Source organism: Lissotriton helveticus, chromosome 8, assembly GCF_964261635.1.
Source record: "Lissotriton helveticus chromosome 8, aLisHel1.1, whole genome shotgun sequence".
NCBI lineage: Eukaryota > Metazoa > Chordata > Amphibia > Caudata > Salamandridae > Lissotriton > Lissotriton helveticus.
The window spans coordinates 642,559,901-643,713,333 of NC_136069.1; positions in this window are offsets into that span (position 1 = coordinate 642,559,901).

Here is a 1,153,433-nt window from a genome sequence, read left to right on the forward strand (position 1 = left end):
CAGACATCCTGTGTAGCTTCCATAGTAATTACTAACCCCTATTCCAGGTAGTCAGAGCAAACATCATTAATCTTTTTCCTGTTTATGATATCAGGGTGTCCATCAGTCCGAAGCAAAAATATGTGCATGTGGGGTATGTCATGCTTTCACAGTCATGACAAAAATGTGTCTGGCGTGTTGCCTTTGAGAATAAGACACTGCCTGATCGCATGCAAGTTTGCTTCTCTCACTGTGCCAATGCTTCCCCAATCGGCCACTTCACGTAGTTACATTTTGAAGGTCCCGGGGCACTTCCAACCTCAATTTATCCAGATGGGCCATGTTCACCCTCCAGGTCAGTTAAGTCCATCTCTAGTTGCCTATGCACACCATAGATGTGTGCCAAGCATTCGCTCATCAGGGCCAACTTTTATGCCTTCTACTCCATGGCCCTACTGCCCAACGAGCCTTTGACTTTTCTGGAAAGACACAGTGAAGTACCAGATAAGTGCCAAGAAAGCTGCGTCAGTCAGAGTCTGAACATTCAGGCACCACAGCAGAATCTTGGGACTACGCCAACACCGTGACAATACAAAAAACAACAGTGAGTTGTCCGAGGTAAATCTGTCAGGATATGCAGAATGCTCAACAAAATATTGTTTTGAGGTATATTCTATACATTTCAAAGTTGAAATCCATTAATCATCAAACTAGACTGACGGTAAATGTTTTTAATGAGTTTGTTATCCCATTTTACCCCACTCTACCACAGGATATAGTGCACTGTGCTCTCCTGCTCCCTCAACAGATGAACAAACTAAACAAAAAGAAGAGGTAAAACATGAACATAGCAGTCAGTATCCTAGGCCAGAACTCCAAAGGGGGAGACCTAGCCTAGTAATAGCACCAGCAGCAAAAGTCCTTCTGCAAATCACATCACCACTACCTAGATGAGGTGGGCCAGGTGGGGGGGAGGGCACAGCAAGGGTGCTCACTCCAAAGACCCCAGTCCATTCTCTGAGTGCTCAGCCAAGTTGCTCATGTCAGCGTTCCCCAACCCAGTGGGAGTTAGAAGGTGCCCAGGTCAGCCTTGCCCCCAGCTGGGGGGCACAGTATCGGGGCAAGGGATCATGATCTAAGGTTCTGGTTCTAATGAGCCACTCTGGGGGCTATCTCTCCCCACAGGGGTAGTGTCTGGGTGATCCGTAGACAGCTCTGGGCCCTCCGATGATGAGCCCTCTACTCTGGCCAGTGTGCCCTACCTCTGGACCATGATCCTGGTGGCACTCTGTGATCTGAACCTATTTCCACCTGGTTGCTTTGATGTATGCATCTCCTGACCTCTTTCCAGTCCTGGCTCCACCACTGGGAGTGAAAAGGCTCTGACCTCGACAGGCCTGCCTTATCTCACATCTTCAACCATGCCCACACCTCCTCAGGTCTCGCAAAAAAAGTGTGCTTTTGAAATAACTTTGAGGTGTGACGGGAATAACAGCATGTGTCTGAGGTAGATAGCCCTAAGCTTTTGCTCCATTTGCAAGAACGATTTGCCCTGTGTCTATTTGCCAATAATAGTAGAAACATTCACAAATATGCTGATGACAAACAATTTTACTTGATGTATGATTGTGGAAATGTTGGTTATGATTTTAATGTGTTGACTTATGATGGTTGCTGTGTTGGTGTATGATTTTGATTGTGTGCATGTATGATGGGAGCTGTGTTGGTGTATGGACATTTGCGCACCTGTGAAGGACAATGGGTGGATGTAGAATGATGAAGGGGCTACTTGCATATGATGTGACTGCTGTGGGCTTATGATGTCGGATGATTTCAATGTATGATGTTGGTTGTAATGAAGTATAGATGGTGTGTGGGTGTATGATAATGGTTTTGTGGCTGTATAATCGTCAATGTGTTGTTTGTATGTGGTGGGTGTGTTGCAGTGGCGGCAGTTGAATTGTGGTGCGGCATAAATTTGAATATTATAAAGAGAGTTACCTTGACAATGCAAGCACTCCAAGTTACAAGGTTAATCATGTCGCCTCGTGCTGCCTGCTTGTAAAGATTTAACCTAGCCGGTAAAATTAAGACTGAGCTCCCCAACCAATCCAAGTACTGCTCTTATGCTGCATATAATACAAAGCAGCATAAGAGCAGTGCTACGATTGGCTGGTCATCCAAGCACAACCCTCCATTGAAGACTGATGGTGCTGTGTCTTTGCTGACGCTTCTCCATGGCAGCATTCAATGTGGAAGCCTGAACTGTGCATGTCAGATTATTAACACAGCAAGTTTCAGCCTCAGCCGTTGGTTCCACCCACGTTAAGCTCCATAGCCGCTGCCAAAATGAAACACAATAAATGGAGTTGCGGCCATACGGGGGAAATTTCATTTGTCAAAAATAGTGTGGGACCGTAGTGGCTCATAGCAATAGGGGATCAACACCCCTGTGCCCCTTTGAAGAGACCGTCGCTGGTGTGTCAGCATTCAGTGTTGGTTGTGTGAACACATAAGGGTGGCTGTATCGACGTAAGGTGCTGGCTGTGTGTATCTATCATCCTGAGTGTGCCTCCAACCCCCCCCCCCGAGTCAATATATCTGTTTCCTTCTTATTGCAGCTCCTCTTTCACCCACCCTGCCACTCACCCTCCAGTCCCCCTCTAAGAACCGGCTCCTCTGTGTGTTACACTTTCAACCAATGTAAACCCTCCACTTACTTCCTCCATTCTTCATTCCCTCCTTGAGGTCTGGTCCTGGAGCATCCACGTGCCACTCAAGCTACCTCTGCTACCCCATTGTTTGCCCCTCCACTTGCCTGCAGCCTCGTTGTGTGCTGGTCTGTGCCGCCCACGCAGCCCCTCTGTGTGTCTCTAACTCTGCAGTATAGGGCAGGCCAATCGATCCAGCATCTCTAAATACACGTTTGATTAGCTATTGTGTCTTTTTTTTAAATTTAAAGCAAAAATCTCCCCTGCTGTTAAAGAACATGGGGTAAGTTTATTTAAAGAAATTGAGCCAAAGGATGAAGGATGCTTCTTTTACAACCGACCCTATCCACAGGCTCGATTCCTATTGAAATCTCTTCCAATGTTTGCGAATATATTGAGGGATTTTAAAAGCTTGTGAGATAGGAGCTTAAAGTAATAATATAATATGTACACTCTACCTGACATTCGTTCTCTGCACAAGATGTACCCTGCCTAACAATTTTTACTGTGCCTCGTAAAAATGGGAGCAAACCTATGAAACTGTGGTGGAAAGGATGGTTTCTTCAAATATTGTGTTTCAATATATGAGTTAAAAAAGCCAAGTGGGTCGCTCTTCTTAATTTTTATGTAATCAACGATAAAAACTAGAAAATAAAGCACTTTTTGCATTGACTTCCAGGAGTGCATTTTGCATAACACTCTAATTGATTATTATTCATCCTTCATGTAAAATAATGAAGTCTTGATTTTTCTTTATCAGAAAAGGTCAGTAGTACCAACAAAAATTCCAAGCTCATCACAGAAGACATTTAAGCACTGACAAACGACATTAAAATTATGGATTTTGGAAGTCCCTCTTTTGCTGGCATTTTCGAGACATTACATCTGTTTCTACCATCCACAGAATTCTAAAGGTTAAATAAATAGCATGCTTTGCTGTGGGATCTTAAAATATGTTTTTAACATCATTCTGATGCAGACTAAAAAGGAGAGAAAAGTTAAGGGTGAGACGCAGGGAGCTTCCAGGAAGACAAATGATTTGCAAATTGAAAGAAACATAATGTTATTTGGTAAGAATAGGAAAGAATAGTAAAGTAAACACCCCTGCTGTTCACTACAAGTTGGTAGCAGGTAGTTCGTTTCAGAAAATCATTATAATTTACTAAAAGAAATACCTTCAAAGGAAACATGATGAAAATAGCAAACATACGCTTCCGTTTATGCAAAAGGTCAACAGCCTAGGGCTGAGAGAAAGAAAATTCAATGTTCCAACTAACTGTTTGAGTAATCGGTCTTTGTGTTGAAAGTACAGAAAATTAACTTCCCTGCCGTTTCTCAACTCATGGTAAAATAAGGTGTTTTTAAGAAGAAACAGACAAAGGTATACAAAAAGTGTGTCTTTCCCTATAGCTAGTTTTGAAACCATCCCTTAAAAATCAGAATACCCTATGGTGAAATGGTGTTCAGACATTTTAGGAGCACAAATACAATCTTTTTCAGAAAGAGATATTTAAGATAACCTTACTAGGTTAATCTCAATATATTATGAAATGTTTTAAAATTGTTATTTTATGCAAGAAATAATAAGACAGAATTTTACACAATCGTAGATTTCTAGCACGAGGATTAATACTGCACCAATAACTACAACAGCAAGTAAAGTGAGGAATTGTCAAGGGCAGAGGCTAGCAACCTGCAGATGGCATAATTATTTATTGAAGACTATTCTAAAAGGCTACAGCCGACTTATTCGTGGTTGGGTCCTGTTCTAGGGGTAATAGTACAAAGATGCGGAGCCCTCTTCCATACCGGGGTATTGCAATATAATATTGCTGGGCACCAATACTCATTTACAAAAAGTATTCCCCACCATCACTATAAGAGACCATTTGGCATTGTAAATGGGCCCTAACGAGAGAACCCACAAGAAACCCTTCTAGCTTGTTTTTGTTAGACACTCACCCACTATATTAGTGACATGCTTCATCATCGGTCTCACCTCGGTCCCCATAAACCAGAATGGGTTCAATCATATTCCGTTTAAAGGGTCTAGGTATATAATATCCCATTGACAAGTACCTTTCTGATTTTATTATATATCGGGGACTTGTCTATAAAGGAATACCTAAGTGGCCTGTAGGTATTTTTAGTACTCTCAGAAATATAGTCAATCCCACCCTGGTGTCTTATAGTGAGGGTGTAGGATAACTTTTGTGAATTGAGTTGAAGCTAGGGATAGAGTATCCTATGTCCTAGTAAAACTCTCTCTTTCCTTCCCGGGTTATCACCTCTGATTTCTTATCTGGACCTGTGTGAAGATAAATTGTGCACCAATTAAACAAAGAAATCCTCTGATGGCAGCTGTTTCCTTAAGGCTAAAGTGCACTGTCCTTTGTGCTACTTACATTGCATTTAAGGAATCACAATTTGTGATTCCTTATTTTGCCAGTAGGTTTAAACTCACCTACATTGCTCGCAGCCAAATAGCGATCGCAAACACCTAATTTCAGCTTTAGCGCACGCTAATTGGCCACCTACATCTGGCCCTAAGAGCTTTGCAAAATTATAGCTTGACTATGGATATTTTGGATTCCTGGAGGGCTGCATTTCCAACTAAGATTGCCTATACTTTCTTTTCAGGTAGATTTCGTACTTCATCATGCATTGATCTTTTTCTCATTTCTAGGAGATTGATTTTTAGCCAGCAGAGAATCCTCCAGAATGAGTTTTGGGACCATGCAATGGTGATTCTTGTGTTAGAGCTAGGTAAATACACCATGACCCCTAAAAGATGGATGTTAAACAGGCAATACTTATTAAAACTGAGATTACAGAATTCTTTGAGCGAAATTATGACTCAGCACCTCGGCCATACGGCCAACAAAGAGCTATTTACATGACAACCCTGAGAAATTTTCTTCAGGAGCATGAACAGCCTTAACTCTCAGATGGTGAAAAATTAAGCATGACGAGTCCTTTCACAAATAATGAACTGGAGGAGGTGATTAAAAATCTTCAGAATGGCAAAGCCTGTGGATTGGATGGCCTCCAGGCGAAATTCTTTAAAACCTTTTCCAGTACCTTCTCGGAATATTTTTTGTTGCTGGCCAACTCAATTTTAGAGGCTGGGGTGATACCATTGTCATTTAGAAGTAGGAATATAGTCAATTAAAAAAAAAGGCAAGGATAGTGAAGACCCCAATTCCTATCGTCCTATTAAGCTTTTAAACTCTGACTATAAAATAATAACTAAACTTTTAGCTAATCGTTTCAACCAAATTGCCTCGCATTTGATTCACCCTGATCCAAACTGATTCATTGCTGGGAGGCAGCTTAGCACTAACACGCACTATTTAGCAGAAGCACTTGATTATTTTGAGACTCAGAAGATACCAGCTCTAATTCCTTTTAGATGCCAAAAAGGCAGTTGACCTAGTTGTCTGGCAGACTTTATTTGTTATTATGGCAAATTTCGGCATACCTCCTCAGATCACAAATATGGTCCAAAAATTATATCTGAATGCAGAAGCCAACATAAATATTAACACCACGGCGGTCGGTCAGGTTAAGGTTTGACAGGGGATTAGACAAGGATGTCCGTTGTCCCCAGTGTTATTTGACTTTTTTATTGAGCCATTGGCGATTGCCATCAGGAATAGTACGGATATCTGCCCTCCTCTTCCAACTATGGCAACATTGAAATCCTACGCCGCGATATTATTCTTATTATAATGCCCGAGGAGGAGGTTCAAGCAAAAACGTTTGACATTTTTGAACAATTGAAATCGCTTGGCTGATATAAAATTAATTTAAAAAAGACAGAAGTTATACAGTGTGCAGAGCACATTTGGATTTGCATCCCAATATTTTTTTCTGTTTAAATACAAAACTGAAAAGATATCTTGGGGTTGATTTTTTGGCACGAATTATTGACGTATATGATTTGAATTTTGCCCCACTTTTACGAAAGGTCCAGGATTTAGTCTTCCGGAGGAATTCACTGCAATTAACCATTTTGGCTAGGGCTGCATTGATTAAAATGTCAGTTCTTCCACTGTTTAATTTCCTCTTCTCAGTGATTCCCATTGTTTTAATGAGCTCCTTTTTTACTAAAATAGAGTCTTCGTTTATATCTTTTTTGTGAGGAAAAAAGGACCCCCGAATTGCACTTAGCACTTTATATGAGGAACTGGAAAATGATGGATTAGCTCTCCCAAATTTGAGAGATTAAATATTTTGCATATTTTGCACAATACATGTCCAGATTTAAGCTGGAACTGCAATCAGGTCTTTTTATTAAATATTTTATGAACTTAATTTGTAAAGAAAATCAGATCCACTGCCCACTAACAATTGTTAAATATCCTAAATTAGTACGATATAAGTGCATACAGTGGTTTTTCAATAAACGCCAGGCTTTTTATAGAAGATATTTTATTCCTGTAATTAACTCTTGAACTCCATTATCTGGCCCCATCTCACAATCCGGGATAAGAGAATCATTGGTAATCACACAAAAATGGGCAAAGGCGGGATTTGGGAACATTTCAGATTTTTTAAGGAATGATAAGTGGCTGAACATGAAATGTCTTATTTATTTCCAAATGACTTTCTTCACCTCGGGTCATATAATGTCTTTAGTAAATTTTTAAGTAAACTAGATTTGGTTTAAATCATTGAACGGAAATCCTTAGTTTATGATCTATTAGAAGACACTGTATTGAAGAAGCCTGGGGAAAGGAAAAAGTTATTTGCCTCTATCAAGGGTATTGATTTGGAGGCGAAAGGTATAGGGGAATGGGCAAAACACGAGGAGATGGAAATTACAGCGAATATCTAGTCAGTAGTTAATAATCTGAATTTTTGTACATTAGGGGAGCTAATTGGGGTAGGATGCTGCTTTTTAGTAAATGGCTACTTTATAGAACTCCACTTTTTCTAATTAAGATTTATTCCAACCAATCTGCACAGTGTTTTTGCTGCCTTAACCATCCTTCCGCCAATTGGACACATATCATATTACAATGCCCCATGATTAAGAGGTTCTGGAAAGACATTTTTCACTATCTGGAACACAAATGTGGAATTTGTACAGGTTTAAATACTCAGTTAATAGCACTTGGCTATAAGCCAGAACTTCTCCTTTCAGATAGGCTGATTAAATTAATATATATTGCAATAGTCACAAGATCCCTTATAGTTGGAGATCAGATGCTATACCATCTAAATATGAATGGATTCCGAAAATGAAAAAAGAGCGAATGATCGTATGCATTGAGAATAGGCAGACTTAAGAAATTTGAGAGGGTTTGGGCAGTCTATTTTGATTAAGATTTTGGAATGTAGCCTATCTCAGTGCAGGGGTTCTTAATATGTTTGACTTCTAGGTATAGTAACACCTGTATTTGAATTCATTTTATGACATTCAATATTTTCTATGTATCTTAACCATAATAATGAATACAGGATCAATCAGTATTTTGCACATTTTTATGGATCTGTATGTATATGTCAAAGGTTTAACCGATTGTTTAGTGGGTAGTAATGATTAGCAGTGGATCATGTTCCAGGATATAACATGTGGGTCTTCTATACACATGTTAGTATGTACTGCTTTTCCGGTTAATTGGGGCTATTTAACAATTCTGTATTGTTTTTTGACATATTTGATTAATTTTATGGATGTATTTATGGATAAAAACCTTTTGATATATAGATTTCAATAAAACCAAAAACTTTACAATTTTCAATTAGCAGTAATAACAAAGCATTTCTCCCTCTCTTCGGGGCATTACAAAATAAGAATACATGTGTCAAGGTTAAAGCTGAAGTTAAACAAAGTATCAAAGAACATTTTGGTTCTCTCTTATACCAATTTGCCCAACCTCCAGGATTAGAATCATACCTGGTCCTAATTTCAAAATTCATCTCTTTATATCTTGAGAATATGTGTCTGCTAGATACTCCTGTGAGGGCTTCGAAGACAATATTGCATTGTCAATTAGAGAGGAAAGTAACCAATGCTATATGTATTATGCATTGGTTGACCACTAGGACATCTACCAATAACTCTTTGTTAAACTGAGTCCTTTGAGAATAGCATTTTGATCTTTACCCCTTTTGTTTGTCATTGCTCTGTTGATAATCTGGGCAGGTATACCTATACTATCATCAGTTTCCATATACAGTGGATCTTCAATATTTGTAGGAAGTAGTCTTGCACCTAAGTTCTCTATCAACATTACTATGAAATTAGTGTGCCTATCTTCATTTCTCAAGCAAGTCCTCTACCAATTGTATGTATTGTCATGAAATTGAGCCCTTGGCCCTTGTGGTACCTAAATAGTTACTAAGATTACTCATCTGATTTCATCCCCTTGCATTCCTTGAGCAGTTGTTGAATGATAAAATATTTAATGTAGTTCGAATGTAACTAATGTTAAAAATTACTGTTTAATGCATATATCTTAGAATGTATATTTAGGCTGGAAGAGACCAGAGTCATCTGTCACACAGAGATACACCCATGTTTTTGTTTAATGGCCTTAATTTCAAATTTCAAATGTGAATTTCAAATGTGAATTAGTTATCAAATTCTATTGTGTATACTTCCATTTTTCCCCGCAGGGCAACTATTTCCACTTGGTACCGCTCTAATTACAGTTCTAAGCACCCAATTGTCATTTTAACCCTGCAAAAATGCAGGACATTATATAAAACAGTCCATCATTCGGACTCGTATAGCCTTTTTACTGATGTTTCCTTAGTTATTGCTCTTGCTATCTAACTTCAGTGTAAGTGTGGATAATCCTTACATTGGATCTTTCCTTTCCTGCATCTCTTACTTTCTTCCTTGGCATATTATTACTATTAGTAATCATTTGCCTGTACTCTTTAACAGTTTTATGTTCACTTTTGTGCTATCTATTGCTTTACAGATTTACTCCATTGGGCCTCTTTCGTTTCTTTGACTTTTTTTTATTCTGTTCATCCAAGCAACCATATATACACCAAAGCTTCTGATTTTTCTACTTCTTATAATATTTTCATTATTGTTTGACTGGAGTGGAATTCTGCCTGTCTTCCTTTAACACATTTAATTAGTTCTATGTCCTTTTTGCTGTATTCTGAGTGCTTGCAATTGAGGCTATCATGTTTGAAGTTTTTGTTCTGTTCATATAATTCCATTCTCCTTCAATTGCGAATAGATCTTCAAGTTGTTCAATTTTTGGTACTTTGTCATAGGCCCCTTTCTTTTGAATCTATGTTCTACCTGGTAATTTGAATATCTGCTGTTCTTTTGGGTTAATTTGCCTCTGGAGTTGTCTGATGGTCAAGTACATTAAAATGTTCTTATATCTCCATTTGGGTGGCCTCACAACCTCTGTTTATGTGTTTTGTTCCTTTGTTTTCACTTCTGTTAGTATAATTTTCTGGAATTCATTAAGACCATTTTCTTAATTTACTTTTATGATTCCCTTATATTCACTCTCCAGTTCATATTTATTCTTTATAGCCAAGGGCAAAAATATTTTGGATTTAATGTCTATGTTGCATGTTCACCCACACCTGTTCCATGTTCTTCATTCACATTATATATTTTTTTGTGCTGTCTTCTTATTCTTCTTACCTGTTTTGTATTTTTTGTTCTAGTGACCAGCCTTCAGTATATTATTTGTATGTATTAGAGGATTTTATTTTTTATTTTATTTAGCTGATTTATAAAGCGCATGAATCGTCCCACATGGGATATCTCCGGCTGAAGACAGTAGAGGCAAGAGATCATGTCATTTAGAATAGGAATGTCTTCAGTTTCTTCCTAAAACTGAAGTAATTGTGGGTTAGCCGAAGTGTCTCAGGTAGCTGGTTCCACAATTTGGGCGCAAAGTGGGAGAAGGCTTTTCCACCCCATTTGGTTTTCTTAAAGCGGGGAATGACTAGGAGGACTCTGCCTTCTGAGCGTAGCTTGCGCAAGGGAGTGTATATGATCAGTTTGTTAGATAAATATGTTGGGCCCAACTGATGGAGACCTTTGAAGACCAAGCAGCATATTTTGAAATGGATACGTTTGCGAATGGGGAGCCAGTGCAGTTTGTGAAGAAGCGGAAGGGAGGGAGTGCGATGGGGGCATTAGTGACTAAGCGAGCTGCTGTATTCTGGACAACTCGTAGGGTCTGTAAGGCAGAGTCTTTGGCTGGGATAAGGAGGGCATTACTAAACTCCAGTCGACTTAGTACTAATGCGTGTATGAGAGTCTTACGAGTAGCTAGGGGAAGAAAGTGAAAAACTTTCCGTGAAAGACTGAGGGCATGGAAGCAAGATCGTTTCGTTAGTGCTATGTGCTCCTCCATGTTTAGCTTGTTGTCAACAAGTACTCCCAAGTTTTTTACAACCGGTTTGGGGGTTGGTGCCGTACCTAGTTCTTCCGGCCACCAACACGGGGACCAGCTAATGACTGCCTCTGTGAATAGCATGATTTCTGTTTTGCTAGTATTAAGTTGGAGGAAGTTTTGGCTCATCCATGCTGTGATTTTAAGCATTCGTTCAGAGAATATTTCTTGAATATTAGGCGCCTCGGTGTCGCTGTGTGTCGTCTGCGTAAGAGACCGGGATAAACCCGATCTTCCTAAGAAGAGCCGCCAGCGGGGCAATGTAAATGTTAAAAAGAGTGGGGCTAAGACAAGATCCCTGAGGGACTCCTTTGGTAACAGAGGTGGTCTTAGCTTTAAAGGGGCCCAGATTAACGGTTTGGGTTCGGTCCTTGAGAAAGTCTGTTAGCCATTCCAAAGCCGTGTCCTGAAGGCCGATGCTGCGCAATCTATCTAAGAGATTGGTAATGTTGTTCTCGATTTCTTCTAAATCATACTCCTTTGATTCCATCTTACTTATTTTTCTGTTCCAGGTTACTGATATATTTTTTGTCTTCCAAGTTGAACAATTGTATTATTCTAATTGCCTCCAGCTGTCTCATTCCACCTCACACTATAACTCTGATTGCTAAATTTAAATTTACAATCCATGTTATTGTGTACTCCTAGGTTTGTCTTTCTGATGTATTTTTTCTTTTAACATTTTTCGCTTCTTATTAGTTTATTGACCTTAGGTTGAATCATCTAAGGTGTATATTCTTCTGCTTCTTTAGTTGGTTTTTCTTACTTGTTTATATTCTCTACTTTCCATTTCCCCCTTTGTATAATATTATCTTCCTTTTGCTATCCTTTAACTATAATACTAGATCTATTACTGTGGGTGTCTATATCTTTCCTGTCCTTGAACTTGATTGAAAAGGAACCGGGATGCAGTATTCCCTAAGGTATTTCAAGATTAATAAGGCTGGTCTTGGGAGAGATGATCTTCTACCATTGAAAAGCTATTTTTCAAATTCCTTACAGTGTATTAAACATCGTATCCACCTTAATGGCAAGTAGTTTCTTTCGCCTTTAAATTGTATCTTTGGTGAAAGCAACAAGCGTAGGCACATCTCCTTTTCCTTATTTAGAGAGAATTAATTAAGGCATGCTTCTCTAGCATTGTGTTATCACAGAAAAATGATATCAGTGATAAATTACTTACTATAGCTGAATCTTGTTGGCCATCCTTTTTTCTGCAGTTTTGTATCCTGACATATTCTTTTATTCTCTACTGTAATAGTTTTGATAATTTCCAACTAGCCCCCGAAAACATCAGCTGCCACAAAAATTGGTTTACATCCATCGCTTTTGTTTTTCCCAATCTATTGAACGGGTATATACAAGATAAATTCTGAGTTATCTCTTTCATTTTCTCACAGTGGTTTATTTAGAAATTGTCTTTAATCAATTTTATACTTTTCTTTTTCTTGTTTCAGGGTTTCTGTTTGAAAAGCTGTTTCAGGCTTTCTGTTTGAAAAGCATGAAAGTGCTATTTTTTTACGTTTTAACCTGAACTCTCACATTACCCAGTGAGCAAGAGTTCATTCCTCATGGTCAGTCAATAGAGCTGTATAGGTGCATGTTAGATCTGTCAGCTTTAGGGTGGTGTTCCCCCTGACTTTTTCCCTTCCTCCTGCACTTTTCTCACCTCGTTGTACCTGGTATTAGGACTCTGAGCACTTTACCACTGCTAACCAGTGCTAAAGTGCATGTGCTCTCTCCTCTAAGAATGATAACACTGGCTTATCCCCTATTGACATATTTAATTTACTAGTCTATTTAGTAACTAGTAAAGTGTCCTACATGTGCCATGGGACTGTAAATTAAATACCACTAGTGGAACTGTAGTACTGATTGTGCCACACACTTAAGTAGCCATTCAAATATTTCTTAGGCCTGCCATTGCAGAGGCTATGTGGACAGTTTAAACTGTCATTTAGCCTATCAAAATAAACCTTTTTGTGAGCCCTAAACCTTCGTTTTTAATACATATGTCACCCTTGAGGTAGGTCCTGGACACCTGAGAGGCCAGGGTGCAATATATTTAAAAGAAGGACCTGTTCTGTTAGGTTTTCATGTACTCTTAACATCATTTTTCAATACTGCAAGACCCATATTTCCCATAGTATAACATTGAGATTACAGTATTACATTTCATAAGTGTAAATACCAAATAGAAAGTGTTAGAAATGGGATTCCTAGTTGGCTGAGGTATGCACCCAGGCAAGGCAGGAACCACCACTCTTGTCAGAGAAAAGTGAATACACACTAAAAGATAACCTCTGAACACCCTCTGGTAGCTTGGCACAGAGCACTCAGTCTTATCTAAAGAGGCAATGGTTAAAGTTTTTGTGCAAAATACTAACACAGTAAGAAAATGAATACATTGCAAATAGACTCCACACAGGTTTAGAGAAATAGAGTCATATATTTTTAACAAAACAAGACCAAAATGACACAAATCCAATGTATAGATGTTGAGATATTGAATTTTAAAGGAATACATGGAGTAAAGTACTTAGAAGCAAGTAGCACTAAAAATGTTACTTTAGATCACGCTGAACAGGGACAAAGTCAAAGTTTGGGCCAACCACAATAGAGCACCGTCCAACTACAGGACCCATCAAGGCCAAGTGAATCATGTGCCTTTCCTGATAGCAAACACCTATATTCGTCGATCTTCTCCACGCAGTGAAGGTGATACATCAGTTCCAAAGATGGGTGCCGGTGCCGAGCAGCATTGAGCGATGCTCCTGATTCTGCCACACAGTAGATAGAGGGAATGGGTTGATCTCACCAAGTAGCGGCGAAAAGCTGTCTGATGCATCGATCTCTGGAGGCAAAGCGCTGCTTCTGATGCTATGTGCCACTTTTACTCCTGCATCGTGGTCAATGTGCCTGTTCTGTTGCACGCAGAGAGGAAATGCATCTAAATCCATGTTGCAAGTATATGGGCCACTTCCAGTCAGCCAGACACAGGAGCAGGGGTGGAGACTTTGATATCCCTGAGTCTCTAGCAACAGGAGGCTAGCCAACAAGCCCTTGGAGATCATTTGGAGCGAAGTCAGAGTTCAGCTCTCCTTCAGCAGAGTCAGAGAGCAGCAGGGCAGCAAATAGAAAACTAGGCCTTCCAGATCAGCACTCTAGTTTAGTCCTTTCAGCACCACAATAGTTCCTCTGAAAGAGCGTCAGTTAACCCCTTCGAGGCTGATGACAAGCTCAGCTTGTCATGAGTTACGCCTCTCGTACGCTCATGACGAGCTGAGCTCGTCATGAACCACGGGGTTTTGAAAAACGTAGCGCACAGCGGGAAAAACCGCCTCGCGCATGCGGTTAAAATGTCCAGTGGTGCCTGAATTGATGGGGTCTGAGATCCAATACTTAAACCCAAAAGTGCGTTTGACGTGGGGGTACTCCTTTCAACCCAGTCCTTGTCTAACACGCTATCTGTGGGGGCTTAGTAGTACTTTGTGTGGGGACAGGACAAGGCCTATTTAAGTGAAGTGTTAGCCCCTCCCTCCCAGCTAGTCCAGACAAGGCCATCAAAAGGCAGATGTATGTAGATGGGCACTCAGACACACCTATCCTTCCTGTGTTGTGGCTGCCTAGAGCGAATGTTCAAGGCTTAGCCGTCTACTATCGGCACAGAGAAACATCCACTTTCTAAAATTATGTGTAAACCATAATGGTTCAGGGAAAGAAATTATTTCATAAATAACAAATATGAACAATAAAGAAAAACAAGAAGGTACCCACAAAAAAAATCTTCAAAACAGCAAAGCTGATCATTATAAAATGTGTACAAAAACACAATAGAGTATACAAACAAACACATTGTGCTCACAATGTTACACTAGAGAAAGATATAGTGGCAGTATACAGTGTAAACAAAAAAACAGCCATATTGGCAAATGCTTTTCCATTCATTCAAAGTCGGTTCGTATTGCAACAGGAACATAACACAATTAATGCTTTTCCTAGTTTGCCAGACGTATATTGACAGCGTTTTCACACTTTACAACTTGTTAGGTCATCATCAGGACACAAGAAGTACTTTAAGAGCAACCAGATGAAAAGCAGTCTGAAAACACACAACTTATATGCATACATTTATAAGTATATAGGTGGGTACCATGGAAATTAAAAACACAAAGTATTGGCAGTGATGAAAAGCAGTCACCATACATAATGTATCCACAGAGGCTGGCTTAGCTAATTCACTACACAATGAAAAGACAAAGACACCACCAAAACCATAGTCTCCTCATCCCTGTGTTAAATGAAGAAACATAGTCAATAAGTGAGTTAAAATCAATTTCAGCCATACTGAATATACAATTATTCAGCCAACACCACAGTACTAACATTGAAAAAAGGGAAGAAAGAAGTGGATCCCAAGAAATGAATATGGTAATGCAACCCATAAAAACTGCTTCAGAAGTGATAACAAATTAACAGAAAGAAAGCCACCCACTTGCAGCATGTAGAGCTCCGAACTCAAGGAAATCAATAATTCAGGAGGCCCGGAGCTCCATTTAATACGCATATGAAAATGAGCAGAGCCAATTCTAGGTCATCACTACTTAGATTATCTGAAAATAAAGCATACGTGCAGAGTTCAGAACGAGAGAGAGCAGAGGGGAAAAAAACGACATGCATCCCAATCCTCCATATACTAAACTTACCAGGGAACAAGGTACCTGTACCATGGCAATGTAAATCCATGTAAATGCAATAATATGTTTGGCCCAGAACTTGCCTATAATTTCCAAAATCAATGCAGGGCCATCAAACAAGTTCATTTCCTTTGGGAAAAACATGAGGAAATCAATTTGAGGCAAAATAAAGCCCTTGCACTTATCCTAATATGCTAGTCATCTAACTTACCAGAAAACTGAGTTTGCCACGGACTCCTGCAACACCATGCTGTCGGGTCGCATGAAAGAAATTTGCCAAAAGTTGGTGTTCATATCCGAACTGATCCCAACAGGAACAGAAGACAAACTACCCGTCAGTGTAGTCAACAAAAAAATGCACTGTAGGAATTTCACGTCATGTTCATCACATTCATCAAGCCAAGCATTAAGGTCATGGAGGTCTAGCAGCCAACAATGATATACTTAGGCTGTGTATGCTTTTCAGGTGTGCAACGCCCATTGGGCTTAAAGGGCTTCAGCCCCCCCCCCCCCCCCCCGTCGTGTGTGTCAGCCCGGCTGAGACAGCTTACCAAGCACAAACACAGCCACACCTGAGTACTTCACAGGTCTTTAAAAGATCATTTACTTGCTAATGAGGCTTTGTTGTGTTTTCTCCCCTTCTTAGGCCCCGGCATCTCCCCTCTGCATGTTGCTGGAAGAATGAGCCCCCCCCCCAATTTTTTTTGTATCCCCTCCGAAATTTGGCTCTAGTTGCGCCTCTGATGCTTTTTATGGTAAATACACTTAGTATAGCACCGTGAATCGCCCCAAAGGTGTATCTTGGTGCTGAAGTGCAAACCCAGTAAGGGAGAGGGGATGGAGGAATAATGTGATCTAGAAAAGTCACGTTTTAAGAAGTTAAGACAAGCACAAATGTTCAGAAATGGTTTATTCCAATGATATGGACCAAGAAAGATGTTTAAAATAGATGGTTCTAGTAGATTTCCAGGCAGCCCAGTGATACCTGTGACCAAATGAGCGCCGACCTAAACTGGTCTTTTGTTTTCTATTGCTTTTGAAATTTCCAGAGTGCACTTTACCCATTTCATTGTTTATTGGTACTGTAAATGCATGGTAAACCGACACGTTTTATACGTGGATTAAGCCTTGGCAAGCATATGTGACTGCATAAAAAAGCCTGGAGGAAACTGACATATTTTGGGGCAATATCACTGAAAATCTGACAAGCGTCAAGTTCAGCACATTCTCGCCACTAGTGAACCTTGGGAGGGAGGTCCGACTTACACCAATATATCTTATGTTGTACAGAATTGAAAAGTATATAGGGCCTTATTTAGGGTTTGCTTGATGAACTACTTCACCACAAATGCGGTGGATGTGTTCTCTGCTGTATTACAAATACATTGTAGTCAATAGCACATGTAACATGGCAGACGGTACATCTACCCCACTTGCGAGGGAGATCCTTGTCCATCAAACTCTAAGACCCTTTGGGGCATATTACCAACGTTAAGCGATATTTATTGCTAACGATGCTTAGCAACAAATTTTTTACCGCTAAGCATCGTCAGAAATTATCGCAGATAAACCTTGCTATTATCAAGGTTTATCGCAAATGCGATAAAAAACGGCCGCAATGCATGAATATCGCTGAAAAGTCAGCGATATTCATGCATTACCGAGCTAATGCTCTTAGCCATGTTATCCACCTCCCATTGGATAACATGGCTAAGAACTGCTCAGGGCAGGTGTTAGTTTTTGGAGATATTCGCGCTTAGCGCGAATATCTCCAAAAGTTGGTAATAGGAGATAGCGATGTTAGCGACTGTTTTCCAGTCGCTAACATCTTAGCACGCCCACTAGTCATTAGTGATAAATATCACTGACATGCAAAGTGGGGCCCAAGATGGTCGCTATCTCCTACTAGCGGTCGCTAACTGGTGTTAGCGACAGCTAGGTAATAGGGAGATAATTTTATCTCCGCTTTCTTGGCTTTTAAAGCCAAAAAAGCGGAGATAAACCCCCTTGATAATATGCCCCTTTATTTTTAAACTTTCCAGATAGCCATTGCTTTGGTATCTGTTATCAAATTAGCAGTGCGCCTAAACAGTGATTTAGGCATCATTCAGTGATGTGTGCTAATATTACATAATGTATTGTGCAGAGAACATACCCTAGGAAACCCAGGTATATTTAGTACTTCCAGTAATTCAAAGCAAGATTTGCTTGTGTTCTGGGATTCATATTTCTCGATTTAAGAAAAGCAACAAAATAGCAAAGAAATTTGTTCAACAAATCAAACGTCTCCACATTTTTCATAATAGCTTTAGGCATGAATCTGTTATTGTTACGAAGGTTGCACAAATACTTGGCTCGAAATCTACTAAAAACATCGTTGAAAACGAAAAAATCTGAATGTGCTCTCTTTTTTGGTGGTCAAAAAGCTCTCAGTGGAAAAAAATGAATGAAATCTAAGACATAAAAATGGTGTTGGCACACTTGCATGTACTGCTTTGTGAATATGTAGGGACCGGTTTGACTAAGAGGTTTTTTTTTTTTTGCAGAGTTTTATATAGCGCGAACTAGACCCGACCCGAATCAGGTATCAGAGCGCTTTACATATTTTTTCTGTTACGTTACATTTTTTTTTTTTTTACGTTTCCAGCTACTTTCATTTTAGGCACGGGGAGATCAAGTGATTTCCCAGAATCACAGGAGGTTTTGGCGTCGTTACTGAGACTCGAACCCAGATCACCAGGTCCAAGGTCGAGCGCCCTAGCCGTTAGGCCAACTCCTCTCCCCTGTTGTGTTGTTGTGTTGCCCTTATGTCACCCAAGGCAACGTAAGCTTTAGCTGGGATTTCCAAAGCCAGGCAAAGCCACCTTGTGTGGCTCTGAATAGTTTAGTCAATTTAAAAAATACAAGGCAGTGCATCTAGCTGCCTTGCGCTACATTGACAGCTCGGAGGCATTCAATGGGTGAAGTTTGGGCATTCCCACGCATCCACCCATGGATTTTGGCACATTCCCTGGTTTACAAAGAGTTGGAAACCTGGGAATGCATCGAAATGGTATCCCTCCCAGACCCAGGCGTAATAAAGAGAAATACATATATTTATCCTCATTACTTCCTTTTTTTATGTGTGATGCATTCTACATCACACATAGACAAATGGATATTGCCTAAAAAAGATTGTTTGTGTGCAGGAAGGTGTCCTTTCCAGTACAAAAATCATCCTGCTCGTAACACAAGCACTGTTTCACCATTTTTCGAGGGTGCCTGCATTGGCACTATGCAGCACACAGTGCACCAGTGCAAAGAGGAAGCAGAAATGTGTCATTGCTATGGAAACATGGCACATTTGTGATATCTCCTTTTCAAGCAATTCAGTGCAATTGCCTTGTTGTGCTTCATTGCATGACATGTTAGTTAATTTGCCCTGTAGTATCTATAGTCAGTAGTCAGCATCAGGATTCCGTTTTTGATGACTCCTTCCTGTATCTACCTATAATCTTTTAGTTGTTACTTTTCTCCCCACTAAACGCACATTTTCCACGTTCTCTTAATGCCTTCATCCACAGGAGCAGATCTCTCAATGTCTATGGTCTTCAAAATTGCCAGACCTTCACTAATTTCTTACTATTATATGTCCCTTTAATGAATCGCCTGTGTTGCACTTACGTTTTTTGCACAATCAATGGCATACGCTGAGAGAATTCCATGTGGGTGCCCCAAAACTACAGAGTGTTTTAATTCATGAAGCATCTTTAGGAGACGTGTCAGAAGTGTTTGCAGGACCTGGTTAAAAAATGTCATCGAGACCCCACAAAGCACAAGAAATATTTGATAAGTTAAGGAACTGTCCTCCAGGGAAAGAGAAAACATATCAGCTGCAGAATCTGGGTCCATCTCTTGGTAAGGCCATGTTAGCTACTTCATGATTAATCAACAGCCCAAGCTTTCCTCAAATGATTTAAATAAATGTACCAGCTCTAGAGTGGGCCTCTGTAAAAGTGGCAAATGCTCCCCCTCTCTTTTGAGAGTGTCCAAGGGCTGCATAGGCACCCATATTCTTCCTAAGCCTCTGCTCTGATTTCTCACTCTATCCGTAGGTACTCTCTTGATCTATTGCTTTGCCTTTGTTTCAAGTTCTTTACTTCTCCTTAATTCACTTTAAAATACAGCTATCAAAGTGGTATCTCACTGTACGAATGGACACAAGTAGATATCATCAGATCCTTCTGTGTCTACATCACAGCACGGTTTACTGGAGCAATAGCAAGGTGGACCTTTGGATTAATTGCAAGTCGAATGGAGGAGAAGGTTTTTTTTCAATATCCGATGCATTTAAGCTAGGTTTGGGCTAAATAGGAAATGAGCATGGGGAGTTATCCGTGAAGGTTTTAACACTGCAAAAAGACACGGCCCGGCTTAGAACTGCCTTAATTCATTGGAAAATATTTTTTCTCTAACCACCACCATTTGTTCCTGTTTTCTACATCATACCCATTATTAATAGAAGGTGCAATTTAGCTCTATAGAAAATATCTCCTTCGATATATATTTTAATTAAATCTGTACTGTCATGCACGCGGTAGCTATAAATATTGAGACGTACCAACACAACACCCACCACTAATTTTGGCTTAATGCTCAAGCCTGTGTCATGAAAAAGTAATTCACTTCCATGCACTTCGAAGGGAATGAACCCTGGAGAATTAGGTGTGTGGCTTAAATGAAATAGTATTTATTCCAGTACAATTGCACCTTAAGCCATTTGTCTACAAGCTTCATTCTATGGGGCATATGTACGCATGCTTCGCAGGATCTACAAGTGGATCCCGACCGAAACAAGAAGAACAGTGACACAGGCCCTCGTCAGCAGCAGACTGTACTACGGCAACGCACTCCACACTGGTATTCCGACCAAACACCTACAGCGACTACAACGCATCCAGAACGCCTCGGCCCGCCTGATCCTCAACCTCCCCCGTCGCAGCCACATCACCACCCACCTAAGAGACCTGCACTGGCTCCCTGTCAACAAGAGGATCACCTTCAAGCTCCTCACCCACACACACAAAGCGCTCCACAACTCCGGACCAGCGTACCTGAACAGCAGATTCAACTTCTACACCCCCACCCGCCAGCTTCGTTCTGCAAGCCTCGCCCTCGCCGTCGTCCCTCGAATCCAACCGACCACTTCTGGAGGCAGATCCTTCTCCTTCCTCGCTGCCAAGACTTGGAACACCCTGCCTACCCACCTACGGCAGACCCAGGACCTGCTCACCTTCAGGAGGCTCCTCAAGACCTGGCTCTTCGAGCAGTAGCAGCAGCCCCCCCCCCCTCCAGCGCCTTGAGACCCTCACTGGTATGTAGCATGCTTTATAAATACTGTGATTGATTGATTGATTGATTGCGCCACCGGAACTTCACTTTTACCGACATTCCAGTGGCGCAATGCTCTGCTTCATATTTACAAAATAGCGTTAAGCCACTTTTTGTGGCTTAACATCATTTTGTAAACATGGTAAAGTGGCTCAGCGCCACTTTGTAAATATGGTACCCTTTCACGCAGGTATCTGTGTGAAAGGGGTGTTCAATGGGGTTGTTGTGGACATTTCACTGCATCACTGCAGCACTCATCGCTTTTTGATGCTGCCCCAGATTTACAATGATGTGCAAATTTGAGGTAGCGCCATGCAAAAGCAGGTGTTAGATTGGCGCAATGAGGAGAAATACTATTAGTTCTCCTTGTTTTAGCTTTTTCCATCTGTGCTGCATTCTGTAGCACACATAGAAAGAGCAAAACGTCATTAACAATTGTAAGGTGGCATGAAGGTATCCCTCTAGGCACAAAAACAATATTAAATAATGGTGATTTGCTACTTCTATGTGTGCTGCAGAATACAGCACAAATAAAAGTAGCACATCACCATTATTGATTGTTTATGTGCGGGAAGAGGCACCTACCTCCACATAAACAAACAAGCTAAGGGTGTCTGTGAAGGCGCTAGGCAGCTATATTTAGCGCCAGTGCTAGGGAAAAAAAACAGGGGTGCACAGTAGTCTTGAAAATACGGCGCATACTTGCGTTTTCGAAATTGCTCAGTGCTGTAAAATTTGCAGCAGTGCTGCACACTGCCATATGGAAATCAATCTTGACCCTGCTCCCCATTAAAACAGTCCAGCCCAAACTGCCAGGCCAGTTCCTCCCTGAACCAGAAACAAGCATCCAGGGAACGGTTTCAGGGTGTCACCCCTCAGCAGCCAGGCTAGCTTGCATATGGTAGCATACAAGCACAGGATACATGTCTGAGCATACCCTTCCCACTTAGGGTGACAAATCAAATGCAAAAAAAAAACAGATGATGGACAGAAAGCTGAACGAACCAAACATTCACCTCTAGTCACAGATCTGGGTTAAAGCCATTGTTTTTTGCATGCCACACCATTACAGTTTATACCCAGCCATATCAAATCAGTCTTGACCCTGCTCACCATGGGAACAGTCCAGCCCGAGTTGCCAGGCGAGCTCCTCCCTGGACCAAAAAAAAGCAGCCTGGGACCAGTTTCAGGATATCACCCCTCATCAGCCAAGCTAGTTTGAATCTCATGGGGTAGTGAGCACAGGATGGACTAAAAGTGTAATTCCTGAGAAGTAATTATATTGTGTTAATGCATTAATTAACTAAGACAGCCAAAAGCACACGTTTGTGACCATAAATTCCTATTCAGAAAAAGGGAATGTGAATTGGCAGAGTTTGTTAATACCGAAAAGTACTAAACTGACTTCCAAGTGTAATTCTACTCAAACATGCAGTTTTTTAATCAGGCCCCTATTATACTCTTTGGATACTTCATGAACCCCATAAAAGCAGAGATTTTTTTCATTGCAAAAGCCTGCCTGGGGCCATCATGATCTCAGCTCAGGGCCAGCTTTAGCGCTTGAGGTGCCTGGTGCGACAATTTCCAGTCACACTGCCCTATCTCGACTTCTGCACTTCACTGGTGCAGAAAGAGTCTGTGTCTATTTTAATCCAGCACATACATTAACACAAAAATATGAGTTAATGCATGTTTGTTGATAGCATTGCTAGTAAACAAACTGATTACTGTCTGATGTTTAAATGCTCTGCTGTCTTCAGCTCATGCAATAAATTATAGATTTTCCCAGCTAATGTATGTACTGCAGATATGAAAACAATGAATGAACAGATCTCTTTCTGCATCGATGCAGCACAGACAATGGGATCATGATAATGCCATAGGCTGGCTTACCTAGCTATTTAGAACTTAAGTATAAAGAAAGTGGAGGCGGAATTAGGGGCCTTTGTTTATTTCCTTGTGCTCATAGTTAGCCGCTGAAGCATCACTTCATAAACTCAGGGGCTTACTTTGAGAGCCCTGATAGACTTTTGCAATACGTAAAGTGGTACATGCATGACACAGCGCTCTCATAAAGATTTATGAAACCACACAAAGCCAACCTGCATGGCTTTGAGTGGTGTCATAAATCATGTGTATGGCGACACAGTGCAAATCGTTACATCACCTTACTCCACGCCCTGCAGGTGCTCCATGGGCATTTCAGTGGGTTTTCCTACACAATACTCATGGAATTTGATACTTCCCCAGATTTACAAAGTGTTGTAAACGTCGAGAAGCAGCAAATCGGTACGCGAAACAAGGTGAAATATGTTAATTTCTCCTTATTTTTTTCTCCTTCAATGTGTGCTGCATTCTGCAGCACACTGGAAAGCTTAAAATATCTCTTAGGATTGTTTTTGTTCAGGAAGGTGCCCTTTCCTGAGCAATGCTGCCAGCACAGGAGGCACCTTTGTACCATGGGGGAAAGATGCCTACATTAGATCTAGGATGCCAAAACAGTCCAACGCAGGCAGAAAGGACAAGAATGCACCCTATTGCTTATATATGGTGCATTTCTGCCCCATTCAGTTTGGCTTATGGCAGCACGAAATTATGCTAATTCCCAATGATTTGACATTTTGTTCATCCTACCACATGGTTGCCCTCTTGAATACTGAAGTGAAACTCTTCACCAAGATGTTGAACTACTGTCTGGAAATCCTCCTACCTGGGTTAATTGATCCAAACTAGGTGAGCTTTGTACTGCACCAGTAGTGACCTGAATATGTTTTTACGCCTTGCACATTCATTTTAGAAGGCCCAGAGACACTCTATTCCAGTTCTCCTCCTCGCATTAGATGGTGAAAAGACTTTTGAACAGGTGAACTGGGCCTTTCTCGCAGTGTTCCTTCATAAAATAGGGTTAGGCTCGGTCATGGTTAGCAGGGTTATGGCTTCATACTTTACCCCTAACACCACCATTCACATTAATGGCAAACTCTTTCAGGGGACCCATCAGATTTGCCCTCTCTCCTGCCTTCTCTTTGCCCTTGTGGTAGAACAGCTTGCCATACACTTGCGACAAGCCACTGAATCAAGAGTATTCCCTGTGGGGGACAGGAGCATATGCTTCTGCTTCATGCAGATGACCTTCTCTTTCCCCTAACAGAGCCAGACACCTCACTCCCTGCAGTAGTCCAAGTCTTGTAGACACACAAGCATATCTAAGGGTACAAGATCAACCTAACTAAATTGCAGGTGTTAAACCTCACTCTTACACCACAGCGGCTTTGCCACATACAGACACTCCCTCCTTTAAGTGGACCTCCAACTCTATCCAGTATTTAGGCCTCACAATCACAAACACTCTAGCTACCTGGACGTAAACTATCGGGCCACGTCTCCAGAGGACAATTCTGGAGGACATTCGGCGGTGGAGGCCACTTCACATTTCCTGCTTTCGCAGCATTACCGTGACGAAAATGAATGAATGTCCTTCCCTGACTCCTATACTGATTTCAATCGCTGCCCACCTTTATCGCTTCCGAAGACATTAAACAGCTACAGGTAAATCTTAGCTTTTTCATATAGAAAGGGAAACATACCTGCATCTCTGTTGCACTTCTTATGCTCCTAAATAGTGAGGCGGGCTTGCCTGCCCCAACTTCCAGGACTACTATTGGACTGCTCCCTTACACTACATTTCTGAGTGGGTGGTGATTGAGAGCAAGAAACAATGTTTGCACATGCACAGGGTGGTCGCTTGCGGGTTTCTCTGGGGCCTTGCTTGGCTGCTTAAGCAATCCCTTCCTTGTAGTGCCTAATTTGCCACCCCGACATGCACAGTGCTGGAGATATGGGATAGGCTTACCATTAGTAGGGGGCTGACCACCTACCTGTCCCCAAACTCTCCAATTGCACGCAATCCTTACTTTTCTCCTTCCCTGGGGCTTCTTTTCAGCTTGGGTCGAAGGTAAGTGTAGGATATCTTCTAGGGTTAGCCAATCACGCCCTTCGACCAGTGCAGAACGGAACACTGCTTTTCTGAATCCGCCCACCACCACTATTTCCAGCACTAACAGGGTCCCTTCACCTCCCTAATACTGAGACTGGCACCTGTCCACTTACCCTTTTGGAGCAACGTTTTCCTAAATTTGAGGGCACCCAAGGTTTTGTGTCTAAGACATACGATACCTTACAACAGTGATGCCTTCTCCCTTGCTACCTCTCTCAATGGAAGTGGACTCTGTACAATGCCTCAGATGTCAGCCAGATGCATTGGGAACTGCTGTGGCAATAAATCCTGCAAAAACATAGAAGCATCCTTCAGCAGGATGCAGCCTACAAGGTTATGCGTCAATGGCATGATACCCCAGCCCGACTTCACGTCATGTTCCCTGCGACTTTTGCTGTACGTTGTGGATGTGAGGCATAAGTGAGTGACTTCCACTACATATGGTGGGCATGCTCCTCCCGAAAGACTTTCTGGAAAAGAGATTGTGAGTCATATTAAGGACTTTCTGGGCTATCCAATAACTGATGACTACTGAGTACTCATCTTGGGTATTCACCCAGAGTCCCTGATTGCAATGACCATACAGACTGGTACCTGGTGTGCCACATTACTGGTGCAACCAAACAGCTTATAGCCCAGGCCTGGTGGCCCCAACAGTCCCCCCTGCAGCATCATGGTTTACAAAACTCTTGCACTTCAATGCTATGGAGCAGATGACGCACAAATTGTCCTTCACAGACAAGAGATTCCTACGCCTCTGCACACCTCTTATTGACTATATGTCCTGCTTAGAATACCTATGCTTTCAGCCTCCCAGGCTATTCACGCTTAACCTGTTTGACACACTGGGATAATACCCTCTTGGACTAACAATATCAATAATAATCAAATTTGTAAAGCGCGTGGTTACACCTGCTGGCATGTCCCAGTGCTCAGAAAAAGGGACCGGGGAACAAACAACCTGAAGTCAAAACCCACCAATGGTCACATAATCAATAGACTCCACCATGACCCATTATACCCCTCACAAACATGCCTCTGAGCAGATTGAAATAACCAAGTGTTAAGCCTTTTGCAGAACAGCAGTTCTGATGGTTGCATCCTCAAAAGAAGGGGCATGAATTCCAAGTTTTGCTGCTATAAACCAAAAGAGCACCACCCAACCTTGCTTTTCTCACCCGTGGGAGCACAGCCAGATTGGTGCCTGAGAACCTAAGACTACAGCTTGAATGGTGGCCGTTCACAGATATTGTGGATCCCTGGAATTAAAGATTCTGTAGCAGAAGCCCAAAGCTTTGAATAAAATTCTCTTTTTGAGTGGCAGCAAAGGTAAAGTGACCAAAGCTGGACCCGCAGGACCCCGTCACAGTAGGTTTAATACTAAGCGAGCCACAGCATTTTCTGCTCTCTGAAATTTCTGGAGTCTCCCTTAAGTAGTCCCCAAATAGGGGACACTGCAATAGACTAAATGTGAGGTAACTAATGCCTGTACAATAGATTTCCTGTCAGAAAGCAGAAGAACAACAAACATTTTCCTCAGCATTTTCAGAGTGTTAAAAAGTTCCCTGCCACGGCGACTATCTGATGTTCCAAATATAGCATTGGGTCATGCCAAACTCCCAGTTTCTTAACTCCTTCCTTCTGAACTGGAATAGGGCCATTACATCAGGCCACCATGCCGATGTCCAGATGGAGGGAGGCTTCCTAACAATGATAACCTCAGTTTTGTTAGCATTAAGTCTGGACCAACTATTAGTCATGCAGTTAGCCACCTTCAACAAACACCTTTCAAATTGGCAGCCACTCCATCAATCTCCTTAGTTAGAGTGATTATTAATTTAGTATCGTCAGCATCAGACACAATAGTCACATTGTGGAACTGAATGATTTCAGCCAATGGGCACATATAGATGTTAAATTACATATGGCTCAATATAGACCCCTGCAGCACCCTCTGTGGCAAAAGTCAGTTCTTAGGAAAAAATTAGACCACTTGAAAGGAGAAGTCTTGGAAAAAGGACACCAGCCATCTCAAAGCAGAGTCCCTCGACCCAGCAGTCACCTAGCCAATATAGAAGTAGGCTATGAGACTTAGTCTCAAAGGTGGCACTTAGATCTAACACGATCAACACTGCTGTGTGACCTCCATTGGCATAACATCTTAAGGATTCGATAACCATCAGTAAGGCTGCCTCTGTAGAATGATGTGCGCAGAAACTGTACCAGGCCAAGTGTAACAGAATATTGGCCTCTGTAAACTAAGGCAATTGACTATTAACCAGTTTTTCTACCACTTTTGCAAAGAAAGGGAGCAGCGAAATAGGTCTTCAGTTTTTCAGCTGTGGAGGATTTAGAGTGGGGGGACACCACCATTGCCTACTTTCATTTCGAAGGCACTTGTCCCAATATGAAGGACCTAACTAACAGGTTGCTCAGATGAGGAAAAATAGCTTCCTGTGTCTGAACACAAATTTTGGTGGGGGCCTGGTCCAACGGGGACCCTGATTTTATTTTACTCCACAGAGCACTGAGCTCATCCTCGGAGGGAACCTTAAAAAATTGAGGAGTCGGGCCCCAGGCTGGGAATAATCAAACCTGCGGGAAAGAGTCACACACTTTTTAAATGTTATTAGCAAAGAAACGTGATATCTTATTACAACTTTGCCCTGAAGGGGGATTACAAGTTGCCACCCACTCCAAAGAGGACAGCGACTTAGCTATCAATAAGAGGTACTTTGTAGGGTTAGCTGAGGCCTTGAATTTCTGAGCGTAGAATGCCCTGCGTGAGCACCAAATTTACTTATGGCGTTGCTTTAGTGTAGCTTTGTATTCAATCTTACTTTTCACACTGCAGTCCCTCCTCCATACACACTCCAGGCATTTTCAAGACTTCCTGGATAGACCTAACTCTTCATTAAACCATTCCACAGAGGGTTGTGCATGTGACGCCCAGATCTGGGTACTGGGCACAAGTTTATCCAGGCAAGCGGTAATCCAGCTCTCAATGCCAGTTTTGCAGTATCCACATCTTCACCTACCACTGGGGTAGATTGATGAAGAGCATTCAACGGAGCCTCCAGCAACATTTAGCCCATGTACAGGATTCAGAGGGTAGAATTCCCTTCGACACAACAGTTTGCAAATTGTGATTCGTAAATGCAATGCATAATGCACTTCAAAATTGTGATTTCACAATTTGTAATCGCAAATTATCATCAATTTCACGTTGATGGTAATTTGCGAAAACTTAGAAAAGTTCACAAAAGTGCTTTTTTCAAAGTGCCATGTTGCGCACGTACATGCACTTGAGGCATGTGTGCGTGCAACATGTGATCACATGTCAATTTGAGGGAAACATCCTTTACAACGAAACTTTTACCACGCAGTGCTGTTACAGCGCAAGTATTACAACGAAAACCTTTACAACGCATTACACTGGGGGGCGCTCTAGGATAAGGAATAGTTTTAATTTACTATCCCACACCTTCCCTAGTGTCCACGGGGACTGGAGTTGGAATAGTAAATTAAACTATTCACTATCCAGCACCCCCAAGTGTAATGCGTTGTAAAGGTTTGCGTTGTAATACTTGCGTTGTAACAGCATGCGTGGTAAAAGCATGCGTTGTAACGTCATACATCCCAATTTGAAGGGTGCATCAGGGTGGCGTTTTGGCCCCATGCACCCTTCAAATTGCATGCGCAATTTGCGAGTACCTATTTGGTACTCACAACTAGTGCATGCAATTCCCATTCATTCCTATGGTCCTCTAGGCCCATAGGAATGAGTAGGAAGCTATTACTTAATTGGAATCGCAATTTGCAATTCGTAATTAAGGAATATGTAGGGATTGCTAATATATTAGCGAAACCTACATGCATAGGCAATTGCGATTACAGTATTGTGATTCCTTAATAATCCCAAATATGGAATCGCAATTGCCTACAATAATGCATGTGCCCCATTATCTTATGTTTCAGCAACGAGCAGCAATTAATAACTAGACAATACACTGCTTGTGATATTTGTTCACATTCTCCTGCAGCTACCGTCACTGTAAATGTACCTACTAAGCTAAAACTGCAGTGGCTACACAAAAAAACACCCCTGGAAATTTCAAAAACTTGGTTACAGTCCTCAGTTAAAGCAGGAGCAAACTTATGCCGTTGCCTTTCAGAGTATCTTATAGGGGTTGGACCCGGATGGGCAGGGGTCCGGGCCCCTGGTCCCATCCAGGCACAGACAGGCTTGCCTTTTTTGCGCCAGCGGCATGGCCGCTGCGCTTGCCTACCCATTGGCCATCCCTAAGTACCTTCCTTGAGAAGGGTGGAGGATGATGCGAATCCTTGTTCAGGAAAAAAGTGGGGGGATAAAAAAAAAAAAACAGGGACCAGCAACCCCTTGCCAATCAGGAAGGTTTCCGCCTTCCAGAGTGACGCTACTGGCAAAATAAAGTCAGCTAAAATAATAACTCAAAATAAACAGAGAAAAGAAACATATAAAACCAAGTTTAAAACAGTTGGGACCCATGTGTTCAAGCAAACCAAAGCACGCACAGCACAAAGTCAGCTGCGAGTTCCCTACTGGCCTTCAATCCTAGCTGGCTATGGGAGAGAACTGTTTTGGAACCGTTCCTACTCCCTTTTCCCTCTCCTCCCTCTCCCCTAGTATTTGTGAGTTCAAAAGTTTCACCCTCCAAACAGACAAGCCCCATCATGGGACCACAGTACAAAGGCCATCACCAGGGCTATTCAGGTTTCAAAGACGAGTGCACACGTACATCATAAGGGAACCGACCCTACTCCACTGCCGTGGATGGATCTATTCCTGATAAACCTTCTTTGGTCGCCGCAGACTACCAGACCCAGGACGCAACCTTCCTGGACCCTCGGCTGCCCTTGGAACAAGCTCCCCCTAGCCAAATGGTCCCAGGAGCTGGAAAGGACGAAACCGAGCTTAAATCCCTACCAGATCAAAGCTAATGAGGATGTCCTCGACTGGATAGAGGAGTCTCTCAATACTGTCCTCCCAAAGATAGCCAAAGGCAAGCCCGTCTGCGCCCGTCCGTGCCCCGGACGTGCTCAGGGCCAGTTATGCTGCCAGTTGTGACCCATGTGTTGTGGTGGGGCGGCGCTCTTCCAGCCGAGCAGAATTGCTATCTCTGGATCTGGTCACTCGCGCAGGTCATAAACACTGCAATACTATCTTAGATCCTGCCAGGGGGTGTCCTAGCTGTAGCTTCCACTTTGTCACCAATTTCTCCAGTGTGTGTACTACAGTTGTGAAGGAGTCGGGCGTTCTGGCAGCCCTTATTAATGCACGCTCGATGGTTAGACATGAAGCAAATATCTTTGAGCTAATTGTGGACAATAAACTTGATGTATTGTTCATCACTGAAACATGGCTCAGGGAGTCGTGTGAGCCGGTGGTTAAGCTTGCTGTCCCCCGGGGGTACCATTTAGCACATGCGGATTGCACAACTGGGAGAGGAGGGGGCACCGCTGTGGTGTTCTGGGAGACCTGGGCCTTTGCATGCGAAAACTCTGTGGATGTGCTGGAGGGCGAGGCTCTTGATTTTTCCTTTACTCTTTCGCCCCATTTCACGTTAGGGAGCACGCTGATTTATCGCCCCCCCCCGGCCAGCTTGGTGCTTTACTAAAGACCCTGGGGGAGACCATTGCTGTACGTGTTAAGCGCTTTCCCAAATTCCTCCTTCTGGGTGATTTTAACATACTTTCAGATGCCCCGGAGGCCCCTGACTCCACGGCTCTGCTGGACCTTTTGGCCTTGACTCAGCTGACTCAGTGGGTCTCCAAGCCCACCCACTCAAGTGGCCACTTGATTGACTTGGTGTGTTCTAATTTTGAACTGCATGTCGAAGAACCATTGCCTGTTACTTGGTCTGATCATTCCCTGATTACATTCTCTTGGGACTTGGGTAAATCTTCCAGTCGGCCATCTTTGCCACTGGGCCCTCCCAGCCGCAAGATTAATATTCCTGGGTTAATAGAGGCCCTTAACCAATCGCAGGTAGACCCTGCTGCTGACCTTGAGGGCACGGTTGACCGGTTTAACACCAGGGTTAGCCAGGGAGTCGAATCCTCAAGCAAACCTCTGCCTATCAAGGCGAACCGCTCGTCCCCCTCTCAGCCCTGGTATTCCCTTTCGTTAAAGGAGATGAAGCTGGGCTGTAACAAGCGGGAACCCAAATGGCGGGTTGCTTACTGCCCAGCAGCTAAATCCGAGCTGCGCTCGGCACAGATAATTTACTACACAGCTGTCAGGATAGCTAAAAGCGAGTACTATGCTGATAGAATAATGAAAGCCAATAACAATAGTAAAGAGATTTTTTCTATTGTTAAAAGCTTTATGTCGCCCTGCGCAGAGCATACGGCCATTCCTGCCTCCCTTGGCTGGTGTGAGGAGCTTTAAGCTTTTTTCATCAATAAAATTCAACTAATTCAAGAAAGCCTGGCTTTATCAGTGACACCGCAGAGCCCTCCCCTAGCACCCCCTCTCTGTACCCCTCCTAACTTACTACTTTCGCAGTTTGCCCTGGTGGAGAAGTCTGACATCCTTTTCTCAAATCTCTCAAGTCAGGCTCTCCTTCGGATCCGTGTCCGGCCAGAGTCCTAGCAGGGGTGGCAGATACTGTGTGTACTGAAGTCACAACCATTGTCAACTGGTCACTTCAGTCAGCGACTGTACCGGGACAAAGGAAGCAAGCTAAGCTTCTCCCGCTACTATCGCCCTTTATCCTTACTACCAGCATTGGCCAAAGTTTGCGAAAAGGTGGCTTTTCGCCAACTGGAAGCCTTTGTGGAAACCTCTGGGGCTCAGTCAGGCTTTAGAACATCTTACAGCACAGAGACAGCGTTGGTGGAGATGGCGGAGGCTATCAGGGAGTGCCTGGATGGGGCGGCAGAGCGGCTCTGATTTTATTGGACCTCTCTGCCGCTTTTGACACGGTACCTCACCAGCTTCTTCTTTCCCGCCTATCTGCCATTGGCCTCTCTGGAGCAGTGTGGGCCTGGCTAGAATCTTTTTTGGATGCCGGTACTCAGCAGGTCTGGATGCCTCCCTTTTCATCCTCGGCCAGGGAGGTTTTGACTGTAGTCCCTCAGGGCTCGACTCTGATCCCTTTGCTTTTTAATATCTATCTGACTCCACTGATCTCCCTGGCTGAAGAGCTGGGTGCCAAAATCATGGCTTATGCTGACGACACCCAGCTTCTATTTACTTGGAATGGCCCCGACCTGTGCACAGGGACCGCACAGAGGTGCCTTGCTGTCGTGTTTACATGGCTAGCACAGGCCAAACTCAAGTGCAATGAGGGGAAATCTGCAATACTGCTCTATGGTCAATTTCCACCATTCTTCACAGATGCCTTGTGGCCCCCTGATTTCCCTCGCCCACTCTCTGAGGGTGGTCTGGCTAAGAACCTGGGAATCTGGTTTGGGTAGGATTTTAGGTTCTCTGAACACATCAAGAGACTAACGGGTGTCTGCTTTGATACTCACTGAGTCACTGAGCAGATTCTTCCCTATGCTCCCTCAGCCGGCGAAGGAAATGGTGGCTGGGGCACTCATCCTGTCCCGTTTGGATTACGCCAATGCGCTTTTTTTAGGCATCCCGGGATACCTGGTGAACAAACTGCAACTAATCCAGAACGCGGTGGCCAGACTCTTATTTAACATTTCTAAGAGATCAAGTATTAGGTCACACTTGTGCGACCTTCACTGGCTGCCCGTGGTACAGCGGTTGCAGATTAAGGCCCTTACTTTAGCTCATAGAGCTCTGCATGATTCAGGACCCTCCTACATTAGGAAACAGGTGGCCTTTTACACCCGTCATCGATCCTTACGATCTCCTTCCCACCGTCTGATGGCCACCCCCCACTTCCGTCGCTCTAGGATGGGGGATCAGTCATTTTCAGTTAAGGCAGCCTATCTTTGGAATAGTCTTCCTGTCTCACTGCGCCACACCCAGGACTTCCGTTGTTTTAAGAAACTTATCAAAACGTAACTTTTTAATCAGGCTTTCAAATCATTTCCCTTCCGCACAACTGCAGTTCATATCGCGCCAGGATACTCATGAGTAATTGTTCGCGTTACAATTCCCATATAACATAACATAATGTATAACAAAGATTAAGATAAAAAAACGGTGGGGCCATATAACGCCCAATGGTTCTCGCAAGAATTGCGCACCTTAAAGCAGCAATGTAAAGTGAAGGAAAGACATTGGAGGAAAGATTTCCATCCTCCAAAAAAACAAGATTATAGGCTAGCCATTCTTGCCTACAAAGTTGAATTAAGAAAAACTCAAGCCTCCTACTATCAGAACAGAATTTTAGCAGCATCTCACCCAAAGAAACATTTAACATTATAAAAAAAACTACTTAAAGCTCCCTCCCCGACAACGGCCCCTGACACCACCGGTAAACGATGCAACAAAGTGGCTGAGTTTTTTAACACCAAAGTCCAACGTATCCTGGGTGAGAGTGGTGTGGCTCACTGGTTAGAGGCGGCAGACTCGGGAGCAGAAGTCGGCCTGGGACCAGGGTTCAATTCCCGTCGCGGCAGGGTCGTGGACCAGGGTCAGCGGACACGACAATTCTCGCCTCGGTGCCTGCTCTAACATGGGGTCCCACTCGGCAACTCTGGGCATTAGCTTGCCTAATCTCCACAACAGCCCCATCAATGCCGCGGATGCCTGGCTCCACCTTGGGGATTCCCAGTAGGGACCATCCCACAGGGAAAGCCAGGACGGGTTCCCCAGTGGTATACAGCGCCGGGACGCCCCTTTGCTGGTGCAGCTGTGCGCTTTACAAGTATACGACATTTAACCTCTTCCATCTAAAGGGGAGGATGAGAAATTCCCTCACCCTCAGATGGATGCCCCCTCAGACCCCTGAACACATCCTCAAACTTTTCCCTCCCGTGTCCCAGGAAACTTTTATTTCCCTGTGGTGAAGAGTGGCTCTCCCACTGACCCAGCACCACTAAACATTTTAAAACAGGTCACCCCAATAATCGCCCCCTAAGAGATACATTTGATCAACGCTTCACTGGCCTCTGGAATAGTCCCCACCAAATAGAAAGGGGCGAGAGTTAAAGCACTACTTAAAAAGCCTAAACTGGATCCGGTAGAACTGGGCAACTATTGCCCCATATCCCTTCTGCCTGCCATAAGCAAGGTAACAGAGAAACACATTAACCAATCTCTTTCGGAGTTTCTTGAAAGTCATGACCTGCTCCACTCCTCCCAAACCGGGTTTCGCTCACACCAAAGTACCGAAACTGCTTTATTGGCAGTAGTAATGGAGAGTGGAAAATTCTGGACTCACGATGTTCAGTGGCCATTCTACTCCAAGACTTGAGCCCCGCATTTGACACTGTGAATCATTTGATTCTGATCCGGCAACTCAAACGTATAGTAGTTGATGGCATGGCGCTTCGCTGGCTATCCTCCTTTCTGGAGGAGAGAACCTGTCAGGTCTTTGAAGAAAACACTGTATCCATAACCACCTGTCTGCTGAGTGGTGTGCCACAGGGCAAAATCAATGCAGGGCCATCAAACAAGTTCATTTCCGTGGGGAAAAACATGAGGAAATCAATTTGAGGCAACTTACAGAAGAATAAAGCCCTTGCACTTATCCTAATATGCTAGTCATCTAACTTACCAGAAAACTAAGTATGCCATGGACTCCCGCAACACCATGCTGTCGGGCCGCATGAAAGAAATTTGGCAAAAGTTGGTGTTCATATCCGAGCTGATCCCAACAGGAACAGAAGACAGACTACCCTTCAGTGTAGTCAACAAAAAAATGCACTGTAGGAATTTCACGTCATGTTCATCACATTCATCAAGCCAAGCATTAAGGTCATGGAGGTCTAGCAGCCAACAATGATATCCTTAGGATGTGTATGCTTTTCAGGTGTGCAACGCCCATTGGGCTCAAAGGGCTTCAGCCCCCCCCCCCGTCGTGTGTGTCAGCCCGGCTGAGACAGCTTACCAAGCACAAACACAGCCGCACCTGAGTACTTCACAGGTCTTTAAAAGATCATTTACTTGCTAACGAGGCTTTGTTGTGTTTTCTCCCCTTCTTAGGCCCCGGCATCTCCACTCTGCATATTGCTGGAAGAATAACCCCCCCCCCCCCCCCCAAATACATTTTTAGTATCCCCTCCGAAATTTGGCTCTAGTTGCGCCTCTGATGCTTTTTATGGTAAATACACTTAGTATAGCACTGTGAATCGCCCCCAAAGGGGTATCTTGGTGCTGAAGTGCAAACCCAGTAAGGGGGAGGGAATGGAGGAATAATGTGAATTAGAAAAGTCACGTTTTAAGAAGTGTTTTAAAATGGATAAAGTTAAAACGAGCACAAATGTTCAGAGATGGTTCATTCCAATGATATGGGCCAAGAAAGATGTTTAAAATAGATGGTTCTAGTAGATTTCCATACAGCCCAGTGATACCTGTGACCAAATGAGCACCAACCTAAACTGGTCTTTGGTTTTCTATTGCTTTTGAAATTTTCAGAGCGCACTTTACCCATTTCATTGTTTATTGGTACTGCAAAGGCATGGTAACCCGACAGGTTTTACACCTGGATGAAGCCTTGGCAAGCATATGTGCCTGCATAAAAAAGCCTGGAGGAAACTGCCATATTTTGGGGAAATATCACTGAAAATCTGACAAGCGTCAAGTTCAGTACATTTTCGCCACTAGCCAATCTTGGGAGAGAGGTCCGACTTACACCAATATATCTTATGTTGTACAGAATTGAAAAGTATATAGGGCCTTATTTAGAGTTTGCTAGATGGTATACTTCACCACAAATGCGGTGGATGTGTCCTCTGCTGTATTACAAATACATTGTAGTTAATAGCACTTGTAACATGGCAGACGGTACATCTACCCCATTTGCGGGGGGGAGAACCTTGTCCATCAAACTCTAAATAAGACCCTTTATTTTTAAACTTTCCAGATAATCATTGCTTTGGTATCTGTTATCAAATTAGCAGTGCTCCTAAACATTGATTTAGGCATCATTCAGTGATGTGTGCTAATATTACATAATGTATTGTGCGTTTTTGAGACCCTCTGCTTCTGTTAAAATGTGTAACGCTCTTGTGCCTTACCCCCCTTGGGGGACGTATTATGAGAAAATGTAATATTTTTTTTAACATATTACATAATGTATTGTGCAGAGAACATACCCTAGCAAACCCACAAATATTTAGTACTTCCAGTAATTCAAAGCAAGATTTGCTTGTGTTCTGGGATTCATATTTCTCGATTTAAGAAATGCAACAAAATAGCAAGGAAATTTGTTCAACAAATCAAAAGTCTCCACATTTTTCATAATAGTTTTAGGCATGAATGTGCTATTGATACGAAGGTTGCACCAATATTTGGCTGAAATCTACTAAAAACATCGTTGAAAACGAAAAAATCGGAATGTGCTCTCTTTTTTGGTGATCAAAAAGCTCTCAGTGGAAAAAAATGAATGAAATCTAAGACATAAAAATGGTGTTGGCACACTTGCATGTACTGCTTTGTAATTATGTAGGGACCGGTTTGACTAAGAGGTTGTGTTGCCCTTATGTCACGCAAGGCGACACAAGGCAACGTAAGCTTTAGCTGGGATTTCCAAAGCCAGGCAAAGCCACCTTGTGTGGCTCTGAATAGTTTAGTCAATTTAAAAAAATGCAAGGCAGTGCATCTAGCTGCCTTGCACTACCTTGCAGCTCGGAGGCATTCAATGGGTGAAGTTTGGGCATTCCCACGCATCCACCCATGGAGTTTGGCACATTCCCTGGTTTACAAAGAGTTGTAAACCTGGCAGTGCATCAAAATGGTATCCCTCCCAGACCCAGGCGTAATAATGAGAAATATCTATATTTATCCTCATTACTTCCTTTTTCTATGTGTGATGCATTCAACATCACACATAGACAAAAGGATATTTCCTAAAAAAGATTGTTTGTGTGCAGGAAGGAGCCCTTTCCGACACAAAAACCATCCTGCTCGTAACACAAGCACTGTTTCACCATGGCTCGAGGGTGCCTGCATTGGCACTATGCAGCACACAGTGCACCAGTGCAAAGAGGAAGCAGAAATGTGTCATTGCTATGGAAACATGGCACATTTGTGATATCTCCTTTTCAAGCAATTCAGTGCAATTGCCTTGTTGTGCTTCATTGCATGACATGTTAGTTAATTTGCCCTGTAGTATCTATAGTCAGTAGTCAGCATCAGGATTCCGTTTCTGATGACTCCTTCCTGTGTATACCTATCATCTTTTAATTGTTACTTTTCTCCCCACTAAACTCACATTTTCCACGTTCTCTTCATGCCTTCACTCTCAGGAGCAGATCTTTCAATGTACAAAATTGACAGACCTTCATTCATTGTTACTATTATATGTCCCTTTAATGAATCACCTGTGTTGCACTCAAGTTTTCTGCACAATCAATGGCATAAGTTGAAAGAATTCCATGTGGGTGCCCCAAAACTGCAGAGTGTTTTAATGCATGAAGTATCTTTAGAAGACGGGTCAGAAGTGTTGTCAGGACCTAGTTCAAAAATGTCATCGTGACCCCACAAAGCACAAGAAATATTTGATAAGTTAAGGAACTGTCCTCCAGGGAAAGAGAAAACATATCAGCTGCAGAATCTGGGTCCATCTCTTGGTAAGGCCATGTTAGCTGCTTCATGATTAATCAACAGCTCGAGCTTACCTCAAATGATTTAAATACATTTACCAGCTCTAGAGTGGGCCTCTGTAAAAGTGGCAAATGCTCCCCCTCTCTTTTGATAGTGTCCAAGGGCTGCATAGGCACCCACATTATTCCTAAGCCTCTGCTCTGATTTCTCACTCTATCATGAGGTACTCTCTTGGTCTATTGCTTTGCCTTTGTTTCAAGTTCTTTATCTCTCCTTAATTCACTTTAAAATACAGCTATCAAAGTGGTATCTCACTGTACAAATGGACACAACCAGATATTGTCAGATCCTTCTGTGTCTACATCACAGTCCAGTTCACTGAACCAATAGCAAAGGTGGACGTTTGAATTAATTACAAGGCAATGGGAGGAAAAGTTTTTTTTTCAATATCCGATGCATTTAATCTAGGGTTGGGCTAAATAGGAAATGAACATGGGGAGTTATCCGTGAAGGTTTTAACACTGCAAAAAGACACGGCTCGGCTTAGGACTGCCTTAATTCATTGGAAAATGTTTTCTCTCTAACCACCACCATTTGTTCCTGTTTCTACACCATACCCATTATTAATAGAAGCTGCAATTTAGCTCTATAGAAAATATCTCCTTCAATATATATTTTAATTAAACTTGTACTGTCATGCACGTGGGAGCTAAAAATATTGAGACGTGCCAACACAACAGCCACCACTAATTTTGGCTTAATGCTCAAGCCTGTGTCATGAAAAAGTAATTCACTTCCATGCACTTCTAAGGAATGAACCCTGGAGAATTAAGTGCGTGGCTCAAATGAAGTAGCATTTATTCCAGTACGATTGCACTTTAAGCCATTTGTCTACAAGCTTCATTCTATGGGGCATATGTACGAGGATATTGCGCCACCGGAACTTCACTTTTACCGACATTCCAGTGGCGCAATGTGCTGCTCCATATTTACAAAGTGGCGTTAAGCCACTTTTTGTGGCTTAACATTCCTTTGTAAATATGGTAAAGTAGCTCAACGTCACTTTGTAAATATGATACCCCTTCACGCAGGTATTTGTGTGAAAGGGGTGTGCAATGGGTGTTGCTGTGGACATTCCACTGCAACAATCATTGCTTTTTGATGCTGCCTCAGATTTACATTGATGTGCAAATGTGAGGTAGCGCCATGCAAAAGCAGGTGTTAGATTGGCGCAACGAGGAGAAATACTTTTAGTTCTCCTTGTTTTAGCTTTTTCTATCTGTGCTGCATTCCGTAGCACACATAGGAAGTGCAAAACGCCATTAACAATTGTTAGGGGGCATGGCATGTCCCTCCAAGCACAAAAACAACTTTAAATAATGGTGATTTGCTACTTCTATGTGTGCTGCAGAATACACCACAAATATAAGTAGCACATCACTATTATTGATTGTTTATGTGCGGGAAGAGGCACCTACCTCCACGTAAACAAACAAATTAATGGTGTCTGTGAAGGCGCTAGGCAGCTATATTTAGCGCCAGTGCTAGGAAAAAAAACTGGGGTGCCCAGTAGTCTTGAAAATACGGCGCATACGTGCGTTTTTTAAATGGCTCAGTGCTGTAAAATTTGCAGCAGTGCTGCACACTGCCATATGGAACTCAATCTTGACCCTGCTCCCCATGAAAATAGTCCAGCCCAAACTGCCAGGCCAGGTCCTCCCTGAACCAGAAACAAGCATCCAGGGAACTGTTACAGGGTATCACCCCTCAGCAGCCAGGCTAGCTAAAATATGGTAGCATAACAAGCACAGGACACATGTCTGAGCATACCCTTCCCACTTAGGGTGACAAATGCAAAAAAAACGGATGTATGACATTACAACACATGCTTTTACCACGCATGCCTTTACAACGCAGTTTTTACAAAGCATGCCTTTACAACGCATAGCGCTTAGGGGTGCTGGATAGAGAATAGTTTAATTTACTATTCCAACTCCAGTCCCCGTGGATAGTAGGGAAGGTGTTGGATAGTAAATTAAATCTATTCCCTATCCTAGAGCGCCCCCCTGCGCTATGTGTTGTAATGACATGCGTTGTAATAGTTGCGTCGTAAAGGCACTGCGTGGTAAAAGTTGCGTTGTAAAGGATGTTTCCCAAAAAAACAGATGATGGACGGAAAGCTGAACGAATTAAACATTCACCTCTAGTGACAGATCTGGCTTAAATCCATTGTTTTTTGCATGACACACCATTCCAGTTTATACCCACCCATATCAAATCAGTCTTGACCCTGATCACCATGGGAACAGTCCAGCCTGAGCTACCAGGCGAGCTCCTCCCTGGACCAAAAACAAGCAGCCTGGGACCAGTTTCACCCCTCATCAGCCAAGCTAGTTTGAATCCCATGGCCTAGCGAGCACAGGATGGACAAAACGTGTAATTTCTGAGAAGTAATTATATTGTGTTATTGCATTAATTAAGTAAACAGCCAGAAGCACGAGTTTGTGACCATAAATTCCCATTCAGAATAAGGGAATGTGAATTGGCAGAGCTTGTTAATACCGAAAAGTACTAAACTGACTCCCAAGTGTAAATCTACTAAAATATGCAGTTTGTGAATCAGGCCCCTATTATACGCTTTGGATACTTCATGAACCCCATAAAAGTGGAGAATTCGTTCAGTGCAAAAGCCTGCCTGGGGCCATCATGATCTCAGGTCAGGGCCAGCTTTAGCGCTTGACACGCCTGGTGCGACAATTTCCAGTCGCACTGCCCTATCTCGACCTCTACACTTCACTGGTGCAGAAACAGTCTGTTTCTATTTTAATCCAGCACATACATTAACACAAAATATGAGTTAATGCATGTTTGTTGATAGCATTGCTAGGAAACAAACAGCTGATTACTGTTTGATGTTTAAATGCTCTGCTGTCTTCAGCTCATGTACTAAATTATAGATTTTTCCAGCTAATATATGTACTGCAGATATGAAAACAAGGAATGAACAGATCTCTTTCTGCATCGATGCAGCACAGACAATGGGATCATGATAGTGCCATAGGCTGGCTTACCTAGCTACTTCAGAACTTAAGCATAAAGAAAGTGGAGGTGGAATTAGGGGCCTTTGTTTATTTCTTTGTGCTCATAGTTAGCCGCTGAAGCATCACTTCATAAACTCAGGGGCTTACTTTGAGAGCCCTGAGAGACTTTTGCAATACGTAAAGTGGTACATGCATGACACAGGGCTCTCATAAAGATTTATGAAACCACACAAAGCCACCCTGCATGGTTTGAGTTGCGCCACAAATCATGAGTAAGGCGACACAGTGGAAATCGTTACGTCACCTTACTCCACGCCCTGCAGGTGCTCCATGGATGTTGCAGTGGGTTTTCCTATACAATACTCATGGAATTTGATGCTTCCCCAGATTTACAAAGTGTTGTAAACCTCGGGAAGCATCAAATCTGTACGCCTCCCGAAGTGAGGCGAAACAAGGTGAAATATGTTAATTTCTCCTTGTTTTTCCCTCTTTCAATGTGTGCTGCATTCTGCAGCACACTGGAAAGCTTAAAATACCTCTTAGGATTGTTTTTGTTCAGGCAGGTTCCCCTTCCTGAGCAATGCTGCCAGCACAGGAGGCACCTTTGTACCATGGGGTAAAGGTGCCTACATTAGAGCTAGGATGCCAAAACAGTCCAACGCAGGCAGAAAGGACAAGAATGCACCCTATTGCTTATATATGGTGCATTTCTGCCCTTTCAGTTTGGCTTATGGCAGCACAAATTTATGCTAATTCCCAAGGATTTGACATTTTGTTCATCCTACCGCATGGTTGCCCTCTTGAATACTGAAACCCTTCACCAAGATGTTGACATACTGTCTGGAAATCCTCCTACCCGGGTTAATTGACCCGAACCAGGTGGGCTTTGTACTGCACCAGCAGTGACCTGCCAATGTTTTTACGCCTTGCACATTCATTGTAGAAGGCCCAGAGACACTCTATTCCAGTTCTCCTCCTCTCATTAGATGATGAAAAGACTTTTGACCAGGTGAACTGGGCCTTTCTCACAGCGTTCCTTCATAAAATAGGGTTAGGCTCGGTCATGGTTAGCAGGATTATAGCTTCATACTTTACCCTTAGCACCACCATTCACATTAATGGCCAACTCTTTCAGGGGACCCATCAGTATTGCCCTCTCTCCTTCCTTCTCTTTGCCCGTGTGGTAGAACAGCGTGCCATACACTTGTGACAAGCCACTGAATCAAGAGTATTCCCTGTGGGGGACAGGAGCATATGGTTCTGCTTTATGCAGATGACCTTCTCTTTGCTCTAACAGAGCCAGACATCTCACTCCCTGCAATAGTCCAAGTCTTGCAGACACACAAGCATATCTAAGGGTAAAAGATTAACCTAACTAAATTGCAGGTGTTAAACCTCACTCTTACACCACAGCGGCTTTGCTACATACAGACACTCCCCCCCTTTCAGTGGACCTCCAACTCTATCCAGTATTTAGACCTCACAATCACAAACACTCTAGCTACCTGGACGTGAACTATCTGGCCACGTCTCCAGAGGACAATTCTGGAGGACCTTCGGCAGTGGAGGCCGCTTCACATTTCCTGCTTTCGCAGCATTACCGTGATGAAAATGAATGTCCTTCCCTGACTCCTATACCGATTTCAATCGCTGCCCACCTTTATCGCCTCCGAAGACATTAAACAGCTACAGGTAAATCTTAGCTTTTTCATATAGAAAGGGAAACATACCTGCATCTCTGTTGCACTTCTTATGCTCCAAAACATTGAGGCGGGCATGCATGCCCCAACTTCCAAGGCTACTATTGGACTGCTCCCTTACACTACATTTCTGAGTGGGTGGTGATTGAGAGCAAGAAACAATGTTTGCACATGCACAGGGTGGTCGCTTGTGGGTTTCTCTGGGGCCTTGCTTGGCTGCTTAAGCAATCCCTCCCTTGTAGTGCCTAATTTGCCACGCCGACATGCTCAGTGCTGGAGATATGGGATAGGCTTCCCATTAGTAGGGGGCTGACCTCCTCTCTGTCCCCAAGCTCTCCAATTGTGCGCAATCCTTACTTTTCTCCTTCCCTTTGGCTTCTTTTCAGCTTGGGTCGAAGGTGAGTATAGGATATCTTCTAGGGTTAGCCAATCACGCCCTTCGACCAGTGCAGAAAGGAACACTACTTTTCTGAATCAACCCACCACCACTATTTCCAGCACTAACAGGGTCCCTTCACCTCCATAATACTGAGGCTGGCACCTTTCCACTTACCCTTTTGGAGCAACGTTTTCCTAAATTTGAGGGCACCCAAGGTTTTGTGTCTAAGACATACGATAACTTACAACAGTGATGCCTTCTACCTTGCTACCTCTATCAATGGAAGTGGACTCTGTACAATGCCCCAGATGTCACCCAGATGCAGTGGGAACTGCTGTGGCAAAAAATCCAACAAAAACATAGAAGCATCCTGCAGCAGGATGCAGCCTACAAGGTTATGAGTCAATGGCATTATACCCCAGCCCGACTTCACGTCATGTTCCCTGCGACTTTTGCTGCATGTTGTGAATGTGATACAAAAGGGGATGATGGACGGAGCGTTTGAACAAATCAAACACTCACCCCCAGTCCACTGATCTGGGTTTAATCCATCACCATTCTTTAGTTCACTCAGCCACCCCAGTTCAGACCTGGCTATATGCAAATCAGTCTGACCCTGTGCCTCATGGGAACAGTCCAACCCGAACTGCCAAGCCATGTCTTCCCTGGACCGGAAACAAGCATCATGGGACCGGTTTCGGATTCATAATCCTCATCAGCCAGGCTATCTTGAATCCAGTGGCCAGTGAACAAGGGACTCACGTCTGAGCATACCCTGCCACACTTAGGGCGAACAAAGCGATACTAAAGGGGATGATGGACGGAGCGTTTGAACAAATCAAACACTCACCCCCAGTCAACTGATCTGGGTTTAATCCATCACCATTCTTTAGTTCACTCAGCCACCCCAGTTCAGACCTGGCTATATGCAAATCAGTCTGACCCTGTGCCTCATGGGAACAGTCCAGCTAGAACTGCCAAGCCACGTCTTCCCTGGACCAGAAACAAGCATCCTGGGACCGGTTTCGGATTCATAATCCTCATCAGCCAGGCTATCTTGAATCCAGTGGCCAAGTGAACAAGGGACTCACGTCTGAGCATACCCTGCCACACTTAGGGCGAACAAAGCGATACAAAAGGGGATGATGGACGGAGCGTTTGAACAAATCAAACACTCACCCCCAGTCAACTGATCTGGGTTTAATCCATCACCATTCTTTAGTTCACTCAGCCACCCCAGTTCAGACCTGGCTATATGCAAATCAGTCTGACCCTGTGCCTCATGGGAACAGTCCAGCCCGAACTGCCAAGCCATGTCTTCCCTGGACCGGAAACAAGCATCCTGGGACTGGTTTCGGATTCATAATCCTCCTCAGCCAGGCTATCTTGAATCCAGTGGCCAAGTGAACAAGGGACTCACGTCTGAGCATACCCTGCCACACTTAGGGCGAACAAAGCGATACAAAAGGGGATGATGGACGGAGCGTTTGAACAAATCAAACACTCACCCCCAGTCAACTGATCTGGGTTTAATCCATCACCATTCTTTAGTCCACTCAGCCACCCCAGTTCAGACCTGGTTATATGCAAATCAGTCTGACCCTGTGCCTCATGGGAACAGTTCAGCCCGAATTGCCAAGCCATGTCTTCCCTGGACCGGAAACAAGCATCCTGGGACCGGTTTCGGAGTCATAATCCTCATCAGCCAGGCTATCTTGAATCCAGTGGCCAAGTGAACAAGGGACTCACGTCTGAGCATACCCTGCCACACTTAGGGCGAAAAAAGCGATACAAAAGGGGATGATGGACGGAGCGTTTGAACAAACCTTGAGGTCACCCAAGGTTTTGTGTCTAAGGCATACGATAACTTACAACAGTGATGCCTTCTCCCTTGCTACCTCTATCAATGGAAGTGGACTCTGTACAATGCCCCAGATGTCATCCAGATGCAGTGGGAACTGCTGTGGCAAAAAATCCTGCAAAAACATAGAAGCATCCTCCAGCAGGATGCAGCCTACAAGGTTATGAGTCAATGGCATTATACCCCAGCCCGACTTCACGTCATGTTCCCTGCGATTTTTGCTGCATGTTGTGAATGTGAGGCATACGTGGGTGACTTCCACTACATATGGTGGGCATGCCCCTCCCTAAAGACTTTCTAGAAAAGAGATTGTGTCATATTAAGGACTTTCTGGGCTACCCAATGACGGATGACTACTGAGTACTCATCTTGGGCATTCACCCAGAGTCCCTGATTGCAATGACCCACACAGACTGGTGCCTGGTGTGCCACATTACTGGTGTAGCCAAACAGCTTATAGCCCGGGCCTGGTGGCCCCCTCAGCCCCACCTGCAGCATCATGGTTTACAAAACTCTTGCACTTCATTGCTATGGAGCAGATGACGCACAAAGTGACCTTCACAGACAAGAGATTCCTACGCCTCTGCACACCTCTTATTGACCATATGTCCTGCTTAGAATACCTATGCTTTCAACCTCCTAGGTTATTCACGCTTAACCTGTTTGACACACTGGGATAATGGACAGAAAAAAGGCCCGGGAACAAACAACCTGAAGTCAAACCCCACCAATGGTCACATAATCAATAGACTCCACCATGACCCATTATACCCCTCACAAACATGCCTCTGAGCAGATTTAAATAACCATGTTTTAAACATTTTGCAAAGCAACAGTTCTCACGGTTCCATCCTCAAAAGAAGGGGCATGAAATTCCAAGTTTTACTGCTAAGGAACAAAAAGAGCGGCCACCCAACCTTGCTTTTCTCACCGGCGGGATCACAGCCAGATTGGTGCAGGACCTAAGACTACAACTTGAATGGTGGCTATTCACAGATATTGTGGATCCATGTCATTAAAAATTCTGTGGCAGACGCCAAAAGCTTTGAATAAAATTCTCTCGTTGAGTGGCAGCAAAGGTAAAGTGACGAAAGCTGGAACCGCAGGATCCTGTCACATTTGGTTTAATACCAAGCAAGCAGCAGCATGTTCTGCTCTCTGACATTTCTGGAGTCTCCATTTAGTAGTCCCCAAATAGAGGACACTGCAATAATCTAACTGTGAGGTAACTAATGCATGTACAATAGTTTTCCTGTCAGAAAACAGAAGAACAACAAACATTTTCCTCAGCATTTTCAGAGTGTTAAAATAATTCCCTGCCACGGCGACTATTTGATGTTCCAAATATAGCATTGGGTCATGCCACACTCCTAGATTCTTGACTCCTTCCTTCTGAACTGGAATAGAGCCCATTACATCAGGCCACCATGCCGATGTCCAGATGGAGGAAGGCTTTCTAACAATGAGAACCTCAGTTTTGTTAGCATTAAGTCTGGACCAACTATTAGTCATGCAGTTAGCCACCTTCACCAAACACCTTTCAAATTGGGCAGCCACTCCAAAAATCTCCTTAGTTAGAGTGATTATTAATTTAGTATTGTCTCCATAAGACACAATAGTCACATTGTGGAACTGAATGATTTCCGCCAATGGGCGCATATAGATGTTAAATTACATAGGGCTCAATATAGAACCCTGCAGCACCCCCTGTGGCAAACATCGGTTCCGAGGAAAAAATCTTTTCGACCACTTGAAAGGAGAGGTCTTGGAAAAAGGACACTAGCCATCTCAAAGCAGAGTCCCCCGACCCAGCACTCACCTAGCCAATATAGAAGTAGGCTATGAGACATAGTAACAAAGGCGGCACTTAGATCTAACACGATCAGCACTGCTGTCTGACCTCCATTGGCATTACATCTTAAGGATTCAATAACCATCAGTAAGGCTGACTCTGTAGAATGATATGCGCAGAAACCGTACCAGGCCAAGTGTAACAGAATATTGGCCTCTATAAGCTTAGTCAATTGACTATTAACCAGTTTTTCTACCACTTTTGCCAAGAAAGGGAGCAGGGAGATGGGTCTTCAGTTTTTCAGCTGTGGAGGATTTAGAGAGGGGGGACACCTCCATTGCCTACTTTCATTTCAAAGGCACTTGTCCCAATATGAAGGACCTAACTAACAGGTTGCTCAGATGAGGAAAAATAGCTTCCAGTGTCTGAACACAAATTTTGGTGGAGGCCTGGTCCTACGGGAACCCTGACTTTATTTTACTCCATAGACCACTAAGCTCATCCTCGGAGGGAACCTTAAAAAAAAACTGAGGAGTCGGGCCCCAGGCTGGGAATCATCAAACCTGCGGGAAAGAGTCACACACTTTTTAAATGTTATTAGCAAAGAAACGTGATATCTTATTACAACTTTGCCCTGAAGGGGGATTACAAGATGTCACCCACTCCAAAGAGGACAGCGACTTAGCTATCAATAAGAGGTACTTTGTAGGGTTAGCTGAGGCCTTGAATTTCTGAGCGTAGAATGCCCTGCGTGATCACCAAATTTACTTATGGCGTTGCTTTAGTGTAGCTTTGTATTCAATCTTACTTTTCACACTGCAGTCCCTCCTCCATACACACTCCAGGCATTTTCAAGACTTCCTGGATAGACCTAACTCTTCATTAAACCATTCCACAGAGGGTTGTGCATGTGACGCCCAGATCTGGGTACTGGGCACAAGTTTATCCAGGCAAGCGGTAATCCAGCTCTCAATGCCAGTTTTGCAGTATCCACATCTTCACCTACCACTGGGGTAGATTGATGAAGAGCATTCAACAGAGCCTCCAGCAACATTTAGCCCATGTAAAGGATTCAGAGGGTAGAATTCCCTTCGACACAACAGTTTGCAAATTGTGATTCGTAAATGCAATGCATAATGCACTTCAAAATTGTGATTTGACAATTTGTAATCGCAAATTATCATCAATTTCACGTTGATGGTAATTTGCGAAAACTTAGAAAAGTTCACAAAAGTGCTTTTTTCAAAGTGCCATGTTGCGCACGTACATGCACTTGAGGCATGTGTGCGTGCAACATGTGATCACATGTCAATTTGAAGGGTGCATCAGGGTGGCCTTTTGGCCCCATGCACCCTTCAAATTGCATGCGCAATTTGCGAGTACCTATTTGGTACTCACAACTAGTGCATGCAATTCCCATTCATTCCTATGGTCCTCTAGGCCCATAGGAATGAGTAGGAAGCTATTACTTAATTGTGAATCGCAATTTGCAATTCGTAATTAAGGAATATGTAGGCATTGCTAATATATTAGCGAAACCTACATGCATAGGCAATTGCGATTCCAGTATTGTGATTCCTTAATAATCCCAAATATGGAATCGCAATTGCCTACAATAATGCATGTGCCCCATTATCTTATGTTTCAGCAACGAGCAGCAATTAATAACTAGACAATACACTGCTTGTGATATTTGTTCACATTCTCCTGCAGCTACCGTCACTGTAAATGTACCTACTAAGCTAAAACTGCAGTGGCTACACAAAAAAAAAACCCTGGAAATTTCAAAAACTTGGTTACAGTCCTCAGTTAAAGCAGGAGCAAACTTATGGCGTTGCCTTTCAGAGTATCTTATAGGGGTTGGACCCGGATGGGCAGGGGTCCGGGCCCCTGGTCCCATCCAGGCACAGACAGGCTTGCCTTTTTTGCGCCAGCGGCATGGCCGCTGCGCTTGCCTACCCATTGGCCATCCCTAAGTACCTTCCTTGAGAAGGGTGGAGGATGATGCGAATCCTTGTTCAGGAAAAAAGTGGGGGGATAAAAAAAAAAAAACCGGGGACCAGCAACCCCTTGCCAATCAGGAAGGTTTCCGCCTTCCAGAGTGTCGCTACTGGCAAAATAAAGTCAGCTAAAATAATAACTCAAAATAAACAGAGAAAAGAAACATATAAAACCAAGTTTAAAACAGTTGGGACCCATGTGTTCAAGCAAACCAAAGCACGCACAGCACAAAGTCAGCTGCGAGTTCCCTACTGGCCTTCAATCCTAGCTGGCTATGGGAGAGAACTGTTTTGGAACCGTTCCTACTCCCTTTTCCCTCTCCTCCCTCTCCCCTAGTATTTGTGAGTTCAAAAGTTTCACCCTCCAAACAGACAAGCCCCATCATGGGACCACAGTACAAAGGCCATCACCAGGGCTATTCAGGTTTCAAAGACGAGTGCACACGTACATCATAAGGGAACCGACCCTACTCCACTGCCGTGGATGGATCTATTCCTGATAAACCTTCTTTGGTCGCCGCAGACTACCAGACCCAGGACGCAACCTTCCTGGACCCTCGGCTGCCCTTGGAACAAGCTCCCCCTAGCCAAATGGTCCCAGGAGCTGGAAAGGACGAAACCGAGCTTAAATCCCTACCAGATCAAAGCTAATGAGGATGTCCTCGACTGGATAGAGGAGTCTCTCAATACTGTCCTCCCAAAGATAGCCAAAGGCAAGCCCGTCTGTGCCCGTCCGTGCCCCGGACGTGCTCAGGGCCAGTTATGCTGCCAGTTGTGACCCATGTGTCGTGGTGGGGCGGCGCTCTTCCAGCCGAGCAGAATTGCTATCTCTGGATCTGGTCACTCGCGCAGGTCATAAACACTGCAATACTATCTTAGATCCTGCCATGGGGTGTCCTAGCTGTAGCTTCCACTTTGTCACCAATTTCTCCAGTGTGTGTACTACAGTTGTGAAGGAGTCGGGCGTTCTGGCAGCCCTTATTAATGCACGCTCGATGGTTAGAAATGAAGCAAATATCTTTGAGCTAATTGTGGACAATAAACTTGATGTATTGTTCATCACTGAAACATGGCTCAGGGAGTCGTGTGAGCCGGTGGTTAAGCTTGCTGTCCCCCGGGGGTACCATTTAGCACATGCGGATTGCACGACTGGGAGAGGAGGGGGCACCGCTGTGGTGTTCAGGGAGACCTGGGCCTTTGCATGCGAAACCTCTGTGGATGTGCTGGAGGGCGAGGCTCTTGATTTTTCCTTTACTCTTTCGCCCCATTTCACGTTAGGGAGCACGCTGATTTATCGCCCCCCCCCGGCCAGCTTGGTGCTTTACTAAAGACCCTGGGGGAGACCATTGCTGTACGTGTTAAGCGCTTTCCCAAATTCCTCCTTCTGGGTGATTTTAACATACTTTTAGATACCCCGGAGGCCCCTGACTCCACGGCTCTGCTGGACCTTTTGGCCTTGACTCAGCTGACTCAGTGGGTCTCCAAGCCCACCCACTCAAGTGGCCACTTGATTGACTTGGTGTGTTCTAATTTTGAACTGCATGTCGAAGAACCATTGCCTGTTACTTGGTCTGATCATTCCCTGATTACATTCTCTTGGGACTTGGGTAAATCTTCCCGTCGGCCATCTTTGCCACTGGGCCCTCCCAGCCGCAAGATTAATATTCCTGGGTTAATAGAGGCCCTTAACCAATCGCAGGTAGACCCTGCTGCTGACCTTGAGGGCACGGTTGACCGGTTTAACACCTGGGTTAGCCAGGGAGTCGAATCCTCAAGCAAACCTCTGCCTATCAAGGCGAACCGCTCGTCCCCCTCTCAGCCCTGGTATTCCCTTTCGTTAAAGGAGATGAAGTTGGGCTGTAAGAAGCGGGAACGCCAATGGCGGGTTGCTTACTGCCCAGCAGCTAAATCCGAGCTGCGCTCGGCACAGATAATTTACTACACAGCTGTCAGGATAGCTAAAAGCGAGTACTATGCTGATAGAATAATGAAAGCCAATAACAATAGTAAAGAGATTTTTTCTATTGTTAAAAGCTTTATGTCGCCCTGCGCAGAGCATACGGCCATTCCTGCCTCCCTTGGATGGTGTGAGGAGCTTTAAGCTTTTTTTATCAATAAAATTCAACTAATTCAAGAAAGCCTGGCTTTATCAGTGACACCGCAGAGCCCTCCCCTAGCACCCCCTCTCTGTACCCCTCCTAACTTACTACTTTCGCAGTTTGCCCTGGTGGAGAAGTCTGACATCCTTTTCTCAAATCTCTCAAGTCAGGCTCTCCTTCGGATCCGTGTCCGGCCAGAGTCCTAGCAGGGGTGGCAGATACTGTGTGTACTGAAGTCACAACCATTGTCAACTGGTCACTTCAGTCAGCGACTGTACCGGGACAAAGGAAGCAAGCTAAGCTTCTCCCGCTCCTATCGCCCTTTATCCTTACTACCAGCATTGGCCAAAGTTTGCGAAAAGGTGGCTTTTCGCCAACTGGAAGCCTTTGTGGAAACCTCTGGGGCTCAGTCAGGCTTTAGAACATCTTACAGCACAGAGACAGCGTTGGTGGAGATGGCGGAGGCTATCAGGGAGTGCCTGGATGGGGCGGCAGAGCGGCTCTGATTTTATTGGACCTCTCTGCCGCTTTTGACACGGTACCTCACCAGCTTCTTCTTTCCCGCCTATCTGCCATTGGCCTCTCTGGAGCAGTGTGGCCCTGGCTAGAATCTTTTTTGGATGCCCGTACTCAGCAGTTCTGGATGCCTCCCTTTTCATCCTCGGCCAGGGAGGTTTTGACTGTAGTCCCTCAGGGCTCGACTCTGATCCCTTTGCTTTTTAATATCTATCTGACTCCACTGATCTCCCTGGCTGAAGAGCTGGGTGCCAAAATCATGGCTTATGCTGACGACACCCAGCTTCTATTTACTTGGAATGGCCCCGACCTGTGCACAGGGACCGCACAGAGGTGCCTTGCTGTCGTGTTTACATGGCTAGCACAGGCCAAACTCAAGTGCAATGAGGGGAAATCTGCAATACTGCTCTATGGTCAATTTCCACCATTCTTCACAGATGCCTTGTGGCCCCCTGATTTCCCTCGCCCACTCTCTGAGGGTGGTCTGGCTAAGAACCTGGGAATCTGGTTTGGGTAGGATTTCAGGTTCTCTGAACACATCAAGAGACTAACGGGTGTCTGCTTTGATACTCACTGAGTCACTGAGCAGATTCTTCCCTTTGCTCCCTCAGCCGGCGAAGGAAATGGTGGCTGGGGCACTCATCCTGTCCCGTTTGGATTACGCCAATGCGCTTTTTTTAGGCATCCCGGGATACCTGGTGAACAAACTGCAATTAATCCAGAACGCGGTGGCCAGACTCTTATTTAACATTTCTAAGAGATCAAGTATTAGGTCACACTTGTGCGACCTTCACTGGCTGCCCGTGGTACAGCGGGTGCAGTTTAAGGCCCTTACTTTAGCTTATAGAGCTCTGCATGATTCAGGACCCTCCTACATTAGGAAACAGGTGGCCTTTTACACCCCTCATTGATCCTTACGATCTCCTTCCCACCGTCTGATGGCCACCCCCTGCTTCCGTCGCTCTAGGATGGGGGGTCAGTCATTTTCAGTTAAGGCAGCCACTCTTTGGAATAGTCTTCCTGTCTCACTGCGCCACACCCAGGACTTCCGTTGTTTTAAGAAACTTCTCAAAACTTATCTTTTTAATTAGGCTTTCTAATCTTTTTCCTTCCGCACGTCTGCAGTCCATATCGCGCCAGGATACTCATGAGTAATTGTTCGCGTTACAATTCCCATATAACATAACATAATGTATAACAAAGATTAAGATAAAAAAAACGGTGGGGCCTTATAACGCCCAATGGTTCTCGCAAGAATTGCGCACCTTAAAGCAGCAATGTAAAGTGAAGGAAAGACATTGGAGGAAAGATTTCCATCCTCCAAAAAAACAAGATTATAGGCTAGCCATTCTTGCCTACAAAGTTGAATTAAGAAAAACTCAAGCCTCCTACTATGAGAACAGAATTTTAGCAGCATCTCACCCAAAGAAACATTTAACATTATAAAAAAACTACAACTAAAAACTTAAAGCTCCCTCCCCGACAACGGCCCCTGACACCACCGGTAAACGATGCAACAAAGTGGCTGAGTTTTTTAACACCAAAGTCCAACGTATCCTGGGTGAGAGTGGTGTGGCTCACTGGTTAGAGGCGGCAGACTCTGGAGCAGAAGTCGGCCTGGGACCAGGGTTCAATTCCTGTCGCGGCAGGGTCGTGGACCAGGGTCAGCGGACACGACAATTCTCGCCTCGGTGCCTACTCTAACATGGGGTCCCACTCGGCAACTCTGGGCATTAGCTTGCCTAATCTCCACAATAGCCCCATCAATGCCGCGGATGCCTGGCTCCACCTTGGGGATTCCCAGTAGGGACCATCCCACAGGGAAAGCCAGGACGGAATCCCCAGTGGTATACAGCGCCGGGACGCCCCTTTGCTGGTGCAGCTGTGCGCTTTACAAGTATACGACATTTAACCTCTTCCATCTAAAGGGGAGGATGAGAAATTCCCTCACCCTCAGATGGATGCCCCCTCAGACCCCTGAACACATCCTCAAACTTTTCCCTCCCGTGTCCCAGGAAACTTTTATTTCCCTGTGGTGAAGAGTGGCTCTCCTACTGACCCAGCACCACTAAACATTTTAAAACAGGTCACCCCAATAATCGCCCCCTAAGTGATACATTTGATCAACGCTTCACTGGCCTCTGGAATAGTCCCCACCAAATAGAAAGGGGCGAGAGTTAAAGCACTACTTAAAAAGCCTAAACTGGATCCGGTAGAACTGGGCAACTATTGCCCCATATCCCTTCTGCCTGCCATAAGCAAGGTAACAGAGAAACACATTAACCAATCTCTTTCGGAGTTTCTTGAAAGTCATGACCTGCTCCACTCCTCCCAAACCGGGTTTCGCTCACACCAAAGTACCGAAACTGGTTTATTGGCAGTAGTAATGGAGAGTGGAAAATTCTGGACTCACGATGTTCAGTGGCCATTCTACTCCAAGACTTGAGCCCCGCATTTGACACTGTGAATCATTTGATTCTGATCCGGCAACTCAAACGTATAGTAGTTGATGGCATGGCGCTTCGCTGGCTATCCTCCTTTCTGGAGGAGAGAACCTGTCATGTCTTTGAAGAAAACACTGTATCCATAACCACCTGTCTGCTGAGTGGTGTGCCACAGGGCAAAATCAATGCAGGGCCATCAAACAAGTTCATTTCCGTGGGGTAAAACATGAGGAAATCAATTTGAGGCAACTTACAGAAGAATAAAGCCCTTGCACTTATCCTAATATGCTAGTCATCTAACTTACCAGAAAACTAAGTATGCCATGGACTCCCGCAACACCATGCTGTCGGGCCGCATGAAAGAAATTTGGCAAAAGTTGGTGTTCATATCCGAGCTGATCCCAACAGGAACAGAAGACAGACTACCCTTCAGTGTAGTCAACAAAAAAATGCACTGTAGGAATTTCACGTCATGTTCATCACATTCATCAAGCCAAGCATTAAGGTCATGGAGGTCTAGCAGCCAACAATGATATCCTTAGGATGTGTATGCTTTTCAGGTGTGCAACGCCCATTGGGCTCAAAGGGCTTCAGCCCCCCCCCCCCCCGTCGTGTGTGTCAGCCCGGCTGAGACAGCTTACCAAGCACAAACACAGCCGCACCTGAGTACTTCACAGGTCTTTAAAAGATCATTTACTTGCTAACGAGGCTTTGTTGTGTTTTCTCCCCTTCTTAGGCCCCGGCATCTCCACTCTGCATATTGCTGGAAGAATCACCCCCCCCCCCCCAAAAAAAAAATACATTTTTAGTATCCCCTCCGAAATTTGGCTCTAGTTGCGCCTCTGATGCTTTTTATGGTAAATACACTTAGTATAGCACTGTGAATCGCCCCCAAAGGGGTATTTTGGTGCTGAAGTGCAAACCCAGTAAGGGGGAGGGAATGGAGGAATAATGTGATCTAGAAAAGTCACGTTTTAAGAAGTGTTTTAAAATGGATAAAGTTAAGACAAGCACAAATGTTCAGAAATGGTTTATTCCAATGATATGGGCCAAGAAAGATGTTTAAAATGGATGGTTCTAGTAGATTTCCATACAGCCCAGTGATACCTGTGACCAAATGAGCACCAACCTAAACTGGTCTTTGGTTTTCTATTGCTTTTGAAATTTTCAGAGCGCACGTTACCCATTTCATTGTTTATTGGTACTGCAAAGGCATGGTAAACAGACACGTTTTACACGTGGATGAAGCCTTGGCAAGCATATGTGCCTGCATAAAAAAGCCTGGAGGAAACTGCCATATTTTGGGGAAATATCACTGAAAATCTGACAAGCGTCAAGTTCAGCACATTCTCGCCACTAGCCAATCTTGGGAGGGAGGTCCGACTTACACCAATATATCTTATGTTGTACAGAATTGAAAAGTATATAATAGGGCCTTATTTAGGGTTTGCTTGATGATATACTTCACCACAAATGCGGTGGATGTGTTCTCTGCTGTATTACAAATACATTGTAGTCAATAGCACATGTAACATGGCAGACGGTACATCTACCCCATTTCCGAGGGAGAACCTTGACCATCAAACTCTAAATAAGACCCTTTATTTTTAAACTTTCCAGATAGTCATTGCTTTGGTATCTGTCATCAAATTAGCAGTGCGCCTAAACAGTGATTTAGGCATCATTCAGTGATGTGTGCTAATATTACATAACGTATTGTGCATACCCTAGGAAACCCACAAATATTTAGTACTTCCAGTAATTCAAAGCAAGATTTGCTTGTGTTCTGGGATTCATATTTCTCGATTTAAGAAAAGCAACAAAATAGCAAGGAAATTTGTTCAACAAATCAAAAGTCTCCACATTTTTCATAATAGCTTTAGGCTATTATTGATACGAAGGTTGCACCAATATTTGGCTCGAAATCTACTAAAAACATCGTTGAAAACGAAAAAATCTGAATGTGCTCTCTTTTTTGGTGGTCAAAAAGCTCTCAGTGGAAAAAAATGAATGAAATCTAAGACATAAAAATGGTGTTGGCACACTTGCATGTACTGCTTTGTGAATATGTAGGGACCGGTTTGACTAAGAGGTTGCCCTTATGTCGCGCAAGGCGACGCAAGGTATCGTAAGCTTTAGCTGGGATTTCCAAAGCCAGGCAAAGCCACCTTGTGTGGCTCTGAATACTTTAGTAAATTTAAAAAATGCAAGGCAGTGCATCTAGCTGCCTTGCACTACCTTGCAGCTCGGAGGCATTCAATGGGTGAAGTTTGGGCATTCCCACGCATCCACCCATGGATTGTGGCACATTCCCTGGTTTACAAAGAGTTGTAAACCTGGCAATGCATCAAAATGGTGTCCCTCCCAGACCCAGGCGTAATAATGAGAAATACCTATATTTATCCTCATTACTTCCTTTTTACGGGCTCGGCGACGTCACCACTTCGTCAGAAGTGGGGAGGAGCTGCGAGCCGTATTGTAGCGGCTTTTTCGTTCATGCTGGATACATTTTTCTTTGCTCGTGCATTTTCAGTGCGCTATTTTATTATCTTAATAGTGATTGGTCGTCGCGGTGCTGTGTTTTTAGTAGTCTTGATGCCATTGGGTATATGTAATGTTAGGCGGCCATTTTTGCCATATTCTGTGCGGTTACGCGCACGGCAGACCATTAATTTTAATTAGGAGCTGTCAGAGTGCCCGTGTAATGCAATCCAGTTGGTCTGAGCGGTGAGCGCGTTCAATGTAAAATGACGAGAGGCGAGGCAGCAGGCGAGGCTCACAGAAGATGACTCATACGTGCTCGTCCACACTGTAGTTCTTGTGTTTCCTGAATACTCTCATTTCCAAAGGCCGCCATGTCCTTCCTTTCCTCGCACGCTGCGCTGCACTATTTTTGTCTGTGGTTTCTAAAACGGGGTTTAAAGCCGTTTTATTATAAAACATTTGGATTCTGGTTCTGTAAGCTTTGTTCTCCGAATTTTAATAAGTGCTGACATGCAGACTACTGGTTGAATAAATGATGAGGGTTAAAAGTGACCTTCGTCACACGTGGGTAGTTTCCAGTTATGTTTATGTCCTTTTTTTTGGCAACTGTTGCAGTTATTTTAGTCTTTGCCATGGCATTCAAGGCGTGTTGGTTAAATCTAAATGACAATCACGGGGCCCTCGTGTTTAATTTTTGTCGCCCGCATTCGTTACAAAGGGAGCATTCTTGGAATCACTCACATACGGACATAGCCCAGAGACTCATATTCTGCTCATAAACTAGAACAGGAGTTCAAAACCTCCACGGTACAGGAAATGCCAGCCGAAGCCAGCGTTGAGCGCCGTGCGACTGTGGGTAGCTGTCAGAGGATGCATTTCAGTTCAAGGGCGTTTCTCCTTGTTTACTCTTTGAGCAGCAGCACACCGATCTCCTCTCTGTATGTAACACCACGTTTCCACAACAGCAAAAGATGGATGCACCTGTGATCGCACAACGCCCCTCTTCAACCTAACTAAACAAGTGTAAGCCGTAACTGGAGGTAAAAAAGCAGAGCACCCCTCCCCACCTACTCCCTTCTGAAATCTTTAGGGCCTGATTGCAGTCTGCTGTCGAGCCTGACTCGCAGAGTTAACATGCAGTCATCATTATTGTAAAGTTTGTGGAAAAAACGTGAATGCGCAATATTCAGGGAAAACAGAGCCTTCCCGCAGTTACAATGGAAATTCACAAATCTCTTGTGTGTCTCACGTAATGCCAATGGCTATTTCATTAGGAAAAATTAGACTCATTGATACATGCACCACCACCACCAGTACTACCAGTACTACAGCCACCAGTACTACCACTACCACCACCACCAGTACTAACAGTACCACGACCACCAGTACTACCACTAACACCACCACCAGTACTACCAGTACCACCACCACCAGTACTACCACTACCAGTACTACCACTACCAGTACTACCATTACCACTACCACCACCACCAGTACCACCACCACCAGTACTACCACCACCAGTACTACCAGTACCACCACCACCACCAGTACTACCACTACCAGTACCACCAACACCACCAGTACTACCAGTACTACAGCCACCAGTACTACCACTACCACCACCACCAGTACTAACAGTACCACCACCACCAGTACTACCACTACCAGTACTACCAATACCAGTACCACTACCACCACCAGTACTACCACCACCAGTACCACCACCACCAGTACTACCACTACCAGTACTACGGGCAGCAGTACCACAACCACTAGCACTACCACTACCGGTACCACCACCAGTACTACCACTACCAGTACCACCACCACCAGTACTACCACTACCAGTACCACCACCAGTACCACCACTACCAGTACTACCACCACCAGTACTACCACCACCAGTACTACCACTACCACTACCAGTACCACCACCTCCAGTACTACCACTACTACCACTACCAGTACCACCACCACCAGTACTACCAGTAACACCACCACCACAGTACTACCACTACCAGTACCACCACCACCACCAGTACTTCCAGTACTACCACCATCAGTACTACCAGTTCTACCACCACCAGTACCACCACTAATACAGCCACCAGTACTACCACTACTACAGCCACCAGTACTACCACTACCACCACCACCAGTACTACCACTACCACCAGTACTACCAGTACCACCACCACCACTACCACCACTACCAGTACTACCAGTACCACCACCACCAGTACTACCACTACCAGTACCACCACCACCAATACTACCAGCACAAGTACCACCACCACCAGTACTACCACTACCAGTACTACAGCCAGCAGTACCACCACAACCAATACTACTGCTACCAGTACCACCACCAGCAATTCTAACACTACCAGTACCTCCACCACATATACTACCACTGCCAATACCACCACCACCACCAGTACTGACCACTACCGGGACCACCACCAGTACGACCACCACCAGTACCACCATCACCAGTACTACCACTACCAGTACTACTGCCAGCAGTACCACCACCACCAATACTACTGCTACCAGTACCACCACCACCAGTACTACCGCTACCAGTACCACCGCCACCAGTACCACGACTACCAGTACTACCATCACCAGTACTACCACTACCAGTACCACCACCTCCAGTACTACCACTACTACCACTACCAGTACCATCACCACCAGTACTACCAGTACCACCACCACCAGTACTAGCACTACCAGTACCACCACCACCAGTACTACCACATCCAGTACCACCACCAGTACAACCAGTACTAGCACCATCAGTACTACCAGTACTACCACCACCAGTACTACCACTACTACAGACACCAGTAGTACCACTACTATAGCCACCAGTACTACCACTACCACCGCCACCAGTACTACCAGTACCACCACCACCAGTACTACCACTACCAGTACTACCACTACCAGTACTACCAGTACCACTACCACCACCACCAGTACCACCACCACCAGTACTAACACTACCAGTATCACCACCACCACCAGTACTACCAGTACTACAGCCACCAGTACTACCAGTACCACCACCACCACTACTACCAGTGCCACGACCACCAGTACTACCACTACCAGTACTACCACTACCAGTACCACTACCACCACCAGTACTACCACCACCAGTACCACCACCACCAGTACTATCACTACCAGTACTACGGCCAGCAGTACCACCACCACTAGCACTACCAGTACCGGTACCACCACCAGTACTACCACTATCAGTACCACCACCACCAGTACTACCACTACCAGTACCACCACCAGTACCACCACCAGTACCACCACTACCAGTACTACCACCACCAGTACTACCACCACCAGTACTACCATTACCAGTACCACCACCTCCAGTACTATCACGACTACCACTACCAGTACCACCACCACCAGTACTACCAGTAACACCACCACCAGTACTACAACTACCAGTACCACCACCACCAGCACCACCACTACCAGTACTACCACTAACAGTACTACCAGTACCACTACCACCACCACCAGTACCACCATCACCAGTACTACCACCACCAGTACTACCAGTACCACCACCACCACCAGTACTACCAGTACTACAGGCACCAGTACTACCACTACCACCACCACCAGTACTACCAGTACCACGACCACCAGTACTACCACTACCAGTACTACCACTACCAATACCACTACCACCACCAGTACTACCACCACCAGTACCACCACCACCAGTACTACCACTACCAGTACTACGGCCAGCAGTACCATCACCACCAATGCTACTGCTCACCACCAGCCATCAGTGCACAATTTCTACAGGCAGTCACGGCCATCAGTACATGCATCGATTGTTACACATCCACAATTAAGTATTGTACCAATCTCAGTATGGTACACTTGGATATCAGAGCCAAAGATGGCACCCTGACCACTACCACGTACTATAAACCGACAGCAAGGAACTCATTGCTTGACTTTACCAGCTTCCACCCACGCCCCCTCAGAGAGAACCTGCCTTATGGACAGTTCTTGCGTATACGCAGGAACTGCACGAACATCTCTGACTATAAAAAACAGGCTGTGGAATTGACCGACAAGCTGGCACAACGGGGCTATCCAAAACTAATCATCAACAAAACTCAGAAAAGAGCAAGAAACCAAAACCGGGAGGCTCTCCTTGAGACTGTCACCAAAGTCCAAGACAACCCACCTATCACCTGCGTTACGACCTATAACACAGCATCCAATGAGGTGTCGAAAATCATAAAAAAACATTGGAAAATCATCAATTCAGGACAGAGGAAATGGGATCTTCCCAGATTCGCATACAAGCGAAACTCCAATCTAAAAGACCGCCTTGTCAATACCCGACCCAGACCACCACCCCAACCTGCCACCAACACCCTTCGCAACATATGGGGCCTCCCCAATGTCAGCGGGCACTATCCATGCAATGACTGCAGCGTGTGTCACCTCACCACTCACACCAAAACCTTGGATTTGGAACCAAATAAGGTGTGGACCCAGCGTAGCCACACAAATTGCAACTCCCGCAACCTCATCTACCTAATTACATGTAGATGTGGACTCCGGTACATTGGGATGACCACACGCAAAATAAAAACCCGAATAACCGAACATCGCAGCACCATTAGGTGTAAAAAGAACATAAGCAAAATGACCAACCACTTCATCACCGAAGGTCACACACCAAATGACCTATCCTGGACAGTGATAGAGCAAATCACCGCAAGCGCTGTGGACAATGACCGAAAACTACTGCAGGCAGAACAACGGTGGATCTACCGCCTTTCCACAGCCACCCAGGGATTGAATGATGCCATCCCGTGGAATTCCCTGACCCACCATTGATCACCCTACCCCTATCATCAAACTGTATATGACTGGGCATAGCATTACTGGAACAACAACGTCCTCTAAGCAGTCTATTTCTTGAAATTGCCAAAGATTGTCCCCCACTGAATCACATTGTATTACATTTGTTTTATTGGTTTATATGCCCCACGTCCACTCAATGGACAAAATAACGTGTGCCCGCTGGAAAACACAACGCGCATGCGCGGGCGATCATCCATCAAAACGCCGCACATGCGCAGACCAACCCGGTCACAACGCGCATGCGCGAACCATTCACACTACCTTCCAGGCGGTTCCCCGGTGGAGCCCCCCTCCCGGTCCCAATGCGCATGCGCTAATTCCAGACGCGAGCGTCTAGGAGGCTCCTCAGTGGGACAACGCCCATAACGATGCCTCTCAGCGCGGCAGGACGCTAGAACGCGCGCGCACCTAAGGCGCCCATGCTTACTTTAGGCACCATGACTCAGGCTTCCTAGTCTTTTCACCATTGCCTTCCACACTACAGGTGCACCTAATTAGACCAATTAATCAGACTACTTAAGACCTGGGAAAACGCTCATTCCCCACCGGTATGCGAAGGAGGCACTACAGGTCCAGAGCAGGCTCTACCCAGAAATGCTGTGAGTATGAGAAACAACCACCACGACTCCTGGTAAGCGCAATTTTCTTCCCTAACAGGTCTCCCTAATCAGCATGGTAAATGTTTGTCCCCCTAGGGTCAAGCCTTTGCCACCTCCCAACCTTGAGGTCAGACTGAGCAAAAACTAGCGTAAGAGCCCTTCCTTGCGCCGCATTTCACTAATGCACCCTGTTTTTCTCCGTCTCTTAAATCACCTCACTCTCGAGTTACCAGTGCGATTCCCACTGTGATGGTACCACCAATACCATCACACCATAGCCGCCTATAGCCCACCAGCACTCGCTATAGTGACGGCATCAGATGTGCGCCAAACTGTACATCCTAATGACTCTACTTTCTCCCTGTATGTTTTGTTTTTGTCCATCCATGTTATGTGTACAGGTGGTCTTGAGAAGGGAATCCCCCTCTCACACATAGATACACTTTAGGGCGTGTAGACACATAGTCTCTCCTACACCCCCACTAGTTTACTTGCACTCACCTTTTATTTAGGTCCTGAAGAAAGCCAGCTTAGTCATAAGGCACTGGCTGAAACATGTTGACCCATTGGATATGAGAGGTCGTAACTCGCCCCTTACATCCCCTTGCCTTATTTTTAACCGCTGACGGAGGCCCAGGTATTAAAGTCTAATTTTACCCTCGGGTACTGGGACCACCGTTCAGCCGTTTTAACATCACTTCCTTAACTATCTTCACCGCACACTCAGCAATATACCAGCTCCGCTGTAGTCAGGCGTTGAAGCACACCCGGGGCACGCTAGGTGCCACTGGGTGGGCCCGATGATGAAGCATGCCACCAACTAGGTTGGTGGGTGAGGGCTTTATGAACACACCGGCCGGGTGTTCACACTCCGTGACAAAAACATACCAGAGTCTTCCCCCTCCCCTAAAAGTAATTTGAGCTAGTCTCTTTTTGATTTAATCATATATTAACCGGGGACATGGACTAGCTTTCTGGTCCTACCTCTCTCTCTTGATTACGCATCACACGGCAGCGCGCAGCTGCGAGAGTTATCCCAACACCATGGCAGAAAACCATGGTCTGACATTCCATGAAAGCGATGTGGCCGACATACTATCCGACCCATCGTTCCAAGCTGACTTTAACATCTCCAGCACCATCGCACAAACCACTGATTGGGAGAGCCTTACTGAAAAGAAGCGCAACAGGATACGCACTATCCTCCACGGGACAATCTTGACACAATACCTCAGAACTAACACTGCACCAAGAGGACTCCTAGTAACCAATGCCCCCAGGATCTTCCTGGACGACGCCACTTTCAGGAAGGACTGGGCCCAGATCGCCTGGCACTGCACCAGGGACTGGATGATCCTTATCATCAAGACAGCAAAACGCCTTTCAGAAGCCTTTCTGGTAGAGATCCAAGCAACAGAAAGCCACTTTAAAGCCACAATAACCGCCTACAAAAAGAAATTGGAGGACCAGAACAAAGACATAAACGAGTATAAAGACTACCTGACTCAGGCCAAAATAAAGAAATTCGACAAGGACTTGAAGAAATTCAGTTACGCCAAAGTCTATCCATACTCAGAGGAAGACTATACCCCTCAGAACAAAAACACCAGTATGTCGAACACCTCCGGAGATGACAGCTCTGCGTCCAGTGACTCCAGCACTGGCTCGGCGAGACGGGGAGGACGCGGCAGACGTGGACAGCGTTGGCAGAACAATTGGCAAGGAGGACAACCGGGACAATTCCACGGTTTCCCACCCAATTACGGCCCGATGCAAAACCCCTACTTTGGCTTCCCGCCCATGTACCCTCCTGGACCCATGCCCTTATTTACAGGCCACCAGGGACAACACATTCCTTTTTTAGGACAGGGCAGAAGAACACGGGGAAGGAGAAGAGCAAACCCACAACAACCACAAGTACACTGGGGCGGAGAGGAGAACCCAGTCAGCGCGAACACACGCCAGAAGACGAAAGAGGGAACACCGGGAACCAGCAAACAATGATTTCACAAGAACAACACTCATTGGTTTTCAACTTGTCTAGCACACCCCTGACCCCAAAAGAACAGTCGGTACTTGAGAAGGGCTTATCATTTGTTCCGACAACGAGACTTGACAAGTTCAAATTACATGTGGAACTGGCACAATTCTTCCGGAAACTGAAACTGAAGTCGTTCTTCGAGAAACCAATCCCAGAAATAGAACCAGTCCATGACAATCCCAACATCACTGGTCTGCGACCAAAATCCACGTTTGTACCGCCTCCCACTGCCATTCCCCCCGAAATCACGACATTTGAACAGGCCGTGTACAATGATATCGAGAGATTAAAACCTACCAACCATTTCAACAACCTATCATGGGAAGATAGGAGTGTTCTACAACGGTTGCAAGACAACCCCCTGATCGTTATCAAACCGGCTGATAAAGGAGGAGGCATCGTCCTCCAAAACAAGCAGGACTATGATACTGAGTGTCGTAGGTTACTGAGCGACAACAGGAACTATCGCCGACTGGAACAAGACCCCACAAATGAACTGAGGACCACGATCCACACACTGGTCAAAAGGGCAGCGGATGCTGAGCACATATCCAAACAGGAAGCAGATTACCTCTGCCCACAGAACACCAGAACCCCATATTTCTACACTGTCCCGAAAGTTCATAAGGGGGTCACTCCCCCTCCTGGAAGACCCATAGTGTCAGGGATCAATTCCCTATTGGAACCACTGTCACGCTACTGTGACTTTTTCTTAAATCCCCTGGTACAGTCGACCCCGACATACATCAAGGACACCAAGCACCTCTTGCAAGTTCTCAACAACAAAGAATTCAACCCTACCACGCAATTACTGGTGGGTCTAGACGTGGAGAGCCTCTACACCAGCCTCCCACAAGATGCCACTCTCAAAGTACTCCATGACATCCTTATGGCAACTAACTGGGAATGCCACACGCCAAGAGCCTTCATACTGTCATGCGCAACCTTGGCACTCAAAGAAAACTTCTTTGAGTATGACGGCACCCTCTACTTACAAACTAACGGGACATCAATGGGCAGTGTCTTCGCTCCTAGCGTGGCGGGACTATACGTCCACCACTTTGAAGAGTGCCATATAACTACAGACACCAACCCCTACATCAACCACATCCTGAGCTGGCGCAGGTATATAGATGATATTCTGGTGGTCTGGCAAGGTTCCCATTCCGACCTGGACAAATTCATGACATGGCTAAACAACAGGGACCCCTACCTCAAGTTCACCAGCACGGCCAGCAACAGCCATCTTCCCTTTCTAGATTTGGATATCAGAGCCAAAGATGGCACCCTGACCACTACCACGTACTATAAACCGACAGCAAGGAACTCATTGCTTGACTTTACCAGCTTCCACCCACGCCCCCTCAGAGAGAACCTGCCTTATGGACAGTTCTTGCGTATACGCAGGAACTGCACGAACATCTCTGACTATAAAAAACAGGCTGTGGAATTGACCGACAAGCTGGCACAACGGGGCTATCCAAAACTAATCATCAACAAAACTCAGAAAAGAGCAAGAAACCAAAACCGGGAGGCTCTCCTTGAGACTGTCACCAAAGTCCAAGACAACCCACCTATCACCTGCGTTACGACCTATAACACAGCATCCAATGAGGTGTCGAAAATCATAAAAAAACATTGGAAAATCATCAATTCAGGACAGAGGAAATGGGATCTTCCCAGATTCGCATACAAGCGAAACTCCAATCTAAAAGACCGCCTTGTCAATACCCGACCCAGACCACCACCCCAACCTGCCACCAACACCCTTCGCAACATATGGGGCCTCCCCAATGTCAGCGGGCACTATCCATGCAATGACTGCAGCGTGTGTCACCTCACCACTCACACCAAAACCTTGGATTTGGAACCAAATAAGGTGTGGACCCAGCGTAGCCACACAAATTGCAACTCCCGCAACCTCATCTACCTAATTACATGTAGATGTGGACTCCGGTACATTGGGATGACCACACGCAAAATAAAAACCCGAATAACCGAACATCGCAGCACCATTAGGTGTAAAAAGAACATAAGCAAAATGACCAACCACTTCATCACCGAAGGTCACACACCAAATGACCTATCCTGGACAGTGATAGAGCAAATCACCGCAAGCGCTGTGGACAATGACCGAAAACTACTGCAGGCAGAACAACAGTGGATCTACCGCCTTTCCACAGCCACCCAGGGATTGAATGATGCCATCCCGTGGAATTCCCTGACCCACCATTGATCACCCTACCCCTATCATCAAACTGTATATGACTGGGCATAGCATTACTGGAACAACAACGTCCTCTAAGCAGTCTATTTCTTGAAATTGCCAAAGATTGTCCCCCACTGAATCACATTGTATTACATTTGTTTTATTGGTTTATATGCCCCACGTCCACTCAATGGACAAAATAACGTGTGCCCGCTGGAAAACACAACGCGCATGCGCGGGCGATCATCCATCAAAACGCCGCACATGCGCAGACCAACCCGGTCACAACGCGCATGCGCGAACCATTCACACTACCTTCCAGGCGGTTCCCCGGTGGAGCCCCCCTCCCGGTCCCAATGCGCATGCGCTAATTCCAGACGCGAGCGTCTAGGAGGCTCCTCAGTGGGACAACGCCCATAACGATGCCTCTCAGCGCGACAGGACGCTAGAACGCGCGCGCACCTAAGGCGCCCATGCTTACTTTAGGCACCATGACTCAGGCTTCCTAGTCTTTTCACCATTGCCTTCCACACTACAGGTGCACCTAATTAGACCAATTAATCAGACTACTTAAGACCTGGGAAAACGCTCATTCCCCACCGGTATGCGAAGGAGGCACTACAGGTCCAGAGCAGGCTCTACCCAGAAATGCTGTGAGTATGAGAAACAACCACCACGACTCCTGGTAAGCGCAATTTTCTTCCCTAACAGGTCTCCCTAATCAGCATGGTAAATGTTTGTCCCCCTAGGGTCAAGCCTTTGCCACCTCCCAACCTTGAGGTCAGACTGAGCAAAAACTAGCGTAAGAGCCCTTCCTTGCGCCGCATTTCACTAATGCACCCTGTTTTTCTCCGTCTCTTAAATCACCTCACTCTCGAGTTACCAGTGCGATTCCCACTGTGATGGTACCACCAATACCATCACACCATAGCCGCCTATAGCCCACCAGCACTCGCTATAGTGACGGCATCAGATGTGCGCCAAACTGTACATCCTAATGACTCTACTTTCTCCCTGTATGTTTTGTTTTTGTCCATCCATGTTATGTGTACAGGTGGTCTTGAGAAGGGAATCCCCCTCTCACACATAGATACACTTTAGGGCGTGTAGACACATAGTCTCTCCTACACCCCCACTAGTTTACTTGCACTCACCTTTTATTTAGGTCCTGACGAAAGCCAGCTTAGTCATAAGGCACTGGCTGAAACATGTTGACCCATTGGATGTGAGAGGTCGTAACTCGCCCCTTACATCCCCTTGCCTTATTTTTAACCGCTGACGGAGGCCCAGGTATTAAAGTCTAATTTTACCCTCGGGTACTGGGACCACCGTTCAGCCGTTTTAACATCACTTCCTTAACTATCTTCACCGCACACTCAGCAATATACCAGCTCCGCTGTAGTCAGGCGTTGAAGCACACCCGGGGCACGCTAGGTGCCACTGGGTGGGCCCGATGATGAAGCATGCCACCAACTAGGTTGGTGGGTGAGGGCTTTATGAACACACCGGCCGGGTGTTCACACTCCGTGACAAAAACATACAAGAGTCTTCCCCCTCCCCTAAAAGTAATTTGAGCTAGTCTCTTTTTGATTTAATCACACTTTAGTTTTAAACATATTCATGTAAAAACACAGCATGCCACCATTGCTACAATTACAATCTAACACACATAATTCCACTACACACCACATTAACACACTCCATAACACTTAGCAAAGATACATTACCATTTACAATGCCATTAGCTCAAACTCAAATAAATCCGAGCCCGATTGCATTTCTAATGCTTGTTCTATGTGTGATGCATTCAACATCACACATAGACAAAAGGATATTGCCTAAAAAGATTGTTTGTGTGCAGGAAGGAGTCCTTTCCAGCACAAAAACCATCCTGCTCGTAACACAAGCACTGTTTCACCATGGTTCGAGGGTGCCTGCATTGGCACTATGCAGGACACAGTGCATCAGTGCAAAGAGGAAGCAGAAATGTATCATTTCTATGGAAATATGGCACATTTGTGATATCTCCCTTTCAAGCAATGCAGTGCAATTGCCTTGCTGTGCTTCATTGCATGAAATGTTAGTTAATTTGCCCTGTAGTATCTGTAGTCAGTAGTCAACATCAGGATTTCGTTTCTGATGACTCTTTCCTGTATATACCTATAATCTTTTAATTGTTACATTTCTCCCCACTAAACTCACATTTTCCACGTTCTCTTCATGCCGTCACTCTCAGGAGCAGATCTTTCAATGTCTAGAGTCTTCTAAATTCCCAGACCTTCACTCATTGTTACTATTATATGTCCCTTTAATGAATCACCTGTGTTGCACTCAAGTTTTTTGCACAATCAATGGCATAAGCTGAGATAATTTCATGTGGTTGCCCCAAAACTGCAGAGTGTTTTAATCCATGAAGTATCTTTAGAAGAAGTGTCAGAAGTGTTTGCAGGACCTAGTTAACAAATGTCATCGAGACCCCACAAAGTACAAGAAATATTTGATAAGTTAAGGAACTGTCCTCCAGGGAAAGAGAAAACATATTAGCTGCAGAATCTGGGTCCATCTCTTGGTAAGGCCATGTTAGCTACTTCATGATTAATCAACAGCTCAAGCTTTCCTCAAATGATTTAAATAAATTTACCAGCTCTAGAGTGGGCCTCTGTAAAAGTGGCAAATGCTCCCCCTCTCTTTTGATAGTGTCCAAGGGCTGCATAGGCACCCACATTCTTCCTATGCCTCCGCTCTGATTTCTCACGCTATCATTGGGTACTCTTTTGATCTATTGCTTTCCCTTTGTTTCAAGTTCTTTACCTCTCCTTAATTCACTTTAAAATACAGCTATCAAAGTGGTATCTCACTGTACAAATGGACACAAGTAGATATCGTCAGATCCTTCTGTGTCTACATCACAGCACGGTTCACTGGATCAATAGCAAAGTGGACGTTTGGATTAATTACAAGGCAATGGGAGGAAAAGGTTGTTTTTTTTCAATATCCGATGCATTTAAGCTAGGGTTGGACTAAATAGGAAATGAGCATGGGGAGTTATCCGTGAAGTTTTTAACACTGTAAAAAGACACTGCCCGGCTTAGGACTGCCTTACTTCATTGGAAAATGTTTTCTCTCTAACCACCACCATTTGTTCCTGTTTTCTACATCATACCCATTATTAATAGAAGCTGCAATTTAGCTCTATAGAAAATATCTCCTTTGATATATATTTTAATTAAACCTATACTGTCATGCACGCGGGAGCTATAAACATTGAGACGTACCAACACAACAGCCACCACTAATTTTGGCTTAATGCTCAAGCCTGTGTCATGAAAAAGTAATTAACTTCCATGCACTTCTAAGGGAATGAACCCTGGAGAATTAGGTGTGTGGCTCAAATGAAATAGCATTTATTCCAGTACAATTGCACCTTAGGCCATTTGTCTACAAGCTTCATTCTATGGGGCCTATGTACGCATGCTTCGCAGGATCTACAAGTGGATCCCGACCGAAACAAGAAGAACAGTGACACAGGCCCTCGTCAGCAGCAGACTGGACTATGGCAACGCACTCTACGCTGGTATTCCGACCAAGCACCTACAGCGACTACAACGCATCCAGAACGCCTCGGCCCGCCTGTTCCTCAACCTCCCCCATCGCAGCCACATCACCCCCCACCTAAGAGACCTGCACTGGCTCCCTGTCAACAAGAGGATCACCTTCAAGCTCCTCACCCACACACACAAAGCGCTCCACAACTCCGGACCAGCGTACCTGAACAGCAGATTCAACTTCTACACCCCCGCCCGCCAGCTTCGTTCTGCAAGCCTCGCCCTCGCCGCCGTCCCTCGAATCCAACCGACCACTTCTGGAGGCAGATCCTTCTCCTTCCTCGCTGCCAAGACTTGGAACACCCTGCCTACCCACCTACGGCAGACCCAGGACCTGCTCACCTTCAGGAGGCTCCTCAAGACCTGGCTCTTCGAGCAGTAGCAGCAGCCCCCCCCCCTCCAGCGCCTTGAGACCCTCACTGGTATGTAGCATGCTTTATAAATACTGTGATTGATTGATTGATTGATTGCGCCACCGGAACTTCACTTTTACCGACATTCCAGTGGCGCAATGCTCTGCTTCATATTTACAAAATAGCGTTAAGCCACTTTTTGTGGCTTAACATCATTTTGTAAACATGGTAAAGTGGCTCAGCGCCACTTTGTAAATATGGTACCCTTTCACGCAGGTATCTGTGTGAAAGGGGTGTTCAATGGGGTTGTTGTGGACATTTCACTGCATCACTGCAGCACTCATCGCTTTTTGATGTGCAAATTTGAGGTAGCGCCATGCAAAAGCAGGTGTTAGATTGGCGCAATGAGGAGAAATACTATTAGTTCTCCTTGTTTTAGCTTTTTCCATCTGTGCTGCATTCTGTAGCACACATAGAAAGAGCAAAACGTCATTAACAATTGTTAGGTGGCATGAAGGTATCCCACTAGGCACAAAAACAATATTAAATAATGGTGATTTGCTACTTCTATGTGTGCTGCAGAATACAGCACAAATAAAAGTAGCACATCACCATTATTGATTGTTTATGTGTGGGAAGAGGCACCTACCTCCACATAAACAAACAGACTAAGGGTGTCTGCGAAGGCGCTAGGCAGCTATATTTAGCGCCAGTGCTAGGGAAAAAAACAGGGGTGCACAGTAGTCTTGAAAATACGGCGCATACTTGCGTTTTCGAAATTGCTCAGTGCTGTAAAATTTGCAGCAGTGCTGCACACTGCCATATGGAAATCAATCTTGACCCTGCTCCCCATTAAAACAGTCCAGCCCAAACTGCCAGGCCAGTTCCTCCCTGAACCAGAAACAAGCATCCAGGGAACGGTTTCAGGGTGTCACCCCTCAGCAGCCAGGCTAGCTTGCATATGGTAGCATAACAAGCACAGGATACATGTCTGAGCATACCCTTCCCACTTAGGGTGACAAATCAAATGCAAAAAAAAAAACAGATGATGGACAGAAAGCTGAACGAACCAAACATTCACCTCTAGTCACAGATCTGGGTTAAAGCCATTGTTTTTTTGTATGCCACACCATTACAGTTTATACCCAGCCATATCAAATCAGTCTTGACCCTGCTCACCATGGGAACAGTCCAGCCCGAGTTCCCAGGCGAGCTCCTCCCTGGACCAAAAAAAAGCAGCCTGGGACCAGTTTCAGGATATCACCCCTCATCAGCCAAGCTAGTTTGAATCTCATGGGGTAGTGAGCACAGGATGGACTAAAAGTGTAATTCCTGAGAAGTAATTATATTGTGTTAATGCATTAATTAACTAAGACAGCCAAAAGCACACGTTTGTGACCATAAATTCCCATTCAGAATAAGGGAATGTGAATTGGCAGAGTTTGTTAATACCGAAAAGTACTAAACTGACTTCCAAGTGTAAATCTACTCAAACATGCAGTTTTTGAATCAGGCCCCTATTATACTCTTTGGATACTTCATGAACCCCATAAAAGCAGAGATTTTTTTCATTGCAAAAGCCTGCCTGGGGCCATCATGATCTCAGCTCAGGGCCAGCTTTAGCGCTTGAGGTGCCTGGTGCGACAATTTCCAGTCACACTGCCCTATCTCGACTTCTGCACTTCACTGGTGCAGAAAGAGTCTGTGTCTATTTTATTCCAGCACATACATTAACACAAAAATATGAGTTAATGCATGTTTGTTGATAGCATTGCTAGTAAACAAACTGATTACTGTCTGATGTTTAAATGCTCTGCTGTCTTCAGCTCATGCAATAAATTATAGATTTTCCCAGCTAATGTATGTACTGCAGATATGAAAACAATGAATGAACAGATCTCTTTCTGCATCGATGCAGCACAGACAATGGGATCATGATAATGCCATAGGCTGGCTTACCTAGCTATTTCAGAACTTAAGTATAAAGAAAGTGGTGGCGGAATTAGGGGCCTTTGTTTATTTCCTTGTGCTCATAGTTAGCCGCTGAAGCCTCACTTCATAAACTCAGGGGCTTACTTTGAGAGCCCTGAGAGACTTTTGCAATACGTAAAGTGGTACATGCATGACACAGCGCTCTCATAAAGATTTATGAAACCACACAAAGCCAACCTGCATGGCTTTGAGTGGTGTCATAAATGGCGACACAGTGCAAATCGTTACATCACCTTACCCCACGCCCTGCAGGTGCTCCATGGGCATTTCAGTGGGTTTTCCTACACAATACTCATGGAATTTGATACTTCCCCAGATTTACAAAGTGTTGTAAACGTCGAGAAGCAGCAAATCGGTACGCGAAACAAGGTGAAATATGTTAATTTCTCCTTATTTTTTTCTCCTTCAATGTGTGCTGCATTCTGCAGCACACTGGAAAGCTTAAAATATCTCTTAGGATTGTTTTTGTTCAGGAAGGTGCCCTTTCCTGAGCAATGCTGCCAGCACAGGAGGCACCTTTGTACCATGGGGGAAAGATGCCTACATTAGATCTAGGATGCCAAAACAGTCCAACGCAGGCAGAAAGGACAAGAATGCACCCTATTGCTTATATATGGTGCATTTCTGCCCCATTCAGTTTGGCTTATGGCAGCACGAAATTATGCTAATTCCCAAGGATTTGACATTTTGTTCATCCTACCACATGGTTGCCCTCTTGAATACTGAAGTGAAACTCTTCACCAAGATGTTGAACTACTGTCTGGAAATCCTCCTACCTGGGTTATTTGATCCAAACTAGGTGAGCTTTGTACTGCACCAGTAGTGACCTGAAAATGTTTTTACGCCTTGCACATTCATTTTAGAAGGCCCAGAGACACTCTATTCCAGTTCTCCTCCTCGCATTAGATGGTGAAAAGACTTTTGAACAGGTGAACTGGGCCTTTCTCGCAGTGTTCCTTCATAAAATAGGGTTAGGCTTGGTCATGGTTAGCAGGGTTATGGCTTCATACTTTACCCCTAACACCACCATTCACATTAATGGCAAACTCTTTCAGGGGACCCATCAGATTTGCCCTCTCTCCTGCCTTCTCTTTGCCCTTGTGGTAGAACAGCTTGCCATACACTTGCGACAAGCCACTGAATCAAGAGTATTCCCTGTGGGGGACAGGAGCATATGCTTCTGCTTCATGCAGATGACCTTCTCTTTCCCCTAACAGAGCCAGACACCTCACTCCCTGCAGTAGTCCAAGTCTTGTAGACACACGAGCATATCTAAGGGTACAAGATCAACCTAACTAAATTGCAGGTGTTAAACCTCACTCTTACACCACAGCGGCTTTGCCACATACAGACACTCCCTCCTTTCAGTGGACCTCCAACTCTATCCAGTATTTAGGCCTCACAAACACTCTAGCTACCTGGACGCGAACTATCGGGCCACGTCTCCAGAGGACAATTCTGGAGGACCTTCGGCGGTGGAGGCCACTTCACATTTCCTGCTTTCGCAGCATTACCGTGATGAAAATGAATGAATGTCCTTCCATGACTCCTATACTGATTTCAATCGCTGCCCACCTTTATCGCTTCCGAAGACATTAAACAGCTACAGGTAAATCTTAGCTTTTTCATATAGAAAGGGAAACATACCTGCATCTCTGTTGCACTTCTTATGCTCCTAAATAGTGAGGCGGGCTTGCCTGCCCCAACTTCCAGGACTACTATTGGACTGCTCCCTTACACTACATTTCTGAGTGGGTGGTGATTGAGAGCAAGAAACAATGTTTGCACATGCACAGGGTGGTCGCTTGCGGGTTTCTCTGGGGCCTTGCTTGGCTGCTTAAGCAATCCCTTCCTTGTAGTGCCTAATTTGCCACCCCGACATGCACAGTGCTGGAGATATGGGATAGGCTTACCATTAGTAGGGGGCTGACCACCTACCTGCCCCAAACTCTCCAATTGCACGCAATCCTTACTTTTCTCCTTCCCTGGGGCTTCTTTTCAGCTTGGGTCGAAGGTAAGTGTAGGATATCTTCTAGGGTTAGCCAATCACGCCCTTCGACCAGTGCAGAACGGAACACTGCTTTTCTGAATCCGCCCACCACCACTATTTCCAGCACTAACAGGGTCCCTTCACCTCCCTAATACTGAGACTGGCACCTGTCCACTTACCCTTTTGGAGCAACGTTTTCCTAAATTTGAGGGCACCCAAGGTTTTGTGTCTAAGACATACAATACCTTACAACAGTGATGCCTTCTCCCTTGCTACCTCTCTCAATGGAATTGGACTCTGTACAATGCCTCAGATGTCAGCCAGATGCATTGGGAACTGCTGTGGCAAAAAATCCTGCAAAAACATAGAAGCATCCTTCAGCAGGATGCAGCCTACAAGGTTATGCGTCAATGGCATGATACCCCAGCCTGACTTCACGTCATGTTCCCTGCGACTTTTGCTGTACGTTGTGGATGTGAGGCATAAGTGAGTGACTTCCACTACATATGGTGGGCATGCTCCTCCCGAAAGACTTTCTGGAAAAGAGATTGTGAGTCATATTAAGGACTTTCTGGGCTATCCAATAACTGATGACTACTGAGTACTCATCTTGGGTATTCACCCAGAGTCCCTGATTGCAATGACCATACAGACTGGTACCTGGTGTGCCACATTACTGGTGCAACCAAACAGCTTATAGCCCGGGCCTGGTGGCCCCCTCAGTCCCCCCTGCAGCATCATGGTTTACAAAACTCTTGCACTTCATTGCTATGGAGCAGATGACGCACAAATTGTCCTTCACAGACAAGAGATTCCTACGCCTCTGCACACCTCTTATTGACTATATGTCCTGCTTAGAATACCTATGCTTTCAGCCTCCCAGGCTATTCACGCTTAACCTGTTTGACACACTGGGATAATACCCTCTTGGACTAACAATAACAATAATAATCAAATTTGTAAAGCGCGTGGTTACACCTGCTGGCATGTCCCAGTGCTCAGAAAAAGGGACCGGGGAACAAACAACCTGAAGTCAAAACCCACCAATGGTCACATAATCAATAGACTCCACCATGACCCATTATACCCCTCACAAACATGCCTCTGAGCAGATTGAAATAACCAAGTTTTAAGCCTTTTGCAGAACAGCAGTTCTGATGGTTGCATCCTCAAAAGAAGGGGCATGAATTCCAAGTTTTGCTGCTATAAACCAAAAGAGCACCACCCAACCTTGCTTTTCTCACCCGTGGGAGCACAGCCAGATTGGTGCCTGAGAACCTAAGACTATAACTTGAATGGTGGCCGTTCACAGATATTGTGGATCCCTGGAATTAAAGATTCTGTAGCAGAAGCCCAAAGCTTTGAATAAAATTCTCTTTTTGAGTGGCAGCAAAGGTAAAGTGACCAAAGCTGGACCCGCAGGACCCCGTCACAGTAGGTTTAATACTAAGCGAGCCACAGCATTTTCTGCTCTCTGAAATTTCTGGAGTCTCCCTTAAGTAGTCCCCAAATAGAGGACACTGCAATAGACTAACTGTGAGGTAACTAATGCCTGTACAATAGATTTCCTGTCAGAAAACAGAAGAACAACAAACATTTTCCTCAGCATTTTCAGAGTGTTAAAATAATTCCCTGCCACGGCGACTATTTGATGTTCCAAATATAGCATTGGGTCATGCCACACTCCTAGATTCTTGACTCCTTCCTTCTGAACTGGAATAGAGCCCATTACATCAGGCCACCATGCCGATGTCCAGATGGAGGGAGGCTTCCTTACAATGAGAACGTCAGTTTTGTTAGCATTAAGTCTGGACCAACTATTAGTCATGCAGTTAGCCACCTTCAACAAACACCTTTCAAATTGGGCAGCCACTCCATCAATCTCCTTAGTTAGAGTGATTATTAATTTAGTATCGTCAGCATCAGACACAATAGTCACATTGTGGAACTGAATGATTTCAGCCAATGGGCACATATAGATGTTAAATTACATATGGCTCAATATAGACCCCTGCAGCACCCTCTGTGGCAAAAGTCAGTTCTTAGGAAAAAATTAGACCACTTGAAAGGAGAAGTCTTGGAAAAAGGACACCAGCCATCTCAAAGCAGAGTCCCTCGACCCAGCAGTCACCTAGCCAATATAGAAGTAGGCTATGAGACTTAGTCTCAAAGGCGGCACTTAGATCTAACACGATCAACACTGCTGTCTGACCTCCATTGGCATAACATCTTAAGGATTCGATAACCATCAGTAAGGCTGCCTCTGTAGAATGATGTGCGCAGAAACCGTACCAGGCCAAGTGTAACAGAATATTGGCCTCTATAAACTAAGGCAATTGACTATTAACCAGTTTTTCTACCACTTTTGCAAAGAAAGGGAGCAGCGAGATGGGTCTTCAGTTTTTCAGCTGTGGAGGATTTAGAGTGGGGGGACACCACCATTGCCTACTTTCATTTCGAAGGCACTTGTCCCAATATGAAGGACCTAACTAACAGGTTGCTCAGATGAGGAAAAATAGCTTCCAGTGTCTGAACACAAATTTTGGTGGGGGCCTGGTCCAACGGGGACCCTGACTTTATTTTACTCCACAGACCACTGAGCTCATCCTCGGAGGGAACCTTAAAAAAAACTGAGGAGTCGGGCCCCAGGCTGGGAATCATCAAAACTGCGGGAAAGAGTCACACACTTTTTAAATGTTATTAGCAAAGAAACGTGATATCTTATTACAACTTTGCCCTGAAGGGGGATTACAAGATGCCACCCACTCCAAAGAGGACAGCGACTTAGCTATCAATAAGAGGTACTTTGTAGGGTTAGCTGAGGCCTTGAATTTCTGAGCGTAGAATGCCCTGCGTGAGCAGCAAATGTACTTATGGCATTGCTTTAGTGTAGCTTTGTATTCAATCTTACTTTTCACACTGGAGTCCCTCCTCCATACACACTCCAGGCATTTTCAAGACTTCCTGGATAGAACTAACTCTTCATTAAACCATTCCACAGAGGGTTGTGCATGTAACGCCCAGATCTGGGTACTGGGCACAAGTTTATCCAGGCAAGCGGTAATCCAGCCCTCAATGCCAGTTTTGCAGTATCCACATCTTCACCTACCACTGGGGTAGATTGATGAAGAGCATTCAACAGAGCCTCCAGCAACATTTAGCCCATGTACAGGATTCAGAGGGTAGAATTCCCTTCGACACAACAGTTTGCAAATTGTGATTCGTACATGCAATGCATAATGCACTTCAAAATTGTGATTTCGCAATTTGTAATCGCAAATTATCATCAATTTCAAGTTGATGGTAATTTGTGAAAACTTAGAAAAATGCACAAAAGTGCTTTTTTCAAAGTGCCATGTTGCGCACGTACATGCTCTTGAGGCATGTGTGTGTGCAACATGTGATCACATGTCAATTTGAAGGGTGCATCAGGGTGGCCTTTTGGCCCCATGCACCCTTCAAATTGCATGCACAATTTGCGAGTACCTATTTGGTACTCACAACTAGTGCATGCAATTCCCATTCATTCCTACGGGCCTCTAGGCCCATAGGAATGAATAGGAAGCTATTACTTAATTGTGAATCGCAATTTGCAATTCGTAATTAAGGAATATGTAGCGATCGCTAATATTTTAGAGAAACCTACATGCATAGGCAATTGCGATTCCAGTATTGTGATTCCTTAATAATCCCAAATATGGAATCGCAATTGCCTACAATAATGCATGTGCCCCATTATCTTATGTTTCAGCAACGAGCAGCAATTAATAACTAGACAATACACTGCTTGTGATATTTGTTCACATTCTCCTGCAGCTACCGTCACTGTAAATGGACCTTCTAAGCTAAAACTGCAGTGACTACACAAAAAGACACCCTTGGAAATATCAAAAACTTTGTTACAGTCCTCAGTTAAAGCAGGAGCAAACTTATGGTGTTGCCTTTCAGAGTATCTTATAGGGGTTGGAGCCGGATGGGCAGCGGTCCGGGCCCCTGTCCCATCCAGGCACAGACAGGCTTGCCTTTTTTTGCGCCAGCGGCATGCCCGCTGCGCTTGCCTACCCATTGGCCATCCCTGAGTACCTTCCTTGAGAAGGGTGGAGGATGATGCGAATCCTTGTTCAGGAAAAAAGTGGGGGATAAAAAAAACCAAACCAGGGACCAGCAACCCCTTGCCAATCAGGAAGGTTTCCGCCTTCAAGAGTGACGCTACTGGCAAAATAAAGTCAGCTAAAATAATAACTCAAAATAAACAGAGAAAAGAAACATATAAAACCAAGTTTAAAACAGTTGGGACCCATGTGTTCAAGCAAACCAAAGCACGCACAGCACAAAGTCAGCTGCGAGTTCCCTACTGGCCTTCAATCCTAGCTGGCTATGGGAGAGAACAGTTTGGGAACCGTTCCTACTCCCTTTTCCCTCTCCTCCCTCTCCCCTAGTATTTGTGAGTTCAAAAGTTTCACCCTCCAAACAGACAAGCCCCATCATGGGACCACAGTACATAGGCCCTCACCAGGGCTATTCAGGTTTCCAAGACGAGTGCACACGTACATCATAAGGGAACCGACCCGACTCCACTGCCGTGGATGGATCGATTCCTGATAAACCTTCTTTGGTCGCCGCAGACTACCAGACCCAGGACGCAACCCTCCTGGACCCTCGGCCGCCCTTGGAACAAGCTCCCCCTAGCCAAATGGTCCCAGGAGCTGGAAAGGACGAAACCGAGCTTAAATCCCTGCCCGATCAAAGCTAATGAGGATGTCCTCGACTAGATAGAGGAGTCTCTCAATACTGTCCTCCCAAAGATAGCGCAGCGGATGCTTCGGTGCGCGAAAGGCAAGCGCGTCAGCGCCTGTCCGCGCCCCGGACGTTCCCAGGGCCAGTTATGCTGCCAGTTGTGACCCATGTGTCGTGGTGGGCGGCGCTCTTCCTGCCGAGCAGAATTGCTATCTCTGGATCTGGTCACTCGCGCACGTCATAAACACTGCAATACTATCTTAGATCCTGCCAGGGGGTGTCCTAGCTGTGGCCTCCACTTTGTCATCAATTTCTCCAGTGTGTGTACTACAGTTGTGAAGGAGTCGGGCGTTCTGGCAGCCCTTATTAATGCACGCTCGATGGTTAGACATGAAGCAAATATCTTTGAGCTAATTGTGGACAATATACTTGATGTATTGTTCATCACTGAAACTTGGCTCAGGGAGTCGTGTGAGCTGGTGGTTGAGCTTGCTGTCCCCCGGGGGTACCATTTAGCACATGCGGATTGCACGACTGGGAGAGGAGGGGGCACCGCTGTGGTGTTCAGGGAGACCTGGGCCTTTGCATGCGAAACCTCTGTGGATGTGCTGGAGGGCGAGGCTCTTGATTTTTCCTTTACTCTATCGCCCCATTTCATGTAAGGGAGCACACTGATTTATCGCCCCCCCCCCCCGGCCAGCTTGGTGCTTTACTAAAGACCCTGGGGGAGACCATTGCTGTACGTGTTCTACGCTTTCCCAAATTCCTCCTTCTGGGTGATTTTAACATCCATTTAGATACCCCGGAGGCCCCTGACACCACGGCTCTGCTGGACCTTTTCTTTTGGCCTTGACTCAGCTGACTCAGTGGGTCTCCAAGACCACCCACTCAAGGGGCCACTTGATTGACTTGGTGTGTTCTAATTTTGAACTGCATGTCGAAGAACCATTGCCTGATTACATTCTCTTGGGACTTGGGTAAATCTTCCTGTTGGCCATCTTTGCCACTGGGCCCTCCCAGCCGCAAGATTAATATTCCTGGGTTAATAGAGGCCCTTAACCACTCGCAGGTAGACCCTGCTGCTGACCTTGAGGGCACGGTTGACCGGTTTAACACCTGGGTTAGCCGGGGAGTCGAATTCTCATGCAAACCTCTGCCTATCAAGGCTCACCGGTCGTCCCCCTCTCAGCCCTGGTATACCCTTTCGTTAAAGGAGATGAAGCTGGGCTGTAAGAAGCGGGAACGCCAATGGCGGGTTGCTTACTGCCCAGCATCTAAATCCGAGCTGCGCTCGGCAAGATAATTTACTACACAGCTGTCAGGATAGCTAAAAGCGAGTACTATGCTGATAGAATAATGAAAGCCAATAACAATAGTAAAGAGATGTTTTCTATTGTTAAAAGCTTTATGTCGCCCTGCGCAGAGCATACGGCCATCCCTGCCTCCCTTGGATGGTGTGAGAAGCTTTCAGCTTTTTTTATCAATAAAATTCAACTAATTCAAGAAAGCCTGGCTTTATCAGTGACACCGCAGAGCCCTCCCCTAGCACCCCCTCTCTGTACCCCTCCTAACTTACTACTTTCGCAGTTTGCCCTGGTGGAGAAGTCTGACATCCTTACTATTCTCAAATCTCTCAAGTCAGGCTCTCCTTCGGATCCGTGTCCGGCCAGAGTCCTAGCAGGGGTGGCAGATACTGTGTGTACTGAAGTCACAACCATTGTCAACTGGTCACTTTAGTTGGCGACTGTACCGGGACAATGGAAGCAAGCTAAGCTTCTCCCGCTTCTCAAAAAAACCGAGGGCGGACCCCTTTGTACCAGCCAACTATCGCCCTTTATCCTTACTACCAGCATTAGCCAAAGTTTGCGAAAAGGTGGCTTTTCGCCAACTGGAAGCCTTTGTGGAAACCTCTGGGGCTCAGTCAGGCTTTAGAACATCTTACAGCACAGAGACAGCGTTGGTGGAGATGGCGGAGGCTATCAGGCAGTGCCTGGATGGGGCGGCAGAGCGGCTCTGATTTTATTGGACCTCTCTGCCGCTTTTGACACGGTACCTCACCAGCTTCTTCTTTCCCGCCTATCTGCCATTGGCCTCTCTGGAGCAGTGTGGGCCTGGCTAGAATCTTTTTTGGATGCCCGTACTCAGCAGGTCTGGATGCCTCCCTTTTCATCCTCGGCCAGGGAGGTATTGACTGTAGTCCCTCAGGGCTCGACTCTGAGCCCTTTGCTTTTTAATATCTATCTGACTCCACTGATCTCCCTGGCTGAAGAGCTGGGTGCCAAAATCATGGCTTATACTGACGACACCCAGCTTCTATTTACTTGGAATGGCCCCGACCTGTGCACAGGGACCGCACAGAGGTGCCTTGCTGTCGTGTTTACATGGCTAGCACAGGCCAAACTCAAGTGCAATGAGGGGAAATCTGAAATACTGCTCTATGGTCAATTTCCACCATTCTTCACAGATGCCTTGTGGCCCCCTGATTTCCCTCCCCCACTCTCTGAGGGTGGTCCGGCTAAGAACCTGGGAATCTGGTTTGGGGATGATTTCAGGTTCTCTGAACACATCAAGAGACTAACGGTTGTCTGCTTTGGTACTCACTGAGTCACTGAGCAGATTCTTCCCTATGCTCCCTCAGCCGGTGAAGGAAATGGTGGCTGGGGCACTCATCCTGTCCCGTTTGGATTACGCCAATGCGCTTTTTTTAGGCATCCCGGGATACCTGGTGAACAAACTGCAATTGATCCAGAACGCGGTGGCCAGATTCTTATTTAACATCTCTAAGAGATCAAGTATTAGGTCACACTTGTGCGACCTTCACTGGCTGCCCGTGGTACAGCGGTTGCAGATTAAGGCCCTTACTTTAGCTCATAGAGCTCTGCATGATTCAGGACCCTCCTACATTAGGAAACAGGTGGCCTTTTACACCCCTCATCGATCCTTACGATCTGCTTCCCACCGTCTGATGGCCACCCCCCACTTCCGTCGCTCTAGGATGGGGGATCAGTCATTTTCAGTTAAGGCAGCCTATCTTTGGAATAGTCTTCCTGTCTCACTGCGCCACACCCAGGACTTCCGTTGTTTTAAGAAACTTATCAAAACGTAACTTTTTAATCAGGCTTTCAAATCATTTCCCTTCCGCACAACTGCAGTTCATATCGCGCCAGGATACTCATGAGTAATTGTGCGCGTTACAATTCCCATATAACATAACATAACGTATAACAAAGATTAAGATAAAAAAACGGTGGGGTCTTATAACGCCCAATGGTTCTCGCAAGAATTGCGCACCTTAAAGCAGCAATGTAAAGTGAAGGAAAGACATTGGAGTAAAGATTTCCATCCTCCAAAAAAACAAGATTATAGGCTAGCCATTCTTGCCTAAACAGTTGAAATAAGAAAAACTCAAGCCTCCTACTATGAGAACAGAATTTTAGCGGCATCTCACCCAAAGAAACATTTAACATTATAAAAAAACTACTTAAAGCTCCCTCCCCGACAACGGCCCCTGACACCACCGGTAAACGATGCAACAAAGTGGCTGAGTTTTTTAACACCAAAGTCCAACGTATCCTGGAACCTTTTCCATCTAAAGGGGAGGATGAGCAATTCCCTCACCCTCAGATGGATGCCCCCTCACACCCCCCTGAACACATCCTCAAACTTTTCCCTCCCGTGTCCCAGGAAACTTTTATTTCCCTGTGGGATACGGTAAAGAGTGGCTCTCCCACTGACCCAGCACCACTAAACATTTTAAAACAGGTCACCCCAATAATCGCCCCCTAAGTGATACATTTGATCAATGCTTCACTGGCCTCTGGAATAGTCCCCACCAAATAGAAAGGGGCGAGAGTTAAAGCACTACTTAAAAAGCCTAAACTGGATCCGGTAGAACTGGGCAACTATGGCCCCATATCCCTTCTGCCTGCCATAAGCAAGGTAACAGAGAAACACAATAACCAATCTCTTTCGGAGTTTCTTGAAAGTCATGACCTGCTCCACTCCTCCCAAACCGGGTTTCGCTCACACCAAAGCACCAAAACTGCTTTATGGGCAGTGGTAATGGAGAGTAGGAAAATTCTGGACTCACGATGTTCAGCGGCCATTCTACTCCAAGACCTAAGCCCCGCATTTGACACAGTGAATCATTTGATTCTGATTCGGCAACTCAGACGTATAGTAGTTGATAGCAGGGCGCTTCGCTGGCTATCCTCCTTTCTGGAGAGAGAACCAGTCAGGTCTTTGAAGAAAACACTGTATCCATACCCACCTGTCTGCTGAGTGGTGTGCCACAGGGCTCATCACTTAGTCTGACCCTTTTTAATATCTATATGTCCCCCCTAGCAGCCAAAGTAGCTCCCTATGGAATCCGGATAATCACCTTTGCCAGTGGTTCCCAAACATTTGACTCCTGTGGACCCCCATTAAGTCACCACTGGAAGCCAGGGACCCCCAAGCAGTTTGTAGGATTTAAATTTCAAACATTAATTCAAACAAAATAAACACACATGTGCACACATATTTGCAATCCCCTATCCATAAGGGAATGTCACTTGTTGTGATGTTCCCATGGCGATAGGGGCTTCGCCTTATTTACAAGGCAGCGTCGAGGCACTTACCGTGGTTTAACGCTGCCTTGCAAATAACGCCCTCTTTCATGCAATACTTAGCGTGAAAGAGGTGGGCAGTGGGTGTTGCGGTGGGCGTTCCACTGCAAAACCCATTGATTTTTACGCTGCCTCCTATTTACAAGGGCAGCATAATTGGAGACTGCGCAAAAATGAAAATCAGGAAACACCTGGTCTTAGCTTGGCGAAACGAGGAGAAATTCTTTATTTCTCCTCGATTTTGCTTTTTTCATGTGTGCTACCTTATGTAGTACACATGGAAAAAGCAAAACACCTTGGTTTGTTTATGTTCAGGAAGGGGACACTTCCTGCACATAAACAATCTTTAAAAACATTACATTTTGTAACTTCCATGTGTGCTGCATTAAGCAGAACACATAGAAGTGACAAAACAGCATTTCAAGAGTGTTTATGTGAAGGAAGGAGGACCTTCCTGAACATAAACTATCTTCCCCTGCACACAGATGCCCTTGCACTATGGTGCAACGGTGCCTGCATTGGCACTACCCTGCTAAATGTAGCACCATAACAGGGGGAAACGCAGGGCTGCACCATATTTCAGAAGTGGCAGAGCGTGTCGTTAAGCCAAGGAGACTAACGACACGCTCCTCCACTTCAGTTGTAACGATCCCTCTTAATATTTTATATTGAAAGAATTTGCAAAAAAAAAATAATTTAATCGGAAGATTGGTGCTGCATTCCAGGGACTAACTTTTAAATGGCTGGCCTGCTCCTGCCAGGGCCAGACTGGAAACCAAAAGCAGCCCTAGAAATTGTTTTCAGACCAGTCCCCATACGGTGCACACCAAGTGCAGTGAGTGCGCCTGGCCACTACAGAGGGGGCTTTGTAAGGTTCTCCCCCAAAGATTTTGGGAAGCAATGGTGCAGTCTACAATACATGTATCATTACGTATTGAATTTTATTAGCTTTTAAAGAATAGTAAATGAAACCCTTACTATGCACCAGGGTACGACAATCTGGGAAGAAAAATAAGTTACTGACAAAAGCAGTAACCCACTGACCTATGCACATGAAATACATTTTTTTTTTAAATGCATGGGACACGTTCTTTGCAGTAGGCATATTAACCCTCACTGCTACATTAGATAAGTTAAAGCTGCCACTGGACAAAGCTCTCATCTCTCTCCTGCAGGTACATTAATCACTGGTGTTATCTTTACACTTTTATTGTTGCTGGAAAAGTGCTAATGATACAGGAAACTTTGCAGTGCTTTTAAAACTGCTGCCTGCGGACCCCCTGGGAAAGTGTCAAGGACCCCTGGGGGTCCGCAGACCACAGTTTGAGAAACACTGACCTACGCCAATGACACAAAATTGATGTTTGGCTCAATCAAGCAGATTTAACTACCCATGTCGTCTAGTCCTGCCTAAATGACATCTCAAACTGGATGGACGCCTCCCAGCACAAGCTTAACAGAGGAAAAACTGAAATTATGTTTACTGGGTAACACTCTCAGTTTCAATCCCAGCTTGATGTGGCCCCCCAGCATGGGTCCAGCAGCAGTTCCGAAAGCAGAATTTAAGAGTCTTGGTGTATGGCTAGACCAGGACCTGAGCCTTAGGGCTCAGGCCAGGAAAATGGCGGCTCTCTGCTATGGCCTTCTTAGAATGGCCCAAAAGGTCCTGCCCCTACTTCCCTTTGAGGCCAGGAAAGTACTGGTCCAATCATTAATACTGTCGAGGCTGGACTATGGAAACGCTTTGTATCTGGGTGCCCCTATCACCGCAGTCACAAAGCTCCAAACAGTACAAAACAGCACTGCAAGCCTCCTGATGGGAACCACTAATAGACTCTCAGCCAAACCGCCCTCCGTTCCCTCCACTGGCTTCCGGTTCAGGAACAGGTTAGATTCAAGGCCTTGTGCCTAGTACATAAGGCAAGGCTGGAACTTGGCCCACCTGTCATTTCCACCATGATTCGTCCATATAAAGCTAACCAGAATCTTCGATCAGACGATCTGTAACTAGCAGAGATCCCTACGATCAAGAAGTCTAGGAGTGGCCGTACGCTTTTCTCCTATAATGCTTCCAAACTCTGGAATTTCATGCCTCTCCATCTCCGCAAAATCCCTGACCATTTGGCTTTTAGGAAGCAACTAAAGACCATGCTTTTTACCTTAGCCTCTGTAGCTCTCTGTTTCCCCCTTGTCAGTTATTAGCGGTTGGATGCTTCCGGGTAGCCATGCGCTCTACAAATGTCTTTCTATTCTACTCTATTCTATTAGCATGCTCCCCAGGCGCCACAGTTGGTTCTACGGTTATACTTATGCATAGCTCTAAATTGTTTCACTACTACTGTGCAAACAGCTATAAAAGGTATTTTCCAACTGCAACTTTATGTCCCTGTAATGTTTTTTGAACATTTTATAAAAAGATCTAGATCAAAGCACACGACTGCATAGGCCTTTGCTAAGACTCTCCTGCGCTTCTCACTAGGAGCACAAATGTATGCCTTAGACTCGCTCTCTCATTGGGGCCTTGCTCAGTTGTATTATAATACTTGCACACTGTCCACAGTGTACTGCTATTACTAAGCAATTGTCTATGGAGGGTTATTTTCAACTGCAACTATATTGTAATGTATTTTATTCTTTTTTTTGAAAATTCAACAAAGAGATTTAGAGGAAAACATCACTCACAGACATGGTGGTCTGCTGACGTCAGCAGGCCACCATCCTTGTGATTGTGTTGATACCTCATGGGTCACAAATTACAACCTACCTCATTAATATTCATGAGGAAGTCGAATTACAATCCACTAGGAATTGCTAAATGAACCTCAAAGAGTTTCAAAAAGTAGGAATAGCGATTTCCTAATTGTGATTCACAGAACATCATAACTGCGATTCCTAATATGGAAACATCTGGCCCACAGTATCTATGCAATGTCTTAGGTATCAGTCAATCAACTAATCAGGATTTATATAGCGCTGCTAATCATCTGAAATGGAATCTAGGCCTTGCAGGTCCCAGAGGCTCATTCGAACACCTAGGTCTTAAGGGCCCCTTTGGAATACCGGAATAGAGGTGAGAGTCCTGAGCTGCATAGAGAGGCTATTCCAGGTCTTTGCTGCAATGTAGGAGAAGGAGCGTCCTCCACGTCTGCTTCAGTGGAAGCGAAGTGTATGAGCAAGTGAAAGGAAGGGGGAGCGTAATCTTCTTGATGGTAGGTGGAAGTTCATGTAGTGGTTAATGTAAGCAGGTCCTTGGTTTTGTAGAGCCAGTTCAGTTGCCTGAGATGAGGTGTGATGTGGGTTTGTCGGGGGAGGTCAAGGATGAGTCTGACTGAATGTCCTTTCTGGTTTGAAGTTTTTGTAGGATGTGTGGTGTGATTCCTTCATAGAGAACGTTGCCATAGGCAGTCAGCTGGTGATGAGTACCTGTGTCACGGTGCATCTCGTCTGCAGGGGTAGCCATTTGAAGGTCTTCTGTAGCATGCACAGAGTGAGTAAGCAGGCAGAGGTGATGGCATTGATCTGTGACTTCATGCTGAGATTGTTATCGATGATGATTCCAAGATTTCTGGCAGGGCTGGTGGGTATGGGTGCGGGTCCAAGGTCTGGGGGCCAGCAGAAGTTGTTCCAGGGTTTATTGTTATTGCAAAAGATCAGCAATTCAGTATTGACCATGTTACATGTCATGCAGTTGTTATTGTTGTGACTTGTGTGACCATGTGGCTGGCGGCCATTTTGTGTAGGCAGCCAGTGTGCTTTTGCCGTAGGCCTGCATGCGTTCTTTGTTGTGGCCATGCCTTCTTGCTGCTTGTTGTTGTTTTGACCATGTGCCTGGCAGCCAGTGTGCTTTTGGTATAGGTCTGCAGGCGTTCTTCATGTTGTGAGTGTTTGACAATGTAGGGTGCAGACATTTTGTGTATGTAGCCTCTGTGCTTTTGCATTGGGCCTGCATGTCTTCTTTGTTGTGGCCATGCCTTCTTGCTGGTTGTTGTGGTTGTGATTGTGTGACAATGTGGGTGGCGCCTATTTTGTGGATCTACCCAGTGCTTTCCCTATACGTCTGCATGTCTCCTCTTTGTTCCCAATGAATGCATTCCTGCTCAGTATTGTTATTGATGACAATGTGGCACTGATTGGCAGGCATTATGTGCTTCCAAACACATGTAGCCCTTTACCATAGGGCGCATGGATGGTTGAGTAATGACAGAGCAGTTTAATAATAACTTTGATGATACCTTCACTTATGTATCATTTTTTTATTTCAATTTTTATTTTTTTATTAATAATAGGTAAATTCTATTTTCTATTTTTTCAATGATTTAAAAAATGTGTATAATTATTTTTCCACTACATCTTGCATCAATCAAACCCATGTGTGCATAGGTACATAATATCATTCATTGTCTGGGAATTATTCCAACCATTGTCATTTGTCAGGTGCCCCTACCTGAGCTTCACATCACAAGTGAGTGACGTCACATGCTGCACATAAAGCAAACAGTTTCATCTGTATGTAATTGTTTTTGCTGTTCTTATTCTTCCTGAGTGGTCAGTTAGTCACCATGAAAGTATATGTTGGTGTGGTTTTCCGTTTTACGAATAATTAAATATATACTGTGGTATAATTAAGGGAGTAACAGCAGTGACCGCACTAAATGATATTGTTTTTGTTTGTACTACTAATTGAACAGCAACAATGCTATGTTTCAGTGATGTCCTTCTTGCTTCCTTTCTTTTAGGTGCATGACAAGACATCAAGAGACAACAACACATCACCCACAGTACTGCTAGAGAGAAGGCCTGTACACGCTGTGATGCGTGAGTGACCCACATTTCAGACATCTCTTCAACTTGTGAAGCTAAGTGCCACTGCTGACAGCTTTGAGATGGCCTCAAAGAAAGATGCTAAAACTGCTACAGTGAATGAGGCCATTGGGAAGAAGAAGGAGATTACCACTACCACCACTGGTATGTCACACCAGATATTTTTGGGATAACAGAACGCTGGGCCTACCGCACCGGCCTCTGGGGAGCAAGGTGGGAGCAGCACCCTCAAATCAGTGGACCCAGCCCAATCTAGGCCCAAGCCCATGTCCATCACAGTGGCAGCCAGTCTAATCATGGCAAAGCCAACAATCAGTGATGTTGACATTGACTTATCTCTTCATGCTGAGGAAGTTGAGGTATCTGCTCTAAAATATCCATTGCCTTCGAGATCTTCAGCTACAAAAAGGAGGGTTAGTGATGCATCGTCTTCTTCTTCTAGCCCCCTTCTGATGGGCTAGACACCACTCCTCAGTCTGAGTACCCCAGAGAGGACTCAGATGAGGCCAGGGAAAAGGACGGTTCCGGACAGCCTTAGCATTATGGAGGGAGATGTAGAATGACGACAAGCCAGTCATCATAGATGTTAGCCCAGCCCCAGTGGAGACCGACGTTATCTTGTTCCAATTTTTCACGGGAGGTCTGGCAGTGGCACCACAGATCCAACCACCGCCAGCTGCCATATTTGTAAAGTCCCTTCAGCGAAATACATCTACAATCACCTCAGTAGCAGTAGGTACTGCAGGGACTCCACCGTCAAAACGCCCACCTACTGCTAGTTCATCTGACATTGGCAGTAGCACCAGCATCAGAAAGATGAGCTTCCCAGTTTGGGACTTCTTTTCCGTTAGCCAGAAAGAGGTGAACATTGCCATATGCTCCCTTTGCGGATTAAGTGTTAGTCCGGGTATGCTTGGTAAAAACTATGGTATCGAGGGCCAAACAACACATTTAAGAAAGCACTATATGATCCTTTGGGAGGCACACCTTAGCGGTAAACAAACTTGTCGTTGGTGAAGGGGGTGAAAGGGGTGAAAGCCAGCTAAGTAGGGAATTTGAATACGATCCGATCTCAGTGGAAGGCGAAGAAGAGTAAGACACATTCATTACACAAAGCAGCCCACTCCCCAACAGTACAGTAGCAACATCGCAATGGCACAAGACTAAGGTTGAGACTCCAAGGCAACAGAGGATGGTGACTGCCCCACTGAAAAGCACATTGAGCCTACCACCACCTGCTTTCAAGAAGTCCCTAGCATCAGTGGCATCAGGAAAGAAAGAAATTCAAGCTACTATTCTTGCCGGAGGGGCAGTATGAAAGCAACCACCCAATGGCACGTTTGTACAACGCGAAGCTGACTAAAATGTTACCGCTGGACCTCCTTCCTTTTTCTTTTGTTGAAGTGGTGGGTTTTCTTGAAATTGGGGCAGCCATATGCGCGAAATGGAAGGCTCTTAGTCGGTCCTGTTTTGCCAGAGTTGCTGTTCCGGCGCTTCATCATGATGTGCTTGAATTGCTTGGACAATCTTTGCAGCAGAGTGCTGTCCACAGTATCCACCTGACAACAGACATGTGAAATAGTTGCAGAGCGACTGATTACATGTGCATCACTGCACACTGGATCTCTTTTGTGGGGGATAGAGAAAAAATATCTGCAGGTGTTGACAGTGCTGAGATTTTTAATGCTGCTTGGAAGCAAGCGACAGTCGCAATGTTGGCATTGGAGGAATCCTTTACAGCTGCAATCATTTTGGAAGACTTTAACAACAAGGTCTTTGAATGGCTACAGCCAAGAGGGCGAAAGATGGGATTTGTTGCCACAGACAATGTCAGTAATATTGTTAAGGCCATGACTGATGGTGGTTATTTCATGGTCCTGTGTTTGGTTCACTGCATCAATATCATTGTACATGACTTTCTAAAAAGAGAAGACCACATAGGCAACTTACTGTCCATCTGTAAAATAATCTGCACTCATTTCAGTCATTTATTTAAAGCCTGTAAACAGCTGAGGATCATTCAGCATGATAATAGAATTCCCGTTAAAGCACTCATACAGGAGGAGCCATACTAGAGAAGGGTGGGAGTGGAAGCAGCTAGATTTCTTGAGTGGAATGACTTCACACCTGACGGTTCCCGGCAAGGGAAAGGGAGTATTGCAAACAAGTAATTCGGCAGAATGATGACCAAAAAAAAAAAGAAGGGATCCATCAAATAAGCAAAAAACTTGAAGAGACAATTGTGAGGAATTCGGAGTCCTCAGTAAGCATGGGCGGATTTTGCGGATCCACGATTCGCGGATTTGCGTATTCACGGATCGTGGATCCGCAAAATCCGCGGATTTTGCGGATTTGCGTACCCGCGGATTTGGGGCGGGGCTTCCATGCGAGTGCACATGTCTCTTGTGTGTATAAAAGGTCAGAGACCGATCAGAGCAGCAGATGAAAGATACAGTCCTCTGGGTAGATGTATAGTGCTTTTACTACACTACAGCTGCCTAAAGTGCCAGAGAGTTGTCTACAGAGATCAGGTGTGTGTTACTATGCAATTGCGCCGAAGGGCGCAGGGGTCCCTTGAGTGATCTGCCCATCATAGTGGGTAAATGGCGGGAAGACGGTGCACACCGCGAGTGTGTGGGCGGGGCCAAACGGACGGCGCTTCCATGCGAGTGCACATGGCTCTTGTGTGTATAAAAGGTCAGAGACTGATCAAAGCAGCAGATGTAGAGACAGAAGCTCCTGGTCACATAACAGCACGGGGATTGCGCTCGTGAAGGTCAAAGATGCAAAGGCCTTTATCCAGCGTCACAGCTGATTTTCGACGGTATATTTGGGAAGAAGGCACACCTGCCCAGCCTCCACAACGCTCACGATTGGTTTTGGGCAGATGAATGAGTCACTGAATTTAAGCTTCAACTAGGGCACATGCTTAATCGGTATTATTCCATTCCTGGTCTGTTGTAACTAATTTACGATGGCGCCGGCAAGCTGCCAGCGCCATCCTAAAATATTTACAAAATTAGCTTCAACAGGAAGCTCTAATAGATTAAATAAAGCAGGTGCTCGATGACCTGCTTTATCTTATCTATTAGAGCTTCCTGTTGAAGCTAATTTAGTAACTATCTTAGGATGGCGCTGGCAGCTTGCCGGCGCCATCGTAAATTAGTTACAACAGGCCAGGAATGGTTGAACTTTTGCCCCCGGAATCCGCCGCTCGCGGATTGCGAATTTTCGGCAAATTCGCGAGAGTTCGCGGATCGCGGATTTGCCGAAAATTCGCAAAATCCGCGAGCGTAGCGGATTTTGCGCTCATGCTTAGTCCTCAGCTATATTAGGAGACGTATGGGAAGCACACTGTCTCTGTGCTTATTCCTTATTTCTGAAATCGACCTGAAGTACCACAATTTTGTTTGCTCCACACCAATTGCAGTGTTGGATGAGGGGCGTATTCCTTCACCTCCCCTTTTGATTTCTAAGAAAAAAGCACTCTTTGGGCAGAGGGTGCCTGCAGTGTGTACACACACTGTTATATTCACATTATTGGATCCAACAGATATCAGTTGTATGCGTGGCATCAGTTTGGACCACTGCCCGTTGATATTGTATTACAATAACATGGTATACAACGTTTACAACGCAACTTTTACAACGCACTACCATTACAACGAAACTTTTACAACGCAAAAACTATTACAACGCATACATTTACAACGCATGTTTTTACAACGCAGATACTTTTACAACGCATACCATTACAACGTAAGTATTGGTAAGTATATAATTATATTTAAAATGTTATATGTTTGGTTTTTTGGGTAAAGTGGTATTTTTAGGGTTCAGGGCTAGGTTTGGGTTTTTGGGTAAAGGGGTATTTTTAGGGTTCAGGGTCAGTTTTGGGTTTTTGGGTAAAAGGGTATTTTTAGGGTTCAGGGTCAGTTTTGGGTTTTTGGGTAAAGGGGTATTTTTAGGGTTCAGGGTCAGTTTTGGGTTTTTGGGTAAAGGGGTATTTTTAGGGTTCAGGGTCAGTTTTGGGTTTTTGGGTAAAGGGGTATTTTTAGGGTTCAGGGTCAGTGTTGGGTTTTTGGGTAAAAGGGTATTTTTAGCGTTCAGGGTCAGTTTTGGGTTTTTGGGTAAAAGGGTATTTTTAGGGTTCAGGGTCAGTTTTGGGTTTTTGGCTAAAGGGGTATTTTTAGGGTTCAGGGTCAGTTTTGGGTTTTTATGTAAAGGGGTATTTTTAGGGTTCAGGGTCAGTTTTGGGTTTTTGGGTAAAGGGGTATTTTTAGGGTTCAGGGTCAGTTTTGGGTTTTTGGGTAAAGGGGTATTTTTAGGGTTCAGGGTCAGTTTTGGGTTTTTGGGTAAAAGGGTATTTTTAGGGTTCAGGGTCAGTTTGGGGTTTTTGGGTAAAGGGGTATTTTTAGGGTTCAGGGTCAGTTTTGGGTTTTTGGGTAAAAGGTTATTTTTAGGGTTCAGGGTCAGTTTGGGGTTTTTGGGTAAAGGGGTATTTTTAGGGTTCAGGGTCAGTTTTGGGTTTTTGGGTAAAGGGGTATTTTTAGGGTTCAGGGTCAGTTTTGGGTTTTTGGGTAAAGGGGTATTTTTAGGGTTCAGGATCAGTTTTGGGTTTTTGGGTAAAGGGGTATTTTTAGGGTTCTGGGTCAGTTTTGGGTTTTTGGGGTACAGGGGTACAGGGTAAAAAATTTTTTTAAATAAATTAATTAAATTAAATTAAATTAAATTAAATTAAATTAAATTAAATTATATTAATTTTACTTATATTACATTAAAAAAATTATTATATACTTACCAATACTTACGTTGTAATGATATGCGTTGTAAAGGTATATGCGTTGTAAAAAATTGCCTTGTAAATGTATGCGTTGTAATAGTTTTTGCGTTGTAAAAATTTCGTTGTAAAGGTAGGCGTTGTAAAAGTATGCGTTATAACGTCATACATCCCAATAACATACTCATACTTACCTTACCGAATCAAATCCGCCAGGCACCCAAGATTAACAGACAGTCCAAGAGGAATACAGGTGCATCTCCCAATTTGGCAATACAGTATAATTTTTTCTCTTTAATCATTAGAACTGTGTGTGTTGTTTATGTTTGTTTACTTGACTCCCACAGATATTTTAATTTTGTTTGCTAGCTTTCAAAGCTCGTTACAACAGAACATAATGTGACTTGGGTCTCTCTGGAGGTAGAAGGACAATTTAGATTGGTGTACCTGTACTAGTACTCGTCATCATGCTTGAATTTCCTTTTCCTAACATAACATATTTATGATGGTCAACTGCCTAGATGAAGGTCGTCCTTGTGTAGTGTTGTCTTTGTCAAAACTTTCCCTCAAACCCTCCTTCCCCCATTCATCACACCCCTAACCCTCTTCCCCAGGCTGTGTGATTTATTGAGGTGTGACTAAATTTAATTTACACCATTAGTTGATCACACACTTGGTGGGGCTGATGTGGTGAAAGCAATACCAACTTAATGCAGGGCTGGGATCTTCCTTTGCTCTAATTATAGCCCACAATGGCAATGTTATATATATTAGATGAACCATCCATGCACAGTATTCAATATTTACATTTCAGATGAACATAATTTATAATTGCCAGCATCATCATTGTTAGACCTGGCATCTTTTGGCATGTTTCCCTGTCTTTTTGCATTTTCACCTCCCGGTTTTTACTCTGTTTTTGTTGGTTTAGAGTTGCTGCACACTCCCTCACTGCTGTTCAGTGTTAAAGTGCATGTGCTCCTGTTGTTAATGATGTTATGGATTTGTGTTTCCATGTTTGGCATATTTGATTTACTAATAATTCTCTAGTAAAGTGCACTGAGAGTGCTAGGGCCTGTAAATCACATCCTGCTGGTCGGCATGCATCACTGGTTGTGCCACCCACACAAGCAGCCCTGTAAAGGGTTCTCACACGTGCCACCAAAGCGTCTGCGCGCAGTGTCTGTTATGTCAACCTGGCAAGTGCACCCACTTGCCAGGCCCTAATCTTCCCCTTTCTTACATGCAAGTCACCCCTAATGTAGATCCAAGGTAACCCTGTGGGCAGGGTGCCGTGTACGTTACAGGTAGGACATGTTCTGGTGTGTGTGACATGTCCTGGTGGTGAATTACTGTGTATTTTGTGTTTCCCCATGCAAGGCTATCTGTCCCATTGATAGGATGGGAGTTGCTTATAACATCTTGTAAGCATATCTCCTCATTGGGACAAGGTAGAGAAATGGGGTTTAATATGCCTGAACGCAGAATATAAACCTACATCTTTTAGTAAAGGTGATTCTTATGTTCTGGGTTTGGAAATACCACTTTTTAGAAAGTAGGTATTTTCTTGCTTAGCAATCCTGTGTGATCTGCCTTTCCTGGCTGAGGCTGGGTTGAATAGACCTGGGCTGCATTTAGAGTAGTGGTGGAGATTTCCATACACCTGAATGGACCTGGTCTGCCTGGGACATTGCTATCTCTACTTCCTGCTAGGAAGCCAGGCCAGTGAGGACAGAACTGGTTTGGGCTAGGCACTGACACTGTCTGCCCCAGAGAACAAAGACAAATGGGTATACATTTTGGGGCCCAAACCACAGAACTTTAGAACTCGCTGGAATCAAGGAACCTGCCAAGAAGAAGATCTAGAAGAACTGTTAGGAGGAGTACAGCCCATTTGCTGTGTTCTTGCTTTGCTGGGTTGGCCTGCAGTTTCTGCTTCTGCCATAGTTAGCGAAAGAAGCAAAACCAAAGGGGATGATGGACGCAGTGTTGAACATTGCAAGCACTCATCCCCAGTAAACTGATCTGGGTTTAATCCATTATCATTCTTTCGCTTACTCCGCAACCGCAGCTCAGACATGGCTATATGCAAATCAGTCTGACCCTGTGCCTCATGGGAACAGTCCAGCCCGAACTGCCAAGCCATGTCTTCCCTGGACCGGAAACAAGCATTATGGTACCGGTTTTTGGCTAATCAGCCGTCACCAGTCAGGCTAGCTTGAATCCAGTGGCACAGTGAGCAAGAGACCCACGTCTGGGCATACCCTGCCAACTTAGGGCGTACAAAGCAAAACCAAAGGGGATAATGGACAGAGTGTTGAACATTGCAGGCACTCATTCCCAGTCAACTGATCTTGGTTTAATCCATCATCATTCTTTAGCTCACTCCAGCACCCCAGTACAGCCATGGCAATATGCAAATCAGTCTGACCCTGGGCCTCATGGGAACATTTCAGCCCGAACTGCCAAGCCATGACTTTACTGGACCCTAAACAAGCATCATGGGACCGGATTCTGGCTAATCAGTCATCATCAGCCAGGCTATCTTGAATCTAGTGGCACAGTGAGCAAGGCACACACTTTTGGGCATACCCTGCCAACTTAGGGCGAGCAAAGCAAAACCAAAGGGGATGATGGACGGAGTGTTGAACATTGCAAGCACTCATCCCCAGTCAACAGATCTGGGTTTAATCCATCATCATTCTTTAGCTCACTCCGCCATTCCCAGTTCAGAAATGGCCATATGCAAAGCAGTCTGACCCTGTGCTTCATGGGAACAGGCCAGCCCAAACTGCCAAGCCATGCTTTCCCTGGACCGGAAACAAGCATCCTAGGGCCGGTTTCTGGCTAATCAGCCGTCATCAGCCAGGCTAGCTTGAATCCAGCGGCACAGTGAGCAAAGGACCCACTTCTGGGCACACCTTACCAACTTAGGGCGAACACAGCAAAACCAAAGGGGATGATGGACGGAGTGTTGAACATTGAAAGCACTCATTCCCAGTCAAGTGATCTGGGTTTAATCCATCATCGCTCTTTAGCTCAATCCGCCATCCCAGTTCAGACATGGCCATTAGCAAATCAGTCTGACACTGTGCCTCATGGGAACAGTGCAGACCGAACTGACAAGCCATGTCTACCCTGGACTGGAAACAAACATCCTGGGACCGGTTTCTGGCTAATCAGCCATCATCAGCCAGGCTAGCTTGAATCAGTGGCACAGTGAGCAAAGGACCCACGTCTGCGCATACCCTGCCAACTTAGGGTGAACAAAGCAAAAGCAAAGGGGGTGATGGATGGAGTGTTGAACATTGCAAACACTCATCCCCAGTCAAATGATTTGGGTTTAATCCATCATCATTCTTTAGCTCACTCCGCCACCCCTGTTCAGTCATGGCCAGATGCAAATCAGTCTGACCTTGTGCCTCATGGGAAAAGTCCAGCACAAACTGCCAAGCAATGGCTACCCTGGACCGGAAGCAAGCATCCTGGGACCGGTTTCTGGCTAATCAGCCAACATCAGCCAGGCTAGCTTGAATCCAGTGGCACAGTGAGCAAGGGACCCAAGCCTGGGCATACCCTGCCAACTTAGGGCAAACAAAGCAAAGCCAAATGGGATAATGGACGGAGTGTTAAACATTGCAAGCACTCATCCCCAGTCAACTGATCTGGTTTTAATCCATCATCATTCTTTAGCTCACTCTGCCATTCCCAGTTCAGAAATGGCCATATGCAAACCAGTCTGACCCTGTGCCTCATGGGAACAGGCCAGCCCGAACTGCCAAGCCATGTCTTCCCTGGACCAGAAACAAGCATCCTGGGACCGGTTTCTGGTTAATCAGCTGTCATCAGCCAGGCTAGCTTCAATCCAGTGGCACAATGAGCAAGGGACCCACATCTGGGCAAATACTGCCACCTTAGGGCGAACAAATCAAAACCAACGGGGCTGATGGACGGAGTGTTGAACATTGCAAGCACCCATCCCCAGTCAACTGATCTGGGTTTAATCCATCATCATTCTTTAGCTCACTCCGCCACCCCAGTTCAGACAAGGCCAGATGCAAATCAGTCTGACCCTGTGCCTCATGGGAACAGCCCAGCCTGAACTGCCAAGCCATGTCTTCCATGGACTAGAAACAAGCATCCTGGGACCGATTTCTGGCCAATCAGCCGTCAACAGCCAAGCTTGTTCGAATCCAGTGGCACAGTGAGCAAGGGACCCACATCTGGGCAAATACTGCCACCTTAGGGCGAACAAATCAAAACCAACGGGGCTGATGGACGGAGTGTTGAACATTGCAAGCACTCATCCCCAGTCAACTGATCTGGGTTTAATCTATCATCATTCTTTAGCTCACTCCGCCACCCCTGTTCAGACATTGCCATATGCAAATCAGTCTGACCCTGTGCCTCATGGGAACAGTCCAGTCCAAATTGCCATGCCATGTCTTCCCTGGACCGGATACAAGCATCCTGGGACCGGTTTCTGGCTAATCAGCCATCATCAGCCACGCTAGCTTGAATCCAGTGGCACAGTGAGCAAGGACCCATGTCTGGGCAAACCCTGCCAACTAAGGGTGAACAAAGCAAAACCAAAGGGGATGATGGACGTGTGTTGAACATTGCAAGCACCCATCCCCAGTCAACTGATCTGGGTTTAATCCATCATCATTCTTTAGCTCACTCCGCCACCCCAGTTCAGACAAGGCCAGATGCAAATCAGTCTGACCCTGTGCCTCATGGGAACAGCCCAGCCTGAACTGCCAAGCCATGTCTTCCATGGACTAGAAACAAGCATCCTGGGACCGATTTCTGGCCAATCAGCCGTCAACAGCCAAGCTTGTTCGAATCCAGTGGCACAGTGGGCAAGGGTCCCACATCTGGGCAAATACTGCCACCTTAGGGCGAACAAATCAAAACCAATGGGGCTGACGGACGGAGTGTTGAACATTGCAAGCACTCATCCCCAGTCAACTGATCTGGGTTTAATCTATCATCATTCTTTAGCTCACTCCGCCACCCCTGTTCAGACATTGCAAATATGCAAATCAGTCTGACCCTGTGCCTCATGGGAACAGTCCAGTCCAAATTGCCATGCCATGTCTTCCCTGGACCGGATACAAGCATCCTGGGACCGGTTTCTGGCTAATCAGCCATCATCAGCCACGCTAGCTTGAATCCAGTGGCACAGTGAGCAAGGACCCATGTCTGGGCAAACCCTGCCAACTAAGGGTGAACAAAGCAAAACCAAAGGGGATGATGGACGTGTGTTGAACATTGCAAGCACTCATCTCCAGTCAACTAATCTGGGTTTAATTCTTCATCATTCTGTAGCTCATTCTGCCACCCCAGTTCAGACATGGCCATATGCAAATCAGCCTGACCCTGTGCCTCATGGGAATAGTCAAGCCCAAACTGCTGAGCCATGTCTTCCCTGGACCAGAAACAAGCATCCTGGGACCGGTTTCTGGCTAATCAGCCAGGTTAGCTTGAATCCAGTGGCACAGTGAGCCACGTCCAACGTCTGGGCATACCCTGCCAACTAGGTGCAAACAAAGCAAAACCAAAGGGGATGATGGACGGAGTGTTGCCAATTGATGATGGACGGAGTGTTGCCAACAGACATACAAAGGTCAGTTATACAATTACATCATGACACTCTGTTGTCAGTCCATCCAGGATTAATGAAAACGTAGCAAGCAATTAAGAGAACATTTTGGTGGCCTTCCATGTTCAATGAAATTAAAGATTTTGTTGAGACTTTTAGTATATGCTTTTAAAATAAGTCACAAAATTAAGCCCCGAGTGGTTTATTACAAACATTGCCCATTTCACCTCAACCTTGGCACACAATATCTTTAGATTTCATTGTCGAACTTCCACCAACTAAAGATGGCTTTACAAAAATATTGACTGTGATGGATCAATTTACTCGCATGGCCCATTTTATTCCAGTAAAGCATCTTTCTTCTGCTATGGAATTAGCTCAGATTTTGATGACAAATATCATTCGTATACATGGCAATCCATCAGTTGTCATTTCAGATAGAGGTCCCCAGTTCATCTCACATGTCTGGCAAAATTGAAGTACCTCATTGAATATGGAAGTGCGTCTATAGTCAAGTTACCACCCACAAAAAGACGGTTTAACAAAACGCACCAATCAAACTGTAGAACAATACTTACGATGTATGCTAAGAGATAAAAATGAGGATTGGTCAGACATTTTATGGGCCTTAGAATTCGCTTATAATAATTGGTAACATTCCTATCTCAAAATGTCACCCTTCTTTTGTAGTAATGGCTATCATCCAAAAAATATCCCAGAGCATGTGGTGTCACTCAATTCAGTACCATCTACACATAATTATGTCACTAGGTTAGCTTCTATTCATCAGGACCCTCAATATCAGTTAGCAAAGGCAAAAGAAGATCAAAAGATGGCAGCAGATAAACATCGTTTCCCTCCACCTATCTATTCAACAGGAAACAAAGTATGGTTAGCAACAAATAATTTGCAAATGGGCCCCCTGCTATTTGGTAACCTCTAAAGAAACCTCTTCCAATCCTAGATAGATCTTCTGATTTTTATTAAAAAAGCATATTTCTATTTCAGGTTGTTATTGAACTAAATAAGGTACGCAATGCAAAAGAGAATCTAAAGACAATTATGGTCTTTTAAAAAACTTTATTTAAAAGTGAAATAGATAAGCTTTTTTAATAAAAATCAGAAGATCTATCTAGGATTGGAAGAGGTTTCTTTAGAGGTTACCAAATAGCGGGGGGCCCATATGTTAATAGTTACTAAATGCATATGAACAATTCTGTGAAAACCTTATGGTAAAGAACCATTGAGATGTTTTTAATTGTTTCATATGTGTAATGATAAAAATGTTTATTGACAAATAAAATAGAAAACTACTACATTCGATTTTCTGGAGGTTTTGTATGAACCATAATACACTGTATGCATATATATTTTTGTAATATTTGGTAACCTGCTTTACACCTCACATCTTAGTAAGATTATCTTGTACAGTTCTACTAGAGAATGTGAAAGACATAAATCTTCATTTCTTATAAAAAGAAGGGAAAGGGAGCTCTTGTTTGTTGTAATATTTTATGTTCGTTCAGTAAGTCTAGTGTGAAAAAAGATAATTCTTTAGTTAAATTGTATAAAGAGTGATGTACAGCAACAGTATCTCTTTTCAGTTGAAGGTGTCATTGTGCCTAAGTGGTGTCATCATACAAGAGCAATGCAACAGTTACTAATCATCTGTTCCACCAGTCAGTTCGTATCATCTTCCTGTCAAGAAATACTGAGACGTGAGGCCAAAATCCCACCTGTTCGCAGGTAGGCTTTTGTTGTTAAAAACACGCTCAATTATAGAACAACCAGTCTGTAGCAGAGAATAGGATGTTAAAACTAAAGACAATTATTTAGGTTTTTTCTTGTTGCCTCGCAGGTTGACAGCAAGAAACCATCAATGTCCAGTATCCGGCCCTCCTCCCCTGTCTCTATCATATAGCTTGTTAGTGTTATATATTGCAGGTTATTGAATAGATATTTGGGAAGTTGGTCCCTTGCATCTCTGAAAAACCTCATCCACACTTTCTGAAAAGGTTAAGGTAAGAAATTGCGTGGTTGTCTGACACCACCATCCTGACTTTCAGTGTGCCATCCTCTGAAGCATGTGTTGCTGAAAGGCTAAATAGAGTCTATAGGGGGAGCAGCAGTGGTTGGATGGCAATGGGCGTCTGCCTTAACACAGTGCCGTACTACCGGAGGCACTAGGGTCTCGCTGGGCATTGGAGGCTGCAGCTGCTGCTGCCTCCTCCTACAGGACCACTAGCTGCTAATATTCGACCCTGATGGCCTCCAGCTTCCTATGCCAGGTCCCGGCTGCTACCTCCTGCCTATTTGGTTGTGGTGGTGGATTGACAGGAGTAGCTATATCAAGAAAAAAAGACAGTTTGTAACCAATAATCTTAGCAAAACAATAGCTCATAAATTTATATTGTGGCACAGACAGTAGCACTAGCAGTACATAACATTTGTTGGTATTCTTGATTCCTCTGTCTATTCGATTTTTATGTGATTAAAGTTTCAGGAATTAAGCACTATGGAGGATACACATATTCTTCTTCACTCTCTTGTTTAGCTAAATTAATGTAGGCATGCCAGCTCAGCTTGCACCCTAGCCAGACATACTCGTGTTGCGTTACTTTGCTACTTTCTGCAGGCAGGACAGCTGTACTACACAATTTCTTATTTTCCTATCATGGCCATGCTCTGTTAAATCAAATGCTCAATTTCACTTTCACCCTGACTACAACATGGCAGATAAATAGTTAATAATATATGAATGATATATGGCACAATGTGAGGTACTGCTATTGTAACCATGCAGCCGATAGTCCACCCATGGCTGACACTGGCGCAATGCCATGGGTAGGGAGTGGGCCTCGGAGAGAGGCGATTGATGATGATAGATGGGTAGGGGTACATAATATACGTTGTGGTTGAAATACAATGTGATTCAAAGAAGAAGTCTCAAATGCAACCTCGCTCAAACGTTTGAATAAAAAAAACCTTGATAAACAAAACCTTCCTTGTTTACTCTTTTCAGGGACATTTCCATTTATCATTGCATTTTTCTTTCAGCATTATTTTTATTCTTCGCCCTTGGCTTTTCTTTTCTTCTATTCAGTCACTATACAGTTCCAGTGAATACTGTTTGTGAAGTTGCAGCATTTGGAGCCCACCAGAAAGCAGCAGAGAGCTATGGCAGCAGAGAGCAGAGAGCAACAGTGTGGTGAGGCGAGGTACGGTGAGGCACGGGAGCTGAAGTGTGGTGATCACGGACCCGAAAAAACACCAAAAATTGCCGAAAAATCGCCGGAAAGAAACGCTGACTGCTGGGAGTGTAGCGCTGCCCGGGAGCCGCGTGGCAGAAAGCTATAGTGCGGTAGCTCGTCCGATCCCCCATGGACATTCTCTGCACTCTCTGTGTTTGTAGTGGCTTGCGGCTTGGAGCAGCCTGCGGCCAAACTCCATTGCTACGTTTTGTGAGGAGCACAGAGTGGGGAGAGTGAGAGTGAGTTGCGAGAGGCTGCCGTCTGCGTTTGAGCATCGAGTGCCTTAGAAGGGCTGGAGGCAACGCGGACTGGTCTACCCCCCCACCCCCCAATCGTGCCACAGTTCTCTGTGCCTGTCTGTGCAGCGCCTGAACGTTGAGTGCCAGGGCAGGAACGGTGCAGAGAGGAGAAGGAGTGGGAGAGAGACGGCTCTACAGATCTACGGCTTGTGATTCTGCTGTGATACCGTGGTGCGAGGTACAGCCCTACAGCCCTACCGCTCCTTGCCTGCCTGCCGGCCTTGCTTGCCATCTGTCGCTGCGAGGGGAGCAACCAACGAAAAAGGAGGAAGGTCGGACAACGTGGCGGCTACAGCAATACATCAACAGCGAGGTGAGCTGCTGGGTCAATCAATCAATCAATCAATCAATCAACAAATTTGTATAGCGCGCTACTCACCTACTAGGGTCTCAAGGCGCTGGGGGGGAGGGGGAGTCGCTACTGCTCGAACAGTCAGGTCTTGAGTTGTTTCCTGAAGGAGAGATGGTCCTGGGTCAGCCGTAGGTGGGTGGGGAGGGAGTTTCATGTCTTGGCCACCAGGTTGGAGAAGGATATTCCTCTGCCGGTGGTTCTGCGAATTCGTTGGACGGTGGCGAGGGCGAGGCTGGTGGATCGGAGCTGGCAGGTGGGTGTGTAGAATGTGAGGCGGCTGTTGAGGTATTTGGGGCCCATGTCGTGGAGAGCCTTGTGTGCGTGAGTGAGGAGTCTGAACGTGATCCTGGGTGCGCTTATGGGAACTGTACCGCATTGCCACCGCTTACTGCCTGCCTACTGACGCCTCTAGCAGCACGGTGTGGCCGGTGGTCCGTGGCTTGCCTGTGGCTTCCCCTACGGCTTGCTTGTTGCTTGCCTGCCTACCTGTAGCCCCGTATCATCCGGCCCCTCACTACCGCTCACCTTCAGTGGTACGGTGTAGCTGATTTTGCCTGCCTTCGTGCCTGTCCAGCTTGCCCAGTCCTGCCCAGCCCTGCCCTGCCCTACCCTGCTTTGCTCCGCTTGCCCTGCTAACACCAAAGGCGGAGGCAGCGGCAGAGGCGGAGTGGCACACAGAGGTGTGGGGAGCTACCACCTACTGAAACACTAGACTGCCAAAATACCAGCAGCTTTACTGAAGCCACGATTAAGTGTTACACCACGTAACTGCGGCTACGATTATCCAACATGATGTTGCAGCTGGAGCTGGAGCTGGCGCCGGAGCTGTAACCTCGTGGCGAGAACTAGGATAAAGCAAGTGCCAAGTCATTTCCATCTGATCTGGGCCTGAGCTTACACAACTTACCACTTCTCGCCTTTACCCCTTGTGTCCCATAGACAAACAGGAGAGCACTTGGGGCACAGGCAAGCTTGGGAGCAGTAGGTGGTAGAAAGTGGTTTGAGTGAAGGGGCCTAGAACACACACAGCATGCGATCAGGCAGGGTGAGGAAGGCTCGAGGAGAGAGAGTAGCTACTAAAAAAGGCTCGCCAAAGGGAGAAAAGGCAGCAAACCAGCAATAGCAAAGGAGGGAAACTCAAAAACTAGGAGCCCTTTAATCTCCCCTATTGCTTCTATGTTTGAGAAATCAAACCTAAATAAAAAAAGGATGCAAAACTCAAAACTTCAATATTTAAAGGATCCCACTTCATCTCTTTACGCTAAACCAGGAGAAACATCTGGTCTAATGACTCCCCTAGCCCCGCAAAAAATATCGCAATGGGTAAATCAGGGGAGGATGGATATAAACGGAAAAACTAACCCAACAGAATCAGCAGGAATCTCAAATCTAAACCTCATTGAGACATTGGAGACATTAGACCCAAGCCACCTAAAGGAAGTAGAACTCCGAGACATTAAAGATCCGGCTGGAGTTCACCTTACAAGTAATACCATCCTAACAACAGTAACAGTGCACGCAAATGGAAGTTATACCAGCAATTCTCATACCAAATTGGAACATCTACATTATGCCTCACCGATGGCGCCAAAAACAATGTACGGCGAAGGCACTCCCTATAGAACAGCCATAAAGATAAGCAATGACCCCACACTTGTAGTAGAAAACAGTCAAGAAACCAGCCAACATGACTTGCATCTAAAAACAGATGAATCGGCGCATCAATGGTCAAGAATTGAGCAAGCGATAGTCAATTCGGAGGACTCAAGTCTTTGCCTATAAGTGTGGAAAATACACACGCTACGAAATTGGAAATTGATGGGAAGGAAGATGAGGATGAGGTACTATTCACGTCATGGGAGAGAATACCGATGGTAGACCGATATGTGGAAACCGATAACGGACAGGGGCAGGAGAGAAGAGATGAGCAAGTACTAAGATCAAATGATACGGAAGGAAAAGGTATGATCCTAAATCAGAAGATAAAAACTAAATCAACTACAGTGGATAAACCAGGACAAACATCAGAAACAGAGACAAGAAACTTTGAAAGTAACAAGAATGAACAAACTGAATTAATCTCAAAAACTCTGCAGGCACTTCAAATGTCCTCAGCAACATTGATAATGCAGTCAGATAAGCTGGACCTACAGATAGATCTAATGAACGTCATCGCATCATACATAGCTGGAATAACCACAAAACTTGAAGATTTAACCAAATTATTAAAAAGGGTACAATCAGTTTATACCCCGCAGGAATCAACTTGTACATGTGGTGCTATAATAGAAAAAATTAGGTTTTCTACCTAAAATAATGGAACATATACTCTGTTTAAATAAGCGCTTGGTCCTACCGGCTGAGAACCTTAAGCCCAAGTTTACATCAGTAATTGAGGTAGACACATTTCAAAACAAAGTTCAGGGACCAGTAAAAACTGATCAGGACCAAACGAAAGATCTTCAAATTAACACCTGAGAGATGGGGAACGCACAGCAAACCAACCAGATTGCCAGCACCACACAACCTGGGAATACAAGGCCACAGTCTAGAAGACAAAAAAAGAAAGACAGAAAGGCAAGAAATAGGCTTAACGAACTTAACACCGATGCAGATAAAAAGGTATATCCCATCTTTGCCATAACAACAGCAAAAGAACATCAAAAGGAACAGTCTCCAGAATTAATTCAGGATACCGACATAAGAGATGAAATCCCTTTCTTTAACAAAAATAAGGCGACTATTAAAGACAAAGTTGAATCCTCCGGGAACGATACTAATAAATCCACCACAAGGGAAGCTGGTGATTGTATATTGGAAGCACCAAAATGTCCCACAAACACTAAGTTTATGGAACAACCTGCAGTTATAAAAGCAAAACAAGCTGACAATGGTACAGCATATAATGAATTAAATAATGTAGATAACAGCAATAGGCATGGGGAAGAGAATATGCCTTTATCGATATGGTCAAACAAAAAGGAAAACGTAACCGAGGAGGAAGCCTGTAAAAGGACGGACATCAAAGAGGACAACCTAATTGTGTCAAAAAGGGAAGTTAATGTAAAGCAAGCCACTCTGCCCAGCATCCAAGAACAGAAGGCTTTAGCGGTAACCTATAAACCTACTGATTCTAACGACCGGAAGACAAAAGCAAGGAGAATTACATATGCTGAGAAAGCTAATTTGAGGCCCTTAAAATGCCATATAGCAAAAGAAGAGGACATCCAATGTTTCCTAGGAGTGCCTCAAAATCCTATACAAACCAGGGATCATAATTCAGAAGGCGGTCAATTTAGTGTCTGCATCCCTAACCAAGTCAAAACCCAGATTAAGGAGGTGGAGGATAAAGATACTGTAACAGCAAGAACAACCAAAGACCAGGTAGATCATCAGTTGATATGGATACCGGAATATGAAACGCAGGGAAGCTGTGATATTCTAAACAGAGGCAACATCCTGAAGCTCCTGGCTGAAATAGAGGAACTAAAACACATAAACATGTCGGACCTAGTTGCAGTGCAATTTCTCCCAAGAGAGATCTACATATCAAAAGAACTAACATTGGCAACGTGGCAGACGTCGGAATTAGCACAGCTAATACTAGGTAGCTCTAAACAATTCTCAGCCTGGGATATTCAAATAAAAAAACCTGCAAGACCGTGTTATCCACTCCCATTGAGAGAAATGGAGCTACAGGATATATACAGGATAACAAAGTTAAAAAGCACATGGAAAAGACATATTCGGTCCTACGTGATGCAAAAGGCATGAGTGATACAGCTCAGACCTCGGCAATGTCAATAAAAAGAGAATATGGGTTAGGAGACCCAAAGCAAGAAGATTGGTACTGGCCACCAAGTATATTGAACAATCAAGGTGTATGACATAAAGGAGCTAAAGTCTCTATTTCGGAGTCAAATGCAATGCACATGATATCCTGGAATATAGCAGGAGCCAGGCGATTACTTGAAGAAGGCATCCCACTCAAGGAGTGGGCAGACTGTGACATTATAACCCTACAAGAGACTTGGTCGCAAGAAGTAATTCCAATAGCTGGCTACGTTCACTACACAGTACCTGCGGAAAAAAGCAAGCTCTGCGGTAAGGCTATAGGAGGTTTGTCTGTGTACGTATTGACAGCATTAAAAATAGCAAGCGAACAGTTGAAATCTCCAGACCCCAGTATACAAATTGTAAAATTCTCGGATCGAAATTTAAATACAACTAAAACGATAATATTAATTAATTATTATACACAACCAAAGGCTCAAATAAAAAGAAAGAAAAATGACCTTTTAATTAAAACAATATCAAGACTACATTTTGAAGACCCGACGTGGAATATGATTGTAACAGGGGATTTTAATTTGAACTTGATATTCACGCCAGAAGATGATGATATTCTAAGTGCAGAGAACTCATTTTGGTGTGTACCACAGCAAGATAGCATGGGGAGCAACCGTACGGATCGTATTGGCCAACAACTAGTTACAGATATTGAATTTCATGGAATGCGAGTCCTCAATGGAAGAAATGATGAAGATCGTCCCCCTGGAAAAAGGGCTCATTCAACGTTAGACTTCACACTTGTAACTCTTCCCTTCTTAGTGGTATTAGCTCGATTCTACATAGAGTTTACCCCTTTGAGTGATCACTCAATACAGCATGTCATCTTCAATCTAGACACACCAAGACATCAACCCACCAACTTGCCTGAGGGCGAACTTAGCTCTGCTAATCTAAGACGCCTGAAATGGACAAACGTGAATAAAACAAACGTATTCTTAACAATAAAGAGCATCTCCTGGCCGAGTTAACCACAGAACTCATTAGCAGAATACAAGCCTGGTCGCTATTTCTAGATAAAGTAGCGAAAACTATGAAAGTGGTAGAAATTAGGGTCCAAAGAAATGACCGGACAAGAAATCTACCAAAAGATCTGCAAGCATTAAAAAAAGAACTAAGAAGAGCTCAAAGGAAACTGCGGCAGGATAAATCCAAGTGTGTAGGCTGGATTGCATTCCAACAAATGAGAATACAATTCAAAAGAAGAATATGGAAACTTAACAAAGAGAAAGCAGAGAGTTTCTGGACAAAACTAATTTATGACTTAAGACACTCAAATTTAAATAAATTCTGCCAGTCAATAAACAACTTGAGGAGACCTCTAAATATTCTAACATCGCATATGCAGGAGCTGGAGTGGGTTAAATTCCTTAAGGATACATTTAAAGAAGAACAACCCCATGATATGGACAACCTTTATTTTCCAACTGAGAGGTCCACTAGTGAAAAGGAATGAAATTGCAGGTCACTGGAGTAAACTACTCAACAGAAGAAATAACCAACATAATAAAGAAAGGCAAAAGCGACGGTGCACCCGGTCCAAATGGCCTTCCCCAGGCTACTTTTAAATATGACTCGGAGTACTGGAGCCCAATACTCGGGAAACTATATGCTGATGTAGAATTACTCAATCAAATTCCAGAAAGCTGGCAAGGATCAAACATCACCCCAATTTACAAAGGAGGGGATAGATCGAATCCCAAAAAGTATGGGCTAATCGCCTTACAGGATGTTGCAGCCATATATTTTGCCTCATTAATCCTTAAAGATCTAGCTGAATGGTCTAGTATTTGTAACCTAATACCAATCAATCAAACTGGATTTAGGAAGGGTATCGGAACAACTACAAATATTTTGTCGCTTTCGTTGATCACAATATGTCCTTTCAAAAATAATAAAATATCTAGTTGGGCATTTTGTTGATGGCCATTTTTTAAAAGAATCTCATCCGAGGTTTTAGGGGTTAATATAGTTGCAGACTTCAGAGACTAGGAGGAGATAATAGTAGGAAAAGTGAGGGTACCAAATAACTATCTGTTGGCTTGGTAAACTGTCGGCAGATTTTGAGAACTGGCTGCGGACCTGCTGCAATGGAAATAGTGCGAAGTAAATGAGTAACCCCCCCAAAAGATTTAAAACAAACAAATATAACCTGGAAAACCCACAACACCTGGCCCCAACCAATGTCCAAAGTAAAGGAAGTCCAAATAATTGTCCAAAAAAATATCCATAAATAAATACGCAAAAAAACGTCAGGATTTCCCCAACTCCCACATTCCCACCCTCTCCCCAACAAATCCCAGTCACCAAGCAAAAGAATAAAAAAGGGGCAAGAGAGGCCTAGCGGCGGGCTAGGAGCTTCCTCTCCAGGCGTACATGCTGTTGTAAGACATACATAAAGAGACAAGAAATAATTGGTGGTAAATGAATAATCTCTCCCAAAAGATTTTTGGGTAGGAAACGGCAATTGCAATAACATTGGACTTTCCTAAATCATATCAACTAGTAGTAGACCTACCAAGCCCGCCTATTCCAAAGATTTTGCAATAAATTGAAATAAATTATATTTTCTTCTAAGTTCTGATCTCACTCGCAATCATTCTCAACCCCTGTTGATGAGCTAAATGACTAAGGGGCTTTTGATGATGTCGGTCAGATTTGGCTCTGACCGACACCGTCTTGGTCTCGGGACTGACCGACCTTCGGTCGGTGGTTCCAACCATCTGGTTACAACACGACCGAACACGGTCAGGTACTCCCCTTTCTCTATTGGAGCTTGTGTTAAAGCAGTAAACTGTCTATAATACAGGCTCACATAAAGAAATCAGTGTGTTTGTAAAACCCTGCACCCTGTGGCAGGCACCCCATGGTACCAGGCACACAGTGCATGGATTTACAGGGGTGCACCCAAGGTACCCCCTCGGCCAACAACCATAGGCTGCAGAGGCAAGGGACACTTAAAGTCACTTTCTTACAGCCTTTCCGTGTTAGAAAGGCCGGCACAGTAAGGCTGTGGGAAACAGACATCGTAATCCCGACGAAGGACACGTCGTCCATAGGGGATTACGTGCGGTCCGACCAGCCGGAAGACTCCGAGAGCCAGTCGGAATCGCATCAGAAATACCGGCAGGTTCACGCTCCCACCTCTGACATCGTAATTCGCTGGTCAGACCGCAAACTTACCATGCCGGTTCGAACGCCTCCGACCGCAGTCAGAATACTTCCGACTAGGTTTCCGACAGACATCGTAATTGGCCCACAATAATCAACAAAACCCGATCCCAAGGCACAGGATATCGTATTTAGATCACTTTGAGTATCTACTGTTACGGAGTGTATACATCACCAAAATGTTTCTAATTCTCTGCACAATAACCAATTTCTTGCTGTGGGTTAATTGCCACACTTCAATGCCTTACAAAATTCTACTTCTAAAAAAACTCTCCTTTCCATTGACAGTCTTTCCGAATGGAACAAGTGGTGATTGATTTTTCAGTCTCCCAAATCAGCTTATAAATAAACAGTATGCACCAAATCTTTAGTGAAAAAGTGTGAAAAAATGTGAGAGAGACAAAGTGACCCCTCAAAAAACATGTGTATAGGTTGCTATTCATGCATACCCATCTCACATGGAATAGCAACCTATATACATTTTTAAATTGACAGTTCACTCCTAGTGAATAATAAAGTATCGTGTGATAGGCGTGCCTGTCAATTTTAATCATTTCTTCGTCCCTAGTATAAAGTATAGTATAAAGTGTACTTATTTGTCACTCTTTTTGCAGTCTCACTGTTTATTGTTCTTTTGGACACCTATTTGTTTTTAGACAAAGTGACTACCAGTGATGAGAACAGTGGGCTTATATGGTGAGTACCTGCCAGTTGCCCCGTTGGTGGTTCGCCGGGTTACTTTGCCTCTCTCACATTGTTTCACAATTTTTCACTAAAGATTTGGTGAATACTGTTTATTTATAAGCAGATTTGGGAGATTGAAAAATCAATCACCACATGTTTCTTTCGGAAAGACTGTCAATGGAAAGTAGAGTTTTTTTAGAAGTAGAATTTTGTAAGGCATTGAAGTGTGGTAATTAACCCAAAGCAAGAAATTGGTTATTGTGCAGAGAATTAGAAAATTGTTGGTGATGTATACACTCCGTAACAGTAGATACTCAAAAGTGATCTACATACGATATCCTGTGCCTTGGGGAACGGGTTTTGTTGATTATTGTGATTTATGAGTGGAGGGCAACCCATTTTTCCCCGATATACCCTCTGGGCTCCTTGTTGTAGGTATCGTAATTGGCCCCCAGTCTGCATTTTGTCTTTAAATGCATAGATTGATGTATGCATACACCAAATTGGTTGGTTGGTTGCCACTGTACGAGCTACAAAAAAGGTTCTAATAACTGAAATTAGAGAACGCGTGCCTCTAAATTATTATTACTGACTACCACTATCTTAGAGACAGGACAAAGAAAAGATGTCTCTCTGTAGTCCGATTATTTAACTTAAGTTCTTATATAATCAGCCCAAGCGAGTGCAAAGTTGCAAACAAGTATGATTAGGTAGCACCGAGCACCTGTTTAGAAGAATAACGATCACATAAATTATTATATAAGATTTGTAAATGTAACTTACCTGCATGTGAGCAGCATGCTTGCTATTTGGGAAAATATATTAGCAATTACATAGAACACACAAGTGAAAATAATATTAATAATTAGCTACTAACCAAGCCCCGCAATCTAAACCCCTAGCAGTTCCTGCAGGTCATGCTCTCGGTCCAGGATGTTGGACCACCGATGCGTCAGCTGATTGTGGGTGTGCCGGACCACAGAGCAGCCATACACTTCCCAGCACATGCTTGAACACCGCTGCAGGCGCTCCCGGAGTCCGTACCCAGGCCCCGGCCTGCTGCCTTCTGCCAGAGTGGAGGGGAGGTGGTGTTGCACAAAAGAAAAACAGCGCTGCCACCTCCACCTCTGAAAACAAGGCACGGGCTGCACCCCTTCTGGGCGTTGCCTTCCGCAAGGATAAAAGCTCTTCTTTGTCGCCTTTATAGTGGAACAGGTCTCTTCCATGATGCTAGGGTGGGGGGGGGGAATAAAATGTAGAAAGTATAAAAAAATTAAGGGAGTAAAAGGAAGGATGTTAAAACAATTAGGCAGGAAGTAGAGAGAAAAGTAGTAGAAAAATGACTAAAAGCACACAATAAGTCAAAAAATGCCAAATATACACTTCAGGAGACCAAGGGAAGGATAATAAATAAATAAGATCAGAAAAAAGTTTTTGGAATGAAGGATTGGAAGGGTTTAGGGAGGATTCAAAAAGTAGGCCCTAGCACCATAACAGAAAAAAAACCAAGATGGCCGCGCCCATGAACGACTGCTTAGTGCACTTTGCAAAATATTTCCCTCCGAACAAGCAATCTGCGTTGCCATAGGTGGAAACGTCATGCGAACGGTGTGGGACAAGCAACTCGGCCCGCTGGTGGAACTACTCGTAGCGCGGTGGAGTTTATACCGATTAGTAGAGTCCAGCTTAGGACTGCTTTGCGAACTCCGCCCAGGCTTATCATTTAGCTCCCATCCTTTGACGCAATGCAGCGCATCAACTTTGCATGGTGCACTGCGTTGTGTGAACTTTTGATAAATGTTCTGCTATAACCGGATTATGAGTGCCCTGGATTTTAGATGTGGAGATATCTTGATCAGAATTGCCTATTTCGAAGGATGTCTCCACATCTATATCACCCTATTACGTTTTTTTGGTTGCAATGGAAATAACCATGCAGACCAAGAATTACCAGGTTTAAATCTGAATGGTTATCCCTGATTTCAGGACGTTATGGCTGCCTCTCAGCATTGCTTTGCAAGTTCATTTATTCTGTACGAGGGGGTTGGGTGGGCACCGAGTTTGGTTTCTGCCCAGAGCCCCTGCAAGACCCAAACTTGATTTTACTGGCCAGCACTTCCAACAAGTAAAACTGGACCCCTGTTTACACACCCAGTAATCCATGGTGTAGGAACACAGGGGCATTTATGACAGGCGGTACACTATCCTTCACCACTGACTGACCTGTAATCAGGCTCTAAAACACAACAGATGCCTCACACCTCATCCTTATCCATACCCTGCTAGGAGGGTAATATTGCATGTAGCTTTCAGCCAACAATTTTGAGTTGTTCAAAATATTAATAATACATAGGTGAATATTTTGTATTTCATGAATTGTGACGAAGAATGTAAATGAAAATATGTTCATTGCATTTTAAATGCATGTAAAATATGTTTTAAATTCCAGACACTAAATGAGTGGAGAACGTTGGCATTTATTTAATCAAAACGTTTTGTTCGCATTTTTCTGTTGGGGCATGTCTTGTGGAAGACTGCTAGTTCACCAAATGCAAGTCAGATATTAATGCACGTTTTCCTCTCTCCCCACAGTCTTCTCCCGCCAAACTCCCCTCCATCCAGATGCAGAATGTTTGACTGAGGGAGAAATAATTTACTTTTTTAGTTTGTATTCGCTAAAGGTAGTTGCACTGAAAGCAAAAGCTCAGCAGAGCAAGTAAAACTCAAGAGCCATGTTTAGAAAACCTCCAACCTCGTGACTAGTGAGTGCATCCAGAATAACCCCCAGACCAAATCGAAAACAAAATTACAACCGCAGCATAATGCTTTTAAAAGTGACACGCGGAATATCAAGAGAACTTCTTGTTCTGTCTCGGGTGCAATGGGAAATGATTGCTGGCACAAAGCTGATGACAGGTCACACTGCACTGAGCTTTCTGACAGCTTACGAGGACTGCTGGCTCGAGTTGCCAATTATCTGCATGCTTCAGAAACATGTATTCAAATACCCGAGCTGTCACTCCTGACTTCGGCAGGCTGACGACTCGGCTTCTCTAAAGGAAAGGAGCATTTATGAGTGAAACAGAAAAAAGTAGTGGGGACGTGCGCGCGATAACAGCATGGTGATATGCTGTGCTATTTAGAATAGTGGCGCGCAAGAAAGAGCGGCGGCGCCCATTAATACTCCTCAATGTGGTGTTGCAACAAAAAAATAAAAAGCCTAAATGCGAATAATTGTACCCTCTATAATAAATAACACAGACATGCAAAATAGAAAGCTTCCGGAGTCGATATTAATGTTGAATAATTAACGATAACAGTCATCTAAACATTGAAAGGCCGAGGCTCTCTTTGGCGGAAATGCAGTCTGTTTGGGCATTTCATACCGGAAGCATTTCTAAGTCTAGGCACCCGTTTCGCGATGACGGTCGGTATGTGATGCTCTTATATACAATCTTGATTTCCTTTTCTTTTTAGTAGAATAAAACATTTTAGGCCAATGAAACTTGGAAAAAATAGAAACATCATGGTACCCACCTAACAGCAAAAGAGATCAATTAAATGCTGTTGATGCTGGATGGCAGGGTCGGGCTGGTCTTCAGGAGAACCGGGTAGTACGTGAATGGCTGGCCTGACATTACTGTGTAGGTCTTTTTTTTTCCTTGCTGTTTGTATGCCTACTTTTTGGTCTGATTGCTGATATTTACTATTGATTTCCCTGAAATTACCACAAACGTTGCGTGCAGCAAGTGCAAATGCATACAGTCTCCCATACCTTGAAAAACTCCTAGAGGGCATATTTACAAAGAATTGGCATAGGGCAGCGCCGTAAGTCAATTTCCTGTTCTGTCTTACGCCCATTGGATAGAGCAGGAATGCACGGTATTTTCAAGATATGGTGCATTCCTTTCCTTTTCACCTGTGCTGGTGCACAATTTGCAGCTGAGCACCACACATGGTGCAACGGTGTCTATGTTCTTGCAGGATTATTTTTGTGAAGGAAGGGACACCTTCCTTCACAAAAACTATCACAAGAGGTTTTTTCCTCATTCCATGTATACTGCAGAATGCAGCACACATGGGAAAACGTAAATAAGGAGGAGAAATGTAAACATTTCTCCTCGTTACGCCTGCTCTCGTGAGGCGGAAGGTTTTGGCGCTGCCTCAGGTGTACGAGATATTGTAAATCTGGGGCAACGTGAAAATCCATGGGTGTTGGCTGGGGACACCGACAGGAACACCTCTTTTATACAGAATACGACAAGGCAGCGACTTGCGCTGCTTTGTCTTACTCCATATATACAAGACCATGAAAAACCACTCAGGGTGTCTGTTTGTGGCCTTGAAGATATGGCTCAGCCCTGGGCACCACCGGAATGTCACAAAAAGTGATGTTCTGGCAGGGCACAGGGCTTGTGAATAAGTACCCTATTTCAAAACTGCCTCTAATTGCAAATATTGGCCACATTTTTAGCTATCTGATTCGCTAATCGTGGCAACTTTTATTTTGGTGGCAGGCCTATTTTCTGTCCCAGCTCAACCCTGTTGGATGGACATAGTCTCATTAGATTATTACTACATCAGTGTATAATTTTCAAACATACTGATCACTCATGCAGCTTTAAGATCACACATGATCACGTTCATTTTGTGCGTGTGTGTTCAGCATGGCTACCCATATTCAGCTACTGAAGAAAGCAGAAAACATATGACAATCGTATGGCATCAGGGTATTGTCAGATGGGTACCTCCCAAGTATTTAGAGAATAGTGCAGTAAGGACTGTGCGTAAGTCATACTCCTGGTGTGACGTTGTTACACCTGGCATCATTGGCGTGAGTCTCCCTTCTATTTTTTATGGTTTGCCACCTCTGTTTTGATATGTTTTGCTGGATTAATGCTTTGGGCACTGTGCCACTGCTAATCAGTGCCACAGTGCAAGTGCTCCCTATGTTAACTTGATGTACTAATTGGTTATTCCATGATTGGGTTATTTGATTTATCTGTCAGCCCCGAGTACAGTGCACCATGCGGGCCCAGGGCTTTTAAATTAAATGCTGCTGGTGGACTTGAGGCACTGGTTGTGCCACCCACAGAAGCAGCTTGAGCTTGTAAAGTGTGTCTCAGGCCTGCCATTGCAAGGCCTGTGTGCAGTTTAGCACTGCCAAGTCGACTTGGTCAACTGCACCCACTTGCCAGTCCCTAAACCTTCCCTTTGCTTCATATTAGACACCCCTATGGTAGGCCCAAGGGCAGTGTGCATTGTAAGTATAAGGTAGGACATGCTCTGATGTGGGTAGCATGTTCTAATAGTGAATTACAGCCATTTTTATTTTTCACTATTGAAGGCTACCATTTCTCAGAGGCCAGAATGGGCAGTTAGATTATTACATTCTTATAATCCTAACTGACTCAGGGAACATTGTAGAAATTCGTATTTAGTATGCCTGAACTCAGAATAATAAAATACATGTTTTAGTAAAGTTTGTTTTAATATTCTGTGTTTGAAAATACCACTTTTAGAAAGTAGGTATTTTCTTGCCTAACTATGCAGGCCTGCCTCTGCTGGGCTGTGTATTCCTTGTCTGGGTTTGTGAGTGACAGGGCTGGGGGATTTCAGGAGACAGGCTGGGGCAGCCCAGTGGTGAATAGAGAGATCTGCATCTAGATGGGAGGGAGGAGTTGCACCTGGGACCTGAATAGGGCTGGGCCTTCCCTCTACAATGCTGGCTCCACCCTCTGTGGCTTGTCTGATGTCTCTGCCCTGCACTGTGAAAGGAGAGGAGGAAGCATGTCAACAGAGTGCCCCAGAGCTGTATCTATACTCCCTTGTGCTGGTTCCACCTCCTGTGGGGCGGCTGATGTCTCTGCCCTGCACAGTGAAAGGAAGAAGAGAATCATGTAAACAAAGTACTCAGGAACTGATTTGGACTAGGCAGAGGCCTCTCTGCCTTCAGAGAACAAAGGATTTTGGGGTATAAATATGGGGACCCTGATCCCAAGAAATTAGATTACTTCTGGACAAGAAACCTTTCTGCCAAGGAGAAGAACTAAGGAAGCTGCAGGAGTTTGGACTGCCCCTCTGCCAGTATGCTGTTTGCTGGGTTGGCCTGCAGTGGTTGTTTATTGCCAAGGGAAAGGAGAAGTCTCAGGGACAAAAGACTTCACCTCCAACTCCCTCCTGAACTTCCTTGCTGGGAATTCTTACTCCAGTCACTTGCGTGCCCCTGGGAGCTGGAAGTGCGACGCATCGAGAAGAAATGTGTCACCGGAGAAGCGAGCCTTCGCCGCATCTCCCTGGAAGCGTATGTTCATCGAAGCTGCCTGCTGTCCCATCACCGGAGAAGCATGATGCCATTGTGAGAGTCGCCATCGCATCACCGGAGAAGCGTGTCGCAGGGCCTGTCGCGGCTCCAAAGTACAGAGTCGCGCAAGGCTGCCAGGGCATTATCGCATTGCCGCATCAAGGGAGCCATCTTCTCGCATCACAACCGAATCACCGCATAGCATCAAGGCGCCATCTTACGCACTGCAATGGGCCCGCAGGCTGAGAATCTACTCATCACCTCCGCACCGGTAAGGCTCACGATGAGTCCCCTACTCTGCGTAAGCATTAAGGAAGGACGCAACCGTTCCCCCGGGTCACGGAACTGACACATCTCCCCTTTTGCAAGCCTTTTGTTCACTTTGCATTACGCATCCAGGTACTTTGTTGAGAACTGTGTCGCATTTACCAACAACTTGAACTAAGTAACTTGATGGGAGCGCAAGCATTGAGGAAGGACGCAACCGTTCCCCCGGCTCATGGAACTGACGCATCTCCCCTTTTGCGAGCCTTTTGTTCACTTTGCGTTACGCATCCAGGTAATTTGTTGAGAACTTTGTCGCATTTACCAACAACTTGAACCAAGAGACTTTAATCATCTTTTAAGTAATCTTAAGTGTAGTATTGTGGATTTTTGTCATTTGTGGTCGTGTGTTTAAGTCTATATAAAGCATACTTATCTTTATAAAACTTGTGTTGTGTCCATCTGTAGTGTTTTCACTGTATTACTGTGTATATTCACAAATGCTTAACACACTGCCTCTGAGATAAGCCTGTCTGCTCGTGCTAAGCTACCAAGGGGTGAGCAGGGGTTATTAAGGAGTGTAATCCCCTTATCCTGACTTAGAAGTAAGGGTCCCTACTTGAACAAAGGTGAATACCATTGCCAACTAGAGACCCCCAGATCTAACATTGGTGGTCAGCGGTGAGAATTTGGACCTTGCATTTGTGTTTCATAGACAGTGATTGGTGTACACTACTAGTGAGTGCAGACCAAATGCGACCAACACTTTTTTTTAGAATCCTTTTTCCTTGGACTGTTAGTTTGTTTCCTGAAAACTCCCAATTTTTACTACCATGAGTAAACCAGCATCTGTTGCATCTATGAATCTTGATTTTGAGGAAGAGAGGTTGGAAACCTACACTGTGAAACAGCTCAAGTATCTCTGCAGGAAATTGAAAGTTGCTACACCAGGCATTTCTAAAAAGGAAGACTACCAAAAGGCGCTGAGGGCCTGGGTAGAAGCCAGAAATGTCCCTGAACTTGTGGTGGAGCCTGTTGGGGATGCAGATGGGCCAATTGATGGGCCAGAGTTTCCAGCCAGGGGAGGGGTGCCGTCCCCACCTGGCAGCAGCATCTCTTCCAAAGACCTGTCCCCCAGACAATTGGAAGACAGGGAGAGAAATAGGGCACTGAAGCTGGAGATGGCTAAGCTTAAAATGGAGAGTCAGAGGGAAACCGAGAATAATAGGTTGTCCTTGGAAAGAGAAAGAATGAGAAAGGAACATGAGAGGATGTTGAGGGAGTTAGAGATCAAGGCCAAGGGTTTAGAAATTAATCCCTCTGGTGGCAGCGCACCATGTGTGCCTTCAGAAGGCAGGGTACCTATTCCCAAGGATGTCATCAAAGATTTCCACAAAGGTGAAGATATTGGGCAGTGGTTTGCAGCCTATGAGATAGCAATGTTGTCCCACCGGGTACCTGAAAAGTATTGGGGAGCGGGGTAGTGGGGTGGCTTTTTAACTGAAGGTAGGGATACTTTGTTAGACTTGCCCAGTACTCATAGGATGTCTTATGCCCACATGATGGAAGCACTGATGACAAGGTATGGGTTAACTCCAGAGCTCTATAGACAGAGGTTCAGGAATTGTAAGAAACTGAAGGGAACCACTTGAATAGAATATGTTTCTTTCTATTGCAGAGCTATGGATGATTGGGTGAGGGGAAGCAATGTTGATAATTTTAAAGTGCTCTATGATTTGATTGCTAGGGAGCACTTGTCTGCTAATTGTTTTCCTGAGCTACACCAGCATCTTATTGATAGCAAGTTGACTAACCCTAGAAATCTTGCTGAAGAGGCGGACCGCTGAGTCAGTACCAGGGTCCACAGGGTCTTGTGGGAGACTCCGCCAAAGGTGGGCAGGGTCCCCAGCAGAAGAGTGGGGGGGGGGACAAGGCTAAACAGAGGGAGTTCCAAAAAGGTCCCCAAAGTAATTCCCAAGGGAACCAAGGTAAGGGTTCCCAGCCTCCCCCTGAGAAGAAGTCAGGAACCCGACAGCTAAACCTGTTCAGAGGGGGCCTGTTACCTGCTTTCAGTGTAAGCAGGTGGGACACCATTGGTATGATCCCCAGTGTCCCCAAAAGGGTCAGTATGTGCCACCCTGTCAGATAGCCAGTGTAGCCCTGAGTGGGGAGGAGATGGGTGCCCAAGGTGGGTGGGGTCCCGCAGAAATGTCCCTTGTCTCATTAGGTGACTTTGAGATGGTCCCTAGAACTCAGCTGTCTGATAACACTAAGAAATACAGGCAGTGGGTGACCATCAATGGCCATAGAGTCGAAGCTCTGAGAGGCACAGGAGCAAATGTGACAGCTGTCAAGTGTCACTTGGTGTCTGAAGAGCAGGTAGTCCCTCATGCATTCTTCCCTATTGTTGCCGCTGACAACACAGAGAGCCATTGCAAGGTGGCTCAAGTTCCCTTTGAGTGGGGGGGTCTCTGGTACTCTTCAAGTAGCTGTGAGGCCATCCATGCCTGTTGATTGTCTGTTAGGCAGTGAAAGTCCCCTTGGGTTAAGGTGTAGAGGAAGGCGCATTTAGAGATGTTGGGTCTGCCTGAGTGGGCATGTGTGACCACTTGGTCTATGGCACATAAGGGTGTTCAAGAGACCCTGGAGCCTGAAAGTATGGCCCAGGGACCTGCCTTAAAGAGAAGAGGTAGGGGGCGCCGGAAACCAGCCCCCATTGTTCCCACTGTCCAGGAGGAGGCAGACCTTGAGGTGAATGCCCTGGAACCTACAGAGGAGCAAGTTTCTGAACTGGGGAACCTACCTGAGCTAACCCATTGGCAGCAAGAAGGGGGTCCCTCCAGGGAGGAATTTTGTGAAGAGCAGCAGAAGTGCACTTCTCTTGTGGGTTTGAGGCAACAGGCCACAAACCAGGCAGCAGGTGATCAGTCTGGATCGCATTGGATCTACTGGGAGAATGGTCTCCTGTATAGCGAGCCTAAGGTTGGTGAGCCCGGGTCAGCCCGTGTGCTGGTGGTACCCCAGCGCTTCAGAGCATTCCTACTGGGTTTGACTCATGATGTACCTTTAGGTGGTCATCTGGGGCAGAACAAGACCTTTGAAAGGCTATTCTCTCACTTTTATTGGCCCCAGATGCGAAAGAGTTCAGATAATCATTGTAGGACCTGTCAAACTTGCCAGGCAAGTGGGAAAAGTGGAAGGAGGCACAAGGCCCCTCTCCAACCTTTCCCTGTAGTCAGTACCCCCTTTGAACAGGTGGGGATTGACATTGTGGGGCCACTGGACCCCAGGACAGCCATGGGCAACAGGTTTATCCTGGTCTTGGTGGACCATGCTATCCGGTACCCGGAAGCCATTCCGCTCAGGACAGTGACAGCCCCCGTGGTGGGACGTGCACTGATGGGGATCTTCTACCGTGTGGGGTTCCCCAGAGAGGTTGTGTCTGACAGTGATACAATCTTCATTTCTAATTATATGAAGTCTCTGTGGAAGGAGTGTGGTGTTACCTACAAGTTCACCACTCCTTACCACCCACAAGGAAATGGGCTGGTTGAGAGATTCAAGTGGACCCTCAAAGGCATGTTCATGGGTCTTGAAGAACCAATGAGGCATAAGTGGGACGTCCTCTTGCCATGCCTTCTGTTTGCCTACCGTGAGGTGCCACAAAAGTCTCTAGGGTTCAGCCCCTTTAAGCTTTTGGATGGTCACCCGGTAAGAGGACCTTTGAGTTTGGTCACGGAAGGCTGGGAGCAATCTCCCAGGAAACCTCCCCAGGATGTATATAGCTACATGCTGGCCTTCAGGAACCAGACTCGGTGTTTCAGAGATCTCACTCAGGCGCATCTGGAAGCCAGCCAGGAGGAAATGAAGCGGTGGTATGATCAGAATGCCACTCTGATTGAGCTTCAGCCTGGCTAGAAAGTTTGGGTCATGGCCCCTGTGGAGCCTTGTGCGCTCCAGGACAGATGGACCGGTCCGTATGAGGTGGTGGAGCGCAAGAGTGATGTCACTTATCTGGTGAACTTGCGGTCTCCCAGGAACCCCTTGTGGGTCCTGCATGTTAACCACCTAAAGCCCCACTTAGAAAGGTCCGAAGTGGGCATGCTCCTAGCGACAGATGATGGAATGGAGGAAGAGACTGAGCCTCTTCCTGACCTCCTGTCTGCAACAGAGCAAGATGGTTCAGTGGATGGTGTCAGTCTCTCTGCCACACAGACCCATGATCAGCAGCAAGATTGTCACCAACTGTTGGGGCAATTCTCTGATCTATTTTCTTTGGTTACTGGTGTCACAGAGTGGTGCGTCCATAATGTGGACACTGGAGACAGCCCTCCTGTCAAGCACAAGGCTTACAGAGTGACTGACAAGGTTAGGGCTTACATCAAGAAGGAAATCTCCAAGATGTTTGCTTTAGGGGTCATTGAGTCGTAAAGCAGTCCTTGGGCCAGCCCAGTGGTCTTGGTCCCAAAGACTGCCTATCCGGGTGCCACACCTGAACTCCGGTTCTGTGTGGACTACAAAGGACTCAATTCAGTCACCAGGACTGATGCACACCCCATCCCCAGAGCTGATGAGCTCATAGATCGGTTAGGGGCTGCACGGTACCTTAGTACGTTTGATTTGACGTCTGGGTACTGGTAGATCGCCTTCACTGATGGGGCTAAGGAGAGGTCAGCATTCTCTACACCAGATTGGCACTACCAGTTTCGGGTTATGCCCTTTGGGATGAAGAATACACCTGCCACCTTTCAGAGGTAGGTCAACCAGGTATTGGCTGGGCTGGGCTGGAGGATTTCAGTGCCGCCTACCTGGATTACATTACAGTGTTCAGCGCCAGTTGGGAAGAACACTTGCAGCACCTCTGGAAAGTGTTGATGGCACTGCGAAAGGCAGGCCTCACGATCAAGTGAGTAAGTGCCAGATCGTGCAGGGTTCAGTGGTGTACTTGGGTCACCAGGTAGGAAGCGCCTAGGTGGTGCCCCTACAACCCAAGATTGATACCATCCTGGCATGGGAACCCCCTAAGACTCAGACACAGGTGAGTGCCTTTTTATGACTCAAAGGGTACTACAGGAGGTTTGTCAAAGGGGATGGCAACATTGTTGCACCCTTGACTGACCTGACTTCCAGAAAGCAGCCTAAGAAAGTGAACTGGACTGACACCTGTCAGAAGACTTTTGACACCCTGAAGACTGCCATGTGCACAGCACCCGTGCTTCAGGAGCCCAACTTCTCAAAAGAATTCATTGTTCAGACAGGCACTTCAGAGCATGGTGTGGGGGCTGTTCTATCACAGATTAATGAAGAGGACCTAGACTAACCTGTAGCCTTCATCAGTAGGAGGTTACTTCCACAGGAACAGAGGTGGAGTGCAATTGAGCGTGAGGCATTTGTTGTGGTCTGGGCGCTGAAGAAGTTGAGACCCTACTTGTTTGGGACTCACTTCCGGGTTCAGACCGGCCACAGGCCCCTCAGATGGCTAATGCAGATGAGGGGTGAGGAACCAAAGTTGTTGAGGTGGTTCATTTCCTTACAGGGTATGGACTTTACGGTGGAACACCGACCTGGTACAGAACACGCCAATGCTGATGGTCTGTCCAGATTTTTCCGCCTTAGTGAAGAGAACTCCCAAGGGGAAAGGTAGTTCTCCCCACATTTCAGCTGGAGTGGACACGTATTAGACCTGGCATCATTGGGGTGAGTCTCCCTTCCATTTTTGACGGATTGTCTCCTCTGTTTTGATATGTTTTGCTGGATTAATGCTTTGGGCACTGTGCCACTGCTAATCAGTGCCACTGTGCAAGTTCTCCCTATGTTAAATTGATGTACTAATTGGTTATTCCATGATTGGTTTATTTTGATTTATCTGTCAGCCCCTAGTCCAGTGCACCATGTGTGCCCAGGGCTTGTACATTAAATGCTGCTGGTGGACTTGCAGTACTGGTTGTTACACCCACAGAAGCAGCTTGTAAAGTGTGTTGCAGGCCTGCCATTGCAAGGCCTGTGTGCAGTCTAGCACTGCCATGTTGACTTGGCCAAGTGCACCCACTTGCCAGTCCCTAAACCTTCCCTTTGCTTCATATTAGACACCCCTATGGTAGGCCCAAGGGCAGGATGCATTGTAAGTATAAGGTAGGACATGCTCTGATGTGTGTAGCATGTTCTAATAGTGAATTACAACAATTTTCATTTTTCACTATTGAAGGCTACCATTTCTCATAGGCCAGAAAGGGCAGTTAGATTATTACATTCTTATAATCCTAACTGACTCAGGGAACATGGTAGAAATTCGAATTTAGCATGCCTGAACTTAGTAAAGTTGGTTTTAATATTCTGTGTTTGAAAATACCACTTTTAGAAAGTAGGTATTTTCTTGCCTAACTATCCAGGCCTGCCTCTGCTGGGCTGTGTATTCCTTGTCTGGGTTTGTGAGTGATAGTCACTAATGGATTCCAGGAGACAGGCTGGGGCAGCCCAGTGGTGAATAGAGATATCTGCATCTAGATGCGAGGGAGGAGTTGCACCTGCGATCTGAATAGGGCTGGGCCTTCCCTCTACAATGCTGGCTCCACCCTCTGTGGCTTATCTGATGTCTCTGCCCTGCACTGTGAAAGGAGAGGAGGAACCATGTCACCAGAGTGCTCCGGAGCTGTATCTTCCCTCCCCTGTGCTTACTCCACCTCATGTGGGGCGGCTGATGTCTCTGCCCTGCACAGTGAAAGGAAGAAGAGAGTCATGTAAACAAAGTGCTCAGGAACTGGTTTGGACTAGGCAGAGGCCTCTCTGCCTTCAGAGAACAAAGGATTTGGGGGTATAAATATGGGGACCCTGATCCTAAGAAATTAGATCACTTCTGGACAAGAAACCGTTCTGCCAAGAAGAAGAACCAAGAATGCTGCAGGAGTTTGGACTGCCCCTCTGCCAGTGTGCTGTTTGCGGGGTTGGCCTGCAGTGGTTGCTTCATTGCCAAGGGAAAGAGAAGGAACTTTGTAAGGACTTTCCTCTACAGAATATTCTCCAAGGGCTTGAAATGTGCTTGCCTCCTGCTGAAGTCTCAGGGACAAAAGACTTCACCTCCAACTCCCTTCTGAATTCCCTTGCTGGGAATTCTGACTCCAGCCACTTACGTGCCGCTGGGAGCTGGAAGCGCGACGCATCGAGAAGAAGTGTGTCGCCGCCGCAGTTGAAATCATCGCAACCCCGGAGAAGCAAGCCTTCCCCGCATATCCCTGGAAGCGTGTGTTCATCGAAGCTGCCTGCTGTCGCATCACTGGAGAAGCGTGACGCCATCCTGGGAGTCGCCGTCGCATTACCGGAGAAGCGTGTTGCAGGGCCTGTCGCGGCTCCAAAGTACAGAGTCGTCGCAAGGCTGCCAGTGCGTCATCGCATCGTTATTGCATCGCCGCATCAAGGGGGCCATCTTCTGGCATCGCAACCGGATCACCGCATCGCATCAAGGCGCCATCTTCTCGCATTGCAATGGGCCCGCAGGCCGAGAATCTACACATCGCCTCCGCACCGGTAAGGCTCACGACGAGTCCCCTACTCTGCGCAAGCATTGAGGAAGGACGCAACCGTTTCCCCGGGTCACGGAACTGACGCATCTCCCCTTTTGCGAGCCTTTTGTTCACTTTGCGTTACGCATCCAGGTACTTTGTTGAGAATTGTGTCGCATTTACCAACAACAATTCGAACTAAGCAACTTGAATCATCTTTTCGGTAATCTTAAGTGTAGTATTGTGGTTTGTGGTCTTGTCTTTAAGTCTATATAAAGCATACTTATCTTTATAAAACCTGTGTTGTGTCCATCTGTAGTGTTTTCACTGTATTACTGTGTATATTCACAAATGCTTAACACACTGCCTCTGAGATAAGCCTGTCTGCTCATTCCAAGCTACCAAGGGGGTGAGCAGGGGTTATTAGGGAGTGTAATCCCTTTATCCTGACTTAGAAGTAAGAGTCCCTACTTTGACATGGGTGAATACCATTGCCAACTAGAGACCCCCAGATCTAACAGACGTGATGGATAGTATCGAGGTGTGGTTCAGGGACTATAGCTGCTGGTGTCGAAGCATGGGGGGTGGGCAGAGCAGGACAAGTGATCTCTAGACCAACAGGGCCTCAAGCATACATAGTAGAGTAAGGATTTTTGGATGAATCATCGGGTGATAGGAAGTAGGTGGAGGGGTTTGTGAGGGAAATCACATGTTTGAGCTTATATGTTTGGGCAGTTGAGAGTTGGAGTAGATATCGACACTCAATTTTGTGCATGTCACTATTGTTTAAGAACAGGGTGTCAAGGCAGCTGGCATTTGGTTGGGAGAGGTGTAACTGACCACATCAGGATTGTATAACTGAACACCTTACATATGTCTCATCCCAGGCACTTGAATATACTTTTGTGGACTCTGACAAGACTCTGAGGGCTGTTTCACTTTCTGACTGAAGCTTTGATGAGATCATCCTTGGGTCCACTTTTTTACTATGACCGCCCCCCAATTTGGAACTTGTCCTCTTCTGCTTGGTGCCGATTCACCATCAACGAATACTGTTCCTGCGAGACCTCATGTTGATAAAAGACCTTTACCTGCCCACTTTCATTTTGTGCTAACTTTATTGATCTGTCATTTAAATTGTGCCTAGTGCTTCTACGTTCTTCATTGCCTTCCTTTTTTCAATATGGTTTGACAGCACAGCTGTTGCCAGGCATTATGTGATCAACCTAAAAAAGGGGTTTAATATGCAGTACCAGGAGAGAGCATTTGGCTCCACCTACATGCTGATAGCCATGAGTACATGTTTGATTGGGTAATAATTGTATGCTTTGACAAAGAAAGTGCTTGCCCTCCGCAGAGCTGTGACATTTTGTTTATTTATCCAGCAGCCTGAGCTTAAACTTTCAGGGGTACACACTAAGTAGAAACATTGCTGTGTTTGGTTTTCTCTGTCAGCAGCACAGATGGGAGGAGGAGCAGCATTACCTTGAGACGCACATTGCAGTTTTGTGTTTGAGAGCCCTGGGCTACACTAATCTACATGGAGGTTTAGGTCTAGTTTGATGGTGCAACTGTTGCTTGACCTTATGCAATCAGCAAGAAAAAAGCTTTCTGAGTTTTACTGAGAGAGGGGCTTAGGCTCTACCCCCATGGTTGTTCCTATGAGTATAGGATTTGGTTGGGAGGAATTTGTGTGCTTCCACTAAAAAGACTGCTTGCATTGCACTTTTTGGCTTGTGGCAAAGTGTACACTATGACTGATTTGGTTATGATGGCAAGTCAATGATCATGGCTATAGGCCTGTTCTGTTTATTACAAAATGTTATGATAAAGGCACTAGGGCTGATGTATTTATTATGACAAGCATAGGTTAAAGGAGATAGGCAATAACATTGATTGTCACTACTCTATATTAAAACCTAGGGATAGGTATTTTGATACATGGAATCTCACAGATTACAATAGCAGGCAATGATTTTGGTGTTGGTCACACTGTGTGATATAGAAAGTTTGCTTTGTGAGAATCCTTGTTAAGCCGTATTAGAAGAGATAGTATTTTGCTTGCCCAACTATCATTTTTTATTTGTTGTGGTAACAAGCTACATGCCTGTTTGGTGCACTGGAAAGGTTATGTTGAAGTCATAAGACTGGTCTGCTTACTATGAAACAATATGACAAAGGCAGTTGGTCTAGATTATTTAACATCTGGTTGTTATCACATTGTGTTGCTGGACACAGAGGGGTATTTTGTTATATATAATCTACGAGATTGCCATAGAATGTAAGGCTTTTGGCACTGGCCACTGGCTCTAAGAAACCCCGGGGATTTTAACAGGGGTGATTCTTATTAGGCCCATTTAAGAGGGGTCCTATATTGTTTGTCAAGCTGTATTTTTCGACATATTTGTCATTTTATAACTGCATGCATGCATCAGTATCAGGGTTGGTTGGTCTTTTTGTTTTGAATTTCTGCCTTTTATAGTTCCCTTTTATTTTGTTTGCTTCTCTTTTTTGTATTGGTTCTTGAGAGGTCACTACAGTTCTACAAGCAGTGCTAATAGGTTGCTTGCTTGCTGCTCATTTCATCCTAAATATGCCACATCCCATGTGGCCATTTACCAGGAGACCATTATGTAATGCTGTTGCCCATAGTGTAATGTTGTTTAAATTCCAAGATGCCCAATGATTAGGTCCTAAGTGTGGAGGTCCTGCTTGAACCTTAAAACAACAATAAACAAATTACAAAACCTTTGCAAGACAGACATCCACTGCTATGTTTAGTTACATTATTGCAAGCATGTTCCTGCCATGTTTAGATAGCAGAATGTTTTTTTTTCTACCTGTTTACTTTTAATGTATCCTTCATATGTTGTTGAGCCTGTGTGCATTTTACTGTGGTTGTGTCAGAGAGTGAATACAAGAATGAGTCAAAGGATAGATGAATGGGTAACTGAGTGCACAAATCAGTGAAGGAGTGCATGTATACTGGCTGATTGAGTGCCTAAACCCATCAATCACACAAAGGCATTTCTATTCATAAGTCAGATCTACTGGCATTGCCAATGCTTGTTATATTTGTTTCTGTTCTGCACAATATTTTTCGATCGGTGCCCATTTTCCCATTTAATTTTCACCCCGAGTGCTAGAATTTTAAACACCGTTCCAGTACGTACCTTGTTTACTTCTCCCTCTCCTTAGTTGTTTCCTTCTGATTGCGTCCATTGGTCAATGAAATTCTGCATCACAGATACAATATGGAGGGAAACAATAATATTTGATACAAAGGTTGTGTCAAAAATATCAATCACCTAAATATTGTGTTCCTATCCTTATAATGGTAAGTACAAAAATATCCCAACTAAAATATCGTTTAACACCAATATCATTCAAAAACATACAAAAATATAAATTTTAATAAATAGTTTAAAGTAGTACATCTTAAATAGTTTCGTATATAGCATTAATATAATGTAAATTACATAAATTCCACTAATACTTAACACTGCTTATAAATATATACTTCTATAAACACACACAGACACATATATATTGATATATAAATATAAATATATATATAGTATATATGTGCAAAAAAAGAAGCACAGAGCTCTGGGTAGTTTTCAAGTTTATGTGGAAAGCAGCTCCTGTTAGAGCACTCTCAACACCAGCGACACTCTAGATCTGCTCACCTCAAATGTCTGCTTTTCTATCAAAGTATTTAGGCATAGGATTAGCACAGTGCCATCCACGCCGAGATAGAAAAGGACAAAAGCTTTTGCCATTTCTACAGCAAAGTCTTTAAGCATAGTACTAGCACAGTGCTGTCCATGCTGAGCTGTAAAATGACAAAATACATTTACCACTCCAGGCACAGTATTACAGCTTTGAATTGGTGAAATACCAACCAAGCCAACCTGAAATGAGTAAAAGCAACCCCTGACACAGTGTTTCACTTTAATTAGAGCTCTTCAGAGAGGTATACCTTTTTCCAGACACAAGGGAGCACCCCGTATAAGTCAAAACAATACCCTTTCAGGCATAGAGTGATGCATAAAAAATATAAAAAATTAAATTACAATATATTAAATTACCAAATAAAGAAATACATTAAAATATATTTAAAAAAAATAACACATTTCAAAAGATACTATAAAAATAAAATTAGGAATGTAACCAAATAAATAATATGAAATTAAAAATTAATAATATACGTAGCCAATAATAGAAAAAGTATTGGAGTCTGGTAATATCCGATATATAATTCCCACTCCAGTTTATGCAACAATAGGGAAAGTGTTGGACTTCAAAGCACTTATATTTATCATTTCCACTCCAAATAGTGCAACAGTAGGGATGGAGTTGGATTTAGACTGGGACACATTTAGGGGCCGATTAGGATGGCGGACGGACTTGCGTCCGTCCGCCACCCTTGAGGAGGAGGGAACGTCCGCAGGGGCTGCGGCGTTCCCTCCGTGCTGATTAGGATGTGACCGCCAGGGTGGCGGTCACATCCTCTATATTTAACATTGCGGCGGGTGCAGCTTCAAGCTGCACCCGCCGCAATGTTAAAAAAGCATGTTTTACATTTACATGCACAAAGCGGCCGGCACCGCACGGTGCCTGCTGCTTTGTGCACGCAAATGCAGGGGGGCACCATAGGTACCCCCCATGTGCACCCCCCACCCCCCATTCACCCAGGGGGCCCGCAACGGGCCCCCAAAGTGAATGTCCGTATGCTTTTCCATGGCGGAAAAGCCGCCATGGAAAAGCATGTATTCACGAACATCCTAATATGGCGGACGGTGTCTCATAGACACCGCCTGCCATGTTATAGCTTTTCCGCCATGGTCGGAAGCCGACCGCGGCGGAAAAGCGGCGGACGGAATTCCAGACCCACCAGCCATCCTAATTTGGCGGTGGGTCTTTGGAGGCTCCGCAGCGGTTTTTCCGCATCCTCCAGGCCGGCGGACACTTCCGCCGGCCCGGAGGATGCGGAAAAACCGCCATCCTAATCGGCCCCTTACTATGCCCACTCCCAACGGCACCACAGTACGAAAAATGTTGGCCTTAGTAGGGGTTAGATTTAATATTTCTACTCCAGTCAGCGCAACAGTAGGTAAAGCGTTGGACTTTGGAGTGTAACATTCACTATCTCCCTCTACCCCAGGTTCTAGCCCACATACCCGCACTCACCTGTCGGCTTTTCTCTTAAAAGATTTCCGTGAAAGTGACCCTTTCAATAGGTGTCCCGTAGGGAATTGCAGCGACGGCCCGACGAGGAGCATAAGCCCAGTGATGAAACATGACTCCCTTCGGGAAGTGTGAGGGCTAACAAAAGAGGCAAGACCCTACCCTTCCCTTCGGGACTAGTTCCTTGAGACTGGGAATGCACATCTGCCTCTCTCTTTTTCTCCTTTTCTCTACAACTCTTCTTCTCTCTCCTACTCTCCACTTTTGATGAGTGGGTGATAATTTACACCCTACTCTTGGAACAGTGTCCCACCCTTGTTATAACATTCACTATTTCCACCCCAGTCAGTGCAACAGTAGAGGAAAACATTAATGGGCTGATTACGATGTAGGGTGGATCGCCACCGCCCGTATGGTGGTGGCGATCCGCTCTACCTCTCCGTCACCCATTTCCCCTGACATATTAGTTTGGTGGGGGGGACCCCGGCGGATGGAAAGACCATCCGCCGGTTTTCCGCCAGTCGACTTGTCCACTGGGTGGAAAAATATCACAATATGGTGGAGATGTCTGTGAGACACCGCCATCCATATTATGATGAGTGCGGTAATGAGCCTTTCTATGGTGGCTTTGCACCATGGAAAGGCTTGCGGCCTTTGCTGTTAGGGCCCATAGCGGGCACCCATTGTGTTGGGAGATTGGGGGTGAACATGGGGGGGGTACCTATGGTACCCCCCTCATTGCCATGCACTACGTGGCAGGCACCACATGGTGCCTGCTGTGTAGTGCATGGAAATGCCGTGCACAGTCCATGTACACTACGAGTGGGTCTGCAGCCAGCAGATCCACCCGCAATGTAAAGGGGTCAGGATGCGCCCACCAGTGTGGCGGGCGCATCCTAATTTACATGGCGGGACCGCCGCAACTTCAGCCGGCGGTCCCTGACTCCCCTAAAGTCTGCCCACCATCGTAATGGACCCCTACGTTTGGAGGGGTTGCATTTACTACTCCTACTCCAGTCAGCACAACAGTGAGGAATATGTTGGACTTCATTTATTATTACCACTCCAAAGAATACAACTATAGGGACAGTGTTGGACTTCAGATGGGTTAGATTTACTATTTTCACTCTGGTCTATGCAACAGAAGGGACACTGTTAGATTGGGAGGGGTTACATTTACTATTCCTACTCCAGGCAGAGTAATGTTGGACTTCAGAGGAGTTAAAGTTACTATTTGCGCTCCAAAAACGACAACAGTGTGGAAAGATTTGGACTTCGGAGGGGTAAGATTTACCATTCCCACTCCAGACTGTGCAACGGCAGGGAAAGCACCGGACATTGGAGGGATTAAATATGCTAGTTACACTCCAGTGTAAGCAACAGTAGCAGTTAACATAAAGCACTTTAAATATTTGATCTATAACTTTAGAAAAAAAAATAAACTCTTTATATAAACATTATTATCATGATATATATATATATGCATATATATATACTATCTACTGGCGGTTGCCAGTAGATACTTATAGTTAGGACCTTTTATCCAAAGGAAATCCACAACATTCTATTGACAATAACTGTGACGCTGATTGATGAATCTGCGCGTCATTTTCCAAACTTTTGGCCTGCTTAGTTCCGCTCCTTCCCTGAAAATTTGGGGGTGATTGGTCAAGCGGGGACCGAGAAAAAAGGGGGGACCCAAAACATGTTTTCCCCATGCAATTTCCTATAAGACATTTAGCCATGGCTACAGCCCGAACGGCTGAACGGAATTACACCAAATTTGGCAGAGAGGTAGTCCTTAGTTCCGACTTGTGCCTTTCGCTTATCTGGTGTCAATCTGTTCAGTACTTTCAGAGAAAATTACGGTTAAAGTCATTTATATATCTATGGGCGCGGTGGATCCGGAGTAGTACCTGCGTACCCTACGTGCAACCTACAAGCACCCTGTCGTGCACGAGCTGAATGGTCATTGGCTGACAACTGTCAAAATCAGGAAGTGTTGGCAGCCATCTTGTGCCTCGGTAGAACCGAGGCACAAGAAAACAAAAACAAACACCACAAATCACGAAAAGGGGGCAGGGTAGACACGCCCTGACCCCATAGGCCTGCTCACGGGGTCCCACAAGGACCCCCAGGGCCCAAAAAATATATATATATTTTTTAAATTGCGGGATTTGCGTAGGATCTGCGAATCCTAGCGATATAAAAAAAAAAAGAAACGCGGTCTCCCGGGGAAAACATGTAAATTTACCCCCGGGGGGCCAAATCCCGGGGGCATTATTGAAAAAACTGACCCACACTGCCCCGGGGACTGCCACCCCCGGGGCTCTAATTTAATATATGCGGGGGGCTCAGGGGCCCTCCGCATCCCCGGGGACCGCCACCCCCCGGGGCTTAATATAAAATGGGTGAGTGGGCTCTCAGGCCCCCCCGCCCCAGGGACCACCACCCCCCAGGGCTTTAAAATGTTAACTGGGGGACCCCGGGGCTTGATTTTAATGTATGCAGGGGGCTCACAAGGCCCCCCGCAGCCCCGGGGACCGCCACCCCTGTGGCTATTTTTGAATGGGAGGGGGCTCTCAGGCCCCCCCAGCCCTGGAGACTGCCGCCCCTGGGGCAAGAATTAAATGTATGCGGGGGGCTCAAGGGGCCCCCCCGCAGCCCCAGAGACCGCCATCCCCGGGACTTTAAACAAATGGGTGGGGGGCTCTCAGGCCCCCCAGCCCCAGGGACCACCACCCCCACGTCAAAAATTAAATGTATGCGGGGGCTCACGGGGCCCCCCACAGGCCCGGAGACCGCCACCGCCCGGGGCTTTAAACAAATGGGTGGGGGGCTCTCAGGCCCCCCAGCCCTGGGGACCGCCACCCCGGGGCTTAAGAAAATTGGGTGGGGGTGCTCTGAGGTCCCCCAGCCCCAGGGACTGCCACACCCGGGCTTCTCAAAAATGTGGGAGGGGGCCGCGCAGCCTCCTTCCTGGAGCCCTCGATGGCCCTGGGGACCGCCACCCCCCAGGGCCGGCTTCTGCAGTGTCCCACGGTGCCCACCCCCTGGACACTGCTGTTTGCAATGGCAGGGCAGGAGCCTCGCAGCTCCCACCCTGCCATTGCAAACTGCTTTGCTTCATTGAAGCGAGAACAGGGAAACCTGCTCTCGCTTCCATGAAGCAAAGCAAATTGCTTTTCAATATGGGGAGCAGCATGTTAGTTGCTCCCCATATGGAAAAGCAATGCCGGCTCCCGCAGGAGGCGGAGAGCCGGCGGGACCGTGGGAGGATTGGGGATCTCCCCACGGTCCCCAATGAAGATGGCCAGGCCCGGGGGATGGGGTCCCCGGGGCTAGTACTGGCCCTTTTTACACCTCTCTGCAACTCAGCTCCCTGGCGCTTAGTGGAGGTACCTGGTGAGCTAGTTGGCCGCCAGGGGACCGCAGAATTCAAGGGGACTTAATCCCCCAACTTAAAACGCACCACAGGGTGCATTTGCACAGTGGTGAAGGTAGAGATGCGGGGCCTAACGTGATATGTGTGCAAACACGCCCTGTGCGGTGTTTTAAGTTGGGGAATTAATTCCTCTTCAATCCAGAGGTCCCCTAGGGGCCAACAAGCCCACAGAGCGCCACAGAGCTGCGTTGCAGAGTGTTGTAAAAAGGGGCGTGGCCTCTGAGCACCTCTCTGCAACGCAGCCTCCTGGCGCATACTGGAGGTACCTGGTGGGCTAGTTGGCCCCCAGGGGACCTCAGGATTCAAGGGCACTTAATCACGCAACTTAAAACGCGTTACAGGGCGTGTTTGCACACTTGTCACCTCAGGCCCCACCTACTTCTTTCACCGTTGTACAAATATTCCTCTAAAATCAGCTGAACAACGAATTACGATTTACTCACCTGTTATCAGGAGAGAACCCAGTGCGGCATCTTTTAGCCCTGCACTGACCCTGAAAAGTAATTCTAAGCGTACTTACTGTAACTTGTATTTCCTTCCATAGGAAACCATTGTGTGGTTTTCAGCAGAAAAGTTTCTAAGTGTTGATTTTTGAAACGTACAAGTATTTCTCTAAAATCAGCCGAACTACGAATTCCGATTTACTCACCTGTTATCAGGTGTGACCTCAGTACTGCTTCTTTTAGCCCAGCACTAATCCTGAAAAGTAATTCTAACCATACTTACCAGTAACTTGTATTTCCTTCTATAGGAATCCATTGTCTGGTTTTCAGCAGAAAAGTTTCTAAGTGTCTATTTTCACAATCTACAAATATTCCTAAAAAATCGCCTGTATGACTTAAACGCATTCTTACAACTATTTACATGAGATGCACCAGTGCTGGATCCAGGATACACCACTGAGTAAGAAAAAGTAACGATAACACTACTTACCTGATAAGTGAATTTCCTTCCAGGAGTGACCTCAGTGCTGCATCTTTGAGCCCAGTGCTGATCCTGAAAAGTAATTCCAACCATGCTTACCAGTAACTTGAATTTCCTTCCACAGGCTATCATTGACTGGGTTCACTTGGAAATTCTTCTAAGTGTGGAGTTTTTGAACTTTATAAAATTCCTATGAAATCAGCAGAACTACGAATTCTGTTTTACTCACCTGTTATAAGGAGTGACCTCAGTGCTGCTTCTTTGAGCCCAGTACTGATCAAGAAAAGTAATTCTAACTGTACTTGCCAGTAACTTGTATTTCCTTCCATAGGAATCCATTGTCTGGTTTTCAACAAAGTTTCTAAGTGTCTATTTTCACAAACTAAAAATATTCCTTAAAAAATTGCCTGTATGACTTAAACACATTCTATCAACTGTTTACAGGAGATGCACCCGTGCTGGATCCAGGAGCCACCACTGAGTAAGAAAAAGTAATGTTAACACTACTTACCTGCTAAGTGAATTTCCTCCCACAGGATAACATTGGTGTTATCCTATGGGATAACTCAACTGTTTACAGGAGGTGTCCCAGGACTGAATCTAGGATCCAGTCCTGTAGTTAGAAAAGTAATCCAAAGAGTAACTAATTGCATTTAACTAGAAATTCGCATTGACCTCGATGTCGCATTGTGTCTGAAATTGTGTTGCGCATTACAACAACTGTAACTACTGTACTTAGAAGACTATTGCCTATTTGCAAAGTATTTAAACTAAAGTAATTAATTCTGAGAAAGTATATTTTGTAATGTAATGTAACTTATAATGTAATTATAATGTAATGTAAAAAATAAAATATCTAAAAATTGTTTAAAAAAATGTAGAAAATCAGAATAAAAGAAATAAATAAATAACAATTGATACATTTAAAAATGGTAATTTACAAAACCTTTGAAATTCATTGAAAAAAACATAGGTTTCAGACATGTTATGGTTAGGAATTAGCATTTAAAAAACCTTTGAAATTCACTGAAAAAAACATAGGTTTTAGGGGTGTTATAGGCAGCTAGTCATTGAAATTCCCCCGTTATAGTTAGTTGTACTAACTATAACTCGCGCGGCCACAATCAACTGCTGATGATGTCACATATTACATCATTCATGACATGGTCAGTGATATCACTGATGACATCTCAAATGACATCACCGATTTCAGCGAAAAATGACAACTATTATTGCATCATTGTGACTCCATGCTCCCCTTTAAAATGCTTTTACTTTACTTTCAGTTGCCTTCATGCTTTTCTTTCTTTCCTCAGTAAACACCTCTTACTCTACCCTGAGCTGTTATAATACAGCTTCTCATTTACTATTTGTTACCTTTCCCCAGGAATCTTTGGTTCCTGTGACCGGATCATCTGCATTCTTACCTGGCTTTTTAAGGTTGACCCCATAATTAGCTTTATTGCCTTTCCATCGTAGCTCTATTTGCTTGCATTCGTCATGATGACTTTAAACATGAATCCATACATGACCAATTAAATAAAAGCACTGGATCAAGATGAGGAAGAAAAAATGAGAAGGGGGTCTTGGACAAGTAGAGGAAGACATGACTACAATGGAGCAAATCATGAAGTCATGGGAACAAAGAACAGAGAAACAGTTGGTGAGAGAGTATTGGGTGCACTTGTACCTGCTATCCATGGCCATACATTTGTAGTCTTATGAAGTCCCACACTATGCAATATTTGCATGGCACATAATATACATCAAATTGGTTTATTGCTGAATGTGTGACTTGAGTCTACCACCAGGTGTTTGTACCTGTTTTGGGTGCCCTTTCAAACTGCAATATCACAGAAAGGGCTGCAGATTCTTTTTATTTTTTATTTTTTTATTATCGATTCTTATACCTGATACAATACATTAAATACATTAATTCATAAAGAAACATTTCAGCTACAGAATATCAAGAATGAAATTGATTAGTTTTCGAAAGATCATAAAAAATACATTTCCTAGTTACTTAGTGTGAGGATAAAAATACAATAGACTTTGGAGGATAAATTCATATATATACACCAACATATTAATAACCTTTCAAGGGGTTTCTCTCCACACAGCGAAGGGAACCCAAACACAAAGGCCCCACTCCCTCATCTTTCTTTCCCTTCTTTTATAGAGAGCAGCTTCAATGTTATGAATGCCTAGCAGCCTAGCTAGCCACATCTGAAAAGTGGGTGCAGTATTATCCTTCCATCCTGCTGCCACCAAGATCCAAAGGACTGCTAGGCATATAAACACAAAGGCCTCCTTATCACATTCAAGATCAAGATTATTACCAAAACCAGATATCATAAGTGTAGGGGATAAGTTAACATGAATACCTAGCAGCCCCAGAAACTTCTCAATCTCTACACAGATTCCACTCATCTTTTCAACTTGAGAGAACATATGGATTAGGTCGGCAGGTCCCTCCTGACATCGTGGACATTTGTCGTTCTCCCTTTTGCCCCATAGAAAAAGCTTAGCCGGGGTAAAATACAAATTAAAAAGGGCTTTATAATTTTGTGCCCTTAAATTGGTAGAGCAAAATACTTTATTTGCTAGTTGTAGAGCTTTATCTAAGTCGATATCCGGATCAACTAATTCCGTCATCCATGATGATTCAACTTTATCCATATCGTCTTGTATCGAGTCTATTAGGGCTTTATACATTATTTTGATTCCAGCTACGCCTTCTAACAGATACTCGATTATTTTAATTTTACCGCCTGGGTGTATTCGAGGTCTCCTCCCAGACATTATAAGTTGAATCTGGAGGAACTTAAATGCGTGACTAGAAGGAATACCGAATTTAACTTGGATATCAATAAAAGTGAGTAGTTTCCCCGTGCCAGTATTAAAGATGTCCCCCAATGTTCTAGTTCCTCGTTGTTCCCATATAGACCCCATCCTATCACTACTAAATTAAAGAAAGACATTAGAGTCCCATAATGGCGTATAATAATTTATTTTAGGAATTACTAATGCCTTCTGGACAGCTTTCCAGGTTTTCCAAATTCCAGCCATAATTTTATATCTAGTTCTCTTATAAAATCCTCTTTCTGTTCGACGTAGCAGCATCCCCTGAGCATCGCTACCCACTAAAAGTTCAAAGATAGAAGGGGGATCTAAAGGCTGACTGGGATCAGGAGAGGTATCGAATAATATATCCATCTGGCTCAATAGGCATGCCCACTGGTAAAATCTGATATTAGGGGCTGCCAGGCCCCCCATCTCTTGCGGGAGTGATAAGTATCTTAGGGACCTTCTAATTTTGCCGTAGGACCAAAAAAAATTTGAGAATACTGCTTCTATGCTTTTTATCCACCCCTCACCAACCAGAAGCGGAACGGAACGAAAAAGGTATAGAATTTTTGGTAGCATAGTCATCTTCAATACATTCACTAGCCCAATTAAGGATAGATGAATAGTATCTATTCTTTTTAACCCCTGTGTAATGGAGGTAACCAATGGAGCGAAATTCTCTTCTATAATTGAATTGACTGTCGGGGTTATCCTGATTCCAAGATAAATTGCTGAATCAACCCACCTCCCATCCTGTCTTACCATATTACTCGTGCAGACTATTTGAGTCTTATTGTCATTCAGGCGGTAAGCAGAGTAATTACCAAAGTCCCTAGCCATGTCCGTAAGAGCTGTTATTGCCGTTTCAGGATTTGGAGTTATTACAGCCAAATCATCGGCATATGTCAACATTTTCGTCTCGTAGCCCCTACGAACAACTGGATTAATTGCATCACAGCCTAAAATTCTATGAATCATGGAGTCTATATAAAGGGCAACAAGTATTGGGGATCAGGGGCACCCCTGACGTGTCCAACGGGATATCAAAATCTCTTCCGATCTACCACCCATCATCTGGATACGGGCCCTGGGTTCGCGATACATAGCTTAGATGGCCCTGATTATTTTAGGACCAAAACCGCTCCGCACCAATATCCCCCATAAAAACCACCAAGTAACGCGATTGAATGCCTTCTCGGCGTCAAGGAGGATCATCGCCATATGTTCCCCTTCAGCAGCATGCACATCGAATAAAGTAATTACCCGTCTAACGTGGTCCGTTGTTCTCCGACTCAGGATAAACCCATGCTGCCAAGGGGACACCAGACCGGCGATGATCCCTCCCAATATTTTTGCCAGAACCTTGGCGTAGATCTTTGTATCAGAGTTTATGAAGGATATTGGTCGATAGGCTCCGGGTTCATCCTTAGGTTTACCCTTTTTATGAAAGACCACAATGTTTGTTTCCTTCCATGAGTTAGGGGTATCCATAGTATAAATTATCCCGTTAAATAAATCGAGTAGTAAGGGTACTATAATATCTTGTAAAGACTTATATAATTCCAGCGGGATGCCTTCTGGTCCTACGGCTTTTCCTGTCGCTTGGTCCCTTATCACCTCAATTACTTCCTGTCCTGTTCAATCAGTTTTGGCCCCATATCATCCCATGTTGTATTAGAGAAATCTGACAAGGCCTCCTCTTTATACAGTGCCTGATAGTAGTTTTTAAAGATTTCTCGGATCTCTTCTGGTTTGGAGTAGTTCTGGGATCCCTCCCGAGTATTTTTGAAGATATTTCGACTGCTCTTCTGTTTAATTCTGAGAGCCAACAGTTTACCCGCCTGCTCCCCGGTTTCGTATAGTGAACCTCTGTCTGTTTTGTACTGATCGGCCGCTCTTTGGGCTAGCAACTGATTTATCTCGACTTTAATAACAATAACTTTCTGCTGAGTTTCTATGACCTCACGCCTCCTGACTATAGCTCTAACCAGTAGTTCTTCTGTATCAGCTAATCGAGTCAAGAGGTTCTCGTTATGAACCTTGATTTCCTTCCTAAGCCTGGCAGCAAAGCTAATTACCTCCCCTCTTAAAGTCTCTTTAAATGAGTCCCAAGCCATGTTACGAGATGTGCTATAACGATTGGTATCAAATAAATTCTGGGCCCAATTCTTTAGATGGTCAACACATTTACTGTCAGCTAGTAACTTTCTTTCGAAAGTCCACCGTAATGGTGGTCTAATCAGGGTATCGATATGATATTGAAGGATCAGTGGGTTGTGGTCAGAAATTACTTTTGGTATCTTCTTAATTTCTACCCTATTTGCCTCCATGACAGATACAAAGAAATAATCTAGTTTAGAGAACTTTTTATCAGGACAGGAAAAATATGTGTATCCAGGGTTATTAGGCTCCTTCTTGCCCCAAACATCCAGAAGCCCATGAGCTTTAATTAATGAGGTTACAGCAGGAAATACCCTGGGCTTCCGTCCATGATATCGGATATTTATCCCAGATTCTTTAAACTCCGCAGAGATATTGAAGTCCCCACAGACTACAAAAGGGCTGGGCCAATTCAACAATTCAAACTTGATACCATCAAAAACTTCAGGATCATCCTGGTTCGATCCATATATGGTGCATAATGTAAAGCCCAACTCCATTTCGACCACTACCCAGTGACCATGAACATATGCCAGGTGTCGTCTAATCCCCCCAAACCCACTTTAGCCAGCATAGCAACTCCTCTAATATTGGAAGTTTGAGAGGAGCAAGCCAACAGCTCATATCATAGCCTCTTATATTCAGCATATGTTTCTTGGCCCATGGTAGATGGGTCTCTTGAAGACAGAGTACGTCAATTTGGTTGGATCTAATGAATTGACCCATCCTCTGTCTTTTACCCCAATCATTTAGACCCCCAACATTAACAGAGCAGATGCTAAGTCTCCCCATTACGAGTTTGTAGTTTAAGCTCAGATATCTTTTCCCTCCTTTCCCGACACCTCAGACATTCTCCATGAGTCCCTCTAACCAAAACTTTATACCAGGTATATTGAATCTTTTTTAACTTTTCTCTCCCCTTTATTGACCTCTCCTTCCTTCCTCGATCCCTCCCCACCTCCACACCCACCATCCTTCCCTCCCACCCTCCCAACCCTAGCACACCCTTCCACCCCACTGGGGCGCTCAGACAGAGGTCTGAGCATGTGATGTATACTGCGAGAGAGGACAGTGGCTAACTTAGAAGTATTTTCACAGTGACCCTTGCTTATCATAGATAGATAATAGAGATTCACCGGTCTTGCCTCAAGCGGGGGGGGGCGGGGGGAAAAGTACTATTCAGGTTATTCTGATTAGAGAACTCTGCTCGCTATCCCCACTATCCCCGTGCCTAGCTATCCGTATTACTGGCATTGCATACCTGAACCTAGACCACATTTCCCGTTTCCCAACCCCACGTGCCCCCTGTTGCCCTCTATCCTCCTCTACTGTTTGTCAGATTTATACAGGCTTCCGTACTAGTTATATAACATAACCAACAGCTCTATAAATTGCTCGCTACTTTTTGACAAGACTTATAACAGGACAGCCTCCTAGTTACCTAGTGTGTCCAGATATTATTTGACCTTTACTTCTGACGCAAAATATAGAACAGAACCATTATTGATTACTTTTAGTTGCGCTGGGTTAATCAAGAAGAACACCTGTACTTTTTTGTCCTGAAATGGTTTCATGAGCTGTCTTAGCCGCCAGCGTCTCTCCACTGTCATATGGCAAAAGTCAGGGCGGACAAAGAAAGAGACCCCCCCCCCCCCCAACTGATCTTTTGGCTTGCTTACCACGCCCTGCATTTTCCTCATCCCTGCTTGGCTCTTCCGACTATCTTGTCTAGTCTCTTCTCTGTGGGGGAGGATGGTCTGATGTATTACGTCTAGTGTTGAAAGTCCGCTTTCCCCCACTGGCGTTACCTCTTTAGATTTTGACATGGGGGTAGTGGAGCTGTTATCTTCGGATGGCTCCCTTCTTCCCCTAAACGACCCCCCCCCCTGTTCTATGCCCCTTTCAGTACAGATTTAACTGCTGTTTGCGGGGTTTCATCTTCTGACTCCATTTGAGTCTGCACTGCTCCCCCCTAGCGATGCGCTTGTTCCACTATCAGACCCCTCCGCTCCTTCAGATAGTGAATAGAAATAATCACTAGGCTCCTTTTCCACTTTCTCCCCCTCCTGCTCCTGCTCCTCTTGGTCTAATTCCCCCCACTCATTCATCTTCTTTTGATCATTTCTTTGATAGACTGACTTAGTTGAATTAGTTGATTTAGATGATGAGCTTATTACCGGGTCTGGCACCGTGTGGTGGAGGCTGTCATGCAGGGGCGTATCAGATTTATAAGGCACGTCTGCACCTTGGGGCTGGGAGTGCCCACTGAGCTGATCCGCTGATCCGAAGTGTGCGGGACTTGGAGAGAGCCTGCGTTTGTACATCACCGGGTCCTTACCATCCCCCAAACTGTCCAGACTGTCCATATCGGGGCCCCATCTTATGGCGGACACAGTACCCAGCTGCGCGGGCCTTTCAGATTCCCCATTTACGACCATCCTGGAGCCAGACCCATACCCAGACCCTGACGTTGTTGGGAATACTAGAGGTACTGGAGTTCCTGGGCTCCCTGAAGTAGAGAACAGGTGAGGGTGAGGGAGAGGGGTGGTGGTGGTGGTGGTGGAGGGAGTGGTGGATGGAGCATCAGCATCTTGGAGTGTAACCACCTTCATGGCAGCTTAGCTTACCTCGTCGCCCAGGGGGTTATCCTCCTTGCCGTCTGCACCGTTATCCTGATCCGAATCCGTGTTTTTAACAGTCGCTTTGGGTGCCCTTGCCCTCTGCAGGAGCTCCACTACTGAGGGCCCTGCCATGCGGTCCTTGGGAGGGGCAGCGCCCTTCCCTCTCCTTGGGGGTCGTGGTGTCAGGGGATCTTGACCTGGATTAGGGGAAAGCAGCTTCTTCGGGCCCGGTGAAAGGGGTGGGGGGTCCCCCCTATTGATCACCCTGCTGCCATCTCTGCCACCTCTGTGCCCCCTCCACACGAGCCTTGTGGGCCGCTACCGCCAAAGCTGCCCTTGCTGCAGCCACTGAGAGTGCCTTTGGAGGCATCTCCGCATCCAGGGTGCTCCCACTGGGACTGTAACTAGTTTGTTTAGCAGTCAGTACCACTGGCAGAGTAAGGAGCCTCTGTAGAGATTTCCGGACTAGCTCATGTAGCCTCCGAACCACTACCGCAGAGATGCGGACCTTCCAAAACCTCTGCCTCTGACGATATGCCTGCCTCACTCCTATGGACATCGGAGGAGGGAGCGTGGAGCATAAAGGAAGAGAGGTAAGGCAACAATGCAGAATTCAGAATGTAGACACAATGATGAGTAGTGGTCAGGGAGTGGTTTCTCCCGGTAACTCGGTGGCTGATGCGGGATACTGGGTGAGGGAGAGCAGACGATCAGACGATCAGAGGGTTAGACGCTCTGTGGTGTTTGGAGACAGTTCGGGAGCCCCGCCCGCACCAGGCACTGGGTGAGGACTGCACATCGGGAGCAAAGTCGGGCGATCAGACGGTCAGAAGCGCTGCGGTGCAATGTTTTCCCGGAGGAGTTTGGGAGCGCCCGGTGACAGGTAATAGACGCTATGAGAGCCGCCAAAGTGCTAAAAGTGCCCGCCAACGCCTTAGCCTTCTAGGTGGAATCATACAACGAGGGCACACCGAGAGTACAACGGGAGTGCTGTTCTTGGGCTCTAGGCCCTCATCCTCGGATTCTGATTCTGCCATGGCACATAGAGCATCGTCTGTCCTTCGTGCCCCTCACACCCCTCACGCCCTTCATATGCGCCACAGATACACAGATGGCTTGGTCTGCTCTGCTCTGCTCGGCTCTCAAATCACAGAGTCACGTACCATAGTTGAGCCAGGACGCCACTGCCACTATCTCGACAGTCGGCCGGCTAAGCAGCGGCCGCCATCTTGCCCCAACTCAGTCACCCGCTGCAGATTCTTGTGAAGAACCTTCTGTAAAATGGGTTATGAAGGTGCAAAATGTGTGATGGTACAATCACAGAGGGGTGTTCCCTCATTTTCATGGGTTGATGGCCACATGCAAATGAGGGAACACTTTTGACCTTCCATTAATGTGTTATTGCAGACCCAGTAACAATAGCAAAGAAGCCATCAGGAAGTGCACTGTTTCAACACCACATAGGAGATGACATGTAATCAGTGTGTCTCCTGAGGGCACCTCTTAGGAGTTGGGACAAGGCTTGCAGACACCATGCAGACATACCTCCTGAGTTAAGTTTAGTCACACACTGCATCCGGGAACATCCCTGGCCCTCTTCAAAATGAGGCCAGGTCCACTTTCATTGACAGAGGGAGCTGCAATTTTAAACCACTAGTTTATCTTCTAACAATGCATTCTCCCCTGGGCTGTCTTTTGGCACACTGCCTGCTCCAATCTGTACATGATTCACCTAGTTTGTTTTATTAACTGTTGCAGCATTTTCACATACATTTTAAAAGTTGATTCATTATTTACAACATGTGTAGGATTAATTAATATTAGATTTTCATTTTTCATTTCTACGAATGTTAAGTTTTTTAAAACAGTGCGGATATTTGCATTCTTATCTGTTATCATATATGTTAAAATATTTTTTATTTTAGTAGATAGTTCATGTATTGTTTGTGTTGTTAGTGTGTAAACATTTTTAAATAGATGAATAAATATACATATTATATTTTTTATAGTTAAAAATAATTAAAGTCTTATTTTTTATAAATAATGTGCATAATTGCAAAAATAATGCGTATTAGTGTTCAGTGTTGTACAATCTACATTTACATCATTAATAATGTCTTTGTTTTAAAAAAAAATCTAATTTTACAGTCAGGATAATTGCATTTAAAGAGATTAATATATTGATGTAATTCTTTTGGTGTGGATTTTTTTATTGTAATGCCCCAGACTGTAACACTTTTCCTGGCATGGACACATTTGAATTAGGAATAGTAAATGTGAACCCTTCAGGGTCCAACACTTTCCCCACTATGGCTAATTTTGGAGTGGACATAGTACATTTACACTGCCCAGATTCTAACAGTTTCCTCAGTGAGTTTAAGTTTGGACTAGGAATGGTAATCTGAATCTCCCTGGGTACAACAATTTACCCACTGTAGCTAAACTTTGAATGGAAAAAGTAAATCTCAATGCCCCAGAGTCCAACACTTTGTCCATTGTGGATAAGTATAGGATGTGAATGGTAAATCTGTTCCCTAAACCCCAGGAGCCTACACTTTCCCCTCTGTCGCTAAATTTGGAGAGGGAACAGTAAATTTACACCCAAGAGTCAAACATTTCCCCAGTTGGCTACATTTTAGAGTTGGAATATTAAATGTACACCATTTGAGTCTAGCACCTTCCTCAATGTGACTAAATAAAGAGTGGGAGAATCCCTCAGAGTCGAATTCTTTTTCCAGTGTGGCTAAGTTTGGAGAGGAAATAGTAAATATACATCCCCAGACAGCAATCCTTTTCCTTAATGTGGCTACGTTTTGGAGTGGTAATAGTAAATGGGAACCCCCCGCCAGAATTCAACACTTTGTCCTGTGTGGCCAATTTTGGAATGGGGGCAAGTGAATCCGAACTAAACAGAGTCCAACACTTTCCTCAATAGGGCTTTGTTTGGAGCGGGAACAGTAAATCTGAACCCTCCATAATCCAACACTTTCCCCAATGTGGCTAAATGTAGAGTTAAAATATTAAATCTGTATCCCCTCCCAGAGACTAGCACTTTCCGCAAAAAGGCTATGTTCGGAGTAGGAACAGTAATTCTACAGAAACCAACTCTTTCCCCGATGTTACTAAATATGGTGTGGGAATAGTATGTCTACACCCCGAGGGTACAACCTTTCCCCAATGAGGCTATGTGTAAAGCATGAACATTACATTTAACAACTCTTTCCCCAGTGCAACTAAATTTGGGATGGGAGTGGCAAATCTATACCCCAGCGCCCAACACTTTGCCCACTTTGGTTTACTTTGTAGTATTTGGTGCAATAAAATGTGCATGTACTTTTGTAATATGATTTATTTTTATGACAGAAAATTACAAAAAAATGTTTAACAATATGTATTCACATTTTATATAATATGCTCTTTCAATGTAACACTTTTTTATTTATCCAACTTCAATAGTGGTTTATAATTTAGTTGTTTTCTATTTTTGTCATACAGGAATCATTTTATGTTATGTTATGTTATGTTATGTTAGGGGGGTTTTATATAGCGCTCAGCTACTCCAAGGAGTGTCCCGGTGCTTTTAACCCAAAACGGACAGGGAGCAGAAAAGAGGAGGGGGACCCTACTGAACAAACAGCCAAGATTTCTAATCCTTCCTAAAGGCTAACAGATTAGCGTTTCTGCGAAGAGTGACCGGCAGAGTGTTCCACAGCTGGGGCGCCAAGCGCCTAAAAGACCGGCCACCAACCCGCACTCTTCTTATAACCGGAACGGTGGCAAGAGCCAACGACTCTGACCTCAGTGATCTGGAAGGCTGATAAAAAGCCAGCCGCCTCTGGATGTATTTGGCACTGGTAGCATGAAGCATTTTGATGGCCAGAGTGAGTGCCTTGAAAACGATACGCTTTCGGATGGGCAACCAGTGAAGAGTCTGCAAGAGCTCAGACGCTCTGGTGCGCCGATGGAAGCCAAAAATGGCACGCGCAGCCGAGTTCTGAACTATTTGCAGGCGTTGGAGAAGGTACTCTGGCAAACCAAAGTACAGGATGTTGGCATAATCAAGGCGCGACCCAATAAGCGCCTGCACCGTGATTTTCCTGTGTGCCAGCGTAAGCAGCGGAAGGAATTTACGAAGCATCTTAAGAAGACCAAAACATCTCCCTGTTAGGCCAAGAATCTGGGGCTTCATAGACAAGTCAATATCGATCTTAACTCCAAGATTCTTGGCCATGGAGGAGGCAGTCAACGGTGGAAACATATTTACAGGCCACCAAGAATGCCAGATGGGTTCAGACCGGCAGCCGAAAAAGAGCACCTCGGATTTATCCGAGTTACACTTGAGGCTGTTTTGCTGGAACCACTTAAACACAGCCCCAAGGCAGCCTCTAATGCTCTCCCCATCGAAATTGGACCCCTTCCCACAGGTGAAAAGGAGCTGAGTGTCGTCGGCATACGACACGATCTGGGCACCAAACGACTCCGCCAGCGCCGCCAGTGGGGTCATAAAGATGTTAAAAAGAGTCGGGCTCAAAATAGACCCCTGAGGGACTCCCACCTCAAGTGGCGGCACCGTGGCGGAGAAGGGGGGGCCCAGACCGTTTGACACCAGCCCGCCAGGAAGGATCTGAACCAGCTGAACACCGTCCCCCGCAGACCGATCTCATTAAGTCTGGTGAGGAGACCCTCATGGAGGACGGTGTCAAAGGCCGCCGATAGGTCGAGCATTACCAGCATAGCCTTGCCTCCTGCATCCAATACCTCTTTGATTGCTTCCGTCACTTCCAACAGAGCGGTCTCAGTGCTCAAGTTAGTACGGAAGCCAGATTGAGTACTATGTAAAAGGTTGTTATTCTCAAGGAAGTTGGAGAGGGAGGTATGTACGTGTTTCTCCACAACTTTGGCAAAGGCTGGCAAAAGGGAGATATGCCTATAATTGGCATGAACCTCCGGATCCAAATTGGGCTTTTTCAGCAGTCAAGTCAAGTCAAGTCAAGTTCAGATTTGTATAGCGCACTACTCACCCAGAGGGTCTCAAGGCGCTTGAGGGAGGGGGGGGGGGTACGTTACTTATCGAATATCCATGTTTTTAGTTGTTTTCTGAAGGAGAGGTGGTTCTGTGTAAGGCGGAGGTGGGTCGGGAGAGAATTCCAGGTTTTGGCCGCTAAGTAGGAGAAGGATCTTCCCCCCATGGTGGATCTTTGGATGCGTGGAATCGCGGCGAGGGCTTGATTGCATGAACGTAGTTGGCGGGTGGGAGTGTAAAAGGTCAGGCGCGTGTTGAGGTATTCGGGTACTAGGTCTTAAAAGTCTTTGTGTGCGTGGGTGAGGAGACGGAACATTATTCTCTTGTTGACGGGGAGCCAGTGGAGGTCTTTCAGGTGACCGGAAATGTGAGCTTGGCGGGGGATGTCTAGGATGAGTCTGGCTGAGGCGTTCTGGATGCGCTGGAGTTTTTTCTGTAGTTTGGCTGTGGTTCCGGCGTAAAGGGTGTTTTCGTAGTCCAGTCGGCTTGTGACTAGTGCATGGGTGACCGTCTTTCTTGTTTCGGTGGGGATCGGAAGATTTTTTTGAGCATGCGTAGGATGTTGAAGCATGATGATGAGACGACGTTGACTTGTCTGGTCATCGAGAGGGAGGAGTCCAGGATGAAGCCCAGGTTACGTGCGTGGTCTGTTGGTTTGGGTGTGTTTCCCAGGGCCGGTGGCCACTATGAGTCATCCCAAGCGGAGGGGGATGATCCTAAGATGAGGACTTCCGTTTTGTCCGAGTTCAGTTTTAAACGGCTTTTCTTCATCCACTCTGCCACTTCTTTCATCCCGTCGTGTAGGTTGGTTTTGGTGGAGTTTGGGTCTTTGGTGAGGGAGAGGATCAGCTGGGTGTCGTCTGCGTAGGAGATGATGTTGAGGTTGTGTTGGCGCGCGATGGATGCTAGGGGACTCATGTATACATTGAAGAGGGTAGGACTGAGTGATGATCCTTGTGGAACACCGCAGATGACTTCAGTGGCTTCCGATTTGAAAGGGGGGAGGCGGACTCTCTGGGTTCTTCCAGTGAGGAATGAGATGATCCAGTCCAATGCTTTTCCTTGTATTCCGACGTTGCTGAGGTGTTGTATAAGGGTGCTGTGACAGACTGTGAAGGCTGCGGAGAGGTCAAGTAGGATGAGGGCAGCTGTTTCTCCGTTGTCCAGTAGAGTTCGGATGTCGTCTGTTGCTGCAATGAGGGCAGTCTCGGTGCTGTGTTTGGCTCGGAAGCCGGACTGTGATGGGTCGAGGGAGCTATTGGATTCGAGGAAGGCGGCGAGCTGACTGTTAATGGTTTTCTCAATGACTTTGGCAGGGAAAGGGAGGAGCAAAATGGGGCTGTAGTTCTTAAGTTCAGTGGGGTCAGCTGTGGGTTTCTTGAGGAGGGCGCTGAGTTCGGCATGTTTCCAGTTTTCCGGGAAGGTAGCGGAGTTGAGGGAGCAGTTGATGACATCTCGGAGATGGGGTGCGATAATGGAGTCTGCCTTGTTGAAAATGTGGTGGGGACATGGGTCGGTTGGCGATCCTGAGTGGATGGAGTTCATCAAGCGGATGGTGTCTTCAGTGGTGATTGGGTTCCAGGCGCAAAGGTTGTTGGTCAGGGGTTTTTGTTCGGAGGTAGGTGAGGTGGACTGGTCGCCAAAGCTGTTATGTATGTCAGCGATCTTGTTGTGGAAGAACGAGGCTAGAGAGTCGCAGAGGTCTTGAGAGGGAGTGATGTCGTTGGTGCCGGCAGTGGGGTTGGTAAACTCTTTGACGATGTTGAATAGTTCCTTGCTGTTGTGGGCGTTGTTGTCGATTCGATCCTTTAGTGCTGATTTCTTGGTGGTTCTGATCAGTTGGTGGTGTTTGCGGGTGGCGTTCTTGAAGGTGGTCAAGTTGTCAGTGGTTGGGTTTTTTCGCCATGCTTTCTCGAGGGTGCGATAGATCTTTTTGGATTTCTTAAGGTCATCATTGAACCAGGGGGCTTTTTTGCTACCTTGTATGATTTGATGGTTTTTCAAGGGTGCTAATTCGTCAGCGCTGTGGGTGATCCATTGTGTGAGGTTGATGGTTGCTTGGTTAGGGTCCAATGATTTGGTAGGAGGGTTTTGGTGAAGCGATGTGAAGAGCTGGTCGGTGGTAATTTTATTCCAGTTTCTGCAGGGGATTGGTATGGGTGGTTGTGGGTCGTGGTCTTTTTGTATTTGAAGTGAACGCAGCTGTGGTCCGTCCAATGGAGTCCTGTGGCGTGGTTGAAGGAGATGTGCTTGCTAGAGGAGAAGATTGGGTCGAGCGTGTGCCCGGCATAGTGGGTGGGGGTGTCTACATGTCCGAGATTGGCGAGGTTGTCCAGAAGGGTGGTGGTGTTGCTGTCATTGTTCTTTTCCAGGTGGAAGTTGAGGTCTCCCAGTAGAATATATTTTTCGGAGGGGAGGGCGTGTGGGCTGATGAAGTCAGTGATGTCTTCTCAGAATTGTGTGCGGGGGCCAGGTGGTCTGTAGATGAGGGTGCCTCTGAGTGTGGTCTTGGGGTCGATGTGAATCTGGAAGTGGAGGTGTTCGGCAGTTAGGAGGGTGTCGTCAGAACTGGTCGTGATGCGGATGGTGTTCTTATGGACGATGGCGATGCCTCCACCTGTTTGGTTGATGCGGTCCTTTCGGATGATCTTGTAGCCGTCCGGGATGGCTATGGCGATGTCGGGCGCTGATGAGGCGTTCATCCAGGTTTCTGTAAGAAAGGCGACATCCGGCGATGTGGTGTCTAGTAGGTTCCAAAGTTCAGTTGCGTGTTTGTGAACCGAGCGGGTATTGAGCAGGATACACTTCAGGTGGTTAGTTACGGAGTTCTGTTTGAAGTTTGAGGATTTGGTGTGGGTCCTGATGCTGTCGAACTTGCAGGAGTGGCAGGTGAAGGGTCCATGGGTGTGTCCTGGGGCGCCTTGGTAGCAGTGTGGGAGATGGCCGGGGTTTAGTGCTGAGAGGGTGGTGGCGTCGAACGTTATGTGGGTGGAGTGGATTTTGCGGGGGCTAGGGGGATTGGCGCTGGGCGCGGTCCAGGCACGGACGGGCGTAGATGGGCTTACCTTTGGTGCACCTTCGGCGCGCTTGGGGCGCGCCCGCTGCGCGTGAACGCTGCACGTATGATGCTCTGACATAAGTGGATAGTGGGGGGGCGGAGCGAGGGAGGAGCAGCTGGGAGGCGGGAGCGGGGTGGAGAGCCTGGCTGGGAGGCACAACAACAAACAACAAAATGGCAGCAAAACCAAAAGCGAAACAGGACGAGATTGGGGCACAACCTTAATAATCGCTATTAAATGGGCAGTGGCACCGGCACAATCAGGCACAAATAATTAAAGCAGGCAAAGCGAGCAATGCACAGTTGAATAATAATTGAAGAGCAGTCTAGCAGTAAAGCGCTACGATGTCGAAATAATCAGGCACAATTAATTGCAGTAAGCAGTGCGCAATTGAATTCAATGGTAATGAGCAGTCTGGCAGTAAGCGCTACGATACCAATTATTGAGCAGGGAGCAGCGTGAGGAGCGACCGCTTCTGAGCTAGTCAGGACGGTCAAGTCACAAGTCAGCAGTGGTAAGACCAAGGATTGCTTCCAGGCTGGAGGAACCACTCCAGTGCTGAGAGAAAGATTCAGCACGGGGTTGATGAAGGGATTTATTACTTATGTTATTATTACTTTATAACATAACTTTGCTTTTTTCCAGGAAAATCTTGTATGTTGTAGTTGTAAATGTTTTCATAATTAATCCTCTTTGGTTATGTTTCTGAATACAGTACAATTATATAAAAAAAATTATGTTTTAATATTTTCGGTAACTATTACATTTTTAGAAAATCAACAGTATTTTACATAGGTTTTTCATTTTTATTAAAATGCATTTTGTAACATAAATAGATTTTAACATATCACTTCTTTGAACTTCTTGCACATATATAATTTTTTTAATATATATATAATTAATATTTTTATACCTTTGGTAACATTTGATGTACATTTTAAAATTGTTGCATATTTCTAACATGTCCCACAGGATTCCATTGAACATAAACCTATTTATCATTGAGACGCCATTTATATTGACTGCTTATATTGCTTTCTAGGGGTCGATTATGATGCGGCCGCTAAAGGCTCTGACCTGTAGTCGGAGCCTTCAGGGCAGCATCATAATGATCCACTTGGTTTACTTTCTGACTGCCTCATTATGATGTAGGGGATCGGAAAAGAAACTGCCCGGTCATTCCAGCTGGCTTCCGACCAGCTCACAGAGATCTCAAGGGTGAGCCTTTGCGCTTTTGAGATTACAATGCACAGTTTCCGACATGGTTTCAAGGTTTCAATGCCAGCCTGTCTGACATGGAAACCATGAGAGAAAGTGTGTTTTGGGGCCCCCAGCAGGGCCCCCTGTGGTGCATAGCCTCCGGTTGGAGGCCAAGGGGGCACCTATGGTGTCCCCTGTTGATCCCTGCACCTTGTGGTAGGCACCTTGAAGTGCCTGCCACATGGTGAGGGGATGAACCACTCCTCCCATTTCACTATGGGAGCATGCATTATGACCGGTTTATGGCTGTAATGCAGGTTCCCATAGTGAAATATAGGAATGCAACTGAACAGTGTTCGGTCGCATCCTAATGAGGCGGGGTAGGGACTGCTGACTCGGAGTCAGTCAGTCCCAGGACGGAGTCTGTGTTGGGCAGGAGGAATTCAACCCAACATCGAAATCAGGCCCTTAGTCTTTTTCAAATGTATTTCACATAGATTGCTGAGGAAGAGAGAGATAGACTTTGTCTCTTCAGATTAGGAAAGATTATTTAAAAATAATTTTAAAATGTATTCAGTGTTTTAGAGGTGGGTAGTGTCAAATGGTTTTGAAGTTAAGTTGTGTTTTGCGTGTTATCTATGTAGATTTTCATGAGTGTATGTGGTTTGAATGATGCATGTTAGTGCTACAGTCAAGCATACATATGTGTAATTTGCTTTTTACATGGAGTATGTGTTCATTCTTTCTTGAATTCCAGTTTTTGGAGTTCTTTCAAAAATAACTATTAGAAATAGTATGTTATTTTTCTTTTTTAAAGTGATTTCTTTTGTTTTGTAGTTTTGTTATGCAACGTTTAAAGGGTCATCTCCTCTTTTTTTTGCTTTGGAGGCAGTGCTTAATTTGTGCCGGTGCTTGCCGGTGCTTAGCACCGGCACTTAATTATCAGGGCCGGGTCTACATGCATTTTGTGCACTTCATTTATTTAATAGTAATTAGTGGCACAGAGTGAGTGCGGCTGTTCCGTAAGTGCTGCTGTTTAGTTAAGAGTGTTACGTACTGTGTACTGGTTTGCTTGCTGTATGCAGTGTGTTATTGATGACTGAGTGATGTTGAAGAAATTCATGTAAAATAGTTTTCCGTGTGTTTCTTTCCGACTCCGATTCTGTTTACTTTTCTCACCAGTCAGAGTCACGAGTCACAAGTTCAAATTAGTTCTGATCTGGGCGGGAGTCGGACACACTGAGTAAGTTGCCTAGTAACTGGGGCCTGGGCAGGGTTTTGGTCTTCTGTGGGTTGGGGCTGTGCGCGGCAGCAAGCAGTGTGAGCATGCGCAGATTTTCATTGCAATAGGCGCGCATTCGCTGCTTTTTGCACGCCCCAGCGTACCCGGCTGCACTCACTGAGTCATCGTGGATGTGCAGTGGATCACGGCCGCCCGCCGCTATTCAAAGTCCCTGAATGAGAGAGGCAGGCAGAGCGATCTGGACGATGTTGGGTTGGCTGCGTTGAGGAGTAGTAAGTAGACACTCGTTACAGTACATAAGTAAAACTTCCCACCCAGGCGGAGCACTGCATGCTGCTACCTGCGTGTATGGGGGCAAGCAACAGGGGACTGTGGAATCATGCGACCTCCTGAGTGGGTGCACACGGATTCTAACACGACAGCCTTCAGCTACACGGACTCCCTTATTAATAAATTTTTTTAAAATCTGGGTTTTTACAGTAGCAGTTTATTCTTAGAACTGGCATTGCTCCTTGTCGTCCCATGCACACTGGCATTCACCTGCATGCTTCGAAAGGCTCGGGGCGAGCGCTTCGAGGAGGCTCTAGTGGCCTCGAGGAGGCTCTAGTGGCCTCTACGTGCTATACAAATAACAGTTTCGTTCTGGTCACAGACGGTTTGCATATTGGCGTTTAAATAACCCACTGTAGGACGAAGGCACTGCCACATGCTTTTGTCTGGAATCTCTGAAGCCTGGCAGAGGGTGTTCCCTTTGTGCATTATCATACCGGCAGCCCCTGCGCGCCTTCACCCTGGCATGGAGGCGAGGCTAGTCCTCATAAACCCCGTGCTCCCTCAGCCCACCTGGCTAATACTACTGAGGCGCCGCTGAACATCTCAGATTCAGACTCTCACTCTAGACACTGCTCTAGCGTCAAGAGTACATAACACGGAGCATATCCCCCCCTCCTCCGGAAATGTACAAGGCGGCATTTCACTCTGTCCTCAAGTGCGAAGAAAGCGCCTCAATAAGGCCAAGAGATAAAATGACCATCCCGAATGGCAATGGAGGCCTGAGAGGCCGGCGCACACTCTCTGTTACTGTCAGCTACTTATGTCATCACATCAGCATATGCTCGGTGTGTGTCATTTAACCTTCCTTCACCTGTTCACCTCATATAGGTCTGCCTGCACATCGCGAGAAGTTCACAGCAATAACTATTATGCTGTGTGTGAATCAGTGTGTGTGCCGTGGCCCTGGGGTCAACAATGCAGGTAGGCGGCGGCCTCGCAGTTCAAAGGACACGACGGGGCTCCTGTGTACGGCCCTTTCAATCCTTGTCATTTAGCCTTGCCTGGGATCGAGGACAGGTTTGATACTCTGTTTTCTGGTTTTTTTAAGGAAGAGGGGGCTTTAAGTTTGACCCTTTCTTCCATGGCTGACACACAGACTGAGAGGACAGTGAAGGGCAAATGAAGGTGTCAGCAGGCTGAGCACTGCAGGGTCCAGTCACCATTATACTATTACTGCGTGCATTGACATTGTAACTCGGCTCTGTTTCATTCTTTCATGCAACCCTGTGGGGGGGCGTTAGTGTGCCAGTATATTCTTGTATTAAAAGCACCCGCTGCAGTGCTGCCGAGTTCCTTCATGGGTCTCACTAATACTCAGGCATAAATTAAAATGTCAAGACAACTCTGGTGATTAATCATCTTCCTAGAGGGACAGGAGTTTTGTTTAGGGGAAGTTGTGACTGCTTGTAAGGTCGTAAAGATGGTTAATATACCTGCTGCTTTTAACGTTTACCATGCAGATCAAAAAGTGCATATACATGTAAAGTAGGTCAGTGTGTTACTGCTTCTATCAGAGATATCCTTTTGTTACTTGCAGTTTGTAAGTTAAAATCCTATCATAGAACAGCAAGCTATTAACTAGTCTGAGTGTCATCAAAGACCTGCATGCAAACTGCAAGTTATATATTACAGCTATATGTTTTTTTGTACCCAATCTTTCATTAACCTAATCTTGCAAAAAAGGTTCATTTGGGTAGAAATCAATTCTTATTGGAGAGAGCCCCTAACAATGCGGTTATGTTTTAAATTCTGAATTTGCGCTTTTCCAGACTTAGAATTCTTAAACTATATTGCACAATGACAATCATTGATATAATGTGACTCCGATTCCTTGTAATCCTGTCTAATGTAAAATTCCCTGTATACTGATTTACACATGTAAGATTTATATCTATTCAATGTGTGTATGATGCAAAGTGCTCTGACACCTTACACTGGTATGAGAGGCGCTATAAAACTAAATTAGTCTGAGAGACAGTGGTTATGTTATGGAGACTTGAAGGGCAGTGTTAAAGGGTTGTACTGAGGGAATGCGTGTGAGGGGTGGTCATTGGGAGCGCCAACAATGTCGCACAGAGCGCCACGCCGCCACCAGTTTTAAAGCCGGCCATGAGCGAAGTAACCTTTTGCGAAGGGCAGGAAGGAATATTGCATAATGTGCAGGTTGGTGGTGGCATGACGCTGGTCGCAGCAGGTCACATCACCGCGTGATAGTAATATGTATTACAGAGATGATGTGCAAAAAAACTGACAGAAGTAGGTCAGCCATGACCCTCTAGGTGTCCTCCATAAATGTAATTCGAACTTCAAAGCAATCTGTAACGTGCCCCAGCCACCACCTGAGCATTTGATGACACAGGCCGCCCCGTTAACTTTTCATGCCACTGCCTACGGAATACTCTACTATACTGAATATCCGAACCACATACCCCTTCGGCCACTGGAAGTGACTGTGACTGACTCATTCATGTGTATTGCATGGTTTTATTCACTTAATCTGTTAAGAGTGTTTTCACAACATTTTGGTTAATTTTGCCACATAAGCTATGTAAAAGTTGTACCTTTGAACTCAGACTCTGTAAAAAATGGCATACCCTACCCCAGTATTGTCCTTTTACCAAATCAGCACATACAGCACTGAAATTGTCCCTTTTCAATGATTTAGTGATTTTAGCTAATTTATTCCAAAATTGTGCTTTAAATGCACTTTTGATTTAATCTTTATCAAAATGTTCACAGGGCAGGGTAAACTCCTATCAAAACCTTACTATGGGAAGGCTCCCTTGCAGAAATTCAGATCAGGTATATATTACAATGTGGGTGGAGCTAATATAGTAAGTGGGTGGAGCCAGTGGAGGGAGTGGGTGGGGCCAGAGTAAAGTAGGTGTGGCCTCCGACAAACATTTGAGCACCTGCACTTCATATTTTACAAATTAAGCACTGTTTGGAGGGATTATTTTCTTCATTATGTTTGCATTTCAATTGTTGCATTTTTGAAGGCGTACCTGTTTTGGATTGCTAGCTGTTTAGAAGGATAGCTGAAAATGCTACAAAATGTTTTCTTTTCTTTTTTTTTATTGTGGAAGACCTTGTTTGTAAAACACTGTTTATATATCATGCCTCTTTTTAGTATATGGCTTACTATTTTTTAAATCAAGAAAAATTACATTATGAGTAGATGTTATTTAAATATTTTGCATTGCTATGTTTCTGATGTATTTCATTATGTTGTGCTCAAACTTATACATTTTTGATTTATTGTTCTGGACATTTCCTATACATTTGTATATCAATGTTTTTTATTTTCAATGTAATGTTTTTGATATTTCTTGAATAATATATTTGAATATATTCCATAAATATAAAAATGTGTGTTCTTCTTATTTTTTTGTTGTTTGTTTTATACTGTTAAATTTTGGGTCTTTGCTTTCATGGCAGGGTGTTTGCTATAGAGTCAAGTTTCCCTAGGATTGGCAGTTATGTGCATAGTCGAATCTTTTTTGGCATTGCAATTAATGCATGTGTTGTGTTTGTTTGGAATAGTTTAGGTTTTAAGGTTTGGGAGTTGCTGGATTTATAGATCGTGATAAGTGAGGTTTTTTTTTAAATGTTGATAAATTGGTACTTGCATGTGCATTCCTCCACTCAATGTGAAACCTGGCTTGGTGACTGCCTCCTGAGGGTGCAGATGACCAACAATGGTGTTCTTAAAGTAGTCAAGAAGTGGGAAATTTGTCTTAATTTTCTTTATAAAATGTGGAGTCAATTACTAGGTTGTAAAATCTAGTTATTTCTTTGGGTGGCACAAATGTCTATGCAAATAGTTTTTTCTTCACAATTGAAATATGCTGCTTGTAGAATGACTTATGCTTGGAATGGATTTTGTGAGGTGGTGCCATGGGACTCTGTTGTCATGGAAATAATAACCTTGTGCCACGTTTGAGTAATTTACACTTTTGAGTAAGTTTATCACCTTTAGGCTATTCATAAAATCCAAGTGTAAGTTTACACCAAAAGTGTAACTCCCATGTCTCCACCAAGTTGATGGGCTTGGGATCTACACGGTTTTGAGTAATTTGAACTTCTTGAGTAAGTTTACTAGCTTTGCACAGAGAAGGCTTCCTTAACTTAAGAGGATATTTGTAAAGTATCTGTCCAACACACAGTAACATAATGAATACACCACAAAAAGACTTCATACAGGTTTACAAAAGCAGATAATATTTTATTTAGTAAATTAGGACCAGAATTACAAAAATCCAAAAAGTAGAAATCAAGATATGACTTTTTAAAGAATAATCCAAAAAATAGTCCTCAGAAGCCACTAACAGTCAAAAGGTTACTGGGGGCCGTGAGGGGCCAGTAAAAGTGCAAAGTTCAGGCCAACCACGATGAAGGGCAAGCAGTCTACAGGACCCAGACAGGTGCTGCTGAAGAAATACTTTGGCTGGAGCAAGTGTCAACATTGAGAGCCTACTGTGTTGTTGTCAAGCACCCAATGGGGGTCCTGCTTCTTCGTCGAGCTCTGTTGAAGTGAATGCAATGCGTCCTCATCAAGCCGCACACTTCATCTTCTTCGAGCCAAACAGGCTGTGGTTCCACTGTCATCGCACATCCTTTCATCGGCTTCGAAATGCAATGCAGTGGAATTTCTCACATAGTCGGGCGATGCATACGATTTTGCAGAAAAGAGCTGCATAGCCCACTTCTGAGGCCCAGAACTGGTGGGGGCACCTCAGTCAAGGGTAGGACTCACAGATGCCATACTACAGCAGCACCAGCAGTTGTGAGGAAGTCTTTTGTATCTCTGAGACTTCAGAAAACAGGATGCAAGCCAGCAAGCCCTTGGATTCACTTTTGGTTCAAGTGAGATGGGCCTGGTCCTTGTCCTCAGCAGGGCAGAAATCAGCAGGCAGCAGGGAAGCTCAGCAAAGCAGAGAAGCAGTTCCTCAGAACAGTCAGTCTGGGTAACGTGGCAGTTCTTACAGCACAGCAGTAGTTACTCCAGCAGAGCTCTTCCTAGGTCCAGTATTGTACTGATTTGGTAGGATAAGAGCCTCTGAAATTCACAAAGATCCCTTTCAACCCAGTCATGTCTGCCAGGCTAACTATGGGTGGGTAAATCAGTGCCTTGTGTGCGGACACAAAGTGAATTGTGTTTAAGATTTTGAAGAAAACCACTATCACTTAGCAGATGACTTATGGAATATACATGTAACAGGCACAAGTCATCACTGAAAGCCCTACTTTCAAAAAACGTACGCAAAGGTTTACCATATTTCTTCATGTTGTGACACTGTACATTCTAGAAGACCTTATGTGTCCGTCTATATAAGGAATTGCTAAAGACCATTCCCAGTATGATTAATGGCTCGGTGTGTTGTGCTCACACGACAGGGACAACGTGATAAATGCATGGCTTGGTATGCAATGTATTTTATACTCTAAGATGATGAATGTTTTGAGCCTAGGGCAATCCCATTGGTCTTGTGTTTTACTTGTAAGATATGGCTACAGGACATCCACATTGTGTTCCTTGACAACTGGTGAACAAATTCTTGGTCGCATATGTGAGAGTAATTACTGGGTGGTCTAATTAATTATTTAGGTCATCATAGATGTGTGCAGGGTTGTATAAACATATAACTTCCTAAACAAAGACACATTCGCAACATTAGTGGCTCGTGTAATTCTTATTTTAGATGAGTACATTTTTAAAATGCAATTACTAGTGTTTCATCTATTGCAAGCAAAGACCTTTTTTAAGTTTGAAGAGGAAGAAAGGTTTGTTAAGTAAAAAAAATGAAAATGTAGTGTGTTAATGTAGAATTTAAGATGCACAACTTAAAACAACATCTAAACCTTTGCATCTAGATTTTCATGTATCAGGTTACAACGGGGCATCCATGAAAAACGTGGCTACCTCAAATCTTTAATAGGTGAGACCACGAATACATGCATTAAGATACATCTATTAAATGTGTTTGCAGACAGAACTCCCAAAACATGGCAACATTTTAAATCCTTTAATCAAAAAGGAATTTGCATCACAAATAGACTTCATAATTTAATGCAGTATTTTGCGATTTGCAGTGTTTGCCTTCCAAATATTTTTGTCTCTGTTGCTACCACGTTTTGGATAAATTGATATAATTCACAACATCCGCGCCAACTCCTCACAGCTTAACGTTTTTTGTATCATTGTTGCGAATAATTTCAATTTCCATGAAAAAAAAAATCATGCTGAAACAGAAGGCTTCCAATGAAAAGATAACTCCTGTGCTGCCGTATGTGCAACAGATGTTGCTTTTCATGCATGAACCAAAAATACTGTTCTTAATTGACTTGCAATTCCTCTTTGTCGTAGTAGATTATGAGAATTCCATTGAGCAGTCTTAATGCGAATTAGTGAATGTAATAGAAACATATTTTAAGTTTTGCAGGCGGTTTTGTAGACTTCTACACACAGCTGATATGTGTTTTAAACTTTACAGAGCGCATTGAAGCTTCGCTTAAAAAAAGTAAAGGTACATATTTGTAAATTCTCTGACGCTAAACCCCTTTTATCTGATATATTCTTAATTATTTATTTCTGATGCTCAATGTAGGAAAAACCGGAGCCAGTGTTGCCATGGACAGTACCAGTATTTAACGTGTTATATAGAATTAACCAATGCTAAATAGTTTTCTATGGAGTCAAGGGCTAACTACTGGACAACTCTTGGTTGCTAATGCATTATTCTCCTTTTCCTTGGTTTTGTAATTAAAGTATGAAAATGACAATTTACCCTGGAGCTCCTGAGCCACTCGGAGCTGTGAGCCCTACTCATCCTGTGGTCTGGGTATGTGGTCTGGGTTTCTCGCGCCTGGAGTCACTGTCGCCAGAGGTGGAGACAGCGGGGTGGGATGGACCTGATGTGCCTGCCAAATTCAAGGCCCTGGAGGGCTGACTGAGAGATCGGGTCAAGTACACCGGAGTACCTGAGCAGGACCGGTCCTAGAACTTCTGGGGCCCCGGGCGAAAGGAAAGATGTGAGGCCCCTCTAATTTGCATGTATCATCACAGGGATTGACATCACAGAATGTGACATCACAGGACTATTGATCTTATTTGGCGTCACTGAAAGAGACCTAATATGGATATCAGTAACATGGACAAAAAGGTAAATAAACAAACAAAGTAAATCCATATATATTAAAACTTTATTAACCCCTTTACTGCGGCGGCTATTCCGCCGCAGTGCTAAGGGGGCGGGACGGCCGCGCGGCGGCCGCATGCTGGTGACGGAACCGCTCCGTCACCAGCGTCGGTTGAGCTGTGCTCGTGACGGAGCGGTTCCGTCACGGCCCGCCCCGCTCAATAGAACCCTCAGCGCAGGCGCGGAATTCGCGCCGCGCATGAGCGTTCTATCGACCTGGGCGGGCCATGACGGAACCGCTCCGTCATCAGCACAGCGCACCCGTAGCTGATAACGGAGCGGTTCCGTCATCAGCATGGAACGGGTTAAACGGATTACATTCGTCATATTGGATGGAAAAGCTAGGTGCAGGTCTCACAATGATAGATATTTTTTACTCTAAGTTAACTCATTTTTTCCAGATGAGTGCATGATAATAAAAGTTTCAGAGCATTGGGGAAAATAAATTGAATAGCATCATTGGGAAAAATGTTGCAGAAGGTAATATAGCAAGATTAATTCGAGTTCAGATACAGGCATTTTTCATTTTACTTTGAAAGCTATGTAACTCACTGACCAGAACAAAAAAGGGCAGCTGAGAACCAAGAACCAGTGCTTTGGGATTTAGAATGTAGAATCATTCCATTTTCCTCACAAGGCTTGAGGGGATGGGAAACAGGTGAGCAAATATATATTTCTTATAAAAAGCAGATAAAAGTAAAGATTGCAACCAAAAAATGAGGAGAAAATGAACACTTAAAAAACCCAATTCCAGTGAAAACATAAATAGAGTTACTTCAACGTTCTAGTTTATTCTTGTTGAGTGGCTCCCTGGTATTGATTAATTAGGAAAGGTCTAGTATCTGGGTGTGTTTAAAGTGAAGGTATGCTGCAGATTCAAGGGGTTTTCAAATCAACATTTTTGATTTAGTATTAGAACTGTAGGAAGTGGTACTGGCCGGCTTTAGCGCTGGTGGAGCCCTGTGTGTTTGTTGGTGCCCTCGAATGACTCCCTCTGCTACAGATTCCCTCACTAGCACCCTTTAACAGAGCCCCTCAAGTCTCTGTAACCACACTCTCACTCAGATGCATTTAATTTGATTTACAGCACCACTGATACCAGTGCAGGGTGTCAGAGCACTTTACATTACACACATTACGCAGAGACAATCAATCAAACATGTGTAAATCACTGTATAGGAAATGTTACATAAGGCAGTGGACTACAAGGCATAGGAGTCACATGACAACCATACTAGTAGGAAGTATAGTTTAATAGTGATTGGTCTAAAGAAACACAAACTGTATTTAGAATGTAACACCATGTTCGGGGTTCTCTTTAATAACCAAAATTGATTTCTATCCAAATTAACAGTTTTTGCAACATTAGGATAATCAAAGACAGGGGAAAAAACATAACCTCTAATTTATACCGTGCAGTTTGTGTGCAGCTCTAAGATGACAGTTAATAGCTCACTGTTCTATGTTAGGATTTTTACTTAGGAACTGCAAGTAACGAAATGATCTCACTGACAAAAGCAGCAACCCACAGACCTATTTACATTATGTGCACTTTGTGATCTGCATGGTACATGTTCTCTGCAGCAGCCACATTAACCTTCAGCGCTACCTTTCCACAAGTCAAAACTTCCACTTGACAAAACTCCATCTCTCTCTAGGAAAAACATTATTCACAGGAGTTATCATGACATTTTTATTGTTGCCCAAAATTGCTGGAGGCCAGGAAGAAGGCAGAAGCTCTTTTAAAACCATAATATACTTGCAAACATGACTCCCCTACCTGAAGTCAGCACCCGGTGCATTCACACCAGTCGCACCGCCCTAGAGCCTCCCTGATCAAGGGTCCCATGACCTCAGTGATGGAGTCACTGTCGCTCTTGGGTGGGCTGCTTCATATGCCTTACTGCAAGACTGGAGGTGAACTTCAGTATGGATTGTGGTGAACAGACCTTCAAGGTTAACCCACACTTGCCACCGCCAGGGTCCACTTGCTGGTGCTAAGAAACCAGGGCTTCTAAGAACTTGCAGGGCCTTCTAAGGTCTAGTACAGGAATGTGCTCCCTCAGGAGAGTGGTCTGGTGGACTGGTCATGAAGGCTGAACATGTTTCCCCAGTTTCAAATTCAGCAGCTCTGGCTATAGTGCCACATCCTCTCCCCCACTGAACACCATACTGCCCCACTGAGAGAAACTCAAACTGCCTTCAGCTACAGCCCAAAAGTTACACTAACCTGGAAAAAGTAAACACTCAAGGGAATGTAAGGTTAAGTAATGCATTCAAAATGTAAGAAGGAACAACATGGTTGCCTTAATGCTTTTGCACTTATTCAGAAATCAGTGAGTGCTTTTGCCTGAAAAGTTAAGGACATGACTACAGGGCCCAGAAGGGACTAGATTTAATATCTATTACTCACATCCTTACAGAATGTAAGCAGTATGGTTTTAAAACCACATCTGTGAACACAGAGCTGCTGTACACATTATGTTTTCCAATTCACGCATCAAGCCGGTGTTGCAGTACATTCAGGAATGGTGCACTTCCCCACTGGGGAAAACAATGTTGTTCAAAGAAAGACGAGAAAAAAAAGGTAGCGCTTCACTGGCAAACTCTGTAAAGTGACGCTAATGTGTTTGGGTTTGAATATCAATCTCGCCACTGTGTGACCCACTCTGTCTTACTTCATTTAGCTATTTTTCACATTTTGAACCTTTTATTTCTCTCCATCCTGAGACTGCACTTTGGAACAAAAAAATGTCAGAAAAAGAAGAAATTTCCAGCAAAAGTGTTATTCTTTTTGGGTTAATTTCATGGAGGAATAAATAAAGGAAAGGAGAGGAAAAATTGAGTAATAACCATTTCTTTAAGTCACAGTTTTCAGTAAGTGAGGAGGAGAAAGACAAAAAGAGAGGGAGGAAAAGAAAGAAAGAGGGGGGAAGCTGCCAGAGGCAAAGCAGAAGAAGTGGACACTGTCCTTCTGCTCTCTGGGCAAGAAGGAAAAGACAGAGTTCTATTCCATCTCTGCCTGCCGCGAACAGCCAAGCCTTATTTATAGGCCTTGGCTATTTCTGCCATCCTGGGAGGCGTATTTAAATGAAAAAGTTGGGGAACACAATATATTAAATTAAAGACTAAGGGCATGCCCCCAAGACTCTAGACATGATACCTAAAGACTGTCAAAATAAGTAAATAAAGTAAATCTATAGGCCATCTTGACATACTTGGGGCCCACCTGCCTTGAGTCTTTGCAGCACTACATATTTGCTACAAGGCCCAGGGAAGGAGGGGCTCCCACACCTGGACCTTTCAGTTAACTCTAGTGCTTTGAGGCCTAGGGAAGGGGGGCTCCTCTCCCCTGGGCCTCCAAGGAGTAACAAGGCCACAACAGTTCTACAATAACAACATGAACGGGAAGTTCCCATTATTCTAATGGACAAACAATTCCAGTATAAACAATTGCCCACAGAACAAGCTGCTGATATCAAATTATTTTATTCTCATGTATATAAAAATATTTATACTTCATTACTTTCGAGTTTCTATAGACATACAACATCAATATAGTGTCAGCCCAGAACAGAAAGGAACAATAAAAACATATTATTTACAATAGTCACTCATACCATCAAGCATACATACATCCATAAATCACCACATACATCAACATACTATAAACTACAGCCACATTCTCAACCAACAAGCAGAAAAAAGGGCCGACGCGCGTTTCGGAACAAGTGCCACCAAAGGTGATTCCTTCATCAGGGCGCAGGAGATTTATTTATATGTGGCCATCACGATCCTTCAATTTGTCACGGGGATGAAATTTAACTCAATTCCAGAGTTACTGGGCACACAACAGCATATCACAGTGTATCAGGGAAAGATCAGTATCTGAACCTTCTAGACTGGAACCGGAAGGTGACTCAAAAGTTGGCTGCTAGCGGAGCAGAAGGCGAAAAATAAACGGACTCTGGGGACTATATTTTCACATTGGTATTAACAAGGCCGAAGGGCAGAGATGCAGCGGTCACACCACACAAGTAGAGCACACGTACAGTAATGGGAGTACTCCAAAATTTCCTGAAAATACGTGCGGGCAGGGAAATCCGATACAAGTTACATCCACTCGGCCAGGCCAGGTCGAGGGCGGAGTGGCGCTGTTAGGGATATTTTCTCCAAGATTTCCTGAAAATACGTGCGTGCAGGGCAGCCCGATACAAGTTACATCCACTAGTCCAGGCCAGGTAGAAAGCAAAATAGCGATTTGAGGCGTATTTTTTGTCAAAGTATGGCGGAGCTCTCGAAGAATATCTCTGACCGGGAGGCCCTCTGTGTTAAAAGCCTTTACACTGTGATATGCTGTTGTGTGCCCAGTAACTCTGGAATTGAGTTAAATTTCATCCCCGTGACAATTTGAAGGATCGTGATGGCCACATATAAATAAATCTCCTGCGTCCTGATGAAGGAATCACCTTTGGTGGCACTTGTTCCGAAACGCGCGTCGGCGCTTTTTTCTGCTTGTTGGTTGAGAATGTGGCTGTAGTTTATAGTATGTTGATGTATGTGGTGATTTTTGGATGTATGTATGCTTGATGGTATGAGTGACTATTGTAAATAATATGTTTTTATTGTTCCTTTCTGTTCTGGGCTGACACTATATTGATGTTGTATGTCTATAGAAACTCTAAAGTAATGAAGTATAAATATTTTTATATACATGAGAATAAAATAATTTGATATCAGCAGCTTGTTCTGTGGGCAATTGTTTATACTGGAATTGTTTGTCCATTAGAATAATGGGAACTTCCCGTTCATGTTGTTATTGTTACTGACCTCCCTGGTGGGTCGTTCCCACGTATCCTTTCATTAGGTTCAGGGTCTCCTTCTCGTTTTGTATTCACAACAGTTCTACATACATTTTAAATACATATTCCCATTATAAAAAATCTTTGGTATTGGTGATGCAAAGGTTAACAAAAGCCAGTTGATCTGGTTGCTCCCTCCTCCCCTCATCCATCTCTCCTTACCTGTGTCCAGCAAGTCCTGGAAACAAAGGCGCCTTCTGTCGCCTAGAAACAAAATGCAGAAAGGGCGCCTACAATGGCTGGTATTTGACAGAGGCGTTGCCTCGCCCCGACACTGTGAGCCAACATAAGTGCTGGACCAGCTGCTGTGCCGTTCTCATTATGTTTGTCTCTTCCCTCCACTGCACCCCTGGAATGGCACCACTCCCTGACCAGCAAGGTCAAGACACCTGGAATTGTAATGTGATAGTGTGGGGTTGGAGGACCAGGAGGAGCATGTGGGCTAACTGTGAAATCGTGGCCTTTCACAGTTAAGTGGGCCCCCTGTTTTTTAGCTGAGTTCGAGGCCCTGGGCCGATGCCCACACTGCCCAGGCCTATTGCCGGGCCTGTGAAAATTTCGAGGTGCAGCCTCACAGACCCTTTCCCCTCTAAAGGACAGCTCGGTTTGGAATCACGGGGGGAGGTGAGTGGACTGACTGTACCCCTTCGTCCACCCTGGCCGACCAGCAGTGGCCCACACTACCATGCTGCATTGGATATGCCTGCCCACGCTGCCCCCTTGGACCTTCCCCTGACGCCGAGAGCTGTGGATGCTGTCCCAGTGATGCACCAGGCTGCAAATCTCTTAGGGGCGTGTCGGACCTGATTCGGCCGCTCAGAGGCATGAATTGAGGGGATGGCCTACAGTTCTGCGGGTGGAGTTGAGGACCTCTTTGGGCACACCATCAGAGCTGGAAGTGGCTACACAAAGACAATTAAAATAAAACAGCTGCACTAAAAAAGCATGAATGTGACAAAAGGAGTGAATAGGAGGGACAGAGGATCCTATCCACCTGCTGGCATGCACCCAGATCAATTGCCGCTTCCCTCCCGCTTGGCTGCTCCCTCACTCTGTATGCCCTGGCTTGACCACTGCCTTGCTGAATCCCTGGTGTTGACGCTGAGGCTACCACTGCAGCAGACCTAGCAAAGATGGGAAGGTGAGATGGTTGAGGGTTCTATTGATAGTGCTGGGATGCTGTTAGAACCCTTCCCATCTCTCCCTCCTTCGCTGAATGTAAGGCAACACAACACACATACCAATGTGTGCTGCAGCACACTGACTCAGCAAGTGCCCAGGAGCCTGTACCCTAGTTGCTAAGACATCATACTCTTCGCTGGGCCCGTACACATTACTTCAGGAATCCCCAGTGAACGCAGCCTGCTGCATGAGAGCCACTTCAGTGGATGACATCGTGCCTCGTTATTGCTCCTGAGATGCCCCTCTGGACTTATGTGTGTATAAGGGAGCACACCACATATTGCATCCTTGAGGTGGTGTGAAATGCATTGCTAACTCGGAGGGCTTGCGTGGCCTGGTGGAGCAACAGTGAGGTTTTTCTCTGTGTGGGTTGATCCGTTGCTGGATTCTTCGCTCCATGTGAACACCACCTGTCCCGTACCCGATGTTCCTGCTGCCCACCAATCCCAGCAGTATACTCAGCCTAAGTCCCAGACTGCTTGTTCCCATGCTTCCTCTATGGATTAACGCCAGTGCCCTTTAAAGATGGTGAATCCAAAGACTAATAAACTGCTGCTGCCGGGCGGCCCAGACCAAAATGCGGACTCCACACCAGTGGACAAGACCCTTGGCAGCCTTCAGCACCAGGAGAAGGAGCTCTTAGCCCACTCTGAACAATTTGATAAGGTGCTCTAGACCATCATGGCCTCTAAAAACCTACCTGAAGACCCATATAAACTTTGTCACAGTGGAGCTCAATATGCTGTGACTAATCCCCGCAGACTTGCGGGGTAAAAGGAGGAGGCTGAGTCCACACTGACGACAGCGCTGCCCTCATTGCAGGATGTGCAGGAATGCCTGAAGAAGCTGGAATCAAGTTCTCACCCTGCATCACGAAGGATGCCAAGGGCAGGTCAAGGCGCAATAGTATCCAGCTGATGGGATACCCTAAATGCATGGAGGGCCCCAGTGTGGAGCTATTCTTGGAAGAATGGCTGGTGAGAAACATCCTGGAAGGCAAGGTGCCTGCCTCAGTTAAAATGGATCATGGCATACCGGAACTACGCCCTCAACTGGGGGCTCTATCATAGCTAGGCTCCTTAATGAATGTGATTGCGACTTGCTCCTACAATGTTTCTGCCCCATAGCCCCCCGAAAATGCTCACATCATGGCATATCCCGACTTCACAATTGAGGTGCAGTGCTGACAGGGTTGTACTCCTGCTTTAAACAATGCCTCTGAGAGCTGTACCTTAAATACGCTCTTTTATTTCCTGCAGGGCTACGTGTCATTGATGGTGCCAACACTCACATCTTCCACTCGCTGGAGGACGTGTGGACATAGCTCCACAAGAAGGATATGCTACCTTCTCCTTCTTTGGATCAGCCTGCAGGTGACTGGTTGCTACTAAGGCAGAGAAGACACGTGGGCCACACCCTGACCGCCTACCCATCCAAGGTCCAGGCTGCTGAGGAACAAGCTTGAGCTGTGGCAGAAGCCTTCCTTTATAGCATGAATTCCTGCGCCCTTCTCCAAGATGAATGACCATCAGAGTCAGGATCAGACTCGGGAGTATTACTCCATTCAGTCATCGGGGACAGTCAACGTCTGAAGGTCACTCCCAGATCGGCTGATGACCTGTGACTCCAAGGACTGCCACAGTTCTGGTACCGAACAGAAATGGCGCTTCATTAGACAGGGCTATATCCGGCAGTAAAGAGGTGGTATTAATGGGGTTGTGGGACACATATAATCAGGGCCTGCACCAAGTTCTATCCGATGGATACTGCCACGTCATCAGGGCAAAGCACGACCCTGACTTTGATTTTGGTGCCGTGTCACCCCCATGTTTACAAGTAAACTGTAGCATTGAGTGGATTTTTCTTTTCTGCTTTTCATTTCTCTCATTATATTGATGTTGATGTATAGTTTGGAGATTTTTCTATGGATGGGCCTTCTCACAGCTACAGTCCCATGGGGGGACTCTGTTTTTTTATTGTTATCATGGTTAACCAAGATGCTTTACCAATGTGCCACACAGTAATTGCTGCAATCCAGTGTGTCAAGGATAAATGCAATGCCTAGCTGTCTAATACCACTGGGAGTAGGGTCGCAGGTTAATAGTGTCCCCAGTCTCCATACAATGCATGACATGACTAGTGAGTTACCAGAAACCTGTGTCCCTCAATATTGCATGATTAGTTGGAATGTACACGGAATGGCCTCACCATCTAAACAGTATTGAATTTATGCCTCTCTGAAATGAAGCCGGATACTTATAGCCATGCTCCAAGAAAAACACCTCAACGCCACTGAATTACATAGACTCCACGCTAAATGGAGGGGGCACGGGGGTCAGTTTGTGATCTTGGAAGGCAAATTAGATGGTGAACCTCTCAAGCTCAATGTAATCTATGCCCCTAACAATAAACAGGGTGAATTTGTAGATACCCTCACACCAGTGATCCTTGGAGACCCATCCTCTTTCTTGGAGACCCATCTTCTCCCAGGCTCTGAGGAGGGGACTTTAATTTTGTCCCAGATGTGATGCTTGATTGTTCTACCCCCAAATCGGAGGAGCTGCCAAACTATGGACCACACAATACCTGGGTGAAAGGATGTTGCAAAAGCACCTTTTACATACATGGCAACACCTGCATCCCCTGGAACAGGAATACCTACCGATTCCGCTACACACAATTCGATTTTGTTCACCACACATCTCTCCCCACACCGCATACCATACATCTTCCCATCACTCGCCCCTATATGCCCCTGATGCAGACTGCATAATGCAGACTTCTTCCATGTGGTCAGGGCTTGCCCCTTATTGCTACCCTCATGAATGAAGATAACTGCGCTGGTAGCTGACACTCTCACCCCCACAACTTAACCGTGCCTACTGGGGCTGCATCCCGGAGAAAAAAGTTATAAACATGTACACTGTTTTATAGACCTGGCTTTTGTGTTATTTAAGCGCAGCATAGCCATGGCAAGGCAATCTCCTGCACCCCTAGATATGCAACAGTGGTTGCGTGACTGGCTGACTTGGACTCGGGACGAAACACATACATGCATATGGCTGTGCCCAGACTGGGGTGACATGATAGCAAAGATATGATGGGTTGGGATGCTACCCCAAGAGATTGTTAGTGGTTATGACATTGCACGCATTCCTCCCTTCACCATTTGTGTGTTACAATCTTTACACTCCCCTTCTTCCACCAGATAAAATGTGCATCCAAATGACACACACACTCCGTTTTTATTTCTTTAGGAGGTAGACATGTAAATAACTGCCACAAGTCCTGGTTTTCTCTCCCAACTACCACAAGTGGAACTGTGACTCAAACTCCTTTCACAGAATAATCAATTCTGTAAAATGTATGCATAACTTATCAGTAAGCTAGTGTGTTGATCCGATTGGGAAACACACTTCAATCAACCATTGGCTGAAGAGTGCTGTCTCAAAATAAATATTTACTGAAGTGGGCTACCTCAGTTCCCCTTTTTCTGTATCAGCATGAAACTCTGAGAGAACAAGCTGTTTCTGGCCACCCCTAAAAAGGGAGAAGCCACTGTAAGATCAGAGCTGCTGGAACACAATGAAACGTGTTACGTCACCACCGTAAGTGAATGAAAGAATTGTGGTATCAGTCCCATGGACGTGAGGCCGGTCACGTACACCAGACAGAGGATACCCATGCTGGGATATTGCCCGTTGCTTTTCGAATTCAAGGGACACCAAGCCAACTGCAAACTCTACGTGGCGGAGAACGGTCCCTCAGTACTCAGCTGGAGAGACCGGGGAGCATTGGGAATCATGCTGAATCCAGGAGGCATCGAGAAAGTGTTGCTGATGGAGATGAAGGAGGAGCAAGAAGAGGAAGCCTGGCGAAGAGAATACCCTGAGGTGTTCTGCGGACAGATAGGTGAATTGACCAAGTTGACCAAGTTCAAACACGTAATAAGGCTGAAAGAAGGGGCACAACCGGTCATCCACAAGGTCTGAAACATCCCCTTTCGCTGCAGAGAGGCGGTAGAGGAGGAGCTCGACCGATTGGAAAAAAGCGGTGTGATCCAGGCCATAGAGAGTGCTGAATGGTTGTCACCCTTGGTGGTTGCTCAAAAGCCTAACGGGAAGGTGAGGTTGTGTGTAGACCTCAGGGGACTGAATAAAAACATCCTCATCGACAAATTCCCACTTCCCCGCATAAGTGAAATGCTCGCCAAAACCAAGGGAGCCAGATGGTTCTCGACAGTAGACCTGTCATCCGCCTATCATCAAGTCAAACTCCACCCCTCCAGCAGCCACCTTACTTCCTTCATAACACCGTTCGGGTGTTACAAGTTCGTCAGAATGCCCTTTGGCCTGGCCTCGGCGGCGGCCATATTTCAGAACCTGATGCACAAACTCTTTCGCAAGGTGGAAGGAGTCCAGTTTTTTCAAGACGACATCCTAGTGATGGGGAGGTCCAAACGTGAACACAACGAGAAACTACACGTGGTGCTACGCACGTTGCAAGAAAGTGGGCTCACCGCAGAATGGTCCAAGTGTAAATTCGGAGTGTCATCAGTTACCTACCTTGGCCATGAAGTCAGCGAGAGGGGAATAGAACCAAAAAGGACCAACATGGAAGCAATTCAAAACGCCCCTCCCCCGGAAAAGAAGGAACATGTACGTCGTTCTTGGGCATGGCCGAATTTTATAGTAAGTTCATCGCCAATTTCGCCACCAAGACGCACTGTCTACGCCAAATGCTGAAAGAGAAGAACGGATTCAAGTGGAGTAAGGACGAACAGGAGGAGTTCGAGGCTTTGAAACAAGAGATGAGTAGAGCCATTCCACTCAAGGGTTTCGACACTGCAGCAGAATCCATACTCACCACCGATGCAAGTGACAAGGGCCTCGGAGCAGTATTAATGCAACGAGCCGACAGTGGGGAGATATCCACGATCTGTTTCGGATCCAGAGCCCTGGCTCCAACAGAAGAATGATTCAGCGTCATTGAGAAAGAGATGCTAGCGGTGGTATGGGCGATGGAACGCTTCAGGCAGTACCTGTGGGGTGCCAAATTTCTGGTCCGCACCGACCATAAACCCCTGATAAAGGTCTTAACATCCAATGGCCATGCACATGCAACACCAAGAATAGCCAAAATGACACTAAGGCTCTTGGACTTTGTGTACGAGGTGGAGTACATACCGGGCCCCCAGAACAAAGTGGCTGATTTCCTGAGTAGAGCGGCCGCCATGGAAGAGTCCGCACGAGCAGGAAGCACCAGGATGGGAAGGCTTTGTTGTAGCGACGATACAGGACATGGAGAAGGTGATCAGCGCGCAAGAGTGGGCGGAAAAAAGTCATCACAGGAAATGAAATGTGGGCAGTAGAAATGCAGTTGATCCCGGTAGCTCCTCGAAAGGACAAAGTGGGCAGGCAACTTATATGGGACCTTGAACAGCTAGGTATGCGTGCACTAAACGGGAGAATAAATCAGGATAGACCCGCCAACTGCATCTATATTGGCCCCAGCTCAAGCTCAATCCTGGACTACACCATAGTCACTCTTCTCCTTCTAGGGTTAACTAAGAAGTTTCAAATCAAATGTTCATCTGATAGCGATCACTCGGTCCAGCATATTGAGCTAAACATAACTCCTCTAAAACATCAAAGGTTCAAAGGTTCAAAATAAGCTTTATTCGATATTCAAAAAGAAATATCATATAAGCATACATAGTTATAACTGTTATAAAAATAGACATAAAATTTCGGTTTAAAATCATCAATTACACAGTTAAAAAGTTTAAAATTCAGAAGTAAGAGAGGACAAAAGGCAATATTAAAAAAACAGCATCAATATCACACAGACCATTCTAAAAATTGTTGGTAGCACACAGTTCATGGCATCCCCTTTTACCAAAATTTATAGTTCCATGTCGCTTGCCTTAGGGACGGGTAGGGTCGGGGGCCGGGATAAAAATCGTGCAAGTCCCATATGCGAATGGGACCATCTCCCTCTTTGGGTTGGGAGGATCGCAAATAGGGGACAATATTCATAGTTTTGAATTTAATTAAAATAAGGTCGCCCGGGATGTCTTTGGCCGACGTACCAAGCCACCCCACCCTCCTGACCCTCAAAATGCCGCCATCTAAAGCAGGTGGCAATGGTCTTTGTTGTTTTAGCCAGGAGATGGTTTTATTTAACAAGTCCTGATGGGATTCATATTTGCCCTGAATCGGTGCAGGGACCCCAGAAAGAACCGTCACGTAGGGGGCAGCTTCTGGAGGTAAATTGATCCAATTCCTGCGTTCATGTGCAAACCTGGGTAGTCTATGGGGTGCAGGTACGGAGTTAGAAATAATGCTGTTCTGGGCTCTTGGATTGGGTGGAGAGATGAGAGGTTCAGGGATTTGAGCTTTCATAGGTGTCGTGGGTTTGAAGTTTTCTTTGTTGCAGGGGAGAATAGAGTGAATGGGTGCGGCAGTTGTTTCAGTGGCGATAGGATTTCTAGATAATTTATTTTCAATACTAGTCAGCCTTTCTCCCAGCTCATTGATTTTAGTAATCAAAGGTGATAGTGTGGTTGTTAACAAATGTTCAATCTGTGCCAGTAGGGTCAATTGAGGTGGTGAGACTGGGTCAGGTGTTTTATTCATCGCCTCAGTTGGAAAAATTATTAATGGTAAATTGGAGGGTTGTGGTGAGGGACTAGTGCACATTTTGTCTGTATTCACAATGTAAATGTCATTTACCTCATCGGCATCTCTGTCCACTATAAGGGGAGTAGATACATTCTGGGCGTAGTTCGTGCCACACAGGGCGTTCAACTCCTCCCAGATGGACATGATGTGAGAACAGTGCAATGTCAGAATCGGTATGAAAAAATACAGTACCTCCAACTTTGTAACAGCCAAATGGGGTGGCCCGTCCCGGCCTCTTCGTGCCTCTGAGGGCCACAGAGGGCCCGCCCTTTGCCCGGGCTTAGCCCGGCGCGGTCCCGCGCGCGTCCCGCGTTGCGGGAGGTGTTCCGCGGTCTTGAGGCGCCTCCAGGCGCAGCGGGAGCGTCACGAGCGCGCCAGGACCCGGGGCTGCTGGGAAATGTAGGCGTACACTGCCCGCCTTGGCCAGGAGAGTCCCAGGTGAGTCCCCGTGGCTCCGCTTGGTCCGTTGCCTTTGCCGTTCCCCTCACGGCTGGATTAGTGGAGGGATTGCCCGACCGTTCCCCTCACGGCTCCCCGCCACTGCAGGTGAGTTCAAAGAATGGCCCCAGGCCCGCTCGGCGCTCCGCGGTCTTGAGGCGCCTCCAGGCGCAGCGGGAGCGTCATGAGCGCGCCAGGACCCGGGGCTGCTGGGAAATGTAGGCGTACACTGCCCGCCTTGGCCAGGAGAGTCCCAGGTGAGTCCCCGTGGCTCCGCTTGGTCCGTTGCCTTTGCCGTTCCCCTCACGGCTGGATTAGTGGAGGGATTGCCCGGCCGTTCCCCTCACGGCTCCCCGCCACTGCAGGTGAGTTCAAAGAATGGCCCCCTCTAAAACATCAAGAAGCGTCAATAATAGCAGGGGCAACTTCTACAATAAATCTGAAACGTCTAAGGTGGACATGTACCACATTACCACAGATAGCTCAAAATGCTAAAAACCTAATGCTAACGCTCGCGCCAGAAAACCAAATGACCATTGAAACATGGACTACCTTCTTGAAAAAGCTACCAAAAGTAGGAGTCTCTACCAAAATGACACAATGGAAATAAGTGGCATGAGGAAACAGTGACTCCTGTGTTGCTTGAAAAGCGAATGAACCATGCAAATGGGTAGAATGGATTGAAGAATAAAATGGAGTATGAATAAGATAAGAAAAAGTTGAAACTTGGGATAAATGATTAACTGATCACAAATTTGATTCATTAAATTCATTATAATAGGTTGTGCAGCTACGGGGATAGAAAGGTGTTCTCTTTGGGTTTTGACAATGGAAATAACAACAGCCATCTTAGTCAGATATCCCGAGGCTTAAGAAGGCGCCTGAGACAGACTCTGAGGAAGGCTCAAAGTCATAACCCTCAATCGAAAGTATGGCAGGAAGTACGTTCTTTAAAGAAGCAATATAAGAAACAAATAGTTTATAATGCAAAAAAATCTGACTCTAGAGCATTCTGGTCTCAGGAAAATTCAATGAATAGAACTACAAACAACATAAGTACGACTTGCGTCTCGGAGATGGCATGGGTCCAGCATCTAATGGTCACATTTTCGATAAACAGATTGGAACAGCTGCCAATGGCTGCAACTGCAGTGTACGGAAGTAAAAACGTAGAGTTTCAGCTTATAACCTCCTCAGATTCCACAAACAACTTGGAACAGAATAATGAAGATTCAGCTCAAACTACCCCAGCTTATACTGAAGTAGAAATGTTGCGAATCATAAGGAAAAGTAGGTTAGACAGCGCACCTGGACCGAACGGCGTCCCACAGGCAATTTACAAGCAAGGTCCCCATTATTGGGGCTGTAAACTCAATAGCCTGTTTCAGACGATCAATGTTACCAGTCGCATTCCGGAAAGCTGGAAAGGCGCGAATATCAACCCAATATACAAGGGCGGTGATCGTACGGATCCAGCAAATTATCGCCTGATCGCGCTGATAGATGCGGAGGCCAAATATTACACTTCATTGATTCTAACTGACCTTATAAAATGGTCCAATGATAATAAAAAAAATCCCAGAAAATCAGTCAGGGGTTCTGCACGGTACAGGCACAATTGCAAACGTCATAGCAATAAGCCTAATAGCAGAAAAAGGCCTATGAGAGCAAAATCTATGTTTTGTGGACTTTAAGGCGGCCTTTGATCGTGTTAGCCGACAAACATTACGGGCTAAATTAAAGCACCAGAGGCTGCCGGACACTATCTTAAACCCAATCATGGACCTTTATACCAACACTTGGATGCAAGTTAAGATCGATAACGGCCGAAGGCTTACAAGGAAGATTGCAAGAAGCAAAGGATTAAAGCAAGGCTGCATTTTGGCCCCCCATCTGTTCAACCTATTCATGGCCGATTTGACACCAAGGCTAGATGGGGTCAACGCACATCCGCCACGGCTAGGGACATTGCCCCTTACGCACCTATCTTATGCAGATGATGTTGTCCTTCTTAGTCAAACAAGAATAGGATTGCAACGTCTAATCCATGAGTTGGCTGAATTCTCCAAAACAAACCTGATGGAAATAAGTAGCAAAAAATACAAAGGTCATGATTATAACGCACCGTCGTCCCAAACAACCGAAATTCACAATGAACAATATAAATCTGGAAGTGGTGGACAGCTACAAATATTTGGGGATACATCTGGATAGAAGGTTTACATTCTCCACGCATTTTGATACTATTGAAAAGAAGGGAACTGCTTTATTGCATGCATTCTGCAGAATATCTAAACGGCTAAAAGGTCCCTTGTTTATACCCCTTCTTGCAGTCATTAAAGCTAAGCTACTTCCAACGATAGCCTATGGCAGTGTGGTTCATAATGGAAGAAGTGCACCGATATTAGATAAAATTCAAACAAGAGTATACAAGCGAGTATTTTGTTTACCGTACGATGCTTCACCAGCACAGGTACGTCTCGAGTTTGGATTGCAGCACCAAATATTGCATAAAAGATACGAGTCAATTAAATTCTGGTATAATATCTGGCACAACAGCGACGCAGAAATTAACTCGGCCATCTGGGCAGCCTTGCAAAACAACCCTAAATCTTACTATGTGAAGTACCTAAATGCATCCCTGAAAATCACTACGATGACAGATGTTTGGCAAAGGAAATTACCAGTATCAGTATTTAAGCAGATCGTGAACCGAAGATAAAACAACTTTAAGACGACGTGCACACGCTTGGATGGTTTTACAATCCTATACAAGGCTGGTGCCAGGTGCTTACCTAGGCCTTGCTTTTCCTCCCCACCTAAAGCTAAAGTACTTGAAGTTACGCATGGGGAAACTGCCCACAAATGCCGACCAACCCGACTGGAGGACCCCGGGCCCTAAGGATTGTAACCTATGTGGCGCTGCAGTTCAAGATTTCATACATCTGACTTGTATGTGCGCGGTGTTGGAGTGTGATCGCCGGAGTCTACTCAGGAGAAAGTTTAACGAAAAAGGCATTCACACCTGCCGTTCAGCAATATTAAACTTCTTGGACTCAGTTGACCCACAATTCATCTGTCTAATAATGAAATTTGTAACCAATTTTGAAAATTTAATGAAAGAATAACATAAGTCAGAGTTCTGATTTTGCTATTTATTTTGGTTTTGATTCACAATTCATTTGCCAAATAATTAATCAAGATTGAGAATTCATGTAAAGGACAATAAGATCAAATTTATAACCCACCAAGTTCGACACGGTTTCACAAAAATTTTGTATATGTTTAAAAAAAAAAGTGGTTTTAATACTTTGTATTTAATGTATAATAGTATGCAAAGGAAAAGTATTTTATTATTTGAATATTGTAACGGTTTTTATTAACTATACAATAAAGAATTTATACTAACTGAGTGTGACAAGCGTCAGCAGGAGGCTTTTCTTCGTTTCTTAAATTGAGGCTATGAAAAATCTTTATTAGTTCAGAACCTGGACAATGCGAATACATTGACAAGGGAGGAATTGTTGATTCCAAAAAATGACCGTATGACAACTTCGGTCTCCCTCACTAATGATAATTCATAAAATAATTTACTCTCAAATGCCAATAGTATTGACAGATATTGCACTTAAATCCGCTGCAGCGGGAACGCCCAGTTAATCGCCGCCATCAGCGAGTGAGCCGGTCCTGCGGCCACGCCCACTCGCTCGAGGCCACGCCCCCTCCGCCCACATAATCATGTGCACTTCACGTACGCGCAGCAGACGGGTGCAGCGGGCGCGCCTAAGGCAAGCCCGTCTGGGCCCGTCCGGGCCCAGCCGGACCCAGGCCCAGGGACTCTGCCGGATTTGCCTCTCGACCGCTTGGTGTATACAAGTGACATGCTCCGGGCTCTCCACCCGGAAAAAAATCAGGAGTGTCACTACATCCATGTAGAAGGTAAACCTTATATCAATTGTGCACGCTGTAATCCAGTCGCTCAGATCTCGGGCAAGCCTGGACTACAGATGGGCCTCCTTAACTGCCGATCCCTCCCCAAGCATGCTCAAGAAACCAACTTGCTGATACAGGACTACGGTCTGGATGTATTGTTTCTCACAGAAACCTGGCTCTCTGTTTGGTCAGATTCTGACATTGTCAACGCCCTTCCCCCAGGCTATCTTATTCAAACTCTCCATAGGCCTAGAGGTAGAGGAGGGGGGCTGGCAATAATCCATAGAGAACACCTTGTCTGTAGGATCAGCAATGCCAACATTGAAGATTGCGAAAGCTGCCACTTCGCCCTTCAACCTTCCCCGGCACACTCCCTTTCGGGACTGTTGATCTACCGTCCTCCGGGATCACCAGGAAAATTCCTTAACGCTCTCATTGACACGGTGGCACAATTAGCTTCATCTGCCCCCAACTTCCTCCTCGTGGGCACCCTCAATCTCCACCTCACAGACCCCACAGACCTGACAGCGTCTGATCTCCTTCTGGACCTCATGTCATTTAATATCCGGCTGGTCAATAACGGACCTACCCACGACAAGGGACATCTTTTGGATCCTGTCCTTACCAACATCACGGACATCACCACTGGCCCCCCCTTCCGCTCCCCTGGACAGATCATTTCCTAATCCCTATCTCCTGGTATTTCTTCATATCACCCTCCCAACGCCCCAAAACTCGGGTTACTGACCGACGATGGCACAAGCTTGTTCCAGATGAATGGGCCACCATTCTCACTGACTCTATCCCTGCCCTCTCCACCGACCCAGTCATTGCCGATGAACAGTTCAATTCTTGGGTTACATCCTCATTGGACAAACTCCTCCCCAAAACCACTACTTTCAAACATACCAAACGAGTGAGCCCTGCTCCTTGGTACACTCCGGAGCTCAATCTTTTACGAAAAGAATGTAAAAGAACGGAACGCTCCTGGAGGAAGGATAAGTCTAATGTAAAGAAGGACGCCTACCATTCCTCATTACAAATTGATAAGACCGCCCTTCGCAAGACAAAAAGCATATTCTTCCAAGAAGGAATAGAAAATTCCTCTTGCTCCAGCAAGGAATCTTTTACTATTTTAAAAGAACTCCTTAAGGTCTCAGACCCCGGACCTAGAAACCCACCAGACCCCAAGGCAGATGAGGAAAAATGTCATAAACTAGCTAACTTCTTTAAGGAGAAGATCCAGAAAATCCTTGACTCCATTCCAACTACAAACTCGAGGGAGGAAGATGAGATCAATAATATTCCCTCTTACCCCCCGTCTAACCTCTTGGGGACCTGTGACTGTCGAAGAGGTCGAAAGCACGCTAAATACCATCAAAAGCGGATCTCCCAGGGACCCCGCTCCACCACGTATCCTCAAGAAAGTAGCATCCACCATCGTTCCCCCCCTCACCCATCTGATCAACACCTCATTGCAACAGGGAGTCGTCCCCTCCAGCTGGAAGGCCGCAGTCGTCAAGGCTTTATTAAAAAAAACATCCCTGGACCCTTCGGACCTGGCCAATTACAGGCCTATCTCCCTTCTCCCTGGAACCAGTAAGATTGCCGAAAAGCTTGTGAATAAAAAACTTTCACAATTTTTGGAAATCAATAATCGACTTAAAAGCTCGCAGACGGGATTTCGCCCAGGGCAAGGGACCGACATTGCCCTTCTTGCAGCGGTGGAGGAGGCCAGAGTACTTTTGGACGCGGGAGGATCAGTGGCAGTGATCCTCCTGGACCTCAGTGCGGCCTTCGACACCGTCAACCACCAGCTCCTTATTCACCGACTCAGGACTGTCGGTGTGGAAGGAACCGCACTGACTTGGCTCTCGTCCTTTTTGGGACAACGCTCTTTTCAGATCTGGGAGAATGACACCCGTTCCTCCGAAACACCCCTCCAATGTGGCGTGCCTCAGGGCTCTTCCCTGAGCCCTACATTATTTAATATCTACATGTCCCCATTGGAGGAGGTTGTCAACCCGTTCGGAGTGAGTATCGTCAGCTATGCTGATGACACACAATTAGTGGTGTCCCTAGCCCACCCATGTCAAGAACCTGCGGACCTATACAACTGTCTGACGCAGATACAAGGATGGATGAACAGCTCATCTTTAAAACTTAACGGTTCTAAGACTGACATTCTCCTCCTTGGTCAGAAGGGGCTGTCCCTTTCACAGAACATCTGGCCCCCTTGTCTGGGTTCGCCTCCAGACCCAAAACCTGAGATCAAAAGCCTGGGTATGTGGCTTGAAAAAGACCTGTCGTTCGCGACACAAGCCAATAAAGTAGCCGGGACAGGCTTTGGTCTCCTCAAGTCGATTAGAAAGATCTTGCCTCTACTTCCTCCCACCTCTCAAAAACTGTTAATCCAAGGCCTCATATTATCAAGGCTGGATTACAGTAATTCCATCTACCTAGGCGCCCCTGAGGCAACCCTGAACAAGCTACAAAGGATCCAAAATTCCGCTGCCCGGATCCTCTCTAATACTCCTGCCAGAGCTTCGGCCAAACCAGCCTTGAAGCTTCTTCACTGGCTCCCAGTAAGAGAGCGAGTGAAGTTCAAAGCCCTCTGCCTGGCCCACAGACTGCTTCAAAACAAAGGTCCCCCCATTCTAAGAAAATTCATTAGACCATACAAAACCCCAAGATCCCTCCGATCCAATCAGGAACATCTCATCATCATCCCCAGATTCAAGAAGGCACGCAGGGGTGGAAGGCGCTTCTCGGTCCACACTGCACGCCTTTGGAACGCACTTCCCCGCGACCTGAGAACAGAACCAGACTATCTCCGATTCAGGAAGCGGCTGAAAACTCATCTCTTTCCGTAAATTCTTACCTTTCCTTTTTGCCCCCTCTGTCCCACAGTTGTATGGATCTTAGCGCTGGGATACTTACGAGTGACTACGCGCTTTATAAAATTTAATAATAATAATAATAATAATCCATATTACCAACATTACCAGCTATTACATTCAGGAGGGCGCCTTGTAAAACGAGTCCTGAAATAACACCCAAAACCACATGGTTACTTAGAAAAGGATTTTTAAAGTGTAATTCATGTCATGCTTGTACATTCTCTCACGAACGCTACTATCAAACAGGTTTTAGCGATAAAAAGATCCTTATTAAAGAACATTTAACAAGCCACACTGAATTTGCTGTCTATAAGCTACGTTGTACATGTGGCTTAGATTACATTGGCAGTACAAAGCTCCCTGTACACAAGCACATTCTTCAGCATGTGAGGGCCATTTTCAATTCTGACCCAAACTACCCAGTGGCTAGACATTTCAAGTTGGTCCATTATAACAAACTAAAGGATTTGGAATACACTGTATTGGGGGCTGTTCCCATTTCCGCATGGGGTGGGAACCGTGAAAAAAGCCTACGCCAACGTGAGACAAACTTCATCCTGGCGCTCGATACTAAGATGCCGAATGGCCTCATCAATAGGACATGCATAATTTCCTCTAAATATTGATTTTATCTCTAAGAAGGAAGTCCTCACTATGCACTGACTGATTGTATGCTGTGTACTTTATGAATTGATTTCTATGTCAATGATTTTTTACGATATTTAACAATCTTATCTGTTTAGATGTTGGACACTCCTGGATGTAATTGAATAAGGAAAATAAATGTTGCACTGCTATACATATGTATATATATATATATATTCACTGAAAAAAACATAGGTTTCAGGCCTTATATAGTTAGGAATTAGCATTTAAGAAACCTTTAAAATTCACTCAAAAAACTTTTAGGGGTGATATTTGAGATGTCATCAATGATGTCACTTACCATGTCATGAATGATGTAATATGTGACATCATCAGCAGTGGATTGCGGGTGCGCGAAATATAGTTAGTACAACTAACTATATCGGAGCAATTTCAATGGTTTTATATGAGTGAAATGTCCAGCTAACTATAACACCCCTAAAACTTATAGTTTTTTCAGTGAATTTTAAAGGTTTTTTAAATGCTAATTCCTAACTATATAAGGCCTGAAACCTATGGTTTTTTCAATGAATTTCAAAGGTTTTTTAAATGCTGATTCCTAACTATATAAGGCCTGAAAGCCCACCAGGAATCCCCAGTATGCGCCAGGGGACTGCATTGCAGAGAGGTGTAATGAGGCCACACCCTTTTTTACACCTCTCTGCAACGCAGCCCCCGTGCATGTTTGAGGAGGGGGAAATAATTCCCCTTGCATACTGGGGGCCCCTGGGGGCCAACTAGCCCACCTGGAACCTCCAGTATGCGCCAGGGAGCTGCATTGCAGAGGGGTAATGAGGCTATGCCCTTGTTACACCTCTCTGCAACGCAGCCCCCTGGTGCATTTGCAGTGGGGAACTAATTCCCCTTGCATACTGGGGGTCCCTGGGGGCCAACTAGCCCACCAGGAGCCTCCAGTATGCGCCAGGGAGCTGCATTGCAGAGAGGTGTAATGAGGCCACACCCTTTTTTACACCTCTCTGCAACGCAGACCCCGTGCATGTTTGAGGAGGGGGAAATAATTCCCCTTGCATACTGGGGGCCCCTGGGGGCCAACTAGCCCACCTGGAACCTCCAGTATGCGCCAGGGGGCTGCATTGCAGAGGGGTAATGAGGCTATGCCCTTGTTACACCTCTCTGCAACGCAGCCCCCTGGTGCGTTTGCAGTGGGGAACTAATTCCCCTTGCATACTGGGGGTCCCTGGGGGCCAACTAGCCCACCAGGAGCCTCCAGTATGCGCCATGGGGCTGCATTGCAGAGAGGTGTAATGAGGCCACACCCTTTTTTACACCTCTCTGCAACGCAGCCCCGGTGCATGTTTGAAGAGGGGGAACTAATTCCCCTTGCATACTGGGGGTCCCTGGGGGCCAACTAGCCCACCTGGAACCTCCAGTATGTGCCAGGGGGCTGCATTGCACAGAAGTGTAATGAGGCTATGCCCCTTTTTACACCTCTCTGCAACGCAGGCCACTGGCGCGTTTGCAGAGGGGGGCTAATTCCCCTTGCATACTGGGGGTCCCTGGGTCATATCTGCCCAAACGCCGATATTCCGAACGATTGAAAATGACTTTTCTTGAGAAACATTTGGATTTGGATTATCATGTCCTATACTTGGGAATTTTTGAAATACTGACTTTAAGGATGCTATAATTTTCTCAAGTCTGCCCGAATTGGGTGGGTAAAATTCATACCTAGTCACTTTGAATAAGAATGTAGTTACGTCTCGTCTAACATTTGGAAGAAATATCTAGTTATATGACAACAGGATACCGACATAACTTGAAGGAAATAAGAACGCCCTGAAGAAGTTCTGTTGTACAGAACGTAACGCGTCGGCTGGCTGTGGTACATAAACTTAAGGAAAATAAAAGCATTTGAATATACACCAAGATTCAGCGCTTCAATAAGGACTCTAAGTGATATGATTTGATTTGACTTATTGTGCAAGTGGTGCTGTGCCAAACTTTGGAATATTCTCCACTACTCTCTACTACTTACTCTCTACTACTCCACTACTCTCTAATACTCACTCTCTACTACTCATTCTCTACTACTCTACTACTCTCTCTCTACTACTCACTCCCTACTACTCACTATCTACTACTCTCTACTACTCACTCTCTACTACTCTCTACTCTCTACTACTCATTCTCTACTACTCTCTCTGCTACTCACTCTCTACTACTCACTCTCTACTACTCTCTACTACTCACTCTCTACTTCTCACTCTCTACTACTCTCTACTACTCACTCTCTACTACTCGCTCTATACTACTCTCTACTACTCACTCTCTACTACTCACTCTACCTCTCACTCTCTACTACTCTCTACTATTCACTCTCTACTACTCTCTACTACTCACTCTACTACTCGCTCTCTACTACTCTCTACTCTTCTCTCCCTCTGCTACTCACTCTCTACCACTCACTCTCTACTACTCACTCGCTACTACTCACTCTCTACTACTCTCTACTACTCACTCTTTACTACTCTCTACTACTCACTCTCTACTGCTCTCTCTCTACTACTCACTGTACTATTCACTCTACTACTCTCTACTACTCACTCTCTGCTACTCTCTCTACTGCTCTCTACTACTCTCTACTACTCACTCTCTACTCTCTATTACTCACTCTCTACTCTTTACCTCTCTCTACTTCTCTCTCTACTAATCTCTACCTCTCTACCTCTACCTCTCTACCTCTACACCTCTACCTCTCTACCTCTCTCTACACACACACATATACACACATATATATATATGCATATGCATTTATATATGTATGTGTATATATATATACATACATATATAAACATATATAATCTGCATATCTATATAAATACAAATATAAATGCATGCATACATATACATATATGCATACATATGCATGTTATTTACATGAAAGTTTTAAAAACACTAATAAAAGCAAAGCTAAAAAGCCACCTCATTACAAACAGAATGGCTTTAACTTAAACGAGGGAGAGATCTATTGCATTTTCAATGCCTGTTTACTTTGGTTCCATCAAGAAGGCATTCAGATGTGTCACACATTTGCCATGAATTCTGAATGTTAGCACTCTAGTTGTTCATTAGATCACTGTAGTAAAGCTACTGCTCAACAGGGAAGTCTGCTGCTGGTATTCAAAGTGCATGTTTCAGTCTGCATGTCAGAATTTTTTTAATGAAATAGAAGAGGATTTGAGAAGTCACTCAAAATGTGCACTAATTTTTCTTTCTGAAGCACTAATCATACTTTCTTTGGCAAAATGAAACCCCTCATTTTGTTCCTTTTTAAATTAAATGTTTTCAGACTTACCACTTCATTCCAATTAAGATGGCTTCTGATGTGCCATACTTTTGTCATAAGTAAGACTGTTAGCGCTCTAGTTGTTCTTTAGAACACTCTGGGACATTCTGTCATTGGGCTATACTTTGGCTACATCTGGGTGATATTTGGGCTACATTTGGGCTCTTTTGTCTCTGGTGGCCATCTCGGGAGACTGCACGTCAGAATTTTTTAATGAAATAGAAGAGGATTTGAGAAGTCACATAAAATGAATTTCGTTGCGCGCACTGCATCGAATTTGGCAATGCAGTGCGCGCAACAAAATTCTTTTTATTTATTTATATGTTTACTTACCTGCATTTTGCCGTATTCCATAGTTTACTACCCCCCACCCTGCCCCTCCCCCGCCCCACGTCACCGCCCGGCAGCACTCCCACCACCGACCGCTACTGGTCTAGAGAAACCTCCCCACCCAGAAAGTGTGTTGACAGGCTTTAAAATTGTAAAAAAGGTGCATTGACTGCAGAAATCATGAAGTATAATTTCAAACATTTGATAGTGTGGAGGGTTTTGAAGATGCAATTTTTGTGTTTGGCAATTCTTACCCTGACTATCCATCAGCATTTCTAATTCAAAAGGCGAATTGAAGCTTTACGAATTAACAAAGCATATAACTTTGTAAATCTAGCTGCCCTCGTTTGTTCTGTAATTTTGATTTTGCATTGTAAAAATGCATTACTTATATGGCATTAACCTGTTAGTGTTACTTCACCATATCTTATGCCCCAGTGTATAGCATTCGAATTACAATATTACTATTATATTGTGGAACAAGTAAATGGCCTAGGCTGTTTTCTCTGATTATTTAATGGTTGTAGATCTTAACATCTGTGAAATATGTGCATTCCAAGAAGAAGTGATTATACCAAAAATAAAGAATTTACTATTTCCAGCTCACACTCGGAAACCTGAGCCTAATCTGGCTTTCAAAAACATGCTTAGTTAAATTTTAAGGATTTTCAGGACATTTTTCTAAATTGCATAGGTAGTAATTATAATGAAAAAATAATAAAAACAAAGCATGTAATGTACTGTAAAATTGGTGGAAAGTGTTGTTACGTTGGCATGGCTGCTTAAAAGTCACAAATGTATTGATAAAAAAGGTGTTATTTTACTTTTCTAGGATTTAGTGCTGAGCCGAACGCCAATGAAATGCTTCAGTTTAAGGAGTGGGTGTTTCTTTTCAAATGTGATCTCATTTACTTTTCAAAGTAATATATTTTTAGCAACATTGGTGCAAAATGCGTAGGAAGCAGCTCACGAGTCTTTGAAGAAATAAGCCTTGTATCTAGCCTTGATGAACTGTGATCAAAGACTCCTTTGGCTCAAAAGTTCTTCATAGTGTCTTGCAGTTCAAAAAGCAAGTCAAATTGGCTACAATTCTGTATCATCTAAAGAGGTATTATTTGACATAGCCACAGTCATGGGAGTGAGAAAAAATAGCCATACAGCGGTGAATCATCAACAAATATTTGCATTGCAGTATGTTTGGAAGCTGTTCATGCGATTTCCATTTTTAGGTAAAGGAACAGACGTGTGCTTACTTAGGAACAGTTTAACAATTTTTTTCAAACTATTTATTTTATTAAAACAATATAAATTTTACCTGAAAACGAGTCACATGTTAGAGGAAGTAAAATTGTTGAATCACAAACTTTTTCTAGCAATCGTATTGTTATTATTTGTATGTTGCTCCGCGTCTCTGCTTGTCTATGCTCATTAATCGGACCTTGAAACAGCATTATCTAAATCACAAAACGGCCGGGTTATCACAGATTTTTATGAAAACAGCTGACTATCTAAACGATACCCCTATTCCCTGAATGGGTGAACTGTTAGGACGTGTAAGTGATGCTTTTTACTAGTTTAATGAAAAATATATATATATAAACAGGAGACACATTTTTAGCAGGTCCTTTAATCCTTTAGTTTTGTATTAGTATAACAATAATAGGAATAAGCTTGTTTCCTAAGCCTATCGCGGAAATACATAATAAATAATCTACGAAGATTTAAAAAACATAAAAAACAACTATGATTGGACAATACATTGACGGTAGGAGATACCAGGAAGAACTACAGGTATTATTTGGTGGAAGGGTGCTATCGGTTTTGACGACCATTCTTCAAACTTTAAAAAAATATATTTTGTTTTTCCGAAACAAATCTCCAAAGGGGGAGCCCCTTTGCTCAGTGTAAGTCAAAAGAAACATTATATTCTCTTCCTTACATATGTGGTACATTTACCTGTTCTCTCTGAAATATGTCTGACATCATCACGTTGATCTATGTGAGGAATTCTGAAAAATGTCCGGCCATTGTCCTTGCATAGCATTGACATACTTTATTTGATTTCAAACAATGACATGGGCTTGCGTTTTTTCTTTTTTTAGCAAATGCTGGCTGAAGAACTCTTCTGTCTGGTGCACACTGATGTACTTTCTCTAAGGTATTCTATTTTAAGTGCTCTGCCAATAATGTGGCAGACGGCAGTGGAGTGATAACCGCCTGCAAGGAATTATGTTCAGCCCATGCTGGATGAACAATCTATTGTCTTTTCCCCTAACTTTTCTGTTATTTTTCCCCTTGTCAATCAGATGTTGTTCAATAATGCTGATTTGTGATTAATCTTCGAGATGACACATGTTTATTGACTTTCATGTCTAGGCAGGTTATTGTGGCTCGGGTCTACACCTTCTGGGCTGAGGATAAGCCTGATGTCCTTGGTTAGACACTTTTTTGGAGCTTTTTTATCTGGTCTGGGGACCTAAATATTTTGCAAGACATTACCTCATCCTATCGTCCAGCCTCCTTGTAGTGCCAATTCTGTTGCATTAATCCCATCACCATGGGACCATGCATTCATTGGCTTCATATTGTCTTTGGTGACGCCTAAACATACCAGAAGCATACAAATTTTGAAAAGTACTGAATTGATATGGTTTGCTAAATATGATTGACCCTCCCAAGCGCAGCTTCTTTATATAATATATGATTCCTTTGGTAGCTCCTTTTCACATTTTCATAGAAGCACAATTGAAGGCACTTTGTGAAATCAAATAATAGCTGCTGTATATATAGCACATACTTTTATTCTCAATAGTGACTTTCTTGATTTCAGAAAGAGCCTCTATGTGTATATCTAAGAAGAGCAAAATCGTTGTTATGTCTTAAAACTAGCAAAAGGTCATTCTTTAATTTCTGAATATTTGTTGGTCATCCATATGAGGAGGTTGGAAGTTATATCTTCTCCTTATACTATTCATATTTTATTCTCAGTCAGCGACAGTTATGGAGAAAATATGGCCTAAGATTCAAATGGTATGGCTCTAGGAGGTGATTCAGTGCTTCACGGACAGGGTACTCAATTGAAAATATGACAGAGTTTGTTGTCCGCTGAATTTTTGATCCACCCACCCTATTTAGGGCCGGGCTTTGGCAGGACTGTACTCTTTCTGTTAATGGATTCCCTTTTCACAGCGATGATGGAAAGCTGAAGTTGCAAGCCCAACGAAATAGGGGTCATTAGATTAAAGCAATCACACCACCCACTTTATTTCCAGTGGACGACAGAATTATTTTTTTTAAATATCATTGCCAACTTAGTGGTGAGGGATTGAAAAAAAGAAGGTTCTCCACATCCTAGGAGAAAACTCCTAGAGTGTAATGGACAGATGATCAGTCCTCCGCCACCCTGATGGATATTACTCCATCTTCCAGGGGCTAAATTAGGCCCTCAGTCACTACATGCTTAGCTCCACTATCTATTTTAAGCTGTGACCTTATTTTGCAATTGAGTGTGTATTCTTATTCCGTATCTAAGGATAAAACCAAAGATGTTTACCCTACAAATGTAGAAGACACCTTTCAGGAGCGAACAATGGGAATGCAGATAACATTGTTTACTGTGTCCTTGACTTCACATCATCAGTGTGCTCCACACTATTTAATGGCGCCTGACACTGGGTTAGTGCGTTAGTTTTTCCGATCACTAAAACATTTATGATAATGGTGATGAAAGTCATCCTAAACTACCCCATATCTCATAGATGCTTAGTTTGTGGACCGTCTTGATACTTGTAAGTGTATGTTCTCATTCATGTGTTAGATAATTATTGTCATGAGTTAAAAATGTATCTAGGAATACTTGGTAATATTATTCTGCTGTTTCATTCAGCTCACATTAAAATATGCATTCATGTGTGGACCTTAATGATTGGAGGTCGATATGTTTCACTGCCCTTGTGATTCTGTCAGGCTCTTCCAGACCTGACAAAAACATTGTGGATTGGAGAATTCTCCAGAATTGCTTCTCTTTCCTGAGATGTAGCCATGCCACTCATAAGGGTTGGTGCGTTATACTCTGCATTCTGTAGTAATAATTAGGTTCTGGAAAGTTCTATTAGTTCTGTAATACAGACATGTAACAGGAAAGTTAAAAATGGATACCTGAAAACCCTAAGTAATGAACTGGGGTACAAGATTGCTTGCATATATAATCAAGGAGACTAAGGGCTACCGAATTTGTGAAAGACATTGCATTATAGATTCGTAAGTATGCAGTAAGCTCCCCATCACGTACACTTTTGTTGGAAAGGGAAGATGGGAAAAACTGCTGTGATAATTCTTCAGTTGCTGTTAAATGCCTTCATTACAGGTTGCGCTTAGAAATACATTAGCCGTTGATAGTGCACGTGAAAGATAAGGAGATTAGAAAGACTTGTACCCACTACCATGGTAAACTTAAAACGGCTTTTTGGTGTCTGCATTATGAGGCAATTCAGATAAGGGGGTGGTGATGAACAGAGTGTCTGAATTAAGCAGACCACTCTTACCCAGTCCAAAGATCAGGGCTTGATCCATCACCGTTATTTAGCTCACTGCCCCATCCCAGCTCAAGGATTCAAGCAAGCCGGGCCGACGACGCCTGAAATGGCAGAAACCGGTCCCCGGAAGCTTGTTTCCTTCCCAGTATAAGAATTGGCTTGGTAGTTTGGTTTGCCCTGTTCCCATCATGCACTGGGACAGGAACAGACTAATTTGCATATAGCCAGGTTCTGAGCTGGGATGGTGCAGTGAGCTAAAAAAAGGTGATGGATCAAGCCCTGATCTTTGGACTGGGTAAGAGTGGTCTGCTTAATTCAGGCACTCTGTTCATCACCACCCCCTTTTCTGAATCATTTTGTCCACCATAAGCGTGGAAGGGTATACTCAGATGTGAGTCCCTTGCTCATTGCACCATCAGGATTCAAGCAAGCCGGGCCGACGACGCCTGAAATGGCAGAAACCGGTCCCCGGAAGCTTGTTTCCTTCCCGGTATAAGAATTGGCTTGGTAGTTTGGTTTGCCCTGTTCCCATCATGCACTGGGACAGGAGCAGACTAATTTGCATATAGCCAGGTTCTGAGCTGGGATGGTGCAGTGAGCTAAAAAACGGTGATGGATCAAGGCCTGATCTTTGGACTGGGTAAGAGTGGTCTGCTTAATTCAGGCACTCTGCTCATCACCACCCCCTTTTCTGAATCATTTTGTCCACCATAAGCGTGGAAGGGTATACTCAGATGTGAGTCCCTTGCTCATTGCACCATCAGGATTCAAGCAAGCCGGGCCGACGACGCCTGAAATGGCAGAAACCGGTCCCCGGAAGCTTGTTACCTTCCCGGTATAAGAATTGGCTTGGTAGTTTGGTTTGCCCTGTTCCCATCATGCACTGGTACAGGAACAGACTAATTTGCATATAGCCAGGTTCTGAGCTGGGATGGTGCAGTGAGCTAAAAAACGGTGATGGATCAAGCCCTGATCTTTGGACTGGGTAAGAGTGGTCTGCTTAATTCAGGCACTCTGTTCATCACCACCCCCTTTTCTGAATCATTTTGTCCACCATAAGCGTGGAAGGGTATACTCAGATGTGAGTCCCTTGCTCATTGCACCATCAGGATTCGAGCAAGCCGGGCCGACGACGCCTGAAATGGCAGAAACCGGTCCCCGGAAGCTTGTTTCCTTCCCAGTATAAGAATTGGCTTGGTAGTTTGGTTTTCCCTGTTCCCATCATGCACTGGGACAGGAACAGACTAATTTGCATATAGCCAGGTTCTGAGCTGGGATGGTGCACTGAGCTAAAAAACGGTGATGGATCAAGCCCTGATCTTTGGACTGGGTAAGAGTGGTCTGCTTAATTCAGGCACTCTGTTCATCACCACCCCCTTTTCTGAATCATTTTGTCCACCATAAGCGTGGAAGGGTATACTCAGATGTGAGTCCCTTGCTCATTGCACCATCAGGATTCAAGCAAGCCGGGCCGACGACGCCTGAAATGGCAGAAACCGGTCCCCAGAAGCTTGTTTCCTTCCCGGTATAAGAATTGGATTGGTAGTTTGGTTTGCCCTGTTCCCATCATGCACTGGGACAGGAGCAGACTAATTTGCATATAGCCAGGTTCTGAGCTGGGATGGTGCAGTGAGCTAAAAAACGGTGATGGATCAAGGCCTGATCTTTGGACTGGGTAAGAGTGGTCTGCTTAATTCAGGCACTCTGTTCATCACCACCCCCTTTTCTGAATCATTTTGTCCACCATAAGCGTGGAAGGGTATACTCAGATGTGAGTCCCTTGCTCATTGCACCATCAGGATTCAAGCAAGCCGGGCCGACGACGCCTGAAATGGCAGAAACCGGTCCCCGGAAGCTTGTTACCTTCCCGGTATAAGAATTGGCTTGGTAGTTTGGTTTGCCCTGTTCCCATCATGCACTGGTACAGGAACAGACTAATTTGCATATAGCCAGGTTCTGAGCTGGGATGGTGCAGTGAGCTAAAAAACGGTGATGGATCAAGCCCTGATCTTTGGACTGGGTAAGAGTGGTCTGCTTAATTCAGGCACTCTGTTCATCACCACCCCCTTTTCTGAATCATTTTGTCCACCATAAGCGTGGAAGGGTATACTCAGATGTGAGTCCCTTGCTCATTGCACCATCAGGATTCGAGCAAGCCGGGCCGACGACGCCTGAAATGGCAGAAACCGGTCCCCGGAAGCTTGTTTCCTTCCCAGTATAAGAATTGGCTTGGTAGTTTGGTTTGCCCTGTTCCCATCATGCACTGGGACAGGAACAGACTAATTTGCATATAGCCAGGTTCTGAGCTGGGATGGTGCAGTGAGCTAAAAAACGGTGATGGATCAAGCCCTGATCTTTGGACTGGGTAAGAGTGGTCTGCTTAATTCAGGCACTCTGTTCATCACCACCCCCTTTTCTGAATCATTTTGTCCACCATAAGCGTGGAAGGGTATACTCAGATGTGAGTCCCTTGCTCATTGCACCATCAGGATTCAAGCAAGCCGGGCCCGACGACGCCTGAAATGGCAGAAACCGGTCCCCGGAAGCTTGTTTCCTTCCCAGTATAAGAATTGGCTTGGTAGTTTGGTTTGCCCTGTTCCCATCATGCACTGCGACAGGAACAGACTAATTTGCATATAGCCAGGTACTGAGCTGGGATGGTGCAGTGAGCTAAAAAACGGTGATGGATCAAGCCCTGATCTTTGGACTGGGTAAGAGTGGCCTGCTTAATTCAGGCACTCTGTTCATCACCACCCCCTTTTCTGAATCATTTTGTCCACCATAAGCGTGGAAGGGTATACTCAGATGTGAGTCTCTTGCTCATTGCACCATCAGGATTCAAGCAAGCCGGGCCGACGACGCCTGAAATGGCAGAAACCGGTCCCCGGAAGCTTGTTTCCTTCCCAGTATAAGAATTGGCTTGGTAGTTTGGTTTGCCCTGTTCCCATCATACACTGGGACAGGAACAGACTAATTTGCATATAGCCTGGTTCTGAGCTGGGATGGTGCAGTGAGCTAAAAAACGGTGATGGATCAAGCCCTGATCTTTGGACTGGGTAAGAGTGGTCTGGTTAATTCAGGCACTCTGTTCATCACCACCCCCTTTTCTGAATCATTTTGTCCACCATAAGCGTGGAAGGGTATACTCAGATGTGAGTCCCTTGCTCATTGCACCATCAAGATTCAAGCAAGCCGGGCCGACGACGCCTGAAATGGCAGAAACCGGTCCCCGGAAGCTTGTTTCCTTCCCAGTATAAGAATTGGCTTGGTAGTTTGGTTTGCCCTGTTCCCATCATGCACTGGGACAGGAACAGACTAATTTGCATATAGCCAGGTTATGAGCTGGGATGGTGCAGTGAGCTAAAAAACGGTGATGGATCAAGCCCTGATCTTTGGACTGGGTAAGAGTGGTCTGCTTAATTCAGGCACTCTGTTCATCACCACCCCCTTTTCTGAATCATTTTGTCCACCATAAGCGTGGAAGGGTATACTCAGATGTGAGTCCCTTGCTCATTGCACCATCAGGATTCGAGCAAGCCGGGCCGACGACGCCTGAAATGGCAGAAACCGGTCCCCGGAAGCTTGTTTCCTTCCCAGTATAAGAATTGGCTTGGTAGTTTGGTTTGCCCTGTTCCCATCATGCACTGGGACAGGAACAGACTAATTTGCATATACCCAGGTTCTGAGCTGGGATGGTGCAGTGAGCTAAAAAACGGTGATGGATCAAGCCCTGATCTTTGGACTGGGTAAGAGTGGTCTGGTTAATTCAGGCACTCTGTTCATCACCACCCCCTTTTCTGAATCATTTTGTCCACCATAAGCGTGGAAGGGTATACTCAGATGTGAGTCCCTTGCTCATTGCACCATCAGGATTCAAGCAAGCCGGGCCGACGACGCCTGAAATGGCAGAAACCGGTCCCCGGAAGCTTGTTACCTTCCCGGTATAAGAATTGGCTTGGTAGTTTGGTTTGCCCTGTTCCCATTATGCACTGGGACAGGAACAGACTAATTTGCATATAGCCAGGTTCTGAGCTGGGATGGTGCAGTGAGCTAAAAAACGGTGATGGATCAAGCCCTGATCTTTGGACTGGGTAAGAGTGGTCTGCTTAATTCAGGCACTCTGTTCATCACCACCCCCTTTTCTGAATCATTTTGTCCACCATAAGCGTGGAAGGGTATACTCAGATGTGAGTCCCTTGCTCATTGCACCATCAGGATTCGAGCAAGCCGGGCCGACGACGCCTGAAATGGCAGAAACCGGTCCCCGGAAGCTTGTTTCCTTCCCAGTATAAGAATTGGCTTGGTAGTTTGGTTTGCCCTGTTCCCATCATGCACTGGGACAGGAACAGACTAATTTGCATATAGCCAGGTTCTGAGCTGGGATGGTGCAGTGAGCTAAAAAACGGTGATGGATCAAGCCCTGATCTTTGGACTGGGTAAGAGTGGTCTGCTTAATTCAGGCACTCTGTTCATCACCACCCCCTTTTCTGAATCATTTTGTCCACCATAAGCGTGGAAGGGTATACTCAGATGTGAGTCCCTTGCTCATTGCACCATCAGGATTCAAGCAAGCCGGGCCGACGACGCCTGAAATGGCAGAAACCGGTCCCCGGAAGCTTGTTTCCTTCCCGGTATAAGAATTGGCTTGGTAGTTTGGTTTGCCCTGTTCCCATCATGCACTGGGACAGGAGCAGACTAATTTGCATATAGCCAGGTTCTGAGCTGGGATGGTGCAGTGAGCTAAAAAACGGTGATGGATCAAGGCCTGATCTTTGGACTGGGTAAGAGTGGTCTGCTTAATTCAGGCACTCTGCTCATCACCACCCCCTTTTCTGAATCATTTTGCCCACCATAAGCGTGGAAGGGTATACTCAGATGTGAGTCCCTTGCTCATTGCACCATCAGGATTCAAGCAAGCCGGGCCGACGACGCCTGAAATGGCAGAAACCGGTCCCCAGAAGCTTGTTACCTTCCCGGTATAAGAATTGGCTTGGTAGTTTGGTTTGCCCTGTTCCCATCATGCACTGGTACAGGAACAGACTAATTTGCATATAGCCAGGTTCTGAGCTGGGATGGTGCAGTGAGCTAAAAAACGGTGATGGATCAAGCCCTGATCTTTGGACTGGGTAAGAGTGGTCTGCTTAATTCAGGCACTCTGTTCATCACCACCCCCTTTTCTGAATAATTTTGTCCACCATAAGCGTGGAAGGGTATACTCAGATGTGAGTCCCTTGCTCATTGCACCATCAGGATTCGAGCAAGCCGGGCCGACGACGCCTGAAATGGCAGAAACCGGTCCCCGGAAGCTTGTTTCCTTCCCAGTATAAGAATTGGCTTGGTAGTTTGGTTTGCCCTGTTCCCATCATGCACTGGGACAGGAACAGACTAATTTGCATATAGCCAGGTTCTGAGCTGGGATGGTGCAGTGAGCTAAAAAACGGTGATGGATCAAGCCCTGATCTTTGGACTGGGTAAGAGTGGTCTGCTTAATTCAGGCACTCTGTTCATCACCACCCCCTTTTCTGAATCATTTTGTCCACCATAAGCGTGGAAGGGTATACTCAGATGTGAGTCCCTTGCTCATTGCACCATCAGGATTCGAGCAAGCCGGGCCGACGACGCCTGAAATGGCAGAAACCGGTCCCCGGAAGCTTGTTTCCTTCCCAGTATAAGAATTGGCTTGGTAGTTTGGTTTGCCCTGTTCCCATCATGCACTGGGACAGGAACAGACTAATTTGCATATAGCCAGGTTCTGAGCTGGGATGGTGCAGTGAGCTAAAAAACGGTGATGGATCAAGCCCTGATCTTTGGACTGGGTAAGAGTGGTCTGCTTAATTCAGGCACTCTGTTCATCACCACCCCCTTTTCTGAATCATTTTGTCCACCATAAGCGTGGAAGGGTATACTCAGATGTGAGTCCCTTGCTCATTGCACCATCAGGATTCAAGCAAGCCGGGCCCGACGACGCCTGAAATGGCAGAAACCGGTCCCCGGAAGCTTGTTTCCTTCCCAGTATAAGAATTGGCTTGGTAGTTTGGTTTGCCCTGTTCCCATCATGCACTGCGACAGGAACAGACTAATTTGCATATAGCCAGGTACTGAGCTGGGATGGTGCAGTGAGCTAAAAAACGGTGATGGATCAAGCCCTGATCTTTGGACTGGGTAAGAGTGGCCTGCTTAATTCAGGCACTCTGTTCATCACCACCCCCTTTTCTGAATCATTTTGTCCACCATAAGCGTGGAAGGGTATACTCAGATGTGAGTCTCTTGCTCATTGCACCATCAGGATTCAAGCAAGCCGGGCCGACGACGCCTGAAATGGCAGAAACCGGTCCCCGGAAGCTTGTTTCCTTCCCAGTATAAGAATTGGCTTGGTAGTTTGGTTTGCCCTGTTCCCATCATACACTGGGACAGGAACAGACTAATTTGCATATAGCCAGGTTCTGAGCTGGGATGGTGCAGTGAGCTAAAAAACGGTGATGGATCAAGCCCTGATCTTTGGACTGGGTAAGAGTGGTCTGGTTACTTCAGGCACTCTGTTCATCACCACCCCCTTTTCTGAATCATTTTGTCCACCATAAGCGTGGAAGGGTATACTCAGATGTGAGTCCCTTGCTCATTGCACCATCAAGATTCAAGCAAGCCGGGCCGACGACGCCTGAAATGGCAGAAACCGGTCCCCGGAAGCTTGTTTCCTTCCCAGTATAAGAATTGGCTTGGTAGTTTGGTTTGCCCTGTTCCCATCATGCACTGGGACAGGAACAGACTAATTTGCATATAGCCAGGTTATGAGCTGGGATGGTGCAGTGAGCTAAAAAACGGTGATGGATCAAGCCCTGATCTTTGGACTGGGTAAGAGTGGTCTGCTTAATTCAGGCACTCTGTTCATCACCACCCCCTTTTCTGAATCATTTTGTCCACCATAAGCGTGGAAGGGTATACTCAGATGTGAGTCCCTTGCTCATTGCACCATCAGGATTCGAGCAAGCCGGGCCGACGACGCCTGAAATGGCAGAAACCGGTCCCCGGAAGCTTGTTTCCTTCCCAGTATAAGAATTGGCTTGGTAGTTTGGTTTGCCCTGTTCCCATCATGCACTGGGACAGGAACAGACTAATTTGCATATACCCAGGTTCTGAGCTGGGATGGTGCAGTGAGCTAAAAAACGGTGATGGATCAAGCCCTGATCTTTGGACTGGGTAAGAGTGGTCTGGTTAATTCAGGCACTCTGTTCATCACCACCCCCTTTTCTGAATCATTTTGTCCACCATAAGCGTGGAAGGGTATACTCAGATGTGAGTCCCTTGCTCATTGCACCATCAGGATTCAAGCAAGCCGGGCCGACGACGCCTGAAATGGCAGAAACCGGTCCCCGGAAGCTTGTTACCTTCCCGGTATAAGAATTGGCTTGGTAGTTTGGTTTGCCCTGTTCCCATCATGCACTGGGACAGGAACAGACTAATTTGCATATAGCCAGGTTCTGAGCTGGGATGGTGCAGTGAGCTAAAAAACGGTGATGGATCAAGCCCTGATCTTTGGACTGGGTAAGAGTGGTCTGCTTAATTCAGGCACTCTGTTCATCACCACCCCCTTTTCTGAATCATTTTGTCCACCATAAGCGTGGAAGGGTATACTCAGATGTGAGTCCCTTGCTCATTGCACCATCAGGATTCGAGCAAGCCGGGCCGACGACGCCTGAAATGGCAGAAACCGGTCCCCGGAAGCTTGTTTCCTTCCCAGTATAAGAATTGGCTTGGTAGTTTGGTTTGCCCTGTTCCCATCATGCACTGGGACAGGAACAGACTAATTTGCATATAGCTAGGTTCTGAGCTGGGATGGTGCAGTGAGCTAAAAAACGGTGATGGATCAAGCCCTGATCTTTGGACTGGGTAAGAGTGGTCTGCTTAATTCAGGCACTCTGTTCATCACCACCCCCTTTTCTGAATCATTTTGTCCACCATAAGCGTGGAAGGGTATACTAAGATGTGAGTCCCTTGCTCATTGCACCATCAGGATTCAAGCAAGCCGGGCCCGACGACGCCTGAAATGGCAGAAACCGGTCCCCGGAAGCTTGTTTCCTTCCCAGTATTATAATTGGCTTGGTAGTTTGGTTTGCCCTGTTCCCATCATGCACTGGGACAGGAACAGACTAATTTGCATATAGCCAGGTACTGAGCTGGGATGGTGCAGTGAGCTAAAAAACGGTGATGGATCAAGCCCTGATCTTTGGACTGGGTAAGAGTGGCCTGCTTAATTCAGGCACTCTGTTCATCACCACCCCCTTTTCTGAATCATTTTGTCCACCATAAGCGTGGAAGAGTATACTCAGATGTGAGTCCCTTGCTCATTGCACCATCAGGATTCAAGCAAGCCGGGCCGACGACGCCTGAAATGGCAGAAACCGGTCCCCGGAAGCTTGTTTCCTTCCCAGTATAAGAATTGGCTTGGTAGTTTGGTTTGCCCTGTTCCCATCATGCACTGGGACAGGAACAGACTAATTTGCATATAGCCAGGTTCTGAGCTGGGATGGTGCAGTGAGCTAAAAAACGGTGATGGATCAAGCCCTGATCTTTGGACTGGGTAAGAGTGGTCTGGTTAATTCAGGCACTCTGTTCATCACCACCCCCTTTTCTGAATCATTTTGTCCACCATAAGCGTGGAAGGGTATACTCAGATGTGAGTCCCTTGCTCATTGCACCATCAGGATTCAAGCAAGCTGGGCCGACGACGCCTGAAATGGCAGAAACCGGTCCCCGGAAGCTTGTTTCCTTTCCAGTATAAGAATTGGCTTGGTAGTTTGGTTTGCCCTGTTCCCATCATGCACTGGGACAGGAACAGACTAATTTGCATATAGCCAGGTTCTGAGCTGGGATGGTGCAGTGAGCTAAAAAACGGTGATGGATCAAGCCCTGATCTTTGGACTGGGTAAGAGTGGTCTGCTTAATTCAGGCACTCTGTTCATCACCACCCCCTTTTCTGAATCATTTTGTCCACCATAAGCGTGGAAGGGTATACTCAGATGTGAGTCCCTTGCTCATTGCACCATCAGGATTCAAGCAAGCCGGGCCGACGACGCCTGAAATGGCAGAAACCGGTCCCCGGAAGCTTGTTTCCTTCCCAGTATAAGAATTGGCTTGGTAGTTTGGTTTGCCCTGTTCCCATCATGCACTGGGACAGGAACAGACTAATTTGCAGATAGCCAGGTTCTGAGCTGGGATGGTGCAGTGAGCTAAAAAACGGTGATGGATCAAGCCCTGATCTTTGGACTGGGTAAGAGTGGTCTGCTTAATTCAGGCACTCTGTTCATCACCACCCCCTTTTCTGCTGCATTATGAGGCAAGCCTGAAAATGCATATCCTTTCAGAACGCATGTATAGAAATTAAAAACCAAAAATGAATGAAAAGAAAGCACCCCAGGTGTGGTTAGCTCAATATAAACTCCGGCATCCCACGGAGTTCCAATGAACAACAGTCAGCCATAGCTGAAAAGGGTTTCAAAAGCTAGTTCAAAGGCAGACATTGCGTTAACGGACATGACGTAATGCTGTGTGCTATGGTGCAAGGTTCAGCATTGATATAAAAATTGTGCAGTTTTGAGAGGGTCCAGAACAGTATGCATTGGTGTTCGTATATCAAGTTGTAATTGGTGAGATTAGTATATAGGTGTGTGGCTCAATGGGCAGATTTATAAGGAAGCAACAAGCTCTTCAGGAGGAGAGAATTGAGAAACTGCAATCAGGCTTAGAGATACTGGAGGTACCTCAAACCTCCTGTGCTCACTTATTTTTTGTGTGACTCAAATTTAAAGATACTTCTTTGTAAGGCCTACAAGAATGGATTTTAATTTAACCTAGGCATCTAGGTTAATTGCCATTCTATGGTATCATTAAAATTATCTTTTTTTGTGGAGTCTGCCATTTGACTTCTCTTTTTATAGAGATTACGTTTTGTCTGGTATGTTGTCAGAGTTAGTTACAATGGTTTGCTTCAATAAAATGAGAGACTAACTTAATGGTCATCTTTTGATTCTTTATGGCACTGATATAAGCTTGTTTCAAAAGTTTTGATCTGTGTAATTAATGTTATGTATTAGAGCTGGCTGGGGCATTCAATATGGTAAACGATAATTGTAGTTTTACAGTTTATCAGGCTGTATTGCTAGCTATTTGAGACCATACCATAGGGAAATTTGATCACCAGTTATGGTTAGAGGACACGCCGTGCAGTTCTTACAGGCATTCTGGCCTCTTTGTGATGGTATTTGCATGATGGTCTGCTGTGTCTCTGTCTTCACTTGAGTGTGAATGTTGACAAGGCAATCTTTTAATTTGCTAGATGTCTTAAAGGCGACCCATTGTGTTGAAATGCTTCCTCCACCTTTCTCTGGCATGTTAGTTAATTAGATTAAGTATCTTAGTAGACAATGGAGCATGGGATATTTGTAAAGTGCTTTTGAATCCTATAAATGCAGGGGAGCGGAGGCAAGTAGTTGAACATAAAGGGAAAGACCCCAAAAAGCCATGTCTTTCTTTGTTTTCCTATAAAGCATTGATATTATCATATTCAGTTGAGTTAATTTGAGGGTTCTACCCAGTCAGTGTGGCACAAATCCATCCAATGAGAAGAAGAGCCTGAACTCAGGAAGGGTTCGACAAACTTGCTGCGCAAGTTAAAACTGGGTCCCCATCTGATCCAGTGAGGCCGGCCCTCTTCCGCGACCAGACTTTTTTGGGACGTACGGTTATACGTTCCCTGGTCAATCTCTCCCTTGAGACGGGGTAGTCCCCACTAGCTGGAAGCAGGCGGTGGTGTCTCCGATCATTAAAAAATCTACTCTTGACCCGTCTAAACCGGAAAACTATCGTCCCATCTCGCTGCTACCCTGGCCAGCCAAGTTGACAGAGGCCCATGTCAACCTGGCCCTGTCTGAACACCTAGCCCGATCCAACGTCCTCGACCCCACACAGAATGGCTTCCGTGCTGGCCACAGCACGGAGACTGCCTTACTGGTGATGGTGGAACATCTCCGTGCGAGGTTGGATGCTGGTCAGACGGCGGCGCTGATTTTGTTAGATCTCAGCGCCGCCTTCGATACTGTATCACACAGCATCCTCCTCCAGCGGCTCGAGGAGATTGGTATCGGTGGCCAGGCGCTGCAATGGTTCCGCTCCTTCCTAGACAACCGCTCCTTCTGTGTTGCCATCCCTCCCTTCAAGTCCAGGTTCCAGCCGCTGGCCTTGGGGGTTCCGCAGGGTTCCTCGCTGAGTCCCACGTTGTTTAACCTTTACGTGAGACCGCTGGTTGATGTCGCAAGGCAGTGGGGCCTAACTTTGGTCTCATATGCCGACGACACACAGCTGGCGGTTACTCTCAGCGGGGACGCGGAACAGGATGCCCCCAGGTTCCAGTCCGGACTGAAGGCGGTGGCTAGCTGGCTGACAGGCAACTGCCTCCAGCTCAATGCCACAAAAACAGAGGTCATGGTTGTCGGGAAGGGAGTGGAGCTTTGGGGCGATCAGTGGTGGCCTTCGGAGCTGGGCCCCACTCCGACCCCGGTGTCGGAGGTGAAGAATCTAGGGGTCTGGTTAGACGCCGGTCTCACATTCATAGGGCACACTAAAAAAATCGCAGCCTGCTGCTTTGGACTCTTAAGAGGCTTAAGGCCAGTGCTTAGGTTCTTCGATGCCCCTACCAGACAGCTTGTAGTCCAGGCAACTATCATCTCTCGTCTGGACTACGCTAGCTCTCTGCTGGTTGGGGCTAACCAGGCTGAGTTAACCCGCCTGCAGCGGGTGCAAAACGCCGCGGCGAGAGCCATTGTTGGCTTACCTAGGTTCTGCCCGGTGACCAATGTCCTCCGCTCCCTGCACTGGCTCCCGGTCAGGAAGCGTATTCTGTTCAAGGTCCTGTGTTTGACCTTTAAAATTCTAAGAGGCATAGGTCCTGAGATTCTGGCCAAATCTATCTCCTACTATGTCCCCACCCGCAACCTCCGGTCTCAAGGTCAGGCCCTTGCTGTTGTTCCTAGGTTTAGGCTCAGCAGGATGGGAGGTCGCTCTTTCAGGGTGAAAGCAGCGTTAGTCTGGAACACCCTTCCAGTCGAAATCCGCCTGCTCGAGGACCTGTTGTCCTTCCGTAGAGCCATCAAGACTTTCTTGTTTTAGCCTCCTCTCCGTGGTACTGTCTCCCTGTTATGTTATGTTGCTCCGTTGTCTCTGCGCCGGGATGCTCCTTCGCTGGGGTCGCTCTGCGCATAATAAATTGTTATAACATAACATAACATAACATTTAAATGCCAGACGGCATTATGCTGCATTTTATACTCGCCAAGAAGCTAGCACACATGGTGCATATGAGGATTAAGGTCCTCAGACATGCAAAGATCAAAAAGTACTACATCTCCTTCATTTTGTATGAGCGGGAGTGCAGCATAAATAACTGTATTGAGCATGTTTCTAAAGTTCCACCGAGACTCAGTTACAGCCAACAGAACAGAGATAGTGTCTTAGAAGATCAACAATTAAGTATCTTTTGGAAGTTCCCAGGTCTGTAAAAAAGAGACCATAAAGACAGCTTTAACCTAGCGTTAAATTGTTCACTGGATTTTACATACATGTCCTATATTTGACAACAGGAGCTCCATTTCCAAGACTTCTTTCATTTTTATTTCATTTGTGGCCATTGTATAGCACTGACATAGTACCATAGGACAAAGTAGCACTTTAAAGTGATAAAAGAGATAAGTGTGAACAATGTGTGTTAGAGAAGGAACAGGGACACACCAGTACAGATGTAATTAGGGAACACAAGGCATGAGTTAAAATAGTAGACAGTATGCAATCATTAATGCGAAATGAAGTAACACTACTACATGAAAACACTGGCTACTAAAATGAGGAAGCGCTTCAAAGCAGACCAGAGTAATTGTAAGTAAGGATGGGGTTGTGGATATGGCTAAGTAGGGCATTAGAAGAAGAGAAAGAAGATGGGTGAAAAGGTGAGCCTGGATTTGTTGATGAAATATCAAAAGGAGGGGGCTGTTTTGGCTGTAGGTGGGGTTTTTATCCTTGTCCTATATTGCCTCACTTTACAAGTCATATAGATACAAATGATGACGTTTTTGTCAAATAAGTTGTTGGTGACTGCATGTGGTTTTGTGATTTGGTTGGCTGTGTACATTATGAGAAGAGATGACTTTAATTTGATGCGTGCAGGCAAAGAGCTAGTATAGATCCTTATAATTGGAAGTAATGTGGTTTTAATCCCTCTTGCTGATGATAAAGTGGGCAGCTGCACTGAAATCTGCCTTAAGAACGTGAAGAGTGGAGCCAAGGTGACCAGTGAATCAAGCACCCCCCTCAATATGGGAGAGAACAGTAGCAGCTTGTGCGGTCTAGTGGATATTTAGGGCTGTGCAATCATGTTTAATCCTTTGTTGAAGTCTGATTAGGCACCAGTTCTTCTAGCAGTTTTGTACATTTGCCACCCATTATCCATTATTCCATTTTCTGGTGTTGAGGTTTAACCATTTAGGAGTATCTAGTCCCAATCTCACTCAAACACAGTTGGAAGAGTAAAACACTGTGAATTGTTCAAAAGAATTACATTCATGTGAGTGCAGGCCTGGTCAGATTGATCTCCCTTAGATAAACAATTGCAATATTATAGTTAGTAGTGTCAAAGTCTGACAAAACTTGTGTGAATATATATTTATCAGCGGGGAGCACACTGTCACCACGGGTATTCTGGTGCTAGCTATTGAGCATGCTTGCAGCAGAACAAGACAACAAATGTAGACATGAAAAAGCAGAGAGTCTAAGTATGGATCCCTAAAAAGACCAACAGATGAATTAAGTGCTCAACAGATGAATTAATCGGTATTTCCTACAGTCACTGTGACGGGAAGAAGTAAAGAGGGCAAGTAGAATCTGATTTCAGACTCCAGAACCCTACAAACAGCATACTCAAGTAATGCATCTTGTCCTTTTGAAGAGTGGCTCTATAAGTAAAGCCTGACAACTGGAACACAAACTTCTGGCTGCCAACAGCAGGCTCAGTAGAAAACTTGGTCTACATTTGTAGTACTCCTGTTGTATGAGTTTTTAGATCTTACAACTGCTTCCTGATTAACTGGAAGCCAGTACAAGAATGTTGTCACCTCAAATGTGTAAGAACATTTTCAAAGACCCAATGCTAGATTGACAAACTTATTTTAAATTCATCACAATCTTCACATTCCAGTCTTGGGCAGGTCACGAGAGTTTGCATTACCATTGTCAATATCGTAAAGAATGCAACCTCCACTCCATTAGGAACAGGAATGAAAGGCAGATTCTTCCCAAGGTGAAAAAGTGGAAAGTAACAGGTGTTCAAGACCTTGAGATTCGAAGGACAAATCACCATTATGGGTGCTACCCAAATTCTTGACCTTTTTAGAAGGATCCGGAGTGGTAGCAGAGTCATAGGCCCCATCAGGAATACTCATCACCTCTGGTTTTGTCTGTTTATCTTCAGAGAAGAGGATGCCAGCTCTAACTATGGCTATGCTGGCGGCTCGTGAATACGGGAGTTCTATCTAAGTCTTAAAACTTTGTATTTGTCTGGATCGAATTTTACTGAAGATTTGTTCCCTACACTTTGGCAATTTGCCCTTGCGATTCCGTTGGAGGACTTTGGATCCCCCGTTGGCTTCAATCAATCAATCAATCAATCAGAGTACTTGTAAAGCGTGCTACTTGCCCGTGAGGGTCTCAAGGCGCTGAGGGGAGGGGGTGCTGCTACTGCTCGAAGAGCCAGGTCTTGAGGAGTCTTCTGAAGGTGAGTAGGTCTTGGGTCTGCCGTAGGTGGGTAGGGAGGGTGTTCCAGGTCTTGGCGGCAAGGTAGGAGAAGGATCTGCCACCAGAGGTTGTTCGTTGGATGCGGGAAACAGCGGCAAGGGCGAGGCTGGCGGAGCAGAGCTGGCGGGTGGGGGTGTAGAAGCTGAGTCTGCTGTTCAGGTAGGCTGGTCGGGCGTTGTGGAGTGCTTTGTGTGCGTGGGTGAGGAGCTTGAAGATGATCCTCTTTTTGATGGGGAGCCAGTGTAGGTCTCTCAGGTGGGGGGTGATGTGACTGCGGCGGGGGACGTTGACGATCAGTCGGGCAGAGGCGTTTTGGATGCCTCGTAGTCATTGTAGGAGTTTGGCCCGGATTCCTGCATAGAGTGCGTTGCCGTAGTCCAGTCTGCTGCTGACGAGGGCCTGTGTCACCGTTCTTCTTGTTTCGGTCGGGATCCACTTGTAGATCCTGCGGTGCATGCGGAGGGTGTTGTAGCAGGAGGAGGAGACGACGTTGACCTGTTTAGACATGGAGAGGGAGGTGTCGAGGATGAATCCTAGGCTGCGTGCATGGTCAGTGGGTGTCGGTGCTGTTCCCAGTGTGGTCGGCCACCAGGAGTCGTCCGAGGCTGAGGGGGTGGGTCCGAGGATGAGTACCTCCGTCTTGTCTGAGTTCAGCTTCAGACAGCTTCATTCCCTCGTGGAGGTTAGTTTTGGCGGCGTGCGGGTCCTTGGTGAGGGAGAGGATGAGCTGGGTGTCGTCAGTGTAGGAGATGATATTGAGGTCGTGTTGGTGGGCCACTTGTGCGAGGGGGCCATGTAGGCGTTGAACAGCGTCGGGCTGAGGGATGAGCCCTGGGGGACGCCGCAGATGATGTCGGTAACCTCGGATCGGAAGGGCGGGAGGAGGACGCTCTGGGTTCTGCCAGAGAGGAAGGACGTGGTCCAGTCAAGGGCCTTCTCTTGGATTCCGGCTTCTAGGAGGCGTGTCTTTAGAGTGTGATGGCAGACCTTGTCGAAAGCGGCTGACAGGTCCAGGAGGATGAGGGCTGATGTTTCTCCGTTGTCTAGTCAGCGCCTGATGTCGCCTGTGGCGGCGATGAGGGCTGTCTCGGTGCTGTGGTTTCATCTGAACCCGGTCTGGGACGGGTCCAACATGTTGTTGTCTTCCAGGTGGCGGGCCAGTTGCATGTTGATGATTTTCTCGATGACCTTCGCTGGGAACGGGAGCAGGGAGTTGGGCCGGAAGTTCTTGAGGTCCTTGGGTCCGCCTTGGGCTTCTTGAGGAGGGCGTTGATTTTGGTGTGTTTCCAGCTTTCCAGGAATGTCGTTATTTCGAAGGAGATGTTGATGACCTTCCGTAGTTGGGGTGCGATGGCAGCGTCTGCTTTGTTGAATATGTGGTGTGGGCACGGGTCTAACGGAGATCCTGAGTGGATGGAGTTCATGACCTTGCGTGTCTCATCGTCGTTGATGTTGAACCAGGAGGTCAGGCGGTTGGCGCTGGTGGTGTTCACAGGGGAGGTGGGGTCTGGCATAGTCAGGGTGGTCATGGTGTTGGAGCTGTCATGGATGTCAGCGATCTTGCGGTGGAAGAAGATGGCCAGTGAGTTGCACAGTTCTTGAGAGGGCAGTATGTCATTGGCGTTGGCGCTGGGGTTGGAGAGTTCCTCTACGATGCTGAAAAGCTCTCTGCTGTCAAGTGCATTGTTATCCAGGTGGTCTTTGAAGGAGGATCTCTTGGCTAATCTGATGAGGTGGTGATGTCTGCGAGTGGCGTCCTTGTGGGCTGCGTAGTTGTCCGGAGTGCGTTCATGGAGTCATATCTTCTCCAGTTTCCGGCATGCGCGTTTGGAAGTCTGCAGCTCGTCGGTGAACCAGGTGGCTCTCTTGCTGGCGTGGTTGTTTGAGGGTTTCTTGAGTGGGGCGAGGGAGTTGGTGCAGTCATCGATCCACTGTCTGAGATTGCGGGCTGTGGTGTCTGGGTTGGTGGGGTCAGTGGGTGGGTTTTGGGCGAGGGTGGTGATCAGCTGGTCTTCGGTGACTTCGCTCCAGCAGCGGCGAGGTAGCTGTTGGGTGCGGTGGTGCGTGGTTGGTTTATTGAAGGTGAAATGGATGCAGCGGTGGTTGGTTAACCCCCCTTTGCACTTCACAGCAATAGAACGTGTCATCCGTTCACCGTTTACCTAGCGACAGGACCCGCAGCTTCTTACCTATTGCTGGTTTTGTCTTTCATATCTTGCTTGGATTCTTTCCGTTTTCTGTTTCTCATCAGCTCATTTAGGCTACGTCTACTTCACATGTCCAGAAATCCATAGTCTTGGAGTCTAATTCAGTACAGACTGGACTCCACCTTCCTGACAGTTCTTCCATCTTGACTACCGAGACAATTCTTTCAGCCCTGCTCCCACACTATATTCCACATCATTCTGATTGATGGCTATGTATTGGCCACCAAAGAAAATAAAAGGCATGAAAATTGCGCCCTGATGAAGGAATTTACAAGCAGTTGTATTTTACGAAACGCACGTCAGCGCTTTTCTTTGCTGTTGGTCTTCATGTTCTACTTGTGATTTGTACATGTATTGTCAGATGTTTTTTGTTTTTGTAATAGTATATTAGTATGTCTCTTTTTTGTTTGTTCAATCTGCTATTAGGTTGTTGTGTATATAGTGTGTTTTTCATTTATGCATAGTAATTTGTGGGCTGTGTCTATGTTTCATGAGTATTTATGTAGTTTAAATATGAATGTGTTTATATTGTGAATGTTATATATTTTTTTTTAATGAAATGTTCTACCTTCCTTTTAAAAACAAAAAAACCAAATGATGACAAATAAATAAATGGTATTTTAACTGATCTGTGGATGATTTCTAATCATTTTTGGAGCCACTGCCCTATTTTTGCCTATATTTGGGGACATCCTGTTATGTTCTTAGTTTGTTTTTTCCCATCAGGACTACTCACCACCTCTGGTTTTGTCTGTTTATCTTCAGAAAATAGGATGCCAGCTTTTCATTAATTGTCATCAGACACTAAAGTATTTGTTGGAATTGGTGGATAGATGGTCTAAACTCATCTAACACCGGGATATCATCAGCCTCAGAAAATACTTTAAACTAGACAGAGCGGATCTGTATCATCAGAGTTGCCCTAAATAAAGGTTGATGAGTGAGATGCAATACCCCTGTAGTACTCCATATGCAACTACCGCTACACAAGGCCAAATAGCAAGAATGAGTGAATTCACTACACAACATATCACACAGAAAGTGTTGACCAAAATCGGGTAGTCAGGAGGTCTTGCAGAAGATGCAAGCTGCATGGAGCAGATAACTTGTGCACATTATGAAATATACCTATGCAACCTGATGCAATAGGAGATAAGAAAATCCATTAGGTTCTAATAATAGTATACACAAATCACAATATAAGGCAGCGAGTTTGAGATCGAAGGCGAGCCCAGGGGTAGACGCTTTTGTTTTTCGTACAGCTGGAGTTTGCCCTGAGGGTCCCCCTGGCGCGCTGCAGTCGGGGTGGCGCTGGGAGGTTGCAGCAAGTGAGCGGAGACGTACTGGCCCCTTCTTGCTTCTGAACTGTGGAGGTGTGTTAAGACCTGGGAGAGCCATACTCCGAGAGCAGGTAGGGGGAGACAGGAGATGGAGGGAATGGAGAGAGGTGTTTAGAGAGGAGTGTGGAACAGACAAAAGTGAATTTGCACGCTCTGCGCAAGGAGTTTTTTTTTAGGCTGTATTAAAGCAAGAGACGGTTGGGGGTAGCAAATGTTTAAAAATCTATGAGGATTGTATGGAGGAGGAAGACACCAAAGTGCAAGAGGGAAAGTCCCCTCCCAGCTAAATAGGTATTCACTAAGAGCGAGGGCAGCACACTTCATTCAATCCTCGATACCACAACATAAATCAACACCAGTGGAGGAAATAAAACTGTCTGCAAAACAGCGCAAACAAGGAGCGGTTGGGTTGGAAGTCACTCCACCAAAACTAAGGATTCGGAGAGGAAAAGGAAAAGAGTGTGCAAAGAAAAATATATTCTCTAAGCCTAAAATTACTCCATCACTGAAAACTTTTTATCAAGTAATGTTGTTGTCAACTGCTAAAGTAACATCTAAAGTAACATCTCCATCGCCCCCTCCTCTGTCCTTGCCCTTGGTGGTGGAAGAGGGTTTGGAAAATAAGCTTACACGCAAATCCTCATTCGCGATGTTGCAAGGGGTCCCTCTAAAGCCTAAGGTCACTAAGGAAACCACAGGGGTTAAGAGTCCGAAGTCTAAAGATGTGCAATCAAAGCCCCCGGGAACTACTACGCCTAACCCGGTAGAACAGGCATAACCTATTAGTTACAGTGAGATATGGGACAATACGTCAAGGGTTCATTCTATTGTTACTTTATCTAACAGGCATTCAGTATTAGAACCTGAAAAATTGGCAGATATAGTAGACATAGAAGGCTACGATATTGGACAAGTTACATCTCAATGTTTCCGAAATTAAAGGAAATTGGGACAAGTTGGGGAATACACATAACTGCGGAATTGAAGGTAGAAAAGATCAACACCCCCATTCTATGGTGGATATTCTTCTCGCTTTGAAAGGGGACATCGCAAATAGATTTTCAGTTTCAGAGGCAAACCAGGCCAATTTGGCAAATAGGTTTCTAGTGTCCGAGGCAAATCAGGCTGCTATTAAATCTTCGTGCGAAATCTTAGTTGAGAAATTAGAAGAGGTCACAGCGAGAACTGAGGTAATCGAGGCAGAGATCCCTAGGATGAAGAGTGCAATAGAGTCTACCTCTTTTCAATTAGAGAAACTAGCTATACAGAACAAAGAACTTAAAGAGGATCTGGAAAGGCTTGAGAATCATTCACGCAGAAATAATCTAAAGTTTTTGAATGTGCCAGAGGCTATTGAGGGAGAAGATATAAAGGGCTTTGTAATCTCGCTTCTGGAAATAACTATGTCTAAGGTTCTTCCTAACGTGGCTTTAAAGAACGAAATCCAGAGGATACATAGAGACCTGTTCAAAAGGAACCCTGGAAGACAGAAGCCACGGAAAATTTTGGTGAACTTTCTTTCTTATTCAGTGAAAGAACAGATCCTATCAGCGGCTCTAAAAGGAGGCAGCATACCATCTCCCTTCTTGGATCTACCTGCATTTTCTTTTTCTGTTAGGTCTAACATCTCACACATAACAGCAGAATGGCATTGGGAGCTGGGAAAGAGATTAACAGAACTGAACAGTTTAGGGGAGAAGGCCCAATTAAGGTTCCCAGCCACATTGCGAGTCATGTGGAATAATCACATGCACATGATCCAAAAAACTAAAGAGGCAGATACGCTTATAGCTCAGATCTGGGATGAAAAACAGGGGGGGTGTAAGGGGGGTTATTTTGTTATGAAAAATTCATTTTTTTATCGATCCAGCAAGAAGCAAAATTTTTTAAATGTTATAAAATAGAGCCAACTGTGAGGCGGGGTCCGAATAGGTAAGAACCTATTTTGGAAGGGGGGGTCCTCAGGTTGATGGGATGCAGGGGGGTCACGGGGTGTGGGGTTCGAAAGGGGGTTTTTGGGAAGGGGGCAGTAAAAAAGTTAAAAAATTGTCCTTACTCCATGATGTCCGAATAAGTAGGTAGGTCAAAGTTTTTTTTTGCCTTACAGACAAGCTTTGTACAAATCATATAAAGTTAAGACCAGAATGAAGGGTCAGAACATTCAATTTATGTCTTGGAATCTGAACGGCCTGAGATGTCCGAGAAGCCAGAGATTAATATTAAAATATATAGAACTTTCACCTGCGCAAGTATTCTTGCTGCAGGAGACGCACTTGAACAAGTCAGAGTTTGAAACTGTTTTTTCAAAAATACCCTGGCTTCAATGCTTTTGTTACTCTCAACAAGTATTGAGTACCAGTGTTATGTTATGTTATGTTATAAAGGGCTCTTCTATAGCGCACGGCTACTCCGTGGAGTGTCCCGGCGCTTTGGCAAAGAGAGGTAGAAGAAAAGTCCAGTGGAGTCGCCATTTTGGTAAAAAGGGGAAGCACATGTATAATAAGATCGTTCCTGTCAGGGTCTAGCGGATGTAACTGCCTAAGTTATGGTAAGGAAGACTACATCTCCCATAATGCCTAGCGGAAAGGGTAACGTACCGCAAAAGGCATATAGCGGCTTGAGAGGCAGAGGAGGACGCTCGTGATTCGTCCTTGGAGTACTTTGGAAAATGGACGTCTGTTTTCCCCGGGGAATCGCTGCGGAGTTCGTTTGTCCATTCTTTGCGTAGCCTATCCTGCTTCGTGGCTGTGAAGCAAGTTGTTGCACTAGCTCGGACCAGCTAGTCCGCCTGAGGCAGTCACCGGCTGGTGCTGCCATTGATTACAGTGAGGCGCGAGAGACGCAGGATTGCCCCCTCCGCGTCCTCACTGTGTTTTCGTCCGCCTGAGGCAGTCACCGGTTGGTGCTGCCATTTGATTTCAGTGAGGGCGAGAGACGGAGGATTTCCCCCTCCGCGTCCTCACTGTGTTTCATCTGCCTGAGGCAGTCACCGGCTGGTGCTGCCATTGTTTTCCGTGACGCACGAGAGATGCAGGATTGCCCCCTCCGCATCCTCACGGTGTTTCTTCTGTCTAAAGCAGTTACCAGCTGGTACTGCAGTTCATACTTTGGTAAGGCGCGTGAGATGCCGGATTGCCCCCTCATTGCACTCGGCTGAGTGTGGCGGACCAAGGAGATCTGGGGTTTGGGGCTACTTTACTGCTTGAGACTTCGGTCAGGAAGACGCAGGATTGCACCCTTCCTGACCGCATCAAGTAAACCGGTGGTAGTGGCTGTCACCATCCTCTCTAGAGTCAGGAGACGCTGGATTGCCCCCTCCTGGAACTCTAAACCTATTGTTGGTGGTAGTGGTTGTTATCATCCTCTCTAGAGTCAGGAGACGCTGGATTTGCACCCTCCTTGAACTCTACAACTACTGTTTCCTTTGGGGTATTTCTCTTGTAACCTTAGTGAAGTAACTTTTGCCTGGTGAATTCGTGAAGGGGAAGGTGTATGGTTTTGGCTTGGAGAACTGAGTAGTTGAATTTCCCCGATCTACTCTTAGGATTACCCCTTATACCCGTTCTGCAGCAGAGGAGAGAAGTATCTCTGAAGAGGGACGAGGTCATCTCCTGAGTATTATCAGGTATGGTTTTGAGGATAAAGAGTAGTGTAGGGGCTTAGGGAGAAGAGGGGTGTGTTCTAACGTGTGTCCTTTTTTGTTACAGGTTTCCCTATCCCTGCTGCTCCTACCCCTACCTATCCCTCGCTTGATTGCCTTGTGCTCTGGATGTTTATTATTAGTCAGAGTACAGGGACGTCAGGAGGTGGGCCCCATTTGAGTATCGTTCCGACCCCGAGGAGCCAGCAGCCGTGACCATTCCAGACCGACCAAACAGGTAGATGGATCATCGCACTATTAGATTTTGAAGGGGAGAAATTGACATGTGCTTCATATTATGGTCCTAATATAGATGACCCCCTCTGTCTGGTAAAACTGCAGGACAAGCTAATCATGGGAGATCCACCATTTATTATAGGGGGAGATTTTAACATCTTGCTTGACCCAGTAAAGGATAGATCTAATACTAGTCATGTTATAGGTACTTCAAGAGCTCGAAGGGTTATGTAGAACCTATTAGTAAACATCAATTTAGTCGAACTATGGAGAGCCATGAAGGGGGACATGGATGGATTCACATTTTTCTGTAAGAAGAATCACCATGCCTCTAGAATCGACTATGTCTTGGTAAATAATGAAAATATAGAGAATGTAGTCAACATCTCAGTCTATCCAAGCCATTTGTCGGATCACGCACCATTAGTGTTCTCATATTCTACTACAATAGGTCTGCAACGGGCTAGATGGACGCTAACTAGGTCGGCGATCTTGGACCCTGGATTAATCCAGGCAATTAAAAGTACTCCTTTGGAGTTTTTTTTTCTATAATTGTGGGTCCGCATCCGAGGAGGTTGTCTGGGACACCTATAAAGCGAATCTGAGTGGGGTTCTGCATTGCCAGATAAGCACAAAGAATAAGCGTGATTTTTTTAGAACTGCAGGGTTTGGAGGGAAGAATCTCTTCTCTGGAAATAAAAAGGGGTCATATTTCCTAAATAAATGTAAGGGATATGCAGAGCATTGAGGGAAAGCTTGAGAAAGCAAGAAGAGACTTACGATCCTACCTTGATCAGAAATGCAAAGCGCAGTGGAAGGCTCGAAACATGGAAATCTTTGAGTGTGGGGGGAGAGAGCAGCTGCCTTATTGGCATGGAAGGCAAGGATCGACAGGGCACAGAATAATATAATACAATTGCTGATTGACAGTGTAGGCACTAAATCTAGCGAGCCTGTATGTATTCAAAACTGTGTCTTATCACGCTTTGCGAATCTCTACAAGGAAGATATCAACCCCTCAAATGAGGCAATAAGATCATGGTTGATGGGTAAAACTCTGCCAACGCTTATGGATACAGCTAGGGAGTTTCTTGATTCACCTATCAGTATGGAGGAAATCAAGGAACATATAAAGAGGGCAAAAACTAAGAAAGCAGCAGGTCTGGATGCCCTGCCTAGTGAAATCTATAAGGAATTGGTGGAAGAGCTCTTGCCTGTACTCCATGTGTAATTTAATAAAGTATATAGTGTAACAGGGAAAGTTCCCACCTCCTTGAGATAGTGTTGCTATTAAAGCCAGGAAAGGATCCCCTATTGCCAGATTCATATCGCCCAATTTCCCTGCTAAATGCAGACTATAAAATCTCTATGAGCATATTATCAGGGAGATTGGGCAAACTGACACCTAGTTTGATTAATTGTGATCAGAAGGGCTTTATGCCTGGGAGAATCATTCAGGAGCAAATTCAGCTGCTAATCGGTAATATCGATCTGGCAGAGAATAGAGGGGATTCTCTGGTGGTGGTGGCATTAGATGCCGCCAAGGCATTTGATTTGGTCTGTTAGAGATATCTATGGGTGGTGTTGGAAACTATAGGCATGGGTCAAATCTTTATTCAGACCTTAAAAAACTGTTTTAATGGAGCGTCGGCAAAAATCTTAATAAACGGTTCCCTGACCCCGAGCTTTAAAATCCAGAGAGGGACTAGACAGGGGTGCCTCTGTCACCTATGTTGTTCAATATATATATTGAGCTCTTGGCGCAGGCTATTAGGCAGGATAATATAATACGACCTTTTAAATCAGGAAATTATGAAAGTAAAATTGCCTTATATGCAGAGGATATTATAGTTTATACCATAAACCCTGACATCTCTATTCCCCATTTAGAAAATCTACTGCTTGAGATCTCTGGTTACATGGCCAATTCAGATAAGACAGAGATTATGTGCTGGAATCTGATGAATAGTTATGGTCCCGAAAGTAAGGAGTTTAGATATTTAGGGGTAAAAATAGTAATAGACTTAAACAAAATATCATAGATCAATCTAAAAAAAAAAAATTTGAAAAGGATATAGACTTTCTCTTTGCTAAATGGAAAAACCTCCCTTTATCGATCTATGGGAGGAGGGTTAACTTAGTAAAGATGACAGTATTACCTAAACTAACCTTCCTTTTTAGTGCACTCCCCCTTATTTTTCCACAAGAAAGTATAAATAAAATCCAAGGGAAAATAGGCAGTTTTTTCTGGGGCCAGAAAAGTGCCAGGCTAACTTGGAAAAAATGACGAAGAAAATTGCTAAAGTGTGGGTTGGCGCTTCCGGATATAAATGTATACCTATTGGCCTTTCAATTCAAGGGGATCAGGATGCTTCTATCTAATCCGTCAGAAACTTCATGGGGTAGATTATTAGGAGAACTTGTGTTAGCGGAGGGCGGCAATGGGCAGGTGGGGTTCCTATATAAGTTCAGGGCCCCAAGATTTTTCAAGAAGGTACGCCTTAAGGTGTTAAAAGCAGCACTTCAGATATGGTATAAACTACGATGCATCTGGGGTGTAGGTCATTTTTCACCATTCGCACCAATCTGGGACTCACCAGGTACCCCGGCCTGTTTAGGAGACTCTTTGGCAATCCTGATAAGAAGAGCAGGGTTAGAGAAGTGGTCGGATTTGGTAGATTCGGATGGGGTCCTCCCCTGGGAAGTACTTTTTGATAATATTGGGTCCACATTTTCCCGATTTAAGTATGGAGAGACAAAAGGCAATTGGGAGTTAGAGAGGCTATTTGAGAGTGTTATACCGAGGAAAAAAGAGGTATCATTTTGGTATAATAGCCTCTTGGATGCAGTAGACCAGGAAGTTCCTCCGCAGGTAGCTGTCTGGAACAACACCCCACTTCACCAAGAATCTGAAACCCTGTTCGAGCTCTCCGTAAAGTTAATGTATAAATACATTAAGCCTGCCACACTTAAGAAAAATCAATTTTATGTTCTAAACAGGCTATACCAAACTCCAGCAAAGATAGCCACATTTGCTGGCCCCTCTACCTCAGTACCATCATGCCTGAGGTGTCGCATCAACAAGGTGGATGATATACACATGTTTTTTGAATGCGCAGAACTGGGCAGATATTGGAAAGAGGTGGGTGAATCCTTGTCAGATATTTTTCAAATGTATATAGTGGTAAACCTGCCTCTGGTCCTTTTTGGCGTGAATAAGCAGGAGAATAAAACATCATTACGGCCCCAGAAGGGTTTGCTCCTTAATCTGGTGGTTTTGGCCAGAAGAGAGATATGCATAAGATGGAAGGACTCCGCCCCTCCAACAAGGGAAAGTTGGATTAAAGCCGTTCTACGCATGGCGAGCTTAGAATTTGAAGAATCATTAATATACATCTGGTCCCCTTTGACATCATGGGGACGACGCCTGCATATGATAAATGGGTAAAATTTGGAGAGTGGAATATAAGTCCAATGATTACGCCCAGTCTTCGGGATAAAGAGGAAGGCTGTGGATGGCTAGACGGATGCCGTAAGTCGGAGGGAGCACAGTTAGTCCAAAGCGGCTTGTCAAAACTGCTGTGTCTATGGGGAGATGAGGACAAAAAAAACAATATAAGGCAGCCTTAACTCAACTTTGGTAACTACCTTTTTATGTTCTCACTACATTAGTGTTTTTCTGTTGTGATATTTAAATATGATGCATAAAGTTATACCCATGCTAGGAAAAAGGACCAAATTAGTGACTCTAGCAAACCTATGAGGAGATATAGCCCTAGGCAATTAATGATACACACGACTATCAGCTTTACAACAGTGTAGCTCTCCTTTATTGTTATTTCACTACCTCCTTTGTCTTTTCTTTCCTCAAAAGCTGCACTTGTACAATAAACGTTCTACATCATGCATCATATTTTTCAAGACAAATAGATATCAAGATGAAACGATAAAGAAAAACTATTCTCTTTATCAGTAGTCATTGTATTTTTTCAGCTAAGTCACAAGACACTCTTGAAAATTACCCATTCAGTGTCTAAAGAGGAACTGGTTTTTCTTGACCTCAACATCTACCATCGGAATGGAGGGTTGGAAACTACTACACATTTTAAACCCACGGCCAGGAATTGTCTACTTCAGTATGACAGTTTTCATCCGCGACACCTCCGGATGAACCTCCCCTATGGTCAGTTCCTGAGGCTCAGGAGGAATTGCACACAAATGGACAGCTACAAATCACAGGCCAAGGACCTAAAGATGAAACTGCAAGCTAGGAAGTACCCGGACAGAGTAATCAACACAGCAATGAAGAGAGCCAAGAACAACAACAGAGAGGCTCTCCTTGAAAACAAGGTGGTAACCAGTGAGAAACAAACCAGGCCAATATGTATCACCACATACAACACCCATTCGAATGAGGTGTCAAAAATAGTGAACAAGCATTGGCGCATCCTGAATTGCGGTGAGTTGGAGATAGAAAAACCAATGTTCTCCCACAGACGCGGGAAGAACCTTAAGGACATCCTTGTACAAACACGCCCCAGAATTTCTCCGCAACACCAACCTTCTGTGCATGGGACACAGGGTCATTTCCCATGTGGCAACTGTGCCAGCTGTCACCTGACAAAAAGGAGTAAACAACTTACCTTCACCAATGGCACGAAATGGGAGCAGAGAAGGTTGACAAACTGCAACAGCAAAAACGTTGTCTACATGATTACGTGCCCCTGCCGTCTGGAATACATTGGCATGACAACAAGAGCAATAAAAACAAGACTCAATGAACATAAGAGCAATATACGGTGCAAGAAAAGCACCACCAAAATGGCCAACCACTTCCTGGAGATGGGACACTGTGTCAATGACATCCACTGGACCATAATTGAACAATTGCCCTCTGAACATGGCCTTTTTGAGAAGGAGCAATGTTGGGTGTTCCGTTTGGGGACCCATATATCAGGCCTCAACGATGACATACCATGGGGGCAATTAAGAATCTGAGTTTACATTAAGATACCTCTAAATATACACATCTAGTGTTATATCCACCATGGGACCGTGCTGTAATAGGTTACCGGCCACCTTGCTTGCCTAATACATAGAAAAGAAGGAACATGAGCTCGATGTGGCGAGCATGCACAGAGCAGCATGAATAACAGGGGCCGGGATGCTTTAACACAAAAGTCCCATTGCCAGCACTCCTGCCCCATTAATATATAGAAAATTAGAGAAACGAATGGAAGTTTTGGTATAATGACAAAGTTTCACTCAAAAACAACTCATCCCGTTTTTGAGGCGATGCGCATGCGCGAAACGGTGACGGACTCTCACGTTATACACACAAAGTTTCACTAAGCAACAGAAACAACAACTCATCCCGTTTTGATGTGATGCGCATGCGCGAAACAGAGACGCACTCTCACGTTATACACGGGGAAGGCCACTACCATGCGCATGCGCATAAGACAACCGCACTGCCTCTCACCAATTAACAGGCAGATCACCGGTGGACCAAATATGGGCTGTCCGGCGGCTAATTGACTAAATACCTGCACACCGGCCGCTAATTAAGAAAAACCTGGGCGTGTACCCAGCACATAAAAGGGCCCGTCTAAGACACACTCTTAGACACAGCGGAGCCGGCGTAAGGGGCAGCGAAGAGGGATTCTCCTCATAGACCCGTGAGTAATTGAATGAAACGGACATTTCCAGACGGCATTGTAAGTACCAAAAAATATAAACAGCAGGATGTATATATCTTGTCCATTTTTCCTGTTCACAGGCAGCAAGGAAGCCCGGGTAACCCCTACGTTAGACACGGTCTCATGGAGCAATGAACTCCCATTTTTACAGTATGTTTCAGCCGTTTTACTGTTTACAAATGTATGAACGGGGGCTGCACACTAAGTGTTACAGTTTTATGCAAGTTTAACCAGTGCGTGTGCTGTGTAAGGATTAGTGCCTGCACACTTTGAACATAGACTGTATATGGCCTGGTGTCAACCGACCACCAGGGCTCCAAACACGCACAACAAAATTAAATATTCCTTTTATCAAAATATGGTATTTTTTATCCGGTACATTTCATCACGAAAGGTTCATATCATTACAGTCATCATATGCTTTTGTATAATGGATCACGAACAATCATAAAAATTCATATGTACATCAAAACTTCATTATTAAATCAATAAATCATAGATTATAACCAAAACATTGCAATGACACCCAATGCATTTCGGGGCCAAGCCCCTTCGTCAGGGGTCTGTGTAAAAGGAGAAAAAGAAACAAGAAGAAAAAGGAAAGCCTTGTTACTCTTGATGCCAAGGGGGGTTGTTGTATGTACACTAAATCTGTAGTTATTTACATTATGCTTACCTAATAGTTGCTGTTTTGTGTATTGCCACTATTCTTAATAGTGCGCGTTATCTTCTGCCTGCAATGTTCTGTGGAGGACCAGTACAGTTACTTAATGCAGGTAATACAAAAAATAGGCTAGTGATAGTAGAATTGCCATAATTTTAGAAGCTCACCTGAATTTTTCTAGATGTGTTCAATCTGGAAAATGTGAAATGAACATAATTCAGGGAAATTCTAATGAATGTGCAATTTAAGCAAAGTGTGCAAAAAGCGTAAAAAAAAGGCGAAGTAATGCTGTTTACCTGTGGGGTATGTGTTAGTTCTAAGCCCCCAGTTAATCACTCTTATGTCGAGGTTGCCTGCAAAACATTAAAATTGGGGCGTGGGGATTACTTGAATTGCCAGAAACATAATCACTTAAGCTATCGCCTCGAGGGGCGCTTCCGCTTGCCTGCGGGATGAGGAGAGTGACAGGTCCCGCTCTACAACTTTGGGCCAACACGTCCGTTCTAAGAAAAAGAACGCGTGTTACAAACCTTGCCTGAACTTTCATATCTCGTATTAAAAAAGGCGGATAGCCGAAGCTTCCGTTTCTTACCGGCTAATCTTGCAAGTGCTCGCAAGGATGAGCTCACGCCTCCGCGTTTCCAGTAAGCTAAGAGTATGAATGAAGTCCCTTATTCATGTTTGCTAGTGACTACAACATTAAAGAAGGACTAATGAAAAAATATGTCGGCCATTTTGGAGTGGTGTTTTTGTTTACGGTCATATGTGTACACTACCTGATGTGAAGTGTGTAGCGAAAACGAATAGAAAAAGAGATGGGAAAGGACAAAGTCCAAACTGCAGGAAATGCGCTATCAAAACCAAACATTACCTACCTATTTACATGCTAAATCTTATTTTCGATGAGATTTTTAACAATAGAATTTCAATCATTCAATTCAAAACAATATTTACCTATATTGTTATCAAAAAAGTTTGTGCAACATAATCAACGTTTCCTGATAGCATGCCATGTCCATTTTATCATTAAGCCCCAAGGGGGCCAGTGTTTGTAATTTTCGAATCCAAAAAGGCTTTTTGGATTCGAAAATTACAAACACTGGCCCCCTTGGGGCTTAATGATAAAATGGACATGGCATGCTTCTTATAAACACATAAGAACTTGAAAACATAGGAACCCCTAGAGCACTCTCACACGATAGCACATACCCATCAGGAAACGTTGATTATGCAACACAACTGTTTTGATAATAATGTAGTTAAACATTGTTTTGAACTGGATGATTATAATTTAATTGTCAGTACATATCTATCAGGAAACGTTGATTATGTTGCACAAACTTTTTTGATTTTGATAGCGCATTTCCTGCAGTTTGGACTTTGTCCTTTCCCATCTCTTTTTCTATTCGTTTTCGCTACACACTTCACATCAGGTAGTGTACACATATGACCGTAAACAAAAACACCACTCCAAAATGGCCGACATATTTTTTCATTAGTCCTTCTTTAATGTTGTAGTCACTAGCAAACATGAATAAGGGACTTCATTCATACTCTTAGCTTACTGGAAACGCGGAGGCGTGAGCTCATCCTTGCGAGCACTTGCAAGATTAGCCGGTAAGAAACGGAAGCTTCGGCTATCCGCCTTTTTTAATACGAGATATGAAAGTTCAGGCAAGGTTTGTAACACGCGTTCTTTTTCTTAGAACGGACGTGTTGGCCCAAAGTTGTAGAGCGGGACCTGTCACTCTCCTCATCCCGCAGGCAAGCGGAAGCGCCCCTCGAGGCGATAGCTTAAGTGATTATGTTTCTGGCAATTCAAGTAATCCCCACGCCCCAATTTTAATGTTTTGCAGGCAACCTCGACATAAGAGTGATTAACTGGGGGCTTAGAACTAACACATACCCCACAGGTAAACAGCATTACTTCGCCTTTTTTTTTACGCTTTTTGCACACTTTGCTTAAATTGCACATTCATTAGAATTTCCCTGAATTATGTTCATTTCACATTTTCCAGATTGAACACATCTAGAAAAATTCAGGTGAGCTTCTAAAATTATGGCAATTCTACTATCACTAGCCTATTTTTTGTATTACCTGCATTAAGTAACTGTACTGGTCCTCCACAGAACATTGCAGGCAGAAGATAACGCGCACTATTAAGAATAGTGGCAATACACAAAACAGCAACTATTAGGTAAGCATAATGTAAATAACTACAGATTTAGTGTACATACAACAACCCCCCTTGGCATCAAGAGTAACAAGGCTTTCCTTTTTCTTCTTGTTTCTTTTTCTCCTTTTACACAGACCCCTGACGAAGGGGCTTGGCCCCGAAATGCATTGGGTGTCATTGCAATGTTTTGGTTATAATCTATGATTTATTGATTTAATAATGAAGTTTTGATGTACATATGAATTTTTATGATTGTTCGTGATCCATTATACAAAAGCATATGATGACTGTAATGATATGAACCTTTCGTGATGAAATGTACCGGATAAAAAATACCATATTTTGATAAAAGGAATATTTAATTTTGTTGTGCGTGTTTGGAGCCCTGGTGGTCGGTTGACACCAGGCCATATACAGTTTTACTGTTTACAGCACAGTTACCTTACCACCACTGGAAAGTACAGGTGGCACCAAACATGGCCATAATCTAGAGTGTGTGCTTTATGTTGTATGTGTGTTCGTTTTGTGTGTGTCCTCTTTTTTCGAATATTTTTCGAATACTTTTGAAATAGTATTTTTCACAATAGGCACGTTAAAAATAGTTGTGTAGAGTAAACACTTCGTGCCATGATTATTTTTCAACATATTGAAGACCGCACTTTTTTTGCATGACCAATACCACAGATGTATTTAACCCATGGTCTTTTTTGAAAGCAAGGACTACCCGAATTTTTTTTTATCCTTTCTCTCTACAGGTCTGCAAAATAGCGGCTAAAAGTTTAGGTACAATAATAGACCTTCACTAATAAATATCACTTTTTTTGTATATACACAAATTAGAAAAACGTGAGTAAGGTGGGGATTTTGTGTAACCCTGTCCTGAAGAAGATGTTCTTACATCGAAACATGTTGACACACACCAAGAGGCAGCGCACATAATACTACGCTCTTCCTCTGATATCTTTTTAATAGTACCAACTCGGGGAACCATTAAAGTTTTTTGAGCCTACCCACGAGTCAGGTCCTTTTTAATTTCCAATCACTTTCCCAACCCCACCACCACACTCACTCACTATAAAACAACCCTCACTATACACCACACATAGCCATAAGAGTGCTCCCGCGTACTCGCTGGTCGCAGCACGCCGTATCCCGTAGAGGGATACGATGACCCCGATGATGAAGCATGACACCAAGGGGCCTGTTGGTGTGTGAGGGGTACCTAAAAACATCAGACGTGCTCCCAACCACAGTAGGGACATCGTCAACCCATAACTTTATGGATTCTTCTTGTTTTATAAACTCTTGAAAATTAGTCTTGATTATTTTTTCTGGTTTGTTACCCAAATTGCTACACAACAAGCAGTATATTGATGTATTTGTTTTTATTACTCTCAGCAACTTGTCTCTCTTCCTTTCCTCATAGAAACACAAAAATACAGATGTGTTCCAATATGATTACCTTGTCTTTGGGTTATCAGGTGAGTACCAGTCTTGGCTGGAGTGAGCACTACCAAGGTTTAAGACCGCATCTTACTTGTAAATGGTTCATCATTCTTGGGGGCGGAGTACTGAAATTAAGGATACAGAGACATGTTCTCCCTGATCTGAGGTAGGTAAATGACTCCCCCTCACAGGCCTTGAAGAAGACTTCATCCATAAGCAAGTTTGATTTGACACAGTTCTTTAGCTAAAAGTACTCTGTGAAACGTTCTTAATTACTAGAAGTGGGTCACTTTTATGCGAATCCACATGAGAATATACCTGCCAACCTTGCAATATTCTATGTGATCTTCAGTAATTGATTTCACAGCCAATCTCGCTCGCTATTGATGCACACCATTCTGTAGCCACCCAGATGCTCAAGTGACAGGCCAATAGAAATCTGGGACAACAAAACAGAGACAGGATTGAGGGGTGAATTACCCAATTGATTAGAAGGCCTTAGCAGGATGTTATGTTATGTTGGTTTATTTTCTAAAGTGCTCAAATAACCCTGGGGCATCTCAGCGTTGACTAGAAAGTAGTGGTCTGAGGATTAAAGGACCAAAACGAATCAGAGGAAGCTATTAGAACAGAAAGGCTTTCAACTGTTTCCTAAAAATACAGTAGCTGGAGCTTTTACGCAGGGCCAGAGGAAGCTTATTCTAATATCTTGGCTCAAGATATGAAAAGGCTCTCCCCCCTGTGCGAGTCAGGCGAATTCAGGGAACCGGAAGGAGGCCTAATGTGCTGAATCTAAGTTTCCTACAGGGAGAAGATTTTACGATTTTTTTTGCAAGTAAAGAGGACCTCTATCTTTCAGAGCATTATAGGTTAGACAACAAATTTTAAAAAAGATCTCTTTTTTTACTAATAACCAGTGCAATTCCTGAGCAGCGGAGTCGAGGGGGAGCCTGCAGGATGATTAAGGATCATTCTAGCTGCGGTGTTCTGTACTACTTGCAATTTAGCCAGTAGAGTCTCTCCCACTTTCGCTAGCAAAGCATTTCCATAGTCCAGACGACTGATTACCATTGCCTGAACTAAAGTCCTGCGATGGGAGGTAGGCATATAGGAGAGAATTTTTCGAAGCAAACGTAGTCTGTAGTAGCAGGATCTGGTGGTAGCCGCAATGTGATCTTTCATGGTCAGAGCCTGGTCCAACTTTAAACCTAGATTTTTATCAGATTGTTTGGGAACAGGAGCTGTCCCAATTGAGGGGGCCACCAGTCATCCGACCAGATGTCCAAGGCTTTTCCCATTAGCATGACCTCAGTTTGTTATGGGTTCAGTTGAAGGCAGTTTTCGGTCATCCAATTGGAGATGGCGAGCAGGCCAAAGCGAAACGGATTTTCTCTGTCTCTGTATTTGGACCGATGGTAAACATAAGCTGTGAATCATCAGCATGTGAAATGATCTCAAACCCCAGCTGCTCGAATATCCTTGCCAGGGGAGCCATGTATATATTAAATAGAGTTGGGCTCAAGCAGGAACCCTGAGGGACACCCTTGTCAAGATGCATTTTGGCTGAAGTGCAATGTCCTAACATGACGGTTTGAGTTCTTTCAGACAAGAAATGTTGCAGCCAATCCAAGGCTGTCCCCTGGATTCCACAGTAGAGTAATCTCTCCGCCAGCTTTGTATGCAAGATGGTATCAAAATCTGCGGAGAGATCTAGGAGAATCAGTACCACTGAACCTCCTACGTCTATTGTCTGCCTGAGCGAGTCAGTCACTGCCAGAATGGCGGTCTCAGTGCTGAAACCTGGCCAGAAGCCCGACTGTGATGGATCCAAAATTTTGATTAGCTTCCAAATATGGACTTAGTTGTCTGTTGATAATACTTTCCAGCTGTTTACCCAAAAATGGTAATAAGGAGATAGGACGATAGTTATTGAGGATTAGAGGGTCCGCTGTTATTTTTTTTAGTATTGGATGGACAAATGCAACCTTCCATATGTTAGGGATGGTGCCAGTTTGTATTGAATGATTGAAAATGTCTCGAATTACAGGGGCACAACTCGTGGCTAGGAGCGCCATAGTCTTTGGCGGGCAGGGATCTGACGGCGAGCCGGATTTGGCAGTAGCAAGGCCTTTAGAGACCTCCTCTATCGAGGTCAGTTCGAAACTATTTGGTAGGAGGTTCAGAAGTAGGTGGGACTGTTGAAGAGAAATTCTTGTAGATTTTAGATATTTTTTCTTGGAAGTAAGTGGCAAGGGAGTTGCAAAACTCCTGAGATTCCATTGGCGACTTTCTACATACTTCTGGGGATACAAAGTCTCTTACTATATCAAACAGTGTTTTCGGGAAATTGCTAGCATGTTCTATTTGATTAATGATGAACAGACGTCTGGCTGCTTTTAAATTCAAATGGTATCTGGACAAAGACTGTCTGTAGAGTAGTTTATTTTGAGGGTCCTTGCTGGCTCACCAGATTATTTCCAGTCGCCTACATTTAGATTTTTTCATCTTTAACTCCTCCATAAACCAGGGGGTAGAAGGCCGCCAATGAGAGGTACCGTATTTCTTTGGTATTACTTCATCAAAGGCTGTTCCTAAGGCCGCATTGAAAGCTTCCAACATTTTGAATATATCCATAACGTTCGTTGGTTCCAAGGAGTAAGCCTCGTTAAAGACTTCTAGGGATAGGTTGCACCATGGCCTGCGCAGCTCTGCTTTTTGTCCAGTACATATTTCTGAGCTTCTCTGACATGACTGATGAATAAAAAACATGATCATTGAATGATCTGTCCATGTAAGGGGATCTGGAGGGCTACAACTCAGCTGGTCTGTTTTGGAAAAAATAAGATCTAGTGAGTGACCAGCCCGATGGGTAGGGCCTTCAGCTCTTTGAGTGAGTCCTATTGCCTCCAGGGAGGAAAAAAGTTTTTTTTACCTCCGGGTTAGTAAGATTTTCCCCATGGAAGTTAAAATCTCCCAGCAGAAATAAATTGTTTGAGGCAAGTACATGTAGGGCTAAGTGTTCCACCAAAAGGACCGCAAAGTTGGCTCTAGATCCTGGCGGACGGTAAATTAAAGCTCCATACCAGCTATCGGAAGGAGATAAAGTGATCTTAAAAATTCCCAATTCTAAGCAATCATTGCTTACGGTGAAAACCCAATTCACAGAGAGGTGATTTCTGAAAGCAAGGGCTATACCCCCTCCTGTTTTTCCTTCCCTGTACAGATGAATACATTTATAATTCTCTGGAATGGCCAGGTATAGGATGTTTACCTATGAACGAGGGATGGAAACAACACGATGAAATGTTACAATGTAAGGAGGTCTGGTGTGAATTATCTGTTTTAAATGGTATTTTGGGGAGGAATGACAGGCTAGTGGTCCCTATTTCTATGAGAGCAAGGTTGATTGAACTGTAACATGAGGGCCATGGTGGTATGACCGCCATGAAGAGGAAGGCTAGGGAAATCTTCTGGTGGCCGGGCATTGACAGGCAAATCGAAATATTTGTAAGAGATTGTGTAGCGTGTTCACGTAGTGACATGGCTCATGTAGTACAGGAAACTTCCATTTATCATGTGGATTGGCCAAAGTATGCATGGGAAAGGGTGGCTATAGATATTTGTGGCCTTTTCGAGATCTTAGGAGTTGGCAGTAAGTACGCAATTGTTTTGATGGATTATATTTCTAAATGGCCGGAGGCAACCCTTGTACGTGAAGTCAAATCTAGCAATGTAATTGATTTTTGTGAGGAAATTTTCCGCAATAAGTTTGGTGAGTTTCTTAAAAAATGGGGTATCAAACAATGTAAAACACTGGTTTATCATCCAAGGGGAAACGGTTTAATAGAACGCTTTGACCTTGACTTAGGCAAGTGTATTAAGATGGCTGTGCAAAGCAATATTTGTTGGAAGAGTCTTGTAAAAAAATATGTTGTGGAATTACAGAATAACTCCACACTCTGTAATGAGAGAAACTCCTTTTTGTTTACTGAAGGGTAGAGTTCCATGTTCAATAGCTGTGCCTGCTTGGATGGGGAGAAGTGGAAGGAAATTAATCAATGAAAGTGCAATAAGAACAAAAGTGGAAAAATACCAATGCTTATATGAGCAGAAACACAATGACAAGTTAGTCAAAAAACCGAGGATGTTTGAGTTAGGAATGTATGTAAGAGTGAAAATAGGAACTACTCATTGTAAAGTTAGTTCCAAACTATCCGATCCTAAAAAGATTTTATCAATCAGAAGTGACTTCCTGAAGCTTTCTGATGGGAAATGGTGGAATGCCAATTGTGTGGCCAAGTGCAATGAGACAGAGGTGTGGGAGTGGTTGAAATCCAATTCTAGTGATGGTAAAAGGTTTATTGATGTTCCTAACAGAGAGTTCAGTTTGTGTCCCAATGTTCCTAACATGGAGTTCGGTACGCGTCCTGAAATACCACCTAAGAAATTGCAAGATTACATTTGTGATTAGATATATTCATTTCCAATGTTATCCATTTTGATTTGCTAAAGAAAGAGGATATGTTGTATTCCATTTTACTATGTCATGTCTTATTTCCTAGCAACTGCATCCTAGCAACTGCATGTTTCCACTACGAGAATCCAGTCTGTTGGAATCGCGGAGACGGAGGCAGACATTGCTTTGGATGACAGCTGTTTGGGGATGCTGTACTTAATCTTATTAAAGTTATTCTTCAAAAGTAACTAAGATCCATCTCTTCAAAAATCCCTTTATTTGTCTATAGGAGCAGCTCACACTGATTCAAGATAAAATATGTCTCTGAAACAACCAGCCCAATGACTGTTCATTGAAGCTCCCTTACTATCAGCTATTTCTAAATGGATCAATGCCATTCTACTTTCTGCCTGTTTTTAGCAATTGGATGCTGTGTCTAGAATACACTTAAGTTGAGATATATAACCCAGTACCTCTTCAGACTTGCTAACTATGCTAACCTGTTGACTCAGTCCAACCATGCCAGCTTTAAACTCTTCTTTTGCTGAACCAAGCATCGTTCTGTTAATTGTACCAAAGCAGAGCCGAAATTCACATCTAAATCAAACCTGGCAGGAGTTAGAATGCTGACATCAATTGATTTGGTTCCGAAATTGCGCGTTATGATGATTGGGAGCTGTGCAATTATATGTAGCGTGACTTTACTTTTTAAAAAACAGCCTGAACAAATATCCCATGGTGATATTATGAAATAGCAGAGCAGACACCTTTCCTTATTGAAAGACGTACATAATTGTAGGCTTCTCAAGTGTATACCGCTATTAAATATGCAAAACGTATTCCTTGACATATTTCTAAGCATTGCAATAAATCATTTTTCTCACTCATAAATGATTACTGCAAGCGTAACTCATTCTACGCGGTGCCAAGGTATTAGACTTTCAAATTTCATATTGCTACTTATGAGCAATTGTGGATATTCCAGGAAAAATCCTCATACAATTAGTTTGCTGCATATAAAAAATACTGCATTCAGGTTATGTTAATTTAAGCTCCCAGAGGACACCGCGGGGTCATAGGATAAAACACATACGCTCACGAACACGTGCATGCATGCATATCTCTGCCATTAATAATGGTAAGAGGTGTGGGCTTAAAGACTCCTTAATTTGCAGTTGCTCCTCAATCAATTGCTGGCATTTAAAAATCATGCAATCGACACTTTAGGTCTCCTATTTACCTACTTAGGAATGTGATGATGCAGTTGAATTCCTCAAGCCACCATTGTCCTTTGACATAAACGTGGGCGGTGCAGCTAAAGGATTAAAACAGCATATGGCTGAGCATAACTGATGACATTTTGTTCAGAAACTGATTAAAAGTGAACTTCAGATTTACTTAGTGATACTGAGATAAATAAAAATGGTAGTTGAATAAAACAAACACATATTGCAGTTCTATACATATTCCCTACATGACTATCGTGACCTATGTGACATTTGAATTATGACCATGTATTATTAGGGCGAAATCAAAGAACTTCACACGCCGTGAAAAAAGTGCAAAGTTCCTTAACTTCACCCAGAGCCACAGAAGATTGCTTCACCCAACCCTACATCCTCTGCTGCCAGATGTTGCGTTTCCAATATTTCGTTATTTATTTATAGAGTTTAATAGAGCGCGAACAAGATCCCGAGGGATATCAGAGCGCTTTACAATATGAATGGAAGGAAGGACATATATATGCAATATCCACAACAAGTAAGGAAAATTGTTTTTTTTACAGATTACAGGACAAATGTACCCCTGAGGGTAGCTCAACCAGCAAGGGTAAGCGGACGACAAGTAAGTGTCATGCGTTTGCAGTAAAGAAGAGCTGTAACAAAAGGTGATACAATAGTGGTAGGAACAGTGAAAACAGGCAAGTGAGGCCTATCCCTCTTAGGGTAAGAATTTGTTTATTAGGAATCTTTTGGCAAGGACAATAGGATGCAGAGGATTTTGTTTCCCGCTGTCACTTGAGTGGAAGTGAGCACATGCCATAGTTGCTACTTGGCCAAGCTCTATCTTCTTTACTGGATTCTGAATCTCTGGCCTCAGACTTTCCGCACCAGGGAAAGGAGATGGAGTGAATTGCTGCTGAAAATAATATGAATGCTGCTGATGCATAACTAACCTCCCCCATTGTGCAGCAGCTCGAATATTCCTTTTGCAGTAGAGGGCAATTTTCTTAAATGTTCGAGCTTTATATGAAATTTGAAATGAAATTGTGAAGTTGTGAGGAATATGACTTCAAAACTACCTCCACCCATGGGTGGCAAGGGCCGCCATCACTGCTCGTATCACTGCATGGAGTGCTGCAAATTAAAAATGGATTAAGACAACTTAAATAGCACAGATTCAAAATATATTTTAAGATGGCAGATCGTTGTGACCAACTGTGCAAGAGGAACAGATGAAGAAAAAATCTAAGTGCATAACGAAGTGTGCGCTGTTTGAAAATTGAACTTTACTTCTGCCTTGTACAGTTAATGTCCACAACCCCAGCCCAGGTCAGGAACAAAGGGGGCACTGACAAAAAGCTATTTCAACCATAACAAATTCGTTAGAAGTTGTTTGCAGGCAGATTTCTGAAAACATGGATAAGTAGTGCATTATGAAGCACAATTTACCATTTATTCTGAAAATAGCTGTAGTTTTTTCACCAAACATTTGATTTCACTATGAACTACTATGCACCATGATCTCCTGTAATAGTGGTCGTGGGCACAACAACGGAGGACAATGGAATTATGATCAATGGCAAGAATTAGTCAAAGTAAAAAAAGACAAGGATATGAACATATAATTAAGTTTCACTATGTTGCATTAGGAGATCATTGTGGAACCATTGCAGATGTCCAGGAATTATTTCCAGAAACTATTGTATGCCTGAAAATGCCTGGTCGGTTCAAAGATGCAGTGGCTAGCCAATGGGCCCTAATGCAAGCAAGGAAATGGGCCCCCTGTTCCTAGGTTTTTTAGTAGACAATCAACCACTAATTTAGGTGACGTGGCCCCTGGTAACCCAGGCCCAACTGTCAATGCACCTACTGCACTATTGATGTCTATGCTCTTTTACAGATGAGTATAGATTACTAAGTAGCAAGACAAACTGACAATGATCTTTTGAATTCTGATAGGCAAACACCGCACTTAAAGTAGGGAATTTAAGAAAACTGTTTGCAAAATGACGTCAGTTCTGATGTACAGAGCAGAGAGTCTGCCATTCACGTGTTAAATCCCTTTAATTTAGTTGAAGTCATTGTTTGGAAAAACAATGTAAGCCTTGGTCAATGTTCAAGTTTTAAATATTGGAATAATTAGTCCATAGTTTCAAACACACATTGCACAGCCATATCGGGTTTTAAATTATTTTGCATTCGTGTGTACAAAATTAAAACCATATTATGGAAAATTCTTAAGACCTTCATTCTTGAGAAAGCGGGTGTATAGTATCTAGCATTCCTTTAAGATGTCAGTGTCGCTGAATTATGGTAATTTTTGTCATCATTTGCTTAAAATGTTTAATGGTATTTTACACGTGTAATATTTGGTGCGCTTTTATTTTTATTTAAAAACTGTCTTATGTGAAAGAACAGCCGAGATTTAAAAAAAACTAAGGGGCATATTACCAACAAGTAGCGATAATTATCGCTAAATAGGCTTAGCGACGATTTTTTTATCGCTGCCTATCGCTGGACATGTTAGCTGAGAAAGCATGCTATTAGCAACGTTTTTCTCCATTGTGCTAAAATATCCAGCGATAGCGGCGAAATGCGTGAATATCGCTGAGAATACAGCGATATTCACGCATTAGCGACAAAATGCTCTTAGCCATGTTATCCACCTCTCATTGGATAACATGGCTAAGAACTGGTCTGAGCAGGCGTTGGTTTTTGGCGATAGCGGGAATATTTCCATCGCTACGCCTGCCTTGCTAATAGGCGATAGCGATGTTAGCGACTGCTTTCAGTCGCTAACAGGTTGGGTACGCCCACTTTACATGTCATTAGCGATAAATATCGCTGACATGCAAAGCGGGCCCCACACCGCTCGCTATCGCCTAAAAGCTGTCGCTAACATTAGTTAGCGACAGCTTGGTAATAGAGCGATAGAATTATCGCCACTTAGCGTCCGAAAACGGCAGCTAAACCGGCGATAATTGCCTATCGCCACCCTTGGTAATATGCCCTAAATCCCCTTGATTTAGCTACCAATTCATCAATCACTGCCCCCTTCCAGTGTTGTTAAACACAACTCTTTGGAGCATTAACAATGCCTTTAGTGGAGTTTCCCCTATAATGCAATGTGGAGGTTTAACTGTCCCTCCTCCTATATTACAATGTGGAGGTTTAACCGTCCCTCCTGTCAGCATCATTTAAGAGTCACCACGTGGACTCCTGGTTCTCTGTTTGTGACCCCTGGGCTCAGAAATGGCAAAATCAGTGCGAGGAACACCACGGGGCACCTCATCTTATCAAGCTTGAGGTTCCATTCTACTTGTTTTCCCCCAATTTTTTTATTATAATAATACCGAATAGCCGTCGATTATTCCTGTTGGCAGTGTGTGAGATGATTTAATATTTCGGTATATTGCATGGGTATATTTAGTTCAAACCTATAATCAGTCACTCTCTCACATTCATCCATCATCACTCTCTCTCACAAGGTCACTGTCTCTCACACCCTCTCGCTTTCAGGACTGTATACCTGGTTTATAAGACATAAACATTTGTCACATTCACATATAGTTTATTAAAATAATCCCAAAATACATCAGGCTGCCAATAACCCAACGATGTGCAATATGAAATGTGTGAGGTTAGTCAATCCTGCCAATGTTATAGTACCTTGTGGAACTTTCAAACTTCTTAATTACACAGGATTCATTTAGTCCTGTGCATTTTAACACATGATTTGTATAGCATGCTCCCGGTGCTCTTCTGCGCTGTTCACATGCTGCATGCATGGATAAGATGATGCTGTCAAGTAAATATTCACAGCTATTAAGTGATCCACTGTCAGATTGCAACTTTTGCAACCAGTTTCTACTTTTAATCCAAATTCACGTTTCCTTCAGTGACTTGTAATTTCACTTCCAACATTAATAAAATCCCCATCGTGGAAGTGGAGCGGGCTAGAATGCATGGACTGACTGAAAATGGAAATCATGAAAATTGGCAGCCTAGCAGCTAGACACATTGGGGCATATTAGCAAGAACCTTGTTAAAATTATCGCCGTTTTAGCTGCAGGAAACTGCCGCTAAAAGAGCGATAATGGGCTTGCTAATATGCGTTATAGAATTCCAATAGAAGCCCAGGTTAGATGTCCTGCACATCTAACTTGGGCTTCTATTGGAATTCTATAACGCATATTAGCAAGCCCTTTATTGCCGTTTTAGCGGCAGTTTCCTGCTGCTAAAACAGCGATAGTTTTAACGAGGTTCTTGCTAATATGCCCCTCTGTTAATATTCTGTTTTGCCGTATTGACAGTGTTGTGTCATTCTATTACCACTTTCCCTTGAATGTCATGCCAGCCCACATTCCACTGGTTCCAGTGGAATCTGTCACTCCACCATGTACTGAATGATTGGAGAATGGGACTGTGTGCGCGTGTGTGTGTTGTGTGTGTTTGTGCGTGTGTGTGTGTGTCACCCAATGGATAATGACGTGTAAGCAAGGATTTTTCTTAACCACTTTATCGATCAGTGTGAGAACGAAATACCTATCAAAAGATCAAATAAGATTTCCATAGTCTCTAAAGTGTAAAAAATAGTTGAATCAAATGTTGCCAGTTTTACAATCTTTGTCCTTTTTGTAGTGCGCAGTACAGACTCAACTTGGGCACAACCTCCATCACTACCTCTTCCTCCCGTTGTCTGCTTTTCTTTCCCCTGCGCCTTCGTGACATTTCATCTCAGCACGTTCTCACCCTTCCATCATCATTCAATCATTCGCCCTTGGCTGTCATTGTCTGGTGTTGGTGAACCGACACACCCCTTGTCACGCTTTTATCACTGCATACATTCCGAACATAACATTGGCTCTCAGGGCATACAGATAGTGACATCTAAGAAAAGAACAAATAGGATAATGGTGATTTCCTCTGCCACATGCTTTTTAAAGCCTGTGGAGACTGGAAGGGACTAGGACTCGTCTGGCTGCTCTTCCACCCATCTTCCTCTACTCCTCACTCCCACTTGGCTCTTCTTAATATCTGCTAAGTGCCAAAACTTTTCATGCTGCCCTTTGTGTCAAGTACAAAGCACCATCATGTAGAAAGACCATGATAACAGCAAAGTGTTATCATCTCACATTTCATTCTACTGAAAAGTCCCCAATGAAAATGTGATACTATTCTGCAATAGTAAGGCATCTTTGGTCTAATATTTCCCCATTTCTGTCCCTTGTTCAAAGGCTATCAATTCCTCTAGAACAAGATCCTTAACCATAACTGTACTCTAAGAAATCTGTAAAAATATCCAAGCAAATTCCACCTGATCCAGAGTAGCTATATTTCGCTAAAGGCTTGCAAGGTTTCAAGATGCACTTGTCATCTGGGGGAGACTGGCTACTGACTTATTTTGCCTATCTTCCTCTTTAACCACAGAGGCCTTTATATATGTGTTTATTTGTTTTATATTGCACACGACATCAGAGTCAAATGCATCTTGGCACAAGGCACCACATGAAGGCCATAGCACAGAGACCGCCCTACTCGCCGCCACAGACGCACCCACACCCTCCTGGACCAAGGCCACTCCACAGCCCTCATTTTACTTGACCTATCTGAGGCCTTTGACACCATCTCCCACCGCACACTAGTCACCAGACTACACGAAGCAGGCATACAAGGAACAGCCTTGGACTAGATCCGATCTTCCTCATGAAGATGCCAAAGGATCAGACTCCCACCCTTCCTCTCCAACCCCACGAAAATAACCTAAATAACCTGTGGAGCCCCACAGGGTGCATCACCGAGCCCCACCCTCTTCAACATCTACATGGCCCCCCTCGCAGCCATCGTCCGACAACACAGCCAGAACATTGTATCCTACACTGACGACACCCAGCTCATCCTCTCCCTCACCAAAGACCCCACCACTGCCAAACTCAACTTCCAGAAAGGAATGCAAGACATTGCAGTCTGGATGACCAACAGCTGGCTGAAGCTCAATGCCGAGAAGATAGAAGTCCTTGTCCTCGGTACCACCACTTCTGCATGGGACAGCACCTGGTAGCCAACCACCCTCAGAAGCCCACCTACCCCCTCAGACCACGTCAAGAACGTCGGTATCGTACTGAACTCATTCCTCACCAGAAACCGACAGGTCAACGCTGTCACCTCCAGCTGCTTCAACACCCTCGGCATCCTCCACAAGACCTTCAAGTGGATCCCCCCTGAGTCAAGGAAGACACTCACCCACGCACTCATCACCAGCAGACTGGACTATGGAAATGCACTCTAGGCCGGCGTCAACAAGTCCCTACTCCACAAACTCCAGACAATACAGAACACCGCCGGCAGACTCCTCCTCGGAATCCCGACACGAACAACTCAGCCAACACCTACCAAGTCTCCAATAAGCTCCCCGTGGAGAAAAGAGTCACTTTCAAACTCCTCACTCACGCCTACAAATGCCTACACAACAACGGACCCAAATACATCAATGACAGAATCAACTTCCAGGTACCCAAAAGAACCCTCCGATCTTCCAACCTCGCACTGGCCAAAACCCTGCGCATCCACAGAGCCAGAGCAGGCGGAAGATCCTTCTCTCACAATGCAGCCAAGACCTGGAACGAGCTACCGGCAGATATCAGACGTGCCCCCTCCCTGAACACCTTCAGGAAGACCCTCAAGACCCGGCTCTTCAGCTAAACAGATCTGCGGACCCCCCCACCTCAGCGTCTTGAGACCCTCACTGGTGAGTAGCCCGCTTACAATTCCCTGATTGATTACAATTCCCTGTTTGAAGACCAAGAACAACAGAACCTTTTATGATTGAGCAAAAGAGCCATGTCTTTAGTCCTAATGAAAGGCAGGTAATGGTTCCATTTACTATCTGGCATGGCTGTAAAAATCTAAACCTTTTCATTGCATTTATGATATTTTGAAAATGTATATTTAAGTAGTTTCAATCATGCAGAACTTAACTAGTGACCATAGACACAAATCACATGTGCTTGCTGTTTTATTTTTGAAATGATGAGATGTGTAAATCTCAGCGTCATCTGAAAAACATCAACATAGCCAGGCCAAATGCCTCAAAAAGTATCCAACGGCTGGATTTTCTGGTACCTTTAGCTGCACACATAGATTAATCCTGCAAGAGATGGCGATGGATGCCAGAATCAAGAATGGATTTAAGAGACAAAAGATTTTAGGGCCTATATAAAGTTGCTGTAAGAAATTGAATTACAAGTAGAGAGGGTTAAGTTAATAAATAGGAACCCCAACAATCATCATCATAGTAACTTTATTTGGCCAATGGAAAAATAGCATGAAAAGTATTCTACAAAATATAAATTCCAAATCTAAAAAACATTACAGAATAAAAAGAGGCATCTATTAAAACTTAGAGTTATTAATGCAATTTAAAAAAAATATAAAAACATATTCAATAAAAATAGTTAATCAATATAAGAACAGGAATTAATCAAATTAACACTTATCTTAGTTATAAAATTCAGACTAGAGAATCCGACTTCTTGTCTTTAAAGCAGATAAAAAGAACGAAACCAGACAAAAATATACCAAGGGGTGCAGTAATTGCTGAAAGTAATAAAGTGCAGGGCGGCATTGTCCAATCTTTAATTTATGTATAAGCGTGAGGATGTATCTATTCCTTTAATTCGTATACAATATGCAAATCGCCCTGAGGAGAAAAGTTGTCACATGGACATGAAGAGTGAACATCAATGGAATACGTTTTGGAAGGATAACCTAGCATTGGGGGGATGTATTTTAATCTGAATCTCTGTTATATGTATCTATGCGGGAGCTTCATTAGAAACACCTGATATGAAGTTGGAATATTACTTATGCTAGGAGCTAAAAGATAATGACTTACTGTTGTGGTAATACCTCTTTCTATCACAACGATCTAATAAACGCAACTTCAGTTCTTTTTTAGAAATTGTCAGACAAGACTTCGGGTCCTCGTATAAATTATGTAACCCGATTACCTGCAGTTTAGCCTCAATATATTTTAGCCATTTGAATTTGTGTACACCACCTAAATTCAAGCAGTCCACAGTATATGTCTAGTCAGGATTAAAGTTTGTTTCCTCCAGACTGAGTGCCAGAAAAGGATTGGCACAATGCAAATTTTATCTGTTATAGAAGGGACACCCAGCTCCGAGTGGACATTATAGGAGGAACATGATTGTGGGACACATATCAATCTTAAAAAAAAAAACTGTCCTCCATAATCTGCAGGTTTGAAATATCCGATAGACCCCAGACAACTGCCCCGTAAAACAGAGATAGATAATGTTTTTGCCATTTAATGGTTTTGAACCAAGTTTCTTTATAAATCTAAAAAGCCCTCCAATACTTTTTTCCATTACAATGGTTCTATTGGTCACCATATCAAGCCAAGTATTTTTCCTATTAAAAATAATCCCAAAATAATTAAATGAATCCACAACAGTCAATAAATAAACCTGTGCTTAACCCTCCTGTATAAACCTGTGCTTAATCCTCCTGTAGATTGCCAGAAAAGCAGAAAGGTTTAACTTAGAGGCAATTTGTGAATTATTTATGCAGCACTCAAAGAGGAATAAAATGAAAATACAACATTTGAACAAATCTAAACCAATTTAGGATAATACAGTACATTTTAACAAACACAATCACAATAAAGGAACACAAATTCTATAGGTAGAACACAAGTTATAAATTACTAAACTAGCAGTTATCAAAGCCATAAATTTGGGCTGACCGAGATGGTGCGCGTGTCAAATACAGTGACCAGTTTTACCCCGATGGAGAGTTTACCTTCTCACTCAGTCCTAATCCACACAGGGAGCCTCACCTGGAACATTTCATTGGCAGGGGCTGCAACACGGTCATTGCTGCTGCACACAGCAGGTCACTACTGGAGCATTTTATTGGTGGGAGACACAGGCTTTCGATGCTGACATGAAGAGCAGTTCGCCGTTGAAGCTTTGCATTTTCTTCTGATGCAAAGGGCCTACAAACTTACAGACTTTTACCTGGAAACCACTTCTTGCAGTTTGCAGGTTGTTGGAGAGTACACTCCGACACATCCAAGGGTCCAGGACCCTGTGAAGGCACATCTTGGGGTCAGGACTCACTCCAACAGCCCCAAGCAGCAGGGTGCAGGCACTGGTCAGCGGAGCAGTTACAGGGAAGGTCTCTGGAAGCATGTTGTGTCCCTGTAGCTCAAACAGGAGGTAGTCCAACTGACCCTTGGAGTTACTTCTGGGCTCCGAGGTTTAAGACAAGCAGATCCAGTCTTCCTGCTTCATGCAGTAGGAAAGTCCTTCTACTGAATAATCCACAGGTCAACACGTGTTCTGATGAGAGGTTCTAAGGGTATCACTTTTATTCCCAGTGCCAGCCCGTGTGCTGGGACCATACTCTTTGTCTAATGCCAAACTGGCTCTGGTCTATTTTTCCCTTTCCCTTAAATTTGAGGCAAATATGTCTGGGGCTACAAACAGGCCCAGGTGTATGTTGCATTTGCCAGTGAGGGCAGACAGTTTCAGAAGTCAAGAAAGGGATGAGCATAGGCCTTAAGTTAACCTTTATAGCTCAGGAAGGGCTGAGTACAACAACCCAGGCCATCCTGCTCAGGAGAGGAACACCCTTCCCCATGTCCAAGGCCCTTTTGTCCCCTGCCTGTATGGAATATGTTTCACACGACAGGAGAGCCATTCACAGTCATGTGACCCTGGACACAGGCAGGAAGGCACTCTGGGTTTAGGTAGAAAAATGGCAACATTCTAAAAGTGGTATTTTTTAAATTAGTAATTCCAAATCTAACTTTACCATTAAAGAGAATTTTAAATTATAATTCAAATGAGTGAAATCAAATGGATGTAAATGCAATGTAATGTTCTCAGGACACCCCCGCGCCGCACGGCCACCAGCTGTGTGTGTGCCCCTCACCTCGCTGCTGCCCACAGCCTCGTTGTGCCTGCCTCGCTGATCCCTGCCCCTCCGCCGTATTTGCGTGTGTGTGATTAATCGTTTTATTTCCTATTTGTTTTTCCTATTTGTTTTTATTTGCCTTTTGACTGTTGTCACTGCTGTCCCCTTGCACGTTGTTGTATGAGCTTTGTCTACTGTTAATCAGTCCCCCTGTGCCTGCCCACCCTGCTCCCCGCATCCGGCCGCCGTCCAAGCGGCCACGCCCCCTTTTCGTTTTGTGCCCTCCCCGCTCACGACTCCCAGCTGCTCCTCCCTCCCTCCCACTTAGCCATAAATGGCGACCGCGCGTACGCACAGTGGGCGCGCCAAAGGCAAGCCCGTCTGCGCCCGTCCGCGCCTGGACCGCGCCCAGTGCCAGGACCCCTGGTCCCCACTGATGCAAGTCGACCCGACAGACCTACGACGCCGCAGCCCTCAACGCACTCAATGCTGGCTGAAGCCCCACCTGCTGCCGAGCCGCCCCAAGACGCATTCACGGACCCTTCACCTGCACAACCTGCAAGTTCTCCTGCCTCCGAACCTGCACCACGCCCGACAAGCCAAACTCCAGCAGCGACCTCAAGTGCATCCTGCTCAACACCCGCTCCGTCCACAGACACGCCGTGGAACTCTGGAACCTCTTCGACACAACATCACCAGACATCTCCTTCCTCACTGAAACATGGATGAACGCCTCCTCTGCCCCCGACATCGCCATCGCCATCCCGGATGGATACAAGATCATCAGGAGAGACCGCGTCAACCAGACCGATGGAGGCATCGCCATCGTCCACAAGAACACCATCCGCATCACGACCGACGCCGCCGACACCCTCGCCACCGCCGAACACCTCCACTTCCAGATTCACACCAACCCAAAGACGACCCTCAGAGGCACCCTCATCTACCGACCCCCGGGACCACGCACGCAATTCAGCGAAGACATCACGGACTTCATCAGCCCACACGCCCTCCCTTCCGCCGACTACATCCTCCTAGGGGACCTCAACTTCCACCTGGAGAACAACAAGGACCGCAACACCACCACCCTGCTGGACAACCTCACCAACCTCAGCCTCAAGCAACTGGTCAACACCCCCACCCACTTAGCTGGTCAAACGCTTGATCCCGTCTTCTCATCCAGCAAGCACATCAGCTTCAGCCACTCCACCGGACTCCACTGGACCGACCACAGCTGCGTCCACTTCAGATTCAGAAAAACCACAACCCACCACCACCCGCAACAGGTTCCTCACAGGAGCTGGAGCAAGATCACCGCCGACCAGCTCACCACGTCCCTCAGCCAGAACCCACCTGCCAGCACATCAGACGCCAACGAAGCAGCCCGCAACTTCACGCAGTGGCTGACCGCTTGTGCCGATGACCTCGCACCACTGAAGAACCCTCCCAGCAGACCCAGAAGCAAGAAAGCCCCCTGGTTCACCGACGAACTCAAGGACTCCAAGAAGACCTGCCGCACCCGCAAGAAAGCCCGGCTCCTCGACCGGACCACTGACAACATGACCGCCCTCAAACACGCCACCCGCAAGCACCACCAGCTCATCCGCACCACCAAGAAGAAATCTCTGAAGGAGCGACTGGACAACAACGCCCACGACAGCAAGGAACTCTTCAGCATCGTCAAGGAGTTCTTCAACCCCAGCACCGGCAACAACGACATCACCACTTCACAAGATCTCTGCGACTCCCTCGCCTCGTTCTTCCACCGCAAGATTGCCGACATTCACAACAGCTTCAGCGCACCATCCACGCACCCAACCACCGAACCAACGAACCCCACCGCCACCCTCCGCACCTGGACCTCGGTGACCACCGAATACACAGCCCGCACGATGAACACCATCCACTCCGGCTCTCCAACCGACCCCTGCCCCCAACACGTCTTCAACAAGGCCGACTCCACCATCGCACCCCAACTCCGGTACATCATCAACACCTCCTTCAACACCGCCACCTTCCCGGAAAGCTGGAAGCATGCCGAGCTCAGCGCCCTACTGAAGAAACCAACAGCGGACCCCACCGACCTCAAAAACTTACGCCCCATCTCCCTCCTCCCTTTTCCTGCCAAAGTCATCGAGAAGATCGTCAACAAACAGCTTGCCGCCTACCTTGAGACGAACGGATCCCATGACCCCTCGCAGTCCGGTTTCAGAGCCAACCACAGCACCGAGACCGCCCTCATCGCAGCCACCGACGACATCCGAGCCCTGCTCGACAACGGGGAAACAGCGGCACTCATCCTCCTGGACCTCTCCGCAGCATTCGACACTGTCTGCCACCGCACCCTAGTCCAACGCCTCGACAACACCGGCATCCAAGAGAAGGCACTGAAGTGGATCATCTCTTTCCTCGCCGGAAGAACACAGAGAGTCCGCCTCCCCCCGTTCCGATCCGAGGCCACCGAAGTCATCTGTGGCGTCCCGCAAGGATCATCACTCAGCCCCACCCTCTTCAACGTCTACATGAGACCTCTAGCTGCCATCGCACGCCAACACAACCTCAACATCATCTCCTACGCCGACGACACCCAGCTGATCCTCTCCCTCACCAGAGACCCCGACACCGCCAGAACCAGCCTACACGAAAGGATGAAAGACGTCGCCGAGTGGATGAAGAACAGCCGCCAGAAACTGAACTCAGAAAAGACGGAAGTCCTCATCCTGGGACCATCACCCTCCGCCTGGGACGACTCTTGGTGGCCCCCAGCCCTGGGCACCGCCTCCAAGCCAACAGACCACGCACACAACCTGGGCTTCATCCTGGACTCCTCCCTCTCGATGACCAGACAAGTCAACGCCGTATCCTCATCATGCTTTCACACCCTGCGCATGCTCCACAAGATCTTCCGATGGATCCCGACCGAAACCAGGAAGACGGTAACCCAAGCCCTCGTCACCAGCCGACTGGACTACGGAAACACCCTCTACGCCGGTACCACAGCCAAGCTATAGAAAAGACTCCAACGCATCCAGAACGCCTCCGCCTGACTCATTCTGGACATCCTCCGACGCAGCCACATCTCCGGCCACCTGAGGGACCTGCACTGGCTCCCCGTCAACAAGAGGATCACGTTCAGGCTCCTCACCCACGCACACAAGTCTCTCCACGACCTGGGCCCCAAGTACCTCAACGACCGCCTGACCTTCTACACACCCACCCGCCAGCTACGGTCTACCAGCCTCGCCCTCGCAACCGTACCACGCATCCGAAGAGCCACCGCCGGAGGCAGATATTTCTCCTACCTGGCGGCCTAGACATGGAACTCCCTCCCCATCCACCTCCTGCTGACCCAGGACCACCTCGCCTTCAGGAGACAACTCAAGACCTGGCTGTTCGAGCAGTAGCGGACCCCTTCCCCCAAGCGCCTTTGAGACCCGTCCGGGTGAGTAGTGCGCTATACAAATGCTGTGATTGATTGATTGATTGAATAAGGTCACCCAGTGTTAGTCTATGGGAGAACTAGCCCCACTACAGTGAAAAACTACTTTGGGAGTTTTTCACTTCCAGGACATATAAAATTAAGTGCCCATGTTCTACTTTTTAAATAGCAGGCACCCTGCCATATGAGCCTTTAGGGCCCACCTTAGGGGTGACTTATAATTATTAAAAAGGAAGGTTTAGTCCAGGCAAAGTCTTATTTTGTCAGGTTGAAATGTCAGTTTAAAACTACACTAGAGGCTGCCGTGGCAGGTTTGAAACATGTTTTACAGTGCTAATTTAGTGGGTGCACAATGCGTGTTGCGGCCCACTTGTAGCATTTAATTTTCAGACCCTGGGTACATTTAGTACCATTTGCTAGGTACATTTAAGAAAAGTAAATGTGCCAATTGGGTGGATACCAATTTTACCATGTTTGTAGGGGTGAGCACTAGCATTTTACCACTGGTTAGCAGTCGTGCAGAATCCTAATGCCAACAAAAACAGGTTCAGCAACAAAGAAAATATAGGGTACCGGAGGCAAACTCTGGGGAAAGACCATGAAAATCATGATGTGGTCATTTCCAACAAGTACAAATAAGTAAAAGAAAAAATATTAATTAGTTACCACAAAATTAGTCACAATATGCACAGGTACATTCAAAATAAAAATGTACTTTGATATTTCATATAAATTGGTTAAATGGGAATAATATTTTAGCTTGTAGTAGAATCTGTTGGACCAGGCCCTTTTTGCAGGGTTATCCCATAACCTTTTGCCTCCTACTGCATTTCTGTCTGCCCTGTTTTTGTTGGTTTTTGGCTCCGAGCACTTTACTACTGTTGATCAGTTCTAAACTGCATGTGCTCTCTCTTGTAAACTTGGTAAGATTAACCTACACCTGTTTGGCATATTTAATTCACCTGTAAGTCCCTTGTACAGTGGTATCACATATACCCAGGGCCTGTAAATTAAAAGCTACTAGTGGGCCTGCTGCACTGCTTGCGCCACCCACAGAAGTCGCCTTTCAATCCTGTCTCAGGGCTTTGCCCCTGCGGGGCATGCCTGCGCAGTTTACTGCTGCAGTGTTGTGGCATTTAAACTGGTTGCCACATCTGAAACTCCATTGTTACTTCATATAAGTCACCCCAAGGTAGGCCCTAGCTAGCCCTATGGGCAGGGTGTTGTAAAGGTAAAAGGTAGGGCTTGTGCCTTAGCTGTGTGGCATGTCCTGGTAGTGTGTCAAAACAAGAAGAGAGGCAGGGAGAGTAGAGGGACACTCTTATACCCCAGTATGAATCAATAAACAAGACAAGAGTGTTCCAAGGTAGTAACGAACCACCGTTTTGGAGCAAATAAACGACTTCACTTAAGGCGTTAAGGAAAGCCCTCACTCACCACCTAGTGATGACATGCTTCATCATCGGGCCCCACAAAAGAGACCTAGCGTCTCTTTTGTGTGCTTCAACGCCAGATCTACTGCGGAGCGGGTTGGTGGGTTAAGGCAGTGTTGTGCAAAGAAAATTAAGTGGGTGGTGAGAGGTTAAAAAGAGTCAGTAGTGTATCAAAATTAACTTTATTATAATGATCACTAAGGACTTATAGATAAAAATTATGTGTAGGAAATTCGTCCACAATTAATTAAGTGGTAGTTTCCTAATATCAGTCGACATGTTTCAGCCACGAAACGGTATGCATTTACCTGCCATTCATCAGGACTCAGTGTAAATAAACCCTGGCGGTATGGACTCTCTAAGGCCCACCCTTACCTAGGGGCGTGAAAGTGAAAAATACAAAGTGAAAAGTGCACAAAATTAGGAAGAAAAATAATGTCTTCCTAATTACTCCTGGTTTAGGAGGCTTCCGAACTTACGGATTCTGCACCTGTGAAAAAAAGAATAACACGGACAACATGAAGGACAAAACATACAATGGTTTGTGATGCTGATCACTTAATGCCAGTCCATTGTGCTCCAGTTGGTGGTTTCAGAGGCATCGTGTGGCAGAGTAACAATATACTTAACACCACCATGGTCCCCAGATTTATAGAGCGCTATAGGTGGGTAGTGATGTGTACTATACGTGCTATATACAAACAATGCTATTCATAAGGGGGTTTTGTTTTAAAATCGCTATCAAACTAAAATGTCGGCGCGATCGCGATCGCCCTAGCAGATTAAAATTCTCACTTTTAAGGTGTCAAGTATTCACACCATGGGTCACAGGAGGGGGGTGGGAGCGTAATTGGCACACCCTGCAATTGTCAAAACAAAGGGAATAAACGCACAATCAGTCATGCAGCTTTGGATTGGTACTTAGCTTAGCGAAGTAATCGATGGAAGGGTTCTGCCTTTTTTACTCACGCCCTTGACGCTCAGCACCCGTTGTATACCTGCATCGACCCTCGACTGGACCCCGAAGATGTGAGCGCGAGGCAGCGAGGGCGTTAAGTAATTGCTTCGCGGTAGTCTGCTTCCGGGTGGGCGTGGTCGGACCACGCCGAGGGATGGGTGTAGGTCAATCGGTGCTTACCGATGAAAATGACGCGTGGCTCGCAGAGCCAATGAGCAGTGATGTTGTCGTTGTTAGGGACAACCGAAAGAGAAGACGAGTGATTACTTCTCAATCGGGTAATGCAGAGTATGGCCGGTTCATGAATCAGGAGCCAGTGGCTTTTGCTGATTTAAAGTCGCGATCGAGGAGAACAGTACAGAGACAAGGCCACGTCAAAGTGTGGTTGAGGGCCAAAAAACGATACGTGACGTCAAATCGTCATGTGGTTCCAATGGGCCAATCAGGGATGGTGTTGTCGTTGTTAGGGACAACACAGTTTAACGCTGGAGGGGAGTGAATGATCGGTTCTCTATTGTGGAGCGTGGGAGTTAATGTTGACGTTCACTGTAAAGCAACAGTTCTCATTGGTATATTAAACAAACAAGTACTGCGCACAGGGGGTATACAGGTACATAATACTAATGAATCGATTAGATGGAAGCGTTGACTGAAACGCTCCATTAACTATCATATGTTGTGGTGGACATATTCTGTAAGTGACATTTCCAATAGGTGTAATTCAGTAATCAAACTAGGATCGTGATTAAGGGATGCCCGGCTTCCTTTATGTTTACCTCAAGACAGAGTTCCATGGGATATTGTCATTTAATCCGAGAGTATGGGTCCCAAGTCTGTAGACCCACCGCTGTTCTTTCTCGAAAAGGCAGTGACTGACGTTGTTGCCACTCCCAACGTGTTCAATTACTGTCCAGTGCATGTCGTTTGTGGTGTGGTTGAGTTCCAGGAAATGTCTGCTCATTTTTGTAGTGGATTTTTTACATCTGATGTTGGACCGATGTTCACAGATTCTCTGTTTGACCTTTCCGCTGGTCATACCTACATAGCGTAGATCGCAGGGACACGTAATGAGATAGACTACGTTCTGTGTGTTGCAGTTCGTATGATCTCTTTGTGTCCATGTCTTGCCTGGTTCTAGTTCTAACGTTTTTGAGTGTGTTGTTAAGTGGCAGACACTACAGTTGGAACACGGGTAGTGGCCCACCACCTTAGGAAGACCCCAGATGTCAGTTACCGATCGTGGTACTTCTGTGATTTTTGGTCTCGGTCGTGTGTGGACCAGTGCATCCTTTATGCTTCGGCCTTTCTTGAAGGAGAAGAGAGGTTTCTCCCAAGTTTTATTGGTGCTGGACAGAATTCGCCAGTTTTTATTAATAGAGTTTTTTCATTATATTTGACAATGTGCTATATGTTGTTACACATGTCAAAGGGATGTCCTTTGGGTTGTTCTCCCTTTCCTCAAGGAGAGCCTCCCTTGGCTGGTTGCGAGCTCTTTTATAACCTTTGTTCAGGATTGCGGTAGGGTATCCCCTGTCTTTGAGTTTAGTTGATAATTCCGCAGATTGTGTTTTAAAATCCTGTAGTTCAGAGCAGTTACGTCTCAGCCGTAAATACTGGCCGTAAGGAAGATTTTCTTTCAAAGGACGAGGATGAAAGCTGGTGTACTCTAGAAGATTGTTTTTGGCAGTTGGCTTGTGGTAAGTCTTGGTAGTGAGTTTAGTTCCAGAGACTTGGATTGTGACATCCAGGAAGGTAGCTTCAGTTTTGCTGGTTGCGTATGTAAATTTCAGGTTGGGGTCGAGAGTATTAACCCATGTCAGGAAGGCCTGAAGTTCTTCATCGTCACCGGTCCAAAGGACCAGGACATCGTCAATGTAGCGACGCCAGACTTGTATCGACTGAGAGAAAGGGCTGTTGGTTGGCAAGATGTATTTGGCCTCAAAGTCTGCTACATAAAGACCAGCCACACACAGGGCAAAAGTACTGCCCATAGAGGTACCAGTACACTGGAGGTAGAGGTTGCCATCATAGGAGAAAAAGCGGCACCTAAGCTTGATAACAAACCTCTCTGACAAAATCTTATCACCAGTAGAAACCAAGGTTTTGGAAAAAGGATTGGGTTTTATTCCCACTTCCCGACCTGACAAGTTTAGACTCCACTGCGAGCTCGGAGCTTTCTTCAGGAAGTTGAAACTCAAGGCCTTCTTCGAGGGCAAGGAAGACCCCAACGAGGCACTCCGAAATGGTGACACTGGCCTCAGATTGAGTTCCACTTTTAACCCCCCGCCACACACTGTGCCGGCGGCCATCGCAGCCTTCGAGCAGGCAGTGTCTCTAGACCTTGAGAACTGTCAAGACCCTAAATCTTTTAACAACTTCACCACTGCAGAATATCATGCATTGCAAGATTTGCAAAACGATCAAAGCATTACTATAAAACCCGCAGATAAGGGTGGAGGACTTGTCATACAGAACACTAATGACTATGATAAGGCATGTCGGTTACTTCTCAACGATCAAAAAAACTACAAACTTTTGACGATAGATCCCACGGAGGATCTGAGAACACGGATCTCGACACTCGTAAGGAGAGCAGAAGAAGACGGACTCATTTCAAAGAATGAGGCGGATTTCCTCAATACTAATGAGAGCACAACCCCTTACTTTTATACTCTCCCCAAAACACACAAAAATCGGATGCCACCGCCCGGACGTCCAATCGTCTCAGGGATTGGCTCTTTACTGGAACCTTTATCGCGCTTCTGCGACCATTACCTGAAGCCGATAGTACAGAGCACTCCCACCTACCTCAAGGACACTAAGAGCCTTCTCCAGCTACTCGAGAACCTGAGTTTCGCTGAAAACACAGTAACACTAGTCACGCTTGACATTGAGAGCTTATATACTAGCATCCCCCAGGACAATACCATCAAGGTCCTGGGGGCAGCTTTAGACTCCGTAACTTGGAAAAATCAAACCTCTAAGAGTTTCATTTTGGAGTGTGCAACGTTGGCACTTAAAGAAAACTTTTTCTCCTATGATGGCAACCTCTACCTCCAGTGTATTGGTACCTCTATGGGCAGTACTTTTGCCCCGAGTGTGGCTGGTCTTTATGTAGCAGACTTTAAGGCCAAATACATCTTGCCAACCAACAGCCCTTTCTCTCAGTCGATACAAGTCTGGCGTCGCTACATCGACGATGTCCTGGTCCTTTGGACCGGTGATGATGAAGAACTTCAGGCCTTCCTCACATGGGTCAATACTCTCGACCCCAATCTGAAATTTACATACGCAACCAGCAAAACTGAAGCTACCTTCCTGGATGTCACAATCCAAGTCTCTGGAACTAAACTCACTACCAAGACTTACCACAAGCCAACTGCCAAAAACAATCTTCTAGAGTACACCAGCTTTCATCCTCGTCCTTTGAAAGAGAATCTCCCTTACGGCCAGTATTTACGGCTGAGACGTAACTGCTCTGAACTACAGGATTTTAAAACACAATCTGCGGAATTATCAACTTAACTCAAAGACAGGGGATACCCTACCGCAATCCTGAACAAAGGTTATAAAAGAGCTCGCAACCAGCCAAGGGAGGCTCTCCTTGAGGAAAGGGAGAACAACCCAAAGGACATCCCTTTGACATGTGTAACAACATATAGCACATTGTCAAATATAATGAAAAAATCTATTAATAAAAACTGGCGAATTCAGTCCAGCACCAATAAAACTTGGGAGAAACCTCTATTCTCCTTCAAGAAAGGCCAAAGCATAAAGGATGCACTGGTCCACACACGACAGAGACCAAAAATCACAGAAGTACCAAGATCGGTAACTGACATCTGGAGTCTTCCTATGGTGGTGGGCCACTACCCGTGTTCCAACTGTAGTGTCTGCCACTTAACAACACACTCAAAAACGTTAGAACTAGAACCAGGCAAGACATGGACACAAAGAGATCATACGAACTGCAACACACAGAACGTAGTCTATCTCATTACGTGTCCCTGCGATCTACGCTATGTAGGCATGACCAGCAGAAAGGTCAAACAGAGAATCTGTGAACATCGGTCCAACATCAGATGTAAAAAATCCACTACAAAAATAAGCAGACATTTCCTGGAACTCAACCACACCACAAACGACATGCACTGGACAGTAATTGAACACGTTGGGAGTGGCAACAACGTCAGTCACCGCCTTTTCGAGAAAGAACAGCGGTGGGTCTACAGACTTGGGACCCATACTCTCGGATTAAATGACAATATCCCATGGAACTCTGTCTTGAAGTAAACATAAAGGAAGCCGGGCATCCCTTAATCACGATCCTAGTTTGATTACTGAATTACACCTATTGGAAATGTCACTTACAGAATATGTCCACCACGACATATGATAGTTAATGGAGCGTTTCAGTCAACGCCTCCATCTAATCGATTCATTAGTATTATGTACCTGTATACCCCCTGTGCGCAGTACTTGTTTGTTTAATATACCAATTAGAACTGTTGCTTTACAGTGAACGTCAACATTAACTCCCACGCTCCACAATAGAGAACCGATCATTCACTCCCCTCCAGCGTTAAACTGTGTTGTCCCTAACAACGACAACACCATCCCTGATTGGCCCATTGGAACCACGTGACGATTTGACGTCACGTATCGTTTTTAGGCCCTCAACCACACTTTGACGTGGCCTTGTCTCTGTACTGTTCTCCTCGATCGCGACTTTAAATCAGCAAAAGCCACTGGCTCCTGATTCATGAACCGGCCATACTCTGCATTACCCGATTGAGAAGTAATCACTCGTCTTCTCTTTCGGTTGTCCCTAACAACGACAACATCTCTCCTCATTGGCTCTGCCAACTGGAGCACAATGGACTGGCATTAAGTGATCAGCATCACAAACCATTGTATGTTTTGTCCTTCATGTTGTCCGTGTTATTCTTTTTTCCACAGGTGCAGAAACCGTAAGTTCGGAAGCCTCCTAAACCAGGAGTAATTAGGAAGACATTATTTTTCTTCCTAATTTTTTGCACTTTTCACTTTGTATTTTTCACTTTCACACCCCTAGGTAAGGGTGGGCCTTAGAGAGTCCATACTGCCAGGGTTTATTTACACTGAGTCCTGATGAATGCCAGGTAAATTCATACCGTTTCGTGGCTGAAACATGTCGACTGATATTAGGAAACTACCACTTAATTAATTGTGGACGAATTTCCTACACATCATTTTTATCTATAAGTCCTTAGTGATCATTATAATAAAGTTAATTTTGATACACTACTGACTCTTTTTAACCTCTCACCACCCACTTAATTTTCTTTGCACAACACTGCCTTAACCCACCAACCCGCTCCGCAGTAGATCTGGCGTTGAAGCACACAAAAGAGACGCTAGGTCTCTTTTGTGGGGCCCGATGATTAAGCATGTCATCACTAGGTGGTGAGTGAGGGCTTTCCTTAACGCCTTAAGTGAAGTCGTTTATTTGCTCCAAAACGGTGGTTCGTTACTACCTTGGAACACTCTTGTCTTGTTTATTGATGTCCTGGTAGTGACCAACAGCCTATTTGGTTTCTCACTCCTGTGAGGTCTGCTCCTCTCATTGGTTTGCATTGGGAATTCACTGATATGTTTTTCATTGTCAATTTCTGATCTGAAATAGTAGCGAAAAATCAAGCTTACTGGTGTGGGTGGATTTTTTATTACTATTTTAGAAATACCACTTTTAGAAAGTGCAAAATGAACAATTGATGGTCAGACTGCAGAACAGTGCCATACATTCACCCCAGTACAGAGATCTGAGACTAAATCCATAGTTTTTTGGCTTCCCGTGCCATTCCAGTTTGAACCCAGCCATATGCAAATCAGTCTTGACCCTGCACCCAGGGGAACAGTCCAGCCCGAACTGCCAGGCCAGGTCCTCTCTGGACGTGAAACAAGCATCCTAGGAGCGGTGTCAGGGTTTCAGCCCTAATCAGCCAGGATAACTTAATCCAGTGGCATGGAGAGCACGGGCCCCACGTCAGGAAATACCCATCCCACTCGGGGTGACAAATGCAAAAAGAACAATTGATGGACAGAATGCACAACAATGTCATACATTCACCCCAGTACAGAGATCTGGGCCTACATCCATCAATGTTTTGCTCCCCACGCCATTCCAGTTTGAACCCAGCCCTATGCAAATTAGTCTTGACCCCGCACCCAACGGGAACAGTCCAGCCCGAACTGCCAGGCCAGGTCCTCCCTGTACTGGAACAATCATTCTAGGACTGGTTTCAGGGTTTCACCTCTCATCAGCCAGGATGGCTTGATCCTGTGGCATGGAGTGCACAGGACCCACATCTGGGCATACCCGTCTCACTCGGGTGACAAAAGCAAACTGACCAATTGATGGGAAGAATGCAGAACAATGTCATACATTCACCCCAGTGCAGAGATCTGGGCCTAAATCAATTTTTTTTGCTCCCCATGCCAATCCAGTTTGAACCCAGCCATATGCAAATCAGTCTTGACCCTGTGCCCAGGAAACAGGTCCCAGGATGCTTGTTTCCATCCAGGGAAGAGCTGGCTTGGCATTGGCTTGGCATTTTGGGCTGGACTGTTCCCATACGGCAGAGGGTCAAGACTGATTTGCATATGGCTGGGTCTGAACTGGGGTGGCAAAGTGAGCTAAAGACCGATGATGAATTCAACCCACATCTGTGACTGGAAGTGAGTGTCTGAAAAGTTTTCAGCGCTCCATCCATCATCTCCTTGTGTTTGCTTTGTTCGCCCTAAGTTGGCAGGGTATGCCCAGACGTGAGTCCCTTGCTCACTTTGCCACTGTATTCAAGCTAGTCTGCTTGATGAGGGGTATTACCCCAAAACTGGTCTCAGGATGCTTGTTTCTGGTCTAGGGAATACCTGGCTTGGCAGTTCGGGCTGGACTGTTCCCATGAGGCACAGGGTCAAGACTGATTTTCATATAGCTGGGTCTGAAACGGGGTGGTGAAGTGAGCTAAAGAGCGATGATGGATTCAACCTAGATCTGTGACTGGGGTGAGTGTCTGAAAAGTTTCAGTGCTCCGTCCTTCATCTCCTTGTATTTGCTTTTAGAAAGTGGACATTTCTCTGTGCTTATTACTCTATGTGCTTTGCAGCCTGACTCCAATCGACATCTACGACAGAGTGACAGCTTAGCTTGAGCATACTTTCCAGACAGCCATCACACAGGAAGGACTGGTCATAACAGGGTTGCATCTTCATTCATCTGCATGTTGAATGATCTTCCAGGGCTGGTAGAGTGAGAGGTGCTGACACTTTACAATGAAATAGGTTGTGTCTGGTAATCACACAAAGGGCTCATTTACCCCCTGCTGATGTTTGGATCCAAGGCAAGGGTGGAGGGAAACTCCTGGGACTGACCAGATCTTACTGGAACCTTCTCCAACCTTCTAGGAGCAGGGCACCAGAGTATACGTACAGGGGCTCTAAACCCACATTTGGGGAGTACACTACTGGACCTGGAAGAAGCTCTGCTGGAGTAAAGGCTGCTGCACTGAAAGGATTGCCCCATTGCTATGACTGACTGTGCCTAGGAACTGCTGCCCTGCTTTTTTGTGCTGTCCTCATGCCTGCCGAACTTTGGCCTGACAAGAAGGGCTACAGATTTCACCCAGAGTGCCTCAGACACTGCCTGGACGTGTAACCCGACACTGCTGGCTCTACAAACAGCCCATTGCCAGAAGGAACTGTTCTGCTGCCAGGAAGGATCGCCATTTGGACTACTTGCTTTTCTGGGTTGACCTGCTGCTCACTGATTGCTGGATTGCTGGAGGGACTACCACATTACAATGCCTTATGTGCTCGTCTGCAGCCTGTTTCCCTGTCCCTGGGCCCCAGTGATTTCCCAGGGCTGAGTGGCCTACCCTGTGCTACGGGAACTCAGTGCATGAAGGGCGCTTTCCTATTTTTCTTATATCGCACAAAGGCCGCCTTCCTTTCATTGTTACTACTCGCCCCGTAAAGTGTAAACTGCCTGCCCTCAGCACATGACCAAGCCTATCCTCCTCTTGCTGGAATCTGCTGCAGCAGCTCCCAGAGCAACTCACCTGTTTTAGGGAAGACAAATGAGGCATGCACCATGGGAGACCAAAGCAGGACACGTTTCCACCAGCCAGTACCTCTGACATTAAGGAATCTGCACTGGGCTGGAGCATACAGCTCCACCCATCTAACCCGGAGTCCAGAGAGACAGTCGGGCCCCGGAGGAGCTTGCCTGTCAGCCTGCTATCACAGCCGCTTATGAGGCACACACGCCTAGAGGCTGGGTGAAGCGGGTGACAGTGCCTATCCCTCCATGTCGGGTGGGACAACAGGTGATTTTACCCCCTGATGGCATTCCCCAGACCGGCAGAGGCTGCATCTCACGTTCACGGACAGCTGCACTTTGTTAATCTTTACATATGCGAGAGACTAAGTTAGGTCTCCCGCCCTTCCTGCATTCTGTGCGCCCCCTACGGTGGTGATCTACCTGGGGTGGGTGCCTAGTGGCCGCATTTCTTGCAGCCTGTCAGGTCCTGAGGGGCCATTATGTTTGAGTATCTCGGGGGCACTTGCTTTGTATTGGCAAGATAAGTAGTTCACTTGCAGTTGGTGTACTGATCATAGGAGTCATGTTGTTTTGCTCTAACGTTCTAATTCATGTAACTGACCAGATGAATCATTCACTTGCATCACATATACTAAGGTTACAATCCATGCTCAAATATTGAGATATGTTGGGTTACCATGCATCATCAAGCTAATAGGTATTATTCAGCAATTGCATAAGGTGCACCACATTCATGATTCAGGCACTGTTGGTGATATTTTGTGATTTATTTGTTTATGTCTGTAACCTAACTGCTGCATTTCTTGCCCTATCTGGGATATGGTGACAAGTGCCTAGTGGCACAGTGACTTATGGGATTTGTGGTCTAATGTGTGTTATATAGAACACAAAGAGATTTATGATATATAGGATGTTATGACAATTGCCTGATTGGCAAAGTGATTTTATGATCTGTGTGACGTCATGACAAGTGTCTAGTGGCACAGTGATTTATGTGATTGTGGTCTAATTGAGTTTTTATGTATAATTCAAATGATATTTTTATATATTACTGTGTGGTGTCTCTTTTGTGGTGTATTAATTGTGTCACTGGTGTGTGTGTTGCGCAAACGCTTTACATATTGCCTCTTGGGATAAACCTGACTGCTCTGTGCCAAGCTATTGGGGTGAGCACAGGTTATCTTTGGTGTGCAACTTACTTGCCCTGACTAGAGTGGTGAGTTCTGTCTGGCTTAGGGGTATACCCTAGCCAACCGGAAACCCCATTTTTAACAGAATCCTATCAACTATTTTATAAAACAGTAAAAAGGTAAGAGAGGACATTTCGTCAAAATGTCCTTTAAAAATCGAAGGGACTGAAAGAGAGCAGGGTAGGGTTCTCGGACAGGCCATTTAAGAAGTGACCTGGTTAATCATCTGTTGAGGCTCAAATTGCTAGTTTAGGTGCTGTATATGCCACATGCTAAGATGCCATGATTAGCTTTTAGATGACATGCATCCAGGATTCTCACTATACTTTTAGGGAGACTTATGTCAGTTTCTCAGCTTTTGAGATAAAGTCTCAGTAGCCCAGATTCCTATCATCCATCCACAGAATCTTTGCCAGCTCTCATTGTGAGGCGATATACAGACCTCAGTATGATTGAGTGTAGCAGTCAGAAGTTTGTTAAAATATAGGGAGTTGTGTTTTCTTGTGTGGTGTAACTTTCATGATAAATATCCTCACCATTCCAATTTTCCTGCAGAGTGTGCATCAGGAGTTCTCATGTGGTTTGTCTTTTTGCCATGCAGAATACAGCCCTTTTTTCTGCCTAGCTAAGATGGGTCCCAGGAGACATACTGGAGAAAAAGAACTTCACTTCCTACCTTTTACTTGTGATTATATTGAAGGCTCTGACACCTGATTCCCAGCGAAAAAGGTAAGGGAAAACCATGTGTTTTGACAACCAGACCTCACAAGTTAAGCATATGCGTCTGAACTACAGACAGGGTTGCACTGCTCCTTCACCAACAAACAGTAAATAGCCCTATTTTCATGGTGAAAAATAGCCATATATTCATGGTGAGAAAAGCCTGATCTCTCGCTCATTTCAGAATTTAACAATTTTTGACTTCAGCAAAGTTGCAGTTAGATAAATGAGAGGGAGATAGAGATACCCATCTAGTGGTTGCATTTAAAATTCTGAAACCAGATAACCTGGACTCGATACTGAATTCCCTGCTTGTCCAAATTGCGTGATACTAAGCACATATTTTATTTCACAAAGCCTCCTTTTTCTTTATTATCACATAGTAGTGCACTTTTAAATAATTGAGTTCAGGATGTGCGCTGAACAAGCACCACTAATATTTGATTTAATAGAGTGGAATATTGTTCCATCTATAAAAAAGTCTAGGCCACGTTGAGAGTGTACATGACTACTGACTTGCCTCTTAGTTCACTAATGGCACAGTGGGAGGGGGGGGACGAGTCATGAATTTCTAAAACTATAATGTTTAATAAATGTCTTTATATCCAATTACATAATTTAATGTACCAAGGTGAAATGCATCTGCATGTTAAAGAAATACACTTTGCTTTATGATAAAACGGTATCCTTTTTTTACATGATGTTCATTGCAATTCAATGCTGGAAGGAGGACAAGTCCCGGAGTCCTTCCATGAAGGTACAGTCATTAGCTTTTTAAAAAAAGGGAAAGAATCCAAAGATCCGAATTCATATAGGCCAATTACCTTATTAAACTCCGATTATAAAATAACTACTAAGATGTTATCATTACGTCTTAATGATCAGGCGGTGGATTTGATCCATCCAGATCAAAATGGCTTTATAAGAGGCAGACAATTATTTACTAACACACATTTTTTAGTTGAAGCATTAGATTATTTTGAAGCACGTGGGATACAGGCCTTGGTCTTACTTTTAGATGCAGAAAAAGCTTTTGATTTGGTGGTATGGGACACCCTTTTCATTATTTTATCTAAGTTTGCCATTTCCCAATGCATCATTAATTTGATAAAGAATTTGTATGTAGGCGCTAGAGCAAACATAATTGTTAACAAGTCATTAGCAGGCTCAATTTTAGTTCAACGTGGCACTAGGCAAGGCTGCCCTTTATCACCTATTCTTTTTGCCTTTTTTATCGAACCATTAACCATTGCTATCAGGAATTGTTTCCAGATCAAACCTCCAGTTACCTCAATGGCCAAAATTAAACTTTACGCAGATGACATTATGCTACTTATTAAACCTGATTTGGAATCACAGACCTATATTTTTCAAATTTTTGAAGAGTTTGAATCTCTAGGAGGTTATCGGATTAACAAAAAAAAGACAGAAATATTGGTTTGTGGGGGTGGGAACCCAGTTTTACACAAAGATTTACAAGGCTGCATTAATTTAAAACCTAAAAGATATCTAGGAATTTTGTTCTCTTCAAATATTTTGGATTTATATACACTTAATTTTGTTCCATTAATTAAAAAAGTCCAATCAATGTTCACTCGCTGGGATCCTCTGCCCTTAACTATTCTCGGACGCATCAATTTAATTAAAATGTCAATCCTCCCTCTTTTCAATTTTTTGTTTGCATCAATTCCAGTCTATTTGTCGGGTACTTTTTTTTCCAAAATAGAATCTATGTTCTCTAAATTTATTTGGGCAAAAAAAACACCTAGATTAGATATACGGACATTAACTGCAGAAACTAACTATGGCGGTCTTTCTTTACCAAATTTGAAAGATTATTATTTTGCTTACTTTGCACAGTACTTAGAAAGATTTAAGAACAGGAATGCAGTAACTAGTTGTTTTATAAAATTTTTTTTTGATTTGATATGCTCAGAAATACAAATACCATCCCCGTTGTTTGTATTGAAATCCCCCAAATTTGTGCGGTATAAAATCCTAAATTGGTTTTTTAAACGACGTAATGCAATGCTTAAGAGATATTCACTTCCACATTTTCATTTACTAACTCCCTTAATCGGAGTGTTTTCTTTTTTAAAGATTAAAATCAATCCCATTGTAATAAAAAATTGGGGTAGGTCTGGGTTTAAAACATTATCTGACTTTTTGGTAAGCGGGACTTGGCTCTCAGTTACTGAGATGTCAGCTCGAATTGGTGGCAATTTTTTGCTAATTGGCTCCTACTCTAATTTAATTTATCCTATGTTGGCGCAATTAGATCCCGGTACCATTGCGAATTATACTTCTACTCTTGTTTTAGATCTTTTTATTAATAATTTGGAGAAGAAACCAGGAGTATGGAAACAGTGTCTGACACAAAGTCGGGAGGTAGAGTTGACTGCTAAAGTTGTTTGTAAATGGTACACTCAAGAAAATTTTATATTGTCGCCGGAAATTTGGAAAACCATTAATCAATTTAATTTCTGCGTATTGCGTGGTGCCAACTGGCGCCGCATGTTGTATTTTAGCAAGTGGCTATTATATCGTACACCAGTAATAATTGCTAAAATGTATAACAATGCGTCTGCTTTTTGTTTCAGACATTGCAATTGTGAACAAGCCAATTGGTCTCACATTATTATGTCTTGTCCTAAAATTAAGCATTTCTGGGAAGAAATTTTTAGTTTTTTAAAGACTTATTGTTTGTTATCTGTCCCTTGCAATGCAACAATGTTATTATTTGGATATGACCCTGATTGTATATTCTCCAGTCACCTGGCAAAATTGATTTATATTATAATGGCTGTGGCTAGATCTTTATTACTGCAGAATTGGCTTTCATCTTATATCCCGACGCTGCAGGAATGGTTGGAAAAAATGAAAAGGGTCAGGAAAAGCGAACTTTTATATGCTCAAAGAGTTGGGGGTATTAGAAAATTTGATCAAATTTGGGGATGTTATTTTGAGTAAATTGGTTTAACATTATGTTAAGTCGAAACTAAATGTAATTGTTATTTTTCTGTTTTCTTATTTATTTATTTTTTTTTTTATGTATGCTGTATATAATCTGAATACAACTTCAATAAAAAAATAATTAAAAAAAAAAAAAAAAAGATTTTCATTGCATGATATATATGCCAAATGCTTTAATTTCTTGGCTCAAGCAGAGACTTCTAAGGCCAAGCTAGACCCATGGCTCAGGTTTAACGGAGGTGACCCTATTCATTTGCCTGTGCATTCACCTCTTTTTTGCAGTTCGGGATTAGTACATGCGGCTGTCAGCCACTTGATAAAATGATTTGTAAAAGGTGAGGACTAGAAACACGGAGCGCTGCTTCCATGCACTGATTTGACAACTCTACTCCAGGACTCTTGTAGCAGAGCTGAATAAGAGTATTTACAGTGAAATACATTTAAAATAAGTGATCCTAGGGCAGGGACTCCGGGCGTTGTGTGTTATGTGACTGTAGTTATGAGCTGCCAGGGAGAACTATCAGGCCCAGGTAGTACGAGCAGGGGCATAGCTTCAGCAGGGGTGTTTGAAGTGTGATACTTCTTGAATGTATATTTGGTTTGGTAGTTGGGTCTGGGGGTCTGAGTCAAGTCTGCTACGTCTGTGTGGCTTTTTCTCATCATTCTCATTTCATTAAGAGGTTTTAACTTGTTCATTTTTTGGATTTGGATTTCAAATATATATAGTGACTGGTTTCACAAAAAGTAGCAAATATCCACCATAGAAATACTCCTTGATTTGGTGTTAACTCACTACTTTTTGGAATTCACAAACATTGTTATTAGTAGTTTTGGAAAGCTACACCATTCTCAAGTTTTCTGGCAGACTAGTGACATCATTCAAATACCTAAAAGGTGAGAGGATCAATGCTTGTATTAAGTCTTACTAGTGGCAATTGCTCGGGTGTAATTCCGACCCATTGTTTTTCGGCTACTGTACCACAGACGACCACCTAATGTAATCTGTACTGACCATGTTCCTCCTAGAAACAGTCCAACTCAAACCTTGGTTGTCTCACCCCTCCACCCTGCAGCCCATTGCTTTTTTAGTTGGAAGATTTGAGATTCACTCCCCCTGAATCTCATTTACTACGCTACGCCCTTGGAAATTTTGCTCTGACAGTTAAAACAAGCATTGTTCCAAAACTGCTTTCCATCGAAGAGCAGAATTCCCCTGTTTTCCAGGGAAAGGGGGTGTAAGCTAGCAGTAATAGTGAGAACACCTACAGATTTCTGTGAAAAGCAAGATCTATTAAAATAAAATTACTTGTCGTTGTGTGAAATCCTGGTGACAAATGAAAATAAAGCACACAAGGAAAAGACGTAATAGTGCTTGGTATTCCTAAGGACAAAAGGCCATATTGATGATCCAGTGTGCATTACCCATGGTACAAGGGAGCCTGCATTGGGGCAATGCAGCCCATTGTTCACCAGCACAGTGGGAAAAGTCGGGAATGCGCCGGGTGGTTGTCCTTTCATTGAAATGGGTACTTGGGAGTTTACCTTGAGTACAAATCGCGTACAAAGCAGTGCTGGTTGGAATATGTGCTAGGAGTAAGCATGGGCGGATTTTGCGGATCCACGATTCACGGATTTGCGTATTCACGGATCGTGGATCCGCAAAATCCGCGTATTTGCGTATTTGCGTAGTTGCGTATTTGGGGCGGGGCTTCCGTGCGAGTGCACATGCCTCTTGTGTGTATAAAAGGTCAGATACCGATCAGAGACAGCTGCCCAGCCTTGACAACGCTCACGATTGTTTTTTGGGCCGATAAATGAGTCACTGAATTTAAGCTTCAACTAGGGCACATGCTTACATGATATCTGTAAGTGCTTCCGGTTGAGGTTTAATTTTGTGCCAGGACCATCGTGCCAGAATGAACCCTGCCCTTCATATTTATTCAAGAAGACGCCACCGTTTTGGGAAGAGGGCACAGCTGCCTGGCCTGTTAACTATTTTACGATGGCGCCCCCAAGCTGCCAGCGCCATCCTAAAATAGTTACTACATTAGCTTCAACAGGAAGTTCGAATAGATAAAATAAAGCAGATGCACGAGCGCCTGCTTGATTTTATCTATTAGTGCTTCCTGTTGAAGCTAATTTAGTAACTATTTTACGATGGCGCTGGCAGCTTGCCGGCGCCATCGTAAAATAGTTACAACAACAGGCCAGCAAGGCTTGAACTTTTGACCTAGGAATCCGCCGCTCGCGGATTGCGAATTTTCGGTAAATTCGCGAGAGTTCGCGGATCGCGAATTTACCGAAAAATCGCAAAATCCGCGAGCGGAGCGGATTTAGCGCTCATGCTTAGCTAGGAGCGACGTTTCCCAAACTCCTGCTGCACAGTTTTTTTAAGTTCACGCTCTAAAATGCTGCACAATTTTACACAGCTCAGCACCCTCCGAATTTCATTAAATGTATGCCAGACTTAAAAACATTTCAATTGTTTTTTTCTTATGTTGTAGTTTACTTTGCAGGCAAAAGATTATCTGCATACTGGTGCTGTGTGTAACACTGCATATGCAGCAGTTTTAGAATTTTGAACATTGAGACCAATTCACATAGATAAACTTGCACATTTGTGTAACTTCACTACTTTTCAGTATTCAAAAAGGTAAACTTAGACCAAAGGTACCGAAAAGTAGAAAAAGTTAGACTTTTGGTCTAAGTTTACCTTTGTGAATACCGAAAAGTAGTAAACATACAAAAAAAGTGTAAGCTTACCTTTGTGAATCAGGTCCAATGTCAATGAAATTTGGATCATAGCTCGTGTTAGAATTGCAAATGCTTCACAGCAGTTCAAGTTCTGAAAAACAAGGCTGCTTCATGCACCTCTTACCACTTCATCTACGTCCCCAGAGTGGCAGATCAACATTGTTGGCAGTCCTTTCACATTCAAAGTGATGTCTACAAACATACAAATTCCTTGATGCCATAATAAGGTATTCTGAACCAGTGTCTTGAAGTCAGGCATCTGTGTGATTGTAAATTCTTTGTTATATAAGGAATTTCATCATCACAACCATCAATACATTTTTATGCAGTTTTTGCTAACAGCAAGACTGGGTATTGTGATTTAATAAATAGAGCTACTGTTAATGGTATTTTAGGGGTGTGCAAAGATTCAGGAACATTTCTTTACAAAAAGTGCGAGAATTCAAAGTGTTCAACATTTTTTAAAAACAGCTGGATGAAAAATCACATTATAAATAGGTTGGTTAGTGAAGTCATGGAGGTTCTACATTTTACGTGACAATTTGCCCTAAAAAAAACGAGGGGGATATTTACAAAAAAACTTTGGAGTGTGGTGTGACACCAAAATTGGTAACGCCATATTTCTGAAATGCAGGCATGCGCCATATTTACAAAAATATGGCGCACTTCTGTGTTTCTTCTATTCCTGGGGCTAATAAAGCTGCCTAGTGCCAGCGCAGGCACCCTTACACAATGTTGCAAGGGTGCCTGCGCTACACGGGCAGTTGTTTATGTGCAGGAAGGAACAACTTCCGGCACACAACCAATCTTGAAAGGTGATTTGCTCTGTACATGTGTGCTACAGAATACATCACACATGGAAAGAGAAATAAAAAGAGGAGAAATTAATAACTTCTCGTAACGCCAGTTTAAGACCAGGCATTCTCTGGCTTTAGTTTTTGGTACTGCCCCAGCCTTATAAATCTGCGTCAGCGTAAAAAAGCAATGGGTGTTGCAGTGGACCGCCCACTGCAACACCCATTGCACGCCACTTTCACGCTAAATGAAGCGCTAAGCGTAAAAAGGGGCCTTATTTACAAGGCTGCGTTAAGCCATGTTAAGTGGCTTAACGCTGCTTTGTAAATAAGGAGAAGGGGAAATCGCCACTAGAACATCGCTAAAGCTAATGTTCCAGCGGCAACATCCTCTTGTAAATATGCTCCTGAGTTTTCTGGACAATATCCAAGAAAAAATGTCCTCGATTGAAAGTTCCACTGCAGGTGAAGGTGTGCTGCCTGGCATCCATCACAAACTCACCAATAGACAGAGATATCAGTGTTATACATTGCTAGAGGAAACTTTTAATTCCTCATACCCATTTCAATCTTGTCACATTAGTTTTAAGGGACAAGTCATTGAGTTCAGGTGGATCAATCTTGGAAGGAATAATTTTCTGAAGTTGGTTTTGTATACTGTGTACCCTTCCACGTCTTCAGCTGCGTCTGTCCACATTGCTCCATTCACTTCTGGCCCAATGATATCAGTAATAAATAATGTGTTGATATATATGCTCTACAACAACATCAGCAAACTTTAGTTCTTCCAGAAAAATACAGAAGTGGCACTTTTTCTTGTTATGATGGAATCTATTTTCAAGAATGAACTTATGTCAATTTAGACCACAAACATAAAACAATCATGACCAAACAATGTGCAAAGAAATACACAGGTCTTCATCAATGATAGCCTTAAAGAAGGTCCCCCATAGAATGCAATACTGGATGCCAGATTTCTTTCTGCAGCTCGATAGATCTAAAATGGAGCTGATTTTTGGCACCAAATCGGATGCCCCCACCATCTTCGATGGTGGGGCAGCTAATAAATTATATCTTCTCTATGACAATACCTTATATCCAGAATTATTTACTGTACAGATCTATAGATTGCTGCAGGTGAAGAATGTAGCGCTATGCGTGGTAGAGAGGAGGTTAGTCCCCAGCTATTCATTCCAGGCAAGAGACATTTTAAGTTAATGAGGGAGTGAAATATGATGGCCCAATGAGTCACTGGTCAGGAGCTCCACTTGCTACCCTGCCTTTTGTACACATGGATCTGGTGAATTGATAGCTCTTTTTATTACATTTTATATGAGTCTAAGATGTATTACTATTTCAGTATTTAAACCTGAGCTGTGTTCACGATGCCTTCCTTACTAAGTGCTAAGAACAGTTGGAAAACTGCAGTGTGTAACTGAAGAAAGAAGAAAGAGCTTGACTGGAAAAGCACCCAGCGCTGCTCCATAGAGGTGCACAAGGACACTAAGGGGCATTTTATTAGAGGATTGAGCTGTCAGAGATTGACTTTATTTTTAATGATCCGGCGTCGTCATATCTATGTGATGACGCAAAGCCACTTTGAATGGCTTTGCATGGCCTTATAGATATGGAGTAAGACAAAGCAGCGCAAGTCACTGACTCACCTTGCTCCGCATCAAAGAGGCATTCCATGGGCGTTGCAGTGGGTTTTCCCACGTAACACCCATGCACTTTGACGCTGCCCCATATTTACTAAATCATGTAAACCAGGGGCAGCACCAGTTTCTTATGCCTCCCTAGACCAGGCATAGCCTAGAGAAATATTTGTATTTATTTTCATTTTTTCCTCTTTCCATGTGTGCTGCATTCTGCAACGCACATAGAAAGAGGAAAATGCTTCTTAGGGTTGTTTTTGTGTCGGAAGGTACCCCTACCTGCACAAAAACAATTCTGCTTGCAGCAGAGGCCCCCTTGCACCATAGTGCAAGGGTGGCTACGTTGGCGCTAGGCAGCAAATGTTGCACAAGCAGAGGGTGAAAGGACAGAAATGCACCATATTTCATAAACACGGTGCATTCCTGCCCTTTCTTATTGGCAGGGGGCAGCTCAGCCAGAAGACTTGTGATGCTTCCCTGTTCCAGTTATGCATATGAGGTCCTAAATGCATACGTGAAAGTGCTGAAAGAAGAAACAGCTTGCGCCCCGTTGGCATCCCCCTACTAGGCATACCTAGTGTAGGACCTGGTCGACATGGGTCTTTTGCAGTCAGAAGTAGTGACAGATGCAGACCTATGAGGGGTTGGGGGGGTGCAGATGAACTGGAGAGCACTGGCGAGTGGATTTCTCCAAATATTTTCATCTCAGAAAATGAAGCAACCTGATCAACAGTGCCAATTCAGGAACCTATTTTGAAGTAGCTATATGGACAAAATAAGTGACACTAATTCAAGGTCGAGTGCCTGGAGACCATGGACAGCAATCATTTGACAAGGCAAAAGGGGCTTTTTTCCACATTTCACGGGGTATGAGGAGGCATCTTTTGAGAATCAACTATGCAGTCAAAAGAGGATTTTATAGGGAGGATATAGTAAAGATAGGAATAGTGATTGTTAGGAATGGGGTCTTTAGTTGGCAATTGTTTGCACCTTTGTCCAAGTAGGGATCCTTGCTTCTAGTCAGGGTAAGGGAGATACGTCCTTAGACAACCCCTTCTCAGCCCCTTGGAAGCTTGGCACAAGCAGTCAGGCTTATCTCAGAGGCAGTTTGTAAAGCATTTATGCACACATAAAGTAAAACAGTGAAAACACGACAGATGGATACCACACCAGTTTAGGACAAGCATTGGCATAGCCAATAGGTCTCCCCTTTGGGACCTTATAGGTGTTTAGTTATCCAGCACAATATCCTTGGTGCAACAACATCAAGTGTTGCATGGCTAAACACTTCTAAGGTCCCAAAGGGGAGACCTATTGGCTATGCCAATGCTTGTTTATTTAGTATAAGGACTGTAGTATTTACGGAAAAAAGCTTATAGTGAATAAACAAAAAAAAATACAAGTTACATCAAACAACAGCTAGTATAAAATGACAGTAAAGACAAAGGTGCTTGGGCACATTTTGGAACGTGGTCCAGAAATCTAAATCTCAAAAAGTAAACCAGTGATCAGAGGCTTTCAGTGCAACCAGGGCTGTAAGTGGGTTGAAAAACTGGGGTTGGGGGATCTCTTAAAAGGGCATGGCCGATGTAATTAAAGGCGTGGCTTAAAGGACAGTAAGCAAAACCATCTGTGCTTAGCATAGATGCCGCCCAACCGGTCAGCATCTTGCTGTTACTGCATCCAGATATATAACACAACAAGTAACATTTCAACTGCAAGAAGCCAGGACTGTTGGCTTTGTCAATGGTTTTATATGCATAAGTCAAATAACCAACAACTATGGTTTCATTGTACATAACATTGAAAATGCTTCAGTGCTGAAATAACGAGAATGTGAAAGAACTAGAACGAGTCTCTTTGACGTTACCTCAGGGGCATCGAAGGGTGGTACTGTGGCAGAGTTGTCGTTTTTTCCAACCTGAGAACCCGATAGAACTAGAACTGCTGGTGCTGAGCATCTGCAGGACCTGGTACACTTAAAGACCTAAGTGCAATCACGTAATCTTGTGAGTGCTGTCAACCATAGAAAAGTTTAAAGTCACCAGTGAGGCTGGTACTGTTCTTACACGTGCGACTTTTATGAAGCGCAGAAACAAGCTCAGGATTGGATGTTAAAATAAAAGCCTGCAGGATTGGGATCCGCACAATTTGAAAAGCTTTTGGTTTACATGGCGAGTGATGCTGAATGGAATCACGGTGCTTTTACTGGCCTTAGGTGATGGCGTGTGTGGAAAATCCTTACTGTTGCGAGCTAAGTGAGAGAAGTTTTAGCACCCAGAGCGGAACACCCATAATTTCATACCAGACGCAAGCTCTTAGTTAAAGGGAAATCCATAAGCTATCCAACCAGCTTAGTTTTATTACGCTCACATTAAGTTACTTTAAAGCTACAAAGTAACCATAACTATCGTAATACAGTTGTACATTATTAAATGCATCAAACATTTATATTTTCAATGTATAGCATAACTATTGTAATACAGCGGTACATTATTAAATGCATCAAAAATTAGCATTTTCAATGTATAGCTGTATGAAGAACTAGCAGCCCGTCCCGATGTTGCCCCGGTATGAATTGCTGCCGGCCAGTAGTATATTGCTTTGTAGGATTTCGTTTTGATAGCATTTCTTATCTGTGACAGGCCTGTGAAACGCTCCGATTCACAGTGTACTGCTGATGCACTTAAGAGTGCGCGTTCAGTAGTGTGTGAACTCGAGTTTCCCTACTTTATTTTTCCTTGCAATATTATATGGCGCGAACTCGACAACATGGCATGAGCACAATTTACATTACAGAAGAACACATTCATTTGTGGTAGGCACTGGGAGACAAAGCGATTTGCCTGGAATCACAGGATGTTGAGCTGATGCCGAGATTCGAACGTAGCTCCCCAGCTCTAAAGTTCGCAATTCTATAACTTGTGGCAGGAGGTGTGTCTAAAAGTGTATGTCAGTGCTGGCCATCAATGAGAGAGACCTGTGCATTTTTCAAATCGGTGGTGAACAAATATGAGTATGTTGCTGGAGATGTGGGCCGCCGTGCCACCAACGTACTTACCGGGGGAGGTAAATACCCATTAATCCGCAACTTTCTTTCCGCATACCATCACTCCGCATACTTTCATTACGAAAGTACCATGACTCTGCAATGCCATTAAAACGCATGGCATTACATTTTATATGCTTTTACCACGCATACATTTATGCATGAATGGTAAAAGCATGTTTTTTTTTAATGTTTGGATAAGGTAATTAAGGGTATAGGAGTATATGTTTTGGGGTACTGAGGTATATGTTTTGGGGTGTTTGGGTATTTTACGGGTTCAGATATAGTTTTGGGTTATGGGATACGGGGTGGTTTTAGGGTTTAGGGATAGGTGTGGGTTTTGGGGTGCAGGGGTATTTTTAGGGTTCAGGGCTAGGTTTGGATTTTGGGGTATAGGGGTATTTTTAGGGTTCAGGGCTAGGTTTGGGTTTTGGGGTACGGGGTATTTTTAGGGTTCAGGGCTAGGTTTGGGTTTTGGGGTACAGGGGTATTTTAGGGTTCAGGGGTAGGTTTGGGTTTTGGGGTCGAGGGTTAGTTTTATGGTTCAGGGCTAGGTTTGGGTTTTGGGGTACAGGGGTATTTTAGGGTTCAGAGGTAGGTTTGGTTTTTGGGGTACAGGGGTATTTTTAGGGTTCAGGGCTAGGTTTGGGTTTTGGGGTACAGGGGTATTTTTAGGGTTCAGGGGTAGGTTTGGGTTTTCAGGTACAAGGGAATTTATAGGGTACAGGGCTAGGTTTGGGTATTGGGGTACAGGGGTATTTTTAGGGTTTAGGGATAGGTTTGGGTTTTGGGGTACAGGGGTTTTTTTAGGGTTCAGGGGCAGGTTTGGATTTTGAGGTACAGGGGTATTTATAGGGTTCAGGGCTAGGTTTGGGTATTGGGGTACAGGGGTATTTTATGGGTTTAGGGATAGGTTTGGGTTTTGGGGTACATGGTATATTTATAGGGTTAAGATGGGTTAGTGTTTAAGGGTGTTGGGGTATTTTAAGGAGTAAGGGTGGGTTATGATTATGGGGTGCAGGGGTATTTAAAGGGAGCAGGGTGGACACCCGGAGCTGGAATGTACAGAACCTGGGAAGAAAAAATACGAAATATTGAGCACAACGCTCGCTTTTTTTTCCGTAATCCCACGCCCTGCACACGCCCACGCCCCCAGCACACGCCCACAGCACACGATATGAGACATGGCATGAAGGGCGGAATGTACCACACGCCCCCAGCGTTTGTCACGCCCCCAGCACACGCCCACAGCACAACACAGACATGCCCACAAGGGACTACTTTGCAGGCACGGATCTTTTACCTTTTAAATGTATATGGTGGGTGCCTGCATAGCCTATGTCCTTCTGCTGCAACTGCCCTTTCCAACGCTGTATTGGGTGTTGTGATTGGTGCTGTAGTTCCTGAGATTACCCGCCTCAAAGGTTTGGGCTCTCTCTTTATTATATTAGTATAGATGATTGTAGTTGTCTAACAAAATAAAAAAAATAAAAGCTGAAAAAGGAACTGGTGTTAAGCCATTCACAAAACCAGAGGCCAGAAAAGCTCCTGTTAAGAAGCACGCTCGTGGTGCGTGCCACGATAATTAAAAACGGATGTCGGAACAGATGGCCCATGCACTTAACCGCAAACGTTAGGCAATGTGCGGATGCATGCACACGTCTTTGACCAATTGCGTGATGTCTTTCTCAGAAGGACACACGCATAGACCAATAAAAAAATAGCCACAAGCGCAAGCTTGTGAAAACTGCTGGTCAGCTCCAAGAGGCCGTATCTTTAGGGCAGCGCATGCGTGCTGGCTCTAAGCTTTGACCTAAAACCAAACAAGACTAAAACAAGAAAAAACACCTTACATATGTCAAGATATCATAAGAATAGGTTATTCACAAAAATAAGGCTTTTAGCACAAGTAGCTCTCCCTGGGGCTATTGCAACCTTGTGACAGATGTTAAAATCCTAAAGTACGGTGCTGCCCTCTTCATGTGCTGGCCGGGAACGGAGTTGCATGGACCCCCAAGAACAGTACCTTCGCAAAATGATAAAAACATAGATGGTGCACGGCATTGGGGAGGTGATGCCTCATTGACACTGGGCAGCGTTGGTTCCTTACTGGTCACAGGGGAGGTGAGGTGTTGGTTCCGTACGACCACAGGGGAGGTGCATAGTTGGTTCCTTACTGCCAGGCAGGGGAGGTGTGGCGTCGGTTCCTTACTGTTGTCAGGGAGGTGAGTCGTCAGTTCCTTACTGTTACTGGGGGGGGGTGACGTCTTGTTGGGGGCAGGAAGGCGGTTCGTTACGACGATGCAGGGTCAATGGATTTGGGAGGTCACCCATGTCAGGTATCGGCTCCATGATGATGAAGCAACAGTGTTGGTGAGGTCCGGGCTGTGGTGTGAGTCGGGGTGGTGTGTTGTGAGCATCACTAGTGCTCCCCTCGGCTCCAGTGCAGGCAGTGGCCTCAGTGACAATGTCAGAGTCAAAATGATGCGGTGTCAGCAGGTGTCAGGGATGCTGGGCATGTCAGGGCTCTCTGTCAATTTAAGGCTCTCTGCCTGGCTTTCAAGATTCTTAATATCTGGTGCCCAGACCTTTTGTGTCCGCTTCTTACCCCATATGTGCCCCAGCGGAGTCTGCGCTCACTAGGTCAACACCTGGTGACTGTACCGCGTACCAAACTTTGCCGCATGGGTGGGCGCTCATTCCGGGTCTTAGGAGCCAAGCTGTGGAATTCCTTGCCGCTGGATATCCGTTGCATGGAAAACCTGGTTTCCTTCCGGAAAGCGATCAAAACCCTGTTGTTTCCTTCCCCTTAAAGTCGCTTTCCCGACGCGGCTAGACTCTTTGGTACTGCACTTGATCTACTAGCGCCGGGACGCCCCTTTGCTGGGGCAGCTGTCGCGCTCACGCAAACTTTTAACATAACATAACATTACAGGGTGGTGCATTGTGCACTTCACAAGCGGTGCCCACTGCTTCATTGCAGTTCGTGGCGTCGCTCATTGGCGTTGTTGTTGCTTTTTTCCTCAGTGGCAGCTGAAACAGAAGTTCCAGCGGCAGGAGGACAGAGGAGATGAATTATTTGTGACCCTGAGACTTCAGAACAGTAGACAAGCTCTACACAAGCCCATTGTGATCTTCTTCAAGCAGGGTACACAGCAAAGTACAGGCTTTGTCCTCTCCTTCACAGGAGCAGACACTGCAAGCCAACCCAGCAAAGCATCCCCACAGCAATGGGGTAGTACTCCTCCTTATAGATTCTTCAGCTTTTCTCCTTGGAAGAGTTCCTCTTGAGTCCAGAAATGGTCTAAAGTTCTGGGGTCTGGGCCCAATTATTTATTCCACATTTTCCTTTGTTCTCTAGTGGCAAGAGTCCTTCAGCGAAGTCCAAACCAGTTCTGTCCTCTCTGGTCCAGCTTCTTGGCAGGAGGTGAAGACATCATTATGCACATGAGACAGTGCCAATTCAGGTGCAAAAAAAACTTTTCCCACTATTCTAAATGCATTCCAGGTCTAATCAGACCAGTTCTGAGTCACCCCGGAAAGGCAGGACACACCTCCCCACCCCGATGGCTGTCTATGGTGAATGCATATCCCCAGCTGTAACTCCAAACCCAGACAGCCAATACACAACCCAGCAGAGGCACATAGGATGGCAATGCAAGAAAGAGCCCATTTCTAAAAGTGGCATTTTTGAACACACAATTTAAAAACCATTGTTACTAAAAGATGTGTTATTACATTCTGAGTTTAGAGAGCCTAAATTCCATTCCTTTACCTTCCAATGGAAAGTTATACTTGTAAGATGTTACAAATAAACTCCCCTGTTATCCTATAGGACAGATTGCCTTTCAATAGTGAAAAACAAAATGCTCAGTATTTCACTATCAGGACATGTCAGAAGCACCAGTAATTGGCCTACCTTTCCCCCACACTGTACGCTCCCCACAGGGATACCTTTGGCCTACCTGGGGGTTGTCTTACATATAAGAAAAGGGAAGGTTAGAGTCTGAATAGTGGGTGTACTTGCCAGGTAAACATGGCAGTTTACAACTACACTACAGTGGTAGGTCTGAGACACATTTACAGGCTACTTGTGTGGGAGGCACAATCAGTGCTGCAGGCCGATTACTAGCATGTGATTTACAAGCCCTCGGCACAAAGTGCACTTTACTAGTGAATGACCAGTAAATCAACTATCTCAATCATGGATAAACAATCATAATAACAATTTATACAGAGACCATATGCACTTTAGCACTGATTAGCAGTGGTAAAGTGCCCAGAGTCCTAAGGCCAACGAATACAGGTCAGGGAAAATAGGCTGAAGAAGCAAAAGATTCTGGGATAACCTTGGAAAAAATTGACATTTTCAACAATGCTGATGGAAAAAAAGCAGGAAAACAATTTTTGTTGATACAAAGACAATTGTTGTGTAAAGAGAAACTATCTCTAGGCCTACATCAAAAAGACACTTGCATGTATCCCAACAAGCTAATTTTACTATTGGGAAAATAGGCTAGTAGGCTAACAAAGCAACCAGGCAAGGATTTAACAATGAAAACTTGTATTTATGTGTAAGAGCACTACTCCAATGTTGTCTTTAGATTTCAGGATAATTTATATGGGAGGTACTAAGTTTGACTGGGTTTGCCTTTATACCAGGTGGGTTAAAGTATCAAGGTAAGTGTGCTTGAACTGTAATACCATACATTTCTAAGTTCAGAACATAAGATGGACATGTGCGATGAAGCCTTTTCCCTGGCACCGCAGGGGGGTTCAACTCATGTAGGCAGCATTTGCACAACTGTAGGGTTTCACCTGTTGGCAATTTGCTGTGTTTTACTGTTGGGTAACTGTATTGTCCTTCTGCCATGGCGAAGTTGCCAAAGATGTTCCTTGGCAGTGGAGTGGAGAAGTGTGGCTCACTGGTTAGAAGAGGCAGACCATGAAGCAGAGGTCAGACCTGGGACCAGGGTTCAATTCCCGACGCGGCAGGGTCTTGAGCCCAAAATGTCCACAGACTCGATAATTCTCGCTTCAGTGCCTGCTCGAATCATGGGTTCACACTCTGCAACTCCGGGCAATAGCTTGCTTAATCTCCACTATGGCCCCCCGCGGCGGGATGCCTGGCTTTCACCTTGGGGGTGCCCAGTAGGGGTTATCTCAAAGGTTCCCAAAGCAAGCGCTTAGAGACCGTTGGTGATAATGCGCTATATAAATATAAATTACAATTACAATTACAATTGGCAACGAAACATATTGGCTGTTCTTCACAATTGCCCTGATTACGAGTTTGGCAGTCCAAGGAACGCCTGACTTGCGGCGGTCAAGCCACCACTGCACCAGCGGTTCGACCACCCCATTACGAGTTAGGCAGTCGGAACACTCTGGGATCTCTGATGCAGGCAGGGAAATACCATTCCCTGGAGGTGCTGTGTCAGTCAGAGGCCACAACATACTTGGCGGGACAGCCGTGGTCCCACCAAGCATATTATTTATTGTATTTTGTATAGCGTGCAGCTACCCCAACGGGGTGTCCTAGCGCTTCTGCACATTTGCTGAGTTTTACGCAGGTGAGTTTAGCAGAAAATAAATGTTTTTAGTGCTTTGCGAAAAGGTGGCCCCTCCTGAATTATCCGAATGGAAATGGGGAGTTTGTTCCAATGAGAGGAGGCACATACCTGAAAGGTTTTTCCCCCGGAACGTACTTTTTTAAATCTAGGGGTAGACAACAGGTTTTTTGAATTGGATCGAAGATGTCTAGCATTGCTGTATGGGCGAAAACAGGAAGAGAGATACGCAGAGCCCTTTCCTTTGATTGCACGATGAGCCATGGGGAGGGCTTTAAATTCTGCTCTCTTTTGGACTGGTAACCAATGTAACCTACGTCGATGTGGCGAGATGTGCTCACATAGAGATATGCCACAGACTAGCCTAACGGCTGCATTCTGGACTGTCTGAAGCCGATGGCAAAGGCCAGAAGCAAGTCCAAGATACAGGCCGTTGGCACAGTCTAAAAGGGATGTTATTAAAGCCTGGACAATGGTTTTCCAGGTGTTACTGGGGAGAAAGTTAATACATTTTTTATTCATCCTAATTTTTTAAAAACAGGCAGCAGACGCCGTCTGGTCTTGGTTATGGAAGGAGAGGCTCGAATCCCATCTTACCCCTAGGTTTTTTACTGATTCATTGGGGAAGGGAGCCTCACTCAAGTCTAGTGGCCACCAAAGGTTCGAGTCCAAAGGAGAGGATTGATGGAAAAAGAGAACCTCAGTTTTTCCTGCATTTAAGTGAAGGAAATTATTGTCCATCCAGCGAGTGATATTACGAAGACATTCTTTCAATGGGTCGAAAGTAGTCTGGGTGGGAGCTTCATAGGAAAACAGAAGCTGAATATCATCAGCGTAAGAAGTTGCCTTGATTCCTGACTGAGCGATAAGCTCAGCCAGGGGGGAAAAATAGACATTAAACAAAAGAGGGCTCAGTGAGGAGCCCTGAGGGACCCCCCACTTTAAAGGGCGACTATCAGAGGTGTAGGGAGGAGTGAACACTGCCTGTGTCCGATTGGACTAAAAAGAGGATAACCAGTCTAGGGCCTTGCCTTGAATACCTTTGGACCGAAGGCGGTCAAGCAGGATGGGGTGAGAGACGGTGTCGAATGCTGCCGAAAGATCAAGCAGCAACAACACCGCTCTAGAACCCCCATCCAGCTTTCATTGCACGGAATCAGCCATCTCAATTAGGGCAGACTCGGTGTTGTAACCTGGTCTAAATCCGTGTTGGCAGTCATGAAATAGACCGTGGGTTTCAATAAAGCCTGCCAATTGCTGATGTACAAGCTTTTCAAGAATCGTGGCTGGGGCGGGCAGCAGAGAGATGGTCCTGTAATTGGCTGGTTCATCTGGATCTGCGTTGGCTTTTTTAAGAATAGGAACTAATTGGGCATGTTTCCACGAATCCGGGAATATGCCTGTCCTAAGAGAGTCATTCCAGATGCCATTCAATATAGGGTTAAGAAGAGAGGCCAGTGCTTTGTACTGTTTAGCCGGCCAAGGGTCTAATGGGGAACCTGATCTACATTTTAAGAGTTCTGCTAGAGAGCGGTCTAAAGTGATCTCCTCAAATTCTGAGAAGACGGGGGCAGATACAGAGTAGTTCATAAGTTTTTCTTCGATACTTAGACTGCTACTAGAGGGGAAGGAATCATAGATGGATGCAATTTTTTCCTCAAAGTAGTCAGAAAGGCGAGTACAAAGGGACTGTGACATCGGGGGGTTGGTTTTTAAAAGTTCTTACTGTATTAAAAATGTCCCTGGTACAGCCTTGTGCTCGGTTAATTTTCTCCTCGAGGTGTTTTCTTTTATGGCCAATTATCTTCTTCCTGTATTCTTTAAGAGCTGTTTTATATTTCACTTTGCTATCTGTGGAATATGAAAGTCACCATCGTCGCTCTAGTAGTTGGCAAGCCGATTTACACTTGCGTAGTTCTTCGGAGTACCATGGTGAGGAGAGGACAGCTAGAAAAGTTTTGATTGGCCTCATAGGGGCAATAGAGTCAATTGCAGAGGAAATCCAACTATTAAAATTAGTCAAACGGGAGTCCAGGTCTGGTGCATCCATAGGGGCAGCGGTTGAAAGCTGTTTAGCTAAATTGTCTGGAGTGATCTTATTCCAGTTTCGACCAGCCATCTAGGCCGGTAGCCTAGGTCTGTCTTGGTGAAATAAAAGAATGGAAAACGGGATGAAAAAATGATCAGACCAGATCACTGGTAAGGCATGCTTATGGAAATATCCGCTAAATTTTAGAAAATAAGATCTAGTGTGTGTCCCACCTTATGGGTAGGTTGGGAAACTGGTTGGTTTAGTCCAACATCAGTTAAAGTCGAGAGAAAATTAAGTCTGGTAGAATCAAAGGCGTCCTCCACATGGTGGTTAAAATCGCCAAGCAGGGTGAAATTCGCATAGCGGGAGCTGGCCTGGAGCACAAAGTCCAAGAGGGTGGGGAGGAAAGAAACTTTGGACTTAGGAGGGCGGTATACAAGTAGGCCTGAACATGTAATATTTGGTGACAATTTAAAACTGAATGGTAAAGCTTCGATAGATTCAATTTGGGTATAAGGAAAAGAAGAGATAGTCCATTGTGACCTGTGAATTATGGCTATGCCTCCACCATGGTTACGACTCTGCCTATTGGCACACAGAATGTTATAGCCAGGGGGAATAGCCAGGCACAAGGATTCATCCCCTAACCAAGTTTCTGTCAGAAAAAGAATATCCCAATTATTGTCTGTCAGGGTCTGAGCTGTATCAAGGGAGTGTTTCACCAATGAGCGACAATTAATTAACCCCGCCTTAAGGGTTAGTGTTTTCCTATTAAGGACGGGCAGGGCTGGCACCTGTGAGAGAGGGCATTGGTTTACTGGCTCCTGTCCGATGCCACAGGGCATACATGGGTAAGAGGGAATAATAAAATCTGATGGCAAGGAATGCGACAAAGCACAACATTTAGGTTTTAACATTAAAAGAGTCTCCCTACCATAGGAAATGATGATTTGGGAGTCCACTCCGACAGGGCCTCTGGCCCCGGCCGCGTCATGGTCGCGGACGGGCGCAGACGGGCTGGACTTTGGCTTGACTTCGGCGCGACAGTGGCGCACACGCTGCTCGCGTCCGCTGCACGGAGAAATAGCCATTTTCTTTTGTAGTCCTGTTAGCAGCGCTAGAGCGCTGGGACTTGTAGTTCCAATTATCGTCTTCGAGCGCAGCACCTAGTCGGCTGCAGATACTCGGAAGTGCGGCAGTTACAGGGGTAGAAGGGTTGAAGGGTCAATGTGGCATAGATTGTTTTTTTTAAATTGTGGCGCAAAACAAATATTAAATTTCATACACAGTTTTTTTTTAATTACAGCAGCTACAGCAGCTAGCCTAGCACCCGGCTTTCCGCCTCAAGTGCACAACTCTACAGCATTATGAGTTTCCTCTCTGCCAGTGGTGACATAGAGGTGCTTATTCCATGTACACCCTGGTGGTGAGGAAAAAAGGGAGCCCTACAGGGTCCCCTGTGCCTCCACTGTATGTGGATGCTCACATGGTGGTATAACATGTGCCCCTCTGTGTGCATGCACACCAGTTCCTGCACAGCATGGTCTTTCGAGTCCATGCCATGCAGGAATCTTGATGTTTGGTACCATTGCAGTGCCTTTTTCAAAGACACTGTTGCCTTTGAAAGAGGCACCACCATGCCGCCCGCCTGCTAGACCACTTTTAAGGTGTAATCTGACAGGCAGGCAGCAGTGGCTCTTGGTGGTGCGGGGGCACGGCGGTGGCATGCCGCAAACCCCCGCTCAGTCAAAGGTCATAAGGGGGCCTATGTGGTGTGATTATGCCAGTTGTTTTTAACCTTACAGACAGAGAATATACATTCAAATGTTTTGAATTCCTTCATAAACATTTTTAACCTTATTAATGGGCCGAAATAGCTGACTTTAGAAAATGAAGAATTATCTCTTGAATATTTTGAGGACCTTATACTTCGTTGAAGGTTTTACAATAGAAGCTCTTTCAAACATCCTTCACTTAGCTACATTCTATAGTAGATTTAGGAACTGTAGCTTTTTCCTGCATGCATAGGAACATGCAGATGACAACAAATTGAGTCAGTTCCTGTGAGACACTTTCTACTTTTACAAAGATTGTCCCTGGATGACAAAGCACCTATTTTGTCCAATATTACCCCCAGTTTGAGTGAACCCCTACTGCAGGGATAGGAGCCGTCATTGTCAACATTCGTAGAGGACCTGTACAGCAATTAATTTAATTTTCTTTTTAGGGTCAGGAGAGTTGTTTTTTTCTGCTTGTGAAATGTAGTCGTTGGTAACTTTTCTGATATACAAAAACTGAAAATAGACATAAACAATTCTTTGACAATATTTTGCATTTCTCATGAAATATGGGGATGTCATCTGGTGAGCAAAAACTATAGTTTTATTGTGATTTTGCTGACAATTCGGCTGCTCTGTGTTTTTGGACAAAAGATCACCCTCCTAATCTGCAAGACAGGGAGAGAGCTCCTAAATATATATTCAAGTGATGGACACCTATTCCTTATCCATAAGAAACATGAATACATGATAGTCATATGAAAAGTGGCTAACGTCAAACTAGTCCTCCTAACTGTTCAAGTTACAACATCCCATGATTACACCCTCATTAGCAGAGTTAGCAAGGGCATGTTCTCCAAAAGACTTATTATGTAGGCGAAGGAGGAGAGGATGGGGTCTCATGGCTAGAGTGGTCGAACTTGAAGCTGGAGAAGAGGGTTTGAGTCTCGGCAGGGACGTTGAATGTTATGTGGTTCTGGGCAAATCACTGAGGGTCCTGATTGTGAGTTTGGCATTGTGGCGTGGGGGTCCACCCTGCTGCCACACCGCCAAAACCGTGCTCAGGCCACCCTCGAGATTAGGAGTTTCCTCCTGTCTAGTGGGCTTTTTTTTACGTTCCCACAGCGGTGCCCAGAAAATGGCTTCCGCAATAGGAATGCCAAAAACAGTTCCTGCACGCCATGGACTGCAAAGTCCATGCTGTGGAGGAACTGGGGTGCATGCACACAGGTGAGCACATGTTTTGTCCCCCTGCATGCACCCGAGGGCGCAAAGGTTTCTTTTCTCTCCACCACGGTTTTCATGGAGGTGGACACACCATGGAAACAGTGGCAGAGAGGAAATTTGTAATATGGCGGTCCCACCAAGCATATTGCTGCCTCCTGACATCCACAAATGGCAGGCAACATCAGGGAATGGAGGTTCTCTGACAACTGCAACAGGGCAATGGGGGTCTAACTGCCCTAATTTAAATAAGGTGGTTGGGAGACCCCCGCGCCCCCACGAGTCTAGCGGTGCATGGACAGCCAGACTCATAATCAAGTGGTTATTCTCCTAACAAAATGAATGTGTCTGAAACTGATGCTCCTGTAAAGCCCGCTGTAGTGTCTAAGGGTCACTGGTTTTTAATTCAACACAGGGCAGGATGTGAGGATAAAAAAGGAAACGTTTTACCGGGTTTGAGGATAAAAAAAGAAATGTTTTAATACTCTGTCAACTCAACACTATAACTGATTACTGCTTGTATTACACAGGAAGTCCAAACAAATTTAGGCAGAGCACCATCTTTGGGCTGGAGGACTGCTAAAGATATTTCTACTTCACTCATCTATTTCTTGTACATGACAATCTTGCATCCAAACTACATTTAAATAGTGCTGACTGATGCGGATGTAAGGGAAAATGCTTTTCACAAAAGCATGCATGGTTCATGTGATGGGGTAGGTAGGAGACTGGTGTATCAGAGAATGACAGACAAAGAACGAAAATAATCTGATGGAGGAAGAGGTAAAGTCATCTTATGTGAAGTGTGGGCCAATCTTTGGGTGGAATGAGGAAAGGACAAGAAAGGGAGGAGGTGGGGTTTGAGGAGTGAGAAGAGTGAGTAAAGCACGGTTTGTACTTGGCACTAACCAAGTCGCCAATATGGCAAACATAGGAATGTAACCAATAAATCAATTGAAATGCAAGCAGTTCGTGCTTTTTGTAGCCAGTAGAGGGCATATATAGAAGTAATTCTAGGAAAAAGTCATAAATACGATTGAAGTTAAAGGAAATAATATGTGGAATATTTAATCAAAATCAGAACTCTGGGATACCATAGAATTGCCACAAGCAAACAATATGGTAAAGAAAACATCAAGTTAATCACAGAAATGCCTAATAACATCTACCCTTCTAAACAGGACTATGTACCTCATATAAGATTTATAAATGCCAAACCCTGGATGGAGGAATGAGGATGCAGTAATGACAAGTGGTAACAATATAGACTGTTTTTATTGCACAATATTTAGAGTGGTTTTCTAAATAAGGCAGGCTTGGCTGCTAGGAATGCAAATAACATTACCAGCAGCAGCCGCGGCCCAATCCTAGAATAGCAGTGGGGCCAGGTGGGGGGATTTTGAAGGTCGATGACGAGGGAAACTTTATTATTTACTTACAATTGCACGGGCTGCGGCTGACCAGCAAGTTTCTTATCAAAGCCCATATACCATTTTCTGATAAAAGGTGGTCTGAGCCTACAGGAAAGTGTTCGCTGGATCTAAAGGGGTCATTAAGATGGTGGAAGGACCGCCACTGGAGGCCGGCGGTGACGATCCTTCTGCCCTCACCAAGCATTTTACCAACTGCCAAATTAGGATGGGGGTGGGTACTGCGGTGGACGCCTGGTGGAGGGTGCAGGGCACCCAAAATGGTGGCGGTGCCTAGCAGACACTGTCCACCAAATTAGGATGTGGGTGTTTCCAGGCCTTTCCATGGCGGCAATGCTGCCATGGACAGGCTGGCGGGGATTGGGTTTTGGGGGGTGTCACTGCACTGGGGGGTACCCATGGTACCTTCCTGCATTTCCTTGCACAAAGTGGCAGGCACCGCATGATGCCTACCATGTAGTGCAGGGAAATGCAGTGCAACCATTTTTAACATTGCGTACAGTGCTGCAGCTAGCAGCACCATCCGTAATGTTAATAGTCCAGGATGTGCCCGCCATACTGGCAGGCGCAACCTAATGTGTATGGTGGGACCGCCGATCGTCAGGGGGGTGGCCCCAGAACTGCAACGATGGCAGGCGGACTGATGTCCACCCGATATTGTAATGAGCCCCTAAGTTCCTTAAAAAGTTATTTTCATCATGTAAAATAAAACTCTTGAAGCAGGTATAGGAGTGTTTTATTCATCCTGTTCAGAATGTTCCTTCGAATTTAATGTGCACTCACATGTAAAAGGCGTTAACAATCCCAAAAAATAGTATTTGTATCCAAATTCTGAAGCAAAACAGTTTAGAAGTGTGCATATATTTTCTGCTACTTAAAACACTTGTCTAAATGATTTGTATTTATTGCCCTGCAATGTCATGCATCAAAAATTCCTTTCCAGTAGACTTGTTGAGCAAAGACGCCCACATAGAGCTTAAAAATATGATATTCTAAACCTATCCTCCCAAGCACAAGTCTCCCCTAAACAAGCCATCCCCAAATAAATAATTGTATTTACTGGGATAGAAACATTGTGATAATTCTACGCTGAACTGTATTCACGAGATGGAGACTGAAAAACACGTGGGAATTTAATCCACATAACTTCATTAAACAGTTAAAGGCCTTGGGTAAAAGAATCAACATAAACAGAACAGCAGATGCCTCATAATATTAGCCTCACAGTATTAGCCCAGCTCATCCTAAATGCTGAAATGCTCCCACGAGTCAAAAGAGCTGATTGCAAATTACAAAAGGCAGAAGACATGAAAGTAGACTATCACATGAGTAGGAAGACAGAAATAATTCATGTGCCTCCCCTGTGTGCTCATTCAATCCAATGTGGATATGAAGATATTTGATGCCAGGAGCAGGGAAAGTGAGAGACTTGGTAGGAAGTGCCAGTTGCTCAATAGCCATGCCTGACTAGTTGAAAACATGTTTCTTATCTTATGTCAATACATAATAACCTTTAAAGACTAAGCCAAAGGGGAACATGGGGGATGGAAGACCCTTTCAAAATGTGCCCTTCACCAATCACACATATATACCCCATATGTGTTGTATATCATAACACTAACATATGCCTTGTTTACTCAATGCTACATAACAAGTGTATCTTACTGTGAACCTTTAAACCACATCAGAGTAAAAACAAACTACTCTCCATGCATATTTATAATAGATTTTTTGAACGGGCAATGAAACAAACAATACTTACTATAAGCACACACACACAGCACTACAAGGCTGCTATTACATCGTCAACCCAAGTATTTTGAGATATCTCCAAACATCTGCACTACATGTAGACTATGCAGCTAACAACAACCAGTTTGCATTTGTAGTAAACAAAAATAGTACCCCTAGCATATGTACCCTGCAACAGATGTAGCTAAACACGACAACATGCTAATAGACTGCCCCTTTTACCAAAGTAATGAAAAAGAAATGGACTACTTCGAATGCACTTGGGTAGGCAGACTGCTCCGCTCTGGACACAGACACCAACTCAAATTTCAAATGATATAGTGGAATGTCTACGACATTACTATGTCTCAACAAGCCAAAACTAAGTACACTGTGGAAGGATGGCACAATGTCTTCAAATCCAGGCAAACAAAAACAACGAACAATCTGTAGATTCATAGAATTCCCACAAAAAGAACAAAGCTCCCATCAACTAAGGATAGAACAATAAGTAAGCTAGTAAATCAAATCAAACCTAAAAAAACTAAGAAAACCAGGGAAATCTGTTAAATACTACAATTCAATCAATTCAGACTCAGACTCTCAAAAATTATTTTCCAATCCAGTCACTTCACAGAGATGGGCCAAGCATTACAAAGTCCATCTAGGAGACTAGGTGCTGGTGAAAGACAGACGCCAGGAGGAAAATTCTAATACTTTATTAGCCTATGCCATGGACTGTAACAGTAGAAAAAGGAACCATGCCAGAGGTACAGCATTGAGCAAACGCACTTATCAGGAGCAATTCTTATTTCTAAAGTGCCCACAAGAATCGAGAGAGTAATCAGTCTGATTTTGAAGTTCCTGACGGAGGAATACCAGGTGCACCAATTATGGATCACTGATATAATATGGATTCAACAAATATCAAGAATCACAAAAATCTGAAATTTAACAAAAATATAGCCTTGTATAGATAATTATGAAACCCAGTAATGGTAAGTACACGTTGATCTATGGTCACATTTGCGCTAGCTGCTTTGCTCCTGCACATTGTTTTTTAAAACTTGTTTGGTCATTAATTTTAACTGCTCCTCGGGTACTGCACTTACCTGCACTGAGTTCTGGCCGCCTGCTCCCCTGTCCACAATGGGGTTTCCCGCTTGATGTGGAGGGAGCAGCGGACCCCCAATTTCCGGGTAGGAGGAGGGGAGCTGGTGATTTGACGTCAGCAGATCAGCTGATACATAGGATTTAAAACTGATGCCTCTCACTTCGCACAGCGGACGTGTGACCGAAGGTCACATTTGTGCTAGCTGCTTTTCTCCTGCATGTTGTTTTTAAAACTTGTTCGGTCATTAATTTTAACTGCTCCTCGGGCGCTGCCCTTACCTGCACTGAGTTCTGGCTGCCTGCTCCCCGGTCCACCATGGGATTTCGCGCTTGATGTGGAGGGAGCAGAGCACTCTCAATTTTCGGGTAGGTGGCGGAGGGGAGGCGGTGATTGGACGTCAGCAGATCAGCTGATACATAGGATATACAAGGGGGGGCCAATAGGCCCCCACGCAAGCATGGCGGGGCCCGGTCCCTCCCATAACCCGTCCCCTTCGGGGCCGCGTTCCCCGCCCCCCTCGCCCCGGAAGTACTGGTGTGCTTCCGGGGCGAGGGGGCGGGGTCGCGGCGGCGAAGGGGTTAAGAGCCTGGGGAGCGCGGGAAGCGGCCTCTTTGTGCCCGCGCTCCCCAGGCTCGCTCCTCGCCCCACCGTGGGGCCGTTTAATTTTCTCTCTTTGTAATTTTCAGGTGCGTGCTTTGTAGCGGCGGACGACTGCGAGGAACGAAGCATTTCCGAGGCGGAGCGGGGTAAATTGCCGGAACCGAGCGGAGAATAGTAGACAACGGAGGACGCCGGTGTGGGTGTTCACGGAGGACGCCGGTGTGGGAGTTCGGGGTCGTCACGTTCGCTTCGTGGTTTGCGGAGGAGTGCAGTGTCGGAGCTCAGGCCGGGAAACCATCGTGACACAAGGTATTTTGCGGGGCGGGCGGGGGTTAGTCAAGCGATCCTGCGAACGGGCAGAGAAGAGCTGGCCTGATCGCGTAAGTCCTGTTTGCAGTAACAAGCTGAACGCCAGGGTAAGCGGGGCATCTGAGGGCGGGCGTGTGTTGAGGACTCGTTTTCCAGGCACAGCTCGGGGTTACATCACGCCGATTGGCATTGCGTGTAGCGAAAAACAATTTTATAAGCACAGGAGTGTCTGGGGAACGGTGGCCGGGTGAGGGGGTTTGTTTTACATCCCACAAGCGCGGGCCGGGCTCGGCTCCAGGTGTTATACGCGATCATTTGAACAGAAACGAAGTTAAGCAGGGACAGCTAGGGCAGGAGCCGGAGGGGAGACCAAAGTACCTTTGTTAGTAAAAAGAACGGATATAAAGTGCTAGAGTCGGCTGTGGTTTTTATAATTTAACTGTATGCTGGGAATTATTGCCTCTTTTCACTGTCTTATATTTTAACAGACCAAGTATACCTATTTAGTGAGGAATAACTAATATAAATCGCAATAGTCGACTGTGTGTTATTATTTCACTGAATTAGCACGCTAAAGGTACATCTGCCGGGTTAGGCTGTTATTTTATTGCCTGTTTTCACTGTTTTATATTTTAACTGAATTGGCCGGTTTACGTGGTGATTTATTACTCATTTTGCGTGTTTATGTACAGCAGCGGGAATAAGATAAAGATAAAGTTTTGAAAAGGTTTACCGTGGGTTGTACCGCTGGGAAAGGGGATCTGAGGGTTTGTTTTGCTTGCCTGACTAGGTTATAACGTTCTTTCTAATTTCAGGGGGACAAGCTTAGGACCTAGGTCCGTGTGATCCAGCTCGTGCACCTTCAACTGGGTCAGGTACGGAGCACGGTGTGCTCATAAATATGTCTCAAAGAAGGGGGCGTGGCAATCCAAATGTGGGTTTAGTGTTACAAAAAATGATGCGCAGAATGTCTGCAATGGATAAGAGACTGGGGAAGGTTGATAAAATGGATAAGGCTTTAGCGGTTCTGGGGGCCAAAGTAGATGCCCAGGCCGGTCCATCTGGAAGACCCAAGCGGACGATAGTACCGCCCAAGCCAAGGGGCGTCTTTGTGTCACCACCCAGGCGAGCAAGAAATAAGAGGGTGGGGGGGCAGCCACAGAATATTACTCCCATCCTACCTCCTGCTGGACCAATGCTGCCACCACAGGTACCCCCTGCTGCCCCACTCCCGCCATTTCAGGTCCCGGTGCCCGTTCCAGCCCCGGTGCCCCAGTTGCCGGTGGCAGTACCAAATGTGCCAGTAATACCGGCGGCGGCACCAGTGCCACCCGTCGCGCCACCACAGGCTCCGGTGCCCCTAGGTGCGGGCCCTACTCCCACTCCCGCGCCAGGGCCCGTGCCAATAGACCTGGCAGCTCAGGTGGCGGCTATTCTCCCTTGGTTAGGGGGGGGTGCGTTGCCGGTCAATACTGCTTTGACAACGGAGCAACAAACATTGGTGACTCAGATATTGTTGGCTAGTGGTAGGGGCGCAACGCCGCCTACACCGGTTTCTCCCCAAACAGGTCCAGCGAATGATGGAGGCGGTGCCAAGACCGCGGAAGCAATGTTACCCAACGACAATGGGAATGGTAAGGAGATTGCCCTGCCTTTGCTGGGCGTAGGAACATGGCCCTCTAGGGGAGAGTGCTTAGCACAGCATGTGTCACAGAGTGTAAAGGAATTGATCTGGGCCGACAAGTATGTGAACATGTTTTCATTACTGATAGATAACAGGGAATGGGAATATGCAAAATCGCAGAAAGAAATGTTGTTGCCCAGTGAATGGAGAGCGAAGTTGTACAAGTTTAGGGTGGAAGAAAACCTCATCAACTGGCTGAGGGCTTTTGCAGTGTTCGGCGCAGTAATGGGCGAACGTTTTAAGGGGATGCAACCAGCCATGAACTGCTACCAAAGTAGGATAACAATGTTCCATGAGAATCATGCAGGGGATGTATGGAAGGAATATGATGTCGCTTTCAGAAAGTCCAAAGAATTTGATAAAACTTTATCATGGGACAAGGTAGACTCTATCTCATGGCACAATCAATTCGAGAAGGGTCAGGGGGCAAGCACAAGCACAAATGCGGGTAGAGGTTATTTCCCCAGGCCGCAGCAGGCGTTTCAACAGCCCTTTCGATCAGCACCGGGAGGGGAGACGGCCCAAAAGCAGAGAGCGAATGGAGGGGCAAAGGGGGTATGTTGGGACTTCAATAGGCGGACATGCAACAGGGCACCAGGTACCTGTAAGTTCAGGCACGCATGTAGCGTATGTGGCCACACGTCCCACCCCGAAACAACATGCCGAAATAAAAATGGTGGTGCAGGAAGCAGGGGTAGGAGGAAACCTGAATAGTAAGATCCACCCGCTAATAGCACATTCACCCATCCAGCTGTCAGCATTGATCCCCTGGTTGAACAGGTACCCGAGTCACACGTCTGCTAGATTATTACAAGAGGGTTTCACACATGGTTTTCGAATTCCTGCTGGGGGGTATGTCGGGAGACCACAGTGTAGGAATCAGCTATCAGTCCTTGCCAATCCAACAGTGGTGTCAACAAAAATAGCTAAAGAAGTGCGTTTGGGGAGGGTAGCAGGACCATTTCACGTCATTCCCACGCAGAATTTTGTGTGCTCTCCTCTGGGGGTGGTGCCTAAGAAAGAACTAGGGGAATTTAGGCTCATCCACAACTTATCCGCACCAAGGGGGGCGTCATTGAATGATGCTATTGATGATACAATTTGCTCTGTGAAGTATGCGTCCTTCGATCAGGCAGCGGGCATGCTGAGGAGTTTGGGCGCAGGTACACTGATGGCTAAGTCAGACATTGAGTCAGCCTTTAGACTACTCCCGGTTCACCCAGAGGACCAGCACCTGCTGGGTTTCTCCTTTAAGGGAAAGTACTACATGGATAAGTGTATGCCCATGGGTTGCTCTATTTCATGTGCTTATTTTGAACAGTTTAGCTCCTTTTTGGAATGGGCATTAAGACAACATACGGGTCACCAATGGGTGATGCACTACCTGGATGACTTTCTTTTTCTGGGCCCGGCGGGTTCACGGGAGTGTGCGTCGGCATTGCAGGAATTTTGCGTGCTCATGCGCTCTTTCGGGGTCCCGTTGGCGCAGGGGAAGACAGTTGGACCAGTGACATGCCTGGAATTTTTAGGCATCGAACTGGATTCTGTTGAGGGGTGTTTTAGATTACCAGCAGAAAAGATCCAAAAATTCAAACAGACTCTAGGACTGTGCTTACAAGCGAAGAAGGTGAATTTAGGGCTGTTGCAGCAGACAGTGGGACAGTTGAATTTTGCGTTGAGAGTAATTCCTATGGCTCGCCCATTTTCACGCTCAATTGCACAGGCCATGAGGGGTCTTCGTGAAAAACATCACCGGACACGGCTGTCTGCTGAGGTGCGCCAGGACATGCGGATATGGATGGCATTCCTGGCGGATTTCAATGGAAGAGTGCTGTGGGGTGCACCCACGGTGTCTTCGGAGGACATTGGTTTATGGACCGATGCGGCGGGCAGTGTTGGGTTTGGTGCCATCCTTGGCAAGAAATGGGTGGCGCAGAAGTGGCCCGCCTGGTGGGAGGAGAGCGGGCTGACGGTGAACATTGGTTTCCTCGAGCTCTTCCCAATCTGGGTGGCACTGAAAGTCTGGCCCGAGGAACTGGCCAACAGATCGGTAATATTCTGGTCGGACAATATGTCGGTGGTTGAATGCATCAACCAACAAGCTGCAAGGTGTCCACTCATTTTACGCTTGATAAAAGAGATTGTACTGTGTTGCATGACAAGGAATGTACTTTTCAGAGCAAAACATGTCCCAGGGGTGTTAAACAATGCAGCTGATGCCCTTTCTCGCTTTAAGATGCAGGTGTTCAGGGATCACTTGCCGGAGGCAGAGACAGCGCCAGCCCAATTCCCGGCGATTCTTTGGCAAATTGGTGCCCCCAACTACATGACCTCGTGGCAGCCAGCCTAGCACCCAAGACCAGGACGGCATACGAAGGGGCATTCAGGTCTTACTGTCACTTTCTGGGACAGGGCTGGGAGAGTAGCTGGACTATGGAGGCTAGCTTCAATGAGTATTTAGGCAGCCTACACAAGGAAGGGCGCACGGTGGCAACAGCCAACAGGCACAAGGCCGCTATCTCCTTTTTCGCACGGGCACGGGGGGGCAGGGACCCTACACACAGCTTCCAGGCCCATAGGGCATTAAAAGGATGGCGGCGCATGCAGCCCCCCTCCGTAGATTCCAGGAAACCCATAGGTTTTGAACGTCTGTCAGCTGTTCTCCTCGCGCTGCCGGACACATGTAGCTCTACATCTGAGGTGGGCCTATTTAAAGCGGCTTTCTCTTTAGCCTTCTATGGGGCATTCAGGGTAGGTGAACTCGTGGCGGCCAACAAAGGTGATAAGATAGGCGGCCTTCAGCTGCAGGATATCAGCATAAGGGGCGACACTATGTGGATCAGCATCAGGAAATCTAAAACTGATCAGGACGCTAGGGGCCAAAGTTTGGCGTTACATCGGGCAAGGAACAATCCCTGCTGCCCGGTGACACATGTGGAGGAACTAATAAGACAGCGGGCACAGGAGTGTGTGGGGTCACTGCTGATGCATGGGGATGGGACTCCTCTTACCAGGTTTCAGTTCCAGAGGGTACTATCCATGAGCATGGCAAAAGCGGGTTATAATCACAAAGAGTTTGGGACACACTCCTTCCGGATAGGGGCAGCCACAGAAGCAACAGCTAGGGGTTTGACCACAAAGAGTGTGCAAAGAATTGGGAGATGGTCCTCAAGCGCTTATAAACGCTACGTGCGGTTGCACATGTTGTGAGAGCTGCCGCCATGTGGAGTATTGCTAATACCTGCTGTTTTTCTGGTTATTTACAGTTTCACGGGCCTGTGACGCAGGACGGAAACTACCCATGGAGCATCAAGGCAACTTTACTACAGCATGGAGGGACCAGGAGGACAGACAGAAGACCGTAGTCATTTGGGTAGTGGGGCATTCATATGTCAAACGTGCTAACAAAATTTTTCTTGCAGGTTCAGGCAAACAAAGGGTGGAAAGTAGGGGGTGCAGGGTCTCCTTCCATGGCAGGGGGGGGCTCCGCCTCAATCAGTTCAGGGACTATATGTCGGACTTACTAGCGCGACATACTACACCACCCTCGGCGGTAATACTTCACTTAGGGGGGAATGATCTGGCAGGTCTGGGCAGAAGGGTCCTCCTGGAAGAAATTATATCTGCAGCGGGTTGGCTAGCAAAGCGGTTACCAGGTAGTGTTGTAGTATGGTCACAACTGATACCAAGGATGCAATGGAGGGGGGGAAACTCAGTCAGCGCGTTGAACAGCTCGTTAAAGAGGGTCAACAACAAGCTGGACAGGTTATTTAGGACTCCGGTCTTACAGACCATCCCTCACGGTTGCATTTGGGGGGAACACTTCTACTTGCGGGATGGGGTGCACTTAACAGAGGAAGGGAATGCCCTTTTTATAAGAAACATCCTGGCATGGGTGGAAATTTTTGCAGGAGGAGTATGACCTTTCTAGAAGGGGGGAGTTCTGGGGGGGGCCAGATAGTCGGTTAACTACCTGGCCTGTGGCGGTAAGGTCATTAATCGGTGAGCAGCATTTTAAGGTCCTTACGGGGGGGGCGGACCCATTCACGAAAGGGGCCGCCCGCGGGAGGGGCCATTTGGTCTCTCTCAGAACTTCAGGGGCAGGAGATGGTCTCCATTAATTTAAAGGGTGCGGGGGAGGGAGTCTACGCTTTCCTCAGGCTGGTAGCCACCCCTCACAACACTATGACGTCACTAAGGTGCGCGAGTGTCTGGGCCCTCCTGTTATGGTTAAATGGAGTTCGGGGAGCGCACGTGGGTGTAACGTGCCCTGGGTTGCGCATGCGCATCTTCATCGCGAGAGCGCAGCTGTAAAAGGATCTGACACCGGTTGGCGACCTTGCCGTAGGCCTTTATTAAAGTTATTAAAAAAGTTATTAAAAAGTATTGGAAATATTAGAATGCAGTTTAATTTTCAGGATGATTAGATTACGTTAGGAGACACGCTGTATTAGCTATTTGTTAAGGTTAGCCCATCATACCATGTCGAAACGGATGTCAATCTAATATTCTGAAAAGTGTGCATTTTAATAATTGTCAGAAATGTTTATTTGATTAAAATTTTTGATTTGTTTTTATATTTTAATAAATACGGCCAGGGGGGGGGGGCCCGTACCCCCCCCTTGACTTCCAAAGACCCCCATGTGTTGACTGGTTGAATTGGGTAATTCAGTCGGTGTTCAAGGGGGGAGGTGGCCGGCAGTCCAAGACCATGATACAAGGGGGGGCCAATAGGCCCCCACGCAAGCATGGCGGGGCCCGGTCCCTCCCATAACCCGTCCCCTTCGGGGCCGCGTTCCCCGCCCCCCTCGCCCCGGAAGTACTGGTGTGCTTCCGGGGCGAGGGGGCGGGGTCGCGGCGGCGAAGGGGTTAAGAGCCTGGGGAGCGCGGGAAGCGGCCTCTTTGTGCCCGCGCTCCCCAGGCTCGCTCCTCGCCCCACCGTGGGGCCGTTTAATTTTCCCCACCCTCCATCCCTTATTAGCAGACCTTGGGGCTTGGCAAATGGTGAGTATCAGGTTTTGTCAATGTGCCGGAACATAGATGTAAGGGGGACTTGATCCAGTAGGCCTTGAATTTCCTGTTTACTGGAAGGAAGTACAGAAGTTAAACGTTGGTGCAGTGCCGTGATTTTAACCAATTCTTTCCTTAGGCCCCTTTTTTCCCGCTTACAGGAGTAACTATATATGTAGATGTTTATGCTTTGCTGTGTGTTAACAATTTTATCCTTAGGCCTTTTTTCCTTTTAGAATAGCATTGTCGTATTTATTATGTGTGTCTGGCGGTAAGGTCATTAATCGGTGAGCAGCATTTTAAGGTCCTTACGGGGGGGGCGGACCCATTCACGAAAGGGGCCGCCCGCGGGAGGGGCCATTTGGTCTCTCTCAGAACTTCAGGGGCAGGAGATGGTCTCCATTAATTTAAAGGGTGCGGGGGAGGGAGTCTACGCTTTCCTCAGGCTGGTAGCCACCCCTCACAACACTATGACGTCACTAAGGTGCGCGAGTGTCTGGGCCCTCCTGTTATGGTTAAATGGAGTTCGGGGAGCGCACGTGGGTGTAACGTGCCCTGGGTTGCGCATGCGCATCTTCAACGCGAGAGCGCAGCTGTAAAAGGATCTGACACCGGTTGGCGACCTTGCCGTAGGCCTTTATTAAAGTTATTAAAAAAGTTATTAAAAAGTATTGGAAATATTAGAATGCAGTTTAATTTTCAGGATGATTAGATTACGTTAGGAGACACGCTGTATTAGCTATTTGTTAAGGTTAGCCCATCATACCATGTCGAAACGGATGTCAATCTAATATTCTGAAAAGTGTGCATTTTAATAATTGTCAGAAATGTTTATTTGATTAAAATTTTTGATTTGTTTTTATATTTTAATAAATACGGCCAGGGGGGGGGCCCCGTACCCCCCCCTTGACTTCCAAAGACCCCCATGTGTTGACTGGTTGAATTGGGTAATTCAGTCGGTGTTCAAGGGGGGAGGTGGCCGGCAGTCCAAGACCATGTTAAAACTGGTGACTATCACTTCGTGCAGCGGACGCTCGCAACGGGCGCGCAGGCGGCACGCCAAGGGCAAGCCTGTCTGCGCCCGTCAGCGCCCGCCTGGGGCCAGGGGCCATAACCCCTGCTCCTTTTAAAAAGGATATAAGGAAATACTCTCCTAGTATCTTATATTTATTACGGCTAAGATCTCTAGAAAATTGCATCTCTCTTAAACCAAGCAACCCACTTTTGCCTTGTCCCTGCTGTGACTTCACTTGCACCACCTTACTTAATAGGCTACAGACGCCCAATACCGTTAAATCCACAAGATCTATTAGGCAACCGCCCGCTGGAGGTAAAAATATAGAAGCTTATGCAAAGGAATTTACCTTTCTTAATTTAAATTGCAGATCCCTTCCCAAGCATAAAGAGGATATTTATGACCTCATACAGAACACAAAACCAGACGCAATTTTCCTTACGGAAACTTGGTTACATGAAATTTCCGGGCACGATGTTGCAGTGGCCTTACCTCCTACTTACACAATATTTAGAAAGGATCGTAAGGATTAAACCGGTGGTGGCATTGCAGTAATTTAAAAAAAGGCTTTTTTCGTGCAAATGGGAGAATTTACCCTTTGAAGATTGCGAAGCTGGCTTTTTTAGGCTTCTCCTTTCACCTCAATTGACGCTTTCAGGGATTTTGGTGTACCGTCCGCCTGCTCCAGCGGGGCGATGTGCGGTGAGGTTCGAAACTAATTGCCCCTTTCTTGCTAGATGCTGCCAATTTTACCATCATGGGTGACTTAAACATTTACTTTGACGATCCTACATGTAAGATTGGTACTGTCTTGACAGCCGATCTAGAAGCCATGAATGTGTCACTCTGCAACTCAGGTCCCACCCATAGGGCTGGTCATCTGCTAGATCCCATTTTTTCGAATTTACCTAACATCTCTTGCCAGACAGCCCTCCCCATACTTTGGTCTGACCATTCCTTAGTTGGCTTTAAGGTGGGGATTGACCTACGGCCAATTAACTCACTCACTTTCTCGACTAAATCAAAGTGTAGAAATTGGAAGAACCTGGATATTGACTCTCTCAATCAACATCTCCCGAGCCATATCCTGGCTATTTCTTCCATTAAGACATCGGATTCATATACCATCCATACTTGTGTCACGACATCCGTGAATACTTGCCTTCCAACATCTTTTAAGAAAATTAATAACCATTGTCCCCCGGCCCCTTGGTTTTCAGAAAAGTTAAAAGCTGAAAAAAAACTAAATGCAAAGCCCTCGAAAGACGTGGAAGGAAGGATTATGCGCCTGAATCCAAGCATAGCTATAAACTTGCCAAGAAGGAATACAATTCCCTGTGCAAAGTGGCTCATGCAGAACATGTTCATAATACTATTACATCCGCACATAATAATTCAAAAGTTCTGTTCAAACTAGTAAAGGAGCTCTCAAGAGCAACTTGCCAAACAACGCCCTCTGTGCTTGATGAAGTACAATGTGAGGATGTGGCAAAGTTCTTCATTGACAAGGTTGAGAAGTTCTATGCGGAACTAAACACAGGAACAACTAATGTGGAACAGCAAATAAAGAGCGCTCCCTCCACAATAGGTTGTAACACGCCACAAGGACCCATGACTCGGAACCAACTAATAGGATAAAAAACTGGATGCCACTGGACATTTGGTCTTTTAATCACATTTTAAATAGCCTTAAATCTGGTTCACCTAATGACCTGCTCCCGATTCATATTCTCCAAAAACTTGAACCTATTTCATTGGAACTTATTATGGAGTTATTAAATGCATCACTGAGGGAAGTAATCTTACCAGCCACATGGAAACAGGCTATCGTTCTTCCCCTTTTGAAAAAACCCAATGCTGATCTGGCTGAACCTTCAAATTTCCGCCCGATCTCCTTGCTTCTCGCTTTCATGAACATTTTGGAAAAACACATTAATCATCAACTCACGCAGTTTGTGAAATCTTATAAAATCTTGCATGCATCTCAATCAGGCTTTAGAGCAGGCTACTCCACAGAGACCACTCTCCTGGGAGTCACTGAAACACTGCTTCAATATCTCAAAGGGGTGAAACGGAGGCACTCATTTTGCTTGACTTGAGTGCCGCTTTTGACACTGTGTGCCACACTATTCTATTAAAAGGCCTTTAGTCTCAGGGTATAGTCGGCCCAGCACTTGAATGGATGAAAACATTTTTTACCACATGGACTTTTCAGGTTTTCTCCCCATCTGCTAGCTCTAAGACCCATGCGTCTCCGTATGGAGTACCACAGGGCTCGATCCTTAGCTCTATGCTATTCAATCTTTAAGTTAGCCCACTAGCTACAATTGCGGAAGAAGCTGTGTTGTCTATCTTTTCTTATGTGGATGACACCCAGCTTCTCTTCTCCTTATCCTCCAATGAGCTATCCACTGTGTCATCTTTACAGGTAGGGCTGCAAAATATAGCTAGCTGGATGCACACAAATTGGCTAAAGTTAAATGGTGGAAAAACTGAGGTTCTGATCCTAGGGAAAAACAAAGTCCTCTGGGGCCCTCGTGACTAGCCCCCCCAAATGGGCAATCTGCCCCTACCGTTGCAAACAGCACGCAATTTAGGCGTGGTCATAGATGATCAGCTAACTATGAGGCAGCAAGCAGTCAAGGTCGCATCTACTTGCTTCACCATGCTAAAATGGCTCCGTAAAGTACTTTGGATGTTGCCTGGTCCCACACAAAGAACTGTGATCAGGGCCTTCATCATGTCCAGGCTGGACTATGGCAACGTCCTGTACCTAGAAGCAAATAAGGTGGTAGTTCGCAAACTGCAAGTTGTTCAGAATTCTACGGCTAGAATGCTCTGCCATGTGCCAAAAAAGTCCCCTATTTCAGATGCCCTCCGTGACCTCCACTGGCTCAGGATTGAGAACTGGACTAAATGTAATGCCTTATGTTATTTGCAGAAGATCAAGCTAGGTACAGCACCCCAATATCTGTGCTCCTTAGCCCATTCATATCTCCCAACACGCCTGCTTTGATCCTCATCTCAAGCTAAATTTCTAGTCCCTAGGTTCAAACTGTCACGTATGGGTGGACAGCACCCCTATATCTGTGCTCCTTAGCCCATTCATATCTCCCGACACGCCTGCTTCGATCCTCATCTCAAGCTAAATTTCTAGTCCCTAGGTTCAAACTGTCACGTATGGGTGGACGGTCCTTTTCTTATCTGGCCCCTTTGCTGTGGAATTCGCTTCCCACACCACTCTGTCACAAAACCAGTCACAAGAACTTTTGTAAGGGCCACAAAACCTGGCTATTTAATCAGTAGATGTTGCCCTTCCATTCGTACTGTGTCCGTTGTCGCCGGGTAACCTACGGGTAGCTGTGCGCCTTATAAATTTAATTTAATAATAATAATGATAACAAAAATTTCGGAAACTCAAATATCGTCACCTATGAATAAAAATATAACATGTCAGAATTATCAATTACCACAATATACACTACCAAATTATCAGAAAATCACTAATAAATACACAAAATAAACACCAAAGTACAGATTTTAACAAAACCATTTACTTCCAATACCCCCACACTTATTATTAACATCTATGATTAAATAAAAAAATATTACACCAACAAAAAAGTAACTAGTCACTCTAAATATATCGTATACCTGAATAACATACAATAAATACACCAAATATATTAATAATAACTATAAACATTAATACACACACAAAAATAAATGGAAAATAAATAAATATATTTTTATTCAAAAGAAGTCTAAATTATTGTACATAAAAGAAACATAAATTAGAGTTTACCAAACAAGAATTCAAACTAAATTAAACCAGCCAATAAAATAACAATATAAACACAAAAAAATCAACCGCTTCCATGCGTCGGACAGCCCCTGGCCGTCAGACGTCAGGGGGGGGGCATCTGCGGAGGAGGGCCGGGGGCCGTCTAAACTGCGCATGCGTTGAATTTGCCCACACCGCGGGGGAATTCCGCCACAGCGAAGAGGCTAAAACAAATAAATACTCCAAAAATGACAAACGCTACAAGAGGAGGAATCTCTGCTGGTTTCTCATAACAAACAACTATGGGCCTCATTAAATGAGCATCCAACCATCATTGTGTCAGAAACAGGACCGCTCGACAAGAAGTCGGCAATCCCACTTCCCTAATTAGGAAGAAACCACCTTCACGACGGTCAGAAACTGTATATCACCTATTGTGGCTTGTGCCGTGGGCTGCAGCACATGATGCATGAATGTTTGGTGGGGCACATCATAGCGCAGGTCACGGAGGACGGGCCCCTGCTAGGGACCCTCAAAGTCCATTTTAAGTAGCTTTTTTTTCTCAGCAGTAAGACCTCCATATTAAGGCTGTACGAACTGTAGATCATATTCTGCCCCCACCTGATGTGTTCTTTGAGCCTGTTGGAGGTGGTGTGAATTCCCCTCGCAGGCATCTGTCAGACCACCTGTACGCCTAATGCGGTGGTCGGACTCATGCCTCCGATGTGGGGTGGAACACCATCAATCAGCTTTCGGATGTTATTTGCTTGACAGCGTAATGGGGCCATTAATAATAAAATATAAATCTCTACAACTATGGGGCTCATTGCGATGTCGGGCGGAAACTTTCCACCCGACACATCTCAAATTCAGGAACCGACCAACTCGCGGTCACCGGCTCCGCCCAATCGAGTGAGATGCGACCGAAAACTGTTTGGTCGGAGTCCCATTGTTCCATATGGGAGCCTGTGTTCCAACTGACAACACAGGCTCCTATGGGAAAATGGCGTTTATGTGTAAAAACCGGCACCCCACAGTGCCTGCCTCACAGTGTTGGGTTTTACAGGGGGGGCTCCCTTACGTACCCCCTCAGCCCCCAACCGGAGGCAGCAGGATGAAGGGGGTCCTGCTAGGGGCACCTAAAGCCACGTTCCAGCAGCCTTTTTGGGTCGGACATGCCGACTCAGAAAGGCTGTTGGTAATTGACATGGTAATTGGTTGGTCCAAAACGCTGTTTGTAGAGGTGTACGATGCAGTTCTGACTGACACGGATAGTCCGAGTGCCAGTCGGAACTGATTCAGAGTGATTGCATGGTTTACTTTACAACAGTGAACATCATAATCGGTCGAGCAGATTGTAAACCAAACAAGTCGGTCAGAAGGGTTCCGATGCAGTCTAAGAAATTCCAACTGTCAGGCGGAGCCTTTCCGCCAGACATCGAAATGAGCCCCTAAATATCCAAGTAAGTAATACTTATACTTAAACTATAAAGTAACTGTTACTAAGTTAAAAAATATTAATAAACAATGAAATGGTAACATACTCTGTTACTTTTATCTTTTTTTCATAGACTTCCTAAAAGAACAAAACGTTTAAAGGCAACAAACTGCCAGAAAATAGCGACAATAACAGAGCAGCAAGCGCATATAAAACACAAGAATAGAAAATTAATGAATTAGGTAATTTTCCAAACAGCTACCAAAAGAAGTCTAACTCCCTAAAACACAACAAACATTGCAATAACATTTGCATTTTAATCAATTCTATTTTATTCCTCTCTCAACAGAAAATAAAAACCTGTGTCACTTTAAACCAAACTTAAAAGAAAGGATGCAAAACTGTGCAAAACATCTCCACAAAACATACAAGTAAGTAACAAAATAAATAAATGTAACTACATTTTTAAATATATAAATTAGTAATAGGAAAAAGTATAATATATTTTTATATTATTACACTACTTACAGATACAATGACAGAAGGTGCCAAAGTTATCACTTCACAGAAAGAAAAGCAATTATTAAGTAACAATGGCTACACCCACAGCCAAGAAAGTGCATCAACAGAAACTGTAACCTGGAAATGTACTAAATATTACTCTAATGCAAGTAATGGAAATGCAACTACAAAATGTCATTGATGTGAAAGTGCATAATCAACCCCAAATGTTACATAATGTGCAATTAGAGAAAATATACAATACATAAGAGAGGCAAACACCAGTTCTCAGGAGGCCACCGGCAAAATGCTTAAAGACATACTACTCAAAGTACCTGAACACATAGCAGTTCAACCTCCACTAATCCCCACTTTAAAATGTCTAAATGCACAGACTAAAAGAGCCACGAGTGATAACCCCACCCTTCTCCTAGAAGATATCAAGACATACAAATACCAGCAACTACACATAATGAGGAATGCTTCCTTTTAGTTGACAATCTAAATAATGAAAAACAAATCCTAATCTTTTCTACTGCAAGCAATTTAGGGGTGATTACGATGTCGTGCGGAAACTTTCCACCTGACACTGTCTCAGAATAGGGACCGACGACTCACGCTCGGCGGTTCTGCTCGACTGATTACCATGCAAACAAACACTGTTCAGTCAGAGTCATATTATTTCCTATGTGAGATTGTGTTTCACCCAACAACACAGGCTCATATGGCGATTGGGGTGTGTGTGTGTAAAACCCTGCACTCTGTTGCAGTTGCCCAATGGTGTCTGCCACACAGTACAGGGTTTTCCCTTAGGTACCCCCCCGAGCCCCAACTGGAGGCCTCATGATGAAGGGGGCCATGCTAGGGGTCCCCAAATTCAGCCTCCAAGAGCCTTTCCCTGTCAGACAGGTCGACTCAGAAAGGATGTTGGAAATCGGCATCAGAATCGGGAGGTCCGAAATGCTGTCCATAGAGGTGTACGATGTGGTTCCGACTGACACAAATTCTCTGAGAGCCAGTTGGAACCGATTCTGAATGACAACGCGGTTTACAATCTGTGGATCAGAAGGGTTCCGATACGGTCGAGGAGATTACGTCTGTCGTGAGGAGGCTTTCCGCCCGACATAGTAATCAGCCCCTAAATAAAACGTACCCAATGCTAATGCCAAACATGGATAATGGACCGAACTTTTCAAATGAGACGTAAACCATTCATTCAAATATACACCATACATGATGAATATCAAGATATCAACATCCCTTTTTATAAATGCTTCAAATAAGCAAAGCAATACCTATTCTGAACTCCTAAATTATATCAAACAACAAACAAATAACTACTACCTCCCAGAAATAATCATAGAATTTGAACAAGCTATGATTTAAACAATTCTAAAAATATACCCCCACACAGTTATACAAGGCTGTTACTACCACTTTAATAAGAGTATACGGCAAAACCTACACAAATCTACAGTACGCCCCTGATTATGAGTCTAGCAGTCTGAAGAGGGGGCACGGTGGTGGCGGTCCAGTCACCGATGCTCCGTCGGTCTGACCGCTCTTTTATGAGTTGCGCGGTCAGATCTCCCTGAGACTGCCGACACCACCAGAAACCGCTGTTCGCTCGTGGTGCTGTGGAGGTCAGAGGATGCAATATGCTTGGCGGGACCACTGTGGTCCTGCCAAGCATAATATGAGTATCCTTTATAGCATGTCATGGAGGTTCCTCCTCCATGTACACCACGGCAGATAGGAAATAGAGAGGGCCCTACAGGGTCCCCTGTGCCTCCTCTGCAAGTGGATGCACACATGGGGGCATAACATGTGCTCCCCTGTGTGCATGCACAACAGTTCTGGCTGGCATGGTCTTTCGAGTGAATGTGTGTCCTTATCCCGTAGTCTTTTTCCTCGCAGGGAATCACAACTCGGCTGTTAAAACGACCGCGTTGTGATTCCGCATACCACCACTCCGCAAGTCGGAACAACGACTTGCAGAGGGGGGGGCGCTGGATGTTGGAATCGTATAATTTACTTTTCCAACTCCAGGATGTGCGGACACTAGGGAAGGTGTTGGATTTTAAATCAAACACATCCCACCTCCCTCCGCAAGTTGTTGTTCCGACGGAGTAATCATATGCAGAATCCCAACGCAGTCGTTGTAATGACTGCGTTGAGATTCCCTGCAAGGAAAAAGATTTGTGGTAAACGTAGTTTACCCTTTCGAGCCCATAGAAACACAACCTAGGAGAGGGACTTTAAGTATTTGACAATCGTTGCCACATGTAGGGGAAACACCATGTGTGTTAAAAACTGCCCTCACACACAGCAAGCTGTGTCATGCTTCATCATAGGGCTGCTAACACACCTCCACCAGACCAACGCTGGAGATGGAGCAATAGGGAGGGGAAGACAATACAACACAGATTGATAATGATGTGGGATCAAAGGTGAAATTATGTGCAGAAAAAGTGGTTAAACCTGATTTCAGGGAGTCTCTATCCTAATTTTAATACTGGGTACCCTGTCCAGAGTAAAATATGGTCACAACCGGACCAGTGGATGATGGATTAGGAAGCTTATAATGAGACACCATCCCCTCCACTCTGCAAAACCATCTATATGTTTCAGCCGGCCAAAGGTTCTACCCCGGCTTCCATCAGTACTCACAACAATATGATCCCCTGGGTGCTAACCCTACCTTCTTATGATCCAGGGGTGAAGGATAGCCACCTTTCTCAGAAGCTGCTCAGGTTAAATGTGGGAGAGTCCCTTGCTCTCCATGAGGAACCGAGTTCATTTAAAATCTAGACTTGAACTGTTGGGGGAACGAGGACAGCTCTCTATAGTCACACTTTCATCAAGGTGAGCTCTGGCCAACACACTAGGAGCCTGATTCACAGAACTAACTTAAGACAAAATCTTGAACTAACTACCATTTTGGTATTCACAGAAGGTACTTACTCCTTTTGATATTCACAGAAAGCACTTACTCATTTCGGTATTCACAGAAGTTAGGAGTCCTAACTTTAGGACTCCTAAATGCCTTCTAGAATGCTGAAAGTCTTAAAGTTAGGATTTTTCTCAGTTTAGGAGAAGTAAAGTTAGGACTTCTAACTTTAGGACCCCTAACTGCCTTCTGTGAATACCGGAAGTTTAAAAGTTAGGATTTTTCTCAGTTTAGGAGTCCTAAAGTTAGGAGTCCTAACTTTAGGACTCCTAAACTGAGAAAAATCCTAACTTTAAAACTTCCGGAGTCCTAAAGTTAGGAATCATAACTTCTGTGAATACCGAAATGAGTAAGTGCCTTCTGTGAATACCAAAATGGTAGTAAGTTCAAGATTTTGTCTTAAGTTAGTTCTGTGAATCGAGCCCTTATTCTCTCCCTGTGCGGCGTAGAAGTCCATAGCAAACAAATGATGAGCGGAATGCTGACAATGCAAACATTTTCCCCCAGTCAAAAGATCTGGGTTAAATCCATTGTTCTTTTGCCCACTATGCCACCCCATTTTGGGCATAGTCATATGCAAATCAGTCTTGATCCTGTGCCCCATGGGAAAAGTCAAGACCTAACTGCCAGGCCAGGTCCTCCATGGAACAGAAACAAGCATCCGGGGACCGGTTTCAGGGTATTGTTGGAAGTAAAGAAGTACAAAAATGAATAATACACAACTTTAGGTACACGTCTTCTTTATTGGCCATCCACTCTCCTCACTGGAGATTCTTATCAACATTCTATCATAAGCTTCACTATGGACAGTACCAACATGGATCAGAGAACGGGGGTGTATGGAATGAACCAACTGGTTGTAACACATCTCCCTTCCTTATAATGAGTATCGACAAGGTATATAGACAGGAACAAATAACAACATAAAAGCTCCCAAGAATATACTGACGTGGTCCTGCAAGGAAAAGGTTATGGCTGCACTTTTACAATGTGGTCAAAACTCCACCATTGACCATTTTCAAACTGTACAACATTTTTTAACACTTTAACAATCTTACTGGGGGAATAGAACTTGCTGATGTCAGATCCTAACTTGATGTTCCTTCTGGCTTGCGCCGTGTCCCCCACTTCCCACTTTTGAGACTTCACACCATGTTTTTTATCGTACCACTGTTTGTACATAGCTTGATGTTGTTTGACTTTCTCACCTGCCTCCTCCCAATCTACCTCCCTGACATCACCCCCTTTTAACCAACAGGGGTTAAACTTGGTACTAGGCTCCCTTCCACGTAAAGACACGAAAGGAGAGACCCCAGTAGTTTTATTGGGCGCCGTGTGATAGGCCCACAGACATTCTCTTAAACAATTATCAACATCTTGTCCATTGACAACGGCTAGCTGGATATTCTCTTTGATGACCCTGTTAGCTCTCTCCACCATGCCATTAGCTTTGGGACAGTAGAGAGCAGTGGTCTCGTGTTTAATTCCAGAGATCTCTAGAAAACTCTGCATTTCCTCAGAGGTGAATTGCACCCCATTGTCAGTAACTAATGTGGAAGGCAACCCTTCTTCAAAAAACACTTCTTTCAAGAATTGTACTACTGCTCTGGTGTTGACGTTGTGCCCAAATTTTTGTTTCACCCAGTGAGAAGTGTAGTCAACCAGAACCAACCTGAATTTTTTTTGTACACCTAGCATTTGCATTGGACCAATGATGTCTAAAGCCAATTTGGTCCAAGGCTTGGTCGGGACATCTACTGGAGAAAGAGGCGCTTTGTGTATAGTTTTAGACTTGTCACTCTTGGCACAAGCTCCACATTCTTTCACAGCTTCCTCAGCCATGCTGTCCATTTTGGGAAACCAGAAATTCATTCTCACTCTAGCTTTGGTGGCACTACGCCCAAGGTGGCCTTCGTGCGCCAAGTCGATGACTCTCTTCCGCAATTCCCTGGGTGGAATTATTCTGTTATTCCGGTACACTTTTCCTCCGATGGTACTTAATTCGTTCCGTACTTCCCAGAATTCTTCCAGTTCCTCACCCACATCTCTTTTCTTATTCGGCCATCTACCTTTGATCTGCTCCATTAACACCTTGAGTTCTTTGTCATTTCTCATATTGTCTTCCCACTCTTTCTCTGTGATGGCAGGAAAATTCGTCATCATTATAGGGCTGTCTAGAGCCTCCTCAGGTCCTTCTTCCTCAGGCAGCGGTGATCTCGAGAGGAAATCAGCAATCGTATTCTCTTTGCCTGGCACATGTTCAACCTTGAAATTATAGTGTTCTAATCCTAGAATCCACCTGCTGATACGTGGGGTACAGTTTTCCAGGCCTCTCACTGAAAATACATATATAAGAGGCTTGTGATCCGTTTGTATTGTGAACCTCATCCCCCATACAAAAAAGTTAAAATGTCTGACCGCCCAAAAACATGCCAGGGCTTCTCGTTCAATTACAGAATAGTTCTTCTCCGGGGAAGAAAGGCTCCTGGACGCATAGGCAATCACTTTTTCTTCACTCCCATCCTTCTGCACTAAAGTGGCACCCAACCCATAGTTTGATGCATCTGTTGCAAGAATGGTTTTTTTTGTAGGGTCAAAAGTACCAAGTGCTGGTGAGTTGATTAGATCTTCCTTTAATGCGTTAGCTACAGCCTCTTGTTCTTCACTCCAGACAAAATCCTTGTCTTTTTTTAACATTTCCCTCATTGGTTCACACTTTGTTGCGAAATTGTCCACATACTTCGACATGTATTCCATGTGCCCTAAGAAAGATTTAAGTTCTTCTTTATTTCGTGGACTCGGAGCTTCCTTCACAGCACGAATTAAACTCCCTTTAGGTCTGAAGCCTTGTTCTGTAATGGAATGACCCAAGTATTCAACTTGTTTCACCTTGATCCTGCACTTTTCTTTTTTTACAGTAAGCCCTGCATCCATGAGTTTTCTGAACACCTGCCTTAGGACACTATCATGTTCTTCAGAGTCTTTACCATAAACTAAAATGTCATCTTGAAAGCACATGGTGTGCTCTACTCCTTCAAGGATCTTCTGCATGGCTCTTTGGAAAATGGCTGCTGCTGATGCAAGCCCAAACGGCATTCTTTTGAACATGAAAGCTCCGAACGGCGTAATAAACGCCGTGAGTGGCCTTGAATCCGGATGTAATTCTATCTGGTGGTACGCCATGGACAAATCAATAACACTGAAATATTTAGCAGGGCCCATGGTACTTAGCATCTCATTTATAACTGGCAAAGGATATCTCTCCACCCAGATACAGTCATTTAAACTGCGCAAATCCACACAGAGGCGGATCCCTTCCCCATTGGATTTGGCCGCAAGGACAATAGGGGCCAACACTCAGAACAACTCACTGGCTGAATTATATCCAAATCACACAGCTTGCGCAACTCATTTTCTAGTGGTTCTTTCAATTTGAGGGGTACGGTGCGCAGACCATGCACCACAGGTTTGGCGGTAGATTTTAGCTTGATCCTATGCTGGAAGTTGTGCAGACAACCTAGCTCCTCTTTGAAAAGTGGATAGAACTCATCACAAATCTTTTCACTTCCTGGAAAATTTGCAGTAAGCAAGACTTGTTCTGGACTATTGGGGTCTAAAATGATTCCCAACTCTTTCTGGTGAACCCACCCCAACAGATTTGAACCAGACTTGACTACATATATTGTCCCATAAGTTTTCCTATCTTTAAATTGAATCCGCGCCTCCTTCATTCCTAGCATGGGTATATTGCCCTTATTGTAACCTGAAGGGGAAATATCAGGGTTCTTAAGGTCAGTCATCTTATTACCCTCCATGGAAACATAATCATCCTTATTAATCAAAGTGAAAGGAGAACAAGAATCAGCAAACATTTCAATGCATTGATCATCAATTAATACATCACATTTAGGGTAAATGAAATTTACAGTGTCATCAATATCCTTTACTTGCAAAATAAACTTCTCCATTTTCTGTTCAATACATTTTACTTCTCTATTTGTACCCCTTTCAGTTCCTCTTTCATTTTCTTTTGAGTGTAACTCGCCATCGCGGCACACCCTGGCAAAATGCCCTCTTCTATTGCATTTCTTGCAAGTGACATACCTGGCAGGGCACTGGAAATAGGTGGCAAAATGGTTGTTACTACCGCACCGGTAACACTTAGGGCCCTTCTCTCTGTGCTCTATTTTTGTACTAGTGTTTTCCCTAAACTTTATTTTATAAACATCTAAACTCTCTTCTGAATCACTTATGGTAGCTACAACATCCCTTTCAGGTCTCATCTCTTTGACACACCTCGCCGTGTGCTCCACTGACTTAGCTATTTCAACAGCTTCCTTCAACCCTGGATTTTTAGCCAACAACTTCTCCTGGATACGTGGATTATTTGTACACCTCACCAATTGATCTCTTATTAGAGAGTCGGTGAGATCCCCAAATTCACATAATTGAGTCAGCCCCCACAAAACTGCAATATAATTTTGAACTGACTCCTGCTTCCCTTGACATCGCTTAAAGAACTTATGGCGCTCCAGGACCACATTGATCCTATCCCCAAAATGTTTCTCTAATTTCTCCATGGTCTGCATAAATACATCCACTTCCCCCACTGCATTAGCATCTTGCTCAGGTACAGGTAAATTCTCATATACTTTACGCCCTTGCACACCCAGATTGTGGAGTAATATATGTTGTTTCCTTATAGAATTAAATCTTTGCCCCCCAATAGCTATAAGGTAAGACTCAAAAAGCTTCACCCATTCCTTCCAACTTATCTCGGGTTCTCCTATGTCATTTAAGAATGGCGGGGGTTGATTCATACTTGCAGCTGCCATGGTTAACCTAATCTCTAGTACTAATGTTAATATACACTCTGGAATAACTACAATCCAAGGAAATGGACACGGTCCCTAAATAGTTCACAAACTGTAGTGGCCCTCAAACAGGAGTATTGTTCAGAAATTTTCTGTTGCAGCGCGTTCACAAACTGTAGAGGCCCTCAAACAGGAGTATTGTTCAGTAATTTTCTGTTGCAGCGCTTACTGTGATCACAAACACATAGACTTACTTCATGACCAAGTTCTGAGGCGTCTCCTGTGATCTAAAACAGCCTCACAGTGTTGAACTGGGCTTTCTAACCAAAGACAGGCACTTCCACATATTCCTTACTTCATATAAGGAAACGTTTTCTACACGAACCCACAGAAACACTCTGCCATGACCAGATAATAGTGTCAGGAAACTGACAGGAAATGGGCGGTGAAATTCCACTGAGCATACGCAAGGCTGAAACACTGCTCCCACAGTCACGCTCCTGGAACGACCTACGCCGGAAAGAAAAGCAAGTCGGAAACTGACAGAAAAATGGGCGGTGAAATTTCAATACGCCGCCGCAAAGCTGAAACACTGCTTATCTGTCACGCTCCTGGATTAACCTGCGCCGGTAGGAAAGGCGGGTCGATTTCACATGGGGCGCTGCAGAGCTGAGACACTACCTTGCCGGCAAATCTCCAGACGCGCCCTCACTGGAAGATGATGACAGGAATATTTTCAACTGCAGCTCCGTGGTATATGCGTAGCTCGGGGCAGGAATCACACACCAGCCATAAGCAAAAGCGGCCAAGCTGGGATTAAACTAGAACCAAAGCGGACCTCCACCGAGCTGTAGCGGAGACCACTGGAAAGTGCTCTGACCTGTCGACGATGTACAGCTGACTTCACCACATGTCAAGTCGACGACCAGGATGCGAGGTGTTAACCGTCCTGAAATCCTGCGCTTCTCAGGTATAAAAACTCCTTCACTTCTTCAGTTTTTTCCTCTCTGTAGAGCACCAATGCCAAACGATATCAATACAGGTACGCTTCCGTGTTGAGAGAGCACTCAAAGGGGAGATGGCCACACTGCCCCCTGCGCAGGTCCGTCGCCAGTGTTGGAAGTAAAGAAGTACCAAAATGAATAATACACAACTTTAGGTACACGTCTTCTTTATTGGCCATCCACTCTCCTCACTGGAGATTCTTATCAACATTCTATCATAAGCTTCACTATGGACAGTACCAACATGGATCAGAGAACGGGGGTGTATGGAATGAACCAACTGGTTGTAACAGGTATGTCACCCTTTTTCAGCCAGGCAAGCTTGAATACAGTGACACAGTGAGCAAGGGACCAACGTTTGGGCATACCCATTCCACTTAGGGCAAAAAGTGTTACAGCAAACATATGATGGACAAAATGCTGACAATGCAAACATTCTCTCCCAGTCAAAAGATCTGGGTTAAATCTATCGTTCTTTTGCCCACTACGCCACCCCAGTTTGGACCCAGCCATATTCAAATTAGACTTGTGGGCAAAACTCTGGCATCCCCAGCCTGCTTTCCTTCTCTTCCTTGGTTTCACAATGATCTGCACATGCGTGTGCTCGCGCATGCACAGTCCTTGCAAGAAATGCCTAGGCGCGCGCATATGCGCAGATCAGTGCCTCTCCGCAACTCCGCCCAGGGTTACTATTTGGTAACAATAACATTCTTGGTCCCCAGACAGGTGGCCACAGAACCTAGGCCCCATCCCTACACAAGTTGAGAAAGTCAGAAACCTCTGAATATATTTGACAGGATATTTACTTTTGAAAACCAAGTAAAGCAAATTGTCTCAGTGGTGTTTCACCTCCTAAGGATCATAAAAAAAATTAGCTCATCGCATTTGGCGATGCAGAGCATGCAACAAAATTTGTTTTATTGATTTAAATGTCTACTTACCTGCATTCATCAGTTTTCCGATGTTTACTACCCCCCACCCTGCCCTCCCCAGCCCCACATCACCGCCCGGCAGCACGCCCTATACGGGCCGCTACTGATCACATGCTAATGGTTTACATAGTTTTTATAATTAAATGGGCCATAGTATTTTTTGCACATGTTGTCTGTCTTTAAAGCAAAAATCCTGGAACACTTTTGTAGGCTATTCTATCCATTCAAATAGTAGAAGGAAGTTTCCTCGATAAAATAGAGGGCCAGATTTTACATAAACTAAATACCTTTAATACCTTGGTCCTGACTCCAGCTATACGCCTTGAATTTGGCCTGATAAGTTCATTCGTCCAAGGCTTAGCTAGAGTAATCCGGTGGGGATATTTGCTAAAGAATAGTGACACAAATACAATAATGGGCTTCCTAAATTGAGAGATCTTTGGTGCAAATACCGACAACAACTTGCTTGCATGTGACTTCACGTCACCAATAAATGTCTTTTGCACACAAGAAGAGCTAATGCTTTCTTTTTCATGTATGGAACTCAAACCCTTTTTAAAAAAACACTAGCTGCATCATTAGTTACCAAAGAGATCTAAAGAAATGCCGAAGGAAGGAAAGGTTGAAGACAATAGTTAATTCCTGTAATCCGAGAGTTGTCCAGAAATAGTTATCCTGGAATTTAGATCATGGAGTCCGTCGTTTTCTAATTTTATTCCGTATGAACCTCTTAGCTCTAAATGACTTTACGACAAGTTGGTCTTCCCCTGCGAGACCAGGAAAATATTGTAACCTATGTAATCTGGGCACTCAGATCATTGACCATATTGTGTTTGTATGCCCAGTCCTACTATCTTATTGCCTACCTCTATTACATCCTTTGTTTATACAGAATAATATAAAAACTTTAGCTACAGCCTGGGAGTTTCTCCTTCTTCCTAAGAATGAATTAGTATGTAAAAAAATCTTCAAGTTTTTTAAGGTGTTTTGACATTTTTTTTCATCGCATTTAAAATTTTACCTTTAGTCAGGGGGGTGTGGGCGCGATTGTTTTATTTATACTTCGTCATATAGCCTCCTATTTTGTGGGGCCAATTATTATATTGTACGTCACTTATCTTATTTTGGTACTTAACCCGATTACCGCGGTGCAGGCGTTCTACAGAGTGGGCAGGACTGCATCGGCCAATGGTCATGCGCAGCACCCAGAAGGTAGGCCGACGTGAGAATGAACGGGTTAATGAAATTGTGTGCCCAAATAACTCAATTTATTTGTTGTGGTAAAGGAATTGTACTGTATTCAATTTTATTATATTATTGTTAGCTATTTTCCCTTATAGTTTCTAAAGTGTTCCTGTGTGGAAAAGTAAATTTTGCCATGTTCTGTGTCCCCTACGTGTCATCCATCATATGTTATGTGTGCATGATCAATATGCATATGTTATTCCCCATGTCCGATTCAAGACGCAATTATAGTTGTGTCCCCCTCTAGTATGCCAGTTTCCAGTCCTCGTGAATACTACGGATATCAGGCCTATGTAAAGCTACGTTGCCACGTTTCTCAGTGTGCACGTTATTCTGTTATAAAGTCCCCGTTTCTAGGCCTCAAAAGGGCCCGGACACCAGATTCAGCTCCTGTCTCCTGAAGCTTCGCTGAGGAGGGATACAGCCCCCACCTGTATCCTCGACCCTTCACTTACTTCCTGCCTCGCAGTGCCCGGTGCAGCTTGGCTCAGCCTCTGAGTCTGCCAAAAGTATGTTATAGTTCCAGTTATCAGTTCAGTCCTCCTTCTCTGCATTCCTAAGCTACTGAACTGCATCAATAGTTTCCGTCATTGTCTAGCCTTCACGTCTCCACGTTAGAGAAATACTGCATTTAATGGTCATTTAATATTCTTCATCACGCACTACATGTAGAATAATGCATGGTCCAGTCTTAGAATCAAGTTAGCCTTTCCCCTTATGACTTCTAGTTCATATCAACATGTTCTCTAAACATCAGATACTAGATACTGTTTAGGTACATGTCGCTCCGACCCTCCAGACTTCAGTCTCTGCTCCTAGCACAGAGTTCACAGCCCCCAGCTTCTCCTAGTAACACGTCATTGCCAGTTTGCGCGCACCATCAGGTTAGAGGTCCCGGCTCCTTAGGTAGCCCCCTCCAATGTTTCCGCCCCATTCATGACATATTCTGTTACGTTTGCATCACATGTCTATGTATACGCCCAGTTACACCTCTTTTCCCCTTTATCTTTCGCGACTGCTACGCGTCACACCTTCTGCTCCACCCACTGCTACGCCTACTGCAATGTAATGCTCTGTGTTTGCGTTATGTATATATGCTCATGTATTGTTATTAAAGGTCAGCGCGCTCATCCCAGATCCAGCCCCAGCAGCTGCTGGGCCCTGTCATCCTATTCCTATGCAGGTTGTCCTGTTCCTGTCCTTATGCTGTATTAAACCTGCAAAACTCCTACTACCTCGAATCTTGACTCTTATTTATTGAGCTATCTGTTATGATATATGTCTAGTCAAAAATAGGGTATTATTTATTTATTTACCACATAATGGCGCCCGAACAGGGACTTGCCCTTTCCCCACGCGTCGGTGAAGCCACGCCGACCCCCTGACCCTCTGCAGTCGTGACGGAACTCTTCTGCGCAGTGGCAGATATTTCTGCTCAAGTATCCCTCAGGCCCACGGAGAAGACGGAGGAGGCGGTCCAGCATCCAAACGAGACGGTGGAGGAACGCGGCGAGTCCTGACCAGAGCCCAAGCCAAGAGTACAAGGTCCGAGGTATCCGGAGGTCCACCCGTAACTGAAGTCCGAAGTCCGAAGTTCGTCGTCCGTCGTCGTAGCAGTCCAGTCCAGTCTGAGGCCTTCCGTTCTTGCTGCCCGGTGAGTACCGTTACTGGGGTGGTATCTAGACAGGGTCAATTTAAATTGACTCTGGTCTGTGGGTTGGTGGTACACAGTCCCACAAACGAAGTGTCCACTTCGGTGGATGCGGGTCCTGACGTGTCTCTTTAAGAGACCGGTAAGTTTCGTACTGTTTCAGCAGTGCATCTAGTTTCTGTTCTAGTCAGTTCTGTTCTCGAGAAATTTCAAGTGTTCTGTTCGCAGTATTTCCAGGTAGTATTCTGTTCGAACTGTTATTTTAAATGTTTTTCATGTATTTTAATGTCGTGGTATGAATGGAGAATAAGTATTGTGTTTATTGTGTATTGTATTGTGTCTAGATTACAGTTCAGTCATGCCCATATTTTCCAAGTTACGTCAGTTAAAAACTAGAAAGGGTCTGCTGGAAGCAGCAGTTCCCATCCCGCCTAGGGACAGTCCAGGTCACTTTATGTATCAGAAACATGGCATAAGCGCCATATTGTATCTAGATTTATGGGTAGAGTATACCAAACAGTTAGAAGAAAAGTATAGATGGCCCGTATCAGGTACATGGGATGCCGAATGCATCATGCGAGTAGAAGAAGCATTATGGAAAAAGAAAGCCAGACAGTCACAGAAAGATGCCATCGAGTTATGGCGCAAAGAAGCTCATAAAAGAACCGAAAAAGAAATCAGAAAGTCAGAACTAAGTAGAGAATCCCAAGAACGAGCCCAAGAAAGGGAATTAATCGAGATAGGTGAACGAGTTAGAACTGAGCAATCAGACAGACAGAGGCATGCCCTTATTAAGGGTATGTATCCTCTTCTTGCCGAGGGCTTGCCAAAAGCGACCCCAGAGGCATCCAGTAATTTCCCGCCACCGTTAGTTCCGACCAAGCTACGTCACAAACCGACCGCAGCTGATATTTTTATTTCGTCCTATCTGGATGACACAGTCCCTGAATATGCAAATCCTGTCCGCGCTCCGCCAGTCCCAGTAAATCAGGCACATCCTGCTTCTCCAGACACCGGGGCACCCCATGCAGTACCTGCTACGGTACCCCCGGTCCAGCCAGCATTTCAATTTCCCGCTCCGCCACGAAGAATATCAGTCGACGATTCTAGTCTAGGGGCCGCAGGAGGAGGTCTTCCTCAAACCCCGCCGCCATACAAGCGTTTATCAGCACTCGAATTACATGCTCAAGCATCACAGCATACTCCTAAAAGTAATAAGTCTGTTGCAGAGATCAGGCAAACCCTTGGCGAATGTGTCTATGACCCAGTTCCAGGCGAGTTTAATATGGTTTTATATTCCGTACGCGTAAGGAGAGTGACCGAGTATCTAGTCACCCTGCCGAATATGAAAGAAGATCTAGACAGGATATATCGTTTCATCCGTACAGGGGATGACCCACAAAGTATTAGTGATGCCATGTCTCAAAGGAAAGCCGAGATTCAGCGCATGATATTAAAGTTCTTAATTAATTGTCTAATAAGAGAACAGGATCATCCGTCTAAAGACCCGGAAGAAATGAAAACTCTAACAAAGTGGAGTGATAATATAGCCGAAGGAAAGCACAATACCATTGGTGCCATGGAAAGTATGTACAAGAAAATCCGTAGAGAGATAATAAAGATACACGAACAGCGTAAAGCAGCACAAGTAAGCGAGAAAGAAAGTACCTCTGATCCTGAAGAGGAAGACGATGAGAATACCGCCAGAATAGCGTATGTAGGAAAACCTAGATTTCCAGATCGCCATTTACGTCTAGAACACAAGCAAATTTCCCATCATTCAGCACCAGAACAAGGTTCCCTAGAACAAGTATTCCAAGCTACCGATCACATTCTGAAATCACGAATCGGTTATAGTGAGTTAAGTACCATGCATGAACAAGAAATAGTTCGGTCAGCAGTCCGATGGATTACTGATTCTACCACTTTTCCAGACGAAATAGTGGCACAAATGTTTCTGAAAATGCCCCCAGCCGAGCAGCGACTGGTGGGTATGTATATGATCCAGCACCTCATTACTCTGTATGAGGGTCAACATTCTGATCCAGGCCCGTTACATGATAACCTGAACGAGTTACTCCAGTATAGATGGAGAGGTCTAGGTACCGATTTAATTAGTGTCATTCTAGAACAACGCCATAAGTATAGAATGTTCTTGAACCCGCATTTTGTTCATGTCTCACCCCCAGAAAGTAAATCATTCTACATAGACAGACAGAATCCGTTACGAGAAGTCCACCCAGTCAGAGGAGCGGGTGGCGAAATGCAACGAGTGTTTGTATACACTCCAATCACAAAGATGGAACTTCTAGAGATGAAGAAATTAATTCCCTGTCATGATAAAGATCCAGCAGGGTACCATAGAGAATTAAAAGACATGCTCCGTATGGGAGAATACACATACCCGGATATAATTAAAATGTTAAAGGTTCTGTTGCCCGCAGGGGTGTATGAAAAGCTCAAAGAGAAAGAATGGGAGGTGGGAGAGAAAAAGATAGATTGGGCAGTCCTAGAAGCAGAAGATAAGATACGTGTACCAGGTACTGGTCTAGGAGAGAAATGTAAAGAATTACCAGAATTATTGATTCAAGTTTTACCCAGATTATTGACAACTAGAAAAGAAGACTGGGATGCAATCTCAGCCTGTAAACAGAAACAAGATGAAGATATTAGTGATTTTTATTCTAGGTTTGAAAAGTGCTTTAGTATCAACAGTGGTCTCAAGACAAGTAGTGAGTCGTACCCTCACCTTTTCGTTACTAAATTAGTCGAGAATTCAAGTCCACCAATTAAAAACCGAGTTCTGAAAGTCGAAAGTACCTGGCAAGCTAATACCCCGTCCCAAATGCTCCAGATGCTCCAGTATCACCAGAATAGAATCAGAGAAGAACAAGAACACGAAAGAAAACGTATGAAAGACACAAAAATGAAAGTACTAGTTGCACAATCTGTTCCTCAAGACAGTCAGAAGAGGGGTCCGAATCAAGCCAGTCATCCTGCAGCACCCGTTAAAGGGAACTGCAATTATTGTAAACAGCCAGGTCATTTTATAAACGAGTGTGCAGTTCTGAAACATAACATAGCTACTGGTAAGACTAAAGAAAGACCACGTCCGCCTAGACAAGAGCAAGTTTCACAGACTCCTCAGTCACAGAATGCACAACAGACAGTTACAGCTCCGCAGCCTATCGCTGCAACACAGCACGTTACATCGCAGATGTACCAGTATGCACAGTCTGAGTATCCAGAGTACCAGCAGTATTCATGAAACAGCCTAGAGAGGGAGGTAGGCTTGCCTCTCATCGAGATACCTGTAGATCAAGAAGGTCCCTATGTTCACAGTCAAGTATTAGGGAAAGACAGAAAGTTTTTGATTGATACAGGGGCAAGTAGGACCACAATTAGTCACGCCGAAGTTCCAGGGGCTCCGCTCTCAGGCTCAAGAAATGTTTTCCTTGGATTTTCAGGAAAGCCTATCGTAAATGAGATTTCAAAGCCAGTTACTCTAGAAGTAGGTCCATTGTCCCGCACTACTGATCTGTTACTTACTAAGTCATGTCCAGAAAATCTGTTAGGCATTAAGACATTGAAAGAGTTAGGTGCAGTTATATGCTGTTCCCCAGAGGGAATACGATTGTTCCTACGTGACTTTAAGGGTCACTATGTATTACGAGATTTTGATTCAAGACTGTCTAATGTTCCACAGCATTTATGGGCGCAAGGTCCAACTGATGTAGGTTACATGCAAATCACACCCCATCGTGTGACCCTCAAACCAGGTGTAGTGTTACCACGAATCAGACAGTACAGATTGCCACCTGAGGCTGTAGCAGCCTTATCCAAAATTATAGACGAACTCATGGCTCAAGGAGTAGTTGTAGAAACTGACTCCAACGTATGCAATTCTCCGATCATTCCAGTCATGAAACGTACTGATCCAAAAGCACCCCCAGTATATCGATTAGTGATTGATTTACGAGAACTTAACAAATGTATTATTCCGCAGTACCCAGTTGTCCCAGACATCTCTTCCCTATTGACAGCCATTGATTCCGAAGCCATGTTCTTTACAGTAATAGACCTCAAGAATGCATTTTTCAGCGTTCCTATTCACCCAGACAGCCAGTTCCTTTTCGGATTCTGTTTAAATGGAAGGAGCTATATGTTCACACGAGCTCCTCAAGGTTTCACAGAAAGTCCTAGTATTTACAGTCAAGCACTTAAGAGACAACTAGACAATATTCACATGCCAACTGACACTGCCCTGCTCCAGTATGTCGATGATCTACTGATCACAGCCCGTTCTGAACGTGATTGCGAGCGAGCGTCACTTACAGTCTTGTATTTCCTAGCCGAGATGGGGCACAAGGTGTCCCCTTCGAAGCTTCAATTCTGTGTCCAGCAAGTGGTATACTTAGGACACTTACTGTCCAAGAGGGGTAGGCAGTTGACACCAGACCGTATCCAGTTAATAGCGAGTCTTCCTCAGCCCAAGACCCAGAAGGAGGTACGTGCCTTTATTGGCCTTACTTCTTACTGCAGACAATGGATTCTTCAGTACGCATTTCTAGCTAAGCCACTGATACAGTTAACGACACAGGAGGCAGCCGCACCGACTGTCCTCCCTTGGACATCTGAACATACACTTAGTTTCAATGAGTTAAAGAAAGCTTTATGTCAAGCTCCAGTTCTAGCCACACCGAACTACAGTAAGCCTTTTACACTTTTCGTCACAGAACGTGAAGGTACAGCATTATCTGTTCTCACACAAGATCAAGCAGGACAAAACAAGCCCTGTGCTTATTTTTCGAGCACATTAGATCCAGTCGCCCAGGCGTTGCCTGCGTGCCTCAAGTCAGTTGCAGCCACAGCACTAGCTATCAGACAAAGTGATTCCATAGTTTTAGGACACTCCTTGACAGTACAAGTTCCACACTCTGTGGAAGTTCTTCTGAACCGAACACAAACTCAGCACTTGACAATTGCACGTTTAACGGGTTATGAATTGACACTGTTCCAGCCACACATAGAAATCAGACGCTGCAACGTCCTGAACCCTGCTACACTGTTGCCATCAGTTAATTCAAATCCTGACTCACATGACTGTGTGGAAGTAGTTAATATTACGACAAAGCCAAGACAAGATCTGACAGATACTCCGTTATCAGATCCCGACCTGACACTTTATGTGGATGGTTCATGTATGAGAACTAGTACAGGAGAACTAGTCGCCGCGTATGCAGTGACTACTGACACCGAAGTTATTGAAACACACCGTATTGACACCCTGTCCGCTCAAGCAGCAGAGCTAGTTGCTCTGACACAAGCCTGTAAACACGCCAAGAACTTGAAAGTTAATGTTTACACAGATTCACGCTACGCATTCGGAGTTGTACACGACTTTGGAGTGCTCTGGCAGGAGAGAGGTTTCATGACTTCTCATGGAACCAAGATTCAGCATGGTCTCCTTATTCAAGCTCTGTTAGATGCAATACACTTGCCGACATCCATTGCTATCATGAAATGTAAAGCACATACGAAAGTTACTGACATTATTTCCCAGGGTAATGATCTAGCAGATCGCACAGCCAAGCTTACAGCACAGACTCCAGACATTCAAGTTAATCTGACACAGACACAAACTCCAGATCTGACTACATGTATGACAGTTAAGGACCCCACCCAAGATGTCATAGATATCCAGTTACATGCTACTCCCGATGAAATCAAGAAATGGTCTGAACAAGGAGGGGTCCAGACAGATCAAGGATGGGTAACGAAGGGTAGAGCCACATGGTTTCTCCCCGACTCTATGGTTCAAGTCATCATTAATACCGCACATAGTCCAGCACATTTAGGAGAAAAAGCTATGTTAGACAGTATCCAGAACATTTGGTTCAACAAGCATTTACGAGCTGCAGCCAAGCAGAAAGTCCGTACCTGTATGATATGTTGTCAGTTTAATCCAGGTAAAAGTGTCCCGGTGGAACAAGGGGGATTTCAGCCTCCTGACCACCCTTTTGAAGTCCTCCAGATGGATTATATTCAGATGGAGCGATGTCGAGGTTTCAAGTATGTCCTTGTAGTTGTATGCGCTTTGTCCAGGTGGACAGAAGCATATCCAGTCCCAGATTACACAGCCGCGACCACTGCCAAGCAGTTGGTTCGTGAATTCTTCCCCCGTTATGGACTCCCTAGAGTCGTATATTCTGATAACGGTCAGCCATTCTCCTCAGAATTAATGAAGCACGTTTCCCTTTTGTTAGGGTACCAGTGGAAGTTCCATTGTGTACGCCATCCTGAAGCAGCCGGTCTCGTTGAAAGACATAATCAGACCCTGAAAATCCGAATTGCCAAAGTGTGTAAAGAGAAGGGTGTGGACTGGCTAGTAGCTCTGCCAGTTGCTTTGTTTTATATGCGCATGGTCGCACATTCCAGATCAGGTCTGTCCCCGTATGAGGTCGTTTTCGGCCGCCCCCCTAACATGTGGGGTACTCCTAGACCCCGAAGTATTACTGATGTTTCATGTAATATGCTGACAGATTACCTAGCTTCCTTGATGTCTGCCCTCAACTCATGTCGTTCACAGGTTGCCGCCGCATTTCCAGACAATACCGAGGTGGCCCCGCATGAAATCGTTCCAGGTTCAATGGTCCTCGTACGTAACTTCGACAGATCAAGTCCGCTGGAGCCACGTTGGAAGGAGCCCCGTCAGGTCCTCCTCACCACCCGTACAGCCGTGAAATTGGAAGGACGCCGCGGCTGGGTACACCTTTCGCACGTCAAGAAATTCTACGGATTAAAGCCGGTCTCCAAGAACATTTCCCAGGATTTAAAAACTTGTCAAAACATTGTTCCTAAGGACTGTCCCGCAAATGACATTGACACAACCCCTCCCCTGTTAGAGAAAACTCCGCAGCAGGAGTATAAGCAAAAGCTACGGTCTAGTAAATTAAGTCAGCCAGTTTGATTGTCTAAGTCCTCCCCTAGGTGAAACGGTTAGACTGTTTCTGACATGTATAAAATAGACCCCCATAGTGAGAGAGTTAGTCAAAACTCAATCCGATGTATCGTTTTTCTAAGTTTCATATTATTTCTCAGCCTTTTGACTTCCTGCACTAGTTACGCATTTTACCTGTGTTTTCCAGTTCCTCATGTAAATAAGTCTGCTAATGTTACAGTAGAGCACACGTTTAGTGATCTGCCTCCTCATGAATATTCATACCGCCTCGCTATGCGTAACAATACTTTTATCCGCATGTTGCATTATTCACACCAGACCAGCAATGCCACTAATTGTTGGGTATGTGGTCGACTTCCCCCTTTCCAGACGCCGAAGGGAGTTCTGCCACTCTTTCCTTATCCTTTTTCACATAATGGTTCGTGTGGAGCATGGTCCACGTTAACGTTATCCTCAACAGATATGTCTTTTTTTAACAGCACATGTTTCCCAGACAAGCAAGGTCTCCCTCACCGAACAGGTTTAGATCTAGAAAATGAAGTGTACAATTTAGGTAACTACTCGTCGAATTTTATGGTCCTGAATGTTCAGTCTGATATTACTCCAGACTCACCTGCTATTTCAGTATTACCAGTCAAAGGCGAATTATGTGTTCGTAATTATGGTTCTGTACATGTAGGACATAGTGATTGTACTACTGTTGTCAAGTATAGTGACAGTGGGAAATCTATTTTTAAAGCTTCACGTCATTCTTATTTTGTTTGTGGTCAAACTGCATATGTTCGTCTGCCCCTCGATTGGGAGGGAACCTGTTACATTGCCTTCCTACTGCCACCTGTTTTTCTAGCCCCACCTGACTACCATAGGAATTCCTACCTAGTACATACTAGACACAAGAGAAATCTCCCGATTGTCGACTATACTGAAACTGCTGCAGAGCAATTCATTGATATTGATAAAGGTGTTTTCCCTTATTTAGGTACAGTTGTAAATAGTAAGCTAATCCGTAGGTTAACAAGAACCCTTGAAGCTGTAGTAGATGAGACTGCCTCCGCTCTAGGTAACTTAACCGAAGAGCAATCCTTTATGAGAATTGTTGTGCTCCAGAATCGTCTCGTCCTTGACGTCATACTGGCCGATAGGGGCGGGGCTTGTAGAGTCATCGGATCTAGTTGCTGCATTTTCATTCCAAATAACGCGCCGTCTGTTTATTCAGCTATAACCAGACTTCATAAAATTGCCCATCTGTTACACCAAGATCCAGGCACCTGGACATGGTCCGGTTGGTTCTGGAATATAATTTCCGCATGGGGATGGAAAATATTGTCCTTCCTAGGTATCGCAGTAGCGATCATATTCAGCTGCTGTCTCTGTATACAATGTGGCCCTGCGATTTGCGGCATGTGTGCTACCTCTTGTATTCCTAGTCCCAAGCCCCGTTCTAAATCCCGTTCCAGGATAATTCGAGACGAGCAAATGATACTGTATGAAATGATAGATGGTATCATGAATATTGATGTTTCCTGATGGAAACGTAGTGACAAGGAGGGAATGTGGAAAAGTAAATTTTGCCATGTTCTGTGTCCCCTACGTGTCATCCATCATATGTTATGTGTGCATGATCAATATGCATATGTTATTCCCCATGTCCGATTCAAGACGCAATTATAGTTGTGTCCCCCTCTAGTATGCCAGTTTCCAGTCCTCGTGAATACTACGGATATCAGGCCTATGTAAAGCTACGTTGCCACGTTTCTCAGTGTGCACGTTATTCTGTTATAAAGTCCCCGTTTCTAGGCCTCAAAAGGGCCCGGACACCAGATTCAGCTCCTGTCTCCTGAAGCTTCGCTGAGGAGGGATACAGCCCCCACCTGTATCCTCGACCCTTCACTTACTTCCTGCCTCGCAGTGCCCGGTGCAGCTTGGCTCAGCCTCTGAGTCTGCCAAAAGTATGTTATAGTTCCAGTTATCAGTTCAGTCCTCCTTCTCTGCATTCCTAAGCTACTGAACTGCATCAATAGTTTCCGTCATTGTCTAGCCTTCACGTCTCCACGTTAGAGAAATACTGCATTTAATGGTCATTTAATATTCTTCATCACGCACTACATGTAGAATAATGCATGGTCCAGTCTTAGAATCAAGTTAGCCTTTCCCCTTATGACTTCTAGTTCATATCAACATGTTCTCTAAACATCAGATACTAGATACTGTTTAGGTACATGTCGCTCCGACCCTCCAGACTTCAGTCTCTGCTCCTAGCACAGAGTTCACAGCCCCCAGCTTCTCCTAGTAACACGTCATTGCCAGTTTGCGCGCACCATCAGGTTAGAGGTCCCGGCTCCTTAGGTAGCCCCCTCCAATGTTTCCGCCCCATTCATGACATATTCTGTTACGTTTGCATCACATGTCTATGTATACGCCCAGTTACACCTCTTTTCCCCTTTATCTTTCGCGACTGCTACGCGTCACACCTTCTGCTCCACCCACTGCTACGCCTACTGCAATGTAATGCTCTGTGTTTGCGTTATGTATATATGCTCATGTATTGTTATTAAAGGTCAGCGCGCTCATCCCAGATCCAGCCCCAGCAGCTGCTGGGCCCTGTCATCCTATTCCTATGCAGGTTGTCCTGTTCCTGTCCTTATGCTGTATTAAACCTGCAAAACTCCTACTACCTCGAATCTTGACTCTTATTTATTGAGCTATCTGTTATGATATATGTCTAGTCAAAAATAGGGTATTATTTATTTATTTACCACACCTGAATTAATTATGGAACCCCGCATTGAACTGTTGCTGCTAAACTGAATGAAGGTTTGCTATTGAGGGCTTGACTAATTAGATTCCTTGTTATTCCCCTTTTTCCTTTATTGCTTGCATTATGTACATAATTAATTCTGCTTAGTTATTTGTTGTGGTAAAGGAACTATAACTGTATTTTATAATTCGACTTCATTGTGATATTTGACTTCTTCAATGTCGTTTAATTAGTATCTTTTTACTATCTGTAGAATTTTGCATTGACTATTGCTGCTTGCTCAAAGAATGTTGTGTATAACTATGTAAGTAATTTTTTCTCTCTTTTTCTAGCTATATCCTTTGTTGATTTTAAGGTCGTGATTGTATCTGTACAAATCTGTACCCTAATGTAATGCTGTTACATTTTTTATCCCACTAAAAGTGGGTGGCTTGTTATTTGTGACTTATACGAATAATATTTTATGGTAAAGGTCTTTATTTGCACAATGCAAATTGTATTTTTATCCAGTGATTCGGTGGCAACTTTTTAGTGGACCTTTTTGTGCAATCCATACCTTAGTAAAGAAGGTAAAACGAATTCAAATAATGTTGGTGTACATTTTGAAGAAAGTAAGTAAGAAGTGGAGCCCGTCTGTCACAGACCACTGGTCTAAATTACAGAGGGTAGTCAGTAGGCTCATCTTACCCTGGGTACTGCTATTGCTCAGCAAAATGTTGAAATCTTGGCACCATCCAAGCGATGTCCAGTGGGAGCTGAGGTGGGCTATTCCTTTAAGACCACAGACTGTTGAGTCCATTGGAGTGTCTCCAGAACCTGAGCGACTATCAGACTGAAAATTGAAGTTCTTTGCCCCGTGGAGAACCAGATTTAAAGTATGATGCTTTCTGTAAGATAAAGGGCAAAACAATCTGTTGCCAACAACCAACGGTGACCTTTTGGGGGAATAGTGGCAAATGATGCCTATGGTACAGTAGCACAGGTGATTGAGGAATTTCTTCCATACCACATACACTTGAAATAAACAAACTCCTCAGTTCGCTTGGCCCCATATGGTGTGCAAAACATTACTTAAATCTCCGGTCTTAAACAAAGTGTATAATATTATACATATTATGGTGAAACGTCTCCTGAAAGTTGACCAATAGACGTTTTTAGCTAGTTCAGCTGTGTCAGTAGCTCATGCCGTCTACACCTGCTTAGTAGATTTGATGGCGGCGGCATGCATCTCTCCCATTCATGAAAAAGTCACTATTGTCTTATTTTTATTGATTATCAGGAAAAAGGAAAAGTACAATGTCACTTCACTCCATCACACTTACAATATTATGTATGATGATACATATGCACCAAAGAGCATGAGCGAAAGCAGATACAGTGTCAATGGGGTGTCAAATAATCCTAATAGCAATAATGTTTAAACAATGTTGACATACTTTGGGGGTCAAAGAATGGGACGCAAGCCATAGGTGCGGGGGTCCCGTTGCAGACATTAGGATGCATCTGCCATACTGGCGGGCGCATCCTGCATTCCTGACATTGAGGCCGGCAGTGCTCTCAGCACCACCCGCCGCAATGCCAGGAAGGCATGTCGTACACTTCCATGCACAACGTGGCAGGCACCGTGCGGTGCCTGCCATGTTGTGCATGGAACTGCAGTGGGGTAACATAGGTACCCCCCATGTGAACCCCCCAGAATCTGCGGGGGCCCACTATGGGTCCCCAATGGCAGAAACCACCTGCCTTTCCGTGGCGGCAACGGCACATCCCCACATTAATGATAAGATGGATGGCAGTGTCTCCCAGACACCGCCACCATGTTAGCTGCTTTTCCGCCCGTTCAACTCTGCGACCAGGCGGAAAACCGGCGGACAGTCTTTACGTCTGCCGGGGTCCTGCCGCCATGGTAATGTGGCGGTGTGGAATTTGGGAGCAGGCAGTGGTTTTTAGCGGGTGGATCGCCACCGCCATACGGGCGGTGGCGATCCGCCCGCTATACAAATGAGCCCCTTTATCTCTAAAATCTTGTCTCAAACTTTATTAACATTGACAGAAATAGAAATAGAAATATCCATCCCGCATGCTCTGCACATGAACTCCATGGTTACTGTGCATGCTTTACTAAATTGCTGTAAAGATATGCGGATACATAAATGAGTGCATCTATATGTCAGTGCTGTGTACACTTGGGAGGGGCATCAGTAGCCAGTGTTGTTACTCATATTCTCAATTATTTCAGTCGTGGACATGTAGGCAGGAGCACAGTATGTGTATCATCTGGTCTACCATGTGTTCCAGTGTCAATATGGGAAGGTCCCCTGATGAGGTGTTGGTAATGATGTGCCTGAGAGGTTAGATTGTAGTTTGGACTCTATGGCAGTTAAGTAATCTTGCAACTGTGGGAGGTTAATGGATGGAGGGTGCTCCATAGTGTTATATAGCTGATTCAACTGCTTGGGTACCAGTGATCTACAGAGATCTAAAAGCCATAGGTGTTTCATCGGGCCTGTGGATGACTTCCAATACATAGCTAGTATGCGCTTAGCCAGTCCCAGTGCCAGATCCAGGAATTTGTTACGACCCTTCCGGCGAGCATTGCGTTTCGTGACTCCAAGCACGAAGTGCAAGGCCTAAGGTATCACCAAGGTTCCAGACGCTTCTGTTAGAATCTCAGCTATATCATCCCAGTATGTTCCTAATTGAGGGCAGGACCAGACCATTTGGGGGAATGTGGCATCCGCAGACATGCACCTGGGGCATATCTCCGAGGAGGTAGGGCACATGCGGGCCAGTCTGTGTGGGGTTAGATAAGTGTGTTGGAGGTAGTTAAATTGAGTGTACTTCAGTCTAGCATTACTTGATATACACTTGGGTTATCCTAAACACTGTGCCCAGTATTTGTCAGTGATATTAGCTGCCAAGGCGGTGTCACAATATTCCCTCAGAAGGGCTAGCAGCGGAGTAGAGTCAGGCCTAAGGGAGGTGTACAATGCAGTGACAGCCTTTCTGTCTCTGCCATGCGTTAGTAGTGTATGTAGGAATTGAGATATAATAGATTCAGTACGTGTATTCCCCCATGCTTGGTGGAGGTGTTGCATTAGCATTACGTAGAGCAGAAAGGTGCCCGTGGCACTCCACAGTCATGTATCAGATGTTAGAACTCGCATAAGTTCGAGTCCACAAACAAGTCTCCCGATGTATCCAGCTCAGCAGTGCACCACACTTCCAGCTTCGTTCTCTTGAGGCAGCTCAAGGGGAAGGTCTGGGGTATATGGCAGGGGCTGTTGAGCAGGCAGAAAAATGACGCCTCGCCGCCAGCATTAACAAATTACCCTGTGTCCGCTGTAGTGTTGTTTTAGTATTAGATAACCATTCTAGTATGGCAGGACTATGAAGACGTACTGCCCAGGGGTCTAGATCTGTAAAAATGCCGCTTGTCAGTCATCTCATTGGCCATTGGAGCTGCGCCGCGGCATAATAATGTTCGTCGTTGGGTGCTCCCAGTCCGCCCTCTGAAAGGGGAAGATATAATTTCTGAAGGGCTACTCTAGCCCTGGCACATCCCCAGACCAGTGATTCCAGGAGCGACTCAAGTTCACGGGAAAATCTGTGTGGGGACTTGTAGAAATGGCTGTAAAGTGACAGAGGAGTCTGGGGAGCAGCAACATCTTTGCAAAGGCCAGACGCCCATAGGGTATAAAGGGAGCCCGGTCCAGAATGGGAGCGCGGCCCGAGGTCTGGCGATGACTTTGCATAAGTTACCATCTAACACATCCATCTGGGAGTGATAAATCTGGACCCCTAGTTACTCAAAGGTGTCAAAAACCCACATGAGGGGAGTGCTGGGCAGGTTACGCCTCTATATCATTGAGAGGGGCTTCATTGGGAACACCAACGATTTAGACCAGTTCACTTTCAGGCTCGACACATGGGCATGTTTATCAAGCACCCGCACTAGTCCCTGCAGAACCTCATTCTTGCCCTGCAAATACACCAGTGCATCATCCGCATAAACTGAAACAACATGCCATTGCGCATATGCCTGTATACCCCAATTCAAAACATGGCCACGAAGCACACTCGCTCAAGGCTCCATGGCAAGTGTGAAAATGTTGGGTGACAGTGGGCCCCCCTGTCTCGTGCCATGCTCAATATTGAAAGAGGGGGAGATAATGAGCTCTGTCTTAACTCTGGCCTGCGGGTTAGCATATAGTACCTTTATCCATCAGAGAAAATGGGGGCCCAGTCCAAATGTTGTAAGGACTGCCAGTAAGTAAAGTCACTGTTGTCTGCTTCTTCATGAGGTAGTACCAGAGAGGAGATGGAATTTAATTCCAGCATTCTTTGATGCCAGCCACCATTTAAATGCCCCACCTTAACATATTCCCATTACCCACACACATGGCCTTATACAACATTTCTGTGGGGTTTTTGTGCTTGGCATTATCTCCTTATTTGTCATCAATAAGTGTTTCTCATTGTTATTTGCAGGGAGCCTACAACTTTGTTTTGCTCAGTGAAATTGTTTGTAGTAAGGCTTTTGAAATGTTGTAGTATTTTGACTTCTGACTTTCTACTTGTGTCACGATTGGCAAGGTGTCACAGACTCTTACATAGAATTATTGCCCTCAAATGCCCATTCTGTAAGTTAGGATTAGCCATTTGTGTTGAGACGCAAACCAACGGTGTTTTAGTTTGATTTTTAGAACACTACGGGGCATATTACCAAGGGCCTTATCGCCGCTTTAGCGGGAATTTTTCCAGCTAAAGCTGCGATAATTTTATCGCCCTATTACCTAGCTGTCGCTAACACCAGTTAGCGACAGCTAATAGGCGATAGCGGGCATTTAGGGGTCCACTTTGCATGTCAGCAATAATTATCGCTAATGACATGCAAAGTGGGCGTGCCAAGATGTCAGCGACTAGAAACATTCGCTAACATCGCTATCCCCTATTACCAACTTTTGGAAATAATCGCGCTAAGCGCGATTATCTCCAAAAGCTAACGCCTGCCCAGAGCAGTTCTTAGCCATGTTATCCAATGGTAGGTGGATAACATGGCTAAGAGCATTTGCTCGGTAATGCATGAATATCGCGGACTTTTCAGCGATAATCATGCATTTCGGCCGATTTTTATCGCTTAGGAGATAAACCTTGATAATATCAAGGCTCCTAAGCGATAAAAATAGTCGAAGCTCGGCGATATAATTTTGGCCGCTAACCAAGCTTAGCGATAATTATCGCTAAAGCTTGGTAATATGCCCCTACGTTCTTGGTGGTATTAGCCAGTGTTTCCAAGACAAATTAGGAAAATTGTGACTGCAGTTTTGATTTTGTTTTGTGAATCAAATGTGAGTCAATCTATATTCCAAGGGAATCTATTGGAAAGTAAGACCTTGAAGTTAATAGAAAGGCATGTGGGTGCACTGTGATGTTTTTGCAGTCCATAGTTTAGGTTTTTTTCAAGTCATTGTGCAGGTAGCACTTTTCAGGCCAGGTTATTGTGCAGTATGCTACATTTTTTTGCTCCAGCAATGTCCTTCATTATTGTTTTTTTCTGTTTCTTCAAAAGGTTTTGCACTTTCTTCAGACATTCTATGCCTTAATATCTGTTTTAGGGGAGATAAATTGACTCCCGTTTTCATGCTTTAGACAAAATTCATATTCTTGCCCCCCCCCCGACCCCCATTTTAAGTGTTGCATGAAAAAATTGCATCGATAATAATGCACTGAGAACTACCAATGTCATCGCAGAAATTCCCGGATTCATTATTACTGCAGCATTCTGAGGGCTTTTTTTCTTTACCAAATAATATGGAAAACTTGCAGGAATTGTTGTTTGCTGTGATTGCCTCGTTTTCCCTCATCTGGGCCATTTTCTCCATTCACAGTTCACCTGGCATTTGATGTTCAATATGAATAGGGAAAAGAAATTGGGAGTTTCGTTTTCCTTCAACATTTGGTTGTAAACTCCTTCCCAATTTGGTTGTTATCTCTTGTTTACCGCTGAGTCTGGATTACTGTGTATCGTACGCTGAAACTTTACAGTTTTGACCTTTTGACTTTCAGAATCAGAAAAGTATTTTCCATCCATTAACTGTATGATGATTAAGAGGCTTCAATTGAGGTTGTCCAAATTAGCAGATGAAATTCTTCATATCTTCAGATAGTGTTTGTGTGATCTAGGCCCAGGTGGAATTGTTGTTACGTCCTCATAATGCCACGAGGTTCCTGATATTTTCATTACACACACCATACAAAATGGCTGAAATTACAGCATTACATCATGTTGCATAATTTTCTGTCTGGGGAAAAATCATATCACAGAAGCATTGAAACAGTCTGAATGTACTCAATGCAAACGACTGCTGTGTGCGTCCTGTGTGATTTATTGCTTTTTTTAGTGCTAAATGCATCATTATGTCCAAAGCATTTCGCGCTAACTATACCAAAAGTCGGGAATGAAGCTCACCTTCCTCATATTCTAATGCGTATTCATCACCCTTGCCAAGTGTTCTTGTTGAAGTATGTTTTTTTAAGTATCAATGATGTATTGTTAAAAAAAATGTTACAGAAGTATATGACATAGCATGTATAGATAAAATTAAATGTTATTGTTGAACCTGACCTTTTCAGCATGGTCACCCCATATTTTACCTTTCTTTGCTGAACCCGTTTTTGTTGGCTAATAGGACTCTTATTACCTGACAACCAGTGGTAAAGTGATTTTGCTCTTTCCCTAAAACATGGCACAATTGACCTACACCTGATTGGAATATTTATTTTACTTGTAAATCCTGAGGCAATGGCACTACATGAACCCAGGGCCTATATATTAAATTCTGCTAGTGCCCTGCAACACTCAATGTGCCACCCACTAAAGTAGCCTAGCAAAACCTGAGACAGGCCTGCCACTGAAGCCTGTAATGCCGTTCTTTACTGCCATTTCTATCTGGCAAAATAAACCTTTCCCCAGGCCATGCCTTCCTTTTTATTACCTATAAGTCACTCCTAAGGGAGGCCCTAAAGGTTCAGAGGGCAAGGTACTTTGCAACTAACGTTTTACATGTCCTGGCAGTAAGCCTGTGAGGCCATCTCTCCTTTAGACTAACAATGAGTTGTCATTTTTACACTTAATATTAACTAACTTCAGATTGGGACAGATAGAAAAATTATAGTTACACCTAAAAGAATTGCATTTTAGCATTGTCTTTAATTAGAGAGTCAAACTGTAAGCTACTATTCTGAAAATTCCACTTTTAGAAAGTTGGCCTTTTTCTGCCTAAACCAAATATGCCTTTCTGTCAGTGTCCTGAGTCACACGCCTTTTGAATGGCTCTACTGTAGTGGGTGGTGTATTGCTTCCAGACAGTGAGAAAAAAAGAAGCATAGGTGTGGGAGGAGAGGGTCTTTCTGACAGGATGGCTGAGGAAGAGTGGTGCTCTGCGCTGATTATACTTCAAATGACACTGCCAGCACCACACACAAATGAACCTGACACCAGGCCTGCCCCTGCCTTTGTCACCCTAGACAGTTTAGAGCCAGGGGAAGGAGAAGAACTGACTACAACCAGTTTTGTGTAGAGTAGGGAGTTCCCCCACATAAAGACTGGCACCAGGTATAGAGGTGGGACCATTGGAACCCCTCATAAGAACACTCCTGAATCTGAGGAAGATTTAAGAGAAGGGCTAACCTGCTGCCTGATGGAGTGGAACTGTCTAACTAACGGAAAAAGGAAGACTGAACCAGCTTGCCTTGAGCCTAGGCTACCCAGTGTGACTGTAAGGGTCAGTTGGCTGACCTTCTGTGTGAGCCACAGGCACACAACAAGCTTCCAGTGGCCTCTCTCCAACTTTCCAGCTGACCAGCACCAACTGGACCTGCCTGGTTTTATCTGCGCCCTGCTTCTGACCTGTGCTGGAGTGAGTCCTTACCCCAAGAGCTACCCCCTGGTCGTGGACACTTGGCTGGCATCAGGGTTAACTCCTCCTGAAGAAAAGGTGAAGATACAGACATTTTGAGTAACCTCTTCTCGCCAAGAATCAACCGCTTGCGACGGCCACCAATGCAAAGCTCCAGCAAGACCTGCTCTGCGCACTTACAGCAAAAGCCTGCTTCGACCGCCAACAAGAATCTTCAGTGATGACTGGCTAGCCATGCTACAGCAGCGACTGTCCGTGACAGCCAACATGCTCCCCCTGCCAACAGCCTCCTCCTCATGTCCCCACCGACATGAACAAAACATTTTGTGCAGGACTTGACATCAGTGAGACTAACCTGTTCCTGTATCCAACCCGGGTTTCTTCGCAGTCAGCCTGAACCTCTGAATTCCCCCCAGCAGTACTCTACCTTTATTTTGGTTACAGATAAATAATCATAAAAGTACAATGATATCACATGTATAACATGCCAGAAATAAAACCACTATAAATAACAATACCATAGGGTTTGTTTGAAAACACAAAAAACACAATCAGATATGATAGGCAAATGTGGTCTAAATAAACAATTCAGATACTCCAGTTTTGCTTTAGTGGCCAGAAACTACATAACCATTTAACAATCATCCGCCAGTGTCAGATACACTAGCCAATTGGAGCATAAGTCACAATTTGAAAACAAATCTAAATGAGACAACAGTATCAAATTAGGAACTATTAGAAAGTATTACATTATAAAATATTCAAGATATAACCTATACAATGAGTAGCTAAAAAGAGAGCACATTGATACTGTATCAGTTTACAATTGACAGCTATTAATATTGGGGAGCATTGATTTACACATAAGACGCAGGCTACATGATTGCTAGCCTCAAACGTCATATCAATGGAATTAGACAATCTACTGGCTACTAATGAGCAAACTTGCCCTTAGATGCCAAGCCCACTTCAAATATCTCGACAAGCCAAACATTATTTGTTCACGTGTGTCAGATCTAAGGATACTTTGTGCCAAAGTACCGTGATTGAATCCCAGTAGGCTGCATATCGGGATAACCCACTTAGAACGGGGTAAAAGATATTTTGGAATAAAAAGTAGATAGTGGGCCTCAGTTTCCTTAACTGAAGGCCAGAAAGGACAGCCCACCACTTGGCCTTCTTCCTCTTTCCACTCTGCTGTCAGCAAATTAGGAGGAAAAGTGTCAATCTTGAAACAAAAGTATAATGTTTTGGCTTGATGGAGAACAAATATATCCATATAAGGCTCGTATTCCGGAAGACATTTTTGGGCTAAAAACCTATCTATCACACCCTCCAGCCGAGCATCTTGCCAGGTTTCAGTAACAACATACTCCCAATAAATCCTCTTGATCCGAGATGCCACATTGTTACCCAGGTTTTCTGTGTTGGCCCACATTTCAGTCACATGGAAAGTACTGCAGGGGTCCTTGATCACCTTTAGCCAGTGCGTGGTGCAGTTCCTATCTAGTGCTGTCAGTTCTTTCAGCATTAACCTGTATGAGGCCAATTCAGGTGTGTGCCAGACTCTGATCCAATATTTATAATCCTCAAATGGACAATATAGTCAACCCTATGTATATCCAGGTCACACCTCAATCGTATTTATTGAGCAAGGTTGCACACGTAAAGTGACTTGCTTGTATTCAACCCTCTCAAAAATAATATTAATGTACTAACTAACATGTTTTGTCATATTAATATTGCATTACACAAGATATTAGGTATCCAGGGGAAGCTTGACAATGTGCTTTTACTAACTATAATCCGCGTGCATTAAAATGGCTGCTGCTATGCAGAATTTTCTATTGCACATGCGTTTGTCACACTCACGTGACATGCTTGGTGGGAAACTTTTGCTTCTGTGCTCTAGAACTAAGATGGCTGTTCTGTGTCCGAACGTGCAAGAAGCTTGCATCGCAGCTTTGCTAAGCTGTTTGGTTTGGCTAAACTCTAATGCAATAGTTTAAATATAATAATGGAAATAGAGTAGAATGAAGTGGTATACAGTGCATTCATTTTATTCCGTGTCTCTAAAACTGTTTCTTTTCTATTCTTGCATGTATCGTATTTGGGCCTAAATGTACCTCTGAACTCCATCTTTGGCGAGATTGCGCCTGTGCGAAAGAAACCCCAAGCTGCTGAAGCTGTGGCATTGAACCCATGCCAATCTGACATGGATGGCAAGAACTATGAGAAGAGTGAACTCCTCACCCTGCCAGAGGAAGCTCAAATTGAATAATTTGTTTGAATGTCTTATTGTTACATTTCACTACCGGGCGGAATAAAAGTACATGGGAAGATAAAGTTATGGGAGGGAACATTTAAATACATGATTGACAAGTTACCTAATATCAATATGGTGAGATTACTACTCCTCGTCCTTTGTCCAATAAAATTGTGGGATTCACACATTTGCAACATTTGGGGGTGGTACCCTGACCTGGAAAATAGTATAACTAGGGAAGCCTTAGCTAGTTAGATTGTCCGACTTGTCTGAATAGCTGACCTGTCACTGACCCAACGCACTCAATAGGTGATCGAGAGCAGAGTTGTTGGCGGAGCACTCTGTCAGAAGATTCGATAACCCAATCGGGGTTCTGGGAAGGAGTTCGATGACCCACTCAGGGTTCGACTGTTAGCTGCAGAGAAGGTTTACAACGCTGAACGCTGAACTTTAGCTGTGGTGCTGGTGTTAGCCTGTGGTGGTCCTGTCCTGATACAATTTGGTCCGTAACCTGTTCTGATTCTGATCTGCACCTGTTCTTTCTCGCTGGCACCTGTATTTTGGGATTCTTATTCTTTGGCTCAGCCCGTGGCCAGGGTTAGTCACCACACCATTCTAGGTAACTATAAAGTGTGGGTTTGTCATTGTACTGTTTTCCCTTTTCTCTTTACCCACCCTTTGTCGAAATACTTGATACTTTTCTCAAAATTATTTGCATATGTTTGTTTTGATCTATATCATTCTAAATAGAACAAAACATTATTGATTTTATGGTTACAAACATTTTAAGATTTATTTAGATATAGAACTTAAACTTTTCTCGAGTTTGTTGGTATTTATGAAATGCTAAATGTTATTATACAACCTATTTTTTGCTTACTCCCTTGATACTTTAGGACTATAGGTATCGATGACCTGGATTGGTAAGACAAATGGTATAGATCCTGAATGGTAAAATCTAAATTGATTGAGTGTAGGTTTACCTGATTTTATATATATATATATATATAAATATATGGACCCTGGTGAGTATGTTGAATGGGTGAGCCTGCGCTCTATCAGTATCATGGGTGTACCTGTACAGCATGACCAGATGAACATGAGTCGCACTTCGCACTTTTTCTTGCTATTTTCAACAGAAACTTTAAAAACTCATATCTCTGGTTCTACTGATTGGATATGTGTTATTTTGTTGTTCATTGTATTGCATTTTACTCTATTGATCTAAGTTGGTTTGTAATTGGTTTTATATGGTGGTTTTACTTTATTACTGCTTGTGTGCTGCATAATACTGTACACATTGCCTCTAGGTTAAGCCAGACTGCTTCGTGGCATGCTACAATATTCTAAAGGAAGAAGGATTATGTTACCCACGCAGATGGGTTGCTAGAAAAGATACAGCATAGAAACTACTCAAAAATACTTCATGAAAAATGTGACATATTCAAAGAAAATGCCAACTTTAGGAAAGAACCAAGCCTTCAAACAATTAATTGGTTTGTGTTATATTATATAATCACAACACCAACTTAATGGAGCACATTGTACGGTAGAACTGCCATTTAATTAGAAACCAAGATCCAATGATGAAAGTTTCACTTTTTGTCCTAAAACAAAGCAGGAATATTAAGGATTTGGTGGTCCACCTCACTTGTAGCAGCACACCCCATTCTGCACAGGGATGGAAAGAACCTTATGATAAAACATGCCACCAAGGGGTAACCCTGGTGGGTGAGGGTTATACAAAAAAGCATTGTGCTTTTTATCCCTGTCGGACATTTAGCATACACTACGGAGTAGGACTCATAGGAGCCAGCATTATTATACAACTGCAGATCCAAGAAATCGGAGTAACAGGTAAACTCATTTTCAGAATCTGAAAAATTCACTCTGGAAAAAGGCAGCAATGAACCACATGATATTAAAAATGGGATGGTAATAATGTAAGAACAAACAAGCAAAAATACAGCTGGAAGGTAGGTGTTATAGTGTCCTATCACACCACACAAGCAATTCATGGCTTCATCTCGAAAGACACCGCAGACATCATATGACCACTAATAAGTACACCTGGAACGAGTAACCACGCAAGAAGAACATGCTGCAGTGAATGAAGGAGAAGCGAATGAAGAGGCTGAAAAACAAGGAAGCCTCTGCCCTGGGTTGCTGTAGACTCATTAAGGACTCCAGTGAAGTGCAACAGAAAGGAGATGCAAAGAGAAATGGAGACGCTGGCCCAAATGATATAAAATGAAACCCAGGGCACTGGAGACACAAAGCAATAGCACTACCGTGCGACATCGGAAATCTACAAACTATGCAAGTATGCTGGCAGCTTAATGCTCTATGAATAGCTACAGGGAACCTAGGGCGAGATGTAGGTGGCCAATTACCGGTCGGTAACGGCCGAATTCGGCCGTTACCGACCGGTAATTGGATTTTGAGATGTAGGGCATGCATTTACAGAATCGGTATTTTACCGATTCTGTATTTACCGATTCTGTAAAATTACCGAATCGGTAAATACAGACTCGGTAAAATACCGATTCTGTAAATGCAGATGTAGCTGGCACATGTCAGAGTGCCACAGGGCTTTAAGAATCTGTATTTTACCACCCAATCCAATAGGGTGGTAAAATACCGAATCCAGGTGTGCATGCACATGTGTGCATGCACACCTGTGCCATGTGACACACAGACATGCCCTTAGGGCATGTCTGTGTGCCACATGGCGCACATGCCTATTTTTGGGGTGCCAGAGGGTGTCAAAGTGACACCCCCTGCACCCTTGCTAAAATCGGTATTTACCGAATCTGTAATTACAGATTCGGTATTGCCCATTGATTCCTATGGGCTGCAAGGCCCATAGGAATCAATGGGCAATACCGAATCGGTATTTACAGAATCGGTAAATACCGAATCTTAACGATTCGGTATTTACTGAATCTGAAATACCTACATCTCCCCCCCCCCCTCTATTTTACCACCTCTTAAATACCGATTCGGTATGAATCGGTATTTAAGAGGTGGTAAATTAAAATTACCTACATCTGGCCCTAAGTGTGTACACATAACATAAACAGCTGTTTTCCAAATATCTGACATACATGTCTCTCTTTTCAGTCCCCATAGCTGTTAAGATCCAAAAACAGCAGGTGAGAACATAACTGTGGTGTAACTCGGGGCGATAGGTGACGTGCAATGTTTAAAGTTCAGGAACTGGCACAAATCACTGTCTATCTCCTTACCTTTCATGAACAGTCACTATAATGGAGGCCACTGGTATGTAGACCTGGGTGAACTTCAGAGGCACATATATGCAATAATGCTTTTGCTATCTATAACGTGTGTTTTTCTGATTCCTTCAGACATACCCAGCTTGTTTAAATGTTCTATATGCCCAGAAGAAGATGTTATTGAATTTTGTGGTCCCCAAGTGAGACCGAAACATTTTGCCAATGCAATGGAGTGCTTCAGGCCTTGTTTTAAATGGACAGAAACTATGAACTTGATCCAAAGACACTTGAAAGTACTCAGGAAGGGGACAATATTTAAAGGACTACCCCTTGAATACGACCCCTTGAATAACAAAAGTCAGGAATAAGACTCACTTCACTTATATTCTAATGTGTATGGAATCACCCTTATCAAGTGTACTTATTGATGTATGTATTTTATGCATCAAAGTCGTATTGGTCAAAATTGGTTTTAGGGAAGTATATGATCTTGCCTGTGTAACTACAATTACATGTTATTGTATAAAAGAAATATGGGACGACAATATGAATGAAATCTTCATGCTGCCTAAATACTTGAATTAAGTCAAAATATATGGTGAACGAGTGAACTCTTTGTTTGTAGTGCAGTCCCACAGGGCACCCGGCCCTAGGTGAACAAAACAAAGGGTACCTTGGGTGCTCACTTGGTTCTGCACATATTTGCACTGCACCTGGAGACTTTAATAATGACATGTAAATTGAGACAATGCTTTGGCCACTTCATGCCACACCGTGAATAATGTTAGTACATAACTTCTGTGGTTTATTAATGAAATCTTCAGTTATTCTTTACCAGATTTTCAGGGTTTCCAAACTAATCGCTTCAGTAGCTGACAATGAGATATAAGTTGTTCTAGCTCCATGCATGGTTATTTGTCCTAGGTTATACATTATACACTGTAGCCTAAATGTATTTAGGGTTCTGTGCAGTATTTCCAAAATTTGAGTAAATAGCTCCTCTGACTTCACAAACCTGAACTGTGAACTACCCAATTCCACACTTGGCACACTTTCAGATGGTCCTCATTTCACATTATTAGTCATGTTGGGACTTTTAGGTCGCTGCTTATGAAATAATAGTTGAAACCACAAGTCCTAGTAAACCAAACACTTTTGTCTGGAAAAGGTGAAATGACAGATGATCAAACTAGCACCGATAGCTTAAAAGAGATATATAAATCCCAAATGTGAATCCACGTTCATATAACAACTACAGAAAATCTAGGTTTCCTGATGCCAGAGTCATACATTTAAGTTAGAGAGCCAGGTAAACACATCTAAAAATGTAATATGATGAATGTGAATGCAATATGACACACAGTTTTCAATCACACCCATTTATTGGCTGTGACATTTATCCAGTTTAGTCTACAAACCTAAGGGCCTTATGATGAGTTTGGCGGTCCTCCTGTCGGCCTGCTACTGCCACGTTGACAGGACCTCCAAGCCAGTTGTGAGCCAACATACCAGATTACGAGTGCAATACAGGGTGGGTGGGCGGGTGGTACCGCAGTGGTTTTATGGCGGAGGCTGTGTAAGGGTCATAGGAGAGCCTTAACAGCAGGGCTTCAATCACCTGTCGCATGTTCCTGCACGGTGTGGCATGCATGCCACACCGTGCAGGAACAGGGGGTGAAAATCAAGGATTGCATAACATGTGCCCTGCCACAAGCAACCCAAGGCCCAGAAGCGGGAGGGGGCCGTGTTAAGGCTCCCTTAGTTGCCTCTCTACTACCCTTTTCATGGTGGGCTCACTGCCCTGAAATGGGCGGTAGAAAGCCAAATCATATTCTGCTCCGCGGTGCCAGCATCAACACCATCAGCATGTTGTGTCCGGTCCCAAACTGCAGGCACAGTGGGATCCTTGATACAGGCAGAGCCGGCAGTCTTCTGGTAGTCCGAACACCACACTCAGAATACTGCAGGCGGACCCGCAGTGATGGCTGTGGTCAGACTCCCACCATGAGTACGACGGTCCTCAGGACCCCCATGCTCGTAATAAGGCCCCTAGCATGCTGGGACTAATTGGCATTACCATAAGCATTATGGGATTTGACAGACCAAATGCTTAGTTCTATTGAGCTGAAAAAAAATTCAACAGTACTAATCTTAGCTGATTCTTAATTTAGATTGTGTGAATCCAGTGCTTTATGGTGTCTTCCACATTTTGGAATGGACCTTGTACTGCCTCCAATGTAGTTGGGAACAGGTGCAGGATGAGGCGTGCAGGAACAGACATGCATTGTGGGAGCGGGAATGAAGGTCAGCCAGTAGGGGTGTTGAGAATGAAAAGGCGGGGCCGAAATCGGCCCCACCGCACGTATGGTGGGGCGCACCAGCCTCCACTCTCCCCCAGGTTCCCTGGTGACCCGGAAGTGATTGAGTCACTTCTGGGCCACAAGGTAAACAAAGGCCAGGCCAGTTAGATCCGGCTTGGCCTGCGAGGGGTTTAAAAGGCCGTGCAGCGCGGGAGTCGGCCTCTTTGACTCCTGCGGGCCACGGCCTGCCCCTTCCAGCCTCCAGGAGGCTGTAATCTATTTTCTTTTGTCTTTCAGGTTGATTGGAGGAGCGAGCAAGAGCAAGTCAAGAGAAGCAGTCCGAGAAATCCCTGTGGGGAGAATCTTTGTTTTTTCTCTCCTCTGCAGGGTATTCAGCATCGGAGAGATTGAGCAAGGAGCGGCGTGAACAAAGAGGACCACTGACCACTATGGACACCGGCAGCTACAGGATGCAGACGAGGCGACCAGCGGAAATGGCAGTGGGCCAAGGAACCCACGATCAGGAGCAGCGGAGGTGTTTAAAAGGGCCCAGATATGAACGCAAACGGCGGGCCATCGAAGGTGGACTCCTCCATAAACGGCTAATGGCAAGGTGAGCACCCGCTGTGTTCCCCCCGTGATGGGTGCTGTATGGGTAGGGGGAGGCGAGGCGTTTGCTGAAGTTAAACTCGCCCTTATTAGTTTGACCCCCCTCTGCTACCTAGGCCGGTGCGAGTCTTGACGTTATCGGCGGTACTCTTGTCGATCCTTGGCGGGATCGGACGTGTTTTACCCTCACCTAAGATGGACGTTCGCTAAATGCTTTTGTGAAGTTTTAATTGCACGTTTAACGCGTTTCACGCTCGACAAAAGTTCTTAGAGGTCTATGGTGGGAACATAGCAATTTTAGTTGTATAAGCAGTTTGCATTCGGCGTCGCGATGTTTGGGGTATTTGGGGTTTGGGGTATTTGCGATTGTGAGCATTCTCAAGGTTCTAAGGCTTATATACAAGCACCGCTATTGGCGGTACTCTTGTCGGTGCACTTTTTTAGCCCTTGCACCGCTGTTTCCTTGTCCCTCTATCCTTGCTGCGCAGGTAGAGTTTGTGAGGCTGGGGCGGTCACTTGGTCGCCATGTGCTCGAATGTTAGTGTGGATGCGGTGCTCTGGCAGCGCTCCGGTGCCTTCGGCTCGAGTAGCTGGTGGTGGATCAGTTGATGAGCGAGTGGTGCTAGTGGCGCAGGGGTCACGGGTTCTATACCTTAGGGGAGCACTATTCCCGCTATATATAAATTATGCAAATACTTTTGATGTTAAAGAGCACTATGGGAATCAAGATTATTCTAGTTGCCTTAGGCCTTTTAAATAAGGGGACAGCTAGGGCCATTACGGATCAAAGATCATACAGTCTGGGTTAAAAGATGTTCCGAAGCGATACGCGGCAGTGTGTCTGGGCAAATTGTGTCAATTGTGTGCTGTGGGTACACATCAGTGTTTAAATACAGCCCATAGCCCTGCAGGTATTACGAAGAAACGAATGCAGTAGAAGGGTTGTAGCTCAGTGGTAGACCACATGCGTCGCATGTATGAGGCCCCGTGTTCAATCCTCAGCATCTCCAGGAGTTTCTGTTCTGTATCTTAAAAATATTTGAAACAGGATTGTTGAATTGTTTCGTTTGTAATATCTGTTTAAATGACACCAGATGCCAGTGTACTTGTGTTTCTTGCATATAGGGCAAATTCACTGCCAGTGTGATTCGTTGGGGTTTTCGCTCTTTAGTAGCCTGTCCCTGTGGAATTAGTGACCCACGGTATGCGTAGACGGGCCAGGCCCCTTGACCAGAGACGTTGTCATGTGTTTTCATGACTCAGGATTACAAATGGGTTGCGGCAGAGCTATAAAGAAAAAGTTGTCTGGGTGTGGGCAGGACGCTGGGACTAAGAGGTGAGCCATGGGCCGCTGGTGCATCTCAGCGGCTGCAAACTCCTGTGTGAAGCATGAAGCACTTGTGGCAATTGATGGCGCTGCCGGGTCAGCTAAAGTAAAGCTGCAGGTTGAACAGGGGGATAGCGCTGTTAGGCGATGGCTTGACATGTTTGCCCCATTGTGTAAATTTGGTGTACACCTTGGACAGTTGGCATCAGCAGAGCGATGATTTCTAGAATCACTCGTAAAGCGCTCTAAAGTCGTACCTTGGATGACGTACACACGCGAAGGCACTCACTATAATAGAGTAGATCTAAAAAGGAAAGGACGTGGCCATGCATAAATCCCATCTTTTATGCAGCTGGTGCTCATGTACAGGCATGAGGCACTGGGTCAGACTGATTTGCATATGGCCATGTCTGAACTGGGCTGGCAGAGTGGGCTAAAGAACGCTGATGGATTAAACCCGGATCTGTTGATGATAATGTTTCGTCACATACGATTTATGATATATGAATGTAAACTATAACTTGATTGGCAAAAGTAATGTGTAGTAAATAGCAGATGTTTCAACTAACCAGATTGCCTTGCCAAGATGACTGTCAGAGGCACGACTCAAACACTTGTTCTATTGCTTGTCGCAGGTTATGTTTCACCATTAGCTAATTTTAATGAATTAAGGCTGGGCAGCGATACAACAACTGCAGACGGGCCCTCTTTAAATATTACTAGGTACATTGTTGAGGGTGGATATCCTCTCTTCATGACAAGAGTGTAGAAAATGGCGGTGGAAGTCTGCCGCTATACATAGGGTTCAGAAAAGGGGGTGGTGATGAACAGAGTGCCTGAATTAAGCAGACCACTCTTACCCAGTCCAAAGATCAGGGCTTGATCCATCACCGTTTTTTAGCTCACTGCACCATCCCAGCTCAGAACTTGGCTATATGCAAATAAGGGTGGCGTCGCACTGGTGATGGCAGTAGACACTGCAGCTGGCATCTAGAGGGTCATCCGTTAAATTCAAACTAATAGGGGAATCATTATCCTTCTGCTCAAGGTTACCGAAACTGTGTAACTGGTTCCTGGTTACTGCTTTCTTTTGAAGACTTAAGAGCAGCAATATTGGCGTGGTGTACACTGGGCGTCAGTTTGGTAGCCTATTCAATATTATATACAAGCCATGGTTCCTCAGTATTTATCTCACGCAAGGAACAGCCATTGACAAAGCCAATAGTCAGGAATTAGGGGTATGATACTTATAATACGTATCTCTCATTGAGTTGTTGCTGGGTGAAATGTTTTATTTCACAATTATAAGGTTAAGTATAACACTTTAGAATTACTATCATTGGCATCAGCTGCTTTCCACTTAAAATTAAGAACTACCTAGAGTCCTCTGCTTGGTTTTACGGCATATTTATGCAGCACTGTATTTTCTGAACGGGTTTGTCTAGACTTAAACTGGGTGTACACTTAGTTATGGACAGAGCTATATCTCTCTGAGGAGGGTGAAACATATGTCAGGGTTTGCTTTTGATCATGTCATGTTGGCTTGGATGGTATTTTACCAGAAGCTAAAGTGGTAATGGGGGGCTGTGAGCGGTAAAAGGCTCTTGGGCCATTTTACAGCCCGGCACGGATAGCACTGTGCTAATCCTATGCTTAAAGACTTGGATGCTGCACTGGCTAAAAGACTGTCCCTTTCAATCTTATATCCTATGCCTAAAAGACTTGATTAGAAAAGCAGAAATTGGAAGTGATGTCCTTGTCTGCGGCATAATTTTAGTAACAATGAATGCGCTGTCACTGCACTTCACACTGTTTATAGTCCTTAAGGAGTCATGAAGGCGCTATTGTATTCACTGTGGACCACAGGTCTATTATTTCAATAAGGGTCACACTACCGGGCACCCCATCTGTAACACTAATTCAAATACTTCGCATGTGACACAGACTTATGCTAGGTTAAACACCTGCAGTTGCAAGCTTTATGGGACTGCGTCTGGTGCTAATTTTAGCAATGTGACGGCAATGTAATACGAACATGTGTGCTGCAGCTTTCATCAGGAAGCCAGAAACACTAATCGTTTGTGTTTGTCTTTTCCATTTATGTATGGCCGAGTCCATGGCGAATATCTGAGAAGTGCTCCACACCGCAACAACTGCAACAGGTGGACAGCCAAAGGGACGCGTACGTCAGATACAGGAATGGCAAACAACGACGTCAAGTGTGATGGGCGATCAATCAAGGACTCAGGAGGCGCCAATACTGGGTTGATTATCTATTGGTGTGTTAACCCTAGATTTGGCTGGCCGCAGTAATGTAGCGGGATGTTGCTTCACATAAGATCGCAGTATGTTCCATATCAGAATATGTATTTCTACATTAACGGCGCCTGTGCTCGCAGGGCCACCGTGATCGCCACAGTATATTCATAGGGTAACAATTGGTAGGGACAATGTTAAGTGATGTGGCAGTGCACAGGGGGGTGCCTGGCCAGCCCGGACAAACTCAGGAGTAATAGGCCTATGCAACACCTCAGCACCCCTTGTCGGGAGGCTAGGCTCTGCCTTTTACAGGGGCCCGAGCTCCCATTTGCCATTTTAGTAGACACAGCGCATTTCGGGATTACCATAGTAAGGGGCTAGACATACGATGATGGGTAGCTTTTCTGATACACTGACAGTGGGTGGCAGCGTCGCGAGCGCCGTGTGTATGGGGCGCAGCGTAATGCCATTCAATTAAACCCATCTGGTGGCCTATGGCGGCATGCCTAATTCCCCTGTACCAGTCTGCCCTAGCATAATTAGCACGCATTTTGGGCCTGAATGAACAGGTACACCAGGTCCCCTGGGTAGAAAGGGGGGTCAACATGTCCGTACTCGGGGGTACACCCTGGGGCGGACATTTCAGATCTCCTGAAGTGGGGAAGCGAGTCTGTGAGGCCACATTGTGCCCATGGAAGCAAATACCTAGTAACAACAGTAGTGAGGCTTGCTAATCATAGACTGTAGCCCGGGGGTGCATCTGGGGGGAGTCGTGCTTCTTGAAAGACGGCGTTCATTGTTACACGTCTGGGGTTGACACCATTGCAGAGAATTCTTTCTTGCCTATGAAAGGGAGTATAGGGACAAGATATGATCTTTCAAGGAATTGGTAGGGCCTGATAGTTGGACTAAACATATGATGGCTAGGTGTGAGAATTGAAGATGGCATGACCTTTCAGTGTAGGAGGGTAGGGGGGGCCAGATAGTCTGTCAACTACGCTGGCCTGTGGCGGTAAGGTCATGATTGGTGAGCAGTTAATTTAAGGTCCTTAGGGGGGCGGCGCCATTCTCGAATGGGGTTGCCCAAAGGGAGAGATAAGTGGTCTCTCATAGAACTCCAGGGGCAGGTACAGCCTGTTGGGTACATGGGTGTGGGGGAGACAGTCACGCTTTCTCTAGGCTCTTTGGCCACCCCGCACGTGCACAATGACGCCAGTAAACGGCGCATAGTGCCCACACCATCAGTGCCTACTTCGCCCAGTGCGCATACACTTACATACCAAGGAAACCATGAGACATATTTGTGGGAAAGCAGTGGTGCAGGTTTATTTCGTACAACACAGGTACTGGTAGGTGGGTCATCTTACAGGCGATCCAAAGCGGCAGCCTCTCGCTGACCCGCATGCCCAAGGAGCCATTTTGCACGGCGAGTCGATGCTCAGACGGTGCAGTACATTATCACTTTCTTTTGTTAGGCTCCCGCCCCCCCTGTCAGGGCGGGAGATGAGGCACACCCCCGGTCGGTTCAGGCCCCCCGACCGCCCGAACGACTAACGGGGCGCCGACGCTGTTTCCTGGAACCCCCTCGGCTCCAGGTTCTTGGCTCGGGCACCCTACTGTGCCAGGCAGAGGTATTTAGACTGTATCCTTCTGCCGCAGAGGTACCCCTACTGTCCATCTGCTTCCAGATCGCCCTGTGACTCCGCCTGCAACATAAAACAAGATCATCAAGACATTCCAAACTGTGCCAACCGCTCTGCCGCTGGGTCAGGGTTCAGGGTGGGTTACAGCGCAGAGCAGCCACGGCGCGGGAGAGAAGGCCGAGCCTAGCTGCTGGCCAGGTATATCCCTTGGAAGCGCCCTCCCTCCTCCGTGAAGAGCCCTCCCCATTGGCTGTTGGCTGGGGGGTCCGCACCAGGTGACGCGCTGCCGGCTGCGCTCGCCAGATGTATGGGACTAGGGCGCTGGCCCCCCATCCTCCCCTTCGTGTCGTGGTGCCAGCGGCATAGTGCCCACACCATCAGTGCTTACTTCGCCCAGCGCGCATACACTTACATACCAAGGAAACCATGAGACATATTTGTGGGAAAACAGTGGTGCAGGTTTATTTCGTACAACACAGGTACTGGTAGGTGGGTCATCTTACAGGCGATCCAAAGCGGCAGCCTCTCGCTGACCCGCATGCCCAAGGAGCCATTTTGCACGGCGAGTCGATGCTCAGACGTGCAGTACATTATCACTTTCTTTTGTTAGGCTCCCGCCCCCCCTGTCAGGGCGGGAGATGAGGCACACCCCCGGTCGGTTCAGGCCCCCCGACCGACCGAAGGACTAACGGGCGCCGACGCTGTTTCCTGGAACCCCCTCGGATCCAGGTTCTTGGCTCGGGCACCCTACTGTGCCAGGCAGAGGTATTTAGACTGTATCCTTCTGCCGCAGAGGTACCCCTACTGTCCATCTGCTTCCAGATCGCCCTGTAATCCGCCACAGCTCTGAAGGAGGCCCCCGTCGATGACAGAGCCCCCCCACCTACCCAGTTACCGACACCCTGCCGCCGACAGGGCTTCATGTAAGTCCAGTAGAAAGACATCCATTCCCAGCCCGGACAAATGTACTCCGTCGCTTTCATAATATCCCTCAGTCCTGTCCTGTATCAGCGCATGCCTAATGAAACACAGGCCCCTTCTTTCCAGGAATTTCTGCATTGACCTGTTAACCCTCTTCCGGCCCTGCTCTATTGCCACTGCCGACCGTGCTCCCCTCCAGGCCTTGCGGGGCACAATCTCAGACCATATTATCTCCGTAGTTCCCAATTCGTTAGTAATAGCTGTTACATCCTTCTGCATGGCCTCCAATAAGGCTTTCCTCCCCACCTTTACCAGGTCATTTCCCCCTAGATGGATAATCAGGATGCTGGGAGGACCGCCCCGTTCTGCTATACATTGCTGCAGTCTGCCCTTTAGCTGGCCCCATCTCATTCCCGGGAAACCCTGCCATAGAATTCGCGTCCTTGCTAAGTTCAGATCCCATCTCTTGTGAATCGCCCACTGCTCCAACCTCGTAACGTAGGAATGGCCCATCACCCACACGTGACAATCAGCTGCAAGGAAAAGACACCATTGGCATTACCTGTTTTTATTCATATTTTGACACAGCACTCCAAAAAGTTTATTTCCACATCTACAAATCAATCACTGCACTGCAAACAAATCGTTCTCACATCTAAAATTAAACGTGCACTTCAACCTCAATTGTTACAGGGATACTGACAATACCCCAATTACTGTACCCCGTTTTTTGGCTATTCCTGCGTCGCTACTGCCCCTCTTCCCTTCCTACGTGCAAGCACGGCCATTCGCGGCCACCGGACTCAGAGGCGGACATAGCGCCGGTAGCAAGAGGATGACCACCTTCCCACCCTCTTGACCCCTTCCTCACCCAATCCAGCCCTGTAAGCAGCAGTGGCCGCCCCTATCCTAAAGGAATGGCTTGAAAATTTTTGCCCTGTGCTGGATGCTGACAACCCTGCTCTGGCCATCACTGAGGCCATCACTCGCTCTAACTGGAATTTGGTCAATGGCATGCCGTCTGCATGAATTAGAAAGGTGCCTGCAAGCAGAGGCCTTATTTTTAGGTACTCCCTAACCAAGGAGACCGGGCAATACCTGGGATCCTCGAATGCATGTAAGGTGATGGACACGCCCTTCCCTGCTTGATCTGTTTTGGATTTTCGAAGCCACAGTACTAATGGATCCCTGGCGCAGACGTCAATCATTGCTAAAGCCCTCCCTGATCTGTCAGTTTTAGATTTGGCCACTAGTTCGCTGGCCCTAAAGGCCCCAAAGAATGCCAAGCAAAAGGCTGTCGAGAAGAGCTGGGCCTCGAAATCCGAATTCGTGACGGCCGGCACTGCGTCCAACATGCGTTGGAGGGCTGGGAATTCTATTCCAGACCTTTTGTCGGGAATCCTCACTTCGTCCCTGGCCCACCCTTTCAGTGCTGCCCTGATCTGGAACGAGCATGTTGGATCCTGTCCGCCATTCAATTAAGTCTCATGTTTTATTGCTGCCAAGTGGCCACACACCCAGGAGTGTGATTTGCCAGCCTCCCTTGCCCACACAACAAAAGTCTCGACTTGTTCTACTGTATTCAGTGCTGATGCTCCCAGGGACCGGATCACATCGCTGAAGGTTGTTCATTGAACCGCATATCTTCTCATGGTCGACAGGGCCAGGGAGCGTTGTCCCATCCTCTTCAAGCGCTCCCCCACTGAAGGAGCCGCCATAGGATCGGCGGGAATGGTGTCATCTCCTCCCCCGCCTGCGGCCATGCTTCCCGGAATCGTGACAGCTGAAATCGAGAGAGAGCGTCAGCTGCCACATTCTTGACACCTTGCACATGCCGCGCCCTGAACTCAATGTTGCTTACCAACCCTGCCCTCACTAACTCCCTCAGCAGACTTAAGACTAACGGGCAATTGGCACTCAGGCCATTGATGGCTTGCACCGCCGCTAGGTTATCCGACCAGAACACAACCTTTTTGTTGGCCAGTTCACATTGCCACAAATGCAGTGCCACCACAATAGGGAATAGTTCCAGGACAGTTATATTTGTAGTTACTCCCTTCTTGCGCCAAGCATCAGGCCACTTCATGGCACACCATTTTTCTCTGAAAATCACTCCAAAACCTACTCGACCTGATGCGTCTGAAAATAGACATAGGCCCTGGCTACTCTCCCAAGGCGCCCTCCATATCACTGTGCCATTGAAATTTTTTAGGAACTCTTCCCACATTCGTAGATCAGCTTGCAAACCCGGGCCCAGTCGTACAAAGTGGTGCCCCTTTCTCACACTTGCCGTCGCCTTTGCCAACCTGCGCGAAAATACCTTGCCAGCCGGTATGACCCTTGCTGCAAAGTTCAGTTTGCCCAACAGCCTTTGAACCTCCTTGAGCGTTGTCCTACCCTTGCCCATCATTGCATGAATGTCCTGCCTCAGGTCATCCACTTTCTCCGCTGGGAGTCTGGATTCTCCTTTCAGTGTGTCAAGCTCAATGCCCAGGAACGTCAATATCTGAGCGGGCCCTTCCGTCTTTCCGGGTGCTAATGGAACACCTAAATGTTCCATCATGCCTTCAAAGGTCCGTAGGGCCTCTGCGCATTCCCGGGAACTTTCCTTGCCAAAAAAGAGGAAGTCGTCTAGGTAGTGAGTCACTTGGTGAACCCCATGCCTGTCCGTGAGGGCCCATTGAAGAAAAGAGCTGAATGCCTCGAAGTAGGCGCATGAAACCGCGCAGCCCATGGGCATGCAACGGTCGTAGAAGAATGCCCCCTCCCACTTGAAACCCAGCAAGTGTTGACTGTCTGGGTGAACCGGTAGGAGGCGGAACGCTGACTCAATGTCTGCCTTCGCTAACGACGCTCCCTTGCCTGTTCTTCTGATCAAATCAATGGCCATATCCAGCGAGCAATATGAAACCGAGCATGACCCTTCTTCCAACCAATGATTCACAGAGTTGCCCTCCGGGTAAGATAGGTGGTGAATCAACCTGTATGCCCCTTGCTGCTTCTTTGGGACAACGCCTAGTGGTGAGACTAGGAAATTGTTCAACGGTGGAGAAGGGAATGGACCTGCCACTCTCCCCAGGTCAACCTCCTTCCTGATCTTGTCACTGACCACCTGTGGAAGATCCCTGGCTGATTTTAAATTCAAAGCGTCCCTGGGTCCCAGCGGGCCTTTGTACGGAATTTTAAAGCCGTCAACCAAACCCTCGACCAGCAGTATTCGCTCTTTCACTAGCGGATACATTCTTAGCAATGGTAAGATGTTCTGCAACACAATGGGGGATGGACCTTTAGTATGCTCTGCCCCCCTGCCTGCCTTAGCAACGACGTTATTGCAAAACCCCTTGCTGACTTCCGTCCGTCCTTTCTCCTGTATCTCTATGAAAGGGTTGCCTTTAACGTGTTGTGACCGCTCTCTGTGCTGTGGGGGGAAGTTGGGACCTATGTCTATGGTCTGATCACTCTGTCCTGTGAAAAGTGGGCCTGTAACGTGATCTGACCGTTCTCTACGCTGTAATGGGAAATTGAAGCCTCTCTCGTTGTTATGCTCGGTCTGTCCTTTGTGCTGTTCTTGTAACCTATTGTCGCGCGCTGTCTGCTCCTTGGGACGAGGCGGGGGGGTGTTATGTACACTGGTGCAGGCAATTGCTGCATGTTGGGCACCGCATTTGCTGCATTCATGGGCAAACTTACAAGCCCTTCCCCAAGTACATACTCCATTATTGAACATTCTGCATGTTCCTGAGTTAAAACGTCTTTGTTCGCCTCTGTGTCCCCTCCCCCGCCCACCCCGAAAGGGCTGTTGGAAGGACCTCCTTGGATACTGCTCCCACTTTTGCTCCTGCTCCCACCTCTTGGACTCACCTTCGTTTTGCACTTTATGCAATGTCTCCCTTTTGGCATTCCCAGTCCTGCACATATGTTTGAACCACAGGTGGATGTCAGTGTGGTCCCACCCTATCTCCGGGCAACTAGCCATTGACTTCCTGAATTCTTGGTCGTAGGAAAACCACCCCATCCCTCCGGACTCCCTTGCCCCTTGCTGAATGGAGTTTGCATACTCCATCAGGGCCTCGCTCTGAGCTGGGTCCTTCTGTACAATTATAGCTGCCACTATGTTGAACGCCTCTGTCCAATTTTCAATAGTTTTCTCTGGCCAGCGTTGGAATCTAACCTTATCCTCCTCTTTCTTACCCATCCTCCTTGTGTCTGCGCCCGCATTGTCATGCATTAGTAAAGTTAATATGTCGATGTATTCCCTCCTCCATATACCTTCTTTAGCAGCCTGTGGTACCTGTCTGGCCAAGATACCCCCGCCTTTTAGCTTCGAGCCAGGTTTTGCTATGCCTGCCGGTGAATCTGGGGATACCCCTCCTGATGGCCCCCCTGACCCCGCCTCCACACTCGTAACCTTCTTCGTGCTGGGTGCTGCCCCCTCTCTGGACGGCCCTTGACCCGCAGCTGGCAGCATGGCCGGGGTGGCACACTCATTTATAGTCGGAATGCCGGTTTGAGGGACGATGCTAGGGACACTTAGCGGTACATTGGGAGTGGCATTCTGTTGCGATACTGCTGGCACACTCGGCATGTTGACAGAGGCGATACTTTGAGGAACAATGGTAGCTGCACTCAGTTGAGTGCCGGGCAAGACACCCAGGGAATTAACGCTGCTGACAACCGGGTGTGGGAGCCCCGCTGGCGCTGTCTGAGCCCATACTTGACTCACTGGATCCGCCACCATGGGTGGGGCCGACCCTTGTACCGCAGCCATGGCGTCTAGACGTCTCTGAAACATAGTCATCAAACCCAACATATCATCAATTGTCTTACCCATTTGGGTCAAGCTCGAAAATTCGGCCGCTGTCGCATGTACCACGGCCGGCACCACGGGCAACTCTACTGGCAAGTCCTCAGCCGGGGGAGATGGTAACTCCGGCCGACTGTTACGTGGTGCTACCACAGCGGGGGGCGGTGATAAAATCGGCCGACTGTTCCGTGCCGGTACGGCCGGAGATTCCTTCTGGGTGCCCTTCCGCTTGCGATTGGACCGGCGTGTTCCCTCTCCTGAAGTGCCTGGAGCCTCGTCGTGGGCCCGAGGTCGGCCATCCTCCTCAAGCCTACGCGCTTCAATGAAACCTTGCGCCCATGCTGGCCCTTTAGACTGCGCGACCGCTAGAAATTCAGCCCACAGCCCATCCTGTGGCAGAGCAGCGCCCCGGGTGCTCATCGTAAAGGCTTCTACCCTTCCGGGTTCCTACGGAAGAGAAAGTACAGGGTGAGGCACCTATTACTACGTCCGCTAGCCCCCCCCACGGTCTCGAGCCTCCGCAGCGTGCTCTGCTGGTCGCGACCAGCTGTCCCGCCGGCAGCCACCTGTCCTTGTCTCAATGTTCATTTTCATGCATTACCTGTTCTACTTTCAATCCTAGCCGCTGCCAATCCTTGACGCCTTCCCGAGCACAATCTGTAAAACAACACAGCGTTACTCAACCTCGCACCCAGTCGCAAGCGGCACACCTGCAAAGACACCTGCGTACATCTGTGGAACAGTCTTCCTCGCTCAACCCAAGCCATGGCCGAGCGAGCACACCTGTAAGTACCTGGTCGCGTGTACTCACTTAATACCTCCGTGTGGAAGACCTGTGTTCCCGTATCCTTGTCCTACATGCCCCGTTATCCCCTGTTGTTGCCCCCGCCCGATGGGCTTGCCAACCGGACCCTGACCTCCGCAATTACCTGTAGGTATACGCCTTCTTCCTAGTGAGCTGCTATTCCTCGTGACTTGTTCCAATTGGTAATCTGAAAGAACAATAACCCATCAAATCTCCTGTGCGTTGCACTTGACCTCTGCGGTTCGCGACCAGACCGCCCTTCGTCCACGGAACTGAACCCATGGGTCTTGCCCTTGGCAATTACCTGTCGTTCTCCGCCTTCCTCCTATGGGCTGCTATTCTTTTCCGTCGTGTCCCAAGTGTATCTGAAAGAACAACAAAAGCGTCAAATGCCCTGCATAATGCCCTTGTTTCACCGTCTTTCGCCCTTAATTATCATTCTTCTGTGCCCCTGTACCATGTTATTGAAACTTGTTACTGCACCGTAACATTTCCTAAAAAGATGGCATAATTCTGTGCTAGGTACTGTTATTTGTTACTGACGCTTGACCCGATGGCGGCGCGTTGCCTCATTAAACCACGAGGGAGGCCAGCCCCCGGGGACCACTGGCCCAAACGTGACGCCCGGCCCATCGACATCGGACTCCTCCTACTCCGGTGCCTCGACTTGTGCTGCCGCTATTACATATCTATTACAAGAGATGCCTCCTTGGGCTGTGCCATGGAGTTGGACTGCGTAACACCTAACCTTTATTTGAGCACTTAAACTTCCGCATGTTGCTTCTTTCCCGCCTGCCGTGTGCCTCGCCGCGGCAGTGGTTATTGAACCGCGCTTCATTTTTCGTGTTGACTGAGGGCGACGCATACCCTCAGTCCATACTTTCGCAAACTCAACTACTGTTTCGAACTGCTGCGTTGCGTCCACTAGCAGCCTCATCTCGAGTGTACTAGCAGCCTCACCAGTCCGGCGGATGGGGGTGACCAGCCAGGCCGCGTACTGCACGATGGAATATTTTTAGAGATAAAAGTAAGTCAAGGAATGACTCTGCAGCGCTGGGACCTCTCACGTTAATGTTCGTATAGATATATGCGCGTATATCGTGGAAACCACAGCAGCTGCCGATTCCGAGAAGCAGAGCTGGTTTATTTGCCAACCACGAATCAGAAATGAAGAAAACACATTCCAGACTTTCAAACCCCGAGTTTTTGAACGATATCCACCAATGCTCATAGATCAATATGTGTGCCTGTTCCCGTAATTCTTTATAGAGTGTCAGAAACCTTACAGACGTGCCTGATGCCCTTGAGATCACCGCGGGCGTGTAGAGCTCTGTTCCTTGTGCTTTTGATTGTGGCAGGCATTGAGCGGCTCGGGACCCTGCGCTTGCATTCTGAGAACCAAGCAATAGTCTCAGGACACGGAAACGCCAACTACTAATACCGGGCGAATATTACTGAGCGCGCAGGACTTTGGCAAAGTGCAATCAGGCTGCTGAGAGACTGGAGGCAGTTTGACTTCGAGTTGAAATCTGCCCCCCATAGGCCAGTCATGATCAGTCTATATTACCTGCTCTGTCGTGCCATACATCTCGTTACGATCGAAATACCGTCCACAGTTACATTCATAAAAAACACCATTACCGGCTACAATTGGATACCTAACTAACGTTAAACTCAATCGCAGTATCATTGTCTTATGGGGAGCAGTACATGGTTGAAATGGAATCGCGGAAGAAATAAGGGTTTCGATGAGTCGTGAAATCACAGAGCATGTCATATTCTTGCAATTCAAACTTTTTCACTTCGGCAACCATTACGTTTTCATTTAGAAACAGGCTCTAAAAAATAGTTAGGCATAATTAGTTGCAAGACCAAGGCCGTAGAATAACAACGTAACTTTTACCTGCAGATGAATTTCTTTATAAATTATAATAGCTCATTAAAGAGGCAGTTTAGAAAGTTTTCCTCCTTACTTTCCATGCGGACTGCACAATCAATGTCCGATGCTACCTTTCAATTAATGATGCTCTTTAACCAGCAACATGGCAGTACGAGGTGCAATACTGTGTCTATTGTACAGCGGTGCCTATTATCGTAAAATTAGCTCGTGCCCTTTCCGCCTTCAGGAGATAAATTACCCGAAAAGCAGGCGGGTGCTCGTGACCCCTAATATTATGGGAGCTCAAACACCAATGTCGCAGCTAGCAAAGGCGATGAATGCTCGAGGCACCAGTGCCGTGGGAGCTCGAACATGGCGGCTGTGACTCGTGGCTGGCAATGGCAACATGGCGGCTGTGACTCGTGGCTGGCAATGGCGGCGGATGCCGCGGTAACTGGTGTCTCGTGGCTAAATGCCATACCTGATTCAAAACCCGCCCTTGATGTTAAATAATATAGGCACGTTCCACATGTAAAATTTCCATCGCCAACAAAATCAGGTCATTGAGCGTAATCGCCCGGCACTAACGTTAAACAATTAAGGCATTTTCCGCACTGTATTAAATATTTAAGGCACTTTCCGCCTTCTGTAGAATTACCCAAAAGCGGGCGGATGCTCGTGACCAATACTACTGTGGGAGCTCGAACCCCAATGTCGCAGCTGGCAATGGCGATGAATGGCGACGAATGCTCGAGGCCAGTAGTGCTGTGGGAGCTCGCAATGATGCCTAGTATGCACGCGTCCGTCAGAGGCTAACGGGGTCTGTTAAACGCGACGTGCGGGTCGATCTGCTTTGTTTGCTCCTACATCACTGCAAACATCCGGGCCAAGTTGCCTTTTGCACCCCACTTTCGGGCCCACGCACGTCAATCTTGCATTCCCCTTTCCCCATTATAAACCCGTACCCGCTCTAAAACTCGTCTGAATAGACGCGACCAGCAAACCCCAGCCCCCCCCCGTGGCCAACACCACAGGGCCCAATCAACCTGGGCATGCCCAGGGATCGTGCCGGGGGGAGACTAGGCGGATGCTAGCAAAGGCGATGAATGCTCGAGGCACCAGTGCCGTGGGAGCTCGAACATAGCGGCTGTGACTCGTGGCTGACAATGGCGGCGGATGCCGTGGTAACTGGTGTCTCGTGGCTAAATGCCATACCTGATTCAAAACCCGACCTTGATGTTAAATAATATAGGCCCGTCCCACATGTAAAATTTACATTGCCATCAAAAGCAGGTCATTGACCGTAATCGCCCGGCACTAACGTTAAACAATTAAGGCATTTTCCACACTGATATTAAACATTTACGGCACTTTCCGCCTTCTGTAGATAAATTACCCCACAAGCGGGCGGATGCTCGTGACCAATACTACTGTGGGAGCTCGAACCCCAATGTCGCAGCTGGCAATGGCGACGAATGGCGACGAATGCTCAAGGCCAGTAGTGCTGTGGGAGCTCGCAATGATGCCTAGTATGCACGCGGCCGTCAGAGGCTAACGGGGTCTGTTAAACGCGACGTGCGGGTCGATCTGCTTTGTTTGCTCCTTACATCACTGCAAACATCCGGGCAAAGTTGCCGTTTGCACCCCACTTTCGGGCCCACGCACGTCAATCTTGCATTCCCCTTCCCCCATTATAACACCGTACCCGCTCTAAAACTCGTCTGAATAGACGCGACCAGCAAACCCCAGCCCCCCCGTGGTCGACACCACAGGGCCCAATCAACCTGGGCATGTCCAGGGATCGGGCCGGGGGGAGACTAGGCGGATGCAACGTACCTCTAAACCTCCAACGATGGATCGTGTAAGCGCTTACAGCGCAAAGCAGCCACGGCGCGGGAGAGAAGGCCGAGCCTAGCTGCTGGCCAGGTATATCCCTTGGAAGCGCCCTCCCTCCTCCGTGAAGAGCCCTCCCCATTGGCTGTTGGCTGGGGGGGGCGGCACCAGGTGACGCGCTGCCGGCTGCGCTCGCCAGATGTATGGGACTAGGGCGCTGGCCCCCCATCCTCCCCTTCGTGTCGTGGTGCCAGCGGCAGAGATGCAAGGGCCCCCTTTAATGGAGTTAATGGAGCGTGCGGGGTAACCGGGGGACCAAAGTACCCTCACGGTAAGCGGGCCCTCTGCGCATGCGCACTTCGACAGAAGGGCGTGGTTTAATAGGGCGTACGGGGTAACCGGGGAGGGGATGTGCCCCCACGGTAAATGGGCCCTCCTGCGCACGCCCACACTCCGACACGAGGGCGTGGTTAAATAGGGCATTCGGGGGTAACCGGGGAGGGATTGTGCCCCACGGTAAACGGGCCCTCCTGCGCACGCGCACTCCGACAGGAGGGCGTGGTTAAATAGGGTGTTCGGGGGTAACCGGGGAGGGATTGTGCCCCACGGTAAACGGGCCCTCTTGCGCATGCGCACTCCTTCAGGAGGGCGAGGTTTGGTGATAAGGATCAGTTATTGACCTTGCCGTAGGCCCAAATAGGCGCAGAAAATTAACTATGTATAATATGAATTGATATGTTAGTTTTGGATAGGAAATACCTCGTACTAGAAATATGTTAAGGTTAGCCATCTTTTTGCATAATTTAATAAATACGGCCGGGGGGTCGAAAGATCCCCGCCTTCCAAAGAAAGCCCTCTCACCTCCTGTTAATAATGTTATGTTGGTTAACAGGAGGGTGGGGGTCCTCCGGCAGTCCCTGGCCATATAGCCGAGGCACACCAGAGGTTCGGTGCGAATGAGCGAGAGCAGAGCTGGCAAAATCATCAAAGAGAAAGATAGTAGACCAAAGGGCTTGACCAAAGATTCAAAAAGGTGAAATGAAGGCAAAGACAAAAGGCAGGAATGAAAGACCGTGGACAAGGAACAAGAGCCAAAAAATACCATAGGAAACAATAGTTTAGAGCAATGGAACCAATAAAGGAAGGGAAGACTCTGCCAGTCACCCAGGAAGAGATGTGAATGTAAAGGGCTCGGACACCGCATCACACAATGAAGGAATAAGTCTAGCAGTAAGGTTGGGGATCAATAACATAACGTCTGACAGGAAATTCTGTAGAACTCGAACCAAAATACCAAACGTGGTTAGAGCCACCTTCGTAAAACTGTGCCTTGGACGGCTACGGATAAATCTCAGTGACTACTCAGTGACTACGTTTATTAGATTCTGATAAATAATAGAATTGTGTCGTTTAAAAACTCAACATACTGCGCACTGTCATTAAATCTACCGGCAATGGATTTAGAGGAATGTCATGTATTGGCTGATTGAAAGAGAAGAAAACATTCCTTCAACCTACTTTTATGTTTACAGCACTGCATGACACAGCAGAATTTTAACAGATTCCGATGAACTGTGTTATCTATGACAGAATTCTATTGAACGGCTCCCTACTACTTTAGAAATGGGCCTCAAATTTGTAAGACAAAACATAAAAGATGAAATGAATACTTTTCAAACTTTTTCCTCTGTTGTCGTGAGAGTCCAATTTAAATAAGAACTGGAAAATGCTAGCAAATATATATGAGATGCTCTACATCCCGGCCAGGATATGATTGACACTAAATATGTTTTAGTCGGTCTCCTAATATACACTCGAGATTGTGTTCCTTCATTTTTTAGAACACAACAAGGCTTTTTGAATAAGAAATACACTCACGGGCTTTTGGAGCCGAGTTGAGGGAAACGAGCAAGCACCTGAGGTAAACAATGCAAACTGTCAGGCTTTAAATAATACCGTAATGGATGCCCCCCTCTGGTGTATTGTAAGGTACGGGGTCTAGCAGAGGGCCTTCAACCACCTGTGAAATATGGCTATTAGAGTGACACCATGGAGAGGCAGCCCATTATGCTTTTAAAATTGAAATGCTTTCTAAATGTCAGTTCGCTTTGTGCGCGAGCTCCCCCCGCTTCGACTCCCTCTTTCCCCCGTTTAAGCGAAGGCACACATTGTGCGCCTCTGTTCTTTTGCAATGATTTTCATGTTCCACACATCTCAAATATATCACTGAACAATCGCGAGATTATTTGTGAAAGAAGCTCATTAGATTTTTCGACGGCACGAAGCGTTCGTATGAAGGCTTTGCTTTTCAAAGAGATGTTTGCTGAAAAGTGATGGGGAAAAAACGAGACAGAGTAAGGCCTCACCTAAGCCTTATTACGTGACAAAAAATGCAACGCAGGTTATTCAGATTTCTTTATAGTATATGCATGTCGTGCATAACAAAACCTTTAGATAAATCCACGTGAAGGTGCACGCCCTACCTCATAATCAATATGGATGATGCACAGCATCGAATAATTCAATTAAAGCAATATTAAAAGCATATCCAAGATTTCAATGCATATTTTCAGTAAATGTAAATGAAGAACTGAATGATGTTGACAGTTTTTTAAGGCAAATACTGAAAGAATTCTTTCGGAAAGTAGGCATACAGGAGAAGAAGTCTGAAAGATAAGGCCACTTTTAATGGAACAATGTTATATCAAAATATATTTAAGAGGAAAATTCTGCTAGGAAAGAATTGCTTTTTTTGTTTTTTGCGGAAAACTCTTCCTACACGAGATCATGGTGATACCGTGTAGACTGCGCAAAGTACTTCGTGATCGACGTTTCGAAATTTCACACATTACCAGATATTAAATAAACCTAAATATAACTCACAAATCACGTCATCAGTGACATTATAGACAACATCAGCAATTAGATGATAAATGATTTCATTGATCAGTAGCTTTGCACTGGCTCTTTCATAGAGATTATATACTGTCGACAATGGAAAGTTCTATGTTTATCTTTATTATTAAGTGAGGGATGGAAGTATCATTGAAATTTGTGATTCGAGCCGTCCTCTCAGCGGACTTGCAACAGAGCCCGTTCCCCAACCTCCCTAACTCTGTAATATCCCTTTAAGCCCTTTGGATGGTGACAGGCACCCTCTGGCATCCATCCTATAGGCTTTACCTTCTGTCCCTCTGTCCATAATAACCTCCTCTTCCCCAGCCTCGCATCCTTTGTCCTCCATCCTTACCCTGCAAAATCATTATGTTCCTATGTATTTACATCTCCCAATACCTAAAAAGGCCCTATAAGACTTTGTGAATAAGGAAAATGGCAGGTAAACAGGTCTGCAAAAAGATAGGACTTTAAAGTTGTGGATGATGGTTCAGCTCCCTCATTACTTCAGGTAAACCATTCAAAATATTACTCGCCCAACAGAGAAGGACCTATCCCTGCCTCTGCTGGTCCTGCCATACGTTGGCAGGTCCAGCTAAAGCTTCCCAGCTGATCTTTGCTTCTTGTTAAACACGGGACACTAATGTGTGTCTTCAAGTATGTAAGGGCTATTCCATAAATGTATTTATATACTAAAGTGAGTGTTTTAAATTGTATTATAGACTCCACAGTCAACCACAGCAGCTAAGTTCGAGTTGAGGAAACATGGGCTGAACTGGTTAAGTCACAATCTGCACGATGAAGATGAATTCTGCAAGATGTGCGCCTAGCCAGTGCTGGTTTTAGTCGTCCCCACCAACAAGGTAATACTGTATTCCAGTTTTGATCCGATAACTGTACAAGCAATCTCAATCTCTCCTACTGAGAGATCACGTGCTGAATTTGTACCACATTTTCAAATGACTTTTAGGGCCTGATTATCATGTCAGTTGGAAAGCCTTCGACCGACAGTCGGCTTCCCCTAGACCGTGTCGGAACCCATCCACCTGACTCAGTCGGAAACAATTCCTACCGATCAATTATGATGCTCAAGGTCGGAAGGGGAACTGTTTTATCATTCTAAGTAGGTTCCGACCAGCAATCGGAGAATCCGAGTCAGTCGGAGCCGATTTGTACAGCTCAATGGACAGCGTTTCTGACTGACCGATTACGATGTCAGATTCCAAAAACCTTTGCAACCTAGTCTGTCCGACCTGAAAAGGCTGTCGGAATTTAACTTTGGGGACCCCTGGGAATCCTGCTTCCTCCTGAATCCTTCGAATTGGGGTCAAGGGGGACCCAAAGGACCCCCCTGTAAAACCATGCACAGTGTGACAGTCACCATGGGGTGCCTGTGACAGAGTGCAAGTTTTTCTTCAGACACCCTTTATCCCATTAGGAGCCTGTTTTGTTGGTCAGAGCACAGGCTCCCATTGATGTCAAGGGGAGACCTTCTGAATGGTGTTTGGAAGCATCATAATTGGTCGGGGAAACAGCCCACGCTAGTCAGTAGGAAATTAATCCGACAGGTAGTTAGGCAGTTTAGTTTCCACCAGACATCATAATGAGGCTCTTAGATGCAAGACTGGATTTAATATTCTGCCACTATGACATATTCCCAGTAGACTACAGGCTAGGGGACTGCTTTCGGAGCAGGATGCCCTGTTGATCTTTTCTAACCACGGCTTTCTACAGTTTGGGGCTGGGTCAAAAAAATTCCCAGGGCTGATACTGGTTTATAATCTGACCCTGATCAAATGTTATGATTTACGCTATTTAACATACAATGGCGTATTAGTAAAACACACGATTACCCGAAGGTGTCCTGGCGCTAAATTACAGATGTTTATTGTTACCCAACTCAAGGGTACTCATTTTATTGACCTCGAATGGATGAAAGGCTGAGTGGACCCACCAGGATCAGGATTTGAACCTGTGACCATGAGGTCAAACTCAGGCCCCTGCAGTGGATGCATTAGTCCACTGAGCCACCAGACCCAGCTATTTACCTAGCTATCCGTCAAGAGCCATTGATTGCAAAAAGACCCCAAAGATTTCACACCATTTTTTACTTAAGTATCAGTGTTATCAACCTAAAAGGAACCTGGTAGGTGCAATTGTTTCAAAGCCATAGAACTCTGTGTTTGAATCATAGATGCCCATCTGCTTTTTGTCAATCCAATCTTGGATGACCGATATTGTAGCAACAACTATCTGATGATGTAATGGCAAATTATTCGATAGGAAGACAATTTAAGTATTATCTAGAGTTTTGTCAGATCAGCCCCATGTGGCCTAAGACTAGTAGGGACTTGCAAAAATATTGGAGTTCCCTAAATTGTATAGACAATGTTTTTTTTTACTACTACTGCTCTCATTTTCAGTCTTAACGAAAGAACTGGGATGAGCTTAGAGACACCTCTGGTACCCCACCACTTCCCTTAATTTTGGTAACAAAATCTGATGGTGAAGGGTGTTATTTGCCACAGACAATTCCAGTCACTTAAGCCGAGCTTGATCCCAGCAGCCACAATATCCCACAGGGATGACTGTACATGTAATAAAGGTGCACCCCTGTCAACCTGGTTCTCACTCTTTGACAGTCTCATTGCATTCTACAAATTGCTGGAGTTGAAGAGTTGCCTCGTTCTCAATAATTATGTTTATCAGCAATGCAATATTGGTCATTGGGATATAATTTGTGGATTAAGTGTGATAATTGTCAAGTTTTTTGGAGTGACTAGACCCAGGACTTGACTATGTTAGGCTGGATTTTATCCTCCATTATTTTCGATTTTTCTGATAAAAAAGGCACGTATTTCACCTCCCTTCTTTATTAGTTATGTGGGGTATAGTTTAAAGCTCTGTATATAGGATTTAAAGATAACACAATGGACTGAAGTTCTGCAAGTGAAAGCATGAAAAGTAAAAAAGCAGTATGACATGCTTAGGGGAGCTGCCTGCAAGGTAGAAGAGGGGGTGACAGTTCCTACCATGATCATATTCCTAATTAGATCGATTTTCTTCTGGTAATGATTTGCTATATTATTGCACCAATCTATTTGAAACGTTTGTATTAGCCATGTCTCGCAAACGTTTTTAAAACCAGGAATAATGCTTTGGTAGTGAAGGAGCTGGGTTCCCTCATCTGAATTACTCCGAAACCCTCTCAGTCAATGGACCTTTTTGTCTGCTTTGGAAGTGTAGAGGGGAAAAATAACGCATTCAATTTGAACCACCAGCACAAAGAATCAGGACTCCGAAGACTAGGTGGGACTAGGAAGGTAGGATCCTTGTGCATGTGAGCCCCCACTTTTTACCTGGTGCTAAGCTAGTTTTTGACTAGTCCGACTGGCATCCTGCTAATCAGGACCCCATCTATCTGCTTTCTCCCTAAACTGTTATGTTGTGTATGTAGGTACACCCCAGGTTGGATACTGAGGTACCCTTGTCAGTCCCTAGTATATGGTACCCATGTACCCAGGGCATAGGTACCCTAGAGGTCTCCCATGGGTTGCAGCATGTATTATGCCACCCATGAGAGACCATTCAAAATGGAACTACAGGCCTACCATTGCAGCCTGTGTAAGTCGGTGCATGTCCCACTTACTTAGGATATAGGTTTACTATATCTAAGGGTAAATGCACTTAAAACCTTTATCTCACCCCTATAGCAGGCTTTACAATCCTGAAGGCAGGGAGCTTGGTTCTAAGTGATATGGTGCCTCTGCATGAGCAGGAAACCCCTGTAGCCTACGGAGTCCAGACTACCAGGAAGTCAGTGAAACAGCCATGTACTAATATAGAAGGGCATTACGTGGCCTCGTGATGACCATCTTGAAAACAACTGCAACAAACCCATTTGTCTTTGGTGTCAAACATGTTGGAATCCTACCCCACACACCAGTAACCGGTCTGCGAGGTATGATTCCACCCACCAGAAGAGCCCTCCATGGGGCTCTCAGTGTTTCCAGTACCAGCCTTCAAGTCCCGGATAGCACAAAATGGTTGCTGACGACCAGAGACACATTACTGCCCTCCTGTTGCTGAGCCAAGCTTGAGCAGGGGAAAGCAGGACAATAGGCATCCTGTCACAGGGAGGTGTGACCACCTCCCAGACAGGATTTTGTGTATTAGGGCTGGATGGGTGTGCTTGTCAGCACCTGAAAGTCTGCATGAGGGGCACATTTGGTATTCCTGTGCATAGTCCAGTTCAAACCAGTCCTGGGAGCCATTGGCTCCCGCTTTGGTGCAAAACGGGACAAAGGACATGGGAGTAACATCCCTCCTGTCTCCCCTGAATTTCCCCAACCCTTTCCTTAGTGTACTGACGGGCTTACCTGGCTGTAGGACCTCAGATTCATCACGGACAAGATTCAGAACTGAAACCACTGTACTTTGACTGTCTGGGCACTCTGAACTTCGCTGGACTTCGTTTGGGCCTGACTTTGTCTCCATTTTAGTCTGCTGCATCATCTGTGCCTGTGCACCATACAGGATCTGTGCAGAATCTGTGGAGCATCCAAGACACCTGAAGATATATATATATATTTTTTACATTTGTAGAGCGCACTATCACCATGGCAGGCATCCTGGCGCTGACTGAGACTAATGGGGTAGGGAAAGGTCGGAAAACAGGGGGGGCAGGAAATTAGTGGCCAGAGGTCTTGGGAAAAAGCCAGGTTTTGATTCTTTTCCTAAAGGGTAGAAATTCGGAAAGTGTCTAATGTCTGATGGGAGCGAATTCCAAAGCTTGGCAGCTGCCACGTTGAATGATCTGCCTCCGGATCTGACCCTTTTGAATTTAGGAACCAGTGCCAGTTTGGCGTCAGAAGAGCGAAGCTGCCTGGCTGGAGTATACCACGCAAATTTGGATTGGAGGGAGACAGGGCCTATTGCGTGTAATGCTCTAAACACGATACATAGGGCTTTAAACTGGACCCTCTGCCTCACCGGAAGCCAGTGGAGCTTGCTCAGTGAGGAGGTTGCACTTGCTCTTCTGGGGAGCCCCAGTGCCAGTTTTGCTGCGGCAGACTGGACTCTTTGGAGTCTGTCCAGTAAGAACCCAGGGGATTCCAGCAACAAGGCGTTGCAATAGTCAATACGACTAAGTATGGTACAGCGTACCACTTGGGCCCGTGCAAGAGTAGGGAGGAGAGGCAGTATCTTCCTTAGGGAGCGGAGGATAGCGAAACAACATGCAGAGGTCTTTTGGATGTGCGTCTCCATACTGCGGTCCTGATTCAGCATGACCCCAAGGTTGCGGATCGTGGCTATTGGGCGCACAGTGGTCCCAGATTCAGGTGGCCAGAAATTGTCTGGGAAGGGTCGCGGAATCTTAGTACTAGTGCTGAAAAGTACTTCCGTTTTCTCTGCGTTGAATTGGAGGGAGTTGGTTTTTAGCCAATGAGAAGTGTCACGTAGACAGTTGTGAAAAGTCTCAATAGAAATGGAGGCTTCTCCCTCCAGAGAGAGTATCAACTGCGTATCGTCCGCGTAGTTGATGGTTTTGATGTTATAGCTTTTGATAAGCGTGATCAGAGGTCTAAGATAAAGATTAAAGAGAATAGGGCTGATTGCTGAGCCCTGGGGAACCCCATGTGGGACCAGAGTGAACGCTGACTGAAAAGGGGGGATGGAAACCGCTTGTTGTCTATCCAGGAGGAACGAGTGGAACCATTGTAATGCCGAGCCTCTTATTCCTGCCTCCGACAGTCGTTTCAGCAGGATATCATGATTCACGGTGTCAAAGGCGGCAGACATGTCAAGCAGGATAAGGAACACTGCCTGTCTTCTGTCTGCACGCCTCTGAAGTTCATCCATCGCTGTGATCAGGGCGGTCTCGGTTCCGTGAGTGGGCCTGAAACCAAATTGATCAGAGTCAAGGAGCTGATGTCGTTCCAGATGGGTAGAGAGAGTGTTACTAATCCAGCTTTCAACAATTTTGGCTGGGAAGGGCAGCAGTGATATGGGACGGTAGTTTTTGGAACAGTCTGGGTCAAGAGAGGGTTTCTTTAGCAGAGGGGAAACTAATGCCCGCTTCCGCTGAGCAGGAACTGTTCCGGTTGCGAGAGATTGATTACAGATGGCGTGCAATGAGGGGAGGAGTTCCAACCCAAATTCTTTCCAAACTTTGTGAGGGGCAGGGTCTAAAGGTGACTCAGAGGAGATCTTGCTGGCTAATTTAACGAAGGCCTCGTACGAGATAGGAGGGAACTCAAGTAGGAGTTCATTAGAGGCCAGTGGTGGCACTACTGGCTGGTTCATGGGAGAGCTCGGATTAAGATCAAGGTGATGGGTGGAGTCCGGGGGGGCATCAAGGTCCTTAATGATGAGATCAATTTTATTTTTGAAAAACGCAGCAAGATTGTCACAAAGATCTTGAGACGGGGTGATGGGTTTTTGGCACATCTCCCTTGGAGTGAATGAGTCACTCCCCTACATTTGTAGACACTGCAACACTGCTGATTGGTATACTGATCCTGAGCTCCTGAGGACTCCAAAGGGTTTAACAACACAGGTGGTGGTTATCCCCAGCCCCCAAAGCCTGAGTTGCCCTCTCACCAAGTTTGAGGTCAGAATCCCTCGTGGGGGCTGCAATAACCAAACCCTGTGAGCCGCATACTTTTGCAGTTGCATATGCTTGTTGGTGACTCTGTGACAAGTGTATTGGGCTCCACGGAACCCCAACAGCCGGAAACTTCTTGCACCAAGATCTTCAGCCACATCGCCCCGTGGGCACTGTGGACTGCTCCTTTTGGTGAGCAGCTTGAGGTCCTCTGATGACTCCTGTGCTTTCGGCCTGTGTTTCCAATTGAGTGTCATCATTGATTCCCTTGGGCTTCCCAGATTGATCAGGGCCTGCCCTGACTCCCCTGCTTGCGGTGAGTCTCCTTGACCTTGCTGGTCTGAACCGTACATTGTCTTGACTTCCTGCGTGGGTTGCATTTGCCAAGGGTTGCTTGTGCTCCCACCAGACACTGACACCTCAGCTCCCAACATCCTTTGTGGGACAGCTCATATCCAGCTCCTGGTTGTCCTAAGCATCGCCTGGTCCCCACAGCTGCTGAGTCAAGGTCACTGTTAACCTTCCTGAAGCACCCGACATCAGTGGGCATTCGTCTACCGAGCCCCTTGTCACTCCCAAGTGACCCAGACTCTGTCCCTCTACTTTCAGGTACTCTTCATCAAGAATCCAAGCTTGGATTCCCAAAGACATTTTCTCCTCTTTCAGCAGCTGCACTCTCCTGAAGTCCCCCAATGGGTTCAACAGTGGTTTCCGACACCACTTCACACCTATGCACCTGGCTTCCCTGGGATAGGTAACTTGGGTACTTTGGTTTTCATGGGAGGGGTGGATCTCCAACCTTCTGTCTTCCACGGGTTTCTTCAGGGTCCACTGGGAAGGGTCCATGATCTTTAAAATTCCAACCAGGACTTAAACATGGACTTGTACAGAGCATACGGCCGTGTTCACACACTGCACACGCACTCTGTGTGGTCCCTATCTACTCACCTTGCGTGGTTCTTTGGGTTCCCAGCAATTCTACATCCTCTTGATATTGTCGTGAATCGAGTCGTGGTTCTTATACCACTTTCTTAGTATAGGGTTTGGTCCCCCTCTCTGGCCCACTGTGTATTAGCGCTATTTACTGTGATTTCTTTGCTAAAGTATTGTGTGCTTTGTGTCCATCTCAGTGTGGGAGATACTGTAACATACTGGGTAGTGTTATATAATAAATACATATTTTTATAACTACTGTGTGGTTCTCTTTTCATTTAATCTATACTATAAGATTACATTCTGGTAAAACAAGCTGCTTTACACTCCTTCAAGACTAAGCCTGGTGGCTGCTCTCCACAGCTACCACTTGGATAGCTTTCTAAGGTTGTCTGAGACCTTTTAAATCATCATAAGCGTTGTTTGGACAGGTGAAAGGTGCTCACTTCCATTAGTGGACATCATATACTAGGTCAGCTTCTCACAAAAACAACTGGACATACAAGCACCTCAAGACGAAGTTATAGAAATAAATTGGAACTAATACAAAGTCGAACCTAGAACCAAAATTAAGCTTCTGGAACAGGAACCGAATGACAAATTCCAAGACCAGAACGCAGGCCATAAGTGCCCTCACGTCTAGATTGGTCTTCATTGGTGGTTCGTAGGTAGAAAGCATTAGTCTGTCCCTACTCTACCACTAACAAGAAGCCCCTGCTTAGCATTCCCCATGCAACTCAGGAAAACTTGTTAGCATGTGAAGACTTCCTAAGAAGTATACTCACGTTGTAGGGGTCAAGTAGCCAAAGCTACAGAGCTCATTCTAGATCTCTCCTCATCGATCTCCTCTCCTCTCTTGACTCTACCCCCAGGGCACTATCCCTAATTCAAACACCAAAATCTGTTATAACACCCCCTACTCATCTTCTGATCACCTCATCCAGTTGGGTGCTCCTGATAGGTGATTTTCGAGTTAGTTTTGATACTCCCAGCTCCTGGCTCGATTACCTTGATTCGCAGACTTTCTCCAGTGAGAAAGAACACCTTCCCATGTTATCAGCACTTTCTTCATTAAATGTATTATTTCCTCTCCTGAGCATAGTTCCTATAGCAAAAGGGTTATTCTAACTAACAAAGCAGGTTTTCTCCACCTGCAACAGAAACGTGAGAAAAGAACAAATCGAACATGCATGTGAAATTCGAACATCCTCTATGAATAAAGAGCACCAGGGAGAATGCATTTCAGGCCTACAAAAATCGGACAACATTAGGAAATAATACATAGGCCTCATGGGTTTACATATAAATGCAGTCCTGCACTGAGCATTCTAAATCAACAGATTACATGGGCACATCAGGTGCGTGAATCAACGCAAAGAGCTAGCACAAATCTACACTTTGTTTTCAGCTAAACATGCATGTATTGTAACATTAATGTTGTCACGTTTATTTGAAAATTATACCTAGCATATCACGTTTCATTTTTATTACAGTACACATTCTACTGCCACATGTTAACAAAACAAAAGAATAAATGTAGGTGCGATCTATTCATGATTATAATGCACCTCTACAAACGAAAGAGCACCTTCGAGCTCTATCAGTAGAATTCACCACCATGCTAATTTGCTGAAAATAGATATCTATTTTGGCTTTTAGGATGGTATTTTTCTAAGATCTTCTCAAAGCTTTTACTCCAGCCTCGGTATGTTTGATAGACTTCTTGTTCCTTATCAATGAACATGTATAAACATAATATCAAACACAATTATCTTATATATGTTATACTCTTTATTAATCTCCCTTAAACAATATGTTTACGAAAGGATTTCTGATGTCTCTCTCCTATTGTAGGTACAAAAGGGGGTGGTGATGGACGGAGCATCTGAATCAATCAAACACTCACACCCAGTCAAAAGATCTGGGTTTAATCCATCACCGTTCTTTAGCCCACTCTGCCACCCCAGTTCAGACATGGCTATATGCAAATCAGTCTGACCCTGTGCCTCAGGGGAACAGTCCAGCCCGAACTGCCAAGCCATGTCTTCCCTGGACCGGAAACAAGCTTCCGAGGACCGGTTTTTGGCATTCCAGCCGTCTTCAGCCCGGCTTGCTTGAATCCAGTGGCAAAGTGAGCAAGGGACTCATGTCTGAGCATACCCTGCCACACTTATGGCGGCCAAAAGCGGTACAAAAGGGGGTGGTAATGGAGTGTTTGATCGATTCAGATGCTTCCTCCATCACCACCCCCTTTTGTCGGGGGAAACATGGCGGCAGCCGCTTGAGCTGCTGCGGCGCTCTACTCGTGGACTCCCGTTTGGGGTGAATTAAACCGTAACCGGGTCGGTTTGTAATGCGGTTTTCGGATATGTAAGCCCGCTAGATAAAACTTCGTGCTTCAGATGCCAAATAAACAAACTCGCCGTTGTTAAAATTTGACGTTTATTTTTTCCTCGCCTGCTTTCCCACTCGCTGTTACTCCATGTGTCTGTAGGGGGCGTGCCTATCTACGGAGGTTGCCGCGGTGGAGAAGATCCCGGCTGCTGAATTCGTGTGCCGGCAGGAGACTGTGGATGCACGCCGGGGGTATACTCAGTCATCAGCTGGTTTTTCGGTGTGGTGCCTGTCCGCCCTGGCGTTCCGACGAGGGCGCCGTACTCGAAGCCTTCTCTCTGCGCGCCGCTGGGTTGCTACTGTGCGCACTGTTACAGAAGTGGAGGCGACTGGAACCACCACTAGAAAGACATCAAAGGTGGGGGAGCTGACGTCGGAGCAAGAACAGATAGAAGGTGGAGGCTGCAGCAATGGCGGTAATGGGGTAAAGGGAGCTTATAATCTGAGAGGTAACAAATATAAAGCTCGCAAGGAGAAAGCCAGTAAAGAGAAGAATAAACAAACTTTGCCTCGAGACATTAGGCTGTCTGCGGATGCCGGTTTAAGTTTACCCACTGCTACATGCTTAGGCAAGGCTGAGTCTGTAAATAAAGCTTTGGAGTTTGTGGGTGCTGGCAGTTCTATTCCTGATAACCCCAGTGCAAGCAGCAAAAAGAAGCCCTCCTCATATCTGACGGGCCAGGTTAAAGCAAAGCGTGCTTATACCTGCAAATCAGCTAAAGGGTCTAAAGGCAAAAACTCTGGCTCTGTGTCAAAAATAACGCCGTCACTGAGGTCATTTTTTAAGGTGATCCCACAAGTGGTATTACTATCAGACAGGCTTGAACATTCATTAGCAGAGGATACAGGTCTTGAGGGGGCAATGAGCACTGAGGTTTTGCTTAATAATACCACTACCCCGCTAGACATGGCGACAGGTGGCGCAGAAAGCCCAGTAAACCTGGGAGCGGGTGTAGAAGTTGGAATTGACCAAACTGGGGGTACAGAGAGTGGGATCAGTGATTCCATTGTTGGTACATCAGGTCACCCCCCACCTCTTGCTTTGGTTCTGGTGCCCCCATTAGCTCCACCTTTTATGTTGGCCCCTCTAGCTGTAAAAGCTGCTTTAGGCTTACAGGAATCTATGCAAGGAGCTATAGCAACTGCATCAGCTACTTCAGTTCCCCTGTCCGGTGCTATCTTGTCTAATAGCATTAATACAGACTTGGTTGCCACCTTGCAGGCTTCCTTTCAGGGAATGTTTGCCTCTCTATCAGCTGATATCAAAAAGGGATTTGAAACCTCGGCAGCTAATCAGGCGGATATCAGGTGTTTTTGTGAAACTCTAGACAAAAAACTAAGTGACCTAACAATGAGAACCGAGGTACTTGAGGATAGGGTAACAGGCTTGTCTTTACACCTTGAAGAAGCTAAAACAAACATCACCACGCTTAGGAAAGATGATCAAATCCTAGCAGAAAGGATGGAGACGCTGGAGAATAACGCACAAAGGAATAATCTTCGTATATTGAATATTCCTGAGGATAAAGAAGGCTCGGATATCAAGCAGTATGTTATCTCACTGTTGAAAGAAGCGTAGATCAGTCAGAGGAAGAATTAGCCTTAGACATCCAACGTATCCACAGAGAGCCTTTTAGGAAGAATCCTCAAAGAACCAAGCCCAGAAAAGTTTTGGTCAACTTTCACACATACTCCCTTAAGGAAACTATTTTAAATCTGTTTTTAGGTCTCGCGACCTATCAATGCACGCAAGCGCATTGAGGGAGCGAGAATTCAAGTGCTCAAAAAACTCGTGAAACCAAGGGTTTCACGAGTGCGGTTTTCTTTAAGTTCACGTGAATCACGTGAGCAAACAAGCACGCGCATTCACGGCCGCACAGCACATCAAAGGGCTTCGCCCAGCGTGCGCTCTGCGGCTTCTCCTCCCCTAACACGCTATCTCAGCTCTCCTGCCCCCGGCCGCACAGCACATCAAAGGGCTTCGCCCAGCGTGCGCTCTGCGGCTTCTCCTCCCCTCCGGCCATTTGCCACACTCCTTGATTTTCTGCCTCCGACCCCAGCACTTCTGGGCTCGTCCAGGCAGTGAGGGAATAGAATAAAAACAAGCACTGGCGTTGCCAATAGGTCTCGCATTAGGAAAGTTTATGTCATTTACAATACCAATAGGTTAAACTTTCCTAATGCGAGACCTATTGGCAACACCAGTGCTTGTTAAAGCAGAAATCTGTCAGTGCCAAGGGATTCAACTTTCAAGTTCGATCAGACTTGTCCAGGGTTACTCTGGACAAACAATGGGAGTTTGGAAAAAGGCTTGAGGCCTTTAGAAGTTTTGGTGCAGTGGCTCAATTAGTTTTTCCAGCCGCATTGAGAGTTATGTATAATAACACCATGCATAATATTAGATCAGTGCAGGCAGCGGATGAGCTACTTCTGACTATAGGTAAGGAAAAAGGAGCGGGTAACTAGATGAAGTTTTCTAGGGTAGTTAAGCTAATATGTTTGGTATCCAAAAAAAAAAAAAAAAGAAGGGTAAAAATAAGCACATAAGCAAAATATAAAAGGGAACCTATGTGTATGAAGAGGTGAAGAAAGTTATAATTGAAGGGAAAGAAGAAATTGGAAAAAAAATGTCTGGGGTAAAAGTAGTGAAAATGTACAACATTTATTATTATAAAACACAAGTAATGCACTCCACATATCCTTTAATACAACAGGGTTTATGCAAAGGATATAGGCCATATAGGCTAGATCTATCTCTTTTCACTCATATTTTCTGACATTTCTCTTTTTTCTCTCCTTGTTACATGTTTTTTTTTTCTTTATCCCCCTGTCATAATTAGGATGGGAGTCCATGACAGAGTGCTATCTTCTGGTTTTCCAGATAGATAGAACAAGGGTTTCCCAGGGGAGGAGAGGGGTTAGACAGGGGCACTGGGGGGGGTTGCAGGGGAAAAAATGAAAAAAGAGTCCTCATTTTTGCAGCAGTTTGGTTTTATGCGTGACGTTGTCACTGTTGGTACCAAAAGCATATGTCTCAGTTCAACTTTTTCTTTATAGGGGCATATTGCGTATCGATTCCCTTAATTCTGGGGGTGTTAAAAAAGTAAAGATGTGGAAATACCAGTTTAATGAGTAAATTGGCTATTCTCTCCTGGAATACTAACGGTTTGCGTACTTGCCCGAGGAAAAATAATATTATGCAATATCTCCGAGATTCAAGTGCACAGATCATAGTACTCCAGGAGACACATTTGACCGAGCCGGAAATGCATACATTGGTTAAGAGGAATAGATGGATCGATATTTGTATAGCAACCTCACAAGCAACACACACTAGAGGTGTGGCAATCCTATTTAGAAAATCCATTAAAGCGAGACTGGTTTCTAAACTGGTAGACCCTGGAGGTCGTTGGGTAATAGTCTCAGTTATAATATATGGGTCTCCTATTACTATAGTGGGATACTACGGTCCTAATCAGGACGATCCTTCGGCTTTGAAGGTTCTTTTCTCACATCTGTATCTGTTTCCTGAACCAGTTATCTTAGCAGGTGATTTCAACATAGTCCTGGATCCCTTAGTGGATAAATCACCTTCTAATAGAGCTAAAGTTCTATAAAAAACCAGGTCTTACCTGCAAGATAACATGAAGCAGTTAGGATATAATGACATCTGGAGAACAATGCACGGACTACAAAGAGGAATCACATTTCGGAACTACAGATTTCATCATCAGTCTCGAATTGATTTTATTTTGATTAGTCAACCCTTAGTCCACCTGGTTAAATCGGTATCTCATCTACCATTTCATCTTTCAGACCATGCGGCAATTCTTTTAGATCTGGAAGGGTTTCCTAAGAGTCGATCAAGTAATTGGTCCTTTGATCGATCACTATTGTCCTCAACTAATACCATCGATGCTCTCAAGGTAGAGGTCCAGTTTTTATTGGATGAAAATATAGGGTCTGCCTCTCCAGGTGTTATATGGAATGCACTTAAGACATTCTTAAGGGGTCAGATAAACAACAAAGCTTCATATAAGAATAAAATGTATAGAGAAGCAGTGGCCTCCTTAGAATTGGAGTTGGCTAATCTTCAAACAGACATTGCTAGGCACCCGGACGCCTGCTCATCCACAGTACATGTGTGGCAGAATAAAGCAACCATCTTAAAAGGAGAGCTAAGCTCAGTATTAAATGCTAGGGTCTTAGAGAGATGGAAAGCCAGTAAACTGGCACATTTTGAGTATGGTGAAGGTGCCAGTAAATTGCTGGCATGGAAAACAAAGACTGAGCTAGTTCGTAATAACATTAGCTCAATTACGACTGGCCAAAAGCGGTACAAAAGGGGGTGGTGATGGAGTGTTTGATCGATTCAGATGCTCCGTCCATCACCACCCACTTTTGTACTGCTTTTGGCCGCCATAAGTGTGGCAGGGTATGCTCAGACGTGAGTCCCTTGCTCACTTTGCCACTGGATTCAAGCAAGCCGGGCTGAAGACGGCTGGAATGCCAGAAACCGGTCCTCGGAAGCTTGTTTCCGGTCCAGGGAAGACATGGCTTGGCAGTTCGGGCTGGACTGTTCCCAAGAGGCACAGGGTCAGACTGATTTGCATATAGCCATGTCTGAACTGGGGTGGCAGAGTGGGCTAAAGAACGGTGATGGATTAAACCCAGATCTTTTGACTGGGGGTTAGTGTTTGATTGATTCAGATGCTCCGTCCATCACCACCCCCTTTTGTACCGCTTTTGGCCGCCATAAGTGTGGCGGGTAGGCTCAGACGTGAGTCCCTTGCTCACTTTGCCACCGGATTCAAGCAAGCCGGGCTGAAGACGGCTGGAATGCCAGAAACCGGTCCTCGGAAGCTTGTTTTCTGGTCCAGGGAAGACATGGCTTGGCAGTTCGGGCTGGACTGTTCCCATGAGGCACAGGGTCAGACTGATTTGCATATAGCCATGTCTGAACTGGGGTGGCAGAGTGGGCTAAAGAACGGTGATGGATTAAACCTAGATCTTTTGACTGGGTGTGAGTGTTTGATTGATTCAAATGCTCCGTCCATCACCACCCCCTTTTGTACCGCTTTTGGCTGCCATAAGTGTGGCAGGGTATGCTCAGACGTGAGTCCCTTGCTCACTTTGCCACTGGATTCAAGCAAGCTGGGCTGAAGACGGCTGGAATGCCAGAAACCGGTCCTCGGAAGCTTGTTTCCAGTCCAGGGAAGACATGGCTTGGCAGTTCGGGCTGGACTGTTGCCATGAGGCAGAGGGTCAGACTGATTTGCATATAGCCATGTCTGAACTGGGGTGGCAGAGTGGGCTAAAGAACGGTGATGGATTAAAGCCAGATCTTTTGACTGGGTGTGAGTGTTTGATTGATTCAGATGCTCCGTCCATCACCACCCCCTTTTGTACTGCTTTTGGCCACCATAAGTGTGGCAGGGTATGCTCAGACGAGAGTCCCTTGCTCACTTTGCCACTGGATTCAAGCAAGCCGGGCTGAAGACTGCTGGAATGCCAGAAACCGGTCCTTGGAAGCTTGTTTCCGGTCCAGGGAAGACATGGCTTGGCAGTTCGGGCTGGACCGTTCCCATGAGGCACAGGGTCAGACTGATTTGCATATAGCCATGTCTGAACTGGGGTGGCAGAGTGGGCTAAAGAACGGTGATGGATTAAACCCAGATCTTTTGACTGGGTGTGAGTGTTTTATTGATTCAGATGCTCCGTCCATCACCACCCCCTTTTGTATCTCTCCTATTGTAAACATACCAAGTTGGATGATGTGGTATATCTGGAGGACGATAGGGGTGAAATAATGGCACATGCTTTTATGAATACACTAGATGATGGAAAGCACGTGCCGACTCCTCTTTTGATTCTGTGCATGATTTCCTCCTACTCGGAGCAGGTGGAATTCCTTTGCAGACACAATGGATCTAGAATCATGACGGTTCATGCAAAAAGTGTTCAAGTAATTTTGGGTTGCATATGACTTGTCCTGTTATAGAAACACAGGCATGCAAAATGATGATGCTGGGGAGGAATCATAGATGAGAACCAGTGATTACAGCCCTCGAAATTTTAGCCTCCCTGCTCTGCACTACACATAATTGGTCCCATGGGTGAATATATAGACCATAATAGCCATGGTCTTTGTCACATGAGAGTCCCTTCAAAATGGTCTTTTAATTTATTTTTAGAAAATATTTTATTAGACTGAACATCAATCAAATAATACGATATTTACAAAAAAAATTAACAGTAACATCTTGTTTTACATTACTATTACAATGCTCATTAGTTAATTATGTAGGAATGCCATATCTGAGCTGCAAAAGTAAAAATAAATTGAAAGCTTTTCTGTTAAAATTAGTGCGATTTTTCATAAACAATGAGTGCAAATACAGTATTTGTGGTCTTTAACAATTTTTGAAAAACATGAACATATGACATAAATCAATCTGAGTTATAAAACACAATTACAAATGTCTTCATGAGCTAGAATTAGCCAGGATTTTTTATGGGGATCCTGTGGGATTAAGAACAGTATCAGCATCACTGGGGGGCGTGGTTTAGCCGGCTGCAAGATGGCCGCACTTTAAGTGGGCTCTGTCGGCCAAGCCTAATATCCGCATTGATCCTGCAGTCAACTACATCGAACATGCCCGGCACTCCGCAGTACAGACTTACCTCACCCTGGGGCGCCATTTGATGTGACTCTCGGCCCCCTGCGTCGCAGAGGAGCTGTGTTCTGCTACCCGACCCTCACTTCGGGTCAGGGCACTGCCGATGGTGAGGCCCAGCATTCCTGCTACCTCGCTGCTGCGGCCCCTCATGCCTGGAGGGCTGGCCGGAGGACATCCAACATTCCCGGATTGCTAGAGCCGGTGAGTGCCGCTGCCGCTAAGGCTTCTTGCAGCGGGATTGAGAGCTTGTGAGCCACACCATCCGGTCCGAGTCTTCCCGCCGCGCGGGTGTCATTTCTCTGGTCCTTGGTGCCTGTCGTAGTGGCCCACAGTGCCCGGGTCTGGCGATGGGGGGCGGGGTGCCCCCTTGACTCCCTGCCATGTGTGGTCCTTTGCTGGCAAGGCCCCCGGCTCACCCCAACGCTCTGCCATGGCTGCCTGGTGCCCTCTGCTTCTCACCGGCCTCTTCATCCCTGCTGCCTGCCTGCCCTTTGACGCTCAACGCTCAGGGTGAGTGTTGCCTCTGCGGGGGTCCCACGGCAGGGTTGGGGGTGTGCATGCCATACTGTGTGGCCTCTCCGCTCATCACTACTGCAGGACATCTCTGCTACATCCTCGCTAGCTGGCCCCGCTATGATGGCCCCACGCTGGAGGCTGTTTGCCCCCGTGTCTCCCTGCTGCTGCCACTCCCGAAGTTGTGGCCTCCTCTGTGCCGCCTACACCCAGAAGAACAAGCCAGAGGCCATGTCACGTAGGGCGTCATCTGTGCATTTCCAGCCCATCTCTGCAGGCTTAACATTGTTATCGCCCCACCCACCCTGATACCCTCAGCTGGGACCGCTGGACTTGCTGGGCACCTACCATCCTTCGGCATTGGAAGCGGCACAACTTCCAAGGCTCTCCTATGCGGCTGCTGTGTCGGCCTCTGTTCTCACACCATCTCATGCCATCTTGCAAGTGTAGAGGACCCACCCTGTGCCAGGTCTTGCCACTTCCCCACTGGACCCGTGGGCCCAACGATCACCTGCCTCTGTCTGCCATCACTGGGGGTGTTATTTGTGTCTCTTTCACTACCCCTGCATCTGGCCTGGCCGCTGTTCACCTGCTATCTGCCCACAACACTGCCTGTCACCTTCTCCTCTCGCCTCTGCCTCCCCTCTGCTATTTGGACGTGCCTCCCACCTGCTTCGGCCGGCCATGGGGAAAACCAGCCTAAAACGCCTAAAATCGCCTTCGAACAGCGCCGCACGAAGTTCCTGGGATGGCGCAAACTCTGATGGGGGTGACCACGCTGCCTTCACGGAGATGGCCCCAACACGTGAGGATGATCTAAAGACAATCATGTTGGACGTCAAATCCACAGTCCCAGTCACAGCGGCCCAGCTTGATCAGTTGTCAGCCCATCTGGACACAGTCAAGGCCCGAGTTGATTCCCATGACGCCCGCCTTCTGCAAGTAAAAACTAGGGTCTCTGATGCTGAGGATGCCGTGACTCATGATCGCCAAAAATTGCTACAGATGGACAAAGTACTTGACCTCATTCGGAACAAAAATGAAGATTTGGAGGCCCGCTCCCGCAGGACCAACCTTCGCATTACGGGAGTCCCCGAAACCACCAATATTTCTCGAATGGAGGACTTTGTGGAACAGCTCATCAGAGAACTCTTTGGTGATATCCTCTCCTCAGTCTTCATTGTCGAGCAGGCTCACCACTCCATCTGCCCTCGTCCTGGCCTACCGTGAATTACTCCCGGCGAAGCGGATCCTTCAAAAGCATGAGGTTTCCTACTCATTGGCATATCCCGCTAAACTGCTTGTCAGGCAGGGTTCCAAAACGCTCATCTTTCTGGATCCCAAAGAAGCTCTGGCCTTTGCAAAGAAATTGGACAGGTCGCATCACTCTTGGCCTCCCGACTCTCAAGCCGCGGTGGCCGACAACCTTAGTGACAATGACTGAAATGCTGCGCACTCCTGCTTGACTGCTGATTGCATTCCATGTTGCTTAAGCTCTTGTTCCAAGTTTGTCCTTCTTGTCGCTACAGCCTCCCAGGGCATACCATTCTCTATCTGTGCTTTGGGCTTGAGGTCCTTTGTTATTTGATGTCTTTTCCTTGTAGTCTGCTATAACTTACGGCTTGGCCACCATGTCTCTACGGCAGGAGTGTATGCTGACCGACGCCATGCCTCCACGGGATAATTTCTCTGCTGGACATCAACTTTCACCTTCCCAGTTGTTGGTGCTCGCGGTGGGAATGGGTGGTATCTCAGCCTGATTGGGGGGTTGGAGTGGGTGCCGGGGTGGGAGACCTCTGGGGTTGTTTGACTTGGGGGTGGCTGGGTTCGGGCATCTGGGGTTTGTTGCCTCCCTCTGAGGCTATATTGTTCCTTTTTGCACTGGTTTACGTAACTGGCTTTTTCATGACATGCCATTCCAACTATGCAAGTCTTTCCTTTGCACCCTGCACTTTCAACGTCATGTTTCCTTAATTCACCTTTGTTGTTCGAACTTCCACTGGGGGGACTGTGCTGTTTGAATTGGCGCCCCCTATGAGTCTTTGATTGTAATTTAGACCATGTTACATCCTTGGATTTCCAAAATTATTTCATTGATCTTCTTCCCTCACCATTCATGTCACCGCCACATGCATCTGCACAGAATGTTTTCCTCCCCCACCGCTTTCTTTATCACTGTTTCCCTTGACACGACATTATGACAGACACTGTCCTATGGACATGGAATGTCCATGGACTTAACGACCACCAAAAGGCGCGCCTGGTCCTTGCCCACCTCACTCGTCATAAGATGGACGTTTGTTTTCTACAGGAGACCCATCTGATGCCCGCTACTTCCTCCAGACTTCTTTCTCGCGACTGGGGTGAAATTCACTCCTCCTACTATTCTAACTACTCTCAGAGGATGTCTATCCTGATACGCAAGGGGCTCCCTTGTCTGACTTCCCAGGTGATTATCGACCCTGAGAGGCGGTTTGTGCTCCTTTATGGCACCCTACAAGCCCAGCCCTTGACACTCCCTGCTCAGTACGGCCCCAATAGTGATGGCCCTGACTTCTTTGTGCAGGTCTGGCACCACATTTCGTCCCTCTGCCCTGCTGCGCTACTCTGGGGAAGGGATTTTAATGTAACACCGCCCTCCACCCTAGAGCGGTCCGTGTCTCCCACCCCCGTGCAACTGCCCTTCTTAGCTCCATTCTCACTGATAACTCCTTATATGACGCATGGCACCACTCTCGCCCAGATACGAGTGAGGGCACTTGTGTCACTGGCTCCCGTGGCTGCTGGACCCACCTGGACCTCTGGATCACCACCCCGAACGCCCTTGCATGGCTCACTTCCGTTGACCACATGGCGTGCACCCTCTCCGACCAAGCTCCTGTTTGCCTATGCCTGCGCCTCCCACACTCCCCCTGCCATGCTTTCTCCTGTCGGCTTCCCCCTAATGTGTCTTCTGTGATGAGAAACAACCGCAATCGCAAATTACTTCGAGCTTAATGAGGGTTCCGTCAATTCCCCGTCCACACTATTGGAGGGTTTTAAAGCCGTCATTCGCGGGGAATGTATTTCCAAACAGTTCGATGTTCTTCTCTCTATCCGTGGCACTCTTGACGAATTGGAAAGGGAGATTAAGGATCTTGACTCTTCTCACTCTCGGGACCCCAACCCCGATATGCTTGCCCAGATCTGAGGGAAACTCACCAACTTCACTGACGAGGCCAACAGAGAACTTGCGTTTCTTGGTAGGGAGGCACGGACTCGCCGCTTTGGCGAGAGGGATCGCCCTGGGAAAACCCTCGCTAACCTCCTTCGCCCAACACAGGGATCATCCTTTATCACCGCCCTTCAAGATGACGGCCAAGATCAAACTACCTCCCCTGAGGAAATTAAAGTGCACTTTACTGCATTCTATGCACAACTTTACACGCCCAGTTCTGTGCTTCCGCGTGAGGTTCTTGACCAATATTTTAACACCCTCCAGCTCTTACGGCTCGGCAATTTCCACCAGGAATTCGTTGATGAGCCCTTCTCCACAGAAGAAATCCTAGCTGAAATTAATGGCATGCCCGGTGACAAGTCCCCCGGCTCGGACGGCCTGCCGGCCTCCTTCTACAAGGCTGTTGCCCCTTTTTTTGGTCGCTCACTTAGCCGCCATGAATAATGAGTCCTTTGAGACAGGTCCGTTTTCCCCATTGCTCTGCGAGGCCTTACTCACTTTGCTCCTAAAGCGGACAAACCACCTGAGTTGCAAGATTCGTATGGCACCTTGTTGCTCATTAATACGGAAAATAAAAATTTCCACAAACTACTCACCTCTCGCCTTCTTCCTCTCATGCCGCTCATTGCCCGCCCGGACCAGTCCGGTTTCATCCCCGGCCGCGCGACCTCCCACAATCTCCGGACCATCTTCACCGTCCTCCATAAACTAAACCCAGTGCTCCTGGCAGTGGCTGCCCTGCTTGACACCACCAAAGCCTTCGATACCTTAGAGTGGCCGTTCATGTTTCATCTCCTCCCTCGCTTATGCTTCAGCCCGGTCTTTATACGTAAAGTGTTACTCCTATATACCCTCCCCACCGCCCGTCTCCGGACTAACGGCCAAGTCTCTGGGCCCATTTACATCGGGCGTGGTACTCGGCACGGATGTCCACTGTCACCCATGCTTTTTGCCATCGCAATGGAACCCGTTCCGGCTTGACTTCGCCAACATCATACCCAGAGAAGCATCAGCTTTGCGGCTCGTGCTCTATTAGTTTCCATGTACGCAGACAATGTTACTCTTCACGTCCGCAACCCTAAAGAGAACCTCAACCCACTGTTTCATGAGGTGATACGCTTTGGCGGTTACTCCGGCATTCAGGTGAACTGGAACAAGTCTGTGCTGTTCCCCTCACTGATGCCACGATGCCCTTCAATCCAGACTATCCCTTTCTTTGGGCGTCAGAGCCCACTAGATCCTTAGGTATCTGGCTGAGTAGGGACGTTGATAAACTTTGAAGGGCCAACTTTGGTCGCGCAGTGGACTGGTTCGAGTCCAAGATCCCCCTTTGGAGTCAGTTGCCACTATCTCTAGCCAGTCACATAGCCATTGCCAAGATTGTAGTGCTCCCAAAGTTTTTATACTTATTCGCCAATATCCCCATGCCTCTCACCGCCTATTTCCAGAAAGTTCGCTCTTTGCTAATTACATCTGGGCCGGCCGACAACCCAGGTTGGCATACAATATTCTGACCCTCCCAATGTCGCGCGGCGGGCTTGGCGCCCCTAATTTTAAACTCTATGCCTTTACTGCCCAGGCCAGTTTTCTTCACTTCTGGTTTAACCACACTCCGTTCCAGCCCCATGTCGCGGTGGAGGCTGATCTAGCTGCCCCGTGGCCGCTCACGACTGATTTATTCGCCCAAGCGAAACCACCACATGCTTAGATCAATACAGTTGAGACCTTAGTCTCAAGTGGGGTTGGTGGTATATGTAATAGGGTATAGGCGCCTTTAGGTGATTTCACTAAGTATTATTAGGATGGGCCTCAGATTAGTGACAGTGCTGAAGGGTTAAGGAGAACCACCTGACTCCCTACGTTTCTGTGGTACAACCAACAAGACAAAATCAATCATATACCCCAGCACACGTAAGTTTAAAAGATATTTTCAGATGTTATTCACACACAAAACAGTAGATCAGTCGATGTTTCTTCTTTTAATCAGTCTTCAAGTTTCCAGTAACTCAACTGTTCCCAAGCCAACACGTGTTCCATCGCCTCAGTAGGTTTGTACATGCGACTTGTTCATGGCTGAATGGTTTCACAGTATTGTAGTTTTTAATGCGGCGATAATTCCATGCCACACTATTCGTGTGGCGTGAGGTGAACTTTAAAATTAAAGTCAAATCTGCTGGGCAGATACGTTCGGTTTTCTGCTCATAAGCTCCCATATTTGAAACAAAGGGAAAGCCACCGTTCCGCATACTCGTGCCCCACGCCAGTCTACTTGAGTGAGACCTTACGCTGGGCATGGGAAGAGCTCCGTAAAAATTCTGGTTCAGACACGCTTACCGCGGACGCGATGCCAATCGCTCATCACCCAGCCTTGCCCCCTCTCCAGTCTTCTGGGATTGTGAAACACGCCACCTGTCTCGGGCTCTCTACAGTGTGAGATCTTTACCCTGCGAACACATTCTTTGCAACTGCTACCGACTCCAGCCCCATGGACACCCTGCTTTACTATCAGCTCAGGGCTGTCTGCAAGAAACTTCACCCCTCATTTCCCCAGCCTCCCTCCTCGATGGTCACTCTCGATCTCCTCTACACGTCCCCCTCCCTAAAGAAACTAGTCACTAAAATCTACGCTCTCACGCTGGTGGCGTCTTCCATCTCCACTGACCGGGCGCCCGTGGTGTGGGGAGAGGACCTAGGTGTCGAAATCTCCCAAGTCGATTGGCTGTATTGTTGTGATCAGATTAAACATCTCTCCCCTACTTATCGTTTGCACCTTATCCACTTTAAGTATTTACAGAGGCTCTATCGGACCCCTGTCCACTGCACAAGATGGGACTCATTGCCAACGATAGATGCCTGCGCTGCTCTGCGCCTGCTTCTGACTTCTCACACCTCGCCTGGCTGTGCCCCCAGGTCTCTGCAGACTGGCGTGAGGTCTGCGCTGCTATTTCTGAGATCACCTCGTCTCTTGTCCCACCAGATCCTCTGCTCTGCCTTTTACGCTTTGTAAAATTTTGTCCAGATGCCTCCCGCAGATTGATTGCCATGCTGCTGGTCCTCGCGTGGCGCAGGGTCTCCATGTGTTGGGTTCGCAGGCCTGCACCTAAAATAGCCCTTTGGCTGGAGGATGCATCATGTTGCCAGACTCTCCTGTCCGAATTCTGGGACCTTATGCCAGCCAGATCCCTCCCAATCGATATGTGGTGTCCGCTCGTGTCCTACCTTTTGAGTCACAATTCCCAGTGCCCGGCGCTACCCGCCAGAGCTCCGCCCACGGCGGCCGCCGGTGAAGGTCAACGAGTTGCCTCCTTTCCGCTCTTACTCCCCCCTGCTCCTTAAGGCTCCCCTCTCCACTCATGGTGCCTCTTTCTGTGGTTCCCTTTATTGTTTTTTTGTTTCCACAACATTTTTCCTTTGTATTGATTTTCAGTGGTACATATACGAGGTAACCTTCGCTACTCCTTATTGTATAACTGAGCATGTTGATTTAATATGGTGCAATCTTGTAACTTTGCTGTGCTAAATTTTCAATAAAGCTTTATGAAAACTCAAAAACAAAACAGTATCAGCATCACTAGTACGTGTTAGAAATTGGGTTGCTGGTTGGAAGAGATATGCACCCTGTCCATGTGGGAACCACTATCCTAATCTGGGCAACTGTAGTACACACTAAAAGTTTACCAGTGCTCACCCTTTGATAGCTTCGCAAAGAGCAGTCAGGTTAAAATAAAGAAGCAATGTTTAAAGTATTTCTACACACACACTATAAGACAGTGTTATTTAGCTGTCACACTACACCAGGGCAGGAACAGCCAGACCAACTGAAAAAGGAGGGAGCCCAGGCAACTGGAGCTAACACAGGAGGGGGCTCCTCTTTCACGTTTTGTCTGGAAAGGCCCTGGCATTGATGTTAGGGAAGGGCTGAGCTAAGGCTCCCAGAGGAGATGTGACCAGTCACTTCTAGATAGCACCATCTTAAACTGTCCCAACATGCTGTGTAGGAGGGTTGGGACAGGAATGGAGGGTGATGTGGCATCATAGGATTGGCCAAGGGTGTCTGGCTTCTGGAACCTTCCACACCCTTCAAAAACCCTTGTACATGGGAGAGAGGGTGCTTTTTGGTGTTAGACTCTGGGCAATGGGACTGCAATGGTGGCAGCAGCAATGGACAACTAGAAGGAGAAACCCCCTGATGCCCAACACACAAAGGACTCCAAGACCAGTGCTGCTCTCAAAAAGACAATGAGACTGGCTCCCTTACATTCCCTGAGGACCAGTTGGGGGAATGAGTTGGACTTCTGGGTCCCAGTAGGAGGAGAGGAGCACCAAAGACAAAGGAAAGAAAGAGAGCTGGAGCAGGGAACCAATAAAACCACCTCCATGCAGAATGTGCCACCTTGATGGTAAGGAGGTTGTTTAATACTACTCCTGGTGGCTAGAGCTTACCTACAGGAGTGAAATGAGCCCAGGATCAGAAACATCAGTACAACGGAGCCTGAGCTATGCTTATGACCCTTGACCTTTCACCCCCTTCTAGAAACAGAACATGTGGGGCTCTGCCGTATCTTTAAAAGTACCCCTGGGGTGGGCCAGGGCCTGGGGATCAGCACAAGATTGATTTACTTATTTGTATCAGGGAGGGGGCATATATGGGATCCCCTCCCTGCATCTTCAGATGCCCCTAGGGCCCCCATCTCCCTGGGGACCAGCATGGAAAAACAGAGGAGGAGTGCTTTCTCCCTCTTCCAGCAACAGGGAGAAGCATCCAAGTACAGCATCTCTAAGCCCCCGAAGCCAGCAGAGGAGGAGGAACTCCATCATGCTCTCTCAAGAAGAGGAGGGGCACGGAACCACCACTTAAGGGCCACAAATGATCAACAGAGCACGAGGGAATACCATTGCATTCCCTCAAACTGTGGTGGGCTACACCCCGCTTCCTGTGACCTTGTCTGGGGGAGTGGTGCAGTCAGCACATGCAGAACACCCCGCCCACATGGAGCGGGTAGGGGAAAGGACACTGCCGGCTCCCGTGACAGTCATACTGAAGATCAGCTGGGCATGGAGCCAAACGGGGCAGCCAAGGCTAAACTTCCTATGTTGCATCCAGTGAAAGAGTCCAGGCAGAGTGCTCAGTTGTGAGCAGGAACCCCAGCAGAGCAAAGAGACAAAGGAAGCTGTGCTATGCAAGGCCATGCGGCAGCCAAGGGACAAAGCCAAAGCCACTAATATAATGTTCATGCCCCTGGTTGGGAGCACCGCATAATGCTTAACTGATTCAAATTTCCAAATGTTTTGAAATCCTTGTCTAAGGTGTCTTTTAAAATTATTTGTTGCTAATTTACTGTTTGTCAAACCATAAAAACTTCGAACGATTGGAAATTCAATCATACCTATAAAGTTTTGTGTGACCACTGACATGTCTCATTACAATACAAACTTGTAACACAATTTTTCGTACGTTATAAAAACTTGAAAGAGCAGTGCAAACTTGTATTGTAATGCACAAGCACCTGCACAAACATTAGTAAATAAACATCTCAATCTTTGTAATAGTGATGGGGATTCCAATCACTCTATTTGCACTATTTCTGGAGAGTAGCAATGAATATGAAGTTTGACAATGTTAAAACAAGAAAAGACGCTTCTTTAGAATTATAATGTTCCTCCTTTTTGGAGAACATTCTTTTCATGAAGGCATGTACCCAGTCGGGGAGATGCAACTGTTTTAACCAGACTGCTATGAGTGCTTAATTTGAGCCAGCGGCTTTTCGGTGCTTGGCACCAGCACTTAATTGGCAGCACTAGCACTTATGACAGTCTGACACATAGTGGGTTAATTGCCTAATTTAGAGTGAATACAACAACAGTTGTTTATTAATTCAATATACCTTAAAAATGACTATTACCTGCCGTCAATGCTAATCTTATAGCTTTGGGGGCCTGGAAAAGTCTGAATTGTCACACATCAGGACCCTGCAGGACAACGGTGAGACTGCAGCACTCATCCTCCTAGACCTCTCTGCCGCCTTCGACACCGACTTCCACCGCACACTACTTGCACGCCTCCACGCCGCAGGGATCCGAGACAAGACTCTGGATTGGACCACCTCCTTCCTCTCTGGCAGAACCCAGAGTGTCCGCCTCCCCCATCCTGCTCCAAAGCCTCCGAGATCATCTGCGGCGTACCCCAGGGATCCTCCCTCAGGCCGATGCTGTTCAACATTTACATGGCCCCGCTCGCACATGTAGCCTGACAGCACGACCTCAACATAATCTCCTACGCTGACGACACTCAGCTGATCCTCTCCCTCACCAAGGACCCCTTCACCGCCAAAGCCAACCTCCACGAAGGAATGAAGGCCGTCGCCGACTGGATGAAGACCAGCCATCTGAAGCTGAACTCGGACAAGATGAAGGTCCTCATCCTCGGCTCCAACCCTTCAGCCTGGGACGACTCCTGGTGGCCGACCGCACTGGGGGCAGCCCTGACACCCACAGACCACGCACGCAACCTGGGAATCATCCTCGACTCAACGCTCTCAATGACCAAGCAAGTCAACCCTGTCTCCAACTCCTGCTTCAACACCCTCTGCATGCTCGGCAAGATCTACAGATGGATCCCGACAGATACAAGAAAGACAGACACCCAGGCCCTCGTCAGCAGAAGACTCGACTGCGGAAAAGCCCTTTACGCGGGAGCCTCGACCAAGCTCATCAAACGACTACAATGCATCCAAAACGCCTAGGCACGACTGATCCTCGACATACCACGCCACGGCCATATCACCCCCCACCTGAGAAACCTGCACTGGCTCCCCATCAACAAAAGGATATCCTTAAAGCTCCTCACCCACGCACACAAGGCACTCCACAAGACCGTCCCGGCCTACCTCAACAGACGGCTCTCCTTCTACATCCCCAACTGCCAGCTACGCTCCGCTGACCTCTCACTCGCCACCGTCCTGCGCGTCCGAAGAACAACAACCGGTGGGAGATCCTTCTCCCACCTCGCCACCAAGACATGGAACACCCTCCCACTGAGCCTACGACAAACCCAAGACCTGCTGACCTTCAGATGGATACTCAAGACCTGGCTGTTCGATCAATAGCACCCCCCCCCCAGCACCTTGAGACCCTCGCAGGTATGTAGTGCGCTTTACAAATGATTGATTGATTGATTGAATGATAGTAGCTGGTTTGGTACTGTCATTGGCTGCATGGCAGGGGCAATTTGTGGTGCAAGCTGCAGTGGCCTCAAGATTAGAGCCCTGGCACTTATTTGTTTACAAATTAATCACTTACTGCCATAAGAAGGTGACCTCTTCTTGTCCAAGGCAGCACTGTGAAGTTTGAACAACTTTTACGTGCCCAGAAATCAATCACAAAATAATCTGTCAGATATTTTACATTGCTAATAAATGTGTGACTTACTCGTCTATTTTTCACACACTGTAATTCAAGAAACATATGCTGAGATTGTGAAGCAATTTTGAGAAAATACATCCTTGCGCACTCACGGCATTCATTGAAAATGTAGCTCATAAAATCGTGTTTATGCTATTATAAGCAAATTCTTCACTTACCTCTTCTTCAGCTTTCATTTCGAATTGATCATAACATTCCTATATGTGCAACTTCTGGTATGCCACTTATTGAAATTATGAGTATTGAAATAAACACTTCATCCTATAGATATATTTTGTCACGTCCAACCTGACAATATTTATCTGTGGAAAAATGCCTGTCAAATACCAAGACATGTAGGTAAGCACTAACATCTGGGTGCTAATCAAAATTGCTTTTTTCAGATTACAAATCCTTAACAAAACATACATCAATCCAACAATTCAATAAAACAGTATTCACAAATTAAAAATCAATAAAAACTCTAAAACGAAAATTTTAAAAAAATCTTTCTAAAAATTACTTTTCTTCACAGGAGCGGACAGGTAACCCAATTTCAGCTAAGTCTCCATGGAATTTGGACACATACAAGGTTTTTATTTAACTGCCCTTCCAGCGCGGTTACATATTATCCAGGCTGCGTGTTGGAACTTTCCCATACTCATCACTACCACCTCCCTAGTGTCGGATTTCAGTATCCTTAAGGCTGTCCAGAGAAACTTTAGGCCCAGGAGTCAGCACAAAGGGTGAATCCCTTTCTTACTGGGCTGTCTTAGAGCAGGGCACAGGAAAACAATGGGAACAGTGGTGTTGAAAAAAGAAGTTAACGAAGGCAGGGATAGCTAAGGGTACTAGAATTCCCCCACCTCCCTGTAAATCTGCCAAAAGAATCGTTCCATAACGAAACTTCATGTAAAGCTGCCTGGGAATTATATGGCATCTAGTGAAGTTTCATAGCATGGAGTGATCTTGTGGTCTAGAAAAAGGTCGGTGAGACTTCCTAGTTCTCTAAGGGTAGGTCTGTTGTACTCCAGTTCGGGTATTGTCCTGATCAAATACCAGAACAATAGAGGCCGTAGATGGATTGTAAAAGATATTAGGTACAACCCATGTCCTTGAGTACAGGGAGTGTTGGTTTGCTTTGGGAAAGAATAAGGAGTTGTCCAAGGAAACGGTTCTCTGCTATTGATAGCTCATTAGTGCAAATGCGACCCAACAGTTCTGCTCCATATAAGGCAGCGCTTTTTGTTCCGAGATTTAATTTTTTTGGTCATCTTGAGAATTTCCCCCTACTCTTGTTGGAGTTTGAGTGTGCTCTTATTGACCTCCGTTTTCCAACTGGAATTGTGGGACAGTGTCTCCCCAAGTAAAGAGTACCTGCTTGAGAGGAGAATTGTTAGCCTCTATTCTAGAGTGTATGAGCCTCTAAGAAATCAATATCATATATTTTGTTTTTGATGTATGTAGCTCAAGGCTTCGGTCAGAGAAGAACAGCAGCAAGTGGTTTAGAATTGCCCAATGTCCACTCAAGGTTTTGTAAATGAACAGACTATTGTCTGCGAATAGCAAGGTTAGAATTTTTCTATGGCCAATTTTAGGGGTGTGATTGTTTGCAAAGTTTAGTGCCACAGCCAAATCGTTAACATACAAAGCAAAGAGTGTCAGCACTAACAAGCACTCCTGGTGCACTCCCCTCTCTATCCTAAACACATCTGACCGTTCCCCGTTCTTCCCATACCTGACTCTTCCAGCGTTATTCTCATCTACCCTTATAAGTAAAAGTAACTCACATTAAATCCAGAGCATTCCATAGTTTTCCTCGGTGGACCATGTCAAAAGTAGATTTTAAATCTACAAAAATTACGAAAATCTTACCTTTTTCCCAGCTCCACAGTTTCCTAGTACAGATTCAAGAAGTTTAGAATTAGGTCTTGGCTGCTTATTCGTGGTCTAAAGCCCGCTTAGAGATCAATAGGGATAATATTTGATTGCACCCACTCTAGCAATTCCCCTAGCACTTGACAGCAAAATATCTTCTGAAACCAATTTAGAAGATTGATGGGCCTATAGTTCCCTGGCTCATCCCATAACTTTGTCTTGTGAATTGGCACTATCTCGGCATTGCACCAGATTTTGGGTATAGAACTCTTTATTAGCATGGAATTTGTCAAGTCGTTTGGGTAAGTTGTTTAAAACTTAGGATCAGCAGTACAAAGATCTCCCGGACTACAATACGGTTCTGCAGCTTTAGTGCCAGTGATTGAGTCTAGTGCCTTACAGGAATCTAGTTTAGATATCACAAGGGGGAGCTGTAACACTTGGGTAGTTTGTGTGTCCTAAACTGATGTAATCGGAGACTCCTCCCCCTCCTTGCATGGAGTGTAAAGGTTCTCAAAGTGTTCCACCTGCTTTTGGAGTTGGATGTGGCATGCTACTGAGGAAGTTGAGGAACGACTGCATGTGCGCTATGCTTTGCCAGAATGCCTAATAATCCCCAGATTTTGCCATGAGGGTCATATCTGCCCATATCCCACGCCCCACTCCTCTTTGGCTCTTATGAGTGCTTCTTTATAATTTTACAGGCCACAGGGATATTTTTCTGGTCTATGATTTTAATCAGGCCTACGAGTTGGGATTTAGCAGACCTGCACTGTGTATTGCACCATGGATGTGAATTTGAGTGTCCCTTCCTACCAATTTCCGACTCTCTGGAGATTAGATCTCTCAACATAGCACACAGGTTCTCATGTATTTATATTGTTAAGCTTGGAGCTGATTCCTCTTCCTTTACTTGGATCAGCTTTAATAAAGCATCACCCATCCTGGAGTATATCAGCTTCAGGAGAACCAGACAGACTTCCATATAGCTTCAATTTAGGGATTTTTTTTTAGAAACGACTATGTTACCCAATTGACTAAGATTGATTACCATCTTTTCCAGGGCATTTAGCCCATTTAAATGCAAGATAGGGGCTTGTGATCATTGTCTCCTCTTTCTAGGACTTCCTTATCGGAGAAAAACGGCAAGGTGTGCAAGGATAGTAGTATATATAGTCTATTCTGCTTGAGAAATTGGTTTGGTTGAAGATCACAGTACCATCCTGATCAGATTGGGACTTCCCATTGCAAGCCCTTAACTCTATTCTTTGCGTAATGCCCAAAAGCTGGAGTGCCATAGTGGAAGTTCTTTTAACAGAGGAGATGCCTATTTTGGGGATCTACCAAAGGGCATCTTCCTCTTCCATTGCAGAATGCAGCAGCCCGATTGACTTTGACATTCCCAAATACCAGTCGATATCTGCAGGCCTTTGGGAGCTGCACTGCCTTCCGGTGCAACAACGGAACACATTCAAGGGACTATGCGTGGCCCATAAAGCCTTGCACAGAGAAGGACCCAAATCCCAGTGGAGGGGTTTCAACTGGCATTCACCAAGTACTTTTACGTCAACTAATGCAAAATTGATTACCACTATAAGACTCAGGAACGTGAAATAGGGAGAAAGGAGTTTCATAAACAGCACAGCTAAGCTGTGGAACTCTATCCCATTGTATCTTAGGTCCATACCTTCTCGCTTTCAGAAGGGAACTGAAAACTTGGCTGTTTAGGAATCAGTAATGCTCTAGCTTAGTAGCTCATGATCTGCAAGAGCCAAGACACCTATGGGTAGACATGCTATAGAAGTATATTAACATTTAACATAACATAACATTAGAGATGGATTGTAGGCACGCAGAGGTTCATATGGCACATTAAAATCAAGGGCAACTATCAATTGCACATTCAAATATAAGGTGCTTAGGAAAGAATCTAAAAGTGCTAAGGTGAAAGATTCCTTGTTCATGCTCTGGGTGTTATGTTTCCTAACCAAGGCCTAAGTAGCAAAGTGACCTTTTACCTACATTTGTCCAACCTTGCTCTGCATAACACTTTTAGCAATATCGAATGTGGTAGAACCCCAGAGGTTACCTTTTTGGTATAAAAGAACCAAACCTTCACTAGGAAGAAAGAGGTGATGCTTCTATGCTGACACAGACGTCTCTGCGCGCTGAGGCTTCAACACGCCACGGTCTGGCATCCCTTGCGGGGTATCCAACTTGTGACCGAAATGTGGGGTGGGGGTTCATTCTCTCCCATCAGGTAATGGGGTTGGCTCTTTCCTAGGGGATTCTTGGCTTCACATCCACATACATGCTAGGTACATTGAGGTACACATAGGTGGGGTACACCTAGTAGGAGTACACAAAGATTACTGTTTTTATATATGCCTAAAAACATTCATTGCTTAGCACCTTGGTAGGAATGTATCTACTGTTTACTCTGTTGGTGCTTGTAATCTCTCACATTTGCTTCTGTCTATTAATTGTTGCAGAAAACATGTTTTATACTAGAATGGCGCTGGTTCAATAAATGCTTATTGAAAACGTTCCCAGCATCTCTTCTGTGTATCTCTCTGAGACTAAGAGAGCATGATTGACTGAGCGAAAAGTACTGTACTGTTTCCACGATTCCTGAAGGGTCAAGGGTTGTCATATTCAATGGTTGCCAGAAACAATCAGCTCCTTGGTAGGGTTACGGGGTTTTTAATGGTACTGTGAGCGAGCTGTTCTATAGGCTGATATATCCTGTGGGGGTGTCCGGAATCACTCTAGACATCAATCCCTTAGTTTATGTTGTCCAACAAAAGAACAAATCCTATGTATTTTTAGGGACTGCACAACACGGGGTCTATTATACACATCAAACAGAAAGATGCACTTGTTGTCCATGTAGAGGGAGAGGCCAAGAATATCTGGGGGGGGGACCAGCAAACTCCTAATGGTTCAATTTGGCATATTTCTCTCCAAAATTAGTAAACCTCCCATGGGGCAATGGTTTAGCCGTGTCAGAGATGGACAATGAAAATGTGAATAGGCACACCTAAAACATGGATCAGGAGCCCAGGTTTCCTGAAAGACACAGAGTTCATGATTATAAATGAAAGTGCCCCTGTCTGGATCATTAAATTTAGATGTTATGCCAGCTACATTCCCCAAGAAATTCCACCACAAGTCTTTTACAAGTTGCCTCGGTGGTGTGCCTGGAATCGTTACTTGGGCATTGTTGTCAAGCAGGTCTGAAGGTACCGGGCCAGACTGAAGGTGGAGGGTGATTCTTGCCAGGGTAGGTACTTGAATAGAGGGATGAGCTTTAACCAGTCTCCTTGGGTGGCAAAGAGGGAGGGTCGTTAACCATTGCAAGTTCAGCTAGAGTGGTGAGAGGTTGGCTTCCTTCTTCATAGTTCATAATTTGTGGACATGACGATTAGCTATTTGCATCAAAGACTGAACTTTTGAGCTGACTCACATAGCACTTTCCGGATCATTTGCTGCTTTATCCAAAGAGCATTAGGCTCTGCTATTTTGAGATGGTAGCTGGATAGCATTGGTTGAATTGGCACTATTGTGTGCATTTGCAAGGACAGGGGTAATTTTAAATTGGATTCAGCTGTTTTGGAGATGAGACCTCACTTCCTTAGCTAAAAGGTCATCAGCAATGGCCTGGTCCCTCATAGTCAGTTTCATATTGTCATGACTACAAACATTGGTAGACATATGTTCAACAGGAATTATGTCGGAGCAAATCAGAGATAGACAATCATGCTTGTGACATATCCAGTGTACCACCTTATTGAATAGAGATTCTGAGTGTTCTCTTTGGCTTTTGGCCAGGAGTCAGTTTAGGGGCCTTTGTCATATAAATAACTACTTCAAGTTGATCTGATAGCATTGCCAACATTGCTCTCATTGGGCATGGCTGAATTGCACTGGTAGTGGGGCCCAGGATAATCTTGAAGAGCCGCTGTTGGATATCATTTTGGATACCAGATTGGATGTTGGGGTGAGATGGCAGTAAAGTCAGTGGGTTTGCATTGTTATGTAGGCCCACACACAGAGTTGCCATTTGGTTGAAAGAGTTTGGCGCTGGCAATGGAGGTCCCAGCTTGGCTCACTTGACATTGGTTCCCACTAAAGACGTTGCAGATGCTTGGAATGTCAGAGATTGGCTGGAAATAAACTGGTTTAGCTTGTTTTGAAGGACCAGGATGCCAGTGGGGCATTTAGAAGCCCGCTTCTCCAGGGCTAGTCCTGAGAATAGCAACTGCATGAGTGATAATTCCGGTTGTTTAAATGGGCCAACCATTGTTCATCTAGAAGGGCCTCGTATTTTGCTACCCAGTCTTGGTTGAGCTTAAAGGACTCATTACCCATAGTTTTTGATGACTCCACGTCTCCTATAGGCTATCCAGGTCTGCTCTGATAGAAGCAAGACTTCGAGGTGTGGCACCATGGTTCATACCTTTGCCATCAGCCGACTCACTGCCCCTGTGAGCAGGAGAGTTCTCGCCCAGGCTTAAGAGTGGAATGAACCGGATGGTACAGGTAATAGTTGCTGTGTGACTCTCCTCTACTCTGGGCCATCTCGGATGTTCCCCCGATGTGGTGATTACAGTAGGGAAGAATAGTAGCTTGTATTATTTAAGTCTGAGAGAAGGTCACATTTGGGCAAAACATTTGTAATGGTTCTAGTTTTAACAGAGGGAGTCTTCTTACTTCCCTTCTTGCTATCTGCCTTGAAGTAGTGTGTGATTTTGTATGTGGCACCCTTCTCCTTGCATTGCATTGTTTCCTTACACAAACTACCCTCCACCTTCTCTATCAGCTCATCAACAGCATAGAGGGTGCAACTTTTTACTGATTTGTGTTTAGCGCTCTTTGCTACTTGGCCTTGTTCTGGAATATTTTCCTGCGCTTTCCTTATCCCCAGTTTACGATTTCAAAATTGTTGGTATGTCGGATTGCGATGTGCGATCAGGATACAGTGGCAATGCTAGTGGTTTGAGGCAAGCCAAGGGGGTGTTCCTGCGCTGCCTCTTCCTGTCGCTGACGGGCGCAGGAGTAGTGAGGTAAGCACCTTGATCTAGATGCTATTCTCCATTATTGGTAGGAAAACTTGCAATAGGGTGGTAATTAATGGTAATTATCACAGCCAACAAATTCTGCACTAACAATTCAATTTTATTTAGTGCGATATATATTGCATCAGTTACAAGCCAACACATAATAAGTCCTAAATATTCTAATATTTGAATTAACTATTAAAATGTCTACATTAGAGAACGTAATGCTCTTTGTTTAAAAATGAACATTGTGGGGAATATTATCTAGGACCGGTGTTAAAATTATCGCCGTTTTATCGGCAGGAAACTGCTGATAAAACGGCGATAATGGGCTTGATAATACGCCCTTGTTAATTCCCTTAAAAGCCCATGTTCTGATGTTAACATGGGCTTCTATGGGAATTAACAAGGGCGTATTATCAAGCCCATTATCGCCGTTTTATCGTCAGTTTCCTGCCGATAAAACGGCGATAATTTTAACACCGGTCCTTGATAATATGCCCCCGAATTCCTTTCATTTGAAAGTAAATTCAAATTAAATGAAGCATTTAAATATTTCTGATGAGACCTCACTTCCTTAGCTAAAAGGTCATCAGCAATGGCCTGGTCCCTCATAGTCAGTTTCATATTGTCATGACTACAAACATTGGTAGACATATGTTCAACAGGAATTATGTCGGAGCAAATCAGAGATAGACAATCATGCTTGTGACATATCCAGTGTACCACCTTATTGAATAGAGATTCTGAGTGTTCTCTTTGGCTTTTGGCCAGGAGTCAGTTTAGGGGCCTTTGTCATATAAATAACTACTTCAAGTTGATCTGATAGCATTGCCAACATTGCTCTCATTGGGCATGGCTGAATTGCACTGGTAGTGGGGCCCAGGATAATCTTGAAGAGCCGCTGTTGGATATCATTTTGGATACCAGATTGGATGTTGGGGTGAGATGGCAGTAAAGTCAGTGGGTTTGCATTGTTATGTAGGCCCACACACAGAGTTGCCATTTGGTTGAAAGAGTTTGGCGCTGGCAATGGAGGTCCCAGCTTGGCTCACTTGACATTGGTTCCCACTAAAGACGTTGCAGATGCTTGGAATGTCAGAGATTGGCTGGAAATAAACTGGTTTAGCTTGTTTTGAAGGACCAGGATGCCAGTGGGGCATTTAGAAGCCCGCTTCTCCAGGGCTAGTCCTGAGAATAGCAACTGCATGAGTGATAATTCCGGTTGTTTAAATGGGCCAACCATTGTTCATCTAGAAGGGCCTCGTATTTTGCTACCCAGTCTTGGTTGAGCTTAAAGGACTCATTACCCATAGTTTTTGATGACTCCACGTCTCCTATAGGCTATCCAGGTCTGCTCTGATAGAAGCAAGACTTCGAGGTGTGGCACCATGGTTCATACCTTTGCCATCAGCCGACTCACTGCCCCTGTGAGCAGGAGAGTTCTCGCCCAGGCTTAAGAGTGGAATGAACCGGATGGTACAGGTAATAGTTGCTGTGTGACTCTCCTCTACTCTGGGCCATCTCGGATGTTCCCCCGATGTGGTGATTACAGTAGGGAAGAATAGTAGCTTGTATTATTTAAGTCTGAGAGAAGGTCACATTTGGGCAAAACATTTGTAATGGTTCTAGTTTTAACAGAGGGAGTCTTCTTACTTCCCTTCTTGCTATCTGCCTTGAAGTAGTGTGTGATTTTGTATGTGGCACCCTTCTCCTTGCATTGCATTGTTTCCTTACACAAACTACCCTCCACCTTCTCTATCAGCTCATCAACAGCATAGAGGGTGCAACTTTTTACTGATTTGTGTTTAGCGCTCTTTGCTACTTGGCCTTGTTCTGGAATATTTTCCTGCGCTTTCCTTATCCCCAGTTTACGATTTCAAAATTGTTGGTATGTCGGATTGCGATGTGCGATCAGGATACAGTGGCAATGCTAGTGGTTTGAGGCAAGCCAAGGGGGTGTTCCTGCGCTGCCTCTTCCTGTCGCTGACGGGCGCAGGAGTAGTGAGGTAAGCACCTTGATCTAGATGCTATTCTCCATTATTGGTAGGAAAACTTGCAATAGGGTGGTAATTAATGGTAATTATCACAGCCAACAAATTCTGCACTAACAATTCAATTTTATTTAGTGCGATATATATTGCATCAGTTACAAGCCAACACATAATAAGTCCTAAATATTCTAATATTTAAATTAACTATTAAAATGTCTACATTAGAGAACGTAATGCTCTTTGTTTAAAAATGAACATTGTGGGGAATATTATCTAGGACCGGTGTTAAAATTATCGCCGTTTTATCGGCAGGAAACTGCTGATAAAACGGCGATAATGGGCTTGATAATACGCCCTTGTTAATTCCCTTAAAAGCCCATGTTCTGATGTTAACATGGGCTTCTATGGGAATTAACAAGGGCGTATTATCAAGCCCATTATCGCCGTTTTATCGTCAGTTTCCTGCCGATAAAACGGCGATAATTTTAACACCGGTCCTTGATAATATGCCCCCGAATTCCTTTCATTTGAAAGTAAATTCAAATTAAATGAAGCATTTAAATATTTCTGCACTATCAAGTCTAAAATGGCTTTCCAGATCCACCGTGCCCCCACCCCCATCCCCAACCTTACTGGGGTTGGGGGCAACGTGGTTTTAAGTCAGCGTTTATTAGAGTGGAGATTCCTCCAGAGGGATGTCCTGTTCGTGAGATTGCTACAGGCACCATAAATAATAGAAATCCATCAAAGCTGAACCATGTTTACTGGAACTTTAAGAATACTCAAGAGGTCTGCTTTATCGCCGTTGATATGAGTGATTTTTTCAGTGTGTGAATATACCACCTCTCAATGTCAATGGTAATGTATTCCGCAATACTGTGCACAAATCTAAGTTCCAACAGAGGGTAACCCCATAATATAAAGTTAAGTCTGGGTAGGATACATAAGCATAGTATTATCAAAAAATCTTCCCTGTCAAACTGACTTGAGTTTAAATGGTGGAAATGGCAAAATTAGCGAACAATGATCCGTGCTTCCAATTACTTTAAAAATCGTTTATCTATTGTTCAAAATATATTAACTTCATTACGTAATTCATAACACGCATGTTTCCAATGTACATTTCACAATGAATTCATATTTGGAAATAATTCATGGGGTATAAGAGCTTATGCCAAGTACGTCCCATAAATCGTATTTAATTGTGCCAATCTCCCCACGTGTTCTAGTAAACATTCATACTCCTGTGTGTAGTACTGTTAGCGCTCTAGTCGACGCACGCACACGCACCCCTACATCCGCAGGCCAGGCGTGGCCTGCGGGGCAGAATAAATGGAGGGCGTGCGCTCGTGCACGTCACTTCCGACTGGCCCTAGATGTGTGGCTGAGTCGTTGCTGCTGCGCGTCTCCACCCCTGCGCAAGCGACTAATCAATGACCAGGCCATCCTAAGGCCACACACGCTGCCACACTACATTGGCGACGAGCGGAGGGGGCCCAACCCTCGCCCGTACACCTGAGACCCCACGGAGCGTTCTGCTCCCTTCCGCGGTGCCTACCGCGTGGGGCCCGGCTGCTGCACCTGTTCCACTGGAGCCGGCGCGCTCCTCCCTGCTGCCGTCCCGCCTGCTGGGACGTGACCCTCCTCCCCTCTGCTACCCTGCGGGAAGAGTGCGTGTCGCCGCTGGCCACCACCGCGCCTTCGGACCGCATACGGCGACAGGTTGCCGTACACCACGCATCTCGCGTGGTCCGCGATACCGCCGCACCCTGCCATTCCTCACGCTTCTCGCGTGTGAAGTGGGAAAACCCCCGGCGAAGTCTCACGCATCTCGCGTGCAACACGTTTTCGGCCTGCTGAGGCATGGGGAAGCCTGCTGACGCCTGGAGGGGATACTGCTAGAGCCCTGGAGGCCTGGAAAGGGACCCTGGAGCGGCCCCGACTTTCCCACGTCTGGCCAGCCGCGAGACACGTGGTGCAGACGGAAGACGCTGCGTGAGGAGGACAAGCGGAGTGAATCTTTACACAGGTACACACGCTGCCGTGGCCTCACTAAGAGACTGACCGAACCAGAGGCCTAACCTCACCTTAATTGGGAGTTGCCGCCATGGGGGACGGAGACGGTGTGGCGCCTGTCATCAACATTCCATTCGAGCACGCTGCAGCCGGGGTACTGCCACCCTTCAGCGAAGCGGTCGACCCATCCACGGCCTCGCCACGATGGAAAATTTGGCTAGAAAGGTTAGAAAATTACTTCGTGGTCACGAGGGAGACGGATGACGCAGTGAAAAGGTCCCTACTTCTCCACTACGCAGGGGACAAAATCTTCAGACTTTTCAAACATCTCCCTAACACGGGCGCAGCAGCCAGCTACGCCGCCGCTGTTGCCGCCCTCAACGGCCATTTTGATCCCCAATTGAATGTGGACTTTGAGGTATTCAAATTGGGGCAGGCACGCCAACGGGACCGAGAGTCCATGGACCAGTTCCACACCCGCGTCAGGGAGTTGGCCAGTTCCACCGACGAGGATCAGCCAAGGGTCATAAGGAGACAAGACGTGAGAGGCCAAATCCTGCGCAAACCAGGAATTTCTCTGGAAGACATCCTTATCCTGGCCAGATCCCACGAGCTCTCAGACGTCAGGGCGACGGCCATGGAACGGGCCCTACACAAAACCCCCGTCAAGACCGAAACTGTCAAAGGGGAACGCGCCAACGCCGTGCGGCCCCGGACACGTGGTCAGGCACAGAAAGGATACCGGAGAAACTCACCTCAGGCCCGCTGTGGATACTGCGGCCATGAACCCCACGCGGCTAAGGACTGCCCAGCCCAGGGACAGACCTGTGGGAACTGTGGGATCCCAAACCACTTCGCGTCAGTCTGCCGCAGGAAGAACCAGTCCAGGAACCCCAAGAAATCATGGACGCCCACAAAAGCCGTCCGCCAGTTGTCACTGACCGACCCGGCCGCGGAGAAGACAGATAAACACTTACCCACGGTCTATGACGACTCGGACTTGGAAGATGAGGAGGCATACGTCGTTTCTTTTGCCCGGGAACTTAAGCAGAGACGACGGCCACAGTCGACATGCGTGGTGCAAATGGGACAAAATGAGGTGAAAGCAATTATCGACACGGGGGCCACCGTCAATGTCATGGGGCTGCAACAATTTAACAAGTTACGCCCCCGCCCCGAGGTCCTACAGTCCAAAACGAGAATCTTCGCCTATGGAGCGGATACACCACTGCCTCTCAAGGGAAAAATCGTGATACCTATCCGAGCGGATGAGGCGGAAATAATGGCAACAGTCCACATCATTGACCGGGAAGCCGACACCCTGCTAAGTAGCCACACTGCAGAGGATCTAAAACTAATAGCGTTCGCTAACCGGATCCGAGCCCACCAAGTGGATGAGCTGCTGGAACGATTTCCTGAACTGTTCAAGGGACTAGGGTGCATTAAATGCGACCCCATCAAACTCCATATTGATAAATCCGTCTCCCCCACAGCTCAGCGCCACCGCCGGATACCTTTTCACCTCCGCCCGCTGGTGGAGAAGGAACTTGAAAAACTTGGGAACCTTGGTGTCATCGAAAAGGTAACGGGGCCCACCCCGTGGGTCTCGCCCATGGTCATTGTCGAGAAGCCCAAGCAACCGGGCGAAATTCGCCTGTGCATTGACATGCGACTACCAAACACAGCCATCCGGAGGGAAAGACATCTAACGCCCACGATGGACGACATAGTGGCTGACGTAAACAGATCGAAATGGTTCTCTAAAATAGATCTCAATGCTGGATATCATCAATTACCCCTTGCGGAGGAGAGCCGGTACATCACCACATTCAGCACTCATCTCGGCCTTAGGCGTTACAAACGCCTCAACTTTGGCATATCCTCAGTGGCTGAGGTGTTCCAAAACACTATTAGAGAACTCCTATCTGGGCTGCCAGGGGTCATCAATGTCAGCGACGACATTTTAATCCTTTCTGCCACCGCGTCCGAACATTACAAACACCTTCCGGACGTTTTGAAGAGATTGAGCACGTATGGAGCGACACTCCACAAAGACAAATGCCAATTCTTTCAATCATCTATTGAATTCTTCGGCTACGTCTTTAACCAGGAAGGAATTCAGATTGACCCGAGGAAATCCAAATCCATTAAGGACGCCCCAGCGCCAAAGTCACCAACGGAGGTGAGAAGCTTCCTCGGGATGGCCACCTACTGTGGCCGGTTCATACCGGGCCTAGCCACCCGAAGTGAACCCCTACGAGCGCTAACCAAAACAGATGCCACGTGGCAATGGGGCCCAAAAGAAAATGAAGCATTCCAGGGCATCAAGGACGCTCTCCTGGAGAACGCCACGCTATCCTACTTCGACCCTGAGAAACGTACCGAGGTGATTGTCGACGCCAGCCCGGTGGGTCTGGGAGCAGTACTGACCCAGGAGCACGAGCCCGGCCAATGGACAGCACTAGCCTTTGCCAGCAAGGCTTTGACCCCAACCGAGACCAGGTACGCCCAAATCGAGCGGGAGGCCCTGGCAATCAAGTGGGCCTGCAGTCATTTTCACCTCTACTTACAAGGCCACTCATTCGTCATGGTCACAGACCACCAACCCCTAGTACCCCTCTTCAAGGGCACCGCCCCGCACCCACCACCACGCATTGAGAGGTGGGTGATTCAGCTTCAATCGTATGGAATGGAGGTGGTGTATCGACCAGGAGCCAAAAATCCAGCTCACTATCTGTCGCGCCACCCACTACCCCAAGAGCCGGCGTCTACTGATGAAGACTGTGAGGAATACGCCCAGTGGGTAGCACTCACGTCTTGTCCCCATTGCATGACGATTGGTGAAATCAAGGAAGCGGCTGCTGATGACAACCTGTACATGAGATCACTGCAAGCCGTTCAGGAAGGATCCTGGGCCAACTACCTACACCCTCCCAACACCTGGACAGCAGCGGATAAAGAGGCCCTTACGAAATCCTGGCACGTCCGCCATGAACTCAGCGCCACAGAAGAAGGTGTGCTGTTGAGGGGAACACGTTTGGTGATACCGCAGCGCCTCAGGTATCGAGCCACGCAGCTTGCTCACGGTGGCCACCAAGGCACCACGAAAATGAAGGCACGCATGCGAGAGAAGGTGTGGTTCCCTGAACTAGAGGCTATGGTAGAGGAGTATGTGAAGAACTGCATGTCCTGCCAACTGACGAGCGATCCTGAGAGACCGGCCCCGATAATCACGGACGAAGCCTGCACGACACCGTGGACCAAAATCAGCTTAGATTTCGGGAGTTTCCCGGGAGAAGGACACACACTGGTGGCTATCGACTCGTACTCGAAGTACCCTTTAGTTGAGAGAGTCAACTCCACGGCATTCACACATGTGGGGCCAGCACTAGAAAAACTGTTCTCCATGTTCGGTTACCCGGAAGAGATAAAGAGCGACAATGGACCACCCTTCCAGGGAGCGGAGTTCGCCACCTTCCTGAAGGCCCGAGGTATCACACACCAGCGCATCACGCCTCAGTGGCCGCAAGCCAATGGAGAGGCAGAAAAATTTATGCGAACCCTCAATAAGATGTTCAGGATAGCGATGGTAGAGCAAGCCGATCCTGAACAAAGGCTGCATGACTTCCTACGGGAATACCGAGGAACCCCCCACTGCACCACCCAGAAGAGCCCGTGGACCCTCATGTTCCAAGGCCAACGCAGAGATCTCCTCCCCGTTGCCCCGGGGACGGTGCCGGTCTTGAACAACACGGATGAGACCCAGGAACGGAGGCGACGAAACAATCAGCGAGCAAGCCAGCGCCGGAGAGCAACACCACGGCGACTGTGCCAGGGAGCTCAAGTAGTCATACGAAACAGACGCCCTGGAGGGAAGTTCCAAACTTTCTACGAACCGGGCCCATGGACCGTGACAGCCACGAAAGGGACCATGGTGACCGCTAGAAAGGAGGGAGAGGAAGTATCGAGGAACACCTCCTGGTTCAAGGTGATATCCCCTGGGCTGAAAGCAAACCCAGAAGCTATGGACAGAACCAGTGAATCACCCCGAGCCATGACCCAAGAGGATGAAGACAACTCACCAGCAGGGACCCGAGAGGGGGTGCCTGAGTCAGAATGTGGATTCCCAGCCATGTCAACCCCCACCAGAAACACACCTCGCACCAGAGAATGCGGCAGAGGCAACCTCCCGAGGTACAACCTGCAGCCCAATCCACCCCCAAGTCAGAAGTTAAAGGACTATGCCTGTTAGCTGAGACCCTGAAGCCGTCACCAAGGGACACGCAAGTACAGAGCATCGTATTCAGACTGTGATATACATTGGGCATCTAATGCTGGGACAGTGTGAAAAAAAGCTTGTATAGTTGGATAGGGATGTAGTACTGTTAGCGCTCTAGTCGACGCACGCACACGCACTCCTACATCCGCAGGCGTGGCCTGCGGGGCAGAATAAATGGAGGGCGTGCGCTCGTTCACGTCACTTCCGACTGGCCCTAGATGTGTGGCTGAGTCGTTGCTGCTGCGCGTCTCCACCCCTGCGCAAGCGACCAATCAATGACCAGGCCATCCTAAGGCCACACACGCTGCCACACTACACTGTGAGACCCACGCTACTAATTGTATTAATTTACTCATTGAATCACCTTTAAAAATGCCTTATCTGTTTGAGAAATTCGAATTTTCTTTGAGCATTTTCAAACAATGCTTGTGTTCAAAAACTCCTATTTATTTGAGTTTTATCTCAAAGATTTGGAATCATCACATTCAGATTAACTTCCTCAAGCCATTTTATGCCACAGCAGGAATTTTACATCATCATCAAACCAGAAATATGCAATTACCATTGGCTCTAACAAAGACACTTAAATGAAAGTTGAAAAGTGATAATCATTTGCTCTTTTAATTAACAATTAAAAACTTCCATTTAATTTGGTAGCTCGACTCTTATTAGAAGGCGGTTTGCGTTGTTTCTAGCAACTGCTCTGTACTTATAAATCCATCAGATGCAAAAGGAAACAATATACACTAAATAAATGCCCTATAACTTCTCCTTTTAAATATTTAATATTAACTGTACAAGTCGGTAAGCAGGGGCGATAAGAAATTAAAGCTCGTGGTCTAGAAATATTTTGATAATAAAACAACTGTAGCAGCGGAAAGAAGGTTCCACACTTTAAAACAGCCTCAGTCTTTGAAAGTCCCACATCAGTTGGTGTGGGAACGAACATGGGCTAGAAAATGTTTAAGCTTTGGATACATCTTGAAATAAATCTCATGTCTTCTCTGGGGTGAACATTTACAATCAGTGAATGTGAAATATACTCTCTCCAGGCATAGGAATGCCCCCCAGAAAACTGTCAAGCCTCTGAAAGCTATTTTCGGATGTATGACGTTACAACGCATGCTTTTACCACGCATGCTGTTACAACGCAGTTTTTACAACGCATAGCGCTTTGGGGTGCCGGATAGTGAATAGTTTAATTTACTATTCCAACTCCAGTCCCCGTGGACACTAGGGAAGGTGTTGGATAGTAAATAAATCTATTCCCTATCCTAGAGCGCCCCCCAGCGCAATGCGTTGTAATGGTTTTCGTTGTAAAACCTGCGTTGTAAAAGCACTGCGTTGTAAAGGTTTCGTTGTAAAGAATGTTTCCCGCTATTTTCAGACCCCGTTGGATGTGAATTTGTGAGAGTAAGATTTGTAATCAATGAAATACATTAGAATGCTTTGGCGAGGTCACTTACCTTCCAATGTATTCTTTTATTTTAGACCATTCTTTGTACACTCCTATTTGTACTGTCTACTGAATTCAACTATTTGCCAAGTATTTGATTGGTAATCATGCCATATTTCGGAATCCTGAGAACCAGAAAAGTGCAAGAATTTCCCATGAGTGGCAGAGAGAAATGCACTCAACACACTTTAGCTATTGCTGTCAATAAAGCATACTGGGTGCAGCTATTAATGGCACAAGGTCAGAAAAAAGTGTGCATACTTCCTAGTACTTTCTGGCCTTGCCAGTAGGCCCAATACACAAGCATCATTGGAGGGAGAACGCAACAGCCAAAGCCAAGACACCGGCAAGAACTGAGGCAAGAGTGGAGGAGATGCCTGTTTCAGAGGAGGAGCATAATTATGTTAATAGCTCCAGTAAGAGCGAAGGTGGCCTGCACCCAGGGTTAATGCTCGTGCTAGGAAAAGAAACAATGTGCAAGAGAGCTGCATGGTAAACAGTTCAGCCAAAGTTCTGTCCATTTTACTAAGTAGTACAGAGAGTCGGGTCAACACTATCAAAAGTGTCATGGATAGTCACTGCTGCAATAACATCCAGGTTATAGCTTGCTAACTGCAGCTAAAATAAGCACTGTGTGAAGATGGGACTCTCATGTATCCAAAAGCTTAACAAATGTGCCCTGGTCAACCACCTTGGAGAAGGATTCAACTCTTCTGAAACCTAATTTTTTCTAGTACATTACAAATTAGGGACAGCTTACGATAATCAAAAATATTGAAGGACTGACACTCTCACACCTACATCCCAGCTCCATCTCATATTAGGTTTGGGTCAATAATAAATAGTAAAAAACACAGCTAGGTAGTTCTGCTTACCAGCCTTCAAGACAGCTACTTAGTCTGTGCTGATTCAGTGTGTCTCAGTTCTTCTGTATTCACACCAGCGCCAAGACGCCTCGGCATTCGATTGCTTTATAAGCCCCATATCTTCATCATCATTGTCGGAAATGGCCCTTTTTGCAGGGTCATCCCTAAACCTTTTGCCTTCCTCCGGGATTTTTCCTGGCCTATTTTTGTTGGTTTTATGGCTCTGGGCACTTTACCACTGCTGATCAGTGCTAAAGTGCATAAGCTCTCCTGGGGTAAATATGACTGTGAATTGGTATATCCCTGATTGGCTTATTTGGGTTACCTGTTAGTCCCTAGTAGTGTGGCCTGTGTGTGCCCAGGGCTGGTAACACAAATGCTGCTGGTGGGCCTGCAGCGCTGGTTTGCGCCACCCACAGAAGCAGCTTGTAAAGTGTTCTTCAGACCTGCCACTGCAGTGTCTGCGGGCAGTCCATAATCGGCATCTTGGCTGTAAAGTACCCACACTTCCCACCCCCTGAACCTTCCCTTGGCACCATGTCAGTCACCCCTATGGTAGGTGCATTGTATGTGTAAGGTAGGACAGGGCTTGATATGTGTAGCATGCCCTGGTAGTGAACCACCCTCCATTTTGTTTTTCACTGCTGCACGGCTACCTGTTCTCCATAGGCTAAAATGGGCAGACTGGCTATTACATCGTGTAGTCCTATCTGACTCAGGGAACATGGCAGAAATTCGAGTTTAGTATGCCTAAACTCAGAATGATAAAATACATATTTTAGTGAAGTTGGTTTTAACATTCTGTGTTTGAAAATACCACTTTTAGAAAGTGGGGTTTTTCTTGCCTAAGCCTTCCAGTGTGCTCTGCTGTTATGCAGGTGAGGCCCCTGTGAGTTCCAGGGCCTCTAGTTATACTACAGAGAAGAGAGTGCTGAAATCATCGCTAACGCCGGTTTGCGAACCGCCGCAGCTGAAGAGCGTAAGAAAAATCATCGCGCTGCTGCCGCCGAGCGCTCGCAAACCAAAGATCATCCCATCGCACGCTTGCGGGCCACAAAGTGCTCGCTAACCCCTGAGATCATTGCATCGCACGGTTGCAGGCTTGTCGAAGGCTCGCTAACCCCGGATCATCGCATCGAGATCATCGCATCACGACTTCGCAGAGCACGCGCCGTGCGTCTGCCATTTTCCTCGCATCGCACTCGGATCATCGCTCCCTCGCGGAGCGCCATTTTCTTTCACCACAACAAGATCGCACACGCAACAGGATCAGAGCATCATCGTCCCTTGCGGCAAGGATTCAACGCATCGCTGCCCTAGCATGAAGAAGTCTGTCGCCTTGTCCCGCACGCACCCGCAGACCGGTGCATCATTCTCCCTTGCGGCAAGGATTCAACGCATCGCCGGCCTAGCGTGGGGAAAATCATTGCTACAGCTTGTTTGCGAAATTTTGCTTGTTTTACTACGAAATACAGGTACTTTGTAAGTAAAAGGGTCGCAGAGACTCCTGCCTTGAACTGAACCCCTATTTGAACGCTTCAAACTCTTTTTCCAGCTTTTCAAGAGTACCCCCCTTTTTCAGTATTGTGGCTTTTTACCGTTATTGGTCTTGTGTTAAGTCTATATATAAAGATACTTATTTTTTATAACTACTTGTGTGGTGTCCCTTTGTAGTGTCCTCACTGTGTTACTGTGTATGATCATAAATGCTTTACACACTGCCTCTGAGATAAGCCTAGCTGCTCGTGCTACATTACCACAGGGTTGAGCAGGGGTTATCAAAGGGTGTAGCCCCCTTACTCTGACTTAGAAAGAAGGGTCCCTACTTGGACTGTGGCCAGCCACTGCCAACTAGAGACCCCCATTTCTAACAATCATCATCATCATCATAACAATTGAGAGCTCTAGTGAGATGAGTCTTTACTAAACGTACGCTTATTCAAGAGGAGTTTCAGGCAGTATGCAGAGCAAGTTGTCCTGTAAAGTGCCAGGATATTTGTGACTAAGGTCGTTCATTGTAAGCACCATGTGAAGAGAGAAAAATTGATCTATTATGGCCGCAAAATTTGGAAAAGTGGCAATAGCACTCTCCACTATCAGCAATAAGCAGAACCGGTACATCAGGAGAATTCATATGTGTCTACTATCCTGTCATTATTATTTCTGGGGAGATTGAGGAATAGGTCTGCTATACCGTAACCACAGCCACAAGGCTCATTTGTACATACTTTTGCAAATTGTTCCTTCACCTATCCTGGAAAGTTCACCAACTTCAACCTGCAGGATCCAGCCAGAAGCAGTATCATGAAAGGACTCTCTCTTATAAAGAACATAAATATCAAAGAGCTGGCTCCCCACAAAAATATTGAAGGAATGACACTCTCACACCCTCATCCCAGCTCCATCTCATATTAGATTTGAGTCAATAAAAATAGAAAAAAAACACAGCTAGGTAGTTCTGCTTACCAGCCTTCAAGACAGCTTCTTAGTCGGTGCTGATTCAGCGTGTCTCAGTTCCCCTGTATTCACACAAGCGACAAGATGCCTCCGCATTCGAGCGCTTAATAAGCCCCATATCATCATCATAGTCTTCCTCATAACAAATGAGAGCTCTAGTGAGATGAGTCTTCACTGAACAGACGCTTATTAAAGAGGAGTTTCAGGCAGTATGGAGAGCAGGTTGTCCTGTAAAGTGCCAGCATATTTGTGACTGAAGTCGTTCATTGTAAGCGCCATGTGAAGAATGTATCTATTATGGACGCAAAATTTGGAAAAGTGGCAATGGCACTCTCCACTATCAGCAATTAGCAGAACCGATACATCAGGAGAATTCATATGTGTCCACTATCCTGTTATTATTATTTCTTGGGAGATTGTGGAATAGGTCTGCTATACCGTAACCACAGCCACAAGGCTCATCTGTACATACTTTTGCAAATTGTTCCTTCACCTATCCTAGAATGTTCACCAACTTCAACCTGCAGGAACCAGACAGAAGCAGTAACATGAAAGGACTCTCTCTTATAAAGAACATAAATATCAAAGAGGTGGCTCCCCACAATTTTTCCTTGAAATCAAACATATGAAGTGGGTTATGCCCCTTTCTCGTGTGAAAAATATTTAGAAATACAATTCTGCCAAACTCTCGCATTACGAGGTCCCACCCAAACAATATACATATGACTCACCTCTCCCACATACACACCAATATTTAAACCCCAAAGAGAGTATTCACTATCTAATGTGTTTAGTGAGTTATGAATCAATACACATTGTACATATGTGTAAAGATTCTCAGTACCCTCATGCGCAAGAGAAATACTGAAGAGGTAAAACAGTTAGAATAGTAGAGATGTCCCTCCACCAGATTATAGGTACGAGAGTTTTTTCTCCATCTGAAAGTAATTTCACCTATTGTTTCCCTTGGAAAAATAAGATTGATATTTTCTGGACTTCTAAAAGATGGGTGCTTTTATTTGTGACAGCTATTTCAACAGTGATTAAATCAGGGCACATTGCCTTTTTACCTCAACAAACTGATCTTTTTTTACAAAAAGGTGTTCATTAATACTTATGAAGTTTAATATTTCCACATTTCACATAACACATCCATCTGTCTTTATCCAGCATAGAAGGACTGGACACTTAAATGCTATAAGACGACTTGGTCCTGGTATCCGTGGGCAGGAGGATTCTACTTACGGGTGAAGTTGGATTCAACATTACTTTTTTAGATATGCCATTTTTAGAAAGTGGACATTTCTCTGCACTTACTGCTCTGTGTGCCTGACCAACTGTCTCCAATACACGCCTGGGTTGGGTGACACCTACACTTTGTGCATTCCCTCTAGACAGCCACAACACAGGAAGGATAGGTGTATCTGAGTGCCCATATACATACATCTTCATTCTGATGGCCCTGCCTGGGCAGGAAGGAAAGGGAGGGGCTAACTCTTCACTTGGATAGGTAGTGTCCTGCCCCCACACAAAGGGCTGATTTACCCACATAGATAGCCTGGCAGGCAGGACGGAGCTGAAAGGGAACCCTGTGCATTCAGAGAGCTGCTTTGAAGTCACCCCACATCAAAGGCACTTTCTGGTATATGTACTGGGTCTCTGACCCCCTTAAAAGAGCCACTTCCTGACTCAAACTTCTGTCAGAAGGACTGCTGTGCTGCTTAAAGGACTCTTAAACTGCAGACTTGGAAGGCTTGCTTTTATCTTGTGTTGCCCTGCTGCCTGCTGCTCTCTGACTCTGCTGATGGAAAGCTGGACTCGGCCTTTACTTCAAGAGATCCCCAAGCCAGTGTCAGTTCCTCTATGGGAAGGGGAGAACGTCGCTCCCCAAACAATGCTGCAGAAAAAGTGGAAAATAAAATGGTAATAATTGATGTTATTACTATTTTATTTTCCACTCTCTGCTGAACAGAGTGTGGGGTTGGGGTGAGTGTGTCATTGCGGTTGAATGGCAGGAATGAGGAGTGGCTCCTTTGTTTGAAGTGCGCATGTAAGTTTGGCCGGCTATCTTACTCACGCAAACCTGAGATGCGCAATTCAAACCTCTCAAAGCTAGCTGTCTTAGACAACTGGGTTGGAGAGCAGCGCCTTTTGGAGCACTGAGGCAGTCCGCTCCATGCAGTCCAGAAGCTCAGTTATAGAGCAACATCTGGATTGTATGAAGTAATTAGGTGTGTGACATCACGTCACTCTCAGAGGTGTCTGGAGTCAGGAACTGAGAGCATCAAGGATGTGCTGCAGGATAAAGTAAGTGAAAGTTTTATTTTTTCTTTCTTGTCATTTTTAAGGTAACATGCTTCCATAATTTATGTGTTTGTTGTTATGTATGTACTGCCCCACCATTTTATAAGTCACCAACAGCAAGTGCTCCAAGGGCTTGTTTTCTTGACTCCTGGAGCTGTGACTCAGGGAAATCAATCTGTACACTTGATCCTTTGCCTGGCCCACAGGAAGTGGCCCAGATATTTTCAACATGGATTACGCTGCAGCTTCTGTTCGTGTGTAGGAGAATCAGCTCATCGCTCAGGTTACAGGAGTAAAATAGGCACATCACAGCCGAACCAGCGTGCTGTCTCCAGATATCGATGCATCGGACCACGTATCATCCCCGCAGCAGTTTAGTGAGACCAACACATCCACTCGACTATGTGGCAGAGACTGCAGCACCCATCTTCAGAAGTGATATATTACCTTAACTGCGTTGAGAAGATAAACGCATATCATTGCTTGCAACCAGAAAAGGTACTTTGTTCACCTGGACCTGCGAGGGTAATGTAGCTGGTCTGTGGTTCTATGAGGTTGGCCTGAACTTTGACTTTGCCCCAGTCCAGTGAGGCCTAAACTAACCTTTTAGCGCTACTTGCTTCTAAGTGCTTTACTGCAGTTATTCTTTTAAAATTCAATAGCTTAACTTCTATACATTTGATTTTTGTCATTTCTATCTTGTTTTGTTCAGAATATAATAACCTATTTTTTTAAACCTATGTTGAGTCTTTTTGTGGTGTATTCATTGTCTTACTGTGTGTGTGTGTTGCACAAATACTTTACACTTTGCTTCTTTATGTAAGCCTGACTGCTCTATGCCAAACTACAAGAGGGTGAGCACAGGTTATATTTTAGTGTGTATGTAGCGTATCCTGTCTAGGATTGTGGCTCCTGATTGGATAGGGTGCATACCTTTGCCAACTAGAAACCCAATTTCTAACAGTGCAGAAATACACCCATGGGATAGAAAGTTAAATATCACAAGAAGACTGCAGCACTTTTTGTACCATACATTAGTGTGACTAATGAAACCATGGCGTTAGGGCCACCATTGTAACCTGGCTGCTGCAATATAAATCTGCAAGTTGAGCTGTCAAAACAACCCATTTCACAGGTTAAAAACCTTCCTTATAGATATGAATAGACCACAGTCTATGTAGGCCTTGTAGCCAAAAAGGTAGGGTGCATGGTATTTAAAAGTGGGCCATGCAAAAATACAAAGCTGCTAAGCCCCGTAAAGCATTTTTTGCTGTGTTGCTGTGGAAGGCTCTGGTTGTCCTCTGAGGAAAACCAAAGTGCAGATTAATATATTAATTTTGCTATCTCAGGTTTGGGACAAGCTAAAGAAATGGTTCAACTACTATTTTAAATATTTATGAAACATACACATCAATGGGGAAAATCAGATTTTAATAAATACCTTGGAAAAGTAATTTTTAGAAAGTTGCCTCTTCCCTGTCTGATGCTTCCAGAGGCAAATTTGCATTACCATGCTTGCAGAAGCCCCTGTAAGTGCTGGACCTTGAAGAAATATGAAAACTGTTCCAAGAGAAGTAAATGGCATAGGCCTGAGGGTGAGATGAGCTGGGTGTTAGGCACATAATACCTATCAGCTCAGTAAGGGAAGTGGGGGAGATTCCAGAAATGTAATTAACTTGAAAGGAGAAGGGACAAGACCTGTCTATCCACATTTTAGTATAAGCATAGATTTGGAAGGTGTCAGGGCTCTGCAAGTCTTACCTTCTGCTTGCGGAGTGCTCTCGCAGAGAAGACATGAAAAAACTCCACAGTCTCCTACGACTTCCTAGTGATTGAAACTATACCAACCAGGGTGAAGAAAGGGGCTGGGAGAAGGGATCCTAAGTGGAGTGGGGTGCGTTCCTTCTGTAGACCTGGTTGTGAATTATCGTTACAGGTGAGGGAACCCTCCTGGGAACAGTCACCTGTTGGAGCCAAACCATAACAGTAGGTTACCTATTTACCCCTGGGTTCTACTCATACAACGATTCACACAGAGATAATATAAACACCTGATGTACATCCGTATTCACCTTCGATGTGGTTCAAGCCAGAACTCAGCTTCTACATTCATAGGTGGGAGAAAATAGAAAATGAAGCTGGTAACGCTCCTGCGTGCATGAAGGTGAGCCATCACACCCTGCTGATCATGTAGCTCCCAAAGAAAAAAATCAAGCGCTCCTGCGCAAGTAGTGTTAGGGTGTTGGTTATATAGCTGTAAAAGAAATATGCGCTCCTGCATGTAGAAAGACCCCAACAGTGTGTTGAGCGCTCCTGCGCCAACACCGAAGTTGTAATTAATACAACAGCACGCTACTGCGCTTGTTGCTGCCCAGAATGATGAAGTAGGGCATTGAGCACTCCTGTGCCAACACCTAAGTTGTTTTGCACAACACCGTGCTCCTATGCGTGTTGCTGCCAAGAATGATGAAAAACGCTCCTGCGCCAACACCAACGTAAAGTTGCACAACTACACGTTCCTGCGCATGTTCTTCCACGAGCAGTGAAAGCACTCCTGTGGCAAAACACCAAGGTATGCCGAAACCTGATGTATGTGGGTGGACGCTCTGCTGAGGAACGGTAATCCTATCAATGGGAAGGACTCTCAATCCGAAGCAACACCGGATTGAACGCCACAGGTTTAAATGTGGTTTCACCCGGAAGTTCAACTCTTGCTTTCTTCTTGGATTGTCTTTGGTAGGAGAAGAGCTAGACTGCCAGCCTCTGGTAGCTCAATGATATGGAGCTCCGTAATGCCCACATGGAAGCAAAACAAGCATGCTAGCTGTCACTCAGCCAGTCAGCCCCCCAGGTGAGCTCCCAGAACCATGACAGCCAGTGGAAACTCTTTGAAATCACACATAGTAGTCAACATGGCTCCATCTCAGAAAGCTTTGTTGGATACATTGAACTCACTTACAGAACGCATTAAACAATTAGAAAACTCTTATTACTATACCAATTCTCAAACATGTTTAGAGAAACTCATTACATCTAAATTTGCCCTTACTAAGTTATCTACAGACACTGCTGATTCATTTTTACGTAGATCTTTTGCCAAATACTATGGTGGTCAGAATAAAGCTGGAAAACATTTTGCAAATTACCTTAAAGTTAAATAGGAACGCACAAAGATTAATTCTATACTCACCTCCACTAATCGCATGGCCTATAAAAATGAAGAGATATTATCAGAATTTACACATTTTTTTCCATAATCTTTATACTCTGAAGTCCCCTACATTCCAAGATGATAATATTCATTATTTATCTTCCATTAATCCTCCATCTCATTGTAATATAGATTTTTTAACATTAGACAATGACATTCGCATTCAAGATATTTCTAATGCCATCCGTACTATTAAAAGTGTTATAGCAACAGGTCCTGATGGATTTACCATTGAATTTTATTCTCATTTGTCTGACCTTGTTCTTTCCAAATTATATCACTTATTTATTTTTTTAAGGATTCTCAAAAATCTAGTGGTTCTTTTCAGAAGGCCTTAATTTGTCTTTTTCTTAAGGATAAGAAAGACCACATCCTGGGTAAAAAGTATTGGCCCATATCTTTAATTAATGTAGATTATAAAATATTTGAGAACATTTTGGCTCTTCATTTAGAATTCTTATTACCTGAATTGATTGGTAAGGAACAGTGTGGCTTTATGAAGGGTAGGCATATTTCAGACAACTCTAGAATTTTTTTTATGTCCCTAGCAAATCAAAGTTTTATAACTATTAATTGGCAGCTATTTCTTTAGATGCTCAAAGACATTTAATCGAGTCAGCTGGCTTTTTATCTTTTTAACTCTATCCTGGTTTGATTTTGATCCTACTTTTATTATTATATCTCTTTTGTGTACTCCTCTCCTACTTCTACTATTTTAGTGAATGGCCTACTTTCTCCATCCTTTTCTCTATATCGAGGCATTGAACAAGGTGGCCTTCTCCTTCTATAAATTAAATGCTGTTAAATGTGAAATCCTTCCTTTAAATAAGTTTTGTTTTTATGCAGATTTTACTTCTTCTAATTTTAGTAGGAATCTGGAGAAAAGTAATATTTTGGCTTATTATTTAAGTCTTCTATCAAAGAAACGGTATCTCTTAATTTCAAAGAATTACAAACAACATTAAAATTTCTTACATTCAGGTGGAATCTTTTATTTTTATCCTGGTGCGTTGCCTTGACAAGATAAAAATGATGGTAGTTCCTAGAATATTTTTTATCTTTCTAATATTATTCTTAAGTCTCAATATAAGATACTTTGTTCTATGTTATCTAATTTCTTATGGAATAATAAAAAAAGCACATATGTCTCTCCATAAACTTAAATGTCCCAAACATTTGGGAGGAGTTAATTTTCCAGATTTTCTCTCTGATCATACAGCATTTTCCCTCAAACAATCTTCTGTGCTATTACAGGAGGATGATTCATTCAATACAATTCAATTTCATCTTTATTCGATTCACACATGGTGTATCATAAAAGAGTACAATAAAAAAGAAGAAAAACAAATTTAGTACGATAAAAACAATTGTCAGTAAGATACAGGTCACCCTTTAGCATACCGCAGGTAAAGACTTCCTTCTCATTTGAGTTGCCCTAAGAAACCTTGCAAGTCCCACGCATGTATAAAGATTTAGAAGAAGTTGCAAATGTAAACATATCTGCCTGCATTTTTTTAAATTAAAAGATTTAAATAAAGGAATAATAAAAGATCTTCTCAGGTCTGTATAAAATTTACAAAAGAATACTATCAGTATGGTTGATTTGACCAATTGTTAAAAGTTGGAAAACATATCAGGCGGTTGAATATATTTTGCCTGAAACACGTTAAAACTAATCTGTGCTGGGCATTAAAACATTAGAAAGGTACGGTGGCATAAAAAAGCTGGTTAAAACCATTTGGTTATGTTGAACAGTTCATTTGGACAATTCCACGCACAATCTCAAATCCTCTAGTAGAATTAGACACTCTGTCTTTAGTACTTTTCTCAAGATGTAGGTCAGAGATTCAGGTTGATTCATAAAATTTCAGGTGACCAAGTCTGACATAAATTTCTTAATAAACTTTAGCCAGGGGATTTTCAAAGCAAGCTCTGAGTCACAACGGTCCTCTACTATGGCGCGGTTCAAGTCCATGTAGTCCAAGGTCCATATTGTGTGCCAAATCAGGAAAGGCTGAATTTGATCAAATCTATTAAATAATTCAGAGTGACATACAAAGTTTGAATAGTTAAAAGGAAGTGCTAAATATTTCTTTTTAAAAGGCATTTTTCACCACCTGTAGAAATTCAACATTTGCGTGCCCCCATATTTCAGAACTGTACATTGCAACAGATGTCCATTTTGCATTGTATTTGGTTAACATTTCTTTTGGTTGGATACTCCCCAATTTACTTGCAAAATTGAGAAGAGTCAGGATAGATCTAATAAATTGCAATCTTTTTTAATTGATACCCCTTTTCCAATTCCCTTCTCAATCAAATAAAATTCCCAAATACGAGAAAGTTGGGGTAAAAGGTAGAATATCTTTTCCTAAAAAAAGTTATGCTACTTAGTTCATGACAAAAGTCTTACTTATATTAATTTGTAGCCCCAGATTTTAAAAAGGACAAAACTGTCAAGGAGATGCTGCAAGGCCAAAGGCGTATCCGCCGTGAGTACTGCATCATCCACATAAAGCAGAACGGTTATTGGCCAGTGCTTAACTTGGGGCGAATCCACGCATGTACTAGCGAGTGTGTGATCCAGGTTATTAATATAAAAGTTAAATAAAAAAGAGGCAAGTATGCTCCCTAGACGAACCCCTTTTTCAATATTAAAGGGGCGTGTACACTCTCCATTTATAACAAAATGTACCTTTGGGTGACTGTTTGAATATAAGTGTCTTAGAAAGTTGATAATAGTACAATCAATACCCATTTAACTCATTACAATCCACAGCTTATTGTGGATTGCACAATCAAATGCTGATGATAAATCAACAAAAACCATGTACGAGTTGTCACTTTTGATATACTCATATTTACCAAGTAGCAAAATGGCTTTCTCCGTCGTCCCAATGCCCTGACGGAATCCATATTGTAAGTCAGAGATCTTATTATTGCAATCGGCCTAGGTTTGTAGTCTACCTAAAAGAATACAGCCAACCACCTTAATCAGAGAATATAGTTGGGAGATTGGTCTATAATGCACTGGTCAGTTGTGATCGCCTTTCTTAATTATAGGTACAATCTGAGACTCTGCCCACGACGAAGGGAACCCCACACTCTGTTAAGATCTAAAAACATTGGTAAGAAGGGCACCCCAGAGATCGATATTACCTTTAAACAGGTCAATCAGGACCCCACATCAAGTTCCTAAGCTTTATTTCCCTTACTTGAACTAATAGCAAGAAAAACCTCTCCCAGGGTGAAGTTTAGAGCAGATTAATCAGGGGCGGGAGTGAGTGGTGTGGTAGCTACCATAGGATTTGAAACTGGATGATCCATACCACAATCTCTATTAGCCGAATATAAGGTGGAAAAGTGTGCTACTCAAACCTCTTCAGTCACTGCAGCCTCTATTTTTGGCTTATCACTTTCACAAAAAAATGGGGAGTTGACATCACGCCAGAATGCAGTGGTATCATTACTACAGCTAGCCTCATACAGTTTCTCCCAGGTCAGGTAAGCCTATATTACTGTCTCCAATGCTGAACCTCCTCATTGTTCCTAGGGTTGTTTTTCAGAGCTCCTATGAGTTTTTCATGGTTCTCACTGCATACACGGTCAACCCAACCCTTCCTCTTTGCCGTTCCTGTCTTCTGCTTCGATGTTAACCCTACTTTATTAGCTCTGGTAGTTTGTCCGAAAGCCTCCATGATAGCAGAGGCTTCCTCCTAGGTATCCAGACAAACATCAAAGGCACTCTTTTGCTGCTGGATTAATTGCTCCAAGAAGCCAGTCGGGTCAACTATGGACCAATGTAAATTGTAGCCATTCATTTGAGAGATCGGTAAGTTCTCTGCGACTAGGATGTGGTGACATGCCAGTTGGTCTTTTACTAACCCAGAGTTTAATGCTAAGCTCTGAGGATAGTGGTCACTCACTGCACAGTCCTGTAATGTATAGTTAGTGACTAGTGCCGAATAACGATTGGGGAAAAGCAAAAAATCTATGACACTTTTACCATCCAAGGTGCAAGATACCTAAGTTGGGCTGTTGCCAAATTCATTACTAAAGCCTAATTATATTTAAAAATAAGCTCATTGAGCTTCTTACAATAGTCTGAGTGTAGGAAATGGGTGACGTCCTCATTTAATGGTGTAGTCATGCCGCAAATACTGTTAGAAGGCAGTTTACAGGGTTGAATGTTAAAGTCCTCCACCCAAATTAGGATTTTATCCCAATTCCCCTTCGAAAGAACGGATTCCAGATCGGTGTCAAGTAAGGCTAAAATGGCCAGTATGTCTGAATCACAAGCATTGTTGTAAAAATTAACTAAATCAACTCAGAAGATACAGAAAAATCAATAGAAACAATTTGATTAAAAGCGCTAGGTGACTGAAGATTTACCTTAGTGAAGGATTGTTTATTTGACACATAGATGCCAAGACCATCCTTATTTCTGCCATGTCTCGATGGAATAGCAGGAGAGTTAAAAGTTTTAGAACTATTAAGATGACATGGATCAACAACCCAAGTTTCTTGTAAACAAACAATAGTAAAGTTAGTTTTGAATTCAAGCCATAGAGTCCACAGTTAACTCCTTGCCTAATGAGGATTGTCCCGCGATCGTTGGGACTTTAAAACCCGTCTCTGGCTGTATATTATTGACAGAAGTCAGAATTGTGGGACGTGGATTTTGCGATTTGGTTTCTACCAATGTTTTATCCTTTAGTCAATCTACCCCAGTAAGGATGGAGAGACTATCAAACCTGTTGGAGTACAGGAGGGGATTTACATAGTTTGAATTTGTGGGTGTTTGTTGCAGTGTACATTTAATTGGAGGGAATCATTGTGTCAAAGCGTTTTTTGACTGAACAGTTGTCTCGGCGGCTTATAAAAGAAACCAAGCGGGTGAACTATAATTAGATTTTGGTTTGGGAGCATTGACTTTGCCCGACACAGTAAGTTGTTTACCAGTCCTGGGGATTTAAAAGTGAGCACCACACAGTCACCCTGAGACCCTTTAGTGCCCCTTCCAATCCACCCAACCCGTCTGGCCATCTTGAATTCTGAAAATAGTATTCCCCCAACCCCTACTTTAGTAATTATCCAATTGAGAGAGGTATTTCTCAGTAAATCCCATGATGCGGTGACTCTATGGGTGACTCTATGGGCAGAACGTTTGCCAAGATGACCACATATGGGGTGACATCAGGAGGGAGGTCTAGTCTATCCATGTCAGGTGGGGAATAAGTAAGGGCTATGCTCCCTGCATGGGTATTAGACTTGGAGATTGGTGATGTCCCCCTATTATGAGGCCTTACTGCGTCCAAAATAGGAGCGCGCTGTATCTCGGGCAGTGTAGTTAACACTTGGTGAACTGATTGGAGTGGTTGAAGGGGCTCCTCACAAAACCCTATAGCAGGTTGCTGTATTGGAGGGGTGATGGCTGTTCTAGCAACAGCACCATCAGTAATACAGTAGTCATTTGGCCCTACCCTCCCATTCCCAGTATACAGATTCACTGAACCCAATCTTTCTGCACATGTTAACACAGCACATTCAACAGCTTTAAGTCGATCTGTAAGACTACACACAGCGGATTTAATAAGATCTATCAATGCTTGCACTGAAGTCGCTAGTGAAGAGCAGTCCAGGGCGTCAGGCGGTACAGAGGGCAGTAGTTTGCTCAAGTCTCTCTGGGGTTTTGAGCTAGGGCCTGGTTTTGGTACAGATACCCTTTTTGAAAGCTTCATTTTCCCTCAATATGGTATCATATTGGCTTTAGCAGAGTATATATTTGAGATGTTAGGCTGTTTAGGTAGGGGTTAGGATTCAAGGTGCCTGGTGAAACAAGGGTATGGTTTTAGGCAGACTCACTCTTTTTCGCAGTATCTAGACTTATGGGTTGCAGTTCAGGCAGTTGGTCCGCATTTGAGGAAGATATGCATGTGTTAAGAGGTTTGATGCCACTCTCAGTGCAAGTAGTTAGGGTTTCCTCCGCACTTTGGATTTGCTTCTCGATAGCCCCCATTGCCCTTGTTATGAAATTTATAATGGACTGACGCGTTTTTGCAGGTGATTTTGTAGGGGCAGAACTAGGTTGTTTCCTTTTCCCCATGACCAGACAGGAAAACACCACAAAGTAAAGCCAAAGCTACACTTACAGCCAGTAATGTAGCAACGTAATGAGATGATCAAGGGTTATAATAACATAGCCAGAGAAGACTTCTCAGGCCCAGAAGGCAAAAGAATAGAAATCTTAGCCAGAACACACATCAAAGAGAAGGGGCCCAGCCCTGCCTTCTCCTGCCGCTGATTGGCACAGACAGGCCCACCTTTGGCCCAGGCTCGCCCAGGCGCGGCCTGCACTGCGGGAGCCCACAGAGGTTTTTAAAGTGGCTCCAGGCGCGGGAGGCTGAGGTTAGCAGCAACAAGCCGCTAGGGAGGCTGGGACTAATGGTTCTGGTTCCCGGTCCCCCGCACCAGTAAGGCAGCAGCAAAAACGGGCGTCCCGCGCTGCAGGAGCCCGCAGAGTTTTTTTAAAGCCCCACCAAGCTTGGTAGGCTGATGTTGGCGGCAACAAGCCGCTAGGGAGGCTGGGACTCATGGTCCTGGTCCCTGGTCCCCCTCAGCAGGAAGGCATCAGCAAAAACGGGTGTCATTTAATTTACTCTTATTTACTGATATTGAAAAATATTACATATTTCAACTGTTTTCTTTAAGGGAATTTCTATCTCTTACACATAGGTTTCTGTCACAAACTCTTCCTATTTTTAACACCGCATGTACAATTCTCCATCCTTTTTTTATTTCTCATCCTAATGCTTAGGATCAATTTTTGCAATCCTCAATATGGTACAACAAACATCTTAAAACGAATACCAATTGTATATTCTGGAAGATTGGCATGCTACAGGAATTCATTAGGTTTGTCAATGTTTTCATCATAATATTTGTATCCCTTTCACAATTGCTCAAACACATTTTTCCCTACCTTCTTCCTATGAATCTAAATGCATTTCTTTAATTTCAGTGATTCAATCCACTCATAATCAACTTTCCTGTATTCCCATTTCTACCTCTTCCAACCTTAATATACTTTGGATTTTAAATAATTCTCCTGCGTCTTAATTATATAAACATTTAACCTTTTCCAGATATTCGAAATAAAACAGAGGTGGAATTCTCTTGGGAATCTTACTTCCAAACTTGTTTATCTATCTCCGTCTGGAATAGAATTTGGACTAAAATAAGAAAATCTTCTAGAGCAGCTAATACCATTCAAATGTTATGTTTCATTTAAAATCAGCTTATATTTCATTACATAAAATTAATTCTACTTTTTCTTTTTCTTGTTGGTCATGTTATGTTACTTCAGCAGATCGCAAGCATATGCTATTTGAGGGTTCCCATGTTTACATTTTTTGGTTAAAAGCCTGGCAACAAATCAATGACATTTTTCACACACGAATCCCTTTTGATTTTATTTATGTTTTTCAAGGTAGTGTTCCTGAAGATTTGGATTCTCAGTCCAGTCATTTTCACATCATAGATTTACTTCTCTCTGCTGCCTTTCAACAGATTACTAGAACTTGGAAGGGCTGTACTGAAGTGTCTTACCAAACTTGGTGGTATAGTGTCTGTTATAATCACAGATTAGATAGGGCATCTGTCTCTCCAATTTCTATAGCTATCAAGCGAGATTTTTTATGGTTACCCATAAATCAATTTTTAGATATTTCTGCAAATAAAACAGGTTTTTATAACCCACGAATTGAAGAAGTGCCTAAACCCCCATGAATACATTTTTTATTGTGTTCATTATGTTTACTATTCATTTTGTCACTACAATAACACAGTGGTTATGTTGATTGGAGTTATGGAGAAATTGCCATTATTTCCGTTTTCTCTTGCCTATTTAATGATTTAGCAAATTTGCAAACATGGATTGTATCTTGTATTCTTATACATTGTACTTTTTCTATTCACAAATAAACTTTTTCTTTTAAACTCAAAAACGTGATAATCTCTCTTGACAAGTATATAACGTTGGTCCTGCTCGAATTATTTTGCTACCTGAAAGTTCAACAAACACTTTCAGCAAGCCTATCTAAGTTTTGTACAACATTCTCCACTTCATCTTGCTGCTTTGCTCAGCTGTAGAAATCCAAGATCGGAAAAAGTGACTGTGAAGGTAGAAATCTTGACTGGACAAAATCACCAAAAAAATTCAGTTGATCACAGGACATTCCTAGAAGTGAAATTTGACTTTTCCTCCCAAACTAATAGTTTCAGCATGCCAATCACATTACTTACAAAACTAGTGTTGATCTCTATTTACTGCCTGCATTTAGGATCAGGGACTGGGACATGAATGTGACAGACACAACGGACATGTTTAGTTGGCCATTTTGGGTACGATTTAGGTGAAGGTACTAATTTTTGTGTTCCTCACCTTAAGATGATTTGAACATAAATTAATTGCCCTTGAATTCATGATGTCCTTTGTTAATGGATGTTAATTCCAGTCTATAAAGGAAGAACATCTAGGTGTATCGTATAGTTACCTATGTAGAGATTTGTTTAATGTTGCATTGCCGGCAGTGCTGCTGGAAACTGCTGTAGTATATTTACTCCTTTTAGAACTCGATTACGATTGTTCTTGATGATTTGGTACAAATCATTACTCAAAATGAAGTCTGATCAACTGGATTTCAGAATTCACCAGTTGCGATGAATAACAATAATTATGAATTTGACCCTAAACATTTGCTTTGTTTACAGCTTTTGTTGCTTTGTGCACCAAAATCCGCACTTACTGATATTTACAGGATTTTTTTTCCTCCTTCAAATTTCAGCAGATTATTACTTGCTGAAATGTAAAGGGGATTACATCAGAATGTGCGTATTTATTGCACCATCTGTACTTGCTACCAAAGTCTATGTGCAGTGGCTGTAGCTGCAGAAGGCTCTTATAATAGAGGCCTCAGAGAGATGGAAATAAAAAAAAAGATATCACTCCTTTAAGAGATAGATTGTTAAACAATTTATGCATAATTGATCATTCCATTTATTTGCATTTTAATAATGCAAAATATGTTATCGAATTTCCAATAAATGCAGCCTTCGGAGAAGCCATCGCATTTTAAATAGCTCTCATCCAGTATGTAGCAGCACGATTTGAGGACTCGGAGGGTCTTTGTGCGTGTCAATAAAACACACACAGATCACATCTCGCCCACGCACTCTCGGAGGACGCTCGAGACCCAGGATAGAGGAGCTGCTGAGAAACGTACAGCATATGCACATATTTCCACTTCAGTGGATCCAGCCTTCCCCTGAGCCCAGGACGAGGAGCACAGATGGCATAATGCCTTCCCGAGCTAAGTTCATCTAGCCTTGTTAGGTAACTTCATCTGAGCAGGCAAAAACAAAATGCGCTATTTCCACGCCGAGTTCAATAGGGAAACAAATAAAAAATAACCTTACAGATTGTGTGAATGTGTTTAAAAACAAGCTGCATTCCAACAAGGAAAAGAGCACAGGTGCACCCGTGAAGCAGAATAAATCAAGTTTAAATGAGCATTTTTCTTACATTACGCAAAAAGCAATCTTAAAAAAGCATGGGGCAGATTTACAAGCCCCTTGCACCACTTTTGCTTCGCTTTTCCCATGTTAAAAGTGACGCAAAAGAGGCGCAAGGGGCTTGTAAATCTGCCCATCTGTGTTTACTGACCACTGTTCGAGTAAATAACAAGAAGGCAGGCTTGGACATTCATGAGCAGCCACTGCTCCATTTTTTTTTCTGAAGCTTGTGGTTAATGTAGACGGTTTTGTTGCAACTGTGATTTAACCAATCAAACTAATCATTTTTGGAAAGCAAATGTGCCTTTCATTTGTGCTTGCTTAAGCAGCAGATGGGTATGCTAATTACCAATCATTGTTTATTACCATGCTACATCCACGCGGTTTCAATAAATATTATTTGACAAACCCTGCAATAGTTTATCATCTGTAGTGAGGAACTAAAAGGTCTTTTAGTTCCACTCACTTTGATTTTATTGGATTTTAAAGGGCACGTGATGTCACTTTTTCCACCCTTTTGCTTTTGATAAACATGTTGCCACTATAAAATGTCTGTGCTCTGGCTGTCAGATTATGTTTCAGCAATGTTACAGCCACATGTTGCAAATTTGTGAGAATATTGTCCTTTTCTGCCCTCAGTGATGGAAGAGGAGCTGAAGCATGACAAACAGATCACCCTGGCCTCCTAGGGAGTCCCAGTCTTACATATTGTCCGTGTGGGATCAGCGAGTGTGTCACACACTGCACCTGCCTATGGGGGTGGGTGGAGCGAGAGAATCCTGCCCTCTCCTTTACACTCGCAGGGTATATGTATGACCTGGTTTGCATCGCTCTTGCAACACGGTGCAAGATCGATGCAAACCATTAATCTGATTTTTTAAGCCACGAAAGCCACTTTGTGTGGCTATAAAAATCTGGAGTAACGCAATGCAGCGCAAATCACTACATTGCATTGCTGTGCCCTGGGTAGGCAGTCCATGGGTGTTGCTTGGTCATGGCCATGGTTTTTAACGCATTCCCAGATTTACAAGACTTACAGACTTTGTAAATCCGGGACTGAGCAAAAATAATACACCTCCCAAGGAGAGGTGTAGCAAGGAGAACTATCTTTATTTCTCCTCTTTACTTTATATGCAGCACACATAGAAAGAGGAAAATGCCTCTCAGGATTGTGTTTTGTGCAGGAAGGTGTGCGCCATCACAGGGGGAAAATTCAGGAATGCACTATAAGCGGATTCCTGCCCTTTCCCCGTGACGGACTGCAGCGATGACTTGCTGCTCTGCAGTGTGCCACTACTTCATAAATACTAACGTTTGGTCTCCTTCTCAGTGTAAAACACACATGCACTGAGGATAGCCAATTTTGTAAGGAATAAAGTGTACTGCCCCTGTCTACAACGGGTACACCAATTGAGGGTACACCCAGCAAAAACCAAGGCATTGAAGCATATTTCATAAAAGGCCCTTCATGTCTGTGTGGATTTATGGAGGAACTTGGCAGAACGTAGTGTGTTGATTAGTTAAGGTGTGTAAGGATTTGGCATCCTCAGGTATTGCCAACACTCAGGAGCCAAAGAGGTCACCATTATTTTGACTAACTAAAGACAGTATTACTGGAAAGTGCATTACATGTCCACTGCCCAATAATAAGAGCACTGTAAGGATCATACTTCTGAACCACCACCTCAATGGGACCTGATCCACTATGGGTGTGGTAGTGTATCAATTATAGGCCAAAAGTATAATGCCAACATGATGTACTATTTTCACAGTGTCATAATATCATGTTGATGTTGGTATTCACGGTGGCTACCTCGTGGTATTCGAATGTATATATGTAAATATGCTATTTTGCACTGAGCTCTCTCTACGCCTTATGCAGCCTACACTGATTTTGCAATTCAGGATGTCATGGCGCTGCGCATATAATACATTATGTTGGCATACAAGTTTGGGCCTATAATTACGTTTATTGATGCACTACCAGACTCATAGTGGGTCAGGTACCATTGGGGTGGTAGATCTCTGGCACAAGTTTGGCTCACAGGACCATTGTATATTTTTAAATACCTGGGTACCGGACTGAATGTATGGGTCACTCCTTGTGTTTGGTGTACATACTTCTTAACCAGCGGGGCCTAACAGCCAGCCCCATTGTGTGCTCTGGGGTCATCTCATTTCACTTTTGTGCACAGTAGGATGTTGTGGATAACCCACGATGGCCTGTTGGATGGCTGGTCTTGCATGCAGTGAATTGCACTAGAAGCGGCTGTTGGCACTCATGTTATCCCTCTACTACTGGATAGGTTATGTCTCCTCATATTTGCTATCCAGGCATCTTCAGGCTCTCTGATGCACCTGATTTATTTAATCCACAGCTACTGGTCTTTGGGAATTTGCATACAGGCCCATCTTTCAGTGCTGAGATTTTCATCTTCTAGTGGGTCACAAGTAGGGGAGTAACCAGAAATCTAAAATTCAAGTGAAGCAAGCAAGCGAGCTCGAATCTACCTACAGTGATCTTTTTTTGGGAGGGTGGGGCAGTGCTGGGCGCATTGGGGTAATATACCACCAATATACTTTAAAAATGTTTTCACTAATTGATGTATTTTACTGTACAGTCATTATAAACTGGATGATTTGTTTTCAAGCATTTCTTGAGGGGCGATCAGGAAATAATACAAAAATAATTTCCCATTTCCTGACCTTCCACATGGGTTTTGGAGGTCTCCAACTAAGGAACGGTGGGGGAAAAGAGAGTTTTTACAGCAGAATTTTCCAGATACATTTGTTAAATAACAAACCGGTTTGCAGTGTCATAAAGGTTCCTGACACGTTTTTTAAAGTTCAGTGTTCAATGTTAAAAGTGTTTTCGTTTTCTACTACCTTTCACATCCTTTTAAATTTACAAATAGACATCTTGGTCTGTAGTTTAGTGGCATAATCAAAAACTTGCCAGTGAGGCTAAAATAAAGCCCTCCTACTTACACTTACTAGACACTACTTAACAGGATGTTCATTGTTTGATGTATGTATGTATTTTGGTATTTGTTAGGCACGTGTATCACCTGTAGGTCTCACAGCGCCAGCAGATACTCAAAGAACCAGGGGAGATGTCTCAGCAGAGCTGGAAAAGCCAGGTAGTAAGAGTTTTTCGGAACCTCTTATGATCATGTTCCAATCGGAGATAGAGAGGTAGGGCGTTCCAGGTTTTGTAGTGTGGTTTATGGGCCTCTTTTTGTGTGTATGTTAAGTTAGCATGGCTTATTTGAAGTTTAAACGCCATTTTACCTTTTGCTGCGTTTTGCACACAACACTGCTTAGCTGTTTTTGCAAAGTCAGCTTTCACGAAGTTCTATACTTGAGAAAAGGTTTATTTTTCAACATCTCTAGACATACATTATTGCCCCAGTCTGTACGGTGAGTGCTGAGCCGTCAAGGTTATCATAAAATGTGAGCCTGTTTATCGGCGTGTCCATGTAACACATTCTAGACACAACATCGTGGCAGCTGCGAGCTGAGCAAGATTCTGGCGCCTTTATCACAGCACACATGCCATAATTTCACGCACTTGGAAGATTCCAGGGATGCAGAAAGACTAGCCGATCCAGATGTAATTTACACTTACTGAGCGGACAGGTAATGGGGTCCCCCAAAACAAGCACAAGAGACCTTCTATAGCTTATAATACATAGTTACTATATAGGGAGGGTGTTTAAACTAGGCGCTGTATCACCTGTTTGCACTATCATTGTAGTATGATTCCTCCTTTTGTATTTCATCGAGTTGTACCCATGCTGACCATATTATTTTTAAGCAAATCATATGTCTGCTTATGTTGACTAAAATACTGTTATTGAGATCACGTCGTTAAAATAAATATTTTAAACTTATCCTGTCTCATCTTTACTCCTGTGGTGGACTGGTATGACAGTATAACAAAAGAGTGTTCTCATTTCCCACCATTCCTGAGATGGTCCTAAGTCGCATGTTCTAGGTTGTCTAATCATTGGCTACTTTGCTATAGGACGAAGAGCTAATGTGACACTGATGCTAGCTGGTTGGGGTTTTCAAGGTACTGAGGCGAGTTTCTGGTACACCACAATTCACTAATGTCCTAGGTAGGTCTCTGTGCACAGTTCTGTGTATGAGCAGAAATCCTTGCAACAGTTTCAGGGCCAATTTTGGAGAAAGCTCTGCCTCCATTCCTTACTGTACGCACTTTTGGTACTGCTAGGAATTGTTTACTGGTGGAGCGCAGGATTCTAGTTGGTTGCTATTTTATCAGTTCTTTGGCTAGATATTTTGGCCCTTTGCCATTCAGGGTCTTGTGGACCAAGCAGCATAGTTTAAAGTTGATCCTCTTTTTTATAGGGAGCCAGTGGAGGGTCTGCAGTCTGGGCGCAATAGGGGTGGGGGATGGGCGGCTTAGGACCAATCTGGCCGCAGTGTTCTGTAGGACCTAAAGTTTTGACAACTGCTCTTCATCAATGGAGGCCAGCAGTACATTTCTGTAATTTAGATGGCTAATGATTATTCCCTGTACTAGGGGCATGCGGGACGATAGGGGAATCCACGTAAAAAAAATTCTGAGGGTTCACATTAGACCGGAGCTGGTTCGTACCACATTGTTTATGTGGTCAGCCATGGAGAGTTTATCATCTATTATTATGCTCAGATTTCGAGCTACAGATTTGGGTGGATCGTAGGGTCCCAGAGATGACGGCCACCAGTCATCTGTTCACATTTTCTGAGCATCGCCAAAGAGCATGATTTCTGTTTTGCTTGCATTGAGTAATAGGTGGTTGCTCGCCATCCAGTCATTAATGGACAACATGCACTGTTTAAATCTCGATTTGGTTTCAGTGGGATTCGATTCAAGGGTGATTAATAACTGCGTGTCATCGGCATATGACACTGTTCCGAGCCCATGTGCTCGGATTATCTTTGCCAGAGGTGACACATACAAGTTAAAGAGCGTGGGACTCAATATGGATCCCGAGGGACTCCCTTGTCAATTATCTGGTTTTTAGATGAAAAACTCCTAATTGAACCTTGGAGGACCTGTCTGTCAGGTAGCTCTTGATCCAGTTTAATTGTGGGTCTCCGACACCAAACTCCAATAGGCGTTCCAGCAGGACGTCATGTGAGATGGTGTCGAAGGCCGCTGACAGATCAAGTAAGATCAAGATGGCAGATTGTCTTGCATCAAGAGAAAGCCTGATGTTGTAGACTATCTTGAGTAGGGCAGTTTCGGTGCTATGAAAGGCCCGAAACCCCAACTGAGATGGGTCCAGCAGATTGTTGCCTTCTAGATGTTTACATAGCTAACCGTTGACCAGTGATTCCATGACTTTGCCAAATAGGGACAGAAAGGAGATTGCTGGTAATTGGCAAGCTGTTTTGGGCCGGCTATTGTTTTTTTAGGATTGGTCTGATTATGGCCTCCTTCCAGTGTGTGGGTATGATAGATTGTGATAGGGAGAGGTTGAAAATTCTAGTTAGGTTCAGGATGAGAGCTGGTGCGATTTTAGATAAGATCTGGGAGGATTCCAGGTCGGCAGGGGATCCTGATTTGATTTTGTGTAGGGTGAGGGCTACTTCTTCCTCTATAACAGTGCAAACTTCTTTGGGGGAGGTAGTGTGTGAGGGAGAAACTTTATAGCCCGCCTATTTAGATGGTTGGTCGGCTGGAAATCATTTGTAGACCTTGTTTTTTTTATCTACAAAAAAAGATCAAAGGGAGTCGACCCACTTTTGGGAAGCAATGATCAGTTGTTGGCACGAGGAGGGATTGGTAAATTCTTTTACTATTTTGTACACTTCTTTATGGGAATTGGAGACCTGATTTATTCTATTTCCAAAGTATATTTTTTTGGCTGTGGCTATATGGTCCATATAGAGCAGGTGCATTGTTTTGTAATGCTGTCTGTCTATTTAGTTTTTCGTGTGTCGCCATTTACATTCTGCTTTTCTGATGGTGAGTTTCTCAGTTTTTAAGTCTGAAGTGAACCAGGGGGAGAGTTTATCCGGGCACCTAGTAGTCTCTTTAGGAGCGATTGTGTCTAAGGTCGCCCTGATGGCCAGTTCCAGATCTCTAGCTGCCTTGTTTGTGTGGGTTATCTCCGAGGGGGGAGGGGAGTGAAGTGAGTGGAAAAAGATTCTATATTTATCTTGTTCCAGGATATACTTAGCTTTGTTTCTTTCCTGGGATGTGGTTTAGTCGGCTTCCTGTGTATTAAAAACCTAATTACATGGTGGTCAGACCATAGAACTGGGAGTAGCAGGTCGATCACTACATTGGGAGAGTTTGTAAATAAAAGATCTAAGAAATGACCAGCGATGTGGGTGGGGCCCTTCCCTAGTTGCTTTAGGCCCAATGTGCTCAGACTGGTGATGAGGTCTATTGTGTGGTGATCCGATGGGAGTTCAGCGTGGTAGTTAAGATCCCCTAGTAGGAGGACATTATCTGTAGACAGAACGTGTGGTGAGACCAATTCTGTTAGATCATTAGTAAAGTGGGCTTTGTTACCAGGTGGTCTGTAGAGGAGGGCGCCTTTCCAGGATTCCTTGTTGGCATGCTCTGTTTTGAAGATACATATTTCGTCCCATTCTGCCAGATGGGATTCTACAGTATGTATTTTAATGTTTTCCCTGAAGGCAATCGCTACTCTGCCGCCTCTTTTGTCTTTCCTGTCTAGTCTTATCAGCTGATAGTCAAGGGGAAGTGCTATAGCTAGGTCAGGTAGAGATGAGTCTTGGAGCCAGGTTTCTGTAATGAAGAATAGATCAGGTTGTTCTGAGTCCAATAAAGACCAGATTTCTACCGCGTGCTTTGGGAGGGAGCGCGCATTGCAGTATAGACTGGTCAGGTGCTTGGGCTTTGATGTTGTGGAATTGGTTAGGAGGCATTTGTTGCTGGAGTAGGCTATTTCGGGTTGCCTACTGAGCAGAGGGTTCTCATGCGTTATGTGACTCGTCATTATTGGCAGGGTGGAGGTACTGTCTGGCTTCCTATGGGGTACTTTATTAAAAAGGTGAAGTTCCTGGCTGGTGTATTTAACAATTGCCATCCTGTACTAGTGGAGGGTGCTTTGCTGGTGAAAAATGGGCAGGGTGTCTGGCGTCTGGTGTCTGGCCATAGTCGGGTGCGGAAGGGCACAGACGGGCTTGACTTGGGCCTGCTACTGCTTCCTTTTATGCCAGAAAGTGGGCAGGACCGCAACAGGGTGTCTGAAGCGCTGACCAGTGTCAGGGGAGAGTGAGTGGCGTCGGGAGGAAGTGAGTGTAAAGATTGCTGGTGCTTATCCCTTCCTCTCAAACAGCACAAGCCGCGGCGGGCCAGGAGGCACAAAGAGCACAGGTGAGCACAAATAAACAGATTAAACGTTTGTTAAAGGTTCCTGCAGCGGCAATTACAATCCTGACCTGTCTTGGTTACGTTTTCTGAGATTTTGGGGATCCACTGTGCGTCTGCTCAGCCACTTCCTTTTATGCCAGGAAGTTGCCGGGACCGCGACAGCATGTCTAAAGCGCTGACCGGCGTCAGGGGATGTGCAAATGTGTTTTCGTTTCGGACAAAGCATTGTATTGCTTGATTCTTTGAAAAAGGTCAGCATTAAAAAACAATCTGTTTTATCATCGTTATTATTTATTAAATATGCAAAATGATTTGCAGGCAAACATAGGGGCATCTCCTCCATACTGATGGAAGAGCGTAACCCCACTTGTCAGAGTCAGTCACCGAAAAATAAAACTATAATGGAACAATGTTATATTATTCTCCTGTGACTAGCTCTGGCAGGCGTGTATGGCAGAGCTTGCCCATGACACGCAGGTGGTGGGAACTAGGCCGGCCAAACAGACATGCACACTTCTATTCCTCCAACTTGGCTATGCTCACAGCCGTGTTGGAGAAAAGTGCTAGGGTACAAGGCAGTGTTTGAGCGGCAGAGCAGGCTGCTCAGGCCAATCCTGATACTGCTCTCATGGAGAGCAGTGTCTGGTTTAGCTGCTCAGCCTCTGCCTTCCCAGACACTGCTAGTAGACCACTAAAGCAGCCGTTGGCATCGGAGGCAGCAGCGAAAGGTAAATTTCGAAAATTCATATTTTCCCATCCCTTCCCCGTCCCCCCCGCCCATTCCCTGCCCCCCCACCTTCATGTTGTGGGAGCCGCCTCTAGGCAAACAATGTTGTCTCTATAGTGGGTTGCCTCCCAGACCATAGATTGGAATGATTTATTGCATAAGGATCTGTAACATTATTCTTAGTAGGTTTCTCTCATTAACCTTGTTATACTATAGGAGTTTTTTTTCCTTGAAAATATCTTTCAAACACCCCCGCTTCCAGATAGTTGATTTACAGACCTGCACACTTAATGAGCATTGCCTACACTAGGACTTATTTCATTTCTTTGTTTTCAATTTTTTTTCAATTTGTAAATTGGCAAAGACAAACATTTATATATACAAACAAGTCGTTGTGTTAACAATTAGTTTCAACATACGAACACGTGACAAACTCACAAATGAAGTGAGCTGAATGAACCACAATTTGTTATGACAAAATATATTAACTTAAATTACATATACGCTAGTGACTGACATCTTATGATAGAGAAACATAATTTATATAGCACATCTGTGACTTGTATCATTATTACTACATGATAGCACAAGGTGGAAACATTGCTTTAACAAACGTAGCTTTAAAAACAGTATTGTGTGTCCTTTTTATTATGTATTGGGACCTGATAGCGTTATGTCCTCTAATGCTTTCAAGTATTGGAGTTATTTAGCGGTCTTGGTCAGAGATATTGATCGATAGTTTTAAGTAGCTAATTTATTTGTGCTTACTGTTCAGTGCCTTATGTGCACTTGTTAGTGGTACAACTAATCTCTTGACCTAAGGATGGTGTATGCCGAAGCGTTTCGACCTTCATGGGTGGACCTCAGCGGTGTTTTAATGGAAGGTCTTCTTCAGGGCCAAATGTTCTTAGTGTGGACACTGTGAATATTTGTAAACAAAGAGGAGGGATGGGGGGGCTATTTCCACTCGAAGGGGAGTGGGAGGTCCAGCATAAACAGGAGCCCCTGTAGCAATATCAAAGAAGTAATGTTATGCCGTTCCTCTGGTGAGTCAGAGAGTCAACCAAAGGTTGGGTCCAACTAGTCCTTGTTGGGGGCTATAGTTGGAAATCAATTTGTTGGATTGTAATGCCCTCACACACCCTTTCAGGTGTCATGCTTCATCATCTGGGCTGCTCCTCGTTGGACCGGTGGTGCAATGTGAGAGTGCTCAGCAAGATCCTCTGTGATGTGCAAGTGTGGTAGGTGACAGGCTCCTTCCCCTCATTAAATAAGAGTGGCCATCCTGTCAGCAAACAGCTTCCCTTTGTCTCACTTTCTAGGAGCAATACACAAAGACCAACTGCCAGCTATACCTAGTCAGGTGACCCAGGAACAGATTGCAGATATCAATGGTTTGAACAAGAAAATGCCAACTTTCTGAAAGTATAGAAAACAGTGAAGGATGCAATGTTTGAATTAATCTCAGCCACTGGTAATCTTTACTCGGGGCAGCATCCCATTCCATTGATATTTTGCACACCTTGCTACTTCAATTTGGACCCAGCTATATGCAAATCATTCTTGACCTTGCTCCAATAGGAAGAGTCCAGCCTGAACCGACAAGCCATATCCTCCCTGAAACGAAAGACAAGCTACCCAGAACCCATTTTGCCCTAGTTATGGGTTCACCGGCTGGGGACAGCTTGGTTCCAGTGAGACACTGTGTGCGTGGGACCTACGTCTGAGCATACCAGTCCCACTTAGGTTGACACAAACGTACACGAAATAGTAATGAATGTAATGCTTGCAATAATGTCTGCCACTGTCAATCACTCGACCACATCCCAATCCATCAATATTTTGCACACCGTGCCACCCCAAATTGGACCCAGCTTGTGGAGTAGTGTGGCTCACTGGTTAGAGGCGGCAGGCCTGAGAGCAGAAGTCAGCCCGGGACCAGGGTTCAATTCCCGACGCGGCAGGGTCGTGGACCTTGGTCAGCGGACTCGATAATTCTCGCTTCAGTGCTTACTCTAATCAGGGGTTCCACTCGGCAACTCTGGGCATTAGCTTGCCTAATCTCCACAACGGCCCCACCAATTCCGGGGATGCCTGGCTCCACCTTGGGGACTCCCAGCAAGGGACCATCCCACAGGGAAAGCCAGGACGGGTTCCCCAGAGTTATACAGCGCCGGGACGCCCCGTTGCTGGGGCAGCTGTGCGCTTTACAAGTATACTACATTTACATTTACATTTACATTTACATTTACATGCAAGACAGTTTTGAACCTGCACAAACAGGAAAGTTTCAGCCCAAACTGCCAAACCAGGTCCTCCCTGAACTGTAACACAAACAACCCAGGACATCATTGTGCCACTGGAACTATGCTATACCTGGCGGAAGAGCCCTCATTAGGGTAAATCCAAGCTAGGTTGCTTGTGTTTTGGTTAAGGGAGGTCCTGGACTGGCAATTGAGGCTGGCCTGGTCCCATGAGGAGCAGAGTCAAGCCTGACTCGCACATGGCTGGGTCCAAATTGAGTCAACATGGTGGGTGAAAATGGATGGATTGGGATACGGCCCAACGATTGCAAGTGGCTGAGATTCATTCAAGGATTCTATCCATCAATTTATTCTTTTTGTATTTGACACCCTAAGTGTGCCAGGTATGCCCAGACGTGGGTTCCGGGCCCACTGTGCCACTGGAACTAAACTATATCTGGCTGAAGAGCTCTAACTATGATGAAAACGGTCCTAGATTGCTTGTGTCTTGTTTTAGGGAGGAACTGGCCTGGCAGTTTGGGCTGGCCTGTTCCCCTGAGGAACAGGGTCAAGAATGATTTGCATATGGCTGGGTCCAAACTGAGGTGATATGGTGGGTGAAAAATTATGGATTGGGATGAGGCCTGAGCGATCGCCAGTGGTTGAAATTAATTCAAGCATTCCATCCATCATCTTGCTGTTTTTGCATTTGATGCTCTAAGTCTTACAGGAATGTCCAGATCCTGGTCATAGTCTCACTTTACCATGGCAACTAAGCTATGCCAGGTTGAAGTGCCCAAACTAGAGCAAACTAGTCCTAGGTTGCTTGTGTTATGGTTCTGGTAGGTCCAGGCCTGGCAGTTTTGTCTGGCCTGTTTCCATGAAGAGTAGAGTCAAGGCTAATTTTCATATGGCTGGGTCCAAACTGAGGTGGCATGGTGGGTCACAAATGATAGTTTGGGACGCAGCCTGAGTGATTGCCAGTGGCTGAGATTATTTCAAGAATTTCATACATACTTTTGTTGTTTTGTATTTAATGCTCTATGTGTCCAGCGTACACCCAAATGTTGGTCCTTAGCTCACTGTGCCACTGGAACCAAACAATACCTGGCTGAAAAGAAGTAACTAGAGAAAAACTGGTCCTAGGTTGCTTGTGTTTCAGTTCAGGGAGGACCCGGCTTGGCAGTTCTGGCTGACTTGTTCCTATGAGGAGCAGGGTCAAGACTAATTTGCATATCGCTGGGTCCAAACTGAGGTGGCATGTTAAGTGAAATACAATGAGTTGGGCTGAAGCCCAATCTATTTCCAGTGGCTGAGATTCATTCAAGCATTTCATCCATCACCTTGTAATTTTGTATTTGACACCTTAAGTTTACTGGGTATGCCTAGGCTTGGGTCCTGGGCTCACTGTGCCACTGGAACCAATATATACCTGCCTGAAAAGCTCTAAGCAGGGTGAAACACGTCCTTGGTTTCTTGTTTTCCAGTTCAGGGAGGACCTGGCCTGGCAGTTTGGGCTAACCTGTTCCCATGAGGAGCAGGGTCAAGACTAATTTGCATATGGCTGGGCCTAAACTGAGGTGGTCTTAGTTAGTGAAAAATGGTGGATAGCGATGGAGCCTGAGTGATTGCCAGTGGCTGAGATTAATTCAGTCATTCCATCTATCACTGTGTTGTTTTTGTATTGAACTTTCTAAAAGTGGCATTTTCAGAACACTGACTTAAAATGTAACTTTACCAATAAAGAGGGCTTTTAATTACATTTCTTTAGACATCAATCTTGACCTGTAAACCTGCTTCTAATTGAAATTTATCTCTTAATAAATGTAATAAGGTGACCTTTTGCTTTCTACTGTAAGCATGGTCAAATTGGCTCACACCCAATTGCAAAAATACTTGACACATTGTCTCTATGTTGAGCCTGATTGTTTTGTGCCAAGCTTCCAGAGGGTTGAGCACAGGTTAATTTAGGGTTTGCTTGTGTACCACCCTGAAAGTGATTATGGTTGTTGCTTGAGTAGGGTTTCACCCTCCTCAACCAGTAACCCAATGTCCTACAGAAAGTTCAGAGTAATATATTGAGTTCCTTCCTACACACATTTAAGTATGAATGATTGAACTAGATTGGAAAATGAGAGATGAGATTTCTTTTTGTCACAGAAACACCTATGTTTAGAAAATAAATCTGAATACTGCACAGTATTATACACTGATAAATCAGGATTATTGACATTGTGATCAGTTCAGTCGAAAATGATATACCAGAATGTTAACTGGCACATATCCAATAATGATTCTCTGAATAATAGCTCACCAATTCAAACATAATACTATTAGCATTTAGATTTATTTGCGAATTAGAGAAGTTCACTTTCACATGAAGTATGATGTTTTTGAATAACCTGAAACAAGTCAATGGGTGTGTAAGTCTGTCTGTTGTTAAAATTGAAGCACAACATATCGGGAAGCCTAAATTCCAACTTGCGTTTAATGCAATATAGCAAGTTGCACAGCAAAATAATTAAAGACAATTGTTGTTTCAACTGACCACCACTCTCACTAGAAGAAACGTAGCTGAGCATAATCCTAAAAGACATAACATTTATGACGGTTTATATAGGTTTTCTCTCAATATATGTCTATAGAACACAATAACTTTTCATAAACCCATTACTTCCAGCAAAAAACTTACCTAATGAGCAGGTGGCAAGATCTTCTCCAAGAGAAAATGCAGGACTTCCTTGTGGAGAAGATATCATTCATAAATAAAATTCTGACCTCATTACTCTCTTAAAATCCCAATAACAGTTGGCAGGTTTTTAGGTGAGGTTATGCTTTGCAGATGTGTAAATGTGCAACTCTGAATAACAAGGCTTCTATGCCTACTAGAAATGTGAAATTTAGCAAGCATATTTAAAGCTGAAGGATTCTTCAAACCAATACAATTTGACATTCATATTTACTTACAAAATATTGATGCGCTCTTTGCCATATATGGGTCAAACAACAGTACCATAATACTTAGGAGTAATTGTCTATAACACATATGAATACATGATTAGTGTTAGACCTAGATGTTGTATTCCCCAAGACATTTAACCTTCACTCACTGATTTTTTATAAACTTGTTTCTGTTGGCCTGAGAACTCTGTGCAATTTACCCGTACAAACCACTGCTAAAGAGCTTGTGTTCACTCCTTAAAACATAGTAAAATTGGACAATGCCTAATTGCCACATTTGATTTACTTGTAAGTCCCTTGTACATGATTTATTTTATTATGTTTTGGCTCTCCGAAGAGGGCCACATAAAATATACAGAATAAAAAACAGAACAAATACATTGCAGAAATATGCCATTGAAAAAACAAGATTAAATACAAAACTGACATGCAAAACAAAACTACAAGAGGTCGGAAAGTCAAAACATCTCCAGGGACATATTAATAAATAGCTAAGAACCCTTTAAAAAAGTTAAAAATATGGAAGCAGAACATTTCATTAGGAGGGCAGTAAAGTGCATGGAGAAAGCCGTTCAAAGTGACGATACCAAGGCGGAGACAAATAACTTTTAACCATCTGGAGCGCAATTTACGAAGCGCAGGGCAAATCAATAAAACATGCATACAGTCCTGGATATTCAATTTACATAAATTGCACAAAGCAGAGGAGCCATACCATTTGGATAACAGTAGATTTAAGGGTATTAAATCGTAACGTAAAAGAAACCAAAATCTACGAATACCGTGCGGTAGGGTCCATATAACATAGGGTTGAGGTAGCTTCATCACATAGGTATTAAGGAGAAGGTCTACATTCCTTTTTTCACAAATTAACTTTTTATCCGAGTGAAAACATAGGTCCCACGAGGCTGCTTTTAAAACGAGTTTTAACTGTAAGGGAGAGTACAAAAACAAAGCGTTTTCATCTAATTTTAGAAGGGTTACAGCTTTTCTAAAATTACATACAAGTTGAGAAAACTCGTTAAAATTACCCAATAATTCACTTCTGAGGAGAGCTCTCATAGTCCCTAATTCCGCTCTAGCCAGGCAGGCCACCCATCTTACTAGGGCACATAATCCCTGTACCCAGCTACTCCTAAGACCAAAGTCAAGCCTGCAAGCGGCCAAAGAGCACGCAGTATTTAGGGAAGAAAGAGATCTTAGAATTTTCCCCTCAATCTTATGGCAAAAGTCCCAATATTTCACCTCTATAAGTTCGATACCATACAGTATTGTTGCGGGGATTTTAGATCTATACACTTCCAATAGACTCGGGAAGTGCCGTTTCCCCGTTGCCTGGTATAGGGAATTTAAACCTTTGCCATGGGCAAAAGCTTTGCGTGAACAATGCTCTATATGGAGCCTCTCACTCAAGTTAGCCGTGATGATTTTTCCCAGGAAGGTATAGGAATTTACAACCTCCAGTTTTTGGCCCCCGATAAACCAACCAAAATCTACAGATCGGCACTTCTTCTTACCAGCTATACACATAACTTTACTTTTGGTAATATTGATCTTCATGCAATGGGCTACAGCAAAGGCATGAAGAGCATGTAGCCGATTTGCAAGTCCTTTAGGGGTCAAGTCAAGAATAAGGACATCATCGGCATACATCAGGCAGGATATAGGGGTCCCCCCCACCACCGGGGCAATGCCCTCTCTGGCAGACAAGGCGGCGGGTAGGTCTGCCGTATATAAGGAGAACAAAAGGGGAGCCAGTAAACAGCCTTGTTTAAGGCCATTCAAAGATGGAATTAGATGAGATAGCCCCCTTTCGCCCCCCAACAGGACCCTACACCAGGTCTCTGTATGGAGAGCCCGCACCAGCTCCAACAAATAGGTTGGGAGACCAAGCGCTGCCAATTTTCTCCACAGCGTTCTACGGTCAACTTTGTCGAATGCTGTGGAGAAATCAATAAAAGCGGCATACACTACCCCTCCTCTCACCTGGACATATTTATCTGTAACCACATGAAGAGCGGTGAGGTTATCTAACGTACCGTGGTCCCTACGGAAGCCGGTCTGTTCAAACGGCAAGATGTTATTCTCCTCTACCCAAACGGAGAGGGAATTTAAAAGACATTTCGCAAAGACCTTTCCGATGGAGTCGAGGAGAGCAATCAGACGATAATTACTGGGGCTATCCCTAGTTCCCTTCTTAAAAATAGGGACCAAGATACTTCCCCTCCAAGAGGCAGGTACCATTTTAAACAAAAAACAGGCTTTATACAGAGGATACAGGATTTTACTCCACCTTGAAGGATCCTGTTTCAGGACCGTCATGGGGAGTTCGTCAGGGCCCATTGCCCCAGAGACACGCATGTTTTTTATAGCCATCTCAATTTCTTCTTCTGTGGGGTAATTGATGAGACCTTCGGGAGTAGCATCTATGGCAGTATCATCACCTGTAGTCCCGTTCCCTGCATAAAGATCCCGAATATAAGTAATCCATACCTCTTCCGCTATAGGGATGGGAGAGGGACTTAGTCTAGAACCGCACCCCTTACCGATTATTGCCCAAAATTCTCTGATCCTACCATGAACAACAGATTCCCTCAAGTTGATCCAAACATTGTCCTCCCTTACCTTTTTTATTTTTAGCTTGAGTCTACATCTCTTTCTTTTTAGCCTGGAAATTTCTTTTTCACGTTCCATGACTCTATCTAGATATTGTTCACGGACTAGTTTATTTATTTCCTTGTTCAGGATACGTAGTGTACTAGGGACCACTACCCCTTTTCTGGGTCGAGAAGTTTTTTTAGCATAAGAAATGATGTTTCGCATGAATTCTTCAAAATATACTATTTCGTTCCCACGCCACTCATTTAATACTAGTAGGGTATCAGATAAAAAATCCTGTACCCCATTAATGGCGGAAGGATTCCAAAAACACCTTCCCGAAGAAGCGTGGAAGGCAGCGTCACTGCCGTTGAGAGACCATGATGCAGTGGTCATGGGATTTAAAGAAATAGTTATAAACAATATGCTATGGTCACTCAGAGGAGTAGGTATAATCTTAAGGTCCTGAATAAAAGGAAACAAACCATAGTCTGCGATTGCATAGTCCAAGATAGAAAACCCAAAAGGGGATTTGTGAGTAAATTTTGCAGGCACGTCAGACGGGAATCTCCCGTTTAATATAAGACCGTCGACGGCCGCTAATTCTTTTAGCAGAATCTTCCCTCTTTTATTTGTCACTAACTTATCAGGGAAGAGTGATTGAGGAACAAAATGCGCCTCTTCTTTAGATTTATTCCTAAAGAGATTCAAACTAACATTGGAGATTTTGCAGTTCAAGTCTCTCACAAGCATAATTTCCGGAGGGGATGGGACATTTTTGATTTGATCAATATATCGGAATACCTGCTTCAATATCACGTTAAAACACTCTTCTGGAGGGATATACACATTTAAGATTACAATAGGTGACTTTATGCCGTTATTAAACAGATTTTCAATGGTTATAGCATGGAAAAGTTTACTAGGGTCGATATAATGGGAAAATCTCCATTGCAATTTATTTGATAATAAACAAGAGCTTCCCCCCCTAGCATGACCTTTCTTGGAGGGGGCAGCAGGCACTTCCAAGGCGTAAAAATCCTTAGAAGCATCCAGCATATTAATACACCAAGTTTCCTGTAAACAAATCACGTTAGCTCCTAGAGAAAATAGGAGATCAAATTTCTCTGGGCTACTGTGAATCCCAGCCGCATTCCAGGAAATAATTTTTAGTGAGGTGTTAAAGATGATGAAACAATCTGGGATTATCTTTTGTTTTTGTAGATAAGGCACTATGCAGCCAATTCCACCGATTGTTGTCCTCTGTAAAGGAGGAATTCTGAGTTAGCGGAAGTGGTTTCACTTGCGAAACCGAGCGTTTTCCCTTAGAGACCCAAATCTTCAGGTCTCTAAGAGGAGAGGCTACCCCATTTTGCTCATCCCTTCTAAATACCTTCCCAAGAGAAGGGTTAGTGTTACCAAGGTTAAAAATTGGGAGAATGTCGATACCTGTACGTTGAAAATTCTCAGCTTGCTGCAATATCAAATTTAAAATAATAGGAGAATAAAATTTAACCCTTATACTCGATACCCTGACTTCACCCAACAGAGAAACTAACTCAATGTCCCTAGTTTGTATATGGTGAAGACTTTCAATTTCGCTAAAGCACTTAAGAAGCCAGGCTCTGTTTAAGGGTAGGTCAACATCAAATAGAGGTAAAAAGTCTAACACGAGAGTGTCCACTGGCGCCTTTAGAGTTGTTAAAAGGCGATCCGGGGGGGGAGCGGTCTCCAATCTCTAAAGCTGCGGAGAAAGGGGGGGCCAAGGGGTTAAGGGCCCCAGATGGATATTGGATTGGAGCTCCAGTCGCAGTCGATGGAGAAAGACTTGGAAGAGCACCCCCCATTTGTGGCAAAACTTCCAAAGACGTTGGCGGACACAGTTCACTTTCCACCTTTAGAGATGTAGAGATGGGTGAGTTCAATTCAGTTTCCGCCTTTGAGGATGTAGAGGTGGGATCCAAGTCAATTTCTTCGTTCTCCAGTGCAACCAAAGAATTTTGAAAGATTATCCGACGCTGCCTTTTCTTCCTGTATTTTCGAATTGATTTCCTTTTATTCCCTTTATTGTTTCTGTATTTACCATTTTTTACCTTTACCTCATGTTTATAGTCCATAGGTTCTTTTTTGTTTTCAGACATGAAGATAGGGAATAGGTCTTGAACCACTTTAGGGCCAGAAGTGGATTTGTTTTCTTCCTCGATCTCTAGGGCTGAGTTCTTAATACAATTAGGCACTGCGGTTAAGGGGATAGCTACGGTGTGTGTTTTCAAAACTGCTGTTGCAGCCTTCATGTCAGAGTCCGCTAAAGGCAAATTTATTTTCCCCTTTGGCAAGCTATGTTCGGTCATGGGGGGGGGGGACACTCCTCATATCTGGCGACTTTTGTAACAATGACTTTAGTATTTGGGTAACTGAATCCAAGGTACAATCTGAGCTGCCTACAAATTTCCCCAGAAGAGATAGAATAGAGGCTAATAATTGTTCCAAAGCGATCATGGATTCAGAGATTGGTTTTTCACACGCTTCCACTGGACGGCAGATACCAGATAGGTTGAGACCCGGACTCCCGGAAACATCTAACAAATCGGACATATCCTGACCGTTTAACGAAGGGGTACTACTATACAGCATTAGCCCAGATGGAGTAGCACCCCCCAAAGGCTTGATAGGGTCCTGAGTCTCCAATTTAGCTGTATTTACATATCGGCCACAGAGTTCGAGGTCAATGGATAGTGATGACAGATCACCGCCCAACCTATCATTCAGAAGGGTTTGAGGCAAAGATGGTTGATTCTCAAGTTCCCTTTCAGGCACCGGAAGATCGAGAATACTCTCACCCTTCCCTTCAGAGTGAACAAGGGAAGAGGACACCACTGCCACAGATTGTGGTAATGCGGGCTGCACAGGAAGAGGCGGAGGGTCTGCGATACCTTGAGTATGGACCTCCTGGACCATGGCACAGGGAGCTTTTTTAGCCGCAAAATTAGCTTTCTTAGGGGAAGGCAAGTCCCAAAGCTCAAAGAGTTGGCATTGACCCTTCAACGGGGGATTGTTTACAGATTTGTTTCTTGTGCGGATAATATCTATTTTAGCACCAGGTGTACCCCCCACTTCTCTTCCTGAACGTAATTTTTTAGACATCTTCTGTAAGGTTATTCCGCGAAATTATGTTATAGAAGTGATTTTCTTCCAGAAGAATGATAGCAAAAAATAATGCAATATTCGTACAAGTAATAAATAATGTCCTGGAGATGCGACAATGACTGACCGATAGTAGAGTACGAGGAAGCAACGAGTAAGTTTCAATAGATGGTTCTTCCTCGAACAGTCAGGCGTATTAGAATTAGCAAACAAACAAAACAATGTCAGTGAAAATAACCGGGCCCAGCCCAGCCTACCTCAGCCACTGAGGGCCACAGAGGGCCCGCCCTTTGCCCGGGCTTAGCCCGGCGTCCCGCACGCGTACCGCATAGCATCAGGGGAGTGTCTTTATAGGCGGAGCAGGGGGCGGGAAGAGACTCCAGGTGCGCTCCGGTGATCCTGCGCTGCACCCTGGGTCTCGCAGTCCCGGCCCCTGTAGCAGCAGCCTCTCTCACGGTGCAAAAGCAGTCTTACACCCACGCTAGAGGGATAGCCGGCAAAGCAAACAAAGAGCCAGGAGTTACGATTTGCAAGTAGAGCTACGAGCGGCACCCGCGGAGCGGGGGCCGCGAGCAGTTGATGAAGCAGGCAGACAATCAGAGCAGGCAGCCAGTCAGGGCATAGCAGGGGCGGGAAGAGACTCCAGGTGCGCTCCGGTGATCCTGCGCTGCACCCTGGGTCTCGCAGTCCCGGCCCCTGTAGCAGCAGCCTCTCTCACGGTGCAAAAGCAGTCTTACACCCACGCTAGAGGGATAGCCGGCAAAGCAAACAAAGAGCCAAGAGTCACGATTTGCAAGTAGAGCTACGAGCGGCACCCGCGGAGCGGGGGCCGCGAGCAGTTGATGAAGCAGGCAGCCAATCAGAGCAGGCAGCCAGTCAGGGCGTAGCAGGGGCGGGAAGAGACTCCAGGTGCGCTCCGGTGATCCTGCGCTGCACCCTGGGTCTCGCAGTCCCGGCCCCTGTAGCAGCAGCCTCTCTCACGGTGCAAAAGCAGTCTTACACCCACGCTAGAGGGATAGCCGGCAAAGCAAACAAAGAGCCAAGAGTCACGATTTGCAAGTAGAGCTACGAGCGGCACCCGCGGAGCGGGGGCCGCGAGCAGTTGATGAAGCAGGCAGCCAATCAGAGCAGGCAGCCAGTCAGGGCGTAGCAGGGGCGGGAAGAGACTCCAGGTGCGCTCCGGTTATCCTGCGCTGCACCCTGGGTCTCGCAGTCCCGGCCCCTGTAGCAGCAGCCTCTCTCACGGTGCAAAAGCAGTCTTACACCCACGCTAGAGGGATAGCCGGCAAAGCAAACAAAGAGCCAAGAGTCACGATTTGCAAGTAGAGCTACGAGCGGCCCATGTACATGGTGGTACCTGTACCCAGGGCCTTTAAATTAAATGTAGTGGGCATCAGCACTCATTATGCCAACCAATAAAATCCCAGGCCTGCCACTGCAGCCTGTAGTGAAGTTTTAAGCCACCATTTCAACCTGGCAAAAAAAATCTGGCAGCACTAAACCTTCCACTTTAATATTTATAATTTGTTTAATACTTATAAGCCACCTCTAAAGTAGGCCTGAACCACACCTAGGGCATTGCATCCCTGGGGATGGCAAGTGTAGTGCTCAAGGAGGAGGTTGCCCCAGTTAGTGTGAGGGTGACAGAGAGTTGGTACCAAAGGTTCACATGGCTAAGAACACTAAAAATTAGAGGCTGTGGGTCGCCATCCAAGTTGCAGAAGGTGGAGGCTCTGATAGACACAGGAGCCATCATGACTTCTGTTAGGTATCATCTGGTGTCCTCAGAGCAGGTAATCCCCAATGTATTCTATTAGGTTGCAAGAGCTGACAACCATGAGAGTCACTTCCTCATGGCTCTGGTTCCCTTTGAAAGAGCGATGTCTCAGGTTCCTTAAGGGTAGCTGTGAGTCCAGCTGTGCCTGTGGATTGTCTGCTTGGGCATGACATGGAGTACACTGTCTGGACGGAATTGGAATACCGGTCCCACTTGGAGATGTCAGGGTTGCCTGAGTGCATGTGCCTGACAACAAGGTCCATGGCAGCCCAAGAGTGACATAAAAACAATTGGAGCCTGGAAAAATGGCCTAGCTACCTTTGAAGAAGAGAAAGGGCAGGGGCCAGGAGAAACCCACCACTTAGATTCCCCCAGGCCAGGAAGAGGCTGAGCCTAAGGGTGATTTCTGAGAACCTACATAGAAGTCATTGAGGCCATGGAGGACCTACCAGAGTTGGACAGATGGCAAACTGAAGGGAGGAGATCCCGGGCACAGTTATGCAAAGTGCAGAGGGAGTGCCCTACTCTTGAAGGCCTACGGTAGCGAGGCCGAATCAGCTGGCAACACCTCTGGTGGTCACCTTATTTATTGGGAGTAACCGGTGTGTTGGTTGTCCTGCTGTGGTACAGGGCCTCCCTACTGGGTCTGGTCCATGTCACACCCCTTTTAAGACATCTGGGGCAGGACAAAACCTTTGCAAGGTTGGTTACCCACTTTTATGGGTCCCAGATAAGAATGACCTCTGATACATTTTGCAGGTCTTGTCCCACTTGCCAGGCTAGTAAGATTCCAGGGTAAAAGCAAAAGGCCCTGCTGCTTCCACTCTCCATGGGGGAAATGTTTATTGATATTGTTAGGCATCTGGACCCCAAGACTGCCCTCTGCAACAGGTTCATCCTTGTCTCGGTGGACCATGTCACCTGGAACTCAGAGGCCATTCCTCTAAGGACAGTGAATGCACCTACAGTGGCAAAGGCACTGATCGGGATATTTACATGAGTGGGTTTCTCCAAAGAAGATGGGTCAGCCTGAGGTACCTATTTCATGTCTGGATACATGATGTCAATCAGGGGCAGGTGGCAAACTCTGCTCTCCAGGTAGAGTTCATTGAGTTTTTACCACTCTGCGCTCCGCAAAATAACTCATCCTACTGCCAGAAATGCTGAGCTTACTGCCACGCTTGCAGTACACCCCTATTTACATGCACATTCATACAAGTGTTGAATATTTACGTTCTCAACATTTCTTTGTGCGCAAAGGTATCACAGTCTGTGGAGAATTTGAACTAAGTGAGGGGTTTTGAACAGCTGATAGTCGCTAACATCACTGCTCACATGCAGTGACTGGTGAGAGAAGTCATGCGTGGGGAATCTCCACACCCGCTGTGTTTACAAACCAAGTAGCCGGCACAAAATGAATCCAGAACAAATATAGCGGCCATCTTACATTGGTGGCTGTCACCGTACACCAGTAATGAATGCACACATGAGACACAATAAAGGTCATATTAACAAATAAAAATAGTTTGGTGATATTTATATTTTGTCATGCAGGGGTAAAAGATGTGCAACAAGATTACATTCAAAAAGATATAATTATTTACTTTCTACTAAGGCAAAATATAAATTTCATAAAATTATTTATTAATATGACCTTTATTTTCTCTCGTGTGCATATTCAGCACTAAGGCTCACCTTCTTAAAAACAAGGATACCCCTGCAACCAGCGCAGAAATCCTGTCTGTACTCTGGAGCAAAGAACCAAGCTCACTCCTAATCCAGGGTCCAACTAACTTTCTCTGTTATGCTGTTGTCCTTATCGGAGGCCGGTGGCTCCTTGTCAAGGGCACCATGGAGCAGGTGGTGGGGGCATCTAGTCATCTTGGGCCCTGCTGGCCTGCACCTTCCTCCTTAGCCTGGTGTACCTGACCAGGCTGGCCTTCAGGTATCTGCAGCAGGAATACAAGAACCATCCAGTGAGTGTATGTCAGGCATTTATACAGAAGTTATGATGAGACATCTGTGTTGCAGCCATTTATACACCTTGCTTTTTAAGTCTTCCAAGGTGTTAGGAGCTGCATGGGATTTCTCCACGACAAACATTTATACTATTGCATGCCGGCGAATGCCCTTAAAACTATCTTCGGCACTGAGACCTGCAAGCACCTGTTGCCTAACTCCCACAAAAGAGATCCACTGTGCAGTAATGCACATGCAATCAGACGCCTGACAACTGGTCCATTTGTCTGCCATCAGGTGGATAGTGTGAACAGCACTCTGTTGCATAGCTTGTCCAACCAATGTCATCACATTGTGATGGAGCACTGGAACAGCAACTCTGTTAATGTAGCTCTGGTTGGGAACCTTCCATTTTGGCCAGATGACTACCACAAGTTCTAAAAATCCAACTTTTTCCACAAAAGGAAAAGGGAGGAGGTCTAGCGCTAACATTTTAGCCAGCTTCCCATTGTATATATGTGCCATTGGGTGGTTGCGTTCATAGAGCCTCTCCAGACTAAACATGCCAATAATAGTAGCTTGGATTGTTTTCTTTTGTGCTTCCACTGACGAAGGCACCTTCTAAAGAGAACTAGGACGTGGTAGAACTAATGCGCATCTTGGGGGAATCATCACTATATGCGGTGGTGTCTGCATCTGAGTTTTGTGCCATTTGGAGTTTGCTGATGCGGCACACTGCTGGATGACAGGGCTGCATTGTGTAAAGCTGTCATCCACTTCTTCCTCATCAACTCCTATCACAGTGATCAGAGCTGATTCCCTTCTCTCATCACCACCACCCCCAGCAATTGTTTAAGGTGCTCCTCCTGTACCATAGTGTGAACCAGGCTTACTTGACAAACTCTAGAATGGCAAATGGATCATATTTGCAATGTTATCCTCCTGCTTGCTAATCGTAAAGAAGTCCAAAGCTTGGGAGGAGAACTTTTTTAGTGTGCCACTGCCAATGATTGAAGAAGTACTGGAGGAAGGTGAGTGTGTCGATTGCCCCTCTGCAGTGCATATTTCAATTGAGGTAGTGGTTGATGTAGGGCCCAGCGGGGGCCTTACAAATATAGAAGCTGGCATTCATCGTGGAACCAGTGGCACATCTCTCTGAACAGGTTTAATAGGGGGTGTAAAATTGGTGTCCTTTGAGCCAGCTTCCATACTGACAATCACTGGCTCATTCTCATCACTGTCCCTTTCCATAAGTGTAAGGCTGTCATGAACTTTCTTTTTATCTTGTTTCTCGCGACGGGTCTTGGATTCAGCTGGGGTCCAGTCCAAGTCCAGATCATCATTAGGGGGGCTTAGAGAAGGTTGTGGAGCACCCTTTCTTTTTCTTGTTGGAAATGGGGAAGTCAATGGTTGAAGAGCTACATCTTGCTCATCAGGAAGCTTAACCTCCTATTCTGCTCCTACTTCATGAAGAACGGTTTTTGGTTGTGGCTCCTGTTGTCCACTTTGTTTGGTTTCCTGTGACAAATGGGTACTTTGTGGGTGAAAAATCCAATTCAGACTCACTGCTCATTGCCATGATTGAAGTGGCTACCTTGTTGAGAGAAAGGGCCATGGGCATAGGTTGGGGTGGTGCAACTGATGCAGGAATGCTGCTCCGAGGTTGCAGTCCGGAGGATGAAAATGCAGGTACACCACGGTTCCTGAAAAGTGGTAGATGGCACACTAGTGGTGGCAATCTGCTTTTTCTTATTATGTTCACTGGCCACTTTCTTGGCAGGTGCACATTTCGCAGGAGCCATATTCGAGTTCAGTCAGTTGGAACTTAGCTTTATGAGTGGAAGCTGGCAGGGGAATACTCAGGTGGTTTGGTCTCACTTTGTGCCGGCCTTCTGTCTGGCAGTACTGTAGGTGATGCTCTTCTGCACCTAAGAGCAAACTAATAAAAACAACCATTGACTTCTCCGAGCCCTGGTTTTCAGAAGAGCTTAGACTTCTAAAAAGGCATTGCTGCAGGCATGAAAGGCGCTGGAGACATAAGTATGATACAAAGGAAAAAGAACGCTACAGGGAATCACTATCCCAGTACAAAGGAACAATCCACACCGCAAAAATCAAGTACTTCTGAGAAAAAAAATTCAAAAGCTAAGAAAAATTCTAAAGAACTATTTGCGACTAATTTACAGCACAATCTGGAACCCCCGTCAATAGAGGCGTCCGCCAGGGATGCGTTTTGGCGCCAACCCTGTTCACTCTGTTTGTGAATGGGGTAGTTTCCTTTTTATCGGAAATTACTCTGCTGGTATCGAAAACACCAGTGGGTTTACAGAAGCTGTTGGATCGGTTCTGCCTTTTTTGTAAAGGACAGGGGCCTAGTTATTAATACTTGGAAAACAAAGCTCCTCTATTTTAATCCTAGCAGAACATCCAAATCCACCCTTCTCCTCGATGGTGTGCCTCTAGAGCGTGTGAAAGTTTTTGATTATTTAGGGAACAGAGGCTCAGATAATCTGAAATGGCAGCCACACATCGATAAAATGGCCCTAAACCACAAGCCGATTGTTGGCGTGATAGGGAGGGAACATCGTGCATCAGTCTCTAGGCCCATCACCCCAGCACTTGAGATTTATGCCGCAAAGGCTGTGGGCTGTGCATTATATGGGGCTGAACTCTGGGGCTTTGGCAACGTAAATAGCCTCGTTGTGGCAAAAAAAAGTTCTTCAGAGAGCTTGTCTCGGTCCCCAGGGGGACCCCGACTAAACCTCTTCTGAGCGACTTGGGTCGTCGCTCAATTAAGGACTTAATTACTTTGCGTCCCCTCCTCTATTGGGCTCAGTTATGGCGCACAGCTGAGTTATCTGGTTATGCTGATGGCCTTAGAGAAGTAATGAGTCTCCAGGGTTCACATAAGATTGATTGGTTAGTTAATGTAAAAAGGCTCCTCTTGGCCACTGGTCTCAAAATTGCTTGGGAGGCAGGGATTCCGCTGTCCAAAAGCGAAACTAAGAGAGCATTTTGGGCATGGATTTATAATCAGGAGCTTAGAGACCCTAATTTAGGTAGACTGACTGATGAGTTTCGCCAACACAAGCTTGTGCCTCACTTGGAGTCCTACATGGATTTTATTCAGAAACCGAGAGATAGGGCTCTTTTTATACAGTTCAGGTTGGGTACCCTCCCTGTTCGCGAAAGCACGAGCAAATGGAGCCCTCCTTAACAAACACCCGTTGACTGTCCATACTGTGCAGGTGTAGCCGAAAATATCTCACACCTCTTTTTTGTATGTCTGGCTTACACTAAGCCTAGAATGAAATGATTAAAACCTGTGTGCCGACAGCTTGAGACGAGGAATTATTCTACTGCCCTCAGAATTCTCCAAGCAGACTCAAATACAACCCTAGCCTGCGGGGTGGCCACATTTTTAAGCTGGGCCTGGCTCATAAGATTGAACCTTTTATGATGAATAAATGTAACTATTAATTGTATATTTCTTCAGCAAAGCTGTTTGGTTTAATACATTTTTTACTTTTTACTGTAATAATGATTATCAATGTGATTCTCTTTTTACCCATATTTATTATGTACTGTGTTTTTAAATGTAATGCTTTTAAGATATTTCATATCGAATAAAGCTTTGTTGACTGACTGACTGACTTTTGCAGTAAGGTTCCGCTGTAGTTGCGACAAGTTTACAGCACAATCTGGAACAGATGGGGGTGGGGTCGCACACTACTCAAACAACGGCGGTGTCGCCCCTAAGAACTCTGGTCAGTGTAGTAAAGTGTTTGCGATGCATCATCTTTCGATCTTCTGCTATCTTCGCTGTCTTCGCCATCCCTGGACACGTGTTTCGGGGTATTATCCCTCATCAGCAGGGATAGGCCGTGTACTGGGGTTGCCGATGGCTGCCAATATCTGCCAGGTATAGTACCACTCAGGCGCGTAGGTGCGGGATCCCAGGCTCGTCAGCCCGCTGCTCAAGGGAGCTTTAAAGTTACAAATGGGGGTGGGGTCGCACACTACTCACACAACGGCGGTGTCGCCCCTAAGGACTCTGGTCAGCGTAGTAAAGTGTTTGCGATGCATCATCTTTCGATCTTCTGCTATCTTCGCTGTCTTCGCCATCCCTGGACACGTGTTTCGGGGTATTACCCCTCATCAGCAGGGATAGGCCGTGTACTGGGGTTGCCGATGGCTGCCAATATCTGCCAGGTATAGTACCACTCAAGCGCGTAGGTGCGGGATCCCAGGCTCGTCAGCCCGCTGCTCAAGGGAGCTTTAAAGTTACAAATGGGGGTGGGGTCGCACACTACTCACACAACGGCGGTGTCGCCCCTAAGGACTCTGGTCAGTGTAGTAAAGTGTTTGCGATGCATCATCTTTCGATCTTCTGCTATCTTCACTGTCTTCGCCATCCCTGGACACGTGTTTCGGGGTATTACCCCTCATCAGCAGGGATAGGCCGTGTACTGGGGTTGCCGATGGCTGCCAATATCTGCCAGGTATAGTACCACTCAGGCGCGTAGGTGCGGGATCCCAGGCTCGTCAGCCTGCTGCTCAAGGGAGCTTTAAAGTTACAAATGGGGGTGGGGTCGCACACTACTCACACAACGGCGGTGTCGCCCCTAAGGACTCTGGTCAGTGTAGTAAAGTGTTTGCGATGCTTCATCTTTCGATCTTCTGCTATCTTCGCTGTCTTCGCCATCCCTGGACACCTGTTTCGGGGTATTACCCCTCATCAGCAGGGATAGGCCGTGTACTGGGGTTGCCGATGGCTGCCAATATCTGCCAGGTATAGTACCACTCAGGCACGTAGGTGCGGGATCCCAGGCTCGTCAGCCCGCTGCTCAAGGGAGCTTTAAAGTTACAAATGGGGGTGGGGTCGCACACTACTCACACAATGGCGGTGTCGCCCCTAAGGACTCTGGTCAGTGTAGTAAAGTGTTTGCGATGCATCATCTTTCGATCTTCTGCTATCTTCGCTGTCTTCGCCATCCCTGGACACGTGTTTCGGGGTATTACCCCTCATCAGCAGGGATAGGCCGTGTACTGTGGTGACCGATGGCTGCAAATATCTGCCAGGTATAGTACCACTCAGGCGCGTAGGTGCGGGATCCCAGGCTCGTCAGCCCGCTGCTCAAGGGAGCTTTAAAGTTACAAATGGGGGTGGGGTCGCACACTACTCACACAACGGCGGTGTCGCCCCTAAGGACTCTGGTCAGTGTAGTAAAGTGTTTGTGATGCATCATCTTTCGATCTTCTGCTATCTTCGCTGTCTTCGCCATCCCTGGACACGTGTTTCGGGGTATTACCCCTCATCAGCAGGGATAGGCCGTGTACTGGGGTTGCCGATGGCTGCCAATATCTGCCAGGTATAGTACCACTCAGGCGCGTAGGTGCGGGATCCCAGGCTTGTCAGCCCGCTGCTCAAGGAGCTTTAAAGTTACAAATGGGGGTGGGGTCGCACACTACTCACACAACGGCGGTGTCGCCCCTAAGGACTCTGGTCAGTGTAGTAAAGTGTTTGCGATGCATCATCTTTTGATCTTCTGCTATCTTCGCTGTCTTCGCCATCTCTTGACACGTGTTTCGGGGTATTACCCCTCATCAGCAGGGATAGGCCGTGTACTGGGGTTGCCGATGGCTGCCAATATCTGCCAGGTATAGTACCACTCAGGCGCGTAGGTGCGGGATCCCAGGCTCGTCAGCCCGCTGCTCAAGGGGGCTTTAAAGTTACAAATGGGGGTGGGGTCGCACACTACTCACACAACGGCGGTGTCGCCCCTAAGGACTCTGGTCAGTGTAGTAAAGTGTTTGCGATGCATCATCTTTCGATCTTCTGCTATCTTCGCTGTCTTCGCCATCCCTGGACACGTGTTTCGGGGTATTACCCCTCATCAGCAGGGATAGGCCGTGTACTGGGGTTGCCGATGGCTGCCAATATCTGCCAGGTATAGTACCACTCGGCGCGTAGGTGCGGGATCCCAGGCTCGTCAGCCCGCTGCTCAAGGGAGCTTTAAAGTTACAAATGGGGGTGGGGTCGCACACTACTCACACAACGGCGGTGTCGCCCCAAGGACTCTGGTCAGTGTAGTAAAGTGTTTGCGATGCATCATCTTTCGATCTTCTGCTATCTTCGCTGTCTTCGCCATCCCTGGACACGTGTTTCGGGGTATTACCCCTCATCAGCAGGGATAGGCCGTGTACTGGGGTTGCCGATGGCTGCCAATATCTGCCAGGTATAGTACCACTCAGGCGCGTAGGTGCGGGATCCCAGGCTCGTCAGCCCGCTGCTCAAGGGAGCTTTAAAGTTACAAATGGGGGTGGGGTCGCACACTACTCACACAACGGCGGTGTCGCCTCTAAGGACTCTGGTCAGTGTAGTAAAGTGTTTGCGATGCATCATCTTTCGATCTTCTGCTATCTTCGCTGTCTTCGCCATCCCTGGACACGTGTTTCGGGGTATTACCCCTCATCAGCAGGGATAGGCCGTGTACTGGGGTTGCCGATGGCTGCCAATATCTGCCAGGTATAGTACCACTCAGGCGCGTAGGTGCGGGATCCCAGGCTCGTCGTCTGGAACAGATACTATCATAAAGTCTGTAATCTGTGATGTGGGTATAGGAGAGGTACAGAACGCTTTGTGTTTCTTCTATCTTTCACCCTCTGGTTCCAATTTATGATGCAGGAAGTTTGGATCTCTATGTTCCTAATATCTTCAGCAGCCCTGACTGCACATGTTTCCGAGTTTTCACCTGTAATGCACAAGCAGGTCATCAAACGTCTTTCTTCCGCCAAATCTGGTTCACCATTGGACCCATGCCCTCCTCAGATTATACTCTCTGCGATTGACCCAGTAGCCTACCATCTTACAGAGATATTTAATCTTGTTCTTGAAACTGGTATTTTCCCTAAAAAATGGAAAAACACTTCAATTCTACCACTATTAAAAAAAAACAACTTGGATAAAGCAGACCCAGGCAATTATTGTCTCACTGCTCGCCTACCACTACCGGCAAAACTTCTTGAAAAATATATAAACCAAGAATTAACTTAATTTATCCTTAGCAATGACATTCTGGATCCATCTCAATATGGTTTTTGAAGTGGACACAGCACTGAGCTTGCACTGATCACGGCGTCAGAAGAAATCTGGCGCTTCCTAGATAAGGGAGGCATGGCGGCACTGATCCCATTGGATCTTTCGGAAGTGTTTGATACAGTGTATCATAGCCTCCTATTACGTCGCCTCCAAGAAATAGGTATTGCTGGTGCTGCCCTATCGCTGTTTAATTCCTTACTCTCGAACCGGGAACAATTTGTGGAGATGGATGGCCTTAGCTCCTAGAGTTTCAATCTTCCGTGTGGGGTTCCACAGGGCTCCTCCTTGAGCCCAACTCTTTTTAATATTTATGTGGTCCCCCTGACCATGCTTATCAAATCATATGGATTTGCTACGGAGTATTATGCTGATGACACCCAGATTATAGTGTCTATTTCAGATGAGTCCTGAAACACAGTCCATAACTTTCACGCTGTATGAGACAGGTGAGTAGATGGATGTCAGAGAACTGTCTTAAGTTAAACTCGAATAAGAGGGAGGCTCTTCTTTTTGGCAGAGACGTTGGCCTCTGGTCTTCGGACTCGTGGCCCATGGAATTAGACCCTCTCCGCACTCCAGTCTCCAAGGCAAAAAATTTGGGAGTCATCTTTGATACCACCCTGTCCTTTTCCCACCATGTGAATGTGATGACCTCAGCTACCTGCTATTCTCTGAAGGTCCTGAGGAAAATGGTCCCTTTTATACCACTGGACCTGTAAAAAACATTGGTCTCGGCACTAGTCCTGGACTACTGCAACGGCCTTCTGATTAGAATTAACAAAGCCCTCCTTGTCAAACCACAGGTTATACAGAATTCGGCCGCCCGTCTGCTGTTTTGATTACAAAAATACCCTTCTGCATAGGCGGCCCTCAATACTCTACATAAGCTTCCAGTGGAAAAACTTAATTTTAAAGTTCTGTGCATTGCTTTTACTAATTAATATAGGGGTTTGGCCCAATGACAGGAACCAGGAAGGGCCCAATATACAGAAGAAACAGAAAGGTACCTGGAATCCCACTTTTTGTTTTTGAAAAAAAATACACTATATTCTTTTGGTGGTTAGGTTATTTTATTCAACCTCTTATTTTTTGTTTTAAATATTTTTAGATAGGAAATCTCTTCTACTCACAGAAGAACACATAGTTTATGTCATAAAAACACTTTACATACAAACATATACAAATAACTTTGGACCAAATCAATTTGACACGAAGTAAACACACGAAAGTACAAAAAATGCAAAAAATTGCTTCACAATCACAATATTCACTGTAACACACTGTCTTTCATTTATGTGTGTGTGTCCAAATTCCTCAAAAGGACATGTTACTCAGTTGAATCATCACACTACGTAACCTAGCTGTTAGTTGCCTATTTGTAAAACAATAAGAAAGATTTCAATTTAAGAATGTGCCAGAAAGTTTTCAATTTAAGAATGTGCCGACGCGTTTCCAGCCACGTATAAATTCTTCGGTGGCTGGTTGTAGCGAAGATGCCTGGTTCGCATGGTGGAGCGTAAAGAAATAGGATAGTGTGGTGACGGAAGACGACCACAATTGAGCCTGGTCTGATTATGAAACACGCACACATAAATGAAAGACAGTGTGTTACAGTTAATATTGTGATTGTGAAGCAATTTTTTGCATTTTTTGTACTTTCGTGTATTTACTTCGTGTCAAATTGATTAGGTCCAAAGTTATTTGTATATGTTTGTATGTGAAGTGTTTTTATGACAAACTATGTGTTCTTCTGTGAGTAGACGAGATTTCCTATCTAAAAATATTTAAAACAAATAATAAGAGGTTGAATAAAATAACCTTTCTGTTTATTCTGTGCATTGCTTTTACGGCATTGCACAACCAGGGTCCTGCATATGTGATTGACCACTTTCGTTGGTAAAGACCAACCAGAATGCTGCGGTCCTCTTCACATATATTGGTGGAGGTCCCCAAATGACGACTTTCTAACTTTGTGATGGCAAAGGTTTTTTTAAATATCACTGCCAGATTGTGAAATCAGTTGCCATACACACTTAACAACTCACCTGACATGATCTCTTTCAGGAAGGGTCTGAAGACTTGGCTTTTAAAGGCATAACTTCTGTTATTTTTTTCTTTTTTATTTACTTCACACTTTTTTACCTCATGGCTTGCAGGATGTTGGGTGACAAGCACCTAGCTGCTTTAGGGTATTAGTTGCGCGAAACAAATAAATACATAAATAAACATTTAGTGAAATGTGGCATTTTTGCAGATCAAATTATTCCTACAGGCAAACAATATAATTAAGTGAGGTTACACCAAATATTTATTAACAACAATAGTGTATCCATTGACCATTCCAATGCAAACACAATGTAATATTTCAATCAGGATAAGAATAATATACAGATTTAAAGGTTAGCTTTATGTGCCTCTAAGGTGAGGCACCTGTGGCAGGCAGGCGGCTGCAGTAAAAAAATTGAATAATCCTTAAAAACATGAATTCTGGTGGTGTCCGCTTACAGCCTAAGTGACCTATGGCAGGCAAGGCATGCAAGCCAGGGAAAAATGAAATAATCCTTGAAAAGGTGAATTGTGGTGTTGTCCACCTATGTCCTAAGAGAAATATGGCAGGTAGGGGATGCAGGCCAGGTAAAAATTTAATAATACTTAAAAGGGTGAATTCTGGTGTGCACCTACTGCCTAAGAGACATATGGCAGGCAGAGGGTGTAGATTATCAGGGACAAATATAAAATAAATAAACAAAAAAAGGCATAGCCCTCTTTAATGTTCCTAGAAAATGGCTTTGACAACTGGTGAAAAAGGATTTAGCACACTGGCTACATGTTCAAAGTTCAAATACCAGCAAGCAGGGAGCCATGGACAACAAAGAGCACATGCAGGCCTGTGACAAAAGAACACTGGCTGAATACACAAAATTGCTGCCGGACACATGGTCAAACAACAAGCAAGGAGATATGGACAACAAAGAACACATGCTGGCCTATAACAAAAGCACACTGGTGACTAGACAAAATGTCCACCGGCCACATGGTCAAACAACAGGCAAGGAAGCATGGACAACAAAGAACACTTGTAGGCCTATTACAAAAGCACACTTGCTGACTACACAAACTTTTCTCCAGCCAAATGGTAAAACAACAGTCAACGAGGAATGGACAACAAAGAAAACATGCTGGCCTATGGCAAAGGCATACTGACTGAATACACAAAATGGCCACAAGCCACATGGCCAAACAACAATAACATGCAAGGAGAGATGAGCAACAAAGCACACATACAGGTCTATGGCAAAAGCACACTGACTGGCTACACAAAATGGCCACCAGCCACAAGGTCAAACAACAACAAGCAAAGAAGCAAGGGCAAACAAAGAGCACATGCAAGTCTATGTCAAAAGCACACTGACTGGCTACACAAAATGGCCGCATGGTCAAACAAGGTCAAACAGCAACAACAAGCAAGGTCAAACAGCAACAATAACAACAAAAAATGGTCAAACAACTATAGTAAGCAAGGAGGCATGGACACGGCAACGATCGCATGCAGGCCTTTGGCAAAAGCACACATACTGGCTAAACACAATGGCATCCAGCCTCATGGCATGGGGAACAAAGACAAAATGGTGTCCTATGGCAAACACACACACACACATATAATGGTCACACAAAGGAGGCATGGTAAACAATGAAGAAAACACTACCATTAATTCCGCAATGATAACAAAGAAAATTCATTGAGCTACAATAATTGTATAACAACACACAAGTCCCAAAGAATTAAATATTGCTCCTCCAAAATACACTTTTTGCTGAAAAAAAGTGAAATACAAAAGAAAACCACAGCTTTTATTTAATTTGCTGTCATCCCTGGCCTAAATAATAGATGTTTTAAAACAACATATATCACAGAAAAAGGTGTTTCATGTACTCAATGCCTGTAGAGAAACAACCATCTGAAAACCTCCCAGTCAGGTTGCCAGGCCAACAACAGCACAGAGACTGCCCGGATCACCATCACAGATGACATCAGAACCCTCCTTGACCAAGGAGAAACAGATGCCCTGAACCTCCTCTAACTCTCAGCAGTGTACATTACTATATCCCACCACAAACTCATCCAGGGACTGTACTACATTGGGATCCGGGAAGACACTGTCATATGGATCATCTTCTTCCTCACAGGATGAACCCAGAGATTCCACTTACTACCCTTCACTTCAGAACCAAAGAGAATAATCTGCAGCACACTTGAAGGTTCATCTCACAGCCCCACGCTGTTCAACACTTACATGATGTCCCTGACCAACATCGTCAGAACCTATGACCTCAGCATCATATCTTACACTGACAATACCCACCTCATCCTCTTACTCTCAGAAGATCCCCCCACTCCCAGATCCAACTTCCTCAACTGCATGACAAGCATCGCCAACTGGATGAAGACCAACTGCTTAAAACTCAACATGGACAAGACAGAATTGTAAGTTTTTGGGAACAACCTCTCCCTGTTGAACAGCATCTGGTGGGCCTTTGAACTCAGCCACTCACCCAAACCGACAGACCAGGCCCGCAACCTCGGAATCCCCCTGGACAGCAAACTCACCATGAAGTGCCAAATCAAACCCGTCTCCTCTGCCGGCTTCCACACACTCCACATGCTCCATAAGATCTGCAGATGGCTCCCTGTCAACACAAGGAAAAATGTCACTCAGACATATTAATCAGCCTGCTGTACTACGGCAATGCTCTCTACTCAAGAATCACCACTCAACTCCTGAACAGACTCCAGATGATACAGTACTCAGCTGGAAGACTCATCCTAGACATTCCCAAATGAACTTACATCACCTCCCATTCAGAAACCTCCACTGGTTCCTCATCCAAATAAGATGCCAGTTCAAGATGCTTGCACACTCCTACAAGAGCCTCCACGACTGTGGACCAGCATATATCAACCACGTCTGAATTTCCATCAGCCCTCCAGAAACTTGCCCTCTGCTTCTCTCGTGCTCACACAAGTTCCCCGTATCCACGGTAGCTACAGTGGAGGACATTCCTTCTCCTACCTCACTGTCAGGTCCTGGAATGACCTTACCCTCCACCTCCGAACATCATCCTTGTTCCCAGACTTCAGAAAGGAACCTAAATCCTGGCTTTTTGACGGATCCCAGCACAAACCCAGCGCCTGGATACCCTCGTGGGTGATTAGCCACACTCTACAAATCTTGATTGATTGATTGATTGACTAGCAGTATCTGGATGGCCCATGGAAGACTAGGTCACATGGTAAAATAAACGAGTAGTACAAATTTAACAAACATGGAGGAATTGTACTTAACTGTGTAACCTTTTTCCCTTACAAAAGATCAAAACATTAAATGAAATAAAATATAAGCCCGCTACTGCAACTCCAGGCCACCCGCCACAACCATGATCAAATTAAAAAATTAAAAAAAAGTACAAATAAATACTAGTGCAATACCCTCTATCAAACAGCACCCTTACAGAAACATTTTTTAACTTACTTGAAGTCACAAAAACAAAGTCCTTGAATCCCATTGTATATATATATGTCTCAAGGAATTAAAGACAAAGAGAGTGATCTTTTCACCTTGAAATCCGAATGAAAAGTGACCAGAATATGGACTGGATGGAGCCTCCAGGACAGGAGTTAGGAAGTTGGAGTGTCTGGGGATTTCCCTCCTGTTGAAAAGAATTATGTAAAAAAATGCTTTTTGCCCTAGAAAAAAATCAGAACCGTCCATTTGAGTACAATATAAACTCAAAAAAATATTTTGAGTTGATGTAGCTGCTTCTCAAGTTGAATATCTACTCAAATAGCAGAGACGCCACTGCTCGTGATTGCTCGCTTTACAAAATTGTGATGGAAGACTCCATGGTGACCGAAAGTTGTGTTAGCCACCGGCAAATCTCGTTTGTGCTCACATGTGCACATTTATGGAGCCTCATGTGCACCAACAGGATTATAATTCCCCCACACACCTAATGGTGGTATTTAGCAAGAACTCTGCATTACACACATAACACAGAGTTATCTGAATTCCATCAACTCCGCTAGAGGAATTATAATTCCATAAACTCCACGTACTGCAGAATTCAGCAGCTCATCTCCTCAAGAGAATGCCTAAATTTTAATCAGTTTCTTACTCCCTGGTGGAGCTCCACTGGCTCCCTATCAAGAGGCAAGTGGTCTTTAAGGCACTCTATATGGTGCATAAATCACTCCATGGTTCGGGTCTAGAGTATCTAAGGAAGAAATTCATATGGTATGAGCACAGCTCCATTTAAAACAGCCAAAGTCCCCAGATGTAACAAAATGTCTTGGAGCAGTAGGTGGTTTGTCTGTTCTCTTTGTAAACTTTGGAATAAACTACCCAGGCATCATAAAAATCAGCCACACATTTGATCTGCTTTATAAAACATCTAACAGTCTGGCTTTTATCACTCTCTTACAAAGTCTCTCTTTTGCCTCAGTCTTTACAGATGCCAATGTCAAGATGCTCCTGGGCATTCATGCTCTTAACAAATAATATCAAATAATTTTGACCAAGTCTACTCCTAAGGGTCCTGCATGTAAAAAGCCTCAAACCCCACTTTGGAGGTACGAAGTAACCATGTTCCTGTTGATAGATGGTGGTGTGGAGGAGGAGAGTGAGCCTCTCCCCAATCTCCCAGCTGCCAAGGAACAAAATGGGTCCATGGAAGGATTGTCCTTTTCCTTAACTTGACCCCAGAGCAATCGAATGACTGTTGTCACTTGTTGGTGGCAGTTTGCTTCCCTTTTCACATTTACCCCCTGGCTCACCACTTGGTGTACCCTAGGGGATATAATGCCTGTCCAAAATAACATTTACATGCTGCCTGACAAATTGAGAGCCAGCAGCAAGGAGGAGGTATCCCAGAACCCGGAGTTAGGGATACCCAATGGGGTTTCATACCAGAATCCTGGTATTGTGTGGATTACAGAAGGATCAATTATGTCAATAAGACTGATGCTCACCCAATCCCTTGAGCTGATGAACTCATCTACTGATTAGGAGCTGTCAGGTTCCTGAGAACCTTCACTTTAATATCAGGGTACTGCCAGATTGCCTTAACTGAGAGGACTATGGAATGGTGGTCTTTCCACCCCAGAGGGCCATTTCCAGTTTTGAGTGGTGCCCTTTAGATTAAGGAATGCCCCTCCCACCTTCAGGAGGTTGGTCAAGCGGGTCCCATCTCGACTCGAGGACTTCAGTGCCACCTGCTTGGACAAAATCGCACCATTATGGACCCCTCAACAGAGAAGGTAACCTTGATGGAGAAGTTCCAGAATGCTTTTGACACCTTGAGGGAGTCCATATGCACAGCACCAGTGCTTAAGGCACCCTACTTCTCCAAATAAAGAGTTAATTACTAAAAGAGACTCATCTGAATATGGCATTAAGGCTGTTCTCTAAAAGTTAAACAATGAGTGCTTGGACCAACTTGGGGTCATCTTCAGCATGTGCCTTCTTTCAAAGTTACAGAGGTGGATGCTATAGAAAGGGAGAACTTTGCAGTGGTCTGGACGGAAGTTGAGACTCTACTTGTTTTGGACTCAGTTCCGGCTTCAAAGAGGCCCCTCAGATGGATCATGCATATAAGGAATGAATTCTAAATTGTTGAGGTGGTCCCTTTCCTTACAGGAATGGACATTCGCTGGAACATTGCCCTGGGACTGACCATACCAATGCAGTTGGTCTTTCCTTGTATTTCCATGTTAGCAATGAGAACTACAATGAGGGGTGATAATATTCCATGCTTTTAGCAGGGGCGGGGGATAAACATGTGAGAGATCTGACATGCTTGGCATGGTATTCCCCAAACATTTTGTCTTCACTCCCTGGGTTTTGCTGAAATCGTTTTTGCTGGCCTTAGGACTCTGTCCACTCTACCTCTGCTAAACAGTGTCAAGGTGCTTTTTATCTTACCTCAAAACATGGTAACATTGGAATACACCAAATTTTGATTTACTTGTGTGTACCTGGTAAATTGTACTACCTGCACCCAAGGCCTGTAAGTTAAATGCCACCAGTGAGCAGCAGCACTCCTTGTGCCACAAACTAAAGCAGCACTGAACTAAAGCAGCACTGTAAAACATGTCTCAGGCCTGCAACCACAGCCCGGTATTGCAGTTTTAAACTGTCATTTTGACCTGTCAAAATAAACCTCTAGCTAGGCCTATCATGCTAGTGCATGGTACTTAAAGAGTAGGACATGTGTGTTTATGCATTATATGTCAACTCCAAAAGTAATTTTTTACTGGGTAAGGCCTATATTTCTCATAGAATAAGACTTGTTTATCTTATTACATTTGATAAATGCTAACTTCAGATTGGGAACAGATAAAATTAATTGTAAATTAAAATCCCATCTAATGGTAAAGTCAGATTTTAAATTACAAATTTGAAAATACCACTTCTAGAAAGTTGCCATTTTCTTCCCTAAACCAACTGTGCCTTTCTGTCAGTGTCCTGAGTCACATGAATGGCTCTACTGTTGGGGTTTATGTATTGCTCCCAGACATGGGAACAAAAAAGGCCTAGTTGTGAGGTGAGTGGGTCCCCCTGACAGGGTGGCTCGGGAGGAGCTGTTCCCTTCCTGATTAGACGTCAAAGGACTCTGCTTGCAGTACACACAAAATAAAATGATTCTTAGGCCTGCCTTTTGTGTCCATAGAAAGTTTAGAGCTAAACCTAATGGAAGCGGAAGTATTCACCAGAACCAGTTTTGGGGATAGGTCAGAGAATTCTCCCACACAAACATTAGCACCAGGTGTAAAAATGAGACCAGAACCTTTCATCAGAGCACATCAGGACCTTTGAAAAAAGGACTTCCTTACTCCCAGAAGGACTGTCCAGCTGCTGGAAAGACTGCCTTGATATATGAAGAAGAGGAATAGGCTTGCCTAGATCCCCAGCTACCCAGATTGACTCCAAGGGACTATTGACTGACATACTGCGTGAGCTAAAGGGACACAAAAAGCTGCAGGCAGCCTCCCTGCAACTGCCCAGTTGACCAACTAGACCTGCCTGAGCTCTCTTGCTGGCCTGTGTTGGAGTGAATCCTGATCCATAATAGGTCCCCCCCATGTCCCTTGATTGGCATCAGTGTGAAGTCCTCCTGAAGAAAAAGTGAAAATCCTGAAATGTGTGCTCATCACTGTGTCAAAAATCAACCACCCGTGACGACTGCAAATACAAAGTTTCCAATGGACCCGCTCTGTATGCCAGCAGCAAATGTCTATGACAACCGGCAATGTGAGACCTGTACTTTGCCCTAACCGAGAAAATCCACAACATCCAACCAATTCGAAGCTTCATCGACGATTGTTTCCGCGCGCTACAGAAATAACCATCAGTGAGATTCTGTCTGCACTTTGTTCCAACATCCTCCTCCTCGTGACCCCCTCCAATGCAAACAGAACTCTTTGGACAAACTTTAAGAAGGTATCTCTTCAGTAGTGGTCTCTGTATCTAAATCATGGTCCAACATGGTCGGACTGAACTTTTGACTTTTCCCCAGCTTATCATGATCAGATAACTGCGATTAGTGTTTTGTGCTTCTTGCTGCTATAATGGGAAAAATTTATATCTCCAGTTCTACTGATTCTATTTTTTTCTTTTTGGTGTGATTTTATTTAATAAAACAATTGGCACTTCGTGCTAAAGGTATGACCACCCGTGATGTTCGGCATGCTCCTTGTTCCAATATCCTATTCCTTGCCATCCCCTTCAAAGTAAACAGAACTCTTTGAGCCAACATTGAGGAAGTGACTCTTCAAAAGGACCAACTTGTTCCCTGTATTTGACCCAGGGTGTATCGTGGTCGATCTGAACATTGGACTTTTCCTCAGTTTTGTGTGATTAAATGACCCCGAGTGACTAAAGTATACAAAAAGTGATGGACGGAAAGCCTGAATTCATCTTAACCACAGGTAATTACTTGGGGCTGCATGCCAGTCCATTGTTATTTTGCACACCATGCCACCTTAGTTTGGACCCAGCTATTTGCAAATCAGTCTTGACCCTGCTCTAAAGGTAACACTCCAGAATGAACTTCTAAGCCAGATGCTCTCTGAACTGGAACGCAAGCAACCTAGGACCCCTTTCAACATTGCTATGGGCTTATTAGCCAGGGATAACTTGGCTCCAGAGACACCATGTTCACAGGACCTACATCTGGACATACATGTCCAACCTAAGGCAACATACTGAAGTATTAAATAAAGTGATGGATAGAATGGTTGAATTAATCTCAGCCGCTGGTAATTATTAGGGGCTGCATCCCAGTCCGTTGTTATTTTGCACACCATGCCATCTCAGTTTGGACCCAGCTATATACAAATCAGTCTTAACTCAGCTACAATGGGAGCAGTGCAGCACGAACTGCCAAGCCAGGTCATCCCTGAACTGGAACACAAGCAACCCAGGACCTGTAATGGGCACATCAACTGGGTATAGTTTGGTTCCAACAAGTGGTGCTTTTTTCTTCTTGATGCTATTTATACCCAAAACATTAATTATTACTATCTCCGAATTCACTGATTAGATTATTGTCTTTTTGGTGTCCCAACTTCAGCCGGACCCACAAAATAGAGTATCTGACTTCATGAAGCGCTCGTCTGGCCTTGCCCCAATTGACTTAGCATATTGCATGGGTGTTTGCGTGCTGCCAAGCCAAGAAAATCTTTAAGTTGATTTAGTTACTATTTAAAAGGGCAGTGAGTATGTCACAATGTTGCTTAGCACGGCATGAGCATCCTCTGGGACTCAGTCAGAAGATACTCATCTTGACTTACCCAACCATTGCTCCATTGCAGACAGCCTGAAATCTAGGCTCAGCCAACCACACTCATAGATGTTTTTAAAAGGTCATATCTCTGGAGCCCTTATTCTCAATCTCACCAATTTGTTGTGTATTAGTCTTATTAAATGTATCTCCAGTTTACCACACTGATTGGTTTCTTGGTTTTATAGTTGGTTTGATGCTGCTAAAATACTTAACACAAAGACAATCCTAATTTTCCGATATGTATTATAATTTAGGATCTAATTGCTAGGCACTTGTTAATGTTAATTAGGCTTGAATATGTTGCTGGTCGTGGATCTTGTTCAGCTATCTCAAGTGCTTACTAGAAAAGTTGCTTTTGTAGACATGACATTTAGAGTTTTACTCGTATCCTGCAACTGGGTGCAAAATTATTGCATGTGCTATTTAATTGTTTTAGTGGGGTGTGTATAGGTTTAACTTGTATGCGCTACTTGTTGATTGCTGATATTTACATGGTTTTATTTGTTGAAATGATGACTATACTAAATAAATGCATTTGAAACTAGATATAGGAGAAAGAAAGAAGAGACTATGCTGGCTCACCCGCAGGCTCCCATTGTCAGGGAGCCATCCCAATATTAATACCCCTGACTCCCAACTCTTGAAGAGGACCGCAACATTCACTTCCTGCTTCTATTCAAAATACCAGGTGAAACCGCTGTCATACAACATGCCAAGCGTTGGAAGTAATTGTGTTTGCATGATAATAAATCTGTAAATTGTTTTTCTGTTGTGTAGTGGACACATAACCACATCATTGTAGATATTGGTGGGTTGAGATATGTTAAGAATAATGAACGTGACAACATTGAACTTGATTTACAAAATCACTTTGTAAATTAGGAAACTTGCTTTACAGAGCTTTCCTTCTCTGAATAGAAATCCATGAAATTCTTATGATATTCATACATATTTCTCTTTCCTGTATTTTCTCTAGTAGATTTCCCACACATTGGACCTATCCCGGATGCAAATATTACAGTACATTCCATAAACATGGTTATATTTTTCTTCTTTTGTACTTGATAATTATTTATCTTGATGGAGAAACACCTTCCATAACACTTTTCTGAAATATGGGGTGTTCCCTGTGTCTGAACTGGGGTGGCGAAGTGAGTTAAAGAATGGTGATGGATTCAAGCCAGATCTGTGACTGGGGGTGAGTGTATGCAATGCTTCAGCACGCCGTCCATCATCTCCTTGTGTTTGCTTTGTTCACCCTTTGTTGGCAGGGTATGCCCAGGAGTGGGTTCCTTGCCCACTTTAACTTTGGATTCAAGCTAGCCTGGCTGATGAGGGGCATTACCCCAAAACCAGTCCCAGGATGCTTGTTTGCAGTCCAGGGAAGAAATGCTGCTCCCCCTAATGTACTTGACATGATCACCAGCTGTCAGTCTCTAGGAAAATGTCTACAAGAACATTATATGATGATTGCAACTTGTGGGACAAAGGCCAAGAGTCAAGCACCGTAACATATGGGCCTTATTATGATGTTGATGGGTCAGACACCGATGCCATGTCGGTGCCGGACCCACCATCATCTCACGCAGCAGTCTGCCTGCCATATTATGATGAGGCAGGTGGAGAAATCAGGCTGAGGGACCATATGCGGCGCTTCCGATGGGCTCAAGGAGCCCGTCAGAAGCCATTCATAATCCACAATGATGGTGGAGCCAGCCTCAAATCCACCATCAGGATTATGATGGCACTTTCAGAGAGTAGCTCCATGTCAGCCTTTCTGAAATCCCTCTGCGGCCTCCGCTCTGAGGCCCATGGGGGCACCTATTGTGTCCTCCTCAACATCCCTGCACTGTCTGGCAGGCACCACATGGTGCCTGCCACACAGTGCAGGGATGTTTTAAAGCCTCCTTTTGTCAATGGAACTGGTGTTGCGGGCATTTTCCGCCTGCCGCACCAGCTTCCATTGACATCATAATAGTGTGATTGGAACAGCCAACCTAATGTCCTGGAGTTCCTTTTTTGCAACGGTGTTGTCCGCTTGACATCGTAATAAAGCCCTAAGTCTCTTGTTGTCGGAAGCAGGTATATGGCTGTGAAACTTGCTTGGTCTGTTGATCTTTAGATAAGGTTGCATAGTACCTTAAAAAAAAATTCAAATGGTAATTCAAATGAGAGGTGAAGGTAGGGTGATCACAATCACTCTTTAGTACATCATTTGGAAATATTTAGAATTGTATGGCACATTTCTCAATGATATTAGCAGACAGACCCACACAAATAATGAGGATAAGTACAAGAAAATCATTGGGAATCTGTACTCCTGAGGCACAGCCGGGAGCTCTGCTCAAATTTGGAAAAAATTTACAACTTTGTGTGAATTGATTTATTTGTGTGAATTGATTTTAAAAATTACGCACCTCTCCTTCACCTGCTAGGCGGGTTGGGGCACTCATTCTGTAACTAATTACCCGTGCAGCCGATCTGAACGCTGCCACGGGGTAGGAAATCGCAAGCACCGCCATCAGCGAGCGAGCCTGCTCGCAGGCCACGCCCACTTACCAAGGCCACCCCCCCTGACTATATAAAGCGCCGACGCCCAGACCTCCTTGGAATCTGTACTCCTGAGGCACAGCCGGGAGCTCTGCTCAAATTTGGAAAAATTTTAAAACTTTGTGTGAATTGATTTATTTGTGTGAATTGATTTGAAAAATTACGCACCTCTCCTTCACCTGCTAGGCGGGTTGGGGCACTCATTCTGTAACTAATTACCCGTGCAGCCGATCTGAACGCTGCCACAGGGTAGGAAATCGCAAGCACCGCCATCAGCGAGCGAGCCTGCTCACAGGCCACGCCCACTTACCAAGGCCACGCCCCCCTGACTATATAAAGCGCCGACGCCCAGACCTCCTTGGAATCTGTACTCCTGAGGCACAGCCGGGAGCTCTGCTCAAATTTGGAAACATTTTAAAACTTTGTGTGAATTGATTTATTTGTGTGAATTGATTTTAAAAATTACGCACCTCTCCTTCACCTGCTAGGCGGGTTGGGGCACTCATTCTGTAACTAATTACCCGTGCAGCCGATCTGAACGCTGCCACGGGGTAGGAAATCGCAAGCACCGCCATCAGCGAGCGAGCCTGCTCACAGGCCACGCCCACTTACCAAGGCCACGCCCCCCCTGACTATATAAAGCGCCGACGCCCAGACCTCCTTGGAATCTGTACTCCTGAGGCACAGCCGGGAGCTCTGCTCAAATTTGGAAAAATTTTAAACCTTTGTGTGAATTGATTTATTTCTGTGAATTGATTTTAAAAATTACGCACCTCTCCTTCACCTGCTAGGCGGGTTGGGGCACTCATTCTGTAACTAATTACCCGTGCAGGCGATCTGTACGCTGCCACGGGGTCGGAAATCGCAAGCACCGCCATCAGCGAGCGAGCCTGCTCACAGGCCACGCCCACTTACCAAGGCCACGCCCCCACGCCCTCTTCCCGTATAAAACTATGTGCAACGCTCGGACGCGCAGCGGACGGGCGCAGCGGGCGCGCCGTCAGCCCGCCGTAGGCGCGCCTAAGGCAAGCCCGTCTGGGCCCGTCCGGGCCCAGCCGGACCCAGGCCCAGGAACTCTGCCAGATTCGCTGCAGGATCGTGTGGTTTACACAAGTGACATGCTTCGAGCCCTTTACCAGAAAAGGAATCAGGACTGTCACTACGTCCATGCAGTGGGTAAACCCTTTGTCAACTGCGCTCGCTGTAACCCAGCCGAACACTGCTTGAGAAAGCGGGACCTACAGATTGGCCTCCTTAACTGCCGCTCCCTCCCTAAACATGCGCATGAAATCGCTTTGCTAATACAGGACCACGGCCTGGACGCCATGTTCCTCACAGAAACCTGGCTTTCTGCTAGCACGGACTCGGATATTGTCAATGCCCTTCCCCTGGCTATCTTATCCAAACCTTACATAGACCTAAAGGGAGAGGAGGGGGGCTGGCAATCATCCACAGAGAACACCTTGCCTGCCGGACTAGCAATGCCAACATCATAGATTGCGAAAGCTGCCATTTCGCCCTTCAAATTTCCCCGGCACACTCCATCTCTGGACTGTTGATTTACCGCCCGCCAGGGACACCAGGGAATTTCCTCAACGCCCTCACCGACGTGGTGTCACAATTAGCCTCCTCTGCTTCGAACTTTCTCCTCGTGGGTGATCTCAACCTTCACTTCAATGACCCCACAGATTCCTCAGCGTCGGATCTCCTTAAGGACCTCAGGTCATTCAATATCCGACTGGTCAACAACGAACCTACCCATGATAAGGGTCACATCCTGGACCCGGTTCTGACCAACATCGGGGATATCACTTCAGATCCCCCCATTCCTCTCCCGTGGTCAGACCACTTCCTTGTTCCCTTTTTCTGGCACCGTGCCATAGCACCCCCCCACCCCCCAAAATTAGAGTGACGGGTCGACGTTGGCACAAGCTTGAACCGGTTGAATGGGCCAGCGTGCTCTCAGACTCCACACGTGTCCTCTCCACGGACCCGACCACGGCCGACGAACAGTTCAATTCCTGGGTTACATCCTCACTGGATAAACTCCTCCCCAATACCACCACTCTCATACATACGAAAAGAGTGGCTCCTGCTCCCTGGTACACTCCGGCGCTCAAATCTTTGCGTCAGGAATGCAAGAGAACTGAACGCTCTTGGAGGAAGGACAAATCTAACGAAAATAAGGAAGTTTATAATATTGCATCGCAAAACTACAAAACTGCTCTCCGTAAAACCAAAAGTCTATTCTTCCAAGAAAGAATAGAACACTCCACTAGTTCCAGTAAGGAATCTTTTACCATTTTAAAAGAACTCCTCAAAATCCCTGACCCGGGACCAAGAGACCCCCCAGACCCCAAAGCCGATGAGGAAAAGTGCTACAAGTTAGCCAATTTCTTCAAGGAGAAAATCCAAAAAATCCTCGACTCCATCCCATCTACGCGTCCGAGCGAGGAAGAAGAAGCCAGCAACTCTCTCTCCCTCCCTTGTCTCACTTTCTGGGAACAAGTGACGGCAGAAGAGGTCGAAGACACACTGCAAATCATTAAAAGCGGATCTCCCAGGGATCCTGCCCCTTTACGTATCCTCAAAAAGGTAGCACCCACGATCGCTCCCCCCTTACCCAACTTATCAACGCCTCTCTTCAACAAGGAGTCGTTCCCCCCAGCTGGACGGCAGCAGTCGTCAAGGCACTATAAAAAAAACTATCCCTTGACCCTACTGACCTGGCAAACTATAGACCTATCTCCGTCCTCCCGGGAACTAGCAAAATAGCGGAAAAACTTGTGAACAGAAAACTCTCACAATTCTTGGAGAACAACAACTGTCTAAAAAGCTCACAGACGGGATTCCGCCCCGGGCAAGGCACCGACATCGCCCTCCTCATGGCGGTGGAGGAGGCCAGAGCACTCTTAGACGAAGGAGGATCAGTGGCAATGATCCTCCTCGACCTTAGTGCGGCCTTCGACACCGTTAACCACCAGCTCCTCATTCAACGACTTAGGAGTGTCGGTGTTGGAGGAACGGCTCTGTCTTGGATATCGTCCTTTCTGAGTCAACGCTCCTTTCAAATCTGGGAGAATAACACCTGCTCCTCCGAAACTCCCCTCCAATGTGGTGTACCTCAGGGCTCCTCCCTGAGCCCCACATTATTCAACATCTACATGTCCCCATTGGAGGAGGTTGTTATCCCGTTCGGAGTGAGCATCGTCAGCTACGCTGACGACACACAGTTAGTGGTGTCCCTTTCTCATCCTAAACAACAACCTGCGGACCTTTACAACTGTCTGACACAGATACAAGGGTGGATGAACAGATCGTCTCTGAAACTCAACGGGTCAAAGACTGACATTCTCCTCCTTGGTCAGAAGGGGCCCACTTCACTGCTTAACATCTGGCCTCCTTGCTTAGGCTCGCTCCCAGACCCGAAACCGGAAGTAAAAAGCCTGGGCGTGTGGCTCGATAAGGAACTATCATTCACAACACAGGCAAATAAGGTAGCCGGGTTGTGCTTTGGATTGCTCAGGTCAATTCTGCCCCTACTCCCCCACAATTCCCAAAAACTGCTGATTCAAGGCCTGATTCTCTCTAGGCTTGACTTTAGTAATTCCATCTACTTAGGGGCCCCAGAGGCAACCCTGAACAAATTACAAAGAGTCCAAAATGCAGCTGCCCGGATCCTCACCAATACCCCTGCCAGAGCCTCGGCCAAACCAGCTCTGAAGCGTCTCCACAGGCTTCCGGTGAGAGAACTGGTGATGTTCAAGGCTCTCTGCCTGGCACACAGACTGCTCCAAAACAATGGCCCCCCAAGTCTAAAAACATTTATCAAACCATACAAAGCCCCTAGATCCCTCCGCTCCGATCAGGAACATCTCATCGTCACTCCCAGAGTCAAGAAGGCCAGGAAGGAGGGAGGCGCTTCTCGGTCCATACCGCACGCCTTTGGAACGCCCTACCTCACTACCTGAGAACGGAACCCAACTACTTAAGGTTCAGGAAGCAACTGAAAACCCACCTCTTTCCTTAAAACTGCCCCTCCCTGCCCCCGCTGACCCCCCAGTCGTACTGATCCTAGCGCTGGGATACCTACGGGTGACTACGCGCTCTATAAAATTAAATAATAATAATAATAATTGGATTGGCATGGGTTGCTGGGTAAATACAAGTGCAAACACAAATACAACAGTTCCGATAGATTCAAATACATTATTTTGCTCATCCTGGCCACAGTCAGAACAGGATTCATGACTCAGGAATGTGTTTAGAGAGCAGGAGGGCCTAGAGAATAGAAGAGGGCCCCCCTTTGGAATGACAGCCTGTGTGGTTGAAATTTGCTACATAATTGAAGGAGGGAAAAGTCTAGTAGGGTTTAACTGTGTAACTTCTGAGCTGTTTGTACTGGAAAGGGAGGTGTACATTTGTGTACATGAGTTCAAATAGCTGAGGCAGTTGTGTTAGAGGCTTGCATATCCATTTTGTCCCAAGCCGTAATGTTTCCATATCTATTCTAAGAACCTTTTAAAAAATTCAGGTCATGATGTCTAACAAGAGAAATAAAGCCCTGGGTCGAATTCTTGAAGTATTTGTGTACCTCAGGCAGAACCTCTGCATGGTAATCCATACTTGCTGCTCTACTGTCTCTGCCTGCGATAGCTACAGTGCCTTTAGGACAAAATGCAACAGGCCATTGGGTCAGTCGTTGAGTACAGCCAAAAGTCTTTAAATGTAACCCAGTGACAGGCCAGTCATGTCCCAGCAATGCAGCTAGCATAGGAAATATTAAAGAATGTTCCACAATGTTTAAGAAAATCATTTTTTAATGGGAGGGTGCCTATAATATAGAGGACAAAAACAACACCAATGAATATGTTGTGACTGTGAAGATGCCAAACAAAGAAGAGGGTTTACAAGTTCACTAAGGCCTGCTGAGAGGGCTAGTTTTTGTTGGGATCCTTGTCAATGGTAACACAATGGATTTAGGAGTTTGGAAGTTCTCCTGGGTTCCCTCCTTGAGACCCTAGAAATGGCATCCACTTAATACAGCAATGTACTCCCATAAGCTCTCTATGACTGGAATGATAATGACTCATGTCCATGGTCATTTTTCTGGAGTGTTGCAGATTAAAAGTACTGCAAAGAACCACCCATTTGGACATTGAAAATGGTGCTGAAGGAATCCGATGGCCAGAAGAAGGCAGGTGTGTACCCAGCATCATCTGTTACATTTTCAGTATCTCAGGTGTGAACGGTGCAACAGACGTTTTTTGGCATTTGTGGAAAAATGTAATACACCAAGGTTTTTTATTTTGTGGATAACAGGTTTTAGACTTTTTACTGTGGTTGATTCTCACTACATGTGTCTCAGTCACAGTAATCAAATGGCAAATGGACTGCGTGTGTTTAAAGCCAGTGTTGGTCTTTTAAGATAAAGCCGCTGCGACGTAGCAAGGGTAAGTGGCAATTGGCTGGTTACACGTGACCATGTGTGCACACACATGTGCATATGTGTAAGGGGCTGCATTTGTGATACTGCTGTCGTGCGCAGCCCAGTGACTGTGCGGAGGTGCAGAGAGGTCTCTCTAGGATTAGCTATTGACCTGGAGTTGGCATTATAATGTTAGTGTGGTTTGCTGTTTTATCTGCAGTGACACTTTATTATACATGTGGTGGCAAACTGCCTTAGAGTGAAGGTTTGCCTCCTTTGGCCAACAAAGTCCAGTGACTTATCAAAAGGGGTGGAACAAGTACGCCAACATAAAATCTGTGAGTTCTATGAAGGTATCTGTACAAGTTATGAGTCATAGTGTATTGTCATATTTCTCTGGCTCAGATCAGGGTCTTTTCACCCTGCTGGGCCAAGTTAATTAACTTTCTCTCCAGCAGCATGAGAGCAAATACCTCTCCACACAGTAAGAGTAATTAGCAGTGCTTCCCCAGCTCCTGAGAAGGAAGGGGTTGGGATACAAATCTGCATCTGTTAGTTACTTGTCACACTGTAACAGGACTGGGGACAGCCTAAACCCACTTACAAAGGATAAAGCGCAGACAACTCAATCCACTTCAGGAGGGTGCTCCTCTTTGACGTTTTAGTGGGAAACGTCTTGGAAGTCATTTCATCAAGGGATGGAGCTGAGACCCCAGGAGCAGATGCGACCAATGACTCCTGGATGATGCCATCCTCCTGTCCCAGCATGCCGTGCAGGAGGGTTGGAAAAATGTGGAGAGATGATGGGGCACCCTAGGATTGGTCAGTGGTACATTATTTCTAGAACCTTCCACCCCTTTAAAAAACGGTTGCACAAGGGAGAGAAAGGGCTGTTGGTGCTTTCTGCCTCTGCACTCTGGGACTGTAATAGCCATGAACAAATGAACGAGAAACACCACTGTTGCCCAAAAGGAGCAAGAACTCAGCTGCAGTTGATCCCAGGACGAGTGGGTCTCTCCAAAGGCCAGTTAGGCTGTCCCTCTTACACCTATTGAGGATCTGTTGGAGAAAAGACCTGGACGTCTGGACCCAGAGGCAAAGAACCGGAGGAGAGCTGTTGTGGGGAGCCAGTGGAAATGGTTACAATGAAATACACCACCTAGGAAGTGGGAATGCCTGTTAAAACTGCTCCTGGTGGATAGAGGTTGTCACCAGGAGTAAAATGAGCCCTACACCATTAATTTTGGCATCTTGAGGTCAGAGTTATAGCCTTTTAAAGTTTGGTGGCATTTTACCCCACTTCAACAAATAGAGCATGTGGGGATGTGCCTCATCTTCAATCATTTTCCCCTGGGGTGGGCCAGGGACTGGGGGTCGGCACAAGGAGTATTCTTTTATTTTCTACCCAGGGAGGGGGTAGTGTGCTGCTGCTCCCTGCCCCTTGGGACTCCCATCTCCCTGCGGGCTGATGCAGGAAAGACTGGGAAAGCTCTGTCACACCCTCCCAACAGTGGTGACCTCATCCCCACTCCCATGCCCATGTGTGGGGGAAGTGCTGCAGCCAACACATATCAAAGACCCTGCCAGCACAGAGCAGGCAGGGGAAAAGCAGGCAACTGGCTTCCAAGCTGAAAGAGAAGGAGCCTGCTGGGCTGAGAGCTGGCAGGAGCAGCCAGGGGCAGGCTCCCCAAGCTACCCCCAACATGGTGACCAGACGGGGTGCCCAGGTGAGACTGGGCACCGCAGCCAAAAAAAAGCAGGAAAACAAAAGAGAAATGTTTTATGTCTCTCCCCAGCACAGAGGGAGAGATGCTACTAAAATATTCACTGCTCCAGGCTGCATCACCCCATAAGGCCCTGTGGGGCTTGCGAATTTACATATTGTATTGCCTTGTGATGAGCCCAGGAGAATAGGGGCACCACCAACAAATCTGGATGTGTTGTTGGGGGTATGTATGAGTTACAGCAGTCCCCCAGAAGTAATATTTGTAAACTGGACTACGTTTGAGGCATCAAGAAATCCATAGGATTTCCTCATATTTCTTTAATGTACTCCCAAGGCATGTGTTTGTGCTCTATAATTTGGCAGTCCAGTGTTCTCTAGGAGTTTGGACAGCAGAGAAGACATGGGAAGAGAGACTGGAGAAGACAGTGCATAAGCTGGGGCTCTGGAGCCTCTGGAAACTGATGATCAAAGGGAAGTCTTTGGTCCTGCGAAACAAGAACCTGATAGACCTGCAGTAAGCTGCTCAAGTGTGGCCAGAGCAGCCTTGAATGGCCAAGGCCATTTTGAGAATGATCTTCTGCTTCATCTGAAGCTCCAAGATGATCATTCCAGCTAGGTCCCGGAGAATGCTTTTTAGTCAGCACCGAGCGGTGAACAAACATCTCCAGGCAAGAAGATGACGGGATAGACGACTACACTTCACACCACGCTAACTATGCATGTACAATACAGACCAAGTGGGATGTTCCTCTTCTCCTGAACACCCAACGCATTCGTTTATGAAACTTTTCTTAAAACTCACACCTGCAGAATTTTTGCCACAGCATTGACACAGTCCTCTGCTATGACCTAAGGGGCATTTAATTTGCGATCGTAGGGTAATATTATATCCCTCTCATTGACAAGTGATGATTCAAGATATGTTGTGTGTGTGTGTTTGTATGTCTGTTTTACAATTTTTGAGATTTACGATTACAAAGTCACACAGCTAAATACTTTGAAATGCATGACACAATGCATGATAGGAGCTTATCATTGCACTCCTAGCATGTTTCTATTGACACCTGATATCCTAACATCATTAAATACTCCCTGAGGAGAACCCAGGGTATGTCTAGCATTACAGTATCACCCACTTCTTTTCTTTGAGGCTGGAATATAGGACAGTTTGTGCCCTATTAGGCAAATTTTTTGACTTACAACTTTATGTAAGTTCATTTTGGTAATCATTTTATACCAGCACGCATCCTTCCAACCCTGACCAATGGTAGGGGTACTGATAATCACTCTTTTGGTCCTGTTGAAACACCATGGATCCCCCCTTGATCACTGAGATGTGAAACATGTCAACCTACATGACCTACACAATCTACACATGTTGCTTAATTTTGTTTCTCTTCATAACTAGGAGCTAACAATTGACACATTAATTTATCTCTACTAAGGGGACCCCGGATTTAATTCGTTTTTGGTATCCCCTTAGGTATTTTTAACACACTCCTTTCACCTATCCGGTCGGAATTGAAACCGATGATCTCGGTCAGAAAGCCTCTGACCTAAGGTTGGAGGCTTTCCGACCGAGATCGTAATAGGCCCCTTTTTGTTTATGTGTGCTGAGAATGCAATTAGAGCCTAAGGCTACATGAACAGCAACTTACCTAGCAGATCACTTGACACAGCGTACCACCTCCTTCTCAGTGGATATAAATTGATCTTCTCTTTAGTAACTTCAAATTGCTGTAATGTACTCTAAAGATCATTAAGTCATTGTTTTTAAAACATTTCCACAAGTAAAAAGAAAATCAAAAGCAAAATATATATTGCTGACTGACCAAACTTTATGGCATGGTTACATAGATTGGGGCATATTCATCAAATTGTCATGCAACGCAATACAGCAAGCCACCTTGCTGTGCTGCGTGAAAGTGAGAGAGCAGGAATGTGCTGTATTTAACGTTATGCAGAGCATTCCTGCTCACTGCATGTGCTGCCTGGTGTGAACACAGGCAACCTTGCACCATGGTGAAAAAGTGCCTGCGCTGTAATCAGGACTGTTTTTGAGCAGGAATTGGCATCTTCCTGCACAGAAACAATCTTAAGCGATATTTTCCTCTTTCTAGTGATCTGCAGAATGAAGCACATGTAGAATGAGAAAAAAACTAAGAGAATAAACATATTTCTGCTTGCTACCCCTCCCCAGGGAGGCATAGCATTTTGATGCATTTCCAGGCCTACCACTAATGGTAAATTGGGGAATGTGCTTAACCCCTTCCACGCTGATGACGAGCTCAGCTCATCATGAGGTACACCTCTCGTACGCTCATGACGAGCTCAGCTCGTCATGAACCGTGGGATTTCGCGATTCTCAGCGCACAGCGGGAAAACGCGCCACGCGCATGGGGTTAAATACATGGGTAGATGTGTGGGAACACCCACACTCCACCCATGTAATGCCTCCCTGGGCCAGAATAATGCAAAGCAGTGACTTGCTCTAGCTTGCACGAATATTGGTAATCGCAGGGTGCACTACGTTGAGATTGAGTGAATGGTTCAGTGTGATACTTAAAAGTTCTGGGTGCTCTCGCAGGGTGGTGTTATCCGTCTGGAACACCTTCGGATATCAAAACTGTTGTGTATGCGGAACTCCGCAGGAACATCCCCTAATGAGGCACACCAATTAGGGTCACTCGCAGGTGCTTCAAAGTTTTTTAATTCATTTGAATAGTTGTATACAGGTAATCCCTTTAGGGATAATTAGCTTCGATATTTAACATCATATCGTAGTTTGACCAGAATCATAATCCATATGTATATAAACATTGAACTCCAATGCATTTCGGGCTTGGCAGCCCTTGGTCACGGAGAGCTGAGGAGGAAGCGAGAGAAGGGAGCGAGTAAGAAGACGTGCTAAAACAATGTGTCGTTCAGGGTCGGGGAATTAAAGTGCACTAGTGTGTGGGCAATTGGTAAAAGTGCTCGAAATTAAGGTGCTGGGTCGGGTAAGTGGAGGAAGTAATACCGTTAGACGTGCTAAAACATTATGTCGTGCAGGGTCGGGGAAGATTTTATGATGGGGTAGATTAATGCGTGGGCAATTGATAAAAGTGCTCGTAGTTAAGGTGCTCGGTCGGGTGAGTGGAGGAAGTAATAGCGCTAGTAACGTGGGGGAACTCTCAATCTATTGTTTAAAAATAGTTCAGATTCTTACTTCAAAGGAAACGCGAAGCGTCCTGAGACATTCAGCATCGGCCATCCGTTCGCCGTCTAAACCGCGTGTGACGTGGCCGGCTATAAATTTACATCAACATAGATGACGGACTCGTCCCATGGGAAGCGGGGCCATCTTGGAATGGTGAAATCTTACTATGCAAAAGGTGATAACGTGATAAACGTGAACAAGCGTATGTAAGCTAATATGGGTGAATAGGCAAGGGGAGGGTAGACAGGGTAAAAGAATAAGGTGCAGCAACAGTGGTGAAGTCTTCCTAGGTTGAAGGTAGTGACAAGATAAACATAAATAAACATATGTGAACAAATACAGGTAAGAAGATGAAGAGAGTAAAGAGCAAAGTGTAGCAGCAGAAGGTGATTCATATTACATCCATTACAAATAACAACTAAATTCTGTACGATCGTTAAGCCCATGGGGCTTCAGGGTCTGCAACAGGTAGATCCATTCGAGCTCACGCTTCAATAAAAGTTTAGTGTTGTCAATGCCTTCTTTTTTGGATACGATCTCCAGGATCAAGAATTTCAATTGGGCAATTGAATGACGTGCTTCCATGAAGTGAAGAGCGATGCTCGATTTCTCAGATTTAAGCCTGATGTTAGACTTATGCTCGTTCAATCTGGTTTTGATTTTGCGCTCCGTCTTCCCGATATATAGTTTGCCGCATGGGCACTTTAGGGCATAGATTAAGTTGGTAGAATTACATGTGGCGTCTACGTGAAGTTTGATAGTGTGTCCTTTCATGGGATGCTGTATTTCATTGCCCCGGATTACATTATTACAATGACCACAGTTCAAGCAAGGTTGAGTGCCACGGTGTTGTTTGATTGGTTCTGTGGGCCTCGCCAGTATTTCTTTAATGTTGCAGTTCCTGGTGTAGGCAAATATTGGGGGCTCATTAAAGATTCCTTGAAAGTCCGGCTCATTTTGCAGTATTGGCCAATGTTTCCAAATAATTTTTTTGTATGCTGTACTTGCAGTGGAAAATTTTGATACAAGAACCATGCGCTGTTCTTTATTTCTGCGAGTCTTAGTCAGACTCTCCTGTCTGGATATGGTGGCCACACGGCTTTGTGCCTCACGTAGAATAGTTTCTGGGTAGCCACGTGTCTGGAATCTATCAGACATTTCAATCATCCGTTGGTTGACCATATTCTCATCGGATACTATGCGCCTAATGCGTAGCATTTGGGAGTACGGGAGATGTTTTTTTAGGGAACCTTGGTGGAAGCTGGTAAAGTGAAGGGCATTATTCCTGTCCGTGTTCTTTCTGTATAGGTCCGTGACAATTCCGTCAGGTGTGTTCTTGATGTGGACGTCTAAGAAGGTGATGTCGGTGTCACTGATTTGCCACGTGAGTTTGATTCGTGGATCCTTGGTGTTGGTTTCCATTAGTAAGTTGTGGAGAGACTCTTTAGTATCTGCCCATAGGAAAAATAAATCGTCGATGTATCGCAAGAATAGTTTAGAATGTTTCTGAAAGCTTGAGTTGGTGTACAAATGTTTGGTTTCAAAATTCTCCATGTATGTATTAGCGTAGGACGGGGCAGCACAGTTTCCCATGGCCATCCCTGAGAGTTGCAAAAACCACTGGTTATCGACTGTGAAGTAACTGTGATAAAGAATAAATATCATTAGTTCCATCAGGAACGTTTGCATGTAGGGGTCGATGTTACTTTTCAGAAGGGTCTGTTCAATTGCCTCGATGCCCCCTGCGTGGGGTATGGATGTGTATAATGAGCTCACATCGGCTGTACCAAACACTAGTGGTTCATTGCTGGCAGTTTGGAAAGTAGACAATTTTGTGAGAAATTCTGTTGTGTCCTTGATGTGGCTCAAAGATTGAGTGACCAAGGGTTGTAGATATTTATCAAGGAATTTCCCAGTTGTCTCGTGGATTGATCGTTTCGTAGACACTATAGGTCTAAAAGGAGGATCCAAAAGGTTCTTGTGAATTTTTGGGCACATATGGATTGTTGGACTCTTAGGGTATTCAATTAGAAGATATTTTTTAGTGCGTTCTTCTATGATCCCAAGTTGAAATGCTTTGTTAACGATCTCTTTCAGCTGATTGTGATATTCATTGGTGGGGTTATGGTTCAAAGCCATATACGTCTCAGTATCTAGAATATGTTCCCGGAGTTTGTTGTTATACATTTCACTGTCAAGTATAACGAGGGCCCCTCCTTTGTCAGCTTTGGTAATTTTTATACTCGGGTTGTTAGCCAAGGATTTCAACGTGTCCCGGTCTTTGACAGTTAGGTTCTGGAATCTTTTGGGTGTCTTGAAATTGATCTTCGCTAAATCTTTACGGACCAATGTCTCGAATAGATCAATACATTTATGGCTGGTCGGTGCCTGGTAAGTGCTCGGAGGTCTTAGGCCTTTGAGTTCATCAGTCTTTTCCTTTGTAGACGGAGGCAATACATTATCGAAGAAGTGTCTTAGCTTAAGTTTTCTGGTGAATTTGAAAGTGCTAACCTCTAGTTCCAAGAGGTTAGTAGATGTGGTAGGGATGAAGGACGTTCCCTTTTCCAGCAAGTCGATTTGATGTCTTGAAATCTGAGTTTTTGAGATGTTGATCACGAGACTATTTTCCTTAGTTTCGGATCTTTTTTGGCAACTGTGCTCCTTGTGGCCGGTGGACTTATATCTCGTTCTTTTGGTCTTGCTCCGCCTGGGTCTTCTAGGTCTGGACTGATCTCTAAAAAAGGAGGGCTAGATGTGGTTTGATCTCTATTTACATTAGCTGTGGCGCCGTTGGTGCTAGTGCTCGCCTGCTGTTTGTCAGGTGCGTTTCTACTGTTTGTAGGTCTTCTTGCAGGGCGGGTGGTTGAATCGGTGTCAGATGAAGAGGTGTCCGTTTGAGGATTGAAAGGTCGGTTACGGCGTCTTTGGGCATAAACATCGGCCCACGAGTAGACCTCATCCAGCTTATAGTCGAGCGTGTCTCGACGGAATTTCCTGACTTTGCGTTCATGTATTTCTTTTTGGTACTTATCAAGTATAATCTTGGTATCATCTAGCATTGTTGTAAGTTCCTCATTTGTAAGCAAATTTCTGATTTCGTTATCAATTTCTTTCATTTCCAGCTCCAGTTCCTTGAGGAATAAGGAGCAATGTGTAAAGCAGCTAATTTACTTATCGAAACGACATATAAACCAGAAGCTCCATGCGAGCACGTTATTGCGTTACCACAGGGCTCTCAGAATCCCACGCGGATTACGCATTTCACTGAAACCATCTCTCTGTAAAAATTCTAAGACCTTTCTCGAGAAATGGAATGGCATCTTGAATAAATGTAGTCTTGATCTTATTTTACTAATTGTAGAGGAACTAGCCGGCATCCTCAAGGAACTGGAGCTGGAAATGAAAGAAATTGATAACGAAATCAGAAATTTGCTTACAAATGAGGAACTTACAACAATGCTAGATGATACCAAGATTATACTTGATAAGTACCAAAAAGAAATACATGAACGCAAAGTCAGGAAATTCCGTCGAGACACGCTCGACTATAAGCTGGATGAGGTCTACTCGTGGGCCGATGTTTATGCCCAAAGACGCCGTAACCGACCTTTCAATCCTCAAACGGACACCTCTTCATCTGACACCGATTCAACCACCCGCCCTGCAAGAAGACCTACAAACAGTAGAAACGCACCTGACAAACAGCAGGCGAGCACTAGCACCAACGGCGCCACAGCTAATGTAAATAGAGATCAAACCACATCTAGCCCTCCTTTTTTAGAGATCAGTCCAGACCTAGAAGACCCAGGCGGAGCAAGACCAAAAGAACGAGATATAAGTCCACCGGCCACAAGGAGCACAGTTGCCAAAAAAGATCCGAAACTAAGGAAAATAGTCTCGTGATCAACATCTCAAAAACTCAGATTTCAAGACATCAAATCGACTTGCTGGAAAAGGGAACGTCCTTCATCCCTACCACATCTACTAACCTCTTGGAACTAGAGGTTAGCACTTTCAAATTCACCAGAAAACTTAAGCTAAGACACTTCTTCGATAATGTATTGCCTCCGTCTACAAAGGAAAAGACTGATGAACTCAAAGGCCTAAGACCTCCGAGCACTTACCAGGCACCGACCAGCCATAAATGTATTGATCTATTCGAGACATTGGTCCGTAAAGATTTAGCGAAGATCAATTTCAAGACACCCAAAAGATTCCAGAACCTAACTGTCAAAGACCGGGACACGTTGAAATCCTTGGCTAACAACCCGAGTATAAAAATTACCAAAGCTGACAAAGGAGGGGCCCTCGTTATACTTGACAGTGAAATGTATAACAACAAACTCCGGGAACATATTCTAGATACTGAGACGTATATGGCTTTGAACCATAACCCCACCAATGAATATCACAATCAGCTGAAAGAGATCGTTAACAAAGCATTTCAACTTGGGATCATAGAAGAACGCACTAAAAAATATCTTCTAATTGAATACCCTAAGAGTCCAACAATCCATATGTGCCCAAAAATTCACAAGAACCTTTTGGATCCTCCTTTTAGACCTATAGTGTCTACGAAACGATCAATCCACGAGACAACTGGGAAATTCCTTGATAAATATCTACAACCCTTGGTCACTCAATCTTTGAGCCACATCAAGGACACAACAGAATTTCTCACGAAATTGTCTACTTTCCAAACTGCCAGCAATGAACCACTAGTGTTTGGTACAGCCGATGTGAGCTCATTATACACATCCATACCCCACGCAGGGGGCATCGAGGCAATTGAACAGACCCTTCTGAAAAGTAACATCGACCCCTACATGCAAACGTTCCTGATGGAACTAATGATATTTATTCTTTATCACAGTTACTTCACAGTCGATAACCAGTGGTTTTTGCAACTCTCAGGGATGGCCATGGGAAACTGTGCTGCCCCGTCCTACGCTAATACATACATGGAGAATTTTGAAACCAAACATTTGTACACCAACTCAAGCTTTCAGAAACATTCTAAACTATTCTTGCGATACATCGACGATTTATTTTTCCTATGGGCAGATACTAAAGAGTCTCTCCACAACTTACTAATGGAAACCAACACCAAGGATCCACGAATCAAACTCACGTGGCAAATCAGTGACACCGACATCACCTTCTTAGACGTCCACATCAAGAACACACCTGACGGAATTGTCACGGACCTATACAGAAAGAACACGGACAGGAATAATGCCCTTCACTTTACCAGCTTCCACCAAGGTTCCCTAAAAAAACATCTCCCGTACTCCCAAATGCTACGCATTAGGCGCATAGTATCCGATGAGAATATGGTCAACCAACGGATGATTGAAATGTCTGATAGATTCCAGACACGTGGCTACCCAGAAACTATTCTACGTGAGGCACAAAGCCGTGTGGCCACCATATCCAGACAGGAGAGTCTGACTAAGACTCGCAGAAATAAAGAACAGCGCATGGTTCTTGTATCAAAATTTTCCACTGCAAGTACAGCATACAAAAAAATTATTTGGAAACATTGGCCAATACTGCAAAATGAGCCGGACTTTCAAGGAATCTTTAATGAGCCCCCAATATTTGCCTACACCAGGAACTGCAACATTAAAGAAATACTGGCGAGGCCCACAGAACCAATCAAACAACACCGTGGCACTCAACCTTGCTTGAACTGTGGTCATTGTAATAATGTAATCCGGGGCAATGAAATACAGCATCCCATGAAAGGACACACTATCAAACTTCACGTAGACGCCACATGTAATTCTACCAACTTAATCTATGCCCTAAAGTGCCCATGCGGCAAACTATATATCGGGAAGACGGAGCGCAAAATCAAAACCAGATTGAACGAGCATAAGTCTAACATCAGGCTTAAATCTGAGAAATCGAGCATCGCTCTTCACTTCATGGAAGCACGTCATTCAATTGCCCAATTGAAATTCTTGATCCTGGAGATCGTATCCAAAAAAGAAGGCATTGACAACACTAAACTTTTATTGAAGCGTGAGCTCGAATGGATCTACCTGTTGCAGACCCTGAAGCCCCATGGGCTTAACGATCGTACAGAATTTAGTTGTTATTTGTAATGGATGTAATATGAATCACCTTCTGCTGCTACACTTTGCTCTTTACTCTCTTCATCTTCTTACCTGTATTTGTTCACATATGTTTATTTATGTTTATCTTGTCACTACCTTCAACCTAGGAAGACTTCACCACTGTTGCTGCACCTTATTCTTTTACCCTGTCTACCCTCCCCTTGCCTATTCACCCATATTAGCTTACATACGCTTGTTCACGTTTATCACGTTATCACCTTTTGCATAGTAATATTTCACCATTCCAAGATGGCCCCGCTTCCCATGGGACGAGTCCGTCATCTATGTTGATGTAAATTTATAGCCGGCCACGTCACACGCGGTTTAGACGGCGAACGGATGACCGATGCTGAATGTCTCAGGACGCTTCGCGTTTCCTTTGAAGTAAGAATCTGAACTATTTTTAAACAATAGATTGAGAGTTCCCCCACGTTACTAGCGCTATTACTTCCTCCACTCACCCGACCGAGCACCTTAACTACGAGCACTTTTATCAATTGCCCACGCATTAATCTACCCCATCATAAAATCTTCCCCGACCCTGCACGACATAATGTTTTAGCACGTCTAACGGTATTACTTCCTCCACTTACCCGACCCAGCACCTTAATTTCGAGCACTTTTACCAATTGCCCACACACTAGTGCACTTTAATTCCCCGACCCTGAACGACACATTGTTTTAGCACGTCTTCTTACTCGCTCCCTTCTCTCGCTTCCTCCTCAGCTCTCCGTGACCAAGGGCTGCCAAGCCCGAAATGCATTGGAGTTCAATGTTTATATACATATGGATTATGATTCTGGTCAAACTACGATATGATGTTAAATATCGAAGCTAATTATCCCTAAAGGGATTACCTGTATACAACTATTCAAATGAATTAAAAAACTTTGAAGCACCTGCGAGTGACCCTAATTGGTGTGCCTCATTAGGGGATGTTCCTGCGGAGTTCCGCATACACAACAGTTTTGCTCTAGCTTGCGTCACTTAACATTTACCAAGCCACACAGGGTCATGCAAGGTGGCTTTGCATGGCTTGGTAAATATCATATTAGGTTTTGTATTGCCCTAGCGCCCCCTTGCTTGGAATAAGGGCAATGCAAACCCATGATAAATATGGCCGTTTGTGTGAGAATAAATGGGAGTAACCTTCCTTTTGATGTCACCTGGAATTGCTTCTTTGTTTGTTAAGGTAATTGCTGATTGGCTGAGGTGACTTTGTTCTGTTGTCAATGCGTGGTGATCCGTAATTTTTTCCAACTGTTTTCCAGTATTAATAATGAGTACATTTACAGATTGACAATTCAATGGATAGTTTTTTTTTTTATTATGTGGTTACCTGTTAAAGACAAAACTTGACAAAGTACAATGTGATAATCCACATTTTGCCCACATCTTCTGTGTATTGTTACTTTACAGGTGACTAGAAGAAAGAAGAATAGTCACAGAATTATATCATTTATATTGATTTCCTGCCATAAAGCTAGAGATTTTTGTGAGTTGCATGAGAGGCAGAAATGGACGGTATTCCGAGGAGGAAAGATGTGAGTTATGCATAGATTTAACCTTTAAAAATATGCCTTGCGAGTGAGGACAATCATCTTTATTAAATGTTCATTGTATTTAACCTGGTTTCTAACCGTAGGATTTTGAAGTTTTCTCGTACAGTTTCTAATGCTGTCTTGAGTATCTTTTTGTGGGTTTGTTATTTGCTGTTTTGTATCTTAGCCTTTCCCAACATGTGTCATGAAAGTAACTACGTGCACAAGTATGTGATGCCCTCATAATATCTGTGTGCATACTATTGCACCTCAATGGCCATTTCTACGTCTGGAAAAGCACCCTACAACGAGAGCAATCCTTGTTTGTTTGTTTTTCCCATCACTGGCAAAGTCAAGAAGGCTGGCTTGAATGTAACGAATAGCATTTAATACAGTAAAGCAGGTAAACAGCATTTGCAAATGAAGGTCTTTATATGTGCTTGCACCTTAAATCCAGATTTTTTTGACTATGCCAATGCCCATTGTCTCGAGTTTTGCTTGTTAAATGTCATATTATTCTTAAGCAGACCATTAAATAGTTGCACGAATTACTGGTTTTGCCCCCTATGCTGTTTTGAGAATAGTAGTTCTTTTGAAATCTAGCTTTCAGGTTGATGTCAATAAACCTTTTGAAAAGCGAGAGCTCACAAATGTGCAATGCAACGCAGTATTTCACCAAAAAGAAATAAATGAAAATTATGCTGGAAACTACAAAGAAAATCTCCATTTGGAGCTCTAAGATTGTGACACGTCTGCTTGTAAGTTAATTCATGCCTCTGAAAGATTACCTATTTACGTTTGTTTAAGTTGATGTACCAGTATTCAACATTGATATAAATAATTATTATTTATTACAACACTTTCAACGTTCTCTATTTAAAACCGAGAGTATTCGAGTCCCATCTGATGAGAAGCCAATCTGCCATGTATTTACCTTTACCACTGGCAGGAACTAAACATACATTGGCAATCATAAGATTGTCTTCTCCTCTTGGTAGTAAAATCCCAGCAACCAGAATGTTGGCACATATATATGTTTTTTTCACCCCTATTTTTTTATTTCGTACAGATATCATTAAAAAGGTATCCATTAAATGCGATCTTTTTGACTTCATGGCACATTGTTTAAATACCATTCATGTTTTACTAGAAGATTGGCATATAAGTTGCGATGTTCTAAATGTGGTTTAGAGATTCATGGACAATCTTAAGAGGTCGTGTTAGGCTCAGGAACATTCCGCACTGTGACTGTGGGATTTCTGATTTCAAAATAAATGGCACTTTGTGAGAAAGGGCTTATTTTTATTTAACTTTGTTATTCGGAACTAGAGAATCAACAAGACATGTCCTTGTTAAAATCTCAACACATTCATATATACTATAAATGTACTTTGAAAAAAAGTATAAATATTTCTGCCGGGCTGACACTAGCCATGGGCACTGCTTGGATACCTTCCCAGGGATCTCAGCTTAGCTCACCATCATGAGCCCCGTCTCTCTGCCCACACTACTCTTCAGTCCCCCTTCCCTATCCGATTTTCTAGAAGTTGTTCAGAGGTTCACACTTCCAGGGCTGGCCCTAGGCCTCAAAGTGCTGGATCATATCTGTGAGGTTCAGGGGAGGTGATTTCTCAGCTCTTGGCATCACAGCATTAGCCCATGGTTGTGAGGCCTGGGGAGGGGGACTCACTTACCTGAGCTTTTTAGTGCTAGATGACTGGTTGAATTTCACCTTCTATGGGCCTCACAGCACTGGGTCATAGCTGTTGAGCCCAGGTTAGAGGCTCCCCTCCCCTTGGATTGGATTCCCAGTACTAAACTGTGGCTGCAGGGTCTAGGGTAATGGGGAGTCCTCTCAGGGTCCTCTCAGGGTAAGTGGGGCCCCTCCCTCGGGCCTCGTAGCGCTACACAATGATTGTAAGACCCATTCTCTTGGCTCTTGCATAGCTGGCCTTGGGCTTCACAGTGCTGAATCATGGTGGCAAGGTCTATGGGTGTTGGGCCCTATCCCCAGGGCCTTTCAGTGCTGGCTCATAGCTGTGAGGTCTGGGGAGAACAGCCTTTACCAGGCAGTCAGAACCCCGCATGCCTTTAACATGCAGGCTTAACCACGCAGGTGAAATCACCTTGCACGTCTTTACCAGGTAGGATTTTACAACGAATATGCCTTTACCACACATGCCATTTTAGCTAATTTTGTTGTAAAGACATGATTGATTAAGGCATATTCAATGTAAAAGTTTTAAAGGTAAGTATATGTAATATTGAAGGTTTAATTTGTAAGTGTTTTTATATAAATTAAAGCGTACACTCTGGATCAGTCAAGTTGCAGAGTAAACATTTATTTCAAACTTTTCATAATGTGTTTCAACTGCCCCGGTAGTCTTGATCACATGAGAAAATACCATGAAAAAGTGATGTTAAATAGCCAATGGAACACATCAATGATGGAATTGAATGCATATCAAAGTGAAGCTGTATACAAATTCAGCTGCCATGTTGTAGCAGGATGTCGGACTCTAATACTGAGATTACATAATGGTAAAGGGTTTTAGGGATTTAGGGTGTGTATGCGGTTTTGGGTGGTCAGGGAATTTTAGGATTTAGGGTTAAGGGCTGGTATGGGTTTTTGGGTGGTAAACGGTTTTTAGGGTTTAGGGTGGGGATAGGGCAGATATGGGTTTTCAGGTGTTATAGGGTTTATAGTGGTTAGGGTGGGTATGGGTTTTGGAGTGAAAAAGGTCTATGCATGTGTGTGTCTTTATATATATGTAGGTATATATGTATATTTAGATTTGGTTATAAAAATATATTTTAAAAATTATTTATATATACATATTCACTGAAAAAACATAGGTTTCAGACATGTTATAGTTAGGAATTAGCATTTAAAAAAACCTTAGAAATTCACTGAAAAAAACATAGGTTTTAGGGGTGTTATAGTTAGCTGGACATTTCACTCATATAAAACCATTGAAAATCCCCCGTTATAGTTAGTTGTACTAACTATAACTCGTGTGCCCGCAATCCACTGCTGATGATGTCACGTATTACATAATTCATGACATGGTCAGTGACATCATTGATGACATCACTGATGACATCTCAAATGACAGTGAATTTCAAAGGTTTTGTAAATGACAATTTTTACATGTATTTATTGGTATTTTTAATTTTTATACTGATTTTCTACATTTTTTAAACAGTTTATTTTTAGATATTTTTTTTAAACTACATTATAATTACATTATACATTTCATTACAAAATATACTTTCTCAGAATGAATTACTTTAGTTTAAATACTTTGCAAATAGGCAATAGACTTTTAAGTACAGTAGTTACAGTTGTTGCAATGGGCAACTCAATTTCAAACACAATGCAACATTGAGGTCAATGTGAATTTCTAGTTAAATGCAATTAGTTAATTTTTGGATTACTTTTCTAACCACAGGACTGGATCCTAAATTCAGTCCTGAGACATCACCTGTAAACAGTTGAGTAAAAGCGTTTTGGTTACAGTAGTGATTTTTAAGGAATATTATTGTATTTTGAAAGATGACACTTAGAAACTTTTTCACACAGAATCACCAATGTCATCCAATGGGAGGAAATTCACTTATCAGGTAAGTAGTCATGAGTAAATATATTTCTGAATGATATATGTCCAACAAACTAGAAGTATAAAAGGCAGTGTATGTGACAGTTGTTGTATATAAATAAGTATACCTAAGACTCCGTGTTTGTATGAGTGACTGTATGGATAACTTTATACTTGTAATAGTGATTTTATAACACACTAACTATGACTTTCTAACTATATGAATAAATAAAGTGGTATTTGTGTAAGTGCCTAGCTTAGTAAATATAAGTATGATCAATTGTTTGCATAAGTGAGTAGGATGTCTGCATAAGTGAATAGGATGTGTGCTGGTGTGTAATGTTGATGTAGGTGTATAAGTATATTTAATAGTATTCTATTGTTCTTTGTTAGCATGTATGACTGAATGTATATGTAAGTGTTTAGATGTGGGTGTAGATGTTGGAATCACTAAGTGGGTTTTTAGAAACTTGTATTGGTGTGTCAATGGTTTCAAACAGGATACTCCATATTTTATAATGAGTGTTGAAAGGTTATGCTACTGCATGATGAGGTGTGTCAGTTTGTCACATGGATGATGTCATCAGTGATGTCATCCGTGATGTCATTTGAGATGTCATCAGTGATGTCATCAGTGATGTCACTGACCATGTCATGGATGATGTAATATGTGACATCATCAGCAGTGGATTGCGGGCGTGCGAGTTATAGTTAGTACAACTAACTATAACGGGGGAATTTCAATGGTTTTATACGAGTGAAATGTCCAGCTAACTATAACACCCTTAAAACCTATGTTTTTTTCAGTGAATTTCTAAGGTTTTAGAGGAATATTTATACATTTCAAAAATCAACACTTAGAAACTTTTCTGCTGAAAACCACACGATGGATTCCAATGGAAGGAAATACAAGTTACTGTAAGTACGCTTAGAATTACTTTTCAGGGTCAGTGCTGGACAAAAAGATGCCGCACTGGGTTCTCTCCTGATAACAGGTGAGTAAATCGGAATTCGTAGTTCGGCTGATTTTAGAGGAATATTTGTACAATGGTGAAGGAAGGGGGCGGGGCCTGAGGTGACATGTGTGCAAACACGCCCTGTGGCGCGTTTTAAGTTGCGGGATTAAGTCCCCTTGAATCCTAATGTCCCCTGGGGGCCAACTAGCGCACCAGGTACCTCTCGTATGCGCTAGGGGGCTGGGTTGCAGAGAGGTGATCAGAGGCCACGCCCCTTTTTACAACACTCAGCTCGGTGGCGCTTACTAGAGGTACCTGGTGACCTAGTTGGCCCCCAGGGACCCTCAGTATTGACATGGAATTAATTCCCCAGCCTAAACCGCGCCACAGGGCGTGTTTGCCCAAATGTGAACTCAGGCCCCGCCCCCTCCCTTCACCACTGTGCAAATGTGCCCCGTGGCATGTTTTAAGTTGGGGAATTAAGTCCCTTTGAATCCTGGGGTCCCTGGGGTCCAACTAGCCCCCCAGGTACCTCCAGCAAGCGCCACAAGGCTGCATTGCAGAGAGGTGTAAAAAGGGGCACGGCCTGGAGCACCTCTCTGCAACGCAGCCCTGTGGCATTTACTGGAGGTGCCTTTTGGGCTAGTTGGCCCCCAGGGACCCCCAGTATTGAAGGGGAATGAATTCCCCAATTTAAAACGTGCCACAGGGCGCGTATGCAGAGTGTGTTTCTGAGGGAGCGGGGCCTAGGGACCATCGCGTCTTTTTTTTTAAAAAACATTTGAAAGGGGGGCTGTGTGGCCCCCCTTCCTTTTACTTTTTTTGGGCCTTGGGGACCCCATCCCCCAGGGCCTGACCCCCAAATATAAATTTTTTCAATTTTTTTATGGGAAGGGGGCCGCGTGGCCCTCTTCCCATGGCCAATTACAGTCCCCGGGGACCCCATACCCCGGGACATGGCAAATTCATTTTATTTTAATTTTGGACGGGGACTGCATAGCCCCCCTCCTCAGGCCACTTCAAGGCCCCAGGGACCCCATCCGCCGGGGCCGGCCTTTTATCTGATTATTTTTTTTTTACGGGGAGGGGGGCCACGTGGCCCCCCTCCCAGTCCACTAGTAGCCCCGGGGACCCCATCCCGGGGCTGGCCCTCACCGTTGGGGACCGTGGGGGGTCCCCAATCTCCCCACGGTCCCGCCGGCTCCTCGCCTCCTGCGAGAGCTGGCATTGCTTTTCCATATGGGGAGCAGCTAACATGCTGCTCCCCATATGGAAAAGCTATTTGCTTTGCTTCATTGAAGCAAGAGCAGGTTTCCCTGCTCTCGCTTCAATTAAGCAAAGCAGTTTGCAATGGCAGGGTGGGAGCCGCGAGGCTCCTGCCCTGCCATTTCAAACAGCAGTGTCCTGAGAGTGGGCACCCCAGGGCACTGCAGGAGCCGGCCCTCGTGGGGTGGCGGTGTCCAGGGCCATCGAGGGCTCCATGCGGGGGGCTGTGTGGCCCCCTCCCACATTTTTAAGAAGCCAAGGGGGGTGGCAGTCCCGGGGCTGCGGGGGGGTCACGTGAGACCCTGCATATATTAAATTAGAGCGCCGGGGGTGGCGGTCCCCAGGGCTGGGGGGCCTGAGAGCCCCCCACTCATTTGTTAGAAGCCCCGGGGGTGGTGGTCTCCAGGGCTGGGGGGGCCCATAAGCCCCCGCATATATTAAATTAGAGCCCCAGGGGGTGGCAGTCCCCGGGGCTGGGTGGGGGCTTGAGAGCCCCCCACCCATTTGTTAGACGCCCCAGGCAGTGGTCGTCCCTGGGGCTGTGGGGTCCCAGTAAGCCCCCCGCATATATTAAATTAGAGCCCCGGGGTGGCGGTCCGCAGGCTGGGGGACCTGAGATCCCCCCACCCATTTATTAGAAGCCCCGGGGGTGGCGGTCCCCAGGGCTGCGGGGGAGCCCCCTGACCCCCCGCATATATTAAATTAGAGCCCCAGGGGTGGCGGTCTCTGGGGCAGTGTAGGGGGGATTTGGACCCCCCACACTTTTGTTTTTAATAATGCCCCTGGGATTTAGCCTCCCCAGGGCAAATTAAAATATTTACCTCAGGAGACCGCGTTTCTTTTTTTTATATCACTAGGCTACGCGCATCCCGTGATTTAAATAACTTTTTTGAGGGCTCTGGGGGTCCTTGTGGGACACCCTGAGCGGGCCTAGGGGATCAGGGTGTGTCTACCCTACCCCCTTTTTGCCTTTTGCGGTGTTTGTTTTGGGTTTCTTGTGCCTCGGTTCTAACGAGGCACAAGATGGCTGCCAACACTTCCTGATTTTCACTGTTGACAGCCAATTAGCATACAGCTCATGCACAGCAGGGTGCGTGCAGGCTGCGCTAAGGGTACGCGGATAGATACGTGGATCCACTGTGCCCATAGATATATAAATTACTTTAACTGTCATTTTCTCAGGAACTACTGAATGGATTTACACCAAATAAGCAAAAGGCACAAGTCTGAACCAAGGACTACCTCTTTGACAAATTTGGTGTAATTCCGTTCAGCAGTTCGGGCTGAAGCTGCGGCTAAAGGTCCTATGGGAAATTGCATGGGGAAAACGCGTTTTGGGACCCCCCTTTCTTTCTCGCCCCCGGTTTATGAATCATCGTGAAACTTTCAGGATAGGAGCAGACCGAAGCTGGCCAAAAGTTTGGAAAATTTCACGCAGATTCGTCAACCAACTCCAAAGTTATTCCAAATAGAATGTTGCGGATTTCCTATGGGTAATAGGTTCTAACTATGACTACCTACTGGTGACCGCCAGTAGGTAATTATTTGAAATATTTAAATATATATAGGGGAAGTGGGCTACTTTCCCCTGAAATGACACTGGGTCCTTGGATTGTTAGGGACCCAATGAACCAAAATTATGGCTGTGTTTTGCTGCCCAGGTAGTAGACAGGAGACTAAATAACTTTGCTTGCACCATAGCCATTGTGCAATTTGCAATGCCTTTGGCCTCTCACTCCCAGGTGCATTGGAACTATGATCCAGAGCTGGAAGGATCCCAGAGAGACCCATCATCACTTGGGGTCTCAATCAAGATCCAGCACTCTGAAGTCCAATGGAGGGACCCTCTTTCTCTGGTATCACATCACTAAACCATTCATGTGGGGCTCACTGGCAAAAAAAGATATCATAATAATATCTTTATTGTTTGGTTAATTGAAACCATTACAATTACGTGTATATTTAAAAAACATGTGCATGATGGTAAGCTTCACAAATCGTTTTTCTGGTCGAGAGTCTGTGCGCAGATTAAAAAATGTGAACAATAATAGATAAAATATTGACTAATGCGTTTATTTGCAGCTGAACTGACAAAGAAGGCCTGTTGAAGTCGCTATCAGGGTGCATTGCCAAGTTCATTTGTTAGAACAGGAGATTTTGCTGGGTAAGGAGTGCATTCTGGCGTAGCGTGGAACAAATCCTGATTAAGCATATAGTGCCATTAATTATTTACAGAAAAAGTGCTTGTGCATTACCATTTAATAATAAAACTGGTATTTCATTGAGCAGATAGGTATTGTTAATGATCAGTTAGTAAGCTTTGGCCGCTGTTAGAAGACACACTGAGCACTCTTAGGGGCTGATTACGATCTTGTTAGGAAGTGCTCGAAGCAGGATTTGGAAAAAGCAAATCCGATTTGGAGCCTCTGATTCCAAATTAATCGTCCCCCTTTCCGAACAACCAAGTACAATGTGAGGAAGCCATCTGAGCTGACCGAATCGGTTCTGAACCCGAATCAGTCAATCCAAGTTGTTCGGAGCCAAATGGTGCAGCTCAATGGGGACGTCTTCGAAATGAGGAGTGCAATGACGAATCTGACAGCTGTACCGACTCGGTTTTGCCCAGACGAAACAACTGTGTGAATTGGACTTTTCACCCGGGCCATCTGATTCAGTCACAGGGGGATACCTATGTGTCCCCCCTTTCCATGCATGCATGCACAGTGTGCTGGATACCATGGGGTGCCCGCCACAGGGTGCATGCTTTTCCACACCCACACCTTATTTCCATGGGAGCCTGTGTTCAAATTGGGTACACATGCTCCCATTGAATTCATTGGGAGTCCGACCTAACCAAGTCCGTACACATACGGACACATCGTACTCGGTCGGTGGGACTCCCGGAGTGCGATTTGTATGGAAAGCATTTCCAACACGATTCGGTGGGAATGCTTTCTAACGAGATCGTAATGGGCCCCTTCATTCGTGTGGAGTGTGGTGTCTCGCCAAGTTTGAGGGGTATTCATGTATAATGGAATGTGTGATGGCTTAACTTGCAGTGGTATCCTTACTGTGTTGCCGAGCTCAAACTAGAATGTTTACCTGGGCCTGGGCGGATCACCCTAGTAGCTCTATGCTGTATACAGGACTGGCAAAAAGAAGCTAATACATTACAAATAATTCAGAAATTCAGAACTAGCAGTTAAACATAGACCTGTGGGTTATTGACTGTTTGAGCCCAAACTGAAATTCATCCCCCTTGCTCCCAAATGATCAGATAAACAAAATTATGATCCTGTGGATTATGCAAATGGCCTTGTGAAAGGTAAAAATGCTTACATAAATTTAGCCTCATAATAATAGAGAAATGTGTTTTAATGTGTAGGAAATCCGTGTCAATTTAGTGATTAGAGAAAAATTACATAGAAAAGGCTGTTTGTTTTTGCAGAAAGCTCCCATTTGTTTCCAACGTTAACGGCTAGGCTTCAAAATTGTTCTTATTCTTTACTGTCCCTTTAATAATAATAAATGGTTTTCTTTCATGCTGACTTTAATGTTAAAATTGAACTGAAAAACCTGAGATTGGTGTAAATTATGCTTTCTGTTGCAAAATGTATTTCTTTTCACCTCACACCATGTGATTTCATCTTATTTAGATAGTTTTCTCTGTCACATGCTTATAATTAACAAAATATTTAATGTAAGAAAAGCTTGCTTTAGCTCTGTTTTCTATGATCTAACAAGGACATACCAGATATTAATGTTTCATTTAATAGAAGAGCCCATTGTTACCCAATGGGACACTAAACCACTGACAGAGTAGGCTTGCTAAAGGTTCTTATGAGAACCTTCCTAGATGTATCTTTTGTAACACTTTGTAGCCACCTATAAAACAGCAACAGGTTGACATGGAATCGAGAAAGAAGGTGACAGAGCATTGGAAGATCCTCTCCCATTGGTCGTGATAAGTCAACAGTTCCAGTTTGCAACATGATTTGTGCTTTACTATATGGTATGTGTTCCTAGCTAGAGAGGTAATGCAGTCTATGCACACCTTCAGTGCTATGACCCTCAGAACTTTACTGTGCTAATTTTGCCCATTACTATGTAAGCTACTGCTAACTGTGATTTCCCTTATTTTCCATAACTTTTGTGAGGAGGCCTTCCATCTTCATGCTGATCCTAGCTACTGCTGTGATTGCTTCCTTCCATCTATTTTAACAGTTGTTAAAGCAGCTGTTAGGCAACTCGGCTTAGTTCCCAGAAATTCTCTTTATGGGGAGTTCAACCTTCCATAGCTACTAGCTTTTTACTAAATGTTGCTTGCTCTTTCCCAAAATAACTCTTTATGGGTTCCTGCAAGGATAGGTTAGGTCTTTTAGATTAAGATAGGGACGAATTTCCTTATGGAGCATGCTGTTATTTTAAATAGTCTCTAATAAAAATTATGTTATATATCTGTAAACATACTTATCTCACTATCTGAATAAGCAAACAAAAATATGAACTAATCTTTATAGTGAGAAATAACGCATTCAAAAACTTCATCAAACCTCCCACCATTGACTGAACATTAAATGCAGGAAGTTGATGATTATTTTAGCAATGTATTCAGGTTGTGCCCCATTCTAACGCAGTGTTAAAACTTGGTGGACTAAGAGAAGAAATCTGAATGAAAATTAGAGTTCCACTGAGTAAGTTTCAAAGTGGAGCTATCTATTAGATTTTCAAGTGATTTCTGCACTCGCAAATCAATATATTATTAAGGGGGATTTTCTTATGAAGCTCTCTCTAATCTATAACCCCACTAAGGCCTCAAGTCTAGCAGATCCTGATCTGTTGATCACAGAAAATTCAAGCAAAGATAATTTTGAAAAAATGCCACCTGTCGCTTAGAGGAATTCAATATTAAAAATCCCTCCTGTGCACACTGTCATGTGGTTGGACTATTTGGACAATGTGAACAATATCGATGGTCTCCAAATTGTCTCTTTTGGGAAAGACGCCCCCATTAATGGATCCCAGTGATGCAAAGTGTCTCGTACATGACATGCTGACACCGTACAAACAAGTAAAGTACTGAAATACACATTTTGCAAAGGAATATTTTAAAATAAAGCCATGTCTTTTACTTACCCCAAACTTCTTTCTTAAACATGAGGCTTATCTATCAGTAGTAAAGTATTGAAGGAAAGAATTAGTACCATATTTTCAAATCTTTTGCATTGGATTTGCATCACTTTTTTGGTGCAGACTCAATGCTAAATCCATTTTGGCATTTACAAAGCAGCGCAAATGTTAATTTGTGTTGCTTTATAAAAAAAGTAATGCAAGTCAGTGCATTGCACTACATTGCATCACTTTGCATCATGGAAGGGATCCATGGGTGGTGCATGCAACCCTATATTCACAAAACGTTGACGACATGGGCTTGTGCCAAATTTGTGTGTCTGACCAAGGCTGGCCTAACGAGGAGAAATATCTTTCATTCTCCTTGTTTTTTCCTCTTTGCAGGTGTTTTGCATTCTGCAGCACATATACAAAGAGGAAAAAATCTCAAAGGATAATTTTTGTGTTGAAGGGTACTCCTTCCTGCCCAAAAATTGTCTTGTCCTCCATAAATGCACCCTTGCACTATTGCACAAGGGGACCTGGACTGGAGCTGCATAGCCCAAAGTGTGGCACACAGGGAGAGAGCAGAACTATAACGTTTCTCTGAGAATATAGTGCACTTCTGCTCTCTCCCTTTAATGCAAAGCAGCTCAGTAACTTCACTTGCTATGCTGCGTTGACAGTGGTGGCTCCTCTGCTATGATGGAGGAGCATCGCCCCCCCGCTGAGAGCCAGCTGAAGGAAACGGGAAAAATAACATGACAATAAATCTTTTTTTAATCGGATTTTATTTTTCCTGTTTCCCTCTAGAGCCAACCAAGTCTGGGCAGGACGGGGCTTGGCTGTTGTCACAGGCACAGCCAGCGGGGAAGGAGTAATGCACAAGCTAAGTGAGCATGGTGGTTTGGCTGGCTATCTTAGACCGGCCAACACGTCATGGGCACTTAGGTTTCTCCAACCCACCTATGTTGCACTGCCGGGTTGGAGAAACAGCACAAACTCCCAGGCACTGTCTGAGCGGGAAAACAAGTCTCTCAGGCCAATCCTGGCTCTGCTCACATGCTATTTAGAGCAGCACCTAGATTGGGTGGGGTGTCTGTGCTGATGTCCCAGGGACTTCTGGGACACCATCAGGAAGAAGAGGGGCATTGAAACAGCAGGCGATGTTGGAAAAGGTAAAAAAAAAATGTTTTATTATAATTATTTCCCTCATTCCTTCCCCCCCACATTTACATTTTGCTGCGGCTGCCACTGTGCGTTGAGTGAAATATTTGTAATTCCCAGCTCAGGTGTGCCCTTCTCCAGCAATGTTAAAGGCATTCCTCGCTGACGACTGCGATGCATAAAATGAGTTCAGCAACACACACTTCTGAGGGCATTAACAAATCACTGTGGTCGAAGATATAAGTGGGCAATTACGTGGACATATGGGCTCCAAGTTACCAAATATTCTCTCAGTCACTGGTCAGATTTAACAATCTTTTTTTTCTAGCCTAACAGTTCTGAACAATACCTTCCCACCTTCTATTGAAATTCCAAGTGCTTTTTAAAGTTTGCGGCAGTTCCTTTCAATCAGCAGTTTTCTCATAAAAAGGTCGTCAACCTCTCAAGAGAGGCCGTAACGGATAAAGGGTTCTCGAGCCCTGAAATTACACTGATGAAACAAGTGGCTTATATACTGTAAGTTCCTGTTTCTTCAATATCAAACAGCACTATTGCCAGCGTTTATCATCTAGCCCTCTAGCAATTCAATGCGTATAGCCTTTTGTGTACCTGCTGCTATAAATTATTTCAGCCCTGATCTTTGTCTTCCACGGTTGTTTATTGTCCTTTATAAAGCACAGGCTGCTCAGAACACCCCAGAAATGTTGCTTTACATGAATCATGTTTCCAGCGCCATTTAACAGATACTGCATTAGACATTTTCTTTCAGCGGCAGATCTCCGGGCACTAAATAATTCACCTACTCTGCAGAGCAATTTGATTTTGGTTTGTTGGTTATAGAATACATTCACGAGTCATTTGACAATCTCATTTGTTTTCTTCTAAAGTTTCGAGGTGGAACATGCCGTTCCGCTGCCTTTCGGCTAGCCAGATGTTGCATGCTGGGAATGTGAAAGCAGCAACCTTAATGCAATGGTTTTCTGGGCAGAATTTCTATTCTGCAGTGACTAAAGTAGCATAGGAACATCATGATAGATACAGGGGCTGCGTCTACGCTAAGGCGGAGGAGCGTCGCCCCACTGCTCTTCGAGTAGGAAAAATAAAATCATAGTAACATACTTATTTTTATTTTATTTTTCGTAGATTCAGGGCAGGGTTAGGGCAGGCAGGGCTGGAGGCTCTGGGGGAGGAGTGTTTTGTGCACACAAAGCACACATGACTTCTTGGCCGGCCGTCCGGGAGCGGTCAAACAGTCATGCACACTTAGCATGCTACCCATCAGGCTGCATTACCCAGCCTGGTGGGGAACATGCCTAGGCCCCGAGTCCCCAACTGAGTGCTGATCCACAGTAATCAGACCAATCACAACGCTGCATTGCAGCGTTGTGATTGGCTTAGGGGAGCCAGTCCTTGGCTATGGGCAGCCTGGGTGCTTCCTGATTCCCAGAATCTGGAGAAGCGAGGGGAGACGGCCGGTGGAAGAGGTAAGTGTTGTAGCTGAATTATAGAAGTGGTATCTTCCGTCCACCCCTTTCCCTCTGGCCCCAGTTGGTATTCCCCAAGCGAAGCTGACATCAGAATGTTCGTGCTTTTGTTAGTGAGGAGAGTGGATGGTCAATAAACGAGTCTTGACTCAACAGGCGTCTTGTCATTTCATTTGGAATTCCTACACTGTCGACGGATCTGTGCAGGGGGCAGCTTTGGCCATCTCCCCTTTGAGTGCTCTCTCCACACGACAAAAAGAAAGAAAGGAAGGAGAAGGAAAAAAAAAAGGAAGAAGAAGAATAAGAGATAAGTGGTACTGTTGTATGGAAGGCACTACCTGGAAGCAAGCTTTTAGAGAACGTGCGGGAACTTTGATAAAGAATAAAAGAAAAAAGTTTTATGTTAGAGAAAGTATCCCGTGAGCTAAGAAGCATAACAAGAGGAATAAGACTAACTTTAAAAAAACATTTCCTCAGAGGGACACGGTATCGTGGTTGATGAGTTTATCCCCTGTGCTAAGTAATCCAAAAGGAAAGTGTGCGCTAGTCCATAAGCTGGGAAGAAGAAGCGCAGTGTGACTGTGAGTAGTGAATTCAGATGTACACGGGAGAGTGAACTGTAAAAGACGGAATAAATTAACCTTGTGCCACGTATAAAATCAACCCTGCTGGGGAGTGTATTACCTTTTATTGGTGTGCGTCGAGCGTAAGGAGCAGTCAACCGGTATCCAGGCACGTCAAGGAGAAGAGTTACGAGGCGGCTTCAAGGGTTCGGGTCTGCAGTCAGCATTCGTGTGGTGGTCATGCTTTCGTCTCTTCACTGGGTCGAGGAGTCAATCGAATTGCTGGCGTTCTAGTGGGTCAAGCAGGCCGGTGAAGTGTGAGGTGAACCCTGTCAGCGGCCGAGGTGTTCCCTCATAGCTCTCGTCAGTCAGGAGGTTCGGAAGGTCAGCTGACTTACCGGATCAACGGCGTTCCCGGCACACCAGCAACTTTGAGCCGGCGGATTCAACCAGGAAGCAGGTTGATGTCGGGGACAACGATAAAACTGGAGCTGACTCGGGTTTAGAGGTTTATGGCAATTGGTGCAAAGGACGTAGTGTCGTCTAAAAGAACATCTGTTGCCCTGACTGGATTTATTATATTCAGGTGCATACTAGGCGGTGAGTGCACCGCAGGATATCCCTAAACAAAACGGAAGTCTGGTTAGTGAACCTCCATGGGGTCAGGAACTGCAACGTTTCATGGACCTGCTTTCAGATTAAATAAATTCATTCAGACAGCGTGTGGGGTTCAAAATCTATGTGAGCTTGTAATTTTCCTGTTTCCTATTTCATGTAAAGTGTGGAAAAAAAGGTAAATTATTGTATTGTTATAACAATTCAATTCAGCCTGCTATTGTAGTCATTGTAGTGTAACCCACACTCTGTTTACCCAGCCTTCCATATAACCATGGCGGCAGCAAGCATGAGCCAACCCCGCCGTTTTTAAATGACATAGGTGAACCAGAAATCAGTTGGAAGGAGTGGGTGAAATTGTTTGAATCTTACCTAATAGCGGTGGGGGGTGAGAAATACAAGGTAGAAAGGAAAAAACACATCTTACTGCACAATTTGGGAATACAGGGACGCAAAGTGTATGAGTCACTGCCAATGCAAGAACAGGAGGGGGAGTTGGAAGGAGAGATAGATGTTTATGAGCAGACCATGCGCAAACTGCAAAAATATTTTGGAGAAAGGATAAATGTGGTGTTAGACCGCCACAAGTTCTTTAAAAGATGCCAAGGAAAACAAGAATCAGTGCAGAATTACATTGCATCGCTGTGGGGTCTTACTCAACTATGTGAGTTTGGTAATTTAACTGATTCCCTCATAAGGGACCAGCTTGTGAGGTGCACTAACAACCCACGCATCCAAGAGAAATTACTGGCAAAAAATCCAGGGTTAAGGGAAGCCATCGAAATAGCTAAGTCAGTGGAACATACTGCTAGATGTATTAAAGAAATGAAACCTAGCAGCGAGGTTGTGGCTTCTATAAATGATGAGGAGGACAGGAGTGATGTGTACAAGGTGAAGTTAAAGGAGAATAGTAACATCAGAGGAGAAACCAAAGAAAGGGGTCCCAAATGCTACAGGTGTGGCAGCAATAATCATTTTGCTACCTATTTCCAATGCCCTGCCAGGTACGTTACCTGTAAAAAATGTAATAGGAGAGGGCATTTCGCGAGAGTATGTAGAGATGGGGAACTGCACAACAGAGATCAGGAGAGGAACATGGAGAGGGGTACAAATAAGGAAGTTAAGTGCATAGAGCAGAAAGGCGGTAAGATAATCTTGCAATTGAAGGATCTTAATGGTACCATAAACTCCATATACCCAAAGTGCGATGTGTTCATTGATGAGAAGTGTGTAGAAATGTACGCTGATTCATGTTCACCATTCACCCTATTGAACAAGGATGATTTTGTATCTATGGGAAATTGCAATGTGAATTAATTAAAAATGCCTGATATTTCTCCCACAGGATACAACAAAGGACTTATACACTTGTTAGGCATGAAAAATGTGCAGTTACGTTTTAAGGACAGGGAGACTTATGGAACAGTGTATGTGGTGAAGTCAGGGTCCAATCTTCTGGGGTGGGTCCACCAGAAAGAGCTGGGTATCATCTTAGACCCTAACAGTGTTGAACAAGTTTTGCAAACAGAAAGTTCCCTAAAGGGTGGAAACATTTGTGAAGAGTTCAAACAACTATTTAAAGAGGAGCTGGGGTGTTTGCACAAGTTTCAACATAGAATCAAGTTGAAATACAATGCGAGACCAGTTGTACATAAATTACGCCCTGTGCCACATAAGCTAAAAACTCCTTTGGAGGAAGAGTTGCGCAAGCTGTGCGACATAGACATAATACAACCTATCAGCTGCTCAGAATGGTTGGCCCCGATTGTTATCGCAGCCAAGTCCAGTGGGGAAGGGATTCGCCTCTGTGTGGATTTGCGCAGTCTCAACGACAATATATGGGTGGGACGACATCCTTTGCCTATAATAAATGAAATGCTGAGTACCATGGGTCCTGCAAAATACTTTAGCGTGATAGATCTTTCCATGGCATATCACCAGATTGAGCTTCATCCAGAGTCGAGACCACTCACGGCGTTCATCACCCCAGTAGTGGCATTCATGTTTAAAAGGATGCCTTTTGGACTGGCGTCCGCAGTGGCCATATTCCAAAAAGCTATGCAGAAGATCTTAGAAGGAGTCGTACGTACCATGTGTTTCCAAGACGACATACTGGTCTATGGTCAAACCGAGGAGGAACATGATAGTGTAATAAGACAAGTCTTCAGAAGACTCATGGATGCGGGTCTAACTGTGAAAAAAGAGAAATGTAAAATAAAAGTAAAAGAAGTAGAATACTTGGGACATTCGATATAAGAAGATGAGTTCAGACCAAAGAGCAGTTTGATAAAGGCGGTGAAGGAGGCTCCCAGTCCCACGAATAAGGTGGAATTAAAGTCCTTCCTGGGACTTATGGAGTATATGTCTAAGTAAGTGGACAATTTTGCCGCCAAGTGTGAACCGATGAGAGAGCGCCTGAAGAGGAACAAAGATTTTATATGGAATGAAGAACATGATGCAATGGCGAACTCATTAAATGACGATTTGATAAACTCTCCGGCATTAGGTACCTTTGACGCATTCAAGAAGACCATACTGGCTACAGATGCTTCCAACAATGGCCTGGGGGCAACCTTGATTCAGAAGGATGGGCAGGATGAGAAGATCATCGCTTTTGCATCCAGGAGGACCCTTGTGGCTGTTTTTTTCTTCCTAAAATACCTTCCTCTTCCCTCCTCTTCTCCCCACAGTTCCCTTCATAACACCCCCCCCATCGAACACGCTGCCCCGCATACAATTAGCATCTGCTCAGGGCAGGTATTAATTGCATTCAGAAAAACCGCATGAAAAAGGGGCATTATGTGTGGTTTTATTGCCCGAATACTCAGCCCCACATGGTAATTCCCTATTCTATGTTCTTTTACCTATAATTACATGGTACTGTCGCAATTTTACCGCACTGAAATAGAAAAAGTATATGTGATTTTAAAGTGCGGTAAAATCACTGAGTTCCATGTAACTCGTAAAACAGTGGGAATCATTTATGACATCGTAACATAACTGTGACAGAGAAAGGACAGGAATGCAGCATATTTAAGGCAATAGAATGCATTCCTGTCCTTCCCTTGCGCTGGCACCATTTTTAGCAGCCTAGCGCCAATGCAGGCACCCTTGCACCTTGGTGCATGAATGCCTGTGTGGCATGCAGGATTGTTTTAGTGCAGGAAGGGTACCTTCCTGCACAGAAAACAATCCTTAGAAGCATATTCCACTTTCTATGTGTACTTCCTCCGGAAAGGTGGAAGATTTTGGCACGTCCCCAGATTTACAAGTTCTTTTAAATCTGGAGATGCACCGAAATCCATGGGAGCTGCATGGGAACATCCACGCAACGTCAATGAAATGGCTTCCTAGGGCAGAGTAACGCAACTCAATGATTTGCGCTGCATTGCATTACTCCAAATTTTTGAAGCCACTCAGAGTCATGCAAGGTGGTTTTGCGTGGCTTAAAAAAATCTGGCTTAAGGTTTGCATCACTCTTGCACCACGTTGCATGGTGCAAGAGTGACATAAATTGGGTCATAAATAGGACCCAGTGTGTTTTCTGATTTATCCCTATTTGGTGTACATTTTACCAGTGTAATTCGTCTCACTGGCTAACATTGCATAGGCACAGCTTGTTCGGCTATGCTTCCGATCTGCTGGCCTAACACATTTTCCACTTTCAAATTGCTAAACTATTGATCTGGAAATATATGTATCCTCAAGCCCCATGTTCTCAGCTATGCATGTTCGAGCTCATGACCACTGAGGCATCATTACATGATTGAAGATCTACTCCACACTTCTTTGCTTGAGCAATAGCATGTATGCTTATAATTACATTTATCAGTGACAACATAAATAAGATGATGGTTTTATTTCAATAGGATGGCTATTGGTCCTAGGCCCAATTAAGCAGTTGAGTATTAATATAACACGGATGACATTTTACTGTGGCTGAGAAATATCTTAATACGGACCATGCTTACAGCCTGCTTTATCCACTGTTTGGGATGCTATTAAGGATGGTTTAAATAGTGTTGGTGAGACTCTTGCCAGACAACCTCACCAAAAGTGAAGGTAAATGTATACATAAAGGAAAATAGTTCAAAACCCAGGGATGCAAGATAGAACAGATCATCTCGGGAAGAACTAAGCAATGAAGAAAGCAGAGGGGATGAATAAATAAATTCACAAGAAATATCACCCATCCTCCCCACTTATAAAACCAGATTACAATTTTGAAACAATGTTGTCTAACACGTCACTGGTAACTAGACAGCTGAGTAGTAAAAACTCCAAATGATGAACAGATACAGACAAATACACATGAACACCTAGGAGAAATGGGTATGAAACACCCAACCATACATCCCAACAAAGGGCAAAAAACTAATGTGTAACCACAGGTGACATGCCCCCCTAGAACTCAATCCCTAAAGTGAATAAGTGAGTGATCCCTCATGTCTGGAATTGTAACGTATAGTTTGTAAATAGGACAAACACCCATTTAGCCACCCCTCATGTAAAAGTTAAAAAATAGTAGGAATGGGACTAAAACCCATATTGACATCCCTCATGTAAGGGTTTCTAATGTACAGCACAAAAATGGGACTAAAACCCATTTCCGTCCCTTATGTAACATGGTAACATGGAATGCAAATACAGGCAACTTGTACCTATAAAACGATACCAAATGGAAGGGTGTGCAATGTTAAACCTAGAAATGTGTGACCACCACCCACTAAAACATTAGGACCTCCCTCATCTAAGGGTACCTAGGCTAACCAAACAAAATGGGCAAATCCAGCCTATAACACAATCCCAAGTGTAAGGGATATGTACAGTCCAAAGTAGCAGAGTAACATTAAATGTAATGTAAAATGTCAACATCACAACCAAGCGTAAAAGAGAACATGAAGCTATACAAATATAGCTAAACCACCCAAAAAATTGTTCCACTCAGGTAAGAAACACTCTGGCATGCCACTCGACGCAGTAATGGTGAAATTTAAACTTAAACGGCGTAGCCATGGAACAAAAGAAATGTACTCACTGTTTTTTTACCATCCTGAAGTTGTGAGGTAAACTTAATGCCAACATTTACAGCAGTCTTGTTAAATTTTATAGCCGATCCCTGAGCTCAGAAATACTGAGATTTCTCATCCATCAAATATGCTGCCTCTAAAGCTTGCAGAAGAATTATCGCAAAACTTGACATACAATGGCTGAAGCATGTGATAAAAGTTAGCCAGCTACAACTTTTTTGAAGCCTACATTGCCCTGGTGTAGACTGATGTAACTGTATGACATCCATAAACTGTAGATACGTCAAACACATCTTGGTTGGGGCTGTCTGATGAACTGGTGGGGCTGTAAGGTGCTGAGTTGGTGTCTTGACTTGTCTTATTAAGGTTTCTGACGTCCTTAGTAAATGACTTTTGTATCTTCAGTATAAATGCAATGTTCTTAGTCTTTGTAAGTTTCTACAGTTTTTCAGTCCTCTTTTCAGTGTCACCTTCTGTAAAACGAGTTGTAACGGATGGGTCTGCCTCCAGCTTGTTGCCAAATTATGTTGTGACGAATGACTAGTAGCCAAGGAGTAGCTTTGAAGATTGTTTATTTGTCTTTGTTGCAGGATGGTATCTAAGTACATCAGCCCCACCAGGAGTAGCCTGCCTGCTGCTCAGCCCATACTCCAATTGTCACACCTCACCACAGAAGCACCCACACATTCCATTCATCTCCATCACACCAACATTCCACTCAAAACACTCACACTGGCTGAGGAGCTTGGAGCCAAAGTAACAGATGTGATGCCTAAATTCTAACCCTGGCGAAGCACTACGTTACGCTTTCGCAGTTTGCGCTACTTTGCAGTACGTGAATTGCATGTAGCACAGTGCAAACACACGTATCGGTCATTTTTTGCTTGCTCGCGGTCCTCAACGTCTAGTTGGCGACAGCGAGCGAGCAAAATGACATCCCGGCGAGACTTTTTCCTCATTCGTGATCAGCAACATCGAGTTACCGATCGCGAGCGTGGAAAATAAACCTCCCGGCGAGATTCTCAATGCAGGGAGGTTGGGTTTCTCATTGCGAGTGGTCTCGTATGCTCGTGACCGCTCGCAATGAGAAACTACCAGTCCGCATTGAGAAAGCTGCCGCTTGAGTACAAATCTACTCGAGTGGCAGAAAATGACTGCTTGCACTGTGCAAGATGCAGTTTGCAATGATTGCACAGTGCGGACAAGCATCCGGCTCTGTGCAATCATCACGAACAGCATTTCTACCGCAATACGCAGTTCGCGTAGTGCTGCGCGTTGCTCGCGTGGCGCGAAGTACTACGCAAACTACGCCCAGGGTTAATGAATACCTAAGCAGGATACAACATGTTTCTACTGTAAATTGTGTTACAATTTATTTTCCCTGATTGGCATATTTGATTTACTGGTAAGCCCCTAGCACAGTGCACTGTGTGTGCCCAGGGGCTGTAAATCAAATGCTATTAATGGGCCTGGAGCACTGGTCGTGCCACCCACACAAATAGAATTTCAAAGGTGTCTCAGACCTGCTACGGCAGTGTATACACCGAGTTTTAACTGCCATATCCACCTGGCAAGTGTACCAACTTTCCAGGCCCCAACCTTCTCTTTACTTGCATGTAAGGCACCCTGTAAGGAAAGCCCAAAGTACCCCCATGGACAGGGTGCAGTGTATGGTAAAGGTTGGGCTTGTAGTGGTGTGTTTAACATGTCCAGAAATTCGAATACTGTGCATTTTGTTTTTCACTATTAAAAAGACTAGCTTCCTATAGGCTAATATTGGAGCTGCCTCGTAACATTTAACAAGTTTAGATTTCAATTGGGGACAGCTAGAGATTTTGAGTTCAGGCTCTCTGAATTCAGAATTTAATAGCACACCTTTTAGTGACAGTGTTTTTTAAATTGTGTTTGAAAATGCCACTTCTATAATGTGGTCATTTTCTTGCTTATCCATCCTGTATGCCTCTGCCTGTTTGTGGATTCCCAATCTGGTTTTAGACTGACAGGGGCTCGCTTATGCATTCACTCCAGACACTCACACAAAGGGAGCTGAGGTATACCCTGCATATGCTGATGAGTCATCCTGGGCTATATTGGCGGGTTGCCAATAGCACCTGAATAGGCCATAGCTGCCTTCCCCGATGCTGTCTCCAACTCCTGTATTGACGCTGGACCATGTAGGACAGAACTGATTTTTACTGAGCCAAAGTGACTTCCTGCCAAAGACTTCAAAGAAGAAAAGTAGTAAAAATTGTGGGGCCCTTACCCCAGAACTTTGAAACTCTTTTGGACTAAGGAACTGCCAAGAAGAAAAGCTGGAAGAGCTGCCAAGAGGAGTTCTGCCCCTTTTCTGAGTGTTGCTTTGTTGAGTTGGCCTGCAGTTGTTGCTTCTGTCTTGAGCAGTGAACGGATTGGACTTAACTTTCTACAACTTATTTCCTGAGTTTCTCCAAGGGCTTGAAGTAGAGCTTGCCTCCTGTTGGAAGTCTCAGGAACATCAGAGACTTCAAGTTGATCTGCCAACAGCACTGGGAACTATATATTTTGTGCTGCAACAGAAGAAAATCCATTACGACTCCGTCAATGTCGCTGGCTCCGTGACCTGAAGGCACCGCAGATAGCATTGTACCGCAACCCTGGTCTCACCAGATTCACCACCCAATATGGTCACCAAGTCACTGCTTGCACCGTGACCTGTAGGCACTGCACTTCTCATTGCCTCACTTCATATTGCCACCCTGGTATCACCGACGACGATGCTTCATGCCAACATCAACGCCCACTACCTGCTCCGTGGCCTGTGGACCCTGCTTGTGAGGTACACAACGCATCGATTCCAGTCTCGTCAACTGGTGCCCCTACTTGCACCGTGACCTGAGGTCACCGCACAACACATTGCCCAGCTTCTCATCACAGCCTTGGATCTACTGACGACAGCTCTTCAGCAACAACGCCGCTTCCTGCACCTTGATATGTGGACTCTGCACGTTGCATTGCCCCACTTCATTTTGCAGCCCTGTCGCACTGACAATGCCAGATGCCGTCACCGAACCGCTGCCTTCACCGTGACCTGTGAGCACTGCAAGTCGCATAGTAGGACCCTTCAGCAGAAATGCCAGTTTCACAGCATGGATAATTGACGACTCTTTCTGTCTGTGTATGGGGCAGGAATTGATATAAGGGGAAAATAATTTGAGTAAGGCAATGCTGGAGTCCCATGTGTGGAAGGATCCACCCCAGAAGAACAGGAACAATATCAGAGATACCCACACTAAAAATAAAATGTCTAATAAAGAATATATTTGTAAAACATACCTGTCTCTTATGCCATCTGTACAACCCACAACCTATAATATAATACTTGTGATGAAGGATAAGACACAATTCACTTGTGGTGCAAGCCCATTTTCATGATGACATTTTTATAGTGGTGACAGGGTCTAGTGCTAGTAGCTGGAAAGTGCATGTAGCAGGGTGAGGATCTGGAGGTAATAAGCCTGTTGAGGCCTACTAGAGGATGCCGGTAAGAGCACACTGCATGGTATTTCTCATTGTGACGTGCTCTTCCCTAGAGTGGTCAGAGCACCTTTATTTATGCCCTTGGGCCGCGCCCGGTCCTCGAGATCCATGCAGGCATCATTGTAGGGTAGTGGCTGGGGGGCTCACTACATCGTTTATAATCTTCAATAACGAAAAAGCAATAATAGGTGTATCACATATATCAGTAAACCAAATACTTAGAGATCAGCATGCAAAGTCCCTCAGTTGCTGACAGGGCTGGGGATTGGCACATAGATGGTAAGTTGATCGTGGGGTCTGTGGTGCCTGTCTTTCTCCCGGTGACTGGACCACTTCTACACGACCAACCGAGCCTCGGCCCTTCCTATCCTCCCTCGGCTCCTTGGCAGTCCTTCAGAAACTCCCACCTCTGGTTCTTCCAACTCGGGTTCCTCAAAATCTTCAGTCTCTCTCTCTCTCTCTCTCTCTCTCTCTCTCTCTCTCTCTCTCTCTGATTTGTTTGAACTATGGAGTGTTTCTGGAGAATTCCATGTTTCCTCTCACAGCAGTGATCATGGTACTCTGCGTTCTCACAATCATCCCATGTGTCTTTCTCAAAGGGGTTACGATAATTCCATCTGGGATGTCAATCTCTGATAACCACTTTGTCTCCCAGGCCGATGCATGGTTCTGGAGTTCTGGACTTTTTGGTTCCGTCCAGAGGTGTCAGGGACAACACCCGAAGACCCCGGAGTTCAACCTGTCTTGGTGCACAAACAAACAGAAACACGGGCTTCTCGATGGTGGCGTCAAAGACCAAAGGTTTATTACTGCAGGGACACAGAAGTCACAGAAACTACACATGGGCAGTATCTAGGAGCCTGTTCAATTTGTACAAAGAGGGTTGCTCCTTATATACTAAATATTGGGCTTCAGGCAAATTCTTTACATGTTACCACAGTTCTAAACATTCGTGTCTTAAACAATAAATATTTGGCGTTTGCACAGGAATCGTCAACAGTATCTGATGTCAAAACATTACGAATGAGGGGTTCCCACTAGTCCATCATAATCCCATGTCAATTCTTCATTCAAGACCCGGACCGCCTCATCGTAAATTTCGTTACCTCCCCCTAATAAAGGCCCAGAAGGAAAGGAGCAGAGCCAGGTGCAGAAGATAGAAAGACAGGATAAGAAATGTTTGTGGGTCGTAAATGGGCACGGTTACCAGCTTCGGCCGCCTAATCATGATCAGGCCACCGAACACAAGAACCAGTATAGCAGGACTGGCCTCAGGCTGGGGAGGCAGCTCTTGCCGAGTCATGCTGCCACAGCGTTGCTGGCCTAAGGTGCACGTGTCACTAGCAAGGTGAATCGCCGGTTAAAGCCTACGTGTCCTTAAATAAGAAAAAGTCATTGCGTGTCCATTGACTATGTGAGGGCAAGGAATACAAAATGGCTTCCGTGTTCTAAGATGGATGCCATGGGTAAATCACAAATGTGTTGGTAACAGGAGTGCTCTTGCTCGTAGCATAGCGAAAACACCAGGATATACTAAATGGATCATTTGCGGTTCACTGATACCAAAATTAAGTATTTACGACAATGATTACAAACACGAGTAAAATCGTCACGGAACCTCAGACCCTCCTTTTGCCCTTACATAGGCAATTACTCAGTCTATATCAGAGTCTAATTCTATGCTCATTAGGTCAGCAACATGTTGTTGCGTCATCATCCTGTCTCGTGCCTTTTCTCCTAATGTAGGTGGTTTTCTGAAACAGGTTGCAGCACAGAGACTACACAAAGCGGGACCACATTGGATAATAAGGCAGCACGAGAACAGAAATACTAGGATGACACCAATGACCATCAGAACCTTCCATCCCCACGCTGATATCAGAGTCCAAAACCACTCCATGAAGGACCAGTTTCCCTTATCTACGTGTATAGAGTCGGAAATCTTGTGTAGCTTAGAGATTGCTTCATAGACTGTTGGAGCATTATTTGGAATAAAGACACAGCAGCTCGATTGGATCATTCTGCATACCCCACCTCGATCTGCAAGTATTACGTCTAGAACCATACGGTTCTGCAACGTCATGAGACGATCCGCCTGAAGCTCAGCTGTTAAGTTACTAAGGGCACCAGCAGTTTCTGTAATAGTAGATTCAACTACCCGTGTTAGTTGACGTAGATTTCTACTATTGGCCATAGGCCCCCAAAACGGAAGGAAACCTTTGAAGAAGTCTCCAGCTTCTTGACCAGCGGTATCTTCCTTGCTGAAGACACCTCTTGCTACTCTGGTTTTGTGATAATCTGAAGAAGCAGTGTATGTCGGGGGTAACAATCGAGCAATATAACATGAACCTGAAAAGTCAGCAGGCAGCCATGTATATGCTCTGTCCTGACAGATGAAGTAGGTACCCCTAGCAGTCAGAAAGGCAGGGGAGGAGTTAGACGGAAATACGTAAGTCTCAACGCACTCACTCCTCCCTAGCTGAGCTCTCGGATTTCTCCCATTTCCTTGCAAACAGACCTGACCTCGGTGAGGCACGACCCAAACTGAAGTGGAGCTTTTACGCTTGCTTTCTCCCAAACTAAGGCGATACTCTGTAGAGTTCCAACTCAAATACACCCGTAATTCATCTCTAGGGTAAGATGGAGTATTATTGACGTCTTTAATCATATCAATAATTCCCTGGACTAAAGCTTTGTTGGCTGAGTTGTATTTAGTGGACCGTGGTGGACGCGGAGGATAGGTCTCAAGGGCATATGAAAAAATGGTCTGAAAGGCCTGAAATGATCCATTGTAGCTAAAAGGCAAGACTAGATAGGGAATGCCTTTATCCATAGTGTGAGGTATCAAGCCACACACCCAGCAGTCTGTAGTATTAACTACCAGTTGGTGTTGATGCAAGAGCTGTACAAATGTATTGTTAATAAATTCTGAGCGTCGAGCTTGTTCGTGTTCAGGGAATGAGTGAAAAGAATGCATAGAAGAAACAGTTGAAGTAGTAGGATCAAGGGGAGGTACTGTAGTTACTGGCATAAAAATCAAGTGTACACCAAAGACGATTCCACCCACCAACGTTATCAAAACAATTAAAAATGTAACTGCACACTGCATTAGAAAGCATTTGCTGTGAAGTATTCTGTACAGTCTATTTCTGCGAACATAAATTACATTTTCTCGTTGCAGCTCAGGAAGCTCCATCTTCTACGACCGTTCGCGACCACTGATGATGTGTACGTAGATGAAAATGCCTCTATCAGCCCTGGGAGTTCCCAGAACTAACAGAAAGATCGACCTTGTGTCTGACCCCCGCAGATTCAACTAGGTACACAGCCACGACCCTACGGCTACCCAGACGGCAAGGCAATTTTAAAACAAAAAGAAACAATACAAAGTATTGGCAAACTTCCTGGCTGGAGGCAATGTATAGCAAATTCAAATTTGAAAATAGGCAGTTTCCTGCTTTATTTGTCCATATTGCGAGAACGTAAGTTGTATCTCAGTTTTGCAGGAGCTGTCTGATCTGGAAACAATGTATTCTCAGCTGACGTTGCAATGTTCACGTTCGCAGATGGCAAATGTTCTTTTGGTGCAGATGGCAAATGTTCATTGGGTGTGGATGACAAATGTTCAGGGTTCAAAAGAGCAGTTTCAGGAGGAGAGTCAGAATTTGGTGAATCCGTGATCAGTTCTGCATCGCTGAAAGGTATGAATCTGGGGATTTGTTCCGTTTCAGAGGTACCGATTCCTTTCTTTACCCAGTTGTCGTAAGGAAGTGGCAGAGGCACACGTTTAGCATGTGTCGTATGGATCCAGTTTTTTCTTCCGGCCACACGAATAGCAGTTCTCGTTGCTAGCAGGACTTGGAAAGGGCCAATAAATCTGGGCTGAAGATTTTTTGTTCTTGCAAAATTTTTGATGACCACCTGATCACCTGGTTTCAGCTGATGGCCTGGACTCTCCGGTGGCTTTGGCAATGCATCGAAAACCTGTTGGTGAATAAGACTCAATTTAGCAGTCAAGTCGAAAAGGTAATCAATTAACATCGGGTATTCCAGCTGCTTAAATTCTTTCGGTCTAGGTACCCCCCAAACATTTGCAGGGCGGCCAAAAACTATTTCATAAGGACTAAGCCCTACTCTGGAATGTACGGTTGCTCTTGTTGATAGCAAAGCCAAAGGCAATGCGTCTGGCCAGGACAAACCCGTGGATGCTTGTATCTTAGCAAGTTTCAGTTTAAGGGTGCCATTGTAACCCTCGACTAAACCCGCGGACTGGGGATGATTCGCACTATGAAACTTCTGTCTAATCCCTAGGCCGGCACACACACTCTGCATAACTTTCCCTACGAACTCACTTCCGTTATCTGACCATACAATCCGTGGCATTCCGTATCTGGGGAAGTATTCTTTAAGAAGAATTTTGGCAGTGGATAAGGCAGTATTGTCCTTCAGTGGGTATGCTTCGATCCATCTGGAGAAAGCACAAACTACCACTAGGACGTATTTCAGATTATTGCAACGATCCATGTGAATGAAGTCTAGCTGGATCACTTCAAAGGGGCAGGAAGGAGGAGCGAAGTGACCTGCAGGTGTGGGGATTCCCTTGCCAGGATTATGCATCAAGCATACCATACAATTTCTCACCACTCTCTCTGCACACTTACTAATCCCGTCATTCTTCCAGACCGGAGCCAACATCTTACAAATCCCTTTTGAACTGATGTGCGCTGTTCCATGTGCCATCGTTACTACTGCAAGCACATACGCATCAGGCAACATCCAACGCTGTTGTTCCGACAAGTCAATCCAACACCCACTCGAGTCCAATTTACCCGTGCTCTCTCTCCATGCAAGTTTTTCCTCCTCAGTCGCCTCTTTCTGAATTTCTTTCACGCTTTCCACTGTGTCTTCACACATTCCAGACTCAGGAATCCATCTTGCAGACGTTGCAACATACATTCTACTCATCATATTTCTAGCTGTCTGTTTTGCAGTCTCATCAGCAAAAGCATTCCCACGACCAACATCATCCGTGATTGCTTTATGAGCACTGCATTTCACAATTGCAACTTCAGTCGGTAAGGTTAGAGATTCCAACAAGTCATTAACTAGCTGACCATGTTGAATCTTAGTCCCATGGGACGTAATGAAACCTCTCTCTTTCCACAAGCGGCCAAAACTATGGGCCACGCCGAACGCGTACTGACTATCTGTGAACACATTCACTCTCTTTCCCTTAGCTAAAACGCACGCTCTTGTTAGCGCGATCAATTCTGCAGCCTGGGCAGAATTCTGACTCACTCTTGCAGTCTCCACAATCGTACTCAAGGTCGTTACTGCATAAGCAGCAGTCACATCACCATTCTCCAATTTGAAGCAAGACCCGTCAACATACAACGTGCCATCTGGATCTGATAACGGAGTATTTTTTAGATCAATTCGTCCTTTTGTTTCTTCCTCAGTTTTGAAACAACAGTCGTGTGGTTCGGAATCACTCGACTCTTGGCTAGTCGGCAACAATGTTGCTGGATTCAATACATTGCATCTCTTGATCTGAATATGGCTAGCTAACAGTGTCAGTTCATAACCTGATAATCTAGCATTGGTAAGGTGTTGCGTCTTGGTTCGGTTCATGAGTGTATCCACAGCATGAGGAACCATAACTACTAGCATGTTGTTCATTACTAACCCAGCAGATTGTCGAATGGAAGCTGCAGCTGCGGCTGTAGCTCTCAAGCAACTAGGCAACGCTCTAGCTACTGGATCTAATGTTGATGAAAAATACGCACAAGGGCGTTGTTTATCACCAAATTTCTGCGTCAACACACTCAATGCACAACCTTCTCTCTCGTGGACATAGAGCGTGAATGGCTTACTGTAGTCGGGTGTACCCAATACAGGTGCTGAACACAGTGCATTTCGTAACTCAGAAAAACTCTGCTGACATTCAGCAGACCATGGTACCGGACTCGGAACACCTTTCCCAGTCAAGGCTACCAATGGTTTTGCTAGAAGAGAAAAATTTGGGATCCATTGCCTACAATATGAGGTAATACCTAAAAAGGCACGTACTTCTCTCTGCGTGCTAGGAACATTCATCTGTGTAATTGCTTTTATTCTCTCTGGGGTCAACTTCCTTCCCTCCTTTGACAAGAGATGACCTAGGTAGGTCACTTCTTGGCAGCAGTATTGCATTTTTGAAGGTGACACCTTGTGATTCAAATCTGACAAGTGATGCAATAAAGAAATCGTAGCTGTTTTGCAAGTTTCCTTGTCATCGGCAGCCACTAGAAGATCATCGACATATTGTACTAAAGCAGAACCACGAGGAAGTACGAAGGAATCTAACTGGCTTTTTAATGCTTGACTGTAAATGGATGGGCTTTCACAATAACCTTGTGGAGCGCGTTTAAATCTGAAACTTCGTCCTCCTAGAGAGAAACCGAAGATATCTCTGCTTTCCTCGGCTATCGGAATGCTGAAAAAGGCATTTTTCAAGTCGACAACTGAAAACCATGCTGCTGTAGCAGGAATCAACGTTAACAATGCAGTAATGTCTGGTACCACAGGAAACTGTGGGATCACAATTTTATTAACCTCTCTAAGATCAATTACGAACCTATATACTGGAGGCTTTGTTGGGTCAGTTCGTTTCAAAATAGGCAGTACAGGACTATTACAGACATTACCTCTAGTTTCTTCTATAACGTCTTTCTTGATCAGGTCTTGTACTATCAGTAGGAGCGCACGCTCACCTTCACTAGAGATTCTGTATTGTGGAATTCGTGGAAGTTTGACATTTGCTTTCAAAGTTACTACATAGGGTGGAATTTCCAAGAGACCTACATCATTAGGGCCAGTCGCCCAAAGAGTATCAGGGAGTGAACGCAGCTCTGGTGGGAGCGCATCCATCGACAAGTACATCGGGGAGATTATTCTTTTACCCAACGTAAGCTGTACTCCTGCTGGAGAACAGTACAATGTCGCGTACAGGCGTTTTAACAAGTCTAAACCAAGCAGATTTTCGTTACAACCTGTCGTCAAAATCAGGGGTGCTTTCAATTGACGGGGTCCAACAGAAATAGACAAAGGACCAGAAACAGGGTTGTGAACAGGGGCGCCCGAAAAACCTACTGAAACGTTTGTTGAGCCAGACAAAGGTGCGCCAGGGAGTTTCGCATGTATGATAGAACTTTTTGCTGCACCAGTATCCAACAGAAACGGTTCGACTATACCTGATGTTGCTACCGCGACATAAGGCCCACTCTGATCTACTGGTACTGATACTACTCCCTCTCTTTGTCCATGGCTGTCCTAGTATTCACTTTGCTGAACTTCCTCACTAGTTTCATAATAGTCTTCCACATGATATTGTGGAGACCTATTCTGTTGGGCAGATTGTCCATTTCGCTGGTCGAAATAATTAGAGGGGCGATCACTTGTCTGTGGAGGCATAGCACCTCTTCCTCGACCTCTAGAATTTTGCATAGAACTACCACGACCTCTCTGAGCTGCCGCAGCATTATTTTGTGCCCGAACTGGACACTCATTTTTGTAATGACCTTCCACTTTGCAATAAGCACATTGATTCCATTGGTATTGTGGTCTTTGAAAATTATATTCCGTTCTTTGATATGACCCTTGCTGCATATTAGTCTGATTCGTGCGAGGCGGATAAGCTTGCTGTAAAAGTACTTTAGTTTTTAAATCTTTCGTCTTTTTATCTGATTTTTCCTTCTCTTCTTTATCTCTATTTTCATAGTACTGAGCAGTCGCAAGTATTTGCGCAGTCGTAGAGACAGCCCACGCACTTTCAGAATTCTTCAATTTACCACTAAGTTCTGGCAACAGATTGTGCACAAATTTATCAACAAATAATCTCTGGCCTCCTTCTGTGCTCATATCCTGACCACTATGATCCACAAAAGTCTCTTCGAATCTTGTGAAAAAGTCGGAGACGCTTTCGTCTTTCTTTTGTTTGCACGCGGACAATTTGTCCCAGTTAACGCGCAATGCTGGCATCAAGGTTTTCATTAAATCGATTATTCTACCAGGCAAATTAGCAATTAAAGGTTCAGGTTTGGAACCACCTATTTGTTGACCATCCGCTGCAATTATAGCTGCCCAGTCACCACCTAGGGCAACTGGATGATTCTCTTTACGAATTTTAGCCCAAATTGGTTGCGGTACTACATTACCAAATAGCAGATCTATGTCAGCCAAATTCAATACACAAGCGTCAACTGTTTGAGCCAACTCTTTGTAGTATCCTGCAGGATTTTTACGCGGATCTGGCAAGGCCTGTTTTACTGCTAATACTTCAGCTCGCTTCCATGGAATATGTATCCATACTCTCTGGAATTGGGCCGGAGCGGCTGCAATACCAAGGTTTGCGTTAGCTTGCACAGCTTCACGCCAAATTGGTGGAACCTCTCTCATTGGATATTGACGATTTTGTTTCGTACTACGTTTCCCTAACTCTCTTGGTGAACGAAGGGATGGGTCATTCCTATAACTTAAAATCAGTTCCATCGCTTCTTTTATATTCTGACCAACTATCATACCTGTAGCAAACTCTTTCTGAACATTAATTAATTCTCCTAGATTTGATTCAGGGTCATCCTCTTCCAATTCCTCACGTAGAAGGAAACACATTTCATCGAACACATATCGTTGTGTCGGTTCGTTCCATTGCATAAATGTATCTAATACATCTTGTACATTATATCTTCCAACTTTCGAAACCCATCTAAGAGCAGTGGAATCTAATATTCCTCTTTCTTCAGTACTGGGAAGCTGACTACGCCTCTGCACAGCGTCAGAGGTAGGAGTCTTAATCAGAGTTTTATAGAAGGGAGATAGAATATTAGAGACAGAATCAGTGATTCTCCGACGAACAGAAAGCGGAGTCATAATATTTACAGAGGCAGTGAATAGAGTAGCAGTTGGAACAGATAGATCAGGAACAGTAGGAGTAGCAGGCAAAATACCTTGTGAAGTAGCAGGTGTGAGCGACACAGGCATAGGTAAGGAAGCCGGCAACCCTAGAAGAGGGGTTGTCGAAGGAACATTAATATTGACCACAGGAGGTACAGGAACTTGATTCAGGGGAGCGGGAACAGGGACACCAGGTTGTCCAGCAACCGGTAATTGAACATTCGGTATAGGTGGAGCCGTAGCACCCTGTGCATACGGTGGGGGTGATCGTAACAAGTAAGACAACAGGGGATCCTTTTCAGGGTCCTCTACTATCTTAGCCGTACTCGATGGCAAAGCAGGATAGCACTTGTCTATCGCTAAATTACGCTCTCTATCGGCCACCTCCATCGCTTTCTCAGACTCGTTGAGTTGCAGCTGCCTAGCAGACTGTTCTAAAGTCAACTCTTGCTCTTTCTGTTCTTTCTTCAACTTTTTAATTTCTCTCTGTTTAGATTCTTTTCGCCAATAACGGAAAGAATCAAACATTGCCGGCCGGGCTTTCTTCTTAAACAACCTTCTTTCTAGATTATCGAGAACCTCGGGTTCAAAACTACCATGTAGTGGCCAACTAAGGACACCATCTTTCTCTGTGTAGCGGATCCATACCTCATTATAAGAGATAGGGCCCACACCAAATTTGCAATATAGATCATAAAGGGGAGTTCCAATCGGAGGAACCAAACACGAGTCCTCCAACCGGGAATCACTGTTGCAACTAAAACAAGACAACATACAATTTTTCCGACTTACCATTTTATAATCCGGAACACAAGACAAACCAAGACACAAACAGAAAAGATGCGCACTCGAACCAAGAACTTAGGCCTACCAGAACTGACAAATGTATCGATACCTGAACTGAACAGAATGATTATCGTAACCAGAATAACCAGTGATAACCTTACAGAACTGAACTGAACTGAGAACTAAAAGGATTATCCAAATAGGAGCAACCCTTACAAAATAACCAACTAGCAACCACTGAATACTTAACTGAGGCACTGAAGACGTCACCAAGGAGAAACCCGTCACGTTTCGCCGTACTGAGGACTGCACCTCGGGTCCAAGACAGGGCGACGGTCAAGGCAACGGACCACTGCAGCCGTCTGAACGGGAACCCTCGTGGAAGAGAACGTTGGGGCCACTTTTGCGATATGCCGGGATCGATGAAGTGGGGCGCCTCCCTCTGAAATCTTCACACGAAGCTCCTCGAACTCTTCAGGCTTTTGGACCGGTACCGAATGACGTCGCCCCACGTTGGGCGCCAATTGGAGTTCTGGACTTTTTGGTTCCGTCCAGAGGTGTCAGGGACAACACCCGAAGACCCCGGAGTTCAACCTGTCTTGGTGCACAAACAAACAGAAACACGGGCTTCTCGATGGTGGCGTCAAAGACCAAAGGTTTATTACTGCAGGGACACAGAAGTCACAGAAACTACACATGGGCAGTATCTAGGAGCCTGTTCAATTTGTACAAAGAGGGTTGCTCCTTATATACTAAATATTGGGCTTCAGGCAAATTCTTTACATGTTACCACAGTTCTAAACATTCGTGTCTTAAACAATAAATATTTGGCGTTTGCACAGGAATCGTCAACAGTATCTGATGTCAAAACATTACGAATGAGGGGTTCCCACTAGTCCATCATAATCCCATGTCAATTCTTCATTCAAGACCCGGACCGCCTCATCGTAAATTTCGTTACCTCCCCCTAATAAAGGCCCAGAAGGAAAGGAGCAGAGCCAGGTGCAGAAGATAGAAAGACAGGATAAGAAATGTTTGTGGGTCGTAAATGGGCACGGTTACCAGCTTCGGCCGCCTAATCATGATCAGGCCACCGAACACAAGAACCAGTATAGCAGGACTGGCCTCAGGCTGGGGAGGCAGCTCTTGCCGAGTCATGCTGCCACAGCGTTGCTGGCCTAAGGTGCACGTGTCACTAGCAAGGTGAATCGCCGGTTAAAGCCTACGTGTCCTTAAATAAGAAAAAGTCATTGCGTGTCCATTGACTATGTGAGGGCAAGGAATACAAAATGGCTTCCGTGTTCTAAGATGGATGCCATGGGTAAATCACAAATGTGTTGGTAACAGGAGTGCTCTTGCTCGTAGCATAGCGAAAACACCAGGATATACTAAATGGATCATTTGCGGTTCACTGATACCAAAATTAAGTATTTACGACAATGATTACAAACACGAGTAAAATCGTCACGGAACCTCAGTTCTGATGCTCTCTTTCCACAACTGGCCTTGTCATTGTTGAACTTTCTTCTCGCTTGGGCAGCAGTAATGTCCACTACCCCCATCTTCCACGAGGATCCAGCTGGCACCACGTCCCGGCCAGATCTATTCATGAGGAAATCACTAGGTGCACACCTTGTTGCGCAGTGTGGTGTCTAACAATAGGCCCTTAGGAATTGCTGTAGGCAGATTTCAAAGTCTTCACCTTTTTACACTTTATTCCTGAGTACTTCGTTCAGTGTACTCATAAATCTTTCTACCTCGCCGTTGGCCTGCAGCCATTGTGGGTTGATCCTCCTATGTTGTATGTTGAGGCTGTGAAGGCAGTCCTTGAATTCTTGCCCTTAAAAGGGAGGGCCATAGTCTGTCTTGATCTCAAATCAAATAAGCTTTATTCAGTGCATAATATACAGCCATAAAAGCATTCTAGTCACAAAAACATTCATGGTAATCATTAAGATTTGTACTAAAACAAGATAATGTACTTTCGTGCAGACAATCCATAAATAATTGATATGCAAAAACAATTCATCAAATAAAATATAAGATACACATTAGAAAACATTACTTGGTCCATACAGATGTTAAAAACTATATATTTCGTAATCATTTAACTCATTTGGGTAAGGTGCATTTTCATGGAGTGCATAAAGTGCAAATTAATCGCTTATGTCAAAATAAAAACATTTCTAATCAAATGCAAATGTTAAAAGCAAATGATTTCATAATCATTTAACTTATTTGGGTAAAGTGAAATGTTCTCGAAATATATAAAGTGCAAAGTGGTAGCTCGTGTCAAACTATGGAATGGTAGACCTTCTAAAGATCAGACGGTCAATTGTGCAAGGGATATTTTTCCAAAGTACGTAAAGTGCAAAGTTGCAGATTATCTCTGAATAAAAGTTAACAATACTTCTAAAATCAGGCGTCAGATTTTTTCATACGTTTAAGCCTCTAAATGAGATTTATTCAGGCACATGCATCAAAGCCTTTTGCGATCGCAAACAGTGCGATTTGCAAAACTTGGCTGTTTGCGATGGCAAAATTAGCTTTCGCGATGCATCAAGAGTCAAGGCCCTCGCAATTTGAGAATTCGCAATTAATTGCAAGTTCTCAAATTGTGATTGCATTTAAGGAATCACATTTTGCAATTCCTTAAATGCAATGCAAGGACCAATTTGAAGTAGCTTTTTTACTACTAGGGGGCGCAACTTACCACGAAGTTGAAATTCATGGTAATTTGCAAAAACTAAAGTGCATTTTTCAAAGTTCCATTTTACACACACACATGCCCTTGGGGCATGTGTGTGTGCAAGATGTACTCATATGCAGATTTCAGGGGTGCAACAGGGTGTCCTTTTGACACCCTGGCAACCTTGAAATTGCATTCTCAATTTGCGATTCTCTAATTGAGAATCGCAAATTGAGAATGTCTTCCCATTCATTCTTATGGGCCTCTAGGCCTATAGGATTGAATTGGGAGGTATTCCTTAATTGCGACTCGCAATTTGCAAGTCGCAATTAAGGAATGTTTAGAAATCGCTATTTTTTAAGCGATTTCTAAATGCATAGGCTTTTGCGATTCCTTAATTGCGATTCCTTAAATAGCGCAATTAAGAAATCGAAATCGCAAAAGCCAACATTGATGCATGTGCCTGATCCTTTATTCTCCTTATTGCCATTTGTGTAAAGGCCATAACTGCATTCATAGTTTTACATTTTCCAGGCTACAGATGTAATTAACAGCACATTTATGATAATAAAGCTTGTTGGCTAAAAAGAGTGGTTTTAACACAAGTTTCCGGATAGCTCTATAAAAACTACAAAAGGATAAAATGCAGTGTGGACTGAGGGGATTTACCGTCACAAGGACAATTTGGGAGATTATGACTCTACTTTCCCATTCTAGGGAATGCTATTATATAATGTAGGGTGCCAAACCTTAGCCTCGTCTGTCTTGATCTCACCCCATAGTCCTAGTAATGGAAAAATGCAGTCTAAAGCTGGCTTCACACACTCAAAAGACATTGACCCGTCCAACTCCCCCACTGGAAACTTTGTGTGACGGTCCATGAGTACAAGTGTGAGCCGTTGATCTGGAAATCTCCTAAAATCCAAGCCTATGGCGGCCCATGTGATGGTGCTGGGATGTTCAGTGATCACGGGCGCTATCATCAGTTTATTGCTGATTGGAAGGCAGAATCAACAGCTCTTCACCCACTCTTCCACTTCAGTCCATTCCTGGTAACAATACCTTGCTTCTCAAATGGTATTTCGATTTGGTCACCTCTTGATGCCCCTGATGAGCGAGATCAAAGGTGCGGGTCTACAGCGTGCAAGGATTGGCGGTCTGGTGCTCTCGGAGGATGAGCCCTTTTCACTCTCACTCAGCTCATCCTGATGCCTCATTAGATGTGCCTGTGCCTCTCGCCCCTTTCTAGGTCAACCCTCGACTGCCGTCAAGGGAGTTCATCGATTGATGCCTTTTCAATGCCTCCTTGTCCCTCTTGAGGCATTGATGCCTTTTCAATGCCTACTTGACCCTTTTGAGGCCTGCATCCACCCTCGTGGCGGTCACAACTTCTTCTAGCGACAGTGCCCAGGGTCATGAAACCACAGTAATCACCCATATGAACTTCCTGGTTTCTGGATCATCCTCTCGATGTGCGCTGGCACCCATGGACGCAGTTTGGCTGGACAAGAAGTTAGCTGGGTTGCTCATCCCAGGCCTATAGGGGACATCAAATGAGTACTGCTGAATCTGGACTGCCCATTCCTCAATCCTCAGTGGTCCATTGCGAGCTGTACCCATGAACAGTGGCACCAGGGGTTTGTGATCAGGGATAACCTTAAAGTTTTGGCCACAAAGGTAGAGATGAAAATGCGTGCATGCCCAATGAATAGCCACGGCCTCTCTCTCTATTTGAGCATATATTTTCTCCACTGCAGGGAGCACCCTGATGGCGTAAGCTATCAGAACCCACTTGTCTTTCTTGCTTTTCTGCAGGAATACTGCCCCTAGCCCCACTGGGCTAGCATGCATGATCACTTCGGTGGGTCTAGTGGGACTGAAGTACACCATGGTAGCATCATGGAGTAGAGCCTTCTTGATCTCCTGAACAGCATGCCCTGCCTTTCTGTCCCATTCCCACAGAGAGTCCTTCCATTTCAGTGCTTGGAGCGGGTCAGACAGAGTGGCCATGTTGGAGATAATAACCAGACACAATAGTTTGGCCATCCCCAGGAAGCTGCATACCACCGACTGGTTTCTCAGCACCGCAGCTGAACTGATGGCCTTCACCTTCTGGGGGCCATCCTGAAGACCCTCTGAAGAGAACCTGTATCTGAAGAACTCCACCTCCTTGGTGTAGAAAGCATATTTCTGCTGGTGCAAAGTTAGTCCTTTCTTGGCAAACCCACTCAGAGTGGCTTGTAATTGGGTGTGATGTTCCTTAAGAGTGTTGAAGAATATGAGTATATCATCACTCACGTTGATGACATCTATGAATCCTGATAGAGCTTCCGGTATTGCATCTTGGACACCCCAGCAGCAGATGACACTCCAGCATGAGTGGAAAAGGTTGTGATGTAGCTGTAGGATTCTTCCATCACCAAGTGATGATGCCCATGAAAACCAACAGGCTCCATTCAGGTCAGCCACAATCTTGCCAATTGTGGGTGTTATATGCCTCTCCCTCTGAATCGTCTGATCTGGTAGGTGCATGTACACACATAGTCATATTGACAGCGGCTGCTTGCAATTCAGGGCATCACCAATGACGAGACCCAAAGAGTGGGTCTCATCACCTTTTCAATTACTCCAGGGATTCTAGCTCCTTTGCGACTAGAGGTCTGAGATCATCATGAAACGTCATTCTTCGGTGCCGCAACACTACTACGTGCACAGTTTCATCTATGTGGAGTTTGACTTGCACCCCAGTCCTGGGAACAGCTCTTGAAAGTCTTCCAAAATGTTCTCCGCTTGGGGCTGGTGTATTTGTTTTGCAAAGAAGACCAGACCAAGGTCCTCCACTGTGTGGCAACCCAATGGAGTTCCTGTTTCACCAGTGGTCAAGTGGAATCAGATGTGTTTCTTGTTTCCACCATACGTCACCTACAACTCTATGACACCTTGCAGTGGAATGGTCTCTGTATACCATAGGTGTGTATTTTGGCTTTCCTTGGTCCAGGGCCAGTGGTGTATCGATTTTATTTTGTAGCTCTGCATAAATAACATCAATGATGCCCCTGTGTCACTGAGGACAGTGATCTGGGCTCCATTAATTCCCACATGATCCTTGGGTGAAGGCCTCTTTCTTTAATTGTCTCCCCACCTAAAAGATATGCGGAACGCTTCTTCCTCCTCTTCGCCTCCTTCTATTTTGGCATTGTTCTTCCATGTTGGGATGGTCTCTTCCCCCAATGACAACTGGCGGATATTCACATCTCTACTCCCTCGAACAGTTGTCCCTGATGATGCTCCGGCGTTGAGACACACCTTCGCAAAGAGATTAAAGTGGCCACACTTCAGGTATGGCTTACGCTGAGACAGGCACCCTCGAGGTGGATAGTGTTCAGACCCACTGTTTACACAACTCTTGTTGCAAGGTCTCGACGTGGAAGCTCCTTGTGTCCTTGCAGGACATCTCTGAATGGCTGCCTCCTTCTCCTCTTTTATTTTGACAGCCATCACATGCCAAAGCTGTCATCCAAAATGTGGGAGGGGGGATCCGAATATCATACAGTGAGATTGCTGCTGTGCCACCGGGATGGCTGCTAGGGGCAGGGTCGACAGGCTGCGTGGATGCCCATACTGCTGTGCTGTGAGGCCTTGGGACCTTCTAACTGTGTCATGACACTGCAGGCACCCACAGTGTTGCGGGGATTCTGTGTAGGCACAGAACTGTGCACAGGAAACCAGGACTTCGGTGACTTGTAGTGTGCCAGAAACTCACCTCAGTACCCAGAACCCCTATCCGACTAGCATCAGTGTCTCATTCGTTCTCTGTCCTACCGCGAAGCTACCAATGATTAGACAACCCAGAACAAGCGACTTAGAATACTCTCAGGAATGGTGTGAATCAAGAGCACTCTTTCATTTATATTCTCATACAAGTCCACAACGTGAGTAATCAGAGACACAGTAAAGTATAAAATGGTTATTTTAACTACGTGCTCTAAAATGCAGTATTTTGGCTAACATAAGCAGGCAAATGATTAGAAATAAAACAATCAGCATTGTTACAATTCCATGAAACACAAAAGAAGAAATCATATTATAATGATTGTGGAAACAGGTCATATAGCGCCTTGTGTACCACCCTCCCCTTGCTCGAAGCTAGGCTTTATAATAATAGATGGTCTCTAGGTTTCAACGGGGTACCCCATACCTCAAACATCAGCTTAGGTGAATCACATCAAAGGATCAGCAAGCTCTCTTGTAGATGAAAAGGCCCAAACTGTATAAACTGAGGCCACCTTGTAAGTCTAGGGATGTGGAAAGCAGACAGTTCTCATGTGAAGAAAATCAAGCAGGTTAACAACACCGACCTCAAAAACTACAGACGCATCTCCCTGCTCCCGTTCCCAGCGAAAGTCATCGAGAAAGCCATCAACAGCCAAGTCACCACATTCATCAAAGAGCACAACATCCTCGACTCCTCCTAATCCGGCTTCAGATAAAACCACAGTACGGAAACTGCCCTCCTTGCCGCTACAGACGACATCCGTACCTTACTGGACAAAGGAGAAGCAGCTGCCCACATCCTCCTTGACCTCTCAGCGGGGTCGACACAGTCTCTCACCGCACCCTAATGCACCGACTCCACGACGCAGGGATCCAAGGCCCTCACTGGATCCACTCCTTCCTCTCGGGCAGAACACAGCGGGTCAGACTCCCCCCTTTCCTCTCAGACCCTACACCTTCCACCTGCGGAGTCCCCCAGGGGTCCTCCCTCAACCCTACGCTCTTCAATGTCTCCATGGCTCCACTCGCCCCCATCATCAGTACCTACGGACTCAACATTGTCATACGCAGATGACACCCAACTCATCCTCTCCCTATCCAACGAACCCAACACCACCAGACACAACTTTCGAGAAGGCATGGCAGCCATCACCAAATGTATGAAGAACAGCTGCCTACAACTAAACACGAACAAAACGGAAGTACTCATCATGGGCCCAGACCCAGACGCCTGGAATGACACCTGGTGGCCCCCTGCCCTCGGAAGCCCGCTTACCCCCACAGACCACGCACGCAACCTGAGAATCATCCTGGACTCAGAGCTCAAAATGGACAACCAGATCAACTCTGTCTCATCCTCCTGCTTCCACACCCTCTGTCTCCTACGTAAGGCCTTCAAATGGATCCCCCTCGAACACAGAAAGACCGTCACTCACACCCTGGTCACCAGCAGGCTCCACTACGGCAATGCACTCTATGCCGGAATAAACAAAAACCTCATCCGCAAGCTACAGAACATCCAAAACGCCGCCGCAAGACTTGTCCTCAACCTGCCAAGCCACTGCCACATCTCCCAGCACCTGCGCACACTCCACTGGCTCCCCATCGAAGCTAGAGTCACCTTAAAGATGCTAAACCATGCTCACAAGGCCCTCCACGACACCGGAACAGCATACCTGAACAGCCAAATTAAATTCCACGCACCCCAAATGACCCTACGATCAGCCCAGCTCTCGTACGCTGTGATCCCCTGCACCAGAAAGACCAGATCGGGAGGTCGCTCCTTCTCTTTCCGCGCGGCCAGTGCCTGGAATGACCTTCCGCTCCACCTCAGACAGATAACATCGCTCACCATCTTCGCAAGAAACCTCAAAACCTGGCTCTTCGACTGACCCCCTTCTTGATGGACTGGAACCTGTGAACCCCCCATACCCCCAGTGCCTTGAGACCCTTACGGGTGAATAGTCACGCCTAACAAATACCTTATTTTTTAGATACATGTAGTGTTGTGTGCAAAAGCGGCAAAGTTGCAAAAAGGCGTTTAAACTTCTAATGCTTTTATGCTAACATAGCAATGTGTACAGGCAGATCTCAGTCGTCAATACAACAGCAGATGCTTCTCCCCCACACACCACTCTGACCAGCCCTAAGACTCTTCTGGGCTCTGCACCACTCTATGCTCATCATGACATCATGAGGGGGGGCACCTGTTGTCTTTAAAGGCATCTCTCTGCTCCCGTTTCCAGCGAAAGTCATCGAGAAAGCCATCAACAGCCAAGTCACCACATTCATCAAAGAGCACAACATCCTCGACTCCTCCCAATCCGGCTTCAGATAAAACCACAGTATGGAGACCGCCCCCCTTGCCACAACAGACGACATCCATACCTTAGTGAACAAAGGAGAAACAGCAGCCCTCATCCTCCTTGACCTCTCAGCGGCGTTCGACATAGTCTCTCACCGCACCCTAACACATAGACTCCACGACGCAGGGATCCAAGACATGGCCCTCGACTGAATCCGCTCCTTCCTCTCCGGCAGAACACAGCGGGTCAGACTCCCCCTTTCCTCTCAGACCCTACACCTTCCACCTGCGGAGTCCCCCAGGGGTCCCCCCTCAACCCAACGCTCTTCAATGTCTACATGGCTCCGCTCGCTCCCATCATTAGCACCTACGGACTCAACATTCTCATACGCAGACGACACCCAACTCATCCTCTCCCTATCCAATGAACCCAACACCGCCAGACACAACTTTCGAGAAGGCATGGAAGCCGTCGCCAAATGTATGAAAAACACCTGCCTACAACTAAACACAAACAAAACGGAAGTACTCATCATGGGCCCAGTCCCAGACGCCTGGAATGATACCTGGTGGCCCCCTGCCCTCTGAAGCCCGCTTACCCCCACAGACCACGCACGCAACCTGGGAGTCATCCTGGACTCAGAGCTCAAAACGGACCACCATATCAACTCTGTCTCGTCCTCTTGCTTCCACACCCTCTGCCTCCTACGTGAGACCTTCAAATGGATCCCCCTCGAACACAGAAAGACCGTCACTCACACCCTGGTCACCAGCAGGCTCCACTACGGCAACACACTCTATGCCGGAATAAACAAAAACCTCACCCGCAAGCTACAGAACATCCAAAACGCCGTCACAATACTTGTCCTCAACCTGCCAAGCCACTGCCACATCTCCCAGCACCTGCACACACTCCACTGGCTCCCCATCGAAGCTAGAGTCATCTTAAAGATGCTATACCACACTCACAAGTACCTCCACGACACTGGAACAGCATACTTGAACAGCCAAATTAAATTCCATGCAGCCCAAAGGACCCTACGATCAGCCCAGCTCTCCTACGCTGCGGTCCCCCACACCAGAAAGACCAGATCGGGAGGCCGCTCCTTCTCTTTCCGCGCGGCCAATGCCTGGAATGACCTTCCACTCCACCTCAGACAGATAACATCGCTCCCCATCTTCGCGAGAAACCTCAAAACCTGGCTCTTTGATAGACCCCCTTCTTGATGGACTGGAACCTGCGAACCCCCCCATACCCCCAGTGCCTTGAGACCCTTACAGGTGAGAAGTCACGCCTAACAAACACCTTATTTTTTAGATACATGTAGTGTTGTGTGCAAAAGCGGCAAAGTTGCAAAAAGGCGTTTAAACTTCTAATGTTTTTATGCTAACATAGCAATGTGTGCAGGCAGATCTCAGTTGTCACTACAACAGCAGATGGTTCTCCCCCACACACCACTCTGAACAGGCCCTGAGACTCCTCTGGGCTCTGCACCACTCTCTGCTCATCACGATATCATGAGGGGGGGGGGCACCTGTTGTCTTTAAAGGCATCATTTCAGTGCCAGCCACCAGCACACCATGAGGGCCCTGGAGGCATCTTCTTCCCTGGGACAAAACATGTGCCAGCTCTTGCTCAGAGCTCAGACACTCTGCATCACAAGGTCTCGTCCCCTAGGGCTTAGGCACCGCCGCCAGCTACCTCCACAGGCACATCAAGTAGGGTCGGCGAGGGTGGCAGGAGGAGCAAATGGCCAGACCCGCTGCTATGTGCCTGCCTGGCATCAGGAGGAGCCTTGTTCATTCAGCACCCGCTGCCATCACCGCTCCCTTTTTTTTTTTTTATATTTTTATCGGGAATCAAGATGCATCACAAAAATAAAATACATTATTGAATTGATCCGGACATAAAAACAGCAATTGATCAACGGGTTCATTAAATAAATACTTAGAGCCGATAGTAAAAAAAAGTGCATAAAACCTCCGATGGTCAGTAATAAAAGGCCTAATTCATCTTATTAGCATTTCATATTTCGAGAACCTTAAAAAAAAAAAAATCAACCATTACATATAAGATATATTGTGCAAAGTAACAACTCATTCATTTGCAGCATTAGTCTGCCTCCAAGTAGTAACCGGGGCCCAAAACCTTCTTCCAAAGTCCCGAATTTTCACCCCCTTTCGCTCATATAGACAAGTCTCAATATTATGTATTCCAAGAAGCTTAGATAGCCACATTTGAAAAGATGGTGCCACAACATCCTTCCAACCCGCCGATATCAAAATCCTAAGCACAGCCACAGATATAAACGCCAAAGCTTCTTCCTCTGTGCCCAGATTTAGATTAGAGTCAGTGCCCAAGATCATCAGGGAAGGGGATAGATCAATCTTGTGACCTAGCCGCCCCTCCCAAAAATTTTCGATCTCATTCTTCACTGGGGTCAGGAGTCTGCAATTGAAAAACATATGCAATAATTCTGCTTGTCCACCCCCACATCTTGGGCAAGTATCATCTGCTCTAACCCCCCATGCAAATAATTTCGCCGGTGTATAATATAGATTAAACACAGTTTTATAGTGCTGGGCTCTTAAGTTTGTGGCTCTAAATATCTTTTTATTCAATACCAGAGCCAAGTCAACGTCTACATTTGGGTTTCCGAGTTTCCTAGTCCATGCTACCTCAGTCTTGTCAACATCGTCGTGGATCTCTAGAATAAGGATGTTATATATGGACTTAATATTTTTTTGCCACCCACTAGTCAATGCGTCCAAAAGGGGGCTATTACCTGGGGGTGGCGGTTTTGGTTTAATAGCCTTCAAGGAGCGAGCCATTTGGGCATATACAAACCAATGATTATCTGGGATTCCAAAATCCTTTTCTAAAGCCTCAAAGCTTATAATCCCATCTCCATCCATTAACTCCCGTAGAGTCTTAATTCCCATCCCGCTCCAAACTTTTAGGGTCGTCTCTGCACCTAATCTTGAAAAAAGGCTAGAATTACAGGTATGAATATATGAATTAATTTTGGGGATATTACACAGATTTCTACAGGACTTCCATACCCTCCAAACACTGTCAATAATCTTATATCTCGCTTTTTTCATAAAATCTTCGATCTACTTCACAGAGCATTATGCCCATCGCCTTTCTTCCTAACAATAGCTCATATATAGAGGGGGGCTGGTGAGCTTCAGGACTTAAATTGTTATAGGAGGCACCTGGCTGGAAGAGTACAGTCATTTGAGTTAAAAGACATGTCCAATGGTATAATCTTAGATTAGGTAGAGCCAGTCACCCCCTTTCTTTTGGGAGAGACAAGAGGTTTGTGGACCGCCTTACCTTTCCATATTGCCAAATAAATTTAATAAACATAGATTCTAGATTCAGCATTATTTTTCCTCCACAAATAGTGGTATGGCCCGGAAGAGATATAATATCTTAGGTAACATTGTCATCTTGACCGCATTTATCCTTCCAATCAATGAAAGATGCAGTCCATCCCATCTTCTCAAATCAATCTCTATTGATTTAATGAGCTGTACATAATTTCCTTCCACTATTTTCTCAACTGCAGCATTAATTGTCACCCCCAAGTATACTGCTGCATCCACATATCTTGAATCTAATTTAGCTATATTTTTTGTGCAGATAATCTGGGTCTTTGCTTCATTCAGTAAATACCCCGAGCTAGCACCGAATTGTTTTGTCAATTCAGACAGAGTTACCATTGCCTGCTGGGGATCAGAAGAAAATACAGCCAGATTGTCTGCATAGGCTAATATTTTATTTTCAAAGCCATTAATAATCACTGGCTTTAGCCTAGGGCACCCCAATATAGCCTGAATAAGAGGATCAATATATAGGGAGAAAAGAATTGGGGAGCACGGGCATCCTTGGCGAGTTCCCCTTTTTATAGAAAACATATCCAATTTCTCGCCCATGACCGTGACTCTGGCAACAGGATCTTGATACATCGCTCTCAGCGCTCTAATAGTTTTCTGCCCAAATCCTCGTCCTAACAGAATGTCCCAGAGAAAGCTCCAGACCACACGGTCGAAAGCTTTCTCTGCGTCGAGCAGGATCATGGCCATCTCGTCTCCCGTGGCAGCATGGGCGTCGAATAGAGCTATTGCTCTGCTGGTATGATCCGTCGTGTCACGGCCGGGGACAAACCCATGTTGCCAAGGGGAGACAAGGCCGCCAATAATCCTGCCCATTCTCGAGGCCCATATCTTGGAGTACAACTTGGTGTCAGAGTTGATCAGAGAAATTGGTCTATAAGACCCCGGATTCTCACTAGGTTTCCCTTTTTTATGAAAAATAATGATGTTCGTCTCTTTCCACGAATCTGGGGACCACCCAGTACATACAATCCCATTAAAAAGGTCTACTAACAAAACTAAGATTTCTGATTCGATGCACTTATAAACCTCCAGGGGGATGCCGTCAGGACCGGCGGCCTTCCCTGAGGCTGGCTCCTGGAGGGCAGCCTTTACTTCCAATTCAGTAATATCCCTATCAAGTTCTTCTTGAAGAGAGGCATCAAGGCGTGGGCCTGTATCCTCCATATTTATCTGCTGTTCTCCATCACTTATTTCCTCATCGTACAGATTCTGATAAAAGTCTCTAAAGCCATGTACAATATCTTTAGCTTCTGTATATTCCCTGCCCCTTTCAACTATCTTCTTAATAGTATTTTTAGACTGCTCTTGCCGAAGTCGAAGAGCCAGGGCTCTACCGGCATGTTCTCCAGTTTCATACCGATTAGTTCTTGTAGCCTGGTATTCCCCCATCGCCTTCTGAGTAATCATTTTCTGAAGATCTGCCTTAATGGTCATAAGTGCATTGTGGCTATTACTACCATCCCCACCCAAAGCAATAGCCTTGACATGTTCTTCTTCTGTAATTGTAAGTCTCTCCAATAGTTTCAGTTCAGCCATCCTATCTTCTTTCCTTAATTTAGCCGAGTAGCTGATGGTTTCTCCTCTCAAGGCAGCTTTGAAGGAGTCCCATACTATATTACGGGAAGAGCTATATCTATTAGCAGAGAAGAAGTCATCGGACCAGCTCTTTATGTGGGTAACAAATCTAGCATCCTCCAATAATCTCCTCTCAAAGGACCATGGGGGTCTAGCTCTTCTGCCATAAATCCTCTGATATATAATTACCAAGGGATTGTGATCCGAGAACACCCTCGGTAGTCTAGATATGGCTACTCTATTAATTTCTGAAATGGAAATAAACAAATAATCCAACTTGGAGTGCTTCTGAGCTGGGTTTGAAAAGTAAGTGAAACCAGAGTTATGGGGCTCCTTAGTACCCCAAACATCAACTAAACCCATTGATTCCATCATAGCTTTTATTGCCCTAAAGACCCGGGGCTTCCGACCATTGTAGTTTGCATTCACCCCCCAATTGGCTGAGATATTGAAATCTCCACATACTATTACGGGTGCCAACCAGCCCACCAATTCAATCTCTAGAAAATCAAAAATCTCTGGATCGTCACCATTCGAGCCATATATTACGAAAATGGTAAAGCCCATTTCCAGCTCTGCGATCACCCATCTGCCACAGCTATCTGCTTTCACCTTTTTAACGCCTCCCAGAGACTTCCTAACCAGAATGGCGACCCCTCTAATCATTAAGGATTGTAATGGGCAGGCGACCAAGTCAAACCCATTTATGAACAAAAGGTTCCTCTTTGCCCAGGGGAGGTGTGTCTCTTGTAGACACAGAACATCAATTTTATTAAATTTAACAAAGTGGGCCAATCTTTGTCTCTTCCTCCAATCATTTAACCCCCCCCCACGTTCACTGTACATATTTTAATGTCTGACATCCTGGCTTTTAGTTTGACGTACCAACATGTTCTGCCACTTGAGCCTGTTATTTATTCTCAACTGCTCCCCATGTCCGAATACACTCAAGACCACTGTGATGCTCTTTAAACTCTCTTTTTCAATTTTCGTCTTTCCACACCCCTCCACCCCTACCACCCTCACCCTCACCACCCTCCCACCCCTCCACCCTACCCCCCTACTCACCAACCTCCCACACTGTGAGTCGCACAACTCTTGTTTGTGCATGTGACGGACGTGCATTTGCGGTGAGGACAACAAAAAAACTACTTTTTACCTACTACTAAACAGCCCATATTAAGAGAAAAAAAAATTAAAGAACAAGCTAAGCATTCACTCGCTCGAAGGCTCTATCCATTAACCTATAGGAGTATATCTGCTCTCTGTATCTATTTACCAAGGCTGTCCAGATATTCCTTCGCCTTGATTTCAGATGAAAAGTATATTGTTTTCCCTTCGTTAATGATTTTTAGCTGGGCTGGGTTTATTAAGTACGCTTGGAGTTTCCTATCTTGATTGGGGTTTATCAACCCGCTTAGACGCCAGCATCTTTCTACAGTCACGTGGCAGAAGTCCGGACGGACGAAAAAGGACACCCCATCACAATTCCTCCTGGCATCTGTTCTTGCCCTCTCCGCGATCGCCTGGCGAAGTATAAAATTGCCCAGAAATATCAATACCGCCCTAGGTTTGTCCCCCTCCTTAGCGTTCCTTCTTAATTTGAAGGGGGTACGGTGCACTCTTTGTAGCTCCTTTGACCAGTCCCAACAAGACAGTTCAGGGAAAGCCTGCTGGAAGAGTTTGATAATATAGGCTCTGATATCTGACCCTTCTGTTCCCTCAGGAATTCCTAGAACTCTCAGGTTGTTTCTGCGGAGCCTATTTTCCATCTCCTCCAGCTTCCACTACATATCTATTTCAAAACACAGAGGACCCTAGTAAATTAGGATCATGTAAAAGGTAGACATACACTGAGTAGTATATATGTCCCTTGTCCAGCCGGACAGGGATTTATTAATTCGAGTATTTTAGGTTAGTTCATCCACTGCATATCTGTCACTTGGGAGCTTTGAGCATCTACCTTGGATACAGCCTCTGCCATCTCCGTCTCAGTTGCAACCACCCTCTCTTCTAGATTTGACACTCTGTCCCCAGTGGTAGCACACGCCTTAGAACGTTTCCGCACTACTCCCTGCATTTTTCTCATTGCAGCCTGTGATTTCCGACTGTCTTGGCGTGTTTCTTCACGATGTGCTAGTATCTCTTGATGTATCATCTCGAGTAGTGACATTTGGGCCTGTTCTATCAAGGGGCTACCTAATAGGGGCTGAGCTGAGGAATGGTCCCAGCTTAGTTCCTGTTGCACCAACTCTTGACCCCAGACAGCCTTTTTTGCTTTCATGGTGGTGGCCGGTGGATCGTCTTCCGGGTCGGTGTCTGACCCCACACAAGAACTATGTTCCTCTTCTTCTTCGGACCACTCACCCCCTCCATCAGAAACGGAGAAGAAGGCTTCACTTGGATCATTTTCCTTATCACATCCAACCCCTCCTATTGCCCCGTTTAGCATTAATTCTTCTTCGGCTACTGGGGGATTTGAGAAGCCAGTTGTCTCTCCTTCAGCATTAATGTTATCCTCCCCAGTACTTTTAGCCTGGGGGTGCAAGATATTTATAGGCTGCTCTAGAGGGGGTGCAATAGCCACCAAGTTCGCATTGCTTGTAGATATAAGTGCTGGATTTGCCACCTCTGCCTCTATTTTACTTTCGGTTTCAGTCAAGGTTATATCTTCGGGCACTTGGGTCGGGGGGGTATACAATGAGCTCCCAGTTCATGAGCTACATCTAGAACATTGCTCTCTCCCAAGTCCTTAACCGCCTTCTCCTTACCCGCTTTCACCAACATTTCCAAAACGGACGCAGTTGCTAGCCGGGTCTTGGGAGCTCCTTGTTGCCCTTTTTTTTGCTGATTAGGCTGGATATTTTCATCTCCTCGTGTAGCATCAGAAGTTACATTTTCAACCTCCTCTTTCAGCATTTTTTTTCTATTGCTGGCAGTTTTTTTACCCTGATTCTGTTTTGGCGCCATTCCGTGCTGGGCTCTCTGCGAGTGATTCCTCCCTCGGAAAACAAAACGTCTATGAACGCCGACAACCGCTCCGTGCGGCTTCTCCTCGTTCCAGCACCTCCGCACTGAACTCCGCGTTCGACTCCGCAATTGGCTCCACCCTCCTCCTGAAGCGTAGCGGGCGGGAGTGAGAACCGTCAGTGCCCGCAGGACCGCCCTTAGCAGCAGCCTTGATGATCCGAGGCGAGCGAGAGCCAGCATTATGCCCGAACCAGTACGTCACCAAACCCTTAATTTTGGGTACGTTTCCAGCCGCAATCTGTGCCTCCGATGTGCGCTAGCTTAGACTAAACTTTTGGGCTTCATTCTAATCAGCGTCCTCGTCGCCGCTCTGCACCGGCCACTCAAGCGGCCGCCATCTTCATCACCGTTCCCTATGCAGTCTCCGCACACAATGCAGCCAAGCACCACAGCCCACAATGCGCCACTCTAGCAGCATCCTCACTCCATTGCACCACAGCCCCAGAAACAGCAGGGCAGCTGATGTCCTAAGGCGACCACTGCACATGTTGGTATATGGCCCACACTCATCGCCAGTGTAGCAGAGTGGACGCCTGGACGTAATAGGCCTGATGAGGCCTACTGGAGGATGCCGGTAAGCAAAAGAAAATAATAAAACCAATAATTATGATCACATATAAAATTTAATAACATTGGTAAAAGTTGATAAACATGTTCAATTAAATACAAAATTTATATAAAAGAGACATAAAAAAGGAATACAATAATCAATAATTATAGTCTCTAGTATATGGAAAACAATTTTTTTTAAAAGGAGCTATGATGATTCCCAAAACTAAATGCTGGAGTTGATGTCTGCTTGTCGACGCGTTTCGGCACAGACAATGTGCCTTCATCAGGACTTTATCAGCATATTTCTATAATCAAAAAAGATAATAACAAAATATATACTTTTACTTGTGTTTTGAATAAATAAAGCTATTTACAATTTGGTTAGTTTATACAGTTTGCCAGACATTTCTTACAACACTAACAGATAATACCATAACCTAAGGACACATACATAAAGAATTGAGACAGAAATGAAAAGCTCTTAAAGGGTATTTACAAAAATTAAAAAAAAACATTTGTATGGAACATTCAGCATAGTAGGTGATATTCGCTCGATCAAATAGGTAATTTCTTTTTGTGCATCACTATCGTAATTGATTTTTCAAAAACACAGATTTTAATAATCATATAAAAAATACATGCCTATTTAATTTTAAGATTTTTCTAAAGTGGGTCAAATAACATTTTATTTTTTCATCTTGTTATTCCCTGGTCTAAGGCCCGTGTCTTAGAAAGATTGCCACACTATTTTAATATAAGAAGGATTTTAAACCTATATCGAGGTTCTAAAACTATATAGTTATATAGTTATATAGGCGTGAATTATTATCCCTGTTATCCTAGCGTACATTCCCAATGAGCGGCATCTTATTTTAAAAAAGAAAAAGAAAAATGAACAAAGTAGAAAAAGCGACTATTCTGATCATTACATAGCCTAATCACTTGTCGTTAGTCTCTCCAATGTTTAATGATAGAGAAAAATGGGTATATTGTGCAATACTTTATATTTTCAATGCCTTATCATCTGTAAATAAAATAATCACGATTGGTAATGTAGTACAGCTTATTCTTAATCAAAAGGGTCCATTTCTGTAACTGTTTACCTAACAAATTATCAATATGAAGAAAATTACCTGGATTTTCTTTTAATCACAGATGATTATTTAAGATTGCGCATGATTGTCGTTTTTCACGTACTCGTCTTGATAATAATCGTGTTAAGGTAAACTCTGTGAGGATAGAATGTTACAAAAAGGATGTCAAATAGAGCCCTGCCGATGATGCCCTTGCAGAGGCCTGAAAACTCTAAGAAGTCGCAAACTTACTTTAAAAAATCAAAACGTGCTCATAAGTGCTGATATCCAAACTTCTCATCCACAGGCGTCGCAACACGGCTCAGTATTTGGAGTTCTTCTCTATAAATAATAAAGGGGGCAATTATTTTCTATTTTATTCCCTTATTCTGCTCATTTGCTCGGCCCTTCTAAATGATATCTCGAGTGTAATTATTGAGTAAAACGAGCACATACCTACAAATATACGGTATAGCTCGTTCGTGTTGCAATTTTTAATTTTTGTTTGTAAAACATCTATTATTAGGAGCGGCGGCGGTATGTCAAGATGTAACTGACAGACTCCGATAACAAACACTGTGGATAAAAGAATACAACATATCAAAAGTAAGGCGCAAGCAACTCACACGTGGCGGTCTACACAAATGAGTTCAAAAAAGGACGAACGTGTTAAGATAGAAAATACAATCAAAACAGCATCCGCTGCTTAAAAATAATGATAATCTGGTTACCCAAGAATACTATAGGTCCCCTGATGCGAGGCAAACCTACCGGGACTTTAAATAAATAAAACGCTATTATTAACATAACTAGTTCCTAAATGAAGCACAAACCTGTGGCAGAGTCGGGATACAGCGTGGATAATGGCGGCGAGTAAGTCCGTCACATCAGGCAAGAATTGTACGGTGACGGCCAATTGGTACATATATAGCGAATTCCAATAGGCTAAAAAACGAAAGTCCCTCCCATTCTTAAAGAGCTATACTACCCTAGTCAGGTAGTGCAAATTGCGTGTATCGAAGAGTACTCAAGGCAATTTACAACAAATGTAAAGGCCCAAATGATATATAAAGAATGTAGAATATGAAAAATTTGAATAAGTATAAAGAAAAACCCTAGTGTAATAAATCTATAAGCGGACATAAAATGTCCTTAATTACAGTAAACATATACAGAACCACCTTATATAATTGCGTTTTCCCATGGAAGATCAAGGTTTAACCCTTGAGTAAAAGTTCCAAGGGTAAAGATCCAATAGACTTCTTTTTTCTTGCGTATTCTGTCTCCTCCTTTGTCATCCGGTGTGTGTAATTTCTCTAACCCACACCATTTTGTCTCTGTTGGTAGATGTTTGTGTTCCACATAATGGCTAACCAAAGGTGCCATATGTTTTTTTGTCTTGATTGCTGATCTGTGTTCAGTGAGGCGTGTTTTTATGGCTCGAGAGGTCTTGCTCACATAACCCAAATTGCAGGGGCAGATAATTAAATAAACTACATTTCGGGTGTTACACGTGCATAATTCTTTAGCATTGATGGTTACATTATTAAATGTTATGGTTTTCCCAGTGATGATAGAGTCACAAGATTGGCAGGAGCCACAACGGGATGTACCTCTAACACCATCTCTTCCATCAATGGTTTTCTGTATAAAGGAAGTATTTGTGGAATTTGTGAAGCGGGATCGAACGATTAGATCTTTCAAATTTCTATTTCGCCGATGGGCGAACATAGGTTTAGCCAGTTTGTTTATACCTTTCTCTTGGTTTACATTCAGCAAATGCCAATTCGAATTAATTACTTGTCTTATGGTTGCATCTAATGTCGAATGTCTAGTGATAAAGACTAGTTTCTGTTCTTGTTTCTGTTTCTGAGTGTTTAATAAAGAATCACGGTCAAAAAACCGTGCCCTTTTGTAGGCTTCCCTCACCAGCCGGTGTGGGTAGCCTCGATCCAAGAACTTCTTCTTCATTGCAACCGACTGGATGTCGTAATCTTTCAAATTTGTGCAATTGCGTCTCACTCTGAGAAATTGGGAGAAAGGAATACTGTCCTTTTGGCACCTGGGATGATAACTTTTAAAATGTAACAGGGTGTTTCTAGCAGTTGGTTTTGTATATAGGTCAACTTCAAGGTGTCCATCATCATTATATTTAATGTAGATATCCAGAAATTCTACTTTCAGTTTATTGGTGTGGGCGGTAAAATGTAAATTACTGTCTGTGAGATTCAGCCATGCCAGGAAATCTTCAAGAGTCTGTTCCCCATCGGTCCACACAAAAAAGATGTCATCGATGTAACGGTACCAATAGGAAACAGACTCATAGAAGGGGGCAATTTCATTATAAATGAATCTGGATTCGAAAAGCGACATATAAATATTCGCTATTGGGGGTGCCATAGAAGCCCCCATACTGACACCCTTTGTCTGTAAATACATGCTATCACCAAACTCAAAGAAATTTTCCTTCAGGGTGAGAGACAGACATTCCTTGATAAAAGGTTTAGAGCACGGGATATTATGCTCATCAATAAACCACATTGTTGCAGCAATAGCTTCGTTCTGCGGGATGTTACTGTAAAGTGATTCTATATCTAAGGTAACTAGTATGTCTCTATGTTTATTGAAAGGAAGATTCTCTACTTTAGTGATGATGTCTCCAGTATCCCTAATATAAGAAGGTGTTAAAGTAATATAAGGGCGTAAGATTTTATCTAAATATTTGGAGACAGCTTCAAGCGGAGTCCCTATCGTGGAGACAATTGGTCTGTAAGGGGGATCCAATTCATTTTTATGGATCTTTGGTAGTCCTTATATGCATGACACTTTTTTCTCAGAGGTGTTTAAGAATGCAAACTCATTTTCAGTAATGGTGCCCATTTCTTTAGCCTTCAACGTTATTCTCTGTACTGTTTTTACTATTCTCTCAGTTGGATCAAGTCTAATTTTTTTGTAGAATGAGGTATCATTAAGCATGTTTATCATGTTTGTCTCATATCTGGTGGTATCCAGCAGGACAATGCCGCCCCCTTTATCGCTGCTTTTAACCACGATAGATTTATTATTCTTAAGTTCATTCATTGCTATATGTTCCTCTTTAGTGATGTTATATTTAGGTTTCGGGATGAATAGAAAGGCCTGTTCTAAGCGATTCATCACCACCTTTTCAAATATTGCAGTTTCAGGACCTATTTGGTCTAAAGTTGGTGTAAAATTAGATGGAAGAGACACTATATTTGTTATTCTATTATCTGTTTGCAGATGTTCACTGTCTAGAAAGAATTTTTTTAATCTAATTTTACGGAAGAAGGAATGAATGTCCTGGTATATTTCAAAAAGATTAGTATTAGAATGGGGGACGAAGGAAAGGCACTTTGAGAGGAGAGACACATCATTAGTTGTTAAATTGTGCAGGGATAGATTAAAGATAGGAATCACATCCCTTGCCTCCAATACTGTTTGTTCCGTGTCTCTAGGTATTGGTGCGGTTCCTGGGGGTATTGGTGGTTTTGGTATTGACCTCTCGACTGATTTTGGAATCTTACTCTCTGACGACCGCGTCGCCCCCCACGCTGGCCTAAAAAAGGTTGTCGTAAATTTCTTCGGCCATTCTGAGGAATATATGTGCCCTCATCTTGATATGCCATATCATTATCTCCCTCTGAGTCTGGATCAGAGGAGTCTGAAAAGGTATTGACTTTTTGGTGAGGGTTATAACTAAAATCTCCTTGTTGTTGATCAGATTTGTAAAAATTCTCACCTAAATAAGGCTATGTACGCTCTATACTATAATACCTTTTATCTTTTATTAATTTGTCATTCTTCCTCTTTTTTAGGTATTCTGTAAAAGACAGAACATCTTTCTTTATTATTTCTAATAGTTTTTCTGCTTCATCTAGAGTTGTTTCTTTCTTAATTTTATCCTCCAGGATGTCTATTTCTTTCTTTATGTCTGATGCTATTTCTTTTGCAGTTGATATAATTAAAATCATGAGGTCTCTGGAGCAGCGATTAGCTATCATGCTCCATTTAGTGAGAAAGGCTTTAACGTCTACGAAGAGTCCCGGGATGTTACGGACTCTGAGCCCTAGAGGAATTACGCCTGATTTTAAATAATTAAGCATAAATTCCCCATGGGCCTCTATCCTCACAAATTTTTTCTGTAAATTTAATAGTTTATTGGTGTCAGTACTATTTTGAGAATTAGCAGTGGAGCTGTTACCAAAAGGCTGCACTGGTTCCTACAAGAGTTTCAAAGTCTTTATCAGAAAAGCCAAAAGTTTGAAGATTGGCCATTATAGAGGATTAATATTTCTGAAATTTTGTGTGTGTAACTTCAAATGTCTGGAGTACGGTAGAAAGACCCAATTATAAATACCGATTACCAGACATGGAGTGTAGAAAGCAGAATATAAAGAATAGAATATATAGAGAAACCTGACAGTGTCCTGAGGCGGTAAATAGATACACAAAAGACAAACAAGTCCCACACGGCTTGCCGTGGGTAAATTGAGGCGATAAACAGGGACCCCCTGACTGAAATCTGAATCCTGGATCAGGGCAAAGCAATAAACAGCTAAATATAGTATCCAGGCAAAGGCAATGTAGATAACTGGCAAAAACTACGTATAACAAAAAGCACACACAAGTAAAAGAAAATAATAAAACCAATAATTATGATCACATATAAAATTTAATAACATTGATAAAAGTTGATAAACATGTTCAATTAAATACAAAATTTATATAAAAGAGACATAAAAAAAGGAATACAATAATCAATAATTATAGTCTCTAGTATACGGAAAACAATTTTTTTTAAAAGGAGCTATGATGATTCCCAAAACTAAATGCTGGAGTTGATGTCTGCCTGTCGACGCGTTTCGGCACAGACAATGTGCCTTCATCAGGACTTTATCAGCATATTTCTATAATCAAAAAAGATAATAACAAAATATATACTTTTACTTGTGTTTTCAATAAATAAAGCTATTTACAATTTGGTTAGTTTATACAGTTTGCCAGACATTTCTTACAACACTAACAGATAATACCATAACCTAAGGACACATACATAAAGAATTGAGACAGAAATGAAAAGCTCTTAAAGGGTATTTACAAAAATTAAAAAAACATTTGTATGGAACATTCAGCATAGTAGGTGATATTCGCTCGATCACATAGGTAATTTCTTTTTGTACATCACTATCGTAATTGATTTTTCAAAAACACAGATTTTAATAATCATATAATTTCGTAAACCCCAAGAAAAGTAGAAGAAAAGAGGAAGAAGAGAAAAAGATTTAAATGCTACATTCCTATTTAATTTTAAGATTTTTCTAAAGTGGGTCAAATAACATTTTATTTTTTCATCTCGTTATTCCCTGGTCTAAGGCCCGTGTCTTAGAAAGATTGCCACACTATTTTAATATAAGAAGGATTTTAAACCTATATCGAGGTTCTAAAACTATATAGTTATATAGGCCGTGAATTATTATCCCTGTTATCCTAGCGTACATTCCCAATGAGCGGCATCTTATTTTAAAAAAGAAAAAGAAAAATGAACAAAGTAGAAAAAGCGACTATTCTGATCATTACATAGCCTAATCACTTGTCGTTAGTCTCTCCAATGCTTAATGATAGAGAAAAATGGGTATATCGTGCAATACTTTATATTTTCAATGCCTTATCATCTGTAAATAAAATAATCACGATTGTTAATGTAGTACAGCTTATTCTTAATCAAAAGGGTCCATTTCTGTAACTGTTTACCTAACGTATTATCAATATGAAGAAAATTACCTGGATTTTCTTTTAATCACAGATGATTATTTAAGATTGGGCACGATTGTCGTTTTTCACGAACTCGTCTTGATAATAATCGCGTTAAAGTAAACTCTGTGAGGATAGAATGTAACAAAAAGGATGTCAAATAGAGCCCTGCCGATGACGCCCTTGCAGAGGCCTGAAAACTCTAAGAAGTCGCAAACTTACTTTAAAAAATCAAAGCGTGCTCATAAGTGCTGATATCCAAACTTCTCATCCACAGGCGTCGCAACACGGCTCAGTATTTGGAGTTCTTCTCTATAAATAATAAAGGGGGCAATTATTTTCTATTTTATTCCCTTAGTCTGCTCATTTGCTCGGCCCTTCTAAATGATATCTCGAGAGTGATTATTGAGTAAAACGAGCACATACCTACAAATATACGGTATAGCTCGTTCGTGTTGCAATTTCTTAATTTTCGTTTGTAAAACATCTAATATTAGGAGCGGCGGCGGTATGTCAAGATGTAACTGACAGACTCCGATAACAAACACTGAGGATAAAAGAATACAACATATCAAAAGTAAGGCATAAGCAACTCACACCTGGCGGTCTACACAAATGAGTTCGAAAAAGGACGAACGTGTTAAGATAGAAAATACAATCAAAACAGCATCCGCTGTTTAAAAATAATTATAATCTGGTTACCCAAGAATACTATAGGTCCCCTGATGCGAGGCGAAGATCCATAAAAATGAATTGGATCCCCCTTACAGACCAATTGTCTCCGCTTGAAGCTGTCTCCAAATATTTAGATAAAATCTTACGCCCTTATATTACTTTAACACCTTCTTATATTAGGGCTACTGGAGACATCATCACTAAAGTAGAGAATCTTCCTTTCAATAAACATAGAGACATACTAGTTACCTTAGATATAGAATCACTTTACAGTAACATCCCGCAGAACGAAGCTATTGCTGCAACAATGTGGTTTATTGATGAGCATAATATCCCGTGCTCTAAACCTTTTATCAAGGAATGTCTGTCTCTCACCCTGAAGGAAAATTTCTTTGAGTTTGGTGATAGCATGTATTTACAGACAAAGGGTGTCAGTATGGGGGCTTCTATGGCACCCTCAATAGCGAATATTTATATGTCGCTTTTCAAATTTTTTTTAAATTTATTTATTGAAGTTTTGTATAGCGCTGCTGGACCCGAGGGTATCAGAGCGCTTCACAGCAAATACAGATATGCAGTCAATGATAATAAGCCAGACAGGAATCAAGAACAACAAGCAGGAAATAGAGTCAGTACGACAGTCATAGGGACTTTGACCGTCCGGCGTGGGGGCCTCCTTAGGCACCAGAGTGTTCAAGGAAGAGGGCTTTGAGTAGCGATTTGAATTGCGGGAATGAGACGGTCATTCTGATGTGAGGGGGGATGGCGTTCCAGATCCTGGGGGCATTTCCCGCAAAGGATTTATTCGAGGTTTTGCGTTTCTGTGATTTCAGAGGGATGAGTAGTAGTGTGTTGGAGCTTCTGAGGTTCCTGGATTGACCTGCCTTTTTGAGTTTGGAGGCCAGGTATTCCGGTTTGCCTGTATGCAGGGCTTTATGTGTGAGGCAAGCTGTGCGGAAGTTGGCTCGCTGGTCAATCGGGAGCCATTTCAGTTCTTTGAGCGCTGGAGAGATGTGGTCAAATTTCTTACTTCCTGTGACCATTCTTGCTGCCGCGTTGAGGGTGGAGGTGAGAGGTCCTAGGTGCGCCTTGGCAGTTCCAGTTAGCACTGCGATGCCATAGTCAATTCTGGAGAGCACAAGTGCCTGCGTGGCTTGTTTCAGGTCTTTGGGGGGGAGGAAGGGTTTGATTTTGTATAGGAGTTTCAGGTTCAGGAACGCGCTTTTGGCTGTTTTAGAGATGTGTTTGTTCATGTCCAGTTTGGGATCGAGAGTGATTCCTAGGGATTTAGCGGAGTCTGTTGGCGTTAGAGAGACGTTGAGGGCATTTAAGGCTTTGAGCCATTCCACTATTTGTGTGTTTTCATCTTTGTTCGAAATTAGGAGAACTTCTGTTTTTTCTTCATTCAGTTTGAGGTGATTGGCTGCGAGCCACTGTTGGACCTCCACGAGTGTCGCATTAAGTCTGTGAATGTCTGCGATCGAAGTGGTTTTCAAATAAAGTTGTGTGTCGTCCGCGTAGAGGTGGAAGGGGATGTTGGAGTTCCTTAAAAGTGAGGTGAGGGGTTCCATGTAGATGTTGAAGAGTTGTGGTGAGAGTACTGACCCTTGAGGGACTCCTCTGCTGACGGGGAGGGGGTCAGATTCGAAGTTGTTGATCTTTATTTTTTGAGTGCGGTTGTTCAGAAAAGAGGAGAACCAGTTTAAGACTGTCTTTTCGATGCCCGCTCTCTCTCGGAGGGCGTTGAGTAGGAGGGTATGATCCACTGTGTCGAACGCGGCCGAGAGGTCGAGGAGGATGAGAAGGCTACATTGGTTGGAGTCGAGTGACATGTGCAGATCATCTAGGACATTTAGGATTGCGGTTTCAGTACTGCAGCCTTTCCTGAACCCTGATTGGTGTGGGTGCAGTAGGTTAGAATCCTCAAGATGTTGGGTTAATTGTGAAAGCACGCATCTTTCAAGAATTTTGGATAGGAACGGAAGGTTCGAGACCGGTCTAAAGTTGTTCAAGTCCGTGAGATCCAGGCCAGGTTTTTTCAGAAGTGGTGTGACTTGACCTAGTTTAAGGCAGTCAGGGATGACACCCTCGTTCAAGGAGCTGTTGATGATCTTGGCCCAGATAGGGGCTAGAGTGCTTTTCAATTCCTTTGTCAGTCTCGCGGGAAGATGATCGAGGGAGTGAGATGAGGGTTTAGCGGCGGCGATAAGATTGCTTACCATTTCTTCCTTAATCGGCTGGAAGGATGCCCAGAGGATAGATGGGGTTAGTGGAGGGTTGAGGTTGGGTGCAGGGCTCGTGCTGAATGAGCGATCAATTTTGGCGATTTTTTCATTGAAAAAGCTTGCAAAGTTTTCGCATTGGGTCTTGGATGCTACTAGGTTGACTGCCTTAGGGATGGAAGTTTGGTTCCTAATAATGTTGAAGAGTTCTTTAGGGCGGTTTTGGCATTGTCTAGTGCGGAGCAGAAGAAAGATGACTTTTTGCTCTTGATGTGGGTATAATAGTTTTTGCGTGCTGTCTTGAGTTGGTCTCGATGGAGGGTGGTGGGGTTGGTCCTCCAGGTTCTTTCCATGGCTCTTAGATGTCTTCTTTCCTCATTGATGTCAGTAGAGAACCACGACCTAGAGGGGATGCTTCTGGATTTTTTTAGCTTTAGAGGTGCCAGCTGATCCAGGGCGCATTCCAGATTCGAATGGTAGAGCGAGGTGAGTTCCGAGGTAGAGAGGGACTCCGTCGTGTTCGGGAGGAGTGTGGAGAGACCTTCTTTTAGCTTGTCTTGGGGGATTCTGGAAGTGTTCCTAACCCACTTAGGGGGGGCTTGGGTGGGAGGGAGGGATAGGGCCGGCTGAAGGATGTGAAAGAGAATGATGTGGTGATCTGACCAGTCCACCGGGATGATGTGATCAATCGAGATTGCATTTTTGTTCGCAATGATGGCATCCAGGGTCGCTCCTCTGTAGTGCGTTTCCTCTGAGCAGTGTTGGATCAAATCATTGTCTTGTAGAAGGGTGTTGAGAGATTGGATCAGTGGGCAATTGGAATCATTCCATCTTAGATTGAGGTCGCCTAAGATTAAACTGTTGTCACTGTTAAGTGCTGACTGGGTGATGAGGTCTGAGAGCTGATCTTTAAATTCCTTGGAATTGCCTGGGGGATGGTAGAGGAGATGGCATTGCCGTGAGCTCTGACAGTGAGATTTGATGTTGACCGACAGGCATTCAAAGGAACTGTATAGGCAGGAGGGAGCTTCGGAGATGGAGAGGTCATTCTTGTGGATAATTGCTATGCCTCCACCTTTGTGTATGGGTCTGTCTTTGCGGATAATTGAGAAGCCGGGTGGCACCAGCATGTCCAGAATGGGGAGGGATAGGGTGTTTAGCCAAGTTTCCGTGATGAAGGCTACATCCAGGTCATGAGAGAGGATGGCTTCTGCTATTTCCGTAGCATGTTTGACTGCAGACCGGCTGTTAATAAGCATACAGTTGATGGGGGGGTCTTCTTTCGCTTTTCGTTTGTCAGGCTTGGCTCTGGGTATGGATGAAAGAAACAGTGGAGGTCTTGTGACTCTCCGGGGGGGGGGGTTTCTACCCACTCCGGTGATGACTTGTATCGAGGAGGTGTGATTCAGGTTTGTGAGCGGATCCTGGGCTGACTCGTTCGGGGGGAGTTCGGGCGAGGCGACAGGTGTGCTCACTTCCTGAGGGGAGAGGGAGGTTATAGTTCTTCTGGGGTAGACTATTTGCGGTTCCGTCTGGACTTTAATGCGATGAGGCAGGGAGCTTGGGTGTGGATGGACCCAGTTGGTAGTGGGAAAGTCATTCCTAGGGGGGGAGGGATGTGGGGAGGAGGGGCTGTATGGAAGGGCAATTGGAGATTCCCTAGAGCATATAGGGTTTCCTTCAGGCCAGTGATCAGGGTCGCGATCTGAGCCTCAATAAGGTCGAGGCGAAGTGAGAGCTCGGGTGAGGGGGAGAGGAGGGGAGGATCTCTGTGGTGGGGAGGATCTCCCAAGGGGGGGGGGGGTTGAGGGCTAGTGGTGTATTGGGAGCTGGGGAGAGGGTGGGTGGGGGTCCTTTGGGGATGAGTAGGGCGCTGATTACTGGGAGTAAGGGAGTGATGTGAGGAGGGCGGGGGTGTAAGGAGAGGGTGAGCTGCGGCGGGAGAGGACGTCGGATTCACAGAGTGGGAGAGCAATGAGGGGTGGTGAAATTGGGGTGGGTCTCTAGTGGCGGAGGATAGGTAGCTAGGGGTGCTTCCGGGGGTGGAGAGAGAGGAGTTGGAGGTCCTCTGGGGCTGGGGGGGTGGCTGAGTAGTTTACGGTTGGGGGTGGGGGATGGGGGACGGGAGTTGAGTAATAGGGGGAGCAAGGGCTGAAGGAGTAGTCTGATTGGCGGAGTGACTAGGTCGAGTAGAAAGGGGACGTTGGGGAGGTGGGGACATTTGAGGGTTGGGAATTTGTAATGAGCTAATATGTGTGGGGGGGGGGTTTGTGGGGGTAATGGATAGTGGCCCTCTTAAGTGTGGGGAAGAGAGAGTCGAAGAACTCTAGGTTCTCGTCTTTCGCCTGAATTAGAATGGTGCCATTCTCATAGATGGTGATGGAGATGTCTCCAGTCAGAGACTGTTGGGTCAAGGGGGCGATAGTTAGTTTGCGATTATGTTCTGTGAAGGTGGTTTTGGAGACGGGGAGGGATGAGTAAAAGATCGTTGTCCAAACGTCAGGTCTGTTGGAGTGGAAAATGAAGTCCATTTTCCTCTGACCTCTAGTAGCGCAGTGGTAGGTGTCAACAACTAGCGTTTCAGGGTGTAGCCTAATTATGTTCTGTTTGAAGCGTTTTTTAGCTTTGAAGGAGAGGCTGGGAGGGAATGTTATGGCGAAGGTGTTCTGCCCTTGGAGAGATAGGTGGTTGGAGGAGGGGCAAAGATGCGTGTCCAATTGTGTGGACGGGGGCATCTTAGCTGGGGTGAGGGGGAGGCGAGACCTCCGGGGCAGGTAAGGGGGAGAGTAGGACAGGGGGGAGGAGAGTTTAAGAATCGCAGTAGAGGTAGAATTGGTGAGGAGGTAGCGGGTGCGTGCTAGGGGAAAGGTGGATCAGGGAATGATGCGCGGGGTGGGTCGGTGTTTACAAGGGGGTAGGGGAGGGCTATCTAGCGAAGTGTGGGGTTAGCGCCCGGGTCCCAGGGATATTGGCAGTCTGCTCTGGTGAAAATGGTGGTCAGCGAGTTGAGGGGTGAGCTCAGGCATCGAAAGTCGTGCGAGGTGTTGAGTGAGGCACGCTGTCAAATAGGGTCCCTTAAGTCCTATGGCTGTGAGAAGTAGAAACGCCGGAGTAAGTGTGTTTATCCGATCGGATTCCGATCGGTTCCCTGCCCAAAGGTGACCGGAATGATCTGGCTCACCAGCGTTAAAGTCTTGGGGCTAGCGAAGTGGGTGGTCTAGGCGTATGAAATGAGCTGAGTCGGTCCAAGAGCCCTGCTCAAGTAATAGGTCGAGATGGGTTGAGATAAGTCAGGTTTTTCTTGTTCTCGAGATGTCCCAGTGGTGGCCATCTTAGGGCCAGGCAGTTCTTATTAACACTCGGTTAGGTACTGGCGTGGAGGGCGGGGGGGGGGCGTCCCAGTAGGATGTCTCTTTGGTCCACTAGCTGTGGCAACGATCTCGCGGAGCGGGTGCCTTTATTTTTCATTTAGAGCTCACCTGTGGCTGTAGTAGGGCTTCTAGTTGTGGGCGGTCGGCCATCTTGGGACCAGGCAGTCTTGCCGGTGAGGATCTTCGGGACCGGGGCGAGATTGAGCAGTGGCGCTTGTGTGGCGGGATGAGGAGGCGTCCCTTCGTTGTAGTTGCCTACGGGCAGTTATGTTCGGGGATCAGGACCATTCCTCCCGGTGGGGCCGTCTCCGTGTGGCTGTTCAAGTTTTAATGACCCCCAGGTAAGCGCGGGGTGAGGAGGGGCACACACTGCTTGTGGGGTGGGGGTGCGGGTCTGCGTTTCGAGCAGGGACCGGGAGGTCGTGAAGGACTCTGGCTTCCTTCAGTGCGGTCCCTCTCTTCGCTGGATCACGCTGCCCCACCCGATGGTTCTTCTGGGTCCAGGTGGCAGCCGGGGTCAGCCGGCGTTGATGTGCGGGGGGGGGAGTTGCAATGGGGTCGCTCCGGTCGGGATTTACACCGACAGTGATCCCTTATCCCGGAGCTCGCCCCCCTTACTCCCACCGCGCGGCCATCTTGCCTCCAGGAGTGTCCAGATTCATTTATAATGAAATTGCCCCCTTCTATGAGTCTGTTTCCCATTGGTACCGTTACATCGATGACATCTTTTTTGTATGGACCGATGGGGAACAGACTCTTGAAGATTTCCTGGCATGGCTGAATCTCACAGACAGTAATTTACATTTTACCGCCCACACCAATAAACTGAAAGTAGAATTTCTGGATATCTACATTAAATATAATGATGATGGACACCTTGAAGTTGACCTATATACAAAACCAACTGCTAGAAACACCCTGTTATATTTTAAAAGTTATCATCCCAGGTGCCAAAAGGACAGTATTCCTTTCTCCCAATTTCTCAGAGTGAGACGCAATTGCACAAATTTGAAAGATAACGACATCCAGTCGGTTGCAGTGAAGAAGACGTTCTTGGATCGAGGCTACCCACACCGGCTGGTGAGGGAAGCCTACAAAAGGGCACGGTTTTTTGACCGTGATTCTTTATTAAACACTCAGAAACAAGAACATAAACTAGTCTGTATCACTAGACATTCTACATTAGATGCAACCATAAGACAAGTAATTAATTCAAATTGGCATTTGCTCAATGTAAACCAAGAGAAAGGTATAAACAAACTGGCTAAACCTATGTTCGCCCATCAGCCTATTGGAATTCGCTATATATGTACCAATTGGCCGTCACCGTACAATTCTTGCCTGATGTGACGGACTTACTCGCCGCCATTATCCACGCTGTATCCCAACTCTGCCACAGGTTCGTGCTTCATTTAGGAACTATTTATGTTAATAATAGCGTTTTATTTATTTAAAGTCCCGGTAGGTTCGCCTCGCATCAGGGGACCTATAGTATTCTTGGGTAACCAGATTATCATTATTTTTAAACAGCAGATGCTGTTTTGATTGTATTTTCTATCTTAACACGTTCGTCCTTTTTCGAACTCATTTGTGTAGACCGCCACGTGTGAGTTGCTTGAGCCTTACTTTTGATATGTTGTATTCTTTTATCCTCAGTGTTTGTTATCGGAGTCTGTCAGTTACATCTTGACATACCGCCGCCGCTCCTAATATTAGATGTTTTACAAACGAAAATTAAGAAATTGCAACACGAACGAGCTATACCGTATATTTGTAGGTATGTGCTCGTTTTACTCAATAATCACTCTCGAGATATCATTTAGAAGGGCCGAGCAAATGAGCAGAATAAGGGAATAAAATAGAAAATAATTGCCCCCTTTATTATTTATAGAGAAGAACTCCAAATACTGAGCCGTGTTGCGACGCCTGTGGATGAGAAGTTTGGATATCAGCACTTATGAGCACGCTTTGATTTTTTAAAGTAAGTTTGCGACTTCTTAGAGTTTTCAGGCCTCTGCAAGGGCGTCATCGGCAGGGCTCTATTTGACATCCTTTTTGTAACATTCTATCCTCACAGAGTTTACCTTAACGCAATTATTATCAAGAGGAGTTGGTGAAAAACGACAATCGTGCGCAATCTTAAATAATCATCTGTGATTAAAAGAAAATCCAGGTAATTTTCTTCATATTGATAATACGTTAGGTAAACAGTTACAGAAATTGACCCTTTTGATTAAGAATAAGCTGTACTACATTACCAATCGTGATTATTTTATTTACAGATGATAAGGCATTGAAAATATAAAGTATTGCACGATATACCCATTTTTCTCTATCATTAAACATTGGAGAGACTAACGACAAGTGATTACGGTATGTAATGATCAGAATAGTCGCTTTTTCTACTTTGTTCATTTTTCTTTTTCTTTTTTAAAATAAGATGCCGCTCATTGGGAATGTACACTAGGATAACAGGGATAATAATTCACGGCCTATATAACTATATAGTTTTAGAACCTCGATATAGGTTTAAAATCCTTCTTATATTAAAATAGTGTGGCAATCTTTCTAAGACACGGGCCTTAGACCAGGGAATAACGAGATGAAAAAATAAAATGTTATTTGACCCACTTTAGAAAAATCTTAAAATTAAATAGGAATATAGCATTTAAATCTTTTTCTCTTCTTCCTCTTTTCTTCTACTTTTCTTGGGGTTTACGAAATTATATGATTATTAAAATCTGTGTTTTTGAAAAATCAATTACGATAGTGATGCACAAAAAGAAATTACCTATGTGATCGAGCGAATATCACCTACTATGCTGAATGTTCCATACAAATGTTTTTTTGATTTTTATAAATACCCTCTAAGAGCTTTTCATTTCTGTCTCAATTCTTTATGTATGTGTCCTTAGGTTATGGTATTATCTATTAGTGTTGTAAGAAATGTCTGGCAAACTGTATAAACTAACCAAATTGTAAATAGCTTTATTTATTCAAAACACAAGTAAAAGTATATATTTTGTTATTATCTTTTTTGATTATAGAAATATGCTGATAAAGTCCTGATGAAGGCACATTGTCTGTGCCGAAACGCGTCGACAGGCAGACATCAACTCCAGCATTTAGTTTTGGGAATCATCATAGCTCCTTTTAAAAAAAATTGTTTTCCATATACTAGAGACTATAATTATTGATTATTGTATTCCTTTTTTTATGTCTCTTTTATATAAATTTTGTATTTAATTGAACATGTTTATCAACTTTTATCAATGTTATTAAATTTTATATGTGATCATAATTATTGGTTTTATTATTTTCTTTTACTTGTGTTTGCTTTTTGTTATACATAGTTTTTGCCAGTTATCTACATTGCCTTTGCCTGGATACTATATTTAGCTGTTTATTGCTTTGCCCTGATCCAGGATTCAGATTTCAGTCAGGGGGTTCCTGTTTATCGCCTCAATTTACCCACGGCAAGCCGTGTGGGACTTGTTTGTCTTTTGTGTATCTATTTACCGCCTCAGGACACTGTCAGGTTTCTCTATATATTCTATTCTTTATATTCTGCTTTCTACACTCCATGTCTGGTAATCGGTATTTATAATTGGGTCTTTCTACCGTACTCCAGACATTTGAAGTTACACACACAAAATTCCAGAAATATTAATCCTCTATAATGGCCAATCTTCAAACTTTTGGCTTTTCTGATGAAGACTTTGAAACTCTTGTAGGAACCAGTGCAGCCTTTGGTAACAGCTCCACTGCTAATTCTCAAAATAGTAATTGAACATGTTTATCAACTTTTATCAATGTTATTACATTTTATATGTGATCATAATTATTGATTTTATTATTATTTTCTTTTACTTGTGTTTGCTTTTTGTTATACGTAGTTTTTGCCAGTTATCTACATTGCCTTTGCCTGGATACTATATTTTGCTGTTTATTGCTTTGCCCTGATCCAGGATTCAGATTTCAGTCAGGGGGTCCCTGTTTATCGCCTCAAAGGATGCCGGTAAGAACACACTGCACACTGTTTCTCATGGTGACATGCTCTGCCATTGAGCAGTCTGCCCTCGAGAAGTCAGAGCAGCCTGACTCTCGGGATGGATGCTGGCAACATTGGAGTGCAGTGGCCAGGTGGCTCACTATAGTGCACTCCAGCTTTCAGAGAGCAGTGGTGAAGATGAGACTGGTGACCAGTCTGGCACAGGAAATCTGCATACAATGACAATGTGGGGGTAAAGAGCACACGAAATCAGTCGTGACCCGATCACCAAAAGCAGAAATAAAGCCACCTAATGGTGTGAGGAGCATCAGGCAAGATGTGGACCTGACTGCTGAACAGCAGTAGTAATTAATGTGAAGGGCAACACATATGCCAAACAACAGCAGTATACAGCTCATGACTGCTCAAGAAGGAGTTTCCTTAGCCTTGTGAATTTACACAGGGCAGGTAGGTACCTTGAAATGAGTCATCACATGAACAAAGTAGGAGTTCATATGAGAGAATCAAAGCAAAAGTGTGGTGGGAATAAGCACACTTCACTAACAAATAAACAGAAAAGCACGTTGGCCATCTTACATTTAGCTGGAGATAAGGACACACGGTACACAATTAAAAATATTTACTGAACAAATAAAGGAATGCGAATAGGTAAATGTAAACAAATGATGGAATGAGAGTAAGTAAATGAATTAAACAGTCAAACATACAAAATGTCATGAGGGCTGAACGAAATCTTGAGAAATATAGAAACACCCATCTTGGAGTCAGTTCAAGCGGCAGGAGGAACAACAAGGGTAAAAGAGGTGACCATTTTAATATCAGACACTGATCCATGTGCGTATCCTAAGAAAATAAAACTTGATGCAGTCTGGGGAAACAAAGAAATGAAATCATAAAAATAGAACATGAAATATTAAACAAATAATACAATTAATTAGCATTTAAAATGTCAGTGGAAGATGGACACTAGGCCTGGGTGAAATTTAAATAATGCTGGCTTAGTTCGTGTAATTTTGGGAATTTCACATTAAGCTTGTTACACAAAAGTTCCGAAATTACGTCATTAAGCCATCGTGTAATTATGTGGAATTTGATGTAAAAATTTACAGTGACTCGAAGGTGTCGTAAGAAGCTACTCACAGTGGTTTCAAGATTTTCATCCTCCTGCCAAAAAATGATTAGAGGATCTATTTCAAGCTAAAATATTGAGCGAATTGACCAATTTGCATTTCACATAACTACATGTAATCACGTAATTTTGCCAAAGTTTTGCATAATTATGCTAATTTCGCACACCCCTAAAGAGTCCACAGCAAAAAGGAGAAATTCCACAAGCCCAAGCAGACAATAAGTGTGACATACCCAAACCAAACAAAAAAATGTATCTACGTTACCAAATGCTAGACAATTTACTTTTAATGTAGTGCAGTGAGCAAGGTAAAGTGAAAATTCATCCATGTGGAATAGAAAGAGCCCTGTTTGAGCATACCGGTCTAACAAATGAGGTGAAGTAAGGATAGTGCAACTGGGTATAAAGCTTGTGCTGATTTGAACTGCTCACAAAATGTCAGGTTCCACATCAGGAAACATCATGTGTTAGACATGGTGGTATTTGAAGCACTCAGAGGATCTATAATCAAAATATCAGAAAGGCCTAATCGAAACCTGAAACAATATGAGGAAACAACTATCAAAAAAAATAAACAGACAAATAGAACTGACTGCATACAAACCACCTGAATGGTGGAGTGGACTGATGAATAGCCCTAAATAAGATTGTAACCCCTGTAAAAGGATTTCCAAAAGAAAGAGTCACAAGAGGACAGACCCAACAGTCAGGAAACCCTCCATATAGAAAATCACCTAAAACATATTAGATCCAGACAGCAATGTGTCGCATTCTATTGGATCACCAAAATCACTATTTACACAATAGCCAAGATATCGTTAGAGTCCACCACATAAGAGACTAACCTGATACAGAGAACCTCTCAGATATACAGAACATATCATCATGTGCAAATAGAAATTAGTCGGATAACAGTGAAAGTATGAACACAGTATAATAGAAAAAACAGCACAGCAAAAAATGTATTCTGACCTCAGATAGCTGTCTTGGATGGACCAGAACTCCGCAGATAAGCAATGGAAGCATATATGCTATTAAATACAAAAGGCGCATTGCAATTCGACAAATAATAGATGTGTATTGAAGAAGTAATTCTGGTGTTCAAAAGACAAAAACACCATGACACATTTTCTTCACATTACTTGTCCTTGTACTGAAATGCTCGTAACAACTCAAAGCTCCAGCTAAACATATACCATATGTTAACAGAACATAGATGTAATGTTTCATGGCAGGGTAAAGCTCTCCTGCAACTCTCGACCTATTTATGACCTCTCACTTTCAGATAGTAAACCTTCATTTCATCAGAACTTGAGGCGATACGGAAACACATCTGTAGAAATTGGGTTTCTGGTTGACTCAGGTATAAACCCTGGGCAAGCAGTAACCACAATCCTAGTCAGAGTAAGGCACAAGCACACCCTGAATTAACCTGTGCTCACCCTGTGGTAACTTGGCACAGAAGTGTCAGACTTAACTTTGGAGACAATGTGTAAAGTATTTTTGCAAAACTTCAAACAGTAAAACAGTGAAAACAACACCAGATAAAAAGATTCCACATCAGGTTAGAAAAACAGAACTTAATTTTATATATATAAAATATTAAAAGCATGTAGCACCAACCCAGGATATTTGGTTGCTCTGGACTGGGTCAAATCAAAAAGTTTGGGCTGACAGCGATGTAGCAAGAGTTGGATTCAATCCCAGATAAGCCCCACTGAAGGTTTACTTTCTCAAGTTTTGTGCCAGAAGTCCAGTTCGAGAATAAGTTCACCAGGAGCAAGGAGAGTGTTGCTGGTAATGGTCATTGGGGCACAAAGAACTGGCTGGGTGACATCAAGGTCGGATAGCCTGGAGCCTCTCAGTCATAAGCGGCAATACTTGCTGTGAGAAGAGACAAAGATGTGGCTGGATGTGCTGGATTTCTGGGCAAGCAATGAGGATTGGGAGCAAACGGGCCTCTTTGCGTTAGAGAACAGCCTAAAAGCTTGACTTAAAGAGCAAAAGGTCCTCTTCCAAGGGCCCTGGACCTGGAGGTGAATCCTGGGGGCCAGAAGTTCATTGAAGATGGATAAAGGAGCCATGGGGAGCCAGTAATGTCCCTAAGGCTCATATTAGGAAGCCAGCAGACCATCCCTTTGAGTCACTATGGAGTCCTGGGTTCAAGATGCGTTCCAAATCCAATTCTTCTTCCCAGGCAAGAGGGCAACAGGCAGCAGGTCAGAACTGCAAGACAGCAGCTCCATCAGAGTATCAGTTCAGCAGAGTGTAGTCCTTTCTGCATCACTGCAGTCCTTCTTCCTGGCAGAGTATTTACAGGTCCAGAAGTTTACTGAAGTGGTGGTGTATGAGGCCCTTCTTTTATACACTGGGGCCTTGGTTTTGGAAGGTGGGAGAAGCTTCTAGACAGTGTCTTTGAAGTACATGGAATTCATTACCTCTCCTGCCATGGCTGAAGTGAAAATGCAGGGTTGTTAAGCCATTTGTGTGGAGATAGGACACAGTCTCTTCTGTTGTATGTCCCTCCCATCCTTCCAGTGATGGCCCATCCAGTCACACCTAAGCTTCCATTGTGCGTGGCTGTCTGAGAGGAATTCAAAACCCAACTGCCAACTACACCCAGTCATTTGACCAGAGACAATCTGTAGGCACCAAATGGCTAGGCCAAGAAAAAAGGCAACTTTATAAAAGTGGCATTTTCAGAATTGCAATTTAAAATCCAACTTTGTCATAAGTTAGGATTTTAAATCTGGATTCTAGAGACACCAAACATGAATCAGTTATCTCTTCCAATTTGGAAAATACACTTATAAAATGAAATAAGACAACTGCAATGTTATCCTATGGAAGAGATACACCTTGCAGTAGTAAAACATTAATTTGAGAGGTTTCCACCACGAAGACATGCAAAACCTAAAAGTCCATATCCATCCATTTAAATACATTGCGCCCTCTTGGCTGTCCAGAACTTATAGTAGGGGTGAGTTATATGTATCAAAAAAGAAGGTTTGGGACAGGCAAGAGGTTTGGAAGGCCCATCCCATCTTGCCAGGCTGGCCCATCATGCCAACAACCAGTCCCCCTATTGTGTGGCTGCTGGGAGTAATAAACAAAGACCAGATAATACCTATACCTAGTCATGTGACCCAGGAACAGGCTCCCCATCCAGAAAATATGCCAATTGAGGATTGGGACACACGCGTACAAGGCACTCCAAGACCAAGGACCATCATACATCAACCACAACCTGAACTTCCACCAACCCACCAGACACCTGTGCCCTCCTCCCTCGTACACACTTTTGACATCCACCGAAGCACCAGTGGAGGACACTCCTTTTCCTACCTTGCTGCCAAGTCCTTGAATGACCGTCCACTCCACCTCTGAACATCGTCCTTGCTCCCGAAATTCAGAAAGGTACTCAAGACCTGGCTTTTCGACTAGATCCCAGCAGGAATGTAGCACCTGGATACCCTCATGGGTGTTTAGCTGTGCTCCATAAAGTCGGATTGATTGAGTGACTGATTAGTTGTATTGGTAGTTTAAAATTGCATACAGGCCGTAGACATGCTTTAAGGGACTAGTTAATTGGGTGGCACAATAAGTGCTGAAGGCCCACCGGAAGCATTCAATTTAGCAGCCCTGGGTATATGGTATACCAATTTATTAAGGACTTAAAAGTAATTTAAATATGCAAATCAGATGTAAGCCAATTTTACCATGTTTTAGAGAGTGAGCACAAGCACATTAGTACTGTTTTTAGCAATGGTAATGTGCACAGAGCCCTCAAGCGAACAAAAATAAATTCTGCAAAAAAGGAGGCGAGAAGGCAAAACATTTTGGGGGAAGACCGCACTAGGGCTGACAAAGCTTATAACATGTAACTGTGTAAAGAGGCTCCATGTCATGGAAGAAACAGTTTTTTGCAGGGTGGGTCTCACAAGCAAAGGTGCAGAAACTAACTACCCTCTCCCACTGTGGGTACTCCTAGTTGCTCTCTTCAATGGCCTTGTAGCCATGGGCACACAATTATGAAGCATGGGCATGACTGACACTCTATGTGCAGAGGACACAATAGTTTAAGGTGTATACAGTTGGATACTAAAACCCTTCTCTCTCATCTAATAAGGAATAGCAAAATTAAATTCAGCACAGTGAAAGGAATCATACTGTGCCCACATACTAAACCCACTATTTTCCAATTTTCCTTTAAGTTCCGATGTTTTTTTTTCTTTTGGAATCAGATTGTGTGACCAATTTCCCAGGAGAACACTACAAATTGCAACCTTTTGCACCTACGGGACACCCTTTGATGTGCCTTGAAATTTGTAGTTTCTCAATTAGGCTCTCCATCCTATTGCCCCTAGAGAATCAGCCCTTCTAAACCCACCTTCCTACCTCTGACTGATTTAAACATATCACTGATTTTGGGTTGCAGTAGGTCTACCTTGGGGAGATGCCTAGTAGCTTTCTTGTATAATTGAAATCTAAAGTCTTGTGACCAAACAGGGGTTCCTTCATGAGGTATGTATTTTTATTTTGCAATAGTATTGTAATATGGATTGCAGTTACCAGAAACTATGCTCATTGTAAATACGAAAGGTACACCTGTCATTAGGGTTATCATTCACTTTTCGTGAACATTTGTTCAGTAGTAAGAATGGTAGTTGCAAGATGGAGGATGGATACACCCATAGAGGACAATTAAGATAGTGCCACCCTCCACTTATTTTTCATTACACGTTCTGTTTTATTCCAGGGCTAACTGGAGGGCAGGCACAAGGTTTCCAGGCACAACATGCTCCTGGAGGCTGTACCTGGCCATCTGCAAACCAGCAATGGTCACTACAAACTATTCTCGAAAAAATGCACTATGAGAGATTGATCAAAAGTCAGAAGAGTGCTACCCACTGGGTAGGAGCAACAGGAGAAAACTGCCAAGAAGGCTTGATCTGCTGCAGGTATTGCCTCCAAATAAGTCCCAAGTCAGCCCTAGGAATCGTGAGCCAGAGAATCAGGACCATGAAACCCTGCCTACCCTCCCCCGACATAACATAACATGTGTATTTGTAAAGCTAGACGTTCACCCCTAATGGGGTATCTTGGCGCTGAATAACAGATGTTTTCATTACCCAACTCAATGGTACTCAGACCAAGAGAAGGGCCACTCCAAGATGCTACTGCTACAAGTTCAGGTGAGACAAGTGTTGATGCTGCCTGTTGAACACATCTCCTTTGTCAAGTTTATTCTTTTCCTGCCTGGTTTACTGGTGGTCCAGCCCCAGGTTGGCGTGCCAGTTTGCCTGATTGAGAGAAACCTGTGTGATATAGATCGAACCCACTGTTCTTAAGGGCTTGCACCCTTTTCTATGAATCAGGCCTAGTTTTCCTTTACACAGTAACACACATTCCAGAAATCCATGACACAGTGAAGTAAGACTATATTATAGACTGCGATTGTGTTAGCATTGTTTTAGCTTCAGTATTCACAAACGTAATCCTCATAAAAAAGTGTAAGTCTGTGCTCTTGCTACAAAGTGCCTCAGTTTTTGCTGAGAAGATTGTGTTCATCCATTTTCCACTGTTGTGGTTATCAACAGTTATCACTTGAGGTGGATGAGCCACTAATGCCTTGCTCTGGCTCAGTCAGAAGTCCCCTTGAACCCTCAAACTCAAAACGAGCTGAAGCTCCATCTAGGCATATGCATGCCACCCACGATCTGCCCTTATATACCAAGAACGAAAAACAAGCAGAACCCCTTTGATGAGAAAGAAATGCCCTTCGAGTGGCTAAACTGCATAATGTGAAACCAGTGAATCTGGGATTATCCTGGCTTCCTCTCTTGAACAAATGTGTAATATAATGCAGCTATAAGAAAATAAGTTCTTGGCTGCATATAGGGTATAGATGACAACTGGAATGCCATTTAATTCACATCGTCCTCAGGGTGAAGGGCAGGAATGTTTTTAATTTCAAGTTTAAAAACGAACACTTTTATTTATCACCTATATGCCGCAATATATATTCTGAAGCACAAAGTTAACGGTATATTCTGAAGCACAACGTTAAATGCTTCAACGTGGTAAAGAAATACACTTTTAGAATGTTGAAGAGGCTTTGTCATAGTTTTATATCATATTTTTTGCATAATTTACCAGTCATGGCTGCCACAATAAAGAGGTGGCGGGCCAGGCGGAGGGGGTGTTAGGGAGTGCTGGAGGGGGAGCGCTCTCACGGGAGGGGTGTAGTAATAAAAAATGTTTTACCTGGAGCTGTCTCCTGCATCACACTCAGCACAGTCCTTCCTGGTCCCAGCAAGTACTGGGACCCCATGATGGACTCCCTGCCATCCTAGTGCTGCTCTCAAGTGGAAGCAGCTCGGGGATTGGTCTGAGTAGGCAGGAAAGACGCCCGCTCAGACCAGGGAGTCTGTGGGATTTCTCTAGCCTGGCTGCGCAATGCAGCTGGGCTGGAGAAAACCTGAGTGTGCATGTTTATTTTGGTCGGCCTGAGACAGCTGGCCCAAAACACATATGCGCATTTAGGGAGTGAAGTGTACGTTGTGCTCCTCCTCCCAATGCCCCGCCCCTCCCTTCACAAGCTGGATCAGAGCCGGAAAATTAAAAATAAAATGATGACATTGTTTTATTTTCTCATTTACTGGCTCTGAGCCACGCAGTGGGAGCCGCCACTGTGATTTACATGCCAACTATTTTCAGGGCTCTGCTGTACACAGGCTCTAAGCGCCAAGCTAGACAATTTGCTCAGCACTGGCGCAGCTCTCTCTGTTAATTGATGGCTCGGCCACCTCTAGTTATCACTCAATTACCAATGCATGTTTGTGGACATAATTGAACCAGTCTGCGTTTCGGTAACTTCATTATATTGTGTAATGTTTTCACTTTCGAGATTTTGTTGATGTTCATAATCATTTAATGAACACAAACAATATATAATGTCCAGAGGCTGGGACCCTCTTTTTATCACTATGTTGTGTTTCATACCAATTGTATTTTGCACAAATGAACTCACATTCAAAGTGCTTGGTTGTCTGTTAAATTGTATACTCAAGAGAAACCAGCACTTATAAACGAAGTCGTAGATTGATTTCAGACTAAACAAGTCTAAATGCTGTAGCCCATATCACAAGTGGGTTGTGAGGGTCATAAAATAAATACTGACACAGCTAGGCGAGGCAGTTGCAAAGCAAGGTGAATATCTCCTATTTTAGGTTTTCCCCTTTAAAATTGTGCATTCAATTTGGGATTTTGTGCTTAAAAGACAATATTTTGGAGGGTGCTGTAAGTGTCACAAATTCAAAAATTCCTACATGTATGTCGTACTATGTCTCAAACCCCAAGCGGGACATCATCAAACAAAGGAACATTCCAGAATGTTTATTTTTGGTGATTGATAGTTTGGCAGCATTGGGCAAAGAGAACTGTTCTCATTCCTTTGCTGGATGGCCTCTTTTAACCAATATTAACGTGTGATACTTTACTTTCGCTGAGACTTATTTTTGGCTTGCCATACCAAAGGCTTTAAGTGGGGCGAAAAAAGTGTGGGGTGGGTCACTAAAAGGGGAGTGGCCTGTGTAGTTAAGGGCATGGCTTAAACATATATACTACATTCCTGTGGTTGTGATAGAGTGTCTGCTGACTGATATGTTGGTTCCACTGAGTTTTTGTTATTGCATCCAGAAATATAACACAACTGACAATTAGTGGCGGCCGGCACAGGTAAGTGCGCTATGGCAGGCAGGACCCGGCAGGGGGAAAGCAGACAGATAATGGAATAGGTGTTAGTTATTTATTTAATTACACATATTCCGTCGTCTGTTGACTTCCCCCGCTCCACCCCTCCCGCCCCAACGCCCCAGCTCACTTACCTGTGCCAGCTGCCGCCTACTGACATACACCTAAAACCAGCCAGGATATTGGCTTTGTTAATGGTTGTTAGCTGTTTAAGATACATAAGTAAAAACAATAATTATGTTGTTAATATTTAATACTCAAAATGTATCAATTACAAAATGATGAGACTGTGAATTAAATGTTACTGAAGCCTGTAGAAGGGCTAGTGGTCTTTAGAGTGTCTTAGTCACTCCAGTTATGTTCATTATATGTCAGACATGTATGCCTTTTTTCTCTTCACATCTCTACCATCTGTGGGGCATATTAACAAGGGATTTATCTCCGCTTTTTTGGCTTTGAAAGCCAAGAAAACGGAGATAAAATGATCTCCCTATTACCTAGCTGTCGCTAACACCAGTTAGCGACAGCTAGTAGGAGATAGCGACCATCTTTGGCCCCGCTTTGCATGTCAGAGAAATTTATCACTAATGACATGCAAAGTGGGCGTGCCAAGATGTTAGCGACTGGAAACAGTCGCTAAAATCGCTATCTCCTATTACCAACTTTTGGAGATATTCGCGGTAAGCGTGAATATCTCCAAAAGCTAACACCTGCCCTGAGCAGTTCTTAGCCATGTTATCCAATGGGAGGTGGATAACATGGCTAAGAGCATTTGCTCGGTAATGCATGAATATCGCTGACTTTTCAACGATAATGATGCATTTCGGCCAATTTTTATCGCTTAGGAGATAAACCTTGATAATATCAAGGCTCCTAAGCGATAAAAATCGTCGCTACACGGCGATAAAATTATTGCCGCTAAGCCAACATAGCGATAATTATCGCTAGTTGTTGGTAATATGCCCCTGTATATCTTACAACTCTCTCTTTATACTTCTGCACCCTCTTTTCACTCTCACCTGAAGAATCTTCCTCGCATCTCCTTTATTTCACCACCCTAAACCCACAACGCACCAACTCACGTGTAAGTGCTGCATTTTGTTTGACTTTTGCCTTTTCAATTATTTGGCAACTGTATACCTCCTTCACACACATTAATTAATTAATTAATTAATTATGTGCTTATATAGCGCTGGAATCACTCCCGAAGGGGTACCTCCGCGCTTCGACCGCTGCGAAACCCTTCCTGGCTTCCCTGAGAGATGGTCCCTTAATGGGTATCTCCAGGGTGAGACCAGGCATCCCCGGCGGTCTGGTGGGGCCGTTAGTGAAGATGAGGCAAGCTAGTGCCCAGAGTTGCCGAGTGTGATCGCTGATCAGAGTGGGCACCGAGGCGAGAGAATTATCGAGTCCGCTGACCCTGGTCCAGAAACCTGTGCACTGAATTAAAATTGCAAACAGAATACAAAACCATTTGTTCTGTGATCTCTGCAGCGAGACCAAGGATTGCATGGTCACATGTTTTGAACGGCTTTTCGATCCACTCACAGGCACTCTGAGAACCTCACGCTGCCTCCAGCCTCAGCTCCAGACCTCTCAGTCTGGCCCATTATACACAACTGGGATCAACTTGGTTCAAAGTATGCACTGTCCCAGAGTACCATGCTGCACAAAAAAATATACAGAACCCCAACATCCTAAAAGAGCTAACACTCTCAGGGAAGGCAAAATTAAGTAAAACAAGAAAACTATAAACGGGAACTAAATTGTTGATGTGGATTACCTTAACTTTTCTTACTGTCTTTGTTCAGAAATCGACTGGTGTTTTTGACAGAAAAAAGTTAAGGACATGAATATAGAGCCCAACAGGGACCCATATTAATGTCCGTTTTTTATTACTACGGAATCTCAGACATGGAGGGGCCCATCCCTGTCTATATTATTAACAACTGAGTGGAAAATTGAAGTGTGTGCGGCTTCAGAGATAGTAGTGGCAAAGGCCTATGGGCGATACACTACACATCTACCTATAATCATTAAATATTTTAGACTTTCCACACTGTGTTATTAAAATATTAACTTCCCTGCTGGCCACTAAAGTTTTGCATGCTCGTTAAAATGAACATCAGTACTTCCATAATTTGAGGAGCAGCAGTATTTTCTCAGGCGGTCCTGATTAGTGAGGCAGAAAGTGACAGCAGGGGCGAAATGAACAACTGGGGATGTTTCTGGGGGAGTGAGTAATTTGCAGGTCTGATAATAAAGCATAAATGATCATTTAGGAAAGTGTAAACATTACTTATAATTTGCATTGTAAAAGGATTAGCATCTGTATGAATGTTGTAATGGTGTACACATTTGAGGTGCATTATTTATGGTACACTCTTGGCAACTGCACCTGCCTTGCAATATTAATAACCACAGATCAATGAGTAGTGAGTCCTCAGAAGTTTAGCTCCTTTGCATCTAAATACAGGATCTGCAGTTCTGTGGAAGTTAGCATCTAAATGACTAAAACATCACCCCATATTTTTCAAGATATTAACAAATGATTATTGAGTAATTGAGGGTCACAAATGCAACGAGCATTGGCTCTGGTAAATACTATTAGAAGCCACACTCTAACGGGCACATAACGCATCATTGTCAATTGCATTCGCAAACGGTGCGAATCGCAATTTTCGGCCGTTTGCGAATGCAATTGACAAAATTGGGATGCATCATGTTTTTCGCAATTTTAGGAATCGTTATCATGTTGCGATTTCTAAAATTGCGATTGCATTTAAGAAATCGCAATTTCAGATTTCTTAAATGCAATGCATGAACATTTTTATATTGCGAATTCGCAAATAGGGAGAGTAAATTTCCATGAAGTTGACCTTCATGGTAATTTGCGAAAACTTTCAGAAATGCACAAAAGTGCATTTTTCGAAAGTTTCATTTTACACACACACATGCCCTTGGGGCATGTGTGTGTGAAAAATGCACTTAAAGTTATATTTCAGGAGTGCAGGGGGGGTCCTTTGGACCCCCCCTGCACCCTTGAAATTGCATTCTCAATTTGCGATTCGCAAAATGCGAATCGCAAATTGAGAATGACTTCCCATTCATTCCTATGGCCTCTAGGGCCATAGGAATCAACGGGAAGGCATTCCTTAATTGCGATTCGCAAATTATGAATCGCAATTAAGGAAACTTAAGGAATCGCAAAAAAATTGCAATTTCTTGATGCATAGCCGTTTGCGATTTCTTAATTGCCATTCCTTAATTTTCGCAATTAAGAAATCGCAAACGGCAACAATGATGCATGTGGCCGTAAGTGTGCAAAGGTGAATCAGGGCTGCATGTCATAGGTCATAGTTTGTAGGTTTATTCAGTTGAATGGCTAATAATGTGAATTTTCAGAACACTAATGCTGAGGAATTTAGGCGTCAGGTAACCAAAGACTCAGGGGCACATTTACTAACATTTGACACAACATTTAACAAAAACTTGCTGAGCTGCACTGAAATGAATAGAGCAGGACTGTCCCATATCTACTAAGATATGTCACATTCCTGCTCTCACTCTGTACAGGTACACTGAGTGCTGCCTAGCACCAATGCAGGCACCCTTGCGTCATGGTGCAAGGTATAGTGACCTGCTGGTCACTGCTCTAGTTGTTTTAGCACCAGCCACTATCCAAGGGCTGGCTTACACCCCACACCCATCCACCACAGGCATCACTGGACATGTGACCCTGCTAATAAAAGGGGACGGGCGCACGCGCCCTGGGCCAGGTATACTCTGTAACTATCTGTGTCTGTGTCAACGCTAATAGTGTGTGAGGGTCTAGGGTCCACGAAGGAGTGATGGCTTGATGTCTAGTGGCCACAGGTGGTCGCAGTAGCAAGAACACAGGAACGAGTGCCACCAGGAGAACAAGGGTGGTTTAAGACAAGAGCCCAAAGCGGCAAGTCTTCAAGGGACCCGGGGGATGTGCGCTGCACATGCACCTAGTGGTGAAAGAACGCCACTGAAAGTGGGGATGAGGAAAAACCGCAAGGAGACACGTTGCACCGAAGATGTACCCCTGACACAGATGGTACAGACAAAAGCGTGAGAGTCAACGCTCTGCAAGGAAGAGGGTATAGGTGGTCACACGGCATGACTCATTCTGTGAAGCCGGCCCGAAAGCCGGCTGCATGACGAAGCCACATTGGTGTGGTATTGAGGTGCCTGGAGTGCACCCTCAAGAGAGATGACCTGTCAGAGGTCAGCGGAGGATGACCTGTAAGAGATCGACGAAACGGTGACATGAGAATAGATCAGTGAAACAGTGACCTGAGAAGAGGTCAGAGTGACAGTGACCAAAAAAGAGGTCAGAGAAGAAAGACCTGAAAGAAAAGAATGAAGACCGAGAATGAGTATTGACAAGGAGAAGGTCACGATGAAAGGTCTGGTCACCGAAGGAAGAGAGTGTATTTTCCTACGGGTAGGACAGGACCAGGGACACCCATGTGAAGGGCATGTCACATGGAGAGGACCGGTCAGTGAAGGCGAGCAAGAAGATGGGACTAGACTGCATTGCAAAGTGAAAGTATAAGAAGGAGGAAACTGTGGCATGACGCCAACGTGAAGAAATCTCAAAAAGAAGAGAGGAGTGTGTGATCTGCCAACTTGCACACCGGAAGGCAAAGGTGGCAAGTGCAAGAACATATTACACGGAGCACAGTACCTGGAGAACACCCGTGGCACTTGGAGAAACTACCAAACTACCTATCCACGAGTCTTCGGAACACCAGGTGATTGCAGAGGCGAGCAGGCTGGACTATTCATGACATCCACCTTTGGAGTTGCACAGGAGACTGGGCGGTGAAACTGCTAGGACGTCCTAAAGAAGAGGATACAACCACTCCACACCAGACCGTGGAGACCCAGGGGCAAAGGCTTCAGGGATGCCGGAGAGAACGGGTCCTGCCACTAGTGATGAGTCTACAACCACTCTTCCGCAGATCCCAGGATGATGAAGATCTCGTGCTAAGTGGCAGGAGTAAACAACTACCCTTCAGGTGGAGCTGAGGATTTACCCAGGTGCTACAAAAGAAGGCATTTCAATGGTGTCACCAGTCTCCATTAGCAGGACATCCAGGAATTTCAAAAACTACGGAGCTGTTGCAGAGACACTTCTGGTGGGAAGCCATGACAGCTAAGGCCAAGAAATGGGTATCAGAATGCGAGAAGTGTGCCAGAGGAAAATCGGATCACACAAAGGCCAGAGGAAAACTCAGGCCGCTTCCCATGCCGCCCTATCCTTGGCACAACATCAGTCTAGACTTCATCACCGGGTTACCCTCCGAAATGGGCAAATCAGCGGTGTTGGTCCTGGTAGACAGCCTGACAAAAATGGGGCACTTCGTGCCTTGTAGGAACTTACCAACGGCGGGACAGACAGCGCAACTGATCTTGAGTGAGGTGGTCTGTCTCCATGGTCTGCCAGCAGTGATAGTATCGGACCGGGGACCTCAGTTCGTGGCTAGCTTCTGGAGGACTTGGTGTAAGGCATTACAGATCGAGGCAGCAGTGTCCACCTCGTTCTATCCACAGACCGACAGGCAAACAGAGCCTCTAAATCAGACTCTAAAGAAATACTTGAGGTGCTACTCGGAGGAGGCCCAAGAGTCCTGGGTCTCAATGTTGTGGTTGGCAGAGCTCTCATACAACAACGCGGTACACTGCTCCATAGGAGTCTCACCCTTCATGGCTAATTACGGGTATGTCGCCAAGATCCTTCCAGTGGTGATCCCGGCAGAAGTGGGCAATCAACCCATGGTCCAAGCCCGCATGAAGAATCTGTTAACCTTACATCGGAAACTGGCTGGGCACCTCCGGAAGGCTAAGATGGTGTATAAGACATGGGCAGATTGTCGGAGGGTGGATGGTCCAGAATACAAGGTGGGGGACAGAGTGTGGTTGTCCACCAGGAACATTCGTTTCAAACTCAGGAGTATTTTTCATCCTAGGTTCATAGGCCCGTTCGAGGTGGTGAGGAGGGTGAACCCCATTGCTTACAAGCTTCGTCTGCCAGGTAGCCTAAGGATATACCCCGTGTTCCACTGTGGTTTGTTGAAACCGGCGGGCCCGGCAAGGAGGAGGGCCCCTCCCCCCATAGTCACAGCGGATGGAGTGGAATACGAGGTGAGGAGGATTCGAGACTCTCAGTATCGCAGAGGACGGTTGTGGTTCCTGGTGTCCTGGAAGGGATATTCGGAGGAGGAGGACTCCTGGGAGCCAAGCAGCGAGGTGCATGCCCCCCGGGCGGTTCGTTCCTTCTTCGTGAAGCATCTGGGTAAGCCGGGTTCCAGAAGGCGCTGGGACGGGGGGCCTACTGTCATGATCTAGCTAATGCGCCTGCCAAGAAGGAAGAAAAGGGAGCGCACTAGCAGAAAGGAACTACGAGTCCCAGAAGGCTCAGGGGGAGGAGGAGTCATTAAAAGGAGGAAGCGTTCACCTGGGCGTGTTAGTAATTCGTATCATTCCAGGGATTCACGTCGGAAGTCGAGGGAAGATCCCATGCCGAGAGACTGTTTGTAACAGCGGAGATCTGCGGAGCGAGGACCCGCTCATACTGGACCCGAGGTTCTATCATCGCAAGTCGCCGTCAGGTAGGGAGAGAGGAGTAGAATACTCTGTCTCTCAAGCTATCAAATCCGGCGAACTGTTAAAGACCCAACTGGCATAGCCGTGAAGTTAACGGACTCCGCGACCTTTCTCATGCCGCCTCTTGAAGTAAAGAGGGCGGAATAAATACTGCATTAATTCAGTGACTTTAGCCGTAAGGGCTGCTGGTGATATATCAGAATCGCATTGTTTCCCCAGTTGTAGCGGAATGCGGCTGTGGATAAAGACATCTGTTGTTCACTTCTGAGGAAGCGTGTTGATTCCCCTGAGAGGAGGAGCACTACACAGTTTTAAAGTAAGGCGGCGGTTGTTACACCGTGGAAGCCTAGAGTATCCTGTTTAGTGACTTCAATAGGGTGCAAACTAAACTTGTATTTACAAGAGAACAGTCGGGAAGGGTTATTTGGATTAACAATTCATTCTGATGAAGTAATCAGGAGTCATTTAGGTGCAGGACCAGATTTGTTGAACTTGTATTGGATCTGGGTTTTGATTGGTCATTTTTGATTTGGCAGAGGATCTGCATTGAAGGTACTTATTGCCTAGCGAGACCTAATGAGAGTAGCATTTGGGGGGGAGTGAGAGTGCTAATATTGTCTGCTTGTGTCTTTCAGATCCTTTGCCCCTGCTGTCCCTTCCCGTCCTTTATCCCCTGCCTGATCTGTCTTGAACTCAGTGGATATCATGTTGAGTTCGGAACGATCTGGAAGTGGAACCCTTATAGCATCATTCAGACCCTGAGTAGCAAGAGGAGCATAACAAATCTAGGATGCAGCATTTTGGATAGCTTGAAGGTTTTTTATCATGGATTGTGGACTTCACAAATATGTAGAGTTCCCATAGTCTAGGAGTGATAGCACCATACCTTGTACTATGACTCTCCTTGTGGGACCTAACAACCAGGCCAGCAGTTTCCTGAGAGTTCTCAGCAAGCAAAGAGGCTGTATTGTCTCTAATGATGGGCTTATTCAAAGTATATCCTGGATCATTGTTGGTATAAAAAACACAATGGTGTGCCTAGAGCTGAATTACCTAAAAAAGAGTGGTAATAGTGGCCCTGCAGAAAAACACAGAAAGTTTCAACAACTGCATTTACTAGCTACTTAACGTATGAAACCAATGCCGTGAAAGCTATATTGGATTGGTCCTCTGAGGGCTGTGATGACTTTGATATCTACTGCCTTAAATATGCATTCTAAAAAAATATACACAAAACCTAACAAAATGTATCAGTTGTTATGTATAGATTATCTGAAACATTCTACCAATTAATAACTGATCAATGGCTACTAGAAAACAAACGTGGGCTGGTCGTAGTAAAGTTCTTACATCACCGGAGGCCCAATTTGCTGAGCAAATACAATCCCTTGCAAATATAATTGAAAACATTGAGGATGGATACTTTAATTTACCAATTATATTGACAGGTGACTCTAATTCAAGTTTACCTCCTATAAATATGGATGAGTATCAGTATAATACCTATGTACCTGAACTGATAATATACAGAGCAAAGGACAAAATGGGTAAAATTCTAGATTCAATTCTCTCAACTTAACTGCTATTAGTTGAGGATGCCAAGAAATTAACCTGCGTGTAATACATGCAGCCGTGATAACTTTTCCTCCCTGGCTGAGTATGCAATGATCTCTTTGAGGTACTATCCAATCATAGTGGATCTGAAAGTTGGAGATCTTAATGGGAGAAATCATACAGCACTAAATATCCCAATAACATTTAAACGTCCTGTGACACTTTTCATGGAAGATCAACTACAAGGTAAAAATTCTAAACAGAGTATATTGAACAGAAAAAGTCTGCAATATCTGTATAAGAGAATCCATTATACTAGATGAGTCATTAAAGAGGGCTGAACCTTGAACAAATAGAGTGTACAAGTCCTTCGCTGGAAATGTAGAAGATTGCATAGCTAAATTTCGGAAGCTTGTAACATCTAGAAAAAAAGCTTGGCGAAATCCTAAAAAGAAGATTTATCAAGCATTTAAATAAGGAAAAAGTTAAGAATAATGCAATGCAGCAATAAAGGAAAGAAACCAGAGAGGAAGATCATGAGACAAAGGGAAATCCATGGAATTATTAAAGATGACCCTAACATTAATAAAGCAAAACAGTTTTTGGGAACTGATTGAAAATGCTCTAGGAAAGAGGAAAAGAATAGCTGTGCCATTGGTAGCAAAAAATGGACTATTGCAACTATATCAGTTATATGCATAAGATTAATGGAGCTCCACAACTGGAGATTGCTCTACCATCTCTGTACAGGTAGACAAACTGATGTAAATGACGATTGTGCCATAGATACTAATTTTTCACCATCTGAATAAGAACTAATAGGCATAATATGATCAATAAAATCATGACAACTCAAGGCTCACATGGAATCTTATCAGACATAATGAAGAACTTTGGCCTGTCCTGCTAAGACCCTTACATTATCAGTAGCAAAATCTACTATCATTCCTGATTCCCAAAAAGGAAGTATCAAATAAAAAAAAGTGGAGGGCTCTCAACCTGCAAGTTATATGATCATTCATCTCCAAATAGGCTTCAGAAGGAATCATTCCACAATGGACGTGCTTACTACCCAAATAACTTGCAGAAAAATAATTAACTCAAGAGAAGTTCCCCTATATGTGGTGTACCTAAATGTTTCGACAATTTATAATTCAGTCAATAGAAACATCTTAGGAAATAAAATGATCAGATGGGGAGCCCTGTTACATTTGTTTTACCTCATATTTGAGTTATGCAAGAACTAATGGACTAGGATACAAATGGCTAAAATATTGCAAAAGCTACTGACCCCTAATGGATCAAGGCAAAGTTGTATCTTAGCACTCTTACTATTTCATCGAACTCTGGAACCTCCTCGACACCACAGCCCCTGACGTTGCCTTCCTCACGGAGACCTGGATGAACACCTCCTCAGCTCCCGACATCGCCATCGCTATCCCAGAGGGCTACAAGATCGTCCGGAGGGACCGAAACGCCAACCGGATGGGAGGAGGCATCGCCATCATCCACAGGAACACCATCCGTCTCACGACCAGCACCGACAACACCCTGACCAGCGCCGAACACCTGCATTTCCAGATCCACGCCAACCCGAACACCACCCTCAGAGGCACCCTGATCTACCGACCCCCTGGACCACGCACACAATTCAGCGAGGACATCGCCGACTTCGTCAGCCCGCATGCCCTCCCCTCCGCTGACTACATCCTCCTGGGAGACCTCAACTTCCATCTGGAGAACAACAACGACCGCAACACCAGCACCCTGCTCGACAACCTCGCCAACCTGGGACTTAAGCAGCTGGTGTCCACCCCCACCCACCTCGCCGGACACACACTCGACGCCGTCTTCTCCTCCAGCACAGACATCGACTTCAGCCACGCCACAGAGCTTCAATGGACGGACCACAGCTGCGTCCACTTCACCTTCAAGAGAACGACGACCCACCACCACCAACAACAGGCCGCCCGCAGAAGCTGGAACACGATCACAGCAGACCAGCTCGCCACCTCCCTGAGCCAGCACCCTCCTGCCAGCTCAGCGAACCCGAGCCAGGCCGCCGACTACCTCACGAAGTGGATCAGCAACTGCGCGGACGAACTCGCCCCACTGAGGACCCCGCCCAGCAGACCCGGCAGCAAGAAGGCCCCTTGGTTCACCGACGAACTCAAGAGCTCCAAGAAGAACTGCCGAGCCCTCGAGAAAGTCTGGAGAAGGGATCCGACACCGGACAACAGGACCTCCTTCAAGCTTGCCACCCGGAAACACCACCAGCTGATCCGCGCCGCCAAGAAAACAGCATTCAAGGACAGGCTGGACAACAACGCACACAACAGTAAGGAACTCTTCAACATCGTGAAAGAGCTCTCCAACCCCAGCGCAGGAAACAACGACATCACCCCATCGCAAGACCTCTGCAACTCCCTCGCCTCATACTTCCACAACAAGATCGCGGACATACACAACAGCTTCAACAACCAACCAACGCACACCATGACCAAACAACCACCCCCCACCACCACCCTCCACGCCTGGACCCCGATCAGCACCGAAGACACCATCCGCACGATGAACTCCATCCACTCCGGATCGCCGACCGACCCCTGCCCTCACCACGTCTTCAACAAGGCCGACGCTGTCATCGCACCCCATCTGCGAGACATCATCAACACATCCTTCGACACCACCATCTTCCCTGAGAGCTGGAAACACGCCGAACTCAGCGCTCTACTCAAGAAACCAACAGCGGACCCCACCGACCTCAAGAACTACCGCCCCATCTCGCTCCTCCCGTTTCCAGCCAAAGTCATCGAGAAGACCGTCAACAAGCAGATGGCCGCCTTCCTCGAGACGAACGGATCCCTCGACCCCTCACAGTCCGGCTTCCGAGCCAACCACAGCACCGAGACCGCCCTCATCGCCGCCACCGATGACATCCGAGCCCTGATGGACAATGGAGAAACAGCGGCCCTCATCCTCCTAGACCTCTCCGCGGCATTCGACACGGTCTGCCACCGCACCCTAGTGCAGCGCCTCAGCAACGTCGGAATCCAGGACAAGGCGCTGGAATGGATCATCTCCTTCCTCGACGGAAGAACACAGAGAGTCCGCCTACCACCGTACAAGTCAGAGGCCTCCGAAGTCATCTGCGGCGTCCCTCAAGGATCATCTCTGAGCCCCACCCTCTTCAACGTCTACATGAGCCCCCTCGCGGCCATCGTACGCAAACACAACCTCAGCATAATCTCCTACGCCGACGACACCCAGCTGATCCTCTCCCTGACCAACGACCCCGCCGCCGCCAGAGCCAACCTGCACGAAGGGATGAAGGAGGTAGCCGAGTGGATGACGACCAGCCGCCTGAAACTGAACTCGGACAAGACGGAGGTCCTCATCCTGGGCTCTTCACCCTCCGCCTGGGACGACTCCTGGTGGCCTCCCGCCCTGGGCACCGCACCCAAACCGACAGACCATGCACGCAACCTGGGCTTCATCCTGGACTCCTCCCTCTCCATGACCAGGCAAGTCAACAACGTCTCCTCGGCGTGCTTCAACACCCTACGCATGCTACGGAAGATCTTCTGGTGGATCCCCACCGAGACCAGGAGGACCGTCACCCAGGCCCTCGTCACCAGCCGACTGGACTACGGCAACGCCCTCTACGCCGGTACCACCGCCAAGCTCCAGAAGAGACTCCAGCGGATCCAGAACGCCTCAGCCAGACTCATCCTCGACATCCCACGAACCAGTCACATCTCCGGACATCTCAGAGACCTTCACTGGCTCCCCGTCAGCAAAAGAATCACCTTCCGCCTCCTCACCCACGCACACAAAGCCCTACACGACCAAGGCCCGAGCTACCTCAACAGCCGAGTCAACTTCTACGCTCTCAAACGCCACCTTCGATCAGCCAACCACGCCCTTGCCGCCGTCCCCCGCATCCGAAGAGCGACTACAGGAGGAAGGTCCTTCTCCTACCTGGCTGCCAAGACCTGGAACTCCCTCCCGACCGACCTGCGCCTGACCCAAGACCACCTCTCCTTCAGGAGGAAGCTGAAGACCTGGCTGTTCGAGCAGTAGCGGCACCCCCCCCCCCCCCAGCGCCTTGAGACCCTACGGGTATGTAGCGCGCTTTACAAGTGTCATTGATTGATTGATTGATTGATTGATTTCCCATTCATTACTCAGACATCACAAAAGTGCTAGAAAGTGTTGATTCTTGCCACTCAATGTACACTAAGAAACTATACAATGCTTCAGCAAGGTGAGTTTGCAAGTGTAGATCTAATCATGTTAGCGCTAATCCCACACATATGTGTAAATTAACATTGTTGCTATTCACCATTTCTGAGTGGAGATTTAAACCTAAGCCTAAGAGTCTCAACCCCTTCAATAAGGGGGGCAGGGTATCCTATTACTGAATTAATCGGTATAAAGTTACCATAAGTAACTTTCCATGAGTGTGTGGATTTTTATAATATTTGTAACTATATAAATACAAATAATTTAATGTAAAACAAACATGTTAAATAAGAAAATAGTTTTAAACAAACAATATTATACTAAGTCCACTTAAAGAAAAAGATAAAACATTTTACCTCCTAAAATATATTTTGTATTAAATTGTGAATTAATGAACTAACACAAGCTTTTAAAAAGTATTTTTGAAAAACAAAATAACCCACTCTCACTTACATTTTGACTTTTATTTAATTAGTAACAAACTTCGTTATAAGTTATATTTTGAAATAGTTAAACGTTTTGGTGATTTCTTAAACCTAACTTAAAAATGTAATCTAAATAAGTTTAAATGTAAATGTAACATTGCATTAAAAATAATAACATTCATGAATAATTATACTTTCTCACTTAAAAATATGTGTATGTATTTTAAATTTAGAATTAATTTAATTTATTTTATTTTATTTCCTATTAGCTGCTAGTTTTCTAGTCTGTCTTCATTTATTTCTATAAGAGTGTGTCGCAGTACCTGTGGTTGGCTACATGGGTTGTTTGTACTTAATCTGAGGCTGGGCTGGAGTATATTTAAGCCTGTTTTCTCACTATTAAGGCTGTTGTAGAATTCGAAATGCATTCTGTGAGTGGTAATTGTCAAATTCTTACGTGGGTTCGCGTTTTGTTTTCTCATTGCATTTCCCTCAACCCTACACATATTGCAGATTTATATTGCCAAGTTTCCTATCACTTCCCTTTACTAGCAACTCCGACACATACGTATGCAGAGATTTCTGCCACAGGGCAAAGATCTCCATAAAGAAAAGATTTGGGAGGTAGGTTCTCCAGCTGTATGTTTGTGAATTGCATTTTGTAATACCAGAGTACTTATTTATGTAAACCAAAATGCCTTTTGTTAAATGTGCCTAATTTGCATTCTATGGGGATGATATAATAATCTTTAATTAGACACTGAAAGGCCTGCCACATACACTCACAACGTTTGGGAAATATTGGAAGAGGAATTTAAAAAAAATCAACACGGGCAAATCAAAAAAAAATATCTTTAGAAAGGAATAAATTATACAAATATTTATATGGACTTTGGTTTATTTACATCTTGAAGCAGTGACTAGCTTCAGCTATATGGGAGCCCATTTTTCTATGATCTATTTATAATCTATCATTCACAAGACATCATGGAGCTCTCTAGTATGGACTCAGGAGCTAATGACAAAATGGATTACAAATCTATGCAGGAGAATCATAGGAACTAAGACGCCCATTAGGATAGCGGGCAGAAAACCCCCCCGACCGCCATGGAGGCGGAAAACAACCCCCCGCCATGACCGCGGATAAACCGGCGGTCAAATTAGGATCCACCGCCACTAAAGACCGACCGCGGCGGTAGCGGTTGAAATAAAACCGCCCAACGTGTGCGGTGATGCCAAAACTCCAACCGCGGCGGTTGGAAAAGCCGAGGAAAAGACAAAACCGTCCACAGGTAAAGCGGAGACACCGCACGGGATATTACGAAATAACCGAGGGTGTCGCGGGCGGAACCGCCGACACCGACCGCCGCGGTCGCACCCAGGAGTGAATGGGAGAAATGGCGGACAAGCAGCAGCAAAGCCACCGCTGCGGAAGAACATGAAAAATATGGCGGTCGATGTGAAAACACTGCAGTGATGCCTAACATTGCATAAACAAAGTAGCCCTTCCCCCAAAATATACAACACACATACACAGAAACATAAAGAACTACAATAAATATACAAAACAACTGAACTACTCCAACAACACACCTGACAACACCAATCCAATTGGACACACCCACACAGCTTAGTACAAAGCCACCCCCTTCACTGACCGCAATCCTTTGCATCTTTCCAGAACAGAAGGCCATACACCACATTTGACAGGAGAGGCAAAAGAGCACACCACACCCACCCACCCACCACCACCATCAACACCACCATCAGATCATCACAAACACACCCCATCACACAACACACCTCACACATCATCACCACACCCCTGCACCCACACACCCCTGCACCCACAAACACTTTAACCCCCACACACCATGACATCACAAAAAATGCCAAAATTCATCGACAGTGAGTTGACAGCCATGGTCAACGAGATTGTGAGAGTAGAGCCACAACTATTTGGTAGCCTGGTCCAACAGACACCATTAGCCACCAGGACACAATGTGGGAAAGGATAGTCCAAAGGGTGAATGCAGGGTGAATGCAGTAGGGATCCAAGAAGGAGATCCAGAAGCGGTGGCATGATCTCAAGAGGGTTGTCAAGGAGAGGAGGAGCAAGAACTGGACGCTGGCAAACGCGACTGGCAGTGGCCCTCCCATCCCACCAAAGACCTTCACACCATGGGAGGAGAAGGTGCTTGCCATCCTGCTACCTGAGAGTCTCACAGGAGTAGCCGGGGGAGCGGAGGCTGCTAATTACAGACAAATGTTTAACACCACAATGAGATTTACCTCCTTGCAATACCCAAACACCAATACACTGTCTATCCCTACCCAACATGTAGCCAGCCATCCTGCTGAGGAGGCCTGTATGGGGGAAGAAGGTCAGTACAACAACTCACACCATAGCCCCTGGCCCACACCCCAGCAGTAGGGAGGCCTCCTCCACCCAGGAGCATGTGTCAGCCATTGCACTGTTTAACAAACAGACCTACAGGTTGGTAGCCATATTCACTGGGAGGGTGTGTGATGGGAGGCAGGGAGGGAGACCTGCACTAACTACGACCACCATTCCCCCTGGCCCACACCCCAGCAGCATGGAGGCCTCCCCCACCCAGGAGCATGTGTCAGCCATTGTACTGTTTAACAAACAGACTTACAGGTTGGTAGCCATCTTGTATTGGAGCACTGTTTTGTGATGGGAGGCCTGTCTCACTGCTCCCACCATTCCCCCTGGACCACACCCCAGCAGCATGGAGGCCTCCCCCACCCAGGAGCATGTGTCAGCCATTGCACTGTTTAACAAACAGACTTACAGGTTGGTAGCCATCTTGTATTGGAGCACTGTTTTGTGGTAGGAGGCCTGTCTCACTGCTCCCACCATTCCCCCTGGCCCACACCCCAGCAGCATGGAGGCCTCCCCCACCCAGGAACAACAGTCAGCCATTGCACTGTTTAACAAACAGACCTACAGGTTGGTAGCCATGTTCACTGGGAGGGTGTGTGATGGGAGGCAGGGAGGGAGGCCTGCACTAACTACGACCACCATTCCCCCTGGCCCACACCCCAGCAGCATGGAGGCCTCCCCCACCCAGGAGCATGTGTCAGCCATTGTACTGTTTAACAAACAGACTTACAGGTTGGTAGCCATCTTGTATTGGAGCACTGTTTTGTGATGGGAGGCCTGTCTCACTGCTCCCACCATTCCCCCTGGACCACACCCCAGCAGCATGGAGGCCTCCCCCACCCAGGAGCATGTGTCAGCCATTGCACTGTTTAACAAACAGACTTACAGGTTGGTAGCCATCTTGTATTGGAGCACTGTTTTGTGGTGGGAGGCCGGTCTCACTGCTCCCACCATTCCCCCTGGCCCACACCCCAGCAGCATGGAGGCCTCCCCCACCCAGGAGCATGTGTCAGCCATTGCACTGTTTAACAAACAGACCTACAGGTTGGTAGCCATCTTCACTGGGAGGGTGTGTGATGGGAGGCAGAGAGGGAGGCCTGCACTAACTACGACCTCCATTCCCCCTGGCCCACACCCCAGCAGCATGGAGGCCTCCCCCACCCAGGAGCATGTGTCAGCCATTGCACTGTTTAACAAACAGACTTACAGGTTGGTAGCCATCTTGTATTGGAGCACTGTTTTGTGGTGGGAGGCCTGTCTCACTGCTCCCACCATTCCCCCTGGCCCACACCCCAGCAGCATGGCGGCCTCCCCCACCCAGGAGCAACAGTCAGCCCTTGCACCTTGCACACTCACCTTACAGGTACGTACCAACCGCAATTCTACATGAAGTGTGTGTGTAGAAAACAAAGAACTATTGCACGCAATGCATTGACATTCAACATGTATGACTCCATGATGTCCCTCTGCACTATGAAATGTTACACGGTGTTGCCATGAATTGCACAACTGATGACTGCATATATAACTAGTGTACAGACAGATGATGATACGCAGATGACAGAAACACTGACCACTCCCCATCTACTCCACAGGTGATGAAGAACTCACTGCTGAGGAGCACACCAACGACCAGCAGAGCCAGTCTCCACCTCCGGCACATGGACTCTCAGATGCGGACTCCCAGGACAGTTTGGATGATGAGCTCCAGGCCGGCCCATCTGGTGTGCCACAGACCCAGAGGTCCCAGGCCCCCATCCTCGCCAACACCATCTCGGCTGCAACAAAAACGCAGCAGACCCCTGCTGTCCCGGCCTCTGCCTCGACCGCAACCACCACCGCCACCACCGCCACTGCCACCAACACCACCATTACCACCAGTACCACCTGCAGCACCCTCCCTGTCCCTAGGGATGACCATCCCACAGCAACACCTGTGGAGGGGAGGGAGGCAGTGCGTGGCGTACCAGTGGCGAGGGAAGAGGTCCGTGGCAGCAGAGCAGGTGGGAGGGCCAGGGTCTACACCAGACCTCGGGAGGAGTAGACACTATCCCTGGACCACTTCACCAGAGTTGTGCAGGCCTACCAAGAGGTCCAGGGACAAAGTGGCCAGTCTGATGAACTATTAAGGGAGCTCATCCTGCTGATGAGGTCCATCGATGACCGTCTGGGACAGATGGTGGACCTCATGGGCCAGCAAGTGGCGTTGCAGAGGGACAGGCCTGTGTCCCAACCACCACCTCCGTCCCCTTCTGTTGCTCCGCAGGATGACAGTGCTCCATCCTCCCCTGCACCAACAGAGAGGGGCGAGTCCTCTGACGCTGCTGGCCATTCAGCAGGCCCCCCACCGCCAAAAAGATCAAGGGGGCGTCCAAAGAGGAGCCTGGGAGTCTCTGGAGGCAAAGCACCTGTCACACGCCAGTCACGGAGCCAGCCGTGAAGACAACCCTCTTCCCAACTGCATTCACTGTTTGGACTTTCTTTCCCCACATTTTGGCACCTCTCTGTTGGACTGGGTCACCACATCCATGTGGTGTCTACTCTTGCATCTCATTGAACAGGACTGTCAACTCACTGCTCATTTCCCACCTTCATGTAAATATTCCTGCACAATTCACATGTCCACTCACAAAATAAAATACCTGACACTCCTGATTTTGTGTAGTGAATTCTTTAGTGCAGTATTTACATTGTTGATAATGTCCATGATGTGTAAAAATGATGTACAGTATGCAGGGCGGGAACACTCTGTAGCACCTAGGGAGACACAACAGAACAACAGTCACTGGTCTCATTGTGGCAACACACACAGATCACTGCACAAAAAATATCCAAGACATCACAGGCATACTACACAATGTCTAGCAGATGTGCACAAATACGGTCCTGCATACATCTCTGTACTGAGGAAAATTGAATTTTGCCCTGTTATGTGTCCCTACGTGTTCCCCAACATGTAATATATATGCATGATTTCTATGCATTTCTCCATTCATGACCGAAAATAAAGACGCATTTACAGTTGCGTCCAACGTTAGTATGTCAGTTATCCAGTCCTCCGTGAAATCAACGTGAATTAGGCTTTCAGGCCTATGTTTCCAACATATTTACATGATGCACGTTAAATCATCGAGATGCACCCGTTTCTAAGGCCCCACAGGGCCCGGACACCAGATTCAGGCCTCGAGTCTCCTGAACTGCTCCGAGAGAAGCAGCCCCGCCCGCATCCCTGACCCTTCCCTTACTTCCTGCCAAGCAACGCGGTGCCCGGCTCGGCTTGGCCTGCCTGCCAAGAATATGTTATGCCTACAGTTATCTGTTCAGCTCCCCGGATTCACATTCCTAGCTAACGAACAGGATAAACATATCCGTCTACAGTCTAGTCTTCCTGTCTCCATGCAAGTGATTTACTGAATTAGTATCCATAGAAGATCCATAGCTCACACAATACATGAAGAAATATATGCATACACTAGCAGCCTTTGCCCTGATGACTTTTAGAATCAAGCAACATGTTCTCCAAGCACAAGATATCAGATACGCTAGAGGTACGGTCGTTCTGACATCCCAGACTTCAGTCTCCTCTACTAGTGCTAGAAGTCAGCGCCCCCCAGCCCTCCCCAGTTACACGTCATGACTCGTTTTGCGCGCACCAGTAGGTTAAAGGTTCCAGCTGCCCATGACACCCCCTCCATGTGTCTACCCACCTATGACACTTCTGTGACGTCTACATCACACACCTCCGTGCATGCCCTGTGCACGCCTTCTTTTACGCCCATATGTTCTTATCTTTCTTTCTTTCACTTGTTACGCCTACTGTATTCAATGCCACTGTATGGTTCTACTATATATATTGTATGATGTTAATGAAATGTTGAATATCCCTTCCTGAACCTTAGTAGGTGATGGAACACGATGTCCATTGGCTCGAGCCACTTAATTAAAGCCCGTATGACTCAGATACCACGGACTCTGCCTCTCATTTATTGAGCTATCCTTTTCATTTAATGCATAGAAAAATAGTACCGGTAATTTATTTATTTACCACATAATGGCGCCCGAATAGGGACAAGCCCCTTCCCCAAGCGCCGGAGATGTAACGCAGGCCCCCTGACCCCTTCTACAGCCGTGACGGACCCCTACTGTGCACCTGCAGGTTTTCCTGCTAAACTCCCTCAGGCCCACGGAGGAGACGGAGACTGCGGTCCAGCATCCAGACGAGGCGGTGAGGAAGGCGGAGAGTCCCGACCAGAGCCCAAGCCGAGAGAGCAAGGTCCGAGGTATCCGGAGGCCCACCTGTTTCCGAAGCCCGAAGCGCATGCGTAGTGCGTAGCAGTAACCAGACGTCGTAGCAGTCCAGTCCAGTCCAGTCCGAGGCCTTCAGTTTTGCTTTCCGGTGAGTACCATTGCTGGGAACGCATCTAGACGGGTTCATTAATTTGTGCCCGGTCCAGACGGGTCTGGGTACACAGACCCGGTACGACGTGTTCACCTAGGTGGATACGGTATGACGTGTCTCTTTATGAGACCGGTATGTTCTGTACTGTTTTAGCAGTGCATCCAGTAATACTGTTTTCTAGTATAGTCTCTCGAGATTTCCAGTATTATGTTTTCAAGGTATTAGGTAGTATCTGTTCGAACTGTTTATTTGAATGTGTCCGATGTCGTGGTATGAGTGATCTGTTTGCTATTTCATTACTGTGTTCATTGTGTTCAAGTAAGTTCAAATATGCCTCTGTTTTCAAAGTTACATCAGGTAGGAACCAGAAAAGGGATACTCGAAGAATCAGTTCCTGTCCCACCTAGGGACAGTCCTGGACATTTCATGTATCATAAACATGGCTTAGATGCCATATTGTACTTAGACTTATGGGTAGACTATACCAAACATCTAGAAGAGAAATATAGATGGCCTGTTTCAGGAACCTGGGATGCTGAGTGCATCATGAGAGTAGAGGAAGCATTATGGAAAAAGAAAGCCAGACAATCCCAGAAAGATGCCATAGAATTGTGGCGTAAAGAATCGCATAAAAGAACAGAAAAAGAAATCAGAAAAGCAGAACTAAGTAGGGAATCATCAGAAAAGGCCCAAGAAAGGGAACTACTAGAAGAAGGTGAACGAGTTAGAGCAGAACAGTCAGACAGACAAAGAAATGCCCTTATTAAAGGCATGTATCCCCTTCTCGCCGAGGGCCTGCCTAAGGCGACCCCGGAAGCACCCTGTAATTTACCGCCACCATTGGTCCCGACTAAGCTACGTCACAAACCGACCGCAGCTGAAATTTTCCTTTCTTCCTATTTAGACGACACTGTCCCAGAATATAAAAATCCGAATCCTCCTCCGCCTGCTCAACCTCACAACCCTGTTAATAACGTAATTACGGTTCCTCCAGACACTGGTCCCGGGAATCCTTTTAATCCGCCAGTAACCCAGGACCAACCCACATTACGCTTGCCTACTTTACCAGTCACATTACCAGCAACGGCCCATCCAGTATTAGTTGCCGATTCTAGTTCAGGAGGAGCAGGGGGAGGTATCCCTATTACCCCGCCTCAAGTAAAACGAATGACGCTGAGAGACGCAGCATTACAGCGCACGCCAAAAGTAGCTACATACGCAGCCCTCAAACAATACCTTACAGATTGTAGATATGACCCAGTGCCAGGCGAAGATCAGATGATATTATATTCCATACGTCTACGACGAGTTGCAAGCTATTTGACTATCATACCAGAAATGAGGGAACATTTAGACAGAATATATCATTTTATCAGAACAGGGGAAAGACCAGAAAGTATTCACGAGGCTAGGCACACAGGAAAGTCGAGACTCAAAATATGATCTTGCAGTTTTTGATAAATTGTTTAATAAGAGAACAAGACCAGCCAGGTAAAAACAAGGACGAGATGAAAGTCCTGATAAAATGGAGTGATAACATAGCAGACGGAAAACACAGTAAACAAGGTTGTATAGAATCCATGTATAGAAAGATTCGTAAAGAAATTCTAGGCATACACGAAAGGGAGAAAGCAACGAGAGAAACCGAGAAAGAGAACGACTCTTCAGACGAAGATGTGGACATAGAGAACCCAGATAGAATAGCGTACGTAGGTAGGGCGAGACCTTTTGACAGACACACACGCCTAGAATGCAAGAAAACTTTTCTTCCTCCCGCACCAGAATAGTGTTCTCTTGAGCATTTATTCCAAGCTACCGATAGAGTTCTGAAACAACGAATAGGTTACAGTGAGCTTAGTACCATGCATGAACAGGAACTAGCCCGATCAGCAGTTCAATGGACTAGTAATTCTAGCACATTTTCAGACGAAGTAGTGGCCCAAACGTTTCTGAAACTTTCCCCAGACGAACAGCGACTGGTGGGTATGTACATGATCCAACACCTCATTACACTGTACGAAAGTCAGCATTCTGACCCAGGTCCCCTATATAATGTATTGGACGAGTTACTCCTAAACAGATGGAGAGGCCTAGGTACCGATTTGATTAATGTCATTTTAGAACAACGCCACAAATACGGAACGTTCCTGACTCCACATTTCGTTCCTGTTCCACCCCCAGTAAGGAAGACATTTTACATAGATAGACAGAATCCCTTGCGAGAAGTCCATCCTGTTAAGGGAACGGGAGGTGCGCTCGAACGAGTATTTGTTTACACCCCTTTAACGAAAATAGAATTACTGGAAATGAAAAAGTTAGTGCCCTGTCACGATAAAGATCCAGCAGGGTTCCACCGTGAATTAAAAGACATGCTCCGCATGGGAGAATACACGTATCCCGATATCATTAAAATGTTAAAGGTCCTGTTGCCTGCGGGCATATATGAAAAACTTAAAGAAAAAGAATGGGAGGTGGGAGAGAAAAAGATTGACTGGGCAGAATTAGAAGACGAAGATAAAACACGAGTTCCTGGTACTGGTCTCGGGGAAAAAGCCAAAGCATTGCCCGAGTTGTTAATACAAGTCTTGCCAAGATTACTAGCCACGAAAAAGGAAGACTGGGACGCCATCTCAGCCTGTAAACAGAAACAAGACGAAGACACTAGTGATTTTTATTCCAGATTTGAGAAATGTTTCATTATTAATAGCGGCTTGATAACAAGTAGTGAGTCGTATCCACATCTTTTTGTTACCAAATTAGTAGAGAACTCTTTACCACAAGTTAAAAATCGAGTACTGAAAGTTGAAAGTACCTGGCAAGCTAATACCCCGTCCCAAATGTTACAAATGTTACAGTACCACCAGAACCGAATCAGAGAAGAGCAAGAACACGAAAGAAGACGTATGAAAGACACGAAAATGAAAGTACTAGTTGCACAGTCTTTTCCGGTGGGTAGTCAGAAGAGGGGTGCGACTCAGACCAGTCATTCTGCGGCTCCCGTTATAGGGACATGCAATTACTGTAAACAGCCAGGTCACTATATAAACGAATGTGCCGTTCTGAAACACAACATAGCTACTGGTAAGACGAAAGAAAGACCGCGTCCTCCTAGGCAGGAGCATATTCCACAAAATACGCAACCACCGCAGAATGCCCAACAGACAGTAACAGTACCGCAGCCTATAGCTGCCACACAACACGTTACACAGCAGATGTACCAGTACGCGCAGTCAGATTATCCAGAATATCAGCAGTATTCATGAAACAGCCTAGAGAGAGAGGTTGGCTTGCCTCTTATTGAGGTTCCTGTAGATCAAGAGGGTCCCTATGTACACAGTCAGGTATTAGGGAAAGACAGAAAATTTCTGATTGATACAGGGGCAAGTAGAACTACCATCAGTCATGACGAGGTTCCAGGGGCCCCTCTCTCAGGCTCAAGAAATGTTTCCCTGGGATTTTCAGGAAAGCCTATTGTTAATGAAATATCGAAACCAGTTTCCCTAGAAGTTGGTCCATTGTCCCGAACTACAGACTTGTTACTTACGAAATCATGTCCAGAAAACTTACTTGGTATTAAAACATTGAAAGAACTAGGAGCAGTGATTTGTTGTTCTCCGGAAGGAGTGAGATTGTTTTTACGTGATTTTAAAGGACATTATGTGTTAAGAAATTTTGATCCAAGATTATTGAATGTACCACAGCATCTATGGGCGCAAGGTCCTACTGATGTAGGTTGTATGCACATTACACCATACCGTGTCACTCTGAAACAAGGAGTTGTATTACCACGAATCCGACAATACAAGTTGCCACCTGAGGCTGTTGCAGCCTTATCGAAAATCATTGACGAGCTCATTGCTCAAGGAGTGGTTGTAGAAACTGACTCCAATGTATGTAATTCTCCGATCATTCCGATCCTTAAACGTACTGACCCAAATGCACCTCCAGTCTATCGACTAGTGGTTGACCTTCGAGAACTTAATAAATGTATCATATCCCAGTACCCAGTGGTTCCAGATATCTCTTCTCTATTGACTGCCATTGATTCCGAAACTACGTTCTTTACTGTTATCGATCTCAAGAACGCCTTCTTTAGTGTCCCCATCCATCCGGACAGCCAGTTCCTTTTCGGATTCAGTTTAAATGGACGAAGCTATAAATTTACACGTGCACCTCAAGGGTTCACAGAAAGTCCTAGTATTTACAGTCAAGCACTGAAACGTCAACTAGATAGTATTCATATGCCAACTGACACTGCCCTGCTCCAGTATGTTGATGACCTATTAATTACAGCCCGTACAGACCGTGACTGCGAACGTGCGTCACTGACAGTCTTGTATTTTCTGGCAGAAATGGGACACAAGGTGTCCCCTTCGAAACTACAATTCTGTGTTCAGCAAGTGGTATACCTTGGACACTTGCTGTCCAAGAGGGGTAGACAACTGACACCTGACCGTATCCAGTTAATTGCACATCTTCCACAGCCCAAGACACAGAAGGAGGTACGAGCTTTTATCGGCCTCACTTCTTACTGCAGACAATGGATCCCTCAGTACGCATATTTAGCCAAGCCACTGATACAGTTGACAACACAGGAGGCAGCGACATCGACTGTCCTCCCTTGGACCCAGGAACATACACTTTTTTTCGAAGAATTAAAGAAAACTTTATGTCAAGCACCTGTTTTAGCGACGCCATGCTACAGAAAACCTTTTACACTTTTTGTCACTGAACGCGATGGTACAGCATTTTCTGTTCTGACACAAGATCAAGCAGGACAACACAAGCCTTGTGCTTATTTTTCTAGCACATTGGATCCAGTCGCCCAGGCTTTGCCTGCGTGCCTCAAATCAGTTGCAAAAAACAACAAGTGATGGACTGAATGTGGATCAATGTCACACACTCCCCCAGTCAAAAGATCTGGGCCCAAATCCATCGTTTTTTTGCACTCCACACCACCCTGGGTCAGATAATGGCTTTATGCAAATCAGCTCTGACCCTGTTGCCCCATGGGAACAGTCCAGTCCAAACTACAACAGCCATATCTTTCCCAGACCGGAATCAAGCATCCGAGGACCGGACCGGTTTTGAGGTAACACCTCTCTTCAGCCCGGCTAGCTTGACTCCAAGTGGTGTGGAGTGCCTGGGACCCACGTCTGGGCATCCCCAGCGCACTTAGGGCGGCAATTGCAAAAAACAACAAGTGATGGACTGAATGTGGATCAATGTCACACACTCCCCCAGTCAAAAGATCTGGGCCCAAATCCATCGTTTTTTTGCACTCCACACCACCCTGGGTCAGATAATGGCTTTATGCAATTCAGCTCTGACCCTGTTGCCCCATGGGAACAGTCCAGTCCGAACTACAACAGCCATATCTTTCCCAGACCGGAATCAAGCATCCGAGGACCGGACCGGTTTCGAGGTAACACCTCTCTTCAGCCCGGCTAGCTTGACTCCAAGTGGTGTGGAGTGCCTGGGACCCACGTCTGGGCATCCCCAGCGCACTTAGGGCGGCAATTGCAAAAAACAACAAGTGATGGACTGAATGTGGATCAATGTCACACACTCCCCCAGTCAAAAGATCTGGGCCCAAATCCATCGTTTTTTTGCACTCCACACCACCCTGGGTCAGATAATGGCTTTATGCAAATCAGCTCTGACCCTGTTGCCCCATGGGAACAGTCCAGTCCGAACTACAACAGCCATATCTTTCCCAGACCGGAATCAAGCATCCGAGGACCGGACCGGTTTCGAGGTAACACCTCTCTTCAGCCCGGCTAGCTTGACTCCAAGTGGTGTGGAGTGCCTGGGACCCACGTCTGGGCATCCCCAGCGCACTTAGGGCGGCAATTGCAAAAAACAACAAGTGATGGACTGAATGTGGATCAATGTCACACACTCCCCCAGTCAAAAGATCTGGGCCCAAATCCATCGTTTTTTTGCACTCCACACCACCCTGGGTCAGATAATGGCTTTATGCAAATCAGCTCTGACCCTGTTGCCCCATGGGAACAGTCCAGTCCGAACTACAACAGCCATATCTTTCCCAGACCGGAATCAAGCATCCGAGGACCGGACCGGTTTCGAGGTAACACCTCTCTTCAGCCCGGCTAGCTTGACTCCAAGTGGTGTGGAGTGCCTGGGACCCACGTCTGGGCATCCCCAGCGCACTTAGGGTGGCAGTTGCAAAAAACAACAAGTGATGGACTGAATGTGGATCAATGTCACACACTCCCCCAGTCAAAAGATCTGGGCCCAAATCCATCGTTTTTTTGCACTCCACACCTAACCCAGGGTGGTGTGGAGTGGAAAAACGACGGATTTGGGCCCAGATCTTTTGACTGGGGTGAATGTGTGACATTGATCCACATTCTGTCCATCATTGTTGTGTTTGCAGTTACCGCTCTAAGTGTACTGGGGATGCTCAGACGTGAGTCCCAGACACTCCACACCACTGGAATCAAGCTAGCCGGGCTGATGAGAGGTGTTACCTCGAAACCGGGCCGGTCCTCGGATGCTTGTTTCCGTTCTGGGAAGGACATGGCTTTTGTAGTTCGGACTGGACTGTTCCCATGGGGCACAGGGTCAGCGCTGATTTGCATATCGCCATTGTCTAACCCAGGGTGGTGTGGAGTGGAAAAACGATGGATTTGGGCCCAGATCTTTTGACTGGGGTGAATGTGTGACATTGATCCACATTCTGTCCATCATTGTTGTGTTTGCAGTTTCAAATCAGTTGCAGCCACAGCTTTAGCTATCAGACAAAGTGATTCCATAGTGTTAGGACACCCCCTGACAGTACAGGTTCCACACTCCGTGGAAGTTCTTTTAAACAGAACACAGACTCAGTACTTGACAATTGCACGATTGACAGGATATGAACTGACACTGTTTCAGCCACACATAGAGATCAGACGTTGCAACATATTAAACCATGCTACACTGTTACCCTCGATTAACTCTAACCTTGCAGCACATGACTGTGTGGAAGTTATTAACACCATGACGAAGCCAAGACAAGACTTGACGGACATTGCATTACCTGATCCAGACCTGACACTTTATGTGGATGGTTCATGTATGAGAACAAGTACAGGAGAGTTAGTGGCAGCATATGCAGTGACTACTGAAACTGAAGTTATAGAAACACATCGTATTGACACCCTGTCTGCCCAAGCAGCAGAACTCATCGCTCTGACCCAAGCTTGCATACGAGCCAAGAACCTGAAAGTAAACATATATACAGACTCACGTTATGCATTCGGAGTCGTTCACGACTTTGGAGTCCTCTGGCAAGAAAGAGGTTTTATGACCTCTCATGGAGCCAAGATTCAGCATGGCCCCCTCATTCAAGCTCTGTTAGAAGCAATACATTTACCTACGGCTATAGCCATCATGAAGTGCAAAGCACATACGAGAGTCACTGACACCATTTCCCAGGGTAACGACCTGGCAGATCGAACAGCCAAGCTTACAGCCCAGACTCCAGACATTTCAACTGACACGACAAAGACAGACGTTCCAGTCCTGACGACTTGCATGACAGTCAAGGACCCTACACAAGATGTACTAGACATACAGACACATGCTACTCCAGATGAAATCAAGAAATGGACTGAACAAGGAGGGGTCCAAACAGATCAGGGATGGTTGACGAAGGGAAAAGCCACATGGTTTCTCCCCGACTCTATGGTTCAAGTCATTATTAATACAGCACATAGTCCAGCACACTTAGGAGAAAAAGCCATGTTAGACAGCATCCAGAACCTCTGGTTTAACAAGCATTTACGAGCAGCAGCGAAGCAGAAAGTGCGTACCTGCATGATCTGTTGTCAGTTCAATCCAGGAAAAGGTGTTCCCGTGGAACAAGGTGGATTTCATACTCCTGACCATCCTTTTGAAGTTCTCCAGATGGATTATATCCAGATGGATCGATGTCGAGGATTCAAGTATGTCCTCGTAGTTGTATGCGCTCTGTCCAGATGGACAGAAGCATATCCAGTCTCAGATTATACTGCCGTGACCACTGCCAAGCAGCTGGTTCGTGAGTTTTTCCCTCGATATGGTTTGCCCCGTGTCGTGTATTCAGATAATGGACAGCCATTCTCGTCCGAACTCATGAAACAGGTATCCCTTCTGTTAGGGTACCAGTGGAAATTCCACTGCGTACGACACCCCGAGGCAGCTGGCCTCGTCGAGCGACACAATCAAACTCTGAAAATACGATTAGCGAAGGTCTGTGCAGAAAAAGGTGTAGATTGGATGGTAGCCCTGCCGGTTGCCCTCTTCTATATGCGAATGGTCGCTCACTCTAGATCTGGTTTATCACCCTATGAAGTAGTTTTTGGTCGTCCCCCGAATATGTGGGGTACACCTATGCCTCGTAAAATCACCGATGTTGACAGTAACATGCTGACAGATTACCTAGCTTCCTTGATGTCTGCACTACTCTCTTGTCGTTCACAGGTCGCGGCTGCCTTCCCGGACAACACCCAGGTGAAACCGCACGAGGTTGTTCCCGGAGATCTTGTTCTGGTTCGAAATTTTGATCTCTCAAGCCCTCTGGAGCCCCGCTGGAAGGAGCCAAAACTCGTTCTGATGACCACAAGGACCGCCGTAAAGCTAGAAGGAAGAAAAGGCTGGCTCCATTCCAGTCACATCAAGCGTTTCCATGGACTGTGTCCAAAGACTTTTTTCAAGGACTGCCCCGATACTGACTCTAAACTTCCCCTGTTAGAGAAAACTCCGCAGCAGGAATATAAAATCAAGCTAAGGTCTAGTAAGTCAGACAGCGTTTAATTGTTTAAGTCCCCCTCGGGTGAAGCGGTTAGACAGGTTTCTGACATGTATGAGATAGACCCACATAGTGAGAGAGATAGACGAAACTTCAAGAAAATGAAATATTGTAAAAATCTGCAAAGCAGATGCATCGTTACATTATTGTTTATGTTTATTCTGAGTCTTACGATTACATGTATAAGTTGTATGTTACACGTATTTTTTCCTCCTCTCGGTTCACATTCACACCTTTCCTCTAATGATACTGTAGAGCACACATTTAGTGAACTACCCCCTCACCAGTTATCCTATCGACTTGCAATGCGCAACAATACTTTTATTCGTATGTTACACTATTCGCATCAGACCAGCAATGCCACTAATTGCTGGGTATGTGGTCGACTTCCCCCTTACCAGACAGGGAAGGGAGTTCTGCCACTCTTTCCCTATCCATTTTCACACAATGGTTCGTGTGGAGCATGGTTTACATTGACGTCATCTTTAGACGATAAGTCCACAGTTTCCCTTCTGAATACAGTTATGAATAACACCTGTTTCCCAGACAAGGACGGTCTTCCCCATAGGACAGGGATAGATCTAGAAAATGAAGTATATGATCTAGGTAATTTTTCCTCTAACCTCATGGTTTTGAATGTTCAGTCCGAGACTAATTCAGACTTGCCTTCTATAACAGTTCTACCAGTAAAAGGCGAATTATGTGTTAGAAAGAATGGTTCGGTACACCTAGGACACAGTGATTGTACTACTGTGGTCGAGTACAGTGACAGTGGGAAGTCTACTTTCAAAGCCTCACGTCATTCCTATTTTATATGTGGTCAGACCGCTTATGTACGTTTGCCCCTAGACTGGGATGGAACATGTTACATCGCATTCCTACTGCCACCAGTTTTCCTAGCCCCATCCGATTATCACCGAAATACCCATCTAGTACACGTTAGACATAGAAGGGAGATTGAGTCCCCAATTGTCGATCAGACTGAAACTGCATTGGAACAGTATACGGATTTCAATAAAGGTTTCTTTTTCTTCATAGGTCCTGTCCAGAATAGTAAATTAATACGCAGGTTATCCAGAACCCTTGAAGCAGTAGTGAATGAGACTACTTCCGCACTAGGTAACTTAACAGAAAAGCAGTCTGCTATGAGATTTGTTGTTCTTCAGAACCGCCTTGTCCTTGACGTCATCCTGGCCGATAGGGGCGGAGCTTGTAGAGTCATCGGATCTAGTTGTTGCATTTTCATTCCTAATAACGCACCGTCTGTGTATTCAGCAATAACTAGACTTCATAAAATAGCTCATCAGCTACACCAGAATCCAGGCACCTGGACTTGGTCCGGCTGGCTCTGGAATATAATATCTGCATGGGGATGGAGAGTACTATCATTCCTGGGAGTAATAGTAATGATCATATTCAGTTGTTGTCTCTGTTTACAATGTGGCCCAGCGATTTGCGGCTTGTGCGCTACAACCTGTATTCCACGTCCACGATCCCATGCCCAAATGAAGAAAGACGGGCAAATGATGCTGTATGAACAGATAGATGGCCTTATGAATATTGATGTTTCCTGAAGGGAACGTAGGGAACAAGGAGGGAATGAGGAAAATTGAATTTTGCCCTGTTATGTGTCCCTACGTGTTCCCCAACATGTAATATATATGCATGATTTCTATGCATTTCTCCATTCATGACCGAAAATAAAGACGCATTTACAGTTGCGTCCAACGTTAGTATGTCAGTTATCCAGTCCTCCGTGAAATCAACGTGAATTAGGCTTTCAGGCCTATGTTGCCAACGTATTTACATGATGCACGTTAAATCATCGAGATGCACCCGTTTCTAAGGCCCCACAGGGCCCGGACACCAGATTCAGGCCTCGAGTCTCCTGAACTGCTCCGAGAGAAGCAGCCCCGCCCGCATCCCTGACCCTTCCCTTACTTCCTGCCAAGCAACGCGGTGCCCGGCTCGGCTTGGCCTGCCTGCCAAGAATATGTTATGCCTACAGTTATCTGTTCAGCTCCCCGGATTCACATTCCTAGCTAACGAACAGGATAAACATATCCGTCTACAGTCTAGTCTTCCTGTCTCCATGCAAGTGATTTACTGAATTAGTATCCATAGAAGATCCATAGCTCACACAATACATGAAGAAATATATGCATACACTAGCAGCCTTTTCCCTGATGACTTTTAGAATCAAGCAACATGTTCTCCAAACACAAGATATCAGATACGCTATAGATACGGTCGTTCTGACATCCCAGACTTCAGTCTCCTCTACTAGTGCTAGAAGTCAGCGCCCCCCCAGCCCTCCCCAGTTACACGTCATGACTCGTTTTGCGCGCACCAGTAGGTTAAAGGTTCCAGCTGCCCATGACACCCCCTCCATGTGTCTACCCACCTATGACACTTCTGTGACGTCTACATCACACACCTCTGTGCACGCCCTGTGCACGCCTTCTTTTACGCCCATATGTTCTTATCTTTCTTTCTTTCACTTGTTACGCCTACTGTATTCAATGCCACTGTATGGTTCTACTATATATATTGTATGATGTTAATGAAATGTTGAATATCCCTTCCTGAACCTTAGTAGGTGATGGAACACGATGTCCACTGGCTCGAGCCACTTAATTAAAGCCCATATGACTCAGATACCATGGACTCTGCCTCTCATTTATTGAGCTATCCTTTTCATTTAATGCATAGAAAAATAGTACCGGTAATGTATTTATTTACCACAGTACGTAACGTCAATTCCACCAATACCATACATAGGTGACAGAACATGTGCCTATCGGGAACATCTGCGCATATCCATTCACAACTAAAGCAACCACACCAGACTATGTACACGTTGTACCTCGTCACCCACCTTCAAGTGAAGTAGCGTTCGATGAGCTGCTGGCGCAGGTCAACTCCTTCCTCCTCTCCACTGTCCTCATCACTGGAATCTGGTCCCTGAGCAGGTTGTGGTCTTGTTTCCTCACCATCGTCCAGGAGCAGGGGGACCCCCTTGTGGATGGCCAGGTTCTGCAGTATACAGCATGCCACAACGATCTTGCACACCTTCCCAGGCGAGTATGCGAGTGCGCCTCCGGTCCTGTCAAGGCACCGGAACCTTGACTTTAGCAGGCCGAAAGTCCGCTCGATTACCCGTCGGGTCCTGCTATGGGCCTCATTGTAGCAGATGTCTGCTGGTGTCCGGGGATTCCGGAGTGGGCTCAACAGCCATGGCCTATTGGGATATGCAGAGTCACCTGTGAATGATAAACACCCATTGCAATGTTGTACGGCCAGAGTAAGGCAAGTGAAACACAGCACGCGATAGCAGTAGTGATACTCACCCACAATCCAGGCACGTTCGGGATGCAGATTCTCCATCATCCGTGGCACCATGCTGTTCCTCATTATGTACGAATCATGGGCTGAACCGGGATACTTTGCACACACATGTGATATTGTCATGTCCGCAAGGCACACCACCTGCACATTTATGGAGTGGTAGTGTTTGCGGTTACGATAAATGTGCTCCGTCGCCTGCGGTGCCACCAGACCTACATGGGTGCAATCTATGGCACCGACTACATGTGGGATGTGCCCAAGGGGATAGAAGTCCCCCTTAACGGCAGCTAATTCACGTCCCCTGGGGAAATGTATGTAGCGATTGTGATATATCATCATGGCCGCAAGTACATCCCTCAGCACCATGCTGAACATGGGCTGCGACATCCCCCCAGCGTTAGCCACGGTCTCTTGGAAGGAACCAGTCGCAAAGAAGTGGAGTGCTGCCATCACCTTGTAGGTGGGTGTGAATGCCGTAGGATAGTAACGGCGCGGCTGCAGGTGGGGCTCCAATAGATCACACAGGATCTTCAATGTTGGTCTGTGCAGCCTGAATTTCCTGATGATTGCCTCATTCTCCATGTCTTCAAGCACAGTCAGGTGACGTAGGAGATTCGGTCTCCTCCTAGTTGAGGAGTAAAATGAATATGTCAGTGACAAGCATCCTGAGATGGCCATAGCACAAAGCATCAATGATGTAATGGGAAAACAACAAGTGCCAGAGAGATGCATGGCACATCTGGTTACATGGCTGGCCAATAGCTACACACAGAGGGCAGGCCTCTCCAGTGACAATACCCAAGTGACAGAAACACATCGGGGATTGTGAATTCGGATATAATGGCAGAATATTTCACATGTGCAGACATGGTGCAACAAGACCCGCCAATGTAATGTGACTTAACATGTCTGTCATACCCATCTGCTGTACCTGCCACACCCCAATGCATCATGTAAAGTCGGCACAGATTCATTAACACAATGATCACAGTAGCAGGGACACTTCCGGTTGTGTGCATGAGCAGTTGTGAATGCACAAGTTAGGTACGATACAATGCAGTGACACCAACCAGGTCAAGGTCTGCACTGACCCACAACACATTAAACGTCACGACATCATGTAGACCAGCTGAAGTCTGTCAATCATCATCATCCATCAAAACTCTTACTAAAATGGCTGAAACACAGGCAAAAGTGTCTCACACTGAACGTGCGTCCACCTGTGGATGACATGGCTGTGTGGCATCGTGTGTACAATGATGTGCCCTAAACCATGTAGCTGCAGGGTGCTGATACAGTGTCCTTGATTGACATACACAGCAATGGCTTCGAAAATGGCAGTACCTACCGCCGGTCCCCTGCAGTGTGACCCCAGCACCACCATCTACCCAGCCACGGTAGCCATTGGCATATGGACCTGTGTATATGGCGGTGGGTATGCTCCGCCGCATGAGGCACGGTACCTACCGCCGGTCCCCTGCGGTGTGCCCCCAGCACCACCATCTACCCAGCCACGGTAGCCATTGGCATATGGACCTGTGTATATGGCGGTGGGTATGCTCCGCCGCATGAGTCGCAGTACCTACCGCCGGTCCCCTGCGGTGTGACCCCAGCACCACCATCTACCCAGCCAAGGTAGCCATTGGCATATGGACCTGTGTATATGGCGGTGGGTATGCTCCGCCGCATGAGTCGCGGTACCTACCACCGGTCCCCTGCGGTGTGACCCCAGCACCACCATCTACCCAGCCAAGGTAGCCATTGGCATATGGACCTGTGTATATGGCGGTGGGTATGCTCCGCCGCATGAGTCGCGGTACCTACTGCCAGTCCCCTGCGGTGTGACCCCAGCACCACCATCTACCCAGCCAAGGTAGCCATTGGCATATGGACCTGTGTATATGGGGATGGGTATGCTCCGCCGCATGAGTCACGGTACCTACCGCCGGTCCCCTGCGGTGTGACCCCAGCACCACCATCTACCCAGCCAAGGTAGCCATTGGCATATGGACCTGTGTATTTGGGGATGGGTATGCTCCGCCGCATGAGTCGCGGTACCTACCGCCGGTCCCCTGCGGTGTGACCCCAGCACCACCATCTACCCAGCCAAGGTAGCCATTGGCATATGGACCTGTGTATATGGAGGTGGGTATGCTCTGCCGCATAAGTCGCGGTACCTACCGCCAGTTCCCTGCGGTGTGACCCCTAGCACCACCATCTACCCAGCCAAGGTACCATTGGCATATGGACCTGTGTATATGGGGGTGGGTATGCTCCGCCGCATGAGTCGCGGTACCTACCGCCTGGTCCCGGCAGTGCATCACCGCCATGGTGCATTGCATACAGCCAATGGCATCGATGATCGCGGTGGCAAGATGCAGATTTGAAAATCGCGGAAGGTGTGCTCTGCTACCGCGGAGGCGGACATTGGATGCTTTTGAATGATGCACCATCGGGGTAGCGCACCCCGGGCACCCGCGGTGCATCACCGCCGTGGAGCATTGCATACAGCCAATGGCATCGATGATCGCGGTGGCATGATGCATATTTGAAAATCGCGGATGGTGTGCTCCGCTACCGCGGAGGCGGACATTGGATGCTTTTGAATGATGCACCATCGCGGTAGCGCACCCCGGGCACCCGCAGTGCGTCACCGCCGTGGAGCATTGCATACAGCCAATGGCATCGATGATCGCGGTGGCATGATGCAGATTTGAAAATCGCGGAAGGTGTGCTCCGCTACCACGGAGGCGGACATTGGATGCTTTTGAATGATGCACCATCGGGGTAGCGCACCCCGGGCACCCGGGGTGCGTCACCGCCGTGGAGCATTGCATACAGCCAATGGCATCGATGATCGCAGTGGCATGATGCATATTTGAAAATCGCGGATGGTGTGCTCCGCTACCGCGGAGGCAGACATTGGATGCTTTTGAATGATGCACCATCGCGGTAGCGCACCCCGGGCACCCGCGGTGCGTCACCGCCGTGGAGCATTGCATACAGCCAATGGCATCGATGATCGCGGTGGCATGATGCAGATTTGAAAATCGCGGAAGGTGTGCTCCGCTACCGCGGAGGCGGTCATTGGATGCTTTTGAATAAGGCAGACCCGGACAACCAATTGTAGCAGCTTTTAAGCTTCTGGACGACCCCAGGGGGCTATAAATCTGTGGGAGTGAGCCTCACATTTCCACTGCTCACAGAGCCTGCTGCCTCGGACCCTGTCCTGCTGCTGATTCAAGAGTCTGCTGCCTGGGACCCTGTCCTGCTGCTGCGTCAAGAGCCTGCTGCCTGGGACCCTGTCCTGCTGCTGATTCAAGAGCCTGCTGCCTGGGACCTGTCCTGCTGCTGCTTCAAGAGCCTGCTGCCTGGGACCCTGTCCTGCTGCTGCTTCAAGATCCTGCTGCCTGGGACCCCTCACAACTTCGCTTCAGTCACAGGTCTGCCATATCCACAGGGATGTCAAGAACAGATAAGATCCATGCCAGTCCATTCACGAGTGAGGAGCTGGATGTCCTTGTAAACGAGGTGCTGGCACAGTACCCACGGCTGTTTGGTGGCCCCAATGTTGTGGTAAGTCACCATGAAGGGAGCAGTAGTGGAGGGTGGTGTCAGACGTGTAGTCATGATGCTGCAGTATATGCTTGGGGATGTGGGGTGCTGACAAACACTGACAGACAAGCTGTTTCCAGGTCGTGGGAGTGTGTGTGTGTTGCACTGTGACTCTTTCCTAGGCCTGTACTTGTATGTGTGAGTGGGTTGTGCTACATTTTCAGGCAGACAGATCCTGGGTTGTGCTACATTTTCAAGCAGACAGAACCAACGGTTGTTAGTCTTATAGATGCCAGGACAGTGAACGCTTGTGAGGACATTTCAGGGTGCCCCTTTAGTCATAGTCAGTGTGACCCACAGAGTAGGTTTAGAGGCTGCACAGCCAAACGTTGAACATCAGCCAACTTACATGCTATAGTTGCTTCTCACTGATTAGTAGATATGCCCCATCAGTGCCCTGTACAATTTCTGAATTACACACTTCTGTCGATGCATTTGTGTTGAGGCATCATGCTTTAGTGTGATTATCATGGAGACTAGGAACCTCAATGTGTGCATGCATTCACTAATGTTTATGCCATGCAGAGTGGCCTAGTGAGGGTACCCCCAGTTCTGGAGGGAGGGAGGTTACTGTGAGTCCCGAGTCAGTGTCTGGCTGCTGTACTGATAGATGCTGACATATGACATTGTATAATTGTTCATTTGGCCTTCTTTACTCTCATACCTGCAGCTCAAGGTACACCAACGTAAGGCTGCGTGGAGGGCCATAGCAGCAAAGGTGCGAGCCCTGGGGGTATCAAACAGACGACACACACACTGTCACAAGAGGTGGGACGACATCAGCCGGCTGGCTAAGCAAGTGGCAGAGATGACTTTGGGGATGGTACCACGCACAGGGCGTGTGGCACGGCGCACCATGACTCCGCTGATGGGACGCATACTGGCAGTGACCAATCCAGACCTGGATGCACGTCTGAAGGGGCATTAGCAGCAAGACAGAGATGGTGAGTATCTGGGGAGGGAGAGTTTGTCTGGGAGTGGATGCATGTGTACAGGGCCTGTGGCAGCAGTGACACATGTGATGTGCGTGTGTTGCCATGCTGTGATATGTGATGTGAGTGGCGACTGTGATGTGTGCCTGTATGAGGCATTGGGCCACCATGGCCTTACTGTGCTGCTCCTGCCTGCAGTTCTCAGTCCTTGACAGATTTTTGGAGTCTACATGGTCACTCTTCTTTGGGATGGTGTGGGGAGTCCATATTCTGCCGTACAGCAGTGTCCACTTAATGAGTGTGACACCATGTCTGTCTACTTTGCATGCACCATGATGGTAGAGGCCCACACATCTGACGACAATGTGAACCCTGATTGGCACATGGTGATTGGAATGGCCTATTTGGCAATGTGGCATGTGTAGTCAATACAGGTGTGTGTGGTCCCCTCAGGTTCCCTTTTGGGCTGTAAGTGGTGATGTGTGTTGTGGCTACATCATGTCCATGGGGCAGGTCAATGTGGGCTGGGGGAACACCATCCATGGGCAGGGTGTAGTGCTGTGTGGCATCGACATTGCTCCACTCCTGTCTGTCTGCATGACAGGCACTGTTGTGGTCTATATAGTGTGTAGCTGCACAGTGATTGCAGGGTGTGGTGGTTACCATGTAGCTCTAGGCCTCTCATGTGCTGCATTGATCTGATATCGTGTGACCAGACGATGACACTTACACAACTCTGTTTCTCTCACTAATGCAGATTCGCAAGACACCACGGTGGGACATGATCCTGAAACAAGTGTTGGCGAGACCAGCACGACAGCGGCAGCGGAGGGAAGTGAGACTGAGCCAAGTGACACTGAGCACACCAGCGCTACTGAGGGTGACAGGAGTATGCATGAGGAATCTGTGGCTGAGACACAGAGTACCACTTCATCTGATGGCAGCGGGGATGCGTCCCTGTTAGCAGCCACAGGGGATGGGGAGTTCATTGCAGCATCTGACAACCAGCGGCCACTGCTCAGCCTCCCATCCACTTCCTCTGGGGCCGGCCGTATCCGTGTCACTAAGAGGGGACGTGTAACATTCACACATGGCACCGCTGCCCCTGCACCTGTCCCCCCTGCTGCCCTCAGTGCAGAGTGCGTAGAGCTCCTGCGCCAACTTTGCGTGGGCCAGACCACCCTGCTCAATGCCTTCAGTGCCCACGAGAAAAAATTAGACCAGGTTCTAGCATTCATGGAGAGCATACACTCTGACGTGGGTGGGCTACATCGTACACTCCAGTCATTGTCAGCCACAGTCACGTCAGCCCTCCAACAGACACATGCTCCCATTGCAGCTCAGGTGCCTGTGATGTCCACCAATTCAGTGGCCACATCAGATGACAGTGACCACATAGGACCTACATCAACTAAACGATACAACACTAGGAGCACAGGTCAGACCCAAACCAAACAATCCCGTCCACAGACTCCATCCCCAAAGAAGAGCAGGGACCCCCCAATATGCACAGACAAGGTGAAGTCACGGAATAGCAAGGCCAGAAGATCATTGTGGCAGACATCAGGCTCACATGCTGCAGAGGCATCACCAGAAATTGACTCAGCTATGCCCACAGAGGATGTGTAGCATGTCATGGCTACACCTGGGGAGAGCACAGGGACACAACCACCCACCACATCAACCCCAGAACAAAGTACATCGAGGCAGGTGGAGGAGAGCCCTGTTGTGACCAGCCCAGTCATTGTGGCAGAGGAGAGCCCTGTTGTGACCAGCCCAGTGATTAAGGCAAGGGAGGGCAGTGTTGTGTCCAGGCCAGTGATTCAGGAAAAGGAGGGCAGTGTTGTGTCCAGGCCAGTGATTCAGGAAAAGGAGGGCAGTGTTGTGTCCAGGCCAGTGATTCAGGAAAAGGAGGGCAGTGTTGTGTCCAGGCCAGTGACTCAGGAAAAGGAGGGCAGTGTTGTGTCCAGGCCAGTGATTCAAGAAAAGGAGGGCAATGTTGTGTCCAGGCCAGTGACTCAGGAAATGGGAGGGCAGTGTTGTGTCCAGGCCAGTGATTCAGGAAAAGGAGGGCAGTCTTGTGAGCAGCCCTGGCAAGAAGGGACAGGAGGGCACTGTAGATACCACCCCTGGGGGAAGTGGGAAGGTGGTCACTGTAGGGGGTACACCTTCCAGAGAGGGTAAGGTGGTCCGGAGGCGTAGCCAGCCCAAGCGTTCAGCAGGATCAAGCACTTCACCAGAGGGAGTGCCAGTGTCTGCCCCTGATATGGGACAGTTGGTATGTGTGCCGGTTGTGTCAGCGCCACTTCCCATCAACCCCACCACAGGGAAGCAATTTCATATTCCCAAAAAAGTGGAAGGGCACCCCTCCAACCTCTCCCACCCACACTGTGTCAAGGGTGTGCATGACTCCACTTCCAAGTGCCACGGTGCCACCTGGTCCACACAGCCCTCCACCTTGCAGGCCCTCTGTTATTACCACATAACATGGCCCTCTGTCACACCAGTCAAGTGGACCTGCTGTCCCTGACACACAGCCAGGTCCCAGTCCACATGACAGCCAGGAGTGAGTTGTCAACACCCTCATACGCCTGTGCCACACACAGGTGTGCTAGTCAAGACCATTGTTTGCGACCTGGGTGTGTTGCTGGCCCTGTTGCTCTGATGTGCTGTACTCACCCCTGCCAAGGACTCTGGGCCTGTTGCTCTGATGTGCTGTACTCTCCCCTGCCAAGCACTCTGGGCCTGTTGCTCTGATGTGCTGTACTCTCCCTTGTGCAGCCTCTCATGTACTTGCTATCTCCCCTGCCAAGGACTCTGGGCATGTTGCTCTGATGTGCTGTACTCACCCCTGCCAAGGCCTCTGGGCCTGTTGCTCTGATGTGTTGTACTCACCCCTGCCAAGGACTCTGGGCCTGTTGCTCTGATGTTCTGTACTCACCCCTGCCAAGGACTCTGGGCCTATTGCTCTGATGTGTTGTACTCTCCCCTGCCAAGGACTCTGGGCCTGTTGCTCTGATGTGCTGTACTCTCCCCTGTGCAGCCTCTCATGTACTTGCTATCTCCCCTGCCAAGGACTCTGGGCCTGTTGCTCTGATGTGCTGTACTCTCCCCTGCCAAGGACTCTGGGCCTGTTGCTCTAATGTGCTGTACTCACCCCAGCCAAGGACTCTGGGCCTGTTGCTCTGATGTGCTGTACTCTCCCCTGCCAAGAACTCTGGGCCTGTTGCTCTGATGTGCTGTACTCTCCCCTGTGCAGCCTCTCATGAACTTGCTATCTCCCCTGCCAAGGACTCTGGGCCTGTTGCTCTGATGTGCTGAGGACTCTGGGCCTGTTGCTATGATGTGCTGTACTCTCCCCTGTGCAGCCTCTCATGTACTTGCTATCTCCCCTGCCATGGACTCTGGCCTTCTTGTTTGTGTTTCACCTGTACATAGTCTCTACCATTTGGACATGATTTTGTGGCTTGCTGTTATCTAATAATGTTGTATTGCTACATCTGTGCCCTATGTGAATAAATACAGTTACTTCTGGTGTGTGTTTTCTCAGTCTCCTTGCTGATTACAGTCCTTTTCTTGTTTGCATTTGCTTGACTGTGTACCATGCTCTATTTTTAAGTTCACCATTGGAAGGCTCTTTGTAGGCGTCTGATTTTTAGACAGGGGTGACAGGGTCTTCAGTCCATCTGGCCCTGCTGATGTTGTACTCTGTGATGGCTATTTCACAGGCCATGCAGTTATCTTGTTGGTGATTTGCTGTTGTTGCATACACCGTTCACAGGTCATGTTGGGTGACATTGGCATCAAAGGGTGTGCTGGTGTTCAGGGTTTTGTAGCTGGTTGTGATGTCATGAGGTATGTGTGTGTTTTCCTTTCTGTATGCCCAGGCGTGTATGTGTATGGTCATCTTGTGTTGACCGTTAGTCCTGGTGGCATGGCTTACATGACATGTGTGTTGTTGGGTGTAGCAGAGGTGTGCAGTGTGAAGGGTGTAAGTTTGTAGTGTATGTATGTGTGCCCCTGTATAGTCTTAAACACACATGTGTCAGCCAGGAGTTGGATGTCTGTTGTTTGTTTTGTCTTGGCCTGTGTGGATGAGTGTATGCAATTGTGTGGGCTGTGGGGAGTGCACTGGTGTTGTGTGTTCCTTGTCAGCCAATCCTGCTGTGCCTGTGCCCCTGGTTGTGTGTTGTGTGTTGCAGTGTGTGTGTATTGTGCTTGTTGTTACAGTGCTTGTTGGTGTGCATGGGGGTGCACGGGATAGGCACCTTGCCTGTGACTAGGTCGGGCGGGGTGCAGTATGGTTTGGGGTGGTGTGTCCCTGTGATGTTTGTGCCCTGCCCATGCTTTGGTGTGGCCCTGCCTTCTGCATGGTGCGCATGTGTTAACCGCGGCGGTGACGTGACCGTGACCGTGACGTTGCTGCTGGTTGGCGGACGTTGTGTGTTCCGGATGCTGTGGGGTGCCTTGTTGTGAGGTGGGTGATGTGTGGGTGCCCATGTTGATGTGTTGTGCCCCCCAGCAGGATGCCTGTGTGGTGCTTGGGCCCTGTGTCGGCATTTGTGTTGTGTGGTGCATATGTGTAGTTGCGTACCTGCGGCTGCGTCCGCGGCGGCCCATCTGGCGATAGTGTTGCAGCAGGTACATGACCGGATGCATGTGGAGGGCTGGGTCCATGGGGTTCATGTCGGGTCTCGGCGTTCGTGCTCCGCTGTTGACTTTCCGCCTGCTTCAGCTGTGCGGTGTCTCCGCTGCCATGCGTCTGCTTGTTTGGGCCATCCTAATTTGTTGAGCGGGGCGGACGTCATGGGGCGCGGCGGAGGGTCTCGATTGGCTCCCGCCGCCGCGGTGGCGGACGCACTTTGATGGCGGTGCGCGCCGCTCAGCGGCGGACGGGAAATGACCTGTGTTTACCGATCCTAATGTTGCGGACGTGAGTTCCGCTGCTCGCGGGCGGTAAATGCTGTTTTTCCGCCACGCCACCACCGCGGTGGTGCCACCGCCCGCCATCCTAATGGACCCCTAATTGTCTCTTATAATATGGGTGTAAAGTTTAACATAAGAAAGGCCTAGGTAACATCCGGTCCTGAGAAAAGCTGATATGAGCACATTGCCTATGGTTAATGCAACGTACGCCATCATTCACAAACAGATTAGAATTACGGATGACAAATCTTATTTATAAATAAAAAAACCGAAACCCTAACCTATTGGAAATATATTACAACTAGAGAGGGCTGTTTTGGAATAGTCCCTGCCATGCAAAATAAGGCTATTTATATGCACATACATGTTAATCCACAATGAAGAAAGAATGAAAGGATGCATGAAAAAAACAAGGTTATAGCAAGACTAGAAAGCTACAAAGGGGACCAGTATACCCGTTCCAGTGAACTCAATTTTGAATATGTAGGCAATAGTAGCCTAAGTGGGACCCCCAGCAGGTATGTAGTGACAATCATTCTATTGTAATAAGCAGATAGATACTGAAACTAAGACTAGATCAGATTCTGATCATAGGGGGTTGGGCAAAGTGGAATAAGAAGGAAAATCAAGATTTTCTGTGCATATTTCAAACTTCTACTCAAACCTTGATATATGTACTATTATTTTGTTATGCTCTGAAGGGTGAGAGAAATGCTTAGCTATTGCAGTGCTGTAGAACATTACAAATGTAAATACTGCCAAGACTTGGCATCATATATAATAGGATGTCAGGATATCAGATTAGGTTTAGGATTTATAGTGTTTTTATATTTTTTGAGAAGAAGATGGTTGTTGGAATTAGGTAGCCTGGCCTAGGGCAAGACTAACATTCAGAGGCACAGTGTAAAGGTTGCAGACCACCCAAAAGTAATTCCACACAATAGCACTCAAAAAGAAAACACTACATCATAATTATGTGAAAATACGTACTGCTTTATATAAAAATAATGTTCTCTGGGTTGTCAAATATAAGTATCTCACATGTAATTAGCTCAAAACATTTCAGATCACTTTTAGAATCAGCAGTTACACTTTTGAAATTAATAGCAGATTAACACGTTGTCTTTAAAGCAGTTGCTATATCCCTGAACTCCTATTACACTTGTACATAAGGATAACCTGTACCTTAGAATCAATCAGGTTATTTATCACTTCTGCTAGAACCTTGGGAGGAAAAACCCCAGCAACACCTAAATACAAGTAGATTTCCTTATGAGATGAAAGCACAAATCTTATTAGTCAGGGAATTTGTTACAGATTCTATCAAGGTGCTAGCTTAAATCATCAGTGGTACATTCCTAGCATTTCTAGCGCTTAATTAGGCATAGTTTCTAAAGATGACCTATACTCTATAACTGGTCTCAGCAATAGCAATAACACTCTTAAATTACTATGCAGATTGATAATTAATTCCAATAGCGCCTTACAGTTGAATGTGCACCACAACCAGGTCTGGTAGATAACCCCTCTAAGTCCATAGGACAGTTAATGATGCAATGTGCTTCTGTTTTGCCTTCCAAACACTCTATTCCATCAGAGGGGGGGGGGGGCAACTGTCATTAATGAACAAGAGCCAGGGGTTGACTGGGACTCTTATATTCTTTACACCCCTCAGCTAACCAGGCTCCTTGTTATAAGCAGTGTTTCCACAGTTAAGCCCCTCGTTTTCCAGGCTTTTCCCCCCTCCTTCTTCTTTTCAGGCTCAACCAGTGTGGAAAGGAACCCAGACGAAAAGGAGGCCTAACCAGCTCTCCCTCGCCTCCCCTCACTCCTCACCGCTTACTTTGTATGAGCAGGCAACAGTCAAGTCCTCCGCTCACCCTCTGGACTCGAGGGCTCTTCACCGCTGCTACTTGGCCCCCTCGCTCCCTCTCAGAGGAGCGGAGACCTCTTCTGCACACAGAAAACGGAGCGCAGACACGGTGATGCAGCCTCGCCACAGGGCTGCTCCTCACCGTCCAGGATCGGTCCCTCGGCGCCCCACTCGATCTCTGCCACTCGCCGAGGCTGCCTCCGGACAGCTCTCCTCAGCGTCGCGTCGGCGCTTCCACACGCCCCCGGGCTCTCCTGCGCATGCGCGGGGGAGAAGCGACACCGCACTGGGCCTGCTCGGACCTAGGCCCCTCCTGAGGGATTATTACAGCCGACTGGGCATGCGCGATTGCGCCTCAGCAAAGCGTCTCGCCCAGGCTCTTCTTGGTAAATCGGGACTCCACTCGGTAACGCGACTGGAGCGCGGAAGGTGCCCCCGGGGTCCCGCTTTCGAAGGGAAGCCCTGACAAGCTTCCCAGGCTCAGTGGATCCCGGGGTTGGGCGCTTTACCAAAACGCTTGATGCCTTCCACCAAGGACTCCAGGGACCAGTTGTCTGTAGATCCAGCCAGGGCTCCTCAGGACACCAGCCTTCCCCAGCACCCAGGAAGGTAGGGACAGCGCTAGCTTGATTCTGTACCCAGTTCTCCTCACAAAGTCCTCTTAGCACTTGAGTTGAAGAAGGGGTTGGGATTTTAGGGAGAAAGGTTATCCTTCCTGAGTCTCTTTCTGCTGGGCAGAGGACTGCGCACCGCAGCACTGCAGTCTCCTTCTCCTCAAACCTCCCCTGTACAGTTTGGACAAGGGGCAAGCTAGGCGCCCAGGGTCTCCAGTAATCCTACACAGCGGGGTCAGGACAAATAACCCAAAAGGGGAATTTTGAGGTGACAACCCAAGGCAGCTTCCCTATCTAGGAGGTCAACCCTATGTCTGACCTCTCCCACCCTTGGCTACAGCCTGTCCTCCAGCTGACTTCCACAGGTAGACAAAATGGCTGCCCCGCATTCCGCCTTATATAGGCTGCCCTTCAGTGGTCCAGAATGGACCAGAAGGTTCTGGAATGCCCTATGTTAGGCTATGGCCAAGTTCTGTTGGTGACAGTTGGGGCAGTTGGTGGCCACCATTTTAGGTGGTGCCAACTTTCCTGTCAGAACAGGCCTCTGGACCTGAGGTAAAAAACTATGAGGGGGAGAGGGAACACCTATCCCCCTGGCCAACACCTATAAAAAGTCAGTAGACACAAAAATTAATAAGGGTATGAGGGGCAAAAAGGGGACAAAATAAATAAAAATTAGGAGGGACATTGCCAAAAAGCCAGACAGGTCTAACACGCGTCCCCCCCAGCTGAAAGTGGGGAGAACTACCCAACCCCTTGGGAGTCCTCATCACTAAGGCGGAAATACCTGGAGAGACCGTCTGCATTGGCGTGGTCCACTCCAGGCCGATGTTCCACCCGAAAGTCCATTCCCTGTAGGGAGATGGACCACCTCAACAACTTGGGATTTTCCCCCTTCATCTGCATCAGCCAACGAAGGGGTCGGTGGTCAGTCTGAACCAGGAAGTGCGAGCCAAAGAGGTATGGCCGCAGCTTCTTCAGAGCCCACACCACCGCAAAAGCTTCCCTCTCAATGGCACTCCACTTCTGTTCCCGGGGAAGCAGTCTCCTGGATAAGAAGACTACAGGTTGATCCAGGCCCTCTTCATTGAGTTGCGATAACACTGCCCCAATGCCATGTTCGGATGCATCTGTTTGCACAATAAACTCCTTGGAGAAATTGGGAGCCTTCAGGACCGGTGCTTCGCACATTGCCTGCTTCAACTTTTCAAAGGCTTGCTGACAAGCCTTTGTCCAAACTACCCGTCGAGGTTGTTTCCTAGATGTGAGCTCTGTGAGGGGCGCTACAATAGTGCCATACCCCTTCACAAAGCGACGGTAGTAACCTGTGAGGCCCAAGAAAGCTCGGACCTCAGTCTGTGTCTTGGGGGGTTCCCAGGCCATGATTGCCTCAATCTTCGCCTGTAGGGGTTGCACGGACCCCCTACCCACCAAGTGTCCGAGGTACACAACCGACCCCTGCCCAATCTGGCATTTGCTGGCTTTGATGGTCAATCCAGCTTGTTTCAGCGCCTGGAGAACTGCTTGCAAATGTTGCAAGTGGTCCTCCCAACTGCTACTGAAGACAGCAATGTCATCCAGGTAAGCAGCCGAGAAACCCTCCATTCCAGAGAGGACCTGGTTCACCAGTCGCTGAAATGTGGCAGGGGCGTTCTTGAGACCAAAGGGCATCACACAGAACTGGAAGTGTCCCTCGGGCGTGGAAAAGGCTGACCTTTCCCTTGCTCCATCTGTCAAGGAGATCTGCCAGTACCCTGAGGTGAGGTCAAAGGTACTGAGGTATTGGGCAGCTCCTAGCCGGTCAATTAACTCATCCGCCCTGGGGATTGGATGAGCATCAGTTTTGGTAACTGAGTTCAGTCCTCGGTAATCCACACAGAACCTCAGTTCTGGTGTGGTGCCCGGTGGGGCGGCTTTTGGGACTAGCACCACCGGACTGGACCAAGGGCTGCTGGACGGTTCTATCACTCCTAGCTCTAACATCTTGGCAACTTCGCCATGGATGCTTGCCTTCACCTTGTCCGACAGCCTATAGGTCTTGGATTTCACTGGGGGGCTGTCTCCTGTGTCCACATCATGGGTACACAGGTGGGTTCTTCCTGGGACAAGGGAAAACAGTGAAGAGTACTGCCCCAATACCTGTCGGCAGTCCTCTCGTTGCTCAGGAGTGAGAGACGGGGAGAGAATCACTCCCTCCACCGACCCATCCTTCTCTTGACATGAAAAGAGGTCTGGGAGAGGTTCGCTTTCTGCTTCCTCAGCACCATCAGTCACCAACATCAGGATGACCTCTGGCCTCTCATGGTGGGGCTTGAGGCGATTGGCATGCAGCACCCGTAGGGGCTGCCGCGGGGTCTTAAGATCCACCAAGTAGGTGGCCTTACCCTTTTTCTCCAACACCTCAAATGGGCCTGTCCAACGATCCTGAAGGGCACTTAGCTCTCCAGGTTCCATCACCCAGACTTTCTGGCCAGGCTCCAACTCCACCGGGTGAGCATTCTGATCATACCATTCCTTCATGACTGCCTGACTGGCCTCCAAGTTGTCAGCAGCCTGCTTCCACAACTTGGCCATCTGGCTTCTGAAGGCCAACATGTAGCTCACCACATCCTGGGGAGGTTTTCTGGGAGACTTCTCCCATCCTTCCTTCACCAGGCTGAGAGGCCCACGCACCGGGTGCCCATACAACAATTCGAATGGGCTGAAGCCCACTCCTTTCTGTGGCACCTCTCTGTAGGAGAACAGTAAGCAAGGTAGGAGGACGTCCCACTTCCTCCGTAAACTCTCTGGCAGACTTCTTATCATGCCCTTCAGGGTCTTATTGAACCTCTCAACCAGTCCATTGGACTGGGGGTGATAGGGAGTGGTGAACTGGTAGGTCACCCCACACTCCTTCCACATGGTCCGCATGTAAGCAGACAGGAAGTTAGTCCCCCTGTCGGACACAACCTCCTTTGGGAATCCTACCCTAGTAAAGATTCCCATCAGGGCCCTAGCCACCACAGGTGCAGTAACAGTCCTCAGAGGGATGGCCTCTGGGTACCGTGTGGCATGATCCACCAGAACCAGGATGAACCTGTGACCAGCTGTTGTTGGTGGATCCAATGGCCCTACAATGTCGATGCCCACCCTCTCAAAGGGGGTGCTAACGACTGGAAGCGGTTCCAGGGGAGCCTTTAGCTTCACCCCTGTTTTCCCACTGGCCTGGCAGGTTACACATGTCCTACAGTATGTGTCGGACGCCACTTTCATTCGAGGCCAGTAAAAGTGGAGGACAAGCCGTGCAAAGGTCTTGTCCTGGCCTAAGTGTCCTGCCAGTGGTATCGCATGAGCCAATTCCAGCAGAAAGGCTCGGTACTGCTGCGGGACCACCAAGGCCCTTGATGAGCCAGGTAGAGGTACCTTGGGTTCACTGTAGAGGAGTCCATCCTCCCAGTAAAGATGGTAGTGTCCCGTAACATCACCTGCTGCCTGGGCTTCGGCCTGACGCCTCAGTCCCTCAAGGGTAGGGCACTCCCTCTGCCCCCTACAGAAGTCCTCTCTGGTAGGACCTCCCTCCACATGCCATTCAGCAGGGATGGGCAAATCCTCCAGAGAGTCTACTTCCCCCTCCACGGACTCCTGGCCTACCACTGCAGGTGGCCGATCTGTCTCATGGGGCGTGGAAGCCGGAGCAGGCTGTCCCTGTCTCCGTTTCTGACCCTTTTTAGCAGCGGGTTGGGCCATTGTTCCAGGCTCCAACCCAGGCGAACTCCCTCTCCGGGCAGTCGCAGACCTTGTGCTGACACAGGCCCAGTTAGGTGTACCCAGCATCGCAGAATGCGTCCGGTATTCCACCTCTCTCCAAGTGTTGTGTTCCATGTCATTCCCCAACAGACAATCGACTGGCACGGCAGGGCTTACGGCAACTCGAAGTGAACCTGCAACCCCCTCCCACTCAAAGGGAACCTCAGCCACTGGATAGTGGCCCATTCTGCCGTCAGCCATCGCGGCGGGGTGGAGTACATTAGGAACAACCTGCTCTGGGGACACCAGCTGACTTCTCACCATAGTCATGCTGGCTCCTGTATCCCTCAGAGCCTCCCCTCTCTGGCCATTGATGGTAACCCATTGCCCATACTTTGTAGTATTTGGGGGCACCTGGATCTTTGGCACCATCTCCCGCTCTCCCAGGGACACTAAGGTGACACCCGCCCACTCACCCCCCTTATCTAAGGGCAACTCCTCCCCGAGCGCTACACTAGCTACTCCCGGTGACTTTCCTCCGGTGGGAGGGGGTGGTCTCTTTGGGCATCTGACATCTCCCTTATAATGTCCAACGCCACCGCATTCAAAACAGTGGGGAACCCTGGGCTGCTGGCTTTGGCCAGGATAAGGGTTCCGGGGCGGGTTTGCCCTAGGGGTGAAACCTGCTCCCTTCCCTTGGAAGTTATTTTGGGGACCTTTAGAGAACTCTTTCTTTTTCTCCCCCCCCTCCTTCTTCTGGGGGGCGCCCTGTCCGGCTTTTTGAGATTCCCCTCCAGTCCCCTTGGAGGACACCCGAGTACTTGTCCAGATGTCCGCCTCCTCTGCAAGCTTCCGGGGATTGGTCAGCTTGCTGTCTACCAGGTGTTGGCGCAGCTCGGGAAAACATTTCTCGAGGAGGTGTTCTTTCAAAAATAGATTGTACAGCCCCTCATAATCCTTTACCTCACTGCCCTTGACCCAACCCTCTAAGGCCTTTCTGGCATAATCAAGGAAGTCCACCCAGTTCTGAGTGCCCATCTTGTGGCTCCCCCTAAACTTCTGTCGGTACCTTTCTGGGGTGAGCCCGAACTTCCTCAATAACGCCAGCTTCATGGTGGGGTAGTTTGTCTGTTCCTCTGGATCCAGGGCCAGCAAGGTGTCCCGACCAGCAGGAGGCATGTACTTGTACAAGCTACCCCCCCAGTGCTTCTCCTGCACTCCATGAACCTTCAAAGAAACCTCATAAGCGGCCAGCCACTTAGCTACATCATCCCCCTGACTGAAGCTCGCTATCAGGTCCTTTGGGATATAGGGTTTGGTCTCCCTGGCTGACTCTTTTGGTTCGCTGCCACCATTCCTAACAGGAGAGGACCCCCGTCGCAGACTTTGGAGCTCCAGTTCCTTCAGTCTAAACTCGTGGACCATCCTCCTCTCCTCTTTCTCCTGCTCCAACTTAGCCAACTCCCACTTTAGCTGTCTTTTCTCCCTCCTATCGGTGAGCTCGGCTTCTGTTAGGCTTTTCCCAGAAATGCTACTGCCCTTTCTGGAATAGGACATTGGTTCGGTGAGTAAGTTTTCCCCCTCATCGCGGAATAACTCTTCTACCTCCCCCACCAAGTCCTGGTCAACCTCTTCATCCTCCTCCTTTGTCTCTTGGTGTGCCTCCACCCAGGCCCTAAGGCTAGTCTGGAGCTCCCCCTTCCTGGCACCCTGTTTGAAAAAGACCCCCATTTGTTGGCAGAACATTCTCAATTGGGGCACGGAATAGACTTCCAGGTTTTCCACTGCAAACTCCATTGTGAGTCTGGCAAACCTGGATACACACCAGAAATTTCAGAGGGGTAAGGGTAACCTAAAACCAACTCCACCCACCACCAGGAATAAATTTAGAAAAAACAAAAGGACTAATTGGGAGGGCCGCAAGGAGAAAACTCCTGGTGTAGGTTAGGTGTATTACGTCAAATTACTAGTAAGTAGCTGCAACCAAGTCCGCAATCCCACCGCTAGGCACCAATATGTTGGAATTAGGTAGCCTGGCCTAGGGCAAGACTAACATTCAGAGGCACAGTGTAAAGGTTGCAGACCACCCAAAAGTAATTCCACACAATAGCACTCAAAAAGAAAACACTACATCATAATTATGTGAAAATACGTACTGCTTTATATAAAAATAATGTTCTCTGGGTTGTCAAATATAAGTATCTCACATGTAATTAGCTCAAAACATTTCAGATCACTTTTAGAATCAGCAGTTACACTTTTGAAATTAATAGCAGATTAACACGTTGTCTTTAAAGCAGTTGCTATATCCCTGAACTCCTATTACACTTGTACATAAGGATAACCTGTACCTTAGAATCAATCAGGTTATTTATCACTTCTGCTAGAACCTTGGGAGGAAAAACCCCAGCAACACCTAAATACAAGTAGATTTCCTTATGAGATGAAAGCACAAATCTTATTAGTCAGGGAATTTGTTACAGATTCTATCAAGGTGCTAGCTTAAATCATCAGTGGTACATTCCTAGCATTTCTAGCGCTTAATTAGGCATAGTTTCTAAAGATGACCTATACTCTATAACTGGTCTCAGCAATAGCAATAACACTCTTAAATTACTATGCAGATTGATAATTAATTCCAATAGCGCCTTACAGTTGAATGTGCACCACAACCAGGTCTGGTAGATAACCCCTCTAAGTCCATAGGACAGTTAATGATGCAATGTGCTTCTGTTTTGCCTTCCAAACACTCTATTCCATCAGAGGGGGGGGGGGGCAACTGTCATTAATGAACAAGAGCCAGGGGTTGACTGGGACTCTTATATTCTTTACACCCCTCAGCTAACCAGGCTCCTTGTTATAAGCAGTGTTTCCACAGTTAAGCCCCTCGTTTTCCAGGCTTTTCCCCCCTCCTTCTTCTTTTCAGGCTCAACCAGTGTGGAAAGGAACCCAGACGAAAAGGAGGCCTAACCAGCTCTCCCTCGCCTCCCCTCACTCCTCACCGCTTACTTTGTATGAGCAGGCAACAGTCAAGTCCTCCGCTCACCCTCTGGACTCGAGGGCTCTTCACCGCTGCTACTTGGCCCCCTCGCTCCCTCTCAGAGGAGCGGAGACCTCTTCTGCACACAGAAAACGGAGCGCAGACACGGTGATGCAGCCTCGCCACAGGGCTGCTCCTCACCGTCCAGGATCGGTCCCTCGGCGCCCCACTCGATCTCTGCCACTCGCCGAGGCTGCCTCCGGACAGCTCTCCTCAGCGTCGCGTCGGCGCTTCCACACGCCCCCGGGCTCTCCTGCGCATGCGCGGGGGAGAAGCGACACCGCACTGGGCCTGCTCGGACCTAGGCCCCTCCTGAGGGATTATTACAGCCGACTGGGCATGCGCGATTGCGCCTCAGCAAAGCGTCTCGCCCAGGCTCTTCTTGGTAAATCGGGACTCCACTCGGTAACGCGACTGGAGCGCGGAAGGTGCCCCCGGGGTCCCGCTTTCGAAGGGAAGCCCTGACAAGCTTCCCAGGCTCAGTGGATCCCGGGGTTGGGCGCTTTACCAAAACGCTTGATGCCTTCCACCAAGGACTCCAGGGACCAGTTGTCTGTAGATCCAGCCAGGGCTCCTCAGGACACCAGCCTTCCCCAGCACCCAGGAAGGTAGGGACAGCGCTAGCTTGATTCTGTACCCAGTTCTCCTCACAAAGTCCTCTTAGCACTTGAGTTGAAGAAGGGGTTGGGATTTTAGGGAGAAAGGTTATCCTTCCTGAGTCTCTTTCTGCTGGGCAGAGGACTGCGCACCGCAGCACTGCAGTCTCCTTCTCCTCAAACCTCCCCTGTACAGTTTGGACAAGGGGCAAGCTAGGCGCCCAGGGTCTCCAGTAATCCTACACAGCGGGGTCAGGACAAATAACCCAAAAGGGGAATTTTGAGGTGACAACCCAAGGCAGCTTCCCTATCTAGGAGGTCAACCCTATGTCTGACCTCTCCCACCCTTGGCTACAGCCTGTCCTCCAGCTGACTTCCACAGGTAGACAAAATGGCTGCCCCGCATTCCGCCTTATATAGGCTGCCCTTCAGTGGTCCAGAATGGACCAGAAGGTTCTGGAATGCCCTATGTTAGGCTATGGCCAAGTTCTGTTGGTGACAGTTGGGGCAGTTGGTGGCCACCATTTTAGGTGGTGCCAACTTTCCTGTCAGAACAGGCCTCTGGACCTGAGGTAAAAAACTATGAGGGGGAGAGGGAACACCTATCCCCCTGGCCAACACCTATAAAAAGTCAGTAGACACAAAAATTAATAAGGGTATGAGGGGCAAAAAGGGGACAAAATAAATAAAAATTAGGAGGGACATTGCCAAAAAGCCAGACAGGTCTAACAATGGTGAAGGTAGATTTATTTTAAAAACAAGTTCTTTTATAACACTATTTTAGAGGAATTATGTACATGCACTTTTATTAGCAAAAGTCTAAACATTATTATTGTATATGTTTGTATTGCTTTGAATGATAAAAATCAAGCAATAAATCAACTTGAAACAAGAAACAATTTGAACATCCAATTTGAGGCAACTTCCCACCATCTAGTATACTAATAGAGAAGTATAGATGTCACAGCTGTGAATTTCAACTAGATGAGGCTGCCATACATCTAAACCCATTCTATTGATATAAAAGTGAAAGCTGATTCTAATATCTCAAATTTGATATAGGAGTGATCAGATGTAGGTATATAAAGAGTCTTATACTGCATGGGTGAAGAAACAGGTCCCAAGCCTCTGTTACTGCTATCCTTAAGCATGACAAAAAAAGGAAACCCACAATGACTCCCACAGTCACCTATACAATAGACAAGATTTGTCAAGAGGAAAGCATAATCCATGCTGTCAAAAGACAGGGCTATTATGCTACAGTTAGATAGACATCCCTCATTTGTGAGCTTGTTGCCCAAATAGTGCTCATGCCCCTCTTTACAATATAAATGGGGCAGACATTCCACTGATGGCTGCTTGGTATACCCATCCTGTTGGCCCTGACATCCTTGACATGGTTTCCCTCCAACGTTTTGCATTCCAGCCCCCTGTTTTTGCTGACTTTAGGGCTCTTCACACTTTATTGCTGCTAACCAGTGCAAACGTGCTAGTGTTCTCTCCTTTAAACATGGTAAAATTGGCATACCCCCAATTGGCCCATTTAATTTACTTGTACATCCCTAGTAAAGTGGCATTACATGTACCCATGGCCTGTAAATTAAATGATATTAGGGGCCATGCAGCACTGATTGTGAAATCCACTTAAGAAGCCCCTTGGGAATGTCTCAGGCCTGCCACGGCAGCATGCATGCTGTTTTAAACTGTCATTTCAACCTGGCAAGGTAAACCTCTTGCCAGGCCATAACCTCCCTTTTTAATACATATAAGTCACCCCTAGGGCAGGCCCTACACAGTCCACAGGGCAGAGTGCAGTGTATTTAAGAAGTTGGATGTGTACTTTTAAGTTTTACATTTCCTAGTAGTGAACAACTCTTACGTGTATTGTTTACTACAGTGGGGCCTGCTTCTCCCATAGGATAACCTTGGGTTAACTCACTGCATTTAATAAGTGCTAACTTTCAATTGAGAGTAGGTAGGATTGTTGAGATTGGTGTCTAAAGAATTGTAATTAAAAGTCCTCCTTAATTGTAAGTTGGATTTCTAGTCACAATTGTTAAAATGCCAAATTTAGAACGCTGGCATTGTTTTGTCCTAATCATTAGGTGTCTGCAGCCAGTCCCTGGGTAATATGACTAGGAGTAGCTGGCATTGGTCTTTGTGTATTTCTTCCAGACAGCGACATAAGGAGAATATGGGTGTTGGCAGGATGGGCCACTCTGAGTTGATGAGGAGGACTAGCTGTCACCTACCATACTTATATATACTAAACCCTCTACCTAAGACATTCAGAAAGGGGTTGCCATTAGCCTTTTGTGACACCAGACAGGTTGGGGCCAGGGCAGTTAGGCAGATAATTCCAGACACCTCAGGGGGTAGAAATCTCCAGAATCTTCTTCTAGTTCAAAGTGGGCACCATGTATAAATGTTGAAATGTTAGACCGACTCTTCAGTACACTTCTGTATCTGTGGAAGACTCAGAAGAAGGACTGGTGTACTGCTCTGCTAGAAGGTCTGCAGCTATGCTGCACTGCTGCCCTGATTCCTGAGTGAAGTACAAGACTTGCTTCTTGAACGAAGTACCACCAGAGTGAATCCAAGGGCTAGTTGGCTAGCCTCTTGGCCAGAATCTCAGAAACAGAAGGCTCCAGCTACCTTGAACCCAGCACCTAGACTTTGCGTGCTATGAGTCCTACCCTCCCAAGTGGTGGCACCCCATTCCTTGACCATTGGAAGTGGGCCCTAATGTGTTCTGCCAGACCATCTCTGGTCCCAGCAGAACCAATGCAATACAACACAACATATTGCATTCCAACAAATCTGTATCAGAGCAACTGCACAACGCATTGCTTATCAGAACTCAATCAATCAATAAATCAGGGATTTGTAGATCGCACTACTCATCCGTAAGGGTCTTAAGGCGCTGAGGGATTTGGGAAGCTCCGAAAAGCCAGGTCTCGAGGACCTTTCTGAAGGCTTGCAGTGTCGGACGTTGACGTTGGACCAGGAGGTCAGGCGGTTGGCGCTGGTGGTGTTCACAGGGGAGGTGGCGTCTGGTGTTGTTGGGCCGGTCGTGGTGTTGAAGCTGTCGTGGATGTCAGCGATCTTGCGGTGGAAGAAGAAGGCTAGTGAGTCACACAGTTCTTGTGAGGGCGGAATGTCGTTGGTGTTGGCGCTGGAATTGGAGAGTTCCTTTACGATGCTGAAGAGCTCTTTGCTGTCATGTGCATTGTTGTCCAGGCAGTTTTTGAAGGAGGATCTCTTGGCTAGTCTGATGAGGTGGTGATGTCTGCGGGTGGAGTCCTTGTGGGCTGCGTGGTTGTTTGGTGTGCGTTCGTGGAGCCATGTCTTCCCCAGTTTTTGGCATGCGCGTTTGGAGGTCTGGAGCTCGTCGGTGAACCAGGTGGCTCTCTTGCTGGCTTGGTTGTTGGGGTGTTTCTTGAGCGGGGCGAGAGTGTTGGCGCAGTTGTCGATCCACTGTCTGAGGTTGCGGGCTGCGGCGTCTGGGTTGGTGGGGTCGGTGGGCGGGTTCTGGGCATGGGTGGTGATCAGCTGGTCTTCGGTGACTTTGCTCCAGCAACGGCGAAGTAGCTGTTGGGTGCAGTGGTGTGTGGTTGGTTTCTTGAAGGTGAAATGGATGCAGCGGTGGTCGGTCCAGTGGAATTCGGTGGTGTTGTCAAAGGTCACGTGGGAGCCTGTGGAGAAGACGGGGTCCAGTCTGTGGCTGGCGGCGTGGGTCGTGCGGTGACAGGTTGTTTGAGGCCGAGGTTGGCGAGGTTGGCGATCAGGGTGGCGGAGTTGTTGTCGTTGTGGTTCTCGAGGTGGAAGTTCAGGTCCCCGAGGAGGATATAGTCCGTGGAGGCGAGTGCGTGGGTGCTGGCGAGGTCGGCAATGGAGTCGCTGAACTGAGCTCGGGGTCCGGGGGGTCTGTAGATGAGTGTTCCCCTGAGGGTGGTGTTGGGGTCGGTGTGGATCCGGAAGAGAAGGTGTTCGGCGGTGTGGAGTGCGTCGTCTGCGTGTGTGGCGACCTTGAGGGTGGACTTGTGGACGATGGCTATTCCTCCTCCGACTCCGTTGGCGCGATCCCTGCGGGTGATCTTGTAGCCGTCCGGGATGGCTATGGTGATGTTTGGCGCCAAGGAGTCGTTCCACCAGGTCTCGGTCAGGAAGGCCATGTCTGAGGCGGAGGTGTCGAGCAGATCCCAGAGCTAGACGATGTGTTTGCGTGCGGAGCGGGTGTTGAGGAGTCTGCAGCGGAGGTGGTTGGGTCCAGGCCTTGGAGGTTTGGTGGTTCTGTCGCAGGTGAAGCTGTAGGTGCGGCAGGAGAAGGGTCCGTGGGTCCGTTTCAGGGCGGTGAATGGGTATTCGAGGAGGGTGGGGCCGCAGGGGAGCTGTGGGGGGAACGGGCAGAGGGGCTAAAACAGAAGAGGAGAGGGGGAGGGGGGAACGGGCCAAAGCGGGGGCAAAGGACCCTAGAGGCGCAACAAAAGAAAAACGTTCCTGGTTGATTCGTTGCAATAGATTAACTATATCGGTTTAATTCTTTTTTAGCTAATTTATCTTGGGGAGCTCCCTGAAATGTTTATATATTTTAAGAAATGTATGACATACTTGTATTTTTTTCTAAAATGTTGTTTTTAATGTATGTTATGCTTGTAAGATATCTTTTGCATATCGAATAAAGCTTTCAACCAACAAAAGAAAATACATGCACAAAATACAGGAAGCAAAGTAAACCCAGGCACAAAATACAGGAAGCTAAGTAATACCAGTGCAAGGCAGACAGCGAGGACGAACTCACGGAGGAGTGGCAGCGGTAGCAAAGGAGGCGCAGACACTCAGGTGGAGCTGTGCAGCAGCGGGGGAGTGACCTGGCCGGCAAGCAGGGTCAGGGGTCACTCCTGCTGTCGCGCAGCGGCCACCATTTAAGGCGGGGAGGGAGGGAGGAGCAGCTGGGAGACAGGAGTGGGGCGGCGAATGGGTAACGAGGGGGCAGTGACGCAGGGGAGCAGCGGCGGGGAACGGGCAGAGGGGCTAAAACAGGAGAGGAGAGGGGGAGGGGGGAATTGGTCGAAGCGGGGGCAACGGACGCTAGAGGCGCAACAAAAGAAACTACAGGCACAAAATACAGGAAGCAAAGTAAAACCAGGCACAAAATACAGGAAGCAAAGTAATACCAGTGCAAGGCAGACAGCGGGGATGAACTCACGGCAGAGTGGCAGCGGCAGCAAAGGAGGCGCAGACACTCAGGTGGAGCTGTGCGGCAGCGGGGGAGTGACCTGGCCTGCAAGCAGGTTCAGGGGTAAAGAGAGGGGGTGAGAGCATGGATCCCTGAGGGACCCCTAGTGCAAGCTGTGTTGGGTTGGATAAGGACGTGTTGACCTTGATTCTTTGAGTTTTATTGTGGAGAAAAGAAGCAAACCAATTAAGAACGGATCCTTATATCCCCAACCTTCATTTTAATGACCCTCTGGACCAGGTTGCAACCGACCTCCACCTCGATCTCACCTCCTATGAGCTGCAACTTATCAATGCGGGGGCAACCCACAACAAAGGACATCTGCTCGACCCCATTTTTTCCAACGCTCTTATTTTAAAAGCTATCCCCCCCTTGCCTCTCCCGTGGACAGACCATTTCCTGGTCCCTTTCTTCTGGACAGTCATGACCAGGCCACCTCAACCCCCTAAAAAACATGTAGTGGACAGGGTCTGGTCCAAACTCTCGGTTGAGAATTGGATCTGCAAACTAGAACATTCGTACCCCCCTCGACCCTGTGACTGCAGATGCCAACCTTGAAACCTGGCTCACAAGCTCTCTGGACTCTATTCTCCCAAAAAAAAACATTCTCAAAAAGGAGAAGAGAGCCGAATCAGCCCCCTGGTATACGCCCGAGCTGAAACTCCTTAGAAAAGGATGTAAGAAGCTGGAGCGCTCCTGGAGGAAAGACCGGGCGGATGCCAGCAAAGATGGCTACCGCTCTGCCATGAGATTATATAAGGCTGCTCTGCGCAGCACCAAGAAACAATTCTTTGAAGAGAGAATCAAAATCTCATCAAACTCTTCCAGAGAAACCTTCCTTATCCTCAAGGAACTGCTCAGGCTACCAGAACCTCCCCTGCCCCAAGACAACGCTGGGCCCAAATGCAACAAATTGGCGAACTACTTTGACACCAAGATCTCCAACATCTTGGCCACACTACCCCAAACCGATCCCGGAACTGATACCAGCCTCCAACCAGCACCGCCCGACACCCAGCTCAATGCCTTCGGCCCTGTATCAATGGACGAGGTACTTAAATCCCTGGCCCTAGTCAAAAGTGGCTCCCCTAATGACCCGATACCCATGCGAATCTTGAAGCAGATCGCAACCACCATTGCCTCACCTGTCACTGACCTCATTAATGCCTCACTTCTGCAGGGAGTGGTTCCACCTGGCTGGAAGAGAGCTACTGTCAAAGCCCTTCTGAAAAAGCCTCTATTAGACCCAGCAGTTTTGGCTAATTATAGACCAATCTCTCTTCTCCCGGGACTGAGTAAAGTCACGGAGAGACTGGTCAATCAAAAACTGTCTCATTTCTTAGAGTCTAACGGCCTTCTCAGGAGCTCACAAACTGGCTTTCGCCCCGGACAGGGCACGGACACCGCCCTTCTGGCAGTCGTCGAGGAGACAAGATGCATATTGGACTCAGGGGGATCGGTGGCAGTGATCCTCCTGGATCTAAGTGCAGCTTTCGACACTGTGAACCACCAAGTCCTCATCCGGCGACTAACAGAGTTGGGGGTGGTAGGAACTGCCTTGTCCTGGCTAACCTAATTTCTCACCAACCGCACCTTCCAGGTATGGGAGAACAACTCACGATCGGACGCTATCCCCCTCCAGTGCGGGGTACCACAAGGCTCCTCTTTAAGCTCCACATTATTCAATGTGTACATGGCCCCACTGGAGGAGGTGGTCGCCCCATTTGGAATCAAAATCGTGAGCTACGCCGACGACACTCAACTGGTGGTCTCCCCATCCCAACATGCCCAGTGCCCGGACTCCCTACACTCCTGCCTATCCATTATCCACACCTGGATGTGCGAGTCCTGCCTTAAACTGAATGGGTCCAAGACAGAGATCATGCTATTAGGACATAAAGGGCCCTCCTTGCCCCCCAACATCTGGCCCACCTGTCTGGGAGAACCCCCCACCCCAAAAAATGAGATCAAAAGTCTGGGGGTCTGGATGGAACAGGACCTCTCATTCAAGACTCAGGCCAAAAAAATGGCGGGAGCATGTTTTGGCCTACTTCGATCAGCACGGAAGATTCTGCCACTTCTCCCATACTCCTCCAAGAAACTGCTTATCCAAGGTCTTATCCTTTCCAGATTGGATTATAGCAACGCCATCTTCCTTGGGGCACTAGAAACCACCCTTAACAAACTCCAGCATATTCAAAATGCGGCGGCACGTCTCCTCACGGGCACCCCAGTCAGATCCTCAGCCAAACCGGCACTTAAATTACTGCATTGGCTCCGAATACGTGAAAGGGTAAAATTAAAATCCCTATGTATCGCCCACAAACTGCTGCAGGGCAATGGGCCCCCCATACTGAAGAAATTAGTCCTGCCCTACAAAGCCAACAGACCACTTCGCTCAGATGGCGAGCACCTGGTCATGGTGCCTAAAGTCAAAAAGGCACGCACAGGAGGCAGGCGTTTCTCGGTTAACACAGCCAAACTGTGGAACTCCCTCCCCCTTAAACTACGGGCTGAACCCTGCCACCGGCGCTTTCGGAAACTTTTAAAAACCCACTTGTTTCCCTAATTCCTCTGCACTTATTTCTTGGCTTCTACCGTTTCGATCTCTCTGTTCTGGTTTAGCGCTGGGATGCTTCCGGGTTACTATGCGCTCTATAAATCGACATTCATTCATTCATTCATTCATTCATTCTACGTTCAAGTAAGTCTAAGAGACTGTTCTGTTTGACTGTGTCAAATGCTTACAAGAGATCGAGGAGGATAAGATGGCAGGATTTGTTCTGATCCAACATTCTTAGCGCATCATCAACTATGTGTGTGAGTACAGATTCAGTGCTGTGACCGTGACGGAAACCGGATTGGAATTGTTCTATGCGGTTGCATAATTGTACATGGGCACATTTATCAAATAGCTTCACCAGGGTCGGAATATTAGAAATTGGGTGGAGGCTATTTAGGTCTATGGGATCAGCAATAGGTTTTTCAAAATAATGATAACCTGCCTAGCTTTAAGGCATTCTGGGATTGACCCGTGAAACAGTGAGGCATTGACTATCTTGTTTCAGAGTGGCAGTACAGTTATTTTGATCTCACTGAAGAGATTTGCTGGAAGAGGGTCACTAAAGTGGTTTGAGGGTTTTAGTGCTGATAGGATTTCGAGAATGACGCTTGATCAAAGGTTTTGAATATGGTCCAAAAAGGGTTATTCTTGGGAGTGTGGAGTGTGAGAAATGGTGATTCTATATTCCAGGACTGGGGGGGTGCTAATAGGAGGTGTGAAAGACATCTGTACCTTAGCTGTCTGCAAATTGATCTCGATCTTTTTAGTCTTTTTGGTGAAGAAGGAAGCAAAATCCTCACAGTTTGGCAGTGACTTAGACCCAGTTGGGGAAGGGTTGAGCTGCCTATTGGATTGTATATTGACATGATCAAACGGTTTGTTTGGACGATTTTATTGCTTTATCTAATTGGTTTCTAAAGAAGTTCACTTTTGAGCTTCTGAAGCGTATGTTGTAAATGCTTATGAGTATTGGAGGTGATTGAGGGATGGTGAGAGTCTCTAAGATCGATCAGCTAATCTAAGCTTTTGTCTTTCTGCATTGAGGCTGTCATTAAACCATGGTTTTGAGTCTTTGGTGGACATTCTTTTTAGCTGTAAAGGAGCTATTGAGTATCGCATATTCATCATTTGTTATTGAGGTGATTTTGGAGGTCATGGACATCAGCCATATCCAAGGGAGGTGATAAAATGTTATTGCTGAGGGATGACATCTTTCAGGTTCATATTTCTTATGTTCCTTTTCCATTGTTTAGGTTTCTTTGGTTGCACCTTAATAGTCTTCACAGATTCTGTGATGAGGAAAGTGATAGAGTGATGATCAGACAAGTCTCAAAGGATGATTGATTCCAATTGGATGGTATTATTCTTGGTGATAATAAGGTTCAGGGTCGCACCCATGTGGGTAGAACTGTCGCAGAAGTGTGTCAGGTTGAGGTCAGTTAGGAAGGTTTTCAGGCTGTTGATTGCTGGGTCATTAAGGTCATACCAGTGGAGGTTGAAATCACTGAGGAAGATCTGGGAGCAATGTTGTCCTGCATTTGTTTAAATGGTTTCCATGACTTGCTCTATAAATGTGATGTTATCTCCTGGTGGATGGTAGATTGTGTGCAATTTGCACTCTGGATTGATGCCTATGAGGAGGTCACAAAGATGCATTCCAACCCAGTAGAGTCTGAGGAGAAGGATCTTACTGAGGATTATCCCGATGAGGGGGGACTTGTTTTAGGGGCAGAAGAGGGCCTGGCTGTGGGACCTTAGCGAGAACTCAGAGAGGTGGGAGACCACCTGCCCACTGAAAGAGAGTCCAGTGTTAGTGCAGGGAGTAGTGTATCTTTGCGGAACTTGTCCCCAGAGGAGCTAGAGGGCAGGGAAGCATAAAGGCAGTTCAGGCTGCAAATGACCAAGCTCACATTGGAAGAGAAGAGAATGGCCCATAAGCTAAGACTCAGTGTGTTGGACATAAAAGCTATACATGCAGAGTCCCGCAATGATTAACGCTTACTTACAGCATCTGAGGCACACCGGAAGCTCTGCATCCCTAAAGATCTGGTGCCCGACTATGTGATGGGAGACGATATCGACAAAGATCCCAGAGGAGTATTGGGGATGTAACTTGTAGAAACATATGCATACAGTGTGAAGGGAAAAACTATTCACACTAGAGACAGATAACCATACAAGGTATATCCATTAAAAGTGTTGCCAAATTTGGGCTGCTCGCTGAGAAGTACTGTCAGAGGTTCAAGGACAGCCACAAATATCTAAACCAGTCTTGAGTGGATTTCTTGGCTTATTTGAGCAAGGCACTGAATGGCTGGGTGAGGAACAGAAAAGGTAATGATAATGATGGGCTGTCCAACCTGCTTTTGAGAGATCACATGCTCAATATTGGTTTTACAAAGCTGGAGCAGCACCTGTGGCTAGCAAGCTGACTGATCCCAGGAAGCTTGCTGAGGAGGCAGATCTCTGGGCCAGTCAGTATCAGAGTGTCCAAGAAGGTATTTGAGGGGGGATCACCACAAGTGTGGGCAGAGTCCCCACCAGAAGAATAATGGGGGGGGGGACAAACATAAAAATAAGGGGTTCTCTAACGGCCCCCAAAATAATTCCATGGGTCTGGACTCCCAATCCCCACCTGAAAAGAAGAAATGGTTCCCTGACAACAAGTCCTCAGGGAAGACACCCAAAAGGGATATGAGTGCCAATAGATTGGGCACTATAGGGGGGATGGCAAATGTCCCAAGTGGGCACAGCTCCCCACTGATGGGTAGACACAGGGGCTTGCTAGTGTACCAATTTGGGATGGGATTGCCCCAGTTAGTGTGGGGGTAGTGCAGAGGTTACCCTTGTGTCCCTGGGTGATAGAGAGATGTTGCCAAAGGCCACTATGCATAGCAACACAATGAAATATAGGCAGTGTGCCACCATCAATGGGCAGGAGGTTCTGAAAGTTAAAGGGGTAAAATGACAATGGTCAGGTGTCATCTTGTGTCCTTGGAGCAGGTAGTGTCAGATGTAGTTCACCAGGTTGTAGAGGCTGAAAACCATGAGAGTAACTATCTAGTGGCTCTGGTTCCCTTTAAATGAGGGAGGGGTATTAGGTTCCTTGAAGGAAGCAGTGAGTCCATCCATGCCTGTGGATTGTCTGCTCAGGAATTATCTGGAGCACACCATCTGGAAAGAGGTGGAGCTTCGGTCTCACCTGGAGATGTTGGGGTTGTCTGAGTCAGTGTGCCTGACCACATGGTCCATGACCACCCAATAGGGTAGTCAAGAGGACCTGGAACCTGGAAAAATGGCCCAGGTACCTGTTAAAAGAGAAAGGGGAAGGGGCACTGGAAACCTGCTCCTGAAACGTCCACGGTCCAGGAGAAGGGTGAGGGTGATCCCCTGAAACCTACACAGTAGGACATTGCCTCCCTGGGAAACTTGTCTGAGCTGACGAATTAGCAGAAGGAACGAGGTCTCTCCAGGGAAGATTTCTGCAGAACACAGAAGGAGTGCCCTACGGCAGCCGGCCAAGGCACAGGGAGCTGACAACAACTCTGGCAATCTCCTCATTTACTGGGAGACTAGAAAACCTAAGCCTGATGTAACACATGTGTTTATTGTCCCCCAGTCCTAACAGGCCTTTATACTGGAACTGGTTCATGATGTTTCCTTGGGAGGTCATCTCTGCCAAGGCAAGGCCTTTCTCAGGCTTGTCACACACTTCTATTGGCCCAGAATGAGGATGGCCTAAGATGCGTTCTGCGGGTCATGTCCCACCTTTTAGGCCAGTGAGAAATCCCGAGGGAAGTGTAAGATCCGGAGGGAGGCAAAGCCTCTCCTGGTTTCCCTTCCAGTCATTGGCACTCCCCTTGAATGGGTTGACATTTACATCGTTGGGCCTCTGGACTCCAAGACAGCCCTGGGAAACAGGTTCATCCTTGTCTTGGTGGCCCATACCACCTGGTACCCATAGGCTATACTTCTGAGTACAGTGACTGCACCTGCGATGGACAGGCCACGGATGGAGATCTTTATCCTTGTGGGATTCCCCAACAAGGTAGTAACCGACTGTGATACCAACTTAATTTCAACATGCTTGAAGTCCATGTGGGACTAGTATGGGGTATCCTACAAGTTCTCCACACTCTGTCATTACCATATCGTTTGGCTTGTTGAGAGGTTCAACAAAACCTTAACCGCTACCGCGCTACCGCGTTTTCCCGCTGTGCACTGGAATTTCAAAAATGCGCGGTTTGTGACAAAGCCAGCTCGTCATCCGCATAGCGCAGGTAATGCCCATGACGAGCTGGCTTTGTAATCAGCGCTGAAGGGGTTAAAAGGCAAGATCATGGACCTGTCTGAGTACTTGAGGTGGAAGTGGGGTATTCTCCTATCATGCCTGTTTGAGTGCAGGGAGGTTCCACAGAAGTGGGTTGCTTCTGCCCCTTTAAAATTCTGTATGGGCACCCTGTGAGAGGGCTTCTTAGCATCATGAAGGAGGGATGGGAGCAAGCTCCAAAGAAAGTTCATCAGATCCTACAAGCTGACCCTCTGCACCCAGATTAAGCACATGTGGAATAAGGCAATGGAGAATCTGGATGCCAAATGGGAGGTTATGAAACAATGGTATGACCAGAAGGTCAGAAGAGTGCAATGGGGATTTCACCTACTTGGTAGAACTCAATACTCCCAGGAAGCCTTTGCGAGTCCTGCATGTCAATTGCCTCACACCTCACTTTAAGTGGTCTGAGGTAACCATGCTCCTGGTCATGGATGATAGAGTAGAGGAGGAGAGTGAACCTCTCCCTGAACTCCATTTTTTGAAGGAGCAGGGTGGGTCAGTGGAGGGTATTAACGTCTGCCCTACCCTGACCCTAGAGCAACAGATGGGCTATTCATAAGTGTTGGGGCTGTTTTTCTTTCCCTGTCCCCAGGGCTCACTACATGGTATACTAATGATATTGACACTGGAGATCATGTGGCACGAGTATGGGGTAACTTACAAGTTTTCCACACTCTATCATCCCCATACCAATGGGCTTGTTGAGGTTCAACAAGACCTTAAAAGGCATGATCATTGGCCTGTCTGAGCCCTTGAGGCGGAAGTGGGGTGTCCTTCTGTCATACCTGTTGTTTGAGTACACAAGGTACCATAGAAGTGGGTTGCATTCAGCCCCTTTGAAATTTTGTATAGGCACCTATGAGGGGGTTTCTCACCCTCTTGAAGGGCGGATGGAAGCAAGCACCCAAGAAAGCCTGTCAGGGTGTGGCCAGATACAAACCAAGATTAAGCTCTTCTGGAAGAAGGCAAAGGAGAATCTAGATCTAAGATCTACAGGCTTTCTGACAAGATGAGAGTGCTGCAAGCCATTTCTTCAGAACCAATAAATAATAATTAGTATCCCTACCCTTAGTCAGGATTAGGTGTGTGAAATTATAGCATCAAATGATTCCATAAAGCGACTAAGTAGGGAAGTAACTCAAAAAGTACCTACATTGAATAAACCTATCAAGGTGTCCCAATCCCACCTGAAAGATAAAACATATATGATTGTATAATGTACTAAGCTGAGGTTTGTACATTCCCTTGAGGTCCGTAGGGAGTACATAATGACATAGGTGTATAATACATACATCATGGCATGCTATGAGTGCAATGTTGTCCTCTGCTACTGACTCAAGGTGCATTAATTCATTGACTGTAGGGTAAGAACCTATCCCTACCCTTACCTTGGGTCACTATGTATATGTTTGGTGTGTGTCTGTTTTCCGTTTTTTTTTTAGATATTGTCAATTACCCAAGCGTCACTCACCTGATGTGTGAGTTTATTATATGCCCAATGTGAAATGTACAAACCTCAACTAAGTACATTACATGATCATATATGTTTTATCTTTCAGTTTGAATTGGGAGACCTTAATAGGTTTATTCAATGTAGATACTTTTTGCTTTACTGCCCTACCTATTCACTTTATGGAATCATTTGAAACTATAATTTCACTCACCTAACCCTGACTAATTGTAGGGATACTAATTATTATTTTTTGGCCATGAAGAAATGCCACAGATTCCTCCTGGACCCCTGAGGCATGAAGCATTTTGACCTTCATATATTGAGAGATTGCCATTCTTCATAATTAGAAGTCAGCAATCCACACATACTTTATCCATACCAAGGGGATCCCTGATTAAATGTATCTTACAGTAACCCTTAGGTAGTTTTAACTCACCATTTCACTCACCCCACATATCCGCACTCATCATCACAGCTATATGCAAAAGATCTCCACCAAATAGCTCTCTCGCGGGGCCCCTGAGTATTGCAGCGCCAACCCCCACAAGGAGAAAAGTCAGATGATAAAGCATGACAACCCCACATGTGTGTGAGGGCCCTACCTTCAATATGGAAGACTTTCTACCACCTGCCATAATCCAACCTAACACACATTTTTAGGAACAGTTACTCTCCTAGTGATTTTGTATATAAAAAGATAAATGTATATATATATATATATAAACACATGGCCGTAAATCTCAGTGAATTCATTTTCTGCATCAGCGACATAAGATGCAGAGTTCTTTCTAGTATTAAGTATTATATATCCTCAGTTGGAAAGATATTTCAAACCAAGCCAATAAAATAAGTAGTGCTCACCTCGCCTAAGAACTGGAGTTTGCAGAGTTTTTGCCTTTCCACACTCTACTTGGAACACGGAGCTCAGCAAAGAACTCAACACTCAGAGATCTGGACAATGAGCTTCACCGGCACATGATCAGAAAGTGTGCGGGGAGGTGTGCAACTGATACAGTCCAATTGAGAGCATCCCTGGACACTAGCCAGAAGGGACCATGACTTATGGTAGGAAGAAAAGCATGTACCTTTGCCTGTATTTTGTGGTGTGTGGTGCCAAATGTCTTGGAGCTGGTTATCTGAGATCAGCGTACTGAGAGTGGAGGCTGCCAGTGGGTGATGGTGCTTTGTGTCTGAGGGGTCCTTATTCCCCTCCAGTGTCACATTAAAGTCCCCCCATAGCACCGTCCGTGGTCCGTAATCAATCACCGGTCTCCAAACCCTCAGAAATCCTCAGGAAGAAGTCTGGGTCATCAGTATTATATTTATTTTTTTTTTTTAAATCTTTTTATTGGAGAAAAACAAGAGGATAGAATAGATTACAACCGTATGTGGGTGAAGAGGCCAATGCAGAGAAATCAATACGCAGGGGTATGAGACGTCAACATCGACAAGCATATGAAAAAGGAGAAACAGGATAATCAACAACCTCGGTAAGTATCAGTCTTTAGGACCCGCCCACCCATGCTTCAGGATATTTAGGACCAAAGTAGACACCCAGATAAAAGAGAAAATTCGATTCAGGATAGACAACCAACCTAAAAAAGAGAAAGGAAAAAACAAAGGCCATAGAACTAAACAAGGAAAAATAAACCCCGCCCCCTCAAAACCCCCACCCTGCACCCCTGCAATGGCTACGGCCTAACCCCACTAGCAGCGTGCCTGTCGCCCAAGAACTAACCCTAAAAGAAGGAAAGATGGAGGAGGAGATATTAAACAGGCCCCCGGTCTCCCTTACCCCCCGCCAGAAGCAACCCCCCCCAAATATAATCAAGACAATTTGAAGCTACAATTACAAGCCAACCGGGGGAGTTTATAAAAACCACCCGACTCCCACATCATCATAGGTTACAAGTTCCGCAGCAAATGAAGCCATTGTATCAAACCCAGACAGTCGAATTCAACCCTGGCCGCTCCGATTTTTTATGCGAGCCCTCTCCGCTAGAACCGCCATTTCAATAGAAGTATCCGAGTGTTCCAAAAAGTGAAAGTCAGTGCTGTAGGATCAAAACCAGGTTATTCGTACTCGAAGTCCACAAATCCGACGGAGATAGCTGTCCATCAAAGAGAAGACACAAGGACGTAATTGAGCCAACTGGACGGAAAATGATAATGAGTTATTCCGATAGTTACAGAGGAACTTATTATGGAGTATAAGATCGTCTATGTCCATCTCGGGCGGTATCGGTCTTGCGCATGATGAGCTTATGGTAGTCCCAGGCTCGATAGCTGGTATTTGGGAGCTGACAGAAAACACCAACTCTGGCATCCGCACGGGGCCCTCGGTCTCAGGCTTAACCTGCTCCGTGGGTGACACTGCTTGCTTCAAACCTATCGAAGGGTCGTAGTCCGGTCTCAGGCAGATACTGTCAACTGTTATGACCATTTTCTGGATGGTGGCGGTGACCTGCGAGTGGAGCGCCCCAATGGCGGCCATTACGCTCCGCAGCGATGGCATATATTACACCAGGTCCATCCCCTCTCGCAAAGCGACAGATCAAATCTTGAATCCCGGAGGTCGACTACTCCGGGGTATCAGGCACAGGAGGGGCAGATGGTGACAGCGGGCCCTCTCAAGTTCGCGATATCGCGGCCATCTTGGTTGCTAGCGTAGCTCCTCTGGGTCATCAGTATTAAGGCTGTATATAGCCAACCATATCATCAGCTGTTTGTAAAGCGTGCCTACCAGACTGATGTATCTGCAGTCTTTATCTAATAATGTTTGAGATGTGCGCCATGGTAAACCTTTTATCAGTAGCATCGAAATGCCGCAACCATAGTAAATGTACACCGAGGAGTGCGTGTCGCCACACTAGCGAGCACGCAGTTGAGCCACCGAGCTGGTAGTCAAGTGTGTCTCCTGTTAAAAGCACAAATCTATCTTGTGGCAGGCTAAGTATACATGTACTAAGTGGGATTTAAGGCAGTCATTTAGACCTCATACATTCCATGTTATGAATGAGATGTGTGCCATCATGTTAGGGCATAAGTGCAGCTGTCACGGTGTGCAGAGCAAAGTGTGACATATAATGAGCTTGTTGGGATTGTAGTTGTTGCCTGTCTGACAGAGATCCAAACTTAACACTGCAGAACATGACTCAAGTCTAGCATTTTGTTTAAGATAGCTCTTCCCTGGGTTGCTCCACCTCCCCACCCTCATAAACACACTCAATTGCAAACATGTGTCTGTCATTGAAATCCCAATATTTCCCCTCCCACCCACTCCAATCCCCCAATCGGGTTGAGATAACATGCCCACCCACCCCTCAAACAACCCATTGAAAACTGAAATAACTTCTCAGGAACTATCCTTTGGGGACATGGGTTCACCAGGCGAACTCCCCTGTCTCACATGTCAGGGCGGGCCGAGCAGCAGTGTGGAGGGGAATTAGTTTCTTGCTCCCTTCTTATGTAGACTGTCCAGTGGTGCAGAGCACACGTCTGACATACTCCCTCAGCATGCCGATAGAGAGAGGTGGACCCCATTCAGCACTTCAGAAATCTTAAGTCTTTCAAGTGGGATAGTCTCATATTAGTGAGCATACATGTGACTAGTCATTATCACTGGTCTAGCCGCCCTCTGTCAGCGGGGAAGATTTTAGCGGGGAGCGTTGTCTCCCACTGAGCTGCTTGGCAAATTTTAATGCAGCCTTGTGATCAACGAAGAAGTGCATCTTGCCGTTTCATGGGATCTGCAGCTTGGCTGGGTATAGAAGGACATAAGGTATGTGGAGCTGCTATAGAATGTGCTTCGCCGGCATGAATTCCTGTCTCGCGGCTTGTTAGGTGAGGATGAAGTCTGGGAAGAAAGAAAGAGCATTTCCTTGGTGCCTGAGCTCACCATGTTCTCTTGCCCACTTCAGGATCATGTTGTGGTCCCAGTAGTTTAGTATTCGGGCTATTATGGGACAGGCCAGGGCACGTGGTGGCAGTCTCAGGCCAAGTGAGCGATGTGCTCTCTCCACTATAAACACCCCTGATAAGTCTGGTCCAAGCAGTTTGTGTAGCAAGGATTCCACAAAATCCTCCAACTTGGAAATGGCTATGGACTCTGGGACCCCAGTGATGCAGAGGTTGTTTTGCCCGGAGTGAGATTCTAAATCTTCATTTTTGGCCTTGATAATCTCCAGCACCTTGTCCATTTTCAACCGACGTTGTCTGCCTTGCGTGTGCATGTCATCTACATCTGATACTCTGGATTCCAGGTGATCTATCCGTGTCTCATGCATGTCTACACATTGTTTTACCTGGTTCAGGCGGGTGGTGAGGAGGTCCCATTTGGAGTCTATGGCCCTCAAACTGGGTTTAACATCCAGGAGGAGTGTGCATATGTCGTCGTCCCACATGGTGGGTTCTTCTGTCTGTGTAGACTGACCCTCAGCATCTTGGGATGGTTCCCCCTGGTGAGTGTGTCTCCTGCCCTCAAAGGAGAGTTTAGATTGTTTAGTGTCTCCTTTGCACATGGTGCTGGCAGTCTGTGATGAGATGCGCCTGGGGTATGTGTGCCAGCAGTCTGAGGGTATGTGGAACCAGGGTTGCAGGTGCCTGATGGGGTGACCTATCGGGTCTTGAGGCTCTGCCGTCTTGCCGCTTCGCTTGGGGTGCTGTCTCTTATGATCTTGTGGCGCTGCAGCACTGATTACTGCTAGTGTACACTCAGAAACCTCCGAGTTGCTGAGTGGATATCTCTGCAGACTTTCCCTGCAGAGGATGGTCAGTGGAAACCAGCAGTCTCATCTGTACGGGGCAGCCAGTTCAACAGACAGCCCCTGGTGCACCGGTGTTAATATCACAATCGACATTAGAGGTCCAGTGTCAGGGGCCCCAGGTGGCCGGTATCACCCATACATGCAGGTATCTCACAGGGGCCGGGGGTTATCGCATCTTGCCCAGGGGTCAGTCACCGCTCTGGAAGCACACGCCGCCCCTTCTGCCCTCCACAGCAGTCAACGCAGCCCCCCTAGCAGGATCAAAGCATGGGAGTGGGGAGTCAGCAGTAGGCGAGGGTGTGGTCCTCCGTCAGCAATTTTCAAGGGACAGTCAGGGAGTAGTGACAGCAGCTGGTGGGTGCCCTCTCCCAGTGTACCTCCCATCTGTCGCAGCCCTCCAGCAATGGCCACGCCAGCTTTGAAGAGTCTGTTTCAGCAGCAGAGCAGTATCTCACAGGCAGTCGTGGCCCGTGCAGGTAAGAGCAGTGGAGCGGTGGGGCCGGGTGGGGGAGGGATTTTGACGGACGATGGAGAGGGGAAATTATTTATTTATTTAATTTCCCCTCGTCATCAACCGACAAAATTCCCCCCCACCGGGCCCCACCACCCCACCGCTCTTACCTGCACGGGCCACAGCTGCTCAAAGGTCCCTCGCATTCCACTAGGTCAGAACACTTTTCCGGCTGCTCCACAGCCGATTGATGTCTTAGAAACTCCGCCCGGTGTGTCAGCCTCCTCTCTCTGCCCAAAGCCGCAGCAGAGATCCTTACGCCTGCTCCGCCCAGCAGGCCGTGTGCCAGCTGTGATGTGGTTGGTGTCTTAAGTGAACGCCGATGGTCCGGGCACTGTCTCGGGTATCATAGGCCTCAACAGAGGGTCGGGAGATCACGTTACAGAGGTATGGCGGGCATCACGTCCCCTTACAGAAGGATTGCGACTGATAATTTGCTTGGCTAGCAGAGCCCACTCAAGGTGCGGCATCTTGCAGCCAGGCAAAGCCACGCCCTGTTTCAATGTAATGTTCATAGTGCTCTTATACCAAATCTGGGCTATTTCAGTTAAACAAAGCTGTAAAATGAAACAAAACCAAGTACACCCTAAACTAAAATGGAGCAGAATGTATTTTTAATACAACATACTGCAGTCAGTACAGCATGAGGGCCTCATTTTTTTGCACACTTTAGTGCCAGAAATGTGGCAAAATATAAAATGATTATAAGACAATCATACAAAGTTTTGAGTTGCTATATAGATTGGTTTGTGATCACTTCACAGATGCATTACTGTCTTACACCTGCAGTTCTTAACCTTTTGACTTCTGTTGACCTCCACCGAATCATTACTGGAATCCGGAGGCCCTCAGCGAATCATTATTGGAAGCCAGGGACCCATGACCTAAGCAATTTCTCTGAATTGAACCTCAAAACAATACACAAAAATGTTAATGTATTTTATGATTTTCACAATCAAATAGTGAAATTTTAATCGGAAGGTTGGAGCTTTCCTAAATTCATTTTTGATTCTTAAAGATGCAAAGATCTACTCTGTCACTTTGTTGTTTTTTTCCTCCTTATGCATGCTCTCTTTTTGTCAGAGTTTCAAACGAGACCACCCATCTGGACCCCCCCTTTCTTGGCGGAGATTCCTTCTCTGAATGTGGGGGTGCCTCAGGGTTCGATCTTGAGCCCCACATTATTTAACCTGTATATGGCACCTTTGGCCACTCTTGCGGAGAAATTTGGTGCCAAGATAGTGTTGTGCGCTGACGACACTCAGCTGCTGTTTACTTGTGAGAAAGGAGTAGAGTTTGATGGCAACTTGATTAACATCTGCCTTACTAAAGTCTTCTCCTGGCTGAGTTATAACCATCTTAAATGTAACTCAGAGAAGTCAGAGATTATCTTTTTTGTGCACCGACCATCCGACATCTGGTCTGAATGGTGGCCCCAGGATATGTCACCCCCTGTGTCAGCTGTTTCTCAGGTGAAAAATGTGGGAATTAAGCTGGACTCAACCCTCTCTATGAAGGCACAAATACACATGGTAGCCGGGGTATGCTTCGGGCTGTTGAGAATGTTGCAAAACTTTCTCCCTCTGCTGTCCATCCCTTACAGGAAGACAGTGGTTCAAGCCTTAATAATATCCAGGCTAGAATATGTGAATTCCTTGTATCTCGGCCTGCCTGAATATCTTTTGGGAAGGCTACAAGTGATTCAGAATGCAGCAGCTAGAGCCATCTTTTTGGTTGGCTCTAGAACTCATACCACCCTGCTCTTGTCGTCACTACACTGGCTTCCTGTACGGAAAAGAATCCAGTTCAAAGCCCTGGTCCTGGTTTTCAAAGCCTTTCATAAGATTGGAGCACCCTACCTTAGGGACAGATTTCAGCCCTATTTCCCGAAGCGTAACCTGAGATCCTCATCACAGCTTTTGATTGTCACTCCTAGGGTGAGATTGTCTCGGACGGGTTGGAGATCTTTTCATGTGGTTGCTTCACGGTTGTGGAACAGCCTCCCCCTCTCCATTAGACAGAGTTCAGACCTTCTGACTTTTAGGAAAAGTCTTAAAACATGGGTTTTCCAGCAATAAGCCGTTCGATCGTGGTCGGTGTGCTCGATGTTAGGTGACGTATGACCAGCTTTCAGCGCCGGGACACTCCAGGGAGTAGCCGTGCGCTTTATAAACATGCACTAACATAACATAACATAACGTAGGGACTTATTTACAAGCCCCTTGTGCCACCGGTGCATCACTTTTTGTGACGCACCGCTGGTGCAACCTGCTGCCCCATATTTACAAGGACTCGTTAAGCCACTTGGAAATATGGCCCCTTTTCACACAACACTTTGCTAAAAAGGGCTTGACATGGGCGTTGCCGTGGGTGTTCCAAAACAACGCCCATGTATTCTGCTGCATTTCCAGATTTACGAAAATTCTTTAAAATGCTATGGGTCCCCAGGAGAGGCATGCAAGGAGCAACAAGGAGAAATGTTTACGTTTCTCCTCGTTTTTTAGGTCTCGGCCTGCGAAAGACTGTGCACATGCGCAGTCGAGATGGCGAGATTTAATGATATTCAGTAAGTTTCACTAGCCCCTCTTTTCCATTGGCTGGCGTCACCGATCATGCTAAACGGTGGCCAGCCATTGGAGAAGAGGTCCTAGTGATGTTCTTCTTTCTTTTTAAGCCCTGCCCTTTTCAGACTGGCTTACTTGACTTACTGCTGGCGTAAAAGGTTTCTTATCTTCTTTTTGGGTCCAGATGGCCCCATAAAGAAGATAAGGAACCTTTTATGCCAGCAGGAAATCAAGCGCTTGTGTCAGGGTGTCACAGGGAAAGGGACGAAAACACTCCGAGCCCCTACTGTTTACCTTTGCAGGCCCGGGGTCCTCCTTTTGGCCACAATGCGTGACGTACACATCGGCGTTGGTGAGTGGGGTGAAATAACAACACACAGGGCCCATTGTGCCCTTTCTCTGCTGTGCAACATAAACTATTATGGCTGGACTTTATTGACTAACCCGTGATAACACAGCCCCCAAAATATCCCAGCTTGCCTCTGCGATCTTGACAGCATAATGCAAACGTGTCAATAACTAGCCAATCACAGCATCGAACACTTGCTCCAGAGTGTGTCAGGACTCAAACTAGCCCCGCCAATGAGACTAGTCGTAAGATAAGCAAGGGGCGCTTTCTGCAGGAGCCCCCACGTTGCTAACAAGTCAGTACTATATCAAGTAGCCATGCTATGCATCTGCTGTAGAGTTGGTGTTGCGATTATATTAGAATTTCTGTTGTCTTGGCTGAGACGTGGAAAAATGTTTAAGCTGCAGGTGTTTGACGTCCCAGACTGCTGTCTACACATGCAGCGCGTGCAATGTCTATTTGCTTATTGTATAAGAGAATGCAATGCATTTTTGTAGTTTAAATGCGCTGTAAACTTCATTCAAGTAGTCATTTCTACATTAATTATCAGGACTAAGTGGGCATGCGTGCTTTGCAACTTTATTTATATTTGCAGCCACCCCTCCCCTGCCCTTACCCAACCAACACAACCTACACACTATTATTCACAATTGTACCCATTCATATTTTCACGGTCCTTTCCATATCAAACCTGGCTTTGCGCTGTTCCTTCCAAAAAGGGGGTGCAAACAGAAACACAAAGCTGTCCTTTAAAGTGTGGGTTCGCGCGTTCATTTTCTGTGCGCGTGTCCTCACGATATAGAGAGAAGAACTTTCCAACCCAAAGCTATGAGTCCCGCCAAGTACACAAAACAAGTTGTGTGGGGCTCCAAGTAACACGGCTGCTGTTTTTTAAATGCACGTGTAAAATGTCATATATGTCCCTTGCGACGTTGCCCCTAGCTTCCTCGACCTGTCTTCTTTTTACCACCAAAGAGCGGCGGTGTTAGAGTTTTAAGACTCGTGTCATCCACAAAGAGCTCACATTGTAGATGAAAATACAATATGCTCTTCCAATCTCGGGAAATGCACATTGTTCCCTTTGCGGTTTTGTGAAAGGCAAGTGGTGCCTTCTCCAAGGAGGCCCGAAACTGAGGCCTTCCAGCTCATTAGCGCGTGCTGCTTCGGTTTAGGGCAAAGCCTTAAAGTTGGGAAGGAAATGGTTTGGGGCAGTAAGGACAAAGGGGGCACCTTCCACTCGGGGAGGCTGGCACAGCACACCCCCGTAGCAGGTTGCTGCGCCTTTTCTTAAGCGGGGCGCAGAGTGGGCTGAGGTTGCGCAGATGTTGCCTTTGTTTAAAGGGACAGCAATTAAGGGCAGGGTGGACACACGTTTGAAAAGCGTGACCTATTTTCCCTTGATCGGCTGTCAGAGGAAGAGCAGGGGGTCTCCTTAAGATGCCCCCGTGGCCACTTCCACCTGTTGATAAAAATCCTGACAAGAAAGTGGGGGCGCGGCTTGGAGCCAGCCTCTCCGGGGCCTGGGCGACTGAATATGCTTGGAAAGCAGCGCCTTCGCTAACTGACCCCCGTGAAGGCTGGCCTTTTTTGTCCAGGAAAATGGTGGTGTTTTTATGGCGCCGCTTTGTGATCCAGGCAAGCAGCCCTCGAGCTCAGAGCCAGCCATGCACCGAGCCCAATCTGACCTCTGCTGTAAAAGAGTGCAGATGCTCTTTAGCCAGCCAACCTCCCCGTCTTACCGGCAAACCCTTGCCAAAACCGGGGGTGCAGGCTGCCGTGAGTCATCCACCCTCCCCAACCCCACCTAGTCGAATTGAGCATTCAACAGTTCCGCCACTGGTGCTAGGAAACCAGACCTGCATTGGGAAACAACGCGCTTTATAAAACAAATAAAGTAAAAAATAAGAAAAACTTCTGTACAACGCGGGGTCTCCAACACACCGCACCCAAAGTCTGCCAGAACGAGGGGTGCAGCCTCGTGGGCTGTGTCTCCTGCGCCTTTGCAGCGCGATTCACTCGACAAGGCCTCTGTGCCTGCTGTGGTATTGGGCTTTCCTGCAAGAACTCAGTTTTAAGGGAACGGACGGAGCAACCCAAAGAGAGTTTCGGAGGATTATGTAGATTTCAGCCTGGAATAAAAAGGTATAAAATCCACCCCAAATTGAAAACTGCAGCTATTTACCTTGTAAATACTTTATTTGCTGTCTTTTACTTACTTCGGTGCGCTATATATGAGTGAATAACACGTGAATTCAATTACGCGTTTTAATGGTTCAAATGAGTTATTAAATATTACATTTAAAAAAATTACATGTTTATTTTGTATTTGCTTTTGTTTTCGGGTTCTGGCTTTCCTACCATTTCCCTGTTAAATACAGGTGAGAGAGACAGCAGTGTGAGAAATCTTTTATTTATGTTTTGGTTTTTGAAACATAAATAAAACGCATTGTTATTTGCAATGTCAATAGCTGAAACTCGCGTAAATACCCGACCTATTGCATTGCAAATGCAATAGATCTCGCATTTGCGAGAGATTAAGCTATTGGCATTGTAAATGACAATGCCATTTATTATCTGTTTTCAAAACCAACACATAAATAAAAAGTTTGGAATTTACAATGCCAATAGCTCTAACTTTTGCAGAGGCGAGACCGTTGCATTGTAAATGCTTGTTCCTCTTTCTATGCGTGCTACATTCTGCAGCACAAACAGAATGAGGAAATTGCCTCTTGTGATTGTTTATATGAAGGAACGTGTCCCTTCCTGCACATAAACAATAATTGAAAAAATGTTATTTCTCAACTTCTATGTGTGCTGCATTAAGCAGCACACATGGAAGTTTAAACCAACATTTCAGATTGTTTATGTATCACTTCCTGCACAAAAACAAGGAGCCCGATTCACAGAACTAACTTAAGAGAAAATCCTAAACTTACTACCATTTTGGTATTCACAGAGCGCACTTATCCATTTTGGTATTCACAGAAGGCACTTACTCATTGATGAGTAAGTGCCTTCTGTGAATACCAAAATGAGTAACTTACTCATTTTGAGTAACGTACTCATTTTGAGTAACTTACTTATTTTGGTATTCATAGAAGGCACTTACTCATCAATGAGTAATTGCCTTCTGTGAATACCAAAATGTGTAAGTGCCTTCTGTGAATACCAAAATGGTAGTAAGTTTAGGATTTTGTCTTAAGTCAATTCCGTGAATCGGGCACCCCTCCCTGCAAGGCAGGCACCCATGCACCATGGTACTAGGGTGCCAGCGTGGCACATGGCAGCTGATTGTGTGCCAGCGCAGGGAAATGTACAGGGATACCTTATATTGTTATAAATATGACGCACCTCGGTGCTTTGAAAGTGCCGCAGCTTGGCGCAGCCAAAGGGCTTGCGATGCCGTGCTGCGGCACTTTCTTGAAAAATAAGTCCTGTTAGACCTGGCATCTTTGGCGTGGTTTCCCCTATCTTTTTGCCTCTACCTCCTGTATTTTTTATGCTGTGCTGGATTTCGTTTTTGCTGGTTTAGATGCTTGGGACACTCTGCCACTGCTGATCAGTGCCAGAGTGTAAGTGCTCCCTATGTAAATTGCTATTCTGATTGGATATACATGTTTGGCATATTTGTATCACCATGAAGTCCCTAGTAAAGTGCACTGGGTGTGCCAGGGCTGGTGATGACAAATGCTACCAGTGGGCCTGCAGCACTACTTGTGCCACCCACAGGAGTAGTCCTAAAATGATGTCTTAGGCCTGACACTGCAGTGCCTGTGTGCAGTTTAGAACTGCCATGTCCTCCTGGTCAGTGTCCACCCTGACCAGGCCTCACCCTTCCCTTTTTGTGCACATCAGTCACCCCTATGGAAGGCCCAAGGTACCCCCCTGGGCAGGGTGCCGTGTATGTAAAAGGTAGAGCATGTACTAGTGCAGGTAACATGCTCTGATAGTGAATGGCAGCCATTTTCGTTTTTCACTATTGTAAGGCTATCTTGCTCCATAGATTAACATGGGGGATGCTGGCTACAGTGGTTAACAGCATTTCTTCCCATAGGAACAAGATAGGACATAAGTATCTAGTATCCCTGAACTCAGAATTTAATAACACATCTTTTAGGAAAGGTTGTTTTTAAATCCTGTGTTTGAGAACAGCACTTTTAGAAAGTTGCTGTTCTCTTGTCTGACCCTTCTGTGTGCCTGGGCCTGTTTGTGTATTGACTGTCTGGTTTGAGAGTGACTGGGGCTGGGGATTCCCCAGGAGGCTGGATGAGTCAGCACTTGGCTGAATGACTGCATTTGCAACTGGAGTGGTGGGAGGAGTTAGCACCTGGGCCTGAATATGGCTGTGCCTGCCTTCCACAATGCTGGCTCCACCTCCTGCTGGGTGGCTGAGGACCCTGCCCCTCACTCTGAAAGGAAAGAAGCAGCCAGCAAAACAAAGTACTCAGGAAACACCCAGAACTGGTTCAGACCGGGCTCAGGGCCCACATGCACAGAGAGAACAAAGACTTTAGGGGTATAAGTACAGGACCCCTGACAACAGAAAATTAGATCATCCTGGAATCAAGAAGGAACCTCTGCCAAGGAGAAAGCTGAAACTGATGAAGGAAGACTGTCCTGCTGTTGCTCTGCTGGACTGACCTGTTGCTTTGCTGCCAAGGAAAGGGGAAGGACGTTTCTGTGTGCTGTGTCCCCTGTTTTGAAGGAATCTCCAAAGGCCTGAGAAGAGCTGGCTCCCTGTTCTGAAGTCCCAGGAACAAAAGGACTTCACCCCCAGCTTCCCTGAACTCTGCTGAGAGAGTTCTGTCCTTCCTAGAGTGCTTGATCCAGTTGTGGGGCCTCTGGAAGTTGTACCTGTGCTGGGAAGCTTGAAACTAAGCTTGAGAGACTTTTGAAATTTGAAAAGTGTTGCATCGCTCGCTTGCGGAGCGCATCCCCGACAGTGCGAGAAGTTTCCCGCCGCTACGAAGGTCGAGATCGTCGCAGCGCCTGACGCCGCTGCCAGAGCCGTCGCATCCTTCGCTTGCGGGACGCACCAGACCGGTGCGGGAAAGTCGAACATCGCTGCGAGTGTTGTCGCAGAGCCTGTCGTCGCTGGGTGAGATCGCCGCACCGCTTGCTTGCGGACCGCATCACGTCGCTGCGAGCATCGTCACAGAACCATCGCATCGAGGAGCTGCGAGAGAGAGGATCACCGCTGTACCATGCATCGTCGCCCCGGAGATCGTCGCAGCCCCTACGAGATCGTCGTATCGTGCCTTTGCGAGAACAGACTTTTCTACGGAACCTACGCACCGGAATCCATACAAGTGGCCTTCTCCCCATACAGACCGGATTTGTCGCAACATGCCCGCTGCTGCAGCGGGGCTGTCGCATCGCCTCCCCAGGGTCTCAGGAGCAACGCATCGCTTGTTTTCCACCGCACCAGCTTCTGCTTTTGGAACTTTGTTGCAACTAAAAGGTACTGTGAGTAAACGTGACGCAACTGTGAACTTTTCACGCATCAGTAGAGAATTCTATCGCAACGTAGAGAATTCTATCGCAACCTAAAGAATTTTAACGCAAACCTTAAGAACTCTTTTGAAACCATATTCTTGTACTGTGTATGTTGGATTTTTGTTGTTTTGGTCTTGTTTAGTTTAGATTAAATACCTTTATTTTTCTAAACTGTTGTGGAGTCAGTTTGTGGTGTTTTCACTGTGTTACTGTGAGTGTTGGTACAAATACTTTACACATTGCCTCTGGTTAGCCTAGACTGCTCGTGCCAAGCTACCTAGAGGGTGAGCAGGTGTTATATCAGAGGGTTATCTCCTTGCCCTGACTAGAAGCAAGGGTCCCTATTTGGACAGTGGTACCTACCTCTGCCAACTAGAGACCCCCAGTTCTAACATTGGTGGTCAGGCGGTGGGATTTGAACTTGTATTTGTACTTGACCCACAGTAATTGGTGTACATCACTAGTGAGTGCAGACCACTACGCCACTGCATACTAATGGTTTTTGATTTTTTCTATTTTTGAGTAACTCTTCAATACATCATGTCTTTGCTTGGGAAGGCACCCAGTAAGAAGGCAAAAGCAGAATTAGAGTTTTGCATTGGAGATTTGTATTCATACAAAGTTGAGCAACTGAGGAAATTCTGCATTGAGTTTGAGTGCCCCATAAAGAGCGCCTACAGAAAGGAGGAGCTGCAAAGAATCTTGAAGGCCCATTGGGAGGCACAAGAGGGAAATGATGATGTGAATGGGGAAAACAGTTTTCAAGTCACAGATCTGCCAGTGGGCAAAGTAGGTGCAGGAGCTGGCAGCAACCATTCCAGCAGGGGCCTCTCCCCAGAAGAGTTACAAGAAAATCAGGGAGTGAGAGAATATGAGTTGGATGTCATGAAAATGAAAATGAAGCAATTGGAAGTAGAAAAGGCGGCGGAGGAGAGCCAAAATGCCCGTGCCTTAGAAGAGAAGAAATTGCTTTTGGCTCATGAGTTGAGCATGAGGGAACTGGATCTTAAAGCCTAGGAGGCGGATGCCAGTTCAAATGGTGGCAGCGCGCAGCCAGTGCATGGGGGTAAAGTATATATTCCCAAAGACCTGGTACAGAATTACCATAGGAGTGAGGATATTTATGCCTGGTTCACTTCGTATGAAATTGCATTGAAGATGAATGGTGTGCCTGATCAGCATTGGGGGGCGGGCCTGTGGAAACATTTTGAGGCTTCTGGGAGGAGTGCTCTAGAGCCCTTAGAGTTGGCAGGTGCCATGACCTACCCCAATATGAAGGAGCCCTTATGTCTCAGGTGTGGCCTTACTCCAGAGCAGTATAGACTGCAGTTTAGAATCTCCAAGAAGAGAGAGTCTGAGACTTGGATGGAGTGTGTGAATTTGTACTCGCGTGCACTGGAAGGTTGGATGAAGGGCAGTAAAGTAACTGATTTTAAGGGGTTGTTGCATTTAATCAGTTGGGAGCACTTGAGTAGTCTTTGTGTTCCAGAGCTGCGCCGGCATCTTTTAGACAGCAAGCTGACAGACCCCATCAAGCTTGCTAAGGAGGCGGACCGCTGGACCAGTACCAGGGTCACCAGAGGAATTGTGGGTACCACAGCCAAAGGGGGGCAGAGTCCCCAGCAGAAGAGTGGGGGGGACAAGGGTAACCAAAAGGAGTTCTCAGAAGGGCCCCAAAATAGTTCCCAGGGAAAGGAATCCCAACCCCCAGATCTAAACAGCCATGGCCCTCTAAGGGCAGGCGGGACAATAGAGACAGAAGGAATAACCAAGGCCCCCCTACCTGCTATCACTGCACTGAGGTGGGCCACATCGCTCCACAATGTCCCAAGAAGAAGAACGCACCCACTGGTGCCCCCGCCCCAGCGTTAGCTAGTGTAGCTTTGGGAGGGGATTTGGTTTCTAGTGACTGGGGGGAGCTAGCAGTTATGACCCTTGTCTCTCTAGGAGACCAAGAGATGGTCCAGGAAACCTTACTGCCCCCTAACACTAAGAAATATAGGCAGAAGGTGACCATCAATGGGAGGAAGATTGAGGCTCTGAGAGACACAGGAGCCAGCGTGACATCCGTGAGGTGTCAGTGGGTGTCTGAAGAGCAAATCATCCCTGGTGTACTCCGCCCTGTAGTGGCCAATGACAGCTCAGTTCGCCTCTGCAAGTTGGCCCGTGTTCCCTTTGAATGGGGGGGGGAGTCTCTGGTCTCTTGGAAGTAGTTGTCAGTGATGCCTTGCCTGTAGACTGTCTGTTAGGTAACGACCTGGAGAGTTCTCCATGGAAGGATGTACAACACAGAACTCACTTGGAGATGTTGGGTCTGCCTGCGTGGATCTGTGTGACCACGCGTGCTATGGCAGCCAGTAAGGGTGATTCAGCAGAACTGGAGCCTGAAACAGTGGCCCAGAGACCTGCCAGGAGAGGAAGAGGCAGAGGGCACGGGAAACCAGCCCCAGCCGTTCCCACGGACCAGGAGGAAGCAGAACCTGAGGGGGATGCCCTGGAACCTACAGGGGAACAGGTCGCCGAACTGGGAGACTTACCTGAGCTGACCCATTGGCAGCAAGAAGGTGGTCCCTCCAGGGAGGAGTTCTGCCAGGCGCAGAAGGAATGCCCTTCCCTCATTGGTCTGCGGCAACAGGCTGTAGATCAGGCAGCAGGTGGAGCAGCCAGAGATCACTTTGTCTACTGGGAAGATGACTTATTATATAGCGAGCCTAAGTTTGCTGAGCCCGGTGCAGCCCGTGTGCTGGTGGTACCCGAGCGCTTCAGAAACTTCCTAATAGGTCTGGCTCATGACGTGCCTCTTGCAGGACATCTGGGGCAAGACAAGACCCTGAACCGGCTTGTCACCCACTTCCACTGGCCCCAGATGAGAAAGCACGTTGGTTCCTTTTGCAGATCTTGCCAAACCTGTCAAGCCAGTGGCAAGACTGGAATGAAGTTGAAGGCACCCCTTCAACCCTTCCCAGTAGTGAGCACCCCTTTCGAGCGGGTGGGCATAGACATAGTAGGGCCCCTGGACCCCAAGACAGCCTTAGGCAACAGGTTCATCCTGGTCTTGGTGGACCATGCCACCCGGTACCCGGAAGCAGTCCCTCTCAGGACAATCACAGCACCCGTGGTGGGCCGTGCATTGATGGGGATCTTTTCCCGTGTGGGGTTCCCCAGAGAGGTGGTCTCCGACCGGGGTACCAACTTCATCTCTAAGTACATGAAGTCTCTGTGGGAGGAGTGTGGAGTAACTTATAAGTTCACCACTCCTTACCACCCTCAAGGAAATGGGTTGTTTGAAAGGTTCAACCGGACCCTGAAAGGTATGATTATGGGCCTAGCGGAGCCCATGAGACGGAAGTGGGACGTCTTGTTACCATGCCTGTTGTTTGCCTACAGGGAGGTACCTCAGAAGTCCTTAGGGTTCAGTCCCTTTGAACTCCTGTATGGCCACCCTGTTAGAGGACCTCTCTCACTGGTGAAGGAGGGTTGGGAAAAGTCCCGTGGGAAAACCCCCCAGGATGTGTTCAGCTATGTGCTGGCCATCCGCAACCAGACACAACGCTTCAGGAAGCTCGCTCAGGCGAACCTGGAAGCAAGCCAGGAAGAAATGAAAAGATGGTACGACCAGAATACCACTCTGGTCGAATTTTAACCTGGGCAGAAAGTGTGGGTGATGGCGCCAGTGGAGCCTTGTGCGCTCCAAGACAAGTGGACTGGGCCATATGAGGTGGTAGAAAGGAAGAGTGAGGTACCCTACCTGGTTAACCTGAGGACTCCAAGGCAGCCCCTGAGAGTCTTGCATGTGAACCGCCTCAAACCACACTTTGAGAGGTCTGAAGTGACAATGCTCATGGCTACAGATGCAGGAATGGAAGAGGATAGTGATCCTCTTCCTGACCTCCTGGCAGTTAAGGAGCAAGATGGGTCAGTGGATGGTGTGGTCCTCTTGCCCACCCTGACCCCAGAACAGCAGAGTGACTGTCACCAAGTGTTGGGTCAGTTCTCCTCCCTGTTCTCCCTGACCCCAGGAGTCACCAACTGGTGCGTCCATGATGTGGACACTGGAGACAGTCTGCCTGTGAAACAAACATTTTACAGAGTAGCTGACAAGGTCAGGGCCAGCATCAAGGAAGAGGTTTCCAAGATGTTGGCGCTAGGGGTTATTGAGCCCTCCAGCAGCCCCTGGGCTAGCCCAGTGGTCTTGGTGCCCAATAAAGCTGCTACGCCCGGTGGCCCTCCAGAACTCCGGTTTTGCGTGGACTACCGTGGGCTCAATGCGGTCACGAAGACTGACGCACACCCCATCCCCAGAGCTGATGAGCTCGTGGATCAGTTGGGAGCTGCCCAGTACCTCAGTACATTTGATTTGACTTCTGGGTACTGGCAGATTGCCTTAACTGAGGGGGCCAAAGAGAGGTCAGCATTTTCAACGCCAGAGGGCCACTTCCAGTTCCGAGTCATGCCCTTTGGGTTGAAGAATGCCCCTGCCACTTTCCAGAGACTGGTTAACCAGGTACTGTCCGGGCTGGAGGAATTCAGCGCCGCATACCTGGATGACATTGCTGTGTTCAGCTCCACGTGGGAGGAACACCTGCAACACCTCTGCGAAGTGTTGAAGGCTCTGCAAAGGGCAGGCCTCACTATCAAGGCCAGCAAGTGCCAGATAGGGCAGGGAACTGTGGTGTATTTGCGACACCAAGTGGGGAGCGGCCAGGTGGCGCCCCTACAGGCAAAGATTGATACCATTCTGGCTTGGGAGCCCCCCAAGACCCAGACAGAGGTGAGAGCCTTTTTAGGACTCACCGGGTATTACAGACTGTTTGTCAAGGCATATGGCACCATTGTCGCCCCCTTGACAGAACTCACTTCCAAGAAGTTGCCCAAAAGAGTTGACTGGACTGACGCCTGCCAAACTGCTTTTGAAACCCTGAAAACTGCTATGTGCACAGCACCGGTGCTCAAGGCACCTGACTTTTCCAGTGAGTTCATAGTACAGACAGACGCTTCAGAGCATGGTGTGGGAGCAGTACTCTCACAAATCACTGAGGAGGGAGGAGACCAACCGGTAGCCTTCATTAGCAGGAGACTACTCCCCAGGGAACAGAGGTGGAGTGCGATTGAGAGAGAGGCATTTGCTGTGGTCTGGGCGCTGAAGAAGTTGAGGCCCTACCTGTTTGGGACTCACTTCCGTGTTCAGACCGACCACAGGCCCCTCAGATGGTTAATGCAAATGAGGGGTGAGAACCCAAAACTGTTGAGGTGGTCCATCTCCCTACAGGGAATGGACTTCACGGTGGAAACCGCCCTGGCACAGAACACACCAATGCTGATGGTCTGTCAAGGTTTTTCCGCCTTAGTGAAGAGAACTCCCAAGAGGGTGGGCAGTTCTCCCCACTTTCAGCTGGAGGGGACACGTGTTAGACCTGGCATCTTTGGCGTGGTTTCCCCTATCTTTTTGCCTCTGCCTCCTGTATTTTTGATGCTGTGCTGGATTTCGTTTTTGCTGGTTTAGATACTTGGGACACTCTGCCACTGCTGATCAGTGCCAGAGTGTAAGTGCTCCCGATGTAAATTGCTATTCTGATTGGATATACATGTTTGGCATATTTGTATCACCATGAAGTCCCTAGTAAAGTGCACTGGGTGTGCCAGGGCTGGTGATGACAAATGCTACTAGTGGGCCTGCAGCACTACTTGTGCCACCCACAGGAGTAGCCCTAAAATGATGTCTTATGCCTGACACTGCAGTGCCTTTGTGCAGTTTAGAACTGCCATGTCCTCCTGGTCAGTGTCCACCCTGACCAGGCCTCACCCTTCCCTTTTTGTGCACATCAGTCACCCCTATGGAAGGCCCAAGTTACCCCCTGGGCAGGGTGCCGTGTATGTAAAAGGTAGAGCATGTACTAGTGCAGGTAACATGCTCTGATAGTGAATGGCAGCCATTTTCGTTTTTCACTACTGTAAGGCTATCTTGCTCCATAGATTAACATGGGGGATACTGGCTACAGTGGTTAACAGCATTTCTTCCCATAGGAACAAGATAGGACATAAGTATCTAGTATCCCTGAACTCAGAATTTAATAACACATCTTTTAGGAAAGGTTGTTTTTAAATCCTGTGTTTGAGAACAGCACTTTTAGAAAGTTGCTGTTCTCTTGTCTGACCCTTCTGACTGCCTGGGCCTGTTTGTGTATTGACTGTCTGGTTTGAGAGAGACAGGGGCTGGGGATTCCCTAGGAGGCTGGATGAGTCAGCACTAGGCTGAATCACTGCATTTGCAACTGGAGTGGTGGGAGGAGTTAGCACCTGGGCCTGAATAGGGCTGTGCCTGCCTGCCACAATGCTGGCTCCACCTCCTGCTGGGCGGCTGAGGACCCTGCCCCTCACTCTGAAAGGAAAGAAGCAGCCAGCAAAACAAAGTACTCAGGAAACACCCAGAACTGGTTCAGACCGGGCTCAGGGCCCACATGCACAGAGAGAACAAAGACTTTAGGGGTATAAGTACAGGACCCCTGACAACAGAAAATTAGATCATCCTGGAATCAAGAAGAAACCTCTGCCAAGGAGAAAGCTGAAACTGAAGAAGGAAGACTGTCCTGCTGTTGCTCTGCTGGACTGACCTGTTGCTTTACTGCCAAGGAGAGGGGAAGGACTTTGCTGTGTGCTGTGTCCCCTGTCTTGAAGGAATCTCCAAGGGCCTGAGAAGAGCTGGCTCCCTGTTCTGAAGTCCCAGGAACAAAAGGACGTCACCCCCAGCTTCCCTGAACTCTGCTGAGAGAGTTCTGTCCTTCCTAGAGTGCTTAATCCATTTGTGGGGCCCCTGGAAGTTGTACCTGTGCTGGAAAGCTTGAAACTAAGCTTGAGAGACTTTTGAAACTGAAAAGTGTTGCATCGCTCGCTTGCGGAGCGCATCCCCGACAGTGCGAGAAGTTTCCCGCCGCTACGAAGGTCGAGATCGTCGCAGCGCCTGACGCCGCTGCCGGAGCCGTCGCATCCTTTGTTTGCGGGACGCACCAGACCGGTGCGGGAAAGTCGAACATCGCTGCGAGTGTCGTCGCAGAGCCTGTCGTCGCTGGGTGAGTTCGCCGCACCGCTTGCTTGCGGACCGCATCACGTCGCTGCGAGCATCGTCGCAGAACCATCGCATCGAGGAGCTGCGAGAGAGAGGATCACCGCTGGACCGCGCATCGTCGCCCCGGAGATCGTCGCAGCCCCTACGAGATCGTCGCATCGTGCCTTTGCGAGAACAGACTTCCTACGGAACCTACGCACCGGAATCCATACAAGTGGCCTTCCTCCCCATACAGACTGGATTCGTCGCAACACGCCCGCTGCTGCAGCGGGGCTGTCGCATCGCCTCCCCAGGGTCTCAGGAGCAACACATCGCTTGTTTTCCACCGCACCAGCTTCTGCTTTTGGAACTTTGTTGCAACTAAAAGGTACTGTGAGTAAACGTGACGCAACTGTGAACTTTTCACGCATCAGTAGAGAATTCTATCGCAACGTAGAGAATTCTATCGCAACCTAAAGAATTTTAACGCAAACCTTAAGAACTCTTTTGAAACCATATTCTTGAACTGTGTATGTTGGATTTTTATCGTTTTGGTCTTGTTTAGTTTAGATTAAATACCTTTATTTTTCTAAACTGTTGTGGAGTCAGTTTGTGGTGTTTTCACTGTGTTACTGTGAGTGTTGGTACAAATACTTTACACATTGCCTTCTGGTTAGCCTAGACTGCTCGTGCCAAGCTACCTAGAGGGTGAGCAGGGGTTATCTCAGAGGTTTATCTCCTTGCCCTGACTAGAAGCAAGGGTCCCTATTTGGACAGTGGTACCTACCTCTGCCAACTAGAGACCCCCAGTTCTAACAAGTCCCTATAATCTGTTTCCTGTACTTGCACTGTTCCTAAGAATCAAGCTAAGGATACCACATTAAGATTACAATCACGGACCCCCTGAGTAGGCGTTGCGAATCCCCAGGGGTGCTTGGACCACAGGTTAAGAACAAAAGTTTGAGACGGTTTGTGGAATGTGTCCTGCGATCATGAATTATACTTTCACTGAAAAGAAATATGCAGGGATATTAATGTAACCAATTATTAAGGATAAGGAGTCTTCTTCGACATGTGCTATAATCGTCATTGCCAGTGCAGCCAAAATGATAAATGCTCGAAAAGTGCGTGGGTGGAAATTGAATTGGGTCGTCTTTTACATTAAAAAATATCACTGATCATTTTGTTTATTGCAATATTATAGTTAAAACTCATTGGCTTCGCGAGTAGCATTTCTGTAGATTAAGGCAAAAAATGTGTCCGATTGATATATGATCTGTCTCTCGGTGAGCACAGAATGACGTTTTACTGCTTGAGTAAACAGATGCAAGGGTCCCATTTGCATCCCATCGACAGAGAAATTACACTCCTGCCTGCATTTTTTTACAACTCTTGACGACCCGTTTTATGCTCTTCAAAGTATGTTTCTTATCTTCGATTCATTTTAATGGAGATGTTAATGCGATTTATAGACTCCTCCGCGAATCTCAACCCTGTGAAGTTATTAATGTGAAAGCACTATCTGCGTCTCAAGTCTCTTAAGTGAAAACACAGCTCTGAGAAATCTAATATCTTACCGTCGTTTCTTTCCACATTAGCATGGTTATCTAATAAAAAGGAATCATTCAAAAAATATGCGATTTCGAAGCGTGTTAATATTTTCACAAGTTCTAATATCGCTTCTCAGTGGAGTAGCGTGGCTAGCCAATAGAATTCTTCAAAAAGGTAGAGTTATTGAAGCCTGCCCTGTCTGACTGAAAGAAAATACCAGACCGCCAAGCGAGAATGAAATCATGTTTCAACTTGAAAACGGATAGCAAACCCCATCGGAAAGGGAAACTTTTCGTGAGGAAGTGATTTATTTGCGCTGAAGCTAAGGCACCAGCTGAAATATTCAGAGGCGAACAATGGATTGTAGAGCACGTGGACCGTGTCTTAACTGCAATCTGTGGGGAAGCAAAATTCACTTTCATTTCTGACGTTGCCGTAGCAATTGATTGACAATCTAGTGATTTTCGCCTCTTTCATCTCCAAGTTAATGTGGGGGTGGTGGCGGCTCTACCTAGCAATCGCCTTTTCGTTTCAACAGCTTGAGTGCATTGTGCTGTGTTGTCTCAGGTTTTTAAGCTCACAGACCATTTAGCCGATTAGTGGGGCTGTTTATGCCGTTCATCTTTGTGCCCAGCCCCTCCTCTGCTGCAGCTGGCCGGTGACTGATCGTGCGGGCATGACTCGTGCTTTTTGAAATAGGTGGAATACAAACGGAACAACTCACTGTCCACATCCATTTTTTTTTTAAGAAAGTGGGCGGTAGGGATAAGAAAATTAGTTATCTGTTGTGCCTAGCATTCAACGAAACACTCCAAAATAAGCAGCACACATCGGAACACTGCAAACTAAACAACACAACCATTCAATCAATTTCAATTTCAAAAAGCTTTATTCGACAGTAAGTCATAAAAGCACGCACAATAACCAGAATGAAACTACTCAAATTGCACACAAATGTAAGTTGTACATACACCAGGCGCGCAACACCCATTGGGCTCACTGGGCTTCAACCCCCCCCCCCCATCCACCCCTGACACAGCTTTGCAGGCTGGCGGCTATCTAATTGCAGCCGCACCCGAGTGATGAACAGGTCTTTAAAAGACCATTTATGTGTAAATTAAGCGTTTGGTGTGTTTTCACCCCTTCTTTCAGTCACTCTGTCTATGGTTGGAAGGATTAGCCCCCCCCCCAAATATTTTTCAGCCCCCCCGAAATATGGCTCAAGTTGCCCGTCTGACATACACATGCTGCTATCCATTTAAGTATGGCTATAGACAGTCCTCTAGATAGCCCATTTATTGTGGCGGCTGGCAACATTATTAAATGGGGGGGAGAGGGGGTGGTTGGAATAGGTTAACCCTACGCTCATTTTGAGTTTGGGGCCCTGTCTCAGCAGTCCCCTAACTGTTTCTCAGCACTAGGGGGCAGATTTACAAGCCCCTTGCGCCACTTTTGAGTCACTTTTCTCATGTTAAAAATGACGAAAAGTGGCGCAAGGGGCTTGTAAATCTGCCCCTAGGATTGCTGAGTCTGAAGTGGGCATTTCAGATTGTAGAGCCTGCCAATCTGACATCCACCGTGAGTCCTGGGCGACATCCTGCAATCCCCCCCACCACACACACACACACTTCAGCAGCACAGGCTGGCATCAGACAGAATAATACAAGGGTAATGTCAATTTAATTATTCTGTGTTTACTGGTGCGCTCACAGCAGGTGGGGCAACGCTCTCCTCCCATTAAGAAAAACAGTCACTGTCCAGTTAATACTATGCATCTATAGGATGTTTGCCTTTTCCGCATGGTCACTAACGTTGTTTACATAATTCATGACCCTATTTTGGCAGTATTAGGACTCTGTGTGCTGTGACACACTTATTCAGTACCATGGTGTGTAGACTCTGTCCTTAAAATGGTACTGTCAAAATTGTTTCCATCAAACTGTTCTATTTAACTGCCCTGTAATGACATTGTAGATGTTGTAGAAAATGCATCAATCGCATGGGTGTTAAATGTAATATGGTCTTCAATGTGAATTTAAACCGCCCACATATATGACAGAAATATATGGCTACCAACAAAGATAGAGGAACTGGAAGTAATCAAGGTCCAACACATAGATTCCCAACAGATAATCACAAAAGAAAAGAGTGCTTTTCCTTAAAAAATTAATGTTAACACCATTTGTGTACCCAAATGATTGTCAGGTTTGATGGGATATCGAAGATATCAAAGCAAGAGCCCTCACCCACCCCCAGAAGTGTCATGCTTCATCATCGGGCTAGCTCTTTGTTGAGAAGACACTGCAATGCCCAATGGTCCCTTGAATAGGGGCTCTTTACTGGAGATCTTTTCCATCTGAGTTTGAGGAATGTTGATTGAATTAGTAGATTGGTAAACCAAGGATTAAAATAAACTAGGGTATCCCCTGAAACTATTTTATTGCAAAGGTCCCTGTTAAAATTTAAAATCAAAGCAGTAATATGATGGGAAATAATTTCCTCCGATATTCACGTAAAGAGTTGACATCAGTGCTTAATGTATGCCCGTGGTTTCCGGTGCTAAGAACCAGCAGTTAATTGTCAGCACTGGCGCTTGTAATAGTCTGCCACAAAGTGGCACTGTCTGGCTAATTTAGAGTGACCACAACAACAGCAAATTATTTCAATATACATTAACACTGATTTTTACCTGCCGCCCAAGCCCTTCTTATAGCTTTGGAGGCCTGAAATAGTCTGAATTGTTGCACTCGTAGGCGTGTGATGGTTAGTAGCTGGGTTGTTACTATCATTGGCAGTGCTGGCAGGGGCAATGTGTAGTGCAAACTTCAGTGGCCTCCTTTTCACGGTTATTCAGGGTGTAGGGACAACGTCATCAACCATGATGATTGAGCCTTTTTTCACGAAGTGCAAAACACATATATGCACACAAATTACAGTATTATACACACTGGGGGTTTATTACAGTATTTCATTAAGTCATGTTTTTCTCGTGAGTTTCTATAAAAACCATCTCGAAAACCTATGTTCCGTGTTCACAGTGAAGCCGGGAGTCACTATAATGTTGTTAACTGGGACCATCAGGCCTTTTTTACAGATTGAAAAACAAATATATGCACACATATTATAGTATTTTTGCCACTAGGGGCTTATTTCTGTGCAGTTCAAACTCATGTTTTTCTAGTTCGTTTATATAAAAAACATTTCTAAAACCTGTTTTCCAGTTTTTTGAGGTGACATCAGGAGCGACTATGACATCAGTACCCATGATCACCGCAAATATGTTGCAAAAATGCAAAGCAAAAGCAGAAATTCAAGAGGACACACCACATAAAAAAATTATAACTATATAATTCATTGTAACCATCACAGTGGATAAATCACTATCTAAATAACTCTATGAAATAATTTATCAGCCTCTCAACATCTCTATTACAGTGTGTATTAAAGATTCACTGCGTTATGTGAGTGGGTGCATAAGTCTCTAAGTGGATCTGTGGCTTGTTGCATGAGTCCTTCAGTAGTCTACAAGTGGGTGCATAAGTCTCTGAGTGGGTATATGAATGGGTGCATGAGTCTTTGAGTGAGTTTGTGAGTGGGTGTATAAGTCTCTGACTAGGTATGTGAGTGGGGGTGTAAGTATCTGAGTGGGTATGCAAATGGATGTATGAGTGTCTGAGTGAGTATGTTAAATGGTACACATGTCATGACTGATCTATGAGTGGGTGCATATGTGTCTGAGTGGGTCTGTCTATCAGTGGGTGTGTGAGTGAAAGCATAAGTGTATCAGTGGGACTGTGAATCAGTGCATGAGTGGTTGAGTGGGTCTGTGACTAGATGCAAGTCTGTCTGAGTGGGTCTGTAAGTGGGTTTATAAGTCTCTGACCATGTATGTGAATAGGCACATGAACTATCACAGGACAATTTGTAGAACCCGGGCCGCATTCTATGCCCAGGAATTCCAAACCAGCACCAATCCCTCTAAACTAATTTTCAAGGTCATCAAGGACCTTTTGAATAAAATGGCCACCTCGACTGCAATCTGCACTGACGCTCATTGTGAAGGTTTGGCAGCCTTCTTTTTAGAAAAAGTGCAGACTATTTATCGAGGATTTAACCGCTCACTGCCTGACCCAGAGTTAGGGAGTGTTAAATCGCCAAAGGTGGAGATTCTGTCCTCTTTGCCGGAATTGTCCATGGAGGCCTTCGACATACTGGGCCTCAGGATCAAATCTGGGTCTCCGTTAGATCCGCTGAAGCCTGATCAAATCAGGACTCTTCCCCTCTCGTGTCGGGCCCCGATGCTTTCCTTAATTAATTTGTCGTTAGCCTCGGGAACGGTCCCTTCCTCGTGGAAGCAGGCGGTAGTTACTCCTGTCTTAAAGAAGGCCACTCTGGATCCGGCTTTGCCTGAGAACTACCGCCCCATATCCCTTCTCCCCTGGATAGCCAAAATTACTGAGGCACATGTAAATTCCATCCTATCGGACCATCTTGCTCGCAATAACATCCTAGATCCGAGTCAGAATGGTTTCCGGTCGGGACACAGTACCGAGACCGCGTTGCTCTACATGACCGAGCATTTACGTGGGGTACTCGATGCTGGGCGAACGGCGGCGCTCCTCTTATTAGACCTGAGCGCCGCGTTCGACACTGTGTCCCACCGTATTCTGACTCTGCGCCTAGAGGAGGCGGGTATTGCCGGGACTGCCCTTCAGTGGTTCTGCTCTTTCCTTTCCGGTCGGTCCTTCAAAGTGGCTATACCACCTGGCCAGTCCACCTTTCATTCGCTGGATCTGGGGGTCCCTCAGGGTTCCTCGTTGAGCCCAACATTGTTCAACTTGTATGTGAAACCGCTAGCTGCGATCGTCAAACAATGGGGTTTGACAATGACCTCATATGCTGACGATACGCAGCTGGCGGTGACTCTGAGTAGCGACCCTGAGGTGGATGCCCCTAGATTCCGAGCAGGACTTCTGGCCGTAGCAAATTGGCTGAGATCCAATTGTTCACAACTAAACGCCAAAAAAACTGAAGTTATGGTGTTGGGGAAACATGCAGAGCTCTGGGGTGATCAGTGGTGGCCGCCGGAATTGGGCGTCACTCCCGTTCCTGTCTCTGAGGTAAAGAATCTAGGAGTCTGGATGGATTCGGCCTTATCCTTCTCGAGTCACACGAAGAAGGTCGCAGCCACCTGCTATGGTATCCTGCGAGGCCTCAGACCTGTCCTTAAGTTTTTTGACTCTTCTACCCGGCAGCTCGTGGTTCAAGCCACGGTTCTATCTCGGCTGGATTACGGCAGTGTGCTGCTGTTGGGGATTAATCAGGCCGAAGCATCTAGACTTCAAAGGGTGCAGAATGCCGTGGCGCGGGCCATTGTTGGCCTTCCCTAATATTGTTCAGTGTCCAGTACGATTTCTGCTCTACACTGGCTGCCGGTCAGGCAAAGAATTAAGTTTAAGTCGCTATGCCTGGCTTTTAAAATTCTGAAGCTTTCTTCGCCGCCGGCACTTGCAAATTTGCAAACTCCGTATATACCACTGAGGTCTTTGAGATTGGAGGCTCTTCATCTGGCGCTCTGCCCCCGTTTTAAACTCAGTAGGATGGGTGGTCGATCTTACCGAGTACTTGCCGCTGGTCTGTGGAACGCTCTTCCGGTGCACATTCGTGCACTGAATAATCTTACTGTCTTTAGACGTATGATTAAAACCTTCTTGTTTACTGTACCCGACTAGGATCCTCTTCTCTTGTTCTGTGTTATGTTCAGTACCTGTTCAAGCGCCAGGACGCCCCTTCGCTGGGGCAGCTGTGCGCGATATAAAAATTAATAACATAACATAACATAACATGAGTCTCTGAGTGCATCTGTAATTGGGTGTATGAGCCTCTAATTGCTTATGTGAGTACACACATGGGTTTCTGAGTGAGACTGTGAGTGGGTGCATTAGTGTTTAAGTGGGTATGTGAGTGGGTGTATGAGTGGATATGTGAGTAAGTACATGAGTCTGTGACTGTAACCAGTGAGGGTTTGTATATAGATATAGATACTTTTTGTTTTATATTTCCACCAATACTCGTGGTGCCGCAACAATAGTTGTGACATCCTCTCGATTGTACATGGGGGGCTGCATTAGCAGTTGCGTTGTCATTGCGAATATTGCACACGATAAAAAAATCAACTTGTGACCTAGCCTTACCTCGTCAGTGCCGGTCGCTCAAACCGCCGTGTAGCCCCTCCCGAGGTCACCCGGTCCCCCTGCCGCCACCGCCTGCTCGTTTGCCGCCTTGCTGTCCGCTGTGCCCCTGACTGTGTTTGTATTTCTATTGTCCTTGTACTTCTGCTGTCCCCCGTTTTTGCCCGCTGTACCCCTGATCATTGTTAGGACTTCTGCTGTCCTTGTACTTGTACTGTGCCCCCGTTTTTTGTCCGCTGTGTTTAACCCCCTGGCTAGTGTCTCTATACTTGTGCTGTGCCCCTGATTGTCCGCCGTTTTTTAGCCCCCTGCCTTTGTTTGTATTCAGCCCTCCAGCGCTTCTGCCGCCGTTCCCCGCTGCTCCAGCCTGCTCCCTGCCGCTGCTCCCCCGCGGGCCCACCCCCTCTCCATCTGGTCCCTCTCCCCTCTCCCATTCGCCACCGCGCTCCCACCTCCCAGCTGCTCCTCCCTCCCACTGGGCACTTAAGGAATCGACCGTGCGACGGGGAGCTGTGACCTAGCCTGACCTCGTCAGTGACGGTCACTCAACCCGCCGCGTGGCCCCTCCCGAGGTCACCCGGTCCCCCTGCCGCCACCGCCTGCTCGTTTGCCACCTTGCTTTCCGCTGTGCCCCTGACTGTGTTTGTATTTCTGCTGTCCTTGTACTTCTGCTGTGCCCCCGTTTTTGCCCGCTGTACCCCTGATCATTGTTGGGACTTCTGCTGTACTGTACTTGTACTGTGCCCCCGTTTTTTGTCCGCTGTGTTTAGCCCCAGGCTAGTGTCTCTGTACTTGTGCTGTGCCCCTGATTGTCCACCGTTTTTTAGCCCCCTGCCTTTGTTTGTATTCAGCTCTCCAGCGCTTCTGCCGCCGTTCCCCGCTGCTACAGCCCGCTCCCTGCCGCTGGTCCCCCGTGGCCCCGCCCCCTCTCCATCTGGTCCCTCTCCCCTCTCCCATTCGCCACCCCGCTCCCACCTCCCAGCTGCTCCTCCCTTCCTCCGCCCCCCCACTCTCCATTTATGGCAGAGTCTGCGCATACACGCAGCGGGAGCGCCTATTGTGCGCCGAAGGCGCCCCAAAGGCAAGCCCATCTGCGCCCGTCCGCTCCTGGCCCCGCCCAGAGCCAGAACCCCTTGTCCCCGCAGACGCCAGCCCACACGCCGGATTTACGACGCCGCCACCCTCAATGCACTCAACACCGGCCGGATCCCCGGTTGCTACCGAGCCACCCCAAGACGCACCCACGGACCCTTCACCTGCCAATCCTGCAAATTCTCCTGCATCCGGACCTGTACCGCACCCGCCAAGCCGAGCACCAACAGCAACCACCTGAAGTGCATTCTGCTCAACACCCGCTCTGTCCACAGACACGCCGTGGAACTGTGGAACCTGCTCGTAAGCATGGGCGGATTTTGCGGATCCACGATTCACGAATTTGCGGATTCACGGATCGTGGATCCGCAAAATCCGCGGATTATGCGGATCGGCGGATTTGGGGGCGGGGCTTCCTCGAGTGTGTGGGCGGGGCCAAACGGACGGGGCTTCCATGCGAGCGCACATGCCTCTTGTGTGTATAAAAGGTCAGAGACCGATCAGAGCAGCAGATTAAGAGACAGAAGCTCCTGGTCACAGGAACAGCATGGGGATTGCGCTTGTGAAAGTCAAAGATGCAAATGCCTCTGGCCAGCATCACATTTTCGATGGTATATTTGGGAAGAAGGCACACCTGCCCAGCCCCCACAACGCTCACGATTGTTTTTGGGCTGATGAATGAGTCACTGAATTTAAGCTTCAACTAGGGCACATGCTTTATTGATATCTGCAAGTGTTTCCTGTTGAGGTTTATTTTTTGTGCCAGGACCGTCGTGCCCGAATGAACCCTGCCCTTCATATTTATTCAAGAAGACACCACCGTTTTTCACCACCATAAATAATTTACGATGGCGCCGGCAAGCTGCCAGCGCCATCCTGCAAAAGTTACTTAATTAGCTTCAACAGGAAGCTCCAACTGATAAAATAAAGCAGGCGCTCGAGCCCCTGCTGTATCTTATCTATTAGAGCTTCCTGTTGAAGCTAATTAAGTAACTATTTGAGGATGGCGCTGGCAGCTTGCCGGCGCCATCGTAAATTAGGCTCGCTTGAACTTTTGACCGCAAAATCCGCTCCGATCGCGGATTGCGGATTTTCGGTAAATTCGCGAGAGTTCGCGGACCGCGAATTTACCGAAAATCCGCAAAATCCGCGATCGGAGCGGATTTTGCGCTCATGCTTACCTGCTCGACACCACATCTCCAGATATCGTCTTCCTCACGGAAACATGGATGAACGCCTCCTCAGCGCCCGACATCGCCATCCCGGACGGATACAAGATCACCCGGAGGGACCGCGTCAACCAGACAGGAGGAGGCATCGCCATCGCCCACAAGAACACCATCCGCATCACGACCAACTCCGACGACACCCTCACAGCCGCCGAACATCTTCACTTCCAGATACACACCGACCCCAAGACCACACTCAGAGGCACCCTCATCTACAGACCGCCGGGACCACGCACACAATTCAGCGAAGACATCGCAGACTTCATCAGCCCACACACCTTCTCCTCCGCTGACTACATCCTCCTAGGGGTCCTCAACTTCCACCTGGAGAACAACAATGACAGCAACACCACCACCCTGCTGGACAACCTAGCCAACCTCGGACTCAAGCAACTGGTGAACACCCCCACCCACTATGCCAGACACACGCTTGACCCAGTCTTCTCCTCCAGCAAGTACATCTCCTTCAGCCACTCCACCGGACTCCACTGGACAGACCACAGCTGCGTCCACTTCAGCTTCAGAAGGACCACGACTCACCACCACCCGTAACAGGTTCCCCGCAGAAGCTGGAATAAGATCACCACCGACCAGCTCACCGCATCACTGAGCCAGAACCCTCCCGCCAGTTCAACGGACCCCAACCAAGCAGCCAACAACCTCACACAGTGGATCACCAACTGCATCAACCTCTGAAAAACCACCCCAGCAGGCCCGGCAGCAAGAAAGCCTCCTGGTTCAACGATGATCTCAAGAACTCCAAGAAGAACTGCCGTACCCTCGAGAAAGTCTGGAGAAAAGACCCGAAGACAGACAACATGACCGCCCTCAAGCACGCCTCCCGCAAACACCACCAGCTGATCCACACCACCAAGAAGAAAGCATTCAAGGAACGAATAGACAACAACGCACACAACAGCAAGGAACTCTTCAGCATCGTCAAAGAGCTCTCCAACCCCAGTGCCGGAAACAACGACATCACTCCCTCACAAGACCTCTGCGACTCCCTCGCCTCGTTCTTCCACAGCAAGATCGCCAACATACACAACAGCTTCGGCGCACAGACCACACACCCAACCACCGAACCAACGTCCCCCACCACCACCCTCCGCGCCTGGACCCCGGTCAGCACCGAAGACATCATCCACCTGATGAACACCATCCACTCCGGATCACCTACTGACCCATGCCCCCACCACGTCTTCAACAAGGCCGATTCTGTCACCGCACCCCAACTCCGGGACATCATCAACTGCTCCTTCAACACCACCACCTTCCCGGAGAGCTGGAAGCATGCCGAACTCAGCGCCCTCCTGAAGAAACCATATGCAGACCCCACCGACCTCAAGAACTACCGCCCCATCTCGCTCCTTCCTTTTCCTGCCAAAGTCATCGAGAAGACCGTCAACAGACAGCTTGCCGCCTTCCTCGAGACGAACGGATCCCTCGACCACTCGCAGTCCGGCTTCCGAGCCAACCACAGCACCGAGACTGCCCTCATTGCAGCCACTGACGACATCCGAGCCCTGCTCGACAATGGGGAAACAGCGGCCCTCATCCTCCTGGACCTCTCGGCAGCGTTCGATACTGTCTGCTACCGCACCCTAGTGCAGCGCCTCAGCAACATCGGAATCCAAGAGAAGGCACTAGAGTGGATCACCTCATTCCTCGCCGGAAGAACCCAGAGAGTCCACCTCCCCCCGTTCAGATCCGAGGCCACTGAAGTCATCTGCGGCGTACCACAAGAATCATCACTCAGCCCCACCCTCTTCAACGTCCACATGAGCCCCCTCGCAGCCATCGCATGCCAACACAACCTCAACATCATCTCCTACGCCAATGAAACCCAGCTAATCCGCTCCCTCACCAATGACCCAGCCACCGCCAGAACCAACCTACAAGAAAGGATGAAAGACGTAGCCGAGTGGATGATGAACAGCCACCTGAAACTGAACTCAGACAAGACGGAGGTCCTCATCCTTGGATCAACACCCTCAGCCTGGGACGACTCCTGGTGGCCCCCTGCCCTGGGCAGCGCACCCAAACCAACGGACAACGCACGCAACCTGGGCTTCATCCTGGACTCCTCCCTCTAGATGACCAGACAAGTCAACGCCGTCTCATCATCATGTTTCAACATCCTACGCATGCTCCGAAAGATCTTCCGATGGATCCCCACCGAAACCAGAAAGACGGTCACCCAGGCACTCGTCACCAGCCGACTGGACTATGGAAACACCCTCTACACCAGAACCACAGCCAAACTACAGAAAAGACTCCAACGCATCCAGAACGCCTCCGCACGACTCATCCTGGACATCCCCGACACAGCCACATCTCCGGACACCTGAAAGACCTGCACTGGCTCCCCGTCAGCAAGAGAATCACGTTCCGACTCCTCACCCACGCACACCAGGCCCTCCACGACCTGGGCCCCATGTACCTCAACAACCGCCTGACCTTCTACACTCCCACCCGCCAGCTACGATCGACCAGCCACGCCCTCGCCGCCATTCCACGCATCCGAAGAGCCACCATGGGAGGAAGATCCTTCTCCTACCTGGCAGCAAAAGACCTGGAACTCCCTCCCCATCCACCTCCATCTGACCCAAGACCACCTCTCCTTCAGGAAGCAACTCAAGACCTGGCTGTTCGAGCAGTAGCGGACCCCCCTCCCCCAAGCGCCTTGAGACCCTCCGGGTGAGTAGCGCGCTATACAAATATCTTGATTGATTGATTGACTAACATACTCATTCCTCAAACGTTAGATCAGAGTACCTCCACCCTGACCACTTATGTTAGTTTTCTAAGAATTGTTTAGCCCCAGGAACCGTTTCCGATCGATAAAATGCTGGCTGCAACTTTCTGTTCAGGTTTCGTCCAGCCATTCACAGCATTCAGGTTGTCACATGCATTCGCGATTGACTGTGAAATAGTTGAGAAATATCAACGGGCAGAGTTATTACTTAACTTCCTCAAGAACTTCTGAATGGATTTGGACCAAATACCAAAAAACACAATCTGCGTAAAAACACCTACCTTTCTGCAAAATTTTCTGTAATTCCATTCAGTGGTTCGGGCTTTAGTCATTCTGACAGGTTCCAAAGGGAATGAACATAGCAAACGCACCCTTTTTTCAACCCCATTTTTATCAGTTCCCGAATCCCCCGGGAAACGTTCCATGTGCAACAGGAATCACTGGAGCACTTGTTTGGAAGATTTGTCAAACGGTGCCAAAGTTATAGGCAAGTCAAAAAACGCTTTTCCTATGAAAACATGGTCGCAGCTATAAGTACCTACTGGCGAGCCTCTTCTCTACAGTAAGCTTGTGGCGGGGTAGCGAACCCCTACACATCCACCAACAGTGCTAAGTTCCATGAAAACAAAACACAACACAGCTCTACTGATTTCTCAAGCGTGATTTATTTCATTGCAACAACAGCACTCAACACATTTCAGAGCTCTTGGCTTCTTGTTCACGAGTGAGTGCTACTTCACAGTGTGTATTTTTCTAGACTTACCAAAATACAATTTTGGTTAGTGTGGACTATGTCTGAATCTTTCTTACTGGATATATGACACCTGGTGGTTCTCTGTTATCAATCATGCAGGACTGTTTTCTACTTAACTAAGCATGAGATATGCTTTGGCCTAGGGGTACACTATTTTACCCTGTTGACACTCTATAGCATGTAATCTCTATACATGATGTGGCATGACACTACACTTACAATGAGGATTTGGTGATGGTTGCCTATGCCCAGCATGTAATGAGTTGACCTGGGATAGTTTGTTTTATTTACTTGCAGCCCTGAGGAAGTCAGTGGTGTCTGTACCACGAAATTAAACATGTGTTGGCTAATTGTGTGACCACATTGATCTATCAAGACTTTTGGATATTTCCAAAGAGGGGGAACCTAGGGCCTTTTAATCTAGGTCCAGCATACATGCCCGGAACTTAGTATAACCCAAAGTAGTATGCAGTTTCTATTGTGAGTAGCAGGTTGTTGTGCATGTTTGAGAGAAAACTCAAGAGTGCTCAACCAAAATAACAGGAGAACGGTTTCCTCCTTACGGAAAAAGACCCTCACACACCCAGCCAGCTGAGTGTTTTGCTTCATTATCGGGTCTGCTCCTTATCGGGTTGGCGCTGCAATACCCAATTGGCACCCAAGATGGTGCCTTCTTGGAGGAGATCTTTATTTGCTTTATGCCGTAGGGTGTAGTGCATGTGAGGGCCCTTTGTCAGTGTAGGTGTAGCGATGTGAAGGGGTACTCCACCGTGGACATAATGACCGTGGCCCCACCCTTTTCCACCTGTTTGATTGTGATACTAACATCATAAAGTTGTCGAAAGGAGCGTGGGTGGTCATGCTGTTCAGATCTTTCAACACAGCTCTTTCAAATGTCAAGACCTCGTTTGGAACCATACTACTGTTAGGTGTAAAAGTAGACGGTTTGTGTGACTCAGAGTTGCCTTCTGTGGCAGTGGTTTATCTTGGAAAAAGGCTTTTAGGCGTATTTTGCAGAAGGAGCCCTGAACCTCGCAGATGTCACGTAATGTGTCTGTCTTAGGGTTGGGGTCATAGCCTAAGCCTTTCTGTAGGACTTGTCTGGCTCCTGGTCTCCACTGAGCGTGCCGGTTGTTCCTGCCATTGTACTCTTTTTTGGTGCCCTCTTCTGCGACCTCTTCCACTGCCCCAACCTCTGTCTAAAAAAGGGGGCTCAGTCCCATGTTGGAAGAAAGGTGGGGGGCCCTGATGGTACATGGGATATTGCCAGAATTGGGGTCCTTGGTACAGTGGCATATTGTAGGGTGGATACATTGGGCGTGAGAAAGGTCACATATACTTTTTTTCAAATTCAATTTTCTCAACAACTACTGGAGGGATTTACACCATTTAAACAAAAGGCCGTACTGCGTACCAGTCCCTACCATTTTGCAAAGTTTGGTGTAATTCCGTTCAGCGGTTCGGTCTGTAGCAGTGTCTAATCGTCCTATGGAAAAAACCATGGGGAAAACTCGTTTTGGGACCCCCCTTTTTTCTCAGCCCCCACTTGACGAATCCCCCCAAAACTTTCAGGGAAGGAGCGGGCCATTTTCTTTGAGAAATTCGCGGAGATTCATGAACCGGCGCCAAAGTTATTCCCAATAGAATGTTGCGGATTTCCTATGGAAACTAGGTCCTAACTATATATACCTACTGGCGACCGCCAGTAGGTAATATATATATATATAGGATGTGACCAAGGCCGCAGGGACGGTCGAAACGCGTCATGACTAACTGTTTATTGGGTGAATAAACTGTATGCTGCAACAAGTTGGTCCCCTTGTATTTCAGCTGAATGGTGGAGCGCTGCGAGGTATTGCAGATTATATATATATATATATATATATATATATATATATATATATATGTATATATATATATATATATATATATATATATATATATATATATATATATATATATATATATATATATATATATATATAATTTTGTACTTCTTATTAGGACAGAAAAGTCCCTCACCTGGTGATGAGCATGTGCCCCTCCCCTGAGTACCCAGCTGCAAAGATATTGGGATTCCTGGGGCTGATTATTGCTTGTGGGCAAACATGGATCATGCATGTCTATAATGATCTAGGCCTGTCCAATGGATTTTTGTTTTGCTGGACAAAAAAGGCTACTTGAAGCACTACCATTGCAGTGGTAAAGGGCTTCTTCCCTTACTAAGAGATATGTAGCATAGGCGCTTTTGTGGCAGCATACTATTTTTTAGTAATGATCAGTATTGTGAACATGCCTTTTTACATGTGTCACTGAAGTGGAGCCTACCGACCCACTAATGAAAAGGTTCACTGCTGTGTGCTTAACTCACCCTTGACCTACATTAAGTTAGCATGTAGCTCTGTGCAGCACAAGTGTGTTTTTGTGTGTGTTCTGTAATCTATGTCTGCCTGTGAGTTGGACAATACATGAAGGCGGGTAGGGTTCACATTGGAAACCCAGGGTCTTGAGAAGGCATGTAAAGGAGCCCCAAGACATGTTTGTGGATTTCCACATTCCTTAGATCTGGGTGGGGCACATGTTGGAGGTAGGAAGAGACAGGCTTCCCTGTGAACTTTAGAAGGGTTCTTTGATACTGGAAAGGTCACTGGTCAGTGGGGCCTGGACTCATCAGAAGGGGCTGATAAGGGAATCATATAGAGTAAGGTTTGGGGCATTTGTAACCTTTTGTCTGGCATCTGTCAGTGATGCTGACATTCAGGCATGATCCGCGAGAAACTCCCATGACCTGTTTTGTGTGGCTATCTAGATTGGAGTCACTCCTGCTGTGATAGATTGCTTCCTTGTCAAAGGACAGAACAGAGGAATTAGCATTTCAAAGGAGGCGCCACACAAATTGAACTTCAAAGAGTGATACACTGAATGATACCTGTGTACGGAAAGGAATTCTAAAAAGGGGATCTTGACACTCCCATATGGTAAACCATTAAACATTCAACCGTGGCAGTACCTGAAAATGGATAAGCTCAGCAGGACATCTGCCTTGTGTAAATAGGACTGGAGAATAAGTTCCGCCAGTCTCCCAGCTGGGGAAGAGGACATCACCCAGGGAAATCAAAACCACCTCATCTGTCCTGGAGCCTGGAGTTCCAGGACCTGCCTGATAAGACCAGAAGACCCTGTAAGGTGAAGGAGGGTTTGTAGGGAGCGAGGCCCAGTTGGGAATCCTGGCAGTGGATCTCTGAGGGAGGTGTGAAATATTTGCAGTTGCACAGATCATGCAGCCTGCCCATGTGCTGAGGAAAGTCAGCAACACCGAATGCCAGAGGGGCTAGAGTGAAGATATCACTGCTATTGCACTGGTTGGGCCACCCGCCCATGTGCTGATCAAAAGTCGGAAACCCCTTGTACCAAACGGGAATACCATAAAGAGCAATAGCTGGTGGCCTGGGGCACCATATGCGACAAGGGAGGGCCATCTATAGGGTGTACCGATGAACAGCAGCGGGTGCTGACCTGTGTGCCCGGAGTCCCGACTGGCCATCAGAAGTTGAGTGACTGCCCGACCTGCCAGGGAAATCAGAAGAAATAAGTGAATCATTTGGGGAGCGCCAGTGAAACTTTTAAGACTTTGACTCATTAGCAGCAGGGCCGGACTGGGAACCGAAACCGGCCCTGGCAAAGTGCTCGCCCCCCCCCTCCCCCCGGGGGGTTGGGGGGTGCGACCGCGCTCTTTGCTAGGGCCGGTTTTCGGCCGATTTTGTTACAGTACCGAAACGACCCTGTAACAAAACCGGCCCCCTGGGGCCCAAAACCGGCCCCCACCCTCGCGGCCGACCGGGGGATTGCCCGGTGCCTGCAGCGGCCAGTCCGGGCCTGATTAGCAGGAGCTAACCTGAATGTTACCTATTGAAAAAAGTGTAATACCCATTGCTAGTTGACAGGGATGTTGTAATCAGAACGCTGCCCAGACAATGCTAGACTGTTGGCCGTGGCAGGGCTGTTTATATTGTTTTTTGTTTATCATATTTCATTGTATGCTCATATATAAATACTACTTAGTCATAAAAGTGAGTATCTAGCTGGACATTCATTTATTGGGGCTGCTGAATGTATTTCAGTATTAAGCCTGTGTTCAACTTGCTCCTAACTTTTTCCTGAATAGTCTTGGACTGTTTGACCCCCTCTACCACTGCGGGTTCATTGCTAAAGTGCTAGTATTTAGGCCTGGGTGAAATTGTTGATTCTGTCCACGAATAGGAGGATTTTGGTATTCCTGTAGAACGATTGTGACTCAGAATTACTGTAGATTAAAGTTTAATCTGCATTGTTTTTTAAACATAGAGGGAGTGCTCCGTTTTACAGCTCTGTTTAGAAACCACTGCAGTGCATATATCTCAACACCCTTACACATTCTGCAGTAAGTACTGCAGAGAATGTAAGGGTGCAATAGGAATGCACTGCAGTGCCGGTAAAACAGTGACCTGCTGTTGTTGGTCACCCTTGAGGAAGCTGAAAACCAGGCCCAGCAAGGATTACTCTCCAATGGCGTGGTGGGCATCAGGCCTGGTCAGAGGTCTGGATCTCCAGGCAGTCCCTGGCCATACACTGTGGGTAATGGCCACTCCACCCATGGACGGTTAGTCACATGGAACGCTTGGATGATGTATCTGTTTAATTTTTTTTTAATTCGCTGAAAAAAGAAGGAATAAAGTGGTTATTGGTAGTGTTATTTTTAAAACCTCAATGTATGTTTGAAGGAAATTCACCTAAAAACACAAAGTTCTGTTATCTTTTTAAACTAAAATCCCCAAAACACTGAAATTTGCAAATTATGTGAGGAGTACACATTATCACTTGCTCAATAGCAATGCAAATCACAAAGTCTATCAATGGATATTGGATGTTATATGTCATCATCAATGCCCAACAATTCACTAAAAAGATAGTTAAACTGAATTTATCCTGAAATTGGACTATATCTTACCATACATTTAAAACAAAACTCGGAAATTCACTTGAAACACAAGTACAATTAGAGTCTGAATTTAAGCTAAAAAACTAAACTAAACGCAGGTTAGCTAGTAGATCAATCATGACTCTCAAAACATCAGTGAAAAACACAGAGCACGCACAAATGCAGTTCTTATGATCCCATCATATTTATAATAATGAGCATTTTATTTGCTACGGGCCTGCAAGGCTTTTTTTTGCAAGTTACAAATATAACAGCTCATAACTGGTGAATTTCAGTGGTGTGTTTTATATTTTAATTTGGAAACATAACTGCGATTTTTTTAAGTGACCATATAGAGCATATATGAGTTGTATAGAAAATAGATTGTATTTGCGCTGCACTCAGCCTACTTTCATTCCATTCCTTCATTCCTTGCCTTATTGCTGACAGGCCACAGGGTTCAAGCAGTTGGGTAAGCCAGGAGCACGGCGGGTCAGAAGAAGTGAGAAAGATGTTTTCTTCTATTAACCCATAATCCAACCCTACTTCACCTCATTTTGGCTGCCTTAGAGTTTTCTGATAAAGTATTAAGGGCAAAGCCTCTCGGGTATAGCACCGAGACGCCTCCGCACAAGCCTGAAACAAAATACCTGAGTATGAAGACCCGGCATTCAGAGAGTGACTTACTGCATGACACGCTCCGCAGTTCAACACGTTGTTGTGGTCTTCAGCAATTTATTTGCTCGTCTATTGATCCTTTGAGTAATGTAATTTAGATCGGCTTTAAAAATGTGATTCATTTCAAAGTGAACGATTACCATGCGAGCGATGTGGCTTTTGAGGGACAGGATATAAAAATGAGCATTCAATTCATGTTCTGAGCAAGCCGTCGTCCTTCGCTCTCAGAGAAATACTATTTTGATTTGTTTTGATAGTTAGAAATGTCTATTCTGACAATGACTAGTATTGTGAGAACGCATAAACATGCTTTTTGCTCGTGGGGCTTTTCTGAAAGATGCCTCTGAAAAATAAATGATTATTTAGAAATAAAATGCTAATTAATCAGGCAGCAGTTGTTGTCGTCATTTTGATTTTAAAATTGACATCGCCAATTCGCTCATTCTGCAAGAAAGAGTGGGTAGAATAATTCTAGTGACAATACCATTTGCATTTAAAGTAATATCTTTGCGGCATTTAAAATGTCCTTACCCCAAACCTAAAAAAGCGCAATCAGACGACATCCAAATGGTAGAGCGCGCAGTCTCCTTCTGATGAATTTCAAGTGATTGATTACACCATATACATACATCGCCGATCTATCTTTCCAGCAATCTCCTAAGCAATAATGGAAGTTTTCAGCGGCCATGCAGAAATAGTTGTGGCTGGCTGCATTGTCTACACCCTGCTCTCGAATCCTCTTACCCTTCTAGGTACACTCAAGAAATACCATTGCTTACTAGCCACAGAGAGCACAGGAAATGGGTGAGTGAAGAGAAAATTAAGATATGAAAGCAGATTAAAGCCAGAAATCTGTGAGCAGCTGTCAGAGCATTTTTAATAAATAGAAAATAATGCTTGATTTAAAAATGTTTTAGTTAGGAAAAACAGGATTAGATTAACATGACTAGGCCAAAGTCAGCCTGCACTGACATTCATTTTACAGTGAGGGAGAAAATGTAGCTTTTAAAATTACAGGACTGAGTTTCCAATGTGCTTTTTTATCTTCTGTATTTTCCTTTCAGAGAAAGAGTGAATAGAATGAATTTAATGGTTATGTTTATTTTGCCCAGCTGAAACGTATTAATTTGTGTTCCCCAAGAAAGAAGCGGTCTGCAGAATGCTCCTTTATTTGCATCATTTCAATGCTCTTTCCTGGGTCTGCTCTGAGCAGTTGCAGTGTGTAGTGTTGTCACTTGTTGCATAAAGGGCACATTATTTTATTTATTTCTGGCATGAAAGCAAGCGTTACTAAAATGTGTCATATTTTCTTGTTTTACTATCCTTCATGTAAAAGTAACTTTTTTTAGTACAGCCCTCTGCTGTAAGATCTCACCATGTCTATAGTCACTGCCTGGAACCTATAAAATATACCCTTTTTAGGTCTCGCCTGGCGAACACAGCGCAAAAGCGCTGTGTCGCCAGCGAGATCTATTGTTGCTGACTTGCCACGGAAGTGGGACAGGAGATGGGCACGCGCAAGTCTTTGGCGATTGGAGTCTGTGGACGCGCTTGTGAAGACGTGCTTGCATTTAATGTATCAGATGTGCACGTTTACGCTGGTGCTTGGCGCCGCTTTAATTAGGCTGGAGGCGGGAGTTAACTTGTGAACGTGCACACACATGCACCAGCCGCCCCCAGCCAGTGCACGCATACTCGATCACTCAAAAACAAACACACGCACCAGACCCCACAGTACAACCAAGCCCCACTCACCGGGCTCTTAAGTGGCTGCTACAGGCTCCGTCTCTAGTCTCTGCTCCTCTGCCTTCATTGACCTGGCACACGTGGGGCTTCCCTCACTCATAGGAGCCCCGCACTTGCATCGGCGGCCTCAGCCGCCACATCTGACCCAGGGCTTCTCCTTACTTCTGTCGCCACCATGGGGCTCTCACTCAGACATGGGAGCCCGGTGTCACCACTTCTCCTCTCGGCCAGCCACTCCGTGGGCTTCCCGCGGAACTCGAAAGTCCCGCCCCACAGCAGGCGTGATGTTGCCGGACTTCCAGTTTTTGCGCCGAATCGGGCCGGCGGCGGTGATACCTTCACTCCTGGCATAATGAGGGGTACCCTCAGGATGACAGTGATAGACAACATCTGGGACACAAGAATTGCTCAGTGGGATTGTCAGCGAATAAACGTAACCGTAAGAGATGCCGACTCAGTTTGTGCAAATTCTGAAGAGGCAGGCGATGGTGGGAGCAGACCAGGGAGGAGTCCTCTTTGTGTTTTAGTTGCTCTATTGTCTGTCCCTTAAAAGAGCTCATAGAAGCATTGAAACCTACCCTCTTCCTGTCCCTTTTCTTTGAGAGTTGTAACACTGTCTAACTTTAGCTCCCTTGGCTTGTTTCCAGAGACCCTGCTCTGCTGTGCTGTCCCTGTAGATAACTTTCCAGTGACAGGGAGGCTGATGGGTCCCAGGCTGCACGTTCTTCCCAGCCAGTTTCCTAGCCTTGCCTTCTGGGCCAGACATTTCGTTATGTTGAAAGAAGGAGGCCAGCTGTATATTGCATTTCTTCTCATGCTCCCTTCATGTTTATATCCGGTTATATTCTGTCTATCTCCTGCCAGGTGACATCTGCTGATCTGCTCTTGTTATAGAACCATCCTTCTCTACTTACAGCCCTGCCACCTTGCATGCCACCTCTAGGATTCTTGGGCAGCCCCACAAGTTGAGTCTGGAGCCGTAAAGTGCTGAGGTTCATATTTTAAGAATGATTGATCCACCCTTTTAATATAGCATAGCATAGCATTTATAGGGCTGTTGCCCGAGCAGGACATTTCTTGAACACATTGTTCGTACATTAATGTCAACACACACACGTAGCAATTACTGCAGGAAAACAAGCCTGTACCTCCCGCAGTTCAAGAGAAAACACTAAAAAACTTTTGATTTGGGGACCTTGTCTTGCTTGACTTTGGCATGCGCACGTTGGGTCCAGGCACCAAACGATGACACAGTGCAGTCCAGAACACAGCTGCTGCTGCGCCTGCTGAAGGCGTATTGCGTCATTTCTTCCACACAGAGAAATACTCAACTCTTAACTTAAACATCCTCTGTTTTTTTAATTCACTCATTTTGGCTCCAATTCATTTGATGGTTTACAGGCACTAGGTGATGTTATGTTGAATAAATAGTGGCTGGGAGAGGGCATGTATAGAAGAATATGTACACGTTTAATGCAATCAAATAAATGTCAACACATTAATTCAGAGTATGTTTGCTTCTCCACAGTGCAGACAAGCATTTCAGAGCCTGTAGTGTTCTGCACACTAGAAGAGGCGAGTTTAACGCCCTTGGGCAGTGCTGATACGTGTCAGTTTTAGAATTGCTTGTGTCCTACACTTTGCAAATCTACTACTGACGTAATACACGTTATAATTCACTCTTCAGTTGCGGAGCAATACGAAAATGGGTGATGTACAGGTAGTGTAATGGTTAAATAAGTAGATTTTAACAAGCAGAATAACCAGAGTTCTCTTCATTACTTTTACAAAAAACATGCAAGAGAAAATACATTTTGAAGAAAATGTTTGAGTCTTTGAGAACTAAAAGCCAGGTCTTATGTTTGGCACCCCTTAGTCTCAATACAGTCCGAAGGTTCTCTTTGGTGTGATGTTGTTTCTGCACTTCAGATTCGCCCTCTAGTGGCCATTTTGCATTTGTTGTATCGTATGTTGTATTGTTACTGCTGAGTTTCCTGCTTTTTGCCTGACTCCAAAGTTTAAACAATTATTTACAATGCAATAGGTCTCGCATTTGTTAGAGTTTGAGCTTTTGGCATTGTAATGATAATGCCATTTATTTATGTGTTTGGTTTTTAAAACAGATAAAAAAGGCATTGTCATGAACAATGCCAATAGCTTAAACGTTTGCAAATTCGAGACCTATTGCATTGCAAATGCTTGTTTCTTTCTGATCTGGGAAGACTCTACATTAGTCTGATGATTTATACTTAGATATTCCTTAATGTTTTAAATGAGCAGACTTATGCTGGTCTTCTTGCTGAACTATACTTTGGTTTTGGCTTGTTACTCTGGGAATCGACCTTATGTTGTTAGATGTCCCAATTGATGTTTTTTGATGCATCGTTGATGCTGATTTGAATTTGACGATCTCAATGTCTACTTTCTGTAATGCCTCTTGAGTTTGAATAAACCTTTGATTTTCCGGCGTGGGGCTGTCGTCTTTTGAGAGTCACAAGACCCCGATGCTGCATCTCAACCCTTTCAATGTATTAGTTGACAAGGTTGACACAGCCTTCAAGTTACAGTTTTGAAAAATAACAGTTTAACTTAGACTGCCATACTTAAGGATTTAAGTGCCACAACGTTGAGAAACAGCTATTTACGACACACTAAAACTGTAGTACCAAAGCGCTTACTATTGGCATTAAAAAAATTGAATGAGTGTCAGCAAGTGATTTTCATGCCAGAAGCATTCTCTTATGTGTTTACTTCACCCCACCTGTTTTGCGGTGAGTTTTATTTGTCCCTGATTTATTTGGCATTTCATCAATATCAGTAGAATCTGGTTCCCGTGTAAAAGACATGAACATTTTGAACTAGTGCAATGAGCAACATTAGCATAATATTGGCAATACAATCTAGTTTTATTGTTGAGATTCACAGAATAGTACTTAACACATCAATATATTGTATATTCCATTCATTCATTTTAGACACATCCCAAAGGCATTTGTTTAACATCGGTGCTTTGTGATCTTGGCATTATCAGTTGGCTCAAGGGAGAGAAGAGAGACTGTTTTCCTGGAGTGTATAAAGTAAATTAATTCAACTCAATATTATTCACAGTTGTGACTTGATCTTGCTAGTGTTTCTAGAAGGAGTCCAAATGGGCCCGTGCCCTTGTTCTGTTTGTCGTGCCCCGCAACCACTTTGGGCCCCCCACCACAATTATTGACTCTGCCAAGAGATGGCACTGACATAAAACCACGGCACATTGGCACACATATGAATTTGCCCAAATACCTTTCTCTGAAAAGCAGTGTTGTTTCTTTAAAATGTTTAAGTCTAACTTTGTATGTGTGAGAGAGAAAATACCCCTTTTCATATAGTAGCGCCATTTTCTTGCTGAATTTTCTTGCTGTTTTTTAGAATTTGAACACTGGGACACTGCTGTTAAGTGTATAGTATTTGTGCTCTGACACCTAAACATGTTGAAACTGGCTAATCCCTTTTTGGCAGATTTAACTCTCCTAGAAGGCCATAGTACATGGTGTATAAAATGCACCAATAGTATGGAAAGTTAGACATCACCCGTAGACTGCAACTCATATTGTGCCATCTACTAGTGTACTACAAAAAGAGGGAAGGAGGGTCATAGGGGAATTTTGAGACCAAGCCTTGGTTAAGCCCCCAACACAATACTTTAAACACAAGAAAACCTAGGGGTCTATAATAATAGGATATCTTAGTGCCCTCATTCCATAGCACAAGCTTACTGGAAGACAATAGTAGGAGTAGGATAAAGATAAAATGAAATCAAAAGAGGTGTAAGTGATTGTAACAAAGAACCCGCTTGGTTCGTAGGATTCCCATCAAACACTTGTATGATCAAATTCTATCAACTGGTCATCCTCCAGGGAAAAAAAGTCTCTAGATCATTGAGACCCATATGTACCCTGTTGTAGAGCGGGGTCAATGCCCACAAGCACTAAGTGACCAGTGATAGACAAAAGATGGGTATAGGTGCAGTGCAAAAAAGAAAAGTGGTGAGAGTAAAATAGAATAGAGGGCAGAACAGTACTTTTATTAGAAATCTGTCCTCTTCCTAATTAAAACCAAAACGAACAGTGCAAAAATGCAGTATGGAAGCAAATTACTGCATTACTGGCCAACATGTTTCAACCTAACTGGGAAGGACCCAAGGTTTTCATCAGGGCCCTGTTCACAACATTGCTACTGCTTAGTGAAAAACAAATATATAAGACCCAATGTGATAACCAACAAAGGATACAGCGTATGGGTTCAGCACTCCGCCGTGCAGAAGGTTCCAATAAGTGATCTACAAAAAACACAAACACCTCCAAATTTCAGAAAATCAACGGTGCAAATAATCCTACTGCCTCTAACTTTAATATAAGGTCAAAAGTACCACTCACCCTGTTCTGCCGGGGAGAAGACCTCACCTCACCTGGACTCAAACTCAGGAAGGAAGGGAGGCCACGCTCTAAAAGAAATACGAAGCATAAGAGAAGGAATACAGCCCATGGTTTGGTAACCCTGCTTGTTATCTCCTACCAACAGATGATCTGTCATGCCTCTATTTCTATTATACTCCTTTCAACAAATTACTCAAGAAAACTGGCTCTACCTCAACACAGCATTACTTACTCTCAGTTTAAACCAAGCTTATAACCATACAAATGAGTCCAATGCCCATTGAATCACCCATAGCGATATGATACTAAGTGCTATAGTAACAGAACAAAACCGGATTGTCAAACGCACACACTCGCGTCAGTACCAATACGTTAGTCCAAAGCCACTCACCTCTCCGTCGTTGCCCCAGACAGTATCTGAGTAAGGGGGAGGCAACGAAACGGAGAGGTGTAGGTGGTTAAAAGCCCACATGGGGACACGCCCAAAACGACGCGCATAATGTTTGTAGCAATGAGGAGTGCCGTTTTAAAACTGACCGATTTGCCTGACGAGAACAGCGCCGCCATTGCCTCAAGACGCCGATGTCCTCCACCAAGCAACCCCTCGCGATAGTGCGCCAGCCTTGCACATGCGCAGCAGCACTCTCCTAAGCTGCGCGAGACTTAGGAACTACAAAATGACGAAAATCTCGTCTAAGCTGTAGTTCATTATCGTAAAGTCATCCTAGACATCCAATCTTCGCGATCTCCGCCTGTACAGGCATGTCCAGTAAGCTAATGTCTAAAACAAGTAACTATATAATTCTCATGGCAAATCAACAAAATCTTAATTAGGATTGCAACATGTGAGGAACTAACGTGATAGACGTCACCAATCCAAACTAATGCACCAAGCCACAACTTAGTGTCTATATAGCGGGGAAGACGCAGGTGAAGCTAGCCGCCCTTAGGTGGATAACGGGGGCTCCACCCATCAGTAGTTAATCTAAGGGACCCAACCCTCATGTGAGAGTAGCCTTGTCGTGATGGAATGTGTAGGAGACCAACCACCCCAAAACCAACAGGTGTCACATATGTATTAATCAGCAAGTAATGCTCACATAATTATTAGAGGGTGGTCCAAGGGATTTCGTCGTTGAGTCCCTGGCTGTCTAGACGTAATTGGTAAATCCATTTCTGTTCTTTCAGAAAAAGGAACTGTGTTGGGTCACTGACATGATTAGGTATAAGGGGTTTCTCTAGGACAACCCAACTGAACTCGTTTTCTTTATGGTTTTGCTCCAGAAAGTGTTTGGTTAATTTGGACACTGTTTTTTTACATTTGAAGGAGCTCTTATGCTCGAGCATGCGAGTGCGAACTTTGCGGGTTGTCATCCCCACACACCTTTCGTTGCACGGGCAAGTCAGAATGTATATTACATTAGAGCTGTTGCAATTGGAAAAGTGCTTGAGTATCCACGGCCGTCCTGTTCCTATGTCTATTTGAGTAGTTCTACGTGTCAAACCACACATAGAACAACCACCACATGGGTGGTGTCCCTGCACCTGTGGCAGCTCCCACAGAGTCTCATTAGTCTCCTTTCGTACATCACGTGGGCGGGTATGTACCAAGCAGTCTTTCAAATTTTTTGAACGCTTGAAAGCAAACAAAGGGGGTTCAATCTTGTCAGTGGTACTGTTTAGAATGCGCCAGTGGCGTCTGACAATTCTCTGCACTAGGTTTGATTTGTCATTGAAAGTACTAACAAAAGTCAATCTAGTCAATGGTGGCTTCTCTACTGGTATCTCCAGGAGGGCATCACGATTATTATTGCTAGCACGTTTCAGAGAGCGTCTAATCAGGGTTTTAGGGTAGTGTCTAGCTTGTAGCTGGTGACAAAGGTTTGTAGAATGTTTGTCATAAGTCTCATTTGTTGAGTAATTTCTGCGGACCCGAAGAAATTGTCCATAAGGGAGGTTCTCACGAAGGGACCTCGGGTGCTGGCTATCGAAACGTAAGAGTGAGTTCCTTGCCATGGGCTTACGAAAGAGTTCACTTTGAAGACCATCAGGGGTGGCAATTCTACTAGTGTGCCAAGGAAAACATGGCTTAATGCCTACCATTTTAGCTTGCTGGCCACAGTTTATACCTGCAATGCAACCTATTAAAAATAAGCCATTAAACAGGAAATAACCTCACTTTTAAATATTAGCAAGTAATCTCCTATGTAGGACGTGTAGAACCTTAAGGTAGGCTGCAGGGTACTTTAAAGTGGGAAATGTAGAAAAGTATTTCCCTAAAGTGACAAGGTATAAAAAGCTTTTTTTCACTGTGGCAGGCCTAGCTTTACTGTGTAGAAAATCATAAAATACATTAAAATGGTAAAACTGCTATCGCCTATGCCATGCCTCAGACTATGTCATAGAGGCAGTATTATCACAGTTAAATGAGAAGGCCCTAGATCAATCTGAAACCTTCATCCATAGAAGGCTACTTCCCAGGGAACAGAGGTGGAGGACCATTGAGAGAGAAGCCTTTTCTGTGGTCTGGGCACTAAAGAAGCTGAGACCATACATGTTTGGAGCTCACTACTGTTTTAAGACAGACCACTGGCTAATCACACGGCTCATGCAGATTAAGGGTGACAATCTCAAACTGTTAAGGTGTTCCATCTCCCTACAAGGAATGGACTTATGGTGCAACACCATTCTGGCTAATATCACTCCGAAGCTGATGGTCTGTCAAGGTTCTTCCGCCTTAGTGAGAAGAACTTCCCAGGAGGTTGGGTAGTTTTTCCCACTTTCAGCTGGGAGGAACACATGTTAGACCTGTCAGCTTTAGGATGGTGTTCCTCAAACGTTTTACCTTTATTCTTCTATTTTACTGAATTGTTTTTTGCTGATTTTAGGACTCTGTGCACCTTACCATTGTTACCAGCGATAAAGTGCTTCTGCTCACTCCCTAAAACATGGTAAAATTGGCTTATACCTGATAGGCATATTTAATGTACTTAGAAGTCCCTAGTAAAGTGTTGTACCATATACCCAGGGCCTGTATATTAAATGCAACTAGTGGGTCTGCAGCACCTAATGCACCACCCACTTAAGTAGGACCTTAAAACATGTCTCAGGTCTGCCATTGTGGCCTGACTGCAGTTTTAAACAACAAATTTGACTTGGCAAAATAACCACATTGCCAAGCCTCGCACTCCCTGTTAGACTTGGCCATTTTGTTCAGGGTTATGCCCAAACTTTTTGCTTCTTGCTCCAATTTTTTGCTGACCTGATTTTGTTGGCTTTCGGACTCTGGGCATTTTACCACTTCTTAACATTGCTAAAGTGCATTTTCATTTCAATTGGTTCCCCCTCACTGGCATATTTGATTTACTGGTAAGACTCTAGTAAAGTGCACTGAGTGTGCCAGGGCCTGTAAATCAAATACTACCAGTGGGCCTGCAACACTGATTATGCTACCCACATGAGTAGCCCTGAAAAGGTATCTCAGACATGCCACTGCAGTATCTGTGCACAATTGTAAACTGCCATGTCAACCTTGCAAGTTTACCCACTTGTCAGGCCCTAACCTTCCCTTTTCTTACATGTAAGGCACCCGTATGGGAGGCCCAAGGTATCCCCATGGGCAGGGTGCAGTATATGTAAAAGGTAGAACATACTGGTGTGTGTAACATGTCCTGATAGTGAAATTCAATGTATTTCGTTTTTCACTATTGAGAGGCTGTCTGCCCATAGGATAACATGGGAGTTACTCTGTACCATCTTACAAGTATAACTTCCCATTGGGAAAAGATAGAGAAATGAAATTAAGGCTCTCTGAACTCTGAATTTAATAATACATCTTTTAGTAAAGATGGTTTTTAAATTGTGTGTTGGAAAATGCCACTTTTAGAAAGTACTACGCAAACAAATGATGGACGGAATGCAGAATAAATCATACATTCCCCCCAGAAACCGTTCCCAGGATGCTTGTTTCCGGTCCAGAGGGGACCTGGCTTGGCAGTTTGGTCTGGACTGCTCCCATGAGGCACAGGTTCTAGACCACGGGTACTCATAGTACGGCCCACGGGCCGGTGGCGGCCCGGCAAGCCTTCCATGGCGGCCCGCGGACCATGAGGCATCCTACCCTGTTTTCAAAGAGTGTCTGCAAACACTCTGCTGCTCTGTGGGGGCCCGCCGATTCAATCGAGCGTGGCCAGAGTGGAGCTGCAGGGGCGCTAAGAGGAGGAGAATGCACATGCAAATGGTCTTCTTTTTAAAGACCTGTTAAGTGCTGTGAAGTTCTCGGGTGGGGGCTGTGTGTCTGTGAGCGCTGGAGAAGCTGTCTCAGCCCGTGACAGAGACAGAGGGAGAGGGAGGGAAAGGGAGACCGAGAAATGGAGACAGAGAAGGCGACCGAGGGAGATGGAGTGAGGGAAGGGTATCCTAACCACGGAGAGGCCTGCGTCCTAGCTGCATTTCTCTCTCCTCCATAATACATTGTTGTGGAGAAGAACATGATACACAATTGCTCATTGATTGCCAGGTAATATATTTAGTCAACAAGCAGAGGACGTTTTTTTAGATGTAAATGTAAATATTTAATATCTGTTTTTTAAGTTCTCTTTCATATTCGGCTGTTGAATGCCAAACACTGAGAATCCTTGACTCCTAAGCAAGACTCAAAAATCTGTTTCCTTCTAAAAAATAGTGAAGACAACTCTTTGCTTTGCGGCCTCTGGAAATCCCTTACAGTTTGTCATGCACTCTTCTTCAGCCTGCAGACAAACAATCTGTTCAGCAGCAGACAATATTTCTGTCCCTTCCGGTCTCTGGTCTCTATCCATTCTTCTCAGGCGAGTTCTGCTTTAGAGCTGTTCAGAACATGGGACTGATGCAGTCCTCTGCAGTGCAGCCACAGACTCAGAGGCCTACACCTCAAGACACAACCCCCCCCCCATCCCGTCGTGTGTGTCAACCTGGGCTGATACAGCTTCGAGGCTGGCAACATCTAATTGCAGCCGCACCAGAGTACTTCTCAGGTCTGTAAAAGACCATTTAAATGTAAATGAGGCTTTTGTTGTGAGTTTACCCCATCGTACAGCCACTCTGGTTATGGCTGGAAGAATGAGCCCCCCCCCAAAATCTTTTTCAGCCCCAAAGGCCCTCCTCCCCCGAAATTTGGCTCTAGTTGCTGCACGCCTGCTTCAAGATGATATGGCCAAACCATGCCATTCAATGTCACCAAAGATCAAGAGGTGGCTATGTTATGTTCATTTAAGCTGTAGGGCACTTGAAGGAAAGGGAAGGGAGGGAGTGAGGGAAGGGGAATGAGGGAAGGGAGTGAGGGGAGGGGTTGAGGGAAGGGAGTGAGGGAAGGGGAGTGAGGGAGGGAAGGGGAGTGAGGGAAGGGAGTGAGGGAAGGGAGTGAGGGAAGGGAGTGAGGGAAGGGAGTGAGGGATGGGGAGTGAGGGAAGGGAGTGAGGGGAGGGGGTGAGGGAAGGGAGTGAGGGAAGGGGAGTGAGGGAGGGAAGGGGAGTGAGCGAAGGGAGTGAGGAAATGGAGTGAGGGAAGGAAGGGGAGTGAGGGAAGGGGAGTGAGGGAGGGAAGGGAGTGAGGGAAGGGAGTGAGGGAAGGGAGTGAGGAAAGGGAGTGAGGGAGGGGAGTGAGGGGAGGGGGTGAGGGAAGGGAGTGAGGGAAGGGGAGTGAGGAAGGGAAGGGGAGGGAGGGAAGGGGAGTGAGGGAAGGGAGTGAGGGAAGGGAGTGAGGGAAGAGGAGTGAGGGAAGGGAGTGAGGGAAGGGGAGTGAGGGAGGGAAGGGGAGTGAGGGAAGGGAGTGAGGGAAGGAAGGGAGTGTGGGAAGGAAGGGAGTGAGGGAGGGAAGGGAGTGAGGAAAGGGGAGTGAGGGAAGGGGAGTGAGGGAAGGGGAGTGAGAGAAGGGGAGTGAGGGAAGGGGGTGAGGGTAGGGGGTGAGGGAAGGGAGTGATGGAAGGGGGTGAGGGGATGGGGTGAGGGGAGGGGATGAGGTAAGGGAGTAAGTGAACGGAGTGAGGGAAGGGAGTGAGGGAAGGGAGTGAGGGAGGGGAGTGAGGGAAGGGGAGTGACGTAAGGGGAGGGAGGGAGTGAGGGAAGGGGAGGGAGTGAGGGAAGGGGAGTGATTGAAGGGGAGGGAGGGAGGGAGGGTGAGGGAAGGGGAGGGAGGGAGAGGGAATAGGGGGAAGGGGAGTGAGGGAGGGAAGGGAGAGGAAGGGAGAGGGAGGGGGGAGAGGAAGGTAGAGGGAAGGAGAGAGGGAGAGGGAGTGATACAGTCAGAGTGAGTGAGACAGAGGGAGACCGGGGAGGGAGAGAGGAAGATAGAGGGATGGTGGGAGGGAGACAGAGAGAGAGAGAGAGATAGAGGGATGGAGAGGGAGAGAGAGAGAGAGAGAGAGAGAGAGAGATGTGTATGCCGGGTCTTGTAGCTCAGTGGATGAAGGCGTCTGCTGCAGGGACCTGTGTTCAACCTCATGGTCAGTTTTTTTGTTGCCCTCCCCCACTGACCCCGCCCCCACCGGTGCGGCCCTCGGACACAAACCACACTGTAAATTTGGCCCCCGAGAGAAAGTTTGTGAGTACCCATGGTCTAGACTGATTTGCCTATGTCTGCGTCTAAACTGGGGGGCATGGTGAGCAAAAGAACAATGGATTTAACGCAGATCTCTTGACTGGTGGTGAATGTATGATTTATTCAGCATTCCATCCATCATTTGTGTGCATAGCACTTTTCACCCTAAGTGGGATGGGTATGCCCAGACCTGTGTCCCTTGCTCACTGTCCCCCTGGACTCAAGCTATCCTGACTGATGAAGGGTAATGCCCAGAAACCGTTCCCAGGAGGCTTGTTTACGGTCCAGAGAGGCGATGGCTTGGCAGTTTGGTCTGGACTGCTCCCATGAGGCACAGGGTCAAGACTTATTTGCATATGGCTGGGTCTAAACTGGGGGCCATGGTGAGCAAAAGAACAATGGATTTAACCCAGATCTCTTGACTGGTGGTGAATGTATGATTTATTCAGCATTCCATCCATCATTTGTGTGCGTGGCACTTTTCACCCTAAGTGGGATGGGTATGCCCAGACCTGGGTCCCTTGCTCACTGTGCCACTGGAATCAAGCTATCCTGGCTGATGAAGGGTAGTACCCAGAAACCGTTCCCAGGATGCTTATTTCCGGTCCAGAGAGGCGATGGCTTGGCAGTTTGGTCTGGACTGCTCCCATGAGGCACAGGGTCAAGACTGATTTGCATATGGCTGGGTCTAAACTGGGGAGGCATTGTGATCAAAAGAACAATTGATTTAACCCAGATCTCTTGACTGGTGTTGAATGTATGATTTATTCAGCATTCTGTCCATTATTTGTTTGCGTACCACTTTTAGAAAAGAAGCATTTTCTTGTTTAAGCATTCTGTGTGCCTCTGCCTGTTTGTGGATTGATGATCTGGATTTGGAGTGACAGGGGCTGGAGATGTGCATTAACTGTAGACTGCCAGTTGGGGGGGGGGGGTTGAGGTGTGCCTGGCCCTTCCTGGATTACTCAGAGCTGAGCTGACTAGACATTGGCTGCAATTAGAGTAGTGGGAAGAGTGTCCTTGCACCTGACTAGGGCCTGTCTTCCATACACAATGCTGTGGTGCACCAGTGAGGACAGAACTGGTTTGGACTGGGTTCAGTGACCCTTGCACAAAAAAGAACAAAGACAAAATGGGGTATAAGTAGTAGACCTTAAACCCCAGAACTTTACATCGCTTCTGGACTCAAGAGGAACCTTTGCCAAGGAGAAGAGTTGAGGAGCTGTGAGGAGGAGTACTGCCCCTTTGTTGTGTGCTGTGTGGGGTTGGCCTGCAGTTGCTGTTTCTGACAAGGAAAGTACAAAGACTGGAACTTAGCTGTGAACCTGCTTGAAAAACAATCTCCAAGGGCCTGTGTGTGCTGGCCTCCTGTTCTGATGTCTCAGGGACACTAAGACTTCACCCCCAGCTCCTGTGAACTCTACTGCTGGGAGTTCTGACCTGCCAAGAGGTGCCTGTTCCCTTTTTGGGCCTCTGAAGGTTGCTACTGCTGTTGGGAGCTGGAAGAACCTGAATAAACTAAAGAAGCTGCCGCATCGCTCTTCTTGTGGCTGTTTTTCTGACGCAGCACCGCAGTGCTGAAAAAATCTCCACACACCACGCCGTGCCACTGCAGAGACGACGCAGTGCCTGCAACTGTAGAACTGACTCATTGTGGAATCGTGGCTGAAGAAACCAATGCAGTGCCGCTTGTTGTCCCCTCATTGATCGCCGCAACGCATCCCGGTTTTCCACGCATTGCACCTGTGCTGCAGGTTTTCCTGACACATCACCCGTGGACCAGAACCGTCTTAGAATCAATGGATCACTTGCCCCTACAGTTCGGATTCAACGCATCCGTTCTCCTGCATGAGTAGAACTGTCGCATAGCCTCCTCAAGGACTCAGGAATTGACGCATCCCTTTGTTTCTCAACGCTTCCCTTCTCTGCGGCTGTTTGGCTCTGTGAATTTTGACACATCAACAGGTATTGTGTGTGAAATCACGCATCCATAGTTTCCTATGGACAAGTTGCTTGAAACCTTTTTAAAGTCATATTCTTGTTACATAAAAGTTGGATTCTTTTCGTTTTGGTCTTGTTGAGTTTAGATAAAGATACTTTATTTTTCTAATCTGGTGATGTGTCCATTTGTGGTGTTATCGCTGTTTCTTTCGAGTACAAACAGTTTGCACATTGACTTTAGGATAAGCCTGTCTGCTCATGCCAAGTTACCACGGGGGTGAGCAGGGGTTATCTGTAGTGTGTATCCCCTTTACCTTGACTAGAATTAAGGGTCCCTACTTGGACAAAGGTACCTACCTCTGCCAACTAGAGACTCCCATTTTTAACACTCCCTATTTATTGTGTCCATAGCTGGAGCCTGGGCAAAGGAGGCAGCACTTTAAAGAACTTCAAAGGAAGATCTCTAGAAACTTCTGCTTCAAAGACCACCAGGTATAAAATTAAGACCCTCAGACTCACTCTTCAGTTACATTTCTGGACATGTGGAAAGACTCTCATAGGACTGTCTGCTGCTGTGGCCTGCTGAGTATTTCTAAAGACTTTTGCTGCACCTGAAAGGATTGCACTGCTGCCTTAAGTCTGCCTTGAACCTTCAGTGGCCTGCCCTGCGATTTGAACCTTGTTCCACTTTTTGATCCCAGGGATACTACAGTGACTCCAAGGGCTAGTTGGTTAACCTCCTTTTTTAGAGCCTTTGGGACAGAAAAGGCTCCAACCATTTTGAACCTTCTCCTGAACTCTGCTTGAGTGAGTCCCATTCCTCCAAGTGGTTCCTCTCCAGTCCTGGACCCTTGTAAAGTTGTGCTAAAGGTGCCCAGACAGCCAAAATCCAAAACTTGGGACTTTGAAATTTTGGGGCTAAAAAGTGCCCTGTAAACTGAGAGGAGACTGGAACATACCTGCTCTAAATCTGCCCTTGGCTCATTTTCGGTCGCCTTACCACGTTCTTCTACACAGCAGCAAATCCTGTTCAGTGGTCTTTGCAGAAGCAATATCCAACCTTGTGGAGCCCTCATCGGCTAAAGTTTGCAGTTTTATCCTGCTGGAGGTTTTCTACTTCCAGAAAAGAGACTAAGGGCCTGATTACGATCTTGGAGGACAGGGTTTCTCCGTCACAAACATGATACGACGGATATGAAAGCCATCACGTTTGTGGCTGTGTATCCCATCAGCCAAGATAGTAATCAGTCCCTAAGTCCAAATGTAGAACTCTTCACTTCAACTTTGTCCAGCAGCTTTCCGATGACAAAGCCTCCTCCTCGAACACCACCTACATCCTTGTCATGCTGAACTTTATCTTTTCAGATCTTTTTCCACAAAATTGCTTTTAACTCCAAAGGCAAGTGCCAACAAGGCTCAATCCGATTCTTATATCCGGCTCGCGTTTCGTCGTGATCTGCCATTCTTTTCGACTTCTTTTCTGTCTCGCTCAAATAGATGTCTCTGATTAGCATTTTGATTTTTTAGGTGTTAATTTTTTACTCAAAATTTTAAAAAACGTATAACTCTGGTTCTGCTGACTGGATTTTTGTCATTGTGGTGTCAAATCATTTGTTATAGTTTTCGATATCTTTCTAATTTGGTGAGGAAGTTTCCTTGTATCATGTTTTCACTTTATTAGTGTTTGTCAGATGCCTAAATACTTTACACTTTGCCTCCAAGTTAAGCCTGACTGCTTCTGTGCCTAGCTGCCAGAGGGTTAAGCAGAGATACATTTAGTGACTTTCGTAGTTCACTGTGACAGGGATTATGGCTGGTATATTTGAGCAGGGTAAACACCCCCACTCAATCAACAACCACATTTCTCACAGTCCAATGAACCTTTCATTAAAATTGAGCTCAACCCCTGATCATTATAGCACAGAGCAGATAGGCCTAACTGCCGTCATATGGTTGCGCTTTACTGATTCAAAGCAGATCATGAAAGAGCACAGGTCAGAAACAGAAACCAGGTTTGACCCAGAGTTAAGTTTTCTCTTCTGATTTAGTTTCTGAAATGGAACTCAAAAATACTCAGGGGGGGAAGAAAGTACGCTATGGTCGAGAAGGGTTCCACGAGGCTGGATAGCCATTAGATGAAGTTCCGGTTAAGCCATTGACTTTTGGCAGGAAAGGTTCCACTGGTCAAAATTTAAAATTATTGCTCAAAAAGATCCCTTACCAGATCAACACTTTTGGTGCCTTCACCCAGTAAAGGTTTCAACATTTGAACTTAGTCACTTGTTTTAGGCTCTGATTATTCCAGAAGAGCAAGGCTGTACGCTGTATATGGAAAGGGCTCCAGGAGGCTGGATATGCTCTCCATGATGTCCTACTGAAATGGATTTGCTGCTGTTGAAAAGATGAGCGAGGGAGTAACCTTAACCTTCTTCGATTTGATTTGGCAGGTTTATTTTGTCCCTTCGGAGATCTTTGTAGCCAAAAGGTTTCAAAGTCCTAGGTTTTTCAGGACGTTAGGAGGAGTACACTTTGATACAGCCAGGGGTCCTAGGACATCCATAATAGCACTTGGGGGCAAGACTAGGAGGGACAGAATTTGCAGAGTTTTAGTCTGTGAAATCCCATGGAGTTACTTACAAAGTCAGTGAAATTCTGCAAGGTTCCATGAGCGTCGGAATTCCATATGTTTTCTACCTGAGGGGCAGCTTTCACAGCGCAAGCAACATTTTTCTCAACACAAGCAGTAGTGACCACCCATGACTTCCCCATTGAGAAATCTCACCAGGAAGAGGTCCATCTCACATTTTGTCTCACTCATGGCATGCGCAGGAACTCCACACGCCAAGCAGAGCACGGAGTGGGAAAAATTCAGTGAACTCAACCAGTGAAGCCAAGTTTCCCGCCCAACCCTTGTCAAGACTGAGTCCAGCAGAAACCACCAATAGGGCCTAGGGCACATGTAACTCGAGCTGGTCAGCTGGGCTCATCAGGAAAAGGGATTCTTGAAAGTTGTTTTCTCCCTGTAGCTTAAGAGTAGTTCAGCCAACTGAACCTTGAAGTCCATTCCTTTGTCCAGGGTACAAGTGAGGGTAAGTTCAATCATTTACGTCTCATCAGAGGTCTCAAGAAGAGCAGGTGCAGCCCTTCTTCTGTCTTCCACAGGTCCAGTAGTGTTCTGAAGAGAGACCTCTGGGGTGCCACATTTATGCCCAGAACAGGCCTGTGAGTGAGGGGTTTTCTGGCTCTTCTCTAGACAATAAGGAAAAAATCCCTGGGCTTCCCCTTACCCATGTTTTTGCAGTTCCAGTATGCTCCACTGCAAACAAATCCACTGTGCCTCTCTCTATTTAATTTCAAAATGACAGAACCATTCTCCTTCTGTGGAGAGCGTGTGTACCCACCCTAGAGGTGTGGCCAGAGAAATGAGCAACGCCTCTCCTGTGGTCACTTCAAAACTGTCCTCGATCAGCTTTTCCCCCACTGGGACTGGAGCCTGCTTGACTGAAGAAACAAAAGAGGACCCGGCCCAGTTGTCAGCTAACACTTGCATGATACAGGACAAGCCGCTTTGAAGTCGGCGGATTTATTCTTACCTTCTTTTTTTCTCCCCTTTCGTTCAGGTTGGATATTTTTTAGGTGACTGATGATCATTGCTGTTCTCGTGCACCTAACATACTAGAATCTCCCCGACTAAGACACAAGAGGGTAATCTATTGACACCCACTTCCTAAACTTCCCTCTCCAAACTCTAGGCAGTGACAGATTTCCCCCATTTTTTCCTTTTACATTATACTCGGTCCTGATGAAACGCCAAGTATCCCTTCTGGACCAATAGGGCATGAAACATGTTGACCCAATCCATTTCACCGGCCCTCTTGACCAAACTACATTTCCTCATTATTGGAAACTAAGGGCCTGATTCACAGAACTAACTTAATACAAAATCCTAAACGTACTACCATTTTGCTATTCACAGAAGGCACTTACTCATTTCTGTATTCACAGAAGTCATTTAGGAGTCCTAAAGTTAGGAATCCTAACTATATTACTCTTAAACTGAGAACAATCCTAACTTTAAGACTTTCGGTATTTACAGAAGGCATTTAGGAGTCCTGAAGTTAGGAGTCCTAACTATATTACTCCTAAACTGAGAATATTCCTATCATTAAGACTTTCCGTATTCACAGAAGGCATTTAGGAATCCTAAAGTTAGGAGTCCTAACTTTACTACTCCTAAACTGAGAAAAATCCTAAATTTAAGACTTGCGGTATTCACAGAAGGCATTTAGGAGACCTAAAGCTAGGACTCCTAACTTTATGACTCCCAAATTCACCAGTTATAATTTAATGAGCTGACTGCCAATCATCATCATTAATTATTTGGCATTTGGTGTACCACACAACTCACTCCCAGAGGAGTATCTCGGAGCTGCGCTGCTCAAAATGAGGATAGCACATGCTAAAACAACAGAGTCTTCAACCCCATCTTAAAGGAAGTGTAGTCTGGACAGGAATGGATACTAAAAGGAAGTTTGCTCCAAGTGGCTGTGTAAGAAGAAAGATCTGCCCCATGTTTTTGAGGTGCACATGAGTGGGATCAGCAGATGTGTCTATTATGAAGAACTTAGACATCTGGGAGCAGGTTCGGCTTTAGTCGAGTAGACACATATGCTGGGTGTGACTTGTGGAGTGCCTTGTGTGTCAGACAGCATAGTTTAAAAATTACACGCTTTCTAATCGGCAGCTAGTGAAGCTTCCTGAGAATTGGGGAAGAGGGCAAGTGAGAGGGAAGATTGCAGATTAGCCGTGCAGCCATGTTTTTGACCACCTGCAGCTTGGACAGCATGGTGTCTTTTGCTGATGTCAACAACGCATTCCCATTATTCAAGCCGCTGGTGATGGGAGCCAGGACAATAGTCTTTCTTGGTATCTAGGGTATCTAGAAGCCAAGAGAGATTTTTAAAAGGCTTATGGTGGCAAAGCAGGTGCCACAAAGGGCGTTAACTTGGTGGTTCAAGTAAAGTGATGGGCCTAACTTCACTCCAAGATTTTTCACTACCTGCCTAGCTGAAAGGGCAGTGTCAAGTTCTGAGGGCCACCAGTCAGCTGTCCATAACTCATTGCTTGGCCAACTAGCATGATCTCTGTCTTGATGCTGTTTAATTGGAGACAGTTGTTACTCATCTCTGAACTGGGGTGATACAGTGAGATAAATAATGATAATGAATTCAACCCAGATCTGTGGCTGCGGGGTGAGGGTCTAAAAGGTTTTAGCACACTGTCCACCATCTCCTTGTGTTTGCTTTGTTGCCCTAGGTTGGCAGTGTATGCCCAGACATGGGTTCCTTTCTCACTTTGCTACTCGATTCAAGTGAGCCTGGCTGATCAGGGGTGTTACCCCAAAACCGGCCTCAGGATGCTTGTTTCTGGTTCAGTGAAGATCTGGCTTTGCAGTTCGGGCTCGACTGTTCCCATAAGGAACAGGGTGTAGACTGATTTGCATATGGCTGGGTCTGAACTGGTGTGGCGAAATGAGCTAAAGAACGATAATGTATTCATTCCATATTTGTGACTGGGGGTGAGTGTCTGAAAAGTTTCAGCACTCCGTCTATCATTTCCCTGTGTTTGCTTTAACTCTTCAAAACTGCGACTTCTCTCATGCAATTTGCAAATTTGCATTTCACCTTCTTTGGGTAGGGCCAAAGGAAATAGGAAGTTTAGTATCGTCGACATGAACCCTGAGGAACTCCCTTGTTCATTTGCATCAGTCTGTAGCTTGTGCTTCCACCATACACTGCTTATGTGAAGTCTTAAGCAGTCCATGGCAGGGACACAAGTTATAGTTAGCTCAGTAAACTATAAATTGTAAATTTCTGTTTTCTATGTTAGCTTTTATCTTATTTCAACACCTACCTGTAATGTCACTTCAACCTTTGTTTTGACAATTAATTTGTAGTGTTCCTCAATGTAAGGCAAGATCTTACTTCCACCTTTAACTATAATTTCACTTTAACTTTTATTTTTTCAGTGAATTTCCACTCGTTTTATCATGTTAAGCCATCTCTTCATGGTCTGGCCCTCTTAGCCAGTCCCTGCGCCCAAGTCCCCATGGATGCCAATCCCAACACACATTCTTAACACTCTTTTTACTGTGTACCAATGAAGCTTCCACTGAACTCTAATACCATGTGGCTGAAGCTTAAGAAAGGCAATTGAAAGAGTTCCATGTTACATAAGTGGAGGACCATACAAGGTCCCACAGAAATTCCACTGTACCACACAGTAGGGCTTTGCTAGTTCTGAGAGGAGTGCCGTGGTATTTATGGATAGATAATTTCTAAAAAAAGTTTTGGCCCATAGAGAGGTCCCACTAGGTCCCGGCGACCAGTGCCTGGTGGTCAGGGAGTCCTTACCCTTTCCCCTTGTTCCCTATTTTTCAAACACTTTCAGGATATGAGGACTGAATACCAGAGTCCTGAAAAGGCAGCCAGATTGATTGGTACTGCAGGACCCTTCTTGGTGTTGTAATACTGAAAAAGTAAACAGGAGAAATTGCTCTAGCAACCAATCATATGGCCCTGTTTTTTAGAATTTTGGTACTGTGAGACTCCCACAGGACCAAGTTTCAAATATACCTAACATTTTAGTCCTTTTAAAGGAACATAGCTCAAATACGGCTGAATGGATTTACATCTAATAAAAAAGTATGCGTTCTGAGTATCGTTCTAACTTTTTGCCAAATTTGATTTGGCACAATTCAGTCATTATTTTGTGTATCACAGAGCAAAATTACATATGGGAATTAACAAGGGGTATTACATTTTTGGTAACCCCACTGTCTTCTTTCCAGGAAAAATCTGAAGCAGATGAACTTTGTGTTTGTGTAGATTCTTAAAAGGTGCCAAAGAACTGTATTCATATGGAACTTCCCAGCAGTGATGAGGTGTTGATAATAGCAGAACACAAATTGCTCTTTCTATGGAAACTCTGGTCTAACTATAAATATAACAACCCTACTGCCCGCACCACATCTTCAACAGAGCCAGCACCTCCATCGCACCCGAACTCTGCTGTACCATCAACTGCTCCATTGAGTCTGCCACCTTCCCTGAAGACAGGAAGCACAAAGAGATCAAAGCCATAGTAAAAAATCCCTTTGCTGACCCAATGGACTTCAAGAACAACAGTCTCATCTCTCTGCTCCCCTTCTCAGCCAAAGTCAATGAGAAAGCCATCAACGCCCAACTTTCCAAGTTCATCGAAACAAACCACATCCTGGACCTCTCCCAATCGGGTTTAGAAGCATCCACAGCACCAAGAGTGCTCTTATTGCTGCTACAGATGACAGCCGTACCCTCCTTGACTGAGGTAAAACTGCTGCCCTCTTCCTCCTGGACCTCTCAGCCGCCTTCAACACCGTCTCCCAACACACCCTCTGCGCAAGACTACATGACACCAGCATCTGTGACAAAGCCCTAGAATGGATCCGCTCTTTGCTCACCGGCCGAACACAGAGAGTCAGATTTCCACCGTACAGCTCAGAACTCACTGAGAGCAGCTGTGGAGTGCCTCAGGGATCCTTCCTGAGCCCCACCTTCTTCAAAATCTAGATGACCCGCTTGTAGTCATCGTCAGAAGCCACAGACTGAACATTGTCTCCTACACGGATGACACCCAGCTGATTCTCTCCCTCACAGACAAACCCACAGTTGCCAAGAGCAACTTCCACAACTGGATGAAGGCAGTTGCCATATGGATGAAGGACTGGTGCCTCAAGTTTAACTCAGACAAGACTGAAGTCCTCATTCTGGGCTCCAACCCCTTTGCCTGGGACAACTCTTGATTCAGAAAAGGGGGTGGTGATGAACAGAGTGTCTGAATTAAGCAAACCACTCTTACCCAGTCCAAAGATCAGGGCTTGATCCATCACCGTTATTTAGCTCACTGCCCCATCCCAGCTCAGAACCTGGCTATATGCAAATTAGTCTGTCCCTGGCCCAGTGCATCATGGGAACAGGGCAGACCAAACTACCAAGCCAATTCTTCACCAGAAAGGAGACAAGCTTCCGGGGACCGGTTTCTGGCTTTTCAGCCGTCGTCGGCCCGGCTTGCTTGAATCCTGATGGAGCAGTGAGCAAGGGACTCATGTCTGAGTATACCCTGCCACACCTATAGTGGCCAAAAACGATTCAGAAAAGGGGGTGGTGATGAACAGAGTGTCTGAATTAAGCCAACCACTCTTACCCAGTCCAAAGATCAGGGCTTGATCCATCACCGTTATTTAGCTCACTGCCCCATCCCAGCTCAGAACCTGGCTATATGCAAATTAGTCTGTCCCTGGCCCAGTGCATCATGGGAACAGGGCAGACCAAACTACCAAGCCAATTCTTCACCAGAAAGGAGACAAGCTTCCGGGGACCGGTTTCTGGCATTTCAGCCGTCGTCGGCCCGGCTTGCTTGAATCCTGATGGAGCAGTGAGCAAGGGACTCATGTCTGAGGATACCCTGCCACACCTATAGTGGCCAAAAATGATTCAGAAAAGGGGGTGGTGATGAACAGAGTGTCTGAATTAAGCAAACCACTCTTACCCAGTCCAAAGATCAGGGCTTGATCCATCACCGTTATTTAGCTCACTGCCCCATCCCAGCTCAGAACCTGGCTATATGCAAATTAGTCTGTCCCTGGCCCAGTGCATCATGGGAACAGGGCAGACCAAACTACCAAGCCAATTCTTCACCAGAAAGGAGACAAGCTTCCGGGGACCGGTTTCTGGCATTTCAGCCGTCGTCGGCCCGGCTTGCTTGAATCCTGATGGAGCAGTGAGCAAGGGACTCATGTCTGAGTATACCCTGCCACACCTATAGTGGCCAAAAACGATTCAGAAAAGGGGGTGGTGATGAACAGAGTGTCTGAATTAAGCAAACCACTCTTACCCAGTCCAAAGATCAGGGCTTGATCCATCACCATTATTTAGCTCACTGCCCCATCCCAGCTCAGAACCTGGCTATATGCAAATTAGTCTGTCCCTGGCCCAGTGCATCATGGGAACAGGGCAGACCAAACTACCAAGCCAATTCTTCACCAGAAAGGAGACAAGCTTCCGGGGACCGGTTTCTGGCTTTTCAGCCGTCGTCGGCCCGGCTTGCTTGAATCCTGATGGAGCAGTGAGCAAGGGACTCATGTCTGAGTATACCCTGCCACACCTATAGTGGCCAAAAACGATTCAGAAAAGGGGGTGGTGATGAACAGAGTGTCTGAATTAAGCCAACCACTCTTACCCAGTCCAAAGATCAGGGCTTGATCCATCACCGTTATTTAGCTCACTGCCCCATCCCAGCTCAGAACCTGGCTATATGCAAATTAGTCTGTCCCTGGCCCAGTGCATCATGGGAACAGGGCAGACCAAACTACCAAGCCAATTCTTCACCAGAAAGGAGACAAGCTTCCGGGGACCGGTTTCTGGCATTTCAGCCGTCGTCGGCCCGGCTTGCTTGAATCCTGATGGAGCAGTGAGCAAGGGACTCATGTCTGAGGATACCCTGCCACACCTATAGTGGCCAAAAATGATTCAGAAAAGGGGGTGGTGATGAACAGAGTGTCTGAATTAAGCAAACCACTCTTACCCAGTCCAAAGATCAGGGCTTGATCCATCACCGTTATTTAGCTCACTGCCCCATCCCAGCTCAGAACCTGGCTATATGCAAATTAGTCTGTCCCTGGCCCAGTGCATCATGGGAACAGGGCAGACCAAACTACCAAGCCAATTCTTCACCAGAAAGGAGACAAGCTTCCGGGGACCGGTTTCTGGCATTTCAGCCGTCGTCGGCCCTGCTTGCTTGAATCCTGATGGAGCAGTGAGCAAGGGACTCATGTCTGAGTATACCCTGCCACACCTATAGTGGCCAAAAACGATTCAGAAAAGGAGGTGGTGATGAACAGAGTGTCTGAATTAAGCCAACCACTCTTACCCAGTCCAAAGATCAGGGCTTGATCCATCACCGTTATTTAGCTCACTGCCCCATCCCAGCTCAGAACCTGGCTATATGCAAATTAGTCTGTCCCTGGCCCAGTGCATCATGGGAACAGGGCAGACCAAACTACCAAGCCAATTCTTCACCAGAAAGGAGACAAGCTTCCGGGGACCGGTTTCTGGCATTTCAGCCGTCGTCGGCCCGGCTTGCTTGAATCCTGATGGAGCAGTGAGCAAGGGACTCATGTCTGAGGATACCCTGCCACACCTATAGTGGCCAAAAATGATTCAGAAAAGGGGGTGGTGATGAACAGAGTGTCTGAATTAAGCAAACCACTCTTACCCAGTCCAAAGATCAGGGCTTGATCCATCACCGTTATTTAGCTCACTGCCCCATCCCAGCTCAGAACCTGGCTATATGCAAATTAGTCTGTCCCTGGCCCAGTGCATCATGGGAACAGGGCAGACCAAACTACCAAGCCAATTCTTCACCAGAAAGGAGACAAGCTTCCGGGGACCGGTTTCTGGCATTTCAGCCGTCGTCGGCCCGGCTTGCTTGAATCCTGATGGAGCAGTGAGCAAGGGACTCATGTCTGAGTATACCCTGCCACACCTATAGTGGCCAAAAACGATTCAGAAAAGGGGGTGGTGATGAACAGAGTGTCTGAATTAAGCAAACCACTCTTACCCAGTCCAAAGATCAGGGCTTGATCCATCACCATTATTTAGCTCACTGCCCCATCCCAGCTCAGAACCTGGCTATATGCAAATTAGTCTGTCCCTGGCCCAGTGCATCATGGGAACAGGGCAGACCAAACTACCAAGCCAATTCTTCACCAGAAAGGAGACAAGCTTCCGGGGACCGGTTTCTGGCTTTTCAGCCGTCGTCGGCCCGGCTTGCTTGAATCCTGATGGAGCAGTGAGCAAGGGACTCATGTCTGAGTATACCCTGCCACACCTATAGTGGCCAAAAACGATTCCGAAAAGGGGGTGGTGATGAACAGAGTGTCTGAATTAAGCCAACCACTCTTACCCAGTCCAAAGATCAGGGCTTGATCCATCACCGTTATTTAGCTCACTGCCCCATCCCAGCTCAGAACCTGGCTATATGCAAATTAGTCTGTCCCTGGCCCAGTGCATCATGGGAACAGGGCAGACCAAACTACCAAGCCAATTCTTCACCAGAAAGGAGACAAGCTTCCGGGGACCGGTTTCTGGCATTTCAGCCGTCGTCGGCCCGGCTTGCTTGAATCCTGATGGAGCAGTGAGCAAGGGACTCATGTCTGAGGATACCCTGCCACACCTATAGTGGCCAAAAATGATTCAGAAAAGGGGGTGGTGATGAACAGAGTGTCTGAATTAAGCAAACCACTCTTACCCAGTCCAAAGATCAGGGCTTGATCCATCACCGTTATTTAGCTCACTGCCCCATCCCAGCTCAGAACCTGGCTATATGCAAATTAGTCTGTCCCTGGCCCAGTGCATCATGGGAACAGGGCAGACCAAACTACCAAGCCAATTCTTCACCAGAAAGGAGACAAGCTTCCGGGGACCGGTTTCTGGCATTTCAGCCGTCGTCGGCCCGGCTTGCTTGAATCCTGATGGAGCAGTGAGCAAGGGACTCATGTCTGAGTATACCCTGCCACACCTATAGTGGCCAAAAACGATTCAGAAAAGGGGGTGGTGATGAACAGAGTGTCTGAATTAAGCAAACCACTCTTACCCAGTCCAAAGATCAGGGCTTGATCCATCACCATTATTTAGCTCACTGCCCCATCCCAGCTCAGAACCTGGCTATATGCAAATTAGTCTGTCCCTGGCCCAGTGCATCATGGGAACAGGGCAGACCAAACTACCAAGCCAATTCTTCACCAGAAAGGAGACAAGCTTCCGGGGACCGGTTTCTGGCTTTTCAGCCGTCGTCGGCCCGGCTTGCTTGAATCCTGATGGAGCAGTGAGCAAGGGACTCATGTCTGAGTATACCCTGCCACACCTATAGTGGCCAAAAACGATTCAGAAAAGGGGGTGGTGATGAACAGAGTGTCTGAATTAAGCCAACCACTCTTACCCAGTCCAAAGATCAGGGCTTGATCCATCACCGTTATTTAGCTCACTGCCCCATCCCAGCTCAGAACCTGGCTATATGCAAATTAGTCTGTCCCTGGCCCAGTGCATCATGGGAACAGGGCAGACCAAACTACCAAGCCAATTCTTCACCAGAAAGGAGACAAGCTTCCGGGGACCGGTTTCTGGCATTTCAGCCGTCGTCGGCCCGGCTTGCTTGAATCCTGATGGAGCAGTGAGCAAGGGACTCATGTCTGAGGATACCCTGCCACACCTATAGTGGCCAAAAATGATTCAGAAAAGGGGGTGGTGATGAACAGAGTGTCTGAATTAAGCAAACCACTCTTACCCAGTCCAAAGATCAGGGCTTGATCCATCACCGTTATTTAGCTCACTGCCCCATCCCAGCTCAGAACCTGGCTATATGCAAATTAGTCTGTCCCTGGCCCAGTGCATCATGGGAACAGGGCAGACCAAACTACCAAGCCAATTCTTCACCAGAAAGGAGACAAGCTTCCGGGGACCGGTTTCTGGCATTTCAGCCGTCGTCGGCCCGGCTTGCTTGAATCCTGATGGAGCAGTGAGCAAGGGACTCATGTCTGAGTATACCCTGCCACACCTATAGTGGCCAAAAACGATTCAGAAAAGGGGGTGGTGATGAACAGAGTGTCTGAATTAAGCAAACCACTCTTACCCAGTCCAAAGATCAGGGCTTGATCCATCACCATTATTTAGCTCACTGCCCCATCCCAGCTCAGAACCTGGCTATATGCAAATTAGTCTGTCCCTGGCCCAGTGCATCATGGGAACAGGGCAGACCAAACTACCAAGCCAATTCTTCACCAGAAAGGAGACAAGCTTCCGGGGACCGGTTTCTGGCTTTTCAGCCGTCGTCGGCCCGGCTTGCTTGAATCCTGATGGAGCAGTGAGCAAGGGACTCATGTCTGAGTATACCCTGCCACACCTATAGTGGCCAAAAACGATTCAGAAAAGGGGGTGGTGATGAACAGAGTGTCTGAATTAAGCCAACCACTCTTACCCAGTCCAAAGATCAGGGCTTGATCCATCACCGTTATTTAGCTCACTGCCCCATCCCAGCTCAGAACCTGGCTATATGCAAATTAGTCTGTCCCTGGCCCAGTGCATCATGGGAACAGGGCAGACCAAACTACCAAGCCAATTCTTCACCAGAAAGGAGACAAGCTTCCGGGGACCGGTTTCTGGCATTTCAGCCGTCGTCGGCCCGGCTTGCTTGAATCCTGATGGAGCAGTGAGCAAGGGACTCATGTCTGAGGATACCCTGCCACACCTATAGTGGCCAAAAATGATTCAGAAAAGGGGGTGGTGATGAACAGAGTGTCTGAATTAAGCAAACCACTCTTACCCAGTCCAAAGATCAGGGCTTGATCCATCACCGTTATTTAGCTCACTGCCCCATCCCAGCTCAGAACCTGGCTATATGCAAATTAGTCTGTCCCTGGCCCAGTGCATCATGGGAACAGGGCAGACCAAACTACCAAGCCAATTCTTCACCAGAAAGGAGACAAGCTTCCGGGGACCGGTTTCTGGCATTTCAGCCGTCGTCGGCCCTGCTTGCTTGAATCCTGATGGAGCAGTGAGCAAGGGACTCATGTCTGAGTATACCCTGCCACACCTATAGTGGCCAAAAACGATTCAGAAAAGGGGGTGGTGATGAACAGAGTGTCTGAATTAAGCCAACCACTCTTACCCAGTCCAAAGATCAGGGCTTGATCCATCACCGTTATTTAGCTCACTGCCCCATCCCAGCTCAGAACCTGGCTATATGCAAATTAGTCTGTCCCTGGCCCAGTGCATCATGGGAACAGGGCAGACCAAACTACCAAGCCAATTCTTCACCAGAAAGGAGACAAGCTTCCGGGGACCGGTTTCTGGCATTTCAGCCGTCGTCGGCCCGGCTTGCTTGAATCCTGATGGAGCAGTGAGCAAGGGACTCATGTCTGAGGATACCCTGCCACACCTATAGTGGCCAAAAATGATTCAGAAAAGGGGGTGGTGATGAACAGAGTGTCTGAATTAAGCAAACCACTCTTACCCAGTCCAAAGATCAGGGCTTGATCCATCACCGTTATTTAGCTCACTGCCCCATCCCAGCTCAGAACCTGGCTATATGCAAATTAGTCTGTCCCTGGCCCAGTGCATCATGGGAACAGGGCAGACCAAACTACCAAGCCAATTCTTCACCAGAAAGGAGACAAGCTTCCGGGGACCGGTTTCTGTCATTTCAGCCGTCGTCGGCCCGGCTTGCTTGAATCCTGATGGAGCAGTGAGCAAGGGACTCATGTCTGAGTATACCCTGCCACACCTATAGTGGCCAAAAACGATTCAGAAAAGGGGGTGGTGATGAACAGAGTGTCTGAATTAAGCAAACCACTCTTACCCAGTCCAAAGATCAGGGCTTGATCCATCACCATTATTTAGCTCACTGCCCCATCCCAGCTCAGAACCTGGCTATATGCAAATTAGTCTGTCCCTGGCCCAGTGCATCATGGGAACAGGGCAGACCAAACTACCAAGCCAATTCTTCACCAGAAAGGAGACAAGCTTCCGGGGACCGGTTTCTGGCTTTTCAGCCGTCGTCGGCCCGGCTTGCTTGAATCCTGATGGAGCAGTGAGCAAGGGACTCATGTCTGAGTATACCCTGCCACACCTATAGTGGCCAAAAACGATTCCGAAAAGGGGGTGGTGATGAACAGAGTGTCTGAATTAAGCCAACCACTCTTACCCAGTCCAAAGATCAGGGCTTGATCCATCACCGTTATTTAGCTCACTGCCCCATCCCAGCTCAGAACCTGGCTATATGCAAATTAGTCTGTCCCTGGCCCAGTGCATCATGGGAACAGGGCAGACCAAACTACCAAGCCAATTCTTCACCAGAAAGGAGACAAGCTTCCGGGGACCGGTTTCTGGCATTTCAGCCGTCGTCGGCCCGGCTTGCTTGAATCCTGATGGAGCAGTGAGCAAGGGACTCATGTCTGAGGATACCCTGCCACACCTATAGTGGCCAAAAATGATTCAGAAAAGGGGGTGGTGATGAACAGAGTGTCTGAATTAAGCAAACCACTCTTACCCAGTCCAAAGATCAGGGCTTGATCCATCACCGTTATTTAGCTCACTGCCCCATCCCAGCTCAGAACCTGGCTATATGCAAATTAGTCTGTCCCTGGCCCAGTGCATCATGGGAACAGGGCAGACCAAACTACCAAGCCAATTCTTCACCAGAAAGGAGACAAGCTTCCGGGGACCGGTTTCTGGCATTTCAGCCGTCGTCGGCCCGGCTTGCTTGAATCCTGATGGAGCAGTGAGCAAGGGACTCATGTCTGAGTATACCCTGCCACACCTATAGTGGCCAAAAACGATTCAGAAAAGGGGGTGGTGATGAACAGAGTGTCTGAATTAAGCAAACCACTCTTACCCAGTCCAAAGATCAGGGCTTGATCCATCACCATTATTTAGCTCACTGCCCCATCCCAGCTCAGAACCTGGCTATATGCAAATTAGTCTGTCCCTTGCCCAGTGTATCATGGGAACAGGGCAGACCAAACTACCAAGCCAATTCTTCACCAGAAAGGAGACAAGCTTCCGGGGACCGGTTTCTGGCATTTCAGCCGTCGTCAGCCCGGCTTGCTTGAATCCTGATGGAGCAGTGAGCAAGGGACTCATGTCTGAGTATACCCTGCCACACCTATAGTGGCCAAAAACGATTCAGAAAAGGGGGTGGTGATGAACAGAGTGTCTGAATTAAGAAAACCACTCTTACCCAGTCCAAAGATCAGGGCTTGATCCATCACCGTTATTTAGCTCACTGCCCCATCCCAGCTCAGAACCTGGCTATATGCAAATTAGTCTGTCCCTGGCCCAGTGCATCATGGGAACAGGGCAGACCAAACTACCAAGCCAATTCTTCACCAGAAAGGAGACAAGCTTCCGGGGACCGGTTTCTGGCATTTCAGCCATCGTCGGCCCGGCTTGCTTGAATCCTGATGGAGCAGTGAGCAAGGGACTCATGTCTGAGTATACCCTGCCACACCTATAGTGGCCAAAAACGATTCAGAAAAGGGGGTGGTGATGAACAGAGTGTCTGAATTAAGCAAACCACTCTTACCCAGTCCAAAGATCAGGGCTTGATCCATCACCGTTATTTAGCTCACTGCCCCATCCCAGCTCAGAACCTGGCTATATGCAAATTAGTCTGTCCCTGGCCCAGTGCATCATGGGAACAGGGCAGACCAAACTACCAAGCCAATTCTTCACCAGAAAGGAAACAAGCTTCCAGGGACCGGTTTCTGGCATTTCAGCTGTCGTCGGCCCGGCTTGCTTGAATCTGATGGAGCAGTCAGCAAGGGACTCATGTCTGAGTATACCCTGCCACACCTATAGTCACAGACAAACCCACAGTTGCGAAGAGCAACTTCCACAACTGGATGAAGGCAGTTGCCATATGGATGAAGGACTGGTGCCTCAAGTTTAACTCAGACAAGACTGAAGTCCTCATTCTGGGCTCCAACCCCTTTGCCTGGGACAACTCTTGGTCACCAGCAGTGCTCAGAACACCCCTCACACCCACAGACCACGCACAAAACCTGTGCATCATCCAGGATACCCTCCCTCGCCAATTAATTGCCAAATCAATGCTGTTTCATCCTCTTGAATCCACAAGCTAAGCCTGCTTCATAAGATCTTCAACTGGATCCACACCAAGTTCAGGAAAACGGTCATCCATGCAATTGTCAGCAGTAGACTAGACTGCGGCAATGCACTCTACGCCGGCACCACCCAAAAACTCCCAAAGAAACTTCAGAACATCCAGAATGCATCCACCAGACTCTTCCTGAACATCCCATGCCACAGCCACATCACCGGCAACCTGAGGGACCTTTTCTGGCTACCTATCAACAAATTAATTACCTTCAAGCTCCTCACACATGCCTGCAAAGCCATTCACAATGCCGGACCTGCATACCTCAACCACTGCCTCTCCTTCTATACTCCCACCAGACATCTCTGCTCCACCCAACTGGCCCAGCCACTATCAAACAGATCTGCAAGACCAAGGCTGAAGGAAGATCCTTCTCCTACCTTGCTGCAAAGACCTGGAACTCCTTGCCTCTGCACCTCAGGCAATCAGCATCGCTGCCTCAATTCAGGAAGGGCATCAAGACATGCCTCTTCGAGTGAACCACAGATCTACTCCCCACTCAGCGCCTTGAGACCCTTATAGATAAATAGTCACACTTTATAAGAAACCTCATTCATTGATTGATTACACACACACACACATATATATATATAGATGTATATGTAGAAATCAGTAAGGTCCGATAGACCGCTCTTGTAGTTGTAGTTTATTCTTCAAGTTACATCTTGTTAAATTCCAATGCAAGTCTTAATATAAGCCCCACCAGGAGCAGCCTCCTGGCTGCTCAGCCCATCTTCTTCAACAGCTCCACCTTCAAGAACAAACATCCATAACATTCCAAATGATAGTTAAAGCATCAGGCAGAGAACCAGGGCCAGGGATATGCATTACATAAGAAGCAGATTACTACACATCTTCCCCTTTATAATATTTAACAAAAGGAAATATTCGACTTAAAAGACTGGCCGTATCAATTTAATGCTGTTTTAGATAATTTATTCTACTTAATTGTGTTCTTATTTCTTTTATATCTAAATGTACAGTCTCTTTTTTCGACATGCTGTTTTATTTTCTGTAATGCTTTTATGATATATGCATATCGAAATAAAGCAATCAACCAACCAATATTTAACAAAAGGAAATAGTATACACATATATAAACGTAGGAAGAGAAGATAAACATTCCAGAAATAAATGTAAAAGAACACCATAATAACATGAGACAAACTCTCCTTATGTAATAATAATTATAATGTAAAAGCAATGCAATAATGAGAAAATAGTAATGTAAGTAATAAAATAGCCTTCCCTATGCAATAATAATAACAACAATGCAATAATGAGAAAATAGTAATGTAAGTAATAAAATAGCCTTCCCTATGTAATAATAATAATAAGGATGCAATAGTAATAATGTAAGTAATAAACAGTAAGACAGTCTTCTCTATGTAATAATAATGATAATAATAATAATGACATAGTAAATGTAGCAATAGTAATGTAAGCAATAAAGTAGTAATATAGAAGTCAAACTTAATGAAATGGCAGGACCAGGGATATAACATACACCCTCTACTGCACACAATATAATATATCGTCCACTTACCAGGAACACCCTCTACTGCATAATATTGCAGGACCAGGGAAATTTACATATCCTCTTAATGAACATACTATAATGTTCCATCTGTATACTAGTGCAGGATCACACACACATTAATACACTGTAACCTCCCAAGGGGGAATCCACCTCCCTATTGCCACACACTTGCAGTAACCTCTCAAATAATTGTAAAGGGGGAATCCACCTCCCTATAAACCACACACTGACAGGAACCTCCCAAATAGTTGTAAAGGGGGAATCCACCTCCCTATAAACCACACACTGGCAGGAACCTCCCAAATATTTGTAAAGGGGGAATCCACCTCCCTATAAACCACACACTGGCAGTAACCTCCCAAATATTTGTAAAGGGGGAATCCACCTCCCTATAAACCACACACTGGCAGGAACCTCCCAAATATGTGTTAAGGGGGATTCCACCTCCCTATAATAATACTGTAAAATGAAAATACACATTGAGTATCAATTTAGAATATGACACGTTGCAAATCAAAAGCAGATGTACATTACATTGGCATATATCACCAAATTCAATGCAGTGTCACTAAGGGACTTAGCCGTCATCACATGCACCACAACAAACGAGTGAGTGACTTAATACCTAACAATCATCTCACACAGTACAGTTCTGGGTTTCCTATTTTCCTTGTAGCAATATTTCATTATTGTTCCAGTTTTGAATCCTCCTTTCTCTCAGAGTGAACCAGTTAATTCCTTTTCTTGGTGCAATTGCACTCCATAGCCAGAAGATGGCGCTGTTGCACTAGTTTCAAGGTTTCCAAAGCGAGATTCTCAGTAATATGAAGTTTTCAATTAGTGTAAATGACAGTACCTGTGACGATCTTCAGGCAGCAATGCTCATGGCAACCCTCACATTAAAATCATCTTTATCATCAGTACTTGACTCACGAAATTAACTCTGATGGCAATCCAGGTCAGCTACAGAGCACAGAGATACAACAACAAATTGGGGCCTTTTTGCAATTCCATTTCAATATCATGGAGACACCAGTCGTGGTTGGCAAACACTGCACAGTTACATTAGACTGTGCAAAGGCCTGTAGACTACAATCCAATGTTTCCTCCACATTTATTCTCCGTCACATTTTTAACAGCGGGACTTGATGATTCTTTAAAGGCATGTGATCAAAATCTGCAATCATTGCTCACAGTTGAAACTATAAATTGTTGACTGCAATTTTCTCAACATATTTGTTCTCTGTCACATTTTTAACAGCGGGGCTTGATGATTCTTTAAAAACATGTGATCAAAATCTGCCCCCGATTATTTTCTACCATGTGCAGCCACTTCTCATCAGGGCACATCGGAGCTTTGTCAGCATTCAACACCGGGGCATGAACTTTGCCCCTACCGGGGCTCGATGTGTGCCCCCGACATCACTACATCACAGTCCATTTCAACACATTGAGGTTGATTTAGCACATACCTCTTCATTGGGCTTCACAGTTTTAAAGCAGGACTGCAGATACACTTTACAGTTTCATACACAGGTGGATCTGGCACCTAAAATTATTTAGGGCAACCGTTGTCAGGGTCACTGGTGGGGCGGGTGCCAGAAAGCTTAAATAGTTTAATGTCTTTAGTAATATTAGTACCTTAAGTTCCAGTAGCCATCAAATAGCCTTCTTTTTTCCACGCGTAAGTTCTTTTCCTTTTAAATCGTCGCCAATGTAGAAATCAGTAAGGTCCGATAGACCGCTCTTGTAGTTGTAATTTATTCTTCAAGTTACATCTTGTTAAATTCCAATGCAAGTCTTAATATAAGCCCCACCAGGAGCAGCCTCCTGGCTGCTCAGCCCATCTTCTTCAACAGCTCCATCTTCAAGAACAAACATCCATAACATTCCAAATGACATCATATAGTTAGAGCATCAGGCAGAGAACCAGGGCCAGGGATATGCATTACATAAGAAGCAGATTACTACAGTATATAAATAGATAGATACATAGATGCATAGATACATACATACATACATAAATACATAGTTAGCTGCTGATGACCTCACATATTACATCGCTCATGACATGGTCAGTGATGTCACTGATGACATCACTGATGACATCGTCCCGTGAGCGTAAGTCTTTTCTAAGAGTTTATGATTGTTGAACATATACTCTAAGATATGTTACTAATAAATGATTCTACTTCTGACATTATGTGAGCAGCTGTATGACTGTATTTCTCTGTATTACCAAAAAATAGAAGAGAGGGGTCCAACTCAGCCAAAGGGATAGGACACCAATAGTAAACACTATGAAAAAGGATCCCTTTGGGCTCTTTTTTATGCAAACACCACACGCAAACTACCTCCAATCATAAATCACTTCACCAGCACCAATTAGAAACCCAGAACATAATATAAGAAAATCATTTATCTTTATTTGTTCACTGTGTATTAAAAACTATGATAATATAAGAAAGCTTTTCTCCTTACAAATCTTTTCTCAAAACATAATGTTAAAAAAACACACATTAAAAGCATAAAATTTCACAAATAAGGGAGAGCTTAGAAATACATTTTCTGAACAACAACACAACAACCTGATACACATTAAAGTCACTTTAAAGACAAGACAATATAATCACATTCAATGTATGCATAGGGAATCTTTCCTTTCATTCAAACCAGATGTTATTTCAAATTTTCTAGCTGAACAATCTATATTCAGACCAGGTGTTGTTTATGGTTTTCTCTTAGACACAGAAGCGATGCGTTTCGGTGGTATCTAATGGTTCACCACCTTCTTCAGGCTAACAAGCGCTTTTACAAATCTTCCCAAGATTGAACCTTCAGTTGGTGAGTTGAAGGAGGAATCTATCTCTCCTTATGGCTAAACCGGTTGTCTAATTAAATTAAGTACACCACAAATGGGACACTCGAGGTAGGCACCAAAATGACCTCCCTAAATGCCTTTTATTATTTATAACTGTCTATTCAAATGTTAAACCGGTACATAATAGAACAGCAACAAGGGACCACCGCCTCCTTGGTTGTACTGTTTCGTGGGTCAAGATTGCTTAGACCACAGGAGCTATGGTCTCCACAATGTCAGTGGTAGTTAAGGGAGATCGGGTGTTCCAACTTTCACCGGGACTCTTGCATCTCCTGGCTTGCTCCTGTTTTTAAACACTCACGTTTGAAAACAGGAGCAGGCCAGGAGACGCAAGAGTCCCAGTGAAAGTTGGAACACCTGATCTCCCTTAACTACCACTGACGGTGTGGAGACAATAGCTCCTGTGGTCTAAGCAATCTGGACCCACTAAACAGTACAACCAAGGAGGCGATGGTCCCTGGTTGCTGTTCTATTATGTACCGGTTTAACATTTGAATAGACGGTTATAAAGAATAAAAGGCGGCTGTCGACTGAAAAGTTGCTGCCGTTGGATGGCTTGCGTGGCAAATGGGAAGCGGATATCGGAAGACCCATCCCGGAGACGACGTGGCCCCACTTGGTCCGGCGCGCCTGGAGGGGTACTCGGAACACTAGATTTCATCTGGTGCAGTTTTTTGTATTACATCGGGCATACTTGACGCCGGCCAAATTGTCGCAATATTTTGATGGCGCTACATCACGATGCCCAAGATGTATGGCCGAAGGAGCTGATTTCTCCCATATGATTTGGTCTTGTGCGAATTTGTCTGCTTATTGGTCGGGCGTGGTGGCCTGTTTGAATGCTGTGACTGGCCGACAAATAGAGGCAGACATGGGAGCCTGCTTGCTGCTCTGGTTCCCTCATACCCTCCGCACTAAGGTTACTAGTAAATTCTATGACTTGGGTTTGATTTTGGCTAAAAGGGAACTCACCATGCACTGGAAATAGAATGTAGGCCCTAATTATTTAAGATGAAAGGCGACTTTGTTAAGATGGGCACAGGCTGAGAGCACACTCCGACTACAACAGGCCAGGCGCATGGATAACGACAAATCCCTAGAAGTGGCTAGAGCATGGGAGGCACTGGTGACAGCACTCCAGGAGCCTGCTGAGAGTTCAAGTGAGGGGGAGGAGGACCTAGGTTAGGAATGGGTCACCAACTGGTGCTGCTAGCGAGAGCAGGAGACGTGTGGGAGGTTACGGCGGCAGGCGTGGCCCATTGGGATGTCCCTTTACACAACTGGGGGTGGACAGGTTATGTTAGATGTGAGGTAACCATTTGAGATACGCTTTTTATGTATTGATCACAGGCGCCCTGACAGGGGGAGGGGGGATCGGTGGGGGGGTATAGTTTTTCTTAACGGGGTATTCGATGTATCATAGAATGCCAAGTGGTCTGATATCAAAATGACATGGTGTATTCGTGATTTTGATGCTAAGTATGTTGGAAAATACCAATAACATTTGTTTACAAAAAAAATAAAGAATAAAAGGCATTAAGGGAGGTCATTTTGGCCATTACCTCGAGTGTCCCATTTGTGGTGTACTTAATAAGACAACCAGTTTAGCAATAAGGAGAGATAGATTCCTCCTTCAACTCACCAACTGAAGGAACAATTGTGGGGAGATTTGTAAAAGCACTTGTAAGCCTGAAGAAGGTGGTGAACCATTAGATACCACCGAAACGCGTCGCTTCTGTGTCTAAGAGAATACCACAAACAACACCTGGTCTGAATATAGATGGTCCAGCTAGAATATTTCAAATAACATCTGGTTTGGATGAAAGGAAGGATTCCCTATGCATACATTGAATGTGATATATTAGCACTTATATTGTCTTGTCTTTAAAGTGCCTTCAATGTGTATCAGGTTGTTGTTTTGTTGTTCAGAAAATATATTTCTATGCTCTCCCTTATTTGTGAAATGTTATGCTTTTAGTATGTGTTTTTTTAACATTATGTTTTGAGAAAAGATTTGTAACCTGGGCTTCATCCTGGACTCCTCCCTCTCCATGACCAGACAAGTCAACGCCGTCTCCGCATCCTGTTTCAACATCCTGCGCATGCTACGGAAGATCTTCCGGTGGATCCCCACCGAGACCAGGAAGACGGTCACCCAGGCCCTCGTCACCAGCCGACTGGACTACGGCAACGCCCTCTACGCCGGAACCACCGCCAAGCTCCAGAAGAGACTCCAGCGGATCCAGAACGCCTCAGCCAGACTCATCCTCGACATCCCCCCACGCAGTCACATCTCCGGACATCTGAGAGACCTGCACTGGCTCCCCGTCAACAAGAGAATCACCTTCCGTCTCCTCACCCACGCACACAAAGCCCTACACGACCAAGGCCCGAGCTACCTCAACAACCGCCTCAACTTCTACGCTCCCAAACGTCACCTCCGATCGACCAACCACGCCCTCGCCACCGTCCCCCGCATCCGAAGAGCGACAACAGGAGGAAGGTCCTTCTCCTACCTGGCCGCCAAGACCTGGAACACCCTCCCGACCGACCTTCGCCTGACCCGAGACCACCTCCCCTTCAGGAAGAAGCTCAAGACCTGGCTGTTCGAGCAGTAGCAGCACCCCCCCCCCCCCCAAGCGCCTTGAGACCCTCCGGGTGAGTAGTGCGCTTTATAAATGCCTTGATTGATTGATTGATTGATAAAGAGAAAAGCTTTCTCATATTATCAGAGTTTTTAATACACAGTGAAAAAATAAAGATATATGATTTTCTTATATTATGTTCTGGGTTTCTAATTGCTGCTGGTGAAGTGATTTATGTTTAGAGGTAGTTTGCGTGTGGTGTTTGCATAAAAAAGAGCCCAAAGGGATCATTTTTCATAATGTATTTATCTGTGATCCAGTGGATGTTTGAGTGGCTGTATAGGTGTGTGAATGGGTGTGTTAGTGGTTGTATGGGTGAGTGTATGTGTGTGTGTCAGTGGCTGTATGGGTGAGTGAGTGGGTGTGAGTGGCTGCATTGGTGAGTGAGTGTGATCAATTAGCTGAGAAGTAAGAGCAATTACAACAACCAACAATCGCAGAAAAGTGGCTGCATGTACCGGCTGATCAATCTCACAGCTGTCATCATCATAACATTTTGCCAAGTATGTGAATAATGTGATGATGTGACATCACATGTCTGTCTCCAGTTACTTACAACAACAACAGGCCCCCTCCTGACCACATACTAGAGGAGTTTCAAATTTGATCCAGTAAACACACATTCAGCAGCATTGCATTTCCAAAATCAACTCACCTATCCCCACTTCACAGAGCTGAGTAGCCCTCTTAAAGTCATCATCATCAGTTTGGTTTCCCTGAACTTCATAACTTCCTTCCTCTGGTTGATGTTGAGGTAGTACCATCCTATGTCCTTCCATCATCCTGCTGACTCTGAGTAACAATCTGTCCAACGTAGTTCCAACTCCCAAACAAATGAGATAAATCAACCTGTAGTGCACTGCTGTTGATGAACAAGAAGAGCAACAGTAGTGTAATTTTTTTTAAATATGTGTGTATTTTAACTAAACAGACTGGCCTGGTCTTTGAGGATTGTTATGAACCAGAAAACAAACAAGAGGACCCGACAAGCAAATCAAAGTGTCAAAGGGTAAGAGACAACCACCTTCAGGAAAAATGATCACCCATCAGGCCATAAGCACTGCAAATCATCACAATCAAGCTTACAATGGATAGCAGAACATCCTCCCTCACTGCCTGCCACCAGATGAATCATCACTCACAATCACTCATATCATTCATTGGTGCAATAAAAAACTGTTCAAATCTGAGCACAGTAGTGCATAATTGTCGATCCTCTTTGATACACAGAACATACATAGGGCGATTTTGTAAATCACATGTTCTTGGGTAGTCCTGCTAGGGGATGAGAAAAAGATAGGCATGGGGTGGAGGCAAGCATTGTCTCTCTAATGTCCTTAAAAGGAATGGGGCAAGGCTCTTCACTGCACCCTGGTCCAACTCCAATCGGACTATACATGTGCCTAAATACATGGGCCTGCATAAGTCAGTCAAAAACAAACAAAATATATAATGTTCCCCTAGCTAAGTCAATTTTTGGCAAATCACTTTGGCTGTAGAAAGTTCTAGTGTGATCCATCCATATTCAGTCAGGGAAGTAAATTTGTCCTCAAACTCAGGTGATTCGCCCAGAATTCGGTCAGCTAACACGCTACTATGACTTGAGTCTGACCAATCACCCTTATCCTCCTCCTGTTTTATTTCAGGTCTGGTGTAATTCAGTGGTATATGGTGTTGGTTCATTTTGATCATGGTCATTCTCTCCACATTTTGAGGTGAGAGACTGGTACCTATCACTGTGTCAGCAGACACACTTGCTTCCGGACAAACCAGATACATTATTGCCAGCCCGCAGAGCACTGGCCATTTGCACCTCTGCCCATACCAATACACCATTGGGTTTTGATCCACATAAACCTCCCTTGGATCATCTGGATAGTCCTGCACCGTCCTCTGAATGTTCATAAGTGCTGCAACGTGCTCAACCTCTTTTGCCTTTGCCTCTACATGGGATTTAAGACCAGCCACTTGAAACAAAGCCATTGCAGAGGTTAGGGCGGATGCTCATGTGGTTGTTGCTGGTATTCTTGTTGCTGGTATTGGCTACTGTGGGACAAAAGGACTGCCTTCTCTGGAAGTTGGAAGTGGCATCTCAAAACTTCTGGCTGGGACTAGGCCTCTAATTTCCACTTGTTTTTCTTCCTGGTTGCTTGCTTGTTTAGCAATCCACATCTTGTATTGTGAAACATCCCCTTAGGAAAGAGGAATGAAAGTGCCAGTGATTATCTATTGGATCAAGAATTGTGGCACAGATGTAATGTTTGGATGACACGCTGTCTCTTTACAGTCTTGTATTATCAGCTAAGCGAAGGATTAAGCTCTCCACCAACTCATGCACATCTTTGTCTCATCAACACCTCCATACTTTCCAGACACATTCTTTAGCATTACCTGTCACATATGCAACAATGGTATGTATAGCTTGGCCGATCTTACTGTCCTTCTTGCTGACTTGTCATGTGAAAACCTCAAAAGGAAGCAGGATCTCTGTCAGGCATTTGACTAGGCTCCATTCGTCATTATCAGTGATCATGCCGTTCCCAGTTGCATCCACTCTTTGCATGACATAATCATTGAAAGGTCTGTACTCCACAAACAGATGTTGCAACATGTAATAGGTCAAGTTCACGCATGTTGGCACCTCCTGTGTGAGGGCTTTCCATGGCAAACATGGCTACTTGCTACTTACTGTAGCAAGCTTCTGGGCCTATAAAAAATGTAAGCGGCCAAACCTGAAGATATAATTTCTCTAACTTCCACAGAAGATATCCAGTGTGCAGTGATAAACATGTAATCAGTGGATTGGCAACTGGTCCACATGTCTGTCATCAGGTGGATAGTGTGTACAGCACTCTGCTGCAAACCTTGTCCAACAAATTGCAGGACATTTTGATGGAGTGCTGAAACAGCAACTCTGGCAACATATGTCCATCTGGGAACATTCTATTTCAGACAGATGGGCGCCACAATTTCTAGAAAATCCACATCTTCAACAAAAGAAAAAGCAGGCGGTCCAAATGCATCACTTTTAGCCAGCTTCCCTTTGTAAAATCCTGCCATTGGGTGGTTGCATTCGTACTGCCCCTCCTGCCTAAACATGAAAGTAATAGTAGCCTGGAATGTTTTGCTCTGCCATAGTTGCAGGCGACTTCTGGAGAGAAAGTGGTAGACTTTATGTGTGTCTCAAGGGAGTCTCTGAATGCTGTTGCTGTGGTAATTCCATCTGATTCGGAGTGTTGTGCCATTTCAATGTTACTGGTGTGAGTAATGCTAGTGCACTGCTGGGGACAGGGCTGCTTTGCATGAAGATGTCACCTTCTTCTTCCACATCACCTGCCATAGTGATCAAAGCAGATCCCCTGCCCTCATCAACTTCATTAACGTGACCTGAAGCAATTTTTTTTAAGATGCTTCTCCCAGCGGATTGCATGATGTCTTTTCATATGGCTCATTTGGCCTCCAGTACCATAGTGTGTACCAGGTTTACTTCGTTGAACACTCACATGACAAATGGGGCATATGAAAATATTAGGCATCTGCTTGCTAACCATCAACAGGTCCCAAACTGGGGAGGTCAACTTTCTCATTGGGCCTCTGGTGTCACTGCTAATGCCTGAAGTGGCGGTAACTGGGCATGTCTATTATTGCCTCTCTGCAGTGCATACTTCTACTGAACTAGTTGTGGATGCAGGCCGCAGGGGCCTTGCAAATATAGAAACTGGCATTGGTGGTGGTATCACTGCTGCATCCCTCAGAGCAGGTAGAGGAGGGATAATGTTGGTCTTCTTTGGGGCTGGGTAGCATCCATGATGCTATTTGGCTTGAAAACCTCCTCTTCCTCATCCATAACTCTAAGGCTTTCAGGAACTTTTCTTTTCATTGCCTCTCCTGTCTTGTCTCAGCCTGAGGCGGGTTCCAATCCACATCCAGTTCATCAGATCCGGGGGCTTGGAGAAGATGGGAGAGTACCCTTTCTTTTTCTTGGAGATCTGGAAGCCAATGGATGTTCTGAAAGAGAAGTTTCTACTAGCTCAGCAGGAAGCTCATTCTTTTGTTCTGCCTCTACTTTGGGAAGATCTACTATTGCTGGCTGCAGCTGTTGTTGTCCCCTTAGCTGAGTTTCTGGCTAGGATTGGGTACTACTTTGCAAAAGAGACAAACCCAATTTATTGTCACTTCTCGTCGGCATTGCTGTGCTTGCAGTGGCTGGCTCTATGCCAGACATGCCCGGGATCATAGGCTGGTGTGGAGCCGTTGATGCAGGAGTGCTGCTTCTAGCTTGCTTCCCAGAGGCCATTGCGGCATGCACACAATGTTGCCCGAAAAACGTTTGGGCCAACCTGTCAGTGGTGGGAAGCTGCTTCTTCTCACTGGCCACATTCTTGGCAGCACCTTTCTTTGAGGCCTTCTTGAAGCTGTCAGTTGGCATTGGCACTTAGCTGCACAAGCTGAAGAGACTGGAAGACTGACTTTACATGTTGTTGTGCGGTCACACTTCATGTGTACAGGGCTTCTGTCTGGCAGCACTGTGGGTGATTTCTCTTCTGTAGTGCACCTAGAAGCAAACAAGCAAAACAAAAACATTAGTGAAACATGGCATTGTTGCAGTTTCAATTAGTACAGACAAAGACAATACTATTCTATGAGGATACTCAAGTTGTAAATAAATAATTAACAACAATACAGTGTATCCCTTCCAAAGTCAAACTACACCAACATACCAATGTTTTGTTTTACAATCAGGAAGGATACCAACAACATACAGATGTAACTGTTTGCTTTATGTGCATCATCTAGAGAAACACATGTGGAGCTCATGGAAAAGCAAGTGGACTTGGAATAATCCTTAGAAAATGAATGCTGTTGTGTGGCTTTTTGAAAAAAGATGAAAAACAAATAATAAAAAAATGAAAAACAAATGAAAAACATTTTTAAAAGATTTTACAAAAATGTATATGAAAAAATAACAAAATAAAAAATTTAAAAAGCAAAAAAGATGGTCACCCGCCACAGGGGCGACCAACAAAGAACGCATGCAGTCTTATGGCAAAAAGCACACTGGCGGCTACAAAAAAAATGGTCACCAGCCACATGGTGATGCAACAACAACTAGCAAGGATGCATTGTCTCAATAAAGAACACATGCAGGCCTATGACAAAGACATGCTGACTTGCTAGTTGGTACACAAATTGGCCATCAGCAACATGGTCACACAACAGCCAGTAACAAGGCATGGCCACAACAAAGAACACATGTAGGACTATGGCAAAAGTGCACTTTCTGGCTGCATAAAATGACTGCTGGCCACATGGTCAGACAGCAACACCAAGCAAGGAGGCATGGACAGCAAAGAATATATTCTAGCCTATGGCAAAAGCGGTACAAAAGGGGGTGGTAATGGATGGAGCATCTGAACCAATCAAACACTCACACCCAGTCAAAAGATCTGGGTTTAATCCATCACCGTTCTTTAGCCCACTCTGCCACCCCAGTTCAGACATGGCTATATGCAAATCAGTCTGACCCTGTGCCTCATGGGAACAGTCCAGCCCGAACTGCCAAGCCATGCCTTCCCTGGACCGGAAACAAGCTTCCGAGGGCCGGTTTCTGGCATTATAGCCGTCTTCAGCCCGGCTTGCTTGAATCCAGTGGCAAAGTGAGCAAGGGACTCACGTCTGAGCATACCCTGACGTGGCTGGTGTTTTCGTGCACTACGCACATATTTTTTAGATTAGACTTGTTCTGCTTCATAACTTTAGGAGTGCATGATGTGTCCTTATTCTCCTTAACAGCAATTGGAGCCATATTAGGAACCTCATCGGATGCCTTTTGATGAATTTTGGTCAGCAGGGGGGATGGATCAGCAATCTGTTTTACACTGCTTCTATGCACCAAATCGACCAACTTGAGCTTGGTGGAGATTGCCCCTATGGCCCTGGTAAGGTAAATGGTTATGAAGGGAGTGTAACGTGGGCCCTTCTTCCCAACCTAAGCTGCCAAAAGACTTTTGTTCACCATCATGGTATGGAGTCAACCGCCTGCAAAGTTAATTGAGAAGCAGGCCCCTCATTCATTTCAGGATCAGGGTAATGCTAGGGGATGCGGTCTCAGCAGTTTTTTTTGCGGGGGCAAATAAGTTTTAGACCCGTTTGTGCCCGCAAAAAACCTGTGGCCCATGTACTAATCCTATTTTGCGAATGACAAATCAATTTGCAACTCGCAAAATAGGATTTGCGACTCGCTATTAGGAATGGGCATTCCCTTCCTATTAGCGACACAAAATGCTATGAACGAATTCTTTGCGACCGCAATTGTGGTCGCAAAACACTCCCAGTTTACTACCCTTCTCAGAAGGGTGGTAGAGCATTCACAATGGGAATGGGTCCACAGGGAACCCCTTCTCCTTTGGGAATGCATGCACAAAAATGTTTTAAGGGCAGCCAGTGGTCCCAGGGACCACTGCCTGCCTTTAAAAAATTTAAATGAAGCTACATTTTTTTAAATGCATCCCATTTTACTTTTATGGAAAACGGGCTGCATTTAAAAAAAAAGAAAACTGCTTCATTTTAAGACAGTCCCAGACATGGTGGTCTGCTGACCCCAGCAGTCTACCATCCCTGGGAGTGACAGCCATTCCCAATGGGGTCGCAAATTGCACTTTGCCTCATCAATATGAGGCATGCAATTTGCGACTCCATTGGGAATCGAAAACAGAGCCCCAAACACTGTTGTGCATCCCAATTTGTGAGTCGCAAATTGCAAGTCGCAAATGCAAAGCAATTTGCGGCTCGCAAATTGGCGGGGGTACATCTGGCCCCTAGATCCTCTGTCTTGAGAAGTATCTACCACAATCTATAATTATGATGTTCTTCTTAGGTTCTACAACTTGAATGCCATGCAGACTTCCACACAATTTATTGACCCACAAAAATTAACTACAGAGAGGAGTACCACACTGGTGCCAGGGCACGATAGTCCATGTATTTTCAATAGATACTGTCCAAAAGGACTACCATACAGGAGAACAGATGGCAAGGACTTCACATTTGGTCATACCCTTGGCTTCTTAGCATTTTCCTTGCCTGGGTGTCATGATTTTGTGATTCAGGAAATTTCTTCAAATGATAGGGTTGCAGCAGTTCTCAGTATGCCCCATCAAAGCACAATATGGGTGAACACGGACGTCTGGGTGATAATTTCACCTAAACCTCAATTTCACCAATCATGAACTGTTCATTCAGTGAACTTGCTTCACCTTTTACAAGAAACTGGCCTTTGCAAGGTATCCAGATTTACCTTTCGGCAAGTAATATTTCACATCTGAGTTCTTAAAACATGACATGCTGGAAGCATACTGTTTATTTTTTGTCTCCTTATCTCTTTGCTACCAATGCAATCAAATGTGTCTAAATGAGCACATGCCCACCTAGGAGTGACTGTCTCCTCCTGGACAGACACCAAAAGTCTGACTTGGTCTCGGCGTTTCAGTGAGCTTCATTAGCATGTGCTAAACACTCTTCCAGAAGACATATGAAGGGCAAAGATTCTTCTCACAGTGGATGTAAAGTGATGGATTGGAAAGCTAGAAAGAGCGATTTGCAGTGATTTAGACTACTTCCAAGCATTCCTCCCATTCCCTTTGTTTGTTTGTTTGATTTAATGCCCTAACTGGCCAAGGATATGACCAGGCTTGTGGCCATTGTTCCCTGTGATAGAGGATCCAATCAACATCTCACTGTCCAAGCCTAACAAGGTTGAAACTGTTCTTGAGTTGATTGTGCCTCCTTAGTGAGGCGGCCTTATCTGGTAGTTCAAGATCAACTGTTCTCACGAGGAGAAAGGTAAATAATGATTTGAATAATGTGTGTATTCTTTCTAGAGTGACACAGTGGACCAACAGTCAGCTGTTAATTCGACCTTGCACGCGCTGTGTGCGCTTCAGGACCAGAGCGGTTGCTCGTTTTTAAAATACCTCGTTTTTCATCTAATTTGGATTTATTTTAATTGTCCCCTGCTTTTAAACTCCGCCTGGCCCTCACCTGCACTCTAACTTGTGGGAACTACACCGCTGTTGGGCGGGTCCGCTTCCTCGCGTAATTTTCATTCCAGTAGCGCCATATTGGAAGTACTTTGTGCCGCTTTTCGGCGCTAGCAGGTAGGCTGGACGCTCTAGTCGTCAGAAGGACGCTAGGCGTGTACTTAAGCCAGGTAAACTGTAGGCTCCCCCTTGTCAGCTGTTAATTCGACCTTGCACGCGCTGTGTGCGCTTCAGGACCAGAGCTGTTGCTCGTTTTTAAAATACCTCGTTTTTCATCTAATTTGGATTTATTTTAATTGTCCCCTGCTTTTAAACTCCGCCTGGCCCTCACCTGCACTCTAACTTGTGGGAACTACACCGCTGTTGGGCGGGTCCGCTTCCTCGCGTAATTTTCATTCCAGTAGCGCCATATTGGAAGTACTTTGTGCCGCTTTTCGGCGCTAGCAGGTAGGCTGGACGCTCTAGTCGTCAGAAGGACGCTAGGCGTGTATTTAAATCAGTCATGCAGACGCGCAGCGGTAACGCGCAGCGGGGACGCCTGATTGACGCCGGAGTTACGCCAGAGTTCAGCCCGTCTGCGCCCGTCCGCGTTGAGGACGCGCTGCAGGACGGGCTGGACCCTGGGACTTCCGACGTATACGTGTCCCCCTCCCGGGATGATTTGTATTGCACCCTCGTGTCGCGGAGACCCCCTGCGCTTTGCTGCCATCATCGGCTGAGACCTGAGGTATTGCTTCAGGCCCGTTCTTGTCCTTCCTGTAATATTTCCCTTAATTGCTCTATTCAGACCCATATGCATCTTATCCCTTCTACGCCTGTTAGTTATATCTCCCAATCCAAACATGGCTTTTTGATCAATGCACGCTCTTTGATCAGACATGGGATTGAGTTTCACGACTTTGTTAGTACGAGGCATCCAGATTGGGTCTTTGTCACCGAGACGTGGGCCTCTGAGTCCTCTGGCCATGATTTGCTTCTGGCCATACCTGAAGGATACACCCTCCTAAGGTTAGATAGAGAACGCTGTAGAGGTGGTGGAATAGCCATTCTCTTTAAATCTACTCTTTCGTGCACTATAAAAACCCTATCGGCCCCTTCTGATCCCTTTGAGGCCCTATACTTTTGTATTGTGCATGCCCCTTCGAGCTCTTTTGCTGGTATTTTACTTTATAGGCCCCCCGGATCCAGAGCTAACTTTTGTCCAGAACTCTTTAGAATTTTGGAACCCTATTTTGGCAGACCTCATCTCACCATCTTGGGGGATATCAATTTTCACTTAGATGATTTGGCCTCGAAAGATACCTCCTCTCTGCTGAATTCTTTGGAGGCATGCGATTTTGTCCAAAGAGTTCTCCACCCGACCCATAAGGCGGGGCATATCCTTGACGGGATTTTTTCGAACGACTCTAGACTAGTTGTTGGTATGCCGATACCAATCACTTGGTCTGACCACCTAGTAGTCCCCCTGTCCCTAGATATCCCCTGCTCTAATGTTAACTCAGGCACTGGTAAAAAACACTCTAAAAGGTGCTTCAAAAATTTTACCAAGGAGGCTCTCGCCCCTTTTATTTTTAACACCAATATTACATCTCAGCGGAAGGTGGATGAGTCGGCTCAAGAACTCACCGATGCTATCACCAGAGCCGCTGCTGAACTAGCCCCTCCCTCCTTGAAATCTGTAGCTCGACAGAAGCCAACTGCCCCTTGGTTCTCAGCCGATTTGAGGCTTCTTAGACGAAAATGCAGACAGAAGGAACGTGGGTGGCGTAAATCTTGGGATCTCAAAGATCGAGAAGGCTATAAGAGCCTGTTACGAGAGTACAAAAATAGAGTCATCAAGGAAAAACAGGATTATTTTTCCAACCTAACCTGTTCTCTAACATCCTCTAAAGAGCTATTTAAAATAGTGGACTCACTGTGCTCTCTCCAGGTTCCAGACCCTGTGGTTGCTTCCCAGGAGCTATGTAACGATATATCAGACTTTTTTTACAAAAAAATAGATGATATCTACATGGCTCTACAGTCACAAAGGAACTCCTTGAGTTCTGAGGACTTCTCTAGAATCAAACTGCTGGAATCTTGGAATAGAGACTCCCCCCAGTCCCTTGAACACTTCCCTGCTCTTTCTTTGGAGGGTCTCAATAGCCTGCTGGACAAAATAAAATCGTCTTCCCCACTTGATCCAGTTCCTCTGAAACAACTAAAGAACTGTAGAGATATCATTCTCCCTCCGATGCTGGAAGTAATGAATGGAGCCTTGGAACAGGGCATTTTTCCGTCACTTTGGAAGAAAGCCATTGTAAAGCCGCTGCTGAAAAAGACCACCTTGGACCCCGGAGTACTGAAGAATTTTAGACCCATCTCTCTGCTGCCGGCCCCCGCTAAGATGTTGGAGACCCATTTGAACTTACATCTTTCTAATTTCCTTGATACCTCAGGTTTCGTGGACGGGTCCCAACATGGCTTCAGAAAGCTGCATAGCACGGAGTCTGCCTTGACGAAAGTCATGGATAACATCCGCAGAAAAGTGGATTTGGGTCAAACCACCGTTCTGGTGCTGCTGGATCTTACAGCAGCATTCGACACCCTGTCTCCCCTTACTTTAACATCTAGGTTAAGGGAGGCAGGGGTAGAAGGACCGGCCCTCAGTCTCCTGAGCTCCTTCTTACACCAACGAGAGCAGCGTGTCATGCTAGGTGAATACCTCTCCCCTGTTAAGTCTTTGCAATGTGGGGTGCCACAGGGGTCGGCATTGAGTCCGACCCTGTTCAACATCTACGTGGCCCCCCTTGCAAGACTAGTAAGATCTCAGGGGATGGAGGTAGTGTCGTATGCCGACGACACGCAGATTATGGTATCCCTGACCCACTCTGTGAAAGAAGCCGCATCAAACTTTAGGGCCTGCATGCAACTGGTTGCAGAGTGGATGATTTCCAACTCCCTAAAGCTGAATGGGGATAAGACAGAGGTCCTGGTCTTTGGCAAAGACCAGGACATGTGGTCAGGTGAGTGGTGGCCTCCTTCTTTAGGTAGCTGCCCCACACCCACACAATCTGCCAGGAACCTTGGTGTCATCTTTGACACCCAGCTCTCTATGGAGCTTCAGGTCAACAGAACGGTGGCCACCTGTTGGGGCGTCATCAGGACCCTGAAAAGGATCGTCCACTATCTTTCCCCACAGGCACGGAAACAGGTGGTGATCGCCCTTGTTGGCTCAAGGCTCGATTACTGTAATTCACTGTACGCCGGGGCCAACAAGGGCCTTTTGCAGCGTCTGCAGGTCATACAAAATGCGGCAGCGCGGTTTGCTCTCGCCCTGCCCTGGTTGGCATCTATGACCTTGGCGAGGAAGAATCTCCATTGGCTCCCTATTCCCTCAAGGGTTACGTTTAAACTCCTCTGCCTTACATATAAGGCTCTAACTGCAGGCTCGACTGATGCCCTTGGATCCCTACTTACTAGATACGTTCCGAGCAGATGCCTACGCTCCAGTGAGCTTAATCAACTGGTAACCCCTCGAGCCAAGAAGGCTAGGTGGGGGAGCAAAGCCTTTTCTATACTGGAACCTCAGATGTGGAATTCACTCCCCCTGGAGATCAAGTCACTGCCTTCCCTCGACCTCTTTAGGAAGTCGTTGAAAACTTGGCTTTTTATTAATGCATACAAGTAAGCTCTGTTTCTGTCTGCTAACAGCCTCTTATTTGACTTAGGCGCCTTGACGCCCACTGGGCATAGCTGCGCATTACAAATGCCTTTTCATTCATTCATTCAACAGCGGTGGGTTGGAATGCTGCCCAGCGAAATAGTAGTAGTTTAGACTATTTGTAAGCATTCCTCCTATCACTGTACTGCAAGGGAACCTTGGCAGCTAATGTGTAACTGTGAATGGAAGAGATAAAGGACCTGGAGACAAATGCCTTTCCTTCCAGTTTGCTTTTAAAGGTTGGACACTGCCGTTCTGAAACAGGTATCTCTCATGTTCTATACATGCTATGTGTCACACAGCCCTAGGCCCTGCCTGATATAGGGCACTTACTTATTACTAGGGTGGGTGACTGCTGAAAAACTGGGGTACGGACGAGTAAATAGCTATTTGTTGTGCAGTAGGTGCAGATGCACCATAGTCCAAGGGGGTTAGGGGCCACAGCACCCAGATTATGGCTTTTTCTATTGGCAAATCAAGGTATGGGGAAGCATTAGGACCCATGGTACCTCTACTTCGCAAGTGGGACAGAGAAATGAATGCCTACATTCCCTACAAGCAGTCGTTCTAGGATTTAACTTGGCAAAACAGGAAAAACATATGCCGTTCCGTCAGTGGTAGATGCCCTAAACAATAGTAAAGTTAATCTGTGAGTGGATTTTTAATGGAAGCTTTTTCATTCATCGCTGGTGAATAGCTGTGGTAATTCGTGTTCTTTCTCTTTCTTCTGTGTTAATTCATTTAATGTTTAATTCCTGAACAGCATTTTCTTGCATGTTAGCTGTGAGGGAAAGTGGAATTTATCTATGTCATTTGGAATGCTTTTATGTATTTTGTAATTCACTGATGTAGGAGGTTATGTTTGAAGTTCCTGACAGAAGCCTTTGGAGTTTACTGGAGCTGGACGTCTTATGCTCTTGCACCAGTGGGTCATTTTATGGCCCTAAAAAAAATTACCTATTTTTATAAATGTATGACTCTATTGCTTCTTTACAATAGCACAGGACAAAACTGCCAAAACTAGGGAACACAAGGAAATGTAGAATTCTTCTAAGCTGGGAAAAGCTTCGACTAGCTGAATTTCACAAAAGATGGAAAGGTATGGAAAGAACTATCAAGTGAAAATCCTCCTTCAGAGGTTGACATTAACCCAGAATGTCCTTTCATTCAGTTGGACAATCCAAACATTATCTCACACAGTGAGGACTAAGCCTCACTTTCACACTATAAAAAGAAAACAAAAAAACAAACTAGGGATTGAAAGACACTCTCATCAATCACACATATAATACAATCACATAATAAACACAAATGAACTTCAACCTATCTGTGCGAGACGCAGGAAGCAATAATAATAATAATACACATTTGTAAAGCACACAATCACCCGTAAGAGTCTCTAGGCATTGAGGGCCGTCGGGAAGATTAAGCAAGCTCTTGCCCAGAGTCACATGGTGCTGGGCTAATCTGCTGCGAGTGCCGGGGATCGAACCGTGATCCTCAGATTCCGGAGTCAGTCGCCCTAGCCGTGGCGCCACACCTCTTCCATGAAATATGGGGTGGAACACAAAGGAAAACTCTCCCTTCATAGCAAGGGTATTATGTGACAGTGAGTTGCCTTCCGCCTTCCACAACAGCTGTGAAGAAATAGTTTGGAAATTGAGTCGAGAGGCAGAAATGAACAGTAGCTCAGCCTAGGGTCCACGACTTTGCTTGTCGCCACTGATGAAAGATGAGGAGAGCAGGTAAGTTCCTTAAACACTCTTTATTGAGGAAAAGGGGAACAAGTTAACAAGACCTCCTCCTCCACCTTCTCTGACCAACTGGCAAAACACAGCCGTTACCTAGAATCCTGCTCACGAACATCTCGTGAGCATGATTCGGACACAACAAGAACCCTCTGAGCTTTATTGATTCATGTCATTGATGGAGCAAGGATTCGCACATGAAGCGACTTGCTTGTATTCATGAACCTCGAATAACGTTAAAAACACTGATCAACATGTTTGTTTTACTAAAATCGCAATTTACATAAACATCGGGTGTCAGAGAGAAGCTTGCTTATGTGTTTTACTAACCGTAATATGCTTGGATCTAAGATGGCTGCTGCTATGCGAGGGTTTCTACTGCGCATGCATCTGTCATACTCACGTGACATGGCGTACTCTTTGCTTTGGAGGGAATCTTTTCGCTTCTGCGCACTAGCAATAATATGGCTGCTCCATGTCTTTACATGCGTGAAGCTTGCACTGCTGCTTTTGCCAAGCTGTTAGTTCTGCCTAATCCTAATGCTATAGTTAAAAATAGAATAATGGGTATAGAGTAGAGATACATGGTATACAGTGTATTCATTTATTCTGTGTTCTAAAACTGTTTCTTTTCCATTTCATGTTACACACGGAAAACTGGCCTAAGTTGTTATGCTGTACTCTATCTTTGTTGAAACTGCGACTGCGCGATAGTCTCAAGTCTCTGGAACAGTGACCTTTGGACTGCAGCCAAGGAGCTGACTGACTAGAAGATGCTACTGAAAAAAATGAACTTTTGAACCTAAAATTTAACAATGTTAATACAATGTATTTACCAATAGAACATTCATTGTTGGGTGGAATAAAGATGTCATGAGAACCTAAATTTGATGGGCGGGAACGAAAATTTAAATATGAGACAGTAAAAGTTTCATTTTGGTCTGGTGTGATGACCTCTCCTCATTCTTTGTCCAATCAAAATTGGGAATCCTTACACTTGCAACATTGGGGGGTGGTACACTGACCTGGAAAACAGTATAACTAGCGTAAGTTTAGCTAGAGAAATTGTCGAACTTGTCCGAATAGCTGACCTGTCACTGACCCAACGCACTCAATAGGTGATCGAGAGCAGAAGTGGTGCGGAGCACTCTGTCAGAAGATTAGCTGACCCAATCGGGGTCCAGGAAGCTAGGGTGCTGGCAAAGCACTTTGTCGGTGATATCGATAACCCAATCGGGGTTCTGACTGTTAGGTGCAGAGAGGGAGTAGCGCAGGCGTTGCAACTGAACTGCGGGTGCTGGTCTTAACCTTTGGTGATCCTGTCCTGATCCAAATCTCGTTATACCTGTCCTGATTCTGAATCTGCACCTGCAAGCCTACTGGCGACTGCAACTTTCGGGGTACTGTCCTTTAAACTGACCTGTGGTCAGGGTTAGTTCTTCACACCATTCCTAGGTAAATATAAATTTGTGTGGGTTTATGTTGGACTTGGCCTTTCCCCCGAAATTTTTCGCTTTTGCCCCCCTATTTTTAAATGTCTCCCCCATGGGAATAAACCTGTATAGGCCATGTGTGGTGTGAGACACCTTGTTAATATGGAATGTTATGTAATGGTGTGAGCACTTGTAAATCTCCCCCATTGTAAAATGCACCTGACTGAAATGTTCTGAATTTAAAATGGATGCCATGGCCATGGGTTTTGCCACCTGACTGCCATAGGTCAGCGGTCTAGTTATTATTACCCAGCCACCCCTAGATTTTGGTGGGAAAGCCTGGCACCCAGGGTGCTCAACCCCTCCCCTTGAGCCAGTTTAGGCCAGTTTTGCCAACATTCTAGAAGGTCCTGGCACTGCCTGGGAGGAGGGTATTAGTAAGGGGGATGTGCCACCAGAGAGTCACACAGAGCTGGGACAGGAAAGAGAGGGGACCTGCTGCGAGGTGCTACCGCCACATGGGCCTATGAGCTGGGCACTGCACCCTAAACCCCCCCCTCTGCTGTCCCCCGGGCCCCTGACAAAGGAGGGCCCCTACCCAGGTCGCTGACGCTGTTTGGACCTGGAACCGCTCCAGCACTGCGTGGAAGAAGCGCCCAGGAGGTGAGGAGTGGGACTGTCTACCCCCTATTGTGAAGCTGTGGCCCTTTGGAAGTGCTGGGTCGTGAGGACCTGCCCGGGGAGGATTGTGCCCCCGAGGGACTGTGGCGTGCTAAAGCACTGTGCCCTGTGACTGTTTTGGCTGAAGTGCTGAGAGGCCCCGAAGCGCTGCGAAGCCCTGAGCACCGCGAGTTGCGAGGTGCCAACCTGCCACCGGAAGCGCTGTGCCTGGAAGCGCTGAGAGCTGTGTGGGCAGAGAGGGGAGGAGCGGTGCGCTGTGAATAGCGCCGTTGGCTGAGGAGAATAGCGCCAAGGGAGCCCACCCCGTGTTCTGGTGCGCTTTTGCCCCGTGAACTGGGCGGGCGTCACCCCGCAAGATAAATACTTGAATCAAAGGGAGCCTACCCGTTACTGCGCCGAAAATCACCGTCGCAGCCCGGGCGCCGAGGAGACTGTGGCGCTGCCTGCAGATTGCGCCTGCCGCCGGAAATCACCGCCGAGGCCCGGTACTGTCGTGGGGACCCCCGCTGAGGTGGGCATTGTCGCGGCGGCCCCCGGTGCCAGGAGGGGGCCGCCGGAGTGGAGTGAGGGCCACGATAGGCCAGAGGCCGGCTTGGCCAGCATCACGTGGCTGGGGCGCCAGTGACGTCACCTGCCACGCCCCCAGCCCGCCGCGCACGGATTGGCCTGCGCGGCCTTGCCCCTGGAAGGCCGCGCAGGGATTGGCTGCCGGCCGGCAGCCAGAGAAGAGGAGGCCGACCCCAAGCCCCGGGTCCCCATGAGGAAGGGGGACTCGGGTGAAGCTCCGGTGCGGGGCCCCCGTGGACGAGGGAGAGCCCCGTAGGGGGAGGCGACCGGAGCGGGAGCTCACCCCGCCGGTCTGTGCCCCAAAGCAAGAAGGCGGCCCGGGCATTGAGGAGAGAACCCGGTTCCCGTCGGCTTTGGATCGAAGTCCCAGGTTCCCGTGAGGCAGAGGGAACCCGGGCGAAGCCGGCCGGAGGTGCAGAGTGCCTGCAGGGCTCCCGTGAGGAAGAGGGAGCCCCGACTGTGCTGCAGGAGCCCTGCCATCGAGAGGAGGAGGCCGCTGCGAGAGAGGAGGGGGCATCGAGGCACGTGATCGGTGCCTGCCCCAACCCCCCCTCCCAGTCCAGCATCGAAGTCCCCTCCGGCCTGAGGGAGAAGCACTAAGGCCCATAGGGGTCCCAAAGGCCGTTTTTAAACCCCGGGGCCCTGTGAGGTAGAAGGGCCGGGGTGAAGCTGGCAGAAGGTGTGGCGGGGCTCCCAGAAATCGAGAGAGCCCCGGTCCAGAACTTCCGGAGCTACAGCGGAGGAGCCCCCGCACTTGCAGGAATTCCGGGTGAGTGGGGCCTGTCTTAAGCTGGAGGAGGAGGGGGGGCAATGGGGTACATTTCCGGTGCCCGCCCCCGGGGACTGGTTTACCTTATCAGGTGCCCCATCTGGCAGAGGGCATCTGCAACTTGGGCTCCAGAAGTGTTGGACTGCCCTGACTTTCCTGTGCCTAACTGCCCCACCAGACAACTCGGGAGCAAGCAGGTTGCCCTTATTGAATGTTTGTGGGGTGGAGAGCATCATACCCCTATTGCAGATATAGATCCCTGCTGTATGGGTTGCCCTGAGGTCCCCAGTTATTCTGGAAGCCTGGTGAAGGAAATGACTAAGGTAGCCTAGAAGAATAGGGGTGCATATGGTTGCCCTACTGAAATGTTTATTCCTGTACAGTGACTGGGTTATAGGAAGTATTTGATTATCCCTGTCCATGAATGGTTGTGACCTGTGACTAAGGTATACTGATGTTTTGCGCCGGGTGGGTGATATTATGCTGATTCCATGCGTTATACGCATGGGGATTATGGGGCCCCTGCGGATGTTATTTACCTGCCTAAGTGAGCCTAATGAATGCACTGGTGAGGTGCACAATGTGTTGGATGCCCATGGTATTGCTCAGGAATAATGCGCCAGTGTTGATATGCTCATGGTTAAATGCCTAATGTCACACCGTATTGTGTATGCCTAAAGGTTTATTGCATACAAGGGGCCTACTTACCTAATGAGATGGTCATCTCCCTGGCCTAAGGTGATGAGACCGATATCTAATGTTGATGCCCTCATGCTTTCATGCCGGTCCCGGGCTGAGTAGTTATACAGTACCGGTGGATTCCAGATATGCTGTTGAGGCCCTATGTTCAATGAGTTTGTGCCTAAAGTTGGATGCCCCCATGTTTAGGCATTACAAGTTCTGCCTAGTGTTTTATTCCCACAGGTTGAGGGTGGAGTAAAACCTTGATGTGCCCTTTTACTACGGGTGACCTGCCCCTGTACTGGCCTGACGTGTCATTCCAGGCCCCTGGTTACATCCCATGTTAATGAGCAAGCCTGCTGCTTTATTACAGGTGCTCCTGTAGTTAGGATTTGCAGTGATACCATGAAGATTTCCTTTACAGGAGTCGGTTTGGAGTTATAGTGCACGGTGTGTACTTATGCTAATGTTGTACGTTGCAATTACAGCCTACTATCAAGGATGAAGGCCTGAGTTGGCCCCGCCGTATTGAACCCAGGTTCAATGTCAATTTAATCACATTCTTTTCATTTCAGCCACGGACCTATGGACTCAACCATTTTTCCCATTGTCCCCCCTTGTAAATAATCCCCCCTGATACACTTGGCTCTGATGCCAGTTGGCGCCATGTTGTGAAACCACTGTTTATGCATTTTTGCCTTGCAGGTTGGAGATATACTAAACTTATTATTTTTCCAACTCTAGCTGGTGTCCTGCCTCTTCTGTGGTGTGCCTGGTGTGTCGTCTGTGAGTACTGCGTGAGTGCTTCACATGTCCTCCGAAATTCGGCCTGCCCGCTTGGTTCCATGCTACCCCCTGGAGATTTGGTAACCCCATTTCTTACAGTTCATTATTGTTCTGTTTCCTTCTCTTCCCCTCCCTAAATGTTACATATTTGAATAATAGTGCTTGCATATTATGTTCCATCTCTTTACCCTTCCTATTGCTAAAACTGATATGTTCCTTTTCTCCCTACCTTTTTGCTAAAAACTTAAATATTTTGATCGTATTTTATGTTCCCTTTCTTTACCCTCCCTGTAGTTAAATGCTTAAAATCATTTTGATTGCATATGATGTCATTTTTCTTACCCTCCCTTATTACTAAATGATTGAAAAGAGTTTATTACATTTTCTGCATAGTTACATTGTGATTCTGATTTTCATTATAGAGAGTCTACTCGTGTTTAGATCATGACCATTTAAGAAACTTAGATAAAGAGTTTAAAACTTCCAGAGTCTGTGGTTATTACATGAGTGCAAAAGTATTTTTCCTATTATGCTAACACCCTGATCCAATAGGTTTACAGGTACCAGTGACAAGGATTGGTAAGTCAATGGTATAGGACCTAGTAGGTAAAAATAACTGGTAGTAGAGCAAAGGTTACCTGATTAAATTATGAGTTATTGATTATGGGCCAAGGTGAGTATGGTAAATTCATGGTCGGGTGACCTGCGCGCTCTATCAGTATATTCTTTTGGTAGCAGAGGTAAAGTTAGGGTTTAGTTGAAAATAGGTAGTTAGTTAGTTGGTTAATTATTGATCGATCAAATGTGATACTATCTGAAATATTGTTGAAATATTATTGATTTTGCTGATGCTGTATTGATTTTATGTATTAACCAAAATTGTTTGTACCTGTTATATGTTTTGTCTGGAATCCCTGGGGGCAGAATAGCGGGTAGTAAATGGAAGCCATACTGCAGTGAGGTCACTTACCTGTAGGAAGGTAGTGCATGGTTAGGTAAAACCGGAAGCACTATTTAGGGGTTTTTCTGTATGAATGTGTGAATAAATGATTGCAAAGAGTTTGCTGACAAAACATTTAGTGTGATATCACCTAGAAAGGGTCACACGGAAGGAGTAGCAGGTTCATCTGAGCTTGATTGATAGCAAAGGAGTTCGCTGGTGAAACTTTGGCCTTAGTATATATCCCGGAGTGGATGAGTCCGAAGGAGTAGCAGGTCCTCTAATGCTTGCGTGAAGGGTAGGCGGAAGAGATCTACTCGTAGTATATGAAGAATAAGAGAAAGGGATTTACTTGCAGTGAAATATATATTTTCTTTCTAGTCACTCGGGTACAGTGGCGAATGTTTTTTGTGTTGTTGATTAAAAGGAATTGCACTTTAAAATAAAAGAAAAAAAGTTTTTGTATTACCTTATGAAGATAGGAGTTAGTTGCGGAGCTGCGCTGACGTCACTCAGAGCCGCGCTAGTATTGGTTGAGACAGCGGGTGTGTAGCTGAGATAGTAATTGTAAAGGAGGGGTGAGCACAGGAGCTTGGGAACTCGTCTCACGAGAAAAGCAGCGCAATCATTGGTTAAAGATATTTGAAACCACATTGTTGATTGGTTAAAGGAAAGTAAAAGACACGCTGGTATTGGAAGCATTTTGTAAACAAATTGCGTGTCATCGTACAAGTTTAAAAAAAAATCCAAATATATGTGGTATTTAAATCCAGGATTTACAGAAACTCGACCTGATCGAAGATACTTAGGGTTTGCTAGAGAACAGATGATAAGGGGCAGATCTTACAAAATGTATGGAGGTGAGAGAAAAATTTCATTTGTAAAGAGAGTTAAGAATTTCTTTAAAAAAGATAAACCAAATAAAACTAGAGAAGGAATTATTATTCCACCACCAAATACACCAGCATCATTCATGATGGTTGATAGAGGTTACCACACTTGTGTATGGTTAGAAAATTGGGTGGAATACAAAAGATAACGGAATTTTGGCAATTCTTCTTAGATGGCACATTTAATGGCAGAATTTTGTTCAATTTAAGGACACACATGAATGACTTACATCACAGACCTAGACGAACGCAGTTTGAGGCACTAGAAGAGTGGGAGATTGAAGCTTTTGAACGAGACAGACCCAGAAGTGACAAAGGGTTGAGTAAGTTCTACCCTAAGGTTCTACGGGAAACTAGAGACAAACAAATGATACAATGGAGACAGTCCATGATGGTAGAAGGACTATATCCTGTTTTAACTTTAGAAGAGCCCACTGGAAGTAAAAGCAAAAGAAAACAAAACATTTAATGACTAGTGGTGAGTCAGATGATGACTATATGGAGGATTTGTTAATGAAAAATCCACCTTTTAATGGACCAAGCGCTATAAATCCAAATGCACCATTTCTGAAACCACCTCTTACTCCGCAAGTGGTGCATGAGACTTCCATAGAAAAGGTATTACAAGATAGAGAATGCGAAGCATTAAATAAACAGAGAAGTGAGTTAATTCAAAAGATTTCTCAATTAAATACTAGTCCCGAAGCCTTGACAATTCCGGTAACTGTTGGGGAGTTGTTCCCTTGTACGGAGATAAAGAAGCTAGTCTTAAACCTCCTGTTATGACTACACCTGTAGCACAACCAAGAAAGGAACCTTCAATAGTAGATGATCAGGCAAGTGAATGTCAGTCAGTAATTTCCTTAATGGATTTGCCAATTAGAGAACCAGAGAGTAGTTCAATTAGAAAAACCACTCCTTTAAAGTTGAGAGAAGTACAAATGGAGACGTCCTCAGGTACGAGAAGTGCCACAGTAGTAACCCCAGAAGAAATAGAGAGATGGACACGAGAAATAGAGAAACCAAAATTACAGCCAAAACCATTGGATATATATAAATTAAGAGTTGAATTGGAGGAAATGATGGCTGGAAATGTGGGATTGGAAAGGTTGAATACATTTAGTGAAGATGAATTATTATTTATATGTAAAAGCATTACTAGAAATACGAGAGTGTTTCATGAAAAATTAATGGACACAGCAGCTAGCATGGGAATCAACATTGGCAAGTCTAAAGTATTGCAAAAACCATATCGAGTTGAATTTTCTCACAAAGATCTAGAAAATATGACTGTATCAGGTAAAAAGGTACAAACCAGGGAACTGAATGACATTATTGCAAACATGGGGTGAACTAGAAAAATTGAAAACTAGATGGGCAAAGAAAAAGAAAGAGGTTTTATCAAGACAAATTGCTTCAGAATATATATTAAAAGAAGCAGAAAAGGTAGAATAATTATGTCCTATGAGAGAGGTACCAGGTGGCGGTTATGTGCATGTCCCATGGCCCCGACAGGATATTTTGTCATTTACAAATGATTTCCCAAAACTTAGTGAGAAACCTGTAGAATGGTACAGACAAGTCGAGAGATTTGTAAAGGTCTCAAAATGTCTTTTGAAAGATTTAGATGGATTGTTTGACATTGTTGTACCTGTAAATATGTGGACAGAATGTAAAATTGCTGTCGACTGGCCTAGTGATGAGTACCCAAGACAGGGGCTCCTTCTGAAGATGTTGTGAAAAAGTACAACCAGGTAATACTCTCCCTCAAAGGGAAGGTGCCTACAAAAGAAACAGATTGGACTAGAATAGATAGAACCACCCAGAATAAAGATGAATCTGTGCATGCATATTATGAACGCTTATTGCAAGTGTTCAAACAATACAGTGAAATGGACAATATAGATATGAAGGATATGACTCATTTTATTTATCGATTTGTGTCAGGATTGACTCCAGAAATTTCACAATGGTTTAAAGATCATAAAATTTGTTGGCAAGCAAAACCTGTAGACAAAATCCTTAAATATGCTAAATATTGCGAAGATGAACTCGACAATAATCGAAAAAAGTTAAAAGAAAAGGTAATGTGGGCACAAGTAAAACTAGCAGAGCAACAAGAACTCCAGTTAAACCAACTAAGTAATAACCAGAATCAGGGTGATGGAAATGGAGGAAAGCCAAGGGGAAAATTCAATAGAGAGGAAGCAAAAAGAAAATTCCCTTGTCATGGGTGTGGCAAGTTGGGGCACTGGAAGAACGAGTGTAAGGCTGTGCAAAATGGTAATGTGCAAAATAATGATTTGAATCCACAGACGCAGAATGAGGCGCCATGGAAGACACAGCAGCAGGTAATACAAAACCAGTTACCCCCTGCACCTATGCCAAATTACAGGAGCAAAGCACAACAGAGTGTAGATACCACAAACTGGGAGGGAAGTGAAATGAAAGATTCAGCAATCTCACAATTTCTTTTGAGTGATACATTTTTCAGTGAAGAACCATACTGACGGTGCCTGAAAGGGGAGGACGAGGAGTGCGTGCTTGGCGCCTCTTTGCCGGTAGACCAGTCAGGTCCATACATTGAAGGAAAAGTTGAAGGAAATTATGTCACCTTTCTATTGGATACTGGTGCTACCCATTCTACTGTGAGAACAGCAGACGTTCCAAACCTACCCCTCTCAGGAGAAGCGATCCAAGTAGTGGGAGTTTCTTATAAACAAATTAGTACCCCAGTTACAGAACCAATGGAAGGTATAATAGGGAACTTTAAAGAAATGCATAGATATGTTGTATGCGATTCAAGTCCAGTAAACCTGTTAGATCGTGACTTGTTGTGCAAAATGAATTGCACCATTTTCTGTACCCCAAGTGGTGTTGAAATTCAAACCCCAGACAAAGATTGAGTTTATAAACTGATGTTAGCAAAACAAGAGTCAGAGACTAAAAGACTGATAATAGAAGACTTACCAGAGGAACTACAACAGACTGTAAAACCTAATGTATGGGATTTTACTGGAACCGATGTAGGATTAATGGCAAATGTTGATCCAATAAAAGTGACGGTAAAGGAAGGTGCAGTTTACCCAAATACTCGACAGTACAAAATGATCTCAGAAATAAAAGCAGGAGTTGCAGCAGAAATAAAACGTTTGGTTGAAGCAGGCATTTTACAAGAAATAATGAGCAGTCCTTGCAATTCACTCATAATTGGTATAAAGAAACCGAGCGGCAAGTACAGGGTCGTACAAGACCTCCGCAAAATTAATAAGATTGTTGTCCCATGCTGTCCAGTCGTGCCAAACCCTGCGGTGATTCTGTATCAGATACCATGGGAGGATGGTTTACCGTCATTGACCTGTGTCACGCATTTTTCTCGATTCCATTACATCCGGATAGCAAATTTCTTTTCTCATTTGAATTCGACAGCCATATCTATGTCTGGAATCGTGTCCCTCAGGGGTACACAGAGAGTCCCTCGATTTTTAATCAGATTTTGAAAAAGTGCCTCGAGTCTTTGGTACTGCCTGGACAGTCCATCCTGATTCAGTATATAGACGACCTCTTGGTGGCGTCTAAAACACGAAATGACTGTGTTGTTGATACTATTGCTTTACTGAACCACTTAGGTGAAGGGGGGCATAACGTGTCACCTGAAAAATTACAGTTTTGTACCACATCAGTGAAATATCTGGGGCACCAGATAGAAAGGGGTATCAGAAGGGTTACCTCAGAAAGAATCAGGATAAACGGAAACATGAATTTACCCCAAACTCAGAAGGAGATCAGAATGTTCCTTGGATTAGTAGGTTACTGCAGGCAATGGATTATGGGATTTGCAGTTCTAGCAAAGCCAATAATACAAATGACAAAGAAAAGAGCAAAAGACCCAGTAGAGTGGGATGATGAAAGCATGACTGCTTTTGTAAAATTGCGAGAATGCCTGTGTACAGCTCCAGCATTAGGGATGCCTGCCTTTTCAAAAGACTTTGCACTTTTCTGTGACACATGAGAAAATGGTGCACTTTCAGTTTTAACTCAAATTCACGGTCTGATGAGACGTCCTGTGGAATACTTTTCTTCCACATTAGACCCAGTGGCATCTGCCTTGCCCGGATGCCTGAAAGCAGTAGCTGCAACTTGCATGAGCCTGGAACAGAGTGAGTCCATTATTATGGGACATCCTGTAACCGTGTATGTTCCCCATGCAGTTGTAATTTTGTTAACCAGGACTAAGACCCAGTATCTCACACCTAGTCGGCTGACTAAATATGAGAGATTCCTTGTAGGTGCAGGAAATGTAACCATTGCCAGATGTAATATTCTAAACCCAGCAACACTGCTACCGGTTTCACATTTTGCAGAAGTAAAGGGAGAGATTGAACATGACTGTATTGACTTGACTGAATATAGTACAAAACCACGTCCAGACATAAGAGAAGAGCCATTTATTGATTCAGATTATGAGCTATTTGTAGATGGCTCATGTATGAGGCATGAAGAAGGAGGTCTAAGTGCTGCTTACGCTGTTTGTACATTGGGAGGCCCAATTGAAGCATCCTATTTGCCTGGAGTCAAATCTGCACAAATAGCCGAATTGGTTGCATTAGCAAAGGCCTGCAAATTTGGGAAAAATTGGAAGGTAACCATATACACTGACAGCCAGTATGGTTACGGGGGTTGTGCATGACTATGGCCAACTATGGATGCAAAGAGGGTATCTGACATCTTCAGGTACTCAAATAAAAAATGGTCATTATGTAAAAGATTTATTTGAAGCGATTCAATTACCAAAAGAAGTGGCTTTGGTCAAGTGTGCTGCTCACAAATCTGGTAATGTCAAAGTGACAGCCGGTAACCGATATGCTGACCAGTTAGCCCAACATTGTGCGAAATATAAAATGGCTGTTAATAAGAAAGTACAGGTGGGCGGAAACAGCTGCCAACTTATGTTGTTGGAAGGTGTGAATACGTGGGAGGAAGTGAGAGATTTGCAAATTGGAGCAGAACCAAAGGAAGAATGGAGGAAAATAGGTTGTCAGAGAACAGTTGAGGATGGTGTCATTGTATATCTTGATGGAAGGCCAGTGTTACCAGACTGTATGCTTGCTCCTATGGCTAGGATGGTTCACGAAGATTCTCATTTGGGAAGAGATGCTATGATACGTCTGTTCAGACTTCATGGTTCAATGCGAAATTCAGGAAGATAGCAGAAGCGCTTTGCCAGAGATGCTTGGTCAACAAATGAACCCAGGAAAGAAAACAGTAGTGCTACCAGGAAAGATTAGGAAGGCAGAGGGTGCCTTTATACGATTGCAGATTGATTTCATTCAGTTACCTCCTTGTCAAGGACTAAAATATATTCTTGTGATTGTCAGCCTGTTTTCAAAATGGGTGGAAGCTTACCCCACACGCAGAAATGATAGCATCCACGTTTCGGTTTTCCAGTAACAATTGAATCAGACTGAGGCTGCCATTTTAGTAATGTAATAATTGGCCTAATCTGTGAAGCATTCACAATGAAGCAAAAACTGCACTGTGCATATCGTCCAGAGGCTTCTGGAGTGGTAGAACAATTGAATGGCACAATCAAGTCAAGACTGGGAGAGATGTATGAGTCTACCCGATTGGAGTGGCCAGATCCTTTGTCACTTGTTCTGATGGGACTTAGAAGTATTCCAGACCGGAACACAGGCTTGAGTCCCCATGAAATACTAATGGGGAGAGCAATGAGGCAAGCATGGGTGCCAGGACATAAGCTGATAAGTATATCTGATGATTTTTTTCTGGAGTACTGCAAAGAACTGGCTGACCAAGTGCGTTCTATCTCTCACCAGGTTGGGAAAGACGCTGTCACCAGACAAGCCACTCCAGCACATGATCTGAACCCAGGTGATTGGGTAGTGCTAAAGAAACATACTCAAAAATCTTGCCTTGCACCGAGGTGGGGAAAACCACAACAAGTGATTTTAGTTACCACCACAGCTGTAAAGTGTGCAGGAGTTCCACACTGGATTCATGCCAGTCACACAAAAAGGGTGACTGAACCTGATGAAATTGAAGCTGAAGGTTGTGCAGCTGAGGGGTCTCAAGATATCGATCCTGAAGTAGCTGAAGAGGAACAACCGAGCACCAGTCAAGATGATTGGATTCCAATAATCGATATACCTGCAGAATTTATAAGAACCAGAAGTCAAGCTTACCAAGATCGACAGAGTGATAGTGAGGATGAGACAGGTTTAGAAGAAGGTACTCAGATCATAGAAATACGAGTCAAAAGTGATTCTGAGGAGGAACAGATAGGGAAAGATCAGGTAATTGACACTCCACCAAGAACTCCAGAGTCTGAAAAGGGACAGATAGTAACTAGGGCGGAGGCTCAAGCAGAAGAAAATTAAGGGTTCGAAGAGCTTGAGCAGGACCAGATAAGTGTAGAAAAAGGTGTTCAGGAAGAAGGAGGTGAATCAAAACAAAGTCAAGGTCAAATCCAGCCAATACCTGAACAAGGCCAGATTAGTAACCAGGCAGAAGAAACAGTAATAAGACCTGGACCTAGTCAGATAGGGAAGGACACAGAAGAAAACATTGAAATAGATTTGCCACAACTAAATGAAAATAAGAGGACGTTGGAAGAGGGCCAAAGCACAGTGCCAGCTAAAAGACTGAAGAATGAATTTTGTTTTGCGCACTGCATCACCAAATGTGATGCAGTGCGCGCAACGAAATTCGTTTTATTTTTTTAAATGTTTACTTACCTGTAAAACTTCGTAATCCATACATTACTACCCCCCACCCTGCCCCTCCCCCTGCCCACGTCACCGCCCTACAGAAACACCTACTGCCGACCGCTACTGCCTATCACCATTTACCACTAACATATGGAATTTCATGTAGTGTTTTAGCCAGTTTATTCTATAAGAAAGCACCTTTGCAGTATTACTATTCTAATTCAGACGTGATATTTTCTGAACTTCCTATATGTAGTAACCTGAATCCTGTACATATTACTAGTGATGTAACACGTTACATGGGTGAATATTTTCTAACAATAGGTACAATAGATATAGCTGAAGCACAAAAGAATAATTTAACATGTTCATTACAAGAAAAAGAGAAAATATTTTTGAATATGGTAGAGAAAAGAAGAGAGATTTTCCAAAGAAAAGCAAATGACAAGAATCATAAAATTCCTAAATGGGCTGAAAATATAGGGTCTACCCCAAATGGCAAGACTCTTGCTGCTATGTTGCTGGCTTTTGAAAAGAAGGGGAAACTCTATCTCCATAGGGAAAGAACTAGTTACTATATTATTATATTCATTGGTTCCCGTGAATATGAACACAATTATAAGGTAATTGGCAGTTGGCGTTTCAAAGATGGAACTGAACCTGTGTTTCCTGGAATTTATTATATATGTGGAAACAAGGCTTATTATAAACTGCCAGATCACTGGTATGGGAGTTGTTATTTTGGAATAGTCTTCCCAAAAATATATCATGTGGATAAAATCACTGGAAACAATGAAGAAACTAATGGGTTAGTATGTAGTAGAAGAGCTAGTTTTGGTGAAATAATAGGTGATATATTTAGTGCATTGATACCTACAGTGAGAGTGGCTCTAAATACACACAGAATCTGCAAATTGTCAACAGTAGTGGATCGGTTATCAACTGACACTGCTGGAGGTTTCTTAATGGTCAATACCGAATTGGTTGCGATCAGATCAATGGTTTTACAAATTCGACTTGCTCTTGATATAGTATTGGCAAAAGAGGGCGGAGTCTGTAGAATGTTGAAAGCGCAACATTGTTGCACTTACATACCTGACAAAAGTGTTGAAATTAAGAAGTATGTGAGAAGTATTACTAATTTGGAAAATGAGCTTAAACCACTGGAGGTTGATACTGCATGGAAGAGACTTACTGATGGCCTCTCCTCCATAGGCCATTGGATTTCTAACATAGGAAAATGTTTTGTAGGTAGAATACTGATGCCAATGGTGGGAATAGGCTTACTAGTTTTAGGAATAATAATCTGTTGTAAATGTCAGAAGCATAAAAAGAAATACTCCGTAAATAGGCGAGGAGTAAAGAGAAATGTTGATGAACTTGAATTAGAAGAAATGAATGGGAAAATATACAAGAAAGTGAAAAATTTCCATAATAATAACAAAAAGAAGCAAAATAGAAAGTTTGAAGAGATTGAGTTGGGTGAATTGTGAAAAGTTGGCATCTGTTTCATTAATTGGTGATGATATAAAATATCATCAAAGAGGGGATTGATGGAGCAAAGATTCGTACATAAAGCGACATGCTTGTTTTCATGAACCTCGAATAACGTTAAAAACACTAATCAACATGTTTGTTTTACTAAAATCGCAATTTACATAAACATCGGGTGTCAGAGAGAAGTTTGCTTATGTGTTTTACTAACCGTAATACGCTTGCATCTAAGATGGCTGCTGCTACGCAAGGGTTTCTACTGCGCATGCGTCTGTCATACTCACGTGACATGATGTACTCTTTGCTTTGGAGGGAATCTTTTCGCTTCTGTGCACTAGCAATAATATGGCTGCTCCATATCTTCACCTGCATGAAGGTTGCACTGCTGCTTTTGCCAAGCTGTTTGTTCTGCCTAATCCTAATGCTATAGTTAAAAATAAAATAATGGGTATAGAGTAGAGATACATGGTATACAGTGTATTCATTTATTCTGTGTTCTAAAACTGTTTCTTTTCCATTTCATGTTACACACGGAAAACTGGCCGAAGTTGTAACGCTGTACTCCATCTTTGTTGAAACTGCGACTGCGCGAAAGTCTCAAGTCTCTGGAACTGTGACCTTTGGACTGCAGCCAAGGAGCTGACTCACTAGAAGATGCTCCTGAGATAATGAACTTTTCAACCTAAAATGTTATAATGTTAATACAATGTATTTACCAATAAAACATTCATTGTTGGGTGGAATAAAGATGTCATGAGAACCTAAATTTGATGGGCGGGAACGAAAATGTAAATATGAGATGGTAAAAGTTTTATTTTGATCTGGTGTGATGACCTCTCCTCATTCTTTGTCCAATCAAAATTGGGAATCCTTACACTTGCAACATTGGGGGGTGGTACACTGACCTGGAAAACAGTATAACTAGCGTAAGTTTAGCTAGAGAAATTGTCGAACTTGTCCGAATAGCTGAACTGTCACTGACCCAACGCACTCAATAGGTGATCGAGAGCAGAAGTGCTGCGGAGCACTCTGTCAGAAGATTAGCTGACCCAATCGGGGTCCGGGAAGCAGGGGTGCTGGCGAAGCACTTTGTCGGTGATATCGATAACCCAATTGGGGTTCTGACTGTTAGCTGCAGAGAGGGAGTAGCGCAGGCATTGCAGCTGAACTGCGGGTGCCGATCTTAACCTTTAGTGATCCTGTCCTGATCCAAATCTGGTTTTACCTGTCCTGATTCTGAATCTGCACCTGCAAACCTACTGGTGACTGCAACTTTCGGGGTTCTGTCCTTTAAACTGATCTTTGGATCATGACCATTTAAGAAACTTAGATAAAGAGTTTAAAACTTCCAGAGTCTGTGGTTATTACATGAGTGCAAAAGTATTTATCCTATTATGCTAACACCCTGATCCAATAGGTTTACAGGTACCAGTGACAAGGATTGGTAAGTCAATGGTATAGGACCTAGTAGGTAAAAATAACTGGTAGTAGAGCGAAGGTTACCTGATTAAATTGTGAGTTATTGATTATGGGCCCAGGTGAGTATGGTAAATTCATAGTCGCGTGACCTGCGCGCTCTAGCACCATATAATATTTTGAAAAAACTTCTGTCTAGGGCAGAACAAACTAAGGGCATGGTGTACAATGTTATTTAGTAGTCACAAACCCTAGATTACAGAGTTTAAAACTACAAAATCACTTTTTGTGATGTATTAGCCTCATTTTGAAATTAAGGAAACTCGTTCTGAATCAAAAAATGGTTTTAGAAACCAATGGAGAATCACTATTTTGGACGGGTGCATTAAAGGCATTCCTCCGGAATTGTGAGTCAGTGAAGTATGTATCCAGTTGCAAACAATTGACCGGTGACTGGCACCGAAGTTGGGGTGGTAACTGATTCGCAAAGGAATAATTGTCCCCTTTGACCCCTTCTCCCTTTGGAATGGGAGTGGCAGATTCCAGGAGGAGTCGATAATAGTCCAAAGAACCACAGTCTACTCTCACTGTCATTTTTAAAACAGATTTTTTTTTTATGGTTTGAATCTTTTATTGAATTTTCTTCAACATGAAACAAGACCATCCGTTCCATGAGAGCGGTACAGCATAAGTAGCGATTAACCGCAGCAGCAGAAACATAAGGATGATATAGGCGGAGCAGGTCAGAAATAAATATATAACAATATAGGAAACTTATTCTACCCTCCCCTCTCCCCACACCCCATTCCTCGTCCACCGGGAAAACAAACAATGGAGGGCTAGCGGGGATCTCTGTGATGAGAGGCAACTTCATGCATCCGATGACGGTGGATCAGAGAGACGCAAGAGCCTTAGTTACCTGGGACATGAGAGTTTGCGAAATTCTGCTGTAAGAAGAGATATAAAGAGTTGCCATAATTCTCTAAAGTCGGATCCTTTGCCCGCAAGTGTAAGTGTTAATTTCTCAATACCCAAAACATGCCACAAGTGGTGTAGCCACCCTGTGAAGTTGGGGGTGGGAGTGCGCCAATGTATCAGTATGTTCTGGAGAGCTGAGCCTAGCGCAATGGCAATCAAACAACCCTTCTGGATTTTAGTGGGTAAGTAAGGGGGTTAGGTAGTCCCAATAGAAAATATGCTGGGAGTCTTGGAAGTTGGTTGAAAGATACTTGACATTGGTGCAATCCCAAGTTTCCAGTGCCGGGTGAGTGGTATACGATGCATAAAGATTGGGCGGCGTATGATGTTTCGGGAGAAATGGGATTTTCTGCAGGGTGTAGCAGCCACTGCTTGATCTTGGAATGGCCAATATTTCTCAGACTCTAGATGATGCCACTCCACTAGGTATCGCATTTGAGCGGCATAATAGTAAAGTTGAACGTCGGGGACACCCAGACCCCCCTCCTCCGGCGCGAGAATCGCTATGGCGTGCTTAAGCCGAGATTTACAGCCTTGTCATATAAATTGTGCTAGCTCAGATTGAATCTGTTTAATCCAACCAGCGGGTGGCGAGAGCGGCAAAGTCTGGAATAAATATAGGATCTGGGGAAGGATAGTCATTTTAATTGCAGCTATCCTGTCAAGCCAAGAAAGTAGATGGTGTTTCCATCGAGTCAACTCCTTACGTATAAGGGTGCGCAGGTTAGCGTAGTTGGTGTCAACTGTGGACGGGATAGTGGGGCCTAATTGTATCCCTAAGTAAAAGAAAGATTTTGAGGACCTTTGTAGGGAGTGCTCATCTTGAATGCGGGATAAGGTGGATGAAGATAAGGGAAGACTGAGCGCCTCTGATTTGTTCAAGTTAATTTTAAACCCTGAGGCTAATGCAAATCTATGAATCTCTGCAAATAGGGATCTCAAGGCTAGGATTGGGTCTGAAAGAGAAATCAAAATATCATCTGCGTATAGGCTTATGGTGTATATGTCCCCACCAAATTTGATACCGGTAATAAGAGGGTTACGTTTAATCCGCAGGGCAAGGGGCTCCATATATAAGGCAAAAAGGAGGGGGGAAAGTGGACATCCCTGCCTAGTGCCTCTGCTAATAGGAAACTGCTAGGACGCGTGTCCATTAGCCCTGACAGTGGCTTTAGGGAACCGATAGCAATTAAGAATCCTAGTACGTAGTTTCTCATCCATGCCCACCTGTGTGAGAACGTGATTGAAAGTACGGCCAATGGACACAGTTGTAGGCCTTCTCAGCGTCAATTGTAAGCAACATATACTCCCCTTGCGTCCGAGAGGTCTTCTTAATCAAGTGGAGAACACGTTTGGTATTGTCACTTGTTTGGCTTTGTGGGATAAATCCCGCCTGGTCTGGCTCCTTCAAGGCGGGCATATATGGTGCCAAACGAGAGGCAAGTATGCTAGTGTACAATTTAATATCTATATTAAGGAGGGATATCGGTCGGTATGCTCCACACAATGTTCTGTCCTTACCGGGTTTGGGAATAACTACTATGGAGGCCTCAAGCATTTCGTCCGGGATTGCCCCTACCTGCACAAAAGAGTTGAATAGTTTTGTCAAGAGTGGGGCTAACTGAGGGCAAAATGTCTTATAAAAGGCTGCAGAATAGCCATCAGGCCCTGGGGTTTTGCCCCATTTAAGATAGGAGATAGCTGCGCTAACTTCCTCTGGTCTGATGTCCCTGTCTAAATGGGTGGCTTGCGCTGGAGTGAGCGATGGTAAGCCTGCCTCTGCTACATAATCAGCACTACAAAAGGGGTCTAAGCGTTTACCCGTGTACAAATGTGCCTACAAATCACGTAAAGTCTCTGCTATTGCAGTCTTCTGTAGTTAACTCCCCACCCTCTGTGCGTATAGGTTGGATACTCTGATTCTGCCTGGTCTCCCGAAGTTTGTGCGCAAGTAGGCGACCGCACCAGTCCCCCCAGTGTAGAATGAGTGACACAGCCGAAGGGCTGCGAATTCCGCCCTATCTTGATCTAGGGCAGAAAATTGCTGTGTGTAATTGGTGCCAGAATCTATGTGCCCCCGTTCTCTGATGTATGTGTTCGAGCTCTTGCACCTGTTGGGTGCGGTCATCCCTCTTGCGACTGTGTTTGACGTATTTGACGTTTTCGGCCATAGCAATGGCAACAAATTCCCCCCGTAGGACTCCCTTGAGAGCTGTCCATCGCATTGACAAAGTAGGGTCATCGTTAGCATTGTGGGTGAGATACTCTTTGTTCGCCTTCTGGATCTGCTGTACTATGGAGGCTTTCTGGTGAAGGGTATCTCCCAGTCACCATTGGTGAGAGGGTTAATGCAGGGGTGGACACTTGAACGTTGCAAGGACTGGTGCGTGGTCAGATAAAGAGGCGGTCATATTCTCAACCTCTGTCACCAGTGCATGCAAGGAAGTTGAGCAGAGAAAGTAGTCAAGTCTAGCATAGGTTTTATGTGCCCCTGAGTGATAAGTGTATGCCCGAGTGTGAGGGTGAAACTGTATCCAGAGGTCTACCAGCCCTACATCAGCTACCCGGGTAATCCCAGCCATTGAGAGAGCTCCGGTCTGTCCGGCAAGCTGGCAGGAATGGTCAGCACTATTGTCAAAAACTAAACTCTAATCTCAGCCTCCTTCCGCAATATCTTGCCTTGAAAGGACCGTGACACTAAGATGGCAACCCCTGCCAATTGAGTAGGCCCTGATGAAAACGTTTGTACCAGAAACATGTGAGATTTCAGCCGATGACAATCTTTGGGAAGGAGGTGGGTTACGTGCAAGAGGCAAATGTCTGCTTTGGTGTGCTCCAAATAGGAAAGAACCGCCCTGCACTTGATAGGATTGTTCAGACCTCTCGCATTCAGAGTGAGAATTTTGAGTGTGCTGGGAGGCATCAGGGAAGTGAGACTCGGGGGAAAGCTATGAGGAGAAGCGTTAATACAAGTCGGTAGAGGAAGTACAATGCTGGAAAATCCAGGAGAAGGCTCCCTGTGATAGGCAAAAGACAAATAGTGGAGGTTGACAAGGAACCCCAAACCCAAAAGAAAAAAAAACCCTCAATAAACTGTCTCCAGCAATGAGCTAGATCAGAAAAATGTAAACTAAGCAACAATGAGAACACTAGTCCGTCATCGCGTGATGACCAGTACATCAACATAATGGCGTCCATATTGTGGCCTAGTGTGGAGGCACCCGCCCGCCCTCCCCAAAAAGTATAGTAGAAGAACCGGGCTCTCCTGCCCCTTCACGAGTCCCCGGGTTGGGTTCCGGCCAGGGCCTCAGTGTGGTCTCAAGAGCAGCTCGCTGTTCCCTGGCAATTTCTGACTTGTCTGGGTGCCTGTTTTGTCTCCGTCTTCCCTGCCGCTGCCAGCCCAAAGGTGTAGTCTCAGGCCCAGAGTGTGTGCTGCGACAGTCATCCTCCTCACTCGGAAGGGATATTCCCAAAAGGTGACAGGCTTCAGTAAGAGAACGTAATTGCACCAGCGTGCCATTGTGACGGAAAATAAGTCTAAAGGGATGGCCCCAGGAATAGATGTCCCCGCCTGACGGAGATGATCTGTAACTGGGCGAAACTGTCAGCGCCGTTGCAGTGATACTGACGATACATCCTGGAAAAGCACTGGCGTTTGGTCTTTGAATTTTCATGAGATGCATGGATCTTGCCTTGGCGTGGATGGCCTCTTTTGTTTTAAAGTCATGGATACAGACAAGAATGTTCGCTGGAGGAGGGCTCACTCTGTGTGCTCTATCTAATTTAATATCGGTATCGATCGGATTGTCCAAGATGTAGTTGAAGAGCTCCCCAGTGAACGTAAATAGGATGCTGGTGGCTGCTGTGTTTCCAACTCCACAAATGCGGATGTTATGCCTGCGCGAGCGATTTTTTAAATCTTCCATGTGGAGCTGCATATCCAGGTGTTGGTCGTGCAATCGTACTACTTCCTGTTGAAGGTCGGAGAGCTCAGTCACTGTGATGTCACTTCGGTTCTCCAGTGTCGCTACTCGCTCCCCAATACTGTCAACATCCCAGCGAATATCCTTGATCTCGGAAGTGAGATCCTTCTTTACTGTCTGAAGATCTTCTCGTAGGGCTGAGAAAAGAGATTCTAAGAATGCCTTGGTGATTGGCTCCTCATCCGTTGGGGTTGCTGAGATCGGCGAGGAGCTGTTTGAGTTACAGCTGGCCATGTTGGGTATGGATTGCAGGCGAACAAAAATATCCTTCAACGGTTTAACTTTTGGCGCTTTGGTGGGGGACATCCGTAGTTGGTGGTGTCTGCTAAGAACCGGGCAGTCAGGAGACTCTGATTTGGCCACCAGAGCCGTGCAGGGAGATCAAGGATCTAACGACTCCTTGCTGTATGGCTGTGCACTGTCCTAGCCACTCAGGCCAACTGTGTGAGAAAGTGGCAGGCGCCTGCGGAGTCCGAAGTCCACCACTAAGCCCAGCGTCCAAGATGTGCTTCAATATTGTAGGGGCCGCAACCGGACCTCATCACCAAAGCGAAGAGGAGGCCCAAAAGGGCAAGGCAGGCTCTCGTAAGGCGCAGTGCGCACCCAGGCCCCGCCAAAAGTGATGTCCATGAGCCCACCACACCTGCCACTGTGGTGTCAGCCAAAAGCAGTAGGGGGAGTACCCGCAATGGTTGGCAGACCTCCACTTGTCTCTGACCAGCAACCTCTACTAACCCAGGTAGCTCTGCAGGAATAGTTCTTACGTGTGTGGAGGATGACAAGATCAACAGGCCGCTAGCGATGCTCCACCGATTAAGTGGTCTAACGGCCCAGCCAGCCCTGTCGCAGTCTCCCCAGCTTCGCAGGTGAATGCCAAGCCCTTTGGTTGATTAGGCGTGGCACAGGAGCTCACAACAACAATACACACTGGGGGCACCCCTGCAGCATCTACCCATGTGGTCGGTAGGCCAGGCAAGGCCGCCAGTCAAGCCTCGAATCCAGTGTAAAGGGTGCCTCTGAGGAGGGCCACCTATATCGGCGTAGACTCTGGTGAAGGGCACTAGGCTGCATGCAATGGTTGTCTGCCTACCAGCCCCTCGAGCAAGCGCTGCGCCGCGGCAGTGGTCCTTCGTCTCTTTGAGCCCTGGCCCGGGCTACATGCTTCATCAGTGTCTACCCCTAGGCCCGGCGGCCTATCTGCCACTCGAGGTCGGGGAGGAAAGCGGCCCCCGGGTGCTTTGGCTACTTCAAGTCCAGGCCCTGGATCCCAGACACCAGGTCGATCCTGGAGGCCGCTCGTTGGATTCCGTACGCAAGATCAGTGCCGCGGGCAGAAAAGGAAGAGGCCAACTCCTTTTGCACTAGGCCTGCACCCACTGCAACGACAAGGCTGCTGCGCACACCAGAACAGAGGAGCCACTGATGCGGTCCGCGCCCTCGCAGTCTGGCGCCAGGGGAACTGGAAACCAGGCACTCAAAACCGCTATAGACAGAGCCCCACTGCTGGCGCTTCTCGGCGAGACCACTCCGGGTGCTTCAAAGCTGCTGGAAACCCGGGACATTCGGGGAAATGGCAGACAGTGGGCAGGAGCTCTATTCAGTGCATCCTACCTCACCACGATCCTAGCCACGCCTTTTTTAAGCAGTTCCTTTTCTCTTCAGCGATCATAGCGATGGGGGTCTACAGTCCCTTGCCGGACACCAACACTGTAATTGTAGCCAAACACTTGCGGTTGCAAACTGTGACCCGCTTAATTGTTATTCAATATGGAGGTCATTGTTGAACTCCCTAGGACTCAGTATTTTGTAGATGGACTATTTAGGTCCATTCACAAAATCTATTTGGATCTGCAAAAATGTGGTGCGCAATATGCAACTTCTTTTTGCTAATGTAATCTTTGTACTTCAGGCTGTGTCCTTTAGTAACGAACAGTATGACACTTACTCACACTCTGTAAAAGGCAACGCCAAAAATATATTGAATTTCTTTCATTCAGTCCTACCATAGCTATCAGTGTGGCAAACCTAATATTTAATGACCTGAGACGAATAGCTGAAATATAGTTGTACTTTCACGGTGCTTTCCTAATGTGTACCTTTATGCAATAGTTGAAGATTCCTAAATAGAGGTCAGGAATTGCCATCTCTCAAGCAGGCTCAACCTTTACTTGACTGTCTGAATCACATGCTTCCTTTGAGTTTGTAACTTTTCCCAAAAGAGTAGGATTTTGACAATTGAGCCTTTTCTGAAAGGGTTTTAGAACTGCCAATTTAACTTTCGAGGAATACCACATGCCTCATTGAAAAGATGAGACATTAGCCGATCCAAATAGGAAACTGAACTCCTTTATTGAGAGTCCATGTACAGGACCGGTCAAAGCAGGCAGCCAAGACCAACTGACATTTCACCTCGACCATTCCACAACCCGCCATTCCACCGTAAGAACAGTCATTAAGGTGGCATGTGCCCACCATTCCTAAAGCCGTAACCCAACATATCTTTTCCCCCACAATAATAGAAATTAAAAGAAGTAATTAAAGGGGCGTGGCTTAGGTGCAGCGCAAGATGGACGGCTAGGCGAGGAGCTCCTCCGTGCCGAATCACCTCCGTATGGCTTTCCTGCTGTGAAGAGGACCGTGTCTGCAGCAAATCACCGGATTTCGGAACCGGAGTATGCCGTGAGCAGAGGGAGAATCTTTGCGGCTTTTTCCTGACATTTTCGGAGACTTTATCTTGGTTGTAAACATCGAGCTGCCGGGACCCGCCATTTTGTGACTCGCCTCAGCACTAGCGGTTTTTCAACGGACTTTTGCCCTTCCGCTTTTTGGCGGCGTTTCCCTCATACCATCATCTATATTCCGCCAACGGACCTTGGAGGTGAGCTTTGGGGGCTATTTCACGATTGTTTGTGCCCTGCTTTCACCTCAGGTCGTATTTCCGACTTGTTATTATGCAGCCGCCATTTTACGATCACCGCGGCTGATCTGCGAGCCGCGGTTCCTGCTTTTCGCAAATCTGCTGTCCCCTGCAATGTTCCTATGCTGCCTAGCGCCTCCTGCCTCATTCTGATAACTGCCTTTGCCATGCATTATTAACACAAGGTACTCTATATGGTGTATGCTTCTGAAGCATGAGCAAGTTTTCTCTGCGACATAGCTGTGGTACTGTCATTTCATGATATGTCACTTCTTCTCCTTAAAGGGCCCATACTTTCAATTAAAGTAATTGTATACTCGTCTGTGGGCTCTGACATAGACTTGTCAGCAAGGTAGTACTATCGAAGCCAACAACACAACCCTATTCCTGGTACTAATTGGTGATATTGCCGTTTCGTATCATGATAAAGCTAACATCAGACTGGTATTTTCAGAGTGGTAGTTTACTCCAGACAGGCACAAAGGAATAAAGTGACCACGCGACCGTGATACCGGTATAGCAATTACCAGTCGCAATTGCAATGAATTGTAGTGACTTTTTAAAGGCTATGCAATGTGAAGGTAAACACCCAGGCTATCTGTTATACAGAAACTAGCTATGTACTCAACTGCATAATTCCCAAACAGATTAGAAAATCTAAACCATAACACAGACAATCATAATGATATCAAAAATAGTATTTTTTAATAAAAACAAAGATAGATTTTTACAATACAATTATAATGGATTATTGATGAAAAATGATGTATTTTCTATATTAAGAAAGCATAAATTTTTAAAAACATATTAGAAGGACAGTGATACATGTCCTATCTACTGTTGCTGTGGCTGTTGTATATGAGTCAACGCGTTTCGACACGTCGTGGTGTCTTCCTCAGGACAATTATGGTTTCAGCCAATTTGTCTGACAACGATCTCTCTTCAGGGTTTGTCAGTCGATATCTTCATTTAAAAAACAGAATGATTGAGGCACCGTTATTTTCGTTCCCTAAAATCGGCATGTGAAACCTTAGTATTAAGGATTCACTGCTCCCATCTCAATCAGTCTGTATTCCCACTATACGGTGGTTTTCTTCAGGTAAACGAATTACTCTAAGCTATGGGTAAAACCATATAAACTCGTGTAGAAAAAGGATCGTTCAAATGTGCAGGGTGATAACACATCGGGCAGTGACAGGATGATTTTCAAGCCCGACTACGTGGTGCCTTTAAAAGTTTACAGTTCCCCGCGTAAAACAGCAACTTCAGAGATCTCTTTTTCGAAAAAAGGACCGTTCGGGGTTTTCACTGTTTGAAGACAACGCTGCCCGAGAGCGGGTCTCCTCGTCTCTTCCCTTCTCACCGCGGGGGCCAGCAGTTAGTATTATTATCCAGGGTCCAATCAACGGCCGTTACAAGCCGCCCGTTGATTGGACCATCCCCAGAGGGAGAAAGAGCGCCAAAAAGGCACTCTGCTAAAAGAGCCCTGCGAGAAGTGAACGCTCAATAATACTAACTGCTGGTCCCCGCGGTGAGAAGGGAAGAGACGAGGAGACCCGCTCTCGGGCAGCGTTGTCTTCAAACAGTGAAAACCCCGAACGGTCCTTTTTTCGAAAAAGAGATCTCTGAAGTTGCTGTTTTACGCGGGGAACTGTAAACTTTTAAAGGCACCACGTAGTCGGGCTTGAAAATCATCCTGTCACTGCCCGATGTGTTATCACCCTGCACATTTGAACGATCCTTTTTCTACACGAGTTTATATGGTTTTACCCATAGCTTAGAGTAATTCGTTTACCTGAAGAAAACCACCGTATAGTGGGAATACAGACTGATTGAGATGGGAGCAGTGAATCCTTAATACTAAGGTTTCACATGCCGATTTTAGGGAACGAAAATAACGGTGCCTCAATCATTCTGTTTTTTAACTGAAGATATCGACTGACAAACCCTGAAGAGAGATCGTTGTCAGACAAATTGGCTGAAACCATAATTGTCCTGAGGAAGACACCACGACGTGTCAAAACGCGTTGACTCATATACAACAGCCACAGCAACAGTAGATAGGACATGTATCACTGTCCTTCTAATATGTTTTTAAAAATTTATGCTTTCTTAATATAGAAAATACATCATTTTTCATCAATAATCCATTATAATTGTATTGTAAAAATCTATCTTTGTTTTTATTAAAAAATACTATTTTTGATATCATTATGATTGTCTGTGTTATGGTTTAGATTTTCTAATCTGTTTGGGAATTATGCAGTTGAGTACATAGCTAGTTTCTGTATAACAGATAGCCTGGGTGTTTACCTTCACATTGTATGTTTTCCCTGACCCAGGATTCTTATCCTTACCAGGGGGCCCTTGTTACTTCCCAAAAAATTTTTAAAGGCTATGTACAGAACATTCTAGGTAGAACATTCAGTGTCGCCAGAACCATTACGTTACAGGTGGCTTGAGCTCTCTAACCTTCACTGAGCGGAGTTCTACACATGTACCTTTGCCAACTGTGCTCTTATTGACCTGATTTCTCCTATGGTGAATCTGCGCAAGCCCAAATTTGTGTTTACCCCCTCTGCGAATACTCCTGTGAGTTCCTCAAACTTGGGTGCCTCCTCACGGTCTGTCAAGATGGCGACCTCCTCCTCTCAACGCTCCTCTTCAGGTCACCCGCCATCAAATAAAACATCACCTTCTGCGTCGTCTAGCAAAAGGCTAAAGCAGGACTCTCCTCCACCAGATTCTCCTCCTTCGCCTTCCATTGATTTAATTCTAGGAGAGATCTGTGCGTTGCGTCCATCGTTTGTTTGCTCACCATGCCTTTCCAGTTTGAACCCAGCTATATGCAAATCAGTCTTGACCCTGTGCCCAATGGGAACAGTTCAGCCCGAACTGCTAAGCCAGGTACTCCCTGGACTGGAAACAAGCATCCAAGGGGTGAATGTATGACATTGTTCTGCATTCTGTCCACCAATTGTTGTTTTTGCATGTGTCACCCTGAGTAGGATGGGTATGCTCAGACGTGAGTCCCATGCTCTCCACACCACTGGAGTCAAGCTATCCAGTTTGATGAAGGCTGATAACCAGAAACCGGTCCTTGGATGCTTGATTCCGGTCCAGGAAAGACATGGCTTGGCAGTTCAGGCTGGACTGTTCCCATGAGGCACAGGGTCAAGGCTGATTTGCATATGGCCATGTCTGACCTGGGGTGGTGTGGAGTGCAAAAAAATGATGGATTTAGGCCCAGATCTCTGTACTGGGGTGAATGTATGACATTGTTCTGCATTCTGTCCATCAATTGTTGTTTTTGCATTTGTCACCCCGAGTGGGATGGGTATGCTCAGACGTGAGTCCCATGCTCTCCACACCACTGGAGTCAAGCTATCCAGGCTGATGAAGGCTGATAGCCAGAAACCGGTCCTTGGATGCTTGATTCGGGTCCAGGAAAGACATGGCTTGGCAGTTTGGGCTGGACTTTTCCCATGAGGCACAGGGTCAAGGCTGATTTACATATGGCCATCAATTGTTGTTTTTGCAATCTCTACTTGCTCCACCATTTCCCATCACTCAACTTGACTGTTCTATTGCTGACAGGAATGATCTGCTTTGGACTGGAAATTTTTGAATGCTCCAAAGCTATCATACCAGGCAACCTCAACTTAACCCAATCTCCTGGCTCGAAAACAGCCTGATCTTTTCCTTTGATTGTCTCCTTAGTAGCATACTTGCTTTGAGACTTCTCACAATTTTCCTTCACCAGTTCCGGTTTCACATTGGACATATTTAAATTACACATCCAGATTCTCCTTCCAATTCAACCCATTGGCCAACCACAATGAAATACTGTTCTTGATGACTCTATTACACTGTTCCACCAAACCATTACTGCGGGGATGATACAACAAGATGGTAATGTGCTTAATGCCCCAATGAACCATGAGCCCTTGGAACTATTTGGCCATAAATGGTACCCCATTGTCAGTGACCAGTTCAACAGGAGCACCTTCTCTCAGAAATAAAGACTAGAGAAATTCTAATACCTCCTCAGTGTTGGCAATTTCACAAATTGCACTTCAGGCTATCTAGAAACATAGGCCACTGCGACTAAATCGTACCTGTTCCACTCATCCAACACATACATGGGTCAGAGGATATCCAAACCCAACTTGGACCATGGTTTGTCTGGTACAGGCACCATTTCAATTTGGCTGGGAAAAGTGGCCTGGGTTTTGTCAGTCACTGCACACACTACACAATCTCCCAGAAAATGTTCAACTCCCTGATCCATGCATGGCCACCAAACAATTTCTCTAATCCTCCTCTTCATAGCTCTCATGCCCATGTGACCTTCATGGGCAGGCGTGCAAAAACTTGCTCTGCAATGTCTGTTGGCACCACCAATAAATCCATTCTCCTCATGACTCCCATATGCATACTTAACTCAGGAAACACATGTTTGAAAGAACTTGCTTGCCCTTCTTTAGGTATTCAACACTTACCTAACATTTTAGCCACCTCTTGAATGGTTACATCCTCCCATACAGCCACTTTCCATTCTTCCTCTTATATGCACATAAAACCAGACTTCACCCAAAGAGGCTACCACGCAAAAAAAATCATCCTTTTGCTCACCCCCTTGCACATTGCTGAGTGGCAATCTGGACAAACAGTCCACAAAACCATTCTTGGCACCTGGAATATATTCCAATTGAAACTGGAATTCAATCAAATTATAATGCCACTTCGCAATGTAGGGAGTGGCATTACTAGCCCGCTTCATGGTAAGCACATTTATCAAAGACTTATGATCCATCTGGATAATGAACTTAGAACCCCACAGATTTTGTCTAAATGGTCCACACCCCACCAGCAAGCCAGAGCCTCATGGTCTATTTCAGAGTAAGTGCATTCCACACCTCTTAACACTAACACCACCACTCCCTCCTTGCCTTCTTTTTTTGTTAAGTAAAACAGCACCCAATCCATGCTGACTGGCATCCGTGACCACAATAGATGGATCATGCGTATCAAAAGGTCGAAGGGAATAGCACAACTTAATTCAAGTTTTATTTCTCGGAGCACACACTGCTGCTCTGATGATCACACAAACTGCTGGTTTTTTCATCAGTATCCTCACATTATGTGTTTTCTCTTAGCATCTCAGTAATGTTGGGCAGGGGATGTCTATCTACGCATATTCTCTTGTTAAGATCCCTCAATTGAATGCGCTTCCTGAGGAAACAATTACCTTTCCTGGCCAAAACAACAGGAGACAACCATTCTGAGCTTTCAATGGGCTTGATGATACCCTGTTGACAAAGAGATTCCAACTCTTCAGACAACTCTTTCCTCATAGCAAACAGTAAAAGCCTGGCTTTGTGAACTACAGGTTGGACTCCTTCTTTCATAAATATACAATGCATAAATCCTTTAATCTTTCCACGTTTATGGCTAAAGACTTCTGGGAAACACACACTCCAATCCTGTGCCCCTATAGCCCAGAGTGACCTGAAATCATCTTTGAGCAGCACCTATTCTGGATTATTTGGGTCTAAAATAATGCCCAGATTGTTCTGCGCCAACCAAAGAGAAGACCCATTCTTTGTCACTTACACAGTGACAGGAGTGGAATGCCCGTTAAAACTTAAAACACAATCAAACTTCCCCCAAACCGGTACAGGTTAACCACCATAAGTTATAGGCTTACAGGGATTTCCTCAAAGGAATATTAACTAACCTACTCCACTCCTCAGGACCAATGAGAGTGAAAAAGGATCCGGAATCTGCCATCATGGAAATAACTTTTCCAGCTGCTCCAATTGACAGAATGGCCACCTGACACTTGTATAATCAAGCTTTAGCACATCTAAATTGTCCACATTTCTTTTAGAGTCACTCACTTTGCCAGAGTCACACAAATCATCATAGTTTCCAGAAACACCAGATTCACAGGTATCCAACACCTTCATAACCAGGTTTCCTTCCTCACTGGCAACATCAGATTCAGCTTCTGATATGCTTTCAGTTGAAAGAACCTTTTTAGCTTTAGGCTTGACATACACTCGCTTGGATTTGCAGTAACCCTGGGCGTAGTTCGCGAACTGCGTAGAGTGGTAGGGAATATGCTGTTCACACTGATTGCACAGTGCTGGATTCTTGTCCGCACTGTACAATCATTGCACACAGCATATTGCACGGTGCAATCGGTCGTTTTCTGCCACTCGAGTAAATTTGTACTGAGCGGCAGCTTTCTCAACGCGGACTGATAGTTTCTCATCACGAGCGGTCGTGAGCATATACGCGACCACTCGCAATGAGAAACCTGATCTCCCCGCAATGAGAATCTCGCCGGTAGGTTTATTTTCCACGCTCGCGATCATCAACTTTATGCTGTCTCACCGGGATGGCAAATTTGCTCGCTCCCGGTCACCAACTTGACGTTGAGGACCGCGAGCGAGCAAAAAATGCTTACTACGCTATGCGTTTTTGCACAGTGCTAAGTGCAATTCGCGTAGTGCGTAGCTGCGCACACTACCCACACTCCGCGAGCGTAGTGTAGTGTTCCGCCCAGGGTTATTTTGTACACCTATCGAAATGACTTTTCTTTTTTAACTTTGCACAAAGCTTATCAGATGTAGAACAGGATGAAGCATTCCCCAAAGTACTTCTGCTGCAACATCTATAGCACTCTAATGGCTTCTGTTTGTCACTTTTGCTGTCTCTTTTGTTCGACACATTATCTGCAACAACTGCATTCTAACCCCGTCTGATCCATGTACAAAGCAGTAGTTTGCAAGTTTTTGGCTGTTTCGAATGCTTTGTCAGAAGTTAAGTTCTCCATCATCAAAGGTTTCTCCTGAATCTTCTTGTATTCGTTTTTTCACAAATTGGTCCCTCAACATTTTATCCTCAAAGGTTTTTATTTTCACATGTCGCTGCTAAGACCTTCATATCACTCATAAAAGTCTCCTCTGGTTCCCCAGGAAATAGCTTCCTCATATAAAACCTGTGCCTTTCCATAATGATGTTACACTTCTTTTGAAACGTAGCATCAATCATTTTTAAGGAGGCTGAAGCATATTCAATCACCGCATCACCCTCACCCATTACAACAGCTACAGGTAAATGCTTTAAACCCTTTCCTTCCATGCCCAAGTAATGGCATGATAAAACAAGTTTTTTCTTCAGTGTGAAAACCTCAGCTTCAATGGCTTCTAGATAAGCTTCTAACCATAATTCACACTCTACAGGGGGTTTAACTGGGTTCGATAGAAATGGAGTAGGGGGTAGCACCGATTGTAGCATATTGGCAGGTTTTTTTCTTTCAAGGGAAGAAACTGAACATTTGAAGAATATTGACTAAACAAAACACACCACCTAATACTGGAATATATGCAAATGAAATGACGTGCAAAGTGCTGAGAATAAGACCGTAAGGTCTGATACAGAAGGGATGAAAGGTGTACGTGTCACCGATACGCGTTGACAGCCAGGGAGACAGCTTACGGGGAGACGTAGAGATGCCTGGATACAGTTACCAGGATGCCTGAACACATAATGACACAGCTATTAAGCGAAGCTGCCTGAATGCCACTTGCCTCTCAGACGTTTCCGCTACCAGGGTGCAGATATCTAAGCACATGTTGACACAACCTCAACAGTTGTGAGGGAGCTGACATCACCGTTGGTCCAACTTGGCCCAGAATCCCGATTCCTTGGGAAAACGGATGGGTAGTAAGGCAGCAGCAAAGAGGAAAAACAAATACTGTGCCACGGAAAGGTCACAGATCCCACTGTGCCACCGCTGTAAAATTGCTTCTGCTATCTCAAGGCACCAGTGTGGAAGCTCCTGCGCCAATGGTCCTCTGGTTCAGATCCAATCATCACCACTGAAAAGATGAGGCAGAAGTCAATCCATGTAGGAAACTGAACTCCTTTATTGAGAGTTCATGTACAGGATTGGTCAAAGCAGGCACCAAAGACCGACTGACAATTCCCCAGACCATTCCACATGCTACCATTTCACCTTAACAACAGTTGGCACGGTGGCGTTTGCCCCACATTCCTAAAGCAAAATCCAACAGTAGTGTATACCAACCGGTCTGTTGATTCAAAAATGTTTATGCTGCAGAGTCTTCATTAATGCAAATTCCTAAATCACAATGCCCTGATACAACCCTGCAATTTCCAAATTTGTGAACATCAAAAATCATTCCCACTTGTAGTCTCTAGTAGACTCTCTTACTTACTTATCTATCTTCACCTGACTTTCTTCGATCACTGTGCTGCCTGCTCCTCTTTAACCATTACCTGCCCTCTAATTCAAGTGCCCTCTCTCCCCCTGACTATGAAAGGTGGTACCCCCTACATTCCACATCGTTGATATCTCTCACAATGGAGCTAATCCCTGATCCTACTGAAGCCAATGCCTTCACTATCAACTATCCGCCTAACCTCAACAAAAAAGCAGCAAAACAATACGAACACCGACTACTCAAATCTGGTCCTGAAACACTAATCTCAGATGTTTATGTATGTCCTAGAAAGGGTATTCTCTCTAACAACCTCATTTTCTACACCAGAAAACTTGCTTGCTGGTGGAAGATCACCCTTTCTATACTTCAAATAAAAGATTCTAGAAAAAACCCTCATTGTCTAAAATTCATAACGTCACCCTCACTCGTCCTCAGAGCTAATGCCACCATTACTCTCTACACTAATGGTATCATTCTCATACAAGCCTCTAAGTCTAACCTTGCCAAGATGGACCTTATATACCCTACCCTCAATATAGCTGTGACTGCTGAATCCTCTGTTTCTTCTACACACCCTTCTAGTTCATTTGACTTTTCCAACTACTCGCCCTCTACTCCATTGAATAGTTCTAGTTAGCATAATTCCTCTCACCAGTTAGCCAGCAGCGTGGAATTTCTATCTTCTATAGTAGCTTTGCACACCAAGCGACCTTCATCTCAACCGGGTGGAGGGCTAAATGGTCCACTCATATCATCGTTAGTAAATTAGAATCTTGGTGGCTCCCCCATCTCAATACCCGTTGAAAACATACCCCCCACCTCTCTGCCGATACTCCCTCTTCCAGGGATGCACCTGCTAAGCCTTCCCTACTGGTGGAGCACACAAGACTGATACCAATGATAACCCCTCATCCGAACACATTGAGCACACACATTAAAACCCACAACAGGCCTTCTACCAACCTTCCACCCCCTGCCACGACATTCGATTGAGCAGGGCTCTCATATGAATTTAAAGACTCACCCCCGCCTCAAGTCCTTAGCACTCACACATTACCTCTTGCAGATACCACTCTATGTGGTCCCCCCTCTCCGCTGGTTCCCTCCCTTCAGCTTTTATCCTTGAACCAACACTCAGACTTGGTAGCCCGTCTGGACAAGATCTCTCTCCAAGTGAACCTACTTAATAATGAATTCCATGAACTGACTGTCCTCTCACCCGACCACCTGTCCTTGCTTAGCTCCCTTAGTTCCCTAGGAAAACAGCATACAGTTCACACCGCTCCATCCAATGGCCTCGATCAGCACTCCTCGCTCCCTATCTCTAAAACACTACCCCTCTCCAATGCACCCTCCCGTCCTAGAAGAACAATGGTCAAACTTGCAGCCAATGAGCTAGAGGATCTACTCCTCTCCTACTCGATCACTTTAGATGCTGACAAGGTTCCTACGGCCCAAATTCAACCCATTCTAGCCAACCCAAACAGGGAACCCTCTAACAACCACAGGGATATAAATACTGACAACCTCAAGCAAGGGAACATCACTCAGACCCCTACATCACACACACCTAAAAAAACATGCTGCAGATATATTTGATCTGATCCAAAACATTGATATCATAATCCTCACGGAAACCTGGCTTTCCCCTTCCTCCACCCCCATATTAGACCTTTTAGTACCTCCTACCCATGACATTATCCGACTAGATAGAACCACGAAACAGGGCTGGGGATTAGCTTGTATACACTGGAACATACTATTGGTCCTCACATGGAGACCTCCACCTCATGCGTTTTTGAATACCTTTGCCTCAACAGCTCTAGTAACCACCTCTCTGTATGCAAACTTCATACTTTCTACCACCCTCCTGGCAATAACCTACTCTTCATCGAACAACTAATGGAAATTATTTCCTCCAATTATGACCACTCAATATCCCAAATCTACCTCAGTGACTTCAACCTTCATTGGTCTCAACCCAATGACCAAGCGGTGAGCTGTCTTAAAGCCTTCCTATCGGAGATGGACCTTACACAATACTGTGACCGACCAACTCACAACAAAGGAAACATTCTGGACCTCATTATTTCAAAAGGTAATACCATCACACTGGAAGATATTACTCCTTGTGATTTGTTCAATCACTACAGCATCTTCTTCCTCATTCATAGGGAGGTGTTTCCGAAAATGATCTAACCCAAGAAAATTAAACAGTGGAAAAGGGACCTCAGGAATATCAACATGGTCTGTATAGCTACAGACTGTAAAAATGCCTTGTTCCTCAAGATGTTTTGCAATCAAAGAGAGAGCAAGGGATTTTGTCCACTTGAAAGTGAACCCGAGATTACTCCTATTCCCCTGGGAGGAACTATATGAAAACAAAAAGAGGAGTATCCCCAACGAAGATATAGAAGAAAATTCTCTGGAGTTTTTTGGCAAGAAGGAGAACATTCATCCTTTTGTTTAAAACCCCTCACTCACCAGCCTAGTGGTGACATGCTTCATCATCGGGGTCCACCCAGGTGACCTAGCGCCACCAGGATGTGCTTCAACACCTGTAATACAGTGGAGCGGGTTGTGACTGTAAGTGTAAAAATATGTTAAAAATTGTCCTGGTTTAACTCAAAAATATGATTTTTATTATGGAGCAACTGAACAATATTAAAAAATTCTTGGCGAGATCCTGGTAGGAGAGTTATGACCAGAAGATCTCTATATGTGTTTGTGTGGATTGGTCAACATGTTTCTACCATATGGGCGGTTGCCCGGTATTCCTCAGGACCAAAAAACAGGAGGACGGAAGGTGTGAGCCCCCTAAAAGGCGCACCCTGTCCTGATCCCCTGTGTACCTGCTGGTAAATGGCCAGTGGTATATAGGCTCAATCAAATAACTGAGCACGTGAAGAAGTAAAAAAAAAGACCTGTGAAAAGAAGAAGGTAAACAAAATTCAGTTATGATCATGCTTACTCTCCTGTAACGTCGTGAAGTGTCTCTGTGATGTGAAATTTCATGCCAATGAGGTTGATTATAACCCTCCGGGAGATTGGATATCGTGATGATAGGGTGTCCGTGCGAGGTGTTGCAGGGCATATATACTGATCAATAGGTGCGTGCATTGCTGCATTCAATATTGTTATAGCACTCGTAAATCTACTTGAAAGCATCCTTATTAATAGGTGTGTGCATTTGTTACATGCATTATCGTCTAACGCACTCATAGATTTTCACGAGAGGGCGCCGAATTTACCGTCGTGTTCTCATTCATTATGCAGTGATTACAGATTCGGTGCTACAGTGGGTGCACATCATTATTGTATTGCGTACGAGAACGTGAAAATAACGTACAAGACAAACACACATGTAACATTTAAGAGTACATATAATCTGCATGGCATGGGCGAAGGCTTACTTAATTATAAGCTCTAGGGTGCTTCAACGGGCAGGGCGTAGGCTCTTTCACGTAAGGGCAACATATTCTGTAATGGCGGAATTTGAGATGGTAAGAAGCGAGCAGTGCCCAGGTTGGCCCGGTTCAAGACTTGACTGATGTTCTTGAACTCACAGACTTCTACAACTCTACTATCTCTGATATCATGGACTCAATACCACCTCTACAACAAAAAAATGCCACCTCCAAACTCTCCAAGCCATGGTTCAGCGACAACCTTAACTCTGATCGCCGCAACTTAATGGCAGCTGAACTTCTATGGAGATGATCAAAACCATCCATGTATCAGTTAAAGGTCCTTAGATTGGTTAGGAGCTCATACAATAAAAAAAAACAAGTCAACTAAGGCCGACTACTTCAGAGCCGAACTTAGACAAGCCGCAAATCACCCAAAACACATTTTGAAATTGTGAACCAACAATCAGTGCGAGCTCCCAATCACTTCAACCCTGGAGACAATTCTCCCTCCTGCACTGATCTGGCCATCTTCTTTACAGAGATAACTAAATCCATCAGTCTTGACCTTGAAGCTAAGAAGGCCCTTCTTACATCACATGATAATACAACTCATCCTGTCCACTGTGCAAGTCAAAAGCCTCTCAGTACTAGCACTAAGAACAGTGCAACTTGGAATTATTTCTCGCCCCTCAGTGAAAATGACATCTACAATACCCTTCTTAGCATTAACCCCTCTAATCACTTTAGCAACCCACTGCCACCATCTGTCTTCAAAGAAATCAAGCAGGTCCTCATCCCCCTCTGGACTAAAATTGTCAATGCCTCTTTATCTCAAGGTAAGATCCCTGAATGTCTAAAAGCAGCTCGGGTCTCACCCATTCTAAAAAAACCTGATGCAGACAGATCTGATCTCAACAACTTCCGTCCCATCTCGAACATCTCAACTCTGGCTAAACTCTTAGAAAAATGTGTTCAATCGCAACTTTGCTCACACATCGAGACCTTCAATCTCCTGGATCGATATCAACCTGGCTTTAGGAGTGGTCACAGTACAGAATTGGCACTCATTCATAGCATTGATGACATTTTAAACCTGTTAGACCATAATGAATCCTTCCTCTTAATCCTCTTTGATTTGTCATCTGCATTCAACACAGTTAAGCACGACAACCTCTTAGCTATTCTGGAACACAGGATGGGCCTCTCTGGCTTGGTACTACAATGGTTCTCCTCCAACCTTCACAATAGGTCCCAAAGAGTTAAGGTGAATCATACCCTATCCCATCCGTCTGCAGTTTCCATCGGGGTCCCACAAGGATCTGCCCTTTCTCCAATACTCTTTAGTATTTTCCTGGAACCGCTAGCGAATGTTCTATCATCCATGAACATTTTTTTTTATATGTATGCGGATGACACACAACTTTATCTGAAAATCAACTCCTCTGAAGACTTCATCTCACGCAACTCCTCCTTGACGATTATCCAAAACTGGCTAACTGAAAACCATCTCCTACTGAACACCACCAAAACAGAATTACTTCTCATCTCCCCTCCCAAGCACACCCTCAAGATTGACCTCTGGATGAAACACCTCTCGACTTTTAACTGCTTCCCGGTTATCATCTATTCAGCTAAATATCTTGGATTCACTATAGACTCACACTTCAATATGAACAAAAATATTAGTAAGATGTGCAAGGGTGCAAATCATTTCAAAACAAAAAGAGGAGTATCCCTGTGGTCAAGAGTGGAGGGAAAGAAATGCATCTTAAGAAAAGATTCTTTCTTTTTTAGTAAACCCCTCACTCACCAACCTGGTTGGTGACATGTTTCATCATCAGGGTCCACCTGAGCGACCGAGTGACGCTCAGGTGTGCTTTGACGCCTGCAACTGCAGCGGAGCTGGTTACTTTGTGAGTTGTGAATGGTGAATTAAAAAGTGTTCTACATGTACTGCCTAAAGCCTTTTATTCTTGACTCATGCAACACAATTAAAAACAAAGTGGGATACTTCCACTGGCGTAGTTTGACCAGAAAGTATCAGAATAAAAGTGAAAAAATGGTCAACATATTTCAACCTATTTCAATAGTTGTAGGTTTTTGTCAGGACCAAGTAAGGTGAGGCGAGAGGTATGCGCACGCTAAGGCGCACCCATCCCTGACTCAGCTAAGTGCCAGACCGTCTACTTACGATTCAGCGCGCTTACAGCCTTCTGTGTAAGGGAAAATCTGAAACAATAGAGCAGAATACAATGGTTGCAAATTGGGACACATTTACTGCGTATGTCACTCCATTCCAGATTGCGTTTCTACAATGGTTGTATATTGGTACACATTTACTGCGTATGTCACTCCATTCAAGATTGCATTTAATCTCGGTGAAACGTAATGTGCACCCCAGAGTAAGGGGTGTGCTAAAAGCACTCCTCAAACATGTATGCAGTGGTATAGTGATAATTAACATCCATACCCAGTCTGCTCTATGTGCCTTCATTTAATAGTGCATACCCACATAACCGTCACCATTCAACTCTTGGGTGTGGTGCGGTCCTTAGACTCATAGGAGCGCTATATGACTAGTCAAAGTTGTTTTGCATTTCATGCCTATGAATCAGGCAAGGTGTGGTATTACACACGGTATCAAACGATATAGGTGAGAGAGCCAAGGTTTTTTACTAATCGAACTGTTAGAATGCAAAGGTGAAAGTACACCCAACAAAGGTAATGGACTCACTTAAAAACTGATTCTAGTTGAACCCCATGGACACCGTGGGGGGCCTTTACATGAGCGTTCTGCGGGCGAGAAAGAAGAATTTCAAGTAAGGGTCAGGATAGGGCGTGTCAAAAGGATGCATCGCGTTAAGATAATCGCCCATCTCTGCACGTCCGTATCATTGGCAGAGTGGAGCCCACCCGCCTGCATCAACATTCACTTACTTGTCAGTTATTTGCGGCCTGCCGGAAACCTGTCCAGACACTTCACGGTGTCCCGAGGATACTGAGGGACGCCTCTCCGTGCGTATAAGTGCATGTTTACCGGTGCAAGGCCAGCCAATCAAAAAACTCGCGTCATGGTCAGCTGATCGTGACGCATGCTATGGAGAGGCGTAGTGAGCTACACGTCCCGAAGATAGTTAGGGATCATTTAAAAATGTAAGCACCTGTCTGTTGCAACTAAGGGTTACAGGGGAAATTCCCTATCGTATTTTCGTTGAAGTGAAGAAACTTTATTGAATCATGTACCGAATACAGTTAGGGATCATGTCAGAATGTAAGCAACTGCCTGTTGCAACTAAGGGTTATAGGTGAAATTCCCTATTGTATTTAGACTGAAGTGAAGAAACTTTATTGAATCACGATTCTAGTACACGTTAGTCTGTACTAGTAGTGAGCTCAACTAAGGGATCAAACACAAGTGCAGGCAAATTATTATGTTGTTACAAGGGTAAAGAAGCCTTAGTCAATCAATCTGCTGGTATACATTTGTCAATCATTTTTGCAGATGCAGGTATGTGGATCGGTGGTGCCCTTATTGATTTATTTAAGAAGAAACCAAAAGTTCTGGATATCACATTGCAGGAAAAAAACAACTGATAAATGTTTCATGTCAGTTCTTTCAATGGCCTAATTCAGAGTTAATGGAGTGGGGTAAAAGCAAAGGGAGTTAGATAATAGATACGGTCCGTGGTTGTTATCTATTCATCACAGTATTCCACGGGATGTTATCATTTAGGCCAGACACATTGGTGGAAAGTCTATACACCCAGCGCTGCTCTTTCTCAAACAGGCGATGTGTTGTATTTTCCCCTGGTTTTACCACTTCAATGACTGTCCACCTTATGTCATTGGTAGTGTGGTTCATTGCGAGGAAGTGTTCAGTCAGTTTAGTGGTTACTATCTTGCACTTGATCATGATTCTGTGTTCACAGATTTGTTGTTTTACTTTTCTCCCTGTCATGCCCACATACTTCAGACTACACGGGCATGTTATTAGGTACATCACATTTTGGCTGTTGCAATTAGTGTGGGCCCTTTGAGTGCAGATCTTATCTTCCTCCAAATTTAGTGTTTTAATTGCCGCAGTCAAATGCGAATCACCAAATAAGGATTCTTACAAATCTAAAACCATTCCTCCCTCAAGAGGATTTCAAGCCGGTGGTACAATCACTTGTCCTACTGAGGCTAGACTATGGGAGTGCGATGCTCTGTGGCCTCCCCAAATATACCTTCGCCCCACTCAGTGCTTCATTGAATGCCGCAGCCAGACTGATCACTGACACAAAAAGAAATGAGCACATTTCCTCAACCTTAAGATCTCTAAAGTGGTTACCCTACGAAGCAAGATTTCATTTAAAGATTGCTTGTTTGACAAACAAAGCCCTCCACTCCAAAAACCCTGGATACCTGACTCAAAAACTGGAACTCTCAGGAGGGGGCAGACCTTACAGAAGTGCAAAGTCTTTACTTTGAAACCTCAGACTTTTTGCAAAAAGAAAACAAGACTCAGAGCCTTCTCTGGCACAGCTCCCAAGATCTGGAACTCTCTCCCACCTAAAATTCACAGAGTCCCCTACACAGTGGCGTTCAAACATGAAGTAAAATCAATCCTAAAGAACAAGTTCCTGACTTAATTGGATCATGGCCTGTCTGTTCGCGAAATGTTTTATCTTTTCTTTCCTTACTATTGCAATGGCTATGTTTTTCTACCTACCTTAGTATGTAACGTTTTGCTCGTATCTATGTACAATTTTGTTTAGCTCAGCATGCTAGCCTCCCTTACCCTCTCTTCAACAGTCCCCTTACTTTGTTTCCTCCCCCCTCTACTGTGAAGCTCTCTGATACCCCTCGGGGTCTTGAAGGCCCTATACAAAACTTTGTATAAATAAATACATTAATTAATTGAAATTCACAAGGTAAAGGGGCCCGCAAAGGTGCAATCATTTCTCGCAGATTTTTGGCTGCTCATGCCTGAGGATGCTTTTAGCCTTTTTAAAAGTGTGTCTTGTCCATGACAGATAGTTTCACTTTGTGAGAGACATCTGTTGGCATTGAGGGGGTGAGACATTGGTCCTACACTGTATGATTTCCTTGCTGTGAACACCATGATAGTCTACCTTTCGATTAGCCTACTTCTGCTTTGTTGCCTGAATTTCAGTCTGTTATCTGTAGTAAAGTATTCCTACCCGCATGAGTAAAATGCAGAGTCCATTATGGCAGCTCACTCTCTATGCTGAAATGTTTTCTCTTTTTCATCATCAACAACATGGCAGATTACTTAAAAGTTATAAACGGTGAAAGATGTACCAGTGATTAATTTGAGCTGGTGGTTGTAGGTGGGAGCCATTGGTACACATCTTTGGGGACCGGCACTTGTTTTTTCCTACAGGCATTTACCAAGAGCAAGAGAGGAAAAAACACAAAGCAGAAAGATGGAGGAAGTGAAAGAAGGTAAATCCATCAAAAAGCAGGACAACAGGAAACTGCAAGAGTGAGGTAAAAGGACAGGGAGTGTCTGGTAGTGCATTACACAGATATGAACTGGATTTAAGACCACCCAGCCTTGGTATTGGCCACACTGACATGTCCTAGTGCAGACAAGGAGCTTACAGAACTTTGGGCATTGGCACTCATTGTTAAAAAAATGAAACACTAGATATGACATACCTTTTTTCATGTTAAATTATTCTGATTACAGATACAGTGTCTCCAAGCTCCGCTTTAGTTTGAAAATATGAGATAGATTTAGTGGTCAACCCGTATTTAAACAAAAGATTTGACTTTTGATTAGGAAAAGTCATCCCACTAGATGTATAGTAAGAGGTCACATCAGATTGCTGTTCCAACTACTGTCAGTCTGAAAGCTGATTTCTGACTCCAGGAACTGTGCTGACGGTGCCCTTGACTCCACACACTCTTGTTCCCTCCGGCAAAGCTGAGCTCTGATAAACGAACAGCTGAACTAGCTGTTCAAATGTATGATGTGCGATCCATCTAAAAAAACCTCAAAAGGTGGATTGTCTATTTAAAGCAATAGGTACAATTTATCATAGCGCTTATCAAGCACGCTCTTGTGTTATGTTGGTAGGAACAGCTCATTAAAATGCTTGGACTTTCTGCTTGTTTTTATTGATCATAACATGCCTGATTGTGCTCACTGTTAGGCTGTGTGCAGTTAGGTTCATATTTTATGCACTAGACTCGATTTTTCAATAAATATTGCAATCTACATATCCTTGCTTCTCAGTGCCTATTGAAGTGTGTGCTTTGAAAGCAAAAGATTGTTTGGATTGCTACAGCATCCCTGAAACTTAAACAGGACTGAAGGTAACTTTAAAAAAGTGCCTTCTCAAGATAGCTCAGCAGGTCTTTGTCAAGGCTGTGGTGCAGCCTAATATCCAATACTATGTTGGTGCACTGAACTAAGTCATTGCATCAGAGGGCTAAGAAGCTGACCCCTGCAGGTCTTGGGACACCCCAGAGTTCATATCACCTTCAATATCTTTTAGCCAATATGCAATGGTTGGTCAAAACAAAATGGCCACTGTAAGCTATTACATTGTGAGGTGGAAGTCTGCATTCCCTTGCAGGAGTTCATCTCGTAGTTCCCAACCATTTGTAAGAAGAATTCCCGCCTCAACAATATTAAGTAGGTATTGTTCTATGAAACCTTACAAATATTGTTTTTGTCTGAGGCAAAATAGGAAATATGACAAGGGACCCCTTGATATAGAGGACTGGAATGAAGCTAAAATGTCTCCCAGGCTGTTCAGCTTACCTATCCATTTCCATCTCATTCAACATTAAGGCCTTCACATATAATAATATTGATCCTCATGACTGGGACATGGGAAGAGTACAAGATCCATCTTTTTAAATATATTTATTTATGTATTTATTGCAAGCTTTATATAGCACTGGGTAGACCCAAAGGTACCAGAGCATTTTACAGTACATGGAAACAGAGATCAAAGCATTAATACAAGGATTCATGGTTGACATAGTATATCCATAAGGAATAAAAAAACAATGCAACATTATGGGCCTGATTAGGATGTCGGGCAGGCTGCCACTGTCAGGCCATTGGTGGCGGCCCGCCCAACAGTCAGGGTATCGGTCCGACCCTTGTATTACAACGGCGGTTGGAGCCATTTGGGAGGGGGAAAGGCCGCCACCTTCACAGGCTCAAGGAGCCCATCGGGGTGGTGGTCGGAGCCTTAACCGTACACTGGAGGCGGTGCAGGCACCTCTGTAGGCATTAGGAGGCTTAGTTTCCTTTTCATGGCGATCCCACTACCATGGAAAGGCAGTCAGTTTTGCTTCTCATGGTGGTCCTACCGCCATGGAAAGGCAGTCAGAAAGGGACTTTGGGGACCATAGTGGGGCCCCCGTTGACCTTTGCTAGGTTGCCAGGGGTTCACATGTGTTGCCTAGAATATGGTACATAGATGTTTCAAAAATGCTTTTACTATTGTGGCTTGTGCAGCTGCCCTTTTCCCGGGCTTCTGCACAAGCCGCAATAGTACACAGCATTTTATGACCACCTGAACAGCGATCATTTCGCAATTGAGTTGTCAGGAACACCACTCCTTGTCGGATGTTCTTGTTCCCGAAACGATGGCAGACTGACCCTCCTCTGACTGTCTTCATAATGAGGCCCTATATATGTACATTAAAAGGTATTAAAAATACATTATCCATTGGTGGCAATAGTTACGGACTAAAGGATGGACCATGAGACTGTGTCGAATGATCCTGTCGGTGTGGCGGGCTCATGGGAGTGGGTCGAAGTATTTTGAAGTATCTTATTTAAGGTGTAAACCCTCTCTGGACACTTATTTCCATACAGTATGAGACAGCCCTTTCATTCAAAAATACTAGCTAAATATAATCAGAATCCTGGGACAAGTGATTGGTATGGCATTAGAATTAGGTCTCAAAATTATACTCCTTGGGATTAAGGATAATCTGGGTGGTCTACGCAGTATTCGTGTTTTCATACCTATGGGATATTTGATAGCAAAAAAAGATTTACCTCAACATAGGCATGATGAGCACATTCCACAGTCGCTGAATGGACCAAAGGTATGAATCAGTGCACCAAACTAGAGGAACTGCTATATAAATCCGGCAGGGTGCACACCAAACATGCCAAAATATGGGGCCCTGGACTCCAATCTACAGAGGATTCGTAGTTCTAAAAACCCTGGTGCCATCATCGTTCTCAATGCAACATGATTGTAAACTTAAATGTATGATTGAACTTTAATGCAATTTGCTAAGTAATGTAGAACTCTTGCTGTGTATAAGTGTCTAAAATGTATACAAATGGCTGTTCCTGTTACTGAGTAAAACCGTATTATCAATAAAAAGATTTGTAAAAAAACCAAATAGATTATTCCTTTTGCGCTGTGGTGGATTAGTACATCCAACGAAGTTGAAAGATCTAGTACAGCATCTGGGACTGTTTTAGAGTTCAGTGGATGGGTTAAAATATCTTATCCACCTTATTACTAGTGCCCTTTAATATAATGTACCTGTAATATGGTGGACGGAATAACCTGACGTTTGTAATGCCCTTCCTCTCAACTCTAAATCAGGCCCTCTTTCAGTTTCGTGGTGCTGTGCGATCAGGCTACATAGTACATTTTTACCCTCAGTATCTCGAACAAGAAACTATGGGGCATAATTATGAGATCTTTGAATCACTTTGCACCACACAAAGTGGTGCATGCATGACACAGGTCTCTAAGTCTAATTTATGAAGCCTTGTAAAGCCACATTGCGTCGCTTTGAATGGCTTCATAAATATGGAGTAAGGCAACCTAAGGCAAATCACTGCGTTGCCTTACTCTGCACAAGGGAGGTAGGTTTTCCACGGGCATTGCGATGGGTATTCCCATGCACATCCCAAGGTTTTTGGCACATTCCCAGATTTACTAAAACTGACAAACTGGGAATCTGCCAAAAACTTACGCCTCCCCAGGTGAGGCATAACGAGGATAAATATCTTTATTTTCCCTAGTTACTTTCTCTTTCTATGTGTGCTGCTTTATGCATGCATCACACATAGGAAGAGGAAAAGGCCTCTATGGATTGTTTTTACACAGGAAGGGGCCCCTTCCTGCCCCAAAACAAACCTGCCTACAATACAGGCACAATTGCACCATAGTACAAGGCTACCTGCACTGGTGCTAGGCTGGCGAAACTGTACCAGCACAAGGGGAAAGGACACGAATGCTCCATCTTGTTTAAATGCGGCGCATTCCTGCCTTTTCCCAGTGACGCAGCGCCGCGCATGAAGGTGACTTGCTGTGCTGGCCTGTGCCCCTATTTTTATAAATATACCCCTATGTTTGCTATCTGGACAAATATAGAAGACAATGTTTTTAGGATTATCACCGTGCCCCCCTTCAATTTCCTAGCTCTATTGAAAGCATCTCATAGTCCCGTTTGAAAAATAAGTGCAGTTCGCCTTTAAACAAGGGCCATACATGTTACATACACTTTCCATCCTCCAGACAGTATCCACAAGTCTCAGGAATACTTACCCCTTTTCTCCTGTTAGCCCTCCATCACACATGTAGCTCTCAAAGGGAGGAATCACTCGCTTCTCCAGTATTTCATAGCTAGTCTTGTGCTAGCTGAAGCACATGACGTGCTTAATTGTTGATAATTCATTCTTTGACAGTGATTGTCTTCTCGCTAATATCTGGTGCAATTACCTCACTGAGGTGTCTGTCTGTCTTTGCCTGAATCAAGATTATTAACCAGGCGCTAGGTTGCACCCACGGGTTTTGTCTGTATAATTTTCACCATGTGAACCTTGGATCAAATTGGACAGGCAGGCCTGGTATTTTCTGTGCATGCGTCCCTCTGAATGGGCGAGAACATGAACTACAAGTCAGGTGCCCCCATTCTGAGGTCTGAAACTTGAAATCATAAGCAGATCGGTCACCTGGAATATACCCACAACTCAATTGGATTTTTCTGATTTTATTGCACTTAATAATGATAAAAGGTTGAGTAATCGAACCTGTAAGATGTTTGTTTTACACTAGTCTTTGCTGCAAACATTGAACATACCAATTTACCAGCATCAAACACGTGTTTATTGTCACTTGCCACTGCTTCAGAATAATACAATACAGCTCCAGTGAAGCTTCGGCATGAGCAACATATTAATTTCCATATTTAAACTTGACAGCTCTAACAATGCCACTCTATCGATGTCACATTTCTCTTGGAAATTACTCTTGTCTCTCTATGCAGTTAAAATAGCACACCGAGAATAAGCATATTGCATTGACGACAATAAAAGGACTTCAAAAAGGGGGTGGTGATGGACAGAGTATCTGAGTTAATCAGAACACTCCTACCCAGTCAACAGATCAGGGCTTGATCCATCACCGTTTTTTAGCTCACTGCACCATTCCAGTTCAGAACCTGGCTATATGCAAATTAGTCTGTCCCTGGCCCAGTGCATCATGGGAACAGGGCAGACCAAACTACCAAGCCAATTCTTCACTGGAAAGGAAACAAGCTTCCGGGGACCGGTTTCTGGCATTACAGCCGTCTTCGGCCCGGCTTGCTTGAATCCTGATGGTGCAGTGAGCAAGGGACTCATGTCTGAGCATACCCTTCCACACTCATGGTGGCCAAAATAATTTCAAAAAGGGGGTGGTGATGGACACGCCCTGATCTTTTGACTGGGTAGGAGTGTTCTGCTTAATTCAGATACTCTGTCCATCACCACCCCCTTTATGAATCGTTTTGGCCACCACAAGTGTGGAAGGGTATGCTCAGATGTGAGTCCCTTGCTCACTGCACCATCAGGATTCAAGCAAGCCGGGCCGAAGACGGCTGTAATGCCAGAAACCGGTCCCCGGAAGCTTGTTTCCTTTCCAGTAAAGAATTGGCTTGGTAGTTTGGTCTGCCCTGTTCCCATGATGCACTGGGCCAGGGTCAGACTAATTTGCATGTAGCCAGGTTCTGAGCTGGGATGGTGCAGTGAGCTAAAAAAAAACGGTGATGGATCACGCCCTGATCTTTTGACTGGGTAGGAGTGTTCTGCTTAATTCAGATACTCTGTCCATCACCACCCCCTTTATGAATCGTTTTGGCCACCACAAGTGTGGAAGGGTATGCTCAGATGTGAGTCCCTTGCTCACTGCACCATCAGGATTCAAGCAAGCCGGACCGAAGACGGCTGTAATGCCAGAAACCGGTCCCCGGAAGCTTGTTTCCTTTCCAGTAAAGAATTGGCTTGGTAGTTTGGTCTGACCTGTTCCCATGATTCACTGGGCCAGGGTCAGACTAATTTGCATGTATCCAGGTTCTGAGCTGGGATGGTGCAGTGAGCTAAAAAACGGTGATGGATCACGCCCTAATCTTTTGACTGGGTAGGAGTGTTCTGCTTAATTCAGGTTACTCTGTCCATCACCACCCCCTTTATGAATCGTTTTGGCCACCACAAGTGTGGAAGGGTATGCTCAGATGTGAGTCCCTTGCTCACTGCACCATCAGGATTCAAGCAAGCCAGGCCGAAGACGGCTGTAATGCCAGAAACCGGTCCCCGGAAGCTTGTTTCCTTTCCAGTAAAGAATTGGCTTGGTAGTTTGGTCTGCCCTGTTCCCATGATGCACTGGGCCAGGGTCAGACTAATTTGCATGTAGCCAGGTTCTGAGCTGGGATGGTGCAGTGAGCTAAAAAACGGTGATGGATCACGCCCTGATCTTTTGACTGGGTAGGAGTGTTCTGCTTAATTCAGATACTCTGTCCATCACCACCCCCTTTATGAATCGTTTTGGCCACCACAAGTGTGGAAGGGTATGCTCAGATGTGAGTCCCTTGCTCACTGCACCATCAGGATTCAAGCAAGCCGGGCCGAAGACGGCTGTAATGCCAGAAACCGGTCCCCGGAAGCTTGTTTCCTTTCCAGTAAAGAATTGGCTTGGTAGTTTGGTCTGCCCTGTTCCCATGATGCACTGGGCCAGGGTCAGACTAATTTGCATGTAGCCAGGTTCTGAGCTGGGATGGTGCAGTGAGCTAAAAAATGGTGATGTATCACGCCCTGATCTTTTGACTGGGTAGGAGTGTTCTGCTTAATTCAGATACTCTGTCCATCACCACCCCCTTTATGAATCGTTTTGGCCACCACAAGTGTGGAAGGGTATGCTCAGATGTGAGTCCCTTGCTCACTGCACCATCAGGATTCAAGCAAGCCGGGCCGAAGACGGCTGTAATGCCAGAAACCGGTCCCCGGAAGCTTGTTTCCTTTCCAGTAAAGAATTGGCTTGGTAGTTTGGTCTGCCCTGTTCCCGTGATGCACTGGGCCAGGGTCAGACTAATTTGCATGTAGCCAGGTTCTGAGCTGGGATGGTGCAGTGAGCTAAAAAACGGTGATGGATCACGCCCTGATCTTTTGACTGGGTAGGAGTGTTCTGCTTAATTCAGATACTCTGTCCATCACCACCCCCTTTATGAATCGTTATGGCCACCACAAGTGTGGAAGGGTATGCTCATATGTGAGTCCCTTGCTCACTGCACCATCAGGATTCAAGCAAGCCGGGCCGAAGACGGCTGTAATGCCAGAAACCGGTCCCCGGAAGCTTGTTTCCTTTCCAGTAAAGATTTGGCTTGGTAGTTTGGTCTGCCCTGTTCCCATGATGCACTGGGCCAGGGTCAGACTAATTTGCATGTAGCCAGGTTCTGAGCTGGGATGGTGCAGTGAGCTAAAAAACGGTGATGGATCACGCCCTGATCTTTTGACTGGGTAGGAGTGTTCTGCTTAATTCAGATACTCTGTCCATCACCACCCCCTTTATGAATCGACAATAAAAGGACGGGAAAATATTACCAGAAATTGTTCTTACAATATGCACCTCAAAATTAAAAAAGGGTGTTTTGTATTCTTTTATCTACACCAATACATTGGCACCTACCTACATTTGCCAGTCTAGTGAAAATACATTCAGCCATAGCATATTAGCATTATGTTATGGTGCATAACTCTTTAATTGTTTATAACTTTGATTCTATTTCGTTATCTTAAGTTTTGTCCATTATTTTTTCATTTCATGTTTCTTGATCCCTTTGGTATCTTTTTTAACCGATGTTACATTATTGTACCGTGTTCTTTATTTGATTCAATAAAGCTCTTTAACTTAAAAAAAAATACATTCAGACGAATAAAATAGGGTATTGGAAACAAGTGTCCTAATGAGCATATATTTACACATGTATTACTAAAGTTCAAAGGCCACACTCCATGCTATTCTCGTTGTACAGTTTATATGAATCAATTACTACATGGCGCTTTGGTTCTATTAAAGACATTTTTTCCAAGCTTCTGCACGCAAAAAAAAAAAAATCAGTCCAGAAACCCCGCATGTGCATATGCGGACAGTAATATGATATTTATAACCATTGTTAATAGAAGGGAGTGACAATAGACCCCACTCAGACTTCTCCACCGCACACAGTAAGGATGATAAATTGCACGTTCCTCTCTTCGCATCCGAAGATGGACTGTTAACTGAGTTAATTAATATTATATGAGTTACTGCATCACTAAATTAAAAAGGCCAGAATGAGTTGGTTTCCGGATCTTGCCTGCTTTTGCTGCACTAAAAATGAGTCCGACTCCACAAATTCCAACATGCCTCAACAACTCAGGAATATGTCTTGAACAAACCCTGAGCCTAAACTATGCTGCATTCAAAGGTGACATATAACAGTCACTGCGGCATGAGCATGAATGGACACGAGAAATATCTCCTTCAATAAATCAAATGCCCACCCGAAAGTAATGGCCAAATGAGAACAGTTCTTTTGCTTGAATTTATAACAGTCCCCCCGATTTGTTCAATTTAAAATGTCTTTCATCTCAACAGAAAACGCCCTCCCGATTAAAAACCCAACAGAACAAACACGCATTTTCTTGCAATTAGACAGAGAATGTTGTGTTTGACTTTGGTGTGCTTGAAATATCAGGATAACCGGCTCTGCCTTTTGAAGAATGGTGATGCTGTTTTTAGGTTGCGGGTTTGCTATTAATACTCTTTTAGCAGGTATATGGGGACGTGCTTGGGCTCCAAAGACCATTACAAAGACACACGGTTTCATGCTGATTAATTCGCTCCATTTCTCCCGGATTTGTGAAGGCTGAGGCAGGATGAGGAATTCATTCTGTGGCCGCCTGTAAACAGCAAACACATATCTTCACGTTCTAGATGAATGTGTAACATCCTTCAAAGGAGCAACGTGTCTCTTCGGCTGTGCGCAGGAATAATTTCTCGGTATGTTGTCCTCGTTCTCGGGAAAATGAGTTTATTGAAGACAAAACAACCTTGTGCAAAATGACAACTGCCAATATTGAACGTCAATGCTAATGGAGCCATTATTTATAGGCGTATGCGCGAGCCAAGATAAAAAGGCAGCGGAGCCTTGTACAGGGTCAAAGGCACAAACACAGTCGATGAGTGATTGGAGAGGTGATCTGGGCTCTGGCTTCAGAATTGGATTGTAAGGGCATTATGATATAGTGTTTCTTAAAGAGGTGCATCTTCAACTCTTTCCTAAATTGGAGCATAGTTGAACTGGTCACAATGGATACAGGTATGCTGGTCTAGAACCTGGGTGCATTGATGGAAAAGGCTTGCTGCATTGTGTTTTTTCTCCTTTACTCTTTTTTGTCACCAGTCTGATGGTGAAAAGCTGAAGGTGTGCAGAAACCCACCGGATATGGTAAAGGTATCAGCTAAGATGATGTTTTGCTCTCGAAGGCTTTATAAATGATGCAGTTGGTTTTGAAGATGGTGGAGCCAGTGGAGTTCCATCAGGATTGGGGGTGGTGTGATCAGGCCCTGGATGAGAAGTGCTGTGGTGTGTAGGATTCCCTTAAGTGGGCCCATTGTGGAGTATGGGAGGCCATGGTGCTGGACATTTCTGTCACACCCTAGTACAGTGCACCAGGAGTGCCCAGGGCTTGTAAACCAAATGCTGCTAGTGGGCTTGCAGCACTGGTTTGCCACCCACAGAAGCAGCCTGTAAAAGTGTTTCTCAGGTCTGTCATTGCAGAGCCTATGTGCAGTCTGGTACTGCCATGTGACTGGCAAGTCACCCACTTGCCAGTCCCTAAACCTTCCCTTTTCTTCATATCAGACACCCTTATGGTAGGCCCAAGGGCAGGGTGCATTGTAAGTATAAAGTAGGACATGCCCTGGTGTGTGTGGCATGTCCTAATAGTAAATTACAGCCATTTTCGTTTTTTACTATTGCATGGCTACCTGTTCTCTATATGCCTGAATGGACAGTTAGATTATTACAATTTATGATCCTAACTAAGTCAGGGAACACGGTAGATATTCGGGTTTAGTATTCCTGAACTCAGAATGATAAAATACATCTTTTAGTGAAGTTGATTTTGACATTCTGTGTTTGAAAACACCACTTTTAGAAAGTAGGTATTTTCTTGTCTAACTATCCAGGCCTGCCTCTGCTAGGCCGTGTATTCCTTGTCTGGAGAATGAGTGACAGGGCTATGGGAATTCCAGGAGACAGAATGAGTCAGCCCAGTGGTGAATAGAGAGATCTGTATCTAGATGGGTGGGAGGAGTTGCACCTGGGACCCGAATAGGTCTGTGCCTGCCTTCCACAATGCTGGTTCCACCTCCTGTGGTGTGGCTGATGTCTCTGCCCTGCACTCTGAAAGAAGAGAAGGAATCATGTCAACAAAGTGCTCCAGGGCTGTGCTTTACCTTCACAATGCTGGCTCCACCTCCTGTGGGGCGTCTGATGATTCTGCCCTGCATTGAGAAAGGAAAGAAGGAGTCTTGTCAACAGAGTGCTCCAGAACTCGTTTGGACTGGGCAAAGGCCCCTCTGCACTCAGATCAAAAGGATTTGGGGGTATAAATATTGGGACACTGATCCCAAGAAATTAGATCACTTTTGAAAAAAACAAGACAAAACCTTTACTGAGGAGAGGAACCTGAAGAACCTGAGGAGAGACTATCCCTAAGCTGAAGTGTTGTTTGGGGGATTGGCCTGCAGTGGTTGCCTGACGGCCAATGGAAGGAGAAAGGAACTTTGTGAACTTTATTTCAAATTGTAAGGATCTTCAAGGCCCTGACAGAAGAGCGTGCCTCCTGCTGAAGTCTCAGGGACAACAGACTTCTACCCCCAGCTCCCCAGAGTTCCTTGGGAAGTGGCTGCTGCTGTTTTGGGCCTTCTGTGGGACTGCGTGTCGCAAGGAGCTGGAAACGCAACTCAAGAGGAAGAAGCGTGTCGCCGTCGCAGCCGCTGCAGTCGCATCTCTGAACAAGGGTGTCGCCGCTGTAGCTGACGCATTGCACCGCATTGAGAGAAGCGCCTCGCACTGACGAAGAAGCGTGCCGCCGTCGCAGCCGCTGGCCGTTGCTTCTCTGAATAAGGGTGTCGCCGCTGTAGCTGATGCATTGCACCGCATCGAGAGAAGCATCTCGCACCAAAGAAGAAGCTTGTCGCCGTCGCAGCCGCTGCAGTCGCATTTCTGAACAAGGATGTCGCCCCCTGTAGCTGACGCATTGCACCGCATCAAGAAAAGCGCCTCGCATCAATGGAGAAGCGCGCCGCCGTCGGAATCGCTGTTGTCGCATCTCTGAACAAGGCCTATGCCACTCCAGTTGCCGCATCGAGCGGAAGCTTCTCGCATCGAGGGAGAAGAGTGTCACCGCCAAAGCCGCCGTTGTCGCACCTCTGAACAAGGGTGTCACCGCTGCAGCTGACGCCTCGAGCCGAGACTTCTCGCAACATCGGAGAAGCGTGCCGCATCCAGAAGATCCTCACGTCTTTATTTCTTTGCACAGGAACTTTGCCGCATTTCCATCGCTGCAACACTTTTGTTGTGGAAGCGTCACGCATCGTAAGGTACATTGATCTAAAGTGTCGCATTTTTAAGAACTGAACAGAAATACCATTTTAAGTACAGTATTGTAGATCTTTGACGTTTGTGGTCTTGTGTTAAATCTATATAAAGAATACTTATTTTTTATATAAAACCTGTGTGGTGTCCATCTGTAGTGTTGTCACTTGATTACTGTATGTTGTCACAAATGCTTTACAAACTGCCTCTGAGATAAGCCTGTCTGCTCCTGCCAAGCTACCAAGGGGGTGAGCGGGGGTTATTTTAGGAGTGTACCTCCTCACCCTGACTAGAGGCAAGGGTCCCTATTTGTCACAAGTACCTATCTGTGCCAACTAAAGACCCCCAAATCTAACCGTGAGATATGCTGTACTTTGGATTGCAAAGTCTCATCAGTGTGCAATTAGCATTTGCATGTGATCCTGGCAGCGGTGAGCCATTTCATGCTGCATGCTAACACAGCAACGTGCCAGCAGGGACATGGCAGTAGACAGGCGGTTCACAGCTTTGGTGTACATGTCTATCCGGCTGTGGAGACGTTGTCTTTTCCTGCGCCTGGCTGCCCGGTCTCTTCTCATCTCTGTACACAGTCCTTCTAGTGCACCTGTCATGCCCCTGAAACCATCCCTCATGTTGGTCATGTTGTGGTTGTGTGCGGCAAACTGGTGCTGGATTGACTTTAATGCCTTTGCTTCCAGGCGCTGGACTATAATCATGGTGCCTTCAGGCCCTGCAAGCACTGTGTCTTCACCTACGGCAGCTGCGCGGGTGGACAGCCGTGCCCTGCACCTGGAAAAACTTCCTTCACTAGAATGGACAGGGGACTGTGCTGTGTGCTGTACTGCACGCTGGCCCTGGACTGGCTGGGCTTCTCCACTTGTGTCCTGTGGTCCTGCCTACAGAAGTGGGAGTTGTGGCACTATGAGGCGCCATCTGCATGGAACAGGTATTGCTGGTCTGCCTTCCTCCTGCTCCTCTTGCACTGACTGGTCTTCCGTGCTTAATGCATCCTCTCCTTCAGCAATTGATTCCTTTGTTTCAAGTGGTTCTGTGAATGTAAATGCACAAATTAATTTGGTGTCCTGCCTCCCGTTGGTAATGCAATACAGTTCTCAGAGTTTGAGTTACATAAGTATTATCTGTCTGTTTTTTGCCTTTCCTGAATTAGTCATCCTGATTCTACCTTGCTGTGTCTCACTGATCCACTGTTTGGTGCATGTGATTACATCTCCCATAATTCATTGCTGGGTGTGCTTGTTAACATGTACTGGAGTTGCATTCATGTTTAGTGTCTGGGTCTTTCCTGAGTGTGTGAGTGAGGTGGTGATGTATCAGGGGAGTAATAGCATGCATCTTACCTTGTCTGGTTTTTGGGGGTCGGACCTGTCCAGGTCAGCCACACCACTGACACTCTTCGGCTGAAGGGTGCCCTCTACCAACTCTTCAAGGGACGTAGACTCAGTTGAAGTGGATGTTCCACCACCAGCCTTCTTTGCCTCTGGCAACCTTGTTGCCACCTTTTCCTTTGATCTTTGGAGCATGTCATACCACCTTTTGCGCAGATCCTCCACAGTGCGGTGGGTCACGCAAATGGCATTCACCTTCCCCTAGATTTCAAACCAAATTTTCTTTGTGCGTGCCTCTGGCACACGTAGGGATTTCTTCCCAAACAGGAGCTCATGGCTGACTGCCATTTCATGTATGAACAACTCCAGCTCCTTCTCACTGAACTTATGCTTCCTTTTGCGGACATTCTCCTCCTGCTGCTTCTCTTTATCCTGGGGATCCATTTCTCCTTCTCTCAGTTGCAGTGCACAAGTCTCTCCCTCTCCTCCTAGCCTCTCACTCAGCTTCTGGCAATCAGGTGCAGCATGGGCAGTCACACTTCCTGGTTGTGATGTCATCAGGCTGCACCTGAATTGCCGATTCTCAGAATTGCAATTCCTTATTTGCGATTTCGCAAATAAGGAATCGCAAAATAGGTATTCACATTATTATTCTGCGAATTTCTGTGAGTCACTAAAATGTTGCCATATTTTATTTACATCTGGTTTTGCGATCCTCAAAATGTGATTCACAAAAAAACGCATTCTGAGAATCTCAAAAACCTATTTTGATACATATGGCCCTAGAGGCTGTACACATCATAATGGTAAGTAGTCCATTGACTACTACCTGTTCCCCTTATATCACCCCTGAATTCAGTATTTAGGTGGCTCACCAAGACCTGCACATCAGATTCGATGGACAAGATGGACAAGAGAAGACCAGGACAAAGAAGAGAACTGCAGGAGAACTGAAACCCTGCCTGCAGCTCCAATGACTGGACAATTGCTGCTGTCTGTCATGCTGAAACCTGAAAGGACTAAAAAAAAAACAGAGCACCTCCAGCCTTCAGGCTAAATAACCAGGAAGTTCCCTTGGAATGAAGGTATCACTCCCCGCATCCCCTAGGCATCAATCCTATGAAGTCGGGTTTGTCAACTTGCTGCTACCTGGTGACCACGATGCAGCACTGAAGCAAGAATTGGTACAACAGTTCCAGGGGGTCAGATCTGCCTCTCCACCATGTTCAGATGCACCAGAACTTCCAGAGCTGTGGTGTACCCATACCCACGGTTCCGAACCCCTGATGGAAAACACCAGGAAGAAGAGTCTACACTGGACTCCAAAAGCACCAGAAGCAAGCACCCATCAAGGGCCGACGAGACACCCAAAGCCAACTTCCTGAGTGGCCCAGCTGTCCCAAGATCACCTCTACAAGTTGCCTGCTCCTGACTGTGAGGACTTCAAGACACATGATGCCTGTCTGACCTGTTCACTCTGCACCCAGCCCCAGCATCGACTAACCTGCTGTGCTTGCATTGTCCCCCAGCCCTTGCAACCTCCTCCTATGAAGGAGCCCCATCAGACATACCTGTAAGTTTTCCAGTGCAGTGTGTTTTCAAGTGGCCCACTTTGTCTTTGTGTACCAGCTTCCAAGACCCTCAACACTCCCACCCAATACGGAGTGCTTCTAATCTTCTCCTGCTAGAACTTTGTACCTGGTCCCGACATCCACCTAAAATGAGAAGGTGAACTTTGCAATAGCATTGCCTGAATTTATATGCATTTTTCTACCTTTTCTCCATTGTTTTCTATGGTGCGTAATTTCACACAAAAGTGCTATATTTTCCAAACTTTGAAAAATCTTAACTCCAAAAGTCCTTACCTTACAACTGTGTTCTTGGTCTGAACAATCCTATAAAAATGGATATTATTTGTTTAAATTGGACTCAGATTTATACTTGAGTGTATGTCTTATTTATTGCCTCTGTGGAGTACAACAAATTCTTAGCACTACCCTCTGATGAGCTTAACTGTTCCGCCTACACACCCACAAGGAGAGCTTTAGATTGATCTGCTTTTACCTCTGTATACCATTTGGACATTTGTTAGACTCTCTGCACAGTGTACTTCATTTTAGTACAATATATAGAGAGCCAGGTTCCTACAAGGTTGATGTGGTTAGTGTGGTACGACCATGGACCCAGTCCTGGAGTTACACAGTACAAGGGGAAATGTTGGATTGATTTCTATGTGGGATGAAAACCAAATGGGGCAGACATTGCATTGGGTGATATGTTATGTGGTAAGTATTTCAGCTTGGCCTTGCTACTTTCAATATCATTTAGGTTGTACTTCTATCTGTGATGTAGGTTGGTTATGTGTTTGAAGTGTTGACATTAGATATTTGTCTATAAACACAAGGATAGGATTCAATTGTCATACCTTTGTGGATTTCTGTATGGAAATATGTCAATTTTCCACATGTGTACCTTGCAAATACTTTATCTAGATGTGTCACAAATGCTGTTAATGTTGTGTTTGCTTTCCTGACTTGCACTTACACATTACCTACCGATGCATGGCACTTGGTTATGCTCTAAGTTGTCCCTGATATACTTCAATTCACAGGTCCTGTGCACATTGAGCTTTTCAGCCATGTACAAACTATACACACACAGCCTTTCGGGGTTCCCTATGATAGAGACATACCTATTCTGCAGAGAGTGTTTCCATTAGAATGCTTCTCACATTGTTTCTTTGAAATCCTATTCTCTGATATTATCTTCTTACGTGGGTGACGTGTGAGAGCCCAATACAGAGTTGCGGCAGAGAAGGTGAGTTTCACTTTAAAGACAAATCCATACAGATGACAAATGTGTCTTCGACATCAAAACATGACCTGGGATGTGTGCAATGTGAGTGTGTCACCGAGACTGATAGGTGTGATACTGATGAGGAGGTGCTGTTGTGTGACACAATTCAATGCACACATCACCATCACTGATTATGAGTTGTAAGCACATGTGCATTTGTGTACCATGTGATGGTTCTGTAAATTTGGGGACGGGGGCATCATATAGATATATTTGGGTTATAAATGTGCAATAATCCCACACGGGGTCCCAGTAAATGAGTTTGGCCAAACTACCCCAACACCCTTGCCAGGTCCATGGGGGAACATCGTTTTGCAGAGGAGTCTATGGAAACAGGTAAAGTGTAACTTACCATAGGTGCATCTATGACAGTGTGTGTTTTGGAGGTGATCAAGAAGGTACAGCAGCAGCAGGACATGTATGATCAGCTTCATGGCGGCACAGGATTTGTAGAGTTGAGTGGAGGTGTGTTTCGCCCTTATATACCTCCCTCTCTGCCTGTTCAGATGTGGTGGCTGGACCACCATGTTCATGCCATTTGCAAGGCAACTCTGGAGGTCCATGCCTCCGACAGACTGATTGGCCTATTTGGATGCCTTTGCAGTCAGATTTGTTGGGTAGTTGCAGCACGACTGCAGCATTCTTTCGTATGCGTAACAACATGTCTCGTAATATGACAGTCAGATCGCCAGCTGTGTGGCGGTCAGACCGCCACCATGGGTAAAGTGGTCTTGGGACTGCATAACTTTAAATAGGCTCTAAGTGCAGATTGTTTGAGGCCTCTGCATTTTCTTGGATTGAATTGATAGTGACAGCCTTATATGGCTCTGTGGGGGTACATTTTTAAAATGGTTTGAATTATGGCTTCTTCAAAGCCTCAACCAATCAAGTGACTTGCAAAGCATGACTACTCACCCGTAAGGGTATCAAGGAGCTGGGGGGCTGCTGATCTGTCGCAGGCACTGTGGTTCAGTGGAACCACAGTGCCAGCGACAAATCAGCAGTATGTTCATGATTATTCTTTGGGGTAGTTATTTATTTTATGTATATTGTGGTATAAGAGGCCATAGTAAGTGCTGCTTTTTTTAGTTGGTAGCGGGCACATATAAAACGGTTATTTGTGTTTTGATATTCGTCATGTATGGTATATATCTGAGTGAATGGTTTGGAGCACATTTTAATGGTTCCTCCAACATTCAGGTTTGATAATGGCTTAGTTTTAGTAAGTTATTTGTGGTAGAGAATATTAGGATTCCTTTATCATTGTTTAGGTTGTCATATAAAAGGAAAGGTTCCTCATTATATGTCATTGTTAAATGTTCAGGTATTTCTACGTCTTGGTATCTTTTAGGGGCAGGAAGAGTATCCTGGTGGCTTTTTTAGTTTTGGAAATAAAAGGTTTTGAAGTGGGTATAGGTGGTAGTTGGCCAGTGATGTGCTCGGGGACTTTAGGCAGTAAGGGCCAGATGTATGACCATTACATTTTGCAACTCAAAAATTTTGATTTTTACAGACTCGCAATTTTCGATTCACAAAATGAAATGTACTAATGTGTTTCAGACACATTACTAATTCCCAATGGAGTCTGCCTCATCGATATTGATGTGGCATGCTGCAATTTGTGACCAATTGAGAATGGGCAATAACACAGGGATGGTGACTTGCTTTGGACAGCGGACCACCATGTCTGTGTTTGCTTTTAAATGAAGCAACTTTTTTTTAATGCAGCCCTTTTTCCTAAATGGAAAACTGGATGCATTGCAAAAAGAAAAATGAAACAGTTCTGTTTAATGTTTTAAGAGCAGACAGTGTTCCATGGGATCACTTCCTGCTATTCAATTTTTTTTTCGATGCCAGTCACAAAGGGGATGGAGTTTTTGCAACTCGCTTAACAACTTCTTGAAGTAGGCGGTAAACTGTGATTGTTTCACGAGCGCATTCCAAATGCAAAACAATCGCACATGTCCTTATGACTCACTAGTAGGGAGGGAAGCCCTTAGCATGCCCCTTCCCAAAATCAACTCGCAAACCCAATTTTGCAAGTCAGTAATATGTTCTGACTTACAAAATAGGGTTAGTACATGCCAGACGCCGTTTTAGCAGTTGCCAACAGTCTGATTCTCCGTTTGCAATAGCTAAAAAAGGTCAGATATCTGGACCATAAAACTCTAGGATTTTGGTTGGGAGTTCTTGGGAGTTAATGCTTGCCTCTCTTGTATCCTGCAATACCTTTGTTACTTTTATTTCTGTCACATTTGGGAGTGGTTGTGTTTTCTTACATAAACATCAACATCATCATTTGTAATGGCACTTCATTGCATTCACATAATATTTGGTACATTTCCAATTCACATTTTTTTGATGAAATGTCTTGTTTGTAGGTGTAACTCATGTGACTGAGTACCTGATTCCCCAAATCTCCGGTGACGGTGGGGCAAACCCCGCACCAGGGATCCAACTGCCGCATTATGAGTTTGCTGGTCGGACTAACCACTAAGAAAAAGGGGAACACCTGATTGAATGAAGGTAGAGCCGTAGGGGAAAATAAAATAATACCAAACAAGTAACAATCTGCTCTACCTATATGTTTCAACTAAGCGCAATTAAGTCAGTTTATAAAAGGCCACTCTTGCTAAACCATGCACTCAAACACTTACATGAATCAGACTGTTTAGTCAATTTATGTGTAGACGTACTAGTGTTTACGGCATTTAAACATTTAAACAAAAGTTTCTCTTTACCCTTTGGATTTATTAAGTCACAAGCTTTGAAGTACATATTACCAATTTGACTGATTTATGAGGAAACATTTGTCTGATGTGACATATGTTTAGGTGCTACGAATCATAACTTTTTATATTTTGTGATGAATGTCTAGTGTGTGTTCACAGTTTGAATAGATATATATGAGTGTGTGGATGTATGAATGATTTGCGTAAAAGATTGTCCACGGGAATTGTTGTGTTTTGGATTTCAGTGAATTCTGTACATTTATTATTATGCAAACATATGATTTATGCACCTTTTTTCTGTTTTGATTAAAATGAAAACAAAAATAAAATATTGACTAAACAGTCTGATTCATGTAAGTGTTTGAGCGCATGGTTTAGCAAGAGTGGCCTTTTTATAAACTGACTTAATTGCGATTAGTTGAAACATATAGGTTGAGCAGATTGTTACTTGTTTGGTAATATTTGCTGGTCATTATTTGCTGGTCGGACTGCCTTAGGACCGCTGCTACCACCATGGAATAGCGGACGGGTGGACTAGCAGCATTCTGAGGCCCCAATAAGCTGGTGGTGCCACTGCTTCACAGTCAAGGATATTATGAGTTTCCTCACCATTAGAGGTGGCCTCGGGCCGCCTTTCCGCAACGCAGCACTGTGGCACATATTGGAGGTACCTGGTGAAATAGTTAGCCCCCAAAGACCCTCAGTATTCAAGGGGAATTAATTACCCAACTAACAATGCGCCAGGGGGCGCGTTTGCAGAGTGGTGGAGAAAGGGGGCGATGCCTTTGTCCACCTCTCAGCAACTAAATTAAAAAGGAGCGGGGACCATATGGCCCCCCTCCCGGGCCTCTCCTGGCCCCAGGGACCCCTTCCCCCAGGGCCAGCCCTTTGCCTTGGGGCTGTGGGGTGAGCTCCAATGCCCCCACGGCCCCCCGGCTCCTCGCCTCCTGCGGGAGCTGGTATTGCTTTTGAGCAACGGGAGCAGCTAACATCCAGCTCCCCTTGCTCAAAAGCAATCTGTCCCCACACATTTAATTATCAAAGCCATCGGGGAGGTGGCAGTACCGGGGAAGCGTGGGGGGATTGGGCCCCCCCACACATTCATTTTTAAAGCCCCAGGGAGGTGGTGGTTCCAGGGGCTGTGGGGGGCCGCAGCCCCCTAGCATATAATTAAATAAGACCCGGGGAGGTGGCAGGCCTGGCAAATTAATTTGTGAGTGCCCCCGGGACCTGGCCCACCCGGGGACTTTCAAAAACAAAGCGCAAGAGCCTGCGCTTAGTTTATTAAAAATGTTCTCACCAGATTCACAACCCCTGCATGAATACTGCAATTTTCTTTTTAATGCTATTTTTGGCTTTGGGGGTTACTCTTTTCTTGTGACTCGGTTACCTGGTTTAGAGTGTTGGCAGCCAATTAGAGTGAAGCTCGTGCCCGGGAGGGTTTACAAACCCTCCTCGGTGCTCAGATATCGAAACTTTTCTTTTTCTAATTTCTCAGGAACTACTGAACGGATTTACACCAATTAAAAAAAAAAGGGCTCTTTCTGAACCAAGACCTACCTTTTTGCCTGATTTGGTGTAATTCCGTTGACCAGTTCTGGCTGTAGCATTGTCTAAAGTTCCTATGGAAATGAACATGGGGAACACTTGTTTGGGATCCCCTTTTTTTCTCCGGACCCTGCTTGACGAATCAAGGCTGAATTCAAGTTGTGATCCCTGCTGTCTGCAGTGTAGATCGAAGGCAGTAGTTAGCATAGACATCGAGGAATGCTTTTTATCACTTCTTGACAAAATCTGAGGACATACCATACAATTCTCTGTGCAATTAATAAATCAAGGCTGAATTAACTGTCCACAGTTTAGATCAAAGGCAGTAGTCGGTACAGACATAAGTACGCGGTGCTGTGCCGCTGGGTTCACAGGGGGCTTGAGTGGAGGAGGCCCGCGGTCATGGCGGCAGCCACGTGCCAGGGTGAGTGCCTCCGCTCTGCAGACTCGTTGGTCTTCCCAAAAGTGAACCACGCCCAGGGCCTGGCCTATTTATTCATACTCCTACGCTGAGGTGGCGTATGTTGGACCAGCCCACTCCGCTTCCACTTCTAGGGGGGACAACACAGCTACATGACCGAGATCTTCCCCACTGTTCGAGGTAACATGGTTGCGTCCACTGTGCACTACAGTACAAGTATCAATAGTATATCACCACAAGGAGAGGTTTTTGGTTTGCATTGTGATGTCTCTGCAGCACATCAGCGTTACACTTGGCATTGTGAGCATTATTATTGATGGGTGACTTGCCTTCTTCATATATAGTTGGTTGCCACATTTCCCAACATTCAGCTATTGTGCAGCTGACGGGCCATGGTATTTTGGGAAGGTCCGTTGTCCTGTTTTGCGCTGCCTCAGTGGTAGTAGTGGCGGTGGTCCGGGGAGGGGGTTCTGGTTGTGGTGGCGCTGGGGTTGTGGTTGTTGGGTGTCGGAGCTGCATGATCAGTAGCTCTATCACGTGTTGATCTTTAGATGTGAATGTGAGTTGGGTCTAATTCAGTAGATATTCGACCTCCTTACACCAGTTTAAGGTTGATGATAATTTGTTACTGGTAAGTCGGCTTATCATCTGCTTTTTGGATCGTATTGCAGATTTGGCTGGTTGTTGAAAATATGGTAAAGTGGTGTTTTCATGTTTCTTTTGCATAGGAACGCCTACTCTGCATATCATTAGTGTTAATTGTGGCTCTCGTTTGTGGCGATTTTGTTGGCAGAAGATATCGATGGAAGAGTGGTGAGATTTGCAGTCTTCACCAGGATGAGAATGGGATGATAATTGAAAAACCCCCAAAAAATAGGTTTAATGAACATTATAATTAGAAATTAGCATTAACAAAACCTTTGAAATTCACTGAAAAAAACATAGGTTTCAGGTACGTTATAGTTAGGAATTAGCATTTAAAAAACCTTTGAAATTCACTGAAAAAATCATAGGTTTTACAGATGTTAGAGTTAGGAATTAGCATTTAAAAAACATTAGAAAAGCACAGAAAAAAACTATAGGTTTCAGTGACGTTATAGTTATTTGGGCATTTCACTCATACAAAACAGTAGAAATTCGGCTGTTATAGTTAGTTGAACTAACTATAACCCGCGCCCCTGCAATGCACTGCTGATGACGTCACATATGACGTCACATATTACATCATTGACATGGTCAGTGACATCACTGATGACATCTCAAATTACTTCACTGATGACATCATCCAGTAACTGTGTGTTTTTGTAAAGTCTAAATATGTTTTATTTATATATTGGCCAAGGTGTATTGAAGAATGACTGGGTGTATAAGTGTCTGGATGGAGGATTTAGTAGGTGAATGACTGACTGTATAAGTGAGTGAATAATTGTGTCTTAGTGAATGCATGGGTTAGTGACTAAACTGTGTGAATGTCTGTATCAGTCTTGGAGCAATATTTACAAAAACACTACAGTTATCTAAAAAAAGTGAATAAGGTTAAAATCAAGCAGCCTGATTGTAAGAAAACTTTTTTGTAAGAAAACTTTTTTTCATTCTATTGTGTCACAAAATTGGGAGGTGAGTCAATTCAGCCTAAATGTGTGGAAAGCGATACAAAAGGGGATGATGGACGGAGCGTTTGAACAAATCAAACACTCACCTCCAGTCAACTGATCTGGGTTTAATCCATCACCATTCTTTAGTTCCGTTCTGGGAAAGACATGGCTTGGTAGTTCGGACTGGACTGTTCCCATGAGGCACAGGGTCAGAGCTGATTTGCATATAGCCAGTGTCTAACCCAGGGTGGTGTGGAGTGCAAAGAAACGATGAATTTAGGCCCAGATCCTTGTACTGGGGTGAATGTATGACATTGTTCTACATTCTGTCCATCAACTGTGTTTTTTGCAATTTTCACCCCGAGTGGGCTGGGTATGCTCAGACGTGAGTCCCAGGCTCTCCACACCACTGGAGTCATGCTATCCAGGCTGATGAAGTCTGATAGCCAGAAACCGGTCCTTGGATGCTTGATTCCGTTCTGGGAAAGACATGGCTTGGTAGTTCGGACTGGACTGTTCCCATGAGACACAGGGTCAGAGCTGATTTGCATATAGCCAGTGTCTAACCCAGGGTGGTGTGGAGTGCAAACAAACAATGGATTTAGGCCCAGATCCTTGTACTGGGGTGAATGTATGACATTGTTCTACATTCTGTCCATCAACTGTGTTTTTTGTAAATGTGTGGAAAGTCCTTCGTCTCAGTTATGCCCCCCAGGTTGCAGTGTGTCATACTTAATGATTATTTTGGATTCCAGCCGCAATTATTATTTTGGGTTCCAGCCTCAGCAATTCTTGTACTTTGTCACCCCCTCTAATTATGGTCGGGACATTGTTTAGTACGCAGAACGACAGTAGTGTGTTGTTGCCATTGTGATGGGTAGCAAAGTGTTTAGCGACTGGGTATTGTCTGTCATTATTCTTAATCGCCCTGAGGTGTTCCAGGACATTTTTCTTGGCTTTGTGTATGGTGCTCCCAATGTAATACTGGACACAGGGACACCTCAGGGCATACACTCCATATTCAATGTGACATGAGTAGTATTGAAGAATCTTAAATGGTCTGCAGTGGGAGATAGTTGCACTTCTTTTACGTTGGAGCTATGTTTACAGGCTTTGCATTGCCTACAGGTGAAGAAACCTTGGATGCTACTTTTCTTTTTGGCTGGTGGGATGACTGATCTACAGAGTGAATCCTTAAGGGATTTTGCTTTGCAGTTTGTGACTTGGGGATGTTCTTCTAAACAGCCTGAAAGTTCGTTATACATTTTCAGTGTTCCCCAAATCTTTTAAGTGCCTCTCTGACATTCCATGACTGCCGGTTTTTAGTTAGTTATAAACTGTAAAGTCTCCTTGTCCTCTCTGATCTCATTCACTTCTTTCTCTAGTATAATATCTGCCATCTCTCTCACTCTAACTTTAGACAAAGCTTCTTCAATGCAATTATTTGTATAGCCTCTGTCTTTAAAACTTTGGCACATTCTTTCACTCTCCTCTACTCTTCCTCTGTGCTACAATTCCGCTTTGCTCACAAAAGCTCACCCATGGGGATACTTTTGATGAGACTGTCAGGATGGCAGCTGTGTGCGTGGAGCAGACTGTTCCCCGCTGTCTTTTTTCTAAATAGTGAGGTGACAAGTTTATTTCCACTAATACTAACTACGAGATCAAGGAATTCAATTTTGTTTTTGTCAATGTGACTGGTGAATGTCAGGTTGAGGTCATTCTTGTTGAGGGTTTCTACAAAATAGTTGGCCTCTTCTTCGCTGCCTTCCTAGATACAGAAAATGTCATCAATATACCAGGTCCAAGCCTTGACATGTGCCTTGTATTATTTGAGGGGTCTGACCAGATGCTCCTCCCACCAGCCGAGGTAAAGTCCAGCAAAGCTGGGGGCAAAGCAAGTGCTCATCACCGTACTGAGCATCTGACGGTAGATGGTGCCATCAAAAAGAAAGAAATGTTGTATACGGCATGTGTAAATCATATCTAAGATCATATCTGTGTGAAAAAAGAAGGACAGGGACCTTGTGCTAAAAAAAGTCTACATGCCTCTATACCTTCCATGTGTGAGATGCTTGTGTACAGGCTAATAACATCAAGACTCATCAATAGGCATCCAGGATACCAAATATGTTTTTCAACTTGTCTAAGGAATTCACCTGAATCTTTAATGTATGAGGGAAGGCTCTGGACTAGGTTTTGTAGATAAAAATCCACATAACGTGAAGTATTTTCCAGACAACTCCCCCTGGAAGACACAATGGGTCTCCCAGGTGGGTTTGTCATGTCTTTGTGCAATTTTGGGAGAAGCTACAGAGCAGGTAGTTTAGGGTATTTACATTTGAGGAAGTTGTACTCCTCAGGTTTAAGTAACCCCCTGTCTCTCCAGTCCTCTAACTGGTTTTGAAATTTTACATTGGCGTTCTGGTATTACTTTTTTGTACTTTTTCGTATCTATTGCCATCATTAAGTTGTGTTAGCCCTTCATTAATATACATCTCTTTAGGGAGCACCACAATATTCGCCCTTTGTCTGATTTCTTTATAATGATAGTCTCATCTCTCTGTAGCGTTTGGAGCGCTGCCATCTGGGCTTTAGAAAAATTACTTTTGGCATAGCTTCTCTATTTGGAGATTTTCTTAAGTTCATTAATAACTCCTTTTTCAAAAACATCAATCACTTCATTGGTGATTTGGGGTAAGAAAATAGATTTGGGCCGAAATCCACTGTCATGATTTAGGTCCAATCTAATGTTATCATTGATGAGATTCAGAGTAGGATTTTCATTGATTAATGGGTTGCCATTGAGGTCATGAAGCATATGGAGAAAGTCAATATCTTGTATTGTCAAATCGCTAGATCTGTTATCAATGGGCGGCTTTTGTTCTTTGATTTTGGTGGCAAACCATTTTTGTAGCCCGAGCTTTCTGGTAAATTGGAATAAGTCAATACAACATTGGGTACAGTCAAAGTTTGCTGTCGGGCAAAAGGAAAGATCAAAAGATAGTACCTCAATTTCCGTGTCTGTAAGCTTCACGACGTTTTTTTTGTCCATTATGGTCCTTGTTTTTTCTGCCCCCTTGTCCTCGTTCCCACAGGGCTTGTGATTTCTTCTCTTACTGAAGGGTTTGATCTTGCTTCTCCTCTGCCTCCTCTTCCACGTCCTCTTTGTCCCACACTGTTCGGTTTGTTATGGGTTTCCATCAGGACTTGGCCATGAGGGAAAATTCTTTTAAAATACGGTCTTTTGCTCCCATTGTTGTTGGGCCTCCATTCTCTTCAATGGTTATTTTTTCTCCTGGTGTACTTGTTGTTGGCTCATTGCTGCTTACAACGGTGTTTTCGGCATGTCGTTTTTTTTTTGTGGTGATCTTGGATGACTGGTCTGCACCCAAGTGATCGTACCTTTTAGCAAAGGTCAGTACCTGTCCTTTCTCGTAGTCCGCCTGGTCTCGCAAATATTTCCTCTGCTTTTTCTCCCGGATTTCTTACTGAATTTTCTCGAGTTTCTGTTCCATCTTCAACATGTCATTTTCGAATTCATCTTTGTCAAAGGCAGATTTCAGTTTCGTTGTAAGCTCTTCAATTTCAATTGCTAATTTGTCACATTCTTTCTTTGCGTACTTTACTAGTAACTTCAGCATCGTAGTTGAGCAGTCGTAACTGTTCTCTGCCCATTCTTCGACGAGATCGGGATCCGGTTTGAAGAACGTCGGTGTTATGAATATCCTCAAGCCTCTGGGTACACACCCCGCATCGACATACTTCTGTAAGGTGGATGCTTCCCACCATTTATTTTGATCAGCTTTAAGTAACTTCCAGAGTTGGCTCCACATTGTTTTTTTACTCAGCGTAGCGTAATTTTGACCCAATGTGCCTCCACTTTCATCAAAGTTTTCCTTGTGTGTGTTTATCAAACATTCTGCTTGCTGCCTTATTCCTTTTGTCATTCCTTGACATGGCCATTATTTCATTAAAGATATCTTCGTGCAGCCGCACATAGAAACACACTGTTGGATTCACCTGCGGTTTGAAATGGTGCTCAAAACGACAGCCGCCCGCTTGCCTCGAATATGAATAAAGTGAAACAGAAAAGTCAAAAACGTTGTTCACGCACTCACTCTCCCTCCACAGCTTCTCAACCCACGTAAGTCTGGGGATTTGCTGTGTGTCCGGTTGCATTCATTGGTTTGATTGTTTCAAGTCTTTTCGATACTTGACGAGGCGGGCACGTGTTATCTCAACATTAACTCCATAACTTTAGTTCGCACAGTAACCCGAGCCTCTTGCAGCGGTGGGCTGTGATGGGGTAGGGGGCCACACTCGCATTTGCAACACACTGGTACTCATGATAAAGGAGTTGAACTCCAAAACGCGTTAAGTGATTTGGCCAGAACGGAATTGAAATAAACACACTGGATTAGGGAGTTTGTGGCTGTGACTTCGTTTTTTCAGGATCTGCAATTAACGATTGTAGTGGATATATATATATATATATATATATATATATATATATATATATATATATATATATATATATATATATATATATATATATATATATATATATATATATATATATGTATATATATTATTTCAATTCCGTTCTGGCCAAGTTCTGGGGTTTACCAAGCTCTCCTTGGCACAGGAGGTGGATTGCCTGTGCCAGGACCGACGCGAAACTCCACGTTCACACAAAGCCCGCGCTCCAAAAAACAGCGGGCAAACCACAAACGCTGGCAACGCCGGAAATGCCGTTCCAGGAACATCAAACGGCAACAACCAGGGCAAACAAAATCATTGGAAGCGCAACCAGAGAAGAAATCGCAAAACCAAACAAAATCAGTAATCAACCTCACAAGCTTGAAACTTACATCAGCTGAAACTGCTGTACTAAATCTAGGACTGTCATATTGCCCACCATGCAACATGAATTATGCGGATACTCGTATGGATCTTTATAGATTCACAAGGAAATTAAAACTCAAAAAATTCTTTGAATTACATCCAAAGAAATCCAATCCATCAGAAACAGTATCCAGTCCGACCTTTTCAAGCAGCCAAAGCCAGGCGACTTTTAACACCATGTGGGATTTACAACAACAATCCTCAACGGGCAACCTGAGGGATGTTCCACTTGAACATGCTGGGAGACAAGTTACACCCTTTAAGCCTAAATCGATCTTTCAGCCAATCATGACTCATGACAATTTGGATTCTTTTCAGGAGAATGTAGTGCGGGATATTAAACATCTATATACTTCCATCAATAAAAAGAAATTCTACATCTCCAAACAGAATCAATGTTACTTTCAATTGGTTTCGAAACTTAAATCAGACCATAACATCATTGTAAAGGAGGCCGATAAGGGTGGCAATGTGGTCCTTTGGCCGAAACATATGTACCTTGAACAAGCGGAACTGCAACTGAACGATGCATCATGCTACCGCAGGAGTAACATTCAAATTGTGAAAAACACATGGATCGAGCAACATCAGAAGCTCCAGATTTGGCGAAGCGCAGGGCTCTTATCACATGAGGAGTTCAGATACCTTAAAAAAGAACATCCGGTAATCCCCTCCTTTTACTTGCTTCCAAAAGTTCATAAGGACAGTGCTACTCCACCGGGACGCCCCATCATCTCAGCCATAGACAGCTCTTTGGAACATGTTTCCAAATACATTGACTTTTTTTTACAGCATCATGTCAGGAACCTGGGTTCATATGTTCAGGATTCCTTTGATTTTCTCAGTAAAATTGCAGAATTCAATTGGGAAGCTAATATGGTGCTCATGACTTTGGATGTTTCATCCCTCTATACTTCGATTAGGCACGAAGATGGTCTCAAGGCCTTGGACTATTACCTCAACAAAGATTTGCCTCAACCAACAGCACATAACAAAATGTTGGTCGATATGACCAAAATGTGCCTTGAACAGAACTTTTTCATTTTCAATGGCGTCATATACCATCAGATAAGGGGTGTGGCGATGGGGGCCTGCTTCTCACCCAGCTACGCATGTTTACACGTCGGGCTGTGGGAGGAGCAGGTCCTTGCTACCCAGCACCATGAGTTCATGTGTAACAACATTGCCTTATATTTACGTTACATTGATGATGTCTTTATTATTTGGAGAGGCAACCAGGATAGTGCCAAGGCCTTTGTTAATTTGATTAATTTGAACAACGTTAATCTTTATTTCACTGCTAATTTTAGTTCTGAATTGATTTGTTTTTTAGATATGGAAATATTTGTGAAGGATTCCACCCTGAGTACACGCCTCTATCGGAAGCCTAGTGCGGGCAACACCATATTGCACTCTAATAGCCAACATCCTGCCCATCTGATTCGGAGCATTCCATTTGGGGAGATGCTCCGGATCAGGAGGATCTGTAGCTCGGATGCCGAATGTGCGGCTGCACAAGAGGCATGTAGATTACGCTTCCTTGACAGGGGTTATTCCTCAGAAAACATTATGAAAGCGATTAGGCGCTCCAACTCCGTGAGCAGGCAAGAGGCATTAATCCCCAAATCCAAGAAAACCAATTTGGTGATTCAAACAACAGGAGAGGAACAAATGAGTTCCCCACGACTTATTTTAACATTCTATCGCCAACATGGGGCCCTACGTAAAGTCATAAATAAAAATTGGAATTTGGTCCGCAATGACCCAGTAATTGGTCATAAAATAGGCACCAAACCAATTTTGACTTTTAGGAAGTCCCCTTCCATGTCCAAAACTTTGGTTAATAACACTCTAGAACCCAAGATTTCTACAACCTGGGGAGCACTAAAGAAGGGCTTTAAGACGTGCCCACAATGCAAAGCCTGTCGCCATGGTTCCAGTAGAACCCATTTTCAAAGCCCCTTCCAACAACATCCCACGGCAATTTCCAAATGGCTAAATTATAAAACTGAGTATGCCATTTATGTGTTGGAGTGTCCATGTGGACTCCAATACGTGGGCAGCACTAAGCTGCCCGCCCACAAGCGAATACTTCAACACATACGGGCAATAACGGGGCATGATCAGAACTATCCGGTTGACAGGCATTTTCAGGAGAAACATTTGGGTATCCCTGATAAACTCTTATTCTTTTTGATTGATTGTGTTGAGCCGTCAAGGAGGGGAGGTGACCGCGAGGCCAAACTCCGTCTCCTTGAGACAAGATACATCTTAGAGCTCAACACTAAGAATCCTAATGGCCTTAATGATAGGGAGGATTTGTACACCTGCCTTTAGGATTTAGGAGTTTTTCACTTTTTTACTTATAAGACCTGTCCGGATGCAGTGATATTCGTTGTTCTTAACACAGGGTTTTCCCGTAATCTGTAAATGTATATATTGATGAAATGATTTTCTTACAATTTGTAATACTGTGGTACAAAATTTTAAACATTTGAGAATTTTTTAATCACAAAATGCACTTTATTGATATTTTGCACTATTTTCCTCATGTACTTTTTCTTGGCTATTTAGTCTCTTTGTGACTTGCCCACTTGGGCTGTATTCTGATATCTGGTATCATATGGCTTTGGATTTACGCTGCTAAACTTCTATATTGAGCTGTTTTCTTGCGGGGCATGATATGAATATGAGAAAAATACCCTTAGTGTACATAGATAATATTAATTGTCATGTATATACTTTTGTTGGTTTTTCATCATGTCCCCTTGGTCTTGTAAATAAGCCCCCTTTTTTCTATGAAATCGGTTTTATATGATTTCATGGATTGTGCTTTTTTCATTGAAATATTTGCTTTATTTTAGGCATTCTTTGACTATTTGCATATAGCAGCATTTCATTGTATAGTATTTCCTCCATGCCTATGGTCTAATTGATTGCACTGTCACTTTAAATAGCTTTGCAAAGCATGTGTAGTTTGTCATGTGATCAAGCCTCCCTGGAGGCGAAACGCGTCATGGCGGCAGCGCTGGCTTTACGAGAATAAATATCACCTTGCACCAGCAATCTTGGGTCGGCTCTTTGTTGCAGGACACCACCGGTGCACGTTTGTTCACCAGAAGCGACAACTTGCGGAATATATATATATATATATATATATATATATATATATATATATATATATATATATATATATATATATATATATTCACTGAAAAAACCATAGGTTTCACACCAGTTATAGTTAGCTGAACATTTTACTCATACAAAACCATTGAAATTGCCACGTTATAGTTAGTTGGACACACTATAACTCGCATGCCCGCAATCCACTGCTGATGATGTCACATATTACATCATTCATGACATGGTCAGTGACATCAATGATGACATCTCAAATGACATCACTGATGACATCACTGATGACATCTCAAATGACATCACTGATGACATCATCCAGTGAATGTGTGTTTCTGTAAAGTTAAAATATGTTTTACATATTGAAGAATGAGTGTATGTATGAGTGTCTGGATGAAGGATTTAGTAGGTGTGTGACTGACTGTATGAGTGAGTGATTAAATGTGTCTTACTGAATGCATGGATTAGTGACTAAAGTGTCTGAATGTGTGCATCATTATGTCTGTTGTTGTGTAAGCTGCTGCATGTGTTGATCAGTAGCTATATGAGTGGCTATATGTGTTATTGATTGTTGCCCAAGTATTTGTATGTGAGGGTGAGTGTGTGTGGAGGTGGCTGGGAGGTGTGTGAGTCTGTGCATAGATGTGTGAGCAGTTGATTCACTTGGTGTATGGGTTCAAGAGTGCATGTGGAAACAGCTGTATGGGCGGTTGACTGTGTGCATGGGTGTGTTGGTGAGTGAATAGATATCTCAGTGCAAATGTGCAAAACTTCCTAGGCAATCAAAAATACGGGAACTAATGCAAGGAAGGACAAAAAGCTAAGTAAATGCACGTACATTCATATATTATTTATTTACCAAACATATTTTTGTATACATATAATAAAAAGTTGTAATTAATACAACACAATAATATACACAATTAGAAGAAAAATTAAAATGATGATACAATCACCAACATTCAAAGAAACAACCAACAATTAATAATTAAAAGCAAAAAATGTGGCAGATTATTATTTAATGCTTTTTGTCCTTCCTTGCATTAGTTCCCGTATTTTTGATTGCCTAGGAAGTTTTGCACATTTGTTTATTTCCCTGTCCTAGGAATCTTTACCTTTATTCAGGGGGCCCTTGTTTTTCACATGTAGATATCTCAGTGCTACATGTCCAAGTAAGTACATATGTAAAACACAGTGCATGTGAGAGTTGGCATATATAAATGACTATACAGGACAGCCTGTGATTGCATAAGGGACTGTATCTATCAATGTGTACTTGTATCAGTGATTGTAAAAGAGAGTAAGCATGTGTTAGTCTATGTTTAAATTAGTAAGGTTTTGTGTGTATAACTGTGTAGATGTGGAAATGGGGAGTGTGATTGATTCTTTGCATGACTGATTAGGTGTGTGAGTAACTCCATGGATGAGTGGCAGTGTGTGAGTGTCTGTATAGGTGTATGAGTGCATATGATAGTGTTGTATTGATGAGTGTCTGTATGTATGAGTGATTGTATGTGTGAATGAGTGGATGTGTGTGTAGACCTAGGAATCAGTGAGTGCGTATGTAGTTACTGATATTGGTGTGTCAATAATTTCAGGAATGGTAGTTTGTATTTATCACTTGGTGTATCAAAAGTTAGATTAGAGTGTGAACAGGTGCATCGTATTATCACATGGATGATGTCATCAGTGATGTCATCAGTGATGTCATTTGAGATGTCATCAGTGATGTCATCAGTGATGTCATTTGAGATGTCATCAGTGATGTCACTGACCATGTCATGAATGATGTAATATGTGACATCATCAGCAGTGGATTGCGGGCGCGCGAGTTATAGTGAGTCCAACTAACTATAACGTGGGAATTTCAATGGTTTTGTATGAGTAAAATGTTCAGCTCACTATAACTGGTGTGAAACCTATGGTTTTTTCAGTGAATTTCAAAGGTTTTTTAAATGCTAATTCCTAACTATAACGAGTGTGAAACCTATGTTTTTTTTAGTGAATTTCAAAGGTTTTTTAAATGCTAATTCCTAACTATAATGTTTGTGAAACCTATGGTTTTTTCAGTGAATTTCAAAGGTTTTTTAAAAGCTAATTCCTTGCTATTTTGAGTTTGTAACCTACGATTCTTAAAGTGAATTATTAAGTTTTTTTAGTAGTTTTTTTATAACTATTAATTATTATATTTTTTATATATATATTTTTTTTTTTCTAAAATTAATTTTCCAAAGTATTTTTCATGTTTTTTTTTTCATCATTTTACCCCGGAGCGCTCAGGGTGCCCGTACCGGTAAGCGGACCCGTTAGAGTAGCGAGAGCGCTATTCCCCGTGCGGAAAAAAAAGTATGTATTTAAAGTAAATAATAATTGCAGACATTCAGTGGCATACTTATAAAAGTAGTATTTTTGATTTTAAATAACCGTATTTTAACTTTAAACGCATTTCCTAAAATCTAACAAAACGTCATTCAGTAAGCGCCCCCAGAAGCGCCTACGTACATGCCGCGTAAGCGCTCCTGGAAGTGCTCCGGTGCGCGTAGAGTAAGCGCGTCAAGTCATGTGACCTTAAAATAACACTTTTCATTGAATGTTAACAGTTTTTTTTACAACTAATGAAAACCCCACCCATTTCCTTCACTACCTCTTTCACTTTGGAGAGAGCAAGACCTATTCTCTTCAATTCTTTGCAAAGAATGGCTGCAAGACCACCAAGCAGCAGTGATGACTCCGATGAGTTTCTCCAGGAGGACCCTCCTCAGCCAAAAGTGAAGGAGCACTTCATTTGGAAATTTTTTACAATTCCAGAAGGGGAGAAAAAGGTAAATCCACCTAAAGTGGAGTGCAAGATTTGCCATAAGGTTCTTTCTCATGGTGACCGCACCAAAAAATATGGTTTTGGGAACTCTACAATGATAAGGCATGTACAAAGAAGGCACCCCCAGAACTATGCCCGGGAGAGTGTCAGGGACCTGGCACGGAATGCCCCGAGAGATGGCGCCTCGACTTCCACTGGAGGAGCAACATCATCGGGGAGAGGAAGATCTCCCCAGCCTGTTTTCACTGACATTACCATTAGGTGTAAGCAGTGTGACAAACTGCTTTGTTTAGGAGAGCAGAGTATCCTCCTGATTGTTCGCAATAGGGAAGATCACCGCTGCCCTCCCCAACCCTAATTTTTCCCCTTTTTTTGCTCCTGTTGAGCAGTTTGGCATTCCCTATTTTTGCTTTTGTTCTGATAAAAATACCAAAACAAATTAAAAACGTTCGGAAAAAGTAGAAAAAAATAAAACTAAAAAAGAAGAAAAAAACAGTTCTTTTTAGAACTACCTCCAATTCTCCAAAAGAGCTATATTCTTTACAAATTCAAAAGGAGTGAGTGAAGTGGAGTGCAGTGAGAGAGGACAGGAAAATGAGTGAGGGAGCAAAGAAAGGGACGAGAGGGGAAGGGAAGTGAAGTAGGGGGATTGAAAGAAGGTGACTGTGGGAGGTGAGTGAGGGGAAGGGGAGTGAACATTGGAAATGAGGATAAGTGAGGAGCGCGGAGTAAGGGAACGGGGGTGAGGAATGGTAAGAGAAGAGCAGTGAGGTTGAGGAAAGAGTGGTGATAGAGAGTGGATAAAGGCAACTGAGCGTGAGACAAGGAGAGTGAGGGTGTGAGGAGACAGAGGAAATGAAGGAAAGACTGAGAGAAGAGGACTGAGTGAGGGAGCAAAGAAAGATAAGTGAGGGAGTGTAGGTGAGTTATACGGAGTAAGTGTGACGAAAGAGGAGTGAGAGAGTGAGGGGACGGAGGTAGTAAAGCTTAGAGAGAGGGAGTGAGGGAAAGAGAATGAGGATATGACAGGACAGAGGTAGTGAGAGAAAGAGTGAGTGAAGTGGAGTAAGGTGAGTAAGGTAAGGGGAATGAGTGAGCGAAGGAAGGGAAGAGAGGGGATGAGGACTGAAGCATAGCTACTGAGAGAAAGTGAGTGGGGGATGAAAGTAAAGGGAAAAAGGAGAGAAAGATATTGAATGAGGGGTAGTGAGGGAACCAGACTAAGAGAACGGGAGTGAAAGAACAGCAGAGACCATGAGTAAAGAGGGATGAAAGAGGGTGGATAAAAGTGAGTGAGGGTAAGACAAAGGGAGTGAGGAAGTGAGGGGATAGAGGTACTGAAGGAAAGAGTGACAGAAATGGACTGAGTGAGGGAGCAAAGAAAGATAAGTGAGGGAGTGTGGCTGAGTTATAGGGAGTGAGCGTAAGAGAAGAGGAGTGAGAGACTAAGAGGATGGAGAGAATGAGGCTAACAGAGAGAGAATGAGGGAAGGGGAGTGTAGAAGTAAGAGGACAGAGGGAGTGAGAGAAGGAGTTAGTGAAGTGGAGTAAGGAGAGTAAGGGAAGGGAAAAGAGTGAAGGAGCGAAGGAAGGGAAGAGAGAGGAAGGGAAGTAAAACAGGAGAGGTGAAAGAAAGTGAATGTGGGAGTGTGGGTGAGTTATAGGGAGTGAGCATGACTGAAGAGGAGTGAGAGACTAAGAGGACGGAGAGGATGAGACTAACAGAGAGAGAATGAGGGAAGGGGAGTGTAGAAGTAAGAGGACAGAGGGAGTAAGAGAAGGAGTTAGTGAAGTGGAGTAAGGAGAGTAAGGGAAGGGAAAAGAGTGAAGGAGCGAAGGACAAACTGCACATTTTAATTGGGTGTACATTTCAATACTTTGAAACTCACATAATATTCACCCATCCCTCCAGTGCTCATTCACCCTGTTACCATGGTAACTCCCACCTAACCCAGCACACAGTTCAAAAGTTCATCATACTATGTTGCAAAAGAATCCAGCAAGGGTGTTTGACCTCTCAATGTACTAGCTAATCATGTGCAATGTTTCTTTAAATGACTTTTTCTCAACCATTAAAATTACTTCTTTAAAAAAAAAAAGCATGCACCCTAATTTTCAGTGGTGAATTTTAAGAAAGCACCAATCATTTCTTGTTTTTCAAGTGCACTGAATCTCAACCACTTTTTTCATAACTCCTACTTTCAAACTGACATTTCATTTCCACAACTCATCTGAATACAAGGACATCTACCTTCAAGATGCCAAAAGTCTGGTTTGTGGGTCATAGCTTTGTCTACTGGAGTGAAAAATGTGCAAGTAACAGAGGTATTTACAACCTTGATTTACCAAATGTGGACATTGTGTGGATTGGACAGAGAGGATTGAGAAGTCACCAATTGATACCATTGATAAAATCCTTTATGCATCTACCATACCCTGACATCATAATTGTGCACTGTGGTGGCAATGACTTTGGCACTTTGACTGGGGTAGGTCTTGAAAATGCTTTTAAAGGACATCTTTGGGCAATTGATGTAACTTTTTCCAAAAACTGCCTTGGTATTTTCTAATATATGCCAAAGACAAAAATGGAACTGGTCCAACCAATTTTGTCAACAGATTGAGAAAGCAAGGAAACATGCGAATAAATCTGTTTCTGCTTTCCTCAGAGACTATGGCATGGGTTCCATTTACCACAACAACTTGCATTACAACATGCAAGGCATCTATAGGAGAGATGGTGTACATTTTACAGATGATGGGAATAGAGTCTTCCTCTTGAATTTGAGACTCTGCATTGGTACCTACTTGTAGGTGCAAAAAACACCCACATAACACAACAGCTCTTTTCTAAGCACTCAAAATTATTTTTTTACTCTAATTTTTTACACTGTTTTTCCCCGTGGTGCGCTCAGGGTGCGCATACCGGAGGGCGCACTTGGTAACGCACCCAGCGCTTACCCCGCGAAAATAGCAGAAAGAAAAAAAGTTTTTTTGCCCTTCAGGGTCCTTCTAGGCCCCCCTCAGAAAACCTAGGAGGTCAGGGGGTGTATACCCTGCCCCCTTTTAATAATTTCCCCCTTTTTATTTTCACCTCTTTTGTCTCGATTCTACTGAGACACAAGATGGTGGACTCTCCGGACTGTTTAGAATGTTGACAGACATCCGACAGCCAATCAGCTTTCCGCTCGCGCACTCCCGTAGCGCGCCGGGTGCGCACCCCGGTACGCGTACCGGTGAGCGCTCGGAGCGCGCCTATAGATATATTTTCGAAAAAAACCACTGGAGCAATTTTCACCAAATATAGCAAAGGCACATCTGCGTACCAGTCCCTACAATTTTGCAAAGTTTGGCATAATTCCGTTCAGCGGTTCGGGCTGTAGCCTTGTCAATTCGTCCTATGGAAATTAACATGGGGAAAACCCGTTTTGGGACCCCCCTTTTTTCTCAGCCCCCACTTCACGAATCCCCCCGAAACTTTCAGGGAAGGAGCGGAGCGGAGCTGGCCAAAAGTTTGTAAAATTACACGCAAATTCCTCAACCGGCGCCAAAGTTTTCCTATGGTAGCTAGGTCCTAACTATAACTACCTACTGGCGACCGCCAGTAGGTAATATATATATATATATATATATATATATATATATATATATATATATATATATATATATATATATATATATATATATATATATATATATATATATATATATATATATATATATATATATATATATATCAATATTTGCGTTGTTAGATACATATTTGTAGTTAACAGAAATGTTTTGGGGTTATATTGTAATGCTTTTAATGATATATTTTAATTGGGTGAATTGTAAATATTTTAGTTATTGTAATTTACTTATTTGTAATTTAAACATTTGTATACAATTTGGTGTTTTTATTTTAAATAATTGTTTATGTAAAACATTCTTTTTAATATCTATTAACAATAATGGAATTAGGTTGGTGATATTATTCTGGTGGATATTGTGTGAATAGATATTTTTGACGTTCTATGTTTATTTAAAGTGAAAAAATGTTTGTTCCCGTTCTTTGTGTTATCGATGTGAGTAAAAATCTATATTTGTAACAATGATATTTGTTTTCTTGATATTTGTGGTTTTATAAGTGATGTGTTGGAAGGCGATTTGTTTGTTAACAATATTTTTTTAAATATGTTTTTTTTATATTGTATACATTGATATTATGTCAGTGATCCTGTCGAAAATAAGTAACTGCTTAAGCCAATCATATGTGGATGAGCTCCACTTTACTCTGACTACAAAATTCAGGCTATTTACTATACTGGGGTTCCACTGTAGCCTTTTTTGAACAACTTCCACTTCTAAGCCACTGATGCAATATTTACGTAGGATGAAATGTGAAGAAGCCTACATTGTGCATTGTCAGGCAATAGATATTAAATGGATTTCCAATCAAGAGGGTTACACTGAACTGGAAACAACTGTATCCATCAGAACCTCATGGGGGATTTTCTAATCAGCACTCAAAATGCCAGGTAGGACTGTCGTGTGAGTGGAAATTTAAAATGAGAATGTAGATCTGAAAATTCATACCTTCACAGTGAAAGGGCCTTCTAATGGAGAACGTTCCATCCAGTCCATTGCAGACTTGGATGCTATTTAGACCAAGGGAGCCTTATTGTACATCATTATTTAACTCCTTCCAGGTAAACTACCCCAAAAAGCTGGTAGCCATACAAAGAAACTCCAACTCCAATTGACCTGATTTAGCCCTGCCTTAAGACATTAGGGAGTAGCTGCTCTCGCAGAAAGAATCAGCTTAAAGAGTGCCCTGCCACAAATTTAGGGAGTAGCTGCTCTCGCAGAAAGAATCAGCTTAAAGTGTGCCCTGCTACAAATTCACATTGACATAGAGGGGCATATGTACAAGCTCCTTTCGCTAGGAGAACGTCACTTTTTGTGATGTTCCCATGACAATAGGGGCCTTGCCTTATGTACAAGGCTATGTTTAGCACGAAAAGGGTGTGCAGTGGGTGTTGCAGTGGGCATTCCAGCTCAACACTCATTGTATTTGACGCTGTCCCCAATGTACAAGGATGGCGCCAATAGGAGGCAGCACCAACATTAAGACCAGGAAAACCCTGGTCTTAAGTTGGCAAAATGAGGAGAAATGCATTATTTCTCTTTGTTTTTGCTTTTTCCATGTGTGCTGCCTTGTGTAGCACACATGGAAAAAACTAAATACCATTGTTTGTTTATGTACAGGAAGGTGTCCCTTCCTGTACATAAACAATCCTTTTTTTTTTTAAATGCCATGAAGCAGCACACATGAAAGTTACAAAATGGGTTCCACTGCACGCAGACACCCTTGCACTCTGGTGCAAGGGTGCCGGCATTGGCGATAAGTTCTTAAATTTAGTGCCATGGCAGGAGGAAATGCTAGGCTGCACCACATTCTTGTAAATGTGGTTTAGCCTTGCGTTTCTGAAGTGGCAGAGCATATCGTTAAGCCCAGGAGGCTAACAACACGCCCTGCCTCTTCATTGTACATATCCCCCAGAATGTTACTTTCTTGTGGTCATCCGATCAGAAGGGACTGATATCAGCCTTGACCCACCTCAATGACGAAATAAAAGGTCCTTGAACAACCAAGTAATAAGCACTTAAAAAACAGCTATGGATATAATGACATCCAATGCATCACCAGTTTCCCAAAGTCACCCTCCCTATAACATAACAAAGTCAACCCTGACTATCAGCTTTCAGGGAAGCTTCACAGTTGATCCACAGTTGAACTATGTCTTTATAATAAAGAGGTAGATTGTGTCTGTCAAAAGGGGCATCTGAAACATTAAGGATCTGATTCACAAAAGTAAACTTACACTTTTGGAGCTGTCATTTTATGTGTGGAGACTCCATACTCATTAAGATACTACTCATAAACACCTTAGTGAACAGCAAACAATCATAAACTTACACAAACGTGTAATGTTTCCTTTGTGGATCAGGCCTGTGTGATGTAATAATTTGAAGCAGAGGATAAGACTGACACAGGATCACAAAACCAACAAGAGGGACAGCTAATAACTCTTTGAGAAGTCTGTACAATTGCCCTTTACATATTACCAATTTGAGGGACAGGGCCAAAAGTGATTAGCCTGACTCACATAAACTTCTGTTCTGGCACTTGAGCTGGTACTAGAAGTCTCATGGTTCTAAGGCGGCACAGTCTATCAATGCACTCACCCCAATGTTGAGAACAAAGGTTCTAGTGGCAAAAGTATTCTCCAGAACCCCTCTACAATCAGTTCAGATCTCGCCCTGTGATCACTGGCAGATGTAAGAGTTAAAATCCCAAGAATCAGAGGATCTTGTATCCCCATTTCCTTTTACTCCCTATCAATGAAGAGGAACTGAAATATATGCATGAGTGTTTGCAGCAGGGCCAGGGCTTAAAAAGATGCTACAAAAAATGGTGAATGCCACCTACTTTGAAGGATTTCTGTCTGAAAACTCATTCACGTGACTGTGTGTAACGTTCGACTAATTTGCATGCATAGCAGCGGTCATCTAACATATCTTCTAATCGGAAAACAACAATAACAACAATAATATTAATAATAATAGGCCAATATATTATTTCTCCAGGGAGGAAGCTAAATATATCCTTGTGCACATTACCCAATGCGAATACAGAAACTAAGGCACAGAGAAGAGGGAAATGAATCATTAAAATTAAATTTTTTCCCCCAGGATATGTTTGAAGGCTCCCTGTGTTGTGCAGCAGAGTGAATTCATGATGGCATCAGATTTTCCAGCGGACCTTTCACATTAGAGTTCAAGAAATATTTTGAGAGGACGAGTGCAGCAGTTCCAATGCCATGTTATTTCTACTAGCATTTTTCGAATATAATATTGAAACGGAGAGTTTTGCTGGCAGCTTCTACAACATATCATTGGAATAACTGCACAGCATTTTAAAAACCATTACTTTATTTTTGTAAAGCAGTTCTCATTTACATTTTAATAAGACAGAAATTCATGAACTGCACCTGTGCATCCAGTACAAATGGCATTTAGCATTATTTAACAGCATACAAAATAATTACAATAATTTCACCAGATCTGCAGACTGAGTAAATTTGCGATTCAAATGTAACAAATTATGTCATGTGTTATTCATATGGGTAATTTTAGTAAATTGGCTTGTACATCGTTTATGTGACTATAGTTGTTGCTTAATTGTTTTCGAAAATAATTTGACCTAACGCCATTAGAGTCAGTTTAGGTTCTTATTTGTGTGATCATTTCTATTTATAAAATAAGATAATGAGGTATTAGGTTTTCACATCACAGTCAAAACAGCAAAGTGAGCTTCCTGGCAAAAACATGAGGTAGTGATTGCAGGTTGTTTCAACCTATTCAATGAATGTTATTCTTCTAACTTCCAAGAAACATACAAACAGGAATTACCACTAGCTTGACACTCTAGACTGCAGAATACGTGTAAATATTGTAAAGCATTTTTACAGCATTTGTCCTATTTACTGCGACATAAAAAGGTGATAATTAGGAACTGATTGCATGTATGCCTGAAATTTCCGACCTCTGAACAAGCAAGCACTTGTTTTAACAGTGGGTGGAATTCCAAGTTTTGCAGAGTTAATTGCATCAAGTAATCTATGGGTGTGAGAAAGTCCTATTCACTGATTACTTTTGTCAGGTGAAACGTGCTGACATTTGGGGTGGGGGAGGGGCAGGTACTTATCGGGATATACCGAATTTAGGGATCGATTAGGATGGCGGAAGGACCGCCACCGCAGGGCCGGTGATGGCAACCGCCAGCCCTGCAGTGGCGGTCCTTCGCCATTATACAGCGATTTTCACAACGCCAAATTAGGATGGTGGTGAGAACCGCGGCGGACGCAAAGACCATCCACCGTGAAGCCGCCAAAGGCAATCGTTCTGATTGCCTGGCGCATGGTGCAGGGAGCATCAAATGGTGGCTGTGCCTAGGGGGCACCGTCCACCAAATTATGATGCTGTTTTTGAAAGGCCCATCGCCGCCATGGAAAGGCTTGTGGAGATTTGTATTGGGAGCCTGTTGCAGACCCCCGTGTGTAGGGGTGGTGAGGGTGCACTTGGGGGGTTCCATTGTACCCCCCTTACATTTCACAGCACTACATGGCAGGCACTGCGTGGTGCCTGCCACGTAGTGCTGTGAAATGCGCAACATGCCATTTGCAATTCGCGGCGGGTGCTGCTTTCAGCAGCACCCGCCCCTATGATAAACATCAGAATGCGTCCGCCATGGTGGCGGTCACATCCTGATTTGTGGTGCAGGACTGCCGCATGTATAGCGGACGGTTCCGATCTACACAGGGATGGCGGATGGACGCCAGTCCGTCCGCCATCCCAATGAGCCCCTTACTGTGGTTTGGGTGAACCCTCAAAAGTACTGATTAACCTGAGCTCAGCGCCCTGGTAGATATGGCACATAGCAAACAGGCTGAACTTAGGGCAATGTGTAATGTATTTATGCAGCACCAAAACAGTAATAAAGTCGAAATGTAAAACAATAAAAATCCCCAAATGAATTAGAAAAATAGAGTAAAATCTAATAAACAAAATGAAAACAAATTAAAAACAAAATTACAAAAATTCAGTAAGGGAATATGAATTTTTTAAAGTTTGAGTAAAAATAGCACAAGAAACACAAGTGTCACCGACAGTCAGTGGTCACCGGTAGTCCAAGATCTATGCCCAATTTGATGGAGCGGGTCCAATACAACAACCAGGTTTGGTCTGGTCAGAGATCTTACCTTCTGTCTTTTGTAGGCAATACCACAAAAAGAGGGAAGTGGATTTTAAATGAGACACAGCTCCCACACCGTAATAACCCTAAATTTCAGAGATTCGACAATATTTCTTGTCATGTGTGCACAACCTTGTATGCACATTCTGCCCAAAAAGGTGCTCCCCTCCCTCTGGGGAAATAAATTCAAAACATAAAGACCAGGGGAGCACCACATATAAACATAACATAAATTGAAATGTTGTTGGGAAGCAAGTAGTAATAAATACTGAACAATCCAGTCATTTTCTTCTTTTATTTGTGCTGGACCCCCTGGACCAGAAAATATTTATTTGCCCTGAAGAAGTCCATTGCCTAGTAGACAAAACACGTTGGCTGGTTTTAAGAACAATTATAAGAAGCACAAATAAAAGAAGAACATTACTAGATTGTTCAGGAGATATTACTACTTGCTTCTCAATGACATTTGTGTTTCTTGTCTGTTTGTATGTGGTGCACTCCTGGTATTTATGTTTTGCTTCTGTCTTTTGTCCTTTAGTCCCAATTTGACACAGGAGTACACTTCCAAAGCCCCCAAAGATTGGCTATATTGAGGCATACAGAGTTAACCCACTGCTAGTAGGGCAAAGCTGTCCCATTTGAGAGAATTTGCATTGAAGTCAATGTGTGGGAGGTTAAAGTCAGTTTAGGCATTATGAAAAGAACTAATGAAAAACTCTTGACATCGAAAGTCAGTTTAGGCAAATCATTTAAAAGAGGGTGGTTAAGGTTTGTGAAAGGATGATGCTGTTGCACACAATGGAGATTAACTGTTTTTTTTGGGATGATATGTATGATGCCACTGGAGTTAATTGACGTGAACTCTTTTTGGGAGTGTCGTGCTGCACTTCGATGCCATTGATCTCAACATAGATGAGCCATTTTTGTTACTTAAGTCAATGTAGATGAACAAGTGTTATGATGATGAGCTAGATTGATGCTATTGAGATCTTACAGTGAAATATTGCTGGAAAAGTGATGTAGATGTTTGATGCCGCAAGGGGGAAGCGAAGCCATTACTCAGTGGGTGATGCAGATGTGTGAAAGGCTATGTCACTCAAGGAAATGGGGGTGGAGTATTGTGGGGAGGTTGATGGGGAGGTTGTTCCAATTCAAGAGAGGAGCCCAATTTTTAGGATTGAGATGCTACACTAAATGCCATGAGATAAATGGAGGAGGCAAACCATTGTTGTCACAGTGACGTGGAATCAATCAATCAGTATTTGTAGAGCATGCTAATCACCCCGAGGGGTATCCAGGCGCTGGAAGCTTGATGTTTCAAGAGAGAAGGGTGAATTATTGCTGGGGGAAGATGCATGTGTGTGCATATTGAAGCCACTGAAGTCAATGGAGGAAAACTATTGTTGCAAGGGTGATACAGAAAATTGATAGTCTTTGTGAGTGAACTTTTGGTGTGAGAATGTACGGAGGATATGTGGGAGGGAAATATCATCAGAGCAATGGAACTGAACTGTTACTTGCCTGTAGTGAAATACACACAACACTGATTGTTTTGCACACTTTTCTTGTGAAAATATTCACATTTCTGACATATCCATATGCTCATGATACCTTTCAGCCTTAAAAAGACCCCAGGCCTGCACGCTTCTATAGGGCGAAATATGTGTTAGCTATTATCATTCAAAATGAAGAGGATAGAATAAACATATTTTTCTCCCTTTTGGATCTTTGTCACCTTTTCTTTGTCAAGTGGGTAGATGTTGCTACATTCATATATTAAATAAATGCTTTCTTTGTTAAACACTCCTCTATACAAATTAATAGATTGGTATGACACCAGCAACAATGTATTATGTGATCTTGTGCAAAGATATCTCAGAGAATTGAAATAACCTTGCTGAATCGTATTGTGAGATTTAGGGTGTCCTGTCCTCAAGGGGATTCACACACAATCCTTTGAATCTTACCCTCCTATGCATTATTTCAGTACTAGGTTCTGAAGATTTCTTTTTAGACGTTATTATTAACGTTTTTAGCGCAGCAATTGGCAGCATAAATATTTCTGAAGCTCTGACTTGTCTTAAAAAAATACTGGCATGGTGACTTGAAAGTAATATTGATCATGTGCTCCATTCTCAATTGGTCTTTAGAGACAAGTAAAGCAGTAACCGATAGTTAACAGCGTTACTTTACTCTTGTTGAAGATAATTGTGCATAGGAGGGTTTTGCAAAGTTATTATATGAAAGTCTTGAATCTAAAAAAGAAGGGTCTAGATTGATGATGATATTAAATTCACATTCTCCATTTTTTTGAAAGATAGGAATCTTTCTAACTTTACAATCTAGGTAGTGAGATGTGAATGCCCCTTGCATGGTAAATTGGCATGTATCCAATGACCCTGAATGCATGTGAAACTGATATCCCGACATTATAAATAAGTGAATAGACTACATAGGGGCCGATTCCAAACTGGGTCAGATAGCACTCCGACCGCGCCGGATCCGGGGTGTTTTCCAACCGATCCGGACTCCTGCAGTCCGACCAAGTAAGTACGATGCAGCTGTATGCTGTCGGACTCGGTTCGGTCGGACTTCCATAGAAGTCAATGGGAGCTGGTTGTACGACGCGTACATGGGCTCCCATTGACTGAATGGGTATGTTGCGGACAAGTGCACCCCCAACAGTGGGTATGCGTCGGTGCCCTCCCCACCGTACATGACTGTGTTGGAAAGAGCCATGGGTCTCTCCCTTTGTCCGAGTCGTAAGGCTGCAGGTAACAGGGTGTCCGACGTGGACCCCCGAAGTCCAACTCCGGGAGCTATTGAGAGCCGGACGCTCCAACTCAATCCGGCTGTCCGAATCGAGCATCGTACTAGCTCGGTCGTGAAACATCTACATTGCGTGCCATGGTTTGCTTGTGACCGAATCGTACTGAGCGGTTTGGACCTGGAAACTATTTGGACTGGAGTTGCATTCGGTTGATGCGCCATGGATGTACATCCTTGCTGTCGGAGTTCAGCTGCTCCAGGTCTAGGGACCAATCCTGCAGTACCACCACTGCTGAGAGGAGTGAGAGGCCTATCCACCCCATCTTCCTTGCCTGTTCACCCTAAGCGAGTTCCGCTACCTTTGAGTGCAGCCATCAGTTCCTCTCGAGGTCATGGACCGACCTTCTCTCCTCATCTTCAGCCAGTCCCAAGCCCCCTTGTGAGTAGAGAAGAAATGTGTGTGCCCATCGTGGATGACTTTTAATTTAGCTGGATAGAGCAACATGTATTGTAGCTGCTCTCAATTTCTGTTTCACACCACTAAAGGGCATCCTCGTCTGCTGTATTAAATTGGTATAATCAGGGAATATGCAAATAGTGTGATTTTTGAAAACAGGGTAGTATATCCATCCAGCCACATGGAGAATGCAGTCACAGTCCCTATAGTTCAGGGTTTTGGCAATGAGTGTGAGAGGTGGAGCAACAGCTGGAGGGGCCGGCCCCAAAGCCCGTGAGCCTGTTCTATCATAAACAGAGGGGAGAGAGAGGCCACCGGGAGTGCAGTCCTAATCCAATTTTCAAGGAACAGTTCAGGGGTCCTCCCCTCAGCTTCCTCTGGGAAACCAACAAACAGCAGATTGCATCTCCGAGAATGGACCTCTGCATCATAGGTCCTGTGTTCTAGGGCAGCGGTCTTCATGGATAAATCTGTGACAGCTGACTTCAATGTGGAAACCTCAGCCTGCAGCTCAGTGATGGTCTGTTCGGCGACCACGGACCTCTCACCACCGCTCAGATATCCACCCTCAGCAGGCCTACATCTAGGGATACAGCATTGATCTTGGAATGCACCGTCGTGCTTGAGACCTCAATGGCAGCAAGGATCTGGGCCCTGGTGGGGTCTTTATGCCTGTCACCAGCATCAAGATGGTGGACCCACGGTGGATCCACCCACAGCAAGCTGCCCTGGGCCGTATACTGGCTCATGTTAGTCTGTTGTGCCCCCTCTGTGTATTTTTTTTAAACTTTCTTTATTGTTTTATCACAAACAAAAAAACATAAAAAGTGTGTAGGTTCAAAGTCTGACAGTTATCATCACAGTATCCTTAATCATATCACCATGCAATTATATAAATCAAAAAAACATATTCCAGTGCATCACATCGTTGTTACATTTCTTGTTTACCAAATCATCCAATGGTATACATTCCTCCCTGCGGGCATCTCATACCGGGGTACCAAGTAGCTCCTGAAGTCGACATCAGTCCGTTGGTGCCGACCTGACCTCGTCAGCGCCGGTTCGCTCCACCCGCCGCATGGCTCACCCTGAGTGTGCCCAGTCTCCCCTGCCGCCGCCACTGCCAGTAATTGTATTTTGCTTCTTTGTGGTGCCAGTATCTCTTTTGCGTGTCCACTGTTGTGCCCCTGATTTGTTTGTCGTTGCTTCCACTGTTGTGCCCCTGATTTGTTTTCATTGCTTCCACTGTTGTGCCCCTGATTTGTTTGTCATTGCTTCCACTGTTGTGCCCCTGATTCTATTTCTGTGCTTCTACTGCCGTTCTGTCCCGCTGTTCCACCCCGCTCCCCGCTCCCTGCCGCTGCTCCCCCGCGGCCCCACCCCCGTTTCGTTCTGTTCACCGCACCGCTCCCCTCCCCACTCGCCACCCGCTCCCGCCTCCCAGCTGCTCCTCCCTCGCTTCGCCCCTCCTTCTCTCCATTTATGGCAGAGTCCGCACGTACGCGCAGTGTGCCCGCGCAACGGGCGTGCCGATTGTGCGCCGAAGGCGTGCCAAAGGCAAGCACGTCTGCGCCCGTCCGCGCCTGGACCGCGCCCAGCGCCAGACCCCCCTGGCCCCCGCAGATGCCATCCCACCCGCCGGACCTACGACGCAGCCACCCTCAACGCACTCAACACCGGCCGGATCCCCGGCTGCCACCGAGCCACCCCAGGACAGACCCACGGACCCTTCACCTGCCAATCATGCAAGTTCTCATGCATCCGGACCTGCACCACACCCGCCAAGCCGAGCACCAGCAGCAACCACCTGAAGTGCATCCTGCTCAACACCCGCTCCGTCCACAGACATGCCGTGGAACTATGGAACCTGCTCGACACCACATCTCCAGACGTCGCCTTCCTCACGGAAACCTGGATGAACGCCTCCTCAGCGCCCGACATCGCCATCGCCATCCCGGACGGATACAAGATCACCCAGAGGGACCGCGTCAACTGGACAGGAGGAGGCATCGCCATCATCCATAAGAACACCATCCGCATCACGACCAACTCCGATGACACCCTCACAGCCGCCGAACATCTTCACTTCCAGATACACACCGACCCCAAGACCACTCTCAGAGGCACCCTCATCTACAGACCCCCAGGACCCCGCACACAATTCAGCGAAGACATCGCAGACTTCATTAGCCCACACGCCCTCCCCTCAGCTGACTACATCCTCCTAGGGAACCTCAACTTCCACCTAGAGAACAACAACGACAACAAAACCACCACCCTGCTGGACAACCTCCCCAACCTCGGACTCAAGCAACTGGTGAACACCCCCACCCAATACGCCGGACACACGCTTGACCCAGTCTTCTCCTCCAGCAAGTACATCTCCTTCAGCCACTCCTCCGGACTCCACTGGACAGACCACAGCTGCGTCCACTTCAGCTTCAGAAGGACCACGACTCACCACCACCCGCAACAGGTTCCCCGCAGGAGCTGGAACAAGATCACCACCGACCAGCTCACCACATCACTGAACCAGAACCCTCCCGCCAAATCAACGGACCCCAACCAAGCAGCCAACCTCACACAGTAGATCACCAACTGCGCTGATGACCTCGCACCCCTGAAAAACCGTCCCAGCAGGCCCGGCAGCAAGAAAGCCTCCTGGTTCAACGACGACCTCAAGAACTCCAAGAAGAACTGCCGTACCCTCGAGAAAGCCTGGCGAAAAAACCCGACTACAGACAACATGACCACCCTCAAGCACGCCACCCGCAAACACCACCAGCTGATCCACACCACCAAGAAGACAGCATTCAAGGATCGACAAGACAACAATGCACACAACAGCAAGGAACTCTTCAGCATCGTCAAAGAGCTCTCCAACCCCAGCGCCGGAAACAACGACATCACTCCCTCACAAGACCTCTGCGACTCACTTGCCTCGTTCTTCCACAGCAAGATCGCAGACATACACAACAGCTTCGGCGCACAGACCATGCACCCAACCACAGAACCAACGCCCCCCACCACCACCTTCTGCGCCTGGACCCCGGTCAGCACCGAAGACACCATCCACACGATGAACACCATCCACTCCGGATCGCCAACCGACCCATGCCCCCACCACGTCTTCAACAAGGCCGACTCCGTCATCGCACCCCAACTCCGGGACATCATCAACCGCTCCTTCAACACCGCCACCTTCCCGGAGAGCTGGAAGCATGCCGAACTCAGCGCCCTCCTGAAAAAAACATCAGCAGACCCCACCGGCCTCAAGAACTACCGCCCCATCTCGCTCCTCCCGTTTCCTGCCAAAGTCATAGAGAAAACCGTCAACAGACAGCTTGCCGCCTTCCTCGAGACGAACGGATCCCTCGACCACTCGCAGTCCGGCTTCCGAGCCAACCACAGCACCGAGACCGCCCTCATCGCAGCCACTGACGACATCGGAGCCCTGCTCGACAACAGGGAAAAAGCTGCCCTCATCCTCCTGGACCTCTCCGCAGCGTTCGATACTGTCTGCCACCGCACCCTAGTGCAACGCCTCAGCAACATCGGAATCCAAGAGAAGGCACTGGAGTGGATCATCTCGTTCCTCACTGGAAGAACCCAGAGAGTCCGCCTCCCCCGTTCAGATCCGAGGCCACCGAAGTCATCTGCGGCGTACCACAAGGATCATCACTCAGCCCCACCCTCTTCAACATCTACATGAGCCCCCTCGCAGCCATCGCACGCCAACACAACCTCAACATCATCTCTTACGCCGACGACAACCAGCTGATCCTCTCCCTCACCAACGACCCTGCCACCGCCAGAACCAACCTACACGAAGGGATGAAAGACGTAGCCGAGTGGATGATGAACAGCCGCCTGAAACTGAACTCAGACAAGACGGAAGTACTCATCCTTGGATCATCGCCCTCTGCCTGGGACGACTCCTGGTGGCCCCCTGCCCTGGGCAGCGCACCCAAACCAACGGACCACGCACACAACCTGGGCTTCATCCTGGACTCCTCCCTCTCGATGACCAGACAAGTCAACGCCGTCTCAGCATCATGTTTCAACATCCTACGCATGCTCCGAAAGATCTTTCGATGGATCCCCACCGAAACCAGGAAGACGGTCATCCAGGCACTCGTCACCAGCCGACTGGACTACGGAAACACCCTCTACACGAGAACCACAGCCAAACTGCAGAAAAGACTACAAAGCATCCAGAACGCCTCCGCACGACTCATCCTGGACATCCCCCGACACAGCCGCATCGCCGGACACCTGAGAGACCTGCACTGGCTCCCCGTCAGGAAGAGAATCACGTTCCGACTCCTCACCCACGCACACAAGGCCCTCCACGACCTGGGCCCCAAGTACCTTAACAACCGCCTGACCTTCTACACTCCCACCCGCGAGCTACGATCGACCAGCCACGCCCTCGCCGCCGTTCCACGCATTCGAAGAGCCACCATGGGAGGAAGATCCTTCTCCTACCTGGCAGCCAAGACTTGGAACTCCCTCCCCATCCACCTCCGCCGTACCCAAGACCACCTCTCCTTCAGGAAGCAACTCAAGACCTGGCTGTTCGAGCAGTAGCGGACCCCTCTCCCCCAAGCGCCTTAAGACCCTCCGGGTGAGTAGCGCGCTATACAAATTTCTTGATTGATTGATTTATTGATATACACCCATATACATAAAAGGTAAGTCATCTATGCAACAGCACATTGTGAGCATTAGACAGCAAGGATTTGCTTCTTTTCACACCCATCCTCCATGACCTCTACATCCTATATTCCCCTCTGTGGTTTGTCTTTCCCCATGGTTATTCCCTCCAAGACGAGGAACCGAGATGGCTCAGCTCAGGTCACTCCACAACTCAGTCTCAGTCTTTGCATCTCACAGCCAGGGGAGCACGAGAGTCCGGTCCCTAGAGTAGTATTTCAGCAAGGGGATGTGTGGATCCGGCAAGTTCCCCCATGGATAAGACACTACAACTAATGTCCCAGGGCCTCCTGCCCCAATCCAAGCCTTGTGCTCCAACAGCAGCCAGGGCACCATTCCAATAAGTGGTTTCCTCGTGGTATTTGAATCCTCCACAACAACTGGCTAGGTTCTGTGGGATAGCCCCACATAACACTTCCTACAGTCGGTCCCCCGTGCAGGAGCAGGGCTGTTAGGAAGAAAGGAATAATAGAGACCAGCAACAGGTGGGAGCGCAAAGCATCTGCGCCACTCCACCAAATGTCAAGGGTGTAGGGGGTCATTACAGTACCCAACTGGTTGTCAAATGACCTTTAGTGCACACTGTGGGTCTCTCGGAGGACATAGGTGTGGCAGGACAAAGCCAGAATGTCCCAATATTTATCAGGGGGGAGCAGGGTAACCTCTCCATATCCCCTGTTGGCCATGTAAGTCACTCAACAGCCACAGTCCAGATTTCCCAGGCAGTGGTTGTCCACATCCACTGCTTCACTCAGGGGTACCCACAATCTTTGCATGTGGACTGTGTGGGGAAGCATGGGCAGTTGCCAGTTTTGGGCCACCACTGCACTCTCTCAGCAGGCTGGTTGCACAAAATTTTCTGCAATATGGGCTCCGGTTCGGTGCAGCACTCTACAACAGTGGTGCCTCAGGACCATGCTGCCTGATATAGGGCTTCTCTGGAGTCTGCTGCGTGGTTGCCTCCAGCACCGGGGGCCCTCATGGGTTGGCAGAGTGTCCATCAAGCTAGGCTCTCTGCATTTTGCATGTGCATAGTATCTTATAATTGTTTATATTGTGCATGTGCAGCATGAGGGGCTGCTACTTTGTCCTCCTATCCGACAGTCCCTTGTGGAGTCCTCCTCTGTCTCGGTGGTCTGACCACCATATACCATCAGCGGGGGCACCCCAATCACCTCTGCGGTCACCAGAATTTCAGCGCACTTGTGTCTGCGGATCCAAGATCACAGCAGTCCGCCGCTAGGCCCCAGGCATCCAGTCATAGTGACAAGCGGTCTTATGCCCCTGGTGCCCCCACAGTTCCCTACAAACGGGGGCCAACAATGCAGCAGGGAACAGGCAAGAGGAGCAGAATAAATTAAGGATTTTTTGCGGGCCGGCACGGAGCTCCCAAGAATGCATCTGCCATCTTGGTCACGCCCATCCGACAGAATTAACTTTAATGTTTTTTGTGCGGTGCATAAAGAAATCATGAAGAACGGACCAGGGTGCATGCAGAATCCTAACCCCATTTAATTCTCACTAAGAATCTCTAGTGACTTACATAAGCCTAGGTCAGAGTTCAATATCTAAAACTGTACAATGCTTTGAACCAGACCTTCAGCACCCAACTATTTGTGCTTCAGGAAACTCATAAAAACATCAAGGGCCAGATATACGACCCTTTTTTGCGGGCGCAAACGGAAGAACCTCCCGTTTGCGGCCGCAAAAAAGGGTAATAGCATGTACAAATGCTATTTTGTGAGTCACTGACTCGCAAAATAGCATGTGCGACACTTGCTATTAGGAAGGGGTGTTCCTTCTTAATATCAAGTCATAATGCTATGTACTAGTGTTTTACGGCTGCATTTGCCTCCGCAATTCACTCGCAGTTTACCACTTGCTTCAAGTAGGTGGTAAACCAATCGCAAAGGAGAAGTGGTCCCCAGGGCATTCCTTCCCCTTTGTGAGTTTGTTGAAAAATATTTTTTAGGAGCTGGCAGTGGTCCCAGAGACCACTGCCTGCAATTAAAAAAATGCAACTGAAAAGTATCATTTATCTTTTTTAAATGCATCCCATTTTCCTTTAAGGAAAACAGGCAGCATTTTTTTTAAAACTGCTTTATTAAAAAAGCAGTCCCAGACATGGTGGTCTGCTGAGCCCAGCAGGCCATCATCCCTGGGAGGGCCTGTCAATCCCAATGGGCTTGCCAATTGCGAGAGGCTCATTAATATTCAGGAGTCTTGCAATTTGCAACCCCATTGAGAATCGCAAACAGTGTAAAACACACTGTTGCACATACAAAATAGCGCATCGCAAATTGCGAGTTGCAAATGACTCGCAATTTGCATTGCGCTATTTTGCAGGTCATACACTTGGCCCATAGACTTTAATGGGGCTACAAACCCGATGGCGGAGCAAACTGAATATTAGGCACAGGTCATACTTTGAAGATAGCTGGACTCCTGCTCCTTGTGGATGACGACTCCATCAGAACTGTTTATAATATTTTTGAGCACTGCATTCAACTTGCGTCTCAGTTTTGTTAGCAACACGAGGATGAATGACTGGTTGAAGAAGCAATATAACTGTTGTGAAAAATGTTTACCAACACAAAATGTTAAATTCTATCCATTTTAGCAACAAGCAAGTTGGTGTCCTTGCAAGTTTTCAGAATCTTCCTTTACTTTTATGGAAAAGTACAAGATTTTGTGAAGGTTGGATTCTAAAAATATAAATAATTTCGGAATACAAGTGATACAATTTAAAGAGGATGTACCCAAAATGTATCCTATGCTGTCAGGACTCTCACCTTATTGTTGAATCCCATTGAAGAAGAAGAATAAATTATGGTGTTTGATACCCCTGTAGCTTATCATTAACTGCCCAACTTCGAAATTAGTGATGCCAAACTAAAAATGCCAGATGTTTTGGATCTTCTTTGAGTTACAATTGGTGTTGAAGTGCTAGTAAAAACTTCGACCAGGTAAACCTAGGAACTGTGTTGATAATTAGAGGTTAACTGTATTTTGGAATTTAGTGCATTTGTACTTGCATTATATTGAGGTTGGTTACAGAATCCTGATGTTGAGTCTATCTGCAGAGATGATATGAAAGATGAAGTAGCATGCAATTAATATTTAATGCCATTCTATTCACGTTGTGAAGGCTCTTTAGCATTCACTGCAGTAATATTTGGGAGTTGCAAGATAATATAGCCAGAGTATTAGTAAATGTACTGATGGAAAATTATTCTTGGCGATTTAGAATTATTTTATTTTCAGCATTTCTTTTCTTCATTTTTTTAAAATTACAACTCATCCAAAAAGCTGTCCACTTGCAGTACTTTAGAAACACAAACTTGTTTAAATCATCTCCTTACATAGAAGCATCAAGTAGACATGGAGTGCAGTAGGTCAGGGGCAAACTTACATGATTATCAAACAGTGTCAACAAAAAGCGTTGGTGAGTCACATTCGGCGAGTAATATTATCAGAGTCTAAGATCTTAAGATGTTATGAGCAAGTGAAAAACGGAGAGAGAAAAAGAGTCCCTGAACAGTGAGGACAGAAAAAATACAGAAATAATATTCATGGAAAGTGAAAGGGGCAGACAGGCATAAGTGGGAAATCAACAAAACGGCGAAGAGGGGAATAAGAGGGAGAGGTTGTAAGGAGCCCCACTCCCCCAGGTGAAATTTAATATAAAGAGCAGCTAAGCAAGGGATGTTTCTTATACAGAGAAGATAAAATAAAGGAAGAGATAAGGACAGGAAGTGTGAGAAGAACAGGAGGATGAAGAGATAGAAACTGAAGGTGGTTAAGAAGGAGTAGGGCTTGCTGGACCAGGGATGACTATTGGACGATAGCATCAGGGTTCCATCCCCTTTATTTTCCTCCACATGACAGGTCACAATAACATTATATTTGTAGCAGGTACTGTGCTTCTTTCTTTAAAAACACATTTACCCTCACATTTGATGTTGCTAGCTGGGGGCTACTGCCTCATGCCAGTCATGCTTGTTGGTCTCTGCTGGCCACCGCATTCCCACACCTACCTCTGGGAATTGTCTAGACTATTTGCTGGGCTGACAATCTCACAGTCCTGCGGCCTGTAAGGTCACCAGCTCAGTAAAGACATAGCCTCAAGGACCCATCTCCACCCCCTGATGGTGTATGGATAAAGGTAGACACAGGCATTTCAGGCTGAAGCCCCGGCGCTGGGGCTTTATATCAATTCGGGAGTGGAGAGCATTGTTGCCCCACTCTTTCCCAACTCGTAACAGAGTCACATGTGGACAGTGCACTTTCTAGTGGATAGAGAGATGCTGATTGTCTCTCCACTATAACATAAGTACTTTTTGATCCCAGAAACTAAACAAAATGCTCAAATTCTGCCTGCACAGAATAAATATACCATTCAAAGTCTGGGGCTGCGAAACAACATTTAGCATAGGGTAGAGTGAAAATACCTCATATGATTCTGGGTTATTTTCTTGCCCACAGATTTTTTTTTAAATACCACCTCGGCATGATGATACACTGTATTTCCTAAATATCATACAAAAGCCTTAATCCATTGGGTAGGGAATTCAATCTCACAATGGGATTGCACTGTGTTAAGGCGGTTCAGGCCAGGTAGTCTTTGGTACCGTATGACCTGTCCTTTTGTTTTAAGTTTTGCACTTTGCTGATTAGTATCCAGATATTACACTTAAATTAAGTAGTTCACCTAACTCACACTCGGTGCTCCACTGTGCTAGTAAAAACCTTGTGTAAATAATATGGCTCTTAATGTCATTAACTTTTAAATCAAAAGGAAACCTATTTTAAAAATGTATTCACTTTCTGGTGATTTACCGGTTAGCCACGGGTTTGCTCGATTGTGCGGAGGAAATCATGGAAGGCTTCCCACTTCCGCCCACACATAGTCATCCAGGGGGTAGCAGTCTAGTGCGATGCACCACCAGGATAAAATCAGATGAAGGGTGGATGCACAGCAGCCGGGCCCCTTTTTAGACCTGCCTTTTGAGACGACAAATTTCACTATTTTTGGTGACTTTAATTATCACTTGGAAAATTCCAGTGACCCAGAGGTTATTAACTTGACGGACAATATGGTCACTTTTGGGCTTAGCCAAATAGTGAATGCTGGTACGCACAAGGTTGGACACACCCTAAATGGGATCTTCACTGACCACCCATTTCCCTAATTCCAGGAGGCGTTACCTCTAGAGTGGTCTGACAACCATGCCATACTATTCTACCTCCCTTACACCAAACCAGATACCCCAACCCCACTTCTCAACAACCAGGAAAATAAATCCCTGGACTAAAGTAACCTCACTCAACCTAGAGAATGCTCTGTCTGTATCTGCCCCAACAATAGATCCTGACACAATGGCAACAAATTATCAGGTCTTGCTAAGTAAGGCCATAAATACGTTAGCCCCACTGACCACTTCAAATGGACAATGCAAAAGTCCTTCTGAACCTAGGTACTCCCCCAGTCTTAAAGAACAAAAACGGAATTCTACACCTAACTTAGAATCAGAGCGGCCATCTCGAAATCAAAACTGCATAGAGAAATCCTGTCTCTCCCAAGCTGCATTCTGAAAATGAATAGCTTGGGTCATCAAGTCTCCCATATATATAAATTCTTACACTCTAAATACTCGCACTTAAACAAAAAACTAACATCATTCTGGGAACAACACTCTTCTAACCCGTTGACTGAGTCACATTGCACTCAAATCTGGAAATTAGTTACTTATCAAAAGAATTCCCCAGTTCTGTCGCAAACAAAGTTATGGCTCATCCATAAAGCATATGAACCACAAAAGGTAGTAAGGGGTCACGACATAAGTACCAACTGAGTTAAATCTCTACAACACTAGATGGAAACAGAAAAACAGACAGGAAAGAGAATAAAAGGAGTGTCCAATAAATCACACCTAGGGTCCCCTGTTGTTAGGGTAGAATTCCCATCAGTCACCACTCGGATCCACCCTTCATCATTTGGGATCCTATGCCCTCTGAGCCACAGATATATAGACCCACAGTGGATTGGCAGATGTCTAAATGCCTAATCCTACATGTGTTGGACTCTAAGAGGGAAAATGTAGGTGTTTGGTGGTGACTGGCAGCAGTGCGTCAAGTGCGAAAAACGTGAAGTGCACAGTGAGTGTAGAAAACTGGTTTTTAAAATTAGGTGAAGAAGCAGAGAGAAAATTTATTAAGTTAGCTACTTCCCTAAATATTAAAAAGAAAGAAGTGCGTAGTGGTTTAAACAAATAACCACTGTTGGAAAAAGGTCGACATGTTTCTGCAGGCTTATCAGATCGAACAGTATCCAGCTGCTTCCTCAGGACCAAATCACGCTACTGCTTGTGAAAAGAATAAGTGGGAACACATAAAAAGTAAATGGATATCACCTGCAATGTAGCGATACCATCTTCCTCCTGGCTAACTGGCAGGAGAGAAAGACCCACCTCACCTGGCTACAGCGCAGGTAGAGCGAGGCACCGCTCTGTCCGTCGGTACCCCGGGCGTCCCTCTGGGCTGTCGTGGGAGGTCTGCCCCAACAATAGATCCTGACACAATGGCAACAAATTATCAGGTCTTGCTAAGTAAGGCCATAAATACGTTAGCCCCACTGACCACTTCAAATGGACAATGCAAAAGTCCTTCTGAACCTAGGTACTCCCCCAGTCTTAAAGAACAAAAACGGAATTCTACACCTAACTTAGAATCAGAGCGGCCATCTCGAAATCAAAACTGCATAGAGAAATCCTGTCTCTCCCAAGCTGCATTCTGAAAATGAATAGCTTGGGTCATCAAGTCTCCCATATATATAAATTCTTACACTCTAAATACTCGCACTTAAACAAAAAACTAACATCATTCTGGGAACAACACTCTTCTAACCCGTTGACTGAGTCACATTGCACTCAAATCTGGAAATTAGTTACTTATCAAAAGAATTCCCCAGTTCTGTCGCAAACAAAGTTATGGCTCATCCATAAAGCATACTGGACCCCAGCACGCTTACACGCACAACATAACCTCGACAAACCCACTTGTCGGAACTGTAAAGAAGAATTAGGATATCTAGCGCACCACATCCTCCAAGGCAAATCTGTATCCACCTTTTGGGACAAAGTGTTCGCATTTTCATTTAGCTTATTTAACTGCCATGATTAATGGACCTTTTACTCACATCAGCAATAAAAATAGTCCTAAACAACTGGAAGAAAACACATAAGGCCTCATTTAAATGTTGGATGAACTGGATTACTCACATTGGAGGCACAGACAATATCTCTCTCCAACACTCACAATGGAAATCTCCAGCTAGGCCCATCTGGGACAAGTTAGACAATTACTTCACCTCAAATAATCCACCTTAAACATTCATACATGTAAACCGCTAATTCATACAAAGCACCAATATGCTCACCTCCCATAGATGCACTAGTAGCCAGAGGTGGCTCTCTCTCAAACACTCTCTTACAATCATAAATTGCAACCCTGCGCAATGACCACAATATAAGCAATGTAATGACTCCCCCCTCCTCTCTCACTCCTTTAATATTCTTACATTTCTTAATTATTTGTCCGTGTATTAATTTTAAGTTAAATAGGTATTCTGGACCAACCATAATCTTAGGACTGCGTGTGACTTCCTCCTTATGCATTATTTCAGGCCACTTTTTTATTGTTTACCTTATGTCTTATTTATGTATTTTTTCTTTTTTGAAAACTCAATAAAATCTTTGAAATGTAAAACCTTATCAAATACATCTCAAAATAAGTCGGGCAATGCTAGTTAACTCTTTTGTAATGAGCTGGCAAATCATTTTCAATCAAAAGTGCTCAATGTTTTTCTCGCTTTTACCATTATTTTCCCAAATTATCTAAGTGCCAAAAGCCTCACCAAGAAACCATCACTCAATGTTGTTTTCCTAACTTCTCATCTATAACACAAGAATAAGTCAAGACCTTCCTTGCTAACACAAAATCAGGCTTCAGAAGACCCATGTCCACCCAAAAGTACTACATCTTACTACAGAGATAATATCTGGACATCTCACACTAATTTTTAAAGAAATCATACACACAGGTATTTTCACCAAACTTTGGAAGAAAGCAGCAATGTTCCTCTTCATAAAGAAGGCAGATCTCCCGGCATCAGATACCTCCAACTATCGTCCCATAGCACGACTACCTTTGCCAGCCAAAATACTAGACAAAATATGCTAAGGCAGTAATTATCAACCTTCATTAAGGAAAACAACCTATTAGATGACTCATAATTTGATTCAGAGCCAGCACTGCACCAAATCCGCTCTTATAACTCCAGCAGAAAAGATCGGATCTATTGTAGACAGAGGAGGAAAATCGGCATTGATACTGTTGGATCCCACTGCAGCGTTTGACACTGTCAATCATGGCAGTATGCTAAAGCACCTTTTTGAGATCGGCATGTGGGACAAAGCCCTCTCCCTATTAACATCATTCTTAACGGATAGAGATCAATACATCACCCTAGAAAACTTCTCATCCACCACTTGAAATTTTCCCCGTGGAGTCCCTCCCGGGGCATCACTGAGCCCTACTCTATTTAATCTCTATATTGCCCCTTTGTTAAAACTCATCAAGACGACACACAAATCATTGTATAAGTCACAGGCAATCCTGCTCACATAGCCGCACAATTCTGCCTCTGTATGGAACAAATCAGAATGTGAATGGCAGAAAACTGCCTGAGATCAAACTCAGGAAAGACTGAGATATTACTCTTTGGAATAAATACTGATTTCTGGTCCCCGGTATGGTGGCCACCAGATATGTGCCTTAATTCATCCCCAGTAGAAAAGGTTAAGAATCTGGTTGTCCTCAATGACAAAAAACGTACTTTTGAAAATCAGATCAACCAAACTGCATCTTAGGTTTTCTTTCTTTTATAAACTCTGAGAAAATTCCTACCTTATAGTCCCCCTAATTTACAAGAATTGGTCGTCTTCATTAATTCTGACCAAACTAAAGTATTGTAATGGACTATATATTGGCCTACAACAAAAAATGTTATTCAAACTCCTAACCCTTCAAAAGGCTGCAGGCCGCCTTGTTTTCAATCTCCCCAAATTTCAATCTGCATCCACAGCACTGAAAAACCTACACTACCTGCCTGTGAAAAAAAGGATTATAGTCAAGGCCTATGCACTGCCTTTAAGGCACTTTACAATGCTGGCCCAATGGCTCTCAGACAGTATTTCCGCTGGTTTACACCTTCTAAGCCATTACTCTGTTCACAAGCAATGAATGCCGAAGTGCCAAAGTTCAAACTAGCTTGATGGGGTGCAAAAGTTTTGCGACCTGTACGACTAGACTTTGGAACTCACTTCTGTAAGGACTAAAAAGCTCCCACTTTCTTTTACACTATAGGAAAGCACTGAAAACATGGCTCTTCTAACAACAAGGGGCCATACTTTTACCTAGCTCCCCTTCATGATTTACCCTTGCAGCACAAAGACACTTTTAGGTACACAAGCACTATACAAAACTCCCTAACATTCACATTAATGGAACTATATGGTTTTACTCCCCCTGAAATGGACATCCAAAATGCTAAGACTTTGACATAAAATGAGGGACAAGTGGTCTCACAGACCAGAATATCATCTGCATAAAGCCGGAGTATTATAAAACAGTACACATATGTTTTTATAGGAATAGAATTCATGCACATCACATGCCAATGATATACAGATGACACCCAGATGATTCCCTCCCTCATAGACGAACCAACAGCCGCCAAGGTCAACTTCCACAATAAGATGAATGTAGTCGCCACCTGGATGGGGGAAAGCTGCCTCATGCCCATTTCAGACAATACCAAAGTCCTCATCTTGAGCTCCACCCCCTCCGGAAGGGATGACTCCAGGTGGCCCACAGTGCTCCTAACCCTTCACACCCACAGACCATGAACAAAACCTTGGCATCGTGCTGGACTCCTTGCTCTCAATGAACCACCAAATGAACACTGTCTCATCCTCCTGCTTCCACATGCTCCACCTGCTTTGTAAGACCTTCAAATTGATCCCCACCAAGTCCGGAAAAATGGTCACCCATACGCTTGTCAGCAGCAAACTCGACCAGGCCAACGTACTCTACGCCGGCACCACCAAGAAACTCCGAACAAAACTGCAGAACATCCAGAACTCCTCCTCCAGACTCATCCTGAACATCCCACGCCGCAGCCACATCACCGGCCACTTGAAAGACCTTCAATGGCATCCTATCAAGAAAAGAATTACCTTCAAGCTCCTCATGCCTGCCTACAAAGCCCTACACAACGCTGGACCTGCATATCTCAACCACCGCCTCTTCTTCTACACTCCCACTAGACGTCCCCGCTCCGCCCACCTGGCCCTGGCTACTATCTCCCCCACTAACAAACAAGGAACAGTGACAAGGGACCAACCAAGATTGATTGGAAAGAGAGAAGGGACAAAGAAAAGTGATAAGGGACTAAAACAATTTCAAGAGGGGAAAGAGAGAAAGACCTTTCCCCTCAGAAAATAATATGGGCAGATTCGGCTGACATCCTGCACTGGCTAACTTATCACCAGACAACCCCTTTTTCACAAACAGGGATAGTCAATCAATTAATTAATTTACTGATGATAGCACCTTAAACTACAAATGATTGATTAGAATAAAATAACATAACTTCAAAGGATTAATTAGAGACTCTTAAGACAAATCTCTTCACAAATAAGGATAGGAAAGGGTGTAATTAATTACTGTGGATGGCACCATAATTTCAAAGGATTGATTACAATAAGATAACATAATTACAAAGGACTAATTAGAGGATACCAACTACAAAGAACTACGGAACAGTACCGCAGAAGTCACTCCAACCTCTATATCTTCCACGACTACAAATATATAATAAGAGCTAACCAAACTACAAAGAAAGCACATCTACCACTATGAAACAGTAGTACTGGAGTTACCTAGATTCCTATATCCTCCCCGATATACCAGCAGGGAACTACACAGTACAAAGCACCAACAGGGAACTACACAGTACTAATAGTCAATGGCTTCTGAAGACCCACAACGTGAAGGTGAAGCGGAAATGGAGGAAAGATACCGAGGGTCGACCGGGTCTCATGCAAAGAGGATAGAATATCCTTCCACTCTATCCAAAAATGCTGCCAAAAAATTCAAACATAACACATTGAGAAAAAACCCGGACACTCTGTTCGCTGACCCATATTTCGATAGAGTTAAAGGTGTCATGATGAATGACTTGATATTCTACACAGACAAAACAGCTAAATGGCGCAATGCCCTTACAAAAATGCTGTTCACAAAAACTGTAAAAAACATACCACATGGCACAAAAATAACGACCTCATTAACTAAAAGATGTAATACAGAAGTATGCATTACTATGTATAAAACAGGAATTGTGCTGATACAAGCAACGAACAAAGAACTCGAGAAATTTGAGATAACTTTCCAAACGTTAAAGGAATCCATAGAAAGACCTAATCATCAACAAAACATGACCCCACCAGATATCACAAATGACATAAACAACTCTGTCACCAGAGAAGCCAACCAAACGGACTGCCGGAACGATCATATCCCTAACGCCGGAGATTTACCTGAAACTGCGATGGCCATACCGGAGAAGGAGATTGAACCCTCGAAACAAAGAGAAGAACCAGGCACCAATGGAAGAGCCGTTGCCGATACCACACGACGCCACAACACCTGAAGAGGGTGGCCCAGCTCCGAGTGAGTCCGCCTATGAAGATAACTACAAAAAGAACAAGGTAGAGGTTATCGACCTTCCCCAATCTCCCTCGAATGCGAGTCTGGAGTCCCATAGATCCTTATCCACAAAAACACCCTCTACACCTAACAACATAGGAAGCAATGGAGACACCCCTAATAAAGTCAAGAATCATAACAAAACTAAGGATACAGCGATAAGATCGGTGGCAATGAGAACAGACCTTTCACGGAGGAGAGCAAAATGTAGAACGCATACAGCCAGGTCTATCTCACATAAGAAATCTACCCGAACACAGAAAGAAGTCAATGAGCTCAAGAAACTAATAGGCAACCTGGCACAAGACTCGATGAATGTCGCAAAGACAATTGAGAAAATCTGGGAGATGACGATAAATACGCACACGAAGGTCTCACACATCCAGAATCTTGTACTCCGACCCAACAGACCAAACAGGACCAATCCCTTATCAAATGAAGAAGCCCTGGCCTTACTTCGATCTTATGAACAACCGGCTCGGGGAAAGGAGGAGTATATCGAAATTGTACCTATTGACTCTAATAGAACGTCCAGAAAGAATGACAGGAAAGCAATCCACCACAACTTACAACATATTCAGGTAACTACAACCAAAACTGAAAATGAAAACCCCGTTAACGCACAGAAAGCCCTGAAATGCCTACTTCTTAACTGTCGTTCGGCAACTAAACATGCGTCAGATATAGCCGCCCTCATCATCAACAAGGAAATCGACTTAGCCATCCTCACGGAAACATGGCTTAGTGAATCATCATCTCCTACCATTGATCTCCTAGTACCACCTCAATATAACATTGTCAGGTTAGACAGACCAAGGAAAGTGGGAGGAGGTATAGCGTGCATTCACCGTTCGGAGATTAAGGTCAACCAATTCCAATCTGACCCCATAGAATCCTGTGAATACCTTGGTCTTAACATAAGATCACTAAATAATCAAAGCTATAACCTGCATGCGTTCTACCACCCACCGGGAGATAACACAAAGTTCACAGAGCAACTAATAGAGATCATAACTGCCAACTCTAACTCGGATGCCAACAACATATTCCTAGGTGACTTTAACCTCCACTGGGACGACGACAATGACAAAATGGTTAACTCGATTAAAGACTTCCTCAATGAGCTAAACCTTACGCAAGCATGCACCCAGCCCACTCACTCACAAGGAGCGACTCTAGACTGGATTATTTCAAGAAACAAAGAGACTTCAATCCTTGCTATAGACCCGTGTGATTGGTCTGACCATCACGCCATAACATTCACGATACCCACAATGAAAAAGGGCAGGACCGTGCAACCCCGCAAGTGCAAAAAACTGATTCGAGATACAAAAGAAGCTAATATTGAACTACTGGTTGAAAGATGTGAGAAAGACCTGAAGCCTCGTAACAACAGGCAGAATGTCAATGTCAACGAGCTGACGGATCACTACATAACCTCGATCAGTAATATAGTCAATGACACCTTGCCTCAAAAACTGAAAAGTGTCTCAGAAAAGCCAAAAAATCCTTGGTTTAATGAGGCATTGAACGAGGACAGGCGAAAACTGAGAATGGCTGAAAGGAAATGGAGACAACATCCCTCCTCCCCTGAGCTGAAAGCCCTCAGAAAAACTAGAAAACAATATAACAAAAAGATAATCGACACCAAAAAAGAATTTATAAGGGCTGAACTCGACAATGCCACAAACAGACCAAGAAAACTCTTCGAGATCTTAAAACAACAGTCAAATAAACTAGCCAAAACGACTCAAGAGAACTCAAAAACTCCCATAAGCTGCGAGGAATTCTCTTCATTTTTCACGGAAAAAAACAAACGACTAGAAGTTGAGCTCACAAGTGCAGCAGCTAACCTCATGACCCTTCCCGCACCTATAAATGAGGCTAATGCGACAACTGAAGGTCTTCAAACAAAAAATAAGGCAAATTGGGACACATTTGAACTATATGACCAGGGAAAGATCGCCAAAACGCTAGCAGAACTCAGACCGAACAACCACTATCAAGACCCTTTACCGGCAAAGTGTGTAAGAGAAATCAGCCACACCCTAGTTCCGATCTGGACTGAGATAATAAATGCTTCACTTGCACAAGGGACCCTCCCTGACTGCCTAAAAACTGGGCAGGTAGTTCCCATCATCAAAAAACCGACAGCGGATGCAACAGACCCGAAGAACTATCGACCAGTGACCAACATCCCTTTACTTGCCAAACTTATTGAGAAATGCGTGCAGGGCCAACTGAGTCAACACATCGCTAAGTTCTCATTACTAGATGACTGCCAATCAGGTTTCAGAACCGGACATAGTACTATTCCTGGTCAACCAAGCAATCTCCTCCCCGTGCCCTAACGCAATAGGGGTCCCGCAAGGTTCAACGTTATCCCCAGATCTATTCAACTTGTATGTAAAACCTCTCACGGAGATTCTTCAAAAATCACAGATCTCCTATCACATGTACGCAGACGACACGCAAATATATATGAAGATCGCCTGTCGGGATGACATTGATCTAATGAATGAAACACTAAAGCGAGCGTTACAATGGCTAACAGCTAATCATCTGAAACTTAATGCCGATAAAACAGAATTCCTACTAATATCACCAGCAAGGAGTCAACCAGAGGTAAAAGAATGGACTAAATTGGTGACTGCGCTAAACTGTACTCCGACCCTAATTAACTCAGCTAAATCACTAGGAATTACGTTAGATGAGAACCTCGACATGAAAGACCACATCAACACAATGGCCAAGAGCGCCCGTTTCCACCTGAACTATCTAAGAAAACTGAAACCCTTTATCCCAGAAGCAGATCTAAAACTGGCTATCCAATCACTAGTGATCTCGAGAATTGAATATGGCTGCACCACGTTAGCTGGCCTACCGAAAACATCCACTGCACCACTAAAAGCCTGTCTCAACGCTGCGGCAAGACTCATCACGGGAACGAGGAAATTCGATCACATATCTCCCCACCTAAAGGCACTAAACTGGCTACCCTACGAAGCTAGAATTAAAATGAAGATGGCCTGTATTACCCACAAAGCGGTTCACTACAACACGCCTACATATCTAGCCAAGAAAATTAAGCTATCGGGAGGTAACAGACCAACTAGAAGCGCTAAAGAGTTGCTATTACGACCGGCCTTCTTCCGGAAGAAAAAGACCTATGACCGAGCATTCTCCGGAGCCGCCCCCAGAGTCTGGAATTCACTCCCTCCTAACATCAGGGTGATTCAAAACACTGTAACATTCAAACGGGAACTGAAGAACCACTTGATGAGTAAATACCCTACATAGAGATACCTACCGACCATTAGTATGAACACTCAAGACAAAGAAGATCGGACTCATCATGAATAATTTGAAGATCAATTAGACAAATGACTGATTCCCGATCAAACCTCGGCTATACACTTTAAGGCTACCTCATATATATGTGATCTCTACACTGTATCTCACACCCATAATGATATAATTCTCTACCCTACTTGGTTTATCTATTTAATCCTTGCCACAAGCTAAACCTATTCAACTCTTATTGCTAATTACTCATGGAATTGTACTGATAATACTATGTAACCCTACCTCACCGAGCCTGACGATATGACTATGACACAAGCTAAGCCTATGCACCTCCTAATGCTAATGACACAGGCGTTAGGAATATATTTATCTAATCACCCCTGATAGCATATCGCCTACTACCTCATATATGTTTGTTGTTATAATTGCTACTATAATGTCAATCTGTAATCTGTAATCTTTTTATGTTAAGCGCTCTGATACCCACGGGTCTTGTCCGCGCTATATAAAACACTATAAATAAATAAATAAATAAATATCTCACAGATCCGCAAGACCACGGCTAGAGAAGATCTGGAACTCCCTGTCTCTGCACCTCAGGTAATCCCCATCGCTGCCATAATTCAGGAAAGACCTCAAGACGTGGCCCTTCGACTGAACCGCAGACCCTCCACCTCCTCCACTCAGTGCTTTGAGACCCTAATAGGTGAGTATTCGTGCTTTACAAGAAACTTTGATTGATTAATTGAATGGCTCCGCTTTAAACATGTACAGCAGCAGGCAAAAAGGCAAGTAGTTGTCATAAGGCCCTATTAACCTGAGAGAGTGCAAATTAAGAAAAACTGTAGAAGCACACCATATTTACAAGCACGTTGTATTAGTTTAGTGAACAGTATATAAGAGTGTCGAAATTATAGAGTGAAGGTACATAATAGTGTTTAATTAGAATAGAATACATATATAGAGTGTGAAAAGCTAAATGTAGATGTGTTCAAAGATGTTAGAATGATGTTGAAATCTCATGTTATGTGGCTGTTGTAAAGGAAAATGTAATTCTGCTAAACGTGGAAATGTGTAGGCCACATGGCAGTTCACAAAGAGTACAAGAAGCTGATGTATTTCCACATAATCTGGATTTTAATGTTATTATGATTCAAGTATTACTGAACCTAGGACTGATATATATGTTTTATAGACGTTTATATAATCATTGTGTGTAATAAGTTAGAATATTGTTTAAACTAAAGAAATTAAATGTTTTGCAGAAGTGCATAGGCCCGTTTCATGGAATCCTAACAGGCCTGAATAGATAAAGTCATTTCTTTTGATCTGCATGTGCTCGTTAGAGAAAGGTCGTGTTAGGCACAGGACGCAGAGCCTGTTACATGGTTTATGACTTGAAGATATGGTGGAGGCCGGAATTTGGGGCCCACAGAGAAAGTGTCTTTTGCAGGTGCGAGGGGGTTTTATCAGGAAAGTGATGAATAGACTTTTGTTCAAGAGAGCCTGGTACAGGCCTGGAGGAGTCTTCAGGAATTTCCTGGGGGTACCGTCTTGCCGGAGAGGAGCCTGAGAAGCAAGGTCAACGCTAACGATGGGCCTAGAAGGAGTACCAGCATGGAAGTTGCCGCCAGAACCAACACCACGTGAGGGGCGTCTTTGTGGGCGTTTCTAATGTAAATGTGATTTTGTATTAGGGACAGCACCCCTGGGTGGAGGCAAGGCAGATGATCTGAGGAACCTAAGAGAGCGGATGGGTAGGCAGATAGGGAACTGCGAGACATCGTTTTGGAACAAAGACTAAGGGAAGTGCGTGTTCTTCTTTGGAAGTCACCACTGCTGACACCTTTTTAGGTTAAGATCTCGCTAAGTAGGGATGTCACTTAGTCTAGTGTAGGGACAGTCTAATCTGATTTCTTTCCTTTCTGTAAATGACTCACAAGCTACAGCTTGTGTTTATCCTCGTAACTTTGATAATTCTAGAATTTGTTTTGGTGATATTCTTCTGCCGACTAAGAGCATTTAGAAAATTCATGTTTGTATTGATACCCGTATATCTTTTGAATCTTATTTTGAGATGTTTGTATCTCCAGTTAAGTTTGGCTTTGTAATAAACTTTTAAAACTTTTAAGCTTCAGTGGTTCTTTAGAGTGGAGTAAATCTTTAACTGATTAACTTAGTAGTGGATTGCCTTTTACTCAATGACAGGTACCAACAGTTCAGTCGACCTGAGTTGGGATCTAGATCTATAACTATAGACCAAAAATCCCGCGTTAACAGTTGGTAGCAGAGTGAGGATGGTTACCTTCTTGAGGAAGGTGATCTAGACTAGGTTAAGTTTACTATCATAAACAAAAAGGAATCCACTAGGTGGACGGCGGCTGTTACCACAATGGTGGGGAGCAACCAGTGTTGTTAAAATACCCCTCACACACCAACAGGCCCCTTGGTGTCATGCTTCATCATCGGGGTCTTCGCAAACCTCTACGGAATGCGGCGTGCTACGACTTCACGACTACGCAGGAGCACTTTATGAGTGAACTATGTGTTTGGTGTGTGTGAGGGTACCAAAATGTGAGTGGTGAGGTGAAAGTGAAGGATTAAAAAATACCTGGCACGTGAGTGCTGAAATTTTTTTTAATGAGTCTCCGGCTGGTATTATTAAAAAGAGTGCTAGAGTGGTTGTGGTTTACTAATTAGGGTAACCCAACCAAGTTAGTGCGTCGACATGTTTCGGAGTTATGGAACTCCTTCTTCAGGACGGGAATATGCACTACTTATCCCCACCTTACTCACATGTGTGTAGATTTTAAAAGTGTGCTCTACAAAAATAAATATGGTGAATAATGTACCTATCTATGTTGGATGTACGGTCCGTTGCGCCCAGTTGGCGGTTCAGGATACCTGTAACAGAAAAGTCATGTAAAACACGATGACACAGATTGTTGTGTCCATACTGTGCAAACACACAGAAGGGTAATAAGGAACAAAAGTGAAGGTCCAGGAACCCTAAGAATTATTATTAATCAGGATAATACATGTTCTCGTATTTATACTGTGTAAATACACAGAAGGGTAACAAGGAACAAAAGTGAAGGTCCAGGAACCCTAAAAAAAGGAAAAAAACGAACAACATATAGACTGAGACACATACACATTCAAAGTATCAGATAGGTCTTAGAGGGTATGGTTTCTGACCCAATTGTGTAGCTTACTTATTAAGAGAGGTCCAATGGCCTCATGAGCCACAGCGTGTTGGGGGGTCCGTTCTACCCGATATGGCAACCTGTGAGGTATTTAAGGGAATGGATCAAAAGGTTTGTAATCCCTCGATAATAAAAGATCACACACCATTAGGCTTGTTCATACATCCATGCACACTCACGGTTATTCACAGGGCTGTCTGGCTTGCTCCCCCTCCACGCGGCTCCGACGAGTGAGGCTGTGAACTAAGGAGCGAGTTTAAATAGTCTCAGAAGACTTCAATTAGCCCCTAATTGAAAACGGAAAAGGCCCATAACTGGTCCGGACCCCTAGTCCGCATTCCGCATCTGCGCGCACCGGGTAGGGTGTTCCCGTGTGGATGCGCATGTGCGGAGGAGTAGTGTTAAAGTGGTGCGCATGCGCCCCTGCTCTATTCGTCAGTGACAAACCTGAGTAGCTTCGCGCATGTGCGATACCGGTGACAGACCGGACTCAGTGTCTGCCGCCTCGCGCATGCGCGGAGATGGTATAATTGCCTGTATTCGAATTGATTTAACATAGAAACCTCGTGTGTTACGAGGAGACGAGCTGAGCTCGCTTTGGTGACAGGAAAAAGCGCCATGTATAAGCCGCCTACACAAAAAGGATAATGATAATATTTAACCAATGGGCATTAAGGGGGAAAAAAATACAAGTATTCAAAGCCTGGTAACAAGCCGATTAGGAGGTAAATTTTCAAAACAAAGACTAATGGACTACATCTATCACTGGACCTCTATGAGCCAAATGGAACAGTAGGGTTTTTTGACCTGGATGTTAACGAGGATGTCCTCCTGTGGAGTGAGTATTGAGGACAGGGAAAACTAGAAAAAGAGTGTGGAGGGAGATGGTTAACAGATCTCTGGGTTCTTGGCAAAAGTGGTGGTTATTTAACGCAATTGGCTCCATGGAATGGAGTAGGTGTTTAACAGATCTCGGCGTGCTTGGCAAAAATGGGGGTTATTTAGCGCAATTGGCTCCATGGAATGGAGTCGTTCAACCCAGTCACATCTGAGCCCAGACGGAACACCCATCTTTGTTCCTTCTCAAACAAGCCTCTTTCAGATTTCAATTGCTCAATAACAGTCCAATGTATATCATTCACACAGTGCTGTGCCTCTAGGAAGTGAGATGCCATTTTCGTTGTCTGTTTTTTGCATCTCACATTGCTCTTGTGTTCATTAATTCTGGTTTTGACTGCACGTGTGGTCATTCCTACATACTCTTTTCCGCAAGGGCATGTGATAAGATACACCACATTGCGGCTGTTGCAATTCGTGACAGCGCGTTGTTCCCATTTCTCGCCATTACTAAATTCAAGAGTCAGGCTTTTCTTCGTCAGGTGGCAACTATTACAATTCCCACATGGGTGATGCCCATGTAGTCCTTTTAGCCTTGTCTGCTGTGTTACATTGGTTTGAGGTCTTGTATGGACCAGGATATCCTTCAAGTTTCTTCCTCTCCTATGTGCAAAGATGGGTTTTTCCAGATCTAAATTCACACTCGTAAGGATGCGCCAGTGTTTGTTTACCAGTTTGGATACCTGGTTTGACACGGGGCTGAAGGTCGTGACACAGACTGGTCTGACAGATTCCTCTTTTGGTGGGTTGTCATCTAAAAGAGCTTCCCGGTTGTTGTTCCGGGCTCTTTTCATAGCCTGGTTAATGATCTTATCTGGGTATTTCCTCTGTTGTAGTTTTTTGCTCAGATCCAGTGCTTGGATTTTGTACTTTCCCACATCGCTGCAGTTCCGACGTAGGCGAAGGAACTGTCCATATGGTAAGTTCTCCCTCAGGTGACGTGGATGAAAACTGTCGAACCTGAGGAGGCAGTTCCTTGCTGTCGGTTTAAAGTGTGTCTCTGTCTTTAAATATCCAACCTCATGATAAATGTTGAGGTCTAAAAAGACCATGGACTCATTGGACATTTGATGAGTAAATTTCAGGAAATCGTTCTGGCTGTTAATCCATTGCATGAAATCCAAAACAGATTGGTTATTGCCTTCCCATATGACCAAGACGTCATCGATATAACGTTTCCATGACAGGATTTTACTCCTGAACGGATTGTCCTGGTGAAGGATTTTGGTAGTCTCCAGGTGGTGGACATAGAGACCCGCCAGGCTTGGAGCAAAGGTGCTCCCCATGCTAGTCCCATGGCGTTGCAAGTAGAGGGTACCCTCATATTCGAAAAAAAATTTCGTGAGGGCCATCGAGATGCATTCCATCACCACACCTCGTGGGGTATGGTAAAGCCACTGCTTGCTATACAAGACTTCCTCAATGATGTTCAGGGTTTCATCGTGTGGGAGACTGGTGTACAAGCTCTCCACATCGAGGCTCAGTAAGATTTGTGAGGTTTGGTTGAAAGGATGGTCTTTCAGTAATTGAAGGACGGCTTTCGTATCCTTAAGATATGTATCAGTGGCCTGTACCAAAGGTCTCAGGAAGGCATCCGCGAACTTGGAAAGGGGTTCCAAAATAGAAGCGATGCCCGACACGATGGGGCGACCAGGAGGGTTCTCGAGGTTCTTGTGAACCTTGGGTATCGTATAAAAATACGGTACCCGCGGGTTTTTCTGTGTCAGAAACAGGGCCTCTTTTTTCGTGAGCCAATCATGGCTGAGAGCTTCTTCGGTCATTGCTCCCACTTGGATTCGTATGGACTCTGTGGGGTCCTCATCCAGAACCTGATAATTCCTCCTGTCTGCGAGGAGTCTCCTGCATTCTTGATCATATGCCGTCATTGTTTGAATCACAACGGCCCCGCCCTTGTCCGCGGGTTTTATGATAATCAATTTGTTTCTTGATAATTCCCTCACAGCCTCGTTCTCTAGTCTGCTCATGTTCTGAAAGACCCTGGAGTCTGTATCCAATTTGCCTAACTCAGTCATGACAGCTTTCTCAAAAGCTAAGACTTCCACTGGGAGCTGGTTATCCTGTGGTGTGAAGGAAGATTTTGGTTTCAAACCCGTGTCTGATGTCTCGACATTAGGTTCTTGGTTATAGAAAAAGGCCTTCAGCTTGATGGTCCTGATAAAATCCTGGACCTCCCTGTGTAGAAGAAAAATGTCTGGTTTGTTCGTTGGTACATAACCTAGACCCTTGTTCAGTACTTTTTGCTGTATCTCAGTTAATGGCCATGGGGATATGTTGATAACTAAGTCCCTCTCTTGCTGGTTGAGGCTTGACCCGCTGTCATGCTCCTGGTGTGCATTCTGGGGTCTGATTCTGTCACCGGTTGCCAAGTGACATTGTTCCCTCTCTTGTTCCTGCCCCTGTTGGATCCTGGGCCCCACGATAAAAAAGGTTGTTGGTTTTGTTGTGGTACGGTGGACTGATCATCCCCCCATTGTGGGTACATTGGTCCCATTTGTGGTGGACCATATTGGTACTGTGGAAACTGAAATGGGCCCTGAAAAGGATTGAACATGGGTGGTCCTTGGAAACCCCGCCATCCCCTTTGGCGTGGATACTGGTTTCTCTGTTGCCGATAGCCGCCCCTTTGATGTCTCTTGTTCCTGAATCCCCCAGAGTTGTTACTGGCGGAACTCCCATCAGAGTTGACGCTGTCAGCGTCACTGGTATTCCCACTAGCCACATAGTCCGCTTTGGTGTAAGGGTAAGCCCATTCAGCTGTAAAGCGGTCCTTATCTTTTTTGAATTTATTAAATTTACTTTGTTTTAAAGTGGCCTCGAACTCAGACATTTGTTTATTAAGTTCTTCTAAACCTTTCTTTAAATCAGCCGGTTGGATATAACCTTTTAGTTGGACTTCCAGTCTCTGTATTTCAATCTTTAATTCTTGGGATTTTTTACTTGCCGTCTGTACTATGAGGACTAACCAGTCCCTGGTACAATGCCAGGAGATCAAAGACCATGCTTTTTTAAAAGCTAAATCATCCTGGAAGATAAAAGGTTCATTTTTTACTAGTAAGCCCTGAGGGGCTAGTTTGTTCCTTAAGTACTCCCTCATTAGCAGTCCATGTAGGGCAGCTCTGATCTGTACCTTCCGCACATTGGTTAGTTCATCCCAATCTCCTACTGTAGGGGCAGGGTTGTCGGTGCTTAAACCCTCGAATGGATTGTCCTGCGCCAAAATCCTGTCAATGTCATCCTCAGTGAAAGTAAGCCCGTGTTCATCCTCCATGGTGGTTTCTGTGGATGGTCAATCTAATGATGAATGTGAAGTGTGTCGTCAAACATATACAGTGTTGTTCGATAAGGGAGGGGTTCCCACAGCTGCGCGCTGTCTACAAATAATCTTTAACAAAAGAGGGATGGAGAGGGAATAGTGGATTCTGTCTCCCCTAGCAACTATCATAAACAAAAAGGAATCCACTAGGTGGACGGCGGCTGTTACCACAATGGTGGGGAGCAACCAGTGTTGTTAAAATACCCCTCAGGGAACAATGTCACTTGGCAACCGGTGACAGAATCAGACCCCAGAATGCACACCAGGAGCATGACAGCGGGTCAAGCCTCAACCATCAAGAGAGGGACTTAGTTATCAACATATCCCCATGGCCATTAACTGAGATACAGCAAAAAGTACTGAACAAGGGTCTAGGTTATGTACCAACGAACAAACCAGACATTTTTCTTCTACACAGGGAGGTCCAGGATTTTATCAGGACCATCAAGCTGAAGGCCTTTTTCTATAACCAAGAACCTAATGTCGAGACATCAGACACGGGTTTGAAACCAAAATCTTCCTTCACACCACAGGATAACCAGCTCCCAGTGGAAGTCTTAGCTTTTGAGAAAGCTGTCATGACTGAGTTAGGCAAATTGGATACAGACTCCAGGGTCTTTCAGAACATGAGCAGACTAGAGAACGAGGCTGTGAGGGAATTATCAAGAAACAAATTGATTATCATAAAACCCGCGGACAAGGGCGGGGCCGTTGTGATTCAAACAATGACGGCATATGATCAAGAATGCAGGAGACTCCTCGCAGACAGGAGGAATTATCAGGTTCTGGATGAGGACCCCACAGAGTCCATACGAATCCAAGTGGGAGCAATGACCGAAGAAGCTCTCAGCCATGATTGGCTCACGAAAAAAGAGGCCCTGTTTCTGACACAGAAAAACCCGCGGGTACCGTATTTTTATACGATACCCAAGGTTCACAAGAACCTCGAGAACCCTCCTGGTCGCCCCATCGTGTCGGGCATCGCTTCTATTTTGGAACCCCTTTCCAAGTTCGCGGATGCCTTCCTGAGACCTTTGGTACAGGCCACTGATACATATCTTAAGGATACGAAAGCCGTCCTTCAATTACTGAAAGACCATCCTTTCAACCCAACCTCACAAATCTTACTGAGCCTCGATGTGGAGAGCTTGTACACCAGTCTCCCACACGATGAAACCCTGAACATCATTGAGGAAGTCTTGTATAGCAAGCAGTGGCTTTACCATACCCCACGAGGTGTGGTGATGGAATGCATCTCGATGGCCCTCACGAAAAAAAAATTCGAATATGAGGGTACCCTCTACTTGCAACGCCATGGGACTAGCATGGGGAGCACCTTTGCTCCAAGCCTGGCGGGTCTCTATGTCCACCACCTGGAGACTACCAAAATCCTTCACCAGGACAATCCGTTCAGGAGTAAAATCCTGTCATGGAAACGTTATATCGATGACGTCTTGGTCATATGGGAAGGCAATAACCAATCTGTTTTGGATTTCATGCAATGGATTAACAGCCAGAACGATTTCCTGAAATTTACTCATCAAATGTCCAATGAGTCCATGGTCTTTTTAGACCTCAACATTTATCATGAGGTTGGATATTTAAAGACAGAGACACACTTTAAACCGACAGCAAGGAACTGCCTCCTCAGGTTCGACAGTTTTCATCCACGTCACCTGAGGGAGAACTTACCATATGGACAGTTCCTTCGCCTACGTCGGAACTGCAGCGATGTGGGAAAGTACAAAATCCAAGCACTGGATCTGAGCAAAAAACTACAACAGAGGAAATACCCAGATAAGATCATTAACCAGGCTATGAAAAGAGCCCGGAACAACAACCGGGAAGCTCTTTTAGATGACAACCCACCAAAAGAGGAATCTGTCAGACCAGTCTGTGTCACGACCTTCAGCCCCGTGTCAAACCAGGTATCCAAACTGGTAAACAAACACTGGCGCATCCTTACGAGTGTGAATTTAGATCTGGAAAAACCCATCTTTGCACATAGGAGAGGAAGAAACTTGAAGGATATCCTGGTCCATACAAGACCTCAAACCAATGTAACACAGCAGACAAGGCTAAAAGGACTACATGGGCATCACCCATGTGGGAATTGTAATAGTTGCCACCTGACGAAGAAAAGCCTGACTCTTGAATTTAGTAATGGCGAGAAATGGGAACAACGCGCTGTCACGAATTGCAACAGCCGCAATGTGGTGTATCTTATCACATGCCCTTGCGGAAAAGAGTATGTAGGAATGACCACACGTGCAGTCAAAACCAGAATTAATGAACACAAGAGCAATGTGAGATGCAAGAAACAGACAACGAAAATGGCATCTCACTTCCTAGAGGCACAGCACTGTGTGAATGATATACATTGGACTGTTATTGAGCAATTGAAATCTGAAAGAGGCTTGTTTGAGAAGGAACAAAGATGGGTGTTCCGTCTGGGCTCAGATGTGACTGGGTTGAACGACTCCATTCCATGGAGCCAATTGCGCTAAATAACCCCCATTTTTGCCAAGCACGCCGAGATCTGTTAAACACCTACTCCATTCCATGGAGCCAATTGCGTTAAATAACCACCACTTTTGCCAAGAACCCAGAGATCTGTTAACCATCTCCCTCCACACTCTTTTTCTAGTTTTCCCTGTCCTCAATACTCACTCCACAGGAGGACATCCTCGTTAACATCCAGGTCAAAAAACCCTACTGTTCCATTTGGCTCATAGAGGTCCAGTGATAGATGTAGTCCATTAGTCTTTGTTTTGAAAATTTACCTCCTAATCGGCTTGTTACCAGGCTTTGAATACTTGTATTTTTTTCCCCCTTAATGCCCATTGGTTAAATATTATCATTATCCTTTTTGTGTAGGCGGCTTATACATGGCGCTTTTTCCTGTCACCAAAGCGAGCTCAGCTCGTCTCCTCGTAACACACGAGGTTTCTATGTTAAATCAATTCGAATACAGGCAATTATACCATCTCCGCGCATGCGCGAGGCGGCAGACACTGAGTCCGGTCTGTCACCGGTATCGCACATGCGCGAAGCTACTCAGGTTTGTCACTGACGAATAGAGCAGGGGCGCATGCGCACCACTTTAACACTACTCCTCCGCACATGCGCATCCACACGGGAACACCCTACCCGGTGCGCGCAGATGCGGAATGCGGACTAGGGGTCCGGACCAGTTATGGGCCTTTTCCGTTTTCAATTAGGGGCTAATTGAAGTCTTCTGAGACTATTTAAACTCGCTCCTTAGTTCACAGCCTCACTCGTCGGAGCCGCGTGGAGGGGGAGCAAGCCAGACAGCCCTGTGAATAACCGTGAGTGTGCATGGATGTATGAACAAGCCTAATGGTGTGTGATCTTTTATTATCGAGGGATTACAAACCTTTTGATCCATTCCCTTAAATACCTCACAGGTTGCCATATCGGGTAGAACGGACCCCCCAACACGCTGTGGCTCATGAGGCCATTGGACCTCTCTTAATAAGTAAGCTACACAATTGGGTCAGAAACCATACCCTCTAAGACCTATCTGATACTTTGAATGTGTATGTGTCTCAGTCTATATGTTGTTCGTTTTTTTCCTTTTTTTAGGGTTCCTGGACCTTCACTTTTGTTCCTTGTTACCCTTCTGTGTATTTACACAGTATAAATACGAGAACATGTATTATCCTGATTAATAATAATTCTTAGGGTTCCTGGACCTTCACTTTTGTTCCTTATTACCCTTCTGTGTGTTTGCACAGTATGGACACAACAATCTGTGTCATCGTGTTTTACATGACTTTTCTGTTACAGGTATCCTGAACCGCCAACTGGGCGCAACGGACCGTACATCCAACATAGATAGGTACATTATTCACCATATTTATTTTTGTAGAGCACACTTTTAAAATCTACACACATGTGAGTAAGGTGGGGATAAGTAGTGCATATTCCCGTCCTGAAGAAGGAGTTCCATAACTCCGAAACATGTCGACGCACTAACTTGGTTGGGTTACCCTAATTAGTAAACCACAACCACTCTAGCACTCTTTTTAATAATACCAGCCGGAGACTCATTAAAAAAATTTTCAGCACTCACGTGCCAGGTATTTTTTAATCCTTCACTTTCACCTCACCACTCACATTTTGGTACCCTCACACACACCAAACACATAGTTCACTCATAAATTGCTCCTGCGTAGTCGTGAAGTCGTAGCACGCCGCATTCCGTAGAGGTTTGCGAAGACCCCGATGATGAAGCATGACACCAAGGGGCCTGTTGGTGTGTGAGGGGTATTTTAACAACACTGGTTGCTCCCCACCATTGTGGTAACAGCCGCCGTCCACCTAGTGGATTCCTTTTTGTTTATGATAGTTGCTAGGGGAGACAGAATCCACTATTCCCTCTCCATCCCTCTTTTGTTAAAGATTATAGGTTAAGTTTACCCCAAGGTCCCTAGATCGAGAGGTGACCTGCCGAAGAAGGTGCTGACGGCGCGAGAGAAAAGCAGCAGAATTGGACGAGAGTGAGTATAACAAGGGTCATGCGTGGACAGATTGCGGTGTTTTGTGTTGTATTTGTATTGTAATGTCATGCGGAGTTGAATGTCTGTAGAGTGAATGTGAGAGGGTTGTGAGCGCGCGCAACCTGGTAAAATCTTAAGTTCGGGGCAGAGCTTAAGTGGTTCGGGTGTATCGAACATCCAGAGTAATTGTCGACCAGAGTAAGGGTGTCATGAGGTACCATTGATCGCCCGCAGGACCGAGATAGGGGGAATGCAAGAGTGAGTGTGTGGGTAACGGACGCAGGTCGAAAGTTACCGTGTGCAAGTAACCTATCAGAGAAGGCGATTGTCTGGACGTACACGGAAAGACATTTCGTCAGTTAAGGTGACAATTACAGTTAGACTGTGGACATACAGTCAGAGAAAGGTGATCGCTTGGTCGGAAGTAATCATTTTTTTCAGAGTATAAATGGGACGCATGCATGACCGGGAGACGAGCGGAGAAAGGAGGGGAACTGCTGCAAAGGGGGACGAGTGACGTCAGCGAGAGCCGCGCTGTGATAGGGCGGTCAGTGTGAAGCCGCGCTGGGACGAGAGACGTCAGCGAGAGCCGCGCTGTGATAGGGCGGTTGGGGTGACGTCAGCGAAGAGCCGCGCAGTGATAGGCCAGTTAGCGAGAACCGTGCTGAGATTGGTGGATTGTCATCAGGAAGTAAACGAACGCGGAGAAAATAGAAATTTGTAGAGTTTGAACATGAAGTGTTTTAAATTTTTGAGAGGGATTTTTAAGAGAAAAAGAAGAGAATCTTATTCCGGGGAAGAGGCGCCGCCGGAGGGTACACCAGCTCACTATATGGCAACGAATGTTGGGTTGCATACTATACTGTGGCTTGGGACTTGGAGTAAGATTACAGAAGGGAATGAGGAATTGACCTTTCCGAAATACGGAACATTTAGTCTAGAGGTGTTGCATCAGTTGAAAGCAGTCATGTCCTCACTGAGACCTTTGCCTAGACCAACACAGTTTGAGGCCCTTAATGCGTGGATTAGGGCGGCGCACGACAGGAGTCAGAACAGACGCCAAGAAAGGGTAAGGCGATCAGTAAGGGCAGTGCAAGATGCTAAATGGGATGAAGAAGCTAAGAAGTGGAGGGTACAGGTGATTGAGGTAGATAAGTTGTACCCCATGAGAGAGGTTACAGGTGGAAAGAAACCCATGGAAGAGGATGATGAGAGCGAGTCGGAGGACGGCCTCATAAATAGGTTGTTGATAGATAGACCACCTCCGGACAATAGGGAGACAGAAGGTACGGGGCTCCCAAAAGAAGACAGGGTTGGCATAGAAGGGTATAGGCCACTCCCTTTAGCGGATTGGGTACCTACCAAAGATGAAGGGACACTTCAACATAGTCCTGTACAGAGAGTAGTCGGAAGGTTTGTGGTGCAGAAGACGCCAGCAACAGAGAGGGCTGAGTCTCATGGATTGCCAGAGGCTCTTCAAGTACCTGTTACAATAGGTCCTATAGTGTCGATTTACAACCCAGAGAATGGGAGAGAGGAAGAGCAGGTACGGCGAGACAGAGAAAGGGTTGAGATGGAAAGGAGGAATAACACAACAAATGCCTGGAGGCAATTGCCAGTAACGTGGAACACCCCATTAGATTCAGCAGTGGGTCCAGTAATAGAACAGGGGGGTCAAAGAGGACCGATGGACCCGAGGGTACCAAGGCCGAAAACTTATACAGAGCTAAGAGCAGACTTGAGAGAATGGGATGGGTCCACAGAAACTCCAAGCAACAGGTCCAGAGCAGAAGCGGAGTGGGGAAGTCGAGGCAACGGGACAGTATCTCACTGCGGGGCAAGCAAAAGCAGTCAAGAGCATGAGGTTCAAAGTCAGGAGAATAGAGGAGTTATACGTCATATTGACGGGGGAAATGGCCAGGAGCAAAGGAACAGAAGTATGGAGTGTGGAGAGGCATCTCGCCTCATTCAAAATGAGGGAGGACAAAGGACCCAAGAATACAGGGATAGGTTTAGGTGCACTCATCATGCACTCAGTGATAATGTACAGCACTGGAGTCGTGGGAGCATAGGGAACAGCGAAGGATCTTGTCAGGTGCCGACTGATCAGAGACCACCGGTAAATGGTGAAGAGATGGGGAATAACGGAATGTCTTACCATGCACCTAGAGAAGCCAGACAAAATGGGAAATGTGGAACTATGGGGAATAGGGAAGTATTTCACTACCCACCTAGAGAGGATGGAACTGCATGGGACCTGGAGAGATGGGAGCATGGGAGGACTCCCCATAACACGCCTGAGCCCAGACGTAGGACTCAGAGCTGTGATGGGAGAGATACAATTGGACTCTCTAGAGATGGCATACTGAAAGCTGTGATAAAAGCCAAAAGACTCGATGTGACCAGCTTAAGATCTGATCTGAACGATATAATAGACGGTACATTGTCTTTAGAAAGGATCGACATGTACGAACAAGATGAGCTATTGTTTATAGCAAAGGACGTCACTCGAAAAGCCAGAGCAACTCATGAGAAACTGTCTGAATTGGCAGACAAGTATATGGTAGATTTGTCCAGAACCAAGGCATTACAGGGTAACCACAGGTTGCAGTATTCAGATCAGGACTTAGATGAGAGGAGGACAACTGGATTAAAAACACACATAAGAGAACTGATCACAGGAATAAGAGCATGGAGAGACCTGGACAAATGGGAAGAGAGGTGGTCCAAGAAGGGAAAAGTCAGACGGAGTGCGAATGTGATGTCTCCAGAGGGAAGGCTAATGCAGATGGAGGCATTCCCTTTGCGGGAAATATCGAATGGGAATTATGTACATGTGCCCTGGAGTAGGGGGGATTTGGCTGCATTTACCAACTCATTTCCGAAGTTAAGGGAGAATCCTGTAGAGTGGTACAAGCAGGTAGAGAGGTTTGTCAAGATTTCAAAGGTGTTGTGGATTGATTTGAACACCTTGTTTGATATTGTGGTTCCAGGAGACTTGTGGATAGCATGCAAGGTTAGTGTCGATTGGCCAACTGTAGAACCAGAAAGGGATCCTCGTACGAATGGACCGTCAGAAAGTGTAATGTTAAAATATGAAAGGGTGATTACATGGTTGAAGGATAAAGTGCCACCACAAGACATAGATTGGGTAAAAATAAACCGAACAAGACAGGAACCAAAGGAGACAGTTCACGAGTATTATGAGCGATTGCTGAAAGCATTCAAACAATACAGTGGACTAGATGTAATGGACCCCAAAGATATAGGACAGTTTGTATCAAAGTTTGTTTTGGGTTGAGACCTGACATTTGTCTGATGATTCAACAGCATTTAATTTGTTGGGAAAACAAACCATTGGATGAGATTTTGAGATACGCAAGATACTGCAGTGATGAGATAGAGTTCAAAGCAAAGAAATTAAAGGAAACATTGATGGTGGCGCAGATGCAGTCAGCTGCAAAGGGAGGACAGCAGCAACAGGGAACAGGGACCATGGGACGGAAATCAAATGGTCAGAATAGGGACAACGAGGAAAACCCTAGACCTAGGATAGATCTTGCTACATTGAAAAAAACGACAAAGTGCCACCAGTGTCACCAGGTGGGACATTGGAGACGCGAGTGTCCCTATAACCCTGAAAATGGAGGAATAGAAGTAGAGGAGGAAGTTCAGGAAGTTCCAGTTCAAAGCGTGACAGTGACAAGAAGTAATGTGGCCAAAGGGGGGACTTCGGCTCCACAAGCTCAGTTCCCTCAGCCACCCAAGTTTACGACAGGAGGAAAGGTCTATAGACAAATGCCTTTGTTCACAGGTAAAGAAGAGTGTTACTACGTTGATCCATTGACGGGACGACGTGTAAGTAGAGAGGAGGACTGTACCCTCGGGGCAGTTCTAGAAGTGGATCAACGAGGACCGTTTGTTGAGGCAGAAGTGGCAGGGTGTCCTACAACATTCTTGGTGGATACTGGAGCTACTCGATCAACTCTGAGATCGGCAGTGGTTCCAGATCTACCAATGTCGGGGGAAACGATTCAGGTGGTAGGAGTTGCAAACAAGAGAATGAATAGCCCTTTGACGGAACCAGTGTCAGTGAAAATAGGAAACTACTCGGATGAACATCAGTTTGTAGTGTGTGATTCTAGTCCTGTGTGTTTGTTAGGAAGGGACTTATTGTGCAAACTGAACTGCACTATATACTGCACACCTCAGGGAGTAGAGGTACAGACTACAGACGATGATGCTACCTTCAAGGTTGTTAATTCGGGAACATGCATAGAACTGTATCCTACCCTGACAGTGGAGGAGCTCCCATGGGATTTACGAGAGGCAGTGTCATCAGAGGTATGGGATTTCACTGGAGAAGAGATAGGATTGATCAAAGGAGTAGAACCAGTGAAGATTATGGTTAAACCAAATGCTGAATATCCAAGAACGCCTCAGTACAAATTGACTCCGGAGACGATTGCAGGAATAAAACCCGTAATCGACTCTATGATTCAACAGGGGATACTGAAGGAAATTGTGGGAAGTCCATGCAACTCCCCGATTATGGGTTTGCAGAAACCTAGTGGGAAATTTAGAATAGTGCAAGATCTTCGAAAGATTAACAACATAGTTGTTTCATGTTGTCCAGTGGTACCGAATCCATCAGTGATATTGTTTCAGATACCATTCCAAGCTGAGTGGTTCACAGTGATAGATCTTTGTCAGGCTTTCTTTTCAATCCCATTGGATGAAGAGAGCCAGTACCTTTTCGCTTTTAAAATGGAAAATCGCGTTTTAACATGGTGTCGAATCCCCCAAGGGTTTACAGATAGCCCATCAATATTCAATCAGCTGTTGAAGAAAAATCTTGAAAGTCTGGTACTGCCCCAGAATTCGGTTCTGGTCCAGTACATAGACGACCTACTTGTTGCGTCAGAAACAGAAGAGGCTTGTAAGACAGATACCATTGCCTTGCTAAACCATTTAGCTGAAAATGGACACAAGGTATCTCCGAGCAAATTGCAGTACTGTCTGACAGAAGTACAGTACTTAGGTCACCGGAAAGAAAAAGGAAAGCGCAAAGTGTCACCAGATAGGATAGAGGCGATAATGAAAATGAACACGCCTACGACACAGAGAGAAGTCAGGATGTTCCTAGGAATGGTTGGTTATTGCCGACAGTGGATAGCTAACTTTTCACTGAAAGCAAAACCCTTACAAAAACTGACGCACAAGGAGGTGAGTGATCCGGTACCATGGGACAATGATTGTTTGATGGCGTTCCTCCAGCTGAGAGAAGACTTGTGTCGTGCTCCGGCTTTGGGAATGCCAGATTATGAGAAACCATTTGCACTTTTCTGCTGCGAAAGAGAAGGCTGTGCTTTGTCAGTTTTAGTGCAAATTCATGGAAATGCCCGTAGACCAGTTGCATACTTTTCGGCTACCTTAGATCCAGTAGCCGCAGCGTTGCCCGGATGTCTCAAATCCGTTGCTGCAACAGGTGTCAGCATTGAACAGTGTGAAAATATTGTAATGGGACACCAGTTAGTGGTGTATGTACCGCATTCTGTAGAATTGTTGATGACCAGGACCAAGACACAGCACATGACCAACAGTAGGCTCACGCGCTACGAGCAAGTTATACTTGCTGCGGAGAACGTGACCCTTAAGAGGTGCTCTGTTTTGAATCCTGCTACATTGATGCCACTTTCTAATGATATTGAAGGCGAAGAATGTGAAGATCACGACTGCCTTGATGTGACTGAACTATGCACGAAACCAAGACCAGATATCGTGGATGAGCCGTTGATCGACCCTGATGAAGTTTTCTTTGTAGATGGCTCATGTTTAAGTGACGATACTGGTCGGTTGAGAGCAGCTTATGCTGTTTGCACCATTACTGGAGTTGTGGAAGCCGCTTGCCTGGAAGGAGTACACTCCGCACAGGTGGCAGAAATCATTGCATTGACACGTGCCTGTATAGCAGGAAACAAAATTAGAGTCACCATCTATACGGATAGCCAATATGGTTTCGGTGTAGTTCATGATTTTGGGCAGTTGTGGTCTCAGAGAGGTTACATGACCTCCTCTGGTTCGCCTATTCGAAATGGAGAATTTGTGCGATTACTGTTAGAAGCATTACAAGGTCCAGCTGAAATCGCAATCGTCAAATGTGTAGCCCACACCAAAAATACAGATTTTGTGTCACAAGGTAATAGATATGCAGATGAAGTTGCCCGCTATTGTGCGGAGCAAGGATATTCTTTCACGGAGGTGGAAGTAGGTGGGGTTCAGGAAAAGACCGAATTAAACATGATGCTAGAAACAGTGGATACTTGGGAGGATTTGAAAAACATGCAAGAAAATGCACCTGATTCTGAGAAAAAGGCATGGGAAACAGCAGGATGTGTGAAAAGTGAAATGGATTTCTGGGTTTCAGCAGATGGAAGAGCAGTGTTACCTGAGGAATTAGTGAGTCCAATGGCACGACAGATACATGGTCCAGTACACCTAGGAAGAGATGCCATGCTGAGGGTATTCAGGCAGACTTGGTATTGCCCTAAGTTTAGGATTGCAGCAGAAGCAGTGTGTAGGAGATGTGTCACATGTCAGCAACTAAACGTAGGGAAAAGAACACCAGTTACAATGAGTCACATTGGGAGGTCTGGGGGGCCTTTCAACAGAATGCAATTAGATTTTATTGAAATGCCAAAAAGCAACCACCTCAGGTATGTTCTGATGGTTGTATGCATATTTTCCAGATGGGTCGAAGCATACCCTACATGCAGGTGCGATACACTCACAGTAGCAAAGTTGTTGCTTAGAGAGTTGATCCCGCGCTACGGGGTGCCAAACTCCCTGGAATCAGATCGAGGAACTCATTTTAACAGTGAAGTTGTGAAGATGCTTTGCTCTGCATTGAACATTGATCAGAAGTTGCACTGTAGCTATCGACCAGAGGCTTCAGGTATCGTGGAGCAGATTAACAGCACGTTGAAGTCCTGAATAGCCAAAGTATGTTCATCGACTTCCTTAAGTTGGCCTGATGCTCTGCCCTTGGTACTCATGAGTATGCGTAGCACACCAGACAGGAGGACAGGTCTCTCTCCGCATGAGATCCTGATGGGGAGGGCAATGAGACTTCCAACTGTCCCAACCACTGCTTTGTTGAACATTACAGATGACCTAATCCTGGATTACTGCAAGGGACTGTCTGACGCTATTCATTCTGTGTCCTTCCAGGTGCAGGCTGCTGAGGTTCCATCTTCCAGAGACTTGTGTCATGATCTGTGCCCAGGGGATTGGGTTTTACTGAAAAAACATGTCCGGAAGAACTGCCTAGACGTGCGCTGGAAGGGGCCCTACCAGGTCATCCTTACCACGAATACCGCTGTGAAGTGCGGAGGGTTGCCGAATTGGATCCATGCTTCCCATACCCGAAGAGTTCCAGCACCCCTAGAAGAAACAGCTCCTCTCACCGATGAAGATTCAGTTGTGGACGGTGAGCCACTAGAGGGGATCAGTCAAGCTGTGGGGGTGTCTGAAGAAGTTGGGAGCGCTACAGAACAAGAAGAAGAAGGACAGAACGGCAGTGGAACTGAAGTTGCCACAGAAGGAGAAAGCTGCTGTGAAAACAACTCAGGCACAGAACAAGTCCAGAGTGATCAAGAACAGAGTGAGAGGACAAGAAATAGGAGAACCAGGTGTGGAGCAGCTACTTGGCCTGAAAGAAAAAAGAGGCCAAGCTTGAAGCCAGCTCGAGAGGAAACTCTTGCTCCTATATCCGAAGACTCGGATCTGGACGAAGGTGTGCAAGAGCAGGAACAGGAAGGTCCAAGGAGATCAAGAAGGGTGTGAGTGCCTTGCAGAAGATACTCTACTCCTGAGTGGACCTACCTCGCTGCAGATGTCAGAAGCACGCAGAACTGGGAGGGTGAGGCAAGTGACCCTAACCAGAATTGACCCCATCATAACAGTGGAAATAGAGTTGCTGATACCAGGAGTGGAGGTCGAAGGATTGCTGACTCTCAATATTGTCTATCCTCCTCTCCTGAGTGGAATAAGAGAATTGGTCTTAAACACAGTAGAATTTCCGGTTTGTTGGTCAAGGAGTCCAATACTCGAGGAGCTCCTTCTTCGTTTAGAAATACTAGAAGGTGTGATGAGAGTCGTTGGAACACGTATAATTCCAGATTGCTAAAGACTTTGTAAATAAATTAATGAAGAGATAACCTAGCGCCGAGTGGAAGAAGAAACTAGGGACTTCCATTTAGTGGACGGAGGAGGGCTAGGGTTGTCTGTTGCTATAGAACACAAAGACTGATCTTGCGGAGAAGATTATCAGCTTCCAGGTGTGGTTCGACAAGAGACATTGTGCGGTGAAAGAAATTTGGATCTACACTGTTTGAGATCATGGAGGCTGGCAACCCGAACCGCAGGGCCAAATGTATAATAGGCACACTTTTAGTGGGAGTGATTTTTCTTATAGCTTTAGTGGTTACAATATCATATGTAGTGGGACATGAAAATGAAGAGAAAGCAACAACAAAACCAAAGATTACATCGACACAGAAACCTACTATTGCTAGTAAAAAGGGGGACAATACAGAGAAAGACAAAGCTTTACTAGCAGCTGAGACTCGTAGGTTACATGTAGATGAATCACAGGGGAACTTTAAATCGAATGCATATGCTAAATTGCTATACGAATATGTTGATGCTATGGAGGCTAAAAACTGTTATGTCTGTATGAAACTGCCAGCCTCTGTAGACGAAGGTATCAGATACCATCATCTTCCATTGACTTATGGAATCACATGTAGTTTGTTGGTGAGCATATTTTATGAACGGGATGGGTTCGAATACTATTTTTCGAACTTTGATTCAGTGTTACCAGAAGTGCCGAATTACAAACATTTAAATAAATGGGATTATTATAAGAGTGAAGACAGATTACAGAAATTTTTCCTTCCTTGGAAAACATTAGATACTTCACATGCCCCGAAAAATAATTTGACTTGTAAAGTGTCAGAAACTGAGAAAAGGTTTATAGGGCAGGTGGATGATCGATACAGGAGACAAAAGATTTTAAAATCTTCAGGTCAATGGAAAACAGATTGGACCGAGGAAGAAAGGGCACACCAAAGAAAGGGTAGCAATGGTCCAATAGCTCGAGATAGAGAGAAAAGGGGGAAACTGTGCATACACAGAAGTGAAACTTATTACGAGAATGTGTTTGTGGGAAAAGTAAGTTGTGAACATGCTTTCCAATTAGAGTACTATTCTAAAGATTTCTTGAAGGAAATGCAGGTGATCCCAAATGTATATTTTGTCTGTGGGAGAAATGCATACGTGAAACTACCAGATAATTGGTATGGATCATGTTATTTGGCAATTGTCTTCCCCAAAATATACCATGCTAAGGATTTAGAAATCATAGAGGGGAAAACACAAGCTAGAGGAAGAAGGGATGTAAGCGCTGAGGAGGTAGTTGGAGACGTATTTGGTGCTATGTTTCCTATTCTAGGGATAGCACTAAATGATGTCAAGATTAGAAGATTGGCAACAGTTATAGATAGGCTGTCCGCCAGTACTGCTAGATCACTAATGCTGGTGGAAGGAGAAATGCAATCGATAAGGGCAATGGTTCTTCAGAACCGACTTGCTCTAGATGTTCTGTTAGCCAAAGAGGGAGGAGTCTGTAAGGCTTTGAAGGTCCAGGAATGTTGCACTTACATTCCAGACAATTCAAAACCGTTAGAGAAGTACATTCGAAACATTTCTGAAATACATCATGAGATAGAGGATTTGACAAATGTAACAGTGTGGGAAAAAGTAGGTCAAGGAATGGGTAAAGTTGGAGGTTGGTTTGCCAACCTAGGAAAGAATATCATTTGGTACATACTGAAACCTATTATCATAATAGTGATTTGTATAATCACTTTGTGGGGATTGGTGCGGCTGTATCAATGGTATAGATCAAACAAGTTGCAAAGAACCATGAGAAGGCAAGAGAGGAGATTGACTGCGATGCAGGATAATCAGTACAGGAGTCTAAAGGCTCTAGAGATGATGAAACGAGGGGGTACTGAAACGACTTCAGTTTGACTCAGTCCATACCTCAGGGATGGTGTTTTAAGGGTGATGACTACTGAAAGTCATCAAAGGGGGGATTGAGAGAGCGCAAATTAAGAAAAACTGTAGAAGCGCACCATATTTACAAGCACGTTGTATTAGTTTAGTGAACAGTATATAAGAGTGTCGAAATTATAGAGTGAAGGTACATAATAGTGTTTAATTAGAATAGAATACATATATAGAGTGTGAAAAGCTAAATGTAGATGTGTTCAAAGATGTTAGAATGATGTTGAAATCTCATGTTATGTGGCTGTTGTAAAGGAAAATGTAATTCTGCTAAACGTGGAAATGTGTAGGCCACATGGCAGTTCACAAAGAGTACAAGAAGCTGATGTATTTCCACATAATCTGGATTTTAATGTTATTATGATTCAAGTAGTACTGAACCTAGGACTGATATATATGTTTTATAGACGTTTATATAATCATTGTGTGTAATAAGTTAGAATATTGTTTAAACTAAAGAAATTAAATGTTTTGCAGAAGTGCATAGGCCCTTTTCATGGAATCCTAACAGGCCTGAATAGATAAAGTCATTTCTTTTGATCTGCATGTGCTCGTTAGAGAAAGGTCGTGTTAGGCACAGGACGCAGAGCCTGTTACATGGTTTATGACTTGAAGATATGGTGGAGGCTGGAATTTGGGGCCCACAGAGAAAGTGTCTTTTGCAGGTGCGAGGGGGTTTTATCAGGAAAGTGATGAATAGACTTTTGTTCAAGAGAGCCTGGTACAGGCCTGGAGGAGTCTTCAGGAATTTCCTGGGGGTACCGTCTTGCCGGAGAGGAGCCTGAGAAGCAAGGTCAACGCTAACGATGGGCCTAGAAGGAGTACCAGCATGGAAGTTGCCGCCAGAACCAACACCACGTGAGGGGCGTCTTTGTGGGCGTTTCTAATGTAAATGTGATTTTGTATTAGGGACAGCACCCCTGGGTGAAGGCAAGGCAGATGATCTGAGGAACCTAAGAGAGCGGATGGGTAGGCAGATAGGGAACTGCGAGACATCGTTTTGGAACAAAGACTAAGGGAAGTGCGTGTTCTTCTTTGGAAGTCACCACTGCTGACACCTTTTTAGGTTAAGATCTCGCTAAGTAGGGATGTCACTTAGTCTAGTGTAGGGACAGTCTAATCTGATTTCTTTCCTTTCTGTAAATGACTCACAAGCTACAGCTTGTGTTTATCCTCGTAACTTTGATAATTCTAGAATTTGTTTTGGTGATATTCTTCTGCCGACTAAGAGCATTTAGAAAATTCATGTTTGTATTGATACCCGTATATCTTTTGAATCTTATTTTGAGATGTTTGTATCGCCAGTTAAGTTTGGCTTTGTAATAAACTTTTAAAACTTTTAAGCTTCAGTGGTTCTTTAGAGTGGAGTAAATCTTTAACTGATTAACTTAGTAGTGGATTGCCTTTTACTCAATGACAGGTACCAACGGTTCAGTCGACCTGAGTTGGGATCTAGATCTATAACTATAGACCAAAAATCCCGCGTTAACAAACCCTAACTTTAGTAATGATGGTATTACAATTTCCATTCTCCCTACTACCATTAGAGGGAACCAAAACATATTCCATGTCTGAAAAACAGAACTACTATGACCTATGGATAAAGCAAAATGGTGTTTAAACTGTATGCCATTCACTCGTTCAGGAGAAACCCCACCTGGTGAGGTAAGACTAAACCTGTCATATGAGGGAAGTGGCTGTTAGTGATAATTCAAGCAAAGGTTTTATTATCAAAATGTATATATTTGAATGTATGTCAATATGGAGTGACGGTAAGGGTCTCTTTGACATGCATGAGCACTCCAGTATGACTTATTTCAAATGCGTAATGATTACCACTTCAGAAAGAGGTTGTGGAAGATTCCCCATTGGCACTTACTTGCTGAAATCACTAGTAGATATGGGGCCATGCCATAAATCCATGCTTTATAAAACTCCAGAGTGAGTTTTTCTGCTCTGGGTGTGCGCCTCACAGGAAGGGCATTCACCACAGCTTTGAGCTGTTTGTCATAATCAGTTGCATATGTTCCTCTCGGTCTGTGATTACATACCTTGTTAACGTGAAATACACAAAATAATGCCATTATATCACATATTCGAACATTGGAATGTTGGGAGCTCCATTGAAGACAATGGAGTAGCTCTGGGCTTATAATGGCTGGTATAAGCCCAGCGCTCCAACATTCCAATGTTTGTCTTTTTGTTTCTCCATTTTTAATTTAGAACATTCTACCCTTAGTGGGTGGAATGTTCTAATAGCCTTATAGCCCTTCTGCCTCAAGCTATACCAGGTGTTAAAGGCCCTCTCCCTCGTTATAGGCCCGGCTCGGGCCTATAACTCGGGATCAGGGCCTTTAACAGCTGGTATAGCCCTGGGAGCGGGCTATAAGACTATATTATTATACTACAGTCACACAAAATGCTAGTGCAGGAGCTCAGAAACCATGCTAACGAGTAAAATGCAAGGAGGTGTTCACGGTACTCGTGTTTTTGGTGCTATTTATTTTGTGAAGGATACCCCACGCCTTTACCTCTAAAATATATTGCTAAATGTCATGTCAAGTAATTCCACATCATTTTCCTGAAATGTCATGTAATTACACGAAAGTAAATTGTGTGAATTTTTCCTGATTTTACTCGGACGGTCAATGACTGTTGAAGCTCTTCACAAATTTTGATGCGATAGTAATATAAACCGAGGCCTAGAAATAAAAAAAAATGAAATATCAACTGATTCAGTCAGGCAGAAGCTGAGGCATGAGGTGTTTACCCACCTGAGCTCCCGGCACTCTACATAACGAAGCTCAAGGAGTATTTAGTACACTGAGTACAGTAAGCTCTCATTCCAGTACCTGTTCAACTTACCCCTTAATGTAATCTTGTCGCTTGGGTCTACCGACCTGTTTCACTCTCACACCTGGCACCTGGAGGGAAATAATCAGTACCGTCACACCCATTCCCATATCAGTCATTCCCATATCAGTCGTGGGTGCCACCAGACCGTTCGAACTGCAGCCTGGCTATTCCTTCACCGCCATTATTATGACTTCAGAGCCATCTTTAATTTCATTTAAGATATGTCATGCCACTTTACTGATGCTTCAGGTGGCACTGACTTAATGGAGTGCTGCTATTTGTATCCTTCTACAGTAATGAATTTGGCCATTCTCTTTTTAAATGTTTTTAAACATGTTCCTATGTGAAAAAATGTGTACCATGTGCTTTTATGATTTATTTTTTTAATCGAATACAGCTTGTTATATTCATATTTATTCATATCAGGGTATTGCTTTAGTGCGCTTTGAAACGATGTATGTGGTGTACAAATGTTTCTTTTACAGGAAACTTGACATTATCTTCTAGTGACTAAAATTCTTAAATAGGTCGTATCACAGGGGTTCCAGTGTCTATCGGTGGACAGAGAATTCGGAAAGAACATTTCGAAGTCTCTGCTTCTATGTGCTTATTACCCTTAGACTCGGCAGGTTTACAAATGACCCAGCCGCAGCGTGGGGCCAGCCTCTCCACGACCTTATTCCTGCCCACTCAGCAGAAAAAGGAATTCATTACAACAGAGACTCCAAAAGCGAGCAGAACCATCCAGGTTTCGTTTTTTCATTTGAGCATGCTGAAATACTGCCCGAGCAGGTATTTATTCCTGTATTCAAAGTAGCCTCTTAATGTTCAAAGAATTGATGTGGTATGCTTGTTCGTCAGCTACACACACACACCCCACAGAGTGCTCAGTGGCTCTTTGCAGTGTCCAGCTGAGCTGAACTGTTCGTCTTTGAGATAATCCCCGTCTGTCACAGTTAGATGTCACAGTTAGAGCTCTGCAGAGTCTGCTAGCTGCTGTATGACTAAATTGTACTATTAATCTTTTTCTCTTTGGGGGTCCTAACGAGTACATGTGCATTGGCGCAGGGCACAGATGTATGTGGGTCTTTTGATCACAAAAGGGTGCCCCCTGCACAATCAATCTAATAATTTCGCATTTAGAAAAACCTATGCATTGTTTCTCTAGTCATCAATTAAATGACGCTTGATGATGTAAGCATTCTCAAACACTATACAGTGAAATTGTCACGCCCTCAGCATTCACCATAAATCCAGGGAAATGAGCAAGGAGTGGTGTTTGTCGATGGATTTTCTCAACATTTGAAAGTAAACAGGGAATGTACATATAACGCTGTTACACACACATAAATGTGTACAAAATAAAGAAATCGATTAAAGGCAAAACATGCACGGACTTGAATACTACATCACATTAATCTTAAAACGTGTAATTCAAAAATTCAAGATGACATGTGTAGTGTCCTAAATTTTAAAGTAAATGGGTTATAAACAATTTAGACCAGCTCATGTGCAGTCCAAGGCTTTCAGTTTGGCCCTATACTATTGGTGGTCGGCACACTGCTCTTTATATAAGTGATGTCATGATTTACATTACCGGTACTTCATAAGTGAATACATGATCTTTGCAATTGATGATAGCTCCTGGCCACACGCATAGGTGTGCTGATGCGTTTTGACCTTTGTGTTGGGCCTGGAGTATATTTCAAAGTTCTTCTTCAGGGCTGAGAGACCTATTGAATGGACACATTAATGCAGCAACTTCCTGTTGCTTTTCTCAAGAAGAATGGTTGATTTCTTTAAGGTTCAAGTTGTTGTGTTATTTTGAGTGTGACCCTGATCACTTGACCAGAGAGACCAGCTTTGTGCATCGAACACCCGCTTTATTTGTTAGCCTGACATTGTGCCCCAGTCTCGAACAACCATGCTTTTCTTTTTCTAGTTGCTCTTTTCTTTCAAGTTTAAAATGTCATCCCTCCTGTTGCCCTTTTCTGATTTTATTTGCTTTGGTATCGTCAGTAATTAACTGGTTCTCTAATTTTCTAGATCGATTTGGACATTTGATTGTGTTTTTTTTTTTTTTACTTCAAAATTGTTGGTAGTTCTTGAACTTAATATGCATTTTTCTGAGGAATTCCTTGCTACTTGTGCAATAAATAGCTACAGGTATTCAGCAGAGTTTCATTGAGATTTATGTTGAGACCTAACCAGGGTGTGTTTAATAGGTTAGTAAGGGCCCCTTCTCAAATTAGCGATCCTCTTTCTGACAATGTGCACTAAAAAGGTCATTTGAGCGCCTGCCCTAATCATGGGCACGCATGTGTGCATACTGATGATTAGGTGCACAGAAACTTACTCGACTGACAACTGTGTAAATGAAAGAGTGCAAAACACATTTTGTACAAGCACACAACCTTCGTTATACAGTACCAAGAATGTGAAATCCTGTCTCGCTTGAACTGGTATTTTCAAACTTGAGGCAACTATCCTTTTTCTGAAAAGAAGAGTAAGAAGCAACTCCAGTGTAGGAGTTTTCTAAATTACAGCGACAAGAAAGTCGTTATTTGACTCCGCTGGGAAGACTTAGGGAGAGATGCATTTTCAGCGACCATGCGTGCTGGTTGCAGACACAATGTCTAATTTTATAATCTCAGCTCTGCGGACTTGGGAACTTGTCAAAGCGGTAGGACTCGGGAATTTGTCAAAACGGTAAGCAAAGGGGGCATTTCACAACTGGAGCTAACTACCAAAGGTATATTTGTAGAATTCAAGCTTACTCGTTAGTTCATGTGGTAGAAGGCCTTTTTCTGCAGGAGGTAATTGCCGGGCACTGCAGGAAAAACACTTTCCTTTGTGATAAATTAGGCCTCGATTTCAAGGTTTAGAAATAGAATAGGTGGCGCAGCCCAGGCTAATGGGTTGCGAAGTCTAGAAGCATGCCCCTGACAGGAACACAGAGATTACAGGGACACATTATTTCGGTTTTTCTATTCCGACCCTGAAGTTTGAGCTCTAAACGGCTCAAGTACGAGGCCATATATTGTGACTGTGTTCTCTTCATTTAAATTGTTACAACTATGTGAAAAGTTCACTCAGAAATCAGTTTTTTTCGTTTGATGAATTCAACATTTCGGAATTAATAATGAATCTTTCAACTTGTATAGCACCCCAAGAAACATTGCAGGCGTTCCTACGAGTTGCCGGTGTACTTGTAAATTACATGGCTTTAGGAGGCCACAGCGACCCACATATCATGGCGAGATTCATGCACAAGCTGGGAAAAAACTTCCACACTACTAATAAAATCAATAAAAAAAATGAACAGGGATAGAGATTTTTAGACACAAACAAGGGAAAATAGGTTATTTTGTGTGTGAAAGGAGGGTCCCACAAAATAAAAGGTGTACAATCAAATGAATAATGATTCCCACAAGTGAATGCTGAAATATAGATCATGGTTTAGAATACTTGACAAATAAAACCCTTGAAATCCATAAAATACAGATCACATACATCACTCTTAAAAAGTTACAAGCCAAAAAACCCAAATTCACATTCATTACATAGCTAAATAGTCGCCTTGTGTCTGTGTCCTGTTCCCCATCACACAGCACAACATTACCTTACCTGAGAATGAATTCTATCGAGATTATTAGAAAATAAAAAACGTTGAAGAATGAAACAGGTTCGGGTAAAGCTCAGCAAGCAAATGAAAATTGAAATGGAAAAAAAACTGTGGAGCATATTTATGAAGGGGTTTGCATCGCGCTTGCACCATGCAACATGGTGCAAGGGTGACGCACACCCAAAATGAGATTTATGAAGATATGCAAGGCCACCTTGCATGGGCCTGAGTGGCTCTGTGAATCTCAAGAAGTGTAACACAGCGTAAATCACTGCGTTGTATTACTTTGTGCCAAGGATGCAATTCCATGTGTGATGGTTGGGTGTTTCTACACAACATCCATGGATTTTGACGCATTCCCCGATTTACCAGAAGTGGCAAGATTAGGAATGCGCCAAAAACCTACACCTCCATTGGTGCTCCTTCCTGCACAAAAACAATCCTCCTTACAATTCAGGCACCCTCGCACCATGGTGCTGGGCTGCCTGCATTGGCATTAGGCAACCAAAAGGGTGCCAGCGCAGGGGAAAAGACAGGAATGTGCTGTATCGATTTAAATATGGGGCATTTCTGCCCTGTCCCTGTCACGCAGTGCAGGGCAGAAAGGTCATGTAGTGCGCTGCACAGCCTGACGTGACCATAAATATGTGGCCCTGTGAGTATGCACAAGAGACAAACAATGCCCTAACATCAACAAATATATATCTTTGTGTTCACTACCAACAATATTTCAATATACACACTCTCAAAAAATGGACCAAACCTTAGCATGACGCACAGTGAGCATAGTATGCTTTATTTTATTGTATTTAATACAGCATGCAGTACAATCCGCAGCTGACTAGGATTGCCAGGAAGGTAAAATGTTACATGCAGTAGGCCTAATTCTGGTGTGGGAAGTGCAGTGCATGAAGTGCTCACATTTCTTTTTAACCCATGAAAGCAGAAACATATCACCCTGTTCCCATTCTTTCCTTTCATGTATCTAAGTATGTGCATTTGTAATTGATTTCAGTCTGCACTACCTGTGTTTTTACCACTTACATGTTATATAGTGTAACATAACACATATTGTGCAGATCAAAACTGCTACTTGTATGACCATGTTTCCTTTTTCCAGACAGACAGTGCTGCTGTGTATCTTAAGGGGCTCAGCTAGACTATGGAGCACTAGTGGTTGCAGTTGTGTTGGGTAGATAAAAAAGCCTAAGTAGCATTACATCAACTTTGGTGAATGATGGGAGGCAATATGTACCAAAGCTTGTCAGTGTTTAGAGTTGCTGTGCTTACTGCATCCAAATGTACAGAATTAGAGTTAGTCACTGGTAAAGGTCAAACATTTGTGGCTGGTAGGCTTCTTGGAATGGGTGTTGCCTACCTTAATTGTTTGTTGAAAGTGATGGTCCTTAATTGCCCTGGTATAATTAGTTAAATCAAAAAAACGGCTAATCACACTTTGTACTTTCTGCACATCCAGTCCCCATGCAGAATCGAATGAATGAATGAATTTAGGATTTATAGAGTGCCTGGTTACTCCGATGGAGTGTGCTTACGCTAAGGAGTAGCCACATAGGGTCAGAAATAGTCAGAAGCAAGTAGGCCCAATGCTCCTTCTAACTCTTTCTAAAGAGTCAGGTTTTCAGGTTTTTGCAGAAAGTTGCCTCAGACTGTTTAAGTCTTAGGTTGAGTGGCACTGAGTTCCATAGCTTGGCTGCATGGAGACCAAAGGAGCAACCCCAAAGTCGTGCACGACACACCCTGGGAATCACTGCCAGAGCTGCTTCCCCAATTCTAAGTACTCTGGAAATGTGTAAGCATTGATCAAGGGGAAGAGATAACTGGGACCCGTCGATTCATTATCCTGTGCGTAAAACACAGAGCTTTAACCTGTTCCGTGCTCATGACGGCTCCCGGCTGTCATGGCAGTCATTTGCTCATGACGGCCGGGAGCCGTCCGAACGTTGCTGCTCCACCAACGCGCGATTAATTCCCCGGCCTGTGCGGGCAAATTAATCAGTGAAGGAGTTAAGACGGCACCCAGCCATCATGAGCGCACGCCTACTGTGACTCATGATGGCCGGGTGCTGTCATGAGCACCGCAGCACTGCGCCCACACCCCCTTCGCACTGCAGTGAAATTTATGCTGCGGCAAAGGGGTTAAATGAGATTCTGTATTTAACAGAAAGCCAGTGAAGTTCAGCCAAACCGGAGCTAATGGTGGCCCATTTCGGAATTCTTAATAGCATCTGCGCTGCTGCATTTTGTACTCTTTGACTGCTTGTCACGTATGAGAACTGCACGTGTATGACGCACGCAACAACGCCCTTGTACTGAGTATAAATAACCACACCCAATATGGTGCGACACTTGGTTGAAGCACGTGGAAAGTGTCTCCCTTGCCAAGGAGATCTCGTCACCGTTCCAGAAAACGTTCCTGAAAACCTTGCCTTCAAATAAGCCGGCTCAGAAATCCCTTCAGCAGCTGAGACTGGATGCCTTCAGCAGCTGAGATCGCCCTGATAATCGGACCTTGAGTTAAGTGTTTCTTTTTATTTCGACACAGAGCGTATGTAGAAAAATACAGCGTGTGAGTGTCAGAGTGACTTTGAGACTTTCAGAGTGGATTTAAGGATATTAGTTTAGCATTTTTGTGATTCAAATAACATTGGGTGAATCGTTCCAATTTCACAAGACTCCTCGTTTTCAATCAAGTGAGCCCCAGACTTTGGTGACAGCAAACCCAGTCTTCAACAAATAGCGCAAGAAATGGACAAGAGACTTATTTGAACTTGCTTTAAAGGTGGCAGGACATTGGGTAATTTGTTGGTATAGCAGTTTAAAATGTTAAAGGCACTGTGTTTATTCACCCATGTGTAATTGTCAACTAATATGTTATGACATGTCAGCTTAATGTGTTACTTTAAGTCCTCTCTTAGAATCAATGTTGTAACATAGCTCAATATAGATAATCAAGCCTTGAATACCCAAAAGCATAGCAAGACATTCCCTGTGATCAGCAGCATCACTATTAAGGTAATTCCTTGTTAGATTGTGTTTCATAGGAATAGGGCGGGGGGGGTCCAAGTTTAGAAGTTTTCGACTGCTAATAACTCCTTCTACTTCCAGGCTGAAGAACAACGCAACACCTGCTTTTATGAACACGGATACTGGCTGGTCCAGGTGGTAGATGGTTGCAGTGCATTCAGGATCTTCTCTTCTCTCTCTTGTCGTCCCAATCCCGTTCCCTCTGGGAGCATCCGCCGGCACTCCTGTTGTATCAGTAGCGCCAAGAGTTGTCCTGAGAGGACTGGATATCTTGCATCACACCTGCAAACAGTCCTGGAATTCAGGTGAGTGGCTGGTGTCTAACCCAACAAGTACATTATATTCCATAAGACTATCGAAGGGTGGATCTTGTTGTTTATAAAATACCCCCACTTTTTGCCTGGTACTAAGCTGTGTTTTGACTAGTCTGACTGAGATCCTGCTAATCAGTGCCCCAGTCTATCTGCTTTCTGCTTAAATTGTTGTGTTCAGTATTAAGGTACATCCCAGATTGGATACTGGGGTACCGTTATCAGTCCCTAGTATATGGTCCTACGGTATCAAGGGAATAGGTACACCAGAGGTCTCCCATGTCCTGAAGCATGTATTATGCCACCCATGGGATACCATTCAAACTGGAACTATGGGCCTGCCATTGCAGCCTGTATAAGTTGGTGCATGCACCACTTAGTAAAGATATAGGTTTACTATATCTAAGGGTCACTGCACTTATCACCTATAAGTCACCCCTATAGCAGGCCTTTACAATCCTGAGGGAAGGGTGCTTGGTTCTAAGTGAGAGGATGCCCTTGCATAGCAGGACACCACTCTAGCCTATGGAGTCCATTCTTCTGGGTTGTTGGTGTAGCAGCCATGTACTATATAGTGGGGCACCACGTAAGTGTGCGATGACCATCTCGAAAACGGCTGCAACGAATCCTATCATGTTTCGTATCAAACATGTTGGAATCATACACCCACACCAAAAACAGTGTGAGAGGTGTGATTCCAAGCACTGGAAGAACCCTCTGTTTGGCTCTCAGTGTTCCTGGTACCAGCCTTCTAGTCCCAGACAGCACTAAATGGTTGCTGTTGACCAGAGACACATTTCTGCCCTTCCGATGCTGAGCCAAGCTCAAGCAGAGGCAGGCATAACAAAAGGCATCCTGTCACAGGGAGGGGTGACCACCCCCCAGACATGATTTAGGGGATTAGGGATGGGTCGGTGCGATTGCCAGTGCCTGAAAGTCTGCATGAGGGGTACATTTGGTGTCCCTGTGCATAGTCCAGTTAAAGCCAGTCCTGGGAGCCATTGGCTCCGGCTCTGTCGTGATACCAGACAAAGGACATGGGAGTAACCTCCCTTTTGACCAGACTATCCCCTTGGAGGGTCCCCACAATCTTCCCAATCCTTTGCCTAAGGTACTAAGGGCTTACCTGGGTGTATGTCCCTAGATTGATCGTGGGATAAGATTCAGAACTGAAACCACTGCACTTTTACCATCTGGGCACTCTGGACTTCGCTGGACTTCATTTGGGCCTAACTTTGTCTCCCTTCCAGTCTACTGCATCGTCTGTGCCTGTGCATCATACAGAAACCTTCCAAGGCATGTGAAGCATCAAGGACAACCAAGGAAAACTCCCTTGGAGTGAAGGAGTCACTCCCATGCAATTGCAGGCACCACAACTAAGCCAACCGGTCTGCAGGTCCCAAGCTCCTCCTGCTCCGTGGGCTCTGCAACACAGGTGGTGGATTTCCTAATCTCCTGAGGCCTGCTCTAATATCTTACCAAGTTTGAGGCCAGTAGTCCTTGTGGGGGTTGCAATAACTGAACCCCTGGGTACCATGTCCCCTTTGCCATTGTAAAGGCTTGTTGACATTTTTGAAAGAAGATCTTCGGGCTCCAATAGCCACAACCTCAAGCACCAAAAGGGACCTGAATATTTGGCCACACCGCATCGTGGCCTGCATCTTTTGGTGAACTGCTTGAGGTCCTCTGGTGACTCCTGTGCCTTCGGCCTGTAGGTCCATTTGAGGGTCTCTTTTGTTTTTCTTGGGCTCCCCTGATTTCTCAGTGCCTGCCCTGACACCCCTGTTTGTGGTAAGTCCCAACCGTGCGCCTTCTTGACTTCCTGAGTAGGTTGCATTTGGCAAGGCTTTTTGGTGCTACCGCCTGACACTGACCCCTTACCACTCAACATCCTTCATGAGACAGCTCATATCCAGGTCCTGGTCATCCTCAGCATCACTTGGTCCTTGCAGCTGCAGAGTCAAGTCCCCATTACCTTACCTGAAGCAACTGACATCGATGGGTAGCCATCTTCCAAGTCTCCTGATCTCCCCTGAGTGACATAGACAACGTCCCCTCTGCGTTCCGGTACTTCTCTCCAAGAATCCATGTTTGGATTCCTCCGGACACTGTCTCCTCTTACAGCAGCGGTTCAACAGCAGTTTCCAATGCCACTTCACACCTATGTACCCGGCTCCCCTGGGATAGGTAACTTGGGTACCACGGTGTTAGAACTGGGGGTCTCTAGTTGACAATGGTATACACATTTGTCCAAATAGGGACTCTTGCTTCTAAGTTAGAATAAGGGGATTACACTCCAAGATTACCCCTGCTCACCCCCTTGGTAGCTTGGCACGAGCAGAGAGGCTTATCTCAGAGGCAGTGTGTTAAGCATTTGTGAATATACACAGTAATATAGTGAAAACACTACAGATGGACATAACACAGGTTTTATAAAAAATAAGTATTCTTTATATAGACTGAACAAAAGACCACAAACAACAAAAATCCACAATACTATACTTAAGATTGACTTAAAGATGGTAAAAGTAGCTTAGTTCAAGTTGATGATAAATGCAACAAAATTCTGAACAAAGTACCTGGATGCGTAACGCAAAATAAACAAAAGGCTCACAAAGGGAGATGCGTATGTTCCATGCTCCGGGGAGATGATGCGTCGTGCCTCAATGCTTGCGCAGAGTAGGGGATGCGCTGTGATCCTTACCGGTGCGGGGATGATGTGTAGATTCTCGCCCTGCGGCCCGGTTGCAATGCGAAAGATGGCGCCTTGATGGGATGCGCACAAATTAAAGGGGTGCAGGGGGATGGGGATGTGCGAGGCAGCCCCCCACTCAACAAGTCTTCAAACAATTAGTGCCTCGCCCATGTAAACATCCTTATTCTGCGTAGACCGGGTAGGGATATAAATTATCACTCCTACCTTGGATATGTCCAATAACATAAACAAAAAGGGTCTGGATGTATTCTTTACAATTATAAAAATAAATCACACAGGACCAGATCATTCACCAACAGAAAAGTTGTGAGAAATAGAGAGAGTACCTCACGGTAGAACAACCCGAGGGGGTTCCCGGTCAGTGATTCCCGGTATACCCACTTCTCATCATCGGCGACTCTCTCTATTTGTGAAAAGACAAACGTGCACTCAACAGGAAAGTAGTGCGGGCGTGAGAATAGTGAAAAAATGAAGAAAAAGCACAAATAGTGATCAACATGAAAAAGTGTACAGATACACGTAACGAACGTAACCAGCGTATTCCGTCTAGATTGCTGTGTCAATGCTATCTGACACAGCAATCTAGACGGAATACGCTGGTGTTTGCATGAAAGGGCATTAATTTCTGGTTTGTGATAGACATGGTCTGCACGCGCATACCTGTGGGGATTCTGAACATTCTCTTGTTGTTTTTTTAACTCAAATAGGTGACTGTGAATTGTCCAGGTCACGGTCACGGACACGTGAACATTTGGCACGGAGTCCTGAGGAGTGACGCTGGTATGTGCTGACATAGCGCACTCCAGGTAAAGTAGTCTTAAACTGTGTGTCTATATACGCTGCATCAGTAGTGCCCCTTGGATGAGGTACTTGAATCACGCCCTGAGCGTGTCTTTGTTTCACACAGGTCCAGTGTTATGTGAAAAGCTTGAGAATAACAAACCCCTCAATTGCCCTGATGAAATCGCCACAAGAAGGAGCGATGAAACATGTTGGCTTGAGGATATAATCTGTGTTGGTATATAAGTAACCAATTTTAATTGGTAGTGCTTTGCTGCATCAGAATAAAACGGTATCAGCAAGCAAAGCACCACTACCCAATTTATTCGTTTTTGGTGTGGTTTGTTTGGGGTTTCGTTACGTGTATCTGTACACTTTTCATGTTGATCACTATTTGTGCTTTTACTTCATTTTTTCACTATTCTCACGTCCGCACTACTTTCCTGTTGAGTGCACGTTTGTCTTTTCACAAATAGAGAGAGTCGCCGATGATGAGACTCCGTGCCAAATGTTCACGTGTCCGTGACCGTGACCTGGACAATTCACAGTCACCTATTTGAGTTAAAAAAACAACAAGAGAATGTTCAGAATCCCCACAGGTATGCGCGTGCAGACCATGTCTATCACAAACCAGAAATTAATGCCCTTTCATGCAAACACCAGCGTATTCCGTCTAGATTGCTGTGTCAGATAGCATTGACACAGCAATCTAGACGGAATACGCTGGTTACGTTCGTTACGTGTATCTGTACACTTTTTCATGTTGATCACTATTTGTGCTTTTTCTTCATTTTTTCACTATTCTCACGCCCGCACTACTTTCCTGTTGAGTGCACGTTTGTCTTTTCACAAATAGAGAGAGTCGCCGATGATGAGAAGTGGGTATACCGGGAATCACTGACCGGGAACCCCCTCGGGTTGTTCTACCGTGAGGTACTCTCTCTATTTCTCACAACTTTTCTGTTGGTGAATGATCTGGTCCTGTGTGATTTATTTTTATAATTGTAAAGAATACATCCAGACCCTTTTTGTTTATGTTGTTGGACATATCCAAGGTAGGAGTGATAATTTATATCCCTACCCGGTCTACGCAGAATAAGGATGTTTACATGGGCGAGGCACTAATTGTTTGAAGCCTCGATGGGATGCGACAATCCTGATGCGAAGCAAGAAGAAGGGCCCTTGAGGCGATGATGCGATGATGATGTGTAGCCGCCCTGGCAGCCTTGCGGCGACTCTGAACTTTAGAGCCGCGACAGGTCCTGTGTAACGCTTCTCCAGTGATGCAACGGCGACCCTCTCGATGGCGTCATGCTGCCCCGGTGATGCAACAGAAGGCAACTTCGACGAAGACACTCTTCCTGGGAGATGCGGCGGCGGCACGCTTCTCCGGCGATGCGACGATCTCAGCTGTGGCGGCATCACACTTCTTCTCGTTGCTTCGCCCTTTCCAGCTCCCAGTGACACGCAGGCTTCTGCAGTTAGAATTCCCAGCAAGGAAATTCAGGGGGGAGCTGGAGATGAAGTCTTTTGGCCCTGAGACTTCCGCAGGAGGCAAGCACAAATTCAAGCCTTTGGAGAATATTCTGTAAGATGATGAAAGTCCTTAAAACGTTCCTTCTCCTTTTCCTTGGCAATAAAGAAACCACTGCAGGCCAACCCAGCAAACATCACACTCGCATAGGGGCAGTCCAAAACTCGTGCAGCTTCCTTGGTTCTTCTCCTTGGCAAAAGGTTTGTCTTGTTCCCAGAAGTGATCCGAAGTTCTTGGGTCTGAGTCCCAATATTTATACTACTTTTCTCTTTGTTCTCTGAAGGCAGAGAGGCCTCTGCCTAGTCCAAACCAGTTCTGTTTACAGGACTCCTTCTTTCCTTTCACAGTGCAGGGCAGAAACATCAGACGACCCACAGGAGGTGGAGCCAGCATTATGGAGGGAAAGCACAGCCCTGGAGCACTTTGATGACATGATTCCTTCTCTTCTTTCACAGTGCAGGACAGAGACATCAGCTGCACCCCAGGGGATGGAGCCAGCATTGTGGAGGGAAGACCCAGCCCTATTCAGGTCCCAGGTGCAACTCCTCCCTCCCATCTAGATACAGATCTCCCTATTCACCACTGGGCTGACTCATTCTGTCTCCTGGAATTCCCCAGCGCTGTCACTCAAACTCCAGACAAGGAGTACACAACCTAGCAGAGGCAGGCTTGGGATATTTAGACAAGAAAATGCCTACTTTCTAAAAGAGATATTTTCAAACACAGAATGTTAAAACCAACTTTACTAAAAGTTGTATTTTATCATTCTGAGTTCAGGCATACTCAATTCGAATTTCTACCATGTTCCCTGAGTCAGTTAGGATTATAAAATGTAATAATCTAACTGCCCATTCAGGCCTATGGAGAACAGGTAGCCTTGCAATAGTGAAAAACGAAAATGGCTGTAATTCACTATTGGGACATGCTACACACACCAGGACATGTCCTACCTTATACTTACAATGCACCCTGTCCTTGGGCCTCCATAGGGATGTCTGATATGAAGAAAAGGGAAGGTTTAGGCACTGGCAAGTGGGCGCACTTGCCAAATCGACATGGCAGTCACAGACCACACACAGGCCTTGCAATGGCAGGCCTGAGACACACTTTACAAGCTACTTCGGTGGGTGGCACAACCAGACTGATCACCTGCTTCCTGGTTTGTGGCCTGTTGCCTCAAACTCTCAGGAGAAGGGTACTTCTTTTGCTCTGCACAAAATTCCTCCTTGGAGGGCCCCCCTTATTGCTGCCAATGGGTCAACCCAAGTAGGTTCCACAGTTCAGGTACTTGCTTCACTGTAAGTTCCAGGGCATCCCCCTTAAGGTCTACCCCCTTCCGGACCGTGGGAACAATGGGGGCTGGTTTCCCAAGCCCCCTACCTCTTTTCTTTAAGGCAGATTCCTGGGCCATACTTTCGGGCTCCAGGATCTCCTGAACACCCTTGGCTGCCATAGACCGAGTGGTCACACACGCCCTCTCAGGCAGACCCATCATCTCTAAATGAGCATTCTTCTCCACCTTAGCCCAAGGGGAGCTTTCCAAATCATTGCCTAACAGACAATCAACAGGCATGGCTGGCCTCACAGCTACTTGAAGAGTACCAGAGGACCCCCCCACTCAAAGGGAACCTGAGCCACTTTGCAATGGCTCTCTGTGTTGTCAGCGGCAACAACTGAGTAGAATGCATTGGGGACCTGCTCTTCAGACACCAAGTGACACTTGACAGCTGTCACACTGGCTCCGGTGTCTCTAAGAGCCTCCACTCTATGGCCATTGATGGTCACCCACTGCCTATATTTCTTAGTGTTATCAGGCAGCTGAGTTTTGGAGCTATCTCAAAGTCTCCTAATGAGACAAGGGACATTTCTGTGGGACCCCACCCGCCTTGGGCACCCATCTCCTCCCCACCCAGGGCTACACTGGCCATCTGATGGGGTAGTGCACAGGGTGGCACATACTGACCCTTTTGGGGACAGTGGGGATCATATCAACGGTGTCCCACCAGCTTACACTTAAAGCAGGTAGCAGGCCCCCTATGAACAGGTTTACTTGTCGGGGTTCTGACTTCTTATCAGGGGGAGGCTGGAAACCCTTACCTTGGTTCCCTTGGGAATTACTTTGGGGCCCTTTCTGGAACTCCTTCTGTTTACCCTAGTCCCTCCCACTCTACTGCTGGGGACCCTGCCCATCTTTGGCGGAGTCTCCCACAAGACCCATGTGGACCTTGGTACTGACCAAGCGGGCCGCCTCCTCTGCAAGCTTCCTAGGGTTAGTCAACTTGCTATCAATAAGGTGCTGGCGCAGCTCTGGAAAACAATTAGCAGACAAGTTCTCCCTTGCAATCAAATCATAGAGCACTTCAAAAGTATCCCCTTTGCTACCCTTCACCCAACCATCCATAGCTCTGCAAAAGAAAGATACATATTCTACCCAAGTGGTTCCCTCTAGCGTCTTACAATTTCTTAACCTCTGTCTATAGAGCTCTGGGGTCAAACCAGACCTTATCATCAGTGCTTCCTTCATGTGGGCATAAGACATTCTATTCTCACTTGGTAGGTCTAACAAATTATCCCTCCCCTCACTCTTAAAGCGGACCCACAACCCCGCTCCCCAATCCTTCTCAGGGACCCGGTGGGCCAACATTGCTATTTCTTAGGCTGCAAACCACTGCCCAATATCCTCATGCTTATGGAAATCTTTCATGACATCCTTTCGGATATATACCCTGCCTACTGTAGGCACAGATGGTGCGCTGCCACCAGAGGGATTGATCTATAAGCCCTTTGCCTTGATCTCTAACTCCCTCAACATCCTCCCGTGTTCCATTCTCATTCTCTCTCTCTCCAAGGACAATCTGTTATTTTCCGCTTCCCTCTGACTCTCCATCCTAAGCTTAGCCATCTCCAGCTTGTGTGCCTTATTTCTCTCCCTGTCTTCCAAATCTCTGGGGACAGGTCTTTGGAGGACATACTACTGCCAGGTGGGGGCGGTACCCCTCCTCTGGCTAGGAACACTGGCCTATCTATCTGCCCATCTGCATCCCCATCTGGTTCCACCACAAGATCAGGGGCATTCTTGCTTCAAGTGGTATCAAACAGGGGGAATAGGGGGGGACGATTTTTGAGTGGGGTCCAATGCACTCGTCCTAGAAAGATGCAACAAAAAGTATTGTACAGAGTTCCCCAATGGGAGCTAAAAAATTAGCTCAGCCTATCTTCTCTCTCACTCATTAAAAAGGTGGGGGTTAAGTGCATAGTGTAGACCCTTTTCAGAATGTAAGGATACCTCACACAGGCTAACGGCAGGACAACTACTGTTATCCCAGCCGATGACCGTCCAGCGTCATCATCGGTATCCTGCTCCTACGACAGGCTGGCGGTGCAATGCCCGTCGGGCAGCAAGGGAAGCTGCACTTTGGCGGAGATCTTCTATTCCGAGCCAACGGGTGTGTGGGTGTGAGGGGCCTATGAAAAGTGCAATAGTGAGCGTGGTGGTGTGTCTTAAAAAAAAGTTAGTAGAGTCCTAATAGAGATTTTATTGGTCAGGCTCACTACTTTATTAAAAAGGATGAAGGGGTATTAAGGAGTGGTGAACAATGAGACCAAACCTTTATTCAACCCTTGTTGTGAAAACGGTCAACATGTTTCTCGCCCTAAGGGCGATTCATCAGGACCTTTGTGCTCATATAATTGCTAGTATCCTCCGGATTAAGAGGACACTGGTATACGACCTGTGTAGTGTCGTTCGGAAATGGTTCCTTGCGAGGGACCTCCTGGAAAAATGAAAAGAAGAACGCAAACAACAATGATGTCACAAGTAAGTATGGACCAGAGTACATCATATTTGTGCCTATATCCGGGGTGTCAGAGAATACGTGCCCCGTGGGTAGTGTTCTGTCTAGGTAGTGACAGGGTCGGGTAGTGCTGTGAGTGAGAGTGGTATAAAAATGCGCGTGAGTGGAGCGCACTGCATAGTGCTGCCATGCTGGATCGCTATAGCATGCATCTAAGTGGAGGCGCCATTTTCCCGCCTGTGCATTGTACAGGATGGTGGTGGCACATCCTTGTTTTGTCGAGCGGGGGGTGGCGCCAATATTAAAATATTATTCATACACTTATAGGCTAAGATTTGAGCCATAAATGGTGAAAAGCCGCACAGTAAAAACCATTAAAGGTGATTTGACACTCTGTTACAAGGTTAGTTCAACGCTAGCGGGAAGGTCGTGTATCCCGGCGAGGAAATATGTAAATAAATAAGTCGACATGCCATGCTCGACGAGTGCGCATAAGACAGCGCCAGTCTGCGAGTCCCTGTTCCACTTACCCGTTGGGATTCCTCTTTAAAGCCTCACGGGCTGTCCAGGTGGGGCCAGCAGCGAGTGAGGAATTCCTACGGGGAAAGTAGCGCATTTAGCGGGAACGTAAGGGAGAACTTACCAGCCGATAACCCAATTGCGAGAGTGGGCTTGCTGTGTGTGTAAACAAGTAACAAGCTGTATATCGGGGCTCAGATCCACACCTTACCTCAGAGGTCGCTGGTGGCGGACATCTCTGCACCTACCCCTCCCACTGGAACTCTGATAACTGGACAGCCGGCACGGTAGTGAGGCAAAGTCCGGTCTAGATAAGGGAGAATGGAGCGCGCGCAGAGGGGTGTGTCCCTCTAGTTGCTAGGTTGCGGCACGCTGGAAAGGAAAGCAAGGAGGGGTTAGCTGACGATAGCGCGGCCCGAGCCATACTAAACTGGGGCCATCTTGGAATGGGTTTAGGAGTCTAGCAGGGCATGTTAAAGGCACCTGGAAGCGGGCAACTAGCCCAGATTGTTAATAGCTGTCAGGCCAGTATCGCCCTGGAATGCGGGAGTAAAAGGCAAGGAGGGATTAGCTGAGGATAGCGTGGCCCGAGCTATACTAAGCTGTGGCCATCTTGGAATGGGTTTAGAAGTCTAGTAGGGCCTCTTTTAAGGGAATTAGAAGTGGACAACTGGTCCAGCTAAATAATAGCTATCTGGCGGGTATCGCCCAGGTGTGCAGGAGTAAGAAACCCAACACGCGGGTGGCTGGAGATGATGCTGCCCGGGACAATCAAAGCGGGGGCCATCTTGGAATGGGTTTGGAAGTGTGGCAAGGCATGTAAAGACACTTAGAATTGGATAACTGATCCAGATTAATAACTATCTGGCGAGTGTCGTCCAGGGCACCCCATCATTCAATCCCAATTCATCGCTCTGAAGGCGATGTATCCATCTCTGTTCATATCTGAACAGGGCTTGTTGGTTCAGGTTCGGTAAAGACTCAATGACAGTCCATCGGATGTTCTCTGGAGAATGATTGTAGTCCTTGCAATGTTCGTAGAGCTTTGTATGTGTCTTGTGACATCGGATGTTACTATTGTGCTCCATTATTCGTTGCTTAACAGGACGCATTGTCATCCCGATATACAGCGATTCGCAAGGACAAATCAAAACATAAATGCATCTAGAGCTATTGCAGTTAGTATGCTTGTTCAGTGTCCACATGAAGTTCTTGTTAAGTACAACGGTCTTGCCCTGGATGGTCTGGGGGCAGACAACACATGAACCACAGCGATAGTGTCCAGTAACTGGGGGGAGGTCCCAAAGCGTATTAACAGATTGAGTGCTGGTTTTCTTGGGACGGGTATGGATAAGGGTGTCCTTGAGGTTAGCCGTCCTTTTGAAGGCAAACCGTGGGCGCGGTAACTCCATTCCTGCCGAGTTGAGAATGCCCCAATGGGTACTTGCTTCAAGCCAGACCCTCAGCGCCTTTTGGTAGTCATCCTTTTTAGAAATGCTTGGTGTAGCAACTTTCAATTTCTTGCAGAGATGCTTGAGCTGTTTCAAAATGTAGGTTTCCAACATCTCTTCCTCGAAATCAAGATCCATAGATGCAACAGATGCTGGCCTACTCATGGTAGTAAGAATTGGGAGTTTTCAGGAAAAAATAACAGTCCAAGGAAAGAAATTCTACCAAAAAAAGTATGTGGTCGCGTTTGGTCTGCACTCACTAGTAGTGTACACCAATGACTGTATATTAGTCACAAATGCAGGTCCAAATCCTCACCGCTGACCCCCAATGTTAGATCTGGGGGTCTCTAGTTGGCAATGGTATACACCTTTGTCCAAATAGGCACCCTTGCTTCTAAGCCAGGATAAGGGAATTACACTCCTAGATAACCCCTGCTCAACCCCTTGGTAGCTTGGCACGAGCAGACAGGCTTATCTCAGAGGAAGTGTGTTAAGCATTTGTGAATATACACTGTAATACAGTGAAAACACTACAGATGGACACAACACAGGTTTTTATAAAAAAAGAAGTATTCTTTATAGAGACTTAACACAAGACCACAAACAACAACAATTCACAATACTCTACTTAAGATTGACTTAAAGATGGTAAAAGTTGCTTAGTTCAAGTTAATGATAAATGCGACAAAGTTCTCAACAAAGTACCTGGATGCGTAACACAAAATAAACAAAAGGCTCGCAAAGGGAGATGCGTTGGTTCCGTGCTCTGGGGGAGATGATGTGTCGCGCCTCAAACCACTGCAGGCCAACCCAGCAAACAGCACACTCGAAGAGGGGCAGTCCAAAATCTCCTGCAGCTTCCTGAGTACTTCTCTTTGGTAAAAGGTTTGTCTTGCTCCCAGTAGTGATCTAAAGTTCTTGGGTCTGAGTCCCAATATTTATACTACTTTTATTTTTGTTCTCTGAAGGCAGAGAGGCCTCTGCCTAGTCCAAATCAGTTCTTGGGCACTTTGTTTACAGGACTCCTTCTTTCCTTTTACAGTGCAGAGCAGAAACATCAGACGCCGCCCCGGAGGTGGAACCAGCATTGTGGAGGGAAAGCACAGCCCTGGAGCACTTTGTCGACATGATTCCTTCTTTTCTTTCACAGTGCAGGACAGAGACATCTGCCGCACCCTGGGGGTGGAGCCAGCACTGTGGAGGGAAGGTCCAGCCCTATTCAGGTACCAGGTGCAACTCATCCCTCCCATCTAAATGCAGATCTCCCTATTCACCACTGGGCTGACTCATTCTGTCTCCTGGAATCCCTCAGCCCTGTCACTCAAACTCTAGACAAGGAATACACAACCCAGCAGAGGCAGGCTTGGGATAGTTAGACAAGAAAATTCCTACTTTCTAAAAGTGGTATTTTCAAACATAGAAAGTTAAAATCAATTTTACTAAAAGATGTATTTTATCATTCTGACTTGAGGCATACTAAATTCGAATGTCCACCATGTTCTCTGAGTCAGTTGAGATTATAAAATGTAACAATCTAACTGCCCCTTCTGTCCTATGGAGAACAGCTAGCCTTGTAATAGTGAAAATCGAAAATGGCTGTAATTCACTATTAGGACATGCTACTCACCAGGGCATGTCCTACCTATACTTACAATGCACCCTGCCCTTGGGCCTACCATAGGGGTGTCTGATAGGAAGAAAAGGGAAGGATTAGCGACTGGCAAGTGGGTGCACTTGCCAAATCGACATGGCAGTCACAGACTGCACACCGGCCTTGCAATGGCAGGCCTGAGACACACTTAACAAGTTGCTTCTATAGTGGCACAACCAGTGCTGTAAGCCCACCAGCAGCATCTGATTTACAAGCCCTGGGCACACATGGAGCACTGTACTGTGATCTCACAAGTAAATCAAATAACCCAATCATGGAATCACTAATCAATACATAAATTTAACATAGGGAGCACTTGCAATGTGGCACTGAATAGCAGATGCACAGTGCCCAAAGCATATAACCAGCAAAAACATATAAAAAACAGAGGAGGCAATCAGTAAAAATGGAAGGGAGACTCACGCCAATTATGCCAGGTCTAACACACGGTATCCATGGGTGGGGTGGCTCTCCAACCTCCTGTCTTCCACTGGGTTTCTTCAGGGTCCACTGGGAAGGGTCCCTAATGTTTAAAATTCCAAACGCGACTTGTACATACTAGACTTGTACTGAGCACACGGTCATGTTCACACACTACACACGTTCTTCATGGGGTCCCTATCTACTTACATTGGGTGTTTTTTTGGGTCCCCACCAATTCTACGTCCTCTCAACATTGTCCTGACTCGAGTCATGTAGGAGATACTGTAACGTAATAGATAGTGTTAAATAATAAATACATATTTCTATAAATACTTTGAGTGGTTCTTTTTCATTTAATCTATACAATAAGATTACATTCTCGTAAAACAAGCTGCATTACACTACTTCAAGACTAAGCATGAAGGCTGCTCGCTACAGCTACCACTTGGATAGCTTTCTAAGATTGTCTGAGACCTCTTAAACCATCATAAGGATTGTCTGGACCGGTGCAAGGTGCCCACTTACATTAGTGGACATCATATGTCAGGCCAGCTTCTCACTCCTTTCAAAAGGAAAACAGCCTCCAGAGCACTGGAATGGCCATGCATAATTGCATATTTGTAGTGTGCAATGTTCTCTAAGTGCAAGTACTAGCTGTCCAGAGTACAGGCACACAGGCAACAGGTCACTCTAGCAGTGATCAAATAAATCTTTTGGAAGGTATTGTAAAGGGTATTTTATACATTTGAGCAGAAAATGAAAAGACCTAGAACATTCCAGTCCCCCCACAGTATAAAAGGGTTAAAACAGAAAAAGAGGAGGAACAATTAATTTAATAAAACATGGTTCTCCTCAGAAGCAGGCATGGGCAGGAGGAGCAGACGTGCCACATGAACCTAAATATTCAATATTAAAGGGGAACCAAGGAGGTCCAGAATTGGGTAACTCATTAAGTAGCACATTACAAATCTGCATTAGTTTAGATAGGCGGTGGAAATGTGGTTTATACCTGTCACTGGAGCCTAGAGAACTCAGGATAACTTCAAACTGCTCTTACAGGTGCAGCAAGGCTCCAAGCATGACCACCAAGTGTATTTTCACTAGCTAGCAACATGAATCGAACATACCTGATTCTCAGCGTATGTTCTTAATTTCCTTACATTGGAATTTGCACAGAAGGGATTGTACTTTATTTACGAACTTGAACGCTTTGGCCTTGGAATATTGCTGTTTTACACAAGCTATTTGGGCATCCAGAAGTCATTGTCATTTCTGACGAAGGGGTATAACTTCTGTCTGCAAGACAACTTTAAGTACTACCCTTCAAATATCCATGGATATACAGTCTACTTTAACCTTGCGAGAAAAGAATATAACCATCGTAGACACTCTGATAATCCTCCAATTTATTTCTCAGTACCTCTTAAGTTAAAGTACTATTCATCCATGCAGGCAATAGTTATATATCTTCAGCTATGGTGCAAGGGTGATATGTCAATTTTACTGATAGATTTTGAATCTGGATATTCTTTCTGTGAATCCAAATAATGTTATTGATTCGTTTTCTAGAGGACTTGAGAGCCTTGTTTACTTCTACTCTAAACTAGACATTATAATCACTGGGGGCTTTATTAGAACATGATGATATCTACTAGAATTGATGAGTACACAAGCATGATAGATTCAGTGCGGGTTATTGAAGGGCCTCAAGACATAGGGCCAGATGTAGGTGGCCATTTACCGGCAGGTAACGGCCGATTTTGGCCATTACCGACCGGTAAATGGGTTTTTGGGATGTAGAGGGCCAAATTTTACCGATTCGGTAAATTTACCAAATCGGTAAATTTACCGAATCGGTAAAATACTGATTCAGTATTTTTACCGATTCGGTAACTTCCAGATGTAGGTGGGATTTTCCTGAGACCCAAAGGCCTTTCAGATTGGGTATTTTATCACCCAATCCAATTGGGTGGTAAAATACCGAATCCAGGTGTGCTTGAACATGTGTGCATGCACACCTATGCAATGTGACAGACAGACATGCCCTTTGGGCATGTCTGTGTGCCACATGGCACACATGCCTGTATTTGGGGTGCTAGAGGGTGTCAAAGTGACACCCCCTGCACCCTTGCTGGAATCAGTATTTACTGATTCTGTAAATACCGATTCGGTAATGCCCATTGATTCCTATGGGCTTCAATGCCCGTTGGAATCAATGGGCATTACCGAATCGGTATTTACAGAATCGGTAAATACCCAATCTTAACGATTCGGTATTTACCGAATCTGTAATACCTACATCCCCCCCCTCTATTTTACCACTTCTTAAATACCGAATCGGTAAAATTCGGTATTTAAGAAGTGGTAAAATAAAATTACCTACATCTAGGCCATAGAACAGAAATGTTATCCAGCAGGTGACACACTAGTTAATACTATATATGCTCTTCCTCTTAGATCTCTAAAAGGGTGAATACAATCACATTGTCCTTGTGGGCATGCACATTACTCTCATGGAGCATCAGCTGTACTTGATTATATCTTCCTTTCACTCTCAATGTTTACATTTTGTTCCGATTTGGAAATTGTAAAAAGAATAGAAAGCAATCATTTCACAGTTGTTTCTATGTTCCACTTAATGGCACTAGTGGTAGATATATTAAATTAGTTGGGTCATTAGAGGGAATCAATCAACTGAGCATAATTAAATGGGGAATAATTTTGTAAAAAAACAAGAGGAAATAGTAATCATGTGAATACACAGTAATAGCAATGAAAATGTTTGATTGAGTACAAGAAACACCACACCTTCCAGCGATACGCAACCAAGGTGTTTAAATTATTCAGCAAACCTTTAACTCTATATGAATGTCATTGGATTAAAAGGAATGGTGGATAACAAATACAATCTGCTAAAAAAGGATGCTTTTCTGATGCACTGAGAAAAATTAAATCTGACATAACAGCCTTCCAGAAAAGAGTTAAACCAAACCAGGGCAGTTAAGATCTTCAGAATGATTTCGTCATTTTGCAAAGATTTCATTAAAAAAACTATCTGGGAAAATAAAAGAGCACACTATATAGATCAAAAGTTTACTTTCCAAGTTGAAAGATCAGAGGGAATGTTCACACTTTGTTTGCTGACAGGTACTGATGGTAACTGACTCTGACTGTCCCTGAGCTCTGCCTACCCGGGCCCAGGGAAAGTGCTATGATGAAAAGACACTTAGAATACAGTGAAAACACCTACATACACTAGGGTACACTATGGTTTAGGGTACCCCTATAATTGACATGACCTTCCCTATAAGACCGCAGTACATAATCCGGCAGGAGAATCAAATCTACCTTTAAGTTCCAAGTATACAATAGGCCATGGCAGTTTAGAGGCTAGCAGCCCTTTCTGCACTTGCATATGTGCACTAATGAGGCTAGTTTAAAAGCAGCCCTGTATTGCAGGACTATTTTTAAAATGCAAATTGTGCCCAAAATCGATGTTGGTGTTTGGGGCACTTAAACATTAATATACTATAATGTTGTGGCATATTAGGTGCCTCCTGGGTCTCCTCTAGGCATTCCAGTGTGGGGGGGGGGGGTCATTTGCCCTGGGTTTAGCTAAACTGCACATTCCACTTCTCACTTTGTATTAAAGTGCTTCCCCACTTCGATGTTTGTGCTAGGAGCTCTGTGGAGTGAGGATCTGCAATATTTATACATATTCAGAACCCCTTAGGTATAACCTAGGTATCCCAGGGGTGTGGGGTATTGTAAATATAGGCAGGGACTTTATATAATCTGTTTTATAATCATTGATGTTGAAAGAAATGCCCAAGTAATTTGCCCCAATGCAAATCCCCAGCCACATAGATTAACGCCACAAGAAATATTCTATAATAACGCCCACCAGGAGAATCTGAAAAATATAAATCAAGGACTCACTAGAATGGTATTGATAAATCCAACTTTATACTATTGTTGAATTTTTCCTAAAATGTACAGACAAGAAGGTAAAAGACCTTCTTGTCAGTAAGCTAAGATTCAGCCTTCCAGTGATCTGTCCTGACTGGTCAGAGTTAAGTGGATAGCCAGGCTGCTTTGATGAGGTGATAAGTAGCCCCTGGGGTTAAACAGCCATTCTGGTACGAGAGTTTTGTGCTCCATAGGAATGTAAGGAGCCAGGGGAAGAGGCCGTAAACAATAATCTTCATTAAAAGGAGGAGACAGGGGGGATAAACCAGTTTCATTTACACCCCTACTCTTTGAACCTAGCTGGATGGCCGGCGTAAGGAAGGAATGTGCTGAGCCCAGGGTAGAGGAAGAATAAGGAGATTAGCCATCCTGGAGGCTGGTTTAGACAACTCTTGTTTCTTTGCTGGAACTTTAGCCATAATACATTTTGGACAAATAGTCCTTTCAGGGAGACCATTATGCCACACTTTAGAGGAAATGGTCATGCTCTGGGGTGTTGTCCTGCACCTCATTGAACAGAAGTGCCATCCTGTGTGATCCAAGAGAACATTGAATAAGTATATGAGCCGGGAAGTGCCTCTCAGCTCAGCTGCTTGAAACTGCGAGAAGAATAAGGATTGCCAAGATGGAAACTTAATTTGCACAATCAGCCCCTGCACTCTGAAAAGACTGCTCCTGTTGTATTACATGGAGCTACAGCACTTCGGATGTACCTTGCTTCATGAGGAATAAGGATTGGAGGCCAAGCTCGAAACTTGATGTGCACTATCAGGCCTGTATTCTTACTGACTGTGTCTGCTGCATTATCTGGAACTACAGGGCTTTGGATGAACCTTCTTTCAAGAGAAATAAAGAGTGGGCCCCCTGCAAGTTGCAGGTGAACAGAGCTCATCTACATCAACTCCACCAAGAGTGCCCTGCCTGGAGTGTGTCCAGTGGACTTTTAAGGGTATCGTCCCGGTGCATTGTGAGAATTCTGGTCCCAACCTTTCAAGGACCATCTTGGGTGACCGAACTCTCACAGAAAGGCAATCCGGGGAACCCTCACCAAATCCTGCCTAGTTATAAATCCTCCAGAAAGAATTTTAAGTGTGGAGGTAAAATCTTGACCGGGGCCTAAAACTTTGACTTTGTCCCGATCAGAGGTGACCAAATGTCCAGAAGTGGCACTATTGGTTTCTAAGCAGTAAAACGTGTTTAATCTTTAAACATTCATATCTCTGGTTTCCTACAGTGGATTGTTTTCGTTTTTGTGTCATTTTGAAGATAAAAATATTTCCTATTTCTATTAAATGGTGCTGGATTTTTATTGTGTGTTGTGGCTTCATTATTTACTAAATTGGTGTTTTTAAATGCTTTAAATACCTGTCCCTGAAGTTAAGCCTGCCTGCTCGCAGACAAGCTACCAAGGGTTGAAAATGGGAATAACTTTCTGAGTTCTATACTGAGCCCTAGAATGTGTTAGTGGCCTTATTGCTAGTGGCAGATGCATATTTGCAACTACTAATACCAACTTTCCAACAGTATAATTATGTATGCATCATCAGTTGGCTGAATATATCTTAAAGCTGTATAGTACTTCGCTCAGCGATCTTGTGCATTAAGTAAATGTCCCAATAGTTTATCTGCCTCATGGGTTACGGCAGATATAGCTTTTTGAGTTTCATGGTGTTCTTACATTTTTGTTTCAGAACTTCAAGGTACCTGAGTCCTGGAGAAGCCAAATAAAACATTCCCTCTTAAAAATGGCTAATTGGTCAAATCTTCAGGCAACAGCCTATGTTAGAATCTTGTTACATGAGTTGAATGTGTGGGTCACTAGGTAGCAGCTTATACCTTTTTTGAAACAAACTTTACTCCAAAGTGTACCACAATTGATAATGTTTTACTATTATCATTCTTGACATTTCAAGCAGGACCCATATTCAAAGATTGTGTGTGTACTAAGTAGATTACAATGCTACATTTATTTATTGATCATAAATTATTGTGGATGAAATCAACTGCCTGGTGGATTTTGGTTTCTTTACTTTAAGGGAGTTGCTTTTTTTACTCAGAAACCTCTGTCACAGTCAATATATCGAATTAAACCGAGGTGGTAGGTCACATTCATAAATAGAGGTGTGGAACAGAATTGAATGTTGGCACCCCTTCTTTTTTATGTGTATTCTGCAGACCTTGATAGTGCTCCAAACATGGCAATGTCTTTGCCACCTAAAATTGATCCACAATTCATACAACCCCTCCAATATGCAGATTACATTCTCATCATGTATAGAACCAATGGTAGGTTTTAGAGGACACTGAAAGAGTTGCATGAGAATAGCGGAAAACAAACTTGAGGCATAAAAAACCAAATCCTAGGTAATGATTTTAGAAAGCCAGAAGAGCAAGTCAGCAATCCCATGGCGCATAGATAGTATGCTGCTTAGGTATGCACTGGAATATAATTCTGTAGGAGTCATGAAGTACGAGACTGGCTTCCTTAAGTACCATCTAGCTACTGTCAAAAACAGCAGAGTGTGCATTGTTTTGTCGTATTTTGAATAGGAGTGAAGCCATATAATCCCGAGCAGAAATTGCCATTAGGGTGACCAAAGCAATGCTAATTCTGAATCCAAACTGTGGATTTAAAGGCCTCACCCCTTAGATATGCTACCATATCAGAGCTAATACAGTATATATCATTTAGGAAAATTATTTGCCTACCAATAACACTGCTAAATCACAGCTCTGCCTAAAATTTGGACTCAGTAGGCAGGATCTATTCTGTGAAGATTCTTTTTTAAAGCAGTGTTGTCCAGCAAAAAATGCTAAACAATGTGTCATGAGAACCTTTGTCTGTTATACAATCGATGGGAGGTCTGGCCATCTGCAAACCTGTGGATGAAGTGGTGAAATGAAGCTGCCATAGAGGTAGATGCTGAACAAAAATGTGAGGAAAATCATACATCAACATCTAAAGCTATTATCAAATCACAACTGATCTAACGTTTTAACCCCTTGACGGCGGCGGAAATTTTGCCGCGGTGCGGGTGATTTATGGCGTGGGCGTGGTTCGGACGGCCCCCGGCCGTCCTCTGCACACGCCCACCGTGACGTCGACCGGCCGCTGGCCGGCCGACGCACGCAAGGGGTTAAACATCCAGCCTTTTGTTAAAAATACATGCTTCCTTGTTGATATGATAACCTATTTAAACAAAGGTATTTAACATAAATTAACAGGCAAATAATCATGTGTATGTGTTTCATATATGAATTGAGAGGTTGTGTGGAGTAAACAATTGTCACAACAGTGTAAATGTAGGTTGTGCTGCTGTAAAATAGAGTCGCATATGCATAATTAATGTTGTTGTCCGGAATTAACACCAGCAAGATATCTACTTCTACAGCGCTATTTCATAGCTAATAGAGTAAGGACATGTAAAGAAGTGATAAAGCAGCGATGGACTAGTGTTGAGTTGTTCGGTGAATTACTTATTATGTAACCTCTGTTGGGGGAGAAACTTGAGTTGAAACATGTTTAAGCACTTGAAAGAAGCTGTGTAGTGAGTTAACTCTTGCCAGTTATTTGAGCTTGTTAGTGACTGGAATATTTGGAAGGGTAAAGATTGACATTTTATTTGTCAATAATGAGGTGTAATTTGATGTTCAATTTTAATTGTAATTTTATTTCAACATTTGAAGTGGTATGCAATCTCTCAAAGTATTGTTGTTTAGCAATTGTAACAGATTTGAATTGTAGTTTAGTAATACAGAACAATGTTATACAAATTGGTCTCTTCTATATTTTCATTGTAATTTATTATATATTAAATATATTTCATCTTGTCCTGGAACAATTCACTAGTTTTGCACCTGTCGCTAAAGTATGTGCTTCTACTATAATAAGGAAGCAGTCATAGAGAATAGAGCTAATGGGAGCTGCCCTCATATCCATGAGTCACCACCTTAGAAATATCTAGGGTCATTTCTTAGGTTGACTCAATTCTCATGCATAATGTTGCAACAGACAATGTGACAGTGGGATATGCTTTTATATTTACCAAGGTTGAAGGACAAGAAATAAATAGTGTACTTTCTTCACCTAGAATAGAGAGCAAATTAGTGGGTTTCCTCAAAACTGCTCCTGAGTTCAAGAAGTCTTAGGGCCATATTATCAAGCAAGGGCAATACATTATCGCCACTTTTATCGGCAGGAAACTGCAGCTAAAGCAGCGATAATGGACTTAATAATATGCCCTTGTGAATTCCCATAGAAGTCCAGGTACTGGTGTTAACCTGGGATTCTCTGGGAATTCACAAGGGCAAATAATCAAGACCTTTATCGCCGCTTTAGCGGCAGTTTCCTGCCGATAAAAACGGCGATAATGTATCACCCACGCTTGATAATATGGCCCTTAGAATGATGAGTGCAGAGAGACGAGAAGGTCTAGTGAGCAGACAGTCTCATCATCGATGAATAGATGGTAGGCATCTAATAATGAGTGCAAAAAAATTCCGATTTGTCTGGTGTATGCAATGGCATGGGTAAGCCAAGGTTTAAATGGTAGCTAAGCTCTGGCTTGGATATCAAAGGTTAGCTACCTGCTCAGAAAAAGAAGTCGACCCTTAATGACACACATTTGTTAAATGTATCTCTGCTAAGAAGTGTGCAGTAGCTAACCTCTGAGTGCCATTTGGCAGACACAAAAATTAATTCCATCTATAGAAATTGTTTGGCCTACATTCAAGAATCCATGGATGAAAAAAGCGCCTTGAAATCAATTCTGCAAGGGAATGACATCTAACGAAGACAGTAGATCATTACGATGATGTGATTCCTGGGGCCCAGTTGAAGTAGGCCCTTCAATGACATCAAAGACTATTAATTATTGAGGACCGAACACATTGATAAAACATTCAGTTATTTGATTTGTTGTCAGGTGAAAGAAGGATGATTTATAAATTTGAGAAATGGGGTTAAGCTTGTCCAGATTTTTTAAAACAATTCTGAAGTGAAAGAGGCATCCTGGAACATGTAGCCATTTGAAATTTTTAGGGGGGAGAGAAGACTATCTAATCGACCTGATAGATGATTGACTATCATCCAGCAATGAATGAAAACAACTTTTAATCCGAGGCTTTCTGTCAGGAAAGATATTATCTCTTTAACGTCTGGATGGTGTCTCAAAATATTCACAATTACTCACACACTATATATAGTCCTGGAGGTACTGGAGTCGGAAGGATTCTTAGAGACCTCATATGTAGAAGGTTTAAGTAAGATCTCTTTGTATTTGTATGTATTTGTATTTTGTGTTTGGTATTTAGTGAGCGCATATATCACCACAAACGTCTCATAGCGCTTGCTAGTACTCAGGACAGACAGAATAACGCGACAGCCAGATGGAGAGGACTGGGCTAAAATAGCCAAGTTTTGAGAAGTCTACAGAACTTATTGTGATCTGTTTCCAGACGAAGGGATAAAGGCAGTTTATTCCAAGTTTCAGGTGCTACCCGGGAGAAGGATCTACCGCCATTTCTGACGGTGCGTACCTTCCGCACTGTCAGAAGGTATTTGCTATTGGACCTAAGAGTTCTTGCCTGTTGGTGTATAGTGAGTTTTTTAGCTAGGTAGTGAGGTCCTTAGTTATTAAGCGTCTTATGCACCAGACAGCAGTTTGAAATGGATCCTCTTTTTGATTGGAAGCCAATGAAGGGTTCTTAGACTGGGCACAGAAGGAGAACGCGGGGGCAGATTAAGGACCAATCTGGCCGCAGTATTCTGCATGACCTGGAGCTTGGCCAGGAGTTCTACATTAGTAGAGGCAAGAAGAGAGTTACCGTAGTCCAGGTGACTAATAATTAGTCCCTGTACTAGGGGCATGTGGGAGGAAATTGGGATCCGCTTGAATATTTTTCTGAGACTGCACATAAGTCCATAGCAAATGCGGACCAGATTGTTAATGTGATCTGTCATAGAAAGTTTGGAGTCTAGAATTATACCAAGGTTGCGTGCAGCTGTCTTGGGAGGAGAACAAGGTCCTAGGAGAGGGGGCCACCAGTCATTGTACCATATTTTTGCTGAGTCCCCAAAAAGCAGAATCTCTGTTTTGTTGGCATTAAGGAGAAGATGGTTGTTCGTCATTCAGTTGTTTATGGCTATCATACAGAGTTTGAAACGCTTTTTGGTCTCAGGGACATCTGATCCCATGGTGATTAACAGCTGAGTGCCATCTGTGTAAGACACTGTTTGAAACCCAAAGGATTTGATAAGTTTGGCTAAGGGTCACACGTACAGATTGAATAATGTAGGGCTCAAGATGGAACCCTGTGGGACACCTTTGTCGATAAATTGGCTATCCGAGGAGAAGTCTTCTATATGAACTTTAGAGGAGCGGTCTGTCAGATAGCTCCTGAGCCAGTTCAGGGCTGCGCCTTCGACACCAGATATGTGCGGGCGATCGAGAAGGATGCTATGCGAGATGGTGTGGAAGGCATCTGACAGGTCAAATAAGACCAGTATAGCTGATTGTCTGGCATCCAAGGAAAGTCTGATATTGTCTACCATTTCGCGTAGGGCTGTTTCGGTGCTGTGGAATGCCCTAAATTCTGATTGGGAGGGACAGTAGTTTATGATTTACCAGGTGATGGGTAAGTTGGCTATTATCCAAAGACAAATTTTAACAGGAGGGGGGAGAGAGAGAGAGTCAGTGGATTCAGTCTCCTAGATCATATAAATAAACAAAGTGGAATCCACTCAGGGTGATAGTGATCCCTAGAGTGATGGGGAACACACAGTGTTGTTTAAATGCCCCTCACACACCAACAGGCCCCTTGGTGTCATGCTTCATCATCGGGGCCTTCGCACCCCTCTACGGGATGCGGCGTGCTACGACTCGCGAATACGCAGGAGCACTTGAAGTGAACTATGTGTGGGGGTGTGTGTTTTATATATAAAGGTGTGAGTGAGGTGAGGTGAAAAAAAGTGAATGGTTAAAAAATACCTGGCAAGTGGGAAAAAAATACTTTATTAAATCCCCGGCTGGTATTATTAAAATAAAAGTGCAGAGCGTGGTTTAAATAGATACGTATTAGGGTATCCAGACCACTGTTTCAAAAAGTCAACATGTTTCGGAGGTCAAAGCCCCCTTCTTCAGGACAAGGGTTAATGCACTTACCCTCCCCTTACTCACATGTAAAATATAAAAGTGTCAATAAAAATTACCACAATGTGTAATGTTCCTAACAGTGTTATATGTTAGTGAATATCGTTGCGCCCAATTGGCGTAAGAACCTGTGGAGACAAAATCATAGATAAACATACAGATCTATAATTCACAGGTTAAAAGAGAAGAATCAAGCCTCTCTGAAAAAACATCAGGTTGAACCAAAAATAATGGGACCCTGGAAGGAAAAAGAAAAAGGACACTACAAACACATAAACACACACAACACCAAAATTACTCTCTGCTCAGATGGAAGGAGAGCAAACATAAAGAAATAGAAGTCTTACTTAAAGTTCCCAAATACAGGACTTCATGGGCCTAAGCGTATATTGGGGAATCCTTCCTTTCTAATCAGAAACCTAAGAAATCAATATCAGGGGTTCAGTAGGAAAACTTCGTAGTCAATGCATCAATAGTACAGAGAACAACTGCTTCTCTCACTGGTCTATAACTCACGGTTACTGCCACAGCTAATCGCCTGCCTTCCCTCAACGCGGCTCCGGTGAAGTGAGCTACGAAGAATTCAAGGCCCTTATATATGTTGTGCCTGTAGGTAATTAGTGCCGGTAAATTGATTAATTTATGAAAAAACAAGTGCTGGCCATACAGGGAGATTTTGGTCTCCTTCGTTTAGAGTGACAAAATAAAGTTATATTTCAAAATTTGTCTGGTATTATTTATTTTATACCTTTTTGCTTTTTAATTTTCAAAAGATTCGCAAGATACGTTGTACAAAAAAGACACACCTAATTACATTTATCATACAATGTGTTCAAACATATAAACATTTTACACAAAACAAACAATACATATATCTAAATTTCATATATACAGAGACTCATGCAACAACATCATTAATCATATTTGCACTAATTTATCTGTAAAGAGAAAAAAGAGAAAAAATTCTCTATACTCAAGAAGGAGAAATCGATCGTCTCAGGGTGTGACTCGTGTTTGGAACCGCTATCAAAATATGTTGATCATTTTCTGAAGCCTTTTGTGAGTGGTGTCAAGTCGTATCTTCAGGACACCACTGACTTTTTTATTAAAGTTGAGGGATTGGATTTTGACCCCAGAAGTGAGATCTTGGTCACAATGGATGTGACCTCATTATATACGCAAATCCCACAAAGTGAAGCATTGGAGGTCATTGAATTGCATTTAGACATGAGGGTACGACCTCATCGGGTTCCAACTTCATTTATTTTGGAAATTGCGGAATTGACACTAAAGAAGAACTACTTTCGTTTTAATGATGAGTTTTTTGCTCAAATCAAGGGTACGGCCATGGGATGTCCCTATGCGCCGGAGATGGCCATACTGTTTATGGCAGAATATGAGAACAAATTTGTCGAGAACAACAATCCTTTCAAAAAACATATAAAACAGTGGCTCAGATATATCGACGACGTGTGGCTCCTGTGGCAGGGGAGCCACACCGAACTGCTTGAATTCCATCAATGGCTAAACCATAAACACCCAGATATCAAGTTTTCAATTGAACACAGCAAGTCAAAAATGACATTTTTGGATGTCGAAATAAGCTGTAACGATGGTGTTTTAAAATCCTCTCTCTTTAGAAAAAAGACAGATAGGAACACCATCCTGCACCATCGGAGTGCCCATCCTAGGAACCTGCGAACTAATCTTCCCTATGGGCAGCTTCTTCGTATTCGAAGAAACTGCTCGGAGATAAATGACTACGATCAACAAGCGCAGAAATTTTGCGATGAGATGTCCAACAGGGGTTACCCTGCTAAATTACTGAAACATGCACGTAAGAGAGCACGATTTACACCACGTGAGTGCCTCTTTGAACGTAAGGTGAAACAAGACTTAGACAAACTAGTCTGTGTAACCACGTTCGGTCCCCATGCCCACCAAGTACGGCAAACTATATTAAAAAATTGGCATTTACTGGAAGACTTAGAATGCCCTTTTCCAAAACCCATCTTTGCCTTTAAAAAGAATAGAAGTATTGGTCAACATATGGTACGGGCAGATGTGAGGATAGACAGACCAAAACATGACCTGCTCTCAATATGGGGCATGAAACAGATAGTAGGCCACCACAGGTGTGGTAACTGTGTCTCATGTGAATCAACAATAGAGGGCAGTGAATTCACCCACCGGGGAACACGGTGGCGGAATGAGTGTTTCAGTAACTGTAGGACCAGAAATGTGGTCTACGCAATCAGGTGTGGTTGCGATAAGCTCTATATTGGGAAAACAAATCAACAGATCAATACCCGCATCACACAACACCGATCACGGATCAAAACTAAGGTGGTATCGGCACCCATGGTCCAACATTTTTTGGAACAGGGTCATTCAGAGACCGATTTCAAGTGGACGGTCCTATATACCATAGGGCATACGAAAACAGTCTTGGATGTGGATGATGTTTTACTTAGGAAAGAGGCCTATTTAATCCTGCGATTTAATAGTTTCCAAACTGGGTTAAACTCCATGTCAGAAATCTCTAGGCTATAAAAATCCTGTTTTATATTCAGATCCCTTTGCACGCTTTTCAAAATACGTTCTTTCCTCTAAACTGTGTGTGCCTCGTGATAAATACCAATAGCCCCCTCCTGCCAAGAAAATCACGTCACAAAACCTCCTGCGCGTTTTTTGAAGAAGCCATCCGCGCGTTTTCCAAACATCAAGTGGACTACATGTCCCAGAAATCCATCCAACACGTGACAATAAATTAGTCACGCCTCTTCTAAACATGGCGCATTGATGGAGTGTTAGTACGAGCGAAGTGTGCAGAGTGAGCAGCGCTAATCAGGTATTTGCTCGCCGCCCTTGCAAAACTGTGAACAGACCTCATGTAATGTGGAGAAGTGGTTTGTTTACTGAACGCATCTTTCTGTGTTTGTCTTGGCAGACAATTAATACTGCACGTCCGCGGACGTTTTATTGGGAGGTGCCGGTTACCGTGCGAGGAATAATCAAGACCGAATGGCTGTTTGAGCACTGTTTAAGACCAAAACGAAGGTATTTGATTAGAGACGCCTTTGATAAACGTATTAGTGTAAAGGGATACTGAATGGGTGAAGTGACTATGCTTCCCGTTTTTTGACAGGTTGTAGTGCATCCAGGGGGGCTCCCCTGTGCACGAAGTCAAAATATTTTTGAAAAGAGACGCGAGTACTCGCAGGTAAGAGCGAGGCTCCCGTGTGTGTGGCAAAAGGCATTTGGCTCTCCATTGGACAAATAGAATTGATTTTGATTCCATTCTCCCTCTAGATTTCACGATTGGAATTTATAGCGCCTACTGAACCCCATTCACCAATGATGTTTTTATAAGGTATGAACTTATGAGTTGGAGCTCCTTAATTTGATTAGGCTATAACAGACCCAGTAAGAACTGACGTCATTTCTCTTTTTTATTTTTTGCATGACCCTCACAGGATAGAGTCGTTACGCCCTGACGAGAACACGCTAATTAAAATAGCGAGTTCGAAACGCGTCGGCCAGTTGGAGAGAAGCACTTGACAACTGCCTTAAACAACTGTCTTTGTGTTATACTGAGTTTCTGATTTATACTCTCAGTTTAATTTGCATTATTGTGTACATAGACTGTTATCTCCATTTGATTTCTCCTTCTTGAGTATAGAGAATTTTTTCTCTTTTTTCTCTTTACAGATAAATTAGTGCAAATATGATTAATGATGTTGTTGCATGAGTCTCTGTATATATGAAATTTAGATATATGTATTGTTTGTTTTGTGTAAAATGTTTATATGTTTGAACACATTGTATGATAAATGTAATTAGGTGTGTCTTTTTTGTACAACGTATCTTGCGAATCTTTTGAAAATTAAAAAGCAAAAAGGTATAAAATAAATAATACCAGACAAATTTTGAAATAAAACTTTATTTTGTCACTCTAAACGAAGGAGACCAAAATCTCCCTGTATGGCCAGCACTTGTTTTTTCATAAATATTACAGAGGGTCCAGCTGACCATACGTCCCAAGGACCTACCTCCTTGTTATTTACACTTTAGAGCGGTTTCATAACCGCGAGAGTGGGCATACGCCACGGAAACTGGGTGCGCTCATAACTTTTAGTGATCTAGTTCATTCGGAGAGACGTTCTGTCCCTCCTAGGTATGTCCGAGAAAGACACCCTGTCGTTTACTGAAAATCATATTCAGTCTTTAATAGCCTCAGCTCCATTTTCAAACATCTCACTTAGCACCTCTGCACAGCAACAAAATGAATCTGACAAATTGATTCGATTAAGTAAAAAACATATTAGAACAGAGCTGCACGGCCATTTTCTTCTGAGGCACCTGAAGGGTGGCACCATCCCTTGGGGGCTTCAGGTAAAAAATGTGCCTGTGATTTTTACAGAGGATACCGAATATAAAAGGGGTTTTAGTTGCATAAATACCAAATGCAGCAGGGACCTGATGGTCCACACCATCGAAACAGCCCAACGCCTTTGTGTAGAGGAATTAGAAGAAATTGAGGAGGTCACCAAAAGTATCCAGGAGAGCCAGGTGGTGCCTGATGCCAAAGCACTTCTCGAAAAAATTGAGAAAGAAATTTTGTCCTTTAAGGACACTGCCATAAACAACAAAACCATCCAATACGAAAGGGATTCAAAATCCTTTACCTTGGAGAAAACCTACCCATTTTTGAAAGACGACTTTTACTCCCAGGCTGATTCAAGAGGGGCATTGTATAATTACCAGGGGCGCTCCAGGAATAGGTTTAAAACCTTTTCTGAAACATCATCCTCATCCGACTCTTCTGGATCTACGGCAAGAGGTAATAATAACAAAAAGCAAGTCTCTTTTTTAGAGAAGGGACAACAATCGAAACCCAGGCAAAAAATACCATGGGAGATGCGCACCCGAAAAAACTCTTACAAGTCCTAGAGGTTCCATCAACCATTGTCAATCTGTCGTCTAAAATTCTAACATCTGACGAAGAATCAGTGCTTAACCTGGGACTAAAGTTTGTTCCCAATCAAAGAACTGATTTCACAAAGACTAAAATGGAAATGATCTCATTTTGTCGCAAGATACGCCTGAAGGCTTTCTTTAACAACCAGCCACCTGTAGTGGACAATGAAACAACTGGACTAAGAAATAAATCTTCTTTTATCCCCAGCCAAAATATTCCAAAACAGATATATGCCTTTGAGCAAGTGGTTCTGTCCTCAATAAATAAGTTGGAGAAACAACAGAGATATGTCAAGCCCAACTTAAGCAAGGGACAAAAAGTAGCATTGAAAAGCCTAAGCATGGATAATTCCATCATAGTAAAACCGGCCGATAAGGGCGGGGCAACCGTGCTGTGGCCGCGGGACAAATATCTCAAAGAAGGGGACTCTCATGTTCAAAATCAAACATGGTATAGAAGATTACCAATGGACCCTACGAAAGAAATTCAGTCAAAAATATCTGACTTGATTCAAACAGGCTGTGACAATGGGTATGTGGGAAAGAAAGAACGAGAGTTTCTTATTAAGAAATTCCCCCGCATCCCATTGTTATATTTTCTTCCAAAAATACATAAAAACCCTGCCGAGCCCCCTGGACGACCGATCGTCTCAGGGTGTGACTCGTGTTTGGAACCGCTATCAAAATATGTTGATCATTTTCTGAAGCCTTTTGTGAGTGGTGTCAAGTCGTATCTTCAGGACACCACTGACTTTTTGATTAAAGTTGAGGGATTGGATTTTGACCCCAGAAGTGAGATCTTGGTCACAATGGATGTGACCTCATTATATACGCAAATCCCACAAAGTGAAGCATTGGAGGTCATTGAATTGTATTTAGACATGAGGGTACGACCTCATCGGGTTCCAACTTCATTTATTTTGGAAATTGCGGAATTGACACTAAAGAAGAACTACTTTCGTTTTAATGATGAGTTTTTTGCTCAAATCAAGGGTACGGCCATGGGATGTCCCTATGCGCCGGAGATGGCCATACTGTTTATGGCAGAATATGAGAACAAATTTGTCGAGAACAACAATCCTTTCAAAAAACATATAAAACAGTGGCTCAGATATATCGACGACGTGTGGCTCCTGTGGCAGGGGAGCCACACCGAACTGCTTGAATTCCATCAATGGCTAAACCATAAACACCCAGATATCAAGTTTTCAATTGAACACAGCAAGTCAAAAATGACATTTTTGGATGTCGAAATAAGCTGTAACGATGGTGTTTTAAAATCCTCTCTCTTTAGAAAAAAGACAGATAGGAACACCATCCTGCACCATCGGAGTGCCCATCCTAGGAACCTGCGAACTAATCTTCCCTATGGGCAGCTTCTTCGTATTCGAAGAAACTGCTCGGAGATAAATGACTACGATCAACAAGCGCAGAAATTTTGCGATGAGATGTCCAACAGGGGTTACCCTGCTAAATTACTGAAACATGCACGTAAGAGAGCACGATTTACACCACGTGAGTGCCTCTTTGAACGTAAGGTGAAACAAGACTTAGACAAACTAGTCTGTGTAACCACGTTCGGTCCCCATGCCCACCAAGTACGGCAAACTATATTAAAAAATTGGCATTTACTGGAAGACTTAGAATGCCCTTTTCCAAAACCCATCTTTGCCTTTAAAAAGAATAGAAGTATTGGTCAACATATGGTACGGGCAGATGTGAGGATAGACAGACCAAAACATGACCTGCTCTCAATATGGGGCATGAAACAGATAGTAGGCCACCACAGGTGTGGTAACTGTGTCTCATGTGAATCAACAATAGAGGGCAGTGAATTCACCCACCGGGGAACACGATGGCGGAATGAGTGTTTCAGTAACTGTAGGACTAGAAATGTGGTCTACGCAATCAGGTGTGGTTGCGATAAGCTCTATATTGGGAAAACAAATCAACAGATCAATACCCGCATCACACAACACCGATCACGGATCAAAACTAAGGTGGTATCGGCACCCATGGTCCAACATTTTTTGGAACAGGGTCATTCAGAGACCGATTTCAAGTGGACGGTCCTATATACCATAGGGCATAAGAAAACAGTCTTGGATGTGGATGATGTTTTACTTAGGAAAGAGGCCTATTTAATCCTGCGATTTAATAGTTTCCAAACTGGGTTAAACTCCATGTCAGAAATCTCTAGGCTATAAAAATCCTGTTTTATATTCAGATCCCTTTGCACGCTTTTCAAAATACGTTCTTTCCTCTAAACTGTGTGTGCCTCGTGATAAATACCAATAGCCCCCTCCTGCCAAGAAAATCACGTCACAAAACCTCCTGCGCGTTTTTTGAAGAAGCCATCCGCGCGTTTTCCAAACATCAAGTGGACTACATGTCCCAGAAATCCATCCAACACGTGACAATAAATTAGTCACGCCTCTTCTAAACATGGCGCATTGATGGAGTGTTAGTACGAGCGAAGTGTGCAGAGTGAGCAGCGCTAATCAGGTATTTGCTCGCCGCCTTTGCAAAACTGTGAACAGACCTCATGTAATGTGGAGAAGTGGTTTGTTTACTGAACGCGCCTTTCTGTGTTTGTCTTGGCAGACAATTAATACTGCACGTCCGCGGACGTTTTATTGGGAGGTGCCGGTTACCGTGCGAGGAATAATCAAGACCGAATGGCTGTTTGAGCACTGTTTAAGACCAAAACGAAGGTATTTGATTAGAGACGCCTTTGATAAACGTATTAGTGTAAAGGGATACTGAATGGGTGAAGTGACTATGCTTCCCGTTTTTTGACAGGTTGTAGTGCATCCAGGGGGGCTCCCCTGTGCACGAAGTCAAAATAATTTTTGAAAAGAGACGCGAGTACTCGCAGGTAAGAGCGAGGCTCCCGTGTGTGTGGCAAAAGGCATTTGGCTCTCCATTGGACAAATAGAATTGATTTTGATTCCATTCTCCCTCTAGATTTCACGATTGGAATTTATAGCGCCTACTGAACCCCATTCACTAATGATGTTTTTATAAGGTATGAACTTATGAGTTGGAGCTCCTTAATTTGATTAGGCTATAACAGACCCAGTAAGAACTGACGTCATTTCTCTTTTTTATTTTTTGCATGACCCTCACAGGATAGAGTCGTTACGCCCTGACGAGAACACGCTAATTAAAATAGCGAGTTCGAAACGCGTCGGCCAGTTGGAGAGAAGCACTTGATAACTGCCTTAAACAACTGTCTTTGTGTTATACTGAGTTTCTGATTTATACTCTCAGTTTAATTTGCATTATTGTGTACATAGACTGTTATCTCCATTTGATTTCTCCTTCTTGAGTATAGAGAATTTTTTCTCTTTTTTCTCTTTACAGATAAATTAGTGCAAATATGATTAATGATGTTGTTGCATGAGTCTCTGTATATATGAAATTTAGATATATGTATTGTTTGTTTTGTGTAAAATGTTTATATGTTTGAACACATTGTATGATAAATGTAATTAGGTGTGTCTTTTTTGTACAACGTATCTTGCGAATCTTTTGAAAATTAAAAAGCAAAAAGGTATAAAATAAATAATACCAGACAAATTTTGAAATATAACTTTATTTTGTCACTCTAAACGAAGGAGACCAAAATCTCCCTGTATGGCCAGCACTTGTTTTTTCATAAATATTACAGAGGGTCCAGCTGACCATACGTCCCAAGGACCTACCTCCTTGTTATTTACGGTAAATTGATTAATGCAGCCCGGGGGAATGCCCAAATACGGAGATAACAACCTCCGAGCGTCCGGTGTTGCGCTAGCGCCTTTCACTGCTCTGTCGCGCATGCGCATTACAGCTCTAAAGGTGCGCATGCGCGGCGAGCGAGGCTGCCGCGCATGCGCCGACGGAGACGCTACGTTAATACACGGAGCAGTTGGTTTTACAACTAAAAGCCTGTTAAATTAATGGAGCTTCAATGGCAAATACAAAATAAGCGCTTCGGTGAAAAAATAAAGTATGCGCATATGAGGCAGTGCATTAGACAAATTTACAGCTAGATGCTGAACAAAAAATAGGCAATAAGCACAATGGTGATGAATAAAACTACCTTTAAGAAGTAGACTACCTTAAAGGAGTTTTTGAAGGGCAACAGTGTACTGGTTGAACTCAACAGACGGTGATTATTTCACAGGGCTTGTTGTTAAAAAAGGGGGGGGGGAAAAACCCATGGAACATGGTCCCTACCGAAAGGGGATAAATCCTCGATCACAGCTAGGTAGTATCACATTGCAATGGTGTATTGACCCAAAGGAACCCCACAGTCATATTTGTTGGATGTAACCACACGTGTACATCAACAGTTTGTGATGGGTAGTCAGATAAGGTTTATCTGAGAAGGTTCCATGGAATGGAATCGTTCAGTCCGGTGGTGTCGGTTCCCAACCGAAACACCCACCGTTGCTCTTTTTCCAGGAGACCCACCTCTGAGGGTAGTTGTTCTATGATCGTCCACTGTAACTCATTCACACAGTGTTGATGTTCAATATAGTGGGTTGACATCTTGGTCGTGAGTTTCTTGCACCTGATGTTGCTTTTATGTTCATTCAACCTGACTCTCACAGGTCTGGTGGTCATCCCCACATACTCTTTTCCACAGGGGCAAGTAATTAGGTAAACAACATTTTTGCTGTTGCAGTTCGTAAAAGCACGTTGTTCCCATTTTGTCCCATTGGTAAAGGTTAGATTCCGGCTCTTTTTTGTGATGTGGCAGTTATTACAGTTGCCACACGGGTAATGCCCATGTACACCTTGCAACCTCGTCTGATCCTTAGTAGGAGGGGGTGGTCTCGTATGAACGAGTATATCTCTTAAATTCCTACCCCTTCTATGTGCAAAGAGAGGTTTCTCCAGAGTCAAGCCACCACTCGTTAAAGTGCGCCAATGTTTGTGGACCAATTTTGTCACTTGGTTGCTGACCGGACTGTATGTGGTGACACAAACCGTCCTGTTTTCGGCATCCGCCCTTCGTGGATTGTCCTCCAAAAGGGCCTCACGGTTGTTATTTCGTGCTCTTATGAAAGCTTTTTTAATCACAGTCTCCGGATATTTCCTCTGTCTCAGTTTACCACTGAGATCCTTGGCCTGAGTTTTGTATCTTGCAACATCACTACAGTTCCGCCGGAGGCGTAGGAACTGTCCATAGGGAAGGTTCTCTCTCAGATGACGAGGATGAAAGCTGTCAAATCTGAGGAGACAGTTCCTCGCCGTTGGTTTAAAGTGAGTTTCTGTTTTTAAGATGCCAGCTTCATGGTAGATATTCAAATCTAGGAAGACCATGTTGATATTAGATGCCTGATGAGTGAATTTCAAAAAGGCATTTCGATTGTTCAGCCAGTTGATGAATTCAGTTATCGTGGTTGCATCTCCTTCCCAGATGACCAGGATATCATCAATGTACCTCCGCCAGGTGCGAATCCTCGCCCTGTAAGGATTATCCGGATGCAGGATTTTTGTAGATTCCAAATGGTGGACATACAGTCCAGCCAGACTTGGGGCAAATGTGCTGCCCATACTGGTCCCATGCTTCTGCCAGAAGAGAGTGCCCTCATATTCGAAAAAGTTTTTCGTGAGTGCCAAAGAAATGCACTCCATCACTACATTCCGTGGAGTGTGGTATTCCCAATTAGTAGAGTGCAGTACCTCCTCAATGATTTGGATAGTCTCATCGTGGGGGAGACTCGTATAGAGGCTCTCCACATCCAGACTAAGCAGCATCTGTGAAGTTGGATCAAAGGTTTGGTTATTCAACAGTTGTAGTACTGCTTTAGTGTCACGTAGATATGTGTCAGTAGCCTGGACAATGGGCCTCAAGAAGGCATCCGCAAACTTAGATAATGGTTCCAGGATGGATGAGATTCCGGAGACTATGGGGCGACCTGGGGGGTTCTCCAGGTTCTTGTGCACCTTAGGTATGGTGTAAAAGTAAGGGATGCGGGGGTTCCTCTGTGTCAGGAACTCGGACTCCTTTTTAGTAATCCAGTCGTGTGCAAGTGCCTCTTCCACCATACCACCTATCTGGACTCTTAAAGATTCAGTGGGATCTTCTGTAAGTATTTGGTAGTTCCTGTCATCAGAAAGAAGCCGTCTGCATTCCATGTCATAGGCTGTGGTTGTTTGGATAACCACTGCCCCACCCTTGTCTGCGGGTTTTATAACAAGGTTTTTGTTCATCCTCAATTCCTTAATGGCCTCATTTTCTGTTCTGCTCATATTCTGAAAGACCCTTTGTCTGGTTTCTAGACATTTTAATTCCTGCATCATGGCTTTTTCAAAGGCCAGTACTTCAACCGGAAGTTGGTTGTCTAATGGTGTAAATGTTGACTTAGGTTTTAAGCCGGTGTCAGAAGTCTCTGTGGGTAGTTCCTTGTCTTGAAAGAATGCTCGTAATTTTATAGTCCTTATAAACTCCTGCATTTCCTTATGTAATAGGAAAATGTCTGGTTTATTGGTGGGGACATAACCCAGGCCTTTATTCAGTACCTCTTTTTGCAGATCAGTGAGGGGCCAGGGGGTTATATTGATAACTAGGTCCCCCTGTGGCTTGTTGACGCTTGATTGGCTGTCATGCTCTTCGTTACTGCACGTGGGTCTGACTCCTCTGTGGGTTGCCAATTCACGTTGTTGCCCTTCTTGTTCCGCCCTCTGCGGGATCCCTGACCCCAGGATAAAAAAGGTTGTTGGTTCTGGGGTACATTAGTTTGGTCTGGAAACCACTGAGGGTACATTTGTCCCATTTGGGGTGGGACAAACTGATATTGCGGGAATTGAAAAGGGGGCTGATAAGGGTTGAATTGAGGTCCTTGAAAACCCCGCCAACCTCTTTGACGTGGAAATTGGGCTCTTTGTTGGCGAAAACCTCCTCTTTGCTTTTTTTGCTGGAAACCTCCCGATTTGTTACTTGAGTTGCTGCCATCTGAGTTAACACTATCTGTATCACTCATGTTATCTTTCATGACATAATCTGCTCGAGTGTAAGGGTAGGCTCTCTCAGGGGTAAATCGGTCTTTGTCTTTTTTCAATTTATTGAATTTGCTTTGTTTTAAGCCAGCCTCAAATTCTTTCATTTGTTGGTTTAGTTCCTCTAAGCCCTTTTTAAGATCCGCTGGTGAAATGAAGGCCTTTAGCTGTACTTCAAGTCTTTGGATCTCTACTTTCAGCTCCATTGACTTCCTAGCTGCGGTCTGGACTATAAGTACCAGCCAATCCCTGGTACAGTGCCAAGAGATAAGTGACCATGCCTTTTTAAAAACAAGGTCATCCTGGAAGATAAATGGTTCAGTTTTAACCAATAAACCTTGCGGGGCCATCTTGTTTCTTAAATACTCCCTCATTAGTAAGCCATGAAGGGCTGTCCTGATTTGGATTTTGCGGGTGTTCATCAGCTCATCCCAGTCCGCTACTGCAGGCCCCGGGTCGCTATTGCTGAGGCCTTCAAAAGGTCTATCATCTGCTAAAATGCGGTCAATGTCATCCTCGCTAAAGGTCAGTCCATGTTCATCCTCCATGTTGACAGATGAGGAGAGCAGGAAGGTTTTCGAAAAACAAAATGGTTATGTGTGAATAGGTATGTGTGTAGGTCCAAAGGAAAAGGGAAGGGGACTCCCACAGCTGCACGCTGTCTATAAACAAATTTTAACAGGAGGGGGAAGAGAGAGAGAGTCAGTGGATTCAGTCTCCCAGATCATATAAATAAACAAAGTGGAATCCACTCAGGGTGATAGTGATCCCTAGAGTGATGGGGAACACACAGTGTTGTTTAAATGCCCCTCACACACCAACAGGCCCCTTGGTGTCATGCTTCATCATCGGGGCCTTCGCACCCCTCTACGGGATGCGGCGTGCTACGACTCGCGAATACGCAGGAGCACTTGAAGTGAACTATGTGTGGGGGTGTGTGTTTTATATATAAAGGTGTGAGTGAGGTGAGGTGAAAAAAAGTGAATGGTTAAAAAATACCTGGCACGTGGGAAAAAAATACTTTATTAAATCCCCGGCTGGTATTATTAAAATAAAAGTGCAGAGCGTGGTTTAAATAGATACGTATTAGGGTATCCAGACCACTGTTTCAAAAAGTCAACATGTTTCGGAGGTCAAAGCCCCCTTCTTCAGGACAAGGGTTAATGCACTTACCCTCCCCTTACTCACATGTAAAATATAAAAGTGTCAATAAAAATTACCACAATGTGTAATGTTCCTAACAGTGTTATATGTTAGTGAATATCGTTGCGCCCAATTGGCGTAAGAACCTGTGGAGACAAAATCATAGATAAACATACAGATCTATAATTCACAGGTTAAAAGAGAAGAATCAAGCCTCTCTGAAAAAACATCAGGTTGAACCAAAAATAATGGGACCCTGGAAGGAAAAAGAAAAAGGACACTACAAACACATAAACACACACAACACCAAAATTACTCTCTGCTCAGATGGAAGGAGAGCAAACATAAAGAAATAGAAGTCTTACTTAAAGTTCCCAAATACAGGACTTCATGGGCCTAAGCGTATATTGGGGAATCCTTCCTTTCTAATCAGAAACCTAAGAAATCAATATCAGGGGTTCAGTAGGAAAACTTCGTAGTCAATGCATCAATAGTACAGAGAACAACTGCTTCTCTCACTGGTCTATAACTCACGGTTACTGCCACAGCTAATCGCCTGCCTTCCCTCAACGCGGCTCCGGTGAAGTGAGCTACGAAGAATTCAAGGCCCTTATATATGTTGTGCCTGTAGGTAATTAGTGCCGGTAAATTGATTAATGCAGCCCGGGGGAATGCCCAAATACGGAGATAACAACCTCCGAGCGTCCGGTGTTGCGCTAGCGCCTTTCACTGCTCTGTCGCGCATGCGCATTACAGCTCTAAAGGTGCGCATGCGCGGCGAGCGAGGCTGCCGCGCATGCGCCGACGGAGACGCTACGTTAATACACGGAGCAGTTGGTTTTACAACTAAAAGCCTGTTAAATGAATGGAGCTTCAATGGCAAATACAAAATAAGCGCTTCGGTGAAAAAATAAAGTATGCGCATATGAGGCAGTGCATTAGACAAATTTACAGCTAGATGCTGAACAAAAAATAGGCAATAAGCACAATGGTGATGAATAAAACTACCTTTAAGAAGTAGACTACCTTAAAGGAGTTTTTGAAGGGCAACAGTGTACTGGTTGAACTCAACAGACGGTGATTATTTCACAGGGCTTGTTGTTAAAAAAGGGGGGGGGGGAAAAACCCATGGAACATGGTCCCTACCGAAAGGGGATAAATCCTCGATCACAGCTAGGTAGTATCACATTGCAATGGTGTATTGACCCAAAGGAACCCCACAGTCATATTTGTTGGATGTAACCACACGTGTACATCAACAGTTTGTGATGGGTCACCACATACAGTCCGGTCAGCAACCAAGTGACAAAATTGGTCCACAAACATTGGCGCACTTTAACGAGTGGTGGCTTGACTCTGGAGAAACCTCTCTTTGCACATAGAAGGGGTAGGAATTTAAGAGATATACTCGTTCATACGAGACCACCCCCTCCTACTAAGGATCAGACGAGGTTGCAAGGTGTACATGGGCATTACCCGTGTGGCAACTGTAATAACTGCCACCTCACAAAAAAGAGCCGGAATCTAACCTTTACCAATGGGACAAAATGGGAACAACGTGCTTTTACGAACTGCAACAGCAAAAATGTTGTTTACCTAATTACTTGCCCCTGTGGAAAAGAGTATGTGGGGATGACCACCAGACCTGTGAGAGTCAGGTTGAATGAACATAAAAGCAACATCAGGTGCAAGAAACTCACGACCAAGATGTCAACCCACTATATTGAACATCAACACTGTGTGAATGAGTTACAGTGGACGATCATAGAACAACTACCCTCAGAGGTGGGTCTCCTGGAAAAAGAGCAACGGTGGGTGTTTCGGTTGGGAACCGACACCACCGGACTGAACGATTCTATTCCATGGAACCTTCTCAGATAAACCTTATCTGACTACCCATCACAAACTGTTGATGTACACGTGTGGTTACATCCAACAAATATGACTGTGGGGTTCCTTTGGGTCAATACACCATTGCAATGTGATACTACCTAGCTGTGATCGAGGATTTATCCCCTTTCGGTAGGGACCATGTTCCATGGGTTTTCCCCCCCCCCCCTTTTTTAACAACAAGCCCTGTGAAATAATCACCGTCTGTTGAGTTCAACCAGTACACTGTTGCCCTTCAAAAACTCCTTTAAGGTAGTCTACTTCTTAAAGGTAGTTTTATTCATCACCATTGTGCTTATTGCCTATTTTTTGTTCAGCATCTAGCTGTAAATTTGTCTAATGCACTGCCTCATATGCGCATACTTTATTTTTTCACCTAAGCACTTATTTTGTATTTGCCATTGAAGCTCCATTCATTTAACAGGCTTTTAGTTGTAAAACCAACTGCTCCGTGTATTAACGTAGCGTCTCCGTCGGCGCATGCGCGGCAGCCTCGCTCGCCGCGCATGCGCACCTTTAGAGCTGTAATGCGCATGCGCGACAGAGCAGTGAAAGGCGCTAGCGCAACACCGGACGCTCGGAGGTTGTTATCTCCGTATTTGGGCATTCCCCCGGGCTGCATTAATCAATTTACCGGCACTAATTACCTACAGGCACAACATATATAAGGGCCTTGAATTCTTCGTAGCTCACTTCACCGGAGCCGCGTTGAGGGAAGGCAGGCGATTAGCTGTGGCAGTAACCGTGAGTTATAGACCAGTGAGAGAAGCAGTTGTTCTCTGTACTATTGATGCATTGACTACGAAGTTTTCCTACTGAACCCCTGATATTGATTTCTTAGGTTTCTGATTAGAAAGGAAGGATTCCCCAATATACGCTTAGGCCCATGAAGTCCTGTATTTGGGAACTTTAAGTAAGACTTCTATTTCTTTATGTTTGCTCTCCTTCCATCTGAGCAGAGAGTAATTTTGGTGTTGTGTGTGTTTATGTGTTTGTAGTGTCCTTTTTCTTTTTCCTTCCAGGGTCCCATTATTTTTGGTTCAACCTGATGTTTTTTCAGAGAGGCTTGATTCTTCTCTTTTAACCTGTGAATTATAGATCTGTATGTTTATCTATGATTTTGTCTCCACAGGTTCTTACGCCAATTGGGCGCAACGATATTCACTAACATATAACACTGTTAGGAACATTACACATTGTGGTAATTTTTATTGACACTTTTATATTTTACATGTGAGTAAGGGGAGGGTAAGTGCATTAACCCTTGTCCTGAAGAAGGGGGCTTTGACCTCCGAAACATGTTGACTTTTTGAAACAGTGGTCTGGATACCCTAATACGTATCTATTTAAACCACGCTCTGCACTTTTATTTTAATAATACCAGCCGGGGATTTAATAAAGTATTTTTTTCCCACGTGCCAGGTATTTTTTAACCATTCACTTTTTTTCACCTCACCTCACTCACACCTTTATATATAAAACACACACCCCCACACATAGTTCACTTCAAGTGCTCCTGCGTATTCGCGAGTCGTAGCACGCCGCATCCCGTAGAGGGGTGCGAAGGCCCCGATGATGAAGCATGACACCAAGGGGCCTGTTGGTGTGTGAGGGGCATTTAAACAACACTGTGTGTTCCCCATCACTCTAGGGATCACTATCACCCTGAGTGGATTCCACTTTGTTTATTTATATGATCTGGGAGACTGAATCCACTGACTCTCTCTCTCTCCCCCCTCCTGTTAAAATTTGTTTATAGACAGCGTGCAGCTGTGGGAGTCCCCTTCCCTTTTCCTTTGGACCTACACACATACCTATTCACACATAACCATTTTGTTTTTCGAAAACCTTCCTGCTCTCCTCATCTGTCAACATGGAGGATGAACATGGACTGACCTTTAGCGAGGATGACATTGACCGCATTTTAGCAGATGATAGACCTTTTGAAGGCCTCAGCAATAGCGACCCGGGGCCTGCAGTAGCGGACTGGGATGAGCTGATGAACACCCGCAAAATCCAAATCAGGACAGCCCTTCATGGCTTACTAATGAGGGAGTATTTAAGAAACAAGATGGCCCCGCAAGGTTTATTGGTTAAAACTGAACCATTTATCTTCCAGGATGACCTTGTTTTTAAAAAGGCATGGTCACTTATCTCTTGGCACTGTACCAGGGATTGGCTGGTACTTATAGTCCAGACCGCAGCTAGGAAGTCAATGGAGCTGAAAGTAGAGATCCAAAGACTTGAAGTACAGCTAAAGGCCTTCATTTCACCAGCGGATCTTAAAAAGGGCTTAGAGGAACTAAACCAACAAATGAAAGAATTTGAGGCTGGCTTAAAACAAAGCAAATTCAATAAATTGAAAAAAGACAAAGACCGATTTACCCCTGAGAGAGCCTACCCTTACACTCGAGCAGATTATGTCATGAAAGATAACATGAGTGATACAGATAGTGTTAACTCAGATGGCAGCAACTCAAGTAACAAATCGGGAGGTTTCCAGCAAAAAAAGCAAAGAGGAGGTTTTCGCCAACAAAGAGCCCAATTTCCACGTCAAAGAGGTTGGCGGGGTTTTCAAGGACCTCAATTCAACCCTTATCAGCCCCCTTTTCAATTCCCGCAATATCAGTTTGTCCCACCCCAAATGGGACAAATGTACCCTCAGTGGGTTCCAGACCAAACTAATGTACCCCAGAACCAACAACCTTTTTTATCCTGGGGTCAGGGATCCCGCAGAGGGCGGAACAAGAAGGGCAACAACGTGAATTGGCAACCCACAGAGGAGTCAGACCCACGTGCAGTAACGAGGAGCATGACAGCCAATCAAGCGTCAACAAGCCACAGGGGGACCTAGTTATCAATATAACCCCCTGGCCCCTCACTGATCTGCAAAAAGAGGTACTGAATAAAGGCCTGGGTTATGTCCCCACCAATAAACCAGACATTTTCCTATTACATAAGGAAATGCAGGAGTTTATAAGGACTATAAAATTACGAGCATTCTTTCAAGACAAGGAACTACCCACAGAGACTTCTGACACCGGCTTAAAACCTAAGTCAACATTTACACCATTAGACAACCAACTTCCGGTTGAAGTACTGGCCTTTGAAAAAGCCATGATGCAGGAATTAAAATGTCTAGAAACCAGACAAAGGGTCTTTCAGAATATGAGCAGAACAGAAAATTAGGCCATTAAGGAATTGAGGATGAACAAAAACCTTGTTATAAAACCCGCAGACAAGGGTGGGGCAGTGGTTATCCAAACAACCACAGCCTATGACATGGAATGCAGACGGCTTCTTTCTGATGACAGGAACTACCAAATACTTACAGAAGATCCCACTGAATCTTTAAGAGTCCAGATAGGTGGTATGGTGGAAGAGGCACTTGCACACGACTGGATTACTAAAAAGGAGTCCGAGTTCCTGACAGAGAGGAACCCCCGCATCCCTTACTTTTACACCATACCTAAGGTGCACAAGAACCTGGAGAACCCCCCAGGTCGCCCCATAGTCTCCGGAATCTCATCCATCCTGGAACCATTATCTAAGTTTGCGGATGCCTTCTTGAGGCCCATTGTCCAGGCTACTGACACATATCTACGTGACACTAAAGCAGTACTACAACTGTTGAATAACCAAACCTTTGATCCAACTTCACAGATGCTGCTTAGTCTGGATGTGGAGAGCCTCTATACGAGTCTCCCCCACGATGAGACTATCCAAATCATTGAGGAGGTACTGCACTCTACTAATTGGGAATACCACACTCCACGGAATGTAGTGATGGAGTGCATTTCTTTGGCACTCACGAAAAACTTTTTCGAATATGAGGGCACTCTCTTCTGGCAGAAGCATGGGACCAGTATGGGCAGCACATTTGCCCCAAGTCTGGCTGGACTGTATGTCCACCATTTGGAATCTACAAAAATCCTGCATCCGGATAATCCTTACAGGGCGAGGATTCGCACCTGGCGGAGGTACATTGATGATATCCTGGTCATCTGGGAAGGAGATGCAACCACGATAACTGAATTCATCAACTGGCTGAACAATCGAAATGCCTTTTTGAAATTCACTCATCAGGCATCTAATATCAACATGGTCTTCCTAGATTTGAATATCTACCATGAAGCTGGCATCTTAAAAACAGAAACTCACTTTAAACCAACGGCGAGGAACTGTCTCCTCAGATTTGACAGCTTTCATCCTCGTCATCGGAGAGAGAACCTTCCCTATGGACAGTTCCTACGCCTCCGGCGGAACTGTAGTGATGTTGCAAGATACAAAACTCAGGCCAAGGATCTCAGTGGTAAACTGAGACAGAGGAAATATCCGGAGACTGTGATTAAAAAAGCTTTCATAAGAGCACGAAATAACAACCGTGAGGCCCTTTTGGAGGACAATCCACGAAGGGCGGATGCCGAAAACAGGACGGTTTGTGTCACCACATACAGTCCGGTCAGCAACCAAGTGACAAAATTGGTCCACAAACATTGGCGCACTTTAACGAGTGGTGGCTTGACTCTGGAGAAACCTCTCTTTGCACATAGAAGGGGTAGGAATTTAAGAGATATACTCGTTCATACGAGACCACCCCCTCCTACTAAGGATCAGACGAGGTTGCAAGGTGTACATGGGCATTACCCGTGTGGCAACTGTAATAACTGCCACCTCACAAAAAAGAGCCGGAATCTAACCTTTACCAATGGGACAAAATGGGAACAACGTGCTTTTACGAACAGCAACAGCAAAAATGTTGTTTACCTAATTACTTGCCCCTGTGGAAAAGAGTATGTGGGGATGACCACCAGACCTGTGAGAGTCAGGTTGAATGAACATAAAAGCAACATCAGGTGCAAGAAACTCACGACCAAGATGTCAACCCACTATATTGAACATCAACACTGTGTGAATGAGTTACAGTGGACGATCATAGAACAACTACCCTCAGAGGTGGGTCTCCTGGAAAAAGAGCAACGGTGGGTGTTTCGGTTGGGAACCGACACCACCGGACTGAACGATTCTATTCCATGGAACCTTCTCAGATAAACCTTATCTGACTACCCATCACAAACTGTTGATGTACACGTGTGGTTACGTCCAACAAATATGACTGTGGGGTTCCTTTGGGTCAATACACCATTGCAATGTGATACTACCTAGCTGTGATCGAGGATTTATCCCCTTTCGGTAGGGACCATGTTCCATGGGTTTTTCCCCTCCCCTCCTTTTTTAACAACAAGCCCTGTGAAATAATCACCGTCTGTTGAGTTCAACCAGTACACTGTTGCCCTTCAAAAACTCCTTTAAGGTAGTCTACTTCTTAAAGGTAGTTTTATTCATCACCATTGTGCTTATTGCCTATTTTTTGTTCAGCATCTAGCTGTAAATTTGTCTAATGCACTGCCTCATATGCGCATACTTTATTTTTTCACCGAAGCGCTTATTTTGTATTTGCCATTGAAGCTCCATTCATTTAACAGGCTTTTAGTTGTAAAACCAACTGCTCCGTGTATTAACGTAGCGTCTCCGTCGGCGCATGCGCGGCAGCCTCGCTCGCCGCGCATGCGCACCTTTAGAGCTGTAATGCGCATGCGCGACAGAGCAGTGAAAGGCGCTAGCGCAACACCGGACGCTCGGAGGTTGTTATCTCCGTATTTGGGCATTCCCCCGGGCTGCATTAATCAATTTACCGGCACTAATTACCTACAGGCACAACATATATAAGGGCCTTGAATTCTTCGTAGCTCACTTCACCGGAGCCGTGTTGAGGGAAGGCAGGCGATTAGCTGTGGCAGTAACCGTGAGTTATAGACCAGTGAGAGAAGCAGTTGTTCTCTGTACTATTGATGCATTGACTACGAAGTTTTCCTACTGAACCCCTGATATTGATTTCTTAGGTTTCTGATTAGAAAGGAAGGATTCCCCAATATACGCTTAGGCCCATGAAGTCCTGTATTTGGGAACTTTAAGTAAGACTTCTATTTCTTTATGTTTGCTCTCCTTCCATCTGAGCAGAGAGTAATTTTGGTGTTGTGTGTGTTTATGTGTTTGTAGTGTCCTTTTTCTTTTTCCTTCCAGGGTCCCATTATTTTTGGTTCAACCTGATGTTTTTTCAGAGAGGCTTGATTCTTCTCTTTTAACCTGTGAATTATAGATCTGTATGTTTATCTATGATTTTGTCTCCACAGGTTCTTACGCCAATTGGGCGCAACGATATTCACTAACATATAACACTGTTAGGAACATTACACATTGTGGTAATTTTTATTGACACTTTTATATTTTACATGTGAGTAAGGGGAGGGTAAGTGCATTAACCCTTGTCCTGAAGAAGGGGGCTTTGACCTCCGAAACATGTTGACTTTTTGAAACAGTGGTCTGGATACCCTAATACGTATCTATTTAAACCACGCTCTGCACTTTTATTTTAATAATACCAGCCGGGGATTTAATAAAGTATTTTTTTCCCACGTGCCAGGTATTTTTTAACCATTCACTTTTTTTCACCTCACCTCACTCACACCTTTATATATAAAACACACACCCCCACACATAGTTCACTTCAAGTGCTCCTGCGTATTCGCGAGTCGTAGCACGCCGCATCCCGTAGAGGGGTGCGAAGGCCCCGATGATGAAGCATGACACCAAGGGGCCTGTTGGTGTGTGAGGGGCATTTAAACAACACTGTGTGTTCCCCATCACTCTAGGGATCACTATTATCCAAAGACTCCAGAATTTTGCCAAAGAATTGTCAGAGGGATATTGGTCGGTAATTGGATAACTGCTTGGGATCAGCGGAAGACTTTATTAAAATGGGTCTGATAATGGCCTCTTACCAGATGTTTCTTAAAATGCAAGCTAGTCTGAGATGCAGTTGTCCGAAACAATGGGCATAGTGACTACACCAGAAGGTTAATATGAACTGCAATTCTTTGTGGTTCAGGGTTGCACTCATTGTGCTCCACTTTAGATTAAATCAAAGCTCATGCATTCTGAATGTACTTTTAAAAATTATTAGCAAATTGTGTTACTCTATTTTTTATTTACATTTTTTTATTATACAAGTTATTCAGGTAGATCAACCATCTATAGTTATCACTCCTCTCCCTCAGGACTGGAAGCCACTATATTATCTGCAAAGAGGTGCAGAATTCAAAAGCTATAACATTTTAAAAGTACATTACAAGTGGATGAATTTTCAATTAATGCAAATTAGGGTACAACCAATGCGACATCGAGCCACAAGTGTTTGCTGTTTATATTTAATTTATAATGAAGATACTATGGGGCCCATTAGGATGTCGGGGGGATCACCACTGCCATGCTGGCGGTGGCGATCCGCCCGACATCCTGGTCCGCCCGCCCCCCATTTCCCCCCGCCATATTACCATGGCGGGAGGACCGCGAAGGACGGAAAGACTGTCTGCTGCTTTTCCGCCCGGTCGCCTTGCGACTGGGGCAGAAAAGGTTTAAAATGGTGGAGGTGTCTATCAAAAGAACTATTGAAACAGAAAATTGGAAACCAGGAGATGATACATAAAGGCACCGTTCGTTGCCAAAATTGCATACATTGCAATAACGTTATGACAGGAAATACGTTTAATCATCCTACAACCGGAAGTCTTGTTAAATTAAGACTCACCAGTGATTGTAATACACAGAACGTAATCTACGGCATCAAATGCCCATGTGGCATGATGTACGTGGGAAAAACTGAGCGGAAACTCAAAATTTGAATCACTGAGCACAAAAGCAAAATTAGGAATCAATCATTGGCATCGCCATTGCCAGTACATTGGAAAGATTCAAACCATTCAATTTCTCAGTTACGTTTTTTTATAATAGGGAAGGTCATACCAAATAAGGAATGGACACTCGACAGAAATTACTCTAACGTGAATTATATTGGATTAAAACTTTGAAAACAATGTCCCCCATAGGACTCAATGACAAATATGACTTATCGTGTTATTTGTAAACAAATGCAGGACAACCATTATGACTAGGGAATAAGGGTTTTCATAGAGTGCATTAAGTTAAATTTGTTTGTTAACATTGTTGTTGTGTTCAAAACATTTTGGTATACCGGTGGCACTGTTGATATCACACACAAACATAGTAAACCCACAGGGGCATTTAACATATACACCTTCATTACCACTGATACAAAAACAGCTAGGACCACTTAGATCTCGGAGCATGGCATCATTCCGTTTTTCTAGTCTTCACTTTCTAGTCTTTTCTTCTTAGTTAGTATTGGATTCAAAAAACAATTTAAAATGTCTCAAATGTTTTGGTACCTATATCTAGCACATATATTAACATCAAGGTATCTTTTGCTTCAATAAGTATATTTATAAAATTTTCTAATTAGCAGTACATCGGATATATCACACAGACGAAAAGTCATTCCACTTAAAATACCATTTTAAGATGGCGACCGTGTTGATGCTTTCAACTATCACGTTTTGAAAGATAGTCCGTTTTCGACATACGTAACGCAATTGACGTATATATACAATCGGCTTGAATAGCGGCGCGCGAAAGCGCTTTGCAATATCGGAAGATCGGAGAAGAAGGATAGGCAGTTAAAACAGGTACGGAGTAGAACGGGATAATGCTCAATTATTTTTGACGTGATTTTACACCCCGAGTCGTTAAAATCCCATATCTTATACGCGCCTTTGCATTTTTTGCAGATTCGCGAACACAGTACCCAACAGCTATGCACCCGTTTCTTACCGTATGGCATAGTAAGATTCTAGAGGTATCTGATGACAAAGGACTTAAGGTACCTTTTTTGTTTATCACTTGACTTGCAGGAGAGAGAGTATCGTACAAGCGTATCAGGTATGAAACTAGTCATCTTGAGAAAGATCATTATTGTTTCACAATAACTTCATACGTGGTCATTTGGCAACAAACGTATTAACATGAGATTTCCTTCGTGTATTCTCATATTACAGCACACAGATTTGAAACCCTTTTGATGATGTCGGTAAGGTCTCTTCTATATTATAGACAAACCTTTGACGCATATGATCCACAAGCATTACAAGACAGGGCTGATTAAAATGTCTCTGCATTACAGATAACACTTCACATATAACAACTACATCAAGGTATGATGAAATACATTATATAGAGAACAAGTTAAAAGTAACCAAGGGCACACATAATTGTGATCATGCTTCTATATATATTTTTCTCTTCTAGAAAGGCCCCTGAAGAAGGTACCTTGGGTACCGAAATGCATTGGGCTCGCGACTAAGTTGTGTTATGTATTAATATTGATTGGAATCGTTTAAAAAGATATCATGATAGCTGATCATATGTAAAAACTGTGTTTTAAAAATGATTTATTAAGTGATTTTTAGCATGTGATTGAAAACATGAAATTTGAAACAAATGTGGATAATTAAATCATTGAAAAAGCGTTTGAAATAATTGTTGATTAAGTTTGATAATACAAGAAGGTGTGAGATATCACCACGTGAACAGTGCATGACTGGACTACCTCACAGGCTAGTCTTAACTAAGCATAACTCAGGAGTGACAAACCCTAATCAGTCATAGCACCGTTGGATTAGAAGTCTAAGTTTCAAGAGTAGGAGTGCTCCCCACGCCCACCCCATACAATTATAAGATTTTTTGTCAAACCAGTGAGGAAGCATCCAGCGAACAAAATGCAGTTCGATCAAATAACAGGAATAACAGACAACAGAGCAACGACAAAGTCATACACAGCAGAACAAGCAGATCAGATATAGGGCCAGATGTAGGAGCCCAAATACCGGTCGGTAACGGCCGAATTCGGCCGTTACCGACCGGTATTTGGTGATTGAGATGTAGGGGCATCATTTTACAGATTCGGTAAATTTACCGAATCGGTAAATGTACCGAATCTGTAAAATACCGAATCGGTATTTTTACCGATTCGGTAATTTCCAGATATAGGTGGGACTCTTCTGAGTCCCAAAGGCCTTTCAGAATCGGTATTTTACCACCCAATCCAATTAGGTGGTAGAATACCGAATCCAGGTGTGCATGCACATGAGTGCATGCAGACCTATGCCATGTGACAGACAGACATGCCCTTATGGCATGTCTGTGTGCCACATGGCACACATGCCTGTATTTGGGGTGCTAGAGGGTGTCAAAGTGACACCCCCTGCACCCTTGCTGAAATCGGTATTTACCGATTCTGTAAATACCGATTCGGTAATGCCCATTGATTCCTATGGGCTTCAATGCCCATAGGAATCAATGGGCATTACCGGATCTGTATTTACAGAATCGGTAAATACCGAATCTTAACGATTCGGTATTTACCTAGTCTGTATTACCTACACCCCCCCCTCTATTTTACCACTTCTTAAATACCGAATCGGTATGATTCGGTATTTAAGAAGTGGTAAAATAGAATTACCTACATCTGGCCCATACTCTTTAATTCAGGAAGTACGTACTAAAGATGCCCATGGAAGCTCAGTCAGTCAACAATTCAAACAATTAGAATATTTGACTCGCCGTCAATTGAACCAAAAAAATGCATGCATCAACTTTAGTGCAATATCACAAAGCAAAAAGGATACCACGAGGTTTAAGATTAGCCATCAAACCAATGTTATTTCGCTTTAACTTAAATGCAAAATTTATGGAAAAATTGTATAGTATTTTAAATACATGTTCGTTGGACCTTATACTACTAATAATAGAGGAACTGTCTAAAACCATTCGAGAGTTGGAAGAGGAAATTAACATCCTGAAATCTGAACTGGAAAGCAGGTTGGAAACCAACACGTGGCAAATTAACCTGGAAGGATTGAACCAGAAGTTAGATAAATACAGTAAGGAACTACAGGAGGACAAACTGCGCAAGTACAAGCGCGAGACAATAGACTATAAACTTAATGAAGTATATACATGGGCGGATATCTACACACGAAGAAAATATGAGCCTAAAAAGACCACAACAGTAACTCATTCCTCTGAAGAAAGTTTGGTCACTGATAAAGATATCACAATAAGCAGGGGACCGGTACATCTGACCACCCAAATAGTAGCAGAACTACCCGTGTCATCTGGAGCAGAATCATCAAGTAGTGTGGCTTTTTTATCCCAGGTCTAAAACAAAGGGTTACAACCCATGCAACAAACAGCAGGAACAAGCGACAGCGGCCGACCAGGAGAGGAAGCGGCAGGCAAATCACTGCGAAGCGGGAGGACAGTGGTTTAGTAATAAACATTTCATCAAAAACAGTAACGAACCATCAGCTTTAAGTTTTGAACAAAGGTTTAACATTCGTACCAACAACAAAAGCCAGTGAAATAAAAACAGAGGCAGCTTTTTATCGGTTCATGAGAACCTTGAGATTGCGACATTTTTTCACTAATGTAATGGAACCAACATCACAGTTTCCACAGGATTTTAGTGGAAAGTTTAGACCTAAAAGCACCTATCAACCTCCAGTTTCACATAAAATGTTGGATACATTTGAAATTATGGTAAAAAAAGACATAGAATCATTGGATTTCAAGAAAGGTAAACAACAGAACCTTACGAAGACTGAACGACATACATTACAAAACTTTGCCAATAACCAAGAATTAACAATTCATTCAGCAGACAAAGGAGGGGCAATAGTGGTTATGGACACTCATTATTACAAGAACAAAGTGGATGAACATGTTAGGGATGAAGATACGTACCTTCTTCTCGAAGTGGAACCAACTTTACAGATACAATTGATGCTTAAAGAGATACTGCAAGAGGCTCACACCCAAGGTTGGATAGATGAAAACACTAAAACATTCTTGACCACAACTAATCCTAGATGTCCAAAATTACATATGATCCCAAAGATCCACAAAAATCCAAAAGATCCCCCTTTTAGACCAATTGTTTCGGGATGTGGGTCGGTTTTTGACCCCCTCGGGAGATATTTGGACCACTTTTTGCAGCAATTTGTACAGGGATGGCATTCCTATATCAAGGACACGACCGATTTTTTAAATAAACTTTCCAATCTCAATCAAGATTTTCAAGAAAATTGGATCTTATGTACAATAGATGTGGTAGCATTGTACACTTCTATCCCCCACACAGCTGGTTTAGAATCCGTGGAATGGGCACTATTACAAATGGAAGATTTACAAGCCAACAAAATCTTGATACTGCAACTGTTAAAATTTTGTTTACAAAACAGTTATTTTGAATGGAACAACAGACATTATGCTCAACTCACAGGGACCACCATGGGTTTCTCGGGGGCACCTGCATATGCAAATATCTTTATGGCTCAATTTGAAGCAGATAATCTGATGACTACAAACCAATGGACCAAAATCAAGCTATACTGTCGATTCATCGACGATATATTTCTAATTTGGCAAGCATCCACAGAAGAGTTGGAACTAATGATAAAAGGGTTAAATGAAATAAATCCAAGGATACAACTGACACATAAAATTGATGACCGAACAATGGATTTCCTGGATGTAAGAATCATAAAAACTGAGACAGGTTTTCAAACTGAACTGTTTTCCAAACCTACAGACCGTAATAATGCACTAGCCTATACAAGCTTTCATCCGAAGAATTTAATTAGGAACCTACCTTTTTCACAATTGATACGAATAAAACGTATTTGTTCAGAGCCACAAACAAGCTTAATCAAGATGGATGAAAATCTGAATAAATATAAGGACAGAGGATATCCACCAGAGGTATTGAACCAAAGCAAGGATAGAGTTCTTCACATCAACAGAAATTAGTTATTACAAACGAAAGTTAGGCCAACCAGTAACAAGATGGTATTTGTGTCAAAATATACAACACAGTCTAAAGCTATCAAAAGAATAATCAATCAAAGATGGGAGCTGTTATATACTGAACCGGATTTCAAAGGCATATTTCAGGAAGAACCGCTACATGCCTACACTAGAGGTAGGAACTTAAAAGAACTATTGAAACAGAAAATTGGAAACCAGGAGATTATACATAAAGGCACTGTTCGTTGCCAAAATTGCATACATTGCAATAACGTTATGACAGGAAATACGTTTAATCATCCTACAACAGGAAGTCTTGTTAAATTAAGACACACCAGTGATTGTAATACACAGAACGTAATCTACGGCATCAAATGCCCATGTGGCATGATGTACGTGGGAAAAACTGAGCGGAAACTCAAAATTAGAATCACTGAGCACAAAAGCAAAATTAGGAATCAATTTATTGGCATCGCCATTGGCAGTACATTGGAAAGATTCAAACCATTCAATTTCTCAGTTACGGTTTTTTATAATAGAGAAGGTCATACCAAAACAAGGAATGGACACTCGACAGAAATTACTCCAACGTGAATTATATTGGAATAAAACTTTGAAAACAATGTCCCCCATAGGGCTCAATGACAAATATGACTTATCGTGTTATTTGTAAACAAATGCAGGACAACCATTATAACCAGGGAATAAGGGTTTTCATAGAGTGCATTAAGTTAAATTTGTTTGTTAACATTGTTGTGTTCAAAACATTTTGGTATACCGGTGGCACTGTTGATATCACACACAAACATAGTAAACCCAAAGGGGCATTTAACATATACACCTTCATTACCACTGATACAAAAACAGCTAGGACCACTTAGATCTCGGATCTTGGCATCATTCCGTTTTTTCTAGTCTTCACTTTCTAGTCTTTTCGTCTTAGTTAGTATTGGATTCAAACCATTTTTTAAAACGTCTCATAAACATTTTTTTGGTAGCTATATTTGGCACATATATTAACATCAAGGTATCTTTTGCTTCAATAAGTATATTTATAACATTTTCTAATTAGCAGTACATCGGATTTTTCACGCGGACGAAAAGTAATTCCACTTAAAATACCATTTTAAGATGGCGACGTGTTGATGCCTTCGACTATCACGTTTTGAAAGATAGTCCATTTTCGACATACGTAACGCAATTGACGTATATATACAATCGGCTTGAATGGTGGCGCGCGAAAGCGGTTTGCAATATCGGAAGATCGGAGAAGAAGGATAGGCAGTTAAAACAGGTACGGAGTAGAACGGGATAATGCTCAATTATTTTTGACGTGATTTTACACTCCGTGTCGTTAAAATCCCATATCTTATTCGCGCCTTTGCATTTTTTGCAGATTCGCGAACACAGTACCCAACAGGTATGCATCCGTTTCTTACCGTATGGCATAGTAAGATTCTAGAGGTATCTGATGACAAAGGACTTAAGGTACCTATTTTGTTTATCACTTGACTTGCAGGAGAGAGAGTATCGTACGAGCGTATCAGGTATGAAACTAGTCATATTGAGAAAGATCATTATTGTTTCACAATAACTTCATACGTGGTCATTTGGCAACAAACGTATTAACATGAGATTTCCTTCGTGTATTCTCATATTACAGCACACAGATTTGAAACCCTTTTGATGATATCGGTAAGGTCTCTTCTATATTATAGACAAACCTTTGACGCATATGATCCACAAGCATTACAAGACAGGGCTGATTAAAATGTCTCTGCATTACAGATAACACTCCACATATAACAACTACATTAAGGTATGATGAAATACATTATATAGAGAACAAGTTAAAAGCAACCATGGGCACACATAATATTGATCATGCTTCTATATATATTTTTCGCTTCTAGAAAGGCCCCTGAAGAAGGTACCTTTGGTACCGAAATGCATTGGGCTCGCAACTAAGTTGTGTTATGTATTAATATTGATTGGAATCGTTTAAAAAGATATCATGATTGCTGATCATATGTAAAAACTTTGTTCTAAAAATTATTTATGAAGTGATTTATAGCATGTGATTGGAAACATGAAATTTGAAACAAATGTGAATAATTAAATGATTGAAAAAGCGTTTGAAATAATTGTTGATTAAGTTTGATAATACAAGAAGGTGTGAGATAACACCACGTGAACAGTGCATGACTGGACTACCCCACAGGCTAGTCTTAACTAAGCATAACTCAGGAGTGACAACCCTAATCATTCATAGCACCGTTGGTTTAGAAGTCTAAGTTTCAAGAGTAGGAGTGCTCCCCACGCCCACCCCATACAGTTATCAGACACCACAAGCCATATTAGCATGGGCTGAAACACATGCCTTTCTGTGGCAGCGATACCGCCACGGAAAGGATGGTGGTCTTCACTTCGGGGATCCCCTGCGGGCCCCGAAGTGAAAGCGAGGTGGGGGGTGCACATGGGGGGTACCTGTGGTACCTGCCGCTTTGTGTATGCAAATGCATACATGCAGTTTTAGCATTGTGGCGGGTGGTGCTGAGAGCACCGCCAGCCACAATGTTAAAAATGCATGATGCACCCGCCACTGTGGTGGGCGCATCCTAATACCCCCCACGGGACCCCCGCCCTTATGGCGGGCGGTCCCAAGTACCGTGAGGATGGCGGCCGGGTAAAGTCCGCCCGCCATCCTAATGAGGGCCTAAGTTAGGTGACTAGAGAATAGCAGTTGACATTAAAAAAACAAGAATAGGAGATTTATATTTTTTTTCTTCAAAAGCAGTGAGGAAAACAGAAACTTAGTACAAAATAATTTTTTGATGACTGCCCATTATTAGAAAAAAAGCCTCATTGGAATAAACGATAACTAAAAAAAAAAATGAAACCTTTTCACTATCAAAAACATTTCAATGCTTTCTTTTATAGGATTGATGATACAGGACAAATATAAAGACATATTTATATAGAACCAACAACTGATCAACACTTTATAAAGCATAAAACGTACCTATATTTTGAAAAGTGAAATCAGATATGATTTATATGTGTACATTTTAGCACTATCTTACTAAATAAAAAGACTGCAAGAGGGCTACAGATGCAATTAATAAATGACGTCCTGTAGTGAACATAAGGATGCTATTCAAAAACTGTATAACAGTCTCAATACTGTTTTAAAGTATTTATTTCATACACGATTGAAAAGCTGTGGAAGGAAGTTAAGAAATTTGCTACAGATATTAGGATAATGGATGGATTAGGATAATGGATGGAGAACAGAAAATAATATCGTAAAAGCCGAACTGGACACGATGCGGGGTGATATCACACACTTAAATCCATAGAAAGAAATATACCAAGAGAAAAAAACATAGGAACTGTATAAGGGATTTATGTGAATAAAGTAATGAAATAGTATCAACTTGTGGAACATATACCAATTTTTGAACCTGACATTTACAGTTTTTTTCTGAACCGAAAATGTACCAAGACAATAAACCGAAGAAGTCTGTGGGACTTTCATAATCAAGTGAAGGAAGTGAAAATTCTGCCACGGATTCCAAGAAGTGGTGAACAGAATGTGACCAGCAATAGACAAAGAAATATCATCAATATCTGAAATTCTGAATTAGACCTATATGTTCTATCATTTTTTATTTTTACATAAAAACAACAGAGAAAAATAAGACAAGGTAAAATCAATGATAGGATAGTATTCATAAGTATATAGTATTCATGATCCTTCCAGTAAGTCTGGAAGTTCTAGTTTTTTCCTCCCACTTATATCCCTTCTAGAGCTCCTTGTCCTGGTCCTACTGCTAATCCCAATCTGTCTTCCTGATCATGATCCTGGTGCTCAGTTTCTGGTTCTCTTCTTCCTGGTGGCTCTTTGGACCACCTATTGTGCCACCCAATACAGAGGCAGTGCAAATATGGCATAATGCCTTCCATTGTAGCCCAATTGTAGCAGTGTAAGAACCACAGTTCGACCTGTCAAAATACACCGTTTTGACAAGTCAAAACCTCCTTTTTAAATATTTGTATACCACTTCTATTTGAGCCTTGTAACCCACAATATTGGGTGCATGCTATTTAAAAATGGGACCTGTAGAAAATGACTATTACCATGTCCTTACGATGACAAGGCCCTAAAAGCTACTTTCACTGTGGCAGGCCTAGCTGCCCTAACTAGAAAACCAGAGCACAGATTAACACTCTAACAGTGTATCTCTTGAATGACACTAGCAAGAAAAAAATTCACATATTTTTAATAATTATTAAAAAAAATGAATGAAAAGTCATTATTTGAAAGTTACCTTTTCTCGTCCTGAATTTTCTGGAGGCTAATTTACATTTCCTCTCCAATTTCTCCAATCAAGTGATTGGCATTTAATTAGGTGTGAAAAGGTGATAAATGTCTCTCAGGAGCAAACCACATGCTGATCTGAATGGGCGGTAATGACTCTGCTGAACCTCACAGAACTTGCAGGGTGGGGCTGTGGGTATCCTTTTTAACACTATAGTATTGTGTCCTACTGGAGTGTCAAATCCTGCTTGATAAATCTGCTGGGTGTACACATAGTACTTGCAGCGTACTTGAAAGGCAGAAAACAGAACTCCAAAGCAATTCTTGTGTATCCATTTTGAGAACTCTGCTTTTGTCCTACCAGACGTCTGTGACTGGATTTATTGAAGATACAGTGGCTACTTCAATCTAGATTTTCATGTTAGATGTGGGAGGACTACAAGATCATCATAGTCCACTTCCCACATACACCCCTAGGTCTCAGAGCCCAGACTTAAGGACCACCTTGAGGTACCTGCCACATGGAGCATGGATTAACAGAATCTCCAATGTCTCCATAGGAGCCTGTGTTATGGCCAGTTTACATCCGCAGTACAAGCTGCCATAGGGAAATGGGAATATGTGACTGCAGCATGTGCAGTCATATTGTAATTATGCGGTCGGGTCCCGGAGGTCGTCGGTCCCGAATCTGTGATAATGTCGGTTGGAGACAACCTCGGCCGACATCATAATTAGGCCTTTAGTAGGGTAAAGACTTTGTCCATCTTGAAAATGATATTTTCCTGCAGAAGACTATGGTCTGATTCCATTTTTTCAGTTCCAATACCATCTATGTGGATTCTGACATTTGAGTGCACCTACAAGTAAGCAGAATCCTTCCTGTTAAAATAGCCATTTCAACTTAGAACTTCCTTATATAATATCTCTGTTACTCATGTTTCCCTTGGTCACATGAATCATACTTTCCCTATGTTATGTTCTTACATCTCCTTAGATTCCTTGGAAACTGGATGCATATAGCTTGCGTTATCACATTGAATACTGCCAGACACTCCTGAGGGATCTACCACAGTGAACATAATTTAGCTGTAATATTTTGCTGACCTCGTCTAGGTGAGACCAAAGGGATAGTATATGGAATACTCCATGTGGCTCTTTGTAAATGGATGTTTGTATATGGATTGTTGGATGGTTTCTTCTAATTCAGTTTTTATGCAATGTAGTTGTTGACCCCCACCCCCCCCCCTTTTTTTGCGAACCATCCCTGTTTGTGAACAACCCTCTTTGTGAACCAATTTTGAGACTTAAATTGGATTGTTGATCTTAATAACACAGCTAAGGCAACAATGAGGTTTAAACATGTGGTGTTTTACATATACCTGCGGAGAATACTTTGTCCAGAAGAGGGCTAAATTACATCGATGTTGCTCGTTCTTTTGAATTATCTTGTGCAAGGAAATAGTTTTTTATCTCAAATTATATAGTCAAGGCAATGATGATGCTATATTATGTGGAGATTTATATATATTTCCTCTGATTATTTCGGCTAGAACTGGACTCTACACTGTTTGTTTTATTGGTCTGACTATCATCTATACAAAAACTTTGTGGTGAGGGTATTATCATTATTTTTGATATATTCCTCCCTTTTATACATTCTTCTCTTTCCCCCCTTTTTTCCTTCTTTCCCTCTTTCCCTTTATTTAAATTAAGTGCAAATGTGCAACTTTGTCATCGCAGATGGAAGAATCAATATATCCAATGATGCATGAAATGTTTAGGATGAAGGTTTATATAGATTGTGAAAAGTGTGATGGTTTTGTCTTTTATAAGTGTTTTTAGACAATATTTGTGTATATGGATTGTGGGTCTTGTCTTTTGTGGTTATATTAGGTTTTAGTGCCATTGGTATTAAATGAGGTGTTGATGGTCATTATATATATATATATATATATATATATATATATATATAAATGCACGTTTCTGTATCCAATTCCGTGGTTTGCAGAAAAAAGAAGGCAGGCACACTGGAATCCGGTTTACAAAATTTAATGGCACCTAACCCCCCTCACCCCTTACAGACGCGTTTCGCCTTCGCAGGCTTCGTCAGTGTAACACAGTGTATGGTTAAGGTCGCCATTTATAAAGCCAGTTGCCCTGTACATATTGATCAACATAAAAGAAGGACAACAACTCTGCAAAATTACAGCGGCCATCTTGTAACGTGCAAATGATATTTACATTGTTGGCTTAAAAGTGGCGAATACAGTGAAAAGTGCATTGTGCGTGTTTAAAAACATATGGATTAACCATTCTATGTACATTAATTCATTTAATTACAATACACAGCGAGAATCACTCTTTGCTATATTGGATTCAGTAGCACCAAAAAGATCTATTTCTTTCATTTGTGATCTATTCACATTTACTAAAGTGCAACAGTGTCTTCATTACGCCCTGAATGGGCAATTCCATAAGCAATAAGAGCATATTTTGTAAGGTACAAATTCACTTTTTTCTAAGGATACTTCTTCTCTATATACAGTTTAGCAAAGCAAGTGGAGTTTTTTTTTACAGATACATACGGTACCGTACTCAGAGGTGCACCCAAAGCTCTTCATTATTGTTTAACCCCCAAGGAGTCATGGTTTTAAGACTAATGATGTATTTTGACTCTAGTACTCGGAGGGATTTTTCCCTGTCTCCTCCTCTTTCTGATTTGGAAACCTGATCCATGCAGTAAAAACTAAGTTTTTCCCATTTGCTTTGGTGGTGTTCGGCAAAGTGGCGGGCGACAGGATAAGACCTATCATTATTTGTTATAAAAAAAAAAAAAAAATATATATATATATATATATATATATATTACCTACTGGCGGTCGCCAGTAGGTATATATAGTTAGGATTTTTTCTCTATGGGTTTTTTGAAAATTCTATGTCTAATAACTTTGGCGTTTGTGGACGGAATCGGCTGAAATTTTCAGGAAAATGGCACATTTTGTTTCTGAGCAGCCCTTGAAAATTTGGGGGGGGTTCGTCCAGTGGGGGCCGAGAAAAAAGGGGGGTCCCAAAACGTGTTTTTAACATTGAGTTTTCCATAGGGCGGTTGGCCTCACTTTTAGCCCGAACGGCTGAATGGATTTGCACGAAACTTGGCAAAATTGTAGGGACTGGTAGCCCGATGTGCCTTTTGTAGGTCTCAATATATGTGCTCCAGTGGATTTTGAGAAATTAACGTTTAAAAAAAGATATATATCTGTAACAGCGGACCGGTTAGCGCTCTGGTTCGCGGACTTTTCGCGCAACGGAGCTTTGTGAAGCGAAGCTGATTGGTTCTCCGGCGTCTGTCAACATTCCAAACAGTCCGTAGCGGCCGCCATCTTGTCTCTCGGTAGGATCGAGAGACAAGAGGAGGTCAAAACAAAGGGGGAAATAACTATAAGGGGGCATAGTAGATCCTCGCTGACCCCCTAGGTTTGATGTGGAGGTTTTAAAAGGGCCTCGCGGGGCAAAAAAAATAAATAATAATAATAATCGAACGGCTGAATGGATTTGCACGAAACTTGGCAAAATATTAGGGACTGGTAGCCCGATGTGCCTTTGCTAGGTCTCAATATATGTGCTCCAGTGGATTTTGAGAAATTAACGTTGAAAAAAAGATATATATCTGTAACAGCGCTCCGCTTCGCGTACTTTTCGCGTTACGGAGCTTTGCGAAGCTGATTGGTTCTCCGGCGTCTGTCAACATTCCAAACAGTCCGTAGCGGCCGCCATCTTGTCCCTCGGTAGGATTGAGAGACAAGAGGAGGCCAAAGCGAAGGGGGAAATGACCATAAGGAGGCATAGTAGATCCTTCCTGACCTCTTAGGTTTGATGTACCATTTTGCCAAGTTTGGTGTAATTCCGTTCAGCCATTCAGGCTGTAGACGTATGTAAATGTCCTATGGAAAATTGCATGGGGAAAACACATTTGAAAGTGTTGAAATTTAGAACCAATTAAAATGTTACTTTGGTTTTGTATTTGTGTGTGATGAAAGTTAATTGGTTATGTATATATGTCAAATGAGAGGAAACCACAGCCATTTTGTGATACTACTGTCTGAGGTACATTTGTGAGGAATTTTTGGTGGTGAATTTCTGGTGTTTGATTTACACAGTACTAACACTTCTGCTACTTTTAAAAAGGTGAGTTGTTAATTTGTAAGGGGAACTATGTTGTACACTTGAAGATAATTTGAAAAATGTTTTCTGTTATTTATTTGCAGTCCTTCTGTTATACTAAATACTTGATGAAGTTAGTTTTATATTATGTATTACTAAAAACGATAAATGAAAGTGATTATTTTTTTCTGCAATTTACAGCAAGCAATTTCAAAATAAAATGGCTCACAATGAAGAGACCGTGGCAATTTCTTTTGAATTGTCCACTACATTGATTGAAATTGAGAGCACCAATAATGAAATATTGTCACAAGGAGGACATGACTTGTATGATTCCATTAGATTGATTGAAATGGACAGCACCAAGAATGAAATATTGTCACAAGGAGATGACTTGAATGATTCCACTACATTGATTGAAATTGAGAGCACCAATAATGAAATATTGTCACAAGGAGGAGATGGCTTGTATGATTCCATTAGATTGATTGAAATGGACAGCACCAATAATGAAATATTGTCACAAGGAGGAGATGACTTGAATGATTCCACTACATTGATTGAAATTGAGAGCACCAATAATGAAATATTGTCACGAGGAGATGACTTGAATGATTCCACTACATTGATTGAAATGGACAGCACCAATAATGAAATATTGTCAGAAGGAGGAGATGACTTGAATGATTTTTTTGATCAATCTCTTGATGGCGAATTTATCGAGTGTTTGGAGACCATAGAGTTACAAGAATCATCATTGCAGACTTTTAATGAGGAGATTCCAGATGAGATGATTGAAGAGGAAATTACTGATGAGGACATGTTACTAGTTGTTTCAAATTTAGAAAATTCTGAAGAATAAATTTATATTTAGAAATCAAAAATTGTTTGAGACATTATTTATTTTTATTTTTAATTTATGAGGTTGTAGCGAAGTGATTTTAGTATAAAATGAGACTTATAGTATAGAGTGCAACATTTTTATGTTACATGGTAAGTTTACTCATATTTACTTCCCTTCTGCCACTATATTATCTCCAATGTGTATTTGACATGTCTTCTTCATCTCCGGCCTCCTTTCTCTCACTGTGTGTCTCCGATGCATCTTATCGCTGGTATTTTGTGTAATTACAGAAGAGAGTAAAATAAAATAGTTCGGAACGTGAAAAGGGGGCAAAGTAGAGTACTCCTCACCCCCTAGGCCTTTTTAGGCGGTCCCAAAAGGATCAGTTTCTGCTTTCCTGAGAGATTATGGTATGAGTTCCATATACCACAATAACTTGCATTACAACATGCAAGATATCTATCTCCTATTACCAACTTTTGGAGATATTCGCGCTAAGCGCGAATATCTCCAAAAAGTAACACCTGCCCTGAGCAGTTCTTAGCCATGTTATCCAATGGGAGGTGGATAACATGGCTAAGAGTATTAGCTCGGTAATGCATGAATATCGCTGAGTTTTTAGCGATATTCATGCATTGCGGCCGTTTATTATCGCATTTGCGATAAACCTTGATAATAGTAAGGTTTATCTTCGATAATTTCTGACGATGCTTAGTGGTAAAAAATTGGTTGGTAAGCATCGTTAGCGATAAATATCGCTTAACTTTGGTAATATGCCCCAACGTCTGTTAACGTTCGATTCGAAGGAAATGAGGAAGTGTTGAAAAACATTGTCTGCGCCATCTTGCCTTTTTTGAAATGCCACACTTTTGTCGTGCACGGCAGCCATTTTAGATGTCTTGACCAGACCCACTCTCTGCACGCTGTCGATTCGTAGCATGGCTCCTCACCCTCGCAAGCATCTTCCCCAGGCACTGGTCACCCCCGCTCTCTGTCTTATGCATGGGCAATAAACCTCCCCCCATCTGCGCTGCTCTTCCCTGAGAATCACACTGTGCCCGCCCGACACCTCCCTTTCGCCCTATTCACTACCGCACCCTGTGACACTCCTCTTCCTCTGTGTCCGATTGTCCAGGCTATCAGCTAGCCCTGCAGATGTAGTTTATGGCCCCAGCTGTAAAGAATCACCCCTCTTCAAAGGAGTTATAGTAGATCAAGGCCCACACCCGATGAGATCCGTCACACCACACGTGTTCCTACTATCTGAAAACTATCCTGTATTGTGATTGGGGAGGGGACCGAGCCTGAAGCGGAAGATTCCAGGAATGACTCTTTGTACATCAAAGTTTTTACAATTATGTGTCACATAAAAAATATATAGCACTCCAACAAAGTAGTAGGAATATAAAACTTTAATAACATATAAATATATACAACAAAACAAAAACAGTAAAAACATTTAAACAACGAAGAGACCGTGGCAATTTCTTTTGAATTATCCAATAGATTTATTGAAATTGACAGCACCAATAATGAAATATTCTTGTCAGTAGCGGTCTGTTGTGCGAATAGTTCCAAGGCAGCAGAACGCGCTGAAATCTGGATGTCACGAAGGTGATGTCTAGCAAGTTGCCGCCCAGCAAATAACGGCGTGGGGCGCCGCGGGGGTGAGTGAGTCCAGTAGGCACCACAGCTATTCTTACCGGCATTGCAGAATTACTGCTGGGGACAATGCCTGTGCTGGAGCAGGGTCACAGCAGAAACAAAAAGGATTCTGTTGAAGATGTTGTTGGTTTTCAATTTGAAAACAGTTCTGGTGTCAACTGCTATGCTAATGTAGTGGTTAATGTTTTGTTTTCTCTAGAAAATGTAAAAGAGGGGGAGGCAGTCCAAAGTTCCGTTAAAAGGGCAAAGGAAAGGATCGGTGGTTTGAACTATCAGTCAAAAAGGGGAGGGGGTGCAACAATTTTTCCTACCGGGTCACACTGTGCTTTCACCGGAAGTGAGGTCTGCAGGATTCTAGTAATTCAAAGTGAGGCTGGCGCCGACGTCCCGCGGATACAGTTTCGTCACTCCACGGGTGATCATGGCAGTCATTCCCCATCGGGGGTCGGAGACTCCCGCGGCTCCTCTAGAATCTTCAAGGTCGTGGAGGACTACGGTGGTGGAGTCAACCAGTGACCGGGCCATTTCTTTATGCTGGGCCCGCTCTTGCCAGGTCGACCGCCATTTTGAGAGTTCGGTAGCTACTGGCGATCGCGGGGTCAAATGAGCGGACGGGCTCCACCCTGCCGGGCGAGACGTTGCAGCATGGCCACAGTGGAAGAACTCTTTTCCGGGCGCCTGGACCGCTGAGGGTGCAGCTGGGAAGCCTCCACCTGGGGAGGCGGGAGAGGCCTGTTCGCACCGTCTCTCCCTCCCAGTGCACCCCACGGCGTCTCGCTTGAGATTTGTTATGGCCGGACCAGGCGATGAGGACGAGGGGGGGGGGTCGGAGGCATGTGCAAGACATCCCCCCCCAGGGTTGTTGCAGCAATTATACAAGAAAGAAGAAGTGTCCCGTCCGTCTTCGGGCCGGGCTTCCGGTAGATGTCGGCCGGACACCCCTGGCTCTGGCCCCATGAACGGGTTTCTTGGTTTATCGGCTGCAGCCGGATTCCGTCGGCCTCGGCCCCCCGACCGTTGGTGGCCGGACCGGAAGAGCATGTGGCGGGACTACCTGCAACTCTCAAGGGCCACCGCGGCCGGACTGGGAGAGAGAGGGGAGGGTCGAGGAGACATTCCCCCCCCCTGCAACTGTTCAGCGTTGTAAAGGCAATCCCCTGGCCGGGTCCCGTTGGTCTCGGCCTCTCCTCCGGCTACACCCTACGTTAGGATCTCCTGGCCGAGGCGTGGCAGCAGGACCTGCCTTATATGGGCTGCTCCCGGCTGGGCGTAGCCGGAACCCTGCCCCACCTTGGAAGTTTCCAGAGTGGGGGCGGATGTTCTACTGACTTGCATTTTCCCTAGTCTATCGATTTTTTTGGCGTGGCAGGCGGTGGGACAGCGAGGGGTGATTTGGTTTCTCTTACTGTTTTTCTGGTCTCTCACCACTGGCATATTTTAACGTTTTCTTGTTTCTAGGGCATTAATAGGTTTTATCATTACGTTATGTTATCGTTTCTTTGTTCGTTGTTTAATAAAAGTTCATGTTCATCAGTGGCCTACTGATTTTCGTTTTCCTATTCTTTTCTTTCCAGGTTGTTTCATGCTAAAGTTTCTGTTAACAGGATACAGTGATCACTTCGTTATTATTGCATATGTCCTTTTCACTAGGGGTGCTCTCTGGTCGGGCCAGATGACGTATGTCTAGTAAATGGTCCGGGTGAAACAGGTGCATCAATCAGTGGGGAGTAGATAGGCATGACAGATTACAACGGGGGAGAAAGGTCCGCATTACGTACCCTTTCACTACTTGCAAAGATTTTCCTACGTTTATTTGCAAACAGGGAATACCTCCAAAAAGAACTAATTCCCAAACAGTCAATGTTCGGACAATCAATCAATCAATGAGGAATGAAATAGGTACGACGTGTTAAAGGCTTGCGTTACCTACCCTTCACTATCTGCAAAGGGAGAGAGAATATTCCTATTCTTCCTCGTTTGCAGGTAGAGAAGATCCTTAAGAGAATTAACATCGAACAATTCAATGCTCGATTGAAACAATCAACAAGGGGTACTGTGAACACAAATGAACGCCGCTTATGTACATACGCATTGCTATTTTCAACAGGTTGTTCCTAATGTTTCTATTTTAGCGAGGTTTTTTTTTTTTTGATTTTCGCGGGGGGAGCGCCCGGTACGCGCACCAGTGAGCGTACCGGGGAGCGAACCACGGGGAAAACACAGTGAAACAGGAAAATAATAATTTAAAGTGATTAGAGGTAGGGTAGCTCTGCATAGAGTTGTTGTGTTATTTGGGTGTTTTAAGTACCAACATGTAGGTACCAATGTAGAGTTTTAAATTCAATGTACACCTTTTTTTACGTAGATATCTAGCATGTTGTTATAGAAGTTATTGTGGTATATGGAATCCATACCATAGTCTGTCAGGAAAGCAGAAACAGATCCTTTAGGTACTCCCTGAGAAGACCTACGGGAACATGGGTAGTCTTCTCTGCTCCCTTATGATGTTTTAACATTTCACAGTATACTGTAAGTTTCACTTTATACTATAATATAAACATAATTATTTTGGTAGTACTTCATGAATTAGATATAAAAATAAATAATGTCTCAAACAATTTTTAATTATTAAATAAACATTTATTGGTCAGAATTTTCATAGTTCAATAAAACTTCCAGCATTACATCATCTGGAATCTCCTAAAACATGCATGTTTCTATGTCTTGTAAACATTCAATAAATTGTTCATCCAAAGACTGATCCATAAAATCTTCATCCAAAAAATCTTCATTTAGAATCTCCTCAGATGTAATCTCGAAGGAAATATTGATATTTTCTTGCTCCCCTTCCATTTTTTTGCTGTAAATTGCATAAAAAATAACGATATCAGTAGAGTTAGGGCACTGTTGGGTTTAAGTTCAGACAGGTAGTTCTGATTTTTTAACAGTTAAGTTAACTTTGGGTAGTGTATGGTAACAGGCAGGAAGTAGAAATATAAAAAAGTGCCTGTGAAGAAGCATAAGTAAATTCATAATTATAGCAGAGAAGCCTAAGTCAATCAATAAATATAACAGAGGAGCCTATCTCTATCTATAACTATAGCAGAGGGACAGGAAATAATTATCAGAAAACGTTTTTACAAATTAACTTAAAGTGCCCCTTACAAATTATCAACTTACTTTACAGAGAGGTGAAGAAGAAAAAATGCGAAAATCCTTTCAAGATGTACCTCAGGTACTTGTAGTCAAAATGGCCGTGTTTCCCTCTCATTTTTCATTTATATTCATGTACATAACCAATCAAATGTCAGGAAAAAAAAGTAGAAAATTAAAGTAACATTTTAATTGGTTGTAAATTCTAACACTTCAGATGTGTTTTTGTCATGTAATTTACCTCAGGATATTTAGACAGTGCTACAGCTCAAATGGCTCAATGGAATTCCACCAAATTTGGGAAAATGGTAGGGACTGGTATGTAGTATGGCCTATTCTATATTTGGTGAAAGTGTCTCCAGTGGTTTTTATGTAAATTAACTTTTATCATTTTTGGAGTGCTTCCCGGTGCGCGCCCCGGTACGCGTACTGGCAGCGCTACGGGAGTCCTCTATTTTGTGTTTCGGTAGATTTGAGACAGAAAATGGAGGACCAACAACGTTGGCAATGGGTATAAGGGGGCACGGTAGGCACTCCCTGACCCTCTAGGTGTTCTGAGGGGGTCTTAGGAGGCCCATATAGGCCCAAAAAAATAAAAAATGTTTTTAATTTTCACGGGGGGAGCGCCCGGTACGCGCACCGGGGAGCGTACCGAGGAGCGTACTTTGGTGAAAAATTGTGAAAAAGGTTAGAAAAAGATAATCATTTGGAGTGATCAGAGGTAGGGTAGCCCTGAAAAGAGCTTTTGTGTTCTGTGGCTGATTTAGGTACCTATAAGTAGGTTCCAATGCACAGTCTTAAATTCAGGAGGAATATTCTATTCCCCTCATCTGAGAAGTGCACACCATCTGCTCTGTAGATATCTTGCATGTTGTAACGCAAGTTGTTATTGTATATTGAACCCATTCCATAGTCTCTCATGTAAGCAGAAACAGATTTATTCACATGTTTCCGTGCTTTCTCAAATTGTGGACAAAATTGGTTGGACCAGTTCCATTTCTGTCTTTGGCATATATTGGAGTATACCATGGCAGTTTGTGGAAAAAGTGTCATCAATTGTCCAAAGGGGTCCTTTAAAAGCATCTCCAGACCTACCCCAGTCAAAGTGCCTAGGTCATTTCCACCACAGTGCAAAATTATGAGGTTAGGGTGTGGCAGATGGTAAAACGTTTTCACCAATGGGATCAATTGATGACATCTCAATCCTCTTTGGCCAATCCATTTTATGTGCACATTTGGTAAATCAAGGTTGTGAAAATTTCTGTTAGCTGCATACCTTTGAGCCCAGTGAATGTAGCTATCTCCAATAATCCAGACAGAGTACATGGTGAGAGGGGGTTCTGGTGCAGTCAGATGAAGTGTAGGAATGAAATGGCAGTTGGAACAGTAGGAGTTTGCAAAAAAAAAACTGTGGAGTTTCAGTGCTCTTGAATCACAAGCAATGATTGGTAGATTGAGATAGTTGAAAACTGTAAGTTAGGGTGCATGGTTGTGTTCTGTGTAAGAAGTAATTTGAATGGTTAAACAAAAGTCATTTAAAGAAACATTGCACCAGATAAGATGGTGTTTTCGCAGGTCAAACATCCTTGCTGAGGTGATTTGCAACATTGTAGAATAAACTTTTAAACCTGAGAGCTCAGTGTGGAGGGAGTTGCTATGGTAACAGGTAGAAAGGGCTGAGGGGGGGAAGGGTGTTGGTTTGAAAATACAGAGGGAAGAGTTTTGATTGGTTACCATGAGCAATATGTGTGTAGAATTAGAGGTTTTCTGTGCCATTAAGGTTTGCAGTGCCTGGAGAACATACCTTTTGCTCTGCTAAATAAATATTGGTGTGTGTATCTGACACTGCTCTGAATCTCCTAAAGCATTTGTAAAGGTGAGTTATGATTCATTTAGATAGAGAGTTCAGATTAAGAAGCACATTGATTTTCTTTGCTGTTGGTTTGTTTAATGTTTTTTGAAAATGCATGGTTTCCATATTTTTAAAATAGAGGATTTGTATTTTGTGAAATAGTGATGTTTCAGTAGTGAAGTTGAATGGCTGTACATAGGACCTGTGTTGTGTTCCTAATATGGTAATTGAAAAACGATTTTAGTGCAAATCAATGAGTTTCAGTAGTGAAAATGAATGCTTGTAAATAGGATCTGTGCTCTGTTCCTAAAATGTTAATTAAAAAATGATTTTAGTGCAAATCAATGGGTTTCAGTAGTGAAAATGAATGCTTGTACATAGGACCTGTGTTGTGTTCCTAAAATGGTAATTGAAAAACGATTGTAGTGCAAATCAATGGGTTTCAGTAGTGAAAATGAATGCCTGTATATAGGATCTATGCAGTGTTTCTAAAATGTTAATTGAAAACCGATTTTAGTGCAAAACAATGGGTTTTAGTAGTGAAAATGAATGCTTGTAAATAGGACCTGTGTTCTGTTCATAAAATGGTAATTGAAAAACGATTTTAGTGCAAATCAATGGCTTTAACATTTTTAAGAAGGAATTAATAGTGTGTGCATAATTATATAAAAATATTTGAATCTTTTACAAACATGTTACGCGTTTTACCTCAGATTGGGAAGCAGACTGAGTTTATTTGCTTTTGTTTCATTTTTTGAGTAATGCTTGGTAGGAATGTTTGCAAGAGATAGGAAATGTATTTTGTAAAATAGTGACTTTTCAGTACTGAAATGGAATGCTTGTACATAGGACCTGCACTGTGTTTCTAAAATGTTATTGAAAAATCGATTTTGGGACTAATCAATGAAATCTACATTTTAATGTATAACGCATCATGTTTCTAGGACTTACAGATAAGTCAGTATTTCTGATGTATCTGTAAGTGCAAAAGTGACGAATTGCTGGAGTGTGTCACAAAAATTACGCAACTCTAGCAATGCATCCTTTCACATGGGGAAAGCCCCATGTCAAAGCATTTGCCTCAGTCTTATGCCTGCTGTGAGGCAGGTGCAAGATTTTGATGTAACAGTGTCCTAAAAGTGATGCAGTGAAATCTCATAGATTTCACTGCGTCACTATTACGAGGCTTTTTGCGGGGGTATGTCCCGTCTGTGTACATTACACCTGACCTAGGTATATTGTGGCGCAGAGGTTTAAAAAATGACACATCTACCTACATGCGTCACTTTTTAAATATGGTGCAACAAGGCAAATGTTTTATGTCGCCAATGCGTCACAAAAAATGACGCATCAGTAGTGCAAAACTGACGCAGGGTTTTATAAATGAGGCTCATCTTTTTTTTGCACACTACTCCAGTTTAGTCCTGTCCACTGCACTCTTGGACAGAAGCCTCACGTTTTGTGCTCCCCTGGACAGGCTTCATCACATGAGCAGTCCTGTTTAGGCCTCATAATCTTTTTTTAGAATAAAATTTGAAAAACAGAGTAAAGGTCATATGTATAAGCTTTTCATTACACTACTAAAACATTTATAGGGCAAAGTAATGTGTTTTACATTTTTGAGAAAGAATAAATTGTGTGTGCATGATTTCATAATTTTTTTTGGATCTTTTCACAATCATGTCACCTGTTTCACCTGAGATTAGGAAGTAGATTGTGGAGATGAGGTGAGGCATATCCAGAGGGACAGATGAGGGGAGGTCTATGTTCAAGACTGTAGTGGGAGAGAGGCCTTTCCTGGGAAGCATAGGTGGTGAAGCCTGTGTATAAGAGTGCAGTGGACTAGACTTCATGAAGTCTATCCCCTACTGGACTCTTAGACATAGGTCTCATCTTCTTTGTACCTGTGGACAGAGCTGTTTTCCACTACACTCTTCAATACAGGTCTCACGTCTTCTGCACACCTGGAGAATCCTGACTTGGTCTGTAACCCTGAATAGACCGTTTGCTTTTTGTCATTGCTTTGTTGTTTGGTAATAGTGGTCTATAATGTGCTATTTTTTGTGCCGTCAAGGGAAAGGATAAGAAAACAAGATAACCGCCAAAAAACAAAAACAGCAACGGAATTACAGCACTCTTCCACAACAAATACTTCAAAAAACAGGAACAAAGCTTCTGGTAAGAAAACTAAGTCTTTCTTACGTAACATATGTATATCCCAAAAAAATGTTGGACATCATATAGAAAAAGAGAATGAGAGAGTAAATTTGAAAAGGAAGGAGAGAACCTCAAAGAATTCTACAACTGGAGCAGGAGAGAATAATATGTATCAGAATAGAAGGCAGAATCAGTTTAGAGACATTCGTAAACGAATGTTTCGCAATAGGGTGGTTTTAAATTTGTTAAAAAACATTAGGAAAGGAAAACAGAGAGCTGCTTTTTATAAGAAAAAGAAAAATGTAGAGAAGATTGTTGATGAAGCTTTTGAAGTTAAGAAAAAAATATTTATTTTAATAATCAATAGAATTAGGACACTTAACAAGACAATTGATGTTTTTAAATCAAACAGTAGATGGAAAAGAGTAATTAATCGGACTCATTTTTGTAAAGTTTTTTCGGGAGAATGGATGCACAGCTCAAGTTGTGAGCCATTTTTTAATGAGGAGAGTTACTTCCAAGATAATGATTTAGTGCATGCAGTTGACACCAGTGGTCGAGCGTATGAAGTGAAAGACGGTTGTCTGATTGAAAAAGAGAAACTTGTGCCTAGAGAACCAGAAGAGGTGTTAACTGATGAAGTTTTAGGGAGACGTACTAAGGGTCCAGTGTACACTTGGAAGTGTAGTCGTATTTGTAGTGTGCGACAGGAATCAATTGATTTGTTTTGTAATTTCTTATGTACATTTAGTAAGAAAAGTCTAAAGCAGAAAGTGAACTTGTTGCAAGACTTAGATCCTTGCAGAGTGAGAGAAAACACAGGTTTGCAAGGGCATTCACTGGCTTGTCTTTCTAGAAAAGTCTGTCAGAGTGTTTTTCATCATTTTAGGATGTTAGCAGTGCATCATACCAAAATGAGGAGATTAGTGAGAATGTTGTATTATGCAAAAAGTCCAGCACTTAAGCTTAAACAATTAAACAGTGCTCTTTTGCATGGAACTGAATTAGATGTAAAGAAGATTTGTGAAGAAATTGAGATTTGTTATTTTGTTGAAAAAGAGGACAGTGTAGAAATTGACACAGCAATTCAAGGTAATGTGGAAGACAATGTACAGATTTTAAATATAGAAAAGTTGGAGCAGGAAATCACCCGGTTTAAGGTGAAATCAAGTGAAAGGCCGAATTTTACTTGTGTGTGTTGTCGACGAAGTCATTATGAGCATCAAACTAGATTAGTTGATTTATACGTAAAAAGTGAAAAGATGAATAATTATGAGTGGAAAGATTTTGCAACTTATTTGTGGGTGGAGAATTGTTTTGATTTGAGTTCTGATCAGCGTATTTGTAAATATTGTTATGATTGATTGATTGATTGCTTTATTTCGATATGCATATATCATAAAAGCAGTACAAAAGATAAAAACAGCATGTCGAAAAAAAAGTATGACTGTACATTCGGTAAAAGAATAAAACACATTAGATCAGCATAAATTAATTAAAACGAAGATTAAATTGATATGGACAGTCTTCTATGTCTAATCAACCAAGCCCATTTTAAAAACTTGGCAACAGCACAAACAATGGGAGGGGCTGTATTGGTTAAAAGAATCCGGAGGGCAACAGAGTACTGGCGGGTACCCAATTCTCTGCAGATAGGACCAAGCCAACGTGATCTGGGGCGACCATAGTCCGGGCATTCGAAAAGAAAGTGTGGCACCGTCTCTGATTTGTCGGGACAAAGAGCACAGAAGCGTGATGAGGACTGGGGTTTATTCCACCTGGAGCAGAAGTCGGCCAAGGGTAGGGTTCCTAACCGGAATTTGATGTACAGGGACCGATCCATGGCGATTGTTATTATGTCCATGTACGGCTCGTAGGTGACGACATCTTTTATCAGCAGAAAAGCTGCGGTAGTTTTACAGTGCTGCTGGCTACTGATGCGCTTCACACGAACCCACTCCCAAAAAAGTTTTTTTAGAATCTCCTTCGGGGGAGCGGAGTGGCTATGCCAGCAGGAGGCCAGGCCTAGGTCCCCTAAAAGATGTTTAATGTCCTTCAGCTATTTAATGCTATGCCAACCGTCGGAGTGCATCACCTCAGCTAGAACATTGGCATAAGATTTTAGCTCGGGAACCCTCCACAGACGAGCCCAGAGCAAGAGGGGACGAAGACGGGCCTGATCCCTTATAGCTTTGCAGCCAGTATCCATGAGCACTGGGATAGTCGGACTACTCGATGGAATAGCAAGGAGATCTTTAATGAATTTGTTTTCGGCCTTGCTCAGTAAATCCACTTTACCCAGGCCCCACAGTTCGGCTCCATAGAGTGACGCAGGGACCGCGCGTACTTTATATATGTCTAGTAGAGGGGCAACACAGCGTTTTGTTGAGTTGTTGAACTCCTTGAGGAGGGCCCCCCCCACCCTTTTGTGGGCCATTGTCATTTTATTGATGTGGGCGGTCCAGCTCATCGCGTCGTTAAGTCGAATTCCCAAGTAGTCGAATTCTGCCACTCTTTCAAGGGGTATGGAGTTCAGAATGGGAGGGCGGCCAAGTTTGCGTGGTGGATGCATGACTAGGTACTTGGTTTTTTCCACGTTGATGACAAGTCCCTTGGTGGTGCAAAAATCCTGAAAGCGGTTCAATAGTGTCTGGAGACCTTGGGGGGTTTTAGAGATGAGGAGGGTGTCGTCGGCGAACAGCAAAGTTGGAATTTTTACGCCTCCCAGAGTGGGAGCGTCTGCTGGTTCGCCGAGTAGATGATCTACCACTCCATTGATATAGAGGGAGAAAAGGGTGGGGGCCAGGACACAACCCTGCCTAACTCCCCTCTCGACCCTGATCTTATCGGTCTTTTCCCCGTTCAACCCCCATCTAACCTGGGCATAGGTGTTATTGTGCAGTTTGATAAGGAGGTTTAGTATATACGGGGGCATCCCTAGTCCGTGAAGCACCCTCCAAAGTTCCTCCCTAGGAACCAGGTCAAAGGCAGTCTTTAGGTCAATAAAGGCCAAATAAAGACTGCCTTTGCCCAGCTCCACCACCTTCCAGTGTAGTAGCAGGAGCCTAAAGACCTGTTCAATAGTTCCTGTGCCTAAACGGAACCCGGCTTGCATATCGGACAGGATGTGGTTATCGTCCACCCATTGTGAGATCCTCCCCAAAATGGCTTTCCCCGCCAGTTTCTGGCTCGAGTCTATTAGGCTTATGGGCCTATAATTCCCAGGTAGATCCCTACTGCCCTTTTTGTAGATGGGGACCACCTCCGCACCTCTCCAGGAATCTGGCATGGGGCCTCCCACAACGATTGCGTTGAGGAGTGCAGAGATTAGTGCCCCCCATTCTTCCGGATATGCTCGTAGGATATCGCCTGGTAGGCCATCCGGACCAGCTGCTTTTAATGGTACCAAGGTTTTGATCTGCTTTGTAACATCCAAAACCGAAAAGAATTCCAGGTCTTGGACTAGGGTGTAGGGCGGGAGATTAAAAGGGTCGTTTAGTGGGCCTTCAGCAGCAGAATAGAGTTTTTGGAAGTGGGAGAACCATGTCTGGGCATTGATGGTACAGGTCCTCAGGGTATCCTCGGGACGGTTCCTATTGCCCACCAAGTCCCAAAAACCTTTGGCGTCTTTCCCACGACTGGCAGCCAGGAGGTCCTGCCAGAAGTTATCCTCCCACTCCATCTTAGCGTTTTTTTGGCAGAGTGCATAGTGTCTCCTGGCCACCCTAGTCTTGGACGGTAGTTTGGACTTGACTGCTTCAATGAGAAGTGACTTCGCCTCCCTACACTTCTGGTTGTACCAGCCCTGTCTAGCTCGTGAGCTTGGTTTCCTTCTGTTCGTATTGGCTGGAACTACAAAGAGGTCGCTAATAACCTGGGTTATGGTACAAAACCTTGGGGCCACCTCCAGCAACCCATCCTCTTGGGGGTCGAGATTGACTAGAGCTGAGGCAAGAAGCTGCCTGATAGCAGAAGTTTTCTCCACTGAGAGTGCCAACTTCGCCCACCGTAGCCGCCGTCCACAGTTGGCGACTACTGACAGGTCCGGGGCGGGGTTACGAGAAGTTCTGCTCACAGTGCTAGTTAGCCACCTGTGAGACAAGGTGAGAGAGAGGAGGTTGTGATCACTCTCGACAGATGGTATAATCACCATGTCCTCCACCATGCTCCACAGGTGTATGTCAAGGAGAAAGTAGTCAATCAGTGACGTATGCCCTGGCCTATTGTAGGTATGGGCCCCTGCTTTGTCGGACCTAGTCCTGCCGTTGGCAGCCCTCAGACCAAACTCCATAGCTAATGAGTTGATCTGGAGGGCAACTTCTGTCCACTTTTTGATGGGTCTAAGTTCAAGGGACGGGATCCCCCACCTGATATCATGTTCCTCTTGATCAAATAGAGTTTCGAGCTCCAGGGGCTCAAAGGTACAATTGAAATCGCCCGCCAACAAGGTACAAGACCTGTGAGGTGACGCGCGAAGCTGGGCTTCTAAACAGGCTATTACTGGGGATTCTCTATCCCCCCTTTTGCCTCGGGCGTAAATGTTGAAGATATTTAAGATGACTCGGCCCTGGGGATTTTTCAGCAAAATGTTAAGGAGATCCGGGCATTTGGTATCCCGCTCCACCACCCTGCAGTTGAGTTCTGAGGCCACCCAAATTAAGAGGCCACCCGAAGGGCGGCCCCTACCAGTTGCACTAAGAACTGCCGGCAAAAAGTGGGTGGAATATCCTGCCTTATGCAGGGGCACCCCACTCCATGTTTCCTGGAACAGGCATATGGAATATTGTTCCACTAGCTCGTTCCAGTCCGGCAGCGCTAGCTTCCTCTCGAGGCCCGCCACATTCCAGCTGAAAACCCTAATCAAGGGGTCCGTCACAGCCGTAATGCTACAGTCCTCGACAGGGTGCAGCGTGTCCACAACACCCACACCAGGGAGACTAACCAGAAGGTCAGAGGATGCCCCAATCTCCCCTTGCTCATTTACAAACTCGGCAGTAGCCTGACTTTGTGATGTAGTCGAGGGGCTACGGGTTTTAAAGGGGGGTGTAGGCTCAGCAGCAGGACTCAAAACCACGAGGGCCTCCCCGGGAGCGTCACAGAGTCAGCAGCCCCAGGAGCCCCAATTCTGTATCACTGGAGCTGGGTATAACTGCTGTGAGAAGACTCCCGGGGAAGGATGACCGTGGACGATATTTTCTACGAAAAATTGACCCCCAGGACTGCTGTTGTAGGGGAGTTGTCCAAGATGGATGGTAGGAGTGGTCGTGATAGTCCGTGGGTAAAAGAATGTTAAGTCGACAGCATCGACACCCGTTCCAGCCGCGGATCGCCCTTGAGAACATATCAAATGGGCGACTCTTGCGTCTTGGAAATTAACCACCACGCAATCCCCTTCAAGAGATTTTTTCCCGTGTCCAATCCATCCCACCCTGCGTACGCCAAGAATTATGCCATCCACTCCCGGAGGGAGGGGCCTGTTGATTTTCAGCCAATGGATGACCTTATTCTTAAGCGCCTGGTGATTTTCCTGCTGGGTATTCCTAATAGGGGGGACTTTGGTAAGGACGACAACAAACCGGTGGCACTCAGGGGGGAGGTTAACTGGGGGACACTTTCGTGTAGGTTTCTGCGAAAAAGCCAATGGAGAAGGGTTTTTGGGCGGAAGAGTGGTGGGTTTAGCCTTAAGGGTTGTCGCTGCACCACCAGTTTTGGCGTGTAAAACGGCCCCAGGTTGTGAAGTTGGGCCCGTCCCTCCCTTCTGCTGTTTCCTTTGCCCTGGGTTAGGCACAGGGGTTGTTACAACTGAGGGAGGAATGGCATGCACTTGGGCAGCATGGGTGGAGACATTCAGCCTTGTCTGCCTCGGGCCATCCAGGGAAGCAACCGAGGAAGCGTTCCCAGAAGCTGGTCGCTTGGGCGGCTGTGTCGACTGTTCTCCTAGAGAATGACTCACTGAAGCCTCTTTCCCAGTGTTCCTGTCTGTCCTATCCTCGCTGGGCTTCGGCTGTAGTTTGAACAGGGTTTTCAGGGAAAAGAAGTTGTCCCTGGTAACCTGTTCAAAACGGTCAAGCCTGTCCCCCAAACTTGTGACTTGGTCGATAAGTGGTACCAAAAGAGACCTGACCAGTTTCTCGATCGGCTCCAGAAAGAGACCCTCGTTGGCTAGGTCAGGTACTGCTGGGACCAGCAGGGGGGGTAGCACTGTGTCAGCTACGATTGGAGGGGCATTAGAGTTCCCCGGTGGTGCAGGTCCTCCGGCACTTGGGAATGTGGGGCCCCTGTGGGGCTGATACCTGGCGTGCTTAATAAGCGTGGAGTGACAGCCCTTTCGAATGATGGTCGCCCTTTTCCCTTTCCTTTTCATAGGCCCCTGGATAGATCGTGTCTTGGGCAGAAGTTGTGGATCGAGTGTGGGAGCATCAGAGCAGTATTGGGACTGAGTGCCAGAAGATCCGGCTGTGGGGGGGTCGGGGCAGGACTCCACAACCACGGTACAAGGGCTGACGAGGTGAGGATCAATCAGCAAACTATCTACCCCATCTGTTCCAACCTCTAGTGGTGCAATATAAGAATCCCCAGGTAAATCCCCAAGCAAGGGTGCATGGGAAATGGAGGTTGGTGGGGACATCACTAATGCCGAAGAAAGACTTTTTGAAGGGGGGAAGTCAAAAGAGAGGCGCCGTTCTGATATGGCGAGCTCATTGTCAATAACAGCCGCCACCCTGGTGAGAAATTTGTCCATAGAACCGAACATGGCACCCCCTGGGGCACTTTCACCGCCACCCCTCAAGGCCTTACCGGAACGGGTTGACATGCTGGATTCCGGGCCCACAATGAAGCGCCACAAACTAGGACCTTTTGCAGTGGATGTAAGAGGGGTGGCCCAGCCCTGCCACCTCCTGCCCCGGACGGCCACAGAAGGCCCGCCCTTTGCCCGGACTTCTCCCGCGATGCTCCCGCGTGCTCCCGCACAGCGGGGAAGGGGCGTCCCTTTATGGGGGCGTGAAGCGAGGGGTGGGAGGGGCAACAAGAAACAGCAGTGTCAACAGCAACCACAAGGAAACGCCGGTAAGCCCTTGGCGTGTGTGTGTCCCGCTAAGATGCAGAGTTCAACCGCTTTTCACCCTCTGAGCGAGGGGTGGGAGGGGCAACAGGTCAGCAGGTGTGCCGGAAAGCAGGGGCTCCTGGTTAGGTGAGTCCCTGCAGCGGCGCTGATGGTGTGAGCGTAGTCCCTGCTCCCTCGAGTCCTTCTTAAAAGCTGTGAGCAAACGTGCTCCCAACAGCCACACAAGCCCCCAACTGCGACGCGGCACCCGCGGAGCGGGTGCGGCTAGTTGTGGAAAGAAACAGCGGTGTCAACAGCAACCACAAGGAAACGCCGGTAAGCCCTTGGCGTGTGTGTGTCCCGCTAAGATGCAGAGTTCAACCGTTATGATAAATTAAATCAAAACAGAATGCCTGCTAGAGCTGTTCATAATAATCTGGAGTTGGTAGACATTCCCCGTGAATTGATGGATTTAAATACATATGAGTCTATTTTGATTCCATGTGTCCATCCTTTTCAGGCAATTGTTCGCATGGAGCCTAAGATAGGGAAATTGCCTCCTACAGATTTGTAGAGGATTAAAGAGAAGAGTTGTTTATTTGCCTCTAGATTTAAAAAAAATATTGATACAATTGGTACAGAAAAAGTAGAAGAGGAACCTTTAGTTATTCTAGTTAATGGGGTTCCGACAAAGAGTAAAAAAATCTGGCAAGATTTAGTGGATGTTAGGAAAGTCAAAAAGGCAACGTTGTATTTAGTCAAAAACAATGAGTATTACAAAGATGTATGTGTTGCAGCAGAGGAAACAGCTGCAGATGAAGACAGTGATTGTTCAGGCGGCCAAATTGAAAAAGTTGATGTGTCTAGAAGTGAAGAAATATATGAACATTATACTGTTCATCCTTTGCATTCCAAAGAAGTAATGGGGAATGCAATTGAATTGTTTCAAATGAAAGCAGCAAAAGGAAGTCCCATTAGTGTATGGGAACAAAGTTTGGAAGCTCGTTGTTTTCCACAGCTATTTCCTACAGGTCGAGGTGGACGATATGACGATCGACCACTTCAAATTCCTGCATCTGAATATCGAACTGTAAGATTATATGCTGAAGATCCAAGGTTTCGTCAATGCATTCCCTATTTGTTTCATCTACTGTATGAAAGTGACTTGTCTGAGCTTTCTTATGCAGTAAACCATATACTGAAAAGTGGAGCACATCTGCAAAATGTTTCGGGGAGGGACTTTATGGAGAAAGTGAATCTGCAAGATAATATTTTAGAATCTCATCTAATCAATCTCATGGCATGTCAGCGTGGTACAAACGAGTATTGGTACCGTCGTCATGGGGAATTGAAATGTATGCTAAGAAACTTAGGAACTCCTACATGGTTCCTCACACTTAGCTGTGCCAAGAATGCATGGGACGACTTACTTCAATTTCTACGAGAGGCAAATGGAAATATACAAAATATAGAATTCAAAACACCTGGAGAACTGTGTTCTTTGGATCCAGTGAATGTATGCAGATATTTCAATCATAGATTTGAAGCTATGATGTCTTTTATTACCAACAAAAAAAATTCCTCCCCTTGGAGAGGTTTTGGATTTCTTTTGGAGAAAGGAGTATCAAGTGAGAGGTGCTCCTCACATACATATGTTGTTATGGATTAAAGATGCACCCAAATTTGGAACAGATTCAGATGAGACAGTGATGAGCTTCATTGAAGAGTATTCAACATGTGCTGTTCCAAAAACTACCGAAGAAAACAGTTTAAGGCAACAAGTTTTACGCTTTCAATCCCATCGTTGTGGAAAGTACTGTTGTGGAAAATTCAGAAACAAGGACAAGTTCTACACAAAATGTCGTTTTGGCTTTCCACGACCAGTGATTTCTAAAGGAAGAGTAAATAATTTGATGTCTTCTCTGCGACATACTGTGACGAGGAAATCACCAAAAAATACATACAATTTAAAAAGAAACGAAGAGTCCAAGTACATCAACGACTACAACCCAGTGATTTTGTCCATGTGGAATGCTAACATGGATATTCAATTCGTTGCTGACAACTCTATTGCTGTGGCTCGATAGGTGACATCTTACATCACAAAAAAAGGATAGACAGAACTGAAGGAAATGTGGGAGGACATTTCACATGAAAAGAGCCTAAGCCAGAAATTATACAGTTACAGTCTGAAGATGTTGTCGCATCGAGAAATTGGAGCATATGAATGTTCTGATCGATTGTCGTCAGCAAGTCTCTATGCCAAATCTAGAACCATCATTTGGGTGAGTCTAGGTCTTGCTGCAACACAAAATCAAGTTTTGAAATCTGTACAAGAGATAGAGTATTTTGCGGAGAAAGAACCAGAAAGTACAGATATTTTGAAGACAAACATGTTGGATACATACTATCCAAATAGAAGTCCTCATCTTGAGAACGCTTGTCTCTATGAAGTTCTGAAAAGATATATTGATAAGAGGAACATCAGAGAAGATATCAATAATGGAATATTTGCTGTCATTGGATGTGAAGGATGTCTAGTGAAACAGAAAAAAGGTCATTTGATTAATCATCGAAAATTGAGTTGTGATAATCCAGATAAAAGAGAATTGTATTTTTTGGCTCTTTTGCAACTCTTTAAACCATGGCGTGAAGAAGAGGAACTACTTGGAGATTTTCTCTGTTATGAAGACGCTTTTAATGCAACGAAGGATACCATAGAATGTCCTGTTTTTCCAAATTATCTGCAAATGTTGAATGAAGAAATAGAGCAAGAAGCAACAAATGCTGCAGAGATTGCGAGAGACAGTTCTCAAGGCAGTCAGAGTTCTGCTTCATTGAGTCAGGATCCACTAGGAGGACCAATTATCCAAAATGAAGCTGCCACTGCCATGGATGAGGTGGAAAGAGCTATGGAGCAAGCTCAAGAGGATGTAATTAATTTAGAAGATTTGGTGAAAAAATTAAACCTTGAGCAGAAACAGATATATGACGAAGTCACAGAACAGGTTGAACATGGATTGAGTCATGAGAAGAAAGAGTGCTCATGTACATCATTTAAGCCTGTCCGACTGTACGTGAGTGGAGAAGCGGGAACTGGAAAAAGTTTTCGGATTAAAGCAATTGCATCTTATCTGCAGAAAAGGACTGAATCACCGCTGTCTTGTGTTGTTACCGCTCCAACTGGGCTGGCAGCACATAATATTAAAGGGATTATTTTACATCGTTTACTGATGCTGCCAGTGGAGCATGATAACAAATTGCAATATCACAAGCTATCTGGAGATGCGTGTTCTGAAGTTTCGAGAGTCCTGAAGAAAATGAAACTTCTTATCATTGATGAAGTAAGCATGGTGTCAAATAAAATGCTTGCTTTTGTGCATTTGAGAATGCAAGAAATTCTTAGAACAGACTATGATGTTTTATTTGGAGGAAAACATATTATTGTTTTTGGAGATCTTCTGCAGTTGACTCCAGTGAAAGGACAACCTGTGTTCAAAATGCTCACGTATGAAGATACCAGGAAGTGCCTAGGAAGCATTGGAAATGTTAATATATGGTTAAACTTCAAATATGCAGAACTGCTTCAAAATATGCGGCAGGCAAAGGATGAAGATTATAAAAATATTTTACAAGATGTAAGACTCGGAAAAATAAGTCAGCAAGGGAAAGAAGCTTTACATGGACAGTTAATTTCAAATTTGTACCCAAATGAAAACATTCTTCCAGAGAATATTTTTAAGAAAATTAACGAGAAGAAATCTGGCATATGTTTGATGCCAACTCTGAAAGAATGTTCCATGTTCACCAACAAAATGTTAAATTTAGAAAATGAAGAGAGAGTGAAACTGGAAGCTACAGATAAAATAGAGCATATGGGAGCAACAATTGTTTTGTCTGAAAATTTGAAATCAAAATTGGATTCATTAGAGAAGACTATATCTAAAACTGCTGGTTTTGAAAAGACTCTGAATGTGTGTTTGAATTGTCGTATCATTTTGAGAAGGAATTTAATTTGTTGAAAGAGGTCTGGTAAATGGAGCAATGGGTCATGTTGTTGGTTTTGTGAATTACAAAAATAGAGATGAAATTGAAAATTAAAAAATTAAATTTGATGGCATTGATGAAATAGAACAAATTTGTCGTTCTTCAGCTAGATTTTTGCTCGTGAAAGACTTATATGTTCGCCGAAAACAGTTTCCTATTTGTTTGGCATATGCAGTGACAATTCATAAATCTCAAGGTTTAAGTGTAGATAGTGCTTTGGTGAACATTGGAAGTTCTGTGTTTAAAGAGGGTATGGCATATGTGGCATTATCACGAGTCAGAACTTTATCAGGATTGTACTTGATTGAGTGTGATGAAACAAAGATTTGTGCTGATCTAGATTGTGTTAAAGAGTACAATAGGTTAAGAAGAGAGTATGCTCCACATTTGCCTCAATATCCTCTGTTTGAAAAACGTGTGGTAGGCCGAAAAAGAAGAAATGAGATTAATTGCAGTGAGGTATTAGCAAAAAGGCAAAAAGTAGATAAAAGTGTAATTGTAAAGAGAAAGAAAAAGGATTCTGTTGAAGATGTTGTTGGATTACAGTTTGAAAACAGTTCTGATGTCAACTGGTATGCTAATGTAGTAGTTAATGTTGTTTTTTTTCTTCAAAATTTACAAAAACAGATTGTCGAAAATCGGGAACAAACATTGTGCTGTTTATTGAATTCTGTGTTAGAGAAATGTAGTAGTGATAGAGCAAAAATAGAAAGTGTTTCAGAAATTAGAAATCTTCTAGACATATGTTCAGGTCAAAATCAATTTTCACAGATAATTCAGCAGGATTGTCAGGAATTTTTAATGTATATGTTTGATGTATTGGATGATGAAGGAGTAGATATAAAAAATCTTTTTAACCTTTCTTATCAATGGCAACATGACTGTGATAACTGTGCTTCATCAAGTACTACTAGAATAGACTCTGAAAGATTTTTATATTTGACCTTACCAGACTGCAAATCAGTGCCTTTTAATAATCTAGTTAAAGCAGCGGATCACAATATGGTGTGTACCCAATGTAAGTCTACAATGCTGTCCACATTATTTCTACAAAATGATGGTCTCTATGTCATTTTAATGTTCCAACGATGTAGACCTGATGGAACTAAATTGACAACTTCTATTAAAAATGTCGTGGCTTCTCAATTATCGATATCAGGAAGAACCTTTGCAACTGTCGCTATTATTTTTCATGACGGTCCTTCTACAACATCAGGGCATTACACATGCTATTTAAAAACTTCTAAAGGTTGGACCCAATGTAACGACACTCATTTCACTTTCAAACAACGTTTGCCTTTTGGCTTTATAAATTCATACCTAGTGTTTTTACAGCCAAAATTTAGGTTAAAGTAATTGGCCTATGAAGACGGGAGCAGTTAATAAAGGTTATTTTGGTGTTTAACAATATATTCTGAGTAAAAGTGATCCAGGCAATATAAAAAATTGACTTGTCATATAGGTGCTGTAAGTGGATCTCATAGTAAGTGATATTAGTATTATACAAAATGATGAACATGACTGAGTCAGAGAAGGTTTTACAAATACTAAATATTGTGAAAATGTTGTAGAGCCTTTCTTTCAGAACGTCGGGAAAAAGGTCATTTCAGAGTGCCTTAGAATTAATATACTCATACATCTGACACTATTTGGCCAAATGGAAAGGTGCAGGAATGAGTAAAGAGTCATGACTGAAAAAAGGAGTATATGAAAATATTGAAGATATTTCAGATGTTTTCGGAGCTTTTCTTGTAGAAAGTCGATTAAATGGATTTTTAAGTGAACAGCAAAGTACTTTGCAACGAGAAAAGGACCTCCATGATACAGTATTTGGCCTCAAGGAACGGTAAGTCAATCAAAGATTAGCGTACATTTGTCATTTGTCAGTATTTAAGGTTTTTTTTTAAACACAATCTTTTAGATTGTGTTTTTTTTCCCGCTGTCATATGATGAGTAATTTGAACTCACTGTTTTAAGTGAAATTCAATATCTTCTGAGAACAGCAAAAATAAACTATGTAACATGTTGTACAAGTTATTTTATACTTTGGATTGTGTAAATTAAATTGTATTCCCATACTCTGACACTCACTTTCCTTTTTCCATCCTCTTTCAGCTCTTTTTACTCACTTATAATGTCTTTCTCTCATTCTCTGTAACCCCCGTTCCTGTACTCCACTTCTTTGACAACCCCTCATTCTCATTTCAACTGTGTGCATCCCCTCTCTCCCTTGCATAACTTTTCAGCTTTCAGTCACTCTGCTTTACTTCCCTTTTCCGTATTTTCATCCTTTGCTCTTTTAGTAATTCCTGTTTACTCACTCAGCAGTATTATTGCACTCTATCACTATAAATCACCCACTCTCCCTCGCTTATCTTTGTTTGCTCCTTACTTTTGACCTCTTCTCTCTATTTTTCGTTCACTACTTCTATGTCCTCAGTGCCTCACTCTCCTTGTGTTATGTTCAGTTGTGTTTATCTACCTTCCATCACTTCTTTTACAATAACTTCACTGCTCCTCTCTCATAGTTTTTCATCCCATTTCTTTTACTATGGTTCCATTACTATCCCTCATTTCCTTTCTTTCAATGTCCTTCTCTTTACTTTCATCACCAAATTATTTTCTTTCAGTACCACTGTTTTAGTCGTCTTCTCCTCTCTTTCCTTTTTTTGCTCCCTTACTCATTTCCTTTTCTCACTCATTGTACTCCACCTCACTCAGTGTCTGCCTACTAACTTCCTCAGTCCATTTCCCTCAATCGTTGTATATTATCCTCTCTCCCTTCATCCTTTCACTCTATGACTGTTCTTCACTTACTCTCAGTTATCTTCTGTTCCTCATTCTTCTAAATGCATCCTTAATTAGACTGTTTTCTATCTCAGTCATTATCTTTTTACTTACTTCTGTTTCCTGATTTAGTTTTGCTAACTCACATTCTTTTAGTATCTTTCTTACCTTCAGTTCATTTCTCTGTTCTTCTCTCTCTCTTTGTCAGTGAATCTATATGCCTTACTCTTTGTAATTTGCTCTCCTTCTATTTCTTTTTCTCTCTTTTTGTCCTTCTACCTTACTTTTTTTCCCTTTCTGTGTCCTTCACTCTTACTTTATTTCTAAATAGAGTGTTAGGATTTTTAACCTCTTCATTTGTATCTTTTAATTTAAAATACATATTTTATTTATTATAACCTATTTTTTCTTCTCTCTTTCACAGATACAAACTGTAGTAAAAAAATTAATTAAAGTTACATTTATTATATGGTAAGTATGACTAAAAAAATGTAGTTTGTCATCACCCTTTGCTTTAAGCTCACTAACATTTTCTCAATCAACCTCACTCCTGTGTCTTTACTCTGCTTCCCTTACTTATTCTTATTCTACATGTTTACTCCCCTTTCCCTATTTCCCCTCTCATATTCAACTTCTTTCAATCCCTATTCTTTACTTCACTTACCCTCTGTTCCCTTCCTTTGCTTCTTCACTCATTCTCTTTTTTCTTAATTATATACCCTACTCCTACACATACACCTCATCCCCCTCCCAACACATACACACACCTCTAACATACACCCCCCACACATACACCTCATACACACAAAAAATCCTCCCACACACACTCCTCAAACACACACACACATTCCATACACACACATACATCGAACACATATACACCCCACACTCATATACTCCTCACACATACTTCACACACCCTCACCTCCACCCACACCGAAACACCCCACACAGCCACACCCCCAGACACAACTTACACACCCACACCCCGACCTACACCCACTGACTCCCTATAAGTCACACACGCTGCATTACTTATCTTTCTTTGCTGTTTCACTCAAGCCCATTCAGGTACTGTTTCCTTTACTCTCTTTGCCCTTTCTCTTTCTCACTCCCCATTAAGCATGAGCGCAAAATCCGCTCCGATCGCGGATTTTGCGGATTTTCGGCAAATCCGCGATCCGCGAACTCTCGCGGATTTGCCGAAAATCCGCAATCCGCGATCGGAGCGGATTTTGCGGTCAAAAGTTCAAGCGCGCCTAATTAACGATGGCGCCGGCAAGCTGCCAGCGCCCATCCTGCAATTGTTACTTAATTAGCTTCAACAGGAAGCTCTAACAGATAAGATACAGCAGGGGCTCGAGCGCCTGCTTTATTTTAGCAGTTGGAGCTTCCTGTTGAAGCTAATTAAGTAACTTTTGCAGGATGGCGCTGGCAGCTTGCCGGCGCCATCGTAAATTACTTCAACAGTGGTGTCTTCTTGAATAAATATGAAGGGCAGGGTTCATTCGGGCACGACGGTCCTGGCACAATTAAATAATAAATCTGCTGCTCTGATCGGTCTCTGACCTTTTATACACACAAGAGGCATGCTCGCATGGACGCCCTGTCCGTTTGGCCCCGCCCACACACTCGAGGTGTGCACCGTCTTCCCGCCATTTACCCACTATGATGGACATTTCACTCAAGGGACCCCTGCGCACTTCGGCGCGATTGCATAGTGACACACACTTGGTCGCTGGAACTAGTTGAAGCGCAAATGCAGTGACTCATTCAGCAGCCCAAAAAAAAACGGGAGGCTGGGCATCTTTGACTTTCACGAGCGCAACCCCCATGCTGTTCCTGTGACCAGGGGCTTCTGTCTCTTAATCTGCTGCTCTGATCGGTCTGTCACCTTTTAGACACACAAGAGGCATGTGCGCTCGCGTGGAAGCCCCGTCCGTTTGGCCCCGCCCACACGCTCGAGGAAGCCCCGCCCCCAAATCCGCAAATCCGCTGAATCCGCGGATTTTGCGGATCCACGATCCGTGAATCCGCTGGATCCGCGAATCGTGGATCCGCAAAATCCGCCCATGCTTACTCCCCATGTCTTATACTAATTCAATTTTTCCCCCTCTTTCACCCCTCTTTACTTATACTACCTGGTCTTTTCTCACTTTCCCTCATCGTTCTTCATTTATCCCGGGGTCCGCCACTACCCTTCATTCTGCATTTTTTACTGTCCTTTCTTTTTCTTTTAACAGCCAGTCACATTCTCCCACTATCTCTACTTTAGTGTTCTTCCTCTCTCTTCCTTTCTTTCGCTCCTTTAGTCATTTTACTTTTCTCACTTTCATCCAATTACACCTTCTCTATTTTTTACTATGTAATAAACAATCCCTCTGTGTTCATCCTGTAGCTCTTTTTCTCTTAACATAACTCTCTTTGTGTTCTTCTCTCATGCTAACTGCTTCATTACATTTTTTTAAAAATAAATTTTGGGGGGCGCGCCCCGGTACGCGTACCCTAAGGACAAAAAATTAACTGAGATCCTTTAAAAATATAGGTTTAATTTTATATATGAAAGGTAGTTCTAAAAAGAACAGTTTCTTTCTTCTTTTTGTTGTTTTATATTTTTTTTATTGTTTTTTGAACATTTTGTACTTTATTTGGCTTTTCAAAACAGTTTTATATTTTTTTGTATTTTTTATGGGAAGAAACAAAGAGAAAGGGAATTGAAAATGGCTCAACTAGAGCAAAAAACAAAAAACGGAAAAAATTACTTCTTTTTTTGGGGCAATCGTGATTGTCACCAGCAAGGACGATGAGCTTTACACTCTTTTCCCTATAGGCCATAAGCTTGCCACATCCAGTACAGGTGACTTTAAAATCACCAAATCGTTCCTGGATACAAGGCATCACCTCTGATGTTTCTGGTCCCGATTGAGTGGGTTGCTTTCTTTTGGAGCTGGTCCTTGAACACTGGGGGAGGTGACTGGCCAGTTCCCTGATCTCTGCACAAGAATAGTTATTAGGATGCTTCCGGGTCATATGCCGAATCATGGTATTATTACCAAATGAATATTTTTTATCTGGATTGCCCATTGAGAGTTCTGCACCACAGATTCGACATGTTACCTTGGCCACATTAACTTTTTTCTTGCCCTCTGGAAGTGAAAAAAACTCCCATACAATGTGTTCTTTTGGCTTGTATGGGGTATTTTGTTCAGGCAGCCATCTGCTCTCCTCCTCCTCTTCCTCTTCCTACTCCTCCTCTTCTTCACCACCAATGTATTGTTGTGGTGGTCCTCTTGGTGGTTGTGGTGGTGGTGGTGGTGCAGATGCTCCAGCTGTTGCTGCTACAGTAGCCATTTCAAAGTACAAAATAATTTTCTCTGTAGATGAAACAGGTCTTCCTCAGTCAAAGGACAAAGTCAGAGTAAGGAAGAAAGGTGGGGTTCATTTGGAAAAAAAAAACTGTGCTGAACCAATCAGAAGTGTTATTTTCAGGTCACAAGACCCAGGCTTTACTCATTTGGAAACCAAACCTGTTCTGCACCAATAGAAAGTGTTATTTTCAGGTCACAAGAACCAGGCTGGTCACAAGACCCAGGCTTTACTCATTTAGAAACCAAAACTGTTCTGCACTAATAGAAAGTGTTATTTTCAAGTCACATGACCCGACGCGCTTACGCTATGCGCCCGGGGCGCGCCCGTAGTCGCGCTCCGGGGCGCGCCCGCGGGTGCGTAGCGTAAGCGCGTCAGGACGTTCCGCGATCGTATGCGATCGCGTACTTTCGGTTGCGATTACGCTGTGCGTCATATGACGCATCACACGTGTACGCGATACGTCACAATGTTGTTTTCGTTCGCGGGAATAGCGCTCCCGGGACGCTCCCCGGAACGCGCCCCGGGGCGCGCCGTAATATTGCGCTTACCCGTGCGTTCACCGATACGCGCCCCGGGGTTAAAACAAAAAAAAATACAAATTTACATATTTATACAATATAAAATTTGTTTTAAAATTTTTCACTTTCTATACCTATAAAGATTTGCTATTAAGAAACCATTGAAATTCACTGAAAAAACCATAGGTTTCACACCAGTTATAGTTAGGAATTAGCATTAAAAAAACCTATGAAATTCACTGAAAAAACTATAGGTTTCACACCAGTTATAGTTAGGAATTAGCATTAAAAAACCTATTAAATTCACTGAAAAAACCATAGGTTTCACACCAGTTATAGTTAGCTGAAAGTTTTACTCGCATAAAACCATTGAAATTCCCACGTTATAGTTAGTTGGACTCACTATAACTTGCGCGTGCAATGCACTGCTGATGACGTCACATATTACATCACTCATGACATGGTCAGTGACATCACTCATGACATCACTGATGACACCATCCTTGTGACAGAGTGACCGACCTCCTTTCACTGTAATGTAACCCTTGAAACACATATTCAAAAAGAGAAACTAAAATTTTCAAAAAAATGGAGATATCCATATCAGTTACAACAACCAATTCAGTAAGTCCACCATCTATATACACATCCACTCATTCACAAACCCACTCATACATATACTCACTCATCATATGTAGTGATACACCTATACATCCTGTTACACACCGACAGTCATCCAAAAGTTACTCACACACATACTCACACATGCAAAAAAACTATTGAGCATCCATTTATTTGCATATAGAGCTATACACACACTACCACCTTACTTCTAAGGAAAGTTACAAATATTTATTCTCTTAAACAATCACTTATAGAAACACATACTTATTTCAACAGGAACTCTTACAATCTCTTACTCTCACATATACTCACATATATACATCAATATTCACATAAACTAGATTAAAACATATGTAGTTACTGATAAAGACACTAGTGAGACAGTCATTCACTCACTAACATACACAGTCATCCACCCATACAGTCCTGCACATATGCTGTCTTCAAAACACATACTAACAGAGAGTCAGTCATTCATGCATCTATGTGCTAAGTAATACCCCCACCAAACCATATAGACACTCATACTGATATTAAAACAAACATCTAATAACCCATATACATAGACAGGTAGCTACTCGCCAACCTGTTTAGCCACTTATACACAAAGTGAAACAATAATCCTTATATTTAAATATTTAAATATTTAAACATTAATCACTAATATTTATTTTTCAGAAAGACAGACATTCACTGGATAGTGTCATCAGTGATGTCATGAGTGATGTCACTGACCAAGTCATGAGTGATGTAATATGTGACGTCATCAGTAGTGCATTGCACGCGCAAGTTATAGTGAGTCCAACTAACTATAACGTGGGAATTTCAATGGTTTTATGCGAGTAAAACTTTCAGCTAACTATAACTGGTGTGAAACCTATGGTTTTTTCAGTGAATATATTACCTACTGGCGGTCGCCAGTAGGTATATATAGTTAGGATCGATTTCCATAGAGAAATTGCAACATTCTATTTGGAATAACTTTGGCGCCGGTTGAGCAATCAGGCTGAATTTTTCAGCAACTTTGCCTCGCGGCTCTCCGCTCCTTTCCTGAAAGTTTGGGGGGATTCGTCAAGCGGGGGCTGAGTTAAAAGGGGGTCCCAAAACGTGTTTTCCCCATGTTAATTTCCATAGGGCGGTCTGTCGCAGTTTTAGCTCGAACGGCTGAATGGATTTGCACCAAACTTGGCAAAATTGTAGGGACTGGTAGCCCGATGTGCCTTTGCTATGTCTCAAGATATGTGCTCCAGTGGATTTTGAGTAATTTAGGTTTAAAAAAATGTATATATCTGTAAGCACGCCCCGGTACGCGTACCGGGGAGCGCTCCGGGCGCGCCACGCGACTTGCGCACGGCAAGCTGATTGGTTCTCGGGTGTCTGTAAACATTCGAAACAGTCAGCAGCGGCCGCCATCTTGTGTCTCGGTAGGATTGAGATACAAGAGGTAGCAAAAATCAAAGGGGGAAATGAGCAAAAGGGGGCAGGGTACACCCCCCTGACCCCTAGGTTTGATGTGAGGGCCATAAAAGGGTCCCGTGGGACAAAAAAAAAATCGATTTTCGCGGGGGGAGCGCTCGGTACGCGCACCGGGGAGCGTACCAGGGAGCGTACTTAGGTGAAAAATAGTGAAAATAATAGTGTAAAATAATCATTTTGAGTGATTACAGTCAGGGTAGCTCTGAAAAGAGCTTTTGGGTTCTGTTGCTGTTTTAGGTACCTACAAGTGTGTCCCACACACACCCACATGCACACAACCCCACACCCACACAGCCACACACTCCCCACACACACTTCACACACGCACACCTCCACCCTCACTCAAACACCCCACACCCCCACATCGACACCTTACACATCCACACCCACACCCACATCCCACACACCCACACTCAAACACACACCTCACCCCCCTTCCACCACACACACACACACATGCACATACACACAAATATCTCACAGACACACCCCACACATCCCACACACACATCTCCCCCCCACACACACAGACAACTCACAGACACATCCACACATCTCACACATGCATACACATCCTACACACACACCTCCCACACCCACACACACCCCACACACACCTCACACACCCACACTCCCACCTACACTCAAACACCCCACACACTCACACCCACACACACACCTTACATACCCATATCCCCACCCACATCCATATACCCCACACACCTATACACCTCATCCCCCAGACACACACACACACACATACACACCTCACAGACACCCCCCGCACATCCCCCACACACACCTCCCCCACGTCTACACATGGGGAAAACTAAGTGAAACACTAAAATAATAATTTAAAGTGCTTAGAGGTAGGGTATCTCTGAATAGAGTTGTTGTGTTGTTTGGGTGTTTTAAGTACCAACATGTAGGTACCAATGCTGAGTTTTAAAGTCAATGTACACCGTCTCCTCTGTAGATATCTTGCATGTTGTTACAGAAGTTATTGTGGTATGTGGAATCTATACCATAGTCTGTCAGGGAAGCAGAAACAACATGGAGGCAGGAGATGAAAAAGAGATGTCAAATACACATTGGAGATGGCACAGTATACTATAAGTCTGACTTTATATTATAATCAATTTGGTACTAGTTTATGAATTTCATATAATAATGAATAATGTCTCGAACAATTTTTGATTATTAAATATAAATTTATTTTTCTGATTCTTTTTCAAAATGTAATAGAACGTCTAACATTTGACTGTCCGAAATGTCCTCTTTTTGACTGAACATAACTTCCAACATTTGACTGTCAGAAACGTCCTCATATTGAATTAACAAATCCACAGATTCTACACATTGTTATGTTGTTATGTTATGTTAAAAATACTTGTTACCGCGCACGGTCACCAATTGGTTTCTTGGCACTCAGAGACAAGTGGAAGGAGGGCGCAAGGGAGTAAGAGCGGCTAATCGTGAGCAAGATGAAACAGGTAGGTTTTCAAGTGTTTGCGGAAAATGATGTAGTCAGGAGTGAGCCAAATTGAAAGGGGAAAGGAGTTCCAGGTGCACGGGGCGAGAAAGGAGAAGCAAGCGCCACCGTGTTTCTTACGTTTAAACCTGGGAGTGGTTAAGAGATTGTGGGCAGAGGACCTAAGGTGACGTGAGGGAATGTGGGGGTGAAGGCTAAGAGAGATAAAGGCAGGGGCAGAAGCAGATAGAGATTTAAAAACAGTACATCCCATTTTGAAGATGCAGCGGTGCGCAACCGGGAGCCAGTGTAGTTTTTTCAACATAGGCGTGACATGTTGGAATTTGGGCTGTTGAAAAACCAGTCTGGCTGCCTGGTTTTGCACCAGTTGGAGCCGGTGAAGGTGGTATGCGGGAATCCCCACGTACAGACAGTTGGCATAATCAATACGTGAGGTGATCAGGGCCATGATGACCAAGATAAGAGCCTCTGATGAAAGAAACCTTCGGATTTTCCCAATTCTACGAAGGTGATAGAAGCAGGCCGAGGTGACAGCGTTGATTTGGGGCCGCATCAATAGATCATTAGAAATGATGACTCCAAGGCTCTTCACAGAGTTAACTGGGCAAGGAGAGGAACCAAGAGCGGGGGGCCAAAAATTAGGAGTCCAAGGGTGCCTGAGCCCACCGATCAAAACCAACTCTGTCTTGCTGGGGTTGAGCTTCAGCTGGCTGAAGTTCATCCATTCATAGATGGTGAGCATTACTGATTGAAAGTGGACGCAAGAGAGAGAGGAGGAGTCGATGGGAAAGATTAGTTGCAGATCATCTGCGTAATTGAAGATAGTGACAGAAGAGTGACGAAGAGAAGCAAGAAGGGGCTGCATATATAGATTGAACAAAACATTGTAGAAGTTCATGGTCCCGTGATTCATCCATGAATTCAAGTCAATGGGTTCAATGATTTCCTCATTGTTCATCTCTAGGACAATTTCAAAGGAAACGTTCTGTTCTCCTTCCATTTTTGTGCTGAAATTTGCATTAAAAAAAATCTGTAGAAATATGGCACTGTTGGGTTTAAGTTCAGACAGGTAGTTTTGATTTTTTAATAGTGAAGTTAACTTTGGGCAATGTATGGTAACAGGCAGGAAGTAGAAATATTAAAAAGTGCCTGTGAAGAAGCGTAAGTAAATTCATAATTAGAGCAGAGAAGCCTAAGTCAATCTATAAATATAACAGAGGAGCCTATCTCTATCTATAACTATAGCAGAGGGACAGTAAATAACTATCAGAAAATGTTTTAAAAAAATAACTTAAAGTGCCCCTTACAAATTATCAACTTACTTTACAGAGAGGTGAAGAAGACAAAATGCGAAAATCCTTCCAAGATGTACCTCAGGTAGTTGTAGTCAAAATGGCCGTGTTTCCCTTTCATTTTTCATTTATATTCATGTACATAACCAATCAAATGTCAGGAAAAAAAATAGAAAATGAAAGTAACATTTTAATTGGTTGTCAATTCTAACACTTCAGATGTGTTTTTGTTATGTAATTTCCCTCAGGATATTTAGACAGGGCTACAGGCCAAATGGCTCAATGGAATTCCACCAAATTTGGGAAATGGTAGGGACTGGTATGTAGTATTGCCTATTCTCTATTTGGTGAACTTCTCTACAGAGGTTTTTATGTAAATTAAGTTTAACATTTTTTGGGGAGCGCTTCCCGGTGCGCGCCCCGGTACGCGTACCGGAAGCGCAACGGGAGTCCTTCATTTTGTGTTTCGGTAGAATTGAGACACAAGATGGAGGATAAACAACATTGGGAATGGGTATAAGGGGGCAGGGTACACCCCCCTGACCCCCTAGGTTTGATGTGGGGGCCATAAAAGGGTCCCGTGGGACAAACAAAACGTAAATTATTATTGTATATTGAACCCATTCCATAGTCTCTCATGTAAGCAGAAACAGATTTATTCACATGTTTCCGTGCTTTCTCAAATTGTGGACAAAATTGATTGGACCACTTCCATTTCTGTCTTTGGCGTATATTGGAATATACCAAGGCAGTTTGTGGAAAAAGTGCCATCAAATGATCAAAGGTGTCCTTTAAAAGCATTTCCAGACCTACCCCAGTCAAAGTGCCCAAGTCATTTCCTCCACAGTGCACAATTAACAGGTCAGGGTGTGGCAAATGCAAAAAGGTTTTCACCAATGGAATCAATTGGTGACATTTTAATCCTCTGTGGCCAATCCATTTTATGTTCACGTTTGATAAATCAAGGTTTTGTAAATTTCTGGTAGCTGCATACCTTTGAGCCCAGTGGATATAGCTATGTCCAATAATCCAGACAGAATACATGGTCAGAGGAGAATCTGGTGCAGTTAGATGAAGTGTGGAAAAGAAATGGCAGTTGGAACAATAGAAGTTTGCAAAAAAAAACTGTGGAGTTTCAGTGCTTTTGAATTACAAGCAATGATTGGTAGAATGAGATAGGTGAAAACTGAAAGTTAGGGTGCATGGTTGTGTTCTGTGTAAGAAGTAATTTGAATGGTTAAAAAAAAGTCATTTAAAGAAACCTTACATCAGATAAGCCTGTGTATTTGCAGGTCAAACATCCTTGCAGAGGTGATTTGCAACATTGTAGAATAAACTTTTAACCCTGGCAGGTCAGTAGGGAGGGAGTTGCTATGGTAACAGGTAGAAAGGGCTGAGGGGGGGAAGGGTGTTGGTTTGAAAATACAGAGGGAAGAGTTTTGATTGGTTACCATGAGCAATATGTGTGTAGAATTAGAGGTTTTCTGTGCCTTTATGGTTTGCAGTGACCGGAGAACATACCTTTTGCTCTGCTAAAGAAATATTGGTGTGTGTATCTGACACTGTTCTGAATCTCCTAAAGCATTTGTAAAGGTGAGTTATGATTCATTTAATATACATAGAGACTTGTATACTCCATGGAGAAGATTTGGAAGCAAATTGTGTTTTTTTAATGTTGCTTTGTGTCATGCTTTTTGATAATGCTTGGTACAAAGTTTTTACTGCATAGAGTAATTGTATTCTGTAAAACTGTGAAGTTTTAGTAGTGACATGGAATGCTTCTACATAGGACCTGTGCTATGTTTTTTAAATGTGATGTCAAAAACGATTTTGGGAAAAAATAAATGGATTTTACATTTTTAAAAAGAAATAAAGAATGTGTGCATGTTTAAAGAAATATATTTGACTCTTTACAATGATGTTACCTGTGTTTTAACTCAGTGTAGGAAGCATATTGAGTTTGTTTGCATAGAGTAATTGTATTTTGTAAAATTGTGAAGCTCCATGTGAAAGCTTTTGCCTCAGTCTTATCCCTGGTTTTTACATTTTTGAGTATAATGTGGCGCAGAGGTTTAAAAAGTGACGCATCTAATTACATGTGTCTCTTTTTAAATATGGTGGAAAAAGGTACATGTCTGGGCTTTCCTGGGGAGCGTAGGTGGTGAGGCTCGTGTCTAAGAGTGCAGTGGACTAGGCTTCATGAAGCCTATCCCTGACTGCACTGTTAGACACAGGTGTCAATTTGACTCTTTACAATGATGTTACCTGTGTATTAAATCAGTGTAGGAAGCATATTGAGTTTGTTTGCATAGAGGAATTGTAATTTGTAAAATTGTGAAGCTTCATGTGAAAGCTTTTGCTTTAGTCTTATCCCTGCTGTGAGGCAGATGGTTGTACATAGGATCTGTGCTGTGTTTCCTAAATGTGATGTCAAAAACGATTTTGGGGAAATGAATGTTTTTTACATATTTGAGTATATTGTGGCGCAGAGGTTTAAAACGTGACGCATCTAATTACATGTGTCTCTTTTTAAATATGGTGCAAAAAGGTACATGTTTGGGCTTTCCTGGGGAGCGTAGGTGGTGAGGCTTGTGTCTAAGAGTGCAGTGGACTAGGCTTCATGAAGCCTATCCCTGACTGCACTGTTAGACACAGGTGTGAATTTGACTCTTTACAATTATGTTACATGTGTTAACTCAGTGTAGGAAGCATATTGAGTTTGTTTGCATAGAGGAATTGTAATTTGTAAAATTGTGAAGCTTCATGTGAAAGCTTTTGCCTTAGTCTTATCCCTGCTGTGAGGCAGATGGTTGTACATAGGATCTGTGCTGTGTTTCCTAAATGTGATGTCAAAAACGATTTTGGGGAAATGAATGTTTTTTACATATTTGAGTATATTGTGGCACAGAGGTTTAAAACGTGACGCATCTAATTACATGTGTCTCTTTTTAAATATGGTGCAAAAAGGTACATGTTTGGGCTTTCCTGGGGAGCATAGGTGGTGAGGCTTGTGTCTAAGAGTGCAGTGGACTAGGCTTCATGAAGCCTATTCCTGACTGCACTGTTAGACACAGGTGTGAATTTGACTCTTTACAATGATGTAACATGTGTTAACTCAGTGTAGGAAGCATATTGAGTTTGTTTGCATAGAGGAATTGTAATTTGTAAAATTGTGAAGATTCATGTGAAAGCTTTTGCCTTAGTCTTATCCCTGCTGTGAGGCAGATGGTTGTACATAGGATCTGTGCTGTTTTTCCTAAATGTGATGTCAAAAACGATTTTGGGGAAATTAATGTTTTTTACATATTTGAGTATATTGTGGCGCAGAGGTTTAAAAAGTGACGCATCTAATTACATGTGTCACTTTTTAAATATGGTGCAAAAAGGTACATGTTTGGGCTTTCCTGGGGAGCGTAGGTGGTGAGGCTTGTGTCTAAGAGTGCAGTGGACTAGGCTTCATGAAGCCTATCCCTGACTGCACTATTAGACACAGGTGTGAATTTGACTCTTTACAATGATGTTACCTGTGTTACCTCAGTGTAGGAAACATATTGAGTTTGTTTGCATAGAGGAATTGTAATTTGTAAAATTGTGAAGCTTCATGTGAAAGCTTTTGCCTTAGTCTTATCCCTGCTATGAGGCAGATGGTTGTACATAGGATCTGTGCTGTGTTTCCTAAATGTGATATCAAAAACGATTTTGGGGAAATTAATGTTTTTTTACATATTTGAGTATATTGTGGCGCAGAGGTTTAAAAAGTGACGCATCTAATTACATGTGTCACTTTTTAAATATGGTGCAAAAAGGTACATGTTTGGGCTTTCCTGGGGAGCGTAGGTGGTGAGGCTTGTGTCTAAGAGTGCAGTGGTGTAGGCTTCATGAAGCCTATCCCTGACTGCACTGTTAGACACAGGTGTGAATTTGACTCTTTACAATGATGTTACCTGTGTTAACTCAGTGTAGGAAGCATATTGAGTTTGTTTGCATAGAGGAATTGTAATTTGCAAAATTGTGAAGTTTCATGTGAAAGCTTTTGCCTTAGTCTTATCCCTGCTGTGAGGCAGATGGTTGTACATAGGATCTGTGCTATTTTTCCTAGATGTGATGTCAAAAATGATTTTGGGGAAATTAATGTTTTTTACATATTTGAGTATATTGTGGCGCAAAGGTTTTAAACGTGACGCATCTAATTACATGTGTTACTTTTTAAATATGGTGCAAAAAGGTACATGTTTGGGCTTTCCTGGGGAGCGTAGGTGGTGAGGCTTGTGTCTAAGAGTGCAGTGGACTAGGCTTCATGAAGCCTATTCCTGACTGCACTGTTAGACACAGGTGTGAATTTGACTCTTTACAATGATGTAACATGTGTTAACTCAGTGTAGGAAGCATATTGAGTTTGTTTGCATAGAGGAATTGTAATTTGTAAAATTGTGAAGCTTCATGTGAAAGCTTTTGCCTTAGTCTTATCCCTGCTGTGAGGCCGATGGTTGTACATAGGATCTGTGCTGTTTTTCCTAAATGTGATGTCAAAAACGATTTTGGGGAAATGAAGGTTTTTTACATATTTGAGTATATTGTGGCGCAGAGGTTTAAAAAGTGACGCATCTAATTACATGTGTCACTTTTTAAATATGGTGCAAAAAGGTACATGTTTGGGCTTTCCTGGGGAGCGTAGGTGGTGAGGCTTGTGTCTAAGAGTGCAGTGGACTAGGCTTCATGAAGCCTATCCCTGACTGCACTATTAGACACAGGTGTGAATTTGACTCTTTACAATGATGTTACCTGTGTTACCTCAGTGTAGGAAACATATTGAGTTTGTTTGCATAGAGGAATTGTAATTTGTAAAATTGTGAAGCTTCATGTGAAAGCTTTTGCGTTAGTCTTATCCCTGCTATGAGGCAGATGGTTGTACATAGGATCTGTGCTGTGTTTCCTAAATGTGATATCAAAAACGATTTTGGGGAAATGAATGTTTTTTACATATTTGAGTATATTGTGGCGCAGAGGTTTAAAAAGTGACGCATCTAATTACATGTGTCACTTTTTAAATATGGTGCAAAAAGGTACATGTTTGGGCTTTCCTGGGGAGCGTAGGTGGTGAGGATTGTGTCTAAGAGTGCAGTGGAGTAGGTTTCATGAAGCCTATCCCTGACTGCACTGTTAGACACAGGTGTGCATTTGACTCTTTACAATGATGTTACCTGTGTTAACTCAGTGTAGGAAGCATATTGAGTTTGTTTGCATAGAGGAATTGTAATTTGCAAAATTGTGAAGTTTCATGTGAAAGCTTTTGCCTTAGTCTTATCCCTGCTGTGAGGCAGATGGTTGTACATAGGATCAGTGCTATTTTTCCTAGATGTGATGTCAAAAATGATTTTGGGGAAATGAATGTTTTTTACATATTTGAGTATATTGTGGCGCAGAGGTTTTAAACGTGACGCATCTAATTACATGTGTCACTTTTTAAATATGGTGCAAAAAGGTACATGTTTGGGCTTTCCTGGGGAGCGTAGGTGGTGAGGCTTGTGTCTAAGAGTGCAGTGGACTAGGCTTTATGAAGTCTATCCTTGACTGCACTGTTAGACACAGGTGTGTCAATTTAACTTTTTACAATGATGTTACCTGTGTTAACTCAGTGTAGGAAACATATTGAGTTTGTTTGCATAGAGGAATTGTATTTTGTTAAATTGTGAAGCTTGATGTGAAAGCATTTGCCTTAGTCTTATCTCTGCTGTGAGGCAGATGGTTGTACATAGGATCTGTGCTGTGTTTCCTAAATGTGATGTCAAAAACGATTTTGGGGAAATTAATGTTTTTTTACATCTTTGAGTATATTGTGGCGCAGAGGTTTAAAAAGTGACGCATCTAACAACATGCGTCAGTTTTTAAATATGGTGCAATAAGGTACATGTTTGGGCTTTCCTGGGGAGCGTAGGTGGTGAGGCTTGTGTCTAAGAGTGCAGTGGATTAGTGTGGAGTAGTGTGGCTCACTGGTTAGAGGCGGCAGACCCAGGAGCAGAAGTCGGCCCGGGACCAGGGTTCAATTCCCGACGCGGCAGGGTCGTGGACTTGGGTCAGCGGACTCGATAATTCTCGCTTCGGTGCTTACTCTAATCAGGGGTTCCACTCAGCAACTCTGAGCATTAGCTTGCCTAATCTCCACAACGGCCCCATCAATTCTGGGGATGCCTGGCTCCACCTTGGGGACTCCCAGCAGGGACCATCCCACAGGGAAAGCCAGGACGGGTTCCCCAGAGTTATACAGCGCCAGGAAACCTACGGACGGGTAGCAGTGTGCTTTACAAGCTCAAATACATTTACATTAGGCTTCATGAAGCCTATTCCTGTCTGCACTCTTAGACACAGGTGTGAATTTGATTCTTTACAATGATGTTACCTGTTTTAACTCAGTGTAGGAAGTATATTGAATTTGTTTGCATAGAGGAATTGTATTTTGTAAAATTGTGAAGGTCCATTTGAAAGCGTTTGCCTCAGTCTTATCCCTGTTGTGAGGCAGGTGCAAGATTTTGATGTAACAGTGTCGTAAAAGTGACGCAATGAAATCGTATAGATTTAACTGTGTCTTTATTACGGGACTTTTTGTGGAGAAATTATCCCTCTTTGTACATTACACTTGACAGAGGTATAATGGGGTGCAAAAGGTTTAAAAAATGACGCTTTTACCTACATGCATCACTTTTTACATATGGTGCAACAAGGCATATGTTTTATGATGCCAATGCGTCACAAAAAGTGACGCTTCAGTAGCGCAAAACTGACGCATGGATTTATAAATGAGGATCAATTATGTCATCTGCGTTACCTGAGATTAGGAAGTAGATTGTGCAGATGAGGTGAGACATGTCCAGAGGGATAGAGGAGGTGAGGTTTATGATCAAGACTGTAGTGGGAGAGAGGCCTTTCTCGGGAAGCATAGGTGGTGAAGCCTGTGTATAAGAGTGCAGTGGACTTAGACATAGGTCTCATCTTCTTTGTACTTGTGGACAGAGTTGTCTTCCACTATACTCTTCAATACAGGCCTCACCTTTTGTGCACCCCTGGAGAATCCTCACCTGATCTGTAATTTTGAATAGATTGTTTGCTTTTTGTCATTTCTTTGTTGTTTGGTAATAGTGGTCTATAATGTGCTATTTTTTTCTTTAACACAGATTGAAATCGTTATTTCAAGAATAAGGAAAGATGCCCACGAGGGAAAGGTCAATTAAACAACGTAACCGGGAAAAATCAAAAACAGCAACGGAATTACAGCATTCTTCCACAACAGATACTTTAAAAAACAGGAACAAAGCTCCTGGTAAGACAACTAAGTCTTTTTTACGCAACATATGGACATCCAGAAAAAATGATGGACACCATGAAGAAAAAGAAAATGAGAGAGTAAAATTGAAAAGGAAGGAGAGAACTTCAAAGAATCCTAAAACTGGAGCAGGAGAGAATAATATGTATAGGAATAGAAGGCAGAATCAGTTTAGAGACATTCGTAGACGAATGTTTCGCAATAGAGTGGTTTTAAATTTGTTAAAAACACATTAGGAAAGGTAAACAGAGAGCTGCTTTTTATAAGAAAAAGAAAAGTGTAGAGAAGATTGTTGATCAGGCTTTTGAAGTTAAGAAAAAATTATTTATTTTAATAATCAATAGAATTAGGACACTTAACAAGACAATTGATGTTTTCGAATCAAACAGTAGATGGAAAAGAGTAATTAATCGGACTAATTTTTGTAAAGTTTTTTCTGGAGAATGGATGCACAGTTCAGGTTGTGAGCCATTTTTTAATGAGGAGAGTTACTTCCAGGAGAATGATTTAGTGCATGCAGTTGACACCAGTGGTCGAGCGTATGAAGTGAAAGACGGTTGTACGATTGAAAAAGAGAAACTTGTGCCTAGAGAACCAGAAGAGGTGTTATCTGATGGAGTTTTAGAGAGACGTACTAAGGGTCCAGTGTACACTTGGAAGTGTAGTAGTATTTGTAGTGTGCGACAGGAATCAATTGATTTGTTTTGTAATTTCTTACGTACATATAGTAAAAAAAGTATAAAGCAGAAAGTGAAGTTGTTGCAAGACTTAGATCCTTGCAGAGTGAGAGGAATCACAGGTTTGCAAGGCCTTTCACTGGCTTGTCTTTCTAGAAAAGTCTGTCAGAGTGTTTTTCATAATTTTAGGATGTTAGCAGTGCATCATACCAAAATGAGGAAATTAGTGAGAATGTTGTATTATGCAAAAAGTCCAGCACTTAAGCTTAAACAATTAAACAGTGCTCTTTTGCATGGAACAGAATTAGATGTGAAGAAGATTTGTGAAGAAATTGAGATTTGTTATTTTCGTGAGCAAGAGGACAGTGTAGAAATTGAGACAGCAATTCAAGGTAATGTGGAAGACAATGTACAGATTTCAAATACAGAAAAGTTTGAGCAGGAAATTACCAGGTTAAAAGTGAAATCAAGTGAAAGGCCGAATTTTACTTGTGTGTGTTGTCGACGGACTCATTATAAGATTCAGACTAGGTTAGTTGATTTATATGCACAAAGTGAAAAGATAAATAATTATGAGTGGAAAGATTTAGCAACTTATTTGTGGGTGGAGAATTGTTTTGATTTGAGTTCTGATCAGCGTATTTGTAAATATTGTTATGATAAATTAAATCAAAACAGAATGCCTCCTAGAGCTGTTCATAATAATCTGGAGTTGGTAGACATTCCCCGTGAATTGATGGATTTAAATACATATGAGTCTATTTTGATTCAATGTGTCCATCCTTTTCAGGATGGTTCGCATGGAGCCTAAGATAGGGAAATTGCCTCCTACAGATTTGCAGAGAGGATTAAAGGGAAGAGTTGTTTATTTGCCCCTAGATTTGAAAAAAAATATTGATACAATTGGTATAGAAAAAGTAGAAAAGGAACCTTTACTTATTCTAGTTAATGGGGTTACAACAAAGAGTAAAACAATCTGGCAAGATTTAGTGGATGTTAGGAAAGTCAAAAAGGCAACGTTGTATTTAGTCAAAAACAATGAGTACTACAAAGATATATGTGTTGCAGCAGAGGAAAAAGCTGCAGATGAAGACAGTGATTGTTCAGGCGGCCACATTGAAAAAGTTGATGTGTATAGAAGTGAAGAGATATATGAACATTATACTGTTCATCCTTTGCATTCCAAGGAAGTAATGGGGAATGCAATTGAATTGTTTCAAATGAAAGCAGCAAAAGGAAGTCCCATTAGTGTATGGGAAAAAAGTTTGGAAGCTTGTTGTTTTCCACAGCTATTTCCAACAGGTCGAGGTGGACGATATGACGATCGACCACTTCAAATTCCAGCATCTGAATATCGAACTGTAAGATTATATGCTGAAGATCCAAGATTTCGACAATGCATTCCCTATTTGTTTCATTTACTGTATGAAAGTGACTTGTCTGCTCTTTCTTATGCAGTAAATCATATACTGAAAAGTGGAGCACATCTGCAAAATGTTTCGGCGAGGGACTTTATGGAGAAAGTGAATCTGCAAGATAATATTTTGGAATCTCATCTAATCAATCTCATGGCATGTCAGCGTGGTACAAATGAGTATTGGTACCGTCGCCATGGGGAATTGAAATGTATGCTAAGAAACTTAGGAACCCCTACATGGTTCCTCACTCTTAGCTGTGCCGAGTATGCATGGGATGACTTACTTCAATTTCTACGAGAGGCCAATGCTAATATACAAAATATAGAATTTAAAACACCTGGAGAACTGTGTTTTTTGGATCCAGTGAATTTATGCAGATATTTCAATCATAAATTTGAAGCTATGATGTCTTTTATTACCAACAAAAAAAATCCTCCCCTTGGAGAGGTTTTGGATTTCTTTTGGAGAAAGGAGTATCAAGCGAGAGGGGCTCCTCATATACATATGTTGTTGTGGATTAAAGATGCACCCATATTCGGAACAGATTCGGATGAGACAGTGATGAGCTTCATTGAAGAGTATTCAACATGTGCTGTTCCGAAAACTACGGAAGAAAACAGTTTAAGGCAACAAGTTTTACGCTTTCAATCCCATCGTTGTGGAAAGTACTGTAGTCGAAAAATTCAGAAACAAGGACAAGTTCTACACAAAATGTCGTTTCGGCTTTCCACGACCAGTGATTTCTAAAGGAAGAGTAAATAATTTGATGTCTTCTCTGCGACATACTGTGACGAGGAAATCACCAAAAAATACATACAATTTAAAAAGAGACGAAGAGTCCAAGTACATCAACGACTACAACCCAGCGATTTTTTCCATGTGGAATGCTAACATGGATATTCAATTCGTTGCTGACAACTCTATTGCTGTGGCTCGATATGTGACGTCTTACATCACAAAAAAATAAAAGACAGAACTAAAGGAAATGTGGGAGGACATTTCACATGAAAAGAGTCTAAGCAAGAAATTATACAGTTACAGTCTGAAGATGTTGTCGCATCGAGAAATTGGAGCGTATGAATGTTCTGATTGATTGTCGTCAGCAAGTCTCTATGCCAAATCTAGAACCATCATTTGGATAAGTCTAGGTATTGCTGCAACACGAAATCGTGTTTTGAAATCTGTACAAGAGATAGAGTATTTGGCGGAGAAAGAACCAGAAGGTACAGATATTTTGAAGACAAACATGTTGGATACATACTATCCAAATAGAAGTCATCACCTTGAGAACGCTTGTCTCTATGAAGTTCTGCAAAGATATATTTATAAGAGGAATGTCAGAGAAGATATCAATAATGGAATATATGGAGTCATTGGATGTGAAGGATGTCTAGTGAAACAGAAAAAAGGTCATTTGATTAATCATCACAAATTGAGTTGTGATAATCCAGATAATAGAGAATTTTATTATTTGGCTCTTTTGCAACTGTTTAGACCATGGCGTGAAGAAGAGGAACTTCTTGGAGATTTTCTCTGTTATGAAGACTCCTTTAATGGATACCATAGAATGTCCTGTTTTTCCAAATTATCTGCAAATGTTGAATGAAGAAATAGAGCAAGAAGCCACAATTGCTGCAGAGATTGCGAGAGATAGTTCTCAAGGCAGTCAGAGTTCTACTTCATTGAGTCAGGATCCACTATGAGGACCAATTATCCAAAATGAAGCTGCTACTGCCATGGATGAGGTGGAAAGAGCTATGGAACAAGCTCAAGATGATGAAGTTAACTTAGAAGATTTGGTGAAACAACTAAACCTTGAGCAGAAACAGATATATGACGAAGAACATGGATTGAGTCATGAGAAAAAAGAGTGCTCATGTACATCATTTAAGCCTGTCCAACTGTACGTGAGTGGAGAAGCGGGAACTGGAAAAAGTTTTCTGATTAAAGCCATTGCAACTTATCTGCAGAAAAGGACTGAATCACCGCTGCCTTGTGTTGTTACCGCTCCAACTGGGCTGGCAGCACATAACATTAAAGGGATTACTTTACATCGTTTACTGATGCTGCCAGTGGAGCATGATAACAAATTGGAGTATCACAAGCTATCAGGAGATGCGTGTTTCGAAGTTTCAAGAGTCCTGAAGAAAATGAAACTTCTTATCATTGATGAAGTAAGCATGGTGTCAAATATAATGCTTGCTTTTGTGCATTTGAGGATGCAAGAAATTCTTAGAACAGACCATGATGTATTATTTGGAGGAAAACATATTATTGTTTTTGGAGATCTTCTGCAGTTGACTCCAGTAAAAGGGCAACCTGTGTTCAAAATACTCACTCATGAAGATACCAGGAAGTGCTTAGGGAGCATCGGAAACGTTAATATATGGTTAAACTGCCAATATGCAGAACTGCTTCAAAATATGCGGCAGGCAAAGGATGAAGATTATAAAAATATTCTACAAGATGTAAGGATCGGAAAAGTAAGTCAGCAAGGGAAAGAAGCTTTACATGCACGATTAATTTCAAATTTGTACCCAAATGAAAACATTCTTCCAGAGAACATATTTAAGAAAATTAACGAGAAGAAATCTGGCATATGTTTGTTGCCAACTCTGAAAGAATGTTCCATGTTCAACAACAAAATGTTACAGTTAGAAAATGAAGAGATAGTGAAACTGGAAGCTATTGATAAAATATAGCATATGGGAGCAACAATTATTTTGTCTGAAAATTTGAAATCAAAATTGGATTCATTAGAGAAGACTATATCTAAAACTGCTGGTTTTGAAAACACTCTGAATGTGTGTTTGAATTGTCGTGTCATTTTAAGAAGGAATTTAAATGTTGAAAGAGGTCTGGTAAATGGAGCAATGGGTTATGTTGTTGGTTTTGTGAATTACAAAAATAGAGATGGAATTGAAATTTAAAAAATTTAATTTGATGACATTGATGAAATAGAAAAAAATTGTCGTTGTTCAGCTAGATTTTTGCTCGTGAAAGACTTATATGTTCGCCGAAAACAGTTTCCTATTTGTTTGGCATATGCGGTCACAATTCATAAGTCTCAAGGTTTAAGTGTAGATAGCGCTTTGGTGAACATTGGAAGTTCTGTGTTTAAAGAGGGTATGGCATATGTGGCATTATCACGAGTCAGAACTTTATCAGGATTGTACTTGATTGAGTGTGATGAAACAAAGATTTGTGCAGATTTAGATTGTGTAAAAGAATACAATAGGTTAAGAAGAGAGTATGCTCCACATTTACCTCAATATCCTCTGATTGAAAAACGTGTGGTAGGCCGAAAAAGAAGAAATGAGAGTAATTGCAGTGAGGTATCAGCAAAAAGGCATAAAGTATATAAAAGTGTAATTGTAAAGAGAAAAAAAAAGGATTCTGTTGAAGATGTTGTTGGATTTCAGTTTGAAAACAGTTCTGGTGTCAACTGCTATGCTAATGTAGTAGTTAATGTTGTTTTTTTTCTTCAAAATGTACAAAGACAGATTGTTGAAAATCGGGAACAAACATTGTGCTGTTTATTGAATTCTGTGTTAGACAAATGTGGTAGTGATAGAGCAAAAATAGAAAGTGTTACAGAAATTGGAAATCTTCTAGATATATGGTCAGGTCAAAATCAATTTTCACAGAATATTCAGCAGGATTGTCAGGAATTTTTAATGTATATGTTTGATGTATTACAAGATGAAGGAGTAGATATAAAAAATCTATTTGGCCTTTCTTATCAATGGCAACATGACTGTGATAACTGTGCTTCATCAAGTACTTCTAGAATAGACTCTGAAAGATTTATATATTTAACTTTACCAGACTGCAGATCAGTGTCTTTCAATAATCTAGTTAAAGCAGCGGATCACAATATGATGTGTACCCAATGTAAGTCTGCAATGCTTTCCACATTATTTCTACAAAATTATGGTCACTATGTTATTTTAATGTTCCAACGATGTAGACCTGATGGAACTAAATTGACAACTTCTATTAAAAATTTCGTGGCTTCTCAGTTATCGATATCAGGAAGAACCTTTGCAACTGTAGCTATTATTTTTCATGACGGTTCTTCTACAACATCAGGGCATTACACATGCTATTTAAAAACTTCTAAAGGTTGGACCCAATGTAACGACAATCATTTGACTTTCAAACAACGTTTGCCTTTTGGCTTTATAAATTCATATCTAGTGTTTTTACAGCCAAAATTTAGGTAAAGGTAATTGGCCTATGAAGATGGGAGGAGTACTCATATATACTCATACATCTGACACTATTTGGCCAAATGGAAAGGTGCAAGAATGAGTAAAGAGTCATGACTGAAAAAAAGGAGTATATTAAAATTTTGAAAATATTTCAGATGTTCTTGGAGCTTTTCTTGTAGTAAGTCGATGAAATGGATTTCTAAGTGAACAGGAAAATACTATGCAACGAGAAAAGGACCTCCATGATATACTATTTGGCCTCAAGGAAAAGTAAGTCAATCAAAGATTAGCGTACATTTGTCATTTGTCAGTATATAAGGTTTTTTTTAAAACACAATCTTTTAGATTGTGTTTTTTTTTCCCACTGTCATATGATGAGTAATTTGAACTCACTGCTTTAAGTGAAATTCAATATATTCAGAGAACAGCAAAAATAAACTATGTAACATGTTGTAGAAGTTATTCTATACTTTGGATTGTGTAAATTAAATTGTATTCCCATTCTCTGACATCCACTCTCCCTCGCTTATCTTTGTTTGCTCCTTACTTTTTGACCTCTTCTCTCTATTTTTCGTTCACTACTTCTCTGTGCTCAGTGCCTCACTCTACTTGTGTTATTTTTACTTGTGTTTATCTACCTTCTATCACTTCTTTTACAACAACTTCACTGCTCCTCTCTCGTCGTTCTTCATCCCATTTCTTTTACTCTGGTTCCGTTACTATCCATCATTTCCTTTCTTTCAATGTCCTTCTCTTTACTTTCATCACCAAATTATTTTCTCTCAGTAGCACTGTTTTAGTCGTGTTCTCCTCACTTTCCTTTTTTTTGCTCACTTACTTTTTTCTTTTCTCACTCATTGTACTCCACCTCACTCCGTTTTTCTCTTAGTGTGTCTACCTTATAACTTCCTCAGTCTATTTCCTTAAATTGTTGTATATTATTCTGTCTCCCTTCATCCTTTCACTCTATGACTGTTCTTCACTTACTCTCAGTTATCTTCTATTCCTCATTCTTCTAAATGCATCCTTAATTAGACTGTTTTCTGTCTCAGTCATTATCGTTTTACTTACTTCTGTTTCCTGATTTAGTTTTGCTAACTCACATTGTTTTAATATCTTTCTTACCTTCAGTTCATTTCTCTGTTCTTCTCTCTCTTTTTCTTAGTGAATCTATATGCCTTACTTTTTGTAAATTGCTCTCCTTCTATTTCTTTTTCCCTCTTTTTGTCCTTCTACCTTAGTTTATTTCCCTTTCTGTGTTCTTCACTCTAACTTTATTTCTAAATATAGTGTTATGATGTTTTTAGCTCTTCATTTGTATCTTTTAAATTAAAATAGATATTTTACTGATTATAACTTATTTTTTCTTCTCTCTTTCACAGATACCAACTGTAGTAAAAAAATTATAGTTACATTTATTATATGGTAAGTATGACTAAAAAATGTAGTTTGTTATCACCCTTTGCTTTAAGGTCACTAACATTTTCTCAATCTACCTCACTCCTGTGTTTTTACTCTGCCTTTCTCACTTATTCTTATTCTCCATGTTTACTCCCCTTTCATTATTTACCCTCTCATATTCAACTTCTTTTGATCCCTATTCTTTACTTCACTTACCCTCTGTTCCCTTCCTTTGCTTCTTTACTCATTCTCTTTTTCTTAATTATTTACCTTACTCCTACACATATACCTCATCCCCCTCCCAACACATGCACACACCTGTAACATACACCCCACACACACACCACACATACACCTCATACACACAAAAAAAACCTCCCACACACACTCCTCAAAAACACACACACATTCCATACACACACATACATCGAACACATATACACCCCACACTCATACACTTCTTACACATATTTCACACACCCTCATCTCTACCCACACCAAAACACTCCACACAACCACACCCACAGACACACCTTACACACCCACACTCCGACCTACACCCACTAGCTCCCTGTAAGTCACACACACTGCATTACTTATCTTTTTTTGCTGTTTTACTCAAGCCCATTCAGGTACTGTTTCCTTTACTCTCTTTGTCCTCTCTCTTTGTCACTCACCATGTGTTATCCTAATTCAATATTTCTCCCTCTTTCACCCCTCTTTACTTTTACTATGGGTAGCGCACCGGGGAGCGTAACAAGGGGAAAACAAAGAGAAACAGTAAAATTATATTTTAGAGTGCTTTGAGGTAGGGTAGCTGTTGTGTTGTGTGGGTGATTTACTTACTGCACTCCTTCCACTCCTTTTCTCAGTCCCTCTGTTCTCACAGTTCCTCACTCCCGTTCACTCAGTCCGTCTCTCTTACTGTAATTGTCTCTGTCTCTTCACTCTTTTACTACTTGTTCATTATGCTTTCTCCCTGAGGTTCAAGCACACTACGTTATTTACATTTCTTTGCTGCTTCAATTATTCCCTTTCTGTTACTTCTTCTTTCAGTTTTTTCTCTCTGTCAATCCACATGTTTTAACTTTAGTCGATTGTATCCATCTTATTTCATCCCTCTTTAGTTATGCACACTACTTTTTTCTCTCCCTCCCTTACCAGTGTTATTTAAATCTGGTTCCGTTATTACCTTTTATTTGTACATCATTTTTTCTCTTTCCTTTTACTCTTTACAGCCACTCACATTCTTCATGTGCCTCTGCTTTAGTATTCTTCTTCTCTCTTTCTTTGTTTCACAGCCTTATATTTTTTTCATTTTCTCTCTTACACTTTCTTATATCTTTTACACTGTTTTACTATGTATTACACAGTACCTCTGTGTTGCTCTCTCTTGCTGTCTGTCTCTTAACATTACTCTCTCTGTCTCTTTCTCTTATGCTCTCCTTCTCTTGGTTTTTTTTTTCGTTTTTTTTATTGCGCTAACGGGGCGCTCACCGGTGCGCGTACCGGGAAGCGCACCCATGAGAAAAATGAAGTCAAGAGTGCTAAAAATTTTAGTAATTTTTTTAAAATGGGAGGTAGTTCTGAAAAGAATTTTTTTTTAAATGTTTTTGTTGTTTTATATATTTTTTTATTTTTCTGAACATTTTTTTTGTGGTATTTTTTGAACAATTTTATGTTTTTTTTGGGGGGAACAACGAAAAACAGGCATTAGAAAGGGCTCAACAGGAGCAAAAAAATGTTTTACTTCTTGGGGCGTTTTGAGCACTTGTGGTTTTCAAACGCTCTATTAATCAAAATGATACTCATATTCCCATACGAAATTAGTTCACCACAATAAATGCACACTATTTTCATGTGCACAAAATTCTGTTGGATACTTGGGACCGTCTCCCTCGCCTCTGGTCCCGATAGAGTTACCTGTGACGATGTACTGGCCACAGGAGTTGGTGGATTATCTTGGAGGTGACGCATCTCAGCAACGCTGTAATTGAGTGGATGCCACCTCTGCATATGGCGGTGCATAGTATAGTTACCATAACTATACTTTTTGTCTGTACCTCTAGACAAAACAAATTTACAAATGAGGCATGTCACATGTCGGGCATTGACCTTTTTTTGGTCTTGAGGGTATGAAAAAAATTGCCAAATAAAACTGTCTTTGTGGTGGGATTTCCGGGGCTCTTCACGTAAGAACTGCCTCGGCTCTATGTCTTCTTCCTCTTCTTCTTCCTCTTCCTCTGGGTTTGGAAGGAACTGTGGAGGTGGTCCTTCCTTCCTAGGTGGTTGTGGTGGTGGTGGGGGTCCACCAGCTGCAGCTACTACAGATGCCATAACTAAGGTCTTCCTCTCACAAAGATGAAAGTCAGAGTGAGGAAAAAAGGAGGGGTTTTCATCATTTGGGAAAAAAAAAGTTCTAAACCAATGAAAAGTGTTATTTACAGGTCACATGACTTGTTACGCTTACGTTACGCGTCCCGCTCCGCGCCCGGAGCGCTTCCGGTGTGCTGCGCTTCGCGCCTCGTTCGCGCACCGGAGCACTTCCGAGTGCCCTAATGCGGCACGTCATAAGACGCATTACGCGGCAACGCGATACGTCGCGCTTTTGCGTTGCGTCACGATGTTGTTCTCGAACGCGGCAGTTGTGCAAACGGAACGTTTCCCGGTACGCGGACCGGGTCGCGGCATAAAAGTTAGCTAACGGGAAGCTACCCGGTGCGCGGACCGGTAGCGAAACTAAAAAAAAACCATTATATACATAAAAAAATTATATTAAATACATATAAAATATATTTTTCCTTTAAAAGAAGAATACATTTAACAGCTTTTAATATTTGCTATTAAAAAAACATTGAAATTCACTGAAAAAACCATAGGTTATAGACCATATATAGTTAGGAATTAGCATTTATAAAACCTTATTTTACTCACACAAAACCATTGAAATTCGCATATATAGTTAGTTGCACTAACTATATATTTCGCGCACCCGCAATCCACTGCTGATGATGTCACATATTACATCATTCATGACATGGTCAGTGACATCACTGATGACATCACTGATGACATCTCAAATGACATCACTGATGACATTACTGATAACAACATCCAGTGATTTTATGTTTCTGCAAAGTTTAAATATGTCTTACATATTGAAGAATGAGTGGATGTATAAGTGTCTGGATGAAGGATTTAGTAGGTGCATGACTGACTGTATGAGTGAGTGATTAAATATGTCTCACTGAGTGCATGGGTTAGTGACTAAACTGTCTTAATTTGTGCATCATTATGTCTGTTGTTCTGTAAACTGCTGCATGTGTTGATCAGTAGCTATATGAGTAACTATATGGGTTATTTATTGGTTGCCCAAGTATTTGTGTGGGAGACTGAGTGTGTGTGTTGGTGGTTGAGAGGTGTATGACTCTGTGCATAGATGTGTGAGCAGTTGATTCACTAGATGTATGGGTTCAAAAGTGCATGTGGAAACAGCTGTATGGGTGGTTGACTGTGTGCATGAGTGTATTGGTGAGTGAATGGATATCTCAGTGCTACATGTCAAAGTAAAGACATATGTAAAACACAGTATATGTGAGAGTTGACATATATAAATAAGTGTGCATAAGAGCCAGTGAATGTGTGAGTGGCTGTATGGATCATTATGAAATTGTATCAGGGATTGTATAAGAGAGTAAATATGTGTTAGTATCTGTTTGAATAAGTAAGGTGTGTATAACTGTATAGTTGAGGAAATGGAGGTGTGATTGATTCTTTGCATGACTGACTAGGTGTGTGAGTAACTCCATGGATGAGTGACAGTCTGTGAATGTCTGTTTACACTGAGTGTATATACGGTTATATTAGAGTCTGAAGAAGTTCATCGTATTATCACATGAATGATGTCATCAGTGATGTGATCAGTCATGTCAAATGAGATGTCATCAGTGATGTCATCAGTGATGTCATTTGAGATGTCATCAGTGATGTCATCAGTGATGTCACTGACCATGTCATGAATGATGTAATATGTGACATCATCAGCAGTGGATTGCGGGTGCGCGAAATATATAGTTAGTGCAACTAACTATATATGTGAATTTCAATGGTTTTGTGTGAGTAAAATAAGGTTTTATAAATACTAATTCCTAACTATATATGGTCTATAACCTATGGTTTTTTCAGTGAATATATATATATATATGCAGGAAAACACTCCTTCCAACAAAAAGAGAGCAGAGACCCAAGGGGATAACTTTGGAGGCTTTATTCTGAAAAGTGGCGGATGCATTTCTGGCTGTTCTTGTGCCTTCGTCAGCGCCCAAAAAGCCTCCACAAGAGTAACACTCTGTTGCAAGTCCCGCCTCTCTCTTAAGCCCAATGTGATGGGCCTGCACCTCCCACAAGAAAAACTTGAAGCAGCACACCTGTGCAGCGTCCCCTGAGTCCGGGAAAACTACAGGTCCCAGAATCCCCTGTAGGGGGATCATGGGGGTAGGTGCTGCGGGGAAAACGATAGCTTGGTGCGTGAATGCGGGAACCAAAGCAGAGTGAGTCTTAAAACAAAGCAAAATGTCCCGCTCCGTTTTTCCGGCTGATTTGTCCATAACAGAGCCTCCTCAGCTCCTCTTCATACGCCTCAGCCCCAAGATACAGGTGTCCATTGGGCAGGGGCGGTGAGGTCAGTGCCTGCAGCCCATAGCGAGGTTGGGATTACCTCGCAACTGCCGGTTATCTTCCTGTACTCCGGGGCGGGATTGGGACCAACCAAATCACTCTGGTGAAAAAAACGGACTGAAAACAGTCCAGTCCTGTGATGTCCGATCCCGTGGTAAGGCGGGGTTCTCTGTAAGCGTCTCAGGTTGACGCATAAAATGTGCAGGAAAACACTCCTTCCAACAAAAAGAGAGCAGAGACCCAAGGGGATAACTTTGGAGGCTTTATTCTGAAAAGTGGCGGATGCATTTCTGGCTGTTCTTGTGCCTTCGTCAGCGCCCAAAAAGCCTCCACAAGAGTAACACTCTGTTGCAAGTCCCGCCTCTCTCTTAAGCCCAATGTGATGGGCCTGCACCTCCCACAAGAAAAACTTGAAGCAGCACACCTGTGCAGCGTCCCCTGAGTCCGGGAAAACTACAGGTCCCAGAATCCCCTGTAGGGGGATCATGGGGGTAGGTGCTGCGGGGAAAACGATAGGTGTGTGAGTAACTCCATGGATGAGTGACAGTCTGTGAATGTCTGTTTACACTGAGTGTATATACGGTTATATTAGAGTCTGAAGAAGTTCATCGTATTATCACATGAATGATGTCATCAGTGATGTGATCAGTCATGTCAAATGAGATGTCATCAGTGATGTCATCAGTGATGTCATTTGAGATGTCATCAGTGATGTCATCAGTGATGTCACTGACCATGTCATGAATGATGTAATATGTGACATCATCAGCAGTGGATTGCGGGTGCGCGAAATATATAGTTAGTGCAACTAACTATATATGTGAATTTCAATGGTTTTGTGTGAGTAAAATAAGGTTTTATAAATACTAATTCCTAACTATATATGGTCTATAACCTATGGTTTTTTCAGTGAATATATATATATATATATTTGTAATGTTAGTCTATTATATTTTTGTGTGTATTTGGTCTCATGTATTTTACATGTGGTTGTTTATGTACTGTTTCATGTTGATTTCAGCCCAGATGACGTTCCTATCAAAGGAACGAAACACGTTGGCTGTTATCCTGTCGTTTTAATTCAAAGAAGAATAAAGGAATTTGAAAAGACCAATCTGGCTAAAGTGTAACTTCATCTCTGGTGCTGCCTCAATTTTTCTTCAAATAGAGCAAAGACTCTGCCCAGCTTGAAAATGCCTAAAGTGGGAATGGTTGACATACAGAACTTTTTCCCAGAACTCTCCTTGAACTAAGGAAGAACAGAAGAGGACTAAACCTGCTGTCTGACCTGAGAGGAGCCCTGAGAAAATTGACCTGCTCCCTGTTATACCCAGGATAAAGAAGAGGTCTGCAATGTTCATAAGGTTGACCTCTTGCTCAAGCTACAGTGATATAACAATCTACAGGAGGCCTTTTCTGCAACTGGCCAGCTGACCAGTGATAAAATGCACCTGGACTAGACAGCTGATTGACCTTGGTTTTACAACCTATGAAACTATAAGTGCCACCCATGAGGTCCTGGAGGGGGTTTAGAGGTGTACTCCTGTGGTGTATTGAAATTTAAAGGACAAGTCTAAAGGTAAAACCTTTGAACAGAACAAACCTGGTTGGTGAATCTGACCTTCTCTCCATTGCGGCCAGTGTCAAATTGGGCCTATGTCCCAGTTTTCCATGATTATTGACTATCATTGGCATGTTGTGCTTCTTGCTGTTGTTTCTACTTAATTAAAACTTTACAATGTAAAGGTTTGACTGTTGTAATTCTGAGGTATTATGTTTATTAAATCTTACTTTTCTAAATTGGTATGTTTTTTTAATTGTTTAGCATTTTGACTTAATTATTGTTTTGGTACACTACACATTTACGAAAATTAAGCCTGTCCTGTCTGTACCATAACTAATAAGGAGTTGAACTCAGGTTAATTTAGTGATTTGTAGGGTTCACCCTGACACAGCTGTGACTATTCCTTCAGGTGAGTTTTCACTCACCCTAAATAGTAATCCAATTTCTTACAATAATATTGCATATGGTTGCCATAATTTGATCTTGTCTGACGTGGTGAATGTTACAATACTAATAATATTAGTACCTCAGGATAATTTTTCATTGAACTTAGTAGCTCTTGTTACAGAAAATGTTGGCGACCCCTACATTAGTTTCACTGCTTGTCTTTTTCGTGACTGTTTGCAAGCTAGATGGTCTATTTGGTCACTGGGTCTGACTCTGGTTTTAAACTATGAAAACAATAGATATGTAGGTCCTGGACACACGTTCAAAGATAATGTTTCTTAGAATTTCAATGCACAAATATAGTACATAATTGATGAAATATTACAATGGTCGACACCAGTAGAATCATGTGATAGGTAATGTTTATGCAAAACTTGCAGTTTGTCAAAAGAATACACCAGCCGGCACGTGTTTTGTCACCTAGGTAGTAACCCGTGACTCTTCAGGTCTGGGAAGGATACAAGACGTATAATAAAATGTATTGTAAATGTACAAAATTAATACTGTCAAAAAGCGGTGACATGTGTGAGGTGAAAACATACAAACTCCTAACTATATGTGGAAACCCTTATAAAAATATATTTGTGAGGAGCAGAAGGAGAAAACAAATGGAGAACATCATTTGTGACTTCATAGTATTCGTAGTATGAATTACTCGTCGGAGGTTGAGTAACAGCATTCCTAACATGTAGCACCTAGGCTGCTTAGATGTATTCATTTGTGACTGGTGACAACATACATGGTGGTTTACGACCACGTGAATATGTGAGAAATCAAGTGCCATCCGGTGGTTATGCCTAAAATGCTATCTAAAATAGAAACAAGTACATTGTTTTTTTTAGACATTTTCCATTGTATCTCTCGGCAAAAGGATTTAAAATAAACAACTGTGTGAGTGAAGAGAGAGAGTATAGTGACATCCAATACCTCGGCCTGATTTTTACATATTATTGACAAAATTGCATTGGTTCTATATCCCTCAAGGAAAACAGAGGAATCTGCATGCAAAGGGGTGATTTAGATGATGAAAAGGTTCCATGCATGTGTGGATGATGAAGCAAGGGTGGAGTAAAGAGAGGGCGAGTTACCTGACTGTTGCGCTATAAATGTGTGATCTGGTGTGAGGGAAAAGAGAAAGTGACAACATTTGTAAAAGGAACGCTAAGGGAAGAGGGCACGTAGGTCTACGAGAACCCGGCTGAATAGAAGTGCAAGCAAATGACGATAAAAGGACTCACTGAAGGACTGGTGATAATTCCAACCCAGTCGAGGCGGGTATCGATTTAACCACAGGGTTCTGTAGCACACGATGGGGAGGGTCAGTAGTGATAATAGATAAAGCAAAAACAAACGGTCAGGTGCGTCCGTGTTCATAGGATTCTATAAAAAAGTAAATATGTACCAGTCTAGTTAAAGAAGGGAATTCTGAATAAAGAACTTCCGTCTAGGGTAGCTGGGGGCGGCAAGTATACCTGAAGAAAGCCGGATGAGGTAGAGTCCCTCTCGCTTCCTGAATGCGGGAGGAGCGGTGTTGACAGGAAGTGCAATTTATATCCTGTGCACGGCCAAAAACTGAAACACTAACATCCATGCGCACACGGGTGCCCGGAAGTGGAGGTGCAGGGAAGTAGTAAGTGGTAGAAAGAGAACAGATGAAAACAGGAAAGAATAGGTAAAGGAGTACACATCTAAAGGCAAACAGGAAGAATATGTAACATAGGTAATCCGACTTTACAATCTAATAGTCGATTACAGGTGCACATACGATAAACACTATTTAGAGGAACGATCCAATTTGTGAGTTCAACTGGAATAAAGCAATAGTAAAGTGACATACAACAAGGGCATTAACCATTTAACAATCTAGTCATGGTAATAGAGAAACAAGGCATGATTTGTTAGGTTACAGCAGGTAATGAACATGCGCTGTCAATATACATTTAGGATTAAAGATGGAGAATATACATAATGATTCAAAACCGACAAAGTCACTAAACCATTGTTGTGCAAAGGGAACTTTGAATGAAAACACAACGATAACGGGCTGAAGATGGTGGTGCAATCCTTCAGCTAAGACATCCAGTATTATGAACTAATTGACACTTTCAAAGCAAATTTAGAAACATATGGTCACAGGCTAAAAAGGGAACATACAAGCATCAAACATTCCCAAAGTTTTGACACTCTCAATTTGAAGGGATGGGATTTTACATCAGTTGAGAGATGGTTCATATGGATATTTGGATTAAGGCATGGACAAGAGCAACGAGAGGGGCATCAAGTACCCAGGATGTATTGTTGCTCGTGGTCGGTCTTCTGGCCGTGCCTCACGGTATGGAGACGCATTATCCAGGTTGCCTCCAGGCGTTTCAATCTGAGTTCACTATTACCCTCTCTTATGTTTGGTTGGGTGACATCCATACCAACAAATGAAAATCTTTTGTGTGTACCCTGTGTAGGGCACGATGCTACATGTAGAGCCATGGGGTATCTAGCATCTTGTTGGTGAATGGCTCTGTTGGGTTCAATCTGTTGCTCAATGTTCTGCCACGTCTATATGTGATCAGGGGCCTTGAGGTGATAGTCTCACTTCATGTAAAAACCCGTAGAAAATAACAAACTCAACAGGTGAGATTAATCACAGACTACAATGAGATCAGTGTTGTGATCAGAAAGAGCCTAAACAAACATTGGAATATTTTATTGGCCGATAAAACACTCAGTGAGACCATCACATCCAGGCCCCTTATCACATATAGACGTGGCAGAACATTGAGGAACAGATTGAGCACAACGGTTCCGCACTCCGCAACAGCTTCCTCTTGGTTAACTCCACATACGAAAGGTTTCTATAAATGCGGTTGTTGTGGTGTCTGTAAATGGCCACACAATGGGATAAAGAAATGTACCAATTACAACAAACGCAACTTTGAGATCAATCAAAACATCAACTGCAACACCAAGTATGTGGTGTGTGTTCTGGAGTGCACCTGCAAAAGCCAATTTGTTGGGAGCACCATCAGGGCCTTGAAAGACTGCATCAGTGAACATGCCAGAGCCATTCACCAACAAGATGCTAGATACCTCATGGCTCTAAATGTAGCATTGTGCCCCACGCAGGATAAACACAAAATATTTTCATTTGTCGGTGTTGATGTCACCCAACCAAACATAAGAGGGGGTAATCGCAAACTCAGATTGAGAAGTCTGGAGACAACCTGGATAATTTGTCTCCGGACCGTGAGGCACAGGCCAGAACACCGACCACGAGCTACAATACTTCCTGGGCACTTGATGCCTTTCTTGTTGCTCTTGTCCATGCCTTAATCCAAATATCCATATGAACCATCTCTCAATCTATATCAGATCCCATCCCTTCAGATTGAGTGTGTCAAAACTTTGGGAATGTTTGATGATTGTAAGTTCCCTTCTTAGCCTGTGACCATGTGTTTCTAAATTTGCTTTGAAAGTGTCAATTAGTTCATAATACTGAATGTCTTAGCTGAAGGATTGCGCACCATCTTCAGCCCGTTACCGTATGTTTTGACTCAACACTCCCTTTGCATAACAAGGGTTTAGTGACCTTGTCGGCTTTGAATCATTATGTATATTCTCCATCTTCAATCCTAAATGTATATTGACAGAGCTAGTTCATTACCTGCTGTAGCCTAAGAAATTATGCCTAGTTTCCCTATTACCATGACTAGAGTGTTAAATGGTTAATGCCCTTGTCGTATGCCCCCTTACTATTGCTTTATTTCGGTTGAACTCACAAATTGGATTGTTCCTCTAAATATTGTTTATTGTGCGCACCTGAAATCGACTATTAGATGGTAAAGTCGGATTACCCATGTTACATATTCGTACTCTGTTTGCCTTTAGCTGTGTACTCCTTTACCTATTCTTTCCTGTTTTCATGTCTTCTCTTTCTACCACTTACTACTTCCCTGCACCCCCAATTCCGGGCACCTGGGGTGCGCACGGATGTTAGCGTTTCAGTTTTTGGCCGTGCACAGGATATAAATTGCACTTCCTGTTAACACCGCTCCTCCCGCATTCAGGAAGAGAGACAGACTCTACCTGCATCCTGCTTTCTTCAGGTAGACTTGCCACCTCCTGCTACCCTAGACTGAAGTTCTTTATACAGAATTCCCCTCTTTAACTAGACGGGTAAATATTTACTTTTTTATAGGATCCTATGAACATGTAAGCACCTGCCAGTTTGTTTTTGCTTCATCTAATATCACTATTGACCCTCCCCATCGTGTACTACAGAATCCTGTGGCTTAATCGTTACCCGCATTGACCGGGTTGGAATTATCACCGGTCCTTCGGTAAGTGCTTTTATCGTCATTTGCCTGCACTTCTATTAAGCCGATTTCTCGTAGACCTACGTGCCCTCTTCCCGTAATGTTTCTTTTACAAATATTGTCACTTTCCCTTTTCCCTCACACCAGATCACACATTTATAGCGCAACAGTCAGATAACTTGCCCTCTCTTCACTTTGCCCTTGCTTCATCGTCCGCACGTGCATGGAACCTTTTCCATCGTCTAATCACCCCTTTGCAAGCAGATTCTTCTGTTTTCATGAGGGATAGAGAACCAATGCAATTTTGTCAATATTATGTAAAAATCATGCCGAGTTATTGGATGTCACTATACTCTCTCTCTTCACTCAGACAGTCGTTTTTTTTAAAAATCCTTTTGCCGAGAGATACAATGGAAAAGTAAAAAAAATGTTTTACTTGTTTCTATTTTAGATAGCCTTTTAGGCATAACCACCAGATGTCACTTGATTTCTCACATATTCACGCGGTCGCAAACCACCACGTCTGTTGTCAAAAGCACAAATTAATACATCTAAGCAGCCTAGGCGCTATATGTTAGGAATGTTGTTACTCAACCTCCGACAAGTAATTCCTACTACGAATACTATGAAGTCACTATTGATGTTCTCCATTTGTTTTCTCAGTCTGCTCCTCACAAATATATTTTTATAAGGGTTTTCACATATAGTTAGGTGTTTGTATGTTTTCACCTCACACATGTCACCGTTTTTTGACAGTATTAATTTTGTACGTTTACAATGCATTTTATTATACGTCTTGTATCCTTCCCAGCCCTGAATAGTCACAGCTTACTACCCAGGTGACGAAACACGTGTTGGCTGGTGTATTCTTTTGACAAACTATAAGTTTTGCATAAACATTACCTATCACATGATACTACTGGTGTCGAACATTGTAATATTTCATCAATCATGTACTATATTTGTGCATTGACATTCTAAGAAACATTATCCTTGAACGTGTGCCCAGGACCTGGTCTTAATTTGCTATGTGGGTCTTTTATTCACATAATTTGCAGGGTTATCCAAGTTTTCCCCTGACCTGGTAGCACCGTAACCACTTGTTTTCCCTACACACACTCCACTGTCAACTAGCCTGAGCACCAATCTTCATATCAGTCCAAAACCCATCGCAGAACCTGTAAATAGATATGTAGGCATTGGAAATCTACTATGAGCCCAGGAACAACCCGACTGGTCCATCTAAAGTGTTCATCTTTGTGAATATTGACTTTGCCCTTTGACTCTTGCATGTAAAATATATACTGCACTAAATAGATAGAAAACCTACACTTGCCGTTCTTACAATACTTTTGGGCTTTGTTTTGTGTTCTAACAGTGGGCAGTTAAAAGAATGAGAAGAAGCAGCAGCTCTTCAATGTGTGAGAGTTAGATAGGTGTAAAGTGTCTCAAAGGAAGCATCATTAAAATGAAGGTGGGATGAAAACATTAGATCAAAAATAGATGCAATATCTCTAGGGTATCTCAAAATCCTGACTAAGAATGAAGAAAGTAGCTTAAGTGGGTTATTAATATTAAATGTGTACAAATGTTATCTCTGTAAAGTGGTATGGCCAAAAGCATTGATTTCATAACATTTTATTATTATTGCTCAAGACAAGGTATAATCAAGTCAACTTCAACCCAAAATATTGGGTGTATTTCTGTCACCACTGAAAGTCATCAGCTGGCATTTTTAGCTATTTTAAGTGTATGGACGCATTTTAACTGACACGTTTCAATATGTTATATTACATTCCTAGTGTTCTTATGTTTTGATGTTCATAGTTTTGTATTCTGTAACATGAAGGGCTTTTTCCAACTATGGGCCTGACTAACAAACAGAAGTTACACTTTTGAGAATGTCTACACTTTGTAATAAGTTTACGGCTTTCGGTTTTCAAAAATATGCAAGTTATCTGCCCCCAGAGTAATGCAACTGGATTAATCTTGTGTGGGTGGGTGAAGTCCCCCCAAAACTCCTCCCTGGCCCTCTCCAAACAGTTGTATTATGGAACCACGCATGCAATTAGCACGCAAGCTCTTACCATGCCATCAGTATAACACTTGCATAATTACAGTGCATGAATTCACATGTATAAGCCTTTGCCAAGCATGCCTTTACCATAAACATTTAATTGTAAAGGCATGGTTACTAAGGGCATATACGTGGTCAAAATTTGCATGTGTCGCAAAGGCTTATACTTGGTAATGGCATTCATACAGTTGCAGACTGAGCATTCTATTTTAAAAGTATTAATCCACACATGATCCGCTCACAGAGGAAAATAGACATTATGAATGGACTTGCATCCACTGATGGAATATTGGGACAGAGATGCCAGACCGAAGAAAGAGAACCGGAGAGAGAGAGAACCAGAACCGTGACAGAGAAAACCAAATCTCTGCCAGAACTTGAACAGAATGGGGTTTCAAGAGAGCTACAGAAGGTACAGAGAGGCAAAATTGTTTAGAACACTTTGTGTTACCACACGCATGCCTTTACTTGGCCTTGAGCCCTACAAACGCCCCCTGCCACAGCCCTTTGCCTGGCCCTGAACTCTGAAAACAGCCCCTTTTCCTGGCCCTGAGCCCTAAAATCTCCCCCTGCCTGGCCCTGAAACCTAAAACCACCTCTTTTCCTGGCCCTGTGCCCTAAAACTGCCCCCTTCTGCAGCCCTCTGCTTGGCCCTGAGCCCTAAGCTGGTCATGCCCATGCCTGAACCCTAAAACGGTCATAACCACGCATCCTTTACAATGAACATGCTTTTAATATGCAAGCCCGATTTCATAGTAAAGGCATGCCTGGTAAAGGCATATTGGTGGTAAAGGATTCACGGTAACAAAAATGCGTGGTAAAGACATGTTCATTGTAAAGGATGCGAGGTATTGGTCATGTGTGGTTATGACTGCGTTGTAATGGCTGTTTCCCCTCTAAACCCCTCTTATTCGTTCCTAAGCCCACACCATTTAGCAGTAAAACTGATCCTTTTCCTACTCACTCCCATGTCCATTCCACATTTACTACTAAAATCTATACTTACATGTGTGGAGAATCCACAGTTGGGGTGGAGCACACAGAATCTATAAGAATAGGCAAAGCTTACATTTTGCAGTGTATTTTGCAGTACTACAAATGTACTGCAAAATGCAGTTTGTGAATTATGTCCAATGTCTTTAACACGTTTGTTTTTATTTATTTGTAGAGTGATTCTTGCCTGTATAAGACCTAAAAATAGCCTCTTAAGGCAAGTGTTGAAAAGGCGAGTCTTCTGAATGATTGAATAGCTGATAGCATCCCATCCTGCTCCTTTAATAAAATAAAGTGCATTAAGCAAGAGATGGAATCTAGACCTCCCTAGACAACCATATTATTTATCTTTTAGTTTTAGGTCTGACGTGACAACTCAGGGCTTTGGCTCCCTCCTGATGGATCTTATTGTCTCACTTCATCCTATTGGCTATGTGGTGTATTATTCCAATTTCCAGGAGGTGCCAATTTGCAATGGGTTCTTTTTGCAGAACTGAAAAGTATATTCATTCATAATGAATTCATGTTTGTCCTTCTGAATTTTCATATGCAGTTTCTACTGAGAGCAATCTGCTTTCTGCTACATTTTTCTCCAGCACTGGCAGAGCCAATAGTATATGCTTCAATGTGGTAGGAACCATTTACACATGCCACACAAATAAACAGCATTTCAGAATGCATGCATTTACATGCATTGGCACTTTAAAGCCAGACCTATTGCTTTTCACGTTTCTGGCTCAGAAAGTACCCTGATTCCTTGGGTAGAAAGGGATCAGACCCACAGGCTTTCTTTCTTTCCCTAATGAGGCATTGTAAACACACCACCAGACATTTTGGAGGAGGGTGTTCCATTAGCCTTCAAGGAGTTTGCACCCACAGTTAGGTGAATCATAACTAAAACCTAGGAACCATCATTCTTATAACTCTTGTACATTTTCTGAGCTGATTAAGAAGGCAGATGGCACCTCCTTTTGTGAGGCTTCCTGCTGTCTGCAGGCGCACTGCATGCTGTAAGTCAGATTTGCAGTCTGTATGGCTGGATAACCTGCAAGTTTAAATGCCGTTTCTAGCCCAAGGTCTCACTTGGTCCCTCTTCGTCTATGCATCTGTTTATGCTGCAGATCTTCCACTGCTGGTAGATTTAATATTTTATGTTTAGCTACTTGCTAGAGAAATACAAATTGTCAAAACACATTATTTCTAACCTCCTTCCCCACACTTCCAAAATTGTCCATTTTATGAGACCATCTTTTACAGTCTGCCCCGAAGGAATCCTTGGTTATTCCTTATTTATTGTGCTTTCCCTTTGTCATTTTATTGTGATGGTCTGCTTTGTGGATTATTTCTGTTCTTTTCTTTTTTTTGCTCTCTACAATATTTAATCCTAAAGTTCCAAAAGCACTACCTTTTATTGCTTTTGAATGCAGTCATATAATTTATTGAGATGTAACTTACACATTGGCAACAATGGGAGGTAATGACAAAAGTATAGTTTAGCATTTGTATTTCGTGTTCATACTTCCTATATTTTTAATAGCTGCGATTTTGCGCTTGAAAATTCAGCTTTTTACGCAACGCTAGTCTGCTCGGTATAACACGGTTTTTACTCATGTCTGTATCCACACGTATTGTGGTCAAAAATGCCAAAAATAAACAAAAGGATATTTGAAAAACACACACACACACGCACGCGCACACGCACACACACACGGAAAATAGTTGCCTTGAAATAACAGCAGCTATTAAGAAGTCTCCACATCTTGGAAGCACATACGTAATCAGTAAGAAAAGCAACCTCTAACATCAGACCAAGTGCATTTTTAAAATAATTTCTAACTCATGTGTCTGCTAAAACCTTAATATTGCAAGTCATCATTGTTTTTAGAGCATGAACATTTTAATACATTTCATAACTCAAGCTATGTGTTGTCGTAATAAGTTTGGAAATGCAGTGAAAATGCAATTCTGATTCCTATACTAATTCCTGGTGACTCCTGTCCCTGATCAGATGTTATTTTCTAGTTAATTTTAGAATAATCCATTGCAGTTCTAATTGCTTTAGAGGGCAAAAGTGCAAAATTGATCCCCAACAGTGCACCGAACAAAGGGGAATATGTTTAATTCAGTCAAAAGGTGATTTTTTTTCCTTCAAGCCCTGCATGTTGCTTGGCAACAGAGAACCCCTACAGCATTTTCCAAAGTCTAATTTAAAGTCCATATGTTCTTGGCAAAAAGCACCCAAATGAACCATAAATTTATCAATATTATATTCTGGAAGAATGATACGGCCTTTGGTTGCTGTGACAGGTATTCCATAGTGAAAACTTTATCAGAAAAACAAAATGATTCAGAGCGATGGCTGAAACCCGTTTTGTGGATTAAGGAATTGTAGGAATTGAGCAGAAAACGTGCAGGACGCTTTTTAAGTTAATATACGTGAACGCTTCAGCCTAAGGTGTCAAGAACCTCTGCAGTTAGGTAAAGGGCCAATATAAACTGAAGCAGGATCAGATGCAGCATAGCTTTTTAAAATCGCCTGGCCTTCTCATTTAAATTACATGGTTCCCTAGGACAGATACTCGCTAATACTGAGCAATATTAAGAGGCTATTCCAGGTTTAAAACCATGCAGAACGAAGAAGAAAGACTGGAAAACACTACTCTAGTGTTGTGTTATTGCAGAGGCTATGAATCGCAAAGGCACTGTGTAAGAAAATGGCTCTTTTTGTATGATCACCCTAATTTCTTTTGGACTAATGCTGGTAGTTTTTGGACTCTGTGCACTGGGACCCTTATAACCCTGTACCAGTGCATGACCCCTAAAAACGTGTTAAATTGGTTAAAATCCCTGATTGGTTTAACTTTCCTATGAGTCCCTAGTATATGTTACCCCACGTGCCCAGGGACTTTAAGTTAAATGACACTAGCAGACCTCAGCACATTTTGGGCTACCACTAAAGTGACCATATAAAACATGACTGTTGGCCTGTCACAGAAGCCTAGATGGGCAGTTCTAAATTTGTCATTGTGACCTGCCAAAATCACTCTTTTGCCTGACCTAAATCCTTTTAAATAGTAGTAAGTCACCCTTACAAAAAGCCTTCCCAGCCCTAAGGCATATTGCAGGTAGGACATATACATTTAACATTTTTACATGTCATTATAATGAAAATGGCCCAAACACATTTTTCAATGTAGCAAGTCTGGCCACGCCAAGGAAACAAATGGGTTACATTATTGCACCTAATAAAGCTAACTTCAGATTGGCACTAGCTAGATAAGTACTTAAAACATTCATTTGAATAGTTAAACAAAATCCAACTTAGGGGCCGATTTCGATCCCGTTCGGAAAGCATCCGACCAAATGGGTTCCAGACGACACGGATCGGGGGAGTCCGACCGATCGATTTGGATGCATCTGGATGTTTCGAGATAAGATTTGGTCAGACTCCCATTGACTCCAATGGGAGCTTGTGTTCCAGAAAGAGTAGACAGGCTCCCATTGAAGAAAGGGGTGGCTGCGGAAAATTGTGCACCCCTCGGTACCTGCCACACTGCGCATGGTGGCAAAGGGGATTCTTTGGGAACTGCCATGGGTCCGAATCGGAAGACTCCAGGTGAAGGGGGCCTACTATGGGCCTCCAAAGACCGATTCTGACATCCTCTTCATTCCTGGCACACCGAATTGGAACCGCTGTCCGAATCTGTCATCATCTTAGCTCACTCTGAATACTGTACCTATAGAGCTGTACAAATCCGCTCCCGAAGCTTAGACCTCAACGAATGCCTTTCAGAACTGTTTCGGACAGCCCAAAAGGCATTGTAATCGGTTGTTCAGAATTTGGTACGAGGTGGGCAACAAGGGTTCTGAATTGGATTCGACAAGCCCGATTCCGATTCGGAGCCCTTCCAAACAGGATCATAATCGGTCCCTTAATAATAAAGTTGAATTTTGTCTATTTCAGAAATAGTGAATTTAGAAGGCCACTACTTTCCTGCCTCAAGTAAATGCTAGCCTTTTCAGAGATAACCCCTAACTGTCACCCGGTAGCCTGTTGGACCACTGCAAGGCTGTGTTCCAGAAAATCATTTTAAAGGTCCTTGGGTGGGAGGAGGTATGCCCATCTCCTGAGAGGATGTCCTGCGGGATGTGCCCACCAACTGCACAAGATTCAATGGAGCATCCCTATCACAGGCAGAATTACCTGACCTCTATTTCATTTTCCAGGTAGTCAGAATAGCACCAATCCCAATGGAGAAAAAACCTGTTTCGGACCCGGTTTGCGGGAGGAGTTTCTCATTCCTTTAGACACACTTCAGGGGTATGCCCAGAGTTCACTCCCGGAGATGAAAGGCTTTGCCAAGCTGGACTTTGGCACAACAGTGCACTATTGAGTGCCAAATTCCTAGGAAGTGATGTCAAAGTGGGTAGCATTGCCTCTTGGATTTTCTTCCCTATTGAGCAAGGAGTCTCCGCACCCACAAGTTAGTGCTAGGCAAACATGTGGCACCCATGGATCCCTTCTTCAGAACACCTCTGGACTTGTAGAAGACAGAGTAAGGACTGCACTTGCTGTTGAAACTGTAGAGAGAAACAGCATGGGCTGGACCTTCTCTCTCTTGTACCCAGGACAAAGAAGTGAACTCAAAGGCCCAGTTGGCTGACCTCTAGTTAAGCTACAGGGCCACAAAAGCTGCTAGAACCCTATTTTCCGAGAGCCCAGCTGAACCGTTCCAATTGGATTTGTTCTGAACCTTGCTGGTGGCTTCTGGGAGAGCGAGTTCTAACCCACAAGAGGGGCTCAAAAGGTACTGGACCCTTGGCTGTTATTAGATTGTGCTCCTCTGAACTCTAAAACCTGCAAAACTGGACACTTTTTAGGAATGTTTCCTCCTGAGAATCAGTGGAATTTGCGGCCAACCCCGAGGCCACAGCTGGCGATGTCAAATCGCTGGTCGGATTCAACTTGCCAGTTTCCCCTGCTGATCAGATCCCAACTTGCATAAAAGTTTCTAAGCCTGAACGTAAAGTATCTTCACAGAGGTTGACACCAAAAAGCTTCCAACCATGGACAAAACCTTACTGGGTACAGAGTTCAGACCTACCTGATCGGAGCTTTCTCACCACTGATGGGGATGGCAATATCGCTTCACAAGTCTGACATCGTGAAACCATGCTCTGGATCCAGCTTGCAGCCTGACGAGGACTTTTCTCCAGAAAAGTTTTTAGGTCAGAAGGTAAATTTTACACCCTGCCAAACATGGTCCGTGTATCTGACTGGCTGTAGCTTGTGGTTGGCCTTAATTTTTTACATGGACCTGGTCTAGTGCGACAAGATAATCATGATTGGCGCTTTGTGCTTTTTGCACAAATTTGACTTAAAAATTCATATATCTGTTTCCTACAAACAAGTGTTGGTGTCTATTAGTTCATTACATTTGACTCTATTTTGTAAATTGGAGTGGGATTATTGTGTTGTATATTCTACTTTTTAACTATTTGGTACTGATAAATTCTTTAAGCAAGTCTCCTAAGTTAAGCCTGTCTGCTCTGTGCAATAGCTACCTAGGATTGAGCTCAAGTTTAAATTATTGAGACCCAGGGCTGTGAGACTCCAAGGGAGTGCAATCAATGCCACCACAGCGGGAGCTGACTTTGGGGGTGGGGTGGGGGTGCCGTAGTTTCAAGTACAATACGGGTTTAAAAGCACCTGCTGCAGTGTTCCTTGCCTTCAGCAATTATCAGGCAACCATAAAATGTCAAGTAACTCTTGAGATTAATGGACCTGCATTAGAGAGATCGGCGTTTTGTCTAGTGGAAGCTTTGACTGATCATAAAGTAGCGCATGAGGTTAAAATAAACCTGCTGCAAACCACGTGCACCGTGCAGATCACAAAGTGCATACAATGTAAATTGGTAAACTCGTTGCTGCCTCTGTTAGAAAGCCCCTTTTGTTATTTGCAGTTTATAAGTTTAAATCCAAATATAGAAAAGTGAGTTATAAACCTTAATCAAAGAGCTGCATGCAAACTGCAAAGTATAGCTTACAGCGTTATGATTGTTTCCCTCAGTCTTTCATAATCCTAATGTTGCAAAAAGGGTTCACTTGGTTAGAAATCAATCCTTACTAGTAAAGTCAATCCACAACAATTGTGTTACGTTTTAAATTCTGAGTTTGCGCTTCTCCAGACCAAGCACTCAAACTATACTCTGTACCAGTAGGGATGACTTGCAACTCCTACACCTTGTGGTCCTCTGTCTGATGTAACATGTCCTATACACCAGTCGAGGCTGGTGCAGGTAAGAGCAGTGGGGTGGGGGGAGTTGACAGATGACATAATAGTGAAAATAAAATAAACAAGAAATAAAACCACTTACCTTCCCTAGCCACATTGCCGATGCAGCAAACGCAAGGTAAGTTGTTTTCTTTTTAAAATTTTATTTTTCCTATTCTGTGGTTTGCCTGCCCCACCACTCTTAACTGCACCGACTTCACCTGCTATATACTGATTTACACATTATGATTAATTTTCTCTGTGTAATGTGTATGTGATGTAAAGTACTCTGACACCTTACACTGGTATGAGTGGCGCTATAAAACAAAAGAAATGCATGCAAGAGAGAGTGGTTATGGAGACTTGAGGGGCACTGTTAAATGGTGCTAGTGAGAGAATCAGTGGAGAAAGAGGTCATTGAGAGGCACCAACAAACAATATCACACTGGGCTCCACCAGCGCTAAGGTCTGTCATGTTGAGACCTAATTGGACCTGGTACAGAATTGAGACATTACTGTTTGGTGAGGACTCGTATCCCATCTAACTAATAATGCCTTTCTCACACACAAGGTTTGTAACCACAGAAACCTTTTTTAAATGCATCAACGCCCATTAATGAGGCAGAACAATATTTTTGACTTGTAAAAGCATTATGCAAATTACTGAAATTACATGAATTATACTGCTGTAATCTAAATACCACCCATCGTAACTCATGAGTTCCAGTAAGCCTAGCCGTCTTCTTCCTTAAGTATAGAGGACCTTGCTCTTTCACTTAATGTGCATCCCCCTGAATGCCTACAACCATTCTCCTACTCTTTTCTGCTAAAGGGACAGGTCAGCTGATCTCACATTCAAGGTCGTATGCCTGTAACATCCTCAGAAAATAATGCTGCAAGTTACATTGTTTGTTATCTTCTGTCAGAAATACAAATAGTTGGTCCTCACAAATCACCAGACCTTGTAATCCCTGGTACTAAGGAAACTCTGACATACAGGCAGCAGGGAGTGAGGAGTACTCTGAACCTCTCTTTCCATCCCATAGCAACTGGGACATTCATAACCCTGATCCGATGTGCTGTCACTGTACATAGCCAGTTCAATTCCTTATAATGCTCAGTTTTCAGCAGTTTTGTAAGCAATATTCAGGCTTTTGAATGTTGAGAAACAATGATACTGGGCTCTGGCATGTCTGGAAGTTTTCTGGTGATGAAGTTTGTTAAATTCTATATGATAATTTTGATCTTACAACAGAATTGGGTGGCAAGAAGCTAGAGTTGCAATCTGAGAACAATAGAGGAACATAGAGCTATGAAGCGGTTGTTTAGAATATTTCATTTTGATAAGCACAAAGTTTCTAATGCAACACTATATGCTGGTATTTACAGCCGCCTTCATTTTAACCAATCTATTGGTGGCTGTATCCAACATTTTGAAATAAGCCACTCCTTATTGTCAGCTCAAAATAGCTGCAAAATAAACTACTAAATAATACTCTTTTGCTCATTTGCAGCATGTATTAAGCACAGGGTTATTGTTACATACGTTAGGCCACCTAATTAGTTATGTATGCAATATTTGTTTTAAAAGTTCCTCATTTCCACTTCTCAAGTCCCACCTTCAAACTAATATTATTATGGTAATTTGTAGAAAGCTTTTCATATTTTTCATTCTTTTGTTATAAATACAGTTTGCAGGGAGCCTGTGGAGCGGTGAATGGTATAGTGTGCACAGAACATAAATCTTAGAGAGACCAGAGAGTAGGTAAGTGGTTGCATGAATACCTAAGGGACATCAGAGGGAGGGAAGAGTGAAGATTGGAAGAAGGAAGGAGGATCGAAGAAAGCAAGAGGGAAAGAATGATGCCCTGGAGAAAGATTGGTTAGACTACATAGGTAGATTGAAAATTGGAGAGTGGTGGATGCAAGATAGAATAGAAACATATTGAGGCTATCAATGGAATGTGAATTTGAAAGGGAGAAACAGTGTGCGCCAAAGTAGGTAAGGAAGAAAAGACAGCAAATGAAGAGAATGTATTATAGACTTCAAAGCAAAATATAGAGGTTGCAGGCTACCATCTATTTTGCAGCCCCCACCAGACCCTAAGATCCTTCATCTATTGAGATCTAATGGTGAATTAGGGAAATATCAAAGCACACCAAAACGTAGTTGTTAATTTAAAAAAAATAGTCTATATTGGCTTGAGGAAAATGCACTTGACAAAAGTAATTTGCTGATAGCACAGAAGAAGAGAATAGTATTTGCTATGTTGGTTAGAAAATGTAATTTTCCGAAAGTAATATAATAATGCACTTCCTACATGATTGCAAAGTTGTTAATATGGAAGCATATGTTTGTGAGGTTCACAGTACCATCTTAGTTTTTCTTGCCAGTCAGTAATGCATAAAACTCACAAGAGCTATGTATGTGAAAGTATAACTTGTGTGCCCATTCATCATGGCTGTCTCAATACTGTCTCAATACTGTCAAAAAAATATACACCAAGGTATATTGTGTAGGAAATCATGCAAATGAGAAGTGCACACTACTGAAAGCTTTGGAAAAGGCCCAATGCTACACAAAAGCCAATTTGTGTAGAGGTTTGTGGCTTTGGAGTGTTTCATACTTGTCTTCATGGTCCCCAAAGGGCTGTATGTCAGAATATCAGTCACAATATTATTGATTTATAAAAATCTAACCACAAAATACCATTAAAAATAGTGCCTTTCTATATTTAAACAAGAAAAACTAAAACATCAAATACAAAAATATAGTTGTTAATAATATATAAAATACCCTAATATTGCTAACAAAAATAAAGAAATACAAAGTATTTCAACCACTTTAAAGATATACCGTACCCAAATATTGAAAACAATAACATTGATAATAATACATAACAAATGCAAAACTATATTTAAATTCTAATAAACTAATATATTTTTTTAACAGAAAAATAACACAACACATATTAAAATTCATTTATTTAGTACATAAAACAAAACAATATATAAATATATCATAAAATATACTATTAAACAAAAAAAGTGTAACAATAAACCAACATTAAAAAACTCACTAGAAAGCATATTTAAAAAAATATATCATATGTATATATTCCTAAAAACTCAAAACAAACCAAATAAATGGATCAAATACCACAGTGCAAAATACAAGCATTTGTAAAAAACCGAGTACCTAGACCTACCATACCAAGGCATACCATACCTAGAATCCATTCCAAGAATAATACTCTCAAAAAATCCTCAAATTCCACCTCAATCTAAAAAAAAACTTTAACAAAAATGTACCACACTAATTGATTTTTAGAATGACTTTAATTATTTTTACTATTCAATCAAAAGTATATATTTTAGTAAAACACAATACAGTCAGATTGATAATTAAAAATAAATACAATAAATAATAATTTAATTAATATACATTACAACAAAATCTTAACACTGCCTGCTTAAAAACACGACTCCATTCAAGCAGCAATAAATAAATGCACCACATAAGACTTACAAAAAAATCACAAAACAGACACATCTATAAAGCAAATAAACATCTCCTACCCATTAATTATGAATAAAATATAATTTACAGTTTTGTCACTGAATCTTATGATCTGAAAATATTCTACAAAAACACATCCACAAAAATTGGTAAACAAATCCTCCTAAAACATGCAAGAATGAAAAAGATAAACACAAATCCATAGGGAGCAATCACAATTCTTGGAACGCTTTAAAAAGTTAAAGAGAAAACACTGCTCCATGAAAAATAAATGAAATTAAAAATACTGTTGGTTCAAAAATAAACTTATTTACTTAAACACAAAATATTTAAAGAAAATTCACCAGTCCAACAAAAAAAAACTGAAAAGAGGCACAAAATACCTGACCTACACAAAACAAATGCCCCATACACATTACAAATAAGATGATATTATTCTAAATAAATATAAACATAATACAAAATCAAACTATTACATTAAGCCATACATTAGAAGCTAAGACCTACTGCAATACACCATAAAACCTTAAACTACGACATAAACATTAAACATTAAACGACAACAAAATACTATCCTGCTCTAACTATACTAACCCTAAACACAACCCCACCACCAAATACTTAGAAATTCATTTAAAAGCACTATTACCTGATCTGTAGACCTGCAGTAGGAATGGCGATCAACAAGAACCTAGAATGACCCAGAAATCAGTTGAATAGACTATAAAAGCAAGGTAGCGTACAAAACAAATGGGCACTATGGGCCCGATTCACAGAATTAATTTAAGACAAAATCCTAAACTTACTACTTTTGCTATTCACAGAATTCACTTGCTACTTTTGGTATTCACATAGTGCACTCACTACTTTTGGTATTCACAGAATGGATTTACGACAACTAACTTTATGTCCGCACTCGGGCTGGAGATTCCGGCCCAGAGGCGGAGCTTCTGGCTTGGAGGCGGAGCTTCCGGCCTGGAGGTGGGGATACAGGCCGGTGGTGGAGATTTAGCCATGGCAGAAATCTCCACCTCCAGGCCGGAAGCTCCGCCTCCAGGCCGGAAGCTCTGCTCCAAGCCGGAAGCTCTGCCTCCGGGCCGGAATTTCCACCTCTGGGCCAGAATCCCGGCCCGAGTGCGGACGTAAAGTTAGTAGTTGTAAGTGCATTCTGTGAATACTAAAAGTAGTAAGTGCATTCTGTGAATACCAAAAGTAGTACGTTTAGGATTTTGTCTGAATTAATTCTGTGAATCGGGCCCTATAAGAACATTTTAAAAGCCTTGTTATACATAGAATGCAATGAAAGTATAAACAAAACAATAATAATTATATTTTTGAAAACATTTAAAGAAATGTGAAGCATTGTATTAAAATATGTAAATGCTATCAACTGATTTTGCACAACTTATTCATATATAATACGTATGGGTATGTTTTAATAAATGCACAATTGTTCATGTAAGAAACTAAAATGTTTTTGTAAAAAGTGTTGTTTAAAAATATGTAAAACATATTAATATCAGGTAAAATGTTAAATGTGCATTGCTAGACCTGAAACCCTTGGGTGGTAGACTTTATGCCTCCTCTTTTTCTGAATTTGTTTTTGTTGGCTTTAGGACTGTATGTTCTTTACCATTGTTAGATCTATAGAAGGGGCCCCCTCTAAAGATACGTAAGGTCTGGGAGACAAGGGGGAACAACCACAGCAAAAATACTATTGTACAACCTCTCACTTGACCTCTATTGCTTTGACATTAGGGCTAAATCTGCTCCTACGGGTTCATCTTAGAAAAAATAAATTTATGAGACATTATCTACTCAACACCAACATTGTACCAAAAAAATATTGTTATTATTGGTTATCCTAAATATTTTGTACTTTTCTCCTAAAAAACATACATATTGTTACAAATTCTTTTTTCTACATTTTGTTTTCTACAATTCATTAATCCAGAAAGATGGTTGACATAATATTTTAAGCAATACAAAACACTAATATGCATAATATGAAAAAAGTACAAAACATTTAGCATAAACAATAATACAAATATTTGTTGGGTATAATGTTGGTGTTGAGTAGATAATCTCAAAAAAATAAAATTCTAAGACGAGCCTGCAGGCGCACATTTTGCCCTAATGTCAAAGAAATAGAGGTAAAGTGGGAGGTTGTACAAAAGTATTCTTTACCATTGCTGACCAGTAGTAAGGTATGTGTGCACTCGCGCAAAAAAATGGCACAAGTGTCTTACACCTGATTAGCCCCTTTAATTGACTTGTAAGTCCTGAGTAAGGTAGAACTACATGTACCCGGGGCCTGTAAGTTAAATACTACTACTGGGCTTAAGCAGATGTCTTAGACCTGCCACTGCAGCCTCTAGTGCAGTTTTAAACTGCTATATTGACTTGACATATAAACCTTTTGTCAGGCCCAAACATATGTCACCCCTAAGGTAGGCCCCAAGACTGCTAGGGAAGATTGCATTTTATTTAGAATTAGGACATGTAGGTTACGTTTTACATGCCCTGGTAGTAAAACAACTCCTAAAGTAATTTTTCAATATTGCAAGGCCTATCTTCCCTATAGGATAACATTTGGTTACCTTCTTTCAGGTAATAACTGATAGCTTAAGTTTGGGAGCAGACAGGGAATTTATGTTTACACTCAAATTAATTAACACTTTTTTAGTTTAATAAAGCTTTATCAAAGTGAAATACAAATGTACGGAATTATCTATTACTTAAAATGGAAAACCAAATTATGAAATACAATTTAACAAATGAGGCAAAAATAAATAATACTTAAATAATACTTAAATACAGAATTAGAAATTGTACCATAAACTTATTAAACCAATATCACATTCTGCACTTATGAGATCGCATTTGATTTTTTTTGGGGGGGGGGTTTGTATTTGTATTTTAAGAAAAAAAGAAAGAAGAAAACTGAAGAAAAGAAAGAAGAGAGGAAAAGAAAAGAAAGAAGAGAATAAACAATCTGGCAGATGCATCAAAGTTATGTTTTGCGAGTCCTTAATAGCTAATTTTAAGGAATCGCTATTAAAGACCCGCAAAACGGGATGCATATAGGAATCGCAATGTTATTAGCGATTCCTACAGATTCCTTATTTGCGATTCAGTAATAGCTAATCGCTAATAAGGAATGGCTTTCCCATTCATTCCTATGGGCCTTTAGGCCCATAGGAATGAATGGGAAAGCCATTCCTTATTAGCGATTAGTTATTACCGAATTGCTAATGTTCCGCTATTTCAAGGGTGCCAGGGTGTCCAAAGGACACCCTGTTGCACCCCTGAAATGGACCTGTGCACAAATGTTACACACATGTTACATGTGTGCAACATGTAACTTTGAAAAATGCACAAAAGCGCATTTTTCAAAGTTTTAGCAAATTACCTCAAAGTTCAACTTCATGGTAATTTGCTGCCCCTATTAGCGAATTCGCTATTTTTTTGGGTTTCATGCATTGCATTTAAGGAATCTCATTTTGGGATTCCTTGAATGCAAGAGCAATTTAAGGAATCGCTATTTAGAGATTCCTTAAATTGCGATTTCTGCATTTGGGATGATGCATCCCAAATACAAAAATACCGGGAGCAAACAGCCAGATTCTGAGAATCTGCCCGTTTGCTCCCGGTATTTTCTTTGATGCATCTGCCTGAATATGTATTACACATCTGTACATGTATCACATAATAATACTTGTATCATATCATGAATTATTCCCTATAGTAACGTCATGTCATATAACAACATATCTTGTATGATAACAATAGTAAATAACTATATACGATTTAAATATTACAGGGAAAAAAAAGATTTGGTGGCTGGAAAACCACCGTAGAATCCTTGTAGAGTTTAATCTTTTTGTTTAAGCAATCAATAAGTGGAGACCAAAAGAGGTCTTTAATTATCATTTGTAGATGTAGATGACGCTGTATAAAGCCTATGATGGGAACAAAGTGAATTCCACCAATTTGTTACAGTGATATCCTTGGTGTTTTCCCAATTTGATGTTATAACTTGAAAGGCAATAACAAGTGACAGATCCAGAAATATGCCTAATTTAGATCGCACTGACCAAGAGCGCGAGGAACTTCCCAGAAAAATACGGATATCAGAAGAAAAAATAGCCGAAATTGTTTTACAAACCTGTACCAAAAAAACTGTGGTTGGTGGACAGTGAAAAACATATACAAATATGTACCAGGAAGAGGTTTACAAGACCAAGGCATATTCGAAAAATTTGGGTTATATTTTTGCAAAGAAAGTGAATATATAGCCTAATATAAAAATCATAAAGGGTTTGTGTAGTGCTGGCATCAGGCTAAGTGTGGTGTATTTTAATCCAGATCGAACCCCCAACCCTTAAACATAAGGAATGTTGAAGTTCAGATTCCCACAATGTCTCAATTTTGGACTTTGGACGGGAAGGGGAAATGTCATGCAAATATTTATATATAAATGAAGCTTTAAGTTATGACGAGACTGCAATTGGAAAAGGAGATGAGGAACTTACATGAGATTGAGACTGAGTAAGTGTGGAGATGGCTTGCAAAAAAGCAACTTTGAGAGACTCATATTTAGTAGCATAAGTAGAAGGAAGACCAAATTTGGTTTGAATTTCTGAAAAAAGTAAGAGGAGTCATATCACACAAAATTGTTTTACTTGAATTACACCCTTGAGAACCCAGTGTTTCCAAAAGATAGATCGATTCAAAATTTGAGAGATTTATTTGACCTTATAGAGGATTAATGAAATTATTGTACTGGGGATGAGGGCCTTGTGAGAACACGAGAAGATACTAGACTAGAATATTTAATTAGTGGAGTGGAAAAAGTACGAGGATGTTTCGAGAGAAATGGTAAAGAATAGAAAAGGAAAGGGTGACACAAGTGAATCCTCCAGTCTGCGCAAAATACTATTAGGTGAAGAATCGGTGTCTCCCGTATATGTTAGGACCTGTTTTAAAACAACGGCATTGCTGAAAATGTGGAAAACTTATGCCCGAATCATTAGGCTTACAGAGAGATGCTAAAGAGATGCACACTTTTTTTTACCATTCCATAGAAACATAGTAATCGATTTATTCAATAACTTAAAGAAGGTTAAAGGTAAATTAATAGGCAACAATGACAGGCAAAAATTAACGACAGGTAAAAACATCATCTTTATATTAGCCAATCTTCCTCACCAAGACAAATACAAAGGGGACCATTTCTCCTCCATGTGAAGGATCTTATGATGAACACCTTCTAAGTTTACCTGAATTGTCTATGCAATGGCAGCAGAATATTTAATTCCCAAACATTTGATCATGTGTGGAGGCCATTTAAGCCCAGTGCCATCAAAAATATCTCTCAGGCAATACTTATTAGGAGGGAGTACTTCCGATTTTGAAAAGTTCAATTATATCCACATAGTCTAGAATGAAATGATAAAAGATTGGTAATGGCCGGGATTGATGTTTCCGGTTCAGAAACAAAAAGAATCACATCATCGGCATATGCTGAAAACTTAGTTTCAGTATCTTTGTGTTGAAAGCCATGAAATAATGATGAATTTCGTAGTGAGTGCAAAAAGGGTTCTAGGGATAAAATAAAAAGCAATGGGGTTAAAGGCCATCCATGTCTGGTACCCCGTAAAAGTGGAAAATATAAAGATTGGGAATCATTAAAAAAAGGCGTCATTGGGGAAGAATATAATATAGCTATATACTTGAGAAGATTGAACTGAACCAAACCATGCCATTCTAGAGCCCGCATATTAAACTTCCAATTGACACAATCAAAAGCCTTTTCGGCATCCAGTTACGGCAGCCATAGGTATCATATGTCTACCCTTGACAAATCCAGTCTGCTCAAGGCCAACCATATCAGAAATTAGAGGAGAAATCCTAATTGATCAAATTTGGTGAAAAGCTTGTAATCTAAATTGATTAGGGAGATGGGTCTATAATTGGCACATAAGGAAGGGTCTTTATACTTTTTAGGGATCAAATAGATCATAGCCTCCAAAAAGGTCCCCTTAGCTTCATCCTGTGAAAGAAAAAACTGATATATAGTAAGCAAGTGCCAAAGTAAAAGATGTGACAAGCAGGAGTAGAATTCAATAGAAAAACCATCCGGACCTGTTGCTTTATCTTTGGTTAATGCACTAAGAGCAGATTTAAGTTCAGATATTAAAATAGACTCCACAAGGAAAGAAAGATCGGTTGCTGTCTTTGTGGGATAGAATGAAAATAGGAATATAGTGCCTCATAGGTGGGGAAGTGGTCTGGTGTATAAAGATTTGTATAAAAATCAGTAAAGCGGTTAAAAATGTCATTGCTTCTAAAATGAGGATTCCCGCTTTCATCCATGAGCTTAAATATTTTAGACTTTTGAGATTTAACTTTTAGATAGTTGGCAAATTATTTACGCACCTTATTACATCCACCATGAAACTAGGAATTACTGCTGACAGCGTTCCGGCAGCCTCCTCAGTTGACCTTTTATTAAACTCAAATTTAATGTTCATTAAATATTGTAAGACAGTATCCTTCTTGGTAGTGAAAAATTCATATTCCAATTGCTTAATGGACTGAAGCAGTAATGAGGATTCTTAATTGGCTTTTTTTCTTTTTAGTAAGGACAAAATAAATTATATGACCTCGGGCAGAAGCTTTGAAAGCATCCCAAACAATATAAAATGGAATATCCGATGAAATGTTATGAAAAGCAATTCTTCTCTAAAACATTTAAAAGTCTATAAAAAATCGTTATCCTTCAGTAAGCTATTGTTGATGTATCATCAGGGAAGAGGAAGAGGTGTGGTGCTGCGGCTAGGGCGACTGACTCCGGAATCTGGGGATCACTGTTCGATCCCTGGCACCGGAGGCACATTAGCCAAGCACCATGTGACTCTGGGCAATAGCTTGCTTAATCTTCCCGACGGCCCCCAGCGCCTAGAGACCCTTACGGGCGATTGTGCGCTTTACAAATGTGGATTATTATATTATCAGTTGAGTTTAGAATTCTCAGGTAATAAATCCAAATCCATCATAACCTGTACATGGTCTGAAATTAAAATTGACCCAATTTCAGCATGTGCAAGTATAGCAACGAGAGGGGTTGAAAGAAATAAGTAGTCAATTCTGGATTGGGATTTATGTGTTGGTGAGAAAAAAGTATATTACCATGTGTCTGTGGAGTATAATCTCCAAGCACCAATTAATCCTCTGGAGTGAATAAACCATGTAAATGTTTTCTGCATTTCTTTTAGGCACATACTTAACTTGAGACTTTCAGTCGAAAAAAGGGCCAACAATCTGATTAAGGTCGCCCCCAACTATTAAATTTACATCCTGGGAAATAAAAACCCTCTGATCAGACCACAACATTTGTTTTCTTTGTTTAGCTGACGATAGCACCATTAGAAGCTCAGCATACTCTAGAAAGAGAACAATTATTCCTCTAGGGCAGCCAGAACTTGAAACACTTACAGGCTAGGGGCCAATACGGTGAGCATGCTGTACGTTGAGATGTGTTCCTTCCTTAAGGCTCACCAGCTTGCAAATATGTACCCCAGGAAAGGCAAGCATGTCTGACCCCTCTGATCCCTCCAGAATGCTATAAATTCTGAGATTATAAAGCCTATTCCAGTTTTCTAAATCTTCTGTCTGCTGCTTCAAGAGCACAATCTCCTTGGTCATGCTGTCGATTTTAGCAGCCACATCCTGCACCTCACTAATCCACTGTTCAACACCCAACACCCTGGACTCCAGCGTAGACCACTTTTCCTTAATACGTTAAAGAGTAACGTTAGTCTCCATGACAAAGGGCTCCAAATGCTTTATGTCCTCCTTAAGGTCCTCCAAAGCCAAAGATAGAGGAGACTTTGTAGGGGAAGCAGTATCTTTTTTCTGTCTTTTGGTAGGAACATCCAAACCCCTGAAGAAGTGGGAGAGGACTCCATAAATGTGTGGAAAAAATAGAAATAGTGCAATAAAGGCTGTGAAGACAACCTAGAGCCACGCACAAGGAGATATCCGAATGCGCGTTATTCAAAAATATTGAGTATTACCCACATAGTTGAAGGCTGAGCCCCAAAAAATATTATGAAAGAAGGGGCATCAAAATTAGCCAAACAGCCCACCTCTCAACCTGTATGTCAGCTCCTTTTTTAAAGGCTCTGTCAAAACAGGCATTCAAAAGCAGCCTCCAAAAGTTTGCTGACAAAACTACAGCTCCAGAATGTTTCAGCTGACAGGTACTGTGTTATATGAATATTATATAGTCAGCATGTCAGCCCACAGTAAACAGTGAATATAATAGCAACAAATAAATAATAAAGTTCAGTTTCCCTACTTTTACTTGACCCAGGGAGACATCTGCATCTCGGCGCGACCCTGCACACAAGCCAGCTCTGATGTTTCTAAAACAGACAACTGCTGATTTTGAGGTATGCGACACAGAGGAACAACAACGCAGTAAATGGCTTAAAAATAGTCAAAAGGGAAACATACCTTGTCTCCCCATGTTTGTGCACCAATTTAATTAAGGCAGAAGCATTTTTGGCAGACGCCGCCGCCCGTAACAGGGAAGTGTCTCTGACGCCAGTCAGTGCTTCAACGTCCTGCAGTCATTGTAAGGACGGTTCAGCCACGCCCCCCGAATCAATTATAATTTAAAACCCTTATTAGTGGTAAAGTCGGATTTTTATGTCACAGTTTTGAAAATGCCACTTTTAGAAAGTTGTACTTTTCTTGTCCTATCCATTTGGTGCCTGCTACCTGCGTCCTGGGTCACAAGATTAGATGGAGTTGACAAATGACCGTTGTGTATTCCTCCCAGACAGTGCTACAAAGGTAAACTAGATGTTGGCATCCTGCCAAGATAGATCAGGCTGGAGTTGTTCCCTGCCTCTATTACATTTCAAAGGGCTGAGCACACATCCCAGGGGACTTGACACAAGTCTATTTTGACCCCAGACAACTTGAAGCAAGGAAAGGGGAAGGATGTTTCGGAACCAGATATAGAGGTGGAAGAACCGCCCTTCTGCCCTGCTGCAAGAAAGACTGCCCTGTTGCCCTACTACCTGAGTAATAAAGACTGGGCATGCTAGTTGAACCCAGAACCACTAGAGTGACACCAATGGCTAGCTGACAGGCCTCCTGTTCTGAGCAGCAGGGACCCAATAAGCTCCAAAGACCTGTCCTGTCCAGACTGTACTGGACTTGCCTGTGATCTGCTACTGGCCTCTGCAGAAGGAAGTCCTCATCCCCAAGAGATGCCTCCCAGTTCCTGGATCTTTGGTTGGCACCAGCATGTCCTCCTCTTGGCTCCACCTGTGGGTTTCATTAGAACTGATGCTGCACAATGCATGCCGATAAGTTCATAATGACCTCATATCGCAGCATCTTGCAGCTCCTGAATGCAGCATCTTGCAGGTCCTCCTCAGAACTGCCTCGATGCAGGACTTCACATTGCAGCACCTTGTAACCTCTGATTGGCTTGCTAAACAAATTCAAGTATAGAAATGTTACAAAAATATAAAAACATATGAAATAATATTGATGTATCAAAATGTATGCTAAAATGAAGTGCATAAAAGTGTAAGTGAAAAAAGGGTCTAATGTGTGTAATAAAGTGACATTCAAAGTAAAATGTGTAAACTTAATTTGTAATAAGGCAACAACATTATGTTTTAACCTACAAATTGAAACCCATACACTTCAAAGAGTGTTTATTTACTATTCCTACTCCAAAGTAAAGTACGCTACATTGTAGGAAGGCTTTGGACATTGAAGGGTGTAAATTTAGTATTCGAACTCCAATAAAACATACATTGGGAGGGCATTAGACATTAAGGGCCACAATTATCAAACTATTTTGCTATCGCAAACATTGTGAATCGCAAAATTTGCCTGTCAGCGAATGCAAAATGGGTGGAAGCAATGTATCAAAAAATTTCTGAATTTCCTCCCAAATCGCAAATTTTGCGATTCCCTATTTTGTGAATAACGATTAGCCATTCTGTATTGGAGAATTTACTATTTTGAATTTGCAATCAAATGTATGATCGATTCGCAATCTGCGAATCAGACTGAATTAGCAATTTTGCATGTGCAAATTAGCACCAATTGCAATCAGTTGGTAACCAGCTGCAAACTATTTAAGCAGCCCAGAAGGCCTCAGAATGTTTCACACTGGCCGTGTTGTACATCATGGTGAGGAGGCTGAGGATACAAGCAGTAGCACAGAGAAGAAGGAAGTGACAGGAATGCATTTTTAGAGTGTGCATTATATTGTTGGGGCAGACTGAGGAAGAGATCTATGATAAGTATAGGTTGGATTGAGACATGATCTATTATCTGAAAGCTGAACTAGATCCCTCACTGCAGCGTCAGACTCGCCGGACAGATGCTATTCCCACACATGTGCAGGCCCTATGTTCACTACGCCTCCTAGCTTCAGGTAGCTATCAGGGTGTTATAGCTGCAGTAGTTGGGGTCTCACAAAGGGCACTATTGCGCTTATTCAATTTGTTCCTGGACGCTATGTTGCAGAAGATACACCAGAACATAAGATTTCCTACAGGAATAGCAGCAAACTAAATTAGACTTTTATCAGCTAGCCCATTTTCCCCATGTTATTGGGTGGATTAATGAGACGCATACAGCTATATGTCCCCCCTCAGTGAATGAGTACATTTACAGGAACAGCAAATTATATAATTATCTGAATATCCAAGTCATATGCAATGCCAAAAATATAATCAAAGACATAGTAGAAAGATTCCCAAGTATTACACATGATTCGCACATCTTCAGATACAGTGGAGTGGTGTGGCTCACTGGTTAGAGGCGGCAGACCCAGAAGCAGAGAACGGCCCTGGACCAGGGTTCAATTCCCGACGCGGCAGGGTCGTGGACCAGGGTCAGCAGACTCCATAATTCTTGCCTTGGTGCCTACTCTAACCAGGGATCACACTCAGCAACTCTGGGCATTAGCTTGCCTCATCTCTACAACGGCCCCCCACATTCGCCGGGGATGCCTGGTTTCACCTTGGAGATACCCAATAGGGACCATCTCACAGGGATAGCCAGGACGGGTTCCCCAGCGGTCTACAGCGCTAGGACGCCTCAGGGCAGCAGTGCGCTTTACAAGACACATACATTTACATTTACATACACATCTCCTTGGTGGTGAATTTAGCGACAAATACCTGCTCAGTAAATTGCATGTAACACTGTCTTACTGGCTCTCTGGTCATGGTGAAACATGTCAGTGATTAATATTTTGCCTTTTCCCTGTAGGTGATGGCACATATGTTGAGCGCTCATTCATACTGACACCATACCTGAATCCGACTACACTAAGTGAACAGTGATATAATGCAGTGCACATATTAACTCGCAACGTGATAGAGAGGACATTTAGTCTACTGAAGAGTAGGTTCCGCTACCTACATAAAAGTGGAGGTGCATTGCCGTATGGGCCAGATACATGTTGCAAAATTGTGGCTTCTTGTGCCATGTTGCACAACATTGCAACTTCATGAGGCATACCCTTGGACCTGACGGATAGTGAATCTGATGAAGATGCTGAGCCAGGTCAACATCAACAATCAGCAAACGGTTCAAGGGCAGCAGAAGGAAGACAGAGACATGCAACAACAATAACAGATAATTATTTTTTACTTGGGTAATGATGAGAGAATACACTGCATGGTTTCATTGCTATTGTGATTTATTCAGAACATAACTCAAGTAGTGTAATTTCACACATAACTAGTAAAATATGTTGCAACTAGGAAACATTGCCATGGCAATTGAACAACTGAATGCCAGTGGTCACCTCAGCTAATGGCATTCCTGGGCTCAATGGCACACTATTTCCTGCAGCCACGCACACCAGAGGCCCGGTCTGTATGGTCTATCACATACCTTGTTGAGGAATCTGAGGCAGAATTATTTTTTGAACTGTGTCTCCTACATTTGGTTACTGGTGCTATGATGCTACTGAGGCTTGAGGCCTCACTATCCCCTCCACCCAGTACATTACTATCACCAACTGTAGCAATTTGTAAATCCAGCATTGGTTACCTGCATAAGTTCTTTGGCCGCATCACCACAACAATGGGTCATTTCTACCTGCATGCCCACAGCACATTGAGACAGTAGAGCTGTTGTATTACTCAGCCAGTTGATGGCCCTAGTGTAGCCATCTAAGCTAGTAACTGATGGTGCACTTGTCGGTGGGAAACATGGTCTTCCTGCATTACATTGCATAGTTCCTTGATGGCTTGTGTCATTTGACTGAAGTTTTCAGTTGTTTCCCTCTGTCTTTCCCCCACTGGTGTAGTAAGCTAAGGGAATCTGTCCTTCATATCAGCCATATTTCTTTTCATAGAAAGAAGCTGAGCATACATTGAATGCATGTGTTTGCATTGCAGGTGCTGCACCTTCAGCATTGCCTTCTTCAGCCCACCACAGACAGATGATCCATCACCTTCATCAGCTTGCCATTGTGCCCTTGTCCTGCACCTCCTGATGTCGATATTTCTGCACTGCATGTGCACTTGGGTTTATGGAGTGGGTGTTTTCTTGGGCTGTGTTGTGAGAGGGTCAGATTGGCTCTCCTCTTCCATTTCAAACTCAGAAAGTGGTGTCACTGTGGTCCTGCGTCTTGTGGGTGCAGGTGGGGGGCTGATGGGCCCACTGTGTTGTCCTCTCCTGACTCTTTCTGAGTCACCAGAGATTCATGGGATTCACTTTCATCTGACTATCTGTGATGTGAAACAGTACTATTTCAGCTTGGGATTTTGACATCTATATCACATTGTGCATTGTTTTGCCTAATAAAGCTATTTAGCAACACACGGTGTGTATGTATTTCACTTGCTTGTTTAACTTAAATGCACCTATGTTGTGTTACTTGTACTTCTTGCCTTTCATATTTGAGTTTCCGACTACTAATCCCATGATGAATTGGTGTGTAGCAAGTAAAATGTGGACTGGAGTAGTATTTGCTCCTCTAAGGCTGATCTTACTAAAGGGGTATTCGGTTACATTTACCATGCATGTGGTCATTTGCAATCAAAAAAAGGAAACTTCCTTTCTGAGTATTACAACATTACAGTTGACTTGAATGTTCATTTAGGCTTCCCCACAACAACATTTACCCCAGAAAGTCTAGTTCAACCAAAACTAACAAATGTATGTATCAAAATATAATTTTTATTTGGATTTTTTCAAGGCAAAGGAAATACATTCATAAAATTGCTAAACACATTAAAATCCTAATGTCATGATCATAGTTACATAGAATCGTAAAAATCATTTTATACACAAAAACACATTTTATACAGATACATTCAGTTTATAAAAAAAACCATAAGTTTCAAGTGTACAAAAAAGACCAATTAATAGTACATATTCAATAAAAGTTTGTCGACGCGTTTCGGTGATATATTCTTTAGAACACCTTTTTCAGGACTTTCTAAAGGATCTTCTTAATATTTAAAAGTGGTCCTTTTATACATTGCCACATCAGGGTACTGGAGTATTGTAATTGGTTATAATTGTATCCCTCGCGTTGCATCAGGGAATTTTTTTTTGCATCAGCAAGTCGGCTAGTACCAAATAGCTTATCCAATTCACGTTATGATCCTTGTATCTCTTTGCATTGATACTCGAGTGGCTTAGAATTCGGCACTCCGTGGATCAATCTGCTTGGCGTATGCACCTCTTTTTGTATTTAAGATGCTCTCACCAACAGCCTCCTGTCTGTCATCCGATCGTCTTGACCCTTCCGTATGGTTTAGGAGGGGAAATGTCTCGATGAGCAGGCTTTAGACTTTGAGAGAGGTGGAGGTGGAACGTTGCTGAATGGAGAGTCTGGTGTAAGGCCAGAACTTCATCCGATACAGGATATGGACTAGGGAGAGTGATTATTCTGGTGAGGTTTCCTATTGACTTGGCACCATGCGGTGCTTTGCAATCATTTGGAGTTTGTGCATGTGTTATGGGCGTTATGGGGTCTTTGTCATCACAAGTGTGTGGGGAACCTGGCTCCCGACACTGGAACATCACTTCGTTTTGGAACTGAGAAGGGACTTGTATTGGCCTGGAGGCTGCTGGCTATGGTTGGGAACCACATGTCATGAGGGAATTTTGTTCCCAGGCCACAACCTGAGAGTGGGGTCTGTATGTTCTGGCTATTGGAACCAATCCTAATTCGACTTAGGTGAGGGGACCTGAATGCCTGCTTTTATGCACTGTATGGGGTGCCACCAAGCTCCTTCGTCAGCCTGCTCTCCCCCCGGGGTACAGTCAGCCAACCCCGCTGGGGACCAGCAGCAGAATGGGGCCTATGCCCTTGCAGGAAACCGAATTGTGGACTATAGCGTGAATTCCTGATTGACAAAACATACAACAACTCAAAATTTCTTGAATGCAAGTAAAGGCTAGAATTCCTAATGTTGCCTTGCTAGTCTTTATTTTTAAAATGAGTTTTGAAGTGTGCGTGAGGCGGATTTTTTGCATTGGGGGTTTGACCTTACTGTGTAGGTGGGTTTTGTGATTGTGTAGAGGCATTGCCCCCCTAGACAGTTACCCCTCCCTGATGTGGTCCTTGTTAGGCTGGGGTCCTTGTCTGTTGCTGCTGTTGCCACATCTTTGATCAACCACCTTACCTTTGCAGAGGTGGCACAGGTGGCTGTCTAACCTCCCTGTGGCTGAGTGTAAGATGCACTGGGCTTGGTTTTGAGGATGCAGATTTTATGGAGATTGGCCCAGATTTATCGATCTCTGTTCATAATACGCTTTTAAGCAGCATTGGTCGGCCATGTGGCCCATGCTGTCGTAATAATAACAGTCTCTTAGGTCTGGCTGCTGCCAACATCCTGGCCTCTGCATTATAAGCTGGCTATCAAACCCTCTGGGATTGTGTGGTGAAGGCCCCTTCAAGACAGGTGCCATTTGTATGTTTGCAGCCAACGGGGCCCCCTCCAGGGCAGTCTTTTTCAACTTGTGCTGGACCAACCTGGCAGTGTCTCTCTGGGCTTGCTCCTGTTTTTCCCTGTTTTCCCCTGTCCTTTTCCTGATTCTTTCTGTAATTATGTAGTATGTGGGCCTGCATCTTTTACCAGGGTTGGGTGTCTAAACCTACTACGTTGTCCAATACACTCTGTATTTTAGTAGGCAGCCCTCTTTGAGGATGTTGTAAAAGAAAGCTACCTGGTGACCTGTACCGGTCCATGGCTAACCTGTCTGTTGTCTCCATCGTTCCCACATTGTGTCTAGAAAACCAATCATGGTTTCCCCAGGTTTCATACTCTGCCATCAATCCTCCTACATCTAGGTAGTCAGATAATAGTTCTCTCAGGGCCATCCATATTAGGTGCGTGTATGCATTGAATGCAGCCCGGTCATGCTCTGAGTTTATCAGCGTGACTGCTGGGATGTGGGATCAGATGAATGCCACATTAATCTGTGCTCCAATGAGACTGCTTTGCAGAGTTTTGGCATCACCTATTGCTAGGTTTATTCCTGTGGTTTTCTTCTCAAAACAGGAGATCCATTCCCCTGCCCCATCCAACAACGGTGGCAGTTTGATTCTGAGCCCTTCTTTATCCATCTGGATCCACGGCACATAGATGGTCCCTGAGGTGCCCTTTTTCAGGAGCGGGCCAATTTTGGTCTGCCGTGGCGCCGCTGGTTTCTCTCTAACATAGCACTCCCATCTTCTTAAACAATCCTGCATGTAGGGGACGTTCCACTTGGGGTCTTCCCCTCCATGTCAGATACAGCCTTCTGCAATGAACATGACCTCCGGTTCAAAGGATCCCTCCTTCAGCCAGGTTCTATCATACTGTCTCTCCCGTTTGGTTCAGCGAGATAGCAGGTGGCAAAATGGTTACTCAAATTTCTTACCTTCCTCTCTGCTCACGATCTACCTTGGGGTACGTTTGTCTATTCTACACATTCGATGAGAGTAGGGGATGTCTATGTAGCTACTCTCCTCATGCACAGAAAAGCATGCCATGTTGCTTTTCCTGCATCTTAATTGAGTCTGTACCAAGTTACCTTGATCCCTATCATCTGCGGCCGAAATTACTGAATTTTGGGCGTTACCGACCGGTATTGGGCTTTTGGGATGTAGGTGGCTACATTTTAGATTCGGTAATTTAAGGAATCGGTAAATTACCGATTCCTTAAAATACCATATCGGTAAATTACCGAATCTGAAATGTGGGGAGCACTCAAATCAGTGCTTTGCACGGTTATGGATTCGGTATTTACGACCAAATAATGGTTGGTCGTATATATCGAAAACCTTAATTAATTTTGTGCTTTTCTTACTGTGCCATGTGGCAGACATATATGCCCTTAGGGCATGTATGTGTGCCACATGTGCACCCATGCACTATTCAGGAGTGCAACAGGGTGTCAATGTGCCACCCTGCCACCCTTGAACATGGTCCCCCTATTACCGATTTGGTATTTACCGAATCGGTATTTACTGATTCGGTAAATACAGAATCGGTAATTCCCAATCATTCCTATGGGCCTCCAGGCCCATAGGAATGAATGGGAATTACTGATTCGGTAAATACAGAATCGGTATTTACGGAATCGGTAATACCGAATCCTACCGATTCGGTAAAATTTACAGAATAATTAGCTACATCCCATTTACCGATTCTGAAATACCGAATCGGTAAAATTCTGTATTTTAAAATCGGTAAAATAGGATTACCTACATCTGGCCCATGGTCAGCAACAGGGCTGATGATCTCGTGAGGCTCAGGCCCCAGGCAGAAGCCTCCCTTCTAGACCTGCCTTCAACTCTTCTCTGAGCGGGGCTCCTTACCTACCCCCTCTCTCCTCAGGTGGAAGGTACACAGCTCTGTTCTCTCATTGTGCTCCCAGGGTGAGAGCTCTCTCTCTCTCTCCATCCTTAATTCACGTCTCACCTCTAACTCCTGCCTGAGTTGCCTCCTTTGTTCCGAAGTAGGCGCTATTCTGCTGGATAGGAATTTGCTCTCAAACTCGCTTTCTGTTGTCCATTCGGCTGCCTGAGATTACCTTGTGGCTCCCCATTGTCATCGGATCCCGAAGGACTGAGACCCCTTTCCTCACTCCCCATTGGTTGTGTCACTGTCTAGCACTGCTATGAATCTCCCAGTTACCCGAGTGCATTCACTCGGATGGGTGGCAGTGTGCATTCTCTGTACCTCCGGGGTTCGATGGGTTGAACGCAATGGATGGGACGGACTGAGCTTCGGGGAGCTCGAGCAATGAACAGGGGTGATGCTGGGATTGTCTGGGCCTAATGGCGTGTTTCCCTCCCCTGTTTATATCTAGGAGTTCATTGTTCAGTAGGAGGCACTCCAGCTCCTTCGACTGGTGGATTGTTATGACCTAGAGAGCGATGGCAGGCATTGGCGAGGGCACCTCCAGTTTTATATATGGTGGGGGAGGCACAGATACCTTAATTGCTGGTTCTGGGATAGGATTGTCGGTCTTTGCGTCCTCGAAGATGGCTAATAGTTGTAAAAGTGCCTCTCTTCTCATCTTCTTTTGCCCTACTTATTTCGTCCAAATGTGTGTTCTTGTGTGTTCGATTATACTAGTATCAAAGGTTCCCCCCACTGGCTATGGAGCGCGTGTATCTTAGTGTGTGCATACAATTAGTGGCAATATTTGCTAAGCTGTTTAACCTGTGTGGGGAACCTAGCTTGTATGTGCTTTAGCAGCGACTCCATGTTAAGTCTGACATTTTTTAGTGGACAGATACATTCTAGCTTCTAGGCATTAAATAGTTTTAAGTTCAACTCTGATCATGGTGTAATAAATAGTCAGGGACTACTGATTACTACTACTTCTATGAGCTCAATGCTATGTATAGATGCATCAGAATAGACATTTCACAAATACAAACAAAAAATGCATATGGAGGGTCACAACCTTAAAGGAAGTGCAATTGTTAGTACAAAACTTGTAAATTCAGCAGAAAAATAGCAGCCTCCTATTTAGATATGGAATAACGATTAGAGAATTGGGAACGCCTTCATAAGCACATTGAGTCATTATCAAAATATAACACTCAAGACAAAAAAGGCAGTTGCAACGATTTACTAGCACCACAACATTAACACTCCATCAAGTAATAACCACTGTGAAGAAAAAGAGAAAAAAACTTAACGGAGAATTTATGATGACTGTGTACGAAAAAAACAGTCCGCACCTCATCGCATACTGCCTGAGGGCAAGGGGAGGCTCTGCATGGTCCACAGGGACAAAGTGAGCCTGATAGTCTGCTAATTTCAGCTCCAGGAGAAAAATAACAATTTACACTGAAAAAGGAACAACTTGAGAACCACAGGCCCTTCTTGGCGAAGCACAGGCTGCACCTAGTCTCTAAAGTCCACAGTTTCCCTAATGACAGAATTGCTCCCTATATCACACCCATGGATCATGCTTACCAGCTGCATCATGCCCAGTGGACAGCTGCCTGACTGCTAATAGCTTCTTTGCGGTTATGGGAAGCCTCGCCAGTGCCAACTTTGGGTTTCTACCTTACTGGGACTGAAGACCTGTGACTTACTGGAACTCTCTGTAGGTGTGGCTAACCTTTCCTCTTCCTTTTCCCCTTCTTTTTATGACCCCTCTCTCCTAACTGTAGGGCCTGGCTCCCTAGGAACTTTGGTTTGGTTGTGCCCCGGGAGACTATCCCACTTAGGATCAAACCAACCTCTGGGAGGTCATTGCTCAGAAGACAAACTAAGGAGAGGTCTACATTGACTACCACCTTATACAAGCTAAGGGTACCCTCCCCTCTAGGGACACTATGGCTACAGGTTTGGTTGTGACCTTACCTGGGGCTACCCTTACCCTTCTTGTTTCTCCTGGCACATACATGTCTGTGGACACCAACATGTCACCCACTATAGTGTGACTGGCCCATGCGTCTCGTAGGCCAATGGCAGGGATCCAATTCACCTGAATGAAGTGAAAGTGCCCACTCCCACCCTCAGGGATCACCAGCTTACCATCAGGTCTGGACCTGTCTCCCAACCCATTGAGTGACCTGACAGCTGACAGTCAAAGCACACCCTGTTGTCCAAGTACTTTTTCAGCCTGGGTTCCCCTGCCTCTCATTATCAGAATTAGGGTGGGATCTGTTGTCCTACTTTTTAGGGTTCTAGGGTACTGAGGGAGTCTCTGTGTAGGACTTACCACCTCCCTCTTAAGGATGTGTGGGCCTACTCCCCCACTGATTGGAGCCTCCCTCCTGGTGTTGATTGAGAATCCAGATTCTTACCCACTCATCAGCTGTCTTCCCCAGTTCCCTGGGACCAGACAGCTTAGAGTCCACTAGATACTGGTGTAACTTCTCTTGTACACAATAAGTCAGTATATGCTCCTTACGAATTATGTTGTATAGTCCCTCATAAGTATTTACCTGGTTACCATTAATCCAGTCCTCTAGTGCCTTCACTGACATATCTACAAAGTCCACCCAGCATTGTTTGCTGTCTTTCTGGGTGTTCCTGAACTTCAACCCGTACTGTTATGGGGTCGGACCAAATTTCGTGACTAGGTGTTTCTTCATGTGTGGGTAGGAGTCTGCCTCGCCCACTACAAGGGTAAGGAGCCTATCCTTCCCAGCTACTGTGATCAACTACCACAGGAGTGAACCCCATTATTTAGAGTGGAGCCTTCTCATCTCAAGGGCCCTTTCAAATGCAGCCAGCCATTTCTCGATGCTGTGCCCCTCTAAAAACATGGGAACTATTTGCCTGGGAACCCACCACCCATGGACATCTCAATGTCTTCTTCTTTTTCACTGCCACCCTTTCTTCTTTCTTCCTCCTTTGCCCACTTCTTCGCTAGTGCCACTTTCTCCTTCTCTAAAGCTATGGATGCTAACTGAGCCTTAAGCTGTCTCTCTGCAAGTGACAGCTTGGATTCCTGTCTGTGGGAGCCTCCCTCCACTAGCTTGAAGTATGAACCTGGTGCTAGAAGAAATGGACGAGTTGTCATCATTTTCCAGCAAGAGTTTGTTGGAGGGGCCATTGTCCCTTTCACCTTCAGTCTCTGAAGCTGTCGCTGCCCAGGCCTCAAGAGGCCTAACCATCTCATCCTTTCTAATCCTATTAGCAGCAGGTCGCCCCCTAGCCATACACTCTACCCTAAGCTCAGCTACTATGGATTTAGACAGGTTAACTAGGTCCGGCTCCATGGTATCCTTACTTTCTGGTCACAAACATTTTGGCAACAAAGAAAAAGAATAATTTAGAAAAATCAGAAAATAGACAAAACATACTGTTTTAGTCCAAATTTACTAAGTTCACAAATAAATGTTTGTTCCAAGTCAATTTAGAGGATTTAAAAACATCTTATTTAATTACTGAATGGTGTAGTTTAAACAAAAGTATGTATGCCAACACTACCAACAAATGATGGAGAGTGGATTATTAGTTGGGATTAGTAGGGACATGCCACTACAATAAGGCCACAATCACAGTAAAAGGTCTAGTCAAGGTCTCAATAAATGATTCCCCTGCTCAGAACTTGGAATCTGGCAATGGGCAGGCAGGCTTAACTTAGGAAATAGGTGTGTAAAGCATTTAAAAACACCAATACATTAAATAAGTTAGACACAGTACACAGAAAAAATCCAAAACCAATTTATAAAAAATAAGGGTAATATTTGTATAATTAGATTAACACCAACACAACAAATAGCCAATGTAGAGAACCAGAGATATGATTTCTTTGAAAAAGGAAAAATAAAACCAGCACTTCAAAGCAAATAACACTCAAAGGGTTAATAAATGTTGCTCTGGACTGGGACAAAGTCCAGAGCTCAGGCCACCCAAGTTGTAACACTTTTACATGAACTTCCAGAAGTGTTTCTTGATGCAGGAAATTGATCCACAGCAACACCAAGGGTTCGGATCTCTGGTTTGCCTCTTGGGGTCTGGACCACAACTCCCACAATGCACCAGTTCAACTGATTGAGCTTTTTACAAAGGTTGCTCCAAACGTCTCAAGCTTCTTCCTGAAGTTCTTCTTGTGGGTTCAAAGTGTCCAAAACACCAATCACAGGGTCTAGACGCTTGGAGATAGTCCTTGGGATGTTGGGACTATGTTTCCCACGATGCACCTGGCCAAATCCTTAAAAGTCTACTGGACACACTCCAGATGGGTTCTTCTTGTTGGATATGGTGCAGGTAGAGTTCTTTTAGCATGTTGGTGTCAGATAGTCCACTCCTTCCCCTTTTGAGCACACCGCAGACCTTAGGGCTGTAGTTTCAAGTGTGCAGCTAGTGCATTTATCCAGAGTGCAATCCTTTAGGTGTAGGCCATTTTTCCAGCAAGGGAGTCCTACTTCTTCTTCTGTAGTGTTAGGCAAGAAACTCTTGTAGTTCTTCATGTTTGGTGTATCTGAAATTGCAATTTAAATCCTAACTTATGGTGAAGTCATATTTTGAATTACAATTCTGAAACTGCCATGTTTAGAAAGTTGACAATGTCTTGCCGTAGACATTTGCTGCCTGCAGCCAGTCTCTAGGTCACGTGACTGGGTATAGTTGACAGATGGGCTTTATGTATTCCTCCTAGACAGTCACACACAATGTGGAGCTCAGGAGTGCCTGGATGTGCTATCGCTTGCAGGATGGGAGGGAGGACCTGGTCACAGCCCCACCTTTACTTGAAATGGCTGTGACCTGTCTCCTCCTGTAGTTAGTATGGAGCAGCGCCAGGGAGGCAGGGCACATGTGCACTTCAAAGTCATGCCTCTAGAAGCTTCCTTCCACTTCAAAGGTACAACTAGGTATATATACAGGACCTCAGAGACTAGCACTCCACTGCACTTCTGAACCTGTGGATACTATACCAGAAGAAAAAAGAGTGATGCTATAAACAATGCCACTTTGCTTGACTGTTACTTGGAAGAAACAGATGCCCTGCTATACTGGCTTGCTGCCTAGTTCCTTCTTGCCTGGGTGAGAAGGACGGAACCTGCCTCTCTTGAACCCCAAACCTATAGTGACTCAAAGGGCTAGTTGGCTGGCCTCCTGATTTGGAGTCTCAGGAACACAACAGGCTTGCAAAAACCTTGCACCTGCACCAGGACTCTGATATCTGTGAGTTTTTCCTCCCAAGTGCTGCCACCCCAGTTCTGGACTCTTGGAAGTAACCTTAAGGTGCTCTACCAGCCTCTCTGGTTCGAGCATAACTGATTCATCTTCTCTGCTGCGCTGCACAAACCCAAGCAGAACAGAAGCACTTCCACTGGTACATGGGTTTAAGTCATTTCCAAGACATGCATTGCCACCACAGTCCATCAGAACCACCACTGCACGATGCATCCTCGGCCCAAATCCTCACATCCCTCATCGGCGACAGCCTCAAAAATGACACCGGCCTCCACATTGCAGCCTTGCAGCTCTTCAGAAGCGATGCATCGCCCTAACTTCACACGGCATCCTTGATGCCGGACTTAACATTGCAAGCATCATCAACGATGATGTAGGCCCTTGCATTGCAGAATAGCCACATCTTGGAAACAATACACCACTTCGGCTGTCCAACGCATCCTCGGCTCCAAAATCCTGGATTTAAGGTACTTTGTTCAGCAAGCTTACCTGGGTTCCTGTTGGCCCACTGCCTCAGGAAAAAATATTGGATCTGGTCCTTGAACCTAGAACCAACAGTGTGCCCTGAAGAAGTTGCTGGCAGGCCTCCTGGTCTGAGCTGCTGTGACCTAATAAGCTCCAGAGACCTCTCCTTCTCAGACTGGATTGGTCCTGCCTGTGACATGCTGCTGGCCTCTGGTGGAATAAGTCCTCATCCCAAAGTGAGGGTAATATTAAAGGATGGAAGATGGGGTGCAACACATGGAAACATTTCAAAACCTTGTGTAAGAGCAAAATGATATAATTAAAAATAAAGAAAATCACTGAAATAGCTTTGCTAAACAAAAATGATGATTCTTTTTCTCTACGACAAAATAATAATTTTAAAAAAAAACAACCACTGAAATTGCACTACAATTCTTTGATTGAAGGGATGTTGTGGCTACAATGGAAACAAAAAACACTGACATTTATGAGGTATAAGGCACAACACAGCTATAACTTCACCAATACACTGCTCATGATGTCATGCAAATGAAACAGATTAAATAACAAATTACACCATTGACAGTACTATTAATGGTTATGGTGGCTTGGAACACAGGCCAGGATATGGTTAAAATCCAGGCATCCGAATGTATGAGTAAAATGAGCTATTTTGAAAGGGTGTTGGGCATTTTGTTTGACTGCATGGCCTCATACCAGCACTCAGAGGTCTGGAATATAAACAATGTCTGGTGGGTTTGTATGTACGTGGCCTATGTGCAGGATTACCCCCAGGTCCCTCCTGTCTTCGTCCTATCATGACAAGTGGAGATAACCATCTCCCAACAGAAAAACAACAGAGGAATGCTAGGGCCCTAACCACAACCCCTCCCTCTGGGAGTACACAAGCAGTACTTACCCAGCATTCCACCTGTTTTTTTTTCTGTCTGTTGATAGGAATGGGACGAGGTGCTGGTGCTGCTCCTGCTGGGCTTGAGTGGCAGTTTTCTTCGGTACCCTGTCTGGCCTCCTGGCTGTTATGGACAGGGTGTGTGCCTCCCAGCCTGCCTGGCTTGCCGGGTGGCTTAGTTTCCAGATGACTCTATGTGGTGCGCGCCGGCCGGCCCTTTGCGTCTTGTACACCAGCCTCCCGGTCTTTTCCGGGTTAGAGGGTGCGTCTTCCTGAGGCCTGGCTGGGTGGTTGAAACACTGCTCTCGCAGGACTATTTCACCATGCTGTGATGTTGATACTCTTGGTGTGCCTGGTGTCTGGCCAGCTGTGCATTCCTGCTGCCCTGGCGAGGTTTCTGGTGGGTCGCCTTCCATTGGATGTGGAGGCGGTGGGCCTTGTTCGGACTCTGCCGCCCCCCCGGGGGAGATTCGCCTGGGTGTCCTTGGGTGTTCTGCATGTTTGATCCCAATTGCGGCCAGCGTGCCAGGCCTTGGCCCTCTAGTTTAGTAGTTGGGGCCACTGGCCCCTCTTTTGGGGAGCGGCTGTGATTTGCCGGCTAAGGTGGCCATCTTTGGTGTTGTGCAGCCAGGTTCGAGTTTTACGGGAGGCTAGGGCATCCTGTGGTTCCGGGCAGTTCTCTTTGTCTCTCCATGCCTCTCAGTGGCTGTGGCCCTCTGTCATGCAGCTGGTCCCTCCTGTCTTCGTCCCATCATGACAAGTGGAGATAACCATCTCCCAACAGAAGAATGCTAGGGCCCTAACCCCGACCCCTCCCACTGGGAGTAAATAAGCAGTACTTACCCAGCATTCCACCTGTTCTTTTTTTTTGTCTGTTGACAGGAATAGGAAGAGGTGTTGGTGCTGCTCCTGCTGGGCTTCAGTGGCAGTTTTCTTCGGTACCCTGTTTGGCTGCCTGGCTGTTCTGGACAGGCTGTGTCCTGTTGGAAATCCCAACCTGCCTGGTTTGCCGGGTGGCTTGGTTTCCAGATGGCTCAATGTGGTGCGCGCCGGCCGGCCCTTTGGGGCTGGTGTGCTGGTCTCCCGGTCTTTTCCAGGTTGGAGGGTGCAACTTCCTGAAGCCTGTCTGGGTGGTTGACGCACCATGCTCGCTAATGACTCCTCCATGCTGTGATGTTGATGCCCCTGGTGTGCCTGGTGTTTGGCCTGCTGTGCATTCCTGCTGCCCGACGAGGTTGCTGGTGGTTCGCCTTCGGTTGGATGTGGAGGTGGGGGGCCTTGTTCAGACTCAGCCTCCTCCCAGTGAGAACCGCTTAGCGGTTTTTGCTGTTTTGTTCCCTCCTCTGCTGTTGGGCTCCGGGGGTTGGGTGTTTTCCCCCATTAGTCTGTGAATCCTTTTTCCTTGGCCCTTCTTTGGGGCCTGCAGATATGCCGCCCTGTTGGTGCCTGCTCCCTGCATGGCTAGCGGGAGATTCGCCTGGGTGTCCTTGGGTGTTCCGCTGGGGCCACTGGCCCCTCCGTTGGGGAGCGGCTGTGGTTTGCTGGCGAACGTGGCCGGCTTTGGCGTTTTGGAGCCAGGTTCGGATTTTGTTGGAGGCTCGAGCATCCTCTGGTTCTGGGCAGTTCTCTTTGTCTCTCCGTTTCTCTCAGTGGCTATGCCCCACTGTCATGCAGCTGGTGCTCATGTACGGCGCTATGATTCATCTATGCCTGTTTTTTTCCACCCGGGTCGCCCCTGCTCTTGACTGCTTTTAGGGGTTGTGTTGGATTGGTCCTGGTTCATTCTTGGACTTCTGGCCATCCCACCCTGTTCATGCCTATTCCCCTTTGCTCTCAGGGATTCTTGGGTGACCGCCTGGCACTTTATGTGCCATGTCACTGCGGCAGTAAACTGTGCACGCAGGCCCTGCAGTGGCAGAGGCCTGAGACAGGTTTGAAGGGCTACTTTGGTGGGTTGTCCAAGGAGCGCTGCAAGTCCATCAGTAGCATTTAATTTTTGGGCCCTGTGGGTGTGAGATACCCCTGTACAAAGGAATGATAGGTAAATTAAATATGTAACAGGTGTAGACCAATCCTACCAAGTTTACAATTGAGAGAGCACATGCACTTCAGCTCTGATCAGCAGTGATAAAGTGCCCAGAGTCTTAAAACCACCAACAATAGGTCAGAAAAAATACAAGAGGAAGGCAAAAAGTTCTGGGATGACCCTGCAAAAAGGGCCAAGTCCAACACTGACACATCCTGAATCCAAGAGTTCAATGTCAGATACGCTATATGAAGAATTACCAAGGTGAGTACTAGTTGTTCCCTCATCATCTCAGTGCATTAACTGTATCCTCATTATTAGGTCTGAGAATCATCCTATCAGCCCTGCTGAGTCTCAAGTACCCTATGTTCATCTATATGTCTAACCAACCGGGAAGATATCCACTCACTAGCTCCAGGTTTTTATCAATGGAATGTCATGCACTAAACTACCAGGATTTCAGGACTGGTACTGGTGTGTGTATGCCTGTGTGTGTGTGTGTGCGTGTGTGTGTGTGTGTGTGTGATAGACATGGGAACAGGTTACGTGTGGAGCATACATATGTATTGTGTGATCTGCAGAGGCGAATTGTAACATGTTGGCTTGACTGGTTTGATAGATGGAGGAAGGAAGGGAATAGTAGACAGGGCATAGTTTGACGTGGAAATACGTGATGGGCGGAGAATTGGTTGGTGTCATGAATTCAATCGAAGTGGTGATCGTAAGCGTGGCAACAGGGTGCTGTGTGGTGGTTAGATACAAGTGCAGCTTGTAGATTGGAAGAGTAATTGGTGATAAAAAATACAGCAGTGGCCTGAAGAACACATTTTCAAGCATGTTGACATGGTTGGAGAGTGTAATGCATGCTGGGAGAGCATGGACCATTGTGGGAAAGCATTGTGCGAGGTGAGGTTAGAGTACAGTAGGGGAAAGGAAAATGCGGAAGGTGGTAGAATTGCACAAGTCATGTTGACAGAGTGCAGCAGTGATGAGAGAACTCTGGGTGATGAAGAGTACAGCAGGTGGCAGTAATTTAGTGAATGGAAGAAAAAGGTACAGTTGAAGAAAAGACCAAAAAGGGATGGCAGAGAACGGAAGACTGTTTTGACAGATTAAATGGTCTGGGTGTAAATGAGATGGGAAAGGATAGAATACAGAAAATCGATTGTCTGGAGCAGGGACATAGTGTTAAGTGTTGGGAATGGAATGTAGATAAAAGTAAATTCTGGAGGGTGAAAAGAGGAAGAGGGTTCGTCAAGGGGAAAGTGAACCTTGAGGGAGTAAGATCTGAAATGTTGGTGAGTCTGGCTTTAATGTCTGATATTTTGTTGTGTGTGACATGGAAAAGTTTGATGTGATATTTTCTGGTTCGGATAATCACTGTTGGCATTATTTGCATGAATGGGGCATATTCACGAGGAGCTATCGCCAAATTAAAGGCACCTTATCGCAGCCAAAGTTGTGAAAAATGTACCCCACTATTCACAAGCTGGTGCTAACAGCCCACACCACCAGTTTACCCGCGATAGCAGCCGCAAAAAAGATCACCACAGGGGACCCCCACAACTATCACTAATGAGATGCAGAGCAGGTGTTCCCGTGCCAAACCCGGTGACAACACCACACCTCAATATTCACAACGACTAGACAGATTGGCGATAAGAACACAAAACACGCAATAAGGCGCGTTAGCAGCAGGGATTTTACACCTGCTCTGACCTGGTTCAAAGTCGGTCCACAGCCTGCACCGCAAAAGGGAGCACAGCCCACAGCCACACCTGAAGACAAACAGATGCCATGGAGAAACTGAACATGCAGCACGGACACCCAAGAGGGTTACAACACCTGTCAACACTACAGCCAGGCCCGCAAACACCCCCCTGGCCCACCCCCAACCCCGGACCAAGAAACTGCACACCAACACCACGAATCCCAAAGCTAATATTCTGCCTGATGCCGCACAAGCAGGAACATCAATATATATATGTGGCCAGAAAATGGAGATTCAGTCGCACAGCAATGCAATCACCAACACAAAACACCATACAAACTAATGCAAAAACAACCATTTGGATTAGACCTAGCAGGTCCTCACTGGACAATCAGTAGTACACCGCCTGGATCACTAAACCCAAGAGAAGAAGGTGTGCCATGCGCCCAACAAACGAAAAAGAGGGAGCGAGCGAGGGAGCGAGACGGTGTGAAATTGCACAAGCAGCGCAAGGCCTTGCATGGCACCTGGCTCCTCATGCCAACATGTGTGTGTGCATCTCCATCCATACACCATGAGCCCAAGGCATGTCCCAATCTCAGCGTCAAAGCCACATCACATTCCGAAAACGCAAGTAGAAGACAGACAAACATCAGGGATGAAAGCTCCATTGTCCCAATGCAGAAGGCGGGAGGACACCTGCACCTCTGCCCTTGGTCCAGACCACGGCTGGAACACCCTGAGAGAGATGCCATGGCAGATGTGGTGACTCCCGCACCATGCATAGTGCAAATAAACTACCTGACTTATCCACACCCCACACACAGAAGCCCCTTTCGGAGGTACCCCCACTTGGGATGCCCTTGACACTCATGGAAATAGCAACCCATTCAGCCCAACATTGGACACACATTCAAATCATTGCCCAGAGCTGTGGCATATCCTCCACACAACTGCCGCAGTTGAGAAGAGTGCCGGTTCCACGAGACGCACCAAGGCAATGGCAGGCCATACCAAGCACGAGCACATGCACAACCCCGTCACGTGGAACACTACCATGCATGTATGCTGCATTTACTGGGCGCAGTGCCACTGGCAGTACTGCGGATCAGTTACCGACTCAGCTTCCGCATTGCCTATATCACCTGCGTCCAGCCCTGGTTCCACTGCCGAACATGCTCATTCAAGTGTACCATGGATGTCTGCCTATCCAACACAACTGTAGATGAATTGGACTATGACTTGAGCGTGGGCCCCCTGTTGGAACACAATGGGATGCCTTGACATACTGCATATGTATTGGCAGTTGTGCATGGGAGATTGCACAATTCCTCATGTGCAGTGACCACATAGAGGCGCTCCCCTATTGGGCTGTATTGCAGATTGGTGAAACGGCGTGGGCTGAGCACACCTGCCCGGACAAGTTAATTGATTGGCTCACCCTGGTGTTTCTTGAACACGTCAACTACGTACTATTGGAACACATTGCACATGAAGCAGCGCTGGCATTCATGGACGAGTAACTACGTCCCTGCAGCCACATCCAATTGTTACCCACAGCACATGTCCCAACAACTTGTTGCATCATGGGGATTGTGCACATATCCCACCACAACAGAGAACACGTCTGCTATCGTTCGGACTCAGGATGCATGTGCGTGGCACAACGCATTTGGACACACACTTGGGCAAGGTGATGCAGTTCCATGGTCAGAGAAACAGTGTCATTTGGCAATGTTGCCAATTCAGACCCACTGCTGGGTAAGAGTACACACATGGCAATGTAGCATGACATGTGAACCTGTCGGACCCTTTCATCTGAACACTGTCAGCAGAGCAGACAATCGGAGAACTCCGGTGGCAGAGCACTATGCAGATCTCCTTTGCAGTGAGTCATGCCCCCTCACAGGGGGCAATGGTCAGATGCCACACAACACAGGATTCATCCAGCAAGGCAAGATGGGCTGGGAGCATTGTCATCCGTGGTAATTGTTGTACATTTTTGCACCACCATTCCCTAAACCTCGACATGTACCAATGCTGCGTGTATGTGTCTTAAGTATGTCCCTGTCTGTTGTGGCCGTTGCCTCGTACACACTGACACGCACATCCCAATAAAGTCTATGCCACCCACTGGTGTCTAACTGTGAGGTGTGTTGATTTGATTGTCCACTCGTGTGCCACAATGCGCATCATCCCTACACAGAGAGGGACTGACTGACGCATGTGCAATGGGGGTGGGTCCCGTTTGCAAGCTCAACCTCTGTGAGCCAGACATTGTTTTGGGATAGGTACTGGCCGACATGTGCACTGACGTGACTTCAGCAATGTGAGTATGGTGGCCAACCTCTGATCATGTGGAGCAATGTCATATATCATAATAGAATGTTTCCACACAGATGTGTGCAAGTAGGTATGCGTCGTGAAGTTCTGTTGTCACATGTGAAGGAGGACACCACTCCTGACCTGCTACCAATTTGGTCACTCCTACACGTAGCCCTATTCAACACATGGACGTGTGCCTACGTTGGGGTTTTGTGAGATTTTGTTGATGTGCAATGGAGCCACAGCTAGTACTCACCTTCCCAGTCCTTCAATTTGCCATGTGTCTCAGGGATACACATGCGCATAGATGTCAGTTACCATGGCGTACCTTCATGTGCAATGATTGTCCCTACATCCAGCCATTCATCTATACGTTAGTGAACATAGTAATGACACATCTGTGTGATTCTGAATGTTTAATTCACATACATGTGTTTGACGGAGCAGGAGCTGTACATGGCCATCCAAGCTCACATCACATGGAAGTCCAGTGGTGGGCAAACCACTGTCCTTTGGGTATTGAGAAGTGATTAGGAAGTGGGAGGGTGTAGTCCGCAGCAGGATTGGTGTGTAATTAACCAGCCAGCAATGATGAAATTGGAGTCCGTGTTGGGGTCCGGGTGCATGTCGCTGAGTGTTCCGGGGGTCAGTAGGAGGTGTTTCCCAGGGCAAGATGAATAGGCCATCACCAAGCAGGGACAGGGCATATGGTGGAGATGGATGGCACTGCCTCGTTCCTCACACAGTTTTTCCCATCCCCTTCTTACTCCCCTGATACGGGTTCTGTGTCAGGTGAGTCCAGTGTGTATGGCTGGGTGATGGCTGCAACACTGTGTGCCACTGACACAACAGACTGTCAGGGTGATGGGGCAGCCTCACTGTGTGCCACGGACACATCAGGGGTTGGAGCGGTGTGTGTTGATGTTCCCACTGCAGTCATCTGGGAGTGGCTCAGTGACAGCAATGGCAAGATGAAGTAATGCAAGACATTGACATTACCAGTTACTACTTGCTGGTGTCCAGGCGTGGCAGAAACACTTCTAGCCTGTATCTGCTCCATGGTCTTCATTGGCCTCCGCATCTGTGCCAACTTTGTGCTGTGATTGCTGGTGCCTGTCCGAGCAGACAGTTCTTGTAGTAGATTCAAGGCCCCAGCGAGGTCAGCCAAAGTCTGTGGCAGCGCATGGTACGCACAGGGGGTGTCCGAAAGGGACTGTATGTGGTCCCTGATGGGACTCAGACACCCACGTATGGCATTGAGTTTAGCTGCCATGAGTACTAAACCCACACGCAGCTGTTCAGTCAACTCCAGCTGGCAACTCCACACACGTTGTTGGAACTCCATATATTGGTCGGGTGTGCTGGGAGACAACTGCGGTGGTGTGTGTTTCCTGCTGTGTGGTCTGTGCAGGTGGTGGGCTCACCTCTGGGCGGCTGGCCTGCCCTGCTCCTGGGGATGGGGTGCGGAGGCTGTCCATTATCAGTTGTTGTGTGTCTTGACATATATGCAGGTTGTGCTCTTCGTCAGCATTTCAGTGAAGTGTGGTGTGCCCTACATGAGGTGTTGTTTGTCCTTCTGCAATGTGAAAGGTGAGATGCAGGTTAACAGAGTCACACATGTATTTTGGATTTTTGCAGATGTTTACATTAAGACTGCATGCAAATGTACATTGTCACAGTTTTGGTGGAGCTTGCTACTTGATGGCAGTCAGTGTGTTTTTTGACTACATGACAGATGTGTGGTAGTACCCGTGCATTTCCATCACACAGTGTCAGGCAATGCCAGATGTGAGTGGACAGTTACTACGCACGTGCAGGACCTGTTGTGAGCCGTGGCCTATGCTGTTGGTTTTCCACTTTGTATCACATTGCCATCATTGCTGATGTTCTGTGATTGCTATGTGTGTTTGCTGCATTGTGGGGGAGTTGCCCCTCCAGCTCAGATTTTGTGTGTCCCTCTCCCTTTGAGGCGGTGTGCCTTTGAATTGTGTGCTTTTTGGACCCGATTTGTTTTTGACTCGGTCATATGTGCTCTCTGACAGATTTTGTGGCCTAGTGCATTGATCGTCTGCTGCGTGTATTGCACGGCATGGGTTGTGTGTGCACGTGGACATGTCAGAGTGTGACGTGCTCCTTTACGGATGTGATCCGCACTGGGCTACCTCCATGTTGATCCGTGGGACGTCTCATATATTTGGGCTGCTGCCATGCTATCGGGCATGCGGTGGTACTTGCATAGTCAGTGTGAGTCACAGAGCTGCTGCTTTGCTGGATTCAGCACATGTGCATGGGTCAGTTGTGGTATTGGTAATATGGAGGGGGCCCCTCTGTGCAAATTGTGGACGGGGGCTTACTTGGAGATTCTATGTGTGCTGCAGTATGCCAAGACTATCAGTGACATATGATCATTGTGGGTGTGCAGTGTGCTACACATTCTAGTACATGTGTGCCATTGTGACCATCTACCCCCATTCCTCCCGTCCCTAGTCGTTATTCACCCTGTCGCTGTTGGGTCAGGTCGTATCATGCTGTGTCCAGGCCCCCAATTCCTTCCACCGTCTCCACCCTGCTGACTGTGGCCACCATTTCCTACAGGTCATCCAGCTCCTCCTGTATCGCAGGGCTCCCACCTCCAGTCGCCCTTGCTGCCTTCTTGTTGCCGGAGAGCTTATCCTTGGTTTGGCTGTGCACTTCATGCCAGCGCCTCTTGACCTCCTCCGGGGACCTCCTCGACACTCCGACTGCATTGCCATTAGTGACGATGGTCTGCCATATTTCCGTTTGGGTTGCTAGTGCTGCAGTGGAGGTGCCGAACAGTTGTTGATGGTGTCCCATGACCTCTGTGACGATCCGGTCTTCCTATGGACTGAACACTGTCTTCCTCTTCCTATTCTCCTTGCCCAAACACAGGGTTCCATACTGGTCCTCTGTGGGGCTTGTGGGGTTCAGCTTGTCCTCTGCACTCGGTCCGGGTGCATCCATGGTGCTACGCAGTTTGAATTGGTTCATATTTTTTTTCTTTCTTTTATAGTGCATTTTCCCGCATGACGCGTGGGTTGTACAGGCCTGTGGCTGGTTTTCTCTGACTTTTGTCCCGCGATTTGCCTCATCGCATGTTTTTTTTCATGCGTGGATCGCATTGTTGCGGCATGGCGTTGCTTTTCGCGCGGATATTTGCTGCGTGTCTATGGCATGCTTCTGCCTTGTGAATTCCATGTTGACACTCGGTTATTTTCTTGCGATGGGCTGCGATGTTGAAAGTTGGGTTACGCTACTCTTGCGATAGTTGTCACACGTTCTTGTGAATATACCCCAATGTGTATTGACTGGATGTAGCTTTTAGTTTCTTAATTAAATCATCCACTGGGTATTTGTGAATGACAAATTATTGGTAACATAACTAATCAGTCAATAATTCGCCAATTTCACTTTGTGTCAAGGCATGATTTTAATATGATAGCATTTAAACTTTACATGGTTAATTATAGACATTTCAATATACAAAGAGCATTTTCTGTTTCTCCCCGTCAGCTTTCATTTCAATTCGAATTTGCACCTTTTGATACTGCACAGAAATCCACTGTGCATTGTAATTTAACATTAGAACCGAATACCATAAACAATAATGGCTACAGTGAAACAAACAGCACTCTTGTGAGGGTAAATTATTTATAGTATTATTATAATAATAATAATACATGTTATTATTATTAATATTATTTATTATACTTATTATTTTTGCTTTCTTTGTTCTTAATTAATATTAACAGGACTAGTAATAATTGTATGTCATTGTTTTTATTTTTTTAAATAATCTTTAATATGCTCTATGATCATTATCACTAAGATTTGGCCGAAAAACATGAACTCCAATTAAATTACTATTTTTTCGAAAGGTAGGTACCTTGGGTTTGAAGCAGGCTCACAGCTGAGTAATGCATAGTATATCATGTTTCAAAAAAAAGTTCAGTAGGGGCGTAGCACAAAATAACCCCTTCCACCCACCTCCCCACTAACAGAGTGTGATGAGCGACCCGAGTCTCTCATATCACACAGATATTCATAGGCCTCACAATGAATAGGGGCCGCCTAAAGGGTGTGGGGCGCCTAAAAGGAGGGCCCCTCTGCACTGCATTAGTATCAGGGGCCTGTGTTACACACCTGATGTTCACATATTCTGCTTCACTGAAAATGAGCGCAGATCCAACCTACTTTTATGTCAACGGAAATAATTTTCTATATGCTATACTATAAGCAGCGATTTGCTAATTAGATACAATTTTCTTTTTAAAGTAAAACTGTCTTCCTTTCTAATCCCTAATTGTGCATTTTGTTTCTTTCTCTCCCTATCTCCTGCCCTTTTAAATCTTCATTCTCTCTTTCCATTTCCCAACTCCATGCCCATGTCCATTCTGACATTTCTCCTCTATCTCTGTTTATCGCTCCTTTTCATCCTTGTTACTACTATTTCGACTTTTTTCTTCCCCTTTCCCTTTCTACACCTCTCCGTTTTTCTGCATATCGTACAACTTCCAGTCCATCACCATGATTGTCCCACGCAGGGAAGATGCACCATTATTCAGAAGTGGAACATCAGTGTCGCCTATTTCAAATACTTTTAATTCTGACCCACTCTATCATCGTTCTGAAATTGGTATAATGAGTACAATTTTAATTAAAAATACAAGTTTTGAATTTTATGCATATTCTTTGAAAAATGTCTTCGTTTTTTTGCTTAAAAATGCCTTGCCTCTATCTAAGGCGACATAGTGCCGAAAAATATTATGAGGACTTCGAGTTAATTTCCAGTGGCTTAGATAAATCCACTTATTGCTCGCATCTCTTTTTTTGTGTTTCTAAGTTTCTTTCTAAATGAATTTAAAACTTTACAAATGATTTTCTTTCTCATGTCTGTTGCTCTCCATTCCTCTCTCTCGTACTCTCTCTTTCACGCTCAGTGTGCCTCATTAGTCCTTATCTCTTGATATTTCTCTGTCTAGGTGTCATGGAAATCACAGCATCTGTCTGTCCTTTGTATATTAACTGGGGAGCATCCGTGCCATTCAAACATGTCAAGTTCAATGCGAAAATCGATTATTGTTAACACCAGCATCGTGAGGAGTTGGAAAAGGATGTTAGACTTTTCCAGGACGGGAGACAGTTTAGTTAATCAAGGATCGATTTTAATCTAGGAACTTCCTATGTTGATTGCTGCATTCATTCCCATGATTCCTTGCCATACATTTATTTCACGCTACTTTCGAATTAGTTGCCTTCCCTTGCTAGAAAATAGAGGCACCTGCATTAATGCATCTTCAGTGACTCTTCCCATTCACAAGACGGTGTGTAGAAGTCAATACTATGAATCATGATTTGTCTACATTTCCAAGTTGTATATGTTTACGAAATATGAGGGATATGTTTAAGTGTACTGTGACACCACATTAATTAAGGAAATACAAATATTGGTCCATTGAGTCAGGACATGGGTCATAATAAGTAAATGACACTTTAAAAATTAGACTGAAGCCCAAGTTAAAAAGTAAAACATTGCTGCAGTAATGACTATTGTTATTTGCAAAATGATTATTTCTGAATTTTTACTCGAATTTCCATCAAACTTAAATGGACACTAAATCTATATTAATATATTTTGTGCTCAAATGAAATAGATGCGTATAGTAAAAAAAAAAAATCTGAACTGTCACAAAAGATGCAGTGGCGACAGTCCTTCTGCAACAGAGAAATTCAACATCACAAATGCTGGCTGGAAGTAAATGGCAACACATCAACAATGAACAGCTCTAAGCAACAAAGTGAATCCACCTTTTAATGCACATTAAGTTCACCAAAACGCATGCAGACCACAGTAATGATGCGTAAGCTCTGTGACAGATTGAAAGAGTGAAAGTGGAAGAGAGGGAGTGAGAGTGACAAAGTGAGAGATAAAGCCGAAAGTAAAACAGATTGGGAAGACATGCATATGCATACTATCTCACAATGTTAATGGTAATGTATGTATTCTCATCTTTCAGATGATTAGTGGCATTTGTTTTTGCATATATCACATCAAGTGTGAGGTTATCATCAGCACTGCATTTGGTGTGCATATGTTTGCATGATTGTTGTGGGAGTTATGGATTGTGGATCTAATCATAACGTGTGAACCTCAGTTTTATGTAGGTTTTAAAATAAATGCAACAGTATGGCAAATATTTTGGTCAGGCAGTGAATATAAATGTGTGGAAGGAATGCAACGTATTTGGAGAATTATCTTCTAGCCAAAAGACAAAATCTGCATCCAAAGCTCAAGAATTGCTCATGAAGTACACAGGTTAAATTTGGGACACATATTTGACAATTTACAAGAAATCAAGACTGCTCCTATCTTGGATCTAATGGGAGCAATTGTGATCTGAGGAGTTTTAAAATAAATAGTAGTGAGGGTAATATTACAGGAAGGAAGATGGGGTGCAACACATGGCAACATTTCAAAGCCTTGTGTAAGATAAAAATTATGGGCCAGATGTAGGACGGCGAATACTGGTCGGTAACGGCCAATTTCGGCCGTTACCGACCGGTAATTGGGAATTGACATGTAGGGGGCATATTATTTACATAATCGGTATATTTACCGATTTGGTAAATTTACAGAATCGGTAAAATACCGAATCGGTAAATATACCGATTCTGTAAATCAATATGTAGGTGGCACTGTAATCAGTGCCACAGGCCCTTACCGAATCTCGTTATTTCCCCATGGAATACTATTCCATGGTAAATAACGAATTACAGTGTACATGCACATCTGTGCATGTACACCTGTGCCAGGTGGCACACAGACATGCCCTAAGGGCATTTCTGTGTGTCACATGGTACACACGCCCGAAACAGGGGTGCAACAGGGTGTCAAAGTGACACCCTGTCCCCCTTGTAAAATCGGTAATTTTACCGATTCGGTAATTACCGAATCGGTATTTGCTGTTGAATCCTATGGGCTTCAAATCCCATAGGAATCAATGGCAAATACCGATTCGGTAATTACCGAATCGATAATTACTGAATCTTACAGATTCGGTATTTTTACCGAAATATTTCCCTTCATAGCAATTACCGAATTGTAAATACCGAATCGGTAAAATTCGGTATTTACCATTCGGTAAATTGCTATTACTTACATCTGGGCCTATATAATTAAAAAATAAAGAAATTCACTGAAAAACCTTCGATAAACAAAAGTTATGATTCTTTTTTTATACGACAAAATAATTTTTGTTTAAAAAAAAGGAAAACTAAAACAGCCACTGAAATTCCACTAAAATACTTTGATTGAAGGGATGTTGTGGCTACCATGGAAACAAAAAACACTGACATTTTATGAGGTATACGGCACAACACAGCTATAACTTCGCCAATACACTGCTCATGATGTCATGCAAATGAAACAGATTAAATAACAAATTACACCATTGATAGTATTATTAATTGTTATGGTGGCTCGGCACACAGGCCAGCATATGGTTAAAATCCAGGCATCCAAATGTATGAGTAAAATGAGCTATTCTGAAAGGATGTTGGGTATTTTGTTTCACTGCATGGCCACATACCAGCACTCAGAGGTCTGGAATATAAACAAAGTCTGGTGGGTTAGTATGTACCTGGCCTATGTGCAGGATTACCCCCAGGTCCCTCCCGTCTTCATCCCATCATGACAAGTGGAGATAACCATCTCCCAACAGAAAAAAAAATAGAGGAATGCTAGTGCCCTAACCTCAACCCCTCCCACTGGGAGTAAATAAGCAGTACATACCCAGCATTCCACCTGTTCTTTTTTTCTGACTGTTGACAGGAATAGGAAGAGGTGTCGGTGCTTCTCCTGCTGGGCTTCAGTGGCAGTTTTCTTCAGTACCCTGTTTGGCGTCCTGGCTGTTCTGGACAGGGTGTGTGCTGTTGGAAATGCCAACCTGCCTGGTTTGCCCGGTGGCTTGGTTTCTAGATGGCTCTATGTGGTGCGCGCCGGCCGGCCCTTTGCGGCTGGTGTGCTGGCCTCCCGGTCATTTCCCGGTTGGAGGGTGCATCTTCCTGAGGCCTGTCTGGGTGGTTGACGCACCACGCACACTGGATGACTCCTCCATGCTGTGATGTTGATGCCCCTGGTGTGCCTGGTGTCCGGCCAGCTGTGCATTCCTGCTGCCCTGGCGAGGTTGCTGATGGTTCACCTTCGGTTGGATGTGGAGGCGGGGGGCCTTGTTCGGACTCTGCAGCTCCCCAGTGAGAACCGCTTAGCGGTTTTTGCTGTTTTGTCCCCTCCTCTGCTGTTGGGCTCTGGGGGTTGGGTGTTTTCCCCCATTGCTCTGTGATTCCGTTTTCCTTGGTCCTTCTTTCGGGCCTGCAGATATGCTGCCCTGTTGGTGCCTGCTCCCTGCATAGGTAGCAGGTTGTGCCGGGGGAGATTCGCCTGGGTGTCCTTGAGTGTTCCGCAGGTTTGCACCCATTTGCAGTCAGCGTGCCGGGGCTTGGTCCTCTATTTTAGTAGTTGGGGCCACTGGCCCTTCCGTTGGGGAGCGGCTGTGGTTTGCTGGCTAAGGTGGCCGGCTTTGGTGTTGTGGAGCTAAGTTCGGGTTTTGTGGGAGGCTCGAGCATCCTGTGGTTCTGGGCAGTTCTCTTTGTCGCTTCGTGCCTCTCAGTGGCTATGCCCCACTGTCATGCAGCTGGTGCTCATGTACGGCGCTATGATTCATCTATAATTCATCTATGCCTGGTTTTTGGCCTCCGGCCATTCCTCCCTGGTCACCCCCTGCTCTTGTCTGCGTTGTGTTGGATTGGGCCTGGTTCGTTCTTGGACTTCTGGCCACCCCACCCTGTTCATGCCTATTCCACTTTGCTCTCAGGGATTCTTGGGTGACCGCCTGGGGATCCCCCTTGATGTTGTGTTTGTTCCCCCTGCAGTAATACCATTATTTGGTTTTCTTCTTGGTTTGGCCCTCCATTGGCCTTCCCTCTAGGTTTCTATTCTTCTCTGCCCTGGGGGGTTGGCTGGGTCGAGCCTTGTTGGTCCCTGATTTGGGGTCTGCCACATGCGGTTTTGGTTTGCCCCTGGTGGGCTGCCTAGCAAGTGGGTCGACTTGGCCTGTAGCAGTGCCTCCTTGTGTCCTCTTGCTCTTTTCTGCTCTCTGGGGTTTGGCAGGATTGGGCATGGTTCCTGCCTGGTTTGCTGTCCACCTGGGGATCCCAGTGCTGTATGCTGTGGGGTGCCGGGCGCCTCGGACTGGCTGTGTGGTTAGGTTTGTGCCAGCTTTGGGATGTGTTCCTCCTGGAATTTTTTTCGCCAACCTCTTTTGTTGTGTCGGTTGCTTCTGGCCCGGTCCTGTGGTGTCGGGGTGTCCTGTAGTCTCTTGCTTGCTTGGTCTTTGCCTGGTGGGTGGCTGGCTGGTTCCTCTGCAGTTGGTCTTTGAGGGGGTAGGGTGGTCCTGCCGTTTGTAGCTGCGGCCCGCGATTCCTGCTAAGCTGGGCTTTGCCTGGGAGACCGCTCCTATGTTCCTTGCATGCCCCCGTGGGCCTGCTTCCATTGTTGAGGGGTGTTCCCACCGCCTCCACCATTCTCCCCCCCTCGGGGGTGTGGTCGCCTGTTTTTTGTCTTACTGCTTTGGGTGCCTGCTCGACTTGCTGCTGGTTTTCCTGGTGCCTGCTGCTGTGGTTCCGGTCTGGGTTATGTGCCTCTTGCTTCTCTGCTCCCTCTTGATCCTGGGCTGGTGTCCCTATACTAGCGGCTCTGTTTTCTGGGTCAGTGTTTCACTGTTGCGTGGTCCTCGTGGCGCTTGCTCTTTTCCGTCTTGTTGTGTATGTGCCGGTAGGCCTGGTTGGGGCTGTTCCTGTGCTTTGGGGTATGGTTTTGGATCTGTTCTTCTTACGGTCTATGCTCCTTCTTTGGAGGGTGATGTGGGGAAAAATATATATCTATATGTTTGCATCAGCCAAATAGGTGAATAAATCCCATATTCTCCTGCACACTATCTCAGACCTACTGAGCTAACTGCTCTGACCAAGCTGCTTGTTCCTTGCTCCTGAACACCCTTCCCCTTACAGATCTATTAAAGCTTGACCCCATGCCCTGTATTGCCCTCTTTGACACGTCATGGGTTAACAGCTGTGAAAAGCCTCTGAATCTTGCAGGTTGGCTTAAACTTGCTTTCTGGTCCCTTGTGCCCTTATATTGCTCTCTGTCCTGTGCCTGCACGAAACTTCTATTTGTATAGGTACATCCGTATTTTTACCGATGACTGCACTTTCTGCCCTATATATTCTCGGATGTATGATGGTACAACGCAGTACATCACACCGCAGTACCATCACAACGCAGCTTTTACAACGCAAGTCGTTACCATGACTTGCGCTGTAGGGTGCTGGGCTTAGGAATAGTATGATTTACTATTCCAACTCCAGCCTACGTACAGTAGGGAAGGTGTTGGAATAGTAAATCACACTATTCCTTAGTCTAGAGCGCCCTCCAGCGCAGTAACGACTTGCTTTCTAAAATCCGCATTATAATGGTACTGCGGTGTTATGACCGCTTCGTAATGGTTGTTTACCATATTCTCCTGGGACTATCCATGAGGGGCAGAAGAAGCTTGTTCCAAGATGCGACACTGCGTCTGCATTCTGCCTTGGCATGCCAATAAACGGACAAAGGTGCAAGAACATTTCCTGTTTTTTGTGAGGCAGCTGAGGACTATTTGCTTTGCGTCGCTCTGAAGAGGGCTGGAGGATTTATTGCCCAACTTATTGGGTTTATTACCCAACAGAACTGGTGTCAGAAGTGAGAAGCATTGAAGGACTGTAATGTCACCAGTTGGTAAGTAAGGTGTAAAGCTAAAATAACTTGCTGGCGTGACCTTTCAGTGTTTCAAATGCTTAGTTAGAGCATAGTTTTTTTTTTTTAAAAAGAGTCCTGGACCCCGGCTGACGTCAGGTACAATGAGGCCCATGGCAGAACCCGACGTGTCATTGAGCGGACTTTTTGGCTACTCAAGTCAAGATTCCGCTGCCTTGACAGGACTGGAGGAGCACTGACATACTCGCCTGGGAAGGTCTGCAAGATCGTTGTGGCATGCTGTATGCTGCACAATTTGGCCATTCACAAGAGAATTCCCCTGCTCCTGGATGACGGAGAAGAACCAAGGGCCGCACCTGTCCAAGGACCTGAGTCCAGTGATGAGGACAGTGGAGAGGAGGAAGGAGTTGACATTCATCAATAGCTCATCAACCGCTACTTCACTTGAAGGTATGTACAGATGTACAAATTGTACTTTTTCTGTTGTGGTGGCTGTTGTTGTGCAGGGCTATCTGCAGATGGTAGAGACAGGCACACGTTCAGTCACCTGTGTGTAGGAAAGGTGTCTTTGACGTTCCATATGTGGTCGTATGCTGGACTCTATTTGTTAACACCTGCTGCCCATTGTCTTGTATGCCAGTAGTATCATGTGTATGTTTTGTGTGGTGTTCTGTCTGTGATGCCACAATGAGACCAGTGACTATTGTTCTGTTGTGTCTCCCTAGGTGCTTCAGATTGATCCTGCCCTACATACTGTACATCATTTGGAAACATCATGGCCATTTTCAACACTGTAAATATTGCACTAAAAACCATACTGCATAAAATCTGGTGCGTCAGGTATTTTATTTGCAAAGTGGACATGTGAGAGGTGCGGAAATATTTACATGAAGGTGGGGAATGAGCAGTGTGTTGACAGTCATGGTAGATGAGATGCAAGAGTAGACACCACATGGATGTGGTGACCCAGTCCAACAGACAAGTGCCATTGCCAAGGCAATGTGGGGAAAGACAGTCCAAACAGTCAATGCAGTGGGGAAGAGGGTTGCCATCAGGGCTGGCTCCGTGACTGCCGTGTGGCAGGTGCTTTGCCTCCGGAGACTCCCAGGCTCTTCTTTGTATGCCCCCTTGATCTTTTTGGTAGTGGGGGGCCTGCTGAATGGCCAGCGGCGTCTGAAGACTCGCCCCTCTCTGTTGGTGCAGGGGAGGATGGTGCACTGTCATCCTGCGGCACAACAGAAGGGGGAGGAGATGTTGGTTGGGACACAGGCCTGTCCCTCAGCAACCCCACTTGCTGGGCCATGAGGTCCACCATTTGACCAACGAGTCTGTTGATGGACCTCATCAGCAGGATGACCTCACTTAAAAGTTCGTCCGACCGGCCACTTTGTCCCTGGACCCGTTCATATGCACCGATAACTCTGGTGAAGTGGTCTATGGATGGTGTGTAAACCTCCTCATGTCTGGGGGTGACCCCAGCCCTCCCACCTGCCCTGCTGCCACGGAGCTGTTGCCTCGCCATGGTGGGGCCTCGCACACTCTCCCTGCCCTCCACAGTTGGTGTTGTGTCCTGGTCGTCCCCTGGGACAGAGAGGGTGCTGGTGGTGGTGGTGGTGGTAGTGGTGGTGGTTGCGGAGTTGGCAGCGTTGGAGGCACAGGCCGTGACTGTAGGGGTCTGCTGTGCAGTTGTTGGTGCAGCAGACGTGGTGGTGGGGAGGATGGGGTCCTGGGCATGGTTGGGCCTTGGCACACCAGGTGTGCCGGCCTGGAGCTCATCGTCCAAACTGTCCTGGGAGTCTACATCCCCACCCCCATGTACCGGGGGTGGGGCCTGGCTCTGATGGTCGATGTTGTCCTCAGCAGCTCAGTGTTGGGCGATGTGCAGGTATTCTGGTAGCTGCATGTCATCTGCTGTCTGTACACTACACAATTGAGACAACTTTTGTATTATTGTTACATGCAATACTGGCTGTTATTACATGGTGCATGAAAACATCATAAAATCAAACATTTACTGTGTTGATGCATTGCATGCAGTTGGTGCCGTGTGTAGTGTTGTAGGTCTCACAACCACAAACAGCCAGACATGTGACGGTGGCTACCTACCTGTTAGGTGAGGGTGAACAGTGCAATGACACATGCTCCTGGGTGGGACAGGCCTCCATGCTGCTGGAGTGTGGGACAGGGGGCATGCTGGGAGTAGTGATACAGGCCTCCCACCCCCTAACAGTCCTCCAATACAAGATGGCTACCTACCTGTAAGTCTGTTTGGTGGCCAGTGCAATGGCTGACACTTGCTCCTGGGTGGGGCAGGCCTCCATGCTGCTGGAGTGTGGACAGGGGGCATGCTCAGAGTAGTGATACAGGTCTCCCACCCACAAACAGTCCTCCAATACAGGATGGCTACCTACCTGTAAGTCTGTTTGGTGAACAGTGCAATGGCTGACACATGCGCCTGGGTGGGGGAGACCTCCATGCTGCTGGAGTGTGGGACAGGGGGCATGCTGGGAGTAGTGATACAGGCTTCCCACCCCCTAAACAGTCCTCCAATACAAGATGGCTACCTACCTGTTAGGTGAGGGTGGACAGTGCAATGGCTGACACATGCTCCTGGGTGGGGAGGCATCCATGCTGCTGGGGTGTGGGACAGGGGGCATGCTGGGAGTAGTAGTGCTGCCCTCCCAACGACAAACAGTCCTCCAATACAAGATGGCTACCTACCTGTAAGTCTGTTTGGTGAACAGTGCAATGGCTGACACTTGCTCCTGGGTGGGGGACGCCTCCATACTGCTGGAGTGTGGGGAAGGGGGGACGATGGGAGTAGTAGTGCTGCCCTTCCACCCACAAACAGTTCTCCAATACAAGATGGCTACCTAACTGTAAGTCTGTTTGGTGAACAGTGCAATGGCTGACACTTGCTCCTGGGTGGGGGAGGCCCCCATGCTGCTGGAGTGTGGGACAGGGGGCATGCTGGGAGTACTGGTACAGGCCTCCCACCCTCAAACAGTCCTCCAATACAAGATGGCTGCCTACCTGTTAGGTGAGGGTGGACAGTGCAATGGCTGACATATGCTCCTGGGTGGGGGAGGCCTCCATGCTGCTGGAATGTGGGACAGGGGGCATGCTGGGAGCAGTAATACAGGCCTCCCACCTACAAACAGTCCTCCAATACAAGATGGCCACCTACCTGTTAGGTGAGAGTGGACAGTGTAATGGCTGACACATGCTCCTGTGTGGGGGAGGCCTCCATGCTGCTGGAGTGTGGGACAGGGGCCATGCTGGGAGTAGTGATACAGGCCTCCCACCCACAAACTGTCCTCCAATACAAGATGGCTACCTACCTGTAAGTCTGTTTGGTGAACAGTGCAACGGCTGACACATGCTCCTGGGTGGGAGAGGCCTCCATGCTGCGGGAGTGTGGGGCAGGGGGCATGCTGGGAGTAGTGATACAGGCATCCCACCCCCAAACTGTCCTCCAATACAAGATGGCTACCTACCTGTAAGTCTGTTGGGGGAACAGTGCAATGGCTGACACATGCTCATGGGTGGGGGAGGCCTCCATGCTGCTGGAGTGTGGGACAGGGGGCATGCTGGGAGTACTGGTACAGGCCTCCCACCCACAAACAGTCCTCCAATACAAGATGGCTACCTACCTGTTAGGTGAGGGAGGACGGTGCAATGGCTGACACATGCTCCTGGGTGAGGGAGACCTCTGTGGTGCTGGAGTGTGGGACAGGGGGCTTGCTGGGAGTAGTGATACAGGCCTCCCACCCACAAACAGTCCTCCAATTCAAGATGGCTACCTACCTGTAAGTCTGTTTGGTGAACAGTGCAATGGCTGACACTTGCTCCTGAGTAGAGGAGGCCTCCATGGTGCTGGAGTGTGGGACAGGGGGCATGCTGGGAGTGGTAGTACAGGCCTCCCACCCCCAAACATGTCTCCCGAGTGAGGATGGCTGTCTACCTGTTAGGTGAGGGTGAACCGTGCAATGGTGTTTGGGTTGTGCAAGGAAGTACTTATCAGGGTGTTGGTTGCCATTTGTTTGTACTTACCAGCCTCCGTTCCCCAAGCTACTCCTGTGAGACTCTCAGGATGCAGTATGGCAAGCACCTTCTCCTCCCATGGTGTGAATGTTTTCTGTGGGATGGGAGGGCCACTGCCAGTCCGGTTCGCCAGCTCCCAGTTCCTGCTCCTCTTCTCCTTGACAACCCTCTTGAGATCATGCCACCGCTTTATGATATCCTTCTTGGATCGCTGGGTGGTCCCTACTGCATTGACCCTTTGGACTATCCTTTCCCACATTTGTGTCCTTGTGGCTAATGGTGTCTGTTGGACCAGGCTATCAAACAGTTGTGGTTCCACTCTCACTATCTCATTGACCATGACTGTCAACTCACCCCCTGTGATTTTTGGGCATTTTCTGTGCTGCCATGGTGGTTGGTGTTTGCAGTGTTTGTGGGTGCAAGGGTGTGTGTGGTGTGTGTGGTGTTGAGGTGTGAAGTGTGTTGTGTGCTGGGGGATTGTTGGTGCTGGTGTGATGGTGGTGGTGAGGGTGGTGGTGGTGGTGGTGTATGTGTTGTGTTGTTTTGCCTCTCCTGTCAGATGAGGTGTTTGGCCTTCTCTTCTGGAGTGTTGCAATGGATTGTGGTCAGTGAAGGGATTGTATTTATACTCAGCTGTGTGGGTATGTCCAATTGGGCCTTTGCTGTGAGGTGTATTGTGGGTGTTGCCCTGGGAATTGTAATATTATTTTTTTTACATTTGTTTTATCATTGGTATGAGTTTTGTGTATTTGTGGGGCATGGCTACTTAGATTTGTGCTCAGTAAGGCATCGTTACGGTGTTTTGGCTTCGTCCGCCATGTTTATCATGTACCGTCCGCTGCGGAGATATGCTGCAGCTCTTCCTCTGTCTCTCCCATTCACTGCAATGTGCAACCGCGGCAGTCAGAAACAGCGGTTTGTACCACAGAACCATCGGGGAAATCCTAATTTCCCGTGCGGTGTCTCCGCTATGCTTACGGCGGGGTGTAGCTTTTCCGCTGCTTTTCCAACCGCAGCGGTCGGTTTTAGGTCGTCACCGCCCGCGTCGGGCAGTTTTTGTGAGCCCGCTACCGCAGCAGTCGGTCTTTTTTGGCGGTTGATCCTAATTTGATCGCCGGTTTATCCGCGGTCCCGGCGTACGGTTGTTTTCCGCCTCCATGGCGGTCGGGGTGATTTTCCGCCCACTATCCTAATGGGCCCCTTACTTTGGATTTTGAAAGACACAGCAGTGAAATATATTCTCACTTTCAAAATCCAAACCAGATTGCTTTTCCATATGAAAGTTAGCATCTCCCCATATGGAAAAGCAATACCGGCTCCCAAGGACGCGAGCAGCGGGCGGGTCCGTGGGACATTGTGGCTCCCCCCACGGTCCCAACATTTTTTATAAGACCCAGGGGATAGGGTTCCCGGGGATATTAGAAATTACTGATAGGGGCTATTTTTTTTACATGAAAGTTGCGCCCCCAGCACAGCGCTCAGTGTGGCCCCCTGGTGTACACGCACTGGATTCACGACTCATAAGATGTAGGGTGCACGACTCCAGCGCCTTTGGTGCACAACTTCTACGGGTTTGGGAACCGGCATTGCTTTTCCACATAGGGAACTACTAACATGCAGCTCCTCATGTGGAAAAGCAATCTCATTTACATTTTGAAAGAGAGAACACATTTCCTTGCTATAGGAGGGCGGGATGGACACCCCAGGACACTGAAGGAACCGGCCCTCTCACAATACATAAAGCCCCGGGGAGTGGTGGTCCCCGAGGCTTTGGAGTCCTTGCAGCCCCCCAAACCATTTTTCTTTGTAGGCCCGGGGGTAACGGGGCCCTCGAGTGCTCCAGGAGGGGGGCCACGCAGTCCCCCTCTCACAATACATAAAGCTCCTGGGAATGGTGGTCCCGAAACTTTGGGGACCTTGGACCCCTCCCACCATTTTCTTTTTAGCCCTGGGGTGTGACGAACCCCGAGGCTGGGGGCCCCCTCTGGTCCCCCCATACAATTTAATATTTTGCTCCTGGTATTTACCCCTCAGGGCTAATTATAAGGGCCCCCATAAAATGTTATAATTTTGCCCCCGGTATTTACCCCCCCCCCCCCCCCCCCCCCGGGGGCTAATTATAAAAAAAAGCTCTGTTTTATTTTATTTACTTTACGACAGAGTCCGCGCACCCTACACGCACCTGCCGGATTTAAAAAATAAATAAATTGTGGGCCCTGGGGGTCCTTTTGGGACCCCCTATGAAGGTCTAGAGGGTAACATTATTTCTACCCTGCCCCCTTCCTACGTTTTGCACACATATTCCACTAACTTCCTCAGACTCGCTCCTACCAAGGAACAAAATGGCTTCCAACAGTTCCTGGTTTTGAATGTTAACAACCAATTGACAGCCAATTAGCATTCAGCTCGTGATCGGAATGGTGCCCTTATAGTACAATGACAATCCTCGCATAATCCGCGGATCCACCGCGCCCATAGATATATAAATGACTTTAACTGTAATTTTCTCAGGAACTACTGAACAGATTGACACCATTTAAGCGAAAGTCTGAACTGAGGACTATCTCTTTGCCAAATTTGGTGTAATTCCGTTCAGCCGTTCGGGCTGTAGCTGTGGCTAAAGGTTCTATGGGAAATTGCATGGGTAAAATACGTTTTGGGACCCCCCTTTTTTCTCGGCCCCCACTTGACGAATCACCGTGAAACTTTCCGGATAGGAGCGGACCAGAGCTGAGCAAAAGTTTAGAAAATTTCACAAAGATTCATCAATTGGAGCCATAGTTATTGGGAATAGAAAGTTGTGGATTTCCTATGTATAATAGTTCCTAACTATAACTACCTACTGGCAATCACCAGTAGGTCTTATATTAAGTGATGGCTGAGAAAAAGGGGGTGTTCTTAAACATTTTTGCCCCATGCTTTCTCTACAGGAAAAGTTAAACAATGATACAGACAAACGGCTGAACATAATAACACCAAATTTGGCAGAAAGTTTGATCTTTATTTAGAAAGGTTACTTTTTGTGGTTTCGTGTAAATCTGTTTATCTGTTTCTGAAAAAAATAAGTTTCAAATTTAATAGCTGTATTAATAGTTGGGCTCACAAGACCACAATATATTTTTTTTAAACTGTGTTTTGATTGATCAGTAGTGCTTTTTCTCAGTGTACCATTTAGTCCCCCGTGGACCTGAGCACTCTCATTGGCTGGCTGCAACATGAAAACACATGTTGCGGCTGCTATTTCTGGACATGGGGACTTGGTCCTAGAGTCCAGAAATGTATAACCAAAAGAGGAAGTTGTGGGCAATTTAGCCATACCCCAATGCCATGACCCTTTTGGGGGGACCCTAGATGTAACCCTTGGGCACCGCAAAATGTTTTTACCTTGTTATACTGTGGAACTCAAATCGCTAGGGCTTGCACACCCTTTTGGGTGCTCCTGTGGGACTACTGCGGGTGTCCCTTGAGAGTCCCATGGGACAGAAAAAAAAGGAAGAACATATGAGGTGGGGAGATCTGTGGCCATTTTGCTTCTTGTGAGTGTGTTGGTTGCAGGTGGTAGGGGGTGGCCACGTGCAAAGAGTTGGGCGCAGCACTGCAGCCAACCGATCGCTACACATGACCAAAGACTCCGTCTGGCAGTGTATTGGTAATAAACGTATTGTAAAAAGATATTACCTTACATTAAAAAAAGAATCTTAGGAATTCACTGAAAAAAAGAATTAAGTGGATGATACGTGAGGAAGGAAGTAATTTTTTAACTTACATTAAAAACCTTAGAAATTCACTCAAAAAACAAAAACAACTCTGAAATTCACAAGTTAAATGTAACTGACATAAGTTTAACTTGTACTGCTGTGATGCACTGCTATGACCTTATATATGGTGGTGCAAGTTATACCATGTCAGTTATGTATAACTGACGAATTGACAAACTGACAAATTACATTTTTTTTTGTTTAGAAAACAATAGTGCTTTTTGAGTAGATTTGTGAGGTTTTTTTTGTTAGTTAGGTTAAAATCTTACTATCTCTCACGGATCACTTCAACCTTTGTTTTTTCTATGTATTTATATACATTTAAAGCACAACATTTAAAGTGGTGACTTGCGAATCAGTTACAACAAATTGAATATGAAACCTACTCTGAGACATACCATACCGCAAGGACGAGATTTGCCAGACTATTCCTACATAAAAGCTCGTTTCTTGTCAATTTCATGCAATGTTTTATGATCAATACTGTAATAACGTGAAATGACTGAAAACCTGGAGAACGCAGTAATGCAATTCCTGCATAGTTTATTCATGTAATGAAATAATCCATTTGCAGGGATATGAAAGAGACGTTTCCAATAATAAACAACAGTTTTCCAAGATGTGCAGTTTGCAAATTCGATGCATTGCGTCATAAGTTCTGTCACATGCAAGTTTATAACTGAGAATCTTTTTGAACCTTGTAGACAAGTCGCCATTTTGTTTAACAATGTGGAAGGCAGCTCTGGTTGATTTTTGTGGGACTGGAGCTACAGGGCTGTGCCACATAAATCTGAAGGGGGTTTTGACTGCATGCTCGATCGTTCACGTAGCATATTATGAACTCTTCTGTCATAAGAAAATGGGAATGAGTGACTGCTTGCGAGCCAGCACGCAGGCATCGCCTCGAGGTAAATACGTTAACATGGCATTTAAGTTCAGTCTCCGTGTACTTTGAATTGTAGTCTCTGTTTTCTGTTTACGAGGAGTTGTTCTTTCAGTACTCCTCATCCTACGTAATTACCTTTCATTTGTGACTCAAAGTGACACCCTTTTTTGTGTTAACAGTGATTTCCTATCCAGGTGGTCTTTACTTACCTGAATGTAGCTGTGTGCACTTCACGTGGAGTTTGTTAAAGAGCTTTTTAGAGCGAGGCACGCAATGCTCCATAAAATGATCGAAACCACTCCATTGTTGAACTGCTGCTTGCCTGCAGTAATGATAAGCACTTCGGAGGGCCCTGTCAGACGCCCAGGCTCTCAGACAGATTGTGATAAAGTAAAATTATGGGGCACCTCTGCAAAATGTAAATGCAGACAAAGGCCTTCCAGATGCACAGTCCACTGCCACTGGCTGGTGTTCCTTTTATTGAAGCTCCCCGTCTGTAATACTACCCCAAAGCATCTGCTGCTCTGAAAGGCCTGGATTTGTACTCTCTGTGCTCGCCAAGGTTCTTACAGGCTCCAAAAAAATGCAATTGTCCTAAATACTTCAGGAATACAGTTAGAATAATAACGTGTCATAGTATTTGGGACATTTTTATGCCCCTCCTACAATTTTCAGGGGACGCATTACAAGTATTTCAGGGAGGTAAGGAAGTATACACAGGGGTTTTTAAGCTTAGAACAGGGACAAGGCCGGTGGTGTAAAAAGGGTGTAATGGGCCCTCGTGAAAGCATGGACAATGGGCCCCCTCACCACTTTTTTACTAGTCACATTTTGTAATAATCAGTGTATAATGGGACCCTCAGTCCTCCGAGACCCGGTGCAACTGCACCTGCTGCACCATTTGTAGCTACGCCCCTGGCCAGGCAGGGTAGGGGAAACCTCAGTGGGTACCTCACACTTAATTCTGCAGCTATTAAACGAGTGGCATGTTATGTGCGGCTCAACGAAATCCACTACATCCAGAGGTGACCTTTGTTACATTAAGAAATGATGGAAAATGCTTGAAAATTGAGAATAAGAGAATTCGAAGAAAATAACGACCAGAGACGCAAAATGGTCCTTATCATTTCAAAAACTGAAGTTGCTGTCAAAATCCATATAAAAGAGACATGCGTGGAGAGAGCATTGATGGACACGCACTGATTTAACTGTTCTTGCTCAACTGCTTCTGGGCAAACATGCCTTGCTACATGCTGTACACCCTCTCTATAAAGCTCTGCACTGATCGTGAACACCATGGGGTTCATTTATGAGCCCTTGCGTCACTTTTGCACCACTGGTGCGTCACTTTTTGTGACGCACCAGCAGTGTAAAAAATGTGCCTTGTTGCGCCACATTTACAAAGTGACGCATCTAGGTAGATGCGTCACTTTGTAAACCCCTGCGCTACATTATAACTGTGCCAGGTATAATGTATGCAGGGGGGTGTTCCCACGCAAGAAAGGGTCATAAAAGTGACTCAGTGAAATCTACCAGATTTCACCGCGCCGCTTCTAGGACTCAAATGCGTCAAAATCTTACGCCTGCCTCACAGCAGGCGTAAGACTGACGCAAGCCCTTTCACATGGGGCTTGCCCCAAGTGAAAGGACACATTGCTGGGGTTGCGTCACTTTTGTGACACACTCCAGCAATGCGTCACTTTTGCTCCATACAGATACGTCAGAAATACTGACGTATCTGTAACTCCTTGCGACATGATGCGTCATTCAATAAATATGACACATCAGGTATGTCGCAAGGAGTGCGCACTGAGAAGTGACGCATCGCTGCTTTCATGCAGCGATGCGTCATTTCTCATAAATGAGGCCCCATGACTGTAACGTACACTGCTCACCTGGGAACAGAGCAAAGCCTGGCGAATGACGTCACTCCCTGCAATTAGCCCCTAACATTGGACTTTTCTCAAAGAATTCTTGGTGACTGATGTAACACACGCAGCTACTGACCCTAGGACCCACCCCACTCACCTGATAGCAGCATGACGATCTTTTTAATGTTAGGACTGACTCCAGCAAAGAGAATCCTGGCAAAGAAGTGAGGTTCCTGGAAACAAGAGTGCCAAAACGGCGTGGACCTATAAGTAGGGCTAAAAAGTGAAGTATGAAAGCAGTGGCTGTACATTTGAAAATTTCACAAAATCTGGGGATGGGTAGGGACTTCTATGGGATAGGTGATGGTGCTCAAATCATGGACAGCCACAGAAGGTAGAGTGTAAATGTACGCCTGGGTGAGATGTAGGGACTAGAGATACGATCTTGTGCCGCCCCCCTTAGAGACTACAACGTTCATTGAGTATGCTAAGATGATGCTGTGTTATCCTGGAATCACACATCTACTGTAACTCTAATGTTGTTAAACAACAAAGAATGGGAAGGGATGTATGTACTGTCTGTTATGATGTGTGATAAAACTGGAAAGGCGGGAATTTGCCTCTAGAGTCTGCTTACCATTCTCCAGAATCCCGTCACAGGTCGACTAGACCTTTTTACCTGTCATAGAGTGAATTAGGCAATCTTTTCATATGGAAAATAAACGAATTTTAGAAATCCCAATAGCTTCCCCCAAGAACCACTGACCAAAAACTAAGTTTGAAAGTTTATTACATAACCAAAAATAACTGCAGGTACAAACACCTCAGCAAGAGGTTCAAGAGATAAACAGGCACTAATACAAACATAATCCTACGGAAAAGTCTCAAGCGACTGATGAATAATACGAGGATCAATTCTAGAATCATCAGACTGAACAGAATCGCTATAACCTGAGTTCTGGTACTCATCGGGATAATAGACATAAGTTCAGGTTAGTCTGTCCCTACACTATACTGGGTGACATCCCTACTTAACAACAGTCCATCCTAGCAAAAGGTGTCAGCTGTGGTGACTTCCCAAAGAAGTTCGCCCACATTCTCTCTTAACTAGAGACTCCTTCCTCACAGCTAAGCTCCTTGACCATCCAACCGCTCTCTCTAGCTCCTCAGCCCATCTGCTCTGCCTCCACCCTCGGGGTGCTGTCCCTAATACGAAACCCCACAATGTGAATGACACGCCTTCAGGTACGCCCCTCTCGGAGGTGTTAACTTCGAAACTTTCCAGTATGGCTCTCTTCCATCTTTGTCCATGCAGACGTCCTTGGGTCCCAGACTCTTCATCGCCTCTAGTTGCTTCTTCAAATTCCTGGTCTACTCCTCCATGTCTGAGTCTAACATTTCTAACTCTCATACACAATGGGCCCTTCTACTCTATAATCTACTTGGTGATGCACCTGCAAAGGAATATACGCAAATAGGCTCACAGTCTAATAATGTTGCAACATCTTCTAAAAGCTTCTTTTATAAAACATTTCCACATCTAAATGCTAAACAAAACTTTCGAACAGGCCTGCATCCATTCTATGAACTAGGCCTCAGCTCGATTTAAAGACCCAACAGTATACATTAGTCACTAGGCCTCCAACCTTAACAGCAAATGCATTTTCTAGTTTAAACTAATTGTTCAAATATAAAGGCACAGTTAATTTCTATAAGCAGATCTAAATGCACAATAGTGCTCGTTTAACGCACTTCTCGTTAATGAAAGATTTCATCTTAACGACCTTTCTAGGTTATACAGCAAGTGTGGATGTAATTCTTAACCCTGGCTCTTCAGATTTCCAATAACAGTTTCTCTAATTCTCCATCCCACATTGCATTTCAACATGATTAAAGTCCTCTATATATGCGGGTGCTGACTACTTGTACATATGATGCACCCCTACAAATTTCACTGAAAATGGCGCTCTCTCAGTTCCCCCCTTTGATGACCCGTGTCATCACCACCTTATATCATCCTCAGGGTAAGAACCAACTAAACCGAGCTTGTGGCAATTTTCCCTCGCTTGAGCATTTCCAACGCTCTCAAGCTGCGGTATTGACTGTCCTGCAGCCTCTCCATTCGCATCTCTTGCACTCTCATTGATCTCGCCAGTCTATTGGACTTGTACCACTTGTACAATCTTATCAAACCCCATAACCCAATCACACATGCCACTGCTATGATAAGGGGTTTCAGTACAAACCCAAGGAAACTCTTCCCCAAATTGGCAAACCAGTTTCCAACCTTCCCAAATCCTTTGCCAACCGTCTCCCACGCATTCTCTTGTGTCAAGTCCTCAATTTCATAATGGATTGCAGTAATGTTGCTTATATATTTCTCCAGATCCTTAGAATTGTCTGGTATATAAGTGCAACATTCTTGGACCTTCAATCGTTTACAGACCCCGCCCTCTTTTGCTAGAATGACGTCTAGGGCAAGACGGTTCTGTAAAACCATTGTCCTAATCGACAACATCTCACCCTCAACCAGCACTAATGACTTGGCTGTATTCATTGACAATTCATCCACTACAGTTGCCAACCGCCGTATCTTTATGTCATTCAAAATGACACCCAACATAGGTATCGCTGCTCCAAACACATCTCCCACAATTGCTCCAGCACTTTCCCCTCGCTTTCCCCTCCTTTGAGGCCCTCCCTCTAAGAGTGCAAAATCTTCTGTATGATAAATCTTGGGAAAGATAATTGCTAGATAGCAAGTTCCATACCACTTCTCTGGCAACCTCACTTACGCATTCTTTCCACAAACAAAATACACAGTAGGAATCACTTGCACCACGCTCTTCAGGAAATCTTTGCTGTAGTATTCCAATGTGAAAGTGTGTTCACACGTAGTATGACCCACATACACATTTTCATAATACGTCTGTGGTCTGTGAAGACACAACTTCCCCTTCTGCACTTCATCCAGAGCTATTGGACCATAACTCCCTCTTGACTTATGCTGCTTCTCTTCCTCCGTCCAATCTACCTTGCCTTGCCCTGAATCTCGCAACTGTTTTTGCTTCCTGTACCTATCTTCCACTTGCTCAATGAACTTCTTCTCCGTCTCAGATAATAAGCAGGTCAAGTTGTGTCGGTGTGCATAAGGTGTGTCTAGCTCCTGGGTGGGAATGAAAAAATATCCTAGTCTGTCCTCTGACTTATAATAATCCCACTTGTTCAAATGCTTGTAATTCGGGACTTCTGGTAACACAGCATCATAATTTGAAAAGAAATATTCAAAATGATTTCGCCCATAAAGTATACTAATCAGCAAACTACAGGATATCCCATATGTCAAGGGAAGGTGATGGTATCTAATGCCCTCATCTACTGAAGCTGGCAATTGCATACACACATAACAGTCCTTCGCATCCATCGCATCAATGTATTCATACAAAAACTTTGCATACGCATTATGCCGAAAATTTCCCTTTGACAGATCTGTATGTAGCCTACGACTTTCTGCAGCCAGCAGGGCTTTCTCTCTTCGCTCTCTGTCTTCTTTCTGACTAGGGGTGGTATGTGTCGGTGTCCCCCCAGCCTTCTCTACCTGTTCGTGTGGTGCAAAATAGGAAACTAAGACTACTATAGCTATAAGAAGTATCACTCCTCCTAAAAGAGTGTCTACTATGCACTTGGCTCTACGATTTGGGTTTCCAGGCGCCATGGTCTCAGCACAAAATAGTTTGTTCTCGGAAAGTACCAAAAAGTCTCTTTCTTTGCTATTTGAGTCTCTCGAACCACCTCGGAAAGCAGAAATCCCCGTTTTCAGTTCTTCTTTTGCTTCAACAATAGACAGCCCTAACCCTTCTCCGTCCTCTGTGGAAAGTCCCTAAACTTGTTCTTCTTCCACTCGGCTCTAGGTTAAATTCAACAGCTATTTACAAAGTCTTTTCAACGTCTTTTCAAGTCTTTAATAATCCAATTGCCTGCAACACATAGTCTAAAAGTTCCATGCGGAGCACAACTGCGTCATAAGCTGGTATATCTGGACCAAATGTAGGAAAAATCAGTCTGTCCAGAAGTAAATCACGTATCTTGCTTAGGTAAGGGGGATTGGGAATAGTGAGTGTTAGTACGCCTTCAATTTCAAGTCCAGGTACTAACAGTATCACTTCCAGCTTAACATTTGGGATCGTACTGGTCACCGCCACTGACCTCACCCTCCCGGACCTCAGTACCCCTGGCATTTGTGAACGGGTAGGTCCACTCTGGAGTGGCGTATCTTCGGCAAGGTACTCTCACCCTCCTTGACCTTCTCGGACCCCTTTGCTCAGCTCCTTGTTCTCCCTCTTCCGGATCTGATTCTTCGGACACAGGGGCAAGATCTATTTCGGAAGCCAATCTCACATTCATCCACCTCCGTCTCTCGGGCCAATGATCCTCTGCACTTCTTGCCCTTCTGTTTCTCGTTTGCACACACTGTTCGTCTCCACTGTCAACCTCCTCTGCGCTCAGATCACCTTCTCCGCCACTTCCTCCTTCTGAGGCAGATTCCGTGTCACTTTCGTCTTGGCCGTTTCCTGCCTGATCAGGGGAGTCCCCAACTTCTACAGGCACCCCCACAGCTTGACTTGCCCCCTCTGATGAATCCTCTTCTTCGTTATTATTTTCATCTACGAGAGGAGCTGTTCCCTCCACGGGTGCTGGGACTCGTCGGGTGTGAGAAGCATGGACCCAATTTGGCAATCCGCCACACTTCGCAGCAGTAGTAGTGACTAGAATCACTTGGAAAGGGCCTCTCCAACGTACATCCAGGCAGCTCTTCCGCACGTGCTTCCGCACCAGGACCCAGTCACCAGGGCACAGGTCGTGACAAAGGTCGCTAGAAGCCGGGATTTCAGCAGCCTGCACCTGAAGAGACACAGAACGTATTGTCGTAATTTGGCAGTACCTGAGTTAGCGTTAAGCTCAGCTACACGAACATTTCTGTTAACTTGACTAAACGTGCGGGGCCATTTTGTATTCGGTGGCTTCCATTTTGTATGAACATGCGGCCTCGTGGTCAGTGTGCCCTTTCGTCCTTCCTTCATGCCAATGAACCTTTACCCTGCCCAGCAACAGGCTATTTTTAGCAATGGTCAGTCTCGCGCATGCGTACATCTGATCTTTGGACTAGAGAGTGGTCACTCCTTAGGAATGTTCCTCCCAACTGACCAGTGGTATTAAACCCCTCCCACATGTTGGCTGTGTTCCAAAAATGCCCTTATATGTACCTAAAACTGTTCTAATGTATACCACCTACCTTTTTATTGCTGTTAAACTGTATAAAAGAGGTTGCGCACCGATGTTCGGTGTGATACTTCTTGCATTGCCGAAGGGTGCTGTAGGAATGTACCACCACCCCATGGGGTCCTAATAAACTTGTCTCTTTGCATTTTCAGTTTCCGTGCCAACTTCTATTTTATGGTGTCCGAGTGTTTCTGCAAGTATGTAGACCTGATAGAACCCGATACCACAATTGGCGACCACGAAGGGACTCATCGGCGACTCGGATGCCCGAAGGAGAGGTCACGACGAAGGATTGGAAACTCGCTATGGACGCGTACGCTGCCACTGAGTGACTCGAGTCTTGGTACCCACGGTGTTTTTCCTTTCCTTCTGATCTGACCTTCCAGGTGGCGCCGGTCCCCGACTGAGATTCTGATCGTTTGGCTTGTCGTGTAGTGCCTGTTTTGGCTGATTCGGCTACGGAACTTGGCAGTTGGAATCTGGACATTTTTGAAGATATTTGGTAAGCTTATGTTTGGTAAGGTAGTCTATTGACACTTACTGTGGCTTTTTGAATTTGAATTTGAATTTGTATGAGTTAGCTAATGTTTGGACCTATGATTTGAATTATATGTGGAGTGCACCTCACATAGGCAGGCATGTAGGGATATTTCTCTGCTTTTGAATTTGTTTGAATGGCACATCGTGCGTAAGTACCCTTAAGTGCCATTTTATGTAATATCGCGTTTTTCCGTGATATTTTGAACATGCCTGTTCTCAGCACACTCCGAGGAATGTGCTGCTTTGGAAATAGTACCACTTATCGATTAAATGAATTCCAGCCGGCTCCCCCAGAGGGGACTCCTAATCACGAAATGTACATTAAATTTGGCGTTCCTCCCATAATGTATAGCAAGTTATGGCACAAATACACTAAACCTGATCGTGAATTGCAATGGCCACTACATGGGTCATTCGACTTGCGAAAAGTCCAGTATGTAGAACAGTGTTTGTTTCAGCGCAGGTCTAGACAGGATATGTTTGATTGTGTGCGTATGTGGGAGAAAGCGGTGCGTGAACGAATGAAGCGTGCAGAAGCCTTGGTGGACAAAGAGCAGCGAAAGGCTGCTCGGGATAAAGCTTTGCAGCTACAGGAGAAGGAATTGCAGGAACAGAAAGAGAAAGAGAGTCGAGAACGTAACTTACAGGTTAATGGTCAGTTTCCTATTAGACGTCCTCTTTATCCTGTCTTTACTAATGAATTAGATGATTTTTCATTGTTAGATCGTTGCCCGCCTCCGTATGTTCAGCCTACGGCTCCGGATGAGGACTTGGACGAGGATAGCCAGGATAAACAGCGTACCAGGTTACATACCGAGCGTATGACGGAATTACATTCGATTGCTCGTAAACTTAACAGTGATACTATAACTGTGTCAAGGGTTAATGATCTTATGAGTCAGTGGTCTGACAAGGAACGGTTGTATTTTTTAAATCATTTTTCAGATGAAGTTGTTGAGCGGTTTAGGAAACACTCTCCTGAGTTGGAACCTAAAGATATATCAGTTGGTCGTGAGAATTTTCGTAAAGGTATTTTTGCTCTTTCAGATGCGGACAAATTCTTCCGGTGGTTGGTTCAGTTATGAGATGAGGCGACACGATTGCGAACAGCGAACAAGGCATCAGAGCAATCATCGTCTGGATCGACGGAAAATACCCGAGTGTGCCCTATCTATGGATCAGATAAGAGTGTTGCGATTAATCTTTTGCCTATGCGGGAAGCTGCACCTTTGTATGTCCCTCCTAAAGGGGATGGTACGGATGAGGATAAGACGTCTAAGGATTCAAAGGGCTATTTTATATATAATTGGGTTTATACGCCGTGGAATAGAGCAGATGTTATGGCACTTAAGAATGCTTTGCCTGACCCCCGTAAAAATCCAGCAGCTTTCTATGAAGGTGTGGAGGGTGCTATTTTTTTGTGTATTATGACGTTAGTTGATATCGATCTTTTCTTTGGGCTGATATTGCCTCCTGATATGTGGAGGGTGATTCGTAAGTTTGACGATCGAACGATATTAGGTGCAGATTGGAAGGACATAGTGAGAGCTGATTCAGATAGAGAACCTGCATGTAAAACGTGTCAGTTGATTTTAGAATTACCAACAGCTATCTTGAATAAATTAAAAACGCTTGTCCCCCTTAAGAAAATCGATTGGACAGTGTTAGCGTCTTGTAAGGAGAAGTCAGACAAATCGGTTTCTGATTTCTTTTCACGTTTTGAGGAAGCATTCCATGATTACAGTGGTCAATCATTAACAGAGGACACGGGTAGGCACTTATTCGTAGATAAGTATGTGGCTAATCTCCTACTGGAGATTGCAAAGCGATTAAAGGCTAGTGAAAGTTCATGGACCACGGCAACGCCTGCCTCCTTATTGACTATGGCTCAGTATTAAGAACGTCAGGAACTAGAGGCTAAAGAAAGTAGTGATAAGAAAGCGAAGGACTTAAAGACGAAAGTGATGTTGGCACAGGTTTGTGCTACGCAATCGAGAGGGAACGATAAGGGTAGACGAGGATCGTACGTTACGTCTCCCCCTCGTTCCGACATTTCTGAGGATCAGTGTGCATACTGTAAGCAGTTTGGACATTGGCTCGCAGATTGTCTGGTACTTCGTGAACAGCGTAGTCAGAGGGGTCGAGGAAGTGGAAGGTCACGGAATAGTTATTCAGGATAAAGAGGTGGAGCGAATGATCGTGGTAGGTTTGAAGAGAGGGGTCGTGGTCAGGTTGAACATAATACTTTTGATCGGCGGAATCAATACCAGATAGCTGGAGGAGAAAATACTGAGTCACAGGATAATAGATATGCATAGGATTGCGTAGGATGGGGTGTGGAATCGGCTGAAGTACCAGTCGATCAAAGGGGTCCATATATATCAGCACATGTTTTGGGTTCTACTGATCAGTTTCTGGTCGACACAGGAGCTACTCGTAGTGCTCTGTCTAAACACTTGGTTCCAAGGGCTCCCCTGTCTGGCGAAACGATTACAGCAATAGGGTTCGATGGAACACCTTCACTAAGCCCATTGTCTCAAACCCTTACATTTCATGTTGATAAATTCACTGCCCCATGTCCGTTTTTATTATCTCCAAATACACCAGATAATATTATGGGACTTGATATGCTAAAACATTTTCGTGCAACAATACGCTGTGCCCCTGAAGGGGTGCGGGTCATTTTGAATGAAAACTACCAGGAAATTGAGAGATCGTGTCTCATGCAAGAGGCCGACGCATTAGCTTCCCTTCCAAGTACGTTATGGGCTACTTCCGATACTGATGTGGGTCAAATGATTATTCCTCCTGTGCGCATTACTGTGAAGGAGGGAGCGGTTTTACCTCGTGTTCCTCAGTACAAGATCTCTAGAGAAGGCGAAATAGCTTTGATACATATTGTGAATGACTTGATAACGGCAGGGGTGGTGGAGGAAGTTCCCTATAATGTTTGCAACAGTCCAATTCTTCCGATCCTAAAGAAAGACACAGATACTAAGATCTATCGTTTTATTATTGATTTGAGGGAAATTAATAAGATAGTTGTACCGCAGTATCCAGTAGTATCTGACATTACCACCTTACTTACTTTGGTTCCACCCACGGCTACTACATTTACAGTGATTGATTTGAAAAACGCTTTCTTTTCAATCCCTATTCATCCTGATAGCCGATATTTGTTCGGCTTTACATTAAATAATAAATCTTATAGATTTTGTCGAGTTCCTCAAGGTTACACAGAAAGTCCTAGCATTTACAGTCAGGCTTTGAAAAGACAACTTGATTCATTTGATTTGCAGTCTGGGGTGGCACTAATCCAATATGTTGATGACATTCTGCTTGCAGCAGACACACAGGAGCAATGCGAGGAGAGTACACTCTCCCTGCTTTCTTTCCTTGCGGAACACAATCACAAGGTTTCGCGGAAGAAGCTACAATATTGTAGACCAAAGGTGACATATATTGGTCATCTTTTGTCTAAGGAGGGACGTGCATTAACATCAGACCGAGTTCAAGCAATCTTAGATACACCAGTCCCTTGCACGCAGAAGGATGTTCGTGCTTTCATAGGTTTGACGTCCTTCTGTAGGCAATGGACACTAGGATTTTCGTACATTGTAAAACCTTTGTTAGCGTTGCTATCCAAAACTGCACCACTCCCCCTCGAATGGACGGACGAATGTCAAAATGCTTTTGAACAATTGAGACAAGCTTTGTTCTGCGCCAGTGTTAGGTACACCAGATTATACAAAGCTCTTTACATTGTATGTACATGAGAAGGATGGGTGCGCATTGTCAGTCTTGGTACAGTTACACGGAGATAAACAGAGGCCTTGCGCATACTTTTCAGCGGTACTCGATCCTATGGCTCGAGGACTGCCTGGATGCCTTCGAGCAGTTGCAGCAACAGCAGTAGCTATACGGCAGAGTGAGGGAATAGTTTTGTCACACAAATTGTTGGTGTTAATTCCCCATGCAGTAGATGCTTTGCTGAACCAAACGAAAACACAACATCTAACCAGTGCCCGTTTAACGGGATACGAATTAACACTGTTGGCGCCACACATTACATTGAAGAGGTGAACCACTTTGAATCCCGCTACTTTATTGCCATATCCTGTTACTGAGACCCAGGAGGAAGAACAACATGATTGTGTTTTTCTGACTGACGAACAAACAAAGGGTCGTGTCGATTTACAGGACACGCCACTTCCTGATGTAAATGGGGAACTGTGGGTTGATGGATCGTGTGTGAGATTGCCAGATGGTACGGCTTCCGCAGCCTATGCGATCACGACACTTAAGACAGTGGTAGAAACAGCACGAATACCACAAAAATCTGCTCAAGCGGCGGAATTGATAGCCTTAACGAAAGCATGTGAGTTAAGCGCTGGTCTATGTGTGAATATCTATAATGATAGTCGTTACGCCTTTGGAGTAGCGCACGATTTTGGCCTACTCTGGAGGGAACAAGGGTTTATGACCTCACACGGAACACACATCATATAAGGAGAGTTGGTATGCGACCTCCTGAATGCACTATTATGTCGGAAGAAGGTGGCGATAATAAAATGTAGTGCACATAAGAAAGTGACAGACAAAATAGGGCAAGGAAATGCTTTTGCAGACCGCATAGCGAGAGAGACTGCCATGTTGCAAAATGACTCCCCTATGTATGTGGTGAGATCGCAAGCCGAGTGATGGCATGATGCTAGAGAAGAAATTCTAGACATACAAAAGTCAGCATCTAAAGTAGAACTTGAAACATGGGCAACAGAGGGAGTATTGGATGATGAGGGTTGTTGGAGAAGCAAAGACATGGAGAAATGGAAATTGCCTGCTGCTTACTTGCAAGCAATGGTTCAAATGACGAATGGGCTGGCACATATTGGAGCTCTTGCAATTACGAAATTGCTTACACTAGTTTGGGAGCATCCTGAGATTGCCAGCACGGCTAGGAGAGTAGTGCAGACCTGTCTGATATGCCTACAGTACAATCCTGCTAAAGGGACCTCTACTCCTAAAGGAGGGTTTGTTCCACCTACTGCACCATTCGAAGTACTGCAAATGGACTATATCCAACTGGAGCGCTGTAATAACCTCAAGTATGTCCTAGTGGTGGTGTGTGCTTTTAGTAAATGGGTTGAAGCCTACCCCACAAAGGACAATACAGCATTAACAACAGCTAAGGTATTACTCAAAGAGTACTTCCCACGTTATGGTGTTTGTAAATTCTTGTGGAATGATAATGGTACTCATTTTGTTGGGAAGATAGTGGAGCATGTCCTGAAAGGATTGGGAATTAGACAAAAATTCCACGCTGTATTCCACCCGCAGTCAGCAGGTCTAGTAGAAAGGTATAATGATACTCTGAAGCTGAAGCTAGCAAAGATCGTGGCATCCACGTCTTTGAAATGGCCGGATGCTTTGCCATTGGCATTATTGTCTATTAGATCAGTGCCACACTCTCGAACTGGCCTCACACCCTATGAGGTGGTGTTTGGAAGGCCCATGAATATCTGGGGAGTTCCAAAGCCTCGTTTGATACATGATGTGCCTTGTATAATGATGAACGATTATTTGGCACAATTAACAAATGATTTACTTTCTATTCATCAACAGGTTCGAGAAGCGCTCCCCGACAATTCCATTGGAGAGGCTCACAATCTTCGTCCTGGCTACCATGTCATGATCCGGGTATTTGAGAGATCCAGCAGTTTGGAGCCGAGATGGCGTGGCCCTGAACAAGTGCTGCTGGCAACGCGAACGGCTGTGCGAGTCACGAATAAGAAGCGGTGGATACATTCAACGCACTGCCGACGTGTCTCTCCGGATCTGGTGAACCCTGAAGTGCTGTCCGATTACAGAGACATCTTGAATGCGGAGAAAAGCCCAGCTGTTATGCCCAACGAGTCGGAGGGAGCCTTCCCGGACCACGCTATTTCTGGCGGAATGAAGTACAATCTACGGCCAAGGAAATAATACATTTTTGTATTTTTGTGACTGGTTGGTAACCGTTCCGAGGTTTGTGAAAACGGAAGCCGGGAATATCAAGGGGGGGGATCAGTTCTGTCCAGTGTAGCGACACCCGTCTTGAATCTCGGAGAAGACACCAGCGGCAGCCTCGGTTCTCAGCACCACATTCTTATTTTTAGTTTGGTTTTTGAAACTTCTGTTCTTTGTACCATGGCACCTATGACATTGAGAAATAGAACAATTTTGGGTGCAGTTCTTTTTGCTACGATTATGGTGGTAATAGCAGTAATAGCTTGGACTATAGAAAGACTGTTTCCTGCACGGGACTATTTACTGCCTACCACTCCAATTCCATCTGAACATTTCCATTTTTCTTTGCCCTATCATGAGGAGAGACATAGACAGACTTACTTGAATAACAGTTTCATTCAAATTCTACATCACACACACAATATGACAAATACATCCAACTGTTGGGTTTGTGGGATGTTACCGGGATATCAAAAGAGAGGAGGAACACCTCTTATTCCTCTTCCATTTTCCCACAATTGGTCATGTAATGCTTGGTACACACTTCTCTTTACATTAAGATGGCCAACAAAAGGTGGACTACTTTTTCGATTGAACAAGGTTTGCTATAACGATCGAGATGGCTATCCACAAACAGAAGGAACTAAATTCGAGTGGGAAGAATATCGACCGGACAATGTATCTATGCCTCGTATCTTCACCAATCAGAGACTTACAAATATGACCAGTTTACATGTAATTACAGTTATTGATACAAAAGCAGACCTTTGTATTAGGAATAAGGGAACAATTCCGGTGGGTAGAAGTGAATGCAATGTTACTCTTGCCTTCGATACACCCAATGGTGTTTCATTTGTGGCCTCACGAAACACTTACTTTATTTGCGGTAATAAAGGTTATCATCGTCTTCCTCTTGGATGGTTAGGTACATGTTATATATCTTTTGTATTACCCCCTGTGTTTATTGCCCCACCTATGTACCATAATGATTTTGTATTGTATCACGATTTTATATTGAATAGAGTTAAGAGAACATTGAGTATTGATGATGTCGACCAAACCGACACCTCACTACAACAATATGTGGATTTTAATTTAGGGTTGTTCTCTTTTGTAGGTGCTGCCCTAAATAGCAGGAAAATTAGACGGTTAACACGTGTTGTGGAGGCAGTTGCTAATGAAACTGCTTCCGCTTTAGGGAATATAACTGAAGAGCTTCAGATTACAAGAATCGTTACGCTTCATAACCGGATGGTTCTGGACGTAGTGTTAGCTGATCGTGGGGGTGCATGCCGCATCATCGGAAGTAGTTGTTGTGTTTATGTGCCAGATAATTCACCATCTGTGTATGATGCTATCTCTAGGTTGCACAAAATTGCCTCTGAAATTCACACTGACATTGGTACTTAGACTTTTTCTAGCTGGTTTTGGGCTCTGCTTAGTACCTGGGGTTGGAAACTGCTAACTGTTCTATGTGTGATTATTGGGATATTTTTCTTCTGTTGCCTATGTATTCAATGTGGTCCTACTTTATGTACTGTATGTATTACAGCCTGTATCCCATCCAAACGAGCTATTGCTAAAAATGTACAGATGAGTAATGCTGAAGTCAAGCAAATTATGCTGATCGATATTAATGATGAACATTCGGATTACTTCCATTATGAGGTAGCTTCAGCTAAACGCTAAAAGGGTCGCCTGTCGTAATTTGGCAGTACCTGAGTTAGCGTTAAGCTCAGCTACACGAACATTTCTGTTAACTTGACTAAACGTGCGGGGGCCATTTTGTATTCAGTGGCTTCCATTTTGTATGAACATGCGGCCTCGTGGTCAGCGTGCCCTTTCGTCCTTCCTTCATGCCAATGAACCTTTACCCTGCCCAGCAACAGGCTATTTTTAGCAATGGTCAGTCTCGCGCATGCGTACATCTGATCTTTGGACTAGAGAGTGGTCACTCCTTAGGAATGTTCCTCCCAACTGACCAGTGGTATTAAACCCCTCCCACATGTTGGCTGTGTTCCAAAAATGCCCTTATATGTACCTAAAACTGTTCTAATGTATACCACCTACCTTTTTATTGCTGTTAAACTGTATAAAAGAGGTCGCGCACCGATGTTCGGTGTGATACTTCTTGCATTGCCGAAGGGTGCTGTAGGAATGTACCACCACCCCATGGGGTCCTAATAAACTTGTCTCTTTGCATTTTCAGTTTCCGTGCCAACTTCTATTTTATGGTGTCCGAGTGTTTCTGCAAGTAGGTAGACCTGATAGAACCCGATACCACAGTATGACGTCTGAAAGTCCCCTGCAGTAATCAAGGATCAGGTCATCTGTGATATTCAGCAAAGCAGTTGTAGGAATAGATGGCAGCCTCATAGCCCTCCCCATCAGCACTTCATGAGGTGAAAGCCCTGTCCTCCTGTCTGGGGTACTACGCATACTCATTAGTACCAACGGCAATGCGTCGGGCCACTTCAGGGATGTGGATGAGCACACTTTTGCCATTCGGGCTTTAAGGGTTCCATTTATTTGTTCCACTATGCCAGAAGCCTCTGGACGGTAGCTACAATGCAGTCTCTGGTCTATGTTCAAGGCAGAGCAGAGCATCTTCACAACATCGCTATTAAAGTGCTTTCCTCTGTCCGATTCCAAAGAGGTCGGAACCCCGAATCGTGGCACCAATTCCCTCAACAATATTTTCGCTACTGTGAGTGTATCGCACCTACGAGTGGGATATGCCTCAACCCATCTAGAGAACACACACACAATCACTAAGACATACCTGAGGCGATTGCACCTTTGCATCTCAATGAAATCTATCTGCATCCTATAGAAAGGCCCGCCAGACCTCCCAATGTGACTCAATGTAACAGGTGTTCTTTTCCCAACATTCAGCTGTTGACAGGTCACGCATCCCTGACATACTGCTTCCGCAGCCTGTCTAAATTTTGGGTTGTACCACGTTTGTCTGAACACACGCACCATCGCATCCCTTCCTAGATGCACAGGACCATGTATCTGTCGCGCCATTGCACTCACCAGCACATTTGGCAACACAGCTCGTCCATCAGCCGAAACCCACATATCCAACTCTCCCTTGACACAACCAGATGATTCCCACACCCTTCTTTCATAATCTGACACTTGTCCCTGCATGTCTCTCAGCTCCTCCCATGTGTCTGCCACCTCAAGCATCATGCTTAGTTTGGTTCTTTCCCTTGGCCCCTCAATAGTTTGTTCGGTAAAGGAGTATCCCTGCTCCGCACAGTATCGTGCAACTTCATCAGCATAACGATTCCCCATTGTCACAAAATCCATACCTTTGGTATGGGCTGTACATTTTACCACGGCTATCTCTGCAGGACCTTGCAAGGCCTCCAGCAATAACCTGATAAATTCGCCATTCCTTATTGGGGAGCCCGATGATGTCATGTAGCCCCTTTGAGACCACAATTGACCGAAGTCATGAACCACCCCAAACCCATATTGGCTGTCAGTGAATATGGTGATCCGAATCCCGTTGGCTGCCAAACAGGCACGCGTCAACGCAATTATCTCAGCCACCTGCGCGGAGTGCACTCCTTCCAGACAGGCTGCTTCAATTATTCCAGAAATAGTACAGACAGCAAACGCTGCTCTCAACTGACCAGTATTGTCTCTTACACATGAGCCATCCACAAAGTAAATTTCATCAGGGTCTGTCAGTGGCTCATCAAAAATATCCGGTCTAGGTTTGGTGCACAGTTCAGTCACATCAAGACAATCATGGTCTTCCCAATCATCTTCTATATTATTTGGTAATGGCAACAAAGTAGCAGGATTCAAGACAGAGCACCTCCTGAGAGTCACATTCTCCGCAGCAAGTATAACCTGCTCGTAGCGTGTGAGTCTGTTGTTGGTCAAGTGCTGCGTCTTGGTCCTGGTCATCAACAATTCCACAGAATGTGGTACATGCACTGTCAGTGGATATCCCATCACGATACTTTCACATCTTTCAATGCTGACACCTGTTGCAGCAACGGATTTGAGACATCCGGGCAATGCTGAGGCTACTGGATCTAAGGTAGCCAAGAAGTATGCAACTGGTCTACGGGCTTCTCCATGGTCTTGCACTAAGACTGCCAATGCACACCCCTCTCTCTCGCAGCAGAACAATGCAAATGATTTGGTGTAATCGGGCATTCCCAGAGCTGGAGCGCGACACAGGTCCTCTCGGAGCTCGAGAAAGGCCATCATACAATCTGTGTCCCATGGTACCGGATCACTCACGTCCTTGTGCGTCAGTTTCTGCAATGGTTTCGCCTTCAGGGAAAAGTTAGCAATCCACTGTCGGCAGTAGCCAACCATACCTAAGAACATCCTAACCTCTCTTTGTGTCGAGGGCACAGTCATTCTCATGATAGTCTCAATCCTGTCAGGCGACACCTTTCTCTTTCCCTTCTCTATTCTGTGACCCAGATACTGCACTTCTTGCAGGCAGTACTGTAACTTGCTGGGGGACACCTTGTGTCCATTCTCTCCCAAGTGGTTCAACAAGGCAATGGTGTCAATCCTGCAAGCATCTTCTGTGTCTGATGCAACAAGGAGGTCGTCTATATACTGCACAAGAACAGAGTTCTGCGGCAGTACCAGACTCTCAAGATTCCTTTTCAACAGCTGATTAAAGATCGATGGGCTCTCTGTATACCCTTGTGGGATACGACACCATGTTAAGACGCGACTCTCTATTTTGAACGCGAAAAGGAATTGGCTCTCCTCGTGCAATGGGATGGAAAAGAAAGCCTGACACAAATCAATCACAGAAAACCATTCAGCTTGGAACGGTATCTGAAACAGTATCACTGATGGATTCGGTACCACTGGACAGCATGGAACAACTATGTTGTTAACCTTTCGTAAATCCTGCACAATCCTGAACTTCCCACTTGGCTTCTGCAAAACCATTATCGGAGAGTTACAGGGACTGCCCATAACCTCCTTTAGGATTCCCTGTCTAATCATGGACTCAATCACGGGTCTTATCCCTGCAATTGTTTCCGGAGTCAACTTGTACTGGGGTGTCCTTGGGAATTCAGCATTCCGCTTCACTTGAATTCTAACTGGCTCTACTCCTTTGATCACCCCGATTTCCTCCCCTGTAAAGTCCCACACCTGTGGTGAGACTGAATCTCTCAGGTCCCAAGGGAGTTCTTCCACTGTCAGAGCAGGGTACAGTTCAATGCACACATGCGTATTTGCAACCTTAAAATCTGCATCGTCATCGTTTGTCTGCAACTCAACTCCCTTGGGGGTACAATAGATGGTGCAATTGAGTTTACACAAAAGATCCCTTCCTAACAGGCACACACGACTAGAATCACACACTACGAACTGGTGTCTATCTCTGAAACTTCCGATCTTCACAGGGACTGGCTCAGTCAGGGGGTTTGTCATTCTTCTGTTTGCTACTCCTACAACTTGTATGGTCTGTCCTGAAAGGGGTAAGTTGGGGACTACCGCAGACCGCACAGTGGAGCGAGAGGCACCAGTGTCAACCAGAAAGGTGGTGGGATGTCCATCTACATCTGCCTCTACAAACGGTCCTCTCTGATCTACCTCCAGTACTGCTCCAAGAGTACAGCCCTCCTCCCCATCCACATACCGTCCGGTCACTGGGTCAAATTGGTAACACTCATCCCCTTCCACTATGAAAGGCATCTGCTTGTATACCTTGCTCCCTGTTGAAATCTTCGGTGGCTGGGGAACCGGAGCCCTAGGGGCTGACGTCCCCCCTTTCGTCGTCTGGAACTTGGTCACTGTCACCTTCCGTACCGGAGGGGCTTGTACTTCCTCCTCCTCCTGTACCTGATTGTCTGGGTTATGGGGGCACTCGCGTCTCCAATGCCCGACCTCATTACATTGGTGGCACTTGGTCGTCTTTTTCAGGGTCGCTATATCTACCCTTGGTCTCGGACATTCCTCGTTGTCCCTCTTCTGTCCCCCTGATTTCCTTCCCAAGGTGCCATTGCCTGACTGACCCTGTCCTCCTGATTGCATCTGTACTAACATCAGTTTGTCCTTCAGCTTCCTTGTCTTCGAGTCTATCTCGTCACTGCAATACCTCGCATATCTCAAGATCTCATCCAGAGGCTTGTTTTGCCAACAGATTAAATGTTGCTGAATCATAAGGCAAATATCAGGCCTCAGTCCCAGAACAAATTTAGATACAAACTGTCCCATGTCCTTTGGGTCCATCACATCTAACCCACTATACTGCTTAAAAATCTGCAATAGCCTCTCGTAATATTCATGCACTGTTTCCTTTGGTTCCTGCCTAGTCTGATCTATTTTCACCCAATCAATGTCCTGTGGAGGTACCTTGGTCTTCAGCCACGTGATCGCTTGCTCATACTTTGCCATCACCCTGGGTGACGGTCCATTTGTAGCGGCATCTCGCTCTGGCTCCGCTGTGGGCCATTCCACACTGACCTTACATGCTATCCACAAATCACCTGGAACCACAATGTCAAACAGCGTGTTCAAATCAATCCACAGCACCTTTGAGATTTTAAAGAACCTCTCTACCTGCTTGTACCATTCCACTGGACTCTCACGCAACTTGGGAAATGTGTTTGTAAAGGCAGCCAGATCTCCCCTACTCCAGGGTACATGTACATAACCCCCATGAGCCACCTCCCGCAAGGGGTACGCTTCTGTATGCATCAATCCTCCTCCCGGGGATGTCTCAATAGCACTTCTTCTAACCGTCTTCTTCTTTGACCACCTTTCTTCCCACTTCTCCAAATTTGACCACGTTCGGATTCCCACAATCAGTTCCCTGATGTGAGTTTTTAATCCGATCACCCTCTTTTCTTCTAGATCTTGGTCTGAGTACTGCAACCTATGACCACCCTGCAGCGCTTTTGTCTTTGTTAAGTCCACAGCATACTTATTCGCTAGTTCAGAGAGTTTCTCATGGGCTGTCCTAGCTCTCCGGGTAACATCTTTAGCCACAAACAACAGCTCGTCTGGTTCATAGAGTTCTATTCTTTCTAGTGGCAATTTACCTTCCACTATTTCCTCCACTTCTGACTTCAGCCTTAGCACATCTAACCTTCTTGCCTTAATTGCGGCCCTCAATGTACCTTGACTAGAAGTCCCATTAGAGTCCCTCCCGCCACAGTCCTGACTCTCTCGTCTGTTCTCTTCAGGTGTGTTAGGGGGAACCCTTCTGTTTTCCCAGCCTTCACGGTCCCACTCTTGTCGGCTGTCTCCGGAGGTGTGGTGGGATGCCCTCCTATTCTCCACACTTCCGCGTTCCCATTCCTGTCTGCTTTCACCAGGTGCGCAGTGGGACACCCTCCTACTTTCCTGGTTCTCGGACCCAAACACATTCCTCGATCTATCGCTCTGAGTGTCCACAATGGTCTCCCAAGTTCTCAAATCTGGCCTTAATTCCCTCATCGACCTCGGCCTTGGTCCCCTCAGATCCATTGGTCCTCTCCAACCCATGTGCTCCTCTGAGGAGTCTGCTGATGCTGCCAAAGGAGTGCTTCTTTCTACGGGCTTTGGCAACTGCCTCCACCCATCTGCCACGTTACTCCTGTCCTCACTAAAACATCTCTCCCTCTCTCTTTGTGGTGAACTCTCGCATTGTTTCTGTTCTGGATTGTACACGGATACTATGGGACCTATGGTAACTGGTACCGTAAGAGCATCTGGCAGTTTCTGAGAGTTGACGCCCTCTTCTACCCGAACTTTTTGCACTGTAAACCTTCCCACTACTCTCGCCACTGGGGAAGGTGGAGGTACCTTTTTCCCTTCTTCTGGGCAAAACTTGTCCCCTAAGGTACTTGCCTCACTCACCATTTTACCCCCTCCATCCCCGTCCGAGACTCCCCAGTTCTTTGCTGGTGTTTGCGTTCCTTCCAACTCAGGATTGTATGGAGGTGGTCTCTCTGACAACAGTCTCTCTATCAGGCTGTCATCTGTCTCACTGTCTTCATCCTCCGTACTTTTCCTCTGTGCATCCCCTGTCTTTTCCAACAATGGGTACAACCTATCCCCTTCTATGGTCTGTACCCTCCACCTCTTGGCCAATGCATCCCCTCTCGCATCTTGAAACGCCCTAACTGATCGTTTCACCCTCTCTTGTCTCCTATCTCTGTTCCGTTCATGGGCTGCCCTGATCCATGCATTTAGTGCTTCGAACTGTGTTGGTCTGGGCAAAGGTCGCAACGCAGCCATAATCGCTTTCAGCTGATACAACACCTCTAGTCTAAACGTTGCATATTTAGGAAACGTCAATTCTTCGTTTCCATCTGTCATCTTACACCAGGTACTAAGCCACAATATGGTGTGTAACCCAACATTCGTTGCCATATAATAAGCTGGAGTATCCTCGGGCGGAGCCTCCTCCCCACCCCGAGGTTCTATCCTGTTGTCGCCCTTGAAACATTTCCGCAACAATTTAAAACATTTCATGATGAAAATCCACAACGTTTCCTTGTTTACAGCACTCGTTTACTTCCTGATGACAATCTACCAATCCCAGCGCGGCTTCTCACTAACCGCCCTATCCCAGCGCGGCTCCACGCAAGCCGACCAATCCCAGCGCGGCTCTTTCTGACGTCACTCGCCTCCGTTTCGCAGCAGTTCCCCTCCTCTCTCCGTTCTTCTCGCGGTCTCTTATGCGTCCCAATCATACACTGAAATGATTACTTCCGACCAAGCAACCACTTCCCTGACTGTACGGCCACAGTCTAACTGTAATTGTCACCAAACCGGCAAATGTCTGTCCGCGAACGACCGGACAATCGCCTCAACTGATAGGTTACAAACTCACGGCAACTTCCGACCAGCGTCCGTTACCCACGCACTCACACATTCATTCCCCCTATCTCGGTCCTGCGGGCGATCAATGGTACCTCATGACCCCCTTAACAATGGTCGACAATTACTTTGGGTGTTCGATACACCCGAACCACTTAAACTCCCCACGAGCTTAAGATTTTCACTGGTTGCGCGCGCTCACAACCTGTTCTCTTTCACACTACAGGCACTCAATTCCGCAAGACAATACAACATACAACACAACATAACCGCAATCTAACAACGCATGACCCTTTTCATACTCACTCTCCTCCGACCTGCTGCTTTCTGCCGCACTGTCACTTTTCGTCAGTTTCCATGGAACTCCATCCGTCCGCAGCTTTCTGGACACTCTTCATTGCTTCTCCATGGGCCTCGGGGAAATCTCAACCTAATTCTAGATTACCTTCACTCCAGAAGATAAACCATCCTACTCTGCTACCAACTGGAAAGGCGGGATTTTGCCTCTAGAGTCTGCTTACCATTCTCCAGAATCCCGTCACAGGTCGACTAGACCTTTTTACCTGTCATAGAGTGAATTAGGCAATCTTTTCATATGGAAAATAAACGAATTTTAGAAATCCCAATAGCTTCCCCCAAGAACCACTGACCAAAAACTAAGTTTGAAAGTTTATTACATAACCAAAAATAACTGCAGGTACAAACACCTCAGCAAGAGGTTCAAGAGATAAACAGGCACTAATACAAACATAATCCTACGGAAAAGTCTCAAGCGACTGATGAATAATACGAGGATCAATTCTAGAATCATCAGACTGAACAGAATCGCTATAACCTGAGTTCTGGTACTCATCGGGATAATAGACATAAGTTCAGGTTAGTCTATCCCTACACGATACTGGGTGACATCCCTACTTAACAGCAGTCCATCCTAGCAAAAGGTGTCAGCTGTGGTGACTTCCCAAAGAAGTTCGCCCGCATTCTCTCTTAACTAGAGACTCCTTCCTCACAGCTAAGCTCCTTGACCATCCAACCGCTCTCTCTAGCTCCTCAGCCCATCTGCTCTGCCTCCACCCTCGGGGTGCTGTCCCTAATATGAAACCCCACAATGTGAATGACACGCCTTCAGGTACGCCCCTCTCGGAGGTGTTAACTTCGAAACTTTCCAGTATGGCTCTCTTCCATCTTTGTCCATGCAGACGTCCTTCGGTCCCAGACTCTTCATCGCCTCTAGTTGCTTCTTCAAATTCCTGGTCTACTCCTCCATGTCTGAGTCTAGCATTTCTAACTCTCATACACAATGGGCCCTTCTACTCTATAATCTACTTGGTGATGCACCTGCAAAGGAATATACGCGAATAGGCTCACAGTCTAATAATTTTGCAACATCTTCTAAAAGCTTCTTTTATAAAACATTTCCACATCTAAATGCTAAACAAAACTTTCGAACAGGCCTGCATCCATTCTATGAACTAGGCCTCAGCTCGATTTAAAGGCCCAACAGTTTACATTAGTCACTAGGCCTCCAACCTTAACAGCAAATGCATTTTCTAGTTTAAACTAATTGTTCAAATATAAAGGCACAGTTAATTTCCATAAGCAGATCTAAATGCACAATAGTGCTCGTTTAACGCACTTCTCGTTACTGAAAGATTTCATCTTAACGACCTTACTAGGTTATACAGCAAGTGTGGATGTAATTCTTAACCCTGGCTCTTCAGATTTCCAATAACAGTTTCTCTAATTCTCCATCCCACATTGCATTTCAACATGATTAAAGTCCTCTATATATGCGGGTGCTGACTACTTGTACATATGATGCACCCCTACAAATTTCACTGTAAATGGCGCTCTCTCAAAACCATTTCCATAAAACTATTTCAAACAAAGAGACTGCCTGGCAAACAGACTAAAAGGATCCAAAGACACCCAATGCAACACTATGAAATACTCCTAACCTTTTATCGTCCCTCCGTCTCAGTGCTGGGCCCACGTTCTGAATTTGTCAAGTTCGCTGCACTCTCCAGAACTGAATACATTGTCGGGAACATTCTTCTCTCTGCACCCCTTTGTCCCAAAAAATAGCAGTTCATGCACCACCTTGATTGCACTGATATGCAGTGGTCTATCTACTGAAGGCAGCAAAGTATGTTGTTGTGAGAGATAATCTTGAATGGCAATTGCTGCATTAAGGAATCATTGGGGCCAACTCCTCACTCACAATGTAGATATTAGTGACATGTTTTCCCCATAATTTGATGATCTTCATAGCTCTATGCTTGGAAACTCTATACAAGAGGAATAAGATGACTTTCTACAGTCACTACGAACACTCATCCTAGCTCCAGAGGTTCACTTTCTCTTAGAGGAGTCTAAGGCAGCTAACATTGACTTGCCTTCATGTAGTTCTCCTGGAGAACAAGCATTTCCAGAAGTATTTGAAAAAATCTAGGAAGCCACATTTATTAAATATGATTTTTACCACTTTTAAAAAGCATGGGGCCTTTCGCTTTCTGACTGTGCTTAATTTGTAAAAAAAAAAAATAAGTGTCAGGGCTCAAGTCTGGAGGCCTCTCCAGCTTGCACTACCCAGTGCCACTGCCAGTGTTGCCAATGACAGTGCATACACAATTACTAACCACTACACTGCAACAAGTGTGACAACTCAGACTATTCCAGGCATCCTACAATATATAAGTAGCTTGTTCAGCAGGTATTCTTTGTTTTTAATGCATATGAAGTAATAAATATTTGCTGGTCTGATCATCTCTAAATTATACAAACAGCGCCACCTTGTGCCGACTGTCAAAAGTGGCGGTGTCAACAATTAAGTGCAGGTGCTGACAATTAAGTGGTGATGCAGAGCACGGTCAACCACCGGCTCAAATTAAGCACTGCTTTTTGGGTAATATATCCATTATGGACATTATCTCACTTATTCCCTAAGAGGAGAAAGATCCTATGGAATGTGCCAGTTAATTTTCCATATCATTGATCAATGTTGACATAAAACACTCAAAAATACTGGCAAATAGGTTATGCAGAGTGATCTAAAGTGCAAGCCTCAACGGTAGGTTTTAGCTATGTCTGGTGACTCAGTGGACTAATGCATCCACTGCAGGGGCCAGTGTTCAACCTCATGGTCACAGGTTCAAACCGTGGCAGGTCCACTCAGCCTTTCATCCATCTGAGGTCGATAAAATGAGTACCATTGAGTTGGGTAACAATAAACATCTGTTATTCAGCGCCAAAAGACCCTGTTGGGGTGAACGTGCACTTTACAAATAAACATGTTATGTTAGGTTGCTTGACATGATGTACATCCAGAAATCAGCTGTGGGCTCTAACACGCCTACTATAGCAAATAAGAACCTACCGAATATGAGGTTGGCTCTCTGTTTAGATCTAGAGAAAGCATTCTATTGAGTTGAAGGGGGTGCCTTTTTTGCATGTTAAAGAGACAACATGATTGGAAAATGGCTTAAATTCAAACGTAACACAACTACACAAATACATTGCAGTTGTGTTCATGAACAATTCCATGAACGATAAAGAAATCTAGAGGATTGTAACAAGGCCGCCCATTGCCAACCCCCGCCCCCCCCCCCCACCCCCGTTACTGCTGTTAGCTCCCAAGCCTCTATTTATGGAAATTCAGGAGTGTAATTACATTCTAGATGTAATCACACTGGCATGTCACGTTAAGTTGATCTTATGTGTCGAGGACATTTTTCTCACTAACCTTAAAACCTCTCTTCCAGCATTAATGTTATTGATGCAAATGTTTTTGCATGTCTCTGGTGATAACCTCAATTGAGGCAAATGTGAACATTTTTCAATATCCCGTCGCTACCAAGGCCAGTTTGTCCTGCTATGAAATGACCTGGGACCTAAGGTACTTAAATTACCTTGTATTTGCATCAACAGAGAACTTTCAAAGATGACAGAAGATAACCTATCCCCTCTAATTTTAAAAACATGTCATAACTTTCCAGTCGGCGCTCGCTGTTCATGTGCGGTAGAGTACTGCTGGTTAAAATGATGCCAGCACCCTGCTACAACTAAATTTTTCTTATGCTACAATTATTGATCTCGAAATCGACATTATTGCCGATTTACACTTATATTAAGAAATGTATATGGAATGGGGCACAACCCTACTCCTATCACTTAAGTTGCATGTCCTTGTGATTTTGGGTGGGGTGCCTTTACCACTTGGGAGTCATATTATTTGAAATGTGTGGCATCAGAGAGATTGCCCCTGGCATGAATTTACATATAAAGGCAAGTTAACACAATACGCAAGCGAATTAGCACCGCACTATCTTCAAAAGTCAAAACTAGCACATCATTTTAGCTTGCCAGTTATCAAAAACACAGAGACAATTTGAAAATCCGCACACAAGCATTTTACAAAAGATCACTTTTTAATCACTTTTGCGCAGAGGAAGGGATGTTCATGCCCCCTACCCTACATTCACAGTGCACCGAACGTGAACATCATGTTGCCCTACTAAAGACAGGAATTCCCCTGTTGCTCGCACCAGAAGGATTTCTTTTTAGACCCTCGAGCGCATTCTTTTGGGAAAGACCTTCGAAGCTCTTGTTGTGAATGATGATTAGCACAAATAGTGCCATGACCTCATCACTGTGGAAAGCAAAAGTAGAAGAAGTTCATCAGCAACTTCTGTTTTCACTGTGTTTGGTGCTCATGTGATACAATTCTGTGATTTTAGCAAAATGTATGATGTTTGCAGGGTTTTCTTGGTAAGAATTGTAGAAAGATACACACAAGTGATGGCATCCTGGATGCCCTCTGTGTTCTAATTTATAGCAATATCTGTGGTTGGTAGGTTTCATTGGGTGCCAGCTGACACTGGGCCCAAATACTAAAGCTATCTTCATCCATAGAAAAATTGAAATTCCAAGTAAAAAGCTTTACATCTCAACATTTAATTTTGGGGGTTTTCCTGTCATGTGTCGTATGCCCCCTCACACAAATGCAGTTCTGTTTTTATTTGGAGAAGTGTGGGAATGCTGGGTACTAGGATTTGTATTTATCCCGCAGATTAAAGGACTTTCCCTCTCAAATCCGTGGAAATCTGTTATTTCAGCCAAAGATTCATATTTACAGGGATTTCTGGGTAAGAAAAATCACTGGTCTCCTCTCAAGCAGTATCAGCCGGAATTTCACTGGGTGTTTAGTTTTCAGAAATGTCTGGGGTTGGCATATTTTCCCCGTGCAGCCTGACTACAGGCCTAACTGGCTCCAGTGCCCATATTGTGAGAATGACTGAATTTAGATTGAAAAGAAATTGATGTTCCCACATTGAATTTAGGGGGCCTCTCCTGTCATGGCTGACACACCCATCAATATAACTAGGGTACTGTTTTTATCCAAAGAAGTTTCGGAATGATGGGCGCTAGGACTTTTATAAATCACCCCAGATTCTGAAACTTTCTCTCACAGAAATAGGAGAAAAATCTGTACCTTTGCCAAAGTTTGATATTTGAAGGTCATTCTAGGCAGAGGAAGCATGGAAACTAGAGTGAGATAAACTCTCCCTTGTGTTTAGTTTTCAGAAATGTCTGAGGGTGTTACATTTCCATGAGTGCCAGCCAAACCTAAGCTGCCCATGTTGCCAGAGAAATTGAAATTCGATAGAAAATCTCAATATTTCTCCATGCATTTTGCAGCCATTTCTATTTTGGGTGATAGGCTCAGTACCACAATTGAAGTGCCATTCTTAATGGAATAATAGTGGAAATGCTGGGTCCTAGGATTTGTGTTTATCCATGCATATTCTGGAACTTTCCCTTGGAATTTGAAGAACATCTGTTATTTAAGTCAAAGTTTGACATTTGAGGGGCACTCAGGTACCCTTTGAATCACCAACATATTTCAACAAATGGTCGAGTATTTGTCTTGTCCTTTCTTTTGTGTAAAATATTTAATGGCTTAATGACTCAATACTCATGGTGAGGCTCACCAAATAATGGATTAAATTACAATAGTCCCAAATGGAACAATACAGGTATCATTATCTGTGTATTGACTATACTGAAGTCTGATGGGTATACAGGGGGATCACACATACAGACCAGTACTGTTAGAAATTGGGGGGCATATTTACAAGCCCCTATGGCCACCACAACGTCATTTTTCAGGACTTTGTGGTGGCGATAGGGGCTTTGCCTTATTTGCAAGGCAGTGTTAAGCCACTTAACGTGGCTTAATGCTGCCTTCTAAATAAGGCACCTTTTCACGCAATACTTAGCGTGAAAGGGGAGGGCAATGGGTGTTGCTGTGGACATTCCACTGCAACACCCATTGATTTTGATGCAGCCCCATATTTACAAGTGTGGCATAAATATGGGGCAGTGCCAAAATGAAGACTAGGGAAAATCTGGTTTTACCCTGGCTCAATGAGGAGAAATGTTTAATTTCTCCTCATTTTTGCTATTTTCATGTGTTTTGCATTGTGCAGCACACATGGAAAGAGCAAAACACCAATGATTGTTAAGTGGAGGAAGGTATCCCTTCCTCCACACAAACAATCATTTACAAAAATGATGTTTTGCAACTTCTATAAATGCTGCATTAAGCAGCACACATACAAGTTACAAAACACCATTAAAAGATTGTTTATGTGCAGCAAGAGACACCTTTCTGCACATAAACAATCACTCCCCTCAAAGCAGGCACCCTTGCACTATGGTGTAAGGGTGCCTGTGTTGGTGCTAAGCAGCTACATTTAGTGCCAGGGCAGGGGAAAACACAGGACTGCACCATATTCTTGCAAATATGATGCAGTCCTGCATTTCAAAAGTGACGGAGCATGTTGTTAGCCTTCTTGGCTTAACGACACTCTTCACCACTTTTCTTGTAAATATGCCCTGGGTTTCTGGTTGGCAGAGATAGGCACCTCATCCAAGAATGAACCACAATCCTAGTCAGAGTAAACCACAAAACAACCTACGTTAACTTGTGCTCACTCGCCTGTAGCTTGGCACAAAGCAGTAAGGCTTAATAGAAGAGGTAACGTGTAAAGTATTTGTGCAAAATTTCAAAGAGTAACACAGTGCAAATACCACAAAAGACGCCACACAACGTTAAAGAAAAGGGTGTATTTTTATGAACAAAACAAGACCAAAATTGCAAAAATACAATAAGTATAACTGGAGTTATGACTTTTTCAAGATCAAATGAAGTTATTGTGCTTAAATGCTTAAAGCGCTAGCCTGAGCTATCTGGTTGTGCTACACCAGGGTAAATCTGAAAGTTCAGGCTAACCACGATGGAGTATTGGTCAGATACAGGAACTAGACATGGTGTGCTACAAAGTACCTTAGATGCGTAGTCGACGGAGTCGCGATGTGGGAAGAAATGAGGCGATGCATCATCGTCGAACTGCAGGGTTGAAGGCAATGCATCGTAGCTGAGCAGGGCAAAGTTGAAAATGCACCAGAAACATGAAACTGTGTGCTGTGTAGTTGGTGATGGATGTCCATGCAGCTGTGGTGATGCATTGGCATCGAAGGAGATGCACTGGTTCCAATTGGCAGAATGTTGTCGATGTATGGATTCTGGCAGTTGTGTTGTGTAGTTCAGACTAAACCGTAGGACCTATAGGTTTGTTGGACAACATAAACTTTGGGTGAGGTGCCTAGACTGATTCCAAGCACCCCCACAGGATATGTTGGCCTAGAGGCCAGCTAGCTCACAGTGCCACCATAAGCCCCCCGTGACCTAAACATGGAGCAAATAGTTTCTGGCAACCGCTGAACCACAACCCTGAACCCTCAGGGATCGTGGTAACATATCAGAACCTTTCCGCTCAGTCACTGGTGGTCTTTTGTTCTCGGAGAGATATACAGAGAATACACAATGGGATGTTTTCAATACATTTATTGACCAAACGTTATTCTTGTATAAAATACATGTGCTCTGATAATCAGTAGACAGAAGCTGATGAAAGTGATAACAATCACTAAAAGAGTAAATAGCAGATATAGTTCCACTATGGTGCTAAGCTTACATATGCAAGAATATAAAACAAGGTAGTAGTCAGGCGCACACCTACTATGTGATCCCTATGCTGTGTATGTCTAGAGTGTGTGTAGGTGTAGAGTCAAGAACCCTCCCCACAGGATAAGCCAACCCCATTACCTAGCGGGAGCGAATTTAGGATCCCGTCCTGGTCACAAACTGAACACCCCTCACAAGATACCAGACAGCTGCGTGGTGAAGTCTCACCATGCAGGGACCCTTGGTGTCAGGTCAGCTGAAGTGCCTCTTTTGCTAATCCTATGAGATGCTTGTTATTTAAAATAAAAAGCATCCTTCTGATGTACATATGGATTTGCTGTCCAGGACTAGAAGGCTGGTACCGTGAACACTGAGAGCCTAATGGAGGGCTCTTCCACTGCTTGGAATCATACCTCCCACACTGTTTATGGTGTGGGGGTATGTTTACAACATGTTTGATACCAAACATTATAGGATTTGTTGTAGCCATTTTCGAGATGGTTATAGCGTAATTACACGGTGCCCCTCTATATAGTATATGGCTGCTTTACTGACTACCCGGGAGAATGGACTCCGTAGGCTGTAGGGATATCCTGCTCATGCAGGGGCACCCTATCACTTAGAACCAATCACCCTGCCTTCAGGATTGCAAAGGCCTGCTACAGGGGTGACTTCTAGGTTTTAAGTGCAGTGACCATTAGATATAGTAAACCTATATCTTTGGTAAGTGGTGCAAGTACCAACTTACACAGACTCCAATGACAGGCCTGTAGTTCAATTTTGAATGGTCTCTCATGGGTGTCATAATACATGCTTCAGCCCATGGGAGATTTCTGACGTACCTGTACCCCGGGTACATGGGTACCACATACTAGGGACTTACAAGGGTACCTCGGTATCCAATCTGGGATGTACCTAAGTACTGAACACAACAACATATGGAGAAAGCAGATAGACTGGGGTCCTTAATAGCTGGGTCCCAGTCAGACTAGTCAAAAACAGCATTACATCAAGCAAAAAAAGTGGGGGTAACTATAGAAGTCGATTCTACGTTCCTACACTCACATTTGATCGTTCAGCCTTCTTAGGTATGTTGCATGATATGGCAGGCTTTATCAGACTCATCATCTTTGCAGATGAATGGTGACCACACAGCAGCTGTGAAAATGTGCATTCTCCGACACTCCAGACAACTTGTGGTTCCTAGAGATTAGGAATGGTTAACAGAAATGTTTTTCATTGCCCACTGTGAAAGACTTAAATTCTTCATACAAAACAACTTGAGATTTTTTATTGAGAATAAAGGATCCTCTTGTTTTCTTATTCAGCAGGCCAGTAAATTATTTGGAAATTGAATACTCCAGATTATTTGTGGGTGGCAGTTAAATTAAGGGAACAATGGTTTTAATGCCAAATGAATGATTAACCCAGTTTCATCCCCTCTACTATGTGGTCATCCCCATATGAATCTATTATGGCTGGCAGATCAATGTCCAAACTCAATAGCTACATAGAGTGACTAGTAGTTGTGCAATGTACAATGATCATTAACAACAGTCCAAAATGGACAATTATGATATATTTTAGTATTCCTGCTGATATGCAATTTGTTTGCAACCATGATGCGCTAGCCTGGCAAAAGTTAATAAAGGGAATAATTTGTAACATTAGTAATTTTCAGAAAGCCAAATTGAAGAACACAGATGTTTACATTATTGTATTGAACATTCACTTGTTTTAGAAGGCCCCGTGACTCATTGTGAAATTTGTTTGGCATTAAGCATAATTGATGTCACTTTGATGATTGTGTAAAAGATTGTACATACATCTGTATTGCACTCAACAACAGTGAAGTAAATGGTAATGAAACAAGCTTAAAGTTGACTGGAAGCAGTGATATGGGTAAGTTTATGTGGATACATCTAGGGCACTACTTAATGCTCCTTTGTATGTTATTATTACATCCAGTATGTGTTGTATGAAAATATCGGTAAAGACCTATTGTAAAAGCCCATGCAAAGACAATATTAGAAATTGCTCAAATTTCTTATATATGTATGTATATTAATGGTATTTGGATAACATACATTAGCAACAAATAAGTGAAGCCCTGAGTGGGTCAAAAGCAAAATACAATTAAGGGATTATTAGAGGGGTTGCTGGGTTCTGAGAGAGGAAGTAGACTGTTACTTGTCATGATGTAGGTGCGGATTTATTATTTTATGCACAATGCAGCTAAGCAACCACAGATGCTGTATTTTATTGTACAAGGGGCAAAGAGAAGTGCAGAGCCACATTTACTAAATGTATAATGCTGCTCTCATTCCCTGCACAGATGCACAAACAGGCAGCCTAGAGTCACACACAACCTTTTCACTATGGTACAAAGGTGTAAGCATAATATCTAGCATAGAATTTGTACTGGAAGTATACACTTGATGCGCTCAAACAATTTCTATATCATTCCCCACATGGCATGTGTGCAGTACAGTGCAGCACATATGCAATGTTTAGACTGTTTGGAGAAATGAAAACATTTCTCCAACTTTGCGCCTACTTCGAGGCATTACATTTTACACAAAGCTTAGTTTGACTATCTTAGTAGATAAGGCTTGAATAAAAAAAGTATGGACACTTGCACTGATCCACCTAAGAACCACCCATGTAATGTCCCCTTGATACAGCATCTTTCCAGCGCAAAACACCTTTTGCTAAGAAAAGTAAATATCCTTCCATGATGTTGAGGCACTTGCATCATTGTGTGTGGAGCAAAGTCTTGTTAAATTAGCCACATAAAATCCTTTAAGGAAGTATGTTTTCAGTTCTTTCCTAAATTTGGAGCACAGTCGAGGCAATTCTAAAGTACCAGGGGATGTACTGGATTCTATGTGGATATATGAAGAAGGCTTGTTACCTTGTATTTCTTTTTTGCAGTTGTCTTCAGTCTGATAGTATGGTGTCCTGAGTGCAGGTGTGCGAAGACTCACTGGATGTCTAAGCTTATCAGCAAAGCAGGCCTGGATGATGATTGTGATGGCTTGTCCATGAAACAGCTGGTGTGGAAGATTTTTAAAGTCATAAGAGGACTGAGTAAAGTTCTAATAGGGTGGCCTTTGATGAGGGGTGCAGTGGCATGACGCGTGGCCTTAAGTGGGGGCCAATGTGGATTCTGAGAGACTATGTAGCTGGATGTGGCCACCATCTAGATTCCAGATTAGAAGGACTTGGCTGGCAGTTCTGAAGTCGCTTTCTAGGAGGATTTTTTTCACTTTCTTTAGAAGAAAGAGTTAGAACCAGGCTGTCTTGGCTTTCTTGGTGGTGCATTCCTTAAGAGCGAGATTGCTGGCCAAGCTGAACCAAAGCAACCGGACATCGGGTTAAAAATTGGGATTCTTTGTGAATGGAAGACATTCTTTTGGAGAGTGCATTTGTATTATTGATATTTAACAAATAATAGCTTATTCATTTTTATTTGAGAAATAAATAATAAATATGTACTATGTTTATATATTTTCAACATTAATTTATAGTTACTTATGCATACAAATAGTACATATTTAGTATTTCTATATATGTATTAACATTAGTTTAAATGTATTTACATTTTTAACTATTTTAAATAATGTAATTTAATTTACATTATTCTCTATGGGTTTTTTTAAGTCCCTACCTCTATTATGTTCTATGGGAAGGTGTTGCGGTACCAGTGGTTGGTCATGTGTAATGCTGGACATACTACAAAAGTGTAAGTTGCTACAAAAATGTAAATTACTACAAAAGTGCAGTTTGTAATTACGGAGAAGTAGTAAACTCACCCAAAAGTGAAAACCTACCCAAATCAGGCCCTCTGTTACAACATTAGTGTAAGTTACTACAAAAATGCAGTTTTTGAATACCAAAAAGTAGTAAACTTACCTAAAAGTGTAAGCTTACTCTAACTGTAGTTAGTGAATCATGCCCCTAATGTTCTTTTAGGTTTGCAACATTTGGATGTTCATCACTGTTCTTAATTGCAGTCCTGAAAAGATGTGCCAGGCTTAGGTTTCCAGGCATTCTACTGAAATATCAGGTGGCTTCTACAGCAGGCTTCTATGATGTCCGTCTAAGAAAATGAATCAGGCTAACACATGTTTTAATCTCAGTGCAGAAAACATTTTTCCTAATGGAGAAACCCCTGTCCCTACAACCCAACCAGATCTGTTCTGTTCTCCTTCCCATCCTGAATAGGACATTATGTATGGCTTTGGCTGGAGTAAATCTCCAACAATTTCCAGGGTGGGAAAGGATGGGAGAGAGTCAGAGAGGAGCCTGGGAATGCCTAAAAGAAAATTTCCATAAGCATTCCCAAATTTCCGAGGCACACCATGGCTTGGAACACTCATTTCTCATCCCTGGAGTGGGGTTTACAGGTGATATTTTTCTATCATTGTGGTAGAGACGCCCACACTTATAAAAGCAATTACAGCAGTCAGGAATATTTTCGTGGATTCCTGACAGGCCTACAAATGTTAAAGTTGTAAACCTATGTTTAAGAATGACTTTCCATTTGTGAATCGGGCCCATCGACTTGTGGGTTCCACAAAGAGCTTAGCAGCAGGTGCTTCATCTACTGAGCCATCTTATCTAGGCAAACACTGAGCCACTGATTTTCAAGACTGAAACCCAAACTATCAAATACAAAAAAGGCTAACTGGCAGAATTGAGTTGACATTGCATCAGGCTTGGTATAAACAAGAAGATCTAAATCCACTACCTAGTCATCGTATTTGTACAGTGAAGCTTTGGAGTAAACAAAATGGTGTCTGATACACAAAGAGAGGGACGGGGAGCTAAGAAAAGAGGTCCAGTACCCGTGACCCCAAGGTAATACGTCTTAATCACTAGAGAGCAACTGTTCCTATAAGTAAGTGCTAGCCCATTCGGCAGTGTAGAGTATAGGTGAAGAGCAACAGTAGTTGACAAAATGCCTATCTTCATCAATGAGTAAAGGTTGGATGCAGGGGAAATTCTCAAATTTGGAGAGTAGCCCTCACACACCCATCAAGGTGGCATGATTCATAATTGGGGGTTATGCTCCTCGTGGGGGTGGCACTGCAGTCCCCATGGGCCATGCGAGAGGGCTCTTTGTGGCGGATATCTTTTTAGAGGACGGCTGCAGTGGTGAGTGTGGGTCTGTGGGGAGTGAGCAAGTGTATTAAAATGACGAAACAGTACCCTAGGTAGTGTTTATTATTGGGACCGTTTGATAAAATTAAAAACAGAAAAACAAGGAACTCATATACCCTTCTTTTTGTGAGGAGAGTCCATTCGTTATTGCAAATGAGGTGAGTAGGGATATAGGTTAATAGTCAGGTCGACATGTTTCATGCCTGATTTGTCCTTAATGGGTCCTATGGAGTTTCATTAGGACCAGGAGAAGATTAGAATAGAAAATTATAGAACAGGGGTTTGATAGAAACACACAATTCACTGTGTGCTTGTAACCTGATTCAGGTACTTGGTCTAGGTGTAACTGTACCCAATCGATATTGACCACTCCTACGTGTAGATCCAACTCCAAATAACAGATGACCTGAGGCCAGACTTTACTCATAGACTAATGACTGAACAAAAGTGGGTGCTGGTAAGTAGTGGGACCACATCCAGGAGGCGGTAATATCCGACGCACCACTGATAGCTGAAGCAAGTGCTCCTGTGGAGTTTCAGCGCTGCCAAGTACCACACGTTAGACTAACGGATTCCAGTGTGGTGGTCTGCATCACCGCACTGAAGTGCACAGTCACGCATAAATTATAGCGCCTATTCAGCTGTGAAGTCAAAGCGCTACCAGTATTCAAACACCATACTGAAACTGAAACTAAGCTAGAGTGGCAGCGCTGTGTCTGCTTCCCCCAGCATGCTTGAGGGCTGCCTTCAAGGCTGCAGCTCCGCTCTAGCTGCTTCTCTGATGCATTGTAGAATATTCACCCAGCACCAAGCGCCTTTGATACATTTGTGAGCCTGACATGATTCACACACGATGTCCTGCCGCTGCCGCCGGGGCGGGATTTCATTTCAATTAAAAAGGTTGCAGGCTGCATTGGCAATGCCACACTGATCATACGTGTGCCACGGTAAATTAAATGCAACACAGTAAATTTGATGCAGATCCTCCGACCAGACCCAATGACCCACCGGCTGCTAAGTGAACCACACTGACTGCGCTGGCCGCTGGAGTGGTTCCTCAGCAGTCCAGAGAATACACCACCAGTCAAGACTTCACTTCTTTGCAGAGCTGTGCTGAGCCTCACTCAGAAACATGCCTGGTCACGGTATTTACAGCAGGAGTAGCTGTGGCCTTGAGGGGGCCCGTTACTGAATACCTCGCCCCCTTGCTTAGTAAGTGAGTTCCTGTATCTCTTTGCTAAATAACATTCCCTTTTAATTAATAGCAATAGTAGTGCGTGGTCATGATGGTCAGCTGCAGCTGCCTGCTGCCCTGTTTCTAGCAGGAACATGGCAGGCATGAGATGTGTGATACTAATCCAAACAGGCATGATGAGGCTTGCATGAGACAGGCAGCAGACCTCCAGCCTAGCATTTGTTTTTGTGGTTTGCCTCGTTTTTTGTAGGGGCTTATCAACATGGTATGATCCGTTTATGCAGAGGGAGACACATGCTTCTGCTTAGGTCCACGCATGGAAGATCTATCCTGTTTTTGTGTGGGGGGGGCTATTAAGGGGCATGAGACTTATTTGCAGACAGTATGGCCTCTCACATCCTGTTTGGTATAGTGTGTCCGCGTGCCCTTCCATTTCTGGTGTTTTGCAGCATTTTTAAGAACTTCTTAGAGTTTCTGGTGGCTCAAATGGGTGCAAGTGCAGATATTTACATGTTTCCCTCGTCTTCTTTGCTTGATTTTGCTCCCGACAAAGTGCCACTCATAGTTATTGAATGTCACTCATAATAGAACTGGGTTCATGAAAATGTCACATATAAGCAATCTGAAAACTTGGCAGCTATGGAGTTTTATGTTGCTGGCAGCCTCACGGATGTGACAGACTTGTCCCGGGCAATAAATACACGTGTTACACTGCACTCTGGAATGCAGCAAGGGCAGCGGCGAGCACATGGCTACATTTTGAGATTGAAATTAATTTACAGAAGTCTTTGTTGCTTTCTAAGCTTATTTTCAAACTTAAAGATGCATGTTGTCTATGAATGTAGGATTGTCCCCAGATAATCTTGAATTTAACACTGTGTGGAAAGGCAGGCCTGTTCAAGTACAACCTCTTCCTAACATTCAGCTACGCAAAATTAAGCAATTATATTGCGAATTGTGTGTGTTATCAGCGTGTTTAGATGTCAGCCATTTCCAACGGACTCATTGACCTTCGAAGCAGAAGGATAAAGTGATAATTAAAGAGTACTAAAACATCACAGTGGCCATTAAGGGAGCATTAATTATGAAAATCATCGAGCCCGTTTGAGCACGATAGCCTCCAGTAAATCTAAAGCAGCATTACTGCCAAAGCATATCTCTCATAGGAGTACTTAGTAGTCAGACCGAGTAGAACCACCAATGGCCACCTTTTGTCTACATTACCATGCCATTACTGAGAAAAAAAAGTGATTACTTCATAAAACACCCCTAATTCAGTAATGCAAGAGCCGCCGGACCTTTCTGTCTGGAAAACCTGCCTTTTGCACCAGTCTGCTTCCCCCCCTTATAATGCTGACAGGGGATAAATTAAGATTTAAATAATGTATGTGTGTGTGTTTTCAATTTAAAATGTGGGCACTCTGTATTCCCGTCATGTATAAATGCAGGACAGCGAAAATGCTTCATAATAATCATGCGATGGGGAACTGTAAGGTGGAATGAGGGGAAACGGAACAACAAAATGGTGAATGTAATCCTTCAAACATTGCAGTGCTGCTATTTTAAGCAAGTCTGCAAATATGGGACGTTGGTCCATTGAAGTGAAAGAGAAAGGAAAACAACGAAATTGTAATACATTACAACTAATAGAGATAACAAATCCTCTGATGTCTGCTCATTTTAGAAGTCATTTTAGAAGTCATTAAAATTTTATTAGAATTCTAGGCTTCACATTTTGCTATAAAATGCTGAAACTAGTAGCAGGTCAAATGCCAACAATTTTTAACATCGTGATGCAGGCATTAAAAAAAAATATATAAACATACACATGCTTAAGTACAAAGGGCAAAAGAGTCATATCTTTGGTAGTCAATAAAATACCTCAAAAAGTGTATAGGAGGGAATAGTGTATTGGGAGTCTCACAAATAATTGTCTTCCCAAGGATGTTAAGAAGTATGTTTCTGGCTTAGAGGAGGGATGTAAAAAAATTGCTTATCTTTTGTGATAAAATGTGCAAACGGTATGCAACATTTTTCTAGGTTAAACGAATGGCTGTAATGTTCGCGACCGCGGTTAGCGGTATAGTTAGCGGCGCCCGTGAGGGTGCGTGTGCGCGGGCGTAGTACGTCTCGCGCTGTCGAAAGGTAGGCGTGGACGGCAATTCAGTCCAGGACCACGCGGTAAAGTAAACTGGTGTCCCGAGTCTTCACATCGCCGCAGCGCTAGTAGTGCACGCGCATGCGGCCTCAAAGACTCCACACTGGCGACGAGGGTCCATAGACCCATGCTGTGCCCCCAGCTGGCCCACCTCGGCCGTGCCCCAGCAGTTTTGGGACTCACGGCGGACATTTGGGCTCACGCGCATGGTGGGCCCTGACCAAGCTGCACATTCTGCGCCAGGTGCCGGTGGTTGTCTGCAGACAGAGGCTGGCCGTCCCCGCTGATGCTCCTGCGGTGGAGAAAGACCGCCTACGGGCGAGGCGTGCCCCCGAGTAGAGGAGTTTGCGGTTGGGCCTAGACGCTAGCAGCACATGGCAGATGCCCGCATTCCTGCGTCACAGTCCGGAGGGTAAGCCAGAGTCAAGGCGTGCAACACCAGATTAGCCTGCCCAGCAGTGCACCCATGAAGGGAGTCGCCCAATCATGCGGCGGAGCCAAAGCGGAAGCACGTGGTGTCGCGGGCCTCACACTAGACCCACCCACACGCTGACATGGCAGCGATTCCCCCTATTGAGCCGTTTGTTGTCGATAGCGCCCCTGCATCCCTGGCGCCGCGCTGGAAGGACTGGACGGAGCGTCTGCAGTTCTACTTTGAAGGCGCAGGCACGGCAAGGGAACGACGCAGGGCGCTGCTTCTTCATCTAGGAGGGAAGGATATCCACAGAATTTACAAGACCCTGGTGGAAGCCACGCCAAAGACTTATGTCACGCTCCTCAACGCGCTCAATGCACACTTCGAGCCCATGGCCAGCAAAGACTATGAACGATTCATATTCCGTCAGGCCAAACAGGAAACCGAAGAATCGCTCGACGCATTCCACGGCAGGCTTAAAGAACTTGCCAGTACCTGTGGATTTCGCGATGAGCAGGAGGAGATACGCGGCCAAATAATACAGGGCTGCTACTCATCAAACCTGAGGGTGAAGATCCTGCAGGAAGATGGAAAACCGCTGGCGGACATCCTGAAACTTGGGCGCTCCAAAGAACTGTCGCAGGCGAGGGCATCACACATGGAGGCAGCCCTCCACCGGCCAGTCAAGGTGGAACAGGTCAACACGGCCGAACAAGTTAATGTCGTCCGACCCAAGTCACGCCAATTCGGAGGGAAGAAGCCACAAGAAAGGCAAAAAGAATGTGGATATTGTGGAGGCCAGCCACACCGCGCTCAAGATTGCCCAGCCCGAGGGAAAAAATGCAGCTCGTGCGGGCAGATAAATCACTTCGCAGCGGTGTACAGATCCACAAGACCGAAGAACGAGGCTGCCCACGCAATAAGAGAAAGCCCGGACAGTGAGGATATGGACGATGACTCCATTGACTACCCAGTCCACTATGTGTTCGCCATCGACCAACCGCAGAGGTAGAAGAGACGCCTCCCAAAGTGTCGCATACGAATACATCAGCAGGAAGTAAGAGCCACGATCACCACGGGAGCCTCAATAGAGCTCATGGCAGCGAATGTGTATAACCAACTGCGAGTCAAACCGACTCTGAAAGTAGCAAGGATCCGGGTATTTGCATACGGACAGAAGACCCCAATTCCACGAATCGGTTGTTTCCAAACGGAACTGCAGCACCAAGACCGAAAGGTCTCGACGACCGTCTACGTCACCAAGGAGGGCAGTGGCATGCTCATCAGCGGACAGGCGGCAGAAGAACTCCAATTGATTTCATTCGCATTGGCAGTACTAACGGAGGAGCTAGACACGATACTAGAGGAGTTCGAAGACATGTTTAGAGGCATCGGGTGCCTCAAAGGGAAGGAGGTGTCACTCCACATTGATCGATTCATCCAACCTGATGCTCTCAGACATCGGAGGATAGCGTTCCACCTCAGGAAAAAGGTCGAGGAAGAATTAGAAGCCCTCGAACGACAGGGCATCATCGAGAAGGTCAGTGGACCAACCCCGTGGGTGTCTCCAATCGTAGTGGCGCGCAAGCCTAAGCAACCTGGCCAGGTTCGCATATGTGTGGACATGCGCCTACCCAACATGGCAGTCAAGAGGGAACGACATCTTACCCCCACAATCAATGACATCTTAGGGGAGTTAAATGGAGCAAAGTGGTTCTCCAAGATGGACCTCAGGTCGGGCTATCACCAGCTCCCCCTTCATCCCGACTCCTGCTACATTACCACATTCTCCACCCATGTGGGCCTCAGACGGTATCGGCGTCTCAACTTTGGTATCTCCAGCGCCGCGGAAGTCTTCCAGAACACCATCCGAGAGGTTCTGAGTGGGCTCCCGGGAGTCCTGAACGTCAACGACGACCTGCTGATATATGCGAACTCCATCGAAGAACACCACAAAAGGTTGAGAGGCGTGCTACGGAGAATCAAAGACTCAGGCATGACCCTGCACCGCAAAAAGTGTCAATTCCTCCAGAACAAAATCAGTTTCTTCGGATACACCTTCTCAGACCAGGGAATAGCTCCCGACCCAGACAAAGTGAGAGACGTAAATAATAATAATAATAATAATAGGGGCATTTGTAAAGCGCTGAGTTACGCACACCGGCGTGTCCCCGCGCTATGGTGAGAGAGGCGGAAGCAAAAATTTTAACTGAGGGGCGAGCATTCTACCTGACATATAGGTATGTTTTTAATTTAGCACGGAACCTAGTTTCAGCCGGTTCAAGTCGTAGCTCCACCGGAGGTTTGTTCCAATGATTTGCCGCTAAGTACCTGAACGATCTTCCTCCCATGCGGGCTTTCTTCACCATGGGGATATTTAACAGTCCCCCAACCGCAGATCTTAATGCTCGAGCAGGTTCATAGGGCTCAATCAGGCTCTGCAGTGGCCGAGGTGCCCTGCCATTCAAGATACGATGGCAGGTGCTAAGGGCCTTGTACTCTACTCTGCTCCTCACGGGGAACCAGTGTAGCCTCTGCAAGGCCTCCATCGAGGGCGCCCTTTTGGGCAGCCTGAGGATCAGGCGTGCTGCCGCGTTCTGCAGCACTTGGAGGCGACCAAAGCTTTTCCCAGGTGCCCCCAGGTACAGCAGGTTCGCATAATCCAACCTTGCGGTCACGAGTGCATGTACCAGCGTTTTACGGGCCTCCGTGGGCAGCAGTTCCAGAATTTTCCTCAGCCTTTTTAAGACTCCAAAGCACATACCCACCACACGGTTGATTTGGGGCCCAAAGGTGAGACCCGCATCAAACCACACCCCCAGGTTTTTTGCCCCCTGACAGGGGGTGGGGGTCGTCCCCAGACAGGATGGCCACCATGCCGACGACCAAGCAGATTGGTCTCTCCCCACCACAAGCACCTCTGTCTTGCTGCCATTAAGTTTCAGACAGTTCATAGCCATCCAGTCGGCAAGATCTTTCATACATGACCGGAAACTATCTGCCGCAAGACAGGGCGCGTGCGACAGGGAGATGGCCAGCTGCGTATCGTCAGCATAGGATACTATCTGAAGGCCATAGTTCTTTACAATGGAGGCAACAGGCGCTACATACAAGTTAAAAAGGGTCGGGCTCAGGGACGAGCCCTGAGGCACATCCTGGCCCAAAGAAACCCTTTTAGAGAAGCAATCTCCTTGCCTCACTTGGAAGCCCCTGCCAGTTAAGAAGGCCTGGATCCACCTCAGCGCAGTATCAGCGATGCCACCTCTGCTCAGACACTGTAGCAAGGTGGAATGTGCTACAGTGTCGAACGCCGCGCTGAGGTCCAACAGGATCAAGGCCATCGTTTGACCCTCATCTACACCCTGTCTCAGATGCTCTGTTGCCATCAGTAGGGCAGACTCCGTTGAATGGCGAGGTCTAAATCCGAACTGCGTGGTGTGGAGTAGCCCTGCCTCCTCCACATATTCCATGATTTGGGCATTTACCACCTTCTCAGCCACTTTAGACATAAAAGGCAGGAGAGAGATGGGCCGTAGATTTTCTAACACCTCAAAACTCATATGAGGTTTCTTCCGAAGGGGGAGCACCACTGCCTGTTTCCATCCCCTAGGTAACATGCCAGTCTTAAAAGAGACATCCAGGACATGCCTTATGTAGGGTTCCAGGACCTCCAGGCTGTCCCCCAAGCGTTTAGGGGACACCGGATCAAGAGGAGAGCCAGATTTTACAGAAAGACATATCCTGATTAGCTCTTCAGGAGGGGGGTGATGAAATTTGTAAGAGGCCCCAGGCTCTCCGTGCCCCCAGATGTTACATCAATCTCTACCCCTGTAGAAGGAGGGTTCGAGAAGGTCGAGTAGATCTTTGCAACCTTAATAGAGAAGTAGTCGGCGATACGATCACATGATTCCACCGAACAGTTCTCCGGGTCTGCAGATGATTCTATAACTGTCAAGGACTTATAAACACAGAAGAGCTCCTTAGCCGAGTTTTTTGCCCCTAGGATTTTTCCTGCATAAAAGGCTGCCTTCGATTTCTTAATCAGCCTGTGATGTATCCACCTCTTTTCTAAAAACAGTTCCCTGGCCTGACTGTCATACGCTACCCTCCATGATCTTTCCGCCCGTTTACATTCCGCCTTGGTCAGCCGCAGCTCTCCATTAAACCATGGGGCTGTTCTCTTCGTGCGGCCGCCCGCGGATAACCGGCTGAGTGGCGCAGTGCGATCTAGCGTGTCCGTGATGCGCCTATTCAGATTCAGGTCAGCCGATTCTATGTCCTCTCCTCCTGGCTGGCCTCCTCGTGTCAGCGCTTTATTAAATTCCCCTAAGGAGAATTTAGCCCACTTCCTCCTCTGATAATTCAGGGGAGCCTGAATATGTTTTATGGCCTTAATGCTGTTTATGGAAAACACCACCAGGAAGTGGTCTGTCCAGGGGATCGGCTCAGCTGCAGAGACTTCGACCCCTCCCCAGTCGGCATAAATCGGGTGCAAGGTACAGGAGGCGCCAGCCCCGTCCAACATATCGGAGGTGAGGAGTTTCCTGGGCATGGTGAATTTCTGTGGGAGATTCATTCTGGACTTGTCAAACCTCACCAGGCCACTCCGATAGCTCACCAAGGCCACCACCCCCTGGCAGTGGGGAGAAGAACAGGACACCGCCTTCCGAGACACCAAAGCTGTGCTGTCTGCAGACAAAACCCTGTCATATTTTGGCCCAGCGAAACACACCAACATAGCTGTGAATGCCAGCCCTTATGGCCTGGGAGCCGTGCTGACACAACGCAAAGGGGAGGACAACTGGGCACCCATCGCTTATGCCAGTCGGTCGTTGACCGAGACAGAACAACGATACTCCCAGATAGAAAGAGAGGCGATAGCGATCCATTGGGCCTGCAGACACTTCCATGTCTACGTGTACGGACACCCATTCACAATCTCAACGGACCACAAGCCTCTAACCCCGCTATTCAGAGGGTCAGTATCCAAGCCACCGCCCCGAATAGAGAAGTGGATTCTCCAACTGCAAGAATACGATTACCAAGTAGAGTACAAGCCGGGAGCGACAAATCCAGTGAACTACCTCTCCAGGCACCCCCGAGCTGCCACCACCATGTAGAAGGAGGACGCAGAAGAGACAGAAGAGTATGTGAAAGTCGTGCTGGAACGGTCAAGACCCCTGCCGATGAGCATGGAAATGATCATTGAAGTCACCCGCAACGACGAAGTACTTCAGCTGGTGATGAATGCTCTACGCGCCAACGACTGGAAAACCGTTCAAGCATCACTAGATAAAAGGACACCGCAAGCAAAGAACTCCCTAGAGACATTCCTGAGAGTGAAAGAAGAACTGTCAGTTGACAGCCAGGGTTGCCTACTGAGAGGGCCACAGATCGTGATGCCTGAAGGCCTCACCCGGCAAGCCATCGAGCTAGCGCACCGGGGACACCAGGGCATAGTGAAGACCAAGAGTAGGCTCCGGGCTAAAGTGTGGTTTCCGGACATGGACACCAGAGTGGAACAGATCATCAAAGAGTGCCGATGGCGCCAGGCCGTGGGGTAACCTGAACGTCCACCCCCAGTCATCACGGAGGACAACCCGCAGAGACCATGGGAGTGCGTCAGTGCAGACTTTGGGCACCTCCCTGATGGACGATATGTACTCGTCATCATAGACGACTTCACCAAGTACCCTGAGGTGGAAGTCGTAACAACTCTCACCGCCAAAGAGGTCATTGCAAAGTTTGAGAAGGCCATCGCCACGCACGGCATATTCGAGTGTGTCAAGACGGACAACGGGCCACCATTTCAAGGACAAGAATTCGGAGAATACCTCAAAGAGTGGGGAATAAATCACCAGAAAGTGACCCCCCGCTGGCCTCAAGCCAACGGGGAGGTAGAGAGGTTCATGCGCAAACTGAACAAGGTTATCCGAATTGCCCATGCTGAAGAAGCCCCATTGGAGAGAGCAATCTACACCTTCCTGAGAGAGTATCGGCTCACTCCACATCGCACCACGGAAGCAGCTTCAGGAGCTGCTGCCATGGGTCGGGTAGTCCGTGACACCCTTCCCAGTCATCCAGATAGGACCCCGAACAATGTGGTCCCAATGAAGACTTTATCCAACAGAACTCGGTCTAATGACTATGCCAGTTTTCGTCGAAGGGCCAAAGAACCAACGATCCGGGAAAAGGACCAAGTCTACGTAAAGGACAGATACCCAGGGAGCAAATTTCGTCTCCCGTTCGAACCCCGACCATGGACAGTCATGCGCCGCACCGGCACCATGGTGACGGCTCAAAGAGGAACGGAAACAGTCACACGCAACATTTCCTTCTTCACGAAAGCTTCCCCGAACTCCCCTGGCCCCCAAGGGCGGGAACCAGAGGAGGAAATATCCAGCCAACCTGAAAGACCAAACAGTCCAGGAGGAGATGAGAATGATGCCCTGGGAGGAGATATGGCGGCGAGCCCAGCAGTCACAGACACTCCCAGAACCAGCAGCCTCCGGTCCCCGGATGATCCCCGAGATATAGGAAAGTCCCCTCAAGAGACACCGAGGAGGGCGCCGTCCAGGGGAGAGGCCGCAGGATATGGGCTAAGAAGAAATCCGGCCCGTCCTCCCGGCTGGCGGACTTTGCAGTAGGCTGATCATGAACTTTCCATCCATCAGACTGGTAAAGGGCCGGATAACCCAGTACTTTTCTACTGAAATTGTAAATGACATATTTGCTGTTGTTTTGTTTTAATTAAAGGTTAAAAGGATTGTAATGTTCGCGACCGCGGTTAGCGGTCTAGTTAGTGGCGCCCGTGAGTGTGCGTGTGCGCGGGCGTAGTACGTCACGCGCTGTCGCTATAAAATAAAGGTAGGCGTGGCCGGCAAGTCAGTCCGGGACCACACGGTAAAGTAAACTGGTGTCCCGAGTCTTCACATCGCCGCAGCACTAGTAGTGCACGCGCATGCGGCCTCAAAGACTCCACAGGCTCACGATGTAGTGGTAACTTGCATGTGAATTCCATTCAAAAACATAGCTTAAATATGGGCTAGGTCAGTGGTTCCCAAACGTTTTCGACCTTTGGCTCCCTTGACCTAATTGGCAGTTGGCCGTGGCTCCCCATTATGCCACTTTTTTTTTTTAATATAATCGCAGGGGGGATGTCACCCCGATAGTGGGATTTTTTGCCGTTTTCTCGCTTAAATTACTTGGGATGCAGGTGATGAAGGTATAATCATATTTGTAACAAAATTAAAATATAACAGTCGTTTAAGTTAAACTTTATTTGGTTAAGTGATAAACTATACAATATTAATTGCCAAATATGTTTCCATGACTTAACCTTTTTTAATCACACTTAAGGAAGCTTGCATTGTTGCAACCCCTGCTGTATCTGTTTATGGTCAGTTAATGATAAAACTTTTAGTTATGAAAAATAAAGCAGAAATAACCACGCCAGACCACACAGAATGAGCTCCAAAATCCTTATCCCGAGTTTAAGGTAAGCTTTCCGGAATCAGACAAAAGTGGAGAAAAATTAAGTCCTTCCAGTGATTTCATAACACTACATTTTTACGGCTCTAGGTGAAAAACATCTTGGCTGTAAGAAATAGCTTTAAGCCTTCAAATGATAGTACCAGTAGATAAGGTTTTATAACCCTCATTTAATTTCGGTGGCCCTACTCTTGTCACTAACATGGCGAAATACAGGGAGGGAATAATGAGGGTAATGCTTTCACTGAGGCGGACAAGGAAGTTTATTACGTGCTTCCTTTCTGCCCTTGGATGAGGGTCAGACTGGGTCCGAGAAAAGAATACTGGGTGCATGCGGCCTATTTCCACAGCAAGTTTGCATACTGAACTTTCAGGCGCTGGGTTTCTTCACATGAAAGACATGCAGCAACAGCTGCCTGCATATAAGTAATACACAGGCTTGGGGGTCACGAGTTTGTAATTTTCCACTTCTTTACAAATAAAGTTAAAGCAATGATTATTATAGTATGCAACCAACCTGTTACTCACTTTTAGAACACCGGCAGCAATAACTCTCGTCAGACATTGCTGCGAAAGGGGGCCATATGCGTAGGCTGCGTGAAAGCAAGTATGTGTGTATGACGGTCGTTCTCTCTTGGGCCAAACGATTCTGGATTAAAAAGGTGGCATTTGGAACCTCCCTGTGTTGCACTGCGGCTAGGTGTTATTTAATTAAGCTTCACTTGCATCCTTCATTCAGGGCGACAGATAGGGGGTCAAAAGACGCATCGTTTCTTAATTGCTCAGATGCATTTTTTCAACATGATTACAAGCTTATTCCCTCAGCGTTCGCGGCACCCCTGGCTTCTCCTAATGGCGCACCGGGGTGCAGCGGCGCACAGTTTGGGAACCACTGGGCTAGGTGATATTTAGGGCAGTGCTTCGTTTGTGAAAGAATAAGTGCTGTGCCCTTTGTCAGGAGGTCTCTGCAGCTTGCACCACTCATTGCCCCTGTCAACAGTGTCAATGACAAAAGCAATACAAGACTAAACATCACTATCCAAGTGCGACAATTAAGACTATTGTAGGCCCCAAAAGCTAAAAGAATGGCTTGGGAGGCAGGTATTAGCCATTTTTAAGGTATATTAAATTAACAAACAACTGTTCTGGTGCTTGAGCATTGAACATTTAAAATAATATGGGAACAATTACAAGCACTATTGCGCCGCTGGAACATCACTTTGTTGATGTTCTGATGAGGGAATGTGCAATTGGCATATTTAAAAGGTCACGTAAAGCCGCGTTGCGTGGCTTTCATGGCCGTATAAATATGTGCCCCTTTCATGCAGAAAACTGTGTGGAAGGGGCGTTCCATGGGTGTTGCTGGGGCAGTCCCAGCAACATCCATGGCTTTTTGACACTGCCCTAGATTTATAAGAAATCGTAAGTCTGAGGCAGCGCCAAAAACGTTCTCCTCCCCAGGGGAGGCCTTAGGGAGGCACAACGAGGAGCAATATCTTTATTTCTCCTAATTCATTCTCTTTCAATCTGTGCTGCATTCTGCAGCACGCAGAGAAAGAGGAAAACGACTTGTGATTGTTTTTGTGCAGGAATGCGCTTTATCTATTAGATTTGGCATATTCCTGCCCTTTTCTTTTGCCATAGGCAGTGTAGCAGCAAGACCTGCTGCGCTGCCCTACGGCAAAAAAAACATAAATGAGATCCACGGTGCGTTACAATTGTATATTAATAAAAATAGTAATACATGATCTAATTATATTAATAATTTAAACATATTTTTGTAGTTCACACTCTGATCTGATTGACATAGGGAAAGCGTTAGACTCTGGAGGGGTTTAATTTACTTTTCTAATGTAAGTAAAAGCAGGGAATGTATTGGACTCCGAAGCGGAAACAGACACTCTAAGAGGCTTCTCTAAATAAATAATACAAAAACAAATGGCTTTAAAGTATGCTTTAAAACCATGTGTTTAGCATTGTTTATTTAGTTGTGCCACCAGGTCCCCAGCAAACAAACCGGCCCCCACGGTAGGGAAACAGTCCCCGCCCTGCTAGCCCACCAAAACACCCAGTACTCAGTCCAGTCCTACTCTGGAAGGGTTATATTTACTAGTCCCACTCCAAAGCAAGCAAAAGCAAGGAAAGTGTTGGGCTTCAGAAGTATCAGATATACAATTCCTCTCCACTATGAGAGACATAGGGATTGTTGGGCTCTGAAGTGGTCAAATTTCCCTTTCCTACTCCAACGTAAGCAAAAGCAGGGCAAGTGTTAAACTTAGGAGAGTTTAAATATGCTATTTCCACTCCAGTGTAAACAAAAGTAGGGAAAGCAATGAACTTTGGAAGGGTTAGGTTTACTATTCCCACTCTAATTTGAGCAACAGTAGGGAAAGTGTTGGACTTTGGAGGTGCCAAATGTATTATTCTCACGCCATCATAATCAAAAGAAAGGACATTGTTGGACATTAGAGGAAGTAGATTTACCATTCCTACTCCAATGTAAGCAACCGTGGAAAGTGGTGGATTTTGGAGGAATCATATTTTCTATTCCAGGTTGGAATAGTTTTTTAAAGAAAACATTGACAAACACACACACACAATTAAACATTTTAAATTTATTTAAAAAAGTAAACATAATGATTACATATATAACCAATAAAATTAAAGGCAATAAATACACATTTTATGTTATAATTCTTTAAAAAACATATTTCCAGTTAAAATACTTCCAGCCCTACTATCTAGGCAAAAGGATGCAATTAAAATTAATAAATACATATTAAAGAACCATGAAAATGTATTAAATAATTGATAAAATAAGCTTAATATATGCAAAATAATTACCACAAACAAAAGAATAGATACATGAATCAAACAATTACCAATTAATCCCAAATCAACAAATACATAAAGTACCATTTAAGCCACTAAAAATGGACATAAATAATTATCAATGAAATAAATAAATTATATTTCAAAATAAAATGTAAAACTAAAAATTTACAAACTAAAAAAATTCCCAACAATGGGGCTGATTACGATGTCAATACCATTGCGGATTGGAACAGCCTGACCATAGGTCGGCAGTTCAGACAGCAAAATTTGGAAGTGACCGCCCTAAAGGTGGCCGGAAACATCCATTTTCCAATGCAGTTTGTGCAGCGGATGGAAAAGGCCTGCAGCACAAGCTGCCATTTATGTTTTTAAACATCCCTGCAGCATGTGGCAGGCACCATGTGGTGCCTGCAATACGGTGCAGGGAAGTTTAGTGCTCCCCAGGCCCCATAGCAGAAGGACGGGTGAAAGACGGCCCTGCTAGGGGCTCACAAAGTCACTTTCCGGCAGCTTTTCTATGTTGGAAAGGCCGACATGTGAAGGCTGTCAGAAAGTGCCATCATAATTCCGACGGAGGTGCCAAGGCTGGCTCAATCAATCAATCAATCAGTCATTTGTTAAGCGCACTACATACCCGCGAGGGTCTCAAGGCGCTGGGCGTGGGAGGTGGGAGCCGCTACTGATCGAACAGCGAGGTCTTTAGTCACCTCCTGAAGGTCATCAGGTCTTGGGTCTGTCGTAGGCTCAGTGGGAGGGTGCTCCATGTCTTGGTGGCGAGATGGGAGAAGGATCTCCCGCCGGTGGATGTTCTTCGGATGAGCGGGACGGTGGTGAGTGAGAGGTCGGCGTAGCGTAGCTGGCGATTGGGGGTGTAGAAGGAGAGCCGTCTGTTGAGGTTGGCTGGGCAGGTCTTGTGGAGTACCTTGTGTGCGTGGATGAGGAGCTTGCAGGATATCCTCTTGTTGACGGGGAGCCAGTGCAGGTTTCTTAGGTGGGGGGTGACGTGGCCGAGTCGTGGCTCCGTCATCATTGTGGGATTATGTTGGCTTCAGACGCTCCCCCAGGCTCCTTGAGCCCGTTGGAAGTGCAACAGAATACCCCCACAGGTTTCCCTCTGACCGCCATCATCATAATACGGCAGTCAGAGTGAAACCAACGATGTCAGGCAGAAAGCCTCCGACAGCTGGTCGGATGCTTTGCGCCTGACACCGCAATTTCACCCATAATATTTCACAAACCTCCCAACTCACTACCACATTAAAAAAAGTCATTAAATTTCAAAACATTTATATTTTATTGGAAAAATATACAAAAGACACTAAAACAATTTAAATATAATAATATTACAATACTTAATTAAGCTTTTGTCTCATGATAAGTCTTATGCAATATTTTGTCAGAAAACCATTACCTATGACAACAAAGCTTTTCGTGCACAGGGGCCATATTTTGCGAACATGATGTTATGTCCTATAGCAAAGTTATTGTGGCGATGCTTTGAAAATAATCTTCAGGCTGTCCTCAACCAGTTGTAGCTCGGTTGGTGACCAATCATAGAGTTCTCTAAAGAAACCCCAGAAACATGTTGCTACGGTCATCTTGAGAATCTATTTATTAGGTCACTTTCTCTTATTTCATAACCTGCTATCTGACCTGAGATCTATAGCATTACTATGCCAATTTCATTTTACTCCTGACTACCGGTAGGTTTCTCATGACATTAGTCTATGGATATAACCTGACTCTAAAAGTCTAATTTATAGTTTGGCAGATGGGTTACAATGTCACAACATTATTACAAGTGTCTAAGAATATAATGCACTTGTCATAAGATAAACATGATATATGCTGTGTTTGTGATAGAGTACCTGTCTGCCACACTCTAAATCATTGCTTTAGTTATACATTGTTAAGATGAATACACTTCATTGGTTTATCTTTCATACGTATGGTCCCTCACTTTTTAATGTTATCTCACGTGCCATTAGAAAATAAATAAGAAATAATGAAAACTCACATTGTTGATTATGAAGTATGAATCCTTCACTGCCTATTGTGAAGCTCAAGTTCTTTAAAGAAATTCATTTGGTGTGGCGATATATATGCAATACATAGGGCCAGATGTAGGTAGCCACCGGTATTTGGCTACCGAGATGTAGGGGGACTGAAACGGGGCAAATCGGTAATTTTACCGATTCGGTAAATATACCGGTCGGTAAATTTACCGACCGGTATATTTACCGAATCGGTAAAATTGATATGTAGGTGGGACTCTTCTGAGTCCCACAAGGCCTACAAAATCGTTATTTTACCATCAAATTGTATTTGATGTTAAAATACCGATTCAGGTGTGCATGCACATGTGTGCATGCACACCTGTGCCATATGACAGGCAGACCTGCCCTTAGGGCAGGTCTGCCTGCCATATGGCCCCGAACCTTTTTTGGGGGTGCTAGAGGGTGTCAAAGTGACACCCCCTGCACCCTTGTCAAAATCGGTATTTACCGAATCGGTAAATACCGACCGGTAATGCCCCATTCATTCCTATGGGCTTCAAAGCCCATAGGAATGAATGGAGCATTACCGGTCGGTATTTACCGATTCGGTAAATACAGATATTTACCGAATCGGTAAAATACACATCTGGATGGACCTACATGTCCACCCTTCATATTTACCGATTCTTAATTACCGAATCGGTAAAATTCGGTAATTAAGAATCGGTAAATATTACCTACCTACATCTGGCCCAAAATGACACTGGCCAGACTCAAGTAGTATCCTACATAATAAATATAAGCAGTCATTTTCTTTTTCAATGTGGACGCACATTATGAGATTAGGTACAGACTGGAGGTGGTACTTAGTGACTGAAACTCAAATATGATGTTCACCAGTTTTGAGAATTTGAATTGGATAATAATTAGGATTGTAATTTCAAGCTTTTTCAATATTTGTTATCAACCCCTTCTATTCTCTAGAGTAAACTTGTCCCCCCCAAATTATTCCTCTCCAGAGTGATGTAAATAAGATCCTAATATGTTTTTTAAGGATTTATGAATAAATGCTCATTTATATTAATCCCCTGCTGAAGGGCCTGAATATGATCTTGGCAGATGGGATACTTTGTCACAAATGGGACTGATATTACATCTGCCATATTACAAGTTTGGTAGGCTATAACAGAACTTTTAATATGGCGGACAGGATAGCTGTCACATTTGTGACAAAGTATTCCATCCGCCAAGATCGTAATCAGGACCAAAGTTTTAGCTATAGTGAAACACATGTGGGCATCCCTGGTATGATAATACACTGATGATCTTGAAATCAAATTCATAACTTATAATATGATGATCAGCTGTGAATCTCTGTTATAAGTGACAACTGATGAACTTGAAACTAATAAACATTGGATACCTCTTTTATAATCATCGACAGATGGAGTTTAAATCAATAAATCTATTTTGAAGAACACATAAAAGTACTTGCAAGTTATATTTGTGAGATAGAAACAATCAGAAAACTAGTGCACCCATATTGTGTTTAAAGTCACTGGATGGTGAATTCATTAGAAACACACTCTATTTGGCAATGCAAACCAGTTAATTTCCTGTGCCCAAATTAACATTTGTATGCAGTTTATCTACTTACTGATATGCTAATAGATAATTCATGAAAACACAAAGCATAATTGAATATTGCAATACAAACCTCAGCAGTACCAAAATACTCCAGTTTGCACAACTATACAATATTAGCTTCTCCTCTGTTCTAGAGCCAATGCATGATAAACCCTCATTCCAAATCTCTTCCATGATTAGCTGTGTCCTAACTATTGCTTAGGATCTGATTTTGAGTTTGGAGGAGTCACCTGGGTGTCAAGCTGATAGCCCGCCTGCACTACTTAGAGGCAGGCAGATCATCATCCTTCTAAAAGCTTGCCCCCTTTGACTCTATTCCTGAAAACCATACATGGACAGCTTGAAGGACGTTTGCTATCAATCTCCAAATCAATTCATCTTTGTTATGTTCTCATCTCACTTTCATGCATTACAGAACCACTTTTATTACATTACCCATTGCGAAGATGGTCTTTATTCTCTGATCGGTGTAATTTTCTTGTGCTTTTAGGAAGAAAAAATTCCTGACAAAGTCTCAATAAATTCCTTAATATCATTTATCTTTACGCTTCTCAGAATAGCCATCCTGAAATTTGGCATCTTAGGTCTTATCAAAATGGATCCTATATTTCTTACAATAATGGTAATATTCTTTCAATTGAGTGTGAGTCCAGAATATATTTACCATATTCTCACATGATTTTTTAATTCATTTAACTAAAAATAAATTTTTTAATAACATATTTCTCTCTCCATGACCATGCCTTAATTAATTTCATCATAGCATGCAAATACTCTTCATAAATAGGAGGTTTTAATGTATCTGTGTATGTATGTAAGCATATGCAAGAAATTGGGTTATTAGTTGTGCAGGGTGTGAGGCCTATGCAAAAAATAGATCCACAAGTGTCTCCTTCATGTGAACCAAATACCCCATTGTAGCACTTGACTTTCTCAGGGAAGCAAAGGAGAGCACTACAAGCAGTGCTCAGGGGACGTGGTATGGGCTATATCTCTACCAACTGGCAAGTAACAACAACACTCAATAAATGGTTAATTATAAAATTGCAAATAAAGACAGTAGGTAGATGAAAATACCAGGTGTGATATTCTCAAATCACATAGTGGGTCATGAATCCTATAATCACAATACCTCATCCTATACCAGATGCAAAGTCACATTATATTGGGCTGTCATCTATACTACTATTATAAAGAGAGAAGTGTGTCCGTTGAGGCAGGTAAACTCGAAAAGTACACCACCAATCCAAACACCCAATACATCTTTGAAAATGCCAGGGCAAGCAGATGGACATAAGGCTATATAAGAAAAAAATATATATGTTAGAAGGGAAAAGTAATTTTGAAGGAAAAGTAGTCCCTTCGAAGTAGCACCAGCTAACGACGTGTGTGCTGACATCACGGGTCGGCGGCCAGGAGCGCGGAAGCCGGAAGCAACACCCTGCGAGGGCCGGAGCGCGGAAGTGACACCCTGCGAGGAGCGGACAGGAGCGCCAAAGCAACACCCTGCAAGGTTCGGAGCGCGGAAGACACACCCTGCGGGGAGCGCCCAGGAGAAAGAAAGCGACACCCTGCGAGGTCCGGAGCACGTAGGAGCGGCCAGGAGTGCGGGGAGGACTGTCGACATCGACATGCCCAGGGGAGCGTGGAGTAAAAGTGGACAGGAGCGTGGGCAGAAGCGGCCAGGAGCAAGAAAACGGGAGCAAGGAAACAACACCCTGCTCACGTGATGCTGGTGAGTACGCTGTGCTGTGAGTACGGTCTGCTGTGACTACGCTATGCTGCTCCGGCTGCTGGCCGCTCTGCTGTGTGTCTCCTGCTGCGGTGCTGCCCCCAGCCCCCTTCTGCCCCTGACAACGTCAGGACGGGCTGCTAGTTTTAAATAAAGCAAACACAAAGAGATGATGTCTGGAGCACTGAAACTTTTCAGACACTCACCTCAGTCACAGTTCTGGGTTGAATCCATCATCATCCTTTAGCTCAAATCTCCACCTCAGTTCAGGCTCAACCATTGCAAATCAGTCTTAACCCTGTGCCTCATGGGAACATTCCAGCCCGAACTGCCAAGCCAGGTCTTCCCTGAACCAGAAACAAGCATCCTGGGACTGGTTTCTGGGTAACACCCTTCATCAGGGGCTAGCTTGAATCCAGTGGCCAAGTGAGCCAGGGACCCACGTCTGGGCATAACCTGCCCACTTAAGGCGAACAAAGCAAATGCAAAGAGATGATGGACGGAGCACTGAAACTTTTCAAACACTTACCACCAGTGACAGATCTGGGTTGAATCCATCATCATTCTTTAGCTCACTTCACCACCTACATTCAGACCCAGCCACATGCAAATCAGTCTTGACTCTGTGCCTCATGGGAACAGTCCAGCCTGAACTGCCAGGCCAGGTCTTCCCTGAACCGGAAACAAGCGTCCTGGGACCAGGTTCTGGGTAACACCATCAGCCAGGTTAACTTGAATCCAGTGACAATGTGAGCAAGGAACCCAATTCTGGGCATACCCTGCCAACTTAGGGCACACAAAGCAAACACAAAGGGCCCAATTCACAGAACTAATTTACGAAAAAATCCTAAACTTACTTCTTTTGGTATTCACAGAAGGCATTTAGTAGTCTTAAATTAGGATTTTGTCTTAAGTTAGGATTTTGTCCTATGTTAGGATTTTGTCTTAAGTCAGGATTTTGTCTTAAATGAAACTTAAGACAAACTTATTATAGCACCCAAGCCCTGGACGCTGCCTGCAACTCTTTCCCTGAGCGTTTTCTCGCCCCAGCGCTTCTGAATTAATCCTGATACACAATTGGATTTAATTTGTGATACTCAAGACGGAACCTTGCTTCTATTAATATACTCAGAGGACATATCTTTTCCTTCTTCTTCTATGTACGTTTTACTTACCCGGAATGGAGTATTCTCCTTCTTTTGTTTAGATCCCTGCATTACTATTTAGGTGTCCTTTAGAGATAAGTATTCTACTTTGATCCTAGTCCCTTGTTCTGTGAACTAGAGATCTTCCTAGTTGGTCTCCCGCGTTTGGCAAGTCCCTCAGCCACGCCTCTAGATCTTTCTGCCCTGAGGAAGGTGAGACCCACTCCGGGTCGATCACCGAAACGGGCGTTGTTTCTACTCTTTGGACCTCATCTAAATTCATGATTTATACTCTTGGTTATGACCCTAATTTCAATGTATCTTGAGGACCCTGGATATGTTTGGCGCTACTTGAATGTCAGAGTATTCATCTGTTTTTAGATTATGATCATTGTCATCTCTATCTGTTAAAATTGGTCAATTTGTTCTTATCACTTGTATTGTTGGTATGAGTATGATTGAATTCCTGATTTCCAGGATATGTTGGTACGTTAGAGTATGAATCTGCTGGTATGAATGTGTGAGTGAGTGTGGCGTGGGATGTTATATACGTTGATTTTCCAAATAAGATGCTAATGAATTATTAATACATTTTGATATGTTTCTAATCTGTGTGTTGTGACATGCCTTTGTCTTTTTGTCCAGCTCCCTGGGTGTTTGTATATTAGCGACTTATAGGGCATGTTAAGTATAATGATAGAGAAATTTTGTTTTGAGTAGATTGCCTTTTTCTCTTGATTTTTCTCTGCACTATTTGCTTCAAGGGTCCCCTCTGATTCAGTGGCCAAGTCTAAGGACGGGACCCAAAGGGATTAGCTCCTGTACAACATTTCCTTGTTACTAGAAGTTCCACGATGTTTGAGCACAATGAAATGCTCCTTGATATTATCACATTGGTACTAGATAATAACTTTGGTGTACACCAAGGAAATTGGTATCGGCAAACACAAGATGTAGGGATGGGTGCCAAATTTTCACCTTCCTTTGCCAATTTGAATATGGGCCTATTCAAAAGGACACACATTTGGACTCTATGTCCCTCTGAATTCATTGAACATATTGTTTTATGGGTTTGATACATCGGATTATTTTGGTCTGGGGATGCCACAAAACTTGGCAACAGTATAAACAACAAGGGAACCCGTCTAGGTAGTTGAGGACCTCGGGTAGTTAATGGATTTTCAAAACAACAAAGGTCCTAAACTTATATCAATGAGTTTTAAGGCAATAAACATAGACTTAAGTAAGAGCTATATCTTTTTTGTTCCAATGTCCAGCCGGACAGAGGAATATTTATTTTGAGAATAAAGCGAAGATTCAAGGATAAGTAGGGCACAAAACCAATCAAAGACTGGACACAAGCCTGTACCAAGTGAGAAAGGGGAAAAGACAATACATGGGGAAAATAACAGGCAAACAAAATGGAGCAAAAGGTGGCTTACAATACAATGCAAACTTGTGTAAGCACAAGCCAACAGCAACCGCAATACATGATGTACAAATGAAAGATGCAGTACTGTTATTGACTACTAATAACAATTTTTAGAAGCTGTAAATATTTTAATTGGGAGTTTTTATCAGGAGCCCCCACCTGAAGCGAGATTTACTTCGCCAGGGTCGTTTCCACTGTATGACACAGCGCCGCTGTTGCTAGGCGCTGGTCACTTCCCCTAGCAACTCGAGCCGCCATCTTGGGCCGGGGAAGGCTCGCGCTGCAGATCTCAGCCCCTCCCCCCCTCCTCCCACACCCCAAGATGTAGCTAAACCACCGACCTACCCATCCGCGCAGCGGGCGGGCGCAGCGGGCGTGCCGAAGGCGCGCCAAAGGCAAGCCCGTCTGCGCCCGTCCGCGCCTGGACCGGGCCCAGGGCCACCCCCCCTGGCCTTCATCCCCTACCCCCAAGAGGGACCTATACATCTAACCTGCTTCGGGACTGGCGACCCCCTCAAGACCACTCTTGTACCATATTTGATCCTAATTATCTTGTGGGAAATGTTTCTTATTGCAGTTTGAACTGCTCCGCACCCATATCATACCACCAGGAACACCCTCGATGTAAACCCAACAAAACTCTGAGTTCTTATTCAATGGCCCTCATTAATGTTCGATCTCTCGGCAAGCACCGACAGGAAATAGCCTAACTAATAGAGGACAAAAAGCTAGATTTACTGTTCCTAACAGAGACCTGGATGGACAGCGCCTCTGACCCGGATCTAGTAATCGCTGTTCCTCACGGGTTCTCAATCTATAGATTGGACAGACAACGTAAGAAAGGGGGTGGGATAGCAATAATTGCCCGCGACTTATACGCGGTTAGAACTAGCGCGATACCGCTCCTCTCTTGTGAGGCTTTTCAATTTTCCATTAAACTGACACCTTCGGTGAATTTTAAAGGCATCCTCCTTTATCGTCCACAAGGGCAAAGGTCTAGATTCATTTCCGACATCAGTCGTATCCTGGAAGTGTCTGCCCTCGATGGTTCCTTTACCATCTTAGGCGACTTCAACTTTCATTTTGATAAAGCAGAAGATAATGATACAGTTGCCCTCCTGACATATTTGACAACCTTTGGCCTTTCCCAGTTGGTAAAATCCCCTACCCATGAAGGAGGCCATATTCTTGATGGCATCTTTACCAACTTGAATGACTTACAGGTCACTGACATTCTTCCCCTTATTTGGTCAGACCACTATGTCATAACGGCCTTACTGTCTACCTATGATACTGGAGCAATCATGGCGAGCGCCAACCATCGCCAGACGTTTTTGGCCTGGAATGACATCGATAGCGACAGTTTAGAATCCCTCTTGATCACTTCCAACCCACTCCTTTCACAGGACCCTAACATTGCCATCACTCAATTTAATGAGTGGGTGGGCTCCGCGACTTCCACTCTGGTTCAGGCAAAACAATGTTCTCGTAACAGATCATCCCCGTCAGTCCCCTGGTACTCTGAGACTTTAAGGACACAAAAACAGTTGTGTCGGAGGAACGAAAGGTACTGGCCCAGACACTACTCCGAAGAGGCCAAAACCAAATATAAAGAAACGGTGACCAAATATAAACTTATGATTTCGGAGGCCAACAAGAAGTTCTTTTGTGAGAGAATAGAACTTTCTAAAAACTCCAACAAGGCCTTGTTTGAGACCACCAAACAGCTAGCAGGTTGCTTGCCCAGTTTACAACCTCCCCCCTCCCAATCACTTTGTGATGCGCTGGCAAACTTCTTTTATAACAAAGTCAACGATATTTATGCAGCCTTCGCTAATGGTGTAAAAAACTCTCCCAAAACCACCCCTGAGTCGGTTTGTATCCCCAGGACTAGCCCCTCGCTCCCTCAGTTTACGGAGGTCTCTACTGCTCAGATCAGGGATATTATGTCTTCCATTAAAACAGGCTCTGCCCTTGATCCCTGTCCCTTTAAAGTATTATCCCCAGTCATTGAAATAGTTCTCCCAGCCATCACCACCATCTGTAACATCTTGATCAACACAGGCATTTATCCATTAAACTTGAAAAAAAACTCTATTAAAACCTTTGTTGAAAAAACCAAACCTCGATAGGGATGAACTCAAGAGCTACCGACCCATCGCCAGCCTCCCAGTTTTAGCAAAGATCGTCGAAAAGGCTTTGAATTTCCAACTTTCAGCCTTTATAGAAGCACACCACCTACTGGATGACTCCCAGTTTGGTTTCCGCCAACACCATGGGACGGAGACGGCCCTGATCAAGGCTAGGGAGGATATTAGAGCTATTCGGGATGCTGGGGGAACAGCAGTCCTAATACTGCTGGACCTGTCAGCAGCCTTCGACGCGGTCGATCATACCATCTTGATCGACCGTGTCGAAGGCATGGGTGTTCAGCAAAGGGCTAAGACTCTCCTGGCCTCCTTTTTGGCAGAAAGAACCCAGGTGGTCACTATAGGACCCTTTCAGTCCTCCACCCTATCACTGCCATGTGGAGTACCACAAGGCTCATCCCTGAGTCCGACACTTTTCAATATATATGTGTCGGACCTTGCTAACACTATCCGAACTCATGGGATGAGCCTCACATCCTACGCTGATGACACCCAGCTGGTTTTGGCCATCAAAAATGACGGCCAAAAAATCGCTGATGACTTCAATCTGGGCATGCAAGCTATAGGGAATTGGATGGCTTCCAATTGCCTGAAATTGAATTCTGAAGTCCGAGGTGGTTATCTTCGGAAATCTGACCCCGGAATGGTCCTCCCGCTGGTGGCCACTGTCAATGGGTCCTCCCCCCACACCCGTTAGCAAGGTGAGGAACCTTGGAGTCATGTTTGATGACCGTCTCACTTTCCTCCCTCATGCTAACCAGATCACCTCCTCGGCATTCTATAAGTTGCGACTTATAAAAAAAATTCTCCCTTTCCTTCCGGCTTCAGCAGGCAAAACCTTGATCACGTCCCTGGTTCTGTCCACCTTGGATTATTGCAATGCTCTTTTCTTGAATACACAAGAAAGAGTTCTCAACAAAATGCAAGCTATCCAAAACGCCGCTGCCAGACTTCTGGGTGATGTTCCCAAGTTTCAATCAGTGTCGGGAACCATCAGAGAACTCCACTGGCTTTCTATCAGGAATAGAATACAATTTAAAACTCTTTGCATTGTCTATAAGGCCTTGCATAACCAGGGACCAGCCTTTCTCATTCAAAAACTCATTCCCTACCGTCCCATCCGGTCCCTGCGATCCTCCAATCTGCACGAGTTGGTGGTACCTCGCACCAAACTGGTCTCTTGGGGTGATAGAAGATTCCTCGTGTCAGCACCCAAGCTCTGGAATACCCTGCCACCAGCCATTAAAAATAGTCCATCTCTCTGGTCCTTTCGAAAGCACCTTAAAACCTGGCTTTTTAATCAATGATCCCACTTCCCATCATGGTTGAATACAGCAGATACTTAGCGCCGAGATGCCCACGGGCCTTCGTTCGCGCTCTAAAAGTGTTATAAATAAATAATAATAAATAAATAAATAAATAGGGATCGAAACGTCAAAGACTTTTGTAACAGTACTGCATCTTTCATTTGTACATCATGTGCCCAGTCTTTGATTGGTTTTGTGCCCTGCTTATCCTTGAATCTTCGCTTTATTCTCAAAATAAATATTCCTCTGTCCGGCTGGACATTGGAACAAAAAAGACATAGCTCTTACTTAAGTCTATGTTTATTGCCTTAAATCTCATTGATATAAAAGTTTAGGACCTTTGTTGTTTTGAAAATACAAAACTTGGCAACGTCATACAATTTTTAAACAACAACAGTTTTAACATCCACTTAATGAAAAGTGTTTATTATTTGAGTACTACCTTATTTGTGGTGGGTAAACATATTTGGTCAAAACTCTAAAGAAACCAGATGCATGTAATGCAAAACTTCATGCGTCTAGTGCCAATCCCCAATCACTGATTAGAGCCGTCCCTTATGATGAAATGATCAGAATTCAATGCAATTGCAGTCTAGATGCTTAGTTCCAAATAAGATTCAAAAGGTCAAACGTGCTGACTTGGTTCTAAATCGGAAAACTAAAAAAACGAAGACTAGGAAGCAGAACAATAAATTGGCTTTGGTGACATCATACAGAGCACTTAGTACGGATTTCTACAAAGCTATATCTAAACACTGGCATCTCTTGCAGATGGATAGTACTTCGAAGGAAGTGATCACCATCAAGCCCAATATTGTGCACAGTAGGGGCAGAACTATTCAACAGATTCTCTGCTATGGTTCTCTTATCCCACCTTTTTCGAATACATGGTAGCCAAAAATAGCCCATGGGTTCCATAAATGTGGACACTGTAATATGTGTTGTTTTGTGGAGAATAAGGCTCTTGAATTCCAATACAATGCACGTAAAACATCCAGAATTACTACGTTCATCAATTGCAACTCAAAATTTGTTGTATATTGCATCATCTGTGTGTGTGGTCTTATATATTTGGGAGCACAATAAGACAGCTCAAGGAACATATCCAGGAACATGTCCGGGACATTAAAAATAACAATTCAGACTATCCTTTTGCTGCACATTACAGCAGTGCACATGGCTTTAATGAAAATCTTGCAATTGTCTTTCATGGTTAAGACACACTAGTACCCAGGTATAGAGGTGGCAATAAGACCATGCTTCTCAGACTGTTGGAAAGTCATTGGTTAATAGTATTGAGAGAAGTAGACATGGCCCTCAATATGGATAGAGATCTCCAATTGATAGGAATAATGGTCATTTGTACTATTATGATGTGGGTTACTCTATACAACTAGCAAGACCTTTATTAGCGCATAATGATCACCATCTGTATTGATATGTAACGACCGACTACAAGTAATAATGTGCATTTGTTGTAAACACATGTTTACATGTAGGACTCTACATGTGACATTTGTGATACCTTTCAGCATATGTGAATTCTTATTTTCCAAAAAGTCTGTAAATTTCACATTTGCTTAGTACTTCCCACTTTGTTTTTATATATGTTTTTCTATACATTGCTCTTTCCGCTTTGATGTGTCAAACTTTACACAAAATGCTAGTACCTTATCTTTTAACATAGGAATTTCCATTGACTTGGCGTCACCTTTATTATAGTTAGAAAGATTATCAGTGTCCCTAACAAGATGGATACAGTTTGCATAATATGTCTTTCTTTGTCGCCTTGGGATTTTATTACAGCCTTGCATATCATGATCTTAGTGTTATATTTATAGCATGCACACATTTTGTTTCCTGTGTGGGGTTTTACACCACATAAATATGGTTCTCTCTTTACACTGTGCATGAACTTGCACTTCAGTCCTATTTCTTTCTTGACTTCCGGTTAACTTGTACATGGAACTCCGCTATATTTTCGGCATTGGTGAAGCATTTGCTGTTACTAGTTATCTATGGGGATCCGTATAATATTGGGAGGGGGGCCAAGTTTTTCTAAAGTTTGTATGTCAATGTTATATTTTGTTTTTTAGGGTTATCAAGGCCGGAAACAGGTCTGCTTAAACCTGATGGCTGGCACGCCTTCCAGTGAAGTGTCATGGCATTCGACTATTGTTGGATGTTTTGGATGTCCTACATTGAAGAGGAGTCATAGATTATTACTTTCTAACAGTTGGCTGGTGATACAGGTACCATGGCCTTGGATTTATGATCTCTGTTTTTAATAACTTAATGTATGAAGGATATTGTTTAATTATTATTATTTTTTATGTATGGTTTGTATCAGAGGTGTTTTTTACATAAATATATCCCGCTCTGAGTAATGAGTATCAGAGTTTCTGGGCAATGATGCAGGATATTGAGCTCTTACAGGGTTGAGATACTACATGGGTTTAATTGATCTGAAAGTTGCACTCCACTGTTTGGGTTAATGAGCTCTTCTGTAGAGCCAACTATGTGCACTAGTATTGTCCTTATGCTGCATAATTTTATGATTAGCTATTTGAACTTTGTAGAATTAATTCCTTTTGAACTTTGTTATTTTGAGGCAATGTATGCACATTGCTATTTCGCGATTTAACTCTAATAGTGATGGCTGTAACAAATGTCTTTTTTCATTCTGCTTTATTGTATAGATACCATTACTCACATAAGAACTTGTTCGTGACGTCAGTACTTATCCGGATCAGTTTGTCTGACCTATTTGAACCTCAATTTACATCCTAATATATTTGATAAGAATCGGGATTTGGAGGTTTTGTTTTGTGTTTTATTTTAGCATGAGTTTTTTTATTCGCTGTGTCAACACAGAGTGTGATATACTTGTCACCCTCGGTACGTTTGATGAAGCGTCACACGTCTATATAATGCTTGGGTTTGGAAATAACACTTGAGACATTTGCTTGCACGTCATGGTGTACAAAGTCTATTTCTTGGTGGTAGGACCTTGTATCAATAAGCACCTTTTGTTTTTTTTGTCTCTGCCAACCACACCATTTCAATCTAATCACTCTCGACATGAGAATAAGGATGCCGTTGGACACAGACTATATGTGTCTTGATGATTCTTCACATATATACGTAATCTTTGAGTATAAGAGCTACTTGTTTACATATGTGTATACATTGTTTGCAGCCTTGAAAAAGTCGATAGGATGAAACACGTGTCAGCTGCCGTTGTGCTTGTTTTGTATGTAAAGACTGGACAATAAAGAGAATAAAAATTATTCCTGACTGATTTTTAATAACTTTTCACTGCTAGGAACCAGGTCTACTGTATGGACTACTTATATGTGCCTTGGTACCTTTTGATGAGAATAGATTTTTCCTAGAGTTTTACTCTAGAGTATATACCCTGTGTGTGGCTGGGGAACTGTTACCTTGAGACATCGCAATTCACTATTTGTCAATCATTAAGTTATCCAGAAACTTGCGTAATAGATGTGCATTTGTACATGGCAGAGCAACTTTTGCTCTTGAGTTTTGTCCTAAATGTATTTTAGTCTGGTCTAATCCAGAAATTGAAATAAAAAGATAAATTCTGCTTGTTTGTTATGAGAATGGGCAGGGAACAGAACACTTTTGTGAGCTGGAGGCCCCGGAATTGTTTAACCACCCTGAATGTAAGAAAAAATCAGACTTGTTATGGATCAAAAAGAACTTTCGCAGTTGTCAACAGTCTACTGGAGAAATTTATAATTGTGTAAATCTACTGTGCGTGCATGTCTTTGTCACTACCACACTATTCATCAAGTCTTATCTTCTTTTTGTTAACAACACAAATGATAGGGTCCTTCATACCAGGTTTCGATTAAATCTCTCTTACATTGCCTCCTGCCATTTTTTTAAATTCTTTTTATTGAGAGTTCATAGACATGAATATAGGACATATAGGAATCTCATATAAAAGTTCCAGCATATTTAAAGACAAATATATTAATAAGAAAAACACAAAAAAAAGGAAAACATTTCCTAGACCTTCCAAAGAGTATGATCAAGATCGTATTTAAATAAAATGCACAGAGATACCAAAAGACCTAAGATTAAAACGCACTCCAGCACTTCTCATATTTTCTCACTGCTCCTGATTTTAATGCATATTTATTTTCCATCCCCCGTATTTTAGACAATTTTGCTCTCCATGCATTGAAAGTGGGCACTTTGTCTGTTTTCCAAAGTTGCAGAATTAACGATCTTACTATTAAAGCTGCGATGAATAAACATTTGTCATGTGTAGAGATGGCAGGAGAGCAGCCCAGAATTGCTATAGATTCATTAAGTGAGATTTGGGGGTCTATTGTGCATCTGAGGAATTTCTCAATATCCTCCCACAGATTTTGAATTTTTGGGCATTCCCACATTTAGGGGCCGATTAGGATGGCGGACGGACTTGCGTCCGTCCGCCATCCCAGAGGTGGAGGGACCGTCCGCATGGACTGCGGAGGTCCCTCCATGCAAATCAGGATGTGACCGCCACCCTGGCGGTCACATCCTGGATATTTAACATTGCGGCGGTTGCTGCTTCAAGCAGCACCCGCCGCAATGTTAAAAGTGCATGTGTAACATTTACATGCACAAAGCGGCAGGCACCGTGCGGTGCCTGCCGCTTTGTGCATGTAAATGCTGGGGGGTACCATAGGTACCCCCCATGTGCACCCCCCACCCGCCTACGCCCTGGGGGCCCGCAACGGGCCCCCAAAAGCAAAAGTACACATGCTTTTCCACGGCGGAAAAACCGCCGCGGAAAAGCATGTATACTAATGCTTCCTAATTTGGCTGACGGTGTCTGATAGACACTGCCAGCCAAAGGAGAGTTTTTCCGCCGCGGTTGTAATCCGACCGTGGCGGAAAAGCAGCGGACAGAATCCAAGACCCACCAGCCACCGTAATGCGGCGGTGGGTCTTTGGTGACTCCGCAGAGGATTTTCCGCCTCCTCCGGGCCGGAGGTGGCTTCCGCCGCCCCGGAGGAGGCGGAAAATCCTCTATCATAATCGGCCCCTATATGTGTCCAAGTGCATTTCCCTGCACAACGAAAGCATTTATCTTGTATTTGCGGATATATATTATGGAGGAATGAGGGTGTTCTGTAAATCAACCACTTCGAAAAATATTGCATACGTTTAAAATTTGCTCCTCGAAATATAGCAGAATTACATTTGTTCAATTTATTCCAGGTTGGTTTACTAATCTGTATACCTTCCCTTTTCCTCCATCTGTCCCTAATCTTTTCATATAACTGAAGAGATTTGTTCTCGTCAAAGATTTTAATCCAGATACTGAACTTCCTTTGTGTGGGGCCGTTAAGGGCTTTGCTAATGCTGGATTTATAACGCAATTTTTCTATGTCTAGCTCTTTGAATATAGCATTTAATCTAATAAAAGACCATTTATAAATTATATTAGAATGTTGAAGCCCTATCTCGATCTCTTCCCATGTTTTCCAACAATTCGCCTTAATAAAATCCTGGATCTTATCATACCCGTTTGCTTTCCACAACCTCAATGTATTCCTGTCCGAAATACCCATTTCTCCTGTATATATGTTCGCAAGTCTGGTTGAGTTAATAATCCTTAAAATATCATATTATGCCAATAACTGGGCTGTTTGTTTAGGCAGCCATTGTAAGGTCTTATAACGTACTTTCTTAGGGTACTTGGTCACTCTTGAAGGATCAATGATATTATGTTCCCTTAAAATCTTTTTCATAAAAAAATTATCTGCTTCTTGAGTATCTAAGAAAAAAACCTAAAACTGTGATATGCAAATGTTGCATAATAGTAATCTCTAATATTCTGAAGAGATAATCCTCCTTCTGCAACGAGCAATTTAAAGTGCTAAGTGTCAATCTTGGTGTCTTATTCGCCAAAAGGAAAGAAGTAAACATGCTATCTATCTGCTTAAAAAAAGAAATCTGTATTGTACAAGGAGCTGCACTAAAAATAAAATTCAAAAGAGGAAGAATAGACATACGAACCAGTGCAACCCGTCCCATTATTGATAGCGGGAGCTGATTCAATCGTGCTAATTGTAAGCTCACCTTTTTCAGTAATGGAGTATGATTTAGTGAATAGAGCTCTTTTACTTTTTCTGATACATAAATTCCTAAATAGCTCTTTGGGCGGGTATTATATGTCTGTCTAAATTCAGATAGCAGAGTGTTTACACTACAATTGCATAATATGATTTCTGTTTTGGTTTTATTTATTTTATACCCGCCTATTCTTTGAAAATCCGCAAACACCCTCATAACTTCTGACTGAATTGTTATCTTCGAGTCCAGGAAGAGAACAATGTCATCGGCATAGAGTTTTATTTTAGTCATTCCTCTAACCAGAGCCATATGAGCTCTTTTTTCCCTAATCGCAATTGCCAATGGTTCGATAAACAGAGAAAATAAAATCGGAGAGAGGGGGCAGCCTTGCCGAGTACCTCTGTTTATTGGACATGTTCCTACTTTTACTGAGTTGATTAAAATCTGCGCCTGGGATTTTCCATAGTGTTGCTTTAATAAAAATACAAATTCATTCGGAGAGCCAAACCTCTGCAGGATCGCAAAAAAACAGTTCCATGAGACAAGATCAAATGCCTTTTCGGCGTCTAAAAAACAAATCTGTGCCTGCACTTTATTGACACTAAAAAAGTCCAAAGCCTCCATTAAAAGATTTGTATTGGTATAGAGTTGTCTCCCTGCCACAAAACCGCACTGGTCAGTCCCAATGAGTGATCGTACCATCTTATTTAATCTATTTGCCAGCAGTTTAGTAAAAATGTTGTAGTCAGTATTTAACAGGCTTATTGGCCTGTAAGAGTTAACATTTTCCCTATCTTTATCTTTTTTCAAAATACTGACAACTACTGCAATGCGAAAAGATGCTGGCTGGTCCCTCCCTCGTAGTAGGTGGTTGGCAAGCGTTAAAAATTCAGGTCTAAGTATTGTATAAAATGCTTTAAAAAATTCCGCTAGAATACCTTCCTCCCCAGTGGCTTTGCAATTAGGCAGGGAGCTGATAACCTCATCGAGCTCATCTTTCATAAATTCCGCTAGTAGTAGCTCTTTAAAATTACTTCCTAGCTTTGGAATTTGTAATTCCTGTAAAAAGTCATTGATTGTTTCCAATGTGACATGGTGGGTCGTCTGATAAATATCTTTATAATGGTTAAAGAACACCTCACCTATAGATGAAGTAGTCTTCATACAGACTTTAGTTACTTTATCACGTATGCAGTCAACTCTGTTACGGACTTGATTTTCTTTTGCTTGCCAGGCTAGCAATCTCCCCGTGTACTCACTCACCTCATAATTTTTCTGCAGGTATGATCTACTTGCCATATCCCCTAGTTCATAATAAAATTCTCTCATTTTTGTTTTAGCATTAAGTAACATAACATAAACATAAACATAACAAACCATTTGTAAAGCGCGCTACATACCCATGAGGGTCTCAAAGCGCGGGGGGGCTGCTACTGATCGAAGAGCCAGGTCTTGAGAAGTCTTCTAAAGGTCGGCAGGTCCTGGGTCTGTCGTAGGTTGGTGGGGAGAGTGTTCCAGGTCATGGCGGCGAGGTGGGAGAAGGATCGGCCGCCGGCGGTGGTTTTCCGGATGCGAGGAACTGTGGCGAGGGCGAGGTTGACGGAGCGGAGGTTGCGGGTGGGGGTGTAGAAGCTGAATCGGTTCTTGAGGTATACCGGTCCGGCGTTGTGGAGGGCCTTGTGTGCGGGGATGAGGAGCTTGAAGGTGATACTGTTGTCGATGGGGAGCCAGTGCAGGTCTCTCAGGAGGGGTGTGATGTGACTGTGTCGTGGGGCGTCGAGGATCAGTCGTGCCGCGGCACTTGTTTAGTGGCTGGGGACCTATTTCTATAGTACTCTTGATTTGCCTGTAATGCCATTCTCTCCTCCCTTTTAGTCTTCTGTTTTGGTATATCTTTGGAGGTAATAAAGACTCTCAATGTGGCCTTAAAAGCATCCCATACTATATTGATTGGGGCTGAGCCTTTATTTATGATAAAAAAGACCCTTATCTCATTTTCAATTTCTGCACACCATTGCTGTTCTGTTACATTTATTTATTGAAGTACCTTCTTCTTGACACCTCTTTGTCTATCTTCCCTATGATTATTTCCATTTTAATAAGTGCATGATCTGAAAATGCATTTACTAAATGCTCATATTTACTAGTTTGGAGACTATGTGATGTTAAAAAAAAGTCCAGCCTGGATGATGAGTCATGTTTTGCCGAGTGACAAGAAAATTCGCATTTAAGCGGGTTTTTTAAACGCTAGTTATCGACTATATCTAGACCTGTCTTACATCCCTGCTGGTTTATTTTGTCTCCGGTCTTTTTTAGTGGAATCAACCGTGGGATTTTGCAAACATTTTAAATCACCTCCCCATATTATTTGACCCGGTTTACCTGTTAGCGCTTGCTTTAGTTGTAAACGAGGGAGTGGATCATCTAAAACTGGTGCATAGATTGTAGCGAGTATTATAATTGTCTGATTTATTTTCCCATATAGGAATGCCCATCTACCACTCATGTCTGAATGTGAGCCTTCAATGTGGGACTGAACATGCTTGCCTATAAAGATGCTCACACCCCTCTGTGCCATCCCTGATACAGAGGAAAAATAATAACCCACCTAGTTTTTAAACATTTTGCTGGAATCTGATGAGGCCCTGTGATGTGTCTCTTGTATAAAGATCACATCTGGTTTGTGACCTTTTAGCCAGCTCTTCAAAGACAAGAATGCACCTTATTCCTATTCATAATGTACTAAAAAAGAAAAGATTATTGCTTATTTTTATCCACAAGTTACAAGTAATATCCGCTAAAGTTCAATTCTGTGCTCTATGTGCAAAGAGATATTTCTAAAGTGCAATATGTGCAAAATATGCAAAGTACTTTTCCCTACCAACATTCCAGGGACATTAAAACCACGATAAATAACTACTACATGCTCTAAAAAACAAGTCATATTTGATTTTGCAAATTATGCAGATATTAAACCAATACATCTGGTCAAAACACTATAACCATTGTGCAAAATAGCATTAATGTGCAAATTGCGCAGTTGTCCGGCCAGCTGTACAGAAAATATTTGAAGTGCAAATCATGCGAATATTGAATCAACACATCCGGCCTGAACCTTATAGCAAATGTGCAAAAATAGCATTAATGTGCAAATCACGCAATTTGACATATCAGATATGCAAGAAATTCTCAAAGTGCAAATTGCGCAACTATTAGAGCAGCATACTAAAAAACAAAAACTGTGCATTAAAGTGCATTAAAGTGCAATGCTCCATGTGCATAAGTCCAAAAATCACAATGCATTGAAGAAACAACTTTCCTTAGCAGCATTATTCGTTCTTCTGGCAAATATAGAGACTCCTATAAGGCCTCCAAGGTTGAAACCCGAGCCTCTGCCTCTGCAACCATTTTTGGTAAATTGTCTAGGCTCTCCTCCATCTTTGCCAATCTACTATGTAGCTGAGATATTTCAAAAGCCTGCGATACTTTCAGGTCCCTTAACTCTTGGAGAATAACTATTAACATTTCTTGCACTGAAATATCCTGGGGGCATATTACCAACGTTAAGCGATATTTATCGCTAACGATGCTTAGCAACGAATTTTTTAACGCTAAGCATCGTCAGAAATTATCGCATATAAACCTTGCTATTATCAAGGTTTATCGCAAATGCGATAAAAAACGGCCGCAATGCATGAATATCGCTGAAAAGTCAGCGATATTCATACATTACCGAGCTAATGCTCTTAGCCATGTTATCCACCTCCCATTGGATAACATGGCTAAGAACTGCTCAGGGCAGGTGTTAGTATTTGGAGATATTTGCGCTTAGCGCGAATATCTCCAAAAGTTGGTAATAGGAGATAGCGATGTTAGCGACTGTTTCCAGTCGCTAACATCTTGGCACGCCCACTCTGCATGTCATTAGTGATAAATATCACTGACATGCAAAGTGGGGCCCAAGATGGTCGCTATCTCCTACTAGCTGTCGCTAACTGGTGTTAGCGACAGCTAGGTAATAGGGAGATAATTTTATCTCCGCTTTCTTGGCTTTTAAAGCCAAAAAAGCGGAGATAAACCCCCTTGATAATATGCCCCCTGGTCCCCTCTTTTCTCTCCAAGATTTTTATTAACCAGCGAGGGCAGGCATATTCCTTTTCCTAACACTAAATCTGTTTTTGGCTCAGGTAGAGAAGCCAGCTTGTCGGGAAACATCTCCACCCTATCTATCTTTGGCGACATCAGTTGGGACAGCCGAATCTCCTGAGCTTCCTGAGTCTCCTGGATCTCCGGGTTTAACAACTGGCCAAATAGAGGTACATTTACAAGGGCAACTGTGCTGTTTTCTGTAGGATCTGTGTGATCTGTAGGCTCTGGCACTCTATCCGACTATGATTGAGGCTGTGGCTGTGGGTGCGTGGTTTGGGCTGACAGGGCGTGATCGGGGGTGAGTGGCAAATTCTGACCTTGCTCATCCTGCATGCCTTTCTCTCCCACTTGTCATTTTGTCTTCTGCTCCTCCCGGCTTGGTTGTGGAGTGCTGGTAAGTTTGCCCCGTACTGCCATAGGTTTACTGAAGAGGGGATATTGTTTAGAGTTGATCAGATTCTCTTCCCCTCTTGGCAGAGTATCCCCTAGTTCGTCATCCTCTCTGCCTCCTTCCCCCTTTTCATCCCCCACAGCCACTATGCTTAGATCTGCCGACAGTTCAGAGAGTGCCTCCGCCTCTTCATCTTCATCTTCTTCTTCCTCTTCCAAAGATTTTGTAGAGGCATTTTGCCTATTCTTCTCTGCTAATGCTATCACTCTAGCTTTTAAATCCATTCTTTGTTGCACATTTCTTTTCCCCTTTCTCATGCCTTTGGATACAAGCACAGGTGCTGTTGGTGAATGACCTGTTTTTAAAAACTCCGTTCCTGCCCCAGCCTTTCTAGATTTTTTAAATCTCTGGCACAGAGAAAGATAAATTGCAGCTGGCTGGCTCTTTTAGAACCTCAAACTTTTATGTGGTTGCTTTGTATCCCTGCCAATAGATAAGCAGTCCGTTTTTGAACGAGAAGCCAATTTTCAATACAAGCATATATAATGTGATGCAAGGCTTCGGGGCTCAAGGCTCGAGGCTTGGGGTTCAGGGCTCAGTACATTTTATCAGCCTTGGCTTCGCAACTCACCGCAGCAGCAAAAAAAAAGTGACTCTCCCTCTCTCTGTCGGTGGCCTCTTCGGCCACAGGTTCCTTTTTCCTATCTCGGCGTGTCTTGGCATATGTTATCTCCTCATCTTGGCGTCTCCTCTGAAATCCCAGATCTGCAGCGCGGGCTTGGCTCTGCCCAGCTGAGATGGTCGGGCGGACGAGGGACGGGAGACGAGAGTAAAACGAGCGCTGCAGTGGGGGTGGGGCAGTAAACGGGCAGTAAACGATAGCAAAGTGGGGCAGCTGCGATTTTCGGCAGCGTGGAAGGATGAAAGCAGGGCTCAGGGGCTAATCAGATCCCGAACGGTGTTAGACGCCATCTCCAAACAGCCGAGCAACCTCTCACATGGGCAGGGCTTGGCGAACTAGCAAACGCTTCGGCGAAAGTGCGTGGGGTCACGTTAGCCTCATCCTCTCGCCTCCTGCCATTTCTGAGTGGGTGGAATCAGATCAAAAATCTGGGACCTTGTAGATATGTTTTTGGACCAAGATACATTACAATTCACCTTGCTTTGTGATTTGTATGATGCTCTTCACATCAAGATAATTTTTCCTTTATTAAAAAATATGACTTTTAGACAGGCCAAACTGTCCTTGACCTTTTAACAAATGTTAACTCCGGAACAAAGCTGTCAATTTGTTGCCCCCTTTTAATTTGGTGCTATGAAAAAAAAGGTCTTCAGTGGATGTTTATTTTATCAGGTTGCATTGTTATCATCTAATATGAGATTGAAATAAAGTTATTTGACTGACTTACTGAGTCCTTGAATTATTTCTCAAGCTCCTACCTATCCAAACGTAGGATATATTAAGTGTAATAATGCAGCCCAGTGTTTCCCTATGGAAGCAGACAGCTTTGTTACACAGTTTTAGGGGATATTTTACTGTGTGGACATTTTTAAAATGAACTTTTACATGCCTTACTTTTAAATACCATGCACCGTGTCTTTATTGGCAATAAGACCTACTAAGGGGTGACATTTAAAAGAAAGGTTTAAGCCTGTCAAAAGAGGGCTTTTTTAAAGGTTGACTTTGCAGTTTGAAACTGCCACAGACATCTTAACCGTGTGCAGCTAGCAGGGTGCTAACAACATTAGTCTCTCATGTGTAGCCCCCACACATGCACGCACATGTGTACACACGTGGAATCAGCTCAGTGCCCCTTACCCTATATGCACTGCAGTGGCCTTATCTTGAAAGGCGATCACTGGTGTTAAACATGCTCTGTTTAATTACCATGAAATTATTGACTCAAGTAATGAGACTCACAGACAGAAAAGTTCCAAAATAAATGTGATAAAATGCCAAACAAATCCTAGCAAAACTAAATGAGCACCCCCCATTTTCAACATTATCTTTATATGGGAACAGTTATGGTCCAGACATATTGGTAAAGAATCCAATCAACAATCTACAGTATAGAAAAGAAATAACGACTTGGCCATACTATAAATGCGATACAGTTTACCTAACCCAATAATAAAAAATAAAAAATTTTATTTTTTTATTTTCCCCTCATTTGCCGTCTCGCCAGCCATTTCTTCTATCTGGGTTCACCACTGGGCATTTATCTCTTATGCTGGTTAGAGTGTTGAGGGGAAGCTACACCTATTTTGAGTCTGGTCATGTATCGAACTACCTTTCTTGACCAGCTGACTCACCAGGCATATCCACCTTTCACTCTGTTATCGACCTGGAGCACCATGAATTATTGTACCAGCGAGATAGGCGCGGGCTTAATCATCGGAAAATCATAGCAAATAGTACAGAATCAACCAAAAGCTTCAAGAAAAGGTACCCAAAACCCTCGATTTCTCTTAGAGTGATCTAGAGTATCAAGCTTAGCCACAACCCTCATGGCTAAAATCCAATCCATTAATTTAGGGGAGGATGAAGAGACCCACAACTTACAGATCTCTCTGCGAGCTAGCAATACAGCATAAAAAATAAGTCTTACATTATCATTCAAACATTTGTTTTCTAAATTATATCTCCCCGTTATTATAAATTCGGGGCTTACCTCCATTCCCAGGTTCAAGATTCTAGATAGACAATTACCTACGTCCGGCCAGAATTGTCTTATATTTGGGCAATAAACAAACATATGTAGATCATCGGCATTTAAAGTGTTACATTTCGGACATCCCACTGCTCCGCCTGTTTTAAATTTGGATAGTCTTCGAGGGGACCAATATGCCCTGTGGATAGTAAAGAGAAGGTTCCTCCTTAAATTTGCAGGTTGAACAATACTATAGAGCATAGACATAGTTACTTGCCATTGACTCTCCATCGCGATCTTCGGCAAGCTTTCCAGCCACAGGGCCTCCGGAAGCACAAATGGTCCGTCTTCCATTTCTAGTATCGTCCAGTACCATGTAGCCACTTCCTTCTTAAAAGCCCCTAAACCCAACTTGGTCTCGAAATCGTTCTGAGTCCCAATCACAGTTTCTAGATCAGTTGCCCAGCTCTGTATCTGTATATATTTATACCTAGAAAAAACTTGACCCCATTGTTGTTGACAAAGACTCCAAGAAATTAATTTATCATCCTGAAACAAATCTTTCCATCTTTGTAGCCCATCCTCTTTCTTTAACTGAGAAGCCAAAGCATCCTTTGTCCATAATGGAGCTCCAGGAGAATCCCATATTGGGGCCATAAAACTAAAATAAGGCAGTTTCAATGTTTTCCTTATTTTATACCATACTTCAGCCAAGTCTCGCAAAACCTTTAGTCTCACCTTTTTAAAGAATTTAGGGTCTGCAAACTTATATAAAAAAACAAAATCGTCGAGCCCGTTACATTTTAACAGCGCACCGAATATATCTCCAATCGTGGATTTGATTAGGGTACCAAACATCATCCTGCAATTTTTTAAACAAAAAGCCCACCATAAATTTGTAGATCTGGTGCAGCCAAGCCGCCTTTGTTAGTTCTCCTCCTCAGCTTTTTCCATGATATTCGTGCACCTTTTGATGCCCATATAAATGAAGCTAACTCGCTCTGGACCTTGGCCAGCCATTCTTTTCTAAATCCCAACGGTATAGTCTCAAACAGATAGGTAATTTTCGGTACAATAACCATCTTCACAAGATTGGTCCGTCCATACAGTGATAGAGGGAGATTCATCCATCCTTTTAAAGTAGCCGTAATTTCTTTCTTAATCTTAAAGATATTTACTTTAGCAAGATCTTCAATCTTGTGAGTTATCCTGATCCCCAAATATCTCATTTCAGATTTGCTAGTTACCCCTTCTGTGCTTAAATTCCAAGCCATTATCTCAGTTTTATCCTGATTTATTTGGTAGCCTGAAACTTTTCCAAGCTCTTTCGTTATTTTCAACAAGTTATCAAACGAGTGATGTAAATTAGAAGAATAAATAATAATTTCACCCGCGTATAGGCCCAGTTTTTTTGACCAATCTCCAGCTACAAAGGGGGGTATCTCTTCTGAAGCCCTTATTTTACAAGCCAATGACTCTATGTATAGGTTAAAGAGTAAGGGCGACAGAGGGCACCCTTGTCTGGTGCCTCGCATTACTTTTATGGGGAGAGTGAGTTTTCCATTAACTAAAACACGTGATGTCGGGGAACAGTATAGAGAAAAAAGAGATTGAGTAAAATTCTTCCCTAAATTAAGATATTGTAGAAGATCTTTCAGATATGCAAAATTTACTCGGTCAAATGCCTTGGCGGCTTCTAATGCAAACACTGCTAATGGAGACTTTTGACTGGAAGTCATATCAATTATTCCAGCCAAGGTAAAAGTGAGTTCCTTCAAGTATCTCCCCTTAATAAAACCTTTTTGATCCTCGTGAATCAGTTTCTGAATAACCTTAGCTAGCCTATCAGCTAAAATTTTTGCGAAGAACTTATAATCGCAATTCAAAAGTGATATTGGTTTATAAGCATCTAAACTGCTGGGAGATTTCCCTGGTTTAAGAATCAAGGAGATAGTTGCCTCATTCCATGAGCTAGGTATAGTTACCTCTCCTTTAAAAACTTGGTTGAAAAATTGACAGAGTGTAGGAGAAATTACGTCGACTAGAGTTCTGTATACTTCCGCCGGAAGACCATCTGGGCCAGGTGCTTTCCCCCTTTTACTCTCCTTAATCACTTTAGCCATTTCATCTAGCGTAATTTCTTTATTTAGTATTCCCATTAAGTCATCAGAAAGAGGTTTCAAAAAGTTTAGCCACTCTTCTATTTCAGACTTTCTTGGATGAAGGTCTTCTGCGTAAACATTTACAAAATAGCTATGGAAGGCATCCGCTATTCCTTTGCTGTCTGTTATACTTTCTCCTGTATCAACCTTGATTTCTTTTATATGATTGCGCATTAGATCTTTCTTAACTTTCCATGCTAGCAGTTTACCACAACCCTCACCATATGAAAAGTGGGCCAGCTGACTAACTTCCCAGCGCTCTTTGACTCCTTGTGAAAGTACTGATGTAAGCTCTATTTTTAAATTCTGGAGCTTATTATTAACTTCCTCCTCAGTACACTTACTCCCTAAACAACTTCCACTACCCTCCCAAAATCGTATTTCTTTTTCCAAGTCTAGAATTTTGCTATAGTAAGACCTTCTCTTTTTAGTACCCTGAGTTCCCAATCTCCCTCTCAGAAACGCCTTACATGTGTCCCAAACTATGTCTCCTTTAGCTGATCCTTCCTTTACATCTAAGAACTCTTGTAGTTAATGGCCTACGAGGGAAAACTAGAAGGCAATTGATATTGAAATATCTGGAGGACTCCCATGCCCAGGTGATTATTTTGCAGGAAACCCATCTGACTGAAAAAGAAAGTAATGAGATTTTCTCTACACAGAAATGGATTGTTAATGCTGTTTTTACACCTCAAGAGTTAGTAACTAAAGGAGTGGCAATTTTGTTTAGGAAAGGGGCTGACATTGTTTTGGAAGAGAAATTAGCAGACAAAAGAGGAAGATGGGTGATTGCTAAGATAAGAGTGGCAGGGGAAGCTCTGGTAGTAGCCGGGTACTATGGACCAAATGTTGATGACCCATCGATCTTAAATAACTTAACAACAGAATTATTGGATTTCTCAGGAAAATTAATTCTGGCCGGTGATTTCAACACAGTGTTAGATGCCAAGTTAGATAGGACAGCTAATAGTCGGGCTGTGGTGAATGGTAAAATGTCAGATATGTTAAGGTTAACTATGGCGCAGCAAGGTTTATGCGATATTTGGAGATTGAAAGCAGGCCAGCAGCTAGGGTTTACTTTTCACAATAAAAAATATAACCACAGCTCAAGAATAGACTTTTTTTTATTGGATACTAGGTTGAAGGATAGGGTCACGAAAGTGATACACCTGGGAGCACACATCTCAGACCACTCAGCGGTTAGTTTAGATTTGGAACTAGGAACAGAAGGGTTGAGCTCTATTTGGAGATTGGACCGCACTATTCTATTGCATGAGGATTATTTACAAACTCTAAGAATAGAACTAACCCAATAACATTAATAAAAGATTCAACCAAGAAGGGAATGTTGGAATTCAGAGGATTGAAAATATTTAATTAATAATCCAACCTGCCCCAGGTACATGATTTAGATCATGGCATGTTAGATGTCATAAAAAGCATACATACACATAGCTTAGACCAGTTAAAATTATGCCCCACAAACCCATGAAAATTCATATCTGTTTTAAAGAGAATGTCCAGCTTTTTGCAGGATGCTGAATCTCAAATGGAAGCCTAACACATTCACTAGCATGTACAACACTAATAATATCACAAACAGCTGATGTTAGAGAAGACTTTGCTTTGTCCCACAACATTTTTATTTCTCACCAATGTGCCATTATCAATCAACCCAGATAGATCTTCTGTGTTGATCTGGTGGATAGGGATAGAATCTCAATTAATTTAAAACATTTCAATAGCAAGTCACCATTTACTAGGTCATAAACCTCTACCCAATAGTTTTTCTACCACCCCCACCCAACCATTAAAGGTTGTTTCTTTCATTGGATTGAATTAGAATCTTCACCAACCCTTTTTTAAATATTTTCAGATCATTTTTGCCAAGAATTCAGATAGAACAACGTAGCACTCCAAGGGTTGTATGCCGGGGAAGTTCTTAATTAACACTTGATAGCTTCCTGAATATATGTATATATGGATAGTTACACTTCCTTATCCAAGTTGATATTCAACAGACTTTCGCCTTCGAATTTAAATTCACTTTCACTTCCACCACTTCCTTTTTACTCTCCTAAACAGAGATCCCACAACAATGAAACACATGAATCCCAAACTGCGTTTTGTAGTAAGTAAAGTAGTTCTACAGTATTACTACAACAGTACAACGTACATAGTACAAAACGCAGTACACAAAACGTCTATTGATGATTTCCAGCTACATCTCTCCCATCGTTTTATGGGCAAATCTCCACACATATAGATGTATATGATGGGAGAGGTACCAGGGGAGTGGTTGGAAAATGGGCACTATCTACTACAAATGAGAGGGTTTACAGAAAGGTAAGGAGGCGTAGGGAGAAATAGGATACTACAAACACCTAACCATAATAGAGGAAGCCTATTGCCTGTTAGAAAGGACAAACTACACTTCTAAATTACCTACAGCCCCAAAGGTGAAAAAGCAGTAGTAAATGCACCATGGAGTAACTCAAGCACCACACATGGCTGTTGACGGGTACTTCACCACTCATAGAAAATAAAGAACGAAGGTGCTTACTATAACATCAAACCAAACACAAAGGTGATGGGAACAATTTCAAATAGTTTAATTACTGGTAGGTGCTCGGAGTAGCATTCCATTTTATCATTTTTTTTGCTCACCCCAAGACCTTGGATAAGACCTTGTTATCTGCAAATCAGCTGTGGCCCTGCTCCAATAGGAACGGTCCCTCCCGAATTGCCAGGTGTGTCCACTCTTTGAACTGGGACAACCCAAGACCAGTTTTGGACTATTTTGTCCTCTTTAGTCAGGTGTAGCTTTGTTTCAGTGGCACAGTGAGCACAGGACTCACTTTTGGGCTTACCCCTAGCCACTTAACACATTACCAGAAACATATAAAAAGAATTCTAACTCATAATTTTTTTGCCCTTAATGCCTCCTCAGATTAGATTTAGCCATATTCAAATTAGTCTTTGCCCTGATGCAGTAGGTATAATCCAGCCTGCTCTGCCATTGAGAAATGGAGAATAGCACAAAGTGTAGATTTACACCAAGATACAGAAGTAGATTTACACATGAGTACATTTACACATTAAAATGTACCTTTTCTGAATAGATCTCTAGACATTTTCTTTTAGGCGTTGTTCTTTAATAATTACTTAATCAACATTCATATCCTATTTCATGTATGGATTTTCTCAGCTTCACATATGCTATTTGTGATCATGAAATTTCATTTCTACAAAATGTTTACTTTTGAAAGTTGAATGATAGGACACTGGTCTCTCACTAACATAGCTTAATAATGCCTACAAGTAAGACATGCCTTATTAGCCTAGCAAGCAGTGTGAATGGTTTTTAAGGAAGCCTCCACCTGGAAGAACGCTATTTTGTTGTGACACTTCTTGAAAGAGTCATTTTGCTGATCTATTGGAAATTCAATAATAAATCTACAAACCCATTCGAGCGATTGAGGACTGACTGGGCAAGGGATTTGTCAGAAATGGAGGAGGAACAATGAGAAGAAGCACTGAGATCACCAAGGAAGGTGGCAATCAGAGTCGAATTCAGACTAGTGAGATCCACTATCCTTCACAGATTATACTACACAAGAGTTGCACTGTGGAAGATGGGGAAGTTAGATTCAGACATCTGTGCAAGTAAGCTGTGGTCAAAAGAGCACTTCCATTTGCTTTCATCATGTCAAAACTGGTTGAGGTGTGCTTGGGGCAGGTCAGGGAGTACAAGTGGAAAACTCGCCAAAGTTACAATTTTTAATATTTAAGGTGATAGAGGGCCATCAAAATGCATGTAGTCGTTTATCACCCTTGGTCTGGTGGCAATAAAGAGGAATGTTGCCATAAAATAGGGTGACAAAATCAAAAAGGACAAATGATGGAAGGAATGACGAACAAATCAAACATTCAACCAACAGTTACAGATCTGGGTTTAATCCTTCATTTCTCCCCTCACCATCCATCCCAGTTTGGACACAGCCATATGCAAATCAGTCTTGACCTTGCTTCCAATAGGAATAGTCAGCCCGAAACCTCCAGGTCAGGTCCTCCCTGGACCGGATCAGCCAGGATAGCATGAATCCAGTGGCACAGTGAGCACAGGACCCACGTCTGGACATACCCTTCCCACTTAGGGCGTCAAAAGCGAAAACAAACAAATGATGGACAGAATGTAGCACAAATCAAGCATTCACCCCAGTGACAGATCTGGGTTTAACCCATTGTTGTTTTGCTCACCATCCCAGATTGGACCCAATCATATACTAATCAGTCTTGACTCTGCTCCCCATCAGAACAGTCCAGACTGAACTGCCAGGTGAGGCCCTCCATGGACCGGAAATAAGCACCCAGGGACCAGTTTTGGGGTATCACCCCTCATCATAAAGGCTAGTTTGAATCCAATGATACAGTGAGCATGGGACCCACGTCTGGGCAGACCCTTCCTACTTAGGGCGACAGAAGCACAAAGAACAATTAATGGATGGAATGCTGACCAAATCAAACTTTTACCCCCAGTCACAGATCTGCATTTAATCCCATCATTTTGTTTGCTCACCTTGTGACCCGTGTTTGGACCCAGCCATATGCAAATCAGTCCTGGCCCTGCTCCCCATGGGAACAGTCCATCCTGGACTGGAAATAGGCATCCTGGCACTGGTTTCTGGGTATCACCCCTTATCAGTCAAGCTAGCTTGAATCCAATGGCACAGTGAGCACAAGACCCTTGTCTGGGCATACTCTAACCACTTAGGGCAACAACAGCAAAAAACAACTGATGGACAGAATATTGAACAAATCAAACATTCACCCCAGTCACAGATGTGGGTTTAATCCACCATCCCAGGATGCTTGTTTCCAATCCAGCGATGACCAAGCTTGGCAGTTTGGGCTGGACCGTTCCCATCAGAAGCAGGGTCAAGACTGATTTGCATCCGGCTGGGTCCAAACTGGGGTGGCTTGGTGAGCAAAAAGACGATGGTTAAACACTGATCTTTGTGACTGGGAATACATGATTGCATTGTTCAGCATTCTGGCCATCATTTGTTCTTTTGCTTTAATTTGTTTTGTTGTTGTTATTTTCATTTTATTTATCGGAGTTTAATATAGTACAAACTTGACCCTAAGATATCAGGTATCAGAGTTCTTTACTTGTTCACTAGTTGCGCTATATAAGGACGCATTCCTTTTTCTAGGCGCATAGAGATTAAGTGATTTATCCAGAATTACAGGATGTTAAATTTTATTGCCGAGACTCGAACCCGGTTCCCCAGATTTGAGGGCGACCGCCCTAGCCATTAGACCAAATCCCCTCTCCTTTTTATGAAATAGGGTGTAGTACCCGTACCAGACTTTTCCAGTTGGAAAGACGAGATAGATTGGTGTATGCTGTCATAAAAACATGTTAATGAGATTGGTGGATGCCTGAACAATTGGCCAAAAATATGCCCATTCCAGCATATTTTCAGATGGATGATGTCAACTGTGCAATTGCACATGAACTGTGTCTTGATAATCCATGGCTCTAGTGATGGTAAGACTAGTTGGGGTGTGGGCACAACGATATAAGATATAAGTATGCTCTGTGCATGGTGAAATATGTACATCTTTGTTCACGTGAAAGAAACCTGTACTTAGAAAGGTAGAAAGGTAATTATAATTCCTTCTTTGATATTTCTCCTTAGGTTATCTTTTGTTTTTTTACACCCTCTACTACTCGAAAATACATGTTTACTCTGGGATTCTGTTATGCAAATATTGTATATTCAATCAATATTTGTTTTTGAATAAAAATAGCATAAAATAATTGTAAACCCTTTCAAATGCATCACAACTGATGCAGAATTTGAATTAACAACTAAATGTACAAGGTATTACCAACTCTCGTATTATAGCACCAAAAGGGAATCTTTTAATGTTAGAATTTAAATATAAGATCGTGGCAACTTATGTTCACAACCTTAGTTCAAAGTTTGCCCTCTTTTTGCCATTACTAGTGGAAGTGACATCACATACCCCTTGACTTTAATGGCATCATGACATCATATATCCATTGACCCTGATATTTTTCCAGGAAGACATTTCACATGACCCTAATTTGACAACAATTTATGTCACTGGAGTTCCATTATATCTATCTCACATATACAGTCTTCCCTGCAGCCACACCCAACAAACGATTAAACCAGTTTTGCATACCACAGCTACCACCAAAGTTGCCATTCCATGTAGGTGTGCTCAAATTCTGATTACAATAATAGTGAATGGAGTATAATTCGCTATTAGTATCAAAATGGGCCGTAACTCAGGAATGTCCTTGGAAATGATTCTGCCGTCAATCCAGGTAAGCAGAGAGGGGACCAACTCTCCAAGGGACAGGGCACCCATCTAGACTATTAAGTCAAAAGGAGATTTCCCTTTGGGCCTGTTTGTCAAGTCTCTCACACACTTCACACTCTTACTGTGATTGCAATCGACACTCTATGTACACCCCCAGTTATATTGAAGTTTGAGAGCCACACCTGTATGTTATTCAAAGGTTTTGTTACTTTATTTATAAATAAATCACCATGTCTAATCTAAAAGACACTTTTGAAATTTCATGTATCAGAAAGTTTAAAAACCACTATCACAATATGTTTAGACATTATTTGAAACACAATTGAAACCCCTTTTCAACATTTGAGGTATTTTTTCTTTTTTTGCCCAAATTCACAATCAAAAATCACTTCATTACACAAATGCATAAACATAAAAAACAGACAGTGAGAGTACAGCATGCAATCACGTATGTCTTTTTAGCCACTAATATGTTTGAATCATTGCTCATTACACAGAGGATCTTCACTTAATTAATATCCACTGTGTCCTTCACTGTCCATCAGATTTAGTGTCATAAATGCATTGACGCGTTTCGGTGGGTACACAATATTTAGAGCCATCTTCTTCAGACTAAATAGATATCTCCCACAATATATAAAAATAATTCCACTTTTCTGTTTTATTGTGACTCCCACATTTTTTTGCATGCCATTCTGTTTTTGTCTGGTCCCAATACGGCGGACCCAAAACAATTTCTTTCAGTGTTCCATGAACAGGATCAAATGCAATCTCTCCTTAAAGAACGGAGTAGTTTTATCAACTGGCATTACTTCTCTTCACTAAGATCCGTTCTGTGTTATTCTTCTAACAACAGGGATGAGGACCCAAGGCTTAATATACAGAAAAGAGCCTCATAAAGTATGAAAAAAGGTTTTTTATTGGGTTTTATATATTGTTTAAACATATTATGATAGTGTTTTTACACTTTCTGAGACTTGAAAGTTGACAAGTATCTTTTAGATTAGACATTGTGATTTATGTATATATATAAAGTGATAAAACCTTTCAACAACATACAGGTGTGGTACTCGAACTTCAATGTAAACAATGTAAAGTGTTGTTTGTGATCACAGTAAGAGTGTGAAATGCGTGTAAGACTTGACAAACAGGTCCTAAGGGATCTCTCCTGTTGACTTAATAGTCACAAGGATCAAGCCAGGGGTCGCAGCTGCAACTGGTGACCCCTAAATGGCATCCACGGATTGTGCTCAACACCTTGTGTGAAGTAATTATTTTTTTTATAACCTGGCTTGTGTTTACCCAAAGGCCGTCTACTTTAGGTCCAGTGGCCAAAAAGTCCAGTCCATTACAGTGTATAGAAAAAAACATTGAGCAGTTACTTTGAACCCTGTTTGCCGAATTCTGCTATTTTTCATAAAAGAATCTAATGCTGCTCACTTTCTTTCCTTCTGATACCAAAATCAACTGCTACTATGTCTCAGGTTGTTTGACCTTATTGAAAAATGTTGATAGTCTATTTTATTTTACATATTCTTACATCTTCTGCCATTTAGAATAAGATATCTATTTTCTGCATTCAAGAATGACATTGTTAATTTGATAACTTATCACTCGTCTCCCACAGTATTGTCTGTAACATTTTCAAATTCATTTTAATTGCATGATTATTTAAAATATTTGCAAAAACAATAATTTACGAACAAAGCAAAACAAAGCTAACAAACATTAACCAAAAGCTTATGCAATCACTTAAAACAGTATAGATCATAAAAGTTCACAATATAAAATGCTGCTGAAAGTTTGGACCATTAGAAAGTTGTAATGAAATACGTTATGTCCAGTTAATTGCGTTAGGAAGTAAAATGCATCTGTATGATACATTAATGTTTCTTTTTAACCATGATGTAGCTGAAGTGTTTCCTGGAATATGTATAGGTAAATCCCTTTTTGTACTGGGCACCAAGGCCTGGAATAAGCTTCCTCTTTCTTTACGCACATTCTCCCTAGAAGCCCCTTTCAGGAAGGCATTAAAAACTTGCATCTTCTCTTTGCCCAATGTTACATGTAGGACTTTGGTGTAATTGTGGTGTATAATGCAGAACATCCTTCCCTCCAACTCTTCCACCTGAGTTGTGTGAGCGCCAAGATACTCCTTGGAGTGAAAGTTGCGCGTTAGAAATGTATTTTACATTTTACATTACAGGAATTTTACCAGCCCAGTGTCGGGTTCAATGCCTTTCTATTAGCCTGTTGTAGTAAAGGAAGATGCAGAGTCCACTGTAGAGTTAAGTTCCTTTATTGTAAGTTCCTTCCAAGATATTAGGTATAGAAGTAAGACCCCACCAGGAGCTAGCTGTTAACAGCTCAGCCTGAGTTAACCAACTGCCACAGCCAGGTAGAGTGAGAGACACTGTGAGCCAGAGAGTCACCCAGGCATTCTATTATGTCACAGGTGACATAGTACAGTCTATCTAGACAAGAACATTAGAGAGGACATTTACTACACATCCTCTTCCCTTATGGAATAGGAACAGAACAGAGAACACAATAGGCAAGATACCTCAAATGCAACATCAGCAGGAAAAAACAAGAATGAACCAAACTAGATGTTCAAAGATAACATTAGCATGAGGTATAATTAGTTGAAATGTGAACTAAGAAAAGTAAACAAAATACTATATGCCTCATCCCCCTCCCTTAACCAACCAAAGTAGCTAAGCTAAGTGGTCACACTCATAACCTCCCCACACAAGGGTACACCACAGGGTAAACACCCTAGAACAAAAGAGAGTGTAGACGGAGACGCTAGAGAGAGACACATAGGGGTTAAATACAATCAAGACAACCCCAAGAGAGCAAACCCCTTTCATAAAAATTCACCAAAGAAAGAAAGCAAATCTTAGCAAAAAAACGAGGGCTTCCCCTGAAAAAGACGTGCTGACACTAAAGATATGAAAAATTCACAGCTCAAGGTCTTACCAACATGAAACCCTGGCTACGAGTTGCAAGCAGGAAGACTAGGACCAGAACCTAGTGCACAAACAATCTCCACCAAAAGCAGGGGACAGCGCAGAGTAGAAACTCTGAGATTAAAAAAAAACACAACCTCCCCTAAATAGGGTACACCACAGGATTATAAACCTGGGAACAAAAATGGGGCATGGACTACCCGCAAACACCACTACATGGGGCATGGACTACCCGCAAACACATAAACTCCCCTGAGTAGGGTATACCACAGGATAATAGACCTGGGAACAAAAAATAGGGCAAGGACTACCCGCAAACATCACTACATGGGGCATGGACTACCCACAAACACACAACCTCCTCTGTGTAGGGTACACCACAGGACAACACCTGAGAACCAAAATGGGGCATGGACTACCCTCAAATATTCAACCTCCCCTGAAAAGGGTACACCATAGAGTAAGGATAAAAACCCTGGGAAGAAAAATGGGGCATGGACTACCCGCAAACACCACTACATGGGGCATGGACTACCCTCAAACACATAATCTCCCCTGAGTAGGGTACCCCACAGAATAATAAATCTGGGAATAAGAATAGGGCATGGACTACCCGCAAACACCACTACATGGAGCATGGACTACCCCCAAACACCACTATACGGGGCATGACTACCCACACAGACAATATGGATGAGCAAAGACTAACCAGCAACACCCAACCAGGACACCACCCAATGCAGAATATAGAATATACATACGAGCAACACAAACTTGTCATAATAAAAGTTCACACCACTTTCAAAAATAAGACTATGTTAAATAGTATGCTGAGAAAAATAAGCAGCTACAAATAAATAAATAACACCAGCTCCGGTGAGTGACCTCTCACCCGGGGTTTGTGTACACTGCTCCCTGCAGGCGCCACTGTACTCCACTAGTCGCCATCGACTTCCACTAGCAAAGTAGAATGTGGTCAAGTCTATGTGAAAAGACCCTTCCACTCCGTTGCTCCGTACTTTTTCTAGAGACAAACACCAAAAGGGCAGAGCGATGTAATAAGGCCTGGAACATACTGAAGACTTGAAGTGTTTAAACATTGAATAGTTCCCAGAAAACTGTGAAGTAGAGCAACGAGTTCCGTTTTTCACAACTTGCTTGCCGCTGACATGCGAATCATCCTCCGTTGTGACAAAATGTTCCTCTTCCGCATGCCACTGAAACTGAAAAGAGACTGGCAGATAAATTGTTTGACAGTTGTCATGTTAATAGAACTGAAGACATAATGGCTGCCACGTAGACCGTAGAGGCGTAAGCAGCGTGAGGAACAAACTCGGCATGTCTTTAGACGTCACAGGGGTTGCAGGAACGAAGGAATAGAACGTGAGCACCTTCGCTAACACTCAGATGAATATAAGATGCGTCATCAATTAAACGCTAGCAGGGGAACTGAGAAGAGCTCTGCTGCCCAACCGTCACGAACACATCAGACGGTGAGTTGACGAATTTTGCAGAGATAAGTAGTTCATATAAAATGTAGGAAATTCACTGACACAGCCAAAACCACGTTGCAAGTGCGCACAATTACCAAAATGTCCCCGCACTCACAGGGAATAAACAGTCCGACTTACAGGACAATATGTCAAAGATCGTCGATGCCTACTTCCAAAATGAACAGCACAGCTCCAAGACTCGCTTCAGTGAGTGCCCGCTTGAATGCACTAAGAACGCTGACCTTGAAAAGTGCTGCCGGGACAGTGAAGTATGTAACGCCTCTCAATAGACGGTTGCCTTATACCGCTTTAATCCACTGCGTGGAGTACATAAGATGCTCAGTCAAGTAAACGCTCGCTTTAGGCACAGGGCAGACATAGACAGAAGCAATTTCCACACAGAATCGAGAATCTTCAAGCAAAATTCACCAAAGTCAGTTGTAGGCTGTTCAGACACAATTAAACTTGAAAGTAGAGACACACGCCCAGGGTGCAGGCTGTCTAGGTGGAACACGACACTGGTGGGGTCAGTCGGGCATTACCTTTTAGTTTAAAAGCGAATTTTTCCTCAATTCTTAAAGTCTTGGGTTCATTACTTTGTAGTTGATTAATTAATTCCTTATTCTTAACTGCACGCGTAGGTTTATCCAGTTCAAAACGTCGTCAAAATGTAGTAAAGGAAGATGCAGAGTCCACTGTAGAATTAAATTCCTTTATTGTAAGTTCCTTCCAAGATATTAGGTATAGAAGTAAGACCCCACCAGGAGCTAGCTGTTAACAGCTCAGCCTGAGTTAACCAACTGCCACAGCCAGGTAGAGTGAGAGACACTGTGAGCCAGAGAGTCACCCAGGCATTCTATTATGTCACAGGTGACATAGTACAGTCTATCAAGACAAGAAAATTAGAGAGGACATTTACTACACCTGTCTACATGTCAGCACCTTCAGGTTAATAAAAGGTCTGAATAAAAGCTGCCTCTGTTCTCTGAGAGAGCAACATGGTGGTTGGTGGAATGCTTGAATTAATCTCAGCTAGTGGCAATTGCTCAGGCCACATGCCAATCCATCATTTTTCGTCCAGCATGCTTCTTCAGTTTGGACCAACCATATGCGAATTAGACTTAACCCTGCTGCAATAGGAACATTCCAGCCTGAACTGCCAAAGTATGCCCTCCCTAAACCAGACTACACCCAACCTATGACCAGCTTTACCCTTATAATGGGTGTCCTCATGATTCCAGTGGCACAGTGAGCATGGGACCCACGTCTGGGTATGCCCCTAGCACTTAGGGCATAAAAAGCAACAAGGTGATCGATGGAGTGCTTGACTTAATCTCAGGCACTGGCAATGGTTTGAGGTCACACCCAAATCCCTGATTTTCAACCCACAATCTCACCTCAGTTTGGACCCAGGCATATGGATATCAGTCTTGACACTGCTCAGTGGGAAGAGTCCAGCCCAAACTGTCAAGCCAGGACCTTCCTGAACCAGAATACAAGAAACCAACAACTAGTTTTACCCTCATTATGGGCTCTTCAGCCAGGTATAGCTTGATTCCAGTGGCACAGTGACCACAGGACCCAAGTAATGGCATACACATCGGACTTAAGTCATCAACAGCAACAAGGTGATGGATGGAATGTGTGAATTAATCTCAGCCACTGGCAAGTGCTCACACAGCATCCCAATCCATTGTTTTTCACCCACCATGTCATTTCACTTTGGACCCAGCCTTATGCAAATCAATCTTGACCCTGCTCCAATGGGAACAGTCCAGTCTGAACTGTCAAGCCAGGTCCTCCCTGAACCAGCATACAAACAACCTTGGACCTGCTACCCTTATTATGATCTCATCAGCCAGGTGTAGCTTGATTCCAGTGGCACACTGAGCATAGACCCACGTCTGGGCATACCCGTTCCACTTAGGGCATCATCTGCAACAGTATCAAAGTGATGAATAGAATGATTTAATTAATCTCAGCCACTGGCAACCACTTACTATAAATGAAGAGGGTTTTTAGTCAGGGAAGGAAAGGGCGCACTGTTAAATGTGGATGAAATAAGTTTTAAAATTCTCAGGTTTGGCTGTGGTGCATTAGGGCGAGGAGATAAGCCCTATAACCCCCCAAAGGTGTGTTGGCAACAGCCTAGACACTAGAAACTCACAACAGGGTGCCCTTGCACACAACAATTACATGTAACACAGTGTGTCAAGGTAGACACATAAACATTTGCAAAAAACAACAAAGCCTAGGGATAAAACAATTCTTTAAGTGGTACGTTAGTGATTTGGTGTTTTAATGTTCTTATAGGCAAACCAGCTGACACGTGTTTCGTCGCAAATGGGATTGTATTCCTGCGCCTCCTCGGGGCTATGTAAGAATAAAATGTCTCTAGGGAAATCGCTCTGCCGGTGATAATTCCAACCCGGCAGGGCCCGGGACTTTTTTGGAAGTATGAGTTTGCTGAAGGAAAGATCAGATAAAGGTGTTATGAATAATCAGTAGTGCCTCTAGGGTGTTTGGACTCGTTAAGGTTAATGGCATCAAAGAAGTGGGAATCACCCTAAAACAAATGCTGCAGAACGAGCACAGTGAAAAGATAAGCGCCGGTCGTTTCAGAAGCTAGATAGAAATGTGGCAGGGAGCGGATCACTTCTCTGCAGACGCTCTGTTTGGGAATAAGCCGCAGAGAGCGAGATCTAAAATGAGGTTTGTCTGGGACGGTGGTGTAGGAAGGGAGCCGAATGCTCCTGTAGAAAGAGCACTGGTTCTGGAACGAACGTGTGCGTGTTCCACTCTAGTTTGGACTCCGTGTTCCGGATGTAGATCTTGAAACTATGCTTCATACCACAAGAAATAAATGGGATAATGTCTCCTGAAATCAAATTGCAGAACGAGTGAGACAACAAAAGATGTTTAGTGTCACCTCACCGCGAAGTACAAGGAAACAGCCACACAGTGCAGAGTAAAGTTATCACTGACACCGCCTCTCACCGCTGTGCTTCACTTCATTGCATGATATAAAGAAACTAATATCAGCGTCATAAGAGCTAACCGCCTACTCACGTTGAAAGAATAGAGTATTCTCTGCCACCTCTCACACTGATCCTTGTGCTTCACTTCACTGCGTGGTACAAGGAAACCATTGACAGCGTGATAAAATGAAACAGCCTCACCACATTGAAAGAACAGACAGTCCTTTAGACACTTCTGACTCCTTGAAACGCATGCGCAAGACTGGAACACAGATCTCACTTGACCAGAGACAGCGCGCTTGTGCAGAGAATGAAATGACATAGGTTTATCGATGGCTCAGGAACGCAGATGAAGAACTGACGTGCCTTGCAATCGCCTACTCAGGATGTACGTTCCACAACGTCATCAGATAGTCAGAAACTTGGAAGGAGAACCATCAGCGTGAACACGCGTTTCAGAAAGTGATAACGAACTTGAAGTAAACACAGAACCAAACTCCAAGTCAATCCACAACAGGCACGATCCTCACTTTGTGAGTGTCCTTTTCACAATCCAAAACAACTCACGATAGGAGAATGTTGATTCCGCTTTTTCATCGGGATACAGTCCATGTGTGCTCATGTGAATATAAACACTCACTGGGAAGTGTTAACGCTCTGAATCTTCCGTAAAACAACACAGATATCCAAGATCCCATTGGTGTGTGTTTGAAGAACGACACTGGATAAAGTCCGCATCAAACACAGCTCCTCGCTTAAAGTTGGCCGTAGTGTAAGATGAAGATTACATGGGCTGTCGACACAGGAGCACGAAGGAATTGAAGTAATCAGGTTGACACAAACAGGTAAAGAGGCATGTAGTTTATTGACCGCTAGCCTCTAGAGCGCCCAGGATACTGGCAGGTAATGGTAATGAACATTCAGACATCAACACTCTGTTGTCATATAGATGACATCATAGATGCTATGTGGAGAGAGGAATAAGATTACTACAGCAATGCATTACCACTGCCTGCAACAAAGCCCTCACCAACGCTCGCTGAGTACGCGAGGCAACGACATAGACTTACAATGCAGTCCAGACTTTGCTGATGCATCGCTTCTGAATCCCCACGCCTGTGTGAGTCTCTCACAATGCATCATGACATCTGCGACGGCCGGTCCCCATTTCTGATGCATTTTTGGGCCAGAGTGGCTCCTAACCGATGCCTCGCCCTGGTCCCAAGGGTTCAACATCAACGCCTCGGAACCAAAGCACATCGCTGTTGACATTGACGCATCAACGACATTGCCCGACTTCAGAACTGACGATGCATCACCTCTGTATTTTAGCGCATCATGACCAAACATCAACTTATCCAAGGTACTGTCAGTGGGTCTGCAAAACTCCTGTATCTGGTCCATGCTCCATCGTGGTTGAACTGAGCCTTTGTCAAGTGAGACCAGGTGTTGGACCTGCGATGGGCAAGCCCAGCACAAAGGGGGTAGCTTGGCTCAAGTGACAAGGCAAGTGAAGGCTGTAGTGTTAAGCCGGCTTTGACCCAATAATAACCCTCTGTGCAGCCACACCAAAAAGAAGGACACCACACCACTGCTGTAGAAAAATACGATTCCTTTATGTAAAAATTCTCTGTAAATAGGGATGATTGGGATAGCACATATACATTTCTTCTAGTCACACAATTCTGGGATTCAATTCTGTAATGAGTAATACCATAAATAATATCAGGAATAAATACCATCAATAAATAGAATAAATATCAGGAATAAATAGCATCAATAAATAGAGTAAATATTATCAGCAATAAATATCACAAATTCAATAGAATAAATATCACTTTCGCCTAGCAGAATAAATACTGGTTCATTTAAATAAATAAACACATGTTCATTCGGGTATCGCTGCCACCAATTAAATATTTCAGGAACATTACATTTGAATTACGTTTCAGTTTGGAAAGATAACTCTTACAGTTTGTGTTGGTTTCAATAACAATGCATACAGGCTTCTCTGGGCACAGAATGCGTTTTGGGACTCTTTAAGGCTCATTCAAGGAGTACGCGCGTGTATCTAAAAGGCAAGGAAACACAGTGAACACTTCATTGGCACGCGGCTGTAACCGGGATAGGATCTCTGCTTGCTGGTGGAGTCTCTATGCGCCTACGGGCTTTGTCACCGCTAGCACTCAGGCGGCACCAGTTCAAAGTCTTTAGACTGACGAACGGGCTGCCGGCGAGGTCACGCAACTTTCGCGCTCAGTGAAAACAATGCCGGTTCACAATTCCTTCACAACGCTGCACACTACTGGAAGAAACGGGCCCACCTCACATTGGCTGTGATCGGAAAGCGATTCAGTCAGGGCACAGCACTCCTTACACCAGCGACGGGGTTCTCAGGTGTTCTCAGGGGCTCACCGGACCTCCCTCCGACTTCCTCATACAGGGTGGTTCCCGCCCACAGCCACAGCTTCTGGGTCACTGGGGAGTGGCAGGGACGCTGGTCCCGCCCAACAAAGGCTGGCGCTCCCCGCCCCGGCGCACCACCTCACCTTCAGTCCGCACAGGGAGCGCTCTACGCTGGTGGGGCTCGGAGACGTCCGAGCTCCCCTCTAGAGGCGCCTATCGCCAAGGGGGCACAGTCGACGATCGCGGTCGCGGCGAACTTGCTCTCGACAAGCGACTTGTGAAATCTGTCGTAATTCACCACCGGGGGGGGGGGCGGGGAGCACACGAAACTGGCCACAGTCTTTTGGGGGAAATGAGGCACTCGCTGGGCAGGCGCTGTAGGCGCATAGTCACCGCTAATGCGGAAAACTGGAACACCAGTCAGGGTCAATGCCAATGACCTTTGCCACTCTACTGCCCGCGCTACCAGCCACCTCAGGGGTCAACAGGGCAGGTGTCAATCTGGTGTCAAGTCTGGAATCTAAAATTTATCTAATCTAATCTAAAATGGCCGCCAGGGACTGAGCCTTATATAGCCAGTGCCCTGGGGTGCTGGCACGAGCCAGAAGGTTCCAGAACCTTCTCTGGCTGTGACAATGACATGGCCCTTTGGAGGTGTATTTAGGCCACTCAAAGCCACCGTACTGTGGTCCTAGAGCAGCCATTTTGTGTACCTGAGAGAAAATAAAGAAATTCCTGTCAGAAAAGCGCGCCAAACAAGGGGCGCCAAAACCTCCAAAGGCCAAAGTTCATGAAGGCTCCAATGGGAGTCACTCACATGAGGGAAAAGGGTGTCCACCATTTTAGGGCCATATCTTCAGGTTGACAACCCCAGTTTGTAATGCCACAGGTTTCGCCATGTCTTGTAAATAGGTGCCACAAACCTTGTGAGCAACTGGGCGTCAAGGAACATCTAACCCCATGAAACAGCACATAAAAAGTCCTGGCAGACAGAAAAGCGACACATTTTGGGAGGTACAGGGGAACAAAAGAAATCATATTGGTGAGGGGATTCTCAGAAGCAGACAGGTCTAACACCAGGTAACTCTAGTTTTGAGCTTTTTACTTCTTAGCACTGCATTTTGATTTAATCTTGCAATATAAATATCTTGACTTGTGTATGTTTGATTTTGTTGTTTTGGTCTTGTTTGGGGTCACATCCACCAGTCTTGTCTTGTTTTACTTAGATATAATCTTGAAAATCCTATTTAGGATTGCTGAGTTATTTGTTACAAAAGGCGGCAAATCCATTTTTGTACTTGGAACTAAGGCGTGGAATAAACTTCCCCTTTCCTTGCGGTCCTTCTCCCAAGAAGCCCCTTTTAGGAAGGCATTGAAAACCTGGATTTTCTCTATGTCTGATACTCTGTGTAGGACTTTAGTCTAGTGGATGTGCTTAATAATTTAGGATGCTCTCTTCCCTATTCCAACTCTTCCACCGGGTTGTGTAAGCGCCAAGATACTCCTTGGAGTGGTAGTAGCGCTCTATAAGTGTCCCTTACATTACATTGTTGGGGAAAATATTTTACATTTTCAGTGGAGATCATCTTGCAGAACATATTGCAAAGCAAATATGTTAACTGAGAAACAGGATACAAAAATAATCATCAGTAGTTAGGTTATGAAAGATGAACCATTCAACCTTTTAAATCCACATTTTGGCTTCTGAGTGGTGCTGCAGTAAGCAACTGCAATAATGTTAAGAATCAATAAACAGTTTAGCAACAGCTAATTGATCATGGAAAACCGCTCATGACGAAAACTAGTTTTACACAAAAGGGGGACCCATATTTAGAGCATGACTCTTTTTTAGCTAAATTCTTGATGTGCAGCACATGTCAGGAATAGCTTAAAATTGTGACGTCACAGCAGCCTTATTTTTGCAACTCTACAATGCGATGTAATTGAGGACTTCATTATTGATATAATCAGTGACATCATTTGTGAAGTCAACACCAATACATTTGTGTGATCTAATGCTATATAGGTCCCTTTAACTAGTACATTTGGTCATACAATAGGTTTGCATTGCAAACTTAATGGAATTGTAACTGAAAATGTTGTGGCAGTCCTATGTTTTTCCCTAGAGTGTACCACTCTACAAATATGTAGATAACCTAACTAAAGTTTATTTAATCCGCCAATCAGTCTCAGCTACCTTAGGAGTGTTAACCCCTTTGGCGCTCGTGACAAGGTCAGCTCGTCATGGGCGTTACCTGCGCTACGCGGATGACGAGATGACCTTGTCACGTAACCCGCGATTTTTGAAATGGCAGCGCGCAGCGGGTAAACCGCTGGTGCGCCTGCGGTTAAAATCATTAACCCATGATTTGTTAAAGGTTATTAGTGACTGCAGCTGAAAACAGTCACGAATGTGAATCAAGACAAATACAAAAATAACTCTGGGCATTTAATATCATTTATGGCTTTGGGTGCGTAACTGTGAATAAACAGCGAATCTATGACATAATATCGACTACAAAAATATCGCAATACAAAAATATCGCAACAAAAATATCGAGGACAATAATATCGGGATCCTAGCTTCATAAAGGTAAATACAAAAATATCGAAAAATTCATATCGTAGTACAAAAATATCGAAATTAAAAATATCGTTTTTTTAAATGTATTAATAATAATGTAAAAATAATCTTAAAATACATATAATTTAACAAATATTAAATAAAAACATTAAAACATAATTAAAAAATTAATAGTAATACATATACATTTAAAATAAATTACAAACTTAATAATTTAATGTAATTTTATTTTTTTTAATTTCATTTAATTGATTTAAATTAAATTTAAATTTATTTTATTTTTACCCTGTACGCCTGTACCCCAAAAACCCAAAACTGACCCTGAACCCTAAAAATACCCCTGTACCCCAAAAACCCAAAACTGACCCTGAACCCTAAAAATACCCCTTTACCGAAGAACTGAAAACTGACCCTGAACCCTAAAAATACCCCTTTACCCAAGAACTGAAAACTGACCCTGAACCCTAAAAATACCCCTTTACCCAAGAACTGAAAACTGACCCTGAACCCCAAAAATACCCCTTTACCCAAGAACTGAAAACTGACACTGAACCCCAAAAATACCCCTTTACCCAAGAACTGAAAACTGACCCTGAACCCCAAAAATACCCCTTTACCCAAGAACTGAAAACTGACCCTGAACCCTAAAAATACTCCTTTACCCAAGAACTGAAAACTGGCCCTGAACCCTAAAAATACCCCTTTACCCAAAAACTGAAAACTGACACTGAACCCCAAAAATACCCCTTTACCCAAGAACTGAAAACTGACCCTGAACCCTAAAAATACCCATTTACCCAAAAACTGAAAACTGACCCTGAACCCCAAAAATACCCCTTTACCCAAGAACTGAAAACTGACCCTGAACCCTAAAAATACCCCTTTAACCAAAAACTGAAAACTGACACTGAACCCCAAAAATACCCCTTTACCCAAGAACTGAAAACTGACCCTGAACCCTAAAAATACCCCTTTACCCAAGAACTGAAAACTGACCCTGAACCCTAAAAATACCCCTTTACCCAAGAACTAAAAACTGACCCTGAACCCCAAAAATACCCCTTTACCCAAGAACTGAAAACTGACCCTGCACCCTAAAAATACTCCTTTACCCAAAATTAATTAACATTATTTAATGACCAATTAATTATTAATCAACAATAACAATAAAGTAAATATATTAGCACATTAGCTATAATTAATTTAATGTACTAATTAATATTAATTTCCCCCAAATAATTAATTAACAATAACAAAATATTATATATATTAAAAAAGTAATCTAATTAATGTAATTAACTAATTAATAATAATTAATTAACAATTAATTATTAATTAAACATATGTACACAATTATATTAATTAATTAACTAATTAATATTAATTCATTACCAATTAATTTTTATTTACAAATATTTACAAACATATAGTAATTAATTAACTAATTAATATTAATTAATTACCAATTAATTATTAATTAAAAATATTTACAAAGATATAATAATTAATTAATTATTATTAAATTACTTCCAACCCTATTCCCCTATAAACCCACAACCCGCTCTAATACTAAAACGCAAAATGTTAACAAAATTACTAATTTTCAAACATACATTTCTAAACATACTTAGCAAACATATAAACAACAAAATAAAATACATAGCACTAAACAACAAAATGTCGATATTACTAACATACATACCTTAATCTCGATATTCTGTCTGTCGATATTATGGCACATCGATATTCAATCCATCGATATTAAAACATCGATATTATTGTATATCGATATTTTAATTTCGATATTTTGTCTGACTACCTCCAACTGAAGCGGATATACTTGGGCCTAATTATGTTCCTTTTGAAAACGGGACTTGTGCTTAGTTAAAGCACCACCCTCAGCCTTCCCCTGATGCATTTCTGCAGGTCAGACCTGCCGATGTTTATATGGGGAATAACAGAGAATATTGAACCCTGTGAAGTTCTGCATGGGAAGGGAACTAAGCTGGATGTATGGACGTTCAAAAGACAGACCAATTTGCCGCTCTTGGACTTGATCTATAGACTTCAAGCATACTTTTTAAACAAGATGTCATGAAGTATAAAATGTGGCTGAGATATTAAGCTGCACTTGAATGGCGTCTTATATCCCGGTTGATTACGAGGGCTCTGTGTTGCAAGTTCAATATCCCTGCCTGCTCTAGTCCAGATCCCCATAAATGAGGCCTCCAGTCTCTCTGGATGTGTTCCACCCCTTGCAAACTGTCCTGCCCTCCCTAATCCCGGTCAGTTGATCCTGACCACTTTTCTTCCCTTCCTTGATCCTTGTTAGTTCACCTTAGCCAGCTCCATTCTTAAATCAATTCTTCTGTTCTCCATTAGTTTCCCTGCCTGCATGCCCCCCTGTATCTATCACCTATACACCATGGACAACATATGGAAGAGAGCAGATGCTGCTGATGTCCTAGCATAGCTCAAAATGAAAATAAATTAAGGGGCATATTATCAAGACAGGTGATAAAATGATCGCTGTTTTAGCGGCAGAAAACTGCCACTAAAACGGCGATAATGGGCTTGATAATATGCTCTACGGAATTCCAATTGAAGCCCATGTTAAATGTGAAGGACATCTAACATGGGTTTAAATTGGAATTCTATAGAGCATGTTATCAAGCCCATTATCGCCGTTTTAGCGGCAGTTTTCTGCCGCTAAAACAGCAGTAATTTTATCGCCTGGCTTGATAATATGCCCCCTAAGGTTTTTTAATGATTTCTCTCTGTATTAATACTTCTGTATTGAAATAACTCTGTATCCACTAATATAGTACAATCACACCACATTTCATGAAAATTCAACTATATACTATCATTCATATTCATTTAAAAACCTTGAAAGATGCACAATGTATGTAGAATGATCCTTTGGTATGCGAATGTCTTTCTGCCGTTGAGTCATGAGCATTTGATCGCATATAACCAGTAGATCTTAACAGAGAAGCGCAGGAAAACAGAAGATTTAATATAATATAATTTATGGTGCTGCAGGAAGAACACAGAACAACAATATACATACGAGAAAAAATGGTAGATCTAGAAAAAATAGTCAGATTTAAACATTCAGCTAGAATATTTTTAGCAAAGAAAGAGAATTCTGGGTAGAGCATAATTTGAACTGCCTTTAGCATGTGTTTAAATTCTCAGGGGTTTTGTTAACAAGTATTCGAGCACTGTTTGTATCCGGGTATGCTTATAAAACGACATAAAAACTCACTGAAGGAGAAAACTGGATTTACAGAGACTTTTAAAAGAGAAAAGTTAATGAAGTTTGCTGCAACCTAAGGGCTCCAAATAAAATGCACGGCTATCCATATGATTCATGTTTGGAAAGATGGTTCTTTTGCAAATAACCATAAAGGAAACGCATCGACTGAGTTTGAGGTATATCAATAAATTTGAGTTCTATTGATAAATGAGACGAGGTATTTATCCGGTTTCCTCTCTGTGGATATCAAGGAAGGAGGGGGCAGTGTGGGGTTACAGCCAGAGCAGCCAAGTTTGGAAATGAGGAACCAGGTTCCAGTCTTGACATCAAATCAACATACTGTGATTCTGGCAAAATACCTTAGGGGCATGTTTACAACAAAATGCCACGCACTGCCATTTCTAACCGCATGGATGCGCCGTATTTACACCAATATGGCACACCCTTGTGTTCTCCCTAGCAATGGCGCTAAAAATAGCTGCCTAACACCAACACAGACACCCTTGCACTATGGTGCAAGGGGGCCTGCATTGCAGAGAATGATTGTTTAGGTGCAGAAGGTGTCCCTTCTTGCTCCGAACCAATATATATTAGCGATTTGCTACTTCTTTGGGCCTGATAATGAGTCTGACAGCCGACGACCACCAGCCTTGTGGGTGCGAAGGTGGTGGCAGTCCTGCCACTGCCGCACCTGACGACCAGTATTCCCATTACAAGTTTGTTGGTTGGACCGCCATTGCACCTTTTTTTCACTTTTTTTTATTACAGGTGCACAGCCTCTTCTTTTATTTCATATTAAGAATACTTATGTTAATGGTTTGGGTGCTCCACTGGTGACGTCTTCCGTCCTTTGGACGTCTGGATTCAATATCTAATACTGCTTTCAAACTAATTTGGTTGCATCCCCTTGGGCACACCTTGGGTTCCTATGTACAAAAGGATTCCACAAAAGTTTCTTGGTGCTTTGTTTCAATTTTTAGTTACTTCTGAATGTTTCTTCTCTTGTTGTGCCCCCCTGTGTTCATGCACCCCAGTACCAGCACGGCATGGACTGTACAAATTCATGTCGTGCAGGTCCTGCCTTTAATGTTTCCATTGCACTGCCTATTTAACAGGCACCGCTGTGGGAACGCCAAAGAACTACCTGGCAGTGACTATCAAAGTCATAATGTGGTGGGCGGTGTGCACATGGGTGTGATGGTGCGGGAGCGTGGTGGCAGCCTGGCAGTCCCGCTTCCACACAGCCAAAATCGTAATCAGGCCCCATGTATGCTGCATTCTGCAGCACATATAGAAGTAGCAAATCGTCATTATTTAGGAAGAGGGGACACCTTCCTGCCCATAAACAATCATTAATGGCAATTTGCCCTTTCTGTGTGTGCTACAAAATGCAGCACACAAAGAAAAAGCAAAAACAAGGAGAAATAAAATTATATCTCCTCAATGTACAATTCTGACACCTGCTATTGCATGGCATTAGTTTCTGCCACTGCCTCAGATTTACACCTCCTTATAAATCTGGGGCAGCATAAAAAACACAATGGGTTTTGCGGTGGAATGCCCACGGCAGCACCAATTGAACGCCGGGTGAAAAAGTACCGTATTTACAAAGCAGTGTCAAACTGCAAAAAGCGGCTTAACACCACTTGGTAAATATGGTGCATGGCCTTGCGCCACCGGAACGTAAAGAAAAGTGATGTTCCGGCGGCGCAATCCCCTTGTAAATATGCCCCTTAAGCGTCCATGACCTAAAAACAGACAACAACAAAAAAATGTGACGTTGTGTAATAGAACTGGTGCTCATGTAAAGCGCTCCTACAGGTTCGGTAGAGTTAGTGATATATCAAACAGCAACAAATAATAATTGGAAGTGGTATGGTAAATGAGTTAAATCCAAATATGACCAGATGAAAGCTCAGCTTTGGTATTCACGGAAGATGTGCCCATCAGCTGCTGAATAAAATTCACTTTAAGACTTGATTGTGAGGCTTGCTGACCCACCAGCCCCCAAGCAGGACTGCCACAGCTTCCTTAATTACATTTAAACCGAAACGCTTGAAACATCCATCCATGTGGCTCTGGAATCCCTGTTCTTCTGCCAATATAGATTGATAGTGGTGGTGCAATGTAGCTTTTAACCATTTCTCCAGAAAAAAACTCCTTTTGGTTGCTCTCAAACTAGAGGTGGTTCTAAAGAAACTATCAATCCATCAATCAATCAATCAATCAATCTGGGGTTTGTAAAGAGAAGCTATTCTCCAGTAAGGGTCTCAATGCACTGAGGTGAGGGGGCTGCGGATCTGTCTGGGTGTGGAGGTTCAGTCGAAGAGCCAGGTCTTGTGGTCCTTCCTGAACTGGGTCAACTATGCAAATTATCTGAGGTGCAGGGATAGGATGTTCCTGGTCTTGGTGGCGAGGTAGGAGAAGGATCTACCTCCAGTACTGGTCTTGTGGATCGTTGGAATGGAGGCCAGGGTGAGTTGAGCAGAGCAGAGTTGTCTGGCGGGTGTGTAGAAAGGAAGGCAGTGGTTCAAATATTCTGGTCCTGCCTCATGAAGGCCTTTTAGGCATGTGTGAGGAGCTTGAAGGTGATTCTTTTGTTGATAGGAAGCCAGTGGAGTTGTCGGAGGTGTTGTGTCATGTGGCTGCAGTGGGGAATGTCGAGGACCAGTCATGCTGCAGCGCTCTGGATGTTCTGTTGTTTCCTAAGCTGTTCCCAGGTGACGCCAGCGTAGAGTGCGTTGCCATAGTCAAGTCTACTGGTGATGAGTGTGTGGGTTACCGTCTGACTGGATTCTGTGGGAGCAATCGGAATGACTTTGGAAGCAGGCAGAGCATGTGGAAACAGCATGAGGATACTGCGTTGATTTGGCAGTTCATTGAGAGCGAGGAATCAGTATAATGCCAAGGTTGAGTGCATGGTCCGTAGGGCTGGGAGGGATTCCTAGTGTAAAGGGCCACCAGGAGTCATCCCAGGCTAAGTAGCAGGATGAGTACTTCAGTCTTGTCTGAGTTGAGGAAGCTGTTTGCGTCCATGTAGCAACTGCCTTCATTCCATTGTGAAAGTTGGCTCTGGCAGCTGTAGGTTTGCTGGTGAGGGAGATGATCAGCTGGGTGTCGTCTGCGTAACAGGAGCCTAGGGGCACTCTGCAGCTGATCTCTGTGGCTTCTGAGATGGATGGGGGTAGATTGACTTGCTGTGTTTGGCCGGGCAGGAAGGAGTGGATCCAGTCCAGTGTGTTGTCTCGTAAAGTCTCATGATTATGGTGCGGTGGGTGACGGTGTCGAAGGCGGTCAAGAGGTCCAATAGGATGAGGGCTGCGGTTTCACCCCTGTCAAGGAGGGAGCGGCTGTCATCAGTAGTGGCAAGTAGTGTGGTCTTGATGATGTGGTTGCTTTGGAAACCAGATTGGGAGGTGTCCAGAATGTGGTTCTCTTTGATGAACTTAGAGAGTTGTGTGTTGGTGGCCTGCTCAATGATGTTGGCTGGAAACGGGAGGAGGGTGATGGGTCTGAAGTTCTTGAGGTCTGTCGGGTCGGCAGACGGTTTCTTTAGCAGGGGGTTGATCTTGGCAGGATTCCAGTCATTGGGGAAGGTGGCAGTTTTGCAAAGCTGGGGGTAAAGGAGGTGGCTCTATGGAAGATATGGTATGGGCAAGAATTCGAAGGAGCACCTCAGTGGATACTCTTCATGGTCATGTGCGTGTCATCTGTGGTGAGCAGGGTCCAATTGAGCACAATCTGTTGGGGTGCGGCGTGGTTTTGTGCAGTGGTGGTGGGCATAGTGGCGTGGTCTTGGGTGTCAAAGCTGTCTTAGATCTGCTTTATCTTGTGGTGGAAGAAGTTGCTGAGTTTGTTGCAGAGGTCCTGGGAAGGTGAGACGTCTGTGGCCTCGTTGTTGGATCAAGCACACTCGTTGACAATGGCAAGGAGTTCTTTGCTGTTGTGCGCATTGGCATAGATTCTGTTTTGGAAGGCCATTTTCTTTGTGGTTTTTAGGAGAAGGTGGTGTGTGTTGACGGCATATTTGAAGGTTGCCTGGGTTTCTGGGGTTTTGTTGTTCCTCCATCACTTCTCGAGTCATCGGCATGTGCGTCTGGACTCATGGAGGGTAGGTGTAAGCCAGCTAACTTTCTAGGAGTGTTGCTAGACTGGTGTCTTCCTGATGGGTGCCAGAGTGTCAGCACAGTTGGAGATCCTTAGGTGAAGGTTGTGAACTGCGGTGTTGGAGTCTGTTGGTGTTGGTGAAGTGGTCGTGCCAAGTAAGCTGATGAAGGGCAGTGCTGTACGGTGGGTGTGGCAAAGGTGAGATATATGCATTGGTGGTTGGTCCAGAAGAGTATGGTGGTGTGGCTGTAAGTGATGTTCCCAGTGGTGAAAAAAATAGAGTTGAGCGTGTGTCTGACTTTGTGGGTCAGTGCGGTCACTAGCTGCTTGAGTTCGATGTTGATGAGGTTCTCGAATAGGGTGGCGTGTGTTCTGGTCACTGGGGTTCTCTAGGTGGAAGTTGAGGTCTCCATGAAGGATGTACTCGGTGCATGGGAGAGCCTGGAGTGCGATGAGGTCTACAAAGGTGTTGGTGATGGTCGGGTGGAGCTGGGAGCCTGTAGGCAAGGGTGCTGCAGAGGGAGGTTTTGGGGTTGGTCTGGATCTGGAAGTGGAGTGTTCAATCGTTGTACTATAAAGTATGACGGTTTTGGGGTTGCTCAATGTGCACCTAAGGGGTAAGTCTCACACTAATGTATCAACGCTTTAAACAGATCCAAGTGCACACTATACCTCTCAAGGTACACCGTCTAAAACCTCACACGAATACAAAAAATACTAAAGAAAAGAAGGGAGTGTGCTGAATCAAATCACTGAAAGAGTCAAATGCTATAATAACATTCAAATGATTTCACAAAATGGTTCTTAAAACCACCACTATTTGACATTGATATTTCTTTTATTCCTTGAACAAATATTCAGGTCAGTCAGCTTTCAGAAAATACAATTATGCACTTGAAAAACATCTGAAATTTGAACACATATGACACTCAAACACATTTAACAGCCGACGCGTTTCGTCCCCATCCAGGACATCTTCAGGGCTAAGAACGAAAGAAAATTGAGAAAAAATGTGTAAATAAATGCAATAAACCATGTATGATTAACAAAAATAAATAAATATAAATAAAAACATGAATAATGTCTCAAATCACTGTAATACAATTGAACATTCTCAAATAACATCTTATACTACATCTACTGACAAGGCACCACCCTACCATTTGAAAACACTATATATATTTTAATCTGTTTTCACATCGATATATCCTGTATATCAAATTAAGAACTTGATTATTATGCATCATGATTCCAAAATAGAGAAATGTTTCCCATTTCCCATTATGGCCGATGTTCCCCGGTTAAATGTAAGAATATCCCCTATGTCAGGTCTATTGGTGTCCAATATAAATGTAAACTTGAGCTCACCTTCTCCTCTATGACTGTTATTAGTATCCAAAAAAGCACGCTATAATCATATTCCTCCTGAGCGCATCAAGCAATTCAACTGATTTCTTGCCCAATCAAAAGTTTCCAGACTGTAAAACATATATTTAAGACAAATTAGAACAAACCCATCCCTGCTAGGGATCTAGATACAGAATAATCCCAAGTTCATCTCTCAACTTGTGGCCTTACCTAAATCAAAATCTACACATTTCCATGGTATAACTCCAACAACCTTGTACTCTCAGAGTTTTTTATCCCCAATGTGCTGTACACATATTCTTCATTTCATAACACAAATGAGTTCATTAATAGTCCCTCTCCTATTCCAATTCTGTTCGTTAAGTTGATACACCAATGGAAAGGTCCCGCTTTGCTTGTGCTATTCAAATCCTTATCAAAATATCAGCCACTGCAATCCAAAATTCCTCCCTGTAAAGAAAGCACAAAATCAACTAAGAATATTAATCTATTCTAAATTTGTCTCAGTCCTTGAGTTCTCCAATTTCTATTCGCTAAAAGAAGTCCCGTGAACTTACCCATTAAGGATCACGAAATGTGCAGTGTTCCGTACTCGTCCTGGCCCCCGGTCCGATAATTCCAGAGTGCAATCACCCATTGCTCCGACTGCTCTTTTCTACATAAGGTGAGCCAATCACTAACGCTCTAACAAAACCACGCTCATCCTTACGCCTCTAATGAATTTAGTCTCCTCTCTAGTCCACCTCAGTTCTTGCGGCTACGGGCTGTTTTCTCTATGGTCCGCCCGGAAATGAAATGCCATCGTCACTTACATCACTTCCTGTGTATTCTGTAACTGTTAACTACAAACCTCCATCAATAACGAGGTTCCCTCTCTGGTCCGCCCCCAGTTTAAACTATGTGACGGACATAGTGTTTGTGATATTTGCCCATTGCCTCGCGGAGAGCACATTCTCCTTAAAACAAACCCTATTGGCCAACATATCAGTATCCCAAATTTCCTGAAAACAAGCCTGTTCGAAACCACACTCTCACCTCGTTAACCCTGTAAACAGTATATCCTAAAATTAAAATCAACATTATCGAGACAAACGGGTCTCATTTCTCTGTACAGAGCTTGTATTTCAATTAGGATATAAATGAATTGAGCACTCTATGTATCCCTCATTATCAACTGAATTGTGTTAATCACAAACTTATTTGGACCACCTATCCAATATCACACATCCTCTACTCAAATATTGCTACGAATAAAAATCCTACCTACATTCTTGCTTAACACACACCTCATCCTGTACTGTCCAAAGCCAATTCAACCCACTTAAAATAATGTGTTAGATTTTTAAACCAGATCAGTCTCATCCTGTTTCGACGAAACACATAAAATTTGTAATGTGCTTGCCCATGTACTGATATTTAAAAGATCTGATCTGTCTTAGTTTTCATAATGTCATCATGTGAGTGTAAAAGGCCAATAGATGTTACTAAATTATGTGAATGAAAAGTTAAAAGTATTTTATTTTTATATGATTATGCAACCAATCTTAAACAAACTACATGCCTCCATGTCTGAATCAAGAGCTATACACGGCCACCGAAACCTCTTGTTAAGAAATAATGGACTTCAAAATCAATATTAATCCCCTCCATTACTGTCCTGCATTTGCAAATCCATCTTGCTTCAGTTTGTCTAATCCTTAAATCCCAATCTCCTCCTCTCAGATTTTGCTCAACCTTTTGAATCCCGTGAAATCTAAACTCTTGGTGATCATTATGGTTATTTTCCATATGTGCAAATAAAGGTGACCTTCTATCACAATTTCTAACTGCTCTCCTATGTTCCTGGATTCTGAGTTTTAAATTAAGTTTCGTACTGGGTATGTACACCTTTTTACACCAGCATACAATGGCCTAAATCACGCCTACACTTTTACAGTTGATAAAGTCTTGAATCCAATACTTTTTTCCACTGTTGTATTGAAAGCATTTTGTCTTGTTCATGCCTATGTCACTGATACTACAAGACCTGCACATGTAAAAACATTGGGGGGGAGCTGGTAACCAATTTAAAGAAGCTATTTTTGTAGGTCGAACATAGTTTCTGGTTACTTTCTCTTTAATGGTCATGCCCCTTCTGTAAGTCATCGTAGACTTATCCCCTATAGACCCGGTTAAACCGGGCACTCCCTTAAGTAAACACCAGTTTTTACCCCGTGCCTTCCTGATCAGATCTTTTTGTGAACAGTAAGTAGTCACAAATGTGAGTTTTCTTTCTGTTCCAATTTTGTTTCTCTGGATCAATGTTGACCCTCTGCCCACCTTCAATATCCTATTCCTTGCACCTAAACAACCTCCGAGTTTGATAACCCCTCTTTGTAAGCCTGTCCTGTAAATTCTCTAATTCATTGTTGAAATCAACTTCAAGGCTACAATTTCTCTGCAATCTTACCATTTCTCCAAACGGTATTCCTGAAATTAATGACACTGGATGAAAACTATCTGCTCGTAAGATTGAATTAGTGGCGGTGGATTTTCTAAACAATTTACTGATAATCCTGTCGCCCTTCGCCATCAATACTACATCCAAGTATTCAATTTCCCTTGCACTGTAATTCAGTGTCAATTTGACATTAAAATCGTTAGTATTCAAGAAAGTCTGGTATTCATGTAGATCTCCCACCGAACCTCTCCAGATCAGGAAAATGTCATCAATAAATCTTGCCCAAAAAAGGGTCAAATCTGTCCATTTCGAAGCCATGCGGTCCCAGGCATGCTCCCTCTCAAACCACCCCATAAAGAGGTTGGCGTAAGAGGGAGCAAACCTGGAGCCCATCGCTGTACCCCTTGTCTGATGATACCAATTATCTTCAAATAAAAAATAATTATTACTCAAAATCAACTTGCTCATTGCCACAAGCATGTTAGAGTGCTCTCTCAAACTTGCCTTCCTGCTGCTCAAAAAGTGTACCAATGCCTCCTCACCACTGTTATTGTTGATGCAGGTGTATAAACCCACCACATCCAATGTTACCAATGAATGTATGACGTTACAACGCATGCTTTTACCACGCATGCTGTTACAACGCAGGTTTTACTACGCATACCATTACAACGCATTACACTTGGGGGTGCTGGATAGTGAATAGTTTAATTTACTATTCCAACTCCAGTCCCCGTGGACACTAGGGAAGGTGTTGGATAGTAAATTAAACTTATTCCCTATCCTAGAGCGCCCCCCAGTGTAATGCGTTGTAATGGTATGCGTAGTAAAACCTGCATTGTAACAGCACTGCGTGGTAAAAGTTGCATTGTAAAGGATGTTTACCACACCCAATAATATCCCATCATCCCATTTAAAATCCTGAAGCTTATTTAAGATATCCATTGTATCACGAATATATGAAGGTAGATTGACTACCAGTGGTTTCAAAAAGCTGCCTTAAAATTCTGACAGATGTTCCGTCGGACCACCTATGCTGAAGACGATAGGTCTCCCTGGTGGGTCCACCTTGGATTTATGTACTTTAGGCGAAGATGTAAATGAAAGGGGAGTTCGGATGTGTAACCGCAAGATACTTATACTCTGCCTCATCGATCAAACCCTCCTCCTTCCAACTAAACAATCTGTCACTAATACATCTCGTGATTTCCTGCATCGGATTACCCACTATTTTGGTGTAACATGTGGAATCATTGAGCGGTCTACGAATTTCCTGAAGGTATCTCATCTTGTCTATGACCACAATATTACCTCCTGTATCCGCTTCGCGGATCACAATAGTATCGTCACTCTTCAAGTCACGTAATGCCTGACGCCCACCCATTGATAAATTATCATTCTGACGTCTATTCAGGTGTTCCCTATCCTCTATACGGTGGAACTCTTCCATCGTTTTTTTAACAAATAAATCAATGGCCAAAAATTGTGACCCCTGCGGTATAAATTTCGATTTGTTTCTTAGTCCACTAGTACATGTGTAATCGGTTGTGACATTACAAAGATCAGCAACATCCTCAATATCACATTGCGATCCTTCATATAAAGATAACAATAAATGAACATTGTGCAAGGCAGCAATCGTCATTTCTGAAGTTTTATTCTGCAATTTGGTATGCACATCTTTATCCAACATTGAAAAAAAGCTTTTCAGTTTCAAAGTCCTTGCAAATTTAAACAAATCTTTTTCTAATTCAGTATAATCACGAGTTCAGCAAACAAAAAGAGAGACCTTTTTTCAAAACAGAGAGTTCACAAACATTGAGATCCCTATTAGAGAGATTGATGACCTCTAGTTACCCTTCTAACTCTAAATCCTGTGTCAATTTCTGTTCTGGTTCTGAATTCTGGTGCCCATCCTTAAACCGCCGATGTATCCGCCCCCTTTTGGTTTGGTGGGTAACTTCCTCCACCCTCTTTTGATTCTTTGTAATTCCTCGCAAAAAGAAGAACTTTTTGCTGGTGCCCCCCCTACAGCACCTTGGGCCACCGGTTCCTCAATGGATGAAATGCTAGAACTACTATAATTGGCACAACTTAACTCCCATGGTGGTGGGGGACCCCCGTTTGTTTAGTTTTGGGGACCTCGTCATACCCCTTGGCAAATGTAAACACCCTGCCCTGAGTATAATCAGGCTCATCACGTCTTAGTTTTCTCAGTTTCTTATCTTCAATTTGGAGTTGAGAATAGTATAATTCTTATCCGTTAATTCAGGCAAATACATTTCCTTAATCTCTTGTTCTAAATCTGAGATCTGTTTTCTTAATTTCTCTATCTTCCTATCAGCATTCTTCCTTAGAATGTACAACATCGTGAACGATGATGTGTATAGGTTCTCCTCCAATTCCTTTAAATGATCCTCCTCTAAATCATCAAAAGTCGGGAAGATGAGTATCCTCAACCCCGCGGTATTCTCTTTTGATCTAAATAATTCTTTAAAGTCATGGCATCCCACCATTTAGATAATTTGGCTTTACAAAGTCTTTCTAATTTCAGAAATGTGTCTCTTAAGCTTATTTTGGTGGTTTCCTTGCTAGTGGTGGAGCTGACTGATTTAAATGATTGGAAAACCTCTGCAGCTAGTTTATCTCTATCATCATCCATTTTAAGTGTGCCCTTGTGCTACTCTGACCCCCAGCTAATTTATACTATAAAGTATGACGGTTTTGGGGTTGCTCAATGTGCACCTAAGGGGTAAGTCTCACACTAATGTATCAACGCTTTAACCACTTGGATGCTAAGGTGTTTTATGGCTTCCCATGTAATTTCCATTGAAATCAATGGAAACTCCATGACGAGCTGGGCTCGTCATGAGCGTCGAAGGGGTTAAACAGTATCCAAGTGCACACTCTACCTCTCAAGGTACACCGTCTAAAACCTCACACTAATGCAAAAAATACTAAAGAAAAGAAGGGAGTGTGCTGAATCAAATCATTGAAAGAGTCAAATGCTATAATAACATTCAAATGATTTCACAAAATGGTTCTTAAAATCACCACTATTTGACATTGATATTTCTTTTATTCCTTGAACAAATATTCAGGTCAGTCAGCTTTCAGAAAATACAATTATGAATGTGAAAAACACATATGACAGCCAAACACATTTAACAGCCAACGCGTTCGTCCCCATCCGGGACATCATCAGGGCTGTGAACGAAAGAAAGTTGAGAATAAATGTGTAAATAAATGCAATAAACCATGTATGATTAACAAAAATAAATAAATATAAATAAAGACATGAATAATGTCTCAAATCACTGTAATACAATTGAAGATTCTCAAATAACATCATATACTACATCTACTGACAAGGCACCACCCTACCTATTGAACACACTATATATATTTTCATCTTTTTTCGCATCGAGATATCCTGTATATCAAATTAAGTACTTGATTATTATGCATCATGATTCCGACATAGAGAAATGTTTCCCATTTCCCATTATGCCTGATGTTCCCCTGTTAAATGAAAGAATATCCCCCGAGGATATTCTTTCATTTAACAGGGGAACATCGGAATGTCAGAATCATGATGCATAGTAATCCAAACCTTTTATCCGAAGTTAATATTGTTGATAAGTGGTTTTTATTGAATTAGTACACTGTGAAGCATTCTAATGCTCCAGAGTCCAGGTCATCGCTAAATAAATAAATAATGTAGGCTAGATGAGTTAAAGCGCATGACGTTTACCATCCCCCTCCTTTCAAAAGAGTGCGCCACTGCATGCTCGACCCATGGGAGTGGTCTCCTAAGACCACAGACTCTTCCACACTGAAGCCGAAACATGAGGATCCGACGCTCATCTGGAAAGAGAAAGTAAACTCATGCTTTGCTAAGGGAGGGTGGAGCAGAGCTACATGTGGAAATTGGCAATTGTTACTGAATTAATTAAAGGTTGGTGATACCTCTTACTGCGAGCATATGGAGAATCTCAATATCTGTTACCGAATGGAAGCGGAGCTCGCAATATCAGTCACTATAGGCAAGCAAAAACTGGCAATTGCTGTTACTGTGAAACTAGTGACGCTTGGTAATGGGGTGCAGGAGAATGGCAATTCTTGTTGCTGAGATGTAGTAAGTACTGGCATTACTGGCACAGGAAATATACCCCTATACCTTAGGGTGTGGGAAAATCTCAGTAGGATAGAGACTAGTGGGATGCTTTCATGGCTTGAAGCGCTAGAGTGTTATTCTCAGCACACAGTAATAATAGCAACACATAGATGATTTGCTCCATGAAGTAATAATATTCCTCAGTACTGTGGTTAGCCCTAAAGTCTTGGATTTTCTACGCCTTTTCCTTCGGAACAAAGGGCATCATTTATGAGTCTTTGCTGTAGGGTAGCGCTGCAGGCCTTCCTGCTGCTCTCCCCTACTGCAAAAGAAAGGGCAGGAATGGGCCGTATCTATCACATACTGAGCATTTATGTCCTTTTACCCTGTGCTGGAGCACAATGAGCTACCGTGCATCAACGCAGGCACCTTTGCACCATGGTGCAAGGGTGCCTATGTTGTAGGAGGAGTATTTTTGTGCAGGAAGGGGAACCTTCCTGCACAAAAACAATCATACAACGTTTTTTCCTCTTTCTATGTGTGCTGCAGAATGTAGCACAAATATAAAAAGGAAAAATTAGGAGAAATAAAGATATTTCTCCTCGTTGTGCCTCCCTTACATCTCCTCTGGAGAGGCGTACGTTTTTGGCGATCCTTCAGAGTTACGATTTCTTGTAAATATAGGGCAGTTTCGAAAAGCCTTGGATGTTGCTGAGAAAGCCCCCAGCAAAATCCAATGCATGCCCCTTTAATGCAGAAAACTGTGTTAAAGGGAATGATATTTAAAAGGCTGCATTAAGCCAAAAAAAGTGGCTTAGTGCTGTCTGGTAAATATGAAGCAAGCTTGTGCGCCACCGGAGCGTCACAAAGGGCTCAAAGGGCTTATAACTAAGCCCCAGACTGTAAAAACATTTCACATTAATAGTTGAACTATATCCCAAGGATGTATTTAGCTACTTGTACATCCCTGGGTCTTCATATAGAGTAAGGTCTGATTCATAAAAGGGTTTTCTCTAACCCTGGGCGAAGCACTACGCTGCTCTGTGTCAATGGGGAAATGTGTTGATACAAAAAGACCTTAGAGTTTGGTGGACGGGTACTCCATCACGAATGTGACAGATATCCTGGCAGATATCCTTTTTATAAGTACATTAAATTCTAATGCACTTTAACAAAGAGGATGGGATATCTGTTATATTTGTGAAGGAGCACTTGTCTGCCAAACTGTAAATCAGGTCCTTAGGCCCTTATTTTGGAAATTTGGGGGCATATTTATGAAGGTTTGAGTTGCCCTTGCACCATCCAGGTGACGCAGGGGTGACACAAAACCTAAGTCGGATTTATCAAGCCATGCAATGCCACTTTGCGTGGCCCTGTATAGCTTGATAAATCCAGATTCACCCACCGCAGTGGGAATCGCTGTGTTGCATTACTTTACCCTGAAAAGGCATTCCATGGGTGGAGTGTGGATGTTCACACGTTTGCACCCATGTATTTTGGCACATTCCCTGATTTACTAATGCTGGTAAACATGGGAATGCGTCAAAATGCTACAAACGCATAACAAAGAGAAATATCTACATTTATCCTCGTTTTTTTCCTCTTTCTATGTGTGCTGCATTTTGCAGCACACATAGAAAGAGGAATAATACTCAGAAGATTGGTTTTGAGCAAGAAGGTGTTCCTTCCTGCACAAAAATAATCCTGGTGACAAAACAGGGACCCTTGCACCATGCTGCAAGAGTGCCTGCACTGGCGCTAGGCAGCACATTGTGCACCAGCGCAGGGAAAAGACATGTATATTGCTAAGTATGGTGCATTCTTGCCCTTTCCCTATCACGCAGCGCAGTAAGGTGACTTGCTGTGCTGCATGATTATTTGTTAATAAACCCCTATATCTTTAACTAGTTGCACAAGCAAGTACTGAGGATAAATTTCAGCATTTTAATTTTCAAAACATGGAGCATGTTTTTAAACATTGTGATTTACCATTTGCAGAAAAGGCAGAATCACCCAATGAGACAGCTACGGAAACACCATGAACCAGATGGACTAACCCAAAGGTGCAACTAGAGCCACATTTCGGGGGGGAGGGGTGGCGGCTACTAAAACGTTCAGGGGGGCTGATTCTTCCAGCAATAGGCAGAGTGGTGGAGCAGGGGCTCTAAGAAGGGGTGAAAAGCAACAAAGCCTCGTTAACAAGTACATTGTCTTTTAAAAACCTGTAAAGTAGTCGGGTGCGGCTGCAATAAGCTCAAATACTGTCTGTGTTGCCTGGGAAACTGTCTCAGCCCGGGCTAACACACATGAAGGGGGTGGCCGAAGCCCTTTGAGCCCAATGGGCATTGCACGATTGTACTAACCCTCATGCAAAGCAGCAGCACCACATGACAATCAACAGCGCTACATTGTGCAGAGATCCAAATTCCAAGCGATTCCAAATTTGCTTTGCATCGCACGGCTATGATGGCATATCTCGTACAGATACTGAACAAATACCTCAGCACATTTGAGGTGCACCAATGATACATTGTGTTGCTCAACAGCGATATTCACTGCCAAATAAAGCCACACAATTGTTGCAACTGTGCAGGAAAGTTGTGTGTGTGTGAGCGCACATTTAAGTGTGTTTGCAGGAGTGTGCGGGTATGTGTTCGTGCGTGTTTGTGTGTGTGTGTGAGTGTCTTGTGGTAAATAAATAAATAATACCCTATTTTTGACTAAGCATATATCATAGCAGGTAGCTCAATAAATAAGAGTCAAGATTCGAGGTAGTAGGAGTTTCTGCAGGTTTATTACAGCATAAGGACAGGATCGGGACAACCTGCATAGGATGACCCAGCAGCTGCTGGGGCCGGGTCTGGGATGAGCGCGCTAACTTTTCATAACAATACAAGAGCATTTATACATAGCGCAAACACATAGCATTACATTGCAGTAGGCGTAGCAGTGGGTGGAGCAGAAGGCGTGACGCGTAGCAGTCGCGAGAGATAACAGTAAAAGTAGGTGTAACTGGGAGTATACATAGACATGTGATGCAAACGTAACAGAATATGTCATGAATGGGCGGAATCATTGGAGGGGGCTACCTAAGGAGCCGGGACCTCTAACCTAATGGTGCGCGTAAACTGGCAATGACGTGTTACTAGGAGAAGCTGGGGGCTACGAACTCTGTGCTAGGAGCAGAGACTTGAGTCTGGAGGGTCGGAGCGACATGTGCCTGAACCCTATCTGGTATCTGATGTTTAGGGAACATGTTGATATAAACTAGAAGTCATGAGGGGAAAAGCTAACTTGATTCTAAGACTGGACCATGCATTATTCTACATGTAGTGCGTGATGAAGAATATTAAATGACCATTAATACAGTATTTCTCTAACGTGGAGCCGAATAGGCTAGACAATGACGGAAACTATTGATGCAGTTCAGTAGCTTAGGAATGCAGAGAAGAAGGACTGAACTGATAGCTGGAATCATAACATACTCTTGGCAGACTCAGAGGCAGAGCCAAGCTGCACCGGGCACTGCGAGGCAGGAAGTAAGTGAAGGGTCGAGGATACAGGTGGGGGCTGTATCGCTCCTCAGCGAGGCTTTCAGGAGACAGGAGCTGAATCTAGGGTCCGGGCCCTGTTGAGGCCTAGAAACGGGGACTTTATAATGAAATAACGTGCACACTGAGAAACGTGGCAACGTAACTTTACATAGGCCTGATATTCGTAGTATTCACGAGGACTGGAAAATGACATACCAGAGGTGGACACAACTGTAATTGCGTCATTAAACAGACATGGGGAATAACATATGCATATTGGTCATGCACACATAACATATGATGGATGAGGCGTAGGGACACAGAACATGGCAAAATTTACTTTTCCACATTCCCTCCTTGTCACTACGTTTCCATCAGGAAACATCAATATTCATGATACCATCTATCATTTCATACAGTACCATTTGCTCGTCTCGAATTGTCTTGGAACGGGATTTAGAACGGGGCTTGGGACTAGGAATACAAGAGGTAGCACAAATGCCGCAAATCGCAGGGCCACATTGTATACAGAGGCAGCAGCTGAATATGATCGCTACTGCAATACCTAGAAAGGACAGGACTTTCCATCCCCATGCGGAAATTATATTCCAGAACCAACCGGACCATGTCCAGGTGCCTGGATCTTGGTGTAACAGATGGGCAATTTTATGGAGTCTGGTTATAGCGGAATAAACAGACGGCGCGTTATTTGGAATGAAAATGCAGCAACTAGATCCGATGACTCTACAGGCCCCGCCCCTATCGGCCAGTATGACGTCAAGGACGAGACGATTTTGCAAAACGACAAATCTCATAGCAGATTGTTCTTCGGTTAGGTTACCTAGAGCAGAGGCAGTCTCATTTACTACAGCTTCAAGGGTTCTTGTTAACCTACGGATCAGTTTACTATTCTGGACAGGTCCTACAAAGAAGAAGAAACCTTTATTGAAATCTGTATACTGTTCTAGAGTTGTTTCAGTATAATCGACAATTGGGGACTCCCTTCTATGTCTAATGTGTACTAGATGTGTGTTTCTGTGATAATCAGATGGGGCTAGGAAAACAGGTGGCAGTAGGAAGGCAATGTAACAGGTTCCCTCCCAATCGAGGGGCAGACGGACATATGCGGTCTGACCACAAATAAAATAAGAATGACGTGAAGCTTTGAAAACAGATTTCCCACTGTCACTATACTGGATAACAGTAGTACATTCACTATGTCCTACATGTACAGAACCATAACTACGGACACATAATTCGCCTTTGACAGGTAGTACTGAAATAACAGGTAAGTCTGGAGTAGTATCAGACTGAACATTCAGGACCATAAAATTCGACGAATAATTACCTAAATTATATACTTCATTTTCTAGATCTAAACCTGTTCTGTGGGGGAAACCTTGCTTGTCTGAAAAACATGTACTATTAAGAAAAGACATATCTGTTGAGGATGACGTTAGCGTGGACCATGCTCCACACGAACCATTATGTGAGAATGGATAAGGAAAGAGTGGCAGAACTCCCTTCGGTGTCTGGAAAGGGGGGAGTCGACCACACACCCAACAATTTGTGGCATTGCTGGTCTGGTGTGAGTAATGTAACATACGGATAAATGTGTTGTTGCGCATAGCGAGGCGGTATGAATATTCGTGAGGAGGCAGATCACTAAACGTGTGCTCTACTGTAGCATTAGCAGACATATTTACATGAGGAACTGGAAAATACAGATAGAACGCATAGCTGGTGCAGGAAATCAAGATGCTGATGAATAATACGAAACTCAGAAAAACGATACATTGAATTGAACTTCGACTGACTCTCTCACTATGGGGGTCTATTTTATACATGTCAGAAACAGTCTAACCATTTCACCTAGGGGAGGACTTATACAATCAAACTGACTGACTTATTAGACCTGAGCTTTTGCTTATACTCCTGCTGCGGAGTTTTCTCTAACCAGGGAGGGGTTGTAGTAATGTCTTTTGCGGGACAGTCCTTTAAAACAATGTTCTGGCAATCTTTCGAATCCTGGGAAATGTTTTTAGAAACGGATTTCAATCCTTTAAAAAGTTTAATATGAGAAAGGTGGATCCATCCTTTTCTGCCTTCCAACTTGACGGCTGTACGGGTGGTGAGGAGGACCTGACGGGGCTCCTTCCAACGAGGCTTCAGCGGACTTGATCGGTCAAAATTCCGGACCATCACTAGGGAACCTGGAACGATTTCATGCGGTGCCACCTCGGTATTGTCTGGAAATGCGGCAGCAACCTGTGAACGACATGAGTTGAGGGCAGACATCAAGGAAGCTAGGTAATCTGTCAGCATATTACATGAAACATCGGTAATACTTCGGGGTCTAGGAGTACCCCACATATTAGGGGGGCGGCCGAATACGACCTCATACGGGGACAGACCTGATCTGGAATGTGCGACCATGCGCATATAAAACAAAGCAACTGGCAGAGCTACTAGCCAGTCCACACCTTTTTCTTTACAAACTTTGGCAATACGGATTTTCAGGGTCTGATTATGTCTCTCGACTAGACCGGCTGCTTCAGGATGGCGTACACAATGAAACTTCCACTGGTACCCTAACAACAGGGAAACGTGCTTCATCAGTTCAGAGGAGAATGGCTGGCTGTTATCAGAATATACGACTCTAGGGAGTCCGTATCTAGGGAAGAATTCACGAACCAACTGCTTGGCAGTGGTCGCGGCTGTGTAATCTGGGACTGGATATGCTTCTGTCCACCTGGACAAAGCGCATACAACTACAAGGACATACTTGAAACCTCGACATCGCTCCATCTGAATATAATCCATCTGGAGGACCTCAAAAGGGTGGTCAGGGGGCTGGAAACCACCTTGTTCCACCGGGACACCTTTACCTGGATTAAACTGACAACATATCATACAGGTACGGACTTTCTGCTTGGCTGCAGCTCGTAAATGCTTGTTGAACCAAATGTTCTGGATACTGTCTAACATAGCTTTTTCTCCTAAATGTGCTGGACTATGTGCGGTATTGATAATGACTTGAACCATAGAATCGGGGAGAAACCATGTGGCTCTACCCTTCGTTAACCATCCTTGATCTGTCTGGACCCCTCCTTGTTCAGACCATTTCTTGATTTCGTCGGGAGTAGCATGTAACTGGATATCTATGACATCTTGTGTAGGGTCCTTAACTGTCATGCATGTAATCGGATCTGGAGTATGTATTATGTTAACTGGAATGTCTGGATTCTGTGCTGTAAGCTTGGCTGTGCGATCTGCTAGATCATTACCTTGGGAAATAATGTCAGTAACTTTCGTATGTGCTTTGCATTTCATGATGGCAATGGATGTCGGTAAATGTATGGCATCTAACAGGGCTTGAATAAGGAGACCATGCTGAATCTGGGTTCCATGAGAAGTCATGAAACCTCTCTCCTGCCAGAGCACTCCGAAGTCGTGTACAACTCCGAATGCGTAACGTGAATCTGTGTAAACATTAACTTTCAGGTTCTTGGCATGTATACAGGCTTGTGTCAGAGCGACTAGCTCTGCTGCTTGAGCGGACAGGGTATCAATACGGTGTGTTTCAATAACTTCAGTGTCAGTAGTCACTGCATACGCGGCGACTAGTTCTCCTGTACTAGTTCTCATACATGAACCATCCACATAAAGTGTCAGGTCGGGGTCTGGTAACGGAATGTCTGTCAGGTCTTGTCTTGGCTTTGTCGTAATGTTAACTACTTCCACACAGTCATGTGTGGCTGGATTTGAATTAACTGATGGTAACAGTGTAGCAGGATTCAGGACGTTGCAGCGTCTAATTTCTATGTGTGGCTGGAACAGTGTCAATTCATAACCTGTTAAACGTGCAATTGTCAAGTGCTGAGTTTGTGTTCGGTTTAAAAGAACTTCCACGGAATGTGGAACTTGTACTGTCAGGGAATGTCCTAAAACTATGGAATCACTTTGTCTGATGGCTAGTGCTGTGGCTGCAACTGACTTAAGGCACGCAGGCAACGCCTGGGCGACTGGATCTAATGTGCTCGAAAAATAAGCACAGGGCTTGTATTGTCCTGCTTGATCTTGTGTGAGAACAGATAATGCTGTACCTTCGCGTTCAGTAACAAAAAGTGTAAAAGGCTTACTGTAGTTCGGTGTAGCTAGAACTGGAGCTTGGCATAAAGCTTTCTTTAACTCGTTGAAACTCAGTGTATGTTCAGATGTCCAAGGGAGGACAATCGATACGGCTGCCTCCTGTGTCGTTAACTGTATCAGTGACTTGGCAAGAAATGCATACTGGGGAATCCATTGTCTGCAATAAGAAGTAAGGCCGATAAAGGCACGTACCTCCTTCTGGGTTCTGGGCTGGGGAAGACTCGCTATTAACTGGATACGGTCTGGTGTCAACTGCCTACCCCTCTTGGACAGTAAGTGTCCTAAGTATACCACTTGCTGGACACAGAATTGAAGCTTCGAAGGTGACACCTTGTGCCCCATCTCGGCTAGAAAATACAAAACTGTAAGTGATGCTCGCTCGCAGTCACGTTCAGAACGGGCTGTGATCAGTAGATCATCGACATACTGGAGTAGGGCAGTGTCAGTTGGCATGTGAATGTTGTCTAGTTGTCTCTTGAGTGCTTGACTGTAAATACTAGGGCTTTCTGTGAAACCTTGAGGAGCGCGTGTGAACATATAGCTCCTTCCATTTAAACAAAATCCGAAAAGAAACTGGCTGTCTGGATGAATTGGAACACTGAAAAATGCATTCTTGAGGTCTATGACAGTGAAAAACGTGGCTTCGGAATCAATAGCTGTTAACAGGGAAGAAATGTCTGGGACAACTGGGTACTGAGGAATAATACATTTGTTAAGCTCTCGTAAATCAATCACTAATCGATATACTGGAGGTGCATTTGGATCAGTACGTTTCATGACTGGAATGATCGGAGAATTACATACATTGGAGTCAGTTTCTACAACTACTCCCTGAACGATGAGCTCGTCAATAATTTTGGATAAGGCTGCTACAGCCTCAGGTGGCAATCTGTACTGTCTGATTCGGGGTAACACTACACCTGGCTTGAGAGTCACACGATGGGGTGTGATTTGCATGTAACCTACATCAGTTGGACCTTGCGCCCATAAATGCTGTGGAACATTAGACAATCTGGAATCAAAATCTCGTAATACATAGTGACCCTTGAAGTCACGTAGGAACAATCGAATTCCCTCTGGGGAACAGCAAATAACTGCACCTAATTCTTTCAGTGTCTTAATGCCTAATAGATTTTCTGGACATGACTTCGTAAGTAACAGATCAGTAGTGCGGGACAATGGACCTACTTCTAGAGTGACTGGCTTTGAAATCTCATTAACTATTGGTTTTCCTGAAAATCCAAGGGAAACATTTCTTGAGCCTGAGAGCGGAGCCCCTGGAACTTCGGCATGACTAATTGTGGTCCTACTTGCCCCTGTATCGATCAAAAACTTTCTGTCTTTCCCTAATACTTGACTGTGAACATAGGGACCTTCTTGATCTACAGGTATCTCGATGAGAGGCAAGCCTACCTCCCTCTCTAGGCTGTTTCATGAATATGGCTGGTACTCTGGATACTCTGTCTGAGCATACTGGTACATCTGCGATGTAACGTGCTGTGTTGCAGCAATGGGCTGCGGTGCGGGAACTGTCTGTTGTGCATTCTGTGGCTGAGGAGTCTGTGAAACTTGTTCTTGTCTAGGCGGACGTGGTCTTTCTTTAGTCTTACCAGTAGCTATATTATGTTTCAGAACTGCACACTCGTTTATAAAATGACCTGGCTGTTTACAATAATTGCAGTTCCCTTTAACGGGAGCTGCAGGATGACTGGCTTGATTCGGACCCCTCTTCTGACTGTCTTGAGGAATAGATTGTGCAACTAGCACTTTCATTTTCGTGTCTTTCATACGTTTTCTTTCGTGTTCTTGCTCTTCCCTGATTCTATTCTGGTGATACTGGAGCATCTGGAGCATCTGGGACGGGGTGTTTGCTTGCCAGGTGCTTTCGACTTTCAGAACTCGGTTTTTAATTTGTGGACTTGAATTCTCGACTAATTTAGTAACGAAAAGGTGAGGGTATGACTCACTACTTGTCTTGAGACCACTGTTAATACTGAAACATTTCTCAAATCTAGAATAAAAATCACTAATATCTTCATCTTGTTTTTGTTTACAGGCTGAGATTGCATCCCAGTCTTCTTTTCTAGTTGTCAATAATCTGGGTAAAACTTGAATCAATAATTCTGGTAATTCTTTACATTTATCTCCAAGACCGGTACCTGGTACCCGTGCCTTGTCTTCTGCTTCTAGGACTGCCCAATCGATCTTTTTCTCTCCCACCTCCCATTCCTTTTCCTTTAGCTTTTCATACACCCCTGCGGGTAGCAGGACCTTTAACATTTTAACGATATCAGGGTAAGTGTATTCTCCCATACGGAGCATGTCTTTTAATTCTCTATGGAACCCTGCTGGATCTTTGTCATGACAGGGAATTAATTTCTTCATTTCAAGAAGTTCCATCTTTGAAATCGGAGTGTATACAAACACTCGTTGCATTTCGCCACCCGCCCCTTGGACTGGGTGGACTTCTCGTAACGGATTCTGTCTGTCTATGTAGAATGATTTGCTTTCTGGGGGTGAAACATGAACAAAATGCGGATTCAGAAACGTTCTATACTTGTGACGCTGTTCTAGAATGACACTAACTAAATCGGTACCTAGACCTCTCCATCTATACTGGAGTAACTCGTTCAGGATATCGTGTAACGGACCTGGATCAGAGTGTTGACCCTCATACAGAGTAATGAGGTACTGGATCATATACATACCCACCAGTCGTTGCTCGGCTGGGGGCAGTTTCAGAAACATTTGTGCCACTATTTCGTCTGGAAAAGTGGTAGAATCAGTAATCCATCGGACTGCTGATCGGGCTAGTTCTTGTTCGTGCATAGTACTTAACTCACTGTAACCGACTCGTGATTTCAGAATGTGATCGGTAGCTTGGAATACTTGTTCTAGAGAACCTTGTTCTGGTGCTGGATGATGAACAATAGACTTGTGTTCTAGACGTAAATGGCGATCTGGAAATCTGGATTTTCCTACATACGCTATTCTGACGGGATTCTCGTTCTCTTCCTCTTCAGGATCAGAGATACTTTCTTTCTCGCTTACTAGTGCTGCTTTACGCTGTTCGTGTATCTTTATTATTTCTTTACGGATTTTCTTGTACATACTCTCCATAGCACTGACGGTCTTGTGCTTACCCTCGGCTATATTATCACTCCACCTTGTCAGAATTTTCATCTCGGCGGAATCTTTAGACGGGTAATCTTGTTCTCTTATTAGACAATTAATCAGGAACTTTAATATCATGAGCTGGATCTCGGCTTTCCTTTGAGACATAATCTCGCCAATACTTTCTGGATCATCCCCTGTACGGATGAAACGATATATTCTGTCTAGATCTTCTTTCATATTCGGTAAGGTGACTAGATACTCGGTCACTCTCCTTACACGTAAGGAATATAAAACCATATTATATTCGCCTGGAACTGGATCATAGACACATTCGTTAAGGGTTTGCCTGATTTCTGTAACAGACTGATGTTTAGGCGTGCGCTGTAACGCTTGAGCATGTAATTCGAGTAATGTTAAACGCTTGTGTGGCGGCGGGGTTTGAGGAAGACCTCCTCCTGCGGCCCCTAGACTAGAATCGTCGACTGACATTCTTCGTCCTGGCAGGGTCGGTAATTGTAACGTGGGCTGGACTTGTATGGCGGGCTGGACCGGGGAAGCTGTTAAGGGCACCCCGGTGTCTGGAGGAGCATGAACTACCTGGTTTACAGGGACTGGCGGAGCGCGAACAGGATTTGCATATTCGGGGACTGTGTCGTCCAGATAGGACGAAATAAAAATATCAGCTGCGGTCGGTTTGTGACGTAGCTTGGTCGGAACTAATGGTGGCGGGAAATTACTAGATGCCTCTGGGGTCGCTTTTGGCAAACCTTCGGCAAGAAGAGGATACATACCCTTAATGAGGGCATGCCTCTGTCTGTCTGACTGTTCGGCTTTGACTTGTTCACCTATCTCGATTAATTCTCTTTCTTGGGCTCGTTCCTGGGATTCTCTACTTAGCTCTGACTTTCTGACTTCTTTCTCGGTCCTTCTATGGGCTTCCTTACGCCATAACTCGATGGCATCTTTCTGTGACTGTCTGGCTTTCTTTTTCCATAATGCTTCTTCTACTCGCATGATACATTCGGCATCCCATGTACCCGATACGGGCCATCTATACTTTTCGTCTAACTGTTTGGTATACTCTACCCATAAATCTAGATACAATATGGCGCTTATGCCATGTTTCTGATACATAAAATGACCTGGACTGTCCCTGGGCGGGACAGGAACTGCTTCCTCTAATAAACCCTTTCTAGTTTTTAACTGACGTAACTTGGAAAAGAGCGGCATTGTAAACTTGAATCGGAACACAATACAATACACGAAAAACAATAACAATTGGGAAAACAATTCAGGCATACCACGACATTGGAAATACATTGAACAACATTATAAATGACAGGTCGAACAGAATATTACCTGGAATACTGAGAACAGAAACAGAACAGAATTTCTCGAGAACGGAACAGACTAGAGTTACTGGATGCATTGCTATAACAGTACGGAACATACCGGTCCCATAAAGGGACGCATCAAGACCCGTATCCACCTAGGTGAACACTTCGTTTGTGAGTCTGGGCATCACCAACCCACGGACCAGGAGTCAATTTAGATTGGTCCTGTCTAGATACTACCCCAGCAATGGTACTCACCGGGCAGCAAGAACGGAAGGCCTCGGACTGGACTGGACGATGGACGACGAACTTCGGACTTCAGTTACGGGTGGGCCTCCGGATACCTCGGACCTTGGACTCTTGGCTTGGGCTCTGGTCGGGACTCGCCGCGTTCCTCCACCGTCTCGTTCGGATGCTGGACCGCCTCCTCCGTCTCCTCCGTGGGCCTGAGGGATACTTGAGGCAGAAATATCTGCACGTGGCCGGTATGGTTCCGTCACGGCTGCAGAGGGTCAGGGGGTCGGCGTGGCTTCACCGACGCGTGGGGAAAGGGCAAGTCCCTGTTCGGGCGCCATTATGTGGTAAATAAATAAATAATACCCTATTTTTGACTAAGCATATATCATAGCAGGTAGCTCAATAAATAAGAGTCAAGATTCGAGGTAGTAGGAGTTTCTGCAGGTTTATTACAGCATAAGGACAGGATCGGGACAACCTGCATAGGATGACCCAGCAGCTGCTGGGGCCGGGTCTGGGATGAGCGCGCTAACTTTTCATAACAATACAAGAGCATTTATACATAGCGCAAACACATAGCATTACATTGCAGTAGGCGTAGCAGTGGGTGGAGCAGAAGGCGTGACGCGTAGCAGTCGCGAGAGATAACAGTAAAAGTAGGTGTAACTGGGAGTATACATAGACATGTGATGCAAACGTAACAGAATATGTCATGAATGGGCGGAATCATTGGAGGGGGCTACCTAAGGAGCCGGGACCTCTAACCTAATGGTGCGCGTAAACTGGCAATGACGTGTTACTAGGAGAAGCTGGGGGCTACGAACTCTGTGCTAGGAGCAGAGACTTGAGTCTGGAGGGTCGGAGCGACATGTGCCTGAACCCTATCTGGTATCTGATGTTTAGGGAACATGTTGATATAAACTAGAAGTCATGAGGGGAAAAGCTAACTTGATTCTAAGACTGGACCATGCATTATTCTACATGTAGTGCGTGATGAAGAATATTAAATCACCATTAATACAGTATTTCTCTAACGTGGAGCCGAATAGGCTAGACAATGACGGAAACTATTGATGCAGTTCAGTAGCTTAGGAATGCAGAGAAGAAGGACTTAACTGATAGCTGGAATCATAACATACTCTTGGCAGACTCAGAGGCAGAGCCAAGCTGCACCGGGCACTGCGAGGCAGGAAGTAAGTGAAGGGTCGAGGATACAGGTGGGGGCTGTATCGCTCCTCAGCGAGGCTTTCAGGAGACAGGAGCTGAATCTAGGGTCCGGGCCCTGTTGAGGCCTAGAAACGGGGACTTTATAATGAAATAACGTGCACACTGAGAAACGTGGCAACGTAACTTTACATAGGCCTGATATTCGTAGTATTCACGAGGACTGGAAAATGACATACCAGAGGTGGACACAACTGTAATTGCGTCATTAAACAGACATGGGGAATAACATATGCATATTGGTCATGCACACATAACATATGATGGATGAGGCGTAGGGACACAGAACATGGCAAAATTTACTTTTCCACAGTCTGCGGGGTGCGTGTGTATCTGTGAGACATCATTCATACAGACAGAAGCAGGAGGAGCACCCAATGAGAGAGAAATTACAAAGCAGTGAAGGGAGCAAGAGAAAGATTAATTTCACACGGAAGGTGGTAGAAAAGTTAATCAGTGAAGTGATTAAACAACAAGTAAAAATGTCTGCATCCTCCAAATTATCTCCAGTTATGAAAGCAGCCCTTCAATGTGACTTCCTCAATATAATCAATGTGGTTGAAGCAACAAAGAGTGCTGTAAAGGAACATTAAAATTTCTGGCATGAAATAAAGAGGCACACCAGGGAAAAGCTGGCACAGACTGTGGAGCAGCACTGGCATCAGGTTGCTGACCTGAGTGCCTGAAGCAACTTGCTGCACATGAAGAGCAGGTGGCAAAGCACTGTTTAGTGTCGCTACAGCGCGTCCACACTACAATAGTACATCTGGGCCCAAGATTGCTTGCATTCTAACTGTTCTCTAAATGAACGTGGCATGGCAGAAAACACCTCTTTTAAATGTTTATCAGTAGTTCTGTAAACACTCTAAGGTCCAATATTCAAGTATGGAACAAGCAGTTGTGTTTCATGCGTTTTTAGAAAAATCTAAGTCACCTTAGCCCGAGTTTGCAAGTTCAAACCAAGAAGCACTGTAAACTCATTGAAGAGCTCCTGGTTAACATTACAATTATCGTTATTGAAATGCAATGCAATGTAATGGTAATAATATATTGCCACATGTAAAAGTGGTATTGCTAACTCACTACTAAAGGTATCATGAATAGTACCCCCACTTACTAATATGTAGGAACCACCACAAACATCCTGGCTCTTTCGCTTTTAGCTGACTCCTCAAAAGTGACAAGACAACCATTATTTGTCTGTTTCATCGATTATAAAGCCGCTTTTGACAGCATAGATCGTGGAAAACTATGGTCAAAGCTAGTTCAATGGGAAATACCTACTGCCCTTCTGAATCAACTTATCCTTTTACATACTGAGACATGGGGGCAAATAAAACTGGGGGACGGTACGATCGTGTCCAGGCGGATCCCAACTACCAGAGGATTACAGCAGGGATGCGTTCTGGCCCCAACTTTATTTAATCTTTTTGTGGCCGATCTCTCAACTGATCTAGACATCTGCAACCACCATGCATCAAAACTGGGAGGCCTCCCTCTCTCAAACCTACTGTACGCCGACGACCTGATGTTAATCAGCCAAACACCAGTCGGCTTACAGCACCCGCTTCACACCGCTAACAACTTCGCTTCAAAAAACGGGTTCGAAATTAACCTAGAAAAGTAAAAAATAATGGTGCTAAATCTGCGCAGCACAAAAAAATGACTGAAATGGCAGCTGGGCGAGAGAGAACTTGAAGTTGTCAAAGAGTATAAATATCTAGGAATCATCTTTGACAAAAATGGGTCATACGAGCAACAAAAGGAGGCGATTCAAAGGCGAGGGACCATCCTAGCAATCACTTTGAAAAATCTCAACAACAAAATTACTGGCCCAAACCTGCTCCCACTGCTTAAAGTGCTCCAAGCAAAGCTGTTGCCAACGTTAACCTATGGCAGTGAGGCCATGCGAGGGTCGGATGAAGAAACCCTGAATAAAATGGTCGCCAAAGCCCTTAGAATAATCTTCAAGCTTCCAAAATATACCTCCCCTACCCAAGTAAGACTTGAATTCGGAATAGCAAATCAGACAATAAGTAGGAAGGCCCCCTACGTAAAAAGCTGGTATAAAGTAAAGAGCGCAGCGGCGGGATCATTGAATTCATTTCTATGGAAGGAAATATCAAGAAAAAATGACTCCCCCGCCAAGGCCTACCTTCAGTCAGGGATTAGGATGTTAGCCTTGGAAAACGTCTGGGAGTCAGGACTTTCATTTAAAAATGTTAAAGACTTGGTAAACAAGTCGGCAAAGCTTGTCTCTATTGAAAATGACAAAGAAAGCTTAACTAAGAGTGCCCACAGCTGGTTTGTGATACAAAGCTACCTAAAATGCACGCCACAACCATACCTCGGAACCAGCTTCTCAGGCTCACTAAAGGAAGGCTTCTTAACATTGAGGATGGGCATTTTACCTGTCAAACCCCACATGCCTCCCTGGAAACGATCATTTGCAACCACATCATGCAGATTATGCGGCGAAACCAAAGAAGATATGCTGCATCTTCTGTGTATATGCAAGTCTCTAGACCGGGAAAGGAGAGAGCTGTTAAAACCGCATATAAACGAAATGCTTATCGGGTCTTGCAGACAGGCAGTGAAGGCATGTTTTAACGGGGTCAATACCAGACTAACCTGCAGTTTTGTCCGCTTTATGAAAATTGCACAAACAAAACTTTGCGCTGCACCCTGAGCATAGTCGCCCTTGCTTAAGACTCTCAAGTCGGTAACTTCTCGACCCCACTGTTCACCGACACAAAGTCTAGCAGATCATGATTAAACAATCGACCATTAGATCTACGGACACACGTGTTGCCTCCAGACTGGGACTCTCCCACAGCCTTCCCTCGAATTATACACTTTTACCCCTATTATATTTTATGGATTTTTAACTAACCAACTGTTCGCTTTTTGTACATTGGCACCATGTTTTTAATAAAATTCTGAATTTATGCTATATATGTACTTTTTATACTGCTGTGTGAGCTGCTAAGATTTTAATTAATCAAGCAATAAAGATTACTACTACTAATATGTACTTGCGGTCTCGAGACCCCTTCCTAACACTGACTTAGATGGGGACTCAGGATCAAGTAAAATTTTGGCAATGGTAGCCCACGTATGCTACCTCGCTAAATATTATTGAAAAATAAAAAATGCAGTGTCCTGCCGGTCCTAGCTCACCTCTTTGAGAATTGTTCTTAAAAGAGACAGACCGCCCTTATTTTTATTTATACAGCGGTACCTCAGTAATATTGTGGCACCACAGTACAGGCAAAAAAAACATTTCATCACCTGGTGGGCCTCTAGGACTCACTTCTCCTTCCCCACAAGCTTTAGGAGGCAATGGTATCCCTACCCTGCCTCATATATGTTTTTAGGTCGAGCCTGGGCAGCGCATGCGCTGCTCAGCGAGGCATGCTGTATTGAGGTAGGGACTTGAAGCTACGCTCATGTCCCACCCATCTTTTCAATTGGCTCCTGTTATTGTCCTTTGAAAATCGTTGCTTGTCATTCCTGAAAAGCCTTATTAGTCTCTCCATGATACCGTTGTGTCTGAATTTGTAACCTCCCATAACCACTGGACATTTTACGTGTCTTTTTACACAGTCTGCTTTATGTAGTAGGAGAGCTCTATTTTCTTCAATGATTTACCCTATTCCACCCACTAATGAAACAGCACGCCGCCCGTTTTTATTTTATTTACTAATGGCGATCTACTTTAACTATAGTGGACGCGTTTCTTTCTTTATTTATTATAGCAGCACGGTCCACTTTAAGTATAGCGGCCGTGCTTATTTATTCATTTTTTTGTTTGTTTCACATTAATGGATGCTGCAACCCTTTCTTTAGACAAGCTGCATCTTAAGAATGGTCCACAGCAGTTATTAAAGTGAAAGCTTGACATGTGGTGCTTTTACAAAAAAAAGCATTTGTTTGTCAACTTGACAAACAGATGCTTTTTTGTCAAAGCCCCCATGCCGCAGTTTCACTATAATTTTGCCCACACCCCTATCTTTAGACACGTCTCGTCTAAAGAAAGGG